This window comes from Ovis canadensis, chromosome 26 (genome assembly GCF_042477335.2).
Source record: "Ovis canadensis isolate MfBH-ARS-UI-01 breed Bighorn chromosome 26, ARS-UI_OviCan_v2, whole genome shotgun sequence".
NCBI classification, from domain to species: Eukaryota; Metazoa; Chordata; class Mammalia; order Artiodactyla; family Bovidae; genus Ovis; species Ovis canadensis.
In genome coordinates, this window is record NC_091270.1 from 48957566 (window position 1) to 50026822 (window position 1069257).

General features: G+C 41.9%; 8 protein-coding genes, 3 long non-coding RNA genes, 1 other non-coding gene and 3 pseudogenes across 55 annotated transcripts; 10 read left to right on the forward strand and 5 right to left on the reverse strand.

Annotated features, from left to right (window-relative positions):
* The first annotated feature begins 189219 nt into the window (after positions 1-189219).
* Positions 189220-197173, forward strand: LOC138430838 (uncharacterized). Of its 2 annotated transcripts, XR_011253403.1 has the most exons (6): positions 189267-189378; positions 189454-189683; positions 192031-192147; positions 193649-193801; positions 196071-196259; positions 196381-197173. It is a non-coding gene; the product is annotated as an uncharacterized lncRNA (long non-coding RNA). The 2 variants fall into 2 exon arrangements; XR_011253402.1 differs by lacking the exons at positions 196071-196259; positions 196381-197173 and having other exon boundaries at positions 189220-189378; positions 193649-194298.
* A 32047-nt stretch (positions 197174-229220) lies between these two features.
* TACC1 (transforming acidic coiled-coil containing protein 1) lies at positions 229221-354747 on the forward strand. Of its 37 annotated transcripts, XM_069572966.1 has the most exons (15): positions 229483-229573; positions 243977-244080; positions 293899-294014; positions 322614-323544; positions 325841-325876; positions 327099-327159; positions 329353-329560; positions 332266-332318; positions 338752-338877; positions 340614-340690; positions 342048-342091; positions 343338-343498; positions 344767-344873; positions 348360-348480; positions 349977-354747. In XM_069572966.1, the coding sequence occupies exons 2-15, from the start codon at positions 244028-244030 to the stop codon at positions 350043-350045; spliced, it is 2163 nt and encodes a 720-aa protein (XP_069429067.1). In that variant the 5' UTR covers positions 229483-229573; positions 243977-244027; the 3' UTR covers positions 350046-354747. The 37 variants fall into 37 exon arrangements, with proteins under 37 accessions (XP_069429074.1, XP_069429070.1, XP_069429079.1 ...); XM_069572969.1 differs by lacking the exon at positions 243977-244080 and having other exon boundaries at positions 229329-229573; XM_069572978.1 differs by lacking the exon at positions 243977-244080 and having other exon boundaries at positions 229329-229573; positions 329353-329473.
* Positions 265636-268152, forward strand: LOC138430937 (uncharacterized). The gene is made up of 2 exons (XR_011253453.1): positions 265636-265877; positions 267674-268152. It is a non-coding gene; the product is annotated as an uncharacterized lncRNA (long non-coding RNA).
* Positions 307953-314148, reverse strand: LOC138430790 (small kinetochore-associated protein pseudogene; annotated as a pseudogene).
* TRNAE-CUC (transfer RNA glutamic acid (anticodon CUC)) lies at positions 320387-320459 on the forward strand. The gene has a single exon. It is a non-coding gene; the product is annotated as a tRNA-Glu (tRNA).
* Positions 354748-393425: 38678 nt separating the features above from the next.
* On the forward strand, positions 393426-401677 carry LOC138430944 (uncharacterized). The gene is made up of 4 exons (XR_011253457.1): positions 393426-393548; positions 393672-393826; positions 395378-395508; positions 400930-401677. It is a non-coding gene; the product is annotated as an uncharacterized lncRNA (long non-coding RNA).
* Positions 401678-409312: 7635 nt separating this feature from the next.
* On the forward strand, positions 409313-475954 carry PLEKHA2 (pleckstrin homology domain containing A2). Of its 5 annotated transcripts, none has more exons than XM_069572995.1 (12): positions 409313-410135; positions 423513-423676; positions 442382-442438; positions 449230-449278; positions 450645-450742; positions 459472-459612; positions 460129-460275; positions 460607-460675; positions 461082-461152; positions 465242-465305; positions 471583-471660; positions 472100-475954. In XM_069572995.1, exons 2-12 carry the CDS (start codon positions 423536-423538, stop codon positions 472460-472462), a joined length of 1278 nt encoding a protein of 425 aa, XP_069429096.1. In that variant the 5' UTR covers positions 409313-410135; positions 423513-423535; the 3' UTR covers positions 472463-475954. The 5 variants fall into 5 exon arrangements, with proteins under 5 accessions (XP_069429096.1, XP_069429099.1, XP_069429097.1 ...); XM_069572996.1 differs by having other exon boundaries at positions 410123-410494; XM_069572997.1 differs by lacking the exon at positions 409313-410135 and adding an exon at positions 410363-410522.
* A 281-nt stretch (positions 475955-476235) lies between these two features.
* On the forward strand, positions 476236-488569 carry HTRA4 (HtrA serine peptidase 4). Its single transcript, XM_069572994.1, has 9 exons — positions 476236-476774; positions 477405-477504; positions 478423-478627; positions 479845-480039; positions 480678-480710; positions 482028-482142; positions 484126-484183; positions 484730-484825; positions 488365-488569. The coding sequence occupies exons 1-9, from the start codon at positions 476294-476296 to the stop codon at positions 488528-488530; spliced, it is 1449 nt and encodes a 482-aa protein (XP_069429095.1). The 5' UTR covers positions 476236-476293; the 3' UTR covers positions 488531-488569.
* A 2015-nt stretch (positions 488570-490584) lies between these two features.
* Positions 490585-497584, reverse strand: TM2D2 (TM2 domain containing 2). 2 transcript variants are annotated; one of them, XM_069573001.1, is made up of 4 exons: positions 496905-497584; positions 495986-496073; positions 492720-492835; positions 490585-491261 (listed from the first exon to the last, which is right to left on the reverse strand). In XM_069573001.1, exons 1-4 carry the CDS (start codon positions 497129-497131, stop codon positions 491048-491050), a joined length of 645 nt encoding a protein of 214 aa, XP_069429102.1. In that variant the 5' UTR covers positions 497132-497584; the 3' UTR covers positions 490585-491047. The 2 variants fall into 2 exon arrangements, with proteins under 2 accessions (XP_069429102.1, XP_069429101.1); XM_069573000.1 differs by having other exon boundaries at positions 492720-492868; positions 496905-497246.
* ADAM9 (ADAM metallopeptidase domain 9) lies at positions 497445-593755 on the forward strand. 2 transcript variants are annotated; one of them, XR_011253455.1, is made up of 23 exons: positions 497458-497830; positions 509560-509657; positions 512445-512503; positions 520158-520236; positions 526085-526161; positions 527142-527337; positions 528851-528916; positions 529872-529943; positions 535156-535325; positions 538099-538180; positions 538682-538815; positions 547231-547402; positions 554250-554342; positions 555566-555761; positions 558949-559054; positions 566000-566183; positions 568509-568658; positions 574773-574853; positions 575107-575212; positions 580644-580785; positions 582431-582518; positions 590743-590810; positions 592378-593755. XR_011253455.1 is itself a non-coding variant. In XM_069572992.1 (22 exons), exons 1-22 carry the CDS (start codon positions 497734-497736, stop codon positions 592475-592477), a joined length of 2466 nt encoding a protein of 821 aa, XP_069429093.1. In that variant the 5' UTR covers positions 497445-497733; the 3' UTR covers positions 592478-593755. The 2 variants fall into 2 exon arrangements, 1 of the variants encoding a protein (XP_069429093.1); XM_069572992.1 differs by lacking the exon at positions 568509-568658 and having other exon boundaries at positions 497445-497830.
* Positions 593756-597485: 3730 nt separating this feature from the next.
* Positions 597486-794061, forward strand: LOC138430939 (disintegrin and metalloproteinase domain-containing protein 32-like). Its single transcript, XM_069572993.1, has 23 exons — positions 597486-597619; positions 609498-609577; positions 633697-633758; positions 639516-639591; positions 645372-645448; positions 646796-646973; positions 665817-665888; positions 678589-678660; positions 678871-679037; positions 689057-689138; positions 698722-698858; positions 708056-708233; positions 723939-724031; positions 725594-725792; positions 736705-736810; positions 738242-738422; positions 744757-744840; positions 776876-776966; positions 778055-778214; positions 783213-783245; positions 787225-787263; positions 789123-789161; positions 793943-794061. The coding sequence occupies exons 1-23, from the start codon at positions 597562-597564 to the stop codon at positions 793947-793949; spliced, it is 2271 nt and encodes a 756-aa protein (XP_069429094.1). The 5' UTR covers positions 597486-597561; the 3' UTR covers positions 793950-794061.
* LOC138431001 (pleckstrin homology domain-containing family B member 2 pseudogene) lies at positions 702991-703647 on the reverse strand (annotated as a pseudogene).
* Positions 794062-801677: 7616 nt separating the features above from the next.
* On the forward strand, positions 801678-896529 carry LOC138430922 (disintegrin and metalloproteinase domain-containing protein 5-like). Its single transcript, XM_069572945.1, has 15 exons — positions 801678-801912; positions 802595-802674; positions 812393-812448; positions 815713-815791; positions 816067-816143; positions 817461-817635; positions 819220-819285; positions 833386-833457; positions 849567-849703; positions 853938-854121; positions 862198-862293; positions 876884-877079; positions 881360-881450; positions 882064-882283; positions 896413-896529. Exons 1-15 carry the CDS (start codon positions 801678-801680, stop codon positions 896527-896529), a joined length of 1881 nt encoding a protein of 626 aa, XP_069429046.1.
* Positions 896530-935764: 39235 nt separating this feature from the next.
* Positions 935765-937298, reverse strand: LOC138431042 (vasculin-like protein 1 pseudogene; annotated as a pseudogene).
* Positions 937299-940973: 3675 nt separating this feature from the next.
* LOC138430945 (disintegrin and metalloproteinase domain-containing protein 2) lies at positions 940974-1065009 on the reverse strand. The gene is made up of 20 exons (XM_069573002.1): positions 1064955-1065009; positions 1064322-1064398; positions 1061786-1061841; positions 1056946-1057024; positions 1044585-1044661; positions 1040223-1040391; positions 1035727-1035783; positions 1021518-1021589; positions 1020883-1021049; positions 1019575-1019656; positions 1004215-1004351; positions 987971-988151; positions 984091-984189; positions 983785-983980; positions 972444-972549; positions 953227-953410; positions 948944-949021; positions 948561-948711; positions 942198-942357; positions 940974-941007 (listed from the first exon to the last, which is right to left on the reverse strand). Exons 1-20 carry the CDS (start codon positions 1065007-1065009, stop codon positions 940974-940976), a joined length of 2217 nt encoding a protein of 738 aa, XP_069429103.1.
* Positions 1065010-1069257: the final 4248 nt, after the last annotated feature.

Consider the following 1069257-nt stretch of genomic DNA (forward strand, 5'->3'; position numbering starts at 1 on the left):
GGCCTTCGCTAATGCACCCGTTCTTTCTTCCACAGTGACCACAACCCCAACCACTTTGCAAAATGGCCCCTGATCTGAAGAGAGAGAGGGAGAACGTGAAAGCTGATTTCTGAAATGGCAGATGATTATAAACAGCACACTGGAATCAGGGAGGGCTGCAGACCCCTCCCGTCATGAGTCATTCCTGAAATCAGCTCTCCTCTGAACAGCCAGTGCAGGGTGCCAGGGCGCGGTGCTGGGGTGCGGGGTGGGGAGGCTCTTCTCGAGTCGGAAGCAGGGCCCTCTCCTGCTGTGCCCTGTAGCCCATGAGTGGCTTCGGTCAGCAGTCCAAGGCGGGGGAGTCAGCTGAGTGGACAGGGGTGGACTTCTGAGACCTTACTAGGAAACCGTCCGGATGAGTGTTCAGTCTTACGGGAAGTTTCTCGCCAAAGCTAGGCAAAGGCTAATAATTCACTGTTATTCCCAAAGTTACTTGTTTGACTCTCATAGGTTTCTAAGCACGTGAGCTTATTTTCCAAGAAGTGTATAGGAAATACAAATAACTGCATTAAGGTTGATCTCTCTGGCTAAGCCTTTTTTTTTTAAAATGTTTTGCTTGACATCCCCAAGAGCTAATAGTTAATGAATGCTTGCCAGGTAGGCACCTTCCTAAATGCTTTTACATTTGCTAAGTGAGGTCATTACTTTTAAATCTCACAACAATGAGAAAGGGATGACTGTTAGCTCCCATTTCACGGATGAGAAAACTGAGGCTTGGCAAGGCTAACCCGACCAACAAGTGGTGAGATAAGGAAGTGATTCTGCAGATCTAGACAGTCTGACTCCAGAGCCTTCACTGCCAGCCTTTCACCTCGGGAAAAGAAGCTGCTCTTGATGTAGCAATGTCTACAAAAGGGAATTTAAAACCGTTCTTGCTTTAAAGATTCAATTATTTCTTTTAAAAAAGTTTAAACCACACCAAACAGAATTGTCACAGTCTAAGTATGTATTTTAAAGAGAACCTGTTACTAGTCTGCTTGACTCAATCAATACCAGAGTCATTTTTTTTTTCCTAAAACAGTTATGCTTTCTGGGATCTTGGGAGTGTGTGTGTGTTGGGGGTAGGAAGTCGGGTGGCAGGGAAGAAAAGGAACTGAAATCTGGCAACTGTGAGCCCAAGCATCAGCATCTCTTAGGGGTATCACTAGGTTTCAGAATTACTCTGCTTGAGATCAGCTGGTCTTGTTGGATATGTTGTTCAGGAATTTTGTGGTGAAGTTGAAGTGAGGGCTTGGGAAAACGTGGAAGGCATTTTTCAAGAGACTCAACCAGCCAGCACAGAAACTGTATTTTAAGTAACCGTATCTCTGTTATGAATAGGCCCACAGAGAATTGAAATGGAAAGAATCTTTCAAATCAAATGTGCTTTCTGCTAGGTATGTTTCAAGTTTATTTTTCATTTTAATCTTTTTCCATACCCCTACCCACTTATAATTCCATCTCCTGCCTTTCAAAGTTTTCAGAAGAAGAACAAGGGGTGGTATTTTGATTAGAGAGATGGCTTGTTTGGCTTGGTTGCCTGTAGGAATGCTCCCCAAGAATTCTTGTTTGGCTCTGATGTTCTGTCACCTCTGTAGAAGATCCCAGAAGCAGGTCCCCTGGCCCCACAGCCCACCTTCCCAAGAGTATGTATGATTCGGGTCACTAGTTGCCCAAATGAGAGCTGCTGTGGGTAGTACGATTCCAAGCCCAGGTCTTCAGTGCAGAAAACCTTATGAAAACAGTCAGGGGAGAAAGTTTGTTATGGTAAAAAGTCGAATGTAGGGGTGAAGGAAGAGAACCGTGAGGACGACAAGTACCCAACTGAGATGGTTCATCCCTCTGTGTCACCGAGCTGGACCCTCCAATTCGAGGGCCGCCCTCCACGGCAGCATCTTGGCGATTGGCTCTGATGCTGCAAAGTCCTCTCTTAATGACTTAATGGAGACTCAGGGAGCCTGGCCGCCGGGGCTCATCTCTGCAATTTCTTCCTTCCTGCATTTTTATTGAAGCTCTGGGAACAGAGCCAGGACATTTGATGATGTTTGTTTCTACAGATCCTCCACTCCCTTTTTTTCCCCTTACAGATCAGATTATTGTGTGTTGGTGGCAGCAAAAACAAAAGCAGAGTATTGATGGCAGGTAGAGAATTGCTGGGAACACACTGGGACAGGGAACGCACACCCGGGTTGATCCAGACTGAGGGGTAGGTCATGTCGCCCCCCCCCGCCCCACCCGCCGGGATGAAGGTGCTTTGTCCTAGGACTGGTGAGCGGTCGGACCCCCTCCTGCCCTCCTTTTCCTGTTTCTGCTTCAGGTGGCCTTTTATTGAAACTCTAAAGCTCGTTGGAGGATCTAAATGAGACTTTCTCTAGCCTTAATCAAAAATACAGGATAACCAGGGAGGGACCTCCTAGCCTTTTGCTCCAGTGAGTTTCCAATATTCCCCTGGGGCGAGGTAAGCATCGGTGGGTCCAGCATACGAATATTTTTTTTATGTGTCACCTTGACAAGGTTAGCAGCCTTTCTGGGCCTCAATTGTAAAATGGATAAACAGGTTTGTGAAGATGTAAAAAAAAAAAAAAGCCAAAAAAATCCATCTAAAGCCCCACAGATGGTGCCAGACACTGCAGTAGTTGCTCATTAAATGTGGCCTGGCTTTACCTGAGTTACTGGGAATACCAAGGGGCAAATCTCTAGCTTCAAATCCATTCATTGGTGGTAGGAGAGGGATCAGGCTGGCCACCCCACTCAGATGCTAAAGCTTCACCCAGATTGATCCCAGTTTGGGTCTAAAGAGACTTCCTGAGTCCTTTGCCCCGCTCCACTCCCCGCTTTTTTTTTTTTTTGGCCACACCACACGGCATGCGAGATCTTGGTTCTTCCCAACCAGGGATCAAACCCCTGGCCCTTGCATTGGCAACGCAGAGGTCTTAGCCAACTGGACCACCAGGAAGTCCTTCCCTTCCTTCTCGTCACCATCAATGGGCTTCACCTGCCCACATCCCCACTCCACACTTCATCCTGAAATGTACCCGCAGTGCCCAGGTTCCGTAAGGACTGACATCAAAGAAGAAGTGATTGAGGCTAAGAAAAACAGAAGGTGAGCAATGAAGGTGAGTGAAACAGGTTGGTGATTCTCAAGATCCTTTTTCTCAATAGCCGCCTTGGCCATGCCTTTCTGGCCTCGGATTCTCTTTCTCTCTGCGCCTCTCAGCCAGGCTTCAAATGAATGATGTAACGCTGAAGATTTATGGAGTGTCCACAGTGTTCCTGGCTCTGGCTTCTGCCCTCTGCTTCACTTCTCTCTCCTCCTGGACAGAACTTGCTGACCTTCTTCTTTCAGAGGTCTCTTTCAATCTCTTGTCAATTGCATTATCCTTCTCTAGGGAATCAATCCGCTAGCAAACTAAGGCAGCCTCTTGGCACTTCCAGACCACGGCTTGTAAAAACACAGAGCCCAGAATCCCCATTCATCAATGCTGATTTTTCCACGGCTCTGGTTCCTACTGGGGTGCGTGGGGGTGAGGGGTGCAGAGGGAGGGGTGAATGGTGATGAGAAGCCAGCAGTGACAGAAGCTGACCCTTCCCTGTGGTGGGGTTTCTTACTGGCCCCAAGCTCCTGAGCCAGGCTGTAGAGAGGGCACCCAGGGGATGCCTTAATGGGCCCTTGAGCCCAGGATGGGGTCAGCCCCAGCTGCACGTGGCCCCTTGCATTGCAGATGAAGGAAGTAAGAGCAGGCAGACACCTCCTGGATGAGACCTTTCTGATGCTTCTTCCTGGCAAAGAAAAAGAAGCTGTTTGGCTCCTGCTTAGGGGAACTCTAACTTGGAGGGGGAATGGCGATGCTTACAATGAAATTATTATTTTTTAAAATTTACTGTCATAACCATTTCTATTTAATTTTAATTTTAAAATCTTTTAAAAATTATTTATCTTTCAGGGCTTCCCTTGTGGCTCAGATGGTAGAGACTCTGTCTGCAGTGCAGGAAACCTGGGTTTAATCCTTGAGTCAAGACGACCCCCTGGAGAAGGGCATGGCAAACCACTCCAGTATTCTTGCCTGGAGAATCCCATGAACAGAGGAGCCTGGTGGGCTACAGTCCATGTGGGTCGAAAAGAGTCGGACATGACTGAGCGACTGGGGGAACTCTAACTTGGAGAGGGAGTGGTGATGCTTACAATGAAATAATTTTTAGTTTTAAATTTTCTGTCATAACCATTTAAATTTAATTTTAAATTTAAAACTATTTATCTATCTTTTGGCTGTGCTGCATGGCTTGTAGGATCTAGTTCCTGGACCAGAGGTTGAACATGTGCCAGCTTCCCTCTTCCCTTTGCGGACTCTAGCATCTCAGGACCTCGGCGTACAGACATGAACTCCTGTATCTATTAACGGAGAGGCTTCATGTACAGGTGCTGTGAAGGTGTCCAAGGTGAGCGAGAGGCAACCCCCTGCCCAGTGACTTACTGCCTCCAGCGGATGCAGGAAGGGGCATATCTCAAGCATTCTGCCCGAAGCACCCACCAGCCCCTGTCCTGGTGACAGGACCTCCTTTGCATCTCAGGAGACAGGAGGAACATAATGGGATAAGAAGGGAGAATAAAGCTTGCATTCCAGGTATCAGGAGTCATCTGCACAGAGAGTGGCGACCACCGTCCGCCAGCCTCACTGTGCTTCAGGCTTTGGGACATGCCAAGCGAGGATCAGAGGGAGGCTGGGTGATTTGCCCTGCTGGGCTTCAAATCATGGAATCTTAGGAGCTAGGATGCTAGGTAGTTTCCCATTTCTTGAATTGATTTCCCTCTGTGATGAAGCTTAACTATTGTCTGTCCCGAAATGAGAAAAGGAAGATCACGTAGTGGGTTTTTCCATATTTCTTTTAAAGGACTTTCCTTTATATTCTAAGATTGTGTCTCTCTTCCTTTTTTTAGTCCTGAAATGTGCTTCCTTTTTTAACTGATAGTGACAGGAGCCAGCCATATTTTAAAAATATTCTTATCTGGTGACAAGTTTTCAGTAAACTTTCAGTAAATTGCACTGGACCCAAATTTGGGAATCATGGATCAAATCCAACCCGTTCCTCCCGGGGGTGGGGAAACTGAAGCCTAACAAGCTCAAGGGACCCATCCAAGGTCAGATAGCAGGTAGGTGCCCTCTGTTGGTTCTCAACATGTTCCCCATTCTGGGGCCTTTGTGTGACGGGGGCCTTAGAATGTTTGGCAAATACTGCGTGGTCCCTGAAAGGGCAGTGATCTTCCTGTCTCCCTCGTTCTGGTATTAGAGAATCAGTCTCCCTGTTTCTCTTTTTGAAGTGAAAAGTCTTCTTCCCATTTTTTTTTTTCTTTTTAAAAAATATTTATTTACTTACTTGCCCCAGGTTGCGGCATGTGGGATCTTCGATCTTAGCTGTGGCATGAGGGATGGTGTTGGAGAAGACTCTTGAGAGTCCCTTGGACTGCAAGGAGATCCAACCAGTCCATCCTAAAGGAGATCAGTCCTGGGTGTTCATTGGAAGGACTGATGCTGAAGCTGAAGCTCCAATACTTTGGCCATTTGATGTGAAGAACTGACTCATTGGAAAAGACCCTGATGCTGGGAAAGACTGAAGGCAGGAGGAGAAGGGGACGACAGAGGATGAGATGGCTGGTTGGCATCGCCAACTCGATGGACATGAGTTTGAATAAACTCCAGGAGTTGGTGATGGACAGGGAAGCCTGGCGTGCTGTGGTCCATAGGGTCACAAAAAACTGAACTGAACTGAACTGAGGGATGGTGGGGTCTTTTAGTTGTGGCAAGCAAACTCTTAATTGTGGCCAGTGGGATCTTGTTCCCTGTCCAAGGATGGAACCCGGGCTCCCTGCCTCGGGAATGCGAACTCAGCCACTGAACCACCAGGTAAATTCTCAGTCTTCTCTAACCAACTGCACGGGCCTTCACCTTAGCCCCCTTGAGTGGAGGAAGCACCTCTTCTCCCCTTAGAAAGCAGACAGCGGCCCAGCCTTCCCCTTCCACAGCTGAGCCTCCTCCACCAAGTCCCTAAAAGGCAGAACCCAGGCCACCACTCCGCAGCGCTCCCCGGTCTGACCTCCAGGAGGGGTGCGAGGTGCCACTCACTGGCTCATAAACACTCCATTTACCTGGCTTCCCTTTGTGCTCACCTGACCAAAGTTAAACTTCCTGAGGGATTAAAAAAAAAAAAGACGTTCGTTTATTCTCTTTGTTCCGGAGACTCTCCACCCCTTTGGGTCTATTATCTCTAAAAAAGCTACGCCTTCTGTTCTGAGTTCCAGAAAGGTCAGATGGATTGAATTAATGAGGTGGACTGGAGCTGGGAGGCTGGTGGAGGGGAGGATTCTTAAAGCAAAGCTCGAGGTGAGAGTGAAAACCTAGGAGCTTAAGGAGGTTCAGCTCTAGGACTAGGCTATGTTGGGAAGGAAATAAGCTCTGACACTTCTGGGCATGGAAGAAGCCACATGAAGCCCCTAGAAGTCAGAGCAAGGCTGGTAGAGAGCAGGGAAGGCTCTTTCCTCTTCTGAATACTTCCCGGCTTTCTTTCCTATTGAATTGAATTGGAGAGTGGGTTCCTCCTGCCCTCCAGCTCCCAGGCAAAAACAACCCTCCCTTCCTTTGTTACTGTCTAGTGAGGGGACCATGTCCAGCTTTCTGTTTATCTGTTCTAACCGAGGAGGGTGGGGCTCAAATTAAAACAGAAGCTGCATTTTGCCTTGGGGTAAAGAAAAAAATAAAATAAAAAAGAAGAGCACTCTCCACTCAGAGTCCTCTTCTCCCGCCAGCTTAAAGGGCTCTCAGCCCAGTTCACAGATCAATGAAGACTGAATAGATCATTCAGCTGGACACAGGACCCACATAGGTCTTTGGGCCATGACCAGTGGTCCTGCCCTTCTTTGCAGAAAGATTCTTCTAGAGGTGGGCCTCATTACCTCCAGAAATAAAAGTGAGAAGAGATTCACCCACTGCACAGGAAATATTAAATATGTTAGGAGGGAACTTGGGGACCGAGGGAGGAGCTGGCCCCATACCTGAGGCTGTGCGTGCTAAGTTGCTTTAGTCATCTGTTTGCGACCCCAGGGACTGTAGCCCACCAGGCTCCTCTGTCCATGGGATGCTCCAGGCAAGAATACTGGAGTGATGTTGCCATGCCCTTCTCCAGGGGAATCTTTCTGACCCAGGGATCGAACCTATGTCTTCTGTAGCTCCTGCATTGCAGGCAGATTCTTTACCACTGAGCCACCAGGGAAGCCCTACCTGAAGCTGAGAAGGTGTCAATTGTCCAATCAGAGAATAGGAAGGAAGTGTTTCCACCCCACCCCCACCCCTCAGCCTGTAAATCCTAATTCAAGACAACTTGTTTATCCTGGGTTTGTCCTCAAGGACAGTAGTCTGGATTTAGAGAAAGAAAACCCACATTTTTAACATTCCGATACCCATTAGGTAACAAGATGTGATGGATTTTGGAATCAGGCAAGCTCTGGCTCCAAGAGCGAGGCAGGGAATTGGCTCAAGGTCATTGCTGTGATTTAGCTTTGGAAGCTTGGACGATTGCCTGGCTTCTTTGGAGTCTCAGCTTCCACATCTGTAAAGTGGAGATAAAGAATGATATCACAGCTGGAGCTAATATAAAGATGAAATAGCAATCAAGGTGTATGAGAACCCCAGTGCTTAAGTAGGTTCTCAAAATTGCATGTTCCCTCCTGCTCCCTGCTACCTACCTGGCTTCAATCAAGACTTCTGAGAAGGGGAAAGTGAGTAGAAGTAATTCTCTCATTTCAAAAACTGGACACTCCCTGTTTCTGTGTCCTGTCCCCAGGCTGCTCAGTGAAGGCTGTCATCATTAGAATGTATTTGTGAGTGCTCAGTTGCTTAATCGTGTCCGACTCTGTGAATTTATGGATTGTAGCCCTCTAGGCTCCTTTGTTTATGGGATTCTCCAGGCAAGAATACTGGAGTGGGTAGCCATTTCCTTCTCCAGGAGATCTTCCCAACCCAGGGATTGAACTTGGGTCTGTTGCACTGCAGGCAGATTATTTATTGTCTAAGCCATCAGGGAAACCCAGAACACATTTATCCAGCCGCTAACCTGTTTAAAGGCAGCTTGGCTTGGTGGGAAGACTGGAGAATCAGAATCCAGAAGACAGCTTCTCTCTCTGGTCCACCACCTGGTCTCAGAGATATCAGTGATTCTCTGGATGGCGAGGGCCCTTCAAGGTCATGTCCTCCAACCACAAACCTGAAGCTTGACCCTTATTCCACACACACACACACACATCCACACATATACACCATCTCTCATAAAGTGGTTGTCCAGCTTCTTTAGGAACAGCTCATTACATTTGAGACATCTTGCTGAACTGTTATTAGGCTTCCCTCGTGGCTCAGATGGTGAAAAATCTGTCTACAATGCAGGGGACCCGGGTTCGATCCTTGGGCTGGGAATCTTTAGACAAATCTGACTGTGCAAAGATTTTCTTTCGAAGTGAAACTTGGCTTCCTGATGTTTCTGCCTATTTACCATACTTCTATCCCTTCGGGGCATAAAGAAAAATAGATTCTGTCTCCCACGTGACAGTCGTGTATTTAAAGCTGATCGTGTCTGCCTGAGTTTTCTCTGGCCCCCACAAGCCACCTTCTTTCCTTTGCCATTTGCTTTGCCTCTCTGCACTCACCCAAACACGATGAGACTCAGCCCTCTTGTTTTAAAGGCAGGGATCGTTATTCCTGACTCAGGGAGGATTTAACAATGAAATGTACCTTCCACCCGGGCTGGGCTCTATTAATATTTGATGATAAATGAGTAGATGAATGAGTAGATGAGAGCGCTGTGCAAACAGAAATCTGCTTGCTGCATTAGTCTGTTCAGACTGTCAGAACAAGGTACCACAGTCTGGGGGGTTTAAACAACAGAATCGTACTCTTTTCTCACCATTCTGGAGGCTGGAAGTTCACGAGCAAGCTGCTGGGTTTTCCTGAGACATCTCTGCCTGGCTGGCAGATGGCTGCCTTTTCACTGTATCCTCCTATGGCTGTCCTTGCTCTGTGTTATTTGTGTCCTGTTTTCCTTTTTCTTGTAAGGCCCACCATACAGACTTCTTTTTAACCTAATACCTCTTTAAAGATCTCATCTCCAAATATGGATACGTTTGGAGGTATTGGGAGTTGGTGCTTAAATATATGAATTTGACAGGTCATCAGTTTAGCCCATAGACTTCTCTGGTGGTCCATGGTTAAGAATCTACCTTGCAGTGCAGGGGACGTGGGTTTAGTCCCTGGTTGGAGAACTAAGGTCCCACATGCAGTGGAGCAACTCAGAGCTGTCACTACAGCTAGAGAATCCGTGCATCTCGCAAATAGAGTCCATAGGCTGCAACGAAAGATCCTGCCTTTGGGACAAGGATCCTGTGGGCTGCAAAGACCTGACACAGCCAAATAGACAAGTGAACAAATATTTTAAAAGAAGTTAAAATGAACAATTAAAAAAAAGTTTAAAAAAATTTAGCTCACAACACTCACCAATGTATTATTGTTCTTAATTAAAAAAAAAATCTTTTATTTATTATTTATTTTTGGTTGTGCTGGTTCTTCATGCTGTGTGGGCTTTCTCTCTGGTTGGGGAGAGTGGAGGCTACTCTCTAGTTGCCAAACGCGGGTTTCTCGTTAAGGCCCCTTCCCTGGTTGCACAGGATGGGCTCTAGGGTGTACAGGCTTTAGCAGTTGAGGTTCGGCGCTCTAGAGCACAGGCTCAGTAGCTGTGGCCCACAGGCTTAGTTGCATTGTGACGCGTGGGAGCTTCCCAGACCAGGGATCGAACCCACATCTCTTGCGTTGGCAGGCAGATTCTTTACCACTGAGCCACGAGGGAAGCCCAGCAATTTTATTTATGGTGACACTTTTCAGAGAGAGTATTTGTGTGTTTTGCAGGGACAGTGGTCCTTTGCATATGAGAAAGAAAGAAAATGAAGTCGCTCAGTCGTGTCTGACTCTTTGCGACCCCATGGACAGTAGCCTACCAGGCTCCTCCTTCCATGAGATTTTCCAGGCAAGAATACTGGAGTGGGATGCCATTTCATTCTCCAGGGGATCTTCCTGACCCAGGGGTCGAACCTGGGTCTCCCGCTTTGTAGGCAGACATTTTTCCCGATAAATGGGGAGTCTGTTAATATCGCATTGACAAAAAGGCAGAGAAACAAAATACCCTTCATGTGCAGGTGGGATTATGAATTAGCACAACTATCTTGGAAACCCTTTGGCAAATGGTCGGTGAGCTGAAGGTATAGCTACTCTGGCCCAGCAGCACCACTGCCAGGATCACACCCTAGGTCCCTCTTATATGTGTGCACCAAAGGCAGTCAGAGAAAGCTCATAGCAGTAAAAATGGGAAACAGTCCAATGTCTTATACCAGGAAAATGGGTAAATAAGGTGGGCATATTCATACAGTGAAACATTAACACAATGAAAACGCATGAATCAAGCATCAGCATGAATGAATCTGACTACCAGGGTGACAGACATCGACTCATCATAGAAAAATACATACAGTTTGACACCCTCTTTGTACAGTTTCAAATAAGTGAAGTGAAAGACTCTATTACTTAGGGATATATTGCTTTTGTTGTTTAGTCCCTAAGTCATGTCTGACTCTTGGCGACCCCATGGACTGCAGCTTTGCCAGGCTTCCCTGTCCTTCACTATCTCCTGGAGTCTGCTCGAATTCATGTCCATTTTGTTGATGATGCCATCCAACCATCTCATCCTCTGTCTTCCGCTTCTCCTCCTACCTTCAATCTTTCCCAGCATCAGGGTCTTTTCCAATGAGTCGGTTCTTTGCATCAGGTGGCTAAAGTATTGGAGTCTCAGCTTCGGCATCAGTCCTTCCATCGAATATTCAGGATTGATTTCCTTTAGGATGGACTGGTTGGACTTCCTTGCAGTCCAAGTCTCAAATGTCTTCTCCAACACCGCAACACAATTTTAAAGGCAGGCAAATTTGGAACTTCCCTGGTGGTCCAGTGGCTGAGATTCCATGCTCCCAATACAGCGGGCCTGGGTTCAATCCCTGGTCAGGCAACTAGAGGCCACGTGCTTCAACTAAGGGTATGAACACTACAATTAAATATCCCTTGTTCCACAACTAAGACCTGGTGCAGCTAAATAAATAAGTAATAAAAAGGAAAAAAAAATAAAAAGCAGGCAAGACTGAGGACAAGCAGACAGCAGTGACCTCTGTGGGACCAGGGGCATGCTGCAAAAAGTCTTAACCCTATTGCAATGTTCCATTTCTTACAGTGGGTGGTAGATCCACAGGGAAGAATTATTTATTAACCCTATCTCAATACATACATTAATCTCATATATTTCTGTACATATGAAATAATTCATCATAAAAAAGCTTTACAAATTCAAAAGGCAGAAAAATATATATCATGAAAATCTTTCTCCGATGGCAGCTGTTATTTTCAGATTTGTGTATATCATTTGGAGATCATGTATGCTTACAGAGACAAATTGATGCTTCACCATCTAGAGGTAAGTTATATTTGACAGCAAAACATACATGGACATGCATGTGTGCACACTTGTGTGTTTGTATTCTGCTTTCCTTCCCTCTCCCTTTTAGACACTGGTAGCACATCCGCAGACTCCTTTCAAACAACATTATGATCAGATAGTAAAAGGTCACAGTAAGGAGACTGTCTGGCAAGAGAAGATGGACTTATCTATCTGTCTCGTAGTTTGGATTTTAAATCAAAGACAGAATTGTCACTCTAAAGTAAAGAGACAGCATGTCAGGAATTCAGCTTTGGAGCCAGGACTGAAGAGACATAGAGTTGGGACCCAAGGGAGTCCAATTGCCTCCTGATTGAATCAACCCAAGACCAGAGGTGAGCAACTCTCCCTTCTTGATAATGAGACCCCCTGAGTTATAACTGTCTCAGACCAACAACACAGATGTGCAGAGAGGAGAGGGCGAGCTTGTGACCCAGTAAAAGCAGAGGACGAATACATCAAGAGACGATTCAGGATCGATGTCAGATGTATGTCACGCACCTGGCTGGGATTAAGGCAGAGAGCGGGGAGGCATTCTTGTACAGAAGCCGGGCAAGGAGGTGGGAGCTGCTTGGCCCAGCAGCTGGGTGTGGAGGGCAAGGCCAAGTGCCCCATGAGCAAGGTGGAAGGTAGGTGAGTGACACCCAGGGCAGTGCTAGATTCAGACAGAGCCAAGCCATGGAAGCTGCCAGTGCCTAGTTATCTGGGAAGTCTTCCCAGAGAGGCTTTCAGGAGCAGCTTGACTGGGGAGAGAAACAGGTTGGTGAACAGATTGAGGGCGGGAGCTCCAGGGCGTCCTGCCGATCCACACTGGCCGGGCTCCAAAGAACACTTGCTTATCTTCTTTCTGTTGTGTCTTTCACCCTTTTGTATTTCCTTAAAGATCTCAGAACCTGGCAGGGGTGTTTGGTTCTAGGATAAGCTGTTGAGAGTGGGTGTGCGCTAAAATGCAAATGCGGGGAACGGGGACCAGCTCTCGGTGATGGAAGTGGAATGCGGAAAAGCAAGAGGACTCGGAGGCCACGTGGCATGCACAGCGCTCCAGCCCCTGGTGGGAATCAGGAACCCTGGACTGCAGGCCCCTGGAATCAGATACCAACTTGTTCTAGGACCTCGGAAGGTCATAGAACCATGTCCAGCTTTCATCAAGGACTAGATGGGTGTGTTGGAACTAAATGACCTGAAAAATCTAAGTGAGTCAGTGACTGTCAACCAAAGAACTCACGCCTGCAACAGCCTTGAAGCTTACAGTATAAATATTGTTCGTGATCGTCATGCCTACCAAGCACTTCACACAAGTCTTCTCCCGTGTAGCGTTTCATCTGCCCGTCCTAATGACCCATGAAGCAGGCGTGGCAGGTGTCTGATTAGCCCATTTTACAAATAGGGAAACTGACAGGTGGGCTAACTGGTTCTAGGTCCCAGGGCTGGACCCTGGATGGTGCTTCATCCCCTTCTCCTTGCCCTGCTTGGATGTCAGTACTGGCTCTGGGGATGCCAGGTCCCCTTCTCCCCAACTCAACCTCAGTGTCGAGGTGGGCTACATGGTCACCTGAGCACCACCCCTTAATGAGATGTCTGCTCCAGCTGGCACGCCCCTGCTGCACTTGCACGGGGGCAAGGCATGCCGTTTACTGCCATAAGGATGTGCCCTGAGCTGCTCCCGCGCCCCCCGCCGGCCCTTGGGGACGTATCCCCTGGGCTCCTGAAACAGTGGCAGCTGCCCGCCCGGCCGCCTCAGGCCTCCAGCCTCAGGGAGTGGCCTTGCTTTTCTCCCAGCCTGGCTTCCTGTCTAGACATCTCGAATGGTCCACTGGATTTAGCTTGCCGAGTCTGCCTGCCAGCTCCTGTCAAACCCACATAGTTCAGTGCCCGGTGGCTGCCTCCCCCTCACCAGGGCGGCATCCTAGAAGGAGTGGCTGGATCAGAGGACTGAGGCTAAGAAACTGTAGAATGAAGGGACCTGGGTGGGGCTGGGGGGAGGTAAAGATGATAACACCCTTAGAGTCATCTCGGCTCTAGCATCCTGCCTTTTTCAGAACTCACACAAGCATCACCCTCTCCCCCCCATACCTGGAAGGCTGGGTTGTCAAGGCAACACCTCGTAGACCCCAGTATTCTCAGTTTCATGGGTCCCCATGGACCACAGGAGCTGGCTGTGGAGAAGAAGCCTCTCTTTCAGAACTGGCTCTGGGGAGACGTGAACAGAGCTAGTTCTCTGCAGTCCCCAGTCCCCCAGCCAAGATTCTCTCTCTCGGAGGCCGAAGCTTCCACAGGAGATGAAGCTGAGGGATGCATCAGGCCCAGCACTTCTGGAGCAAGGATGCCAACGCTGATTTCAGAATGGCCCAGGTGGTCTCTGGGCCCTAAAGGTATGGCTTTACCTTTCTGCGCTGGCTTCTCACCAGCCCTATACGCAGGCTTCATAGTGGAGAAAAGCACAGTTACCTCTCTCCCTAACCTGCCCAGGGGAAAGAGACGACCACTGGTTCCAAAGGACTTGAAATCAAGCTGAGGAGCCAAACATCAAACAAATCCTGATTGAGAGACGTTCTGCAGCATACCCAACCAGTCCTCCTCAAAATCACCAAGGTCATCAGAAACAAGGGAAGTCTGAGAGAGCATCACAATCAAGAGGGGCTTAAAGAGACGTCAGTGTGTCTAATGACCATGTGGTGGGACAGGACGAGCCCTGGGCTGAGTCTGTTTTTCACACTCAGAACTAGGATGGGTAGCGTGTTTTTATAACTGTAGAGCAAATTTTTTTTAAAAAACCTTTTTTAATTCAAAGTTGTTTTATTTTTGTATATTTTGCCATGCTGTGCAGCACATGGCATTGAACCCATACCCCGCTGCAGTGAAAGTTGTGGAATCTTAACCACTGGACCGCCAGGGAAGTCCTCCCAATTTTTTTTTTTAAATTACAATTTTCTTTTAGAACACTTTTAGATTTCTAGAAAAAAAGCAAAGATAGTACAGAGGGTTCATACACACCAGGACTTGGTTTCTACTACTACTACCCTCTCACATTAGTAAGGTATATTTGTTAAAATTAAGGAACCAACATTAATACATCAGTATAATTAAAATCTAAATTTTATACAGATTTCTTAAAGTCCTTTTTTCTGTTCTAATCCAGGATTCCACGTTATATTCAGTTTGGTGTCTCCATAGCCTACACTTGGTTGTGACAGTTTCTCAGACTTTCCTTGTCTTGAATGACCTTGGATATCTGAGGAATATCGGTCAGGTATCGTGTCTCCTTCGACTGGGATTTGGCTGATATTTTTCTCATGATTAGACTGGAGTTAGGGGTTCGGAGAGGAAGTGCGTAGAAGTTAAGTGGGATTTTCGGTCCATCCCACTGACAGGAGAGACTATCTGACTTATCACTGGAGATAAGGCTCACCTCCTCCAGAAGCCACCGATGAGGTAGGTTAGGATTCTCCACTGTCAAGTTAGATCAAAGCACAGTTTTCAAGATATGATTTCCTTTGATCTTATCTAACCACCTTTGGGACTTTGCACACCCACTTACTATCTCTAGCCTCTGGCTGTAGAAGGAAGATACAGGACATCTTTGAGGTCCTGGTTCTAAGATTCTCAGTTGTACTCCCTGTCTACACTCTGACCTACAGAGAAGACGGCAACCATAGGACCGCCCAGGGAGCACTCCACCCTCCCTCGACGTGCTGCCCTGTCAAATCTGGGAGCTGGCTGGGTATAAACTTAGACATTTTGGAGGGTAAAGAAGCGTCCTAGAAGCTCCAAAAATGAGCATGAAAGGAAGCCAGTAGGTGTTGAATGAATGACCAAGATAGTAAATTTATTAAGAACTTGCTGATGCCCAGTTTTATGCTAGGTATTATAAGAGATGAAGAGGTATGGTGGGCTTCCCAGGCAGGGCTAATGGTAAAGAACTTGCCAGTGCAGGAGACACAAGAGACACAGGTTCAATCCCTGGGTTGGAAAGGCATAGTAACCCACTCCAGTATTCTTGCCTGAAGGATCCTATGAACAGAGGAGCCTGGTGGGCTACAGTCCATGGGATCACAAAGACTCAGACACAACTGAAGCCACTTAGCAGACAAGCAAGCATTACAGGTGAAGAGGTATATGATGTAATAAACAAATTTTACTCTGGGGGCCAGAGGTAAGCTGATGAACAGTGACAAGGCACATTCAGCCTGGCCTTGAACATCATTGCCTCTATGAAGCCTTTTCTCTTACAGATTTTTTTTTTTTTTTTTTACTGTGGACCATTTTTAAAGTCTTTATTGAATTTGTTACAATATTGTTTCTGTTTTATGTTTTGTTTTTTTTTGGCCACAACGCATATGGGATCTTAGCTCCCAGACCAGGGATCAAACTCATACCCCTTGCACTGGAAGGTGAAGTCTTAACCATTGGACCATCTGGGAAGTCCCTGTGAAGCCTTTTCTGATCGTCCTGTTTGGATTTTTGCTTCTCCACTTCTGGGCCCTATACCAGTCTGTGTAAGGGAATGGCACTGCTAGTGTTCAGTTCAGTTGCTCAGTCTTGTTCAACTCTTTGCAACCCTATGGACTGCAGCATGCCAGGCCTGCCTGTCCATTACCAACTCCTGGAGCTTACTCAAACTCATGTCCATCGAGTCTGTGATGCCATCCTACCATCTTGTCCTCTGTCATCCCCTTCTCCTCCCGCCTTCAATCTTTCCCAGCATTAGGGTCTTTTCCAATGAGTCAGTTCTTCTCATCAGGTGGACAAAGTATTGGAGCTTCAGCTTCAGCATCAGTTCTTCTAGTGAATACTCAGTACTGATTTCCTTTAGGGTGGACTGGTTGGGTCTCCTTGCTGTCCAAGGGATTCTCAAGAGTCTTCTCCAACACAGTTCAAAAGCATCAATTCTTTTAAGCATTAATGCACTGCTAGTATAGCTCTTGGTTTATATGACTTTCCCTGGTAGACAGGAATTCTACTCTTAACAGTAGAAGCTTATCATGAAAACTTATTATGTGCTGAATTGGTCTAAATCTGAGATGACAAGAAATTAAAGCCTTAAATGTGCTGGGCTCTGAGGAGGGAGATCTTAGATGGCTTCCTGGAGGAGATGAACTTGGAAGCACAGTTGAGGGACACACCAAGGCCTTCCTCCTTCCCTGGAGTATGCAGAGGTGAATTTAAAGACAGGCTCCTAACCTCAGTGAACTGCAGGGGCCGGATTCTCATCGCCCAGTTCTTCAGGGCTAGCTCCTCTCCCCACACCTCCCATGGTCCTGCCTGGAAGTCTTAGCCTTCACCCATTTTTCCCTTCTCCTCCTTCTGGAATTACTCCAGCCCACAGTGGCTTTGCATCTCTGATGGTCCAGATGAGCACTTCCGGTTTCAAAGCCCTTGTTCCCATCCAGAACTGTGGGCTATCTTTTGTGAACTGGCTTGATGCCTCCCAACAGGCAGACTCTGGGTCTCACGACCCCCAGCTCAGCCTGGGGAACGCAGTAGATGCTCGGTCAACAGCGGTTGATGAGTGGATTGTTTCACAGGCTTCAGGGACTGAGCACTCTCTCTCCTACCTGGCACTATATCATGCCTCCAACATCCAGCTGAGCTGATTCTTTCCGTCGGGTTTCCTGTGCCTCATTGCCCTCCTGCCTTTCCACTAGTAGAGGGAACATGGCTCCCCCTTGCCCAATCTCTGCTCCCAAGAGCCTGGAATCGGCTACCATTGCTCTGATGACACCCACAGAGTCTGTATCCTAGCGACTCTGGGAGGCTGCATCTGCAGTCTTTCATGAATGAAGAAAAACTCCCTTCTGACTCCTGTGGCCTCAGAGGTAATCCTGGATGTGAATGAGCCTGTGTGCGTGTGTGGGTGTATGTGTTGCATCTTGGGGGTGGGATATGAGGATGTGTGTTGTACGGGTGTGACTGTGAGTGTGTACATGTGCATGTGCATGTATATAAGCATGTGTGTGCTGTGTGAGTGTGGGTGTGTGATGGTATGGGTGTGTGTGTTGCAGTGTCGCATGTGTTTGAGTGGGTGTGAATGGGAGAGCAGATGGGTGTGTGTGTGAGAACATGGGCGTGTATGAAAAGGGATGCCGTGTCTGAGTGTGCGTGTATGTTGTGCATGTGTGACTGTAAGTGCATGTGTGTGTCTGTTGTATGTGTGAATGTGGGTGGGTTGGATGTATGCATGCAAGGTTGTGAGTGTGTGTAAGGGTACAGGGATGTGGGTTGTGTGTATGTGTGAGTGTGATTGTGTGAACCCTTAGGAAGAAAAGTCTTCCAGGCTAATCCTGTTAGAAGACTCAGGACTTTATTTGCCCCCGTGGGTAGAAGACTGTGGTCCTGACTCCCTTGGTGGAAGTCTGGGCCCTCAGACAAAGCCCTTCCTTCCTTCCTCCCCGCTAGCTCAGGCCTGTCCCTCAAAGCATCAGCTGTGCAGTGGGCTTTGCGGCATCTTGAGACAAGTGGCTCCATCCCCTGCTTCTGCAGGTCAGTTCAGTTCAGTTCAGTTGCTCTGTCGTGTCCTACTCTTTGCAACCCAGTGAACTGCAGCACGCCAGGCTTCCCTGTCCATCACCAACTCCTGGAGTCCACCCAAACTCACGTCCATTGAGTCAGTGATGCCATCCAACCATCTCACCCTCTGTCGTCCCCTTCTCCTCCCGCCTTCAATCTTTTCCAGCATCAGGTCTTTTCTAGTGAGTCGGTTCTTTGCATCCGGTGGCCAAAGTATTGGAGTTTCAGCTTCAGCATTAGTCCTTCCAAGGAATATTCCGCGGGTCGGGCCCCACTTGTCATCTTGGCCCCGCTCCCTCACACGAAGGCTGGGATCCCCTTGGAAGATGCCAGCCAGGAAGTGGTTTTGCTATCCACCCAGGGCCACCTTCCAAAGCTTTGGGGTCCCCAGGCTCCCCCTGCGAGGGAGATGACTTTGGCCTCAGACACCAGATGATAAGAAACTGCTGACACAGGCCCGAGGTACAGCCGGCCCCGCCGGGTGATGGATGATGAGTTTCTAAGTGAAATCTAATAGAAAGTCCATGCATAATGCATCTTTATGGGAGCAAATTCCAATTTGCATCCCATTAGACCGCTGAAGTCTCAGAAGCTCAGCAGTCCCGCTCAAGTCTTCCTTCAGAAGGAACCCAGAGCAGAGGGTGCCCATGCCTGCAGAGGGTAGAACCTATGGGCATGGTGCAACCTCTCCTACCCCCTCCCCCACCCCTGCATGGTGGGACCTGCTGGTGGGAGAAGCTCTCCTGCCTGCAGTCCCTGGGTGCTGCCCCTGGCCTTGCTCTGGGCAGCTCTTCTGATGTCCTGTGCCCCCACATACCCTTCACAAGCGGAATCAAAGGATAGCCCGGCTTCCCTGGTTGCCACTGTAGTTTCCATTCCCCATCCCCCTTGTAGGTCAAGGGTGTGGAGGGAAATAATGTGTACCCCACTTTCCAAAGAGGTAAGGGAAGCTTGAATAGGGGTAGAGTTCCTACTTCAAGGGTACGGGGTGGAGTTGCTATAGGGGAGGCAGGGGAGAGGAGAATGTTGGTTGAGGGGGAGCTGTGAGGTTGCTGTGAGCACCATCCTGAGGATCTGGGAGCTCAGCCATTCACCACTCCAATGCCCTGTGTACTTAACCCCACCAGCCTCAGCATCCTTCTCTGGGGACCAGATAATACCACCTGCCCGATGGGGCTTCTGGGAGTGTGGGAAAGCACGCTTGAGTCCTGGGGGTGTCCTCCAGACCCCCCAGTGAAGGGAGGGTGGGAGGTGGGGCTGTGTTAGGGGTGGATCGGGGGAGGAAAGATGGAATCCAGTGCCTGTTGTACCCAGAGGGTCTTCCCTGGTGGCTCAGTGGTCAAGAACCTACCTGCAGTGCAGAAGCTACAGGAGACATGGGTTTGATCCCTGGGTGGGGAAAATCCTCTGGAGAAGGGAATGGCAACCCATTCCAGTATTTCTGCCAGGAGAATCCCATAGACAGAGGAGCCTGGCAGGCAACAGTCCATGGGGTTGCAAAGAGGAGCACCCGACTGAAGCAACTTAGCATGCAAGCACACACACACGTAAGTAGAGCCCAGAGCCCTGGGTCTTTGGATCGCTCCCCTTTCCCTCAGCCCCCAGACTTCCTCTGAGAGCTGGGTGCAAGAGAAGTGTGTGGACGTGGGGGTCTGAGAACTGGGAGTTTCATCTGAGGATGTGGGGATTCTGGTTTTCCTTTCAGGGTTGGAGGTGGAGCTTGAAGGGCGGGGTGGTGGTCAGTCCAGTTAAACTAGAGCTTTTGACATTTTAAGAGCAGAAGAGAATTTTGGAGAAACTGGGAGAGAAGCCAGGCTTGGAGGTGGGTGGGGTGACATCTAGTCCAGTGGAGGGAGGCCTGGCCTCCCTGTGGCTGTGAGCAGTTCCTTCTGATAGGAACTGAGGACTCCCCAGACCCCCCTCTAAAACCGATCAGAGGTTTAGGCCGCACCTGTGGCTCTGCAGAGAGATCTCTGCCTTGTTCTTGATTGCACCAGGCATATGCTTGTGGGCGGGGGTCTCTGTGCCATGAGAAAGAGCCCTCTGTGAGCGTCACCCGATTCCCAGTTGATCCTCTGCCCGCGGGCCACTGGCCTTTCGTCCTCTGCTCTGAAGCCACTGCCGCCCTGACCCGAGGCCTCAGCAGTTCTGTGGGGCCATCCCTCCCTGGCCAGGTTGTTGGCACTCCATGGGCCCAAACTCCTAAATTACTCCCTGTGGCTCACAGAGAGGCACCCGGGCTGTGATTAGGTGAGTCAGAGCCCAGGGCGAGGTCATCCTGGAGGGACGCACATGCGCTGGTGACGTGGCCCCCAGAGCCACAGAGATCGCTCGGCTTACCCAGCGCTAAGCGAGGCAGAGGCGTACTAGTCGCCTATCCACTTGGGGTCCTCAGTTATGGGGACAACCCAGGGAAGCATGTGAAGTGTTGGAAGGTACCATTTAGATGACCCACCCTGACCTGTAGGAAACTGTCTTGTGTCCATAAGGAATGAACGTCCAGTGCAGCTACAGGGATGGGTCAGACCACAGAAACAGGCCCTGGGAAAGGCCCAGCCAGGCCTGAGTTTTTTTTCTCTTGTAAAATGCTCCTTCAAGGCTTTCCTGGTGGTACCGTGGATAGGAATCCTGCCTGCCAGTGCAGGGGACATGGCTTTGATCCCTGGTCCGGGAGGATTCGACTTGCCTCGGAGCAACTGAGCCCATGAGCCGCAACTCCTGAGCCCACATGTTGCAACTATCGAAGCCCAGGTGCCTGAAACCACAGCGATGAGGAACCCATGTCCTGCAACTAGAGAGTAGCCCCTGCTGACTGCAACTAGAGAAAGCCCACACACAGCAGCAAAGGCCCAGAGCAACCAAAAATAAACATAAGTTATTTTAACACTGCTATTTCAACTGGTCTCCCGGTTTTCTTGCGGTAGTAAAGATGGGAGGATACATGTAAAAGCACGCCTTTGATAAGAGATCCAATCGTGCTTTGTAAGTAGTACGTATATTGCAGCGTGTTAAGGTATAGCCTGCGTGGGTTTATGTGACTTATTATCAAGGTCCGTGCTGTGTTAGCCGAGAACGGTGAACATGATCTGTATTTGGGACAGGAATGTCACACTGATACATAATCGTTTAGATGTACTGCCTTTTGAATTGATGCCAAAGCGGGTGTCAGCCTGATGCCCGTGAGACGGTCAGCAAGTGTCCAGATCCCTCTCTGGTTTCCAGAGGGGCAGCAGGTTTTACTCCACAAGTTCCTCAGGTTCCGTTGTTTCTCTAGGGCCGGCCTGCCAGGGACATGCACAGTCTTATTTTTCTCAGTAGGTTTTGGGATGTTTCTCCCGAGACTTTTGTGCTTCTGTCAATGACTTCCACAGTAATTATTCATTTTCTCGCACAGACAGACTGTTTGCCCAGTTGGACAGGGTTTGCTGATGTGCCGTTAGGGCTCAGTCCAGTACCTCTGGTGGTGGTGATTTTCCAGAGCATTCTCTGGAGTGTGCTATCACGTTGCACCATCCCCTGGGCAGCCTGCCCTTGCGAGCTGTTGGCTGCCCGCTAATTGTTCTATCCCTGCCATGAGATCTGTGACAGACAGGGTGCCTGCCCTCCAATTACACCTTCCATCACTTCCTCGGTTGGTTGTTCCCGAATACGTTTTCATTTCTTATGTGCCTGTCATAATGTTTAGCGGTGGATGCATGACCTGGGACCAACTAAACAAATTTTCAGTCCAGACCAAACACCTCACTTGATTTCACTCTCAAGTCAGACATTGCTTTATCTGGGTGGTTTTGTCTAAGTCGCTTCAATAGTCAACCTGAAGGTTTTTCCATCATCCTGTTTACATTTATGCCTAGGATTGTTTTTTTTTCCTTCTCCATTTTTTTTAAATAGCAGTAAAATACACATAACATAAATTTTACCATCTGAACCATTTTTAAGCCTACAGTTCAATCATATCTAATACATTCATAATGTGGTACAACCGTCACCACCATCCATTTCCAGAACTTATTTCGTCTTGTAAAACTGAAACTCTAAACCCATTAAACACCAACTCCCCCTTCCTCTCTGTCCCCAGGCCCCTGGCAACCATCTTACAGTCTCTATGAACCTGACTATGCTAAGCACCCCCATAAGTGTGATCCTATAGTATTTACCTTTTCGTAGCTGACTTATTTCACTTCGTGTAATGTCTTGAGTTCATCCATGTGGCAGCACATGTCAGAATTTCCTCTTTCGAGAGTAGTTTTTCTAACAGATTTGGCTGTTGGGTTTTCAGCTTTGAATGCGAAGCTGACATAATTTTCATAGACCCAACAAGGTTGCTATGATACTCACTGAAGACGGGCCTTGTTTTGCAGTCATGAAGCGGTATCTATTGTTAGTGTGAATTACTTCCTTTCCACCTGAGAAACTGGGGGATTTCCAATAGGAGCATTTCCACAGAGAGTTACTCATTAACACCTTGATGCTCCACACAATCTCTGAGCCAGGCCACTTTGTAATACCGCAAGTATGTTTGAACAGACACAAGTGGCCGTAGTTGCCTAAATCTCCTTGCTTGTGTTAAGGCAAGTTTGTGATTTTTTTTTTTCAGGGGAGCTAGATGTTTTCATCAGCTTCTCTGTCTTCTCTTATTCATCTAGATGGTACCTACTGTGTACAAGGCAGTGAACCAAGGTAAACAGGGATCTGGCTGCTCTCTCACATCTGCTGACACAGGAGGACAGCAGGTGGACAAGTCAGGTGCTACAGACATCTGTAAGTGCTTCATCTTCTGGGATTTGGAGGGCCAACTACCCTCCCGGGGAACCCCAAAACTTGCAAATCTTTTTGGGCAGGAATTAAATTTTCATGCACCCCCCTCCCCATTAAACCTATGTGTGTATTAGTTGCTCAGTCTTGTCAGACCCTTTGTGACCCCATGGACTGTGTGGACTGTAGCATGCCACCAGGCTCCTCTGTCCATGGAATTCTCCAGGCAAGAATATTGGAGTGGGTAGCCATTTCCTTCTCTAGGGCATCTTTTGAACCCAGGGATCAAACCTGGGTCTCCTATATCACAGGCAGATTCTTTACCATCTGAGCCACCAGCAAAGCACCCCTGCCCCCAACTTAAGCCTGCCAGTTCATTCTGACTGGCATTTTAAAATTTCTCCCTGTACTGAATTTTCAATCATCTAAATACATAAATGATTCTTTTTGGAATGAAGGTGTGGGGATATCAAATTGGGAGGGCGCTGTGTAATTTGAAAAGGCGTTTTCTCTATTGCACTGTCAATTCCTATTTATAAAATTAAAAACAAAACTTATGACTTCCAGAGTGCCAGGCAGAGAAAGCCCAGCATCTTTCCAGGAGGGTAGAGAGATGTAGGTTCAGTATCAGTTATTCTCAGGGGGGAGGGAGGAACCCACTGTCTTTATCAAGAGTTGCTCTTTCACAGTTTGGTTCAGTGTACATTTCTTCTTGGCGGCGGTCATCTGTGCCAGGGAGCGTGGAGACCCGGCCAACCTGTCAGGTACACCGACTGGCTTTGGAAATGAACTGTCTCCTGTCAGACCAAGGGGCCTGGTGCAGGTCTGGTCTGCTTTGTCTGACTTTGCAAAAGAAGAGACTTTCTCAGCGCCCTGTCTTTAGAGATTGGAGAAGCCACACGGAGGATGGGCGCCTAGTCCTTTGCTCTTGAAGGCAGAGGCAGTTTGATTTAGGGAGTAAGAAATAGCCAGGAAAAAAAAATGAGAACACACACACATACACAACCTGAATGCAGAAAGGATTCCTTAGGAGAGGAGGGGCGAGGTGGGGGGAATTGCAACCTCATCCCCTGGGACTTGGGCTCAGGAGCCCAGCCTCCAGGTTCAGTGAATCTGTTAGTAACGTGAACTTGGCTGCTGTATTTCTCAGCCTGAGCTCATGCATTATTTACCTGTTGTAAGTAAACCTGCTTCTCCCAGGGTTGCTGGGGAAACCACTTTGATTTAACGAGTTGGGTCTTACTTTCCAACTAAAACACTGCAGGGAGGGGTGGTGGGCAGATGTCGGGTCCCAGGGGCTCTGGGTGTGGATCAACCAAGAGGAGACCCCACTTCCCGCTGCTCCCTGGGGGCCCCACGCCTGCCCTGTCCTGCTCCTCAGAGACCCTTCTTTTTGGCAGGCCCTCCTGGGAGGGGAAGAAGGACCGAATCCTAAGGAGCAAGGCGTTTATCTTCTGAGGTCCTAGGAAGGCCACTTGCAGGTCTTATCCCGCCTGCTTTCAGAGATACCCATCAGTTTGTGCTGCACATGGATCGGGGGTGGGAGGGGATCAAGTTTCCCCAGAGGCTGTTTCCAGGTGAATCAGGCCTGGGGAAACCAGCTCCAGGCACACAGGTAACATGGTCCTCCTTCCTTCCAAACTCAACATTGGCTCCTAAGCCACAAGAGCCCTCCTGATCCAGACAGCTGTGGTGGGCGAGGAAGAGCTTGGGCTGACAGGTGGCAACCCTGGGTTCAAGTCTCTGCTTTTTATTGAGAGTGAGAATTTGAGTGAGTTACGCAGTCTTTCCGCCTCTCAATCCCCAGGTGTGGGAGATGGACACTAGGGTCTGCTGGCGAGAGGCAGGGTGCAGGTTGCCTAGCAAGGGATTTAGGAACACGGCCCCCACCCAGGGGGACTGTGATGTGGGTGAGGGGCCCCCGGCCAGCCCTGCTGCCTCTTTCCTGTTCTTGCCGGCAGGGCTCAGGCATCACGCCTGGCTCCCTTCCTGCCCTCTAAAGCTATCGATTTTTCCTTTCCTTCCTTTGTTCTATTTGTGGCTTCTCTGGCCCCTCACAATTGCATTATTTCTGCAGACGAGGGAGCCTGCCGTGCACATCAGCGGCGGGGCTTCCTCTGTGCCCGCAGGCCTGCGCCACTCCCCGTTCAGGACTTTGCGGCCTTTCAGTGTGCCGATGGCACCTTCTGGGTCTTTCCAGAGTCTCTCTCTCTCCTTTGACTGGAAGGAAGCTGCTATTTGTCAGGTGAGTGTACATGTGTGTGTGGGTCTTCCTAGGCAATGCAGACTCAAAATGTGTCAGGAATAGACTCATCCTTGCCTTGACAAATATTTAAAAGACAGCTATATAACTTGGGCCTCCCTGGTGGCTCAGCGGTAAAGAATCTGCTTGCCAGTGCAGGAGACACAGGTTCAATCCCTGGGTCAGGAAGATCCCCTGGAGGAGGGCATGGCAGCCCACTGCAGTATTCCTGCCTGGACAATCTCATGGACAGAGGAGCCTGGAGGGCTAGAGTACTCACAGAACTTGATTTTGGGTGGAGGGGCGGTGAAAATACAGTGAGTCAACATGTTCAAAGGAAAAAAAAACTCATTTCCTAGGTATCACTCACTTAACTGTTAGCAACATCTTTATAGATTTGCTTCTGTCCTGGGGCTATTTTGTTATTTTCAAGCATATGGTTAAGTCCTACTTTAGCTACCAGTGAGATTAGAATATAGGTGTTAATTACGTCCTTAACGTTTCTGCTTTTCCATTAGGTGCTAACTCTGCCCAAGTGACTTGGTTCCTTTCCACTTAAGCCGGCTCACCTGCTCCGGGCCTCTGCGTGTCCCGTGATGCAGCCGTGTGGGCCAGGATGTCTGTGTGTGTCCCCAGTGCTGGCCCTGGCTTTGCTGACATCATCTATCCAGAGCTGGTCCCGCCGGTTCCAGACTGGCTTCTTAGAGAGATGTCCCATTTCTTCCAGACGAAATGACAGGTCAACAAGGAAGTCACACACACAGACACACCCTGGCCACGTGGGTTCTTCGGAGAGGCTAAGGGGGTGTCCTTCCCTGAGCAGAAGGGATTATGTTAGTGTGCTAGGCTCCAGAGGGCCTGAGTGGGCCTGGGAAATTTGCATTTCCATCAGGTTCCTGGAATATGCTGACATGCTTCTTGTCCTGGAACCACTGTTCAAAGCAGAACGGACCCCAGCAGAAGCCTTGAGGCAGGAAAGAGCTTGGTGGGCTCAAGGGCTAGAAAGGAGTCCAACATGGCTGGAGGACAAGGAGCAAAGTGCTGGAGAGGTAGGTGGGGGCCATGCCATGCAGTGAGGAGACACACACAGACAGACACACACACACACAGACACACACAGACATACAGACACAAACAGACACACACACAGACACACACACACACAGAGACACACACACACAGAGACACACACACACACACCGGAGAGGTAGGCGGGGGCCATGCCATGCAGTGAGGAGACACAGACATAGACCCAGACACAGACACACACACACACATGCAGACACAGACACACAGACACATACACACAGACACACATGGACACACAGAGACACACACAGAGACACACACGGACACACACACAGACACACACAGACACACACACAGACACACTGGAGAGGTAGGCAGGGGCCATGCCATTCAGTGAGGACACAGACACACACAGACATACAGACACAGACAGACATACATAGAGATACACAGACACAGACACAGACACAGACGCAGACACAGACATTGGAGAGGCAGGCGGGGGCCACGCCATGCAGTGAGGAGACACAGACACACACACACACAGACAGACACAGACACACATGCAGACACAGACACACAGACACACACAGACACACACACAGAGACATATACACGCAGACACACACAGACACACACAGACACACACACAGATACACTGGAGAGGTAGGCAGGGGCCATGCCATTCAGTGAGGACACACAGACACACACAGACACACACACACACACTGGAGAGGTAGGCAGGGGCTATGCCATGCAGTGAGGACACACACACACACAGACACACACACACACACTGGAGAGGTAGGCAGGGGCCGTGCTGCATGGTGAGGACACACACACACAGACACACACGCAGACACCCCCCCCCCACACACACACACACTGGAGAGGTAGGCAGGGGTCGTGCTGCGTGGTGAGGACACACACACACACAGACACACACACACAGACACACACACAGACACACACACACAGACACACACAGACACACACAGACACACACAGTGGAGAGGTAGGCAGGGGCCGTGTTGCATGGTGAGGACACACACACACACACAGACACACACAGACACACACAGTGCAGAGGTAGGCAGGGGCTGTGTTGCATGGTGAGGACACACACACACACACACACACACACACACACACTGGAGAGGTAGGCGGGGGCCGTGCTGCGTAGCGAGGACACACACACATATACAGACACACACAGACACACATATACTGGAGAGGTAGGTGGGGGCCATGCCATGCAGTGAGGACACACGTGCACACACACAGAGACACACACAGAGACACACACAGAGACACACACACACACTGGAGAGGTAGGCGGGGGCCATGCTGTGTGCTGAGGGCACACACACACATAAGGGGGTATTTTTGAAGTGAGGTGCATGAGGAGGGCCAGTAACCTGATTTGCTTCTGTACTTGTTATTCTGTTTGATTCTCCTCTCAGTTACCCCACTGTGAGCCCTGTGCCTCTCAGACCCCAGCACCTTCCACAGCCCTGGAAGACAGTAGATCCTGGATAAACTTTATTTTGTGCCAAACAGCGTACTCAGCTCTTCATAAGTACATCTCATTTAATCCTCCTTAATCCTCCTAGTGACCCTGTGAAGGAGGAATGTTGACAGTCCCATTTCACAGATGAGGAACACCGAGGCACCAAAGGGTCCCCTAACTGGGAAACGGCAGACTATATGTGAAGCTGGGCAGGGTGACAAGCAGGAGCTGAGCCCTGGCCTCCATCCACCCCGGTCTGCCTCTTCTGCTCCGTGTTGGCATCATTGTAAATGAGTAAAAAGCTTTGAGAGGCATAATTATCCAAGGCTCCAGCACACAATCGGCCACAGTTGGAAGAAGAGTATCGGCCCAGATCTATGGATTCCTGATCTCAGGTTCTGGACACAGACCCAGCTGCTAATCAACCATAAGCCCCTAGAGTCTCCCACATGGCCTAACGAAAGGACAAAGAAGTTTACCAAGAGGAGGCGCCGCCTGGCAGGTGTGAGGGCGAGGCTGGTACTCAGCGAAGATGGGGCTGATAGATTTGTTCTCTTGATGGGTGTCCTGTCAGCGGTCTCCCTCCCTCCCTGGGCTGGGCCAGGGCAGCAGCTGGGAGCCTGGGCCTGGAGGTGTCAACAGGGCCAGTCATTCAAAAAGCCACAGTTGGGTTTTGCAGCCATTTAGAAAGATACAGTCCTTCTCTCCAGGGAGCGAAAGCTGATGCTGTAAACACTCTGGGCTTTATCTTTGATCTGGTGGGTCATCAGAGCAGCCTCTCTCCCCAGGTAGAGTTACCAGGTGAGGGCTAACCCAGGGCTTTGGAAAGCTGTGCCCTGCTGAGCAGATGGTACAGGTAGAGGCGGGAGAGGCAGGAGACACACATGAGAGGCAGAGTCTGAGAAGGGAGCCTAACAGTTACCCCCAAATCTGGAACCCAGACACCAAATTCCAGGCCTCGGGGAAATTCCTGAGTTCGAAATAAATTCCTGGGGGTTTCAGTCTTTGGTCTTCGGCTTCAAAAACAGTTCCTTTCTAGATAATGGAAAACAATAACTTGGATCATTTAAAGAGCTCTGAACATCCTCAAACTAAAAGTACATAAAAGCTAGTACTAGGGCCTGAAGAGCCGTAAGTGTGAGATGATTAATGGAGCCCAGCTCTGAAGCATTTTTCTGTCTTCCCACCGATAGCCTTTGATTTGGGGCCCTTGCCCCAGCGGTTGCAATGGATCATAGTTCTGTTCAAGAAGGTGGTTATTTTCAAGCTAACTTTTAGTCTTGAAACTAGCCTCGCTTATTCTCTTTCCTCTGCTTGTAGCACTCTTGCCTCTTTTTGGCTTTGTGAACTCCTATTCATCCTTCAAGACCCCATTCAAACATCACCTTCCAAACTGGCATTCTCCTGCTCTTCTTCCAACCCCAGAAAATCATTAAAACTATCAAACTATCCTTCCCCTGTCCTCTATCCAAGAGCATCTTGTTTACAACTCCATATAACAAGAAAGATTATAATCAAGGGTATTTTTCAGGCCAGATGGCCCACAGAACTTGAGAAGAAAACAAATTATTTCTTCTGTATCATTGTAGCTCCAGGGCACAGCGTAATGCCCAGCTCTTAACAAGTGGCCTCATATTAATATTGTTTTTTAAAATTAGATTTCAATGGAGTATAGTTGATTTACAATGATGCGTTACAAAAGTGAGTCAGTTATACATGTACATATATCCACTCTTTTAAAGATTCATTTCCCACACATTCAGTTCAGAGTCTTGAGCAGAGTCCCCTGTGCTATTCAGTGGGTCCTCACTAGTTCCCTATTTTATATATAGTAGAGTGTGTATGTCAGTCCCAATCTCCCAATTTATCCCTCCTCTCCGATTAATATTGTTGAATGAATATTCTTATTCTCTCAGCATCTGAAGTAAGAGGAGGGTCAGAGAAAAGAGGAGTGAGGGGAAAGAAATATAAGCATCTTCTATGGACCAGATACTGTTTAGGCATCATTTATAAGTTATTTAATTTCATCTCTATTAGAAGCATTTTCATTTGTTTAACTCAACACAGTAACCAGGGGAGAAAAGTAATTGATGTGGGAGAGATAAAGAAGGACAAACGTGCATTCTCTAGGAGTTTAAAATCTGACTGAGAATGGACCTATTCATTCCCTGTCCCCACACAGACCCCCCAACACACTCACTACATCCACTCAAACAAAGGTTATTAACATTGTGAAACGCCCTAACTTCTAAATTCCTGATACAGTCCTACATGTAATAGAAATGGAAAGACGAGAGGTTGCTGTGGGTGTGGTGATTTTAAGGGAACCACAGGCGTCAGTAGCTCCCAGCGGCTGGTGCTCTCATATGCCCAGAACCCAGGAGTAGATTAGGTAACGTTCCACACTCCACTGCCTGGAGAATTGGAGGGTGATTGAGAATGATCCCTGATATTTACGACTTTGCAAAAAGCACCGTCACTTCCATGATTATATTTTTACCCCCGAAGCACATAGCTGACAACGGAGTGGGTTCTGTCTGTGTCATTGATTAGCAGGGCTTCTGCTTGCCCTTATGGCTTCTCTGAGCAGATGAGGGTGCCCCTTCCTCAAGGAAAATTTGGTTGAATTTAGTATATTATGGCCCAGCTCGAACAAGTACGCAAGGCAGCCCTACCCTGGCTGTGCCCAGCAGAGAGCCTTCCTGCACCCCAGCACGAGGCAGTCCCACCTGAGGCCACACATGTCTGCCCAGATCCCCACTTGTTCATACTCCCTGCCTGCCCCTCCCCACTGATGCCAGGACACAGGTGCCCCTGGGAGCCTGTGCCTCTGTGTCCACCCTCATCCTCCCACTAAGTAAAGGGGTTATACCAGATTCAAAGCAGGGAACAGTAGGGATTGGGTCTCCAAGAGTGGAGGGCAAATCGTGGCAGACCCGGATCCTTAGTGTCTTCAGAACCTCAGCAATTTCCAAGAACCTTCTGGTTGCCAAGAGATGACAGGTATAAAAAACTAACAGCTCCCAGTCTCTCAGTTTACATTTTCCTGGCAGGTTTCCCTGAGATGCTGTGATAAACATCTGTGGTTTGCTTGCCCAACATCCTTCCCTTCTTCCACTGGTACTATTACTCCAGTTTTGGAGAGGGAGACCACGCCCACATTCCTAATCCACGTGATCTGGAGAAGGCTGGGAAATGGTAATTAATTGAGAAATGGGCACATGACCCCAGCTGTCCTCGTCAGAGCCATCCTTGGCACTTGTGCTGAAACTATTGGGAAACAAATGCTTGCTTTTTTTTTTTTTTTTTGCCTGGTATGCAGAATCCTAGTTCACTGAACAGGGATTGAACCCACACCCTCTGCAGTGGAGTCTCAACCACCTGACCACCAGGGAAGTCCCCACCTCCATTTTTTTTTTATTTGCACAAATGCTTGCTTTTCATTGGAATGGGTAGTTGCAAGAAACCAAATAATACATGGAATTTCTGAGGCCATCTTCACTACCACATTCAAAGAGCTTGCTGAAAAAATGAAGACGGAACATAAGAAAGCAGAGCTGAAAAATACAGAGACAGAATGAAACTTGACTGACTTTAGTTGAGTCCTGAGCCCATGGAGCCATCTACTTATGGACATTTTTAGTTCTAAGAGTCAAATAACTCAGTGTCTTGCCAAAGCTGGTTTGAGTTAGGTTTCAGTCCTAGTAATAACAGCTTCCTCTCATGCAGAGGCTCCATCCTCCAGAGCTTCAGACCCTCAGTGGGGATGAAGTAGACCCAGGCAGAGTTAAACTAGCCAGTCTCCTCGCCAAGGTGTCCAAGGGACCCCAGCATCCCTATTCTCCCGCCCTGATGGATAGCCTGCCAGGTACCCACTCTAAGGCCATGGGCATACTGCCTCCTTGAGACTTAGGCACTTCCTTTGCACCTTGTTCTGTAGTTTCTAGTGCATGCTTGTGTGTGTGTGTGTGCGTGTGTGTGTGTGTGCTTTCCTCCAAACTTGCTGAATGATCACAGGGTCCTGTGGGACGGCATAGGCCCAGTGCCCAGCCCAGGGCCTGGCATATACAGCAAGGCCTCTTTCCCTGCCGCCTCCCTCCTCCTGACTCAGGATGGGATTTAAGAATCTGTGATGTGTTCCAATTTTCAATGGATCAATCATGTAGGGGAGGGGGGTGGGAAGGAGGTTCAAGAGGACATATGAATACCTGTGGCTGATTCCTGTTGATGTACGGCAGAAACCCACACAACACTGTAAAGCAATTATCCTCCAATTAAAAATGAATAAAAAAAATAGGGGAGGTAGGGTACAGTTGCCAGAAACTTGTGCTTCTTTTAATTAATGTTATATGTTTAGAGTGAGATATCTCAAAGTCACAGAATAAGTTTGGGTCACATATGTTTATGCAAATCAGTATTTTTCTTTGGAGCTGACAGCTGAAGTTTCTGTTTGTTCCATGACGCTGCAGCAGAGGCCAAATGGGCCATGTTTTCTCAAGCGACGGTGCCAGCTCTCCAAATGTCATAACTGGCGAGGCATTTCACTTGGGGGCAAGCTTTGGGGTCGAGGGCAGCCGGGAAGCATTGACAAGCCTATTTTTATTCTCTTTAGTTTCACAATACATTTTGTTCTTCTTTATTGAAGTTATAAAACTAGCTCATAGCTAAAGTAAAACAATAGAGTCCAGTATAGAAAAATGGATTTTCTTGTCCATTCCAACCCCACCCTCTGAAGTAAACAGTGTAACCACATTCATGAGTATCTTTCCACATTTTTCATATACATCGTTCCCAGATTTTCCCTACATTTTTTAACATATACAAACATTCATAAACATATGTATCTCTTTCTCTAATAAACACTTAAAAATTTTCTCATTTTTCTCAAGCTCTCATAGTCATCTGACATTCTTTTCTATCTAATCTTATTTATGCATTTATATTTTGGGCTGTGCTGGGTCTTTGTGGCTGCGTGGGTTTTCTTTAGCTGTGGGAAGCCGGGGCTCCTCTCTGGTTGTGGTCGTAGGGCCTCTCATTGCAGCGGCTTCACTTTGTGCAGAGCACAGGCTCTGGGGCACACGGGCTCGGTAGCTGAGTGCCTGGCCTTAGTTGCTCCGTGGCATGTGGGATCTTCCTGGATCAGGAATTGAACCCATGTCTCCTGCATCGGCAGGCAGATTCTTTACCACTGAGTCAACAGGGAAGCTCCATATGTATCTCTTTATAGGCTACCCTTTAAAATTTTTTTCATACAAATAAGTCATCTTCTGTAAACTTGCTTTTTTTTTAAACTTAATAACTAGATCTCGCCAAGTTAACATATGTAGATATAACTCATTCTTCTTCGCAGCTGTGTTGTTTTTCATTGTATAGATATACCATGATTAATTGATTAATTAATAATTGATGCTTAACGGATTTTTTGGGTTGTTCACAGCTTTTTGCTATTATGAAATAGATGGGGAAACAGTGGAAACAGTGTCAGACTTTATTTTTGGGGGCTCCAAAATCACTGTAGATGGTGATTGCAGCCATGAAATTAAAAGACGCTTACTCCTTGGAAGAAAAGTTATGACCAACCTAGATAGCATATTCAAAAGCAGAGACATTACTTTGCTGACTAAGGTCTGTCTAGCCAAGGTTATGGTTTTTCCAGTAGTCATGTATGAATGTGAGAGTTGGACTGTGAAGAAAGCTGAGTGCCGAAGAATTGATGCTTTTGAACTGTGGTGTTGGAGAAGACTCTTGAGAGTCCCTTGGACTGCAAGGAGATCCAACCAATCCATTCTGAAGGAGATCAACCCTGGGATTTCTTTGGAAGGAATGATGCTAAAGCTGAAACTCCAGTACTTTGGCCACCTCATGAGAAGAGTTGACTCATTGGAAAAGACTGATGCTGGGAGGGATTGGGGGCAGGAGAAGAAGGGGATGACAGAGGATGAGATGGCTGGATGGCATCACTGACTCGATGGACGTGAGTCTGAGTGAACTCCGGGAGTTGGTGATGGACAGGGAGGCCTGGCATGTTGCGATTCATGGGGTCGCAGAGAGTGGGACACAACTGAGCGACTGAACTGAACTGATGGTGCTGAAAGAAATGCCTTCCTGAATACAATTATTTATATTTAAAGAAACACATGGTTATGCTCCTTTGGCCCATGTGCCATGTGTATGAGGGACACTGACTCTGTTAAGGTCTGCTGGGTCTGTTCATCTGTCCACCACACCAGAAGGTATCTTCACTTCCTTCCTGAGTGTGTGCATTTAGCAGAGCGTGTTTGGAAGACACTTTCCTGTGACTGCGGAACCTGGACTCAGATACAAGATCCACCTCACTCCACGCCTGCCCTAGAGCCTCAACCTCTCTGCTCCTTTTATTCCCTCTGCCCTGCTGTGCCTTCAGCATCCCAGCCGCCCCCACAGTCAGTGAAAAGATGCTGTGGAGGAAAGGGCTTTGAAGTCCCGGTAGATGAGATAATCAATCTCTGCTCTCCAGGGATGCTGGGCTGAGTCGGTGCCTCCTGAATGGCCTCAGACATGCTGGGTGTGTAGTAAGTACTTAATTAATATGAAATAAGAACAATAAATCCAGGGGCTGGAGTACTCCCTTTGAAGTTCAAGTCAGCTCTGAGCCATTGGGGAAGAATGAATGGAATGGATAATTGAAACTCATAGATAATCCCACACCTCATCCTAATGGTTAATAGGTTCAGGCCCTTTACCTAGTAAACCCTTCTTCAGAACTGCCAAAGTAAACCCACTGCTGTACTTTTCTTTTCATTTTTTCTGGATCTGGTGAAATGGAGCAGGAGGGTGAAAGGAGACAGAGCCAGGAGTCCCGAGTGAGGCATTCGTAGATGGCTCATAAGCAGCTTCTGAATCATAGTGTCGCCTGCCAAAGGGCCCCGCCAATTACAGATGCAGACCCAAGAGTGGTCTCCCCAAGGGTTCCTCCTGACCTGGGTGCGGTGAGAGGGAGGCTCTGGGAGAAGCGGTAGAATGACGCTCAGTCGAAGCCATCTGGCCAGAGACGCCCCAGCTTTGCCCGTGAGGTCATCCAGCCTCCAAGATGCAGCATCAGTGCTTCACTCCATGGGAGGGTCTGGTGCATTTCAGTAAAAAGAAGTGATCTCATTACATCCTTGAGCAGAAAGGGGAAAAAGACCCACTCTGTCCGAGTGGACCGAGCACAGCAGGGTTGGGGGAGGGCAGGGGACCCGTGGCTGCACCTGGCTGTGCTGTAAGCTGTGCCGAAAGCTCTCCCCATGACTCTGGGACCGGCCTTCCCTGCCGAGGTTCCTCTCTCTTTAAAACAGAGGGGTGGAAATTTGGGATTCTAGGATCCTGGCCATCTCTGACTCTGAAAACAACCCCAAAAGCCCAAAGAATTTCACACTGTTGCTCCACGCCGGGGTGGGGGGGAGGTTTCAGCAGGAAGGGGGACAGATGGCGTTCTCTGGATCCAGTTCAGAAATGTGGAGCGTGATGCATGGTGTGAATGAAGCGTGGTGCCCTTTAAACACAGCTCGCCCCGGGAGGGCTGGCGTTCGTCCTTCTTCCGCGTCACTCTGGGCATTATGGCCTTGTGCACTGAAACACACACACACACACACACACACACAGCTCTGACACACGCTCTGTGATTCACGAACTGCCAGGACCATTACACACACGAGATGACTCATTGGGTTGCTCACACGCGCAAGCTCACACTCAGTGTGACGTGCCTGAGCCCACAGCGATGGGCACACCCCCACTGAAGCCTCAGTTGTGCATTGCACGGCCGTCTGCAAACAATTTACTCTCTCAGCTCTTCTGAACCGCCTGTTCTTTGTCTTTCCGTTCCCTTTTCCACCCTCTCCTTCCCATCCTCCCTTCCTTGGCTGGCTTCAGTCTCTTGCTCAGACGCTCCTCAAGCAGTTTCTGGGGCTGGACTCCGCCATCTCCAGGGCCCTCTCCAAGTCCAAGGCTATTTGAATAAACCCCTAGACTGTGAGCATTTCTTTCCCCACAGGATTCACCCCCTATCTGGCTGGGCACCTCTTCCTGACTTCCTCCCAGGGTCTTGGCGTAGGGGGGGGGTCTCCACTGAGCTGTCACAAGGTAGAAGTCCTGGCACCTGTGGAGCGTAGTCCCCAGCATCTCTGGGAGCACCTTTCTTCCTAGTATCCCAGGCAGGAGGAGTAAAGGGGTGTCTGGAGAGCCCATTGCTGGGCATCGAGCAGGACCAGCCGCTTCTAAAGGTGCCAAGGAAGGAGGGGCTCGCTGCGCTCTGAGGTTTGTGAGGGGTCCTCACTGACCTGCCTTCCCCTGATGTGGGCCCCAGCCATGGTTCTAACGGGGAGGCGGGGATCAGGCCCTTGTGCTTACACAAACAGTAGAGTCCTTGCTTTTCCTCCTCCCTGTTCACACACACAAACACACACAAAATGCACAACTTGAGAGTTGTGAGTTAAGTTTTACTTGGGGCAAAACGAGGACTGCAGTCCAGGAGATGGCAGCTCAGAGAGCTCTGAGAGACTGCTCCAGAGAGGCAGGGGAAGGTCAGTATATAATGTGATTTTGGTGAAGTGGGGAATACATGCAATCAAGCACATATTTTTCCAAAAGTTTACTCCTGGACTCATAAAGCTTCTGCTGGTCACGAGAAACAGTCATCACCATGAAGGATTTTAGTGCTTTTCCAGAAATGAGGAGATACAAGAACTGGGCTCATAAAGTCAGCTACAGAGAATATCCAACTATCTGAAGACTGGTCCTGCCAGTTTTACCCTGAGCACAGAGTGCCTCATTCCTGGTCTCCACCTTGAACTCCTTCTGGGGTGGTGAAGGTCAGCAGCTGCAGCAGCACCTGATCTAATCCTTATACAGGTGGATGGCTAGTGCCTACAGCAAGTGTCATTTGTAGCCGACATCCCCTTGGGGCTCTCTCAAAAACCGAGAGTGGGTTTATCGTGTCAGGTGAAGTAGCCACGTGGTCCTGGGTGTGTCGTTAGCCGCCACGAGCATCTGCTTCCTTGGCTGTCAAATGCCTTAATAGCAGCTCTCCATGCCAGTGCAGGAGGTGTAAGAGACACGGGTTCAATCCTTGGGTCGGGAAGATCCCCTGGAAGAGGAAATGGCAACCCACTCCAGTATTCATGCCTGGAGAATCCCATGGACAGAGGAGAGCTATGGTCCATAGGGTTGCAGAGTCGGGCATGACTGAAGCGACTTAGCATACACATCTACCCTCAAAGATGTGGTTGTGGGGAGCCAGGGAGATTATTTGACAACACTTTGATGAATTCCTCTCTCCAGGAGAGAGCACGGGTGGGGTCTATGCTCCGAGGGAGTTCACACCCAAGCAGGCGCTGGCCCAGTGATGGTGAGAACTAGGGGGCCTTCTGTGCCTAGAAACATGGGGACTCAGCTCTTGGTGCCCTGCTGATAGCTGAGGGTTGAGATGCCCCTTTTCAACTCTGAAATTTTAAGAGCCTAATAAGCCCTGAGCTATGGTGTTGGAGAAGGCTCTTGAGAGTCCCTTGGGCTGCAAGGAGATCCAACCAATCAATCTTAAAGGGAATCAATCCTGAATATTCACTGGAAGGACTCATGCTGAAGCTCCAATATTTGGCCACCTGATGCGAAGAGCCGACTCATTGATAAAGACCCTGATGCAGGGAAAGATTGAAGGTGGGAGGAAAAGGGGATGACAGAGGATGAGATGGTTGGATGGCATCATTGACTCTATGGATGTGAGTTTGAGCAAGCGCCAGGAGTTGGTGATGGGTAGGGAAGCCTGACATGCTGCTGTCCATGGGGTTGCTAAGAGTCAGACACAACTGAGCAACTGAACAACAGCAAAAATAATCCCGGAGAGCTTTTTCCCCCTTCTGCTTGTTTAAGAAACTTATCTCTGACTGCATCCAACCCATCTGAAGGTCTGGATTCTGGAGGGGACTACCTAGCCTTAGCTGAGCCTGTACCCTCTGGAATCTCCGCCCTCTCCTCTCCACACCAGCCCTGGAAAGCGTTCTCAACAAACATTCTTAGAGAGATTTCCAGTTAACTCCTTCCTTCCAGTGGACCTTCTAACTTGGGATTTAAGGTTACTTTGCCTAGAATAGCTAAGATGATCTTGGAGATACCCTAGCAGGCTAAGCATTCTCACCCTGCTTCCGGCAGGACCTCCATGCCTAAAGGGGAGGAATTTAAGGGAAAGATAAGACAAGAGTTGATCCAAACAAGCCTTGTTGGGCTTTCAACAGGGGTCTATGGAAGTTTCCTCACTAATTGCCATCCTCTGTGTGTAATCTTCCGGAGGATGCAGGCAGAGACGAGAGAGACTACACTATAATTAAATATGCATTGATGTGAAGGAGGACCCATGAAATATGTATGGCAATTCACTGTACTCAGCAAACGGTCCGTAAGATCCAGGCAGAGGGTGTGACTTTTGCCTCTGTTCCAGATAAATTCGATACCTGGAAACTTAACACAATGTTTATTTAACTCTCAGCTAGATCTTTAACTTAAATACACTTACTTTATGCCAGACATAGTTCTAAGCATGTTTCTACAATATTCACTTATTTAGTTGTCATGAAACCCTTAGGAGGTAGGTACCCTTATCCCCGTCACGCTGATGTAGTAGTAGTAGCTTAGTAGCTAAGTCCTTTCTGACCCCATGGAGCCCCCCAGGCTCCTCTGACTGTGGGATTTCCCAGGAGTGGTTTGCCATTCCCTTCTCCAGGGAATCTTCCCGACCCAGGGATCAAACCCAGGTCTCGTGCCCTGCAGGTGGTCTCCTGCATTGCAGGCAGACTCCTTACCCACTGAGCCCCCAGGGAAGCCCTATCAGGCCTATGAGGACCCTGTACAGAGATGAAACTGCAAGCATGGCTGGTGAGTGGTGGGTGTGGGTCTTCAACCCAGGCCTCCTGCCTCGGTACCACCTGCCTGGGACCCAGCTCTCTGCCTGTTTGATGGTTGCTGAAACAGCATCATATGCTCTGGTTGGTTTCTTGGGGAAATTGGAATTCTTGACCTGGATGAGGGTGATGAGGAGCAAGGAAGCTCAGGCTAGAATTCAGGACCAGGGCCAGGACTTGACCATCGCCTTTGTTCTCCCCGCAGGTGGGTGTCACCCCCGGCCCAGGGGAGCCGTGTCTATGCAGAGCAAAGCTGGGGCCAACGCTCTGTCCTAACTGCCCTCCAGCCCGTCCAGGGGAGTCCCGCCGAGCCATTGTCCTCTGGGCCCCAGTGATCTGGCCTCTTTTGGCAGGGACCTGCGGCTTCTCTTATTTACCCATTAACAATTAAACCCTAGGCATTTAACATATAAACACAGAAAACATCAGCATAATTACAGCAAGGGTTTCAAAAGCTTGCTGGCAAGGAAGAGCCTGAATATTTACTTAACAAAAGAATTCCTTACTTCAGTCTTTAATAAAGAATTCACTAGAAGGCTTAACTAGCCTGCTTTTGCCAGTAAATGAGAAACATTCTTCTATTCACGAAGAATATGATTTGTGTGTTTTTTTTTTTAAATGTGATTCACCACGATTTTTCAAGAGAACATTCACAGCTCTTTTCCTGAGAGTTCTGTCCCTCGTTATTTTTCAGTATGTCTCACTGGTTGAAATAGTCCCTCTCGGAGCAGAGATAGATGTGCGTGTGCGTGCGTGCGTGCGTGCGTGCGTGTGTGTGTGTCTAGTGCAACCCTTAGGGTCGGAAATTTTACCATCAGAGACTCTTTTTCTATTTTAAGCTTGTCTTCTCTGATCCAGTTCAGTTCAGTTCAATCGCTCAGTCGTGTCTGACTCTTTGCGACTCCATAAATCGCGGCACACCAGGCCTCTCTGATCCAAAAAGAGTGTATGTTCAGAGCACTGACTGTTAAGTATTTCTCCTGTGATTAGAGGGATTTAAACTGGTCTCCAGACTTCCCAGGTGGCACTAGCAGTAAAGAACTGGCCTGCCAAGGCAGGAGATGTAAGAGACACGGGTTTGATCCCTGGGTCAGGAAGATTCCTTGGAGTAGGAAATGGCAGCCCACTCCAGTACTCTTGCCTGGAGAATCCCATGGACAGAGGAGCCAGTGGGCTACAGCCCATGGGGTTGCAAAGGAGTCGGACATATCTAAAGTGACTTAGCATAAGCTGCTCTCAGGGGTCTCAGGCTCTTGGGGAAGAGGAGGGAATAGGGAGAGAAAACACAAGTGGATTTATTTAGAGACAGGAGGGATAGTCAGTGGTTTGTTTGTTCTTTTAGGCATTCATCACAATTCTCACATTCCTACCATTGCCAGACGCTAAGATAAAATGGTAATTGAGAAAACAGCGTAGTCAGGTAGACAGACAAACAAATAGTTAAGCTACACAGATAAGCAAGGTGAACAGTCAGAATGGAATGCCCAGTTCTCCTGGGACCAGAGTTGATAGATGGATTTGACATGGAAGCAGTGTTGGGTGGGGAAGGTTTCACAGAGGTGATAGTTGAGTTGCAAAGGTTGAGGAATAATGATTAAAAAAAAACTAATGATCTCAGGTGGCCTCGGCCTGCAATAGCTTGAAGTGAGACTTCTCAGCCAGAGATTGAGGCCGGGTCTTGGTGCCGAAAGCTAATCCTAGCCACTTACCAGTGGTCAACGGCAAGGTCCTGGTCCTTCCGCTTTGCAGAAAACAATTCCTGGAAAGATGAACAGTAGTGAAACAAGTAAAGTATTTATTAGGAAGAAAAAGAGTTCAGTACGTGTGGATCGACATGGGGTGGGCTCAGAGAGTCACTCCCTCGTGGTAGTTTGACTCACATTTACTGGGCATTCATCCTGGGTTTTCCTTTGACGGTTCATCTTGCTTTGCCTGGGTCTCAGTCCGTATTTGGTATCTTTCAGGGTCCTCTCCCATGTATGTGTGCACATCTCTTAGCCAAGATGGGTTCTAGTGAAGAGGCTTATGGGTAGCTGGCATCACTTATTATGCAGGTGACCGCCAAGGAACCTTTCTGTACATGTGTAGTCGGGGAGGTCTGCTTGACTTCGAGAATGAGGAATATGTGGTCTTTTGTCTCTTTTCTGAGCCGGGCCCAGCCTCCTCCATCATCCTGCTTTTATGGAGCTTTTGCTGCTACGGAGTTTCTGTCCACAGGGGAGAAACTGTTCAGCCTGGGGGTCCATCTATCTCCTGCCTCACTAACAAAAATTATATTTGCTCTGTGTCCAGAATTACATGAAGCGGCTTACATTTCATCACTTGTAACCCCCACAAAAATACTGTAAGGAAAGTCTTAATATTATCCCTATTTTATGGATGAGGAGACTGAGGCTCAGAGAAGTTAAGTAACGTTTCATGAGTCCCACAGCCAGAGAGCAGACCAAGTAGGATCAGAGCCTGGGTAGCCAGGCCACATTGCTCGTGGCTAAGGACGATAACCACTAGGCTCATTATTGTGTGCAAAGGTAATTTTCCATTTCATTACAAAATGCTTCCAATATCCCTTATCTAAAAAAAAAAATACAAAGAATAATGTAATGAAGTCTCATAAATCCATCTTCCACCTCCACTGAATTTCAGTCTTTGGCCTTGCTTGCAGAGTTTTCTTAAAAAAAGAGAAAAGAAATTTTAGGTCCAGTGGAAGCCCTTTTGTGTATTCTGTGCTGAGCACATTCCTTTCTGGCCCCTGAGGTGGTGCCTGTCCTGAATTTGTGTTTATGTTTCCAGGCATGATTTTTTTTTCTTTTTTTTTTTTTAAATTGGAGTATAATTGCTTTACAATGTTGTGCTAGTTTCTGCTGTACAACGAAGTGATTCAGCTAAATGTGTACATATATCCCCTCCCTCTTGGACCTCCCTCCCATCCTACCCCTCTAGGTCATCGCAGAGCACTGAGTTGAGTTCCCTGTGCTGTTTAGCAAGTTCCACTAGCTATCTATTTTACATGTGATCGAGTATATCTGTTAATCCCAGTCTCCCAACTCATCATTCCCCCCATGTCCAGGTCCTTTCTCCATGTCTGCATCTCTGTTCCTGCCCTGGAACTTGGTTCATCTGTACAATTTTCTAGAGACATGTTTTTATACCACTAAAGCATTTTTATGTATCCATCAACAATATATAACATTGTTTTGCACATTTTCAAACTTTATATAGAGTGTCATTTGTAATTTTTACAATTTGCTTTTGCATTGGACATTCTATCTATGAGATTTTTATCTATGTTCGAGTTCACACAGCTCAAAGGTCATTTACTTAAAACCGCATAAAATCAATAGCATTTAAGAATATGGTATAGTGTTACATTGTATGAATAATACACCATGTATAAATCTTTGGCTTAAAATATTTTGCATAAAGTATTATTGCAGACAACGCTGAAATGAACTTTCTTGGCATGTCCTTCTTTGCACTCCTTAGAGAATTTTAGAAGGGACATTGCTCGGGGAAAGGGCAGGACCATTTTTAGCTTCCTCTTGTGAAATGCCTCTCCAGAGGGATTGGCCAGCTGTATTCCTACCAGCAGTAAGTGACAGCCTTGTGGTTCTGCAGCTTCCCAGTACTTGCTCTGATCAACCTCTGGGTACCAAATGACTTCTTATTGAATTTGAATTGCATCCTCTGACTAGTATGGAAGTTGAAGATCCTTACAGATTTTGTTTGTTTCTTGTGTGACTTTCCTACTTATGTCTACTTTAATATCTGTTCATTTGTTTTTTTTTAATTGATTTTTAAAATCAGAGTAAAACTGACTTTTTTTGAGGAGAGGGAGTTTTGCAGTTCTGAGTTTTTTAACACATGTTAAAAAAAATCAATGAAATTGAAAGACACTATGACACTACTTTAAACTATGAATTTGATATCTTTAAAGGATAGGAACTATTTGGGTCATCTCCTTGGTGGCTCAGAGGGTAAAGCGTCTGCTTGCAGTGCAGGAGACCTGGGTTCGATCCCTGGGTTGGGAAGATCCCCTGGAGAAGGAAATGGCAACCTACTCCAGTACTCTTGCCTGGAAAATCCCATGGACAGAGAAGCCTGGTAGGCTATAGTCCGTGGGGTTGCAAAGAGTCGAACATGACTGAGCGACTTCACTTTTACTTTCACCTCTTCCTTGGGAAGCTTTATTAATTTGTAGCTGTCAAGGGATTGGTTCATTCTATCTAAGTTGTCAAATTTATTTGCGTAGAGTTGTTCTTTGTTCCTAGTACTCTCTTATTATTCTTTTAATGTCTGTGGAGTCTATGGGGGGATCCTCTCTTTCACTCTGGAAGCTAGTATGGTCTTTCCTTCCTATGGGTGGATGAGACCCCATGCATTCAGACAGCTTTCTGTACTTTGCCATTTTATATAAGGGACTTGAGAATCTGCAGACTTTCTGTAGACTTTGGTATCCAAGGTGGGTCTTGAATCCCTCTGAGATAATGAGGGAAGACCATAATCTGTGTCCTCTCTCCTGTCCCCCTTTTTCGTTACTCTAACCTGAGATGTATCCATTTTTATTGAAATTTTCAAAGAATCAGCTTTCAGTTTTATCATGGATGTTCTCCATTGTATTTACTTTTAATTTCATTGGTTTCTTTTTCATCTTTGTTCTGTCCTTCTTTCTTATTGTTTTGGGTTTACTTTACTCTAGTTTTTCTTAATATGAAGTTTTGCTCAGTTGTGTCTGATTCTTTGCGACACCATGGACTATACAGTCCATGGAATTGTCCAGGCCAGAATACTGGAGTGGGTAGCCTTTCCCTTCTCCAGGGGATCTTCCCAACCCAGAGATCGAACCCAGGTCTCCTGCATTGTAACCAAATTCTTTATCAGCTGAGCCACAAGGGAAGCCCTTTTGTCAATGTGGGAGCTTAGACTAGTGCCTTGAGATCTTTCTTTATTTCAAATGTAGGCATTTAACAGTATACATTTCCCTCTGAGCATGGCTTCAGCTGCATCCCACAAACTCTAACATGTGGTATTTTCATTCAGGTCAAGTTTTTTTAAAAACAGAAGGTTTTTTTAAAAATTATATATTGTTTATTTGGCTGCATCAGGTCTTAGCTGAGGCACACAGCATCTTCATTGTGTGAAATCTTTTGTTGTGGTGCAGAGACTCTCCAGTTGTGTGTGGGCTCCAAAGTGCATGGGCTCAGTACTTGCAGTGTTTGAGCATAGTTGCTCTGCGGCATGTGGGATCTTAGTTCTTCGACCAGGGATCGAACCCACATCCCCTGCATTGCAAGGTGGATTCTGAACCATTGGACCACCAGGGAAGTCCCATCAAAATACTTGATGTTCCCTCAAAACATCCTCTTTGACCTATGGATTATCACGTTGTTTAATTCCCAAGTGTTTGGAGGTTTTCCAGCTATCTTTCTGTTATTGATTGCTTGTTTAATTCCATTATGGTCAGAGAACATACTTTGTATGATTTCAAGTCTATTATATTTATTATGGTTTGTTTTATGACTCTGGATATGAACTGTCATAGTGAAATGTATATGTACATTTGAGAAGAATGTATATTCTGATCTTGTTGGGTGGAGTATTCTGTAAATATCAATCAGATCAGCTGGTAGTTCTTTGATATATTTGCTGATTTCCTATTGGCTTGTTTATCAATTACCGAGACAAGAATATTGAAATCTCTAACTGTAATTATAGATTTGTCTAACTCAATGGCACCCCACTCCAGTACTCTTGCCTGGAAAATCCCATGGATGGAGGAACCTGGTGGGCTGCAGTCCATGGGGTTGCTAAGAGTTGGACACGACTGAGCGACTTCACTTTCACGCATTGGAGAAGGACATGGCAACCCACTCCAGTGTTCTTGCCTGGAGAATCCCAGGGACGGGGGAGCCTGGTGGGCTGCCGTCTATGGGGTCGCACAGAGTTGGACACGATTGAAGTGACTTAGCAGCTAACTCAGTTCTATCAGCATCTGTTGTGTGTATTTTGAAGCTCTTTTGTTAAGTGCAAACGTATTTAAAATTACTACGTCTTCTTGGAGAATTGACTCTTTAATTATTGCGTATTTCTCCTCTTTATTCTTGGAAATTATCCTTGCTATGCAGTGTCTTTTGTCTAATATTAATGCAGCCACTTCAGCTTTCTTTTGATTAGTGTTTGCATGGTATTTTTCCCATTCTTTTACTTTTAACCTACTTATATTACAAAATCATAGACAGCGAATAGTTGGGTCTTGTTTGATTTTAAATCAAAGCTGACAGTCCCTGTCTTTCAGACCACTTTTATTTCATATGTATATTGATATGTTTAAAACTAGGTCTACATGTTTAGTTTTTTGTATTCTATTTTAATTTATCTGTTGAGCTTTTAACTATATCTCTTAGTATAGTTTTAAATGAATTTTTTCAGTAGTTATTCCAAGGATTATTGTATATATCAGTTCAATTCCATTCAGTCACTCAGTTGTGCCTGACTCTCTGCGACCCCACGGACTGCAGCACTCCAGGCCTCCCTGTCCATCACCAACTCCCGGTGCTTGCTCAAACTCATGTCCATTGAGTCAGTGATGCCATTCAACTAACTCAACCTCTGTCATCCTCTTCTCCTGCCTTCAATCTTTCCCAGCAACAGGGTCTTTTCCCATGAGTCAGTTCTTTGCCTCAGGGTCGCCAAAGTATTAGAGCTTCAGCTTCAGCATCAGCCCTTCCAATGAATATTCAGGACTGATTTCCTTTAGGATTGACTGGTTTGATCTCCTTGCAGTCCAAGGGACTCTCAAGAGTCTTCTCCAACACCAGTTCAAAAGCATCAGTTCTTTGGTGCTCAGCTTTCTTTAGGGTCCAACTCTCTTTATATATATACATGTATACATATATATATATTTTAGTATGTGTATATTGGCTGTGTGGAATTTTAGTTGTTACACTCAGGATCTTTTCAGTTTCAGCCTGTGACTCTTCGTTGTGGCATGTGGGATCTTAGTTCCCTGACCAGGTATTGAACCTGGACTCCCTGCATTGGAAGCATGAAGTCTCAACCGCTGGATCACCAGGGAAGTCCCCCAAAGATTGTAATATATATTTAGTATTTTACCTCTTCATGTAGCCTGTAGAAACCTTTCCATCATATAGGTCCCTTTACCCTCCCCCTTCACCTTGTAGTTGTCTTGTGTATCACATCTATATACACTGGAAATTCACTGAACCATGTTATAATTTCTGCTTTCAATTGTCAGACATATTTTTTAAAACTTAAGAGAAGGATAGTCTATTCTATTTACCACTTTTTCTCTTTCTTCATTCTGACGTTCTAAATTTCTTTAAGGTATTATTTTCCTTCTATTTGAAGAATTTTTTGTAGCATTTATTTTAGAATGAGTCTGCTGCAGACAAATTCTCTTAGTTTTATTTGAGAATGTCTTTACTTTCATTCTTGAAGAATACTTTCACTGGATTTAGAATGCTTTTTTAAAAATGGAGGTAAAATTCGTGATATATAATCTACCATTGTAACCATTTTAAACTGCACAGTTCAGTGGCTTTTAGTACCTTTGTAATGTTGCTCAACCATTGGCAGTATCTACCTCTAAAACACTTTCATTATCCCCCTCCCCCCCAAAAAAACTCTTCTCATTAAGCAGTTACTCCCTAGTCCCCCTCCCCCCATTCCCACTAACCTACTTCTGTCTCTGTGGATTTACCTATTCTGGACACATTATACAAATGGAATCATATAATACATGATCTTTATATTTGGCTCCCTTCCCATGACATGTTTTCAAGTTTTATCCACATTGCAGCATGTATTGATACTTCATTCTTTTCTGTGATTAAATAAGGTTCCATTGTAAGGATATATCTCAGTTTGCTTTTCCATTCACCAGTTGACAGACATTTGGGTGGTTTTCAGTCCTTAGCTACTATGAATAAATACTGCTATGAACAACTGTGTACCAGTTTTTGTGTGAACACCTGTTTTCAATTCTCTTGGATATAGATCTAGGAGTAGAATTGCTAGGTCATATAGTAATTCTCTGTTTAACTTTTTGAGAAGCTGCCAAACTGTTTCCCACAGTGGCTGCACCATTATATATTCCCACCAGCAATGTATCAGGGTTCCAGTTTTCCCACATCCTTACTCTTACATGTTATTTCCTGTTTATTTTATTTTTTTATAGCCAACCTAATGGGTGTGAAGTGGTATCTCAGTTTTTTTATTTGTATTTTCCTAATAATTTGCCTGGTGGCTCAGAGGTTAAAGCGTCTGTCCGCGATGCGGGAGACCCGGGTTCAATCCCTGGGTTGGGAAGATCCCCTGGAGAAGGAAATGGCAACCTACTCCAGTACTCTTGCCTGGAGAATCCCATGGACGGAGGAGCCTGGTAAGCTGTAGTCCATGGGGTCGCTAAGTATAGGACACCACTGAGCGACTTCACTTTCACTTTTCACTTTCATGCATTGGAGAAGGCAATGTCACCCCACTCCAGGATTCTTGCCTGGAGAATCCCAGGGATGGGGGAGCCTGGTGGGCTGCCATCTATGGGGTCGCACAGAGTCAGACACAACTGAAGTGACTTAGCAGCAGCAGCAATAATGAATGATGTTGGGCATCTTTTCATGTGCTTGTCGGTCATTTGTATTTTTTTTTTAGTTAATTATCTGTTCAAGTCTTTTGCCCATTTTTGAATTGACTTGTCTTTCTGTTGTTGAGTTGTAAGAGTTCTTTATATATCAAAGATATATGATGTATAAATATTTTCTCCCATTCTGTAGGTTGTCTTTTCATTTCTTTGATTTACAAAATGTTAAACTTTTGACAGTTTATCTATTTTTATTTTGCTGCTTATGCCTTTTGTGCATATCTAAGACTTCCTTATCAAATGTAAGATCACAGAGATCTACATCTATGTTTTATTCTAAGAGATTTGTTGTTTTAGCCCTTACAGTTGGGTCTTTGATATAGAATATATAATAAAGAATATATATATGTATGTATGTTCTGTCTCAGATTGTTTTCCATTATGATTATTATAAGATACTGAATATAACTCTCTGTGCCATATATTTAATAGCAGATCATTGTTGTTTATCTATTTTATATATTGTAGTATGTATCTGTTAAGTTCAAATTCATAATTTATCCCTAACCCCCCCTTTCACTTTGGTAACCTTTAGTTTGTTCTCTATGTCTGTGCATTTGTTTCTGTTTTGTAAATAAGTTCATTTGTATCATTTTTTTTAGATTCCACATATAAATGATATGATATTTGTCTTTTTTTCTGACTTACTTCACTTAGTATGATACTTTCTAGGTTCATTCATGTTGCTGCAAGTGGCATTATTTCATTGTTTTCTATGGCTGAGTAATATTTCACTGTATATCATTGTTTGTGCATATATATACATCGCATTTTTAGCTATTCATCTGTCAAATACTATACTGTTTTGATTACTGTAGCTTTGTAGTAAATTTTGAAATTGGGAAGTATGAGTTCTCTAACTTTACTCCTCTTTTAAAAAATTGATTTGACTGTTAAAAGTCCCTTGCAATTCTGTATAAATTTTAGGATTGGCTTGTCTCTGTCTGACAAAAACAGTTGGAACTTTGATAAGGACTGCACTGAATTGTGTATAGAATTCTTGGTTCATTTTTTTTTTCTTTTAGCACTTTAAAAACATTGTTCGTCCTCCTTTTAGCCTCCATGGTATCTGATGAGAGACTGCCAGTCATTCAAATCAAAGAGTAATATACAGGAAATCTGTCCCCCCAACCCCGCCCAGTCTGGAGACCTCTGCTCCTCTGTGTCCCTCAGGGCTTTGACACCTACCAGTATCATGCTTCCACTTTGGTACTGCCTGGTAACTGGAGTGAGAATAGCAAAAAAAGAGGAAAAAACCCAACAAAAATAGGGAATCTTTTCTGACCTTAAGTCATGTCCACTTTTCCCTTTCACAGGTCAGAAAAAGAAGGTTTCTCTGGGAGCTGTTTCTGTGCTCATCTTTATGTTCTTCTGGGTTTCGAGCTTCCTTCGGGTCAGGTGATATCGAAGGGGAGAAACTGATAACCTCAACCCCGGTTGGGTAAAATTCTGAATTCTGGCATCCTTCCCCCATCAGCCCATTGTGTGTGTGGGTGTGTTCACGTGCACTCAGTTGTGTCCGACTCTTTGCAACCCCATGGACTGTAGGCCCACTAGGCTCCTCTGTCCATGGGATTCTCCAGGCCAGAATACTGGAGTACGTAGCTGTTCCCTTCTCCAGGGGATCTTCCCGACCCAGGAATCAAACTGGGGTCTCCTGCATTGCAGGCGTATTCTTAACCAGCTGAGCTACCAGGGAAGCCCCATCAACTTATTACCACTTACTTTTCAGGGTCCTCAGAGAGCTACCTGCTCCATACAGTCTGTGTGGGATTTATAGTTGTATTTAATGGGGGAGGCGGGTGGGGCATGCTTACTCCATCCACTGGAACTGGAACCTCTCTTAAACTGTCTTTAAGAGGTCCTTATCAAATATGGATGAAATACATTAAACTACTTTTAATTGAATATAGTTGATTTACAATGTTGTATTAGTTTATTAAACTCTTTTTAAAAATACACATGCATTTATTTGGCTGGGCCAGGTCCATGCAGGATCTTTTAGATGAGGCATGTGGGATCTTTAATCGCAGCATACGAAATCTTCAGTTGTGACATTTGAACACTTAGTTACAGCATATGGAATCTAGTTCCCTGACCAAGGATCGAACCTGGGTCCCCTGCATTGGATTGAACCTGGGCCCCCCTGAAATCTTACCCTCTGGACCACCGAGGAAGTCCCTCAACTCTTGTTGTGCATGCTTCACGTATCTTTTCCTAGTTCTTGTCTTTAAATTTTTAGTTTTCTCTTCTTTACATTTTCTTACAGTAAATTTATCAATAATTTCCTTTGTGGATCCGGCTTTTGTATTCTATTTAAGTACTCTTTTTCAACACTGAGATCACAAAGGTATCCTATTTTCTTTTTCCCTCATATTTTCTTCTGAAACTGTAAAATTTTTCTTTTTTAAATTTATGCCTTTTGAACACCTGGAATTTATATGTTCTATATGGTGTGAAGTAGCCATCTAATTTTTTTTCCTGGGCTGCAGTCCATGGGGTCGCTAAGAGTCGGACATGACTAAGCGACTTCACTTTCACTTTTCACTTTCATGCATTGGAGAAGGAAATGGCAACCCACTCCAGTGTTCTTGCCTGGAGAATCCCAGGGACGGGGGAGCCTGGTGGGCTGCTGTCCATGGGGTCGCACAGAGTCGGACACGACTGAAGCGACTCAGCAGCAGCAGCAACAGCAACTGGTGCCCTAGTACCATTAACCAAATAATTCTTTCCCTACTGAGGTTCTGGGCTCTTTATTCTATTTGTCTTTATCTGTCTTTTCTATTTGTTTTATTCTATTTGTATTTATCTGATCATCTATTCCTACTCAGTCATTTTATTTTTTAATATTTATTTATTTGGCTGCACCAGGTCTTAGTTGCAGCATGCGGGATCTAGTTCCCCAACCTAGGATCGAACCCAGGCTCCCTGCATTGAGAGTTCGGAGTCTTAGCCACTGGACCACCAGGGAAGTCCCTCAACTCCTTTAACTGCTTCTTTTGGTGTTTACCTTTGTAAACACCAAATAATATGCTTATATTCCTACCTCTTTAGTTTTCAGCTTTGGGTACTATTGATAGACTTCCCTCCATGGACAATAAGGCTTTAGCACTCTTTCCACTCCTTCTCACCACATGCAGATGCTATTTTGTCCCTTCATCCTCCCGATACCATTGTCCAAGGGCCTACGAGGGCAGTGGCAGTGGGGGTGGTGAGACTGTAGAGATAAACTTGGGAGATAAATAGGAGGTGGTGGATTAGATGGATGTCAAGGATGATTTTTAGTTTCTAGAAAACTTGTGGAAGGCGGTGTCATTTGCTGAGCTTAAGGCATGCAAAGGAAGGGGCAGGTTTGTGAGAATTCATTTTATCTTACAATTCTGTCCGTGGGTGGCTCTGGGTGTCCTCTCCCAGGGCTCTGGTCTGACTCACCTGACCGATGCCTGTTTCTGAGTGCTGGCTGATGCGGGCTGGAACCTGAGGAATCGTGGATGGGCCAGGGATGAGCTAGTGAACAAGTGTACCCTTAGGCTGGGCTCCTTGGAGGGCGCATTCATCATCATCAACGTACAGCAAAGGCTAGTCCTCAGGCTGGCATTTCCTACCCACAGGGTGTGCGGGTGCCCAAATTCTGCCTGAAGCTTGGGCCCATTAGAGAACACTAGGGCGTGGGAGGGAGAGAGAGTCAAGTGTCTGAGAAATAAAGACACACAGAGACAGACAGACCTGGGAGAGCTGTCTCTCCTTTCAGGATTGGTTAGAATTTTGTCCTTTACCCACTAGCTAGCAATTTTGCTTTTAAAGGCACTTTCTCACTTGGGATCCAGCCTCCTACCATAGATCTCCCCCACGGGAGAAATCCACAGAAGGAGAAGGTAATTAAACAATCCGGTGACTGAATAGAAATGAGCCTTGGAGTTAGGAAGATAAACGGCCTTCTCTGTGGTCCCACAGAAGATGCTGGCTAAAGGTGGGGGCGGGGGTGGGGTTTGCGATGGTTCCTCCTCTGTCCCTTCTCTCTCCCACCTACTCGCAATTTCTTCCTGAACCTCCAGTCCTTCCCCCACCCCACCCGGCCCCAGCCCAGGCTGTTGTCTGATTTTGCAGCAGTCAGAGCATGTTCCAGATCCATCAATGGAGTCCAGCGGAGTCAGCTCAGATCCTAGAAGTCATGGGGAACAGGCTAAAACACAGCTTGCCATGTCTGGGCCTCGCCCTAAGCTCTGATGGAAGCAGATGGGTGCTGCTGTTGTGGTCTTGTTCACACTCTTACTTTTATCATTTATTTTAGGCAGAAACAGAATAATAGGATGTTGTTCAGTCGCTCAGTTGTGTTTGCCTCTTTGCATCCCCATGGACTGCAACACGTCAGGCTTCCCTGTCCTTCACCACCTCCTGGAGTCTGCTCACACTCATGTCCGTTGAGTCAGTGATGCCCTGTGAAATCACTATCCAACTCTGCATTCCATAGGTGAGGACCAGGGAGGTTGAATCACTCATTCCAAGTCAAGGCAGGGGCGTTTCACTTTGCTCTCCCCTTCCCCACTCCATCCCTACCTCCCAATGTAGTAAGCCTGGGGTACCACTGCCAGCCAAGCTACCTACCGAGCTACCTAACCTACCTAACGACCACCTTTGTGGGCAGGCCTGAGAGCCCCTTGGTCCCATGGGGACAGGCAGTGAGGGATCAGAGTTTGGAGTCGCACAGAAGTCTGGGGTCCACGAACTTCTCTGTAGCCACGAACACAAGACAGACCTCTTCCACTCGGCCAGGTCTCACCTCTGCAGGCCCCTGCACCTGGGACTGGAAGAATGAATAGGAACCTTGTTTGGTAGGAATTTCTTTCCTCTCCTGTTTGCTTTGGGTTTTTTTTTTCCCCTCTCCATTCCTGGCTGCTAACCCAATATTTGGCTTTCTGTGAGCACTAAATATAATTCTTCATTTAACCTCCAGAATCATGGTTTCCTACCTGCTTCCCACGACCGGATCCACAGCCTGGAATGAAAACAGAACCCCGAGGGCATCAGCGGCTCAGGGCTGAGGGTGGGGGCGGGTTCCGGGAGGGGGAGGAGCAGCGGGAGGGAGGCAGGGAGGCCGGAGCGAGAGGCGCAGGCAGCCTTCACCCACGCTGGGCGGCTTAGGCCCCTCGCTGGCTTTTGTGCTCGCTCCCTGAAACCTGGGCCTGGATCCTGTCCTTTCTTTCCCCCCCAAAAGGATGCCAGGTTCCCACCCACAAGCCACCTCCACACACCTTGGCATTCCAGGGCCAGAGAAAACAAACAAAATCCACTACTCGCCCGCCTGCCACCCCCACGGATGACTGTAGGATGCGGGTGGGGGGGGGGTCTGCGTGTGGGCACCCCCCGCCCCAAACTTTCCCCGCTCTCCTCCCTGTGACCAGTTGGGGCAGGTGAAAGCTCCATGGAACTGGGCAGTGGAAAATTCCCCCCCCAGATCCTCCTGGGGAGGAGCCGGAGCAGCTGCTGCTGAACACCAGGGCTGGTCCGGCACCTGGTCCCCGGGTCCCCCGCCGGCTCGGCCCCAGCTGCGGAGGAGGGCGGGGGGCGCGCGGGCCGCAGGGCGCCGGGAGCCCGGCTCCCCGGGCGCTGGCCGGTGTTAATGCCGGTTACAAATCTCCTGAAATCACACGCGTTTCGCAGACTCGGGGAGCCCGTGACAGGACATTTCGTCTCCCTCTGGTTGAGCAGGCAAACTGGAGACGGAGCTTCCTACCGCCTGATTTACAGCCTCGGCGTATTTTTGACACTCATATCACCCCGGAGGGCGAGGCTCAATTACGGCCGTGATGCAGACGCGGTGAAGCCGCCGGAGCGCTTCCTGCCAGGCGGGGAGGCGGCGCTGGGCTCACACCCGGGGGCCCCGGGGGCCAGAGAGCAGGGGCAGCACTCCTCACCCCCGCTGAAATGCGCCTGGCACCCCGGTGGGCCATCTCGGGGCCTGGGGTGGACGGTGGGTGGGCAAGACTGGGGAGCATGGGTGAACCGCGCCGTTCTCACCTTCCTCTGCCCCCAACCCCCGCCTCACCTGAACCCACCCTCATCTCCACGGCGGGGGGCGGGGGTGGTGGGGGTGAAGGGGGGGGTCCGGGCCCTGCTGAGCCGCTGAGGGGACCCGGGAGGCATAAGGGCCCCGCCCTGGGCTCCACAAAGAAAAGACGGAACAGCAGGGCCTACAGCAAGACAGAAGGCAGGTGGTGCCCTGAAAGGTACAGAGGCATCTCACTAAGGGGGCAGAGGAGGCGGGGTGGGCCATGTCTGTGCCTCCGCAGATGCCCCTCTGCTAGGGCTGAGGTGGGTCTAGACCGAGGTGGGTCTAGACTGAGGTGGGTCTGTGGGGAACCCCCTCCCCACCACTAAAACCTGCCCAGAGCAGCTCCTTTTTACTCATGGATGAGTCCCACCCAGGCGGCAGGGGCCGCCCTTCTTTGAGGAACTGCTGGGTCTCTTCAAGGTGGCACCAGGCAGGCCTCACTCCTGAGCCCGCCCCCACTGTCCCGTCAGACGGAGGGTGCTTTGGATGTCAGTTCCATTCTCACCTCTTGTCTCGGGGTCACTTGGCTCTTCCTGTAAGACTTCTGCAGATTTGACTGATCTAACTGATGAGCCTTGGGGGTGAGGGGAGGGTCCCCTTGGTGCTTCCCACTCCCAGAAGAGGGCATGTGCTTAACCTTCCCTCCCCATGGTCTGCCCCGGGATGCCTGGTACGCCCCCTTCAGCCCCAGCTCCTACCAGTACCCTCCTCCGGACCACCAGCAAGTCTCTCCTTGCTCCCCATGGCATGTAATGTGGGTACCGCTTCATTCCAGTCGGACATCCAAGGAGGGTGATCATGGTACCTGGACATGGAGATGAAGGAGATCCCATCTCACTTGAGGAAGTCAGAGCTGGGAGCTGGGGTGGAGAGGTACCATTACTACCTGCAGTAAAGAGGCAGGTGATATAAAGCTCAGATTCTCCACGGTTTGCCCACATTCTTACCATTGGCTGGTGGGACTCGCTCTTGAGTCCTACTCTTGCCATTGGGTTCTTGGGCAACGTTTTCCTCCATGAAAGATCTGCCTCGCTGGGTTATGGTAAAGAGCAAACATGTGACACAGCTTATGTCTGGCATGTAGAAGACACACTGTGAGGTTAGATTTCTTTTCTTGGGGGGAGGAATACATTGTATGTTTACGTGAAGCTCCCTGAACATCGATGGAGACACTTTCCTGCCCCCAACCCGCTCCCTTTGCCTTGGTTCTTTATGAGAGTGAGGGGGGCTGGGGTTAGGCTGGGGAAAGGAGGAGGGTGCCGCCCACAGGGTGGGAGAGAGTCTGGGCTTTATTAACCCAGGAACCACATCCTTATCTCATCCCAGTGGGCAGAGGCCAGGCAGGTGGGTGTCCTGCCCTGCCTGCTGGCGGAGGCAGTTTATGGACTTGGTGACAGATTCCTCCGAGGAGATGAATGAAGCAATTGTGCACTTGGTGTAGAAAAGATCCCAGATAGAGGAGATGTTTTCAGTGGCAATAACCCTGGGACGTAGTGTTTCACCGAGTCAACAAACAAGAGCTATCGGCCTGGCTTCCCTTTGATGGGCCTGCGAGTACTTGTAAGCCTTGGGAGCTGTTCTTGGCACCGAGGGACTATGTTTAAAAGCTTTTATTCTCTTCTTCGTTTTAATCACCCCTCCCACCTCCTGGAGGGATTCCTAACTCGCATTTTTGGACAACAAAGGCAGTTAACGGAATCCCAGTGGGTGAAGTCCCAAACCAGAAAAACAGTCTTCACCACAGCTCCACTGATGCCCCGTCCGGGGCCAGCCTTCATCTTCAGAAATATCTGATGACCAGATTAGAAGGCATCGCTGAGAAGGTTAGGGGACTTTGTGGGGAGAAGGGCCCGCCTCACCTGCTTGTTTAACAGGACAGCTAAGGGCTGGATGAGGGCAGAGAAGGACTTGCAGAATGTTTGCTTGGTGAATATTGGATTTTTAAACATCTTCCACTGGGAGCTGGAGGTGAGGGGTGGGAGGGTGGGAGTGGTGGAGGACCCGGAGAGGTGTGTGTGCCCTGGGCTTGCCAACAATGAAGGGCAGGCCACGCACTGTGGGGCCTCATCTGATGCTGTTGAGAGTCGCATATGAAAAAGCCTTGGCGTGAAGCAGTCCTGGTGGCCAGCCACAGGGCGGCAAGGATATGATGGGGTGAGGGGAAGGATGGCGGGGGCAGAGGGTGAGATTAGGAAACTGGGGGAGAAGACAACCCTGGCCTAGAGATACCCAGAGGAAAATCACCCTCCTTTCAAAGACTTAGAATCCGTCCATCCGCTTACTCCTTGGAAGGAAAGTCATGACCAACCTAGACAGCATATTGAAAAGCAGAGACATTACTTTGCCAACAAAGGTCCATCTAGTCAAGGCAGAGTTTTTCTAGTAGTCATGTATGGATGTGAGAGTTAGACTATAAAGAAAGCTGAGCACTGAAGAATTGATGCTTTTGAACTGTGGTGTTGGAGAAGACTCTTGAGAGTCCCTTGGAGTGCAAGGAGATCCAACCAGTCTATCCTAAAGGAGATCAGTCCTGAGTGTTCATTGGAAGGACTGATGTTGAAGCTGAAACTCCAATACTTTGGCCACCTGATGCAAAGAGCTGACTCACTGGAGAAGACCCTGATGCTGGGAGGGATTGGGGGCAGGAGGAGAAGGGTAAGACAAAGGATGAGATGGTTGGATGGCATCACCAACTCAATGGACATGAGTTTGGGTAGACTCTGGGAGCTGGTGATGGACAGGCGGGCCTGGCATGCTGCAGCCCATGGGGTTTCAAGGAGTTGGACATGACTGAGCGACCGAACTGAACTGATCCTGCCTTAGGTGTCTGGAGAAGATACCCCAAGGCCAAATGTTTGGGTGTTATCAGAGATTGCTCAGGGGTTGCTGTGAGGACATGCGAGCTTGGCCGAGGAGATAGCTGGCCCTCCACCTCCCGGGCTCTTGCTGGGTGACGTCTTGGCCTGTGGTGGAGGCCCAGGCCAGTGCCCTTTCACTGACACCACAGTCAGGCAGGGCGACATGGCGGTCCCAGGGTTGGGGAGTGTGCTCAGAAACAGAAACTGCAATTAAATCTTTTTTTACCCACCTCACCCCCAGCAGGAAGTTATTCTCGGTGCTCAGTGAGGGGGAAGAAGGGGGTGGAGTAGGGCCCAAAAGGCTGCTTTTGACCTTGTGGCCTTCCTGGTGATTGGGTGGCGAGGTTTTTAGGTTGAAGAAGAGATTTCCTTGAGCATCTTCTGAAAATAGTCACGGACCTTGCATCTGACTCCTTCCCAGATTCCGCCGCTGCTCTGGGGGCAGACAAGACAGTCAGAGCATCGAGCCCAGGCGTCCTCCAGCCAGCTGCAGCTCCCGGTCCTCCTCCCTCCATCGTCGTCAGGGTTGGATGTGAACCACATCCTGGAGATGCAAGCCCGGGTCGCCTCACTTGCGAGGGTGGAGGCAGGTGTGGCTGCGGTGAGCCCAGGCCTCGTGTTTTCCAGATTGGTGGCCTTGGTTTTGGTGAAGCAGGGGTCTTGGAAACATGCTCCATTCACAGCTCCTCTGCCTCCTTCTCACCTGGAGTGAGACGAGAGTAGGAAGTCCAGGCCTGCGGACGCTGAGCGAGGAAGCAGGGACGGAGGATTAGCTGTTTTGCCAGGACTCTTCTTCCTGTCTTTCCTTCCCAGGGCTGTTGGGAAGAGCCGTCCATCCCTGCTCTGTCATCCCCCTGTGTGTTCTCTGCTCCGTCAGCACCCCCTCCCCCGAGCCCTCTCCTCTTCCCCCACAAACTGGAGCCCAGCCCAAGGAAGTGTGGCCAAGAGTGCAACTTGGTCCGGTCTCCTGCAGAAAGATTTCCAGCATCTCCCATTCGACCAAAGCCAAAGTCTGCAAAAAAAAAAAAAAAAAAAAAAAGGACACGGGGTCCAAGTTCTTGGAACAAGGGCTGCAAACACTTCACCTTCCAGAAGAAAAATTACCAGCCACTGAGGGAGCTGCTTCCAAAATGGACACCGAAGATCCTGTTCTTCTGCTTTAGCTGCTCCTTGGGGCAAAGTCCTCTTCCACTTGCACTTTAGTAAAAAAAATTTGATGGGGGAGCATCTCTTCCCTTTGGTCCCTTCCTCTTGGAGCTCACCCTCCCACCCCACCTGTGGGGCCAGCTGGAGCGTGGAGCGTTTCCCACATGTGTATCCGCGATTTCCTTTCCACAGTGACTAGTCATCCTGACCGTGGCAGCACGTGTGACCTCACTGGCATCTCGGCGGTAGATGGACCGGCTGGGGAGGGGAGGAGAGTTCTGGCAGGGCCTCCATCCTCGATGGTGGCCGGCGGGGGCTGTCCAGCCCTGTCCTCACACCCAGAGTACCACCACTCCTCACCCTTCACTTCCAAACACTCCCCAGTCCTGCTGTCTGGTCCCTTTAACATCACTCATTCTATCTTTTTCTCCATGCCTGGTCACCACCAGCTGGCTGATCATTCCCAGGTACCTAAGAGAGACTCCCCTGCTCTTGGATCCGGCTCCTTGCTCCTTCACTGTACCCCTCCCTCAGGCCAGAGTGAGTTTCCCAAAGGTCCACTGTGGCCATGCCATCCGCTGTACACCCACACACCCAACACACGTGCCCTAGTGCTCACACATAGTGTCAACGCCTGAGCTTGACTCCCTTTGGGGACCACAGTTTCTAGGGAAACTTCTAGATGGACTCCTATCCTCACAGCTATTTCCATTCCAGCTCATACAAAAAGATGACTCTTAATCTCTCTGTTTTTTGTTCTTTTTTTCTGCTCCTTCTATTTTCTGGCTATATTACACACGTGCAGGATCTTAGTTCCCTGACCAGGGATCGAATCCATACCTCCTGCAGTGGAAATGTGGTGTCTTAACCACTGGACTGCCAGGGAAGTCTCAGTCTCTCTGTTTTTGATGCTGTTGATTACTTCCTCCTTGAAAGGATCTCAACATGCATTCTATCTATTTTTTAGTAATTTTTTAGAAAAATTTAAAGAATCTACTCCTCTATGTGCTTTGTGGAAAACCAAGTCTGTCTTATGCTCTGAGCCTGGGGAAAGTGCTTTTTGGGTATAAGCTAGTCAGAACCACAGAAATTGGTTCAGGGGTGGGGATATGACCAAATTCAAGCCAATGAGCTTGGGGAAAAATTTTGGCAGTTTTCCAGGTAAAAAAGTTCCTTGATCCTCTGGGAGATATCTGGCTGTTTGGGTCTCTTTCCCCTGAACTTTGAGGGGATGATAAGAAACCTGCGTTTTGGCAGCTGGCATTAGAAGAAAGCTCATCTTATATACGGCAAAACCAAGAGACACAAAGAAACTGAATCCTTGATGTTGTTGTTGAGCAGCTGGATGAAGCTGAACCTGAAGCCAATATTGGCCTGGATTTCCTATTATATGCACCTTTAAATCATTTTTATTACTTAGATCAGTTTGAATTGACTTTTCTGGTTACATGTGGAAAATGCACTTCCTCTCCTCCCCTGATTTTTCTTCTATTTCTGATCATTCTATTCAACTTTTCCCAGGTTCCTCCTCCTTTGGATTATCTGATGGTGTTCTGCAGGGTTTAACTTTGCTATCATTTACAAGCTGGATGATCTCAGGTACTTGTATGCCTTCAGTTTGCCATGTCTTCCAAATCCATTACACCATCTACCAGCTTTCCAGCATCTCTTATTTGTCCCACAAACGCCTCAGTGTCAACAAGTTCGAAACTGAACCCTTTATCATTCCCAGCATCCTGCCCCTTGTCCATATTCCCTGCCTTATTTAGTTGCTCAGCTGTCCTCCTGGCCGATCAAGCCAGAAGCCAGGTGTCGTTTTCCTTCTGGCCCACAGCCTGCATCCATTAGTCACCACATCCTGTCCACTCACCCTCCTTAAATCCACTCACTTTGCCCCTTTGCCCTGCCTCACCTCTGCTGCTTGAGTTCAGTTGTCAGGCATCATTCACTAAACAAGGGTAGACTCCCCCAGGATAGTGTCCTCTCAGCTCTGGCCAGTCACTTTCTAAAATGTAAACCTGGGGGGACTTCCTGGGGGTCCGATGGTTAAGACTTGGCCTTCCACTGCAGGGGGTGTGGGTTTGATCCCGGGTCGGGGAACTAAGATCCCACATGCTTCAGGGCCCAAAAAACCGAAAACCTAAAACAGAAGCAATATTATATGTAACAAGTTCAAAAAAGATTTTGAAAGTGGTTCACATCAAAAAAATAAAAAAATCTTAAAAAAATAGAAAAAAGAGTATAAACCTGATTGTGCCAGGGCTCTGCCTAGAGTGGAGGGCCTCTGCTCTCCTGCCTGAGCTCCGGTTCCTAGATCTGTCCCTGTTGTGGGTCTGCCATGCCTCTGTCCTGTGTTTCGTCCCCCTATCTTAAGCACTTCTTGGATGTCCCCTCTTAGCTACTTGCTCTTGCCTCCCTCTGACCCCGCTTCCAGCCTTATCACACTGAGTCAGCCTGGCCACCTGACTCTAAGCTTCTTGAGGGCAAAGGCCATGGAACTAACTCCCCCGTGGTGCCTCCCACACGATGGTCAGCTCTACCCAGCCCTGCTCCTTGTCTGTTCTGCAGGCAGGGAGCTGCCTGAGGATGAGAGGGTTTGCTGTCCTCCACCCTGACCAGTGCTCGGCCTGTAGTAATTGCTCAGCAGACATCCGGCCGAGCCAATGAATGAACACCGTGTGTGAGATGGGACCCCAGGGACCACGACCCACACGGCCATCCTTGCGTGTGAGAAGAGCACCCTGAGCTGAGCTTCTCCAGTCAGAGGGAGCACTGAGAAGTAGCTTAGGGGCTCCCTGGGGTTGAATTGGCCCCCAGGCTTCGGGTCACCCCAGGAGACTGTTCTAGGTTTGGGGGAGGGAGGGAGAGGGTGACGAACCCTGGAGACTGCCTCTGATTGGTCGAAGCAGTGGGTGTGAAGAGCAACTGAGATGCTTCTGCTAGAGAGAGAGAGACGTGTGCTCTGGGGACGCACTCAGAATCTGCACCGTGACCAAGGAGGGCATCAGGGAGGAGACCGTTCCTCTATGGAAGGACTGACCTCTGGGCCCTTGTCATCCATCAGTTCAAAACTGGCTAAGTTTGTACCTTGGAATTGTTGGACTAACTTGATTAAAAAATAACTCCCCAAGCACTTGTTTTGTTAAAAAAATAAAAGAAAAGTGATCCTCACTTCCCAGGCCTGTGGGGGAGCTGGCGGAGGGGGTGGGCAGGGGTCAGGAAAGACCACTTTGATCTCTAGAATTCACAGGAGAATGCCTTTTGCTGCTTTGAGGGGCAGTTACAGGGAACCTCCAGGCTATCAGAGACCAGACAGGGGAGCAGAGGCCAGTGCTTAAAGCAGGAAGTCCCTGGCTGCCTTTATTTCTGGCTACTCCAGCACCCACTGCCCCATTCTGCTCTGGCCACGCCCCCTTGGGAAGCACCCCCTGACCACCAGCACTTGATCCTGGCTTCTATGGTGGGGAGGCTCCACTTCACTTTTGGGCAGGTCTAACTGCCGGCTGAGTACTTGATGAATCCACACGCTTGAGGAATCCACATGGATTGAAAGGGGGAATGTGGGTAGGGCTAGGGGGCTGCGCAGTAGGCGGCTGATGCTGATCAGCTGATCCGGGGGCAGCTGCAGCTGGCCAGAGGGCACCGGTTCCGAATTCTGATGAAAACTGCGGATAATAACAACCACATGACGGGAACTCACTGGGATGCCTAATCCGCTTTCCAGCAGGCCCCCTTAACGAGGTCACAGCCTGCAGAGCCAGATGGGGTCTCCAGGGAGGGTTCGGGAGCAGGCCCTCCAGGTCCTCCTCTCCTGCCGCCCCTGCTGTGGTGGGGCCAGGCGGGAGGCTCCTTTCCAAGCACCTTGGCTGGGAGCTCAGCAGGGCTGGTGGGGTGCTGGGCGGAGGGCCCGGGAGGCAGGGCTCCCGGAGCATCCGTGCTCCCACCCATTGTGTAGCTTTGGATCTTCCCCGCCATGAAGGGAGGCCCTGCTTTTAGGTTGCTCAGGAAGGGAGAGGGATTCACAGTCCTGGACTTCAGGGAGCTGAGACACGAAGGAGCTTAGGACAAGCAGAACTCAGCAAACCGCAGCTCAGGAACCACTTGGAGCCCCATCCATCTGCTCTGTAGCCAGCAGTGACCACACAGGGCCTCTCCCCACCGTGGCCATGGGTGTGTTCCTTCCGGGGCAGTTGTGTTTGTCACCGCTGCCTCTGTCCCCCCTCCGCCCTGCCTTCCTTCTGCTTTCACCAGATTCCGAGCACCGACCCTTATCTCCCTGGAAGAAAGCTCAGAGTTTATTTCCAGGAGTATTTGAATTTTAGTAGGGCTTCTCAAGGCCAAAAGGTTCTTAAGAAATGCAGCAATATTGGTGGAATCTGGCAGGCTGTTTTGGAGATTAAAGACAGGAGGGTTTCCTAGGTGCTCTTCTGAATAGTCAGGCCTAGGTGACCAACCCATCCATCCATCCTTCCTCCTTCCCTCGTTTCCTTTCTGCATCTTCCTTCTTTCCTACCAGGGCTCTGAGCTTGATACTGGAATACACAGGAATCTAAGACCTGGATCCTGCTTGAAAGAAGTCCCCACTCTCACTCACAGAGCCCAGCTCCCCGCTTTAATAAAGGGCTGATTTTCCCAGAGGACGGGGCAGGGCTTCTGCTGGGGATGAGGTTGGGTGTGACTTTTCTGCTCCCTAATGAGGCTCTGGATCACAGGGAGCCTTAAGTGGGCTCTCTGTGGCGTGGGCGCAACTCCAGTGAACCAGGGGCTCCCAGTCCCAGTTTGCTGTGGCTGAAGGCACCTGGCAAACTGCAGCGAATTGCTCAGAGTAGAAGGCAATGGGACCCCACTCCAGTACTCTTGCCTGGAAAATCCCATGGACAGAGGAGCCTGGCGGACTGCAGTCCATGGGGTCGCTGAGAGTCGGGCATGATTGAGCGGCTTCACTTTCCGTTTTCACTTTCATTCATTGGAGAAGGAAATGGCAACCCACTCCAGTATCTTGCCTGGAGAATCCCAGGGATGGAGGAGCCTGGTAGGCTGCTGTCTATGGGGTCGCACAGAGTCGGACACGACTTAGCAGCAGCAGCAGCAGCCTTGCCGTGGCTCTGGGACTGTAGGAGGACTTGGAGCTGGAGGCTGAGCCCCGGGCCTGGAGGATGGACAGAAGAGTGTAAATATAGGAGGGGCCACCATCACACTCCCTGTGCACACCCAGGGCTGGGAGGCAGGGGGATGCTTTTTATAACAATTGAAGTATAGTTGCCTTACAATATTGTGTTAGTTTCAGGTATACAGCAAAGTGATTCAGTTAGAGATATGTGTATATTTTTCAGATTATTTTCCTCTATGTGTTATTATTAGATATTTAATATAGTTCCCTATACAGTAAATCCTTGTTGCTTATCTATTTTATGTGTAGTAGTTTGTACCTGCCAGCTCCATACTTCTAACAGATCCCTTCCCACCTCCCCCTTGGGTAACTATCAGTTTGTTTTCTATGTCTGTGATTCTGTTTCTGTTTCATATATTTGTATATTTATATTATTTTTTAAGATTCCATGCAGAAGTGATGTTGTGTGACATTTGTCTTTCTCTGACTTAGTGTGATTATCTCTAGGGCCATCCAATTTCCTGCAAAAGACAGTATTTCATTCTTTTTTATGGCTGAGTAATATTCCATTGCATATATTGATATATACCACATCTTTAGCCAGTCATCTCTTGATGGCCACTTGGGTTGCTTCATATCTGTTGCTGCTGCTGCTGCTGCAGTGAACATCTTTTCAAATTGGAGTTTTTGTCTTTTCCAGATATCTGTTCAGCAGTGGGGCTGCTGGATCACAGGGTAGTTCTATTTTTGTTTTCTTAAGGAACTTATATACTGTTCTCCATAGTGGCTGCACTAGTTTGCCTTCGAGGAGGGAGGGTGCTTTCTGACATCTTCCTGGGGCCACACTGAGACCCAGAAGCTCTCAGTGCTCTGCCGGCTTCAGGGACTTGGGAAAGGCTGATGGGGGAGGGGTAAGACACAGGATGGCCCAGTCTCAGCTTCCTTGAGCTTCTGGGGCCTGATTGGAACCCATGAAGCTCCCCCAGCTCTCAGGGACAGCCCTTCAGCCCTCTCCCGTCCTCTTCCCTCTTCAAGAACCTGTTCTGTCCTTCATCCTTTTCTGAAGAATCTTGTTCCCTTCTCATCAATAGAAGCAGCTTTTATGATTTGTGGGGCCCAGCCCACAATGAAAACAAAGGATTACTCTCGTTAAAAATTGTTAGGAATCTCAAGATGGCCCCAGTTCAGTTCAGTTGCTCAGCTGTGTCCGACTCTTTGAGAGCCCATGGACTGCAGCACACCAGGCTTCCCTGTCCTTCACCAACTCCTGGAGCTTACTCAAACTCATGTCTATCGAATCAGTACTGCCATCCAACCACCTCACCCTCTGTTGTCCCCTTCTCCTGTCTTCAATCTTTCCCAGCATCAGGGTCTTTTCTAATGAGTCAGTTCTTCGCATCAGGTGGCCAGAGTATTGGAGCTTCAGCTTTAGCATCGGTCCTTCAGAACTGAAGAGCATAAAACCAGACGTGGGGGTTCTTCCATGTGCCATGAAGCCCGAGGGAGACTGTGAGGCCAACTCAGGCGACAATCCTAAATGAGAACTTTCAGGTCCTGGTAGCAGGCAGCCCAGGCCTTAGTTCTGCCTGATTCTCTCAAATTGCACCACGGGGATCAGGTACCACCTACCCCAGACCCTTGGATGACATAGTCTCCTTGGCTTTGCCCTACCTGTGTTCCCTTTTGAGTTTTCTTGTCAGGGGCCCAGGGAAGGAGGGGCCGTCTGTGTATGTGTAGGGGCATGTGTGTGTGTGTGTGTGAGGTCAGAGGAGCCATCAGAAGGAGAAAGCGGGTGGACATCAGGGTTTGGTTTTCTAGTACTCTCAGCCCAACCCTGGTCCTCAGGGGAGGGGACGCCATGCAGGGTACAATTCCTGTTGTTCTGTCTTTTGGCTGTCATTCAGGTGACTTGGGGCTCAAAGTACAGTCTCTTTCCTACTTGCCGCATGTGGAAGGAGACCCTCGTCATCTACCCGGCTGCTGGGTAGGGAAGATAAACACTGTGGAGTGCCCGGGAGCTCGTGCTGGGAGAAGAGACAGAGGTTTAATGGATTTGTTATCAGGCACCTGCCAGGCTGCACGTCGCCCTCTGCAGAAGGAGAGAAATTATCTGGCCAGAGGTGCCTCCCCGGTGAGAGGAGAAACACCTCAGAACAGGAAGGGGTGAATCCACAGGACAGTGGGTCACGGGAGCAGGCAGAGACTCAGAGGCCCTGATTCGGGGGCGGGGGGAGAAAAGCAGCCATCCCTTCACACTGCCATCGTTCACCCAACTCACCAGTGAGCCCAGAAATGTCTGCTGTGGGCCTCCTGGGCGGCCGCCGTCCCCAGAGATACAGGGAGGTACCCGTCACACCTGCCTCTGATGGGTCTGCAGTCTAGTGGCAGACACAACCCTGGCTGTACCTCCTTGAGACCTGGGGCTGGGGCTGGACATCTGGCAGAGTCTGGTGCTTGAAAGGTGCTGAAGAAACTGTGTTGAGGACAATAAGCCCCTCGGAATTCAGACAGTAAGAATTCAGAATGATGAAAGAACTTCCATGGGGTTGAAGGTGGGGAGCTGTCAGAAGAGATGGAATTTGAGGTGCCTCTTGAGGGATGTAGATTGTTGGGAGCCAGAGAGGGTGGAGGGTGTCAGGCAATGCAGAGGGGGAGATTGACAGCAGAAGTGTTGGAATTAGGATAACGTGGTCTGCTTGACCCTGAGCAGCTGTGTGACTCTGGGTAAGTCACTCAACCTTTCTGAGCTTCATTTTTCCTTACATGTATATGGGGAGAAATGCTACCTGCCTCGTAGAATTACCTAAAATACCCCCCCCCCCCAAAGCACATAGAAGACTGGCTGGCATATAATAGATTAAATGGTGCCAGGTTTTTATTATTAATGGCAAAGACACAATGTAGGAAAATACAGCATGTTTGAGGGAAGGGCAGCAGCTTCTATTTCACTCAAGAGAGGTAGGGTTTATTTAAGGGATGTAGGCTTTAAAATTTACTAGGAAGCCAGGCAGCCTTGTAGCTAGATGCCTGGTTCTGAAAATAAGTTTTTTCGGGGAGAAGATCACAAAAAACCAAGTGATTCTTTGGGACCTTGAAGAGTTATTCTTTTTGCTGTAAATATTTCTGTGAACTCATCCTTCATTGGTACTAACATCTCGTGTGCTCTGTGATCCTACACTTTCTTCCAATTACTTTCAGGCATAATGAATTTTGTCTAAATTTGGAAATCACCATGAAATCTTTGGGCTATGTGAACAAAGAGGTTACCAGAAATTGAGAGAGGAAAGCCTTGGAATCTTAGAACTGGAAAAAAATGGCCATAACTCAAGGATTTGGCTGGTTTCCACCTGTGGAAATTCACCAGAAGTGAAAAGATGTTCCCATCCCTGCCTCCAGGTGGGGAGTGATGGACAGCCAAATGGAGCCCCTTGATAGTCACCTGGCTCCAATTGCTGAGGTCTAAGACACTTTTTAATTCAGGGTTGTCCCAATTAGCCTCCTTGATAGAAGGAGATCAAGGAATAGACATCCAGTTGTAAAATAGGTGACTCCTTTGGCTAATCATTCCCATTTCTAGGAATGTATTGGGTTGGCCAAAAAATCAGTTCAAGTTTTTCTGTAAAATGTTATGGAAAACACCTGAATGATCTTTTCAGCTAACCTAATCTCTCAGTGAATGTCCTTGTTGCTTGTTTAGCATAGAAAAAACATGACAACAGCTTAAATATCCATTAACGTGGAGTTGACTAATATAACTGGGGGGTTATCTATTCAACAATATTAAGCAGGTATTAAAAATGATGGTGTATATCAAAATGTTTGGTCGTTGAAAGCCATCTATGACAGGCTGTCAAAGGAAAAAAGCTGGTTTCAGAACAGTGTACTTGGATATCAAGTTTGTGCAAATTACATTTATGTTTATACATTCATTAAAGCTCAAGAAAGCTATAAAGCAACCTATTAGAGTGGCAGTCTTTGGGGAAGGGGTTATGAGTGGATGTTTGATGTTTATTATGCTATTTCTGTATGGTATGAATTTTTAACAATGGATCACTTTGATCATAAAAAGATCTCAGATTTGAAAAAGAAATCCTTGTGCCTTTTTTGTGGGCTTGAAAGGAAAAGAAAATCAGCAAATGCCCTTGAAAAGTAGCTGATTTGAGAGTAAACAAGGTGAAATAGAGTAACCGTAGAAGAGATGACATAATTGGAGTCAATATCAATTGTAAGGAAACAGTTGTGTTCATTGTAAATTATTCTGTATTTGGAATAGCTTTATTGGGGTATAATTCGTATACTAGAAAGTCGCCCATTTGGAGTGTATAATTCAGTGATTTTCAGTATATCCTCAGAGTCGTGCAGTTGTTACCCTGATCTCTTTTAGAACATTTTTCATCCCCCTCAGGTAAACCCTACACACAATAGCTATCATTTCCGCATCTCCTCCTAGCCGTTGGCAACTACTACTCTGCTTTTTCTCTCTCTGAATATTTCATATGAATGGAATCCTACCATTTGTAGTCTTTTGTGCCTGGCTCCTTTGAATTAGCATCATTTTCAAGGTTCATTCATGCTGTAGTATGTGCCAGCGCTTCATTCCTTTCTTCCCCCAAATAATATTCCATTATATGGAGATACCACACTTCATGTATCCGTTCATCATTTGAGGTACATTTGGACTGTTTCCACTTTTGGCTACTTTGAATAATGCTGCCATGAACAGTTATATGCAGGATTTTGTATAGACGTATGTTTTCATGTAAATTACTTCTAAAGATTGGTTTTTTAAAAAAGTTAAACCTCCACTTGGGCTTCCCAGGTGGCACTAGTGGTAAAGAATCCACCTGCCAATGGAAGAGATACAGGTGTGACCCCTGGGTCAGGAAGATCCCCTGGAGAAGGAAATGGCAACTCACTTCAGTATTCTTGCCTGGAAAATCCTATGGACAGGGAACCTGGTGGGCTTCAGTCTGTGGGGTCGCGAAGCGTTGCACACGACTACGCATGCATGCACACTTGTGATTAAAGCTAAACACTTAAAATCCACACAAATGTCATGAGGATGATATATGTGGCTCCCCCTTCTGCTGCAGTCTCCCGGGGTCCCCCAAGACTTCAGAATTGAATGGCACCTGGGACTCAGAGGCTGCTCAGTGGCCTGTCTGCCAGTGACACATTTCAAGAGGTCAGGATCTCACAGTGAACCACAGAAGCTCTGAGAAATGTGGCCACTCCCACCCTCCATCAGTCCTTGTCTTGGCTGTACATCAAACATGAAGCACAGTTACCCTCCGTATCTGTAGGCTTCCCATCCGTGGTTCAACCAACTGCAGATTGAAAATATGCAAGAAGAAAAAAATTCCAGAGAGCTCCAAAAAGCAGAACTTGAATTTTCAATAGTATTTACTTTGTATTTACAACTATTTACATAGCATTTACATTTTATTAGGTTTTCTAAGTAATCTAGAGACTATTTAAAGTGTAAGGGAAGATGTGTATAGACTATACACAAATACTGTGCCATTTTATATAAGGGACCTGAGCATCCTTGGATTTTGGTATCCTCAGGGATCCTGGAACCAAGCCCCCTAACCATACCCTGCCTCCTGCCACCAAGAAACCAGGGGTGACTGTTTTTAATCAGGCACTTAGTAAATGCCCCACTAGCTAAGGAGAGAGATCTGAAGGGAATAAATGATCCTTCCTCTCAAGGAGACTGTATCTGCCCTCTCTGGGGCATCGCAATACTGGCAATAATAGAGTCACAGTTAACCTGGCAGGATGTGGATCAACCTGCCTATTCAGGAATAAAGGGGGGTGGGGAGAGATTGTTGGGAGAGGAGCAAGGATCTCTCTCCTGGAGAGGATGGCGATTGGGAGGTGTATACTCCTTCCCTGAGTAGCTGTGGTTTCTGAAGCAAACACCTGGTGCTCCTGACAGTTGGACATCAGATGTACAGAGGGAGGCAGCATCGGCGGTGGCTAGAAGCAAGGACGGCAGAAGCAGACCAGCCTGGGCCTGGATCTGGGCTCTGCCGTTTCCCATCTGCGTGTCTCTGGGCAGGCTGCTTCACCTTCCGGGTCTCCGTTTCACCCCCAGGCTTCTCTAGTCGCAGCACGCAGACTTCGTTGTCCTGCGGCATGTGGGATCTCAGTTCCCCGGCCAGGGATCAGACCCGCATCCCGTCTGTTGGAAGACGGATTCTAAACCACTGGACCACCAGGGAAGTTCCAAGTTATATCATCTTTAATCACAAGAAACTGTGGAAAATTCTGAAGGAGATGGGAATACTAGACCACCTGACCTGCCTCTTGAGAAACCTATATGCAGGTCAGGAAGCAACAGTTAGAACTGGACATGGAACAACAGACGGGTTCCAAATAGGAAAGGGAGTACGTTAAGGCTGTATATTGTCACCCTGCTTATTTAACTTATATGCAGAGTACATCATGAGAAACACTGGGCTGGAGGAAGCACAAGCTGGAATCAAGATTGCTGGGAGAAATATCAATCACCTCAGATATGCAGATAATACCACCCTTATGGCAGAAAGTGAAGAGGAACTAAAGAGCCTTTTGACGAAAGTGAAAGAGGAGAGTGAAAAAGTTGGCTTAAAGCTCAACATTCAGAAAACTAAGATCATGGCATCTGGTCCTATCACTTCATGGCAAGTAGATGGGGAAACAGTGGAAACAGTGGCTGACTATTTTGGGGGTCTCCAAAATCACTGCAGATGGTGACTGCAGCCATGAAATGAAAAGACGCTTACTCCTTGGAAGTAAAGTTATGACCAACCTAGATAGCATATTAAAAAGCAGAGACATTACTTTGTCAACAAAGGTCCATCTAGTCAAGGCAATGGTTTTTCCAGTGCTACGGTCCATGGGGTTGCAAAGAGTCGGACACAACTGAGTGACTGAACTGAACTAAACTGAACTGAAGCTCCAATTTCTTCATCTGTTAAGGAAAGAAAAAAAAAAAAGGATTAAGAGTGTGAGGTCATGGAAGTAAAGTTCTATGCATACAGTTAGTCCTTTAACTTTTCCTGTTGGGTATCATTTACCCATTTTAATGAAAAGTAAACAGAAGTGTAGGGAGAAAAATGAAGTCAAACTCTAGAGTTTCAGCTCTTGCCTCTGATCAGCCTCCCTTGCAACCCCCTCAGCACACCCACAAGACTCGCTAGCTTCATCCCCCTCTCCCATCCTGCCCTCCATCCTCTGTGTGGTTACACACGCACTTGTCTCACTCACCTTTCTTTCACGTTTCACCTCAAAGACCAGACTGAACGCTCATGTCCTTGAATAGGACATAGTTAGGAGACTGGAGAGATAAGAAGACTGAACATAAAGAGATGACTCGGGGGTTATCATTTCTAAAAAGCAGACGAACAGTAGCATCTCTGGGACTGAAGGTTCAAGAGAAACGGGCTAAAGGCAGAGCTTTCTGAGTGGGGTAGGAGTCTGGAGAACCACAATCAGAAGAACTTCCCGTTGCCTTGGCTGGAGGCGGGTGCAGAAGTGAGAAGGGAAATGCATGCCGTGTAGGACCTGATGGGTGAGACGGTCCGTGTGTTACAGACCAGTGGACAGTTTAAGGCATTGAAGTAAATGGACATCATGTCCTCTCTTGGGGGACCCCAGACACTAGGGTTCTGTGAGGATATTTGTTTGTGGGTTAAGGGGTTTGGAATTTGTTAATTTCTTTAAAAAAAAAAAAAGACAAATGCCCAGCTACATCTCATTTTGTTTTATTTGTTTTATTTTTTGGCCGCGCCTCGAGGATCTTAGTTCCTCAACCAGAGTTTGAACCCCAGCCACGTCAGTGAAAACACCGAGACCTATCCACTGGACTACCTGGGAATTTCCTGTGAGTTTCATTTTAAAAAATGTGCAAGGAGTTAATTTCCAAACCTGATTCTTTTCCCTCTGCATCTTCTATCCCATATCCCTTTGTCTGATGCAGGCAAGTGAGGGCATCTCTTGGAAAAGGATACGCACGTGTGTCATTTGTTCAAGGATCTGTATGCTACTGTCATTAAAGGAAGGTCATTCCGAACGTTTGCAAACACCCACTCCCGCGTGGGCCGGTGCTGACAGCTCCCGCTGGAGCAGCTGTGAGAAAAGGAGGGCTTGCAGCCCAGAATGAGGCCCTTCCAAACCCAGCAGCCGAGATAGTGCAGGTGAGGGGGCGGAGCAGGGAACCAGGAAGCTGGAGCGGGGGCTGGTGTGTGTGCCCGCAGGTTTGGGCATGGGGTTGACTTCAAACCTTCCAGTCGTGGGATGGGCAGCCTGGGTTCCTCTTTAAACAGAGATGATGGTAACATCCACGAAGAGGCTGACCCCGGGCCGACAGAGAGAGGCCACTCAGTAAGCACCCACTCTCTTCTCCTCTCCTTTGGACGGTCCTCTGGCCTCATGTCTTCGTGTGGCAAGACTCTCGCCTCCTGATACGCTTGGAAGTCGGTGGATAGTTGATCAAACTGCAGAGCTGCCAGAGTCCTCCCTCCTCTGCCAAGTCCTGCTTCTGATGCGGCCCACCTGGCCGCCTTCTGCCTGAGCAGGTGAGATGGAGGCAGCAGATGGAAGAGTTATTTTTAGCCTTCCAAAGAGGATGACGTCGGTGACTTTGAAGGCCACATACCCGTGGCGGTGCTTATCAGACATATGTTCATCGACCCAGTGTGAGGTGAAGAAGAAATCTCACTAGGAAAGGGCCAGGAATGCTCTTGGGCCGGGCACAGCACCGGCATCCTATGGTTGACCTCAGCCGGGCCCCCAGGGTGAGGTCCAGCCTGTGGAAGCCAGCTCTCAAAGGGGCCGCCTTTCCCCATGGCTCTGCGGCTCTGAGCCCGCCGTCCTTCCCCACACTTCTCATTTTCAGGTCCCGGTGAATTGCTCCCAATATCCCCATGTATTTTCCTGACACCCCAAGGCTGTGTTAGCCCCCCATGCGGGCTGCCCCTCTGTTAGTCGTCACACACTATTTTTCACACACACTGTTGTTCACACACTCTGATGATCACCTGCCTCCTAAACTGCAAGCGAGACCTTGCTGGGCCAGGGCCCTGCTGGATTCCTGCCTGCAGGGAAGGGGTCACCACGCAGAACAGGGCACCTGCTGGATGTTTGTTGAAATGAATGAATTATGTGAATTTGTCCATCAAATATGACAACTAAAACAAGGAGGAATCTGTCAAATTTGTGACGGCTCTCCATCCCCTTGGCTCCCCCAGAGGACTTTCTGATATTGCACTGATTGCTTTAAAAAGATGAAAATGAATTCAAATGACTTTGGTTTTTGAGAATTTTACAGCCACCTGCAGAAGCCACTGCACACCTGGGGGATCCCCAAGAGAAGGATGAAAACCCTTGTGCGTCATCCTCGGGTTGGAGGAGGCTTGTCTCAGGACTTTCCTGGTGATCCAGTGTTTACAATGCCACACTCTGATGCATGACGTGTGGGTTCAATCCCTGGTTGGGGAACTAAGATCCCACATGCTTCCCAGCCAGAGAAAACGAGCAAATAGTTTGCTTTAAAAAAAAAAAAGACCGTTATCTCAGGGTGACCGGCTGTCACCCACACGACACACTAGCAAGGAACACAGGAGTTGGGAGCCTGGGGCGAGCCACTCTGGCAGAAGCCCCTTCCTGGGTCACTCGTGGGCTGGGGGCAACTGGCTCCTACTAAAGAGGTGCCTTCACAGTGGATTAAAGCAGTCCCAGGAAAGCTGCAGCTCTAGGATTTCAGGGTCAAGCCAGGGGCCCCCCAGAGTTCGGATTTTCATCTGGTGTCTTGAGCCTTCTCTGCCCTGTGCTTGATGAACACTGATTGGATTTAAGTGTCCTGAAGCCTGGGGCTGGTGTATACCCTTCTTCCCCACAAAACTATGTACCTCTACTTTCCTCAGGGCCCTCATGGGGAGGCCCTACTGATACCCAAGGGGTCAGGGAAGAACAGAAGCGGTCTCTGCTATGCATGGTGGCCTCCACTCTGGACTTTTCTGCTCTGGTTGCTGAGCGAGGAGGCTATGCTGTGGACTCATGGATAAACTGACTCAGTCTCCATTGCCTCTGATGGATCAAGGTTCACTGGGATTAGAGCTTCAGAGATGCTCCAGGGAAGATGCTCAGAGAAACTAGGACCATTTTAATGGGAAGGCAGGCAGAGAATCTAGGACCATTTTAAGGGGAAGGTATGCGGAAATGGGGCTTCCCTGATGGCTCACTGGTAAAGAATTCAGGAGGTACAGGAGACGTGAGTTCAATCCCTGCGTCAGGAAGATCCCCTGGAGGAGGAAATGGCAACCCACTCCAATATTCTTGCCAGGATAATCCCATGGACAGAGGAGCCTGGTGGGCTACAGTCCATGGGGTCACAAAGAGTTGGACACGACTTAGCTACTGAACAAAAGAAAATGCAGATATGGCAAGAAAAAGACAAATTAAGCTCCAGCCTGGACTCTGAAGGATCCTCCTTGTAAAATCTTGGAGCCCGATTTTGAATAGCCTAGTGGTCGTGGTGCCAGCAGCTGGGGGAGGCTGAGGAGGGGCGGTGAGACTTGCCTTTTGTCCTGTCCCTGGATCTTCCTCGTTGCATCACCGAAATGAGATACCCAGGGCTCTGAGAACATGCTGCTTCAGAGGTTGAAATTACAGACTCGTGGCAGCCCAAATGGCTATTTGCAGTAATAACTACTCTAGCACAGGTTGGAAAAGCCTAGTAAATGTTGCCCTGGTTTGAAATCTTCCCCTGATCCCCACCCCAGCACCTCCCCAGTGCAGAACAGGTTGAGAGGCAGAGGGACTATTTTCTGTTTGTTTGTGTTTCAGAGCCAAGCTGTCTGGAACCAGTGTCTGGAAGAGCCTCTGCCCCGTCCCAGCAAGTGTACCCAGCAATCAGCAGCCACTGCTGGACCCGGGGTTGCCTGGATAAACATTTACTGTGAGATCCAGAGGGACTATCAGGGGCGGGCCAAGGATGTCACCGTCTGAGCCTCCGCCAGTCGCCATCGGTCCCATGACGACCTGGCTCATTGACCTTTGAAAGTGTTAGTCGCTCAGTTGTGCCCGACTCTTTGTGACCCCATGGACTGTAGTCTGCCAGGCTCCTCTGTCTATGGAATTCTCCCGGCAAGAATACTGGAGCAGGTTGCCATTTCCTTCTCCAGGGGATCTTCCTGACCCAGGGATCAAACCCTGGTCTCCCACATTGCGGGCAGATTCTTTACTGTTTGAGCTTCTAGGGAAGGGGAATTCAAATACATTGGGAAGGAGAGAGAACAGTCCAAATCAGAGACTCTCAACTGTGTCTGCACTTTAGAGTTTCCCAGGAACTTTTGATAATTCAGATCCCCAGACCATGCTCCAGAGCATTAAGTCAGAACCTCTTTGCGTGAGACTCAGCCATCGTCTCAAACCTCCCCCGGTAGATCCAATATTCAGCCTTGGTTGAGAAACTCTGACTTAAATGGCATGTGGGGTACCTGCCAGCCATCCTATCCATGGCTGACAGCCCCATGGTGAGGACATGACTCTTCTATTCCATAGAGAGGCAGGTTCCTTGTGTTTTTCATGCCATGAGTTGTAGCTCTATGCTGAGTACAATTCTGGGATTTAATGACCATGTGAGCAAGGTCCTGGAACTTCATCTAATTCAACCAAAGCAACTGGACTTTATGGATAATTGAAGGGATTTTCAAATAGAATGTTGACCTAGCGAGGCTATACTTACATCGAGACAATCGGCCTCCGCCCTGGATGACTCCCCTGCAGTCACTCCCCAGTTAACCATTCACCAGTGGCCCTGCCAGAAATCCAGGCATCGTTTTGTTATCTTCTTACAATCCCTCTGTCCTTGTGTTGCTCCCGAGTCTCATAGGTGCTGCTTCCAATCTTCCTCCAGGCCCTCTGCCCCTGCTTTGGGTCAGTTCTTGCTCTCCCCCTATTACCAGCACCTCCCAAATGGCCTCTCTCTGTCTCTGGTCTCACTCCCTTCTCCATCATTTACTTGCTTTCAGATGACCGTCCAGAAACTTTCAGATGATTGTCCAGAAACTGCCCTTGTAGGCCCCTGCTTTTATTTTATTCATTTATTATTTTTATTTTATTATTGGAGCATAGTTTCTTTACAACGTTGTGTTAGCTTCTGCCGTACATCAAAGTGAATCAGCTATATGTGTACATATATCCCCTCCGTCTGGGGCTTCCCTCCCACCCTCTAGAGGTCCCTGCTTAAAACCCATCAAGAGCTCCTCTCATTGCTTTTCTAAGAAAGCTTATGCACATGGGCATGCCCTTTGTTGCTCTGATGGCCGAGCACTTTTCCGGCCCCATCTCCCATCACCTTAAGGATTCTATATTCCAAACACACAGAACTCTGCTTTTTTGACAGCATGTGGGATCTTAGTTCCTCAACCAGGAATTCAAACCATGCCCCCTGCGTTGGGAGTGTGGAGTCTTAGCCACTGGACACCGCGGAAGTCCTGTCCATGAGACTTAGCTTAGGCTGCTCCCTCTGCCACGTATCCCTTCCCCTCTGGTGTTAGATTCCTTCTTACTTGTCTGTTAATAGCCTATGAGCCAGATCCTCCCCGTTCCCCAGGCCCCTCCCCTGTGTACATCGCTCAACTGAAGCACTCTCAAATGTTGAGGCCCTTGTGCTTCTTCCCATGAGTCTGTGAGCTCCTTGAGGGCAGGAGCTGGGTCATCGCATTGCTGGTGTCTACACAGTCAATCTAGACAGCATATTAAAAAGCAGAGACATTACTTTGCCAACAAAGGTCCGCCTAGTCAAGACTATGTTTTTTCCAGTAGTCATGTATGGATGTGAGAGTTGAACTATAAAGAGAGCTGAGCACCGAAGAATTGATGCTTTTGAACTGTGGTGTTAGAGAAGACTCTTGAGAGTCCCTTGGAGTGCAAGGAGATCCAACCAGTCCATCCTAAAGGAGATCAGTCCTGGGTGTTCCTTGGAAGGACTGATGTTGAAGCTGAAACTCCAATATTTTGGCCACTTGATGCAAAGAACTGACTCATTGGAAAAGACCCTGAGGCTGGGAAAGATTGAAGGCGGGAGGAGAAGGGGATGACAGAGGATGAGATGGTTGGATGGCATCACCGACTCAATGGACATGAGTTTGGGTAAATTCTGGGAGTTGGTGATGGTCAGGGAGGCCCTGCAGTTCATGGGGTCGCAAAGAGTTGGACATGACTGAGGGACTGAACTGAGTTGAATTGAACACAGTCCCTGGCCTAAAGGAGGCCTTTGTGGCTAAGGCCTGAACTGGTGCCATTACACCCCTCCCCTTTCCCCTTGTTGATCTGAGACCTGGCTCAGACTCACTTGGCAAGTGCAAAGCTCTGAAACAGGAAAAGTGTGCCTTGGGCCCCTTTCCATCTCTCTGTTATCCAGTTGTTCCCTCTTTCTCTGGGGCCTCTCTTAACTGTTCCCAGCTCCTTTATTTTCCAATTCTGCATCTCCCTATCAAAGGAATTCTCAGATTCTTTCTTTCTCTATCAAAGTTTCCTCGCGGAATAAGTACATTTGCTCTGAAACACAAATAGCTGTTCCCTTTCTCCACTTATTCATATTTTAACAAAGTCAAAGAAATTAATTTCTAAGTGTGAAAATATCGGAGGACGAGCCGGAGAGAAAAAACCAAGGGTGAGACAGCCTTCTATGGAGACTTTCTTCCAAGATGGTCATGCATCCTTTTTTTAAACCAGAGGATAGATTTTAGGGCTGAAGTTGACTTATCTTCTGCCGTACAGAGAACAAAGAGAGGAGAGAATGAAAGCAAACAGGCAACTAGGGAAGACAGCAGGCAGACCCTCACCGAGGCTGCGGGAGGCAGAGCAGAAGGGAGACAGTTGTCATCAGGGAGTGAAGAGAAGCGAGCACAGGGTGGGAGGGACCAGGGGGAACTGCTCAAGACCTAGACCTCCAGCCCTGGGCAGGCTGGGGTGCACCTTTTAGGTGCATCCCCACAAGACTTCCCCGACCGAGGGGGACAGAGTTCTGGGTGGGAGTCCTATGATGAGCTACAGCACACTGCTTCCACGGTCTCAGGCTGGCGGTGATCCACGTCCCTGGCGACTGCGACTGCGGTGACATAGAGACCATCACGGTGGGTAGTTCGGCGCCCCAAGGGACTGAGTACTTCCTGTTGATATCAGCCACTGTGCAGCTTTCTGGTAGACAAATTTCACATTTTCCCTGGGGTAGAAGTGCAGCAAAATATATAGGAGTCCCCTTCAGGCTTGTAGCCAGCAGCCAATGGTCCTCAGGTCCGGCCATCACAGTATGTATTCCTGCCTCGTGGTCCTGCATCCAGAAGTGAGTGTGACCACTCAGTGAAGGATGCTCAGACCTACCTGACACCTGCTCTCTCCTTCAACCATGGCAGCTGTGGTTTCCTCCGTCCCCTTCAGAAGCGGGAGATTTAAGCTAGCCCACAGCAGAACAGATAGCAGCCACTTAGCTTCAAGGGGCTCCAGGGGTCTCCCTCTCTCCCTTCCCTCATATTACCTTGCTTAAGCCCCTAATTCCTTATGAGGATTCGACCTTTGGTTTCAAGGGGCTTCCCAGGTGGCTCAGCGGTAAAGAATCCACCTGCCAGTGCAGGAGACGAGGGTTTGATCCCTGGGTCTGGAAGATCCCCTGGAGGAGGAAACGGCAACCCACTCCAGGACTCTTGCCTGGAGAGCCCCATGGATGGAGGAGCCTGGCAGCTTACAGTCTGGGGGTCAAAAATGAGTCGGACATGACTGAGTGATTGAACACGCCCTTAGTCCCAAGACACCAGCTCTTGTGAGGGTGCGAAGAGCCTACCATCCTCTTCAGATACTTGGGTTCCACGTGCTCTTTGCCAGATCCCTCCTGGGGCTGTTTTCCTTCAAGGGGAGGCCAGCAGGAGGCAGGAGGGGATGGGCAGCAGGCAGTGCTGAGCAGAAGGAGAGCACAGATGACGGGGACAGGGAGACAGCGCGAGGACCCAGCTCACCCCCTTCCCCATCAGTCTCGAGCCGCAGTGATCACGGTTTCTAAAACCCAGCCGGGACATTTGGGAAATGAGAGATTTTTGTACCCATTCCAAACCGAGGGGGCAGTCTTGAAACTGTAGTTTGGACACTGAAATGGTATAATTTCCAGGCCATTTGGATGGTTCATGGGGTCAATGGGGTATTTGAAACTGGAACTGTTCTTGAGAATCCAGGCTGGCCACTGACCACACTGCGGTGGTGGGTGATTGCTGGGTCCCCCTGGCCACTGCCTTCCGCTGACCTTTGCCTCATCCTTTATTCCAGATCACTCAGAGGATGGGGACAAACAGGTCCACCCTGGGGTCCTGCCCTGGTCAGACAGACCCTCCTTGGGGCACAGGCCCTGGCTCAGCTCTAACATGAACCATGGTTTCCCTAACTGCTCAGGGAAGTGGGGTGAGAATCCAGAAGCTTCTCTGCTCTCCTTGTCTTGAAGTCTAAGCGTGGTGTTTTTCTTCTGCGAGAAGGGAAAGAAGAAAAAGAGGGAGCGGAAAAGAGGACCGGGTGGGGCGGGAAACCAGCAAAACACAAACAGAATGGGAACACGCCATCCAAAGTCCCTTCTGGATTTCTTGGAGGAGACCGCAAGGGTCTGGTTTTCAGCCAACAGCTTGGAGGCCAACGCTCAACGCTCAAAGCCAGTGTTGAGCTGGCTTTGCATGTCATGGGGAAGAGGCAGGGGTTCTCCAGTCGGACAGGATACAGGATGGGCAGGATGACATTGTGAAATACGCTACGTCTACATTTATACCCAGGGCTTCCCTGGTGGCAAAACAGTGGTAAAGAATCTGCCCACCAAGGGAAGATCCCCTGGAGAAGGGAATGGCAACCCACTCCAGGACTCCGGTCTGGAGAATCCCAAGGGACAGAGGAGCCTGGCGGGCTCCAGTCCATGGGTTGCAAAGGAGTCGAACATGACTTAGCGACTAAACAACAACATGTCTACTCCCACCTAGGTTTGGAGGCCAAGGGAAAGGTCTGAACACTGCCTGCTTCCTCGTTGGCAGGTCTCAGCTCTTCCCCAAAACTTGTCTCTGTGAGTTAACCTCACCCTTGTTGGAGGATCTGAACCATGTCCACCTTCATTCTCCCCCAGGAGGCCTACTGGCGCCATTTGTGTAGCAAGAGCTCAGGAAACTAGGCTGGGGCCTCATCAGCTTCCCTTCAACTGCAGAGGTTGCAGTCCTGAAGCTTGGAGGGACCTCCCAAAGGCCGTGCTCCGTTCAAAGCTGAGAGGCCACGTGATTGTAATCAGGTGGGAGCGGAGCCCTCAGATCCACCTGTATTTCCCAGTGACCTTGGCAGAGGCACCTCTTCTCTCTGCCACGCCCCTCCATCCAGCTCCCAGGGCTTTCTGGGCACACATGGGCGCTCCCACAGGTACAGAGAATGCTCCAGACTCTGAGATGACACATAGCCTGTCCAGGTGCAAATGACTGCTACTCTACTGCTTCAGACATCCTCCCTTTTCCCTTTTAAGTTGTCTTTGAAATGAAACTAAAAAAGGAATATTTGCACAGAGGTTTCCCCCAAGGCCATTCCTAATACACCTGGTAATCAGCCCTGGCTTTCAAAGTTATGGTTACGATCGCCGTAAAATTATTGCATCATTTGACTAAAATCCTTCTGTGAATGTTTCTGATAAAATTTTTTAATTCAAAAATGTTTTCTAAGGAGACTGTTTTTCTCCCCTTTCATCTGAGGGGTGGGGCCATCTCACTGTTGCTGGTTATTGAGATGATAGAAAGCTTCCTTGACTGTTTCCCACACCTCTTCTTCTGAAGACCTCAAGATGATTTCAGGATCCAGGAGAAATTTGTTTTGCATCTAGGATGAAATTGAAGCACTGTGGATGAGGTGGGGTTGCTGTAAAAGGTGTGCCCCAAAATCATGCAGTGATCAGTCCTGGGACTAGAAAAAAGGCATCAATCTCGTTTATCTTCCTTTGCTTTTTAGGAAAGTTGTTGTTTAGTCGCTAAATTTTCTCCAAGTCTTTTGTGACCTCATGGGCTGTGGCCAGCTAGGCTCCTCTGTCCATGGGATTCTCCAGGTAAGAATGCTAGAGTGGGTTGCTGTGCCCTCCTGCAGGGAATCTTCCTAACCCAGGGATGGAACTTGCGTCTCTTGTGTTTCCTGCATTGGCACGCAGGTTTTTTACTGCTAGCGCCACCTGGGAAGCCCAAAAATTATGAAAATCTTTTAGAGTTTTTTCCTTTTTCATCAGCTTTATCGCAGTGTAATTTACATGCAGTGCGTGCATGCCAAGTCTCTTCAGTCACGTCTGACTTTTTGCAACCACATGAACTGTAGCCGGGCAGGCTCCTCTGTCCATGGGATGCTCCAGGCAAGAATAATGGAGTGGGTTGCCATTTCCTCCTCTAGGGGATCTTCCCAACCTAGGAATCAAACCCATGTCTCCTGCACTGGCAGGCGGGTTCTTTACCACTAACGCCACCTGGGAAGCCCCAAAGGCTGGCTTGTCAGGAATGGGATGGTAGCTCATACAAGTGAATGCCAATCTCCCAATTCATCCCATCCTCACCCCTCCCCTTGCCGTCCATAGTTTTCTTCTCTATGTCTGTCTTTATTTGTGCTTTGCCAACAGATTCCTCTATACGATTTTTCTATATTCCACATATATGCGTTAAAATATGATATTTGTTCTTCACTTTGTGATTTACAGCATCCTGTAAGACAGTCTCTAGGTCCATCCACATCTCTGCAAATGGCACAATTTCATTCCTTTTTTGTGGCTGAGTAATATTCCATTTTATATATGTACCACATCTGTTTTTTCAGTTTTAAAATACTTCAACCAGGAACTTTCTTTCTTGTTTTTTCATTGGATCGTTTCTTTTTAGATTTCACATACAATGGATGTCATACGATAGTTCACCTTATCTATCTGACTTATTTCACTCAGTATGACGCTCTCTAGGTCCATCCATGTTGCTGCAAATGCCATTATTTCATTCTTTTTAATGGCTGAATAACACTTCACTGTATACATGCACCATATCTTTATGCACTCCTGTGTTGAAAGACATATAGGTTGCTTCCATATTAGAACTCTTATTTAACTGGATTTTATCTGATCTATCCTTAGTGTGGCCAAATTTAGCAAATAAAAATACAGCATTCCCAATTAAATTTGAATTTCAGATAAATGGCAAATACCTTTAAACTAACTTATATTTTGTGTTACTTATACTATGTCCTCAGTATTGCCTGGGGTACACTTATACCATGAAAGTATTCATTGTTTATCTGAAATTCAAATTTGCCTGGGCAGCCTACATTTTGTCCATCAACCCAATCAGTTTGCTGAGATGCCCCCACTCCTGGAAAAAATTTAGCTGTTGGTCCAGCTGTAGTTTGCTTGGAAGCAGATACTGGGTGGGAACAGGGTCTGTGTGGATGTAAGCCCCTCTGAAAGGCTGGGGAGGTGAACTGGAAACAGTGCCCCTTCTGTTCCAATAAAGAGGCGGACCAGATTCTATTTATTCAGTCAAGTTCACGCCCAGAGGTGGAAATAATATACAGGTCTAGAAACATGTTCTTGGACTCAAGACAAGGGATCTTTAAAAGCAAAGGAACCATTAGATGCTGATTAAAATGTTGGTATTTGGCCAGGACATCATGCATTTTCTGTTTTCGGGCAGCAGTAGATGGGAGAAATTCAGTAGAGAGGTAGGAAGGGAGAAGGTCTGAAGACAGAGCACAGAGGGTGGAAAGAGGTGTTGGGACAGGCTGGTCCAGACTCCAGGAGACCCGGAGTCTCAGCATCTGCAGGGAGCTGGGACTAGCCCCGGGGGAGGGACGGCTGTTGGGCAAGAGGGACGACCTCAGCGGTGTGTGTAGATGTTTTCTGCACGAGGCTTCACACACAGGCACTGAGCTACCCGACAGGACAGGTACCCCTCACAGCACCCTCCGATGGCAAATTGTTACCCCACCAGATGGCCAGGGCACGCAGAATTCACACGCGTTCCAATAGATCCTGGAATCAGTCATCTTGTGAATTTCACCAGGCTATTGCACTATATATTTCTTATATTAAAGGTGTCTGTTTCCTTGATGCAAACATTTGTAATAAGCCCCTCTTTAGGAAATACCTCCAAAACTTAAAAGTGGCTCAGGAACTTTCCTGGTGGTCCAGTGGTTAAGACATCACCTTCCAATGCAGGGGGTGCAGGTTTCATCCCTGGTGGGGGAACTAAGATCCCACATGCCTCATGGCCAAAAAAATCAAAACATAAAACAGAAGCAATATTGTAACAAATTCAATAAAGACTTTAAAGATGGTCCACACACGTGCAAAAATCTTTTTAAAAAAAGTGGCTCAGACCTACCTTGACTTCCAGGGATGCCTACTGTCTCAGACAGCCCTCAAGAACTCTGTGCCCCCAGCGTTCCCACCTCAATTAAGTCACTGCAAAACAGTCAAGATACTAATTAAAGTCAGGTTTATGTTCATGGTCAGCTGGGTCCACCTGGAATGGTCTTAGGTCCTCCCCATTGCCTCTCCCAAATCTCTGTTTGCTGACTCTTCAAATTACATGTTCCCTTATTACTTGTTACAAATGACGTGTTCCCAAATTACTTATTCCTTTATTTGGGAACAAGTCTCAATGTGAATGAAGATGGTGAGGAAGTGGTAGAAGACCTGAAAATTGGTGCCCCACTGGGGTTCACGTTTCTGTTTAAAAAGGAGCCTGACCCCAGAACACAGATTTCAGAGTCTGCAAGTCACTCCAGGTTTGCAGTGCAGTCCGGAGTGCAAGACTCTGGAGCTTGCACTCTCGGGGTTGATCCTGGCTCTGTCAGGGTCTAGCTGTGTGACCTACAGCAAGTTACCTGACCTCTCTGTGCTTGGTTGTCTCATCAGTGAAAGGAAGATAACAATAATATCTTCCTTACGGGTTTGCTATGAGGAATGGAATAACACATACATGCAAAGTGCTTATGACAGAGCCTGGCCCAAAATGAAAGTTAAGTTAGAGTTTGCTTTAATAATTGGAACTTGATGGAACTTCCCTGGTGGTCCAGAGGCTAAGACTCCGTGCTTCCAAGGTAGGGGGCCAGGGTTTGATCCCTAGTCAGGGAACTAGATTCCACATGCAGCAACTAAGGGCTCACATGTTGCAATGAGGATAGAAGAGCGCATGTGCCATAACTGATGCCACAGTCAAATAAACTAAATTAAAAACAAACAAAAACCAGGCAGAGTTTCTCTTTTAAAAAAAATGATAAATGACTCTTACTGTCTACTTTCAGCTGTTTGCTCCGGCCCTCCAGTTCTGCACCTAGAAGGCTACCAGCCGGGTCTCACCTGATTTAGGAAGACTTGGGGGAGTGATGGCTTTTTCAAACACTCTCTCAAGGAAAGAACACCATTCCCAGAGGATCGGTGATGAATTATTTCTATAAAACCATGGCAAAATGAGCTTTCCTTGTGGCTCAGCTCGTAAAGAACCTGCCTGCAATGTGGGAGACCTGGGTTCGATCCCTGGGTCAGGAAGATCTGGAGAAGGGAAAGGCTACTCACTTTAGTATTCTGGCCTGGAGAATTCCATGAACTGGATAGTACTTGGGGTCACAAAGAGTTGGACTCGACTGAGCAACTTTCACTTTCATGCAAAATACCTTCTGAAGCACTTGCATTTAAAGAGATCAAGAAAGCCTGGGTTTCAGGGAAGTGATCTGGGGAATTTTAGGCATTCTTTGTCAATAGCATCCAAAGATGCTAGCAGTACCCGAGGGGTGGCTGGGGCTACAGCAGCTTATGGGGCAGAGGCAGGATCTCGTGGGGGTTGAGTTAGCCTGGGGAGTTCCTGCAGAGGCAAGAGCTGTGCTATAGGCTAGAGCAGGGATTCCCAAAGCGTGGTCCCTGGACCAGCAGCATCAGTGTTCCCTGAGAACATGTTAGACATGTGAATTCTTGGGTCCATCCCAGACTTGTTTAATTTGAAACTCTGGGGATAGAGACAGGAATCATGTTTTAACAAGTTCTCTTGGTGATTCTGGTGCTAAAGTCCGAAAATCTCTCTGGTCTATAGAATAAGTAAAGCCAAGGTTCAGATAACTGAGGTGAAGTCAGAGCCAAGAGCCTGGAGGAGGGTGAGATGGAATTCGAGCCAAATCAGAGAGTGGAAGTTCTGGGAAATTGCTCTGAACACCCGTGGCTATTTTCAGGCAGGCTTTATCTTCTGCAGGTGCAGCCTGGGGATGGGTTGGGCTAACTTAAAGGGCCAGAAGCAAAGTGCATCGGTAGAGAAGTGTTTGCAGGTGCACTTGCAGGCCATTCTGATTCTTTTGGTGTGACAAGCTGCGGACTGCCACTCTTTCTGCATTCAAAAGATTAGTTCCTGTCAGTGCTTTTCTGAGCAAGTTGGCCTGGCTTGAAAATAGTATGATAGAACCAGAATTTTGCCATCAGATGGGGGCCTTTTTAGGTCAGAATCTAGACCTCTTCTCCAGGGCAGGAATCGACTCTGCAGTCTTCCTGATAAAGGGTCAAGGATCTCCCTCCAACACTGTGGCTGGTTAATTCCATTAATTAATTCCATTTGTTGCAAAGTCTTTCCTCTGGATGGCTCAAGGCACCTATCGCCTTGCATGGAGTAAACTCACACATACTAATTGAAACATGAAAGCCTGATATTGAACAGATATCTGATCCATGTGACTCTCCCTTCTGCCTGGAGCAACAAAGAACATGTCTGCTCCTGCTTCCATTCAGAGATGCCCGAATGCTTTCCATGTCCTCTTCTCCAGGAGAAATGTGTCCTGAATTTCTTCCAAGGTCCTAGTGTGAGATGGATTTCAGAGACACAGAAGGCTCCAAGTGCAATGACTAAGGAGCAGAGATGTGAAAGAAGGGTCCAGGCAACAAAGCTGTGGATAAAATGAGAGGGAGTAAGTTGGGGAATACAGAGAATGGGCAGAGGTAGGAGTAATGGTAGGATTGATGAGGCAAGCTAGCATCTAAGCCCATGGATGCTGGGTGACTTCTGGAGAGCTCTTTTCTGTGGGTCCTGTATGTCTTGCCAAGGCTAGGAGGACTCGGGTGGGAGCTGAGAAGGACCAGCCAGGCTCAGGTTGAAATTACGGTCATTCAGACCCCCAGGTCCTCTGTCTGTGAATTGATGCCAAGCCAGCAATCCTGCGCTTCCCCACTGGTATTTTGGACCTAACTTCAGGGCTTTGCCTAATCCTTATTAAATTTAATCTTGTTTATTCTAATCAGCCGAAACCATTTGAACTTTGTTTCTGGAATGTGTTATCTGTCCCTTTCAACTTTGTCTCATGCGTCAAATTTATAAACCCACTTTGATCTCAGTGTCTAAATTGTCAACAAAAAATGTTGACCAGAGGCCATTAGAGACTGCCTTTCAATCAAAACTATATTAACCGTCACAACTGGCACAACTGACTATGGGCTAGCTATTTGTTCTATTGGACATCTTAACTATTTGTTCATTTATTTGCTTGTTCATGGGCAAAATGCTACTTGGATGATGAAGGGATCTTTTTCTGACAGTGCTGGGCAGAGGACTGGGTTCAAAATGCCTATGGCAGGGCCAGTGTATCCACAGGCCCTTATAAGGATTTATCTGACTTGAGGCAGCGTTAGGCTATGATCTTTTACACCATGGGACCCCTCCCCTCCTCCAGCTGCATCTGACTGGACCTGACTCAAAAGCAGTTGACTCATGGGCTGCCCATGGCCCAGTGGACTGGCCCAAACCAGTAACTATTCCCAGGAATTTGAATTAAGACAGGTGGCGAGGACAGGTGTTTAACAAGAGGAGCTGAGGCTGACATATTGCCCACAGAGGCAATGAAATTATTAATCTGGAGTAATAAAGTGTCTGACTCAGCAAACTATGAGAAGATAATAACTATGAAGAAGTTCAGACTTTAATTTGTAGATACGATGAACCAGTATAATTTGGGGAACTCTTTTGCTACAAAACACCTAAAAATCTTGGCTATGATAGAACAAGTACTCTTTTCAATACACAGTTGAGCTTATAGAAAAGTAAAAGAAATCCTCAAGGCCAGAAATGTAGAGCAAACAGAAAACCAGACTGGTAAGTATGGGCTTCCCCGGTGGCTCAGAGGTAAAGAATCTGCTTGTAATGCAGAAAACGCAGATTTGATCCCTGGGTCAGGAAGATCCCCTGGAGAAGGAAATGACAACTCACTCTAGTATTCTTGCCTGGAAAATCCCATGGACAAAGGACTCTGGTGGGCTACAGTCCACGGGGTCACAGAAGAGTCGGACACAACTTAGTGAGTAAACAACAATAAAATAATGTGATCAAGACACAGCAGTCCTGAGAGGAGGCCAGCTTGTTCTGAGACCTGGTAATGGATAGGAGTTCGCTCTGAACCCCCTCAGAGACAAAGCCTTGGACCTGCATCAAGCAGAGGGGTTGGAACTGAGGCCCTTGCCTAAAACTAGAGTCATTTATGGGCAACATGCTCAGTAAAATAATGGACTAAAAACAAAAGTCCACTCATCAGCAGAAGGAGCCAGCAAAGATACTTGTCTTCTTTGGCTTGGGTCTGGATGAGAAAGAGTACCCCCTGAGAATCTGTAGTCACAGCCTGTACCTTGCCCGAGTTTGGTTCTAATTTATACTATCCGGGTGGTCCAGGAATCCTCAGGCTAAGACATTAACATACAAATGGCCCAAGGCTGATGATACCTCCTGGGAGACTGGCAAAAGCAAACACAAAATCCCACTGGAAGGACACACCCTGACACAGGATTCTCACAGATGGAGTTCTGTTGAATATGGGCTCAAGAAATTTAAAACTCACACGGAAACAATCCATAACGAACATGTGTCTATGGATATGACTAAGAATTTTGGAAAATGTAAGAGATATGAATTCTTAAAGGGCTTCCCTGGTTGCTCAGCTGGTACAGAATCTGGTACAGAATCAAAATGCCTATGGCAGGGCCAGTGTATCCACAGGCCCTTATAAGGATTTATCTGAAGACCCCGGTTCGATTTCTGGGTCGGGAAGATCGCCTAGAGAAGGGATAGGCTACCCACTCCGGTATTCTTGCCTGGAGAATCCCAGTGGACAGAGAAGCCTGGTGGGCTGCAGTCCATGGGGTCACAAAGAGTCAGATAGGACTGAGCGACTAAGCACAGCACGTAAATTCTTTAAAATAGATGCTTCAAAGGATTAAAGATGTTAATGAAGTAATAAAAATGCTAGAAAAGAGAAAGATAATGAAAAGATAGTGGGCATATTAAATGAAAATATGAGCACTGAAACGAAAATATAATAATTGTTTGAAAAAGCAAAATGACATACAAAAAGAATAAGCAAACTGAAAGCTTTCAGAAATTGCCCAGGATTTATTGTAAAAATTTAAAGAGGTATAAAATATTAGAGATGTTAAGAGACATGGGGGATAAAGTAAAACATTTCTATGTATTATATTACCTAATAGAAGTTCCAGCCTGGTGGGCTACAGTCTATGGCATTGCAAAGAGTCGGACACGACCAAATCGACTATGGGCACACACACGTGCCTAACACTATGTCTACACTAGTGGGTTCTTGATTAGTATTTGATGGATATATTCTAATTGAATTGTTTGGCCCCACGAAAGTGAAGTTGCTCAGTCATGTCCGACTCTTTGTGACCCCATGGACTGTAGCCTACCAGGTTCCACCGTCCATGGGATTCTCCAGGCAAGAACACTGGAGTGGATTGCCATTTCCTTCTCCAGGAGATCTTCCCAACCCAGGGATTGAATCCGGGCCTCCCGCATGGTAGGCAGACGCTTTGCCGTCTGGGCCTCTGGGGAAGCCCTGTTTGGCCCCACATGCCTGCTCTTTCTTTTGCTGTTGTTGACTGTTAGCAGTGAGCAAGTTTATCCTGATCCTTCTTGCCACTTCTTTCCATAGTGCAGCGTCGATCAGCATGCTTTCTTCACACCTTGCCCTGGAGCAGTAACCAGCTCAAGAAGTCGTTTGCCTATAGCATTTTTCTCCTTGGTCTGTGTCGCTCAATAACCTTGATTCTTCGAAATACATCGTGGAGTTGGCTCCCTGGATTCCAGACAGCCCTTACTTAGCCATACTGCCCTGGAGGAAGTTCCTTGATTTCTGACACTTGCAATCAGATGTGAGGAGTACTGAGATCCTCTGAGGATGGAGACTGACAAAGACTTCTTTGTGCCGCTCCAGTGTGGCTTGGTGTCTCGTGTTGGAGTGCTGAGGGCTGGGACCTGTTCTTACCTGGGCAGGAAGACGTCTTCCTCAGTTACAGGAAGACGGCTGTTTGAGCTCAGGGCCCAAGCACATGATGAAGGGTACCGTCTATTTGGCGAAGGCAGCAGCCTGCATGTGATACTTTCATAAATCAGCTTCAGAGACACTCACTGCAGCTAGCAGATGGAGGAATCTCAATTGGTTGGAGTGTGATCTTGAAATGGCATGATTTCTTCCCAATCACTACCTGTATTTGTAAGTGTAGCTGTTCCACCCCACTGGCGAGTGCACTCCTTAATGACTTCTTGGCTGGGTGCTGACTTTCCTGTCACTTTGACTCATTTGCCCTGTCTCTTTCCAGCATTTAAGACTTCAGTCTTAAGCACAATATGATACTGTCCCCTTCCTCCTCCTGGGCTGGCCAGAGTGTTGGTTCACGACTGCTTAGAGAGCAGGAAGAGGGTGTAATGCCTTTCTGAGACCCCTTCTCCTTTTCTTTCTCCTAGAAGGGGCTGAGGGGCAGGAAGGAAGGGTGGAGGAGGCAGAGGTTTCCTTACCTGACCAACCCTGTGTCAAGTGGGGAGGTTCCAGACTGGCTTTCCTGGGGGTGATGTTCAGCTTTGCCTTGGGGCCTGCCTGCTAACCACAGACTCCTTGACACCCAACCACAGGAGTCCCTGGGGTTGTCACTGTATCCTCGGCAATCACTGAGCACTGGAATGGATGGGTGTTACCTGCCTTCCTCTTAGGTGCTCTGTGCCAGGGGCACAGCTCATGCCTTTTCTCCTGAGAAATCTGTATGCAGGTCAGGAAGCAACAGTTAGTACCAGACATGGAAAAACAGACTGGTTCCAAACTGGGAAAGGAGTTTGTCAAGGCTGTATATTGTCACCCTGCTTATATAACTTATATGCAGAGTACATCATGGGAAATGCCAGACTGGATGAAGCGCAAGCTGGAGTCAAGACTGCAGGGAGAAATATCAATAACCTCAGATATGCAGATGACACCACCCTTAGGGCAGAAAGCAAAGAAGAACTAAAGAGCCTCTTGAAAGTGAAAGAGGAGAGTGAAAAAGCTGTCTTAAAATTCAACATTCAAAAAACAAAGATCATGGCATCCTGTCCCATCACTTCATGGCAAATAGATGGGGAAACAATGGAAATAGTGAGAGATTTTATTTTCTTGGGCTCCAAAATCACTGCAGATGGTGACTGCAGCCATGAAATTAAAAGACACTCACTCCTTGGAAGAAACGCAATGACAAACCTAGACAGCATATTAAAAAGCAGAGAGATTACTTTACTGAAAAAAGGTCTGTCTAGTTTTTCCAGTAGTTATGTATGGATGTGAGAGTTGGACCATAAAGAAAACTGAGCGCCAAAGAATTGATGCTTTTGAACTGTGGTTTGGAGAAGACTCTTGAGAGTCCCTTGGACAGCAAGGAGATCCAACCAGTCCATCCTAAAGGATATCAGTCCTGAGTATTCATTGGAAGGACTGATGCTGAAGCTGAAGCTCCAAAACTTTGGCCACTTGATGCAAACAGCAGACTCATTAGAAAATACCTTGATCCTGGGAAAGACTGAAGGCAGGAGGAGAAGTGGATGACAGAGGATGAGATGGTTGGATGGCATCCCTGACTCTATGGACACGAGTCTGAGCAAGCTCCAGGAGTTGGTGATGGACAGGGAGGCCTGGCGTGCTGCAGTCCATAGCGTCACAGAGTTGGACATGACTGAGCAACTGAACTGAACTAAACTGATGCCAGGGATCCCACGCTCTGGGATCTAGTGCTTGATGATCTGAGATGGAGCTGATGTAATAATAATAGAAATAAAGCACAAGATAAATGTAATGCACTTGCATCATCCCGAAACCATCCCCATCCCTGGTCTGTGGAAAAACTTGTCTTCCATGAAATCAGTCCCTGATGCCAAAAAGGTTAGGGACCACTCTTCTGTGCTATATATAGAGCCTTCTTGTTCAGCTGGCCAATCCAGTGAGCCTCCCACCTTCAGAAATCTCTGGTCTAGAAACGGTTCATAATAGTAACAGCTGGTGGTGAAATTGTGCCCCCCTCAAAAAAGATATGTTGAGTCTTAAACTCTAGTACCCCAGAATGTTCCATATTTGGAAACAGGGTCACTGCGGATATAATTGGTTAAGAAGAGGTCTGGAGGTTGGTGGACCCCTAATCTGATGACTGATGTCCTTGTAAGCAGACTAGATGAAGACACACACACAGGGAGAGCACCGTAGATGACAGAGGCAGAGGTGCAAGTGTTACAGCTATAAGCCAAGGAACTCAAAGGCTTGCTGGCAAATCAAACGAAGCCAGGGCGAGGCAAGGAGGGATTCTCCCCTGCAGGTTTCAGCGGGAGCACGGTGCTGCCCACCCCTTGATTTCAGACTTCTGGTCTCCAGAACCGAGAGACAGTGAATATCTGCTGTTTCATGCTGCCCTGTTTGTGGTTCTTTGTAACGGCAGTCCTGGGACGCTGAGCTAGTACCTCTGCTCACAAATGTAAAGGAACACATACCAAGCACCTTCTCTGTGGTCCCCATGGACGGAAGAGGGGGGCCGAAATGCCGCTGCACCCTGCGTCTAGGCTTCCAGAACGTTCTCTGAAGAGTTTCTCATCACCCTCCACTCCTATCAGTTCTCCAGCTCTGTCACTGGCCAGCGGGGTGATGAGATGCCAGTTTTTCTTCTTTCGGGCATCTCTAATCTAACCACCATCTCCAAGTGGTTCTCCTGGAGTTCCCCTCTGTCCTCTCTGGGGCACAGAAGCACCCTTCTGTTCACTGCAGTGTCCTTCAGGCCGGTGCCCCTGTCCTCAGGCCCTCCTATGACCTCTTATGTCTGACCTTGGCTGGCCTTTCTTGCCCTCACCTTGGGTCCTGGCTGTTATCCTGGGCAACAACACAGCCCCATTCATACCCTTGTTCCCTCTTCAGAACAGACCTTCGACTTTCCTGGTGGCTCAGATGGTAAAGTATCTGCCTACAATGCGGGAGACTGCAGTTCGATCCCTGGGTCGGGAAGATTCCCTGGAAAGGAAATAGCAACCCACTCCAGTATTCTTGCCTGGAGAATCCTGTGGATGGAGGAGACTGGTAGGCTGCAGCCCATGGGGTCGCAAAGAAGCAGAGTTGGACAGGACTGAGCGACTTCACTTCACTTCTGCTTCACCAGAGGAGCCTGAACCGGCTGTGATGTGTGGCTGCCCGCTCCCCATCCTCTGGTGAGAAGGCAGATGATTGGGGCAGGGGGACCTCTAACCCAACAGGATGAATGTCCTTCTAGAAGAGACCGTGTGAAGGAGAGACAAGACCCCAAGGTCTCAAGCTGCCACAGAAAGAAACTCATCTCGCCTTTGGGCTACCTACCTCCAGGGAGGGCCTGGTCTCAGCCAACCCCAGGGGGTGAAATGCGAGCCTCATTCCAGTCTCCTTCCCAGTCAATATTTGCAGAGGGGGAGCCCTGCGGCTGTGAGCCCCCAGGGCTGACCTGGGAGTGGGAGGTGGGTGTGGAGACAGGGGCACACGGGATGGCCTTGCCTACGTGTGTTCCCCGCCCCTGTCCACATACGTGGAGGCTCTGCCTGGGAAGCGGACAATTACCCAAGGTTTGGCTTCCCTTGGCTCTGGCATCTGCAGGGACCTGATGCCCCCAGACCACCTGGAGAACAAGGGGCAGCACTGTCTTAGAATCAGGATTGGCGGCCTGCCGAGGCGGCTTCGGAAACGGCTGCCCACTGGGCTGGCTTCTGACTAGCTTTCCATCTTCTCTTTCCTGTCTCCATTACACATGGAGTCAGATGGGCCGAATTCTTCATGTCTGGCCATCTCCAGGGTTGCCAGCAGGCCAGTGGGTGGGCAGCTCTGGACTCGGCGTCTGGCTCCCGCCAGCCTGGGTCAGAACCTCTTAGCACTGCCACCCCAGCGCAGGTGTGGGCGGGGCAGCCTCGTAACTGACAGGTCTGGTTGGAGGGCTTGCTTCACAGCCATGCGTCTGTCCGTCCTCAGGGTCTTCCTTTCCTAAATCAGCCCTCTGGACAGGCCTTTTACTCAGTGTAAATTCCTCGGGGACAAGAGAGGCAACAGGAGGGCAGTGGGTGCTGAAAGTTCGGAGAAAAGGTCTGCAGAAAGGGTGGTGAGGCTGCGCGTTGAGTAACCTGGGACTCTGTGTTCCGTCTGGAGGGGTGGGTCCTCAGGGACTCTCCAGGGGACCGAGTCCCGGAAACCCCCTTCCAGCTCTGCCCCAAGTGTGCGTGCTCAGTTGCTTCAGTTGTGTCGCACTCTTTGCAAGCCTATGGACTGTAGCCCGCCAGGCTCCTCTGTCCATGGGGTTCTCCAGGCAGGAACACTGGAGAGGATTGCCATGCCCTCCTCCAGGGGATCTTCCCTACCCAGGGCTCGAACCCGCGTCTCTTCTGTCTCCTGCATTGGCAGGTGGGTTCTTTACCACTTGTGCCACCTGGGAAGTCCTGCCCCATGATGTGTGTGTTTAATGCCTTTCACTGAGGGTGATGTGTGGAGGCCAGCACGCTGGTCTTCCCCTTCTCACACCTTCTGGAAAGAGGCACCAGGTAGAAACTCCCACATCTGCAGGAACTGGCAGTGGGCCCTCCCTCAGACCTGGACACCCCAAGACGGTCCAGTGCAGGCTGGGGAGGGGGTGGAAGAGAGCTTCCCAGAAGTCAGTGGTTGGGCGGGTCTTACCAGGGACTAGAGAGGGTGGGGGATCAGTATAAACCACCTGGAGATTTAAAACATGACAAGCAGTTTCCACCTGTTCTCCTGTGGTTTTTGGCAGGGGGATGGGCAAGTCCATCTCGAAAAGGTTCCCTCCAGAGCATTCTAAATCTCTCACCCACTTCCCACTTTCCTCTTGGAGAACCGCCGCTCTACCCATGTCATCTCTAAACTTTTTTGATTGGGTACCCCACGTATTAAAAATTTTAAGTTATGTACCCTCGATATTTGGGTATTTATTAATTAAAAAATGACACCTGTATACTTCTGTATTCATACATTGTTGTTTTCGTTGCTAAGTCATGTCCAACTCCTTGAGATCCTATGGACTATAGCCCACCAGGCTCCTCTGTCCATGAGATTTCTCAGGCAAGTATATTGGAACGGGTTGCTGTTTCCTTCTCCAGGGGATTTTCTTGATCCAGGGATTGAACCTGTGTCTCCTGCATTGCAGGCAAATTTTTTACCACTGAGCCACCTGGGAAGCCCATTCATATATTATAGTCATCATAAAGAAAACACAAGAATAGAGATTAACAGAGGGCATGCTTAAAAATAAATAAATAGAAATGGGGACTTCTCTCGTGGTCCAGTGGCTATGACTCTCCCCTCCCAATGGAGGTTGAATCCCTGGTCAGGAAACCAGATCCCCCAAGCTGCAACTAAGACCCAGCACAGCCAAATAAATATTTTATTTTATTTTATTATTTTTTTTCCTATAATATTTTTTATTGAAGTATAGTTTATTTACAATGTTGTGTTAGTTTCTGGTATACAGCAAAGTGATTCAGATATATATATACATTCTTTTTCAGATTTTCTCTTATAGTTTACCACAAGATACTGAATATAGTTCCCTGTTGGACTTGCTTCTAAAATTATTTACAACACAAGCTTTTAAAGCTTGTACAATACCAACATTCCTGCACATAGGTGTTTTCAAATGGTGCTCTTGGTGGAAAGTTAGTATCTGTGACATTAATACTCTCCTCAGTATAATCGCATGGTCTTTAAACGTAAGAAATGCAATTAAATCTTCTTGAGGAAGAGTGTACCCACCATCTGGTAGATACATAGTCTGTGTATGGAGGTCTTGATCGGATTTCTCGGGCCAGTCCAAAGTCTGCGATTTTCACAAGTTTGGGTCCCATACAAAGGAGGTTCTCTGGCTTTAAGTCCCGATGGAAAAAGCCGTGTTTGTGAATAAATGCAAGTCCTTGCAGTATCTGATACATGATATTTCTTATAGCAGACTCAGGAAACAACTTATTTCTTTCTTTAATGAGCTGGTAAAGATTCTCCTTCATGTACTCAAAGATAAAATAAAGATGATCATTTTCCCTGATAACTTCTTTTAATTTTACTACATTTGCATGGTTGAGCTTCTTTAAAGACTTGACCTCCTTCATGCATTCTTCCCAGGAATAAAACTTTCTTTTCATTTTTTTTAATAGCAATCAGTTCCCCAGACTCGATGCTTCTTCCCAGCAGGATGGAACCATAGGTTCCATCCCCGAGTTGCTTGATGGTTGTGTATCTATTCATGGTGTGCCCGCTCAGGCCGGACACTCATCTCAGGGCTGAGGTGGATCAGTCCTGCAGCCGCAGCCGACCTCCCCAGAGTGTAACCAGATTTTTCTATGGCAGCACCAGCACAAGGTATTCAATAGAACGTGACTATCTTCCAAATACATATTTTCCAAGATGAGTCTTCTGCAGGCGCCGCGGCACAGGCGAGGGCCCGCCCCTGCGGGGAGCGCGGTTCCTCGGAGGGGCAGGCGCTGGGCCGGCCAGGGAGCTGAAGCCTGTCAGGGCGACCCCCGCTACAGGGACGCCCGGGGGCGCCGGCGAGGGGCGCGGGCCGCCCGGCGCATCCAAATAAATATTTTAAAAAATAGAAATGGAACTTCCAGTATTTTCTTACCAACCCCTAACTCACCTGGTGCTCCTCCCCGGGGTGTACGTAGACCTTTAGGGGACCACTGCTCTCGGTTCCTATTTGTAGCTCAGGGCCTGGCACTCAGATGAGTCCGAATGAGTTAGAACTCGATCTTGAAGAACAGGATTATTTTGAAAATATGTAAGTGGGGAGAGGGAGCAAACTGAGAGACTCATAGATTAACATGATTTATTGACTTTTTAAAGTGGAAACATTAAGATAGGACCTTACAGGGAGGACATAGCATTCAAGTCATAATTGATTGCTTGGTTAATTAAATTAAATGTTTCTATTTATCTCTCATCTCCATTAGCATAGAGCCCCCATCTTTCCACGTTCTAATTGCTCAGTCATCTCCTGGCTGGCCCTGAGAGGCGGGTTCTGACAGGGAGGCCAGGGAGCACTCTAGGGGGAGGGATTCCGTGAGGAGTCACCCAGGACGAAGGAGCCCCAAGTCCCAGCTATTAGTTAATTGGGCACTGGGGAAAACAGGCTTGAAAGGCTGAGTGGAAGGGGTTATTACAGGTTCCTAATGGTTGGGAATTGATTTATTAGCATGGCACTGTATTTGCATGCAAGACAGAAAGTTGGTAATAACCCAGAGTGGGACTTTGCAGGAAGAGGGATGGAGGGTTTGGGGCTACTGAGTAGCCTCTGCAGGGGTTTCTTTGAACTTCTTTCCTGTCATTCCAGGAGTCTTTCTTAGGGGAGCAAAGAGATACTTTCTAAACAGGAGAGCATTCTCAAAGACTGCCTTCAGGAGCTCCACACGCTTGACAACAGGAGGCCAAGACAGTCTTGTCTCGGCCCTGAATTTTGTAGATAATAATAGCAGCACTTATGTGGTGCCTACTTACGGCTTCTGTGCCAGACTCTGTTCTCAAGATGCTTCGCACGTGCACTGACTTACTAAATCCTCACGACAACATTAGAGGATGCTGCTAAGAGTTTCCTTTTACAGCTGAGCAAACAGGCACCCAGTTAACGGGTAAGACGTGGCAACTCTAGGATTTGAGCCTCTGCGATCTGGCCTCAATAACAGCCTCAACCTCAGAGTCATCCACGAAGGAGCAGAACTTGCCCCGACTTAAAATGACTTCGTTGAGTACTTCCCTCCCCCTCAGAACCCTGGTACCCTGGGCCCCCACCTCCTAATTTTCTAAATTAATCTGGTCTCAGATCCTTCATTCACAGGCATGCCTACTAAGCCCCTTCAGTCTTGTCTGACTGTTTGCGACCCCATGGACTGCAGGCCACCAGGCTCCTCTGTCCCTGGGATTCTCCAGGCAGGAATACTGGAGTGGGTTGCCAGTGTCCACCTCCCCCAGGGCCTTCATTCGCACTAAAGTGTAAATGACTGAAAACCCCTTAAAGGGATACCCCTTCATGGGAAACCCTGCTAGTGTTAAACCAAAGCTTTATTAAAGGTGGAGTCTAAAGCAGCCTCAGGAATGTGGATCGTGGGTGGGATCTGGACCCTTCAGGGTCACACTTTGTAGACTGGTGGGCCCCCTAGTTTGGGGGCCAGGCTTCCAGGAGGATGGAGGTGGGCGGAGCCTCTGCCGGTCCCCACGCTGGCTGCACGCCCAAGTTCATGGTCTCTGCTGGAGCCGCTGGGAGCCTTGCATGGCCCAGCAGCTGCCAGCCCACACCGACTTCGTCATTAGCAAACCTGGTATGAAGTTTATAGCATATTTCACAGTTTAAAAAATGTGTGTTTGATGTAAATCTTCTCGAAATACTCCCCCTCCTGGCACAGGTTGCCTTGGTCCTGCCAACCCCACAGCCGTCTCAGACACGTGGGGCTTTGAATGGCGGTCCCCACAGCTGGGATCAAAGGCAGACATGGGGGCATGCTGGGGACAGGAGTGGTCTCTTGGAAGGCGTCGGGGAGAGAACAGAGACCCCCGCACCCTGAATGGCCCAGAAGAGAGGTCCAAGTCCTCCTCGGGTGTCATGACACATGTGCCCTCCCGAGAGGGGACCTTCTGATGGAGTCCTGGGAAGCCCGGGGTTGCTGGTGGGGACCACTTCTGAGGCCACCCCCACCAAGGGAGCCGGCCCGCCCTGGATCCAGGACTCGTGTGTGGCCTCTATGGGGTGTGACCAATGGCTCAAGGCTTGGGCTGGCAGCCATAAGCCTTCATCCTGGGCAGGAATTCTAATTAAACTGGGGCTCCTGGGTCTCGCTTACAGAGTTCAGCACCAGACTCTGCCTTTCAGGCCCCACTGGGCTGGTCATATAGAATGCCACCTGCAGAGCTGGGGGCTCGAGGGTTCCCTGCTTGTCTCCTCAGTGGATGTGGATAGGGTGGGGGTGTGGAGCCCAGTACTGATGCTGGCGGCCCGCCCTGACTTTGATTCAAACACATCTCTGGAGAAAACACACTCAGCGGCCTCTCCCATCGTCCCAGGGCTTCTCTTGCCAGCCGCCCTTCTCTTGTATTTGTCGCCTTTGTCTCTGGCCTTGATGATGAACTGTGACGGTTCAGTCTTCAGGGACCCAGGAAATTTCAAGGAGATAGAATAACCCCATCCTGGCTTCTCCAAGGGCTCAACAGGCAGGGGTTTCTTTAGACGGGTTACAAACATCGGGGTCCCTGGCTCATGGGAGATAGATGAGGGATGAGGGCTTTCTAGAGAGCCTTGACCCAGAGCCGAACCCTGAGGGACTGGTAGGGTTTGTGTAGGAGAGAGGAAGCCTGAGGGACAAGGAAAGAGCTGCCTTGCACATTTTTAATAAAATTGGAAGTTTATCTGCACATTAGGAGTCCTTAATTCCCAAACTAATCTCATTCTGTTGATTTCTTTTTTGTTGTTGTTGTTGTTGATTTCTTTTTTTAAAAAATTAGTTAATCAATTAATGTGGCTGTGCCAGGCCTTCACTGCGGTGTGTGGTCTTTGTCTAGTTGCTGTGTGTGGGGCTATTCTCTATCTGTGGTGAGCGGCCTTACCGTGGTGGCTTCTCTTGCGGCTCAAGGGCTCAGTAGTTGTGGCATGTGGGATCTTCCGGGACCAGGGATTGAACCTGCCTCGTGTCCTGAGCATTGGCAGGTGGATTCTTAACTGCTGAACCACCAGGGAGGTTCCGCATTCTGGTAATTTCTAAAGTGAAGGGTGGGCGTGCCCCTGCTCCCCTGCCATAGTTAACATTCAGACCGTCCGGTGGCTACTGATTTTCCCCTTTAAATGATGGCCGCTTTAGTCCAAGGCCGGCAGTCCGACCTGAGAATGTGTGCGGTTGTGGCTGGTGATGGTCATGGCGGGTGGGGAGGCAACATACCCCTTGAGCTTTTACTGAAGTTGTGCAGGCAAGCACATGACTGCTGTGGCTCTGCCCTCCCCCACACACCACACCCTCCCCGCAGCCTCTCCGGGGTCTCTTCTCTGCATCCCCCACCACCCCAAGTGAGGCCAGGTCCCCGTTTCCATGCCCCACCCCTGGTCCCACTCACTGGTGAACAGAGAAGCTCAGAGAAGAAAGGATGGAAGGTCTGGGGTGAAAAAAACGATCCAAGGGATTCCTGGTGGTGCCCGGTGGGCACAGAAGCCCCCCGGACTCCATGGGGCTGCACTGGCGAAGGCCCGGGCTCCTGGCCCACGTTCCAGCTCACTCTGAAGACACCCACACACCCAAACTGCCCGGAATGCGGCTTGCTGACCTTGGCAGGAAGGAGGGCTGAGTTGGCCTTTTGCGTAACATAAATACTCAGCACAGCTGCCCCGGACCTGCCCACTTCTTGTCGAATCCAAGAAGGAAGGGACCTACCAGCCAAACCCTTTACCCTACTGTACCTCAGACCCCAAGGAACTTGGACTGTGCTCCGGGGAGCAAGCTGCAGCTCCCCAACCCCCAGTCTGGCTGCTGGTGGAGGACACACTCTGGGTAAGAAGATCAACAAAGAAGTCCGAGGAGCTGCCTGTGCTGATGGAAAAAAGGGAAGAACTGCTGTTGATGAACGTTCTTGGGAGGCTCCTTAAGAACCCTGTTAGGCAAGCTCTGGCCCTCTCTGATCCAGATGGGGAGAAGGAAGGAAGAAAGAACAAAATAATTTAACTTGGACAAACAGCTTGTCTTTCCCAGGGCTATTCTTCCCCATCCTCAACAGTGCTATTCATCCCCCTCATCCCCCTCCCAACCCCACTCGGTCCTTGGTTCATAATGTAGAGTCACCATCCCGACCCTCCCATCATCCACAGCATCACCCTCTTCCCTCTGCTTGTCCGGGTCCCGTGCATCCTTCCAGACCTGACTCAAGTCCCACAGCTTCCCAGAGGCTCTCTGCCACTCTCTGTTCTTAATTAATTAGGTGTGCTGTTTGGTTGTCCTGGGCCTTCTCGCTGTGTGGGCTTTTCTGTAGCTGTGGTGAGCAGGGGCTACCCTTTAGTTCCGGTGCACGGGCTTCTCCTTGAGGGGGCTTCTCTTGTTGCAGAGCACTGGCTCTAGAGTGCACGGGTGTTCGTAGTCGGAGCTCCCGGGCTCTAGAGCATAAGTTCAATAGTTGCTGTGCACAAGCTTAATTGCTCTGAGGCATGTGGGATCTTCCCGGATCAGGGATCGAACCTGGCTGATCCTTCACCACTGAGCCACCAGGGAGGCCCTCTGCCACTCACTCTGATTTCTCTCTTCTTGGAACTCTTGACATCCTGGAGTCGGTCCCTCATACGCTGTTAGCACTTCATTTTTTTCTAATAGCTTCATGAAAATTAGCTCTGTCTTACCAGCTTGTTGTCATCACTGAGAAAGCCCGCTGGTTGCAGCCTGAGCTGGACTCAGTAAGGACAGGTTGATGGATGGGTTCCTGGAAAGAGGGCAAATTCCTCCAGTGGATGAAAACTGGCCACTGTGGCCATCTTGCACAGTGTAGACTGCAAGGAGGGTCTTTGGCCCTGAAGTTTGGAGATGAGGGTCCAGTGAGGAAGGAGGACTGAGCTGCCAGATGCCTGGATGCTTTTTGGAGGGAGGCCACATTGATCCCTAGGTGCCACTGATAGCCCTTATGTGAGGGCTTGCCTGCAGGTGAATGGGAAAGATCTTGCCTCAGTGTTTCAGGGCCACGGTTTCCTTACATGTATGAATGGTTTCAGTAAGGTAACCCCATGTCCTACTACTATGGCTGAAATTGTGTCCCCACAAATCATATGTTGAAGCCCCAACCCTTAATGTGACTGTATTTGGAGGCAGGGCTTTTAGGGAGGTAATTAAGATTAACTGAGGTCATAAGGGTGGGGTTCTAATCCCATAGAACTGGTGGCCTTTTAAAGAAAGAGAGAGGCAGAGAGAAAGCGAGATCTCCATGCACACACATTGAGTCAAGGCCATGTAAGGACACAGTGAAAAGCAGCTGTCTGCAGACAAGAGCCCTCACCAGAAGTCAAACCTTGCCAGACCCCGAGCTTGGACTTCCCAACTTTCAGAACCATAAGAAATAAATCTCTATCATTTAAGCTACTCGGTCTATGGTATTTGTTATGGCAACCCAAGGTGCTTAACACCTACACTTTATTCACTCACTGATACAACCAGTATATACTGAGTGCTTACTGTGTGTCAGGAGTTACTATCTCTATTGGGGTGGTGAACAAATAGATAAAAAGTCCCCTCCCCGCCTGGAGCTTACATTCTAATGGGAGGAAAACAGATTGAAAAAGAATAAATAGATACAGTACATAGTATGTCAAACAGTGATCAAAACAATAGAGAAAAATAAAGCAGAGAATGAGATAGAAAATGCTACCAAAGTATGTTTAGGCAAAGCTTGACGGGCTTGTCCAGAAGACCACCAAGAAGATGATGTTTATGCAAAGACCTGGAGGAGATGAACAAGTATTCCGGGTGAAAATCTGAAAATTTAAAAGATTAGATTAGGGACTTCCTTGCTAATCCAGTGGTTAGGAATCTGCCTTGTAATGCAGGGGATGGATGGAGGTTCAGTCCCTGGTTGGGGAACTGAGACCACACGTGTCTCAACTACTGAGCCTGTGCAATCTGGAACCCATGTGCCACAATTAGAGAGTGGGTCTGTGGCAACAAAAAGTTGCATGCTGCAACTAAGACGTCGAAGCCAAATTAAAAAAAAAAGATTAAAACTATCCATCATGCGAGTGAAAGGTATGGAAACGCTAGTCTAACAATGGTTCATAGGTGTAGGGATTTAACTGACTGTATGTTCACCTGCAGAGTCCCGAGGGGCCTGTGGTTATGCAGTAGTCAATGTTGTGTTAACAGAAGCTTAGTGGCCAAGTAACAGCAGTGATGTTACCTCTGCACTGTATCTAGACTGCTGAACTCAGTTCTGAGCATCACTCACTGCAGCACTCCAGAGGACCACAGCAAAGCGATCAGAGACTTAGAAACCATGTCCTTTGGGCAACAGTGGGAGAGTGCTCAGTCTATAGAAGGAAAGATTTACGTGGTTGTGAGAGGGGGTCTTATCAAGACTGTGGAGGGTTGCTAGCTAGAAGAAGGGCTTAGTGTGTAGAGGTGCTGAGTGTAGAACAAGAACCTGTGGGTAGGGCTTCCCTCCTGGTCCAGTGGTTAAGACTCAACCTTCCAACGCAGAGGGTGTAGGTTCGATCCCTGGTCAGCTATCTAAGACCCCACATGCCTCGAGGGCAAAAAAACTCAAATCATAAAACAGAAGCAATAGTGTAACAAATTTAATAAAATCTTCAAAAATGGTCAACATCAAAAACATTTTAAATTTATTTTTAATTGAAGGATAATTGCTTTACCATATTGTGTTGGTTTCTGCCATTTATCAGCATGAATCAGCCTTAGGAATACATATGTCCCCTCCCTCTTGAACCTCCCACCTCTCTCTCCTTCCCACCCTTCTAGGCTGTCACAGAGCACTGGTTTGAGCTCCCTGAGTCATACAGAAAGTTCCCACTGGCTATCGATATTACATGCGGTGGTGTATATGTTTCCATGTTGCTTCCTCCATTTGTCCCACCCTCTCCTTCCCCGCTCTGTGTTCACACGTCTCCTCTCTATGTCTGTGTCTCCACTGCTGCTCTGCAAACAGTTTCATCAGTACCATCTTTCTAGACTCCACATATATGCTTTCATATATGGTATTTGCCTGTTTCTGACTTACTTCACTCTGTGTAACAGGCTCTAGTTTCATCCCCTTGGATAGCAAGGAGATCCAACCAGTCTATCCAAAAGAAAAGTGAAGTCACTCAGTCGTGTACGACTCTTTGTGACCCCATGGATGGTAGGATACCAGGCTCCTCCGTCCATGGGATTTTCCAGGCAAGAATACTGGAGTGGGTCACCATTTCCTTCTCCAGGGGATCTTCCTGATGCAGGGATCGAACCCGGGTCTCCAGCATTGTAGGCAGACGCTTTACCGTCTGAGCCACCAGGGAAGTCCAAAATCAACCATGAATATTCATTGGAAGGACTGATGCTGAGGCTGAAGCTCCAATACTTTGGCCACCTGATGTGAAGAGCTGACTCACTGGAAAAGATCCTGATGCTGGGAAAGACTGAGGGCAGGAGGAGAAGGGGACGACAGAGGATGAGATGCGTGGATGGCATCATTGACTCAATGGACATAAGTTTGAGCAAAGTCCGGGAGATGGTGCGGGACAGGGAAACCTGGTGTGCTGCAGTCCATGAGGTCACAAAGAGTTGGACATGACTGAGCAACTGAACAACAACAAATATTTCATTGTATGTATCTACCACAGCTTCTTTATCCATTTATCAATGGACATCTAGGTTGCTTCCTTGTTCTAGCTATTATAAACAGTGCTGCAATTAATACTGGGGTACTTGTGTCTTTTCAATTATGTTTTCCTTGGGTATATGCCCAGTAGTGGAATTGTTGAGTCATATGGTAGTTTTATTCCTAGTTGTTTTCTTTTTTTTAAGAATTTCCTTAGTGTCCTCCATAGTGACTGTGCCAATCTACATTCCCATCAGCAATGCAAGAGTTCCCTTTTCTCCACACCCTCTCCAGCATTTACTGTTTATAGATTTTTTTGATGATGGCCATTCTGACCAATGTGAGGTGATATCTCATTGTAGTTTTGATTTGCATTTCTCTAATAATGATCGATGTTGTGCTTACTAGCCATTGGTATGTCTTCTTTGGAGAAATGTCTGTTTAGGTCTTCTGCCCACTTTTTGATTGGGTTGTTTGTTGTTCTGGTATTGAGTTGCATGAGCTGCTTGTATATTTTGGAAATTAACTCTTTGTCAGTTGTTCCATTTGCTATTATTTTCTCCCGTTCTGAGGATTGTCTTTTCACCTTGTTTGTAGTTTGTTTTGCTGTGCAAAAGCTTTTAAGTTTAATTAGGTCCCATTTGTTTATTTTTGTTTTTATTTCCATTACCCTGGGAGGTGGGTCATAGAGGATCTTGCTGTGATTTATGTCATAGAATTTTTTGCCTATGCTTTGCTGTAAGAGTTTTATAGTTTCTGGTCTTACATTTAGGTCTTTAACCCATTTGGAGTTTATCTTTGTGTGTGTTGTTAGGAAGTGTTGTAATTTCATTCTTTCACATGTAGCTGTCTAGTTTTCCTGGCACCAATTATTGAAGAGACTACCTTTTCTCCATTGCATATTCTTGCCTCCTTTGTCAAAGATAAGGTGCCCATAGGTGTGTGCGGGTTTATCTCTGGGTTTTCTATATTGTTCCATTGACCTATATTTCTGTTTTTGTGCCTTGGGGTATATTTCTGTTTATATACTGTCTTGATGACTGTAGCTCAGTAGTATAGTCTAAAGTCAGGAAAAAGAACCAAAGGGGAATAATCTGAAAACCAAGTCAGTGCCAACAGTGGAACCAGAAACCAGACAGGTATATTTTGTCCTTGAGCTTTGGAGTTTCTCCTGGGACTGGGGGAGGATAGTGAGAACGAGCATGGGTGGGCGGGTGATGGCCACACATCGAGCACACTATAGAAGAGATTCCTATATGCGAGCAAAGAAGGACTGATGTCCTTCTGCTCCATTCAGCTCTAAGAGTCACTCAGAACACCATGGCATAACAGTGTGGAATTACTGAATGGGAAGTGGGGAGCCTCCCTCTGCCATTAACCCGCTCTGGGTCTCAGCTGTCTCCTGGGAAAAATGAAAACACCTGCCCTGTTCAAAGTAGCAGGGGGAAATCAGAGGATTGCTTGAGGGTCCTTCCAGCTCAAAGATCCACTCATGTCAGTTAATAGAAGCGAGACTGCAGCCCACCATGCATGCATGCATACTAAGTCACTTCAGTGCTGTCTGACTCTTTGTGACCCTATGGACTGAAGCCTGCCAGGCTCCTCTGTCCGTGGGATTTTCCAGGCAAGAATAATGAAGTGGCTAGTTGTTCCCTTCTCCAGGGGATCTTCTCAAGCCAGAGATCGAACCCGTGTCTCTTATGTTTCCTGTTTTGGCAGGTGGGTTCTTTACCATTAGTACCACCTAGGGACCCAGCCCATCATAGATGGGCACGTCTAACCCTAAGTGCCACTTGACAATGGAACAGTTATCTCAAGAATGGAAGTGTTTCTGCAGGAGCTGGGAGAATCCAGTGAGGAAGCACCAGTGGCTAGAGGACTTCCAAGATCTCTTCTGTGAGACTATGAGTCATTTATCTTTATGACTCTTGCCCTTTCTTCAGCCACTATTAGCCACTTACAGTTCAATGTGACCATCAAATTCCACCCAGCTGTGCATATCGGGACACAGCACAGAGCCCAGCCCAACTGCAAGACTCTCCAACTACCCAACTTGACAGTTCCTGCCATTTGCCTCGAGTGGAGAGGTGGTTTGTGTCTCAGGACCTGGGACTTCCATTCATAGAAGTTTAAACAGGGTACAGTAAGTCCCCTACATACAAATGAGTTACATCCCACAAGTGCAAGTCCAATTTGTTCTTAAGTCCAACAAAGCTAACCTAGGAACCCAACTAACACAATCGTCTCTATAGTACTGTCCTCTAATAGGTTTATAATACTTTTCATCCAAATAATACATAAAAAAACAAACACAAAAACTAAAGAACAAGTTTTTACTCTTGTGGTACAGTACCTTGAAGAGTACAGTAGTGCAGCACAGCTGGCATCCAGGGGCTGCTGCTGCTGCTGCTGCTGCTAAGTCGCTTCAGTCGTGTCTGACTCTGTGCGACCCCAGAGACAGCAGCCCACCAGGCTCCCCCGTCCCTGGGATTCTCCAGGCAAGAACACTGGAGTGGGTTGCCATTTCCTTCTCCAATGCGTGAAAGTGAAAAGTGAAAGTGAAGTCGCTCAGCCGTGTCTGACTCTTAGCAACCCCATGGACTGCAGCCTACCAGGCTCCTCCATCCATGGGATTTTCCAGGCAAGAGTACTGGAGTGGGGTGCCATTGCCTTCTCCGATCCAGGGGCTGGTATCATGCAAACAGGGGAGAGGAGTTACTGACTGGAGGAGGGGGATGAGGTGGGGGGTGTTAGAGCTGAAAGATCATCAACAATAGAAGGAGAAAAAAAAGAAAGTGAAGTCGCTCAGTCGTGTCCGACTCTTTGCTTCTTTTCAACCCCATGGACTGCAGCCTACCAGGCTCCTCTGTCCATGGGATTTTCCAGGCAAGAATACCAGAGTGGGTTGCCATTTCCGTCTCCAGGAGATCTTCCTGACCCAGGGATTGAACTCGGGTCTCCTGCATTGTAGGTGGCTTTACCGTCTGAGCCACCAGGGAAATCTGAGGAGATGGAGGGCAAACTGCAATTTCACTCCTGCCTGATGTTGAGGGCACAGGTTTTGGTTCTTTGCTAGAACCAGATATAAACTTTGAAAGTTCAAAACTTGAACGGTCCTATGTAGGGGGCTCACTGTAACACACATCCTGGCAAAGACACCTCATGAGATGTGCCTTTGGAGGTAGGGCTATATGACAGACGCAGAGCAAACAAGGACTGGATCAGAGGACACCTCCCAAGAGTGACAAGGGGCTCACTGCCTCTCTTGGCTTCTGGCAGAGCTGTCTCTTCTCTCATTAACTGCCCACCTGTCTTCCTCTGGAAGTCTTGTTTATCTTCCACTCTAGTGGTCATATTTATGGATCCACAGAACCCTAGCATTTCCCATCTGGAAGAATCCTTTGAGAATACATAATTCAGTGTTTCCCCAAATGTCAGTCTTTCACACACCACTTTCACAGTTTTTGCCATATCCATATGCTAACTGTTCTATTATTTACTCATAGCTTTATTTAAATCAGGATTTTTCAAAAACCTGCATTTTTTATGTTATCAGCATAAATGGAAAACCAGCCTGACTTGCCACTCATTAAGATAACTATGATTAAGATTAAAATTAAACCATTAAAATTAAAAAGTGTTTTCCCGTGTACCTGTGTAAAGTGATCCCAAGTACCTTGTTGAGGTAGCTCCGCACCATGCTTCCAAACAGGGATCTCCTGCAACCCTATTTCTCAACAGATGTGAAAACTAAGGCCCAGAGAGGTTGAGTGACTTGCTCAAGTTCTACCGATGGTGAGTGACCTGCATTTTTGACTCTCAACCAGTCTCATGGTCCATTCTATTTCATTCCTCTTTATTTTTTACACCATTTAACAACTTTATTTTTTTGCCCATGTTGTGTGGCATGTGGGATCTTAGTTCCTTGGCCAGGGATCAAACTCTCGCCCCTTGCATTGGAAGTTCAGAGTGTTAACTACTGGAAAGCTAGGGAAAACCCCCTCTATTCTTCTTTAGATGAAGCTGATGAGAGTTAAGGTTATATTTATCATCTGTATTAGTTTCCTAGGGCGGCAGTCTACCCATTTTGGTCTCATGGCTCTGGAGGCTGGGAGCCTAAAACCAAGGTGCCAAGAGGACCAGGGTCCCTCCGAATGCTTCGAGGGGAGGATCCTTTCTTGCCTGTTTGCTTTTCTGGTCATCCCAGTTGTTGCGGCAGCACAATTCCCATCTCCACTTAGACTTTCCATGGTGCTCTCCCAGTGTGTTTCTGTGTCTTTCCATGGCCATCCTCTTATAAGGACACAAGGCATACTGGATTAAAGACCCACTCAGCTCCAGTATGACCTCATACTGGATTGACATTACAACTGCAGTGACCCTATTTCCAAATAAAGTCACATCCCGGGGTGCTGGAGGTTAGAACCTCAACCCCAGCTGTATTTGTATTTTGGGGGGAAGAGAGTTTGTATTGTATTTTGGGGGGAATACACTTTTGCCTGTAATACAATCCCAAAGGGACCTGAACTTCAGAGGAGTCATAGAAAGACCCTAGATACATCACAAGCAAAATGAAAGTAATGGAATTATACACATCAACAAAATAATAATTTGCATTGTACCGTGTGGTGTGCAAACACCATCTTATTTGACCCTGGCCATAGCTGTCTGGAGGAAACAGACATGGTAGATCATCACAGTAATGGTCTTCAATGAGTCATTCTGTATCTACATCTTTGTGTAGCCCCTTGACAATGATTCTGGGCTTGGCCTGGTGACTTGCTTTGGCCAATGGAATATAGTAAATGTGATGCAAGCAAAGGCTTGAAAAGGGCTTATATATTGGGGGTTTGCTTTCTCTTGTTGCCGGGAAACTCTTCTGCTATTATAGGAGGAAGCTTGGACTAGCCTGTGGAGGATGAGACTTCATGGGGAGGAGAAGACTGTCCCCGGGAGGCCCCTTAAGCTACCCAACTCCAGATTATGGGCCAGCTGAATGCAGCTGTGTGAGTGACCCGGGGCGGGGGAGAGTCAGGGTCCAGCAGAAGAACTGCCAACTGAACCCAACCCAAATGGCTGACTCACAGAATCATGAGCAAATAAAATGATTGTTTGAAGCCACTAAGTTTTTAAGTGGTTTGTTACTCAGCAACATGTAATTATCACAGCAGACACGGCTGCTGTTTTATAGATGAAGAAATCAACTCTCCAAGGATCTAACTAATGGCCAGAAAGGAAAAGTCCCATCCTTCTTTGACACAAGAACCTAGCAGTTGAACAAAAGGATATGGGCATTTTTGATCTTGATTGACCAATAATCCACGATAGAACTTGAGAAATTCTAGAAGAAAGGAGTAACATATTCTAGGGGCTGAAGTCTGGCCAAGTATAAAGAGGTTGCAGAGAGGAGGCCCTTTTTGACTGGAAAATCAAGTGTGTATGTTATAAGTGAAGGCTGCAAAAACATGGTAGAAAGGTGAACACAGACATGGCTACTACATCTAAAAATCCCAAATTTGGGGAGCAGGGCAGCCTCCAACACTTGAAGAGGTAATTCTAGGACCAATAAAGGAAAGGGTTGCTTTTCACGATTGGCATTCAATTAATAGGACTCTACTTTTAATTATGCTGTTTAGATTTAAAATACAGTTTGATTGTTTTATTAATATAGTCAATCACATGGTAGGATTCAGAAGCGAGTGGTACGCATTCAGCTCACTCATATTCCTGCAAGAGGAAGGCAGAGACACGTAGGTTATTCAATCAGCATACCCTGATGGAGCACTAGGCAGGCCAGATCCTGCTCTGGTACCGCAAAGAGGGTGGGGAGGAAAACAGAACCCCCTCCTGCCCTCCTTGAGCCTGAAGTTTCTTAGAGAAGGCAGAGATTAGAGAAATGACTGTTTGTTAAAAAATTGGAGTATAATTGCTTTAGAGTGTTGTGTCAGTTTCTGCTGTACAATGAAGTGAATCAGCTGTAAGTATACATACCTAGCTCTTCCCTCTTGTGCCTCCTTCCCAGCCCTTCCCACCATCCCACCCGTCTAGGTCATCATGAGCCCTGAGCTGGGCTCTCTGCGCTATATAGCAGCTTCCTGCTAGCTGTCTTACACACGGTGGTCTATACATGTCAATCCCGATCTCTCAATTCATCCCACCCTCCCCGTCCCCTGTTGTATTCACATTTATTCTCTATGTCTGCATGTCTATTCCTGCCCTGGAAATAGGTGTTTATCTGTACCACTTTTATAGATTCCACATGTGTGTGTTTATATGATGTTTGATCAACAGGTAAAGAAGACGTGTTACATATAATAGCATATTACTCAGCCATAAAAAGGAATGAAACTGGGTCATTTGTAGAGATGTGGATGGACCTAGAGTCTGTCATACAGAGTGAAGTAAGTCAGAAAGAGAAATAACTAAATGTTAGCACAATTCATTAGTCGCTAAATAGCATGATGTTTTAGAAGAGGAGCAGAGGGTGCGATATGCGTATTTGTGTGCTAAGTCGGTTCAGTCGTGTTCAACTCTTTGTGACCCCATGGACTGTAGCCCAGCAGACTCCTCTGTCTATGGGATTCTCCAGGCAAGAAATACTGGAGCAGGTTGCCATGCCCTCCTCCAGGGGATCTTCCTGACCCAGGGATCTTTAGGAATATAGTTAAAGGAGTCGTTATCTAGTCTGGGGAGTCAAAAAGAGCTCCCCTAGGGATTTAGGTGTAGGCTGACAATGAGGGGCTGAACAGCAATGAGCCTGGCAAAGGGAGGGGACCTCTGGGGGCAAAGAGCAGAAGAGCTGATTGGAGGGATGCAGAGATGTCTAGCTTGGCTGTGATGGAGGGAACTGTAGAGGCAAGATGGGGATAGAGGAGGTCCTTCTCTGCCCTGTTCTGCAACCAGCAGGCTGAACAATAAAACTGCCTCCTGGCTTCCCATTGAGTGTTCTAGGTGGTGGAGGGCTGTGGAGGAGATCAGAGAACTTAGTGGAGGCATGGCCTGGCCTTTCTTCTCCTGTTTGGGTGCTGAGCTTCTGGTGGTGACTGAGTCCTGTAACAACAGCTCCTGTCCGGTGGCCCCACTTCCCCGGCCCCAGTTTTAGTGGCTCTGGAAACAGCTTTTGTTCATTCTGCCTTTTAAGGCCCATAGACACCATGACTCCCTACAATTGCCACTCCCTGGCTCCTTCATCTCACTTCACGTTTCTTTTAACTTCTGTAAATAGTCTCTCTCTTTTTTGAAATGTTGTAAAGATAATCTGCTTTATTGTTGACTGGGAAAAACATAAGCACAGTCTTAAACGATCTATGCACACAGAGTTAAAGATTAGGGAATAGAACCTTGTTGGAGGGAGTTTCCCAGTGGCTCCACAGTAAAGAGTCTGCCTGCAATGCAGGAGACATGGATTCAATTCCTGGGTGGGGAAAATCCTCTGGAGGAGGAAATGGCAACCCACTCCATTATTTTTGCCTGGAAAATCCCCATGGACAGAGAAGCCTGGTGGGCTACAGTCCATGGGGTCCCAAAGAGTCATATGTGACTGAGCATGCACATACCTTGTTGGAGGTGCTCACTCGTTTTTCAAAATTTTTTTAAAAAATTAATTAATTTATTTTTGCCCTGCACGGGCTTTTTCTAGTTGCAGAAGGCCAGGGCTTCTCTCTAGTTGCAGTGTGCAGGCTTCTCATTGTGATGGTGTCTCTTGTGGGCTTTAGAAGAGCTGGCTTCCGTTGTGGCGGCACGCGGGCTTATCTGCCCTGAGGCTTATGGAATCTTTTCAGACCAGAGATCGAACCCATGTCCCCTGAATTGGCAGAAGGATTCTTAACCACTGGACCACCAAGGAAGTCCCTCACTCACTTTTATACTTTGCCCCAGACTGTTCCTCTCTTAAGAAATCCTCTTTAAAATCATGGTTGCCAAAGGAGGCCCATGGCTGAATTACTCCCATGTTTGGCCTGTACAGTTAGAAAAGTTCTTTTAAACTAATATTTAAAAGTTGTACTTAAGAAAAGGATCTGATTTCCAGCTTCTCTTTAAAAGTTATAAAATATGGTGGCCCTGGGTTTATATATTAATAATATATGGTGGCACAAGGCAGTAACTGGCTCTGACAGTCGTCTCCTAAAAGCAAAGCGTTTACTTTAAAAGTCAAGTGTTCCTCCATTCACCTTCTTCTCCATTCACAGAAGGCCTGCACTTGAACTCATGAGGCATTTAACTGAGTGCTTGCTGATTTGAAAGAAGCGGCCTTGGCTATTCAAGTGGTGGTCAGTGATGGCCTGAGATGTTAACTTTCAATGTGAGACCGCAGGAAACAGAGTGATCACAACTCCTGTGCCTGAGTTTCCTGATCTGTAAAATGGGGCTGGCAGTGGGCTGTTGTGAGGAGGATCGGGGATGGAGCATGCAAAGGGTTGGCCTGAACCGGGGGCCTAGAGGGCGTGACTATGGGGGTGCAGCTGCCTCGAATTCACACCTCTGCACCTTCCCCCTAAGCCTTGGCCCAGCCCCTTTCCTGGAGCACAGGGCCCTGCTTTCCGACTCCCCAACTCCCTTTCCCACTCATTTCTTCCCAGCTTATTGCCCTTCACCTTCCATCTCAACCTCACTCTCACCAAAGGTGATGATGGTCCTTCTCAATGGTCTCTTTACTGAACCTTTTTTAAAAATTCAATTAAAAATATTTTTCACAGCTACTTTTTAAAAAATTATTTTTTCAGTCTTTTCAAGATTCTTTTCTCATATAGGTCATTACAGAGTAATGAGTAGAATTCCCTGTGCTATATGGTAGGTCCTTATCTATTTTATATACAGTAGTGTGTATACGTCAATCTCAGTCTCCCAGTTTATCCCTCTCTTGTCCTCCCTGGTAGCCATAAGTTTGTTTTCTACACCTGTGACTCTATTTCTGTTTTGTAAATAAGTTCATTTGTACTATTTTTTGTTACTTATTTATTTACTTTTTACTGTACCAGTTCTTAGTTAAGGCATGTGGGATCTAGTTCCCCAACCAGGGATTGAACCCTGGGCCCCCTGCATTGGGAGTGTGAAGTCTTAACCACTGGACCACCAGGATTCCACATATAAGCAATATCGTATGATATCTATCTTTCTCTGTGAATTGCCTTTAAAATTTCCAGTTGAGGGTGCCTTGTCTCCTGCTCAGGGACCTCAGTCAAGATCAACAAAGGATTTAGGGCTTTACTCCAAAGGCAATGGTAAGAAGTTTATGAGATTTTAGTAGGGGAGTGACATGATAGTTGCTTTTTAAAATATCTTAGAGTCTCTGCTTCTAGAAATAACAGTAAGATCTTACCAGATTGACGCTCCTATAAAAATTAACTAAAAATCTGGACAAGGTGCAACACAGCAGCTATGTAAGGCTCAGGAGGGTAACAGAAGCAGAAACTCTTCAAGAAAGCACACCCTCCAGGAAGGGAGTTTTACCAAAGTGAGTTCTCATTTTGGGGGGCTTTTTTCTGGGGGCCAAATTCAGTGATGTGATGCCAGAGGTGGCAGGGTACTGGTGGAAAAAATTGTGATCTTTCTGGGTTGGGAAACCAGGAAATTGAAGCCAGAGAAATTGTGACTGCTGAAGAGAGTAAAGGAATCATGAAAGGGAAAAGGCAAAAAAAAAAAAAAAAAAAGAATCTCGAATTCTGACTATCCAGTATCTCTGAATAGACCCCGGAACCATGCATGTACAGAACAGACTCAAAAGGGTTCATTTAGAGAAAAATATTTGGACAAACACAGAAAATGCCACTTAAAAACAGAGTTTCTAGTTCTTATCAGGAAAAAAAAAAACAAATCAAGATTTTCCAAAGCTTAATATTTGTAACAACCAAGATACAACCCAAAGTTATCTGACCTACAAAGAGCCACGAACATGGAACACACTCTTAAAGAGAAAAGGATATCAACTGAAAATGACCCTGGGATGACCCAGATATTGGAACTATACACAAGGATTTTAAAATGGCTATTCCAACCGTCCTCAATGAATTAAAATAAAATATGCTCATGATAAATGAAAAGATAGGAAATTGAGCAGAGAAAGAGAAATGATGAAAAAACACCTAAATGGAAAATTTAGAACTGAAAGATATAAAGTCAGAATGGAATGGACTTAGTATCCAGTGGAAATGACAGAGAGAATAGTAAGCAAACTTAAAGATAGAGCGATAAAAATATCCAAGGTAAAGCATGGAAAGAAAAGAAAGATGTCATAGTTGAATTATTGAACGTCAAAGATAAAGAGCAAATCTTGAAGGCAGCAAAAGAAAAATGATATACACAAGGGAATAACAATTCAATTCAGAGCCGATTTCCCACTAGAAACCACTGAAGCCAGAAGAGTAGAATTTCCTTGAAGTACAGAAAGAAAAAACCATCATCCCAGAATTCTATCCAGTGAAAATATCCTACAAAATCAGGGTTAAATAAATAAATTTTCAGATGAAAGAGAATCTTGTGCCAGCAAACCTATGTGCCATGCCATGCTAGGTCGCTACAGTCGTGTCCGACTCTATACGACCCTCTGGACACTAGCCCGCCAGGCTCCTCTGTCCATAGGATTCCCCAAGCAAGAGCACTGGATTAGGTTGCCACTTCCTTCTCCAACCTATACTACAAGAACTGCTAAAGAAAATCTCTCCATACATCAGCCACAACATAAAGGCTGGGGTGGGGTGAGGGAATATGGATCAACAGAGCTATAAGTTTTTCATAATTTGTGTGAAACAGTGCCGCATTATTTACAGTATTCTGTAAAAAATTAAGGATGTGTATTGTAATTTCTAGTGTGTGCTAAGTCGCTTCAGTCATGTCCCACTGTTTGCTACCCCATAGATTGTAGCCTGCCAGGCTCCTCCGTCCATGGAATTTTCTAGACAAGAATACTGAAATGGGTTGCCGTGTCCTTCCCTCTCCAGGGGATCTTCCTGATCTAGGGATTGAACTCAGGTCTCCTGCACCAGCAGGCCGTTTCTTTATACCACTAGCACCACCTGGGAGAGCAACCACTAAAAATAATGTAAAGAAGGATAGCTAAAGAGCCAGGAGGAAAATTAAAATTGAATCTTAAAAAAAAGTTCAAAGAATCAAAAAATAGAAAATGAATAATGAGAGAACAAAAACAACAATAAAACAGGAAAAAATTTTTTTTCAATGGTAGCTTCAAACCCAGCAATATCAATAATTACTTTAAATACTAATAAATTAAAACTCTTCATTTAAAAGAGATTGGAAGAAAGCAAAATCCAGCTCTATGCTTTCTACAAGAAACAGACTGTTTTTTTGGCTGTGCCACACAGTATGTGGGACCTTAGTTCTCTGACCAGGGATCCAACCTGTGTGCCCTGCTTTGGAAGTGCACAGTCCTAACTACTAGATTGCCAAGGAAATCCCCACATTTTAAACATGAGGACACAGATATGTCGAAAGTAAATGAGTGAAAAAAAGACATACTGTGTGAACAGGAAGTGTAGGAAGGCTGAAGTGGCTATATTAATATCAGAAAAAAGAATTTAAGACAAAGACTATTACTAGAGGCAAAGAGAGACATTTCATAGTGATAAAGCAGTCACTTCATTAAGAAGACATTACTTTTAAATACATATAGACCTAATATTAAAGCTTCAAAATATATGAAGCATAATTGATGGAATTAAAGAGAGAACTAGACAATTCCATTATAGGTGATTGTATCATTTCGTCATCAGCAGTTGATAAAACTAGACCAAAGACCAAACCAAAACAAAATCAAAATCTGCCACACACTGAAGATTTGAAGAACAGTATCAACCACTTTGATTTAATTGATATTTATAGACTAGAAGCATCTGAATGCAGAGTTCCAAAGAATAGCAAGGAGAGATAAGAAAGCCTTCCTCAGCGATCAATGCAAAGAAGTAGAGGAAAACAGAATGGGAAAGACTAGAGATCTCTTCAAGAAAATTAGAGATACCAAGGGAACATTTCATGCAAAGATGGGCTCAATAAAAGACAGAAATGGTATGCACGTACAGAAGCAGAAGATATTAAGAAGAGGTGGCAAGAATACACAGAACTGTACAAAAAAGATCTTCATGACCACGATAATCACGATGGTGTGATCAGTCACCTAGAGTCAGACATCCTGGAATGTGAAGTCAAGTGGGCCTTTGGAAGCATCACTACAAACAAAGCTAGTGGAGGTGATGGAATTCCAGTTGAGCTATTTCAAATCCTGAAAGATGATGCTATGAAAGTGCTGCACTCAATATGCCAGCAAATTTGGGAAACTCAGCAGTGGCCACAGGACTGGAAAAGGTCAGTTTTCATTCCAGTCCCAAGAAAGGCAATGCCAAAGAGTGTTAAAACTACCACACAATGGCACTCATCTCACACACTAGTAAAGTAATGCTCAAAATTCTCCAAGCCAGGCTTCAGCAATATGTGAACTGTGAACTTCCAGATGTTCAAGCTGGTTGTAGAAAAGGCAGAGGAATCAGAGATCAAATTGCCAACATCTGCTGGATCATGGAAAAAGCAAGAGAGTTCCGGAAAAACATCTATTTCTGCTTTATTGACTATGCCAAAGCCTTTGACTGTGTAGATCACAAGAAACTGGAAAATTCTGAAAGAGATGGGAATACCAGACCACCTGACCTGCCTCTTGAGAAACCTGTATGCAGGTCAGGAAGCAACAGTTAGAACTAGACATGGAACAACAGACTGGTTCCAAATAGGAAAAGGAGTATATCAAGGCTGTATATTGTAACCCTGCTTATTTAACTTCTATGCAGAGTACATCATGAGAAATGCTGGACTGGAAGAAGCACAAGCTGGAATCAAGATTGCTGGAAGAAATATAAGCAACCTTAGATATGCAGATGACACCACCCTTATGGCATAAAGTGAAGAGGAATTAAAGAGCCTCTTGATGAAAGTGAAAGAGGAGAGTGAAAAAGTTGGCTTAAAGCTCAACATTCAGAAAACTAAGATCACGGCATCCAGTCCCATCACTTCATGGGAAATAGATAGGGAAACAGTGGAAACAGTGTCAGACTATTTTTTTGGGCTCCAAAATCACTGCAGATGGTGATTGAAGCCATGAAATTAAAAGACGCTTACTCCTTGGAAGGGAAGTTATGATCAACCTAGATAGCATATTAAAAAGCAGAGACATTACTTTGCCAACAAAAGTCCGTCTAATCAAGGCTGTGGTTTTTCCATTTGTCATGTATGGATGTGAGAGTTGGACTGTGAAGAAAGCAGAGTGCAGGAGAATTGATGCTTTTGAATTGTGGTGTTGGAGAAGACTCTTGAAAGTCCCTTGGACTGCAAGGAGATCCAACTAGTCCATCCTAAAGATCAGTCCTGGGTGTTCATTGGAAGGACTGATGCTGAAGCTGAAACTCCAATACTTTGGCCACCTCATGCGAAGAGTTGACTCATTGGAAAAGACTCTGATGCTGGGAGGGATTGGGGGCAGGAGGAGAAGGGGATGACAGAGGACGAGATGGCTGGATGGCATCACCGACTAGAGGGACATGAGTTTGAGTGAACTCTGGGATTTGGTGATGGACAGAGAGGCCTGGCATGCTGCAATTCATGGGGTTGCAAGGAGTCAGACAGGACTGAGCGACTGAACTGAACTATAGACTAGAACACCCAACAATGACGGAATACTTTTTTTCAAGGGCACATGAAAAGTGTGTTTACCAGGACAGCTCAACAGCTGGGCTGTTAAAAACAAGTCTTAAATTTAAAAAGACTGACATTAGAGAGAATGTATTCTCTATGGTGGAATTAAATTACAAATTAAGATGATATCCAGGAAAATTTCCATATATTTGGCAACTGAGTAACATACTTCTAAATAGTCTATCAATCAAAGATGAAATCATAATGGAAATTGGAAGATATTTTGAATTAAGTGATAACGAAAATAAACCACATCAAAATTTGTGGAACTGGCTAAAGTGGTGATAATTCCAGGACTGAGACAGGGACTATCTGAAATGAACCTGGAACACCTTGTGCCAGGGAGTAACTTGTAACTCCAAAGAGCAAAATATGGAAAGGGGTTGGGGAGGATGAGGAGTAATTTTACAGTGGAGAACCTTGACAAACAATGCTGACATGTACCTTTGTTTGATATGATGTGATGAGAATAGCACTTTTTAGTCTTCCTCCTTTTGGAAGTTTACTCCAGGAATGCAAGATTGGCTTAACATTTGAAAATTAATTAGTGTTTCTCAACAAATTATAGAATAAAAGAGGAAAACAATATGATCGTTTCAATAGCTGCAGCAGAACATTTGTCAAAATGAGACACTCAGGAAACACTCAGCAAACTAAGAAGGGAGCTTCCTCAATCTGGTTAGGGGCTTTTTCTAAAAACCTACATTTCACTCTAAGGTGAAAGGCCCCATGACTTCTGCCTTGGATTAGCAACAAGGCAAAGATGTCTGTCCAAACCACATCTGTTCAACATTGTGCCAGAGGTTGTAAATAAAAGGAACGTAAATAAAATAAGGGATAAGATGCATAAACACTGGAAAGGACGAAGTAAAACTATCTTTTTTGTACGTAACATGATTGTGTTTGAGGAAAATCCTAAAGATTCTTCAAAAGAGCTACTAGAGCTAATAAACAAATTTAGCAAGGTTTCAGAATATAAGATCAATATTCAGAAATTAATCTTATTCATAGATACTAGTAATGAACACTCAGAAAACACATTTTTTAAAAATCTCCATTTTTCAATAGCATAAAAATACTTGGGTATAGATTTAATAAAAGATGTGCAAGATCTGTACACTGAAAACCAGAAAACATTGCAAAGTGAAGTGAGGTGAGAGCGGCTCTTTGTGTCCAACTCTTTGTGACTCTTGTCGGACTCTTGGCCGATTCTCCAGGCCAGGATACTAGAGTGGGTAGCCTTTCCCTTCTCCAGGGGATCTTCCCAACCCAGGGATGGAACCCAGGTCTCCCACATTGCAGGCAGATTCTTTACCAGCTGAGCCACAAGGGAAGCCCAAGAATACTGGTGTGGGTAGCTTATCCCTTCTCCAAGCGATCTTCCCAACCCAGGAATCGAACTGAGGTCTCCTGCATTGTAGGTGGATTCTTTACCCATTTAGCTATCAGGGAAGCCCAGGAAGACTTAATTAAATGGATTCCCTGTTAATGGTTTGGAGAAGTCAGCATGAGTAAGATAGCAGTTCTCTCCAAACTGACCTATAGATTCAATGCAATCTTGATAAAATTCCCAATAGGCATTTTTGAAGAAACTGACAAGCTGATGCTAAAATTTGTATGAAAAGACAAAATACAGAAAATAGCCAAATTAATTACAAAAAAGAAGGACAAAGTTGGATCACTTATGTTACCTGATTTTGAAACTTACCATAATTTATAATGATCCAGACACATCAGTGGAGGACTTCCCTGGTGGTCCAGTGGCTAAGACACTAAGCAGATCTTCCAGTGTAGGAGACCCAGGTTTGATTCCTGGTCAGAGAACTAGATTCCACGTGCCCCAACTAAGACCTGGCAAGACACATCAGTGGACAGACTAGACAGTCAGAAGAAGAGCCACACTTATACAGTCAGTTGTTTTAAAAATTGACTTTATTTTATTTTATTTTTAGTAGAATCTATTTTTTAGAGAAGTTTCATGTTCACAGAAAAATTGAATGGACAGTAAAAGGAGTTCCCATATACTTCCTACTCTTACTCCTACAAGCTCACAGCCTAATCTACTATCAACAGCTCCTACCAGAGTGGTACATGTGTTATTACAGTTGATGAACCTATGTTGACTTGTCACTGTCTCCCAATGTCCATAGTTTCCATTGGGTTCCAGTTTTGGTATGGTTCATTCTATGGATTTTAACAAATGTGTGACAGGTATCCAACATTATAGTATCATATTGAATGTTTAGAATATTTTATGGTCCTAAGAATCATCAATTGATTTTTGACAAAAGTGCCAAGAAAATTCACTTGGAAAAAAATAGACTTTTCAACATATGGTGCTGGGACCACTGAATCACCATATGAAAAAAAATTAAACCTTGTTCCTTACTTTAGACCATGTAGAAAAATTAATTCAAGATGAATTAAAAATCTAAATGTGAGAACCAAAGTTAAAAGGAAATATCAAATTAGCATCTCTCTTACATCAAGCAAATAAGTTGCAAAGATACAGAGGGTACAAATCAGTTGATAAAATCGGCTTCAACAAAATTAAAGACTTTTTGCTCTTCAAAAGATACAGTTAAGAAAACAAAAAGCAGGTCTCTGATTGAAAAAAAATATTTGCATAGCATACTTATGACATAGGATTTGTATTGAGAATATACAGAGAACTCAGTAAAAAGCAATAACTCAGTAACAAGAAAAGTGGCAAGTAAAAAAAAAAAAAAAAGAGTGAGAATTCCCTAGCAGTTCAAAGGTTAGGACTCTGCACTTTCACTGATGAGGAACTGGGTTCGATCCCTGGTCAGGAAACTAAGATCAGCAAGTTGGGTGGAATAGCCAAAAAAAAAAGGCAAACAATTTGAATAGATACTTTTCAAAAGAAGATATAAGGATGACCAGTAAACATGTGTAAAACTGCTGCTGCTGCTAAGTTGCTTCAGTCGTGTCCGACTCTGTGTGACCCCATAGACGGCAGCCCACCAGGCTCCCCTGTCCCTGGGATTCTCCAGGCAAGAACACTGGAATGGGTTGCCATTTCCTTCTCCAATGCATGAAAGTGAAAAGTGAAAGTGAAGTCGATCAGTCATGTCTGACTCTTAGAGACCCCATGGACTACAGCCCACCAGGCTCGTCCGTCCATGGGATTTTCCAGGTAAGAGTACTGGAGTGGGGTGCCTAGTATCACTAATTATAAGATAATTGCATATTAACCCTCCAATGAAATATTACTGTACATCCACTAAAACAAGCTGAGTAAAAAGACTGATAAAGCCAAGTGTTGATGAGGATGTGAAACAACCAGAACTCTTCCATGTTCCTAGAGGGAATGCAAAATTGTACAGTCACTTTAGAAATGCTTGCTCCTTGGAAGAAAAGCTCTGACCAACCTAGACAGCATATTAAAAAGCAGAGACATTACTTGGCTTACAAAGGTCCGTCTAGTCAAAGCTATGGTTTTTTCCCAGTAGTCATGTATGGATGTGAGAGTTGGACTATAAAGAAAGCTGAGTGCTGAAGAATTGATGCTTTTGAACTGTGGTGTTGGAGAAGACTCTTGAGAGTCCCTTGGACAGCAAGGAGATCCAACCAGTCCATCCTAAAGGAGATCAGTCCTGAATATTCATTGGAAGGACTGATACTGAAGCTGAAGCTCCAATACTTTGGCTACCTGATGCAAAGAACTGACTCATTGGAAAAGACCCTGATGCTGGGAAAGATTGAAGGCAGGAAGAGAAGGGGACGACAGAGGATGAGATGGTTGGATGGCATCCCCGACTTAATGGACATGAGTTTGAGCAAGCTCTGAGAGTTGGTGGTTGACAGGGAAGCCTCATGTGCTGCAGTCCATGGGGCTGCAAAGAGTCAGACACGACTGAGCGATTGAACTGAACTTTAGAAACAGTATGGCAGTGTCTTACAAAATTAAACATATACACACCCTGTGTGCATGCATGCTCAGTCATGTCCAGCTTTGTGATCTTATGGATTGTAGCCCAGCAGGCTCCTCTGTCCATGGGACTTTTCAGGCAAGAATACTGGAGTTGGTTGCCATTTCCTTTTCCAGGGGATCTTCCCAACCCGGGGATTGAACCCACTTCTCCTGCATCAGTAGGCAGATTCTTTACCACTGAGCCACCTGGAAAGTCCATAGAAGACCTGCCTGATGTGGGGCTCGAACCATGGCCATGACTGAGATTAAGAGTTTCATGCTCTATTGACTGAGCTAGCCGGGAATCAAGAGTCCATGACCTAGCAACCCCTCTCCTAGATATTTACCTGAGAGAAATGAAAGCATACATTCACACAAAGACCTGTCCATGAATGTCCCTAGAAGCTTTATTCAAAATAGCTAAAACTGGGAAAAGCTCAAATGTCAATCTACTACAGAGCAGATAAACAGATTGTGGAATATCCATCCAACACTTGGCAATAAAAAGGAATGAAATATTAACATGGGCAACATGAATGAATCTCAAAAATGCCTTGTTAAGTGAAAAAAGTTAAAACAAAAGATTATATGCTGCCTGATTCCATCCACATGGAACTTAAGAAAAGGCGAAATTATAGTGATGGAAAAATGATCCGTGGCTGCCTGGGGCAAGGGTTGTGGAAAGGATTGGTGATGGAAATATGTTTATCTTGAGTATGATCATGTTCACAGAAGTCTATGCAATCTCTAAAATTTTATCAAATTTTGCACTTAAAATGGGTGAGTTTTATTGTACCAAACCATATCTGGCTGCCCTCATGGCTCAGATGGTAAAGAATCTGCCTGCAATGTGGGAGACCTGGCTTTGATCCCTGGGTCAGGAAGAAGCACTGGAGGAAGGCATGGCAACCCGCTCCAGTATTCTTGCCTGGAGAATCCCATGGACGGAGGAGCTACAGTCCATGGGGTCACATGTTTCACAAGAATGAGCACCTAACACTTTCACTTTTTTCATACCTGGCAGTGGTGAGCTGAACAGCTGGGAAGGGAACAGGAGGCCAGGAGGCCAGAGGGAAGCTAAGGTCCCCCCTTTCCAATTGCTTTGCAGCTAGAGTCTGACACAGCAGAGTTGGGGGACTTGGTTCTTTTCCAACTCATTGTAACACAGACAATCAAATCACCACAGCTGCTCTGTCACCACCTCTGCGCAGGGCTGGCTCCCAAGGACGTTACTGGGTTACCGGAGATCTTGTCTACAGAGCATCCTGCTTCCATGGAGACCAACATCCACTAAGCCCAAGGAGGTAACGGCTCACCCGAGGCAACCTGCTCTCTCCAGGCCTCTGTGCTCTTATCGGTGGAGGGAAAGCCTGAACCCCACGGCTCTGAGATCCCTCTGAGCCCTAACAGCTTGTGATTTTAAGTCCAATGCAGCTGGGATTTGAGCTTTTATTTCCCGTCTTCCTATGTGTGCTTCTCAGCAGGAAAGCCCTCCTGCCTGAAGCACATGATTGCATCTCAGCCTTCAAGGGCCATCTGACGTCCTCTTCATGCTCCGAGAAGCCCCTGCTGACTCTCTTCCATCCCACCGCCCTGGCTTCCGGCTGCGGTTAGAGTTGGTACTGAATCATGTAGCACTCACGGAGGGTGTAGTGCAGGCCACTTGCACTGTTGTTTCATATAGAATAGTGGTCACTTCTCAGCTGGTTCACAAAAGATTCTCCCCTTCCCCATCCTCTCTGCCCCAACACACAGACATAGACACACAGACACAGATATATACACAGACACACACACACACACACATACACACACATACATATACACAGAGACACAGACGCATACACACACAGAGACACACAAACACACACATATACAGAAACATGGACCACCATGAGGTTGTTCTAACAATTATTCTATTTAATCCAGTATATCCAAAATACTATTGTTTTATTTTATTTATTGGAGTATACTTGCGTTACAGTGTTAGTTTCTGCTGTACAGTGAAGTGAGTCAGCTCTAAATATACCTATATCCCCTCCCTCTTGCACCTTCCCTCACTCCCCCGCAACTCCCAGCCCTCTCGGTCATCACAGAGCACAGAGCTGAGCTCCCTCTGCTATAGAGCAGCTTCCTGCTAGCTGTCTATTTCACACATGGCAGTGTAGATATGTCAAAGCTAATCTCCCAAATCATCCCATCCTCTTCTTCCCTTCCCTGTGTCCAGATGAGCCGCTCTGAGTTTCAAGCATTTAGGTACATACCCAGAGCAGTCTTGTGAAAAATCTGGTGCTCTTCCTCTACTTCTGAAACTTGCTTTTAATTCTACTTGACTCCCTGCCTTCTTATCCCAGGGCTGGCTGCTTCCATGCAGAGATCAGGCAGGTAATCTCCGGTGTGTTCTCAGAAATCATTAGGAAGCAGAGCTCTATCTGGCTGCCCAAATCCCTGCAGTGTTCTTAATGCTCCTCCTTTCATAGGGTGGGCAGTATGTATACTCAAAAGTCTTCCCACCAAACATTTGGTGCTTGGCTGAAGCTTGGCTGAAGGTGGGGTGCGCGAACTCAGTGTGAGAGGGCTTTCCCCCACTTTCTCTCAGAGATGAGCATTGGCACAATTTATTTCAGCCTGTCCACCGTAGACCAATTTCTGTTTGGTCTTAAGCACATGGATGCCAGACACATGTAGACCAAGGCTGATTTTCAGGGTTTTATAGAGAGAAAATATTTGCCATGTGTTGAGATGTATGGTCTTGGAAGTCAGCTAGCTGCCCTGGGGCGACTAAGCGCAAGAGCTGCAACTACCGAGTCCCAGCACTGCAAGGTCAGGTCCCAGATCTGCACCTACCAGCTGTGTGACCTTGGTCTAATGACCGCTCCTCTCTGTGCCCCAGTTTCTGTATCTTTAAAATAAGGCCAGTGGGAGAAACAGAGACAACGACACACCAACAGTGCTTGGCACAGGGGCTGGCATGGACTTAATTACTCCACAAATGGTGCTTGTTATGCTCGCCCTGTCCCCAGTGCAGGGTGCAAAGCAAAACGGCTCCCCTTTCCCAATGGGGAGGCGAGGCTGGGCGTGCCCTGGAAGTTGGCCCTCTGATTCTCGTCCCGGGGAGCTCTCCAGGGCCCTTCTGGGGAGCGAAGAGCTGGCTGCGGCTGGAGGCTGTGGTGTTCTTTCTGGGCGGGAACCCAGGCTTCAAAGGCCCAGCCCTTCCTTTTGAAGGGGGGTATTTGCAGCTCATTAGCTCTGTGGCTGAGACCACCAAGCAAATGAAATAAGGGTTCTTGTTCAGCCTCAGCCAGATCCTCAGAGGCCTCTGCAGCCTTTCTGGAGAAGGTTAAGTTTGCTTCTTTCCTTCCAGACGAACATGGCGAGGAGAAGCTGGCGGGAGAACATAGCTGTGTGGGTGTGCAGGGAGCAGTGGCTCTTGATGCTGAAAAGAAAGCTCCCAACACTGCAGAGTGAGCCATTTAGTTGGCCCATCCTAGGGACAAGACCATCTGGACATCCTGGAGGGAAAAATGCCACTTGACAATAATGCTGGCGTCATAACATTGCTCCCTGAAGAACCCTTGGGTGACATGCACATCCAAGTCCAGACAAGGGAGTTCTGTGGTGGTCCAGTGATTTAGGAGCCCACCTTCCAAGGCAGGGGACACAGGTTTGACCCCTGGTCAGGGGGCTAAGATCACACACGCCCTGGGGCAATTAAGTCCATATTGCCTCGACTATAGAGCCTGAGCGTTCCAAGGAAGATCCCTCAAGGGGCAACTAAGACCCAGTGTAGCCAAAAGTTAAATAAATAAAAAGTCCAGACAAATGTTCTCCTGCTGTACTAACCACTCACCAAACTATGATGCTGTTTTGATTTGAACTCAGTTGCACTCATCTCACACGCTAGTAAAGTAATGCTCAAAATTCTCCAAGCCAGGCTTCAGCAATACGTGAACCGTGAACTTCCAGATGTTCAAGCTGGATTTAGAAAAGGCAGAGGAACCAGAGATCAAATTGCCAACATCCGCTGGATCCTCGAAAAAGCAAGATAATTCCAGAAAAACATCTATTTCTGCTTTATTGACTATGCCAAAGCCTTTGACTGTGTGGATCACAATAAACTGTGGAAAATTCTGAGAGATGGGAACACCAGACCACCTGACCTGCCTCTTGAGAAACCTGTATGCAGGTCAGGAAGCAACGGTTAGAACTGGACATGGAACAACAAACTGGTTCCAAATAGGAAAGGAGCACATCAAGCCTGTATATTGTCACTCTGCTTATTTAACTTCTGTGCAGAGTACATCATGAGAAACACTGGGCTGGAAGAAGCACAAGCTGGAATCAAGATTGCTGGGAGAAATATCAATCACCTCACATATGCAGATGACACCATCCTTATGGCAGAAAGTGAAGAGGAACTAAAAAGCCTCTTGATGAAAGTGAAAGAGGAGAGTGAAAAAGTTGGCTTAAGGCTCAACATTCAGAAGACTAAGATCATGGCATCCAGTCCCATCACTTCATGGCAAATAGATGGGAAAACAGGGGAAACAGTGTCAGACTTTATTTTTCTGGGTCCAAAATCATTGCAGATGGTGATTGAAGCCATGAAATTAAAAGATGCTTACTCCTTGGAAGGAAAGTTATAACCAACCTAGACAGCATATTAAAAAACAGAGACATTACTTTGCCAACAAAGGTCCATCAAGTCAAGGCTATGGTTTTTCCAGTGGTCATGTATGGATGTGAGAGCTGGACTATAAAGAAAGCTAAGCACCGAAGAATTGATGCTTTTGAACTGTAGTGTTGGAGAAGACTCTTGAGAGTCCCTTGGACTGCAATGAGATCCAACCAGTCCACTAAAGGAGACCAGTCCTGGGTATTCATTGGAAGGACTGATGTTGAAGCTGAAACTCCAGTACTTTGGCCACCTCATGCGAAGAGCTGACTCATTTGAAAAGACCCTGATGCCGGGAAAGACAGAGCAGGAGGAGAAGGGAACGACAGAGGATGAGATGGTTAGATGGCATCACCGACTTGATGGACATGGGTTTGGGTGAACTCCAGGAGTTGGTGATGGACTGGAAGGCCTGGCATGCTGTAGTTCATGGGCTTGCAAAGAGTCGGACACGACTGAGCGACTGAACTGAACTGAACTGAGTGAAAGGACACAACTTCTTGTTTTGTCCGGCTCTGGTAGAGACCATGGGCTGTGCCTGCAGGGAACCCCACAACCTCAGAGCTCCCAGAACCCCCAGCCCAGGATCCTGTGTCCTGGCAGGAACGTGTCCAGGTTCATCTCACTGTAATGCATACACTGAGCTGTGTCTCTCCATACACAGCTGGGGGGAGGCAGGGACTATTTCACTCACAGCTGCTAGCATTTCACAGCCCTTCTCCAGTCTGGAAGTGAAGATAAGCAGCCTCTTAACTTGGCTTCCAGGACTGGGTTCTAGGCTGACCTCCATGGGCAGCGAGGACGCAGGGGCTGCAGAGTCTACGTTGGGCATGTGAAAGAGCCCAATGCTCCCTTCAAGGCCTTTGCCTGGATGGATCTGCCTGTGGTCATTTTAAAGCCTTTAATTCCACGGTTAGGGATGATTGAAAAGCAAATATCTCCAGGCTGACCTAACTGGGGTTTTTAATTCACGTATAAGTCTAAAGGATTGAGCTCAGAGAACTTTCCTACCGGTGTGTTTTGCTGGGCAGGCAAGAGAGGGTGTGGGTGCCGGGTTTTACAAACCTTAGAGGGATGAGGCTGCCAAAGAGTTGAACTGGTACCCAGTGAACAGTTCCGCCCAAAACCTTGCCTTAGGGTCATGGATTGAAAGGACCGAGTGCACCAGAATGGCTCTGCTTTACTGAAGTCACTGGAGGGTAGAAGTGGGTGGATGGGTGGGGTCTGGGTGATGCCACGTGATTGGAGCTTGACATGGATTCCTGCTGGCTTCCTGCCCTCAAAGAGCTTATGTTCTAACGAACTCTGAAGGACAGATTTTTTTCTCTTCTCTGTTCATGTAAGATGCCTAGAAGTCCCCAAGGATGCCTACCCTCCACTTCCGTAATGCCAAGTGACTTACGGGGAAGTGGGAGTCCTGAGACAGGGACTTGGTCCCCAGGGAAGCGAAGAGCCCCGTTTGCTCCGGCACTTGTGAGTGTGGAAGAAGTGGGGTTGGGATGGAATCTGAGATGGACAGAAGCTGGGGGTGAAGAGCGGGGAAGGAGGAGGAAGGGAAAGGAAGTCCAGAACGCTCTACTTTCTTTCTTTACATTTTACCTGGAAACAAGTGCCTGGGGAAAAGAGAAGGAAGGGGAGGGAGGCAAGGGCAGAGCCACCCAGAGCATTTTGAGACCATCTAAGAAAGTGGACCTCCCCCCTCCCGGGGACTTCCTTGGTGGTCCAGTGGTTAGGAATCTGCCTCGCAATGCAGGGGATACCGCTGTGATCCCTAGTGGGGGAACTAAAATGCTGTGGTGCAACTAAGCCCACGTGCCACAACTAGAGAGTGTGTGTGTCACAGTGCAAGAACACACTTGACACGACCAAGATCCTGCACGCCGCAGCTAAGACCCAGCACTGCCGAGTAAATGAAGACCCTACCAACATACATAAAATATTAAAATGAATGGATAAGATAAATAGAATGGACCTCTTATCCCTGCAACCGGGATCTAAGATATTTTCCAGGAACCTCACTCCTCGGGCAGCTGTGCAGGGTGTCGCCCTGGTATCCTGGGTCTTCTTCTGGGACCGAGGATATTTTCTGAGGCTTTTGCTCTTCCAGCTGAGGCTTCCCAGCCAGTCAGCAACGAGGGAAGGGCTCTTTGCGCTCTCCCCTCCCCTCTGAACACCCCGCCCCATCCCCTCCCCTGCCTCCATCCCCCCTCCTCTTCTCTCCCGGGGGCGGCGATCCTGGCCTCCCGCACTCCGGGCAGACAGGACTGTTTCGAGCTGCCCACAGCTCTGGCAGGAGTGCCGGAGATAGCTCAGCTAAGTGGCCCGAACTAATGACTTCAAGACCTGCGGGGCTGGCCGGGAGAGAGAGCTGGGCTTCGGCATGCAGGAAAAAAAAAAAAGCGGAGCTCTGCCCCCTGCTTGGGAAGATTTACACCCGGAGGCCCAGCGGCCCCGGATTGCGTCAGACAGACAATTACTTGGAAGACGACGTTTTATGGAAACAAAAAACACACCGAGAAACCCCTGAATTCCCTGTTGCTGCCTCCTCCAACTACAGCCAAGCTTTCTGGACTCATTGATGGTTCCCCTCCCTGGGTCTCGCCCACCCCAGAAAACCAGGAGACCTCCTTGAGCTCAAATAGAGAAGGGCAAAACTCTGCCCCCAGAGGAGAAACTGCCCCACTGGGAAGGGTAGTGTGCAGACCTTAGACCCAGGGCTTGACTCTGGCTTGAACCCTTCAGCCTCCAGTGAAAGCATTTTGGAAACCCCTGGTGCCAGGGTGGGATGCGGTGGGGTGGGGTGGGCCCTGGGCTCTGAGAGGGGGCTCTGATCACCACAGCTCTGCTCTGAGATCAGGAGCAGCCGAACCCCACCCAGTTCCCAAATCCTAAATCCTCAGGGGCAACCGCAAAACACAGGCCCCCCAGAGTGGCCACAAGTCTATGGAGAACTCTCTGTGGGACTTGATTACTGTTTTCAAGTACTTAACAGGCTATCATTTAGAAGAGAGATAGATTTATTTGGTGTGGAGCCAGAGGAGAAAATTAAGACCAAAGGTAAAAGTTAGAAGAAAACAGATGTAGGTCAATAAAAAGAACAGTCTTGCTGCTGGTGGCATCAGATAGTATAATGTGTGGCCTTAGGAGGTAGTGAGCTCCCCAGTGCTGGAGATATGCAAACAGAGGGGATCTGGGGAGGCACATCTCAGTATTTGCTATACTCCCATGTACTTCTGGAAGGTAGGCACTCTGCTTTCTACGTCTCTCTAAAGTGCCCGGCAGGTACACAGCAGGTACTCAATGTTTGTTGAATGAATTAATGATTGGATACCAATAGGACAGAAGGTCGTCTTAAGCGATGTGTAAGGTTGATTGTAACAGTGACTCTCTGAGAATCTCTGAGTGTTTTTTCATTTTTCGGAGGCCAAGAATAGAACAGAGTTTTGAATGGGAGAGAGCCGAGTCCGCACAGTGAGTCATTGGTGATTGTGGAAGGAACAGGCCAGGGGCTACTGGGCTCCTTTCCTGCGGCTCAAAATACCAGGCCAGCTTCCAGCAGGATCCACTACTCACACAAGGGGCTGGAACTGCGAGCTCTGAACAAAACGTCTCACAGTGCTCTGAGAGCCCGAGGGTCTGAGAGCCCCTGAAACAGCCACCAAAGGGCAAGGACAGGGTTGGGGGTAGCGGATGGAGTAGGGCTGCGTGTCCTACCCTCTGGTTGCAACACCACCGCTTTGCTTTTATCTGTCTGATGTATGGATGGTGGTGGTGGTTTAGTCTCTTGAATTGTGTCCTCTGTCCATGGGATTTCCCAGGCAGGAATACTGGAGTGGGTTGCCATTTCCTTCTCCAGGGGCTCTTCCCGACCCAGGGATCGAACCCAGTTCTCCTGCATTGTAGGCGGATTCTTTACTCTAGTATGAGTCTCTTACAATATTTTTTAGAGAAAGGGCTACACACTGAGAAGTTGAAAGTCACTGACCTACAGGCTTTGTTCATTTACTGGGCACTTACTATGTACCAGACATTGTTCTAGGTCCTGGGGATATAGCAGTGAAACAAACAGGTAAAAATCCCTGCCCCTCAGGAGCTTGTGTTCTAAGGGAGGTGGACAAACAGCCTATGCTGGAGTTTGTTCAAAGTTACCAGGTGTTAGGAAGAAAAGTAAAGGTGGGAGAAGGAAGAGAGAGCATGAGGGGTTAAGGGTCAGAGAAAGCATCCCTGAAGAGGTGACACTTGAGCACAGACTTGAGGGGGCATGACCCAGCTGTTGGGGAGCGTGGTCCGGGGGGGCCACGCTAGGACAAAGCCCCGTGTGTTGAAGGAAGGACGGGACGCAGGATGGATGGAGACATAGTCCTTGCTCCAGTGGCTCCGGTGATCTGTGCCTCTTGGGGTCCATGTTTTTGTGTAACCCCCAACCCTTGAGTGTGGGGTGGACCTAGAGCTTTGCTTCCAATGAATATAATGCGGCAAAAATGATGGCGTGACATTTCTGGTCGTCACTTCCCTCTGATGGGAGCTCCTGCCGTGTCGTGAGCTCCTTATGGAGAGACCACATGGCCTGCAGCCAGCAGCCACGGAGCAGCTGAGACCCTCACTCCCAGAGCCCACGAGAACCTGAGTCCTGCCAACAACCAGGTGGGTGAGCTTGGAAGAGTTGAGCCTCAAGGTGACCACTGTTCCAAGCGACAGCTGGATGACCGCCTTGTGAGAGACGCAGAGCCCTAGGATCCACCTACGCCACCACACCCCGTCTCCTGCCAGGAAACGGGGATGGAAGAAACGTTTGCTGCTGTAAGCCACTGAGCTTGGGGGTAATTTGTTATGCTGTCATAGAAAACTCATGCCCAAGGGGAGATGGGTAAGAGATGAGGTCACGGAGCCAACGCGAGGCAGATCTGTGGAGACTGTGGGTTGTGAAAGCCCTTTGGCATTTCTTTCTCCGAGGTGGGAACCATCAGAGGGTTTAAAGGAGAGAAGGGGTGAGATGTCATTGGACTTAAAAAGTCTTTGAAAAGGTTATTTTGGTTGTTACCTGGAAATAGATTTATTTTTTTTTCCTTTTTTTTAATTTTTTTTAATTTTTTTTTATTTATTTTTATTTTTTTCCATTCATTAGGTTTTCCTTTTTTTTTTTTTTAAATTTTAAAATCTTTAAGTCTTACATGCATTCCCAAACATGAACCCCCCTCCCACCTCCCTCCCCATAACATCTTTCTGGGTCATCCCCATGCACCAGCCCCAAGCATGCTGCATCCTGCGTCAGACATAGACTGGCGATTCAATTCACATGATAGTATACATGTTAGAATGGCATTCTCCCAAATCATCCCACCCTCTCCCTCTCCCTCTGAGTCCAAAAGTCCGTTATACCCATCTATGTCTCTTTCCCTGTCTTGCATACAGGGTCGTCATTGCCATCTTCCTAAATTCCATATATATGTGTTAGTATACTGTATTGGTGTTTTTCTTTCTGGCTTACTTCACTCTGTATAATCGGCTCCAGTTTCATCCATCTCAACAGAACTGATTCAAATGAATTCTTTTTAACGGCTGAGTAATACTCCATTGTGTATATGTACCACAGCTTTCTTATCCATTCATCTGCTGATGGACATCTACGTTGTTTCCATGTCCTGGCTATTATAAACAGTGCTGCAATGAACATTGGGGTACATGTGTCTCTTTCAATTCTGGTTTCCTCGGTGTGTATGCCCAGAAGTGGGATTGCTGGGTCATAAGGTAGTTCTATTTGCAATTTTTAAAGGAATCTCCACACTGTTCTCCATAGTGGCTGTACTAGTTTGCATTCCCACCAACAGTGTAGGAGGGTTCCCTTTTCTCCACACCCTCTCCAGCATTTATTGCTTGCAGATTTTTGGATCGCAGCCATTCTGACTGGTGTGAAGTGGTACCTCATTGTGGTTTTGATTTGCATTTCTCTAATAATGAGTGATGTTGAGCATCTTTTCATGTGTTTGTTAGCCATCCGTATGTCTTCTTTGGAGAAATGTCTATTTAGTTCTTTGGCCCATTTTTTGATTGGGTCGTTTATTTTTCTGGAGTTGAGCTGCATAAGTTGCTTGTATATTTTTGAGATTAGTTGTTTGTCAGTTGCTAGGAAATAGATTTAGAAAAGGGGGCCAGGTATAAAAGCAGGGAGACCTGCTCATAGGCTGTTGCAATAATTTAGGTGAGATGATGGCAGCTTGGACCTCAGGAGTAGCAGTCAAGGTGATGAAGTGGTCAGATTCTGAATTTACTGATATAAAGCCAACAGGATTTCCTGTTGGACTGGATTTGAGATATGACAGAAAGAAGGAGGCAAGGATGACTCCAAATTTTTTGATGGAGCAGGTGGAAAGATGGGGTTGTCATCAAGTGAGAAGACTAGAGGAAGATCAGGTTCTGGGGAGGAAATTACATATTCAATTTAGGGAGGTATCAAGTTCTAGATGCTTACTGTGTATCCCAGTAAAGATATACAAGTAAAGATATACTGTTGGATAGACAAGTCAAGAGACCAGGGGAAAGATCTGAGCTGGAACAATAAATTTGGAAGTCATCAGCAAATAGATTTCAAGATATGGAACTGGGTGAGATCTCTGTGGTGCAGAGAGAAGTGAAGAGATCTACCGCGTGATCCGCAATTCCACCTCTGGGTAAATACCTAAAAGAATTGAAAGCAGGGTCTCAAATAAATATTTGCACACTCAAGTTCATAGCAGTGTTATTCACAATAGCTGGGAAGCAGAAGGAACCCGCAAGTCCAACGATGGATAAATGGATAAGCCAAGTGGGGTCTATACATATAGTAGGATATTATCCAACATAGAAAGAGAAAGAGATCCTCTCATGCCTGCAACAGAATGAACCCAGAGGACATTAAGTGAAAGGAACCAGCCACAAAAAGACAAATACCATATGGTTCTAGGTATATGAGGCACCTAGAGTTGTCTCATTCACAGAGACAGAAAGTAGAAGGTTGGTTGCCAGGGGCTGGGAGAGGGGAGACGGGAGAGTGGATGTTTAGTGGGCACAGAGGTTCAGGTCTCCAAGATGAAAAAGCATTCTGGAGGTGGCTTGTGCAAACAATGTAAATGTACTTAACCATACGTTTAAAAATGAGTAAATGGTAAACTTCATGTTATATGTATTTTGCCATAGTTAAAATAATTTTGAAATAAACACTGGCTTAAAAGAAAAAACAAAGCAAGGTGGTGCAAACCAAAGTCCTGGGGTACTCTAATGGAAGGAGGTCATCAGGGAACTGGGGAGAAAGGAGGAAAGGCTGATGACAAGGAGCCTCTAATGAGATGGGAGGGGGGTGGTATCTGGAAACCAAGTGGAGAAAGTGCCCCACGCTGAAGGGGGTGACTGATTGTGTCAAATGCTCCTGAGGGTCAAGAAAGATAAACATTGGATTGAGCCACGTGGGGGCCAGGGATGACCTTGGCAGGAACAGTCGCAGTGGAACACTGGGGGTGAAAGCTGGGTTGAGAAGGGGAAAGGAGAATTGGGGAGTGTAGCTACCTTTCTACAGGAGCACAGAAGTGGGGTCAAGGAGATGTATTTGACCGGTTTCTTGTTAACGTGGGTGGAATAATAGTATGGTTGTGTGGTGACGGGAATGAGACAGGAAAGGAGAAACAGTGACACAGGAAAGGACGGGAAGTTGCTGGAGGGATGTCCTTGAACAGACAATAGGGAAGGAGGTCTACTGCACAAATGCAGAAAGTACCACTCTACCCTGTGACCCCAAAGGTTCTAGTAATCCTAAACTGCCTTCCCAGACTCTCTCTCACTCTTTATTAATTTCATACACACACTGATTTGAGAGACACCATCACCCCGTCCCTGAATGAGCCTCCACCTTCCTGTTCCTGGACCTTTGCTTGTGGTCCTTCCTACACCAGGGATGTCTCCCTGGCCATGGCACATCTAACGCCCACTTCCTGAGCAGGAACTTCCACTCCCCTTCCTAAGGGCTGCCTTCCTCGCCGAATCTTCCCTCATCACCCCAAGGAGACAGGGTTTCTCCCTCACCCTCGGGAGTTCTTCATCCATGCCTTCCCGATTTCCTTGTCCACCTTGAGTTGCTGTCTTCCCTCCCTCCCTAGATGAAAGTTACCCGAGGGAACAATGCCCCCACCTCCCGACACTGCATCATCATCACCGTCCTTGCAGACACATCTTGAGAGCTCCCTGTGGACAGCACCGTGCTAAGAGTGCAATCTTATTTAATGAAATCCACATTGGATTTTACAAAAGAGCTGAGTGGCTTGGCATAGCTGGTCTGAGTCACAGAGACAGAATGATTCCTGTGGGGTTCGGGTGACCACGGCTGGGGCTCTTCACCACAGCTGGGCTTGGCCTCTGGCCTCATGACTCACCTCCTCTGCCCCGGCCCTGGCTCAGAGCAATGTTCAATAAACCTTCCTCATTCAATGGACAGGGAGACCTAGAGAGATCAATCTGGCCCCAGGATGCTTGGCTCCACACCTGTAACTTACTCCACCTGTTATCTGGAGCCCTTCTTTAAGGCCGGGGAAGGACAAGACACCAAAACCTTGCCTGCTGTGGAGACTGCGGGCCCTGCTGTGTGCAAGGAGTGGGTGGCACAGAGCAGCGAGAAGCAGACACTGTTTCTCTGACAGTTTTCTCCTCCATGCAAAGCTCTGAGAACCCAGCTGGACGCGGGCGTCCAGCTCATGCAGAGCAAGTTCCTAACAGGGGCCTCGCCTTGCACAGCCTTGTCTGGGCCTCACGCAGGCCTGCTCTCTCACAGCCCATCTGGTATGTGCTCAGCAGAGTCTTAAAGCCATCACGTCTAGAGCAACCTGTAAGAAGTGTGGAATGGGCCTTCCTTGTGGTCTAGTTGCTAAGACTCTGGGCTCCTGATGCAAGGGGGCCCAGGTTTGATCTTTGGTCAGGTATGCCACGCTCTCCAGGTGGCTCGGTGGTAAAGAATCCACCTGCCAAGGCAGGAGATGTGGGTTTGATCCCTGGGCTGGGAAGATCCCTGGAGAAGGGAATGGCAGCCCCCTCCTTCTTGCCTGGAAAATCCCATGGACAGTGTAGCCTGACGGGCTACAGTCCAGGGGGTCATAAAGAGTTGGACACGGCTGAGCGATTGACTGTGCGGATTGCGCGGTCACACACACACACATACACACACGCCACAATGAAGATGCAGTGTGCACCAACTAAGATCCGGTACAGCCAAATGAATAACTTATTTTTTAAAATGTGAAATGGTGTCATTTTGGAGAGTGTGCCTTACGGCACCCACTCCAAGGGGTGTGTCTTCTTTGATACAAGTACTTTAGGCTGGAGATATGACTTCCCAGGCTCTCTTGGGAGCATCTTGTGGGCTGGGGTGCCACACTGTGGGGAGTGGGGGCCCGAGGCGCTGGAGTTGTGTTGGGAACTGCAGCCTGGCTGCAGAACGCACCCATTCTGAAGGCCTGCAGGACTCAGGCCGGGGCCTTGGCCTCTCGTCTGGCCCAGGAACACTCTGGGGCCGCCTGGAATGGAGCGAAGCTTCCAAGACCCTTCTTGGACTCTGGACTCTGAGATGTGAGGAGGTGGGGTGAGCTAGGCTCCAGGGGAAAACATCCCGGTCTACTCGTGGGCCCGAGGCCTGAGGCTGTGAAAGGGGTGAGGAGTGTCCTAGGGCAAGGCCACAGACTTCGACACAGAGGGTTTGATTTCAGTCTTCAGTCATTATGGGAATGCTATGGTGAATAAAGAAAAAAAAAGAGAGAGAGCGAGCTTGGCAGGTGTTTAAAGAGCTAAAATAATTGGCTGTCCACGCCAAGAGCTCATTAGCTCAAGCCGGATGCTTCAGTACAGACAGACGGCCTGGCACCCTGGGCAGAGGGTGCCTCGATTTCTGCTGCCAGCTGGGAAGGGGTGCCTGCAGACCGGCTTGGCCTGGCAGCTGGCTCCTCACCCAGCCTGGGGACAAAGGAGACAGCGGCTCATCAGGACGACGGGCACCTCGGCCCTGAAACGCCTCCAGTTTTCACACTCCTGGCTTCCGACTACCCGGTGGAAAAGCAGAAGAAACAGGAAGGGGAAGGGCATGGCTGGAGGTTGAGAATCTGTCCCCTTAGACAAGAACAAGAGCCTTAGAAGACAGCTTTATTCACAGCTGGAGGAGGTCTCCATGGGGACCTGAGAAATCTTTTTTTGTTTTTGCAAACAAGCCTGCCAGGTTTAGCTTCCTGTCAGCCCACTAGCCCTCTGAAAAGTCAGAAAATTTTTGCCTTGAATCCGGTCTCCTCCCTGTTCACCAGAAGCGTGATCTTGGGGAGGCTGGTTGGCCTTTCTGAGCCTCAGGTTCCTCATCTCTGTATTGGGAAAGTTGTGATTTATGAGATCATGTGAGTGAAAGTGCTTTATAAATAAGGAATTTATACCTTGTGGGTACAGTTCAAGTTTAGTGAGTGTCATAGTGATTGGGGTGCTGCAGTGCTCATGAAATCTGGTTGATCAAGTCTGGCTCCCAGGACTATTTTATGAGCCAGAAGCGGAGAAGACATCTCTGGGGTGAGCGGTTGAGTCTGTCTAAGCAGAGGCTTGTGCTATCCCAATCCCTGGGGCTGGTAGGATCTAGGACGTCAGATAGATCAACCTAGAGTCAGAAGAAGCCTCATCAAGGGAGGAGATTGTCCAGGATCTGTTCAGTGGAGCCCTTCTGTTCCAAGGGCCTCCAGAGTTTTCCTTGACAAAAGCTTTGAACACAGCATCTGAGGTCTGCTCTAGACAAGCTAACTCTGAGCTCTAGCTTCCAGAGCCTTTGGAGGTAGAAAGGAAGAGAGCTCACATCTGGGGGTGGGAACAACCCTCAGTGACATTCCAGCAAATTCCAAAGAGGCAAGAGTTTCAAAAAAGTATATAAGATCTGGTCACTCTTGAGGCTAGAGGCCCTGAAAGTCTTGGGGTGTATATCCCACTGACTCCTGAGATAGTCAAACTCCCCCTAACCTGCTCAAGATCCAGGACTTCCTGTTTCTCTCAAAGACAAGTCATAAAATTAAATCATCTTGTTTTTCATCTTTGAATTGATTACATGTAAATTCCATGAGGGGCAGATTCTGCCCAAGAATGGAGACTGGCACCACGTAGGCACTTAATAAATATTTAAGTGAATGAATAGATGGATGAATGGTATGGCCTTCCATCTCACTTTTTAATCTCTTCTTCCATGTTCTGTTCTTCTTTAAATTTTATCCTAGCCCTTCTCTAATCCAGCATAGAACCTATAAGTATAAATGAATTATATTCTGAGAAATTGGATTTTGCCTAGGAGTAGATTATTCATACGTTCATTCCACAGACCTGGAACTATATATTAATATTAGGTGTTTTATAGATATTTCTGTTAATTTTCACTTTTAAAGGCAATAAAGAGAAGTAAAGAGTAAAAGGACTGGAGAGGAAGAAATGACACTGTCATGGTTCATAGAGTACGTGACTGTATTCTTGGGAAATCTGAAAGAATCCTCAGATAAACTCAGAATTAATCAGTGAGCTTATCAAGGCCACTAAATATAAGAAGCAAAAAAGAAAAGATACAAATGAACTTATGTGCAAAACAGAGTAGACTCACAGACAACAGACATAGAAAACAAACCTACGGTTACCAAAGGGGAAAAGGAGGAGGGATAAGTTACAAGCTTGGGATTATCACGTACACACTGCTGCTGCTGCTAAGTCACTTCAGTCGTGTCGGACTCTGTGTGACCCCATAGACGGCAGCACACCAGGCTTCGCCGTCCCTGGGATTCTCCAGGCAAGAACACTGGAGTGGGCTGCCATTTCCTTCTCCAATGCATGAAAGTGAAAAGTGAAAGTGAAGTCGCTCAGTCGTGTCCGACCCTCAGCGACCCCATGGACTGCAGCCTTCCAGGCTCCTCCGCCCATGGGATTTTCCAGGCAAGAGTACTGGAGTGGAGTGCCATTGCCTTCTCCACTACTATGTAGGAAATAACCAGGACTTCCCTGGTGGTCCAGGGGTTAAGAATCTGCCTGGCAACATGGGGGACACAGGTTTGATCCCTCATCCTGGAAGATTCCACATACCCTGGCGCAGCTAAGCCCATGTACCACAACTACTTCGCCCATGTTATAGAGCCTGTAGCCCTCATCAAGAGAAGCCACCACGACGAGACGCCTGTGCTCTGCAACTAGAGAGTAGCCCCTGCTCACCGCAGCTGGAGAAAGCCTGCATGCGGCAACGAAATTCCATGTAGCCAAAAATAAATCAATACTTTTTTTTCTGTAAATCTTTCCTCTTTCTGGGGAAGAATCCACCATTCTCCAGTTTCATATTGGAGGACACAGTCTGGTTGCTGGCATTCTTAGAGCTCTGTTGGCAGCACTGGCTGGAGACCTGAATATTTAGGACATGTAGGTGGTCTTGCTCCTGTCTCCATAAAGGTGCCATCCTGTCAACTGTGCCTAGAATCCTCTAGCCCAGGGTGTATTTGTTTTATCCCATCCAGAGAACACATTTCCAGTTTTATACCAGAGTAGGAGAGGGTGTACACCTGGCTGCAAGGTGTGAGGGAAGGGATCTAGAGATCTGTTCATAAACAGGCTTTTAAGCACATCTATTACTTCCCAAGTCCTGAGGGACTTGCTGTGATTTCATAAGTTTTTGAGGGATTCTGCCTGTAAACAGGTTCTTGTATTAACTTTTACCAGGACTGGTTTAAGATTCAGTTTTTTTCTGGGCTGCTAATTAGTAGCCATTCATTTGCATTTCACTTTCTAAAACGCTGTTGCTTGCAACTTCATCTCCTTTTTAAAAATTTTTTTTTAATTGAAGGATAATTGCTTTACAGAATTTTGTGGTTTTCTGTCATACATCAACAAGAATCAGCCATAGGTACACCCATGTATTTATTTTAAAAAATGAATAATTTTTTAAAAAGATAATCAACAAGGACTTACTGTATAACACAGGGAACTATACTCAGTACTTTGTGATAACCTATAAGGGAAAAGAATCTGAAAAAATATAGATATCTATGTATGTATAACTGAATCACTCTGCTGTGTACTTGAAACCAACACAACACTGCAAATTAACTAGACTTCAATTTTAAAAAGCAACATGCAAAAATCAATTGTATTTCTATATTCCAGCAACAAACACTTAGGAAATACAGACTTTTAAATGACACCATTTATAGAAAAATAAAAATCAAATATTTAGCGATAAATCTAACAAGAGATATATAAGAGATCTTCACTGAAAATTATAAAGCATAGTTGAAAGATAGTAAAGAAGAAATCATTAAATACACCATGGAATATACCATGCTCAAGGATAGGAAAATTCAATAGTGTACAAGGTCAGTTCTCCCTAAATTTGTCAATGACTCAATGCAATTCCAATGGAAACCCAAGCAGAGTTGTTTTTTTTGGTGGAAATTGAAAAGCTAATTCTAAAATCTATGTTGAAATGGAAAGGGTTATTTTGGTACAAAGTCAACCTTGAGGAAAAGAAATGAGGTTAGATGAGTTATACTATCAGATATAAGACTTATAGATCTACAGTGACTAACGCAGTGTGGAATTGGGACAAACTAGACATACAGACCAATAGAACAGAATAGGATTAAGAAACAGACCTTCACACTTGCTTATGGCAAAGGTAACACCTGGCTTATGGCAAAGGTGTCACTGAAATGTAGTGAGTTAAGGATGATCATTTTAATACATGCTGCTAGATTAAATACATGCCCAATTGGAAAAAAATTTGATCCCTACCACACACTATACACAAAATTAATTTGGGGTAGATCAGAGACAAATGTGTAGAATAAAACAATCAAATTCCTAGAAGATAATATAATGTGAACATTTTCATGACCTTAGGGGGTATAAAGGTTTATACACAGATCACCAAAACAAACCCACACCCCCCAAACCAAAAAACTCACTCATCAAAAATGAGAAAACTTTGTTTAAATGAAGACTTCCTGTTAATTAAAAAACACCATGAAGAGTAAAAAGTCAGTATGTTTTTATATTTCATAAATCTGACAAAGGACTCTTCTTGAAAATATACAAAGAACTCCTACAACTCAGTAAAAAAAATAAAGAAAACAGAACCATAACCCAGTAAAAAATGAATTTGGTAAATGACAGTATATGTAATTCACAAGAGAGGATCTCCCAGTAACCAATGAGCACATGAAGAGGTGCTTATAGATGCAGCTAGTCCTCAGCTCAGCTCTCTTTTCAGGACTAAAGTGCTCCATCCCTTAGCTTCTTGGAGAGTCCCTCTCAGCTGTGTCCCTCTCTGGGAACTGCCTTTGGCAAAAGAGAATTTTTTACCCCAAGTCATATTCCTCCCCTGGGACAGCCCACGTTCAGTGATTGGTCAGCACTGCTATGAAGATCTGGCCTCCTGTCTCAAGGCAGGACAACTCTAAAGGGTCCTGCCAGCTCCGAGGTGCCCGAGGGGTCAGCAGAAGCCAATTTTGGAGGGATGTCAGTCTTGCTGCCTGCTCTCTTTCCCAGTGCGTTCTCCCACCAACTTTCTGTCTAGAAATCTCCATCTCAGTCTTCTTCTCAAGGAGCTGACCTGAGGCAGTCCTCAGTTTCACTAGTCATCATGGAAACGAAAATTCAAATCACCAATTGGCTAAAATGGCTACAATTAAAGTATTGACAATACAAAGTGTTGATGAGCATGAAAAACTGTGGGAGTGTAAACTAACCCAGGTACTTTGGTAAAGTGGCATATCTACCAGACTTAAACATACAGATACCCTCTGGTACCCAGGAAATTTCACTCTTGGGTATATTCCCAAATGAAATGTGAGCACATGTACACCGAAAGACCTGTACAAGAATATTCATAGCAGCAGTGTTTGTAATAGTCCCAAACTGGAAATAACACAAATGCTCATTAACACTAGAATGGAAAGATGAACTGTGACATATTTACTCAGTGCAATAAAAAAGAACAAATTACTATGATTGGATGGACCTAAGTATCAAGGAAAAGAAACCGGATGCAAAAGAGTACTTACTGTGTGATTTCATTCAAATGACTTTAAAACCAGCAAAGTTAATGTACGATTCTAGAAGTCACAATGTGACCATTTGGGAAGGGGGGATGGTAGTAACTAGCGGGATGAGTGCCGGGGTGCTGGCAATTATCATGTCTTTGGGTGCTCACTATAAAAATTTACTGGGTTTTAATGTTTATTTGTTATACTTTAATTGAAAAAAATTAGAGACTCAGTAATAAAGAGAAGTGGGCTGTCAAGGCACTTCCCCGGTGGTCCGGTGGTTGGGACTCCATGCTTCTAAGTCAGGGAACATGGGTTTGATCCCTGCTCAGGGATCCAGGAGCCCACACACTGTGTGGCATGGCCAAAAAAATAAATAAGCAGGGGAAAAAAAAGAAATGAGTTATTAAGCCACGAAAAGACGCAATAACCTTAAATACACATGGCTAAATGAGAGAAGCCAGTTCTGACAGGGTTGCTTACCGAATGGCTCCAACTAGATGGTGTTCTGGGAAAGGCAAAACTACAGAGATGGTAAAGAGATGATTGGTTGCCTGGGGTCAGGGTCAGGGAAGGATGAATAGGGGCAGTGAAATGAGTCCACACCCTACTGCAGTGTTGGATGTATTTGTCAAAACCCACAGAACATACACCACCGAGAGTGAAGGTCGGAATAAGAGGGGAAGCTAGGGGTGGCAGCTGAGAGGGCAAAAGGGAACTCTACTTTCTGCTCAGTTTTTCTGTAAACCTAAAACAGCTCAAAAATATAATCTATTAATAAAAAAATAGAAAGAGTGAGAGATGGACCCAGAGAAGTGAAATAACATTTCCACAGATGGGGGACAGAAAAATCAGGTGAGTTCTGTCCATCTTATCCCCATGCTCATTGTTCTCACTGCCCGTTGCTGTTCCGGGTACTTGTCAGGTCTGCCTTCTCTAGGGAAAGTACCTGTATTCTGAACTTTACCTCTCTTTTAAATTTTTCATTTATTTATCTTGAAAACTTTTTATTTTGTATTGGGATATAGCTGATTAAGGGCTACCCAGGAGGCTCCAGTGGTAAAGAACCTGCCTGCCAATGCAGGAGACGTAAGAAACTCAGGTTCAGCCCCTGGGTCAGGAAGATCCTCTGGGGGAGGGCATGACAACCCACTCCAGTATTCTTGCCGGAGAATCCCATGGACGGAGGAGCCAGGTGGGCTACGGTCCATGGAGTTGCAAAGAGTTGGACATGACTGAAGCAACTTAGCATGTACACACGCAGAGCCAATTAACAATGTTGTGATAGTTTCAGGCAGCAAAGGGAAACCTACCTTTTAATACTAAAATACTGTGTTTTCTTTTTTTTCCTACACTAGGCAATTCTCAGACACCAGGTGGTTGTCCTACAATTTAACCCAATTCTGCCTCTGTCTAACCTGGCGAGAGCACCCGATCCCACAGGTTAAGGGCTTAGCCCCACCAGTCTGCTCCCAGGCCCCCCTTCAGATGTCAGCTCCAAGCCCACCTGTGCTTCTCACCCGCCAGCGACAGATTGGAGGATCCTATGACCTTGGGTTCAGTTAATTTGCTACAGTGACTCACAGAAGTCAGAGAAACATTTCATTTACTAGTTTATTACAAAAGGATATAACTCAAGAACAGCCAGATGGAAGAGATAGCTAGAGAAAGGTATGTGGCAAGGGGTGCACAGCATCCATGCTCTCTCCAGGGGAGCCGCTCTGTCCCCATCTCCACGACTCAGAAGCTCTTTGGACACCACCCTTTCCCGTTTTTATGGAGGCTTTCCCACATAGGCATGATTGATTAAAATATTGGTCATTGGTGATGGAACTTAGCCTCCAGGTCCTCTCTCCTCCTTGGTGGTGTGTGTGTGTCTTAGGGGGTGGGGGGCTGGGGGAGATTTAAAGTTTCAAACCTCTAATTGCATGGTTGGTTTCTCTCCTGACCAGCTCCCATCCTAGGTGACCCAGGGGCTTTCCAAAAAGTCGCCTCATTAACATAGCTAAAGACACTTTCAAGGTTTTCATCAACCTTAGGCAATTCCAAGGGTTGAAAAACTCCTAGCCCCAAACAGAGGTGAAGGCCAAATACATATTTCTTATTATAAATCACAATATCAGAAATAGTTATCCTCAAATTGTCAAAAAATCAGAAAGTAATCTAAAAATTAGAGTATTTTTAGTACTGTTGCATGACTATTTATTAAACATATTAATTAATAGTTTATAGTTACTTAGACTGGAGAAGGCAATGGTACCCCACTCTAGTAACTCTTGCCTGGAAAATCCCATGGATGGAGGAGCGTGGTAGGCTGCAGTCCATGGGGTTGCTAAGAGTCAGACACGACTGAGCGACTTCACTATCACTTTTCACTTTCCACTTTCATGCATTGGAGAAGGAAGTGGCAACCCACTCCAGTGCTCTTGCCTGGAGAATCCCAGGGATGGGGGAGCCTGGTGGGCTGCTGTCTCTGGGGTCGCACAGAGTCAGACACGACTGAAGCGACTTAGCAGCAGCAGCAGCAGCAGCTACTTAGACTTTCATTTGGGCTTCCCAGGTGGCGCTAGTGGTAAGAAATCCACCTGCCAATGCAGGAGACATAAGAGATGAGTTCAATCCCTGGGTCGGGAAGATCCCCTGGAGAAGGGAGTGTCAACCCACTCCAGTATTCCTGCCTGGAGAAACACATGGATAGAGGAGCCTGGTGGGCTACAGTCTATGGGGTCGCAAAGAGCTGGACACAACTGAATCAACTTGGAATGCACACACACACAGCTTTTCATTTATTCACTCAATAAACATTGCCCACTACATGCCAAGTATTGTACTAAGTCCTGAAGAAGCAATATTGAATAATTCAGGGTCACCACTAGGTGCCAAGATGTCCAAATCACTTTCCTCTGATTCTCTGCTGTGATACTCTGTAACCTTCCGGTATTTTGTAATAGACTTTATTTTGGGGGGGCTCCAAAATCACTGCAGATGGTGATTGCAGCCATGAAATTAAAAGACGCTTACTCCTTGGAAGAAAAGTTATGACCAACCTAGATAGCACATTGAAAAGCAGAGACATTACTTTGCCAACAAAGGTCTGTCTAGTCAAAGCTATGGTTTTTCCAGTGGTCATGTATGGATGTGAGAGTTGGACTGTGAAGAAAGCTGAGTGCTGAAGAATTGATGCTTTTGAACTGTGATGTTGGAGAAGACTCTTGAGAGTCCCTTGGACTGCAAGGAGATCCAGCCAGTCCACTCTGAAGGAGATCAGCCCTGGGATTTCTTTGGAAGGAATGATGCTAAAGCTGAAACTCCAGTACTTTGGCCACTTCATGTGAAGAGTTGACTCATTGGAAAAGATTCTGATGCTGGGAGGGATTGGGGGCAGGAGGAGAAGGGGACGACAGAGGATGAGATGGCTGGATGGCATCATGGACTCAATGGACGTGAGTTTGAGTGAACTCTGGGAGTTGGTGATGGACAGGGAAGCCTGGTGTGCTGCGATTCATGGGGTGGAAAAGAGTTAGACACGACTGAGTGACTGAACTGAACTGAACTGATAGAGTATTGATGGACCATCATAGCAGTGGAGGACTGTTCCTCTTCAAGGTCTTCCTTTGAGCCCAAAGGAAGTAGGCAGGAGGGATGAACAGACTTGTCAGACAGAGGAGGCCATCTCCAGCCCCGGGTCCTCTCCCTTTCTTCTTTAGTGGCTGAGTCGTGTCTAACTTTCTGTGACCCCATGGACTGTAGCCTTCCAGGCTTCTCTGTCTGTGGGATTTCCCAGGCTGGAACACTGGAGTGGATTGCCATTTTCCCTCCCTATCCCGTGTCATTTTAGAAGCTTGTTGACTTACATATTTTAATTTTTTAATTAACTTTAAACAAGTGAAGTATAGTTTTTTGTTTGTTTGTTTTTGTTTTATTTTTGGCCACACTGTGGTTCCCTGACCAGGCCCACAACCCATGCAATGGAAGCAAAGAGTCTTAACCACTGGACCTCCAGGAAGTCCTGACCTACACATTTTTAGATATTAAATGATCTCTAAATGCCAGCCTCCCTCCTTCCCTTGCCATCACAGCAGAAGCTTCTGCCCACCAAAGGGAAGAAAGGAAGGAGGTAGTCGAGGTAAGGTGTGAGAAGGTATTTTCCGACTTCAGCATCACAAGGTCTTGAGGTAGCAGTGAGGTGGGATTGATCCCTGAGCAGAGGAAGGAGATTGTAGTTGGCTCTGAAGTCTGAAACACACTCCATTGATCATCAGCCACGACGGAGAGCATCTGACATTGTACGTGGCACACAGTGAACCCTCAATAAATATCAAATTTCCTTTTCTCAGTGGGCTGCGGTGCTGTTTGAGAACCCTATGGGGGAATACAAAGAAATAGAATGCACCATCGCAGCCTTTAAAGGGCTTAGTGACTTAACAATATTTGGCTCTGAGTCCAACCCATCAGGACAAACGAAATAGCTCCCAAATCCCCCTTGGCTGAGCCGTAGCCCCTCTGGGAATGGAAGTCTGAGGAATCAGTCTCAGCCCTCTCCCCACCACCACCCCCAAATTTAATCTGTTTAATTATTTCTTCATGTGTGCTCCAGAGAGCCTGTTATTTTTATGGGTCTGTGTCTATTAATTTTTCTTTCCCACCCTTCCTTCTTTCAGCAGCGCAGACAGAGAGCTGGAGTCAGGCTCCAGTGAACAGAGATTACATAGATATATAGAGAGATGAGAGGAAGCAGGCAAGAAAATGCGGTTACCTCTGAGGCTGCAGAGAAGCTGTTAAGTGCTGGAGATTTAAAGCTTCATTCGCCTCTGTGCTAACTTCAAGCTGTTCTAAGCCCAGGCTCCCAGACGCAAAACTCAGACCAGCTGCAAGAGCAGGGCTATTACTCCCTTGGGAGCTTCGGGTCTGATTTAGAGGGTGCTTAGAGGAGGCAGGCGGGAAGCAAGGAGCAGAACAATCAGAGTTTTATTTCGGGGGAAACTTTCTCTGCTGAAGAGGAGAAGGCCAAGGACAGAAAGAAAACACTCGGTAGTGATTTGTCACGGACGCAATGGATGAGATGAGAGTCGAGGCCCCCATTCGTGCAGGCAAGAGTCAGGTCTGATATGAGGAAGAACTCGTCACCTGCAAGGGTCATTAAGTAATGGTAGGACTATCTGGAGATGGGGCAGATTAACTGTCTCGATGTGATTTGGGTGTTCACCTGTCCAGAAGCAAGAGGCTGGATCCAGTGATCTTATAAGATCATTTCCAAGGTTGTTTTGTTGGTCTTAAGAGTCCATGGTTGGAGCATTTCGGCACTAGGGCAAGTTAGGTTTCCAAATGCGACTGAGTTGGTGGAGGGGGCCATAACAATGCCAGGTACAGGGTTCAGGGGACATTTACTCTCCTAGCTTCCCCACTGGAGCAAACGGAAATAATTTCGAGGATCCTACAGAAGAAAAGAGCATGCATCTGGGAAAGGGGTAGCAGAGAAGACGTTTTAGAGAGTGGCAGTTGGGCCGGAGTGTGGAGACCAAGGAGGAGTGGGGATGAAGAGGATGCCCCCCACTGTTGGGAAACCCTGAGAATTTCAGGGATCCATCTGAGTGATCTTTCACACAAGGGTGACTGGGGCTGAGCTTGGGCTTGACAATGAACCCTAATGGCAGGCTTGGGAATCTGAGGGGTGACAGCTGACTGCCAGTGGGGGTAGGGGCTGCTGCGTTCAGCCCCTAGTCAGTGGCAGAGGCTTTATGTAACGAAAGATTCTCTGGGACAGCTCTGCAGCTGGTGGACACTTATGCTTAAGGATCCATGGCAGAGGATTGGTTTTATTTTTCCCTTTCAAAGATGTGTGATAGGGTAAAAGGAAAAAATACTACATTTTCCTCAAAGAAACATCTGGCCTGCAGGTCAAGACGAAGCTTCCCTCCTGGAAGGGAGCTGCTACAGGGAGCCACAGAACCTGTGCCCAATGGCTGCGAAGTCACGGGCCTGCCACACACACTCCGGGGCCATGCTGGTGGCCCAGAGGCATCATGGGAATTTCTCGAAGGGGGTCCATTCTTGGCAACAGGGTGGAAACAGGGGAATCTGAAGCTTGTTTTTAGGTTTCTCATTTTGCTGAAGACCTTGCTAGCCACTTACCCTGTTCTCTGTTCTTCTGGGACTTCTCAATCAGTAATTTTCCTTCCCAACTTAAAGGTGGATGAGAGTCAATGAAAAAAAAATTTTTTTTTTATTCAACCTACTATTTGTCCAGCAAGAATGACCCTTGACACCTTGGCTGCCAGAAAATAAAGACCAAATTTGTTGCTAAAATATCAGGAGCAGGACATTCTCCAGAAAGCATCAGTTCCTTCTGATTCCTTCAGATGGATTCCAGTTAAATGGATCCTGAGCCATAACCTTTTTAGAGGTACTTTGAGTTATACTGAAAGTTAAGTTGAGCATAAGATGAAATCAATCACATATTAATGTCCATGTTCTAGACAATGCTAGGCAAGTGGGGGAGGCTGACATGGTCCCCATCATCCCTTCAATACACACGAGTGTGACAAGATGCACAAAGAGACGAGACTGCGTGTCAAGGTGTTTTGGCTCTCTATATGATCAGAATGAAAAAGTGTTCAGTCTTGGTTCTTCTACCACCTTGCCAGCCAGAGTCTACAAAGGGAGAAGCTCTGGTCCAGAGAGGAATGGTGATCTGCTTGAGGTCCTAGAGCAAATCAGTGGGTGAAGAGTGCCAGAGGAAAGCACGCAGAAGCCTTGGGCTTTAGAAGTGGAGGGAGCCCTTGGCTCAGGATAGAAGGATACGGTACCCACAATTCCATTTGGGGGACTTTCAAGGTGCCCAAGGAATCTAATAGCAGAATTGAGAAGCGCATTTAAAGAAAAGCAATTATTTTAATTTTTTTTTGGCTGTGTTGGGTCTTAGTTGAGGCATGTGGGATCTTCATTGCATCACGCAGTATGCAGCACATGGATTCTCCAGTTGTGGTGCTCAGGCTCCTGAGCACAGAGGCCTCAGTAGCTGCAGCACCCTGGCTTAGTTGGTCCGAGCCATGTGGGCTCTTCATCCCCTGACCAGGGCTCGAACCTGGGTCCCCTGTATTGCAAAGTGATTTTTTACCACTGGACCACCAGGGAAGTCCTGAGAAGAGCTTTTTTTTTTTTTTTTTTGAAGGGGCCTGGAACTTCTCAACTTGTGTAATGATGTAAGGCTGACCTAACTACTGAGCCTGCAGTCCCAAGCACTTTGCTTCCATGGGACTTGTAGGGCTTCACCCCCAGGACAGTACAGCAGAGAAAGGTGAGGGGAAGTGTCCTGGAGAGGGAGTGGATTTGGAGAGAGGCATTTTGCAAGGAAAGCAAGAGGTCCACTTAACACAGAGGAATAGTTCAGGGAAGAGGAAAAGGTCACATGCTTCAACATCCAAGCCTGGCAAACGGCAGCGGAGAGAAGAACTTCCCTCTTGATGCCTTTGGGTGTGGAGTGAACTCTTCCTGGAGAGCTTAGTTCCCCTCAGCTAAGACAATGATTGCATAACCTCTCATTTTTAGCCAACTAATGGGCTGCATTAATAGCCTTTTTTATTGGCTTTCTATGAGAGGATGATATAGTCTTGGCTCTTTAGTAGTTAGTCAAATTGTCAAGTTGCCCATAAACCAAGACAAATTAGAAATGACCATCCTCTTTCCTGGAGTCAGGCATATCTAGTAATTTTTTTTTTTTTTTGGAGTACTCAGACAGGAAGGAGGGTGACCGTGGATGTAACGGAAGTGAACTGATTGTTCCCTAGAGCTTATGCACTTTTAATTCAACAGCCCCAGGGGTGGAGGAATTATTCAGTTCTGGACTTAGTAGCAAGAGGCCAAAAGCAGAAGCCAGGAGTTATGATTTAATGGAGCTTAATTAAGTATCATTCCACTTGAGGAACATTTTTCTAGGTCATTAATCTGCAATCTTCCTACCGTAACTTCTCTGGAAGAAGGGGAGAAAGTTTCTCTTGCCATTTGAAAAAATTTGAAGGCAAGAAGTAAAGAGATTTCAGAAATCTAATGCCTGAACTTCCCTTCTATGAGCTCAGGACAGACTAGCGCTGCAATGTAGAGTTTAGTCTGAAGGGAAATGCTGGTTTGGGCTCAAAAGTGGTTTCTAGCTGAGTTATATAATGTAAGAGCTAACAGACCTTAGAGATCAATTCAGCTAAATGCCTCATTTAACAGATGAGATTCAGAGCGGGAAACCCACCTGCCCACCACAGAGCACAGAGGCTTATCTTGTAAAGTAGTTCTATGCATGTAAGTTAACCATCCTCTTTGGTTGGGTGGCCCCACCAGAGAGGCACATTCTCTTTCTTCTTCAGTATTTCCCTCCTTCTATCCCTCCCCTTTATTTCTAGATTCTATTTATTTTCCTATGCTCTTATTCATCCCACAGAGCAAGGCTTTGCAGGGTGCTTTTCATCCTTGTTGATTCACAAAGAAGGACAAACCCCAAGAGACTTCATCTATGGCTGGAACGCCCAAGCCATTGCAGCAATGGCTTGTCTCTTTCTTTTTGGCTGCACTGGGTCTTTGTTGGGGAGTGAGGTCTTCCCTAGTTGCCACTCAGGCTTGGTTGCCCCACAGTGTGTGATGTCTTAATTCCTGACCAGGAATGGAACCTATATCCCCTGCACTGGAAGGTGGATTCTTAACCCCTGGACCACCAGGGAAGTCCCTGCAACGGCTTGTCTTGATTTGGAAAATGCTGGACCTTCACAAAGGCTAAATCCTGCTCTTACTCATGCCTGGTTTCTTTCCTTATTCTGCGTTTCCTCTATGTCATTTATGTAGGTGCCACCATCTGCATTTTGGTGCTGGGCAGGTGGAACACTAAGTGATGAAGACCGCTGCCTTCTAACTCCAGAACACATGCAGAAGTGGTAGAGAAAAGCTGTTTTCTGATGGAAATCTACCTCTTCACAGGAAAGTGGCCCAGCTCTGTTCATAACCAGGCAGAGGCTACATTCCACCCTTTTTACAAAGGGAGATTGGCGGCATAAGGAAGAGAATTGACTGTCAAAGGTCACCAAACAAGTTTGGGGCACTCTAGGGAGTAGGCTTCATGCCCCCGATTGTGGGGCATGATCTTCTTTTTCCAAGCACTTCACTTATCAATTATCAATGCACTATAGCAGGCAGACTCCAAATTAACAGAGTCTCCAACTGACAGAATTCTTTAATTATTATTATTACTAATTACTTTTAATTAAAATTATTTTTATTTTATTTAAAATTTTCTTTTATTTTGGCTGTGCCTGGGCTTCATTGTGACCCTTGGGCTCTTTGTTGTAACACAGGAGTTTAGTTGCCCTGTGGCATGTAAGATGTCAGTTCCCTGACCAGGGATAGAACCCGAGTCCCCTGCTTTGGAAGGTGGACCACTGGACCGCTAGGGAAGTCCCTTACTAGCTTTTTACACCCATCTTTCCAAAGAGTTCAAGACACATTATACACAGACATTGAGTCTTGTCATGAAAGATGAAATGGAAGACAAAGAAATTATATGGAAAGAACAGGAGAATTTGTGCTTTTATTTGGCAAGTGTTTACAGATAGCTTACTATACTTCAGGACACAGTGCTGGCTGCTGAGGGAGATAGAAGAAAAATTTAAGCCAGGATTTCCTCTCCACGGGCTTATATTTTCATTAAAAACACACCAAAGGAAAGATCAGCAGAGGCTTGAGTGGTCAGGAAGGTTTCAGAAATGAAAATAAAATCAGGACTTCCTTCGTGATCCAGTGGTTAAATATCCACCTTCCAATGCTGGCAACATGGATTCGATCCCTGGTGGGGCAACTAAGATACCCCATGCCAAGGGGCAGCTAAGCCCAGGAGCCACAACAACGGAGCCCAGCTGTTCTAGAGCCAGTGCCGCAACTAGAGAAATGGGGACCACCCCAGTGACGACCTGGCACAGCGAAAAAACAAAAACAAACCTCCCAAAATGAAGATAAAATTGAGGTAGACCTTGGAGTCTTAAGATTTGGATTGGCAGGAAGAGAAGAGAGAAAGAAAGGGGATTTCAGACAAAAGGCAAGATTGGGGTCAGAATAAGCATGACTCATTTTCAGCCTTGGTGATGAAGAGTATTTGCCTTGGGAAAGGAATGGAGATAAAACTGAATAGGTAGGGTAGGGCTAGAGCATTGAATGCTGCAAGGAGGAGAGGGCTACAAGCAGGAGCGGGAGGCAAGACTAAGCAATGTTTAAAGATTCCAGCAAACTGGGATCAAAAGGAAGAAGAAAGAGCCTTTTTAACAACATCCCCCCCCCCAAGTCCCGCCCTCCAAAAGCAACAGAAGATTCTGGTCATGATGAATGTGACTTTGCAGCCGGTGTCCTTTCATAGCGACAACTCAGGCGCCTGGGGCGGTGGGTGAAGGTGCCCACGGGGCACCGCCAGGGCAAGGCAGGGCGCCAGAACGCGGGTGCCACTTTCCTGCATGTGTTTTGAGATCTGGACTGACAAGACGAGCTGGATAATTTTGCTCCGTTACATACTGAGTTCTCTCCTCTGCGGTACAGGATCCGCTTGAAGCGCGACAGCTGCAATGACTTCCAGATGCTCGCCTCCTCTCTTCTCGCAGACCGGGGTGGATGTGGTCGACTCCGCGATGGAAACCAAAAACCCGGCCAGATGTACCATGTCAGTGTCAGCAGCGCACACATCTGGCTTCAATACCGGCAGCGATAACCAGAACAAATGGCTGTTACTCCCGCCGTATTCGGCTAGTCAGCATCCCCCTGTGAAAAGGCGGTGGGGGCGGGACGGGGCGCACTGCCCCGGGAAGGGTGTGGGCCCCGGGCAGCGGGTCCAGCTTTGCTTTGCTGGAACCTCGGCGGCCACCGGCAGGCGCGGCCCTGGCGGCCAGGCCGTTCGTCCCCGCGAGGAGGGTGTCCGGGCGGGCGGGCTGCGAGGACCCACTCTCCCTCGGAGATCGTCCCTCGGAGGCGGCGGCCGGGCCGCGCAGGCCTCCCGAGCTGGCGCAGGGCCGGCCGCGCAGGCTTTCCCGTCTCCGCGAGGGCCCGAGACCCGGGCGGCTCCTTCTCCCGCCACCACCGTCGGCCGGGCCTGGAGGGCAGAACGCAGACCCGCAGGGAGTGTCTGGGACCGGCATCGAGGGCCGGGCGGGGCCTGAAGCGGCGGCCCAACGTCCGGATCCCGGCTCGCGGCCCAGCGCCCTTGCGGGAGCCCCGCGTGACAGGCGAAGCAGCCTCCGGCCCTGTGCGCGGGGCGGACGGGATGCGAGCTGCGGAGAGGCCCGGCCGCTCCAGGAGGGGTGCGGCGGCCCGCGGCCCGAACCCGAGCAGGATGCAGGGTGTTAGGCCCGCGGCCCTCCCGCCGCCGCCAGCTTCGCTCAGCTGTTGTCTCCTCCCGAATTCGTGACCTGGACTTACCGCAGTCGCGACGCATGAGCATATTGTAGCTGTTATTATTCCTATGTCGTATTTTCTAAAACCAAAACATCGGGCAACGGATGTTCTGAAAACAGGACAGAGTTTAAATTCTGGCCTTCCTGGAAAGGAGGGTGTCTGTGCCCCTGTCTGCGGTCCCCAAGCAGCCGTGGGGAGGACGCCGTGCCAGGAGGCTTTCGAGCCAATGCCCCCCTCTTCTAGTCATTATAACTGGCTCTCTTATTTACTTACAACAGATACAGTTTTTGAACAACTCTTAATTTAGCACCAAAACTTGAATTTGAATTCTGGTTCTGATGCCAACCAGACAGGTATTGTGAGCAATATCTTGTTTCTTCTTTTATAAATTGGAGTTATATACTCCAACATATATATGTGTGTGTGTGTGTGTGTGTGTGTGTGTGTGTGTGTGTGTGTATGCTTCCCAGGTGGAGCTAGTGGTAAAGAAAGTGAAAAGTGAAGTTGCTTAGTCGTGTCCGACTCTGCGACACCATGGGCTATAGCCTATCAGGCTTCTCCATCCATGGGATTTTCCAGGCAAGAGGACTGGAGTGGGTTGCCATTTCCTTCTCCAGTGGTAAAGAACCGCCTGCCAATTCAGGAGACAGAAGAGAGGCAGGTTCTTATAACCTGGGTTACGAAAATCCTTTGGAAGAGGGCATGACAAACCATGGTAAACCTCTCTCATTCTTGCCTGGAGAATCTCCATGGACAGAGGAGCCTGGTGGGCTACAGTCCATAGGGTGGCAGAGTCAGACATAACTGAATCTACTTAGCATGTATATATATGTGTGGGGTGGGGGGGTGTAGTTGCTCAGTCATGTCTGACTCTTGTGACCCAACAAACTGTAGCCCACCAGTCTCCTCTGTCCATGGGACTTTCCAGGCAAGAATACTGGAGTGGGTTGCCATTTCCTTCTCCAGAGGATCTTCCCTACCCAGCAATCGAACCTGGGTCTCCTGCATTGCAGGCAGTAATATATATTACTTACTTGAGACAACGTTTACAAACAAAAGTGAACTATGTGTAGAACTAGAATTGGGGTTCCACTATTATTAACTAGCTGTGTGATTTTAGGCAACACATCTCATTCCTCACCCCCTTCCAACCTCCCACTGGCCCCGCCCTACCTCCCTCAGTTTTATCTCCTGAAAAACTGGCTCAGGTAAATGTAAAATGAAAAGTGACTCTGAAAGTTATGAGTACGATACATATTTAGGATCTGTTATATAGCAAGCACATTTTTTTGCAACAGGAAAAACAAGCTGGGAGAAATAAGCGACTTGCTTGCCTGCCCCAAGGCCACATGGTGGTGGTTTAGTCTCTCAGTCGTGTCCGACTCTTTGCACCCCTGTGGACTGTAGCCCGCCAGGCTCCTCTGTCCGTGGGAGTTTCCAGGCAAGAATACCGGAGTGGGTTGCCATTTCCTTCTCCAGGGGATCTTCCCCACCCAGGGATTGAACTTGGGTCTCCTACATTGCAGGGGGACTCTTGACCAACTGAGCCACCAGGAAGACCCAAGGTCACATAGTAGATAGACAAGTAATGTTTTCTTACTTACTTTGGCTTGGCTTGGACTGACATGTAATTGGGTTTTAATCAGTTACCTAGGTATGGGTTTGCAATGCATCCTTCTGTCTACCTTCAGTTTTGAGGTCAGAGTTGTTTATTTCAGCTAAGGAGGGAGTTTCATGATAGGGGGTCTGGGTAAAGCCGAGCTTTACAGGGGCTGACTGTAAGGCAGCTAGAATGCCACCTCAGAAGCTTCCTTGGACTCAGCCCACAGAATTTCCATGAAGTCTGCTGCTCCCTTTTTTGGGTCTATAGCCCAGGACAAATATCTTTGCCCTGACTTATTTAATCTCTCCCTTCTCATTCTCTCTGGCTCTCTTCCTTTCTGCTGGTACTTTCCCCAAGAATACCATCCTTTTGTTTCTACTTCTTGTGGAAACTTTCTTTGTCTCTAAGTTTCCCAGTTCCTAGCTCTATTGCACATTTTACCCATTAGGGACTTGTTGACCTTCTCTTATGGGTCATTCTCTCCGTTTGCTAAGGTAACTTAGCCAGCCTTATTCTTTCCGTCATCTTTCTTTTAAAAAGATTGTTTTGATCAAAGTGCTGTTTCAAGATTTGAAAAGCTAAACCTGAGTGCTGGGTCTGTAACAACAATAACAAGAGAAGCAGCGATTCTTTGACCACTCCCACCTCCTGATCAGAAGCAATCACTTTAGACTCTCATCTGTTTCTTCTTGGGATTTATGTCCTTTAAAATAACATGCTTAGCTTGTATTTCTCAGTTTATTGATTTTCAGGTCTTGTCTCTTGTCTTCCTACCACAGAAAGTGAGACTAGGTAGCGTAGTAATGAATGTATGGACTCTGGAGAGAAATTACATGGTTTAAACTCCAAGTACAATACATACTAATTTTGTAAACTTATGCAAGTTTCTTAACTGCTGCGTGCCTCAGTTTTCCCATGTGTAATGTACATGATAATAGTATTTACCTCCTAGAATATATATGAAGATTAAAAGTTGACTATATAAAGAGCTTAGAATAATTTCTGGCACACAGTAGAATATACATAGCTATATAAATGCTATGTTTATCATCATTGAACTGTCTGGCACACCTTTTTCCTCTGCTCATTCTCCCAATATAGTTACATCACCATTTTTGGTTAGATCAATATTAAGTATTTACATTATGACTTTGTAAATATTATTCCCAGCTAAGCCACATAGAATCATATAATTATGTTTTCTTTCTCATTCAACCTTTTGTTTTCCCTGGAATTAATGCTTTGCTATCTCTTTTTGTATTCCGTTTAGTGTTCTACGTACCTATTATTAACGCATCCACAAAATCTCCTGTCAATTCATTCAAATACAGGTATTCTCCTCTTGGGTTTGTTATTTTCCTTGGCAACTCTCCTGGAGCTTTTGCAGCTCTCCTGTTCCCATCTGGACTGGTCACTCTGCAGCCTGAGTCATAGTTCTGGTCTGTGGTTGGGACATTCTGCATGCATGCTCAGTCGAGACTCCATGGACTATAGGCCTCCAGGCTCCTCTGTCCATGGGATTTCCCAGGCAAGAATACTGGAGCGGGTTGCCATGCCCTTCTCCAGGGGATCTTCCCGACCCAAGGATCGAACCCCAGTCTCCTGCCTCTCCTGCATTGTCAGGGCTTTCCAGGTGGCTTACTGGTAAAGAGTCTGCCTGGTAAAGAATGCGGGGGATTTTAGAGCATTATTCTTTTATGTGTGATCAAAGTTTGATTACAAGCACTTTCATATTCCAGTTCCCCAGAGGGAAAGGTGTGGAGGTTTTTATGGAAAGGCCAGGAAGTGCCAATACGTTGCTTACACATGCATCCACTGGCACAACCTGACCCTACCAGCATCACCTGAGAACATCACAAATTCTCCAGTGATGCTGGTGGGATCACTCTGCAAGGACCACTGCTGTCAGAGGTGGCAGAGGAACAAGACAGAAAGAATAGGGCTCCCTGAAGGACTACGCGGAGCAGAGTTGCCCTGCAGACCTGGAGAACTAACCTGAGACCATTCTGTGAGGAAGAAGAAAAAAAGCTTGTCTTCATTAGCCATTAAATTCTTTTTGAATCTCTTTTTGAGTCTCCTATCACCACTTCTTGCTTTCTTTTTCTTACTCCCCTGTTTTATCAAAGCACATCCACCAAAAGTTTTCTGAGAAAAGAAGATAAATGCCTTGAGACATTGAATGTCTGAAACTGTTTTTTAAAAGAGTGCACTTGATTTATAGTTTAGTTGGGTAGAGAGTTCAGGGTTCAAACCATTTCCCTCAGAATTTCTTTATTGTCTTCAATTCCTATTTTGATTCTTGAGTTTTTAAAGTGACTTTGAAATTTTTCTTTTTAGCAACATTTATGAATTTTTAAAAATTTCTGATGATGTGAAATTTTAGAATTATGTGTTTGGGCATGTCTTTTCTCACTTACTGTCCTGTCCTTCAGTTCAGACTCAGTATTAATTTTTGAATGATTTCCTCCTATTTGTTTTCTTGGTTCACACTTTCTAGCATGTCTCAAACCACTGTCTCCAAATTTCCTAACCTTTACATCTTCTATAGCTTTTTCTTTTTGTTCCATTTTCTGGAAGGTGAAAAGGTGATTTTTTTTCTCATATATTTAACTGCCTGAGGCATTTTCTTGCTTTGTAAGTCATAAAAAAATCTTTTGGCATTGAAGCATGTGGGATCTTAGTCTCTCCTCCCCCAGAGCCCTCCAAAAACTGAATCCATGCCCTCCGCATTGGAAACATGAAGTCTTGACCACTGCACCAACAGGGACCTCCTGAGACTCTGTTATTCTTATTTCAAGGATGCAGTGTTTTCTCTTTTTTAGAGACTTTCTTTTGTGTCCTGCCTTGTTTTTTTCTGAGTTCTTCTTTTTGGCTAGTTTGTTTAGTTTTGGTGTGTTTCTTGTTAGGAGCCTTTCTCAAATGTCTATTGCTCTCTTTTTTTTTTTGCATGGTGGGAGGGTGCTTGTCTCTCCATACAGGGAGAGGCTTCACCATAGCTTATGCAGGAAACTGATGTTTCCTTAGGGGCAACTCCCTAGTCTTTTCTCTTGGGTCTGTAAGTGTTTCGTAGAATTTTCCAGCCTCCTGTCTGGGGTGGAGGTGGGGCAGTGCCTGAGCTTTTGCTGCCAGGATTCTGGGAGTTGAGCTGGGGAAAGGGCTGGGAAACTTACCTTTCAGCAGGTGATGTCAACTTTCACTTAAATACGCTCCTTTCACTAGGATGCCTTGCCCTGCCCTCAACAGTACCTGTTGTTCCTGAAAGAGAGCTGGTCTGGTTCAGCTTCCCTTGAGGGTAAATCTGCTTCTCAGGCTCAAAGAGGGGCTTTGGAGTGTCCAGATGCTTCTTTAAGGCCAGTCATTCATTTTAAGTCACGGCGTAGATGTTAGTTTCCTCTAGGCCACTAAGTCAGTTATCACTTGCCTGGTCTGCCTCTCTGTGTTCAGAGTTTTGATCACATCTTTTGGTTGTTGTCATCTTTTTCCACTCTCTTTTTCATTGTGGATTTACACTTTTTTTTTTTTTAGTTCTTTAATGTCATTTTAGTGAATTTCAGAAAGGAACAGACATAATAAACATCTGCCCATCTTTTATGTAAGGCCTCTATTCTTTTAAGTAAAAATGAAAACATTGGAATATCTTAATCACTCAAATTATATTAGTAATTGTATTAGTGTGGGAGAATTGTATTTTTCTTCTCTTTCCCCAGTTTTCTGTAATGTGTTTATATTCTTTTTAGAATGTTTTAATTGCGTTTCTTTTGATCTAGTTCTGGGAATTTGTCCCAGGGCAACAACCAAAAATGTGTGCAAGAAAGCTCTACGAGGTGGTTCCTCACTGGGTGTTTATAACGTCAGACAATGGAAACAAGCTAATTGTCTGACAATAGGAGGTTGTTTAAACAATTCAGGGTACATTCATGTAATGGCATACTTGGAACCCATTAAAAATGATGTTGTGGGAGACTAATGATGTGTAAAAATGTTCATAATGCATCAGAAATTTAAAAACAATTACCAAAACAGTATGTAAGGTATGTGTGTGTGTGTGCGCGCCTTTGCTCAGTTATGTCTAACTCTTTGGGACCCCCATGGACAGCTCCTCTGTCCATGGGATTCCCCAGGCAAGAAGAGTACTTGAGTGTGCTGCCATTTCCTCCTCCAGGGAATCTTCCCTACCCAGGGATTGAACCCCTGTCTCTTACGTCTCCAGCATCATAGGTGAATTCTTTACTGCTGAGCCACCAGGGAAGCCCATGTCAAGTATGGCTCTTTTTTTTTTTTTCTAAAAAGAGTTCGTGAATGTATGTATACATTAACACTATGACAATGATCTATGTATATATAACAATGCTTATAATAATAGTATTATTGAGCACTTACTGCTTGGCTGCTAATATTCTGAGCCTGTTAGGTAGATTGTCTTAGTTCATTCTTGTAACGCTTATATATGAGGTTAATATTATTCCTTTTTTCATTTTACTGATGAAAAAGCTGAAGCCTAGAGAGTCATTATAATTGACCAGGGGCACACAGAGCTATTATTCACACCTAGACCTGCTGATCCCAGAGTCTGTCTGCTCGATCATCATCATTATGTAACAAAATATTAAAAGACATGTCAAGTAAGTTTTATTTTCTTCATGTGTTTAAGGAGTGAGGAAAAGGCTGCAGAAATTAGAAGGAGGTTGAAAAAGTTGAACTTTGTTGTACTGTTTCCTTTGCAAATGATCAGTGGAAAAACACCTCTCTCCCCATTGGTTAGATTTTGTTTGTAACCTCTGGGATTTAAACAGCTGTCTCTAATATATGTTTAGGGACAGAACTTTTTTGTGCTTGTTGCATACCATTAGATGATAAGTCATTTGAGGGCATAAGCCATCTACTTTAAGTCAGAGGCTATTAGAAAGCAAACCCTGCAGGTCAAAACCACAAAACAATGTCACCTCACATCTGTTAGAATGGCTGACATGAAAAAGGCCAGAGATTAGTGTTGATGAGGATGTGGATGAGCGGGAACTGTTTGTTTAGTGCTGGTGGTTACTGTAGCCATCATGGAAAATAGTATGGAGAGTCTTCAAAGAATAAGAATAGAACTACCAAGTTTGATCCCTGGGTCGGGAAGATCCCCTGGAGAAGAAAATGGCAACCCACTCGAGCATTCTTGCCTGGAAAATCCCATGGACGGAGGAGCCTGCAGCACGGCGGGCTACAGTCCATAGAGTCGCAAAGAGTCGGACGCGACTGAGCGACTTCACTTTCACACGATCCAGTAGTTCTACTTCTGAATAGCTATCTGAAAGAAATAAAACCACTACCTGCATCCCCGTGTTTGCTGTGGCATCACTCACAAAGGCATGGAGACCACCTAAGCGTCCGCTGTCCGGTGAGTGGACAGAGAAGGTGTGGTATGTGTATGCAATGGGATACTGTTCAGCCATGAGAATGAAGTCTTGCCATTTGCAGCAACGGGGATGGACATGGAGGGCTTTCGGCTAAGTGAAATAAGTCAGACAGAAAAAGACAAACGCTGTATGGTCTTGCTTACACGTAGACTCTGAAAAAGCCAAACTCACAGAAGCAGAGAGAAGAATGATGATGGGCGGAGGGAAATGAGGTGTTGGTCAAAGGGTACAGACCTTCAGTTATGAGGTGAATAAGTTTAGGGATCTAAGGTACAGCTTGTTGCCTATTGTTCACAGCCCTGTACACTTGAAAGTTGCCACAAGTAGAGCTTTGAGAGGGAGGGGCAGTCAGGGGGAGGGAATTAAGGAGAACAAACTATTATGCATAAAAGAAACTGTAAGGATATATTGTACAATATGGGGAATATAGCAAATATTTGATAATATCTATAAATGGAGCACAGCCTTTTAAAATTGTGAATCTCTATATTGAAAACCTCCAGTTTATATAAATTACACTTCAATTTTTTTCTTTAAGTAGCACTTTAGTGTTCTCACCATAACAACAATAACATGGAAATTATGAAAGATGTGTTAACCAACCTCATTGTGGTAACCATTTTACAGTGCCTAGGTGTTTCCAATCATCACGTTGTACACATTAAAATCACACAAGGTTGTATGTCAATTGTATCTCAAGAAAGTTGGAAAAAGAAAAAGAAGAAAGCAGATCCTGTAATGAGAAAACCAAGTCACAAAAAGACAAGAAAGCACCCCTTATTTGGGGAATATACTGTTGGCCAAAGTTCCAAAATTTACTTAGTTACAGTAGAATTTGGCTTGCTTTCTTAAAAAAAAATTTTTTTTTATTTAGCTGCACCAGGTCTTAGTTTGGGCATGCGAGCTCTTAGTTGTGGCACGTGGGATCTAGTTCCTGGCCAGGAATGGAACCTGGGCCCCCTGCACTGGGAGCTTGGCGTCTTAGCTACTGGACCACCAGGGAAGTCCCATGGCTTTCCTTTGGCATGTGTTTTTCTATCACACCTAGTAGCGAGTGGTTTACGGGCTCTCAGGAAAGGCTCTTGGCCTGCTAATTAGTTGTCGTAACCAATAATCTGAGAAACCAATGCCCCTGTGCCCACTTCCTCCACCTAAGTTTTCCACGTAGAGTCTCAGACTTGGGAAGCTGGGTTCACTGCCCCTGTGGTGCTTTAGTCACGGACGGGCCCTCCCGGGAACTCTGTGAGATGCTGGTACCTGCAGTCCTCTCAGCCAACTCTGCAGCCCGAGTCTGATGAAAGGTCCCCTGATTTATGGAGGCCCCGTCCCCGCCCTCCCATCGTCATCCTGCGCTGCTTGAACTAGGTCATTACAATGCAGCAGGTGTTCAATACTGTTTTGCCATAAACGAAAGGGGCTTAAAGTGTTCAGTGATAATGCGTTCCTATATCAGAGTATTTATGAAAGAGTCAAGATTGTCTGGTTTGGCCCCAGTCCCAATGTATGCTCTTCTCCAGATTCCACACATTAAAAAAAAACGTGTTTTTTTATGTTCATTCATTCTTTCTTTCTTTTTTAAATGTCCCTTCTGCACCAGTTGCCTCTGATTAATATCCCTGTGCTCTCTTAGACCCTGAAAGTGGTGGTGTAGTTTTGCCAGGACACTTTAACAATAAGGTGATTTACGGAGCAATTCATTGGAGCCAGGGGGCGACGTAATGTAACAAAGCATTTTTCACCAGCCTTCTCTCTCAGTCCCCACAAAGGCAAAACCCAGTGGCAGGAGAAGCTGAGGCACAGACAACACAAGAACCAAGGTTCCTTCACCAAAAGAACAAAAGACACACGTTTCCGAATGCCATTTTGAATAGCCAGCATGGTGACCCCAGGTGACCCCAAGCGGGTGTGGGTGGGGGGGAACTGTTGTTCTTTTAACTGGGATTTCAGACCAAGATGTTGATGTTGCTTCCTAGATAGGTCTACAGCAGACGGCAGTTGATGGCACCACTACCTTATTTCACCAGGACCAGGTTGAATACAGCTTCCCTCCCTCATTGCCGGCTCTCGTCTGATCTGCTGCTGAGGTGTAGACTGGAGTCAAATCCATAGGACCCACTGGTGTGTGCTGATGACACGGCACAGGGGTCTGCAGAGCAGACCTGCAACCTGTCTCAGAGCCCTGTTAAGAATCACCAGGTGTGTAAAGGGAATTTCCGCCTGTCAGGGATCACTTCCTCCTGCAACATCGCTGCTTGCCTGGCGGACTGCGTGCAACCAGCCCGGGTTGTACAGAAATGAGGCTTCCAACAGCCTCGTGAGTTATTGGGCAGCTCAGTGCAACAGAGGCTTGATCATTAACCCTAGTAAATGCCGCGGGCAGTCTCTGAGCCCCAGTCAGAGAACCTGTCTCCTTGCTCCAGCTGGGCTCAGCAGCTGCCCGTGGAGTTCTGCTCCGCACTTGACGGCATGACTCATTTGACCACGTTTTTTCCTTACTGACTCCTTGACTTCCCAGACCATAAAAAGGAGGATTTGAGGAGAGCCTCTAAATCAGTCAGTCAGTGACTAACTCTTGGTTAAACAACTACCCTGTGTCTAGCATCAGACTTGCTGCTATGGCCCCTTACAGATAAAAAGGAGACATGGTCTCTTCTCATCAGACGCCTATAGCTTAGTGGGGGAAACCAGATAAGTACTTGTAATGATAAAAAGGAAATGATAAACTGTGAACTGTATAGTGTTGAGTTTAAATGCAACTGAAGTTTGGACGGTTCGTATACATTAGGTTCATGGGCAGGAAAGGGGTGGAAATACTGGAAGTCAAAATGCAGGCAACTTAAAGTTCACAAAATTTTCTACATTGTAATAAGGTTGGGAAGAGCAAGTGAAGACAGGGTGTTGTGGGCTGAATTGTTTTTCCTTCTAGCTGTTTAACAGGTGTCTTCTGGGATGAGGGGCTCACCAGAAATTTCATCATGTGGTATCCATCCTCCAACATGGCCCCAGGGACCACTGCCTCCCCATGTTCATAGTCTCACGTGGCGCTCTCACGCTGTCCCAGGGCTGGTCTCAGTGACCAGTAGAAAATGGTATAAATAATGCTATGCTACTTTTGAGACTGTTGTTCAGTAGCTAAGTCGTGTCCGACTCTTTACGACCCCATGGACTGCAACACACCAGGCTTCCCTGTCCTTCAATATCTCCTGGAGTTCGCTCAAGCTCATGTCCACTGAGTTGGTGATGCCATTCAGCCAGGTCATCGTCATCCTCTGCACCCTTTTGTCTTCCTGCCCTCAATCTTTCCCAGAAATTAGATTTTTTAAAATACTATGACTTCCATCTCTCTCTTTCCCCTCCCATGTCCTCTGGGTGAAGCCAGCTTCCATGTCATGGACTATCCTATGGAAAAGCTCACAGGGCAAGGAATTGGGTTTTCCTGGTGGCTCAGAGGGTAAAGTGTCTGCCTGCAATGCAGGAGACCCGGGTTCAATCCCCAGGTTGGGAAGATTCCCCTGGAGAAGGAAATGGCAACCCACTCCAGTATCCTTGCCTGGAAAATTCCATGGACAGAGAAGCTTGGTAGGCTATAGTCCTTGGGGTTGCAAAGAATCGGACACAACTGAGCGACTTCACTTTCACAAACAGTGATGTGAACAAGTGGGAAATGGATCTTCCAGCCCTGTTCAACTCTTCAGATGACAGCCCCCGCCAACAGTTTGATTACAACATCATGAGCTATTGAATCAAGTGAAAGTCGCTCAGTTGTGTCCGACTCTTTGAGACCCCATGAACTGTAGTCTATGGACTTCTCCAGGCCAGAATACTGGAGTGGGTAGCTGTTCCCTTCTCCAGGGAATCTTCCCAACACAGGTATCAAACCCAGGCCTCCCACTTGGAAGGCGGATTCTTTACCAGCTAAGCCACTAGGGAAACCCTAGTGAGCCAGAACCATCCAGTTAAGCTGCAGCTGGCTTCCAGACCCACAGGAACTACGTGAAAAAGCACATATTTGTTGCTTTAAGCCACCATCACTGAGCACTGTCCCCTTCTGGGCCAAATCTAACTCTGTACTCCAGCCTTCAGCTTAGCCTGTGCTTTGTCCAGGCTCAGCAGAACCAGGGCACTGGATGGCAACGCATTTCTTCCCAGGACCAAATGAGTGACAGCTTTTTCCATTTCCAGACTGTGAGAACTCCTCTCAGGGATTGAATTGGCCTTGGCCACTGCTCTGGGTTTGCCAGACACCACCCCTGGCTATGGGTACATCAAAAAGTGCCATCGAATATCATGTAAGCCCAGGTCTGCAGCCTGCTGATTGGATGTAAACTGCCGCCTTCCCTGTGGTTTGTGAAAGCCACCAACCAGAAAAACATCTGCAAGGAATGCCTCCCCTCCACCTTACCACAGTGGACCAAGAGATGAGATGCTCACCCGGAGATCTTCCAGGGGCTTTTGCAGCGGAGAGAATGGTTTGAGTTGGCAATCATGAAGCTCCCCACAGACATGATGGTGAAATCTCGCCATTGGCAAAGCACCTATCACATCCATGGTTTTCTCTTGGTCAAAACTGGGAGGCAATGATATTCTTATGAACTGAGACACTGTCAGACACTGAGGGCAAACACTGTCAAACTGAGGTCTGGTCCGATGTTGGAAAGATGGTAAAGAACTGGGTTGGGAAACCCTAGTGTCCCACAGGGGAGGCACAGAAGCAGTGGTCTAATATCTCAGACTCTGAGTGCTTCTGGAATTTCCCTGTCTGAGTAAGCGGCAGGACTGCCCACTCAGTTTTCTGAAACCACAGGGGAGAATTGTCTGGCGCATTCACACATCCTCGGTAACTCTTCCTGTCTTATCTGCTGCTGCTGCTGCTAAGTCGCTTCAGTCGTCTCCGACTCTGTGTGACCCCATAGACGGCAGCCCACCAGGCTCCCCCGTCCCTGGGATTCTCCAGGCAAGAACACTGGAGTGGGTTGCCATTTCCTTCTCCAATGCATGAAAGTGAAAAGTGAAAGTGAAGTCACTAAGTCGTCTCCGACTCTTAGCGACCCCATGGACTACAGCCTACCAGGCTCCTCCGTCCACGGGATTTTCCAGGCAAGAGTACTGGAGTGGGTTGCCATTGCCTTCTCCTCCTGTCTTATCTAACACCTCCCATTTTCCCAACTCTTATCCTGTCCTCTGTTCCTGCTGCAATGGCCTCTGTGGGCCTTTGTCATTTCTTGCCCGTATTATACCTGGTGGTCATCATTATCTTTCCAAGACAAAGACCTGATAGTGTAATCCCATTGCTCGAAAACACTCACTGTCTGATGTGGTGTAATAACCAACTCAGGGACACAGAGAGACAGAGTGGTTCTCGTTTACGGAAAAAAACTAAATCGGTCATCATAGGCTTTACACACATAACCTAAAGACCTTGGCTTGAATTCTCTTTTCACCACTTATCAAGTTATCTCTGTGTAAAATGAGATAACAATGCTTGCCTCCTAGAAGAGCCTGCCCCCAAGTAATTGCTGAATGAGTGTCTGTTTTATATACAAACATGCGCACCTCTTATCAGTGGTAGGGGTGTTGGAGAGAGTGAATGTATGTAGTAAATGACCCTCTCTCTTTCTTTCTCCAAGGTCCTTGTTGCTTATCTGTTTTGTAACTAGTAGTGTGTATCTGTTAATCCCAAACTCCTAATTTATCCCTCCCCCCTTTCCCCTCTGGTAACCATAAGTTTGTTCTCAATGTCCGTGAGTCTGTTTCAGTTTTGTAAATAAGTGTATTTCTTGTTGTTCAGTGGCTAAGTTGTGTCCTACTCTTTGCGACCCCACGGACTGCAGCATGCCAGGCCTCCCTGTCCCTCACCATCTCCCAGAGTTTACCCAAGTTCGTGTTCATTGAATTGGTGATGCCTTCCAGCTATCTCATCCTCTGATGCCCTCTTCTCCTTCTGCCTTCAATCTTTCCCAGAATCAGGGTTTTTCCAATAAGTCAGCTGTTCACATCAGGTAGCCAAAGTATTGGAACTTCAGCTTCAACATCAGTCCTTCCAATGAATACTCAGTTGATTTCCATTAGGATGGACTGGTTTGATCTCCTTGCTGTCCAAAGGACTTTCAAGAGTCTTCTCCAGCACCGTATTTTGAAAGCATCAATTCTTCAGAACTCAGTCTTTTTTATGGTCCAACTCTCACATCCATATGCGTCAACTGGAATAGCTTTGACAATGTAGACCTTTGTTGGCAATGTGACATCTTTGATTTTTAATACATTCCCTAGGTGTGTCATACTTTTCCTTCCAAGAAGCAAGGGTCTTCTAATTTCAGGGCTGGAGTCACCATCCACAATGATTTTGGAGCCCAAGAAGAGAAAATCTATCACTGACAGTCACAAACAGACAAATATGGTATGATTTCACCTCGGTTCAGTTCAGTGAAGTTGCTCAGTCATGTCCCATGGACTCCTTGGACTACAGTAGGCCAGGCCTCCCTGTCCATCACCAACTCCCAGAGTTTATTCAAACTCATGTCCATTGAGTCAGTAATGCCATCCAACCACCTCATCCTCTGTCATCCCCTTCTCCTCCCGCCTTCGACCTTTTCCAGCATCAGAGTCTTTTCAAATGAGTCAACTCTTCGCATTAGGTGGCCAAAGTATTTGAGTTTCAGCTTCAACATCAGTCCTTCTAATGAATATTCAGGACTGAATATTCACCTACATGAGGCAAATTCATAGGGACACAATGTTGGCTGCTCGGGTTAGAGAGAGGAGGGAATGTGGAGCTACACTGTCTAACAGGTACAGAGTGTCTGTTTTACAAAATGAAAAGAGCTCTGTGGAGGAATGGTGGTGATGGTTTGCACAACCTGGGTGAATGTAATGCCACTGAAAGGTAGTACATTTGTAAAGCTGGCTAAGATGATACTGTTGTTTACATTTTACCACAATTTTAAAAAATAATAAAATAAGATTAAAAAGAATCACTCAAGTCTTAAAAGCTATTTCCCCACTCACAAAGGTGGGTTCCATCCCTGTATATACAGGACATAATGAGTAAGTATCTCCTGATAATTTCATTCAAGGAAAATAAAAATGTAAATAAAGACTATTTCTTCAAAAAGAAAAAAAAAATCCTTGAGTGTCATCACTTCAGTGCATACATCCTAACTATCCCTGGGACAGTGGCCGTCAAACTAGTCAGTGGTTCTTAAAGTTAAGTGTAAATAAGAGTCAACTGATCCTTAAAAAGCTAAAAATAGTACTATATGACTCAGCAACCCGTCTCTTGGGCATATAATGAGAGAAAGCCATAATTCAAAAAGATACATGTACCTCCATGTTTTGGAGAAGGCAATGGCACCCCACTCCAGTACTCTTGCCTGGAAAATCCCATGGATGGAGGAGCCTGGTGGGCTGCAGCCTATGGGGTTGCTAAGAGTCGGACAAGACTGAGCGACTTCCCTTTCACTTTTCATTTTCATGCATTGGAGAAGGAAATGGCAACCCACTCCAGTGTTCTTGCCTGGCGAATCCCAGGGACAGGGGAGCCTGGTGGGCTGCCGTCTATGGGGTCGCACAGAGTCGGACACGACTGAAGCAACTTAGCAGCAGCAGTAACCCCCATGTTTATTGCAGCACCATTACAACAGCCAAGACATGGAAGCAACCTAAGTGTCCATCAAAAGAAGAATGGGTGAAGGAGATGCGGTACATGCCTGTGATGAAATATTACTCAGGCATAAAAAAGAGCAAAATAGTGCCATTTGCAGCAGCATGGATGGACCTAGAGATTGTCTGAGTGCTATAAGTCAGACAGAGAAGGAGAAATATCGTATGGTATCCCTTACGTGTAGAATCTAAAAAAAAAAAAAAAAAGATACAAGTGAACTTATTTACAAAACAGAAGTGGAGTCATGGGGATATAAAACAAATTTATGGTTACCATGGGATGGTAGGGAAGGATAAACTGGGAGATTGGGATTGATGAATACACACTACTAAATATAAACTAGATAACTAGAAAGAATACCCCACTGCACAGCATGGGGAAATGCTATTCAATATTCTATAATGACCTATATGGGAAACAAATCTAAAAAAAAGGTGGATATATGCATGTGTATAACTGATTCACTTTGCTGTACAGCTGAAACTCATACAACATTTTAAATAAACTATACTTCAGTAAATTTTTTTTAAAAAAGAATCAACTGAGAAAGTCATTAAAATACATCTTCTGCCTTATAATAATCTCCCTGAGATTATGATTTGGAAGTTCAAGGGTGAGGTCTAGGAATCTAATTTGTAACGAGTCTGAGTCTGATACAGATGATCTGTGTGCAGCCGGGATGGTCCTTCCCTGGGTGCCTGTGGCCCCTTGGACATACCTATCAGAGCCCCTCACAGTGTGCTGCGGCTTCTGTCCCTGCCTCTGGCTCCTTTCTTGGGGTGGGGTCCCACCTCAGTTGCCTGGAATCCCCTGTACCTGGCGCAGAGCCTGCCATACGCCAGACACTGGATACTTAGGTCTGATGAATGACTCACTGTCTCTCGGCCATGCTTGCAATGCCCAATAATCAGAAGAGACTCATAGAGCATAGAAAGACTACTCTGGAAATGAAAGGCCCTGACCTTGTCTGCAAGGAAAGCCATGGGCAGTGTCACCCCCGTTCCCTGGGCTTGGAGACTATGTCAGAACCTGCAGGGGGTGGGAGGTGGCGGTGATTGCAGGAGGGAGAAGGAAGTGCAGGGTATTGACAGAAATAACTAAGGTCCTTAAACGCCACAGGAGAGCATGGGGGTGGCCGAAGAGGACCATTTAAGGCTGGGACAACCCTGGGAACATCCGCTGGCTCTTCTGAACACTTCCAACGAGCTACTCAAGGAAAGCATCCTCGCCAGAGAGGCGGGCAGACAAGCCTGGGCAGTGTGGCCGGGCTGGGGGTCTGCCAGCACCTGGGCCGGCTGCTCAAGAAGCACAGGGGCTTTTTTGTGAGCAAACAGGAACAGGGAACAATCCTGGCAGGCAGCGTGCTCCCCAAGGCAGTCAAGAGGCTTCCCGTTTAGCCGCCCTCACTTCCCAGATGCCGGTGTGTCTGTTGGCTTCGTGCTCCTGTTAATTAAAGGAAGCATGTGTGGTTTCGGCACTGGTACCCTGGTCCCAGGGGTCTTCTCCACCGCAGTACCGACACCACCGGTAGAATCCATTCGGCTTCCACCCAAAAGTCAGGCTGCATTTCCAAGCCTGGAGGTGAGACAAGTCCCATGCACTGATGGCTAGGGCTCACATGTCAGCTCCACGTTTCTCCCCGTTTCCCTGGCCTGGCAGCTCCAGGGGCCTGCTTTTGGGGGGGGGGGTGGGTAAACTGCCAAAATGAACAGAAAAAGAACTCCTGGGAACCATCCAACAGCCTCCAGACCCAGGGGCTACAGGGTAATCTGCTTGTGTAATGGGCTGGAAGTCCTTCATAATCCATCCCCTCCACTGTGCTGCACTATTGTAACTTTATTTGAACCTGACCTTATAAACAAATTTTTATGAAGCCGGAGTAAAGGTGCCTCAAGCAGAGGTGAGTGGGTTTCCCCAGGAGTCAGTAAAAGTTAAACCCGAGGTACCACAGTCTTCATTAAAACACCACCAGGGAACTTCCAGTGGTCCAGCCCACTCTTCAAGCCTTCTGCCGCAGGCCGGGGCAGAGGGCAGACCTACACTCACGGCCGGGAAGGGAACCAGGGCCGACCAGCTGCGAGAGACAGGCTCTAGAGTGAGCTGGAGTGGAACCCTCTCCTTTTTCAGTTCCCAAGCATCACCCTGGGGCAGGCTGGTCCAGGTGTAAGCTGCCTGGCTCCCTCAGAGGCTAGCCCCCAGGGAGTTCCTTAGGACCCTGCGATGCCCCAGTTCCCGGCAAATCCTGCAGCCCCATCCTCCTTCCTCCACCCTCTCCCATTTTCCCCACCCTGGTGATGTGCTGACATTCGCAGAGTCATCACAGAGTATGTCCATGGACACACACACACACACACACACACACACACACACACGGAGATCTTGATCACACCTTTATAATAAGACAAGGATGGTTATTGCGCATTTACAGAGGATGAAATTAAAGAAGAGAAAGACAGCAGAGCCAGAATTCAATCTCTTATTTTTTTTGGCCTCCAAGCCCAGCATTCTTTCTGCTAAACCACATTGTCTCGCTGGGCTTCCTGTTCTAATTAACTCATTTACATCAAGCTGTTTTGGACTCAGTGTGCTTTCATTTCTAAGAATATATGCATTTTACAAGCATATTCCAAATTCCCCCTCTTTTTCTCCTCCAACAATCTTGACGCAGACGGGATGGCTAATAACAGTTCATCATGGAATAACAGATGTTACAGGGGGATATTAAGAAGGACAGTCACCCTTAAGCTTATGCCACTCAGGCAGTAACTCCAACCCCAAATAGGAAAGAAAAAACAATGTAGAAAGCCATCCCTGAGATAGTTTTCGGCTCCCATGATGCTTTTTAAGTGGCAAAATTTGACTCTTACGTTGGATCGTTCTTTTCAGCCCATCTCAAAATCAGTTAAAAAATGAAATGAGCATGGTTTGGGATTTATATGTGCATTCGGCTATATTTAAATTGGATAACCAACATGAACCTACTGTGCAGTACATGGAACTCTGCTCAATATTATATGGCAGCCTGGTTGGGAGGAGAGTTTGTGGGGGGAGAATGAACACATGTATATGTGTGGCATGGCTGAGTCCCTTCTCTGTTCGTCTGAAACTATCTTTTGCCAATCGGCTATACCCCAGTAGAAAATAAATTTAAAAAAAAAAAAGGATAACCAACAATGATCTACTGTATAGCACAGGGAACTCTACTCAGTGTTATATAGCAGCCTAGATGGGAGGGGAGTTTGGGGAAGAATGGATATACATATATGCATGGCTGGGTCCCTTTGATGTCCACCTGCAACTATCACAACACTGTTAATCAGCTATACTTTAATAGAAAATAAAAAGTCAAAAAAATTAAATGAGTAAGAACATAAAGTATAAGAGAAGTGCTTTAAAGGGACTCCCATATCATTACCAGTTGTAAAGGAAATGTGGAAATTATGGGCCCAAAGTCACAGACAAGATTCTTTCCAGTGGTTTGATTCTACATTTTGGAACCAACCAGACTGTGGGTAAAGACGTGACGAGGCTCTCGGCCCCGGGGTTGGGTAGGATTCCTGGAAGTGAGGTACACCACAGGACCGCTGAGCATCAGGGTCAGCTGGGACCACGTGCTCTGAGCCAGCGGATTTTGAGAACCATTAAAAGAAAATACAGTGCCGCCCATCCTGGTTGGACGCCCTGCTCTCCTGGGGCTTGTGGGACCAGGCTCCAGTTAGCAGGAGTGCCAACCAACAGCTTGTGGGGTTTGCCCTGTGTAACAAGGTTGGGTGGAGCCCTTACTGAAACCTAAGGAAACTGGAGTCCTCTTTGCCAGGCCTGCCTCAAATGCAGCCACTGTGTTGGAGAAGCCAGTTCAGGCCCTGTTCATATGAGCATCACTGTTTCTTGGGCAGAGCCAAGCCCTACGCCCCCTTCTCCCCTACTCCCGCCTGCCGCCCATGGCCTGGATGCGTGCCCTTTGACCGCCAAGGAAGACGAGGAAGAAAAGTGCAGAGTCCTGATCCAGCAGGTTCCTAGCATCTGACCAAAATCTTGGACCTCAAGTAGGTGGATACAGAGAAACTGGAAACAGAATCAGTTTGAAAAGAGCATCTTGTACTGAGCTGTTCCAAGCTCAGGAAGAGCTCCCAGCATCCAGAGTCTGTTAGAGGAGTTTGTTGTACATGATTCAGAGCCACATGGATTAAGTTTCCCTCAAAATATACATCAATTTGAAAATTAAAGGGGAAAGTGCCTGAGACAAGGCGTGTTTGGATTTCTGTCAAACAGAGCTTTTGGAAGGCAATCTGGAAGCCAGGATGTGGCTTTTTAGGTCTTGCCCTGTCGTTGTCTGGGCCATGCACGGGCCCATTCTCTGCTCTGGTCGTCTCAGTGCACCTCCTTTTCCTCTTCATTGGGACTTTAGTCCAATATTGGTTGTCGCCTTGTGTTCAGAAATGAGTTGAGCTCAGCTTCAAAATCTCCGCACACTTAGTCCAACTGTTCTCAAGAGCCTCCCACGTCCCTCACTCTACCCAACAGTGTGAAATGTCGGAGCCAGGAGGGACACTGCAGATCATTAATGACAACCCCGCACTGCAGATGAGAAAACCGAGGCCCAGAAAGCCACTCGCTTCCTTCAAACCTCCTGGGAGTGGACCTGTGTCCCCTCGCTAAGATTCTTTTTTTTGTTTGTTTTTTTAACATAGACCATTTAAAAATCTTCATTGAATTTGGTGCAATATTGCTTCTGTTTATGTTTCGGTTTGTTGGCTTCGAGGCATGTGGGATCTTAGCTTCCTTACCAGGGATTGAACCTATACTCCCTGTACTGGAAGTCGAAGTCTTAACCACCGGATCACCACGGAAGCCTCTCCCCTCACCAAGATTCTAATCAGTGCCACAGTTTGTCTGCTTCATCCTGCTCTCTGCACGCGATTCCTTGAGCCTCCTCGCAGCCTCCTCTGTGATGTGTGAGATCGTCACAGCATCAGATCCTTTGACCCCCTTTCCTCTCCTGCAGACCCTTTGCCCTCATCTTCTCCCAACCCCCACCCCAGCAGATCCTCCTCTTTGCTCACAACTGCTTCTTCCTCATCATCAATTTCCTTCTCTGTCTCTGCTCTTTCTTTGGCTGCCCCATGTGGCTTGTGTGACCGCAGTTCCCTGACCAGTGACTGAACCAGGGACGGCAGTGAAAATGCCGAGTTCTAACCACTGGACTACCAGGGAACTCCCTCGATTTCCTTCTTGAAGGGCGTCTTTAGTGGTCCTTAGAGTTTGTGAGTGTTTTTTTTTTTTTAATCCCAGTTTTACTTTGAAAAATACCTTTATTTCATCCTCAGTGGGAAATGGCAGTTTAGCTTGATATTGACTATTAGGTTGACTCCTGTTTCCCCTGAGTGAGATGAAGACATTTTCCTTCCTCTTTTGTTGCTATTGAGGAGGATCCTATCTGTAAGTCTTGTAGAAATAAGACTTAGAGTCTTGTAAGTCTGTAGTCCTTTGTAGGGAATACATCTTTCCTTTTCTGTTGCTTTAAGATTTTTTTCTTTGTCTTTGATGTTTTGGAGTTTGTTTACTTATCTCTATTTTTGTCTGAGCTGGGTCTTTTTTTGGCCCTCAGGCTGAGTAGCCCTGAGGCATGGGGGATGTTAGCTCCTCCAACCAAGGATGGAAACTTCGTCTCCTGCAGTGGAAGTTGGATTCTTAACCACTCGACCACCAGAAAAGCCCCCTGTTCTGCAGCTTAATATAATGTGTCTAGATATGGATTTATTTTTATCTTCCATGCAATTCTTTTAAATATTTTTTAATTGAAGTCTAAGATTGATTTTTGTATTGAAGTATGGTTGATTTACAATGTTGTGGTAATTTCTGCTGTACCTCAGAGTGCCTCATTATACGTGTGTATACATTTTCTTTTATATTCTTTTCCATTATAGTTTCTCCTAGGACCTTGAATATAGTTCTCTGTGCTCTACAGTAGCATATGACTCTTTAAACAGTAGTTTGTATCTTTTACATCTGGAATCATTCTCATTAGTAACAATATTAACAAAAAATTTAAAAATATTAATAGCCACATATACGTTTCTCATGTGCTCTGCTTTACTATTTTATTTCTCATAACAGAATCTTATAGTCATTTTACAATCAGGGAAATTGGGTCACAGAGAGGTTAAATTATTTGCTCAAGCTTGACAGTAATTGGCAGTATCTAGATATTAAATTTTGAATATTTTTCTTCTTTCTATTAGCCTTTTCTGGTACTGCTAGGAGACATATGTTGGCTCTTTTCATCCATCCTGTGTTTTACCTGGTTTTTTTCTTTAGTGTATTTCACTTCTTTGTCTCTCTATGGAGCATTCTGAAATATTTCCTCAGGTCTCTCTCCATTTCTCTAATTCTCTCTTCTGTGTGTCTATTCTGCTATGTAAGCATCCCTTGCAGTTTAGTTTCTGTAACCATATTTTTCATTTCAGTTCCCTCTTGCTCATTTCAGATCTTTCTATTTTTTAGAAATAATGTCTTATAATATTTTTAAGAATAGCCTTTGATTTGTAAAATCATTTAAAAACACTAATTTTGCTGTCTCTATCTAGTAGTTTATCTACCATCTGAAATTTTGAAGAGTTTAATCCTGCTGTTTATTTTAGACTGCTGACTCTTACACATGGTAGATTATTTCCTTCTGGTTTTATAATTTCTTATTGTAAGCAGAGCTTTATTTCTCCTGTGGGAATTCTCTGTGGCCTGGAGTGTTGGAGTTTAATTTCAGAGTGGTTTTATATTTGCTTCTGCCAGGTATCCTAGGGGTATCACTTGCAAAATACCAATTTTATGTTAATTTCTTGGCTTGGGGTTTTTCTCCGATGCAGGTAGTGGCTATTTGGACTTGTGCCAGGCATATGACTGGGGTTGTGATTTTTCTTAGCGAGCTGTCCTTCCCCATTTGGAGTCAGAGCAGAGATGAGCTTCCTTGATGTCTTTCTGGGTTGATTTTTGGCCTTTCTGGGAGCATCTGGGTTTCATGTAGGGGACTCAATTCCAACCCCTCCTTTCAACCAGACTGGAGGCCTCATCTCCTGGACCCTGCATGGGTGTTAGAGTCCAAGTCCACAGCCATTTCTGTGTGGGATCATCACCCCAGGACCACTGCAGTATAAGTTCCAGAGTCTGCTCTCCCAGCTTTCAGGAAATCTGAAAATTTCCTGTTCTGTCTATTAAGTTTGTCCATGTTTTATTTATTTATTTTTATTTCTAAAAATCATGATAAAATACACATAGCATAAAATTTACCACTCTAGCTAGTTCCCGTTGTGCAACGATCACCTCCATCCATCCACAGAACTCCTTTCATCTTACAAAACTGACATTTTGTATCCATGAGACAGTATAGCGCCTCATCTCTCCCTTCCACAACCTCTGGTAGCCACCATTCTACTTCCTGTCTCTATGAATTCGCCTCCCATAAGTGGAATCATACAATTTGTCCTTTTGTGACTGGTTTATTTCACTTAGCGTAATGTCTTCAAGGGCTTCCCTGGTGACTCAGATGGTAAAGAATCAGCATGCAATGTGGGAGACCTTGGTTCGATCCCTGGGTGGGGACGATCCCATGGAGGAGAGCATGGCAACCCACTCCAGTATTCTTGCCTGGAGAATCTCCGAGGACAGAGGAGCCTGGCAGGCTACAGTCCACGGGATCGCAGAGTTGGACACAACTGAGCGACTAAGCACAATGTCTTCAAAGTTCATCTATATTGTAGCACGTTTTAGAATTTCCTTCCTGTTTAAGACTGAGTAATATTCTGTTGTATATGTACAACACATTTTGTTCATCCGTTCATCCTTGGATGGGCTTGGGTTGCCTCCACCTTTTGGCTCTTGCAAATGCTGCTAGGGATGTGGGTGTGCAAATATCTTTCAGTTCTTTTGGATGTGTACCCAGAAGTGGAATTGCTGATCATATGGTAGTTCTATTTTTAGTTTTTTGAGGAACTGCCATATCATTTTCCATAGCAGCTGCACCATTTTACGTTCCCACCAACAGTGCACAGGGGTTCCAATTTCTCCACATCCCCACTAACACTTGCTATTTTCTGTTTTTCTGTTTTGTGTTTATAGAGGCCATCCTAATGGGTGTGAGGTGGTATCTCATTGCGGTTTTGGTTTCCATTTCTCTAATGACTAGTCGAGCATCTTTTCATGTGCTTATTGGCCATCTGTGTATTTTCTTTGGAGAAATGTCTATTGAAGTCCTTTGCCCGTTTTTAAATTTGGTTGTTTTATTGTTGCTGTTGCCATGCATCTTAAGAGTTTTATTTTAGAAGAATTTCTCAGTGTTTATATGAGAGGATTTCTATGCTATCCTATGGCTACTGACTGCCCGAGGGAGTCTCTAAGATTTGCTTTCTTCTGAAGCCCCCTGCAATTAACAGTTTCACAGCCAAGGAAGTTCCCTCAACCTTTTCTAGAAGGTGCCCTCTCTGCTTTCTTGTCCTAACAGGGATGGCTTTGCCCTGTATGATACCACTGTCTGTGAAACCCTCTCAAGTAAAGGGCCCAACACTCCCCTCTCACCCTTACAAACTACACTTACATCTCAGAATCAGGGTAGGGGTAGAATATTTATTAAAGACATTTCAGTCTTGGTCTCATCTCCAACTTCTGTCATCCCCCTGATGTCTGTCCTGGGAACACAGTGTTCATTGGAGCCTCAGCTTCATTGGGTGCTGTGAATAGAACCCCAGCTTTGAAGATGAATATATAGAACCTTGAAGTTCCATTTCCATGATCGACATACTTCCTAACCATTCTGCACTTCAGTCTCCTCACCTTCAAAAAAACATGGGACAAGAAACCTACCTTAAGGGATTTCTTGCCTGATGGCCCAGTGGCTAAGACTTCACACTCCCAAGGCAGGGCACTTTGGTCTCTGGTCAGGGGACTAGATCCCACATGCCATGACCAAAAGCCCGCATGCCTCAACTGAAAGAAGAAAGATCCTGAATGCCCCAACTAAGACCCAGCACAGGCAAATAAAATAAATAGATACATATCTTTTAAAAAGAGAAAGAAACCTACCTTAAGAGGTAATTTTAAGAATTAAATGAGATAATGCACTTCAGATGCCTATCATGGGGTGAATTCTTATGAAGATATTTCAGTTTCACATCACTCTTCTTTATCAATCATGTGTCTACAAGTCAGATTTTATTCTCACCCCAAACCACTCTCCTCTTGTAATGTACGACTCTGTGATCTCATCTGAATAACCTGCTGTATCTCACCTGTATAAACTTTCTGAGGTTACTGTAGCAAATCAACACAAACTTGGTGGCTAGGGGGGATAAATGTTATTCTCTCACAGTTCCAGAGGCCAGAAGTCAAAAATCACTATTACTGAGCTGAAATTGGGTTGTGGGCAGGGCCTCACCTCCCTCCCTCAGGGAGTTCTAGGGGAGAATCCTTGCCTCTTTCAGCTTCTGGTGTCTGCAGGTGTTCCTTGGCTCATGGCTACGTCACTTGTCTCTGCCTTCCCCTCTTCTATGAGTCAGACATTCCTTTGTGAGGACCCTTCTAATTTCGTGAGGGTTCACCTGGATAAACTGACTAATCTCTCCATCTCAAGATCCTTAACTGAATTATACTGGCATAGTATTTTTTTTTTTTTTTTTTTTTAGCCATATAAGGTAGCAATTACAGGTTCTAGGGGTTGGGTCGTGGATATATTTTTTCAGAGCAGGGCACTGCTCAGCCCACCACACCTGCCTCCCACCTAGTTTTCCATTCCCACTGAATGTGCTTTTCAGCCGCATCATATTATCTCATCTTTCTTCACATCCTGTTCTTTTGGGTTATCCTTGGTCCCCTAGATTCACTGCCTTGCTCCTTGCAGTCCTCTCCCACAGCTAGATATTCTCATTGTCATTTCCACTTTTGCTTTCCTGGAGACTTTAATACATTTCATCATGTCAGTCTTTCTTTTAAAAAAATAAATTTATTTATTTATTTGATTACACCAGGTTTTAGTTGTGGCATGCGGGATCTAATTTCCTGACCAGGAATTGAACCTGGACTCCTGCAATGGGAGCACAGTCTTAGCCACTGGACCACCAGGGAAGTCTTGTCACTCCTTTTAATCCACCCAAAGAAACAGGAGCCTTCAGGAGGGAGCTCTCTTTACTCCTTTCCCTTTCCTCTAAAGTAATGAACCCATTTCTTCTCTCTTTTTCCACCTCCTTCTCTCTCTTTTTTCTTATCTGTCTCCACTTTGGGGTATGAATTGTGTTGAGGGGGGTGGGATGACAGGAAGAAGAATGCTGGGGGTCCCAACCACAGACCTACGTGGAGGTGGGCCCCCAGACATCTGGGAAGGTGATGTCTCTCCTTGGTTTAGCCAACATAGCTGTCAATACAGCCTGAGTCCAAGCCAGCTCAGCAGGAGATGCTGGTAGGGCTCTGGATGCTGGGGGTGAGGGTGGGGGTGCTGACGTCCCACTAAAACCAGGGTGTCAGACTACAAAAAGCAGATGGCGCTGCAGACCAGTTTGTTTTCCTACAGGTGCTTAGATTTCTCTGGATATCTTCCAAACTGATTAAATATTTCAGAGGCGGGGGGTAGATGGGAAGGAATTCTGCATTTTGGATCCACAGGGGCATTTTAAAGAGTCAAAACCTTAATAATCCTCTAGTCTATACATTATTGTTGTTGTTTAGTCACTGGTCATATCTGACTCTTTTGTGACCCCATGGACTGTAGCCTCCCCAGGCTCCTCTGTCCATGGGATTTCCCAGGCAAGAATACTGGAGCAGGCTGCCATTTCCTTCTCCAGTGGATCTTCCCAACCCAGGGACTGAGCCCGCATCTCTTGAATCTCCTGCACTGGCAGGCGAATTCTTTATGCATAGTACCACTGTTACTCTGATCAAAGTCCTTTGGTCTAATGAGTAAAACCTCTTTACACCCTGGGACCTAGAGATCAGAGTGTTGACATTTCATTCTTCCTGGACCTGGTCCCGTGAAAGCCTATTGGCTGAACCCTCTTATGGCACTTGCAGTATTAATACAGTCCAGTTGAGAAGGATGAGACTTGGCTGGACACCTGCAGCAAGATTATTTTAAGGACTTTTTTATACCTGCCCCAATCCTGGCCCATCCCAACCAAGCATATAGAAAATATGATCATTTCTCTGGGGGGAAAAAAAGAAGAAGGCTTCAGTGAAGATTTAAAGCAATTTAGAAGCAATCCACTCAGCTTTGGAAGTGAGAAATGGTTGTCCTTGAAGCTTGAGGACACCATCTGCAGCAGACCCACCGTGTAATAATGGGATATGTGGGGTAAGACTCTAATATGAACCTCAGTTCCATTTCTTAGGTTTTTTCCAGTGAACCGAAAATCATATCCCTTCACCTTTTCTTTGGCTTCCCAACTCGTTTCATCTTGCAAGCTGGAATTGAAACCAGCTTGAGCCCTTGGTGCAGGGGAAGGGAGAGAGCAAGAGAGGGTGTCTCAAAGGACCCTCCTGTCTCCGATTGGCTTAGAGTTTCCACCAGGCAAAGCCAAGCAGGCTGTTGGGGGTGAACAGTGAGTTCCTGATCCCGGAAGGACACTGTCGGCCAGGAGATGGGCTCTCAGCTCCCAAGTCAGAACCAGTAATTTTATCTATGTTTTAATACGGTATTGTTATTTTTGTCGATTCTTTTCATATTTATTTTAGCCACGCTGTGTCCATGTTGCTGTATGGGGCGCTGCTCCCTGGTGTGGTGCTAGGCTTCTCATCACGTCATTGCAGTGACTTCTCTTATTGTGGAGCACAGGCTCTAGGGTGTGAGCGCACATTAACTGCTGCTACCAGGCTCTGGGCACAGGCTCAGTAGCTGTAGCAAAGCAGTTTAGTTGTTCCACGGCACGTGGGATCTTCTCGGATCAGGGATCGAACCCATGTCTCCTGTGTTGACAGACAGAGTCTACCACTGAGTCACCAGAGAAGCTCCAGAAGCAATAATTTTAAAAGAACCTGTCTTGGGACTTCCCCAGTGGTCCAGTGGCTAAGACCCCCGTGCTGCCAATGCAGGGGGCTCAACTTTGATCCCTGGTCAGAGGACTAGATCCTGCATACCGCAACTAAGATTCCACCCACTGCAACTAAGACCCAACACGGCTGAATAAATAAATAAATACTTTTAAAATTTTTTAAATAAAAAGACCTGTCCTATTTGTCTCCCTGGCAGCCCACAGCCTGTACGATGTACACTCGGCCTGCGATGCTTTGCTTCATCTTCTAACTTCCTGATCCCTGGACTTATTTCCTACTGTGGTTTCACACTCCCAGCTTGGATCAGACAGTTGAGACTATTCCTCTGGTACTAACAGTGCCCACTCCTTTCTGCTCTACCAGTTTATCGTATCTTCTGGTCCAGTTCAGCCTCCCTTGTCTAGTGCTTGTCCTGGGAGTCACCCCAGGCTGACAAATGGAATCTGAACATCGCCAACCTCATTCAGTTCTTTCTGGATAGCTTCCCCAAGGCATCTTCCAGCCATCACGCTCTCCCCAAACCTGCTCCTTGATTCTGTATTTTTTTTTTAATTGGAGCATCGTTGTTTTACAATGCTGTGTTAGTTTCTAGTGTACAGCAAAGTGAATCAGCCATACGTATCCATATATTCCCTCTTTTTTGTGTCTACTTCCCATTTAGGTCAGCACAGAGCGTGGAGTAGAGTTCCCTGTGCTGGGCAGTAGGTTCTATTGAGTTATCTGTTTTGTATGTAGCATCAGTAGTATATATGTGTCAACCCCCACTGCCCAATTCATCCCACCCACCCTTCTTTCCTCCTTGGTATCCATACATCTGTTCTCTACATCTGCATCTTTATTTCTGCTTTGTAAATACGATCATCTGTACCAATTTTTTCAGATTCCAGATATATGCATTAATATATAATTTTTTTTCTCTTTCTTGTCCTGTATTTTTTTTTAATTGAGGGATAGTTGCTGTATAATGTTACAAGAATACAACACAGTGTAAGTTACAGGTATACGATATAGCGATTCATAATTTTTAAAGGTTATGTTCCAATTATAGTTATTACAAAATATGGGCTATATTCCCTGTGCTGTCCAACAAATCCTTGTATCTTTTTTATTTGGACTGCACTAAGTAGCTTGTGGGATCTTAGTTCCCTGACCAGTGACTGAACCCAGGCCCTCAGCAGTGAGGGCATAGAGGCCTAACCAACTTGATCACCAGGGAATTCCCCCTTGTAGCTTATTTTATACATGATAGTTTGGACCTCTTAATCCCTTACCTCAGCCATGCCTCTTTCCCCCTGTAGTTTTTTCTCTTCATTACTAGTATCAATAGTTGCTCAGTTTATTATTCAACCAGAAATCAAAGAGCCATTCTAGCATCCTCTTTTCCTTTACCTTTATTTCCAGTTCATTTGTTTCTGCTTAATACCATCCACTCCCTTCCCTTTCTATCATTGCTGTACCACCTTGGTTCAAGCTCGCCGCTTGCACCTGGATTTCCTTACTGGTCTCTCTGGCTGGTCTGGCCTCATGCCATCCTTCCTGCACTGGCCACAGTGCCAGTGACTGGAATATTGAACACAGACTTCACCCCATCTACCTCCCAACTTAAACTATCTCCGTGGTGCCCCAGCTGCGGCAGAACAATCCAAAATCCTCAGTATGCTAGAGAAGACCCCACCTATTGCGATAGCTGCTTTGCCCTCCCACCTTATTTCCTGCCATTTCCCCACAATTTACCCTCATTTGTGCCCCAAACATGCCATGTCCTCCTTCATCTCTTAGTTCCCTGACCAGTGATTGAACCCAGGCCCTCACCAGTGAGGGTACAGAGTCTTAACCAACTGGATCACCCCTTTTCTTCAGGTCTCATTAACCGTGAACTCTCTTTCCAGTCTCTCCCACCTTTCAAGTCAGGCAAACCTCCACTGGTTTTTTAAAATCTGGATCAAATGTCACCTGCTAATAAACATCAAATTAGTAGCACTCATCTCTTGATGGGAAGGGAGTTATGGTGATTTTTCACTTTCTATGAATCATATTTTGTTTGAACTTTCTTGAAACGCTATATTACTGTCATCATTAAATTTTTTAAAAAGATGACTTTTTTCTCCTTTCCTTTGAAAACTTCCCTGCCTTTCCTCTCCAGATGGAATTAATTATGCCCTCTGATGGTCTTTCAAGGCATCTGTTCTTGTATGACTTTCATAAATGATGATAGAGAACTGGTTTGTATCTGTCTTCTCAGCCAAACTGTAAGCAATTTAAAGACAGTAACCATGTCTTATCCAGCTTGGTACTTACAGCACAATCCCTGGTATATAGGAGGCACTGAAAAAATGCTCATGGAATGGAACTAAATTACCCAAGTTCAACTTAACTAATTAGTGGCAAAGTCCAGACTAAAATCCAGGTCTCTTGATTCCCACTCCAATGTTTTGCCCTTTTCACTATATTGATGTACATGACAAATTTGATTACAAGGTGTCTTAGTGAGGTAGCGTGTGTGGAAGAAAAGGAAACAAGCTTTCCTCCTTTGATAAATGGGAGAATTATCCTGTTTGTCTTCTCAGTCTTTATGAGGACCAAACAGGACAACGGTTGCCAACATTCTTGATAAAATTAAAAGCTGCATATAGAGGAAGGGGATTATTATTCATATACAATTCACTAGTAGTTTTCATCTTTAGCAAGTGGATTATAAATTAGAACAGACATTTCTATATTATTCTAAAGCCATCAAAAAAGGATTTACTCTTTCTTCTCTGACCCTCAAGGCCAAATGTAATGGAAGTATAGTTAGAAGGAGGCAGTGTCTGTCTGGGTTTGTGTACTATTTGGTTTACATATTGAGCTCGGAAAGTTTCTCTTCTGTCTCTTGCAGATGGTCCCCTAGTCACTTTATCCAGGTGTGTGACGGGGTGAGTCCCAGAGATGAGTTTACATCTGGGCTGTAGAGCTGCACGTTGCTTCCTCACTGTGTAATTTCCAAAGTCCTTGATGGGATAAGCTATTGCACTCTTGAAATACCAGGATGCTCTACACAAGAGATATTCTGAAAACAGGAGACCTTAGAAACTTGATAGAAGATGCAAAATTTAATAGAAGAGTTGGAAGAGGGCAATGAAGAGGTCACCTAGAAAGTAGAGCAAAAAGACAAAAAGTCAGAGAACAGTAGAGGAGGGATAGGAGAGGGAAAGATGGGGGAGTTTGGGATTAGCAGATGCAAACTACTGTTTGTAGGATAGATAAACAACAGCGTCCTACTGTATAGTCAATATCCTGTGATAAACCATAATGCAAAAGAATATGAAAAAGAATATATACCTACATCTGAATCACTTCGATGTACAGTAGAAATTAAACACAGCTTTGTAAACCAACGGTGCTTGAGTAAAATTTTTTAGAAAAAGAGTAGAGAAAAACAGAAGAAATTTAGAGGGCAAATCCTTGAAGTTCAACATTTGAACAAGAGAAAGTTCGAAAAGGGAGAACAGAGTGAGGAGAAGGAGGAAAATTTTTTAAATAGTGTACTTATCTATTTGGCTGCATTGCATTTTTATTGCTGTCAGTGGGCTTTCTCTAACTGCGGCAAGTGGGGGCTACTCTTTGTTGCGGTGAGAAGGTGTCTCACTGCAGCGACTCCTCTTGGTGCGGAGCACAGGCTCTCGGGCTTCCGTAGGTACGTCATCTCAGGAGTTATGGCTCCCAGGCTCCCCAGCACAGGCTCTTGGGCTTCAGTAGTTGGGCTGCACGGGCTTAGCCACTCCACGGCATGTGGGATCCTCCCGGACCAGGAATGGAACCCATGTTTCCTGCATTGACAGGTGGACTGTTTACCCCTGAGCCACGAAGGAAACCCCTCCAGCTAAAATTCTATCTTCAGCCAGACTCCAGGAGAGAAGAGTGAATTTCCAGACAGTCAAGGTCTCAAAATCTTCACTCTCATGTACCCTTTCCCCAGAAGCTCCTAGAGGATCAAACCCCCAAAAAAGAAGGTAGGAAAAAAAAAAGACAAAGGATTCAGCATGAGAAAAGATGGTATCATCAGGCTGATGGTGGAGGTCACCCAGCAGCATCAGATGAGGGGCTGGTTCAGATGGGAGGTCCCCAGGCAGTGGGAAAGACTTCCTCAAGAGATTTCAACCAAGTGAGAGGTGAACACTTTGGGAAGAGTTAGGGGTTGGATTAATGATGAGGACAGAGAAAACTCAGGGAACAGAGAAGAGAATCACAATACAAATATTGATGCAACCAAATGATAACAGTACTGGGCTGATGGGAAAAAGGAATTCATAGGGCCTGGACCCCATCTTAGGCCTGTTCATGCTGATCATGCTCGGCCACCTTTCCAGTGGACTCTGAACTCTGCGTTTAGTGCCTATGAAAACAACAGAAGGATAAGACCCCCTCCAGACAGGGGAACCTTGAAGATCGTATCTAGGTTACTCATTGCCTAAGAGAAAGCATACACTAATCACCCCCTCCTCCAGACAGGCCATAAATTTTTCTGTATCTATCAAGTGTAACCTTGGGTTTATTGATTATTGGTTAATTGTCTGAGCACATGAGCCCATAGCACGTGAATGATGGGGTTATTGGGATTGTATTTTCCTTGGTTTATGTAAGTCTCAAGGAATTTGGGGTGGTGGGTTCAGACACATACACATGGGGCATAAAAGATTTTCACAAATGCTGGTCGGGGTCCTTGGCTAAGAGGAGACTCTGCCTTCAGCCCGCCAATGTAATAAACTGCACTCCACTATCTGCATTGTCCTTCTGAGTGGGTTTGTTTCCCAGAATGCGTGGCTACAACATGGGGTTTAGAAAGTCGAGTTTTTGAGGGGTAGGCTGTGGTGTTGGAGGACTAACTCATAGTTTCCATGGTTGGAAGCAGATAGATGATTAAAGCCGAAAAGTCAAGGACCAGTGATATAATCATGTAATTTAGAAGTATGAGGGTAACTACTATATGAATCAGCTCAGATCATTGAATTTGTTGTTTCTAGGGGATGGGGAATGGGGAGTGGGAAGTCTTGGCGATATTGCTGTTTGCAGATAGCAACCCACTCCAGTATTCTTCCTGGGAGAATGCTATGGACAGAGGAGCCTGGCTGGCTGTGGTCCACAGCGTCACAAAGAGTCAGACACGACTGAAGTGACTGAGTGTGCAGGCACGTTGATCTGGTTTTAAATATACCTTGTAAGTTTATCTCCCTCAAATCCATGTGGATGGCTCACCCACTGGCTGCATCACCTGGTGCTCTTCAGAACCCTCAAGATCTGGGCCATATCTCCAGTAAGCTTTACTTAGCTGGTCTGGAGGGAAATCTAGACTTCAGGATTTTAAAACATTTTCCCAGAGGAGTCTAAATGTCAGTCACCTTTGAGCACCACCAAAGAAAAGAAAAGGTGGGCGTACAGCTTTGATAGAAATTAAAACTAACTTTAAAAGAGATGAATACATAAATAAAGCACACAGGATAGTTCTGAGCACTCTACCATTCAATATATTAATACTCCCAATGGAGGTCGGGGGTGGTGGAGGGGAAGTCCCAAAAAAGGATGGCCTGAGATGCTCAAGGCTGGTGCCACTCAAACCTTCCAGAATTTGATTCTTATCAGTGTGCCCCACCCCACCCCAAACACACTCATCTCAACCTGAAATTCCTTTAACAGAGGAGAGCTTTTCATAGGGGGTTATGGCTAAAACAGAATACCTGGGAAATGCCAGAGGATTAACTTTACACGGAGGTGTGAATGGCATGCATCTGATCCTTTCCCTGGAAGGGTCAGAGGGCAGAGGTCATGAGAGTAATGAGAGCCCGCGCTGGAGACGAAGGGGAGGAGGAGAGTTGAGGTGAGGGAGGGTGAGAAAAGAGAGACGAAACAAAGAAGTCAAACTCCAAGTTCTTTTTATCGAATTCCAGACAAATGGCCTCTCCCTCTGCTTTCCAATGAGACCCTCTAAGGAGCCAACGTGAGTCGGCGTGTTAATTAAAGTCCCGGGCTGGTGACTTTCAGAAAGGAGAGTCTCTGTAGCTTATTCTCTCTTCTGGTCCCTGGGTCACCGAGAGCTGTGTTCCAGCTCCTGAATGAGGGCGGCTGCCTGCCACTTTGGGTCACGTTAGAAGAATGGCGTTATTATGCTGGCCGACATCACTATCTTCCCCGACACGTCTACAGGTGTGCTCTTCTTACGGTGCCTCTCACAGGCCTCTTTTTCCTCCTCTGCTGTTGGCCTCTTATGGATATAGGAGCCTGCCTGTTATTCACCATGTGGTGTATTGTTACCCTCTCTGATTTGCTGTTGTTTGAACCAGATGCTGTCTGTCGTGCAGCATTTAATCCCTTGAAAGGCTGAAGGATGCAATTTACGTGAATGATGGCTCTTTATAAGAAGGCAAAGTCATATTGTACTTCATGCTTATCTGGAGTAGGTTTCCCTGTCTCCACTCCCACCCTGACTAAGAGATTAATGAATCGAGAAGCGCATTTTGGTGGCTTGAAACTGACTGCCCCCTGGGAAATGGCAACACATTCCGGTGATCACTAGGCATCTAGAGGGTTCCGCTGCTGGTTTCTCCTTTCTGCACAGAGCCACCTCAGCTCTATCCGGCATCATAAATCGAGGGGAGGATGAAGCTTGCCTAGAGCCATAGTCCTCTTCCTTGTGGCATCCCAAATGTCTTACAGGAGCCGACATGGTCAGGAGAGGTTGCTTTTAAAATAAACTTCCGTATGTCGAATCACTTATATATTTTGAATCATTTTTCCCCCATTGACTTTTATTCAGAAAATTAGATATACTGCAGATGGAGTTGATGTGATAAATAACATCACCTTTCGAATTATTCAACTAGCATTTTTTTTAAGCCTACAAGTAAACAAGTTAAAAAAAAATCCCACTAGGATGAAAGCATCAGAGAAGCTCAGTATAGAAGTGGAACACTCAGATCAATGGGAGACAATGGCCTTTATTGATTCTTACAGATGCTACAGTTATGTTGCATCCTCTGAAACCTAAGACATTGCACTATACAGACATCAGATCACTCTAATTACCAACATCAGAGAAAAACAGATTTTTATACAAATAAGCCGAATACAAAAAAAAGCACTTAAAACAGTGCCCAGCACATAGGAAACACAATACAGTAAGTCTCCGTCATACAAATGAATTCTGTTCTGAAAGCCTGTTTCTTAAGTTCAATCTGTTAGTAAGTCCAGCATAGTTAAGCTACGTACCTAACACAATCGGCTATATAGTACTGTCCTCTAAACAGGTTTGTAATTGTGTTTGTGAAAACACAAAATGTGTGTGCACATAATTCATAGAAAGCAAGCACACAAAATACAAACATTTTAAATCTTACTGTACAGGACCTTGAGGGCTGTACAGTACAGCAGCTGGCATCCAGGGACTGGCATCAAGGGAACAGGGGAGAAGAGTCACTGACTGGAGGAAGGAGGGGAGGTGGGAGATGGTAGAACTGAAGGATCGCCACCAGCAATAGGAGACGAAGGGCAAGCTTCAGTGTCACTCACGCCTGGTGTTGACGCCATGAACGTTTGCATCTTGAAAGTTCATAGCTTGAAAGGTCATATGTAGGGGACTTACTGTAAACACTCTGACTTGTATGTTATTTTAACGCTGGACCACCGTGTAAGTGTTAGATTGAGACTCCACCCTCAGTCCCCATGGTGAGGGCCCAGACCCCACGCAGGTCCTGAGGATACAGGGCTCTTGGATTCGTCAAGGGGAGAAGACATAGCCCCCAAAGAAGGAGCAATCCCTTCCTGGGGGTGTTGGGAGAGGCTGGAAATTTTCCCAAAGGATGGAACCTTCCTTCAGCCTTGGTCCTGAAAACTGGAGGGGTCCCAGAAGAGGGCTTTTCCAGGCAAACGGAGCAGAGTTTGCCTGAGCACGAGGGTATGACTGTAGCTGGAAATCATCGTGAGAAGGAAGGATAGGTTTCAGAGAAGGAGGTGTGATGAAACTGGAAGGCAAGCAGTAGATACTGAAGAGTCTTCAGTGCTTCTTGAAGGAGTCTGGACTTTACACCATAGAAGGATTTTCAGTAGGAGTGTTTGTGTATCTGGTGTGTGTGGACTGTCTCAAATCACCATAGCCGTAAGGCTTTCTAGAGATTAAGGGACAATTCAAGAGAGGACTAGAGGTTAGATGAACAAGTTGAATATTAGAATCACGATCAAGAGCAACCCCGCAATCCAGGGAAGAGGCAGATAGCAAAGATAAAAGAAGGAAGAAGTTAAGGAAAGGAGAAGTCCTCCAGGAAGGGCGAGGTTGGGTATGATGGGGTGGAATCTTGGAAACTGTGACTGATGCCACTTCCTGGGTGGAGGAGACAGAGAGCGGTCCCCTTACACAGCATTGGTCAAAGAGATGGGTGTCGGGGAGGAGGGGTGGTGTGGTGGGAGGAGGGAACAAGCCTCTTGAAAATGCAGACACTTGGGCTCTGCCCCAGGCCTGACAATCAGCATGTACAGCTCAGTCTACCCAGGATTCTTGGGCATCCTGAAGTCTGAGGATGGGTTATCTGCATTCAAGGTAGAGAAGGAATGGGCCTCGAGAGAGAGCACACATCACACACTTGCTGGTCAGGGGTGGCCCCCAGCTGAGGGACAGCCTGGATCCTGAAGCCTGGACATGGTGTCACTTGGACAGCGAGGATGCCAGGCCTCTGCTCCTCTGGTCTCTGTGTGATCTGCATCCTGGGCTGTGCTCAGTCTTCTCAGCTGTCTCGGAAGACAGCTCTGCACTCTTCTGGAAGTCCAGAAAGAGCAGAAAGGGCCCAGAGCTGGGTTCTGGCCACCATACACCTCTTACTGGCAGTGTGGCCAGAAGCTGATCGCTTGACCTCTCTGAGCTTCGAGTTTTCAGAAGGAGACACTGAAATCTGCCACAGCTGCTTTATTCAGCTGTGGGGCAAGAATCTTTGCTGTGATGACTCCAAGCGTTTAATAGCAGGATGGGCATCAAAGGAGTTCCTGGGGTCTTGGGGAAGGTCTATGAGTTTGACTCGAGTGGAGGGTAAATGAGGGCATATTTTGATAAATACACATGTGCATTTTACAGTGTGTCAGTTATACCTCGCTTAAAAAAAAAGGAAGAAGAAGATAAAACATCCTAGTGAAGCATGGTTGGCCCTGTTTTTGCCTGTGGTGGGTTTCCAGCAGCCTCTGGGTAGAGCCCAGCCTGGGCCCAGGGAGTCCTGGGCTGCAGTCCCTTCTTCTCAGACCCTCAGAACCTGCTGTCTCAGTGCATGTGGGGTAAAGCAAGGGCTTCCCATGTAGTGCCAGCGGTAAAGAACCTGCCTGCCAATGCAGGAGAGACGCCAGTTCAATAGGGAAGATCCCCTGGAGAAGGAGATGGCAACCCACTCCAGCATTCTTGCCTGGAGAAGCCCATGGACAGGGGAGCCTGGCGGGCTACAGCCCATGGGGTTGCAGAGAGTCAGACATGCCTGAAGCAACTGAGCACACACATACCTTTGGCTTTTAGAGACCAACCAGGGACCCTAAACTCAAGGGAGCGGAGACTCAGAACCAGGGCTGAAGTAATGATGGAAAACGCAGCCATAAGTGAACACAAGGAGAGCAAAAGCCCCAGGTCGAGGGGCTCGAGAATTTCAGAACCAGGTATCACTTCATCCGTTGCACCCTTTGAAAAGGGGGTGTTGCTGCAGGGAAGTCTTGGAAGATAGATGCGTGTCCCAGGCTCAGGGCTTCTGCGGCACGGTGATTTGCACTTGACCCTTGTCTGGGAGCGTCATTTCCCCTTGGCTCCCTGAGCAGGGCTCTCTGTTCAGACTGGGGGTTCTGGCAGCGTGGCTATCTGGCCGCAGCTCAGTGTCCTTAGATATCCACAAGAAAAACAGCTTTTCTCTCTGAGCCACATGACCTCCCTGGGTGGAACAGAACAGTTACCTAAGAGTTTACGGGACAATTACAAACCACCTCCCTGGAGGGGGTGTCAGAGGCCAGCAGGAAGCGTGGAATCTAAGTGGCCACCCTTCCTGCAGAGATGCTGACAGCAGAGGCTCCAGGCCCACGCTGTCTGCCTCCGGAGGCCAGGACCCCACGGAAGGAGAGAGAAAGAGGCGGGTGAAACCCCAATCAGTCCAAGAGCCAGGGAAGAGGACTCCACTGCTGTTTCTCCTGGGAGCTGCAGGGGTGATTTCAAATTCCTCTTTAGGGCTGCTGTAATTAAGACAATAACTCAAAAGTCTTGGAAAGGGCAGCCAACGTGAAAAGTTAAGGACCTTAGCCATCAAAATGTTCGCTGTACTTTCCCGCCTGTTCCAAGAGAGGGGACTTTCTACATAAAGGAACAGGGGACATCCTGGATGTGAATGAAGAGCAGGCAGTGTGGGTCATAGAGTGAGATAGTGGCAGAGAGCCAGCCAGCAGCACCCCCTGTGCCCCGCCCCCTGCATCCCCCCAAGCATCCATTCAGCATTCCAATCTTTTTCCTCTGAAAGCGAAAGTGTTAGTCACTCAGTCGTGTCCAACTCTTTGGGACCCCTATGGACTGTAACCTGCTGGGTTCCTCTGTCCATGGAATTCTCCAGGCAAGAATACCGGAGTGGGTATCCATTCCCTTCTCCAGGAGATCTTCCCCACTCAGGGATCGAACCCGGGTCTCCTGCATTGCAGGCAGATTCTTTACCACCTAACAGAGCAATAGCTCTCCTTCAAAAGAGCTCAGAAACACTGATTCCCTCTCTGTACTTCTGGGGCCTCTGAGAATCTAGTCTTCTCCTGGGTCTCCAGGGGCTCCCACCTTTCTCTGACGGGTTGGAGAGCTTGGCTCATCTTTTATTACCAGAATGCGAATCCCATAGTCACTATGCTCCCGCCGTGGAGTTGGCTGACCCCTGTGAAATGATGGTTTTCATCAGAGAAATACTGTGAGCTTGCAATGATATTCAGAAGGTTGTGATTCCAAACCAAGGAAGAAAAATAGTTCAGAGACAGTTAACTGATAGAAAATGGTCTGGGCCTTCAGGGAACAACGGACAAGTTCCTGGTTCTCCATCCAGGGAAGAGCCAGGAGTACAGGCCACTAGCATGTCTGGGGGCGGGGCTGGGGGGCAGAGGGTGGGGGCAGAGATGGATTTCATGAGTCGCCCTGCTTCTGCCCCTCACAGTCTGCACCGGCTCCGATTCTGGACCTCAACTAATCCTTTCAGCTTCTTCATATACACGCCCACACACAGAGACACACACACACACACACACTCATGCCTTCCACCCATGTCCGTGGCCTGGGGCTGGACTAACACCATGAAGTGTCAGCAAACGGATTTTACAAACATTACCTCCCAAATGGCAGCCTGACGTCTGAAAATATTACCTACTCTGTGTCCCTACAACACCGTCAGTTCACTCAATTGCATAATCATAGACGAACGTGCCTTACTGCAGCCTCCTGTTTTCCTTCTCGTGTTGGTAACAGAGTCTAAGGGCTGGCTTTAAGACCTCTGGGATAAGATTAATGCCAAAGTACCCAGTGTTTCCATTCATCCAAGGAGCAGGCTGCCTGCAAAACATGTCTAAAATTATCCCTAATTCCAAGTCCTCTCTACACAATCAAGCTCTCCAATATAATAATTCCAAAACCTTTCTTGATTCCTGCTTTTAATAAAGTACATTTACAGAGGATATGAGTTCCAGATTTTCAGACTCTGGGGATGTATATTCCTCTTCTGGAACTTGTATATCCGGTCCTGGGGAAAAAAAAAAGAAAAGGGAAAGAGAGAAAGAGAAAGAGAGGGGGAGAGAGTGCAGAGCGTAACAAACATTCCTTGTATTTCTTCTGTCTTTTGCCCACTGAGCGCGGAGGGGAGAGACGGGCTGATACACAGCATCTGGTTAAAGTCAGGTAAGTAACTCTCTGGGGGGGAAAAGAACTGAAGTCAGCTGCCAACCTCTTTCTCTTCCTAACGTGTTTTTGCAGATGGAGGAAAACTGGAGCCAACGCAGAGGTTTCAGTTTTAGGAGATACTTGGGAGAAATGAGAGAGACGGAAACGCTTTGCTCTGTCACTATCCTGTTAGCAGGGTGCTGACCGGAACATTTGGCATCAGGGGCGGAGGGTAGACTTTGACCAGCCCCACGCCCCTGCCATGTGCAAATATGCCAAAGGGACTTCTCCAGCCAGAAGATTCCCCTGAATGAAGGCTGAAGGTAAGACCAGGACCAGAACGGGAAACTGAAGCCTGTTTCTGAGCATACACACCTTTCACCAGGGCTCCGCTGGCCCGAGTGCATGGGCGGCCCCCTCCCGTTCCTAGGAGGGGCTCACAGCCCTGCGAGAGGAGTGGGGAGCTGGGGTCAAAAGGTCTAACTCCTGTGTGTGTGTGTTTCAATATTTATTTTTATTTGTTTATTTGGCTGCACCGCATCTTGGTTGTGGCACGCAGGATCTCGGTCTTTGTTGCAGCCTGTGGGAATAAGTTCCCTGACCAGGAATCGAACCCAGGCCCCCTGCACTGGAAGCACAGGGTCTTAGCCACTGGACCACCAGGGAAGTTCCCCTCTTGTAGTTTTGTACCCCTTGCCTTTTGACCGTGGATGAGACATTTCATCCCCGGACCTTGGATTCTGCACCATGTACAGTAGAGACCGTAATAAATACTTCACCTGGTCCCAAGGTTCCTGTGAGCCTTTTCCTACACGCGACAGAGAAGCTCGTGTTGGGGAGCAAAGTCGCCAAAGTGCCCACCGTTTTCTGAGTCGAGTGTGGAAGATTTGACAAAATGCTGGGAGGTTTTCAATGAGCCCCTGTCCCACTGTGAGGTGGGATACTGGGTTTACGCCAGCCCTGTAATCTTAGCCCAATTCTACAGTTGGGAGCAGTTTTCTGTAGATAATTCAGTCTCTGCCTGAGTGTGTGAGCAGGACTCACTGGGTTCCCCGGGGGTGGAGGTGAGCAGGCTCGAGTCCACACGGGGTTTCCTAGGTCCTCATTGTGTCTGCTACTGGGTGGCTGGTCTGGGCCGCTCCCTGGACTGTTGACCACTGAAGTTCCGCTTGTCCCATTCCTTGGCTTCAGGCCAGTGTTTGTTGCTGGCTTGGGTAGCTGGTGGTTCGTCTTCTGTCTTGACTGAACTGGAGCCCTGCCTCCTTTATCCCCTGGTTCGGTCTGGGGGTCTCCGTTGGTGCCTTGAGCCCCTGGGCCGCCCCTGGAGTGTGGGCTCCTGGGTTTCCCTTGGTGCTGAGCCCCTGGCTCTAATCGTGAGGTCAGGACCCAGGCCGTTCATTCTGCACCCCCTAGCCCACAGCACTGTCTTGCCGCCACATGGTCATTCCTCTCTGGTATGTGCTCTAGCCAGGTTCCACCCAGCATCTGTGCCTCCCCACTCCAGGGTCACCCAGGAGATTCCAAGTTCTTTCCACACCACACAGGAAGTGAGGGTAGCTCGGGAAAGCTAAATGCTAGCCCTTCCACTGTCTGACCACAGAGTACTGCTGAGTTTACTCTGATGTGGCCACTCCCACATGGGTGTGGGGAGCCTGTGTTTAATGCAGTCTGAAACGAGGGAGAGGCTTTGTGTTGATGAGGCGGTTGGATGGCCTCACTAGCTCCATGGACATGTGTTTGGGCAGACTCCAAGAGACAGTGAAGGCCACGGAAGCGTGCTGCAGTCCATGGGGTCACAAAGAGTTGGGCACAACTTAGGGACATGAACAACAACAGCAAACATCTAACACACTTCCCGCTCAGGGTAGCCCAGAGACAGAAAATCAAGATGAATGTCTGTCCAGCCTCTGTCTTCTTTCTTCTCATGGTCCCTTGGGACCAGAAATGGGCAGGCTTCCTGCCTCTACAATTCAAACCTCCTAGTCTAGTTGTCTTTGCAGTCCCATGGACTATAGCCTGCCAGGTTCTTCTGTCCATGGAACTTTCCAGGGAAGAATACTGGAGTGGTTTGCCATTTCCTCCTCCAGGGGATCTTCCCAACCCAGGAATGGAACCTGGGTCTTTTGGGTCTCCTGCTTTGGCAAGCAGGTTCTTTAACACCAGTGCCACCTTGGAAGCCTTAGTTGTCACTGCAAAACCAGTTCTCACCTGCATGGAAGCAGTTCCAGGATCTGAGTCCTACCTACAAGCTTGGCTCTTTAGCAGGTTATGCTAAATGGGAGCTAAATAAATTAAGAAAATCATATTTCTCTCTCAATAAAACCTAGTTTTTACCTCTATTATGCCTACAAAATACCCATTTGGGGTCAGGATAACCAGCATATTACCTTTTTTTTTTTTGCGTTCATGCTGTTGAAGTTTGAAGGTAGGCTTATGTCTCTGAGAAAATGGGAAAGTGAAGTGATAGATTAACCCATGAAACACAAAAATGAAAAGTGTGTTAGTAGTATTCCAGACATGTCATCCCTCTTCCAACCAGATAACCCTTGGCACTCTTTCCAACTCAGAAGAATTCAACTCTTATGATGGAGCTTAAGAGCACAGTTTGGAAAGTATGACATAGTTTCCAAGTGTGTCCATATATACTAACTCGATTCTTTCTGCTATTAGATTTCCGAAGTACTGGTCCCTCTGATATCTGCCTGAGGCAACTTGAACTTGGATGAATGGCCATTAAACATGCTGATGCTGAACAAGGCTGCACAGCGTCCAATGACTTCTCTGCTGGTAAAAACTGTCTCATGATTTATTCTAAAACATTGGCCTTGAGCTACTTTCCATTCTCTAATGTATTACTTTGGAGATTATAAATCAGAGTCTACTTGCTGTGGTCTTTCACTTGGACAACTCACTTGACCCTCCCCCCACCCCCCACCCAGTCATTGAACCTCTTTAGGGAAGAGCCCACTGGAAAGGAATCAGAAAAGATGGGTTCCTCAACTGCTCGAATTGGGCAAACAACAACTCTACTACAGAAAATGAATTGACCAGCTTGTAATTTCCTGACCTTCTCATGAATTTGATGCTGGCATCTAGTGCTGGAGAATTAACCCATGTCAAGCAAGGCCACTGGGTGGCTCATCAGAGCCACTAAATCACCTCGTGCTCGTTTGCCGCCAGGTCCCTCCACCAAGCGAGATCAGTCCACCAGACGAGCACCGTCTCCGAGTCCAGTATTATATTAGGCCAGCAAGCATCATGAAAAAAAGTAGGGCAGAGTCCTTGACCTGCGAAACTCCCCGTCTAGTGGAGGAGGTAAACAGTGAGACAGTGAGAAAACAAAAGTAAACACTGAACTTCATGGCACCTTCTGTGGGAACAACAGGAATCCAAGAAGGAGGAATAGCCTGAGGAGACGCCATAGACAGGTGGGATGTCTAGACGGGGCTATAAACAGGAGAGAAGACGAGGAGAATAACAGTGAAGTCACAAGTTGGGAAGATGGACGTGTGCATGTGGGCTGGGGACTGTGAGGAGCCCCACTTGGCAAGAGGAGAACAGACAGAGAATTGATGGGGAAATGGCTGTCTAGGACTCCCCTGGGGGTCCAGTGGTTAAAACTCCACGCTTCCAATGTAGCGGTTGTGAGTTCAGTCCCTGGTCAGGAAACTAGGATCCCACATGCCATGCAGGGAAGTCAAAAGGTAAAAATAAATAGATAATTTTTTAAATGGCTGGAAAATGGAGGATCTAGACCATGAAGATGTAAACCAGAGGGCTTGTGATAGACAGTGGGGTGCCGTGTGTAAGAACACAGCATGGGATGAGATGGGAAGAAGATCCTATGCTTTTAGGATGCTTGGGGACAAGATAGACTATATTGTGGGAAGTGTCTGAAGCTGGAGGGGCCTCTGTCTAGTTACTTGACTGGACAGTGTATGTGAAGAGAAGGAGGGAAGAGGGAGAAGCAAGTTCTAGATACACACACAACTACGAAAGAGGAATTCCTGATAATTGACTGGATAAGGGACACAAGGGAGAAGGAACTTCATGGTTTTTAGTATCAGAAAGAGGAGCAATAGTAGTGCCATTTTAAGAAGGCCTTAAGGTCTAGTGGTTAAGATTCTGCACTTCCACTGCAGGGGTCACAGGTTCAATCCCTGACTGGGAAACCACCATCCCACGTGCCACGTAGTACAGCCTGAAAAGAGAGAAAGAAGGAACCCCATCTCACAGCAGCGTGTTTGGTTTATTTCTATTGGTGATCGGTTATTTCTATTGGTTCTAGATTGGCCTCATAGACGAAATAATCCCCATGGACCCAAACAATGCCAAACATCTTGGTAAGGTGGACAGCTCTGTCTCCAGCAACTGGACCTATGGTTCTTCAAAAATCAACACGAGACGTTATACACCTGCTTATCTCAGCAGAAGGATGCAGGTGGGAGGCTCTAGAGCATGCAGCTTTCAAATCCCCTAGCTGTGTAGTTTGGGCAAATTGCAGAAACCTCTCTGTGCTCCTTCGTGTATCACAATGGGGACAATAATGACCACCTCATGAACGAGGACATTCGTGTCGAACACCTGATAGTACAATGACTCAATAAGTGCTAGCTGTACTTCATTCGAATCAAATAAAACAATAAGCACTTAAACAATTTATAAAATTCAAAGCTTTTAAGAGAGGGTAAGATTTTTCATAGACACAGTGGGATGGATTGGAAAAAGTATTGGACTTGGAGTCTGTCTTAATCTTATGTCCAACAGCCATCAGTTCTGTTACCCAAGGTAAACCTGTTAACTGCCAAGAAGTCTCAGTTTATTTGCGTAATGTCAATAATAACACACGTCCTGCCTTGCTATATGATTCTGAAAAGAAAAGAGATGATTCATGTGAAGTTATCTGGCAGAAACTAAATGTTTTGCAAAGGAAACATATCAATTCGTTGTTGTTATCGTTAGTATGTTAAAGAACCCATCCTTCATTTATCTGTGATGGTCAGAATGAAGACTCAGTTCGCTGGAAAGGCTTTCACCGTGTCTCAAAATAGCATTCCAGCAAAGTCTTATTTACACAGGTTCCGTGATTTAATTGCCTCTGAGGACGTGGAGCAGCCCCTTGAAGAGAAGTGAAGTCTTGGGTTACTTTACGTTGGCCTGGGCTTTAGAAGTGGGTGGCAGTGACTCTGAATAGAATCACTGTTGAGCTGTACACATTTATGATTTATTTTGGTTAGAGCAACCCTCAGGGTGGGGTGGGATTTGGTGGGGTGGCAGTAGCCTGGTCTGGTCAATGATTAATCTGGGAATTTCCAGCTGTCCTCAGCCCTTTTAGGAAAAGCCCCAGCTGTCTTCAGAGCTAATGAATGTCCATCCTGAATGAATCTGCTGGAAGTTGCCTGCCCCCGGTTCTCCGGGGCCCAGCAATGCTGAGTGGTTAGTATGGATGGTTCATAGGAAAACAAAGCTTTGAAAGGCAGGACAGAAACAAATTCTGACTTGACCTCAAGCTGCTCCCGAAGCCCAGGGCTCATGTTTCCCAGGCTGCACATCAATCTCAGCTCCCCAGGCTGGCAAGGTGGGAACAGAGTTCATAGCGCCCTTCAATCAGGGCTGGTGCTGGAGGCTGCAAGGACGAGCCGCTCATTATGTGAGCGAGTTAGGAGTCTGTTTCTTTAGTCTTTCTGTGTTCCTTTACAGAACTTAGTTTGACAATGGCCTTGGACCAGCATAAAGCAACAATTCTGAGTCGACATCATCTTCACCTGGCATTTGAGAAAGATACCCCTTGCATGCCCACCTCCTTTCCTTCCATTGTTTATCTCTACAGCTTCAATCTTCTGGAGGCGATATTCCTTTATTTAGAGGCTCAATTTAGGTGATGAAAATTCTAACTGTTGCTGGTGAAGAGGGCACATGCCTCCTAGCTTTTGCTCTCAATATCCACTTGGTGCGGCCTTTGTGCTACACCTCAGCCGTCGGACCAACCTGAAGTTAGGGGAATGCTTTCCACCCTCGAGGTGCAACTTACAGCTCCACAAGCCGCCACACATCCTTGGCCTTCTTCCTTGTGGCCTGTGGCATCATTAGTGGATAGATCTGGCTTCAGTTTGGCCCAGGCCTTAGGGATCCAAGCACATGGATCTTCCTGCCATTTCCGGTTCCCAAGAAACCTCATATCAGCAAACTTTGGGAATAAAGTGCTTTTAGAGCACCTGAAAAATAAAAAGTAGATGGCACTAGTGGTAAAGAACACACCTGCCAACGCAGGGGATGGTAAGAGACACAGGTTGGATCCCTGGATCAGGAAGATCCCCCGGAGAAGGGCATGGTAACCCACTCCAGTATTCGTGCCTGGAGAATCCCAAGGAGGGAGGAGCCAGGCAGGCTACAGTCCATAGGGTCATAAAGAGTCAGACATGACTGAAGTGACTTAGCATGCACGCACACATGGTACATTTGTGTGGGACTCTTTCATTTCACAGAATATCAAGGTGAGATTTGGGAATTATAATTAAAGTACATGTTTCATGCTGTTAACATGAATCAAAAGATAAGGAACCACTAAGTAGGTTCTTGCCACTGGTTTTCAGCTGACACTCTCTGCTGTCTCCAAATACTTTAATTAATGTTTCAGGAGGGGGTCAGAAATCTGCCTTCTAGGGATTTCCCTGGTGGTCCAGAGGTTAAGAAACTGCCTTGCAATGCAGGGGATGCGAGTTCGATTCCTGGTCCAGGAAGATCCCATGTGCCTCGGGGCAACTAAGCCCATGCCCTGAAATTACTGAGTGCACCACAGCGAAGATCCCATGTGCTACAGCTAGGACCTGACACAGCTGGATAAATAAATATTTTCTAAAAAAGAAATCTGCCTTCTCTAAAAGCATAAGCATTTCTTTGTAAGTATATTACATTCAAAATGAAAATATATTTGCATTTGAAATTTATCTCTGTTTAAGTGGACTCATCACATTAACATCCAGTGTGATTACTGTCTTTCCCGCATTCCTGGCAATAAAGCTGTAGTCTTTGCTCTTCCGGCATCGTGGATTTAGACAGAGGGACAAAGGGAGCAGAGTGAGCTGAGGGATTTATAAGAAGATCCCATTTCTCTTGCATCACGAGGTTTTCGGTAAAGGAAACTGCACATTTTTGACTCTGAAAATAGCTACCTTGTAAAAATTAAAAAACCCTGAGAGACTCTAGCTTTAAAGCTCTGCTAAGTAGCAAAGGAGCAAAAACCGATTTGGTCCCAATGAACCCTTTCGTCTCAAAGCTGCCAGACATCTATCTCTGCATTCCCGATGAATTTGGAGAAGTCGATTTCTGCAAAGACAATTTTATACAGCAATTCCAGACCAGGGAATCACGAGAAGATGAGCCATCATCTTTTCTTCTTGAATAAGAAGGCAGTTTGGCACCATGATGAACATGGTTACACGCAGCCTCTGCTGCTGTGGGCTGAAGACCACCTCATTCCAGGCTGGCCAGACAGAAGACGGATGGTAACATTGACTCTCAGATGCTACAAACCATGTCATCGGCAATGACAAGATGACAGCTTTTCCTCATTCTCTTCCAGGGGTCTCTCCATCCAGGAGACTGGAATGTTCCTGGATTTTGAGAGGGTCGCTGGATACTTTCAGGTTTAGAAATGAACAGAGCAGCACAGCCTTTCACTGGGTTGCTAATCATTCACAGGGAGTATTTCTCAGAGCCTCACACATGGGCTGTGTATGTCTTCTCATGTGGATGGTCAGCCCTTGGAGGTTTATGCAAAGAAAATCAATAAAGTCCAGTAAATAAACTCTCATTATGGTCGAACATCTTGTGCATCTAAAGTGACCGAGGGGCACTTCCCTGGTGGTCTGGGGGTTAAGAATCTGCCTTGCAGGGCAGGAGACACAGGTTTGATCCCTAGCTGGGGAACTAAGATCCCACAGGCCAAATAGCAACTAAGCCTGGCACGGCAACTAGAGACTCTGTGCGCTGTTACCAAAGATCCTGCAACTAAGTGTGCAACTAAGACCCGATGCAGCCAAGTAAATAAAAATATTTTTTTTTAAATAAAGCGACTTACAAATCTTCTTTCACTGTCTAAAGACAACTGCTGACTGACACAGCTTCTGAACCAGGGAGGTCAGAGAAGCAGTCTACTGGAATGTCTTCTGACTTTGGAGTCTGGTTGACCTTGGTCTGGAGTCTGGGGTCTGGATGAGCAGCTCCAAAGCCTGAGTGCCTCTGAAGCTCTGCCTTCCTCCTAGCCTCCCAGAGTAGACTGCAGTCACCTTGAACTTGACCATCTGAATTGCTGTTCCTCCTTGCAAATGTTCCTCTAGTCTTTTACTACAGACTGCCTTGGCCAACTCCCAGTGGCAGGTCTACAGGTGACTGGCAGACCACTTTCTGTGTCACAAATGTTTATGAAGGTGGATGTGTTAGGCCCTCAGTCATGTTTGACTCTTTTGCAGCCCCATTTACTGTAACCTGCCAGTCTTCCCTGTCCACGGGATTCTCCAGGCAAGATACTGGAGTGGGTTGCCATCTCCTTCTCCAGGGAATTTTTTCCCAAACCAGGGATCAAACTCGGGTCTCCTGCACTGCAGGCAGATTCTTTACCATCTGAGCTACCAGGAAAGGGCTACTAATGTTTATGGGAGAATTGTATTAGTTAGAATAGGTTAGGTTGCTCTGTGATAACAAATGAACCCCAAGATCCCATTGTTGAACACAAAAAAGATTTATTTCTCACGTGTGCCTCATATCCATTGCCAAGTCAAGGATGCTGGGTACGTGTGCGGGGAAAATTCCATTCCACAGTCACTCAAGCATCCAGGCTGATGGAGGCTGTACCCTCTGTAACGGTAACATCTAGAACACATTACTCCTTTGGTCTCCAGGGAAGAGAAAGGCTGGATGTCTCACGTACTCTTCAATGCTGGGGAGTGACGGGGCAGGGGGTCACCCCAGCTCATTCCCCATTGGTCTAAACTGATCATGTGACCCACCAGCCCCGGAAGCCTGGGGGGGTCCCATCTCCTACATGCCTGGAAGGTAAGGAGACCCAGATGGTGTGCGCACAGAATGTCTAGCAAAGCCTGTGCTTTTGTTTCAAGCTCGACTTATTTATTTACTTATTGTAACGAATAAACAGCAGGCTCCACAGGGCAGATCTCATCCAGAACAATGACAAGTTTCTCGAAGCCCAGTAAGCTTGTCTCTGTCACCTCAAGCAGGGACATGCAGGATCCAGAGGGGTTTCTTTTTTCCTCCCACTGAGGAGGTCAGAAACCAAAAATATTTTGAGGCACACGGTCTCAGAGAGCCAAGCTACACAGCAGCGACTCGGAAACCCTGAGGAGTGGGACCTGCCCTGAAACAGCCCCCTGCTAATTAACCCTGTGGTCGTTTGCGGTCCCGTCCACCCGCAGGCATGCAGATTCAGCCCGCGTCTGCGCTCAGAATTCATTTGTAGCCAGGCAGGCTGCGCCAGTTCTGAGATGCCAGAGGTTAACTTACTGGAACAGCCACCACATCAGAAAGCCTGTCACATGACAGTGCCAGGGAGCTCAAACCCCACATCAGAACGCCTTGGCTAGTGTGGAAGTCTCGAAATGCAGTGTGTATTCTTCATTGGGAATTAAGACCATGTGGGTTCATCCTAAGTATAGCCTACCCTGGACGTGTTTTTAATTAGGCATTGAGACACTTGAGCATTAGTAGCCAGAACTGATCTGGCTATAAGTTGGAGGCCATAGGGACCCCGTCTAATGTCTGAGAACATTAGACATTATTACTTGAACGCAGTAGGTGCTAAAAGAGGCTTTTCTTCATAATGATGTTATGTTGTGTGGCTTATCATAGTAGGGATAAAACTCGGTTGAATTTTCTCTGCCAATTTTTTTAGAGGATGAAGAAGACACAAGGCCACTTAATTTCTTGGCAGAGAGTAGAAAAGGCTGATCATTTTCAGGCTCTGAGAACCATCAGCAAACTTTACTTACCAACAATAATATCTTATAAAGATTTATGGTATGCTTCTCAGTCCAAAGGTACTGTTTGAAGAACTTTACACAGATTATTTTATTCAGTCCTCACAACTACCTCTGAAGTATGATTACTGTCCTTTTTATACAAATGAGGAAACTTTAAACGAGGGCTTTAAAAGTTCAAGGAACTTGTCTAGAATCACAAATTCAAGTAGTGGAGGTGGGTTCCAACCTAAGCCTGTATGATTGCAAAGCACATGTGTGTTTCAAAATAACTTCCTTTACACAGTACAGCTCATAGAAAAAACTTTAAATACGAAAATGAAGAGGGAATGAAATACATATCATTTGTAATCCACCATGCACAGATATTAACTGTCATAATTTGGTGCATGTGTATCTTGGATTTTTCCTACTCTGATGTTACTCACAAGTGACTTGAAATTCCTTAGGTTAGTCTTGTTCTTGGGCTGGATCTGCCTTCAGTTCATGTCAGTGTTGCCCCAAATTTTCCCTCAAAGAAAACAATCCAACACCCAAAAGAATTTCTATAGGTAATACAGACATTTTAACAATGTTCATTCTTCCAATCCATGAACACAGAGTGTCTTTCCATTTATGTGTGTCTTCCTCAATTTCTTCCAACAGTATTATGTCGTTTTCACTGCACAAGTCTTTCACCTCCTTGGTTTATCCTAGGTGTTTCAATCTTTTTGTTGCAACTGTAAATGGAATTGTTTCCTTGATTCCTCTTCCTGCTAGCTCATTGTTAGCATATAGAAACACAACAGATTCTTTCGTATATAGATTCCTTAACCAGAAACTTTTCTACATTTTATTATTTCTAATAGGATTTTTGATGGAGTCTTTGGGATTCTCAACATATAAAATCATATCATCTGCAAATAGTGACATTTCTACTTATTCCTCTCCATTTGGATGACTCTTATTCCCTTCTTCTTGCCTAATTGCTCAGTTAAGGACTTCTGATACTGTGTTGAATAAGAGTGGCAGGAGTGGGCATCCTTGTTCCTGATCTTAGAGGGATAGCTCTTGACTTTTCACCTTTGAGTATGATATCAGCTATGGGTTTGTCACGTATGACCTTTATTATCTTGAAGTGCATTTATTCTATATCTACTTTATTGAGAGTTTTTATGATAAATGAGTGTTGAATCTTGTGAAATGCTTTTTGTGCATATATTGGAATGATCTTATGGTTTTTATCCTTACTTTTGTTCATGTGGCATATATCATGTTGATTGATTTGTAGATATTGAACCATCCTTATATCCCTGGAATAAATCCTACTTAACCATGATGTATGATCCTTTTAATGTATTGTTGTATTCAGTTTGCTAATTTCTGTAGCTATGTTCATCAGAGATAGTGGCCTATAATTTTCTTTTTTTGTGTTGTCTTCATCTGGTTTTGGCATTAGGGTGAGGTTGGTCTCCGAATATGAGTTAAAAAGCATTCCCTCCTCTTTTTTTTTTTTTAAGAAAAGTTTAGATGGACAGATATTAGATATTCTTGGAGTAAAATAAGAAAGTAAAAGAATTTTAGTAAAATTTACCTGTAGAGCCATCTGATCCTGGACTTTTTTTCCCAGGAGCCTTTCAATCACTATTTTAGTCTCTGTACTAAAATGGGCAAAGAAGGTGAATAGACAGTCTTCCAAAGAAGATATGCAGATGGCCAACAGATACATGAAAAAATGTTCAACATAATTAACTATTGAGCAAATGCAAATCAAAATCACATGAGCTATCACTTTACACCTGTTAGACTGGTTATTATCAAAAAGGCAAAAAAAGAAAAAACAGGAGTTGACAAGGATGTGGAAAAAAGGAGCCCTCATACACTGTTGGTGGAAATGTAAATTGGTACACTCACTATGGAATACAGGATGGTGATTCTCAAAAAATTAAGAATTAAGAACAACCATATGAGCCAACTATCCCACATCTGGGTATTTATCCAAATAATATTAAAACACTAATTTGAAAAGATATGTGTACTTTATGTTTATTGCAGGATTATTTACAATAGCTCAGATATGGAAACAACTTAAGAGTCCAACAGTGAATGAATGGATAAAGAAGACGTGAGGCGCACACACACACACACACACACATACACACTCACACACTCACAAACACCCACACTCACACACACACACACTCACACCCACATATACCCACACACTCACACACACACCCCACACACATACCCCACACACACACCCTTACACACACACCACACACACACACTCACAAACACCCATACTCACACCCCCACACACACACCCCACACACACACCACACACACACACACTCACAAACACCCACACTCGCACACACACCACACACACACACACCACACACACACACCACACATACCACACACACACACACACACACTCACAAACACCCACACTCACACACACACCACACACACACACCACACACACACACACACACCCCACATACCACACACACACACATACAGCCCCACACACACACACCCCACACCACACACACACCCCACACCACACATACACCCCACACCACACACACACCCCACACCTCACACACACACACACACACACACTCACACCCCTACACCCACACATCACACCCCCCCATCACCCCCATTCACCCCCACACCACACACACACATGCATCCACATCCCCATACACCACCACACATACCCCCCACACAGGAATATTACTCAGTCATTAAAAAGATGAAATCTTCCATTTGTAACAATACTGAGGGTATTATGGAAAGTGAAATGAATCAGACAAAGACAAATACTGTATCAACTCATTCATATATGGAGTAGGAAAAAATCTAATTAACAAACCAAGAGTGAACAAACCAAACCAAAGGAAAACAACACATGAATACAGGGGGCAGAATAGAGGGGAGGGGGTGAGAGAGAGGGTGAAATGGATGAAGGAGATCAGCTGTATGGTGATAGAAAATTAATTATGGTGGTGAGCACACTATAGTGTACACAGGAGTCAAAATATCATCCTGTACATATGAAGCTTATATAACACTGTAAATCAATGCTACCTCAATAAAAATAAATTTCAAAAAAGAACTGCCAAATAACACAGATTTTACTGAAGGTTTTGGGACAACTGGAAGAGATTCCCTGCAGCCCAGGTAGGAAAACTATACTCCACCCGCATTTTTAAACAAGTCACCCTCTCTGCTTCTGCTGCCTTCCAACATCTCTTCCTTTTCTCATGAAAAAAAAAAAAAATCTTTTTATTACCTTACTTTTTCTAATGTGCACACTCACCCATCAGCCTGCTCAGGAAAACAATAACTTCTTCTCTGGATCCACTCTTCTTAGTGCCAGAATTTAGGACCATAAATAATGAAAGATTTTATTCTTGACTCTCTCACACACATTTTCTTACAAAATGGGTTTATTCTGTTTAGTAAGCCACTTTATCTTCCTCAAGAGTATATTTTGTTATATGGGATAAATCTGAAAGTTCTGTTGGCGATTGTTTTACTTGATTAATGAGAAAAGAAAAGCAGGTGTTACCCTGTGCACTGGGGAATTTCTGGAAGAACACTGTCACAATTATAGCCTTTCAAGTCATAACGTCATCCTGACTATATTAGGTTCATACTCCGTATTTAAAAAAAACTTTTTTGGCCACATTGTGTGACATGTGAGGTCTTAGTTCCCCAACCAAGGCTCGAACCTGCCTCCCTACTCTAGAAGCACTGGGTCTTAACCACTGGACTGCCACCAAATTTCCCTGGTTTAAAGTGTACTGTTGTAAAAGAAAAATTTTTTTACAGGTCACCAACACCTGACCAGATGAATGTTTTATTTCTATTGTTAAGTCAATCTCTTTTTTTTTTAACTAAGCAAGATAAAGCAGTAGTACCAATATGAGTTAGTTCTATTTTCCCCTACATTATAGTGCATATATTTTTCTGTCTATGCCTCTGGAGTAAACAAGCCATTAAGAGAAAATTCTGATGAAACAGTTTTGGGGAGGTGTACAAGAAGGAGCAGACCAGCTTCTGATGGCCAAGAATTTCTTACGTAAGAGAGCTGAGCCCCAGTCTGGGGGTGGAGCTGCCGGTACATATTCTATTTATGTAAATTAGTGGTTTTCAGACTTTAGTGATTCCATGCCATGTAATGGATTAAAGATGGCCACAAATGTTTTGCCAGACCACTCACTGAGAGATAAATTCTGTGTCTCCTCCCCTTGAATCTTGGGTGGACTCTTGGACTCCTTTGACCAATTAAATATGATGGCAGTGACAGGATGGTATATTCTTGCTCCAGGACTTAGAAGACTGACTTTTACTTCCTGTCTCTTGGAACATTCCCTCTTAGAATCCAGCCTCCATTTCATGAGGAAGGCCAAGAACGCCAGTGGCACATGGCAGAGAATGGGAACCCGCCCCTCCCCCTACAGACAACAGCTCTGTTGAGCTCCCAACTTGCCAACCAAGAGGGCAAGCCATCTTGGAAGTGGATCTTCGAGATCTAGCTGAGGTGCTCTCTGGGCTAAGGCAGGACAAGGCAGGGGGGAAGAACTGCTCAGGTGAGCAATTTATTCACAAACTTCTGATCCAGAAGTTTGTGAACAAAATTAAAACCACTAAGTTGCCATTGTATCTGCTGCAATAACAGATAACCAGCACATACTTCCATCATCAAAAACATTTTAGTGATTTTGGTATACTTACTTGTTATGCCCTATCCAGTTACTGATATATTATAAAACATATCAGAAATAGAAAATAAAAAGGGCTTAGCTATAAATACAAATTCTAAAATGTTCTTCTTGCCATTCGGTGGGTTTTTGTTGTTGTTGTTTTTTTGTTTTTTTGAGCCTATATACATTTTGGTAATCTTTGGTCTGGAATAGATGATGCCCAAGACCCAACTCATTGACAATAAATAATCTCTCAATACTAGTCAAATGTCTGAAAAATGTAGAGTGTTTAGATAACACATGGTCAAAGAGGGGATAATTAACCAGGCATCTCTGGAAAGCTGAATTTGACTCAAGCAAGAATACTCAAACTGTGAGACTAGAAGGGCAATTTTTGCCACTTCTATATTTCTCCCTTTTTAATGACCACAACAATAAATAGTCTTTTGTTTCTGACTTTTAAAACATAGGGTTAAGAGTGAGCAACTTATTTGAAACTTGCTATGGCTTAGGGGGAATTTAAATGTGCTAGTCCAAAGCTATCCCTTCTCCACGGGATCTTCCCAACCCAGGGATCTACTACAATATATGAATATTATTCCAGGTCAGTAAATAAAAGTCTGCATTGTTATTTTAATAAATGCATGATATTCCAATAAGTGGACATATTATTTTTGATCCATAATTTGTCATTGGATATTCAGGCTGTTTTCCAATTTGGGGTGATTGTAACAATCATTCTTACAGCTAAATATTTGCATGCATTCTTTTTTACTTAATTATTTCCTTCCTGTGCATTCCAGTTATTGGTTATGAACAAGCACTGGTTATTGTTATTTGGATGTGAATAAGTGCTGTCAAATTTCTCTCCAGAAAGTTTGCATTACTTTATAATTTTTCCACCACCAGTGTCCATTTCCCAGCACCCTCAACAATACTTGGTATTATAATTAAAAAAATAATTTTGTCAACTTAATGTAAAGATTGTGCTGTACATATGTATATGACATATGACATATATTTTATGTCTTAAAATTTCCCTTTGATTTTGTTTTTCTGGTTTATTGCCTATTTTTTCCTATTTATTTTTATAAGCTGCCTTGGAATTTTTTGTGTGTGTGGGAAGGAATAAAGCATACTACAAATAAACAATTTTAAAGAGGTAATTTCCTAATTCTGGGAAAGACAGAAATGGCAGTTTTATTAGTCAATAACTCCTTTCATTTGCAAGTGTCATAAACGCAACTCCAATTGGCTTAAGCAAAAAAGGAATTTACTGGCTCACTGAAGAGTTTCAGGCACAGCTGGATGAATGGTTTAAATAATAACTCCAGGGCTCCCTCCACCTCTCAGCTCTGGTTCCCTCTGTTTGCTTTCCTTTATTCCTAGTCATTCTCTTGCTGTCTCAGCCGGGATCCAGAGCAAGAGAGAACTTCTTTTCCAGTTGCTTTAACGCAAGACCCAGAGAAGACTGTGACTGGCCAGCTTAGGTCATGTGCTCATACCTGAGCCAATCATATGGTCAGGCTTTAGGGGCATCTCTTTAGTTAGGGACATGGTGGGTTCTACTACAGTCAAACCAAATAAATTGAAGGCGGAATAATTCCCAGAGGAAAGGATGCTGGTACAATAGAAGTAAGATCTAGGAATCTGGAAACCTAGGATTTGTCTTACTTTTTCACTACTGCCTGTGGGAGCTCTGTGAGCTTTAGCTATCTTACTCATCCACGGGAAAGAGTGATCCTCACCTTATGTAGCTCAAATGATGATTCTAGTTTTGCCCAAATGAGATCACCAAGGTGAAACTTCTTGCCAGCAATGAAGCATCATGCAGGAATTCCTCAGTGGTCCAGTGGCTAAGACTCCATGCTTCCAGTGCAGGGGGCCTAGGTTTCATCCCTGATCAGGGAATTAGAACCCACATGCCTCAACTAAGAGTTTGCATGCCACAACTAAAAATCTTGCATGCCACAACTAAAAGAACTCATATACTACATACTACCTTGTGCTTAGACAAAGACCTGGAGCAGCCAAAAAATTTTTTTAAAAACCAACTTTTTAAAAGAAGTATCATGCAAATATAACCTGCCTACAAATAAAACTTCCTGGGCTTCCCTTGTGGCTCAGCTGGTAAAGAATCTGCCTGCAATGTGGAAGACCTGGGTTTGATCCCTGGGTTGGGAAGATCCCCTGGAGAAGGGAAAGGCTACCCACTCCAGTATTCTGGCCTGGAGAATTCCATGGACTGTATAGTCCGTGGGGTCACAAAGAGTCGGACACGACTCAGCGACTTTCACTTTCACAAATAAAACTAAAGCCAGGATATTCTATGTGTTTCCAATTACAGTTTTGCATGAATACCCCCTTGAGAAGTCGATGAAAAAATCAGTACCTGGTGGCCAGAAGGCCCACATCCCCCTCAAAACTGGTTCTGCCTAAAACAGTTCATTCTAATTGTGCTGAAAAGCAGGTCTAACTGTCATCCTCAGGAAGCAGGAAAGGGTAGCAGCCATAATCACCGTGGAAAGTTGAAAACGGTACTGACATCATACCATGCTGGTGTCTTTCTAGGAAAATATGTATCCTGTCTTTGCTTTCCATCTGATTATTAATAACAAGCCTGTGACCTGCCCTAGTGCAGGAAAGATCCCACAGTCCAGCAAGGAGGAAGCACCCAAGGGTGACTGGGTGGTCATGGGGCTGTGATCTTGCTGAATCCGAGCAGGGCAGAAGCCGGACATAGGGGTGCTTGGAGAAGCTGAGGGGTTTGGCCTGAGAAAGAGCCACACGCAGGCAGGGAATTATACATGGGGTCTGTTCTTCTGTACTAATTGCTCTTGGCCACCAACATAGGCTAGTTTCAAGCTCTGTGCTATACAAGAGAGCAAGACTTTCACAGCTACTCCTGACCACACCTGCCGGGATGTGGACTCAGAGATGAGAGGCTCAGTCAAAGGAAGCGACAGCCAGCCTCCACCCAGAATGGTCCCAGGCCGGCGATGACTGTCTGAGAAGTGGTGATCTGAGAAATGTACCAACTCTTAAGGGCTTCCCTGATAGCTCAGTTGGTAAAGAATCTGCCTGCAATGCAGGAGACCCCAGTTCGATTCCTGGGTCGAGAAGATCTGCTGGAGAAGGGATAGGCTACCCACTCCAGTGTCCTTGGGCTTCCCTGGTGGCTCAGACGGTAAAGAATCTGCCTGCAGTGAGGGAGACCTGGGTTTGACCCCAGGGTTGGAAAGATCCCCTGGAGAAGGGATAGGCTGCCCACTGTAGAATTCTGGCCTGGAGAATTCCATGGACTGTGTGTAGTCCATGGGGTAGCAAAGAGCTGGACACAACTGAGTGACTTTCACTTTCACCAACTCTTAAAATGCTTCCCTTCTCTCTTCACCCCACTCACCCTAAGCCCACCAGGTTACTGCCTAAAATTCCCACAATTCAGACAACTCTTTTAGTTGTATTATTTGTTTTGCTTTCGTTTTGGGGGGAGGCGCCTGCACTGCATGTCAGATGGAATCTTAGTTTCTGGACCAGGGATCGAATCTGTGCCCCATGCACTGGAAGCTCTGGAAGCTCCAAGTCCTAACCTCTAGACCACCAGGGAGTTCCCCTAGAAGTATCGTTATCTCCAAAAGACCTTCTTAAAATGCAAATATGGGCGACTTCCCTGGCGGTGCAGCAGTTGGGAGTCCGCCTGCCAGGGCAGGACGCGGGTCCCATCTCTGGTCCGGGAAGATTCCACATGCTGTGGGATGACTAATCCCTGAGAGCCACAACTACTGAGCCCACACTCCAGAGCCCATGCTCTACAACGAGAGAAGGCATCGCAATGAGAAGCCTGCGCACCGCAGCTACAAAGAAGCCCCTGCTCGCCACATGCAGAGAAAGCCCATGAGCAACAAGGAAGACCCAGCACAGCCAAAAAATTAAAATAAATAAATGAAATGAAAATATGGAGAAAAGGTAGAGTGATTGAAGGAAAAAACTAACAAATCCATTAAATCATCACTCTCCAAGAACTGTGATCTTGGGGGCAGAGAGGGAAAGAGGGGGGTCAAGGCAAGGACATTAGATACTTAGGGGGAACAGTCTAGAAGATCCAGTTTGCTTGTCCCTGAGGCTGGCCTCTATAGGTTAAAAACTGCTAAAAACTTTACCAGACGATCACATCTCCACGCACTGGGTCCCGTCTGACCTCATCTCTTGATGTACATACAGAAAAGACAGCCATCTTCATCTGTCATTTTGACCTCAGATCTTGCTAAATTATTGTATATAAGCTTACTGCCCAGTTGGAGACTTCTGAGATTTGAGGTTCCTTGGCCGGCAATGGTTTTCAGTACAAATCTGTAAAAACGAAATCTGAGTTTTATTGATTTCCATGGTTGGGGGTGGGGCATCTGTTCACATGAAGACTGCTGCTCCGGGAGCACTTTCAAGACCATTTTCTCTCCCTAAACAAAGTGAAGTTAAGAGCAGACTTCCTTCCATCTTATGCTGCTTCGATGCCTAAGGTGCCTGTTCTTTTGCTCTTTCTTGGCAATTCTTTTGCTTCTGCTTAGTGACTAGAACTGTATTTGCTGACTGTCAAGCCACTGCTTTCATTGGCAGTGGCGCCCCCATTCAGAGCATCCGTATTACCTCATGACTTATGGCACAGTGCACACTTTGAAAGCTAAGAACTGGAAAGTTTCTCTTTTGGCATGTTTCCCCCAGTCGCCTAGGCAATTTCCACATGCAACACTTTCCGTCCTCATTGAGAGCAGAGTTGAGAGGGCTTGAAATAAAAGACCTTGCAGGTTTACAGGATTGGAGAGGGTGGGGAAGCCATCTCCACTGGATGCCAGGACAGCTGGTCAGTTCAAACACTTTGGTCCGAAGCCCCAGTCAGTGCAGAGGAATTCAGGGCCTCATTTCTCATGATTAAGGGTAGCCTTCAGAGCCGATTTTTTTCCCCCTGGGCTGACATTTAGCCCAGTTATAAAACCAAGCAACAAGACAGTCAGCTTTTGTAATGGCCAGGCTACTGAAAAGAGATTGCTGGGAGAGAGTCTCGAATTATCACTGGGAAGGAGGACTCTGTAGCCAGGCTGCAGGGTGAAATCCAGGCACCGGGACTTCACGGCAGCCACAGATGGTCCTCTGAGAGGCATGCAGACACAGGAGAGCCAGGTCAACTTGGGAATCAGTGTGGGTCAGATTTGGAAGTGCTAGGAGCTCCGGTCAAGCTGAGAGTGGCCAGGTTGCATATGAAGCAGCCCTTGCTTCACCTGAGAAAGCCAAGGAGCAACAAGGAAAAGACAGGAAAGTTCACTGAACCTCCAGGGGATGCTAAGGGTGTTCTCTCAGGCTCTCCCTTGGGTAAGCCACACACACCTCTTCCTCTGTATCCCAGAGGTTACCTTAGGGTGAGAAGGACGAGGAGGACCATTTTTATCCATGAGACACCAGACTCTACCCAAAGGGACCACTTAAGTTACTGAAGCTTTAAATGAAGTTGGACCCTTAGTTCCTTTCCCCGTCTAATCAGTGGGTGAAGAGGGCTCAGGGAAGACTGGCAGAGTTCTAGACAAAATAAACGAAGTGCATCTTCTCTGCACAGCCCTGCTGTAGTGTGGATCGACCCTGCCCTCTTGCTACGGGAAAAGCAGGGCCTGGCCCCCTGCTCCTCAGCCCACGTGGTTCCTTCACCTCCAAGCAAACAGGACCCTCTGGGCCTTTGGTCCTCCTCAGGTGCTCCCTGTCGATGACAAGCTGCGATTTCCCTCCAACCAGCCCGAAGGTTTGGGCTCCTGGGCTCCTCTCTCCCTGGCTGTGTTTACAAGTTGCTCACATGTCGGGCATTCCATTATTTCCACTCTGCAGGTTCTCTTCCCAAATCTCATCCCTTGAGGAGGAATTGTTCTTTGTTCTCTTCCAAGGTTCCCAGGGGAAGGACCAGACCTAAGATGCATCCTGGCCCCAAGGCCATGAATGTGATGCAGAAAGAGATCCTTGAGAAGGATCTCAAAGCTACACGCAAACGGGCGAAATGCAGGCTCCTTAGGACATCTTACATAGACACAGTGTACCTAGGATTAAGTCAACAGGAAATCTTAGAAAAAAGAAAAAGGGTCTATTATGTTTCCATGCAAAGATGGGCTCGATAAAGGACAGAAATGGTCTGGACCTAACAGAAGCAGAAGATATTAAGAAGAGGTGGCAAGAATACACGGAAGAACTGTACAAAAAAGATCTTCACGACCCAGATAATCATGATGATGTGATCACTCATCTAGAGCCAGACATCTTGGAATGTGAAGTCAAGTGGGCCTTAGAAAGCATCACTATGAACAAAGCTAGTGGAGGTGGTGGAATTCCAGTTGAGCTGTTTCAAATCCTGAAAGATGATGCTGTGAAAGTGATGCACTCAATATGCCAGCAAATTTGGAAAACTTAGGAGTGGCCACAGGACTGGAAAAGGTCAGTTTTCTTTCCAATTCCAAAGAAAGGCAATGCAAAAGAATGCTCAAACTACCGCACAATTGCACTCATCTCACATGCTAGTAAAGTAATGCTCAAAATTCTTCAAGCCAGACTTCAGCAATACATGAACCGTGAACTCCCTGATGTTCAAGCTGGTTTTAGAAAAGGCAGAGGAACCAGAGATCAAATTGCCAACATCCGCTGGATCATCAAAAAAGCAAGAGAATTCCAGAAAAACATCTATTTCTGCTTTATTGACTATGCCAAAGCCTTTGACTGTGTGGATCACAATCAACTGTGGAAAATTCTGAAAGAGATGGGAATACCAGACCACCTGACCTGCCTCTTGAGAAACCTGTATGCAGGTCAGGAAGCAATAGTTAGAACTGGAAATGGAACAACAGACTGGTTCCAAATAGGAAAAGGAGTACGTCAAGGCTGTATATTGTCACCCTGCTTATTTAACTTCTATGCAGAGTACATCATGAGAAATGCTGGACTGGAAGAAACACAAGCTGGAATCAAGACTGCCGGGAGAAATATCAATAACCTCAGATATGCAGATGACACCACCCTTATGGCAGAAAGTGAAGAGGAGCTAAAAAGCCTCTTTATGAAAGTGAAAGAGGAGAGCGAAAATGTTGGCTTGAAGCTCAACATTCAGAAAACGAAGATCATGGCATCTGGTCCCATCACTTCGTGGGAAATAGATGGGGAAACAGTGGAAACAGTGTCAGACTTTATTTTTGGGGGCTCCAAAATCACTGCAGATGGTGATTGCAGCCATGAAATTAAGACGCTTACTCCTTGGAAGAAAAGTTATGACCAACCTAGGTAGTATATTCAAAAGCAGAGACACTACTTTGCCGACTAAGGTCCGTCTAGTCAAGGCTATGGTTTTTCCTGTGGTCATGTATGGATGTGAGAGTTGGACTGTGAAGAAGGCTGAGTGCTGAAGAATTGATGCTTCTGAACTGTGGTGTTGGAGAAGACTCTTGAGAGTCCCTTGGACTGCAAGGAGATCCAACCAGTCCATTCTGAAGGAGATCAACCCTGGGATTTCTTTGGAAGAAATGATGCTAAAGCTGAAGCTCCAATACTTTGGACACCTCATGTGAAGAGTCGACTCATTGGAAAAGACTCTGATGCTGGGAGGGACTGGGGGCAGGAGGAGAAGGGGACAACCCAGGATGAGATGGCTGGATGGCATCACGGACTCGATGGATGTGAGTCTAAGTGAACTCTGGGAGATGGTGATGGACAGGGAGGCCTGGCGTGCTGTGATTCATGGGGTCGCAAAGAGTTGGACACGATTGAGCGACTGAACTGAACTGATGTTTCTAAAGATGCCCTGGTACGGATGTTGCCCGCTCCTTAACCGCAGCCCCATTCGCATCCCTCCCTGGCGCTCTTTTCTTCCTTTCTGTTTGCCTATCTTTCTCCTAAGGGCCCGTGATTAATAACAACAATGAAGAATTGCCAACACTTACTGAGCACTTACTATGTGCCCCGGCTCTGTGTTAAGTGCTTATCATACGAAGCCACATCTGTTCTCTGTGGTTGAAGAAATACTGGGGATGGAAAAATAAGCGGAGGAAATTGCGGCCGGGGTGTGGAGAGGTGGCCGGAAGAAGCTGGGTTGAAATATGGAGAAGACACAGGCTCCCCAAATCATGCTGGATGCAACTCCTTTCGAGCTCATTTCCAGACTTTCCTGTTCCTTTTGCTGCCAAAATCCTCCACTTCTGTGGCCACACTCGCGGCTCTGTCTCCTCTTCCCTTAACCGCTGACTCCCGCCCCCGCGACTCTATGGAAACGTGTCCTCAAGGTCACTGTGACTGTCTGCTGGCCAAGCACAGTGTGTTTCCTTCCCCGTGGTCCTTGTCGTTTTTGACCTCACCGGCAATACTGGATGCAGTGAATGGCCTGCCTCCCTCTCTCTCTCCCGCCCACCTGCTCATTTGCTGCGCCCTGTGTCTCCACCAGCCCCCTCCACCCCCCCCACCCCCCGTGTGTGGATTTTGCAGGGTCTCCTCCCCATCCCCTCTTTGCCGGTTGTAACCAGATGGTCTCTGTAGGGCTCCCAAACTTACCTCTCCAGCCCAGACTTTGCCCCACCATACCCCACGCTTTACGGTTACCTCACCCCCTTGTTGTTGCCGTTCAGTCTCTAAGCCATGTCTGACTCTTTTTGCAACCCCATGGACTGACTCTAGCCCAGGTGGCACCGTGGTAAAGTATCCGCTTGCAATGCAGGAGCCACAGGAGATGCTGGTTCAGTCCCTGGGTCAGGAAGATGACCTGGAGAGCCCCTGGAAATGGCAACCCACTCCAGTATTCTTGCCTGGAGAACCTCATGGACTGAGGAGCCTGGTGGGCTACAGTCCTATGCACAGCTGTGTCTGACTCTTTGCAACCCCATGGACTGTAGCCCACCAGGGTCCTCTGTCTTTGGGATTCTCCAGGCAAGAGTACTAGAGTAGGTTGCCATGCCCTCCTCCAGGGGCTCTTCCTGACCCAGGGATTGAATCGGTGTCTCCTGTAGCTCCTGCATTGCAGGCAGATTCTTTCCCATTGAGACACCTGGGAGGTCCGTGCCACACCCTGTGTATCCAAAAATAAATGTGTCTTCTTCCTTCAAATTCACTTCTTCTCCAAAATGTCCATCTCTAACCTGTGTCTACGGCAAAAACAACTCCAAGGCCTTGGAGTCATCTGCTCCTGCCCTCCTTGGTCTCTACACACCCAGGCTCTCAGTGCCTTCCACGTCAGACCTCCCCTCCACCCCCACTCTCTGTCTAGGTCAGACCCTTTCCACCTCACCCCTCCTCCTTACACTGGTCTTCTAGCTAATTTCAGAGCCTCCACCTCTCTAGGGCTCAGTATTTTCCTAAAACATCTCATTGGAAAGCAATTTTCATGAATCAACACCTTTAAAATCATCTTTGATCTGGAGATTCTATGTCCAGAAGTGTATCCTAAGGAAATTATTGAAGATGTGTGAAAACAAAGATTCACGAACAAGAATATTAAGTGATAACCAGTTAAATGGACAAAGGAGGTGTGGGGGCTAGTAAATATGTTGCAGTGAGTCCATCGCAGGGGAACACAGTGTAGCCCTTAAAAACCATGCTTCAGAAGGATGTTCAGTGATAACAGAGAAATGTTTACCCTATGTTGTTAAGTGAAAAACACAGGCTACAATCTGGATCATACACCATGACCTCCGTCTCAACCCACTCTGCTGCTCATTACATTCCAGTAACATTCTTCTTCTTTCAGTTCTGTTAAGCTCTTTCCTTCCCCAGGGCATTTGCACATGTCAGGAAAAACTGGGAAACACTTTGGGGTGGGGGCAATTATGGGTGTCTTAACTGGTTTGCTCATCCTGGTTATCTATATCTTTCCTTTTCTCAGAGCTAGTTTACAAGCGTATAAGTTGTAGATAATTGAGAATAATGCAAATGATTATTTTCCATATACCAGTGAATTCTGTCCAGGGGTTATTGTTGTTCAGTGGCTAAGTCATGTCTGACTCTTTCTGACCCCATGGACCACAGCATGACAGGTTTTCCTGTCCTCCACTGTCTCCCAGAGTTTGCTCAAGTTCATGTCCATTGAGTTGCTGATGCTGTCCAAAGGAGAGACAGCTAATTTTCTTGTACCCAGTTTGGCATCTGAATATTTGTATTTCATTTCAACATTCCTGACTGATAACTGCGGTTCTTTGAAGTCTCCTTTGGACCAGTTGTAATATCTTACTGGTTCTCTCATTACTTTAGGAGTTAAATAAAATCTTTGACACACATTGATTGAGTAGTTCTACAGAGTCATAATTTACCTTTAAAAAAAAATGTATCATGTAGTCCTATTCCTCCCTTTCTTCACCTGTCTAAACCTTGCTCACAGCTTGAATATCACATCCCTGGGAGGGGCCTCCTGGGAGGGGCCTCCTGTGTTCCAGATGAAGTCCCCCGTTACTCACTTTCTTATTTATTTCTTCCTTCATAGCACTTGTTACATTTTGTAATTATGTATTCTGCATGTTTATGAATCAAATTTATGAGTCAAATTACCTGTGATTTGCATTTTCTTCATTTTATTTGGCAAATTTTCTATAATGAATATGTACGTGTTTCCTAATATGTATGTATTTCCTAATGCTATCTTTAATCACTACTTTCAAAAGGAAAAAAAAGAGAACCACAGTATGTCAACTGCCTCTTGCATGTCCAGTGAAACCTCCCTCCTCCAACTACCCGGATTGCTCCCTTACTTACCCAGATTACTCCTGTTGCAATTTTTTTCTGTTTCAAGCAATTACACTTACTGGAGCATTCAGGAACAGCATAATGAGCACCGTGTGTGTGTGTGTGTGTGTGTGTGTGTGCGTGTGTGTGTGTGTGTGTGATGAACCCCTAAGAAGAGTAAGCTGTGCTTTCCAACCTGGGGGAGTTTATAACCTAATGGGTACTTTAGGACAGATTAAATGACAATGTGAGGTATTATTTAACAAAGTGCCAAAGCTCTACTACACAAATGTTCTGGCTGGAGTTGACTAAAGGCCAGAAAGATCAGGTGGCCTTATGCCATCTCAGGTTTTCAGTTTGTTAGTTCTGTAGGTCAAACTAGGATGCAACCTCACAGAAGCCCTGACCATGGTTTGGCTTCTTTAATACCCACAGGACTGAAAGTGGCCCCGACACGCGGCAGAGGCTCTTATCGATTCATTAATTCCTCGTGATGACTGGTGAGGTCAAGTCTTTGCACTTTACTTATCTGAGAAATGGGAGTTATGCTAAGAGGCCACCCCCACCCCTGCAGCGGCTGTATCCATGTTTATCCTATAAACCTCCAAGTTATTAAAAAGTTAGGTATTCATGATTGCCCAGCTCCCACTGGGACTCTTATAGGAAAGGTGGGGAATCACGCAAGGGCTGATGAAATTGAGATGTCTGAGTGTGGGCAGAAGGTTCTGAGACCTCTGCCTTGGGGTCCTCCCCTTGGCAGTGGCAGGGAGGGCAGCAGTTGTGACTGCTTCCTGTAAGTGGTCCTGTAGCCCGGGGCCCAGGCAGCAGCAGTATTTTCCAGGAAGATGAGAAGCTTTGCTTAAGCAAAAGCTAGAGACCAATCACCTTCCCAGGCCAGGATCCCTAACAATTCCATGTAGTCACTGGGGTGTCGACTCTTGGACAACAACTTGCTTAAGACACCAGTTCAGGAACCCTGGGGTCAGACTCTGCCATCCTCCTGTTGTTCGACATCCTGCCAGATATGAGTCTTCTCGGAGCCTCCTTGAAAATTGTCCCCCTCACCCACAGTCGCACCTTTGTATGGTGGCACAGCCTGAGCTACTTCCACGTTTGGATCTGTATAATGATCTGTGGGAAAATGAATGAATCAAAGGAATTTTGACTGGAGAGGGAGTTACTTTTTCATCACAGAGCTCTCTAAACGTTGGGTACCATGCTTCTTCCAGGTAGCCTTAGAAACTGACCTTAGAATATGGTTCTTGGCCTTCTGATCTCAAAGTAGTTTAAAACCACCCCCATCACTTTGCCGACAAAGGTCCATAGAGTCAAAGCTGTGGGTTTTGCTGTAGGCATGTACGGATATGAGAGTTGGCCCATAGAGAATGCTGAGCACCAAAGAACTGATGCTTTTGAATTGTGGTGCTAGAGAAGACTCTTTAGAGTCCCTTGGACTGCAAGGAGATCAGACCAGTCCATCCTAAAGGAAATCAGTCCTGAATATTCTCTGGAAGGACTGATGCTAAAGCTGAAGCTCCAATACTTTGGTCACCTGATGTGAAGAACCGATTCATTGGAAAAGACCCTGATACTGGGAAAGATTGAAGGCAGGAAGAGAAGGGGATGACAGAGGATAAGATGGTTGGATGGAATCACCAACTTAATGGACATGAGCAAACTCCGGGAGACAGTGAAGGACAGGGAAGCCTGGCATGCTGCAGCCCAAGGGGTCAGACAAACTTACTGACGGAACTGAACTGATATCCCTTTTTAGAAAAATCTCCATCTGCATAACTTGGGGTCTCATTTCACGAGGAACCATGTATCTCTCCATCTCTCTTTTTCTCTATCACTTTCGGGAGGCATCCAACTGACAGCAAAGAAGTCATTATACCATCCCCCTAGTTCTGTGATGCTGTTTTCAGGAAAGGCTCCTGGGCTGGATGAATCAGGGTCTAAACCAGTGTGGCTGTGATTCTGGAACAGCACCTTGGGGTCAGGGCACTGGTGCTGGGTAGTGACTGGGAAGGACAGCCAGGGTCCCAAGTTGTGGACTCCAGGGCGCTGTGGGGATCCCAGGGCCCACCTGTCTGGAGAGCATCGTGGGCTGTCTCCTGCTGGATGGGAAATTCTAGCAGCCAGAGGTGGGGCGGAAACACCAGAAGGACTATACCCTCTGCTCACAGTGTGGCCTTTTATCCCCCTCCAGGGAAGGATGAAAAACCGCCCTGTAAAGTCCTGCAGCCTGGCTGTGATGATCTGCGCAGCAGGCATGTGGGCCACATTGTTCTGCCTCTCCGGGAAGATCTTTGGCGCTCTCGGCCCTGGCTGGCTCCCAGCAGGCCTCCCTGCAGCTCTGCTCCGAGGCCTGGATGTCTGGCCTGATTAATACAGTTCAGCTTTCCCCAAAGGTGCCCGGGATTGGGGGTGGGGGGCGGAGTTGGGTGGGGGGGCGGGGGTGGCAGGAGGCAAGTCGTTCTAACAGCCTAATTGAACGATCACTTTTATTTCTCCTTTGCCGTTGACTTCCTGTTTACTGCTCTTTCCCCAAGCTGTTTGCAGCCCCACAATGTTTTAAGATTCTCTTCATTCAGGGAGAGCCAAGAGACAAAACTGCAGTCTGCCTGAGAAACAAAAGAAACCCGGGCTCGGAGGAACCGTCTGACTCCCCGTTGCGGGGGTGGCTGCCTACCACTCTGCCCTGCGATGTGATGATTGCAGTCATTAAGCCTGTCTGGTGGTGGGGAGGCTGAGTGAAGAACAACAACAATAAAAGAGAGAGAAATGAGTCCCGGGGACTGAGAACTGTGCAGGCAGAGGGAAAAAAAAAAAAAAAAATCCGCTGCACTCCTTTTAGAGTTCATAGCCAGAAGGATAAACACCACTTAATTTGCAAAAGATTGCCATTTGGAGATGATAAAAAAAAAAAAAAAAGCAAATGTGGCTGGAAGAAACACTTACATGGAAATCGCTAGATCCTGTGCTAAGAACGTGTGTGAATTTCTCAGCGGTCTCTGTTTGCAGCTGGACTCCATGGCAGTTTGGGTTCTTGGTTTTTACAAACAGTGCGGCGGACTTGGGTGAGAGGGTGATTCCGCCCCCACCCTTCCTGAAGTCATTTATTGATGTCCTGTAGACGTTTTCAGTCGTCACAACTCCTGTGTGTGTGTGTGTTTTAAATTGTCACAACTCCTCTGTGTGTGTGTGTGTGTGTGTGTGTGCGCGCGCGCGCGCGCGCGTAGCGGGGGTTGGGTTGTGAACACGGGGCAGGTTCCATCCCTGGTCAGGGAACTAGATCCTGCTTGCTGCAAATAAAGATCCCGTATGCCGCAACCAAGATTGAATAGCCCCGTGTGCTGCAAATAAGACCAGTCTTAGTTCCATTTAAGCACAGTCAAATGAATAAATATTTTAAAATAATAATAATAAAATCTAGGTGAAGATATGGGCAGCCATCGCCACCTTCCATGGACCAAATGGATCAGAGGTCCATATGTGTACCGCCACTGCCCTCTAGGGGAAGAAATGCATGGAGCTGCCCACTGTGAGGACGGTTTCCAGGCAATGGGCTAAAACCTCAGGAAGCCCCTTACTCACTTTAATGGCGTCGGGTGTGTGCATGCATGCTAAGTCGCTTCAGCCGAGTCTGACTCTGCAACCCCACGGACTATAGCCCCCCGGGGCTCCTGTGTCCATGGGGATTCTCCAGGCAAGAATACGGGGCTGGGTAGCCATTCCCTCCTCCAGGGCATCTTCCCTACCCAGGGACAGAGCCCGCGTCTCCCGTGTCTCCCGTGTCCCCTGTATTGCAGGCCGATTACCGCTGAGCCACCGGGGAAGCCCAGTGGCATCCGGTAAAGAACCCCAATTTTTAAAATTTTATTATTTATTTATTTTTGACCATACATCCCTGCTGCGTGGGCTTTCCTCCAGCTGCAGCGAGTGGGGACGACTCTTCGTTGAGGTCTGCGGGCTTCTCATTGCAGTGGCTTCTCTTACTGTGGAGCGTGGACTCTAGGATATAGAGGCTTCAGTAGCAGAGCACAGGCCCAGCAGTTGTGACGGACTGGTGCCTGTGGGATCTTCCTGGACCAGGGATCAAACTCATGTCTCCTGCATTGACAGGCATATTCTTTATCACTGAGTCACCAGGGAAGACCCCCAAACCCTAATTTTATGGTCAGGAGACTGGTTTCAAGCTCTATCACTTGCTCTGACTGACAAACCTCCTAACCTCTCTTAGCCCCCAGTCATGCCCTTTGTACTTAGTCGGTTCCAGGCATCTCACAAGGAGCTTGGCTGAGCCGGTACTGGAGAGGCAAGAACATAGCACATAAATAAACATACACTGTTATGGTAACTCTAGGATTATAAGGTCGTGCATGCCTGCTAAGTCGCTTCAGTTGTGTCCAACTCTTCGTGACTCCATGGACTGTAGCCCGCCAGGTTCCACCGTCCATGGGATTCTCCAGGCAAGAACAGTGGAGTGGGTTGCCATGCCCTCCTCCAGGGGATCTTCCCAACCCAGGATCGAACCCAAGTCTCTTATGTCTCCTGCATTGGCAGGTGGGTTCTTTACCACTAGTGCCACCTGGGAAACCCATAAAAAGTAAAAGTGAAAGTGTTAGGTGCTCTCTGTGACCCCATAGTTTTATCACCAGCCAGGTCCCTCTATCCATGAAAATCTTCAGGCAAGAATAAAGGAGTGGGTAGCCATTCCCTTCTCCAGGGGGTCTTTCCCACCCAGAGATCGTACTTGGGTCTCCCACATTGCAGGCAGGTTCTTTAGCATATAAGGTCAGAGATGCTCATTTATTAACAGTAGTTACTGAAGGCCTGTCATGTACCACACTCCCTTGTAAAAGCTGAAAATGTAAAGTAGACCTAAGTCCATGGCTGGGGGAGACGGATAATAAACTGTCAACAAATAAGGTAAAATTGTTCTACCAGCTGATGTCCATGGCTGTGGGGGAAATGCATTTAGGATGATGGCATAGAGTAAGACTGGGGTTGGGAGGTGGGCACTGCTTCAGTTAATCCAGGTGGTCAAGAAAGGGACAGAGAAGAAAGTGCCCTTATGAACAGAACGACCCTTGGACCAAGGCACATGGCAGCCTCTGGGCCCTGAGTGAAGAGGGCTCTGAGCATCCTCACTACTTTACTGTTGGGACGCCAGGGAAATGCTTTTCCACTCTGCTGTCATGAGGCAAAGTAACACGGAGAGGATTAGCATGGCGGGGGCCACTCAGGAGAGGGGAAGGACAATGAACTAATGAGTTAATTGGTTAAACTCCTCTCAGATGGCATCGGTGCAAAGAATACTGCCTAAAGAATTGTTTCCCAGAACTCCGAACATCCGTTGTTGTTTTTTGTTTTTTTTTTTGGGGGGGGGAGGTTTCTTTGTGTTCTGGAGATGCCCATGGTGCAATGTTAATAATTCATATTTCTCTTAAAGTTGTATGTAGGTTGGTCTAAAGGTAGATGCCTGATGCATACCGATTATTTTCCTTGACAACGACATGGACATGCAAGACTCATCAAAGGAGAATTTTTAGAAAGAAGAATATTCAAGGCTTCCTTGGTGGCTCAGTGCTAAGAATCCACCGGCCAATGCAGGAGACACAGTTTCGATCCCTGGTCCGGGAAGATCCTATAGACCTCGGAGCAACTCAGCCCGTGCACCGCAGCTCCTGAGCCTGCGCTCTTGAGCACATGTTCCACAACATGAGAAGCTCTTGCACTTTAACAAAGAGCAGCCCCGACTCACCACAACTGGAGAAAGCCCCCGCAGCAGAAAGACCCAGCACAGCCCCAAAGTAAACGATGAACATTTTTTAAAAATTAATACAACTTTGGTAAATACTCCTCCAAAGTTCTTCAGCTTTATTTAAATAATTCTAAGTTAAATGGTCACACCTGCCAACTATCATATGTATTTATGTCATCTTAAATAATTTTGAATGTTTGAGGAAAATAACTTCTTGAAAACATACATGAGAGCATTTTTAACTTTTCATTGTGTACACTGAACGTTCAGTTACATTTTTAATGACAATATATTCAGATTTTGTACCTCTGAGGACAATAACATTTAAAGCCTTTTAGATCATTCATCTCAATAGAATACAAATTATGCAAAGATGATTTTATTAGTGATTTCACTTAAAAGCAAAACAATGAATTTTTGTGAAGTAAACATATAAGTTATGAATAATGTATGTCTCTCTCGTTCATTCTAATGCCACCCGCCAACCCACAGACCCCTCAAATATGCACAATAATAATTAGATTCAATTTTGTTTTGTATTTTACTAACATATAGTCATAAAAACCATAAGTTTATGCATATTTTTCCATTTTGCCATTAGAAAGTCATTTGTCACGGTAAGAGGACATAGCATACCTTATATTAGAGTTCAGTGGTGTGGGGGCCTCCATTTGCAGTTTCTTCCTGGGCCCCTGGAATGTTAGAGGTGAGCCTGTGGGGAAAGAGGCCGTAACACAGTCAAAGGTCCTGAAGCAGCAAAGCGTTTGGTGTATTGGTGCAGCCCAGCCTCGGTAGTTGAGGTTGGAAGGGTGGGCCGGGCCTTGTGACATGGTGAGGGGTTTAGAGCTCCCTATCCTGAGAAACCAGGGGAGGGTGTTAGGCTGGAGAAGATGGTTCTGGCTGCTGTGCAGAGAGTGATATCTGGGGAACCAGGGACCTGACTGTCAAGCGGCTGCATTAGTCCCAGCAAATGAGAGTGCCTTTGACTTGGGTGTCAGGAATGGAGGTGATGAGCTGGTCATTTGAAGGAATTCAAATACAGAATTACTGATGAATTGAGTGTTGGGGTAGGGAAAGAGGGAATGATTTCTAGGGCTTTGGTTTGAGCAACTGGTGTATAGTGGAGGGAACCTAGAAAGCAGAATGAGAACGTGGAGAAGACCTTGTACAGTGAGTCCCCTACATACGAACCTTCAAGGTTCGAACTTTCAAAGATCTCAGTGTGTGTTCCATCAGTGTCAGGCCTGAGTGACATTGCAGCTTGTCCTTTGACTTCTATTGTTGACAGTCCTTCAGCTCCACCATCTCCCACCTCCCCTCCCTTCTCCAGTCAGTCAGTAACTCTTCTTGCCTGTTCACGCAATGCCAGCCCCTAAATGCCAGCTGTTGTATTGTACTTTTATTAACTTTTTTTTTTGCCGTATTGTACTAACTTTTAAAAGTATGCTATACTTTTTAAGGTACTGTAATGTTAGATTGGAGAAGGCAATGGCACCCCACTCCAGTACTCTTGCCTGGAAAATCCTATGGATGGAGGAGCCTGGTAGGCTACAGTCCATGGGGTCGCTAAGAGTCGGATACGACTGAGCGACTTCACTTTCACTTTTCACTTTCATGTATTGGAGAAGGACATGGCAACCCACTCCAGTGTTCTTGCCTGGAGAATCCCAGGGACGGGGGAGCCTGGTGGGCTGCCATCTATGGGGTCACACAGAGTCGGACACGACTGAAGTGATTTAGCAGCAATCTTGGATTAAAAGTGTTTGTTTTTTGTGTTTGTCTTTACATATTATTTGTGCTTAAGTATTATAAACCTATTGTAAAACAGTGCTATACAGCCAATTGTGTTAGTTGGGCGCCTAGGCTAGCTTCATTGAACTTATGAACAAATCTCACTTACCAATATACTCGTGGAATGGAACTGGTTCACGCGTAGAAGACTTACTGGGTTTGGAAGAGAAGTGCTGCTTAGGTATAAGTGCTTATGCTACAGGATAAATCAAGAAGCTAGAGGAAATTTTAGTATTGTAACTTCTGTTCCTATCAACAGCCTTGCGGGTCTCACTGGGGTTTGTGACCCAGGTGCCAGGTGGAGCCTGACCATCATCCCTGCCAGATTTTGACAGGATAACTAAACAATTGGGCTTCCCTGGTAGCTCAGCTAGTAAAGAATCCACCTGTAATGCAGGAGACCCCAGTTTGATTCCTGGGTCGGGAAGATCCCCTGGAGAAGGGATAGGCTATCCACTCCAGTATTCATGGGCTTCCCTGGTGACTCAAACAGTAAAGAATTCACCTGCAATGTGGGAGACCTGGGTTTGATCCCTGGGTTGGGAAGATCCCCTGGAGGAGGGCATGGCAACCCACTCCAGTATTCTTGCCTGGAAAATCCCCATGGACAGAGGAGCCTGGCGGGCTACAGTCCATAGGGTCCAAAGAGTCAGACGCGACTGAGCAGCTAAGCACCACACATAGGAACTATCAGCCACTGAACTTGTTCCCAACTTTGAAATTCTATGATTTTAAGGTGACAAGGTAGGCCCTCAAAGTATTTAAATTTGAAGAGGAGGCTTTTTGAAGAGAGAAGAGGAGTCAGTCTGTAAACGTGGAGATGTGTGTGTGGCAGACTTTACACCAAAGAGGGTGCACCTTCACGCAGACGCCCTACAGCCGGAACTAGAAGCCTAGACTAGACGTCGCCGTGCGCTCTTCTACGAGCCCACAGCGCTAGCCCTCAAAGCCACGGACCACGACGACCAGGAAGAAGGTTAGGGCACAGCTGCTCTGTTAGTTGTCCTGATAAAGAAAGTGGGGCTAAGCTGCCACTTGATGGTGGATGGTACTGTTACTGAGAGGTCTGGCTCAAAAGCCAATTAAGAGGCCACGTTGGTGGACAGTTCGCTTTATTTTGGATGCCAGCCACTAAGGTGGGGGCAGGGGGAGGGCGGATGTCTGTCCAAAGGCCGACTCCACCCCCTGGGCGGGGCAAGAGTTTTAATAGAGAAAGGGAGGGGGCTCCGTGCAGCAACAGCAGTCAGCTCTGACAGTCAATTTGAAATTGGTCATCAGTGGTCTGACCAGCATCATCTTTTGATTGTTTTAAGTACAGTTAATCTTCAGTTCCAGGGTTGGTTTGTTTCCATTTCTTTGAGGCCAGTTCTTGAAACTGTGCAAGATGGAGCAGCTTATGTCATGCCTATAGTCCGGTCATCACACAGCTAACTTTTCCACCTGGTGGGGTTTCAGTATCTATGAGACAGCTCACAGGATATGGCTCAGAATAAGATCTATAGCCCTTGGGAAGGAACTAAAGGTCCCTGGCTATGCGTAATGACTGCATTATTTGGTCTCCTCTATTTCCTTTGTTTCTGTATTTAAGCATTTTGATTAAACTTATTCTTCAGCTAAAGTTTTTCCATAGACAAAAAGCAGGCAGAGGACATGGGAGGCTGCTGTGTTTCGATACGATCACACAGCCAGCTGGTGCTGGACGTAAACCCTGAGCCCAGAAGCTGGGACTTCCAGCCCAGCGTGCTTCCCACAAGTAGAGTCTCTCTTCCTCGGGTGAAGCAAGGGGTTGTGCAGGGCCAGGACCTGACTTCAAAACAGGCCTCAGATTTCTTGCAGTGACAGCACATTCAGGCCATTTTCAGCTCTGTAGAACCTTATCATAAATCCCAAGAGCTCAGAGTTCTTTCATAAATACAGCAGCATCATGCCCACTGTCATTCATTCAATCGACCATTCAGTGGAACATTTAGATGAGTGGCAAGCTCAGCGGTACTCAGGACACAAAAAAGAACACAGCGTGTCCTCAAGGCGCTGCCCGCGTCTGTGTGTGATGGGGACGGTGGAGGCGGGGGACACACTGACATCGAAGATTCCAGTGCAGTGCGTTCGGTTGGGAACCGTGGTGGCAGTGTGCCCAGGGTCCCTGGGCATGGCCCAAGACTGGCAGCAGAGAAGGGTAGGTACCGCACCTGCCAACACTGAGCCCTGGGCTGCAGTCAGGGGCTGCTACTGCTGCTGCTAAGTCACTTCAGTCGTGTCCAACTCTGTGTGACCCCATAGACGGCAGCCCACCAGGCTCCCCCTTCCCTGGGATTCTCCGGGCAAGAACACTGGAGTGGGTTGCCATGTCCTTCTCCAATGCATGAAAGTGAAAAGTGAAAGTGAAGTTGCTCGGTCGTGTCTGACTCCTAGCGACCACATGGACTGCAGCCCACCAGGCTCCTCCATCCATGGGATTTTCCAGGCAAGAGTACTGGAGTGGGTTCCCATTGCGTTCTCCTGAGAGTTAAACACCCGATCAGTTGCTCAGTCATGTCCAACTATTTGCAACCCCATGGACTGTAGCTCATCAGGTTCCTCTGTCCATGTAATTCTCTAGGCAAGAATACCGGAGTGGGTTGCCATTTCCTTCTCCGAATTAAATAGGAGAGAAGGGAAAAGTGTTGAAAGCCGTTTTAGGAAAAGGGAACAGAGTGCACAAAGGTAAAAAAGGAAGACAGAACCTGACACATTTGAAAATTTTCCTGTATTTGCTCGGGAGGCCGGGCCGGGGGAGGGGCGGGACATGGGATGAGGAGTGGGCGGGGCCAGGAACTGTCACTTCAAGACGCTGGTGCTTCAATCCGAAGCAAGTGAGATTCCCAGGCCTTCAGGCTATTCGCTCCAGGGTCAAGAAATGCCTCCTCCTCTGGGGTGAGGGAGGGTGTGGGGTGGGGGTGATGCTTAACCAGTGGAAATCTTCGGAGCGAGTATCAAGGATAAGCACTGGCTCAGCAGACCAGGAACCTATTCATCACCAGGTACCTAGCCTGTCAGTATGTGCTTACTATATCTTTGTCATATGAACGAACGATGTGAATGCATCCGTAGAGATTCTTTGCTTTGTTCCCCCACTGCCCCTTTCTCTCATGGGCCAGGCCCCAAATCTGATTAGCTGGGGTTGGAGAGAGAGGAGCCCCATGGGTTTTGTGTGTTAGACGGCTTCAGGCAAGCCGTCAACTTTTATCCTCAGGACACCCTTGCGGTCCATACTGCAAATCCACAGTCTCTTACCCAAAAGCCAGGTGTGCTTCGGAATTCTGATTCATTTCAGATTATGGAAAGGTAGCGCTGACATTTTATGATAGTAAGCCCTCAGTGGACCCAGGGAGCACCTTGCCATCAAAAACAACATAAACACTTTCTGCCGGGAAATGTAAGACTATTCACACTATGTAGGAAAACACGTAACCTCAGGTCGCTTTAGGTCACGTCTTGCTGGCAAGTGAGTTACGAAACGCTTCTAGTTTGCCGAGTGCACAGTCTGGAATGTTGACAAGGGAGTGTGGACCTGTGAAATCCTTGCTTTTTGGAGGAGGCAACTGAGGTTCCCAGAGTCAAACTCTACTCAGAGAGGGGGGATCTGAGTTAGCACACAACTTCACCCAGGTCCAAAGCCCATGCTCTTTCCACAGCACATTCTGGACTCCTCTGCTGGTCTGCTGCCTGATGCAAAAAGGGATAAAGGGCAGACGTTGCTGATTCTCAGCTGCCCCAGCAATCAGTCAGTTCAGTTGCTCATTTGTGTCTGACTCTTTGCGACCCCACGGACTGCAGCACACCAGGCTTCCCTGTCCATCACTAACTCCCAGAGTTTACTCAAACTCATGTCCATCATGTCGGTGATGTCATCCAACCATCTCATCCTCTGTCATCCCCTTCTCCTCCCACCTTCAATCTTGCCCAGCATCGGGGTCTTTCCCAATGAGTCAGTTCTTCGCATCAGATGGCCAAAGTATTGGAGTTTCAGTTTCAGCATCAGTCCTACTGAATATTCAGGACTCATTTCCTTTAGGATTGTCCCAGTACTCTTGCCTGGCAAATCCCATGGACGGAGGAGCCTGGTAGGCTGCAGTCCGTGGGGTCACTAGGAGTTGGACACGACTGAGCGACTTCACTTTCACTTTTCACTTTCATGCGCTGGAGAAGGAAATGGTGTTCTTGCCTGGAGAATCCCAGGGACAGGGGAGCCCGGTGGGCTGCCGTCTATGGGGTCACACAGAGTCGGGCACGACTGAAGTGACTTAGCAGCAGCAGCGGCAGCAGCGATACCAAGTTTGGAAAGTTTTCTTCCTGGAATAACAATGCCGCCATCTAGTGGGCAAACCTGAGAATGACATCCGATGGACACGGAGAGAGAGGTTGATTGGCATGGAGGTGGCCTCTGTAAAGGGCTGTGGAATTTTCTTTCCCTCTGTAACCTTGCAAGCCGTATTCCAGGGACCAGGAAGCTGCTAATAAATTACCTCTATGTAGTCCATCCTTCAAAACAGAAGAACGATAATAAGAATGAAACTTCTTTTACCCAGTTGCCAGAAATTCTGGACCACTTTCACCATTCTCCCTCAGCACCTCTCAGAGCATCTCTTCCATAACATGACTCTCCCATGCTTCAGACTTTCCATCAATTACAGAACCAACTCCATAGGCCTGGTTAAAACCACACATGCCCCTCCAGCCATTCCCCATGACATACATTGTCTGCTTTCGCCGGGCCCTTATCTTACCTGTTCCTTCTATTGCCAATGACACTGCCTTCTTGTTTCCTTTGCCAGACTCATAACTCCTGCACATTCCGGGCTACCTGGAATATGGTAGGCGTTTGATCACTTTTGAGAGATGAAAAATGAGAATGAATGTGTTTCATTAGCTTAAAACACCCAAAATTTTTTTCATTAATTATATACACATACAGTCAGAGCTGTCAGGCTTCTAAATCTCAGGTAGTTTTACTTTCAAAGTCCTTAACATGCAGTTTGGTAGAGTGCAGGATAGAGAGAGTTTGGGGATATTTGTGTCCCCAAAGAAGGAAGATTATTAAAGAGTCTCAATACGCAGAATAATGTGTTCCTCTTAGAACATGATACTTGGGAGCTCCGTGGTGGTCCAGTGGTTAAGAATCTGTCTTCCGATGCAGAGGACATGGTTCAATCCCAGGTCAGGGAGCTAAGATCCAACACGCCGTGGGCTATTGAGCCCATGCACCACATACAACTAGAGAGATGCCCCCCACCCCCGCGCTGCAGTGAAGATCCTGTGTGCCACAGCTAAGACCGGACGCAGCCCAAAATAAATAGTAATAATAATGAATGACTCTTTCCTCGAGTTTCCCGCAACCTCTTTTCTTTTCTCAAACAGTGTCTTGAATTTCTCAAAATAAACCTTCAGATGAGTTAGTCAAGGAAACAAGAAACTATACCCAAACTATGGCACTTAAGAAGTTGAGGTTAGGTTACAAAATATACAGAAATAGTTATCTTTTCAGGGATGTGTATTATTTTTGCAATAGCTTTAATTAGATATAATTTACGTGCCACAAAGTCACCTATTTAGAGTGTACAATTCAGTGATTTTTAGTATATTTATACAGTTGTGTGATAATTGCCACAATCAGCTTGAGAACATTTTTATCATCTCCCCCACTAAAACCCTGTACTTCTGTACCCTGTACTATCTCCTCCCAGCCCCCAGTTCCATCACCACCCCAATCCTTGACAACCATTAATCTACTTCCTGTCTCTAGGGATTTGCCCATTCTTGACCTTGCAGGATAAATGGAATCATATAGTTTGTTATCTTTTGTGTTTGGCTTCTTCCACTTTAGCATGATGTATTCAAGGTTCATCCACGTTGCACATAAAGGTTTGTGCGTGTGTGCATGCTAAGTCACTCCAGTCATGTCGGATTCTTTGCGACTCATGAACTATAGCCCACCAGGCTCCTCTGCCCATGGGGATTCCCCAGGCAAGAACACTGGAGTGGGTTGCCATGCCCACCTCCAGGGGATCTTTCCCATCCAGGGATGGAAATCCAGTCTCTTTCATCTCCAGCGCTGGCAGGAAGTATCCCAATTTGTGGTGGCATTTGACAGTTCACAGACATGACACCCTCCAGGTGACTGTTGACAGCTAAATCTTAGGGTGCCTATTTGCCCCACACATCCCCACCCAGCACCTCCAAGAATCACAACCAGGAATCTTCCAACCTCATCCCTTGCAGGGGAGGTGGGAGGGGCTGAGGAAGAGGAGCTTGTAATTGGACCTGGTCTCCATTTAGGAAAGATAGCCATTCCTGGGCTTCCATCATAGAAAGACCTAGAACTAGGAGAGAGCTGGAAGCCAATCACTACTCCTCCCCTTTGACACGCAGCACGCGTGGCCAGTGGGCAAAAGTGTGTTTGGGGGTGAGAGGAGGCTGACCCAAGAAGGACCCCAGAAGCCCACAAACTAAGAACATTATCTCTGCCATCTTTCACCAATTTTATTATTTTTGTTATTTTTCCATTAGAGGGGTAGGGGGAAAAAGTCAGGAGGGATGTGGGTGTGTATATTTCTTGGAATCCAAAGGTTCAGAGAGGGGAGGAAATTCATCAAAAATGTCCCCAGTACAAAAGTTGGCAAAACAAATAGCTCTCTCTCTCTCTTTTTTTCAATCTGAACTGTGTAACAGGAGAAATTCTCTCACAAGGGGAGAGTGTTCCTGAGCCAAGTTTAGGCCTAGGGAAAATTTTCCAGCATGTCAGGAACGAAGCTGACGGTCCATTAAGGAGGGAAAAAAAGCAAAAAAAAAAAAAAAAAAAGAAGGAAAAAAAAAGTGCTGGAGGAAAGCGTAAGGCCAGGGAAAGCTCCAGGATTCAGACAGAGCTTTGCATTCCAGACCGGGCCGCAGTTGAGAGACCCCAGGAAGCTCCCTCTAAAGGGAGGCTGTGGAAATGCACCCTGGGCTCCCAGCCCTAGTGCACACTTCCTGTTCTGCCCCTGGACATTCAAGCCAAAACTTACAAAACATCCTTTCCCCTGGAACCAAGTGCTTGCTTAGGGAGACCCACCCCTCCCCACGTCAGTGATCTCAGCCTGCCCTCCCCTTCCTTCCGCGGAACCTCTCCCACATCAGAGGCGCTCGGCTTCCCGAGCAGAGATGCTGGATCCGCCGTAGCAGGTGATGCCGAGGGAGCGAGGCGACCGGGGACCACTGGGCACGAGGTAGGAATGAGGGGCTGGGCGCCCTGGGTTCACTTGGCATTTACTGAGCAAAGCGAGGGCTTGACCTTTAAGCCTCGGGCTGGGGTGTTTTCTGGCTGATGGGAGTATGCGGTAGGTGAGTGGACTTTGGGGGAAGTCAGCCTTTCTTTTCCCTCTTTTTTTCCAAATCTAGCTTTAATTCTGGAGTCTCTGGAAGCACACCGTTATTTACCTGGTGTGGCAAGTAAGTGCTAGGGCAGAATTCTGGGGATTCCTTGATTTCTTTTCTCTTTTGCTTTCTTTTCTTGGAGAGAGGGGGCATGGGGAGGGGAGTCCTGGAATATCAGGGAAGGTTCATAAAGACATTCAGCTCTGAATAGATTCAGAGAAAAAGGACCACGTGGTTGCACAAGGAAAAGGCATTTTTGACTTGATGAGCTGGGGTCCAGCTGTTTCCCAGCACCTGGGTCATGTGTCTTCCTGGCCCCTGATGCCCCCCTCCCACCTACCCCCACAGCCTGCCACCTGCTGTCTTGGAGACACACACCTTGAGCTGTTTCTCAGCATGGAGGTGTGGCACACGGCCCCAGTGGCATGTGTTAATGGGCAGAACCCAGGCATCCCTAGAGACTTAGATGTCTGTCTGTGGTAGAGCTAACTGGTCTACCTGGAAGGCAGCATGTGGCTTGTTAAGGACATACCCCAGCTGGTGGCTGAGAGGCTGGCCTTGGCAGCACATGCTGACATTGGGCTGACAGTGAGCTCAGCAGGGCTTCTGCACAAGGAATGCTCAAAATTTTATGAAGCAATAATAAGTGAAGCATTTCAAATGCCCTTTCTCTGAACTCTATGGCCTTTACTTCTCTGCAGGACGCATTTGGCTCCTTATCCACATACTGCCTTGCACTGTTTTCTGGGCTTGCCTGATAGCTCAGTTGGTAAAGAATCTGCCTGCAATGCAGGAAACCCTGTTTCAATTCCTAGATCAGGAAGATCTGCTGGAGAAGGGATAGGCTACCCACTCCAGTATTCTAACCAGCCAAATAAATGCGAGTATATTGGACAAATGAGCCATAATCTGTTATTTGGTGATCCTGAGACGGGTACTAACTCTTGTTGAGTCCTGGCTGTGTGCCAGGCACCATTCTGAAGGTGGCAGGTATCATTATCATCCCCACTTTACAGATGAGGAAACTGAGGCTGTAGACACAACTAGTAAGTGCAGAGGAGGAATCTGTACTGAGTCCAGGCCACCATCCTCTGAAACCAGGATGGGGTTTGACTCTGGGGTCCTGCATTGTCTAGCTGGGTGACTTCAGACAAGTTAAATATCTTCAGCCTCAGTTTCCTCATCTGCAAAATGAGACAATACTAACCCCACCTGACAGAGGTGTTGTGAGAGATAAGTTAATCTTAGAAATTATTTTACTGAAGCAGGTCAACGATTCAGGCATGCTCCTCCCAGCCCCTATCTACCCTGTGCAGTATAAACACAGAGGAAACTTTTGCAACTGAAAAGCTTCAGGGCCCTGTAGAAGGTAGCAACGGTGCCTTGCTAGGATTTGTACCTTAAACGAGGAACACTGGAGTTCACTTACCAGCCAGTGCAAACCTGTAGCCACCAGCTCACTAGACTCTAAGTTCACTAAGAGCAAAGTTCATATCGTATACAGGTTCTGCGTTCAAACAACTTCGGACGGCCATCTCCAAAAAAATTCCAGAAAGTTCCCCAAAGTAAAACTTGAATTTGCATGTGATTATTTACATAGCATTTAGATCATATTTGTATTTAGATTGTGCTTACATTTAGAATGTATTTACATTCTTGTATTAGGTTTTAGAGATGATTTAAAGTATAAGGGAAGATGTATGTAGGTTATATGCAAGTACTGTGCCATTTTATGAGCGTCCTAGGTGACACTAGTGGTAAAGAACCTCCCTGCCAGTGCAGGAGATGTAAGAGACATGAGTTCGATCCCTGGGTAGGGAAGATCCCCTGGGGGAGAGCATGGCAACCCACTCCAGTATTCTTGTCTGGAGAATCCCATGAACAGAGGAGCCTGGTGGGCTACAATCCATAGGGTTGCAAAGAGTCAGACACAACTGAGGTGACTGAGCTTGCATGCCCTTCTATGAAAAGGACTTGAGCACGGGTGGGTTTTGGTGCCCGCAAGCATCTTGGAACTAGTCCGGGGGGCAGGGGGAGCCAAGGGATGACTATACATTTGTTTCTCTTGGAGTATGATTCTCAAGCTGTGGTCTAAAGACCTCAGTGCCCTTTCTAAGGGACATGGGGTCCCTCTGGGGAGGAGTTCAACAAGTGGGTGCTCCAGGAGCCTCCTCTTCCCTCTCCCAACAAAGCAGCTCTGTCTTCACCTGACTGTTAAGGGGCTGAGTCGAAAGCAAGTTTTGAAATCAATGTTCAGAACTGCTAACCTGGGACAGGTAATGTTGTGTCTCGGGAGAAAATAACTGCTTACAGGATGGGGTTGATTTACAGAGGGGTTTCCAGCTTGGCCTTGTCTGGGCTCTCACTTGCCTCTCCGCATCACCTTCTACTTAATAACCATCTCCCGCCCTGGGAAACTCACAGGTGTCGTGTGCCAGGCAGGCTTGGGGGTGACCCCTTCTGTCTCAGGCAGCTGGTCCTCAGGTTCAGGGACGAATAAGGGACAGGGCCCCATAGAGCGTATATGACAACCCGGGCTCTCTCTGAATCTTCTCGGAATGTGACCTTCTCGGTTCTACTCACAGTGATGGACTGTACGATCAATACTCATAATAGCTCTTATTGATCTCCCTTAATGATGACAGCTTCCTTATTGAGCCCAGCGCTGTGCTGAGCACACATATGCTCACGCAATCCCCACAAAAGCCCTGGAAGGCAGTTTCTGCCTGTTCCCCTGCTCTACTGGTGAGCACGTGTGGGTGAAGATGTGTGACTTGACTAAGGGTGCCCAGCCAGTTAATGTTGAGGTTGGACTTGGAGCCCCTCGCCCAAGTCTGAGCCACCCTGCCTTGAATATTTTTGCAGCCCCCTTTGACAGAGGTGAGAAGGACATTGTTGTTAGTAGGGTGTTTCTTTCATGTTTTGGTAAGGGATGCCCCCTGGGAATAGGCTGGGAGAAATGGGGCTAGGACAGAACATTCTACGGAGGAAGGGTGCTGCTGTGAACACAGAGAGTCGGAATTCTTGTGCAAACTGTGTCCCTGGGAAACGTCACCTCTCTTAGGAGAGGGAATATAGTTTGGTGGGCAAGAGCCAGCTCTGTAGCTAGACTCCCTGGCCTCAAATCTCTGCTCTGCCCCAGATCAGCTAGATTCTCTAATGCAAATTTCCAAAATAATATTTCGTGTAGAGAGATGATAATAATGGTACTTATATTATAATAACGTTATGAGAGAATGACTTAGTCCACATAAAACATTTAAAACTGTGTCTGGCACATAGTAAGGACTCAATAAATATGTTACTATGGAGACTTTCCTGGTGGATCAGTGGTTATGACTTCGCCTTCCAATGTGGGTTTGATCCCTGGTCAGGCAGCTAAGATCCCTCACACCTCATGGCCAAAAAACCAAAACATGAACAGAAGCAATATTGTAACAGATTCAATAAAGACTTTAAAAATGTCCACATCAAGAAAATCTTTTTTAAAAAATATGTTATTATGTGTAAAAGAGTTTGGATTAACCTTAGGTAAAGTGGTTGGGTGGCAGGCTGGAAAGAAGAAGTAGCTAGCATTTGAAAAAATCAACACCAACAATTTCAACTGTGAGCTGGGGGTGGGGATGGGGTGTTTACCCAGACCCAGGGTCCCTGAGAGACAGCTTACAACCTGCGAGAAAAAGCTTAAATGTTCTCTTGGAAGTTTAATAAAACTGGAATAACTAGTCTTCAGAATTGGACTTGCCAAATTGGATTCTTTGATTAAATGAAGTTTACCTTATTTATATTTGGAGTTATGGAAATCAGTCTCACCTCTGACCTATTGTTATTTCTGAAGAAAAAAAAAGAACCAAAAAAACAGCTTGCTTGTAAATACCATTGGCTGAACCACTTGTACTTTTGGAAGGATGACTCTAAGATTTCAAGCTGAGATATAAAATTTAAGAGCTAAATATAGCTGATAAAAGAAAAAAAAAAAAAAACAACCCAGGAAGGGATCATGACTTACAAAAGAATTTTGTGGTTTTTCTCAGAGGATAAATCTGTGAGCGCCGCCTAAGTTTAGACTAAGTTTGCAATGATTTTGAGAGTAGCATGCACCCGTTTGCCTACCCTTACTGGAAGTAAAAGTGGGCAGGAAATAAACTGGGGGACTGCCATTTATTGAGCACTTACTATGAGTCATGCTTTGTACTAAGTGCTTCATACACAGCATCTCATGTTTAATCCCTACCTCTCCCTATCAGGGGATTACAGTTGATCCTTAAGCAATACAGGTTTGAGCTGCGTAAGTCCCTATAAGAAAATGAAAGTCAATCAATCGTGTGTGACTCTTTGCAACTCCATGGACTGTAGTCTATGAAATTCTCCAGGCCAGAATACTGGAATGGGTAGTTTTTCCTTTCTCCAGGGGATCTTCCCAACCCAGCGATCGAACTCAGGTCTCGTACATTACAGGTGGATTCTTTACCAGCTGAGTCACAAGGGAAGCCCAAGAATACTGGAGTGGGTAACCTATCCCTTCTCCAGCAGATCTTCCCAACCCCGGAATCAAATTGGAGTCTCCTGTTGGTGGATTCTTTACCAACTGAGCCATCAGGGAAGCTATCACAGTTACGACCCTACCTGGGGCTGGTTGAATCCACAGATTCGGAATCTTGGATATGGAGGGCTGACTCTGTGGAGGGTGGTGGTCCTGAACTCCCCCCATGGTGTTCAGGGGTTAACAGTACTACAGTTATCCCCAGTTTACAAATGAGGATAATGAGGCTTGGAGAAGGAAATAATGTGCACAGAAGCACTCAGCTGCTGAGCCCTGGGTGGGAGTTCTAACTCAGGATGTCTGGGTGTGGGTGTGAGGGGTTAACTCTGCTTCCCTGGTGGCTCAGACCGTAAAGAATCTGCCTGCAATGCCGGTGACCTGGGTTCGATCCCTGGGTTGGAAAGGTCCCCTGGAGAAGGGAATGGCAACCCACTCCAGTATTCTTGCCTGGAGAATCCCATGGACAGAGGAGCCTGGCAGGCCACAGTCCATGGAGTCACAAGAGTCGAACACAGCTGAGCGACTGTGATTCACATTCATTTATGGCAAATGGAATCCTCCTGGATTTTAGCCCGTTCTGTCTGCCTGAGGAGGGCTGTATTTGGAAAGGGATGGAGGAAGCAGTTACTCACAGCCTTCTTAGGCAGATGGAGAGCAGAGGTCAGAGAATGCAAAGGTGCCTGACAGAAGAGGCCCAGCGCAGCTGCAATCCCAGCCAGCAGACGGTGTCAGACTACCAGGGGTGGGGTAACTTCTGGATGCAGGGCTTTTTTTTTTAGGGTAATCTCCTTTACTTGGGCTTCCCTGATAACTCAGTTGGTAAAAAATCCACCCGCAATGCAGGAGACCCCGGTTTGATTCCAGGGTTGGGAAGATCTGCTGGAGAAGGGATAGGCTACCCACTCCAGTATTCTTGGGCTTCCCTTGTGGCTCAGTTGGTAAAGAATCCACCTGCAATGTGGGAGACCTGGGTTCGATCCCTGGGTTGAAAAGATCCCCTGGAGGAGGAAAGGCTACCCACTCCAGTATTCTGGCCTGGAGAAATCCATGGACTGTACAGTCCATGGGGTCGCAAAGAGTCGGACACGACTGAACGACATTCACTCCCTAATCTCCTTTACTTCGGGCTTCCCTGGTTGCTCAGACAGTAAAGAATTCGCCTGCAGTGCAGGAGACTCGGGTTTGATCCCTGGTTTGGGAAGATCCCCTGGAGTAGGAAATGGCAGCCCACTCCAGTATTCTTGCCTGGAGAATCCCATGGACAGAGGAGCCTGGCGGGCTACAGTCCATAGGGCTGCAGAGAGTCGGACACAACTGAAGCGACTTAACACGCACGCAGAATTAGGGGCGAAAGAGGAATCTGTTGTATCTCCCAGCCCACCCAAGATAGGGGACTGGGGGTTGGGGGAGGTAACACTTTCTGCACTTTCAGCCCTGGAGAGTCTCCTGGCTTCACCTTCTATCTTCAAAAGGAGGTTCCATGAAACAGAAGCAGACAGGAGTGGTTGAAAAAGCAGCCAGAGAGCAGAACAGAATGCCCCAAGGCAGCAGGGGAAGGTTTGGTGTCTGCTCCTTGGTCAGGACCCTTGGAACTTTCCACAGTTTTGCTTTCTGGCTAATGATTACCAGCTGCGTGGGACTGGCAGCCTCCTCTATGCTGGGCCAGCCAGCCTAGAGGCCTGAGGCCACTAGAGTTTTCTTCAGGAACAGGCGGACTTGCCCTGGAGCGCTGACTCCCCCGTGGTTGAGGGGCTGGCCTCTCCCCGTTGGTTGTCCAGAGCCCCTTCTTGTTCTTCCGACCTCGGGCTTCCTTTTCCAGCCTCCCCGGCCGGCTCCTTTCCCAGGAGATGCTCTGGGCCGCGTGCAGTGCGATGCCCGCCCAGATCTGTGGGACATCCCAGAGAAGAGAAGCAAGGAAAGAAACAGCTGTGGGACTTCAGGCACGTTTGGATCTGCCTTAGCCTGGGAAGGCGATCAGTCTGCTTCTGGAACCGTGAGCCTCAGATCCCCGAAAGGGCTCTCAGAGGCTTCCTGGTCCAAACCCTTCATTGTGGGGACTTCCGTGGTGGTCCAGCGGTTAGGACTCCGGGCTTCCGAGGCAGGGGGCGTGGGTTCATCTCTGGTTGGGGAATGAAGATCCCACAAGCCCTGCAGCATGGCTAAAAAAAAAAAAAAAAGACAAAAAAAACCCCAACTCATTTTACAGTTGAGGAGACCATTTCCTGTGGAGGAGAGCTTGGACCCACAAAACCAGCCTGCTGGACGGGTGGTCTGGAAGAGGGTTACAGTATCTCAGGTGCTGGATGTTTCCGTGGGCCCCCAAGTCCCCTCCCACCCCCTTCTCCACTCTCCTCTGCATCCGGGAGGCTGACCCGAATGGCTCCTTTGCAGCTGGCTGCTAGTTCAGGTTCAGCCAACCGAGGCCTCAGGCGGGAGGCCAGAGGGAAGAGAGAGGGACGCGAAGGCATTTATTCCCCTTGCTCCCTTTCCTGCTGTGTCGCCCGGGCTGGCCATGTCCCCTGACACTCCTGTCAGTGGCCCTCTCCCCACAGCTCTGTCCCTCCCACCCCCGCAGGCCCAGGGCGGCGGCGTCTCCCTGACTGTACCCACCTGGAGAACAGCCCTGTCTCCTGTCTCCTGACTGCTCAAGGCCTTTGTAAACAGTCCGTTTATTAAGCTCTCCAATTGGAGAGTGTTACCCTGCCACGTTCTGGCAGATAAAAGAGGCTTTGTGTACTAGAGAAAGAAAAGTCTATAGGAAAGGAAGATGAAATTTAGCAAGAGGGTGGGTTTGTTTCCTGAGGCTGCCGTGAGAAATGATCATGAACTTGGAGGCTTAAAACAACAGGCGTGGGCTTCCCTTGTGGTTCAGCGGATAAGAATCCACCCGCCAATGTGGAAGATACAGGTTCGATCCCTGGTGCAGGAAGATCCCATATGCCACAGAGCAACTAAACTCGTGCCCCGCAATTACTGAGCCTGTGCTCTAAAGCCCGTGGTCCGCACACAACAGGAGAAACCACTGCAATAGAGGCCCATACCCTGCAGCTAGAGAGTAGCCCCCCACCCACTACAACTAGAGAAATAGCCTGTGCAGCAATGAAGACCCAGCACAGCCAAAAGCAAGATAAATAAATAAGATTGCAATACAAAACAAAAACAGGCAGTTAATATCTCAAGGTTCTGCAGGCCAGAAGTCCAGCCTCAGCATCACTGGGCAGAAATCAAGGCATCATCAGGGCCATGTTCACTCCAGCCTGTCTAGGAGAGGATGATTCATGTGGGCTGGAGTTGAGTATTTCCCTTCCCAGATCAGTTAGACTCTGATCATAGCAGGGTAGACTCTGGTTAACTAGTTTTTGCTGAAGACTCACAGAATTCAAAGGCAAGGGGGAAATGGGGGCAGGGCAGAAGTATGGGATTCACATATCAGTTCAATTCAGTCTCTCAGTCGTGTCTAACTCTTTGCGACCCCATGGACCGCAGCATGCCAGGCCTCCCTGTCCATCACCAACTCCCGGAGTTCACTCAAACTCATGTCCATCGAGTCGGTGATGCCATCCAGCCATCTCATCCTCTGTCATCCCCTTCTCCTCCTGCCTTCAATCTTTCCCAGCATCAAGGTCTTTTCCAATGAATCAGCTCTTCGCATGAGGTGGCCAAAGTATTGGAGCTTCAGCTTCAGCATCAGTCCTTCCACTGAATATTCAGGACTGATTTCCTTTAGGATGGACTGGTTGGATCTCCTTGCAGTCCAAGGGACTCTCAAGAGTCTTCTCCAACCCCACAGTTCAAAAGCATCAATTCTTTGGTGCTCAGCTTTCTTTATAGTCCAACTCTCACATCCATGCATGACTTCACTATCACTGAAAGATTGACATACGCACACTACTATTTTTAAACCAGATAACCAACAAGGACCTACTGGATAGCACAGGGAACTCTGCTCCACATTCTGTAACAACTTAAATGGAAAAAAATTTGAAAAAGAATAGATATATGTGTATGTATAACTGAATCACTTTGCTATACACGTGAAACTAACATAACATTGTTAATCAACGATACTCCAATATAAATTAAAACTTGGAAAAGAAGAACGGAATTCTCTGGCGTGTTTCAGATGGTTTCCTGCCCCCTACCTTTGCTGGAAGCCTAAGGGGATTTTCTCCGTAGGAGTCTGGTTGAGCTCCTGGAGGTAAATCTCACAATGCTGGGTCCCCTCGGAGTTTTAGCCCTTCCGAGTTGTCCATACTGAGCCCCCCATGATGCGTCAGTGACTGTTCATCCCAGCGTGATTTCCGTGGTGGTTCTGATTGTGTATTTCTGCTCTGCTAAGTGGTGACTTTCTGCCTTCCCTTGTACGTCTCTTCAGCCCTGGCTGCAGTGGTTTGCGCTCTGTCCTCCCCTCCTCTTATGAATCCCAGACAAGTTACTGCCTTTTCAGTCTGTTTATCTTTTTACTTGTTGTTAGGACAGAGTGGTGACCTCCAAGCTCTCTATATGCAGAAATGGAAAACTCCACACATGTGTTGACTTGCTTCACAGAAACATCATTCAGTCACTGGGGGATACATGTTGCTGAGAAGCCCTTTCAGCCCCCAGACTCTCTAGTTCTCTTATCTTTGAGCCCGGCAGCTGGCCGTCACACTCATGTTCCACCCTGAAGCCAGCAGACTTGTCACCAGATGAAACACCATAGGAGGCAAAATGCTGGCAGGTGTGATGGGGACAGCAAGATTGTGGAAGAGCCCAGCCAAGGGACATCATGGGTGCGGAGGTCATTTGACTCCAGAGTTGAATCCTAGAACTAGGGGTTGGGGATTAACAGAAGCAAACTATTGTATATAGAATGGGTGAGCAACAAGGTCCTCCTGTACAGCACAGGGAACTATATTCAATACCCTGTGATAAACCATAATGGAAAAGACTATAAAAAAGAATGTGTATATATATATGTGTGTGTATCACTAAATCCCTTTGCTCTACAGTAGAAATTAACAGCACTGTAAATCAGCTACACTTCTGTAAGATTGAAGGAAAGAGTTGAATCCTGGAGCACAAAAGCTAGAATGCTCCCCAAAAAAACAAAACCAAAAAAAAAAAACCACCATGGACTTCTCTGGCGGTCCAGTGGTTAAGACTCTGTGCTTTCAACGCAAAGGGCATGGACTCAATCTCTGGCTGGGGAACTAAGATCCACATGGCATGTGACATGGCCAGTAGACAAAAACAAAACGAAAATCTGAATACCCTCAGAAATTACCTGAATCCACCACCTTGTTTTACAGATGAGGGAAGTGAGGTCTGGACAGGGGAATGTCCTTACTCACAGCCGGTCTGTGGAGGGTCCAGGAGAAGACTGGAAGTCTCAGCATTCAGTGTGAGGGCTTTGCCACTTCCGCACGGGCACAGCTCCTCCCCGGTGCCCTCCTCTGAGCAGTCTTTGCGTACTCTTTGTAGGATTGCTACCCCAGTTAGTCCCACCTAATAGAAGCTGGTGGGCAGCAGGAATGCACTGGATGTCAAGTGTATGTTACTACGTGGAAGGAGGAAGCAGTGCTGAGGGTTGTGGCCGATTAGTGACCCAGCCAACATGAGGGGAGCAGGCTGAGGCAGAGGGGAGGCCACACACAGCTCCCTTCATTGAGAAAGCCTTGCTATGGAAACAAGTCAGCCTGGCTAAACAATGCATTGAGGATGTGGTGGATACGCATTCTGCTACAAGTTCTTTATCTCATCACACACTAGTGTGATGATCTCTGGATAGAGGACAACTGGAAGGGCATCACTTCACTGCTGATTAAGCAAACCACCCCCTCAAATAGGTCATATTGACAGAAGAATACATCAGAGAAGACAATAGTCCCGCTGTCCAGAGTGCATCTATTGGTAGAGTTCTGATCTGGAGCTACTCTTTAAGACTGAATGGCGTTGAGTAAAATGATTGACAGGCAGATGTTAACTAAATATAGGAAAGTTAATTTAAACACTATGAGGGAGTGATTTTTTAAAAATAACTTTCATCTTTTACAACAGTTTCAGAAAAATTGTTGAAGGGAGTGCAGACTGTTCCAATATAACCCACCTCCCAAATCCCCTGTTGTTATCATCTAACAACTGTGTGAGGCGTACATGGGCTTCCCAAGTGGTCCTAGTGGTAAAGAACACTCCTGCCAATACAGGAGATGGATGAGATGCAGGCTTGATCCCTGGGTCAGGAAAATCCTCTGGAGAAGGGCGTGGCAACCCATTCCAATATTCTTGCCTGGAAAATTCCATGGACAGAGGAGCCTGGAGGGCTACCGTCCATAGGGTTACAGAATTGGACACAACTAAAGTGACTCAGCATGCACGCCCGTGGTGCATATGTAACAATTTTTTAAAATATTTTTTTATGTCAACCATTTTTTAAACGTCCTTATTGAATTTGTTGTAATATTTCTTCTATTTTTATGTTTTGGTTTTTGGGCCTTGAAACACGTGGAATCTTAGTTCCCCAACCTGTACCCCCTGCAATTGGAAGGTGAAGTCTTAACTAGTGGACTGCCATGAACCAATATGGATACATCATTATTATTAACTAAAGTCTATAGGTCATTTAGATTTCATTAGTTTTTGCCTAATGTCCACTTTCTGTTCCCAAGATTGAATAGGACAGCCTTCAGACAGTGATGGTACAGGTCGGACTAAGTCTCTGCTGAGCTAACGTGAAGCTCTAAAGCAAAGACTGGCAGAGAGACTGCCCACATTGGGCTGGAATGGCCAGGAGTTTGTACCCCCACCTTGCTCAGCCATTGACTGGGGGCTGCCAGAGAAGGCTGATAGCTCAGAAGCCCAGGTGTTTGCAGCAACATGGATGGAGCTAAGAGTGTCATACTGAGTGAAGTCAGTCAGAGAAAGAGAGATATTGTATGATATCCCTTAAATGTGGAATCTAAAAGGAAATGATACAAATGAACTTATCTACAAAACAGAAACAGACTTACAGACTTGGAGAATGCATGTATGGTTACCAGGGGGGCAGGATGGGGGATGGGATGGTTAGGGAGTTGGGGGTGGACATGTACACACTGCGATATGTGAAATGGATCACCAACAAGGACCTACTGTGTAGCACGGGGAACTCTGCTCAGTGCAATGTGGCAGCCTGGATGGGAGGGGAGTCTGGGGGAGAATGGAGGCATGTGTGTGTATGGCTGAGTCACTCTGCTGTGCACCTGAAACCATCACAACATTGTGAATCAGCTATATCGAAATATAAAAGGCTTTTGTTTAAGTTAAGATAATAAATGTTTTGTTTAGCCAGATTGTATATAAAGGGGAAAAAAAAAATCCTGGGCAGACTCTGAAAGCAATAACAGCTGGATGTTAGCAGCTACCCATATTTCTTGATATGCTGTGTCCTCAGTTGCTCAGTTGTAGACTGTAGCCCCCCAGGCTCCTCTGTCCAGGGAATTTTCTAAGCAAGAATACTGGAATGGGTTGCCATTTCCTCCTCCAGGGGATCTTTCCAATCCAGGGATGAAACCCGCGTCTCTCGTATCTCCTACATTAGCAGGCGGATTCTTTACCACTGTGCCACCAGGGAAGCCCACATTCCTTGATGCTGGGTTGCTAAATCCATTTTTCACAGGAGTCTGAGTGTTGCAACTCTTTGTCTGCCAGAAAGACCTTTGCAGTTTCCAAGGAGAAGTTGGCTGACCATTGGTCAGGAATCTTGAGCAGAGGTGGTCTCGTTCGCCTCTTTCAGCTCTTGGGCCCCACAACGAGCTGCTTTGATCCTGAAGACTCAAGGATTCCATTTCTCATATTCATTCCACCTTGCTCAGGCCCCTGTCTCTCTTCTTACACTTGCTAGCTTATGCGCTGCTCTGTCCTAGAGGTAAGATCAGGGACCAAGCATATTCATGGAGGATGGAAACTATGACACCCACTCTGTTGCCCACACCTTCTTAGACTCCAGATGCTCAAGAAAAGGCAGGGGTTGAGGGTAGATTACAGTACCAATAGCAACGTGGAGTGTAGGTAAAAAGCTGTGAGTACCAGCAAGAAAAAGTTGAAAAATTCAAAGCTAAGACTACACAGGCCAGATCTTGTTTGGAAGTGTCCCGTGCCTTGAACATGAAAAACTGAGGAACAATAGCACTCCCTTCTGAGTTGTGCATATGCCACACCTGGCAAGGCAGGATACTTTTATTTTCTTCCATCTTAACTCCTATGGGTGCCCCTGGATTTTTATCTGCAGATGTGGAATCACTGCAGTGCAACTCTGGTCTTTCAACCTGCAGGAAAGTGGAAAACTTCCCGAAGAAAGTGTGGCTCTGATGCTTTGTTCTACCCGTGTTACTTTTTCTTTAATTTAACTTATTTAGAAGGTTAAAAGCCTGTTTTATTCTTGCAACTTGGCAGCCCTGCCTGGCTCACAAATGTCCTAAGATAAACAAGCAAGATCTGTACATAACCTCTTAGGACAGTCTTAGCTTCTGAGCCAAAAGGACTTTTAATATTTACTTTGTTTCTCTTTAAAGATTTCCTTTTAATGTTTGTTTCTGCTTTGAAGTATTTTCAGATTCCATAGACCCTGTTTGTTTTGCCCAGCCAGAGAATAGACTTTTTTTTTCTTATATTCATTCTGCTATTTTTATACAGTGAACCATGCATACTGATTTGACTCCAAAGGTTCACATATGAAAGTGCTTCCTTGAACCCAGACCCTCAGGACTTTTGCCAGGCTTCTCATTTTCATGTCTGCTTTGTTATTTTTTGGTGGAATAACTAAAGTAAAAACCTGCTGGGTCAGGGGGTGGAAATAAAGTATTGGTGGATGAACTCTTCTGACCTTCCACTCCCAGGACCAGACAGTGGGGTGGGAGGTGGGAGGTGGTGGTGTAGTCATTCAGTCATGTCCGACTCTTTTTCAACCCCATGGACTGTAGCCCACTAGGCTCCTCTGGAGTGGGTTGCCATTCCCTTCTCCAAGGGATCTTCCCGACCCAAGGATCAAACCTGCGTCTCCTGCTTGGCCGGCGGATTCTTTACCACTGAGCCACCAGGGAAGCCCAATGGAGTGGGAATCCATGTTTAAATACCCAATGGCTATTCCAGGTCACTACCCCAAAATTACATGAGACCCAGAAAAGGCCTAAGAGTTAATATTCCAAGAAGATACTTATGGTTACTGAATCCAGGATGTTTGAATTAGAGGCAGTTTCTGTCTCTGAACACAATACCAAAGCACAAAAAAATACTCTGCCTAAAAAGTAAATCAATAAAAAGCCCACAAAGCTTGCAGTGTCCCTGAAGCATTATATAGGACTAGAAATGGCAACTAAGTGAAATTTTTTAAAAAGAAGAAGGTTTTTATGTGCGTTCATTCCTCTCCCTCAGAATACGGATTGAAACCGTGAACAGCTTCTTCCGCAGGAGACCAAGGTCACAGGTCTGAAGAACGAGCTCTCTTCTGGAAACTTTCCGCTTATGATGGATGACACTTGCTTCACCTTGAAATAGGGGAACACTTTCTCCCCCACTCCCCCACTTTTTTTTTGCTAGCACAGCGTGTTGGAGAACAGTCACACCAAGTGGCTGTTGAATTACAGAGGAATTGCTGAGAAGTCACCTTGGGCGAAGGGCATTTGGCTGTAAACTTGCACTGAAAAGTTACCTTGTGAGTCAGCATGTGACTTCCGCCTGACTTAATTTTCTTCAGTCCCAAGGGTTCCAAGCCACAGGAAAAAAGGTCCTGGTCTGGGCTGCTGGCATGTTCATTCTTCAGAATCAATTGGGAATCAGTTCAAAGACAAATCAGCAAAGGTAACCTCTCCCTTTGATACTGAGGCTATATGGGAGGGCTCTTAAAGTAAAATGTTTTATTTTTGAATCAAAATAACAGCCGTGTAATCTTTGTATTTGGATTAGGTGTGAATGAAGGAGATAAGGATTGAGGGAGGAACAGAGGACTGTGCAGGGATCGGCAAATCTGCCTCCGGGTTCCAACCTTGGCTCTGTCTCTTGACCTTGGGCAAGTTGCTGGTGCACCAGGGCCTTGGCTGACTTATACTAAAAAAAAGAAGGTGGAACTAGATGGCCTCTAAAAGCCTTTCCAGCTCTGTTTCAGGAATCAGCCTCTTACTTTTTCATTTTTGTTCTGTTTAGGCCAAAACAATGATGCAAGGTGGAATCAGGATGTAGATTTGCAAGAAGGTCATCTTTAAAAATTTTATTTAAAAAATTTATTTTTAATGAATATAGTTGATTTACAATGTTGTATTAATTTCTGCTATACAACAAAGTGAATCAGTTACACTGTTGTGTATATATATAAATATATATGTGAGTGGTATATATACATATATCACATATATATATCATATATATACAAATGAGTGGTATATATACACATATCCACTCATTTTGAGACTCTTTTCCCACATAGGTCTTTACAGCATTGAGTTCCCTGTGTTGTTCAGTAGTCCTTATTAGTTATCTATTTTACATCCAGTAGTGTGTATATGTGGAGAAGGCAATGGCACCCCACTCCAGGACTCTTGCTTGGAAAATCCCATGGATGGAGGAGCCTAGTAGGCTGCAGTCCATGGGGTCTCGAAGAGTTGGACACGACTGAGAGACTTCACTTTCACTTTTCACTTTCATGCATTGGAGAGGGAGATGGCAACCCACTCCAGTGTTCTTGCCTGGAGAATCCCAGGGACGGGGGAGCCTGGTGGGCTGCCGTCCATGGGGTCGCACAGAGTCGGACACAACTGAAGCGACTTAGCAACCGCAGCAGCAGCAGTGTGTATATGTGTGTACATGTCAATCCCAACCTCCCAATTTATCCCTCACTCTACCTCTTTCCCCTTTGGTAACCATAAGTTTGTTTTCTACATCTGTGACTCTAATAAGTTCACTTGTACCACTTTTTTAGATTCCACATACTAGCGATATCTTATGATATTTGTCTTTCTTGCAAGAGGGTCGGTCATCTTGAGGCTGGTAGCAGGCTTCAGGCAATTCTCACCTCATCCAGTATGTTTGCAAAGACGAACTGAGATTAAGACAGGCTTCAAGGTAGGCATTTATATATACTTGTCAGATGAGTGAGTGAATCAGTCAGTCAGGATAGCACCGAGGGAGAAGGCAATGGAAGCATTCCATTCAGTTCAGTTCAATTCAGTGGCTCAGTCGTGTCCGACTCTGCGACTCCATGGACTGCAGCACGCCAGGCTTCCCTGTCCATCACCAACTCCCGGAGCTTGCTCAAACTCATGTCCATTGAGTTGCTGGTGCCATCCAACCATCTCATCCTCTGTCATCCACTTCCTCTCCTGCTTTCAATCTTTCCCAGCTTTAGGGTCTTTCCAAATGAGTCAGCTCTTCACATCAGGTGGCCAAAGTATTGGAGTTTCAGTTTCAGCATCAGTCCTTCCAGTGAATATTCAGGACTAATTTCCTTTGGGATGGACTGGTTGGACCTCCTTGCAGTCCAAGGGACTCTCAAGAGTCTTCTCCAACACCACAGTTCAAAAGCATCAGTTCTTCGGCGCTCAGCTTTCCTTATAGGCCAACTCTCACATCCATACATGACCACTGAAAAAACCATAGCTTTGACAAGATGGACCTTCGTTGGCAAAGTTGTGTCTCTGCTTTTTAATATGTGTTAGCATTCCATTGGAGGAAGTTTATTTGGAATAAGGCATAGATTTGCTTGGGCTTCCCAGGTGGCTCAGATGGTAAAGAATCTGCCTGCAATGCAGGAGATGCAGGTTCAACCCCTGGGTTGGGAAGATCCCCTGGAGAAGGAAGTAGCAACCCATTCCAGTATTCTTGCCTGGGAAATCCCACGGACAGGGGAGCCTGGCGGGCTACAGTCCATGGGGTCGCAAAAGTGCTGGACATGACTTAGGGACTAAACGACAAATAACAACAAATAGATTTGCTTAGCAGTGATGCCTGGGAAGAAGTTTTATGGAGAGGTTCAGCCAGAGCTGAACTTCAGGCCTGGAAATATGAAGGTTAAGACTAGCTTACATAGCACTGTTTATATATAGAACAAAATGGGGTGATTACTGGTAGCCTGCCTAGTACGATAATTCTTACAGCTACAGGAGTTTTAAACTTCAAGACAATGGGACTCTTCTTCTCCCCACTTTAATGACCAGAACATTGATTTGTATTTACCTTGGCTGAGTCTTAGAGAAATCCAAACTAACAGTGGCTAAACTGTATGTAAGTTTATTTTTCACTTACACAAAAGAAATCTGTTGGTAGGCAATTCAGGGCAGGCTTAGAGGTTCTGTGGTGTTATGGATGAGAGTCCTTCCACCTCAAGTTTATATACGGCTGCGTGAACTCAGCTATCTCAACAGCATTCCAGCCAGCAGGGAAAAGAAAGAGCCAAAAAAAAAAACAAACAAACAAAAAAAAATGGTAGGGGGGATCGCCTCCTGTCTTAGTCCATCTGGACTGCTATTACAAAATACCACAGACTGGGTCATTTATAAACAACAAAAATTTATTTCTTACAATTTTGGAGGCTGGATGTCTGAGATCGTGGTACCAGCATGCTGCTTTCCAATGAGGGCCTCTTCCCAATTCATAGCAGTGTCTTCTAGCTGTGTCCTTATGAGGTGGATGGGGCAAAGTATCTCTCTGGAGCTCTATAATAAGGGCACTGACCCCATTCATGAGGGCTCCACCACCATGATTTTAGTGTCTCCCAACGGCTCCCTCTTCTAATACCATCACTTTTGCATGTTCGGATTTTAATATGAATTTTAGGGGGATACGAACATTCAAGCCATAGTACCCTCCCCACTGGCCATGAATGATACTTCTCGGAAGTTGAATTTGACACTTTTGTTGCCATTCCATTGACCAAACTTTAGGTACTTGGTCAAATCTAAGTGCAATAGAGACTGGGAAACATAGTTTTGTTTATAATATCTAAAAACCAGCATTGTTTTCACTTGTTTTAAGAGAGAGGGGGAAAACAGGTATTAGAGAATATTAGTCTCTGTCACCTTGAGAGATTACAAACTTATTACAGTTATGCAATGAACTACTTTGGTACTTATCTCTTAAAACATCTGCAGGGCCCATAGCAAATCATTTTTAGTATTCCAAATGAATAAACGAATCTATATCTTGTGGAGGTGACTTTGATTTTTGAAAGCAGGCCAAAACTGTGATGAGTAAGATGTGTGATAAAGCTGAGAATTACCATTTCATAAGAATGGGCTTTTACTCCTGGATATTATAGGCTCTACTGGGCCTTAGGACCATTCTGACGGAAGTAACTCTAAGGACTTTCCTGGTGGTCCAGTGGTTAAGAATCTGCCTTCTAATACAGGAGACATGGATTCAATACCTGGTCGGGGACTAAGATCCTCCATGCCTTGGGGCAACTGAATCAATGAGCTGTAGCTAGAGAGAAAGCCCACCACCACGATGAAGATTCCACATGCCACAAGGAAAGATCCTGAGTGCTGCAGCTAAGACCTGAAGCGGCTAAAAATAGATTAATTAATATATATATATAAAAAGAAAAGAAACTCTAGAACTTGGATAGGATACATAATGCAATTACCTAAAGGCACTGAAGAAACAGAAATAGTTAGATTCTGGTGCTACATGTTGCTTGGAGAAGAGGAGATGAGGAATCAGACAAGTGGTCTCTGTGGCACAGCTTTTTTTTTTTTTTTTGGCCACACCTGCACCTCAAGGCATTTAGGATCTTAGTTTCCTGGCCAGGGACTGAACCCACACCCCCTGCGCTGGAAGCCTGGAGACTTACCCACTGGACCACCAGGGAAGTCCCTGCTCCCAATGCTTGTGGCACAGGGCGAAGTGTAGTCCACACAGTGGCTTGTGTGATAAAGAGGCATACATGAGAAACTCTCAAGTCCTGCCTGCTTTTCTAAGAGATGAAAGAAGTGAAGTCAGAAAATGATGAATGCTGAAAAAGTGGGGGAACCCAGAAAGTCAAAGAGGAGATCCCCAAACCAAATCACTGACTGACCCTTGAAACACGAGTGCAGAAAACACTCAGAGCAGCTCTGCTACACAGAAGGTCTGCACTCAGACTGGAGCTGCCACCGAAGAAGCAGGGGGTGAAGTTCAAGCCCATTGAGAAAATGATCTGCTGAAATGAAAGAAGAACAACTCTCACCAGTGAAAAGTAATGGAGCCTGAAATCGCCACAACTTTGTATTCATGATGTCCATGATACAGTCCAAAATTAGATATCTAACATACGAAGAACTATTGGGCTTCCCTGGTGGCTCAGATGGTAAAGGATCCACCTGCAGTGCAGGAGACCTGGGTTCAATCCCTAGGTTGGGAAGATCCCCTGGAGAAAAGAATGGTTACCCACTCTAGTATTCTTGCCTGGAGAATTCCATGGACAGAGGGGCCTGGTGGACTACAGTCCATGTGATCGCAGAGTCAGACACAACTGAGTGACTCACACTTTCAGTTTCACTTTTCATGAAGAGCTATTAAGCCACAAGAAAGACATGGAGAAATCTGTAATGCATGTCTTAAGTAAGCCAATCTTCAAAGGCTACATATTGTGTGATTCTAACTATATGATGTTCTGCAACAGGCAGAACTATGGAGACAATAAAAACATAATATCACTGGTTGCCAGGGGAGAGGGAAGGGGAAGGATGAACAGGCAGAGAACAGAGGATGTTTAGAGCAGTGAAACTATTCCGTATGACACAGCAATGGTGGAGACGTGTCATTAGATATTTGCCAAAACTTGTAGGCTACATACCAAGAGTGAACCCTGATGTAAACTATCAACTTTGGGTGACAATGACATGTCAGTGCAGGTTCACTGGTTGTGACATATGTATCACTCTGGAGGGAGGGGGTTGATAGTGGGGAGCCTGTGTGAGTTTGAGGCCAGGGGCCATATATAAACTCTCTGTGCTTTCTGCTCATTTTAACTCTGCACCTAAAACTACTCTGAAAAATAAAGTCCAGTTAAAAAAAAAACAAATAGTTTAAATGCAAAGATAGAAATAGATGAAAACTAGTTAGTTAGTTCAGTCACTCAGTCATGTCCAACTCTTTGCGACCCCACGGACACCACCAGGACCTCCCTGTCCATCACCAAGTTCTGGAGTTCACTCAAACTCATGTCCACTGAGTCGGTGATGCCATCCAACCATCTCATCCTCTGTCATCCTCTTCTCCTTCTGCCTTTAATCTTTCCCAGCATCAGGGTCTTTTCCAATGAGTCAGTTCTTCGCACTAGGTGGCCAAAGTATTGGAGTTTCAGCTTCAACATCAGTCCTTCCAATGAATATTCAGGTCTGATCTCTTTTAGGATGGACTGGTTGGATCTCCTTGCAGTCCAAGGGACTCTCAAGAGTCTTCTCCAAAACCACAATTCAAAAGCATCAATTCTTTGGTGCTCAGCTTTCTTTATAGTCCAACTCTCACATCCATACATTACTACTGGAAAAACCATAGCCTTGACTAAACAGACCGTTATTGGCAAAGTAATGTCTCTGCTTTTCAAAATGCTGTCTAGGTTGGTCATAGCTTTCCTTCCAAGGAGCAAGTGTCTTTTAACTTCATGGCTGCAGTCACCATCTGCAGTGATTCTGGAGCCCAAGAACATAAAGTCTGCCACTGTTTCCATTGTTTCCCCATCTATTTCCCATGAAGTGATGGGACCAGATGCCATGATCTTAGTTTCCTGAATGTTGAGCTTTACGCCAACTTTTCCACTCTCCTCTTTCAGATGGATAGTAAAAGATATATCAATATTAAGCACAGAAGGCTAGAGAGGCTATATTCGTATCAAACAAAAGAGAATTCCAAAAAGAATTTATTACTAAAGATAACAGAATGATGAGTGTTAGTTACTCAAAACGCCATAAAGATCACAGATTTGTCTGTGCTCAATAACAGCTTCAACATACATGCAGCAAAAATGGACATAATTAAAGGTAGAAATAGGCCATCATAACTGGAGATTTTAACGTCTCTCAGAAATTGAATAAACAAACAAAAGTGAGCAAAGACAGAAAATCTTAACCGTATCAGCCACCAGGACCTAATTGGTATTTAGAGAAACACTTCACCCAACAACCGCAAAGTATATACGCAAGTGCACACTGTGGGTTTATCAGGATAGATTATATTCTGGACCATAAACAAGTCTCGGTAAATTTTGAACGTTTGTCCTCTGACCACAGCAAAATTAAATTAGAAACTAAGAACAATAAGAGAGCGGGGAAAATCCCAAGTATTTGGAAATGAAACAACACCCTTTTAATATTGACTGGTGTGAAGAGGAAATCACAAGAGACAGAAAATATTTTGTACTGAAGGATAACAAAAACACATTTCAAAATTTGTGGGATGTAGCTAACATAGCACTTACAGAGAAATAATTTATAGCTTTGAATGCCTTTAAGAGGAAAAAAAGAAGGGTCTCAAATCACTGATCTAAGTTTCCACCTTTAAAACTAGAAAAAGAGTGGACCAAATTAAACCCAAAGCAATCAGAAGGAAGGAAATTATAAAGATAAGACAGAAATCAATGAAATAGAGAACAGAAAAAAGAAAACCAGTAAAACCAAAGGCCCGTCATTTGAAAAAGTTAATAGGATTGGTAAATTTCAAGCTTGGCTGACAAACAAGAAGAAAAGAAATTGCCAATATCAGTAATGAAAGAAGATGTTGCTATAGATCCCTCAGACATTAAAACAGATCCAAACAACAATCCATTATTAGTAGTATGAACAAATTTATGCCTTTAAATGTGATCCTAAGGACTTCCCCAGCAGTCCAGTGGTTAAGAATCTGCTTATCAATACAGATATTGTACAGAAAAAGCTAAAGGGATGTGGATTCAATCCCAGGTGGTGGAACTAAAATCCCACACGGCAACTAAGCCTATACGCCACGACTACAGAGTCCATTTTAATTAGGTCCCATTTGTTTATTTTTGCTTTGATTTCCAATATTCTGGGAGGTGGATCATAGAGGATCCTGCTGTGATTTATGTCTGAGAGTGTTTTGCCTGTGTTCTCCTCTAGGAGTTTTATAGTTTCTGGCCTTACATTTAGATCTTTAATCCATTTTGAGTTTATTTTTGTGTGCGGTGTTAGAAAGTGATCTAGTTTCATTCTTTTACAAGTGGTTGACCAGTTTTCCCAGCACCACTTGTTAAAGAGATTGTCTTTACTCCATTGTATATTCTTGCCTTCTTTGTCAAAGATAAGGTGTCCATATGTGTGTGGATTTATCTCTGGGCTTTCTATTTTGTTCCATTGATCGATATGTCTGTCTTTGTGCCAAGTAAATCCAGTTTTATCCTGTGGCTTATAAGTTGGCATTTAAATAATTTCCAAAACAGGAAGGATGGTACAGCTCTAAGATAAGCATTGTAGCTTCCCAACTTGTCTACTTTGAAGGGTATTCATTTGGCATGATTACTGGGGGGCGGGGGGTGGGGAATACATGTGAAACATAAGGTTCGTAATCAAGACAGAACTGGGTTTAAACACTGGATATACGACTTACCTCTCTACTTGTCAGTTTCTTCAGCTTAAAGTGGGGTGCACAGTGTAAAAACTAAGGAAATACAGCACAGAAGCTAAGCTCTGTGTGATAGCTCTGGACCTAGCCTACCTGGGTTAGAACCTGGGTTCTGCTATTATTTATTCGTTTACTTATTGCTGTGCTGGATTTTCGTTGCTGTGAGACGGCTTTCTCCAGTTGCGGTGTGAGGCCTTCTCATTTGTGATGGCTTCTCTTGTCGCAGAGCAAAGGCTCTGGGGCATGTGGGCTTCAGTCTTTGCAGCACGCGGGCTCAGAAGTCGTGGTGCACAGGCTTAGTTGCTTCATGGGATGTGAGATCGTCCCAGACCAGGGATCAAACTTATCTCCCCTGCATTGGAAGGTAGATTCTTTACCACTGGACCACTGCTATTTCTTACTGAGTGGACTTAGGTATGTTTAATCTTCCTGTGCTTCACTTCACTTTTTGTAAATTGAGGCTACTAAAATTACCTACCCAAAATGCCGTGATGTACTAAATGAGTTAATAAATCTAACGCACTGAGAACAGTATCTGGCACATAAAGTGTTCAACAGATATTACCTACTGTGATCCTTCCCCAGTACTCCAAGGACTAACTGTGGTTACTTTTGTCAACTACCGAGCACAGGGTACTCTGGTACCCATTGAGCATTAGCTCCCATCCCTCTTCTGAGCAAAAGTAACCTTTGGGGGGTACGATTTGACACTGAAGGGTGTCTTTTGCCATCTCAGGGGAAATCTTGAATATCGGTTGGTTAAATTTTCTTTTTTTTACTCTTTTTTCAATGTTTAAAAAATGCCTTACTAACAGAATTACAAAGCACAAAGGGAAACCCTAACACTGGCTATCAGATACTACTCCTCTTGGTCCCCATCAGGCCTTTTCTTTGAAAAGCCCTCATTCCGTTTATTTCCCCCAAAACAGTAATTTCTTTCACTAACAGACTCACAGACTTAAAGAATAAACTTATGGTTGCCCGGGAGAAGGATGGCGGGGAGGGGGAGTTGCGGAGTTTGAAATTGACATGTACACACGACTATATTTAAAATGGATACCCAACAAGGACCTACTGTACAGCGCAGGGAACTCTGTTCAGTGTGATGAGGCAGCCTGGATGGGAGGGCAACTGTGGGGTAGAATGGATACATGGATATGCATGGCTGAGCTCCTTTGCTGTGCACCTGAAACTCTTACAACATTGTTAATCAGCTATATTCCAATAAAAAGTTAAAAAAAAAAAAAAAGAATTCCCTTCACTGACTTCACTGATGACCCCTGTCTCTGTATCAGCCTGGGCAGCAAGAGCAGTAAACACAAGCGTCTCAGTAGAGACGCCCTTTGCGCCCCTGTGGGACTACCTTTCACATTCTTGTGCAGACTCCTTTTCCCCTTCATTCTCTCTGTTTCTCTGCACCGCAGTAGGATATAGGCTTCATTTCTTTTCCTTTCAACCATTTTAGTGATGCTACCCTCTGCTTTTCTGCAGAAACAGTAAGAAAGCTCCTCCCAACAGCCCATCTTATCTACTGCGGGTTGGGGGAAGGGGATAAAACTTTCCCATCCTCCTTTTCCTTCTGCTGAGGCTTCCCCTCCCATTTCCCCCTTGGAATGACCCACCTTTCTCCCTGAGAGGGGCTGAAGAGTTCCTCGGGAAGGGGCCACAGGTCTGACAGGGTTGTTAGCCTTCTCAATGACACTTCAATCACATTGCCTTAATATTCCAGACAGAATGCGGGGAGAATTCGAACTTCTAAAAAAAGTTATCTGCCAAGAGTTAACTTTTTTCAGCTCTATGAAATCCTCCCCACAAAACCTCATTCCCCCGTCTCACTCTACTGGTGTACTAATTAATGTTTCTTTTCCCAGCCCCAAATATTCTGCTTGTTTATGTCTATCTACAATGCAGCAGCATCCTGAACGCTGGGGACTCGCTGGCTATGGGAGGGTAAAGATAATGTATAAACAGGAAGTCAACATTTGACATAAAAAAAAAAGAGAGAGTCATTGTAAATATAGTAGGGGTTTCCCATCCTTTGTGGAAACGTGAAAATGTAGCTGCATACTTCTTTCCTAGCTGTAGCTTCCATTCAAGGAGGAAGTTAACATTCAGCACCAGTCTGTGTGCTTAACCACAGGTTCATTCATTCATTTGGCAAATATTTATTGTACATAAGGCAGGATACAGGCGTTGTGCCAGGCAGTAAAGTTGGGTACAGAGATAAGGAAGTTTTCATGCCCTTAAAGAACTGAAAGACAAATAAATGAAGAGATAGTTGCAAAATAAGATGGGTAGGTGCTGCTGCTGCTGCTGCTGCTGCTGCTAAGTTGCTTCAGTTGTGTCCGACTCTGTGCAACCCCATAGACGGCAGCCCACTAGGCTCCCCTGTCCCTGGGATTCTCCAGGCAAGAATAGTGGAGTGGGTTCCCATTTCCTTTTCCAATGCATGAAAGTGAAAAGTGAAAGTGACGTCTCTCAGTCGTGACAGACTCTTATCAACCCCATGGACTGCAGCCTACCAGGCTCCTCTGTCCATGTGATTTTCCAGGCAAGACTACTGGAGTGGGCTGCCATTGCCTTCTCCGTGGTAGGTGCTATGCTGGAGGAATTAACAAGTGGTATGGGAGCAGGGTGCTAACATATGTAGGATGGAGGCATTTATCAGCAATGATGGGTATCTACTAGGTATGTGCCCGGCAGTACTGGGAAGACAATGAACATGAAACAAACTTCCAGTCTTCGCGGAGTTTACCTTCTAGTGAAGGACAGGCAGTAATAAAAAGCTGTAAGATCAGAATGCAGGATAGTGGTGTGGAAGGCAATCTGAGTTGGGTCTGGAAGGATAAACAGGTGTTAGGAAACGAGAACATTCCATATTTTAAACTAAAAGAAACCCTGGGATAGAGGAGAGACAGCTGGAGGGGAGCGAATTCGGAGGTGGGAACGGATGAAGAAGAGCCTGAAATATTTTGAAAGGAAGTTATAAGGAGTATGGGGTGTATGTTAGCCTCTCAGTCGAATCCGACTTTTTGTGACCCTAAGGACTGTAACCGACCAGACTCCTCTGTCCATGGAATTCTCCAGGCAAGAATACTGGAGTGGGTTGCCATTCCCTCCTCCAGGGGGTCTTCCCAAGCCAGGGATTGAACCTGGGTCTCCTGCATTGCACGCAGATTCTTTAACCATCTGAGCCACCAGGGAAGCCCTGTAAGGAGTATGAGTAGGTACAACACAGGGGTGATGGGAGGGACAGGATCTTATTTCCAACACAAGAGTTCGGAAGAGGAATCATTCATTGGTTGTCAGACCCGGAAGGGACATTAAGAGGTCAAGAATGATCATAGCCCTCTTATTTTACAAATGAAAAGAGAGCAAGACTCGGGGAGGGCGCAGGAACTTGTCTCGAGTTTTGGGGGGCACGAACAGGTCCCCTCCGTTTTCTACACGACTCTGCGCAGCCCTCTGTGCCGGACAAGCAGCTGGGGGAGGCCGCCTGGCGGGGAAGGCGGCCCGGGTCTGGGGTGGCGGCGCACACCGCCCCCTCCCGGGGCTTCTCCGCAAGGTCGCGCCGCGGGGCCCCCTCCCAGCTGCGCCGCTGGCAGCCGCGCGCGGGGGCTCCCCGGGGGCCGGCCCGCGGCCTGGGCGAACTGGGAGGGCGACTGCCGCCGCCTTCCCCCCCCCCCCCCCGCCCCAGTCCACCTGTCGCCCTCCGCCGCCGGGAGGGGGACTCTCTGGCTGCGTGACCCGCGCGTTCAGCCTCGCCCGGGCGGGATCTCCGCGCGGGGGTCCCCGGGCCGCCGGGCGGGCCGAGCCCTGCGATTGGCGGAGAAGTCGCAGCGTCTCCAGCGACGCCCTTTCGCCGGCGCTCCCGGCGGCCGGGACCCTGTCCCCGGCACCCCCGCCCACCCCGCGGCCCCACCCTTCCTCCGGCGCCCGCCTCCTCCTCTCGGCGGGGTCCGGGCAGGGCCGGCGCGCCGCGGACAAGCACCGGTGGGCGCAGCCGGGGCCCCGCGCTCTGAGCCATGGGAGGCGCCCACTCTCAGAGCCCGAGGGGCCGGGAGCCGACCGCGGAGAGGTCCCCGAGACCCCGAGAGACCGCGTGAGTCCCAGCACCCCCTACTCCCGCCCCCCCAGACCTCCGAGGCCGCTGTTCGGGGCTTTGAGTGTCGGCTCGGGATGGGAGCGCACGGCGCCCCGTCCCACCCGGGCTGGGAAAGTGGGGACTCCCGCGCGCGCCTGCAGGGCGCAGGGGTGGGCCGGGTGGGACGTCCCGCCCCGAGCCTCACCTGCGGGGCCCGCGGGACGCACGACCACGACCCCATGGGGACAGTATCGCCGCCAGGCGGGCTGCTGACCCGCGCCCGCCCTTGCTGAGCCCGGGGCGGAGGGAGGCGGGGATTAGAGGACCCCGAAGTTTTCCAGACTCGTCCAAGCAGGAACACACACGTGTCCTCAAGGGCTCAGAAACACCCCCGAGATGGAGCCAGTTGCTGCAGGAGTAGAGATTAGAAAGGGACTCTAGTCGCAAAGATAACTCGGCTCGTGTTGGCCTTCAGGGTCCAGGAACTTGATGCCGTGCTCGTTGTTCGCAAGAACTCCCTCTTGTTTGCTCCGAGGGCTTCGAGATGATCTCAGAGAAAGGACTGTATTGTAGCGGCAGCAATTAGGCTTTTGTTCTGGGACAGCAACAACTGGGGACACCAAGTACTGAAATGCAAGTTTCGAAGGGCCATTTTTAGGAACGTGATTTAGAGCAAGTTGCTGCGGTTTGAAAGATGGCCTTGCTGTCTTATCACAGAGAGGATGTGTTGATGATAATTATTTATCTGAGAACCCAAGCCATCTTTAAGCGTTTAATTAAAAATGTTTAAAGTGTGTGTGTGTGTCTTGGAGGTAATGTCAAAGAATCCATACTCTATTTTAATTCAGCCAGTGCCAAAGCTGTTTAGTTTGAGAAAGATACACTTAGCCATCACATACAGACAGCCTGGGCCATGGGAGGGGCCTCTTTGGATTCTCTTTTCAAGACAAAGTAATTTCCAGAATATCCAGATGATAGACGTGTAAGGTGTTCCTCCTGATGGTTTACATATGTTCTCGAATCTAAACTTAGTCCAGGCATCTTATTAACCGTAAAAATAGTTGAGAATTATTGAGTAGATTAAAAATGTGCCAAACCCTGTTCTAAATACTCTGCGTGTTAGTCCCCAAGAACACTGAATTCGTTTCTGTTATGACCCTCATTTTATTGGTGAGGAAGCTGAAATATCAATACAAAGAGAAGTGACTTGTTCAAGGTCACAGAGCTACAAAGTAGGGGACCGAGAGTCTGATTCCAGAGGTCCTGCTGCAGCCATTTCCCACGGGAATGTTGGGATTGATTTTAGGAAACAAACTTTTATCTCAGCAGGCAGAACACACCCCACTTTTTCCTTTAATTCCTCGCAAATGAGGGGGAAATCTGAATTAGCAATGCTTATAGCTAATGAGAAAAAAATTGCCAAAGTTGATTTAAGTTTATAAAAAGCAAAAGTAAGGGATGCCTCTGGTGGTCCAGTGGTTAAGACTTTGCCTTCCAGTGCAGGGGATGAGAGTTCGATCCGTGGTTTGGGAACTAAGCTTTCATGAGGCAGGAGCAGGTTGTGGGGGGTATGGTGGGTATGAGGCAGCTAAGCCCCTGCACTGCAACTACTGAACCCCCCTCTGGAGATCCCTGGGCCACAGCTAAGACCCAGTGCAGCCAAACAAATAAATATTAAATAAACAAGCAAATAGAAGAGGCAGTGTAATAACTGAGATGATGTTCAGAGTTCGAGAGGCAGATTGCCCGGGGTTGAATTCTAGGCTCTCCTCCTTCGTATCTGGAGCTCTTTTATCTGGTCCTTAACCTCTCTGAGTCTGCTTCCTTGTATGTAAACTGGGAATGATGACAACGTCCACTTCACAGGCTGCTCTGAGGATGACATAAAGATCATGTATTTATATGAAAACCAAGCTAATAGGTTTTATCTCTGAGCAGTAAGTTGTTTTAGCCAAGGATGACGGTTGACTATTTAATCTTGGTGAGCATGTGGCTGGTGTAACTCAAAAGTAAATATTTAAATCGTTCTCTGATAGGATGCTGGAGAAATGAACTCAGGGCTTTTTGTGCTGGATTCAGCTGTCCAGGTGAGGAATTGATTCTCGATTGTCAGATTATCCTGTGCTTTTGCAACAGAGGATCTCTTTCTCAAAGGAGATTCTGCACATGCCTTATATATTTACCAAAGCTTGCCTAAAAATAATCATTAAAGCCATCTTTGGTCTAAGCCTAGGAATACCACCCAGGAATGCCCTACTCTGCTGGAATGAGGGCATTAAGAAGGACATAAACACATGTGGGCTGTGTTGAGAGTTTCGGCCTCATCAGAGTGTACAGGCTTAATGAGTCAGCCCTACAAACCACTTGGCACAGACCGGGTGAAAGATGAGAAATATGGGCTTTGATGCCTATGATATACATGAAAAGCGAAAAGCATGCTTTTTATCCTGCCTCGTTCGGATGTACAGCCACAAGTGTCTCCACGGTCATTGTTAATGTCACCGGCTACAGATTTCCTGCCGGATACATGGCAGCCACGGATAACACTGACCTCAAGGAAGTTCCCCTGCTCATGCTGTTACATTTTCAAAATCTATTGTTTCTTTTTTAAAAAAATAAAAATACACGAAAATCTCACAAGTGATGTGTAAATACTGGCATTTGTCTTTTGAGGGAGAAAAGTATTTCAGAATGCTCACAATTTATATTTTAGAAGAATTTAATCAAGCATGAAATTTAACCAGGTAAATCTGTCTTAACAGAGTTCTACTATGAAATATCAACACATATGGGGGACTTCCCTGGTGGTCCAGTGGTTGAAACTCCACACTGCCAGTGTAGAGGGCAAGGGCTCAATCCCTGGTCGATGAACTAAGATCCCGCACACCATGAAGTGCAGCCAATAAATAAAATAAAATTACTTTAAAAAAGAAAGGTAAACAAGTATGGACATGTATGAAGAGAAAGTTCTGATTTTAAGATAAAACTGATCATTATGGAAAATTATAGCTCTATAAGCTTGTAGGAAGGTCTACCTTCCCTAAACCGGAGGAAGCAAGTGAGTTGACTTTGGTAAAAGGTACAGGGAAGTGTCATTTCAGTTATTCAGGGAGGCTGCACAGACAGTGATTAAGAGCAGAAGCTGCGGATCAGGCAGACCTGGGCGGGAATTCCAGCAGTAGCTTAGTTCAGGAAGCTTTGGAAAGTAATCATTTAACTCTTCAGTTGGGCAGATGTCCACATCTTTAAAATGGCAATAATAATCATACCTACCTTATGAACTAGTGTGTATTATTAGCGCAGGGTTGGTACCTAAAGCGTGCTTGCTTACCTGAGTTATTAATACATTCCCATGTATCAGTTCAGTTCAGTTGCTCAGTCGTGTCCGACTCTTTGCGACCCCATGAATCGCAGCACACCAGGCCTCCCTGTCCATCACCAACTCCCAGAGTTCACCCAGACTCAGGTCCATCGAGTCAGTGATGCCATCCAGCCATCTCATCCTCGGTCATCCCCTTCTCCTCCTGCCCCCAATCCCTCCCAGCATCAGAGTCTTTTCCAATGAGTCGACTCATCGCATGAGGTGGCCAAAGTACTGGAGCTTCAGCTTTAGCATCATTTCTTCCAAATAAATCCCAGGGCTGATCTCCTTCAGAATGGATTAGTTGGATCTCCTTGCAGTCCAAGGGACTCTCAAGAGTCTTCTCCGACACCACAGTTCAAAACTATCAATTCTTCGGCGCTCAGCCTTCTTCACAGTCCAACTCTCACATCCATACATGACCACAGGAAAAACCATAGCCTTGACTAGACGGACCTTAGTTGGCAAAGTAATGTCTCTACTTTTGAATATGCTATCTAGGTTGCTCATAACTTTTCTTCCAAGGAGTAAGCATCTTTTAATTTCATGGCTGCAGTCACTATCTTCAGTGATTTTGGAGCCCCCCAAAAATAAAGTCTGACACTGTTTCCACTGTTTCCCCACCTATTTCCCATGAAGTGTTGGGACCAGATGCCATGATCTTCGTTTTCTGAATGTTGAGCTTTAAGCCAACTTTTTCACTCTCCACTTTCACTTTTATCAAGAGGCTTTTTAGTTCCTCTTCACTTTCTGCCTTAAGGGTGGTGTCATCTGCATATCTGAGGTTATTGATATTTCTGGTATTCCCATGTATATGTACCTATAAACCAGGTGCTGTGCTTGCTTCTGTGGGATGTATATTTTGAGTAAGGCTGAGATCAGTCCTGGGCGTTCTTTGGAAGGACTGATGCTAAAGTTGAAACTCCGATACTTTGGCCGCCTCATGAGAAGAGTTGACTTATTGGAAAAGACTCGGATGCTGGGAGGGATTGGGGGCAGGAGGAGAAGGGGATGACAGAGGATGAGATGGCTGGATGGCATCACTGAATTGATGGACATGAGTTTGAGTGAACTCTGGGAGTTGGTGATGGACAGGGAGGCCTGGAGTGCTGCAATTCATGGGGTTGCAAAGAGTCAGACACGACTAAGTGACTGAACTGAACTGAGTCTGTTCTGGGGCCCTTCCAGGTGGCTCTAGTGGTAAAAAAAAAAAAAGAAAAAAGAAAACCTGCCTGCCAATGCAGATGTGGGTTTGACTCCTGGGTCAAAAAGATCCCCTGGAGGAGGGCATGGTAACCCACTCCAGTATTCTTGTCTGGAAAATCCCATGGACAGAGGAGCCTGGAGGGCTACAGTCTGTAGGCTTGCAAAGAGTCAGACACAACTGAAATGACTTAGCACCCACCCACAACTCTCTTCTAAGGGGAAGGTTGACTTGCGTGCTAATTCATCGAGGCCTCTTGGAGAACCAAGACTGGCTCTTTCGAATTAACTTTTTCCTCAATTAATTTCCGTTTTCCAGAAGAAGCACTGTCCTGAGAATGGCCCTGTGTTTGGGGATGTGGTAGTTTGGTGAAATATTTGAAAACACTGACTCCTGAGTTGAACTGTTTTTGGCAATGGGGCCAAGATGGGTTTTCTAAGAGCAGTAAATAATTTGTGGAGCGGTTTGGACAGTGACATAAAGCAGAACCTATTTTTCCGTAAGGACTGTGGTGTGTAACTAACTCATCTAGGGCGTGTTGAGTTTGTCCATGAGGAATGAACCATAATGCACTTGTCAACGCTTTCAGTTAAATTTCTAGGGCAATCTTGGTTTGCATTTGGAATATATTCTAATGGATTAGATTATGGGCAAAGTCAGGAGTTTCTGAGAACTGGAGTGTTTTTGCCTTGGGGTTTTCTGATCACGTGAATTACATGCAGGTTCTATAAAGGTCTCATGAACTGCAGAGATAGCAACAACAACAGAGATAGCAACAACAAAAGATAGAGCCTTTTGATGAATGCAAGTCCTGACATAAAGAGGTGCTGGCTTTGAAGTTTTAGACACAAGCAAACAGGATTCAAAACAATTAATCTTAGAAGGCAATGTACTTGAAACCCATGGCTTTCAAATTCATAATGTTGTTCACCGCTCAATTTTTACTGTCATTGAAAACATTTCTGTCTCCAGTTGCTGTAGAAATTTTTCGAAACTGTTTTAGTGTACAGTTAAGAGAGAGACTTAGAGTCAGTTTGTGGAAAAGATCCAGAAAAACCTGCTCTATGAAAAAATGTTAAAAGAAGTACTTAGCTTGAAGGAGAGACTGGTGACATGGTAGAAATATATAATTTTTAGAGGATGTTGGCTGCCTCTCTCTCTCTGGTGAAGTCAGCCCCCCCAGGAAATGGTTTGCATTGCAAGACATGGGAATTATTTGTGTGTGTATGTTGAGTTTAGATAGCACAGCTTCTAGACAGTGAGGGTAGCTGATATACTAAACAAAAGTTACTAAGGGAAGAAAAATCCCTTTTTGCAAATCATTAAAAGGTAAGAGAGATACTCTCTCAAGGGTTGAGACTCCAAGGAGGTTCTGGTCTGGTTTTGCTCAATTGCTTCTTTCTTTGAGCGTCAGTGCTTCCCCACCCTTAACTCCACCCCACAGCTTCTCCCGGCTGGTGTGTATTTCGTGTCAAAAATCAAGAGGTGGGGGGAGCGGGGCGGATGGGCACAGCTGCTGGTGTCCTGGGCTAGCGAAGCGGGTTATTTAATATCTTTGTTGGCTGGTAGCCAGAGTGGGCTGCACGCTGTGTGAATTTGTTCACCCCAGGTCAGGAGATGAACCGGTAGCATCCTGAATGGCCATGGAACGTACCATGCAGGTCCATGTTCTGAAACTTGCTTTGAGTCCTATAGGATGCTTTTTTTTTTTTTGCAATTTTATATTGTAAAGTATATGTAAGATCAAATCCACAATTTTAATCATTTTTGTGTCCAATTGAGTCCACTGAGCATGTTGTGTTACTGTCAGAAGTATCCGTTCACACTTTTTCATCATCCCAAAGAGAAGCTCTGCGGTCCAGTAAAGAATCACGCCCCTTACTTCCATCCCCCAGCCACCAGTGACCTCTATTCTACTCTATGTCTCTATTTATCTGTTAAATAGAGTCATTGAAAACATTTAGGTCCCCAGTTGCTGTAGAAATTTTTTGAACATCCATTGAAACTGTCATATAAGTGGAATCATAGAATATTTGGGAATCATAGAATATTTGTCCTTTTATGGCTGGCTTAGTTAACTTAGAATCATGTCCTGAAGGTTCACTCATGTGTAGCATGTTTCAGAGTTTCATTCCTTTGACTGGCTTAATAATATTCCTGTGTATGTAGAGACCACATTCTGTTTATCTGTTAATCTCTTGATGGACACTTGGGTTGCCTACACTTTTTGGCAGTTGTAAATAGTGCCGATACGCACACTGATGTGCAAGTATCTGATTGAATACCTGATTTCAGTTCTTTGTGGGTATTTGCTAAGGAGTAGGCAATGGCACCCACTCCAGTACTCTTGCCTGGAGAATCCCATGGATGGAGGAGCCTGGTAGGCTGCAGTCCATGGGGTCGCTAAGAGTCAGACTCGACTGGGTGACTTCACTTTCACTTTTCAGTTTCATGCATTGGAGAAGGAAATGGTAACCCACTCCAGTGTTCTTGCTTGGAGAATCCCAGGGATAGGGGAGCCTGGTAGGCGGCCGTCTATGAGGTCGCACAGAGTTGGACACGACTGAAGCAGCTTAGCAGCAGCAACATTGCTGGGTCGCCTGGTAACTCTGGGGCTTCCCAGGTGGTACAGTTCAGTTCAGTCGCTCAGTCGTGTCCAACTCTGTGTGACCCCATGAATCGCAGCACACCAGGCCTCCCTGTCCATCACCATCTCCCGGAGTTCTCTCAGACTCACATCCATTGAGTCCGTGATGCCATCCAGCCATCTCATCCTCGGTCGTCCCCTTCTCCTCCTGCCCCCAATCCCTCCCAGCATCAGAGTCTTTTCCAATGAGTCGACTCATCGCATGAGGTGGCCAAAGTACTGGAGCTTCAGCTTTAGCATCATTTCTTCCAAAGAAATCCCAGGGCTGATCTCCTTCAGAATGGACTGGTTGGATCTCCTTGCAGTCCAAGGGACTCTCAAGAGTCTTCTCCAACAAAAGCATCGATGTTCAAAAGCATCAATTCTTCGGCGCTCGGCTTTCTTCACAGTCCAACTCTCACATCCATACATGACCACAGGAAAAACCATAGCCTTGACTAGACGGACCTTAGTCGGCAAAGTAGCATCTCTGCTTTTGAATATGCTATCTAGGTTGCTCATAACTTTTCTTCCAAGGAGTAAGCATCTTTTAATTTCATGGCTGCAATCACCAACTGTAGTGATTTTGGAGCCCCCCAAAATAAAGTCTGACACTGTTTCCACTGTTTCCCCTTCTATTTCCCATGAAGTGATGGGACTGGATGCCGTGATCTTCGTTTTCTGAATGTTGAGCTTTAAGCCAACTTTTTCGCTCTCCTCTTTCACTTTCATCAAGAGGCTTTTTAGTTCCTCTTCACTTTCTGCCCTAAGAGTGGTGTCATCTGCATATCTGAGGTTATTGATATTTCTCCCGGCAATCTTGATTCCAGCTTGTGTTTCTTCCAGTCCAGCGTTTCTCATGATGTACTCTGCATAGAAGTTAAATAAGCAGGGTGACAACATACAGCCTTGACGTACTCCTTTTCCTATTTGGAACCAGTCTGTTGTTCCATGTCCAGTTCTAACCGTTGCTTCCTGACCTGCATACAGATTTCTCAAGAGACAGGTTAGGTGGTCTGGTATTCCCATCTCTTTCAGAATTTTGGTACAGTGGTGAAGAATCTGCTGGTAAATGCAGGAGACACAAGAGACACAGGTTTGATATCTTAGTCAGAAAGATCCCCTGGAGTAGGAAATGGCAACCCACTCCAGTACTCTTGCCTGGAGAGTCCCATGGACAGAGGGGCCTGGTGGGCTACAGTCCATGGGTCGCAAAGAGTCAGACACGGTTGAGCACACATGCACTTAGTAACTCTATGTTTAACTTTTGAAGGAACCAGCAAATTGTTTTCCAAATTGTTTACCATTTTACCTTCCTGCCAGTTATGCATGAGGCTTGCCATTTTTGCTCATCTAAGTTAACACAGTTAATAAATATTCTTATAATTATTTGTGTATCTCTGATCAATAATTTAGAACACATTCCTAGAAGTTTAATTATAGAGTAAAAAATGCAAATATTCTAAAGGGTATATTTTGTTATGTATTACTGTATATTGTCAAATTATTCCCCCCAAAGTCATCCCAAATTATACCTCCCACCCCCACACTGCCACTTTCAGCTCAGTTCAGTCGCTCAGTCATGTCTGACTCTTTGTGACCCCATGGACTGCAGCATGCCATGCCTCCCTGTCCAACAACTCCTGGAGTTTACCCAAACTCATGTCTACTGAGTTGGTGATGCCATCCAACCATCTCATCCTCTGTTGTCTCCTTCTTCTCCCATCTTCGACCTTTCCCAGCATCAGGGTCTTTTCAAATGAGTCAGTTCTTCGCATCAGGTGGCCAAAGAATGGCGTTTCAGCTTCAGCATCAGTCCTTCCACTGAATATTCAGGACTGATTTTTAGGATGGACTGGTTAGATCTCCTTGCAGTCCAAGGGACTCTCAAGAGTCTTCTCCAACACCACAGTTCAAATGCATCAATTCTTTGGCGCTCAGCTTTCTTATATAGCCCAACTCTCGCATCCATGCATGACTACCGGAAAAACTATAGCTTTGACTAGATGGACCTTTGTCGGCAAAGTAATGTCTCTGCTTTTTAATATGCTGTCTAGGTTGGTCATAACTTTTCTTCCACTGTCACTTTAGCAGTGTAATAGTATCCTTTCCTATGCTAGGCACTGTCATTTTCAATCTTTGCCAGTTTGGTAAGAGGGAAAAATTATATTCTTGGTTTGACTTTTTACATTCCTTATCAGTGAGGGTGAACCCCCACCTGTATGTTTATTCGCCTTTTTTTTGGCTGCCCTGGGTCTTCACTGCAGCACACAGGCTTTCTCTAGTTTAAAGGCTTGTTCTGGAGCACAAGCCCCAGAGCTCAGGGACTCAGTAGTTGTGGAGCGCGGGCTCAGTTGCCCAGAGACACGTGGCATCTTAGTTCCCTGGCCAGGAGTTGAACCCTCATCCCCTGCATTGGAAGGAAGACTCTTAACCACTGGACCACCAGTGGTTCCTTATCAGCCATTTGTAATTTCTTAATATCTTAATTTCTCTTTGCCAGTTTTGTACCGAGGTACTGATTTTTTCAGGGCATCCCTGGTGGCTCAGATGGTAAAGAATCTCCATTCAATGCGGGAGGAGACCTGGGTTCAATCCCTGGGTCGGGAAGATCCCCTGGAGGAGGGCACGGCAACCCACTTCAGTATTCTCGCCTGGAGAATCCCACGGACAGAGGAGCCTGGAGGGCTACAGTCCATAGCATCATACAGAGTTGGACGTGATCTGAGTGACTTAGTATGCATGCATGCACTAATTTTTCTACATTTTTTTGGTGAGAATTCTTTATACTATGAAGTCAGCTAACATTTGCTGAGCACTTACTATGTTCTTGGAAAATGTTAGTCTCCCATGTGCATTCACTAATATGATTTTTTTAAATTATTTTTTAATTGAAGGATAATTGATTTACAGAATTTTGTTGTTTTTTGTCAAACCTCTTAAAATAACCCAGTGAAAGTATCGCTCAGTCATGTCCGACTCTTTACGACCCCGTGGCCTATACAGTCCATGGAATTCTCCAGGGCAGAATACTGGAGTGGGTAGCCTTTCCCTTCGCCAGGGGATCTTCCCAACCCAGGGATCAAACCCAGGTCTCCCGCATTGCAGGCAGATTCTTTACCAACTGAGATATCAAGGAAGCCCCAAATAACCCAGTGCCAGGGACCAAACTCTTGTCTCTTATGTCTCTTGCATTGGTAGGAGGGTTCTTTACCACTAGTGCCACCTGGGAAGCCCAAGGAAACAGATACAGAGAGGTTAATTAACTTGTCTAGAGTGTCACAGCTGGAGTGACAGAATTGAGATTCAAGCCTAGGCCGCCTGAATCCAGAGACCTACATGCCTGGCTGTTGTCTTAAACAAACCCGTTAACCATTGTCCTCCGTTTTTGTTTTGTTTTGAAGGGGAGGTATTTTGTTCATTAGCTTTTTATTTTAGAACAATTTTGGATTTACAGAAAATTTCAGCAGAACTGCCAAGAGTCCCCATAGATTCCATAAGCAGTTTTCCTTATTATTAACGTCTGATATTACTATGGTACTTTGTTATAGTTATTGAAACCATCACTAATATACTGTTATTAACTAAAGTCCATATTTTATTTAGATTTCCTTAGTTTTTAACCTGACTTTTTTTTTCTGTTCTAGAGCATATTACAGTTAGTAGTCACATTACTTTTTAATATAAAACAACCTATCACGCTTTGCTTTTGGGTTTTTCCCCCTCTGTTTTATACTTAGAGTAAGCTCTTCCCTGTCCTCAAATGAGATAACTCTTTTCTTCTAGTTGTTTCATGAAGTCCTTCTCTTTATAAGAAACCAATTACTCCATCTGAAATTTCTAGAATTACTAGTGTAAGATAGGCTCTAATATGTATTCTTTCAAAATAGATAACCAGTTACTCCAGTACTAGTATTTTTAAATAATCCTTTTTCTCCCCACTGATTTGTAATACTTTTTTTTTTTCTTTTGGCCATGTGGTGCTGCTTGTGGGATCTTAGTTCCCCAACCAGGACTTGAACTCAGGCCCATAGCAGTTAGAGCACCCAGTCCTAGTCACTGGACCACCAGGGAATTCCCTGTGCAGTAACACCATTTAAAAAATTCTTTCCTTCTGTTTAACCCTTGATGGCTTTTTCTCTATTCTCACTCATTCAACAAATTTGAGTTGACCACTTTCTTATGTTCAGGCACTGTGACTGTTATTTATTATTTACATGGAAATTTACAAGGGCCGAGGAAAGCATTTCTAAACGTATAAAATCTGAATATTCATCGATAGTATTAGGGGCAGGACATTTGCCAGAAATTACAGTCCATGGGGTGGCACGACTGAGCGACTTCACTTTCACTTTCATGCATTGGAGAGGGAAATGGCAACCCACTCCAGTGTTCTTGCCTGGAGAATCCCAGGGATGGGAGAGCCTGATGGGCTGCTATCTATGGGGTCACACAGAGTCAGACACGACTGAAGCGACTTAGCAGCAGCAGCAGCAGCAGGACAAGGGGAGGTAACTTGTGAAAGGAGTTTGGGGCAAAAGGACATTAATAACTTAACTTTTCTTGTAGGTCTTACACCACCCTGGGTCACTCTGCAGTACGTCTGAAGGTTTCATTTCAAACAATTTAGCATCCTGTGCAGAAACAGTGGTACCCTCAAATGCTCTCAGGTCACCGCATGCTTTGGCAGGCTCACATTTTTCATGTACTGTCTAGACTTTAGTTTCTGCAGTAACGTGATATAAAGTCCTAGCAGATTTAGATCAAGAATGACAAATGATAACCCACTCTCCTCCCCTTCTCCTGATCATCCACCTCTTCTACCTCTGGAGACTTGGGAACTTTGGAAAGTGTGAGAATCCTTCACTTTGACATTTCTTCATTCTCTGGATTCTTACTGTTAAGGATATTTTGGGTATCTTTATTTTACTTTGTTTTGCTGTGCCTGGTACAATTTCACCTGTAGCCAATCTGATGATGCGTATGCTGTGAATGTTATTAATAGCAATTTTAGGTAAAATAAATTATATTTGGCTTTAAAAAAGAAATTATATTTGGCTTACTTATATTTAGGGGTTAGAATCGTATCTAGTTTCTGAAGACAAGATAGTTCTCTTTCTAATATAACCCATACATCTGTCTTGCACTGCATGTCCCCATAAAAGCCTGATAGCTGGTGAGGATGAGGCCTCTCAGGAACCTGATAAAGACGCTTCACTTTAGAGCAACACCTTTGAAAACTCACTGAGTCAGAGATCCCGTGATAACATAAAACTTATATAGACTTTTTTCAAACAAAAATACACATCCACACAGTACAGAAGAGGCTCCCCCGGTGACTCAGTAGTAAAGAATCTGCCTGGCAGTGCAGGAGATGTGAGTTTGATTCCTGGGTCAGGAAGATCCCCTGGAGGAGGAGTGGCTGGCTGGCAACACACTCCAGGATTCTTGCCTGAGAAATCCCGTGGGCAGAGGAGCCTGGCAGGCCACAGTCCATGGGGCTGCAAAAGAGTCGGACACAACTGAGCAACTGAACAGCAACTAACAGTATAGAAAAGTTACGAGAGTCAGAGATCCTGAGGCGTAGGCATTAGCTTGTTTCATCCTTTCAGGGACCCTGTGAAGTAGGTCTGTTACCTCCATTTTACAGATGAGTAAACTGAGGCTTGGAAAAGTTCAGAAACTAAGGCTGCAGAGCTGGCAGAATTCAAGTGAACCTAGCTGAAAGGAAACAATTACTGGTCATTTCTGGAATGGGTCTACCGTGGAGCAAATTATTAACCAGCTCAGGCTTCTGTTTATATGCTAGAAAATAAGTGTTTATGGGTCTCTCCCTACTGATAACACAATTTCAGGAAAGTAAATATTTGAGAGAAGTAAATGTTTGAAAAATGCAGCCCATTCTGTAGACAAATACCCGAACACTGTGTTGCATTTACACAGGGAGGCTAGAATGCCTCTCTGGGGTTTCTTTGCTGAATTATTTTCATCTGTGAGTCTTCTTTCCTAACAACTGCAAAATGTTATGTTTCCATGGCAACCTCAAAACTGTTCTTAAATAGGGGGTTGAGGAAACAAAACTCAGAAGGCTTGGGCCGGACATAATGGTGGGAAGAGGGCTGACGTTTTTCCCACTGGATATCACCTTCTTGGCGTTTCTCTGAGTCCAGCGGTGTCTGTCCCTTCCCCAGTTGCCTCCTTTGCCTTTTTCGATCCGTGATTCTCTGGTTCCACCACGGGTGAAGCCATGATTCCTGTGAAATGTCCACTGATGGATATTGGGGGAAACAAGTTGTGAATAAAATGGGCCACCTTTACAGGTGATACCTGGGGCTTAGCAGGTTCTATTGAGGACAAGATTAGAACTGAGAGATGTGCCCACATTTCAGGAGTGGCTGGCGGGGAGGAGGAGACAGAGATCCTCAGTGGACTTCGCCTGTTGTCCACCGGCCTGTGGCCGGGTAGAGGGTGCTGTTCTCTAGTTTTCCCACCAGGGGGCGCCAGCCACCATGTGCTTAGTTTCTGGCCTTGGTTGGCCAGAGGTGACCAGGCCGGTCTTTAGCCGGCTCCTTGGCCGGGGGGGATAAAAACCAGAGAGTCTAAGGATGCTAGCTTACATGTGCATGTAGGGGAAAAGGAAACAGACTAGGGAGCGGAGGAGGATGAAGCTGAGGGTTTTGATATTTCCATTTCCTCCTGCTGGCTGGGATCCACCTCTCCTGGGTGTGCTATTTCTCATCACTCCTCCAAACCGCGTGGTTCAGAGCATATTTTTGTGGAAGTCTCCCCCCTCCTTCCCATTGTCCACCGGTTGAACTGCAGTATAAACACCCAGGGTTGGACTCAGACGGGGCTCACTCTGACCTTTTAATGGATAGAAAAACAAAGCTGAAAGAAATGCCCTTCAAAAAAATCTGCTGATTGAATGTGTAACAGAGTTTTCTGACGCCCCCTGGTGGCTACTGTGGAGTTCGGTTTCGTCCTCAGAAAGGGGGAGACCCCACCCCCCACCCCACAGGTCACAGCGTCCCCTTCGACAGGCCCGGGTCATCCCAGCTTCAAGGGCTACCCTTCAGAGACCAAAGCCTAGACAGTTCTAGGACTTGACTGGCTCTTCCAACGTGCCTTTTTCTCACTTTTTTTTGCCTTACACTTTCAAATTCATTTTGTGTTTCCCATTCGGCAATCTTTGCCCAGTTCAAGGCCTTTTTCTTTTAAGGAAAAGTTGTTTTTAATCCATGATAATTGTCTGTTTTGTTTGGTTGATTCCATACCCCTGTTTGGATGGTCAGTGCGACTGGGGAGGGTTTTGTGTTTGGGACTGAAATGCTTGAGTGTGGTGTGTGTGTGACTATGTGTGGCTGAATATATATATATATGTGAGGTGTGTGTGTATGTTGTGAGGTGTGTATGTGCGTCTGTGTGGCAGTGTGCGTGTGTGTTGTGCATAGGTGTGTGTGAGACTGTAGTGTATAGGAGGTGAGTGTATGTGTAGTGTGCATGTGTGTGACTGTGTGTGGGAAGTATGTATATATATATGTGGGGGGGTATGTGACTGTGTATGTGTATATGTGGTATGTGTGAGTGTACATGGGATGTTGTGAGGGTGTGTGGGTGTGTACATATATGTGTGGTGTGTGTGTGTGACTGGGTGAATATATGTGTGTGTTGTGAAGGTGTGTGTGTGCATCTGTGGGTGTGTGTTTGTGTGTGATTAGGTGTGTATGTATATGTGGGATGTGTGTGTGACTGGGTAGGAGGTGAATGTATGTTTATGTGTGGTGTGTGTGAGTTTATGTGGGATGTGAGGGTGTGTGGGTGTGTGTTGTGAAGGGGTGTGTGTGAGATTGTGTAGGTGTGTACATATATGTGGGTGTGTGTGTGACTGTGTAGGAGGTGAATGTGTGTGTACGACTATATGTGAGAGGTATGTGTGACTGAGTGTGTTTATGTGGGATGTTGTGAGGGTGTGTGGGTGTGTACCTATGTGTGGAGTGTGTTGTGAAGGTGTGTGTGTGTGTCTGTGTGTGTGGGTGTTTGTGATTGTCTGTAGGTGTGTGCTTGTGTGTGGGTGTGTACAGATGTGTGTGTGGGGTGTGTGTGTGACTGGGTGTGTTTATGTATGGTGTGTGTGAGTTTATGTGGGATGTTGTGAGGGTGTGTGGGTGTGCACCTATATGTGTGGAGTATGTTGTGAAGGTGTGTGTCTGTGGGGGGGTGTTGTGATTGTGTGTAGGTGTGTGATGGTGTATGGGTGTGTACAGATATGTGTGTGGTGTGTGCGTGTGACTGAGTGTGTTTATGTGTGGTGTGTGTGAGTTTATGTGGGATGTTGTGAGGGTATGTGGGTGTGTGTTGTGAAGGGGTGTGTGTGGGTGTGTGTGTGAGATTATGTAGGTGCGTACGTATATGTGGGTGTGTGTGTGACTGTGTAGGAGGTGAATGTATGTGTATGACTATATGTGAGAGGTATGTGTGTATATGTGTGTGGGGTGTGCATGTGACTGTGTTTATGTGTGGTGTGTGTGTTTATGTGGGACGTTGTGAGGGTGTGTGGGTGTGTACATGTGTGTTGTGTGTTGTGAAGGTGTGTGTCGGGGGGTGTTTGTGATTGTGTGTAGGTGTGTGCTTGTGTGTGGGTGTGTACAGATGTGTGTATGTGTGTGAAGGAGGCCCGGTGGTGCCAGCCCTGACTTGCTGGAGCGTCCTTTGTCACGGAGCGGTGACCCTTTCACACACACACACGTGTCCAGAGGCGCAGCTTCCCCGCTGGGCTGACGGTCCGCGGTGAGTCTGGTGTGGAGCGTGAACACCCCACTGACCCATCAAATCCCGCGTTCTCCCTTTCTTTACGAAGCGCGGAGGGGATTTCTGGCGCGTCCTTGTTCGCCAGCCTGAAACTCTCTCCGGGTCCCACGTCTCCCCGGCCCGCGGCCCCTCCTCGCTGCCTGTCCGCACGCATCGCCCTCACGCGGTCGAAAGCCCTCTATGGAAGCTGAGTCGTGTCACTTCCTTTTTCGGTCAGCCTGGAGCTCTCCTGCACTTGCATCACTCGAGTGTGTGCAGCACATCAGTTCCTCGCGCTGTGTGGTCTGTAACGCGTCTGCTTTATGTGTCTGGAGTTCAGAGAGTGCCAGCGGGGCCCTGGGTCCGCCCCATAGACGCTCTTGAACAAGTCAGTTTCATCAAAGTGTGGACGCTGAGATAAAAACCATCCTGAATATCTTATTTGAGAACAAGAACAACAACAACAATCAGCATCCAAGGGGAAAAGTGAAGGTCCCAGCACAAGGGCAGGTGATGGCTCTGAGTTAGGGAAGTTCTGCGCATTTGGCCCTTGATGGTGTTGGCAGGGGGGGCAGTTCCGGGGAACGTCGGAGACTGAGCTTGCCCCAACAGACACCGGGAGCCCTGGAGTGAGGCTGAGGAATGTTGCCACGCGGCCTCCACACATCCACCCCGGCACCCGCCAGCCTGGGAAATGTGTCTGCCAGCTGTCGCTGCTGAAGGCTTACGGAGTGTCTCAAATAAAGGGATTATGGACCCAGGAGGCTGGTGACTAATGGAAATGCCCATCCTGGTGGCTGATCCCAGCACAGAGTCACGTGTCTGCACGTCCGGTCCCCGAATACGGCTGAAGTGAGCTCAGCCTGTCCCCTGGGGACACAAGTGGCCCCTCTGGGCAGGGGTCAGCACACCCTCTGTCCCTTGGGAATCCTGCAGAAGGGCCTGGATTTGCTGCAGGAAGTAGGAGAGGTAGTGATGGAAGAGTTGAGAGAGGTTGTCCAGGAAACATAAACCTTCGACGGGCTTGGGTCCTGGGCCCATGGAGGAGCTGAGCTGTCGGAGTGGGAGGACTGGGGAGAGTGGGGGGAGGTGGTGTTGAGTCAGGCCTGAGTCGCTTTCCCACCCCTGTACTAACGAGCCAGACCGCAGGTCCTGAGAGTGGAGGGTCAGATACAAGACAGATTGTGGCTCAAAAAAGGGGACCGATGCTGGGCAGATGAGAACAGGGAGTCCCTTCTCAGCATTGATTTGGCTGTTGTGAGTTAGGTGAGTTTTGTGGTGTTAATTCACAGTCTCTCTCTTTTTAAAAAAGTTTTTATTGGAGTGTGGTTGATTTACAATGTTGTGCTAGTTTCAGATGTACAGCCAAGTGAATCAGACTTAGATATATATATATCCACTCTGTTTTAGCTTTCAGCCCTGTATAGAGTATTGAAAAGAGTTCCCTGTGCTATATGGTGGTGGTGGTGGTTTAGTTGCTAAGTCGTGTCGAGCTTTTTGCGACCCCATGGACTGTAGCCCATCAGACTCCCTGTCCATGGAATTCTCCAGGCAAGAATACTGGAGTGGATTGCCATTTCCTTCTCTAGGGGATCTTCCCGACCCAGGGATGGGTCGCTACCACTGAGCCACCAGGGTCTTAATTAATTATCTACAGAATCTTCTGGACTAAAGGTCCTTAAATGCTGATTTAAGGAGGAAATGTTGAGCATGCTGTTGATCGAAAAGTTTTGTGTCTCCAGTTTAGAAGTTAGGGACATGTTTCTTGTACAGAGAATGAGAGTCTAGTGTGACTGAAATCCCAATGATTGAAGGCATTTCAGCTTCCATCCAGAGTGGTCATCCACTGGATGACCCATGCCCAGAGTTTCTGATTCGACAAGTCCAGCGTGGGGCGTGGGAATTTGCATTTCTAATTCCCAGGTGATGATGCCACCTGGTCAGGGACCCCTCCCCCCTTCATTTTACTAATTTCAGGCAAAGGATTGAAACACTCCACTTACCAAAAAAACAAATAAAGAAAAAAAGGAAGAAAGTTCGCCAGCATTTCAATAAATACAGGACAAGATGTTCAGACTTCATGGATAATCAGATGTGTTCAGATAAAGCATCGCATTCCTTCCCAGTTGCCAGGGTTTTAGAAGATGGACTGACGTGGCCTGGGTGAGGATTTAGGGAAGGGGCTGTCCCCTACTTGCTATTTAAAACTGTGAATCAGTACAGCCTTGCTGGTGGGCAGTCTGGCTCTGTGTCTCCAGGTACAAAATGTGATCTAGAGTTTTAACTCTAGGAAGTAATCCTGTACATGGGACAAGATGTACTATTCATCCCAGTTTCCTTTGTAAGGAGGAACAGTGAACCGCCTAAACATCCCTCCACAGGGAGCAGGTTTTGTAAATCACATAGACACACCAAGGCTTGTTATGCGGCTGAGAGGAGGTGAGAGTGTGGGCTCTGCGAGGTCAGGAAGGGTCTTGGCCCCACTGCCTGAATTCCACTTCCTCCCTTTGGGAGCAGAGCTTGTGATGAAAACAGGAGATGCTGGGAATAAGCCCTTACCGCTAACTGAGAACAGTACATTTATTTTTTAATATATTTTAAAAATATTCTTTTTCATTATGGTCTATCTTAGGAGATGTAAGAGTTGCAGGTTCAGTCTCTGCATCAGAAACATCCCCTGGAGAAGGAAATGGCAACCCACTCCAGTATTCTTGCCTTGGAGGATCCCATGGGCAGGGGAGTCTCGTGGGCTACAGTCCATGGGGTCGCAAACAATCGGACACGACTGAGCGACTAAACACAAACACATTTCTTAATTGGAGGGTAATTGCTTTGGAGTGTTGTATTAGTTTCTATTGTACAACAATGTGAATCAGCTGTAAGTATGCATGTGTGTGCTCAGACACATCAGTCGTGTCCAACTCTTTGCGGCCCCATGGACTGTAGCCTGCCAGGCTCCTCTGTCTATGACATTTCCTAGACAAGAATACTGAAGTGGGTTGCCATGCCCTCTTCCAGGGGATCTTCCCGACCCAGGGATCGAACCTGAGTCTCCTGTGTCTCCTGCATTGCAGGAGGTTTCTTTACCACTGAGTCACAGGGGAAGCCCATTCGTATAAATATATCCCCTCAATATGTATATTTAAATTTTGTTTGTTTAAAAGTACCCATCTGTCTGTCTGTTGTCTGTTTAACTGCTCATCTGTCTGTCTGCTTATCTGTCTGTCTATCTATGCTCATAGTACATGCTTGAGTGTAGGAAAACAGCGTGATTTGGGAGGTTTCTGTCTATTCATCCAGTCGCCACATATTACAGAGCAAATAAAACAAGGTAGACAAGACGCTTTGTGTTCACAGAACACACTTCTGGTTGGGAAAGACAGTAAGTGGAAAAATAGAAATAATTTCATTCCAAGTATAAAAGTTGCTTTAAGAAAAAGATAAAAATGGGGGTGTTGCTCACCATCATCTTAACAGTTGGCTGTTTAGCCAAAAACAGAACTCTGGGTAAGTTTTCCTTTCTTCCTTGTATTTTTCTGTGCCATCCAGAATCCACCGTTTCAAAGACTGTGCTCCTTGATATTCAAGGATCCTCCCCCCGATCACTTGGCTTAAGTCCCACTTGCTGCCGAGCTGGGGCTGCTGACCGCACAGCCCTCAGGCTCCTCCCTCAGCTGGTCCTCAGAGCAGCCTCCCCAACTCCCTGATTCATCCCCACTCGTCCTCCCTCCTCAGCCTCCTGGGCCTCTCTGGGAGGTCCTGCACTTTCCTTATACATCACCCATGACAACTAATAAGTTACACACTTTCTTTGCTTACCGAACTCACCACTGTGCAGGCTCTGTGATGGCAAGAATTGGGTCTGCCTGGGCATTTGTTAAGTGTGTGGGGTAACTGAGTGAAGGAATTCTTACTGAACTCAGGTTCAGCTGCATGCCACTCAAAAGCCAATAATTCAGGAGGCAAGGGTCAATAGAAAGGAAAGGTGCTTTCATCAGAAAAGCTGGCAGTTGCAGGGAGAAGGTGGACTCATGTCCTGAGACCACCTCCAGAGATTCTGCTCAGCCATGACAGTGTTTGGGTTTTTTGGGTTTTTTTTTTTTCAATATTTATTTGGCCATGCCGCATCTTGGTTGTGGCATGAAAGATCTTCCATCTTAGATGTGCTGTGTGTGATCTAGTTCCCTGATCAGGGATCGAACCCAGGCCCCATGCACTGAGAGTGTGGAGTCCTAGCCACTGGACAACTGGAGAAGTTCCTTCTTCCTTTTTTAAGTGTACTTAAAAAAAAATTATTTCTCTGGCTGCATCAGGTCTTAGTTGTGGTGAGTGGGCTTCACCTTGTGGCATGGGGTCAGTAGTTGCTCCACAACATGTAGGATCTTAGTTCCCCGGCCAGGGATCCAACCCACATCCCCTGCATTGGAAGGAAGATTCTTAGCCACTGGACCACTAGGGAAGTCCCTTCCTTTTCTTTATTAAACAAGATCATGTTGCCTTTTCAAACGAGGTGAATTTGGGGAGATGTATCTCTGTTGCTCAGGTCAACTGTGTCCATTGTTCGGGAGGAAGATATTTTCCTCTGCCCTTCAGAGTTCTTCTAGCTAGTCTAGGAATTAAATGGACGTAAGGGCTTCCCTGATAACTCTGTTGGTAAAGAATCAGCCTGCAATACAGGAGGCCCAGGTTCAGTCCCTGGGTGGGGAAGATCCCCTGGAGAAGGAAATGGCAACCCACTGTAGTATTCCTGCCTGGAAAATCCCATGGACAGAAGAGTCTGGCGGGCTACAGTCCATGGGGCCTCAAAGAGTCAGACACGACCGGGCAACTTAACCACCAGCAAGACTGATTAACAGGAGAAAATCAAACAAAAGTTTAGTAACATATGTCCATGGCAGAGACCCCGGAAAGTTGAGCCACTCACCAAAGTGGCAGAAACCCTCACCTTATATACCACCTTTAGCTGAAGATGAGAGAGGATGTTGAAGGTAATGTTTTGGGACTTCAGAGGGATGGAAGGAAAGTCACATCAAGATGGAAAAGCAAATGTTTGGTAAGCAGCTGTGTGCTAGGCCTGTGGAGACACTGGGACCCAGAGAGGACCCTGGTCTTTACGCCCTGTCCCCTGCCACACCAAGCCCACTCTGCAGATGACCCTGGTGACAGCTCTATCCTGGGAAGAGGACCTCTATTTGATATTTTAAAAATAATAATTTTATTTATTTGTTTATTTTTGGCTGCGCTGGGTCTTCCCTGCTGCTTGCAGCTTTCTCTAGTTGCAGCAAGCAGGGGCCACTCTCCAGTTGTGATGCACAGGCTTCTCTTGTTGCGGAACATGGGCTCTGGGCAGCACAGGCTCAGTAGCTGTGGCTCCGGGTCTCTAGAGTGCTGGCTCAGTAGCTGTGGTGAGTGGGCTTAGTTGCTCCCCGGCCTGTGGGATCTTTCCTGACCAGGGATCAAACCTGTGTCCTCTTCCTTGGCCGGCAGATTCTTTACTACTGGACCACCAGGGAACTCCCTATCTGAATGGTTTTAATCAGTTGGGGGAAGGTCAGAATTTCTTCCTGAGTTTTGGGGCCTTGATTATTTTTACCTTAAAGTAATCCACACGCCAAAGAGACATTTTGGGGTAGTGAATTTTGCTTCCCTATAATATCCTTCAGGGTTGGGGAGAAAGCTTAAAATTCAGATGTCCTCCCCAAGAGGTCTGAGTCCCAGCCATGCAGACTTTGGTGCCTGGTACTCCTCAGACGTACTCCTGAACATCGAGGACTCACCTGCCTGTCTGGAAACCTGAATACTGGGCCCAGTGATCTTTGGCAAAGGGCCTTTCCAGCTAAAACTTCCTGTGGTTCTGTGAGATCTGGGGTGCATGCTTAGGCTGGGAGTCAGTGACTTGTTAGTTCAGGAAACAACTGAGAACAAATACATTCTATTCAGTAGCCAGCTGTGCCTTGACCAAAGGAAATAGAAAATACATATGATCTTACTATATCATATGTGGTGAGGTGCCAAAAAGAGCAAAGGGTAACCCTGCTTACACTAGGTTTGTAAGATAATTTTAACAAAATATCCTGGGAATTCCCTGCAAGTCCAGTGGTTATGACTGCACTTTCAATGCTGAGGGCCCAGGTTCAGTCCCTGGTCAGGGAACTAAGATCTTGTAAGCCATGGAGCATGGTCAAATATATATATATATATACATATATATATATATATTCAAATATATATATATATTTACTAATTATGAGTCCATAAGAAAAGAGTTTCTAGGGACTGCCCTGGCGGTACAATGGTTAAGTCTTTGTGCTTCCAAAGCACAGGGTGAGAGTTTGATCCCTAGTCAGGGGGTTAAGATCCCACATGCCACATGGCTTAGTCAAAAAGTTAAAAAAGAAGAAGAAAATACTAAGGAAATCCTTTGTTGGGTGAGTGCTGAAAATCATCAGGCTTCCCAGGTGGCTCAGTGGTAAAGTACTACACCTGCCAATCAATGCAGGAGATGCTGGAGACACCGGTACTATCCCTAGGTCAGGAAGATCCCCTGGAGGAGTAAATGGCAACCCACTCCAGTATTCCTGCCTGGAGAATCCCATGGATGGAGGCGCCTCACAGGCTATAGTCCATGGGGTCGCAAAGAGTCCAACATGACTGAGCAACTGAACACGCACATGCTGAAAATCATCACTAACGCCACTTAGTGTTACAGACACAGGATAACAACGATTAATTCATTTATAGAGTATTGGCCAGTTCTTTTGTTGTTGAGTCACTCAGTCGTATCCGACTCTTTGCGACCCCAGGGACTGTAACCTGCCAGGCTCCTCTGTCCATGGAATTCTCCAGGCAAGATTACTGGAGTGGGTCGCCATTTCCTTCTCGAGGGGAATCTTCCCGACCCAGGGATTGAACCCGCATCTCCTGTGGCCCCTACATTGCAGGCGGATTCTTTACCACTGAGCCACCGGGGAAGCCAGTTACTAGTTTAGTCTTTGAATTGGGATAAGATTCTCATATTTATTACATAATATTTCCAGATTTATAAAAACCGTTATTTTCAAGGAAATCTCCCCAAACAAGATAATATCCTTGTCCAATATCCAACCTTCCTTTCCCTCAATGTATCAATATTTCCACTTACCAATTTGAATTTACCATGGAGCTAATGAAGCTTGAACTTCAAGACTCCTCAGTTATGCGGCCCCTCCTTGGTCTCCAGAGGGGCTCTGGCATTCTGTTTGTAAGGTTCTTTTGTAATTTTCTTCAGAAGAGCTCCCCACCCCTGCCTGCCTCCCAAATTCCTAAGCTTCCTGCTTCGCAAAATGGGGCTTTGGCAGCCTGCTCCATTGCCACCTTCCTCCGCAGAGCCCCACCACATTTCCCCCTTTTTCCCAGATGGGAAGAAAAGCTCCCAATAGTGCCATCTGCCTCAGCAACATGGTTTCCTGGAAGAAACCAACCTAATGGGAATGTTAGGAAACAATTCAACCAAGTCAACTGAAAGATCAAATTGGCTTTATTCTATGAGCCAAGAATCAAGCAGCATCCTATGGAGCAAACAGGAAAGAGTTCCCTGGAGCTGCATGAAATGAAAGGCTTTTATGGACAGAAGGGAAGGAGAGAGGAACTAGCAAAGAGTGGGTCATTTTCAGGCAAGATCTCTTCCCTGGGGGGGCTAACTGTAGGGGCCTATGAGGCATTTGCCTCCCTAGTGCTGATCAGGGAATTCCAGACTGTCTGGTTAAGATCATATTCCTGCAAGAGGCTGAAACTGCAGTCAGGTTAGGTATTAAGTCTCCATTTGGCATGGTAGGCTTAGCACAAGTGACTCCATTTGGGCCTGTTGTCTTTTTTTGAACAGTTCCCCCTTTTGATCAGACCTTGAAAGTCACTCATCCCTGTATGACTCTTTGCGACCCCATGGACTGTAGCCCACCAGGATCCTCTGTCCATGGAATTCTCCAGGCAAGATACTGGAGTTGGTAGCCATTCCCTTCAGGGGGTCTTTCTGGAACAGGGATCAAGCCCAGGTCTCCTGCGTTGCAGGCAGATTCTTTACTGTCTGAGCCACTAGGGAAGGCCATTTGTCACTGAGAAATGTGGTAAAAATTTAAGGTGTTAGTGCCACTCTCAGATACTGTTCTTAAGTTCTCTGTTTTTGTTGATTTACAGGTTGTAACTTCAGGCTCACTGTTTTTTGGCTGGTCATTTTCTTCATTCATTTTCTGGCCTTCCAGTCTTAGGGAGATCATTTGCTTGGTGGTTAGTGGCTACGAACATACATTTAAACCTTTTGAGAAAATACAGCGTGACAGGGAGACTACTATGATTATTACAAACAGGAAAATTTCCTAATGTTTGGAGTGCATTTTGGAGCCATGGTCCCCATGATACAAACCAATCAACATCAAGTAAGTCAAAGAAGGACCCCACTGAAGGAGAGAGAGTTTATCTATAATACCTGCAGTTTGAGTGAATTCCTCTCTTTTCAATATCCTGGGGTTCCCGAGCCTGTCAGGCAATGATTTTCTTTGTTGTTCAGTCAATAAGTTGTGTCCAACTCTTTGTGACCCCATGAACTGCCGCATGCCAGGCTTCCCTGTCCTTCACCATCTCCCAGAGTTTGTTTAAACTCATGTCCATTGAGTCAGTGATGCCATCCAACCCTCTCATCCTCTGTCAGCCCCCGCCCCTTTCCTTCTGCCCTCAGTCTTTCCCAGGAGCAGGGTCTTTTCTAGTGAGTCAACTCTTCACATTAGGTGGCCAAAGTATTGGAACTTCAGCTTCCGCATAAGTCCTTTCAGTGAATATTCAGGGCTGATCTCCTTTAGAATGGACTGGTTGGATCTCCTTGCAGTCCAAGGGACTCTCAAGAGTCTTCTCCAGCACCACAGTTCAAAAGCATCAATTTTTCATTTCTTAGCCTTCTTTATGGTCCAGTTCTCACCTGTATATGACTATTGGAAAAACCATAACTTTGACTATACGGCCCTTTGTCGGCAAAGTAATGTCCCAACTTTTTAATATGCTGTCTAGGTTTGTCATAGCTTTCCTTCCAAGGAGCAAGCATCTTTTAATTTCATGGCTGCTAAAAACCTTAATTTTTAGTGAAAATAAAGTGATAAACAATTGTGAACCTTCTTTCATATTAGCATTTTGTGGCCTGTGAATTTGTAAATACTCTGTGTATGTGTCTGTATATAAATGCTTTCTATAATCTGTAGAAATGTGTTCTCATAGTAAATTTTTCAGTGTGGCACAAAACATGTTTACTAATAAACCCAAATATCTTTAGTTCCTTTGTAGAAGAAATCCCCAAATGGACAAATCTGTGTTCAATAATTGTTTTGTCTTATTTGCAAATGATTTAGATATTTGATAACTATCCACCATTTAATTTAACTTGGCAAAACTTTAAGGTTTCAGGTTACCAAAAAGATTTGTGGAAATTATTTCAAAAGTTCACATAAAATTTTTATTCTGCAGTATCGTATTTATTTCTCCTGTTCTCAATAATTATGTTTAGACTAAACACAAAACTTTCATGAGATGTTTTAACAAAATCAGCCATCATCCCAAGCTGTTTTTCTTGCTGACAAATTTCATAGCAGAGATAACATGAATTTTCTTTTTAACCAATGAACCCAACTAGGATAATGTGCTTTGGCATTATTTTAATGCTGATAATTCTGAAGACATACCTATCCAACAAATTTAAACTAGGCTTTATTTACCAAAGATTTTCTCAGATCAAGTAAACCTGAAAAATATTTGAGTTAGTTTCTATCATATGTCTGAAAGTTGTAGTTATCCTTCATATATACAAGTGCTTTATTCTCTTCAAGCCCATTAAATAGAGCTCTTCTACAAATTAATTTTAGCAATACCATCTGAAGGTGGGTAGTACCATACAACACATATACATAGACGCACACAAACACACAGACAGAGGCCAATAGAGACCTTATAGCTGTTGTTGAAAGATTTAGCCATGAATCAGGTAGTATAAAAGAGATTTGATCCAAATTATATTTCTAACAGCTGCAGTAACCTAAGGTGACCTGTTCAGATGGCTAAAGCTTTTTATTAATATTTATGGAGAAGACCTTTAGGATTTTTCAGTTGCCTAAGTTTCAAAACACCTTTTATCCCTTCTGTTTTCCTTCTGATAAGAATCGCCTCCTTGAAGTTGGTATTTTAAAGAGATGACCTAAATAAGAGTTGCTGGAACAGAATTTCTGGTTTTTCAAAGATATGTGAGAGAAGGACAGTTGCTTTTAATTCCTGAGGATTTGGGCTGCAACTTAAATGATATCATAGGTCGATCCACCTATAAATCCTTTTGTAGGGGCTTTAGAAGGTTTTTCTTTCCCTCTGAGTACATAGTTTTATTTTAGGGACGCAGGCCTAAAAGTTTTTCTATCAGGCTCTGCAACGTGGCCAGTTTCTGACCACAGAGATACTTCGTAGCTGTCACCTGGGACAAACAGTAAATATTTCTGACAGTACTGAACAACCGCTTGGATTCAAGAGGTACCTGCAAAGAGGGCACAGAAGATATTTTATTTTGGGGCTTCCCTGGCGGCCCAGTGGTTAAGAATCCACCTGCAGTGCAGGGGACACGAGTTCTGTCCGTGGTCTGGGAAGATTCCACGGAGCACCCAAGCCTGTGCCCGACTACTGAGCCCATGCGCCCTAGAGCCGGGGCTCCGCAGCAAGAGCCAGCGCCACGAGAAGCTCATGCACCGCGACTAGAAAGGAGCCCCCGCTGGCTTCAACTAGAGAAAGCCCACGCGCAGCAACGAAGGCCCAGCACAGCCACAAATAAAGAAACAGATTTTTTAAAGATATTCTAGGCGCATCTGGAAGAGCCGACTCTGGTGAGAACTGCTGCCCTTAGGTGGCTTCTGCCAATTTTTCCAGGATCCCATCTAGAGGCCACGAGTGGGATTCAGAGTAGAGAGGGGAGGACCAGTAATCTACCAGAATTTAGCCCGGTTTCTCATGAATGTTAGTTTCCCTTGGCAGTTTAAGGGAATACTGTCGTGGTTTACCAGAAAATTCTGGTAAAGAACTCACCAACTCATCAAGAGACATCCCTGGTGGTCCAGAGGTTAAGAACCAATGCTGGGAAAGGCCCATGAGGGGGCGCCTTCTTTGAGAGTAGATATGGGGGTGTCTGTGAGCCTGCAAACTTGGTGGACTTTTGTTTATTGTGTTGTGGTCTCTTCAGAGTAGAAAGACATTCGGACAGAGGATTGCTAGAAAGAAGTGAGTGCTCAGAGGAGAGAGGGGAGCTCTTACTGAGTTCCTTAGATAATAACAGTGCCAGCTTGGGGTTGCCACTATTTTCCTCAGCCTGTCGATTTGCCTTTTAAACGTGTATTTATTTATTCGGCTGCTTTGGGTCTTAGTTGAGTCGTGTGTGGATTCTCTAGTGGTGTGTGGGCCTAGTTGCCCCATGGCTATGAGATCTTAGTTCCCCAATTACGGACTGAACCTGCGTCCTCAGCATCGTAAGGCCGATTCTTAACCACTCGACCACCAGGGATGTCTCTTGATTTGCCTTTTAATTTGAAGGCAGACATTAGGAGTTTTCCTCTTCTTATGGAGCCAAATCTCCGATCATTATTTTTTGTGTTATTTTGTTAATTACTCTGAAGTTTGGACAGTCAGCCTTCTGACAGAGCCCTGGCAGATTCTGTTGCTTCTTAATGGTTTTCTCCCCGTGGTTTGATTTGTACTATTTAGCCATCTAATCCATCTGGAATTTATCCTGGTATATGCTCTGAGGTAAGGGTTGTATGTGATCTTTTCCCCATTGCCAACTAATTAGTCCTTCAACCACGTATTAAGTCATCTTCCCTTCCCCACTGTATTGTAACCTCCCCTTTATCATATAACAAATTCTTGTATCTTACCTGTAAGACAAGGTAAGATATCTTACCTTTCTGGGCTTTTTGTTCTGTTTCACAGAACCAGGATATGCCTGTTTCTGCATAAATGTTTCTAAATGTCTTGCAGAACTAATCCCCTTCTTGACTTTCAGCTAGTCACTTAGCTTGTGTTTATTAGTGAGGAAAATGAGGAATGTGTTAATGTTTGGCACTTTCACAAATTTTAACACCCACAGAAAGGACAGACTTCCCTTCTCCCTGCTTTGTACTGTAACAGAGATATAAAAGGACACAGTTTCCTTGAATTTTCACACACATGTAGTTTCAAAGCCAACTTATGGCAGTGAAACTTTTACTGTAAAAGGATAAAAGCCAGAAGTAACAGAAGGTTGCATACCATGTCACAGAATTTGCTTCTTAGCTTCCTATCTTTATCTTTGAGAAACATGAGATTTTCAGCCACAAACACATGAAGTCCTGTGATGAAATCCCCACACATGTCCAGAGTGAGCCTTTTGGTGGAATGGGTTTCCCAATTACTCTGGAAACCTTTATGTGGTTTCATTCTTTCTTCTGAGTACATACCCTTCTCCCATCCTCCTAAAATGACTCTCTGCTGCCCTTTCTAAGTGCCCTCCCAGTCTGTACCCTCTTCTTTTCTTCTTTTTTCAGTATTTATTTGGCTGCGCCAAGTCTTAGTAATGGCATGTGGGAGCTTCGATCTTAGTTGTAGCGTGAAGGGTCTAGTTCCCTGACTGGGAATCGAACCCAGGCCCCCCTGCATTGGGAGAGCAGAGTCTTAGCCACTGGACTGCCAGGGAAGTCCCTGTACCTTCTAACTTCTTAGTGACAATGTTTCATAAATGAAAATGGGGACATGTATTTGTGAGGATGGTGGATGGAGTATTTGACATCAGGATGATCTTGGAAAATTTAGGCCATCTGATTAATGATCTTCTAGTCTAATAGATGGAGAGGTTTATTGGGGGAGGTTTATTCTATTTTGGAGGTAAGGTAGAAGAAGGGAGTCAAAACAGAAGAATAAATTGTATTCTATTTTGATTTCCTAGGTTCCCCAGGTTTCCCAAATTCCTTCAGCCTCCTTCACTCCAACCAGTCTCAATTGCAGTCTCCCCTCACAGGTTCATGAAGTAAAGTAGGTCTCTCAGATTTGGAGCAATGTGTATTATTAGAAACTTAAACTCATAAACAACTTAGGGTTTCAGATGGGTGTCTTGTCTGAGGTTCTGTGCGTGAAGCTCTCTGTCTTGGAGCTCTCTGACCTTTTCTAATATTTCATCTTCTGAAAAGGATGTAAGTTCCACAGAAGAAAACAAAATGTGCTAAATCAGTAACTCTGATATACCTGTTGAACAGGCTCTGCAATTGCAGTGATGTTGTTTAGCAGGAAAAACGTTTATCTGTTAGGACAGGTATTTCTGAATTTAAAGATAGTTCACTGCTCTCAGTGGGTCTTTTGTGTTTGTTTTCAACTGTAGATTTGTGGTAGTTGGTGGAGGATCAGTGACAATGTTTTTGTTAATTTCCTCACATAGAACGGACTGATTGACCTAAGTCTGTTTATATCTTTTATACTCAACAGCTGTTTTTCTAGTACTCTGATATTCCAGTGAAAGTGAACTTTCTTATAAAGTCAGTAAACATATAGTCATGACATCTGGTGGGGATGAGCAGAAAACCTCACAGAATGGGTTCTTACGTGATACTGCATGCTAAGTCGCTTCAGTCATGTCCGACTCTTTGCGACCCCATGGGCTGTAGCCCACCAGGCTCCTCTGTCCATGGAATTCTCCAAGCAAGAATACTGGAGTGGGTTGCCATTCCCTCCTCCAGGGGATTTTCCTGACCTAAGGACTGATCCCACGTCTCTTGTGTCTCCTGCATTGGCAGGCAGGTTCTTTACCACTAGCGCCATCTGGGAAGCCCCTCCATGACACTCAGTTCAGTTCAGTTGCTCAGTCGTGTCCGACTCTTTGCGACCCCATGAATCGCAGCACGCCAGGCCTCCCTGTCCATCACCATCTCCTGGAGTTCACTCAGACTCATGTCCATCGAGTCAGTGCTGCCATCCAGCCATCTCATCCTCTGTCGTCCCCTTCTCCTCCTGCCCCCAGTCCCTCCCAGCATCAGAATCTTTTCTAATGAGTCAACTCTTCGCATGAGGTGGCCAAAGTACTGGAGTTTCAGCTTTAGCATCATTCCTTCCATGACACTGCTGCTGCTAAGTCGCTTCAGTTGTGTCCGACTCTGTGTGACCCCATAGACAGCAGCCCGCCAGGCTCCCCCGTCCCTGGGATTCTCCAGGCAAGAACACTGGAGTGGGTTGCCATTTCCTTCTCCAATACATGAAAGTGAAAAGTGAAAGTGAAGTTGCTCGGTCGTGTCCGACTCTTAGCGACCCCATGGACTGCAGCCCACCAGGCTCCTCCATCCATGGGATTTTCCAGGCAAGAGTACTGGAGTGGGATCCCATTGCCTTCTCCATCCATGACACTAGTTGCATGTAAACATCATAACATATATCTGTTCCTTTTCCCACTTCTCTGAAAGCTGGCATGGTGTAACTCTGTTGTGTTCTCCGGTAGGTCTGATTGTGATCTAGGTGGAATGACATACTTTCTGGGGAAGTCAAACTTTGCTCTAGTGATAGAGAACAAAATAAATGAGAAAGTGGATCTGATGAGAGTTGTTCACCAGAGCAGAGCCTGGACAAGGGTCTTTGAGCAGGTCCCCTAGGTGGGATGCTTGGCCAAGTCTTTAATGAATGCAATCTGGATCCCTTTTCATCTTTCTGGAGCTCTTTAAGCATCTTAGCTGTGGACATAAATCCAGGTTTTCTGTTTTTAAAAACAAATGAGAAAGAGGGTTCTCTTTAGGATGTAATTTTTGGTATAAACGCATAGTATTAATATAAGTCCCTGGTTTGGACATGTTGGAGGGAAGTTTGAGATTCTGTAGCCTGCAGGTAAAGGATAACATTAGATCTTGCAAGGTTTAAGACTGTAATGTTGCACTTAACCTGAATACCTCAGATGCCATTGTTGGCAATGGCATTTCTTTGTGAGTGGAGTGAGGTGCTCCTAGTTGGGACTTTGTAGCCCTGGCCAGGTAAGCAGGAAGCCAAGACTGCAGCAGCAACAAGAAGCTGAGTAGAGTGTCCCACTGATGGAATCTCAAGCCACCAAGTGGCTGCGAGTGCTTTCTGCGTTCTTCAAGAAGAGTACTGAAAGGTAGGACCAGGCTCCCAAGTCAGCCCCGTGTCACGGTTTTAGGCCGGTGACTGCCTTTTCTGCTTCAGTTACCTCATCAGCAAATTGAGGATGAGAAAACCTGCCCCACTCCCGGAGAATGTTGTAGGGATCAGAGGAAACTTGATTATGTAAGGTACTGTTATCATGGCATCTTAGAGACCTCCTGCTCTTCTATATTCAAGAAGACAAAAGTGGAGGGTTGAGGGGGCTTAGCTCAGTGTGCGGGGTGAGACGAGACCATCCAGTGGTGGGGCTGGTGGAGTGAGCACACACCGGGAACGCCCCACTGCGCCGTGTGTTCCGTGAACAGGGTGGCTCTCAAAGCAGGATGGGGAGGGGAGATGGTCTACTGAGTCATCTATACCTCGTTGCCATCAGCTGTTTCAAGTCATTTGGGCCAGTGCCTTTTCTCAGCCCTTTAGAGCCACTCCTCCGCTTTGATGACATTCATCAATCTGGCATGCGTGTGCTCAGTCATGTTTGACTCTGTGTGACCCCATGGACTGCAGCCCGCCAGGCTCCTCTGTCCATGGGTATGTCCGTGGGATTCTCCAGGCAAGAATACTGGAGTGGGTTGCCATGCCCTCCTCCAGGGGATCTTCCCGACCCAGGGATTGAACTGGTGTCTCCTGCATCTCCTGCATTGGCAGGCAGGTTCTTTACCTCTAGCGCCACCTGGGAATCCCTCAATTTGTCATTTCCTCTTAATTGAAGTTAGGTGTATCTTTTGCTCACCAAATTTGTAAATTGTTAGGAAATACAGATAAGTTGATGGGTTTGCCTGCCCGCCGCCCTGAGCTTTGTCTTCTCTCAGTGGTGACCTCAACTCTGTGATTTCCCTGTTGCCACCCTGAAGCCACCCTCCTCCTCTCCTGGAACGTCATCTCATACACACGGCCTTCTCGTTTCACTGACTGTCGGAAAAGGTTTTGTTCACAGTAGCTGTTTTTCCTTCCTTCTGTTGTAAAAGGGTTCCCATTGTGCGTGGATTGCTCGCAGCTCCAATACTGCTTGAGTAAAAGATTTGTTGTTATTGTTTAGTTGCTAAGTCACGTCCGACAAATTGTCTAGGAAGGGAGTCGTGTTTGCTTGCCTACTGCACGATCAAGTTCAGTATGAGTTAAGATCCAGTCCTTAATGGGCTTCCCTGGTGATTTAGTCGGTAAAGAATCACCTGCAATGCAGGAGACCTGGGTTCAATTTCCTGGGTTGGGAAGATCTCCTGGAAGAGGGCATGGCAACCCACTCCAGTAATTCTTGCCTGGAAAATCCCATGGACTGAGGAGCCTGGTGGTTGACCTGACTGAACGACTAAACCACCACCACTTTAATTAGGTTTAGGAATTCTTCCTGGTCAGGCCCGGCCCTACCGCAACCCCCCACCAGCCCCCGAGATTCTCCCAGTAGCTGTGCCACACAAATGGATAGTTGTTTGCCTGTGTAGAGTTGGCTTACTCTATTATTCTATTTTTTACCAAAGAGACCCATTTCGCAGATTCCTCTGGGGCATTCATTAGTGGCAAGGCATGGGTGTCTGCCCCGGCCACCACTGTGGATGTTTCAAGGAGTTCCAAAGCTTCTGTGAAGGGCAAGAAGCAGAGGAAGGAAGAGAACAGATGGGCCCTTCCTGTGCTTCCGGTCATTTCCAAAACAAAGACATTCCATTTGCCTACATCTAGTCCTTGAAGCTAAGGGCGTAGCAGCAAAGCGATTTGATTTACCTTCTTGGTCAAACACTGCCCATTCTTTCCAGAGTTATAGGAAAGCTGATGTATCAGCCTCATTATTTGTTCTTCTAGACAATAAAATTAGTTCAAGCTATTGAATACTTACTTCACTGCTGTTCCCATTAAGTCCAGGAGTTTGCAGAGACTTTCAGAAACCTGAGCTTTTGTTTCTCCAATTTCAAGAAATTTCTGTATAAGCTTTTGTCTTGCTGGGGCCATCACTTGTCTGGTTTCCGTTGTAGGCTGGTTCAAAATCTTGATTTTGCCAGCAAGAGTCAGGCTTTAGGAATTCCTGGCACCGTAGCCAAACTTAGAAGGTCTGTTTGTAAACTGGAATATTCCTTTTCTGCACATTAATTCAACACCCTACTGACAGTGTGGTCCGGTACTGAACTCTGGGCAAACGAAAATAAATCATAACTATGATGTGGCCCCTGCTGTTTAGAAGCTTATGGTTCAGACGTGGGAAAGACATGTAAACAAACATGTTATGTGTAGTGTGTAGGATGACCTTATGTCCTGGGACATCCTGATGTATGCCTCTTGTCCTGGTGATAACTATTAATAGTTGCTTAGTCGCTCAGTAGTGCCCGACTCTTTTGCGACCCCATGGACTGTAGCCCACCAGGCTTCTCTGGCTATGGGATTCTCTAGGCAAGAATACTGGAGTGGATTACCATGCCCTCCTCTGCGGGATCTTCCCAACCCAGGGATTGAACCCATGTCTCCAGCAATAGCAGGCAGATGCTTTACAACTGAGCCACAGTGAGAGTCTCTATGAATGTTTAGGGTATAGAGATGGTAGAAAGCAGGGAGAATTCCCAGAGGAGATACCTACGCTGGTATCTTTGGACCTTCAAGGTCTGAGGGCTTGAGGTCAGGGTGGGGGTGGGGGGAAGAGTGTGCAAAACACTGCAGGCAAAAGGGAAATTATTCCAGAAGCAACATTTAGTCAATTCAAGCTAGTCATCGTTCCCAAATTTATCCTGTGGAATAAATTCCCCAGGACACTTGGTCAAAATACAGATTTCTAGAACCTGCTGGGGCCATTTGGATTTGCATTAAAAAAAAAAAAAATTTTTTTTTCAGTCCCGGTGCTTGTCTTTTTTTTTTTTTTTTTAATGTTTATTTGTCTGCACTGGGTCTCAGTTGCGACATGTGGGATCTAGTTCCATGACCAGGGATCGAGCCTCAGCTCCCCTGCACCTAGAGCTTGGAGTCTTAGCTGGTGGACCACTGAGGACCTCCCCTGGATTTGGATTTTTAAATAAGGGCCACAAATGATTCTTGGACACAGTAAAGGTTCCGAACCAAATCTGTAGGGATTATGGCTACAACTATAAAGGGCTGGAGCAGAGGAGAGCAGGAATAGCAAGGCTAGAGTAGGAGTCACAGATCAGCCAGGCAAGGGTGACCTGGGCTGGAAAAACCCTCAGAGGTAGAAGCAGTTGGGAGACATTTACAGAGGATCTATGAAAAATGGGGACTGCAGGAATCATAATGGAATTGCAGAGGAATGTCCATCCTAAAGGAGATCAGTCCTGGGTGTTCATTGGACGGACTGATGTTGAAGCTGAGACTCCAATACTTTGGCCACTTGATGAGAAGAGCTGACTCATTTGAAAAGACCCTGATGCTGGGAAAGATTGAGGGCAGGAGGAGATGGGGATGACAGAGGATGAGATGGCAGGATGGCATCACCGACTTGACGGACATGGGTTTGGCTGGACTCTGGGAGTTGGTGATGGACAGGGAGACCTGGCGTGCTGCGGTTCATGGGGTCGCAGAGTCAGACACGACTGAGCGACTGAACTGAACTGAAAGGATTCGAGAACATTCAGGAGTAAGAATGAACAGGACCTAGTACATAACAATTACTGGTGTATATTTGTGTGTGCACTTAGTTGCTCAGTCCTGTCCAGCTCTTTGCGATTCTCTGGACTATAGCCCGCTAGGCTCCTCTGTCCATGGGATTTTACAGGCAAAGAATACTGGAATGGGTTGCCATTTCCTCTGCCAGGGGATCTTCCTGACCCAGGAATCAAACCGACGTCTCCTATGTCTCCTGCATTGCAGGCAGATTCTTTACCCACTGAGCCATCACGGAAGCCCACTGATGTATGTGGACAATATCATTTCCAAGCAACAAAACGCTTGTGTCAGATCCAGGAACCTGGGGAACCTTATAATCTGAAGGGTTGTGTGGTGAGCCATAAATCTAAAAATACAAACAATGGGAGAGTGTTGTGGCATATTTCATGTAGACCTAAAAAAACAACTCCTGCTTATTTCTTTGTAGTCTCCAGAACGATCAAAACTGTTGTGTTTATCTCTGGGAGCTGGATGAATTGTAAAGTATCCAGACACCCCAGCCCTCTTGTCTAGACTTCAGGCAAACCCCTGCCCTTCTGTTATGGTTAAGACCCACCCACCAGGCCTTATCTTGCATCATTTTTTGCTTTTGTTCTTGTTATCAAAATGTGTAAGGCAGTCATGATTCATCAACAGTATGCTATGCCAACCCCTTTCAGGGGAAGACGTCTGTCTGGCAGTGTCAGCCTTTGCTCTTAATTCTGGAGCTGCTCTTTCTGTGGGAACCTGCAACTCTGAAAATTAAAGGTAGGATAAGAAACGTCTTTATCCAGGCACGGAGATCATGAAGTTGAGGCAATCCATTTGCTTGGTGCATTGGTGACTCTGAGAGGCGCCGTCCCTAAGCTGAATTCCTGGAATGAAAATGAAGAAAATCCGAGGACAGCTCTACTTACTTCCCTCTCCCTTCAAACATACAGAATTTTTTTTTTTAAATTTGAAGGCTGAAATCACCAGGCCTGTTGACCAACTTTCGAAGCAGCAATCGGAGTCAGAAACCGAATCAGAAGTTATGAAAAGAAAGCCTCAAAAAAAAAAGAGAGAGAGAGAGAGAGAGAGAGAGAGAATGGGAAACGGATCAGGCTATAATTTGTGTCATTTAGCACCCTTTACCCAAGACCTGGCCACGGCGCGTCCACCAGTGCGGACTGGGGAGCTAAAAAAAGTATCGAAAAATTCCAGCCCTTGGCTACTCTTGTACCACCGCTGAGGGATCTGACGGGTGAGGGTGAAAAGGCTGACATTTTCCACGCCGTTCTATCAGAGAGGGGAAAACGCCGTTAACAGCGGCCTCAAAAGTTGGTTTTGGGGGTGTTTTTATTACAATAAGAGGCTGAACTTCTCTGTGAGCCCGTATCACCAACGCCATTAAGTCGCAGTAGCAAGATGAAAAAATAAACAGGGAAGGAGGGACACCCAGCGTGCGCCGACTCGGAAAAACGGGAAGCCGGCAAAAACCGTTGACGGCGCCCGGGTCCTCGGCCAGTCGTCGCCTCCGCAGTCGCAGCCGCCAAGCCCCTTCCCCCGCAGCGCGGGCGCGACCACTGCGGCGCGAAGGCGGGGGGGGGGCTCGGCAGCTGAGCCGCGCGCTTCCGAGGCCCCGCCTCCGCCGGCGCCCCTCGCCGCGCGCGCGGGTGGTACGGCCCGAGGGGGGCGGCTCCCGGGGCGCGGCTCCGCGGCAGCTGAGGCGCGGCCGGCCGGCCGGGAGGCGGGAGCCGGGAGCCGGGCCCCTCGGAACGCAGACGCCTAGCCGCCGGGCAGCCGAGGACGAGCTGCCGACCCGGACTCCCCTCACCCCACCCCGAGGAGGCCCCAGGAGGGGCTGCGGCGCCGCGGCCGCGCGTTCGGGAAGGAGGACGAGAAAGGAGCGGCGCGCGGCCGGCCGGCTGAGAGGAAGCGCTGCGCCCGCGCCCCCGACGGCGCCCGTGAAACCACATCCGCGCCTCCGCTGGAAGCGCGTCCGGGCGCCTGTCACCGGGTCCCTCCATCTTGAAAGGGAGAAAAAAGCGCTCTCCCGTCCCCGCTCCCCTCCTCCCAGGAGCCGGGGCCGCAGGAGCCGCGCGCATGGCGTTCAGCCCCTGGCAGATCCTGTCGCCCGTGCAGTGGGCGAGATGGACGTGGTCCGCGGTGCGCGGCGGGGGCGCCGGAGAGGAGGAGGCCGGAGGGCCGGAGGGCAACCCCGAGGACGAGGACTCGCAAGCCGAGACCAAATCCTTGAGTTTCAGGCAAGTACACGCGTTGCTGCCGAGATTCGGACGCGCTACCATCCATCCATCCATCCGCGGCTCATTCTGTGTGTGTGTGCGCGCGCGCGCGCGTGTGTGTGTGTGTGGTCGCCACCCGCGTTAACTGTGTTCATGGCAGTGCTGCCGTCCCTGCCCGTAACCAGGTCCCCGCTGTGCAGTCGGAAGTTCAGGACGTTGTGCCCTCCCGCCGGGTGCTTTCCTCCCCTTGTTTCAGTGTGAGCTTTCTGAACCTAACCCAGAATCTGCAGTCTCTCCGCATCCTCGTGTGCCTCGGTCCCTTTCTCTAAGCTTCAAGACCCCAGCCCCCGCCCCTGCACAAACACACACACACACGCACTGTCGTGGATCGCACCCGCTGGCACTTGGGGCCCTCCCTACGGGGAAGAAGTCGCTCCCAGGCCCTCCTGGGACTCCCCTGTGTCCCCGAAAATGCAGCCTTGGTGAAGAAGGTCGCGTGATGCAGGGCCCCCTGGCCGCTGAGGGAGAAACGGCCGTCTCTCCTGAGCTGTCAACCCGTGTGATTGCGGGAGGCAGGTGACAGCGTCCTCGGCCTCTAGCCGGGTGCCTTGCAAACAGGTAGAGAGGCCTAACTCCAGAAAAAGGGCATCGAGGCGAAAGCTGGCTTCCTGATTTTAGGCTGAGATGGGCGATCTGAATTTTTAAGCCTCTGGCAAAGGGCTTTTGTGAGAAAAGGAGTCTGTTGAAGGGGCTTTTGGGGGGCTGTCAGAGAGAGGGAAGGATGACCTCAGAAATAAACGTTGCTGGAGAAAGGCCCCGGAGGATGGAGATTTCAGGCAGACGGAAGCTGGAGGAGGGCGCTGCCTCAGCACTGCACCCCCCCTACCCCCCCCATCCCGGGCCAGTCCACACTGAGGACCCCCGCGCGGGGTGCGAAGTTAGCAAAAAATACTGGACCTTGCGGAGATGTAGCCTGTAAAGGGGTGTCGGAAATACCGTTGAAAGTGGTAATTCCTCATTTTTCCCCCTTGGCAGCTCGGATTCTGAAGGTAATTTTGAGACCCCTGAAACTGAAACGCCCATCCGATCCCCTCTCAAGGAATCCTGTGAGTCGTACCTCGGACTGGCAGGCTCCGGGGCCAAGACCCAAGGTAAGGAAAGACTTCCCTTGTTCTGCCTTTTTTTTTTGCTGCTGTTGTTTCAAGTTTGAAAATGTAAATAAGGGAAGGAAAAGTATTAATGCAGGGCCATTTTAAAAGGTGGGGGGTTGTCTCCTTACTCAGCAGGAGCTGTTTGAAAGCTCCTGGCATATTTGAAATGGTTTGTTTGTATTTTTCCAAGTGTGGAAGCCAGAATCTTTCTTCCCTAAGTAGGTTGTACATTTTGCAGTATGAAATTATCATTATCAGAACATTCCTGCTGGGCCATAAAAAACAAAAATGTGTGTAGTGATGTTGGGATGGAGGTGTGTTTAGATTTGGCTTCACACATTTCTCAGGCCTGCGCATTTTCTCCAGGGTGTGGCTGGAGACAAGAATTATAGGTAGGAGTTGAATTTTTTTAGACAAGGAGGAATCTTAAGAGGCGGTGTCAAAGTTCTCCACCGCCCCGCTTCCGCCAGGGATGGTGGTGAGCCCCAGTCCACCCGAGAAAGCCTGGCATGGAGACGCCCTTCTGCTCTCAGATCCCAACCTTGAGCCTGCATTTCATCTGCAGAGGCTGCTGCTGTTCCTCTCGATTAGTGGAAACCGTTTTTGTCCCACAGCCAATTCTGAGTAAAATCTCACCTGGCCTGATCACAGGCAGTTAGCTGTTCAGAGTGGCTGTGATTCAGCAGTGGAAACAGTCCCCATCTCTGCAGGCCAGCGTCGTGGAGGGAGACGGGCCTTTCAGAGGTTAAGCAGAATGTACCTACCTGTCAGCTTGGCTTCCCTGGTGGCTCAGCGGTAAAGAACCTTTCTGCAATGCAGGAGACACAGGTTCGATCCCTGGGTTGGAAAAATCCCCTGGAGGAGAGCCTGGCAGCCCACTCCAGTATTCTTGCCTGAAGAATCCCATGGACAGACGAGCCTGGCGCGCTATAGTCCTGGGGTCACTACAGTCCTGGGGTCACAAAGAGTCAGACATGATTGAAGTGACTTAGCACGCACGCGTGCACCTGTCAGCTTTGGCCTAAGTACAACAACGGAGAAAAATGAAGCCGGGGAAGGGGGAAAAGAGTTGGGGGAGGGTTGGTAGGAGGTGCTGAAGGCTGATGGGGCTGGGGAACCTGATTGATTAGGGGACTTGAGCAGACTCCTGAAAGAGCATTGAGGGGACATCTGTGCAGTTTCTTGAGGAGAACTCTTCTAGCAGAGAGCATGGCTCCTGGGAAGGTCTGAGACAGCACCAGCCTGAGGCAGAGGGGTGGGGAGGGAAGTGCCCGGGGCGGGGCGGGGGGGGGGCAGCATGTTGGAAGTCAGGGAGGAGGCCTGGTGGCTGTAGCAGCCGGAGTCAGCCAGGTAGGGGGCTTTCTGGGTCCTGTAGTCACAAGGCATTCATTTTTCCTTCTGAGTGAGATCAGAAGGGCTGCCTTTAAAAAAGGCCACAAACCGGGCAGCTTAAAACAATGGAAATTGGTTCCCTCTCTGTTCTGAAGGCTAGAAGTCTGAAATCAAGGTGTTGGCAGGGCCAGGCCCCTTCCAAAGATTCTAGGGACAAATTCTTCCCTGTTTCTTCTGGCTTCTGGTGGTTGCCAGCGATTCCTGGTGTTCCTTGGCCCGTGGCAGCAAAGCTCCCATCTTACCTGGTCAGCTTCTCCCTGTGTATCTGTCTCTTCATGTGGCTTTCTGAGGAGGACACAAGTCATTAGGTTTAGGGACCACTCCAATCTAAGTTGACCTCGTAGGTTGATTACATCTGCAGAGATAACGACAGTTGAGCCTTGAGCAACATGGGTTTGAACTGTGCCGGTCCACTTGACACAGAGTTTTTCTCACTAAGTATGTTCTAGAGCAGGGGTCCCCAACCTCCAGGATCTAATACCTGATTATCTGAGGTGGATCTAATGTAATAATAATAGAAATAAAGTGCACAGTAAATGTAATGCAATTGGGTCACCCTGAAACCATTCCCCATCCCCTACCCCAGTCCGTGGAAGAATTGTCTTCCATGAAATGGGTCTCTGATGCCAAAAAAGTTGGGGACCACTGTCCTAGAGTACTACATGGTCCACAGTGGGTTGAATCCAAGCATAAAGAAATGTGGATATGGAGTGTTTTCAACTGTGCTGAGTGGTTGGGGGTAGGCACCCCTAACCCCCACATTGTTCAGGGCTCAATTGTTATGTCCAGATAAGACCACATTCCCAGGTGTGGGGAGTTAGGACTTGAGCTTGTCTTTTAGGGGGAATATAGTCCAACCCACAGCAGGGCTTTGAACAGAGGGACAATGCTCTCGCTTCCTTTTTCAAAGGATAGCTGTCTGGAGAAGGCACTCCAGGATGGATGTCCTTTTCCTGTGTTTTTTTTCTATTTGCAGTGACAAAGTAGAGCCAACTTTCAGTTACCCTGTTACCTGATTTTTAATCGGGTCATGAATTTATTCTCCCAACGGTTATTATATTTCCTTGCTTAGCAACTTCCTCAAAGGTCACCTGGGGAGGTCACAGGAAGTCCGTGCTGGATTTCGTGGTGGAGCTGGACTTACTGGGGAAATGTTACCAGCTTTTTGTGATTTGGTTTTGCTTTCAATGGTGAGCTCCAGGGACTTCCCTGGCAGTCCAGTGGTTAAGACTCCATGCTTCCAATGCAGGGGACGCGGGTTTGACCCCTGGTCAGGGAACTAAGATCCTGCATGCCACATGGTATGGCCAAAAAAAATTTTTTTAATAATAAATGGTGAGCTCCATACTGGGCTGCCCTGCTGAAAATTCCCTCAACTGGCCCTGGGCCGCTTTTTTACCATGAGTTCAGGCAGAGACTGCATGGGAACAGGCAGGTTTGCGTGTTAGAGGACTTGTGTGTGCCACTTGGCTGGGTAGCGGTCTCCATAACAGAAGATGCCGCTTCATAGCTTCCCCTTTCTTCTCTCAAGATTGGCAGATCTGAAGGGAGATTTGAAAGCCTGAGAGAGCTATTCTGTGGCCTTCCCCTCAAATTTAAATAAAGCTCACAAGACAGTTTGAAAGCCTCTTTGAATTGCTCAGCCTGGGTCGCCTGCTTCCTCACCATCCTGTCAGCTGGTGGTCTGATTCATCCTGACAGATTCTTCGCTAATTAAATGGAGGCCAGTATGGCCCAGGCCCTCAGAACCACAGAGACCCAATTGTTTGGTCCTTCCTATGCCACTGACTCATTTTTACAAGTTTTGGTCACTTACGGCTCATACTCTCTTTTCTCGGTCTCTCTAGAATTTTCCATTTTAGAGAGTCAAGGACCAAGAAAGGGCTTTCCCAATGGCTCAGCAGTTAAGAATCCGCCTGTAATGCAGGAGACGTGGGAAATGTGGGTTCCATCTCTGGGTCGGGAAGATCCCCTGGAGGAGGAAATGGCAGCCCACTCGAGTAATGTTGCCTGGAAAATCCCATGGACAGAGGAGCCTGGTGGGCTACAATCCATGGGGTCACAAAGAGTCAGATGCAGCTGAGTGTGGATCAAGAAAGCTCAGCGGAGTAGCTCAAGATTGGGGACCATGCAAGTGGCAGGCGGTATAAACTGGGGAAAAAGCACTATATGTGAAGAAGTCTTGCCATTTAGTGTCTTTAAATAACAGGATGATTCCCCATCAACCTGGCAGTATCCAGCCCTCTGGGGCTTCTTCTCCCCAACACCAGTCCTTGTCGAGAGTTCTGTGGATGGCCTTGTTATGCATACACAGTGAGTGTAAAAATACAGCCAGGGCACAGATCTGACCAGGGAAGATGTCAGTGGGTAGAAATTCCTGGAGTCTAATGCTGAAGTCTAACTTCTCAGCCTGGAAGGTTCTCTTTCTAAAAACTGTGGTTATTCGACTGCTGATAAGGTGGTGTGCATTCTCACTTTTGCTCAGTTGTGTCTGATCCTTTTGATCCTGTGGACTGCGGCCCACCAGGCTCCTCTGTCCTTGGGATTCTCCAGGCAAGAATAATAGAGGAGCAGGTTACCATTTCCTCCTTCAGGGGATCTTCCCCAACCGGGGATCAAACCTGCATCTCCTGCTCACTTGACTGGCAGATTCTTGACCACTGCACCATGTGGGAAGCCCCCTAATAATACGGTTAGTCTTTGATGCAGGGGAAGAGCACGTGCAGGTCATGTAAGACTCTCTTGTGGCAGGATGCTCTATAAGCTCTGCAGAGGGTGTTTAAGTTGCTGATGTTACTGTTCTTTCTCTTTGCTGGGAGATGTATCAGTAAGGAGACATCACCTAGGAAAGGACGTTTGAGAGGTACAGTCTCAAGTTTATCGTTTTTTTGTTTGTTTGTTTCCAGTGCTGATGGACTGTGGTTTTGTCCTGTGTTTTAGATCATAAAAGTGAAAGCTGTAGTGGCTATCCTCTGTTAATTGAACCCCCCCCCAGCCGGCACACACAAACACACACGCCTTTGTTTACAAATTGTTACCTTTCTTTGAGAGAGGGAATTGTAATTCACACTGAAGCTCTTTATGCCCTTGGAACAGTTATCCTGTTTGATATGTTGATTAGATGACTAGATACACCAAACACATAAGGTAGTTCTCCAGAACAGGAGAGAGATAAACAGGGTCAGTCCATAGGTGTTTACTGCCGGAGGGTTGTAGGGACTGCTGACGTATTTGTTGACATAGTTTGGGTCAGTGTAAATCAGGCATCAGCCAGCAATAGCTCATAGGCCTGCCGTTACCTGTTACTGTTTTGCTGGAGAGCTGAGAACTGTTTCTACATTTTTAAATGGCGGAAAACGATATTTTGTGTGAAAAGTACATGAAGTTCAAATTTCAGGGCCCATAAATAAAGTTTCATTTTGGAACGCAGCCGTGCATTTAGGTGTAGTCTGGCTGCTTTTGCAGTAAGATAGCAGATTGAATACTCAGAACAGAGGCAAATGCCTGAAATATTTACTATCTGGCTCTTTACAGGAAGTTTGCCGACCTTGATCCACACTTGCAATGATTTTGGTAAAATGATAAAGTTTAAGTACTTTATAATTTGACCTTTATAATTGAACTTTAGTTTTAAAAAAAGCTACAAGGCTTAGCTGATTAATTAGCAAGTGAACTGTGGGTACTGGGTGCCACTCCTGTAGGCCTGAATGGTCAGGGACGGCATCAAGGAGAGACTGGTTTGGGCTGACTGTTTATCTCCCTCGCAAAATGACATTTCAGTCTGGCTCATACTTAATTTTCAATTGTCTAAAAGATGAGCAAAAAGGAAATTAGGGAAGAATGGGGAGAATTTGGCAATCATTTAATACAAGTACAAACACAGAGACTTTTCACTTTTGTTTCTAATGTAACTTTGAGTGTTTGAGAATTTGTAATTTGACTGTTGCTATGGTGTATTTTTGGTATAGGTTGTATGGTTGATTGGTTTAGATTGTACCTATGTAAGAGTTAGAAGGGAAGTCTTATTAAAATCTGAGCCTTAGATCTTTGATCCTAAGGCTTTGGGCTACTTGTATAAGCAAATATGCAAACATTGAAGTGTTCTAGTCGAATCTGTGAGTGTGGTTCTCCTAGGAACTTAGTCTGGCATCCTTTCCAGGCTCCTACTGCAGGGATTGCTTTATTAGAATATCCTAGAGGTAGTGGGACTAATGGGCCTCCCTGGTGGCTCAGATGGTAAAGAATCTGCCTACAATACAAGAGACCTGGGTTCAATTGCTGGGTCAGGAAGATCCCATGGAGAAGGGAATAGCTACCCATTCCAGTATTCTTGCCTGGACAAATTCATGAACAGAGGAGCGTGGCGAGCTACAGTCCATGGGGTCGCAAAGAGTCAGACCTGACTGAGCAACTGATACACACACACGATGTGACCAATAAGGAGCCTTCATGTTACCTGACAGTTCACCCCAGTGGCTCCTTCAACACCGTGTTATTCCAGGTTAATGCTCTCATTTTCTTGGCTCTTTCACAGTTTAAGTTTTTATATTACACTACTTCATATTATTATGAAATGCACTTAAAAAACCTCTGCAGGAGAATACAGTTGCATCCCCCACCCCCTCGCCCTGTATGTTTGTAGCTCTCAGCTTGGAAATTCCCACTAGTTAGTAAACGGGATGAGGTCGTGTGGCTTTGTTGCTTTATTTTATAATAATGTTAAGGAGCCATGTGGGCATCCCTGGTGGCTCAGCAGTAAGAATCTGCTTGTCAGTGCAGGAAACACAGAGACACAGGTTCAGTCCCTGGGTTGAGAAGATCCCCTGGAGAATGAAATGGCAACCCACTCCAGTCTTCTTGCCCACAGAGGGACCTGGTGGGCTTCAGTCCATGGGGTCACAAAGAGTTGGACATGACTTAGTGACTAAACAACAGCAACAACAAAGGAGCCGTGTAAGGAGCACCTCTTCCTCTGTGTAGTGCTCCACCCAAGGAGATACTTGGGGGAAGAGTATCATTTTTCCAGCAACTGTCAAAGTAGTTATTATTCTTTTAAAGTGAATAGCGAATTCAAGACCTTCTTAAATATCGTGATGATTATACTCACCTCAGACCTGCCTTTCCCAATTTAGAGCTCACTTGAGTCCCAAATAAAGCAGTATAGCTTCCTTTGAGAGCTTCCAACGGTGGAGGTGTTTTCTCTTGTGTACTGAGGGGGCAGCCCTGCTAAATTGCATTGCTACCACTTAATTCCCAGGTGGCACAGTGGTAAAGAACCTGCTTGCTAATGCAGGAAACACAAGAGACTTGGGTTCTGTCCCTGGGTCAGGAAGATCCCCTGGAGAACGAAGTGGCAACCCACTCCAGTATTCTTGCTTGGAAAACCCCAAGGACAGAGGAGTCTGGTGGGCTACATACAGTCCATGGGGTTGCAAAGGATCGGACATGATTTAGCAACTAAACAACAGCAGTGTTCCACCTACAGAATGGATGTCGTCTGAAGCTGTTTAACACATTTAAAGAGCAGTCATAGTTTCTTTTTCAGGTGACTAGTAATACTACTTACTGTTCATAGGAAGCCCTAGCAGAATATGCCATTTTGTCACAGTCTTCTGAACTCTGGTGAGTGACAGAAGACCATGGTTTATCTACCCAAAACAGCCATCTCTGTAGGGATTTGATAACTAGGGGTGGCTGAAGTGTCCAGTAACGGTTTCACTTTGGGCCTGGGAAGGGATTGCAGCTTGTAAGTTCAAGGTCTCACCCTCACCTTCACACATACATGAACCTAATTTCATGGGCTTGCACAAACATAATCAGATCCCTAGGGCCTAGACTGATGATGGCCAGACTTGGCAAGAGGATAGTAATCAAATGGATTATCTCATTAATTCACAAGTGGAAAAATGTGATCTGGCAGTTCTGTTTAGCAGATCCGGATACTGTCCTGGCCAGTCCTTGTTCCCTATGTCATTGCTGGAAATACGACAGCAAATTATTGATCTCCAGCTTTCCCACTGCAGAATTCCGACCTAACAGATTACCAACTTTCTGTTCCAGCTGCATTTATCGTATGTATTGAATGCAGTTTTTTTCAGCATCTTACTTGGTTTCATAACAATGATGCTCCGAAATAGACCACACATGATTTCCAGTCTAAAAATTGGGAAACGGAGCCTATACTGCTAGTAGTACAGTGGGGTCATAAATTCAACTTTTAAAAGGAAGATTTGTTTAATTTGACTGCAGGATCTTTAGTTGCGGCCTGTGGGATCCAGTTCCCTGACCAAGATCTAGCTCTGCGTTGGGAGGGCGGAGTCTCAGCCACTGGACCACCAGGGAAGTCCTGTAAATTCAGCTTTGAAGATCACACACCCAGCTTCTCTGCAGGGGATCTATGTATCTCTCTCTCTTCACTGCCTTAGGAAATGACTTATCAGAGGAAATGAAAAGTTCTTAAAATGTTACCAGGACAGAGTATGTGATGGGGGAAAGCATGTTCTTTAGTATCTTGTAAAATGATGTAATTTGAAAAAAAATCAAGAGATTACATCTTTCACTCATGTTAACTTAGCATATATGATGTGTAAAGGATAAAATGTATTTTAGGAATTTTGAACATCAGAAGCTTACAGTACAATTTAGACATCAAGTCAGAAGGGAAAAAGTAAAAGCATCACTGGGTAAGCAGTGCTGTTGGATTAAAAACATTTGCTTCCTTTGTGCTCAGCGTCTGCTCATCTGTGAGAAATAAAAAGGCACCGGGAACATTTGCCTCCGCTTTGCTTCCCTCTCCACCCGTGAGTCGTGTGTGGGTGAGGAGAGGCAGGTGTGTGGGGGCGTGTGCAGCCTCCTGGGACTTTGCACCCATTTTGGGGTAGAAGGAGGAGGTTCTTAAGAGGCTGGTATTGCTGCATAGCTTACTCCTTGGAAGGAAAGTTATGACCAACCTAGATAGCATATTAAAAAGCAGAGACATTACTTTGCCAACAAAGGTCCTTCTAGTCAAAGCTATGGTTTTTCCAGGAGTCATGTATGGATATGAGAGTTGGACTATAAAGAAAGCTGAGCGCTGAAGAATTGATGCTTTTGAGCTGTGGTGTTGGAGAAGACTCTTGAGAGTCCCTTGGACTGCAAGGAGATCCAACCAGTCCATCCTGAAGGCGATCAGTCTTGGGTGTTCATTGGAAGGACTGATGTTGAAGCTGAAACTCCAGTACTCTGGCTACCTGATGCAAAGAGCTGAGTCATTTGAAAAGACCCTGATGCTGGGAAGGATTGAGGGCAGGTGGAAAAGGGGATGACAGAGGATGAGATGGCTGGATGGCATCACTGACTCAATGGACATGAGTTTGGGTGGACTCTAGGAGTCGGTGATGGACAGGGAGGCCTGGTGTGCTGCAGTTCACGGGGCCGCAAAGAGTCAGACAGACTGAGGGACTGAACTGAACTGATTGCTGCATAGCAGATAACTCTGAAACTGGGTAGTAGCTCAAGCCACTGGATGTTTATTATCTGACATTGTTTTCAGAGGTCTGGAACTTGGGAGCAGCCCAGCTGAGTGGTCTGGCTTGGGGTTCCTGGTGAGAATGCAGTCTCGGTGTTGGCCGGAACCCTAGTCATCTGAAGGTTGACCAGGTCTGGAGGATCCCTCCTCAGCCATGCCTGGTACGCTGGTGCTCGCGGCGGGTGGAAGATGTCAGTTCTTTACTGTGCGGTGGGGCTCTGTCTGGGGTTGCCTGAGCGTTCTTCCAGTATGGCAGCTGCGGTGTCTCTGATGACAGCCTCAGAAGCCATACTCTGTTATTTCTACAATATCCTTTTGGTTACCCTAGCCCAATAGTGTGAATCCCAGGAGGTGGGACTCCCAGGGGCTGCCTTGGAGGCTGCCTGCCATCAAGCTCTTGCTTTCCTCTGCCTCTCTGGTCCTCCTCCTGCCCCTCTTTTAAAAAATTTTTTTTGACGTGGGCTCTTTTAAGAGTCTTTATAGAATTTTTACAATATTGCTTCTGTTTCATGTTTTGGTTTTCTGGCCGTTGGGCATGTGGGATCTTAGCTCTCTGACCAGGGATCAAACCGGCACCCCCTGCAATGGAAGGCAAAGTCTCACACACTAGACCGCCAGGGAAGCCCCCTGCCACCCTTCTTAGGTACAGGAACAGAAGGGCAGGAGCAGCGACGTGGCCTCCGGCCAGGGTTCCCATCCTGCTGCAGAGGCGTCTGGTCACTCTGGAGGCTCCTCTCCTGTCGAACATTCTCCCTCTCTCTCTCTATCCTGCGTCAGCTTCTCAGCTCAGTGTGGGCGGTTGCTACTTTGCAAGAGAGGCAGTTGGTGTTGTGACCACTCTTGTAATGATTTCTGGAGGTGCGCGTTGTGGTGGTTTAGCTGCAGTGAAGTTCAGGTCTCTGCGAGGAGGAGCCATCTGTTAACACGCGCCCTTTCTCCTCTGCTCCTGCTGCTGTCTGCAGCGGACGGGGAGCAGATGACTCTGGGGGGCCTTCTGGGGCTTCTCTCTGTTTGGGGGTGTCTCGGCTCCACTGGAAATGCAGCCTTAAACAAATCCAGGTGGTTGCAAAAATCCAGGGCACCTCCTGAGTGCAAAGAGAAGGCACACCCGTCATTGGCTCAGCTTCCAGGGAGGCTTGGGTTCAGGGCGGGGAGGGCGGACTCCTACTGGTTATGGGCCCCACCCCCTTATCTTAACCTTGGCCTTCAAAAGGGAGGGTTTGGGTCTCTTTCTAAATAAAACAGCACTGAGCACTCATTTGGAAATTTGAGGTACTTTCTTCATCCTTAGCACAAAGCTTTTCCAGTTTATCAAATGGCTTTTCAGATTATTCGTTACCTGTGGAGTCTTGCATGTTAGAGTGAGCCTCTTTCAGGAGTTAGAAGCTTCCAGCACCTGGCCCTGACTATTACAAAAACCAAATAAATTAATTATCCCCCTCCCACCAGCTCCTGGGTGATATTTTTGTTTGGTTTTGCGAGGAGGAGGAGATTTAGACAGTTTGTTGTCTGGGTTCGGGCATGGGTGTCTGTGTGCGTTGGTGGTGTTTCTCTGCTGTGAAGTAGTGACGCCTTAACATTGCAGCGTACCTCAGAGGCTGTTCTGCCTTTTCCTGCCTTGACTCATCCACTTGGACCCCTCTCGCCGCGCCCAGGCTCTGGGTGACCTGGGGCCCCATGGTTGTCAGGAACGTGAGTCCTGCAGCCCACACCATTGGGGTCTACCCGACAGTCCTGGAAGAGGCCTTCTTGTCCTGTTATCCTGTCTGTGAACAATACACTGTGTCCACTTCTCCATTTTAAGGCTGATGTCCTGGACTGAGTGGCTAAGAGCATGCGTTTATGAAGTATATTTCAACTTTGGGGGAATTCGAGGGACTGGGATCTCAGAGACATTAAACTAAATAAAAGGTCACATTTTGGACACTTGCCTAAATCCAAATGTGTACCTTATTAACAGCCTTCTCAGATCAGACCCCTTGTCTCCCTTCTGAAGCCCCGCCTTGGTTCAAACTTGGGAGAGCAGGAGTGGGAGGGAAGACCCTGAAAGGAGGAAGGTCTTCACAGGGAAAGGGTCAAGTGAAGAACAGGTGTTCCTCCTGTGGGTAGGAGCGCCGAGCGGCTGTAGCCCCGCTTACTCTGTATACATTTTCCTGTATGAAAGGTTATCAGGCAGCATGGGGTCCTGTATGTATCAGCTGTCTGCTCAGCAGTGACCCTGCGCTCAGCTCTGTCTTGGGCGCTCAGTTATTGCTTTGAGGACTCAGGGAATCAGTGGTAAGATCCCTGCTGACCTCAGTCTGGAGGGAGCTGGCTGCTTTCTGTTCCCCAGGCCCCTTGGCCTCCTTGGCTTCCCTAGACGTTTTAGCAGCCAGTAGGTAGTTTTAGCAAGGGAATGTCTGAGGGAGGTCTGAGAAGGCAAATGTTAGCAAGAAATAAATGAAAGAATTTTTTTAAAAAAAACAACCCTACCCCCACCCCTAAAACAAAACCAAAAGCCTTTTGAGTGTGCCAATTGTCATGCCTCTAAGATGCTTCCTATACTTGGTTACATCTGTTACAGGAAAAAGAGTGATGTCATTTTTTTCACCTCTTTCTGTAAATAGAATTTATCTAACACATGGTAGGCTTCCTTAAGAAAAATTTGAAATCCCAAATTGATGTGACGCTGAGCCCTACCAGCTCTCTCAAGTATGGGACACGCATAACAGACTATTTAAAGCATTTTCTGAAGTGTAAGTCTGTGGTGTAATAGAACATGTTATAGGAATTGCAAGACATGCTTTCTACCCTGTTACCCTCTGAGTCTCTTTGTTCTGTCTCTTTTGTAAGCAGTTTTATTGAGATATAATTCACTTGCATTTAGTTCACCATTTAAAGGGTTTATAGTGTATGAACAGAGTTGAACAACTATCACATTAACCTAATTTTAAGAATGTTTTATCACCTACCCTAAAGAAATACTGTACCCATTAGCAGTCATGCCCCCATTTTTCTGCCACCCCTAGTCCTAGCCACCTGATAATCTACTGTATTATGTCTCAATATATTTATTTATTCTGGACATTTCATGTAATTGAAATTATACAGTATGTAGTAGTCTTTTCTGATTGGTTCTGTTCACTTACCGTAATGTTTTTCAAAGTTCATCCATGTAATAGCATATATATTGGTAGTTCATTCTTTTTTAAAATTCTTGATTAATACTTCATTCTCTGGATAAACCATATTTTATTTACCCATGCATCAGTTGATGGACATTTGAGTTGTTTTCACTTTTTGGCTGTTCTGAATAATCCTGCTGTGAACATTCATGTTCAAGTTTTTATGTGGGTGTACGCTTTTCATTTCTCTTGCTGTATACCTGGTAGTGCAATTGCTAGGTCATAAGGTAAATATTTCTAATTTTGAGGAGCTGTCAAACTGTTTTCCAAAGTATCTGCACCCTTTTACATCCCCATCAAGAGTATATGGGGGTTTTCAGTTTCTCCACATCCTAATTAGCACTAGTTATCTGTTTGATTGTATCCACCTTCATAAACATGAAGTGATGTCTCATGGTGGTTTTGATTTGTGTTTCCCTAATGACTAATGATGTTGGGCAGCTTTCCACACACTTTTTGGCTGTTTGTGTATCTTCTTTAGCAAAATGTTTATCCAGATTCCTTGCCTATTTTTCAATTAGGTTACTTATCTTAAGAGAGTTGTAAAGAGTACTTTATGTCGTCTCAATACAAGTCCCCTATAAGGTATCTGATTGTAAATATTTTGTCCCATTCTGTGGGTTGTCTTTTCACTCTTTCAGTGATAGCATTTGAGGTGTAAAAGTTTTTACTGTCGATGGAGTTCAGTTTATGTACTTCGTTTTTGTCATTTTTTTCCCCCTAAAGTCTTTGCCTTACCATAGTCATAGAGATTTACTACAGTGTTTCCTCCTAAAACTTAATAGTTTGAACACTTACATTTAGGTCTTTGATCAGTCTTGAGTTAGTTTTCATTCACGTTGTGAAGAAGTGTTACAGCTTCATTATTTTGCATGTGGACTCCAGTGCTCTAGCACTATGTTGAAAAGACTTTTCTCCCCCCTTTTTATTTAATTTTGCACCCTTGACAAAAATCAGTTGACAAGAGATGTAAGAGTTGAACTTTTGATTCTGTTTTATTGATCTGTATATGTCTCTTTAAACACACTGTCTTGATTATGGTAGATTTATAGTAAGTTTTGAAATCAGTAGGTGTCAGTCTTCCAACTTTGTTATATTTTTTTCAAGGTTGTTATAACTATTCCAGGTCTATTACATTTCCACATGAATTTTAGGATCAGCTTGTTAATTTTGCAAAGAAATCAGCTGGAATTTTGATAGCGATTGTGTTCAAACTATAGTCAAGTTTGGGGCGGATTGTCACCCTAAGATATTAAATGTACATGGAATGCCTTTCCATTTATTTAGATCTTCTCTGATTTCTTCAATTAGTATTTTATAATTTTTATAGAACACATCTTGCATTTCCTTTGTTAAATTTATTTCAAAGTATTTTATTCTTTTTGATATTGCTGTAAATGGAGTTGTTTTCTTTTTTTTTTTTTTTAGATTAAAAGCTCCAAGGTGTATTGTTTCATACCTGTTATTGCAATCTATACCTTCACCCCATTATTAAGCCATTACAGTGAGGTCACAGAGCCCAGCCAGGATGGGACAGAATGTGTTCCAAGTTAGGAAAGGACCGCGTGACTCTTCAGTGATGTCTCCCATGGAGCATGTATGCTTCACTGTTTCTTCCTGCACGTCTTTTGGCGTCTCTCGTTGTGGCTGGTTTAGAGTCTCCTGATGCTAATGATGTGCTGCTTTTTGATCCTAGGAGGCTGATCCAACCTTTCAGGCCTCCTCTCCTGTAGGCCCTAATTATGAACTGTGAGGTTCAGGAGAGCTGGACAATCTGAAGGCTGGGAACGAATGCTTGCTTAAGGGAGGAATTGCCATTCCAACATCAACTGTCTTTAATCCTACTGCAGAAACTGTTTTCATTCTGGGGATGGTGAGTCCTAGAAGATCACGGCCAAGAAGCAGATGTCCTAAGTAGCTGCCTCTGAGAGTCTATCCCCAAGAGAGAGCCATGTGGCCACCTGCTTTTTATCATATTTCTAATAGCTGCTCCATTTCCTCAAGGGCTGTTGTGAAATCATTTACTTGACTGCTACGTAAGGTCTGTTGTTCAAGGAACTGGGCTCTCTCTTCTTCTTTCATCTTCAACTTTACCTTTAAGGCCTGTAACTCCTCCATCTGCTTTTTGGCTGTTTCGTTAAAAAGCTTCAGTTCATCTTGCAAAGTTTGTAACAGCAGCATGGAGTCCATGTGATCTGCAGTGGAGTCTTGCTGTGATGCCAGGGTCTCATTGCCTGGGTTGAGGCCTTTGCTTTCTAAAATTGCCAAACAGTTGTCCTGAAACTTCTCCAGCAGCTCTACTTTTTGAGTCAGGTCCTTCAGCTCTCCCTGAGTTTCAATCCATTTCTGGTGCAACTGCTTGTTGACAGCCTCTAAGAGCTGGTTCTTATCCTTGAGCTCTTCTTCTGATTTCTGTTTACTCAATGGTTTGTAGCTCTTCCTGAGGTTCCTCCTGGAGGTGTCTGTAGCCTTCAGCTGCCCATTCTCTCGTCTCGGTTTGATGATTTTTGTAACATCAGTCTCTGAAGCTCCTGAATGAGGTCTGGAAACATCAACTTCTTTGGACTTAACAGGTAACTGGCTCTTAAAAGTGGCTCGAGTTTGTGCATCTGCCGGCAGGCCGCTGCTCAGCACACAGGAGGGCTGCAGGGTGTACACTGTCTTAATCACGCTGGTCATCGTAACGAGGCGGCACGGCTGGGGCCCAGGTGCCTGCTGCTCCTGCCCACACGCCTCATCGCTCTGGTTCAAAAGTTGCTCGGCCTGGAGTTGTTTTCATAATTATGTTTTTGGATTTTTCATTGCAGGTGTATAGAGATACAGTTGATATTTGCATATTGATCCTTCCTGAAAGCTTGATGAATTCATTTATTATAATAATTTTTGGTGGATTCCTCAGAACTTTCTGTATAAAAAGGTGTCATCTGCAAATACAGATACTTTTCCTTTCCAATCTGGATGCATTTTTTTTCTTTCTCTTGCTTAATTGACCTGGCTAGAACTTCAAGTACAATTTTGAATAGAAGTGTGAGAGCTGACATTCTTACTCTTATCTCGTTCTTGATCTTAGGGTAAAAGCATTCAGCTTTTACTATTAAATATGATATTATCTTTTATATTAAATATGATATTAGCTGTGGAATTTTCATAGATGTTCTTTATCAAGTTGAAGAAGTCCTTTTTTTTTTTTGGCCATACGGTGCAGTATGTGAAATTTCCCCAGCCAGAGCGCGAAGCCATGCCCCCTGCAGTGGGAGCACAGGCTCAGTCACTGGGTCACCAGGGAAGTCAGAGGAAGCTCCCTTTTATTCCTTATTTGTTGAAATTTTTTTTTAAATTATGAAAGGACATTGGATTTTGTTAGATTCTTTTCCCATGTGTATTGAGATGGTTATATGGGTTTTGTCTTCCATTTTATTGCTATGATATGTTATACTAAATGATTTTCAGATGTTAAACCACCCTTGCATTCCTGGAGTAAATCATGCCTTTTCATGTGTTGGTGGACTTGGTTTGCTGGTATTTTGAGGATTTTTGTGTTGATTTTCAATAAGAAATAATAGTCTGTAGTTTTTTTGGTTTTGTATTTTCAGTGATATCTTTGGTTTTGGCATCAGGGTGATATTGGCCTGATGGAATGAATTGGGAAGTGTTTCCTCCTCCTATAGTCTTTGGATGTTTTTGAACAATTGATATTAATTATTTAAATGATTGATAAAATTTACCAGTCTGGTTCAGATCTTTTTGTGTGTGTGATGGGGAGTTTTTAATTTACTAATTTACTAATTCAATCTCTTTTGTTTGTCTTAGGTCTATTCAGATTTTTCTATTTCCTCTTGAGTCAGTTTCAGTCATTTGTGTCTTTTTAGGTTTTTGTCTGTTATATCTAACTTATTAAATTTGTTAACATACAGTTATCCATAGTGTCATTTTCTTATTTTCAAGCAGAATTAATCAGCCCTGCCATGCCTGTTTCACAGGGTTGATTTGAGAATTAGGTTAAGCAGTATGTATGGAAGTGCCTTGAAGACCATATGACTGTGAAGTAGTGTATTTGTGTAAATTTTTAGTTCCAGGGCACCACAGTCTGCAGTTTATGCAACTTAATGTTCCTACTATATTCCCCCTTTGTGAGTTGTATTTCATGGGTGAGATTGTCGACCTTGTTACCAAAGGAAGATAAGCTAAGATTGGGCTGGAGGGGGATTACAGTGGTTTGGGGGCCTGCCTCCCTGCTTCTTGAGGGGTGGCAGAACATAGCTTGTACACTTTCAGGATTGGAGGGCATCAGTGCCGCATTAGGAACTCAGCTCCTGCCCAGCCCCGAGAACTGCTGGTTCAGCCCCAGATGTCCTCCTCTCTCCTGTAACCTGTACCTTAGAGGCACTGCATTCATTCACCTCACCTTCTCCCAGCTTACTGCTCTGTCAGCAATAAAAGTCCTTTTATAATACAACCTAGTGACTTCCTGGAGGTCCAGTGGTAAAGACTGTGCTTTCACTGTGGAGGGCTCGGGTTCAGTCCCCAGTTGGGATTAAACTAAGAATCCTATATACTTGGGATTGAACTAAGAATTCTATAAACTGCACAGCCAAAAATAAAAAAATAAAAAAATAAAATACAACTTAGTTGGTTTTCAAAAATGAAGAACTACTGTAGTCTGGAAAGTTCTCTTGCTAAATACAGAGGCAGATTCATAGGGGAAATAACCCACTTAGAAAGGGAAGGCAAGTCCAGAGATGGAGCCGTGGTGATATCTTTTCTGTAGGAACAGGGGAGGTGGCCGTCACATGAGAAAGCGGTAGGAACTTCCTTAAGCTCAACTCCTGACTGTTCTCCAAAGGGGCTTGGAGTGTGGCTCTCGTCTCCTTGGCGGGATTATAAACCCCACGTGCTTATTCTCTGGTCACTTCATGCCCGGTGCAGCACGTGCTGCAGGTTCACAGGGCCTGTGGTTGGTTGGGTAGATGATTATCTTAGACATTACTTTATGATTTGATTTTAAGGCTTCAGGTCCTGATGCAGCTAAGGGTTTAAGCTAATTAGGGAGTGCTGACACTGAACATCTGGTTTGGATCTTTATGCAGGATTTCTTAGTGCTATGACTCAAGTCAGCTTGGCTCACAGTCAGTAATACAATTGTCAAACTTCTCTGTCATCACCAGACCCTCCAAGTTTGTGTTATTTCTGCGTATATCCTCTCTTTGGTCCCGAACCGCAGAGACCCACCCTGCGGGCTAGAGTTCAGAAATCCAGGCCCCAGGGCCTTGGTAACCAGGGGTCCTGTTCTCGCAGCTGTCAGATTCAGCTTTGCCAATTATGAGACACATTGCAACCTGGAGGGTTGTGTGAAACTGTGGGATCACCTCCCCTGCAGTGAGGGAGGAATAGTCCCACCTTTTTGTTTTCGTTGCAGCTGTTCACGCATCTTAGTTCCCCAACCGGGGATTGAACCCAGGCCCAGGGCAGTGAAAGCACCAGAGGCCTAACCACTGGATTACCAAGGAAGCCCCCAGTCCCACCTGTTTGAATGTCTAGCCCAGCTTGGTCACGTGGTTCCATCCCTGCCTTGTGAGCACTCAGAAGCATGACATGGATGGTTTGTTCCTAGACACGGACAGCCCCCTGCTTCCATCCTGACTCAGGTGCCCACCCCCTTCATAGATGTAACCCTGTAGAGCGATATACTTGACTGTGTCCTATTGTAGCATTGAACCTCCACCTCAAAACCTCTGTTCTTGGGCTTGTGGCCTTGTTAGGGTTTCTAAGAGTCGTCCCAGGAGTGAAGAGAAATTGAGTGATTGAAGACAGCTCTAGAATTAATTCAGAGGCTATGTAGCATGGTTGAGCCGTGACCCGCCTGTACCCTCGACCCAGCTCCACGCCTCTCCTCTCTCCTGCTCCCTCGCTCTTGGTTCCAACCTTTCTGAGCTGTGGTCTCGTCACCTGTAAGATGCGGTTAAGGAACACCTCGTAGGGGTGTTGTGAGTGTGAAATAAAGTGCTGGAACTCGCAGCACAGTTACAATAGTAGTGTTAACTGTGAAGAATTTTGTCAGGAGGGAGATCCTTCAAAAACAGCCCTTAATAATAATAAATCCCACCCTTCTGTCTTGGGAAGAGAAGGCAGGGTGGGGCTGGGTAGGCTTGGAACAAGAGTCCTATGTTGAGATGAAGACAGAGGAGAAAGGGTAGAAGGGGATTAGGTTTGAGAAAGAAGAGATTTTTGTGCTTAAGAAGGATTCTGGGCCTCGAAATGGGAGGATTGGCTTAATATTAGTCATTTGTTTATACATCTGAAACACTGGGGGAAAATTTAGTGCTTATCTAAGGTTTATTGCCTGAAAATCGTTACACAGTGAACAGTCTGTGGATAAGTCATTCTGAAAGTGAAGCCAAGGTTCCGGTCCCAGTGTTGTCTAGAAACTGGTTTCTCTAATCAGATATAGCCAGCATCTTTCCATGTCATTAACTACTTCAAACACAGTTTTTAATGTTGCACCACAATATGTTGTTTTGCTTTAATCTTTGGCCTGGAATCAGACAGCTAGTAGCGATAAAGGTAAACAGTGCCATGGGGAGACTTTTCCTCTGTTCTTTTTCCTGGGGTATCGGGCACGGTTATCACTGCTGGACGTTTCACAGTGTCTGCCTGGTTTCCCTTGTGAAGTTCCTCAGCCTTGGGTAATTGTGAATCAAGCTGCTTTTTCCATCACTTGGAGACAGAACCTTCATCTTGCTACTAGATAAGACTATATTTCTCTTCTGCCCATGGTCAACCTGTAGGTTATTAGCATACGTAAATATGTGAATAAATGTAAATAGCACTTGTAGTTGAGAGGGGTTTTCTTTTTGACAGCAGATACGTGGTGTCTTTTCAAACACCAATTCCCTGAGGGCTGGACCCACTGACTGAGTGTCCTTCAGTCCAGTCCTGGTCTGGCAGTAATGCTGAGTTAGCATCGAGGCTGCCCTTGCCTGAGCTGGCAGGCGCATCCCAGGTCCCCAGGCTGCCCACATTTCCCTTCTACTTGGCTGCAGCTCTGAGGGGGCTCCCATAAGCCCCTCTCAGCTCCTATAATTCACTACAGGGACTCAAACAAAATTCAGGAAGATACGCTTCCTGGTTCACTGTAAAGGGTGCGGCTGGAAACAGGCGAGTGGCAGAGATGCAGGGCCAGGTGGGGGCAGGCACCTCGCCAGCGCCGCTGTGGGTTCACCAGCCTGGGGGCCCTGTGACTCTCACTGTCGAAGGCTTCTTATAACCTGACCAGTCACCAGCTCCCGAGAGTTCCCACCGTCTCATCACGAGTTTGGTCTTTCTGGTGACCAGTCCCATTTGGACACCCTCTGGGGCCTCCATCCTGAGACACCTCATTAAACTCAGGTGTGATCAAAAGGGGCTTGTTATCAGTCGCATGACACTCCAGTCATCCAGGAAAGTTCTGAGGGTTTTAGGAGCTCTGTGCCAGGAACCTTGGACAAAGGCCATTCTTATTATACTACATCTTCTAGTGTGAAGATACGTGTAGAAAAATGTTCATCACAGCAGTGATTAGAACGACAAAGGAGTTTGGAGACCCTCAAAAATTGCCTGACATGGGACTTCCCTGGTGGTCCAGTGGTTAAGACTCTGTTCCCAATTCAAGGGGCCTAGGTTCAGTCCTTGGTCAGGGAACTAGATCCCACATCTAAGAGGTCACATGCCTCAACTGAGACCCAGCACAGCCAAATAAATAATAAGTAAGTGAATAAATGTTAAAAAAAAAAAAAACAAGGCAAAATTACCTGCCATGTAGTGTGACTTCAGTGTTGCTGTCATTAGTTGAACAAATGAGTGTGTATTTTAGGGTGGAGGGTGGGGGAGGGGCGGGGAGAAATGCCAGGCACTGCCGAGTGTGAAGGAGGAACAGGAGAGAGGAAGTGAGGGCAGGCCCCTCTCCCGCTCTGAGAGCCTTTGCAGACAACTGCACTGAACGCATCTGTTTCCTTGGGCCTGCCTTCCATCTGTCTGTCCGTCGGGCGCTCCCGCATTCTCTACCGTCGCACAGCTGGCTCACCTCCGGCTCCATCCCGCAGCCTGTGCTGTTCCATTTCTGCCTGAAACCGCCTGCCGTTTGCTTGCCAATTTTACAGTTGCTGATATAGCCAGACTGTGATTATCCTTCCCGCTTCAGTTCTTGGAGAAATGTTTCGTCTGGTTGCATCGTGCACCAGCGCTGTGTTTAAGCTGCTTCTCGTCCTTCTGTGACAGGCTGTGTCTGGAGGTCGTTTTCTGAAACCAGGTTTGAAAAGCCATCAAGCGCATCCAGGCACTGGCGGGGGTGGGATCATAGGGATCCGGGCTTCTGTTCCTCAGCGTTGTGCTGGGGGTGGGAGGCAGAGGGTGCTTGGAAAGAGAGGGCACTTGTCTTGAACTCTCCGGAAATATGTATTATTGTATGTGGCTGTGGAAAATTATCCTAAGTCCTATTAATTGTAGACACCAAGTAGAAAATAACAGATAAATAAGAGAGAAAAAATAATAAGAATAAGCCATTGTCCCAATTGAAGGGATGAACTATTTTAAAATACACATCCTTCCAAAGTTTTTTCTAGATGTTCTTATTTTTTTAATCTTATGAAAAGTGTAGGATGTAATAATAGAAGAGTATAATGAATCTGCATGTATTTATCACCCCATTACAACAGTCAACATTTTACCATGCTTGCTCCTTTTTTTTGAAGGATTTATAAGATGAGACATTTTCTCTAAATATTTAAGTGTGTATCTCTAAACATAAAGATGTTTTTCCTGTTAACCATAAGACTGTTATCATATCAGTAAAGTTAACCTAATTAATATCATATAACCCGGGCTGCCGTCTCTAGGGTCGCACAGAGTCGGACATGACTGAAGTAACTTAGCAGCAGCAGCAGCAACCCAGGCCATGTTCAATCAGGCTTCCCCAGTTCTCCTTAGAATATCTTTTAACATTGGATCCAAACTAAGTCACATATTGCATTTGATAGAATTAACATCTTTTTGGTCTTTGTTAGTATATTAACCTGTTTCTTCCATTCCCACACCATCTCTGTGTGTTCCCCTTAACTTCCCTTGTGATTACATGAGTCTTATTTGTAAACTCCCCTGTCCCCGAGCAAACCCAGTAATCCATGCCTGACTCCCTCCTCCTCTTCTCCACCGTGTTGCCTTGCTGGGTACCAGTCCTGCTGGAGGCAGTCTATCTCCTGATATCCACCCACGACCCCAGCGTCCCCTGCTCATCTGGTGTGCGCACCTGTCTTCCTGGGGCCTCAGACACTGGTCTGCTGCAGGGCCAGTCCAGGCCCTGGGTCCCTGCTGGCTGGCAGTGTGGCGGCCCCTTGAGGGCAGGCTCCTTGGGTTCTGGCAGTTAGTGGAGGTGAGGGGCTCCTTTAAGCAGAACGTGGAGAAATCTCTGTGGACTTAGGTCAGGTTTTGGCTGCCTCCTGCCCTTACTCTGCCCTCCAATTCCAAACCACCCTCCAGAGAAGGAAAGTATTCACCCAGGTCTGTTCCTTGGACGCCTGGCTTCCCATGGGGTGGTCTGTCCCAGCGCCCCTTCCTTCCACACCAGTGCCCCGGGACCACCTCCACCAGCTTTCACCACATGTTCGGTGCCCCTTCGGGCCTGGCCACACTCCCCCCAACCCCTCATCATTCCCATCTTAATGTCAACATATGCAGAACCAGTGAATCAGTCCTGTTTACACAGACTATTGAAATGTGTGTTTTGGTGAGTGTTCCCTCTCAGAGGTTCATTCCACACTTAAAACTGCTTAAAACAGCACTCGAAGCATTCCCTTGGAATGTTCTGGGAGGTGGTGAGCTTTGTTCTTTGATGTTAGGATATTTTCCCCAGCAGCTAAGGGTCCTTTAAACCTCGATGTGGTGATTGCAGGGTGGATGGTGGGTGGGGAGGCAGTTGAAGTTGTAACTCTCAAGTAAAGAGAGGAGCCCTTCGAGGTGCCCTAAACATGCTGCTGAAATACAGGCTTCTGCTCCGTGGCTTCTGAGGCTAGGCTTTGGAGAAGGCTGTGGATTTTCTTCCTGGAGAAGGCTCTGATGTAATCTTTCACTGAGTTTTTGGGGCTTCATGGACCCTCTGAACATTTATCTGAGACCCTTTCTTCCTGAATTATTGTACATTCATTCATTTTCATGTACTCAGAGATTTTGTTTTAGCCTCAGAGTCAGACCTTGCATCCTAGACTTGGATGTGAGATGCTGGTTAAATTTTGAGGTTAAGGGGCCAGAATGTGTGTTGACACAGGAGGCCTGTTCAGATTTTGGTGGATTTATCTCTTTACATGTTCAGTATTTGTTTGTTTTGATTTTTGGCCCCACTGCAAAGCATGTTGAATCTTCGTTTCCTAACCAGGGATGGAACCCGGGCCCCCTGCAGTGGAAGCACAGAGTCTTAACCAGTAGACCACCAGGAGAGTCCCACATGCCCAGTACATAAAAACCCATAAGAGAGAGGACTTCCCTGGTAGTCCAGTGATTAAGATGTCACGTTCCAATGCTGGGGGTGCAGGTTCCATTCCTGGTCAGGGAACTAAGATCTGACATGCCTCAGGACCAAAAATACTAAAACAGAAGCAATCCTATAACAAATTCAATACTTTAAAAATGGTCCACACACAAAAAAGAAAAAGCCGTAAAAGAGACCTCTTATAGCTGAAGCAGAAGTAGTGATGGGCAGATCCAAAAGGAGCTTGCTGACAGCGTTTCACCCAAAAGTTAAAATCTGAGGTGGAAGAGTCAAGCATATTTGAGAAAAATGCCAAAGCTGCAGTGTTAATATACAATGTTTTCTGAGTGGTTGCGGTTCACCTCCTATTAAATGAGGTTATCCATGTGGAAGCAGCCAGCTGAGCAGGTTCTCAGTATCTGCTAGCGGAATGCATTTCTGAGTTTTGAAAATATTTTCCGTGCATGGCATTTTCCCCTCTTCTAAGGGGAAACCTTTTCAAGGTTTTTCATACACTTGTATTTGAACCCAGTGTGTTTACAACATGCCGCAACTACTGCTTAGTCTCTTCAGTTGTGTCCAGCTCTCTGCAGTCCTATGGGTTGCAGCCCGCAAGGCTGGGATTTTCCAGGCAAAAATACTGGATGGGTTGCCATGCCCTCTTCTAGGGGATCTTCCCAACCCAGGGATCGAACCTGTGTCTGCTGCACTACAGGCAGATCTTTACCACTGAGCCACAAGGGAAGCCCATATTTTCATCATACCAGAGTGCAAAGCAGAAAGTCAAGCTGTTACCTCAGCCTTTTGAATTTTGGCATTCTGTGCCTTTTCTTTTAAAAGTATTATAAAGGCAGGGTGGGGGCTGGGGAAGGGAAGATCCCTTTTTATAAGAGACTAGCCTATATCCTGAATAAGCATAAAAGGCATCTGTGTTAGAGCACCCATGGGTGCATCACACATTTAGATCTAGGGGAGGGTGCTTGTTGAAAGGAAGAGTTTGATTAACAGCAACAGACGTGGCAGAAGTGGAAATGTCGGTCTATTTTTGGATTTCCTCAGTGTTTGCTTTGAAATCATCCACTGATCTCATCTCTCTCTGTTCACCATGCCGCCAGGCAGTGCCGTGCTTGTCAGAGTCATCCAAACGCATGAGACTCATTCCAGGGATAGAGCTTATCAGCGCCCCTGGGAGGAAGGTTCTGAAGGAGAGCAGAATTTGCGTAAAAATGGAAGGATGAATAGAGGTTAGTTACATAACAGGCTTTGAGATGAAAGCCAGGACTGAAGACCGAAGTTAGAACTCATGCTAACCAGTGGGAGACCTACCCAGAGCCTGAGGACGCTGGCTGTTTTACTTCTTCCAGTTACTAGTGGTGCGGTGCTTGCCCTTTAGGTCCTGTTTTAGGGCAGCCCCAGGTAGGGGGTGTCAGCTGGCACCGGGACGCTTGCTGACGGAGAGTATAAATGCAAATAAAATGTCACTCAGATGTATCACTTCAAGTTAGGTGAGAAGCTTGGGTTTAGCTTTTACATTTTCACAAACTCCCCACCCTGGCTTAAATCATTGAGCTGCCCTCCCCCTCCTCCTACCCCCCACCACCCTCACCTCCTGCCCCGTGGTGCTCTGTCCTGGTGACTGATGATGCTAGACCAGGCTGGGGCCTGCAGGGAGTGCACTTAGGATGGGCAGGTTTGCCCACTTGGTACCTGCCTAGAGTTGGACAAGAAATGCTGGGGTGGGGGTCTTCTGCTCAGACTGGGGGAGTGAATTCAGATGAGGGGTCTTGTCTGCCTTCCCCTCCGCCTTGCCAGGTGGTATGCTCTAGGATGCAGCGGCCCTCCAGGTGTCCCCAGGTTGCGAAGGCATATCCGTCCTCATCCCTCATCCCTCATGGCCGGTGGACATGGGGAAGGGTGGGGTCTGGAGGAGTAGAGGCAAGTGGAGGGGGGTGGGAAGTGGGAAGGCCCTGCCTTTGCTAATAGGGGAGACTAGGACAGAAGTAGAAAGCTAGGAGAGACTCAGAAGGTGACTCCAGAGGTCTTTCCTCCATCTTTGGGAGGTGCGGGATTGATGGTGAAGGAATCAGGAAATGAAGACCAAATGTTGCCAGAAGGGACAGGGCCACTGGGCTGGAGACACTGTCCTCTCCTGTCTCAGCCTCACCCTTCCCCTCAACTGATCTCCAGCCTGTGGGGGAAGAACACAGAGGACAGGGCTCCCATGAGAGAGACCAGCCATAAACGTTTAGAAAGTCTCAATGGCAAGGGGAGATTGGGAGAGAAGTTGTGGAACAAAAGACGGTGTTTCTTTGATTGTCCTCAGCTCCCAACGTCATATGGAAAAGCGGAGCCTCTGTGTTCCTACCTCCCGGGTTAAATCATTGTCCAGATTTTCTCAGACTTGGTCCCATCGTCCCCTCATCTTATTTTTCTTCTGTTTTATTACTTCAGTATTTTTAAAACAAATTCCAGATAGCATGTCACAGATGTTTCAGTAAGCATCTTAAAGATGTGTGGACATGTTCTTATGTAGCTGACATTGTATTGTTATTAATAAAGATACAGATGTCATTATTAATAGCATTACTTTTAATTGACAGAAGATACACTTCAAGTTTTTGTTTAATCTTTTTTAGGTTTACCTTCTTTTGAGAGAAAAAGATAATCAGCTTCTATCTAAAAATTTAGAATAAAATATGCTAAGGCTCAAAGATGAAAGTGTGTAGAAGGGAGATACCTTTCAGTTTTGTAGCATCCAGTGTGACTTTGAAGGTAATGACATGAACGTCATCACTTCAGTTATGTCCCGTACTCATTGCAGCTTAGATTTCTCTGTGCTCACTTACTCACTTCCTACTCAGCTTCTCTGCTTCAGGGTCCCAGACAGCTCTCAGTGTCCAGGGGCCGACCTTGAGCCCCATTCCAACAGTTCCAAGCTCCTTGGCTGGTACCCCCAAGTCTCACTGAGTAGTAGCACCATCCTGTTTCCCGAGCGGGAAACATACATGCCACCTCTGATGCCTCCTCCTCCTTCAGCTCTGCATCCAGCGCCTCACAAGCCTTCTCCGTCTCACCTCATTTTCTCAGTTGCTGTGCACGTCTCTTCCCTTCCATTAGCACCGCCCTAATCAAAGCCCCAGAATAACACACTGGCGGTTCTGTTTGTTCCTTTTTTGACCTCCTTCCATCCCTTCCCTGCATTTCAGCTAGAGATGTTGAGAACATAAATCTGATTTATAAGTAAATCTGCTTAAACACTCTCTGTGGCTCATGTAAAATAAGTAGTCACTTTCTGTACTTTGTGATAATAAAGACTTTATTTTTTTCAACCGACTGATGCTAGGGTATGAGCAGGCGTGCCCAAACCCAGCCTGGCTTCTAACCAAGACTGTCACATGTAGCTTTTTGCAGCCCCGGGTTTTTGATGGCATGTTTTCACTGTTACTTGTGTACCTACCTCCCATCAGCACAGAGAAACAATCAGTAACACCCTCATCACAGCTCAAATATGTAGAAAGAGATTAGAGAATCTATATGCACGCAAGTTAAATTGTCAGTACACTTTAAAATGTTTTTGTTAAAATTCTGTGTGTAAGGCAGTTGAGTTTTGAAATTTTTTATTTTGCAAGATTTCAAGCATATACGATAGAGGAAATAGTACAATGAAAACTCCAATTTACCCAGCCCTGGATTCAACAGTTACCAAGATTTTGCCACACTGGCTTTGTCTTTTAAAAGAAAATCCTTTTGAAGTATGTTCAATCCGAGATACCACACATTGAGAGTTTTATTAAAAATTCCAGTATTGGGGACTTTCCTGATGGTCCAGTGACAAAGACTCTGCACTCTCAATGCAGGGGTCCCAGGTTCAATCCCTGGTCAAGGAACTAGATCCCACATGCTGCAACTAAGACCTGATTCAGCCAATAAAAGTAAATTTTTTTTTTAATTCCAGCATTCAGTTCAGTTCAGTTCAGTCGCTCAGTCGTGTCCGACTCTTTGCAACCCCATGAACTGCAGCATGCCAGGCCTCCCTATCCATCACCAACTCCTGGAGCATGCTCAAATTCATGTCCATTGAGTCGGAGATGCCATCCAACCGTCTCATCCTCTGTCGTCCCCTTCTCCTCCTGCCCCCAATCCCTCCCAGCATCTGAGTCTTTTCCAGTGAGTCAACTCTTCCCATGAGGTGGCCAGAGTACTGGAGTTTCAGCTTTAGCATCATTCCTTCAAAGAACACCCAGGATGATCTCCTTTAGAATGAACTGGTTGGATCTCCTTGCAGTCCAAGGGACTCTCAAGAGTCTTCTCCAACACCACAGTTAAAAAGCATCAATTCTTCGGTGCTCAGCTTTCTTCACAGTCCAACTCTCACATCCATACATGACTACTGGAAAAACCATAGCCTTGACGAGCATTAATAACAGTTAAATATATCTTTAAGAACAAGACAAAAAAAAAAAAGAACAAGATATATTGAACATTAGTAGAATATCTGAAGTATCTGTGCAGAAAAGTTTGTAAATGCACTGCCCAGTTCCAACCACAAAGGAATCATGTAAAAAGATGTGTGAGTGCTTTCAGAACCTCTCACAGTGATACTCAGCTCTTTGATCCTGGATTACGATTAGGAAGTATGACAAGATGGTCATTTCTGAGTTTTTGTCAAATCATGAGATACTATGATAATAACCAGTTTACTCAGTTTTTGCTGCTACTCTATTGTCACTTCAGATGCCTAAGTCAGGAAAGCACTATCTTAATTTGTGCTTTTAAGAAATACCCTCATTTACACAACTTTTTGGTAGCAGTGTTTCTCCTTCAGTTCAGTTCAGTCGCTCAGTCATGTCCGACTCTTTGCGACCCCATGAACTGCAGCACGCCAGGCCTCCCTGTCCATCACCAACTCCCGGAGTTTACCCAAACTCATGTCCATCGAGTCACTGATGCCATCCAGCCATCTCATCCTCTGTTGTCTCCTTCTCCTCCTGCCCCCGATCCCTCCCAGCATCAGGGTCTTTTCCAATGAGACAACTCTTTGCATGAGGTGGCCAAAGTATTGGGATTTCAGCTTCAGCATCAGTCCTTCCAATGAACACCCAGGACTGATCTCCTTTAGGATGGACTGACCCCAATTAAAAAGGATCTTTTATTTTCACAAATGATTTGAGAGAATTCCTGGCCAGCTGAGAGACAAAGCTTCTAAAGACGTAAAACTTTGAGAGACAAAGCTTCTAAAGACGTAAAACTTTTTTATGATTTGTGTCTTAGTAAAATAAGGACTGTTTGTTCCTGAAACCACTTTGCTATCTCTGCTTTTCCTAATTAGCTTTTTTATTTGCTTCTTTTGGTTTTTACATGTACAGAGAAGTTATTCTCAGCAGACCATGATGAGTGTTTCATTTAATTTTAAAACAGTCCAGTTATTTAAATTCTATCCTGGGGAAGAAGGAATTCTTATTTTTAACATCCAGAGATTAAAATCCATTTGCTGCATAAAATCCAGACCCTGAACCTCTCAGGCAGTGCCTGGGAACCATGTCCATGCCAGATGAGATCCCTGTTTGTGAGCTGTCAGGGTCCAAAGCTTCTTCCAAACCAGTTGTTTTAACCTGTGGAATTTCAGCATAATTTTAATATGCTTTGCAGAGGGCCCATGATCTTCACCTTTTCTCAAATAGCTCTGTTTGGTATAATTACTATTTGTATAACTTTTTTTTTTTGGCCGAAGTGCGTCGCATGGGCTATCTTTAGTTCCAGGGACTGAACCATGTGCCCTGCAGTGGAAGTGTGCAGTCTTAGCCACCAAACACCGAGGAAGTCCTAGTAGATTATCATGACTTGGGTAATACACAGGCACCCTTTAGAGCGTAGCACCAAGTCTCCCCTTTCAGGCCTCACCACCATCCATACAGAACCTTAGGGATGCTTGTAAAAGCAGAATGGGAAGAGCCTGCCATCTGTCTGCGTGGCTTCCGCTAGTAGAGAAGATTCACTAATGCCGAAAAGGTCATCTGTTAACCGACGGCTTTTGTGTTTAGTTTCAGACTCACAAGAAGAGGACGAAGAGCTGGTGGCTGAAGTGGTTGGAAGCTGTTCATCTGCGGCCGCTTCTCGACCCTCAGGGCAGGAGGCAGCGTCGCCCGCCGGCGGGCCTCGCCCAGTCAAGGATTTCAGAGAAGAGCCCGAACATGACGCCAGCAAGATCTCCGTCGTGAGGCCGTTTTCCATAGAATCCAGGAACTGCGGGGACGTCCCCGGGGCGTCTGGCATAGCCGTGCTCCTCGGCCCAGCCGCGGGCGTGCAAGACAGCGAAGCCATGACCGCCGGCGCCACCCTGGAAGCTGACCCCAGGGCGGGCAGTCCACGTCCAGAGCCCGGGGCTGGCCGGAGCCGCCTGCGGAAGCCGCGGCCCGTGCCCCTGCGGAAGAAGGCGCTGGGTGGCGAGCTCTCGGAAGCAGCCCCTGCCCTAGAGGGTGTGCGTCCAGACGGGGAGGATGGGAAGGCCGGAAGCCAGAAATGTGCCCCTGAGATGATGGAAACGCCAGGCGGAGATGCCCACGACTCGGGGGCCGAGCGGCCGGAGGATGGGAGGAGCCCCCTGCTGCAACGCGAGTTCGATTTCGTCGAAGACGCGGATACCGTGGAGTCCAGGAAAGCCCTCCCGAGGAAGCCTGGCCGGAAACCGGGCAGCAGAGTCATGCCGCAGGTTCATGGCGCCAAGGCGCCTCCGGAGCCGGGCCCCGGGGCGAGCCCCACCCTGCGGCCCTGTGGCGGCCCCCTGGCGCGGCAGCACTCGCCCCCGCTCTCCGCCCAGGGCTCCTACTGCTTTGACCCGGACCACTTTGACGAGTCCGAAGATCCCTTTAAACCCAGTATGACTTTCACCAGCGGTGACTTTGGTTCTCCCGCCGGTAATCAAGTTAATGAAATCTTAGAATCACCCAAGAAGGCCAAGTCGCGTTTAATAACGTGAGTGGGGCCGGGCGTGGGCATTGTGTTCTGTGTCCTCTCTGAGAGTCTGGCCACTGCTTTTGGTTTGGGGGGAGGCCCCCTGGGGCAGACACACAGCTTGTAGCCTCTGACGCAGCCTTCACTGTTGTGCCTGACTCTGCTGTGGAATCAGAGATGCCAGAGGTCTCCTTTATAGATGTCTGCCTTGCTTCTGAATCCTCAGCTTATTCAGCTGAGTTCTTTACCCCCTAACCTTGGATATGTTTTTTCCTGCTTTTAAAAAGAAAAAAAAAAGAATATCATGAGCTAGGCAGGAAGAGATCTGATGGTTTTCAGAAATCCTGTCTGAGCTGTGGGGTGTCATAGAACTCAGGGATCAGTGCCAGCCACCGTCTGCAGATTCTCTGGATGGAACAAAGCTCCCAGGGCTGCAGGGTGCCCGTGTAGTGTCAGTAACCTGGGGGAAGGGGCATATAGAAGTCTTTTCACTTGAACGGAAAGCTGTGATTCCTATTGAAAACAAACCTACCACTCAGAGCTACTGTGAATTCTTACATCTCCTGGTCAGACTTCTGGCTCTTATCAGTAAGGAAGTGAGTTTCCAAAAAGAATCAAGAATCTTTTAACCAGTTGCCTGAATCTGACTCACCTCTTTAACAGCCTCAGAATATGAAAGGTCATCTGTTCTTACGCTGTTCTTTGATTGTTAAGTGGTTGCTGAGCCAGACAGGCAGTTAAACAGTTGCCAAAAAATATTGATCAGCTGTCCTCAGGATGCTCTTCTGTGGCTCGGGTTAGTTACCTGTATCTAGTTACCTGTGGCCTGGGGGATGCGATGGCCAGGTCTTTGCCTAGGTGCTTTCTAATATGGGGTCCTCTAAACATCAGTTGACCCTACCTCTCAGGGTCGATAAGGGCTCATTGGGAGCCTCTCTTTTAGTCGCTCATTGAAGGTGTATAGCCTGTGCATTCATGTGGCATAAAACTAAATCCAAAGGGAGGAAAGTTTATCTTACATCTGGTTTTCAGTAGCAAGAAGTACCCTCTCCCAGCCATACTTCCCTCACTTGCTAGCATTTTCCTCCCATTCTGTTTTTTTTTTTTTAATTTTTATTTTTACTTTATTTTACTTTACAATACCCCATTCTGTTTTTGATGAATGAATTTCTTGGTCTAAAATACCTTATGTATTAAAAAAAAAAAAACACACAAACTCGTATGCAACCAAGACTCTTGCCTCCTCCTTTCCACAGGAGAAAGATGCTTGACCTGTTGTGTAACTCTGGGGGTTTATTTAGCAGATTCCATTATTGTAGAAAAGAGTGGAAGTAAACAGGTAGAAATAGATAGCACCTAGAAGAGAGTTCAAGGTTCTGATAACAGGGTCCTTGTGTGACTTCTTAAAAGATGATACGACTAACATCTCAGATTCTTCTCCTGTAATATAGACATCCAGTATAAAGACAGTTTAATGCATGCTAAAGTTTCTTTACTAATCTTTTTAATTTTAACTTATTTTTTTTTAATTTCAAATAATATTTAAATCTTCTTGGCCAAGTCTATCAAAATCTCACTGACTTTGCAGATAGAGGAAGACAAATATCATATGACATCACTTAGTATGTGAAATCTGAAAAAATGATACAAATGAATTTATTTACAAAACAGGTGTAGACCAACAGACATAGAAAACAGTCTTCCACAGAGGAAAGGTGGGGGAACAGGGATAAATTAGAAGTTTGGGATTAACAGATACACACTCCTATATATAAAATAAACAGCAGAGACCTAAGGTATAGCACAGGGAAATAGAGTCACTGTTGTATAATAAAAATGAAATAAAAAATGAAAAAGATCATCCTATGATTGGGATTTTGTCGGGCAAATAAGATAAATTAGGTAAGTCACTTTGAGTTTCTTAGTGATAGACACTGACAGGTATAAGCAGATATATTTTCAATTATATTTTTATTCATGCATTGATTGTCTTTAATCTGGATGACTAGACATTTAAGAGTAAACATACTCAGCAGTAATGTTATTTTTTTTACATTTACAACTATTTGGTTTACTTTTCATCCTTAAATTTGACCATGTGGCATTTCTGAGTGTTTCCACCACTCTCTTACTCCTGAGAGTCATTCACTCACTAGTGGTCATATTGACAAATCTGACATTTATAATTTCTGTCTCATCTCATAGAACTTTGCAGCCTTTACGTCTGCCAGACTAGAGATAAATATTCCAGGCTTTACATGATTTTTTTCTCCATCTGTCTGTCTCTTTCCCGTCTCGAATTTTGTTGGTGCATCAGGACTACTGAACAAGTGAAATTTCTCTGTTTTCTGTTGTAAGTACTCCTGCTGTTTCTGGCTCCCTCAGGACCCTTGGCAGTTCCTCCCCCGCCCTCCCTGGACCATCTCCTCCACAGCATGTTGGCTTCCCTTTCTGAGTTGAATCTTCTGATGACTTTTCGCATTTCATTTGCCACTTCATGAGTCAGCTTAGCCTTGCCATCTGTACCCAAAGGCTTGGAGACAGGCCCTCCCACCTTAGGTGCGAGAGCTTGCGTCCCTGGCTTGGCACGCCCCGTGTGGCGCTGTGATGCTGCGTGCTGGCTTGGCCGCCTGGTCATCCCCACGGTGGTTTGAGGAACTGCTGGGCTGTTTAGTGTCAGGAACAGTTGACTTTTTTGATAGGATAAGGCTGCCGCCTCGGAGCACAGGGGATACATTTTCCTGAGTCAGCTCAGCTTGAGTTTGGTAGCAGGGTGACACTCAGGCATTAGGAAAGAAAATCAGGCACTGACGAGGTGGGGGCCCCATATTCTGGTACCGTCTATGCTGGTCTTTGTTTTTGTCCCACAAAACGAGAAGAACTTGCAATTTGGTGATGGGGGTGGGTGGGTCAGAGTGGTGGTATTGGAAGTTTTAGGTTCATTAAAGCAGAACGGAATCTGGACTAGTCTTCAGATCACAAATTACATGCAAGTTTAAACATAGCGGGCGGTGTGAGTGTCCCCAGTACCGGCCATGATGTTCATTTTCTATCTTACTACTGTGGTAACAGATTGCTCAGATATTTTTATCTTCATATTTTCTGTTGCCCACAGCCCTCTGTGAGCACACAGGTCTGGAGCTGTCTTACCAGACTTCTGTGGCTTTTAGCACAATAAAGAATTTTTAAAGAATGTGGTCCGGCGTGGTAATTTTTCTGGTGACTGTCAAAACCAGGTGAGCGCGGATCACGTGACCCGCCGTGTCTAGGTGCTGGGGCTGCTCTTGGGAACGCTGTTGCAGTTAAAAACCATAGGGGCCTGAGAGCCAGTGTCTAGCATCCCGCAGAAACAAGTGAGGGGATCACTGAATTACAGTTTTCGCTTGCCCTGTCTCTCGGGAGAGGATTCAGAGGCGCCAAGGTGCTCCCGTCTCTGGCGTGTGGCCGTGTGACTCGTGTGGGGCTGTGCGCTTTGGCTGGTTTCTGCACACACCGCTGTCTGCTCCATCTCACGGCTTGGGAGCTTGTCCGTGTGATGCCAAACCAGCCTGGTGTTCTGTTTGTTTTTCCCCCAGGAGTGGCTGTAAGGTGAAGAAATATGAAGCCCAGTCTCTTGCTTTGGATGGGTGTTCTCAGGTAAGTCTGTCCCTTTCATCAGCTTATCTCTTAGACCAGTGTTCCCCATGAGGGTGGTGGCTAATGAAGATTTTTCCAGTGGGATCTGAGTACTCCGCTTTAAGGAAGCCGATTCCCAGTCCCTTGACTTCCTAAGTGGATCTGAGAAAGGGCCCTATTCCTTCACAGTTACTTTGTTCCCACTTTTTTGGGGGAAAAGTTCCTTCTCACCCATTCTCCGTCTTGTTGTACTATTGGATATGGAACCTCTGAGCACCAAAGAGGGATTTGAAATGTTGGTGTAAGTTTTAAGGTGATTGACTGCAATGACTGGATAATATATTTTTAAAAGTCAGATGGTTTTCCAGTTCATTGCTTTCCACCAAATAGGAGAACCTGAATTGTCAGCTGATACATGATTAAAAATAACTTTTGACACAGTGATATATGTCACTTATATTTCCATTAAAAAGAAAATTATTGATGATAGAATTTCTTGGTACATAACTTGGAAAGGGGTTCAAAGAATTGAGACGTTTCTGTTATCAAACTTTCTTCTATTTAACTTATTTATTGATTGATTATAAAAATGGAAAGCAGGAATAAAATTGATGCTGACCTTTGCTTTATTCTAGCAGTAAATATTTATCCTTGACTATATGAATTAATTGGGAAACACAAATAAACCCCCCCAAACCCAGGCCCGTTTGATTGCAGTGAGATGCTTTATTTTTCCTTTTAAAAATTTTATTTCAATATAACCATTACAGAAATACATTCATTGATTAATAGAATGCATTTTAAGGTGAACTTACACAGGACCAAAAACTTGGTACATAGTTTAAAATTAAAGAAAAGATTTGCAATTTGATTTTTCATCTATTACAAATGTATGAACTATCTACTTTAAATGCTGCTAAAGAGCAGGCAAAAAGAACCATGAAAATTTTACCTTTTTTTAGTTTGTTTGCCTTTGTTTTTAAACTTTTTATTTTACATTAGAATAAAGCCAATTGACAATGTTGTGATGGTTTCAGGTAGACAGCAAAGGAACTCAGCCATCCATATTTCATGTATCTATTCTTCCCCAGACTCCCTTCCCATGCAGGCTGCCACATAACAATGAGCAGAGTTCCCTGTGCTGTATAGTAGGATCATTTGAAAATTATCCACATGAAAAATTTACCTTGGACTTGTTTCGGAAAAATAACACATATTACTTTGTAAAATTACTTTTAAGATTGGTGCAACAAAATGTTATAATTTCCATTTTTAAAAAATTTACTTTTGTGTTTGATTGTACTTACAAACACTAATATTTTTAGAATAAATTGTACATTTGTAAATGAACTAACTCTCCAGAAGAAAAAAAATGTTGACACTTAAAGACTTAGGCTTGTAGAAAAAAAATTTTTTTTAATAAATGTAATAGCAGAACTTCAAGAGACTTTCAAGCATGCAAATACATTTCTTTGGGATAATTTCTTAATGGAAGTAGAGAGGAAATACAAATTTATAGAGGAAAAGGAATGATGTAAATTTCTGACCATTAAGAGCATATTTATGTTCAATTTTAAATAGATGATAATGTATCGGATCACTAGAGTAACTAAATTGAATTAATAAGCAAAATCAATATTTGAAATAGAACAAAAATTTTTTCCTTAACTTTGTATTGATATGAGAGGATAGATTTTCTCTGAACTTACTGTAATAATTTCTTGACGTCTGTAAGGTCATTATGCTGTACATTTTCAAGTTATATAGTACTGTATGTCAATTACATCTGAATAAAACTGGAAGGAAAGATAAATAAGCAAATAAATAATATATAGCAGATATTATATCCTTTGTGACTGTTTAAACTCATACTGAAAGGTTCTAGATGACACCTGAAAATACAATGGATTACACAAATTTTCCCAAGTAATTTAGTAACTATTGGAGCAAAAAATATGAAGACCACTGCCTTCGGCCACTTAAACTTCTTTCTTATAATTTAGGCTAGAAAAGCCTAATTTTTCAAACCCTGGAGTTGAATCACAGAGCGTAATCCCTAGAAAATACACCTTCCATGGTTCAGAGGCTACAGCTTCTTCCTTGGTTGGTGCCCAGGTCCGTGGAGAGCATCGTATAGTATGGCGGCTGCTTTGCTGTTCCTGACGTGTTAGTTTCCCTCCTAAATGGCAGCATCGCCTCTGTTGCCTTTCTCAGGATGAAGAAGCAGTGATCTCCCAGATCGCAGACATTTCTAATAGGGACGGTCATGCTACCGATGAGGAGAAGCTGGCATCCACGTCATCGGGTCAGAAACCCACTGGGGCCGAGGGGAAAGGTGAGCCAGAGGACGACCTGGAGTACTTTGAATGTTCCAATGTTCCCGTGTCTGCCATAAATCATGCGTTTTCATCCTCTGAAGCAGGTACGGAAGCAAATCTTCATCTTTCTTAATTACATAAGCATAAAAATGCCTGGAAGCCTAGGGCAAGGAGGCAGCTTAGAGCGACTGGAGAACTGGGCCCCCAAAGGATAGGTTAGACTGCTGGTCTGTGCTTTGCTTCTTTGCCTGGAGAGGAGACACCAAGGGGCATCCGTGGAATGCCAGGCAACATGTGGATAAGTGTGACAGAGTGTGCGGAGACACTCGTGTATGGGACTGCTTGATTTCTTTAAATAATTTATTTCAGTCTGGCCACAGCTTCCAATGTAGTGATCTGCAACCATGTTGTGATTTTTGAGTTCCTTGTTTCATGTATAGAAATAGTAGTTACTAACATAATTACTTCCACGTGTAGGCACAGGTTAGAGTGCTTTATGCATAGTAAGTCATATCTCCTCACTAGATAGTGTTCTTTTTTTTTAAATTGCAGTTGATTTACAATGTTGTGTTGCCTCCAGCTATACAACAAAGTGATTCAATTATATATATATGTAATATGTGTGTGTGTATATATATGTATTTTTCAGATTCTTTTCCAATATAGGTTATTACAAGACATTGAATATAGTTCCCTGTGCCATGCAGTAGGTCCTTATTGTTTATCTGTTTTATATCAGGCAGTGCAGGTAGTTCCCTATGCTGAAGCTTCTTACTGTTTTCCACCTTAGAACATTCTAGATCCGAGGCCCTTTGCCAGGTCCCAGATTGTATCTGTGGCCTTAACCTTGACTTGTGAAGTGCTTGGCACCATGATCCTGACTTCATTAACCATTATTGGAAACTCAGTATCTTCAGCAACGTAATTTAATGTGAGGCTTTTATACTTAGATTTTAAAAGATCATGATCTATCAAATCAGAGAAGCAGGTGGAAATCTGCACTTCGCAAGAGTTATCTCCCCAGCCACCACCACCGCCACCCCTATCCAGATCTCAGTTTCCCGTCTGTAAAATAAACACTTCAAGGACTGTTCCAGATTTCTTCCCAGGCCTCTTTCTGCTTTGACATTTTCCCCAAAGACCCTTTTTGCCTTTTCCCCCTGTGCCCCTTTGGCTGTTACTCAGGCTCACCCCGAGGACTTATGCCCACACTTATTTCTTATGTATGAAACACTCTTCTGCACCCTCACCCTGTAGAAATTCTGCCCCTCCTTGCAGGTCTCTCAGAAAAGTCACTTGGTTCCCACTGCGTTTCTTCTTCCGTTCCCGTTCCGTGTAGTAGTTACAGAAGGTCATCCTTGATAACTCCTTGAGGTTAAGGACTGTGAATGAATGATTCATCTTCCACGTTTTCCCTGGTGTAGGGGACTTGTCCATATCTGTTGAATTACGCCCTCCCCTCACTAGGAGGAGATTCCTTTGGCAGAAGCTTACAGAGCCAGGGTTCTGCTAACAGAACAGCTACTCCTGTTAACTCTGTTGATGCCTGAGTAGTGAGCAGAGGCCCAGTTGCATGGCGTGGGAGGGTGTGAGTGCACCATGCTTGAGCTGTTCCCAGGGGCCACCTTTGGGCTGGGTCCTGATGGGTACATAGGCACAGCTGCCCCAGGGAATCTCTCACGGGGATGGGAAGGAACCTGCTGCACGGCTAAAATGCTCGCAGTTCTCCGTGAGTCCTGGGCAAGTGGGGACTCAGGCAGGGTTGTCCTGAGGAATTAGGGCTTTTGACTATAAGGTTTTTAAGTGGAATACCAATGGTCCCATTTGTGTTCTGAATAATTCACTCTTGACAGTGCCCTAAAATAATAATTTGTGATTGTAGGTGGAGGATTGTAGCTTTAGCGTTTTGTGTGTTTTTCCATATTTTAAATTTTTCTTCGGCAGATGGGTATACCTTCATTAGAAAAGGCATAGTGTTGGTTTTTTGTAAATGTTGATTCCTGTGGTAGAGTAAGAATGACGAAACCAACTTAAAGGGTGTGGAGAGGATATTGCGTTTCCAGGCATCAAAATTTAGAGGTTTTTTTTTTGATCTGCTACATTAATTCCATTGAGGGTACCCTTCAGGGCTGGAGTTTAGATTCTCTCCTCAATTCGGTAATAAAATACTTTTCAATGTTACTATTGGAGAAGGCAATGGCACCCCACTCCAGTTCTCTTGCCTGGAAAATCCCATGGACGGAGGAGCCTGGTAAGCTGCAGTCCATGGGGTCGCTAAGAGTCAGACACAACTGAGCAACTTCACTTTCACTTTTCACTTTCATGCATTGGAGAAGGAAATGGCAGCCCACTCCAGTGTTCTTGCCTGGAGAATCCCAGGGACGGTGGAGCCTGTTGGGCTGCCGTCTGTGGGGTTGCATAGAGTCCGACATGACTGAAGCGACGTGGCAGCAGCAGCTGCAGCAGTGTTACTATTTCCTTTTTGTGAAATGATGCTGTGGTTAGTACAGCTCATTTGCAAAACTCTTAATGGACACAAGGGGGCAGTCTTGCCGTTCTCTCCACTTGAGGACACGATTCTGCCTGTGGCGGACTGGCCCTGAGCTCTGTTTCCTCTGGGCGTTCTGGACTTTGAACATAGCACAGCGGTCAACAAGATGTAGTGTGCCTTTAAGGGTCTTGAGATACTGGGGTTTAGGGGTCCATAGATGTCCTTCCAGGCCCACACTGGGGTTTCCCGGAGTCTCTCAGTGGGAAGGAAGGGACCCACCTCTTGTGATGACTATAAAAATGACCCTCTGTGTTTTAGGCACTGAGAAGGAACCGTGTCAGAAGATGGAGAAGGATGGATCCACTGTGCCCGTGAGTTCCCAGGCTCATGGGGGTGCAGGGTGGGCATGGGAGCTTTCAGTCTTTGTTTTGAAGCCCATGTTAACTCAGTAGTTAAATTCTCGTCGGTGTTTGGTGATGGGCGTGAAATAGAAATAAAGCTCAGTTCCTTCAGCTGGGGAGCTTAGTGCCTGTCTGAGGTGTCTTGAGCAGGACCATCAGCACTCAGACGGCAGCTGAACATCCCCAGATGTCCTCCAGGTATAAAGTACAGCCAGCATTTGAAGCCGCAGTACCAAAAAGAAAGGAAAATGAAATGCCTGTAGCTTTTTATATTGATGACATGTTGACATTTTGGATCTGTTGTAGTAACAGAACTATATTATTAAAATTAATTTCACCTATTTTTTTTACTCTGTAAATGCGGCTTCTGAGAATTTTTAACTTCCACATGGCTTCCGTTATTTTCCTGGCCACAGATGCAAGGTGGAAACGGTTCCCCTGTGGGGAATGTCACACAGGGTGCATCCCCAGGGCGGACCCACTGTATGGCAGGTGTCAGGAAGGCTGGATTTGAGCTAACTGAGCTAAAAACTTTTTTTAACTTTTAGGCCTACGAAAATAGTACAGAGAACTCCTATACCTCCTGTACCCATCCATGCTCCTCAAACATTAACCTTTTCTGTGATCACAATACAGTTATCAGAATTCATTAACACTGGTGCAGTATTGCTATCCCGTCTGTAAACCGTATTCAGGTCTTATCAGCTGCTCCAATAATGCCCTTTTCTGGTGCAGGACCCAGGGCAGGACCCCACAAGGCATTTGTTCCCGTGTTCTCAGTCTCCTTTAATCTGTGATAGCTCCCAATCTGTCTCTGTCCTCCCCGACCTTGACTCTTTGAAGAGTGCTGGTCAGTTGTTTTGTCAACTTTCTTGCAATTTGGGCTTGTCTGGTATTTCCTCCAGAGGAAATTCAGTTCGTGCATTTTTATCTCAAGTGCGTCAGAAGTGACCTTGTGGGTATCAGTGTATCCATTTGTCCGTTATTGGTGCAATTAACTTTGATTAAGTGTTGTAAATCCATCCACTTTTGTTAAACCCGTGGCCACCACCAGCCTTTTTAAATATGGTGACAGTTTCCTAACAAACTTCCCTCTTCCTGGGGTTTTTCTGTCCTCCTTTTCCATAAGCTGGAGTCGTTCCCTTTTGCTTAAACTGTTTCTTTGGCTTTCCTTGTCTCTAGACTCAGCTCAGACTCAACTGCTGCTGACTTGGTTTTCCGCACGAACCCTGCCTCCTTCCCACATCACATACGTGCCCAGGCAGACGGGGTTTCGTTCAGTTTTGTGGACCTGCCCCTTGGCTCTCTTTGGCTTCCTCCCTGGCTTCCTCCATGAGGTGGGGCCATGACTGTGCTCACTGCTGTATCCCAGCCTTGACCGCAGTGAACACTGCTGAATATAGAAGCCGGGATACTAGGAGTACAGGGAGAGCTGAGTCGTGCAAGTTCAGTGTTAGACGTGTGGCCTTGAGACGTCTGTGTGACCAGCTTTTCGGTTCACATTTGCTGTAGACCATGAGAAGCACTTAGCACGAGCCCAAGAAAAGTGTGGCTTGGCTTTAATAGGTCTCAGGGGCCTTAGGATGGTTGAAGCTGCAGGAGTAGGTGACGTTGTCATGGAAATATTCTTTACGTTGATTCACAGTAAAAACGCATGTTTGCATCTTTTTCTGGCCACTCCAGTAGGCTTGCAGGATCTTAGTTCCCTGACCAGTGATTGAACCTGGGTCCCCGGCAGTGAGAGCATCGAGTTCTCACCACTGGACTGCCGGGAATTCCCATGCTTTGCATCTTAACTAATAGATACATAGGAAACTATCTCCACACATGCATTTGTATTTTTATAAAACAAACTGCTCAAGACAGTATCCGTGTTTCTTCCAGTGGTTCATGCTGATATTTTTTTGATTGCGTTACCATTTTTTAATGCACATTCTTTGCTCCAGGAACTGTTTCCATGACTCACTGTTGGGCCATGACCCATGTGTTTCCCTGGAGGGCGCAGAGTGAGTGATGTGGGGCAGGGGAGGGGCCTGTGGACACCAGGCAGGAGGAGGACATGCACACAGGGGTCAGGGACGTCACAAAGGACAGTTGTTTCTCGACAGAAACACTCCTCTGGGATTTGAAGGGGTTTCTCTGCAGCGCCCCCTGCAAAGAGCACGTCCTGGGTCATGATTTCTGAATGGTAATCCCAGTTGAACTGGCTGAAATTAATTTCTATTTCCTTAGAATGTTGAATAAACACTGCATAAAGAACTTGCGATATTCAAAACGCCATGTAAGAAACCAGTTCAGGGCTTCCCTGGCGGTCCATTGGTTAAGAATCCACCCAGGTGCTCGCTTTGGCAGCACATATACAAAAAAAAGAATCCCCCCTGGAGCAGCTAAGCCCGTGTGCCACACTACTGAGCCCCCACGCCTAGAGCCCATGCTCTGCAACAAGAGAAGTCACCGCAGTGAGAAGCCCGTGCTCTGCAATGAAGAGTAGTCCCCACTGGCTGCAGCTTGAGAACGCCTGCTCACAGCAACAAAGAGGTCAGTTACTTAAAAAGAAGAGAGAGAAGTCTGTTCGATCTAGCCTTTGCCTTTGTGAGCCTCTGGGTGTTGCTCTGAAGGGCGTTCCTGTTGCATCCTCCATCCAGCTCTGGGGAACGGCCAGGGTGAAATTATTCAGGCCAGAGGACAGTCGTCTCACTTCTCAGCAGCTGGTCTGCAGCATCTCTCACTTAGGATTGAGTTTATTATTTTTTTCAGAGAAACCTTAAACTTCTCAAACGTTGAGTTCACAGTGTGTCTCTGTTAGAAGTGGTGGGGGCGGAGGGGGGTCCCCGCTCTGACAGGTTCAAGGACAAATGGGATGAGCCTGACAAATGAGGAACCCGGATTCTACCGTCACCAGGACAAGTACAGAGAATTACTTTGTAGCATCTGTGCTCACTGTCAGCTACAGCCAAGACATCCCTGGGCCCTGCTGTCTGTAGACAGGTCTTCATGGATCCTCAAGGGTAGATGCTTTGTGGGATGGGGATAAGGACTAGGAGATGTGAAGCAGGACCCTTTCGGAAGGATGTAAGTGATACGTGATTGATTGGTTTAACATCTTTATTACATACTAGGTTGCCCTGCCTGGAGGAGATGGCTGGGCCAGTTTCTGATGATGGTAGATTCTGTAGGCTTTCTGTGTTGTTTGAGAAACATTATGAAGGACTGAGGAATGTAAAAAAGCTAAATAAATCCTAGAGGACCGGGAAAGGCAGCTAAAATAGGCCACAGCTATAAATTCCTCATAAGATCCATTGCATTTTGAGCCACTAGGCTTGTGGCGTGTGGCCAGGCAGCGGGGGTGGCCAGGGAGAGCCCACGCCTCTGGGTGTGTTCACTCCCATCTAAGGTCTGTCTGATTCTTCCAGCACAGACCGCTGCCCCTTCCAGATACCTCATCTGTTTAGAGCAAAGTCGTTAAACAAGCAAGCAGGCCGAGTTCCTTTATCCCCTCGCAGATGACTGAGATGCACAACTCCAGAAGAGACAAGTATTTTACCTACCAAGAAAACTTGGCTTATTTCCCAAATTCTTGCTAACATGAGGGTCATGGAAGGCACAAGGGGCCAGTTTCCCAGAGTTGACTTGACTAAGTTAAAGTAATGAAAGACAAAAGACTGATATAAAATGTACTAATTTAAAATCAGCAGTGTTAACAAGATGAACCAAAAGTGTGGGCAGTACCTAGTAGGCGAGTTACACAGGGGAAGCAAGGCTGCTGCGGGGAGGTTTCTTCATTTAGTTTTTGTTTTGTTTTGTTTTTTGCTGCATCGGGCCTTAGTTGTGTCATGTGGGATCTTTCATCTCGGTGCTTGGACTCTAGCTGTGGCTCGAGGGCTCAGTAGTTGCAGCTTGAAGGCTTAGTTGATCCGTGGCATGTGGGATCTTAGTTCCCTGACCAGGGACCAAACCTGAGTCCCCAGCATTGCCAGGTAGATTCTTAACCACTGGACCTACCAGGGAAGGCCCCAGGGGGAGGTTTCTTGATGAGTGCGTGGCACAAGAGGTAAGGGGCTGACTCAGATGTGCAGCGTACTAGTGATCAGGTGACACATTCTCAATCTCCTCATTTTGGGGTCAGGAATCCTGGGGTGGCTGGGCTGGGTGCCTCTGACTCGGTCTGTCACCAGCTGTGGTCACCTCCGGGCTCGATTGGGGTGGATCCGCTTCCAGGCCCTCTCACCAGGCAGAACCTCCTCATGTGGCTTTTCCATAGACCTTCTCACAGCCTGAAGCCTGTTTGTAAACCAGTGACACCCTGTGACGTTTACCATCTTCTGTTCTTACACGAGCGTCACTGGGTCCAGCCTAACTCAGGGTGGTGGGAGGCTGCATGAGAACCCATACAGGAGCTAGGGTCACTGGGTGCCGTTTTATTAGAGATTGCCGACCGCAAATGCCTTCTGGCTCTGGTGACAGGTCTCTCCCAAGATAAGAGTGTTTCTGGGGGACCTCGGGCTTCTGTCAGGTGGTGGGCTGCCCTCCCCCAAATGCTGCTGGAATGGGCACTGCCAGCCTGTGGCTTTTGCGTTTCCCGTATCTGTGGCCTCAGCCCCGGATTTCTGTGTTAGGCCCTCGGCTGAGGGCTGTGAAGCTGTATGCAGAAATGGTGTGTGTGTGTCTGAGTGTTTGCTAGAGTGAGGATGAGTGTATCTGAATGTTTTCTAAAGTGAGGGTGAGTCCATAATGACCTTGAAAAGTTTACAAACCCCTGGTCTAAGTTGACCTTGGATTTCCTATTCAAATTTGATTCAAACAAGACACCAGAGAACCGGATCGATTATAATCAGTAACTGATTGGTCAATCATGCTGACATTTTAGATTATTAAGATTATTCCAGAATCCTAACCCTAATTCTAATAATTAAAAAAAAAAAGTTTCCCAGGTCACTTTGACTGGCATGTTGGGTGTTACTGGATCAGATTTTTCTCCAATTTATACGAAAAGTTAACATAGGTGGGAGGAAATAACCCTCAAAAATGCTTTTTAGGAAGAAAAGTGGTACAGAGCCCACATTCCTGTGAAAAACAAAATCCTAACCGCACGTGGCTCCTGGGAACGCGTGTTTATGGTAAAAAATCAGGCTGGCACCTCAGAAGGTGACATGTTCGCCAAAGGAGCTAAAAACTCTGGCAGGAAGGTCCAAAATGAGGAACTGCAGCCCAGACCCTGACGCCTGTGCCCCTGACGGCACCGCTGGATCCGCATGCCAGTCCTCGGGGCCTCTGCCCTTCCCAACGACCTGGGGGCATTGGCGTTCACTTATCTTCGCCATTTGTGCTTGCCTAGGCCTGAAAGTCATTTTAGAAGCATTTCCATCCAAAGTGGCTAAAGCATAGTACACAGGAGGCAGTATGTAAAAAGGTTGACACTCGTTTTGAAATTTATTTCCATGGACCACGTCATCCCCAGAGATCCCCAGGTTCACAGGATATTAACAGCGAGTGTTTTTCTCTTTTCTGCACATGACTGTCTGGTGACTGACCTCTGAGATAATTATACTTTCTCCTTTTTGAATGAGAAGAAAACTTCTCTAAGTCACCTGTTAAAAGAGAATCTAAGACCTGCCTGATACTCATTAGAATGTTTTTCCCTTTTAAAAAAAAAATTTACTTTTTATTTTTGTATTAGGGCATAGCCAGTTAAAAATGTTGTGATAGTTTCAGGTGCACAGCGGAGGAACATGCACATGTATCCATGCACATGCACACACATGCACATGTATCCATTCTCCCCCGAGGGCTTCCCTGGTGGCTCAGAAGTAAAAGAATCCCTCTGCCAGCGCAGGGGACGAAGGAGACTCGGGTTTGATCCCTGGGTCAGGAAGATGCCCTGGAGGAGGGCATGGCAGCCCACTCCAGTGTTCTTGCCTAGAGAATCCCACGGACAGAGGAGCCTGGAGGGCTACAGTCCCCGGGGTTGCAAAAAGTCAGATACGTCTGAGCAACTTAACACACACATTCTCCCTCAAACCGCCCTCCCATCCGGGCTGCAACATAACATTGAGCAGAGTTCCCTGTGCTGTATACAGCAGGTCCTTCTTGTTGGTCATCCATTTTTAAATACAGCAGTGTGTACCTGTCCATCCCCAACTCCCTAACCATCCCTTTCCCCTGTTCTTCCCCCTCCCCCCACTCACAACCATAAGGTCATTCTTTAAGAATGGTTTTTCCTTTCGATTGTACTGTAGCTAGATTTGTTGTTTTGTTTTTAAGCTTTCCCCCTGCTGGTTCCTGCGCCACTTCCAACCTGTTTTTAAAGGATGTGATCGTTCTCATCAGGAGGAAGTCGCGGAAGGGTATTTGGGGTTAAGCAGCCGAGGCCCATACGTCTTACCTGTGCCCACTCCCCCCACAGGCACTGCTGGAATCCCTGGTGGAGAAGACCCCCGTGTCTGTGGCCTGCGGGGTGGAGAGCCCCCTGGACGGCATCTGCCTCAGCGAATCAGATAAGACCGCCGTGCTCACCCTGATAAGGGAAGAGGTGAAGGCTTCCCCACCACGTCATCTGTTGCTCATTTCTTTGTCAAGCCTGTGTGCCAGTAGGGAGGTTCCATCTCTGCTGGCTTGAGTTCTTGCTCCCCAGCTGGAGAGCTCATATAAAGGGCTCCCAGTAAAACAACCCTTTGGAGCTGGAGTCCTGGCCTTCTGGTGTCCAAGGGGCAAAGCTGACGCTTGGAAGTGTCCTTGAGAACTTCAGGACACTTCTTTATCGCTTATCCTTGAAGTTTTAAGTACCCAATTTTCCCAACTTTACCCACATACGTAACTAAGTCAGCACCCCTTTGTTTTACAGAGGATATAGGCTCATGCCTAAAAGTTCCTTAAATTCTAGGCTTGTAGGAATATAAAATTGCTAATTAACTCTCAACTTCCTCTGTCGTGTTTATTGAACGTCTTCTGTTTGAAATAGATCACTGCTGGGCCTTTCCTGGGTGATCTGGAAAATAGAAAGACTCTTGTTATGTACCTTTAATTCTTTTCCACCCTCCCCTTACACCTCTGTGCTGTGTTTGATATGTTTGGTTTATATGTTTCTTGGATTTCTTCCACTTTTTTAAAATAAGGTAATTCCCTTAGTGTAGTGATTTTATTTTTATAATGTGATGAAAATGGTTAATTAAGTACCGCTGACCTAGGTCTTTCAAACCTTTAAAACAGAGCAATAACTTTGGTAATTAGTGGTGTCAGCTAGTCCTGTTGTCAAAACGCTGTGGTCAGGAGGCTCAACAAAGTCTTGTAAATGAGAAAAGTGTCTTCTTTCTTCTGAGAATTACAATTATGAGATAACTACTGACCAGATGCATCAAAGCAAAGATGTGCTAGGACTTCCCTGGTGGTCCAGTGGTTAAGACTTTCCCCCCAGCAGGGGGATCTAAGAAAAGACCCTGTATGCCGTGCAGAGTGGCCCGAAAAACAAAGATGTGCCTGCTTCCTCCCTGAAGCAAAGAGGCTGGCTTCTGGTTCTTGAAATCCTGCTCCATGGCACCAAAATAAAGATTGTACCAATTAGAAAGAAGCACAGGAAAGTATAATCACAGGAGAACAATAGTTTCCCATCTGAGCCCTGTGCAGGGGAAGAGCCATTTGAGACTGTGAATCTAGAGTGTTTCTTTCCAGCTAGCATGGGCCTCCCAAATGTAGGATATGGGTCTTGGTCTAACAAGCAGGATCTTGCCCACCGTGAGTTGGATGCCTCTGCCTGGAGGCAGTGACTTTCTGGGCCCTATTCTGACTCAATCTGAAATCTCTGCAGAAAGAGACTACCTGGCCAGGCCAGCTCCCCCCGCTCTGATCCTGTGACGGTTTCATGTCTCAGCCTAATTACTAATAAAGTGGGGCTCTGGCGTCTTACCTTTAAGAGGAGTCTGCCAGACCAGTGGCTCAGCTGTTGGCGTCCTGACCCAGCAGGGTTCTAGGCTGAGAGCCAGACCCTGGACCAACATGGAGTTTACAGAGATGGTAATTCCCACCTGGGGCTTTCCTGGGAGAGGTTCTCTTCTCCTTCACCCTGGTGACCACGTTCCAGCATCCCTATGTGACTGACATTTCCCCAGTGTCTGTGTGCAGTACACACAGAAGTTGAGGTTTTTTTTATTCCTAATGTAGAATATCTTGGGATGAACATTGGCTGTGTGTTGTCTTCAGGCTCTAGTCTTGAATTCAAATTGTAAAGAGACAGAGCCAGTAAAACTAAGCTTTGTCTGCATTATAATCTAGATAATCACTAAAGAGATTGAAGCAAATGAGTGGAAGAAGAAATACGAAGAAACCCGACAAGAAGTCTTGGAGATGAGGTTAGACTGGAGTTTTGAGGGAGGGGTGGGTACCTTTATGTATTATTAGATTTAGTGCAAAGGAAGTGATGACAGTACTTGCTTACATAGAACCAGCTCTTGAGAACTTGAGGGTTTTGCTGTTTGCACCTTAATTTGTGATGGGTAAGGTCATTTCCTGAGGATTGCTGACCAGTTACTATATTCAAATATGGTAGTTTATTTTGGGTTGTTCAGAAAATGACAAGTAAGCAGAACCCACAGAATCCTTGTCTTTTGAAAAGACAAATTTGTGCAAAAATACCCATTCAAAACACAGAGTAATAAGATTTATTGACATCTTCAGTTATGGAGGCATTACGATCCATAATCCTTTTCTAAAACGAACTATACATGGTAGCTTCAAATTTCATAGCCACAAGATAGAGTATAAAAAGCATTTTAACAGGAAACAAAGCTGACTGACTCTAACTTGGAATCTGTTTACTTTTACTATTCACTCCTACATTTAGGAGCTGCGACATAACTAAAAATGGCATCAAAGAGTGGGGGGCATAAATAATTTACAGACTGTTCAGTGGGCACTTGGATGAAGCATTTTAAATGGGTCCACTCTAGTTTGTGGCTCTTGTATTATTTGGTATTTCAAGTGCTTGCTGGGTCCCTGTGCTGGCTTGCTGGGGAGGAAGGCACAGCCCCTGATCTCAGCGAGCTTTCAGCTGCCTTCATGAGAACTTGGATGCCTGGTCAGAGTGAGGACCAGAGTTCTTCTCACCAGGGGTCTCAGGGAGGGGCACCCACCACTGGAGGGTCAGGAAAAGACTGCACTTTTCCTGCATGAACAGGACAGGGTGATCTTTAAATAACTGAATAACTAAAATGCTTCTGGAATTAGGACAATAAAATAAAACCTGGATCTGAATCACAGGAGACCCACTGCCTGTAAGGGTGGATTGAGGCCAGGAAAGCCTGAACTCAGATCAGGCCTCTTAGGAGGAGCCCCCAGGAGATCATTAACTCATTGTGTAAAAGAGTCACTTCTCTAAGCAGAATTCGTGGACTGCCTTGGTGTCATTCACAGAGGTGCAAAGAAAAATCAAGGCAGTTGTTTCTGCGGATTCTTTACCAACTGACCTATCAGGGAAGCCCAAATAAAATGCAAGCCTTGTTAAACAGAACCTTGAGAAAAGCCTTTCTGAGCATTAACAAATCTTATGTTAAACATTTAAAAAGCAGGGGGGCACCCCAAAGCAGGTAGCTGGGTTATGTAAGATTGTCGGTACATGTTACTGTGTTGCATTGTTTAGAGCAGCATTTGTGCAGCTTCCCTTGTCTGGATATTCTCTTTCTGATAAGACTTTTTGTCTGTTTGTTTAAGGAAAATTGTGGCTGAGTATGAGAAGACCATTGCCCAAATGATTGGTAAGGAAATTTTTCTCTAGAATATGAACCTCAGGATCCAAAGACGATTTTCAAATCAGAATATAAATCTCAGTTTGTCCATGCCTGCAATACAGTTGATTCTCATTATAGGCAGTTCTTGTTTTTATAAAATTGCCACAAACACTGAATTAGGCAGTTCTAACCCATTGATCCTCAGGAAGGCAAAGCAGGTGCCTATGAGCCTGTGGTCACAACAGTTTTGTCAATACATAACCTTATTTAAGGTGTATTGTCGTTTCATTAATACTGAGCTCATGCCTGGACGAAGCTCATCTCACATGTGTTTTCCCCCAAGACACCTCCAGCCTTGTAGCTTTTAAGACACAAGACAGCTCCACAGTACCAGGCTTGGGGCCCATTTAAAATTCCTCAACAGGAAGCACAAAAGTGCAAAAATAAGGCCCAAAGTAGACTAAATAGGGCCCTTGTTGGCAGTATGCAACATGGCAGAGCATCTCCTGGTCCAACCTTAGGCGAGATTGTGCTCGGCGGGTCACCTCAGTTCTCTGCCACCTGACACGTGCCCCTGAACGGCCAGGAACCCACCGCACGTCTTGACTTGGAGGCAACATGGGAATTACAGTGAGCAGGCGAATTCACAAATACAGAATCTGCAAATACTGAGGCTCCATTAAGATTGGGTTCCTTGTAGAGGATGAACACTTGCAACACCAGGGTGGGCAGCCCTCTGCACATCCTTCCTCCCCGCCCCCTCCGGTGGGACGTCTCTGGGCCTCACTCCACTGTGGGTCCCGCTTTCCCTGCGTCAGACCCATCAAGGCCTTTAGAAAGGACAGCACTTCATCCTCCTGCATTGAACTTAGAACCTCTTATAGCTGCTGTTGTAAGGACTGACTCCCCAAGTCACTTCAGGTCTCTCTGCATTAACCGAAGTGCTGAGATGATAATTTATGCCATCCATGCCACCTGACACCTGGGAGCTGCCTGGCTCCTGCCCTTGGCTCCTCTGGGTCTCTGCTTGCATCTCTCCTCTGACAGAGGCCATTTGGTATAAAAGGCACCCCACCCACTTGCCCTGCTTTGTTCTTTTCCCCATCACCTGTTGCCTGTCTCCCCCACCAGAGTGTCAGACCTTGAGGGCAGAAACTTGTCACCTTCCTTGCTGGGTTCCCCTCCACCCACCCAGAGTAGTGCCTCGCAGCTCAGGAGGGCAGCTGTGGACTGTCTGTTGAGTGAATGTGTGTTCTCTGATTGTGACTCACAGAAGATGAACAGAGGACAAGCATGAGCTCTCAGAAGAGCTTCCAGCAGCTGACCATGGAGAAGGAGCAGGCCCTGGCTGACCTCAACTCGGTGGAAAGGTCCCTCTCCGACCTGTTCAGGAGATATGAGAACCTGAAGGGAGTCCTGGAAGGGTTCAAGAAGGTACCTGTCCTTTGCCTTTTGTCTCCTCAGTGGCGTGTCTTCTTGCTGATGGGTCGTCAAACCCATGTGCCCAAAGTGTGGGTGGCCCAGAAACGGAATCAGGGACCCTGGGCAGCTTGTCTGAATCCTTCCTCTTCTCAGTCAGGGCAACAAGCCCTGGACATGACCAAAGTGCGGCACGGAGTGTAAGAACCTGGGGCCCTCAGACCTTAGGAGAGTTCTAGAAATGTTCTTTTTGGTCATTCACCAATTTGTCAAAAATAAAAGGGAGTCAAGCCATAGCACTGAAAAATTCAAGCCGAAAGTATCAAAGAAGGAAGTATGAGGTTTCAAATACAGGTGTAAGTGGGCATATTGACTTAATTTGGTCACTCACCGTCACTAAAGACACACTTATAGCAGTGAGCATTCTTTTTTTCATATTGAAATAAAAATGACTGTCCAGTATGTCCAAAACAGGAATCAGATTGCCCTCAGTTTTTTGTTTGTTTTTGGCTGCCGAATTTTTCGTGGCTTTGCTCGAGCCTTCTCTGATTGCTGCAAGCCACTCTTGGCTGCAGTGCTCCGGCTTCTCTTCCTGTGGAGCTCGGGCTGCAAGCGTGTGGGCTCCGGCAGCTGCTGCACTCGGGCTCAGAGGCTGTGGCCCACGGGCTCAGTTGCTCCCCGGCATGTGGAATTTTCCCCGACCTGAAATCGAACCCATGTCCCCTGCACTGGCAGGTGGATTCTTATCCCCTGCACCACCAGGGAAGTCCTGCCCTTCAGTTTTGAATGACTTTGGCCTTCCTAAAGCCAGGTGGTGCTACTGGAAAAGAACCTGCCCACCTGTGCAGGAGACATAAGAGATGAAGGTTTGATCCCTGGGTGGGGAAGATCCCCTGGAGAAAGGGCATGGCAACCCACTCCAGTATTCTTGCCTGGAGAATGCCGTGAACAGAGGAGCCTGGCGGGCTACAGTCCACAGGACCACACACGGTCAGACACAACTGAAGCGACTTAACACACATGTGCACACTTCCTGAAGCAGGTGTGTCAGTGTAACTCACTATGTGATTTGAAAGTTAATGCATGCTGTTATCTACAGTTTCCTCAGTGGGAATTATTTGTGCCTTTTTCAAAGTACCATGGAATCTTATTTGAAGGCATCTGAAAGTAATTAGGTTTTCTCATGTTTTAAAAAAGGAAAGCTCTTGACACATGGCAGGTTACTAGTAGAAGAGAAACAAAATGACCTGTTTCTTTCCTTTTATATTGTCACTTGGTAACAGAATGAAGAAGCCTTGAAAAAATGTGCTCAGGATTACTTAGCCAGAGTTAAACAAGAAGAGCAAAGGTATCAGGCCCTGAAGATCCACGCTGAGGAAAAACTAGACAAGTAAGAGCCTGTGCAGAAGAATTTCATTTTTCATATTGTTGCAGGAAGACTGACACAGGAAAGAAAGAAAAGAATTACTGTTTTGCATTTGTGTGTGTGTGCTTTTTTTCATTTTGTTTTTCTGGAAAGGTGTTTTATTTTAAATAAAGTACTGTGTACCTGTTAGTCCCACACTCCCAGTCTGTCCCTCCCCCTCCGCCCTTCCTCCCTGGTGACCAGAAGTTCATTCTCTAAGTCTGAGTCTGGTTCTGTTTTGTAAATCAGCTCATTTCTTTTTTTTTTTTTGAATAGGTGAAATCTTCCTCTAGTTCAAACATTAAAAAGAACAAAGAGGATACTGAGTAAAGTAAATCAGACAGAGAAGGAGGAATATCATATGACATCCTTTATATGTGGAATCTAAAAAGAAATGATACAGATGAACTTCCTTGCAAAACAGAAAGAGACTCACAGAGTTAGAGAACAAACTTACAGTCACTGGGGTAAGGGTGCAGGGAAGGGATAGTTAGGGAGTTTGGGATGGATGTGTACACATGACTATTTAAAACGGATACCCAACAGGGACCTACTGTACGGCACAGGGAACTCTGCTCAAAAGTTATGGGGCAGCCTGGATGGGAGGGGCGTTTGGGAGAATGGATGCAGTATGGCTGAGTCCCTTTTGCTGTCCACCTGAAACTGCCCCAACATTGTTAATCAGCTGTACCTCAATATAAAATGAAAAAAATTTTTTAAAGAATAAAAGGATACAGTCTGTCCCTCCCACCCTGTCCTCCCCCCGTGGAGTTCCCTCCTCATCCCTCACCCCAGGAAATCGCCATCCTTTTACCCTTCCAGACATGCTCCCCTCCTTGTCCCCCACCCAGCTGCACTGGGCAGTGAGCAGCAGCGTGGAAGGCTTAGGTGTGCAGTGCTGATATGATGCCCTTAGCTTTGCACCACCATCGAGCTGGCTCAGGCTGTTACAGTCCTTTTTTTTTTTTTTTTAATGTGATGAGACTCTCCTTTTTTTTTAATAAACAGATGGTAGCGTACTCACTTTTTTTCACTCAGCAGTTTATTTTGGAAATCTTTCCGTGTCAACCCATGAAGAGCCTCTTTATTTATTTTTAAATCTGGTGTTCCATTGTCGGAATGCATCCTTTACTTAACCAGTCCTGCCTGTTGGACACTTAGATTATTCAGCACCTCCTGCTACAAACAGTGCTGCAGTAAAGTAAGTAACCTCAGACGATTACCGTCTGGGAGGCAGGTGAGATCCCTGTATGTGAACTGCTGGGCAAAGGGATTTATGGATTTATAATTGTGATCATATCGTCCAGTTGCCCTCGTTAGACTTTTATTACTTTACAACCCTGCAGTGTGTGAAAGCAGCTCTTTTCTCATACAGCTTCACCAACAGATCAGGATTCAGGTTTTCGATACATCTAACCAGCGAAAGATGGTTATTTCAATTTAGTTGAGTTTTTTCTTTTATTTTGGCAAGCAACACCGCATTTCTTTCATTCAGTGTAGTTTTGATTTATATGTATTTTATGAGTGAAATTGAACATATTTTAGCAGCAGCAGCAGCATACATATATTTAGGCAATGGCAACCCACTCCAGTACTCTTGCCTGGAAAATCCCATGGGTGGAGGAGCCTGGTAGGCTGCAGTCCATGGGGTTGGGAAGAGTCGGACACGACTGAGCAACTTCACTTTCATGCATTGGAGAAGGAAATGGCAACCCACTCCAGTGGTCTTGCCTGGAGAATCCCAGGGATGGGGGAGCCTGGTGGGCTGCCGTCTGTGGGGTCGCACAGAGTCGGGCACAACTGAAGCAACTTAGCAGCAGCAGCAGCAGACATATATTTGCTTTTCCGTGAGTGACTCTTCTTTGCCTGGTTTTCTAGTGTCAGCTTATGTATTTTAAATATAAATATATTGCAGATGACAGTCCGTTGTGATATGAGTTGTGAATAATTTTTCTAGTTTGTTACCTTTTGGCTCTGCCCATAGTGTTTTTTGATATGCAAAAATTTACTTTTATATAGTGTAATTTCTCAATCGTTTCTTTTAGAGCTATGAGATCTTCTGTCATAGTGACAAAGATCTTCATCATGCTCAGTGTAAAACAATTTCCCATGTTTGCCTTCCAGTACTTTTAATGGCTTAGTTTTCTTTTTGTTGTTTAAAATTAGTTTTGACTTCCGTTGAAGTATAGTTGATTTACAGTGTTGTGTTAGTTTCAATATGTATATTCTTTTTCAGATTCTTTTCCATTATAGGTTATTAAATAAGGCTTAATTTTTTTATGCTTAAGTCTGATGCATTTACAGTTTATCCTGGGGAATAAAGGATCTATGAAGGATGCACCCAACTCTCTTTTTTAACTAAAGAGTAATACGTCCTTATACATTCTGCCACCTTCCTGTTTGTAAAGCCTTGTAAGTTCCCCTTTTCCCTCCCCACCCCCAGAGGTATTGGTATTAAAGGTTTATTTTGCATCTTTCTAATCTTTTCTATGAGCCTTTACAAATACTACCCAATGGCTTTGGGCTTTTTTAAAAAAATAATACAGTATTATACAGGTTTCTATTTTCACGTAATCGTATATTATGGCCCTTTTTTTTCACGTTAGAACATATTGCTCAATCTAATTATTAGTTTGTAGACTATTTCATGCCTTTAGTGGACAGGCATTTCACCCTTTTCCTGTTGCAAACAGTGCGGCAGTGAACACCCTGTGCCCTCAGCGTGGTGCTGGGGAGCGTGCTCCTCAGGGGAGATTGCTAGGATGGACTTGCTGGGCCGGAGGATGGACTCGTTAGTTCCTGCCGCACCACATCCACAGAGAGGGCTGTGTGGGTTTTCTTTGCCCGTCAGCACCCGAGCCAGTTACCTTGCATCTTGGCCAACACAGGCCAAGATCATCCTGGCTAATTTCTGCCAAGCTGATAAATTTTAAAAGTTTATCGTTTTTATTTGCACACCTCCGATTACAGTGAGTTTTTAGCATCTTTTCATCAATTAACTGTTTCTCAAATGACATCTGTGGTATTTAAATTTTCCTTTTGCATCTCTTCAGTAAAGTTACCTGTAGGTCTGTGTTTCATAGATGCCAACAGTTAGTATCCTGGCTTGTTAGCTGTTAATCCACAAAGATCCTGCTTACTGTTGTCCTGGGTTTTAAAAAAAATCTAAGGTTGTTATAGAAACTGGCCTGTGATTCCACTTCTGGGTGGCATGTGAATTTTGAAAGGCACCGTGTGCCTTGAGATGAATTCTGCCAGTAGTTTGCACCAGGGAAATCTCCTTAGCGGTTATGTGTAATTAAATTTTTATAAGTTAAGATTGACTCCTGTAGCTCACTGATTGCTGTCTTCCCTCTATGGTGAAGTCAGCTGATTTAGTCCTGTGTCACAGATGGCAGCTGTTAGCATCCTGGCTCTTGTGCTGTGACCGATGACAAACCGTGTGTTTTTTATCCCTTCCTTCCATAACAGAGCCAATGAGGAGATTGCTCAGGTTCGAACAAAAGCCAAGGCTGAGAGTGCGGCTCTCCACGCGGGGCTCCGGAAGGAACAGATGAAGGTGGAGTCCTTGGAGAGGGCCCTTCAGCAGAAGGTACGAGGGGTGGGATGTCATGCCCAGGAGACCTTTGGTTTTCCTCCTCATCTAGGGTCTGGATGAAGGAATCTTGTCTCTCTGCTCAGACACTTCGGTCCACTGACTCTAGTGGAGACAAAGGAGGGGAGCGTGAGTGGGACCCACCCACAGAGGGGGCAGAGGGAAAGTTGCGTTCACGGAAGCTCGGTGGACCCAAGGCTTAGGCTCCGAGGCTGTCTTTTTTCTTTTTTTTTCTGTAACACATGAAGCTATTGTCCCACTTCATTGCAATTTTGCCCTCCAGGAGCCATTAGGCAAAATCTGGAGGTGTATGTGGTTGTCTGGACTGGGAAATGCTATGGGCATCTTGTGGGTAGAGGCCAGAGATGCTGCCAAACACCCCAAGGTGCACAGGACACCCCACAATCAAGACCCTCTTGCCCCGATGTCAGCGGTGCCACAGTCTAGAAACTGCTGTTGTCATTGTTGCTAAGTCGCTTCAGTCGTGTCCGACTCTGTGCAGTAACATAGACGGCAGCCCACCAGGCTCCCCGTCCCTGGGATTCTCCAGGCAAGAACACCGGCGTGGGTTGCCATTTCCTTCTCCAGTGCACGAAAGTGAAAAATGAAAGTGAAGTCGTGTCCGACTCTTCAAGACCCCATGGACTGCAGCCTTCCAGGCTCCTCCGTCCGTGGGGTTTTCCAGGCAAGAGTACTGGAGTGGGGTGCCATCGCCTCCTCCACTAGAAACTGCTACATAAGCAAAAACCATGCTGCCCAGTGATTCTTAGACTTCATTCCTTGTCCCTCTTCTGTTTTTGTTACTGTGTTTCCAAACATGTTTTCAGGCCTGTGGCATCTGTTCCACCAGGGCAGGGGTTTTATTGGGGGATCTGATAACCCCAGAGAAGGTGGCCCTTGGCATTCTTAGCCTCCAGAATCCCAGGTCCCTGGAGATGCTGATGGAGCAAGTGAGGCCCAGATATCTGGCATTTCTAACAAATACCCCCAAGTAATTCTCGTGATAGCAAGGAAATTTGAGAAACAAACTTTAGAGGGCCAGTCATTACACTCGCTCCTTACTCAGTCTAAGCAGAAATTGGCAAACACATGACCATTTCCTAGGAGAAAAGGTATAGAGCCTTCCTTTCTTTACAGGGCTTCCCAAATGGCTCAGACAGTAAAGAAACTGCTTGCAATGCGGGAGACTGGGATTTGATCCCTGGGTCAGGAAGATCCCCTGAAGAAGGAAGTGGCAACCCAGTCCAGTATTTTTGCATGGAGAGTCCCCGTGGACAGAGGTGCCTGCCAGGCTACAGTCCATGGCATCACAAAAAGCTGGACGCAGCTGAGGCGACTAACAAAAAGCTTTCTTTAAAAGGGTTTCTGATGCAGAACAGTGAAGAACCATCGAGTCAGGTGCCTAGAGAGGGTATGGGCAGTCTAAGGACAATTTCACCATAATCCTTTCATCTTGGGACATACAGTGCATCATCCCATTGTTTGTTTTTCAGAACCAAGAAATCGAAGAACTGACGAAAATCTGCGATGAGCTGATTGCCAAGCTGGGAAAGACGGACTGAGTTTCCCCTGTAAGCTCAGCAGATCTGCATTCGGCTGCTTCTCTCGTGACCACAATTATCTTGCCTTATCCAGGAATAATTGCCCCTTTGCAGAGAAAAAAAACACTTTATGAAAGCACATGCCTACTGCTGCCTGTCCCGCTTTGCTGCCGACACGCCCGCCCCGAGAAAACGCTGGAGGATTCATCACGCAGACATGGAAAGAGTGGCCCGACCATCCTGTCGATGGGCTCTGGGCAGGATTCTCTATCTTTGGTTTGTTTTAAAGTCTTCTTTACTTTGCCCAGGTGCGTTCAGTTTATGATTTGATGGCTATTACTTGGGACCATATCCTGTCCACCTGATTTTTTTAAGTTTATTTATTACATCTTTTACATTTAATTTTTAATATTAGTGTTTTATTTGAGGAGATGATTTGGCCTATTGTTACTTCCAGTTGAGTACCTATTTATAGACACATTCACTCTCTCACACACATACATGCATATTTATACATGATGCTGGTTTGTTCCCCCCACCCCCCAGAAGCATAGTCAAATAAAAACTTCTCTACAGAAAGGCATATTCTCATAAACCATAAAACCCTATTTGAAAACAGAGTCCTATTTGAAAACAGAGTCCTGGCTCAAAATGCCGATTGCAGAATGTGAGGGGTTGAAGAGGTGAAGCCTGCAGACTCCGTGTGTGGCATGGCTCCTAACCTCAGACTCAGGTGTCACGTGGGGGGCACTCTTGGCCACAGCGTCCTGTCCCCCCCATTTCTGGATGACCCTCAGCCTGGGTGCCGCCGCCTCTCTGGGGTTAGTTCTCAGACCCAGGGGATCTACTTTGTTCCCTCACAACTGGGGTTCGGCAAGTCTGCCCTAGAGCCATATTGCTACAGAGTTGACATTTGCTCTCTATTGTCTTTCTGTTTGAAATATGCAAAGGAAATCTGCTTATAAAAGGTTTAGACAACCTTCTTTAATGAGCTCTATTAGCAATTGTAAAGCAGCAGTTGGATTTTTGCAAGTGTGATGAATTATTCTTCAGATATTTTTCCCCAAAGGCTGCCCCGCCCCCCGCAAAAAAAATCCTTTCAAGCTGAAAGACAGTAGAATTTAGAATTTTCAACCAAATGGGCAGGAAAATCACATGAGCCACTCCCCAAATTCAGTGCATTTTGAGTATTTTTAAACCACACTCCTTTGAATACTGGTGGAGGGAGCAGACCTCTACTCACAAAACCAAATTCCTCAAGCTGTTCCTGGGCTCCATTCAGAGTGGCAGGGAACCTTACTCCCGAAGAAATTTCCTGTGTGAACCCCCTCCCGTTCAATAGGCAAAACCAAATCCACGCAGGCGTCTTAAAGCGCTCTTTTGTCTTAATCTGAACACCCGGAGCGTCTTCATGGTGACGTGTGTGATCTCCAGTGCACGTAAGTTGTGGTACTTTTCCTGTACAACTACTGCATGGTCCAGCTTCAGCAGTGAAGTGTGCCTCGTGGAGACCCTCCCTCGCTCTCTTAAGGTGACCTTTTCTTTAGCCATGTACTGTTCACACGGTGCAATCTTTAGCCCCAGGGAGGTCAGTAATGTCTTTTAAAGCCAGAAGTCCCGTTTTACTGATATGCATTTCCCATAATTGGTGCTTAGGCTGTATTTTAAAGCCTACTGTCTTAACATTTTGTACAAAAAACAAAAAACAAAAACAGCAACAACAAACCAGAAGAGCAGAAATGACCTGTGCTTGGAGAAGTGATAGGACAATCATTCAGGCCCTGGAAGCAGTCCCCGCGGTGTGAAGCGAGTGCCCTGCTGTAGCCTTTGCCCTGGAGGAGCAGGTGCCTCAGGTGTGACCTGCCCTCTTCCAACCCTTCATGACTAGAGAAGCTCACTTCACAGTTTTGCAGAAAGAAATGTTGCTAAACCTCTTTGCTGCTGTGTTTTGGTGACGTACCCATGTTTACTTATTTCATACTGCTCTGTTGGACACATGAAAGGCTTATTATCATAGTCTCCATTAGAATCCCACAGTCCTCTTTTTTCAGGCTTCTTGCTTACATAGAAAGAGAAAAAAGTAGCTGTGTGTTGAAACAGAGGTGATGACAATCCTTCCTGAGCACGCTGCTGGGAAGAGACCCCTGAGAAACTAGACCCTACCAAGTAAAGTCACTGCGCAAGGAAAGCGAAACAGCCCACGTTAAGTAACATTTGCCACTGGCCACTCTGCCGTGGCCATTACAAGGAAATCGTCTTCCTTATGATTTAGTGGATGGACAGTCTCCTGCAGGAAGAAAAATGTAGCGTGTACAACTGTCACATCAAGAGAATATGCTAAGCAGAATGAAGTATGTTCATTTAAAAAAATAAGGGAAAGAGACCTACTCTGGGGAATAAGAATATAGCCTAGAGTTTTGCTTCAAAACACCCGTGGGCCATATTGTGAATTGGGCAGTAATTCACCCCGTGACAAACATGAGAGGGAAATGAGAAAAAGCCGCAGGCCTGGACAGTGGTTTGGGAGCGTGAGTGGTCTGCTTGAGGCTCTTGATCCAGAGATGTTTTTGTTTTTGTTTTTTAATTTTTGAGTTTGCCAAAGTGTAGCTAGTTTTTACCTAAAAGTGTTTTAACTGGAGGATCTAATGTAACCAGACTCCTCAGTCTGTCTACTTGGTTGGCTAAGTCATTGACAGACCTCATGACATTTACTTTATTTGGAGGTGCTCCTGAAAACAGTGAGAAGCCCACTTTGCTCATGGCTTCTAGCGTCCTCGGACCCAGCCCCGATTAGGAAGTGCTGAGGCGCCGAGGACCTGGCGGCCTTCCCAGGTGGCGTGGAGTCCAAGGAAAGGTTCACTCTGTGTTTTGGAGGATGGCTCAAGTCAGATCTGCTTACCAGCCAGTTACCCTTTCTTCCCATCCCACCCTTTCTGCAATTCTCACAGAAGTACCTAGACACTTTTTACCTGGGTCCCCGATTCATCCTGACTGGTTATAAGCTGGGAGATTGAACTGCCCCAGATATCCCTGGGCTGACTCAGTGCAGCCAGAGGGAAGCAGTCATTGTACCGACAGGTAACACAGGACTTGATGACTCTGAAGCTCAAAACCGCGTTGTGAGGGTCAGGAGTGTGGCAAGTCTGAGTGCGCTAACTGGAGATGATCCAGCATGTCCTTTTTTAGTGGAGTAGAATCCGTAGAGCTCCCCCTTTTTTTCCTCCCCTTTTTAGTCTTTTGCTGCAGTTCATAGCTGTCTCGTGAATCGTTCACGACTGGTGTTCTTTGTAGTTTTGTTGACCGTGCAAGTTTGCTCTCAGACTCGGGTGGTCTCTTACTTTATCCCCTTGTTGGGAGAGAGAAACTAGACGTTGGAAGGATTCAGTGATTCAGGCAAAGCATTTTAAAGTAAAGATGTATATATTCTGAAGAATTGAAAAGATGGCAGATTATTATTTCCTTATTAAAGAACAAATAACAGTCTGGGAATCCCAGAATGTCAAGCCAAAGGTCTATAGGGTCATCTTCTTCAAAGCTTTCATGAAGAAGTATTTCAAGGAGACTTCTGTACAAAAAGGTTTGACTGGCCTCCAGTTCCCAGTGACTTAAAGAAAGCAGTCTGTGTCTCAAACCTTGAGTCTCCCAGGTAGAAAAAGCAAAGGAATAGATGTAATAGAGCCCTTTCTCTAAGGATCTCCTCTGGAAGGTCTAAGAATGACACTTTCCAGGGAAGACTTCCTCCCTAGTGCCCAGAGCTAGCATTCTGGAGACTAAAGATTGCACTTTTCATAGTTTTTTTCATCCAAATGCAATCCCATTTCTGTGCCTCTTTGCATGCAGTTAGATTTGGACTAACAAGATTCCTAAGGAATGACTTTATTAACTATAATATGGTTACAGCTACTATATATATATACACACACACATCTGTACACACCCTCTGGTTATAGTTGTCACGTGGAGATGGGGCGGGCGATGCTGGCCTTGGCAGTCGTCCATCCAGCACTCTGACTGAGGCGGCGAAGGCCAGGCACGGCGCTGAGGAGTGGCCTGAACCTTCCCAGTACCCATTCGTCACTTTAGAATCATAAAAATGCCACTTTTCTCCCCTTCTGCCTTTTAGCAGCATCTGAAACGTGCTCCACAAAGTATCTCCCTGTCCTGCCATTAAGTGATGCTCTCTGGATAATTTTCAAGGGGACATATAAAAATGAGAGCTCTGAAACCCTCCCCCACCTTCCCCACCCCCCCACCCCCTGCCAGTGCAGGGTGGTCTGCAGGTTTTGCCCCCTCAGCCTCGCGCTCGGCCCTCCCGCCCAGTGAGTCAGGGTCCCGGCATCTCTTTCTTCTCAGAGGTGGCAGACTTTTCAGTGTTGCTTGTAGCAAGTGTGTCTTTGCCAATAGACACCCCTGTGTACTTCCTAATGTGCCAACAAGTACATGTTAGTTAATTGCACATCTGCTTCCACTGTGTTCCCATGGGTGCCATGAAGTGTGTGAGGAGCCTCGTCCGGAGGAATCTAACGCTGCATTGACTACTGCTGTCAGGATCGTGTTGTGTGGAATAATCATCAACATAAATTTTATATGCACAAGTGATTTCCCTTTTATATGTCAGGTAAATATTTGTAAAAGTTATACTCACAAATGAAATTATTATAATGATTACTAATATATTTTTTCCATGTTTCATTGCCTGAATAAAAACTGTTTACCACTGTTAGATGTGGCTTGTGTAGAGACTTCTTACCGCCCCCCCCACCACCCACAGTTATAAGTCACTTTATCCCCAAACATGAAGATTCATGACAGCCTCGCTTTTACAGGCTCCATATTTCAGTCTAAAAATAAAAAAGAAGACATTTCCACTACACTCATTTTGTGAGGTTTTATGCATTTGGTTGGGTGTGTTAATTAAAAAACAAATTTTGGAATTCGGACCTTGCCATATAAATTTCCATGCCTTTGTATCTGTGCAAACAAAGTGTTTGACTGGGTACTTGTTGCTTTTGCTTACAGACCGCCTGTCTGCCCTGGCATATGTCAAGCTGTAAAATCCTAAGTCACTCCAAGCTTTCCAGCTCTTGAAGGACACAGGGCCAGCCCGAACCGTGTACCCATTGCAGCGCAGCCCACAGAAACGAGATGATGTTTTCTGGTTTTCCCAGGTTAATATCAGGAGAAACGTTTCTCACTATTAACCAGACCAACTCTCTGCTTCAAGGAGGGGAAGGACTGGTCAGGAAATGTCATGAGTTTTTTTACACAAAAAGATAAATTAAGAGGCCAGTTAAGGCTCCATCTACAGCTTAGGTGGGTATCCTGAGGAAAACCAAAGCACTGTCACTCTCTTAGAAGTGGCAGCCTCTGAAGCGCTTAAAAAGAATATTTCTCACTCACGAGCCCCCTCAGCTGCCCAGAGGAAATCCTATAAAATGACCAAAGGAAGGACTTCCCAGTGTCTGGGACTCTGCACTTTAGGTGCTGGGGGCCTGGGTTCGATCCCTGGTCAGGGAACTAAGTCCCACATACCTCCACTAAGACCTGGTGCAACAAAATGAATACATTTTTTTTAAAGAAATGACCAAATGAGGTGGCATGGCACTTAATAAATTAATACATAATAGAAAGTACAGTAGGAAGCAGCGTGCGTTACACAAAAGAAGGGTGAGTGTTCATGGAGTTTCAGATACAGGCAAATGTGTGCTAGGTCATGATGAAGAATTATTTTCTTGTGACTTCCTTGGTGGTGTAGGAGTTAAGACTCCATCCTTCCACTGTAGGGGCACAGGTTCAATCCTTGGCCAAGGAAATTTCACTTGCCACTCACGTGGTATGGCCAAAAAAAAAGGAAACCCAGAATTTCTTGCTGTGGCTGGTGGTCAAGTATGAAAAAATTTCTTGTCAACAGAGTCACTTTACTGTGGGAAACCCCGAGGCCCAAAGAGAGCACTGCAGTGCCAGGACTGCAGAGCATCAGTGCTGTTACTCAAAATGGGCAACAGAATTCCCTGCCTCTTGGTCCTTTGTTCTGCCTGCAAGTGCTCCCAGGTTTGGATGGTGGTATATGTATGTCAGTTTCTAAGTCGAGGCATTTAAGGACTAATCAAAAACCAAAGACCTTTTTTTTTTTTTACCTTCATTCATTTACCATATACTGCATTTGCAGAGTTAAACAGGCAAAAATCTCTGAGGCTAACTGGGAATTTGCTATGTGAGTCAGGAGTACTCAAACTGGGGCTCTGTAACAACCTGGAGGGGTGGGGAGTGATGGGAGGTGGGAGGGAGGTTCAAGAGGGAGGGGACATGTGTATACCTATGGGTGACTGAGTCTGAGTGAACTCCGGGAGTTGGTGATGGACAGGGAGGCCTGGTGTGTTGCAATTCATGGGGTCTCAAAGAGTCGGACACAACTGAGCGACTGAACTGAACTGATAGCAGAAACCAACGCAATATTGCACAGCAGTTATCTTTCAGTTAAAAATAAAATCAAAAAGATTAAAGAGAAGCAATTGAATCTTGTAACAGGGTATCATTTCCCACCAGTTAAAGTGGTTATCATTTAAACATCTACGAATAAGTGCTGGAGAAGGTCTTGGGAAAGGATGACCTCCTGTACTGTCCGAGAAAATGAAAAGGTATAGAGCTGCATGCAGAACACTATGGAGCTCCTTTAAGACACCAGAGGTCAAGCTATCAGATGATGAGGCGGCTCTGTGCCTGGGTACATATGCTCTGGTGCTGGTTTAGTCGTTAAGTTGTGTCCGACTCTTGTGACACTATGGACTGTAGCCCACCAGGCTCCTTTGTCCATGGGATTTCCCAAGCAAGAATGCTGGAGTGAGTTGCCGGAGAAAGCTTTAATTTGAAAAGGTGTGGGCACCACAGCACTCGGTACTTAAAAGAACCAAGTCACAGGTGCAATGAAAATGTCCATGGAAAGATGAGAGCATAAGGAGAAAGTGATGCAGAGAGAAAATGGACTCTGAGCCACGAAGAGGAGTGAAGTCCACCCCGGTAACACAAATGGACCCATATAGGATCATACTAAATTAAAATAAGACATAGGAAGACATCATGTAATGTCACTTAGTGGTGGAATCAAAAACGCAACAAAATGAACTACATTTCAAAAGAGAAATAGAAAGCAAACGTATGCTTACCAATGGGGAAAAGTGGGGGAAAAGATAGAAATTAGGAGGTGGGAGAAACCTAGACGCACTGAAACATATGTAAATAGTTCACGAGCAAATGTACTTAAGAGTAAAAGGAATGCTAGTCAACATGCTTCAATAACCTGTACTAGAACATAAGCTCCAAAGACTTCTTTGCGACCCCATGAACCGTAGCTGCCAGGCTCCTCTGTCCATGGGACTTCTCCAGGCCAGAATACTGGAATGGGTAGCCTTTCCCTTCTCCAGGGGATCTTCCCAAGCCAGCAATCGAACCCAGGTCTCTGGCATTGCAGGTGGATTCTTTACCATCTGAGCCACAAGGGAAGCCCTGGTGTGTGTCGATGTCAATGAATCTGTCTGCCCACATAAAAGAAGCAACACGCTGTAAGTCAATGATATTCCTATTTTTAAAAAAAAGATTGGCTTCCCTGATAGTTCAGGTGGTAAAGAATCCACCTGCATTGTAGGAGACCCCAGTTCGATTCCTGGGTCAGGAAGACCCCCCCCCGGGGAAGGGAAAGGCTACCCACCCCAGTATTCTTGGGCTTCCCTTGTGGCTCAGTTGGTAAAGAATCCTCCCGCAATGCGAGAGACCTGGGTTCCATCCCTGGGTTGGAAAGATTCCCCAGGGAAGGGAAAGGCTGCCCACTCCAGTATTCTAGCCTGGAGAATCCCATGGACTATACAGTCCATGGGGTCACAGAGTTGGACACAACTGAGTGACTTTCATAAAAATCAGAGAAAAATAAAATCTCTGAGGCTAGTCACCTAAACAGAAATGTTTTGAAGTTTCCCTGAAACTTCACTCCACTATAAACAGTGTGCTAATGGAAACTATTCTTTCCCAGAAACTAAAAAGCCCTTCATATCAATCAGCCAGGAACGTGGCTGGCGTGTGAACCCAGGTCTCTGATCTCAAATCCCACTGTTCTTTAGGCCACTACGTGTCGTGTCGGGCACACTTTGGGAAACGTTCCTCACCAGGACTCAGGAGCAACTCTGTCTTCACCAAGTGAATTTTCTTGCTGTTTTCTCCTCTCAAGTGAGAGTATTTCAGTGACTGTCAGAGAAGCCATTGCATAATCATCCCACCAAAGTTTAATAAGAACACAAAACCTAAAGATGCATAATTCGTTGTTGTCTTGGATAGGCACCGGGAGGGAAATCAGAGCTCCAGTTCTCCTTTCTGCCCTCCTTGTTTGCAGAAAGAGCTTTAGCGTGAAGGCTGAGATGTGCTTTCTAGTCCTGATTTTGGTTAGCTACCTTGACCAGGCCCTTAACCCCCTCCTGTGCACTAAGGATGCTAGCAGGCCCTTTCCTATGATCTGTGATTTTACAAGTCTGCCTCAAGTGCTAACTATAAGGTCACAGTCCCCCAGGTTTTCTTTAAAAATCATCCTGAAAACGCTGGTTGTGAGATGCCCTGAGTAGTGGACTTGACATAAGATGGTGGATCCACCGGACTTTTTGCTGTGTTCACTGTGGCTACAGTGTTGAGAGAAGTGAACGCCAGCCCACGTCACCTGGGAAGGGAAGAGGCCTGGACCCAAGTCCCAGGTGAACACCCAAGCCCATGCCCTTGTGTTCTCTAGCCATTGCAGCTCCCTGGCTCGTCTTTGTCCGAAGGATAGACAAGCTGGGTTCTATCCTCTGAGGCCTCCCCCAAGAGTGAAAGTGTCATGTTACCGGCCCTTTCCTCAGACAGCAATACCGTAGAAATGAGTATCACTTCCCCAAGACTCAGGCAAGAAAAGCTTTTAATTAGACAGCTGTGCTTTTTAATAAAAGAGTTTGTGCCCAAGACTGAAGGTGGAAAACAGTGCCAGCTCCTGGGGTAGAGGGAGCGAAAGTGAAAGTGTTAGTTGCTCAGTCGTGTCCGACTCTGCGACCCCGTGGACTGTAGCCCACCAGGCTCCTCTGTCCATGGGATTCTCCAGGCAAGAATACTGGAGTGCGTTGCCATGCCTTTCTCCAGCGGATCTTCCTGACCCAGGGATCGAACCTGCGTCTCCGGCATTGCAGGCAGGTTCTTGACTGTCTGAGCCACCAGGCTTCTAAAAGGGAGGTTTGCCTTAGGATCATTGGTAATTTCTAGAAATCGTCATACTTCTTTGATCAACTTCAAGTGGCTCTTTTGGTGGCTGTCAGGAACAGGAAAGGCTTCTCTGAGGGGAAAGAAATACATGAGCATTTTCTGCAATAAAGCACCAGAACAGAGAGAAGTTTAAAATTTATAGTGGAACATCTTATCTTGTGGCAACTAGGTATACTGGTGAGTGTAACAGAGATAAAGTGAATCTTTTATTCCTTCAAGCCTGTTTTTTTTTTTTTTTTTTTTTTCGTCCGGACTCAGGCCTCAGAATCTTTGTTTTCAGTTTCCAAGGCCTGTTTTGCCCCATGCCATTCCCCGGTCCTTTTCCAGAATGGCTGTGCCCTTGTCCTCCTGCCTGAACTGCAGCTGCTGGATCCACTGCCCAGCGTTCCTCCACTAACGTGCCCACAAACCCAGCAGCTCAGTTGCACGCCCCGTGGAGGCCAGCCTGTCTTGTCTGCATTTCTGAGAATAAGCTGACTAAATGTGTTCAGGTCTTAAAATATGTAAGCTCATAATCACAAATATTCAACCAGAAGACACTCTGTAGATTCAAAAAGGCATTTTGGTGCTAGATACCAAAACTAACAGCACAATGGCGAATTCGGTGCATTCAGGCACACTCGCAATATTTTGCTGAAGTCTCTGCATCCCCAGACAGACCAGTCCAGGCCTTGTGGTGACCTACCATGATGTGCCTTCTACTTCCCTGGAAAACTGGCACTGAAAGTGTGTCTTTTATGAAATCCTGATTTTTTTTTTCCCCCCTGACGTTGTTTTTCTTTCTCCCTTTCAATTGATCTTTGTAACATCAGTTTTAGGCAAAAATACGTTGGGGAATTCCTTGGTGGTCCAGTGGTTAGGACTCCATGCTATCACTACCAAGGGCCTGGGATCAATCCATTGTTGAACTAAGATTCCACAAGCTTCACAGTGAGGCAAGAAAGAAACAAAGGAGGGATGTAGGGAGGAAGGAAGGAAGAAAAAAAGAAAATAATAGAAAACCATGATTTTATTTGCTGCATCAGTTTCTAATGTACGTGTGTGAGACTGGTCACTGGGGGCCCCAGTCCCACAGCTTACAGTCAGCCTTTCGGACCGTGTTTTTAAACTGGCAGGTCAAAACCCACTTAAGAGGATATGGATTAGAAAACTGCAGAAAACTGCTTTTGTAAGAGTAAACAGTGAAGGCAAACATTATTTTGTGAGATTTTTATTTCACTTAAACATGCACAAGTGTGTACTGGCTTGCAATTTTTAATGTCTTAGCTTGGGGGCCTAAAAAGGCCAAACAAAAAGTTTGAAAGCCACTAACTTTAGGTTATTGGGGCAAAAGGGGTTGTGGATTCAGTCAGGGTTTTATGGGAGGAAAAATAACTTCTGTTCATATTATCCATCTTTTAAAAGTAAACTATAGAGTTAGTAACCAGCAACCACACAGTTTATAGTAACTTAAAGAAATCAAAACTTTAGCACATGAAGCTGCATTCAGGAAAGAGGTCATGATAACCATTTCTTTCTAATGCTCATTTGCGTATTACATGGCAGAAACCAACACAGCATTGTAAAAAAATTTTTTTAATATATTTAAAATTTTAAAAAATTGTCTATGAAAAACTTATAGCTATTATTATGCTTAGTGGTAAAATATGGAATAGGAATAGGGTACAGATGTTCATTTTTATCATTTCTATTTATCCCTAAAAAGCAATGAGGCAAGAAAAATAAAAGATAGCTGAGAGGGTTCTAAAGAAGGAAACAGGAAGCTAACAGGCAAGCATATGAAGAAGAAAATCCTCTGAACCTAAAACTGCTCTAAAAAATAAAGTATGTTAAAAAATAAATAAAAGCATAAGTCTTTTTTCCTTCCCCAAACCCCTCCTCCCACTCTCTGGCAGTGGAGGGAGAGTTACTTGGGTTCAGAAGCCCCACTTCTGTTTTGCGATCATTGCTTTAAAAAAATGAACCCAACCCACATCTGAAACCTCCTCTGTTAATAGGGCCTTTCATGGTGTCTCAGATGGTAAGGAATCTGCCTGCAATGCAGGAGACCTGGATTCAGTCCCAGGGTGGGGAAGATCTCCTGGAGAAGGGAATGGCTACCCACTCCAGTATTCTTGCCTGGAGAGTACCATGGACAGACGGGCCTGGTCTATAGTCCACGGGGTCGCTAAGACTCAAACACAACTTAGCAACTAAGCACACACTTCCTCTGTTATAGGCAAGAATTCTCCTTGATTGTACTTAACTCTCTTCTTACAGTTCAGTTCTAAATGATGAACATTTGTAGCTGCAGCCGCTGAGATCTGAGGTAAGTCTTCACAAGATGGGGGTGATTTTCTATGACCACATAAGCCATCCCTCACCCTGGTAACCACAAGCCGTTAATCCGCGTGTCTGGGGTGAGTGACTACGTCCCGAGGGGCCCATATATTTGCTAAAGGCTGATAAAGTTTGAAGTTGAATCTGAGCGTTTGAACTGAAGACATATGTGTAAGAAAAAAGCAGGAAGGTTCACCCCAATGTCAAGCGGGTGAGAATCAGAGAGTTCCAGAGGTTTGGGAAAATAATTGGTCGGTTGGAATATTTGTTGAAATTGCTGCTGCTGCTAAGTCACTTCAGTCGTGTCTGACTCTGTGTGACCCCATGGACGGCCGCCCACGAGGCTCCCCCGTCCCTGGGATTCTCCAGGCAAGAATACTGGAGTGGGTTGCCATTTCCTTCTCCAGTGCGTGAAAGTGAAAAGTGAAAGTGAAGTCGCTCAGAAGCTCAGTGGTGTCTGACTCTTTGCCACCCCATGGACTGCAGCCTACCAGGCTCCTATACCCATGGGATTTTCCAGGCAATAACTGCAGGCTTCCCTAACGGTTTTAAATTTATTTTGCAATAATTGCAGATGTACAGGAAAGTGGCAAGCCGAGGCTGCCTGCCTTTTTACAAGAATGATTGTACTCGTGTGGTGAGCTGCACAAAGGGGCAAGGATGGACCACGAGCTCGTCACCCCGTCTTAGACACAAACATCACTGCAATTGTTGCTGGGTGGTAGTATCTTGGGTAATCTCTTTCCCAGTAAGATACAGTACTTTAAATTTAAAAAATTTTTTTCTTTTTTTTAATTATTTATGGCTGTGCTGGGTCCTCCTTGCCGCTCAAGGGCTTTCTATCGTTGTGGCCATCGGGGGCCCCTCTCCAGCTGTGGTCCTCGGGCTTCTCACTGCAGTGGCTTCCCTTGGGAGTGGAGGGTCTAGGGCATGGGCCTCAGAAGTTGAGGCCCATGGGCTTAGTTGCCCCGAGGCATGTGGGATCTTCCGAGAGAGCAGGGATCAGACCCATGTCCCCCTCATTTGCAAGCAGACACTCAACCACTAGACCATCAGGGAACTCCTACCTTAAATTTTTTAAGTCGTTATGTGATAATTCATCTTAGATGAAAGAAAGGCCCCCTTTGTTCCCTGTCTGCATCTTCTATGCTAAGAGCCAGAGTCAAGTGGAAAAAGAGGGCTTGGCTGAAGGGCTGGCCTGACCATGGGGCTCTGGATAGTCACTGTCTGGACCTCCTTCCTCACCTAGAAAATACCAGGAGTTGAGACTTGGTCTATGACTCTATGTTCTTTTTAAAACTGTACAAGTGTTTAGGCATTCTATCATTTTAAACATGTCTTTACAGAGGAAGGCAAATATCATATGTTATCACTTATCTGTGGAACCTACAAAAAATGATATGAATTCACTTATTTACAAAGCAGAAAGAGACTCACAGACAAATGCATGGTTACCAAAGGGGAAAAGGAGGAGGGATAAGTTAGGAGTTTGGGATTAACACATATGTACTACTGTATAGCAAATAGATAAATAAGGACCTACTTATTTAGTTCCCTGAATAGCCCAGGGAACTATATTCAATATCTTGTAATCACCTATAATAGAAAAGAATCTGAAAAAGAATATGTTGTTGTTGTTGTTCAGTTGCTAAGTTATGAGACCCCAAGGACTGCAGCATGCCAGTCTTCCCTGTCCATCACTATCTCCTGGAGTTTGCTCAAACTCTTGTCCATTGAGTCAGTGATTTGATTTAATCATCTCCATCTCCACCGCCCCTTTCTCCTTTTGCCTTCAATCTTTCCCAGCACCAGGGTCTTTTCCAATGAGTTGGGTCTTCGCATCAAGTGGCCTAAGTATTGGAGCTTCAACTTCAGCATCAGTCTTTCTAACGAACATTCAGGGTTGATTTCCTCTAGGATTGACTGGTTTGATCCCCTTGCAGTCCAAGGGACCCTCAAGAGTCTTCTCCAGCATCACAAACTGAAAGCATTAATTCTTCGGCACCCAGCCTTCTTTATAGTCTAACTCTCACATCTGTACATGACTACTGGAAAAACCATGGCTTTAAACAGAAACACATACAGGCACATATATATAACTGAATTGCTTAGCTGTACACCTGAAACACTGCAAATCAACACTTCAATTTTTAATATTTTTAAATTTATTTTTTAATAATTAAACACTTTTAAATTTAATTACCTTAAAAATAAATGTGTCTTTAAAGCTTGAACTCTTTTCCAGTTTCTGTCCTGGTTTCCTTCATATTCCAGAGAGTTTCTCTGGACACAGCTGTTCTAATTGATCTGGTCATAGGTCTGCCTTAAGAAATATTGCTTTGTATGGGATTCCTGTTTGGAACCTCACCCTCCACAATAACCTTTGCCTGAGCCCTAAATGAAATTGGAGGCACAAAAAATGAAATGGAATTACAGTGGCTCAGACGGTAAAGAATCTGCCTGAGATGTGGGAGACTGAGTTTGATGCCTGGGTGGGGAAGGTCCCCTGGAGAAGGACATAGCAACCCACTCCAGTATTCTTGCCTGGAGAATCCCACGGGCAGAGGAGCCTGGCGGGCTGCAGCCCATGGGGTCGCAAAGAGTCGGACGCGACTGAGAGACTAACACAACACAAAGCAAAATACAGCTGTGCCTTTGTGAGGGAGACTTCAGTGACAGTGCTTAGGGGCTACGATCTTCAGGGAGGCTGGAGGCAAATGCTCCTGTTGGTCCAGGAGATGACACGGGGGAGGGGGTCAGAGAGGGAGGGGGCGAGAGGCACGGTCACCCGGAGGTGAAGCCTGCAGCCTCTGGAGCTCCCGCCGGAGCCTCTTGTCTCATAGGTGGATCACACTCATGGGCCTCTGTGTGTTTGGTCACTAAGATGCCAGTTTCCTAATTCTAGAAAATTCCCAATTCAGGTCTCTGAAACTGACCAGTGTCGATAGAATAAGTCCAGCAGGTTTTCTAGCTTGTCTGGAGAAGGGATCCTGTAATGTGATTCAGGTCTCGTTTCCTGACCAGCCTAGACTCTTCAGAATTATTTATAATTCCATTTTGTTCTGAAAAGGTTTCGAGGCAGCCGACAGGCAGGCTGTAAAAGCATCAGTGTCACTGAAGGTTTCAGTGAAGCGTGATGATGACAGAGACTCGGCTGACCCGCGTGGGACCACTCCTTCCCACCCACCCACGGGCCAGGCCCTGGCCACGCTTGCATCCTCCTGTCAAACTACAGGTTGAATCTTTCTGAAACGATTAAGTAAGTTACTTCCCTAAAATGTCTCCCTTTTGCCTTTGTCCACCTGTTGCCTAATCCCACAAATATCTGAACATCTATTCCACTGGAAGGACTGGATGAAAGGCTATATGAAGAAGACAAAATTCTTGGCTTTGTAGGACCCAGTATCTAATTCGGGGCTCAGCAAACCGTGGCCGATGGCCAAGTCCGGCCTACTGCCTGTTTTATACAGCCCTCAAGCCAAGAGTGGCTTTTACATGTTTAAATGGGCGGAAAAAAATCAGAAGATGAATAATATTTCATGTTGTGTAAAATTATATTAAATTCAAATTTCAGCATCCGTAACATTTTACTGTAACAGCCGCCCCCATTCATTTATGTAACATCTGTGTGGCTTCCCCACCCGCACAGCAGAGTTAAGTCATTGGACAGAGACCGTGTGACCAGCAAAGTCTACGTTACTGTCTGGTCCCTTATGAAAAAAATTTGCCAACCTCTGTTACACTATTCAACTAATCTGTTGGCTGTCTACCAGGTTCTTTCTTGGCTTTTATTTTTATTGTTCTTTGGGCTACAGTTCCTATCCCAAAGGACGTTACATTGCAGAGGGAGATGGACATTAACAATTGTATCACAGGGTACTGAGCGCTGTGGTCTAGATAATTACAACAATCAGTAATTCATGGTGCTTCCCATGTGCCAAGCGCTACTAAGGATCATGTATGCATTAACCCACTTCATCTTCACAATAACCCTGTGAAGTATGAAAAGGATTTTTATAAAAGTCCTTCAAGAGGTGGCTTTGTTTTTATTTTGTTTTTTAATTAAAAAAAAAACAATAATGGTTTGGATGTGCCCGGTCTTAGTTGTGGCATGTGGGATCTAGTTCCCTGACCAGGGATCGAGCCCAGGCCCCCTGCACTGGGAGTGCGGAGTCTTAGCCACTGGACCACCAGAGACGTCCCCCTGTCACTTTTTAACAGGTTAAAAACCAGTGCATTTTACTAACATTTATTAAGTACATACATGTCTTCCCAGGTGGCACAGTGGTAAAGAGTTTGCATGTCAATGCAGGAGACAGAGAGATTTGGGTTCGATTCCTGTGTCAGGACCGTCCCCTGGAGCAGGAAATGGCAACCTGCTTCAGTATTCTTGCCTGAAAAATTCTACAGACAGAGGAGCCTGGCAGGCTACAGTCCATGGGGTCAAAAAAAGTTGGACGTGACTGAGTTACTGAGTGCACACACACATACAACTACATATACAGTCTAAATAAAGCTTTTTGAAATCCACTGTGTGATCATCAATCAAAATACAGATAACAAGGATTCAAAAACCTTCTTGTTCTTCTGATATAAGGATCCGAGAATTGTGATTTCTATAGTTTCCAGAACCGAAGCTAATCATTTAGTAAACACGGACATAAACTAGTTTTATGATCTATACTTTTCTTGGCTAACCATGACTGTTATATGGATATATAAAATGAACACTTTTCAAAGATTTTATTCAACTCATGAATTAATGAGGGAAACCGTAAAATGTCACAAAAGGCTCAAAGGAGAACTCAAAGAGCCTAGACATAGAAAGAGAATAAAGAATTCTGCACTAAACTTAGGAATAGGTGCAAAGCAGGTGTAGCCACAAGGCAATAGTCAGTTGCATGACACAGACACGTTTCTATGGAAGGGGATCACTTTCATTAGTATCAATTTTCAACAGGCTTTACAGAGTTGAAAGGAACTGGAGGGTGAACGGTGGAGATAACAGAGCTGGAGAGTGGATCGGAGCACTTGCGAACCTGTTTTTACCTGCTTCCTCTTTCAGTCTTTTTCTGACAGAACTCAGTACGACAGGGGACTTGCCTGGTGGTCCAGTGGCTGAGACTCCGTTTTCCCAATGCAGAGGGCCCAGATTCGACCCCTCGTCAGCGCAGTAGACCCCCTCGTGCCTCAACTAAAGCCCCCACATGCCTCAACGAAGACTGAAGACCCGGCACGGGCAAATTAACAAAGGTTTTTTTAAAAAGTCAGTACTACCATGTGTCCATAACAATATATATTTTATAGATTGAAGATGCCCTTGAGGACATCCATACATCTCCAGACTTGATGGATTATGATCATCTCTGTTTCCTAGATGAGGATTCTAGAGAAAGGCGTCCTGCCCCAGGATCCACGCCAGCCTGTGGCAGAGTCAGGGGTGGAACCCAGATGGGCTGGTGCAGCGAGTGAGCTCCATACCTGTGGAGAGCGATGCTGGTCTACACTGCCTGCTCCCTTGGACAGATCACCTGGGATTTGCACAGCTCCCCCAGAGCACTTCCTTCTTTCCCACTGGAGGGATGACTTGATGCCTGACTTAGTTGTCACCTAAGTTGTCATCGATGCTGGTCGATGCTTTGAGCAGGATGGACTTCAATCTCCAATCCCTGGCTAATAGAAAATCCAGTGTCCTCGCCAGACCACCAAGAACTCTACAGCAGTTTCCCTTCTTATGGTGAGCTTGGAGCCATCTTCCTTCCTCCAGGGAATGTTTACTTTATTTTAATTGAAGTCCAGTTGATTTACAATGCTGTGTTAATTACTGCTGTATGGCAAAGTGATTCAGTTATTCGTACATATGCATTCTTTTTTAATATTCTTTTTGGTTGTGGTTTATCATAGAATATTGCATATAGTTTCCTGTGCTGTCCAGTAGGACCTCATTGATTATCTGTTCTATATATAACAGCTTATATCTGCTAACCCCAACTTCCCACTGCATCCCTCCACCTTCCCCCTGCTCCTTGGCAACCACCAGTCCCTCCTCCAGTGAATTCTTATTCTTTAAATCTAATGACTGTTTCTATGTCTCTATATTTGCATTGACTCAAATATGTACCTTAGCATCTTTTTTTGGAGGGGGTCCCACACTTCACTGCATGTGGAATCTTAATTCCCCAACCAGGGACTGAACCCATGAACCCTGCAGTGGAAGCACGGAGTCTTAACCACTGGACCACCAGGGAAGTCCTCTTTAAAATATTTTTAAAGAAATCATCACCAAAGGAGTAATAGTGATACAATAATAATGACATAGAAATCCTGTGGATGTAGAACAAGATCACATCACAGGAATGAAATGTCGTGGTCTGTGTGTGGGTTGGAAAAGAATTTCCAGACGTGAGACAGAATGAGAGGGAATTAAAGTTTATTAGAGTGGGAGACGCTGTTAGGACAGCAGGCCAGCTCAAGAGAGAACCAACGTTGAACAGGGGTCCTTAGTCCACTTTTATACCCAGGGTACAAAGAGTGGGATAGGGGTCTTGCAGGTCATTTGCTGATTGGATGAGGCTGGGGGGAAGAGTAAGGCAAATACCTTCTCCCTGTGGGGTAGAAGGGGAGACAGGTTATACTGCTCAGGAGGACCTGAAATCCAACAACATGGGGGAGGGAAGGATGGTAAGGGTTGGTTTTTCCATTCCTGCACTCCAACACCCTCCTTGGTTTTATCTGCTCTTTAGTTCTTGGGTCACCACATTAAATACGAATGTTAGACGTGCCTGCTACCTACTGAGTGCTTACATGCTGGATATACTCATGCATTTATATACACAGTAAACCCCTCCATAGGAGATACACAGAATCCAAAATTTTCAGTCCCTCAAATGCAGGATTTGGATACAGGATGCAGGAATACAGAAGCAATGCTGTAGCAAATTCAATAAAGAGTTTTAAAATGGTCCCATCAAAAGAATCTTTTAAGAAATGGCTTAAATAGTAAATGTTATGTCACATATCTCGTACCACAATTTATAAAAAAGAACCTTACCCCAAGCCTGGTTGATAATGGGAGTTGGGCAGAGGATGAAGCCAAGTACCATTCTCTTACATCTAAATACATTAACCAATGAAATGACTGGGGTGAGCTTGTCCCACCCGTTGGCCATGGTTCCCAAGGTCAAGTTGTGTCCTCTGATTTCATCCGATGACTGGGTACCATCCATTCACCCTGGCTTACCTGTGGATGGGGTCAATCACCCATCCTGGGGTTAGCCCATTCTCTAGGATGGAAGCAGCAACTTCAGGAACTTTCTAGTTAGATGGTACCAGGGAGACAGGCAGGGAGAACACAGGAGATGAAAGTGTCCTTCTGTCTTCTGAGATTGTATCAAACCTTCCCCCTGAGAAAATAAGAACCTGAGCCCAGCCCAGTGTGGAAGTACTCAACACTAGTGAACTGCCCACTTGAAAATGGTTACAATAAGGACTTCCCAGGTGGTCCAGTAGTTAAGACTTTGCCTTCCAAGGAAGGGGTGTGAATGCCTGGTTGGGGAGCTAAAATCCCACATGCCTTGTGGCCTAAAAACCAAAACACAAAACAGAAGCAAAGCTGTAACAAATTCAATAAAGATTTTTAAAATAGTCCCATCAAAATAATCTTTTTTAAAAAATGGTTAAAATAGTGAAAGCTATGTTACATATATTTTACCACAATTAAAAAGAAAGAATCTTGGCCCAATCCTGGTTGAGCATGGGAGTTGGGTAGAGGATGGAAGCCAAGTACCAATTCTCTTACATCTAAAGTTGCTTTATTACTAAACACATCACTGTGAGTTTCATAAACAGTAGGCTCAGTGACCAAACTCTGGAGTCCCTACTTACAGCCATTTGCACAGACCACACACCACCATTCCACCTCTTGCTCTACCTATTTCCAACAACAATAACAAACAAAACCACCCCATTCCTTCGTCTTTATTATGCACAATGATTCGATAATTCCTCCATTGATCTGTCTTTTCAGGGTCTGTCCGATCTTTTAAAACCTAAATGTCTCTTCAGAGTATTTTCCCAAGCAAAAACAATTCCCTCCTTCAGAGGGATTCCTGCAAAGGACTTTCAAAAAAAATCTCTATATTGAAAGATGACCGCAAATATAATCTATATTTTCAAAACACTTTCAAAGGTTAGTGTTCTTAGTATTCGTTAGGAAGAAATTACTTGGAAAAGGTCAGTTTTCATTCCAATCCCAAAGAAAGGCAATGCCAAAGAATACTCAAACTACTGCACTGCTTCATGCAAAGATGGGCACAAGAAAAGCCAGAAATGGTATGGACATAACAGAAGCACAAGACATTAAGAAGAGGCAGCAAGAATACACAGAAGAACTGTACAAAAAAGATCTTCTCGACCCAGATAATCACAATGGTGTGATCACTCACTTAGAGCCAGACATCCTGGAATGCAAAGTCAAGTGGGCCCTAGGAAGCATCACTATAGCAGACAGGTTCTAAATAGAAAAAGGAGTGCATCAAGGCTGTATATTGTCACCTTGCTTATTTAACTTACATGCAGAGTACATCATGAGAAACGCTGGGCTGGATAAAGCACCAGCTGGAATCAAAATTGCCAGAACAAATACCAATAACCTCAGATATGCAGATGACACCACCCTTTTGGCAGAAAGTGAAGAAGAACCAAAGAGCCTCTTGATAAAAGTGAAAGAGGAGAGTGATAAAGTTGGCTTATACCTCAACATTCAGAAAACTAAGATCATGGCATCTGGTCCCATCACGTCATGGCAAATAGATGGGGAAACAGTGGAAACTGTGGCAGACTTTATTTTGGGGGGCTCCAAAACCGCTGCAGACGGTGTTTGCAGCCATGAAGTTAAAAGACACTTGCTCCTTGGAAGAAAAGCTATGACCAACATAGAAAGCATATTAAAAAGCAGAGACATTATTTTGCCAACAAAGGTCCATCTAGTCAAGGCTATGATTTTTCCAGTAGTCATGTACAGATGTGAAAGTTGGACCGAAAAGAAAGCTGAGCACTGAAGAATTGATGCTTTTGAACTGTGGTGTTGGAGAAGACTCTTGAGAGTCCCTTGGACTGCAAGGAGATCCAACCAGTCCATCCTAAAGGAGATCAGTCCTGGGTGTTCATTGGAGGGACTGATGTTGAAGCTGAAGCTCCAATACTTTGGCCACTTGATCCGAAGAACTGACTCATTGGAAAAGACCTTGATGCTGGAAAAGATTGAAGGCAGGAGGAGACGGGAACGACAGAGGATGAGATGGCTGGATGGCATCACCGACTCGATGGACGTGAGTTTGAGTGAACTCCAGGAGTTGGTGATGGACAGGGAAGCCTGGCGTGCTGCAGTCCATGGGGTCGCAAAGAGTCGGACATGACTGAGCGACTGAACTGAACTGAACTGACTTAGAATATCATGCCCCCACCTCCCATCCCTGCTCCAGAAGTACTGTTTTAATTTTCTAATTCAGCACATGTGTTAGATTATAATCATTCTTGAGGTTCAGGAGTATTGTTTACAAGTTGTCTCCTCACACCCCGACCTCCTGACAAATGCTGGTTGCTGCTAAATCGCTTCAGTCATGTCCGACTCTGCGCGACCTCATGGACTGCAGCCTACCAGGCTCCTCCATGCATAGCATTTTCCAGGCAAGAGTACTGGAGTGGGGTGCCATTGCCTTCTCCAGTTGGATGCAGTCAACTAAAGAGACTTGTCTCCTGAGCCCCCTTCCTGGAGCTTGGTATCACAGAGCAGCTCTGGAATTGCCAGCGTTTCTCCTCTGTCCTCTGTACTGGCTTCTGACCCCTGGTGGGAAAATGTTGGCCAAGTTGTGATTTGATAGAGAACAAAACCCAGGAGGAACCGTGATTCAGCCTTCACTGCCCCAAACTTAGAATGGATGCTTTATTTTCTAAACCTTCAAAGTTATCTGGTTAACCTTCTCGCTCCTTTTGTTTGCAAAAGTGAGACCCGAAGGGGCCACTGCTGCTATTGAATGTCAAAGGACCACCTCAGTTAACTCCTCAAATTAGTACCTCTGGTTTTAATGGCTCAGAAAAGATCCAAGCTCAGAAAAGCAAGGAAGAAAACTGACCTGGTGAGTCTGGATTCACTGGACTTCAAAATCCACAGTCTTGCAAAGAGAGTGCTGAATTCAGAACCGGACTGAACAACTTAAGATGCCAGTGTAACGTTGGAAGAAAATGACTAAGCAAAAATTCCCCGTCATGGAACTTATTGATCAAAGACATCTCACTTTCTGCTGATCAGAAGACATCATTGCCAGAGGGCAGAGCGCTTGGCGATGACCCAGTCCCTTTTCCGTTTTGCAGATGTGTGATGTGGGCAACCAGGGGACTTGTCCAAGGCATGTGGTGACTCTGTGACTGTGACAGACTGTTGGCAATGATTGGTATTCTTTCCACTCACCAGCTTACCTAATGTATAGACGAAAAAGGAGAGATGATGTCTCTGAGTTTTGAAGAGAAGTTGCTTGGGTTTTGTTGGTTGTTCGTTTAATTGAAATAATAGTTGATTTACAATACTGTGTTATTTTAGGAGAAGTGGCTTGCTATTTTATAATTATATATTGTAGTCTGTGTGAATGGCACCTCTGGAGTTGTGACCAGTCCCTGAGAGGTAGATGGGGCTTCCCTGCTGGTCCAGTGGCTGAAACTCTGCCCAGTGCTGGGTGCTTGGGTTTGAGCCCTAGTCAGGGAACTAGATCCCAAATGCCACAACTATAAAGACCCTGAATGGTGCGAAGAAAATCGAAGATTCCACATGCCTTGAATGGGATTCCGTACAGCTTTATATACACACACACACACACACACATGCACATATGTATATATATATATACACACACACACACACACACATAAATATATACACACACATATGTGTGTGTGTGTCACTCAGTCATGTCCGACTCTTTGCGACCCCATGGACTGTAGCCCACCAGGCTCCTCCGTCCATGGGATTTTCCAGGCAAGAATACTGGAGTGGGTTACCATGCCCTCCTCCAGGGGATCTTCCCAACCCAGGGATCAAACTCAGGTCTTCTGCATTCCAGGCAGATTTTTTACTGTCTGAGCCACTAGGGAAGCCTTCATATTCGTGTATATATATATACATACACATATATATAACTGAGAGGCATCACCAACTCCATGGACATGAATTTGAGCAAACTGCTGGAGTTAGTGATGGACAAGGAGGCGGGGCATGCTTCAGTCCATGGGGTCAGTTCAGGACTGACCTGAACTGAAACTGAGGGATAGAGTCTATATAGGGAAAATTTCACCAAATTAGGCCAAACTGTCAATGGCAATGTTGGAAAACAAGACTGGAGGATATGTTGCCCTTGTGGGCCTGTTTTGAAGAGCAATGGTGTTGGTGACTGAAGAACAGGTTGTGATTTGCCTGCTTTTCCGGTTGTGACTGCCAGCCTCCAGGCAGTCTCATAATTAGAAAGCTGCTCCCTGGTTGCATGGTCCTGGGGCTGGTCCTCCCTCTCACACTAAGCCTGTGCTGTAGGTCCCAAGGCCCCTTCTGAGGGCAGCTCTGGCCTCTGCAGACCGAATCTGCGTGAACAATGATGCTCCCCTCCTTCCTGACCTGGGCTGGCATCACTGCTCCTAGTGGGTGCAGCTTTGGCTGTGGCCCAGGGGAGATAACCCTGAGACATGGAAATTCCAGGAAGTGGGGGAAATATTCTCACCAACAGTAGAATTAGTCTGAGTTTGAGAAATGGGGAAGTGGGTGCGTGAGAGAGAGTTGAGCTGCGGGTAGCAAAGGGAACAGAGAGGAATCAGTCTGACTGGCCGCTTGAAAGAAGCTCCAAATGTGAAAATAATTTGCCGCAGAATGTTTACACAAAAACTAATCTAAAGAAGAAACAACTTACACACCAGAATCGAAATGTCACTTGTTCCCAGAGGGAATGAGCTCAGAAGTTAAAAGGAGTGGGGGAGACTCTCCAACTATTAAATGTATTTTTTTTAAGGCTCCTCTGGGTTTACATTGGTTCCAGGAAGAACAGAGGCCTCCCGTCTCCTGGGAGGTATCTCTGTAGATGTGGAAAGGAGGCCTGAAAAGCTCTGTGTTCAGAACAGGGTGGCTGGTGCTGAAGGCAGAGAGGTCAGCCGGAGACATCCTGTCGATGGTGGTTTCAGCAGATAAATTCAGCCAGATTTTTGAGATCAAACATTTGGAGCTTGAGAAACTTCCTCCGGGGCTTCTTTTGTTTATCATACTTTCCTGGCCATTGGAGTTCACAGAGAGTGATATCAGAGAGAGAACTCGCCAAGTAGATCCAAGTTAGCAAAGGCACAGTCTTAGGAATGGAGAAGAGTCATGGGGTCAGTGTGAAGGGGTCAGTGTGAAAGGGTCTCAAGGAAAGCAGAGTGGGCATTCTTCATAGCAGTGGCCTGAGCAGGGACAGAAGTTGAAAATACAGCTGCCCCAATGCAGGCAGCTAGCTGGGCACCAGAAGAGAGAGGGGAACCAGGCCCCCTGGTCTTGTTCTCTTTTCTTTTATTATTATTGTATTATTATTTGGCTGCACTGGGTCTTCACTGCAACTCAGGGGTTTCTCCAGTTGTGGCCTGCAGGCTTAGTTGTGTGTGAGACCTGAGTTCCCAGACCAGGAATTGAACCTGTGTCCCCTGCTTTGGGGGCTTCCCAGGTGGTGCTAGTGGTAAAGAACCCACCTGCCAATGCAAGAGACATAAGAGATGTGGGTTCGATCCCTGGGTGGGGAAGATGCCCTGGAGGAGGGCATGGTAACCCACTCCAGTCTTCTAGCCTGGAGAATCCCATGGACAGAGGAGCCTGGTGGGCTACAGTCCACGGGGTCACGAAGAGTCGGACACACCTGAGCAACAGAGCACAACACAGAGAACCCGAGCTTTGGAAGGCAGATTCTTAACCAGGGACCAGCAAGGAAGTCCCTAGTCTAGCTCTATTTTATAAGCTTCATCCTACGGCCTAGAAGTCAGCCCTAGAAGTATAAAGTTCAGTTCCATCACACAGTTGTGTCCAACTCTTTGTGACCCCATGGGTTGCAAGCATAAAAGTAGCTCCCAGAATGAAGTTGCTTTGTGTACTAAGTGCAGAAAGAAACACCTGATGTCTCCAGACACCGCACAGAATCCAGACCTGGAAGCAACTTGTCACCATCTAAGGTCATCACATCAAAAGGGGATCAGGAAGATGCTGTCGCCCAGCCTGAGAGAAAGGGAGCCTGACAGCTGGGAGGTGTGAGCTAAGGGCCTGGGGAGGCCTTCTTACCGGTGCAGTAATTTCAGGAGGCTCCGACTTCCCCTTCTGCAAAACCTCTGACTTCCTCCCCCTCTAAGGCCAGGGCCTAAAGCTTCATTTGTTTGCTTCTGAACCCCCACCCCACTTGTCGCTGTGCTTTAGGTAAGCAAGTGAAAGTCTCTCAGTCGTGTCTGAATGTGTGTGACCCCATGGACTGTAGCCCACCAGGCTACTTTGTCCATGGAATTCTCCAGGCAAGAATCCTGGAGGCCATAGCCATTCTCTTCTCCAGGGGATCTTCCCGACCCAGGGATCGAACCCAGGTCTCCTGCATTGCAGGCAGATGCTTTGCTGTCTGAGCCACAATGGCTGGAGGAATTAATTTTACTGCAGGGGACTTAAAAGGAACACTGATAAGTCCTCCCATCTTCCTCTCTCTGGGTCTCCCCTCATCTTTACCTGCAAATGCACTTCCCTCCCCGACTTCCCCCTTGTTTGGTTGAAGTTTTTCCCCTCCACTGTTTTGTATCAAAAAGTCTCCTAGGTAATTACTGAAGTCTGTGTGTGATCTACCCTGAGGCTGCAGTAACTTCCATTCACTCAACAAACCTTCACCAAGGGGCTTCAGTGATTCAGGTGGTGTGCTAAGTGTTAGGGACTCAAAGGCCAGTCCTGGGGACTTACTTGGTGGCCAAGTGGTTAAGACTTCACCTTCCAGTGCTGGGGGCGTCTGTTCGATCCCTGGTCAGCGAGATAAGATCCCACATGCCTCACGGCCAAAAAACTGACACCTAAAACAGAAGCAATATTGTAACACTTTCAATAAAGACTTTGAAAATGACACACATCAAAAAAACAAACAAACAATCCAGTCTTGGTCTGTCCATAGCCAGGCGGGGTGAGTCAGAGAGTAAAGTATTAAAGCCATCTTGTGGGGAGGGAGGTGGGAGGGGGGTTCATGTTTGGGAATGCATGTACACCTGTGGTGGATTCATGTCAATGTATGGCAAAACTAATACAGTATTGTAAAGTAAAATAAAGTAAAAATTAAAATTAAAAAAAATAAAAAATTAAAAAAAAATAAAATAAAATAAAGACATCTTGTAACAAAGGACCCATGCCCAGGGGAGGGAGCTACACAGGAGGCCAGCTTTGCTGGGAAATCTAGCAGGGGACAGCCCAGCAGGTAGGATGCTGGAGAGAAGGGACCAGAAAGTTCACTCTGGGGAAGGATGGGGATCGCAGATGTAAGCTTTTATGGAGAGAATGGATAAGCAGCAAGGTCCTGCAGTGAAGCATGGGGAACTATATTCAATATTCTATATTATGCCATAATGGAAAAAATATGATGGCTGTATCACTGAATCAGTTTGCTGTACAGCAGTAATTAATACCACATTGTAAATCAACTGTACTTCAATTTAAAAAAATAATAATAAAAGAAAGTTCACTCTGAACCCAGCTTGTACAGAGGAATGAGGTGAAAGAGATCATTTCTGGGGACCATGGCTGGCAATCAGGCATGTCCAAGTTGAAGGTGCAGGCAAGGGTCAAACTGTGAAGAGCTGGCCCACCAAGCTGCAGTCTGGGCTTAATGCTGGAAGAAATGGGGAGCTATTGAAGGTTTTTCTTTTACTTTTTGTTTTTCATTGATTTTTACTGGAGTGTATTTGCTTTATAGTGCTGTGTTAGTTTCTACCGTACAGCACAGGGAATCAGCCATACTTAAACACATATCTCTTTTTTGGATTTCCTTCCCGTTTAGGGCTTTCCTTATGGCTGAGTTGGGAAAGAATCCGCCTGCAATGTGGGAGACCTGGGTTTGATCCCTGGGTTGGGAAGATCCCCTGGAAAAAGGAAAGGCTACCCACTCCAGTATCCTTGCCTGGAGAATTCCAGGGACTGTATAGTCTGTGGGGTCACAAAGAGTCGGACACGACTGAGCAACTGTCACTGGGTCACTGCAGAGCGTGGAGTCGAGTCCCTGTGCTATTCAGTAGGTTCTCATTAGCTATCTATTTTACGCATAGTAATGTATATATGTCAATTCCAATCTCCCAATTCATTCACACATACCCCCCCCTTCCTCCTTGGTACTCATGTTTGTTCTCTATGTCTGTGTCACTATTTCTGCTAGATGGACCTAGAGACTGTTACACAGAGTGAAGTAAGTCAGAAAGAAAAACAAGTATCATACATTAACACATATATGTGGAATCTAAACAAATGTTGTCGGTGATCTTATTTGCCAACCATTGAAGGTTTTTAAGCAGGAGACAGAGTCAATCGGATTTCTGATTTGGAGAATCACATTGGCTGGAGTGAGGAAAACTGGTTCGTGGAGAGGTGAAAGTGAAGTTGCTCAGTCATATCCGACTCTTTGCGAGCCCATGGACTGCAGCCTACCAGGCTCCTCCATCCATGGGATTTTCCAGGCAAGAGCACTGGAGTGGGGTGCCATTCCTTCTCCAGGAGATCTTCCCAACCCAGGGATTGAGCCCCGGTCTCCCGCACTGTAGGCAGACATTTTACTATCTGAGCCACCAGGGAAGTCCCAGGTGGAGAGGTGAGCCTGCAGGCAAAGCAGATTGGGATCCCTGCGTGGTTTCTCAGCCACCTTTGTCCCACTTTGGCAAGTTCTAAGTTCTCAAGAAACTGACCCTTGTGCAGAGATGGGCAGTGATTCCCGGCGAAGCATTCTACAGAGGTCTCTCCCCACATGTAGCTGTGGACAATTTCCTAGGATTTTTTCTTCAGTCTTCAAGTTTCAGGGAAGAGAATCTGAGACATTCCTAACACACCCTTATGACAGTGGTTCTCAAAGTGTGGTCCCCAGACCAGCAGCAGTCACTATGAGAACCCTAGAAAAGCACATTTTTAAGCCTCACCCCATACCTATTCATCAGAAACACAAGCACCCCCTGGGCTAAAGCTTGAGGACCATTGCCCCGTGGTCTCACACAGGAGACAGGCTCCAAGGGAAAACTGAACACCAGCCTCAGACGATTGTCTTTTGGTTGTTGCTGTTTAAGACAGAGAGAGAGAGAGAGAGAGACAGAGAGAGAGAGCATCTGCTAAGCAGGATGAAAGTCCACGTGGCAGACATGGAACTATAATAATCATCATTTATTTAATACAAACCTAGTAAATGATTTTGAAAGCCGACTATGTGCACAGTACTCACTGGGCAGAGGGAAGATAAAGATCTAAAAAGACAGAAGGAAGACTTCGCTGGTGGTCCAGTGGTTAAGACTCTGAGCTGCCAATGTGGTGGGGGGGAGGGGAGCATGGGTTTGATCCCTGGTCAGGGAACTAGGATCCTGCATGCTGTGCGGCGAGGTCAAAAATAAATAAATAAGTAAAAAAAAAAAAAAATGGGCTTCCCTGGTGGCTCAGAGGTTAAAGCATCTGCCTGCAATGCGGGAGACCTGGGTTCGATCCCTGGGTTGGAAAGTTCCCCTGGAGAAGGAAATGGCAACCCACTCCAGTATTCTTGCCTGGAGAATTTCAAGGACAGAGGAGCCTGGTGGGCTACAGTTCACCGGGTCGCAAAGAGTCGGACACAACTGAGCGACTTCACTCACTAAATAAAAAATAAAAATTAAAAAAGATAAGTAAAAATGCATAGGGTTCCTGCCTTCCAGAGTATCCAGCTATCATCATCAACATCATCATCTACTAAAAACCTTTTTTAAAGCTAATGATGGTCACTTGTAATCCACACATGAGACCTCACAGGATTCACGCTGTGCCCTAAGGTTGCTGCCCTCAGGTGGTTTACTGTGGAGCTGGCATGGAACTTGAACACAGGAAGCTGTCTCAGTCACCCGAGGCACTGGATAATCACTTGCTAAACTGTGATGAGGCAACAACAAGCCTTGTCTACTTGAGTCCTCCTCCAGCCTTGGTCACGTGGCCTCCGTTCTCACTCCTTCCCCAAAGTCCTGGGTTGTTGTGTTTTTTTTCTCTATTTTTTTCTTAATCTAAATAATGACAATTTCATTCTCCACCACCTGCAAAGTCAGGCCTCCTTCCATCTTTCTTCTCTCTTCTAACAGCAGTTTTCTCATCGACTTTTCCAAGACCCCGAAGGAATTGTCAGGTCAAGCAGACCCCTGATGCTACCAGAGTTTCCCAGGAACTTGACTCACACTCTCCAAAGCCCTTGGTCCCCGAGTCCCCAGGCAGGAGCACTGGCTGCTCCTTTGGGGCTGTGAGTGTGCAAGTTGTAATAATGCTCAGTGTTCAGCCAGCCCTGGGAGCTCAGGCCTCTTGAGTCTGCCCCACAGAGGCGGCAGGAGCAGTCCTTTGGTGCCCCGACCCTGAGAACTCTGGCCTTCGCTCTGGGATCTCTGGTTCTGTCCAGCGCTGTTGTCTATCTCCCGGCGTGGTTATTGAGGATAAAGCAACCTGCTGCCCTAACAGCCAACTTTAGGAAGGAGAGGAAAAGCCCAGTTCTATAAATAAATGGGCTGCTCCAGGATGAGGCGCTGTCCACCCCTCTCCCATCCCCTCACCCTTGTGACCGGCCCGTTGCAGCAGCCTCATGCCAGGGATTAGTGTGATCACAAGGTCACGGTAGATAGCTGGGTCCATAAATACTTCTGGAGAGCGTTAGTCATTGAACAGGAGCCAGGAGGGGAAAGACCAAGGCGGGAAGGAGAGCTGGACGCCCGCTGGAGCCAGCTTAGAAATCAACTATAAAAACAGCAAAAAAAAAAAAAAAACGAGAGAGAGAGAAAGAGAGAGAGAGAGAAGCCTGGCTTTCCTCCAGAATGTGAAAATCCACGTACTCATTTTTTTAGGGGTTTAGCCTGAACCTCAGAACACGGTTCTGTCCCGTGAAGTTGGAAAAAGAAACTCAAGAGCTGATGCCGCTGGAAATTTCAGAATCTCTGGTAATAGCATCAAAATTGCTGAAAAGTTCAAAGAAATAATTTTTGGCACCTTTGCCAGGAGAGAATCTCAGAGAAGCAGGAAGAAACAGCAGGGCTCCTGGGCTGATACAGCTGGGGAAGAGATTACCATGCAGTCTCCTTGGATAAGCAAGGGGCACGGAACAAGGTGGTCACTGCCGGAGGGGCTGCTCTGTGGGTTCTGGGGACCCTTGGGATCCTGGGGTCCTCGCCCCCTTTAGGGTTCATGCTCTGGGAGGTACAGGCAGATAGAAATGGTGGAGAAATGTAATCAAGAGATGAAAAGCTCCATGTGGGAGCAAGTTGCCTAAGAGCATGTTATCTAAATAAAGGAAGCCATGCGGCACTGGAGACAGTGCCGTGGAACTGATATTCTGCATTTTCACGGGGTGAGGGGAGGGCAGAGGGTGGATCAGCTGCACTGTCACCAGTGGAGACAGCTTCCCGAGCAGCTTGGATGACTCATCTGGCACACGCATGCTCAAAAAATGTTAAATATGGAAGGGGGGGTGGGGAGATGTCTGCTAACAAAGGCTAGATTTGGGGCACATAATTTGGGGGCCCGCCATGTCTGTTTTCAATGACTGAGTCGTTTGGCCACTTTGAGATGAAGGTGACTTGGGGTGCCTTACCTAAAGACAGACTACCACGAAGCTTTCACGGTCAGAAGGCAAAGGCCCGAGTTACTTCGGGTGATGTGGTTAATTCAAGCAGCTAATCAAAAAACAAATTAGCTAACCAGGACATGGAAACACATTATGAATATCAAATGCTATTCATAGCTTTGTTTTCCTTTGGAAACCAAGCTCCAGAGTGAATTTGTGTTTACAGCTGATGTTCAGAGGAAAGGTCTGGAACACGGCCTGCCCTTCCCACACCTCCCTTGGAATCTGTGTTGGAGAAGGGACGTTGCGTTGGGTGCACAACAGATCTGATGCACAGTGCCAGCTCTGGTCCACAGAGAAGAGCCAGGGAATTCAATTTCTCCTTTGCCTTTAAGGACACAGGTTCTACTTCTGCAGAAAAATAGATGTTACAGAGAGACTGTGACCAAGCAACTGGGAATACAAGAAACTGTCTTGAGAGGTTCAGAGGTTAAACGCTAGCCAACAATAGCTGTAAAACAGGGGTTCTCAACTTCTGGGATGCAATGGTTGATGATCTGAGGTGGAGCTGATGTAATAATAGAAATAATAATAGAAATACAGCATACATGTAATGCACTTGAATCATCCTGAAACCATCCCCTTTCCTCCTGGTCCATAGAAAAATTGTCTTCCATGAAACCAGTTTGTGGTGCCAAAAACGTTGGGGACCGATGTCATAAAGGATTTTGTGTGCCCTTGGAGCTAGGTGAATGTGGACTCTATTTGGTGGTATTTAATCAACATGAAATGTCTTGCTGTGGTCTAAACATATTAGGCAAGTGGCAGATATTTAGAGTGTGTTTGTCATGGGCAGTGAACTGCACGGGCCCCTGCTCTGAAAACACTGTGTCATGTATCACGTAGATGGATGAGTCAAGAAATAAATGTACAGAAAGCTAAGAAAGAGTGAACTGAACTTTTGTACCATTAAATGAGTACACGGACTTGAACTTCACGAGGAGCGACACATGGCTTGCTGCTTGATTCCAAGTGAAGTCACCACACTTAGGATTTATGGAAGGAATGAGCCATCATAATTTGTAGTTTGATTTAAAGTTTTCAAGTCTTTCTTCGGGAGTCGGTAATGGTTACATCTCATCTGAGCTCTGGCCAGCCACCCTCTGCTCAGCCTGGCTCCGTGTGTGTCTGTGCAGACAATGATGTGTTCTTGGCAAAGCCTCTGGGTGAATCGCTGCAGCTGCAGCTGTTTGGAGAGCGGGAAGATTTACGACCGTTGGTCTTCCCCACGAGGAGCATATTTGCCTTTAGAGCATATTATGCCTTTAGCATATTTTCCCATCAAGACTTTTTTTCTTTCAGTGAGAACTCATAGAAAAGTTATTCGTGGACCACGGTTCTCCTGACCCCGGTCAGCAGAGCCCACGAACGGCGCGGATCCCATGTCCCGTGTCTGTTTCCCAGGACTCAGCCACCTGGCTGCCTCCGAGCTCCTCCAGGTCGGGTTTTCCTCCCATCCTTCTGAGATGCAGCTGCCGGAAAGGCAGGGGACATTTGGGATGCATTTCTCAGTACTCTGGCAAGCACTTCGAATAAATGGCGGAGAAACCGTGGGGAGCCCGCGGCAGAGCCGCTTTCTGACTGTCCTTCTGTTCATTCTCATTCAGGGTCCAGCCCATGATAAGCAGATACGAGCTGGTAGATTTCTAATTTTTCTCTATTTTAAATACACAATGGTTTTAAAACTTGCTGTATGTTAGTTTGCTCAAGCGGTCATAGCCAAGTACCATAGACTGTCTTAACCAACAGGAATTTTTTAAAACATTGACTTATTTATCTGGCCGTGCTGAGTCTTTAGCTGCGGCAGGAGGGATCTTTTTCAGTTGTGGTGTGAGAACCTTCAGCTGTGACATATGGGATCTAGTTCCCTGACCGAGGATCAAACCTGAGCCCCATGCAATGGGAGTGCAGAGTCTAAGCCACTAGACGACCAGGGAAGTCGGAAATTTATGTCCTCACAGTGCTGGAGGCTGGAGCTCCGGGGTTCCGGCGTGGGCAGGACTGGGCTCTCCTGAGGGCTCGCTCCTCGCCTTGCAAATGAGCCCCTCCTTGCTGTGTCCTCGCGTGCATTTCCCTGTCTGCCTGTGTATCCTAATCTCCTTTTCATACAAGGACATCGATCATACTGGATTAAGGCCCACGCTAAGGGCTTCATTGTAACCTAGATCTTTAAAGAGCCCACGCCCAAACACAGCCACCTTCTGAAGGTATTAGAACTTCAGTGTGGGGGTTTGTGGGATGGGCGTCAGGGGACACAATGCAGCTTAGAGCACATTGGGTATAATTTTTTCTCACCTGAATTTTAGATTATTTCCTCTGGACTGATTCCTAGAGCACAGATCCCTAGGCAAAAAAAGTAAAAAAAAAAAAAATTAAATTAAATTGAATAAAGCTTTTGAAAATGGCTTTCCCAAAAGAATGTGACAATCAGTACTGTCACAGTCTACTTTAAAAAATATTTTTATAAAAAGTGGATGAATCAATGAAGAACTCTGTTCAGTTGTGTCGAATAGAAACTCATCTCCAGTGACTTGACAGGGGTTTGTTCTGGGACTTACAGGGCAGCGTGGAAGCTGTTTAGAATTTGTGCAGTGGCTTCAAGGCAGCACCAAGGGGGCTGGCCCGTCTGGGTTTCTGCCTGCTGCCTTCCCCGTCTTCACCACGTGGCTTTCAGGCCTTTGCCCTGAGCCCTCTGCCTCTCCTCCCTGGATCTCCCCTGGATGCTGCCTCACTGGCTTCAGACTTTTATTCCAATGTCATCTTCTCAACGACACATTTGGGTGTACACACAAACTTCACTTCCTCTTTGTTTCCAAGTCTTTCTTCCATGTTTCATTTTTGCTTCTTAGCATTTATTGTTATTTAGTGTGGTGGTGGGTTAGTTGCTAAGCCAAGTTCAACTCTTGCAACCCCATGAACTGTAGCCTGCCAGGCTCCTCTGTCCATGGGTATTCTCCAGGCAAGAATACTGGAGTGGGTTGCCATGCCCTCCTCCAGAGGATCTTCCCCACCCGGGAACTGAACCCAGGTCTCCTGCATTGCAGGCAGATTCTTTACTGACTGAGCTATGAGGGAATCCCCCATTATTTATTATGTATATTTTAATTTTTTTATTGTTTGTTTTCTTTTTCTTCCTCTAGGAAGTAAATGTCATAAAGACACATTTGTTCATTATGGTTTGCGTGGGCATGCATGTGCACACACACACACACACACACACACAAACTCTTCCACTTTCAGGAAGGACTAAGCCCACACTGCTCTTTCTTTCTTTCCTTCTTTCCTCCCTTCCTCCCTCTCTTCTTTCAGCTTGCTGAAGGTCACACAAAACATTAGTGACTAACCAGAAGAGTATGAACCCCAGTTTCCTCAATTTTTTGCCCTTCCCACCTTTCTTAAATAAGAATGTCCTCAACCATGAAGAAGTAGCCTAACAGGTTTATATTAATAGATATCGACTGCCTGTTGAATTTAGATTTCACAAAGCTTTTGAAACAAAGCATGGACTAAGGCCGTATTTTAAACTCAGTAGTATAGTATCTCCAATTACCGACATTCTCAGCAGGTTCGATCAAGATGCTAAAGTATGTGTTTGTTCTGCCATAAATTCCTGATGAACGCTGAGTGCCCCTTTCCAAAAATCTTTATCAAGTAGAAAACACTGCATATAATATGTTAACATGTGTGTAAAACAGGAGGCTGAAAATGTATTAGGATGTTCTTACCAATGCACAAAAAATCCCTGGAAAGACACATGAGTATCGGTCAACGATAATCGTGGGGAGGGGCAATGGGTGGCCGGGGGCACAGGTAGGAGAGGTGACCTGTGTGAATGGTGATGTCACCATGAGACCCAAGGATACCTTTAAATCGGTCACAAAAAGATAAAACAAACAAAAGACCCAAACTGTTCAGTCACTGGGTTGTCCCAGGCTTGGCTGGCTCACTGTGCTAGACGCGAAGCTACCAGGTCCCCAGGGTATGTGGCCCCCCAACAAGCATCTCCTACACTCCCCCTTGTACACTCGCTCCAGCAATAAGGGCCTGCAGCTGTTCCTTGAACAAGCGGATCTCGGGGCCACAAGGGCCTCTGACCTGCGTTCCCTTCGCCTGCAGCCCTCCTGCCCTGTCCTTTCGTGGCTCCCTCCTTCACCTCTGTTGGGTCTCCCCTCCACCTTCCCTCTCCACCTCGGATCCCCGTTTCCCCCCACTCCTCCCATTCTACTCCTCCCATTCCACTTACTCCGTCGTCCCCACACTTCTGTCACTTACTCGTAGGTTTCCTTGCTCCATGAGCTCCATGAGCCAGGGACTGTTTTCCTGAGCACCTAGAACAGGGCCTGCCCCAAAGGCGGCATTTCAGACAGCATACATATTTTCTGAATGCATTAATAAGTTCACGAATGAATCCTGTCGAGGAGCTTAATGCAAGGTAGTATTAAAAGCTGCCTAGTTTAGGAGGGGCAAGTAGGTTTCATTCATGGACTGGCTCTGGTTTCAGCTGCTTAGAAAGCTGTATTGAGACTCAGAGACTTTGACTTAGGCCATGAGAATGCTGCGGTCAGTTAACTAACGAGTGTCAACCATGGACCCAAGAGGGAAAAAAGAGCTCGTGTGTCCCATAACAGCAGTCTGGTTGGCTTGGCCAAAGACGTGGCCAGATCAAGAGCATTGAGGGTGAAATTAATTTTGAATAATGACCTTGAAAAACTTAACTCTGTATGCCTAACAGCAAGAGAATTTGCTTGTTTCACGTTCCACACGTTTGCCTGCCTGGCTGCTTCACTGCTAAGAGGTTCCCCGTTCAATAGTCTAAATCGAATGTTCCAAAAATCTTAAACATTAATTTATTTTTAAGCAAAATTTATTTGATTGGCTCCAAAATTGGTAGCAATTGCTTTTCAATTCATGGATTTCTGCCAGTTCTAGGAACTCAACTAGAGATTAAAATTTTGTTATCCAATAAATGGGAAAATATGGATTTTTTTAAAAAGCCAATTAGATTTTGAGCATTATATGAGCCTTTGCTTACAAGTAGCAGAAACAACCCAATATAGCTTAAGGAAAAGGAAGGATTTGACGAGTGCCCTCTAGAATTTCACATGGGGTTTTTACTTCCCCAGGATTGAGGGGCCCAGCTGTTCAGTAGCCCCTACAACTCTTAATATTTTGTTTTTTTCTAACCTGGGGGCTTCATTTTTCTCAGAGCAACTTTCTTTACCAGCCATTGGTAATCAATCTCACATCCAACTTTGACACACACAAGAGGACCTGGATTTTTAAATTCAGCTCTAGACTTTGGCTCAGATGGTAAAGAATCTGCCTGAAATGTGGGAGACCCATGTTCGATCCCTGAGTCTGGAAGACCCCCTGGAGAAGGGAATGGCTACCCACTCCAGTATTCTTCCCTGGAGAATTCCATGGAAAGAGGAGCCTGGTGAACTACAGTCCACGGGGTCCCAAAGAGTCGGACATGACCTGGTGACTAACACTAGACTCTCTTGGCCTTAGCACCGTCTTCTGAGAAACCTCCACGCCATGAGAGCCAAGTGGAAAAAGAAGCAAATACACAGGCTGAAGTGCAAAAGAAGAAAGACAAGGCAGAGGTCCAAGTGAACGTGTATGCCCGTGGCAGCCGCAGGAGCAGAAACAGGGAAGCCTTGTTTCTAGGGACGCTGGGACCAATTTATGGATGGCACGCCTACTGTCTAGAATTTGTCTCAATAGATCTGGAACATCTGGGGCCATTCCGATGGCCTCGAACACCTTTGAGAGACCCACCTTGCTTGTATCAAAATGGTCTCCTTTGGGCCTTTGCCCTGGACCTGTGATCATCTGGACTAGTTCTGGTCTCAGCTGTGACTGAGTGTAACACGTGTACGAGAAATCATCTCTGTTGCTGTCGTAGCTGAAGAAAAAAAAATGAATTCAGCTCTGATTTGAAACATCCCAAATAAGTTGATGAATGGGCCAGACATGGGTCACAGACTCATCTATGGACCAATCAACTGAGCCATGTAGGTGGGACATGAGTTTGAGCGAAGTCCAGGAGATGGAGAGGGACAGAGGAGCCTGGCATGCTGCAGTCCAGTCCTTGGGGTCACAGAGTCACACACGACTGAGCAGCTGAACAGCACCCAAGGTGGGATAGCGGGACGGGTTCAAATTAAAGCGGGGATCCATCGGTACCTGAGGAAGAACACGGAGACTTCTTCCCAGGAAGCAGAGAAGCTGGGGCTGGAGAAAGGGCTTTCTTCAGGAGATCCAAGGTGTGGGGAGGGGAGGGGAGGGGGGCTTCCTCAAACCTGAGACATGTGGCCAAGTACACTGGGTGAGTAGACACTGGGGCCAGCTTTCCAGCTTTCCCTCCCTTCCCACCTCAAGCCCTCCCAGCCCTCACCCCAAACGCTCACTGGCTTTTGGCCCCACACAGTTAGCAGCGGTCCTCTTCCGAATCAACAACGCTGATGGAAACGGTATTGTTACTGTTTTCTGGGGTGACCGAGCTTGGCACAGGCCGCTCTTGCCAAAGTCACCTGAAGCGATGTGGGTGGAGCTGCTCTTTTCCTCATGAATTATTCCACCTGCAGTTGACTCACGCTTTATTTTACTTCCCTTTTCACATCTGTTGCCCGGCTCGGCCCTCTGCCACCTGGTATGACTATTTTCCCCTCTTCCTTCCATATTGAACAACCCCATCCTTTCCCCGCTGTGGGGGCACAGTGCCCCAGCGGCCCTGGCAATGTGTCTGCTTCCTCGTAAACAGTCAAGACTTGTGCAGTCTTAACATGAGAAGGGCCTGTAGCAATCAGCCGATCCAGTGATTTATCTTCTCCAGGGAGAAAAATGAAGCTAAACTAATATATCTGAATTTCTGAAGGTTGCTCAGGACAGCAGGGGCACAGGATAGCTGAGGTCTTGCTTTCTAGTACCTAGCACAGTGACGTTGCCGGGAACTGGATGAAATGACCAGCCAAAAATAGAAACAAGGTGGTACAGGGAACCACTCAAGCAGTTCCTTGGGTCCTGTGACTAAAATCCCCTGTCACCATCATGCTTTTCTTATTCTCTTTTAAAATAAACCTTTCCGCCTTAATGGACACGTGCACCAAGACTCTCACCAAGGCAGGACGGGCAAATAGTAATCAAGCCACTGTCATGATCGGTGGGGAATGGGGAAAAAAAAATCAAACCAAAATTCTCAACCAAGCAAACAAAACACACATCAGTGATGGTCCCTAACCATGGACTTCCCTGGTGGCTCAGATGGTAAAGTGTCTGCCTCCACTGCGGGAGACCTGGGTTCAATCCCTGGGTGGGGAAGATTCTCTGGAGAAGGAAATGGCAACCCACTCCAGTACTCTTGCTTGGAAAATCCCACGGACTGAGGAGCCTGTTAGGCTACAGTCCATGGGGTCGCAAAGAGTCAGACATGACTGAGCGACTTCACTAACCATGAGGAAGTTTTCAACCAGTTTGGGGAGAAAGGGCAAAAATATTTGATCAGGTTTGGAGATCGGGATGTGATGTCATCAAACACATGTGGAGACCAGGTTCCCAATACTGCCCTAGCTCTGCCTCTTATCTTTATCTCATGCAAAAGAAAATGGACTAAAAACTTCCTCCAACCTCCATAAAAATGCCCCCAAACCTCTCCAGTTTACTCTCAGTTCAGTTCAGTTCAGTCGCTCAGTCGTGTCCAAGTCTTTGCGACCCCATGAATTGCAGCACGCCAGGCCTCCCTGTCCATCACCAACTCACGTCTATCGAGTCGGTGACGCCATCCAGCCACCTCATCCTCTGTCGTGGCCAAAGTATCGGAGTTCAAGCCTCAGCATCAGTCCTTCCAAAGAACACCCAGGACTGATCTCCTTTAGGATGGACTGGTTGGATCTCCTTGCAGTCCAAGGGACTCTCAAGAGTCTTCTCCAACACCACAGTTCAAAAGCATCAATTCTTCGGTGCTCAGCTTTCTTCACAGTTCAACTCTCACATCCATACATGACCACTGGAAAAACCATAGCCTTGACTAGACGGAACTTTGTTGGCAAAGTAATGACTCTGCTTTTGAATATGCTATCTAGGTTGGTCATAAATTTCCTTCCAAGGAGTAAGCGTCTTTTAAATTTCATGGCTGCAGTCACCATCTGCAGTGATTTTGGAGCCCCCCAAAATAAAGTCTGACACTGTTTCTTTCCACTGTTTCCCTATCTATTTCCCATGAAGTGATGGGACCAGTTTACTCTAGAGGTTAAATAAACCTAATTATTATGCGAAAGGGATAAATTCCATGTCCTGGGAGCTCAGAGGATGAGAAGAGTGTTTGGGGAGACTCCTCTCCAGGGCTCTGATTAACACCCCTCTTCTGACACCATCAGCTCATCGGACGTACGAGAAACTGAAATTCTGTAGCGGGGACAGGAAGAAGAGGACCTGAACTCAGATTGTCTGGTTTGTCAAGTTTCAAGCAATTATATGGAAGCCACAGAAGCGCTCAGTTTTTAAAACATGAAATAGAGCTACAAGGCTCATCACCAAAAATAGCCCCTTGCTTCAACTGTCATCCTTATCCGGGAGGCAGTCACTTTCAACTCAGCTATATCCGATGCTGTTTACTTTCCTAGAATTATATGTCATGCTTATGCTGCTAGTTCTTGATTTTTCCTTCTATGGCTATCTTATTCCAGAATGTGAGATTCTAGCTTCCTTATTACTCTCCCTTCCAGTTACGTAACAATTTTTATCAAATCAACATTCTGTGTTTACGTCAGTAATGTAATAATGTGATGTTTACGTTGACAATGCAAACATTGTTCAGAGAAGTGCCATATAGCATGTGATGATTACTCTTTTCCTTTCCATATAACTTTTTGTTTTTCCTGGAATTAATAATTGCCTCTTTGTTGTCGTTACTATTGTTTAATTGGTTTTCTATGTGTCTTTAATTCATCTTCTAACTATAAATTATAAAAGTATAACTTAAGCATTATAAAATTCTCAATATTATAAATAACATAATTCTATAACTAACAAGAACTATAAAATTCTTTCTAATACAGTCAAACATATCAGGCTCTTACTTTTTCCTTTGAATGTCTCTGAGATTCAGCAATCTTGGATTTCTCTGTCTTCCAGAAAGCAGATACAGACTGCTTTCCCCCTGGGTTTGCTACACAACTATGATTTGGAAAGTTTCCGTCATCTTCATTGCGGGAATTCTTTCCACCTCTCTCCTGTCTTTGGCCTATTTTTCAGGGATCTTGGTTTGTCTCTTCCTTTGGTAGGGAGGAGTACATCTTCCAGTAGCTTTTTGAGAATAAGGGAATGGCAAGTGAATTTTTTGAGACAACAAATGCCTGAAAAATATCTTTATTCTGTTTTCATAATTGGTCTACACTATGGTTGGGTATAGAAGTCTAGGTTATAAATTGTTTTCTCCTTTCAGTGCCTTTGGAAGGCCTTGATCCCTTTGTCCTGCTGTTCAGAAGTCTGAAGCCATTCTGACTCCTCAACTTCTCTGAGTGTGATATACTTCTTTCTGGAAGTTTTGGGTCTTCTCTTGACCCCAGTGATGTGAGATGTGTCTTTGTGTGGGTTTGCTTTCACTCTTTGTGCTGGGCACTCATTGGCCATTTTTAAAAAATTATTTATTTTAATTGGAGGATAATTACAGTACTGTGGTGTTTTTTGCCATACATCCACATAAGTCAGCCATAGGCACTCATGTGTCTGCTTTCCTCTGGGACCCCTCCCACCTCCCTCTCCACCCCATCCCTCCAATTGACATACTTCAGTTCCGGGACTCTATCTTCATTTAGTTTCTCTTTTCATAACTCTCATTCAGCAGATATTGAGTCTCCTGAATTTATATCCTTTTCTTTTCCATCTTTCTTACTTTCCAACTTTTTGTCTATTTTGCTTTTGGTAGATTCCCTCAACTTTACCTTTCAACCCTCTGAAAGATTCTTTCTCTATCATATTTGTAACCTCCGTGACGTTTTTCTTATTTTCTGTATGCTCTCTCTCTCATTAAAAGGCATCCTGATATTTTTAGAAAATTACTATCATTTTGAAAATGATATCTTTTTTTTTACCTCAGTGTTATATTAATAGTATTTTTTTCTCTCCCTGCATTGCCTTTGTTTCTTCAAAGTGCTCCCCTTCCCCCTCCATTTGTTTTAGTCTACCTTTTACGTTGGAGGATTCCCCCAAATGTTCAATGCTTTTTTTTGGGGGGGGGGGGCGGGGGCAGTGTGTAGCTTCTGGGATCGTAGTTTCCTGATCAGTGAAACTACTCCAGACTTCAGTTAGCCTGGAGTCCTAACCACTGGACCACTGGGGAGTTCCTTGTTTGGTGGTCCTCATTTTTTTATTCAGCTCCAGCATGCAGGATCTTTTAGTTGTGACACGTGAACCCCTAGCTGTGGGGTCTAGTTCCCTGGCCAGGGATTGAACCTGGCCGCCTGCATTAGGGTGGCAGAGCCTTAGCCACTGGACCACCAGGGAGTTCCCTTCTCTATGGTCCTTGATGGTGGTTCACAGTTGCCGGTGAGGCACTAAAATCTACTTGAAACTGTTGAGCATAACTGTGAGTTTGAAGACAGGTGGGCTGTGTCAAAGCCATTGAACCAGGAGACAAATCCGGGAGACAAATGCTTGATTTTGTAGCATTTTTCTCTTGAGCTGGACCGTTTCCCAGTGAGATTACTCCTCCACATTCTTGCTAGGGGTTAGGGGTGGAAATTGTGAAAATTTAAGCTTTCTTCAGCATTTTTTCCAGCCAAATATAGATGGAGGCCGGGGCAAGTGGTGGCACTCTGTTCAGTACATGGGCTTTCGGTGACCGCCCCTGGCTGTGATTCCGCTCTCATTTCTGTCCTTGGTGGAGCCTAGATCCTAAGCCCCAAGGCTTCCGTGTTCACTCTTCTTCCTCCTCACGCAAGCTTTCAACCCATCTTCCTGTTTCCAGCCCCACCCTAACCACACCTCCTCCACACCTCCTCCACCACCCAGTTCAGAGGCTCCTGCTCCTTGAATTCTTGAGCCTGTCTGGGGCTTGGAGATGCTGAACTACTGGTTTCTTGGTGCTTCCAGTCTTCACAGGTCTAAGTTTTTCTGATATAGTAGGTTAGTTTCCACTGACGATAGCTTTTGTGTTTTTTAAAAGGTTTAACATTTTTTGTTGGTTGTTGCTGTTTTCACATTCTTTGTCCTTGAGGACGTATGTTCCCTTCCTCCTTTGCTATCATTTTAGTGTAGGCTTAAGAGAGAGCAGAGATAAAATTACGTGTCCAGTAGACCATGCTTAACTGGGATTTCCATGTGCCTGTCTGAAAATCCACTGTTCCAGCTTTCTTTCCCTCCCTCCCTCCCGTCCTTTTTCTTTCTTCCTCATTCCTTCCCCTCTCTCTCTCTCTTAGAATGCTGTTCCTCCCTCTTTGAATGTGTTGGGAAGGCTGATGTCCTCTGCTCTTTAAAATATAATACTTTGAATATAAACAGCACCTTGGACTCTGGCTTTAATTTGGACACATCATGGTTCTGCAGTGGATTTAGAAATACCAACAACCCACAGTCTGCGCTTCTGAATCTCTTGCCTCTCTGTGCTTGCTGAGAAAACTCTTCGGTATTTTTAGGAAGTGGAGTACTGGCATTTCATCCACTACAGGTCTGACGACCTTCGTTCAGAGTTTAAGTTTCAGAATGGTGGTCCAGGGAGCATAGGGAGAGAGGGCAAACAGGGCCAGGTGAGGATGGGACTGGGTATTAATTAGTTGATGAATTAATTTAAAAATATATATTGTCTACTATATTCCAGGCACTGTCATAGGTAGAGTGAGTATGTGCATGCTCAGTTACTCAGTCGTGTCTGACTCTGTTTGACCCCATGGACTGTAACCCACCAGGCTTCTCCGCCCATGGAATTCTCCAGGCAAGAATACTGGAGTGGGTTGCCATTTCCTACTCCAGGGGATCTTCCCCATCCAGGGACTGAACCTTCATCTCCTGCATTGGCAGGCAGATTCTTTACCACTGAGCCACTTGGAAAGCCTGTCACAGATAGAGGAAATGAGTAAGACATTCAGAGTCCAGTGAGAGAAGACAAACAGCTAAGAAAACGCAACATAAGTGTAAATGTCCTTTATGCTCAACGAAATTAATTTAGCATCTACTGTACGTCTGGCACTATACTACCATACTTACATTTTATTTATTCCTTACAGTAACACTGTGTGTGGGGCACTATCATAATCTATTTTAATATAAGGAAGCTGTCAAAATAGAGGAATATACAAGTTTGCCCTCCATCTGTCTCTTCCTCCTTTCTTTCTTCCTTATTTTTTTCCCTTTTGTTTCTTTCCTCCTTTCCCAATTTCCCCCCTTCCTCCTTCTATCTCATCTCTCTCTAGGGGAGAGGTGAGCCATCTCTCCTCCTTGGCCAGGCACCCGAGTGCCCACCATCCTGGGCTTAGCGCCTACAGTCTCAGAGTCCACTGAGCCCCTGCTTTCTGCAGAACCGAAAGCAGGGGCTCTGGTTGGTGCCTGAAACTTGCTCTTCATCCCTGCACATCACCCCTCTCATCTCCTCCCTCCCAACTCCGAATCCAGCAAAAGCATCTCAGGTTGGACCAGAGAAAGAAAAGAACATCCCGCAGGTAACTAGCAGTGTTTCTGAGTGCTGTCTTCAGCTTGGAAAGAAACAGGGGAGAAGAAACAAGTCATGGAAACATTGACCGAAAACTGTCCCAACTACAAAAAAACTCATTCCTTTTTCTCTTTCTCATTCCACGCCTCGCCCCCTTTCCTTATTCTTGTAACAAAAATGTACCAGGGTATTGAGACACCAGCTAAGGAACGGCTGTGAGCGCAGAGGGCCAGGGAGGGGCTGGGGCTATATCTAGAGAGATTTTTTTTTTTTGATCACACCACACAGCGTGTGGGATCTTAGTTCCCCAATCAAGGATCGAACCAGTGCTCCCTGCAGTGGAAGCTGAAGTCTGAACTACTCAGCCACCAGGGAAGCCCCTAGAGAGATTCTTTAGAAAAGAAGGTCAGCTGTCCCCCAGAGAAAGATCAAGGGGTCACGGGGATGACTGGGGGAGAGGGAAACACATACACCCCCCCTCTATGAATTTAGTCAGTTTTTCCATTTTTAAAACTGTCTCGGAAACAGGAAATTGCTTGGGTCTCCTGAACCGAGGGGCTCAGGTCTGGTCTTCCTCCTTATCGCTATCACCTTGTCCTTGGCCACATGGAGGTGGCTTCCTACAGTTGATGAGAAGCTGGCTTTCTTGTGCAAAGAGCCTTGTTCTTCCCAAACCAGAGCAGGTAAGTGGAGGCCGGGGATTCCTGAGGGGTTCCTCTCACTAATGATGAGGTAGAGAAGGTTTGTGGCGGGGGTGTGTGGAGGTACCCGAACACCCCAAGTGCTGAGAACGGGAGGCGGGAGTGAGGTACGGACAGAGGTTCTACTAAATTCTGGATGCCACCACCTAGATCCAGACCAGTTCTCAAGGGAGGCCAAAAAAAGGTTTGAAATTCAAATTATTTTTGGTGCTTGGGAGATGGGAGGGGAGTGAGAGAGGGCAGTGATAGTAAACAGAACAGAAGGGGAAAGAAAAATGAAAGGCTTGATCGGTGTCTTTCCTAAGAAGCAGCTCAGGATAACGTGTGGCAAAGGTGATCAGACTTGCAGCTGGACTTGAATGATGTTTTCTGTTATGTGTCCATGGGTTAGCCTGTGATGGGGAATATTTACAAATTTCATGTAGCTTTGGTGTCTGCCCTGAAAGCAGAGGCTTTTAATAAGCTCTCTCCTTTTATAGCTGCTGTTTTTGAGGTGACGACGCAGAGGTGTTTTTCCCACACTGTACCCACACGCTCTCTGCTTCTCTCAAGACAGTTCCTGGTCTCAGTTTCCCCCGACAGCTTCCGTCCTTTCACGCATATCATAGCCTGTTTTGTTATTGTTGTTGTTTTTACTCTGGCTAAGGAGGACAGGAACACCATAGGAGGGACGGATAAACATGGGCCCTGTGATGAGAGGCGAGAAAACATCAGCTCTATTTGGGAATTCGGTGGAGGGAGCAATAAACGATCTTTGGCACTTCGTTGTTTTCAGGACAGTTTCTCTCATCTCTGAAAATGAATGATCGCGATGAGCAAGGGTTGCCAGGTAGACCGTAGATACTAGACATGCAGTTCGATTTGAATTTCAGACAAACAGCGAATACGTTACTAAAAGTCTAATGTTACAATTCTGTGTATTCGAGGTAGTTCTTAAGTCACCTCGGTGGCTCAGACGATAAAGACTCTGCCTGCAATATGGAGGACCTGGGTTTGATCCCTGGATGGGGAAGATCCCCTGAAGAAGGAAATGGCAACCCACTCCAGTATTCTTGGCTGGAAAATCCCATGGAGGGAGGAGCCTGGTGGGCTACAGTCCATGGGGTCCCAAAGAGTCGGACATGACTGAGCAACACACTTAAGTCACCACCCCCCCCCGGCTGGTGTTCTAGGTGGTGTTTAAAGGATGGGCCCCCACAGGACTCAGACTTAGGAGAATCAGTTTCTGCATCTCCCGGAGACGGACAGACAGCCACGTCTCACGTCCGCCTGCCCATCTGTCTCTGCTCCCACATGCCCTTTCACACCAGCCTTCTCTCTCTTCTAAAAAAGGAAACAAAGGCATTGCCCTTTGTTGTAAAAACCTCCAGGGTGGAGACAGGGGGTGAATAAAAATATCTCTGTTTGCACTGCTATATTTAAAACAGATGACCAATAAACAAATGAATTACTTTTGAAAAAACGTTAAAATAAAAATAGGGCGAGGGACTTCACTGGTGATGTAGTTGGTAAGACTTCCTGCTTCCACTGCAGGGGACACAGGTTCCATTCCTGGTTCGGAAACTAAGATCCCACATGCCGCTCTCCATGGTCAAAATAAACATCTGTGTTTGCATTGAGAAAGCAAAAGCCTTTTGTAACTGAGGTGCAAATCACTTTGCAAGGTAGGTGGCTTCCCGGGTATGATCTTCTGTAAAACTTGGAAGAAAAACACCTAACTGAGTTGACCACTGATAGATCATTATAGCAATTTTAAAAAAAGAAGACTTTATTTTTAAGAGCAGTTTCAGGTTTGCAGGAGAACTGAGCAGACAGTACAGAGTGTTCCCATATGCTTCCCCCAACCGCCCCCACAGAGTAATTTTTGAAGTGATGGCTGACCTACAGTTCGAAGGAGTTAAAAAAAATTGAGCAACGCTGCCAAATTCAGCTCTGCTGAAAAGCAGATTTCTTTTTGTTTTTTTTTTTTTAAATAAACTTTTAATTTTATACTAGAGTTGTAGCCTATTAACAATGTTGTGATAGTTTCAGGTGGACAGCACAGGGACTCAGCCATACACATACATGTATTCTCCCCCAAAACTCTCCTCCCATCCAGGCTGCCACATAACATTGAGCAGAGTTCTCTGTGCTATACAGTAGGTCCTTGTGAGTTTTCCATTTTAAATATAGCAATATGCCCATGTTGATTCTAAACTCCCTGACTCTCCTTCCCACCTCCCCCTCCTTCCCATAAGCTTGTTCTCTAAGTCTGTGAGTCTTCTGCTTTGTATCATGTCTTTTTAAGATTCCACATATAAAAGATAAGTGAGTGAAGTCGCTCAGTCTTGTCATACAATATTTCTCCTTCTCTGTCTGATTTATTTCACTCTTATGACAATCTCTAAATCCATCCATATTGTTGCATGCGGCATTATTTCATTATTTTTAATGGTTGAGTGCACACATACAGTAAAATCCCATTGTATGTATGGACTACGTCTTCTTTATCCATTCCTCCATTGGCGGACATTTAGGTGGCTTCTATCTCTTAGCTATTGTGAACAGTGCTGTGATGAACATGAAAAATAGATTTTAAATTCCCTTGCAAAGGTGAACTGGCTAGAAATCTTTGCACAGGGTTTGTGTTCACTCAGTCATAACAGACTCTGCTCGAAAGCCTTTCCTCTGATTAACCCTAAACACTGCTGTAACAAAACTCCATACAGCCCCATCTATTTGTTCTGGTCAACAGGTTTCCTCAGTCCATGAAAATAAGAAATAGGGATCGTATTGGTGCTATACCTGCTCATTCTTGCACTAAGTAATATTAATTGATGAATATTTGAACTGTTACATATATATATAAATATATAAAAATAACATTTTAAAATTCATCCTCATCCATCTCATTAAGAGAATAATTTCCAGTAACATTTTATTGCTTCATGTTTCGTGATCAATGACATTTGTATTTATCTTGTTACAAATTATGGCAATGATGAATTAGTCTCCAAAAATATGTCTTCACACTTGGAGCCTGAAGGTTGCAGGATAGTTTTTAATTTCTAAATTGTAAAATCAATTTATAGAGGCATTTTTGTTTCAGAAAATGGGATGGGGTAATCGGTAAGAGATGTCCAAATAGTAGATGTTCAAGTAATAAAAGACGTCAAAAATATATGACATTTGGACAAACTTCTCTGGAAGCGGAATGAAAATAGAGTTTAAGGAGGAAAGGGAAAAAATTAACATCTCTGACTGTTAGAGAGCTACTTGTTCATTTCCAAAAAGGAATGGGGGTGTCAAGTTACTATGATACTTGATTTCTATTGGATACCTTTAAAAAGAGTGATATGACAGTTTCATTTAAAAATATCCTATGTTAATTAACGATTGGCAGAACACATTTTTTGCAATCACTCAAACTTGTGATTAAAAGTTACAAATGTCAATTTGAAAATGTGTGTAGAGATACATAGTTTTCCAGCATTTAAAAAATTAATGTTAACTTATTTACTTTATTTTTGGCTGTGCTGGGTCTTTTTGCTGTAAGCGGGTTTTCTCTCGTTGCAGTGAACAGGGGCTACCCTCCAGCTGCTGGGAGAGGGCTTCTCACTGCCGTGGCTTCTGTTGCTGTGGAGCACAGGCTATAGGCACAAGGGTTCAGTAGCTGCGGAGTCCTGGCCCAGCTGCCCCTTGACATGTGGCATCCTCTGGGACCAGAGATTGAACCTGTGTCTCCTGCAATGGCAGGTGGATTTGTAAACACTGGCCCACCAGGGAAGTCCTCCAGCAATTTTTAGCGGGTGTTGGTGAAGAAGTTTGAAGATCACTGTTTTATATCATTGTCTCCCTGCCATTTCTGCTCATAATACTTACATTTCTAGACACTTTATAACTCTGAACAATAAAACATGTCAGCGTCATTTTACTAAAATTTCAGAGGATTCCTGGTCCCAAGTTCTTGGTACCCCATCATGCTGCCCTTCTACTCTGAACTGGGTGGTAGTTGCAGGGTCATGATACAAGGGCTTAAATTGGAGAAACCAAAAATAAACCAGCCCCTGGAGCTCACCACCAAACTATTTCAAGAACACGCAGTTACTTTTCATTGGCCATGGTTTGACTCATGGTGTACTCAGTAACATGCAATTACAAAGCTACATTCTAACAGACTTGACTTCTACCCTAACGCTTGCTTGTCACCTTCTGAGTATAGGGGAGCCACCGCAGTCCTGGATAGTAACTAACCAAAGTCATCTAACGGACCCTGATGCGAACCCCTCATAGGAGAGTGGCTTTCTCGAATACCAGCCGAGGTTCTGGTGGATTTTCTTTTTAAGGAAGGCAAAAAAAAAAAAGAATGGAAGCAACCATATGCCCATATGGCAGAAGAAATCCACATGGAGAAGCTGGGTCACAGGGACTGTAGCACTTGAAGTTGGGGAGAAATGAGGAACTAAAGAGCCTCTTGATAAGGGTGAAAGAGGAGACTGAAAAAGTTGACTTGAAACTCAGTGCTAAAAAACTAAGACCATGGCATCTGGTTCCATCACTTCATGGCAAATAAAAGGGAAAAAATAGAAGCAGTTACTTTTCTTTTCTTTTCTTGGGCTCCAAAATCACCATGGATGGTGACTGCAGCCATGAAATTAAAAGATGCTGCTCTTGGAAGAAAAGCTATGACAAACCTAGACAATGTATTAAAAAGCAGAGACACCACCTTGCTGACAAAGGTCCATCTAGTCAAAGCTATGGTTTCTTCAGTAGTCATGTACAGATGTAAGAGTTGGACCATAAAGAAGGCTGGGCAACAAAGAATTGATGCTTTCAAAGTGTGGTGCTAGAGAAGACTCCTGAGAGTCCCTTGGACTGCAAGGAGATCAAACCAGTCAATCCTAAAGCAAATCTACCCTGAACATTCATTGGAAGAGCTGTTGCTAAAGCTGAAGTGCCAATACTTTGGCCACCTGATGCAAAGAGCTGACTCATTGGAAAAGACCCTGATGCTGGGAAAGCCTGAGGGCGGGAGGAGAAGGGGCTACAGAGGATGAGATGGTTCGATAGCATCACTGACTCAATAGACATGAATTTGAGCAAACTCTGGGGGAGAGTGGAGGACAGAGGAGTCACAGTCCATGGGATTGCAAAGAGTCGGACATGACTTAGCGACTGAACAACAACATAGTCATTTAACAATGTTGTGATAGTTTCAAATTTGAGAAGCACTGTTCTTCACATCAGAACAGAAAAGTAAATGATAGTTCTTTCTGTGATGTGCACATTGAGACCTACTCTTTTATTCACTTTCAAATATACAATGTGGTGCAGTTAGCTATAGTTACCATGCTATACAATCCACCCCCAGAATTTATTTATCTTATAACTGGAAATTTGCACCATTTGACCACCTTCTCTCCCCCTACATCGACCCCCAGCCCTAGCTCCCACCACTCGCCTCTGGCGACCACCAATCTGTTCTCTGTTTCTGTAAGTTCAGGGGTTTTTAGATTCCACAGAAGAGTGAGATCATATAGAATCTGTTTTTCCTCTGTCTTACTTCACTTAGTATAATGCCTTCAAGATCCACCCATGTTGTTGCAAATGGCAGAATTTCCTTCTTCTTTTTGGCTGAATAGTATTTCATTGAATATATGTCACGCTTTCCGTATCTATTCATTTGTCAGTGGGCACCTAGTTTGTTTCTTATTTTATTTTTATTTATTTATTTATTTATTTTTACCTAGTTTGTTTCTACGTCTTGGCTATGGTGAATAATGCTGCAATGAATCTGGGAGTGCAGATATCTTTTTTGAGATAGTGATTTTGTTTCTTTCTGATATATACACAGAAGTGGAACTGCTGGATCATACGATCGTTCTATTTTTAATTTTTTGAGGAACCTCCATACTGTTTTCCATAGTGGCTACACCAATTTGCATTCCAACAGGGCCCAAGGGTTCCCTTTTCTCCACATCCTTGCCGACTTGTCCTTCGCTGTCTTTTTGATAAAAGCCATCCATATTCATGTGAAGTGATACTCATTGTGGTTGTGACTTGCATTTCCCTACTGGTGAATGATGCTGAGCATCTCTTCATGTACCTGTCAGCTATTTGTATATCTTCTTTGGAAAAATGTCTATTCAGCTCTTCTGCCTATTTAAAAAATCAGATTGTTGGGTTTTTCCTTGTTGTTGAGTTACATGAATTCTTTATATATTTTGGATATTAACCCCTTATCAGATATATGATTTGCAACATTTTCTCCCATTCTGTAGGGTGCCTTTTCATCTTGTTGATGGTTTTCTTTCCTTTGCTTTCTTCCTGGGTAGAAGAATTTTAGTTTGGTGTAGCGCCATTTGTTTGTTTTTACTTCTGTTGCCTTTTTTGGCTTTTGGTGTCAAATCCAACAAGAATAATTTCCAAGACCAATGTCAAGGGCCTTACCCATTATGTTTTCTTCTAGAGTTTTATGGTTCCAGGTCTTCCATATTTTAATTTGTACAATTTTCTTTTCATGTACTTTTACTTTAAAATCTTTTGTAGGGGCATTAAATAATTTGAAAAAAAGTATATTACTAAGCAAAAGAAATATAATGCACATGATATAATATTTTAAAAATATATAAGAGCATGAATGAATCCTGTCCTCTCTTAACCACCTCAGAAATGATCTCCTCGAATTCGCCACTCTTACAAGCAAAACTGTATGAAACTTCTCACCTAAAATCAAGGCGCCCATCACGGTTCAACCACTTTTTCCTACCTCAAAGTCATCACCGAAAGTGATGCAGATTGTCTTGGGCACATATCACTTCGGGGAATGCTTATTAACTTTTCTCTCTCTCCTTCGTTGTTATCAACTAATCCATTTACAGAGAGAAATCAACTGAATAAAGTCATTTTTCCCTCCCCCGGCCCTCTCCATCTCCAAAAGCTTTTCTATTTTCTTGGTTTCTAGTCCACTGAGGACTGGGAAACCACATAACTGGACCTTTTGAAATTAGATCTTCAGCCAGAATCAATAAGCAAGCCTAAAAAAGCATCTCTGTGAAGACACAGGGACTTGGCTACTCAGAGGCTCTTTCTCTCTTATCTTCCAGTTCAGAGTTCTCTTCCAGAGATTGAAGTTGCCAGAAAGTGACCTCCAGGTCAAGACCATGTTCCTGATATGTCTGGCAGCCAGCCAGGACTGTGACATCTTCTGACATCAGATGATGGAAGGAGCATTTGGCCACTTATCCAATTAGAACATCCAAACCGTCATTATGTATTAGGTGTAAGGATAAATTTAGCTTGTTATTGTTTAATTACTAAATGATGGAATGAAGCTGAACTGGGTTTAACTCTCCAGCCTAGTGTTACACTTAATTTTAACAAAGTTTGACAGAGATGTGGAGTCATTGTACAAATTATGATGAAATTTGAAAGAAGATTCCTTAGTAAATTACCTGTCTCCGGTGACTCACACTGAACTTCACAGGTCTCGAGGTTCAAACTGCCAGTCAGGTTTCACATATCTTTTCCAGTGGCAGGAGTTTTAATGTGAATGGATACAAAATTGGCTAAAATTTCTCAAAAAATATATCCACGGACTCACAAGTATTTTTAAGTTGAAGATAAAGTTAGTTCTTTTTTTTTTTTTTAGTCACAGAGCAACTATAAGATGTCTGCGGTATTTTTAAATTAAAAGCTAGTTATTTGCCTAGCTTGGCAAGTTCAGAAATAGAAAAGACTTTTAGAATAAAGTATTTGTTCATTCTTCCTCTTTTGTACCTTTTGAACTTTGTACTGTGTGCATGTATTTCCTAATAACAAAATAATGGAAGGACATAAATCCATCTGTCCAAATATCCTGTTTGATTTTCTTTGTTTTGTAATCACCAGCTTGTGTTGAGAATCACTGAGGTAATAGCCAATCTGGTTCACTGACCACCACAGGCATCTCTTGGAATAAACTGGACAGAGTTTATTCCAGCTACCAACTTTGACCACCTTCACCCCAGTATTTTCTAATTGTAGCCCTCATGTAGGCTCTGTGCTGAGGAAATGAATTATGAAACTAGTCTAAGAAAAAATATGTTAACTATAGTACCAAAGCACGGTCATGGATCCACACCTTAGGTATCAATGTCTGTCTGTTCATTCTCTCTCTCTCTGGTTCCACAGACCCAGTTCTTTCCCTGTAATCACAGGGAATGCAGGAATCCCAGCCATGCACTGCCCTTATTCAAACTGACGGAAAAACAATACCATCGCATGAATCAATAGGAACGGTGCATTTGGCCAGGAGACTGTGATTTCTGGGGACTGGACGGGCGCTTTGTTTTGAAGTTTATATTAGCATCAGATTTAACAGTATGGCAATGTTTGCCAAACTTTGTCACTGGGAAGTAATTCTGGCCTGTATCCGTATGCACTGTCTCTCTCTATATGTATGAGTATAAAAAGTACTATAGAGTGGGTGGCTTAAACAACAGAAATTTCTTTTCTCAGCGTTCTAGGGGCTGGAGTCCAGGAGGGGGTTGCCAGCTAGGTTGGGCTCTGGAGAGAGCTCTCTTCTAGGATTGCAGATGGCTGCCCTCTTGTTGTGTGTTCACACGGCCTTGGAGACAGGGCGAGATCGCTTCCTCTTCTTATATGGCTATCAGTTCTGTTGGATTAGGACCTCACCCTTATGAGCTCAGTTAACCTTAACTCCTTCTTGAAAGGCTCTATCTCTAAATGCAGTCAGATTGTGAGTTAGGTCTTCAGCATACATGTTTTATTTTGAGAGGCAGCGTAATTCACCATATAATATACACATATCAATATGTATATACTTGTGTATATAAAATTTGATTTGACATACACACTTCCAGGCATTTCATGGAAGTTTTCTCCCTTTTGATTTTACTTTATTACCATCCCTTACCACTCTTTCCCTTATCCATAAACAGAAATTGCCAGTGTTCTTCTATCGTTTTCTGTTCTCAAAGCTGAGGATTGGAGCTAAGCAATAAAGCTGAGTGTTGGGTGGGGACCACTGAACCAAGACAGAATTCATGTCTGGCTCTGTGATTCCAAGAGTGTACCTCTCTCCTTAAAAACCTAAATTCTTTCACCTGTGTAAAACAGGATTGATAATCTATAATCCTGTGAAAGTGTGAAGAAGGAACAGGTAATAATTTGTCGCGTAATGTGAGCTCTTTTTAGTAAAAGTTTCAAAATGAAATGCAAAGATTTTCATCCAAAGGTATGAAACTGTTAAAATTTAACTGACATTCTCAGCAATTACCATGTGCCCTAAGAACATTAACTCACTGAATCTCAACAACAGTGGTATGAGATAGGTTATGTGTTATCACCACCTTTTCTATTTTATAGAAACACAGGAAACCAGAGAATCTGGTGCATGACTACACAGCTCATTTGGGAGAGTCAGGAGTCACATCCCTGGTGGTAGCTTTGGTGTTAGAGACCAGGTACCATGAAGCCACGAACTATGAAATTGCTGCTTATTCACTTCTAATTGTGTGACTCCCTTGTTCAAAAACCTCCACTAGCTCTTTTTTCTTTTTTTTGATGTGGACAATTTTTTAAAGTCTATATTGAATTTGTTACAGTGTTGCTTCTGTTTTCTGTTTTTTTTGACTGAGAGGCATGTCAGATCTTAGCTCCCTGACCAGGCATCGAACCCACACCTGTTTCACTGGAAAGCAAAAATCTTAACCGCTGGCCCGCCAGAGAAGTCCCTCCAGTGGCTCTCAAAGCCTAAAGTAATATGTACAACTCATTTGCTTAACAATAAATACCCTCGGGCAACCTTTCTTTCCTGTTTTGCTCCCCATGAAAATCCTTCCTGCATTCTTCCTGGTCCCCCTGTACTCCAGCTGAAATGGACCAATCCCTTTATCTGAATCCACCTATTCTAACACCTGTCTCCACCTTCTATATTTTACACCATTCACATCTTCAAGGTCCCTCCAAAATGCAGTCTCTTCCTACATTTTCTCCTGCACCTCTCAGCTCTAGCTGGCTGATTTTTCTTTCCCACAGAATTTTCTCTCTCTTCTCTGCATGTATTAATATGAGCTTCTGGCTTTTATGATATTTCTTTCTGTATGCTATATTCCCTCCCAACTAAATGATGGGATCCTTGAGGGCTGCAATATGCTTCCTCAGAGCTCTTTAACACTTTTCATTAAAATTTTAAATCATTATTTTTTGGTAACCAAATGTATGCAGATTTATTGGAAAAAATAAAACATTACAGAAATACATCTCTTAAAAACTGAGATCTATCATTAGAACCCTTCCTCTTCCGCCCAAAGAGAACTGTGGTTAACAGTTTGCAATGCAGTCTTTTAAACCTTTTTTTTCACTTAATAAACATACAATTTTTATGTACACAAATGGGATTCTACTATATAGGCAAATTTGTACCTTCCTCCCACTTAATTAATATTTTTCATATAAAGAGGTATCTCATTTTTTTTTAACAGCCACTCAGTATAATACTAAATGAAATCAACTCTGAATATTCACTGGAAGGACTGGTGTGGAAGCTGAAGCTCCAATACTTTGGCCACCTGATGCAAAGAGCCAACTCATAGGAAAAGACCCTAATGCTGGGAAAGATTGAGGGCAGTAGGAGATGGGGGCAACAGAGGATGAGTTGGTTGGATGTTTCACTGAGTCAGTGAGCATGAGTTTGAACTAACTCCAGGAGATAGTGAAGGACAGAGAAGCCTGGTGTGCTGCAGTTTATGTGGTCGCAAAGAGTCGGGCATGACTTAGCGACTGAACAAAAACAACATAGTATAAAATTATGTGGCTGTAACAGTACTTACCTGTTCAGTCCCTCGTTGAGGAATATGACAGTGATTTCCAAATTTCACTATTATGAGCAATGCTGAAGCGAATGTATTATTCGATATATATACTCTTCGTTGTTCTGATTCACCCACCACTTTGAGGGGAACTTGAAAGACTGAGAAAGCTGGACAGATCACCAAGAAGCTGCCTGGGCCTGAACCAATGTGCTTCTTGTCATAAAGGAGGGCACTGGAAGCAGGAATGTCCTCAGCACTCTACTGGGGGACGCCAGAGAGGCAACCCTGACCAGCCCCAGTTCTTTGTGAATAAGTTGGATGAGAGAGCCCACACACTGAACGATGCGGCCCGAGGGCCTGCCTGGCTATGGATCCCACTTGATCCACTCTCATTATCCCAGCGGAGCCTTGGGTCACCCTTGATGTGGCAGGTAAAACTGAATTTCTTGTGTCTACTGGAGCTGCCCGCTCTGCTCTGACTCGGCCAGCCGGCCCCCCTCTCCGTCTGTGGACCACACTGTGACAGGAGCTGGTAGACAGCCCAAGGGAGAGCGATTTGCATCTCTCCTTGGCTTCCCAGGTGGCACAGTGGTAAAGAATCTGCCTGCAATGCAGGAGACACAGGAGACTTGTGTTCAATCCCAGGATTGGGAAGATCCCCTGGAGAAGGAAATGGCAACCCACTCCAGTATTCTTGCCTGGAAAATTCCATGGACGAGAAACCTGGTAGGCTACAGTCCATGGGATCACAAAGAGTCGGCCACGACTGAGCACATACTCTTTACATACACAGAAACATACATTCCATATATGTTATCTGTATCTACAGATGACTTTCTGCAGGACAAATCTTCTGGACATGAAATTGCTAGCCAAAATGGAATGGATATTCTAAATGATGATAATTATCGAATATGTGTAGGGAAAATATCTTGTTTTATGTCTTCCTGTATGTATCCTTCACAACCTCCGTGGTTAAGGGGGCTGGCTCTGGCATCCAACTGAACAGGTTTGTGACTGGGCTTGGTCCCTATGTTTTAGTCACCTCATCTATAAAATGGGGAAATAGTTGTACCTTACTCCTTGTGTTGTAAGACTTAAATAAAACAATACATGTAAAGCAATTAGCATTTAGTAAGTACCTGGAAAATAAGTAACTGCAAGATACATGGGAGGCTTCCCTGATGGCTCACTGGGTAAAGAACCTGCCTGCAGTGCAGGAACTGCAGGAGACAATGGGTTTGATCCCTGGGTCTTGAAGATCCCCTGGAGGAGGAAACGGCAACCCACTCCAGTATTCTTGCCTGGGAAATCCCATGGACAGAGCAACCTGGTGGGCTACAGCCTAAAGGGTCGCAAGGTGTTGGATGTAACTGAGCACAAGATATATGAGAGGAAAACATGGTTAATAGGTTCAGATAACTGTTCGCTGAGTGAATAGGACTGAACAGAACAATAGTAGTTTGAGTAATCTTTCGAGAAATGGATGGTATGTGGCTACTGAAACCAATAGCAACTCTACAAAATGACCAGCTAGCATTAGAAGTGCAATGGCTTTGGAACAATTTAACTTTGTGCAAAATGAACCGGTCTGAACCAGGATCAACCACTGACCTCGGCCTCTTCAGTCCCACACTTTCCCCAACAGAACTCTCCTGGCCCCAGCTGCAACCTGGTACCTTATATAATGTGTGTCTCTAAGGACAGAGAACAATGCGGTTCCCTGGGGGGAGCCCTGGCTCAGCACCGAAGGTTGTTAGGGCACCTGGTAAGCCAGCTGTGAACACTGAAAATGAATAGAAAGTGCATAAATGGCTGGAGTATAAGACTCTCTGTTTAAACTCTTAGGTTCTGCCTAGTCTCCATTGTCATGGGAAGGTTCCTGTATCAATACTAAGATTCTCCACCCTGGGTTCCAGAAACATCTCTGCCACTAATCAGCTGCAAAACCTTGAGCAAACTGTTGAAACTCATTTGCACTGACACAACATGGGACTGAAATAGCTGCTGTGAAAGGCCCTTTTTGACATTCCTTTCCCCACAGGCAGAGTCACATTTTCAGACGTCTGGGCTGTCTATTGCACTGAAAAAAAAAAAAAAAAAAGCCCGCATAAAATCAGTCAATGGAAATATTTTCAAAATGTGTCAGAGATGGTCAATGGACCACAGCAGGGCCCAGACTCAATTGACCATCTTTGTCTCTATGGTAGAAGGTGATGGGGGTCTTCTGAGGAAGCACCAGAAATACAGAAGTCGGACTGGGGCCAGGTCCTGGCCAGGGACAAGTCTGGCAGTAAATGGGGCTTCCCAGTGAAGGATAAGCATCACTGGAAGTGTACCAGTGACCCTTCTCCTAGCCTAACATCGGAGTCGAACTGCACCGGTCTTCTCAGGCCTATTTCTTTTTTTTTTTTAATATAAATTTATTTATTTTAGTCGGAGGCTAATTACTTTACAATATTGTATTGGTTTTGCCATACATTGACATGAATCCTCCATGGGTGTACATGTGTCTCCCATCCTGAACCCCCCTCCTACCTCCCTCCCCATCCCATCCCTCAGGGTCATCCCAGTGCACCAGCCCTGAGCACCCTGTCTCATGCATTGAACCTGGACTAGCGATTCATTAACATATGGTAATATACATGTTTCAATGCCATTCTCCCAAACCATCCCACCCTCTCCCTCTCCCACAGAGTCCAAAAGACTGTTCTATACATCTGTGTCTCGCATACAGGGTTATTGTTACCATCTTTCTAAATTCCATACATATGCGTTAGTATACTGTATTGGTGTTTTTATTTCTGGCTTACTTTACTCTGTATAATCATCTCCAGTTTCATCCACCTCAGTAGAACTGATTCAAATGTATTCTTTTTAATGGCTGAGTAATACTCCATTGTGTATATGTACCACGGCTTTCTTATCCATTTGTCTGCCAATGGACATCTCGGTTGCTTCTATGTCCTGGCTATTACAAACGGTGCTGTGATGAACATTGGGGTACACGTGTCTCTTTCAGTTCTGGTTTCCTCGGTGTGTATGCCCAGCAGTGGGATTGCTGGGTCGTCTGGCAGTTCTATTTCCAGTTTTTTAAGGAATCTCCACACTGTTCTCCATAGTGGCTGTACTAGTTGCATTCCCACCAACAGTGTAGGAGGGTTCCCTTTTCTCCACACCCTCTCCAGCATTCATTGCTTGTAGACTTTAGGATCGCAGTTCTTAGGCCTATTTCAAAATCCACCTCCTTCCAAGGATCCCCTCCCAAACGAACCAGCACATGCGGTGGCACTTTCTCACCGTGTGCCACTTTCACGACCCTTCCAGGAGGGATACAGGCTGCCTCTGAGTGACACTTGCATCCTTTCAGGGAGCTTTGCCTCCCAGGCATCCAATACAGTAGTGCTCAGGAAATATTTGCGGCTCTGTGAATGAGTGACTCAGGCAAGCTCCCCAGGGGACTACAGTTTTATGGGTTTTAATATGAACCATACCATGGAACCTGAGACTTTTCCCTCATTGCTCCCACTGGAAACTGTCCGTTCCAGTCGGATTTGCTGGCAGTTGGATGGAATTTTGTTCCTTTTCACGCTGAAAACCATAATCTAATTTTTAAATAATTTAAAAAAAAAACATTTTCATAGCACCTACCTCACGTTCTGCAGCAATCCAAACATTCTACAAATGTTAATTCATTTATTCTTTGCAAGCACCCAGATGTAGAAAATAAGACCAGGAAAGGTTGTCACTTTGTTCTGAGATCAAAGCTAATAAGCTCCAGAGCTGGTGTTCAAACCCAGGCCATCTGGTTGTGGAGTATACGCTCTGCCTGAAATGTATGTGAGTAGCAAAAATCTTCATGAGCAGGAAAAAAAAAAAGATGTTGATGTATTTATTTCAAAGGAAATGCTCTTTCTCTTGTGTCCCCCTTTCCTTCCTCATTCAGAGCATAATGTTCTAAACCAAACAGTCTTTTTTCACACCTGAGAGAACGAGGAGGCTCATTTTTGGTTTGGCAATCAAAATGGAAGAGGAAACGTGTGTGGTTTCATCACCGGTGTTTTCCGGGCGTGTGCTCTGCCTGGTCCTGCCTGCCTCCCGGCTCATCTCGCTGGGGACCCCCTTCCTCCAAGCTTTGCTGCCTCAGGTCGCAGAGACTTTTAACAGTCTGTCTTTCCCCTGCATCTCTGGGTCACGGACCAGCCTTTCCTGCAATCCCGCCCAGCCAGACTTTGAGCCTCGACGTCTTCTTAGGCCCTCCCCTCAGTCAAAGCCTTGCAATTAGGACTCCGACCTCATCAACTGCAACTGCATCCGAATCCCCAGAAATCGCAGCTCCAGGTCCTCCATCCTGGGGTGAATCCACTGCCTTTCTGGGTTTCGAATGTTAGGCGCTTGACTACACGTACATTTCAATTATCTGTCTTCTCGGTGCGAGGCTGGCGTCAGAACCCGACAGACCTGCCATTGGTAGCCGTGGGACCCAGGGCAAGTTACCTAACGTCTCTGACTCTCGGTTTCCTCATCGTTGAGGGGATTGATATCCATAGGGTGGCCGCGTGGATCGAACGAGATAAGGGCAGAGGCTGCGCCGGCACCCTTGGGTTCTCTTCGGTCCCTCTCGGCAATAGGACGTCATACCTGCTCGTCGGTTTCCCATTTTCTCCTCCAGCTCCGAGGGCTGGGAGGGCGTCTTGGAGCCACGCTCGGAAAAAAGCCCCTAGGCACCCTTAGAAAGTGAGACCCCTCCCCGGGCTCCTGGGGCTCATTCGTGACAACCCGGGAGAGCTGAGATAACTTGCTTCGACCCTAACCCTAAACCTCAGCCCCGCGGTCCCAGATGGCTAAAGACTCGGGGTCCGACGGAGGACCGCCTGAAGTCTCTGGAGGAGGGGGCTGGGGAAGAAGAAATGGAGTCAAGAGTTAGCCCGCGCTCCGGCTTGCCTCCCTCCCCCAAGGATGCTCTCATCCCGGGGCTCCCTTCCCACTCGGACACCTGCTGCCCGGCGTCCGAGGCAGGGCCTCCCTCCGCCAGGCGGGCTTCCCGGCCCGCGTCCCACCTGCGCGGCCGCCCCCCGCGGGCGAGGGCGAGGGTTGGGGGGGAGATCCCGGCACCCAGCCTTGGGGGCCGCCGCCGGGCTCCCCGCCCCCGCGAGGTCCGCGCCCCCGGCCGCGCCCCCCGGCCGCCCCGGCACCCCTCTCCTCCCCCGGCGGGCTCGGCGGAGCTTTGTACTCACATCCGGGGCTGGGTTTTGCTTTAATGCGAAACGTAATTAACCCGGAAAAAAGGGCCGAGAGACAAGAGAGAAGGAGGGAGTGAGGGCTCGGGGGCAGAAGAGCAGGAGGAGCCAGAGGCCCCCGAGAGTTTGGCGGCGACAGAGACCACCTCCCGTCCCCTCCGTCCCCCCGAGAGCGACGGCCCGGAGGGCCCGAGAGGCGCTTCCAGCCGGATGTAACGCGCGCACCCTGCCCGAGCCCCGGCCCTGCGCGGCGGGGTAAGTGGGGCGCCCGCGCCGGCCGGGGCGCGCGCCGCCGGGGCCGGCAGGGAGGCCTGGCGGCGGGTGGGGGGGGTCCCACCTGGGGACCCAGGACCCCGGGACGGGTCGCCACCGCCCCCAGCCGCCTCCGATGGCCCCCGGAGAGCCCGCAGGGTAGCACCCCCCCTTCGGCCCTCGGGAGCGTCCGGGGTGGCCAAGGTCGCCGCCGCCAGGGGTCGGGCTGCGGGGGTGGGGCCGGCGACTGGGTGGGGGCGGGTGTTCTGCCGAGCTGCGATTTCTCACGTTTGCAGCGGTGAAACTTCTCGGCGGGTTCTGGCGCTGGGGTAGCCGCCCTGCAACGACTGCCCGGGCTGCAGGTAGGGGAGGCAAGCGGACGACGTCCAGGCAAGTCCCCCGGGGCACGGATGGGGCCTCGGAGACGCATCTTTCTTTTCCCCTGTTAGCCTTATTCCGTGGCAGGCCTAGAACGCTCTCCAGGGAGATCCCGCCCCTGCCCAGTGGGCCCAGCCCGAGCGCCCTCGGGCTTCTGGACCTGCGGGCTCTGGGGTGACTTGGAGGAAACGGCCCTAAAATGCAGGTGGGGTGCTAGATTGGGGAAAGCAGGCAAAGGGATCTGGCTGGCTGTCTCATCAACTTCTTCCCCTCCACCTTACACGCTTCCCTCTTCTGCTCCAGTTCTAAAGACTATTAATGCATCGATTTAGAAAAATAAAAAAAGAGGAAAGGGAAAAGAGAGGCAGTGTAGGAACGAAAAGTGTGCAGACACGTCCAGAGAGGAGGCGCGGCCGGGCCATCTCCCCCGAGGCGGTCACATCTCCTCCCCAGGCCAGCCCTGCCCCCAGCCCCTCGCGGGGAGGTTTCCTTCCTACTTGGTGCATCTTCCCCTTCTAACTCCTCTCGCGCCCCTCCCACCCCGCTGTCTTTCTTTCGGACTCCAAATGGGGATTTTCGGAGGAGAGCAAACAGCGGAGCAGGGGGAGGGGACGGGCCTTCCACCGGGACGCCAGCTGTGGCTCCTGGCGGAAGGGGGAGGGGGCGCCTCGGGCCGCCGAGGGGTGGGTGCGCTTGGGCTGAAGTTCCAACACTGTACTCCTGTTGTGTTCAATGTATCTAAGTCAGCCACCCCTCCCCCCCGCCGCACCCCACCCCCTCCCCTTTCCTCCTTTCTGAAGCTTCATCATCTTTCTTTCTTGGGGAGCAGAGCCTTCCGAAACAGTAAGGCCAAAGATCTGGGAAGAGTAGTGTTTGTTTTCTGTTTCAGTTACATTCAATGGGTATTTTTTGGGTAATTAAGACACCGAAGACGGTGCTGAACAAAAGATAGCCTCTGTCTTCAGGGGGCTTACCACCTGAGGAGGCCAGAGGAGATCCACCGGTATTTAAAACAGAGTGCAGATTGTGAAAATGGAGATCCAGCATGCTTTGAGAAGCCAGAGGCTTTAAATTTTTTTAAAATTAATTACTTAATTTTTGGAATTAATGTTTGCCTGTGCTGGATCTTCCTTGCTTCCAGGGCTTTCCTCCAGTTGCGGCAATGGGGGAGGTTGGCGGGGGGACTACTCTTCTAGTGGGCTTCCCCTTTCGGTGGCCCCTCTCCTTGGGGAGTCCTGGCTCTAGGGTGCAGGGGCTTCAGTAGTTGTGGTTCCCGGGCTCTAGAGCAGAGGATCAGTGGTTGCGGTGCAGGGTCTTACTTGCTCCATGCCATGTGGGATCTTCCTCAACCAGGGATCGAACCCATGTCTCCTGTACTGGCAGGCAGATTCTTTACTACTGAGCAACCAGGGAAGCCCAAGAAGCCAGAGGCTTTTTAAAAAAAAACCCAACTTCATCCTTTTTCAGATATTAGCCTTCTCTGTTGTGTCCCACTTGAATGCAGGTGACTTTGGCCCTAGCTTGTAGTCTAGACTCTGTGCCAGCCTGGTGGTGTATGACATCTGCTAGGTGCTAAGTAAATGTTTGTTGAATGAATGAGTGACTGCAAGCACAGGAATTGTGTGCCCTGTCCAAATGGGAGAGCGCAGTGTGAAAGTGCCTCGGACTGGTTCAAGCGGGTTTGTGAGGATTTATCTCTGATGTTGCCTTTGGACCTAAGTGCCCTTTGCCCTCTTTGTAAGCCCTGCTTTTTTTTTTTTTTAAATTAAGTCTCATATGGACAATATATAGCTGATACTTTATTTTTTAAATATTTTATTTATTTATTTTTGGCTGCACTGGGTTGCTGGGTGTGGGCTTTGTCGAGTTGCAGGGGGCAGGGGTTACCCTTTGTTGTGGTGCAGGCTTCTCATTGTGGTGGCTTTCCTTCTTGTGAAGCATCTAGAGCCCAGGCTCAGTAGTTGTAGTGTGCGGTTGGCCCACAGCCTGTGGGGTCTTCCAGGACCAGGGATCGAACCCGTGTCCCCTGCATTGGCAGGTGGATTCTTAGCCTCTGGACCCCCAGGGAAGTCCTAAGCCCCGCTTTTGACAAGTGTGTGTGGCACTCCTACTGCTGGGAGACTCGCTCACTTCACAGGTGGGTGGGTGATCACCTGGGTATGGATCAAGAAGCCACCTGCCCTTTGGTGGAGAGTCTGCAACCCTTCTTTTCTTTTGCCATTGGTGCTTGCTTCTCTCTTCTGTATAAGGAAGTGGGGCCTGCAAATCCCGTCATGTCATCATAGTGTGTTGAACTGTTCTCAGCTCAGTATTTCCCCCCGAGGTTAAAATAAATACTGGAGATATGCTGCTTTTGGTTGGTGCGTGCTTGTGGAGCAATTCTGCAAAAAAATGAAAAGGGCGAAGCTTCAGTGCTATCACCCAAGCCCCTCTGAACAGCCTGCCTGCTGGCTTGCCTGATATTTGCTGTAAGTGCTGGGTCACTAAGGAGCCCAGATCAACAGGGGGATGGTTTTCGGATGTGCATTCAGCTGGCGCTTTGTGGATCTCCGGTCTTCTTCGTGGGGCAGGTAGACAGGTGGGTGATGCCCCTCACATTAGATGTTACTGTGGCCCCAGTGCAGTAAATATCTCTTTGGTTTCCCTGAAACTGTGGCGTTGCTTATTCCGGCTGACATAGTCCTGGCGTTTGGAAAAGATGGTCTGGGTGCTGGGACGCTGCTTTTCCCTGCCTCTTTCCTCCTCCACCACGAGCAGCTGTTGTTGTTCAGTTGCTCAGTCGTGTCTGACTCTTTGCAGCCCCATGGACTGCAGCACACCAGACTTCCCTGTCCTTTACTGTCTCCCAGAGTTTGCTCAAACTCATGTTCATCAAGTCAGTGATGTCATCCAACCACCTCATCCTCTGTCATCCCCTTCACCTCCTGCCCTCAATCTTTTCTGGCATCAGGGTCTTTTCCAGTGAGTCGGCTCTTTGCATCAGGTGGCCAAAGTGTTGGAGCTTCAGCGTCAGCATGAGTGAGCACTTGGGGCCGCCTTACTTTCAGTTTTCCGTGCATCTTGGTGAGCTGGAGAGGACTCCGGTGGTCCCATCTGTTAGGCTTTGGAAAGGAAGAGAGCAGAGCAAATATTGTAGTGCAACAGCAAGAGAAGACTGCTAGCTCTGTCTGATACAAGCTCATCACTGAGCCAGGGAATTGGCCATGGTGGGGCGATGGGGTAGGAGGGATGGGTCTCCACAGGCTGGTGGTTGGTGCGGTGGGGCAGTAACTGGAAGACTCCATTGACCTTTACTCTGAATCTTGGGTTGCTCTGCTCTCCCCTCCCCTGGTCCCTGCTGGTAAAACCATCCACCCTTTTGGGCTTTATAACTTCTCTCTCTCCTGGAAGCCTTTTCTTTACCCTTGACCCCCATTGATTAAATTGATGTGCAGAAGATTAAAGACTGAATTGGGCTCTTTCTTCCGGGGAGGTGGGGGAGATCCACGCCTGCTGGGACAGGAGCTTCCAACATTGCCCAGGGCGGCAGGAGGCTTTCAGGTCTGGACCTTTGTGCCAGTAGAGGCCGGCCAGCTGAGATAAAGAGGATGGGAAATGAGGTCCCCTTCTCCTTGAGACACACGATAGTTAAAGGGCAAAGGTGAGGGCTTGCTCTCCCATCATTGCGGACTCCATTTGGCCATCCACTTGCAGAGAGCATCTATGATACCTCCCTCCTCACCCTCACCCCCACCCTCCCACCACACACCCTCCCCCACCAACCCGGGCTGAGCAAGAGGTGGCTCCAGAGTCCCTTTCCTGGCACCTGATTGCAGGCCTGGGTCTGTGAACCTGCTGGGTGACCTGGCCCACATGGATCCCATGGATCTCTTGCACTTTTTTCAATAACTTCTTGGAGAAATTTATAGGTGAGAAATATGATGGTTCTCCGAGGAGAACATTCAAATGAGACAGCTCGTTTGAATCCTTGTGAAAGATTCCAGCATCACTGCTTTCTCAGTGGGATTTGCTTACTGATATTGGAGGGCTGGAGTCAGTCTGGCAGCTGTCCGCCCTGTTTAAACTAGCGATGGGAATCATATACTGCTTGTTAGGCACTCCACATCTACCCAACCACACACACACACACACACACACACACATATTTACTCAGTGCTTTGTCTTTACCAGACCTCCTGTTAAGCACTTTTCACACATTATTTCGTTTAATCCACACGGCAGCCTTTGAAGTCGGTACAGCAGTTCTCTCCATTTTGCACACGAGGAAACAGACCCCGGAAAGTTAAGTCTCATCTGTCTGGCTCTGAGACCCACGGTCTTTCCCTTTACCCCAGCACGTTGGTGAAGTCAGCACGCCCTCTTCTTGCAAGAGTTTCATCAGATGCACTCTAACCGACTGATCGCTGTCATCTGCACATCCTCTGGGCCACACCCAGCTCCTCCTCCTTCCCTGCTTCCCGGGATGGAGCCCAAGGCATTTAGACTAGCAGGCTTAGGCTGTTTGTACTCTCCCAGCACCTTGCAAAAGGCTAGTACCTGGGAGAAATAAGGATGCTCTCTTTGCTGCTACCATTAGGAAGCCCTACAGTGAAACTGAACTGTTGAATCTTCTAACTGAGGGACTGTCACATTCTGAAAGTGGAAAATCTCAGTTTCTATAGGCTATTTATAGCCCCCGCCCCCCACCCCTAACCCCTTGGCTGCTTCCAGTGCTGTGAATTACCTGGGGTTAGGAACCTTGAGTCAAAGGCAGACCTTTGCTTCCTGCCAGCTCCATCCAGCAACAACATTTTCTCTGAACAGAGATGAGGCTGTTCAGAGAGATCATGAGTATGTAAAATATTTTGTCATTTTCAGTATCAGTATTCAGTCATTTCTGCGTTTTCCCCAGCATTCCCCGCCCCCCCCACCGAAAACTTTCCTTGAGTGTTTCTTGCCTCCATTCAGGGTTCTCGGGTCCACTGGGGACTGGGCACCTTTTCCTCCCCTCCCCATTCCTGTGGATGTCTGCATTCCTCAGCCTGTTCTTCCGCTGGGAACGTGTTCTCAGGACATTCCCTTCTCTTGCACATTATTCTCCAGCCTCAGACTATTTGGAATGTGCTCTTATGACAGTTTCAGAATGCAGTGATATTATAGCCATAGGAAATAGATGTTCCCACACTTTCAAAGTTGGACTCTTTGGCCCAGTCTCAGGGCTGGGTTGCCAAATAGATGTTGCTTGTGTTGTTTTTATTATTGCTGTTGTGTTTTTACTGGGCCCCTGAGTGTTGCTGGGCCCTCCAAAATGCACCCTAATGTAGGCTGGAGTATTGAAACACAGGCGACCTCTCTGATCGTCTGGCCCAGCGTTTTCTAACTCCACAGCCCAGTTCCTGTCTGCTCATTACAGCCCTTGCTGAGACCTCTGATGTCATTTCCTGATTCACTTTCTCCTGTAGAAGTTTAGCAATTTCCTGCGGTGTCCCTCTTGCTCACCACCGATGCTGCCGTCCCCAGCTCTATCCTGGAGGGTGACAAGACAGCACAAGAAACACCTTCCTGACTTTTTTTCTGAAGCAGAAACCTTGGAATTCCCTGTCCTGCTAACACCAAGTCACGTGAAAGAAAAATCTCCAAATGTACAAATGGATGAAAAATTTTTTTTTTTTTCAGTTCTGAACTGCAGGAGATTATAGTGGATTATTTCATCCTGGAACCAGTACCGTTTAAGACTTTATCTCCGATATCACTTCTGTCGTTTGTATTTATCTCAGAAGTATCAGACCAATCAGGCAGATGACTTTCCCTTATTTCCCTGTATTTTTTTTTTTTTCTGTATCTTCAAACCCATGATCTTAAAAATAAGACATCCAGTACACTAAGCCGGAGTTTTCATGACTTAATAGCTCTTTAGCTTTTCTTTAAAAACTCTGTTTATCCACCTTTTCATTCATTTGTCTAAACATTTAGCTTAAACACGTCAGTCTCATCTCCCAGAGTTCAAGAAGGAAAATTCCACTGGGTTGGGGGTGGGGGGTGGCCTTTGTTGGGGGTCCTTGCTTCCCTTCCCCAGAGCACTTGGTGGGCTGTGTCGCAGAGGTCACAGAGGCTGTATCATAGAGGCTGTGTCGCAGAGGGTGTAGCAGCAGCAGGAGCGAGGCACTGACTTGGCTGTGAATCTTCAGCTGACCCCCAGGACAGGGGCTCCTTTTATGAAGACCAGAGAGCAAAGAACCAAACCCACAAGGGAAAGAAAGAGCCTCTCTTAGAGGAGGTTGCAATAGGAAGTAAGAAACCCAACTAGGTTGGAGGGCGCCAAAGCCCTCTGGGTAGGTACCAAGCTTTTAAGCAGTTGTGATGGGTAGAATAGGGCTTTATTAGATTTAAGACTTTGAAACACCAAGAAGTCCCAAGAGAGCTATAATTTAAGCATGGTTTTGCTTCTTTATGGACTCTGGAGAATTGAGAAATTTTTTCTCAGCTTCAAAACTTCTGCACTGGGGATGGGGGTATGTGTGGAGTTAAATAGCTTTCCTCCCTGCTAAATAAAGTAACATGTACTTCCTGTATAAAAATTTGGAAAATATGAAAAACATACAGATGTAGATAAAATTTGCCCATGACCTATGGATAATAGCTGCTAATATTTTAGTGTCTGGATGTCAGTCTTTTTCTATCCAAATACAGAAATATAAAAACAATATTTAGAGGCCTTGGGTTCATATTCAAAATTGTGTTATTGTATCTTAAAGCTTATGGTGAGTTTTTTTCCTAATTTATTTAAAATTATGTGAAAACATAGTTTTTTAAAGATTGTGCAGCATTTCCTTATGTGAATATCCTGTCACTTCTTATTACCTAATCATTGGAATGTTCAGGGTATTTCCAACTTTTTGTCACTATAAATTCAGTTGTAGTTGCTATCTTTAATTTTAATCTGTATTTGCATCTTTGTTTATTTACTTGGATGGAATGCTGGAAGTAGAATTATTGGGTCAGAGGGTATAAACTGTGCATTTTTGTTTCGTATTGCCCTCTTGTTTCATATTGCCAAGTTTCTTTCCAGAAAGGTTGCTACTCCTGTCCCGGGTGTGTGAAAATTCTAGGCAGTGTCCTCAAGTAGATGTCATGTGTTTCCGGCTTCAGCCTTCTTACTTTTCTTCCCCACTGGTGCATCAGTCTTCTGCTGGGACATGTTCTACTTTCTTGGGGTCTTGGTCCCAGTGATCTATTATATATATATATATTTTTTAAATTAAAAAATATTTATTTGTTTGGCCGTGCCAGGCCTTAGTTGCAGTGCCTGTCCTCTGGTTTCCTGATTAAGGATCGAACCCAGGACTCCTGCATTGGGAGTGTGGAGTCTGGACCACCAGGGAAGTCCTAGTTATCTGTTAGATATTAATGAGCCTGATGAAGATGTCAGTTGCCTCAGTTCCTAGGGGACAATTTTATTGGCTTGAATCTCCTCCTGTGACGGAGCCAAATGCCCTGGAAGGAGCAGTGGAGCGACGTTTGGGACAGGGGTGTTGCCCGATACGCTCATCTCATTGAAAGGTGGGCAGCCGTTGACTACTTCTCCTGACCTTTATTTCATCAGTGGGCAAGTGTTGGCCAGGAATTTCAGGTTAGGCCAGGTTGGCATTTAACTTATTTTCTGCTGCTGATCAGCAGGCAAACTCCACACAAAGTCCCTTTCTTTCTAAAAGTTTCACTTTTATCATGAATTAAATATTTAACATATTTTCACCTGCAGCACATACTTGGAAACTTACAAGACACCTAGATTATGTAAAACTTGTCTCTTTTACTTTTCATTATGAACCAGTGTTTTCTTACTTGGATTATGTGAAGCCATGTTTTGTTTTTTTTGACATGTGTGTGTGTGTGTCTGTGTGTGTGTGTCTGTGTGAAAGGGAGAGAGAGGAAGAGAAATGGATTGTGTGCACACATAATTTTGATTTTCATTAAACAAAGTCTAGGAAGGAAGATGAAGCAGGAAGCAAACATGAGAAAATGTTCTGCCTCCCTGGCGTTGTTATATATTTAAACTAGCCACAGTTGAAAATAAGAACATTCAGTGTATGTAGGATTATAGCAGTGTAACAGTATGTTGCTGGCTGCAGTGTAAACAGATGAAATAATTTTAGAAAGTAATTTTGTAATGGGTGTCAAGAGTTATAAAAGATCATAACCTATGATCTAGTCTTATTATGACTTAGAATTTATGTGGTATCCGAGTGCAAAAGAAGAAACAACGTATAAAAACATGAATTTTAGCATTAGAAAAATTGGATATCATCTAACTGTCTAATCATGGAGACATGGTTTAAGTAAATTATAGTAAGTCCAGTCCAGTGATGTTATGCAACCATTAGAAACACTGATTATAAAGACAGGGTAGGAACATGGAACATGTTTATGACATAATTGAAAGTTTTAAGAAGGTTGATTATGTGGATAGGGGCATGAAAAAGCATGCAAAAGTGTAAACGATTGGCTGGAGTGATTTTTGTTAATGCCAGCATTGTTATATGGTGAGTTTTGTACAAACAGAAAACACTAGAGAGGTTGGCGTGCTTTGGAAGGAGAGGGTGCTGAAGGGGGTGTACTGAGGACCCTTCCTGCACACAGTTTGCCCTCCATGCGTTGAGCTCCTTGCTAGGTGGTCTTGGCATTGCAGGTGGAGGGGCTGGTCTGAGCGAATGCTGCCTGGTGGTCTGACCCGACAATGAGAACACTTGCCATGTTGTCCCAAGAGATGGGACCAGAGTCATTGTCTGGTTGAGGGTCCCAGGATACGGAGTGTGTGTGTGGGGCAACTCCTGGGACGTATCCCCCAGTGTTGCCATTTACCTTTTATTTTTACTTTGGGGAACTTGGTTAAAATGAAGAGTTTACAGGACAGGCTAGACTGTTACACCTGAGGAGTGTTATGAGAGCTGGAAAGGACGTTTTGAAGGGGTGAGAGTATGTGCGTGTTTCATCAAGGTGTCCTGCCCCCTTATGGACTGGGGGCTCTTTCTCCCCTCCAGGCCAGATGGTTGGGGCTGGGCCAGGGACTTGGGGGGCTGGAGGCAGAGTGAATTGTCTTTGAGGAGCCTCTGCGGGAAAAAGGGGAGCAGACCCCGGAGACTTGGTTGATGATGGAGGCAAGCTGAAGAGGTAGGGAGACGGGATTTGGAGTCAGGGGCGGCCGGCGCCCTGTACCAAATCTTAGCAGCTGCTGGGACGAGGATGCGCTGCCAGAAGACTGGGCTCAGGACCTCAGGTTTGCGTGTCACTTCTGTGTGGGCTGATCTAACCACATTTCTGTGTGATGCTTCGTTCTCCTGCCGCTCATTCTGCGTCCCCCCACCCCTCCCACCTCCCACAGGATGATGAGCTCTGTGACTCAGCTGCTTCTTAGGACATCTGAGCAGCTTTTTTTCGCTCCCCCGCCCCGCCTCCCCGGGCTAGAACCACACTCAGGAGATACGTAACCAAAATTCTTCTTTTTATTGTCTTGCCTTTTGATCCCTGTGAGTCCTCTCCCTCCCTTGAAAAAAGTGAAAGTGAGTTGCTCAGTGATGCTGGACTGTGCGACCCCATGGACTGTAGCTTGCCAGGCTCCTCTATGCATGGGGATTCTCCAGGCAAGAATCCTGGAGTGAGTTGCCATGCCCTTCTCCAGGGGATCTTCCCGACCTAAGGATCAAACCTGGGTTTCCTGCATTGCAGGCAGATTCTTTACCAGCTGAGCCACCTGGAAAGCCCAATCTTGGATCCATGCAAATAGGCAGCCCCCTGTTCACAAATGTTGATGATGGAAAGAGTTTCTTCTCTGGCATCTGACTTCGGTAAAAGACACTGATTAATCCTGTGGGCTAAAGAGAGGATATTGGAAAGGAAGCGTGAAGACAGATGCCAGTATTTTGGTCGACTGTGTTATCCGCTGCAGTTTATACCCTTCCTCTTAGAGATGTCCCAGGAGTGATGACAGCCCCGAAGCCCCTGGAACCTCTGTCGCTGTGGCCGGGCTGGCATCATGAGAATTTGCTGAGCTTTCCTGGGGGATGGGTGTACACTTACTGCAGAGCTGACCCAGCCTTTCTGCCCAGGACTCTTGATTTCCCCTGATTCCCTGGCGGAAGCTGCATCCTTTCTCAGGGATCCATCCACTTCCTCTCCAACCAGCCTCTGACCTCTCTCCCCCCATCTTTGACCTGGCATCTGCAAGACTCGAAGTCCCTCCCGTGGCATTCGCTCCTTAACCATTGGCTTAAAAAGCCCGTCTCATCTCCCTTTCCTGAACTCACTGCCGGGCCAGTTGTGAGACTAGAGCTGGGATGGAGGCTTAGTTTGGGAAGCTGCCCACAGGGACCTCAGACCACATGGTGCACTGTGCGCGGGGAAGCGGGGTGTCTCCCCCACCCCCACTCTTGGGGTCCCTCTGCTATTTCCTTCTCCTCTGCCATCTTCTAAAGCCTCTTCTTTCCACTTTTTCTCCCTTTCTCATCTCTTCTTTTACACTCTCTTTCTAGCTGTGCTGTTTCATCTTTGTCCTGTTTCTCTGGCCCACTATATTTTTTGTACCCCATAATTACTTAGTGAGTTACCACCAGATCCCTGACCTGTCTGCCTCCTGCCTGAATCGTCTGCCCCACGGCCCAATTTCTGCCTGACCTTACCTAGAATCTGGGATTTGCTCTTCCCTGGCATCTTGGTGTGTGAGCAGAGTATTTCTTTCCCTTGGGACAGCCTCTCAGCTCCGCAGGGCCCCTTAGAGAGTCCATCACAGCATCATCAACATCCTTATAATCCGCCTCACCTTTTGGGAATGCGTGTCTCTGCCTGTGGGACTTTCCTCCTGGCCTGGAGGCCTGCGGGTGTGGCATCTCCACTCACAGGCTAACGCAGGGTCTGCAGGGCATGGCCCGAAGCCAGCCATCTCTCTGAGCTTAGTCATAGGCTCGGGGCCATGGCGGGTTTGTGTCACTGTGAATTTTGCTTTCTTGGAGCCAATGCCATTCTCTCAATTCATCCCACCCTCTCCTTCCCCCACTGTGTCCACAGGTCTGTTTCCTGTGTCTATTCAAGTGGGACCATGGGTGAGTGGGGTCTGTCCCCAAGGGTCTGACAGTCGCGTGGGGTTTTCTAACCCCCGGGCATTGCATCCCACTTCTGCAGTGTACTGTGCTCTCAGCTGGGACGTGCCTGCCTGTTGGAGGGCGCTTATCCTCGTGGGGAAGAGAACGGGGCTTTTACATCGGCTAATCAGACAGGAGGAAACCAGAACTGGGGAGGCCCAGGGCGTGGCTTGTCTCAAATCGCTGGACCCTGTTCTGCAATCAGGGGAGCTGTTTGCAGATGGGTGTTCTTCTGCTCTCTCACTCTTCCGATGACAAATGGCTTCTGGGAAATAGTGAAGTGAAGGAAGTGAGGCCAGGGCTGAGGCCTCTGGGGGCTGCTCTCTGCACCTGAATTCCCAGCAGAGTTTATCCAAGTATTTGTACTGGAGCTTAAGTCCTTTCTGGACTTCCCTGGTGGCTCCGTGGTAAAGAAGCCATCTGCTTTGCAGGAGATGCCAGAGACATGGGTTTGATACCTGGGTCGGGAAGATCCCCTGGAGAAGGGCATGGCAACCCACTCCAGTTTTCTTGCTTGGAGAATCCCATGGACAGAGGAGCCTGGCGGGCTACAGTCCACAGGGTTGGAAAGAGTTGGACACAACTGAAGCGACTGAGCAGTAATTCTTTCTGTGATATTTTCTTTACATGTAAAGTTGGGTTATGACCTACTTTACAAGGCTTTTCTGAAAAGTGATAATAATGCTTAGTGTTTATCAGTGCTTCATGTCTGCCAAGCATTTCAGTTCAGTTCAGTCTCTCACCTGTGTCTGACTGCAGCACCATGGACTGCAGCACACCAGGCTTCGCTGTCCATCACCAACTCCCAGAGCTTACTCAAACTCATGCTCATCAAGTCGGTGATGCCATCCAACCATCTCATCCTCTGTCATGCCCTTCTCCTCCTGCCTTCAATCTTTCCCTGCGTCAGGGTCTTTTCAAATAAGTCAGTTCTTCGCATCAGGTGGCTGAACTATTATTGGAGCTTCAACATCAGTCCTTTCAATGAACACCTAGGGCTGATCTCCTTTAGAATGGACTGATTGGATCTCCTTGCAGTCCAAGGGACTCTCAAGAGTCTTCTCCAACACCACAGTTCAAAAGCATCAATTCTTCGGCACTCAGCTTTCTTCACAGTCCAACTCTCACATCCATACATGACCACTGGAAAAACCATAGCCTTGACTAGACGGACCTTTGTTGGCAAAGTAATGTCTTTGCTTTTCAATATGCTATCTAGGTTGGTCATAACTTTTCTTCCAAGGAGTAAGCGTCTTTTAATTTCATGGCTGCAGTCACCATCTGCAGTGATTTTAGAGCCCCCCCAAAATAAAGTCTGACACTGTTTCCACCATTTCCCCATCTATTTCCCATGAAGTGATGGGACCAGATGCCATGATCTTCGTTTTCTGAATGTTGAGCTTTAAGCCAACTTTTTCACTCTCCTTTTTCACTTTCATCAAGAGGCTTTTTAGTTCCTCCTCACTTTCTGCCATAAGGGTCCCATTACTCTCCCCGTTTTACAGAGGCAGAAACTGAGGCCTGGAAAGGTTAGACAGTTTGTGGCCACACAGTCAGTAAGGGGCCAGAACTGGGAATAGAACTCAGGCCCCTGACCCAGAGTCTGGGCTTACATTCTCCGTGAGTGTGAAGATGCTTCGCACTCTGCCTGGCACATAGTGGAGCCTCAGGGAAGTTAGTTGAATACATGTTAATGGATTTTGGTGACCATTTGTGGAACAGAGTTGGTGGACATTTCCGGAGTCTGATTGGGGTGGGATGTCTGGGGCCCTGGGGAAGAAGGATGCCCGTGGGAGAGGGTGCCGGCCTCCCTGCTGGCAGAGGTGAGTCAGCCAGAGCGAGGCACCCGCTTCGCCCTTCTTCTCACAGCCTCTCCCTTCCCGCCATGCAGGGTGATGTGAGCAGAGCCCAGGAATGCCTTATGTGGATCGGCAGAACCGAATCTGTGGGTTTCTGGACATCGAGGAGAATGAGAACAGCGGCAAGTTTCTGCGGAGGTACTTTATTCTGGACACGCAGGCCAACTGCCTGCTCTGGTACATGGACAACCCCCAGGTGAGAGGTGGCAGGGAGGGCACAGATGGCTGCCCGGTCATCACTGGGGGGTCCTCTCTCTTGGGCAATACAGCCTGCTGGTCGGAAGGGAGGGGAAAAATCCCACAACACACACATATACACAACACACACAATACAACATACAACACACATGTAACATACAACACACATGTAACACACAACACACAAATAACACAACACACAACATATAAATACAACACACACAACATACACATACAACACAACACACAACATACACATATATAACACAATACACACAATGTAACACACACAACATATACACAACACATACAACATACAAATACAACACACCGCACACACCACACAATACACACAACACATATGTAACACAACATACACACAACACACACAACACATACCATGTACACATACCACAAGCAATACACACACACAACACATACAATGTACACACACAACACACACAGTACACACACATCACATATATCACACACAACACACACACATGCAACACACAACATACACACAACACACTCCACACAAACACACAAATACACACAACACACACAACACACAACATACACAACACACACAACATACATATGCAACACACACACACAACACTCCACACACACAATACGCACACACACATATACATGCATAAGAAGCCACCCCAGATTGTAGAAAAGGAAGCTCGTCTTCTCCTGCCCCGTGGGGATCTGGTGTCTTTTCTCACCATCAGTAATTTTTTAAAATTTCAATATATTTTATTTAATTATAACTCTATACAGTTTAGTTATTAATGATGGCTATCATTACAACTGGCTTGCAGATTTCCAGAAATCTAACAGCTGACTCCCGTGAGCCAGTGTGAACTGACTCTGTCACAACTATGAAGTAGGTATTGTTATCATCTGTTTTACAGATGAGAAGATAGAGCTTCAGAGAGATTATCTGCTCTTTTAAAAAAATTAGTCTCTATTAGAGTATAGCTGCTTTAAAACGTTTCTCAGTTACTGTTGTACAGCAAAGTGAATGAGCCGTACATATACCTGTGTCCCCTCTTTCTTGGATTTCCTTCCCATTTAGGTCACCACAGAGCATTGAGTTGTGGTCCAGTGGTTAAAACTCTGAGCTACCAGTGCCGGGGGGTGCAGGTTCAATCCCGGCTGGGGAACTAGGCTCTAGCATGCCATGCAGTACAGCCAAAAAATTAAAAATTTTTTAAATTAAGTTAAATTAAAATTTGAAAAAGAGAAAGGATGCAGGAATTTCACCCTCGCAGAGGCTGGCAGCGCTGGATGCTGGCTCTGGGCAGCGCTTCCTCTTTCCTCTCAGCAGGGCTGAGTCTCATGGCCATTCCCGCTCTTCCAGCCTGGGGCCCCGCCCCAGCAGAGAATGTGACCTGGCTCCCTGAACTGGACAAAGGTTGGACCTGTTTGGATCCTGGGTGGGAGGTGACTCTGGGGGCCACCCAGTTTGCCACAGATGAGAAACGGAGGCTCACATTGGGACTGCCTTTGGCAAGCACACAGCGGAACTGGGTGCCTGGCTCGGGGTTCTGTGGGGGTCAAGCACCGAGACGGCGCCTGAGGCTCTTTAGTGCTGTGCCCGGAATTCCTCGAGTCATCACTAGTCTGGGAAAAAGTTGCCCTGCTCCTGACTGGGGATCTCAGGTCTTTTTTTTCTGGCCCCGTGAGTGCTCTTGGCTCTTTCCTTCCTGCTGCCCTGGATGGGATGGGGCCCCAGAGCCTGGCATGGCCCCTGGACCCGGCAAGGTCATGGCTCACGGCCGTGTTGGGGTTGGGGGCTGGCATGCGGCTGAGGGTCGGCTTTCGTTCAGAGATTTGGGAAGAGGAGAGGCTGAGTGTTAGGGGAAGGCTTTGTGCCGTAAGATGTGAAAGTGCAAAATATCCGGGGGCTCACCCACTAGAGACCTTTGGCATGTGTCCTGTGGATCCGATGGCTGAGAGAAAACGCTATAGATACGGACAACCTACTAAGGTCACTGCCACCAGCTGCCTTTTCCCGGAAAGTTATTGTTGCTCAGTCACTCAGTCGTGTCCGACTCTTTTGCAGCCCCATGGACTGTAACCTGCCAGGGTCCCCTGCCCATGGGACTTCCTAGGCAAGAATGCTGGAGTGGGTTGCCATTTCCTCCTCCAGAGGATCTTCTTGACCCAGGCATCAAACCCGTGTCTTCTGGCCTTGGCAGGCGGATTCTTAACCGCTGAGCCACCTGGGAAGCCCCTTTCAGGGAAAGACTTAAATAGAAGCCCCATGGTTCACCCACATCCCTGGTAGCCCTTCTGTGGGTGTCTTTCACTTAAAATGCTGAGCGTGCAGAGTGAAACCCACACACAATCTCTCCCATTCTGGGTGGATCAGGAATGCTGGCCTCCTAGGATGTGTTGGTCTTGGGTTTGCCTTCGGGCTCTGCTGCACCATTTTCCCGGCATTGCTCTGCACGGGTGCCCACGGCTGGGGCAACATGTCCGCTGGGAAAGGAAGTAGCATTTAAGGTGCTGCCTCCCCACCATGAGAGGGATTGCAATCAAGTCTTGGATGCCAGTAGACTTGGCTTCTGACGGGCCAGGCCTGAGCCCTGGGCTGGGGTCTCTGGGTCTTATCCTTCCCCTTTTCTCTCTTTGTGTACCTTCTGCTCACCTGTCTTATTAGCTCAGGGGATTAGCTCTTGCTTTCTACTAGGACTGTTTTTAACCCGAATTCATGTGCTTGGGTGGGGTGGGAGGGAGGCTTAAGAGGGAGGGGCTATATGTATGCTTATAGCTGATTCATGTTGTTGTATGGCGGAAACCAACACACCATTGTAAAGCAATTATCCTCCAATTAAAAACAAATGAAAAAAAAAATTCAGGTGCTAAGGGAATCCTGCCCAGCTCTCTTCCCCTGAGAGTGCATGGATCACCCAGGACCACCGGGTCACCGTCTCAGATCTGGACTGTTACCAGTGCTCAAGAGTTCCCTGGCTCTGTGCTGCCCTCTGATTGGCTGTCTGTGGTTCTAGAACCTACAATTCCCTGGGATGCTATGCCTCGGGCCTCCTTGCCAGGGTCTCTGGGGTCCACCTCTGAGGCTCTTCCCACCCTGCCCAGGGCAGCCTCCTGAGCCTCTCTGACCCCCTGCACTGTCAGGATGCTCTCTGTGCTACAGCCTTCTTCGAGTCTGGATTACAAATAGAGCTTGGGTCCCTGCTCGGGATTCTTTACATTTCCCATGGAAGCAGAGGTTTCAGCTGGCTGGCAGATGCCTAAAAAAGGATAGACTTGCTGTGACATAGCAATAGTTCAGAACATCGTACTTCAGTTGTTAGCTTTAGCCCTTCATTTGTGTTAATGGCCAGACAGCTATCCTCTCTAAAAGCTAGATCTTTCTGTAAGCTGTAAAATGGTAGAGTGAGCATTTATTGCTATGTGCCAGGCACTATTCTAAGGACTTCTTTGTTTTTTTTTTCCTTTGAGTATATGCATGATTTTCGGCTTCCCTGGTGGCTCAGACGTAAATAATCCATCTGTAATACAGGAGACCTAGGTTTGATCCCTGGGTTGAGAAGATGCTCTGGAGAAGGGAATGGCTACCCACTCCAGTATTCTTGCCTGGGGAATTCCATTGACAAAGGAGCATGGCGGGCTACATGTAGACCATGGGGTCACAAAGGGTCAGACACAACTGAGCAACCGACATGTAAATACATGGTTTTATTGCATAATAGTTTGTAGACATTTTGGGTACAAGTACTCTAGGACCTTTTCCAACAGTAATATTTAGAAAAATGTTTTTATTGTCTTTGCCTCACTCTCAGACTTATACTTTTATTTCTTAAATTTTATTGGTGTATAATTGATTTATAATGTTGTGTTAGTTTCAGGTATATAGCAAAGCGAGTCAGTTATATATATATATATATATATATATATATATATATACATGTATCCACTCTTTTTAAGATTCTTCTTCCATACAGGGTCGTTGGGTTTTCATTTCATTCTGACAGGTCTAGTTGGCAGGCATCACTGTCCTCATTCTAAAGGTGGGGTGGGTGAGGCAGAGAGGGGAGGAAGTTTGCCCGTGGTTATGTCATAAGAAAGTGGCTGAGCCGGGATCCTAACGCCGGCTATCTGACACCAGCTCCCCTGCTATTATGGCCGGGGCAGTCACCTTAGTGTTGCTTGGGAGGAAGGAGAGCTTGCAAACGTGAGTCTCTGATTGAGATAAAGAAGGCCAGGACACTCTCAGGGCTGGGAGGTCCTAGAGGGCATGTGCTTGTCTGGCTTTTGATCCCCAGTGTCCAGTATTTGATAAATGTGAGCTCATTGAATGAATGAACGAGGCTGTTAAAGAGATGCCTTTGTGAAATGGAGAGTGTCCAACACTGCTCTCCTGGGCCTGGGACGAGAGCCTGTACCAAGCGAAAGCTCTGCAGAGTGAGATGAAGCAGAGAGCAGGGGGTCAGAGAGAGGGGTGGAAGGTGATCCCCAAGAGCAAACCTGGGTAAGGTTGGTCCTTCCCTGTGGAGAGGGACACTGGGGAATGTGTGTCGTCACTGAACGTCTTAAGTTTATAGGGAAAAGGAGACACCTACTATAATGGTTTCGGTATTTAATAAGCTGGGTTTTTTTTTTTTTTTTCCTGAACCCAAGTCTCTGATCTATGCCTGTTTAAACCCCTTGGAAGTCTCTGGGAGCCTGTTTTTACTACCGCTGCTACCAGTATCACTGGCTGCAGTTATATTCACTGAGTGGGTGTGGTATACCAGCCATTGTGCAAAATGCTTTGCATGTTATCTCGTTAAGGTCCTCTCAGTAATCCTGGGACCTGGGAAATCCAGCATTTCCTCTTCAAGGTGCAGAGATGGTCAGCAGCTTTGTTCAAGGTCATGCAGGTGGTAAACACAGAGCCAGGTCTGTCTCACTCCAGTGTCTACCCTCTTCACCTTTTTAAACAATATTAATTTGGCTGCATGAGATCTTTCAGTTGCGGCATGCAGGCTCTTTGTTGTGGCATGCAGGATCTAGTTCCCTGCCCAGGCTCTCTGCGTTGGGAGCTCAGAGTTTTAACCACTGGACCACCAAGGACCACCACTGGTCCCTGTATTCTTCACCTTTGTCTGCCTCTTTCCACCTGATACATGTGCTCAACCCCATGCTGATGCGGAGGAGATGACGTGGAGGGGAATTCAGAGAGGTCTTTGCCACCAGAAAACTTGAGATTTTGTTGGCAAAATGAAAACAGCATACATAAAACTACAGTGGTAAAAATGCCAATCCGTCTTTACAACAAGGTAGCATGTCATCGGACTTCCCTGGTGACTCAGACGGTAAAGAATCTGCCTGTGATGAAAGAGACCTAGGTTCCATCGCTGGGTTAGAAAGATCCCCTGGAGAAGGGAATGGCAACCCACTCCATTATTCTTGCCTGGAGAATTCCATGGACAGAGAAGCCTGGCGAGCTATATAGTCCATGGAGTTGCAAAGAGTTGGACACAACTGAGTTACACACACACACACACACACACACACACACACACACACACACCATGTTGTTAAAGTGAACAGCCCAGATGCCACTAGTTTGGGTGCAGGAGAAGGAGCTGCAGTTTTCCTCTGTGCTGCTGGTCCAGGGAAGATGGAGGGCCTGGAGGTGGAGTCTCGGATGGATGGGCCTGGGAGACGAGAGATCAAGGATCAGGTTCTGACTCTGGCCCTGAGGTGTTTTGTATGTTAGGCAAGTCATCGTGGGCCCTTTGGGTGATCCTTAACCCGGCCTTTCACCCTTCCATTTCCTAAGGGACTGAGACTAGAGTGGGATCTTTGAAATTCAGCATCATTATTTATCACATATTTGCTAAATATGCCCCATATGCCAGGCACCAGCCTAGATGCTGACGCTGCAACTGTGCCTAAGACAGAGTCTGGGCCTTTTGTGCAGCTTGCACTGTAGGTGAGGAGACAGAGGATTAGATGAAATTGAGGCAGGGAGAAAACTGCTGGGCCCCCCTTCATGGAGGGGTGGCTTAGATCCAGGTCTGCAAGGATGAGGGAGGTTAGAGTCGTAATGGCTACAGGTGATGCACATTTGTTGTGCATTTTGCAGGTTGAAGTGTTTTCACTTAACAGTAGCCTGGAGCGCTGCAGTCCATGGGGTCGCAAAGAGTCAGACACGACTCAGCGACTGAACAGCAACAATCTCTTTCGATTGCTGTGCACCCTGTCTGGAGCAGAGCCGAAGTGGATAAGGAAACAAGGGGACAAGGAAACAGTGCCACTATAGAGCAGGGGTGGCACCCAGGAGAAAAGGCGAGCTTGCCTGCCTCAAGGGTGTTCAGGGTTCTGAGTTCCCCAGAAGACCAAGACTCACCGAAGCTAGGATTCGTAGCAAGCTCTTTATTAAGAAGAGAGCTGGCAACAGGACAGGGAATGGGAGGGAGCAGATAGGGCCAGCGCTCCTGCAGAAGTTGGCAAACGATGGGCTTAGCCTTATGTTCTGGGGGACTCGAAGTTGTCCCAAGGGGGCTGGCTTCCGCATCCCCCAGGCTGGACTGTCAGGGTTCCGGCCCTCTGCAGGTGGACAGAATGGATCCAGTAGCTGAGGACAGCCCTCAGATGCAAAACAGAGATAGGAGGCCATCGCTGCATCTGCTGGGGAGGGTTGGTCGTGGGTGTGTGTTCGGCGGGTATGTGTGCCAGACCAGGTACAGCCTTGAGTGCCTGATAAAGAGTCTAGAATCTGTGTGCTGAAGTATGCAATCAAGTTGCTTTTAACTCCAGACAGAGGGCACCAAACAGGTAGAGGATGAAACCCATTAGCTCTAAAGGACCCTATAAATGGAAAGTTTCAATATTATTGATTATGGCCCCTGACTTGGTTCATGCATTTAAAAATCAATCTGCTGACAACGTTAAGGACACAGATAATGCCTGAATAGGGACAGACATTGGCTAGATTTCCTGTCAAACATTGCACTGAAGTCATGGCAGGTGTATTTTACTTTAACGTTGATCCCTATCATGACAGAAAAGGAGAAGTTCCTTCGTTAGGCTGCTCTACTCTGTTACCGACTGAGTAACCAGCTCTGTTTCAGTTGTGTGGCAACACTTACATTCCACTCTTGTGATGCCCATTTGGATAAGTAATTGGGAGACTAAATTATATGGCCCCAAACAAAGGATAAATCGAAGCATGAAAACAGTATTATTGCACTTAGACAGTTGTTCTTGTCAGATTTACTCCATAGATTGTGTTTTCTCTCTTTTGCCAAAAAATAGGCAGATGTTTTTATTTTCCAAAGGCCATGATGTGAATTGTGGATCACCATAGTATCCAAAAAGATGACATCTCTCCTGGTAACTCTTGGACCCTGATAAAAGCCCTTTGCTTTTTTTTTTTTTTGAAGCTGAAAGCAGTTCTTTCCTTTGAAAGGGACGGAGAGCTTTAGCTGTATTGACATAAAGATGGATATTTGGCAGCATTTTAGTAGAAAGAATATGAAAGAGTGGTAGAAAATGATATTAACATGTACTATGGCATGAACAATAATTTTGTCTTAAAGGCTAGGCAAAATTGCCATGTTTAAAAACTTGTGCTTTCTGTATCAGAATCCTCCTTGAGCAAAATTTCGCTGAAATCCAACAATATTAAAAAGATTTTGGGGGAGTATACTATTTTATTAACAATTAATTTCTTTACCGAGAGTTCAAGTATGTACTCACTTTATGTTCAGATTTTTGAAATGAACGTAAAATGGAGCAACAGCTTTAAGGTTGCGGTGTATTGAACGCCGCATAGCATACTCACCAAGGACGCAATCTAGGGGAGTGCTGTAACTATGCACTTAGGAGCCCAAGTACAGGGAACAGCCCTGGAATCTGAGGAAAAATCCACCATTCAAGACTGAACAGAGGCCCTTGGTTGCTAATAGAGTCTCTCCTTGACTTCAGACTTGACACAAACCGAGGGAGTCTGTCAGGGTACAAAGCCCACCGGATTCAGGACGAGCAGTAACAGGAAGATTGGTTCATGTCAGTTCGGATTGAGGGGGTGGCTGGAGGCTGGGAAACGTGGCAGTTCAAGGCCGGGAATGGTAGATGGGAACAGCCGTTCTTCTGAGCGTTGCTGATTTCAAACAAGTTCAAACAATGTTTAAAAGATTTTGGGGAAATTTGCTGTCTGTCCAGTGGTTAGGACTCAGTGCTTTCACTGCTGTGGGTCTGGGTTTGATCCCTCGTAGGGGAACTAGGGTCCCTCCAGGGATTTTATGCGGCTTGGCCAAAGACTTTTGCACGATATGCTGAACCTATGATAATGCCAAGAACCAGGAAGATAACTTGCTTTTAAAAATGGTCAGTACATACACATGGTATATAATTCAGAATCTGGGAGAACTGATTTAGTGACCAGTTTCTCCCTCCCACTCCTGGCCCCCAGTCACGTGTCCCGCTCACCAGAGGCGGCCAGTGTTTCCACGTTCTTGTGTGTCTGTCTAGAAATATTCTCAGCATATAACTTTCGTGGTGTAACTTTCACATCTGCAGAAATTTGGGGGACAGAGTGTTTTTAATGCATGGATTTTATGTAATTGGTATATTAACTATCCATGTAAACACATGATTTCAAGGGCTAAGTGGAATTTCTGGCATGCTTTTGTCCATTCTGGGTTAGAGTAAGAATGCAGAATTCCTTTGGGGAAAAAAAAAAAAATTCCCCAAAGAAGATTTCAAGCAACAGATCTCTCTTTTTTTTTTTTTTTCCACCAAAAAGCAAATTCTGCTTAGGGTAAATTATTAAGAAGTTGGTGTTTTAAGAATTAAAATAGTGTAGGGACTTTTTGAGACTTAGCATAGAATACTATAAGTGCTCTGTGTGCTTTCTTTGTTAATGTTAGTCATTTAGAAAGCTTCTTGTTTTTATAACAAGATGTGCTTTGTTTAAATTAAAAAGAAGTAAAAACTAAGAAGCACTTTGGGATAATCATGTTAGTCGTTTGCATTCAATTCAGTTCAGTCGCTCAGTTGTGTTCAACTCTTTGCAACCCCATGGACGCAGCACACCAGGCTTCCCTGTCCATCACCAATTCCTAAAGCCAGCTAAAACTCATGCCCATCCAGTCAGTGATGCCATCCAACCATCTCATCCTCTGTCATCCCCTTCTCCTCCCACCCTCAATCTTTCCCAGCATCAGGGCCTTTTTGAAAGAGCCAGCTTTTTGCATCAGGTGGCCAAAGTATTGGAGTTTCAGCTTCAACATCAGTCCTTCCAATGAATATTCAGGACTAATTTCCTTTAGGATGGACTGGTTGGATCTCTTTGCTGTCCAAGGGACTCTCAAGAGTCTTCTCCAACACCACAGTTCAAAAGCATCAATTCTTCAGTGCTCAGCTTTCTTTATAGTCCAACTCTCATGTCCATACATGACTACTGGAAAAAGTATAGGTTTGACTAGACGGACCTTTGTTGGCAAAGTAATGTCTTTGCTTTTTAATATGCTATCTAGGTTGGTCATAGCTTTTCTTCCAAGGAGCAGGCATCTTTTAATTTCGTGGCTGCAGCCACCATCTGCAGTGATTTTGGAGCCCCCCAAAATAAAGTCTGACACTGTTTCCATGGTTTCCCATCTGTTTGCCGTGAAGTGATGGGACCGGATGCCATGATCTTAGTTTTCTGAATGTTGAGTTTTAAGCCAACTTTTTCACTCTTTTCTTTCACTTTCATCAAGAGGTTCTTTAGTTCTTTGCTTTCTGCCATAAGGGTGGTGTCATCTGTATATCTGAGGTTATTGATATTTCTCCCTGCAATCTTGATTCCAGCTTGTGCTTCGTCCAGCCCAGCATTTTGCATGATATACTCTGCCTATAAGTTAGATAAGCAGGGTGACAATATACAGCCAATATATTCCTTTCCCTATTTAGAACCAGTCTGTTGTTCCATGTCCAGTTCTAACTGTTGCTTCTTTACCTGCATACAGATTTCTCAGGAGGCAGGTCAGGTGGTCTGGTATTCCCATCTCTTTAAGAATTTTCCACAGTTTGTTGTGATCCACCCAGTCAAAGGCTTTGGCCTGGCCAATAAAGCAGAAGTAGATGTTTTCCTGGAACTCTCTTGCATTTTTGATGATCCAACGGATATTGGCAGTTTGATCTCTGGTTCCAAAGAATGTTCAAACTACTGCACAATTGCGCTCATCTCACATGCTAGCAAAGTAGTTTGCATTTAGCACCTGAAGAGACAGAAGCTATGAAGCTTAACAGAGGTTTTACTATGTAGAACCGTGGTGATGACTGTTCTTAGTTTTCTTAAAATACGTTTTTGGTTATATTGTTGTCAGGTTTTGCTTTAGATTGCTTTAGATTCAGCATTTGTTTAGTGTATCTGTTGTACACATCTGTTGTTTTGTATAGTATATTTATATACAAACAAATTATATTTTTTATTATCTTTTAAAATGCCTCTAATACAAAGCAGGTGATTTCGCCTTTGTGAGAAGTGCTGCATATCAGATTTTGCTTCAGAATCTATTGTGTTAGTTACATCAGCCAAGCACAGGACAACTTGATGAACTCATTAAGCTGTGTGTTAGGAAAAAAACATCCCCTTTTCTGAGCCTCTGTTACCTCTAGCTCTGACATTGTTGCTGTGAAGATAAATGAATAGGAGAGTGCTCCGACAAACTCTAAAGTACTACTTTAGAGATGCTACTTGTTCAAGTTTGTTCTGCCAGTGACGTCAGGATGTACAGGGAAGTGGGAGGGCCTGGGATTGAGGATAACAGTGAGGAATTTGTCCCACACCTTCCCGCGGTGTCTGAAGGGGGTGGTGTAGGGGGAACAGAGAGGAGGGGTCAGATCTGAAGGCTGTCTGAAGCAAGTCGGTGGCAAGCTTGGTGACTGACCCAAGGGTGAAGTAGAACATTCAGAGGTATGTTACCCAGTTGAGTGGGGGAGAATGCGGAGTGGCTGATGGATGTGAGGAAGTTGGGAAGAGAACCACTTAGAGGGAGAGGGGATGTGATGATGGAGTTTGAGGCAAATGGGCTGGAGGCTGAGTTGAACAAAGGGACAAGGAGACGGCGTGTTGAGTTGAAGGTTTTGGCACCATGTCCATGGCCATCAGTTGGCGTCCTGGAGCTTGAACGTGTCCAGGGGATTAAATAGAGCCCAGGCCTTCAACCAAGTCTGAGGTCACTATGACCAGCCTTGGAAGAGGGAAGTGAGGAGCTGGGGGTTGTGGTGGCCAAGAGACTGATACTTCATGACGTCCATCCTGGCTGAACCGGGGCTGGCGTGTGTCCACTAGAAAGAGACAGCCAGATAAGAGCATGAAAGCCTTGCCCCAGTGCAGCCATTTACGACACATGATTGACTTTTTATTTTTACTATTTTTTAAAATTCAAATTTACTTATTTTTAAATGGAGGATAATTGCTTTACAATTGTGTTGGTTTCTGCCATATATCAACATGAATCAGCCGTTGGTGTGCATATGTCCCCTCCCTTTAGGATTGACTTTTTAAAAAAATGCTTATTTGGTTGCACTGGGTCTCAGCTATGACATGTGGGATCTAGTTCCCTGACCAGGGATCAAACCCGGGCCTACTGCATTGGGAGCTCACAATCTTAGCTACTGGACTACCGGGAAGTTCCAGGAGTGTCTTTTCTTGAAGGGAAAGATTGAATGCATATTTGACCTGGAGAATGGAGAGAGTAGCTTTTCACCTTTCCTCACAGCGTTCTCGTTTGGGCTTCCCTGGTGGCTCAAACGGTAAAGAATCCGCCTGCAAGGCAAGAGATGCAGGTTCGATCCCTGGGTCGGGAAGATCCCCTGGAGGAGGGTGTGGCAACCCACTCCAGTATTCTTGCCTGGAGAATCCCATGGACAGAGGAGCCTGGTGGGCTATAGTCCATGCGGTTGCAAAGAGTCGGACAGGACTGAGTATCTAAGTCAAATTGGTACCAGCAGCTGGAACTCCTGAGTGAGGGGAAGACATGTGTTGGTCTCAGAGCATCTGGTAGAGCATCTGGTAAAGCATCGCCCACCCACCTACCCACCCAGAGCTTGGGAGTATCTTGCTTACTTGACTTTGGGTCATTCTCATGCCAGGCCAAGGCTGGGATGTGGACAGAGGGGATTAGGGTCTCCCCTCCCTCTGTTCCCATCACACCACCCTGCTTACTTAGCAAGTCTTGCTGTTCCGAGTGTCTGTGTCTGGCCTTGGCTGCTGGTGTTTCGAGCTGTGGTTTCAGTCCGTGGGCGGCCTTGGCGGCTCGTGCCCCGGCTGTGGAATTCCATGTCCACCCCTTCCTCCTCCCTAGGTAACCTTGGGCCAGCTGGTCCTGTCTGCCAGGCACCTGGGAAGCACAGAAGAGAAGGCAAGACTGGCTAGCATCTCTCCTTCCCTTTGCTCACTCTCTGAGTCCAGGTCTTTTGGAGTTTGGCATCCAAGAGCCAGTTTGACTAGTTCCTGCCCTGCCTAGTTTGGGCAGCTGTTTAGGGCCTCTTGGTGTAACCCTGCTGGTCCTGCTCTTGTGTTTACCTTTCGGTGATAATCAACTTGTAGATGCTGAGCAGGTCCTGGTCGATGTGAAGAACTGTCTCATGGGAGGTGACCTGGTATAAAAGATGGTGCATGGGATTTGAGAACCAGGCAGGGTTGGGGTGGAATCTACACGAGACTTCTGTGGGACCTGGTTAGCAACTTGCTTCACCTGCTGCATCCTGAGTTTCCTTATCTGTGAAATGGGATTGTCAGGGTGAAGTGAAGTGACCTCGCGCAGCAAGCCTGGTGCATAACAGACTCAAAATATTTGTCAGTTTCGCCTTCCTTTCTCTGGCTGTGCTTGACCCCAGGAGTAAGGGGCTCTGTCTGTTTTTCTTCACTTGACTCCTTGGGGAAGTCATTTCCCCAAGGTGAGGCTTGGAGGGCTCCTGGTGAATGACCAGGCAGCCACAGAACCTTCTAGCGCTGACATTCCCTGAATTTAGGAATCTGGAGTTGGGTCTTCTGGTCATTTCTGTGTTCCCGTTACTCTCACTAGAGGATGGGGACATTTTTCTCTTTTGAGAAGAAGCAGCATTGCTTCTAGAAAAAAAGGCTCCCCCGGGAGGTACGCCCCATCTCTGTGGGCACCTCCATTCCTTCCTTGGTGTTCAGCCTCCCGCTTCCCACTCTTGGTAGTGGGTGCTCCCTTTGGGACCTTGGTGGCAGGAGAACCCTTAAGCAGAGAGCAAGGGTTGGCGGAGTCTTCATGAAACCATCTGGCTTCAATAGGAATGTGCCCTGTGCCCTACATTGTTCCAGAAAATTCAGAAGCCCCAGAAATGTACAAGCTGCTCCTGACTCCTAGACATCCAGCGGGGCCCTGGGATCTACCCCCAACCCCACTCTGCCTGCGGCCTCAGCTTCTTCCTCTTCCCTCTTGGTGCTGCAGCAGCCACAGGGTGACTCTCTGGGCCAGCTGGGTGTGGCCTCTCTCCCCAGCTGCCTGGGCTCCAGTGCAGAGTCAGCAGGCTGGGTGGCGTCTGCAGCAAGGGTAGGGGTGGGGAGGAGGAGGGGGTACTTAGACCTGGCCTTGCGGTGGGATCTCCTGCGAGCTTAGAAACCTGTCGCTACCAGGGCCCCTACCCTTTATGTTAAAACCCTGGGAGGAAGCACAGGCATTGAAGTGAAAGTTGCTTAGTCGTGTCCGATTCTTTGTGACTCCCTGGACTATGTAGTCCATGGGATTCTCCAGGCCTGAATACCAGAGTGGGTAGCCTTACCCTTCTCCAGGGGATCTTCCCAACCCAGGGATTGAACCTAGGTCTCCCACATGGCAGGCGGATTCTTTGCCAGCTGAGCCACAAGCACGGGCATTACTTGTGGACAAATCTCCCCAGCTGATCCACACAGGCAGCCTCCCCATCAGCCTCTGTCTTTACTCCTATCTGCTCAGAGGCCCCTGGTCCCCTCCCTAGTTCCTTCCTCAGCTCCTTCCCCCAGGTCCTTGACCCCCTCCTACTCCAGGCTGTCTCCTTTCATACCTCCTGCACCCAGTTCCTATCCACAGGAACCGCCCCCCCCCCCCCCCCCCCCCGGCCCCCTGCCCAGGACAGGGGAACTGTAGACTCAAGTGACAGCCGAGTTCGAACTTGAATGTGTCTTCCCTAGGACACAGCGTTTCCCAGTGGAGAGAAGCTGTTCAGGTCATCTAGTGTCATATGAGTGTGTGCGTGCGTGCTCAGTCGCTCGGTTGTGTCTGACTCTTTGCGACCCCATGGACTGTAGCCCACCAGGCTCCTTTGTCCCTGGGATTCTCCAGGCAGGAATACAGGAGTGCCATTTCCTCCTCCAGGGGGTCTTCCCAACTTAAGGGCTGGTTTGGGAACTTAACCACCATGCAAATTGTGTTTTCATTTAAAAATCAAAGAGTCTCCGGGGTAGAGGAAGAAGATACTACTCTTGTCCTCAGTGTGCTTAAAATCTAGCAAGAAGAGACTTAAAGACATAGTAAAATACCCTCCAGTATAAAACTGAGGGCTGGGGGATTCCCTGGTGGGCTGGTGGTTAATTCCGTGCGTCCACTGCCAGGGGCACAGGTTCTATCTCTGATTGAGGAACTAAGATCCCGCAAGCCACCAGGCATAGCCCAAAAAAAAAAAAAAAAAAAATCCAGGGCTAGATTTTGTCCTGTAAACCAATTGTTCTCAAACTTGGGCCCATTGAGGGATCACTTGGGGACATTTAAAAAATGTGCAAGTTCTGGGAATTCCTTTGGTGGTCTAGTGGGCTGTCACTGTTGAGGCCTGGGGTTGAGTTCCTGGTTGGGGAACCAAAATCCAACAAGCCATGTGGCAAACAACTCTAGCACGTTCTGACTGCCTTCCAGTTGATTCTGATTCAGTGTTTTTCGGGTGGGTCTTTTAAAACAAGCTCCCCAGGAGAGGGTGATGTGCATGAGTTCAGGGAGGGGGGGGCAGGCTGCTGTCAGATGATGCTGGGATGCGCTGCAATGTGGCTTCGTGAAGGTGGGGCCTCCTGAACGTCCCCTGGAGGAGACGGTGCGTCCGCAGGTGGGCTCTGACACCCGGCCCTCCCCAGGTGCAGGCTCCCAGCGTTCCTGCCCTGACATCTGGCTGCTCGGCTCAGGCAGCTGGCACAGTCCTCCTGGACCTGGAAGTGTCTGGCCTGGAGCTGCCACTCCGGCAGCGAGCTGTCACCGTTCATCTCCGAGGTCCAGCGATCGGAGCAGACACTGCGCCGTCAGTCTGGATCAAGCCTCGGTGATCCTGGGTGATCCTGTTTTCCCCCTGTCACTCACTTCCCCCTGGGTGAGGAGCACAGTTGGGGGCGGAGCAGGGGGGAACTGCGTTCTCAGACATGCGTCAGATTTTCCTGGCCTCTGGTGGTGCAGGGAGGTGCCTGTGATCCGAGGAGCAGGCAGGCAGAGGGAGGACCGTGGTGAGGGGCTGGGGACACCTCCATCCTGGGCTCACTGGGCTGAGAGAACGACTGTGTCCTCTTCAAAGCCAGAGAGCTGAGGGCAGCCGGGGCTGAGGGTGGACTGCCCTCCCTCCGGAGGGAGATGAAGTCGTTGCAGTGGGATGGGTTCATATCTGGCAGGACGTATGGGTTTGTGTCTTGAGTGGCTCCCTCAAATCCCACTTGATCGCTCATAATTCCAGCTAGGGCTCTGGAGGCCTCCGGCTGTGGTCTGGGGTGAGGAGACTGAGTTGGGCAAGAACGGCTCCGAGACTTGGCGTCTGCGTCTGGTAATTAGCGCCACTGGTCGGGGATGGAAGCTGCCCTGGGCCGGACTCCGCTGTTTACCCTTATGTAACTCTCACAACCAGCCCAGGAAACAGGGCTGGTGAGCCCTGTCTTCTAGGTAGAGGAACTTGCCTGCGGGCCTACGACAGTGATGTCTCAGCTAGAATTCCAGCCACTTAAGTTAGAGACGGCAGTGTGCTGCTTCTAGGGCTTTGGGGTGAAGTCAGGAGAAGCCAAGCCAGGTGTGTGACCTCGGGCAGATCCCCTCAACACACGACTCACTTCCCTCAAGTACACAACAGGGGCTGGGGGTGGGCCAAGCAGCCAGTGTCCACAGTGGCCGGTGGCGGGGTGTGTCCCCAGGGCTGTGCAGATGCAGCCAGCTGTGGGCAGCCTCTCTCTGCAGAGCTGTCTGCCTTGGGTGGCTCACAGCCTTCTCAGAGGCACTGTCAGCTGCTCACTGGCCTTTTGGGGTGCTGTGTTTCCTTTTTGGAATCAGATTTAGGGGGTATAGATTTCCCTGGTGGCTCAGACGGTAAAGAATCTGCCTGTAATGTGGGAGATCTGGGTTTGTTCCCTGGGTGGGGAAGATCCCTTGGAAGAGGGCACAGCTATCCACTTCAATCTTCTTGCCCGGAGAATCCCATGGACAGGGGAACCTGGAGAGGCTACAGTCCATGGTGTTGCAAAGAGTCAGACACGACTGAGTGACTAACACTTAGGGGTACTAGGCCTATCTGTTGTTACCCAATAGAGAGTTTTCTTTAAAAAACAACAACAACAAAACAATGCAGTCATTATGTAGTTTAAAAAATGTGTAAATCCAGTTGTCCATATTCAAAATGCTGATTCAGATACTCAAGGGCAACTTTTAGACTTATGGCCTCATTTGCAAAAGAGAGATGTCGTTTCTGGATCTCTTTCTCTAAATTTCTAGGGCTCTGAGAATCCTTTTATCGCGGTTTTATCTCCATCCATTTTCTTATGAATAGGAAGCTTCACACACTGCCTTACTTCAGGTGATGCCTGTGAATTTAGGTTGTTGGACTTGGAAGGACTCTTCCCTGCTATCTAAGATATTTCTTAAGGGCAGTCTCCTGGAATGACAAGTCATCCCACTGTTGACCCTTTAGGAAATTTACTAGATAGTGAAGGACCGGGAAGCCTGGCGTGCTGCTGTCTATGGGGTTGCAAAGAGTCGGACATGACTGAGTGACTGAACAATGATCTGCAACCATTATCCTAGATTTTCCTTTGTTTATTGCTTTGAGATGACCCCAGGTCTTCAAAATAGGGGCTCCCAGGTTATTCTTTGAGGCTTTCGGCAATAGTTTAAGAGGTCACTAGGAGCTGAGGTCCCGTGCGAGTGGATTCGCCAAGTTATATGTGAGAAACTCCATAGCTGTGATTTCTAACGATGGCTGTTTCTTTGGTACGCTCCCACCCCTGTGTTCATTTCTGACAGTGGAGAAGTTAGAGAGCCAAGAGACTGTGTCAGGGTAGAATGTTGCCAGACAAGGTGCCTGTTTCTTGATGTTTTAATAATGCATTTATTTTTTTATGCTGTACAGATATCATCCCATTTTAGTACTTAAAACTGCCCTTTGAAATAGACTGAAGAACTATGTTTTTCTTTCCTCCCCCCCCCGCCATATTGTGTTACTCTGTACCATATTTATTAAGAAGAGAATTTGAAGTGTCATCAAATAAGATAAAGCCAACAGGGATATCGGAGCAGTCAGGACAATATATATTTTATTTTATATATATATATATATATGTATAACTAGCTAACACTTTTTCAGAGTCATATAGATGACTGTATAACTCTAAACAGAGACAATTCTAAGTGTCTTTTTAAAAGTATTTATTGGGCTGTGCCAGGTCTTAGTTGTGGCACGAGAGATCTTTAGTTGTGGCACGCAGGATCTTTTCTTCTTTAGTTGTGGCACGTGGGATCAGTTTCCTGACCAGGGCTTGAAAGACTCCTGCATTGGGAGCATGGAGTCTTAGCCACCAGGGAAGTTCCCGAAAGTGGTCTTAAGTCTATTAACTCATCCTTAGAACTGTCTGGTGAGGTAGGTACTATTATGATCCCTGTTTTTACAGAAGGGAAAACTGAGGCTTAGAGATGAAGGAACTCATTCACAAAGTGGTGGATCCCCCACTTTTAACCACTGTCTTAGAATACCTCTCTAAAATAAATGAGGCTAAGGGAAATGTTAAGTCGATATACCGTGGCAAGAATGATCACTGTGGTGAGGTGAAGAAAGGTAAGTGACTAGAGAACACACTTATGGGGAGATGGTGGGGGAATAGTTAGGGAGTTTGGGAAGGACATGTACACACTGCTGTATTTAAAATGGATAATCAACAAGGACCTACTGTATAGCACAGGAAATTCTGCTCAATATTCTGTAACAACTTCATTGGGAAAAGAATTTGAAAGAATTTGAAAAAGAATAGATACATGTATTTGTACAATTGAAAGGCTTAGGGCTTCCCAGGTGATCCTAGTGGTAAAGAACCTGCCTACCAATGCAGGAGATGGTAAGAGATACCGGTTTGATCCCTGGGTCGAGAAGATCCCCTGGAGTAGGAAATGGCAACTCACTCCAGTATTCCTGCCTGGAGAATCCCATGGTCAGAGGAGCCTGGCAGGCTACAGCCCTTGGGGTTGCAAAGAGTTGGACACGACTGAAGTGGCAGCATGCACGCCTGTGTAATTGAATCACTTTGTTGTACACCTGAAACTAATACAACATTGTTCATCAGCTGTACTCCAAAATAAAATCAAAAGCTAAAAAAAAAAAAAAAGTAAGTGACTAGTCAAGATTGCAAAGCCAGAAAGTGGCATCAACAGAATGAGACTCTCAGCCTTCTTTAGTCCTGTATCCACTGCCTCGCATAGCATCCTTCTTCAAACGCAAAACCCATGTCTTTCAGAACCTGGCAATTGGGGCAGGAGCTGTTGGATCTTTGCAGCTGACCTACATCTCGAAGGTAATGTCGGCCTGGAGCTTTGGGACTTCATAGTCTGTAAGTAGGTTTAGTATCTAAACTAGAGGAAGCACACACCTCGGGCATCGGCTCCTGGGGGTGTTGCTGGGCTGTAATGTGCTCCCCACATGCCTGTGGAAGCGTGTAACTGACCAGGGCCGGGTGGCCTGTGGTTAGCAGGTTCTTGGAGGGTGGTCTTGCAGCCTCTCACTTCTGGGACCCATTAGTCAGTGCCACCTCCTGCAAAGGTGGGATGGGAGATGGGTGGGCAAAGACTGGGACATGATCTTTTTTTAAATTGGGACCAAAAGGAACACAAACACAACAGCAAAAAACCTAGTGACTGCAAAGGATTCTCCCAAAGTGTATGGTTTGACTGGCATGGCTCAGAAAGCGTTGGGGCGGCACTGAAAGCTTATCCATGGGCTGGACCGGATCACTGTGGAGGGGAGCCTGGGAGGGCCCTAACCACTCAGCAGCCAGAGAACAGCTGGAGGGGCTGGCAGGCCAGCCAACAGTCCATCCCCTTGTCCAGTCCGCACAGAAGAGGTGAGAGCAACCCCTCTTTTGGGCTGAGACCTGGGTGGGGCCTGGGGGGCTCCAAGTGGATGGTGCCCACTCATAGCTGCTGAATTCAGCTTTGTGTAGTGGCTCCTCCCTGGAGCAGGCACCGGCGCTGACCTGTGATACAGCAGTGATAAAAAAAAAAAAAAAAAAAAGAAGGCCGGGGGATTTAGAGCCTTGCTAGAAAGAGGAACTGTTCATCCAGCGAGGAGAGCAGGTGGCCCCAGCCAGCACCGAGGTTCTGCAAGGCCCTCACTCAGGCCTATTGGGGACCTCAGCTTCCTTGTCCACGTTCTCCCCTCCTCAGGGGATGGGACTCTGATCTGAGTGGCTCCTGGCTCCATCTCATAATAAGCTTTGGGGGTCCTTGGGCAGCCCTCCCATCTCAGCTGGGCCAGAGAGGAAGGCAGCTACAGGGGTTGCAGGCAGGAGTCCAGCAGAGGTGACTGGGTGCAGGGCAGTGTTTGGGTGCCTTAGAGCGAGGAGGGAAGGATGGGGAGAGGGGAAGGGCTTAGGAAAGCAGGCCATTTGCACGCTTTGTGGTCAGAATGTGGCTGCCTGGCCGCCCGGCCAGGAGCCTGGGCCCCTGCCTCTCCTGTCCGGTCCTGTCCTGTCTTGCTGTGAGCTCATTAGGTCATTTCATTAGGAGGTTGGAAGAGAGAGAATTCAGAGAGCGGGGAGCAGAGACCCTCAAGATTAGTGAAACTCCAACCATCTCCTGTTTGAGAGGGTTTTTTTTTTTTTTTTTCCTCCTTCCTGATGGGAGAAGAGGGAGTACAGTCTCGCAGAATCGTGATTTATAAATGCAGCTCGGATGAGGGTTTCTCAAATTCTCGGCTTGGGAGGCTGCTTCCTTTAGCAGGAGGGACCTGCCTTTTACCTTCTGTGGAGGGGAGAGGCAGGCAGGGATGGGTTTTGCAAAACCCACAGCTGCCAGTGGGTCAGGTTTCACCGAGAGGAGAGCCTTGAACTGCTGGCTGCCTGACCCAGTACCAGAAAGCCGGGGTTTTCCCAGAAAAAAAAAAGATTTAGCCTGTGCTGGTATCAAATTAGGCATTCCAGGTTATTTCTTGTTAATCCCTAGGTGTCCCCTCCCCAAGGAACGTGTTGCATCAGCAGCGGCAGCCTGGCCGTGGTGCGTGTGCCCTCCGCTAAGGGTGCTCGTCCTTGTGGGCTGGTGTTGGGAACATCCATCTTCAGAGGAAGGTTTTGAAATTGATGTCTTCACAGCAGCAGGGTCAGTTCTCAGGCCAACCAGAAAAAGATGGATACTGGCCTTTGACTCCACCCACCTCCCCGCTTTGTTTGCGGGTCCTCTTCCACGCAGCCAGCTCCACCTCTGTTAATGCGAATCCTGGCCTGACCCGTGAGGCCAACCAAACTGAAATGTGGGAGTCAGGAGCAGACAAAGCTTTACTGCAAGGCCATGCAAGGAGATGAGGTGGCTCACGGCCTTCAGGAGTCTAAAGCTCCCTGAAGGGTTTCAGCAAAGCATTTTTAAGGGCAGATGAGAGGGTTGAGGGTCTCAGGGTGCACGTTTCTCTGACGGGCTGATGGTGAGACAGCTGGGCGGTGTCATGGGAGTTCATGTTAGCGGTCCTCGGGCTCCAGGAGATGTGGGATCGTGTACTCAAGGTCATCTAGTCCTTCCTCCATTTGCTGCTGGTTGTTGAGGGGGGTGGGGTTCACATCTGCAAAACAACTCAGGAAATTTGCATCAGATACTATTATCTGGGTACCTCAGAGGGGAGCTCAAGCAGAGGATACGGAGAAGGCTTTGTCTGTGGAAGGCCCCATAGGGTCCTGTTCGCTTACACTTCCAGCTTGTGGCCTGGCTCTCTGTTAACTGCAACAAAGACCTCCCTGGAACAGGGCTCACTCCTGGCTTTTGACGGGCAGGGGTGGGCGGGGTCATGGATCCTTAGGAAATTCTGATGAGAAGCGTGGATTGATGTCCCGGGTAAATCATGTGTGCGTGCACATACCCTGATTTTGCCTGTGCCTCCAGGGGTCACTGACCCCTGGAAGCTGGTTCAGAGGCTCCGGCTTCAAGCCCGCTATGACTCTGGGTGGCTGACTGCCTCTTCCCTGGCTCCTGATGCTGCCTCGTGGGTCAGGGTCTCCCTGGGCAGCACCGAGGCTCCAAGGCCTTGGGCTGCTGCTGCTGCTGCTGCTGGAGGGGCCCCAGCCCCACTTCCGGCCCAGGGGGGCCAGGGTGGGGCGGGCTCGCAGTGCCCCGGTGCCCCATGGCTTTGCTGCTCCTGTGGTCTGTGCCTGATCTGATAAGAGCGAGTTCCTGAGCGTCTGTCGGGCTGGGGGTGGGGGCAGGGGGCGGCCTCGCCTGAGTCACTCTGCGGGTGACCTGTGCCCCGTCTCTGCCTCACCTCCCCTGCCTCCTGACCTCTCCCTGCCTCCTCACCCAGGACCCACCGGTCAACCACTGCTGTGCAGCGACTTACTTGTGGCCAGAGTCAGCCCATCCACCATGCCACTTCTTCAGGAGCCTCTCTGGGCTGCTTGGAGCAGCCTGGTCAGCAGCAGGAGCTGCAGTGGGGCAGTGGTGCTATCCCTCCCAGGAGGCAGGGGTCCTGCCCCCCATCAACGGGATCTGGGGGCAAGCCAGAGCTATACTCCTCCAGAGTGAGTGAGACCACCTCTTAGCCCCCACCTTGGCCTTTCTTTTTGAGGGCATAGCAGCCAATAGATGGGACTTGCTATGTTGTGTTTTTTTTGGCCACACCAAGGTATGTGGGATCTTAGTTCCCCAATGAGGGATCAAACCCATGCCCCTGTATTGAAAGCCTGGAGTCTTAACCACTGGACCACCAGGGAAGTCCCTTTATTTTCTTCGTCATTCCAGGACTGTAAGAAGGGGTGTAGTTGCTTCTCCTCTGGCTTTGCCAATCTGGGGGCTGATCAGAGAGGTTGAGGGTCTTACCCTTACTAAACAACCCATCAGGGTTGACCTAGAACTGGCGTCCTGTTAATTCAGCAAGAGCTGCTTGGCCAGGTAATCCTTCTGTGGTCACCACGAAGCAGATTACAGGTGTGCAGGCGTGTAATCACACGTACTCCCAACTGAACACTGGATAAACACATAAAAGCAAATGGAAAGCCAAGTGATCTCTTTGAAAGCTTTGACTTCCGGTAATAAGCACATTTTCCGTCTGCTGGCTGGTAATGAGTTGTGGTCAGAGTGGACCGTTTGTCACCCAGCCAGGGTGAAAGTGTCCCGAAGGCCTGGATGGCCAAGGTAGTGCTGCGACGGTCAGGGTCATACAGGAACCAAGGGTGGGGTGCATAGGAGCTCTGAGCTTGAGGACCTGCAGGAACACAGGTGCTGAGGGAGGAAGCCCATGAGTCACCGACAGATCAGAACATCAGATGCAAACAGGAGGAACGCACACAGTGTGGCTCAGGTTGAATTCTGGGGTCTGAATCCCAGGAGAACAAGATGGCATGGGGGCCAGGGCTTGTTCGCAGGGCTCCGGCGCACAGATGCTAAAGAAGCAATGGGATTTTCATCCTCTTTGAAGGCAGATATGCGGGCTCACCTTTGTCTAAATCTTCATCATCTGGGAGATGATTTTTCTTAGGCCCTCTAGCGTACACCTCACATCATGGTAAACATCAGAATGACTCCACTTTCCTCATTGACTGTAATTGTCTGGCTATGAGATATGTGAAAGGATTTTCATCATTTTTCTTTTTGACATGATTTGACTCTGAGTAACTCAATTTATGATTGGCTCTAATTTCTCAGCTATCGTCTTGCACATCCGGGGATTCTCGTGAACCAAGAAAATCAAAGCTGCTAATTATTTTTGAATGTTGTGCAGTTTTTGTGAATGTTTAATTAGAATGTGAATGAAATTAGCTTAATGCGACATCTTATAGGCATTTAGTTAAATACTTGCCGATGAGGTTGGTGTAACGTCATATAGACATTCAGTTGAATAGTTATTACTGTTGAGTGTGCCATATTCATTTTGTGTGTTGGAGGCCAGGTCTCATACATGTTTTGCTGCCCGGAGAAGCTCACAAGGCCCTTAGCATTTTGTCCGTCATGCCAGGCATGAAAAGTGAAAGTTAGTCACACAGTCATGTCTGACTCTGCAATCTCATGGACTGTAGCCCACCAGGCTCCTCCATCCATGGAATTCTCCAGGCAAGAGTACTGGAGTGGATTGCCATTTCCTTCTCCAGGGAATCTTCCTGACCCAGGGGTCAATCCCAGGTCTCCTGCACTGCAGGTGGATTCTTTACCATCTGAGCTACTAGGGAAGCCCCTCATGCCCAGCATAGCATGGCTTGTATTGGTACGTGGAATGGGTGTAAACAGCCCCTCCTTGGTTGAGCAGCTTCTGCATGATAAAGTGGGTTAAGTGCTTCACTTGCACGGTCACATTTAATCCTCACCATGGCCCTGTGAGAGCATGATTTATTATTACTGTTTGATGGACTAGGAAATGGTGAGACAGCTGGGACGCCTGGGATGGGGGCCTGGCGCTCTGGCACCAAAACCCAGGCTGTGCCGCTTCTCCTTCCTTTGATCTTTTATAGGCTGCCGCCTCGGTGCCCATCTTGAGTGTTCTGAGCAGTATTAATTTGGGTTGTTGAGAAATCTGGGCCAGGTCTGTAGAAAGAACTTAGAGCCAGGATGGAGAATCCAGTCACCCTGGTGTGTCAGCTTGGTGTGTCAGTCATGATCAGATCTTGAGCCACTGTGAGCCATGATGAGACCTTAATTTTTTTTTCTTTTTAATGTTGGAGCTTTCCCTCTTGTTTTTATTTTATTTTATTTTATTTACCTGCACTTGGGTCCTTTAGTTGCGGCAGGGCAGGATTTTTCCCAGGTGGCTCGGTGGTCAGAAATCCACCTGCCAACGCAGGAGACACAGGAGACATGGGATCGATCCCTGGGTTGGGAGGATCCTCTGGAAGAGGAAATGGCAACCCACTCCAGTATTCTTGCCTGGGAAATCTCATGGACAGAGGAGCCTGGCGGGCTACAGTCCAAGGGGTCGAAAAGAGTTGGACACGACTGGGCACACATACACTATAGGAACTCTCAGTTGTGGCATTTGGGATCTAGTTCCCTGACCAGGGATGGAACCTGGGTCCCATGTGTTAGGAGCACAGGGTCTTAGCTACTGGATCACCAGGGAAGTCCTGAAACCTTAATTTTGATCCCAAAGTTTTCTTTAGCTCTTGGCTTCTAATGAGCCTCCTGTTAAAGCTAGAACGACTCCAGGAGCCCCTGGGCGAGAGCAAGTTGGACAATGCCCCTGACCAGAAATTCGGGAATGGTGTGCCTGAGTGGATGATAGCCACGTGTGAACAGTGGTTCCCAGCCTCGGTCCTGGGGGAAGGGGCTGCCCCCTTAGAAATCCCAGGTCCAGTGGGGGAGGCCTGCTCCAGGGACGTTCAGCCTTCATCAAGGGCAGTCATCTAATTCCATATGATGGAATATGCTTTCCTTTCCTTGTTCAGAGTATTTGAACTCAAACGAGAGGGGCTCACAACAGGCACAGAATCAGAACGTACATGTGGGGGCAGGCTTGAAAAGGCAGGATGACACAGCAGGACGTAGAAAAAGTCCTGCTTTCTTATGCCTTTGTCTTCAATATGGGATGTGCCCTGATCCAGTCAGCTATTCTCTGGGCAGGTGGGAAGCGCTTATTTTCATGGTGAAGCAGTCACGGTAAAGCTAAGGGAAATTGATCTGTGTGTCTCAGTGAGTGACTCTGTGGGCTCTGTTTGAAATCTGTGTATTTGTGACAATTCCACCTCTAATTCACAGAACTGTTTAGCAGAGGAGGTTGGTGGTTGGGAGAGGAGTAGGGTCTCGCTAATGTGAAAGGTACGTATCTTTGTGGTTCAAAGAGAATTTTCTCAGGACTCAGTGGCTTGTGAGCGTTTTTGCAGATTCAACACAGACATCAAGATAGCGGTTATCTCCGAGGGGTGGGGCCGGGATTCTATCTACCAGGGAGGGGCACAGAGGGCCTCTAAGAAATAGGATCGATAGTGGGTGATTTCTTAATCTGGATGATGCGTGCAAGGCTTCCACTCAGTCATTAGTTTTTAAAATGTTCTCATATGTTTTTGTATACTCTTCTTTTGTATCAAGTCTCCTAATGTATAAAGTTTTGAAGGAAGAAAAAGCACAACTTTACAACACTGTTGCAAACACACTCACGTTTCTTTTCTTTTTTCATCTGATTTAGGTGAGCATAGCCACCCCAAAGCAGAAACCCAAAACTCCGTTTTGCTTTGGTAAGTCCTGAGCAGAGGGTGGGTTTTCTGAACACTCCTACAGCAGCTTCCTCTTTTGCGTGGAGACGGTCCTGTGATCGATCACATGTGACTTGTACCATGTGTGTGTGAGGGACCGCTGTCCCAGCCGTATCCCTGGGTCTCACATGATCTTCCTTTCCCTGGTCTCCCTGTGAAGATTGTTAATAACATAAGACGGAGGCACAGGCACCCATGATGTCTCAGTTCTCCTGGCTCTGTAGGGCAGGGTGCCAGGTATCTACTGGAAGTCTTAAAGAAGCTTTAACTCAGAGCAGAGGAATGGTATGGAGATTTGAGGGAATTAGGGAATGTTCTACTGAAAGTCTTACTGCCAGTGAGTGATGGCTGGGGGTACCCCAGGAAGCAGAGCCACTCAGTGGATGCAGGTCATTGAAGCATCAGTATTGAACTGGCTTCTACTGCCTTCTCAGTGCTGTACTAAGTGCTATGAGTAGATGCTAACAGATAGCTTCTGTTTTATGTCTGGGGTGTAAACTCCACGAAGGTAGGGATGCTCCCCGGCTTTGTCATTGGTGTATCCCCAGCACTTAGCGTGTGCTTCCTGGCACAAAGCAGTTGCTCAGTAAATATTCGCTGAAGGAATGAGGGAATGAACTAAGGGGTTGTCTACCCCCCGATGCTCACCTCCTCCAGTTCTAGCTTATTTTTGCCAGGAGAGTAACATGGTCCTTTAAACTGTCCTCTTTTCCCACTCAGGTTGGTTCAAACTTCTTTTGCACTTTCTCCCACTTCCTTCAACTACCATTGCCAAGCTCAAAAATCTGACTCTCAGATTTTGTGGTCAGCAGATCTAAAAAGAGAGGAAAAAAAAAAAAAAAAAGAACCCAGAAGTGAATTGTTGACCTCATGGAGTGCTGAGGAAGGACCAGGTTGAAAATGGGGTCTCAAGGTCACAGACTTGAACCCAGGCAACCTTAGTTCCATGTCTCAACCACAGACAAGACCCCTAACCCGGGTCAGTTGTGCTAGTGGAAACCGGGAGCATGGGGCCAAACTTACATGTGTATTATCATGACTGTCCAGCGTTTGGCGCCTTGGAAAAGCTGTCTGGGCATGTGTCTGGTGGACGGTGAATGAGCCGCCTTTCTGCACAGCAGCACACGAAGGCCATTAGTGTTGTCTTGTGGCCAATGGAATAATAATCCACATTTTTTTTTGAGATTGAGAGCGCTCTGCTTCCCAGTTATTCCCAGGTGACTTTGCACCATGGGGAACATCTTGGTCTCCCCGGCGGGAATCCTCTGCCCTGCTACGTCAAGCACCTTAGCTTTGGCGTGTGAGTTCTGACCTGGATTCTTCTCTCTTCATCCCATGCCTTTTGCAGTCATCAACGCCCTCTCGCAGAGGTATTTTCTTCAAGCCAATGACCAGAAAGATCTGAAGGACTGGGTGGAAGCCTTGAACCAAGCCAGCAAGATCACTGTACGTATGATCTTTCTCCTTTCTGGTGAGAGTCTCTCTGCAGTAGGCGCGTTTCGGGTGGGGAGTGGCCCAGGTGGCAATGGGGACTTTCTCAGGACCCGTTCCAGACCGGTTCCCCTACCTCTTCATACCTTGGCCGACTAGCCGCAAGTTGAACTGAGAGTCTGAGTCTGAATCAGGTTCGAGGGGAAGTTTATGGAGTGTCCCGCTGTGCTTCCTGGGAGGGCTCCCAGGCGGTCGTGGTTTGGGTCATTCTGGGATGCTGATTCAGAATGTGGTGGGATTGGAAAATGGAGTGCTGACTCTGAGAAACAGAGTGGAGGAAACTCACATGAGGGGGGAAGTCGGAACTTTTTCCTGGCTTGCGGAGAGACTCTTCTGACTTTAAGAGGCCACCTGGGGACCAGTCCAGGCCGTCCATTGACCTGTCCTGGGAAAGCCTAACATTTATAAGCACCAGCTTGCTGGCTGTTCTATGAGGACTCTTGTTTTCCTTGACTTGGCTAACAAAGAACTCCTTTCTTCCTCCTTAGAAATACAGAAAAAGAAAGGGAGATGGGTATGAATAAGGAGAGGGGAAAACTGTTTCAGGGAAAAAAACTAGACCTTTAACCAATAATATAAGCCGACTTCTGGCATGTAAGCCACACTTTGCTGAAAAGCTTGATTTTCTGTATCATATCTTCAGAAGTGCTAACATTCTAGTGACTTCCAGTAAAAACCAGTATGTGCTGGGGCAGATTATTCTCCCCAACACCTCAGGGTTCCCGTGAACAATTTCACAGAAGAAACCTGTACAGTTATCCAGCACCTGTGATGCTGCCTCTGAGCAGAGTACATCGATGTGGTTTTGCTTGTCGACTCGTTATTCTGATAAACCTTGGTAAGGCAGTGAAAAGAGAGGGAAATGGTGGGGGTCTGTGAAGGGGGGTAGCTGCTAACTCAGGCACATCTGCTACCCACACGCTTGTGTGTGTCTGCAGAATGCTGACGTTATTAAAGGTTTCCTTCGTTCATGTTGGAGTCTTCACCCTTCTGGGTCTTCCACACTGTGGGGAGTTTCTTTCAGTGAATACTTTCTTCTCATTCAGTGTTATCTCTCTCTTTTTTTTTTTTTTTAAGTTTTTTGTTTTTTTGATGTGGATAATTTTTAAAAGTCTTTATTGAATTTGTTACAGTAATGTTCCTGTCTTATGTTTTGGTTGCTTGGCTGCAAGGCCTGTGGGATCTTAGCTTGGGAAGCTAAGATCCAGTCATACCCTCTGCATTGGAAGGTGAGGTCTTAAGCACTGGACCACCAGGGAAGACCCCAGGGTGTCCTATCTTGGACCTGCCTGGTGAACTGGACTACACAGACTGTGAGGCAGCGGGGGCCTGTTTGTCCTGCTTTTGTGCCTTGAGCGAGGAGTTGCTCCAAGCGGCCAGTTCCACACCCTCTTTCTGCCTGCTGGGATGTCCCAGCCTCTGCAGGGGTGCCATAACCTCTAGGGTCCCCCTGTTCCTCTCTCTGCTCTATTTATGCATCTCTTTACTCCTCCTACCAAAGATCCTGTGGGACAGAAGGAAGAGGAGGGACACCTGACTTCCTCATTACGGGCAGATTTCTCTTAGTGCACCTTATGTGCAAAGTGAAGCATCTTGGGGGCAGGGGATGCAGAGATGAAGGATACAGACCATGTATCCAGGTGGGCTTTCTCACCGGCCACATTGCTCACCCTTCGCATCACTCCTGTGAGGCGGGTGCTTTCGCTGCCATTTTTATGAGGAAAACGGAAATCAGAGTCTTGCCCTAAGTCTGCGAAGTCACTTCAGTCGTGTTTGACTCTGTGCGACCCCATAGATGGCAGCCCACCAGGCTCCCCCGTCCCTGGGATTCTCCAGGCAAGAACACCGGAGTGGGTTGCCATTGCCTTCTCCAATGCATGGAAGTGAAAAGTGAAAGTGAAGTCGCTCAGTCGTGGCCAACTCTTAGCGACCCCATGGACTGCAGCCTACCAGGCTCCTCCGTCCATGGGATTTTCCAGGCAAGAGTACTGGAGTGGGGTGCCATTGCTCTAAGTCTGGAGTTTGCTAAATGACAGAGCTGGGATTCAAGCCTGGGACCTTCTGACTTCTGAGACCTGGAAGGGTTTATAAAAATATGAAAAACAAGCAGCAAACGTACAAGAAGTTAGATGACATACCACTTTCACTTTCATGACTTCTTGTTAGCCTCATGAAAACCTCAACTAGGGAGGGCGGGAGTGATCATCTGGTTTATAAACGAGGCAGTGGAAATGCCTGGAGATCAGAGTGACCCGCCCAGGTTCAGGAGCCAGTAACCACAGATCCCTGGTCGGTGAGTGCTGGGTCACTGAGTCCTTATGATTGAAGATAATGGTGAGCGTATGGTATTCAGCCAGAAGTGCAGACGCCAAGCGGGAGAGGGGTGGGGTGAACTGGGAGCCTGGGATTGACATACGTACACTGCCATGTATAAAATGGATAGCTAACGAGAACCTACTGTATAGCACAGGGGGCTCTATTCAGTGCCCTGCAGTGACCTAAATGGGGAGGGAATCCAATAAAGAGGAGATATCTGTGTATAGATAGCTGACTCACTTTGCTGTACAGCAGAAACTAACACAACATTGTAAAGCAGCCATATACCCCAATAAACATTTTTTAAAAAAATAAAGAATTGGGTTTGCTCAGAGTAGTAGTATTCCTATATTAGTTTCCTAAGGGCTGTTGCAAAAGGTGGATGGCTTAGAGTAACAGAAATGTATTCTCCCACAGTCCTGAGAAGTCTGACATCAGAGTGTCGGCAAGGCCCTCCATGTACCCATTGAAGGCTCAAGGGGAGAATACTTCCTTGCCCTTTCTAGCTCTCAGAGGCTTCCCTGGTTTGTCCTGCATCCCTCCACTTCTGCCTCCGTCATTGTACAGCCTGTGTGTCTGTATGACCCCTCCTCTTAGGAAGACATGAGTCATTGCACTTAAGTGAAGTGAAGTCGCTCAGTCATGTCCGACTCTTTGTGACCCCAAGAACTGTAGGCCACCAGGCTCTTCCATCCATGGAATTTTCTAGGGAAGAGTACTGGAGTGGGTTGCCATTTCCTTCTCCAGGGGATCTTCCCGACCCATTGTACTTAGGGCCCACCCTAAACCAGCATCAGTTCAGTTCAGTCGCTCAGTCATGTCCGACTCTGCGACCCCATGGACTGCAGCACGCCAGGCCTCCCTGTCCATCACCAACTCCCAGAGTTCACTCAAACTCATGTCCATTGAGTCGGTGATGCCATCCAGCCATCTCATCCTCTGTTGTCCCCTGCATCAGGGGCTTTTCAAATGAGTCAGCTCTTCTCATCAGGTGGCCAAAGTATTGGAGTTTCAGCTTCAACATCCGTCTTTCCAGTGAACACCCAGGACTGATCTTTAGGATGGACTGGTTGGATTTCCTTGCAGTCTAAACCAGCATGGCTTCATCTTAATTTAATTACCTCTGCAAGAACCCTATTTCCAAAAAAAGTCACATCTGAGGTTATGGGTGGACATCTTGGGGAGACATTATTCAACTCACTACATTTTTTCGAAAGGGTTGAAAATTGGACAGTGAAATTATAGCATACTTTCCCCTATCCCAGTTAGACTATTCCTCATAGTCTTGCCCTGCCTGTGGCAAGAGAGTCCTTGCAAATTTCATTTCCTGTTGGAAATGGAACCCTGTGGATCTCCTCCATCAGGGCACCCTTCACCAGGGAGGGGACGGGGTGGTGGAAGAGGGCCCTGTTTCACTGGGATCTTGGGAGACAGACAAGCCAAGAGGATGTCCTTGTTTTCAAGACCTGGCGCATGGTTATTGGTAAGTTTGTTCTCTGCAGGCTGATTCACCGTCTCAGGAAGTATAAGCTGTTTTGGAGATCCAGGCCATTGGTCAGAGGGAGCCGATGATGCAGGGGTGTGAGCAGTGATGACCAGCAGTTCTCTGGGTGGGCTGACGGGTCGAGAGGCAACATGACAACCAAGCAGCCAGGGGTCCTTTTCCGGCTGTCGTGAACTCTGAAAGGTTACTCCCCTCCTCCTTTGCTGGGTTTCAGGAATTTATTTGGGTCACTAGGGGGCAGGTGTGCTGTTCCACCCTGGACATATCACTGGACACCCCAGCACTCACCCACATCCCAAAAGGATTCCACGCACTGGAGCAAAACACAGAGGAACTGGGAAGGGTGGTCCCAGGAGGTGGTAGGTAGTGGTGTTTAGCAGCGGCACCGACTTTTAACGAGCTTTTGTTTACCTAATCTATGAAATAGAGAAACGGATGCCTGCCTGGTAAAGTGGCCTGAGATGAGTAGTAATGCAGGAAGAGACTAGTACTTCCTCCGCCTGGCACTGAGCAGAGGCCCAAAGCAACTGTTGTCTGAGAAGGAAAGGAGAGGGAGGGTTTCTGGCCTCATCTGGAGAGGTGGGGGGCAGAGGTCACCCTTGACTATCTAAGTTGAGTGCACAGGCCAGGAAGAAGGGTCCTGTCCTCTTTCTGGGGCCCCAGTGTTGATCACGATGGTCTTACTCCTTTGAATTAGATGCATAGGGGTGTGGTCCTTCATTCTCATCCTTAGCAGGCAGAGTTAGTTCTCCTATGGCCCTGAGCTGTGAACTCCCCCCACCCCACTTCCTGGCTTACAGTAGCTTTTGAAAATTAATTAGGCTGCTCCAGGTCATGTATGGATGTGAGAGTTGGACTATAAAGAAAGCTGAGTGCTGAAAAATTGATGCTTTTGAACTGTGGTGTTGGGGAAGACTCTTGAGAGTCCCTTGGACTGCAAGGAGATCCAACCAGTTCATCCTAAGGGAGATCAGTCCTGAGTATTCATTGGAAGGACTGATGATGAACCTGAAACTCCAATACTTTGGCCACCTGATGCGAAGAACTGACTCATTTGAAAAGACCCTGGTGCTGGAAAAGATTGAAGGCAGGAGGAGAAGGGGATGACGAGATGGTTGGATGGCATCACCGACTCAATGGACGTACATTTTAGTAAACTCTGGTAGTTGGTGATGGACAGGGAGGCCTGGCATGCTGCAGTCCATGGGATCACAAAGAGTCGTACATGACTGAGTGACTGAACTGACTGAGATCTTAGTTGCAGCATGTGGGATCTAGTTTCCTGACCAGGGATCGAATCCAGGCCTCCTGCATTGGGAGTGTGGAATCTTAGCCACTGGAGCACCAGGGAAGTCTTGTAATAGTGTTTTCGTTTTTAAACTTTTTTTTTTTTTACAGTTTTTAAAGGTTACTTTCCATTTAAATGATTACAAAATATTGGCTATATTTCCCATGTTGTATAATATATCCTTGAGCTGTGAGCTCTTGAAAGATCTGGATTCTTAGGTCTTTCTAGCTTCCAAGGCTGTAGAAGAAGTGAAACAGGATGTTAGGTTTTCTTCTGGGGTCTGCAGTTACTTTCCTGGCAGACTCACATGGGGTCTTGGGTCCTTGTGAAGGACAGGCTTTGTGGTGTGATGGGGACTGAACCAGCAGAGTTCAGGGACTTGGTCTCTGCTTAGGTGTTAATATTAATCACGGCTTTGGGCATATGATTGGACTGTTCTGGGCCTCTCTGATGATGAAAGATTTTCCAGTATAAATGAGAAATGGACAAGGAGGACGAAAAGTGGCAACATGAATGAGGATAAATGACCTCGGGTTGGGAGAATGGTCAGGACTGGGACAAACTGAAGAATCTGTTCCTCATCCAAAGACTGAACTGCTGCTTTGCTGGAAAACAAGATTGTTTTGTATGAAATATTTCAGATTTTAATTGCAGGTTGAAAAACATACTGGATAGGACAGACGAGACACAGTTGGGGCAAGTCTGCCTTTGGACCACCAGTTTGCAACCTGTGGTCTCAAACGTGCCCTAAAAATTCTGTGACTCTTTCATCAGCTGGAGAGGATCAAAGATAAATCATTTTGCAGAAGGGCGATATTTGTAAGTGCTAGTACCATTAATAAAAAGTTATTTAGAGGGACTCCCCTGTGGTCCAGTGGTTAAGAGTCCACCTGCCAATGCAGGAGATACAGGTTTGATCCCTGGTCCTGGAAGATCCCATGTGCCACAGGGCAGCTAAGCCAGTGCGTCACAACTACTGAGCCCAAGCGCTGTAGCTTTTGAACTCGCATGTTGCAAATACCGAAGCCCACACACCTAGATCCCAAGCTCTGCAACAAGCGAAGCCACCGCAATAAGAAGCCCAAGCACCATAACGAAGCATAGGGCTGGCTCACTGCAACTAGAGAAAGCCTGTGCAACAGCGAAGACTCAGCACGGCCAAAAATACATAAATTAATTAATTTTTAAAAAGTTTACTTAGAATATCTTAATTAAAATACTTTTGCATTTTTATTCATATTTTAAGTGTTTGAATTTATATCCTCTCATCGTTTGATGACCATGATAACTCTATGACGGTGTCACTCATTTAGTGACAGGTCAGAGGTTACACCCCAAGCCCTGGGACATGCTCCCCATCCTGTACCGTATGCCACAGGTGTCTCACCTACTGCTGTGCCGGGGTCCAGCCCCGGTGGATCCAGGGTGATTCGAAGGTGGGGGGACGGAGTCGGCGTCTTTGGAAAAATACATATTTAATCACAGATAGAGAGAGATTAGAAACGGATAGTGTAGTAGGAAGATTAGTGGAGAAAAGGAGGCTGAATAACTTGGATTACGTGGAATAGCATCCATGCTCCAGATGGGAATTCAGCCAGAAAAACGGGAGCAAGAAAGAAGCGACATGGGGGGTTCAGTCTTTCCGGAAACTGATCCGATTTCTTTATTTTTGGGTTTGCTTATATACCTTTTGTTACACATAGGGATGAATACAGAGTCACGCGGGGGTCAGCAGTCCTGACCTTTATCAAAATCAGGTGCTTCACATAAATGTATAAAAAAAGGTACATCATCTTCTGGCCATGAGTGAGACCTGCTGACATTTTATGATGCTTTCTTTCTGATAACCAAAAAACTTATTTCTTCCAAGGGTGTTTTTTCTTAAACCAGGCACCACCCTCCAAATAAAGTTACATTCCTATAGGGTGAGGGTGTAGTGAGTTACAATCAAGAAAGGAATTTATTTAACCCAAGGTTAACATGATTAATCTTAAAGGTTAATACTTATTTCTCCTATATGCTTAAAGGTTAATACTTATTTCTTCCTATATGCTAGTTATATTCATTATAAGAGTAGGGAACATGGAGATTTAGCAGCAAACATCAGCCCAACAAATGAAAATCCTTTCACCAATGCTCCCCTTAAGATCTATTTAGTCTTAAGATATGATAAAGTTACATTCTTACACAGCAAGGACACAGTGATATATAAGTACAGTGATCTATTACAAAAGAGAAAATCCATTAACTCAGAAAGTCTAGTATTGCTAACATCAAAAACTACCATATTTCCTTTGCTATATTCCAAATACATTGATTAATATATTCCCAAGTGCCTAAGGATATGGAGGCCTGGCGGCAATCATTGACTCAACAAGAAGAAAAAGTCCTATGCTAATTAAGACTCTCAAAATACTCCAAAACTCTCTGTGCTGTTTATGGTTGAGAGGTAGTAAACAATCATGTGGCAGGAGTATGGATAATCCTGTCACACAAGCTAGTTTGTCAGCAGAGAGGTTTGACCCGAGACATCCTTGTCCCACCCAGAGCAGGTAATTAGCAGCAATTATTGACACAACAAATGAAGAACCCTTCACCAATATAATTCCTAACCAACTATACTAATAATTTCTAACTCCCCAAAAGAATTTGCCTTTAGTAAATCTAAAACATCTCGTGCCTCTCAGGTTGGGAGGCTGTAAGCAATCACATGTGGCCGGACAAACCTATACAAGTGGGCTAGATAACCTTCAGAGGAGTCCGTAAGCTGAAACACTCTTGTCACGCCCAAGAATTTTTATTGCCTTGGAGCTGCGCATTTACTCCTTTTCTGAGAGAAACGGTTATGGGGGAGAGCCCCCCGTAAAGTCAGAGGTGTAGGTGAGAGCATAAAACAGACTCTGGTTTTGGGGTTAGATGCTCGGGAACAGGGGGTTTCCTGAGGCTTGATCACGCCTTTGCGTATGCCAAGCCTCCTTCCTCATGACCTTTGCCATGGGCGGAATTCCTCACGCTGGCCCCCGGCACTGCTGAGCATCCTTTCTCCCGTCTTTATGTTCCTGGCTCCTTTTCATCCTCCAGGTCACTGTTTGAGCATCTCTTTCCCCTGGAGACTTACATCAACCATGCCCACAATTTTCTGCTGTCAGTCTCAGCTCCTGTTTATTGTCTTCAAGGCAGTCACCACGATTTGTGATTATTCTGGTTGTTCATCTTGCTGTATGCTTATGATCAGTCTCCCTGATCAGCATGGACGTGGAGTGAGGGCAGGACATGTGTCTGTGTGTGCTGGTTTATCTTTGGTCTCTAGCCAGGCAGGGGCTGACTCACTCAGAGTAGGTGCTCAGCACATTTGTTGAGTAAGTGTGTGCCTCTGTGTGTGTGTGTGTTTGTATGGTGGGAGTGGTTTGCTGAATTCCTCATGTCCAGGTTTGGATGGATGGAAGGACATGGTGGGAAGGGGTTTCTCACTATAACTTGGCACATTAACTTTCTTCTTCCTCCCGCCGTCCTTGGTCACCTCCCTGCTCTTTCTGGGCTTTCTTTCCCGGTTAACCGCACTGCCGTTCTTCCCAGGTACCCAAAGCTGGGAACCTGCCCCTGACGACCGAAGTTCTCAAGAGCCTAGCAACTCCTCTGGCCTTAGAGAAGAAGCCACAGGTGGCCTACAAGACAGAGATCATCGGAGGGGTGGTGGTACACACGCCCATCAACCAGGTGCTGGGGCCTGGGGCTGCCAGGCTGGGGCATGGGGGGGAGTCCAGGGGTGTCCATGGTGTGTCAGTGACATGACAGGAGGGCAGGACCAAGGAAAGGGCAGGGGTGGGGGAGCCCGTGTACGTGGGCTGATGGAGAATACTGACAGTGCAGAGACTGCGGCCGCTGCATCTGGAGCTCTGCTGCCAGGACAGCTCTGCATCACCCGCGGGGACTGGCACCTGTGGAGCCCGTGGGAAGCGGGCCAAGGGTGGCTGGCAGCAAGCTCACTGTGCCTCTGCCTCGCCTGGTTTGCTTTGGCAGCCCTTCCCTTTCTCCTGGGTCTCCCGGCCCTCCCCAGCCTTGCTCTGTGAAAGCACCCTGTACAGTGCCTGCCCAAGACAAAAGTTTACTTTCTGGTTTATTTCTTATTTGACTGCCCTCGTGGGCCAAGAGGAAGAGGTGACTGGCCAGGGCGGGTGGGGCCGTGTCAGGAGCAGGGAGGTGCTAACCCTGCCCCGCCCCGTTTCCATGTAGAACGGCGGGGATGGGCAGGAAGTGGGTGAGCCCGGCTCCCACGCCATCCTTCGGAGGTCTCAGAGTTACATCCCCACGACCGGCTGCCGGGGACCCACCGGGCCGCCCCTCATCAAGAGCGGCTACTGTGTGAAGCAAGGGAACGTGGTGAGTGTCCGCGAGGGGAGCTGAGGGGGGTTCTGGGGACCCCAGGAGCCAGTGGGTGTGGGCGAGCCCGAGGGGAGGGCAGATTGCTGGGAGGAGGTTGGAGCCGGCCACGCCCACATCGGCTGATTCCTGGAGGGGTTCAAAGGAAACGTGCGCCCTGCTGTCCGAGGTGCTCCCAGGCGTTTCCGCAGAGGAAGAAATCCTTGGCTCCTCACTCTGGTCCCCCAGGCTGGGAGCCTGGCCTTTGCGGGGCGAGGTCCCCAGAAGCTTAGGACCAGAATGCACCCCCCGGGACCTCTTCTAACATTCTGCTCTCTACCCTCTATTGCAGCGCAAGAGCTGGAAGCGGCGCTTCTTTGCGCTGGATGACTTTACCATCTGCTACTTCAAGTGTGAGCAGGTTTGTCGTGGCTCTGGGGCCCTCAAGAGACCGAGGGGTCTCACACATGTGTGTGTGTGTGTGTGTGTGTGTGTGTGCATACACGCGCATGTGTATGAGCAGAGATGTGGTCACACAGACTCATCTGTGTGCTGGGAGTGTGCGGCATCTTAGCTCCGTCCACCTGGTGTGGGCAGCTTCGCCATGATATTAAAGTGGCCTTGAGGAACTCCCTCCCTGTGTGTGCTGAGAACCGCAGAGCATCTTAGATTTTTTTTTTTTCCTCCTCTCTTGATTGTTTCGGGACCTTGTCTTGTTTGCGACCTGGTTTCAGCCAGTCATGTCTGATGATAATGGCTGGCTGGTCCCAGCGGTGGCCTTGGGCAGACGGCCTCATTCACTCTTATCTCCCCGTTTCCTCCCCCAGGACCGAGAACCACTTCGTACCATATACCTCAAGGATGTTCTCAAGACCCACGAGTGTCTGGTCAAGTCTGGGTAATTGTCTCTGCTTCTTCTTCTGTGGTCAGAACCCCGTGTGCCATCTTAGCTCTCCCGATACTCCCTGTCTGAGGCTCTGTTCCAGAGCCTGCCTTTAAGAGCAGGAGGACTTCGTCTCCCTGACATCTGTGGCTGCCTGTCTCCATCCAGGTGGTCACAGCGGCAAGATGGTGCGCTTGGCCAACCTGCCCACTTCCCAGCCCTTTACTCTCACTCCTCAGATGAGCCTGTGTAACACTGTTCTCATGGAGGAAAAGAAAGAATATGGAACAGAGGAGAGAGAGGTCCTTCTCAGGTGTTGGATGCTCATTGCCCAGGACTGACCTTCAGGGGAGGGGGCCACTGTACCCTTAGTCTCTCACTTTTTAGCACATTTGCTCAGAGCCTTGTTTGTGCCAGTGCCTCTGACCTTAATTGTTATGCCTTTTCTCTTCTCTTCCTTTTGACAAAGTCCCTGATACCTTCTTTTAAAATATATATATATATATATTTGGCTGTGCTGGGTCTTTGTTGCTGTGTGTGGGCTTTTCTCTAGTCGTGGCCAGCACGGGCTACCCTGTGGTTGTGGAGCGCACACCGGCTTTTCATTCTGGTGGCTTCTGTTGTTGTGGAGCACAGGCTGTACCACATGCAGGCGTCAGTAATTAGGCTCGTGGGCTCAGTAGTTCTGGTTCCTGGGCTCCAGAGCACAGGCTCACTCATTACGGTGCACGGGCTTAGTTGCTCCGCGGCATGTGGGATCTTTCCAGATCAGGGGTCGTCTCCTGCATGGGCAGGCAGATTCTTTACCACTGAGCCATCAGGGAGGTCCCCCGATGTCTTCGTAACATAGGGCTGATTCATGGCAATGCTGTCGGGCAGGAAGAAGAAATATTTTTTAAGATGTTCTTCTTTCCACCAGGAAATGGTTACCTTTCCAGGGCCGCGGAGGGCAGGACGAATTTGGGACCTGGGGCCCATTCAATGGCTCTCCCATATCCGGCACCCATACTGGTGCCCTTGGAGCCAAGCTTTAGAGACCCAGGGGCATCTGGGCACCTAGCGGTCCTCGCTCGGCCCTCCGTCAGCAGTCTGCAGGGGCAGTTTGCTGTATCTCCCTCCCACGGACTGTGCGTGCAGAGCCAGTGTCACCAGGGGAGCTGTTGACAGCAGGCTGACTGTTCTCACATGAAGGTGTGGGAGGGTCTTGCATGAAAGCGAGGTGCGCTGTGGCCCATGGAAGCGGGGACTTGCAAACAGCAGTTGCAGAGTTTAGAAGATAAGGAAAGTTCCCACCGACAGATTATCACTTGTGAGAGCAGCTACAGATGGAAGTTCCAGAAGCGCAGCTCTGGAGCTGACCATGGGTGGAGGAGAGATGGGACTTGTTCCCAACCCTGGAGGCCTGTGCAGGTCAACAGGCGGGCTGGGGTGACTTAGAGAACCCAGATAATGTTCGGTCCTGAGAGTGCTTCACACTTCACCTGAGCCACTCACCGGCAGAGTCAGACTGAACTGTGGGAAAGAGAACTGAGAGACAGGCAGATCCCTGGGGAAGGAAGCTCCCAGACTCTGCAGGTTCCAGGCCTGTGAGACTAGGCTTCTCCCCAGCCCAGTCAAGGGGATTCTGGGCATCTGGATGGTCAGTTAATGTTTTGTTGAATTGAATTGAATTAAAAGGCTTCATAGGTGAAGGAAATGGCAACCAACTCCAGTATACTTGCCTGGAGAATCCCATGGACAGAGGAGCCTGGCGGGCTTTACAGTCTAAGGGGTTGCAAAGAGTCGGACATGACTGAAGCAACTGAGCACAAAAGGCTTCATGCAGCCTGAGAAATGGATGCAAAAAGGGTGGGGATTTCCTCCCGGTTTTGCTTTTTCCTCCCCAGCAGTTGATTACATGACTGTATGTACGTGCATGAATAGTTTGAAAGGTTAAACCACTTTAGCCAGAAGGAAGTGCGATCTCCTCTCAGATACTCAGAAAGGGACAATAGCTAATGACATGCATTTCAGATGAGCACCGTGTGGCTTTCTCGTTGCACCAGATGCCGTGTATAACTTATAACTGATCTTTGTGGTGATAAGCTTGATAGAGACGGGCTTCTGATTTCCATTGTACAGCTGGAGTGCAAAGGCTCACAAAGTTTTAAACATATTCCAGAAATACCATTTCCCAGTGGAGTCAGGATCAGGCCCTAAGTCTGTCTGACCCCCCACCCCAACCCCATAGCTGTACCCTCCCCTGGGGGTCTTTAATCTCATGCTTCTCTTTTGCCCACATGCCTCTGTCACTGGCCATGCATCTGCCATTTCCTTCGAAGCCTTGATTCCTGAAGCCAGCCTTGTCTGTGATCAGTCCTGTCTTTTCTTTCTTCCATTAAAAAAATTTTTGGCCGTGCCACTCGGCATGTGGGATCTTAGCTCCTGGACCAGGGATGGAATCCGTATGTCCTGTAGTGGAAGCGCGGTCTTAACCGCTGGACCGCCAGGGACGTCCACCTGCAGTTAGTCCTTTCTTGGAATCATTCTAACTCTTGGCATGTAACACACACTTCAGCGTCTGACTCCATAGTTTTGCTTTTTAATGTTCTTTTATGGGGAAGGAGGTGGATCTCCTGCTCCTGTATGTTCCCCCAGAGACTGGATACACCAGGCAGGCGTTTCACCCTGGAAATCATTTCAGCCATTTGGAGGCTTGTGGCTAAGCATCAGCTACTTCTAGCCTTTTTCCTTGCAGAAGTCAAAGCCCTCTTACAAACCTCACCCCAGTTTGAAGCACCTTTAAGTGGTCCACACTCTCCTTCCCTTTCTCCTCCTTCACATCTAGCCCCTTTCTGAGAGCTGGGATTTGGTGAAATGGATATGGTTGCTGTGTGGATGGAGAAAGACGTTGGAAATGAGAGATTTGGGTCCCTGAGGAGAGGCCTGGTGGTGGAGTAATTAAGAGTGTAGACTCTGGAATCAGACCTGGATTCAGATCCTGACTCTGCCATTTATTTACTTCGGTGCTGTGGACCAGTCACAGAACCTCTTTGAGCCCGGGTTTACCCCAGTGGGGAAAGTCTTACTGCCTCATTGAATGGTGGTGAAGATTGGATGAAATAGCGCATCTCAAAACACAAAGACAGGGATTTCCGTGTGGTCCAGTGGTTAACACTCTGACCCACCAATGCAGGGGGCATGAGTTTGATCCTAGTTGGGGAACCAAGGTCCCACATGCCATATGGCTCGGCCAAAAGATTGTTTAAAAAGCACAAATAACAGATTGGTGGTTACCAGAGGTGGATGGTTGGGGGTAACCAAAATGGATGGAGGGAGTTGAGTGGTACAAACCTCCAGTTATAAATAAGTCCTGGGAATGGAGTATATAGCATGGTGACTATGGTTAAGGGTACTGTATGTGAACGTTGCTAAAAGAATTGATCTTAAAAGTTATCATCTTATCGCAAGAAAACAAATTGTTACTATGTAGTGTGGTGAGTGTTGCCTAGACAGTGATCATTTGCAATATATCCAAATATCGAATCATGTTGTACACCGGAAACAAATTTACTGCTCTTTTTTATGAATACACTGTTGTATGTCTGTTATCTCTCTATAATACATACAAATAAATATATGTATATAATATATATATTTAATGTAGATATAATGGATATATAACAGCTTGTGTGTTTACATGTGTGTGTTTGTATCCAATAAGACTTTCATTACTTGACCCTAAAATAAAACCCCTCAAAATGGTACCTCTCGCAAAGCACTTGATACATCTTGGCCACTAAAGAAACACAACTGTAGGCAGTGTGGGGGTGTGGTGCATATGAGGCAAGAGGTCTTAGAAGCAAAGGAGCTGTGTCTTGTGAGAACTGATGGCGGTGTGTATTGGGGAGGGGGTGTCCATGGGGATGGTTAAACCACTGGAGATCCTCCAGGAAGTGAAGCTGAAGGAAACATGGCAATGTTTTCTGAGGCAAGGGCTGCAGAAGGAAGGGCCTGTGAACCCCCTTTTTACGGAAGGCGGCACAGGTACCCGTCTTAGCTTGAATCAGGTTCCCAGTGGGTGACCAGCATACCTGGTAACGTTCTTTCCCTCTCTCTGTCTAGCGATCTGCTGATGAGGGACAACCTGTTTGAAATAATAACCAGCTCCAGGACCTTCTACGTGCAGGTAAAAAGCGCCTCCCGACCCCGAGAAGACGGGGACTTTCCTTCTCTGTGGCGAGTATACTTGCAGGCCTGCCTTTCCCTCTGCTTTCTCTTTTATTTTGTTCGAAATTTCTCGGCGGTAAATTTAGGCCCCCGATAGTCAGTCCAGGTCCCATTTCATTCTAAACAGGATGTTTGCCCCAAGCTTCCCAACCATAAAATAATAAGAATGGCCCGAGCCATCTCACTGGGGACTGTGAGCTTGTACCAGCTGCTCTCAGCTGCCGGGCGCCAGCTAAGCAGAGAAAAGGAGAACTGGTCAGTGGTTTCACTTCTCCCCTGGAGGGTATTTATAAGCCCCGTCTGTGTGTGGACGGCGCTGCGTGCGGAAGGACCAAAGCACAGAGGGCCCTGTGCGGGGACCAGGTGCATAGCCAGCTGCACAGAGAAAGCCATTGTGTGGGCGCCGACCGTTCAGCTCTCAGAAGCGTCTCCCCTCCGCCCACGGCTCTGGAGTTCTCCCAGCTCCTCCTCATATCATGGGAGCTGGAAAGGCAGATTTCCAGCCTCTAGCGCGGCCTAGACTTTCAAGGCCTAGTCCCCACCCCGGGCCGCCTAGCGGTCAGTCCACAGATGGCATGCCCCCTGACTCCCCCGCCTTGCGATGATGCTGCCTTTCTAGTGCCAGGGCTGCTGTGGGGTGTGTTGGTTGAAATTTGGGGCCTCCCCACACAGTTTCTCAGGGCTCCCTGCATGCTCCCCACTAAATGCCCTTCCTTTCGAGAGGTCGCCTCTCAGCCATTTCATGAGCAGCCGCGCCCTCTGAGCCGGTTCCCCTGGCTGAGCCCAGCAGACCTGTTGGCAGCCGGAGGCATCTGTGGGTTCCATTCATTCAGATGAACACCCGGGAAGAGCCCTGGAAAGTGCTGGGGCCTTCGGGCAGCCTCCGTGCTGTTCGGGGCCAAAGTCTGAGCTGTAGGTACAAGAACTTCCAGTTCCTGGATTTGACAGATATTTGTAGATTCTTCTCAGAGTGCAGGCGTTGCCTCATCCTGGGGACCTGACGTTCAACAGAACAGATCCTGAACCAGAGAGGGAGACAGTCAAGAAAATTGGCAATTAGAACAGTGTGATGAGGTGGGGGTCAGCGTGTTGGGGAGATGAACACAGGTGACCTTTTAGGGCAGTGTAACTATTCCGCGGGCTTCCATGGTGGTGCTAGTGGTAAAGAGCACCCATCTGCCAATGCAGGAGACATAAGAGACGGGTTTGATCCCTGGGTCAGTAAAACCCCTGGAGGAGGGCATGGAAACCCACTCCAGTACTCTTGCCTGGAGAATTCCCATGGACAGAGGAGGTTGGCAGGCTATAGTCCATAGGGGTCGCAAAGATTCAGCCGCGACTGAAGCGACTTAGCACGCAGGCAGCGGTTCTGTATGATACTGCAGTGGCAGATGTGTGAAATTGAATTTTACAGCACAGAGTGTTAACTTTTAATATATGCAAATTAAAAAAATAATTTAGATGGTTGGGTGATTCCAGTATGGCATGCAGAATATGATCAAAGAACCTACATGTGTTAAAGTATGAAGCAACCTCACTCATGGAGGTGGGGTCGGGGGGGAAGAAAGTGTGAGAAGGGCTACCCTTAGAGTAAGTAGTGATTGCTATGGGAACTCCTAAGAAGGGTACCTCCCCTAGTCTCAGGGAGGTAAGGGAAGTTTCCTGAAGGAAGATGGAGGAAAAGTGGCCCAGAGAGTTGTTCAGTCGCTAAGTCATGTCTGACTCTCTGTGACCCCATGGACTGCAGCACGCCAGGCTTCCCTGTCCTCCACTATCTCCTAGAGTCTGCTCAAGTTCCATGTCCATTGAGTCGATGAAGGTATCTAATCATCTCATCCTCTGTTGTCCCCTTCTCCTCCTGCCCTCAATGTTTCCCAGCGTCAGGGTCTTTTCTAATGAGTTGGCTGTTCGCATCAGGTGGCCAAAGTATCGGCCCAGGGAGAGGGAACAGCAAGCAGCATGTGAAAAAAAATGCCTAGAGGTGAAAGAGGCTCAGGTGCTGGAAAGCTGATATAGAGGGTCCTTGTTAAAAAGCTGTATTTTATCCTGGGGGTTAGGCCCTTGGAGGTTAAGCTGGGGCAGTGACCCAATCAGATCCGCCTCTTAAAAATCCCATTTGCACAATGGCGTGTTTCAGAGCCTTGTTTTCCTCATTTGTAAAGGGGAGATGGTAGTCCTTGATCCTGGCCACTTCGATGGGACTCCAGACCCTGGCAATGAATGTCCTGGCTGGTGCGGTGTAGTGGCTTGGCAGTGTAGGGGACAGATAAGAAAAGGGTGAGACAGGAGCCAGCAGAGCAGTTGGGAGGCTATTTATTGTCATGGTTTCAGTGACAAGGGAGGGATAAGGAAGCCTGATATCGGATGGGTGAAGAGTGGAGAAATTTGAAGAGTCCTTTCCAGGACTTTCAAGTTGATTGGATGTGGGATGAAGAGAGAGACAGGAGGTGAAGACCCTGCCCAGATGTCTGGCTGGAGCCTCAGGGTGACGATGGCAGCCGTCACTGCAGAGGACGAACACACGGAAGGAGGGGCTGTTGAGGGCAAAGGGAAGCCTTGCTCAGGTGGTTGTGGTTCCTGCAAGATGTCCTAGGTGACCTGTTAGGACAGCCCCAGATGGATGGTGCCTAACACGGTGGTGGTGCTGAGTAAACATATGCCAGGTGAACGATGATGCCAGGTGAGGGTCTAGGACGGAGCTTTGGGTGGAGATAGTGACTTGGGAAACATAAACGCAGGCAAAAAGTGTTCAGAAGACACTGCATTGTTGGCAAGAGTGTCTGCAATTAACCAGAACCTTATCATCACTTCTGTCCTCCTTTTCCATCTGCTGTCGCATTTCTAGGGTAAAAGAACCCTCACATGGCCCTGAATAAATAAATGAGGGACTGGGCAAATCTGGGTATAGCAGCACACTCAGAAAGTTGGAGAAGAGTAGAGGTGAAAACTCTTTAAGAATATGTATTTATTCATTTATGAATAAACTCATTTATGTTATCACAAGTAACATTTCATGAAAAATAACTCTGTTTCTAAAACAGAGGAGCAACAGGAGTAGCTTTTTTTTTTTTTTTTGTATTTTTGCAAATCTCTTTAATGGCTGGCTTATTGGAAGACAGCAGGGTTCTCAGATCTGCTTCTGCATTCAGTCTGGGGCCATATGTTGTTTTGATAGAAGAGTGTGAAGAAAATCTGGCCCCGCAGAGACATGTATTTGGGAAAAGGGGATATTTTAATCTCACAGATGATTGTGGTCAGTTTGGCCCTTTGAATGGATCATACGTGGCAGGGCTGTATCTGAAGGTGGGATTTGCTCCTGGGGAGAGGGTAGGGGTTATTAGCTGTTGGGAATAGAATTAAGAAGGGCTGCCTAAAAATTCTGGGCAGTTGCAACAGAAGCAACCAGTAATATATATTGGAAGTCTCTTATTTTTTATTTTTGACTGCGGATGAGGACCTTAGGTCCCTGACCTGGGGACTGAACCTGTGCCCCCTGCAGTGGAAACCACTGGACCACCGAAGGAGGTTCTAGAAGCCTTTTATTGATGACCTGTTAGGATTCAGTGCTTAAAACTGTCGCATCTGTTATGACGCTAATAGCAGATCCTCAATCAGAGCTCATTGGACTGCAATAAAAATCAGTCTGCAGTGATTCATTCAATACCCTTTGTTCCTCTCACCTCAAAAACTGCCCTCAAGGACAGAAACCCTACTTTTTCTTTTGAACCAAGCACCAGAAGCATAGCACACTCTTAAGCAGACCTGTAAGAGGTGAAGGTATAAGCTTGGCACTTCCCTTCTTGTTCTGCTGAGTTTTTTCAGCCTTTTTTTTTCACTCTCTTAGTAATTCACCGTAGGGTGGGTGGATTTCAGCTCTGGTTTTTACCTCTGGTTCATGAAACTACCTTTGTGATGTGGTTTTAAGATATTTTCGAGTTTCTGATAAAAGCTAAGCACTGGCTTTCCATAAAAGATAGATAGATACATATACTGTAATCTTCACATATAGTTTTGGAGGTTTCACTGAATTTCTGTCGCCCGTGGAGTCCGGTTCTTAAAACTACTAATAGAGATTTTAACTGTGAGCTCAATAACATAATATCCTATTTCTTCTCATGTGGGATCAATATCTGCCTTTTTATTTGAAAAATATTTTAAGCACTAGGATAATGTTTATCCAGAGAAAAGCAATATCTCAAAGGTGAGTTGAAATATAAGACAATTTTACTTTAAATGTCCAAACTATAGAAATAGAGGTGAGCATTAATGAATAACGTTATTTATACTAGAAATAATGATCAATATCTTTTCAAATAACCCAAGGAATCTGAGAGACTTCAAGAAATATAGAAATATGTACAGAAATCCTTAGGAAGGCTGAAAAGAATACCACAGGAAACAGGTAGGCAGTGAAGACCTGGTCAGCTTCCCATCTGTAAACCATTTTATGGAGCTGATAAATGAGCATATTAAGAAAAAGTATGTTATTTGATCCCAACAGTTTGATCCCTTTAGAATTATATGCAGTTTGAATGTGAAGAAAATGAAAAAAAAGTTGTAGGGGAGAAAGCCACGAAATACATTTATAATATTGGAATTTAGGGCTTCATTTGAGTCCCTCATATAACAATAATAACAACAGCGATAACTAGTATGAAGCCCTTTCTGTGTATCAGGCACTTTCAAACTGCTTTGGCTAAATGAGTTCATCTAATTTTTCCTAGTAGTTCTACTTGTGAAACAAGTCAGCTAGCCCTGCTGTACGTAAAATGCCTTCTGGAAGAATCTTGGAGACTGTCCTGGTTCTCTTTTTGGACTGGGGATGGGTTTCTTTTTCTGGTTGTCCAGTAACTGGGAAAAGTCCCGGGGAAAGAGGGAGCAGGTGGATTTGCGTGAGAAAGTCCTTCCACTGGGGCGCCCTTGCTGCCTGTCTTTGGCCCAGCGCACTGGGGTGTGAAACTGCTCCCCTTGTAAACGTCCTGCACACATCTAACCAGGGAGGGTTGATTTGGCGTGACAGGAAGGGGTAGGCGGGCAAGTTTGAGGGTTTAAAAAAAATTAGTTGTGTATTACCTTGGTGTGTAATGCAAAGAGAAAGAAACCTTTTAGGGGTGGGGAGAGTGAGGGGTGTATGTGGAAACTTTTACAGGGCCAGCCTATGATTGCACTCACGTGTGCCCAGGCACGCACGTGCACACTGGTAATTTGGGGTGACTCTACCCGAGGAAAGTGCAGGGAGACAGGTGAACAAATGTAAGTTTCTGGATGTCAGGCCTTCAGTCTTGGTCCCAACTCTGTGCCTGATACCTTTTGCCAGGTGCCACACTGGATAAGGCTTCAGTAAACGTTTGCCAGGATCACTTGAGCTCAACCTGGTAAAGTGGGAAGGTACTGAGAATTCCTGGGGCTCCAACCTGCTGTGTCGCAGCCTGGGACTCTCCTTTCTTCACAGAGCCGCTGCTGCCCCCTTCTGGCGTTGCTTGGTATTTCTCGGGGGGAGTCCTTGGGCTGCACTGAGCATTTTGCAGGATTTCAATTCCCCAACCAGGGATTGAGCACTCACCCTCAGCAGTGGAAGTGCGGAGTCCTAACCACTGGATCACCAGGGAATGCCCAGGGCAAGAACTTTCTAAGGGCTCAGCAGTGCGGTACACATTGGTGAAACCAAGTGCTGCAAGTCTAGCAACTGTGGAGGCCTGGGTGGGCCTCAGGACAGACCCAGATCGTTTGTCTTTTGAGAGACAAACTGTCCCTGTTCCTAGAGAAGCTGCCTCTCTGGGAGATTTTGCAGAGGATTTGGTTTCAGTGGGATTGGAGCTGGAAGTGGGATTGTTTGTTCTGATAGCTATAGTAAAACAGATGACTGCTTTGGGTATCTGGGGAGTGGAATCAAAACCAGCCCTAAACTTTGGGCTCTGGTTTTCTGAACCTCATTTTTACTTTTCTGTGAAACAGGAGGTGAGGCCAGGTTGATCTTGTTCCACAGGGGGTGAGGGACTTCACCGCTAAGCTCTCCCTCTCTCACGACCACTGTCCACTTTATTGATAAGGTGACAGAGACAACTTTGCTGGGGGAAAACAGATATCCTCAGAAGTCTGAAAGCCATTTGGATGATCTCTGAGATCCCCTCCCGCTCCAATGGTGTGGTTTTCTGAACTTAAAATTGAGTTACAGACATGGAAGCTGAAGTCACAGTGCCGTTCGTGGCTCTGTAAGTGCCTTGGGTGTTTTGCAGGCGGACAGTCCGGAAGACATGCACAGCTGGATTAAGGAGATCGGGGCAGCTGTCCAGGCCCTCAAGTGCCACCCCAGAGTGAGTCGCTTCCTTCCTGCTCGCAGTCACCGTCAGCCTTGCGATGAGTTGTCCCGAGTGGGTGGGTTTTGGTGATGTAGGCAAGCAGCCCGGAGCCCAGATGCAGCAGAAGCTCCAAGCTGTCTTGTTTGTTTTTCTCTTTCCACTGATCTGGGTACAAATTTTTATTTCTGTTCAGTCATTGGAGGAGGTGAGGTAGAGTTGGATAGAGAACCAGGGCTTCTGATGTGTTCTACAGATCTCCCTGCCAGGCAGTCCTTGACACCTGCGGAGTGAATGCTGCCGCTGGACATATTTGATCTCTGTAGACATGTATCTCCGGGCCTGTGAGGAGGTGGTCCTAGGTGGAGGGCCTCTTCTTGGGCCTTTGGGATGAATATTGTCAGGAAACCCTTTACTTTTCTTTTTTTTTCCCCCCTCCCTCTTTTATTTTCCACAGGAGATGTCCTTTTCTCGGTCCATTTCTTTGACCCGCCCCGGAAGCTCCAGCCTCTCAGGGGGGCCCAACTCTATCTTGTGCAGAGGGCGAGCACCCGGGGAGGAGAGAAAGACCCTCTGCAAAGCCCCCTCCCTGGCCTCCTCCTGGCAGCCCTGGACACCCGTCCCCCAGGCCGGGGAAAAGCTGCTTCCCACCGAAGAGACTGCTGAGGACTCTTGGTTCACGCCTCGACTTGGGGAGAGCAGTACGTCTGGGGTGCTGCCCAGCTCCCGGATAAGACACCGATCAGAACCCCAGCACCCCAAGGAGAAGCCATTTGTGTTCAACCTCGATGACGAAAATATACGGACCTCTGATGTGTGATGAGGCGTGGTGCCTGGGAGGGAGGGGGTGGGCTCAGACAAGGGGCCGTGACTCAGTGTCTCCATCTGATGCAGGACAATCAGACACCTTCCCAGCACTTGCATCCCTCTGGAGTGGGAATCCAGCTGACTTTTTAAAGAAAATGAATGCCGTGTTTTTCATTTGGGAAGGTCACTAGGTTAGACCTGTAGGCTTGCTCAGTGTGCCTCTTGCTCGACTCTTCCACAGTCCACCTGCTGTGCAGAGGTTAGAAGTCCAGTTTCATTCCTAACCAATTTTTAGTTCCTTGTCTTTGTCTCAGCTTCTTCCCTTTGTTTTCAGGCCAGGCACAGAACCTTGAGGCCAGTCATCTGGTCTTATCCTATTCTTATACATTGGCGGAAGTTTGACTGTGAAGTGGGAGAGTGGTAACTAATCCAGCTGAAAGGGTAGAGGGGGTGGTGGTGGTTAGGGGGGCGGGGGATCCAGGTTCCATCTTGGTCAGGATACATTCTAAGGGACGGTGTTAAAATCTGGGGGCGTGTGGGAGGCCCCAAATGTCAACCAGGGAGATTTCCCCCCCCCCTCCAGGGGACTGCCATAAGGGAAGACATAGGGGCCTTTTGAAGGTATGGGGAAATAATTCAACCTGAGTGGATCAGCCAATTTTGAGAATTACTCTGTTCTCTTTGAGATGTTCTTTGACCCCGAATACTGCCACCATAAAAGACAGACCTCCCCACCCCATTTCTGTGTCAGACCCTTAGGATGGGCTCATCAGTGTTCAGTGTTGAGAACGAAACAGACATTGCCCTTGATACGGTGTTAACTGAAATGTGTGGAAGGTTGATGAGCGTATGGTAATTCACTTGTGTGATCCATCAGATCTCTATCTTAGAGTTTGAGAGTTGCTGTAAAGCAGGTGCCAGGAAGAGATGGAGTTTAGTTCACCCAGCTAAAATGTTTTGATTCATGTTTTCCTGACAGAGGAAAAAGTCTCTTTTAGCAGAGACAGATTATCTCGGGTCCTTGCCTCTCAACTCTTCTTTCATGGGGTGTTACTAGTCTAGTTTTCAGTGTTGTACATGGTATACCTGGCAGATTTGATTTCTTTCTGTTCTTTGTGTCGCCTTTTGGATGATCCCTTGTGTCTATACTTGCATGATGATACCTCATCGTCTGATGAGGTTCTGTGTGCTTAACACCGAGGAGATAACAAAGATAGCCTTAAGAGATATTTATATTTTTAACAAAAATAGAAACTGTGCATAGAAACATTGATTTAGAGGCTCTGCATTGCTGGCTAGAGATTTCCCAGGTAGAAGAGCATAGATTGTATTTCCCATCCTGTATTTTAGGATGTACCTTTGTCCATTTGTCAAGAGATACTATTTCCAGATCCCTAGAAGAATCTGTCTGTCCAGCTTATGTGGTGAACTGCTACCAGGGTTCCCTAAAGGGAGGGAATTTGATTCTGTCTATAGCTTTGTATCAGCTAGATCAGTTAATTTTTGTCTTTAAATTAAAACTTAACAAATAGATCAGGAGACTAAGAGAAGCATTTTTACCTAAGTCAGTCCCTTCCCCTCCTGATGTTCACATCCAATGGCAGCAAAAAACATGTGGTCAGAAAATCCTTAGTGGCTTGAGGGAAATCTGTTTCTTTCAGGCAGGGTAGTTTCCTTCTCAGGTTGTGAACTTTTCTTGACTGAACTGCTTTAGAGATAAGCTTCACTTAAATTGTTTGGCCCACTGGTCCTGGTTTGAAAAAGGAAATCTACCCTGAATTTTACTCTTTTTCTCTTTTCTTTATATGCAGCCTCTTGTATACTTTTGTCTTAAAAATCCCTTGTTTGGGGATTATTTATTTATGAGTAATCAGGTGACAACATATTTCAAGTCACCTGATTTCAAGAAGCCATTCCCAATTCTTCAAGTTCTTTGTCTCAGGTTTCATCTTCAAAGTTCCCGCAAGACAATTCTTTGGCTAGGTCAAAGAAAGTGCACAGAGATACGGAACTATAAAAATAAATTAGGAACTTTTGAGATCTCTTATACATTCCCTGACTCATGGAAAGATGTCATCTCTTGGTGTGTCAGATGTGAAAATCTACCGATTTCTTCCTCTCTTTTCAGTAAGCTCTCTGCTAGATTACTACTGCTGAATTAATTGGCCATTACAGTAAGCTGATCTGTTTCTTAGTAAGAGCTGTTTTGAGAATGTATTAAATTAAACATACTTATAAATCCAGATTGTATTACCATGATAGAGGGAAAACAAGAATTCTAGTTGGCAGATACTTGGGATTTCCAAGTTAGAATGTTGTTAATGTAGCTCCAACACCAGATAAATATAATTATCTTCAGTGAAGCCTAGAGGCATGCTCATTGCCAAATCTTTCAGAATTCCTTTTGTGTCCATTGTTTCTTAGCCTCTGGTTAATTTCACATCATACCTTTTAACGTCACTACATGTGTGAGCCAAGGATGGTGCTTATACGACCAAAGCGTTTGGTTTGAAGTGTGAAAAGTGGAACCAAACGGGAGAAGTAGGGCAGGGATGCAGGATCGATTAGTAGTTAAGTGCATAGGCTCTGGAATAAGTCTTGTTTTTTTTAAAAAAGGAACCAAAAAAGATACTGCATTTTTTTGTGTGTATGGGATAAAAGCATTTTCTGAGTTGCTGTTTTACATAAGACTTTAGACTTGGTCTTCACCCACTGTGTCTAACAGTTTCAAGTTCTTGAAAGTTAAGGATTTGCTAGCTCAGAGCAAATGAGCTGATGGCTGATGTCTGGTGAATGTAGTTTGGCCTTTTGCATTCTGTGAGATGACAGTCCTACTAAGATGTCGTGAAAACAGAAGAGGCACACATCGGTTTCTGAATAGACTGCTGGGCTCCCAAAGAGTCCAATTTCATAGCTCACTTGAAGCAGAAGGCAGTTTTTTGGTTTTTCTTACCTCCCCTCCCCTACAATGTAATTGTGGTCTGATATGGACTAAAAGGATCCAATACATAAGTGGCAGATTCAGTAGCTGAACTGTGAGATTTGATATGTTTGTTTTCACTGTTAACCAGATAGACATAAAGAGGTAGTAACTAGCATTTTGGAAATTGAGTTTCCCAAATTAGGTTTGTTTATGAGCTTCCAACATGTCAGAAATAGTTTCTGCCAGCCATCACTTTCTTTTCCCTTACTCCCTTTTTCTGTGTTATTGCCTGCAGTAGTGAATTACAGTCACTCATGCCTGGTAGAGTTTGAGTAAAGCGAATATTTGGCCAAAAACCATACTGTTTGACCCCTTACCCGCTGTTCCAGAAGGTGTGGTATGATCCTGTGTTTTGAACCAGTCTGTGTCAGCTGAAATGCACTGACTTGCAGGCTGAGCTGAGTGCATGGAAACTCTTATGCTTCTCATTTTATGTGATCTCTTAATTGGTATGTAGCAAAAATAATTTTCTAAAACTGTTTTGTTGCTTGTTTTGTAATAAAACCACGTGAAATACTGAAATATGGTACATGTTTTCCTAACACTGACCGTCTGTCCGTGGGTGGGTAATGTGTCTTGTCAGTCTGCCCCCGTTCTGGGTGTTAACTGGTTTCATGAGGTGGGTCCCTGGCGGGGGTGCAGGGGTGCGGGGAGGGGGGGGCGGTGTCGGGGAAGGGCCGAGGACATGTCTCCATCTCCTGGGACTGGTCGGGATGGGTTGAAGTGGGGGTTACTGGGGAGTGTGTGGAGAGGGCTGCCAGGCTCTGCCCCTTAAAGTCTGGGGCTGGCGAAGACAACACCCCAGTCCGGAGACTGCTGCTCATCTGAGTGGGTTCAGAGGGAAGGTGGGAGGCCAGCAGGATGACCAGACCCCTGCGGCAGCCTGCCGGGCTCGGACCGTTCGTTCTGCTGTGGCTGCTGCTGCCCGCGCCAAGTGGGCGCGGGGTCCAGGCCGGGCGGGCCTGGCCCGTCCCACCCTGCCCAGCGGTCTGCGAACCCACGCGCTGCCCCCCGCGGCCCCGGTGCTCGGCGGGGACCGCGCCGGTGCTCGACCGCTGCGGGTGCTGCCAGGTCTGCGCCGCGGCCGAGGGCGAGGCCTGCGGCGGGCCGCTGGGCCGGCCGTGCGCCCCGGGACTGCAGTGCCGCGCGCCGCGCGCTCCCCAGCTCCTCGGCGGCCGCCCGTTGGGCACCTGCGGCTGCCCGGCGGCGGGGGCGACAGTGTGCGGCAGCGACGGGCGGACCTACCCTAGCCTGTGCGCGCTCCGAGCCGAGAACCGCGCCGCGCGCCTCCGTGGCGCGCTCCCCGCAGTGCCAGTGCAGAAGGGGGGCTGTGGGGACCCAGGTGAGCCGCGGACGCGCGCTCTCGGCGCCCCCTTCTCGCTTCTTTAAGCAGCGAGTTCCCATCGCGGGGTTTGCCGCCGGCTCCTCCCGGCTGCCTTGCCAAAGGGAGTCAGTGCTTCCCTCCTTAAGTGTGGCGGCTCAGGGGTAAAGAATCCTCCTGCCAATGCAGGAGACGCAAGAGATGAGGGTTTGATCCCTGGGTGGGAAAGATCCCCTGGAGGAGGGCATGGCAACCCACTCCAGTGTTCTTGTCTGCAGAATCCCATGGACAGAGGAGGCCTGGTGGGCTACCGTCCATGGGGTCGCAGAGTCCGACACGACTGAGCACGCACGCTCCTGCTTTGGTGTCTGGTTCCCGGCTCCCACGTGGCTGCTCCCCAATTTCCTCCCCATAGCTGTTGACCACCGTTTTCCCTTTTAAGTAATTTCCAAATCAGGATCACAGGTCTGGTCTCCTCAAGGTGTACCCTCGTGGGGACCCCAGTGAATACACAGAGGGACACGTAGAGAGGAAAGGGAGGGAAAGACGGGAGAGAGGACGAGAGATTTGAGAGGTGATACTCGATGTGAGCAGGCAGCCAGGGTCCTACTCCTCCAACCCCTGCCCCAAGAATAAAGCATCTCTTCGCAGGGACCGGAAGTGCAGGCTGGCCCAGGAGCAAGTTCAACTTCATCGCCTCCGTGGTGGAGAAGGTGGCCCCGTCCGTGGTTCATTTACAGCTGTTCCGCAGGTAAAAGGGGTCTGAGGAGGAAGCTAGACCCCTGGGCTAAGTTTCTGAGAGCCTCTCTGCTCCATCCTCTCCCTCCTCCCCACTCCCACCGCATCGGCCCTTCCAGCTTCAGTTAGTTTTCCCAGCATCACTTAGTCTTAAAAACCGCCCTGAGAAAAATCAAGGGGCTCAAAGACCTTGTATGGTCTGTTGGTCATTTCGCCAAAAAGCCCTAGTCATATGGATTCCGACTTGCAAACCTGAGCTATTCCTCTGCCTCAGACAAATTCGAGGTCAAATGCAAGAGCCAGGAGGCATCTCGATGGTGATCTTGTCTGGGCATCTTTTGCATGAGAAGAATCCCAGACCCAGAGGGCAAGAGAAACTTGTCATATGTCAGTTCGTATGTCAGTTCGTAGGCCAGTTCGTAGTGGAAACTAGGCAGAGACCAGACTTCTCTGACTCCCTCCCTGCTTGGGTGCTGGATAAAGTGGCACTAGGTCCACTTCTGACCCCAGGATTAGGTTTAGTCGCTGAGTCGTGTCTGACTCTTTTGCGACCCCATGGACAGTAGCCCTCCAGGCTCCTCTGTCTGTGGGATTTCTCAGGCAAGAATACTGGAGTGGGCTGTCATTTCCTTCTCCACAATTAGGTTAGTCCTCTTTGAAGCAGAGGACAGCTACTTTGAGCAGCAAGACGGGGGCATTCCTGGTAAAGGAGAATTGGAATCAGCTCTCAGTCCTGTTCCTAAGAGATGGCCAGGGCACTGAACACACAGTCCAGTTAACGTGGAGAGAATGGAAACAGGGAGAAGTAAAATGTCTGAGGAAGCTAGGGTGAGAGAATGTTTGACAAACGCCAGGTTTCTCGTGCTTCCAGAGTACGGCGGATGCCCTGATTTGCCTGCCCTTGGCTTATGCTGTTGTCTTGCTGAGACAGGTCGCCTCTCGGCAGTGAGGATGTCCCTGCGTCCAGTGCCTCTGGGTTCATAGTGTCTGAGGATGGGCTCATTGTTACCAATGCCCATGTCCTCACTAACCAGCAGCGGATCCAGGTGGAGCTGCAGAGTGGGGTCCAGTATGAAGCCACCGTCAAGGACATTGACCACAAACTGGATCTTGCCCTGATTAAGATTGAGCCAAATGTGAGTCTGCGTATTTGGGGACTTTCATCCCAAATGAAAGTTGGGGACAACGTGCTGGTGTTTTCTTCCCCACCCGCTCACACATCTTTTCTTCTTGCTATGTTTCCTTCGTCTCCCACCCCTGTTCTCTTTCTTTCTGTTCGTCACTCCTTCTTTTTTAAATTTTCTTCTGTGCCTGTCTGTCCGTCCCTAGCAATTTCTATTAACTACACAGCTGTCTTTTTTTTTCTCCTTCAGTTCCTTCTCCAACAGAGACTGCTTCTGGGAAACTTATTTCTCTGCTGTCTTAGAACACCAGACATAACTGTAATGGATTCCAAGCTGCTAAGATGTGCTTTGAGTTCCTTGCTATGCAAAGTGGTCCACACCCCGGCAGCACTGACATCATCTGAGAAAGTGTGTAGAAAACTCAGATCGACTGAATCAGAATCTGCCTTTTCTTGTTTTATTTTATTCTCCTCTATAATGCTATGGTACTAGGCTCTCTTTTATTTTTTTTCTCTTTATTTTTTCATTGGAGGATGATTGCTTTACAATGTTGTGTTAGCTTCCGCTGTGCAGCAAAGTCAATCAGCTACTTGTGTACGTACATCCCCTCCATCAGGAGCCTCCCTGCCACTCCCCCGACCGTCTCACCCCTCTAGGTCATCACAGAGCATGAGCTATGCTGCAGCTTCCCACTAGCTCTGTTTCACACGTGGCGGCGTGTATGTGTCAGAGCTACTCTCCTGATTCGTTCCACCCTCTCCTTCCCGCCCTGTGTCCACATGTCCACTCGCTACGTCTGTGAGAACCCACCTCTTAGCATGATTCCCAAGAGGTTCATGTGCACAGTTAAAGAGAAAGACTGCTTTGGGTGACCTCCTTTCTGTTCATGGCTTATTAACTTTGCAAACTCGTGAGCTGGAGTGGGGCCAAGTAAACTGCTAACGTCGGTTTATGTTTCATCAGTTAACTTCACTTTGTTTACTTATCATTATTTCTACAAGCAGTGATTTTAGATTTTAGGGATGGTCTGATCATCTTAACAAGTGAGAGTCTGGTGTAGTCGGAGTATAAGGAAGAAGCCTCAGGCAGTTGTAGAACTGAGGTGTGTGGTCGATTCTTAGATTCCGGGTGCTAAAATGGTAGTGGCCGTGTCATATATGTGTTATACACAAATGCTGATTGAGTCCATTCTTGGTTTATCCACCTCATCCCTCCTCACCCACATACAGACTGACCTCCCTGTATTGCTGCTGGGAAAGTCATCTGACCTGCGAGCTGGCGAGTTTGTGGTGGCCTTGGGGAGCCCGTTTTCACTGCAGAACACGGTGACGGCAGGAATTGTCAGCACCACCCAGCGAGGGGGCAAAGAGCTTGGGCTGAAGGATTCAGACATGGATTACATCCAGACAGACGCCATAATTAATGTAAGTCACGGGGGTGGCTGTCCTCAGCCCGTAAGATGCAGTGGCCAGTAAGATCTCACTGGCAATGCAGAGAGAAGAACGCTTCAGGGTACCTTTGTTTCCCTTCGGCCTTTCAGGGATGTCCAGAGATCAGGTCTACCCTGGTGGGAGGGATGGAGTGCCATGCTGTTAGAGGTCAGCCTGTGTGATGTGATGACTGGCATCCACGATACTGGATGGTCTCTTAGGGTCTGTCACAGAGGTCACCACTGCCATAGGAAGTGGTGGTCCTTCCTCGGGCTGTTGTTCTTTTCTTTAAATTTTAAAAATATTGTTTATTTATTTATCTGTCTGAGTTTTAGTTGTGGCACTTCGGATCTAGTTGGGGCATGTGGAATCTAGTTCCCTGACCAGGGATGGAACTCCGGCCTCCTGCCTTGGTGGCGCAGAGTCTTAGCCTCTGGACCACCAGGGAAGTCCCCTCTTCCTATTGTTCTTTACCTGCACTGGTTTCGTAATTGATGATGATGTGGCCTGCCTTTGCCTGCCCTGGGGGAACGGGCTCACTAGAGCAGGCTGCTTTTGATAAACCTCTTTAGGGATTGTGTAGACATGACCAGGGAAAAAGTACTGATGGCATTTTCCAATTCTGTCTTCAGCACGGGAATTCTGGGGGTCCTCTGGTGAACTTGGTAAGTAGCCACTTTTTTTGTTGCCTCACACCTCTTCCTAGCTTTCAGAGACTTGACATTTCATGGTGCAGACGGCCATGTTGCTCCTGTGTAGCGATGTGTGGTTTGGTGCTTTTCTATTATTGCACCGTAAGTAAGGAGTTAGGAAAATTTCAGATCTACGATGGGTTGCCATCCTGGTGTGTGAGCTCATCCAGTTGAGGGTGCCAGAGTTTCCTTCACACCTACTTACATCTCTTCCACGTGTTCTCTGCTTTCGTTGGGTACTTAACAAAAGTCCTGGGTACTAAACCCAAATTATGTCAAACGACCACTGTACTGTGGAATGTATATCCTTGACGACCTCCTGCTTCTGCATGTGAAGAACTAACTCTCACCCCAAAATGCTAATTTAGTATTGACCTGCGTAGAGATGATAAAGGCATCAACAGCAGTCCACTGCTCTGTCATGTATTTAATTCTTAAGTTGTAATCAACATCCCTGGTGGCAACGCCAGGGTTTCTAGTTGCTCAAATACATTTGACGACCTGAAAGGGCAGTGCTGTCTGAAACACAGCCTGTGACCGTGGCCTCTGAGTCCCTTTGAGTGGGTCATTTTTGGTTCCTTTTTACATGTTACACTTGCTTGTAGGAGGATGAGTTGGGTGTGTGAAATCACTGAGCACTTTTTACTTATAACGTGGTACGTGATTTGGGGCCTGCTTTTTTTCCAGTAGACAATGAATTTACTAGAGTGAAGATGAGATGCAGAATTTCAAAGTCACACTGCAGACCTATTGAATTATAATCTGTATTTCAGTGTGATGGAAAGTCTCTCTTTTTTTTCCTCCTGCCCATTACCTAACAAAAGCTAAGGGATGATGAAATTAAGAAAAAGTATTTCCCACTTCATAAATTATGTTTAGGGGACATAAATTGACCTTATGTTCCTAAGGTCAATTTGGCGAATCTTCTGAATAGTTTCATTGAAGTGTGACTGAAAGTCAACAGCTTTTTGCCTTTTCCATGTTTATTTTTAGTCTCATTTAAGGAATGGAAAGGCATATATTCCTTATTCTCATATCTGTGTTGAAATATAAACTGTGGTTCACTCTGAAAAATCAATGTAATTTGAGCAAGAAAAAAAAAAAAGTGAGCTCAGGATTAAAACCCCAAACTCCTCAGCAGGAATCTGTGCTGGAGTAGGTCCCCTCTGTAACCCACACACTGCTGGTCCCCTAAGATGCCAGCTGCTGCTCCACCCTAAGCGTCTCTCCTTCCTTTGCCTGTTCAATCTGCACAGCTGGGCAGCTGAGTGTTGTCCCCTCCTTTGGCAGGATGGTGATGTGATTGGCATAAACACACTGAAGGTGACTGCAGGAATCTCCTTTGCAATTCCCTCGGATCGCATTCGGCAGTTCTTGGCCGAATTCCATGAGCGCCAGCTGAAAGGTAAGGGGAGTTGGTTTGGACTTTTCTTTCCCTCCAGGCTTCCTGGTGACTCAGATAGTAAAGAATATGCCTGCAACGCAAGAAACCCAGCTTTGATCCCTGGGTCAGGGAAGATTCCCCTGGAGGAGGAAATAGCAACACACTCCAGTATTCTTCCCTGGAAAATTCCATGGACAGAGGAGTCTGGCTGGCTACAGTCCATAGGGTCACCAAGAATTGGATGTGACTGAGCAACTAAGGCTCTTGAGAAACCTGTATGCAGGTCAGGAAGCAACAGTTAGAACTGGACATGGAACAACAGACTGGTTCCAAATAGGAAAAGGAGTACGTCAAGGCTGTATATTGTCACCCTGCTTATTTAACTTCTATGCAGAGTACATCATGAGAAATGCTGGGCTGGAAGAAGCACAAGCTGGAATCAAGATTGCCGGGAGAAATATCAATAACCTCAGATATGCAAATGACACCACCCTTATGGCAGAAAGTGAAGAGGAACTAAAAAGCCTCTTGATGAAAGTGAAAGAGGAGAGTGAGAAAGTTCGCTTCAGTTCAGTTCAGTCGCTTAGTCGTGTCCGACTCTTTGCGACCCCATGAATCACAGCACACCAGGCCTCCCTGTCCATCACCAACTCCTGGAGTTCACTCAAACTCATGTCCATCAATTCAGTGATGCCATCCAGCCATCTCATCCTCTGTCGTCCCATTCTCCTCCTGCCCCCAATCCCTCTCAGCATCAGTCTTTTCCAATGAGTCAACTCTTCGCATGAGGTGGCCAAAGTACTGGAGTTTTCCGCTTTAGCATCATTCCTTCCAAAGAACACCCAGGACTGATCTCCTTTAGGATGGACTGGTTGGATCTCCTTGCAGTCCAAAGTGCAACATTCAGAAAACTAAGATCATGGCATCTGGTCCCATCACTTCATGGCAAATAGATGGGGAAAGAGTGGAAACAGTGTCAGACTTTATTTTTGGGGGCTCCAAAATCACTGCAGATGGTGATTGCAGCCATGAAATTAAAAGATGCTTACTCCTTGGAAGTAAAGTTATGACCAACCTAGATAGCATATTCAAAAGCAGAGATGTTATCTTGCCAACAAAGGTCTGTCTAGTCAAGGCTGTGGTTTTTCCAGTGGTCATGTATGGATGTGAGAGTTGGACTGTGGAGAAGGCTGAGCACAGAAGAATTGATGGTTTTGAACTGTGGTGTTGGAGAGACTCTTGAGAGTCCCTTGGACTGCAAGGAGATCTAACCAGTCCATCCTAAAGGAGCTCAGTCCTGGGTGTTCATTGGAAGGACTGATGCTGAAGCTGAAACTCCAGTACTTTGGCCACCTCATGCGAAGAGTTGACTCACTGGAAAAGACCCTGATGCTGGGAGGGATTGGGGGCAGGAGGAGAAGGGGACGACAGAGGATGAGATGGTTGGATGGCATCACTGACTCGATGGACATGAGTTTGAGTGAACTCCGGGAGTTGGTGATGGACAGGGAGGCCTGGCGTGCTGTGATTCATGGGGTCGCAGAGTCGGACACGACTGAACGACTGAACTGAACTGAGTGACTAACACTTTCACTTTTCACCTTTTTCTTCCCCTCCAGTAGTTTTCAGGAGCCCTCAAAGGCCTTACCTGTGGTGGAGACACTCCTTCGAGTTCTGCAGAAAACAGAGTCGTGTTTCATGTTAGACCCGACTCAGATCACAGTGGGGCCAGGCAGCAATACTGGGGGCCAGGCGCAAGGCCTGGCGTGAGGTGTGCCCAGAAATACTCGGATTGAATTGATGTGGAAAGGAAAGCCAGGGGCCGGAGGTGGGGCCGTGAGCCTGCGCTAATGATGAAGGTTCTCTGAAGCACGTTTGTCTTGGCCGACAGCCTGAGAGGGCACTTATAATTGGAAGGAATATTCTGTGACTCCGGGTCTTTTAAGTTCTGCCAAAAGGAGAGAGGTCTTGTTGTCAGTAACACATTATAATTTTCCTTTCCAGGAAAGGCTCTCTCACAGAAGAAATATCTGGGTCTGCGCATGCTACCCCTCACATTGAAGTAAGCATGGGCTTTGACTATGTCTGGGTTGTATTTTAGAAGAAAAAGTTACAGATAGAGAGTCTGAACGGAGAAGGTAGAGGATGTGGTCAGAAGCGGATGAATCACCTACCACTTGTTACAGAGTCAGTGACCGCGTCTGCCGGCACCAACGCACTGTATTTTCCATGGGACTCTTTCACTTGTGGCTGTATTTTTTTTTATTTACTTATTTTTTCTTTCGGCTGCACCATGTGGCACATGGGATCTTCGTTCCCCGACCAGGGATTGCACCTGCTCCCCTTGCAGTGGAAATTCAGTCTTAACCACTGGACTGTCAGGGAAGTCACACTATGGCCACACTTTATAACGTCCAGTGGTTCTAGGCTTTGGCACCGAGAATCGGGGAAGAATGACTGTGGCCCTGTGACCAGCTAGATGGCGTCTTTGTCCCCTTGGTGCGAGCCTTGGGCTGAGCAGAGAGTCCCCGCTGAGAGCTAGGGGCGGGCCAGGGCTAGTTCACTGTGCTTCCTAACCTCCTGGGGAATCTCTTGTCACTCTTCCTAGCCTGCTTCAAGAAATGAAAAGGCAAGATCCAGAATTCCCTGACGTGGCTTCTGGGGTTTTTGTACATGAGGTGATTCAAGGAACAGCTGCTGAGAGGTAAGAGCAGTGCAGGCCCCGGCCCAGGCTCCTCCGTTCTCACTAGACGTGTCCCGCGGTAAACGTGTGTGGGATCCAGGGTCCTGTCCCGTACCGTGGGCTCCACCCCCAGAGGCCACTGAACAGCTGAGGGGTGTGACTGACCGACCATATTTTACGTTTTGTGCGTGTTTGCATGCTAAGTCGCTTCAGTCCTCTCAGGCTCTTTATGACCCTATGGACGGCAGTCCACCAGGCCCCTCTGTCCATGGGATTCTCCAGGCAAGAATACTGGAGTAGGTTGCCATTTCCTTCTCCAGGAGATCATCCCAAGCCAGGGATCAAACCTGCTTCTCTTAAGGTCTCCTGCATTGGAGGGTAGGTTCTTTACCTCTAGCCACCTGGGAAACCCCATTTTGCATTTTACTTAATTTTAATTGATAATTAAATTAAAACACAGAACAGAAGCATTGTGAAATGTTTTCCCATGAAGCATATCTTTTTTTGTTGTTGTTGTTCTGGGAAGATTGCATTTTATTTTAATAACTGCACTGTGGAAGAAATTATCATCAGGTATATGCTGTCTCTAGAAGATTTCAAAGAGTGTAAAATATGTATAATAATTATTAAAATATGACATGTTAAAATGATATTTTAGATATACAGTTAAGACATCAAAGTACATTTTTATATTATATGTTAGTTTCATCTGTTTAAAAATTAGAGAAAAACTTTTTTTTTAAATGTGGCTACCAGTTCACATAAATTTAAATTAATTTTGCTAGAATTTCCAAATCTACTCTTTTGCTTAATACCTTACTTAGTAAGAATTAGAAGAATCTGGAGGGTTAGGAGTTTAGGAACATATTTTAGGTACTTTAAAATCCTGGATGACACTAAAGAATTCTCTGACACTATCAGAGGCCAGCCCAGTACTAAACAAGTACATAAAGTGAATAAAGCAAAGGCTAGAGACATTTCGAGAGATTTCCAGTAACTACAGAGAGAAAAGATCACTCGGCCTACAGTTATTCTCCTGATCTCTCTCTTATGCTTCTTGCATACCCTTCCTTCACCGTTTTCGTTTTTCTAAGAGCTCAACAGTCTGCTTAGATTATGTTAACTCTTTTCATAGGGCAAGAATCTATAGGGTACTAACTGTTCAGAACAGCTAAGCGTTAGGCTTCCAGTTACTATATTTGACTTGCCATTGGCATTTCTAGACTTTCTGGGTCCCTGCCCCCACTTATTTTTAACTTCTGGTTCAAGGCCGAAGCTATTTCTTTCAGCTCTTCAGTCCTTGCTCCTCAAAATTTGGTCTGTAGACCAGCAACAATGGCATCAGCTAGAGCTTTTCAGAGTGACAGGAGTGCCTCTGGAAAATAATTTGGAAAATAATAGATACATGTGTAGGCGTAACTGAATCACTTTGCTGCACACCAAAACTAACACAACATACTCCAATATAAAATAAAAGTTTAGAAAGAATCAGAATCTGCTTTTTAAATAAGATCTTCAGGGGATTCAGGTGCACGTTACACGGTGGGAATTGCTGCTGGCTTGAAGTCTCTGATAAACTGGAAATCTTCCTGGTGTCACCCACTCATAATAGTGATCACAGTTCTGGTAATAACAGCTGGCATTTATCAACCACTTACTGTGTCAGGAATCATTTAAAGGGTCTACCCTGGTGGCTCAGAGGTTAAAGTGTCTGCCTGCAATGCGGGAGACGTGGGTTCGATTCCTGGGTTGGGAAGATCCCCTGGAGAAGGAAATGGCAACCCACTCCAGTATTCTTGCCTGGAGAACCCCATGGACGGAGGAGCCTGGTGGGCTACAGTCCACGGGGTTGCAAAGAGTCGGACACGACTGAGTGACTTCACTTCATGTACTTGTTTCAAGCCCCCAGTAATTTGGGGATATAGGTGTTATTTTACAGAGGCAGCAAATGGGGTGCAGAGGTTAATTACCTTGGAAGTTACGTGATGTGTCAGTCAGAAGGCAGGGATGTGGGACCTAGCTTGGCCCCTGTATTATCCTACTCTTGCGGCTGCTGTTATTGTTTCTGAGAGGCAGAGTGACTGACGAGAAGATGGGTTTTCAAGTCTGAAACATCCAGGATGAAATCCTGCTTTCGCTTCTTACAAGCTGACAGTCATGGGGGAAAGTCTCTTATTTGTCTGAGCCCCACTTCCCCATACTTGACGCATAGTTTGCATCCAGTAATACTTTACAGATTTCTTTTTCTACTTACAGAACTATTGTGAATTAACTTCTTTCTTTGTGCACCACACCAGGCACCAACCCTTCCTCCTACGCAACCCCCTGCCCTGCCCCGCCCGGCAACTACCGTTGTTCTCAAGGTTTTCTCTGCTTTTAGCTCTACCCTTGAACTTCTCTTCATAGGCACGTCCTTTACATTTGGTTTCTCTTTTCTTCTTTTTTTTAATAAACTCCACATACCCTGATAATCCTCCCACATTATCATTTCTTCCCTGGGCTTCTCAGTTTCCTATTCCTCACTCTTTTTTTCTTTTTTGGCTGTACCTGGCGGCTTGTGAGATCTCAGTTCCCTCACCAGGGGTCTAATAACCTGCCCCCCTGGCAGTGAAAGCACAGAGTCCTGACCACTGGACTGCCAGGAAATCCCACCAACGCCACCACCCCCCATTTCTCTCACATGGTATCTCCTGTGGTCATTTGACTTCCAGCCTGTTTTTGACTTTAAGATAGATCGTCCACATGGCTATATATTTACTGTACTGTTTTGTATCTGGAACTAGTTTTGTTTCTAGAACATATATTCTATGTGAAACAAATATGTTGGAGGCTGAATATAATCACAACTTTGAGGAAAAGAAGCCTTAAATATTTAGAGCTTGGAGCTTCGTGACTGGTTTTTGACTTTCTGGAAACTGCTTCTGTAGTACAGCTCAGCATACCCTCCAGGTCCAAAAATTATAGGTGAAGGTGGGGTAGGTAAGTGGGCTGTCAACACCCCACTGATCAGAGTGTAATTGTCTGGAAAAATATGTATTGCTTGGGCTTTTCACGTTTATTGGTAAGGTTGAGGGTACCAAATCTAACATATGGGAGGTGCAAATTTCATACATATGATTCTGGTGGAATATGAATTCTAGAAAGGTGAATAGGGTTGTTGTCCTCCGGTGATTCTGCAGCATATATTAGAAGAGCTCCCATATTTGGAAGTGAAAAGTGAAAGTGAAGCCGCTCAGTTGTGTCTGACTCTTGCAACCCTACGGACTGGCTCTTCCAAAAATGGATTTTCCAGGCAAGAATTACTGGAGTGGGTTGCCATTTCCTTGGGATCTTCCCAACCCAGGGATCGAACCCAGGTCTCCTGCATTGCAGGCAGACTCCTTACCATCTGAACCACCAGGGAAGTGGCATATTTGGAAGAATGGAGGCTATTTCTGGTTCCCTGGTTTGCATGCTTAATGTCAGCACAATAGTAGTGCCTTGAGAGACAGACATTAAATTCTAGATGGGGATTAAGTCAAACTCTTACAGTTTCATGGTCCTTTTTTCTCCCCTCCCAGCTCTGGGTTGAAAGACCACGATGTAATTGTCAGCATAAACGGACTGCCTGTCACCACAACAACCGATGTGATTGAAGCTGTTAAGGCCAATGATTCACTTTCCCTCCTGGTTCGTCGGAAAAGTCAAACTTTGATCCTGACAGTCACACCTGAGATAATCAATTAAGAGCCTTGCTTTAAAGATAAATTATCTAACAAAGCCAAAGCTACATTACCTGGTTTGTATTGAGGATGTGCCAGTGATGGCAAGGGGTTTTAGGATCTCTTTCTTCTGAAGAAAAATGTGTGCTTTTAAAACACACATACACACATTCCAGAACCATCAGGTTGGGGGTATTACAACTGCTGATAAGGAGCCTAAGGCAAGTAGAAGAAGGACATGGTGCCAGGAAGTCTGGGGAGCTGATAAAATTTTATTTAAAGACAGGAAACAACTGAAAACAGGCAGTTTCTAATTTATCCTTGATGGAAGTACTAAAACTTTTTTATAGCCATAAACTGGATATAGCACTACACACACACACACACACATATACACCTATCTACCGACATTGAGAAACTGAATCCAGAGTGCAAAGGAAATCACATTTTTAATATTATTCCTTTACTCAGTTCTCCAAGTTTATCACAATTGGCCAGGGTCTGTAAATACAGAGGATACTCGTCACTTAAAATTCACACTGAAACTAACAAATTTGGATGGTCACAGAGGAATATAGATTCTCAGGTTGTCAGCTAGCAGTGGAAACAACTCTGGTTCCCATCAGCTTTTCTGTGAGGAGGGCTTCTATAAAATATTCTATAAAATAGAAACTTTAATAATTTACAGACTTTTACCTCTTTACCCAAGTTCTTCTTCCTGGAAACATTCATGACCAGTGATTTTGAGTCTGAAAGCTGCCACAGTTTATTTTTTAAAAATAACTTTTGATGGGGTTTGTGAATATCTTTAAGGATTTTTTTTTAAAGTGTGAGATGAAGCAGTATTTGTGGTTTAAAGTAGTATCTTATTTGGGGCAGGATTTCAATTTTAGTTTTCCAGATTTTTCTTAAAAGTGAGTTTTTCTTTTTTAAAAGGGGCATCCTTGAACTCTCTTAAGTTCTATGCAGAAATTTTAAGTTTATGTGCATTTTTCTGGGGAGAAGGTTCAATTTCTTCAGGACCCACAGCAATTTAAAATATACTGCCTTAGACTATAGAGATTATAAATAAGAATCTATCAATTTATAGTTATGAAGAAGTTGAGGTCAATGTGGTACAGAACTATCAAGACAAAAGAGAATAATCTGTTTTCATTTCTACATAATTGCCTCCATTTAATACCATAAGAAGAGCGGTCATATTAATCAGGGATAATAAAGCTGAAACTTTCAGGAAAACTGCTTCATAATGATAGAGAGTATCCAGTTATTTTAACTGGGATTCTTGGCTTTCATGTCAATTATTACGAGACTAAACTTTGAGCGGTTCTACCTTGATTGTTCCTAGAATTTATACGTTGCCCAAATAGCAGGCTCTTTGTAAACCCCCCCTTTTACTTTACACTTAACAGTTCTTTTCAACTCAGATTGTAAGGGATGGGAACTAAGTTTTTAAAACCACAAGTTTAGAACATTTTTTTTTTATCCCCTGTGATGTGGGAACTTGAAAGCTTGGCTGTCTCTTTCCCTATGACTGACTGCTATAGCCCAATGAGAGACTTTGGTACCATGCTTATTTTGACAAATGTGTCCAGTTTCTTTTTGTTTCCCACAAGTCACATCCTAATTCTATCTAGCACTCAGCAGTAATATCCTTTAAGGAAGAATCTGTTTTTCTTTCCAAGGATGTGAGGCTCTTCATTTTATATTACGTAATCATGAAGAAGAGATTTAGTTACTTGTATGATTTTTTTTTTTTAATCAGTCTATAACATGGGCTTTCTAAATTGGTAAATGATACCTTTTCAATAGGAAAATTCTGCCAAGAGGATAGCTGAACCCAGACATGTCTGGAACTGTTGGCTTTCAAAACATAATTGGACATTAGAGGGAATTACTATACTGGATATATTGCCTCTCAGGAGTAATAATGATGAAACAATAGGGTTTATTAATAGACTCATTTCAGATGCTCAGCTTTAAGCACAACAGATATTGAGTTTCATTCTACCTATTGAAAAATACCCAAACAAGCATTCCAGGTTGGCAACATTCATTCCGCAATTTAAACTCAGAAAGTCAGAATTTCAGCATGTATTAAAATCGACTGCTGTTTCTACTTCTGCTGGACATTTTTGTTGGTTCAGCTTCTGACCTCCACTGCACGAAGACTCAGGGTCACAAAGGCACAGGCCAAAAACATCCTGTTGGGTCCAACTGCTCCAAAGGGTTGATGACATAGCAGCACACAGAAATAAAGAATAAGGTGACGCTTCTGCAGCTTATAAGTTAATCACTAGCCTTTATATTTTTGGTACACGAGGAAAGGTACAAACTTGATAGCCACAATACTGTCTGCTTGTCATTTCTAGTCTGCAGGGTCAAATCTGGGTCGAACATCCACAGTCTGAAGCCATCTTCCTAACCAAACCCATTCTCTCCAACGAGGGAAAATACTGGTCAGGCCTGACGTCGAGGAGTTCTGAGCCTGCAGAGATGAGTCCAAGAGCCTTGCCTCTCTGGGCCACAGCAGCAGCTCTTCTTAGTAAATGGTGCACCAATTGCTGCCATCACTGGGCATCAGCCCTCCAGTGATCAGCAAAATAAGGTCAACAAACCACCAAATCCCAAGTCCTCCAAGGGTCAAGAGCTTCCCCACTGCTGTGCCAGTGTGACCCAGGCAGAAACGATCTACTCCAAAACATCCCAGGAAGAAAGAGTAGAGCAAAGTGGTTATGAAGTAGTGTCCGGTATACCTAGAGAGAGGGAATCAAGAGGAAGATGCTTATCACGTGAAAATGAAAACACTTAATGCTTTATTAGTGAATTTCACATAAGTGACAAGATGGGAAGATAGTTCCTCTGTGATTTCTTACCAACCCCTTCTCCCCCAAAGGAAGATCTCTAGTTTGTCTAGATTCTCAAAAAGGTACTTGCTAAGGCATGGAGGGGGCTTCCCAGGTGGCGCTAGTGGTAAAGAACCTGCCTGCAGTGCAGGAGACACAAGAGACGGGGGTTGAATCCCTGAGTTGGGAAGATCCCCTGGAGGAGGGCATGGCAACCCACTCCAGTGTTCTTGCCTGGAGAATCCCATGGACAGAGAAGCCTGGCAGGCTACAGTCCATAGGGTCGCACAGAGTCAGACACGACTGAGCGACTCAGCACACACGCACACAAGGTATAGAGGATCCAGAGGAACCAATACAGAGTTGGGCTGGATAAGAAACTATTACGGACATTTACAGGATAGGTATCCTAGTTGGAGTGGTGGCTGGCGCCCATCCCTTTCCTGTGGAGGCTCTTTTCCTGAGGGAGGCTGCAGTTCTGAATGTAGCTCTCTCATGAGGTGTGACCTTCCCTTAAATGAACATTAATCTCCATGCTCCTCTCCTGGCACCTGAAAAATGGGACTTCTTGGAAGGACTTCTGTCTTACATACTGTGATGACATTCAATTTCAGATACTCTAATAGCATCACCTAACACAGGCACAACTCTCCATCAGCAAGTGGTATACCTAAGTTCTGTGCCTTCAAGTGGAGTTTACAGAAATAACCCTAATTCGTTTTTTTAAAAGTTAATTAATTTTTGGCTGTGTCAAGTCTCAGTTGCGGCACTCGGGATCTTCACTGTGGTGTGCATGCTTCTCACTCTTAGCACGTGGGTTCCGTCATTGTGGTGTGTGGGCTTAGCTGCCCTGTGGCAAGTAGGAGCTTAGTTCCTGGACCAGCGATCGAGTCCACATCCCCTGACATTGGAAGGTGGATTCTTAACCCCCGGACCACCAGGGAAGTCTCAATAACCCTAATTCTTCAAGATAATACTGCTTTTCAGGGAGAAAGGCCTGCACTGTTCATAATAAAATCTTTCCTCCTGAAATTCTACGGCTGTTTTCAAAGGATGTATGCCTATGGTAGGAGTTCTGAAGTTGGATCATCTGTTCCACCTCCTTCATTTTGTGGAGGAGGGGACAGAGATTCTGGGTGCCCAGAGGTCCTTTAGCTGGTTGATGAAAGGGACATTTAGACAGCCTCTGGCCTCCTGTCCAGTGTCCCCTACGTTATCACCCCATCGCTTGTGTCTGTGGAATATGCACAGCAGTAATCATGCTGCCCGTTTAACACTTAAGGTAAAAGAAAAAAGTCAACATCAAGAGAGGACACAACAGCCCTACCTCCATCTAAGTACCAGCTACACCATGCAGACAGCACTTACTTTATACAAGGTTTGTTCTCTCGGAGGAAGGTCCTCGTGCCGGCACACTCGATTCCCTCCAGGGCCCGGCACTGCACGCGAGTGTGCTCCACATCTCTGTAGGCCTGACCCCCGAACTGCGGGGTAACAACCACAACAGAACAACCACACTAGCCAGAGCAAGCAACACGAAACATCTCTTCATATGAAGTAACAAAAGCTGGCCCAGGACAGTAACTATTCTAACAAAGGTGGGGTAAAGCTGTGCTGAAGAGCGAGGAGTTTAGTGACATACTTCAAGCGATTTTCAATGAGACGATCCTAAACGGACATGGTTTTAAATAAACTCCTTTTCATCCTTTTCATTTTCTTTCCTTGTGACTACCTTCTTTGATAATATAGCACAGAAGTTTAAAATCAGTTTCACTAAATGCCATTTTGGATTAGCGGGACACAGAGCTCTAATTAATCCTATATTTACAGAAGAGAAGAGCACATGAGTGCATATTTGGGAATGGGTATTCAGAAAGTCAATGTGTAGAGACTATCATACAGAGTGAAGTCAGAAAGAGAAAAATGTCATGTATTAACGCATACATGAGCAGTCTAGACGGAGAAGGCAATGGCACCCCACTCCAGTACTCTTGCCTGGAAAATCCCATGGATGGAGGAGCCTGGTAGGCTGCAGTCCATGGGGTCGCTAAGAGTCGGGCACGACTGAGCGACTTCACTTTCACTTTTTACTTTCATGCATTGGAGAAGGAAATGGCAACCCACTCCAGTGTTCTTGCCTGGAGAATCCCAGGGACAGAGAAGCCTCATGGGCTGCTGTCTATGGGGTCCCACAGAGTCGGACACGACTTAAGTGACTTAGCAGCAGCAGCAGTGCAGTCTAGAAGTGTGATACTGACGAACCTATCTGTAGGGCAGGAGTAGAGACACAGATGCAGAGGATGGGCTATGGATGTGGATGTGACGGGGGGGATGGGAAAGGAGAGGAGGGAAGGAACTGAGAGAGCAGCACTGACGCACATATGCTGCCAAGTATAAAACAGCTAGTGGGAAGCTGCTGAATGGCATAGGGAGCTCACCTTGGTGCTCTGTGATGACCTGGGGGTGGGGATGGGCAGTGGGTGGGAGGGAGGCTCGGGAGAGAAGGGATATACGTACACATATAGCTGACTCATGCTGCTGTACAGCAGAAACTAAAACAACACTGCACAGCAATTATACTCCAATTAAAAAAAGAGTCAATGTGTATTTGAGGTCTATTGGCCCGGATGGAAAAGCATCTGCCTACAATGTGGGAGATCCAGGTTCGATCCTCTGGAGAAGGAAATGGCAACCCACTCCAGTACTCTTGCCTGGATAATCCCATGGATGGAGGAGCGTTGTAGGCTACAGTCCATGGGGTCGCAAAGAGTCGGACACAACTGAGCGACTTCACTTCTTCACTTCACTTCTTTTACATATATTATAAATGAACATCGTTAGGAAAGAACTCAGCATGTCAACTGACTCAGGACTTTGTGCAGGTCTCGAAACTGTGATATTCAGCTCATATCCATAGTAATGTAATACATCTATATATAAGTCTAAATTCCAGCAAAAAATTTCAGAAGACCTCCGACCCTTTGTGTAACTGAATTTTAGCAGAGGAAGCACAGCTGGGCACTCTCCACTGGCACCTTATTAAGTGCTTCACTACAGTTCTCGCTGGAACATTCCTCAAAGGGAAGTGGGGGGAACGTGAGGATGTTTACTCTTGCCCCTCCCTTGGGACTTGGGGGCCCGAATGCTGACAGTCCCCCAGGACTTCCAGGGGAAGTGACAGTCTGAGCACCTTGACAGGATCAACCCAGTGTTGTAATGAAAATGGGCAAAAGTAAGTACTGTATAGAGATCACTTATTTTTGCCTATTTTCATTGAACCCTGGGTTGATCCTGTCAAGGTGCTCAGACTGATCTCTATATGATACTCTGGGCTTCCCTGGTGACTGGGTAAAGAACCTCTGCCAATGTAAGAGATGAGGGTTCAATCCCTGTGTCAGGAAGATCCCCTGAAGAAGGAAATGGCAACCCACTCCAGTACGCTTGCCTGGGAATTCCCACGGGCAGAGGAGCCTGGCGGGCTAGTCCATGGGGTCGCAAGAGTTGGTCACGACTTAGTGACTGAACATGAGCATACAATGCTCACTCAAACTTTTATCAATAATTACCCATAGAACAAAATCTCATTGTAGTGAAAATATTTCTTTACTTGTGAGTGCAGCAAGAGTTGCCTTTTTGGCCTTGTTACTTTCAGGTTTATTTCCCTGTGTTTGATTTAGTAACAAAGAATATTTTCCCATAATTCTCTTATAGCTGATGGTGTCTTGACTTGTATTATGCAGTGTAATATAACAGAATGGTGAGTCCACAGAGGGGAGGAAGTATATGAACTTCACTGGGTCTGGGGAGACTGACTAGGAAGTATGCGTCCAGCTTCAGGGATATTATTAATGGAACTGAAGGGCTTCTTTTCATTCTAAGAGGCCATTGTTATCCAAGGCTCCTCCTGAATGCTACAACCCCCTACAAAGACATATAATAATGAAAAGTGAAAGTGTTAGTCACTCAGGGTGTCTGACTCTTTGTGACCCTGCGTAGCCCACCAAACTCCTCTGTCCATGGGGATCTCTAGGCAAGAATACTGGAGTGGGTTGCCATTTCCTTCTCCAGGAGATCTTCCTAACCCAGGGATGGAACCCGGGTCTCCTGTGTTAGCAGGCGGAGTCTTTACCACTGAGCCACCAGGGAAGTATACTGATAGGTCTGATCTATTTCCTAAGGACGTGGTGGAAACTGCTTGCCTAGTGAAAAGAAAGGTCATTGGCAAGAGGAGCTTTGCCCCAAATGCATATGTAACGAAGATACTGCTCAATCCAGCATCAGTTTTAGAAATTGCATAAACCTTCCTTTTGCTCTTTCAGGAAAGTACGTGCCTTGAAGGGTAGTCAGGGGTGATATCTGAGCTTCAAATCCGTCAATCACAATGGCCAAAGGAACCAAAGACAGATTGGTCTTTGCACCTGGGTAGTTTTGGCACAGAGCCTGCTTCTTTCTGAGAAGGCTAAATGTCTTGTTCAGCCACTGACCCTGATCATGCTGGAAATTTTCAGTACCAATCATTTCAATGAATTTCACAAAAAAATAATTTCATACTCCTCATACTTTTCTGTAATAGCATTTAGGCAATATTGTTTCTCTATGGAAGACTTTTTTTATAAAACCAAACAAAAACCCACCTTGAGACAACCATAACCAAGCTCCTGGGATGCTGTTGTGTTTCCAACATGATCCACTGGGTCATCACATTCAATAAATTCTTCGGGTCTGTAAATCACCAGTAAGATCATCATTAAGGTCTTTCTAAATGGCTGTTTACAGGTATATAGTCGTAATAGGCAAGAGACATTTCTGCAAATTTTCTGGGGGTTAATGTCCCTCTGAGTCTTCCCCAAAACAAGAGATTCTGTCAATTAGGCTGAAGGACAGCAGGTCAAACAGCCATCCAATGACCGTTTGGTTAAGGCGGGGTGGGGATGAGGGGCGTTTCTGGTCCTTTTTCTACACCGATTCTACCTCTGCCAAGGCTTCATCTCTTCCCTAGGCAAACAGCCACAAGGCTATGGGGGCAAAATCCAGGCCAAAGGATTCCCAGCTCTCTCGCGGTTTTTCAAAAGCCTTTTCTTATTTGACTTAAAAGAGACGTTAAAAGTTTTGACTTGGTTTTGCAACGCTAAGGTTACTGCTTTTATTTTTTTAAGGAGGTGCCACGTAGAGGCGTGTGATTTACTCCACTTGCGCACCACTCAGTACCAGCACGAACGAGGGTGTCTCCTACGGTTAAAGGGAGCAGGTACAACCTCGTACTCTTCTTCCGCAGGCTATATGATGTCACTGTTCCCTAGTTCTCCTCTTTGGGGAGCCCAAAGGATCAGCCACCGACACAGAGGGGTTTTCCCTTGGAGGAGTGCGTTGAGTGAGAAACCTGTCATGGTTATTTTTCTCCCGCGTGTCGACGATCAGGTAGGTCCTCCAGGTGGAGAGGGACTGGGGGGCGGGGGGAAAGCAGCCTCCCTCCCCCCGTGCCCCCGCACAACCCCCGTGTATCCCAGGGACCCCATCTCCATCTCCACCCGCCTCGAGGACCGCGTAGCTTACAGGTAAGAGCAAAGGATGACTGGAGAGTGGGGATCGACATACTCCCAGCTCGCAGCGCCGGGGGAGCCCTCCGGGTGGGCGGCGCCAGCGGATGTGAGCTCGGGCTCGGCGGTGGCGTTGTGCGAGTGGCTCCGAGACACACAATGCAGCAGCAGTAGATTTCCCAGCAGCAGAGCCGCCTGGCCGCACAGAAGTAAGTAACTCACCGGGCAACCCCCCAGGACCATCTTCCCAGGCCCAGAGGCGTAGACCCGGCCTCAGACCCCCAGTCCCAAGCCGGCAACCGCGGACCCAAGCCCTGCCTGGTCAAGGCCTTTCCGCGGAGCCCCACACCTCGATGCCAAACAGCCAATGGGAGCTCAGATTTTTACGTCCCCGCCCAACTCAGACAGCCAATAAGGAAAGGCTGCGCAGGAGGCGGGCCTGCGTTTCGTTTCTGCGGGTCAATTCCGCTTCTGGGGCTCACGCTCCGCCTTCTTTTCCGTGACGAGTGCTTCTTCTAATAGGCTCCTTCCACCCGCCTCAGAGTAGGCGGGCCTTGAAGCAGGTGGGCGGGGAGAATGACGATGGGCGGGGTCGGCTCCTAAGAGGGTCTGAGGGGACCGGAGAGAAAGCCCGTTCTCACTCGTCCGGGACGGAGCGCTTAGTACGTCAGTCAGGCGAGCGGGCGCCGCGTCGGGAGCGAGCTCGGACCGGAGCCGAGTTGCGTCAGTGTTGAGCGCGCGCGCATCGGTGCCAGCCCGGGGCCCCTGGCGGGGCTGGGGAATCGTGGAGCGGGCGGAGGCAGGGGCGACCGAGTGCTGAGGAGAACCTGCGGGCTCGGGCTGAGATGGGGTCGGGCGTGGGCTCGCCCTCTGAGACTCTCCGCGTCCGGTGGCTGCTCTTGGTGGGCTTGCTGAGCCCGGCCCTCGGCGGGGTTCGGTCAGGTGGGTGTCCACCCCCAGGGACCTTTCGGAATTCCAGTTTCCTAGGGCCGGGATGCTCGGAGTTTTTACCCCGCGGTGCCTGAGAGTGGCGGGGCCTGGCCTGGGCACTGGAACCCGACCCGAGTCGGGAGGCGGAGCCGCTGGGCTGCCTGTGGACCAGGGCTCGGACCCGAGGCTCCGGGTCTGGGCGCCCCCAGTTCTCTTGGGCACTGTTCTCGGGTCTGGTTCCCAGCCCTCGGTCTCTTGCCTAGCAGAGCCTTTTGGGGGTGAGCCCGACCACCAGTCTCGCGCCAAGCTGGGTCCCCCCCACCCCCCAAGACCCTCCCGGGGCGACTCTCGGTCCGACCCCGAACCTCCGGGACTCGACTGAGAGCTTGGGAAGCTGGCTGAATGCGCGCGGAGGCTTTGAGAAGTGCTTTTGAGAAATGGAGCTGGGGTTTGCTTGCAAGGTAAATGTCACTGGGAAAGAGACCGGGAGATGGAACTTTTTGCTCCAGGTTTTCATGATTTGAAATTTTGACCCTCATTTTATTAGCGGAGTCACCAGTAGGTACCACAGGGCTGAATTTAGCGATGAAATAAGAGGAGGGGGTGATTGCGTTTTTGTTTTTGTTTTTTTTTGGGGGGCCTTTTTGTTGTTTTAGTAAGAATACTTCTTTTTTTTTTTTGGAAACGAAGTGCTACATTTTTATAGCCAGTCTTTTATCTCCGTTTTTACTGGGTTGGTAATGTCTCAAATCCAGGCAGATAATCCCTACTCTGCTTAAGTCACAGGCTTACGGTAAGAATTGAATCATTTATGTGAAATTGCTTTTGACTTGTGAAGCTTCCCTTAAATACATAAGGTATTTGTATTGGAGATGCTCAGACATAGTGGAAACATTTAAATCGCCAACACTAGCTTCTTTCTGAAAACACTTTTGTTTTGGCTCGTGTTAAATTATTGTTTGCGTGGCTGTGTTTTCTTTATCAGCCAGAGTATGATGGAGAATGGGGTTTCTACTAAATCGTTATCTTGAGAGTTTTTCAAAGGTGAGGATTTCAGTGCAGGACTAAATTTAGATTTTTTTTCCTCCTTATTTTATTATTTTTCAATTAAGAAAATTTGCACCATTGCAGGAATTTTAAAGCTCTCAGTACTGAAACTTTATTGACTGGGAAGGTACCAAATCTTTTCTATTTGAAACTGTTTTCGCTATGGTGTTCTATTAATACATGGTTAACATTTATCAGCGTTTAAGGGGAAGTAGGTTAAACATCTGGAGTTTTAGTAATCCATGATTCTGTTTGGAATACTTTAAATAAGACTGATTTTTAAAGTTTATGTATTGATTTTTACATTGCTGCATGTAGATGGATGGAATATCCTTATGTTTTTTAACAACAGCTTTAACAGTTTATAGTTTAACAGCCCCTCACTTAAGCACGTATATGCTTTCAAAATTTAATCAGCCTTCATAGAACACCTATGAACACCGAGCTCAGTGCTTGTGGAGGGGCACAGAGTGACCAAATGTGCTGAGTTTATCTGAAGGATGTAGAGGAAGGTTTTATTGAGAAACTGATATTTGAACTGATCGGTATGGGTGAATATTCAAGGACAGGAATTCAAAGCTGAAGGGTTTTTGCAAGAGTCTAGAGAGATAAGATGGAGAAGGCAATGGCACCCCACTCCAGTTCTCTTGCCTGGAAAATCCCATGGACGGAGGAGCCTGGTGGGCTGCAGTCTATGGGGTCGCTAAGAGTCGGACACGACTGAGCAACTTCACTTTCACTTTTCACTTTCATGCATTGGAGAAGGAAATGGCAACCCACTCCAGTGTTCTTGCCTGGAGAATCCCAGGGATGGGGGAGCCTGGTGGGCTGCCGTCTATGGGGTCGCATAGAGTCGGACACGACTGAAGCGACTTAGCAGTAGCAGCAGCAGAGAGATAAGAACAGGACTAGTTAAGGAATGGTGAGAAATCACCAGGGGGTCCACCTGAAAGGGAGGCGTGGAAAAAACTAAGGTAAGTTGATACCAGTTGGGGAGAGTCTTCTGTGATGAGCTATGGGATTTGGACTTTACCCTGGAGGAAGTTCTTTGGGCAGGATGGTTTTTAAGTAGGGATGTGGGCTTTTCAGGTGAAGTGGTAAAAGTTTTACAGTGGTAAAGAACCCACCTGCCAGTGCAGGTCAAATGTAAGAGATGTGGGTTCAATCCAAGATCCCTTGGAGGAGGGAATGGCAGCCCACTACAGGATTCTTGCCCGGAGAATCCCATGGACAGAGGGCTGCAAAGAGTTGGACACCACTGAAGCAACTTAGCATGCACTTAGCACGTGGTATAACTTAGATTTGCGATTGCTGTAACTGGCTACACATGGGAGGACAGACTATAGGAGGGAGGGACTGGAGGCTGGGAGAGACCGGTTAAGAGGCTTTGTACTAGTGTGCAGTGAAATCAACTCATGTTTCCCTACGGGAATGTTCTTCTAAAATCAGCTGACCAAATTTTTGCAATACAGGATGTTTAAAACATGCACTGAAACCATTTCAACTAATGAAACAGGAATTTGAATACTCAGTAAGAACCACCCACACATCAGTTACTCTAGGAGTTAAGTAGATTTTGTAGGATTTTTTTAAAATTTTTACTATTTATAACAATTGTGTCAATGAGGAAGTGCAGTATACATTCCAAAAGGCTGACACAGTACACTTAAAAAAAAAACAAAAACAAAACTAGGGCTGACAGAGGTAACTTTGTATCATTGAGGGAATTAGGCAGGTATGAAACCTCATTCTTACTTTTTCTTTTAAGGTAGTGATTATGATGTACAGACCTAAATCTTTTTTTTCCAAGACTGCAATTCTAGAGGAAATGAGTTTTAAAGCTTACTCATGGTGAATCACTGTAAAATGAACTAGGTGGTAAGAACTTGGTCCATACTAATTTTGTTTTTAAGTGCCTGTGAATTGTTTGAATTTGGTATGTTTGTGCTAAATAGGAGAATGTAGTCTTTTAAATATAAAGATAATTTGTTTCATACTCTTATGTGAGAAAATAAAAGCATTTACAATGAAAATGTGTACAAAACAAGTTGCTGGGTTCCAAGACTGTTTTCCAAACATACTTTGAATTTTACCTTACCAGGAATTACCTGGCGGGCCAGTGATTAGGAACTGCTTATTTCACCATGGGAAGCATAGGTTCGATCCTTAGTTGGGGAACTAAGGTCCCACAAGCCACGTGGCATAGCCAAATAAAAATAAATAAATAAAATTTACCCTACCAAAGTTGACTATGTATGTATATGTTTTCAAATCCTGCTTTATTGTAGAATCCCCCCAAAGATGCAAGCTCAAAGTAACTGGAAGCTTTTTCTTTGGAATAGCCACAAGCTCAAATATATGACATAGATAGGCTCATGATATTTCTTTTCTTTTCTTTTTTTTTTTCCTTTGATGCCTAGTATACAGCAGAGACTTGGAGTTATGCCATCTTTTGTGTCAGAACTATGGGACTGCCTAATAAGTAAATCCTGGTTCTCTTGGTATCACAGTAACTAACCCCTCCTACTACTCTGCCTTTGAATGGGGCCAACATGGACCCAATTAAAGTTGAATTGTACTTTGAATTGTATAGTCTTGTTCATAAGTCAAGATTTTATTGTATCAATAGTTTATTTTTCATTTTGTGACGTGTCATTTCAGTCAAATGGTTTTCCCCAGAGTGAGTTAGGGAATGTGAGAAGTTCACCTATTTTATTCAGTTTTTTAAAAAATATACAGTTGTTTTATATTTGTTTATGTGGATTTAAGAATTAGAGTATATCAGCTTATAGTAAGTAAAAATGATGTTACTGTCAAACATTTGTCATACTGTAGGACAAAACCCATTCCCATACATGGGAAATGCTTCTTCCTCTTTGATTTTTGTTTTTTTTTCCTTTTCATGAGTTTTTTTTTATGGTTTAACTTATTTTAGAAAGGATCCTCCCCACCCTTTCCTTTAGTAGTTCCTAAGAACTCTCATACAAGTAAAACCTTAGAAAGCCCATTTCACTTCCTTTGATAAGGTGTGAATCTTGTTATGAATAGAAGCTCCCACCTCAGCTGCTTAAGTTGGGAGGATAAGCAGTGTATGATGTATCAATACAATAAGTTCTCTTCATGCAAATAAGTTCTGTCCTGAGAGTGCCTTCCTAAGTCCAACAAAGTTAAACTAGGTACCCAACTAACACAATCAACTGTATGATACTGTACTGTAATAGGCTTAGAAAACTTTTCACACAAATATACATAAAAACCAAAAATAAAAACATTTGAAATCTTACAGTACAGTACCTTAAAAACTACAGTAGTGCAGTACAACAGCTGGCATACAGGTACACATTTGCATCTTTGAAAGTTTGCAACTTCAAGGTTCGTATGTAGGGGGCTTATTGTACAGTGAAATATAGCATTGCATTAACATGGACAAATATGTGGGCATGAGGATTTGTGGGGAATTGCTATGAAAGATGTTAATCATGAAAAATAAAGCTTATTTTAGGTAGTGCATGAAAATTTGCAATTATAAGCTCTATGTATGTATAAGCTCTAAAGATCAAAAGAGGTCATTTACTGAGTATATTTATTGAATGTCTATTGCACTAGTGCAGGAAACAGGATGAATAATGTACCGCCCTTTGTTTCCAGAAACCTAAATTTCTTGGTAGAGGAATTTAAATCCTCTGTGGTATTAAATCTTATAAGTGGTGTTTTTTCCCGAAGGACTGCTTACACACAAACAATGACAAAAGCCCTGTTTGTTTTTAAATGTAAAAATAGGTAAATGTAAAACAAAAGGTGATAATACAAAAAATGTCAGAATATAGGACATAGCAGTGGAAATTATGATTATGTTTGAAGATAGCTATTAATGTATATGTTCATTTGGCATTGACCTTGTAAATGGAATGGAAATACATGGCTCAAAATCACAGTGATTTATGAATCTAATTAGTTTCTTTTCCAGAAATAATTCAGACAACAGAATTATCTTCAGTCTGTATGTTGAATCCAGGTTTATTTTCTGTAGTGAAAGTATTTAAGGGTGACTCTTCGTTGACATAGTAGTTGGGAAGGAAAAGAGAAAAGTCCTTGGCTCAGGGTTCACATTTGTTTGCTTTGCATTTAGGTAGAATTCTTTTAACTTATTTCTGTCTACAATCATAACGGAGGAAGGACTTCAGTGCCCGGGGCACAGATAGCCAAACTGTGACAGCAGGTGTTTGCAGTCAAGTCAGGATTTGTTGTGCAGACTGGGAGACAAGTCTCAGATCCACTTCAGCTTGGCTTTTGAGTTTTTTTTCAAGGAGAAGAGCAAAGATGCTGGAATTTATCATCATCTTCTGGCATTTCTTTTTAAAGAAACTTTAACTTTTTTATTGGGGGTATAACCAGTCCCTGGGGTCACTAAGAGTTGGACACAAGTGAGCGACTTCACTTTCACTTTTCACTGTCATGCATTGGAGAAGGAAATGGCAACCCACTCCAGTGTTCTTGCCTGGAGAATCCCAGGGACGGGGCTAACCCTAGTGGGCTGCCGTCTATGGGGTCACACAGAGTCAGACACGACTGAAGTGACTTAGTAGCATAACCTGTTAACAGTGTTTTGACAGTTTCAGGTGGGCAGTGAAAGGGTTCAGCCATATGGATTCATGTATCCATTCTCCTCCTGGGCTTCCTGGGTGGCTCAGTGGTAAAGAACCTGCCTGCCAATGCAGGAGACATGGGTTCAGTCCCCGGGGTTTCGAAGATCCCCTGGAGAAGGAAATGGCAATCCATTCCAGTATTCTTGCTTGGAGAATGCCATGGACCGAGGAGCCTGGTGGGCTACAGTCCATGGGGTTGCAAAAGAGTCAAACATGACTTAGCGACTAAACAGCAACGACAACAACAATACTCCCCCAAACTCCCCTCCCATCCAGGCTGCCACATAACACTGAGCGGAGTTCTATCTGGTATACTGTGTCATTTCTGACATTTTGTAATCGTGGTTCTGGGAGTCAGAATGTGTCTGGTTTATGATCCACTGGCCAGGTGGTCCATGGCAAGAGGCCTGTGAGCTCATCTTGCCCTGGAGAAATGATCTGAGTTTATACAGGAATGATAGATAGTGTCTACAACAGCAGTTTCATCACCTCAACGGTGTTATCAGCAACTGCAGTCTTAGTCACCTGACTCTGGTTGATATGTACAGTTAGTGTAGGACTGAGGTCAGAGGCGACAAGAAAGGGGACAGAGTTTGGAATAGAGAGATTAATCATAAACTCAGTAAGGGGACTCAGTTTCACAGGTACTGTTATACAACATGTAGTCAGACTTCCTCCAAAACACAGTACATAAAAATACCTAAGGAGTTAGCGGAAGGAAAAAGTGCTACTAACTCACGCCTTTTTCTTCTTTTACTAAGTATAGGACATTTTAAGTTTCCATTTCAACTCTTACTTTTATCTCCAGCCCATGTTTCCTAGTAATGTGACGTTTGTCACATATGCACAAGGTCACATAAGCATCAAATTCTGTCACATTTTTTTTTTTTTTTTAAATTTTTAGTTTTTTATTTTTTAAATTTTAAAATCTTTAATTCTTACATGCATTCCCAAACATGAACCCCCCTCCCACCTCCCTCCCCAGAACATCTTTCTGGGTCATCCCCATGCACCAGCCCCAAGCATGCTGCATCCTGCGTCAGACATAGACTGGCGATTCAATTCACATGATAGTATACATGTTAGAATGTCATTCTCCCAAATCATCCCACCCTCTCCCTCTCCCTCTGAGTCCAAATTCTGTCACATTTGAGCTGATTGTATTAAGATTTTACTTTGCATTGTGAACTGTCTGCAGCCGCTAAGTCGCTTCAGTTGTGTCCGACTCTGTGTGACCCCATAGACGGCAACCCATCAGGCTCCTCTGTCCCTGGGATTCTCCAGGCAAGAATGCTGGAGTGGGTTGCCATTCTGCTGCTGCTGCTGCTGCTGCTAAGTCGCTTCAGTTGTGTCTGACTGTGCGACCCCATAGATGGCAGCCCACCAGGCTCCCCCGTCCATCGGATTTTCCAGGCAAGAACACTGGAGTGGGGTGCCATTGACTTCTCCGGGGTTGCCATTCTACCAGTGGTTTTTTTTGGGGGAGGGGGGTGATTTTGCTCCCTAGAAGGCATCTGGAGGATATTTTCTAGTTGTCACACTGGTGGAGCTTCTGGATGGGGTGGGTAGAGGTCCTCACCACCCTGCTTTGGCCAGAAAAACACGCACAGCAAAGAGTTTTCTGGCTCCAAATGTCAATAGTGCTGAGGCTGAAGCTTTGTAGTACAAATAATGTGGATGCATGTCCTTCACAGTGACATGGGAAACTTGGTCTTTTGATTCCCATGAGAAAGGGCTACTAATTAAAGACTAAAGAATAAAAGGAATTTGGGGAAAATCTGTGCAAGGTATGAACAGGAAAAAGAATACAAATAAGCCCAGACTAGTGATAAAGGAGTGTTGAAAAAATATGGGAAGGAGAGTTTTCATACAACTAGTATATATTTATTTTTGAATGACATAACCGTAATATGTGCATTTCTCATGATGTTTTGAACTCCTAAGGCACTCAGAAAGTGGATCTTTGGATTTTAAAACCAAGAAGTCAGTTACAGAATAATAGCTCTTATGTGTAGAAGTTATTTTGGTGTGTTGTAGTTGTGAAAGCCTTTAAAAGATAAATGATTAATTTTGCTTTCTTTTCCAAAACAAGAATTGTGGTTGAAAATGTATGGAAGGAAAGGATGTGTCTTATATTCCTTTATTGGATTTTCATTCTTGGCTAACAATCTTGGTAAAAAAAAAATCCATAGCTTCAGTCCTGGCTGGAAATTAGTCCTGACCTTAACAGGTTTCAGTGTGAGAGCTCTTTAGATATGTGCCTGCTCATTTGTAGTTATCTTTTCTGAGGTATTTCTTTTTCTCTGTGATCTTTGTTTCTGAGTTGTAACAAAGAAATTTCAGTTGAGTTGCATATGGTTTAGCTCCTAGTGTAACAGTTGCCTGAGCCTACTAACATTTATGTCCCTGCCTGTAATGATTTACTTAAAAAATCTTTTATTTTGAAATATTTATAGAATCTCAGGAAATGCATATAAATGCACAGAATGATTGACTTTTTATCACACGGAGCTTCTCATCTGTTATCCATGGAAGGCATTTTATTCCTATCATTCCTTCTGGAGTGACTGTCCTAGTAGTTGAACAAATGACCATGATCTAGAACAAAAATATTAAGGGAATTTGAGAAAACTGAAGGTCCTTGAAAGGTTTATTTTGGGTGAGGAAATAGTCCTATACCTCAGTTAATTTAGGATTAAGGATATTTTTACTTAGTGCTTTGAAACCTGCATCTGTTAAGGCCATGGATTTCTTTTGAGATGGCTCCCAACTGACAACTCCAAATATCTGAGGGATATTTTGTCATAGTGTGTCATAAGGACGCCTTATGTCAACCAGCCCTTGATTGCTTTTGTGAGTATTGGAATCCATTTCTGGTATTTTTATGTAATGATGTGAAGCCCCATTTAGTTGCTGTTATGCCAAACAGGGTAAAGAGTTTGAAAACTGTTAGTGTGACGTGTTGTATTGAACATGAAATAAGTTATATTTTCCTGTTTACATTGTTTCTTTAAAAATTGCAAACCAGAAGATTATAGACATTTTAATGCACAGTGGTGTTTTGTGGAAGGTTAGACTTCATTTTAATCTGCATTTGAGACCTCTGAGGGACATAAGGCAGTTCAGGACTGAATGACTGTTAAGAGTTTGGATGGAAAGGAGGTGAGTGGGAGTAGAAGGTGTCATAATCTAGATGTGGAGTTAATGAGACTGATGGGTAGACATTAGATGATGAGATGCTAGATAATCAGTACTTTAAGTAGTTTATATTTTTTTGTTTACATTGAAGAAACACCTTTTTTCCTCCCCTTTTAATTTCAGCAGTAATTTGGGGTTTCAGAATACTCATTAGAAAAACAAATTAAAACAATACAGTCAGGCTTGAGTTCAGGAAATAAAAGTCTGAGTCCTTATCTCATTACTCTGTAGTTCTATTCCATGGTGGTAATCGCTTTAAACAAGTTTGGCATGTTTACTTATGATACCTCCATGTTTGTTTATGACACACCTTATGGTCTCATACATAGGGAAGGAAATGGCAATCCATTCTGGTATTCTTGCCTGGAAAATCCCGTGGACAGAGGAGCCTGGAGGGCTGCAGTCCATGTGGTCACAAGAGTTGGACACGACTGAGCAATTAAACCACCAGCACCATGGTCTCAGGGCTTCCCAGGTGGTGCTAGTGGTAAAGAACCCGCCTGCCAATATAGGAGACATAAGAGACATGGGTTCCATCTCTGGATGGGGAAGATCCCCTGCAAGAGGGCATGGCAACTCTCTCCAGTATTCTTGCCTGGGAAATCCCATGGACAGAGGAGCCTGGTGGGCTACAGTTCATAGGGTCACTCAGAATTGGACATGACTGAAGCAACTTAGCATGCACTGTGGTCTCATATATAGGATACATGCTGTATTTTTAACATTTCATAGAGATTATAAATAATACAGAGTTTATGAAGTGAAGGTAAAAATAAAAGTCTCTCCCCTCCTCCCACTCCCTATAGATTATTACTTTTAAAAATGTTATTTTACTATAAGAAATTTAAACATACACAACAGTAGAGAGAAGAGTAATAAAAAGGAAAAAGAAAAAAAGGGACTTTCCTGGTGGTCCAGTGGTTAAGGCTCTGCACTTCCACTGCAGGGGGCGCAGGTTTGATTCCTGGTCAGGGAACAAAGATTCCTGCATGCCGCAGCCAAAAGGAAAAAAAAAAGTAACAAACTCCTGTGTACCTAGATTTTAATATAACTAAATATAATCCAGATTTTAATATAATTTCATATGTGTCTGATCCCTCAAATGCATACTGAATTATTTTGATGCAAATCCTGGATATCATGTCATCTTGCTCTTGAATATTTAGAATGAATCTCTATGACATCAGGACTTTTAAAGAAAACCTTACCCACAGTATGCTTATTACACTTTAAAAAATTAACACTAATTCCTCAAGATTTTCATATATCTATGCAGTGTTAAAATGAGACTTTATCAGATGCCAGCATGGGGGTGTGTCTTCCTAAGGGATTTATATCGCTTGTTTTAATTATGTCCAAATTTTGCTTAAGTGATGACTTTATTTTTTTTTATAGTTATGTTATTTTTCAAATAATACATGATTATTTAATACCTTTGGTAGTTTCAGAAATACCAAATCGGATCCTAACAATAAAATTTTGTATTTATACATAAATCCTGCTTGATTACTTCAGTGACAATGAAACAAGATGACTTTGTGCTCATTGTTATATTTACTTATTTTCATTTTTATTCTTTTATGTAGATCTTATTTTTTAAAATTGAAGTATAGATGACTTACAATACTGTGTTATTTCCAAGGGTACAGCAAAGTGATTCAGTTATATATATTCATATTATTTTCTATTATATATTATTATAAGATATTGAATTTAGTTCCTTGTGCCATACAGTAACATAAGGTCCTTTATTTTATTTTCATTTTTTTAGCTTTTATTGGAGTATGGTTGATTTACAATGTTGTATGTGTTTCAGGTGTACAGCAAAGTGATTCAGTTATGTATATATATGCATGTATATTCATTTTTTTTCAGATTCTTTTCAGTAGTTCCTTGTTGCTGTCTGTTTTACATACAGTGGTGTGTATCTGTGACCTCCACACTCCTAGTTTACCCCTCTCCCCTTTCAAGTGATGATTTTCGAAGCCAGGCCCGGTTCAGCCATGATTCCACTCTGTGGTGAGCTGTACAGATTGGAATTGGGAGAAAGTCTTGAATGATGGTTCTGAGTTCTTCATTTTTTATACATTTTAACTATTCAAGTTTTTAGAACAGATTAATAGCAGTAATTTCATTGGAGATAATTGCTACATTGTTAGGTGTTTACTTATTAGAGTTAATACATCAGGCATTAAAAGTAACTTTTTCCTTTTATTGTCCCTGACCGTTTTGTAGGCATCCCCATACCATCTCGGGATGTCATTCATGTTGGGTGAAGGTGGGAAATGAGAGAAAGTGAACAGAGCCTTCGCTCCATTTCCCCACAGGAGCATTTTTTTTCCTTTGTGTTTATATCTTAAGATTTCTTTTAAGACAGAGGGTTAGGGTTTATAGCTAAAAAATTGTTTGAAAATGATTGCTGTGTATATACTATTTGGATAAAGGCTGACATCCTTGTTTTTAAGAAATACATTTCTTCCCCTTTATACTATCTGGTATATTGCTATTTTCCTATAAAACTTTATATAAAACAGAATATTTTATTTTTTATTACTAATTTTTAATTTTCTTACCTTTTGGTTGTGCTGCATGGCATGTGGAATCTTAATTCCCTGACCAGGGATCAAACCCACACCCCCTGCATTGTCAGCATAGAGTCTTAACCACTGGACCACCAGAGAAGTTCTAAGACTACGTATTTTAATGTGAGAATGTCAGATGATTTTTCCATGATTTGAACATTCATCTCTCTTTTTGAACATTTGGCTTTTGATTTCCGTTGTATTTTGGGGGGAATGTAGTTTTTCAGGTTCAGTTGTTATGTAATGTTTGTTGTTCCTTATTCTGTAGGCTTTCAACAGACCTCCCATCTCTCTTCTTATGAAATTATAACTCCTTGGAGATTAACTCGAGAACGAAGAGAAGCCCCTAGGCCCTTCTCAGAGCAGGTAAATTATCTCTTGAGAAATATGTATGTATTTCAGTTTCACTCATTTTGAGACAATAATGTTATCTTCATTACTGATTGGTTCAGTGAGTAATGTTGATCCATGCTTATGGCACTCGTATCCATTGGACATTATTCTAGTAAAAGTGACATATTGATTCTTAGCAGCTTGTTTTTTTTTTAAAGACAATTAATCAGTTTGAAACATAAGTGGGTGAAATAGTCAGTTAAATAAAAGTCAGTGACCAGTATAGGATGCTGGTTACATAGACCTCTGACCCTTACCTGACTGGTGATGGTTACAGTGGTCTTCTTACAACAAGAGTTCACCTCTCTCTTAGCGTATGATAGGTAGAGTACTGTATGCTGAATCTTCACGGACACTGGAGAATGTGTGTTATATGCATGTATTTTTATATCTGGGAATGTTTGCAAAAGAGTTTTATTGCCATATGGAAGAAACATACTATACTAACAATGCACAAAAATTATTTTTCAGTATTATTTTTCTCTTATTGTAAAGTTTAGAAATAATGTATTTGGATATCAACTGATTTTGCAAACCCTTCAACTTCATTGAAATATAATTTAACTTTGTTATGATTTACCAGTAACAAGTGATGAGGATAAAGAGTTTAGCTTATTATCTCTGAATTGACAAAGTATTTCTAGCTGTGAGATAGGTTGTATATTGTTTAGGGAGTAGGCAGAGTGAAGAGTACACTGGAGCTAACATCAGGAACTTTCAGAGTTACCCTCCCTCTGGGCATTACCATGGATTGGGTAGATCATTTGTCTTCATTTACTTCTTTATAAATGAGGAGTATATAACTCTAAGATCTCCTTCCAGTGGAACGGTTTATAATTTTTCCTTGCTTTGTTTTGAACTGGACATTCTCCTCTTTAATTTTGTTTCACCTTTATTAATTTGTGTTTTCATTGTTATTTTCCCCCTTCAGTTAGTAGCATAGGGACAGTGTTTTTCTACTTCATCGTGTCTCTGATGATCTTCATCAGCTTTGCACTCATAGATACTTGAGATTGTAGTGAATGTCTCACATGTACTCTGATAAATAATCGGGAAAGAGATGGAAGCACCATTTAAGCCCTAGGGATATAGTGTGAATAAAACAGACAGAATTATGTCCCTGTGGAGCTTCCATTCTCATGGGAGGAGAGACAGAGACAAATAAGAAATATAATTGTAAGATTAATAATAGAAATTACTTAAGATGGTAAAGAGTCCATCTGCCAGTGCAGGTTAGACATGAGAGATGTGAGTTCGAGCCTGGCTCAGGAAGATCCCCTGGAGGAGGAAATGGCAACCCACTCCAGTATTCTTGCCTGGAGAATCCCATGGACAGAGGAGCCTGGCGGGCTGCAGTCTATAGGGTCGCATGGAGTCGGACATGACTGAAGCGACTTAGCACACAGGCGAGATGGTAATAATCATTGTGGGGAACATTAAAGCAGCAAGGAATTGGGGAGTATTGGAACTGGGGGTGAGGGGTAGGAGGGTTTGTCTTTTTTACTAGGACAGCCTGGGAAGACCTTCCTAAGAAGGTGACTGTAGGAGAACAGAGACTAGAAGGAAGGGAATGAGCAACGCAGGCAGCTGTTTGGGGGAAGAATGTAATGTCATGAATTCTCAGAATTCTTCTCAGGGGAGATGAGTGGTGTTTTTATATCCTGTATTTGCCCAAGAGCAGAAAGGAATAGAAAGACACATGCCAAAACTGTGCAAAGAGATTGGTGTTTTTGTAGCTTCTAGAGATGGAGGTCCCCACGCAGAATTTGGAAGTAGAACCCCAGGACGTGGATCCGGTCTCAGCCTTAGGAGTCAGATGCTAAAGTGCCCGAGGAAAGTGGATCCTGCTGTTTCTTGGCAAAGTGTTCACTTGGAGTCCAGAAGCAGTAGGGAGAATAATAATCACTTATTATTTTAATTATTACTTAATTCTAATAATAAGGACACTTCTGATAATATTATTGTTCATTGAGTCCCTCCATGACTCTCTTTTTTATTAGAATTAAGTTTCTAGAGATCACATTAAGTGCTTCTGGCTAATGAAACGGTAAGTCACGGGGAAGTTATTTTAATGTTTAAGGTAGAGAAGAGGATCCCACAAGCAGAGGATATGTAAGTTGACTTATCTCAGTTCTTTGATTCTGAGACACGGTCTTCATGAGGTACACTGTTATTTAATGTGCCAGTAATTAAGAAAGAAACAGACTGCTGCCAGTTAGACTACTTTGCCTCTGTACGATGTGTCCCAATTTCAGAGATGTTCACAGAGCTGTGAGGGGGAAAAAGTAGGTTTAGAACTGATGAAATGTGTTAAGTCCTGTGAAGATATAAAGTTATAAAAGTGTATTAATTTCATCTAGCTTTCAGATACCGAGAACAAGGGATAATCTTTTGAAACTAAGAGGTTCATTAGATTTAAACAAAAGGAAGAATTACTTTTCACTATAGGTAATACAGGAATGGATTTAGTAAAAATAATCCCTGAAGTTATAGCTCAATCACAATTGTAAATTAATTGAAGAAGACTTTAGATAAACATGCAGGTCGTTTTCCATAATAGGTTATTAAAAGAAGATAGGGATGATCAGAGTCCATTTTTATTATTTATGGGCATATTTCAGGTTGTTTCATAAAAGAGTTCCAGTCAGTACCAAATTATTTTCATTCAGGATGGAATTTCTAGTGTCCTTTAAATACCTGTTGTTGCAAAGTTATTTAGAAGATAGTGTTTTATTGTTCTTTTCTCCTTTGTGCATTTAGGTATCTTATGTCATTCAAGCTGAAGGAAAAGAGCATATAATTCACTTGGAAAGGAATAAGTAAGAAATTTAATTTACTTTGCCTTTTTGGTAATTTTTTTCTTTTTTCAATACTATATGGGTTTCTTTTCTAGTTAGATATTGCTTAGTAGGTTGTTAAGAAGGTGAGACTAATAAGAGTAGAAGTATGGAAAAATCCCTACAATTTTGCGTTTCCACTGACACTTGAGCAAGGGAAAATAAATCTAAATTAAAGGAAGAGAAGGTTGTACTTAAGAAAACTTTAAAATCATGACTGGCCCAAGAAACCACTGAGCAGGTGGTAAAGAAGTCTAGTAGTTATCTGTCTGCTAGAGCTGCCACAGTGAAATACTACAGACTTAAACAACAGACACTTATTTTCTCCCAGGACTGGAAATCTAAGATCAAGTTGCCAGCATTAATGTCTGATGAGGACTCTCTTCTTGGGATGCAGGCTCTTCTGGCTGGGAAGTGGGGTAGATGGAGGAGTGAGCTCTCTGGTGTTTCTTCTTATGAGGACGCTAATCCCATTGGCTCAGGGCCCCATCCTTAGCACCTCATTTAACCATAATTTCCTTAGTGGGCCCCATCTCCAAGTATAGCCACACTGGAGGTTAAGGCTTCAGCATAGGAATTTTGGAGGGGACACAAGCGTTCAGTCCATAGGAGTGGTCTGTCGCCCTCCTTTTTAGTTTTGGCATATTTTCACCTGATCCTGCCTTGGTAATCTGTGTACTTCTGTTGCTTTTTTGAAATTCTATGCTTCTGACTGTGCTGAGCCAACCACTGTCTTGTGGCCCATCCTTCCCTGTCCTCCCTTTTCTTATGAAGCTGAACTTCCAGTATCTTTTCGTGAGAGATTTCAGAAAAAAGCAGCCTAATAGACTCCTTTACATGAAGGTATGATTGATGGGATGTAAAGTGCTGCTCAGAGATGTCTCCCAGAACTAGAAGCAGCAGCTCCTGGGAGTTTCTAGAAATGCAAATTCTCAGGTCCACCCCTGGAATGAAGCAGAATTTGGGGAGGTGTCACAGCCATCTGTGTTTCAACAAGCTTCCATCCTGGGCAATTTTTTACCGACCCTCAAGTTTGAATAACACTTTTTATCTTAGAAGAGAATGCTGAGCTGAAGAGAGTGAGATCTCTCTGGCAGGGCTTTAGGCACTGCGACAGATTTTTTCAGACAGAGAGGCTTTTTGTGTCCTGGGCACTGTACCCGGTACTTTTAATTGTATTACTTATTAATTTTCTCAGAACTCCTGAGGTCCAGTTTGTCTCCAATGTGATGATGTCACTGTATACAAGAATTTTTAATAGCTATAAATATTTTCTACTCTTTCTATAGGAAATGCAAATTAAAATGATATCAACATAATAACATTTCTTATATTTGCCTAGCTTCAGCTTATAAAACATTTTCCTCAACTGTATGTCATTTATTAGACTATCATATCAATTTGATAATAGAGGAGTCTTGTGGCCCTTGCTTCATACTCAGAATGCTAGGGTTCAGGAAGTTTACTTGATTTACTCAGCATCACATAGTTTGTGAAAGGGGCACATATTCTAGTTATTTGACCTGAAGTCTAGTGATGTATATGTGTGTGTGTGATGTTGTGTCTACATTCCTATGCTTCTTGAATTGGGGGGGCAAATAGTACTTTTCCAGGCATTTGTTGAGAGTTGCCAGGTCTTTGAATGTCTTCGAGAAGCAGTCATCAAAGCTATTGATCACTAGTGAGAAAGAGTTAGGGTAGATAGCCTATTATGGCTCTGAGTGAAGAAGTGAGTCTGTTTGAGTGCTTACTTTTTTCCTCCCAGGGCCTAACTTGTTTTGGACCATGAATCTCTTGGTGAAAACAATGAAGCCTCCTTACAGAGGGATGTACATAATGGCTTACATTGGGGTATTTGGCTGGGACTCGGGTGTTGTGTGGCAAAAGATAGCACACCTCTTCTCTCCTTGTGCTGAAAAAATTTAAAGATAAAATAAAGGAGTGAGTTAGATAGAAGGTTAAAATATCCCTCTCATGGTTGATGAGGGCTGGGTTAGGGGATTTACCAGAGAACGAGAGCCCAATGGACCTGTGAGTCCTGAACCCTGGATTAGGCAGATTCAGCCACTCACATCAGTGCTGTGCACCATGGCAGTCCTTGTCCTAGAGGAGCACGGGGGAGTTCGTTCCCACTGGCAGGCAGTGACTTCTAAGGAGGAAGAAGGGCAGAGCAAGGCCAAGTACCCTCTTCAGTTTATTCTCTCTAAATTCACCACCAGAGGGAGCAAAGAGTGTGTATATGTTAGGGAGAGAGGAGAGATGGGGCAGCGACTGAACACGGTTGGATAACTGAAATGACTCAGGACGCCACAGGCTCCTCCCGTGCTCACTCAGAGAGACTTTCATAAAGGTAAAGGGGACAGGACTTAGGACGAAGACAGCAGAGGAAATCATCGAAGGTTCAAGAACTTCCAGGCAGAGTCCCCTGGGGTCCTTTCTCAGTTGTACAGATGTGCATGTGTCTTCAGATTACGCATCACTGAGATATGAGTGAATCGTCACCTTTTCAGGGTAGCCCAGGCACGTGTTTACCAAGGGGGTTGTTTTATACCACACTGGTCACGTGGCTGAAGTCAGGCTGTGTAACTGATTAAACACCATGCCAACCATCCATCTCTCCATCTCTTAAAACAGTCTAGACACCTGGAGATTTAGAGCCTTAAGAGTCGCATTGTAAACCACTAGCTGGCACCTTGCATCCCTGACTTGTCCATAAGCCCTGAAGATAAGTATATTGCTGCTCCAGTTCTGTGAAGGATGCAGAGCCTTTGCTTGACCTAACTTTGGTCAGGCTACTGAACCTTCTCTTGGGCCCTATCTGTACACTTTGTTGGAGAATCTGGTTTTAGCAAGAACCCTGCTAAGTGAGGTTAGCAAGAACCCCCTGACCCTCAGTATCTGATCGAATTCCTCATCTTCCACCATCCTTCCCAGGTGATGTCTGATCACCATGGTCTGTCTTCAGTAAGAATCCTTTTGATTGGTTTAGCGTTAACTTGTTTTATTTGCCAGAGTCAATTCAGTTGAAAATACAAAGTGGAGATAAACCAGTGAGATTATATTGCTGCTTTACTAACTCATGGCTAAAATTTTAAAATGAAAACCATGTTTTCTATTTGTGTCTGTCTGTATGTTTATATATGTCTATGTGTATGTATACATGTGAGATAGTTTATTCCTGCTGGAAATGAATCACATTAATTTATAAAATCCCTTAATATCCAGTTCAAATAGGTTTAGAGGTGGAATGAGCACTTACATAAATTATTTTCTTAAAACTCTTGGGAATACAGACACGAACCCAAGTTTTTTTTTAAGTTCACATCATCTTGAATAATCTTTTTGCTGGTTTTTATAGTGTAGATACAATTGTTGATAAACTCTGACAACTTCAGAGTTGTTAGTATTAAATATGTAATGCAGATATGCAATTTTTTTCTACCTTTGTTTACTATTCAGATAAGCTTATGTTATCTCTCTCAGATGTTTAAGATTATAAATTATAAATCGACCCAAAGAACAAGATACATAATACAAAAAGAATTGCTTGATGTCAAGCATGGCAGTTAAAAACAAAGGAGGAGGAACCATAAATATATAATTTTTTTTTTTGCTTTTGTGATTTTTTTTTTTTTTTGGATACTTGCCTGATTTGTCAATAAGAAAAACAACTTAAGATGATGGATCGCTAGCTAGCTTTGTTTAATTATTGGCTCATGAAATTTTCATGACTCATTCAAGAATAATTGTTCAGAACAAATAAAATAAATAGATGTAAGTGGCATAGAAGTTAGTAAGTGAACTTTTCAATGTTAATTAAGTTTTATGTCTCCTTAAAAATAGTTTCAAAATTTTTTTTCATAACATGAAACCTAAAAGCTATACTAAGTTAAAGATGGATAATCATTGACTAGATAATTTCTAAATAAGATAAAATATTGAAATATTAATTGCTGAAGAGAAATTTAACTTTATTTACTTTGGCATCTTGTTTTTATGTGGTATAGAGAAGCTAAATATATTTGTGTCTCTTGATAAGCATGAGAAATTATACTATGAAAAAGATACATCTCAAGAAATTATGAAATAATGTATTCATAAATTTTCTACAGAATAATAGCATGTAGCAGACAGTTTGCAATTGCCTGCTTTTTAGGCAATTAGGAAAAATTGGATTAGGAAAATTAGGATTACTAACGACTAAAATCTAATCAATATACATAAATGAAGCTTTTAAGAATAATAAAGGTAAAGAAAACAAACTATATGCAAGGAAAATAAGGTATATTTTTGATAAGAAAGGATATAAAAGATGTTTTGCTAAGGGAAAAAGAGAATAATTTTGTCCCAAAGTAGAATAAATGGTTGTTCCATAATGAAAAAGAAGAAAAATGTGGAACAAAAACTGAGTGATATAAAAAATTTGTGGAAAAGGGACCTTGGAAAAAGAATCTTTCCTTGTGTGGTCAAAATTGGCTACTGTTGGATGGATTTATTTGTAAGGCTTTTTGGTTTGTTTGTTTAATTTGCCTAGTATTAATAGTACATTAATGCAAAACCAGAATTTGGTTTTCTTTTTCTTTTAAAACAAGGTTTCCTTAGATTATTGGTTTAGTTGTTTTTCTTTATGTTTAAGTACATAGCTTGAGAAGATAAGATGTGTTTTAAGATAATTTCCTATGTGACACGTGTTTATCAGGTCTTTGATCATGTGAGAAAACCAAATCTTCTCAGTATTAAGAGAACTAAGAGTTTTGTTTTTTAAAAATAACTATGTAGCTTTCTGTGTTTGTCTTTGAAATTTTTTAATTGTGACTTTGGCTGAATGGGCAGTCAAGTGTTTGTTGTTTCACAGTGACACTTGTGATCCAGTTTAGTCAAATGTTGAAACCTTTTGGCATGTTTGACAGTTTCCCCAAATCAAGTTCTAGTTGGAGTCTTTTTGACCTCAAACTAACTTTGAGATTTCTCAAATGGATCTTGGAAAATCTCAAAGGATTTGCCTCTCCTTACAAAAAGGGATACTGAACTAATAAGGGTTATTTGATATGTTAACACATCTTATTTTTCATGGCAGTATAAGTTATTTGCATAAGTCAGTTAAAAATCTGCCCTTGTAGTAACAGGAAACAATTGGAAACCTTGGTTTTATTACCAAGGCTTTGATTGTAATGTCATATTTGGGAATGATGTGTTTTGAATCAGATATGACCAGATAGCTTTAAGGAACTAAGGTTGACTTTAAGAAGGCAATTGTCTATACACCTCCCCTTGGAAAAACTGGCTTGTTCTGGCTTACAGGATTTCTTGCCCTACAGGTTAGTAAGGAAGATCACTTGTGGCAGGGCCAGGAACCTCAGGATATTTAGGGGACCTCAATAAGAGAGTTTATCCAAATATATAGATTGTAGGCATATCTGGTGGCAAGTTCTTGACTTGGCTTCCTAGCCTTAGGCGTCTTTGGTTCCTTCTGAAATGCTCTAGCAAAGCAAATTCAAATGAAATACTATACGGTCAATCACTATTTTTACTGTACTTATGTGATAACTAGGCCAAATTTAATGAGACCAGACTTTGTGCAAACAAATTAGTCTTACTTTATCTTTCACAGAAATGGGGGTGACTATAGAGAGAATGTGGGGTTTTCTTGTTTGTTTCAGTGGAAACCTGTAGTGAACCATTGCTGCTTTCATCTTGCATATTTTGCCAGCTTTACCAAATCCTGAATTCTTCTAGTTTCCTTCAGTATCTGGCTATAACCGTCTAAGTTATCATTTCCAATTTTTATCCTTTCTGACTTCGAGTCATTGAGAACTAAAATCGCCCTTTTCTTGAAACTCTAAGCTGTAGTTGGAAGATTGATGGAGCCTTCAAAAAAAGGCTGTTTCAACAGATCACATGTAGGCAATCTTTATGCCTCCTATGGTGTGGGCCACTCAGGAAGTTCATCAGAATACCTGATGCTGTCACTAGTGACATTCAAACCAGGAAAATTTGTCAGGTGACCAGTGCTGCTTTCATTGTACCATCTGAAGATGCCCTATGGCAAAACCAATACAGTATTGTTTAAAGTAAAATAAAGTAAAATAAAAAAACAACAAATTTAAAAAAATAAAATACACACCACATTAAAAAAAAAAAGTGGAAGTGAAGTCGCTCAGTCGTGTCTGACTCTTTGCGACCTCATGGACTGTAGCCCACCAGGCTCCTCCGTCCATGGGATTCTCCAGGCAAGAGTACTGGAGTGGGTTGCCATTTCCTTCTCTAGGAGATCTTCCCAACCCAGGGATTGAACCCAGGTCTCCCACATTGCAAGCAGACACTTTACCTTCTGAGCCACCAGGGAAGCTCGAAGATGCTCTAAGCTCAAGTCTAAAAAAAATCTTGATGGCTGCCCACTGAGCTCCGAAACTCAGTTTCTAACTATTCAACTTTGTTTTTCTTTTGTTTTCATAGCTACTCCCCTCATTAACCGCCTGACTGCTATCTCCACCCAGTAAATATCCCCTTCTACCAAGTTCCAACAGATGATTCAGCTGGTCTGTAATGAACAAAAGAGAACTGAATGAGGAAATGGGCTTGTGTTATTCAGAGGAAAGAAGAATATAATTTCTTTCCTTAAACAAGAGAGGAGATTGACAAAGGTTTTTTGCTTGACCAAAGTTCAGTCAAGTTCCAGAACCTTCTCCAAGCCCTATCAGTGTGGTTTGTTGTAAAATCTAGTTTTAGAAAGAATTTCCCCTCTCTCCCCCATATCTGATCACTCTGGATGTCTGATCAAGTTCTTTATCTTCCACCCCACTTCCCCGCCCAGTGATGTCTGGTTACTCTGGCTGTCTTCAGCAAGAATCTGTTAGGTTGGTTTAGCCAGAATGCTCCTCATCCCTGATGTTTCCTCTTAGGAGTTTTCCATCCACTGACCCCCTACTGTGCTCCTTGGCTAAAAATTCCCACTTGCCCATGCTGTATTTGCAGTTGAGCCTGCTCTTTCTCCCCAACCCTCTGTAAAATCTCTTTGCAGTGGTCTCTATACTTAACATTGATAATAAAGTTGACCTTACTGTCTTCAACAAGTGTCATTGGATTTTTATTTTTATTTTTTTGTAATAAAGCTAACCCTGTCTTTGCACGTGTGGTTTACACTGCAGATCTCCCTTAACATGGGAGGAAGATTCAAGGATCAGCAATAATTGCTTCTTTAAATAATGGACCTGTACTTAGAGATTAAACGCAATGAGTGCTACTTCTTTATGCAGGACATTTAAAAGAGGGTAAAATAATTTATTTTCTTCTGGAAATATGATGTACCATATAACCAAATTTATACTTTTCCTATGAGACAAATCAGAAAACTTTAAAGGACTTTACAAATGCTTTTTTGCAACCAGTGTTTTATGACCATGAGAACAGATGAGCAGCTCAAACATTTCTTTCTGATTGGAATGTACACGATTTCAGATGCAAGTCCATTCATAGGCTTTATGTTTTATGGCAGCTCCCTCTTTAAACAGCAGTTTATCAGGTGAATGTTTTTATTCTTGCTCATCTCTTCTATGAAGAATGTCTTATAAAAGTTGTGTTCTTAGCTGTAAAGAGATAAAATAATCTTATATGGTGTGTTTCATTCTTCTTGCAGAGACCTTTTACCCAAAGATTTTGTAGTTTATACCTACAACAAGAAAGGGGCTCTGATCTCTGACTACCCTAATACACAGGTAATTTATTTTCCTCTTGACTATATACAGAATTTAAAACAATTATAATTTTAAAGTGCATTCTCCTCACCTGCTCTGGACTGTTACCTGAGGGCATCCTTTGATATGATAATATATGGTGCTGTCCTGGGGTGGGAGTGGTGGGTACATTGACATAGATTAAACTACCTTATAGCTCTGCTCGTTCTTTAAAGTCAAGTGTGTTTTTGAAAGACCAGGAAAATAATCTTCTACTTAATGATAACCCCTATTGATCATGAAGGGGAAAAGTTTGATTTATATTTTGATTTCTGATTTTGCTGAAACTTGATGAATAAAGCACATCTCAACTTCTTATTAAACCATTTGACTTACCATAAGTACGTAAAGAACAAGAACTTGTTTGCTATTAGATATTCTACTTTTTTGTTGATAATTGTTTTATAAAGAAGTGTGGTCCTCTCTGCATTAGAGAACAGAGTATTCCTGAAGATGGAACTGGAGGAATATGTGAAATAATTGACAGATGTTGACTTTGGCTTTATGTATTATTTATTTAGAGCATAACCACTTCTAATTTTAGTTGGAAAGAATGTCTTAAAGTCCCTTTTGGCAGTTAGATGTTACCTGTTATTATTATTATTTTTTTTTGCTATAGTTTTCAGGAGAAATCTTTACCTCTGTTAAGCATGTATTGTTTTTCCCCTGAGTTTTGTTACATTTTGCTAGGTGGAGTTGTGTTAGTTTTGTATTTTTGCAGCACTCTTCAAATAAATAGAAAGCAAAAGCTTTATTTTAGATTATTTATAAGACTTTTTTAAAAAAAGGCAATGCTGACTTAGACCTATTCTTTTCTGGCCAATTTTCTGATTTTTTTATCTTAGTGTTCTGTTTGTTTGTTTTATTTTTTTGAAAAGTGTGTTGTTTTACTTCTTTTATTGTTTGTCTGGTGTTGAACAGCAAAATAGTAGAGCAGTTTAAATGTATGGATAGCATTAACTGGACTGCAGATCATCCATTCATCAATCCATCCATCCAGTCATCCTTCTGAAGATTACTATAGCATAAGACCAAAGACTACATAATTTATACCACTCAATGAAGGCAGTGATTTTTTAAAAAGGCATTCTTACTCTCTTGGAGAGGTTTCTTGGCCTGGATTTTGGTGACACACACGGCTTGGACTTGATTCCTGTCTCTGTTATTTATTTGCTGGTCAAGTGTCTTTAGCCTATTTGTGCCTTAGTGTCCTCACCCTAAAATGGTAATAATAATTATAACTTCATGTGGATATTAGAAGTTTAAATGAGTTAATACTGGTAAGATATTTACTAGTCAGTCCAACAACTATGAACTCAGTAAATATTTTTTGTTACTATTATTGAAAGTTTATATGCTAAAAATAGATTTTAGTTATATGGAAATTTATGCAACTTTTATAAAGTATTACAATTTAATTATGTTTTCTTGGGTGTTTGAAAAATATAAACTAAGACAAATGAAGCCTTTCACTTATTGGCTATTGAATATAGATAGTTTCAGATAGATAAAAATGGAATAATTTTGAATTCAGACAAAATTGTGACTGTGGATCTGAGCTAGCAATTAAAACTTTGGTACTAAGATTTTTCTGTGTGTGACAACATTGTGAGATATCATGATGACATAGACGTTTAATGTTCAGAAAATGCAATTAAGTTGGACTCTGTGGGAGAGAGCAAGGGTGGGATGATATGGGAGAATGGCATTGAAACATGTAAAATATCGTATGTGAAACGAATCGCCAGTCCAGGTTTGATGCGTGATACAGGGTGCTCGGGGCTGGTGCACTGAGATGACCCACAGGGATGGGATGGGGAGGGAGGTGGGAGGGGGATTCAGGATGGGGAACACGTATACACCCGTGGTGGATTCAAGTCAATGTATGGCAAAACCAATACAACATTGTAGAGTAAAATAAATAAATAAATAAATTAAAAAATACAGTTAAGTCACACTGAAAAATGTAGATGCTTTCCCTTGTGATTCTTCTATTTAAATTAATTTGTAAATCTCTCATGTGGCTTTCATCATCAGCGTCTTCTGCAAGGCCATATTTTTTACAAAGAAACACAGTTTTAATAACCACTTGATATAAGTTGGTATGTGAAGTCAAAATTCCAAATTAGCATTAGTCTTAGACCTTTGGGTGCCTTGCAAATGCATTAGAAAGTGCTTTAACTTACTCCCTCTATTAATGAATGCTCCTTTGCTCTGAAAAGACTGTCTCAAGCTCTCTGGCTTTATGCCATTTTACCTTTACTATAATCATCAGATGCAATTAGGTGTTTTGCAAACTTGCAAAATAGGATTTGTTGTTTTTTTAAAAACTAAAGATTTAATAAAACCAAGTTATTAAAGAAATACCATCAAGCTGGTAGATTAAGTGATCAAGTGCTAAATTTCAGTCATGTCAAATGATGAGCCCTTCTATAGTAATTGAAGTGAGACGCTTCGCTAACAAATTTAACACAAAAATTTAATTTTGTGAGTTACTGTGTTACTATTTCATAAGTGCTACCCCATCTGTAATAGAAGAGATATTTCTTTCCCTCTGGTGAGAAGACAAACTCAAAGCTAGACTTTAACTTCAAAGTGCTAGAAAGAAAAACAGTGGTTGTAAATAACCCCACACTGGAAAAAGCTGTAAAATGTTGAAATTTAGCCTGTGTTGTTTAGTGCATAATTTTTTAATTTTTTCAGAAATTCTCACATTAGTTGCAGGAATAATAGAAAACAGTCATGTGCACCCTTCACCCAGATTCTCTGAGTACATTTATCATACGTACTTTATCCTTTTCTCTCTATTTTTTTCCCCCTGAAGAGCATGTTGTACACCTGGTGTCCTTTTACCCTTTAAATATTTCAGTGTAAATATCCTAAAAACAAGAACTTCAAAAGAAGTCACCATAGTATAGTTCTCAGAATTAGGAAGTTAACATTGAAGCAATACTGTCACTCAATTACAGACCTTATTGATGTTTGTTTTAGTTCATTACCCTAAAGATGTACTGTATAGTGAAAGGAAATTCAAGTTCATGTGTTGCACCAAGCAGTCTTCCATCTCTTTTAGTCTAGAAATCCTTGGTCTTCCCTTGTATTTCATGACATGGGCATTTTTGAGAAGTACAGGCTGACGTCTTGTAGAATGTCCTGCAGTTTGAGTTTGTGTGATGTTTACTCACAATCAGATTCAGGTTATGCACCTTTGGCAGGGATCCACCCTGAAGGGTTCCCTGTATCGTATCATGAGCATGTCCTGTAATTAGTTTATCACTGACAGTGTTAACGTTGATTATTAAGGAGTTGTCTGCTCAGTTTCTTCTCTGTGAAGTTACTGTTTTTGCTCTTTTAGTTAATCTTTTGGCTAGATATTTTGAGGCTTTGTAACTATCCCATTACTTCTCAAATTTTTACTCACTGGCTTCAGTATTTAATATTTGCCTCAGTTGTTATGGTGGTTGTTAAAATGGTGATTTCCTAACTTCATCAGTGCCTCTATATGCACTGTTGTATTTGTTTCTCCTGTCAAGAGTTTTTCCTTCTTATTTGTTTACATCAGCATTGATGCACGGGTTCTTACTTTATCATGAGTGAAACTGAAGTCTTTTCATTTATATAAGGGCATTTTTATACCTTTTGTAAATTGTCTGTTCAACTCTTTTTTTTTACTTTTACTTTATTTTACTTTACAGTACTGTATTGGTTTTGCCATACATCAACATGAATCCGCCACTGGTATACATGAGTTCCCAATCCTGAACCCTCCTCCCACCTCCCTCCCCATACCATCTCTCTGGGTCATCCCAGTGCACCAGCCCCAAGCATCCTGTGTCGTTTTGCACCATCTTCTGTTGGATTTAATCTTTCCCCTTTAAAGTTTCAAAGTTCTTTGTATTATACTGTAGTATAGTTTTAGCTATGATAAAAGTTACAAATAATTCCCTCTAGTCTGTGAGTTGTCTTTTTACTTTTTCTTGGTGTTTCTTTTAATGTGGAAGTTTTAAAATCTTTTTTATTTTTTTAATGCAGTAAAAATGATCGGTCTTTCCTCCTGTTACAGCAAGATTTTGAGTGATAGAAAGTCTTTCTCTACCCCAGGTTAAAGAGGAATTCAGCTACGTTTTCTTTTAGTTCTTGCATAGGTTCATCTTTTTTAGTGTTTCGATTCTTGATCCATTTGGAGCTTTTTCTTCTTTTAATTTGTTTTCTTCCATATGAGTTCACATGTATCTCCCCGTCTTGAACCTCCCTCCCCACCCCATCCTGGAGCTTATTCTTATGTATAATGTGAAGTATGGATCTACTTTTATCCTTTCTCAAATGTCTAATCCGTGGGCTGAGCACCAGTTATTACAAGTGCATCTTTTCCTCGGTGATTTGAGATGACCACTTTTATCATATAAGGTTCCACATGTATTTTGATCTGTTTTGAGACTGTGTTCTGCTCCACTGGTTGGTCTCTCAGTTAATGCACCACCAGGACCCTACTGTTTTTTTTTTTTTTTAAATATAAATTTATTTATTTTAATTGGAGGCTAATTACTTTACAGTATTGCATTGGTTTTGCCATACATCAGCATGTATCTGCCACAGGTATACACGTGTTCCCCATCCTGAACCTCCCTCCCTCCTTCCTCCCCGTACCATCCCTCTGGGTCGTCCCAGTGCACCAGCCCGAAGCATCGAGTATCACGCATTGAACCTGGGCTGGAGACTTGTTTCATATATGATATTATACATGTTTCAATGCCATTCTCCCAAATCATCGTACCCTTGCCCTCTCCCACAGAGTCCAAAAGACTGTTCTATACATCTGTGTCTCTTTTGCTGTCTTACATATAGGGTTATCGTTACTATCTTTCTAAATTCCATATATATGCGTTAGTATACTGTATTGGTGTTTTTCTTTCTGGCTTACTTCACTCTGTATAATAGGAGGACCCTACTATTTTAATTATTAAGGGCTGGTGATATGTAATAATATCTGGCAAGTTTAGTCCTCCTCCTCCTTCTCCTATTCCCCTTGGGCTGTTTTTTTTTTTTTTCTCCCAGTGCTTTACAATTGTTTTAAAGAGAGAAAAAAAAAAAAACTCCTTGTGTACTAAAAAAATCTGATATTAATAAGTGATATGCTTATATTTCCACTGGTCAATTTCTTGCTCAAAATGAAGAATAAACGGTCTTTAACTTATCAAGATGGTTAAATGTATAACTAACAATAATAATATAATCAATATGCTTAGGCAGAAAAAGAGTCCAAGTCACTGTTTTTGCTGTGTACTGAATTGTTTTCCCCCTTGGTGTCATTAGTCTGTCACAAGATCCTCTTCTGTACTGGATTTCAGTTGGCTGCTGTGGTGTCTTCTTACCTGTGATTGAAAATGTTAAACATGACATTATGCTGCCGTGTTCCGCTTCTAGGTTTAAAGGTTATTGGGGTAGAGTTGTTTGTACTTAGTATCCTCTGGACTTCTGCCTTAAAAATTTGGCAGAAATTCAAATTCTTTGTACCCATAGGGTGATAGACAGTCTGAAGATAGTCCAAAGACTGCCATGTGATAATTATGGGATGCCAATAATAGAATTGGAGAAGGAAATGGCAACTCACTCCAGTATCCTTGCCTGGAGAATCCCACGGACAGAGGAGCCTGGCGGGCTACAGTGCATGGCCTGTCAAGAGTCAGACATGATTTAGTGATTAAACCAATAATAGAATAAAAAGTTTAGTTGATTGGCCTTAAATAACTTTTAGTTCTGCACTCTCTATTGATGATTTTCAGCAAGGTAATAGTATTTTGAAGATGACACTTTTTTTAAAATCATTTAGAATCATTGTCATTATCGGGGATATGTGGAGGGCACTTACGATTCATCCATTGCACTCAGCGACTGTTTCGGACTCAGGTAAGGAACTTCTTTGTCAGCAGTTTTTCATTCCCTTAATTCTTTTCCCTTTACTTATCTCTGTCTCCAGCACAAGTCATTTTAGGGTACTTAAATTTAGATTTTACTTTGATGTTGCTGAAGGTCTTTCTAACTGTGTTTCAGATGTCATTCTTGGCATGTTTATTTAGGACAGTATTACAGGTGATGAATTTTAGTACCTAAGTAAATTTCATTTTTTTGAGACCACTAAATAAATTTTGCTATTTTAAAATAAAGCATACTTTAAATTTGTTACCTTTTAGGTTTATATAACTTTTACTTCTGTTCTTTCATCTAAGTCTCATAATGACTGTGAGAAGGGGTTGATTGCTTCCATATTTAGGTGAGCAAGCTGAGGTTCAGAGAAATCATACCATGTGTCAAGTGAAGTGATAATAATATTAAATTTATGAAGGGCCTGGCAATATCACACTGGACTGGTTGATTGGTTACATGATTAATTGAACTAATAAATATTACTTTAAATTCTCAAGCAAACTGTATGAGATGGCGATGAGTACTATCTCCATCTAAGCTGTGACACTTGTAGAACAGTTACTGTGTACCAGGCAGTGTCCTGAGTATTTTTTGTGCTCATTAAATAGTTTTCAGGACAACTCTAGGGAGAATGTCTACTACGGCTAGTAGGAAACATTTAGGATTCAAACTTCGGTCCTCTGGCCTCCAGACTTCACACTTTAAGCCACTATTCTGAATTGCCTTTCTTTATACAGTGATCTCACAGAGGGGTTAAGTAACTTTCAGGCCAGTTAATAGTTGTCTTGAGCTTTTAATTTAGGGCTGCCCAACTCTAAAACCTCTCTATTTTTCTCAACACCATGTTATCCCTTCTTACATATGTTAAGAACTAGGACTTGAATTCATGTTTCTTAATTCCTTTTCCTGTGTATTTTTTTTTTCCATCCTAAAAAACTGTATATGTGTAATACAACACTTAGAGGCTTGCTGCATATAGAAAATGTGAGTTATGGGATTGAACCCCTGCAGAACAGCTCTCGTTTTGAGCACATCTTTTATCGAACGGATGATGTCCACCAAGAGCCTCTGAAATGTGGGGTTTCCAACAAAGTTATGGAAGAAGAAACCACAAAGGATGAAGAAGAGGAGCATCCTAGCATCACTCAGCTGCTTCGAGTAAGGAGCTAATGTATTTCTTCATGGCTCTGACTCAGGTTTAAAAACAATCATCTATTTGTGCATTAAACCAATACCTATTATTACTGTGTCTTTGCCAGCTTTGTGCCAGACATTGTGATGGGTACCAGGGGATAAAAAGATGAGTAATATGTAGTTCCTGCCACAAAGTTGAATACAGTCAGACTTCTGTGTTTTGGAAACGAGGGCTTAAGTCTTAAACAGTAACTATATTTCTTTTTGTCATTGCCCTCTAATAATCCATTACCATGACTTTGAGAGAGCAGTGGACTTTTTAATGTGAATACCCTTTACACAGACTGGAGCTCTAAAGTGAGAGAGAGGGAGAGACAGAGAGGGAAAGAGAGAGATTGAGTTTTAGGACTTTAATGATCTCAGATGTTTTCCTGGGGCACTCGTGGTATCCCTGTTTTGAGACTTCTTTAGGATTCCTTGGCTTCCTCTTAAGAGGGGTCTCTTAACCTGAGCTGTTTCTGGGACCAGAGGAACCTCAGTTGCAGACAAAGGCAGCTTTCTCTATAATGAGATGATGTCACTGTGCTTCTACAAGAGGCTTGTGCCTCTTCTAGAGTATTTTAATTAACTCATACTAATTTATGGCATTGTTTTCATCATCTGTTCTGCCATTCATTCTTTTGGTTCTTGGATGGTTCTTTTTAAGTTTAGTCATTGGAAAACACTTATATTTTAGCTCATTCTGTACTTTACATGGGGGCTTCCCAGGTGGCGCAGTGGTAAAGAATTTTCCTGCCAATGCAGAAGATGCAGGAGAACGTGGGTTTGATCCCTGTGTCAGGAACATCCTATGGAGGAGGGCATGTTAGCCCACTCCAGCATTATTGCGTGGGGAATCACATGGGCAGAGGAGCCTGATGGGCTACAGTCCATGGGGTTGCAAAGAGTTGGACACAATTGAGTGGCTGAGCACATATGGACAGTTTATGTAAGTTTTTGAAAATCACAAAACTAGTCATTTTTTAAAAGTAGCAACCTTGTATGTCAGTGCAAATTGTAACTCAATAAGACTGGAAGGGAAAAAATAAAGGACAAGAACAAGAAAATAAAGTGCAGACCTTGTCCTTCCTTTTCCTTGGGTTATTAGCAGATATTCTTTTTTCCACTCTAGTGGATTAGTAGGGCATCTAATTAAAATATGTGTATGTGTGTATAGTTTTGATATTAGAGAATCAATAATTCACCTTTGGAAACTTGAATAACTCATGTTATTTTTAACTAGAATTTTTCTCAGAGCACTACAGATGGCATATATCACTTTTAAAAACACATGTCTTTTGGTCTTATTGATGTAGGATGTGTTAAAAATCATTTTATGAAATTCTTAGCAGACATGAAACAAGTGACTAGAGGTTAGGATAAGATCATTGTGTGTTAAAAATAGGAGTCTTATACATAGTCGTCTTATATGTAATCTGAAGACTGTAGTCTTTTAACTTTTTGCTTTCCTTTATGGTGTTTGTGTTTTTTTTGACAGAGAAAAAGAGACGTCTTGCCACAGACCCGCTATGTAGAGTTGTTCATTGTTGTAGAGAAGGAAAAGGTAGGATTGATGACAGTTTTTCTCCTTTTTCATGAAAAGAAGATGAGAAGTGAGGATCCCATGAAGGAAATATGAAATATATTTGTATTGATTTTTGTTAAATGACTTTTCCCTGTAATATTTATACATGATATTCGTAATATATCCAGAACTGAATGTAGCATTAACATTACCTCTATCTTTATTTTTACTGGTGATGTTTTTCCACTGTTTGTTTTGGGTAATTTGCAAATGTTAAACTTCTCCCTTCTTAGGAGGGAGCAGAGTTTAGATGATAAGTTCAGAAGGGAGCAGAGGAGAATGGGTCAGCTTAGCATTTACTATTTATTTCATTATACAGGATAACACAGGACATTTTCCGTATTTATACTTAAGATTGTGCTTTACTCAACTAAGAAAAGTTTCGTATTTATTTCAGCATTTGCAAGGTTATTAATTTTAGATATAACTGCTATATATTTTAACCTATAGAATATTTGAAATGTTTTATCTGACTTCTGCCAGCTTTGCTGTTGCTGTGAACCAAATTGTTTGCAGAAACTTAACACAACTGACAAGTCCTTTTTTGTAATCTGCAGAGTCAGTTTTGAGAATCTTTATGGTTTTTTAAAAAAACCCTTATTGTATATAGACTGGAAAATAATAAGCCATACTTTTAGGAGATAGAAATGTATTCTTATTTGTTCGTTATAGGTTCATTATCCTCAAGTGTAGAAAGAAACATAAGGGAATGTGAATAAGCATGAACTCTGTCCCAGATAATGTATTAAAAGGTTCCAGTAGAATATGATGGACAAGTGATAAAAAAAGGAGACTTGAAATATTTTTTCTCATTACTTTCTCCACATAGGTAGAAAATGGTTTAAATAAAATATTTGGATTCCTATCCTGAGATTACAGAATTTTTTTTCTTATATTGCTTTGGTGATCATGAATTTTCTTCTTTGCTTTTCAGTATGATAACATGGGAAAAAACCAGACTGCAGTGCGAGAAGAGATGATAAGTTTAGCCAACTACTTGGATAGTGTAAGTTTATTTTCTATCAGCTGGGATTATTCTGTCCTTTCCTCTCACAGCCTCTGAATAGAATTTTAAAATTGTCTGATTTCGAGCTGTGATTATTCTAGAGGATAGAATAATCAGTCTTTCTGGGGTTTGCTCTCGAATTTGTTTTGTAACTTTTCTATGTTTATAAGGAAAGTATAATTTTAGAGAGAGTGAGACAAACGAGATTTCAGATTAGCATCTACTTTATCTTTTGTGTTGAGGAGAAATTCATCAGTTGATCTAAGAAAGAAATGAGAAGTTTATTCAAGCCAAATTTGAGGATTATAACCCAGGAAGAGCATCTCAGAAAGCTCTGAGAACTGTTTTTCCCATTAGAAGTCAAGGCACAGTTATTAAGTTTTTTTGAGACAGAGGAATGTGCATTCAATGAGGTATTATTGACAGTTTACACAATCTAGACCTAAGCATCATCATGGCCCTAGCAAGGTTAAGAAGGAATGTTATCTTTAAGGAGTTGCCTTTTTTATGTTAGGAGAATGCTGCTCTTTATGGTTGAGCAGGTATTTCTGCCGATGGGGAGGTTTGGTTGATGCCTTAAGCAGATATAGAAATGCACAGTGGGGTAAGAGAGGAGGCCAAAGGGCAGAGAAAAATTTTTCTGTGTAAATTTTTGTTGTCTTGCCATAAAATATGACTTTTATTTCACAGTAGATAGACTGAGGTTCTCTGGCACTTATGCAGAGATCTTTGAATTTTTGCTGAGAAACTTATTTTATTTTTTTAAATTTTATTTTTACTTTATTTTACTTTACAATACTGTATTGGTTTTGCCATACATTGACATGAATCTGCCACGGGTGTATATGAGCTCCCAATCCTGAATCCCCCTCCCACCTCCCACCTCATATCATCTCTCTGGATCATCCCTGTGCACCAGCCCCAAGCATCCTGTATCATGTATTGAACATAGACTGGCACTTCGTTTCTTACATGATAGTATACATGTTTCAATGCCATTCTCCCAAATCATCCCACCCTTTCCCTCTCCCTCACAGTCCAAAAGTCCATTCTATACATCTGTGTCTCTTTTGCTGTCTCGCATACAGGGTCATCATTACCTTCTTTCTAAATTCCATATATATGTGTCAGTATACTGTATTGGTGTTTTTTTTCTGGCTTACTTCACTCTGTATAATAGGCTCCAGTTTCATCCATCTCATTAGAACCGATTCAGATGTATTCTTTTTAATGGCTGAGTAATACTCCATTGTGTATATGTACCACAGCTTTCTTATCCATTCATCTGCTGATGGACATCTAGGTTGTTTCCATGTCCTGGCTATCATAAACAGTGCTGCAGTGAACATTGGGGTACTTGTGTCTCTTTGAGGCAAGAATATACAATGAAGTAAAGACAATCTCTTTAACAAGTGGTGCTGGGAAAACTGGTCAACCACTTGTAAAAGAATGAAACTAGATCACTTTCTAACACCACACACAAAATAAACTCAAAATGGATTAAAGATCTAAATGTAAGACCAGAAACTATAAAACTCCTAGAGGAAAACATAGGCAAAACACTCTCCGGCATAAATCACAGCAGGATCCTCTATGATCCACCTCCCAGAATACTGGAAATAAAAGCAAAAATAAACAAATGGGATATAATTAAAATTAAAAACTTTTGCACAACAAAGGAAACCATAAATAAGGTGAAAAGACTGCTTTCTGAATGGGAGAAAACAATAGCAAATGAGGCAACTGACAAACAACTAATCTCAAAGAAACTTATTTTAAATAAGGCTGTCTCCTGCTCTGAAACCATATATGACTCTGTGTGTGAGAGAGAGATAGACAGAGGGAAGGATTTGGTTTGAGATTTTAGAGTTTATTCATCTAGTGGGAGATATTGAAGAATTAGATACATGTTCCTTTTTAAAGTTTTTATTGGAATACAGTTGATTTATAATGTTGTGTTAGTTTCAGGTATACAGCAAAGTAAATCAGTTATATATATATCCACTCTTTCTTTTTCAGATTGTTTTCCCATATAGGCCTTTACAGAGTATAAAGTAGAGTTTCCTATACTATACAATAGGTCCTCGTTAGTTTTATATGCAGTGTATATGTCCGTCCCAATTTCCTAATTTATCCCTCCCCCCCTTATCCCTTGGTAACCATAAGTTTGATTTCCCCCACCTTACTCAACTTCTGTTTTGTAAATAAGTTGATTTGTACCCTCTTTTTTTAAGAGTCCACATATAAGAGTGTGTATCATACTGAGTGAAGTCAGACACAGAAAGACAAATGTCATACAGTACCACTTGTATGTGGAAAAATTTAATCTCTAATATGAATACCAAACATAATGATGATGATGATAGTGATTTTGAATGTTTATAATGTACTGATTTCTGCTTTATTGACTATGCCAAAGCCTTTGACTGTGTGGATCACAATAAACTGTGGAAAATTCTGAAAGAGATGGGAATACCAGACCACCTGACCTGCCTCTTGAGAAATCTGTATGCAGGTCAGGAAGCAACAGTTAGAACTGGGCATGGAACAACAGACTGGTTCCAAATAGGAAAAGGAGTACGTCCAGGCTGTATGTTGTCACCCTGCTTATTTAACTTCTATGCAGTGTACATCATGAGAAACGCTGGACTGGAAGAAACACAAGCTGGAATCAAGATTGCCCGGAGAAATATCAATAACTTCAGATATGCAGATAACACCACCCTTATGGCAGAAAGTGAAGAGGAACTAAAAAGCCTCTTGATGAAAGTGAAAGGGGAGAGCAAAAAAGTTGCCTAAAGCTCAACATTCAGAAAACGAAGATCATGGCATCTGGTCCCATCACTTCATGGCAAATAGATGGGGAAACAGTGGAAACAGTGTCAGACTTTATTTTTTTGGGCTCCAAAATCACTGCAGATGGTGACTGCAGCCATGAAATTAAAGGATGCTTACTCCTTGGAAGAAAAGTTATGACCAACCTAGATAGCATATTCAAAAGCAGAGACATTACTTTGCCAACTAAGGTCCATCTAGTCAAGGCTATGGTTTTTCCAGTGGTCATGTATGGATGTGAGAGATGGACTGTGAAGAAGGCTGAGCGCCGAAGAATTGATGCTTTTGAACTGTGGTGTTGGAGAAGACTTTTGAGAGTCCCTTGGACTGCAAGGAGATCCAACCAGTCCATTCTGAGGGAGATCAACCCTGGGATTTCTTTGGAAGGAATGATGCTAAAGCTGAAGCTCCAGTACTTTGGCCACCTCATGAGAAGAGTTGACTCATTGGAAAAAACTCTGATGCTGGGAGGGATTGGGGGCAGGAGGAGAAGGGGGCGACCAAGGATGAGATGGCTGGATGGCATCACGGACTCGATGGACGTGAGTCTGAGTGAACTCCAGGAGATGGTGATGAACAGAGGCCTGGCGTGCTGCGATTCATGGGGTTGCAAAGAGTCGGACGCAACTGAACGACTGAACTGAACTGAACTGATAATGTACTAAAAACTGAGTCAAGTGACTTATATTTATAACTCATTTATTGCTCACAGTATTTCTGTGAAATAGAGATGAGTTCTATAAGCCTTTATCTGAAACCTTTGGGGTACATGTCATTAGAATTTTAGACAAGAGTTTAGAAAGGTAATATTGTTCACTATACAGTGTATGTATAACATGTAGTTCACTATGTATTGATCTTACTTTATACCTCCAAAAGGATCCTGGGGTAGCACCTTGTAATCTAACTCATTGATATTTCTATAGTGAAATATATGAATATTTATATTAAGTGAACTAAAGTGAAGTGAAGTCACTCAGTTGTGTCCGACTCTCTGTGACCCCATGGACTGTAGCCTACCAGGCTCTTCTGTCCATGGGATTCTCCAGGCAATAGTACTGGAGTGGGTTGCCATTTCCTTCAGGGGATCTTCCCGACCCAGGGATCAAACCCGGGTCTCCTGCATTGTAGACAGGCGCTTTATATATGAATATTTATATTAAGTGAACTAAAGATGAACAGTAAATAGGCTTTCATTAGTTTAGGGAAAGGTTTGAAACCAAAATACCAAAAACTTTAAATATCCAGAGTTTGTCAGATTTTGGAATGGAAGATAAAAAGGATTTCAAACCTTTGTTACTTTTGTTTTATGAATGAAGAAACTCAGACCCCTGAAAAGTTAGAGTTCCATTATATTGAAGGAAACATTTTTGATAAAGAGGAATCCTGTTTTTAAGTGGTTATGTTAATTAATTATAAGTTCAAAGATATTCTCATATTCTTTATTTTATTATATTTTATTGAAGTATAGTTGATATACAGTTTTATATATATTACAGGGGTACAATATAGTGATTCACAATTTTTAAAGGTTAAACTCCATTTATAGTTATTATATTGAGTTGGCCAAAATGTTCAGTTGGGTTTTTTAATACCTGTTTATGAAATGCCTGACAGAACTTTTTGGCCAACCCAATAAAATATTGGCTATTATTCCCTGTGTTGTACAGTATATGCTTGTATGTCCTTGTAACTGATAGTTTGTATTTCTTAACCCTGTACACTCTCCCTTCCTTCTCCCCACTGGTAAGCACTAGTTTGTTCTCTATATCTATGAATCTATTTCTCTTTTGTTACACTCACTAGTTTGTTGTATTTTTTTAAGATTCCACCAAGAAGTGATGATGTTATTTAGTTGCTAAGTTGTATTTGCCTCTTTGTGACCCCATGAACTGGCTTCCCTGTCCATGGGATTTCCCAGGCAAGAGTACTGGAGTGGGTTGCCGTATCCTTCTTCAGGGGATCTCCCTGGCCCACGTCTCCTACAGTGGCAGGGAGATTCTTTATCACTGAGCCACCAGGGAAGCCCTCCTATAAGTGATACCATACTGTATTTGTCTTTCTCTGTCTGACTTACTGCACTAAGCAGAATACCCTCCAAGTCCATCTATGCTGTTGTAAATGACAAAATTTCATTTTTTATGGTTGAGTAATAGTCCATTTGTGTGTGTGTGTGTGTGTGTGTGTGTGAACCCAGTCATCTGTTGACAGATACTTAAGTTGCTTCCAAATCCTGGCTATTGTAAATACTGTTGCTGTGAACATTGGGTTAAACATATCTTTTAAATTAGTGTTTTTTTTTTATCCCCCAGATATATACCTAGGAATTGTTCTCATATTCTTTAATAAATTTTATATATTTTTGTTTTCTTCCCAGATGTACGTTATGTTAAATATTCGAATTGTGCTAGTTGGGCTTGAGATTTGGACAAATGAAAATCTGATCAGTATGGCTGGAGGTGCTGGTGATGTGTTGTCGAACTTTGTACAGTGGCGGGAAAAGTTTCTTATAACACGTCGGAGGCATGACAGTGCACAGCTAATTCTGTAAGTGATGTTTTTAAAGGTACTCTTTATGATATGGTCAGAATAATAATTTTCGCTTTTTTCTTTTTTTGCAGTCGTATCCTCTTAAAGTTTTTGAGCATTCATTTAAATGAGGAAGAAGTTTGATTTGTAGAATGAGTGCAGTGTGCTAATGAGACCTGCTTTTGTTGGATCTCTTGTGACCTTTATCCCATATCCTCTTCCTCTTTCCCGGGTATACTTCCTTATTTTAGTATGGCATGTTTTCTAGTTTCTTCTTGTGAAAGGATATATTGAAAGAAAAAAGTTCTGACCTCTTTCATGTCAGAAAGTGTGCTTTACAATCTCAAAACAGAATTTAAAAATTATCTCTGGTACACCAGAAACAAAATATAAATCAACTATACTTTAATTAAAAAAAATTATCTCAATTTGACCTCTGATTATGCTAGTGCTTAAGTAATTCATTGTTTCAGGGCTGTGCTTTTTCATTTGTTTTGTACATTTTAGGTTATTTTGTCAGGTCTAACATTTTTGGCATGAAATCTTTTTCCTTCAGAATTTTGGAGGCATGGCCATTGGTCTTTTGACTTCCAAATTACTGTTGAGAAGCCTTAATTCATTAAAAAAAAAAAATTCACTTTAGAATGGGTGAATTTTTTTGTACTTAAATTCTATCTCAGTACAGCTTCACTGAGAAACTTTAATGCATTCTGTTTCCTGTTTTTTAGTATATGCCTTTTTTCCCTTCCTTCTTTGAGAACTTGTAGGATCTTCTCTAGAGGTTCCCAGACCTCTAAATTGTCTTGATGATATGCTTTGGTGTAGGTCTTCTATCACTCATTGTGCTGTGTTCTTAGTGGGTAATTTCAGTCTTGAAATTGTAGTTCTAGGAATTTTTCTCAAATTATTTTGTAGGCGATTTCATCCTCTCTATTTTTATTCTTCATTCCTTCAGGGATTGCTTTTACTCAGCTGTTGAGTTTCTTGTGGTTGTCCTCTAATTTTTTTTATCTTTTGTTTCCTTTCTTCTCATTGTCTTTTGTTCTATTTTCTGGGATATTTCCTTAAATTTACCTTCTAAAGTTTTTATTGTGTTTCTCATTTCACCTATCTTATTTTTAATGTTAAATAGCTGTTTTTGTTTCCCTGAAAATTTTTATGTAGTCAAATTCTTATTTCATGGATACAATAGTGTTTTTAAAGTTTCTTTGCCATCCTTCTGATATATTTTAAACGTTTTTCTTTTTTCTACATAGCATTTTCATGGTACTATAATAAAACTTAAGCTTATGTGATTAGTTAATACAGATATATTCCAAAAGCTTATAGCAAAACCCTCACTTAAAATATAAAAAAATTTTATTCTTCTTAGAAATTTTCTGGTTGATAGGCTGACTTTTTGCCAAAAAATATTTTATGTAATAATCTTTCCCTCCTTCAATGTTGAATGGTACCTAAAATAATTTTTTCTGAGGTGAAATTTCCCTTGTTTTTTTTTTTTTTGGTCATATGAGTTAATTTAGAGTAAGGCACTGAGAATGCCTACATGAATTTTTATGACCCTATAACCACAAAAGCTTGATCCGGACATTTCAATGAATTTTTAGTAAAACTGTACCCAGAAGTGTCCTCATACCCCGACAGTGAGTATGCCTTCTTGTTCACAAAAGACCAAAAGGAACGGACAACAAGCACTCCCTGTGCTTTGCCCAGCCTACCAAGCCTCTGTTTGGTCTTCGACTGCCATGTTAGAGGTGTTTCTCAGATATCTGATAATCCCTGATCGGTTGTAGTTGAGAATGGGATACTAAAAAGCCTTTCTTGAAGCATTGAGGACATAAAAGTGGCTCACTACAGGGTGATCTGGCTAAAATGTTTCCATGGCAATCCCCTTATGTCAGTAGCAGACTCTTATCCTGGCTGGTCAGGTGTCCCAGAGAATGGTTTATTCATTGATTTAAAAGATGTTTGTTATGTGTATAGTCTAGGTCCTTGGTTATGGCAGTGAACAAAAGAGACAATTCTTACTCTCATGGAATTCATACTGTGTTGAAGGAGAGTTATCTTGTAAGATAAATAAGTATATGTATTGGGTCAGCCAAAAATTTTGTTTGGGTTTTACCCTAACAGCTTATAGTGTGCTAAATAATGATAAATGGTAAAGAGGAAAAATAAAGCCGAGAGGGTAGAGGTAGAAATATTGAAGGAGTGAGGTTGAACTTTTAAATAACATGATGAGGAAGCCCTCAGTGAAGAGATGACCTTTGTGTAAAGACCTGAAGGAGATGAGGGAGTGATATGGGTGTATACTGGGGAAGACACAGGGACCAGGTCCTGAGATCAGGTGTGTTCCTTATGTTCAAGGAGCAACCTGGAGACCATTCTGATTCTTCTGTTCTCTGTGCGTCCTGCTCGCAGCCTCCTGTATGAATATGCCATTGAGTTTGTTATCTGTCTCTTTTCACTAGAATTTTTGAATAAATAAATATAATGCATTTTAGGAAGGTTTTTCATCTAAAAGGTAGAAAACAAGTTGGTTTGATATATCTAATGTATATCTTCATTTGTCTGAAAAATGAACTTGTAATGTTAACTTTCACTCTCTGACGATAAAAAAGAGATAAGGCTTTAATTGAACTCTGATTTTTAAAGTGCTATTTATCTTTGTCATTTTCCCCCCAGTTTTTATAGGTTTACTAATTAGTTTAAGATTGCCCAAAGAAATAGGAGCAACGTGTACCTTTTTCTCCTCAAGTACATTTTATAACTTTTCCCTGTTCTCTTCATTTAGGAAAAGAGGGTTTGGTGGGACTGCGGGAATGGCGTTTGTGGGGACAGTCTGTTCAAGGAGCCATGCGGGTGGGATTAACGTGGTACGTTTTCTTGATGTCTTTGCATGTTTGCATTATGAAATGTCCAGCAATCGTTTATTTCCTCTCCTAGTCCTTACAACAATATTTTGAGTGTTACAAGGGCCATAGAAGATCTCTTCTTGCCCTAGAGACTGGATTTAAGTTTTCTAATACTTATTATGTGATCATTAATGCCTCACTTTTTATGAATTAAGAAACAGAGACTCCATCTGAGGAAATTAAGTTAGAACCATGAGCTTGTTTTCCCATCAACCACCATGAATAATATGTTGGTGCTTCTGATTTGTTGCTTAAATGGTCTACCTCCATCATCAGTATGTTAAGTCACTCCAGTTTCTTACTAGACTGCAGTGTTTACAATCTGATGTTGGTTGCTTGCTTTATCATGTCAGCTGCCAACATTGTGGTGGTGAATCTCCTTTTGTGAAAAAATAATTTTAGAAAAAAAGAATAATCCTTTTTGTTCAGAAACTTAATTAATACCTTCCTGTGTTTGGACAGTTTGGGCAGATCCCAGTGGAGACATTTGCATCCATTGTTGCTCATGAGTTGGGTCATAACCTTGGAATGAGTCATGATGATGGGAGAGGTTGTCACTGTCCTGTAAAGAGCTGCATCATGAATTCGGGAGCATCGTGAGTAACTGAATTCTTTTTATTCTTCCTTTTTCTGTTTTAAAACCATTTATTGAACATTTGTTTAATGCTAAAAATAAACAATGAATGTATCCCTCATCAGTACTCAAATTTCTGGGAGGAAATTATTTGCCATGTTCTATAAAGCATCAGTATAAATTTTCTTTCATCTGAATGGTATAAGAACTCTAATTATTGATTAATTCATCTCATTTAAATTAATTTAATTTATTATAGTTACTATAATGTGTTAATTTAAAGAGAACAGCAGAGTGATTCACTTGTAGATACATGTATATATGTGTGTGTGCTCAGTCCCTCAGCAGTGGCCAACTCTGCGACCCCCTGGATTTAGCCCACTGGGCTCCTCTGTTCATGAGATTTCCAGGCAAGAATACTGGAGTGAGTTACCATTTCCTTCTCAGGGATCTTCCTGAGTTAGGGATCTAACCCACATTTCCTGTGTTTACCTGCATTGGCAGGCAAATTCTTTTACTACTGAACCACCTATGAAGCTCTATGTACACACACACACATAAACACACACATGTTCTTTTTCTGATTCTTTTCCATTATGAATTATTGCAAGGTACTGAATATAGCTCCCTGTGCTATACACTAGGTCTTTGTTGTTTACCTGTGTTATATATAATAGTGTGTATATGTTAATTCCAAATTCCTAATTTATTCCTCCCCCTGCCTTTCCCCTTTGGTAACCATAAATTTGCTTTCTGTCTGTGAATCTGTTTCTGTTTTATAAATAAGTTCATTTGTATCATTTTTTTAGATTGCACACAGATGTGATATATTTGTCTCTCTCTGTCTAACTTACATCACTGAATGTGATAATTTCTAGGTCCATCCATGTTGCAGCAAATGGCATTATTTCATTTTTTCTTATGGGCTCATGGAATTCTATTATATACATATATGCTGCTAAGTCACTTCAGTCTTGTCCAACTCTGCGACCCCATAGATGGCAGCCCACCAGGCTCCCCTGTCCCTGGGATTCTCCAGGCAAGAACACTGGAGTGTGCTGCCATTTCCTTCTCCAATGCATGAAAGTGAAAAGTCAAAGTGAAGTCGCTCAGTCATGTCCGACTCTTAGCCATCTCATGGACTGCAGCCCACCAGGCTCCTCCGTTCATGGGATTTTTCCAGGCAAGAGTACTGGAATGGGGTGCCATTGCCTTCTCCAATATACATATACACATACCACATAAATACACGTCACATCTTCTTTATCCATTTATCTGTCGGTGAGTATTTAGATTGCTTCTATGTCTTGGCTGTTGTAAATAGTGTTGCTATGAACATTGGAATGCAAGTATCTTTTCGAATTGAGTTTTCTCCAGATATACATCCAGGAGTGGGATTGATTGCAGGATCATATGGGAGCTCTATTTTTAGGTTTTTAAGGAATCCTCACATTGTTTTTCATAATGGTTGCACGAATTTACATTCCCATCAACAGTATAAGAGTTTCTTTTTGTTCACACCCTCTCCAGTGTTTATTATTTGTAGGCTTTTTAATGATTGCCATTCTGACTGGTATGACTCATTGTAGTTTTGATTTGTATCTCTCTAATATTTAGGAATATAGCATCTTTCCATGTGCCTGTTGGTGATCTGTGTGTCTTCTTTGGAGAAATATCTATTTAAGTCCTCTGCTCATTTTTTGATTAGGCAGTTTTTTAAAAATGTTAAGCTGTATGGGCTCTTTGCATGTTTTGGAAAGTAATCCTTTGTTGGTTGCATCATTTGCAAATATTTTCTTCCAGTCTGTAGGTTGTCTTTTTGTTTTGTTTATGGATTCCTTTGCTGTGCAGAAACTTTAAAGTTTATTAAGTCCCACTTTTGTTTATTTTTTGTTTTTATTCCATAACCCTAGAAGAGGAATCCAAAAAATATAGCTGTAATTTATGTCAACAAGTGTTCTGTTCTGTTTTCCACTAAGAGTATCTGGTTTAATAGTATCTGGTTTTACATTTAGGTTTTTAATCCATTTTGACTTTACTTTTGGTGTTAGAGAATGTTCTAATTTCATTCTTTTACATATAGCTGTCTAGTTTTTCCAGCATTATTTATAGAAAAGACTATCTTTTATCCATTGTATATTCTTGCCTCCTTTATCATACATTAATTGACCATAACTGTGTGGGCTTATTTTTGTGACTTTCTATCCTCTTCCACTGATCTATATGTCTGTTTTTTTGTCAGTACCATACTGTTTTGATGACTGTAGCCTTGTAGCATAGTCTGAAGCCAGGGTGTGTGATTCCTCCAGCTCTATCCTTCTTTCTCAAGATTGTTTTGGCTATTTGGGGTCTTTGTGTTTTCATACAAATTAAAAATTTTTTTTGTTCCAGTTCTATGAAAAATCATTTGATAGGAATTGCATTGAATCTGTAGATTGCTTTGGGGAGTATGGTCATTTTTAACAATACTGATTCTTCCAATCCAAGAACGTGTTATATCTTTCCATTTGTTTGTGTCATCTTCAATTTCTTTCATCAGTGTCTTATTTTCAGGGTACAGGTCTTTTGCCTTTTTAGGTAGACTTATTCCTAGATATTTTATTGTTTTTGATGAGATGGTAAGTGAGATTGTTCACTTAATTTCACTTTCTGATATTTTGTTGTTAGTGTATAGAAATGCAACAGATTTATGTGCATTGATTTTGTATCTAGCAACTTTACCAAATTCGTTGATGAACTCTTGTAATTTTCTGGTAGTGTCTTTAGGATTTTCTGTTTATAGAATCATGTCATCTGCAAAGAGTTTTACTTCTTTTTCAATTTGAATTCCTTTTACTTCTTTTTCTTCTCTGATTGCTATGGCTAGGATTTCTAAAACTATGTTGAATGAAAGTGGTGAGAGTGGTCATCCTTGTTTTGTTCCTGAGCTTACAGAAAATGCTTTCAACTTTTCACTATTGGGATGTTAGCTGTGGACTTATCATAATATGGCCTTTATTATGTTGAAATATATTCCCTCTTTGCCCACTCTCTGAAGAGTTTTTGTCATAAATGGATATTGAATTTTATCAAAAGCTTTTCCTGCATCTATGGAGATGATCATATGGTTTTTATTCTTCAATTTGTTACTGTGATGTGTGACCCATTTAAAAAAACTGGGTCATCTGTATTTTTGTGGGAGAGCTGGATTTGTCATGAATACAAATCATGTATTTGTATTCCTCAGGGTATGCTGACAGCTATCACCTCGGTAGGGGATGGGACTGGAGATGGGGGTTCTGGAGCTAGAGCTGGGTATTTATTTGATGGCACTTCCTCTCTGCTCAGTGGCCAATATTGCCTTATTGGAGGTGGGGTTTGGTCCCAAGTTGCCAGAGTACAAGCTCTGAGGGTTGGGTCTTAGCCCACTCTGTTCCCTTTACATGTGTGGTATCCCCCTCTCAGTACCAGTACCCTCTCCCCAGAGGGGAGTAGTATTTGGGCAAGAGGGGCTGGTGTGGACGCTTGGCATGGGTCTGGGCATGAGCTGTGGCAATCCAACCACAGAAAGAGATTCACAAACAAAGGCAGTTCTGTTTCTTTCCTAATTTGTATGTCTTTCATTTCCTTTTTTATTGCATTAGATAGGACTGTCAATTTTGCCTGATACTAATCTACCTTCCACAGATGTTCTTTTTTGGTTAACAGTATATATTTTCTATTCCTTTACTTTGAACTTTTCTTTATTCTTATGTTTTAGATATATCCTTCTAAACAACCTACATTTAGGTTTCTTTTTTATAAACCAGCCTGGAAATATTTGTCTCTTAATTGAATCATTTAATCTGCTTATATTTAATATGATTACTAATGTACTGTATTATGCAAATGTAGATGCCATTGATTATGATACCCTTACAGCATACCACTTAGAATGAAAAATGCCAATTAAATTAATACAAATTGTAAGATGAATTCAGAGTGTTTTAAATGTTTAAAGAATATATTTTAGAAAAACACATCAAATTTGCTGTGTTAATGACTGTGGATTTGTTCCCTGCCCAAATTTTCAAGCTTCTCATTTTTGTCTCTGACCAAAGCATGCAGAGATTTTCTTTTTGGGTGGTTATTGTTTGATAATTCTAGTATCTGGAGACTTTATTGAGTTTATCTGTTTTTTTTCTTATAGTGTCTTCATTTTTTTTATAGTTTTCGTAATATCTTGTGTCTTCGTGTTATGTTTTGATAATGCATTAGACATTGTATTTGAACAGGTTTTTGTAAGAATAATTTGAGAAGTAAGATTATGTTATCCTTAGTGTATTAAATCTCCTTTTTGAGGACAGATATCCCACCTTCTACTTCCTATGCTATTTAGTGAACATTAGTTGACTGTTAGAAGTTAGGCCTTAAAAATCTTTTTTATTTAAAAAATTTTAAAATATATTTTTATTTTATGTTGGAATACAGTTATCTAACATAGGGCTTTATTTTTGATGCTAGAATTTTCCCAGATAATCAGTTGAAGCCACCTCTGTTTAAAAGGTAGATAATCTAACTTTGTAATGTAATTTTTATATTTAAGATATTTGAGGGACCTGGTAGTATTCTCCTTACACTGTTCTTAGATGCCTGGTCGTATGAGTGGTGATCTTCCTGGGAGGTGTCTTTCCTAGAGACAGGTCTTTCTTAACTCTGCCCTTCAGTATTATCAGAAAGCCTCCATAATCAGAGTGCTCTTTTTTTTTTTTTAAATTAAAAAAAATTTGTTTTTTTCTGTCCACACTGTGTGACATTTGAGATCTTAGTTTCCTGACCAGGGATCGGACCATGTCCCCTGCATTGGAAATGCAAAGTCTTAACCACTAGACTAACAGGGAAGTCTCCAGATTGCTCTGGAAAAAAAAATCTGAGTGCCATCACTTAGAATTCTTTCTTAGGACTTCCTGTTCCTAGGCTATGAGGATTAGGACGGTAATGGTGGAATTGTGTTCTGGTTTTTTCAAGATTAGTCATAGAGAGAATATTCTAAATGATGGTTGATTTTTGTGGGTCATATCCTGATAGACCACTTCCATCCCTTCTACCTTCTTTCGCATCAGTTTTATAAAACTCACCTCGATGTGACGGAAGAGATGTAGATATGCTTTAGATTAATATCTTAGTACCCAGAGGTGATAGATGGAGAGTAGGAATGCTTTAATTGGTATTCAAGCCAAGAAAAGAGGAAGCTCATGCTTCTTATTACTGTTGGTGATGGCCAAGGATGACTAGGGAAAAGAATATCTTTGTTTTATTATCCAAAGTGTTTATGAAGGCCAACATGGAGATGTTTGTTGTTATCTTGATTTACTAAACTGCATAAGAAGTGGTGAAGATTTTGTGATCCTTCTCAGTACTATAGTCAACTTCCTTGTATATGAAACAGATTCTTTCGTAGATTGCTTTAGAATCACACAAATAAAACATTGTTTCTATGAGAAAATGTGTCCCAAGGACTGAATAACAAGTTTATTTCAAGAATAATCTGTTTAGAAGTGGTGCACTCTGTAGATTAAAATTAGGGACTCAAGTGTAGGAAATATACACGTCTGTGACTATTAGCTAATTAATATATTCTTACATTATTGAAGAACGTAAGAATATACGTTGTTGCAGGCACTTGTATTAACCATATAAAGAACAATAATAGGAAATAAAAATAAGAAATAAAAAAATGACTGTTTAAATTGAAGTCTTGCTTGTTTATCAGATAATTTTCTTATGCTTTAGTTTGACATTTCCACTTGACATCCATTAGACTCAAAATCTTGTTGCTTCTAAAACCTGCTCCGCCCCCATCTTTTCTGTGTCAATTAGTAATAATGCCTTCTTTCTAGTTGTTGCCTTCTGTGAGGTTTTCCTGCCTAGTATAGCCAACCTAGTGATCTTATTAAGACATAAATCAGATCATGTGTTTCCTGTTTCATGCTTTTCATTGTGTCACTCCCCTGCCTTATTTCACTCATTGTAAAATGTCAGATTCATGCAATGGCCTCGTCCCACCTTTCTGATTGTACCCTCACTGCCTTAGTCCACACCAATTCTACTGGCTTCCTTATTTGATCCTTGAGCATAGCAGGCAGACTTCTCCCTTAGGGCTTTTGCACTTGCTATTTCTTCTCCCTCTAATGTTCTTCACCCCCAAAGCCAGTTTTCATTCAGTTGTCCCACTGTTTGAAGCACTTGTCCTGACAGCTCTTTGAAAAACTCTACTCTGATCACTCTGCCCCCAACAAAGGTCACCCCCTTTACCTCCTCACCTTTTCCCCCGGCGGCATATATCTTCTAATGTATTATTGAATTTATTTATCCATTGTGTTTATAGTCTGTCTCACTCAGTAGAATGTCACCTTCACAGGGGTGGGGATTTTATTTTTGGTCTGCTTTGTTTACTGTTTTCTCCCTTGCACAAAGAAGAGTGTCTTGTACATAATAGATGTTCCACAAATATTTGTTGAAGGAACAGATATTGTTCAAAAGGACTCCTCCTCCTGACAATGTTCTTAAGCAGAGTAGCAAGAAAAAGAAGAATATGGAAAACAAGTGTTTTCATTATTGTGGGAAATCTTGTGCTAGATCTTTACTTACTGTGTGACTGCTTTCCAGTCCTAAGAGCCAAGAGGCAGGACTGAATACTTCCTGGGAGGCTCTGGTCTGGTTAGCAAGGGAAGAGTTTTCCAAGAGGACAAGGTCTCCCAAGAAAGGACCTGTTTCTTTGATTCCCTGGATGTACAGAAGACATGGAATCAATAGAATGCCTTCTCAGTCGTTACCATGTAACACGGTTCTCTTCCCCACAGCTGCTTTTGGCACCGTTGCTCAAACCAATGAAAAGGAGATTCTTTTAGGGCACCAAATGCCTCTGATAAACTTTTAATATGACTTGGATTTCTCAAAGGTTCTTGTTATAGATGAGTGTGTTTCCCACTAGTGTTCAAAGTGAAAATAGCCAATGGGACTATCTGAAAATACTGTTATTGAATAAAACAATAACTAAAAGAACTCCAGCAACACATAGAAACATATCAAAATCGTATTTATATAAATATCACATGGGGCTTCCCTGGTGGCTCGGTGGAAAGAATCTGCCTGCAAACAATGCAGGAGATGCAGGTTCAGTCCCTGGGTCGGGAAGATACCCTGGAGGAGGAAATGACAAGCCACTCCAGTATTCTTGCCTGGAAAGTCCATGGACAGAGGATTCTGGTGGGCTAGAGTCCATGGGCTTGCAAAAGAGTAAGACACAACTTAGTAACTAAACAGCAACAAAATAAATATATAGTTCAAATTGGACCATTTCTAGAAGCCTGTCTAGCCTTCAGAGTATTAACTACAATTCTTAGGAATTACCATCAGAGGCAATTAAACCTCAAACTGTGGCTGACATTCTACGCCAGCGCCTGCTGCTTCTCTGTGACAGTGTGTGCCTCCTCACTGGGTGCTCACCTTGTTGCCACATAGCTCCTGGTGTTACAAGGGGTGCACAGGAATGTCATTCAGTGGAGTGACAAGAGGGTGGGGAAACAGAACTCGCTTTACAATTTTGAAGGAACTTTTACTGTAGAAGATAAACTGAATTCTAGATAGAACTAGATAATTTTTGAGCAAACTCTGGGAGATAGTGAAGGACAGGGAAGCCTGGAGTGCTGCAGTTCATGGGGTCAAATAGAGCTGGACACGACTTAGTGACTGAACAACAACAACAATTTTTGAGGTCTCTTCTGCTGATGAGATTTATGATTTTGTATTTTCTGTATCTTCTGCCATTTTATTTATTTATTTTGGTCACACTACATAGCTTGCAGGATCTTAGTTCCCTCACCAGGGATTGAAACTGAGCACTCAACAGTGAAAGTGTTAAGTGAAAGGGTTAAGTCCTAAACGCTGGACTTTCAGGGAATTCCATCTGCCATTTTATTTACTTCTATTTTTGCAAGTAGTCAGTTTCTTTCTTTTTTATAATTTTTATTTATTTGTTTATTTTTGGCTGTGCTGGGTCTTTGTTGTTGTGGGGGCTTTTCTCTGGTTGTAGTGAGCAGGGCCTACTCTCTAGTTCCAGTGCATACTCTTCTCATTGAGGTGGCTTCTCTTGTTGTGGAGCATGAGCTTTAAGGCCTGCGGGCCTCATTAGTTCTGGCACATGGGCTCGGCAGTTTCGGCCTCCTGGTACTAGAGCACAGGCTCAGTGGTTGTGGTACACAGGCTTAGTTGCTCCATAGTATGTGGGATCTTCTCAGATCAGGGATCGAACCTGTGTCCGGTGCATCGGCAGGCAGATTCTTTACCACAGAGCCACCAGGGAAGCCCCCCTCTGCCATTTTAAATATTCACTTCCTGTTGGTTGAAGACATGACTTAAGATTTTCAAAGTGTTTAATTGCTATGACTTAAGATCTTTTTCTTTGTGTTTATTACAGAGGTTCCAAAAACTTCAGTTCTTGCAGTGCAGATGACTTTGAGAAGTTAACTTTAAATAAAGGTGGAAACTGCCTTCTCAATATTCCAAAGCGTGATGAAGCCTACAGTGCTCCTTCCTGTGGTAATAGGTTGGTGGATCCCGGGGAAGAATGTGACTGTGGGACGCCAAAGGTCAGTTTAACATGTGATGTTCACTTTGCAGAGTTACCTTGGGATTTGCAAAAAATAAAATAGCTCACTTTGCGTGACTCTAGCATAGTTTGGATAAACTCCAGGAGTTGGTGATGGACAGGGAGGCCTGGCGTGCTGTGATTCATAGGGTCGTAAAGAGTCAGACATGACTGAGCGACTGAACTGAACTGAGTATAAGAGGTAAAGTAAAATTTAGTGGCAAAATGAAGATTGGTATTTTGCTTGTGGGACTGTGTTCCTGGGGGTTGATTATCCCTTCCTTCCTAGAACATAACCAATGGTGTCATCTGTTCTGGTGTCCAGGAAAGTACCGTGTTTATTTTTCTATTTTTGCTACCTTCTGCCATTTCTGTTATGGTTAATGAGTCATTTATTTATTTTAAAAAACAGCTCAGTTTTTCACTTGGCTCTTTACTTGTAAGTGTTCACTATTCTGTCACTGTCAGAAACAGTTATTTAGTTGACCTCATTTCAATAATAAATTGAAGCCGACCCATTCTGCAGAATTCTTGGTTAACAGAGTTCTTGCTACTCAAGTTAGCATTCTCCCTCTGTTAATTAACCTTCAGTTCACCTGCTGCTGTCTGGCTTTCTCATACCTGTTAACCACACCTAGAGCCTTAAGTCTGGACCCATCTTTATTATTAGCATTCTGCATCTCAACCATTTTCCTGTCAAAATGGCCTGCTTAACACCACCTAGACAAGGCTTAGGAGGAAAACAATTTTTAATTACATTTAAAAAATTAAAAAATTTAAATTTAAAGGAGTTGGTTCAGTTGTATGTAAACTTTACTATATTCTCAATTTTTTCCATAAGTGGAATTTCTTTTTCCTTGCCTGATCACACAGTGCCTGGCTTTTGCCAGAAAACTTCACATTCTAGAAAGGCAGTATGTTTTTCTTTGTGTGTTCTGTTTTATTTTGGGGCCATGCTGCATGGCATGCAGGATCTTAGTTCCCTGACCAGGAATCAAACCTGGGCCCTTGGTAGTAAAAGCACAGGGTCCTAACCTCTAGACTGCCAAGGAATTCCCAGGCAGTATGTATTTTATGATGAAATTGTGGTGGGCCGTCATTGCACTATTCCTGCATGTTAGCAACCTCTCCTTACTGTTTTACATGGTACAATCCTCTCAGTAACCTTTGGAGATTCATTATTTCTTTATACTCTCATTTTCAAGTGAGGAAAATAAAGGCTAACGAGGTTATGTTTAATCTCTAAATTAATGTTACACTGTTAGGATGACTAAGCTCTTCTTTCCAGGCATTCTCCTTAATTATTTTATATGTTTTGATTTCTCCTGTTTACTTCATTATCAAACTAACTGAAATAGTCTGTATTTGCTTCTTGAACTTTTGTACTACAAATTACTCTAGAAAAAAGTACCTCTTCCCCTTCAAATATCACAGTTATTTTTCTTGGTATTGAAATTTCAAATAGTAAGCACAAGCAAAATTCCCTTCATGCTTTTATTTCTTCCATATATTTTTTTAACTTCCTTCTGCTGTGGTAATTATTCTTATAAGTTTAGTGTGTTTCTCTATAGATTTTATTCTGTGTTTATAGTCTTATGTACAGTATGTATATTTGTATCATAGTTGGGTTTGTTTTAGGATTTTATTTTTTTTACATAAATAAAGTCTGACTTAGTATGTTATATATAATTTTTTTCTATTAATATATCCTGGAGATTTTTTTCCATGTCATTGTTATTTGGACATAATCCTTTGATCTGTTGACTAATATTTCAGTATAAGGAATATATTATGATTTATTTTACCATACTCTTATTAAAGACAGTCACTCACTGTAGTTAGTATTTTTTTTTTGTAGTGAACAGTATATCCTTGTATATCCCCTGTGTATGTGTGTGTATGTTCATATATATATATATACACACACACAGAAGTTTAAGATAATTATATAAAGGTAGAATTATTGAATTGAAAAGCATGTGTTTTTTATTTTATTAGAGACTATCAAGTTTCCTGGAAGAAGGGTGTGTCAGTTTGTACTTTTGTCAAAAGAATGTCATGGCATTTAGTGTGCCCCGCCCTCCCCCCCATAATTTTGTAACTGATCAAGGTACACATTTTACTCCTATTTCAAGATTTTCATCATATAGCCCCTCTATGTTCTATTATTTTTTCCTAGCATTTTTGTAATTTAATTTTTTATATAAGCTCTATAATTGGTGGGGGGGTGTCATGTGGAGAGTGAGCTACAAAACCATTTAAAATGGTGCTTTCACCATAAACAAAATTCCTGTATACATAGTCTGTTTCCTGATTCTCTTTTCTTTTATGAAGCCATCTGTCTGCCTTACATAGTATTTTTGAAAAAAAATTAACAACTTTACTGAAGTATAATTGAATACAAGGTAAAAAAAAAACACCCCAGATTTGGGCTTAGATAAGAAAAGGCTTTATTCAGAAGAAAGACTGTTAACAACAGGAATATGCTGATCTCAGAAATCTGGAAGCATCTCAAAATCAAACAAAAAGAGTTTTCTTTTATAGGGTAAAGCTGGGGCAAATGTAGATAAGCAGAATCTTTTACGGGGAAGGTGGATAAGCAGGGGCAAATGGCCAGTGAGTTCTCATAGGAAGTTGTCCTGTGGTCTGGTGATTTCCAGGAGAAGCTGGTAAGGGGTGGGGATACTTGCCCTCAAGTACTTGGGGGGGGGGCAAGTATCCCCAAGTATCTATTTTTGTGCAGACAAGTAGAGTTTGAGGGTCTACAGGAAAGAAAGAAGCCTCACTAAAGTTTGGTCAAGACAAAGCAAGAGTAAGAAACAGGCAATTATGAACACTTGTCAACAATGAACTGCACCTGTTTAAAACACAGAAGTTCTTTTTAAAAATTATTATTATCATTTTTTATCTTTATTTTGATTTTCTTGTCATACTGCATGGCATGTGGAATCTCAGTTTCCTGACCAGGGATGGAACCCATGCTACCTGTGTTGAAAGTCTTAACCACTGGACCTCCAGGAAAGTCTCCCTTAAAACATTTATTATTGCTGTTATTTTTATTTATTTTTATTATTTTATTTGTTCTAATTTTTACATTTGTAAAAGTTTTTCTTTCTCTTTTTGCCACACTGCATGGCATGTGGACTCTTTGTTTCTTAACCAGGGATCAAACCCATACGCCCTGCAGTGGGAACAGAGTCTTAACCACTGGACTGCCTGGGAAGTCTCAACTAAAAGTACTAAAGCATACAAGTTAAGCTTTGATACCTGTTTTCATATGCGAAACTGTCACCACAATCAAGATAATGCACATATCATCTCAGAAAGTTCTTTGTGACGCTTGGCACCCCTTATTATTTCCCAGTCCTCCTTATGCCATCACTCATCTGCTATCATTGTACTACTGATATTGCTGTCATTAGTGTGCGTTTCCTAGAATTTCATGTAAGTGGAATGATTCTTTTTTATCTAGGTTCATTCACTCAGCATAGTTATTTTGAGATTCATGCTAGTTGAATGCTACTGTGTCAGTGGTTCATTCCTTTTTATTGTTGCTCATCATTGAGTAGTATGGAGATACTACCTACTGTTTATCCATCTGTTGATAGGTATTTGGGTTGTTTCCACACCAAAAGCTGCTGTGAACATTCACGGTCAAGTCTTTATATGGGATTTATGTTTTCACTTCTCTTGGGTAAATACCTTGGAGTGAAATGACTGGGACATATGGTGGGTGTGTATTTGACTTTCCAAGGAACTTTCAAACTGTTTTCCAGAGTGGTTTTCCCATTTCACATTCTTGCAATCAGTTTACCTGAGTTCTGGTTCTTTTTAAGTCATTTCTTCCACCTCATATGGTCAGTCTTTTCAATTTTGGCTTTTCTGTTAGATGTGAAGTGGTGCCTTATTGAGGTTTTAATTTCCTTTTCCCTGATGACTAGTGATGTTGAACATGTTTTCATGTGCTTATTTGCCATCTCTATCTCTTTTTTGATGACATGTCTCTTATAAACTCCTTCCTGCCTTTAAAAATTGGGTTGTTTTCTCATTATTGAATTTTGAGAGTACTTCTTACATTCTAGATAACAAATACTTAATCAGATATATGATTTGCAAGTATATTCTCCCATTCTTTTCTTTTAAGTACTTTAACAGTATCTTTTGATGAGTAGAAGTTTTATATTTTGATGAAGCCAGTTTGTGCCTAATGGGTTGTGCTTTTGGTGTTGTATCTAAGAAATCTTTGCCTAATCCAAGATTGCAAATGTTTTATCCTGGAAGCTTTATCATTTTAGGTTATGTACTTATTTAGGTTTATGATCTATTTTGACTGATTTTCTTTGTATGGTGCATGGTTTTAGATAATTTTCCAAATTTTCAGATTTTTATTATGAAATAATTCCAAACTGACAGAATGTTGCAAAAACAGTCTGACAAGTCCTATGTATTTTTCACCCACTTTCCCACAAAGGATGACAAATTGTGTAGTGATAGAGCCAGTCCTCTTGCCTGGAAAATCCCATGGATGGAGGAGCCTGGTGGGCTGTGGTCCATGGGGTCGCTAGGAGTTGGACACGACTGAGTGACTTCACTTTCACTTTTCACTTTCACACATAGGAGAAGGAAATGGCAACCCACTCCAGTGTTCTTGCCTGGAGAATCCCAGGGATGGGGGAGTCTGGTGGGCTACCATCTATGGGGTCGCACAGAGTCAGACACCACTGAAGCGACTTAGCAGCAGCAGCCTGCCATATAGAGACTTATGTAACCACCACCTCAATTAAAATACAGAACTATTCCATCAACACAAAAGGACTCTCTCCTGCTACCTCACTGTAATCACATCCACCCTGACTCTGGCCCTTATCCCTGCCCCTGGCTTCCATCTATGGTTTTGCCATTTCAGTAATGTTTGTCACTGCAGTAATAATGGAATCATACAACATACAACTCTTCTCACTAAGCATAATGCTTTTGAGGTCAGTCTATATTGTTGTTTCATTACTTTTTATTGGGGAGTAACAGTCCATTGTGTGAATGTTACTTCAGAGATTTGGAATAATGTTTAGGCTGGTATTTCCACTAGCACAAAGGGCCTATCTGAAGTTTGTTAAACTATTCATCCTTTAAAAGACATCTAGCTTCTTTCTAGTATTTTGCTATTATGAATAAAGCTTCCATGAATTATATTCTATTCTTTATCATCAGAGAATTAAAGGAAAATATGGTTTTCATGAGTAAAGAGATGAATCTCATCAGAGAAATGTATAATAGAGAACCAAATGGAAATTATAGAACTTACCAAAAAGTTTAATAAGTGAGATTCATGGATATAATTAACAGCAGAGTAAGATGGCAGAAAAAGAGTCAATGAACATAAAGTAGAACAAAAGAAATAATCCACATCTAAAGGAAAAAGAGAAAAGAAAAAAAAATGAACAGAATATCAGGGACATGTAAACAATATCAGCTAGCTTAATGGAATTATAAGTGGAATCTCAAGAGGAGAGGAAGAAGGAAAGAAAAGTATTCAAAGAAGTAATGGCTGAAAATTTCCCATATTTAACAGAAAACATTGAATTACAATTCCAAAACACTAAGTAAAGCCAAATCAGAATCATTACAAAGAATGATTGTGGGTACATTATAATCAAGGTGCTGAGATAAACAGAAAATAAGGCAAGAAGTCAGAAGAAAATCTGAAACAAATAGATCAATAGTGGCTGATTTTGGGGCCAGAATACAATAGAACAGCAGATTTATGGTTCTGAAAGGAAAAAAAAAACCATCATCCTAGAATTCTGTAACATAGGAAAATAAATAAACGTCAATAATTAAAGCTTATTTCCCCTACCTCCTTCTTGTCTCCTTGTCCTCCTCCTCCTTTCTCCTTCCTTTCACAAACAATTCAGACCTCAAGACATTAGTTTCAACACAGGAGAGTAGCTGTGTCTGGGTGAGAGGTTGGAGGGTAGGAATGGAGAGCCATGGTGGCCCTAAGTAGGGTGAGAGAAGTCAAGCAGTATAATGTCCGCATGGGTAAAAACCTACCCTGCAGAGAAGTCAGACCCTGAGCATGAAGAGAAGTGCATTTATGGATGCTTAATTTCCTGTGGAAATTGGAGAAGGAACGGGCTACCCACTCCAGTATTCTAATCTGGAGAATTCCATGGCCCATATAGTCCATGGGGTCACAAAGAGTTAGACACGACTGAACGACTTTCACAATTTCTTGTGATCATTAAACTACTGTTATAGACTGAATGTTTGTTTTCCCCAAATTCATGTGTTGAAACCCTAACCCCCAAGTATATCTGTATTTGGAGAAGGGACCTCCAGGAAAGTAGTTAAGATTAAATGAGGTCATAAGGGTGGGTCTTGATCTGATAGGATTAATGTTCTTATGAGAAAGAGCTTGCTTGCTCTTGTCTCTTGACACATGCTCTGAAGAAAGGCCATATGAGCACACAGCGAGGAGGCATCTGTCTGCAAGCCAGGATGAGAGTCTGTGCCAGAAACTGAATTGGCTAGGACTTTGATCTTGGGTCTCTAGCCTCCAGAGCCGTGACATAATATATTTCTTTTGTTTAAGCCATTTAGTCTATGGTATCTTGTTCTGGTAATCCCAGCAGACTAAGACACATACTCTCAGTCCTTTGAAATATGTTGAGACCTAGATAATAGCGGAAGAGTCTCTGGTAAATTCAGAAGGATAGTAAGTGACTGTCTCCAGGGAGTACCTCTTACAGCCAGGTTAGAAAGAAGCATAGGTTGAAAGGAAGAATTTTGTTAACGAGCCTTGATGGCAATAATTTCTTTCTTTATTGACAGTCATTTTCTCTTCTCAGGAATGTGAATCGGACCCTTGCTGTGAAGGAAAGACCTGTAAACTTAAATCATTTGCTGAATGTGCATATGGTGCCTGTTGTCAGGACTGTCGGGTAGGGAATTCCTCCCTATTTGGGGGAAAAAAAAAATAGGAAAAGGAAAAATGTGCCTGTATCAAAATTGGGTTTCTCTGATTTGTAAGAGAGCACTATTTTTATTACATGAATAGATGGAAAATTTTATGATACTTACTTGCAGTTTTATATCATCTTCTTTTATGGCAAATAGTCTAAAGAGATTTTTTTTCCTGATTTATGAGTGACCTATGTTTTTCATTAGAAATTCAATAACAGAAAGTTGACACTGAAAGACTATCATTTTACCCCCTTCATTTAGCCATTGTTGATAATTTATTAATTTAGTCACTTTTTCCTATGTAAATATGAATATGTGTGTGTGTGTGTAAGTGGATAAACATGGGTATACATATTTTTACTATGTCCTTTTTTCAGTAATATACTATTGATTTTCTTCCATTCATTTAGTTCTATAGGTTTATATAGTTAGTGTTCCTTTATATGGCTGTATCATAATTTCTTTATCTGGTCAACTAATGATGGACATTTAGGTTGCTTCCAATTTTTGCTTATAAGTAGAATTGCTGGAGTATGCATGTGAACATTTTGATACACGTTTCTATACTGTCTACAGATGTGCCAGTCTGTATTTGCCAGTGTAATCAATGCACTGATAACTGTGCAGTGTACAGTACTGATTATACCATATAATCATTATTCTTGTTTTCTCTTACTAACATGTCTTCCTTGGTGGCTCAGACGGTAAAGAGTCTGCTTGCAATGTAGGAGACCCAGGTTCGATCCTGAAGTTGGGAAGATCCCCTGGAGAAGGAAATGGCAACCCTCTCCAGTATTCTTGCCTGGAGAATCCCATGGACAGAGGAGCCTGGTGGGCTGCAGTCCATGGGGTTACAAAGAGGTAGACACAATTCAGCGACTAACATTTTGACTTCACTTATTAACATTTGTTGTTACCCAGTGTTATAATCCAGGTTAGTTTGATAGGTGTAAAGTGCTTTTTATCTTCGTTTAATTTGCATTTCTTTTGGTCATCTAAGATGCTCTGCTTTTTTCATTTTCCATATTTCATGACTTTTATAAATTGCCTGTTACTGGCTTTTGTTCACTGTTCTATTGGGTTATTTAATCTTCTGTTTTTGTTAAACCTTCTTATAGATATAAATACTGTGGTTTCAGATTTGGTTAATTTGTGGGAATTTTCCTGATATTCCTGTTCAATTTCAATCCTGTTATCCTAGTTCCGTCCAGGAGGCACTTTGTGCCGAGGAAAAACCAACGAATGTGATGTTCCGGAGTATTGCAATGGTTCTTCTCAGTTCTGTCAGCCAGATGTTTTTATTCAGAATGGGTATCCTTGCCAGAATAACAAAGCCTATTGTTACAATGGCATGTGCCAATATTATGATGCTCAGTGTCAAGTCATCTTTGGCTCAAGTAAGATATTTTTTTTATATTGATTGCTTTGCTTTTATTTATATATTTTTTGTTTTAGTTTTTGTTAAAAATGAAAATTGAACATTATTGCTAAAATTGAAGTTCATTTTCCTGTCTCCTATCACATCTCCATCTTTCCTTCTCCATAGGCAGTCAAGGTCATGAATTTGATGCATCCAAGTTCATTTGGTGATTTTTGCTTTTACTTTCTCACCGCCCTGTCCTGTATATTAACATTATATGTATATATACATGCACAGTATTGTATTTTAGCTTTAATAAACTCATGTAAATAGTATGGGGATATACACATGGGTCTTCTGTTTTCATTGTTCACTCAAAAAGTTTTTGCATTCTGTCTGTATTGCTGTATTTAGACCACAGAGCATTGTGTTATATACTCGGAATCCATTCTTTTCCTGGTAGTATATATATATCTTTTTATTTTGTGTGTTAAAAAAATTTTTTTTTAATCAAAGTTACACATACACTAGATTATAGAATCAAATTATTCATCAAGGTTTTGTGAAAAAGTAAAATGTACTTCCAGGCTTCCCAGGTGGTGCTGTGGTAAAAGAACCCACCTGAAAAGTGTAGGAGATGCAAGAGATGAGGGTTCAATCTCTGGGTCTGGAAGATCCCCTGGAGTAGGAATGGCAACCCACTCCGGTCTCTCCTGGAAAATTCCATGTACAGAAGAGCCTGGCAGGCTACAGACCATGGGGCTGCACGACTGAGCACGCACTCATCAAAGTACTCCCACTTAATAGCTCATCCCTGAAGGCCACCACTTTAACCTTTTCTTCCTCCCTTCTAGTTAATTACTTTGTTACTGGCTCTAGGGCTTTAGATAATTTCTTGGTCATGCTGCTTTTTTTATTTTTCCATTCTAGGTATTAAATGTTAATTTTTCACTATGGAGGATAAGGATTAAATTTCTTCCCTTCTCTTCTCCCAGCACTTGTTAACTCTTATCTACTCATGTTCATTTTTCGTTCTCCATTTTCTTAATATGGATTAATTATAATTTTAGGTAGAGCTGTGTTGACTCTTGTAATCTTGTGATTTATAACAAATTAAAAAATTGGTCTTTGTTCAGTTCCTGGCAGGAACTGCTAAAAGCTTTGGAATTTCCCAAATGATAAGAGCCTTGAAAGTGTCTTTTGCTACGTCAATCAGGTGACTTTTTGGCAAATCCCTTGGTAACCTAAGGATAGGCTGGTTGCCAGAGAACAAACCCTGTGGTTAGTGGTTGGAAGTTAAGTCCCCTTACCTCTGGGTAGGGGAGAGGGACTGGAGATGGAGTTACTCTCCAGTGGCCAGTGGTTTAATCAGTCTGCCCATATAATGAAGCTTCTGTAAAAACCAGAAAGGACAGTTTGGAGAACTTGGGACTTAGTAAACTTGTGGAGAGGCAGGAAGAGAGCCTGGAACCTCTAAGCCCCTTTCTCCATACTTTGCCCTGTGCATCTCTTCCATCTGTCTGTTCCTGAATTATTGATATATTCTTTGATAATAAACCAGTAATCTAGTGACTAAAAGTTTCTCTAAGTTCTGTGAGCTGCTCTAGCAAATTAAATCCAAGGAGGGGATCATGGGAACTTTGACCAGATAGGGTCTGAGGAGAGACCCTCTCAGGAGAGACCTGCTCAGTTGTGTCCAACTCTTTGTGCCCCTAAAGACTGTAGCCTGCCAGGATCCTCTGTCCATGGAATTTTCCAGGCAAGAATACTGGAGTGGGTTGCCATGCCCTCCTCCAGGGGACCTTCCCAACTCAGGGATCAAACCCAGGTCTCCTGCATTGCAGGCAGATTCTTTACCATCTGAACACCAGGGAAGCCCTCTGATATAGTGGTTTGTCCAAAAAGTTAATTGGTTCTTCTCTGTTACGGAGAAACCTGAACAAACTTTTTGGCCAAACCAATATTTTGCACTAATGGGCAGTTTTGTTGCTGTTTAGTCACTCAGTTGTGTCCAACTCTTTTGCAACCCCATGGACGGTAGTCCAGCGGGCTCCTCTGTCCATGGGATTCTCTAGGCAAGAATACTGGGGTGGGTTGCCATTTCCTCCTCCAGGGAATCTTCTCAACCCATGGATCGAGCCCGTGTCTCTGCATCTTCTGAATTGCAGGTGAATTCTTTACTGCTGAGTCACAGGGGAAGCCCTGATGAGCAGGTTATTGCAGACCAAAATAAATAATTACAGATGGGGGGTTGTTGTTAACTTAGCTGCATTTTCTTATATAAATGTGAGCATGTGTGTTTTGCTAGGGTTATTGCCATGTGACATTTATCCTGGGCAAGTATTCTGCATCCATTTTCAGATTACTTCATCCTCTGCCTCTTTTTTATTCCATCTTCTTTCACTGCATGTCCATTTTCTTTTAAGCTGAACAATATTGTACCAGGTGTGTAAGATAGACACATGAATTTCCATCATTATTTGGAAAGTACTGCCATTTTGGCTGCAAAATATTTCCAAGTAAAATATTTTTAGGAATATATATAAGCGGCAAAGTTGAGCATCAAAGGATACATATATAAAATACAAGAAAACAAGAATGGATTGATACTTTGACAGTGTCATGGCTGTTTGTCAGTGTAATTAATACCTAAATTAAGCTTCCATATATGGTAAATTGGGCTGCCCTGGTAGCTCAGTGGTAAAGAATCCACTTGCCGATGCAAGAAATGCAGGTTTGATCCCTGTGTGAAAAAATAATAGCTGGCAGTGTTTTCATCAACCCTCCCCAGCCTGATCTAACCAGGGGTGCAGTGGAGCTGTGAGAACAGTGAGAATAAGTAGACTGAAAGTGCTGCCATACTGTGCATGGTTTTTGACTTATGTATAATTTCATCTTCTTTAATGACACTTCTTTGAGGACTTGAGTGTTCGAGTCCATGCTAACATGAAAGTACCAACCAGCCTTTATCTTTACATTTTGTTGTTAATTATAAATGTGGAGCAAAATGTTTCACCTGTAGGTTCTGAAATCTTTTCATAGTTGTTGAGGCAGTTCATCCAGGCATATGGACTGTTGCGGCAAATGCTTTTATTTCTGAATTAAATTGCCAAGTCTTAAAAACATTAAAAAAATTTTAAAAATTTTATTGGAGTATAGTTGATTTACAATGTTTTGTTAGTTTCAGGTATAAAAAAAAATTTTTTTTATTTTTGATGTTACAGAAGCCAAGGCTGCCCCGAAGGAATGTTTCATTGATGTGAATTCCAAAGGAGACAGATTTGGCAATTGTGGTTTCTCTGGCAATGAATACAAGAAGTGTGCCATTGGGTAAGTGGAGGCAAAAAAAAAAAATAAGAAAAAGCACATGAAAGAATGTGATATCAGTCATCTGTAGGAAGTTTTATAGCTCCTTGTGACTGTTTTCTCCTCCTTAAATATGTAACTTTTCAGACTTACAATTTTGTAAAACATGGCTTCAGAGAGACTGAATATGAATGGTAAAATAATTCATAGCTTTTGACATTACCTGTCTAAAATGTAATGTTTTTTATAATGTCACTTTTGTTTATCCTTGTTCTATAGTAAGAACCTCAAATAAACATTCTTCTTTTCCCTTTTGTTGAAAGATTATGCTGCTAAACCCATATATAAAGGTATTTGCAGAATTAACTCAGAACTTCATAATTTTCTTCTGGCTCTACATAATTTTAAAGTGATTAATTAGAAAACTTTTTTGTTTCTATAACATTTGCGCATTGTGAAAAATAATATTGCAGAGTTATAAACAAGAGAAAAGTTATCATGACCTCTCTTTCTATGTATGTCCACTAATTTCAGTGTATGTACGTCTTCCTTTATTTTGATCCTGTGCACTGTACACACACACACTAACGTTAATTTTATAAAATTGGAATTAGTCTATAATACTGTGCTTTCCAAATACACAGATAGATATGTGTAGGTATGTAAACATATAAATCATTCTGAATGGAGCTCTTCTGGTGGATGTGAGGGCAGGAAATTCCTAACAGCTGAAGTTTACCCAGAGGCTTTGACCATGAAGCCATGGGGCTCTAGTGAATGAGCTGGAAACTCACTAGGTTGTATTATATCTGTTGCAGTGTTAACATTCTCTATCAATTATTTTGTTTTTTGTAATATTCATATTTTTATTCTAAAAGTGGTTATAAAAAGCCAAAAAAATTAAATACATAATGCTGTGCTTCTCTTCTACCCACTTCACCTCCTACTCTGTTAGTTAATAGCGAAGCCACTGAGGTAAAACAATGCTGATGAAGAAGAAATAACAACCATGACTTCCTTGTTCCTAAATCTAACAGAGTATCTTTAGGTCTTCAAGCTTCTGGCCCTTTCAGTAGCATTCATCTATGTTGACCATTTTCTCCTTGAAGAAGCCCCTTTCTTTGGCTTTTGTGTGGAATGCTCTTCTAGTATTTTTTTCTGTTTCTCGATGCTTCTTTAATGTATTTATTTGTAGACTCATCTTTCTCTACTGAGCCATTAAATGTTGAGAAATACTCCCACTCTGCTGATCTGGCCCTTTGCAACAGGGCCTGGGCATGTGCTGTGCCTTCTGCATAGTTTGCTCTTCTGTGTCTGCCAGGTCTCATTTTAACTAACTCCTTTAAGATAGAAGAATAGCAAGGAGAGATAAGAAAGCCTTCCTCAGCGATCAGTGTAAAGAAATAGAGGCAAAGAATAGAGTGGGAAAGACTAGAGATCTCTTCAAGAAAATTAGAGATACGAAGGGAACATTTCATGCAAAGATGGGCTCAATAAGGACAGAAATGGTATGGACCTAATAGAAGCAGAAAATATTAAGAGGAGGTAGCAAGAATGCACAGAAGAATTGTACAAAAAAGATCTTCACGACGCATATTCATGATGATGTGATCACTCACCTAGAGCCAGACATCTTGGAATGTGAAGTCAAGTGGGCCTTAGGAAGCACCACTACCAACAAAGCTAGTGGAGGTGATGGAATTCCAGTTGAGCTTTTTCAAATCCTGAAAGATGATGCTGTCAAAGTGCTGCACTCAATATGGCAGCAAATTTGGAAAACTCAGCAGTGGCCGCAGGACTGGAAAAGATCAGTTTTCATTCCAATCCCAAAGAAAGGCAATGCCAAAGAATGCTCAAACTACTGCACAATTGTACTCATCTCACACACTAGTAAAGTAATGCTTAAAATTCTCCAAGCCAGGCTTCAGCAATACGTGAACTTTGAACTTCCAGATATTCAAGCTGGATTTAGAAAGGCAGAGGACGTTGGCAATTTAGAAATTGCCAACATCTGCTGGATCATCGGAAAAGCAAGAGAGTTCCAGAAAAACATCTATTTCTGCTTTATTGACTATGCCAAAGCCTTTGACTGTGTGGATCACAATAAACTGTGGGAAATTCTGAAAGAGATGGGAATACCAGACCACCTGACCTGCCTCTTGAGAAACCTGTATGCAGGTCAGGAAGCAACAGTTAGAACTGGACATGGAACAACAGACTGGTTCCAAATAGGAAAAGGAGTATGTTAAGGCTATATATTGTCACCCTGCTTATTTAACTTATATGCAGAGTATATCATGAGAAACACTGGGCTGGATGAAGCACAAGCTGGAATCAAGATTGCCGGGAGAAATATCAATAACCTCAGATATGCAGATGACACACTCTTATGGCAGAAAGTGAAGAAGAACTAAAGAATCTCTTGATGAATGTGAAAGAGGAGAGTGAAAAAGTTAGAGTAAAGCTTAACATTCAGAGAACTAAGACCATGGCATCTGGTCCCATCACTTCATGGTAAATAGATGGGGAAACAGTGGAAACAGTGGCTGACTTTATTTTTCTGGGCTCCAGAATCACTGTAGATGGTGATTGCAGCCATGAAATTAAAAGACGTTTACTCCTTGGAAGGAAAGTTATGACCAACCTAGACAACATATTAAAAAGCAGAGACATTACTTTGCCAACAAAGGTCCGTCTAGTCAAGGCTATGGTTTTTCCTGTGGTCATGTATGGATGTGAGAGTTGGACTGTGAAGAAAGCTGAGCGCCGAAGAACTGATGCTTTTGAACTGTGGTGTTGGAGTAGACTCTTGAGAGTCCCTTGGACTGCAAGGAGATCCAACCAGTCCATCCTAAAGGAGATTAGTCCTGGGTGTTCATTGGAAGGACTGATGTTGAAGCTGAAATGCCAATACTTTGACCACCTGATGCGAAGAGTTGACTTGTTGGAAAAGACCCTGATCCTGGGAAAGATTGAGGGCAGGAGAAGGGGATGACAGAGGATGAGATGGTTGGATGGCATCACCGACTCAATGGACATGGTTTTCGGTGGACTCTGGTAGTTGGTGATGGACAGAGAGGCCTGGCATGCTGCGGTTCATGGGGTTGCAAAGAGTCGGACATGACTGAGCAACTGAGCTGAACTGAACTAAGACTTCCTCAACTTCCTTCACAGGGTCAGATGTCCCTCTTATAGAAGTGCTTACTGCCATGTGCTTTTAGAAAAAATTAGTCAATTTATGTTGTTCTAATTCTTTACAAATTAGTTATTCATAGAAACTATTTCATAGAGTATTTGCAATATATCTTTCTTGATATAAAAAGCAGAGTAGGTTGAAAGAAGTTAGAAAAATAAGAAAGTATATGACTATCTTGAGTAGTCTCAAAACTAGTTGTAGCACTCTTTTTCTAGGGATTTTTTTTGTATATTTAAATTGCATGGGAAGGCTTTATTGCCTTAATGTTGTCTTAGCAAGAACAATCTTTTAAAAATGATGCTGCTTTAGAATAAAATAGATGCTGTACTAGGTAATTTTCTAGATAAAGGGGAAGTCAGATACAAAACCAGTCATAAGCACAGCACTTTCAAGATTTTTTTATGATGTTTAAGAAAAACCAAGGAAGACTCTTTCCTGCACTTTGGGGAGTTTGATCCATCTTGACTAACATAATTAGGCTAAATCAAAATGAGAAAAGTAGCAATTTGAAAGTTAAAGGAAGGGTGACTGGGTTAAAAAGTTGCATGCTTCTTTTTCATTGAATTTGATATATTGTGTTTTCCTTATTGTTCACTTCTTAATATTTTCTCAGTTACATTGTGATTTCTCCTTTGACTCATGAGTTATTAAAAATGTATTGCTAATTTCCAAGTATTTGGGCATATTCTGGTTTTCTGTTTGTTTTTGGTTTCTAGTTTACTTCCATTGAGAACATACTTTGTATGATTTCAGTTCTTTTCGATTGGTTGGGATGTGAATTACTGTCCAGCATATGGTCTGTTTTGGTCAGTGTTCCATGTCAATTAAAAAGCAGAGTATTCTGCTGCTGTTGGATATATTGTTCCATACATGTCAAGTTAATTAATTGTCATATTCAAATCTTCTGTATTCTGGGTGTATGTGCGTATTTATTTGTTTCCCCTTCAGTTTCTGAGAGGGATATGTGCAGATCTCCAGATATGATTATGAAGTTGTCTACTTCTTTTAGTTCTGTGTATTCTTCCTGTATGTGTTTTAAAGTGTGTTCTTTGGTGCTTATATTATTAGGTGCATACACATTTAGGATTGTTACATGTCTTCTGAAGGAACTGAATCTTCTATTATTACCAAAGTCTCTACTTTAGACTTTTTTGTTTTTTGGCAGTATTTGTCACATAAATATTTTATTTGCTTATATGACTATTTGCCTGAAGCAGTTTTTCTATTGGTGCTTGCGATACAATATTTAAATGAATATAACAGTAAGCATCTCTTAGCTTTATTGGCTGTTTGCATTTTTTATTTTGGGAATTGCATATTTGCATCTTTGCTATTTTCTGTTGAAGTTACTATCCTTTTAATGATTTGTGATCAATTAAAAAATATATATTAAGAGTATTTATTTTTCTTTTAAAAAAAATTTATTTTTTATTGAAGGATAATTGCTTTACAGAATTTTGTTGTTTTTTACTAAACCTCAACATGAATCGGCCATTTTCTTTTTAATATGTCACCAAGACTATACATGAGACATTGAGAACATTATAGAAAAATGAATTTTGGTAGGTTCCAATAGATCCAACCAGTCCATTCTGAAGGAGATCAGCCCTGGGATTTCTTTGGAAGGAATGATGCTAAAGCTGAAGCTCCAATACTTTGGCCACCTCATGCGAAGAGTTGACTCATTGGAAAAGACTTTGATGCTGGGAGGGATTGGGGGCAGGAGGAGAAGGGGATGACAGAGGATGAGATGGCTGGATGGCATCATTGACTTGATGGCCGTGAGTCTGAGTGAACTCCAGGAGTTGGTGATGGACAGGGAGGCCTGGCGTGCTACGATTCATGGGGTCGCAAAGAGTCGGACACGACTGAGTGACTGAACTGGACTGAACTGAACAGATGCTAACCGAGATCTGTTTTATTCTATGCTTTGTTTTAGAGGTTTTCATAACTAATTTCAACTAACTATGTGACATTGGGGCTTCCCTGGTGGCTCAGATGGTGAAGAATATGCCTCCAGTGCAGGAGACCTGGGTTTGATCCCTGGGTTGGGAAGATCCCCTGAAGAAGGGCATGGCAACCTACTCCAGTATTCTTGCCTGGATACTTTCATGGTCTGAGAAGCCTGGCAGGCTACATAGTTCGTAGGGTTGCAAAGAGTTGGGCACGACTGAAGCAACTTAGCATGCATGCTTGCATGTGACACAGACATCATTATTTAGCTCTTGTTTTTCAGATGAAGAAACTGAAATTCAGAAAGTTTAAGCATTTCAGTCAGGTTGCCTCGTAAGTAAATGGTGACGTAGGAATGAATATAGGGACTTCCCTGGTGGTCCAGTGGCTAAGACTCTCTTCTCTCAATGCAGGGGGCCTGGGTTCAATCCTTGGTCAGGGAGCTAGATACTGCATACCAGAATTAAAGATCCCAAGTGCTGCATCTGAGACCTGGTGCAGCCAAATAAATAAATAAATAAATTAAAAAAAAGAATAAATGTCAAGTTGGGATAGAAGAACTTAACTCTTAAGTGCAGCATGGAAGGAAGAGCAGGCTTAATAGCAGCATGTGCAAAAAGCAAATAGAGGTTTTGGCTTAGGATAAATTGAAGGACATCAGTAATATAATGTAGTTTCCATAAGAACTACTGTCATCCTCGGTTTCATAGAAGTATAATATCTCAGTGAAGTAAATGACAATTCATCTTGTTCTTTATCAGACTGTAACTGAAGTTTCCTGTTTCACTCTGAGCACTGTGCTTGATAGGTAGTGAGACAAACTGGAACATACTTAAGAGGGGAGCTTCCTTGTTGCATGAGAAATAATTGTAGAATATTTCCCTGGTGAAGTAAGTCATTCGGACCTGTATGACAATTGTCCTAAAAGTTTGCCATGTAGAGGAAAGAAAAGATATTATCTGTGTGGTCTCATGTCGACCATCTGGGACCAATGAGGAAAAGTTACAGAGAGAAAGATGTTAACTCAGGAAATAAAAGAATGTTATGATAGTGTGAGAATATTTAGGAGGTGATGAATTAGAGGAATTGAAAAATCATATCCTACAATGACTTGGTCGTGATGTCATAGGGGAGATTTAATAGGATAGGTGCTTAGATCAAAAGACAGGCAATTAAAAAGGAAATTTCAGTGCGGCATCTTAAGAGTTAATATTAGGGATACTTAATGTATCATGAAGGGATATAGGAAGAACATTAACTCACACACCCTTGGTAATAGGAATTATAGTCAATGAGGTCTTTGTAGAGTTCTAATACTGAATTAGTGAATTAATGAACTAATGAATTGAGTTTTTCAGTAAGTAAGAGTTAGCCAAGTGAAGAGCGATTGAGTTCCTTCAAGCTTGTTTAACATTACAAAATCTGGCTTCTCTTTATTTTAACTCAATAAAAAGACACCATTGAATTTCTGTATAGTTCTGTTATTTTCAGTGTAAAAGTATTTATAAAATTATATCACATTTAAAAGCAACTACATTAGTTAGACTTTTTTGAGCCCTAAGCAGATAGTGAAGAGGGATTCTTAGGTGTCGGCATCATCATCCCTGGTACTCTAGGAATTTGCATCTTTACATGCACTTACCTCTTCTCTTTGCCATATTTAAAGAGAGCTACTTTGATCTCTGTTGCTGTCACACACTTTCTCTGTTGAGATTCCCTTCAGTTAAATAGAAATAAACTCTCTGTACAAAAATATATAATTTTTCTTTTGTATCTATACCAGATGCATTGTAGTTTGCCTTATTTCTCTTTCTTTCCAGGAATGCTTTGTGTGGAAAGCTTCAGTGTGAGAATGTACAACAATTGCCTGTATTCGGAGTTGTGCCTGCTATCATTCAGACTCCTGGAAAAGGTACCAAGTGCTGGGGTGTGGACTTCCAGCTTGGATCCGATGTTCCAGATCCTGGCATGGTGAACGAAGGCACCAGATGTGATGTTGGAAAGGTAATAAAAATGTTTTTTAAAACAAAGAAAAAATTTAAAAATTAAAAATAAAATCATTATACAAAGTGAGTGGTTCTTTTCTGGTTATAAAAGAAATCTCTACTCATTGTGGAGATTTGGAAAAACAGAAAGCCACCAAGAATAAAATTAAGAATGGCTATACCTCCTGATGATTTATAGCCATATAAAGCTTTCTTTTCATTTAAAATTTTTATTGGAATATAGTTGATTTACGGTTGTGTTAGTTTCATATAATGCTTTCTTTAACTATGGAAATGATCAGTTTTTATAATGGTCACTGAGTTGGAATATTCATTATCTGCACCTAATTTGGTAGTTTCCACAATTTCATTAAAGAAACTTCTATATCTATGAAAAGAAGCTATAATTCTGTTATTCTGATTTCTTCCTTAAAGTCAGGTATTATAACCTGTTGTTTCTATGTTGTAATATACTGGGCACCTCCCCCACCCCCCTTTCAATGTGCTGTAGTTTATTAGCCAGGGTACTACTTGCTGGGATATTTAGGGTATTTTCAGGAGTGTGTGTGTGTGTGTGTGTACGTGTGTACGTGTGTATGTGACTGTACTAAAAGTGTTGTAATGCTTGTCCTCCCCACGCTTCCTGCTACTCTGACGACAGCTGTTTGGATCAGATGTGAGCCAAGAGTTAGCTGCTGAGTTACTACCAGTGGTTCTGGATGAGATGAGCTAGGCCTAATTCCATTTGTGCGGGGAATACATAAGTAAAGAAAGGCAGTTAAGAGTAGAGCTGAAACTGAGAAGTCTCTGAGAGATACCATAATGTAGGAGTAGGGCTAGAAGGGTGATAGCAAGCTTAAGCTATATAGGATAGATCTAAGGGTGCAGGATTGTTGAACAAGTTGAAGAAACCAACTCATAGGAGAACAGAGGAGGAAAGAGAGAACACAATTGACTGATTATGGGACCATGGGACACATGAAAAAGACAGAGACCTTCAGGTTACCTCAGTTTCTACCAAGTTTTCATTTTGCATTCTGTTGTCCCTCATTCTTACAAAAAGACCCTTGTGTTTTTGTGTCTGCCTTTGCCATGGGCTTTCCTTGTGGCTCAGCTGGTAAAGAATCCACCTGCAATGCAGGAGACCTGGCTTGTGTCCCTGGGTTGGGAAGATCCCCTGGAGAAGAGAAAGGCTACCCACTCCAGTATTCTGGCCTAGAGAATTCTGTGGACTATAGCCATGGGGTGGCAAAGAGTCGGACATGACTGAGCGACTTTCACTTTGCCATGCCATTAACTCAGCTGCTGAGGTTAGTATAAACAATGTTTAGGTAAAGGACTTTATAAGAAATTTCACAACATCCTGGTGGTTTTCTGAGGTTAAAGACTAACCTATTGGGGTACATATGTTTAAGGTTTTATATATAGTTTTACCAAATTTCTCTTTAGAAAAGTTTTTCCCTGTTTACTTTCTGAGCAGTTTTCAATAGTTAGTGTTTCAATTCTCTATATTGTAATCAGGATTAGGTACTATTGTTTTTAAACTTTCATTGGTCAGTTTCTTTTTATTTTGCTCTTTCTTGACTGCTAGTGACATTAAATTTTTTAGTCTCCATATATTTATTCCTTCTTTTGTGATTTGCTTGTTAATATTCTTTGCTTATTTAAAAAATGGTGTGTTTTTCTTATTAATTTTTAAAGAGCTATAACTTATGTCATATAAAACTTAATATAATACATTTAAAAAATTTATTTGCCCAGTTTGTTACTTGCCTCTTTCTTTTGATTTTAGTATTTTTTTCCATGTTTACTTTTTCATATAAACAAATCTATTATTCTTTTCCTTTAAGAAAGGAAAAGTAAAGAAAGTCTGACTTTACTTTCAAATTTTAAAGACTTTTCTTAATGTAGTATCAGAGAATTATTTTCTAGGACATTAAAATTTTTTGAAATGCTTATCTATTTAGTCCAGTTTGAGTGTATAGTATGAGGTTGGCATTCTTTTTTTCTTTTTATCATTTTATTCATTTAGAGATGATGACTGTATGCTGACTTCTAATGTTACTTTTTTAAGAATGATTTGTTATTTGCCTACACCTCAAGTATAATCTCTTTTAATTTGAAATCTTATTTAAATTGCTTATTAAATTTTTATATATACTTGAGCTTGGTTTCTGCTTTTTCACGTCATGTCCACTGATTGGTCTGACTACTCATATGTCAGTATTGACTTCTTTCAGTTTTTATCAGTTTTATAATGTATTTTTAATATTTGGTTTTATAAATGCCCCTTCATTCTTTTTTCATAGTTTTCTTCGCTATTAATATTCATTTATTATTACAGATGAACTTGAGATCATTTTGTCAAGGTGCCAAAAAAAAATTAAAAATAAAAGCGCTTTGGAATTTTGGTTGGGATCAAATCAGATTTATAAATTTGTAATGGGGAAAAGTGACATCTTTACATTATTCAGTCTTCTCATAGAAGAACATGGTATGTCTCTCGATTTTTTGGGGGTTGTATTTTAAAGCTTTAGTTATAAAGCTCCTTTTCATTTTTTTGTTATTCCTAGGTATTTTATATCTTGATTGCTATTATGAATAACACAGATTTATTATGTTTTCTAATTTGTTATGTTACATTTTTAATTTGTTTTTATTGGTAAGAGAAGCTATTTTGCTTATATTTTTATTGGCTATTATTGATATTCAGAAAAATATATTCATTTGTGTATATTTACTTTGTCACCAGCCATACACTTAGTGTTACATATTATTGTATTAGAATTTTTTAGGTAAGCTGTTATCTGTAAATGATAGAAAGTTGATTTCCTTTCTGATACTTACAATTTGAATTTTTTTCCTGTGTAATTGCAATGGTAAAACTTGCAGGATAATTTTAAATAATAATCATGATAGTGTACTTTGTCTTCTCTCTAACTTGACTGGGAATATGTGCAGTCTTTCACGGTTATATGATTTTGACTGTTGACTTGGGATAGATAATGTTTTTCATTTAATGGAGAATCCTTTTAGTTGTAATTAGTAAGAAGAAAAGAACAAATAGTTTTAAAATTTTATAAGTACTTTCCAATAGCTGTTTAAATAATCACTACATATTTTCCTTTGACTTGTTCATGTACTGAGTTACGTTGATAAATTCCTTGGCATTAAATTGTCTTTACAACCCTGGAGCAAACACTGGTAATGTAGATTTATTTCTCAGTCTTTGTGCTCTTAAATATACTTCTATATTTCTGAAGCTGTCCACTTATCCTTTTTTAACTGATGAAAATTTACTCTCTGAATTTTAGTCAGTACTCTTAAATTTCACAGAAACTCAGCTAAGACTGAATTAAATCACAGCAGGAAATTTACTGATTCAAATCACAGAATCAAATACAGAGCTTTGGAACCCCAGAATCTCAGATAATGTTCCTGTGGTTTTTTTTTTACTGTATCTTTCATCTTTGTTTTCCACTGTTGTCATCCCTCGCCACCTCCCCTGTAGCCAAGCCCAGCTTTATTAAAATACAACTGATACGTAACATTTTGTAAGTTTGAGCTGTACAATGTGATGATTTGATATATATTGTGAAATAATTAGCACAGTAAAGTTAGTTAACACATCTGTCACCTTGCATACATATTTTTTTGGTGAGAACATTTTAAGATTTACTCCTACCAACTTTCAAGAATATAATACAGTATTGCTAACTGTAATCACCATGCTGAATATTAGATCCCCAGAACTTATTCATCTTATAATTGAAAGTTTATACCTTTTGACCGACATCTCTCCATTTCTCCCATTTCCTGGCAACCACCCTTCCATTCTCTGAGTTCAGTTTTTTAAAAAATCCATACGTAAGTGAGATCATATGGAATTCATCTTTCTCCATCAGACTTATTTCTCTTAGTCTGAATGCTCTGAAGATCCATCCATATTGTTGCAAATGGCAGGACTGGTTGTTCAGGAGTGTGTTGTTTAATTTTCAGTTTTGTGAATTTTCCAGTTTTCCACTAGTTATACTACTGTGGTTGAAAACGAAACCAGATAGGATTTTGATCTTCTTAAGCCTTGCTTTGTGGCCCAGCATATGGTTTATGACATGGAATGTTCTGTGTGTGCTTAAGAAAAATATATATTCTGCTGCTGTTGTATGACATATTCTGTATATATCTTTTGGTCTATAGTGTTCTTCAGGTCTGTTTCCTTATTACATTTCTGTATGCATCATCCATCCAATATTGAAACTGAAGTCCCCTATATGTTATTGTATTGCTGTCTATTTCTCCCTTCAATTCTGTTATTATTTGGATTAAATATTAGAAGCTCCAATATAGGGTGCATGTAATTGTTATATACTCTTGATGAACTGACCCCTTTATCAGTATATAGTAACCTTCTTTGTCTCTTGTGATTGATTTTGTCTGAAAGTGTATTATATGTGATACAATTGTTGCTACTTCTGTTCTCTTTTGGTTACTATTTGCACGGAATATCTTTTTCCATCTCTACTTTCAACTGGTGCATATGGTTAAAGTTAAAGTGAATCTCTTGTGGGCAACATATTGTTAGATCTTTTTCCTTTTTTTAAATACATTCAATCACTTTGTGTCTTTTGTTTTAGGAATTTAGTTCATTTATGTTTAAAGTAACTATTGATAGGTAAAGACTTATTTAACTGTCAGTTTGTTAAATGTTTGTTGCCTGTTTTGTAGTTTTTTTGTTCCTCCCTTTCTGTCTTTTGATATATTTTATTGTAGTGCATGCTTTAATTCTTTTCTCTTTATCTTTGTGCATCTACTATAAGTTTTTTTTCCTTTTATTGGAACTTTATTAGTTTCCTTTGGTGATGTCATATTTGCTTGATTTTTCCATGTAGCCTTGCACTGGAGTTTGTGTATTTGAAGGGGGTAAACATCTCTTCCAATCTTTACAGAAAGCTTTCAGCTGGTAAAGACCTCCTGTCTGTTTTGTGTGCAGATGGGATTATCTCTGGAATCTTAGTCTACCTGGTTTGGAGCTGGTTTCAAATCTGTCTCTAGATATGCAGTGGGACCTATGGTTGGTGAAATTTTTATCAGGAACTTGGTAGGGTATGGGTGCTAACTGGTCCCTGGGTATACTAAACTGCGCTTTTCAGGAGGTAGCCCCAAGACATGGTCCACAGTTGGGTCCTGAAACAGCAGGCCTATTACCAATTGCATGGATGGGTGGAACTCCTATCAGGCACCTAAGAAGGCTACTGTCTGTTCACTAATTGAGTCCCTGGATGGGCAGGACTGGTTTGTGGACTGTGATTGAAATGGACTGGAATGAAATCCCAGGAGCCATTTCACATTTTGCAGCCAAAACTGAAGTCTGTAGACCTGGTTCTTGAGGCATGGATATGCATGTCCCCAGCGAGGTACTTGGATGTGCTGGGCTCCTTCCTGACCATGGCCTGACCAGTTCAGGATCTCATGAAGTACAGACATGACTGTCTCTGATGTCTATTCATACAAGGGAACTAATCCTATTGCACCAGGGTTTCACCATCATGACATCAACACACCCTAATTACATACCTTCAGATATCACCACACATGGATTAGGGCTTCAGCATAGGTGTTTTGAGGCGAACCCAAACATTGAGTGTAACAGACAGTCACTAGAATAGACTTTAGTTAATAGAAGTAGAAAAATATTCATTCTTGTCTCATGCCTATGTAGCTTTTGCTGTTGAGTTGTGCATTGTGCTCAGTGTGCTAAAGTGTGGTTTACCTCAACATGTGTACAGTTTAGTTGTTTTTGGTTTGAATATAATAGAGAAATAATTGGTCAAGGTTCTCCAGAGAAACAGAACCATTAGGTTGTGTGTGTGTGTGTGTGTGTGTGTGTGTGTGTATGTGTGTGTGTATAAGCTTTTTTTTTAAAAAAATAAGGCATTAGCTTACACAATTATGAAAGATAACAATTCCAAGATCTGCAGTGGGCAAGTTGGAGACCCAGAAGACCTGATGGTGTACTTCCTGTTTAAAGGCTAGCGAGTTTGAGTCCCAGAAAGAGTTATGATTCAGTCTGAGTCCAGAGGCAAGGAAAAAAAACAACAACAGTGTTCCAGTTAGAAGGCAGGCAGCTGGAGAAATTCTCTCTTATTTGGAGGAGGGTCAGCCTTTTAATTTTATTCATGCCATTAACTAATTGGACAAGACCAAGATAAGAAGGGTAACTTGTTTTACATTTGATTAACTTATGTGTTAATCACTTCCAAAAACGCCCCACAGAAACATCTAGAATAATGTTTGATCAAATATCTAGGCACCCTGTGAGCCAGTCAAGTTGATGCATGAAATTAACATCCCAGGTCCACATCTTGTTAGCTTGGGGTCCTGATGCATCTCCTTAAATTATACATAATCTTCAGCATGATAACATTCTTTGAGATAATCTTGAAGACAATAGCATGGTCATAATTTTGCATAACATGGTAGAAGTGTGTACAACCATTGTATCTTGTGTGTATCCAAAAATGCACTAAATCCTACTTTGAGGAGATTAATTTTTGGCTACTGTGTACTTTTCTTGATGGCCTGTAACTTAAATCCTGTCATGTAAAGTTAGCAATACTTAAATACTATGATATAAAGGTAATACATTGTATGCTACCTGAGGGACTAAGAGAGAGAAGAAAAAAGTATTTGATACACGTACACACAAGCATGTTTATAACAAAATGAGGGAATGGTCATGATAATTACAGTTTTCATTTCTGTAATATAGTTATAGCTGATGTTTCGTTTTTTTCTTATTTTTGGCTGTACCATGTGGCTTATGGTATCTTAGTTCCCCAAGGGATCGAACCCATGCTTCCTGTAGTGGAAGCACAGAGTCTTTACCACTGGACCACTAGGAAAGTCCTTATAGCTGGTATTATTTAACTGTCTTCTTCCGTAATTCTTTATTGTCTTTGCTTTCAGCAAGGACTTCAGCTGATTAGGATTTTTTACTTGGCAGGATGCTGTAAAGCCTTCATTCCTGAAGGCTCTGGACTGTTAGTAGTCCTGTTAGGATTGGGTGGTTGTAGTTTTCTACCGGTCTTTATAATGGTCATACTAAGAAACACCCTAAGGGTTCTCCTATATTCCACATATATTCTTCCTTATTCCATTGTGGAGTAACAGTCCAGTTTTCCCTTGGGAATGGATCAGTCACATCAGCTCACAGTAACTCCCTTCTTTGTGTGTTCGTTTAGAGGCATGAGAAATCTGAAGTGAGTGGGTGGCAGTCTTAACTTCCAGTTCAGTGGAATCACTGAAGTGTTTCCTGATGGAAGCATTCTTCCCTCTAGAATTAAGACTTCTAGATTAACTATAGAGCATAAAGTTGTGGGAGCAGGGAACAAACATTTTGCTAGTGGGTCATGAAGAGAAATAGTGAGTGGTGCCACTCTACTTCCATGCCTTGATTCCTGGACCTCTGTCTCATACAGGCAGACACATAAAAGTAATCATTACAGTCAGTTAGAATAAGTTATTGCAAGTTCAGAGTGAAAATATGAATTGGAAAAAAACCTATAAAAGATGCTGGATTGCAATATTCATTTATCCTGTTTGTCTGCCAATTTCTCTCAAAATATAAAGGGACTAATTAGGGAGTAGATTCCGAAGTGTGAAGTAGATGAGATTGCATCAGTAGATAAAAATTTCAACAGGTTTTGAAAAGTTGAAAGAGGAAAAAAAAAGTTTGCCAGAGCAGTAGGACCTACAATTCACAGTGCAGACTCATAGAGTGTGAACAAAGAGCCTGTATCTTAGCCTGGCAGAACCCTAAACAGATTGGTGATTTGGAAACCATGATTATAGCTGAGAGGGGTGGGGGAAAACATGATATTGAAAATGGACTTACATTTAGTTGACTGATGGAGAAGCTAGTCCTTCTTCTGTCTGTCTGCTTCTCCTGTCTTGTCAACAAAGCAACGAGTTGCCTGTTACCCTCGGAGCAGGTTGGAGATGAGAAGATAAGATTTTTGGTATTAGTTGGTCATCCTCCTAAGAGATGTCTGTCTCCCTGTCCTAACCCTAGTACACTGTTAATCTTCATGCATATATAACTGAACCATAGATTTATTGTTATATAAAGTTGGAGGATTTTGTGAGGAAGCTGAACAGAAAGACTGAAACAGAAAAATGAGAGAAAAAGTAAAAGGCTGCAAGGGTAAAGTAAAGATTTTAAAATCCAACTAATTTAAATCTCTAAAGAAAGAAAACATGAATGAATAGTTGTGGCATTTCAGAGCCTTTTCTATAGTAATGGGATTATCTCTGTCTGATTTGAAAAAATCCATTTGTGAATATTTTACTTTAGATTTTTACGTGTATATTTGTAGAGAAGGATAGATTATAGTTTTGTTTTAGGCCTTTGTGTCATCTTTGTCCTTTTTGATTGTTAGTTCTATGTCAGTTAGTTAATTTCATCAAATATGCAGTATGGGAATTAACTGTTCCTTAAAAGTATGAAAGAATTCACCAATGAAATCATCTACACCCAGGTCTTTTTTTCCCCTGGCTAGTTTACTAATGTGTTCAAGTTTTCTTTATTCATTACTTCTTTTTCTTTCAGATCTGTAGAAATTTCGCATGTGTAAATGTTTCTGTTCTGAATTATGACTGTGACATTCAGGAAAAGTGTCATGGACATGGGGTAGGTAATAGTCTCTTGGTTTGTTCACGAAAGTAGTGCTTGAATAATGAGAGTTCTCCGTGGGGATGCTCAGTGAGATTTCTTAAGGTTTTTAGTTATTGGGGAATTTAGATACCTGATAAATTCTTCATTCTTAAAAAGAATGTCTATGGATTTGCATGAATTTAGTCTTTTTTCTTGGTTTCTATCCTTGTGTTCATGATTTAGAACATCATTCACAATTAACGAAAGTGGTATTTTGATTGTTTTGAAGGTATGTAATAGCAATAAAAATTGTCACTGTGACAATGGCTGGGCTCCCCCCAACTGTGAGACTAAAGGATACGGAGGAAGCGTGGACAGTGGACCTACGTACAACGGCAAGTAGTATAGAGGAAAATGAGTGTGATCTCTGTGGTCCATGTCAGAAACTGGGCATCCTTGTACCTTCCCCTCACTTCCCACATCAGTTAATCTCTTTGTGTCTTTATATTTAAAGTGGGTTTCGCTTAGGCAGCATTTAGCTGGGTCTTGGCTTTTTTTTTTTTAACTCGGCCAGTTTCTGCCTTTTAATTGAGTTGTTTTGGCCAATTATATTTTGTTTGATTATTGATATGCTTAGGTTTAAATCTAACATAATGATATTTTTCTATCACAGTCTCCCTTCATATGATATTGTGCCATTTCAGGATGCTTTCATTTCTCTCCTCTTGGCTTTTGTACTGTATTATAATACTATATATGTTTTAAACCTATAATACATGTTATGACTTTTGCTTTAAACAGTTGATTATTTTTAAAAGAAATTTAGATACTAGAAAAGATCTTTATGTTTACCCACATAGTTACCATTTCTGGTGCTCTTCTTTTTTGTGTTAAGTCAGATTTCCATGTGGTATCATTCAGTTTCCACTTGAAGGACTTCTTTTCACATTTCTGCCAGTGAAAAATTGACTTTTAGCTTTCTTATATCTGCAAAGGTCTTCATTTTGCCTTCCTTCTTGAATAATAACTAGGTAAAGAATTCTAAGGTGACAGTTTATACCCCTTTTACTCCTTCAGAGATGTTCCTACATTGTCTTCTGACTTGCATTGTTTTTCCTGAGAAATCTGTCTTTTTTTTTTGTCTTCTGTTTGTAGTGTGTGTGTGTGTGTGTGTTTACCCTCTGGTTGCTAATAAGATTTTATCTCTAATTTTTAGTGTTTGATTATGATGTGCTTGGGGTTTCTTAAGCTTTCTGGATTTGTGCTTTTTTCTTTAAATTTGGGAAAAGTGTGGTCATTATTTCTTCAAATATTTTTTCTTTTTTTACTCCATCCCTCAGGGACTCCAGTTATATGTACATCTGGCTACTTGCAGTTCTTTCACTTCTCAGTGTTTTCAGTCAGTTCAGTCGCTCAGTCATGTCCGACTCTTTGCGACCCCATGAATCACAGCACACCAGGCCTCCCTGCTGCTGCTGCTGCTAAATCGCTTCAGTCGTGTCCAACTCTGTGTGACCCCATAGATGCCCACCAAGCTCCCCCGTCCCTGGGATTCTCCAGGCAAGAACACTGGAGTGGGTTGCCATTTCCTTCTCCAATGCGTGAAAATGAAAAGTGAAAGTGAAGTTGCTCAGTTGTGTCCGATTCTCAGCGACCTGTCCATCACCAACTCCCGGAGTTCACCCAAACTCATGTCCATCGAGTCGGTGATGCCATCCAGCCATCTCATCCTCTGTCGTTCCCTTCTCCTCCTACCCCCAATCCCTCCCAGCATCACAGTCTTTTCCAATGAGTCACCTCTTCACATGAGGTGGCCAAAGTACTGGAGTTTCAGCTTTAGCATCATTCCTTCCAAAAAAATCCCAGGGCTGATCTCCTTCAGAATGGACTGGTTGGATCTCCTTGCAGTCCAAGGGACTCTCAAGAGTCTTCTCCAACACCACAGTTCAAAATCATCAATTCTTCGGTGCTCAGCTTTCTTGACAGTCCATCTCTCACAACGGCACATGACCACTGGAAAAACCATAGCCTTGACTAGATGGACCTTTGTTGGCACTTGATTAAAAAAAAAATTCTTTATTCTTTGTGTTTAATTTTGGATAGTTTCTATTTTCTTCAAGTTTACTCTTCTGTGATGTCTGATCTGCTATTAAATCCATCCAGTGTATTCTTTATCTTTGATGTTGAAGTTTTTATCTCTGTAAGTTCTATTTCTCCCTCCCCTTTCTTTTCCTTGCTCTCTTTCTTTCTTTCCCTTCCTTTTTTCTTTTCTCCCTCACCCTCCCTTCCTCCCTTTCTTCTTTTCTTCCTTTTTCGTCTCTACATAGCATGTTCAATCTTTACGCTAGCTTCTTGAACATGTAGAATACAGTTATAGTAATATGTAATGTCTTTGTCTACTAATTCTGTCACCTGTATCATTTATTAGTTTTTATGAATTAATCTCCTGATTTGGGTCATATTTTTTCTGCTTCTTTGTATATCTTGTATCTTTTTAACTGAATTCCAAAAACTGTGAATTTTGCCTGTTGGATATTAGGTATTTTTGGATTTCTGCTGATGAGCTTTGGATGTAAGCTTAAGTGGGCTTAATTTACCTGGATGTAGTACGGTTCTTTAGAACCTTTTTTAAAGCTCTGTTGGGGAGGACCTGAGCAGCATTTAGCCTTGGATTGATTTTACCCCATTACTGAGGCAAACCCTTTTCTGTTTATTCGATTCAATGCCGTTAACTATGGAGTTTCCCACTAAAAGTGGTAGGAAAAGGCATGCTTTCTAGTTCTGTGTGAGTTGTGTGTGGGGTTTGTTCCCACTAATCCTTTCAGGTGATTCTATCTCTGGCTTCAGGTGATTTCCTTACATGCATACATTGATCAGTTCTCAACTGAGTATCTGAGGGGAACCCTCTGCAGATCTTTCAAGTTTTGTCTGTGCAGCTTTCTCCCTTCTGGTACTTTGCTTGTGAACTCTAGTTATCTTGACTGCTTCCTCAACCAGAGTCTATTCCTCACCTCAAGGAAACCACTGGAGTTCGCTTAGGTTCCCACACCCCTCATCACAATCTGTTAACTTTCCCTAGGCAGCAAACTGGGGCAATTGTAGAGCTCCCCTTGTAAAGCTCTAAGGGATCACTGCTCTTCATTGCCATATGTCCAATGTTGTGAAAACCATTGCTTTAAGTATTTTGCCTGGTTTTCTGGTTGCTATAGCTAGCAGGATAAATCTGGCTCCTGTTACCCCATTTTGGCTAGAAGTGGAAGTCAGAACTATACATTTTAATTCATTGATGGATTGTGTCATAACTTGACTTAGCTGTTATCTAATTATTTGACATTTAGGTTGTCTCTAAGTTCTTGATATGCACTGATGACATTGTAGTGTACATCTTAATACTTAAACATTTTTCCCAACTGAAGCATAAATTGCCGTAATGAGATTATTAGATTGAAGGGTATAATCCTTTTTATGGTTCTTGATAAAAATTCCAAATGAGCTTGTGTAATGCCACCGACAGTATGAAGGTGCCAATTTTAATATAACCTGGCCAGTGTTGCTTTAAATTTTGACCTTTTCTTATTAGGTATAAAATGATATATCAAATTGGCTTTAAGTTTTCATATTTTTATTTTTAATTGTGTCGAGTATTTTGTGTAGTTTCATATAACTTTTAAAACAAAGTTTTGGTACTTTTACAAATTTAAAATTAGGATTATTTCATAGTTTACCACTTATGTTCATATTTGCTATATTCTTTCACTGAAGAACATGAAGCAGATAAAATTAATGTTAACTAATGAATTTTTAAAATTATAAGACTTAAAGTCCATAAGCCACAAAAAATAAGATTGATAAATTTAGCTACCTTGGAATAATAAAATTATGCATGGAGAAAATCATTGTACCATAAGACATGACAAAATGGGAAAAATATTGCCAATTTATCATAGACAAAACTTTTCTCCCTAATAGATAAAGGACTTTTAGAAACTGAGAAGAAAAAGAAATACAGTATTTTCTTAAACATGAAAAGTTGCTCAAATCATGGTACAAAAAGAGAAATCCAAATTAAAATCATATAAGATATAAATTTTCACCTGCCAGTTTGGCAAAAATGCACTAGTTTGACTCTATGGGTGAGGTTGTGAGGAATTCTTTTACATTGCTGGCTAGTATGCTAACTTTTTAAGAAAATTTATTTTATTGAAATTAGTTGATTTACAATGTTGTGTACAACAAAGTGATTCACTTATACATATATAAATATATGCATTCTTTTTATGTTCTTTTCCATTGTGATTTATCACAGGATATTGAATATAGTTTCCTGTGTTATAGAGTCAGTTCAGTTCAGTCGCTCAGTTGTGTCCGACTTGTTGTAACCCCATGGTCTGCAGCATGCCAGGCTTCCCTGTCCATCACCAGCTCCTGGAGCTTGCTCAAACTCATGGCTATTGAGTTGGTGATGCCACCCAACCATCTCATCCTCTGTCGTCCCCTTCTCCTCCTACCTCAGTCTTTCCCAGCATCAGGGTCTTTTCTAATTGTCAGCTCTTTGCATCAGGTGGCCAAAGTATTGGTGTTATAGAGAAGGACCTTGTTTATTCAGTGTATATATAATAGTTTGCATCTGCTAATCCTAAACTCCCAATCCATTCCTGCCCCTCCTCCTCTCCCTCTTGGCAACGAGGAGTGTGTTCTCTGTGTCTGTGAGTGAGTCTGTTTCTGTTTTGTAGATAAGTTCATTTCTGTTATATTTTAGTTTCCATATATAAGTGATACCATATGGTATTTGACTTTCTCTTTCTGACTTACTTCAGTTAGTATGATAATCTCTAGGTCCATCCAGGTTGCTGCAAATGGCATTATTTCATTCTGTTTTATAGCTAAGTTGTATTCCGTGGTATTTAAGTACCACATCTTACTTATCCATTCATCTGTCAGTGAACATTTAGGTTGTTTCCATGTCTTGGCTATTGTGAATAAAGCTGTCAAAAATATAGGGGTGCATGTACCTTTTTGAATTATAGTTTTGTTTGGATATATGGCATGCTAACTTGTAACTACCACTGTGGTAGACAAGTTGATGATGCTTTAAAAAACAGCAAGTACATTTACCCTCTGATACGTCAGTTCTGCTTTTGGGAAATTATTCTATAGGTACATCTATGTGATATGACATGTATACAAGGCTATTCATTGTAATATGTTTTTGTAATAGCAAAGACTGGAAAAATGAAAGTATTAGTGGGTACTCACTGACTGAATAAACTATAGGGCATCCTTGCAATGGAGTTTTGTATAGCTATACAGAAAAAGAGGTGGTGCTCTGTGTATGGTTTGGGAAGATATGTAGTATGGCTAAGTGAAAAAATAACATTTATGCCACGCTACCTTTTGTGTAAGAAAGGTTCACAATAAAACATATTTTGTTCTTGCTTAACTTTGCATGAAGAAACACTGTAAGATTATAGAAGAAATTAATAAAAGTGGTTACCTTTAGGATGGAGAAGGAAATGGCAACCCACTCCAGTACTCTTGCCTGGAGAATCCCATGGAGGGAGGAGCCTGATAGGCTACTAGTCCATGGGGTCGCAGAGAGTTGGACACGGCTGAGTGACTTCACTTTCACTTTACCTTTAGGAAGGCAGAAATGAAGTGGGTGAGCAGGAGGAGTCAATAAGACTTCTCAGTGTTTTTCAGTTGATATCAGTGTGACTTTTGAACAATGTGAAAATGAATGTAAAATATATCATCATTTAGTATGTTTTAGTTAATACAAGTTAACTTCTAATTTAATTATCAGTAATATAAACTCCTTCTCTCTAGAAAACAATGCTGCACTGAGGGACGGACTCCTGGTATTCTTCTTCCTAATTGTTCCTCTTATTGTATTGGCTGTTTTTGTCTTCATTAAGAGAAACCAGCTACGGAGAAGCTACTGCAGAAGGAAGAGATCACAGACAAATGAGTACTTAGATTATTTTTTTAAAATTCTTACTAAGTAATTTAATTATGTATGATGATAATCATATAGAAGATAGTTTAAAACTAGCATTCTAGTTTGTGTCTCTATTCTTTTGACATGATGAGCAGGAATTAAAGGGTAAGTGGTGACTCAGCCATCTCTTATAATGGTGAGGGAAAAGGGTTATGATGACACCAACCTGTATACTACTGAAAATGGCCCCTTAGGCTTCATTTTACTTGACTTTCATTTCTGATAGTGGGGTAAGTAGAATTTGGGGCTACAACTTCTGATTTGCATGCCATTAAAATTTTTTCTTCCTTGTCTATTTCCAGTATCAATTCTCCTAGAAGTATTCTTCAAGTCTGTTTTGAAAACAGATTTCATGTATCATCAGCTTTTAAGAAATAATCTTTGATGAAAGAAAGGGTTGTCGTAATTCAGACACCTGACATTTCTAGTCTACATGTTGGACTCTTGTGTTGCTCTCTCTCAGCAATCATTTCTAATACGTTGGCATTGGAATGTAGCATGTGTTAGCATGGACCTTGCAGTTAAGTTCAAGTTCTAGCAAAGCTATCATTTGCTAGAATTATGAACAGAAATAATAAGTATCTGAGCCTTGGTTTACATCCTCTACGATGAGAATAATAATATTACCCATCTCTGGAGGGCTTCATGTGAGGATTAAATAAGGAAATATTAACAAATAAAATCCATAGCACAATGCAGTTACTTAATAGCTGGTTTTTATTATGGTAATGATTCCAAAATGTTCATATCTTGCCTGGAATGCTCACCTTTACTTCATTGCCTTATTTCTCACTTACCTCACTTAAAAACTGCATAATATTTTCCTAGAGAATCCTCATGTTAGCTTTATTTTTTAAATGTGTTCTAAAACAGATGTAGATTTCTTTTTGTTTTTAAAATATAGTTTATTGAGACATATACCTGTACCCCCTTTTTTTTGACCACACTGAGTGGTTTGGCAGGATCTTGATTCTCTAAGCAGGGATTGAACCTGGGTCCCTGGCAATGAAAGCACCAAGTCCTAACCACTGGATTGCCAGGGAATTCCCTAGATTTACCTTTCTATCCTTTTTTCTCTTAACTTTCTTTCACACTTCAGACTGACCAATACATGTAGATAATTCCCCAGTCTGCATCTCTGAAATTTTAGTTTCATAGCAATAGCTGTCTCCTGTACATAGCTTACTTGCTATCCTTTTGGCAATGTCTAACTCTTAGCTGACATCTTTCCAGCCAGCTTGTTTTGCTTCTTTTGGACTTCCTGATATTCAGAGTGACTACTTTAGACCTAAGAATATTAATTTAGTAGTCTCTGATTTCAGGAAGACTTGAGGAGTTTGAGAACACTGGCCTGATTGTCTAAATTATTTCTTAGTATTTCAGTTTATTTAATTGTAAAATGAGATTAAGAAAACTTTCTAGTACTCTAAGGATTAAAACTGGATGAGAACTATTAAAAATGCCATATGAATTTTAGCTGTCATCATGATCATATCCACCACCACTACCAGTATCATTCTTCTGTATTTGGAAAAATACAAGTCTGTATATTAATGCTATGTCATATAGAAATGTCTTAATCTTAATTTAGCTCAAAAGTATTTGTATCTTTCAGATCAGGTGGCAAAAATCAAGCAAAAGATTCTAGACAGCCAGCGAGTGTTCCTGGACCTGCTTCTTCAGTGACTCCTCCCAGAAACGTTGTAAGTTTAAATGAAAAATTCTTTTCCTTTATTATACTATGGTACCACACGTTTAGGGCTTCCCTGGTAGCTCAGCTGGTAAAAAATCTGCCTGCAATGTGGGAGACCTGGGTTTAATCCCTGGGTTGGGAAGATCCCTTGAGGAGGGCATGGCAACCCACTCCAGTATTCTTGCCTGGAGAATCTCCATGGATAGAGGAGCCTGGCGGGCTACATTCCATGGGGTTGCAAAGAGTTGGACATGACTGAGCAACTGAGTGCAGCACATCACATTTTTAAAGCTTAAAAAATTATTACATAATATACCAGGTGGTGCAGTGGTAAAGAATCTGCCTGCCAGTGCAGGAGACACAGCAGAGTTGGGTTTGATCCCTGGGTCAGGAAGATCTCCTGGAGTAGGAGATGGCAACCCACTCAGTATTCTTGCCTGGAGAGCCTGGAGGGTTACAGTCCATGGGATTGCAAGGAGTTGGACACAACTGAGCGACTGAACATGCACACATAGGAATAAACATAGATATTTTCCAAAGAATTTAGGAGTGTGGTCTGCAGATGGCCTCTGGGTTAGTTAATGGAATAGCACTAGGGTCCCTGGCTTAGAGGAGATGGGAGGAAAACATTGTCTCAAGACACTGAGAATGTCTTGCCTTGAAACCAAGCCTAGAAAATGTCCTGGGTTTTATGCTGTCACTCTTTTTCCCTATGTCTGCTATCTTTCTGTTTTTAATACCTGGCTTCCCCAGGGCATCTAACTAAAAATCTGGTGCTGAGCTCCTGGAGTAATAGGTCTAGTTGTCTCAGCAAGGGGACCAGCAATCACTGTCCTTTGGAGTATATTAGGGAGTACTGGGATAGTAATACACTTTTTCTAATATGCATATATCCCTAAGAAATAACAAAATGTTGCTTTATCTGCTTTTATTTATTTATTTATTTTGTGTGTTAATGTCTTCTTTCTATTTTTATTATTATTTATTTATTTATTTTTACTTTACAGTATTGTATTGGTTTTGCCATACATCAACATGAATCTACCGCAGGTGTACACGTGTTCCCAATCCTGAACCCCCCTCCCACCTCCCTCCCCATACCATCTCTCTGGTTCATCGCAGCGCAGCAGCCCCAAGCATCCTATATCCTGCATCGAACCTGGACTGGCGATTCGTTTCTTATGTTATACATGTTTCAGTGCCATTCTCCCAAATCATCCCACCCTCTCCCTCTCCCACAGAGTCCAAAAGACTGTTCCATACATCTGTGTCTCTTTTGCTGTCTCACATACTGGTTATCATTACTATCTTTCTAAATTCCGTATATATGCGTTAGTATACTGTATACACAATGGAGTATTACTCAGCCATTAAAAAGGATACATTTGAATCAGTTCTAATGAGGTAGATTGCCGGGGTCCAGCCCCGGTGGATCCAGGGAATTCGAAGCGGGGATGGCGTTGGCGAGGAAAACTTATTTATTTATTAGTATAAGATTAGATTAGGAAGAAATAGTGTAGTAGGAAAATTAAGTGGAGAAAGAGGCTGAATAACTTGGTTTACATGGGAAGCCAATAAAGTTCCACACAAGGAGCTTGCACCATCTACGTTAGGCCACTGGTGTCCTCTTGAATATTGGGGGGTGCCCCGCCTTGGGCTCCCCCTTGCGTGGATCTTAAAAGCCGGGGCAAGTAAGTAGACATGGTGAGCCTTCACACCCCAGATGGGAATTCAGCCTGAAATTAGAGTAAAGAGGAGACATGGGGGAAACCAGTCCAGAGACTGGCCCTGTCCTCTATTGTTCAGAAGGCCTTTTATACTTTTGATAAAACATGGAGATCAATGGGTAACACAAAGTTATGCAGCGTTAGCAGTCCAGACTCTTATCAAAACCAGGCTTTTCTCTCTGCGTACCTAATTGTATACACAAGTCTTAGGTAATTTACATCATCTTCCTGCCAAAAGGGCCAATTAACATTTTTTGCCTTTTTTCTGATAAGAGTTTGTCAACCAGAAGACTTATTTGTGTTGATCTTCCCAAAGTCTGGTACCCCTCTCAGAAAGCACTGAATAAAGTTACATTCTTACATAGCAAGGACACAAGAGGAGTACAGTGATATATAACAAAGAGAAAAGTAATTAACTCAAAAGTCTAGTGTTGCTAACATCAAAACTATTATATATCTTTTCCATATCCAGTTTACATTGATTAACATCCTCCCAGGTGCCTAAAAGATAAATAATATGGAGGCCTGGCAGCAATCATTGAGTCAACAGTGAAAATCCTCTACCAATATGATTTTTAACTCTTTAGAAAAGGCTCTGATGCTTTAAGCTTTGTGCCTCTTGCAGTTGGGGGGCTGTAAGCAATTCATAAGCTGTAAGAGGTCCGGGGAACCTGTTAGGCAAGCTAGAGAGCTATCAGAGGGGGTTTGAGCTGAAACATCCCTTTCAAATGCAGAAGACTAAAGCCCTGATTTGACTTTTTCCAGAGAATATCAGAAGAGTGGAAAAGCAGGCAGATTCTTATTTTTTCGGGGGGTGGATGCTCAGGAAATTCCAGGGGGAAAACCTGAGGTCTGATTAGCCTTGCCATCAGAGCTCTGCTGCATGACCTTGTCACGGGTGCAATTCCTCACGCTGGCTCCTGGCATCAGATGAAACTGGAGCTGATTATACAGAGTGAAGTAAGCCAGAAAGAAAAACGCCAATACAGTATACTAATGCTTGATCTGCTTTTAAACGTTGTATAATGTTTTGTTTGCTGTCTTACACATGTATCTGCATCATGCTTTTTCCCCATAACATTGCTTTGTGGTTTATCTCTATCAATAGATGTAGCTCTAATGCATTCATTTTCACTGTTGGTATTATATTACATAAATTCCACACAGTTTAAAAATCCATTTTTCTTTTACCAGTTTCCAATTGTTCATTATTACAAATAAAGCTGAGATGAACATTCTGTATGTTACTCATGCATGTGTGTGAGTTCTAGGGTGGTACTACTACAGTGGTTACTATCCACATGTGGCTATTTAAATTTTATGTTATATTAAATAAAGTTAAGAATTCTATTCCCCACTGACATTTTAGATGCTCAATAGATCACCTGTGACTACTATTGTAGGGGCACCATAGGCATAGAATGTTTCCATCATTACAGAAAATTCTATTAGAGAACTCTGATATAGGAATATACCAAAGTTAAATTGCTGGGTTGAAAAATATTTGAATGTTTACTTGAAAATGTCAAATTGTTTTCCAAAAGGATTATGCCATTGGGTGATTGCATTGTCAGTGGTGTATGAGCATTCCTGTCAAAGTAAATTTTGGCAGCATTTGGTACTGTCAAACTTTTAAAGTCTTTCCAATTACAAGGAGGTTAAATGATTAGATATGCTTCTAAAATGGAAGGATATGTATGAAATCTCTCTGTTCTTCTCCCTTTCCTTTTATAAAAAAGAAACAAATTGTTAAGCCCTTTTCCCTTAACCATAAGTCTCGGGGATTTTTCCATATTTCTACATATATAGGATGATCACACAGTCCCTATATACAAGTTAGAAATTATGTAATATATAATTTTTTGTCTTTGACATTTTTTTTTCATTTTCAATTGTGGTAAAATATACATGCTTATAAAAGTTGCCGTTTTGACCATTTTTAAATATACAATTCAGTGGCATTAATTACATTCACAGTGTTGTGTAATCATCACTGCTATTTCTAAAACTTTTTCTTTACCCCAGACAGAAACTCTGAACCCGTGAAGCAGTAATTTCCTATCCCTGATGACTCCGGTGTTCTACTTTTTAAAAACTGAGATAAAATAGACACATCACAGGCTTTCTTTGTAGCTCAGCTGATAAAGAATCTGCCTGCAGTGTGGGAGACCTGGGTTTGATCCTTGGGATGGGAAGATCCCCTGGAGAAGGGAAAGGCTGCTGCTGCTGCTGCTGCTGCTGCTGCTGCTGCTGCTGCTGCTAAGTCGCTTCAGTTGTGTCCAACTCTGTGCATCCCCTACCCACTCTAGTATTCTGGCCTGGAGAATTCCATGGACTGTATAGTCCAGGGGGTTGCAAAGGGCTGAACACAACTGAGTGCCTTTCACTTTTACTTTCAGACATATCAAATTATATAAGTTTCAGGTGTACAACGTGGTTCAATATTTGTATACAGTATGAAATGAGCACCACAGTAAGTCTCATTAACATCCATTGTTGTACATAGTTACACATTTTTTTTCCTTGTGATGAGAACTTTTAAGATTTACACGCTTAGCAGTTTTCAAATATGCCATGAAGTATTACCAAAGGCACCATGCTGTACCTTACATCCCTATGATTGATTTTACAACTGGAAATTATTATCTTTTAACCACCTTCATCTGTTTTTATCCATTTCCCTCTCTGCCCTCTGTGAGTCTCCAATCTGTTCTCTGTATCTAACCATTTGGTGTTTTTTTGTTTATTTTTAGATTCCACATATAAGTGAGATCATACGATATTTGTCCTCTTTCTGACTCATTTCACTTAGCCTGAATGCCTGAGGTCCATCCATGTTGTCACAAATGGCAAGATATCGTTTTGTTTGTTGGTTGAATAACATTCGTATATATGTACCTGTGTTTGCCACAGATGGACCCTTCAGTTCAGTTCAGTTCAGTTGCTCAGTCGTGTCTGACTCTTTGTGACCCCATGAATCGCACGCAGTGTGCCAGGCCTCCCTGTCCATCACCAACTCCCGGAGTTCACTCTGACTCACATCGATTGAGTCCGTGATGCCATCCAGCCATCTCATCCTCTGTTGTCCCCTTCTCCTCCTGCCCCCAATCCCTCCCAGCATCACAGTCTTTTCCAATGAGTCAACTCTTCTCATGAGGTGGCCAAAGTACTGGAGCTTCAGCTTTAGCATCATTCCTTCCAAAGAAATCCCAGGGCTGATCTCCTTCAGAACGGACTGGTTGGATCTCCTTGCAGTCCAAGGGACTCTCAAGAGTCTTCTCCAACACCACAGTTCAAAAGCATCAATTCTTCGGCACTCAGCCTCCTTCACAGTCCAACTCTCACATCCATACATGACCACTGGAAAAACCATGACTAGATGGACCTTAGTCTGCAAAGTAATGTCTCTGCTTTTGAATATGCTATCTAGGTTGATCATAGCTTTTCTTCCAAGGAGTAAGTGTCTTTAAAGTTCATGGCTGCAGTCACCATCTGCAGTGATTTTGGAGCCGCCCAAAATAAAGTCTGACACTGTTTCTACTGTTTCCCCATCTATTTCCCATGAAATGATGGGACCGGATGTCATGATCTTCATTTTCTGAATGTTGAGCTTTAAGCCAACTTTTTCACTCTCCGCTTTCACTTTCATCAAGAGGCTTTTTAGCTCCTCTTCACTTTCTGCCATAAGGGTGGTGTCATCTGCATATCTGAGGTTATTGATATTTCTCCCGGCAATCTTGATTCCAGCTTGTGTTTCTTCCAGTCCAGAGTTTCTCATGATGTACTCTGCATAGAAGTTAAATAAGCAGGGTGACAATATACAGCCTTGACATGCTCCTTTTCCTATTTGGAACCAGTCTGTTGTTCCATGTCCGGTTCTAACTGTTGCTTCCTGACCTGCATACAGATTTCTCAAGAGGCAGGTTCAGGTGGTCTGATATTCCCATCTCTTTCAGAATCTTCCACAGTTTATTGTGATCCACACAGTCAAAGGCTTTGGCTTAGTCAATAAAGCAGAAATAGATGTTTTTCTGGAACTCTCTTGCTTTTTCCATGATTCAGCGGATGTTGGCAATTTGATCTCTGGTTCCTCTGCCTTTTCTAAATCCAGCTTGAACATCAGGAAGTTCACGGTTCATGTATTGCTGAAGCCTAGCTTGGAGAATTTTGAGCGTTACTTTATTAGCATGTGAGATGAATGCAATTGTGCGATAGTTTGAGCATTCTTTGGCATTGCTTTTCTTTGGAGTTGGAAGGCAAACTGACCTTTTCCAGTCCTGTGGCCACTGCTGAGTTTTCCAAATTTGCTGACCTATTGAGTGCAGCACTTTCACAGCATCATCTTTCAGAATTTGAAACAGCTCAACTGGAATTCCATCACCTCCACTAGCTTTGTTCGTAGCGATGCTTTCCAAGGCCCACTTGACTTCAGATTCCAGAATATCTGGCTCTAGGTGAGTGACCAGACCATCGTGATTATCTGGGTCGTGAAGATCTTTTTTGTACAGTTCTTCTGTGTATTCTTGCCACCTCTTCTTAATATCTTCTGCTTCTGTTAGGTCCAGGCCACTTCTGTCCTTTATCGAGCCCATCTTTGCATGAAATGTTCCCTTGGTATCTCTAATTTTCTTGAAGAGATCTCTAGTCTTTCCCATTCTGTTCTTTTCCTCTATTTCTTTGCATTGATCACTGAAGAAGGCTTTCTTACCTCTTCTTGCTATTCTTTGGAACTCTGCATTCAGATGCTTATATCTTTCCTTTTCTCCTTTGCTTTTCACTTCTCTTCTTTTCACAGCTCTTTGTAAGGCCTCCCCAGACAGCCATTTTGCTTTTTTGCATTTCTTTTCCATGGGGATGGTGTTGATCCCTGTCTCCTGTACAGTGTCACAAACCTCATTCCATAGTTCATCAGGCACTCTATCTATCAGATCTAGGCCCTTAAATCTATTTCTCACTTCCACTATATAATAAGGGATTTGATTTAGGTCATACCTGAATGGTCTAGCAGTTTTCCCTACTTTCTTCAATTTGAGTCTGAATTTGGTAATAAGGAGTTCATGATCTAAGCCACAGACAGCTCCTGGTCTTGTTTTTGTTGACTGTATAGAGCTTCTCCATCTTTGGCTGCAAAGAATATAATCAATCTGATTTCAGTGTTAACCATCTGGTGATGTCCCTGTGTAGAGTCTTCTCTTGTGTTGTTGGAAGAGGGTGTTTGCTATGACCAGTGCATTTTCTTGGCAAAACTCTATTAGTCTTTGTCCTGCTTCATTCCGCATTCCAAGGCCAGATTTGCCTGTTACTCCAGGTGTTTCTTGACTTCTTACTTTTGCATTCCAGTCCCCTGTAATGAAAAGGACATCTTTTTTGAGTGTTAGTTCTAAAAGGTCTTGTAGGTCTTCATAAAACTGTTCAACTTCAGTTTCTTCAGCGTTACTGGTTGGGACATAGACTTGGATAACTGTGATACTGAATGGTTTGCCTTGGAGACGAACAGAGATCATTCTGTCATTTTTGAGATTGCATCCAAGTACTGCATTTCGGACTCTTTTGTTGGCCATGATGGCTACTCCATTTCTTCTGAGGGATTCCTGCCCACAGTAGTAGATATAATGGTCATCTGAGGTAAATTCACCTATTCCAGTCCATTTTAGTTTGCTGATTCCTAGAATGTCGACATTCACTCTTGCTATCTCTTGTTTGACCACTTCCAATTTGCCTTGATCATGGACCTGACATTCCAGGTTCCTATGCAGTATTGCTCTTTACAGCATCAGACCTTGGTTCTATCACCTGTCACATCCACAGCTGGGTATTGTTTTTGCTTTGGCTTCATCCCTTCATTCTTTCTGGAGTTATTTCTCCAATGATCTCCGGTAGCATATTGGATGGACCCTTAGACTCTTCCATATATTGGCTATCATAATCCATGCTGCAATGAACATGGGGTGCAGATAATTATAGAAGTTAGTGTCCCATTTTCTTTGGATAAATACTCAGAATTACTGGATCATATGGTAGTCATGTTTTTAATATTTTGAGGAACCTCCATACTGTTTTCTGTGGTAGCTGGACCAATTTACATTCATATGAACAGTGCACAAAAGTTCCCTGTTTTCCACATCAAAATCAAGGGTATTTGAAAATTGATGGTATTTACAGTACTAGTTAGGTACTATGTATACGTTTGGCAATACATTTTTAAAAGGTTTTATTTAAAATGTATTGACCTAGGAAATATTAATATGTTACCTTTTAACTAATGGAGTTGATCAAGGCCAAGATAATACTTTGTTATTATTGAATTTAAAAACTATAGTTTAAAAGGATTAAATATTCCACACTCAGTAGCAAAGATATGTTGAATAAGCAAAATATTTTAAATGTTAAGATTATAAGTCATCTATTCATTGATTTTTAAATAGATTATTTTTATGTGGAAAATAACCTATATAGAAAATATATTGATGAGTGCATTGTCGTAATAACTTTTTTTTTTCTTTTTAGCCTATACAAACAAACAGATTTCCAGTACCAACTTATGGAGCCAGGCAGCCTCAGCAGTACCCATCAAGGTCTGAAGTGAATTCACTTAGATTACTTGATCAGGATACAACCAAGGGTTAATGTCACAATAGTTGCCTTGTATTTTAATTTAATTTAGGACACGGTATTTATTGCCAACAGTATAGATAGAGCACAGTTTGCAGAAAAGTTTTTAAGAGATTTTATTTAAGTTTTGTCATATTAATGAAGTGTCAGAATGAAATTTTAAAGAGGCCCCAACAAGACACTGAACAGCTGCTGTAGCCTCTGGTATCCATAAGATTCTGAAGCAAGGATCTTTATAATCACCAGCAATGGCAAATCACATAAGTTTGGCCAGACCTCCCATTAGGAACAGCTAGAAAAGCTAGACAATATAAGAAAATATGAAGACATCAGAAAACTACTAAAGAAATGAAGGATTATTTTTTAAGGTCCAGGAGAGGAAGGTATTCCAGAGATGACCTCAGCTTTGGGGACCATTTTTCTGTCCTAGATTGTGTCTACCTATTCTGCATGGGCGAGGATAGAAAGCTGAGGAGAGTTTTCAACAAACTAGGGCTGAGGGGACAAAACCTGGAGCCCTGCCAGGGAGATGGTACCCTAGCAAATATCCCAGGCTTTGTGTTGGGACCCAGGGGCAAGGGTGAATCAGACCCTCGATTTATTTCCTACAGGTTTGGTTGTTTTCTTTCACTGTTTGCCCCCAATTTAAAATAGCTTAATTGGTAAAAAATCCTGCAGTGCAGGAGACGCTGGTTTGATTCCTGGGTCACGAAGATCCTCTGGAGAAGGGATGGGCCACCCATTCCAGTATTCTTGGGCTTCCCTGGTGGCTCAGCTGGTAAAGAATCTGCCTGCAATGCAGGAGACCTGGGTTCGATCCCTGGGTTGGGAAGATCCCCTGGAGAAGGGAAAGGCTACCCACTCCAGGATTCTGGCCTGGAGAATTCTGTGGACTCTATAGTCCATGGGTTGCAAAGAGTCAGATATGACTGAGCAATGTTCACTTTCACTATCTCAATTTAAAAAGCTAGACATACAAGAAAAGAAAATGTGACTAAAACCAAGAAAATGCACTCAGAGGGTATCCAGTTAGTAGAGTTTATTAGGTACAGACTTTAAATAACTATGATGACTGTATCACAGAATTAATAGTCAAGATTGAGAATTTCACACAGAACTAGATGTGCTGAACTTAAAAACCTAAAAAAAGAATCAAATGGAAATTCTAGAACTGAAAAGCACAAGAAAAATGAGGGACTCAATGTATGGGCTTAGCATCAACAAGAAAGGAGAAGATTTTATTATAATATTTTGCATTGCATAAAATACTTCACACCCCTCCCCACCCCCCCCAAAAGTCCTTCAAATTATGATTGAATTGCACACTGAGTAGTGTCCTCCAGTATAATCTTTATTATGCAATAAGAATGCACCGAAATCCAAGTGAACATCAGGAGAAGAATATATAAATTGTGAAACAGCTGCTCACCAGGCAAAATTCAGTGATGGTTTTAAGAATGGTGTCATGAATGTAGCTTTATTTCATTCAGTTGAGACATACGATTAACTGTCTTTTTTACCTCTTCACAGGCCACCTCCACCACAGCCCAAAGAATCATTTCAGGGAAATTTAGTTCCAGCTCGTCCTGCTCCTCCGCCTCCACCTCCTTTATATAGTTCCCTCACTTGATTATTTTTTTAGCCTTTCATTTTGCAGACATCTTCAGGGAACTGAGCTAATACTTTTTTTTTTTTTTTTTCCTGATATTTTCTTGAAAAGCCTTTCTTCCTGCTGCAGTTATGAATGAAAACAAAATACCACAAAACAGACTTTATTAATACAGAAGAACAGAACTTGAGTAGTGGGAAATGAGAAATAGAAGAAATGCAGTAAAGCCAGGGAATTTAGAATAACATTTTCATTTCCATTACTGAATACATTTTATTCAGTCATCTGTGAGGTTAATGCACCTGACATGAATTATGTTATTTTGAACATGTTATTATAATGATTCTCAAATTAACTGTATTGTTTCAAGTTTTGTCATTATGTGCTTAAATGTAACTCTGAATTTTGACCTTAGTTGTTATTAGTGTAGTTTCTGGTTGAACATGTAATAATCTAATACCTGTGAAAAGTAATTAGCTGCCAATTAATATGTAATATTTTTAATCTTACACAGACTAATAATCATCATACATTAGAATTTTGTTTATCTCATTCACTTCATGAATAAAGGAATACTCTGTATTCAGAAGAATGCACAAAATACACAAGATATCATAATACTATCTAAAAAGTGCAAAAACACACTATAAGTGTGTATGTGTATACATACACACAGTTGTTATCTTCCATTTTTATGAACATTCTATGGATAAATGCTTCTATGGATTCTGGACAATGGATTCCATGGATCTATCTATGGATAATGAATATTAGCCAAGTTAATTTAAAAATAGAATTTCTATTATGAATCATGTTAAAACATAGCATCCTTTTACAATAGCATCATTTTAAATAAATTATAAACTTTAAGGTACGAAGTATTTAATAGAACTAATCAGATATGCTGTTGATTCATAGCTGTAATAAAAAGCAGGAGCAATTATAATATCTTCAATCAATTGAGCTATCATAAAACCACTTGAGAATCTCATGAGCACTTTAAGTCCAAAATCTGAAACTTCAAAGATTGCTATTAATATACTTTTGAATGTTTACATTTACTAAGGTGTGCTTGATTATGTCTCTGTTGATTCTAATATTTTTCAAGAAATTAGGCTGGAGAAATAAAGAAAAAGTTTTTTTAGATAAGTGCAAGAAAATTAGTGGTATCTGTGAGTTATTGTCTCAGCTGTGATAAAAAGTGAATTTTTACTATGGAAGAAATGGTATGAATGATGAAAATTTAAGCACCTAAAATTTTTTCACAACCTTTCATAATAAAGTTTATTAATAAGTTTATTAACTGAATTTCTTTAGTTTTTTAAAAAATTTTTGGTTTGTGTATATATATATATATATATACATACATACAAACATAAGATTACAATAAATACTTGAAATTCTGATTTGTGTTGTCCATTAACTTCTTAAATACTCAGCTATTTATTACCTTATTAATTAAAACACAGTTTTAGAAAAAACTACTAGTCAAATGTTTACAGATACTGTCTCACTAATTTTCAAGACTTCTGGCAAATTGTGAACAAAGGCTTATTGTTTGAAAAAGCCTTGAAAAACAGATTGGTTTTGAAGAAGACACATATCTTAGTCCTCTGAAGATGGTACATTATTTTAACAATCAGCTATATAATAAAAATTGTAAACAACCCCAAATAGTCTTCAATTTAATCTCTGAATGAATTAATATACAACTAAAAAGTTTTGTGTTTGTCACTGATGTAGTTCCACAAATTTTGAAATTGTAATTTATATCACTGAAATTTTACAGTTAGTAAATATTAACTCTGCAACTTAAAACTTTCTCAGGATTAAATAATTCCTTGGATCTTTGGATGTTTAGGACCTTTTTTTTCTGGCTGCACCACAGGTCAGGTAGGATCTTAGCTCTCTGACCAGGAATCGAACCCATGCCCCCTGCAGTGGAAGCATGCAGTCTTAATTGCTGGACCCTGAGGGAATAAGCTATTCTAAAAGATTATTTGATCAGCCTGAACTTCTTTTGCTCTTATATGCATTTTGACATTTTATATGCTTTTTTTTCACATAGGTTTGTCCTTGATTTATCTAGGATTGTTATTTTAAAAGTTGTAAAATTTCTTGGTCATAGATGCCACTTCAAAATTTGAAAATAATAAAGGCATTCTTTGCCATCTGCTAAAGATGTTTTAATAATCAAGGATAAATTATATGTAAGTTTGGTGTCACTGTATGGCTATGTTCACAGACTTACTACATTGTTCAAGATACTACATTTTCTCTTTCTGTCAGACAAATGCCTGGGTTTACTAACTATATAGTTAAGCACAATCCAGGTTTTCTTAAGCACGGATCAGATTTTATAAAAGTCTATAAATGTTTACTGAAACTATTATCTTGCAGGTACCATATTAGATCATGTGATATACAAATTCTGGATGGGACATGCCTTCCATTATAGAGAGAGCTATATACATAAATAATAATATAAAGTCTGCTTTTTGAAAGATTTAAACAGGAAAGAGTAAGGAGGGGAAAACAAATGGGATACTGAAAATTCATTCAAAATATTTAGCACCAATTAACAAGTCAAAGGGAGAAGGCAATGGCACCCCACTCCAGTACTCTTGCCTGGAAAATCCCATGGATGGAGGAGCCTGGTGGGCTGCAGTCCATGGGATCGTGAAGAGTCGGACACAACTGAGTGACTTCACTTTCACTTTTCACTTTCATGCGCTGGAGAAGGAAATGGCAACCCACTCCAGTGTTCTTGCCTGGAGACTCCCAGGGATGGGGGAGCCTGGTGGGCTGTGGTCTATGGGGTCGCACAGAGTCGGACACAACTGAAGCGACTTAGCAGCAGCAGCAACAAGTCAAAGCATTTAGTATAACAGTTCTAATACTGTGAAGCGAGGTAAAACCAGCTTTTGGCTCAACTACACCCAAATACTAAGATCATGGCATCTGGTTCCATCACTTCATGGTAAATAGATGGGGAAACAGTGGAAACAGCGTCAGACTTCATTTTTCTGGGCTCCAAAATGACTGCAGATGGTGATTGCAGCCATGAAATTAAAAGATGCTTACTCCTTGGAAGCAAAGTTATGACCAACCTAGATAGCATATTGAAAAGCAGAGACAGTACTTTGCCAACAAAGGTCTAGTCAAGGCTATGGTTTTTCCAGTGGTCATGTATGGATGTGAGAGTTGGACTGTCAAGAAAGCTGAGCACTGAAGAATTGATGCTTTTGAACTGTGGTGTTGGAGAAGACTCTTGAGAGTCCCTTGGACTGCAAGGAGATCCAACCAGTCCATTCTAAAGGAGATCAGCCCTGGGTGTTCTTTGGAAGGAATGATGCTAAAGCTGAAACTCCAGTACTTTGGCCACCTCATGAGAAGAGTTGACTCATTGGAAAAGACTCTGATGCTGGGAGGGATTGGGGGTAGGAGGAGAAGGGGATGACAGAGGATGAGATGGCTGGATGGCATCACCGACTTGATGGACTTGAGTTTGAGTGAACTCTGAGAGTTGGTGATGGACAGGGAGGCCTGGAGTCCTGCAATTCATGGGGTCCCAAAGAGTTGGACATGACTAAGCGAACTGAACTGACACCCAAAAATAAGTGTTAGTATAGCACTGGGTTTTCCTGTTGAGGTGCAAGCTAGATGCGTACTGTTGACCCTTGAACCACATGGGTTTGAACTGCACAGATTGACTTACAAGTGATTTTTTTATTCCCAATAAAAATACAGTGACACTCTGTATCTGCAGGCTTGCGTCAGTGGATTCAACTAACTGCAAGTGGCAAAACAGTTCAGTATCCATGGTTGGTTGAATCTGCAGAGATGGAAACCAGAGGGCCAATTTTGGGACTTGAGCATCTGGGCATTTTGGCATCTACCAGGGATGCTGGAACCAATCTCCCTGTGCATACAGAGAGGCCAACTGTTTTCATTGCCATGTTTCTGCTCATTCCGTTCTTTTTCAGGCTGAAATAACCCTGTTGAAAGCCTTTGCGTCCATAGAATCTCATCTCCACTGTGAGTTTAGATGTGGGGCTTCTCCAAGTGAAATTTTTGTTACCACTGGACCTTTTTGTTTGTGTACCTGCCGTTCTGTTAATTGATGTGAGAGACAACTCGTTCTTTGGGATTTGAAAAGAATTAAAAGATACTGCATAGAGGTAAAGACTGGGTAGTGAGTCTGGGAGGGAGGTCTTGCAGTCCAAGGTAATAAGGCAATTTTCATTCAGGAAAGATTGGAAGTCGTAAGTGGTCCTAGCACAGGGGATGAGAGGAAAAGAGGCAGCAGCCTGAGCTACAAATTTAGAAAATTTTGAATACTCTGTTGAGGATTGTGGTTAGAATTTTCTACTGGAACATATGTACTGTAATTATGGGCAGGAATCTTGTCCATCTCATTCATTACCTGAGTATTCACTGTACCCAGAAGTTAACTGAACAAGGGCAGGCCATTAAGTGAATTGTAGCCAATGGTCTGCGAACCACATGGAAAGTAGAAGCAGCCTGGTTACAAGGTGTATTTGGGCAGTGGATATAGAAAGTGCCATGGCAGGTGCTTTTTGATGATACCAAAACCTACTCACTTCCCCCTTTTTTGGAATTCTTTTTTTTTTTTTTAATCTGCCCTTTTTAAAATAAAAAAAAACCCGATTTTAGTAAATATGAACGCATAACTCATGTGTGTATGTGCGCACAGTTTTATATCCTTTATATCCAGCAAGTGGTGTTTGATAACAAAACAGCAGACAATAAATGTGTTAGTCCTTTTAGGTCCATTCACAAGAAGCAAAAGGTTTGTGGAAGGACGATGACCGCGACAGAGAGGGCTGGGGTGGTCTGGTACCTTCAGATAATTGGGGGTGGGGGCACCGGGCCGTTGAGAAGGGCGGGCTGTCCGCAAAAGAGCGCGACAGAGGCCAGAACGCAAGGACTGGAGAGCCGGTGCGCCCCTCAGGCGACTGGTGGGCGGGGCGCTGAGTACCCAGCTCTCTCGTAGGTAGCCTCGCGAGAACGCAGCTCACCGAAGGCCAACGGTCGTAGCGTTTAGTGTCCTCTCAAAAAAAAAAAAGCCCAGAAGTCACGCTATGTTCCGCTTAATGATGTTGCTAGCGGGTCTCCGTGGCTTGCTAACGTCAAGACCCGGTAAGCCCATGGATGCCCTGTGACTCCGGTGTGGGGAGTGAGAAGGTTTTTCTTTTCCTTCTTTACACGCGTAATCTGCTTGGGTCACACTGCGCGGCAACTGGACACTCAAGTCCCTTTCCTCGCTTTTGGTTTCTTTTGCCCACCAGGGAACCGGGCCGTTTTCAGGCGCCGCGTAGGCATAGCGAAGGGACTCCTGAGAGAGGAAGGTGATTTTAATAAGCTCCAGGACAAATCTCTGATGCCCTGACTCTAAATCTGAATTGAGGGGCCTCCTTTTTTTGTAGTTCTGTTATGCACTACCTCAAAATTTCTTGCACTCAAAAGCACTCCAAAAACTTCATGAACTCAGACTCCAAAAACTGATCTTCCTCAGATATCATCTGCTCCAGTAAAATAACTTGCCCTGTATACAATAATAGTTTGTCCTGCAAAAAATGTATACAAAAAATGTATACATATGCAAAAAAAGGTGAGTTCTTGGAATTGTGCAAGATGGAGCCGCTTATGCCATGTCTACAGTCGGGTCATCACATTGACTTCTCCCACCTGGTCGGAGTTTCAGGAGCTACAAAACCACTCAAAGGATATTATCTACAGCTCAGAATATTATCTCTAGCTCTTGAAGAGGAACTGAAGGTCCTTGACCTTTTTTAATGGCCGAATTATTATTATTTTTTCTTGCTTGACTACTTTGCTTTTGTATTTCCAACCCCCGCCCCTCCTCCGCCCCTTCTCTGATTAAATTTCTTCTTTGGCTACAGCTTTTCTGTAGACGAGAGGTAGGCAGAAGACATGGAAGGGAGGTCTGTCCTGAGAAGACCCATAGGGTCCTGGTCAGTTACAGTAATAGACCTATTATATGTTAATGTAAGTAACACATTTAAAAATGAAAACTCTGTTTTCCAAAACAAAGAATTTAGAGTGGTGGTGTGAATCTGCTTAAAAGGTTTGGTTTAATAGATGACCGCTAGATTCTCAGATCTATTTCTGCATTTGATCTGTTGCTAAGTGTTTTATTTGAAGTATATGTGGTTGGGAAAGGGAAAAGTATTTTATGAGCCTTTTCAGATAGTTACCACTATTCCCCTTTGGCTGCTATACCAAATACACACTTGATAAATGGTAAAGGTTAGTTACAACGTGGAATGAACTTTTGGTAATATGTTAAGATTCATTGGTCTATTTTGAACTTTAGTGGATATTTTACCCATTAAAAAAAATGTATTATCTTTATTTTTAAATTATTTTAAATTGTAATAAAATATAAAAAACATAAAATTTGCCATCTTCAACCATTTAAAAAAATGAATGAACTTTATTTTTAGAGTGTTTTAGGTCCATAGCAAAACTGAAAGGTACAGAAATTTCCTGTCCCCACATACTGCCTGTCCCCACATGTGTACAGTCTCTGCTATATCCTGCAGGCGCAGTGCTATATTTGTTACAATTTATGATCCCACACTGACACATCATTATCACCCCATAGCTATAGTTTACCTTAGGGTTCACTTTTGATGTACATTCTATGGATTTTGACGTATATATAATGACATGTATCCACCAGAGTAGTTTCTCTGCCCTAAAAATCCCCTGTGTTTCACTGATTCATCTCTTCCTTCCCTCTTAAGTCCTGACAATGACTGATCTTTTTACTATTTCCATCAGTTTTACCTTTTCCAGAATGTCATATGGTCGAAATCTTACAGTATGTTGCCCTTTCAGATTGACTTCTTTCACTTAGTAATATGCATTTATTGTTCTTTCATGTCTTCCTAGAGCTCTGTAGCTTGTTTCTTTGTAACACTGAGTGATATTCCATTGTCTGTATATACCAGTGTATTTATCCATTTACCTACTAAAAGACATCTTGGTTGCTTTTCAGTTTTGGTAGTTAAGAATGAAGCTACTATAAATATCTGTGTACAAGTTTTTGTTTGGACATAAGATTTCAACTCCTTTTGGGTAAATACCAAGGAGTACTTTTGCTGGATCATATGATAAGAATATATTTAGTTTTGTAAACTATCTTCCAAAGTGGCTATGCTATTTTTTTAAAATGTAAATTTATTTTGCTATTTTATAGTCTCATCAGCAGTGAATGAGAGTTCTGTTACTTCACATCTTTGCCAGCATTTTGTGTTGTCAGTGTTCTTCAGTTTGGCCATTCTAGTAGGTATAGAATGGTCATAGTCTCTAGTGACATATGATGTAGAACATTACTCTTATTTACCATCTATATATCTTCTTTGATGAGGTGTCTGTTCAGGTATGTTGCCCATTTTAAAGTTTTTTTTATTATTATTGTTGAGCTTTAAGAGATCCTTGTATATTTTGGATAACAGTTTTTTATCAGATGTGACTTTTGAAGATGTTTTTCTCCTAGTTTGTAACTTCTCATTCTCTTGACAGTGTCTTTCACAGAGCAAAAGTTTTTAATTTTAATGAAGTCCAGTTTATCAATTATTTTCTCATGCATCATGTCTTTGGTATTATATCTAAGAAGTCATTGCCTTACCAATGGTCATCTAGGTTCACTCTTACTTCTAGGAGTTTTATAATTTTGCATTTTACATTTAGATCTATGATCCACTTTAGGTTAATTTCTATGAAGTGTTAAAGCCTGTGTCTAGGTTATATGTTTTGCATTTCGAAATCCATTTGTTATAGTAACATTTTTTAAAGACTATCTTTGCTCCATTATGTTGTCTTTTCCTATGTCAGAGATCAATTGATTGTATCTATATAGGTACTTTTCTGGGATCTCTGTTCTGTTTGGTTGACCTTTTTGTGTGTTCTCTTGCCAAAATTATACTACCTTGATTACTGGAGCTTTACTATAAGTCTTTAAGTCACATAGTGACAGTCGTTTGATTTTCTTCTTCAGTATTGAGTTTGTTATTTGGGATCTTTTGCCTCATAAATTTTAGAGTCAGTTTATTGATAACCACAGAATATTGTGGTGGGATTTTGATTGGGATTGTACTGAATCTATAGAACAAGTTGGGGAAAGATTGACATTTTGAACTTTTTGTTTGCTATTTGTCATCAAACTTTTGAAGTTTTCCTCGTAGAGATCTTACTCGTATTTCATTAGATTTATAGCTAAGTATTTAACTTTTGGGGATGCTAATGTACATGACATTGTGTTTTAAATGTCAAATTCCAATGCTCATTTCTGGTATATAGAAAGTGAATGACATTTGTATATTAACCTTTTATGCTGCAAATTTGCTTTCTTAACCATTTTTAAGTGTATAGTTCAGTGGTGGTGAGTATATTCACATTGTTCTATAACATCTTTCTGGGAGCCTTTCATTTTGCAAAACTGAAACCCTATACCCATTAAACAAGTAATTAAAAATTGTGATAAAATATATGTAACATAAAATTTACCATTGTAACCCTTTTTCACTGATATTGCATATTTGCTTTTTTAAGTAGAAGCTAATTAAAACATCTGTATTCAGTTTTCACTTTATTTTTATAGATTCTCTTTTTTCCTGGCTTTACCTTAAGTTTTATACTTTTATATATTTTTCTGTTACTAATTAATGTGCCTTTGTTTCAGGACAGAGAACTGTAACATTTCTTGTGAGGCCATTCTCCTTTAACTTTTGTGAAATTGTTTATCTCTCCTTCAATTCTGAAGAACAGCTTTGCTGGGCATGGTATTCTTAGGTGGAATTTTTTTTCTTTCAGTACTATATATTGAATGTATTATCCCACTCCATTCTGGTCTGCAAGGTTTCACTGAAAAATCCACTGATAGTCTTACGGGCGTCTGCTTGTACATAATATTTTGTGTTTCTCTTGCTGCTTTTTTGAGAGTCTCTCTTTGTCTCTACTTTAGGGCAGTTACAATGTATGTCAGTGTAATTCTCTTTGAATTCCTTTTTTGGCTTTCTTTTGGCTTTCTAGATTTGGATGTTAATTTTTTTACCCCAGGTGAGAGAAATTTTCAGTCATTACCTCTTTGAATAAGTTCTGCCCTCCACCCTGATTTCTTTTCCTTCTGTGACTTCTATAATGTGTATACTGCTCTGCTTGATTGTGTCCCATATATCCATGAATCTGTCTTCACTCTTTTTCATTCATTTCATTCTTTCTTTCATTTGTAAAAAATAATTGGCTCCTCTGATTAGATGAATTCTCTTGATCTGTCTACAGGTTTTCTGATCCTTTCTTTCACTTGATCTAGTCTGCTCTTGAACCCCTCTACTGAAAATTTCAATTCCGTTATTGTATTCTTCAGCTTTCTGATTTCTATTTTTTACTCATTCTAAAGGGTGTCAGACTTTATTATTTTGGGCTCCAAAATCACTGCAGATGGTGATTGCAGCTGTGAAATGAAAAGATGCTCACTCCTTGGAAGCAAAGTTATGACCAACCTAGATAGCATATTGAAAAGCAGAGACATTACTTTGCCAACAAAGGTTCGTCTAGTCAAGGCTATGGTTTTACCAGTGGTCATGTATGGATGTGAGAGTTGGACTGTGAAGAAAGCTGAGCGCTCAAGAATTGATGCTTTTGATCTGTGGTGTTGGAGAAGACTCTTGAGAGTCCCCTGGACTGCAAGGAGATCCAACCAGTCCGTTCTGAAGGAGATCAGCCCTGGAATTTCTTTGGAAGGAATGATGCTAAAGCTGAAACTCCAGTACTTTGGCCACCTCATGCCAAGAGTTGACTCATTGGAAAAGACTCAGATGCTGGGAGGGATTGGGGGCAGGAGGAGAAGGGCATGACAGAAGATGAGATGGCTGGATGGCATCACCGACTTGATGAACATGAGTTTGGGTGAACTCTGGGAGTTGGTGATGGACAGGGAGGCCTGGTGTGCTGCACTTCATGGGGTTGTAAAGAGTCAGACATGACTGAGTGACTGAGCTGAACTGAATCATTTTAAAGTATACAGTCCAGTGGCATTAAGTACATTCACTTTGTTGTGCCATCAATTCAGTTCAGTCGCTCAGTTGTGTCCGAATCTTTGCGACCCCATGAACTGCAGCATGCCAGGCCTCCCTGTCTATCATCAACTTCCAGAGTTCACTCAAACTCACGTCCATTGAGTCGGTGATACCATCTAGCCATCTCATCCTCTGTCGTCCCCTTCTCCTCCTGCCCCCAATCCCTCCCAGCATCAGACTCTTTTCCAAGGGGTCAACTCTTTGCATGAGGTGGCCAAAGTACTGGAGTTTCAGCTTTAGCATCATTCCTTCCAAAGAACACCCAGGACTGATGTCCTTTAGAATGGACTGGTTGGAACTCCTTGCAGTCCAAGGGACTCTCAAGAGTCTTCTCCAACACCACAGTTCAAAAGCATCAATTCTTCAGTGCCCAGCTTTCTTGACAGTCCAACTCTCACATCCATACACGACTGCTGGAAAAACCACAGCCTTGACTAGATGGACCTTTGTTGGCAAAGTAATGTCTCTGCTTTTGAATATGCTATCTAGGTTGGTCGTAACTTTCCTTCCAAGGAGTGAGCGTCTTTTAATTTCACCATCTGCAGTCACCATCTGCAGTGATTTTGGAGCCCAGAAGAATAAAGTCAGCCACTGTTTCCATTGTTTCCCCATCTTCCCATGAAGTGATGGGACCAGATGCCATGATCTTAGTTTTCTGTTTGTGCCATCACCATCATCCATTTCCAGAACATTTTTTTAATCTTCCCAAGCTGCAACTCAGTACCTATTTAACACTAATTCCTCATTTTTTGCTTCCTTTGGCTCTTGGCAACCACCATTTTACTTTCTGTCTCTATGGATTTGTCTGCTATGATTTCGTCATGTAAGTGTAGTTATGCAGTATTTTTCTTTTTTGTGACTCGCTTATTGCACTTAGTATAATGCCCTCAGTGTTTATCCAGCTTGTTGCATGTGTCAGAATTTTCTACTTTGAAAGTGTGGTTAACGTTCCATTGTGTGAAATACATATGGAAATATATATATTTTATTTTATTTATCCATTCATCTGTTGATGAATACTTAGGTTGCTTCTACCTTTTGGATATTATGCATAGAGCTATTATGAGCATGTGTGCTATGTACTCATTTGAGTCCCTGCTTTTAATTCTTTATGTAGATTTATATATCCAAAAGTGGAGTTGCTGGATCATGCAGTGATTTTATATTTAACTTAAAACAATTATTAATTTATTTATTTTTGGCTGCATTGGGTCTTCATTGCTGCATGCAGATTTTTTTTTCTAGTTTTGGAGAGTGGGGGCTACTCTTCGTTTTGGTGCATGGGCTTCTTAAGGCAGTGGCTTCTCTTGTTGCAGAACATGGCTCTAGGGCAAGTGGGCTTCATTAGTTGTGGCTCCTGGGCTCTAGAGTACTGGCTCAATAATTGTAGTGCAGGGGCTTGGTTGCCCCTTGGCATGTGGGATCTTCCTGGATCAGGGATCAAACCAGTGTCCCCTGCATTGTTATGTGGATTCCCACCAGGGAAGCCCTATATTTAACTTGAAATTTACATTCTTTTCTGTACTGACTGCACAGTTTTACATTTCTTCCAGTAGTGAACAAGGGTTCCAGTTTCTCCACATTCTTCCTGATACATGTTATTTTATTTTTAATGATTATAGTCTTCCTAATGGTTATGACATGGTATCTCATCATAGCTTTGATTTGTATTCCCCTATGAACTCCTTATTGCCAAATTCAGACTTAAAGTGAAGAAAGTAGGGAAAACCACTAGACCATTCAGGTATGACCTAAATCAAATCCCTTATGATTATAAAGTGGAAGTGAAAAATAGATTTAAGGGACTAGATTTGATAGATAGAGTGCCTGATGAACTATGGATGGGGGTTTGTGACATTGTACAGGAGACAGGGATCAAGACCATCGCCATGGAAAAGAAATGCGAAAAAGCAAAATGGCTGTCTGGGGAGGACTTACATAGCTGTGAAAAGAAGAGAAGCAAAAAGCAAAGGAGAAAAAGAAAGATATAAGCATCTGAATGCAGAGTTCCAAAGAATAGCAAGAAGAGATAAGAAAGCCTTCCTAAGTGATCAATGCAAAGAAATAGAGGAAAACAACAGAATGGGAAAGACTAGAGATCTCTTCAAGAAAATTAGAGATACCAAGGGAATATTTCATGCAAAGATGGGCTCGATAAAGGACAGAAGAAAGTAGGAAGCAGAAGATATTAAGAAGAGTGGCAAGAATACACAGAAGAACTGTACAAAAAAGATCTTCACGACCAAGATAATCACGATGGTGTGATCACTCACACTCACCTAGAGCCAGATAGCCTGGAATGTGAAGTCAAGTGGACCTTAGAAAACATCACTATGAACAAAGCTAGTGGAGTTGATGCAATTCCAGTTGAGCTATTTCAAATCCTGAAAGATGATGCTGTAAAAGTGCTGCACTCAATAGGTCAGCAAATTTGGAAAACTCAGCAGTGGCCACAGGACTGGAAAAGGTCAGTTTGCATTCCAATCCCAAAGAAAGGCAATGCCAAAGAATGCTCAAACTGCTGCACAATTGTACTCATCTCACATGCTAGTAAAGTAATGCTCAAAATTCTCCAAGCCAGGCTTCAGCAATATGTGAACTGTGAAATTCCAGATGTTCAAGCTGGTTTTAGAAAAGGCAGAGGAACCAGAGATCAAATTGCCAACATCCGATGGATCATGGAAAAAGCAAGAGAGTTCCAGAAAAACATCTATTTCTGCTTTATTGACTAAGCCAAAGCCTTTGACTGTGTGGATCACAATAAACTGTGGAAAATTCTGAAAGAGATGGGAATACCAAACCACCTAACCTGCCTCTTGAGAAATCTGTATGCAGGTCAGGAAGCAACAGTTAGAACTGGACATGGAACAGCAGACTGGTTCCAAATAGGAAAAGGAGTACGTCCAGGCTGTATATTGTCACCCTGCTTATTTAACTTATATACATAGTACATCATGAGAAACACTGGGCTGGAAGAAGCACACGCTAGAATCAAGATTGCTGGGAGAAATATCAATAACCTCAGATATGCAGATGACACTACCCTTATGGCAGAAAGTGAAGAGGAACTAAAAAGCCTCTTGATGAAATTGAAAGTGGAGAGTGAAAAGTTGGCTTGAAGCTCAGCATTCAGAAAATGAAGATCATGGCCTCTGGTCCCATCACTTCATGGCAAATAGATGGGGAAACCGTGGAAAGAGTATCAGACTTTATTTTTTCTGGGCTCCAAAATCACTGTAGATGGTGATTACAGCCATGAAATTAAAAGATGCTTACTCCTTGGAAGGAAACTTATGACCAACCTAGACAGCATGTTAGAAAGCAGAGACATTACTTTGCCAACAAAATTTCATCTAGTCAAGGCTGTGGTTTTCCCAATGGTCATGTATGGATGTGAGTTGGACTGTGAAGAAAGCTGAGCACTGAAGAATTGATGCTGTGGTGTTGGAGAAGACTCTTGAGAGTCTCTTGGCCTGCAAGGAGATCCAACCAGTCCATTCTGAAGGAGATCAATCCTGGATGTTCTTTGGAAGGAATGATGCTAAAGCTGAAACTCCAATACTTTGGCCACTTAATGCGAAGAGTTGACTCATTGGAAAAGACTCTGATGTTTGGAGGGATTGGAGTCAGGAGGAGAAGGGGACGACAGAGGATGATATGGCTGGATGGCATCACCGACTCGATGGACATGAGTTTGGGGAACTTCCGGAGTTGGTGATGGACAGAGAGGCGTGGCGTGCTGCAGTTTATGGGGTTGGAAAGAGTTAGACACGACTGAGCGACTGAACTGAACTAAACTGAATGATTAGTGACGTTGAACATCTTTTAATATGTATCGGGCATTTGTATATCGGTTTTGGAGAAATGAGTGTTCACAAGTTCTTTGCCCATTTAAAAAATTAGGTTTTTTGTTTTGCTGTTGAGTTAGGAGTTCCTCTTAGATTCTTGATACTAGACCTTCAGTCAAGTGATTTGCAGATATTTTTTTCTCATGCTTAGGTTGTCTTCACTGTCTTGTGAGTGTTCCATGACTCACAAAAGTTTTAAGTCATGATGATAGGATCTAATATATGTGTATGTATATATATTTTTTCTTTTGTTGCTTATGATTTTAGTGTCATATCTAAGGACAGGTTCAACAATTATTAACTCTTGGCTAATTCTGCTTTAGTTTTATGTTCCCTACCACTTCCTCTATTAAGTAAATTGTAGATATTATATCATTTTATTATCTAAATATTTAAGTATATATTTCTAAATGACAAAATATAATTTTGAAATATAACCACAGTATCATGATCATGGCTTAGAAATTAATGACAGTTTCTTATATCATCTGGTTTTCAGTCTGTGTCCAAATTTTCAAGTGTTTCATGAGTGTAATAATTTTCCTTACAGTTTGTAATCACCAAGAAATAATGCCCACACATTGCTTGAATCAGCATTCAAAATATACACTCATTGAGCTGGCTCCTCCCTACCCCACTTTATTTAGTGCCTGGCTTTTAGTACCATGTTGATAACTGATAATTCCGAATTTTTATTTCTTTTCTTGCACTCTTTAGGCAGCCTATGAGATGATTACCAATGTTTCTCACATTCTGGGACTCATGCCCTTGTGTAATCCCCTCCTCTTAAATGTAAGCTATGTTTTATGATTTGTTTCTAGTGAATAAAATGTGGTCAATGGATGTCTTTTCTGAGATTAGAATATAGGATGACCGTGTCTGTTTCCTGGGTGCTCACGTTCAATCTCTTTTTCTGATCCCTTATTCTGGGGGAAGTAAGTTGTCATATTGTGAGTATCCTTATGGAGAGGTCTTTTGAGATTTCTCATTAACAGCCTGGAAAGACCCAAGGCCTGTCATCAGCTAAGTGCATGAGCTTTGAAGTAGATCCTGTGCTAGTCAAGCCTTGAAACGGTTGCAGCCCTGGCCAACACTTTGATTGTAGTTTTGCTAGAGACACTAAACCAGAGGCATTCAGTTAAGCTTTTCCCAGGTGCCTGACCCAAGGACCGTAGGGGTTAATAAGTGTTTATTGTTTTAAGCTGCTAAATTTGGGGATAATTTGTTATGCAGCAATAGATAATTAATATATCATCCTTCAGTTAAAATGAAAGTCAGATCATGTCTCTCTGCTCAGAATCTTCCAGTGGTTTCTTATGTCTCCAAGAATAAAAATTAAAGCCCTAACTCTGACCTGTTTTGCCCTGTAGGATCTCAACAGCTTGTCTCCCTCCTCTCTGACCTCATCTCTTAATCTTTTCCTCATTGCTCATGCTGCTGTAACCACAGTTGCTTCCTTATGGCTTTTCAAACACACCACACATTTCCTTCCAAGAGTCTTAAATCCTTGATATTTTTCTTCCTGGAGTGTTCTGCCGAGATATTCATTTGTTCCCCTCCTCACCTTCTTCAGGTCTTTGTCCAAATGCCATCTCCTCAGTGATCCCTGTTTAACCTCACCTTCAGCAATCGCTATTCTGTCATGAACCTATGATGAACCTATGACGTATTCTGTCGTAACCCATGATTCTGTGGGTTGGTGGGACTGTTGTTCTGGTTTGGACCAGGTTAGCTAATCTGCAGGTCATTTGCACTCTTTCCTGCAGCTGTTATCAGCTCCTGAGTTGGTTGGCAGCTGAATGGTGTAGGATGGTCTCAGACACTGGTCTCTCTGTTGGAATGTGTTCAGCTAGGGTGCCTTTCACATAGTCCCTCACCCTCCTGTAGGCTTGCTCAGGCTTGTTTACATGTGATTTCAGAATTCGAAGGCAGTAGGAGGGCAAGCCACAGTGCATAAGCTCTTTTCAGGTTTGTTTGTTTTACATTTCTTATTGTCTAATTGGCCAAAGTAAGTTACTTAGCTAAGTCTAGAGTTAGTTCCTAAGTATATCCATGGGAGACAGTACTTTCTGTTGTATCTATCACATCTGATTTCTGAAATTTTTTAGAGTTTTTCTAGAATTTCTCAACAACTATCACACTTTCATCTTTAGCTTATCTAAAAAATTGTTGAGACCTCTTAGCTGGTGATAGCACTTTACCAATTTCCCACCTTTTTTTGGGCAAATGTTTTTCACCATAAAAATCTGTGACTTTTTCCACTTATTTTCTGGATGCCTTGTGTTTGAATGTTCTTTTTTCCTCTTTATTTAGAATATTTATAATCTGTTTTATGTAATAGATTTAATTTTATTTAGGTAGTAATATTATCTGTTTGTAGAATGTATTTATTTGTCTGCACTGAGTCTTAGTTCCAGCACATGAGATCTTCTATCTTGTTGTGGCATGCAGGGTCTTTCAGAGAAGGCAATGGCAACCCACTCCAGTACTCTTGCTTGGAGAATCCCGGGGACAGAGGAGCATGGTGGGCTGCCGTCTATGGGGTCGCACAGAGTCAGACATGACTGAAGTGACTCAGCAGCAGCAGCAGGGTCTTTAGTTCAGGCATGTGGGATCTAGTTCCCTGACCAGGGACCAGACTCGGGCCTGCTGTATTGGGAGCATGGAGTCTTAGCCACTGGACTACCAGGAAAGTTCCTCTTCAGTTCAGTTCAGTCTCTCAGTTGTGTCCGACTCTTTGCAACCCCATGAATTGCAGCACACCAGGCCTCCCTGTCCATCACCAACTCCCCGAGTTCACTCAGACTCACGTCCGTCGAGTCAGTGATGCCATCCAGCCATCTCATCCTCTGTCGTCAATTCTCCTTCTGCCTCCAATCCCTCCTAGCATCAGAGTCTTTTCCAATGAGTCAACTTACCTGTTTTTAAATTGTTTTCAATATTTTTATTGGAGTACACAGGTGATAACTCATATTTTCAAAAGCACGTCTTATATAAAAGAACATGCACAAATATTTAGTTGAGTTTAGGACACAGTTATTAACTGTTTTTTTCTTTCTCCAGATTTTCAAAATTCATTTCTACAAATCGTACTTCCAGAGAAAATCCAAGCAAATACAAGTGATAATTCAGAAGTAGAAAATGTAAGAGATTTTCCATAGTTAATGCTGTTATATGAAATTTCTTATTTTTATTGCAGTGAAATACATAAATTCCATTAGAGTATAAATAGGCAATATCACTACTGATAAGGAATTTAAAGTTTTGATGGTAAAAGCAAATATATAAATCAGAATGTTCTAATTTTTCTAGCATTTATCATTTCCTCATGGTAAAATAATTTTTAAAAGTTCAAAGAGAGAATATAATGTAAAAGAATTAAGAGTCTTATCTGAGTGGTATCTAGATGATTCAGATGAAGAGAATAATTTTCTCCAAAATTGCTAAGGAGAATCTGTCTTAAGTATAATCTTCTTTCTTAATCTCTACCCTTGCATTTACCAGTTTTCAGAGTATAAACTGATTATTCTGTTATTTTTATTGGAAAGATGATATTCTATCCTACTTATTGATTTATTTAACAGATATTTCTCTGGACTTGTGTGCATAGCTATATGCTAAGAGCCTTAGGAGATTAAAAAAAATAAAACAGCATGCCTTGCTTACAAGTGACTGATCTTTTTTTTAAAAAAATTTAATCAGTTAACTATTTTTGAGTGTGTTGGGTCTTTGTTGCTGTGTGTGGACTTTCTCCAGTTGTGGCAAGCAGGGGCTACTCTTTGTTGTGATACATGGGCTTCTCATTGCAGTGGCTTTTCTTGTTGTGGAGCCCAGGCTCCAGAGGCTTCAGTAGTTGTGGTACTCAGGCTCAGTAGTTGTGGCTTGTGGACTCTTGAGTGTGGCTCAATAGTTGTGGAACATGCTGTTCTATGGCATGTAGGATCCTCCTGACCAGGGGTCGAACTTTAGTCCCCTGCATTGGCAGGCAGATTCCTAACCACTGGACCCCCCCAGAGAAGTCCAGTGGCCAATCTTTTGATAACACTTTATTTTTAACAGTTTTAATGAGGTGTAATTTAGACACCACAGAGTTCACCCACTGTAAGTGTATAACTCAGATTATTAGTACATGAATTATACAAACATTATCATAATCCAGTTTTAGAACATGTCTGTTGCCTTAAGTTCCTTCCTGCCTGTGTGTACTTCTCTGCTTTCATCCCCAGCCCTTGGCAACTGCTGATCTGTTTCTGTAGTTATGCATTTTCTAAACATTTCATAAAAATGAAACATATGATACTATAGGACTTTCTATTGCACTTCTTTCACCTAAGTTTATCCATTTTGCAACATTTATCAATATTTTCTTAATTTTTACTCATTAATGCATGTTTATAATACATTTGTTTATCCATTTACTTGTTTAATTCAAGACTGTTTTTAGAAATTGACCATTGTGAATCATTCTGCCATGAATATTTTTGTATGGACATATAGTTTTCTTTCTCTTGAATAGACATTTAAAAGTGACTTTGCTGTGTCATATGGTAAGTTTATGGTTTTCATTTTAAGAATCTGACAAACTGTTTTCCATAGTGACTTACTACTTTACATTTCTCATCAGCAGTATATGAGGATTTCAGTTTTCCCCCATGCTTGTTAGGACCTGATATCTGTTTTGATTAAAGTTATTGTATTGGATGTGTAGTGGTATCTCATTGTAGCTTATATTTGCATTGTTCTAATGAAAAATGATGTTTCATAACCTACTAGCCATCTAAATAATTTTTGGCAAAATGTCTTTTAAATTATTTGCCCATTAAAATTTTTAACCTATTATTTTAGCATGTTTATTGGGTTATAATTAATATATAGCATTCTATTAGTTTTAGGTGTACTCTGTAGTGATAGTGATAGTGAAGTTGCTCAGTCGTGTCTGACTCTTTGCAACCCCATGGACAGTAGCCAACGAAGCTCCTCCATCCATGGGGTTTTTCAGGCAAGAATACTGGAGTGGGTTGCCATTTCCTTCTCCAGGGGATCTTCCCGACCCAGGGATCAAACCTGGGTCTCCTGCATTGTAGGCAGACGCTTTACTGTCTGAGCCACCAGGGAAGGCCAGTATTTTTATACATTATTAAATGATTACCACAGTAAGTCTGGTTATCATCTGTCACCATACAAAGTTGGTATACAATTATAATTTTTAAAATTTTATTCATCCTGATATATATTTATTTATTGAAGTATCATTGTTTTACAATGTTGTATTAGTTTCAGTTGTATTTTCTTTATTCATTGAAGTATAGTTGTTTTACAGTATTGTATAATTTCAAGTGTACTGCATAGTGATTCAGTATTTTCACAGATTATCTTCCATTATAAGGTTATTACAAGACAATGGCTATATTTCCTATGCTGTACAGTTTATTCTGTTGTTATCTGTTTTATCTGTAAATCCTATATCCCTGATTTGTCCCTCCCTGTTTCCCTTTACCTTTGGTAACCACAAGTTTGTGATTCTGTTTATGAGTCTGTTTCTGTTTTGCCTATACGTCCATTTGTATTTTTAAAGATTTCATATATAAGTGATATAATAAGTACTTGTCTTTTTCTGACATCTCACAAGCATAATATTCTCCAGGTTCACCCTTATGGCTGCAAATGGCAGAAATTCATTTCTTTTTTATGGATGGGTTATATCCCATTGTATTGATATACCACATCTTCTCAACCCAGTTATCTTTTGATGGGCATTTGTGTTGTTTTCATGCCTTGGCTATTGTAAATTCTGCTGCTGTGAACACTGGGGTGTGTGTATTCTTTCAAATTAATATTTTTAATTTCCCCAGATATATACATCAGAGTGGAACTGCTGGATCATATGGTAGTTTTATTTTTAGTTTTTTGAGGAGCCTCCAATTGTTGTTCCATAGTATATGCGCCAATTCACTTTCCCATCAGCAGTAACAAGGATTCCCTTTATTCCACATCCTTGCCAACAATTGTTATTTGCAGACTTTTTGATGATAGTCAAGAGTGAGATGATAGCTTATTTTTGTTAAGCAAAGGATAAAAGGAAAGATATACCCATTTGAATGCAGAGTTCCAAAGAACAAGGAGAGATAAGAAAGACTTCCTCCATGATCAATGCAAAGAAATAGAGGAAAACAATAGAATGGGAAAGACTAGAGATGTCTTCAAGAAAATTAGAGATATCAAGGGAACATTTCATGCAAAGATGGGATCAATAAAGGACAGTAATGGTAGAGACCTAACAGAAACAGAAGATATTAAGAAGAGGTGGCAAGAATACACAGAAGAACTGTACAAAAAAGATCTTCACGACCCAGAGAATCACAAGGGTGTGATCACTCACTTAGAACCAGACATCCTGGAATATGAAGTCAAGTGGGCCTTAGGAAGCACCACTACAAACAAAGCTAGTGGAGGTGATGGGAATTCCAGTTGAGCTATTTCAAATCCTGAAAGATGATGCTGTGAAAGAGCTCCACTCAATAGGCCAGCAAATTTGGAAAATGCAGCAATGGCCACAGGACTGGAAAAGGTCAGTTTGCATTCCAATCCCAAAGAAAGGCAATGCCAAAGAATGCTCAAACTACCGCACAATTGCACTCATCTCACATGCTAGTAAAGTAATGCTCAAAATTCTTCAAGCTAGACTTCAGCAATAAGGGAACTGTGAACTTCCAGATGTTCAAGCTGGTTTTAGAAAAGGCAGAGAAACCAGAGATCAAATTGCCAACATCTGCTGGATCATCGAAAAAGCAAGAGAGTTCCAGAAAAACATCTATTTCTGCTTTATTGACTATGCCAAAGCCTTTGACTGTGTGGATCACAATAAACTGTGGAAAATTCTGAAAGAGATGGGAATTCCAGACCACCTGACCTGCCTCTTGAGAAACCAGTATGCAGGTCAGGAAGCAACAGTTAGAACTGGACATGGAACAGCAGACTGGTTCCAAATAGGAAATGGAATATGCCGTGGCTCTATACTATCACCCTGCTTATTTAACTTATGTGCAGAGTACATCATGAGAAACGCTGGGCTGGAGGAAGCACTAGCTGGAATCAAGATTGCCGGGAGAAATATCAATAACCTCAGATATGCAGATGACACCACCCTTATGGCAGAAAGTGAAGAAGAACTAAAGAGCCTCATGATGAAAGTGAAAGAGGAGAGTGAAAAGTTGGCTTAAAGCTCAACATTCAGAAAACTAAGACCATGGCATCCAGTCCCATCATTTCATGGCAAATAGATGGGGAAACAGTGGAAACAGTGGCTGACTTTATTCTGGGGGGCTCCAAAATCACTGCAGATTGTGATTGCCACCATGAAATTAAAAGATGCTTACTCCTTGGAAGGAAACTAATGACCAACCTAGACAGCATATTAAAAAGCAGAGACATTACTTTGTCAACAAAGATCCATCTAGTCAAGGCTATGGTTTTTCCAGTAGTCATATATGGTTGTGAGAGTTAAACTGTGAAGGAAGGTGAGTGCCGAAGAATTGATGCTTTTGAACTGTGGTGTTGGAGAAGACTCTTGAGAGTCCCTTGGCCTGCAAGGAGATCCAACCAGTCCATCCTAAAGATCAGTCCTGGGTGTTCATTGGAGGGACTGATGTTGAAGCTGAAACTCCAATACTTTGGCCCCCTGATGCAAAGAGCTGACTCATTTGTAAGACCCTGATGCTGAGAAAAATTGAGGGCAGGAGGAGAAGGGGATGACAGAGGATAAGATGGTTGGATGACATCACCAACTCAATGGACATGGTTTTGAGTGGAGTTCGGGAGTTGGTGATGGATAGGGAGGCCTGCCGTGCTGCAGTTCATGGGGTCGCAGAGAGTTGGACATGACTGAGCATCTGAACTGAACTGAACTAAACTGATTGACTGTCTTCCCTATGTGTACCTTACATTCCCTGGATGATTGATTTTTAAACTGCAATATGTTTGATTTATGTTAGTTTCAGATATACCACATAGTGATTCAATATTTTTGTGGATTTTACTCCATTTAAAGTGATTTCAAACTAGTGGACACATACACCTGTGCTGTCAAATATAACCTTGTTGCTTACTTATTTCATACATAGTACTTTGTACCTTTTAATTCCATACCTCTAACTTACCTCCACCAGTTTTCTCTCCCATAGATAACCACTCATTTGTTCTCTATATCTGTGAGTCTGTTTCTCTTTGTGTTTACATGGTACAGCCACCATGAAAAACAGCTGGAGAGTCCTTGCTGCTGCTGCTGCTAAGTCACTTCAGTTGTGTCCGACTCTGTGCAACCCCGTAGATGGCAGCCCACCAGGCTCCCCCTTCCCTGGGAGTCTCCAGGCAAGAACACTGGAATGGGTTGCCATTTCCTTCTCCAATGCATGTAAGTGAAAAGTGAAAGTGAAGTCGTTCAGTCGTATCCGACCCTCAGCGACCCCATGGACTGCAGCCTTCCAGGCTCCTCTGTCCATGGGATTTTCCAGGCAAGAGTACTGGAGTAGGGTGCCATTGCCTTCTCCAGGAGAGTCCTTAGAAAACTGAAAATAGAACTACCATATAATAAAGCAGTTCCACTTCTGTGTACATATTCCAACCCCCCCTGAAAACACTTAATTCAAAAATTTACATGCACCCTAATGTTCTTCACAGCATTATTTACAGTAGTCAAGATATGGAAGTAACCTGTGTCCATTAACAGAAGATTGCATAAACACACACACAGACACACATATACTTATGATGGAATATTACTCAGCCATAAAAAGAATGAAATTCTGACATTTGCGGCAAAGTGGATAGACTTAGAGGGTATTATGCTTACTGAAATTAATCAGGGAAAGACAAATTCTCTATGTTATCACTTATATGTGGAATATAAAAAACTGAATGAATGTCTATAGCATTGAATGTATAACAGTGATATATTTTTAAAAAATATTTATTTATTTATTTGGCTGTGTTGGATATTGCAGCTGGTGGGATCTTCTTTGTGATGTGAGGGATCATTAGTTGTGATGTGTGACCTTTTCATTGCAGCGTGTATACTTTAAATGTGGTATGTGGGATCTAGTTCCTGGACTAGGAATCGAACCCAGGCCCTCTGCATTGAGAGCATGGAGTCTTAGCAAGTGGACCACCAGGGAAATCCCTCACTGAGATTTTACTTTAATTTTTCTGATGATTAGTTATGTTGAATATTTATCAATGTGACAGTTGGCCATCTGTAGGTCTTTTTTGGAAAATGTCTGTGTAGGTCTTCTGGCATTTTTTTTCCTGGGTTGTTTCTTTTTTCTTTTGCTTTTTGAATTGTATGAGCTGTTTATATATGTTGGATATTAATCCCTTATCACTTGTATTGTTTGCAAGTTCAGTTCAGTTCAGTTCAGTTCAGTCACTCAGTCATGTCTGACTCTGTGACTACATGAACCACAGCACGCCAAGCCTCCCTATCCATCACCAGCTGCCAGAGTCTACCCAAACCCCTGTCCATTGAGTTGGTGATGCCATCCAGCCATTTCATCCTCTGTCGTCCCCTTCTCCTCCTGCCCTCTGTGTTTCCCAGAATCAAGGTCTTTCAAATGAGTCAGCTCTTCGCATCAGGTGGCCGAAGTATTAGAGTTTCAGCTTCAACATCAGTCCTTCCAGTGAACATCCAGAATTGATCTCCTTTAGGATGGACTGGTTGGATCTCCTTGCAGTCCAAGGGACTCTCAAGACTCTTCTCCAACACCACAGTTCAAAAGCATCAATTCTTCGGCACTCAGCTTTCTTTATAGTCCAATTCTCTCATCCATACATGACTACTGGAAAAACCATAGCCTTGACTAGATGGACCTGTGTTGGCAAAGTAATATCTCTGCTTTTTAATATGCTGTCTAGGTTGGTCATTAGTTTCCTTCCAAGGAGTAAGCATCTTTTAATTTCATGGTGGCCATCACCATCTGCAGTGATTTTGGAGCCCCGCAAAATAAAGTCAGCCACTGTTTCCACTGTTTCCCCATCTATTTGCCATGAAGTGATGGGATCGGATGCCATGGTCTTAGTTTTCTGAGTGTTGAGCTTTAAGCCAACTTTTCACTCTCCTCTTTCACTTTCATCAAGAGGCTCTTTAGTTCTTCTTCACTTTCTGCCATAAGGGTGGTGTCATCTGCATATCTGAGGTTATTGATATTTCTCCCGGCAATCTTGATTCCAGCTAGTGCTTCCTCCAGCCCAGCGTTTCTCATGATGTACTCTGCACATAAGTTAAATAAGCAGGGTGATAGTATAGAGCCACAGTGTATTCCATTTCCTATTTGGAACCAGTCTGCTGTTCCATGTCCAGTTCTAACTGTTGCTTCCTGACCTGCATACTGGTTTCTCAAGAGGCAGGTCAGGTGGTCTGGTATTCCCATCTCTTTCAGAATTTTCCACAGTTTATTGTGATCCATATGTGGCATAGTCAATAAAGCAGAAATAGATGTTTTTCTGGAACTCTCTTGCTTTTTCGATGATCCAGCAGATGTTGGCAATTTGATCTCTGGTTTCTCTGCCTTTTCTAAAACCAGCTTGAACATCTGGAACTTCATGGTTCACGTATTGCTGAAGGATGGCTTGTAGAATTTTGAGCATTACTTTACTAGCATGTGAGACGAGTGCAATTGTGTGGTAGTTTGAGCATTCTTTGGCATTGCCTTTCTTTGAGATTGGAATGCAAACTGACCTTTTCCAGTCCTGTGGCCATTGCTGCATTTTCCAAATTTGCTGGCCTATTGAGTGGAGCTCTTTCACAGCATCATCTTTCAGGATTTGAAATAGCTCAACTGGAATTCCCATCACCTCCACTAGCTTTGTTTGTAGTGGTGCTTCCTAAGGCCCGCTTGACTTCACATTCGAGAATGTCTGGCTCTAGGTGAGTGTGAGTGATCACACCATCGTGATTCTCTGGATCGTGAAGATCTTTTTTTTATAGCTCTTCTGTGTATTCTTGCCACCTTGTCTTAATATCTTTTGCTTCTGTTAGATCCATACCATTTCTGTCCTTTATTGAGCCCAGCTTTGCATGATATGTTCCCATGGTGTCTCTAATTTTCTTAAATAGATCTCTCATGTTTCCCATTCTATTGTTTTCCTCTATTTCTTTGCATTGATCACTGAGGAAGGCTTTCTTATCTCTCCTTGCTATTCTTTGGAAATCTGCATTCAGATGGGTATATCTTTCTTTTCCTCTTTCACATTTTGTTTCTCTTCTTTTCACAGCGATTTGTAAGGCCTCCTCAGACAGGTATTTTGTTTTTTTGCATTTCTTTTTCTTGCGGATGGTCTTGATCCCTGTCTCCTGTACAATGTCATGAACCTCTGTCCATAGTTCATCAGGCACTCTGTCTATCAGATCTAGGCCCTTAAATCTATTTCTCACTTCCACTGTATAGTCATTATGGATTTGATTTAGGTCACACCTGAATGGTCTAGTGGTTTTCCCCACTTTCTTCAATTTAAGTCTGAATTTGGCAATAAGGAGTTCATGATCTGAGCCACAGTCAGCTCCTGGTCTTGTTTTTGCTGACTGTATAGAGCTTCTCCATCTTTGGCTGCAAAGAATATAATCAATCTGATTTCGGTGTTGACCATCTGTTGATGTCCATGTATAGAGTCTTCTCTTGTGCTGTTGGAAGAGGGTGTTTGCTGTGACCAGTGCGTTCTCTTGGCAAAACTCTATTAGCCTTTGCCCTGCTTCATTCTGTACACCAAGGCCAAATTGCCTGTTACTCCAGGTGTTTCTTGACTTTCTACTTTTGTACTTAAGTCCCCTATAATGAAAAGGACATCTTTTGGGGATGTTAAGTCTAAAAGGTCTTGTAGGTCTTCATAGAACCATTGAACTTCAGCTTCTTCAGTGTTACTGGTTGGGGCATATACTTGGATTACCATGATATTGAATGGTTTGCTTTGGAAACAAACACAGATGATTTTGTCATTTTTGAGATTGCATTGAAGTACCACATTTCGGCAAATACTTTCTCCCATTTACTAGTAGTTCGTTCATTTTGGTAATGTTTTCCCTTGCCTTTGCAGAAGCTTTAGCTCAGTTGGTTAAGAATCTGCATGCTGTGCAGGAGACCTCAGTTCAATCCTTGGGTTGGGAAGATACCCTGGAGAAGGAAATGGCAACTCACTCCAGTATTCTTGTTTGGAGAATCCAGTGGACTGAGGAGCCTGGTGGGTTGTAGTCCATGGGGTCACAAAAGTTGGACATGACTTAGTGACTAAACCACCACCAGGAACCATTTGTTTATTTTTGCTTTTCTTTTGCCTTAGGAGTCAGATATTAAAAATATTGCTATAATTTATGTCGAAGAGTGTGCTGCCTGTGTTCTCTTCTAAATGTTTTATGGTTTCCAGTCTTACATTAAGGTCTTTAATCTATTTTGAGTTTACTTTTCTATATGATGTAAAAAAAGATTTTAATTTCATTCTTTTACATGTAACTGTTCACTTTGCCTAGCACCATTTATTGAAGAGACTGTCTTTTCTCCATTATTTTCTTGTCTCCCTTGTTGTAAATTGATTAACTGTAAGTTTGTGGGTTGATTTCTGGGCTATTCTTGCCTATTGACCTCTGTGTGAGTTTTTGTGCCAGTACCATGCTTTTTTGATTAATGTAGCTTTGTGGTGTTAAGTAGCTTCAAATTAATTTGAAGTCAGGAAGCATGACACTCCCATCTCTTCTTTCTCAAGATTGCTTTGGATATTTGGTGTGTTTTACGGTTCCAAATAAATTTTAGGATTTTTTTGTTCTAGTTCTGTGAAAAATGTCATGGGTATTTTGTTAAGAGATTGCATAAAATCTCTGGATTGCTTTGAGTCGTATTTACATTTTAATATTAATTTTCTAATCCAAAAACACAGGATAACTTTCCATTTCTTATAATTTTCAGTTTCCTTCATCAAAATTTTATAATTTTCAAAATGTAAGTCTTTTACCTCCTTGGTTATGTTTATTCTGAGATATTTTATTCCTTTTGATGCAGTTGAAAGCAATTATTTTCTTGCTTTCTCTTTATGTTAGTTTATTATTAGTATATAAAAAAGACTATGGAATTCTGTATACTAATTTTGTATCCTGCAGCTTTACTGGATTCATTTATTAGTTCTAATAGGTTTTTGGTGGAAACTTAAGAGTTTTCTTTGTATGGTATCATATCATCTCTAAATAGTGACAGCTTTACTTCTTCCCTTTCCAATTTGGATGCCTTTATGCCTTTCTTGTCTGACTGTTGTGGCTAGGACCTCTAATACTGTGTTGAATAGAAGTGGTGAAAGTGGTCATTCTTGTCCTATTCCTGATTTTAGAGGAAGGGCTTTTTGTTGCTGAGAGTTTTATGATGAGTCAATGTGGAATTTTGTCAGGTAAATTTTACACATTAATTGAAATGATGTGATTTTTATTCTTTTTGTTCATGTATATCAAGTTGATTTGCAGATATTGAACCATCTTTGTATTCCTGTACTAAATCCTACTTGATTATGGTGTTTGAGCCTTTCTATATATTGTGTTTGGTTTGTTTATATTTTATTGAGGACCTTTGCAACTATATTCATTAGTAGTATTGGAGTGTAATTTTATTTGTTGTGGTGTCTTCATCTTGTTTTGGTATCAGGGTGATGATCTTATAGAATTAATTTGTGAATGTTCCATCTTCTTCAATATTTTGGACTAGTTTGAGAAGGACAGGTATTATCTCTTCTTTATATGTTTGTTAGAATTTCTTTATGAAGCCATTTGGTCCTTGACTTTTGCTGGCTGTAAGTTTTTTAAAATTACATGTGCAGTTCCACCAACAGTCATCTGTCTGTTCACATTGTCTATATTTTCCTTATTCCATCTTGGAAGCTTGTATGTTTCTAGAAATTTATGTACTTCTTCTAGCTTTCCAGCTGGTGTATAACTGTAGTATTATCTCTCCAGATTTTTTTTTGTGTCTCTGTGATATTGCTTTCTATTTACATCTTTCATTTCTGCTTTTGTTTTTTAGGGTCTCCTCTTGTTTTCTTGATGACCCTAACTAAAAGTTCATCTATTATATCTTTTCCAAAAACCAGCTTTTGGATTCCTTGATCTTTTTTTTTTGTTGTTGTTGTTGTTTGTTTTGATCTCTGCTTATTCCCTCTTTGATCATTATTAGTTATGACTTTGGGCTTTACTTGTTCTTTTTCTCATTTCTTTAGATGATAGGTTAGGTTGTTTACTTGATATTTTTTATATTTTTTGAGTTCTTTTTTTTTTTTTTTAAACTTCTTTTTAAAACTGCTTTTGCTGCATCTCATAGGTTTGGGAAAGCTGTGATTTTCATTTGTATTGGGGTACTTTTTATTTATCTTTGATCTCTTCATTGACCTATTCATTTTTTAGTAGCACTCATTGTTTAGTCCCTGTGTGTTTTGCTTTCCTCATTTTTCTTTCTCTATTTGATTTCTATTTTCCTACTGTTGTCAGAAAAAAAATGTTTAATAGTTTTTATCATTAAATTGTTAGAAGTTGTTTTATGACCTAGTGTGTGATCTATCCTTTTGTGCTTGAAAACAATATGTTTTATGATGATTTTGGATAGAATATCCTGTAGATATCTAATAAGTCCAACTGGTTGTTGTGTTATTTAAGGTCACTTTTCTCATTCATTTTCTGCCTGGATGATCTGTCCATTGATATAAGGTGTTAAAGTTCCCTACTACCATTGTATTATTGTTAATTTTTCTCTTTATGTCTGTTAACATTTACTTTATGTATTTATATAAATATAAAATAATAATATATGTGAAATTTTAAAAACACATATGCACCTAATACAAGTGCTTCTATGAAAGGTGCGTATATGTTAATGAGTATAATATCTTCTTCTCTGTTGATCTGTTTACTATTTTACAATGCCATTCTTTGTCTTTTGCTATAGACTTTGTTTTAAAGTCTATTTTGTCTTATGAGATATGAGATATGAGAATTGCTATCCCTCCCTTTGTTGTTGCTGTTTTCAAGAAATATCTTTTCTTATCCCTTCATTTTCAGTCAACGTGTGTCTTTTGTTCTGAATGATTCTCCTTTAAATGGCATAAAGACTCATCTTTTTTTTTTTTAAATATAGTTAGCCACCATATGTCTTTTGATTGGACATTTAATCAATTACATTAACCTTTAAAGTAATTACTGATAGATATGTACTTATTGCCATTTTGTTACTTGTTTTCTTCTTGTTTTTGTAGTTCTTCTGTTTCTTCTTCTTGTTTCTTTGCTTGTGGTTTGATGACTTTCTTGTCTTGTGTGTTCCTTTATCTGAAGTTTTTGTGTATCTATTGTAGGTTTCTGATTTGTGGTGACCATGGGGGTTCATATATGTTGACCTGTAACCCTGCTTGTTTTTAACCAGGTAGTTCTTTAGTTCAAACACATTCTTATAGAGCTATATTTTTACTCCCCTCTCCCACATTTTTTTGTTATTGTTGTCATATTTTAAGTCTTCATGTATATCCTGTTACCGATTATTTTAGTTTTACTTGATTTTGCAGTTTCTTAATTTTAATCTTCATGATAACTTATGATCCTCAGCTTTTATTTTTGCCTTTATTAGTGGGACTATTCCTTTCTTATAGATTCTTACTTCTTATTACAACCTTTGTTTTCCTCTTAAAGAAGACCGTTTAATGTTCCTGTTATACTATCTTTAATATTGATAATCATAAGGGATTTGATTTAGGTCATACCTGAATGGTCTAGTGGTTTTCCCCACTTTCTTCAGTTTAAGTCTGAATTTGGCAATAAGGAATTCATGATCTGAGCCACAGTCAGCTCCCAGTCTTGTTTTTGCTGATGGTATAGAGCCTCTCCACCTTTGGCTGCAAAGAATATAATCAATCTGATTTCGGTATTGACCATCTGGTGATGTCCCTGTGTAGAGTCTTCTCTTGTGTTGTTGGAAGAGGGTGTTTGCTATGACCAGTGCGTTCTCTTGGCAAAACTCTATTAGCCTTTGCCCTGCTTCATGCTGTACTCCAAGACCAAATGTGCCTGTTACTCTAGGTATTTCTTGACTTCCTACTTTTGCATTCCAGTCCCCTATAATGGAAAGGATATCTTTTTTGGGTGTTAGTTCTAAAAGGTCTTGTAGGTCTTCAAAGAAACATTCAACTTCAGCTTCTTCAGCATTACTGGTCGGGGCATATACTTGGATTACCATGATATTGAATGGTTTACCTTGGGAATGAACAGAGATCATTCTGTCATTTTTGAGATTGCATCCAAGTACTGCATTTCAGACTCTTGTTGACTATGATGGTTACTCCATTTCTTTTAAGGGATTCCTGCCCACATTAGTAGATATAATGGTCATTTGAGTTAAATTCACCCATTCCAGTCCATCTTAGTTTGCTGATTCTTAAAATGTTGATGTTCATTCTTGCCATCTCCTGTTTGACCACTTCCAATTTGCCTTGATTCATGGACCTAACATTTCAGGTTCCTATGCAATATTGCTCTTTGCAGCATCAGACCTTGCTTCTATCACCAGGCACATCCACAACTGGGTGTTGTTTTTGCTTTGGGTCCAGCACTTCCTTCTTCCTGGAGTTATTTCTCCACTGATCTCCAGTAGCATATTGGACATCTACTGACCTGGGGAGCTCATCTTTCAGTGTCCTATCTTTTTGCCTTTTCATACTGTTCATGGGGTTCTCAAGGCAAGAATACTGAAGTGGTTTGCCATTCCCTTCTCCAGTGGACCACATTCTGTCAAACCTGTCCACCATGACCCATCTGTCTTGGATGGCCCCACATGGCATGGCTTATTTTCATTGAGTTAGACAAGCTGTGGTCCATGTGATCAGATTCGCTAGTTGTCTGTGATTGTGGTTTCAGTCTGTTTGCCCTCTGATGCCCTCTCTCAGCGCCTACTGTCTTACTTGGGTTTCTTTTACCTTGGACGTGGGGTATCTCTTCATGGCTGCTCCAGCAAAGTGCAGCTGCTGCTCCTTACATTGGTCATGGGGCAGTGCCTCTCCACTTTGGATGTGGGGTGACTCCTCTTGGCTGGTCCTGCATCGATCATCAGTGTGCCTGATGAACTATGGATGGAGGTTCATGATATTGTACAGGAGACATGGATTGAGACCATCCCCAAGAAAAAGAAATGCAAAAAAGCAAAATGGCTGCCTGAGGAAGCCTTACATATAGCTCTGAAAAGAAGAGAAGTAAAAAGCAAAGTGGAAAAGGAAAGATATACCCATTTGAATGCAGAGTTCCAAAGAATAGAAAGGAGAGATAAGTAAGCCTTCCTCAGCAATCAGTGGAAAGAAATAGAGGAAAAGAACAGAATGGGAAAGACTAGAGATCTCTTCAAGAAAATTAGAGATACCAAGGGAACATTTCATGCAAAGATGGGCTCGATAAAGGACACAAATGGTATGGACCTAACAGAAGCAGAAGATATTAAGAAGAGGTAGCAAGAATACACAGAAGAACTGTACAAAAAAGATCTTCACGATCCAGAGAATCACGATGGTGTGATCACTAACACTCACCTAGAGCCAGACATCCTCGAATGTGAAGTCAAGCGGGCCTTAGGAAGCATCACTACAAACAAAGCTAGTGGATGCGATGGAATTCCAGTCGAGCTATTTCAAATCCTGAAAGGTGATGCTGTGAAAGTGCTGCACTCAATAGGCCAGCAAATTTGGAAAACTCAGCAGTGGATACAGGAGTGGAAGAGGTCAGTTTGCATTCCAATCTCAAAGAAAGGCAATGCCAAAGAATGCTCAAACTATCGCACAATTGCACTCATCTCACATGCTAGTAAAGTAATGCTCAAAATTCTCCAAGCCAGCCTTCAGCAATACGTGAACCGTGAACTCCCTGATGTTCAAGCTGGTTTTAGAAAAGGCAGAGATCAAATTGCCAACATCTGCTGGATCATCGAAAAAGCAAGAGAGTTCCACAAAAACATCTATTTCTGCCTTATTGACTATGCCAAAGCCTTTGACTGTGTGGATCACAATAAACTGTGGAAAATTCTGAAAGAGATGGAAATACCAGACCACCTGACCGGCCTCTTGAGAAACCTATATGCAGGTCAGGAAGCAACAGTTAGGATTGGACATGGAACAACAGATTGGTTCCAAATAGGAAAAGGAGTATGTCAGGCTGTATATTGTCACCCTGCTTATTTAACTTCTATGCAGAGTACATCATGAGAAATGCTGGACTGGAAGAAACACAAGCTGGAATCAAGACTGCCAGGAGAAATATCAGTAACCTCAGATATGCAGATGACATCACCCTTATGGCAGAAAGTGAAGAGGAAATAAAAAGCATCTTGCTGAAAGTGAAAGAGGAGAGTGAAAAAGTTGGCTTAAAGCTCAACATTCAGAAAACGAAGATCATGGCATCTGGTCCCATCACTTCATGGCAAATAGATGGAAAAACAATGGAAACAGTGTCAGACTTTATTTTGGGGGGGCTCCAAAATCACTGCAGATGGTGATGGCCACCATGAAATTAAAAGGTGCTTACTCCTTGGAAGGAAACTTAAGGCCAACCTAGACAGCATATTAAAAAGCAGAGACATTACTTTGCCAACCAAGGTCCGTCTAGTCACGGCTATGGTTTTTCCAGTAGTCATGTATGGATGTGAGAGTTGGACTATAAAGAAAGCTGAGTGCTGAAGTATTGATGCTTTTGAACTGTGGTGTTGGAGAAGACTCTTGAGAGTCCCTTAGCCTGCAAGGAGATCCAACCAGTCCATCCTAAAGGGGACCAGTCCTGGATTTTCATTGGAAGGACTTGACGTTGAAGCTGAAACTCGAATATTTTGGCCACCTGATGCGAAGACCTGACTCATTGGAAAAGACCCTGATGTTGTGAAAGATTGAAGGTAGGAGGAGAAGGGGATCCCAGAGGATGAGATGGTTGGATGGCATCACCGACTCAATGGACGTGAGTTTGGGTAAACGCCCTCCTTGATGGACAGGGAGGCCTGGCATGCTGCGGTTCTTGGGGTTGTCGAGAGTTGGAAACGACTGAGCAAATGAACTGAACTGAACTGAATATTGATTAACTCTTTAGTTTAGCTTGTCTAAAAATGTCTTTGTCTCTCCCCCAATTCTAAATGATAACTTTGCTCACCAGAGTACCCTAGTTTGCAGGGTTTCCTTTTTAGGACTTTGAATATATCGTACAATTCCCTTTTGGCCTGCAAGTTTTTTGAAGAATAATCATTTGATAGTCTAATGAGGGTTCTCTTGTATATGATTTTATCTTTCTCCTGCTGTCTTTCAGATTTTCCTTTTATTTAATTATTATTATTGCATTTTAATTATCATGTATGTATTGATGTATGTCTCTTTGTGATCATCTTATTTGTGGTCTTCTGTGCTTTCTGCACCCAGATCCATTTCCTTTTCAGGTTTCGGAAGTTTTCAGTTATAATTTTTAGCTCCAAGCCCCTGATCAGAATTGTTTTATAATTTCAGTTTGGGTTGTTGGTTCCCTGACTCTTGAGATACTACTCCAAGAGTTTGTAACCTTCTTTGGAGAATTGCCTTTCAGTTATTGAGCTGCCTGTGACCACATCCTCCCAGGGTAACTCTTCAGCCAGGGACTAATTGTTACATGGGTTTAAAAGTCTAGCTTTATTGTCTCAGGTTGGACGAAACTTTGAGACACAATGTCTTAATCAGCCAGTCTAAGGCTAGAATTTACCTGTAATCATATTTTCTTTAGCTTTATCTTTCTCCCTATTTTGCTCCTATGTCTTCGTTGCAGATTCCTCCAGAGAGTGCTTCCTAAATAGACCACTGACAAAAGTATCCTCATTTCAGACCCTGTTTTTAGGGAACCTGAACTAAGACACTATCCTACTAGTCCATAGGTTTTATTAAACAGAAAGATAAATTCTCAATGTAGGTCACTGTAAATCCAGATGAATGTACTTTTTCAAGTCCCCTAATGCTTAAAGAACTGCATGGTTTCTAGACCTTTACTTAAATATGTTTTGTGAAGGTGAAGTGATTCTTTTTCTGGCATCTTATGATTTTTTTTAAAAAATTAGTTTTTATTAGAGTATAGTTGATTTAAAATGTGTTAGTTCTGCTGCATAGCAAAGTGAATTGATTACACGTATATCTTCTTTTTTTTTAGATTCTATTCCCACATAGGTTATTGCAGAGTATTGAGTAGAGTTCTCTGTGCTGTATATAGTAGGTTCTTACTAGTTACCTATTTTATATATAGTAGTTTGTAAATGTCAATCCCAATCACGCAATTTAACTGTCTCCTTTTCCTCCTTGGTAACCATTAGTTTGTTTTCTATATCTATGACTCTGTTATAAATAGAGTAAATAATGTACCAATTATTTTTTAGATTCTACATGTAAGCAATATCATATGATATTTGTCTTTCTCTGTCTGACTTACTTTACTCACTGTGGCAATCTCTAGATCTATCCATTTTGCTGCAAATGGCCTTTTTTTTTTTTTAAATATGTATGAGTGGTACTCCATTGGAGATATGTACCATGTCTTTATATCTTCATCCACTGATGGACATTTAGGTTGCTTTCATGTCCTGGTTATTGTAAATTGTGGTGCAGTGAACATTGGGAAGCATGTATCTTTTTGAATTATAGTTTTCTCCAGGTATATGTCCAGGAGTGGGATTGCTGGATTATATGGTAGCTCTGGTTTTATTTTTTAAGTGAACTTCCATACTGTTCTCCATAGTGGCTGTACCAATTTATATTCCCACCAACAGTGTAGGGGAGGTTTCCCTTTTCTCCAGTCCCTCTACAGAATTTATTATTTGTAGATTTTTTTGATGAATTTTATTATTTATTAGATTTTTTGATGATGGCCATTCTGACCAGTGTGACGAGATACCTCATTGTAGTTTTGATTTGCAATTCTGTAATAATTTGTGATGTTGAGCATCTTTTTATGTTCCTCTTGCCCATCTATATGTCTTCTTTGGAGGAAGGTCTATTTAGATCTTCCATGCATTTTTTTTCCTTTTATCTATTTTTTAATTAAAAAAATTTTTATTTTTACTTTATTTTACTTCCATCCATTTTTTGATTGGGTTTGTTTGTTTGTATTTTTTTATTTAGACCTCATGAACTATTTGCATATTTTGGTGATTAATCCCTTGTTGGTCACTTTGTTTGCAAATATTTTCCTCCCATCTTTTCATTTTGTTTATGGTTTCTTGCTATGCCATAACTTTTAAGTTTAATTAGATCCCATTTGTTTATTTTTGCTTTTATTTTCATTACTCTAGGAGATAAATGAAAAAGATATTGCTTTGATTTATACCAAAGAGTGTTTTATGCATGTTTTCCTCTAAGAGTTTTACAGTGTCCAGCTTGTATGTATGTCTTTAATCCAGTTTGAGTGTATTTTTGTGTATGGTGTTAGAGAATGTTCTAATTTCATCCTTTTATGTGTAGCTGTCCAGTTTTCCCACCACCATTTTTTGAAGAGACCATCTTTTCTCCATTTATATTCGCTGCTTTGTCATAGATTAGATGACCATAAGTGTCTGGGTTTATCTTCAGACTTTGTATCCTGTTCTGTTGAAAATAAGTGAGTTTGGAATCATATGAGCAAGTGAACAGGAAAATCGTTTTCTGAAAGTGTTGAAATTGTTGTAACCCTTTGCAAATAACATTATGGTAGACTTATTTGGAAAGTACCAGAAGGGACTGAATTTCTTAATCTTCGAAAGTCTGTTATTAAATGTTAAAAAACGTATTTGCTGGTATTATTCAATAAATTCTTGTTTGGTCTCCATTTATCAAACCCTCTACATTTTTAAAAGACCTAGCTAATTCTCTATATGTAGTCTGTAAATAGAATGCATTTTATGCTAACTCCCACAGTGAAAGTACAGTAAAATAAGTATATCTGGTATACCAACATCTTAATAATTATTATGTTTTTGTTTTGAGAAAAATATTCACCTAAGAACTACATAGGGAGACTTGCACATCAGGTCCACTTTTAAGAGAGAGAAAGATTCTGCTGCATCTCTGTTCAGTTATTACATTCAGATCCCTGAGAATTTTTTCTCACTCATGTAAATTTTATTATTATTATTATTTTTAAAATTTATTTATTTTAATTGGAGGCTAATTACTTTATAATATTGTAGTGGATTTTGCCACACATTGACATGAATCAGCCACGGGTGTACATGTGTTTCCTATACTGAACCCCCTTCCCACCTCTCTCCCCATTGCATCCCTAAGGGTCATCCCAGTGCACCTTATCTGAGGTGCACCTTGCCCTGAGCACCTTCTCTCACGCATCAAACCTGGACTGCGATCTGTTTCACATGTGATAATATACATGTTTCAGTGCTATTTTCTCAGATATTCCACCCTTCCATTCCCCCACAGAGTCCAAAAGACTGTTTTATACATCTGTATCTCTTTTGCTGTCTTGTATATAGGGTTTTCATTACCATCTTTCTAAATTCCATATATATGCGTTACTACACTGTATTGGTGTTTTTCGTTCTGACTTACTTCACTCTGTATAATAGGCTCCAGTTTCATCCGCCTCATTAGAGCTGATGCAGATGTATTCTTTTAATGGCTGAGTAATATTCCATTGTGTATATGTACCACAGCTTTCTTATCCATTCGTCTGCCAGTGGACATCTAGGTTGCTTCCATGTCCTGGCTATTGTAAACAGTGTTGCAATGAACATTGGGGTACATGCGTGTCTTTCAATTCTGGATTCCTTGGTGTGTATGCCCAGCAGTGGGATTGCTGGGTCATAAAGCAGTTCAGTTTCCAGTTTTTTAAGGAATCTACACACTGTTCTCCATAGTGGCTGTACTAGTTTGCATTCCCACCAACAGTGTAAGTTCAGTTCAGTTCAGTTCAGTCGCTCAGTCATGTCTGACTCTTTGCGACCCCATGAATCGCAGCACACCAGGCCTCCCTGTCCATCACCATCTCCTGGAGTTCACTCAGACTCACGTCCATTGAGTCCGTGATGCCATCCAGCCATCCCATCCTTGGTCGTCCCCTTCTCCTCCTGCCCCCAGTCCCTCCCAGCATCACAGTCTTTTCCAATGAGTCAACTCTTTGCATGAGGTGGCCAAAGTACTGGAGTTTCAGCTTTAGCATCATTCCTTCCAAAGAAATCCCAGGGTTGCTCTCCCTCAGAATGGACTGGTTGGATCTCCTTGCAGTCCAAGGGACTCTCAAGAGTCTTCTCCAACACCACAGTTCAAAAGCATCAATTCTTCAGCGCTCAGCCTTCTTCGCAGTCCAACTCTCACATCCATACATGACCACAGGAAAAACCATAGCCTGGACTAGATGGACCTTAGTAGGCAAAGTAATGTCTCTGCTTTTGAATACACTATCTAGGTTGGTCATAACTTTTCTTCCAAGGAGTAAGTGTCTCTTAATTTCATGGCTGCAATCACCATCTGCAGTGATTTTGCAGCCCCCCAAAATAAAGTCTGACATTGTTTCCACTGTTTCCCCATCTATTTCCCATGAAGTGATGGGACCGGATGTCATGATCTTCGTTTTCTGAATGTTGAGCTTTAAGCCAACTTTTTCACTCTCCTCTTTCACTTTGATCAAGAGGCTTTTTAGTTCCTCTTCACTTTCTGCCATAAGGGTGGTGTTATCTGCATATCTGAAGTTATTGATATTTCTCCGGGCAATCTTGATTCCAGCTTGTGTTTCTTCCAGTCCAGCGTTTCTCATGATGTACACTGCATAGAAGTTAAATAAGCAGGGTGACAATATACAGCCTGGACGTACTCCTTTTCCTATTTGGAACCAGTCTGTTGTTCCATGTCCAGTTCTAACTGTTGCTTCCTGACCTGCATACTGGTTTCTCAAGAGGCAGGTCAGGTGGTCTGGAATTCCCATCTCTTTCAGAATTTTCCACAGTTTATTGTGATCCACACAGTCAAAGGCTTTGGCATAGTCAATAAAGCAGAAGTAGATATTTTTGTGGAACTCTCTTGCTTTTTCCATGATCCAGCGGATGTTGGCAATTTGATCTCTGGTTCCTCTGCCTTTTCTAAAACCAGCTTGAACATCAGGGAGTTCATGGTTCATGTATTGCTGAAGGCTGGCTTGGAGAATTTTGAGCATTGCTTTACTAGCATGTGAGATGAGTGCAATTGTGTGGTAGTTTGAGCATTCTTTTGCATTGCTTTTCTGTGGAATTGGAATGCAAACTGACCTTTTCCAGTCCTGTGGCCACTGTTGAGTTTTCCAAATTTGCTGCCATATTGAGTGCAGCACTTTCACAGCATCATCTTTCAGGATTTGAAACAGCTCAACTGGAATTCCATCACCTCCACTAGCTTTGTTCGTAGTGATGCTTTCTAAGGCCCACTTGACTTCACATTCCAAGATGTCTGGCTCTAGGTGAGTGATCACATCATCATGATTATTTGGATCATGAAGATCTTTTTTGTACAGTTCTTCCGTGTAATCTTGCCACCTCTTCTTAATATCTTCTGCTTCTGTTAGGTCCATACCATTTCTGTCCTTTATCAAGCCCATCTTTGCATGAAATGTTCCCTTGGTATCTCTAATTTTCTTGAAGAGATCTCTAGTCTTCCCCATTCTGTTGTTTTCCTCTATTTCTTTGCATTGATCGTTGAAGAAGGCTTTCTTATCTCTTTTTGCTATTCTTTGGAACTCTGCATTCAGATGCTTATATCTTTCCTTTTCTCCTTTGCTTTTCGCCTCTCTTCTTTTCACAGCCATTTGTAAGGCCTCCCCAGACAGCCATTTTGCTTTTTTGCATTTCTTTTCCATGGAGATGGTCTTGATCCCTGTCTCCTGTACAATGTCACGAACCTCATTCTATAGTTCATCAGGCACTCTGTCTATCAGATCTAGGCCCTTAAATCTATTTCTCACTTCCACTGTATAATCATAAGGGATTTGATTTAAGTCATACCTGAAGGGTCTAGCACTTTTCCCTACATTCTTCAATTTAAGTCTGAATTTAGTATTAAGGGGTTCATGATCTGAGCCACAGTCAGCTCCTGGTCTTGTTTTTGTTGACTGTATAGAGCTTCTCCATCTTTGGCTGCAAAGAATATAATCAGTATGATTTCGGTGTTGACCATCTGGTGACGTCCATGTGTAGAGTCTTCTCTTGTGTTGTTGGAAGAGGGTGTTTGCTATGACCAGTGCATTTTCTTGGCAAAACTCTATTAGTCTTTGCCCTGCTTCATTCCGTATACCAAGGCCAAATTTGCCTGTTACTCCAGGTGTTTCTTGACTTCCTACTTTTGCATTCCAGTCCCCTATAATGAAAAGGACATGTTTTTTGGGTGTTAGTTCTAAAAGGTCTTGTAGGTCTTCATAAAACTGTTCAACTTCAGTTTCTTCAGCGTTACTGGTTGGGGCATAGACTTGGATAACTGTGATATTGAATGGTTTGCCTTGGAGACAAACAGAGATCATTCCCTTTTCTCCACACCCTCTCCAGCATTTATTGTTTGTAGACTTTTGGATTGCAGCCATTCTGACTGGCGTGAAATGCTACCTCATTGTGGTTTTGATTTGCATTTCTTGGATAATGAGTGATGTTGGGCATCTTTTCATGTGTTTGTTAGCCATCTGTATGTCTTCTTTGGGGAAATGTCTGTTTAGTTCTTGGGCCCATTTTTTGATTGGGTCATTTATTTTTCTGGAATTGAGCTGCAGGAGTTGCTTGTATATTTTTGAAATTAATTATTTGTCAGTTACTTCATTTGCTATTATTTTCTCCCATTCTGAAGGCTGTCTTTTCACCTTGCTTATAGTTTCCTTTGCTGTGCAAAAGCTTTTAAGTTTAATTAGGTCCCATTTGTTTATTTTTGCTTTTTTTCCATTACTCTGAGAGGTGGGTCATAGAGGATCCTGCTGTGATTTATGCCAGAAAGTGTTTTGCCTGTGTTTTCCTCTAGGAGTTTTATAGTTTCAGGTCTTATGTTTAGATCTTTAATCCATTTTGAGTTTATTTTTGTGTGAGGTGTTAGAAAGTGTTCTAGTTTCATTCTTTTACAAGTGGTTGACCAGTTTTCTCAGCACCACTTGTTAAAGAGATTGTCTTTTTTCCATTGTATATTCTTGCCTCCTTTGTCAAAGATAAGGTGTCCATAGGTGCATGGATTTATCTCTGGGCTTTCTATTTTGTTCCATTGATCTATATTTCTGTCTTTGTCCCAGTACTATCCTGTCTTGATGAGTGCAGCTTTGTAGTATAGCGTGAAGTCAGGCAGGTTGATTCCTCCAGGACTAAAATTTTAAAGCTAGGACATGCTGCTGCTTCAGTATCAGGATCTTATCTTTGGTATTTCTGCCTTTTATCTGACATACACATGTTTTGCTTCTCTCTGGTCTTACTTAAAAAAGAAAAGTTTCAAAATTTTGGCATGATTTTAGAGTTACAAAAATTGCAAAGATGCTACCTTGAATTCCCATATAAGTTCCTTCAGTTTCCCCTAAAATTAATATCTTATATAACCATTTTTGACCATTTACTAGACCTTTTAACAACTTGCCTTATTATTATTTTTTTAAAAATTTGTATTTTCTTCTGGATGTTTCTTATTTTCACTGATCCTATGTTCTGGTATTTATGTCTTTTTAGTTTTTACTGTTTGCTTTTTAATGATATTCTAACTCTTGCTTTTCACATATTCTCTTTTTGAAAGATAAAGTCTCATCTCTTAGATTCACTGACTAACTGATATTGCAACTCACTGCCATGTTTTAACTTGAGAATAGTAGAGTTGGAGTAAAAATCTATGCCAAATTTTAAGAATCTTCTGCTTAAAAAGATAGGAAATAGGGCATACATTTCAGGAAAATGGTTAAAATAAATGACTTTTGTGCTTAGTGGAGTAAATTAAGCTTCACTGAAATAGAGTACCTTAATATCCCAGTGATGCAATTGAATAGATGTTATGACATGGCACATAGTCTATTCTTTTAAAAGAGTTTAAAATTCAGTTACAAATAGGTTTCTAGTGCTTTATGACTCCTTTTATTGGACTAGTTTTGTGGAAATACATTATGTAATAAATGTTAAAAGTTTTGATGTATTATTGCAGATTTTAAATCGCACATCATCTGAGACTTTTAAAGCATTATTTGGAAGGATTAGTCAAGATAAAACTGTTGTTTTACCTCTTCTGTTACATTTGTCTTTACTCTCAGTTTTTCTGGATTCTCTAGGAACAGGTTTCCTATAGTATTTCAATCGATGAGAAACCATATACTGTGCACCTTAAGCAAAGGTAACGTTTTATTTTTAGACTTAATTTTACTTATATGAATTTATTTGTTTATTATAAAAATAGAATATTAAAAGTCATGTAGTTATTAAACTGGTTAGTTGTCTCAGATGAACAAATGCTTCCTGTGAATTAATTTTTTGGTCCTAATGCCTCAAGTAGTCTTTAGTGAATAGGGAGGTTAGGAACAGGAAGAATAAGGATTCATCTGAAGATTAATCTGTATGATCTTAAGTTAGGAGAGCCAGCAGGATCTATATAATCAGGGTAGGATGTAATAAAAAAGAAGTAAGTCTGTAACTGTATCAGTTAAGGTTTGATCAGGGAGGCAGGCTCACCACCAAGAATATGAAGTCAGGGATTTAGTATAGAAATTAGATCATACAGTACTGTGGGAGCTGATGAATAGTTTATGGAAAAAAGTGACAGCTACATACCATCCCTAAGAGTATTGTGAAAATAATTTAAATAACTTTATATAGGGTTTAATTATTTGATGGAAAACCAGTTGAGAAATGCTGGCTTGGAAGCAATTTGTAACTTTCAAGAGGTTAATTTCAGTTAAATTTTGGGTGTAGAACTAGATTATGTGGTATTAAGGAGAGCTGAATTGTGAGAAACCGAAAGTTTTAAGTGAAAATGGCTTTTCCAGAAATGTTTGGCAGAGAAAAAAGAAAAGAAAAAATGAAGTATTTTGGCTGACAGGAAGTTTCTTAAAGAGAGAAATATAAAAAATGATTCATTGTGTTATTAGATGCCAAAAAATGGCATTGAGTAAAAGAGTTAACCTACTCCTTTAGACAGAAGGGAAGAATAGTAAATGACAACTCAAAGAGCTTTTCAAGTACATAAGAGAGGATGCATATTGCATTTGAATATATTATCAGAACTATAAGCAGTAGTAAGAAATAAAGGAATTGGAGCCTGGGAGATGGATCGAGCATGTGTATACTCTATTTTTAGAAATTACCTGCATAATAATTAGGATGGCATGACAATTATGAAGCTATTGCAAAAGTTATATGAGATATAATAAGAAGCATAATTTTGAATGTGTAAGAGGTTATTTTTGAGATATAACTGAGGTGGCAGAAAAAAATTAGATATTGGACACAATGGTAGAGATTTGATGGGGCAGTGAAGGAATAGGACAAGTCTGTGTCAGAGAATATCCATAAGTGTCCAGTGGCAGTAAGGCTGATTGATTGATTGTTTGAAGTACAGTTGCCTTACAATATCTTATTAGTTTCAGGTGTACAGTGTAGTGACTATATATTTTTATAGATTAAAAACTATATATAGTATTATAACTGGTAGTTCATATCTCTTAATCCCCTTCACTTATATGTTAAAGGCCATTTTTATAAGCCCACAGCTAACATCATACTCAATGATGAAAAGCTAAAAGCTTTTTTCTCTCAGACTACAAGACAAAGATGCCTGCTCTCATTGCTTTTCTTCATCATAGTATTGGAAGTCCTAACCATAGCAATTAAAAAGAAATAATTTTCTGAAGGAAATCAACCATGAGTATTCATTGGAAGGACTGATACTGAAGTTGAAGCTCCAGTACTTTAGCCACCTAATGCAAAAAGCCAGCTCATTGGAAAAGACCCTGATGCTGGGAAAGATTGAAGGCAGGAGGAGAAGGTGGTGATAGAAGATGAAATGGTTGGGTGGCATCACCAACTCAATGGACATGAGTTTGAGCAAACTCCAGGAGATAGTGAATGACAGAGAAGTCCGGCATGCTGCAGTCCATGGGGATGGAAATAGTCGGACATGACTTAGTAACAGAACAACAACAATATACATCCAGATCGGAAGGGAAGAACTATAATAGTCACTATTTGCAAATGGCATGATACCACAGAAAACCCTAGAGATGCCACCAAAAAACTATTAGAACTAATAAATGAATTCAGTAAAACTACAGGGTACAAAATTAATGTATAGATCTATTTTATTACTATGCACTGGAATGCAAAAGTAGGAAGTCAAGAAACACCTGGAGTAACAGGCAAATTTGGCCTTGGAATATGGAATGAAGCAGGGCAAAGGCTAATAGAGTTTTGCCAAGAGAACGCACTGGTCATAGCAAACACCCTCTTCCAACAACACGAGAGAAGACTCTACCCATGGACATCAACAGATGGTCAACACCGAAATTAGATGGATTATATTCTTTGCAGCCAAAGATGGAGAAGCTCTATACAGTCAGCAAAAACAAGACCAGGAGCTGACTGTGGCTCAGATCATGAACTCCTTATTGCCAAACTCAGACTTAAATTGAAGAAAGTGGGGAAAACCACTAGACCATTCAAGTATGACCTAAATCAAATCCTTTATGATTATACAGTGGAAGTGAGAAATAGATTTAAGGGACTAGATCTGATAGAGTGCCTGATGAACTGTGGAATGAGGTTCGTGACATTGTACAGGGGACAGGGATCAAGACCATCTCCATGGAAAAGAAAAGCGAAAAAGCAAAAAGGCTGTCTGAGGAGGCCTTACAAAAAAAGGAGAGAAGCGAAAAGCAAAGGAGAAAAGGAAAGATATACCCATTTGAATGCAGAGTTCCAAAGAATAGCAAGAAGAGATAAGAAAGCCTTCCTCAGCGATCAATGCAAAGAAATAGAGGAAAACAATAGAATGGGAAAGACTAGAGATCTCTTCAAGAAAATTAGAGATACCAAGGGAACATTTCATGCAAAGATGGGCTTGATAAAGGACAATTGTATGGACCTAACAGAAGCAGAAGATATTAAGAAGAGAATATACAGAAGAACTGTACAGAAAAGATCTTCATGACCCAGAGAATCACAATGGTGTGACTCACCTAGAGCCAGACATCCTGGAATGTGAAGTCAAGTGGGCCTTAAAAAGCATTACTATGAGCAAAGCTAGTGGAGGTGATAGAATTCCAGTTGAGCTATTTCAAATCCTGAAAGATGAAATCCTGTGAAAGCGCTGCACTCAATAGGCCAGCAAATTTGGAAAACTCAACAGTGGCCACAGGACTGGAAAAGATCCATTCCAATCCCAAAGAAAGGCAATGCCAAAGAATGCTCAAGCTACTGCACAATTGCACTCATCTCAGATGCCAGTAAAGTAATGCTCAAAATTCTCCAAGAGAGGTTTCAGCAATACGTGAACTGTGAACTTTGTGACATTCAAGCTGGTTTTAGAAAAGGCAGAGAGGGACCAAAGATCAAATTGCCAACATCCACTGGATCATGGAAAAAGCAAGAGAGTTCCACAAAAATATCTACTTCTGCTTTATTGACTATGCCAAAGCCTTTGACTGTGTGGATCACAATAAACTGTGGAAAATTCTGAAAGAGATGGGAATACCAGACCACCTGACCTGCCCCTTGAGAAACCAGTATGCAGGTCAGGAAACAACAGTTAGAACTGGACATGGAACGACAGACTGGTTCCAAATAGGAAAAGGAGTACATCAAGGCTGTATATTGTCACCCTGCTTATTTAACTTCTATGCAGAGTACATCATGAGAAATGCTGGGCTAGAAGAAGCCCACGCTGGAATCAAGATTGCCGGGAGAAATATCAATAACCTCAGATATGCAGATGACACCACCCTTATGGCAGAAAGTGAAGAAGAACTAAAACGCCTCTTGATGAAAGTGAAAGGAGTGTGAAAAAAGTTGGCTTAAAGCTCAGCATTCAGAAAACTAAGATCATGGCATATGGTCCCATCACTTCATGGGAAATAGATGGGGAAACAGTGGAAACAGTGTCAGATTTTATGTTTTTGGGCTCCAGATCACTGCAGATGGTAATTGCAGTCATGAAATTAAAAGATGCTTACTCCTTGGAAGGAAAGTTATGACCAACCTAGATAGCATATTAAAAAGCAGAGACATTACTTAGTCATCAAAGGTCCGTCTAGTCAAGGCTATGGTAGTCATGTATGGTTGTGAGAATTGGACTGTGAAGAAAGGTGAGTGCCGAAGAATTGATGCTTTTGAACTGTGATGTTGGAGAAGACTCTTGAGAGTCCCTTGGACTGCAAGGAGATCCAACCAGTCCATTCCAAAGGAGATCAACCCTGGGATTTCTTTGGAAGGAATGATGCTAAAGCTGAAACTCCAGTACTTTGACCTGATGCGAAGAGTTGACTCATTGGAAAAGACTCTGATGCAGAAGGGATTGGGTGCAGGAGGAGAAGGGGACGACAGAGGATGAGATGGCTGGATGGCATCACTGACTTGAGGGATGTGAGTCTGAGTGAATTCTGGGAGTTGGTGATGGACAGGGAGGCCTGGCGTGCTGCTATTCATGGGGTTGCAAAGAGTCGGACACAACTGAGCTACTGAACTGAACTGAACTGATGCACTAATAATGAAATATCAGAAAAATAAATTAAAAAATCCTAGTTACAATTGCATCAGAAAGAAAGAAATACCTGGGAATAAATTTAATGGAGGTGAAAGACCTGTACTCATAAAACTCTAAGACATTGATAAAGAAATAGAAGAGAATGCAAATAAATGGAAATGTACACCATGCTTACACAGTGGAAGACTTAATATTGATAAGTCCATTGTGCTAATCAAGGTAGTCTAGTATTTCAGTCCAATTCTATCAAAATACACATTTTTCAGGAACTATAATAGAGAATCCTAAAATTTGTATGAAATACAGAAGTCCTTGAATAGCCAGTTATATTTATTTTAGGTCATGGGAGAGAAGTGTAGGTTGCAGAGCCATCTTTTAAAAATATATATTAGGTATAAATGAGGCACCAGAAATGAACAAGATAAAGAGGTGGGGGTAAATATTAATGAGAGGGAAAAACAACCAGAAAATGAATGCCAGGGAAACACTTAAGTGAAGAAGTAAGGGTCCAGATGAAGGGGCTTACACAAGGAGACAAGGTGATATGAGGGAAAAATCAGGGGTAAATGGTATGATTGAAGTTGAAGAGCAGGTGGTTTGAAGAAGGGGAGTATGGCCAGTAGTGTGAAGTGCATCAGATGGTTTTATTTGACTCAATCTGCTTTTTCTTTTTGGATTTGGCAATGAGGGGATCATTATATGGCATCAGTTTTAATGGCAGATTCTCAGCAGAAGCTACTCTGGGTGGTCTAGTTACATTACATTGGATTGAGAAGTGAGCACCAGGTGAGGAAGCATAAGTAAAAGAGCATAATGGGGACAAGGAATGATACCCGAGAACGCTGAACTATGACTGTTACAGAATGCTCTTCTGCTTCATTATAGTAATATATATTCATGATAGTAAAATTGAGAAAGAGTGAAAGAATAAAAAACTCTTATAATCCTACACCCATTTCTAATCTTTGTAAACTTTAAAATGGTTTTCTTTTGTCTTATAGTTTGTTTTCCTTATTTTTTAAAGGAGTATAATAAGATGGGAAATATTATTTTGAGTAAATGCATATTACTTTAAACAAAAATTACACACAGGTCAAAAGAAAATACTACCTTTGTCAGGGATTGGCAGTCTTTTTCTTTAAAGACCCAGATAGTAAATATTTTAGGGTTTGAAGAGCATGATAGCTCTGTCAAAATGACTCATCTTTGCTGTTGTATCATGAAAGCTGCCATGAACTGTATGTAAGTGAATGGGTGTCGCTATATGCAAATAAATTTTATTTACAAACACAGAGATAGGTCAGATTCGGCTTTGAGGGTGCTAAGTTTGCTGACCGCTGCTTTACATTTTTTTCAAAAAGAATAACTTAAAATTCTCTCACTCTTTTATATATCCAGCTTTTATTTAGCAAATAATTTCATGGTTTATATGTATAATCAAGGATCTATGAATTCTCAATCTTCAAATATTCAGGTAAGATTTAAATTTTATGTTTTAAAGATTTTTAAAAACCTTTTTTATATGGATACTTTCCTAATATAGAAGACCTTATTCACAGAGGATATATGTAAAGTGACCTATGTATGCCTCATTTCACCCATTGTTAGGGTTTCTTGAAGTCTTGATAAATTAAAGATGAACTAGACTGACAGTATATTCTACTCTGCAGCATAATTTAATTAGTTTACATTTTGTTGAATAAATGAATAGAAATTAAATAATAGTAAAAACAAGCACAAATATTACTGAACCCAAAATCATAGACTGAAATCTTTTTCTTTTGTTTTACCCCCATCTCATCCATCAGTGAATCCTATTGATTCAACCTTTCAAATTATGTACTTAGAACCTACCTTCTTCCTCTGTCTCTGTCTGCTGATACCACTGTTTTTCAAGTAAAGATCATATCTAGTTTGGGTTATTGTGATAACTTCCTAAATAATCTCCCTGCTTCCACATTGCTCTGCTTCTATTAGGTCCAGGCCACTTCTGTCCTTTATTGAGCCCATCTTTGCATGAAATGTTCTCTTGGTATCTCTAATTTTCTTGAAGAGATCTCTAGTCTTTCCCATTCAGTTCTTTTCCTCTATTTCTTTGCATTGATCGCTAAAGAAGGCTTTCTTATCTCTTCTTGCTATTCTTTGGAACTCTGCATTCAGATGCCTATATCTTTCCTTTTCTCCTTTGCTTTTCGCCTCTCTTCTTTTCATAGCTATTTGTAAGGCCACTCCAGACAGCCATTTTGCTTTTTTGCATTTCTTTTCCATGGAGATGGTCTTGATCCCTGTCTCCTGTACAGTGTCACAAACCTCATTCCATAGTTCATCAGGCACTCTATCTATCAGATCTAGTCCCTTAAATCTATTTCTCACTTCCACTGTATAATCATAAGGGATTTGATTTAGGTCATACCTGAATGGTCTAGCGGTTTTCCCTACTTTCTTCAATTTAAGTCTGAATTTGGTAATAAGGAGTTCATGATCTGAGCCACAGTCAGCTCCTGGTCTTGTTTTTGCTGACTGTATAGAGCTTCTCCATCTTTCACTGCATAGAATATAATCAATCTGATTTCGGTGTTGACCATCTGGTGAGGTCCTTGTGTAGAGTCTTCTCTTGTGTTGTTGGAAGAGGGTGTTTGCTATGACCAGTGCATTTTCTTGGCAAAATTCTATTAGTTTTTGCCCTGGACATAACAGAAGCAGAAGATATTAAGAAGAGGTGGCAAGAATACATGGAAGAACTATACAAAAAAGATCTTCATGACCCAGATAATCATGATGATGTGATCACTAATCTAGAGCCAGACTCTTGGAATGTGAAGTCAAGTGGACCTTAGAAAGCATCACTATGAACAAAGCTAGTGGAAGAGATAAAATTCCAGTTGAGCTGTTTCAAATCCTGAAAGATGATGCTGTGAAAGTGCTGCACTCAATATGCCAGAAAATATGGAAAACTCAGCAGTGGCCACAGGACTGGAAAAGGTCAGTTTTCATTCCAATACCAAAGAAAGGCAATGCCAAAGAATGCTCAAACTACCACACAATTGCACTCATCTCACATGCTAGTAAAGTAATGCTCAAAATTCTCCAAGCCAGCCTTCAGCAATACATGAACCATGAACTCCCTGATGTTCAAGCTGGTTTTAGAAAAGGCAGAGGACCCAGAGATCAAATTACCAACATCTGCTGGATCATGGAAAAAGCAAGAGAGTTCCACAAAAACATCTACTTCTGCTTTATTGACTATGCCAAAGCCTTTGACTGTGTGGATCACAATAAACTGTGGAAAATTCTGAAAGAGATGGGAATACCAGACCACCTAACCTGCCTCTTGAGAAATCTATATGCAGGTCAGGAAGCAACAGTTAGAACTGGACATGGAACAACAGACTGGTTCCAAATAGGAAAAGGAGTACGTCAAGGCTGTATATTGTCACCCTGCTTATTTAACTTCTATGCAGAGTACATCATGAGAAACTCTGGACTGGAAGAAACACAAGCTGGAATCAAGATTGCAGGGAGAAATATCAATAACCTCAGAGATGCAGATGACAGCACCCTTATGGCAGAAAGTGAAGAGGAGCTAAAAAGCCTCTTGATGAAAGTGAAAGAGGAGTGTGAAAAAGTTGGCTTAAAGCTCAACGTTCAGAAAATGAAGATCATGGCATCTGGTCCCATCACTTCATGGGAAATAGATGGGGAAACAGTAGAAACAGTGTCAGACTTTATTTTTTTGGGCTCCAAAATCACTGCAGATGGTGATTGCAGCCATGAAATTAGAACTTACTCATTGGAAGAAAAGTTATGACCAACCTAGATAGTATATTCAAAAGGAGAGACATTACTTTGCCGACTAAGGTCTGTCTAGTCAAGGCTATGGTTTTTCCAGTGGTCATGTATGGATGTGAGAGTTGGACTGTGAAGAAGGCTGAGCGCCGAAGAATTGATGCTTTTAAACTGTGGTGTTGGAGAAGACTCTTGAGAGTTCCTTGGACTGCAAGGAGATCCAACCAGTCCATTCTGAGGGAGATCAGCCCTGGGATTTCTTTAGAAGGAATGATGCTAAAGCTGAAACTCCAATACTTTGGCCACCTCATGCAAAGAGTTGACTCATTGGAAAAGACTCTGATGCTGGGAGGGATTGGGGGCAGGAAGAGAAGGGGACGACCGAGGATGAGATGGCTAGATGGCATCACGGACTCGATGGACGTGAGTCTGAGTGAACTCTGGGGGATGATGATGGACAGGGAGGATTGGCGTGCTGCGATTCATGGGGTCGCAAAGAGTCAGACATGACTGAGCGACTGAACTCAACTGAACCAAACCACACTGCTCATTCCCTGGGTCAGGTCTCAACATGACAACCAGATGAATCCTATCAAGAAAACCTGAGTGAGTGAGTGAGTGAAGTCGCTCAGTCGTGTCGACTCTTTGTGATCCTGTGCACTGTAGCCTACCAGGCTCCTCTGTCCGACCCCGTGGACTGTAGCCTACCAGGCTCCTCCGTCCATAGGATTCTCCAGGCAAGAATACTGGAGTGGGTTGCCATTTCCTTCTCCAGGGGATCTTCCTGACCCAGGGATCAAACCTGGGTCTCCCACATTGGAGGCAGATGCTTTAACCTCTGAGCCACCAGGCAAGCTGTTCAGATCAAAAAAGAAAAAAGACCAACCTGGTCAGATCATGTTGCTTCTCTACTCAGAAGCCTTCATGGGATGAGTTATTGTCCACAAAGTGAAAACCAACAAGAGAAAGCCCACATGCATCAACAAAGACCCAGCACAGCGCCCCCCCCCCCCAAAAAAAATAAATAAAAACCTTTAAATAGGGTGAAATGGTGAAAATCGTTTTAATATCCTGCAGGCTTTACACAGGCTGATCCTCTTTACCTCTGTGACCTCATTTCCTGTTACTGTTTACATTGGTAATTCTGTTCAAGTCACATTGGCTTCCTTGCTATTCTTTAAACATACCAGACGAGTTCTCCTTTCAAGAACTTTTCTCTGTTTCCTCTGATCCAGATATTTGCTCTTGCGCAAGATACAATGTTTTTCTCTCTCATTTTCTTCAGTTCTTTGCTCAAAACCATCCAATTAGTCCTTGAGTGTCCAGATTTAAAATTTTAAAAACTTTTTAAAAAAAATTTATACTTTTAACCCTGGTAGGTCTTCACTACTGCAAGTGGGCTTTCTCTAGTTGCAGCTAGCGGGGGCTGCTCTCTAGTTGCAGTGGGTAGGCTTCTCATTGTGGTGGTTCCTCTTGTTGCTGAGATTGGGGTCTAGGGTGCAGGTGCTTCAGTGGTTGTGGCATATGGACCTAGTTGCCCTGCAGCATGTGGAATCTTGCTGGAATCATGTGGACCAGGGATCAGACCTGTGTGCCCTTCATTGACAGGCAGATCTCTTTACTGTTGGACCACCAGGGGAGTCCAATCCCTATTTTAAATTGCACTCTTAATCTTCATACTCTTTTACCTCTCCTGTTTTGTTTTTCTCCATAGTGGTTATGAATATATGATGTATCATATACCTTATTTATTGTTCCCTCAGTGCAATATAATCTTCATTTGACCAGAGCTTTTGGTCTGTTTTACTCAATGATGCCTCCCTAGTGCCTAGAAAAATGCCTATCACATAGCATATAATAAAAATTTGTTGAATATTATTGATATATATTACTTTACTTCTAATTGGAAAGGACCATTAATTTCCTTATATTGCTCCTTCTTGCTCACCTTACTTCTAACATAGAAGAGTACATTAATAAGAAAAATTACATTGATTTATACCAAAATATATAGCACCATGAAATTGTAGAAATTATATAATCTTCCTTTTTTGTTTGTAATGATGTTTGCTGTGTCTCCGTGTTAATTACACTGTGGTCAGAGACTGAATTTGGTGCGATTTCAGTCCTTTAAAGTTTTTTGTTGTGTTTCATGGCCCAGAATATGGTTTCATTTTTGTAAATATTATGTGTTCTTTAAAAAGAAAGTGTAATGTTACTCAGCCATAAAAAAGAATGATGTAATGCCATTTGTAGCAACAAAGATGGACCTGGGGATTTATATGTTAAGTGAAAAAAGATGGAGAAAGGCAAATATCATGTGATATTACTTATATGTGAAATCTAAAAAATGATATAAGTGAAATTATTTACAAAATGGAGATAGACTCACAGACATATAAAAATAAAACTTGTGATTACCAGAAAGGATGATGGAGGGGGAGATAAATTAGGACTTAGGGATTGATATATACGTGTGATTATTGATAAAATAGATAAATGACAAGGATCTATACTGGTATAGCACAGTATATTCAGTGTCTTGTAATAACTTATAATGGAAAAGGATCTGAAAAAGAGTACATTTATATGTATGTATGTATAACTGAATCACTTTGTTGTACACCTGAAGCTATTACTATACTGTAAATTAACTATATGCTTCAATAAAATGTAGTTAAAAAAGAACTCTGTGCAAGAAAAGTATATTACATATAGTTTTAAAGTGTAGTATTCTATCTCTATGAGGTTAACATTCTATTCAAGTCCTCTATAGATTCTGAATGCTAGACTTACCTGTTACTGACAGAAATGTCTGCTTAAAAATCTGTAGTATGATTATGCATTAATTTTTATTATTATTTCATTTTTGACTTTTTATGTTTTGAATTTATGTTATTAAGTGAATGCAAATCTGGAATATTTATATCTTCCTGGTGAATTGAAACTCTTATCATTAAGAAATGTCCCTCTTTATCTCTAGTAATGCTTTTTGCCTTAAAGTTTACATTTCCAATATTAGTATTGCCTCAGAGTTATCCTTTTGGTTTGTGTTGGTGTGGTATATCTTTTTCTAGGTCTTCAATTTTTTTTTTGTGACCTTAAATTTTAGACATCTGTTTTTAGCAGACTGTCAGAATTTAAAGAATATCCAGAGTCACAATCTTTGTCTTCTAGTTAATGACCTAAATTTGTATTTTGGAAAATAATTTTACCTAAAATATGGTATAAAACTTTGGAAACGGTGTAAATTAATAATCCCAAGCATTGATCTGAAAAGCAGCATTAATATAGTGAAAGTGGCGAACCTGGGGAGATGTTTTTTTCTGACCGTCTTTTTATTCACAATGATATAAACAGTATAGAGCCTATGAAAAGTATTTAGAAAGTTCTAAGTATAAAAAGTTAAGAAGCCATTAGAAAGTTTCTTCAACTCCTAGGTAAACTACTTTACTTTCTCCCTCCTAGGCTCAGTGCTACTACCAGGGATATATTGAAGGATATCCGAATTCTTTTGTCACACTGAGCACGTGCTCTGGACTGAGGTTACGTATTTTTTGTCCTTGATATGCAAACACCATAGTTGTGATATTTGGCTGCAGTGAACTGGCTAGTTTATTCTAAGTGTGGAGCTGGTGGAGGATTTCCATGTGGAGACTATTCCTATGTGGATATTCCCATCATATCACTGAATGATATATTCCTCTGAATATGTTTCTTCTCTTATTTCTCCTCAATTTCCAGACAGACCAGAGACTTGTCACAACTTCCTTGAAAGTTTAGATTTCCTGGTGTCCTTGCTTTTTTTCTTTATTGGGGAAATGACAGATGAACAAGTTTGACTATAACAAATTGGAGGAGCTAAGTTCTGGGTAGCTTTTTTTTAGCAAATATTTTTGTACCAGTTACTAGACTAGTGTTGGAAGATATAAAAATGCATAAATGAAGTATGCCCTTTCACACAGGAAATCATCTGCAGAGAGAGGAATCACTTCTGTATAAACAAATAATAATTATTATAGTACTTACTCATTTTTTTCCAGTAATATCACTGTCTTAAACTCTCTAAGAATTGTAAAGTTTCCTCCTTAGTGCTTGGAGGGCTTTCCATTCTGTCAGGACATTCTTCATCTTCATTTTTGTAGTGTAGGATCCTTGTTTTCACAAACGAATTTTACTTGGTGCTTTTTATATGGAATTCTAAAATTTGGTTTTTAGAGAATAGTCACTATATAGTTACCTATATTCAGGGAAGAATACTTATAAAAGTTGTTTACTCTTTATTACTTTAAATTTCTTATTCAGATTATGTATATAAACAAAATTCATAAATGCCTTATAATTACTGCTAAATTTTATTTTTATGGATAAAATTGCTCATTATGTATCCTTTTGTTATATAAGCAATGTAATCATTATAGTGAAAAAAAGATCAAAATCTTTACAGATTTCTATATGCTATTGCTTTCATTAAATCACTGACTTGGAGGACAGGGGAATGACTTGATCACAGGACTTGATCACAGTAATGCTGTATACACAGTACTGTTGCATACCTTAGAAACTGATTATGTAATTTCTGATTTAATAATTTCAACTATGTTTATAACTATAAAGAAAATTAGATGGATAGTTTGTTTTTAGAATTGGGAAAATTTTTATTTTTGGTCTCTTCAGAGTCATCTCCAAAATACAGAGTGTGGGACAAAATACAGAGCCCAAAAACATCTATATCTTTTCTTTCTTCTCCTTCCCCTCTTTCCTTCCTCCTCCTCATCCTCTTTTTGGAATTCTGTCAGAGTTTTATAATATAGAATTAATTATAGAATTAGTTAAAATTAGAATTATAAAATAGAATTAAAAGCAGTAAATTTTTGTCCTTCATTTTACAGAGGAATATTGCAGTTTGAAAATGTTTCTTACGGAATTGAGCCTCTGGAATCTGCATTTGAATTTCAGCATCTTCTTTACAAATTAGGGAATGAAAAGAATGAATTTGCAGTTCTTACTGAAAATAACCAAGACACAGAACAAAACCCAATGGACCATTACATTTTTATAGGTGAAAAAGTGAGTTGTGTATGTTTTATTACTCTTTCAAGGCAGTTATTGTTTCTATTTATTTTTAAAAGAAATTTATTAACCCGTTAGATAGCTGTAGCTACTTTTCTTTAACAGTCTCACCTTTTCTTAGCCTTAACAATTTACTTTGAACCATATATTACCTTTTTCTCTTTGCAACAATCATTTACTTTTTTTTTTAAGTTAAATTTGTTTATTTTAATTGAAGGCTAAATAAACTGTGCATATTAGTGCATATTCAATATAAATGTTAAAAACTCACTTTCTGCTTTTATCTCTATATTCTTGGAAATTATCAGTTAATCAAATATTTATGAAATCTGCATTTATAACCAAGAAATCAGCATGAATTAAATTATAGATATAATTAAAATGTCATAAGTTGAATTGCCATGTATGGCCAAAGTAAATTGTTCACCTGTATAACTGCATGTTTTGGTCCTCACAAAAGTAATTATGAAAGAGAAAAATATTTTTGCCAAGTAAAGGTGGCATTAATATGCATAGTTTATACAAGAAGTATATGGCAGTGTTCGTAATATATGTTCTCCTTGGCTTCTGTCAGTTTTTTAAAAAATAGACCAAACTCATCAGAATTTAGCCAGACATGTAAAAATTAAGACTACATTTCTCAACCTCTCTTGCACCTTGGTAGAATTTTGTGACAAAGTTATAGATACTGACATGTGACAGATGTAACATGTCACGTCTAGATAGAGTTCTAAAGGAAGAAAGCTTATCCTCTTCTCTTTTGCCCTTTTCTGCTGGCTGCAGTGTGAACATATTGGTACATCCTAGTCCACAATGATGGCAATGATACTGTACATAGTGGAGCAGTAAGGTAGAATGAACCTTGCTCCTGAGGAATTTATAAGACTAAATCACCATGCCTCTTCAGTCTTTTAATATAAGAGAAAAATAAACGCCAACTTGTTTAATCCATTATTATCTTGTGTCTCTGTTATAGCTTCTAATCCTATATCTAAAATAATACAGGGCTGAAATGTACATGGAGTGCCAAAGTACTCAATGCTATCACACACACACATATATATTTTAAAATGAAATTTTATTTACTAAATGTGAACAATTTTATTTTCATTCTAAGAATTTAGGAGTTAATCTATAATGGCTTAGATTAACCAGTATGGTGGACATTGTTGATGTTCTGGCCAAAGTCTGTCAGATCCTTTTTTACTGTATTTTTGTGTAGTGGGACATTTTGTCTTTGGTTGTGCTTTTTAAATATCTAGAATATGTTACTATATTTTAAAAGCTATTTTTACTTAAAAAATTTCCTCTAGTTTTATTGAGATATAATTGGCATTGTGTTGGTGTAAGGTATACAGCATAATAAATTATTGTGAAATGATCACCACAATAAGTAGTTAACATTTATCACAACACATAGTATACTTTCAAATATACATTCAAATAAACTTTCAAATATACATTGAAGTATTGTTAATTATAATTACCATGATGTATATTCTATTTCCAGAACTTATTTATCTTATAATGGAAATCTGTACTTTTTGATCACCTTCACCCATTTATCCCACTTCACAGTACCTACCTCTGGCAACCACCAACCTTTTAGCTGTACCTATGAGTCTGGTATTTTGTATTTGTTTTCTTCCTTAAGATTCCACATATAAGTGAGATCATATGGTATTTGTCTTTCTTTGTCTGACATTTCCTTTAGCAAAATGCTCTCAAGGTCTAATCATGTTGGTGCAATGGCAAGGTTTCCTTCTTTTTAATGGCCAATAGCATTCCTTTGTGTGTATGTGTGTGTGTGTGTGTATGTATGCATGCACCAAGTTTCTTTATCCATTCATCGATTGATGGACATTTAGGTTATTTTCATGTATTGGCTGTTCTAAATAATACTGCATTGAACATGGGGGGTCAGATAATCTCTTCAAGATGGTGATTTTTGTTTCCTTGGGATAAAGACCCAGAAGTGGAATTGCTGGATAATGGTAGTTTTTTCAATTTTTAAAATTTTTAATGGAGTATAGTTCATTTACAATGTTGAAATAGATTCAAGGGTACAGCAAAGTGATTCAGTTATACATATGTATGTATATATTCTTTTTCAGATTCTTTTCCATTATAGGTTATTAGAAGAATTGAATATACTTCCCTGTTCATTTATATCACTTTTTTAGATCCACATAGAAATGATATAATGTGATATTTGTTTTTCTCTGACTTACTTCACTTAATGTGATAATCCCTACATCCATCCATGTTGTTGCAGATGACATTATTTCATTCTTTTTTGGGGCTCACTAATATTCCTTTATATACATATAACACATCTTCTTTATCCATTTATCTGTTTATGGATATTTAGGTTGCTTCCATGTCTTGGCTATGGTAAATAGTGCTGCTATGAACACTGAGGTGCATGTATCTTTTTGAATTAGAGTTTTTATCTTTTGTGGATATATGCTGAGGAGTGGAATTTGCTGAACCATATGGTAATTCTGTTTTTACGTTTTAAAGGAATCTCCATACTGTTTATTCTCCATAGTGGCTGTATCAGTTTACATTCCCAGCAACAATGTAAGAGGGTTCTCTTTTCTCCATACCCTCTCCAGAATTTGTTATTTGTAGACTTTTTAATGATGGCCATTCTGACTAGTGTGAGGTAGTACCTCTTTTCAGTTTTGATTTGCATTTCAATTAGGATGTTGATCATCTTTTCATGTGCCTATTGGTGATCTTTATGTCTTCTTTGGAGAAAGGTCTATTTAGGTCTTCTTCCCATTTTTTTGATTGAGTTGTTTTTGTTAATATTGCTCTCTGTGAGCTATTTGTACATTTTAGAGATTAATCCCTTGTTGGTTTCATTGTTTACAAATATTTTTCCCATTTCATAGCTTGTCTTTTTGTTTTGTTTATTGTTTCCTTTGCTGTGCAAAAGTTTATAAGCTTAGAAGTTTGATTAGGTCCCAATTGTTTATTTTTGTTTTTATTTCCGTGACTCAAATAAATGGCTCCAAAAAGATATTGCTTTGATTTGTGTCAAAGAGTGTCATACCTGTGTTTTTCTCTAGAAGTGTTACAGTACCCAGTCTTACATTTAGGTCTTTAATCCACTGTAAATTTATTTTTGTATGTGTTGTTAGAGAATGTTCTAATTTCATTGTTTTACATGCAGCTGTCCAGTTTTCCTGGCACCACTTATTGAAGAGACTGTCTTCTCTCTGTCTTATATTCTTGCTTCCATTGTCCTAGATTAATTGACCATAAGTGCATGGGTGTATTTCTGGTTTTCTATTCTGTTCCATTAATCTGTGTGTCTATTTTTGTGCCAGTATCATACAGTTTTGATTATGTAACTTTATAGTATAATCTGAAGACAGAATGTGATTTCCTCCAGCTCCTTTTTTCTTTCTCTAGATTGTTTTGTCTACTCAGGGTCTTTTGTATTTCCATATGAATTAAAATTTTTTTGTTGTAATTCTGTATAAAATGTCTTGGTGATTTCATAGGGATTGCACTGAATCTGTAGATTGCCTCAGGCAATATGTTCATTTTGACAGTATTGATTCTCCCAGTGTAAGACCATGTTATATCTTTCCATCTGTTTGTTCTGTCTTCAAGTTCTTTCATTAGCATCTTAAAGATTTTGGAATATAGGTCTTTTGACTTATCATGTAGGTTTATTCTTAGGTATTTTATTCTTTTTCGTGTGGTGGTAAATAGGACTGTTGCCTTAATTTCTTTCCTAATCTTTTGTTGTTAGTATATAAAATGCAACAGATTTATGTGTATTAATTTTGTATCTTATAATTTTACCAAATTCATTCATGAGCTCAAATAGTTTTCTGGTAGTGTCTTTAGGATTTTCTATGCATAGTAACATGTCATCTGCAGACAGTGACAGTTTTACTTCTTCTCTTCAAAGTTAGGTTACTTTTATTTCTTTTTATTCTCTGACTGCTGTGACCAAGACTTCCAAAATCATGTTGAATATAAGTGGTGTGAGTGGACATTTTTCTCTTATTCCTGATCCTACAAGGAGTGTGTCCAGCTTTTCACCACTGAATATATGTTAGCTGTGGATTTGTCATAGTGAAATTGCTCAGTTGTGTCCAACTCTTTGCAATCCCATGGGCTGTAGCCTACCAGGCTCCTCCGTCCATGGGATTTTTCAGGCAAGAATACTGGAGTGGGTTGCCATTTCCTTCTTCAGGAGATATTCCTGACTCAGGGATTGAACCCAGGTCTCCCACATTGTAGGCAGATGCCTTACTGTCTGAGCCAAATTTGTCATATATGGTCTTTATTATGTTGAGGTAGAAAAGATTCTCTATGCTCAATTTCTGGAGAGTTTTCTTTAAACGATAAATCAATGTTGAATTTTATCAAAACCCTTTTCTACATCTACTGAGATGATCATAAGTTTTTATCTTCAGTTTGTTAACGTTGTATATCACACTGCTTGATTTGCAAATATTGAAAACTCATTAGTCTCCCTGGAGTAAATCTCACTTGATCATGATGTATGATTCTTTTAATATATCATTGGATTTGGTTTGCTGCTGTTTTGTTGAGGATTTTTGCATCAATGTTCCATGGTGGTCTAGTGGTTAAGACTCCTTGCTTTCTGTGCAGGGGTTGCAGGTTCAACCCCTGGTCAGGGAACTAAGATACCATATGCTGCACTGTGTGGCCAAAAACAGAAGTCTAGGATCAGCTGACTTCACAGGATAATTCTACCAAACATTTAGTGAAGAGTTAACACGTATCCTTCTGAAACTATTCCAAAAAATTGCAAAGGAAAGAACACTTCCAAACTCATTCTATGAGGCCATCATCACCCTGATACTAAAACCAAGCAGAGTAAAAGAAAATTATAGGCCAGTATCACTGATGAACATTTATGCTTTGTTTGGAGTTTTAAAATTGCTGATTTAACTTTATATTTTATTTATTTATTTATTTGATTTAACTTTAATACTTATGATTGTTTGGTTTATATTTTCTGTTTCTTCCTGGTTTGGTCTTGGAAGATTGTGCCTTTCTAATAATTTATCTATTTTTTTAAGGCTTTCTATTTTATTGATGTTTAATTGCTCTTAGTAGTCTCTTATGATCCTTTGTATTTCTCTGGTGTCGATTGTAACTTCTCTTTTTTAATTTCTGATTTTATTCATTTGGACACTCTCCCTTTTTTCTTGATGACTTTGGCGAAAGGTTTATCAATTTTGTTTATCTGTTCAAAGAGTCAACTTTTAGTTTCACTTTCTATTTCATTTATTTTGCTCTGATCTTTATGAATTCTTCCCTTACAGTAACTTTGGATTTTATATGGTGGTCTTTCTCTAATTGCTTTAGGTGTAATGTTCTGTTGTTTATTTGAGACTTTTCTTGTTTCCTGAGGTAAACTTGCATTGCTATAAACTGACTTCTTAGAACTACTTTTGCTGCATTTACAGGTTTTGGATCCCTATGTTTTCATTTTCATTTCTCTTTCTGTATCCTTGTGTTTTCATTTGTCTCTACATACATTTTGATTTTCTCTTTGATCTCTTCAGTATCCATTGGTTGTTTAGTAGCATACTGTTTACCATCCATGTGTTTTTGTTTTTGTAGTGTTTTTCTTGTAGTTGATTTCTAGTCTCATTGAATTGTGGTCAGAAAAGATGCCTGTTACTTGGATTTACTGAGGCTTGTTTTGTGGCATACCATGTGATCTATCCTGTAGAATGTTCCATATGCACTTGAAAAGAACATGTATTCTGTTCTTTCAGATGGAATGCTCTCTCTATATCAGTTAGGTTCATTTGGTCTGTTGTGTTATTTAAGGCTTATGTTTTCCTTATTGATTTTCTGTCTGGATGATCTGTCTATTGATGTAAGTGGGGTGTTGAAGTTCCCTACTACTCTTGTGTTACAGTTGATTTCTCCTTTTCTATCTGTTAATATTTCTCATATATTGAGGTGCTCCTATGTTCAGTTCAGTTCAGTTGCTCAGTCATGTCCGACTCTTTGCGACCCCATGAATTGCAGCACACCAGGCCTCCCTGTCCATCACCAACTCCCAGAATTCACTCAGACTCATGTCCATCAAGTCGGTGATGCCATCCTGCCATCTCATCCTCTGTTGTCCCCTTCTCCTCCTGCCCCCAATCCCTCCCAGCATCAGAGTCTTTTCCAATGAGTCAACTCTTCACATGAGGTGACCAAAGTACTGGAGTTTCAGCTTCAGCATCATTCCCTCCAAAGAAATCCTAGGGCTGATGTCCTTTAGAATGGACTGGTTGGATCTCCTTGCAGTCCAAGGGACTCTCAAGAGTCTTCTCCAACACCACAATTCAAAAACATCAATTCTTCGGCTCTCAGCCTTCTTCACAGTCCAACTCTCACATCCATACATGACCACTGGAAAAACCATAGCCTTGACTAGACGGACCTTTGTTGGCAAAGTAATGTCTCTGCTTTTGAATATGCTATCTAGGTTGGTCATAACTTTTCTTCCAAGGAGTAAGCGTCTTTTAATTTCATGGTTGTAGTCACCATTTGCAGTGATTTTGGAGCCCCCCTAAAATAAAGTCTGACACTGTTTCCACTGTTTCCCCATCTATTTCCCATGAAGTGATGGGACCAGATGCCATGATCTTCGTTTTCTGAATGTTGAGCTTTAAGCCAACTTTTTCACTCTCCTCTTTCACTTTCATCAAGAGGCTTTTTAGCTCCTCTTCACTTTCTGCCATAAGGGTGCTGTCATCTGCATATCTGAGGTTATTGATTAGGTGCATATATATTTATAATTTTATATCTTTGTACTGTATTGATCCCTTGATTATTATGTAGTGTCCTTTTTTGGTCCCCTGTAAGTTTTTATTCTAAGTCTGTTTCTAAATAAGTCTATTTCATCTGATGTAAGTATTGCTGTTTGAGCTTTCTTTTGATTTCCATTTGTGGAATATGTTTTTCAATCCCCTCACTTTCAGTTTGTGTGTCTCTCTAGATCTGAAGCAAGACTCTTTTAAACAGCACTTATACAGGTCTTGTGTTTGTATCTATTCAATTGCTGTATGTATTTTTGTTAGAACACTTAATTTCTTTGCATTTAAGATAATTATCAGTATTAATGTTCCTGTTGCCATTTTGCTAATTGTTTTTGGATTTGTTTTGTAAATCTTTGTTCCTTTTTCCTCTTTTGTACTCTCTGCTTGTGTTTTGATGACTGTTGAGTATTTTTAGTTGTATGTTTAGAATTTGTTTTCTTGTTTGTATGTATATCTATTGTAGATTTTTGTCTGTGGGTCAGTTAGTTCAGTTCCTCAGTTGTGTCTGACTCTTTGCGACCCCATGGACTGCAGCACACCAGGCTTCCCTGTCCATCACCAACTCCCAGAGCTTGCTCAAACTCATGTCCATCGCATCGGTGATGCCATCCAAGCATCTCATCCTCTGTTGTCCCTTCCCTGCCTGCCTTCAATCTTTCCCAGCATCAGGGTCTTTTCTAATGAGTCAGTTCTTCGCATCAGGTGGCCAAAGTGTTGGAGGTAACATGCTACTGCTGCTGCTGCTAAGTTGCTTCAGTTGTGTCCGACTCTGTGCGACCCCATGGATGGCAGCCCAACAGGCTGCCCCGTCCCTGGGATTCTCCAGGCAAGAACACTGGAGTGAGTTGCCATTTCCTTCTCCAGTACATGAAAGTGAAAACTTAGAGTGAAGTCGCTGAGTCGTGTCTGACCCTCACCGACCCCGTGGACTGCAGCCTACCAGGCTCCTCTGTCCATGAGATTTTCCAGCTAAGAGTACTGGAGTGGGGTGTCATCGCCTTCTCCGGAGGTAACATGAGGTCTGTGTATATATGTGATTATTTCATGTTACTGATACCTTAATTTTAAATGCATTTGAATAAACTTGCATTTGTACTCTCTTCTCACAATTACTGTTTTCAATATCACATTTTTACATTTGATTGTTTTGTGTATCTCTTAACTGCTCATTGTTGATGCAGATGATTTTACTTTTGTCTTTTGACCTTCCCAGTTACTTTGTGTATGTATGAGTTCCTACCTTTACTGTATGTTTGCCTTTGCCGATGAAGTTGTTTTGTAATTTTCTTATTTCTAGTTGTAGCCTTTTATTTTTATTTTTTTTGGTCTAGAAGAGTTCCTTTACCATTTGTTGTAAAACTGGTTTGATTGTGCTGATTTCTTTTTGTTTTCACTTGTCTGTAAACCCTTTGATTTCACCATCAAGTCTGAATGAAAGTCTTGCTTGCTAGCATACTCTTAGTTTTAGCTTTTTCTTTTGTATCACATTAAATATATGGTGTCAATTTTTTTGTGGCCTGAAGAGATTCTGCTGAAAAATCAGCAGATAGCCTTAAGGGAATGCTCTTATATTAGTTGATTTTTTTTCCTCTTGCTGCCTTTACTGTTTTCTCTTTATGTTCATTTTTTTTTTCATCTTGATTATAATATATCTTGGTTTGTTCCTTTTTGGGTTAATCCTGTATGATAGTCTCTGTGCTTCACTGTTTCATTCTTCAGCTTTCAGAAGTTTTCAGGTATTATTTATTCAAATATTTGACAGGCTTTTTCTCTCTGTGATCTTCTGGGACCCCTATAATGTGAATATTAGTGTTCTTGGTATTGCCCCAGAGATCTTTTAAACTGTCCTCATTTCTTTTCATTCTTTCTTTCTGATCATCATCAGTGAGTTCCTCTACTCTCTTCTAGCTCACTGATCAATTCCTCTGTAGTATTTAATCTACGATCAGTTCGGTTCACTTCAGTCGCTCAGTCATGTCCAACTCTTTGCGACCCCATGAATTGCAGCACACCAGGCCTCTCTGTCCATCACCAACTCCCAGAGTTCACTCAGACTCATGTCCATCGAGTTGGTGATGCCATCCTGCCATCTCATCCTCTGTCGTCCCCTTCTCCTCCTGCCCCCAATCCCTCCCAGCATCAGAATCTTTTCCAATGAGTCAACTCTTTGCATGAGGTGGCCAAAGTACTGGAGTTTCAGCTTTAGCATCATTCCTTCTAAAGAACACCCAGGACTGATGTCCTTTAGAATGGACTGGCTGGATCTCCTTGCAGTCCAAGGGACTCTCAAGAGTCTTCTCCAACACCACGGTTCAAAAGCATCAATTCTTTGGCACTCACTTTTCTTCACAGTCCAACTCTCACATCCATACATGACCACCGGAAAAACCATAGCCTTGACTAGATGGACATTTGTTAACAATGTAATGTCTCTGCTTTTGAATATGCTTTCTAGGTTGGTCATAACTTTCCTTCCAAGGAGTGAGCGTCTTTTAATTTCATGGTGGCCATCACAATCTGCAGTGATTTTGGAGCCCCCCCAAAATAAAGTCTGACACTGTTTCCATTGTTTTTCCATCTATTTGCCATGAAGTGATGGGACCAGATGCCATGATCTTCGTTTTCTGAATGTTGAGCTTTAAGCCAACTTTTTCACTCTCCTCTTTCACTTTCAGCAAGATGCTTTTTATTTCCTCTTCACTTTCTGCCATAAGGGTGATGTCATCTGCATATCTGAGGTTACTGATATTTCTCCTGGCAGTCTTGATTCCAGCTTGTGTTTCTTCCAGTCCAGCATTTCTCATGATGTACTCTGCATAGAAGTTAAATAAGCAGGGTGACAATATACAGCCTGACGTACTCCTTTTCCTATTTGGAACCAATCTGTTGTTCCATGTCCAATCCTAACTGTTGCTTCCTGACCTGCATATAGGTTTCTCAAGAGGCCGGTCAGGTGGTCTGGTATTTCCATCTCTTTCAGAATTTTCCACAGTTTATTGTGATCCACACAGTCAAAGGCTTTGGTATAGTCAATAAAGCAGAAATATATGTTTTCGGGAACTCTCCTGCTTTTTTATTGATCCAGTGGATGTTGGCAATTTGATCTCTGGTTCCTCTGCCTTTTCTAAAACCAGCTTGAGCATCAGGAAGTTCGTGGTAACGTATTGCTGAAGCCTGGCTTGGAGAATTTTGAGCATTACTTTACTAGAATGTGAGATGAATGCAATTGTGCGGTAGTTTGAGCATTCTTTGGCATTGCCTTTCTTTGGGATTGGAATGAAAACTGACCTTTTCCAGTCCTGTATCCACTGCTGAGTTTTCCAAATTTGTTGACCTATTGAATGCAGCACTTTCACAGCATCATCTTCCAGGATTTGAAATAGCTCAACTGGAATTGTATCACCTCCACTAGCTTTGCTCATAGTGATGGTTTCCAAGGCCCACTTGACTTCACATTCCAGGATGTCTGGCTCTAGATTAGTGATCACATCATCATGATTCTCTGGGTTGTGAAGATCTTTTTTGTACAGTTCTTCCGTGTATTCCTGCCACCTCTTCTTAATATCTTCTGCTTCTGTTAGGTCCATATCATTTCTGTCCTTTATTGAGCCCATCTTTGCATGAAATGTTCCCTTGGTATCTCTAATTTTCTTGAAGAGATCTCTAGTCTTTCCCATTCTGTTGTTTTCCTCGATTTCTTTGCATTGAATACTGAGGAAGGCTTTCTTATCTCTTCTTGCTGTTCTTTGGAACTCTGCATTCAGATGTTTATCTCTTTCCTTTTCTCTTTGCTTTTCGCTTCTCTCCTTTTCACAGCTATTTGTAAGGCCTCCCCTGACAGCCATTTTGCTTTTTTGCATTATGTTTCCATGGGGATGGTCTTGATCCCTGTCTCCTGTACAATGTCACGAACCTGTGTCCATAGTCCATCACGCACTATATCAGATCTAGTCCCTTAAATCTATTTCTAACTTCCACTGTATAATCATAAGGGATTTTATTTAGGTCATTCCTGAATGGTCTAGTGGTTTTCCCTACTTTCTTCAATTTAAGTCTGAATTTGGCAATAAGGAGTTCATGATCTGAGCCACAGTCAGCTCCTGGTCTTGTTTTTGCTGACTCTATAGAGCTTCTCCATCTTTGGCTGCAAAAACTGTAATCAATCTGATTTCGGTGTTGACCATCTGGTGATGTTCATGTGTAGAGTCTTTTCTTGTGTTGTTGGAAGAGGGTGTTTGCTATGATAAGTGTATTCTCTTGGCAAAACTCTATCAGCCTTCACCCTGCTTCATTCTGTACTCTAAGGCCAAATTTGCCTACTACTCCATGTAACTCTTGACTTCTTACTTTTGCATTCCAGTCCCCTATAATTAAAAGGACATCTTTTCTCTGTGTTATTTCTAAAAATTCTTGTTAGTCTTCATAGAACTGTTCAACTTCAGCTTCTTCAGCATTACTGGTTGGGGCATACACTTGAATTACTGTGATATTGAATGATTTGCCTTGGTAATGAACAGAGATCATTGTGTCGTTTTTGAAATTGCATCCAAGTACTGCATTCGGACTCTTTTGTTGACCATGATGGCTATTCCATTTCTTTTAAGGGATTTCTGCCCACAGTAGTAGATATAATGGTCATTTGAGTTAAATTCACCCATTCCAGTCCATCTTAGTTCGCTGATTCTTAAAATGTTGATGTTCACTCTTGCCATCTCCTGTTTGACCACTTCCAGTTTGCCTTGATTCATGGACCTAACATTCCAGGTTCCTATGCAATATTTCTCTTTACAGCATCGGACCTTGACTCTATCACCAGTCACATCCACAGCTGGGTATTGTTTTTGCTTTGGCTCCATCCGTTCATTCTTTCTGGGGTTATTTCTCCACTGATCTCCAGTAGCATATTGGACACCTACCGACCTGGGGAGTTCCTCTTTCAGTATCCTATCATTTTGCCTTTTCATGGGGTTCTCAAGGCAAGAATACTGAAGTGGTTTGCCATTCCCTTCTCCAGTGGACCATATTCTGTCAGACCTCTCCACCATGACCCGCCCATCTTGAGTGGCCCCACAGGCATTGCTTAGTTTCATTGAGTTAGACCAGGCTGTGGTCTGTGTGATTAGATTGACTAGTTTTCTGTGATTATGGTTTCAGTTTGTCTGCCCTCTGATGCCCTCTTGCAACACTTACCATCTTACTTGGGTTTCTCTTAACTTGGACGTAGGGTATCTCTTCACGGCTTCTCTAGCAAAGCACAGCCACTGCTCCTTACCGTGGATGAGGGGTATCTCCTCACAGCTGCCCCTCCTGTCCTTGAACATGGAGTGGCTCCTCTTGGCCCTCCTGTGCCTGCACAGCTACTGCTCCTTGGACGTTCAGTTATTCTTCATCTCTGATCATCCTTTCTTTCTTTATTTTTTCTACCTCTTTGTTAAGAACTGCTAACTTCTTGCTCTGTGCATCTCTTGTCCTCCTTAGTTCTTTGGTCACGTTATAGTCATTCCTCTGCCCTCTTTCTTGGGTGGGTTGTCTATTTCTACTTCACTTAGTTCTTTTGAAATTTTATCTTATTCTTTCTACTGTAATGTTTTCTTTTGCTTCATTTAAAAAAATATAAATTGCTATTTGTGTTTTTATGTATGTGGTAGGTTAGTTACATTCTCAACTTTGGAGAAGATGCCTTCTGTAGGAGATGTCATGTGCATTCCAGGTCTTAAGTAGGTCTTGATGTTAATGTGTCAAGATTGCAGCCACTAGTAGCAGTGTTCACATGGTTGAATGTTTCCAAATACGCCTACTATCAGTGGTTATATCTCCAATGTGAGCTGCCGGGGTCCAGCCCCGGTGAATCCAGGGTAATTCGAAGGTGGGGACGGAGTCGGCGTCCTTGGAAAAATACATATTTAATTACAGATATATAGAGAGATTAGAAATGGATAGTGTAGTAGGAAGATTAGTGGAGAAAAAGAGGCTGAATAACTTGGATTACGTGGAATAGCATCCATGCTCCAGATGGGAATTCAGCCAGAAAAACGAGGAGCAAGAAAGAATGACATGGGGTTATCAGTCTTTCTGGAAACTGATCCGATTTCTTTATTTTTCAGGTTTGTTTATATACCTTTTTGTTATACATAGGGATGAATACAGAGTCATGTGGGGGTCAGCAGACCTGACCCTTGTCACAATCAGGTGCTTCATATAAAATTATACAAAGGTCTTATGAGTTTCATCATCTTCTGGCCATGAGGTCTGCCTACATTTTATGGCCCTTTCTGATACCGGTCAGTTAACCAGAAAACTTATTTTTCCAGGGGTGATTTTTTCTTAAATCAGGTGCCACCCTCCAAATAAAGTTGCGTTCCTATAGGGTGAGGGTGTAGTGAGTTACAATCAAGAAAGGAATTTAGTTAACCTAAGGTTTAACATGATTAATCTTAAAGGTTAATACTTATTTCTCCTATATGCTAGTTATATTCATTATACGGGCAGGAATATGGAGATTTAGCAGCCAATATTGGCTCAACAAATGTAAACCCTTCACCAATGTTTCCCTTAAGATGTATTTAGTCTTAAGATAGTGATAAAGTTACATTTTTGCATAGCAAGGACACAGTGATTTATAGTGATTTATAACAAAGTACAGTGATCTACAACAAAAGAGAAAATTCATTAACTCAGAAAAGTCTAGTATTGCTAACATCAAAAAACTGCTATATTTCCTTTTCTATATTCCAAATACATTGATTAATATATTCCCAGGTGCCTAAGGATATGGAGGCCTGATGGCAATCATTGACTCATCAATGAAAAAAGCCCTATGCTAATACTCCAAACTCTCTGTGCTGTTTATGGTTGAGAGGTTGTCACACAAGCTAGTCTGTCAGCAGAGAGGTTTGACCTGAGACATCCTTGTCACAGCCAGGGCAGGGAATTAGCAGTAATTATTGGCATGACAAATGAAAAAACCCTTCACCAATATAGTTCCTAATCAACCCACTAATACTATACTAATGATCTTCTAACTTCTCAAAAGAGTCTGTATTTAGAAAGTTTTAAAACATCCCATGCCTCTCACAGTTGGGAGGCTGTAAACAATCACATGCGGCTGGACGAGCCTGATCAGGCAGGCCAGAGAACCTTCAGAGTTCATAAGCTGAAACACTCGTATCACGCCCAGGAATTGTTATTAACTTGGAGCTGCAAGTTAACTCCTTCTCCGAGAGAAATGGTTATGGGGGAGAGCTCCGCGTAAAGTACTCTGGTTTTGGGGGTAGATGCTCGGGAACAGGGGGTTTCCTGAGGCTTGATCACGCCTTTGCATATGCCAAGCTTCCTTCCTCATGACCTTTGCCATGGGTGGAGTTCCTCACGCTGGCTCCCAACAGTGAGCTGCAGCCGTACCATGCTTATTGAGACTTTCCAGGATCAGTAGGTAGGTCTAGCTTAGGCACCTGTCATATTCTTTTGCCCTGGGTCCTGGTGCACATAAGATTTTGTGTGTGCTCTTGGGACTGACGTCTGTTTATCCCCTAGTCCTGTGAAGATCCTGAAATTAAGCTCCATTGGCCTTGAAAGCAAAATGCGTTGAAGGGGCTCATCTTCCCAGTGCTGGACTTCTAGTGCTGCTTCCCAGACTAGCGAGCTTGACCTGGGGCTCAAGAACTCTAATTCCCGTGGAATAATCTGTGTAGTATAATTATTTTCCAGTTTGTAGGTTGCCATTCTGGGAGTTATGAAGTTTCATTATTTTGCGAGTTTGCTCCTCCTGCCTGTCTCTTTGGTTCCTTCTTGATATCTTTAGTTGTAGGAGATCCTTTCTGGTAAGTTCCAGTCTTTTTCATGCATGGTTATTCTGCAGATAGTTGTGATTTTGATGTGGTTGTGGGAGGAGTTGAGCTCAGGATCTATTTACTCATCCGTCTTGATAAAAACTCTGTTCTCTAATTTCTATTTCATATTTCATCCTTTGGGTAGATTTGGTTTTAGTTTGCTCCTGTTTACCTAGTTTCTTCAGGTATAAAGTTAAGTTAAGCATTTATATTACAAGTTTTCATCTGTTTTAATTGTATCTCAAATGTTTTGATATGTTACCTTTTTATCTTCATTGTTTCAAAGCTATTTTCTTATCACTAATTAGTACACATTCTTTTCAACTAAAATAAGTCCCTTTAAAGTTTCTTGTCAGACTGGTTTAATATTGATGAACTCTTTTATCTTTGTCTATAAAACTTGGAAGCTTTATTATTCAGAGTTGAAGAAGAGACAGAATTTTTTTCTAGCATTCTGAATATATTGTGCTGTTCTCTTATGGCCTGCAGAGTTTTTTGCTGAAAAATTGCTAATAGTCTTATAGCAATTCCCTTGTATGTAAAACATTTTCTCTTGCAGCTCTTAGCATTGTCCTTCTACTTAACTTTTGACATTAAAATTATAATGTGCTTTGGAGTGGGGATCTTTGCATTTTTAAAAAAGATAGTGGGCTTCCCTAGTCCAAATGTCTGTTTTCTTACCCATGTTAGGGAAGTTTTCAATCATTGTCTCTACAGACAAAATTTCTACCCCTTTTTCTTCTTCTTCTAGGACTTCTGTAAATGCAAATGTTTGTTAGTTTATTATTTTGTAGCCCCTTATGCTATCTTTCCTATTTTAAATTCTTTCTTCTGTTTGTTTCTCTGATTGAGTTCCACTGCATTTTCTTTGGGTTGACTGAGTTTTTTTCTTCTGCTTCACCTACTCCACCGTTGACTCTTTCTACTGTATTTTTCACTTGTGATTGTATTCTACAGTTCTGTGACTACTCTTTGATAGTTTCTTATATTTTCTCTTTCTGTGTTAAAGTTCTCACTATATTCATTGACTCATCTCTCCAGTTCAGTGAGCATCTTTAAGACAAGTACTTTAAACTCTTTATCAGGTAAATTACATGTCTCCATTTCATTGAGTTTTTTTTCTTTTAATGAGTTTTCTATCTTGTTCTTCCAATTGGAACACAGTCCTCTGTTTTTTCATCTTGCTTGACTTTCTGTGTTGGTTTTTATACAGTAGATGAAAAACCACCTCTCCTAATCGTGGCATGTCCTTGTGTAAGAGTGAAACTTGTTGTTCAACCCCGCTCCAGCTCTTTGTCATCTCTCAAAACCTTGTGCTTATCGATGTAGCATATTAGTGTCTTGAAGGGGAGATGCTTAGTACTTAGATTCTGGTTGTTTGGAAACTAGATCTTCAGGCAGCTGCTTTCAAAAGTATGCACATGTATATAGTCCTGTGGGATTGCAAGTGTATGCACTATTCTCCAGGATATCTAGCAGTGTTTCCTCAGCAGCAGTCATAAAACCTGGGGCTCCAAATAAGTGTATATGCTCTTTTCTGGGAGATATTGGAGAGCTGGAGCGAGGCAAAGGGAGTATGCCAAGATGGTGTCCACAGACTGCATTCCTTGAGAGAAGCTCTGTCGTTTGCATTGGATGTGTGCTAAATCTGAAGCCTTCCTCAGTATGTTATCTACACAGTGCTCTGGGATTTGCAGCTTGCCAAGAGCCATCTCTTCAATAGTTGCAGTCCTTTGTGTCTCAGAAATGCAAGCTCCCTAGCCACCAGAGCCGGGCAATCAAGGAGCATTCCCTGGAGGGCAGCTTCAAAAACTGGGGTAATACTTTTAAAAACTAGGGCAGATGGAGTACTCAAAGATAGCACTTACCCTCTGAAGTGTCTGGGAAACATTACACTTAACCAATATATGTGCATGTAATTAGAAGTCTGCCTCTCAGGCTGCAGTCTTGATGATTATCTAACAGGCCTCCATAACAGAAAGACTGTTGAAACTAATAAACGAATTCAGTAAATTTGCAGGATACAAAACAAATGTACAGAAATCTGTTGTGTTTCTATACACCACTAATAAACTGTCAAAAGTAGAAATAAACAACCCATTTACAATGCATCAAAAAGAATATGATACCTAGGAATAAATTTAACCAGGGAAGTGAAAGAACTCTATATTGAAAATTACAAGATATAGATGAAAGAAATTGAAGAAGACACAAACAAATGGAAAGATATTCCATGCTCATGGATTGGGAGAATCAAGGTTGTTAAAATTTCCATACTACCCAAAGCAATCTACATATTCAATACAATACCTATAAAATTCCCATGGTATTTTTCAAAGAAACAGGAAAATAATCCTTAAATTTGTATGGAACTACAATCACCAAATAACAAAGCAATCTTGAGAAAGGAAACAAAGCTGGAGTCTTCAGATTCTCTGATTTCAGAGTATATTACAAAACTATATTCATTAAAATAATATTATACTGACATGAAAAGATATACCCAGATTGGTGGAACAGACTATAAATAAACCCAACAGACAGAAATAAACCCAAATATATATGGTTAACAAATTTATGGCAGAAGAACCAAAAATATATGATTGAGAAAGGCCAGACTTTTCAATAAATGGTATTAGGAAAACTGGACAGTGACATAACAAAAGAATGAATTGATCACTGTTTTATACAATACACAAAATAAACTCAAAATGGATTAAAGACTTGAATATAAGACCCGAAATCATAATTCTTCTTAGTAGAAGACAAATGCACTAACTTGAAAACATATATGCATGCCTGTGTTCACTGAAGCATTATTTGCAGTAGCAAAAATATGAACCAATCTGAGTATCTGGATAAATTAATGATTAAATAAATTATTATGTACATTTATCAATATAGTGGAATGTTATTCAGCCTTAAGAAGAAAGTGCTGCCATTTTTGGCAATATGGATGAATCTTGAGGATGTTAAAACTCAACATTGAAAAAACGAAGATCATGGCATCCAGTCCCATCACTAAATGGCAAATAGATGGGGAAAGAATGGAAACAGTGAAAGACTTTATTTTCTTGGGCTCCAAAATCACTGCAGATGGTGGCTGCAGCCATGAAATTAAAAGACGCTCCTTGGAAGAAAAGCTATGACCAACCTAGGCAGCATATTAAAAAGTAGAGACATTACTTTGCTGACAAAGTACATGTAGTCAAAGCTATGGTTTTTCTAGTAGTCTTGTTTGGTTGTGAGAGTTGGACCATAAAGAAAGCTGAGTGCTGAAGAATAGATGCTTTGAACCGTGGTGTTGGAGAAGACTCTTGAGAGTCCCTTGGACAGCAAGGAGATCAAACCAGTCAATCCTAAAAGGCAATCAATCCTGAACATTCATTGGTAGGACTGATTTTGAAGCTGAAACTCCAATACTTTGGCCACCTGATGCAAAGAGGAGACTCATTGGAAAAGACCCTGATGCTGGAAAAGATTGAAGGCAGGAGAAGGGGACAACAGAGGATGAGATAGTTGGATGGCATCAGCAATGCAATGGACATGAATTTGAGTAAGCTGTGGGAGTTGATGATGGACAGGGAAGCCTGGCATGCTGCGACCCATGGGGTAGCTAAGAGTCAGACAAGACTGAATGACTGAACTGAACTGAGGACATTATGTTAGTAAAATAAGCCAGACACAGAAAGACAAATACTACATCTCACTTTTATGTGGAATCTACAGTAGTCAAACCCATAGACACAGTGCAGTGGTATTTGTCAGAGGCTGCAGGCCAACAGGAACAGGGGAATGTTGGTTAAAGGGTATAAAGTTTGATCTATGCAAATAAGTAAGTTCTGGAAATTTAATAAACAGTAGCATAACTGTAGTAAGCAATTATTATATTGTAAAATTTAAATTTTCTGAGAGGGTTGATCTTATGTGCTCTTACCACACACACACACACATGCGCACATACAAGAAAAAAGAAAATGGTAACTATATGAGAGTTGATATGTTAATTAGCATGATTGTGGCAGTTATTTCACATTGCATAAGTATATCAAAACATCGCTTTATAATTTAAGTGTATATATGTATATATTTCAACTATGATTAAATAAAGGTGTAAATATTCTAAAAGTTTAGAATAAACAAGTTGTGAAAGTTTTCAAGTCTTAAAATGTTGTTGTTCTTTTTTCTAGCCAGAATCAACTGTTTCAACTGATTTAATTCCTCTTTATCTAGAAATGCATATCGTGGTAGACAAAGCTTTGGTATGTGTTTTACTTTTTCTTTGCACTTGAATATTTGATATGAATGTATGATTATCCCTAGCTAGAAAGAAACTTAAATATTCCAGTCTTCTTACTTCCATGTCACTCCCAGAGAACAGTGAAGAACCAAATATTCAAAATTGCACTAGTTCTATCAGAAATATTTTATTTGAAATCTTGTGACAAACCTGCATAACAAAATGGTTTTATTATTATTTTTCTGATAGTTCACAACTTTAGAGTCTCTCTCAATCCATAAAATTTTTAATGGTGATATTTTTAAGTGAAATTCTTTAAGCATTAATTCTTGTTTTAGGGTACCTGAAGAGCAGCATGTAGTCTAGAAAATGTTTGGCTAATAAGATATTTACTGGCACAGAATTAATGATGGTATAACCATTTATGATAAGCCTGGTGGGCTGCCATCTATGGGGTCGCACAGAGTTGGACATGACTGAAGCAACTTAGCAGCAGCAGCAGCAGCAGCTTACGTTAAAGTATCAAGATTTTTTAATGGTTTTATTCATGCAGCTGATTGAGTCTAGTCTAAATGCTCCTCTAGATTACTTATTCCCATAAACAATTTGAGGACCTCTGAACTTCAGACTCTTGAGGTGATAACTTAGTTTGTTTTCAGTAAAATGTTGCTTTATTTCTCCCATACTTTCAAGATTTCCGAAAACAGGGATAAAACATATTTAATAGATTTTTTTCTGAAATATTTGATTATCACATCTGTGGAAAACCACAGAGAATGTGAATCATACTGATTTCCAATTCTATTTGTAGGATTGTAGAGCTTGTCAGGAAGTGAGTTGAGAGTTTGAGATGGGAGAGATTTAGGGAAGGATATTAAAATACTTATTAAATGAGTATTAGGGAAAAGAGCAAAAGGAACATTAGGAGAAAGCTGAGATATTTCTGGTAAAGATGACTAAATTTCCAGGAAATATTTTGGTTTATGAAAATTATTTTGTTTTAGGATTCAGTTCAGTTCAGCCACTCAGTTGTGTCCAACTCTTTGTGACCCCATGAACCACAGCACACCAGGACCCCCTGTCCATTACCAACTCCCGGAGTCCACGCAAACCCATGTCCATCGAGTTGATGATGCCATCCAGCCATCTCATCCTCTGTTGTCCCCTTCTCCTCCTGCCCTCAATCTTTCCCAGCATCAGGGTCTTTTCCAGTGAGTCAGCTCTTCACAGCAAGTGGCCAAAGTACTGGAGTTTCAGCTTCAGCATCAGTCCTTCCACTCAACACCCAGGACTGATCTCCTTTAGGATGGACTGGTTGGATCTCCTCACATTCCAAGGGACTCTCAAGAGTCTTCTCCAACACCACAATTCAAAAGCATCAATTCTTGTTACAGGACTATGTTGTTTTAAGAGCTTTTTGTCCAAATTGCCAGATTTGCCAGTTATAAAATGCTGATTAAGCACCTCTTTTCTATGTTTTTACAAATATTTATATCTTCTTTAATAAGACAAATATTGAGCTAAATATGACATTGGTGTTACCAGATATTGGGCATGTAAAGAAGAATAGTGATATCTTCAGTCCCTTCACAAATTTTAAATCCACAATTATAGCCTAGTGAATTCAGTGCCAGATTGAGGGAGTCTATGGTACAATAAAAACACAGTACAAAGTTTCCAGTTCAAGATGGTGGAGTAAAAGAACATGCACTCATCTCTTCCTGCAAGAGCACCAAAATCGTAATGAGGTGTTGAACAGCCATTGACAGGATGATGATGGAACCTCATGTCCCAAAAAAAGATACCCCATGTCCAAAGACAAGAAGCCACATTGAGACAGTAGGAGGGGTGCAAACATGATAAAATCCTCTACCTGCCAGCTAGGCCACCCACAGTCGAGAACAATAATACCAAAGAAGTTCTCCTTCTTCCCTGTTGTGATGATTCTGAGCCTCACGTCAGGCTTCCCAGCTAGGAGATCTGGCAAAGGGACTGGGAATCCCCACAGAACCTGACTTTGAAGGCAGCAGGACTTGATTATAGGATTTCTACAGGACTGAGGGAAACAGAGACTTGACTCTTGGACGGCACAAACAAAATCTTCCATATACCAAGACCCAAGGGAAAGGAGCAGAGACCCCACAGGAGACCGAATCAGACCTACCTGCTAGTGTTGGAGAGTCTCCTGTGAAGGTGTGGGTCAGCAGTGGCTTCTGCAGGGATGATGGCACTGGCAGCAGTCCTGGAAAATGTCTCTTGGCGTAAGTCCTTCTGGAGGTTGCCATTAACCCCACACAGAGTTCATAGACCCTAGGGCTGGGTTGCCACAAGCCAGACAACTAATAGAAAGGGAGCACAACTCCACCCATCAGCAAATAATTGGATTAAAGATTTAATAAGCATGGCCCTGCCCACCAGAACAAGACCCAGTTTCTCTCACTGCCAGTCCCTCCCATCAGGAAGCTTACACAAGGCTCTTAGCCTCATCTACCAGAAGGAAGACAAAAAAAGAAAGAAGAACCACACTCCTACAATGGCTAGAACAAAAGCCACATTACAAAAGTTACTCAGAATGAAAAAGCAGAACATTATTTCTCAGATGAAGGGATAAGAAAAAACTCCAGAAAAACAACTAAATGAAGTGGAGATAGGCAATCTTCCAGAAAAAAGAATTCGGAATGGTGATGGTGAAGATGATCCAGAGTCTTGGAAAAAGAATGAAGATGCAAAAAGTTTACCAAAGGCCTAGAAGAACTGAAGAACAAATGAACAGAGATAACAGTACACTAGAGATGAAGAATCAATAGCAGAATAACTGAGGCAGAGGAACGGATAAGTGATCTGGAGAACAGAATGGTGGAAATCACTGCTGCAGAAAAGAATACAGAAAAAATAATGAAAAAAGTGAAGACAGCCTATGAGATGCTTGGGACAACATTAAACCCATGAGCAGTCACATTACAGGGGTTCTGGAAGGAGAAGGGAAAAAGGACCTGAGAAAATATTTGAAGAATAATAGCTGAAAATTTCCCTAACATGGGAAAGGATATAGTCAACCAAGTCCAGGAAGCACAAAGAGTCCCAGGCAAGATAAACCCAAGGAAGAACACACTGAGACACATAGTAATCAAAATGACAAAAATTAAAGACAAAGATAAAATATGCAACAAGGGAAAAAGGACAAATAACATACAAGGGAACTCCCATAAAGTTATCAGCTGATTTCTCAACAGAAATCTGGCTTTTTTTACAAGCCAGAAGGAATGGCACAATATATTTGAAGTGATAAAAGGAAAAAAACCTACAACCAAGAATACTCTACCCAGCAAGACTCTTGTTCAGATTTGATGGAGAAATCAGAAGCTTTCCAGACAAGCAAAGTTTAATAGGATTCCTCACCATGAAACCAACGTTACAACAAATGTTAAAGGAACTTCTCTAGGCAGGAAACACAAGAGAAGGAGAAGACCTACACAAAATAAACCTCAAATAATTAAGAAAACAGTATAGGATCATACATACTGATAATTTACCTTAAATGTAAATGTGAACCAAATGATGCTGTAAAGAGCAATATTGCATAGGAACCTGGAATGTTAGGTCCATGAATCAAGGCAAATTGGAAGTGGTCAAACAGGAGATGGCAAAAGTGAACATTGACATTCTAGGAGTCAGTGAACTAAGATGGACTGGAATGGGTGAATTTAATTCAAATGACCATTATATCTACTACTGTGGGCAGGAATCCCTCAGAAGAAATGGAGTAGCCCTCATGGTCAACAAAAGAGTCCCAAATGCAGTACTTGGATGCGATCTCAAAAATGACAGAATGATCTCTGTTCGTTTCCAAGGCAAACCATTCACTATCACGATAATCCAAGTCTATGCCCCAACCAGTAATGCTGAAGAAGCTGAAGTTGAACGGTTTTATAAAGACCTACAAGACCTTCTAGAACTAACACCCAGAAAAGATGTCCTTTTCATTATAGGGGACTGGAATGCAAAAGTAGAAAGTCAAGAGTTACATGGAGTAGCAGGCAAATTTGGCTTTGGAGTACAGGATGAAGCAGGACAAAGGCTAATAGAGTTCTGCCAAGAGAACGCACTTGTCATAGCAAACACCCTCTTCCAACAACACAAGAGAAGACTCTACACATGGACATCACCAGATGGTCAGTACCGAAATCAGACTGATTATATTCTTTGCAGCCAAAGATGGAGAAGCTCTATACAGTCAGCAAAAACAAGACTGGGAGCTGACTGTGGCTCAGATCATGAACTCCTTATTGCAAAATTCAAACTGAAATTGAAGAAAGTAGGGAAAACCACTAGACCATTCAGGTATGATCTAAATCAAACCCCTTATGATTATACAGTGGAAGTGAGAAATAGATTTAAGGGACTAGATCTGACAGACAGAGTGCCTAATGAACTATGGACGGAGGTTCGTGACATTGCACAGAAGACAAGAATCAAGACCATCCCCAAGAAAAATAAATGCAAAAAAGCAAAATGGCTGTCTGAGGAGGCCTTACAAATAGCTCTGAAAAGAAGAGAAGTGAAAAGAAAAGGAGAGAAAGAAAGATATACCCATTTGAATCCAGAGTTTCAAAGAATAGCAAGGAGAGATAAGAAAGCCTTCCTCAGCGATCAATGCAAAGAAATAGAGGAAAACAATAGAATGGGAAAGACTAGAGATCTCTTCAAGAAAATTAGAGATACCAAGGGAATATTTCATGCAAACATGGGCTCAATAAAGGACAGAAATGGTATGGACCTAACAGAAGCAGAAGATATTAAGAAGAGGTGGCAAGAATACACAGAAGAACTGTACAAAAAAGATCTTCATGACCCAGAGAATCACGATGGTGTGATCACTCACACTCACCTAGAGCCAGACATCCTGGAATGTGAAGTCAAGTGGGCCTTAGAAAGCATCACTACAAACAAAGCTCGTGGAGGTGATACAATTCCAGTTGAGCTATTTCAAATCCTGAAAGGTGATGCTGTGAAAGTGCTGCACTCAATATGCCAGTAAATTTGGAAAACTCAGCAGTGGATACAGGACTGGAAAAGGTCAGTTTTCATTCCAATCCCAAAGAAAAGCAATGCCAAAGAATGCTCAAACTACCCCACAATTGCACTCATCTACACGGTAGTAAAGTAATACTCAAAACTCTCCAAGCCAGGCTTCAGCAATACGTGAACCATGAACTTCAAGATGTTCAAGCTGGTTTTAGAAAAGGCAGAGGAAAGTGAAACTGAAGTCGCTCAGTTGCTCAGTCATGTCTGACTCTTTGCGACCCCATGGACTGTAACCTACCAGGTTCCTCCATCCATGGAATTTTCCAGGCAAGAATACTGGCAATCAGAGATCAAATTGCCAAAACCTGTGGATCATGGAAAACATAAGAGAGTTCCAGTAAAACATTTCTGTTTTATGGACTATGCCAAAGCCTTTGACTGTGTGGATCACAATAAACTGTGGAAAAATCTGAAAGAGATGGAAATACCAGACCATTTGACCTGCCTCTTGAGAAACCTGTATGCAGGTCAGGAAGCAACAGTTAGAACTGGACATGGAACAACAGACTGGTTCCAAATAGGAAAAGGAATACTTACGTCAAGGCTGTATATTGTTACCCTGCTTATTTAACTTATATGCAGAGTACATCATGAGAAACGCTGGACTGGAAGAAGCACAAGCTGGAATCAAGATTGCCTGGAGAAATATCAATAACCTCAGATATGCAGATGACACCATCCTTATGGCAGAAAGTGAAGAGGAACTAAAAAGCCTCTTGATGAAAGTGAAAGAGGAGAGTGAAAAAGTTGGCTTTAAGCTGAACATTCAGAAAACTAAGATCATGGCCTCCAGCCCCATCACTTCATGGCAAATTTTGGGAAACAGTGGAAACAGTGACTGACTTTATTTTTCTGGGCTCCAAAATCACTGCAGATGGTGACTGCAGCCATGAAATTAAAAGACGCTTACTCCTTGGAAGGAAAGTTATGACCAACCTAGATAGCATGTCAAAAAGCAGAGACATTACTTTGTCAACAAAGGTCATCTAGTGAAGGCTATGGTTTTTGCAGTAGTCATGTATGGATGTGAGAGTTGGACTATAAAGAAAGCTGAGTGCCGAAGAATTGATGCTTTTGAACTGTGGTGTCGGAGATGACTCTTGAGAGTCCCTTGGACTGCAAGGAGAACCAACCAGTCCAACCTAAAGGAGATCAGTCCTGGGTGTTCATTGGTAGGACGGATGTTGAGGCTGAAACTCCAATATTTTGGCCACCTGATGTGAAGAGCTGACTCATTTGAAAAGACCCTGTTGCTCGGAAAGGTTGAGGGCAGGAGGAGAAGGGGATGACAGAGGATGAGATGGTTGGATGGCATCACTGACTCAGTGTATATATGGTTTTGGGTGAATTCCGGGAGTTGGTGATGGACAGGAAGGCCTGGAGTGCTGTGGTTCATGAAGTCGCAAAGAGTCAGACACAACTGAGCGACTCAACTGAATTCAACTGAACCAAGTGACATAGACTCTCTGAGTGGATGAAAACATGTGCATGTATGCTCTTCCACTTACCATATCACTCTACTTAATCCCCCAATTAGTACGTAATTATTTTATACTGTTAGGTTCATCATGTTTCAATTATGACTGGAAATTCCAATTATGTTTTATGTTTGTCTGCCTATTGATTGTGAAAACTGATAAACATATTTTACTATTTTGATTATATAATGATTATTTGTTTTAATGCGACTGTATCATGGTTGATCAACAGAAAATAATAGAATCACTAAAGCTACCATTTAATAGAAAATCCTGTAATCACTTAAAAAAAATTAAATGTATATCAGAATTTTCTTGAAATTAAAAAAAACAAATACAATTGCCAAGGTACCGCTTTTGTTTTCCAAAGCTCCAGATGTGTTTCTAAGGAGCAGGCATGTCTGAAAACAACTGGATTATATGATGACTTTTTTTCTATTTTGTATTCAGTCTTCTCATTTCATTAAGTTTCTGTGTTCTGATTTCTCTGTCTCTTTTTTGACATTGTTGTTCTTTCTCAAGCCTTTTGTGTGTGTGTGTGTGTGTGTGTATATATATGTGTGTATATATATGTATAAATAGTGTGTATAATATATATTTTGGAAAATTTATGAATTTTGCCTATCTAGAATATTTATGACATTTTGATTCCACTTGTTTGACTCACTATGAATAAAATGCTAGATTTCTAATTTATGTTCACTCAAAACATTGATATAGTTCCATGTATTTTGGCATCTAGTATTACTGCTGAAATTCTAGAAAACTTATTATCTTAATGATTTTTTAAAAAAAGTTCAAATCAGGCTTGAAACTTTTAATCCAGTTCTGAGACTTTAAATATTGTTTTTTAAAAAAGCCAGAAAATTAACCTGTGATACAGTATTACTAACTGAAGTGCAGATTTTGTTCAGATTTCACAAAATTTTATGCTAGTGTCCATTATTTGTTTTCACACATTATTCAAGACTCCACATTGTATTTAATTGCACTGAGAAGCTTCAGCTGCATGCAACAAGTTCTGGTAAATTCTCTTCATTTTTATTCTATTGCAGATGTTTTGTGATTTTCCTTCTTTAGGGCATTTTAGATATATTCATCATTGAAAATTGGATTACCACATACATGGGATTTTTAAAAGTATCTTGGGTATTAATTTCTCATTTGGGTATTAATTTCTCACCAAAATAGTTTCTTCTCTGCAGTCACCCTCTGTTTTTTTCAGTCGTCTAACTTTATTGAGGTTTTCAGTGGCTAAGTCAAAGAACTCTTGGTAAATGCCACATTGCACTTGAAAATATGTGGGTTATTTTCAAATATCTTTTGATATTTATTTCTAAAATAATTCTAGAGTGATAAGAGAACAGACTCTGTATGATTTCAGCACCTTTATACCATGAAATTTTTATACCTTGTTTTATGTCCCTGGACCCTGGAGAAGGGAAAGGCTACCCATTCTAGTATTCTAGCCTGGAGAATTCCATGGACTGTATAGGCCATGGTGTCGCAAAGAGTGGGACACGACTGAATGACTTCCACTTCACTTATGTCCCTGGATATATTCCAATGTCTCCTAGTTTACATCTATGGGAACTTGAATAGAATTTTTATCCTACTGTTGTGTGAAAATTGTATAAATCTTAATTATATTGAATTGGCTCATAGTGCTCTTCAGGTTTACTGTATCCTTCTACTTCTCTGTATATTCATTTCATTAATTTTTGAGAATCTGATATTGAAAGTCCAACTAAGAATCTTAATTTACCTACTTAAAAAATAATTGTAATACATAGTGGAACTATATGTAACCTTGTTCTGTATTTCCCAAATCTCTTGTGTGTTATCATACTTTCATAATTTAAAAAATAAAAGAAAAACAGTGCATTACTGGAGAAAGACATAGAGACACAGCTGTAACCTGGGATACTATAAGAACATGTAAGTAGGTGTTTGAAAATGTAGGTTTTATTATTATTTAGGCATGTTGATGACAACAGATGGGGAGATGATTGCTATTGGAAAGACACTTTGTTTCACAGTTCCCAGCAGGAAAGGGCATACCACGTCATGCCATGTGGGGAATCACCAAGAGTAGGTTAAGAGACAGAAGGAGCCATGGGAAAACATGGCAGGAACCTTTATTATGGTTCCTATAGGAAGAAGTAGCAAGGCAGGGTAAACAGGTTTAGGATTGGCTAGTTTGGAACATTGCAGTGGGTTCTGGAGAATCGAGGTTGTTTAAAGGTATTTTGTACCTTGCCTTTGGATGATTAGGGCAGGGAAATTGGAGCGTGAGAACCTGGTGGCTCAGATTGTAAAGAATCTGCCTGCAGTGCAAGAGATGCAAGAGACCTGGGCTAGATCCCTGGCTTGAAAGATACTTTGGAGAAGAATGGCTACCTGCTCCAGTATTCTTGCCTGGAGAATCCTATGGACAGAGAAGCCTGATGGGCTACAGTCCCTGGGGTCACAAAGAGTCAGACAAGACTGAGCAACTAACACTTTCATTTTTCACTAACCTGTAAAAGTGAAAAACTGAAAGAACAACAACAACAACAAAAAACCCTGACAAAGGAGATTGTTGGAGGTTGTGTTCTGATTTGGTTAGTTTGGCAGTGGGAGGAGGATAGTGCCAAGGAAGACCTATTGGGAAACCTTTCTTTGCAAGGGCACATAAGACTGTTCTGTTCAGATAACTGAAAGAAGTTCAGGATGATTAATACACAAGGCTGAAGAGGGGAAAGGGAAAGAAATGAAGAACTGTCATGATACTTGGATTTTATCCTAAAGGTAATAGACAGTCAATGAACGATTTTAATCAGAGTAATGACATGTTGATATTTTCATTTTAGAATCATGTTTGTAAACAGTGTAGGGGCAGAAATGCTGGTGAAAAGACTGAAGAAAGATAAAGCATTTAATAAACTGTTGCAGTAATCAAGATAAACTTTTATAAATCAATAGATGGGAAAGGCCAATTTTAAGTTACTGAGGGTCAGTTAGAAGAACTTGTAAATTTTGATGTTCAAGCTGGTTTTAGAAAAGGCAGAGGAACCAGAGATCAAATTGCCAACATCCACTGGATCATGGAAAAAGCAAGAGAGTTCCAGAAAAACATCTACTTCTGCTTTATTGACTATGCCAAAGCCTTTGACTGTGTGGATCACAATAAACTGTGGAAAATTCTGAAAGAGATGGGAATACCAGACCACCTGACCTGCCTCTTGAGAAATCTGTATGCAGGTCAGGAAGCAACAGTTAGAACTGGACATGGAACAACAGACTGGTTCCAAATAGGAAAAGGAGTACGTCAAGGCTGTATATTGTCACCCTGCTTATTTAACTTATATGCAGAGTACATCATGAGAAAAGCTGGGCTGAAAGAAACACAAGCTGGAATCAAGATTGCTGGGAGAAATATCAATAACCTCAGATATGCAGATGACAGCACCCTTATGGCAGTAAGTGAAGAGGAGCTAAAAAGCCTCTTGATGAAAGTGAAAGTGGAGAGTGAAAAAGTTGCTTAAAGCTCAACATTCAGAAAACGAAGATCATGGCATCTGGTCCCATCACTTCATGGGAAATAGATGGGGAAACAGTAGAAACAGTGTCAGACTTTATTTTTTGGGGCTCCAAAATCACTGCAGATGGTGACTGCAGCCATGAAATTAGAAAACGCTTACTCCTTGGAAGAAAAGTTATGACCAACCTAGACAGTATATTCAAAAGCAGAGACATTACTTTGCTGACTAAGGTCCGTCTAGTCAAGGCTATGGTTTTTCCAGTGGTCATGTATGGATGTGAGAGTTGGACTGTGAAGAAGGCTGAGCACTGAAGAATTGATGCTTTTGAACTGTGGTGTTGGAAAAGACTCTTGAGAGTCCATTGGACTGCAAGGAGATCCAACCAGTCCATTCTGAAGGAGATCAACCCTGGGATTTCTTTGGAAGGAATGATGCTAAAGCTGAAACTCCAGTACTTTGGCCACGGCATGTGAAGAGCTGACTGATTGAAAAAGACTGTGATGCTGGGAGGGATTGGGGGAAGGAGGAGAAGGGGATGACCGAGGATGAGATGGCTAGATGGCATCACGGACTCAATGGATGTGAGTCTGAGTGAATTCCGGGAGATGGTGATGGACAGGGAGGCCTGGCGTGCTGTGATTCATGGGGTCACAAAGAGTCGGACACGACTGAGCAACTGAACTGAACTGAACTGAACTGAAATTGATTTGATTTATTCATTTTTTGGATAACTTCATTAAGCATCTCCTACATCTCCAGTAACTGTTTTTTTTATTGGGAATAGAGTAGAGAACAAAACAGAAGAAGTTTTGCTGTCATAGAACATGTAGTATAATAAACGTGGGAGGTCATAAATGATAATAGAAGAATAGATAAGAAGTGGAAATCTGCGGGGGAGCATATTTTTGAGGGAGGATACTCAGTATAGTTTTGAATATGTTTATTTTGAGGGTCCTGTGGAATATCCAAGGATAGTGTGCATTCTTCAGAGCTTGATTCAGACTTCAGTTCAGTTCAGTTCAGTCACTCAGTCATGTCTGTCTCTCTGCGACCCCATAAATTGCAGCATGCCAGCCCTCCAAGTCCATCACCAACTCGCGGAGTTCACTCAAACTCACGTCCATTGAGTCGGTGATGCCATCCTGCCATCTCATCCTCTGTCGTCCCCTTCTCCTCCTGCCCCCAATCCCTCCCAGCATCAGAGTCTTTTCCAATGAGTCAACTCTTCGCATGAGGTGGCCAAAGTACTGGAGTTTCAGCTTTAGCATCATTCCTTCCAAAGAACACCCAGGGTTGATCTCCTTTAGAATGGACTAGTTGGATTTCCTTGTAGTCCAAGGGACTCTCAAGAGTCTTCTCCAACACCACAGTTCAAAAGCATCAATTCTTCAGTGCTCAGCTTTCTTCACAGTCCAACTCTCACATCCATACATGACCACTGGAAAAACCATAGCCTTGACTAGACTGACCTTAGTAGGCAAAGTAATGTCTCTGCTTTTGAATATACTATCTAGATTGGTCACAACTTTCCTTCAAAGGAGTAAGCGTCTTTTAATTTCATGGCTGCAGTCACCATCTGCAGTGATTTTGGAGCCCCCCAAAATAAAGTCAGCCACTGTTTCCACTGTTTCCCCATCTATTTCCCATGAAGTGATGGGACCAGATGTCATGATCTTCGTTTTCTGAATGTTGAGCTTTAAGCCAACTTTTTCACTCTCCACTTTCACTTTCATCAAGAAGCTTTTTAGTGGCTCTTCACTTTCTGCCATAAGGGTGGTGTCATCTGCATATCTGAGGTTATTGATATTTCTCCCGGCAATCTTGATTCCAGCTTGTGCTTCTTCCAGCCCAGCGTTTGTCATGATGTACTTTGCATATAAGTTAAATAAGTAGGGTGACAATATACAGCCTTGACGTACTCCTTTTCCTATGTGTGCTTTTGTGTGTTAGTTTGACATATGTAGCCTTTCATAACTACCACTGCCTGGGATGGAGACACTCAAGAGCACTATCATCAGAAGGCTCTCTTATGTTATCCCTCTGGAGTCATTCCCATCTCTCCCCACTTCCCTACTTCTTGACCTTTGGTAATCACTAATCAACTTCTTCCTCTGTGATTTTAGGAATACTGCATAAATATTATCATGGCGTATGTATCCTTTGAGATTTGTTTATACTTAGCATAATTTTTTTTAGGTTTACCCAAGACGTTCCATATATATCAACAGTTCAGTAATGTCTTTTTTTTTCTTTTTATAACTAAATAGCATTTTTACCGAGTAGCATGTTAAGAATGTACCAGTTTGTTTAACCTGTTGACCGGTGAAGGACATATGAGTTGTTTCCACATATGCATGGGTTTTTGTGAGCATCAATTTTTATTTCTTTAGGATAAATGCCCATGAGTGCAATTGCTAGGTCCATTACCTGCTTTGAAAGAAGTTGCCAAACTATCAATCAGAGTGGCTACATGATTAGTATGTGAGTGATTCAATTTTTATTCATTTTTTGTTGCTGTCTTATTTTGAAGTGTTCTCACCCCAAAGGAGCTTCAACTTGAGAAAGTAGATGGAGAGTAAAATCAAGCATATTATAATAAATTAAATTTAAATTTTAAATTAATTCTGTTTTTCAGTTTGATTACCTGGGCTCTGATAGCATGATAGTAACAAATAAAATCATCGAAATTATTGGCCTTGTAAATTCGGTAAGTGTTTTCCTTTTCATACTGGTCAGGAAAATTCATACTAAGTTTGAAATTGTAATTCACATTAACTTGATGTGGCGCTTTTGAAGAATTAATTTGTCCATATAAATTGAGCATGAATTTATCAAACATTGAATTAATTTAATTATAAATGTAATTAATTTAATACAGAAAAATTAATTTTTCATGTATTTATCTTTCTCTTTTTAGATGTTTGCCCAATTAAAAATTTCTATTGTGCTATCATCTTTGGAATTGTGGTCTGATAAAAATAAGATCTCTACAGTTGGTGAGGCAGATGAATTACTGTATAGATTTTTAGAATGGAAAAATTCCTATCTTACCCTGAGGCCTCATGATATTGCATATCTATTCATGTAAGAATAATGTTTCAGTTTTCTTAGAAATCAAAGATTTGTGATATAGTTGTAGCTTAATTTAAGGAATTGTTCATTTTTGACTGTTCACACTTTGGTTATTTTTTATGCACTCATTCAGCCCTCATACTCCCTTTCTGGTTATCAGACAATAAAAGAAAATTACTAAAATTTATTTCTATGCTTATCAACATTTACTGATGAGGAGATTGACATTTCAAGAGGCTAAAAACCAACTCAGGATTTTGATTCTAGTGGCATGTCTAGGTTTTGGACCTACACTTAGTAACTCCAGAGTCAATAATCTTAATCACTACATAAAAAGAAGGGATTTGTCTTGGGAAGTTTATATTATTATAATGAGTTTTGATCAAAGGCTTGGTAGAGTACTTCATAGAATATTTTATCCTAATGAATTTTCTACATTATTTTAAATGTTAGTTTTCTAACAATCAATTGTAAGTATATTCTTTATCATTGTATCCATATAAAATTTACTAGCAATTATGATCATCATGTCTTTCAATAAATCTGCATGTACATATTTTGAATTTGGCATGGTGATATTTCTTTTTGTATATGTAAGATTAATCTTTTCCCTATGTCTGTGAATGGTGGGTTATTTTTCTTTTCATTTTTTTGACAGTCTGATGGATATAAAATTGAAATGTTTTTTAATTTCCTTTCTCCAAAGACTAGTAGATTTGAGCATCTTTTCATGTTGTTAATCATTTGGATCTGTCCTTCTGAAATCGCCTTTTCATGTTATTTAACTACTTCATTGTAATTTGTAAGGGTTTATTGAATGTTTAGATATTAATCCATTGTTTATATATATCAAAAATACTTTTTCCATGTCTGTAATTTTTCTATAGATATTTAAATACTTTTTTTTGCTCCATAATTTAATGTTTTTAGGGCCAAGTTCGTTAATCGTATTTTTGCTTCTGGATTTCCTATTTGATTAAGATCTCCTCCAGCCCTAAATTTTAGTCTGCAAATTTTTGTTAAAGAATAAACATTATTGTGTTTTATAAATGAGTTTTTGATGCATTTTAGTCTAATATTTGTATCAAAAAAATAAGTAAAAATTTATTTTCTTCCAGTTAAATAGCCAATTTTGCCATGAATTAAATTATTACTTTTGGCAAACATTTGTCAAGTCCCACAAACAACCTCTTGAAATGTTTAGAGATAAAAGTAAATCTATATATCAATGTGTTATTTGTAGACTTTTTGATACTAGTCATTCTCACAAGTGTGAAGTGATATCTCGTTGTGCTTTTGATTTGCACTTCCTTGATAATTAGTGATACTGAGCATCTTTTCATGTATTTCTTGGCCATCTATATGTCTTTGGAAAAATGTCTTTTCAGATCTTCCGTTCATTTTAAAATCAGACACAGGAGACATGGGTTTGTTCCGGGGTGTGATGATCCCCTGGAGTAGGAAATGGCAACCCACTCCAGTATTCTTGCTTGGGAAATTCCATGGACAGAGGAGCCTGGTGAGCTACAGTCCACGGGGTCTCAAAGAGTCAGACATGAATAAGCATGCATGCCTTATATGATTTTTTAGTGTTGAGTTGTATAAGTTCTTTATATATTTTAGATATTAATCTGTTATCAGATATATCATTTGCAAATATATTCTTCCACTCATTAGGTTGCTTTTTCATTTAGTTGATATCTTCCTTCACTGTGCAGAACAGTTTGGTTTCATGTAGCCCCATTTGTTTATTTTTCATTTTTATTTTCCTTGCCTGGGAAGACAGATTATAAAAAAATACTGCCAAGACTGATATAAAAGATTATACCTCTTATCTTTTCTTCTAAGATTTTAAGGTTTTAGGACTTAAATTTAATTCCTTAATCACATTTAAGGTTTTTTTGAATATGTTATGGAGAATTGTCCAGTTTTAAGAATGTGGCTGTCCAGTTTTCCCATCACCATTTATTGAAGAGGCTCTCTTTTACCCCTTGTATGTTCATACTTCTTTTATCATAGATTATCAACCAAATAAACTTGGATTTATTTCTGGGCCATCTATTCTGTTACATGGATCTATGTGTCTGTTTTTTGTGCCAGTACAGCACTGTTTTAATTAATACAGATTTGTAGTATAGTTTGATATCAAAGAATGAAATATTTCCAGCTTTGTTCTTTTCCTCAGAATTGCCTAGCCTATTTGGGGTCTTTTGAGGATCCATTAAAATTATAGTATTCTTTGTTCAAATTTGGTGAAAAATGCTGTTGATATTTTGATAAAGGATTACACTGAATCTATAGATTGTATGAGATTTTAACATAATAATTCTCCTAATATGTGAACACATATGTCTTTCCCTCTGTTTGTGTTCTCTTTAGTATCTTTCATCAGTGTTTTACTAGTTTTCTGAGTATAGGTCTTTTATATGTTGGTTAGATTTATTCCTGAGTCTTTTAATTTTTTTTGATGTGATTGTAAATAAGATTGTGTTTTTATAAAACAGTTTAAGTATTTTTTTTAAATGATTGTTCTTTTTAAAAACTGATTTTATTTATTTATTTTTGGCTGTGCTGGCTCTTCATTGCTGTGTGTGCTTCTCTCTAACTGTGGCGAGCAGGGGCTCCTCTCTAGTTGTGGTGCACAGGCTTTGCATTGTGGTGTCATGGCCTCTAGGGCACACTAGCTGCACTAGTTGCAGCTCCCCGGCTCTAGAGCACAGGCTTAATAGTTGTGGAATACGGGCTTGGTTGCTCCGTGGCATGTGGGATTCCCAGACTAGGGATCGAGCCTGTACCTACTACACTGGCAGTTAGATTCTTTACCACTGAGTCACCAGGGAGCCCAAAATTGTCCTCTTCACTTCTCTTTCTGGTAAAATTTATTAGTGTATAGAAGCAAAACTGATTATATTAATTTTGTATCCTGCAACTTAACAAAATTCATTGATGAGTTCTAACAGTTTTTTGTGGCATCTTTAGGATTTCCTATACATACTATCATGTCATCTGCAAACAGTGAGTTTTACTTCATCCTTTCCAGTTTGGATTCCTTTTACTTCTTTTTCCAGTTTGAATGCTATGGCTAGGACTGCCAATACTATGTTGAATATAGTGGTGAGAGTATAGTGGGCATCCTTGATGTGTTCCTAGTCTTAGAGGAAATGCTGCCAGTTTTTCGTTCCTAGGTATGATGTTACGTGCTGTGGGTTTGTCTTATACGACCTTTGTTATGTTCAGTATATTCTTTTATAGGGCTTCCCTGGTGGCTCAGTGGCAAAGAATCTGCCTGCCAATGCAGGGTCATGGGTTCCATCTTTGGACATGCGTTCCATCCATCCTTGGGAAGATCCCCTGGAAAGGAGATAGCAACCCACTCCAGTATTCTTGTCTGGGATATCCCCTTGACAGAGGAGCCTTGTGGGCTACAGCCTTGTGGCCTTGTGGGGCCATAAGATAGTTAACTAAAATGTACCTTAGCAACTGAACAAAATGTTCATTTATACCCATTTTGTTGAGAATTTTTTGCCATAAACGCATGGTAAATGTTGTCAAAAGCTTTTTCTGTGTTGGTTCAAATGACTATTTTTTTACTCTTCAATTTGTTAATGCATATGACATTGATTTGGAAAACTCAGCCGTGGTCACAGGACTGGAAAAGGTCCGTTTTCATTCCAATCCCAAAGCAAGGCAATGCTAAAGAATGCACAAACTACCACACAGTTGCACTCATCTCACACGCTAGTAAAGTAATGCTCAAAATTTTCCAAGCCAGGCTTCAACAGTACATGAATGGAAAATTTCCAGATGTTCAAGCTGGATTTAGAAAAGGCAGAGGAACCAGAGATCAAATTGCCAACATCCGTTGGGTCACCGAAAAAGCAAGACAATTCCAGAAAAACATCTACTTCTGCTTTAGTAACTATGCTAAAGCCTTTAACTGTGTGGATCACAATAAACTGTGGGAAATTCTGAAATAGATGGGAATACCAGACCACCTGACCTGCCTCTTGAGAAATCTGTATGCAGGTCAGGAAGCAACAGTTAGAACTGGACATGGAACAACGGACTGGTTCCAAACTGGGAAAGGAGTACGTCAAGGCTGTATATTGTCACCCTGCTTATTTAACTTATATCCAGAGTACATCGTGAGAAACGCTGGGCTGGAGGAAGCACAAGCTGGAATCAAGATTGCTGGGACACATATCAATAACGTCAGATATTCAGATGACACCACCCTTATGGCAGAAAGAGAATAAGAACTAAAGAGCCTCTTGATGAAAGTGAAAGAGGAGAGTGAAAAAGTTGGCTTAAAGCTCAACATTCAGAAAACTAAGATCATGGCATCCGATCCCATGACTTCATGGCAAATAGATGGGGAAACAGTGGAAACAGTGTCAGACTTTATTTTGGGGGGCTCTAAAATCACTGCAGATGGTGACTGCAGCCATGAAATAAAAAGACACTTACTCCTTGGAAGGAAAGTTATGACCAACCTAGAAAAGTTATGATCAACCTTTGTTATGCCAACAGAGGTCCGTCTAGTCAAGGCTATGGTTTTTCTAGTGGTCATGTATGGATGTGAGAGTTGGACTATAAAGAAACCTGAGTGCCGAAGAATTGATGCTTTTGAACTGTGGTGTTGGAGAAGACTCTTGAGAGTCCCTTGGACTGCAAGGAGATCCAATCAGTCCATCCTAAAGGAGATCAGTCCTAAATGTTCATTGGAAGGACTGATGCTGAAGCTGAAACTCCAATACTTTGACCACCTGATGTGAAGAACTGACTCATTTGAAAAGACCCTGATACTAGGAAAGATTGGAGGCGGGAGGAGGAGCGGACGACAGAGGATGAGATGGTTGGATGGCATCACCGACTCAATGGACATGACTTTGAGTAAACTCCAGGAGTTGGTGAGGGACAGCAAGGGCTGCCATGCTGCAGTCCATGGGTTTGCAAAGAGTTGACACGACTGAGTGACTGACACTGAGACTAAGTTAAAAGTGTAATCAAAAACAAGCAAACAAACCTGATCATATACAGAACAGATTGGTGATTGCCAGAGGTGGTAGTGAGGTTGAGTGAAATGGGTGAAGGTGATCGAAAAGTTTAACTTCCAGTTATAAAATAAATAAGCCATGGGGATGGTAGTGTACAGTATGGTAACTATAGGTAACAATACTGCTGTATATTTGAAAGTTGCTTTAGAAAGACAGATTTTATTTTCTTGGACTCCAAAATCAATGTGGACTGTAGCCATGAAATTAAAAGATCCTTGTCCCTTGGTAGGAAAGCTAAAAAGCAGAGACATCATATTGCTGACAAAGATTGTTGTTCCTGAATTGCTCAGTAGTGTCTGACTCTTTGCAACCCCATGGTCTGCAGCACACCATGCTACCCTGTCCTTCACCATCTCCCCCGAAGTTTGTTCGAACTCATGTCCATTGAGTCAGTGATTCCATCCAACCATCTGCTTCTCTGTTGTCCCTTTCTCCTTTTGCCATCTATTTCCCCCAGTATCAGGGTCTTTTCCAATGAGTCTGTTCTTCGCATCAGGTGGCCAAAGTATTGGAGCTTCAGCATCAGTCTTTCCAGTGAATATTCAGGACTGATTTCCTTTAGGATGGACTGGTTGGGTCTCCTTGCAGTCCAAAGGACTAACAAGAGTCTTCTCCAACACCACAGTTCAAAAGCATCAATTCTTCGGCACTCAGCTTTCTTTATAGTCCAAGTCTCACATCCATACATGACTACTGGAAAAACCATAACTTTAACTATACAGACATTTGTAGGCAAAATAATGTCTCTTCTTTTTAATATGTTGTGTAGGTTTGTCATAGCTTTTCTTCCAGGAAGCAAGCATCTTTTAATTTCATGGCTGTAATCACCTTTCACAGTGATTTTGGAGCCCAAGAAAATAAAGTCTGTCACTGTTTCCATTGTTTCACCGTCTATTTGCCATGAAGTAATGGGACCATATGCCATGATCTTGGTTTTTTAATGTTGAGTTTTAAGCCAGCTTTTCCACTCTCCTCTTTCACCTTCATCAAGAGGCTGTTTAGTTCTGCCATAATGGTGGTGTCATCTGCATATCTGAGGTTATTGATGTTTCTCCTGGCAGTCTTGATTTCAGCTTGTGTTTTACCCAGCCCAAAATTTCATATGATGTACTCTGCATATAAGTTAAATAGCAGGGTGACAATATGCAGCCTTGACATACCCTTTCTCAGTTTTAAGATGTTGAACTTTGATGCATTACAGGGAATTTATCCCATTAGAAATATAGAAATTATGGTACAATCAGCATCCTTAAACTTAAGTAATGATCCTTCTTGATATCTTGATGTTATTTTAAAGCACCAATATATTTTTCATATGAGTAATGTGCTGCATGTTAGCTCACTTCAGTTGTGTCTGACTCTTTGCGACCCCATGCACTGTAGCCTGCCAGGCTCCTCTGTCCATGGGATTCTTCAGGCAAGAATACTGGAGTGGGTTGCCATTTCCTCTTGCAGGGGATCTTTCTGATCCAGGGATTGAAACCATGTCTCTTACATCTCCTGCATTGGCAGGGGGGTGCTTTATAACTAATGCCACTTGGGAAGCCCCTGAGTAATGTAATATAGTAGCATAAATACCTTGAAATTATGATCATTAACAGTAATTTCCTGTGGTCTCCATACTCCAGAAATTTATGATCTGAATCCTAAAGGAGGAATAGTGAACATAGCAAGCTTAATTTTTCAAAACCTTTTACAATATTTCCTTTATTCAACAAATGTTTGCTGAGATAACATAGCATAGTGATTCAAATTTAAGCTCTGGAGGCCAACTGCCTGCATTTAAGTTCAGCCCTGTCTGTCACCTAGGGCAATTGATGTGTTCTGCCTCAATTTCCCTATGTTTGCTTTTATTATTGTTATTCTTTCCCATCTTTATTGAGTTATAATTGATAGGTAAAAATTTTATATATTAAGGGGTACAGTGTGGTTTTTTAATAGCATTTAAAGATTGTTTATTATTTATTTATTTTGGCTGTACTGGTCTTTGTTGCTGTGTGAGGGATTTCTCCAGTTGTGACAAGCGGAGTTTACTCCCTAGGTGCAGTGTGCAGGCTTCTCATAGGGCTTCAGTAGTTGTGGTGCATGGGCTCAGTAGTTGTGGCCTGTGGGCCCTGGAATGCAGGCTCAGTAGCTGCTGCATATGGGTTTAATTGCCCCGAGGCATGTGGGCTCTTCCTAGAACCATGTCCCTTGCACTGGCAGGAGGATTCTTAACCACTGACCACCAGGGATGTCCACAATGTGACGTTCTGATATACGTATACATTATAAAATTATAATCAAGTTGATTAACATATCCATCATCTTATACAGTTACCATTTTTTGGTGTGTGGTGACAAAGTTTAAGTCTACTCTAGGAAATTTCTCATATACACTACAGTATTATTAACTTTAGACATCTGACTGCACATTAGATCTCTAGGACATATTCATCCTGTGCAACTGAAACTTTATACCTTTGACCATCTTCCCATTTCCCCCATTTCCCAACCCCTGGCAACCACCATTCAACTCTTTCCTTTTATAAGTTGACCCTTTTAGATTCCACATATAAACAAGATCATACAGTACTTGACTTTTCATGTTTTGCTTACTTCACTTAGCATAATGTCCTCCAGGTTTATCCATGTTGCAAATGGCAGGATCTCCTTTTCTTGAGGCTGAATTATATTCCACTGTGTATATACATCGTATTTTCTTTATCCATACATCTCTATATGGAATTTAATTTAAAAAAATGGGCCTCTTGGGTATCATCTTGCATGACTGGGGGCACTCACTATGTTCTCACCTTTCCTTGTGGGAGAAATCATGGCTGAAGGCATGTCTCTTGGCACTGAGCTGTGCTGCATTGGGGAAATGGTGGCGTGGGCAGAATGAAACTGTTTTCAACTGAGAATGTGAATGTTCCTGGATTTGTTTGCTCAAATGTGGTGTGGGACCCTTCCTTGGACTCTTAGGCCACAAAAATACTCTCATCTGTGAGTGTTTCTCAAAATTGTCTCTGGAGAGAGAGATGAGGGTTAAAAGTTCCAAGTCTGCCATCTTGCTAGGTCATTGCAGAAGATAAATATTAGTACATTATGTCTATCTGTTTATAGTTTAAAGGAGGAAGAAACAATGAGAGGGAGAGTGAGAGCAAGAGTAAGAGTGAGAGAGAGATCCAAAGTAATGCATCAAATTAGAAGTGTGAAGGCAGATTTAGATGTATTTAAACTCAAAGGAAGGTGGAAGGCATTATAGGTTATTGAAGCAGTGTACTTAGAGATATAGGAGTAAGTTTGGAAGGAATGATGCTAAAGCTGAAACTCCAGTACATTGGCCACCTCATGCGAAGAGATGACTCATTGGAAAAGACTCTGATGCTGGGAGGCATTGGGGGCAGGAGAAGAAGGAGACGACAGAGGATGACATGGCTGGATGGCATCACTGACTCGATGGATGTGAGTTTGAGTGAACTCCAGGAGTTGGTGATGGACAGGGAGGCCTGGTGTGCTGCAATTCATGGGGTTGCAAAGAGTCAGACATGACTGAGCAACTGAGCTGAACTGAATAATTGTTTTCAGAGTATGGAATTCATAGTTATAACTGTAGCGAAACCTCTGTAGAAGGAGAGGGAAACAAGAAACATTGAAGAAGTAAAACATTAAATCTTGATAACTGATTTGATGTGAAGATTGGATGGGCAGTGATAAGTAAAAAGTTATTGTATCCAGCTCATCAGGAGTATGGATAGAGTTTCGGGGAAAGTCTTATCTATTGGGAGAACTGTCTTGAATGAAGAAAGGATTTAAGCAATAATTCGATATTGGACTGTCAAACTAAACTTGGGTGTTAAGGGCAAATACTTGGATACAAGTGCTGGAGGGTAGGAATGTCCAGTATCAGAATAAGGGAGCAGTGGAGGGACAGTGCAATTGTGAAGTAAACTGTACTTGAGACTGAGGGGACATTTTAAATTGAGAATTGAGTATCAAGCTTTTCTACATACATCCTGGAATGTTTGTTTTGGCTGGGGCTCTAAAGATGGCAGAATATGTTTGGAGCATCTATATCTTAGTAATTGAAAGTACAGCCCTGGATTCAAACTGTCTTAAGTTCATATCCTTCAGCAGTACTTATTAAGTCTGCTGCCCTGAGCAAGTTATTTGTACTTTCCATCTGATATTTGATTTGTTCAGTGGGGACAAATAATATCTATTTCACTGGGTAGATTTGAGAATTAAATAGGATAATTTATATAAATCTCTGAGAATTTTGCTATTATTATATGGCAGGCTATATGGAGTCTTTTTCTTTTTTTTACTTTATTTTACTTTACAATACTGTATTGTAAAGCAGAAAAAAATTAAGTTGTAGAACAATATAGTCATTACAGTAAGAAAATGGCAAGCTTACCTATATTTGAGTGAAAACTTTTAATCCATACATTAAAGCTATTTTCACTGTTATTGAGCAAAATGCTTTTGATTGACATGTTTGATCAAAGTCTTTGGTGCATGTGTGTGTGTTCAGTTGCTAAGTCGTGTCCAACTCTTTGTGACCCCATGGACTGTAGCCCTCCAGGCTCCTCTGTCCAGGGGATTTCCCAGACAAGAATACTGGGGTGGGTTGCCATTACCTTCCAGGGAATCTTCCTGACCAAGGGGTCAAACCCTGGTCTCCTGAATTGCAGGCAGATTCTTTACTGTCCCTTTACAGGGAAGCCTGTAAAGGCTTTGGTAACCTTAACCAAATGTCACAAGAACAGTAAAGTCATCAAAAATTTGGATTCACTGGATATGTTTTAGAAACCCAAAGTGCTTAATCTCATTTAATTAACACTATTTTACAAATGTGAAACAAAGACATAAAGATTTTACTTCAATTTGATTCAGACTAGAATTTTATAAACTATAGGAAAATTCTCAGCAGGAAATATCATATATGAATTGTCAAAATTAATTATCATTTAATACTTATTTATTTAGCTTTAGAGAATATCCAAATTATGTGGGAGCAGCATTTCCTGGAAAGATGTGTGTTACCGGTTATTCTGCAGGAATTGCTCTGGTATGTAATGACTTAATCTTATTTGAAAACAAGTACATTAAAAAATTTCCCAGCATTACAGCATATATTTTACACATTTTACATTTATATTTACATTTAGATATTGCATTTATATTTTTCATCACTGTTGAAACTTTGAAATATGTAGTATTAATAGAATTAATAGAATTCTGAAGTGCAAAGTATCTTATTACAGATATTTGGAAGTTAAAGTGGAATAAAATATCACAAATACACTTGTATTCCTTACTATATTGAAGAGCGCATCATGAAAAGATCTGCAAAGATATTCCTATAACCTAAATAGATTTTTTTCTTGTAGGTATAAAATTGGAGAAGTAGTCTTACAGATAAAATAACTTCAAAATCAAAATAAGTGATCAACCAAAAAATATGATAAAAATTTTTAAAAATGTTTCAAACTTTTATGTTATTGTTCAGTCGCTCAGTCATGTCCAACTCTTTGTGACCCCGTGGACTGCAGCATGCCAGGCTTCCCTGTCCTTCACCATCTCCTGGAGTTTGTTCAAACTTATGTTGTTTGAGTCAGTGACTCCATCCAACCACCTCATCCTCTGCTGTCCCTTTCTCCTTTTGCCATCTATCTTTCCCAGCAGCAGGGTCTTTTACAATGAGTCGGCACTTTGCATCCGGTGGCCAAAGTATTGGAACTTCAGCATTAGTTCTTCCAATGAATATTCAGTGTTTATTTCCTTTAGAATTGACTGGTTGGATCTCCTTGCAGTCCATGGGACTTTCAAGAATCTTCTCCAGCACCACAATTTGAAAGCATCAGTTCTTTGGCGCTCAGCCTCTTTTATGGTCCAGTTCTCATATCCATATGTGACTACTGGAAAAACCATAGCTTTGACTATACGAGTCTTTGTTGGCAAAGTAACATCTCTTTTTTAACATGCTGTCTAGGTTTGTTATATCTTTTCTTCCAAGGAGCAAGCACCTTTTAATTTCATGGCTGCAGTCACCATCAGCAGTGATTTTGGCGCCCAGAAAAATAAAGTCTGTCACTGTTTCCATTATTTCCCCATCATTTGCCATGAAGTGATGGAACCAGATGCCATGATCTTCAATTTTTGAATGTTGAGTTTTAAGCCAGCTTTTCCACTCTCCTTTTTTACCTTCATCCAGAGGCTTTTTAGTTCCTCTTCACTTTCTGCCATAAGGGTGGTATCATCTGCATATCTGAGGTTATTGATATTTCTCCTGGCAGTCTTAATTCCAGCTTGTGCTTTTTCCCAGCTTGGCATTTCGTACTCTGCATATAAGTTAAATAAGCAGGGTAACAATATACAGCCTTTATGTACTTCATTCCCAATTTGAAGCCAGTCTGTTGTTCCATGTCTGGTTCTAACTGTTGCTTCTTGATCTGAATACAGGTTTCTCAGGAGGCAGGTCAGGGGGCCCGGTATTCCTATCTCTTTAAGAATTTTCTAGTTTGTTGTGATCCACACAGTCAAAGGCTCTAAGTGTTGTCAGTGAAGCAGAAGTAGATGTTTTTCTGCAATTCTCTTTGCCTTTTCTATGATCCAGCAGATGTTGGCAATTTGATCTCTGGTTCCTCTGCCTTTTCTAAATCCAGCTTGAACATCTGGAAGTTCACGGTTCACGTACTGTTGAAGCCTGTCTTGGAGAATTTTGAGCATTACTTTACTAGCATGTGAGATGAGTGCAATTGTGCGGTAGTTTGAACATTCTTTGGCATTGTCTTTGGGATTGGAATGAAACGGACCTTTTCCAGTCCTGTGGCCACTGCTGAGTTTTCCAAATTTGCTGGCCTATTGAGTGCAGCACTTTCACAGCATCATCTTTTAGGATTTGAAAAAGCTCAGCTGGCATTCTATCACCTTCACTAGCTTTGTTTGTAGTGATTCTTCTAAGGCTCACTTGACTTTGCACTCCAGGATGTCTAGGTGAGTGATCACACCATCGTGATTATCTGGGTTATGAAGATCTTTTTTGTATTATTATTCTGTGTATTCTTGCCACCTCTTCTTAATATCTTCTGCTTCTGTTAGGTCCATACCATTTCTGTTTTTTATTGTGCCCATCTTCCAGCTTTGCATGAAATATTCCCTTGGTATCTAATTTTCTTGAAGAGATCTCTAGTCTTTCCCATTCTATTGTTTTCCTCTATTTCTTTGCATTGATCACTGAGGAAGGCTTTTGTATCTCTCCTTGCTATTGTTTGGAACTCTGCATTTGAATGGGTATATCTTTTTTCTTCTTTGCCTTTACCTTCTTTTCTTTTCTTAGCTATTTGTAAGGCCTCCTCAGACAACCATTTTGCCTTTTTGCCCTTCTTTTTCTTGGGGATGGTCTTGATCACTGCCTCCTGTACAGTGTCACAAACCTCTGTCCATAATTCTTCAGGCCCTCTGTTTATCAGATCTAATCCTCTGAATCTATTTCTCACTTCCACTGTATAATCATAAGGGGGTTGATTCAGGTCATCCCTGAATGGTCTAGTGGTTTTCCCTACTTTCTTTAGTTTAAGTCTGAATTTTGCAATAAGGAGTTCATGATCTAAGCCACAGTCACTCCTGGTCTTGTTTTTTCTGACTGTATAGAACATCTCCATCTTCTGTTGCAAAGAGTAAAATCAGTCTGATTTTAATATTGACCATCTGGTGATGTCCATGTGTAGAGTCATCTTTTCTATTGTTGGAAGAGGGTGTTTGATATGAGCAAACTTGGCAAAACTCTGTTAGCCTTTGCCCTGCTTCATTTTGTACTCCAAAGCCAAACTTGCCTATTACTCCAGGTATCTCTTGACTTCCTACTTTTACATTCCAGTCCCCTGTGATGAAAAGGACATCTTCTTTTTGGTGTTAGTTCTAGAAGGTCCTGTTGGTCTTCATAGAACCATTCAACTTTAGCTTCTTTGACATTAGTGGTGGTGGCATAGACTTGGATTACTGTGATATTGAATGTTTTGCCTTGGAAATGAACAGAGATCATTCTGTTGTTTTTGAGATTGCACACAAGTACTGCATTTCAGACTTTTTTGTTTACTATGACGGCTATTCCATTTCTTCTGAAGGATTCTTTCTCACAGTAGTAGATGTAATGGTCGTCTGAATTAAATTAGCCCTTTCTGGTCCATTTTAGTTCACTGATTCCTAAAATGTTGATGCCCACTCTTGGCATCTCCTCTTTGACCACTTCATTGATTTACCTTGATTCATGGACCTAACAGTCCAGATTCCTATGCAATATTGTTTTTTTATAGCACTGGACTTGACTTCCATCACCAGTCACATCCACAACTGGGAGTTGTTTTTGCTTTGGCTCCGTCTCTTCATTCTTTCCTGAGCTATTCCCCTAGCTTTGTTTTTATCTTGGCGATTTTGTTTGGTTCCATTTTACAGTTTCTAGTTCCTTGTTTCAGTAATGTGTGTTTCTATTGACAATCTTTCTTAATTCCTTCAGCTTTTTTATTAATTGCCCTTTGAACTTGGGTTCTGGTAGATCTGGGATGTCTGTTACATTGTTTTTTTCAGAGGATTTATCTTTTTTTATTTTTATTTTTATTTTTTTTCATTCTTCAATAACAAATTTTTATTTGAAAAGAAACTCCAATGAAACAGCTATGGGAATGTTTAAGACACAGATTTTATACCTCCTCCACCTTCGCCTCTCTCCTTTTCTTTATCTTTTTTTTGCTAGTTCTTCTGCCTTTTCCTTATAGTTCTCTGACTCTATTAATTTAAAAGAAACAGTTATCTACTGTGGTCTGAAGGTCTGTTTTTATGTGGAACTGAAAGCTGAGCACAGAATTGATGCTTTTGAACTGTGGTGTTGGAGAAGACTATTGAGAGTATCTTGGACTGCAAGGAGATCCAACCAGTCTATCCTAAAGGAAATCAGTTCTGGGTGTTCATTGGAAGGACTAATGTTGAAGCTGAAACTCCAATATTTTGGCTACCTGATGTGAAGAGCTGACTGATTTAAAAAGACCCTGATGTTTGGAAAGATTGAAGGCAGGATGAGAAGGGGACGAGAGGATGAGATGGTTAGATGGCATCACCGACTCAATGGACATGAGTTTGGGTAAACTCCGGGAGTTGGTGATGGACAGGGAGGCCTGGTATGCTGCGGTTCATGGGGTTGCAAAGAGTCGGATACAACTGAGCGACTGAACTTAACTAAACTGACCCTTTATGTAAGTTTGTGTAAGTCCAATAGTTTTGCTTCAAGGGCTGTTTTGATATGAATGCTTGACATGTCTTTCTCAGGGTGTGCTCGCCCTTGTCCCCTTGATAGGGGGTGTGCTTGTGGTGTGCTGACTGGAGCCTGCACTGGATGTTGAGTGGAGCCTCTTCTTTGCTCTGTGGTTGTCACAGCCCTGTTGGGGACATAATCTACTCTTCAGTTGTTGGAATGGAAGTTTCCAGATCCTTTTCTAAACTGTTGTGTGAGGTAGGAGGGACTGGAGCACTCCTACTGGGACAGGAGCTGCTGTGAACTCCTCCCCAGGTGCTGTCCACCAAGATGTATGATTGCCTGATGTTGCCCGCCACTTGATGTGTGCACCCACAAAGTTTTCTGATTGTGGCACCTGGAATCATCTCTGTCATGGGACTACCAATAATTAGCTCAGATGTCCCTTAGGCATGAATGCATTGTTCTGGTCCCAAAACTCACTGGGACCAGAGTTATACTCCTTCCAAAGTTATACTCCTGTGCCTGATTTGGGAGCATGGATAATCAGCTTAAATTTCAGCTCCCCCGCCTCCATGTTTGGGTACCCTGGAAGTTTGCAAAACCCTCGGTGGTGGAAACCGTGCTTTGTTGTGAGCATGCTGACAAGAAAACTGCTATGGTGCACCTGTGACCCTTGTTTTGTGTGTTGACAATGGGACTCTTATGGTGGACTCCCACATCATTCTGTGCACACTCCCAGTCATGACCCAGACCATACTGCAGGCCCTTCAAGCTATCTCTCTATAGCCAAGCTGAGTCCTTTCCCCAGACTGTCCATTGAAGCTTTGAGATTCAGAACTTGGCCACTTCACACTCCAGTAGGCATGTGGGAAGCTTGCTGACATGCAAAGGCAGTCTGTGCTGGTCTCTCTGTGCCCTGCTGGGGCATAATCCACCTCCCACATTCTCCCCTTTAGTCTCTGAAGCTCCCTCTCTGTCCCACCAGACCTCCCAGGTGGTAAAGGAGATTTCTAGAATGAAGGAACCTTTCTTCTTTCACAGCTCCCTGCCTAGGGGCAGAGGTCCCATTTCAGTTCCTCTTTTCCCTGTCCCTTCATCCTACTCCACTATCTAGGAATCCTTCTTGCAGATTTAGTTGTATGTGATCTTATGCCTGCTTTCAGTAGATTTTCTGTGAAATGTGTTCTGCATGTAGATGTATTTTTGATGTATTTGTGGGAGGAGGCAAGTTCCAGGTGCCTCTATTCTGTCATCTTGATCTCCTCCCACTCAGTAGCATTTTTAAACTTTATACTTTTACTTCTCTTCTCCAGGTTCTTATTCTTTTTTAGTTATTAATTATAGTTTATGTGCTTTTACATCTCTTTTTATATTATATATCCTATAATGTATTTTACTATAATTGTTTTAGTATATTTGTTTTTCCACTTTTAAGCTAGAGTGAATTATACACCATCATTATGCTATCACAGTATCTAATTCTGACTATACACTTGCCATTAACAGTGACATTTATGCTAATTTTCTCATGTTTTAATGATGTTAATTAGCATTATTTTACTTCAACTTCGCTCCCTTTAGTATTTCTTGTAAGGCATCTCTAGGGATGATGAACTCCTTTAGCTTTTATTTGTTTTAGAATCATGATCTCTTCTTCATTTATGAAGCACAGCTTTGCTGGGCATAGAATTCTTAGCTGACAGTTTTTTCTTTTGATATTTTGAATATATAATCCCATTCTCTCCTCACCTGAAATATTTCTGTTGAGAAATATGCTGATAGTCTTATGGGAGTTCCCTTGTATATAACCTGATATCTTCTTTTTCTTTCAAAATTCTTTCTTTTTCTTTATTTTAATAATTTAATTGTAATGTGTCCTCATGTAGCCCTATTTGGGTTCAACCTATTTAGGATCCTTTGTGTGTGATGCACTTGGAAATCCATTTCTTTCCCAGTCTTGGAAAGTTTTCAGCCATTTTGCTTTAAATGTACTTTCTGTCCCTTCCTTTTCAAGTTCCTAAGATATGGATATTAGTGTGTATGTGTGAGTGTGTGTGTGTGTGTATGTGTGTATGTGTTCATCCCATAGTTGTATAGGCTTTCTCCTCTCTTTTTCATTCTTTTTAAGGTTTTGCTCTTCTGACTGAATAATTTTTAAATATTCTTGCATTCTAGATCACTGATTCTTTATTCTGCTTGTTCAAGTCTACTGTTGAAGCCCTAGGACACCTTTTTTTTTTAATTGATTTTTATTTCTTCGTTGACCTTATTTTCTTCATTCACCATTTTCTAATTTCATTTAGTTATCTGTTTGCTTTTATAGTTCGCTAAAATTCTTTAAGAAGTTTATTCTGAATTATTCCTCTGACAGATCTCCTTTCCTTTTGGGTCATTTATTTGCAGCATTTTTAGTTTAATTTTATCGTGTTACATTCACCTGATTTTTCTTACTTTCTTCATTCCTTACTTTGGTATCTGTGCATTTGAGTAATTGTGCTCCTCTTCCAGACTTTACAGGCTTATTTTGGCAGACAGTTCTTCACTAGCCAGCTCAGTTTAGGTTTTTGGACATGTCCTTGGTCAGACAAGTTCTATTTTGGGGCGAGAGCCACTGTCCAAGCTCTGAAGTCAAGGATGAGGGGTATTAACTGTCAGATAGGACTGCTGGCATGGTTCCCTGCCCAAATGAGGCAGTAGGATATACTCTGTGGTTGTCTAGATTCACTGATCAGCCTTCCTAAAAGGTAAAGAAAGAGAACTTTACTCAGCAGTAGCTGAGGAATGAATTAGCTTCCCTCCCCTGACAAGGCAGCAGAATAGGCCCCATGACTTGCATGCCTCATTATTTGTGGACCCAAATAATTTGTGGACTGTACCCTTAATTCCTTGGCCACATGGGACCACTGGGTTTTGCTCTAAAGATGGTGAAAACCATGAGCTGTGCTCTCTGTTTAGTGTCACTGTAAGCAGGATTGTTGGATAGATGGCACAGCTTCCTGTGTGCTCTGGCTAGATTCATTGGTTGAGCTTTCTGAAGGCTATACTTAGCAATGGCAGGGCTATGAATTTGTTTCCTTGCCCAGGTGGAATTGGAGAGTCAGCTTAGCTCTTTGTGGGCTCAACCCAAGCTATCTATTACTCCAGGTTTCCTGGCCAAACAGTGCCACTGGCTTTGCTCTGTGAACGTTCAACTCTGCCTGCTATACTCTCTGTTCAAGTGTTGCTGCACTATGCAGCTACCAGGTATTCTAATGAGGCTTCTGGTTAGGGGTAACCAGGGGCTATACCAGTCATTAGGCAAGGCTATAAACAGCTATGCTGACTGGGTAGAGTGTCCAGGGCTAGCAAGGCTTTTCATTTGAGCACTCAAATCAGGCAGATCTGCACCTCATTGACTTCCCTGGTCATATACTTCCACTGTCCTGGCTCTGCAGATCTACTAGTTGGGACCTGCATTTGCTGTGGATGGGAAGTTGGCTTGTCAAGGTCTAAACATTGATTGTTGCAACCCTCACCTCTACCTCACCTTCTCTGTCATGATCAGATTTACAGTGGTCAAATCCCACTCATCCTTTGTGATCCTCATGGGGCAAGACCAGAGTAGGGCTCCCAGAAGTGACCCACAGTACTGGGGGATCTAGATGTCCACTCTGTACTCTTTTCCCACTTGAGGAACCATAGCCTGGGAAGACCTCTCAGTGTTGTGCTGCACCAATGTTGGGGAGGGGTAATGCATTCATGCATAACTGCTCCTGCTAATCTTCTTATGAGATCTGTCTTGATCTCTGGTGCCGGTGGTACTTCAGCCTCACTTCCATGTTCTGGGATTTTCTCAGTGGTGTCTTGTCCATGAATAATTGCAGTTGTTCTTGTGACTGGGAGTAAAGTTGGGAAAGACCTATGTTGTCATCTTGTTAATATCACTTCTGTTGTAATTTAATTCTGATTAGGGACCTGGAGATAAGCAAGGGTAATGAGACAAAAGTTCCAGGTATTGTCATTAAAAAGTGTCATTTTTAAAACGTAGGGACTTTTTCATTGTGTATAGGGAAGCTTACTCTACTGGCAAGAGAAGTCCAGTGATATTTGTCCATGATACTCTAGTTCCCATTTCAGATTCTGACTCCTGCATCAAATCTGGGAAGTTTGATAATTAAATTAGTGCTATAACCCTACAGTACTTATAAATAGGCCCTGAGTTTGGTCTTCAAATCAATAACTAGAGGAGATGATGAGTCACTACTGTGCTGCTGTAGAGGCTTTATGATTGCCTATTTACATTCTCAGTTGCTCATTTATAGTTTTCCTTTCTGTTTCATAATGTGCTTCCTCTAGCACTTCCATAAGAAGCCAGTTGACCACACAATATTTATTATAGCTTGTTTTTGTAAGAGTGAAGTGCCTTGATGAGCCTCACATCTTGGCCTCTGCCTGTACCTTATCTTATGCCACATTTGGCAATAATTTGAGAAATTATGATGTCATTGCATATCGTGAATTACCATTGTCCCATTTCTCCTTGTCAGGGAAGATATTTGTGCATTTGTTATATTTGAGACAGCCTAATCCTTCAGTTCTCTCCCAGGACTCAAGCTCGGCCAAAACTAATGAAACTCAGGCCCTGATGTCTCATTGCAAAAATTCATTGAGAGACAAAGGAATAAGAGGTGGATTTGTTAGGATCCATAGGGAAACCACTCTTCAGGGTGTGAACCATTGCCAAGGGCAAGGACTGGGGCCACGGAATTAGGCCTGGCTTAGAGAAGGCAATGGCAACCCACTCCAGTATTCTTGCCTGGAGAATCCCAGGGACGGGGGAGCCTGGTGGGCTGCCGTCCATGGGGTCACACAGAGTCGGACACAACTGAAGCGACTTAGCAGCAGCAATCATAAGAAAGCTTTCTTGAGGATCTATTTTCTGTGGTTTCTCCTGATACTAGTTACTGTATCTTTGAGAATATTGGCTGGAAGCACATAGCATACTTACAACTGAGTAATTTGGTTGTGTGGCCACTTTGTGAGCTGGGAAGTGGAGTATCATATGGACTATCCTGAATGAACATGATAGCTGGTCTAAGAAATTAGGCAAATGGAAGATTATGGTCCATATAGCCAAAAATCTGATGTAAAAATAGCACATTTATGTAGTTATAACAATTATTTAAGGATTATCTTAGGCATTCAATTGTTAAATCATGGCAAAACTAGACATAGGTTCATACGCGTATATCTCAATAAAATTTTATAAGAAGAACTTCAGGTTCTTAGTTGTCTAAGGAACTGTATTTCCATATTCTTAAGTATTTGTAAAACAATAAAATGATTTTAATTAGAAAAATACCATTTTTACCACCCTTCAGTGAATTGTCTTTTATTTGAATTTTGTTTGTTGTTGATGTAGTATCCCAAGGAGATGACTTTGGAGGCACTTTCAGTTATTGTCACCCAGATGCTGGGACTCAGTCTGGGAATATCATATGATGACCCAAAGAAATGTCGATGTTCAGGAGCCATCTGCATAATGAGTACAAAAGCCCTGTAAGTTTTTCCAAAAATAAATTTTATTTGTTGAATTTATCAATAATTTGTTTAAATAATTCAAGTGAAAATTTTTAGTATTTGCTTATAGTACAAATTAACTATATAAATGGAACAAGTACCATAAAATCAAAATATGAAATTTTAAGCCTAAGAGTAGTTTGGTGGAAGGTTAGTATTAAGAACAAAATAACAAATCCAGTCTGCAAGATACGTTACCAAAGGAATTTCCCATAGACTGTATTTTATGAAGTCAATTAGGATCTTTAAAAATATGCTGTAGCTCAAAACAAGTGACCTTTGCTTTTAGAGTATATTAATCTGGGACAGCTTCAATCTAAATGACATAATTTATGTGACTTTGGATAAATTACTAGACCTTGCTTAGATTTATTTTTCTCATCTTTAAAATGGAAATGATTATGCCTATTGTTTTGTTTTCCAGAGTGATATAAGAACGAAATGAGAAAATAAAATGGGAAAGTGTTTTTTAAATTGTAAAATTCCACAAGTGTGTGATGGATTAATTACAGTGATTGATAAGTTTGCCAGTGTTCCTCACATGGTCTATCACACAAGGGCTATAGCAGGTGTCATTAGTATGCTAAAGTTTTCCATTTGTAAAAAGGGCCTATGCTAAGTATGACCTCTTCATAACTGAAGAGCAACCAAAAGTCAAAGGTGGAAACAAGCCATTACTTTTCGAAAGCATACTCTTTTTATAGTTCTAAGCACCACCTAAGGTTAGTTCTTACATTCTAAAAATAGCTCAAACACATACATATCTTTATATACAGCCATATTACATTATAAACTAGTTCTACATGTGTTATATGTAAAAATAATATTTATATGTATAAACTTTAATTTTATTAAATTTCAACATATAAAGTATAATATTGTTTATTGAATCAAATATAACATTTATATAGCTATATAAACAATATGAGCATTGCCATCTTGGGCCTGTTGTCCATTTGGCCAACTGTTTTCAAGTATGCTTATGACAAGATGCTTTGTGTAGCTCACCCAGAGTCTGGTATTAATGATAATAAAAATAACAAATATTTACATTGTACTTGCTGTGGGCTAGAGGCTATTTCAAACACTTTACATTCGTTGTGTCATGTGGTTTTCACAGCATCTCCTTAGGGCAGGTCCTAATATTCTCACCTTTACGGTTGAGAAACTGAATTATAAAAAGGATAACTATCTGTGGTCAGATAGTTGGTTGTGGCAGTCCAGAGTTTTGAACCCAGTCATTCTGGCTTTAGAATCCGTGTTACTAAACCTTTGGATTTGTATACTGCTTTATGACATATCAAATGCTTTCATGCATATTCTCCATTTTCTTAAGGAAACTTTTTTGATGTGTATAGGGCAAGTGTTATCTTAATTTTTATGAAATTTAACAATTTTATTTGCATCTATATGTAAGGTATATAATGAATATATAAGATCTATCTATAAATGTATATAGATGTATCTTTTGCATTTCCACAGTACTTCTCATATATTATGTAATTTTCAAAGAAAGCATGTAAGTAAAGGAAATATTATTATTTCCAGTTGTCTTTTTCCATGTGTTTTTAAAATTTTTTATGCTTTTACAGTCATTTAATGTATTAACATTTTCACTTATGAACATACAGTTTGCATATACAGGGAAAAACTGGTTCTGAAGACACCACAGAATACTAGAGACAGGCAAGCAATTGGAAGAAAAATGAAAAGATCAACCCTAGGGGAAAAAATGGAACCGCATTCCATGCTGGTGTCTGTAAACTTGGGAATGAGAAAAAGATCACACAGAATCACAATTAATGTAGAAAACAAACGTGGGTCATTCTGTATCAATGGCAGGAACTTCTCCCCGATCCAGATCTTGCATCCCGGTCAGGCCCATTTCATGAATGTTGATCCGAAACACAGTGGCTCACCTCTCCCCTCTCTTTAAATCTAACCCTGAAGTTAACTCAAGAAATTAAATGAACAGAGCTAAGAAACAAGCAGACTGGCATGTGTTCAATATCAATGGCCAGTTATTTAAAAGTACACATGGAAGTAAAATGCTGACTAAGCATTTCACTTTAGTCAAAGTGAACAATTTCCTTCCAACTCACCTCATTTCTTGATTTAGGACTACCTAAGTGAGGCGACCAAAAGATTGGCATCTATGAGAATTGGGGCCAAGGAAATGAAGTGTCTCAGTCTGTCTTTATGCTGAGCATGCATTTCCTCTCAGGATCAAGTCACTAGGGACGGTGAACTTCCAGACTCAACTATAGTTGCCCAGCGTGGCTTGCCCAGACAGGGACTGGAGATGGGGAAGCACATGTATGTCAGGACTTCAGTCCAAAGTTCCCCCCAGTCTGTCAGGGGAAAGCCAGGGGAACACAGGGAGACCATCTGCTTCAAGGGCATTTCAGTGACATAACTCAGTATCTGTGGTTCCAGTAATTCCTAGTTCAAAATTAACACTCTAGTGCAACATTAAAAACTGAGTTTAGTATTTTCTTTGTAAAGGATACAGCTTGAATAATGATTACCATCTGAACAAAACTATTCTTATTACATATGATGTAAAATTAGTAACATTTTTCACCATAAAAACCAGTGTTGTCACACATCACATCTGGCAACTTTCCACCACATGACACATCCAAAGAGATGACAGCCAAGTATCCTTCTTTTCAGCTGGAAGCAGACTCTGTGTCACCAGGTACAGTGGAACTGGCTGGGAAACAGACCTGCGGTCACCACAGCGTTCATTTGGCATCTAGTTTCCATACAGAGATAGATCTATTTAAGTCCACCTCAGAGGTGGAGTGGACTGATAAGTGAAACAAAAAACTGTGTCAGTAACTAGCCACATAAAATATACACAGAGTTTGTGCTACTAGGAGTGTATTTATGGAAACATGGCCTCATGGAGTATAGAGGCAGAGACCGTCACTGTGCCTTTGTAAACGTACATTTTTTAAAACATGCAGGACAGAAAGCTGGAATAAGTGAAGTTTTAAAATTTATATAGATAAAAAAATAAGAAATAAGAGAAATGCAGGACCCTCAGTTTTTCAGAGCTTCACATATAAGTTGGGGCTCAAAATTAAGTGGTTCACTAAAGTCAGAAATAAAAGCAAGACTGGTGTCCTAGTCAGGTAGGTAGAGAGGTATCTTGAGCAGGTCATTCATGTCTCTAGGCCAAAATTCCCATCTATACCCTGAGTTTCCCCCACCATGCAACACAGCTCAGGGACAGCCACAGTGCCCAGCCCTACACAGGACAGGAGATGAACTCATCAACAGCCTTCAGAAGGACATGAAGCACATCGTCAGTGCAGCCCAATCCCCTGAAATAGGAACACTGCAACTAAGGCTCTCATTTCACTTTTCTCACCATGCTCTTAATATTACTTTCTCAACAAGTAGAAAAATAAGCCATAAGTAGGCTGAAGTGGCAATAAAGAATGCTCAGAGCAAACACTAAAAACATGATGCCTCTGAATAAAATAAATCTACCCCCATACACTTTTTTTGGAGGAGTTGTGCCTTCTTCAAGTTTTAAATGATAAAGCCCTAAAATGCTGACACTCAAGTATACTCCTTTTTTTGGGATGCTTTCCAAGCATCACAACCAAAAACAAACAAATAAGAATTAAATGAAAAAGCATCATTTTCAAGGGGGGAACTGCCATCCCGCCCATTGTCCTGAGCAGTCTGCTTTGCTGGAGCCCCAGAGGCTGTGAGATATCACACTGCTGCCTAAGGAAGGTTCCAGCCTATAACTCCTGAAGTAACATACAGCCAGTTTTGGTCTGAGGTTTCAAAGTCTGACATTAAACCAAAAAACTGCAGTTTTTCTTGTCACAGTCATTCACTCACTCCTACATCACCATGTTACCAGCAAAACACTAAAATAAATGATCCCTTAAGAACTAAGGCTTAACTCTGAAAAGAAAATGGCCTTTCAAAACAGGTGTGTTCAAATAAAGTATTCTTATAAGTATTTTGTCACTACTTTCAGAAGAACTATTAAACCTATTAAAAGCATTTATAACAGAAATGCCCTGCAAATTATATTATTGCACACAGGATATCAGAAGCTATGCATGTCTAGGTTCCAAGGACTCTAGAAGACCCAGAACAGAGACCCTAAGGCCATGACTGTGGCTGCTCCAGCCAGCATGCCCAGTGCCAGGTCACTGTCATTGTTTCAATACCACTCATGAATGATGCCTTGGTTGGCAGGCTGCTGTCCATAAAGTCCTGCATACGGGTACCGATAGGGTACAGCATAAGCCTGAGCATTTGCAGCATAGACAATTTGAGTTCCTGGTGGGTATGCACCACTGTATGGACCATACCCTATGCCTGCTCAAGGGTTGGTGCAGCATAGTCTGTGTAAGAAGGTGGGGAGGAAGCCACAGCTGTCTCATCATACATGACTTCTGAGCCAACATAAGCCAACATAATCCTTGAATGTAAACTTCCAGGCCAAACAATCACCTGTGCTTTCTGCACAAAGACTGATGGTTTTCCCATCTCGGCCAACAATCTGCAGCATACAGTCTTTTGGCTTCCCATCTGGCGGCTGAATATCCCGGCATTCATGTCCCATGCAGATGTTGATGCAGCCCACTGGCACGTGGACCTTGTCTTCTACACTCTGCCAAGTTTGGTCATCATAACAGATCAAGTGACCATCTGACCACAGGTCAAACCAATTCTTCCAGTGCTTCAAAATGGTACTCTGTCACAGCAACCATCCACTCTTCACAAATGCCATTTTCTCACCTGCAAAGCCTCTGGCCACCACTGTTCACAGTAACAGGTCCGTAGCAAAAGGAACTGCCAGGTTACTTGGCTCCGGCTGCCTCATGCTAGCGTCCTGGCCGCCGTCCACTGTCCTCAATGTGTTTTTGTAAAATGCCCTTGAGTACACAGAGCATAAATGACTCTACATCAGACACACAGGTTATAAGTGGACAGCTGTGGCTAATGTCAGTAATCTCATCAGTGATTTATTGGTCACTTACTATAAGCCAGAGAGTTTAATTAGGCACTTATTAACATGTAATCCTCATAACAAGCCTGTGAAGTGGATGGATATTACCCCTATTTGGAGATAAGAAAACAGAGAGAGAGTTTAATCACTTTGCTTAAAATCTCGTTAAGTCTCAAGATTGGTGCTAGTCAACAAGTTTATCTAACTCAAATCTGTGTTATGTTCTCTACTTCATGTTGACCTCATATAGAAGACAGTTAATATATTGGAATTAATTTAAACCAAGTAGCAAAAGAACATTAAAATATATTTGTACAAACTTCATTCTTTATTTCAGTGATCTTCCTAATACATTTTGATGACTTAATTTTATTTCTGCTTTTTAAAAGTAGGTAACTTTTAACATAGTCTGTACAACAGATGAGTTCAGAAGTGAAGGGAATAAGGACTCCCAGCAGCACATTCCTCTCTGGTCACCAGTGCTATATGCTCTAGTGGTTCCCCCTGAGAGGGCTATGAGTATCCTTCTGTTGCCGTGGACTAAGTACTGTGGGTTGTCCGGTAGACTTGGCTGGGTTGGCCCCTCTTCAATTGATTGCCAATCTCTCCCTTGTTCAGATGCCACCAGCCACTGGTGGGTGGAGCTGTGTCACAAGGAGGCTGGCTGTGGAACGCCATTGCTCAGTGGTTGCTGGAACTGGGATTGAGATGGGTGGCTGTGGGGCCAGGGGTCCTGCATGGACCTAGTGTCTGTCGGCTGGTGGGTGGGACCAGTTCCTGAAATGGCTTACTGCACAGTCCAGTGTGTCCCAAAGCTGTTGACAGCCTGCTAGTGAGCAGGGCTGAATCCCAGGTTGGCCGAATAAGGGGCCCAAGGTGTCTCAAAAATACTGTTAATCTGCTCATGTGTAGGTCTGGAGCTCAGCAACTCCTGGGGCTGTTGCTTGCCTACTGGTGGGTCAACTGGGTCCTGACATGGCAGGCTCTGGGGCTCTGGTGGTACTGAGGTTGGTGTTTGCTCACTGGTTGGTGGGGTCAGAGTTCAAGAGATACCAGAGTTAGGTTAGATACGTCCTTGTTGGGGAGGCTGGTGGTGAGGGCAGAGCTGAACGGTGGGGGAGGCTGCTCTTGAGGAGGCTAGAGCTGAACTCACTGGTGGGTCACCCATCCAGGAGTATGAGTCTTGACTTTACCACGTCTCCACCCTTCCCACTCATCTACTTATGGTTCCTTCTTCATATCTTCAGTTGCAAAAGATCTTTTCTGCTATTCTTCTGATCTTTCTCATCAGTAGTTGCTCTGTAAATTGTAGATTTGATGTGCACATGGGAGGAGGTTAGCTTAGAGTCTTCCTATTTGGAAGTCATTTGGTCATTTGGAAGCCATCTTGTCATTCTCCAAAATTACTCAGTTCTTTTCTTTCTTTCTTTTTTTTTGTTTTTGGTATTTATTTATTTTTGGCTGCCCTGGGTCTTAGTTGTTGTCTGTGGGCTTTCTCTAGTTGTGGAGAGTGGAGGCTACTCTCTAGTTGTGTTGCACAGGCTTCGCATTGTGGTGGCTTCTCTTGTTGTGGAGCATGGGCTCTTGGGTATTTGGTCTTCAGTAGTTGCTGCATGGGAGAAGGCAATGGCAACCCACTCCAGTACTCTTGCCTTGAAAATCCCATGGATGGAGGAGTCTCGTAGGCTGCAGTCCATGGGGTCACTAAGAGTTGGACACAACTGAGTGACTTCACTTTCACTTTTCACTTTCATGCACTGGAGAAGGAAATGGCAACCCACTCCAGTATTCTTGCCTGGAGAATGCCAGGGACAGAGGAACCTAGTGGGGTGCCGTCTATGGGGTTGCACAAAGTCGGACATGACTGAAGCGACTTAGCAGCAGCAGCAGTTGCTGCATGTAGCCTCAGCAGTTGCATCTCAAGGGCTCCCAAGTGCAGACTCAGAAGCTGTGGTGGCAGGGCTTAGTTGCCCCAAGGCATGCGGGATCTTTCTGGACCAGTGATTGGACCCATGTCTCCTGCACTGGCAGGCAGATTCTTAACCAATGGACCAACAGGGAAACCCTAGTGTATTTTTTTTTTTTACATTAAAATTTTTTAAAAATTATTTATTTATTATTATTATTATTTTTACTTTACAATATCGTATTGGTTTTGCCATACTTCAGCATGAATCCACCACGGGTGTACACGTGTTCCCAATCCTGAACCCCCTGCCACTGCCCTCCCCATACCATCCCTTTGGGTCATCCCAGGGCACCAGCCCCAAACATCCTGTATCCTACATCGAACCTAGACTGGCGATTCGTTTCTTATATGATATTATACACATTTCAATGCCATTCTCCCAAATCATCCCACCCTCTCCCTCTCCCTCTCCACAGAGTCCAAAAGACTGTTCTATACATCTGTGTCTCTTATGCTGTCTTGCATACAGGGTTGTTGTTACCATCTTTCTAAATTCCATATATATGCGTTAGTATACTGTGTTGGTGTTTTTCTTTTTGGCTTACATCACTCTGTATAATCAGCTCCAGTTTCATCCACCTCATTAGAATTGATTCAAATATATTCTTTTTAATGGCTGAGTAGTACTCCATTGTGTATATGTACCACAGCTTTCTTATCCATTCATCTGCTGATGGACATCTAGATTGTTTCCATGTCCTGGCTATTATAAACAGTGCTGCGATGAACACTGGGGTACACGTGTCTCTTTCAATTCTGGTTTCCTCAGTGTGTATGCCTAGCAGTGGGATTGCTGGATCATAAGGCAGTTCTATTTCCAGTTTTTAAAGGAATCTCCACACTGTTCTCCATAGTGGCTGTACTAGTTTGCATTCCCACCAACAGTGTTTGTTGGTTCTCTTTTCTCCACACCCTCTCCACACCAACAGGGTTCTCTTTTCTCCACACCCACTCCAGCATTTATTGCTTGTAGACTTTTGGATAGCAGCCATTCTGACTGGCATGAAATGGTACCTCATTGTATTCTTAATATATATATATATATATAGTGGAAATACTCAACAGGAGTTCTCTTAACCAATTTTAAAGTTATTACTTAGATATAGGTACTATGTTGAACAGCAGATCACTAAAATTTATCCATCTTGTATAACTGAAACTTTATACCAATTTTACAGCTCCCCATTACCCCCTCCTCCTAGCCTCTTGGCAACTCTGCATCTGTGGGTGTGAATCTTCTAAATATCTCATATAAATGAAATCATGAAGTATTTCATACTCTGTGACTAGCTTATTTCACTTAGTATAATGTCCTTGAAATTTTGTACTGTTGTTGCATATGGCAGAACTTGCTTCTTTTTTTAAAGATTGAATAATATTTCATTGCAAGTTATATTCCATTGCAAGTGTGTACCACATTTTGCTTATCCATTCATCATTCAATGACATTTAGGTTGCTGCCATATCTTTACTATTGTGAATATTGCTGCAATAAACATAGGAGTACAGATATCACTTACATATTCTAATTTCAATAGTTTTAGATATATACCTAGAAGCAGGATTTCTGGATCATTTGGTATTCTATTTTTAATTTTTTGAGGAACCTCTTTACTGTCTTCAGCAGAGACTGGATTTACATTTCCATGAACAATGTACTAAGTTTCCAGTTTCTCCATGTCCTTGCCAACAATGTTCATCTATTTTTAAAGGAATCAAGAGGGAGAGTACATACATATAATTATAGCTGATTCATGTTGTTCTATGGCAGAAACCAACACAACGTTGTAAAGAAATTTTCCTCCAGTTAAAGAAATAAATTAAAAAAAGAATCATAGCTATCTTAACAGGTATGAGGTGATAGCTCATTGTTTTTTCTTTTGATTTGCACTTCCTTGATGATTAGTGATGTTGATGACCTTTTCATATACCCATTGTTTGTTTATATGTGTCTTCTTTGCAGAAATGTGTATCCAAATCCTATGCCCGTTTTCTAATTGGGTGGTTTAGTTTTTCCTGTTGAACTTGATTTTGTTTTAAGAGAATATGTGTTCAGTGAATGAAATCACATGTCCTCCTGAGGAATGACTGGCCTCTAAGCATTTGTTATGAACCTTTATCATTACCTCTTGAATTTAACATTTTGAAATTGATTTGTATAATATAGAATTGTGTTTTCAGAAGAATAATGCCAATGACATTATATGGATCCATGTTTAGGCAATCCAGTGGTATGAAGACTTTTAGCGATTGCAGTTTGAGAGACTTTGAAAATTTCATTTCAAACATGAGGGCCCAGTGTCTTCAGAATAAGCCACAAATGCAGATAAATCCGGGACCAATCTGTGGCAATGGCAGAGTGGAGGAAAATGAAGTCTGTGACTGTGGTACTGAGGAAGTAAGTCTAATAATTGGAAAATTGATAAATTTATTGTTTCTGTTTCCTTTGTAATAAATGCTATATATCTCAAATATGACTGGGTGCCATGCAAAATATTGGCAATAATAAAATAAAGTTAAAATGCGTACAAGAATATGCTGTCTAGATTTAATAGGTTGAAGAGTTTTGGGCAAATGTTAAGACTATTCCCCTAAAATTATTGCTGATAAGAAAAGGAAGTCTAGAATGAGTTTTTGGTTCCAGACTAAATAGGTCCAGTATTTTCAAGTCTGTGCTTAATCTCTGGACATTTGATAAGTGTTTTATTGAAGATTAATATGGGAGTAGACCATATTAAGGCAATGGCACCCCACTCCAGTACTCTTGCCTGGAAAATCCCATGGATGGAGGAGCCTGGTAGGCTGTAGTCCATGGGGTCGCTAGGAGTCAGACAGGACTGAGTGACTTCACTTTGACTTTTCACTTTCATGCACTGGAGAAGGAAATGGCAACCCACTGCAGTGTTCTTGCCTGAAGAATCCCAGGGACGGGGGAGCCTGGTAGGCTGCCGTCTCTAGGGTCGCACAGAGTTGGACATGACTGAAGCGACTTAGCAGCAGCAGCAGCAGCAGCAGCAGTGGACCATAAAGTATCCTTTAGGGTATTGCCTCACAATGGAATCACAATGGAGGGAAAACTGTTAATGTTATAATCTGAACAGTGGGTGATTCTGATTCCCCCATATCATCCTCTTCCCTCTTCCCATTGATAACCACTAGTTTGGCCTTTATATCTGAGGGTCTATTTCTGTTTTGTCATATTCATGCATTTTAAAATTTATATTCTACATATAAGTGATAACATAGAGTGTTTGTCTTTGTTTGACTTACTTCACTAAACATAATACTCTCTGGTTCCATTCATGTAGTATAAATGGCAAAATTTCATTCTTTTTTTATGCCTGAATAATAAATATATTATATACATATGTGTGTATAGACATATAGTGTGTATACATATATACATATATGTATATATATGTGTGTGTGTGTGTATATATATATATATATACGCACACACACACCACATCTTCTTTATGCATTTGCCTGTTGACAGACACTTATGTTGCTTCTGCGTCTTGGCAATTATAAATAATGCTTCTATGAACACTGGAGTGTATGTGTAATTTTAAATTAGTGCTGTTTTCTTTGGATATATATTCAGAAATGGAATTGCTGGATCATAGGCTATGGTTTTTCCACTAGTCATGTGTGGATGTGAGAGTTGGACTGTGAAGAAAGCTGAGCGCTGAAGAACTGATGCTTTTGAACTGTGGTGCTGGAGAAGACTCTTGAGAGTCCCTTGGACTGCAAGGAGATTCAACCAGTCTATCCTAAAGGAGACCAATCCTGGCTGTTCACTGGAAGGACTGATGCTAAAGCTGAAACTCCAGTACTTTGGCCACCTCATGAGAAGAGTTGACTCATTGGAAAAGACTCTGATGCTGGGAGGGATTGGGGGCAGGAGGAGAAGGGGACGACAGAGGATGAGATGGCTGGATGGTGTCACCGACCTGATGGACATGAGTTTGAGTGAACTCTGGGAGTTGGTGATGGACAGGGAGGCCTGGCGTGCTGCGATTCATGGGGTCACAGGGAGTCGGACACGACTGAGCGACTGAACTGACTGACTGATGGTAGTTTAATTCTGTTTCTCTGAGGAATCTCCATACTGTTTTCTGTAGTGGAGAACATAGTGCACAGTGGTTCTTTTCTCCACATGCTCACCAGCATTTGTTATTTGTGGTCTTTTTGATGATAGTAATTCTGACACATGTGAGATGATCTCTCAATCATGATTTTGATTTGCATTTCCCTAATGTTTAGTGATGTTGCCATCTTTTCATGTACCTATTGGCATGTCTTTAGAAAAATGTGTATTCAAATCTCTTGCTTATTTTTAAATCAGGTTGGTTTTTTTTTGATACTAGGGCTTCCTGGATAGCTCAGTTGGTAAAGAATCTGCCTGCAATGCAGGAGACCCTGGTTCAATTCCTGAGTTGGGAAAATCCACTGGAGAAAGGGATAGACTACCCACTCCAGTATTCTTGAGTTTCCCTGATGGTTCAGCTGGTAAAGAATCTGCCTGCAATGTGGGAGACCTTGGTTTGATCCTTGGGTTAGGAGGATCCCTGGAGAAGGGAAAGGCTGCCCACTCCAGTATTCTGGCCTGGAGAATTTCATGTACTGTAGAGTCCATGGGGTTGCAAAAAGTCGGACATGACTTTCATTTTCACTTTTTTGATACTGAGGTTGGTTTTTTGATACTGCGTTGTATGACCTGTTTATGTATTTTCAATATTAACCCCTTATCAACCATATTATTTGCAAACATTTTCTCACATTCAGTAGGTTGTTTTTTTCTTTAACCAGTAGTTTCCTGTGCTTTTAAGTTTAATTAGAGCTCATTTGTTTATTTTTGTTTTCTTTGCCTTAAGAGACAGATCCAAAAAAGGTTGTTGCAGTTAATGTCAGAGTATTCTGCCTAAGTTTTCTTCTTGGAGTTTTATGGTTTCTGGTCTTACATTTATGTTTTTAATCTATTTTGAGTTTATTTTAATGTATGGTGTGAAAAAATGTTTCAGTTTTATTCCTTAAATGTAGCTGTCCAGATTTCCCAGCACTGCTTATTAAAGAGATTGTCTTTTCTCTATTGTATATTCGTGCCTCCTTTGTTGAAAATTAATTGATCATAAGTGCATGGGTTTATTTTTAGGCTCTCTGTTCTGTTCCATTGATTTGTATATCTGTTTTTGTGCCAATATCATACTTTTTGATGTTGTCTCTTTGTACTATAGTTTGAAATCAAGGAGTATGATACTTCCAGCTCTGTTCTTCTTTCTTCAGATTGCTTTGGCTGTTTGGAGTCTTATGTTTCCATACAAATTTTAGAATTATTTGTTTTAGTTCTGTGAACAATGCCATTAATATTTTGATAGAATTGCATTGAATCTGTAGATTGCTTTGAGTACTATGGCCTTTTTAACAATATTAATTCTGCCAGTCCATGAACACTGTATAACTTTCCATTTGCTTTTATCATCTTCAATTTCTTCCATCTATATCTTACAGTTTTCCAAGTATGGGTGTTTTACCTCCTTAGATTTGTTCTTAGATATTTTATTCTTTTTGATGTGATTCTAAATGGGATTATTTTTATATTTCTTTTTTGTTAATTCATAATTAGTGTATAGAAATGCAACAGATTCCTATTGCTTTAGTATCCTGCATTTAACAAACTGGCAATAAGTACATATCTATCAATACTTACTGTAAATGTAATTGTACTAAATGCTGCAATCAAAAGAAACAGAATGACTGAATGGATAAAAAATAGGACCTGTATATGTACATATACTGCTTCCAAGAGACTCACTTCAGATCTTCCCATGGTCAGTTGCAAAGACACACATAGGCTGAAAGTGAGGGAATCAGAAAAGGTATTCCATGCAAATGGAAATCAAAAGAAAGCTGAGGTGGCAATACTTAATTGTATAAGATAAAACAGACTTCAAAACAAAGACTGTTAGACAAAGGACATTATATAATGATTAAGGGATCAATTCAAGAAGATGTAATGTTTGTAAATGTATATGCATCCAACATAGGACAAGTGGTTCAGTGGTAAAGAATCTGCCTGCCAATGCAAGAGATGCAGGTCACAAAAGAATCGGCCATGACTGGGCTACTAAACAACAAGAACTAACACCGGTGCACCTAATTACATAAAGCAAACATCAGATATAAGAGGAGACATTGACAGTAAACACGATGTTAGTAAGGGGCTTTAACACCTCACTGACATCTTTAGATCATTCAGACATAAGATCATTAAGGAAAGACTGGTCTTAAGTGACGCATCAGACCAGATGGAATTTATAGATATAAATACAGAGTATTCCACATCAAAGCAACAGAATACACTGTTTCAGCTGCCTTGTAACATTCTCCAGGGTAGGCCACAAAACAAGTCTCAGTAAATTTAAGAAAATTGAAATCATATCCAGCATCTTTTCTGTCTAGAATGTTATGAGACTAGAAACAAACTACAAGAAAAATGGAAACATGTTGAGGCTAAACAATATACTGCTAAACAACTAATGGACCATGGAAGAAATAAAATAGAAAATTTAAAAATACCTGTAGACAAATGAAAACAAAACACAATAATCCAAAATCCATGGGGCAAAGAAAAAGCATTTCTGAAGGAATTTTTTAATGATACAAACTTACCTTATGAAATAAGAAAAATATCAAGCAACCTGATTTTATACCTAAAGGAACTAAAAACAGAAGAAATAAACCCCAAAGTTAGTAGGAGAAATGATAAAGATCAGAGTATAAGTAATTGAAATAGAGGCTAAAAAATTAAAAAGATTAATGAAACTAAGAGGTGATTCTTTGAGAAGGATGAAGGGAAACTGATAAACCTTTAGCTAGACTCATCAAGAAAAAGAGAGAGCCCAAATCAATAAAATCAGAAATGTAAAAGGAGAAGCTACAGCCAACACCACATAAATTCAAAGGGTCATAAGAGATTGTTTCAAATAATTATATGCCAGTAAAATGGGCAAAATGGAAGAAATGTACAAATTCTTAGAAATTTGTACTCTCCTAATACTGAATCAGGGAGAAATAGGAAAGATGAACAAATTGCCAGTAATGACTTTGAATCAGTAATAATAGTAATAAAATTAACAACAAAAATCCAGGATCAATGGCTTCCTTCACAGGTGAATTCACCAAACATTTAGAGAACACTTAACACCTGTTCCTATGATAATAAACAACCATATGTATCTTTCCCTTAATTCTTTTCTGTGTATTTGTCTGTCCTTATGTCAATTCCACAGTCTTAACTAGCGTACTTTTACAGTAAGTCTTAAAAACATTTTGTGTAAATCAATAAACTTTGGTCTTCTTTTTCAAGATACTTTTACTATTCTAGGACCACTTTGTTTCCATGTAAGTGGAAGAATTGGCATATCATTGTAGGGACTTTGATTTGAATTGTGTTGCATTCATATATCAATTTGAGGGGAATTACCTTCTTACCAATATTAGTTATGCCAATCTGTGCACATTGTGTATCTCTTAACCTATTCAGATCTTCTTTATTTATTTCTTCTATAGATTGCTTATTTTGATAATTTAAAAATTTTATTTAGCAATTATATCACTAGTATAAAGTTGCAGTGGACTTTTCTGAATTATAGTTTTTATTAGAAGTTATGAGAGTGGCTTTCTTTCCTTTGTTCTTATTTTTAGGGAGAAAGTTTTCTGACTTTTAACATTAAATATGATATTAGATATAAGCTTTTCTTAAACAGATGTGCTTTACCATATTGAGGAAATTTCTTTCTGAGCGTTTTTTTAAATTGAATAAAATTGAAGTAAAATATTGGAAGTTTAAGTTGCATAGTACTCTTGCCTGGAAAATCCCATGGATGGAGGAACCTGGCAGGCTGCAGTCCATGGGGTTGCAAAGAGTCGGACATGACTGAGCAACTTCACTTTGACTTTTTACTTTCATGCATTGGAGAAGGAAATGGCAACCCACTCCAGTGTTCTTGCCTGGAGAATCCTAGGGTTGGGGGCACCTGGTGGGCTGCCGTCTATGGGGTCGCACAGAGTCGGACACGACTGAAGCAACTTAGCAGCAGCAGCAGCAGGTTGTATAGTGTGTTACTGTGATATATTTATATATGTTTATATATTGCTATCTGATTGCTGGTGTGGTGATGTTTACTACATTACATAATTATAGGGATTCCCAGTTGGGGTTTGCCTGCCAATGCAAGAGACAAAAGAGATGCAAGTTCAATCCCTGGGTCGGGAAGATCCCTTGGAGAAGAAATGGCAACCCACTCCAGTATCCTTGCTTGGAGAATCCCACGGACAGAGGAGCCTTGCAGGATACAGTTCATGGGGTCTCAAAGAGTTGGATGTGACTGAACATGTACACACACACATACACACACACCCTCACACACATAATTATAGTACATTTGTTGTTCAATTGCTCTGTCATGTCCAACTATTTGTGACCCCATGGACTGAAGCACACCAGGCTTCCCTGTCCTTCACCATCTCTCGGAGATTGCTTGAACTCATGTCCATCGAGTTGGTGTTGCCATCCAACCATCTCATCCTCTGTCGTCCCCTTCTCCTCCTGCCTTCAGTCTTTCCCAGCATCAGGGTCTTTTCTAATGAGTCAGCTCTTCGAATCAGGTGGCCAAAGTACAGGAGCTTCAGCTTCAGCATCAGTCCTTCCAACGAATATTCAGGATGGTTTCCGTTAGGATTGACTGGTTTGATCTCTTTGCAGTCCAGGGGACTCTCAAGAGTCTTCTCCAACACTACCGTTCAAAAGCATAAGTTCTTTTTTTTTAAAATAAATGTATTTATTTTAATTGAAGGTTAATTACTTTACAAAAAAACAAAACAAAACAAAAACAAAAGCATAGGTTCTTTGGTGTTCAGCTTTCTTTATGGTCCAATTCTCACACCCATACTTGACTGCTAGAAAAACCATAGCTTTGACTATGTAGACCTTTATCAACAAAGTAATGTCTGCTTTCAACATGTATCTAGGTTGGTCAGAGCTTTTCTTCCAAAGAGCAAGCATTTTTTAATTTCATGGCTGCAGTGATTTTGGAACCCAAGATAATATAGTCTATCACTGTTTCCATTGTTTCCTCATCTATTTGCCATGAAGTAATGGGACCAGATGCCATGATCTTAGTTTTTTGAATGTTAACTTTTAAGTCAGCTTTTTCACTCTCCTCTTTCACATTCATCAAGGGGCACTTTTAGTTTCTCTTTGCTTTCTGCCATAAGGGTGGTGTCATCTGCATATCTGAGGTTATTGATATTTGTCCCGGCAATCTTGATTCCAGCTTGTGCTTCATCTAGCCTGGCATTTCACATGATGTACTCTGCATATAAGTTAAATAAGCAAGGTGACAATATACAACCTCAACGTACTCCTTTCCCAATTTGGAACCAGTCTGTTATTCCATGTCCATTTCTAACTGTTGCTTCTTGATCTGCATACAGGTTTCTCAGGAGGCAGGTAAGGTGGTCTGGTATTCCCATCTCTTGAAGAATTTTCCAGTTGTGATCCACACAATCAAAGTGTAGTCAATGAAGCTGAAGCATCTTTAGTGCTGTCAGTGAAGCAGAAGTAGATGTTTTTCTGGAACTCTCTTGCTTTTTCTATGATCCAATGGATGTTGGCAATTTGATCACTGGTTCCGCTGCCTTTTTAAAATCGAGCTTGAACATCTGAAAGTTCTCGGTGCACGTACTGTTGAAGCCTATCCTGGAGAATTTTGAGCATTACTTTGCTAGCGTGTGAAATGAGTGCAGTTGTTTGGTAGTTTGAACATTCTTTGCCATTGCCTTTCTTGTGTGCTTAGTCACTCAATGGTGTCTGGCTCTGCGACCCCATAGGCTGTAGCCTGCCAGGCTCCTCTGTACATGGGATTTTCCAGGTGAGAATACTGGAGCGGGTTGCCATTCCCTTCTCCATGCCTTTCTTTGGGATTGGAAATAAAACTGACCTTTCTAGTCCTGTGGCCACTGCTGTTTTCCAAATTTGCTGGCATATTGAGTGCAGCACTTTCACACCATCATCTTTTAGGATTTGAAAAAACTTAGCTGGAATTCTATCACCTCCACTAGCTTTGTTTGTAATGATGCTTCCTAAGGCCCACTTGTTTTCACACTCCAGGATGTCTGGCTCTACATGAATGATCACACCATCGTGGTTATCTGGCTCACTAAGATATTTTTTTGTATAGGTCTTCTGTGTATTGTTGCCACCTCTTCTTAATATTTTCTGCTTCTGTTAGATTGATAACATTTCTGTCTCTTATTGTACTCATCTTTGCTTGAAATGTTCCCTTGGTATCTCTAATTTCCTTGAAGAGCTTGCTAGTCTTTCCCATTATGTTTTTTTCTCTGTTTCTTTGCCTTGATCACTTAGGAAGGCTTTCTTATCTCTCCTTGCTATTCTCTGGAACTCTGCACCCAGATGCATATATCTTTCCTTTTCTCCTTTGCATTTCATTATAGTAAAGTAGTATTGCCTATATTCATTGTATTGTGCAGTAGATTTCTATGGCTTATTTGTTATTTGTTAGGAGTTTGTACCCTTAAATACCATCACTCTTATTCCTTTGTCTCTACAACCTCTGGTAATGAGTATTTTACTCTGTTTTTCACAGATTTAAATTTTTTAGATTCCACATATGTGTGATATCACACAATTCTTTTCTCTGTTTGACTTATCTCATTAGCATAATGTGCTCAAGGTTTGTACATGTTGTTGAAAATGGGAGGATCACGTCCATTTTTTTGGCTGAAAAACATTCCATTGTGTGTGTGTAGCACATCTTTTTTATCTGTTAATCCATTGATGGGTGTTTTGGGTGTTTCTATATCTTTGGTATTATAAATAATACTGTGATAAATATAGAGTGCATATATCTCTTTGAAATTAAGTTTTCATTTTCTTTGGGTATATACTCAGAAGTAGAATTGCTGGACCATACGTTAGGTCTATTTTTATTTTTCTGAGCAACCTCCATATTATTTTGCATAGTGGACCAATTGGTTGGACCAGTTTACATTCCCACCAACAATATATAAAGCTTCCCTTTTCTCCGCATCCTTTCCAGTATGTGTTGTCTCTTGTATTCTTAATGATAACCATTCTAATAGGTGGGAAGTGGGATGTCTCATTGTGGTTTTGATTTGTATTTCTTGATGATTGGTGATGCTGAGTGTCTTTTCATGTGCCTATTGGCCACCTGGATGTCTTTTCAGAAAAACATCTAGTTCTTCTGTTCATTTTAAAATTGGACTGCCTTTTTTTTGTTATCAGATTGAATAAGTTTTTTATATATGTTTAATATTGACCCCTTATCTGATACATGCTTTGCAGAATTTTTCTCCCATCATGTAGATTTTTTTTCCCCCCATTTTGGTGTTTCTTTTGAGGTGCGAAAGTTTTTGAGTTTGATGTCCCATTTGTTGATTTTTTTTTTTTGTAGTTTGTCCATGCTGCAGTTTGGCCTCATGCTCCAGAATTTATACCCAAGATCAGTATCTGAGGTTCTTCCCTACATTTTCTCCTAGGGGTTTCATGGTATCAGATCTTATGTTAAAGTCTTTGATCCATTTTGAGTTACTTTCTCTGGGAATTATGGGATAGGAGTCAGTGTCATTGTTTTGCATACATTTCTCCAGTTTTCCTGGTTGTTGAAAAGAGTGTACTTTCCTCATTGGATATTCTTGACTTCCTTGTTGAATATTAGTATACCATATATGCCAGAGTTTAGTTTTGAGTTCTCTGTTCCCTTTGGCTGATTGACATGTCTATTTTTGTCCCAGTATCATATTGGTGTTTGTTTTATTATAGGAGTTTCAGATGTACAGCATTCTAGTTAAACGTCTGTATACATTACAAAGTGATCAGCACTGCAAGTCTGCTTACCATCTAATGCCAAAGGGTTGACTCCCTTCACCCATTTCTCTTACTTCCTAAACCACTTCCTTCTGCTAACCACTAATCTGATCTCTGTATCTATGAGGTTTTTTGCTTTTGTTTAGTTGGCTTTTTTGAGTGCTTTGTTGTTTTTTAGATTTTACATATGAATGAAATTATATGGTGTCTTTCTCCATTTGAGTTATTTCTCTTAGTGTAATACTTTCAAGGTTCCCGTGTTGTTGCAAACAGCAAGGTTTCATTCTTTTTATGGATGAATAAGTATTATATTGACTTCCCCTATGGCTCAGTGGTAAAGAATCTGCCTGCAATGCAGGAGACCCTGGTTGATCCCTGTGTTGGGAAGATCCCCTGGAGAAGGAAATGGCAACTCACTCCATTATTCTTGCTGGGAAAGTCCCAGCAAGGAGGAGGAGGTGTCTGACAGGCTACAGTCTGCAGAGTTGCAAAGAGTCGGACATTACCGAGGGATGGAGCATGAAGTATTCCATTGTTTAGGTATCCTGGGGCTTCTTTATCCATTCTTCCATCAGTGGACACTTAGCTTGTTTCCATGCTTGTACACGTCTAGTCGTTCAGTCTTGTCCGACTCTTTGTGCCCCAAGGATCCCAAGCCTGCCAGGCTTCTTACATGGGATCCTCTCATGTAAGAATGTTGCAAGAATATTGGAGTGGGTAGCCATTTCCTTCTCCAGGGGATCTTCCTGACCAGGAATCAAATCTGCATCTCCTGCATTACAGGTGAATTCTTTAACCATCTGAGCCACCAGGGAAGCCCCTTAAGTTGTTCCCACATCTTGGTTATAAATAATGCTGCGATAAACAGAGTGCATATATTTTTTTCTAGTTAGTGTGTTTGTATTATTTGGATAAATACCCAGAAGTGGAATAGCGGATTGTATGATAATTTGATGCTTAGTTTTTTTGAGTGATCACCATAATGTTTTCCATTGTGGCTGCACCGATTTTTAGTCCTACCAATAGTGGACTAGGGTTCCCTTTTCTGTGTGTTCTCTCCAACATTTGTTATTTTTTGTTTTTGATAATAGTTATTCTAAAAGGTGTGAGGTGATATCTTATTGTAGTTTGATTTGCATTTTCCTAAAAATTATGTTGATCATCTTTTCATGTGCCTATTGGCCATCTCTGCGTCTTCTTTGGAAATGTCTGTTCAGGTTCTGTGTCCATTATTTTAGTCAAGTTGTTTGTTATTGAGTTGTATATGTGTTTTGTGTATTTTGGATATTAACTCCATATCAGATATATGATTTGCAAATATATTTTCATTCAGTAAGTTGCTTTTTCATTTTGAGATGGTTTTCTTTGCTGTGAGGAAACATTTTAGTTTGATGTAGTCCCATTTATTTATTCTGCTTTTGTTTCTCTTGCCTTTCAATTCAGAGTGACAAAAACCTTACCCTATGAGATCGGTATCAGTGAGATTATTGCCTACGTTTTCTGCTAGGAATTTTATGGATTCATGTCTTATATTCAAATCAATCCATTTTGAGTTCATTTTTCTTTATGATGTGAGGTAGTAGTCTGGTTTCTTTCTTTTGCATGTGGCCATACAGTTTTCTCGACACCATTTATTGAAGAGACTCTCCTTTCTCTGTAGTGTATTCTTTGTTGTAAATTTATTGTGTGTGCATGTGTGGGTTTATTTTTGTGCTCTCAGTTGTGTTCCATTGATCTGTGAGTCTGTATTTGTGCCAGTACCATTGTGCCAGTACCTGTTTTGACTATGGTAACTTTGTAGGAAGCAAAACATACTGTTTCACTTACTGTAGCTTTATAGGAAATGGTTGTCCCTTGATATCTACAGGAGATTGGTTCTAGGACCCTTGAAGGATGCTAAAATCTATGCATGTTAAAATTTTTTTATAAACGACACTGCTGCTGCTGCTGCTGTTGCTAAGTCGCTTCAGTCGTGTCCAACTCTGTGCGACCCCATAGACGGCAGTATAAATGACACATAACCTACCATTATATGCCTACTATTTTAAATAACTTCTAGATTACTTCTAATACCTAATACAATGTAGATGCTGTGTAAATATTGGTAAATAAAATGTAAATGCTATGTAAATAATTGCCAGAAGGCAGCAAATTTAAGTTTTGCTTTTTGGAACTTTCTGGACTTTTTTCTGAATATTTTCAATCTAAGATTGGTTGAATCCATGGTGCATAACTCACACATATGGAGGACCAGCTATAATTTGAAATCAAAGAGTGTGATACTTCCAGCTTTGTTTTTCTTTTTCAAGATTGTTTTGGCTGTTGGGGATCTTTTGTGTTTCCACATACCTGTGGTTTTTATTACTATGGCTTTGTAGTTTAGTTAGAAATTCAGAAGCATGATACCTCCAGGTTTTTTTTTTTTTCCCTCAACATCATTTTGCCTATTTGGAGTCTTTTGAGTTTCCATGCAAAGTTTAGGATTGTTTTCTCTATTATTGTGAAGAATGCCTTTGGTATTTTTATGGGGATTATGTTGACTCTGTAGATGGTTGTGTGTCATATAGCCATTTGAATAATATTAATTTTTCCAATCCATGAACATAGGATATCTTTCCATTTCTTCTTGTCTTCATGTCTTTTTTAAATTTTCTTCAGCAAAGTTTTGTGATTTTCATTAGGCAGATCTTTCACTTCCTTGGTTAAAATTATTCCTAAGTATTTTGTTGTTTTTAATACTGTTGTGAATGGGATGGATTTTTAAAATTTCTGTTTTAGAAGCTCCATTATTAATGTAAAGGAATGTGATTGATATTATTAATGTGAAGGAATGTGATTGATTTCTGTATGCTGACTTTGTATCTTGCCACTTAACTGAAATCATTGAGTAACTCTAGTTTTTTGATGGTTCTTTCAGATTTTCTGTATATAGGATCATATTATCAGCAAATAACCACAGTTTTACTTCTCTTTTTATTTGGTTAACTTTCCTTTTTTTTTTGTCTTGCCCAATTACTCTAGCTAGGTTTTCAGGAAAACTGAAGGACTGAAAATACCCAGTTTCAAAACTTAATAAAAACTATAATAATGGCAATATAGTACACACAAAAAATAGACAAAGAGTTTATTAGAACAAAATGGAGACCTCAGAAATAAAGTTCCAAAAACTGAATAGGCATATTGAGAGTGGGTATTATTGCCATGTTCTTGATCTTAGGGGAAATGCTTTCAATTTCTCTACATTTAAGTGTAATCTTAGTTAGCTAAGAGTTCTCAGTTGAAAATTAGTGTTGAATATTGTTAAATATTTCTGTTTCTATTGAGCTGATCATATGATTTTTCTGGGTTTTTTTTTCTTCTATTAATATGATGCATTTCCTCCATTGCTTTTTGAGTACTAACCCAGCTATCATGCAATATTGAGATTAGCCCCACTTGGGTTATTATATATATATATATATATAACATTTTAATTTACCATTTTGTTCAGGATTATGGAACTTATTTTTAGAAGGGGATTGTGGTCTGTAGTTTTTTTCTTTTTTTACAATCTTTTCTTTTGGTTTTTATATCGGGTAATTATGGGCTCATAAAAAGAGTTGGAATATGCTCCCTACTCCTACCTTTTGAAATAATTTGTTTAAGATTTGTATTATTCCTATTTATTTATCGTGAAAGAACACTCGGCAGTAGATTTACCCTCTTAAATCTAACCCCCTAGAAGTTTTATAGTTTTGCAATTTAATTTTAGATTTATGATCCCTTTGAATTATTGTGTGTGTGTGTGTGAAATGTGTAGAGTCAATATCTAGAGTTTTTCATGTGAATGCCCAGTTGTTCCAACACCATTTATTGAAAACGCTTTTCTCCACTGATTTGTATTTGTTCCACTATCAAAGATTTTATAATTTCTGAGGTCTCCATTTTGTTCTAATAAATTCTTTATCTATTTTTTGGTACGTCTTCAGTTCAGTTCAGTCGCTCAGTTGTGTCTGACTCTCTGCGACCCCGTGAACCACAGCACGCCAGGCCTCCCTGTCCATCACCAACTCTTGGAGTTTACCCAAACTCATGTCCGTTGAATTGGTGATGCCATCCAGCCATCTCATCCTCTGTCGTCCCCTTCTCCTGCTGCCCTCAATCTTTCCCAGCATCAGGGTCTTTTCAAATGAGTTAACGCTTCATATCAGCTGGCCAAAATATTGGAGTTTCAGCTTCAGCATCAGTCCTTCCAATGAATATTCAGGACTGATTTCCTTTGTACATACTGCTGCTGCTGCTGCTACTAAGTCTCTTCAGTCGTGTCCGACTCTGTGCGACCCCATAGATGGCAGCCCACCAGGCTCCCCCGTCCCTGGGATTCTCCAGGCAAGAATACTGGAGTGGGTTGCCATTTCCTTCTCCAATGCATGAAAGTGAAAAGTGAAAGTGAAGTACAGTGCCATAATTAAAGTTTTTATTGAGTTTTGAAACTGGGTATTTTAAGTCCTGCCGTTTTCTTCCTTCTATTGCTCCTCCTCCTTCTTCTTTCTCTTCCTCAGCATTATGTTGTCCACTCTGTCTTTTGCCTTTCCGTATAAACCTTAGAATCAGTTTGATATGTCAAAAAACAATTGCTGGATTTTTATTGTAATTGCATTGAACATCAAGTTGTGAAGAACTGACATTTTAACAATTCATGAACATGAACATTCTCTTCACTTATTTATACTTTCTTTGATTTTCTTCATCAAGTTTTATAGTTTTCATCATATAGATCCTATAAGATTTTTTTCTAGATGTTGTTACCAAATTGAAGAAGTTTCCTCTATTCCTAGTTTGCTAACATTTTTATAAGTGATTTTAGATTTTGTCAAATGCTTTCTCTACAGCAGTTGTGAGGGTCATTGATTTCTCTTCTTTAGGCTATCAATATTATTGATTGTATTAATGGATATTTGCATAATAAGCCATGCTTTCATGCTTGTGATGAAACCTACTTGGTTATTTTTGTACATTGTTGGATTCAATTTCCTAATTTTTTTGGTTGAGGATTTTTGCATCTATGTTTATTAGATCTATTTATTGATTGAATTAGATTTATTTATGAGATCTATGGATTTATTGATATGTCTTGAAATGTCTTTGTTATTGATATTAGGCTAACACTGGCCTCATAGAACTAGTTAGGAAGCATCACATATCAGTGCTGGGAGAGTAATATGTCTGTGATTCCATGGGGTAAAGGCAGTAGAAGCTCCATATTTAGTGCTTTTCCTAAATTCTGTCCTCAGTGCTTTTTCTCTTGACTGATTTTAATTTGTATCCTTTCCATATACTAAACCATAACTGAGTATTAACAGCTTTCAGTGTGTTCCATGAGTTCTTTCAGTAAATTATAAAACCTGAGTGCAGTTCTGGGAATCCACTGAGCTTGTGATTGGTGAAAATGAGGACACTCTTGGGGACTGTTCTTTCTAACTTTGCAGTGGGTCTAAACTCTACTCACCCCTTTTAAACTTTTTTAAACTTTATTTATTTTCTGACTGTGTCCCAAAGAATGTGGGATCTTATTTCCATGGGGGATCTAACCCGCATGCCTTGTATTGGAAGCATGGAGTCTTAACCACTTCCTCCAGGGAAGTCCCATACCTACCTCTTAACCCGCCCTGATTTATTGAGGTATCATTAGCAAATAAAAATTGTATATGGTTTAAGGTTTACAGATATACAATGTGATGTTTTCATGTATGTATACATTGTGAAATGGTTCCCATGATCAAACCAGTTGAAATGTCCATCATCTCACACAGTTATCATTAAAAACATTTCTATCTTAGCAAATTTCACCTGTATAATGCATTATTGTTAACTATAGATGCTGACAACAGACTCATTTTATCAATGAAAGTCTGTACCCTTTGATCTGTATCTCCCCTTTCCTCTTACCATTTAGGCACTGGAGGTGCCACTCTTATATAATATTTAGTTTCTAAAAAAAAAAAAGTTGTTTTATATATTCTTCCCAGTTTTCTAGTTGATTAAGAGTAAGTTCCACCATAGTATTTTAATTGTTTAAAGATGCAAAAATCTTTAAGTGTCGACAGCATGCATATTCCCTCCCCAAATTAAAAAAACTGTGTAAAATAGCTCTTGCCAAAGTTTATATTATTTCTATGACATAGTTTTATTGTGTATTCCACTCATTTATAGCAATGTGGACCTGATAACTGTTGTAATCCTCAGACTTGTGTGCTGAAACCAGATTCAGAATGCGATAAAGGATTATGCTGCAACAACTGTAAAGTATGATTTTAGTTTATTACCATCTTCTAAGTATAAAATGAAATGTGTCTTGGTTACTTTTGGATACAGACACTTAGCTGTAACTCAAAATACATGACTTTTCATATAAAGACAAAAATAAGTTCAGAGTGATGTGTCTAATTTTACGAATTATAGTTGGATGTTGAGCCCTCCTTATAATGCCATTATTCTCCCTAATGATGCTATTGGTTTTAAGCCTTGATTGACAGCTATGACAGAATTCTTTGATGTAGAACATCTTCATTGAAAGGGACTATTTTCATTTATTTTATCCAATATTTATATCTTTATAAAAATTATCTTTTAGGTTGTGATGGGTATTTGTGAGTATGTAATTGAAAGATAAAGCAATTTCCCATAAATGCATAAATAATGAAACTCACTAGATATAACACTTTTCAAATGCTGCATGTCAGCACAAATTTAAACTATGGATTTGTTATACAAAGACCATTTGACTTAAAGGTTATATTTTAGCTTATATGATGAAGATGTTCATTCCTGTCCCCTGTTTTACTTTTCATATATATGTGTGACATATATGTGACAGATTCATCACATGAGAACCCCTCTATTGAATGACCTCCCACTGGTTCTGTGTTCTTCACTTTAGTTAGCTGATACGGTACCCCCTCCCCACCCCACCCACCTCTGGAATCTTACCATGGTTAATTCTTTCCTCTGTGATCTTTATAGTATAAACTAGAAGCCATCAACTAAGAAGTATGAGATAAATGCCCAATTAATGTTCTTTATATAAATTTTAGGAATGCTATACATGAAAATGTTATTGACCCATAGGATAAGTCAGGAGAAAGTTTACTATTGGGTTCCTTATTTCCCAAATAGTTTAGTAGTTGAACTGCCTTTTTAATCATTCTTTGCATTCTGTTCTCAGTTATTTAGGTTTCACATTTTCATAGAATTACTGATATTCCATACTTCAAAACTATGGTTTGAAAAAGTATATTTTATTTAGGAAGTACCTGCTGCTGCTAAGACGCTTTAGTCGTGACCGACTCTGTGTGACCTCATAGACGGCAGCCCACCAGGCTCCGCCGTCCCTGGGATTCTCCAGACAAGAACACTGGAGTGGGTTGCCATTTCCTTCTCCAATGCGTGAAAGTGAAAAGTGAAAGGGAAGTCGCTCAGTCGTGTCCGACTCTGCGACCCCATGGACTGCAGCCCACCAGGCTGCTCTGTCCATGGGATTTTCCAGGCTAAATTTCACAATTTTCCCTAAAGCAATAATTATCCCAAACTAAAAGCTACTTTTCCTGCCTTCTAGCCAAAACTTGGGCTCTCATTGTATCATATTTGTAATACACTTTTCCTTGTGCATATTCCTTACCTCCTGTTTTGGTTGATAACATTGTTTTTTTCCAATATGATTATTATAATTTTTATAACAGGAATATCCTGAGAGACACTAATGAATAAGTACTTCATCAAGCTATAAATGGAATTAGAGCAAGATTAAATATTGGTAAACACAATAATCGTATATAATGCTTTATTTTTTATATTTTAATTTCTACTAGTTTATGGCAGCAGGTGCTACATGTAGGCCCATTGCACATCCTGAATGTGATATTCCTGAGGTTTGTAATGGAAGCTCAGGAAGGTGTCCAGCTGATATAACTATACTCAATGGACAGCAATGTGAAGAAGGAAAAGCTTTTTGTTATGATGGAGGCTGCCAAGATATTGATGCACATTGTGAGAGTATATTTGGAAAAGGTATTGTTTTGTAACATCTGTATAGTTGGTCCTCAATATTTTCATTAACATTACCAAGGCAGTGGTCAATTAGATATATTTAAATTATTTATTTTGTTTAAAGTCTCTTTTTTAGAGAAGGAAATGGCAACTCACTCCAGTACTCTTGTCTGGAAAATTCCATGGATGGGGGAGCCTAGTAGGCTACAGTCCATGGAGTCGCAAAGAGTCGGACACGACTGAGTGACTTCACTTTCTTTCTTTCTATAGTTCCTTTTGGAGAAGGAAATGGCAACCCACTCCAGTGTTCTTGCCTGGAGAATCCCATGGACGGAGGGGCCTGGTGGGGCTGCGGTCTGTGGGGCTGCAAAGAGTTGGACACGACTAAGCAACTAACACACACACACAATCTCTTTTTAGTTTTTGAACTTCTTAAATATTTGTTTAAGGTGTATGATTTAATATTTTGATATGTATATACAATATGAAATAATTGCCACAGTCATCTGCTTAACATATTGCATGTATATACCCAGTAATATGCTTGCTAGATCCTAAGGTGGTGCACTTAAATTTTTGAGAAGCCTGTCTACTGTTTTCCATAATGACTGTGCCAATTTCCACTCCCATCAACAGTATATAAAAGTTTCACTTTCTCCACATTCTTGCTAATACTTTTTATCTTTTTCTCTTTGATAACACACTATCCTAAAAGGTGTGAGTTGTGGTTTTGAGTTGCATTTCCCTGATGATTAGTGATGTTGAGTCCCTTTTCATGTATCTGATGGTTGTTTGGCTTTTATTTGGAGGAATATCCATTTAGGTCCTTTGCTATTTTTAAATCTCTTTATCTTTCTTATTTAATTATGAGTAGCGTATTTTAGAAATTGATCCCTTATCAGCTCTATAGTTTGCTATTTTTTTCTCCCATTCTGTAGGTTTCAATTTTGCTTTGTTGCTTATTTTCTTTGCTAAGAAGTTTTTTATTTTGATGCAGTCCTACTTATCTATTGTTGCCTGCGCTTCTGTGTCATCCAAAAAAGTATTGCCCGGATTAGTATCCAAGAGCTTTCTCTCTCTCTTTTTTTCTAGTATATCTATAGTTTTAGGTAAGTTTAAGTCTCTTCAACCACCAACTTTATTGATGCACAACTGACATATAACATTCAGTAAGTTTAAGTTGTACAACTACTGATTTGGTACTTTTATATATTTCAGAATGATTACCACCATAGTGTTAGCTAAACTTCCATTATATCACATAATTACCATTTCTTTTTCATGGTGAGGACATTTAAGATCTACTTTCTTAGCAACTTTCAGGTATATAATTTGATATTACTAAGTATAAACATCATGCTGTGTGTTAGATTCCAAGAAGTTTTTTCATGTTATAACTGGAAATTTGTAACCTTTGAACACCTCCCCATTTTCCCTACCTTGTAGCCTGTGGTAACTATTGCTTTACTCTTTGTTTCTCTGAATTCAGTTAGATTCCACATATAAGTGTTATCATAGAGTATTGTCTTTCTCTGACTTATTTCACTTAGCATAATGCCCTCGGAGTCCATGTTGCTGCAAATGGCAGGATTTCCTTCTTTCTCAGGACTGAATATTTATATCTCATGTTTTCTTTGCTGATTCACACTATCAGGAAGGGGGAAATTTCCCATCCTCATTGCCTTCTCTGGTTCTTTTGTCTGGTCAAATAATTAAAATGACATAAGACAGATTAACTGGAGAAATAAAATTTTAGTTCATACATATGAGAATCCCACATACATGAGAGAATCAGAGATCATAGAAGAGGTTCAGAGACAGAAAGATAAAATGAGTTGTATGTGCTGGCCTGCACTAAGGAATGAGACAGGGTCCTTGGGGCTTTTAAGGACAGGAGGGTCATTCACAGGATGATAAGAAGAGCAGACGTTTGGTAATTATATATTTGCCCTGTCATCCAGATCAGGCCAATGAGATAGAATATATCTTTGATAATAAATCTTTTTCTGGGGGGAAAAGTCCCTAATTTAAATTCTTCTGGGTAGTTAAGGGAAGGGTAGTATATATATATACTTTTTGATAGCCTTTAGCTCAAAATAATCCACACGCCAAAGTGGTACATTTTTTAATTGTTTCTTTTTCTGTGCAAAAACTTTTCAGCTTGATGAAGTCCCACTTTTTATTTTTGCCTTTGTTGCTAATGCTTTTGGTGTCATATTGAAAAAGTCATTACCAAGACCCATGTTAAATAGGTTTCCCCTTGTGAAGGAGATCAAACCAGTCCATTCTGAAGGAGATTAGCCCTGGGATTTCTTTGGAAGGAATGATGCTGAAGCTGAAACTCCAGTACTTTGGCCACCTCATGCGAAGAGTTGACTCATTGGAAAAGACTGTGATGCTGGGAGGGATTAGGGGCAGGAGGAGAAGGGGATGACAGAGGATGAGATGGCTGGATAGCATCACTGACTCAATGAATGTGAGTCTGAGTGAACTACGGGAGTTGGTGATGGACAGGGAGGCCTGGCGTGCTGCGATTCATGGGGTCGCAAAGAGTTGGACACGACTGAGCTACTGAACTGAACTGAACTGTGTTTTCTTCTAGGTGTTTTAAGGTTTCTGTTTTTGCATTTAAGTCTTTATGAATTCTTTTGCTTTTTTTTTTTTTGAGCTGTGTGAGGTTGGGGATCAGTTGCATTCTTTTGCATGTTGGCTGTCCAGCTTTCTCAAAACTTGTTGAAGAGATTCTCCTTTCCTCATTGAGTATTCTTGACTCCCTTGTCAAATCTTAGTTTATCATATTGTCAGGGTTTGTTTCTGGGCTCTCAATCTTTTTTTTTTTTTTGTATCTTCTTCATTTTTTCATTAGTGTTTTATAGTTTTTTTTAAATTTTAGTTTTTACTTTATTTTACTTTACAATACTGTATTGGTTTTGTCATACATTGACATGAATCCACCACGGGTGTACATGCGATCCCAAACATGAAGCCCCTCCTACCTCCCTCCCCACAGCATCCCTCTGGGTCATCCCCATGCACCAGCCCCAAGCATGCTGTATGCTGCATCAGACATAGACTGGCGATTCGATTCCACTTCACACCAGTCAGAATGTCTGTGATCCAAAAATCTGCAAGCAATGAATGCTGGAGAGGATGTGGAGAAAAGGGAACCCTCCTACACTGTTGGTGGGAATGCAAACTAGTACAACCACTATGGAGAACAGTGTGGAGATTCCTTTAAAAATTGCAAATAGAACTGCCATATGACCCAGCAATCCCACTTCTGGGCATACACACTGAGGAAACCAGAATTGAAAGAGACACATGTACCCCAATGTTCATCGCAGCACTGTTTATAATAGCCAGGACAAGGAAACAATCTAGATGTCCATCAGCAGATGAATGGATAAGAAAGCTGTGGTACATATACGCAATGGAGTATTACTCAGCCGTTAAAAAGAATACATTTGAATCAGTTCTGTTGAGATGGATGAAACTGGAGCCGATTATACAGAGTGAAGTAAGCCAGAAAGAAAAACACCAATACAGTATACTAACACATATATATGGAATTTAGAAAGATGGCAATGATGACCCTGTATGCAAGACAGCAAAAAAGACACACATGTGTATAGTGGACTTTTGGACTCAGAGGGAGAGGGAGAGGGTGGGATGATTTGGGAGAATGGCATTGAAACATGTATACTATCATGTTCTGTTGGTTTTTTGTCTATTCTTATACCAGTAATATAGTGTTTTAATTTCTATAGCTTTGTTATATAATTGTAATAAGGAAAGTGTACCTCTAGTTTTGTTCTTTCTCAAGATTGCTTTGGCTATTCAGGATCTCTTATGGTTCCATACAAATTTTCAAATTGTTTTTTATATTTCTATCAAAAATACCTTTGGAATTTTGTTAGGGATTACATTGAATCTGTAGATGGCATTGGGTGATTTGGAGTTCTTTTTTTCTTTAATATTTATTTGACTCTCTCAGGTCTTAGCTGTGGCACACAGGATCTTTGTTACAATACAGAGACTCTCTAGTTGTGGCACACAGACTAAGTCCTTGCAATGTGCAGACTTAGTTGCTCTGTGGCATGTGAGATCTTAGCTTCCTGACCAGGGATCAAACCCATGTACCCTACACTGCAAGACAGATTCTTAACCACTAGTCCATCAGGGAAGACCCTACATGGATATTTTAATGATATAAATTCTTTTGACCTGTAATAATAGAATATCTTTCTTTTTGTGTCTTCTTAGAGTTCCTTCATGAAGATCTTGTAATTTTCAGGCTATACATCTCTTACTTGGTTAAATTTATTCCAAAATATCAAATTGATTTTGATGCTATTGCAATGAAATAAAAAAAATTTTTTTTCAGGTGTTGTTAGTGTGCATAAATTCAATTGATTTCTGTATGCTGACTTTCTTTTTATTTTTAAATGCTTGATCATAGCTTTGGATGAAGTCCAAGGTGATTCTACTTTATTTTATTTATTTTTTCCCATCCCCATTAACTTCTCTGGTTCTTTTGCCTGGTCAAATAATTAAAATGACAGAAGACAGATTAACTGGAGAAATAAGATTTTAGCTCGTACATATAAGAACCCCACATACATGATTTTAAATAGGAGCTCAGCAGGATTTCTTTCACCATTAGCTTTGTTAGTAGTAATGCTTCCTAAGTCGCACTTGACTTCACACTCGAGGATGTCTGGCTTTAGATAAGTGACCACACCGTTGTAGTTATCTGGGCCATTAAGACGTTTTTGTATAATTATTCTGTGTATCCTTGCCACATCTTCTTAATCTCTTTTGCTTCTGTTAGGTCCGTACTGTTTCTGTCCTTTATTGTGCCCACCCTTGCATGAAATATTCCTTTGATATCTCGAGTTTTCTTGAAGAGATTTCTAGTCTATACCATTCTATTGTTTCCCTCTACTTCTCTGTGTTGTTCACTTAAGAAGGCCTTCTTATCTCTCCTTGCTCTTCTCTGGAACTCTGAATTAAATTGGGTATATTTTCCCCTTTCTCCCTTGCTTTTCACTTCTCTTCTTTTCTCATCTATTTGTAAAGCCCCCTCAGACAACCTCTTTGCCTTCTTGCATTTCTTTTTCTTTGGGATGGTTTGTTACAAATCTCTGCCCACATTTCTTAGGAACTCTACCAGATAAAATCCCTTGAATCTATTAATCACTTACACTGTATTAGGAATGTGATTAGGGTCATACCTGAATGGCCTAGTGGTTTTCCTTACTTTCTTCAATTTAAACCTGAATTTTGCAATAAGGAGCTATTGGTCTGAGCCACAGTCAACCCAGGTCTTCTTTTTGCTGATTGTGTAGAGCTTCTCCATCTTCATCTGAAAAGAATAAAATCAGTTTGATTATGGTATTGACCATCTGGTGATGTTCATGCATAGAGTCCTCTCTTGGGTTGTTGGAAAAGGATATTTTTTATGACCAGCATGTTTTTTTGAATAAAACTCTGTTAGCCTTTGTCCTGATTCATTTTGTATTCCAAGACAAACTTGCCTGTTATTCCGAGTATCTCTTGAATTCCTACTTTTGCATTCAAATCTCCTATGATGAAAAAGACATCTTTTTTGTTTTAGTTCTAGAAGGTGTTGTATGTCTTCAAAGAACTGGTCAACTTTAGCTTCTTACACACAGTTGCTGGGGCATAGACTTGGTTTACTGTGATGTTAAGTGGTTTGCCTTGGAAACAAATTGAGGTCATTCTGTCATTTTTTGAGGTTTCACCCAAGTACTGCATTTCAGACTTTCATTGACTGTGAGGTCTGCTCCATTTCTTCTAAAGGATTCTTGACAATAGTAATAGATATAATGGTCATCCTAATTAAATTTGCCTATTCCTATCTATTTTGGTTCACTGATTCCTAAGATGTTGATGTTCAATCTTGCAGTCTCCTGCTTGACCATGTTCAATTTACCTTGATTCATGGACCTAACATTCCAGGTTCCTATGCAATATTGAGGAACGCTGGACTGGAAGAAACACAAGCTGGAATCAAGATTGCCAGGAGAAATATCAATAACCTCAGATATGCAGATGACACCACCCTTATGGCAGAAAGTGAAGAGGAACTAAAAAGCCTCTTGATGAAAGTGAAAGAGGAGAGTGAAAAAGTTGGCTTAAAGCTCAACATTCAGAAAACTAAGATCATGGCATCCGGTCCCATCACTTCATGGGAAATAGATGGGGAAACAGTGGAAACAGTGGCTGACTTTATTTTTGGGGGCTCCAAAATCACTGCAGATGGTGACTGCAGCCATGAAATTAAAAGACACTTACTCCTTGGAAGAAAAGTTATGACCAACCTAGATAGCATATTCAAAAGCAGAGATATTACTTTGCCACCTAAGGTCCATCTAGTCCAGGCTATGGTTTTTCCTGTGGTCATGTATGGATGTGAGAGTTGGACTGTGAAGAAGGCTGAGTGCCGAAGAATTGATGCTTTTGAACTGTGGTGTCGGAGAAGACTCTTGAGAGTCCCTTGGACTGCAAGCAGATCCAACCAGTCTATTCTGAAGGAGATCAGCCCTGGGATTTCTTTGGAAGGAATGATGCTAAAGCTGAAACTCCAGTACTTTGGTCACCTCATGCAAAAAGTTGACTCATTGGAGAAGACTGTGATGCTGGGAGGGATTGGAGGCAGGAGGAGAAGGGGACGACAGAGGATGAGATGGCTGGATGGCATCACAGACCCGATGGATGTGAGTCTGGGTGAACTCCAGGAGTTGGTGATGGACAGGGAGGCCTGGCGTGCTGTGACTCATGGGGTCGCAAAGAGTCGGACACAACTGAGCAGCTGAACTGAACTGAACTGATGCAATATTGTTCTTTACAGGATCAGATTTTATTTTCACCACCAGCTTATCCACAGCTAAGCATTGTTTCTGCTTTGGCCCAGCCACTTCATTCTAACTGGAGTGATCAATAACTGTCCTCTGCTCTACCCCAATAGCTCTACCCCTCTTCTGACCTGGGGGCTCATCTTCCGGTGTCATGTCTTTTTGCCTTTTCGTACTGTTCATGGCTTTTTCCAGGGAAGGATACTGGAATGGGTTGCTATTACCTCCACCGGTGGACCATGTTTTGTCAGAACTCTTCACTGTAACCTGTCGATCATGGGTGGCTCTACACAGCATGGTTCATAGCTTCATTCAAGGTGAAGCAAGCCCCTTTGCCACAACAAGGCTGTGGCCTATGAAGGGGATTGTGCCTCATAGCATTTGATAATAAGGTAGAGGGAATCTAAATACACCATTTGGACTATGGAAGGGCAAATTCTATTACTTTGTAGACTTGGTCGGTATACTGGACTTAAGGAAATATTTAATATGTGATTTCACATTTTCAACATATTGCCCTTTTGGTGTTTCCATAATTACTGTGCAAAACCCAGACTGAGCTGAGAGAAAGTCCCTAACATGAGAGAGGGTATTCAAGGGAGAAATTAATAATAGGGCACATTGGCACCTTTAGAAGGAATATTTTACTAATATTTGGGTTAGTAAAGATAGGGTTGGATGAAGAATATTCCTAACCTGGTAGTCTCAGATTCACAACTGAACTGATTAAACACTGTCAATACTCAGAATAATGTTACCTGCCCTCACAGTATGTGCATAATCACCTTTGATGGGCTAATGTTTAAAAATTGTAGAAGGAGATAGAATTAGGAGAAGGCAAAAAATTGAGTGACTAAATAATATCATATTAATTTTAATAATAATCCACTAAGGTAGATATTATTAGCTACTTTTATATTTTATTGATGGTCAGTTAGACTTAGCATGGTTCATTCTGGAGAAAGTAACTTTGCTAGGTGGAACTCTTAAGATGTTCCCCATCATTACTGTGGTATTTTCTTAGAGATTCCTCCCTCTGAGTTGGGTGAGAACCAGTGACTATGTGGTGGACTATCGTCCCTATGATTAGTTTATACAGAAAATATGAAGGGATTTTAAAGACCTAATTAAGGTCCATAATTAGTCAACTTTGAATCAATCCAAAGGAGATCATTCTAAGTGGAGCCTCGCCTAATAATATGAGCCCTTAAAAGATGAGAAATGTCAGAAGATTCTTTGGCTGGCTTGGGAGAAATCAGTTCAGCTCAGTTGCTAAGTCGTGTCTAACTCTCTGCAATCCCATGGACTGCAGCATGCCAGGCTTCCCTGTGCATCATCAACTCCCAGAGCTTACTCAAACTCATGTCCATCAAGTCAGTGATACCATCCAACCATCTCATCCTCTGTCGTCCCCTTCTCCTCCCGCCTTCAATCTTCCTCAGCATCAGGGTCTTTTCGAAACAGTCAGTTCTTTGTATCAGGTGGCCAAAGTATTGGAATTTCAGCTTCAGTATCAGTCATTCCAATAAATATTCAGGACTGATTTCCTTTAGGATGGACTGGCTGGATCTTCTTGCAGCCCAAGGTACTCAAGAGTCTTCTCCAACACCACAGTTCAAAAGCATCAATTCTTTGGCACTCAGCTTTCTTTATAGTCCAACTCTCACATCCATACATGACTACTGGAAAAACCATAGTTTTGACTAAATGGACCTTTGTTGGCAAAGTAATGTCTCTGCTTTTTAATATGCTACCTAGGTTGGTCATAACTTTTCTTCCAAGGAACAAGCATCTTTAAATTTCATGGCTGCAGTCACTATCTGCAGTGATTTTGGAGCCCAAGAAACTAAAGTCTCTTACTGTTTCCATTGTTTCCCCACCTATTTGCCATGAAGTGATGGGACCAGATGCCATGACCTTAGTTTTCTGAGTGTTAAGTTTTAAGCCAACTTTTCCCCTCTCCTCTTTCACTTTCATCAAGAGGCTCTTTAGTTCTTCTTTGCTTTCTGCTTTAAGGGTGATGTCATCTGCATTTTCTGAGGTTATTGATATTTCTCCTGGCAATCTTGATTCCAGCTTGTGCTTCATCCAGCCCAGCATTTCTCAGGATGTACTCTGCATATAAGTTAAGTAAGCAGGGTGACAGTATACAGCCTTGATGTACTCCTTTCCCGATTTGGAACCAGTCTGTTCCATATCCAGTTCTAACTGTTGCTTCTTGACCTGCATACAGATTTCTCGTGAGGCATCTCTTTAAGAATTTTCCACAGTTTGTTGTGATCCACACAGTCAAAGGCTTTGGCAAAGAAAAACAATAGAATGGGAAAGACTAGAGATCTCTTCAAGAAGATTAGAGATATATTCCTAGGGAATATTTCATGCAGAAGACCTAACAGAAGCAGAAGATATTAAGAAGAGGTGGCAAGAATACACAGAAGAACTATATAAAAAAGATCTTCATGACCCAGATAACCACCATGGTGTGATCACTCACCTAGAGCCAGACATCCTGGAATGCAAGGTCAAGTGGACCTTAGGAAGCTTCACTACGAACAAAGCTAGTAGAGGTGATGGAATTCCAGTTGAGCTATTTCAAATCCTAAAAGATGATGCTTGGAAAGTGCTGCACTCAGTATGCCAGGAAATTTGAAAATTCAGCAGTGGCCACAGGACTGGAAAAGGTCAGTTTTCATTCCAATCCCAAAGAAAGACAATGCCAAAGAATGTTCAACGACCACACAATTGCACTCATCTCACACACAAAAGTTATGCTCAAAATTCTCCACACCAGGCTTCAACAGTACGTGAACTGTGAACTTCCAGGTGTTCAAGCTGGATTTAGAAAAGGCAGAGGAACCAGAGACCAGATTTCCAACATCCGTTGGATAATAGAAAAAGCAAGAGAATTCTAGAAAAACATTTACTTCTACTTTATTGGGAGAAATAAGCAGTCATTTTTGTGAGAGGGCCACGTCACTAGGACCTGAACAGGAGTTCCTAGGGCCAAGAGCAACCCCTGGCAGATAGTGACAAAATGAAGCAACGGCTACAAAAAAATGAATTCTTCACAGCCAATGAGGTTGGAAGAGGACTCTAGACTCAAATAAGGCTGTAACTCTGGCCAGGAACTTTATTTCAGCCTTGAGACCCTGAACGGAGAACCTAAATGTGCTTTGCCAGACTTTAAGAAACTGTGACGTGGGTGTTGTTTTAAGGTGTCAAAATTTTGGTAATTTTTTACACAGTGATAGAAAGCTAATACAATAACAAAGGAAAAATTGGTAAATATGTATGGATTGACAATTTTGGTCCCTTCACTTCAGACTTTCTGAAGGTATGAATTTTCTTTAATGAGGTTTTTTTTTTTTTTTTTTTTTTTTTTTTTTTTTTTTTTAAATAGACCTGGCTTTTTGTAAATTCCTACTCAGAATCTAGGAGAACAAGAATAGTTTTCTTGCATTCTTTCTCTATTGCCTTCTTTCACAGAGCTCTCTTAAGATTTATACTTTTACAACTCTGGTTGTAAAAAAAAAAAGTATGGTTCCTCTGATGGTAAAGAATCCACCTACAATGCAGGAGACCCAGGTTTGATTCCTGGATCAGAGAGATCCCATGGAGAAGGGAATGGTAACCCACTCCAGTTTTCTTGCCTGGAGAATTCTTTGAAAGAGAAACCCAGTGAGCTATAGTTCATGGAGCTGCAAACAGTCGGACGTGGTTGAGCAACTAACACTTTCACTTTCAATTCTCCTCTACCCTCATAGTATCTTTTGAGCTACAAATGGCCAAAGTGAATTAAAAGGAGAAATAATCATGAGCAATAGTTTTCACTTCATTTCTCTCTTCTTAAAACTTCACTAGGGAACTTTTCAATAGATGACAATGATAGAGAAAAAAAGTAAAGAAACATATGAGGAAATTGAAGAAGTCATAATTTAAATATATTTAAGTTTTAATGGCTGAGTAATACTCCACTGTGTATAAAAAATAAAAAAATATATTTGAGTTTTAATTTAAAGGAAGTTTTAATCTAAATGTATTTCTAACTTTGACAGGTTCAAAAAATGCTCCGTTTGCCTGCTATGAAGAAATACAGTCTCAAAGTGATAGATTTGGGAACTGTGGTCAAGAGGGACTCAGATATACATTTTGCCCATGGAGGTATGCTATGCAGATAGTGAAAATTCCTATCTTATATGCTATAAAATTCTGTTTTTAGTTTTTCACTATGTATGCCATTAATTCCAATCGTTTCAGGTATCACGTGTGTTCAGGAGTTAATCTGAAATCAAAATCTCTAGTCCTGACATCATTCTTGTACTACAGGCTTATTAAATTTCAATGTGATTTTTAAATATTTATATGTAGATGATTACTAGGCTCCAAGATCTTATCCAAGATTGAAATTAATGATAAACATTGCACCTTTCCTGTCTGAACATACTCATTATTTTATTTTATTTATTTATTTTTTCTTTGTGATGAGAATTCTTAGGATTTATTATTCTTGGTAGGATCTAACCAAGAAACCAAGATATCTCTGTTTCTGAATTTTCTTTTTATTTATTTATTTATTTTTTTTTTTAGTTTTTTATTTTTTAAATTTTAAAATCTTTAATTCAAAAATGAAAATACTATCCCCATTCATTTGAATGCTTGCCCAAGCTGAAGACTGCCCAGTGTCTCTAAAATGAAGTTCAACTTCTCCTGTGTCTGAAAAGCCCGTTCTTTGATATTTTGGTCATGAATTTCTTTTAACAAATATTTTTAAAGAACCTACTATATGCTGGCCACTAGCTAGTTAGATACAAGTTAGCAAAACATACATGATCCTTGTACTCATGGAATTTACAGGCTGGTAAACATATCATCTGAAGAAGGAAATGGCAACCCACTCTAGTATTCTTGCTTGGAGAATCCCAGGGACAGAGGAGCCTGGTGGGCTGCCGTCTATGAGGTCGCACAGAGTTGGACATGACTGAAGCGACTTAGCAGCAGCAGCAGCAGCAAACATATCATCTAACCTTATGCTTCTTGTAATGTTACTTCCTTCATAAGTAATGCTTATGCTATGATTGTTTCAAAATACCTTACTCTGCCTGTTGAAATTCTACTAATTTGTAAGCTTGGACTCAGATGGCATCTTCTGTATGCGGTTTCCCTGACTACTAAGTTAGAATATATCTTCATCTTAAATATCTGTAAGAATCTGCTTATTTCATTCATAGCACATTTAATAAGGTTTATGTCATATTTAGTATTAGATTGTAAGGTCTTTGAGGGTAGAGGTCACAACTTAGTTTCTGCCCCTCTACAGAGAGATATAAAAAGCTTGAGTGAATTGTTTATTTGACAATCGTACACCAATCTGTACAGTGGATAAAAAGATCATTAGTATCATTGAAAGATAAGCATATATCAGTGGCGTTACATTTTACTTTAACTGTTAGTAGGAAAGTGTTACATTTCCTTAGACATATTGCCATAAGTGGAGAACCATTCTTTATTTTTTTTGGTCAAAGAAAGAAAATATGAAGCATTCATAATAAATGCCTTATGTATAATAATCATATATTTTTATTATGTTTGTAGGAATCTTATATGTGGAAGATTAATCTGTACCTACCCACTTGAAACTCCTTTCCTTCGAGACAATGCTTCTGTGATTTATGCTTTTGTGCGAAGTGTTGTATGTATAACAATGCACTATGAAACAACGGGTATAAAAGATCCACTCGTGGTCAATAATGGCTCTATTTGTGATAAAGAGAGGGTAAATAGCTTAAAATCAATTAAAAAATCTATTCTATTAATTTCCCTTGTGGCTCAGTTGGTGAAGAATCTGCCTGCAATGCAGGAGACCTGGGTTAGATCCCTGGATTGGGAAGATCCCCTCGAGGAGGACATGGCAACCCACTCCAGTATTCTTGCCTGGAGAATTCCATGGACAGAGGAGCCTGGAGGGCTACAGTCCATGGGGTCGCAAAGAGTTGGACATGGCTGAGCGACTAAGCACACACGTGACCAAATAACCTCAAATATTTGGATAAGGAGAAAATGAGTAAGCTTCAGTTGGTCTCTGAGGGAAATGGCAGTGTTTGTTCCTTTTTAGAATTTCAGTGTTGTAAGCAAGGAAGCTCTAAGAGTTTGGGGACAGTAGTATGGAGGAGAGAGGTCTTGGGAATACTTGTAGTTAAATATTCCATAACTTGGGAATTCACTTTTATTCTTGCAGAAGAAAGAAGAAATCCCATTTACTTATATATGTCTCTTTGTGACCCAGTAGATAAGAGTATAGCTTAGATGGTGCCACAGGAATAAATCTTTACCTCTTGGGTTTTGACATTTTGCAGGTTATCCAACCAGTTTGAGATATGACAGCTGTGTGTAAAATGGGGATAATAATGATATTTACTCTATGGGGTTATTGCAAAGATTAAATGAAATGATACTATAAAGTATGTAGTACAATGCTCAACACATAGTAAGAACTAAATATAGGTTGGCTATTATTCTTGGTGGTTGTTATAATTGGTTATCTATGAGAGCAAACAGCCAAATATGGAGAAAGCATGGAATAAATTTACTTCAGAATCTCATTTAGTTCCTAGCCAGAAATTTGCTCATGAGGAACTATCATGTAGTGTAAAGTGTAGCCTTTAAAGACAGAAGCACAGAGATCTGAATTTTGACTCTTCCTCCTTACCCGACAGATGATTTTGAATAAAATATTAAATATGTAAAATGAATGTATGTATTTTGGTGATTTTTGGTGATCTGATAGTTTAAATGAAGTTTACCACAGATAAAGTATATAGTCTTCATATTGATTTCCTCTTCATGCCTGGAAGTCATGAATATCTCCTTGAAGGACAGATATGCCAGGAAGCTCAGTAGATGTATTTATGCCATGGAGTCAAAGCAATTAAAAAATGAGACATGGTCAATGGATGCTTTGAAATTATGTGTAATTTAGTAAGAACATAATCTTTTCTATAACATGGGCAGTTCTTCTCAGTGATGCCTTATGAAAACAAATTTTACCAGGTAGCTTTTAATGATACTATAAATCATATATGGTGAAACACTCTTGGGAACTTTGTTTCTGTCAGTAATGTCATTAAGTAGCAGGACTTCATCTCAATTTCAACTGAGGCAGACAAAAAATATAGTACATTCTAAAAAGAGTTGTTAGATGCACCGTGGGGGCCAAGAACTAATGAGAAGACTGAGCACATTAAAAGCTTACAGGGTTTGGTTGTCAGGATTTAGAGAGTATTTGTGAGGTCATTTCTTTGAAGAGTGTTGTACTTTCATGTTTAAAAGGAAATCATTTTCACATTATTTCATTTTAACCTTGAAACAAATCTTGAATGCTTTAGAAAAAGTATTATTGTACTCATTTAAGAAAACTGCAAATTAGGAAGTTGATATTGCTAGAAATAAAGAAGTTAGGAATATATCCTTAATCCTCTGATTATTATACTTTATACTTAAAAGAATTAATATCTGGATATTAAAATATTCTACACTAGAAGGTTATATAGCTGTAGTAACTTTAGATGAAAACTTCAAATATCTTTTCTAGGGGACTCTAATAATGCCAAAGAATGCTCAGACTATGGCACAATTGCACTCATCTCACACGCTAGTAAAGTAATGCTCACAATTCTCCAAGCCAGAGTTCAGCAATACGTGAACCATGAACTTCCAGATGTTCAAGCTGGTTTTAGAAAAGGCAGAGGAACCAGAGATCAAATTGTCAACATCCACTGGATCATCAAAAAAACAAGAGAGTTCCAGAAAAACATCTATTTCTGCTTTATTGTCTATGCCAAAGCCTTTGACTGTGTGGATCACAATAAACTGTGGAAAATTCTGAAAGAGATGGGAATACCAGACCACTTGACCTGCCTCTTGAGAAACCTATATGCAGATCAGGAAGCAACAGTTAGAACTGGACATGGAACAACAGACTGGTTCCAAACAGGAAAAGGAGTACATCAAGGCTGTATATTGTCACCCTGCTTATTTAACTTACATGCAGAGTACATCATGAGAAATGCTGGGCTGGAAGAAGCACAAGCTGGAATCAAGATTGACGGGAGAAATATCAGTAACCTCAGATATGCAGATGACACCACCCTTATGGTAGAAAGTGAAGAGTAACTAAAAAGCCCCTTGATGAAAGTGAAAGAGGAGAGTGAAAAAGTTGGCTTAAAACTCAACATTCAGAAAACGAAGATCATGGCATCTGGTCCCATCACTTCATGGGAAATAGATGGGGAAACAGTGGAAACAGTGTCAGACTTTATTTTTTTGGGCTCCAGAATCACTGTAGATGGTGATTGCAACCATGAAATTAAAAGATAGGAGAAATATCAATAACCTTAGATAGGCAGATGACACCACCCTTATGGCAGAAAGTGAAGAGGAACTAAAAAGCCTATTGATGAAAGTGAAAGAGGAGAGCGAAAAAGTTGGCTTAAAGCTCAACATTCAGAAAACGAAGATCATGGCATCTGGTCCTATCACTTCATGGCAAATAGATGGGAAAACGGTGGAAGCAGTGTCAGACTTTATTTTGGGGGGCTCCAAAATCACTGCAGATGGTGATTGCAGCCATGAAATTAAAAGACGCTTATTCCTTGGAAGAAAAGTTATGAACAACCTAGATAGTATATTCAAAAGCAGAGACATTACTTTGCCAACAAAGGTCCGTCTAGTCAAGGCTATGGTTTTTCCAGTGGTCATGTATGGATGTGAGAGTTGGACTGTGAAGAAAGCTGAGTGCCAAAGAATTGATTCTTTTGAACTGTGGTGTTGAAGACTCTTGAGAGTCCCTTGGACTGCAAGGAGATCCAACCAGTCCATTCTGAAGGAGATCAGCCCTGGGATTTCTTTGGAAGGAATGATGCTAAAGCTGAAACTCCAGTACTTTGGCCACCTCATGCAAAGAGTTGACTCATTGGAAAAGACTTTGATGCTGGGAGGGATTGAGGGCAGGAGGAGAATCCCATTTATTGATTTTTTTCTATGTAAACTTTTTATATAGGCAAGGAATACACAATATTATTTAAACTGTGCTCTTAAGGATGGTTTTGTTAGACTTCAGTCTATTGTAAGAAAAAGTGGTTTTTCTTTTGGTTCTGATTTTTTATTTCAGTCTTGTTTCATTTGTTACTTCCATATCCCTGCCCTGAATCATTTTTTGGACTGTCTTTTTAACAATTAATAATTTTAGATTCACAGCAAAATTGAGAGGAAATTATATAAAGCTTTCCCTTATATACTCTGGCCGCACATAAGCGTATGTTACCATGTTATTAACTTCTTCCATTCAGTATGGTATATTTGTTACAACTGATCAGCCTACATTGACACATGTTTATTACACAAAGGAAATAGTTTATATAAGCTTTCAGTCTTGGTGTTGTACATACTATTAGTTTATGGCCTATCTTCTTTTTCCTCTTTTAAAGAACTTCATTAAAAAACTTCTCTCAATTTCTGTATGTCTGAGAAAGGCTTTATTTCTCCATAACTTTTGAAGGAAAATTTCACAGTATATAGAATTCTAGATTGGGGATCTTTTTTCCTTCAGTATTTTACTCCACTCTTTTCTGACTGCCTGGCTTCTGAGGAGAAGTGAGATATAATTCTTATCATTGTTTCTCTATAGGTAAGTTGTTGTTTTTTTTTTTTTTTAAATCTTGCTTTTTAAAAGATTTATTCTTTGATTTTCTGTTTGGACATGATATGCCTAGGTGTAGTGGTTTTTTGTTTGTTTTTATCCTGCTTATTGTTTTCTGAATTTCCTAGAACAGTGGTTTCATATCTGATATTAATTTGGGGAAAATTTGCAGTTATTATTGTTTCAAATGGGCTCTCCAGGGGGCATTAGTAAGAACCCACTTGCCAATGCAGGAGATATAAGAGACTTGGGTTTGATCCCTGGGTTGGGAAGATCCGCTGCGGGAGGGCATAGCAAACCACTCCAGTATTCTTGCCTGGAGAATCCCCAAGGACAGAGGAGTTGGCAGGCTACAGTCCATGGGATCACAAACAGTAGGATACGACTGAAACAACTGAGCATGCACATTGTTTCAAATATTTCTTCTGTTCCTTTTTCTTTTTCTTCTGGCATTTCCATTACATATACATTATGCTTTTTTGTAGTTGTCCCTTGAATATTCTTTTTTTTTTGTCTTTGTTCTTTTTGCTTTTTTGTTTTAAAGGATTCTTTTGATATATCCTCTAGTTCAGAGATTCCTTCCTCAGGTATGTGAAGTATACTAATAAGCCCATTAAAGGCATTATTCATTTTTGTTAGTGCTTTTTTTCATTCCAGCATTTATTTCTTTCCCCTTGGGATTACTGTCTCTCTGCTTCCATTGCCTATCTGTTCCTGCATGCTATCTACTTTGTCTGTTAGAGCCCTTAAGATGTTAATCATGAGTGAGTGAGTCTTCGCTAAGTTGTGTCCGACTCTTTGCAACCCCATGGACTGTACCCACCAGGCTCCTCTGTCCATGGGATTCTTCAGGCAAGAATACTGGAGTGGGTTGCCATTTTCTTCTCATAATTGTTTTAAACTCCAAGGCTGATAATTTCAGTATCCTGACAATGTCTGTTTCTGATAATTGTGTGTTTGGGCTTTTAATATAACCTTATCTGTTTTCTTGAGAGCTGAGCATAATGTGCCAGGCAAAAGAACTGCTGTAAATGGCAACCCACTAAATGGACCTCTGTAAATGGACCTTTAGTAATGTGGTGGTGAGGTGTTGTGGCAGGGAAATATTCTTCAGTCCTATGATTAGATCTGTCTTTCAGTGAACCTGTGCCTTTGGATTGTGAACTTCACAAGTGTTTTTCAGTTTTTTTTTTTTTTCCTTCCCTTATATGGGACAGTATGGCTGGAGCAGACTGGAGTTGGGTATTTCTCTTTTCACATATGGAAGGTTAAGAGCAGACTGATATTGGATATTTCCCTTCTCCCAGATCAGTTAGGCTCTGATAGAACACATGCAGATTAGGCTATAATTATTAATAACTCGTTTCTCCTGAGGGCCAGCTTTGTTAAGAACAGACTGCTCTGGCTACTTCAAAATGGTTTCTTTTCCCCTCCTTCTGCAAGATTACAAGAAAAAAATTTCTCTAATATTTACTGTGAGAACCTGGTTGAGCTCCTGGATATACATCACCTGAAACAATGGAGGTTCCTCATGACTGGGTGCCTCTGGGGTTTTTAAGTCTTGGGGTTGTCCTTATCACTGCTGCTGCTGTTGCTAAGTGGCTTCAGTCGTGTCCAACTCTGTGTGACCCATAGATGGCAGCCCACCAGGCTCCACCATCCCTAGGATTCTCCAGGCAAGAACATTGGAGTGGGTTGCCATTTCCTTGTCCACAATTCATCACTTTCCTTCCCTGGCACTGGTATCTGAGCTTTCTGCTTGTTAATCTTTGCTCTGGTAAGCTGTGACTCCCTGTATTTGCTTGTCTATCTCTCCAATTTGAGAGCAGTGATTTGCCACCAAATCACTTTTATGAATCCTAAAAGAGTTTTTGCTTTTTCAGTTTGTTCAACTTTCTCATTATTTTTAGGATGGAGTGGCAACTTCCAAGCTTCTTATTACATGGGGAAGTAATAACATAAACCTGAATCATTTCTTAAAAATTTATTTTAAAAAATACTTTATTTTTTAGAAAAGTTTTAAGTTTACATCAAAAGTTGCCGAAAATGCAGGGAATTTCCATGTACCATTTACCCCTACATAAATGCAGACTCCACTATCCACAATGCTACACCAAAAGTCCATAATTTACATTAAATTTATCTGAAAAATCCCCAGATATTTGTAGCTTAAACTATACATTTCTAAATAACACTTATGCCAAAGGAGAAATCTCAAAAGAAATGGAAAAACACTTTGAATTAAATGAAAGTGAGAATGTAACATAAAAATCTGTGGGATACAGCAGAAACGGTACTTAATGGAAATTTACTGCACTGAATACCTGTTGTCCTGTGTTATAAAATTACTGATGGTAATGTTAAGATAACTGGACTCCTCTAACTTGGAAAAAATTTGTTTGTTTGTCTTTAGATTTGTGTAAATCGTCAATGTTTAGAAGTAAGGCCGTTTATAGACAAATTAAATCAGTGTTCAGCAAAGTGCAATGGAAATGGAGTAAGTAAGCACATGATTCATATTTCCCCAAATTATATCTCTCTTAGATACTTTTCGGCATCAGTCATTAATTTATTTAACATTTATTGGGTTTCTACCATGTGCTAGGACCTGTTGTATCTAGCTATATGGGGCTGAATCAGATTACTAAATTTGTTGCCATTTGCATTAGGGAACATTTTACAGCATTAAATTGCTGATGCCTTTAGCAAATTTATTATTATAGTTGTGTACTTTTCAGAGGTGTTAAATATTCCAACAAATGCATTAACCTATTCATTGCAGGAAGGTAATTATGGTAAAATTTGTGTGTCTGTGAATACATAGTGTGAGGGAAAGCTATTTGTTTTATCCCTCTTTTAATAAGAGACTTTTCTCCCCATTGAGATCAATTTATTTCCCATACCAAAAAAGTAAGAGTGCAGTGGATAGAAGGTTAGATTGTCAATCTCAAGTGATAGTGGAACACACCTATTTTATTTTATTTCTTCTTTAAAAATTTTTATTGGCATATAGTTGATTCACAGTGTTGTGTTAGCTTCAGGTGTACAACAAAATGAATCAGTTATACGTATACATAGCCATTCCTTTTGAGATTTTCCCCATATAGGTTATTACTGAATATTGAGTAGTGTTACCTGTGTATACAGTAAATCCTTATTAGTTTTCTGTTTTATATATGGTATTGTTTACCTGGTAATCCCAAGATCCTAATTTATCCTTCCCTCACCAACTTTCACCTTTGATAACTGTAAGTTTGTTTTTACATCTGTAACTCTATTTCAGGTTTGTAGCTAAGTTCATTTGTAGCTTTTTTTTTTTAGATTCCACATGTAAGTGATATCATATAACATTTGTCATTCTCTGTCTGACTTACTTAATTCAGTATGACAATCTCTAGGTCCATCCATGTTGCTTCAAATGGAATTATTTTGTTCCTTTTCCATTGTACACATGTAGCACACCTTCTTTATCCATTCCTTTGCCAATGGACATTTAGCTTGCTTCCATGTCTTGGCTATTGTAAACAGTGCTGCTATGAACGTGGAGGTTTATGTGTACTTTTGGACCAATGCCTTTTTTCGCAGATCTAGAACAAAAAAAGATCTTAAAATTTGTATGGAACACAGGAAACACAAAAGACCCCAGATAACCAAAGCAATCTTGAAAAATTGAAATCTTGAAAGAAAAATAAAACTGGAAGAATCAGGCTCCTTGACTTCAGACTATACTACAAAGCTACAGTAATCAAAACAGTATGGTACTGGCACAGAAATGAAAATATAGATCAATGGAATGGGATAGCAAACCCAGAAATAAACCCACAACCTATGATCAATTAATCTATAACAAGGAGGCAAGAATACATGGAAAAAAGACAATCTCTTCAATAAATGATGCTTACTGAAAAACTGGACAGCTACATGTAAAAGAATAAGATTAGAATAGTCTCTAATATCACACAGAAAAATAAACTCAAAATGGATTAAAGACCTAAATACAACACCAGATACTATAAAACTCTTAGAGAAAAACATAGGCAGAATACTCTATGATATGAAAATAGCAGTGATATCTTTTTGGATCTATTTCCTAGAGTCATGGAAATAAAAACAAAATAAACAAATGGGACTTAATTATACTTAAACGCTTTTGCATAGCAAAGGAAACCATAAACAACTGGAAAAGACAACCTACTTAATGCATATTTGCAAATGACGTAACTGATAAAGGATTACTCTCCAAAATATACAAATAGCTCATACAGCTCAATATAAAAAAGAAAAAGACAAAATGAAAAAGTGGGCAGACCTAGTTAGACATTTCTCCAAAGAAGACATACAGATGGCCAACAAGCACATGAAAAAAAGGCTCAGTGTTACTAATTGTTAGAGAAATGAAAATCAAAACTAAAATGAGATCACCTCACACTGGTCAGAACTGCTATGGGGAAGCCTCCTACACGAATGCACACTGGTACCGCCACAGGGAGACTAGTATCAAGGTTCCCTGAAAAACTAAAAACAGAACTACCATATGACCCAGAAATCCCACTCCCAGGCATATATCTGGAGAAAACCAAAATTCAGCAGCATCCTTCATTTCAGTGTTCATTACAGCACTATTGACAGCAGAACATGGGAACAAAGTAAATGTCCATCAAGAGAGGAATGGATAAAGGAGACAGTACATGTATACAATGGAGTTTGACCCAGCCGTAAAAGGAAGCAAAACTGTGTCATTTGCAGAGATGTGGAGGGACTTAGAGACTGTCATACAGACTGAAGTAAGTCAGAGAAAGATGTCTCTTATATGTGGAATCCAGAAAAATGATACAGATGAACTTATTTGCAGAGCATAAAGACACAGATAGAGATCAAACATATGGATACCCAGGGAGGAAGGGGGGGTGGGGTGAATTGGGAGATTGGGATTGATGTATACACACCATTGGTAATATGTATGAAATAGATAAACAATGAGAATGTACTGTATAGCCCAGGGAACTCTACTCAATGCTCTGTGATGACCTAAATGGGAAGGAAATCCAAAACAGAGGGGTATGTATGCGTATAGCTAATTCACTTTGCTGTACAGTAGAAACTAACACAAGCTTGTAAAGCAACTATACTCTAATAAAAATTAATAAAAAATGAAATAAACTTTCTTAATAGTTGTTTTTCTGCTGATAGCTTCTTGTCATTTGCCTATATGAGTTCCATCAATTTCCTCTTCCATTTTTGTGTTTTTGTTTTCTCAAATTATTTTATATTGTGAATTTGTTACCAAATTGAAATAGCTCTAGTTATTTTTTCTACTTCTTTCCCTTTAATCTTTATGCTGCAATAAAATTTTACAAAATCTATTCTGATGCAGAGTTGCAGTTTTTTTTTTTTTTTTTTGTTTTGTTTTTTTGTTTTTTTTAGTTTTGTCTGTCTATATATCTCCTTGCTTAGTTGCTCAGTAATGTCCAACTCTGCAACCCTTTACATTGTGGCCCGTCAGGCTTTTCCGTCCATGGGATTTTTCAGGCAAGAATACTGAAGTGGGTTACCATTTCCTTCTCCAGATATATCACCTTACTGAAAGTTTAATGTGCATTTAAGGTAGAAGAGCTCCTTTCAAGATTTCTGTAAGGCAGATCTAGGGGTGATGAACTCTCAGCTTTTGTCTTTGGAAAGTCTTTATTTCTCTTTCATATCTGAATGATATTTTTGCCACATAGAATATTCTTGGGTGACAGTTTCTGTCTCTGAGTATTTTGGGAATGTCACCTCTCTGCCCCCTGCCATCTCTGTAGAATTTTTCTGCTGATAGACTAATGGGGGTTCCTTTGTAGGTTACCATCCCTTTTTTTAAGGCTACCTTTAAAATTCTTTTATCAGTGACCTGTGATAATTTTAGTGTACGTTGAAGGTCTTTTTGCATTAAGATTATTAGGAGATTTTTATTTTCATGTCCTAGTATATCCAGTTCCTTCCCCATGTTTGTGAAGTTCTCAACTATTATTTATTTAAAAATGCTCTCTGTTCTTTTCTCCCTTTCTTCTCTGGGATACCCTTTACCTAGATTGCCTTGCCTAAAAGAGTTGGATAGCTCTCACAGAATTTTGTTATTTTAATATCTTATTTCTATTTCCTATTCTACTTGTATCATTTCTAGATTTCTATCTTCATGCCCATGTTAGCTCTCTCTTCCATATGGTCGGTCTCCTCTATTTTTAGAGATTTCTAATGCATTCTTCATCTCATTTATTGAGTTTTTCAGCTCCAGAATTTTTATTTGGTTCTTTTTTTTTTTTTAGAATCTGAGTCTTATGGGTAGAATATACCTTTGTTCATTAATTTTATTCCTGAGCTCATTGAACTGCCTTTCTGAGTTTTCATGTAACTTCTTAAGTTTGTTCATGATAGCTATTTTGAATTCTCTATCAGTTAGGCTGCAGTATTTTTTGACTTAAAGTTCAATTTCTGGATAATTCATTTTCTTTTTGTGAGATTGTGTTAATTGGTTCTTCATGGCTCTTGATGAGTCTTTCCTCTTCTGGTGCATTTTAAGTAGGGAATACCTTTCTGCTTGATTCTAATGATTCAATGAGTTAGAAATTAGAGAGCTTTCTTTCATTTTCCAGTAGGTGGTGGAATAGCCTAAGTATTGGAGTTTTCTTACAGGCGCTGTTTCTGGTTATTTTGTACTTTAAAGCCTGCACATTCCACCCTCCAGCACTCTGTCAGAGTTGTTGCCTGTGCCCTCATCATCCCTTTTCTTGTGCCTTAGGGATTCTGTCAGCATCACTGTCCTTGCTGCCTAGAGCACTGGGAAGGTGGCCTCTTCCCTCCTGTCCAGGATCACCTGATTCTCAGGCTCCACCACCACTGTGAGTGGGGAAGAGTGATACAGGAGCCAGGATCATGCCACCACTTGTAACAGGTCTGATGTTTTAAAGTTTGTGGGCTCCATTGCTGTGGGTTAGGGGACAGGGGGCTGGAGTCGTGGCTCAGCAGCAGGAGGAACAGTGTCCCACGTCCCACTGCTGCTACTCCTCAGTTACCTGTGGCTGCAGGTGTGGCTGTAGCCAGGAGGCCAGGGTCATCCGTGCCACCTGCTCTGCTACTCCTGGGTTCTCTGTGATTGCAGACTTAGCTGTCATGGCTGGAGGTCCAAGTTTGTAGGTACAGCCTCTGCTTTCTCTCCTTTCTGCCTTCTCTGTCTATTCCAGTTTACCCACTCTTAGCTTTAAAGATATGTAGAATTCTCTAGTGTGCTGGTATGTCGCGCAGAGACGACTTTGTTGCAATGTGGATGTTTTACAGGTTGTAGATTGAAGGGGAGCAATAAAGTTGCTTTTCACTTCACCTTATTGCTGGCATTATCCCTTGCTTTAACCTTAGGGGTCTCATAGATGCAAGCCCTGTTGGCTTTCAAAGCTGGATTCTGTGGGGCTCATTTCTCAGGTGCATGTCTGAAAAGTTGGGGTGCCAGAGGTGAGGTTGAAATCCTTTGCGGCTCTGCCAGAAGCTAGGGGTTTTGAATTCCCTCCTGGTTGTGGGTCTCTGGGTGTGGGGTTTATGGCAAGATGGTATCTCAGTGTCTCCTAGTTGCTTCCATGTGGGTTTTTCCTCATTCACTTGGTATGTTGGAATCAATTAGCTTGTGTTGGACTTTTTTTCTTTTAGAGGAAACTAGTAGTTGTAGATTCAATGAGTCCACGGGACAAGGTGAGTTCAAGGTCCTCCTATGTCACCATCTTCAGCCGTACTTTTCCAGCTTCTTTTAATTGGCATATTAGAACGTTAACATCCAAAGTGATGATTGATATAGTTGGAATAAGAGCTATCATATTTGTTACTGTTTTTTATTTATTGCCTTGTTCTTACTTTTGGCTTCCACTCTTCTTTTTGTCATTCTAGTTGAGCCTTTTGTAATATATGATGCCATTTTCTTTCTTAACACATCATTTATATTTTTTGGTTTACTTCTTTAGTGGGTTGCCCTAGTGTTTGCAGTATACGTTTTGCAACTCACCTAAGTCCACTTTCAAGTAACACCATACTGCTTGTAGTATAAGTAATCTTACAATAAGAAAATAACCCATGTCCTCCCTCCTATCTTTTGTAGCATGCTGTCACTCATTTCACTTACACAGAAACATACATAATTGATTACCAAGCTGCTATTATTTTTTTGAACAATCTGATTTCTATTAGATCAGTTAAGAAGAACAACAGAAAAATTTTTTTGTTTACTTATTCCATCTCTAATACTCTTTTCTTTATGTAAATCTGATTTTTCTGACCTTTATAATTTTTCTTATCTTTGATCTTCTTTTATCATTTCTACCACAATAGGTTTACTGGTGACAAATTTCTTAATTTTAGTTTGTCTGAGAAAGTCTATTTTTCATTTTTGAAAGGTTAATTTTGCAGGATACAAAATTCTAGCTTGATGATTCTTTTCTTATAAACACTATAAATATTTCACTCCATGCTCTTCTTGCTTGCATTATTTCTGAATAGTAGTCCAATGTAATTTTTGTCATTGTCTCTCTCTAGATAAGGGTTTTTTGGTGTCCTTTGGCATCTTTCAAGGTTTTCCTTTATCTTTGATTTTCTACACTTTGAATATGATACCTACATGTAAACTTTTGGCATTCATCCTGCTTGTTGGATTCTGAGTTTCTTGGGTCTTTAGTTTGGTATCTAACCTTAATTTTGTAAAATTTTCAATCATTATCGCTTCCAGTGTCTTTCATATCTTTCTTTTTTTTTGCCTTCTAGTATCCCCTGGAGAAGGGAAAGGCTACCCACTCCGGTCTTCTGGCCTGGAGAATTCCATGGATTTGTATAGTCCATGGGATCACAAAGAGTCAGACATGACTGAGTGGCTTTCACTTTCACTGCCATTTCACAAAAGTTATCCCTTTTGTTGTTGTCTCATAGTCTTTGGAACTTCTGGGATTTTTTTCCAGTATTTTTTCCTCTTTGTCTTTTAATTTTGGAAGTTCTATTGAGAAATCCTTAAACTCAGAGATTCTTAGCTCTGACAAGTCTTATCCCATCTTCATTTCTGTTATAGTTTTTAATCTCTAGCATTTCTTTTTGATTCTGTCTTAGAATTTCCATCTGTCTGCTTCTATTACCTATCTATACTTGTTTGCAGTCCATTTTATTTGTTAAAGTCCTTAAAATATTAATTATAGTTAATGTAAATTCCTAGTCTGATAATTCCAACATCCTTATTATAGGATGCTCTGATGCTTGCTCTGTTCAAACTGTGTGTTTTGCTGTTTTTTAAACCCTGTAATTTTTTTCCTGATAGCTGTACATGACGACTGGGTAAAAGGAACTGCCATAGTGAAAGCCTTTAATAATATGTGGTAAGCTCTATAGAAGAAGAGTGGAAGTATTCTATAGTCCTGTCATTAGATCTGTCTTTTAGACCTAATATACTTTTGGTCTGTGAACTTCATGAGTGTTTCTCAGTTTTCCCCCGCTTCTTAGATGGAATATGATTGGTAAGTAGGCTAGAGTTACAATTTTCCCTTCACCTATGTTAGATAGGCACGGAAAAAAAAGAAAACTCAATAAATTTAGGCTCTGTTATAGTAATTTCTCTTAAGGTTAAACTTTGTCAAAAAGAACAGAGTATTCTGGTATGTTTCAAAACTTCTTCCTTTCCCCTCCCCCTGCTGAAAATGCAAGGGAATTTTTCTCTGATATTTACTGTAAGAATCTGGTCCAGCTCCTAGAGGTAAAATTCACAAAAGCGTAGGGCCCATTGGACACTCTTAGATTTTTTTTTTTTTTTTGCTTTACAATACTGTATTGGTTTTGCCATACATTGACATGAATCAGCCACGGGTGTACATGAGTTCCCAATCCTGAACCCCCCTCCCACCTCCCACCCCATATCATCTCTTTGGATCATCCCCGTGCACCAGCCCCAAGCATCCTGTATCCTGTATTGAACATAGACTGGCGATTTGTTTCTTACATGATAGTATACATGTTTCAATGCCATTCTCCCAAATCATCCCACCCTCTCCCTCTCCCACAGAGTCCAAAAGTCTGTTCTAAACATCTGTGTCTCTTTTGCTGTCTTGCATACAGGGTTATCTTCTATTCCTGCTTTCTGGAGAGTTTTAATCATAAATGGATGTTGAATTTTGTCAAAGGCCTTTTCTGAATCTATTGAGATAATCATATGGCTTTTATTTTTCAATTTGTTAATGTGGTGAATTACATTGATTGATTTGCAGATATTGAAGAATCCTTGCATCCCTGGGATAAAGCCCACTTGGTCATGGTATATGATCTTTTTAATGTGTTGTTGGATTCTGATTGCTAGAATTTTGTTAAGGATTTTTGCATCTATGTTCATCAGTGATATTGGTCTGTAGTTTTCTTCTTTTGTGGCATCTTTGTCAGGTTTTGGTATTAGGTGATGGTGGCCTCATAGAATGAGTTTGGAAGTTTACCTTCCTCTGCAATTTTCTGGAAGAGTTTGAGTAGGATGGGTGTTAGCTCTTCTCTAAATTTTTGGTAGAATTCAGCTGTGAAGCCGTCTGGACCTGGGCTTTTGTTTGCTGGAAGACTTCTGATTACAGTTTCAGTTTCCGTGCTTGTGATGGGTCTGTTAAGATTTTCTATTTCTTCCTGGTTCAGTTTTGGAAAATTGTACTTTTCTAAGAATTTGTCCATTTCTTCCACGTTGTCCATTTTCTTGGCATATAATTGCTGATAGTAGTCTCTTATGATCCTTTGTATTTCTGTGTTGTCTGTTGTGATCTCTCCATTTTCATTTCTAATTTTATTGATTTGATTTTTCTCTCTTTGTTTCTTGATGAGTCTGGCTAATGGTTTGTCAATTTTATTTATCTTTTCAAAGATCCAGCTTTTTGCTTTGTTGATTTTTGCTATGGTCTCTTTTGTTTCTTTTGCATTTATTTCTGCCCTAATTTTTAAGATTTTTTTACTTCTACTAACTCTGGGGTTCTCCATTTCTTCCTTTTCTAGTTGCTTTAGGTGTAGAGTTAGGTTATTTGACTTTTTTCTTGTTTCTTGAGGTATGCCTGTATTGCTATGAACTTTCCTCCTAGCACTGCTTTTATAGTGTCCCACAGGTTTTGGGTTGTTGTGTTTTCATTTTCATTCATTTCTATGCATATTTTGATTTCTTTTTTGATTTCTCCTGTGATTTGTTGATTATTCAGGAGCGTGTTGTTCAGCCTCCATATGTTGGAATTTTTAATAGTTTTTCTCCTGTAATTGAGATCTAATCTTATAATGCATTATGGTCAGAAAAGATGCTTGGAATGATTTTGATTTTTTAAAATTTATTAAGGTTAGATTTATGGCCCTGGATGTGATCTATCCTGGAGAAGGTTCTGTGAGCACTTGAGAAAAAGGTGAAATTCATTGTTTTGGGGTGAAATGTCCTATAGATATCAATTAGGTCTAGCTGATCTATTGTATCATTTAAAGTTTGCATTTCTTTGTTAATTTTCTGTTTAGTTGATCTATCCATAGGTGTGAGTGGGGTATTAAAGTCTCCCACTATTATTGTGTTATTGTTAATTTTCCCTTTCATGCTTGTTAGCATTTGTCTTACATATTGTGGTGCTCCTATGTTGGGTGCATATATATTTATAATTGTTATAGCTTCTTCTTGGATTGATCCTTTAGTCATTATGTAGTGGCCTTCTTTGTCTCTTTTCACAGCCTTTGTTTTAAAGTCTATTTTATCGGATATAAGTATTGCTACTCCTGCTTTCTTTTGGTCTCTATTTGTGTGGAATATCTTTTTCCAGCCCTTCACTTTCAGTCTGTATGTGTCCGTTGCTTTGAGGTGGGTCTCTTGTAGGGAGCATATATAGGGGTCTTGTTTTTGTATCCATTCAGCCAGTCTTTGCCTTTTGGTTGGGGCATTCAACCCATTTACATTTAAGGTAATTATTGATAAGTATGATCCCGTTGCCATTTACTTTATTGTTTTGGGTTCGGATTTATACGCCCTTTTGTGTTTCCTGTCTAGAGAGTATCCTTTGGCATTTGTTGGAGAGCTGGTTTGGTGGTGCTGGGCACTCTTAGAGTTTTTAACTGTCGGACTTGACCAAACTGAGCCTCTGGTAGTATATCTGTTTCCTATTCTGGTACTGAATCTCATGGGGATTTCTGCTCCTGGGTTTCCACTCTGATGATTTGTGGTTCTCTGTGTTTGCCTGTCTGCCTCAACCATTTTGGAGGCAGCAGTTTGTCCCATGACCTTTAGTTCTCTGACATAAAAACTGTTGATTTTCAGTTTGTTCTCTTTTTTTACTTGTTAAGATGGAGTGGTGACTTCCAAGCTTCTTACATGCCAGATCATAAAACAGTGTTCTGTTTTTGTTCTCACAAAAATTTAAAAAACTGTCTCTGCTAGTATAACTGCTGCTGCTGCTGCTGCTGCTGCTGCTGCTGCTAAGTGGCTTCAGTCATGTCCAACTCTGTGCGACCCCATAGACGGCAGCCCACCAGGCTCCCCCGTCCCTGGGATTCTCCAGGCAAGAACACTGGAGTGGGTTGCCATTTCCTTCTCCAACGCATGAAAATGAAAAGTGAAAGTGAAGTCGCTCAGTCGTGTCCGACTCTTTGCGACCCCATGGACTGCAGCCTACCAGGCTCCTCTGTCCGTGGGATTTTCCAGGCAAGAGTACTGGAGTGGGGTGCCATCGCCTTCTCCAGCCTGTATACCTAGAGAGATATAAATTGGGCTTATATAAATGGGAATTGTAGTAAGATACATTTCTGAGACGAAATAAAGAGTACTTTACTAAAACTTCACAGAAATCTTTCAATTCAGTGATAGCTACTCCACTCAATCTTGTATAATTTAAGAGCTTAAAAAATAACAGTAAATAATAAGATTGATAATTTCATTTCACAAATACTAGATAACTATTTCATGAATTAACTGTTAAGTAGTTTGACATTAAGTGAATTGGCCAGGCAAATTAGCTTTCTATGGGTTGACTTTCAGAAAATTAGCTTAAAGCCAAAAATCACACAACATTAAAATAATAAGTATTAGAATAATAAAAAGCAGGTTGCAGTATGAAGACAGTAAGTTAAAAAAACTCACATTTGAATACAAATGTAAAACACTATCCAAATTAAAATATATTCTTTCTGTTAATAACTTTAAGGGGTCACAGATTTAACTATGCCAACAGACAGGATCAATGAATGAGGTTAATTTGATATTCAAAGAAAGACATTAAACTAGTTGTGTTACCATTGATACATGTACCTAGTTGTATTGCTTTGTTATTTAGTTGCAAGGTCTTTCATCTGATTCTCTTAGAACCCCATGGACTGTAGCTTGGGGTCTTAAGCTACAGACAGGTTCCTCTGTCCAAGGGATTTCCCAGGCAAGAATTCTGGAGGAGGTTGCCATTTTATTTTTTGAAACATCTCTGTGTATGTGATAGCTTATGGTGAACAGTGTTGAATTCTTGATCTCCAAGGAAGATTTAGCTTCAGGACCAGGGACCAGGCTTGATCACTCAAGAGCTTTTGCCTAGCAGAGTTTTATTAAAGTGAAAAAGGGACAGAGAAAGCTTCTGACACAGACATCAGAAAGATGATGGAGAGTGCCCCCCTTGCTTAGTCTAAGCAAGGGAGTTATATACTTTTAAAATTAGTTATTGCAGTAGATCAGAAGAATGTCTCAAGGTTGTAAAAATTTTACTAGACCCACTCCCATAATTTACATTTTAAGATATCAGGATTAGTCAGAAGGTTTTCAGGAAGGAGAAACTGTCCTCAAGCAGGATACATTATTGTTATTTAATCCTTACTAAGGAACGTAGAAAAAAATGTTTGTCCTTTTCCTCCTCCTTGAGAATTCCAGACCCCTATCTTCTCCTCAAGAGCCCCAGACTCCCTGTTTCTCCTCCTCAGGGATCCCAGACTTCTTATAAACCTGCCTAGGAATTGACTGTCTCACACTCACATGTATGTTTGTATACATGCATATGTGTGTTTGTGTATATATATATATATTTATATATATATATATACATAAATTCACTGATAGGTTTAACTTTATAATTATACTAGTGTTACCACATTAGTTTTGACTGTTCTGTTGTTACCAATTTATAGTGTTTCATTTGTTTATTCTGGATTCATTTAATCATGTTTCTTTCTTCAAACTCTCATTTTTATTTTTACTTGCTATATAAACCTACTCTTGGAGAAGGCAATGGCACCCCACTTCAGTACTCTTGCCTGGAAAATCCCATGGACTGAGGAGCCTGGAAGGCTGCAGTCTATGGGGTCGTGAAGAGTCGGACACGACTGAGTGACTTCACTTTCACTTTTCACTTTCATACATTGGAGAAAGAAATGGCAACCCACTCCAGTGTTCTTGCCTGGCTAATCCCAGGGACGGGGGAGCCTGGTGGGCTGCCGTCTATGGGGTCGCACAGAGTCGGACACGACTGAAACGACTTAGCAGCAGCAGCAGCAAACCTACTCTGCTTCAATTTTCTCCTTCACCCCAAATCTTCTTGAACAATGAATGCTATAAATATTTCTTTGGACACTCTGGCCATGTCAGATAAAGCTTATCTGGAGCCTACATTTGTCCAACAGAACAATTATTGATCTGCTAACTATCTAATCTTACTCCTTCAAATTCATGGACGTTGCTTAAATAAGCAGTACTTCTTCATCATTGAAGACTTTGAAAATTTAGAAATCTAAAGTAGAAAGCAAAAAATTAACCATATTTTTTACAATACAGACTTAACTCTTCTCCTGCAAGCTTTGTTTCTTTGTCCACGTATGTACATGTGTTGTTGTTGTTCAGTAGCTAAGCTAAGTCGTATCTGACTCTTTGTAGCCCCATGGGCTGTAGCACACTAGGCTCCTCTGTCCTTCACTATCTCCTGGAGTTTGTGCAAATTTGTCCATTGAGTTGGTGTTGCTTTCTAACCCTCTCATTCTCTGCCATCCCCTTCTCCTCTTGCCTTCAATCTTTTCCAGCATCAGGGTCTTTTCCTTTTCAACGAATAGGCTCTTTGCCTTAAGTGACCAAAGAATCGGAGCTTCACCATCAGTCCTTCCAATGAATATTCAGGGTTGAATTCCTTTAGGATTGACTGATTTGATCTTCTTTCAGCCCAGAGGAGTCATAAGAGTCTTTTCCAGAACCACAGTTCAAAAGCATCAGTTCTTCAGTGCTCAGACTTGTTTTATGGTCCAGCTCTCATATCTGTACATGACTACTGGAAAAACCATAGTTTTGACTAACTGGACCTCTGTCAGCAAAGTGATGTGTCTGCTTTTTAATACACTGTCTTCCCTGGTGGCTCAGATGGTAAAGAGTCTGCCTGCAATGCAGGTGATCCAGGTTCAGTCCCTGGGTTGAGAACATCCTCTGGAGAAGGGAAATGGCAACCCACTCTAGTATTCTTGTCTGGAGAGTCCCGTGGACAGAGGAGCCTGGAGGGCTACAGTTCATGTGGTTGCAAAGAGTCAGACACGACTAAGCGACTAAATACATTCACTTTACAGGTTTGTCATAGCTTTTCTTTCAAGGAGCAAGTGTCTTTTATTTCACAGTTGCAGTCGCTGTCCACAGTGATTTTGGAGCCCAAGAAAATAAAATCTATCACTGCTTCCACTTTTTCCCCTTCTAGTTTCCATGAGGAGAAGGCAATGGCAACCCATTCCAGTACTTCAGGCGATCGCACCCCACTCCAGGACATGACTGAGTGACTTCACTTTCACTTTTCACTTTCATACACTGGAGAAGGAAATGGCAACCCACTCCAGTGTTCTTGCCTGGAGAATCCCAGGGATGGGGGAGCCTGGTGAGCTGCCGTCTATGGGGTCACACAGAGTCGGACACAACTGAAGTGACTTAGCAGCAGCGGCAGCAGCAGCACCAGTTTCCATGAAATAATTGGACTGGATGTCATGATCTTAGTTTTTTTAATGTTCAGCTTCAAGCCAACTTTTTATAAATTCATTTATTCATTCATTCTTCAAATATGTTTATGTATGTAAATGTGCAGATTTATTCATTGAGTCACTGATTCAACAAAGAAGACTTGGTGCTATCTATAAAGGGAACTAGCAAGCTTTTTAAATCCCACATACTTTCACTCTTAAAAATTTTTCTATGCTTTAAATAGTGCCTCTTGATGAAAGTGAAGGAGGAGAGTGAAAAAGTTGGCTTAAATCTCAACATTCAGAAAACTAGGATCATGGCATCTGGTCCCATCACTTCGTGGGAAATAGATGGGGAAACAGGGGAAACAGTGTCAGACTTTATTTTTGGGGGCTCCAAAATCACTGCAGATGGTGATTGCAGCCATGAAACTAAAAGATACTTACTCCTTGGAAGGAACATTATGACCAACCTAGATAGCATATTAAGAAGCAGAGATATTACTTTGCCAACAAAGGTCCAACCAAATCAAAGGCTATGATTTTTCCAACGGTCATGTATGGATGTGAGAGTTGGACTGTGAAGAAAGCTGAGTGCCGAAGAATTGATGCTTTTGAGCTGTGGTGTTGGAGAAGAGTCTTGAGAGTCCCTTGGACTACAAGGAGATCCAACCAGTCCATCCTAAAGGAGACCAGTCCTGGGTGTTCATTGGAAGGACTGATGCTGAGGCTGAAACTCCAATACTTTGGCCACCTCACGTGAAGAGTTGACTCATTGGAAAAGACTGTGATGCTGGGAGGGATTGGGGGCAGGAGGAGAAGGGGACGACAGAGAATGAGATGGCTGGATGGCATCACCGACTCGATGGACATGAGTTTGAGTGAACTCTGAGAGTGGTGATGGACAGGGAGGCCTGGCATGCTGCAATTCATGGGGTCGCAAAGAGTCAGACACTACTGAGCGACTGAACTGAACTAAACTGAAAATCATTATAAAAAACAATATTTGTACAATTATGTATAATGTATGTATAATTGACCGTGGAACCTGCAGATATGGCGGATCAGCTCTCCTATGCACTTTAGGCAAAGGAATTTGATATCTGCAGGGGTCATAGAACCAATTCCCCTTGGATTTTGAAGGAGGTCTATAATTTTTTAAATCATTCTCTTATGTTAAATGTCATGTGATATTTGATTCTTCATTATTATCAAAATTTGCTTTGATGTACAAACTTGTATATAAATATTTGTAAATATTCTTGCTTTTTCTATAGGATAGATCCCCAAAAGTAGAATTATAGACTGAAAGGGGGTAATTCCTTTTATGATATTAACCTAAAATTTTTAAGTGCTTTCCAATAAGTTTCATAAATTTCCTCTATAGGAACAGGCATATAAAAATGTTTCTTTCATTTCTTCTCAAGTATAAGCACTATTTTTAATATTTGCTAACTTAATACATAAGAGAAGGTTCTTCACTATACATTTTTTTTGCCATTTGTAAGAATTATTTTTTAAGTTGAAAGATACTTGCTTTATAATGTTGTGTTGATTTCTGCTATACAACAATATGAATCAACTATAACTATACATATGTCCCTTCCCTCTTGAGCCTCCCTCCGCTCCTCCATCCCACTCTAGGTCTTCACAAAGCATTAAGTTGAGTTCCATGTGCTATACAGCTGCTTCCTACTAGCAATCTGTTTTACACATGGTAGTATATGTATGTCAATTCTACTCTCTCAATTCTTCCTTCCTCTTCCCCCACTGTGCCTACAAGTTCATTCTCGGTCTGTGTGTCTATCCTGCCTTGCAAACAGGTTCATTAGGGCCAATTTTCAAGATTCCATATATATGCATTAATATACAATATTCATTTTTTTCTTTTGACTTACTTCACTCTGTATAACAGGCTCTAGGTTCATCCACCTCACTACTATGGATTCAAATTTGTTTCTCGTTATGGCTGAGTAATATTCCTTTGCATATATGTACTACAACTTCTTTATCCATTCATCCATTGATGGCTATCTAGGTTGGTTCCACATCTTAGCTACTGTAAATAGTGTGCAGTGAACTTTGGGGTACATGTGTCTTTTTGAGTTATGGTGTTTTCAGGATATATGCCCAGTAGTGGTGTTGCTAGGTCATATGGTGTTTTTTTTCCCCAGATTTTTAAGGAGTCTCCATACTGTTTTCCATAGTAGCTGTATCAATTTACATTCCCAATGACAGTGCAAGAGGGTTCTCTTTTACCCACATCCTCTCCAGCATTTATGTTTGTAGATTATCAGTGATGCCTCATTGCAGTTTTGATTTGCATTTCCCTAATAAAGAGCTTACTCCTTGGAAGAAAAGCTATGACAAACCTAGATAGCAATCGAAAAGCAGAGAGATTACTTTGCTGACAAAGGTCCATTTAATCAAAGCTGTGGTTTTTACCATAGTCATGTATGGATGTGAGAATTGGATCAGGAAGAAGGGTGAATGTTGAAGAATTTATGGTTTTGGACTGTAGTATTGGAGAAGACTCTTGAGAGTCTCTTGGACAGCAAGGAGATCAAACTAGTCAATGCTAAAGGAAATCAGTCCTGAATATTCATTGGAAGGACTGATGCTGAAGCTGAAGCTCCAGTACTTTGGCCGCCTGATGCAAAGAGCCAGCTCATTGGAAAAGACCCTGATGCTGGGAAAGATTGAAGGTGGAAGGAGAAGGGGACGACAGAGGATGAGATGGTTGGATGGCATCACCAACTCAATGAATACGGATTTGAGCAAACACAGGGAGGTGGTGAAGGACAGGGAAGCCTGGTATGTTGTAGTTGATGGGGTCACAGAGAGTTGGACGTGACCAAGCGACTGAACAACAACAACAATAATGAGCATGCTGAGCATCTTTTCAAGTGTCTTTTGACCATCTGTGTGTCTTCTTTGGAGAAATATCTGTTTAGGTCTTCTGCCCACTTTTTAAATTGGGTTGTTTGTTTTTCCGGTATTTAGCTGCATGAGCTGCTTGTATATTTTGGAGATTAATCCTTTGTCAGTTGCTTCATTTGCAATGACTTCCATTCTGAGTATTGTCTTTTCATCTTGTTTAATGTTTCTTTTGCTGTACAAAAGCTTCTAAGTTTATTAGATCTCATTGGTTTATTTTGTTTTTATTTCCATTACTCTAGGAGGTGGGTCGAAGAGGATCTTGCCGAGATTTTTATCAAAGAGTTCTCTATGTTTTCCTCTACGAGTTTTATAGTGTCTGGTCTTACAATTAGGTCTTTAATCCATTTTGAGTTTATTTTTGTGTATGGTGTTTGGAAGCATTTGGATTCCTTTCTTTTACATGCTGTCCAGTTTTCCCAGCACCACCTTTTGAAGAGGCCATCATCCTTTCCCCATTGTATATTATTGCCTCCTTTTTCAAAGATAAGGTGCCCATAGGTATGTGGGTTTATTGCTGGGTTTTCTTTCTATCTTATTCCATTGATTTATATTTCTGTTTTTATGCCAGTGCCATACTGTCTTGATTACTGTAGCTTTGTAATATAGTCTTTGAAGTCAGGAAGATTGATTCCCCCAACTCCATTTTTCTTTCTCAGGATTGCTTTGACTATTCAGGGTCTTTTGTGTTTCTACACAAATTGTAAATATTTTTTGTTCTAGTTCTCTGAAAAATTACTTTGGTAGTTTGATAGGAATCACATTGAATTTGTTGATTTCTTTGGTAGTATAGTCATTGTCACAATATTGATTTTTCTAATGCAAAAACAGTATATCTCTCCATCTCTTTGTGTTCTTTGATTTCTTTCATCAGTATCTTATATGTTTCTGCATATAGGTCTTTTGACTCCTTCAGTTCAGTTCAATTGCTCAGTCATGTCCGACTCTTTGCGACCCCATGAATTGTAGCACGCCAGGCCTCCCTGTCCATCACCAACTCCTAGAGTTCACTCAGACTCACGTCCATTGAGTCAGTGGTGCCATCCAGCCATCTCATCCCCTGTCATCCCCTTCTCCTCCTGCCCCCAAGCCTCCCAGCATCAGGATCTTTTCCAATGAGTCAGCTCTTCGCATGAGGTGGCCAGAGTACTGGAGTTTCAGCTTTAGCATCATTCCTTCCAAAGAAATCCCAGGGCTGATCTCCTTCAGAATGGACTGGTTGGATCTGCTTGCAGTCCAAGGGACTCTCAAGAGCCTTCTCCAACGCCACAGTTCAAAAGCATCAATTCTTCGGCGCTCAGCCTTCTTCACAGTCCAACTCTCACATCCATACATGACTACAGGAAAAACCATAGCCTTGACTAGATGGACCTTAGGCGGCAAAGTAATGTCTCTGCTTTTGAATATGCTATCTAGGTTGGTCATAACTTTCCTTCCAAGGAGTAAGTGTCTTTTAATTTCATGGCTGCAGTCACCATCTGCAGTGATTTTGGAGCCCCCCAAAATAAAGTCTGACACTGTTTCCACTGTTTCCCCATCTATTTCCCATGAAGTAATGGGACCAGATGCCATGATCTTCGTTTTCTGAATGTTGAGCTTCAAGCCAACTTTTTTACTCTCTTCTTTCACTTTCATCAAGGGGCTTTTTAGTTTCTCTTCACTTTCTGCCATAAGGGTGGTGTCATCTGCATATCTGAGGGTATTGATATTTTTCCCAGCAATCTTGATTCCAGCTTGTGCTTCCAGCCCAGCATTTCTCATGATGTACTCTGCATATAAGTTAAATAAGCAGGGTGACAATATACAGCCTTGACGTATTCCTTTTCCTATTTGGAACCAGTCTGTTGTTCCATGTCCAGTTCTAACTGTTGCTTCCTGACCTGCATACAAATTTCTCAAGAGGCAGGTCAAGTGGTCTGGTATTCCCATCTCTTTCAGAATTTTCCACAGTTGATTGTGATCCACACAGTCAAAGGCTTTGGCATAGTCACACAGAAATAGATGTTTTTCTGGAACTCTCTTGTTTTTTTTGATGATCCAGCAGATGTTGGCAATTTGATCTCTGGTTCCTCTGCTTTTCGAAAATCAGCTTGAACATCTGGAACTTCACAGTTCACATATTGCTGAAGCCCGGCTTGGAGAATTTTGAGCATTACTTTACTAGCGTTTGTCTCCCTTAGGTAGGTTTATTCCAAGGTATTTTATTCTTTTCATTGAAATGGTAAGTGGGATTGTTTTCTTAATTTTTCTTTCTGATTTTTCATTGTTAGTGTATAGGAATGCAAAAAATTTCAATATTAATTTTATATTCTGATATTTTACTAAATTCATTGATTAGCTCTAGTAATTTTCTGATGGTGTCTTTAGGGTTTTCTATGTATAGTATCATGTTATCTGCAAACAGTGAGAATTTTCCTTCTTGTTTTCCAGTCTTGATTCCTTTTATATATTTTTCTTTTCTAATTGCAGTTGCTAGGATTCCCAGAACTATATTAAATAATAGTGGTGAGAATGGGCACCCTTCTCTTATTCCTGATCTTAGAAGAAGTGCTTTCAGGGTTTTACCGTTGAGAATAATGTTTGCTTTACATTGCTTCTATTATGTTGAGGTAGGTTCCTTCTTTGCCCACTTTCTGGAGTTTTTATCATAAATGGGTGTTGAATTTTGTCAAAAGCTTTCACTGCATGTATTGAGATTGTCATATGGTTTTTATCTTTCAGTCTGTTAATATGATGTATCATTGATCAATTTGCATATATTGAAGATTTCTTGAATCCTTGGGATAAACCTCCCTTTATCATAGTGTATGATCCATAGTGTATGATCCATAGTGTATGATCCATAGTGAATGATCCATAGTGTATGATCCATAGTGAATGATCCATAGTATATGATCCATAGTGAATGATCCATAGTGAATCATCCATAGTGTATGCTCCATAGTGCATAGCATAGTGTATTGTTGGATTCAGTTTTCTAGTATTTTGTTGAGAATGTTTATCTATGATATTGGTCTGCCCACAATTTTCTTTTTTTGCAATATCTTTTTCTGCTTTTGGTGTAAGGGTGATTGTGGCCTCATAGAATGAGGTTGGAAGTGTTCTTCCCTCTGCAATTTTTTGGGTAGTTTGAGCATTTCTAAATGTTTGGTACAATTCACCTGTGAGACCATCTGGCCCTTGGCTTTTGTTTGTTGGAAAATTTTGATCACAATTTCACAGTTTGTGATTGGTCTGCTCACATATTCTATTTTCCCCTTGTTCAGTCTTGGGAGGTTGTATTGTTCTAAAAATTTGTCCATTTCTTTGGGATTATCTATTTTATTGGCATATAGTTGCTCATTGAAGTCACATATGATGTTTTTTTTTTATTTCTGCATTTCTATTGTAACTTCTTTTTCATTTCTAATTTTATTGTTTTGAGTCTTCCCTTTTTTCTTGATGAGTCTGGCTAATAGTTTGTCAATTTTGTTTATCTTCTCAAAGAACCAGCTTTCAGTTGTACTGATCTTTGCTATTTTTTGCCTTCATTTCTGCTCTGATCTTTATGATTTATTTTCTTCTACTAATTTTGGGAGTTCTTTGTTCTTTTTCTAGTTTTTTTTTTTTTTAGGTATATGGTTATTTGATGTTTATCTCATTTCTTGAAGTAGGATTGTATTGCTATAAAACTTTCTTAGAACTGCTTTTGTTGTATCCCATAGGTTTTGGATAATTGTGTTTTTGTTGTCATTTCTGGGTATTTTTTGATTTCCTCATTGATATCAATGATCACTTTGTTGTTTAGAATTGTATTGTTTAATCTCAGAGTTTGTGTTTTTTACAGTTTATTTCCTATAATTGTTATCTAATCTCCTAGCATTTTGGTCAAAAAAGATACTTGATACAATTTCAGTTTTCTTAAATTTACTGATGCTTGATGTGATGCATGTGATCTATCCTGGAGAAAGTTCCATATGCACTTGAGAAAATAGTGCATTCTGATGTTTTTGGGTAGAATGTCCTTTCCAGGTGGTGCTAGTGGTTAAGAACCCTTCTGCCAGTGCAGAGGATGTAAGACACAGGTTTGATCCCTGGGTCAGGAAGATCCCCTGGAGGAAGGCAGGGCAAGCCACTCCAGTATTCTTACATGGAGAATCCCATGGACAGAGGAGCCTGGTGGGCTACAGTCCATAGGGTCACAAAGAGTAGAACATGACTTATGCACGTTCTCTAAATATCAATTAGGTCCGTCTGGTCTAATGTGTCATTTAAGGCTTGTGTTTCCTTATTAATGTTCTGTCTGGATGATCTGGTATAAGTGGGATGTTAAACTCCCCCACTATTATTTTGTTAATGTCAACTTACTCCTGTGTTGGGTACATAAATATTTATAATTGTTATGTCTTCTTGTTTTGATCCCTTGATCATTATGTACTGTTCTTTGTCTCTTGTAGTAGCCTTTATTTTAAACTATATTGTGTCTGATATGAGGATTGCTACTCCAGCTTTCTGTTGATTTCCTTTTGCACGAACTATCTTTTCCCATCCCCCTTCATTATGGTTTTAATTAAGTCTCCTTTGTCTGTTGCTGAGATTAAACATATATTCATGTGTTTAATATTGTGTGTTGATCATAGAATTATCTGTTTCTGCCTTTTACCCATTGGGTTTCTAATTCCATGTGGTATATAAGCTGTGGTGTCATATATATTATTCATTTTTTAAAAATATATATAATGGCTATTTTATTTTATTGATCCAGCTATTCTCATCCCATTATAATATTGTTTTACATTTTATAGCTGTTGGTAAAAATCAAAGATTTATATTGATATGTGTCAAATTTTCTAATTATTCCATTTTAAATTCAAAATCCATTATTCAAAAATTCCATTATTTATTCAAAATCCTTTGTTATTTTCAGGATAGTTTTATGTCTTCTTTACATGATGTTACACACTCCTTGTTTTAATTATTTACTTGTATCACATAGTTTTGTTACTGGTGTGATCAGAGGTCTTTTTTATTACAGTTACTATGTAGGAAAGTTAAGAATATTTGCCTATTCGTTTTTATTCAGTCAATTTACTAAACTACAGAACATTATTGAAGTTTCTGGTAGACAATTATCTCTTGAAAATAGCGATAAAATTACCCTTTTATTTCTAGTAGCTGTACTTGTAGTTATATATATTGCTTTATTACATTGATGGGATCTTAAAGGAAAAATTAAAATCATAGTGGTTATTTTCTATGTACTTTGGAAGTCATCCTTGCCCTCTGACACAGTGTGTCTCAGATACACCTTGGGTTATTCAGTACCACTTATGTAATCAGTCACTTAAAAAATATATATATAAATTTATCTATTTTAATTGGAGGTTTTGAAAAGCTTTGGTACTTTTGAAAAGGGAATGATATTCAAGACCATAATTAGATCCCTAAGAGTACACACTTTATTTTTTCATGTAAGGACTTAAGACATACTAGAGATACACTGAGGCTATAATCTCCTGTTTTTTAAAAGCAGAATTATCCTTTTCTCAGAGGCTCATGGATTTTGGATAGTATGAAAGAATACATGGATCTTTAATCACACTTTTGCCATAAACAACTAGAAAGCTGGGAAGAAATGTATGAAACAGCAGTTTTCAGATACTAGGTAGTAGGCAGGATAGGGCTTTGTTCCATGAGAGAAGGGAAACAAATGAGATGGGATTTCCCTGGTTCTCTTCCTGTTGTCAGATTTTGGACTGCTGTGCCTTGGGTAGACACGGGCTCAGTAGGCTGAAGAGACAGAGATTGGAGTTAAGAGATTAAAGTGGGTAGAATTTTGGAGGCAGAGTTCCAGGGAAGAGGCACTGGTATGCAGAAACAGCTTCAGAAGTTTGCATAGAGGTCCTTATGGGCTTATTGATGAATATCAAACCATACAAGACCAGGCAAAGAATGACAAAACTATAAGCTGAACAATTATCAGTGTTTACAGAAGGCTAGAGTTATTTGAGTTATAGTCAATCAGAGTGAAGCTATTTCTTTGAAAACCTGGGATATTCACTAGAGATCCCAGAAAAATCATGCTTTGCTGCTGCTGCTGCTGCTGCTGCTGCTGCTGCTAAGTCGCTTCAGTAGTGTCTGACTCTGTGTGAACCCATCGACAGCAACCCACCAGGGTCCTCTGTCCCTGGGATTCTCCAGGCAAGAATGCTGGAGTGGGTTGCCATTCTACCAGTGGGTTCTTTTTTTTTTTTTGTGGGGGGAGGTTGATTTTGCTCCCTAGAAGGCATCTGGAGGATATTTTCTAGTTGTCACACCAGTGGAGCTTCTGGATAGAGTGGGTAGAGGTCCTCACCACCCTGGTTTGGCCAGAAAAACACCCACAGCAAAGAATTTTCTGGCCCCGAATGTCAAAAGTGCTGAGGCTGAAGCTTTGCAGTACAAATAATGTGGATGCACGTCCTTTACAGTGACATGGGAAACTTGGTCTTTTGATTCCCATGAGAAAGGGCTACTAATTAAAGACTAAAGAATAAAAGGAATTTGGGGAAAATCTATGCAAGGTATGAATGGGAAAAAGAATACAAATAAGCCAAGACTAGTGATAAAGGAGTGTTGAAAAAATATGGGAAGAAGGGTTTTCATACAACTAGTGTATATTTATTTTTGAATGACATAACAACAATATGTGCATTTCTCATCATGTTTTGAACTCCTAAGGCACTCAGAAAGTGGATCTTTGGATTTTAAAACCAAGAAGTCAGTAACAGAATGATAGCTCTTATGTGTAGAAGTTATTTTTGGTGTGTTGTAGTTGTGAAAGCCTTTAAAAGATAAATGAATAATTTTGCTTTTTTTTTTTTTCCCAAAACAAGAGTTGTAGTTGAAAATGTATGGAGGAAAGGATGTGTCTTATACTCCTTTTTTGGATTTTCATTCTTGGCTAACAATCTTGGTAAAAAAAAAAAAAAAAATCCATAGCTTCAGTCCTGGCTGGAAATTAGTCCTGACCTTAACAGGTTTCAGCATGAGAGCTCTTTAGATATGTGCCTGCTCATTTGTAGTTATCTTTTCTGAGGTATTTCTTTTTCTCTGTGATGTTTGTTTCTGAGTTGTAACAAAGAAATTTCAGTTGAGTTGCATATGGTTTAGCTCTTAGCATAACAGTTGCCTGAGCCTACTAACATTTATATCCCTGCCTGTAATGATTTACTTAAAAAAAAAAAAAAAAAAAGTCTTTTATTTTGAAATATTTATAGAATCTCAGGAAATGCATATAAATGCACTGAATGATTGACTTTTTATCACACGGAGCTTCTCATCTGTTACCCATGGAAGGCATTTCATTCCTATCATTCCTTCTGGAGTGACTGTCCTAGTAGTTGAACAAATGACCATGATCTAGAACAAAAATATTAAGGGAATTTGAGAAAACTGAAGGTCCTTGAAAGGTTTATTTTGGGTGAGGAAATAGTCCTATACTTCAGTTAATTGAAGATTAAGGATATTTTTACTTAGTGCTTTGAAACTTAGTGCTTTTCTGTGTACAGTTCTTTTGTCTCCTTAGGTGAGTTTATTCCTAGATATTTAACTCTTTTTGTTGAAATGGTGAATGGGGTTGATTCCTTAATTTCTCTTTCTGATTTTTCATTGATATATAGAAATGCAAGTGATTTCTGTGTATTGATTTTGTTAACTTTGCTAAATTCACTGATTAGCCCTAGTAATTTTCTGATACTATCTTTAGGGTTTTCTATGTACAGTATCACGTCATCTGCAAACAGTGAGAGCTTTACTTCTTTTCCGATCTGGATTCCTTTCATTTCTTTTTCTTCTCTGATTGCTGTAGCTAGGACTTCCAGAACTATGTTGAATGACAGTGGCAAAAGTGGACATCCTTGTCTTATTCCTGATCTTAGTGGGAATGCTTTCCATTTTTCACCATTGAGAATAATGTTTGCTGTAGGCTTATCATATATGGCCTTTACTATGTTGAGAAAGGTTCCTTCTATGCCCATTTTTTGAAGAGTTTTGATCATAAACGGGTCCTGAACTTTGTCAAAGGCTTTTTCTGCATCTATTGAGATAATTATATGGTTTTATCTTTCAGTTTGTTACCATGGTGTATCAGATTGATTGATTTGCATATATTGAAGAATCCTTACATTCCTGGAATAAACCCAACTTGATCATGGTGTATGAGCTTTCTGATGTGTTGCTGAATTCTGTTTGTTAAAATTTTGTTGAGGATTTTTGCATCTATGTTCATCAGTGATATTGGCCTGTAGTTTCTTTTTCTGTGTTGTCTTTGTCTGGTTTTGGTATAAGGGAGATAGTGGCCTCATAGAATGAGTTTGGAAGTGTTCCTTCCTCTGCAATTTTTGGAAAGAGTTTTAGAAGCATAGGCATTAGCTCTTCTCTAAATGTTTGATAGAGTGCTCCTGTGAAGCCATCTGGTACTGGGATTTTGTTTCTTGGGAGACTTTTGATCACAGCTTCAATTTCAGCGCTTGCCATTGGGTTGTTCATAATTTTTATTTCTTCCTGGCTCAGTCTTGGAAGATCAAACTTTTCTAAGAACGTGTCAGTTTCTTCCAAGTTATCCACTTTATTGCCATATAGTTGTTCATAATAGTCTCTTATAAACCTTTGTATTTCTGCATTGTCTGTTGTAACCTCTCCTTTTTCATTTTTCATTTTGTTGATTTGATTCTTCTCTTTTTTCCTTGATGAGTCTGGCTAAAGGTTTGTCAATTTTATCTTCTCAAAGAAGCAGCTTTTAGTTTTATTGTCTTTAATATTGTTTCTTTCATTTCTTTTTCATTTATTTGTGCTTGGATCTTTGTGATTTCTTTTCTTTTACTAATTTTGAGATCTTTTTGTTCTTCTTTTTCCAGTTGTTTCAGATATAAAGTTAGGCTGTCTATTTAATGTTTTTCTTGTTTCTTGAGGTAGGATTGTGTTGCTATAAACTTCCCTCCTAGGACTGCTTTTGTTGCATCCTGTAGGTTTTGAGTTGTCATTTTTTCATTGTCATTTGTTTCTAGAATTTTTTAAATTTCCCTTTTGATTTCTTCAGTAACCTGTTGGTTATTTAGAAATGTGTTGTTTCATCTCCATGTGTTTGTGTTTCTTACAGTTTTTTTCTTGTGATTGATATCTAGTCTCAGAGTGTTGTGGTTGGAGAAGATGCTTGATATGATTTCAATTTTCTTAAATTTACTGAGGTTTGATTTGTGACCCAAGATGTCTATCTTGGAGAATGTTCCATGTGCACTTGAGAAGAACGTGTATTCTTCTGTATTTGGATGCTATGTCCTAAAGATGTCAACGAGATCCATCTCATCTAATGTATCATTTAAGACTTGTGTTTCCTTATTAATTTTCTGTTTTGATGATCTGTCCATTGGTGTGAATGGCGTGTTAAAGTCTCTACTGTTATTGTGTTACTGTCAATTTCTCCTTTTATGTCTGTCAGTGTTTGTCTTATGTATTGACGTGCTCCTGTGTTGGGTGCATTGATGTTTACAATTGTTATGTCTTCCTCTTGGATTGATCCCTTGATCATTATGTAGTGTCCTTCCTTATCTCTTGTAATCTTTATTTTAAGGTTTGTTTTGTCTGATGTGAGGATTGCTACTCTTGTTTTCTTTTGCTTCACATTTGCATGGAATATATTTTTCCATCCTCTCACTTTCAGTCTATATGTGTCTTGAGGTCTGAAGTGGTTTTCTTGTACACAGCATATATATGGGTCTTGTTTTTGTATCCATTCAACCAGTCTGTGTCTTTTGGTTGGAGCATTTAATCCATTTACATTTAAAGTAATTATTGATATATATATTCCTATTGCCCTTTTCTTAATTGCTTGGGGTTGATTTTATAGATCTTTTTTCTTCTCTTGTATTTCTTGACTATATAAGTCTACATAGTGTTTGTTGTAAAGCTGGTGTGGTTGCACTGAATTCTCTTAACTTTAGCTTGTCTGAAAAGCTTTTTATTTCTCCATCAGTTTTGAATGAGAGATCCTTGCTGGGTACAGTAATCTTGGTTGTAGATTTTTCCCATTCAGTACTTTAAATATATCCTGCCATTCCCTTCTGGCCTGCAGAGTTTCTGCTGAAAGATCAGCTGTTAAGCGGGTGGGGCTTCCCTTGTATGTTACTTGTTGCTTTTCCCTTGCTGCTTTTAATATTCTTTCTTTGTGTTTAGTCTTTGTAAGTTTGATTAGTATGTGTCTTGGCATGTTTCTCCTTGGGTTTATCCTGTATAGGACTCTTTGTGCCTCTTGGGCTTGACTGTTTCCCTTTCCATGTTTGGGAAAATTTCATCTCTTCAGAAATTTTCTCATACACTTTCTTTTTCTCTTCTTCTTTTGGGACCCCTGTAATTCTAATGTTGGTGCATTTGATGTTGCCCCAGAGGTCTCTGAGACTATCTCCAGTTCTTTTCTTTCTTTTTACTTTATTCTTCTCTTCAGAAGTTACTTCCAGCATTTTATCTTCCAGCTCACTGATTCATTCTTCTGCTTCAGATATTCTGCTGTTGATTCCTTCTAGATCATTTTTAATTTCAGTCATTGTGTGTCTCTGAATGCTCATTCTTTAATTCTTCTAGGTCTTTGTTAATTGATTCTTGAATTTTCTCCATTTTGCTTTCAAGGTTTACTATCAGTTATCTGAATTCTTTTTCAGGTAGCTTGCCTCTTTCCTCTTCATTTATTTGGACTTCTGTGTTTTTAGTTTGTTTCTTCATTTGTGTAGTAGTTCTCTGCCTTTTCATTTTTTAACATGTTGTGTTTGAGGTCTCCTTTTCTAGGCTTCAAGGTTGAATTCTTTCTTCCTTTTGGTGTCTTCCCTGTAAGATTGATCCAGTGGTTTGTGTAAACTTCTTATAGGGTGAGATTTGTGCTGAATTTTTGTTTGTTGTTTTTCCTCTGATGGGCAAGGCTGAGAGAGGTTGTAATCCTGTCTTCTGATGATTTTGTTAGTATTTTTGTTTTGTTTGTTGTTTAGATGAGGAGTCCTATTGGTGGTTTGGTGATGCTGGGTCTTGTATTCCAGTGGTTTCCTTTGTGTGAATTCTCACTATTTGATAGCCCTTAGGGTTAGTTCTCTGGTAGTCTAGCATCTTGGAGTCAGTGCTCCCACTCAAAAGGCTCAGGTCTTGATCTCAGGAACAAAGTTTCCACAAGTGGTTTGTTATGGCATTAAGTGAGATTAAAACAAATATCCAAAAATGAGAAACCAAAGATGGACCCCAGACAAATGGCAGTTACAAAATCAGACAAATAATAATTGAAATAATGGAATATTCACATATACATATACACCCATGAGCAAAGTCAAAACATTCCAACAACAATAAAGTACAATAGATTGACTCGGTGAACAACAGAAATAAAAAAAAAAAAATTTACTAATTAAGAACAAAACTAACTAAAGCACAAACTGGAAAACAAAACTAAAGCAAAGTGCCAAGTGGGGAATATAGGAATTAAAAGAAAAACCAACAAATGTGTTGAGAGGAAAGGAAAGAAAGAAAAGAGAGAAAAATAGAATGCAAAGTTAAATCGAGGTAGATGAAGAAGATTTGTATAAAAGATTAACTGCAAGGGGAAAAGAGCAGTACAAAAGGCAAACAAAGGAATAAATGCAGAAAGAATATAATAGATTAAAAAATTAAAAGTTAAAATTATAAAAAAAAAGAGGGGAAAAAGGGAGAAGAAAGAAAAATGGAATAAAAGGAAAACTCCATAGAACTGCAAAGGCCTGATGTAGAGGGAGAGGTTAATAACAACAGTAAAAAGTGTGGCTGAATATACATATATACATATACACCCATAAGCAAGATAAAACCAGTCCAACAAAAATAGAGGGCAAGAGTTTGACCTGGCAAACAAAGGGAACCAAAAATTATTTCTACCAGAACAAAAGTAACTAAAGCACAAACTGGAAAACAAAACTAAATCAAGGTGCCAACTGGGGTATAAAGCAATGAAAATAAAACTAACGAATATGTTGAGACTAAAGGAAAGAAAGAACAGAAAGAAAGAATAGATATGCAGAGTTAAATAGAGGTAGATAAAGAAAATTTATATATATTGAAATTAACTTCAAGGGGAAAAGAACAGTAGGAAAAGCAAACAAAGGAATAAATTTAGAAAAAATAATAATAGGTTTAAAAAATTAAAATTAAAAAGAGAAAAGAAAGAAAAAAGCTGCCCAGTACTGCAAAAGCCCAACAAGGAGGCAGAGGTTTATAACAACAATAAAAAATGTGAATGAGAGGGGAAAAAAAAAAAGCTCAAAAGCTCAGTTAGATTTCAAGTGCCAATAAAATCAACAACTACAAGGCGGGGGGAGGGAAAAAAAGAGGAAAAATCCAAAACAATCTACAGAACAAGTCAAAACATAAGAATAATAAATGTTTTTCTTGCATCACTGCTGTCAGAATCCTTTCCCTCACTGGGAGTCACAGTCCACCTCACCTCCCTAGGATGCCCTCCAACACTGTGCTGGTCTCTGAACCTGCTGTGGGGGCAGCTCAGATCCTAATCTGCTCCTACTCCTGTGTGTTCTTGCCTCCGATGTCCACAGCTCTCAGAACTAGTGTGTTTTCTTTTGTGGGAGCTCTCAATGCCCTTTTATATATGTTCCCCAGACACAGAGTCTGCCTAGTTGATCATGCAGATTTAATCTGCAGCTTGTACAGCTGGTGGGAGGGTTTTGGGTCTTCTTCCTTAGTCACACTGCCCCTGGGTTTCAACTGCGGTTTTATTTCCACCTCTGCATATCGGTCATCCACTGGGGTTTGCTCCTGAGGCTGCCCTGGAGGACTTGGGTCTGCCCCAGTGAGGGCCAGGTGTGGAAGTGGTACAGCTACTTGGGTTGCAGGGGCTCTGGCAGCACCAGGTACTCGGGAGAGTTGGCGGCTAGGGTACCAGGAAATATAGTGCTCTAAAAAGGTGGATATGGGAAAACTCTTTAATAGTATAAACAATATAGAAGAAATAATGGAGTTAAATCATTATCAACAGATGCTAAAACTAGTGGGTGAAACTCTTATGAGGACCCAGATACTTACATATGTCCATATTACATACACAAGTTACCTCCTCCAATGGAAGCATAGTAACTTACAGTGGAAAAAACTTGGAAGACATCACATAAACGAAGTGATCCAAATGTAACAACACAGTATTAGGACAAACTGACAACATGTTTAGCTAGCAAAGTAATGCTCAAAATCCTCCAAGCCAGGCTTCAACAGTTTGTGAACAGTGAACTTCCACATGTTCAAAGTGGATTTAGAAAAGGCAGAGGAACCAGAGATCAAATTGCCAACATTTGTTGGATCCTAGAAAAAGCAAGAGAGTTCCAGGAAAACATGTACTTCTGCGTTATTGACTACGCCCAAGCCTATGACTGTGTGGATCACAACAAACTGTTGAAAATTCTTAAAGAGATGGGAATACCAGACAGACCACCTGACCTGCCTCCTGAGAAATCTATATGCAGGTCAGGAAGTAACAGTTAGAACTGGACATGGAACAACAGACTAGTTCCAAATCAGGAAAGGAGTATGTCCAGGCTGTATATTGTCACCCTGCTTATTTAACTTATATGCAGAATACATCATGTGAAATACCAGGCTGGATGAAACACAAATTGGAATCAAGATTGCTAGGAGAAATATCAATAACGTCAGATATGCAGATGACACCACCTTTATGGCAGAAAGAGAAGAACTAAAGAGCCTCGATGAAAGTGAAAGAGGAGAGGGAAAAAGCTGGCTTAAAACTTAGTATTCAGGAAACTAAGATCATGGCATCCAGTCCCATCACTTTTGGCAAATAGATGGTGAAGCCATGGAAACAGTGAGAGACTTCATTTTTGAGGGGGAGGGTTCCAAAATCACTGCAGATGGTGACTGCAGCCATGAAATTAAAAGATGCTTGCTCCTTGGAACAAAAGTTATGACCAACCTAGATAGCATATTAAAAATCAGAGACGTTACTTTGCCAACAAAGGTCTGCCTAGTCAAAGCTATGGTTTTTCCAGTAGTCATGTATGGATGTGAGAGTTGAACTATAGAGAAAGCTGAGCGCCGAAAAATTGATGCTTTTGAATTGTGTTGGGGAAGACTCTTGAGAATCTCTTGGACTGCAAGGAGATCCAACCAGTCCATCCTGAAGGAAACCAGTCCTGAATATTCGTTGGAAGGACTGATGCTAAAGCTGAAACTCCAATACTTTGGCCACCTGATGTGAAGAACTGACTCATTGGAAAAGACCCTGATGCTGGGAAAGATTGAAAGTGGGAGGAGAAGGGGATGACAGAGGATGAGGTGATTGGATGGCATCACCGACTCGATGGGCATGAGTTTGAGTAAGCTCTGAGAGTTGGTAATGGACAGGGAAGCTTGGCGTGCTGCAGTCTATGGGGTCACACAGAGTCGGACATGACTGAGTGACTGAACTGAACTGACAACATGTGTCTCCTGAGAAAGGCAGTATTATTTCAATGAGATATTGGGTTGGCCCAAAAGTTCATTCTAGTTTTTCTGTAAGATGGTCTAGAAAAGCATGAATGGACTTTTTGGCCAACCCAATATTTCAGAGTAAACACACACAGCCACACACACACACACACACACATTACAACATGAAAGTGATATGACAGAAGCTAGGGCAGTGGAAACCGCAAACAGAACACTTTTTTCCATGTACATCTGAGCCATGGAATGCAGGAATTAGAATCACATTCTTAAATTGAGATATTAGAAATTGAGAGGTGTTTTTATATCATTTTGAGGAGTAGCATAGCCAAGGGCAGAGACTGAAGCCAGATTTCTTTGGTTTAAATTCTGTCTCTACCACTTACTAGCCATGTGACTTTTGGCAAGTTAAATATCTGTGCCTCCAGGTTATTCATCTTTAGAGTGGGAATAATAATCGTCCCAACCTTACAGGACTGTTGTGAGGATTTAATGAGTAAATCAATGTAAAGTGCTCAGAATGGAGACTCACACATTGCAAGCACCATAAAGCTGTTTCTATCATTAATTAGTTAATTACAAAAATTATCTGATACCCTCGTGGAATACAAAAAATTTTGCTTAAAAATCAAACAAACAAAAACTAATGAAGTAAATAAACGATCCTGGTCAAGGGCAGTGCTATGCTGTTAAATGCTTACCAAGTAGCTTGAGGAAGTGTAAAGTCCTCATCTATGTATACAGGTACTTCAGACCACCACATGATGTTACTGAAAATGGAGATGGGAAGAAGTGTACACAGTCCTCCTTGCGGGCTGATACTGGCTGGCTCTAACACACTGCTGGAATGGTGTCGTTTTCAATAGAATTTAAGTAGATGGTTCTGGAATTGCACACCAAGTTTTCAGGTGAACATTTGAAGGTGTTAAGTTTTCCAGATATTTCAAATATTGTGAGCCTCACTTTGTAGCTCCTTTTAGCATGTGTGTGCATCTGTGCATACTTTAGGCTAAGAAACCAAGTATTTGATTTGTAGAATTATCCCTGTAAATAAATCAAAGAAACAAAATTACACTAGATGAAAATACCAGAGTAAGCCTGATGATCCATCAGATAATTTTGCTTTCTATGAGAAAATATTTTTAAATGACTATCTGAATTTAAAAAAAAAATGATTCTAGGTGTGCACCTCCACGATGATATGCAATTGTACTGATGGCTACAGCCCTCCAGATTGCAGTGTGAAATCCAGAATATCGCCTGAGGAACATGGCAAGTATCTTTCTCTTATATATCCAGTTAATAGAATTGTCAAATTGCTTGCTTTCACAAAGACATAGTTAGGTTTTTTCCACTTAGAAAGAAACCAATATTTGCAATTAAAAGGTAAACAAATAGGCTTCCAAAAGAAATAGAAACCAATATGCTTTCTTAATCTTGCTTTCCCCCCCTAATATTAGCTTTTCAATATGACTGAAGCTGAGTATCTTTTAAAATTTTTATTTACTTGTGTCTGACTTTGTCCTTTAAATTATCCTTCAACCCTTTCCCGCTTTTATGGTTGATCAGCAACACACCCTGTGTCTAGCACTAATATGTGTCTGTTATAGAAGAAATAAGGGAAGTAGAAGATAAACCTTTAGTCTAAAGGAGTTTTCAGTTTAAATGATAAAAATCTATTAATTGCTATTAAAGAGATGACAGAAGGATGCTAAAACAGTATGCTGTTTATCATGACTTTAATTTTTATCATTTATCCACTGATTTACAAAATATTTCTTGAATTCCTAATATATACGCCAGATGCTTATCATATGACACGAGGCATGTACAGACAGTAAAACAAAGCCTCACTCCTCATGGAACTTAAAGAACACCCAGTGCTAATTAGTTGCAGAATTAGAGTTAGGGATCATGTGTCCTATTTTTTTATGCCTGTGCCATCTTAGTAACACTGCAGTGACTGCATAGGTAAAAACAGATCCCTAATGTTGAAGAGCCAGCACTCTAATAAAGATAAACAAGATATGCACAGATACGGTAGAATTCTGAGATAATGCACCTTGTAATAACGCATGTTTGTTGGTTATATGTCTCTGAAGTTATGGGGTTCTACTTATACCGTAAGATTTTGCTGTAGCTGCTGTATAAGGTAGAATACATTAGAACTTCCTGGAACTTAGTCTGTTCTTTTAGAATGAGAGTTTATAGAGATAGCCTTAAGTATTATGATTCTATTATTATTTTTCATTGATACTTGAATTATGATGAAAATTAAGAACATTGTGATAAGTTTGCTGTAACTTAAAAGTACACAGCTTAATTTTTTTCTCTGATTTTTTATGTATTTTTATTTTTAGATTTACCCATGGAAAGAACTTCTGAGAAGGGTGGGAAGAAGCAGTGGCTTTTGGCTATCTACATTGCTTTACCTGTTCTTGTTGTAGCAACCATAATAGCTGCTTCATGGAAGCTTTCGAAAAAGTGGTTTAGCAAGAAAGAGGAATCCGGAAGTAGTGGGTAAATTAAATTTGTGTTCTCAGGTTAAACCATTTAAATCTAGTCAGAGGTAAGGCAATATCATGAACAGCAACAATACTTCACATTTTATAGGAATTTTGAATGCTACATCAATATCTCATTTAATTGTTTGAAATAGTTTTGGATATCCTTATTTTAAAGTTTCAAAAATTTCAGAATCTGGTTTAATAACTTGCCAATGTTATTGCCTCAGTAATTGAGACAGGAAGAATGGAAATGCATCCACATCTGTTGCTTTCACATGCCCAGTGGTTCTCATTTCTACTATATACAAGCTAAACTTTTCCGATATATCATGGCTTCCTCTTTGTTGAAATTTCTGCTTTATATACTCTGAAAGTGAAAAGTGTTGGTCGTTTAGTCATGTCCTACTCTTTGCAATCCTGCGGACTGTAGCCTGCCAGGTTCCTCTGTCCATGGGATTCTCCAGGCAGGGAATACTGGAGTGGGTTGCTATTCCCTTCTCCAGGGAGTCTTGACCCAGGGATCAAACCTGGGTCTTGCTGCACATTGCAGGCAGAGTCTTTACTATTTGAGCCACCAGACAGTGACTAAATATATAACATTCAGTGTAGTTATATATTCTTGGTGTATTTTCTTTTCATCATTAACAATTGTATCTTAAATTCTATTTTTACTCTTTTATATTGTTGTATCCCAGCTTGCTTTCTGCAAGTTAGATTTACCTATTACATATTTTTCATCCCTTATTTTCAATCTTTCTTAGATTTTAGTTGATATCCTATAGTCAGCCTTTATATGAAAAATATAGTAGTAGAGTTTTCAGATTTATATGCTTAATGTATGATCGTAGATATTCATGTTGAAATTTACCATCTTATTTTCTTCCTATTTACTAGCCTCTTTTTTGGCATTATTTCCTTTTCCCCAATTCCATTTTTTTATTATGATTTTTCTGTTTTCTTTTACTATTTTGTACATTTTTAATTCTGTTTTGATTGTTTTAATGATTTTTGTTAACTTGTATTTGTAGCAAATGTTATATATACAATGTCTTAATTTAATCATTATATGTCTTCTGAATAAGACAAGGATCTTAGCCTTGTAACACTAATCTATCTTTTTCAATCTGTTTATCATTTGATTTTTCAGTTTCCTCCAAGTAAATTTTGTGTTTTTTAAAAATTATCATTATTATATTTAGTTAACATTTATTAGAATTTCCTGTTACATTTTCCAGGTTCTTTGCTTTACCATTCCTTTCTTTTAAATTTAGTTCATGTTTGGGAATGCATGTAAGAATTAAAGATTTTAAAATTTAAAAAATAAAAAAAACTAAAAAAAAAATAAATTTAGTTCTGAGATAATTTAAGAAATAGAAAAGGCTTCCCTTGTAGCTCAGTTGGTAAAGAATCTGCCTGCAATGCAGGAGACCCTGCTTCTGTCCCTGGGTTGGGAAGATCCCCTGGAGAAGGAAATGGCAACTCACTCTAACATTCTTGCCTGGAGAATCCCATTGTCAGAGGAGCTTGGCAGGCTACAGTTCATGGGGTCACAAGAGTTGGACACAACTTAGTGACTAAATCACCACCATGAAATATAAAAAGCTGCAAAAATGACATAGAGTTTCTAGGCTCTATCACTTAGGTTTTATCAATGATGGCATCTTACATTAACAGTGAATTTTCACAGCCAGGGGACTGGCATTGGTATAGTTTTATCAGTTAAACTATAGACCTTAAAGCTCAGCATTCAGAAAACTAAGATCATGGCATCTGGTCCCATCACTTCATGGCAAATAGATGGGGAAACAGTGGAAACAGTGGCTGGCTTTATTTTCCTGGGCTCCAAAATCACTGCAGATGGTGATTGCATCCATGAAATTAAAAGATGCTTACTCCTTGGAAGGAAAGTTATGACCAACCTAGATAGCATATTCAAAAGCAGAGACATTACTTTGCCAACAAAGGTCCGTCTAGTCAAGGCTATGGTTTTCCTGTGGTCATGTATGGATGTGAGAGTTGGACTATAAAAAAGCTGAGTGCCGAAGAATTGATGCTTTTGAATTGTGGTGTTGGGGAAGACTCTTGAGAGTCTCTTGGACTGCAAGGAGATCCAACCAGTCCATCCTGAAGGAAACCAGTCCTGAATATTCAATGAAAGACTGATGCTGAAGCTGAAACTCCAGTACTTTGGCCACCTGATGTGAAGAACTGACTCATTGGAAAAGACCCTGATTCTGGGAAAGATTGAAGGCGGGAGAAGAAGGGGACGACAGAGGATGATATGGTTGGATGGCATCACTGACTCGATGGGCATGAGTTTAAGTAAGCTCCGGGATTTGGTGATGGACAGGGAAGCCTGGCATGCTGCAGTTCATGGGGTCGCAAAGAGTCAGACATGACTGAGCGACTGAACTGGACTGAACTGATAGACCTTATTCATATTCACCAGTGTTTACAGACGTATATATAGTCCATGGGGTGGTCACAAAGAGTCAGACATAACTGAGAGACTCACTTATTTGTTGAGTATGTGTGTGTGTGTATATATACATTTTTTTCCCCCATGGATCACAGCCTTGCGGTGAAGGGGCTTGCATAACTCAATGAAATGCTGTTCAAGCCCACACAAGACAGATAGGTCATAGTGTAGAGTTCTGTTAAATTATGGTCCACTGGGGGAGGAAATGCAACCCACTTCAGTGTTCTCAGTGCGAGAACCCCGTGAACAATATGAAAAAGCAAAAATATATGACACTGGAAGATGAGCCCTCCGGTCAGAAGGTGTCCAATATGCTACTGGGGAAGAGCGGAGGGCAATTATTAATACCTCCAGAAAGAATGGAGTGGCTGGGTCAAAATGGAAATGTTGCTCAGTGTGGATGTGTCTGGTGGTAAAAGTAAAGTCCAATGCTGTAAAGAACAATATTGCCTAGAAACCTAGAATGTTAGGTCCCTGAATCAAGGTAAATTGGACATGGTCGAGCAGAAGATGGCAAGGTTGAACATTGACATCTTAAGAATGAGTGAACCAAAATGGGTGTTAATGGGCAAATTTAATTCAGATGACCATTGTATCTACTATTGTGGGCCAGAATCCCTTAGAAGAATTGGAGTAGCCCTCATGTAGTCAATGAATGAGTCTGAAATGCAGTACTTGGGTGCCATCTCAAAAATGACAGTATGATCTTGGTTCGTTTCCAAGGCAAACCATTCACCTTCACAGTAATACAAGTCTATGCCCCAACCACTAATGCTGAAGAAGCTGAAATTGACTGATTTTATGAAGACCTCCAAGACCTTCTGGGACTAACACCAAAAAAGGTGTCCTTTTCATCACAGAGGACTGGAATACAAAAATAGGAAGTCAAGAGATACCAGCAGTAGTAGGCAAGTTTGGTCTTGCAGTACAAAATGAAGCAGGGCAAAGGCTAGCAGAGAATTGTAGCTGCCTTGGTCTCCCCAGATGGTATCACCTCAATTTGGGGAGACTTCTTTCTCTGCCTGGCTTCCCATTGCTGTGTTACAGCATGGAAAGTCTTCCCTGCAGTAAGAAGGGGCAATCATGGGTCTTTATTTCCTTCTCTCATAGATCACTATCTTGCCTAATATTCAGTATCTGAAAACCAGTGTTTAACATGTTTTGTCCAGATTTTCAGTTGTTTCAGGCAGAAGAGTAAAGCCTGTCTGTTACTCCATTTTGATCAGTATTGGAACTGTATCTTTGTGGTTTGTAACTGCACTTTCATAGGTATCTCTCCATCTCATATTCTGTTTGATTTTCTCAGATCATTCTCTCACATCACCATTTCTTCCTTCTCAGTCCTGTTCTAGACTTATGGATTCTATTCTTGCAAAAATCTCTATGGAGATTCTAAGTATTCTCAGAGTGTTTTTTTAATCATTTGTATTTCTTGGTGTGTGAGCTCACTGTTTGGCTATGGCTGCTGATGTTAACTACAGGGCTTTGTAATCAGAGACTCTTTTCTCTTCAATATCTATGATTTTCCCATGAGAATTCAGCATGCCTTGTGTTGAAGACTCAATGTGGGTGGTTTCCTTTTTGCTTCCTTTAAAGAAAAAATATTTAAAGCAAATGCTCTGCATGGTGTTCAAGCCTTTGTAGGAGTGTGAACTGGCATCCTGAAAGTGCATTTTTTTGAGGCTTGGGACTCCTCAGTGATGCACTTTCCCCCATCTATCCATGCATGTTGCATATTCCCATTTTCCCTGCTGCATTCCAAAGGCCACTGGTCAGGATTTTTACTAGCCCTATTGAATGGGCGGTATGACCATTCATGGCTCCCAGGTTAAGTGGCTCCAGTTAAGGAGCTCACGTAGTTTCCCTACATGCAAAGTCCTCATAACTTATATCCTTCTAAGGAGTGACTATTGAATCTCTAGTCCCAAAGTTGTATCATTGGTTTAGACACCCCTGCAGTCATTCACTTTTAACTCCTGTTTACCCTTTGAACTCTCTGTTTCTTCATTTTTACTAAAGAGAATTCTTTTCTTGTTAACCTCAGTTATATGTTAACTGTTCCTGCTGTTTTATTCAGACCTCCTCTATGAGGAATGGAAAGGGAAATTTTCCCACCAGTTCAGTGTGTCAGATTGTCTAGAAGTCTGTATGGATTTTACCTTATAAAATGTAACATTTCTTTATCAATGAATAAAAAGTTAAAAGTTGGGGTATAAAGGTCAGAATCAGGCATTCAGGATCAAACTATTCTGTGTTCAGAAGTGACAAAGGAAAATCAAATCTGTGCCTTCTTGATAATTTCCTCATTGCAGGTTTGAAATATACTTTTTATGGATGAGGTATGCAGGTAAATAAGAATGTTTACGTATTTGCATCTCTGTTTAGTGACCTTGCACATTGTTTTCTTTTTTGGTAACTAATCTTGTAAAAGAGATAATACAGCTTATAAAATGGCCTGATTTTTATTTATGCAGTTGACAAGCTCTCTTACGACTAATTTTGGACAGTATTTTCCATTTGTTTTATGTCCAGGTCAGAAGGTGACACTCACAGAAATGTCACCAGGTAGGTAAGCTGTTAGGCATCTTAAGACACATGTTGAAAATTAAGAATGAATTAGTAATTCACAATGTCTAGCTACAGTTGGTAAAGTAATCCTCTGAAAACCAGGCTACTAATATATAGTAATTTGGTTTCTAGTAAATTAGTCTTCTATTCATTTAAATAAATACTATTTTTTTTCTGAGGAAACAAGGAATAAAATGGCTGACTCTAACAAAATTTAGAATATATATAATTAGTAAAGAAAAAAGGATGTACGTGGGGTTTAGTCAGTTGTGTCTGACCCTTGCAACATCATTGACTGTAGCCACGTGGGGTTTAGTCAGTTGTGTCTGACCCTTGCAACATCATTGACTGTAGCACTCCAGGCGCCTCTGTCCATGAGATTTTCCAGGCAAGAACACTGGAGTGGGTTGCCATTTCCTTCTCCAGGGGATCTTCCTGTCCCAGGGATTGAACCCAGGTCTCCTGCGTTGCAGGCAGATTCTTTACTGACTGAGCTACCAAAGAAACCACAGCTTGGGTTATATTCATGTACAGCTTGGGTAAATAAGCAAGCAAATGCTTGATATTTGATAGACTGTACATGACTGAACTCATGTATAAATTTCTATGGTAGTTATGGATTGGTAAGAACTAATTATATCTACTTTGTGTGTTGTTTTTTTAAAATCAGTAATGGATAGTGTATTGTCCCCATTAATATTTCTTAAATAACAAATTCAGTCCGTACTGATTTATAACTGGTCCACCAACAAGGGAAATAGATGGGGAAACAGTGGAAACAGTGTCAGAATTTATTTTTTTGGGCTCCAAAATCACTGCAGATGGTGACTGCAGACATGAAATTAAAAGATGCTTACTCCTTGGAAGGAAAGTTATGACCAACCTAGATAGTATATTGAAAAGCAGAGACATTACTTTGCCAACAAAGGTCCATCTAGTCAAGGCTATGGTTTTTCCAGTAGTCAGGTATGGATGTGAGAGTTGGACTGTGAAGAAAGCTGAGCGCTGAAGAATTGATGCTTTTGAACTGTGGTGTTGGAGAAGACTTTTTTTTTTAATTTTTAAATTTTTTTTTAATTTTTATTTTTACTTTATTTTTCTTTACAATACTGTATTGGTTTTGCCATACATTGACATGAATCCACCACGGGTGTACAGAGTCCCTTTGACTGCAAGGAGATCCAGCCAGTCCATTCTAAAGGAAATCAGCCCTGGGTGTTCTTTGGAAGGAATGATGCTAAAGCTGAAACTCCAAAACTTTGGCCACCTCATGTGAAGAGTTGACTCATTGGAAAAGACTGATGCTGGGAGGGATTGGGGGCAGGAGGAGAAGGGGACGACAGAGGATGAGATGGCTGGATGGCATCACCGACTCGATGGACGTGAGTCTGAGTGAACTCCGGGAGTTGGTGATGGACAGGGAGGCCTAGCGTGCTGCTCTTCGTGGGGATGCAAAGAGTCGGACACGACTGAGCGACTGAACTCAACTGAACTGAACCAACCCAACATTCAGGGTTTCCCTGGTGGCTCAGCGATAAAGAATCTGTCTGCAATGCAGGTTCGATCTTTGGGTCAGGAAGACCCCTGGCGGAGGGCATGGCAACCCACTCTAGTGCTCTTGCCTAGAGAATCCCACAGACAGAGGAGCCTGGCAGGCTGCAGTCCATAGGGTTGTTCAGAGTCAGACATGACTGAGACGACTGAGCAGAAGCAGCATACCAATATTTCAGTTTATCTGATATAACTTTTCAGTCACATTACTTTCAACCTTTTATTTAATTTGGTCTCTTGAAAATAGCCTGCCAAAGATATTTTAAAATCTGTAACCTCAAGTGTCTCAGTAGTTGAATTTAGTATGTCTATATACTTATAATGTTTGCTGATATGTTTAGAATAAATTCTGCCATTTTGTTTTGTTTTTTCTGTTTCTCATGCTTTTTCAATATTTTCTTTCTTGTGTTCCATTACACTGATTGTGCTTTCAATGTTTTTTCTTTCCTTCTATCAATTTGGTCATTATGTGTTCTAATTGTATTCTTTTAGTGATCCTCTTTAATTATTATATTATTATATTGTGTTTTATTAAATTATTTAAATATAAAGTTATAATTTTAGATATAAAAGTACTTATAATCTTCTTCTAACAATTTATGGATATTAGCCCAGTAAACCTTATACTCTTTTATTCACTCTTTCATAGTATTGTCATTTGGTTTTTAGTTACTTCTGAATTTTAACCTGATACAAATAAGTCAGTGTTATCATTATTATTATATTTAATCATTATTATATTTAATCAAAACATACTAAGATTTCACTATATTTTGTCACTTTATTTACTCATTTTTTTAATAAAAAGGAAAGAAAATTTTTTAATTTCACAGTTCAGTGCCTTGTACAGTCTTTTTTGAATTTAATTCCATATTTTGATGTTCAATCTCCCTTTTGGTGAAGTACATCGCTTAACATTTCCATCAGTGAGTCTTTGTGTAGCAAACTGTTTATCTTATCCACCTAAAATTGTGCTTATTTCATTCTCAAATGTGAGTTTAGGTAGTATGGACTTCTTGTGTGTGTGTGCTGACATCTGGGTTTTATTTTTTTAAATTTTTAATTGGAGGATAATTGCTTGTTGTGTTGGTTTCTTAGTATGAACTTCTATGTTGAGAGTTATTTTGTTTCCACTATTTAAAGGTATGTAAGTATAGTGTGGCATTTATTACTGATGATGATAAATCTTTTGTTAGTGTGTTGATTCATTTATTCCTTTAAGACTAATATGAATTTTACCTAGTTTTTGTATGTCTGTTGCTGTGTAACAAATTACCACACACTTAGTAACTTAAACCACATTCATTTCCTGTGTGGAAGTTCTGTAAGTAGGAAATCCAGGTGGATTTGACTGGGTTGTCACAAGGCTGACCTGAAGGCCAGGCTGGGAAAAAGTTGTAAGAAAAATCCAGTTTCTTGCAGCTTTAGGTCTGAGGTATATCTTTCTGTGTTGCCTGTCTGCTTGGGGCCCTTCTCTCTCTTTCAGAGGCCACCTGCATTGCTACTCAGGTACCTCCCTTCACCTTTAAAAAAATAAGGGCATAGAAGTCTTCCTAAGGCTTTGACTGTCTCTTAACTTCTCCCTTCTACCAGCAAGAGAAAACTCTCCTTGACCTGACTGGGTCAGCCCCACCAAAATGATCTCTGTATTTTAAGGCCAACAGATTTGGAGCTTTAATTACATTTGCAAAATTTTTCCAGAGCAGTACTTTGAAGAGTATTTAAATAACCAAGGAATGGGAACCTTAGGGGGCCATGTTAGAATTCTGCCTATCACAACCTCGACATTTATACATTGGCCTCAGAGTTGTTATTTTGTTATAATGTATTCTGGTAGAGATTTTTTGTAAAAAATCAGGAACTTGACCCAATATTTTCAAATTTACCTTTTATGCCTTCTATTTCCACTTTTTCAAACTATCATTAGAAATATCACTTCCTTCCCTGAAATTTTCATTAGGATTTTGTGTTATTTTTACACCATTTCTCTATGCGTCAAATAGGAGGTGGAGATTACCCTCTCAATACAGTCTGCCTAATTGTTTAGAAGTCAGTGAGGGTGTTAAATCACCACCTGCAGTAATTTGTTTACTAGTGGGTAACACATCAGGGTAGAACCTAGAGGCCAGAATCAGGTATTCAGAATCAAGCGTATATTCTTTACTGAGAAGTAACAAATCAGTTTTCTTGCTCCTCTATTTGGGAATTTGAAATTTATGTTCTCTATGGACATGGTATATGGATAAAAAGCAATGCTGTAATTTGCAGACTGTAACTTAGTAATCTTTTGAAATGATTCATTAGCGGTGATTAGTAGTATAAAAGAATTAATGTAGGTTACAAAATGACCTGACATTCATTGGTTACAGAGGCACACTTTTTTTAAAGTATTAACTTTGAAGCATTATTTTTCACTTGCGTTTAGGTCCACATCAGAAAGTAGCAGCCAATCAGATACTGTAAGGTAAGTGAATTAGAAAGGATTTCTTAAAATAAGATGAACAAATTGATATTCAACAAGTCATTGGTAAGTATTAATTGCACAGCAACAATTGATAAGGTATACTACACATATAGCTTCTAAAAGAGATGGTTGGTTCTCTTTCCCCTTAATATTTTTAGTAGTGAGCAAAGAACCTGCCTGCCAGTGCAAGAGACATAAAAAACACAGATTTGATCCCTGGGTCAGGAAGACCCCCTGGAGGAGAGCATGGCAATCCACTACAGTATTCTTGCCTGGAGAATTCCTTGGACAGAGGAGCCTGGGAGGCTACAGTCCATAGGGTTGCAGAGTTGGACAGAACTGAAGCGACTTAGCACAGCACACACACACACACAAATTCCTTTTAGTATTTTCTAACCAATAACAGTGAGTGAGTGTCTAAATAAATAAATGCTTTCTTCAGTTTGTTAATGGATTTTGGGAGTTTATTCTGGGGATGCAAAGGAGTAAATGATTGGTGAAATGTTTATGGTGCTAACTCATAAATGGAGAAGTTCACTTCTTTATTTGGAGACTCTAGAAACCCAATATGTATGCTCTTTAACAACTGAATGAGTGCTTACCCTGGTCACTTGAGAAAAATTTGCTGAAGAAAAAGGTTTAAAGGGAATAATAATTCTGTGTGTTACATAGCCTTTCAAAATTACAAAGTAGTTTTTTAAGAACTTTTGTATTTTGTATTGGGGTATAACTAATTAACCAAAAATTAGTTGTGACAGTTTCAAGTGAACAGCAAAGGGACTCAGCCATACATACAGTTACAAAGTAGTTTTAATTAAGCCTCCCTCCATTTCCTGAAAGGTGGATATGTCTGAGTAATAACACAATAATTGTTTAGTTTTCCACATCCAACAGTTTGGGATGGTGTTATTCCACCTGTGTGTGTGCGTGTGTGCACGCTCAGTTGCTTCAGTGGTGTCCAACTCGTTACAACCCTATGGACTGTAGCCTGCCAGGCTCCTCTGTCCGTGGGACTCTCCCAGCCAGAATGCTGGAGTGCGCTCCTGTGCCCTCATGATTCCACCCAACTTCCTCCAAAGTATACTGCTGTCCCAGACACACCCAAATGTACAGAGTAGGATGTCTAGGCTGTACAACAGGGCTGTTTAATTTCATTTATTCCAAATAGGTCTTCCTCTTCCATTATAATGCCTTCTTTTCTTATCCTTTATCTCTCTTTCATTATTATGATCTTTTCCTTTCAGTGACACTTATGGAGTCATGAGTTACTCTCACTAAGCTAAAAATAAAAACTGATTTTCATTAGTATATCCTCTCAGTGTCAGGGAGTCATCATATGATCCTTAAACATAGTTACCTTTTCCTCACATTGGATGTATGTCATATTACACTGTTACCATAAAGGATAAAGGCCATATATATCTTGCTCCACACTGCATAGCCAGCATGTAGCAGAGTTCTTGGTTTACGGTAAGTGCTCAATAAACGTTTGTTGAATAAAGGAATTAATTAATTAATCTTTTCCACAGACATGCACACAGGCAGCCAGACCAAAAAAAAAAAAATCCATAAACACAAAAGTATAAAGACAAATACGCAGACACACACGTATGTATATATAACACTTTAACTGCCTCCATTTCTCCCTCTCATAGCATCTCTCATCCTGGAACCTTGTCAACATAATTCATCTCTTCTAGGATATTAATTCACCTACACTGAGTGAGGGATGATAGCATAACCCACTGGAATATGTACATTTCAACTAGAGTAGTTCGGGTATAAAATGGCTTGATTGTCATTCTTAAGGTAGGCATGTTTATTCGTATTAACTTTTAGACATTTTTATTTTTATTTAGATCGAGGTCAGAAAGTAGTACCCAAACAAATCGCAGCAGGTAAGTGACTTAGGAAATGTTTCTTATAAGTAAGTCAAAGTTGAAAATGAACAAATAATTGCTTAATATTTTTGAGCAGCTACAATCGATGAAGTACTGCAGTAAAAACAACTTATTAATATTTTCCATTCTGGGAATGAGTATTAATGAACTTAGTCTTTTCTTCAGTTTACTAAATTTTTATTGGTTGCCTACTCTTAATACATAGGGAAAAACTAGTTAAGTCTAATGAGAGGCAAGATATTTATAATTATTTTATGAAATTAACATAATCAGAGCATTTTTTTGTGCATGTTTTGTGATGAAATACACAAAGAGAAATATTTCTTTTTTTTTAAGATCACATTTATACCCACAAACTCAATATGAACAACTGAGTAAATTATTACCACTCTTAAGAGGAGTTTATCTAAGAAACAGTTATTATAAACTGAAATTCTACATGTTTCATACTCCCCACCCCAATCCAACAGCCCACAATTGTGTTAATACAGAGTTCTCATGAGTTTTTAGTTTCCTATGTGGCCTTGTGATCCTTCCAAAGTCATCAAATATTTACTGATCTGCTAATCTTCTTCTCTCCCTTATAGAGGTTTTATTTACTTATACTGCTTGGCATTTCCCTTAAAGTGTCTTCTTTTAGTTACATTCAATCCACTGATATTCCAAAATCTACTTTATACCCACAGGTGGTTTTCAGGCTGCACCACTACATTAGATAGTTTCTGTCCTCCCTGATGACATCACTCCCTCCATTCAGGAAGCTGTTGACATTTCTATTTCCTTTATTTTGTTCTTTTTTTTTTTTCATAATGTCTCCTAACATAGTTACTCTTTTATAGACATTGCTTCGTACAAACTAAGTGTGAAGAAAAAGGCAGATGTTCTTTATTGCCTCTACTCTCACCATTACCAACGGATTTGTAATATAGTGCTCAAACACTCCCTGGAGAAGAAACTGGCAACCCACTCCAGTATTCTTGCCGAGAGAATCCCATGGACAGAGGAGCCTGGTGGGCTATAGCCCACGGCGTTGCAAAGAGTCGGGCATGACGGAGTGACTTCACTTTCATTTTCTTGAAGAAGGCAATGGCAACCCACTCCAGTACTCTTGCCTGGAAAATCCCATGAATGGAGGAGGTTGGTAGGCTGCAGTCCATGGGGTTGCAACGAGTCGGACATGACTGAGTGACTTCACTTTCACTTTTCACTTTCATGCATTAGAGAAGGAAATGGCAATCCACTCTAGTGTTGTTGCCTGGAGAATCCCACGGAGGGTGGAGCCTGGTGGGCTGCCATCTGTGGAGTCGCACAGAGTTGGACACGACTGAAGCAACTTAGCAGCAGTAGCAGCAGCAGCAGCTCAAACACTAATACTTCCAAACTGATGCTCCTCTAGTGCATTACTTTGCCAATAAGCTCTGAAATTGCTTGAATATAATGACTGTGTGTACTTTGTTAACCAACTTGTGGTTAGCACCTAGCAGAGTAAATGCTCACTAAAATACTTGCGTAGTGGATGAATATCACATACATCTTGAACTTTACATACACACATGATTGACGTTATAACTACTCCAACTGTCCACTCACATTATCTCTCATGATAGAATATGTCATTTGCATAGTCATCTTCTACTGGAAGTAGTATTCAAGACTGAGGGATAATCACCATCCTAGGACAATATATATCACATTTGAAGTGTGTGGTCTGGAGAGTTAACCCATTAGTCTAGCTTGTGTTTCAGTTCAGTTGCTCAGTCATGTCTGACTCTGTGATCCCATGGACTGCAGCATGCCAGGCCTCCCTGTCTGTCATCAAATCCCAGAGCTTACTCAAACTCATGTTCATTGAGTTGGTCATCCAGCCATCTCATCCTCTGTCGTTCCCTTCTTCTCCCACCTTCAATCTTTCCCAGCATCAGGGTCTTTTCAGGAGAGGCAGTTCTTCACATCAGGTGGCCAAAGTATTGGAGTTTCAGCTTCAGCATCAGTCCTTCCAATGAATATTCAGGACTGATTTCCTTTAGGATTGACTGGTTGGATCTCCTTGCAGTCCAAGGGACTCTCAAGAGTCTTCTCCAACACCACAGTTCAAAAGCATCAATTCTTCGGTGCTCAGCTTTCTCTGTAGTTCAACTCTCACATCCATACATGACCACTGGAAAAACCATAGCTTTGACTAGACGCACCTTTGTTGGCAAAGTAATGTCTCTGCTTTTCAATATGCTGTCTAGGTTGGTCATGACTTTTCTTCCAAGGAGCAAACATCTTTTAATTTCATGGCTGCAGTCACCATCTGCAGTGATTCTGGAGCCCCCAAAATAAAGTTTCACTGTTTCCATTGTTTGCCCATCTATTAGACATGAAGTGATAGGACTAGATGTCATGATCTTGGTTTTCTGAATGTTGAGTTTTAAGCCAACTTTTTCACTTTCCTCTTTCAAGAGACTCTTTAGTTCTTCTCTTTCTGCCATAAGTGTGGTATCATCTGTATATCTGAGGTTATTGATATTTCTCCCAGCAATCTTGATTCCAGCTTGTGCTTCATCCAGTCCTGTGTTTAGCATAAACCAAAAAGCATTCTTGGGTTGTTCTTTCTGTTAAATTTAATAAGCTAGCAGACACATTTGCTCTGCCTCACTGTTACAACACCCATGTTTTCCTTTCTTCACTATTTTAAAAAGTTTGAAAACCAATGGGAGATGTTGATAGAACCAACTTCTCAGGTAAACACTACCAGGACAAAAAAAAATTTTAAGCCAGAAATCAGATGGGTTAAATATAAAGTAGTCTGACAAATCCAGATATACAAATTCTTTTATTGATTTGAGGGAGAACTAACTGTATTAACCTACTCCAGTCTTTTTGCCTGGAGAATCCCATGGACAGAGGAGCCTGGAGGACTACAGTCCATGGGGTTGCAGAGTCAGACATGAATGAATGACTAACACTTCACTTTCTACTTTGTTAAATAGGGGAGTTTCGTGGTCAGAGTAGTAAGAAAAACCTCCTTTAAGTTTTGAAGATGTAAAGCAGCAGATGTAGGAAAGGATAGGAAGGGTAAACTTATGCCACTCTTATCACTGAAATCCCTTGCTAATCTTACTGCCTATTTTACGTTCTCTGTTAATTCAACTCAGTTAATTTATTTTCAACTTATTTTTTTACTCTTTCATTGTTTTGGTTGGGGGATCAGAAATAAGAAATCTGTGGATATAAAAGTAGAAAAGAGGCTCAAGAGTTTGGTTTTGACTTTTGATAATAATGAGTATAAAAAATGTAGCAGATATTTCCTTTTCTACTACAATTTTGAAGGGAAACAAGAAGAAACTGCCGTAAAAATCCATTTTTTTCAGAGTGTATTGTCTCAAACTTAAATTTATTTAGATCCAAATCACAGAAAAGCAGTGAAACACTTAATAGTAGGCAAATATATTAGGAACTATCTCTTAAAATAAATATGCTTTAAATTAAAATGAAGCTAATAATCCACAACTAATTCCTTAATATTTATTGGTGAATTGGTAAAGTACTTCACCAAAAATAATGCATTAATTTTTACTAACCTTGATTACTGAGTATTTAAATCATTTTTAAAAGACTTTTAGTCTTTTTTCTTCAGTTTAATAAAGTTCTTATAAGTTTGTTGGGAACTTGCTCTTGTGGATCTTGCCTGGAGAATCCCAGGGACAGGGGAGCCTGGTGAGCTGCCGTCTATGGGGTCACACAGAGTCGGACACGACTGAAGTGACTTAGCAGCTTAGCAGCTAATAAGATACATGATACGTAAATTAGTTTATAAAATGAATTCATGATTAAGCCACTCACTTTATCCATTAGGTACTATAGGCAAAATGCTAAGGCCTGTGAGTTTACAAGTGCCAAAACCAAAACACTGTTTACAATATGAAAAAATAAAAAATGATTGGCTCCAAGATATGGAAAAAGTAAAATTGATATGTATTTAAATTTCTTAAAACAATGCAAAGATTTAACTTGTTATATTCAAGAACATGCATGTGGAAAAAATGTTAGATTTTCTCATTTGCAAGTACTTCTCATTAAATACAATGGTTCTCCAGAAATCACAATTGCTAGTTAAAAAGCTGCTGCTGCTGCTGCTGCTAAGTCACTTCAGTCGTGTCCGACTCTGTGCGACCCCATAGACGGCAGCCCACCAGGCTTCCCCATCCCTGGGATTCTCCAGGTAAGAACACTGGAATGGGTTGCCATTTCCTTCTCTACTCACAGTTAAGTAATTTCATAAGCAAAATTATAAAATGTCTTCCTAGAGTTCTTTTTTTTTTGCCATATGAATTTTTCACTTAGCAGTATGCCAACTGCATGTTTTTCAGTGGAAGGTAATTTACTTGTTTATCAATACCTAAGCAGAGAAGACTCTTGTGAGTCCCTTGAACTGCGAGGAGATCCAACCAGTCCATCCTAAAGGAGACCAGTCCTGGGTGTTCATTGGAAGGACTGATGCTGAGGCTGAAACTCCAATACTTTGGCCAACTCATGCGAAGAGTTGATTCATTGGAAAAGACCCTGATGCTGGGAGGGATTGGGGGCAGGAGGAGAAGGGGATGACAGAGGATGAGATGGCTGGATGGCATCACTGACTCGATGCACATGAGTTTGGGTGAACTCCGGGAGTTGGTGATGGACAGGGAGGGCTGATGTGCTGCGATTCATGGGGTCACAAAGAGTTGGACACAACTGAGTGACTGAACTGACTGACTGAACTGAAGCACATGTGTCTTTGTTCTCTTCCACAGTAACTAACAATTCCTTCAGAAGGCAATGGATATCACTCAGGGTCTTGCTGAGAAATGAAAATTCGACCTTTTCTCCCCTGGTCACAGCTGATGGAAAACAATAAACCAAGATGGACCAATTTGCAGGAGCGTCTGTTTTTATTTCCTCTCCCACTCCGAGGCACAGTTTTGCCATGTCAGGGCCCTTGAGTGAAGACAGTCAACCTGAACTCCCATTGACTCCCTGAGCTCTTCTCCACAGCTCTCCCCACCACCCACTTGGGTTTGTTGCCTAGGCCCCTAGCGGCTGGGGATCTGCATCAACTGCTGTTACTCAGGGAAGGATCAGTGTGTGGACTGTGTTCCTCCTCCTGGTCCTTCTCACTGGACTTGGCTGACTGCATGCAGATCTCAGTTAATACAGCTATTTGCCCCCTCTCCCTCCCTACAACTGCAGAATCAGGGCTAAGGGAAACTGTGCTTGCTCAGGCCTCACATTCGGCTTGCCACCTTTCTGTGCCCCTTGGTTGAGTCACTCACAGGATGAATCCCAGAAGACAGAAGGACCCAGAGAGCTTGGGCTTTGGTCTCAGGAGCAAAGATTAATACCTTATCAGAGTTTGATACGAAGATTAATAAATTGAGTTAGGAAAAATATCTTTTATTTTCCTTTTTCTGAAACTACGTATTGTTCAGTTTTTCAATAAATATTTGGCAAAATTCATCAATGAAACTGGAACTTTCTTTGTGGGAAGATTTTAAATTATGGATTCAATATCTTTAACAGAGAACTGTTTAGACTTTCCATTTATTGTGATTTTTTTTTCAAAAGTGGTAATTTTAAAGCAGCTTATTCATTTCATTTAATGGTCAATCTTTTGACATAAAGTTGTTCATAATATCCCTTACAGTGTCTATAGGAGCTAAAGTTATGTCCCTTCTTTCATTCCTAACTATAGTGATACTATATGCATCTTTGTTTTCTGTTTCATTGATTTATGTCTTAAAATTTGCTCATTTCCTATATTCTTGAGATGAAAGTTTAGCTCATTGTTTTTAAATCTTTTCTAATTCATTTAAAGATATATATTTGCTCTATGAGTCTCTTTAGCTACATCTCACAAGTTCTGATGTGTTAGTTTGATCTCAGAATTATGGATTTCTTAGAAGTATGTTGTTTCATTTCTAAATATTTGGATATTTTCAGTTTCATCTTTCTTAATTTAGTCATGGTCAGAGACCATAGTTGCATAATTCTCATACTCTGAAACTATTGTTTTGCTATGATCCACTCTGGTCTATTTTGGTGAATGTTCCATGTGCACTAAAAATGTACGTTTTGTAGTTTTCAAATATGTAAATGTCAAGTAAAGCTTATTAACATTCTTTTTGAAATCTCATATATAAATGAGATTATACAGTATTTATCTTTCTGTGTCTTAACTAACTTAGCAAAGGTCCTTTGTGTTTGTCCATGTTGTCACAATGGCAGGATTGAGAAAGGGCAGGAGTGAGTAGGGTGAGATTTCCTTCTTTTTCACAGCTGAATAAATGTATCCTGTTTTCTTTATCCATTTGTCTGTTATGGACACAGATTATTTCCATATCTTGGCTATTGTGAATTATGCTGCAAAGAACATAGGTATGCATATATTTCTTTGAGATACTGACTTCATTTACTCCTGATATATGCCCAGAGGTAAGACTGCTGGATCATATGGTATTCTATTTTTAATTTTTGCGGAACTGCCATACTGCTTTCCCTAATGGCTGTACCAGTTTATAGTCTCTCTTCCACAGCATACCGCAGTTCCAATTTCTCCACACACACATTTGATAATACTTGTCCTTTTCATCTTTTGGGTAATATCCATTCTAAAAGTTGTAAGACTTTGTCTTGTTGTGGTTTTTATTCATATTTCCCTGATAATTAGTGATGTTTAACACTTTTTCATGTATTTGTTGGTAATTATATGTCTTCTTCAGAAAAATGTCTATTCAGGTCATTTTGCCCATTTTGTAAGTGGAATATTTGTGATTTTTTTTTTTTGCTATTGAGTTACATGAATTCCAAATATACTTTGGTTATTAACTCCTTCTCAAATATATGATTTGCAAGTATTTTTCCCATTCCGTAGGTTGCTTTTTCACTTGTTAACTGTATCCTTTGCTGTGAAGAGCTTTTTAGTTTGCTATAACGAGAGAAGAGAGTGACAAAAGAACTACAAGACAAATGCAAAACTGTTAATAAAATGGCAATAATAAATCCTTCCCCATCAATAATTACTTTAAATGAAAGTGGGTTAAACTTCTCAATAAAAAGATACAGTGTCTGAATGATTAAAAATGAAAGCAAACTCCCACTGTATGCTATCTATAGGAAACTCACTTTAGATTGAAGGTATACATAGGCTGAAAGCAAGAGGAAGAAAAAGATATTTCTCACAAATGATAACCAAAACAAAGGAGTGGTTATATTTAAATCAGATGAAACAGACTTCACATCAAAAACTGCCTCTAGAGCCAAAAAAAAAAAAAAAAGATCATGACACAATGATAAAAGGGTAAATTCAATAGAAAGATATAATAATTGTAAATATACATGCACCCCAAATCAGAGCACCTTAGTGTATAAAACAAGGATTGACAAATCTGAAAGAAGAAATCGACAGCAATGCAATAATAGTAAGAGATTTCAGTGAAACCCCATTTTAAATAATAGGTAAAGCACAGAAAATCAATAAACAGCAGACTTGAACAGCACTACAGACATGTGGACCCAACAGGCCTGTACAGAACTTTTCACCCAAAGCAGAAGAATGCACATTCTGATTATATATAGAACATTCCCCAAACAGGCCAGAAAACAAGTCTTAAATTTAAGAAGATGGAATCCATAACCAGCATCTTCTGCTTTAGATTAATATTTTCTCGTATGCTGTGTGATCTGCTCCTGTTGAGGCTGCATGCAGTTTTTCCCTGCCTGAGCTGTTGTAGTTGTGGAACATGACCAGGCAAGAAAGCCACACAAACTCTTAGTTCTTACTAGATGTAAAGGTAATCTTCCAAGAGTAAACTCTATTCAAGTTTGTGTCTGCCTTTGGTCATTTTCCAGGTCCTTTGGGTTTTTAAAGGTATTTTGCCAGGCATTTATAATTGTTTTCTGTGTGAAGAATCAGACTACATATTAGTGTAATCTTTACCAGAAGTCATCCCCAGGGGTGGACTTGGTAAATCACAGAATATATTAAAAAAATATTTCTTGGAAAACTGCCAGATTGTTCTCTGGAATGGTTATTACTGCTTACATGCCTACAAACCAAGTCTTATGTTTCTCTTCATTCTTACCTGCACTTAATGCTATTCACCACTGTGCTGCTAAGCTGCTAAGTCACTTCAGTCATGTCTGACTCTGTGTGACCCCGTAGACAGCAGCCCACCAGGCTCCCCATCCCTGGGATTCTCCAGGCAAGGACAATGGAGTGGGTTGCCATTGCCTTCTCCAATGCCTGGAAGTGAAAAGTGAAAGTGAAGTCGCTCAGTCGTGTCCTACTCTAAGCAATCCCATGGACTGCAGCCTACCAGGCTCCTCCATCCATGGGATTTTCCAGGCAAGAGTACTGGAATGGGGTGCCATTGCCTTCGTCAATTCACCACCCTAATTTTTGCTAATTTATTGGATAGAAAGTGATACATCACTGTTGTTTTAATTTGCTCATTTGTGATTACTATTTAAGCTAAAGATCTCTTTATATCCTTTTAGGCATTTACTTATCATGCTTTATGAAAAAAAAGTATAACATTTTCCTATATTGCTACTGGATTTTTTTTGTCTCCTTCTGTCTCCTCCCATACCTGTGTGTGTGTGTGTGTGTGTGTGTGTGTGTGTGTGTGTGTAGGGGGGGTGCTCAGGTATGTTGGATATCCTAGATAGTAATTCCTGGTTGGTATTAAACTTTGCAAATGTCCTCTCCTTGTCTTTCACTTTTCTCTTAACTTTTTAATACTTGTGTCCTTTCTAAAGCCACTCTCTTATTTTTCAAATTAAGAGAAAGAGTTTTCCCATTATCCCTTTTAAGTATTTCCTTCTAATTATTTTAATTTTTCTCCTTCTGGAAAATACTATTATTAACACTTCTCTACTCCTTATCTCTTAATTTTAGTTTTGTCTTTTCTATATTTTTTTAAATCCTTTCTTGTTCTTTCCTGGGAGAATTTGTCAATTGGAGCAATAAGTGTCTATGCTACTATTTATACTAACACTTGTGATTTTATTTCTTGTCACTTGGTTATTTTAGAGAAATATTTGTTAGTGTTATGTCAGGAAGCATTTAACAGGAGGCTTCCTGTGTGCTGTTTTGGATCTGTCAGGAATTCTGTTTCTTATTAATTCCTGAATATTCAGGAATTAAGAGGAGAGGCAAGCCTCTCTTGGGAACTGGGGAATCGAGGCATTTCCTTCGTTAGTTTTTCTATATGATGATAAGTACCCACTTCCTTCTTCTGAACCATACAGTAAAAGTGATTACAACTCTCTCTCCCTTTAATATGGATCACCTATGTTTTGTAAGTCTGGAATTTTAATCTTTATCTTTGCTGAGAATAACTACAGTATATATGCCTATACCATGTTGATTAAAACACCTTTGCTCCATCAGAGCTTTGGTCCCTGTGTCTTTCTTTCTCTCTCTCTCTCTCCCTCTCTCTCTTTTCCAGGCTGATCCCCTGGAGCGCAGAAGCTCTCTGAGTTCACTTTCTTGCCCGGGCTTCTAAGACCCTCTCGAGAAGGCACTCTGCACCTTCACCCCATCGAGAGGTTGCCTGAGGCCTCTGTGAACAGAGCAAGCCCTGTGTCAGGGGCTTTATTGGCTTTCTGCGTAAACCAAGGAATATCAGCCTCTTTCTCTCTCCTTTACTTTCTTATTGGTCTACTCCGGACTACCAGGTTCCGGTCCATTAAAGGACCTCAAAAGTGTTATATTCTGCTAATAACTTCTCTTTGTTTTTCAGGAAAACCAAGCAGTTTCAAAGTGAATTTATAAACATGAGTTTGACATTTGTTAAAGGAAATGTATAGTCAATATTGAGTATGCCTATATTTCAGTGTATTTAGTATGATGTGGGTAAGGATCTGCGAAAGGAAGGATGCCTATAGACCTCAAGAGATCAAACTCTTCTTGCTCCTATAGAGGCAGAATGAACTGTAAAAGGGGCTAACAAAGTAAAAACTAGGGGCTACAGGATTACACAGTGTGGCAATAATAACTTGTGATATTAAAGAAGATTTTTTGAAAAGTATTCAAACAAAGATTGTATGGGTGGAGGGGAGGAGACTTCTGCCGTTGATAGCTGTCTAGTAGAAGCCAACCCACTGCAGTATTTTTGCCTGGAAAATTTCCATGGACAGAGGAGCCTGGCCGGCTACAGTCCATGGGGTTGCGAAGAGTCCTGTAGGACTGAGACTGAGCACACACACGTACCCACAATGGCTATCCAACCATGAGATTTACCAGAGTCACAGTGTTTGCACCAGTGTTTGCAAATACATTTGCCTGCTGATGGGTAAGTATTGTTACTAGGAGGAAACTTTTGCTTGCTCTCAACTTGAGCATTTGAAAAGCCTCTTGGTGAAAGTGGAAGAGAAGAGTGAAAAAGCTGGCTTAAAATTCAACATTCAGAAAACTAAGATCATGGCATCTGGTCCAATCACTTCATGGCAAAGAGATGGGGAAACAATGGAAACAGTGACAGACTTAATTTTGAGGGGGGGGGCTCCCAAATCACTGCAGATGGTGACTGCAGTCATGAAATTAAAGGATGCTTGCTCCTTGAAGAAGGGCTATGACCAACCTAGACAGCATATTAAGAAAGCAGAGACATTACTTTGCCAACAAAGGTCCGTCTAGTCAAGGCTACGATTTTTCCAGTGGTCATGTATGGAGGTGAGAGTTGGACTGTGAAGAAAGCTGAGCGCCGAAGAATTGATGCTTTTGAACTGTGGTGTTGGAGAAGACTCTTGAGAGTCCCTTGGACTGCAAGGAGATCCAACCAGTCCATCAACAATATTGTAAAGTAATTAACCTCCTATTAAATTTATATTAAAAAATTTTAAAAAATATAAAACAAAACAAAAAATAAAGGAGACCAGTCCTGAAAATTCATTGGAAGGACTGATGCTGAAGCTGATGCTCTGGTACTTCGGCCACCTGATGCGAAGAGCCGACTCATTAGAAAAGACCCTGATGCTGGGAAAGTTTGAAAGCAGGAGGAGAAGGGGACGACAGATGATGATGAGATGGTTAGATGGCATCAATGACTTGATGGACATCAGTTTGAGTAAACTCCAGGAGCTGGCGATGGACAGGGAGGCCTGGCGTGCTGCAGTCCATGGGGTCGCAAAGAGTCTGACATGCCTGCGGGACTGAACTGAGCATTTAAAAAGTGTGCTGATATTTATTCAGTTCAGTTCAGTCAGTGAGTTGTGTTTCACTGCAATCCCATGAACTGCAGCACGCCAGGCCTCCCTGACCATCACCAACTCCCAGAGTTTACCCAAACTCATGTCCATCGAGTCAGTGATGCTATCTAACCATCTCATCCTCTGTCGTCCCCTTCTCTTCCTGCCTTCAATCTTTCCCAACATCAGGGTCTTTTCAAATGAATTGGCTCTTCGCATTAGGTGGCCAAAGTGTTGGAGTTTCAGCTTCAACATCAGTCTCTCCAGTGAACACCCAGGACTGATTTCTTTTAGGATGGACTGGTTGGAACTCCTTGCAGTCCGAGGGACTCTCAAGAGTCTTCTCCAACACCACAGTTCAAAAGCATCAGTTCTTCAGTGCTCAGCTTTCTTTATAGTCCAACTCACATCCATACATGACTACTGGAAAAATCGTAGCCTTGACTAGATGGATCTTTGTTGACAAAGTAATGTCTCTGCTTTTTAATATGGTGTCTAGGTTGGTCATAACTTTCCTTCCAAGAAGTAAGCGTCTTTTAATTTCAGGGCTGCAGTCACCATCTGCAGTGATTTTGGAGACCCCCAAAATAAATTCTGACACTGTTTCCACTATTTCCCCATCTATTTGCCATGAAGTGATGGGATCGGATGCCAGGATCTTAGTTTTCTGAATGTTGAGCTGTAAGCCAACTTTTTCACTCTCATCAAGAGGCTTTCACTTTCATCAAGAGACTCTTTAGTTCTTTTTCACTTTCTTCCATAAGGGTGGTGATATCTGCATATCTGAGGTTATCCAATATTTATTAGTCACCAAGTAATGTAACAGAGAAGGCAATGGCAACCCCCTCCAGTACTCTTGCCTGAAAAATCCCATGGACGGAGGAGCCTGGTAGGCTGCAGTCCATGGGGTCGCGAAGAGTCCGACAGGACTGAGCGACTTCACTTTCAGTTTTCACTTTCATGCATTGGAGAAGGAAATGGCAACCCACTCCAGTGTTCTTGCCTGGAGAATCCCAGGGAGGGCGGAGCCTGGTGGGCTGCCATCTACAGGGTCACACAGAGTGGGACATGTCTGAAGGGACTTAGCAGCAGCAGCAGCAGCAGGTAATGTAAGGAAAAGCCATTTTTAGCAAATGGCATTATGATAGATTACCTTTGCACCTTCTCCTCACTGTAATTGGAAACTACTTCAAAAACCGTCAATCCAAGTCCAAGATACAACCAAAACCAAGCACCACCAACCAGCCTCATCTGAGAACTGTAACTTGCGCAGCTTTTCCTTCCTTCACAAGAAACCGAATGCTCTCTCCTCAGCCGCAGCTGCCCACCAGCTGCAGGCTAGGCGCGCCCACTGGCCCTCCGGGAGGCAGCCACCCCCAGCCTTCTCCTCGCGCGCTGCCGGCGTCTCCCGCCCGCGCTGTTCACCGCAACGCCTCAACCGTCACTGTTGGGCCAGTGTGGCTCCAGGTCAGCGGAGCCATGTTCCTTCTTCTGGTCTTTCTCACCGTTCTCAGGGGACTGCACGGGGGCCCCAGTAAGTCCAGAACCTTGTCTTTTCCGGTTGAAGGGCTGCCCTTTTCTGTCGAGAGTCGGGCCCCAGACCTCCCTCCCACCCGCGTCTGACCCTCGGCCTCGAGGTCTGCAGCCGAGGAGGCAGAGGCAGTGTCAGCGCAGAAAATCTTTTCATTTCTCTGGGTGATTTATTTCCTTGTCTGTAAAACGGACAAAAATGAAAGATGTGGTCTTTTTGACATTCAGAATTCTGCTCTTCTAGAAATAATTGCACTGCCAGGAAGAAGGCATTTATCAATGAGTTCTTCCTTGGTAACTGCAGTCTTCCACCTTCTCCTTGGAAAGTTGCAGATCACCTTTGTCTTCAGTATTCTGTATCTTTTTTTCCCTTGCAAATGGTCCCAGTTTCTTGATGCATTCCACTTTTTAAATTTCCTTATCTCTTACCTCAGTGTAATTTGTTACTGTTCCTTAGTCAAACTGCCTGCCTGCGAACAGGAAAAGAGAGAGAATGAAACCTTAAGATTATAAAGGGTTAAGAAATGTATGTGTAAGAAGGACCAAAAGACAGCAGAAAGGGAAAGCAGATGCATATATTACACACCAAAAAGTTGGTAATGTAGAAAAACACATGAAGAATTGGATTTAGAAATGAAAATGTAAGATTACAAGTATCAGAATAACTTTGCTTGTTTTTCTTTTAGATCTTCATAAAAAGTTTGTGCAGACCACAATTCCTGAAAAGATTTCAACGTCTGAGGCAATCAAAAACCCAGAAAATAATGTAATTGGGAAATAATATTTGTATTTCTTAAATTGTGTGAAATTGCTTTTAATATCAAGACCATAGCTGCTGATGTTGGGCAGTAATTCAGTTCTTGGAGGCGGAGCTGAGTGCTCAGACCAGGTTCACAAGGAGGAACATTTTGATGAGAAGTGTTGAGGCAAAAAAAAAAACAAACATTTATTTGGGGTTTGTTAGGATTGCAGCCTGGGAAACACAGATCCAAGAAGCACTTGAAATATGTTCCACCAGACTACAAAATGGTGGAAGAAAGCTACTGGGTTCCATAAATTGTTAAGAATTAGGATTGGAGCTGGCAAGAAGTAAGGGTGTCCATTAAGCAAGAATTGGGGTTAGAGTTTGAAATGATTACATAACTGGAAAAAAGAGAGGGGGGCCTATGAAACTACAGGGTTGCATCCAGCAGCTGCTAGCAGATACAGTTTTGAAAATGTTTGGTGGTGTCCTTGAGTTTGATACAGTTCAGAAAATTCCAGTTCTCAGTGATGCAAGAATTTGTCTGAAACCCCATCCACTGGTGGACACCTGACTCCATTTGGGATGCCTGAACCATAGTTATTGCACTTTGATTGTTAAATGATCTTAAACATGTCATCACTATTCTCTGCACCCAAAGCCACATATTTTACTTATTAATTCAACTCAGTAAGAGAATCTCTGCAAAAGTTTCCTGTTGTCTCAGTCTCATCTGGAAGGGATTTTACTTGCTAAACCTTGTGAACAAGGCTCTTTTTTGTTTCACTAGAAAAATACTATGCAAAAACAAAGGGAACATTTTGTTTTCTGCATAGTGATTACTTGCACCTATGGCTGTGCTCCAACAGGGTGACACAAGCCCATCCTTCATGTTTCTGTAATTGCAAAGGGAGTTGTTTCATTCTTTAATTGTTGCAGTGGATTTGAACCTGGCACTTGAAAATTTGCTTACAATTTTGAAATAAATGCTTATGGTAGTTGTGCATTTAGTCATTTGGGCAGAAAGACTGATGATACACAGTGTGAAAAACTATTATGGTGCCTGCTACAATTTCTTATATCTTTGAATTTTTCTTAATCCCCCAAATTTGTTATATCACCTTCTTTGGTATTGTATGAAGAAATCATTTATTTCTTTTGCTTAGCCGTTAGTATATGCAGGTTTATATTTGACTTTCCACCAAGTTTAGTGAACTTTTCACCATGTTTAGTGAACAATTGCAAACCACACGAAGAACTTCAAAAAGGAACTTTTCCTCAGTTGAGAAATTTCTACTGTTCAAAATATTCATTACAAGATTTACACTTGTGTTTTGGCAGTTTGGGATTTAAATATATGCAAATAAAAATGTAGATAATCATTTAAAAACATTTAAAGAATTGAAAATATTGAATTGAAAATCTTGCAGCTGTGTCAGTGAAACTGTCAGAAGTCTAAACTTATAACTAATCATAAAAGAGCTGAACTGTTGAAAAGATTGTGAACTTGTGAACAAACTATAAACTGAACTTGATATGTCACTCAAAACAAATGATGACCTTACAATTTGCTTGTAAGGGCCAGTTGTAAACCCAGTCTTTCTGAAGAGAGCCAGCTCATCTTATATAAGGTTTTGGGAAGCCTAGTGTTCAGGGACCCATAGGCTTTCAGAAAGGAGAGTGTTTAGGTATAGACAGGCTTTCAGTTGTGTTGGTGTAGTTAGTTGAGGTAGACTACTTGTTGGTCTTCTCACTTTTAGAATCCTCATCAGTGGATTGAAGCGCTTACTGACTCCTGCCTAGAAGCTGTGGCTGTCACTAATTCACTGACTTTTAGAAACTTTCGGTTGTCATTGATTTGCAAACTTTCAGAAGCTAGTTATTGGAGTGTGGCTGTTAACTGGCTGATTTTTCTGATTGTACATGGTGATAAAAATGATCTCTAATGGTAGTTACACAACTTGAGATTTTGGCCAAATGATAATCCTTATTTCATCCTAGTAACTCACTTATTTTGTAACTGAAAGTTTGTATCTGTTTATCTCCGTCACCTATTTCATTCATCCCCCTAAACCCTCTTCCCTATGGCAGCTACCTGTTCTCTGTATCTGTGGGTCTCTCAGCTTCAGTTCAGTTCAGTTCAGTCTCTCAGTTGTGTCTGACTCTTTGCGACCCCATGAATCGCAGCACGCCAGGCCTCCCTGTCCATTACCAACACCCGGAGTTCACTCAAACTCATGTCCATCGAGTCGGTGATGCCATTTGGCCGTCTCATCCTCTGTCGTCCCCTTCTCCTCCTGCCCCCAATCCCTCCCAGTATCAGAGTCTTTTCCAATGAGTCAACTCTTCGCATGAGGTGGCCAAAGTATTGCAGTTTCAGCTTTAGCATCAGTTGGTTCATTTGTTTTGTTTTTTATATTCCACGTATAAGAGCTTAGTACTGTGTTGTAGGTCCATCCGTGTTGTAAATGGCAAGTTTTCACTTTTTGAGTAATACTATTTTGTGTAAAAACCATATCTTCATCTATTCATCTACTGATGGGCACTTAGATTGCTTCCATATCTTGGCAATTGTAAATAATTGCAGTGAACATGGGGTGCATGTATCTTTTTGAATTTTTGTTTTTGTTTTCTTCAGGAAAAAACTCAGAAGTGAAATTTCTAGAACCTATGGTAGTTCTGTCTTTAATTTTTTGAGGACCCTCTATAGTATTTTACATAGTGGCTGCACCAGTTTACATTCCAACCAACATTGTATGAGGGTTCTCTTCTCTCCACATCCTCTCACACTATTATCTCTTGTCTTTTTTATCATAAATGTGAGGTGATAGCTCATGGTTTTGATTAGCATTTTCTGATGATTAGTAATGTTGAGGATTTTTTCATGTGCCTGTTGGCCATCTGTATGTCTTCTTTGAAGAAATATCTATTCATATATTCTGCCCATTTTTTAAATGTGTTGCTTGCTTTTCAGATATTGAATTGTAGAAGTTCTTTGTTTACTTTGAATCTTGGTCCTTTATCATATATATTTTTTGTGAATATTTTCTCCTGTTCAGTAGGCTTTTTCATTGTGTTAGTAGTAGTTTCCTGCACCGTGAAAAGCTTTTTAGTTTGATATAGCCCTGTTTGTTCATTTTGTTCCCCCCTGGTCTCCTGAGGAGATATTTTAAAAAATATTGCTAAGACCACTGTCAATGAGCATACTGCCTCTATTTTCTTCTGGGAGTTTTATAGCTTTAGGTCTTACATTTAAGTCTTTAATTGATTTTTCAATTTATTTTTGTATATGGTGTGAGAAAGAGGTCCAGTTTCATTCTTTTCCATGTGGTTGTCCAGTTTTCCCACAATTTATTGAAGAGGCTGTCTTTTTCCTATTGTATATTCCTGCCTTCTTTGTCATACATTACTTGACCATGTATGTGTGGGTTTATTACTAGGCTCGCTGTTCTGTTTCTTTGATCTCTGTGTCTGTATCTGTGCTAGTAACATACTGTTTTGGTTACTGTAGTTGTGTGGTATAGTTTGAAATCAGGGAGTGTGATATCGCCTGTCTTGTTTTTCTTTCCCAAGATTGTTGGCTATTCAGTTCTCTTGTGGTTCCATAAACATTTTAGAATTATTTATTTTAGTTCTGTGGAAAATGCCATTGGTATTTTGATAAGGGATTGCATTAAATCTATAGATTGCTTTGGGTAATATGGTCATTTTAACTATTAATTCCTATAATCTATGTACACAGTTTCTTTCCATCTTTTTATATCATCTTTCCATCTGTTTATATCATCTTTAGTCTCTCTCATCAGTGTCTTATAGTTTTCTGAGTAGAGGTTGTATTACCAGGTTGGTTAGATTTATTTCTTGGTATTTTATTCTTTTTGATGCAGTTGTAAATTGGATTGTTTTCTTAGTTTTTATTTCTGATAGTTTGTCAGTGTATAGAAATGCAACAGATTTCTGTATATTAGTTTTTTTTTTCTTGCAACTTTGCTGAGTTCATTTATTACTTCTAATAGTTTTTTGGTAGCCTCTTTGCTGCTGCTGCTGCTAAGTCGCCTCTTTAGGATAGTCTATATGTAATATGTTACATGCAACAGTGACAGTTGTACTTTTGCCATTTTTATTTCCTTTCACTAATTTTTTGTCTGATCAATTTCACTAGGACTTCCAATACTATGTCAAATAAAAGTGATGAAAGTGAGGATCCTTGTTTTCTTCCTAATCTTAGAGGAAAAGCTTTCAGATTTTCATGATTAAATATTTTAGCTATGGGCTTGTCAGACATGGACTTTATTATGTTGAGGTGTCATAGTGATGTCAAAAGCTTTTTTTTTTTGTATTTCACAATTTTTAAACTCTTGAATTTGTAATTATGATATATCACAATATTTGACTTACAGATATTGAAATATCCTTGCACCTTTGGAATAAATCCTACTTTATCTTGGTGTATGGATTTTAAAAAATATACTGTTTAATTTGTTTTGATAATATTTTGTTGAGGATTTTTGCATCTATGTTCATCAGTGATATTGTTCTATAGTTTCCTTTTTTGTGGTGTCTTTGTCTGGTTTTGGTATCAGGCTGATACCTCATTGAATAAGAGAGTGTTCCTTTCCCTTTAATATTTGGGAGTGCTTTGGGAAGGATAGGTGTTAACTCTTCTTTTAATGTTTTGTAGGCTTCACCTATAAAGCCATCTGGTCCCCGGACTTTTGTTTGTTTGGAGTTTATTTAAATTACTGATTCAGTTCATTACAATCTATTCATATTTTGTATTTCTTATTGATTTAGTCTTGAGAGATTGTACATTTCTAGTAATTTATCCATTTCTTCTGAACTGTCCCTTTTACTGGTGTATAATTGTTCTCAGTACTCTCACAATTTTTTGTAGCTCTGGGACATTTGTTAGAACTTCTTTTTTATTTCTGATTTTATTTTGGCTCTTGTTTTTCTTGATGAGTCTTACTAAAAGTTTTGTGATTTTTATTTATCTTTTCAAAGAACTAGCTCTTAGTTTCATTGGTTTATTTTAAAATTTCTATGTCATTTATTTCTGTTCTGATCTTTTTGATATCTTGCCTTCTACTAAATTTGGGTGTTGTTTGTTCTTCTTTTTATATAGTTCCTTTGGTATAAGGTTAGGCTATTTATTTGAGATTTTTTTCGTGTCCTGAGATAAGACATATATATTTTGGATCAGTTTGTTTCCATTTTCATTTGTCTCCAGATACTTTTTGATTTGCTATTTGATTTCTGCAGTGATACATCAGTTGTTTAGTAGCATATTGTTCAGATTCCACATGCTAGTGTTTTTTTGCAGTTTTTTTTTTTGTTGTTGTTGTTGTTCTGATTTCTAGTCTCAGACCTCTGTGGTCCGAAAAATGACTGATTTGATTTCAGTTTTCTCAATTTTACTGAGACTTGTTTTTGGCATAGTATGTAGTCTATTCTGGAAATGCTTCTAGTGCCCTTGAAAAGAATGTATTCTTCTTTTGGATGGAATTTTCTGTAAGAATCTCTCAAGTTTATTTGATAGTGTGTCATTTAAGGCCAGTGTTTCCTTATTAATTTTAATTTTCTGTCACTATTATCTGTCCATTGATGTAAGCGAAGGGTTAAAAACCCTACTGTTGTTGTGTTACTCTCAATTCCTCCTTTTTTGTTTGTTAATATTTACTTTATGTATTTAGGTACTCCTATGTTGGGTGCATATATATTTACAATTATTATATCAACTTGTTGCCTTGATCCCTTTATCTTCTGGGCTGTTGGACTGTTATTCATATTGCCCTATATTCCACTGCCTTAATTAATGTAGCTTTATTACAAGTTTTAATATAGGTTAGTACTGGTACTCATACTTTTCTTTCAGCACTTTGAAGAGGTCATTCCATTGCCTTTTGTCAGTCACACAATTTATTAAGAATTGTTCTGAACATAATGTGTCATTTTTCTCTTATTGATTTTGAGTGGTTTCTCTTTTTCTTTTGTTTTAAATTTTTGCAGATGACATGCCCAGGTTTGCTTTCTTTATGATCATACTGCTTTGGAATTATATAATAATTTGACACTGTGAGTTGTTATCTTTCATAAGCTTTAAAAGTGTCAACTGTGAATTTTCCAAATGTTATTTCTTAGTTTTACCTTTCTCCTTATTTTTTGGATTATAATTGCGTGAGTGTTGGATTGAAGTGAAGTGAATTGAAGTCGCTCAGTTGTGTCCGAATCTTGGCGACCCTATGGACTGTAGCCTACCAGGCTTCTCCATCCATGGGATTTTCCAGGCAAAAGTACTGGAGTAGGTTGCTGCTTTCTTCTCCAGGGGGTCTTCCTGACCCAGGGATCGAACCCAGGTCTCCCTCATTGTAGGCAGACGCTTTACAGTCTGAGCCACGAGGGAAGTACATGAGCGTTAGACATTTTTAATTGGTCACATTTCTCTTGTTTTCTTCTTTGCATTTTTCTCTCTGTGTTTCAACATGGACATTGTCCACTGACGTGTATTCCTGTCACCAATCTTAACCCCTGCTAAGTCTAATCTTCTTTTATACCCTTTCATTGAATTTTTAGTAACAGATACAGAATTGGCTTTTTTCTGCTGTGCAATTTTAATTTGTTTCTTTATGACAGACTCCGCACTTCTATTGAAATTCTCTGTGTTCTCATTCTAATCAAAGTTACTTAATTGGTATTACTTGTGGGCTTGTTGTTATTCTCTATTTTTTATATATTTATTTTAAGTTTGATCATGTTCTTTAGCATTTGTTATCTTTTTTTTTTTTTTTTATAAGGGAAAGTTGGTGCATTTGTTTGCTAAGGCCCCTATAACAAAGAAACACAATGTGTCTTAAGTGACAGAAACTTATTGTCTCATAGTTTTGGAGGCTAAAAGTCCAAGATCAAGATGTTGGCAGCATTGGTTCTTTTTGAGTACTCTGAGGGACAGATCTGTTCCCAGCCTCTGCCATTAGCTTATAGAGACCAGAGATTCTCCCACTGTGTAGGTGTGTCTAAATTTCCCTTTTTTATAAGCATACCACTTACATTGGATTAGTTCAGTTCAGTTCAGTCGCTCAGTCGTCTCTGATTCTTTGCAACCCCATGAATCGCAGCACACCAGGCCTACCTGTCTATCACCATCTCCCAGAGTTCACTCAGACACACGTCCATCGAGTCCATGATGCCATCCAGCCATCTCATCCTCTGTCGTCCCCTTCTCCTCCTGCCCCCAATCCCTCCCAGCATCAAAGTCTTTTCCAATGAGTCAACTCTTCACATGAGGTGGCCAAAGTACTGGAGTTTCAGCTTTAGCATCATTCTTTCCAAAGAAATCCCAGGGCTGATCTTCAGAATGGACTGGTTGGATCTCCTTGCAATCCAAGGGATTCTCAAGAGTCTTCTCCAACACCACAGTTCAAAAGCATCAATTCTTCGGCACTCAGCCTTCTTCACAGTCCAACTCTCACATCCATATATGACTACTGGAAAAATCATAGCCTTGACTAGACGGACCTTTGTTGGCAAAGTAATGTCTCTGCTTTTGAATATGCTGTCTAGGTTGGTCATAACTTTCCTTCCAAGGAGCAAGCGTCTTTTAATTTCATGGCTGCAGTCACCATCTGCAGTGATTTTGGAGCCCCCCAAAATTAAGTCTGACACTGTTTCCACTGTTTCCCCATCTATTTGCCATGAAGTGATGGGACCGGATGCCATGATCTTTGTTTTCTGAATGTTGAGCTTTAAGCCAACTATTTCACTCTCCTCTTTCACTTTCATCAAGAGGCTTTTTAGATTGTCTTCACTTTCTGCCATAAGGGTGGTGTCATCTGCATATCTGAGGGTATTGATATTTCTCCAGGCAATCTTGATTCCAGCTTGTGTTTCCTCCAGTCCAGCGTTTCTCATGATGTACTCTGCATAGAAGTTAAATAAGCAGGGTGACAATATACAGCCTTGACGTACTCCTTTTCCTATTTGGAACCAGTCTGTTGTTCCATGTCCAGTTCTAACTGTTGCTTCCTGACCTGCATACAGATTTCGTAAAAGGCAGGTCAGGTGGTCTGGTATTCCTATCTCTTTCAGAGTTTTCCACAGTTGATTGTGATCCACACAGTCAAAGGCTTTGGCATAGTCAATAAAACAGAAATAGATGTTTTTCTGGAACTCTCTTGCTTTTTCCATGATTCAGCGGATGTTGGCAATTTGATCTCTGGTTCCTCTGTCTTTTCTAAAACCAGCTTGAACATCAGGAAGTTGACGGTTCACGTATTGCTGAAGCCTGGCTTGGAGAATTTTGGGCATTACTTTACTAGCATGTGAGATGAGTGCAATTGTGTGGTAGTTTGAGCATTCTTTGGCATTGCCTTCCTTGGGATTGGAATGAAAACTGACCTTTTCCAGTCCTGTGGCCACTGTTGAGTTTTCCAAATTTGTTGGCGTATTGAGTGCAGCACTTTCACAGCATCATCTTTCAGGATTTGAAATAGCTCAACTGGAATGCCATCACCTCCACTAGCTTTGTTTGTAGCGATGCTTTCTAAGGCCCGCTTGACTTCACATTCCAGGATGTCTGGCTCTAGATGAGTGATCACACTATTGTGATTATCCAGGTCATGAAGATCCTTTTTGTACAGTTCTTCTGTGTATTCTTGCCACCTCTTCTTAATATTTTCTGCTTCTGTTAGGACCATGCCATTTCTGTCCTTTATCAGGCCCATCTTTGCATGAAATGTTCCCTTGGTATCTCTGATTTTCCTGAAGAGATCTCTAGTCTTTCCCATTCTGGTGTTTTCCTCTATTTCTTTGCATTGATTGCTGAAGAAGGCTTTCTTATCTCTTCTTGCTATGCTTTAGAACTCTGCATTCAGATGCTTATATCTTTCCTTTTCTCAGCTGCTTTTCGCTTCTCTTCTTTTAGGGCCACACTAATGGCCTCTCCTTAACTTGATTACCTCTGTAAAGGCTTTGTCTCTGAATAAGGTCACATTCTAAAATTAGGAATTCACATGTAAATTTGGATGGAGGGAGAAAACAATTGAACCCAAACAGTTGAATTTGTGTGTGAAAGTTTGTAGAAGCTCTGGATGATGTCTTTTTGGAATGTTTTCTTCCTGTCGATTTTGCTTTTGTAGATTTCTTGTTAATTGCATTCTAATTTTGTTGTTGTTTTTCCCCTTTATTTTCATCGTATTTATTTAATAAATAAACATGTCTGTGATCTCCCTCTGTTCTCTCCTACATTCTCTTCCAGAGGAATTTCGTTGCTTGCATTCGGTAAGCAAAGTGCAGTGGTGCTTATTGTGTCATCTTGCCATGGGTGTAGTACATTTCTTGTAGTTCTGTCTTTTAGAACTGTCTCTTCCAATGAACAGGAAAATTTACTTTCTAGGAGGGCTGGGAGTGAGCAAGAAATGGTTTCTCTCAAGTGAGGTGGGCATCTTGGCATTGACCTTGGGCATGGTGAGTTGGTGGTGTGTGTCTTAGAGTAGAGATGATTATCAGCGAGCTTATTCCTCAGATGTGTGAGTGATGGTGAATAGCAGGCATGTGGGAATGCTACCACCTAGTTCTCAATTCAGAATTCTGAAGATTTGAATATCCACATGGCAATGGAAGCACATATAATAGTTATGTATAATCATTAATTTTGTCAATCTCAAAAGGATAACTTAGAAAAAATATTATTTAGCATAATTTTTGTAAGTGTTATTATTGATTTTTTTTGGATGCTCATGTACAGGTGGCTTACATCATTACAATAGGAGGAAATCCATATTTTGTCCATCTCACAAAGCAGTAAGTAATTATTTTATCTTTAAAAATTTTAATTTTTTGGTGTATTGAAAAATAATTATGCATAGAATCATTTTAATTCAAATGTTTATTGGATATGTGTATACATTCGATACCTATTGTATGTCAGTTTTTGGGTAAAGTCCTAAGCACACAAAAGGCAATGAAACAAGTAGTCTTAATTAAATAATTTGTAATAAAGATGTAAATGAAGAAGTGTTTTATAATGCAATATTGTGATAAATGTGTAGATAGTATTCTTTGGAAATCAGGGAAGGCTTTTTGCAAAGAGATGTCTTGAAGAAAGATACTTAGTTCTAAAAGAAGTGGGGTAGTTTTGGGGGGTATTCTGTTTTGAAGAAATCATCTACAGGTTGATACAGAGTAGATTTTGTGGTGTGCAGAAATTCAGTGTGAGAATGATTGAATGACATATTTTTTTGAGGATAAAAGTAAAAGATTTTGGAAAAGTGGGCAGGAGCCAGATTGTAGAAGATCTATAATACCATGGTAAGGATATTAAAAGCCATAAATATTTTTAAGCACATACTTATATAGGTCCATTGAGTCTCATAGGCTGTTTTTGAGGGGAGAAAAATGGAATTGGAATGTCTAATTATATAATAGTTTAAGTGCATGATGATAGTCGCTTGAAGAATGGTCATTGCACTGGAAAGAAAAATTCAGTAGATCTTGACAGATTTGGTAGGATGATTGGGAAACAGGGAGGAATTTTGGATAATTTAGTTGTTGCTTAAGAAAATTGGTGGGTTATAGTGTAATAAAATGAGGGGTATTAATGAAGGAGATATTTATCTGAGGGGTGACTTTGGTTTGCATTGCTTGTAAGATATTCAAGTGGCTTTTTTTTCATTAGGTATACAAATATAGGAATTTGAATCTCTAAGCAGAGATTGGCAATATAGATTTAGCAGTAATTAAAAAAAATGTGAACTTACAGAGTGCTCACAAATATACAGGTGGCTAAAGATGGAATCTTGGGAAAGACCAGTGTTTCTATTTTTGGTTCTGCCAAAAGAGATCAAGCTAGAACAGTCAAGGAGGTAGGAAGAGAAGCATGAGTGATGTGTGATGTAAATTAAGTGAATAGACCAAGTGGCCACAGTTTTAAAAATGATACCAGAAGTCCAGTGCAATGATTACTTTAAAATTGTCTTTTGGATTTGACATTCTGGTGGTTATGGATCTTTTCTAGAGGAGTTAAGGGTGAGTAACAATTGACAAAGTGAAGAAACTGTGTGTAGACTACTCTTTTGATAAAATCTGTTAAGAATTGAAAATATGTAGGGAATAGCAAGAGAAAGACACAGGGCTGAGGAACAGTTATTCAGGATGATAATGACTTGACAGTAAACTTTTCAATAGTATTAAGATAAAAACAGTAGCAAGGAAGAGCTTGAAGTTACAGTACTAATAAAGTGACGTATCTTCAATACATGGCACAGAATAAGATGCATAGTACAGGTGTGAGGGTTTGCTTTGAACAAAAGAAGCAATCATTCTCAAAGATAAGGAGTGAGGATGGGTACAGGGGATCTGACAGTGAGGTGACATGGAAGTTACCGAGATGATTGACAGGAATGATGCCAAGTTTTTGTATAATTACTGAGGAGAATGAAAGAAAATTCTGACCAGGGTTCTTGAGAAGAACTTGGTACTCACTTAAGGTTCAGTTCAGTTCAGTTCAGTTGCTCAGTCGTGTCCGACTCTGTGACCCCCTGGACTGCAGCATGCCAGCCTTCCCTGTCCATCACCAACTCCTGGAGCTTGCTCAAACTCATATCCATCAAGTCAGTGATGCCATCCAACCATGTCATCCTCTGTCGTCCCCTTGTCCTCCTGCCTTCAGTCTTTCCCAGCATCAGGGTCTTTTCCAATGAGTCAGTTCTTCACATCAGGTGACCAAAGTATTGGAGTGCAGCTTCAGCATCAGTCCTTCCAATGTCAGGACTGATTTCCTTTAGAACTGACTGGTTTAATCTCTTTAAAGTCCAGGGGACTCTCAAGAATCTTCTCCAACACCACAGTTAAGTTTAGTTAAGGTTAGGAGCTGTGGCTGTGAGGGCACAGGAGGGCCTAGAGGAGCTATTCTACGTTCAAGGTCATGAGGGGCAGATGTGAGGAGATACCCCTCGTCCAAGGCAAGGAGCAGCGGCTGCACTTTGCTGGAGTAGCCGTGAAGAGATTTCCCACATCCAAGGTAAGAGAAACCCCAGTAAGATGGTAGGTGTTGCAAAAGGGCATCAGAGAGCAGGCACACTGAAACCATAATCACAGAAAACTAGTCAATCTAATCACATGGACCACAGCCTTGTCTAACTCAATGAAACTAAGCCATGCCCATGGGGCCACCCAAGACAGGTGGGTCATGGTGGAGAGGTCTGACAGAATGTGATCCACTGGAGAAGGGAATGGCAAACCACATCAGTATTCTTGCCTTGAGAACCCCATGAACAGTTGTAAAGGCAAAATGATAGAATACTGAAGGAAGAACTCCCCCAGGTCAGTAGGTGTCCAACATGCTACTGGAGATCAGTGGAGAGATAACTTCAGAAAGAATGATGGGATGGAGCCAAAGCAAAAGCAATACCCAGTTGTGGATGTGACTGGTGATAGAAGCAAGGTCCGATGCTGTAACTGATGCTGGGAGGGGTTGGGAGTAGGAGGAGAAGGGGACAACAGAGGATGTGACGGCTGGATGGCATCACTGACTCGATGGACGTGAGTCTGGGTGAACTCTGGGAGTTGGTGATGGACAGGGAGGCCTGGAATGCTGCAATTCATGGGGTCGCAAAGAGTCGGACACGACTGAGCGACTGAACTGAACTGAACTGAAGGTTAGTGAATGTGAATTTTGTAGTGATGCTAAGAAAATCTTTCAAAATTTTAGCCTAACCCAACATTTTAATTTTGAGATTCAAGTTTAAAATCTAGAATTAATGAGCAATAATGACAGGGATTTGAAAGTTCTACGCTGAAAATTGAGACCTGTCTTATTTCACTGTTTGATATTTCTAGCAGTTTGGGTTGTTCATTATCATGCATTTTTGTACTATGTCACTGTAGTTAAAATACCTCCCTCTGCCCCAAACTTATTTAAATGACCAGTATGTGGGCAATAGGATATGCCAAGATAATTGGCACTACTTTAAATTCCTCCTTTAAAAAGAAAATTTGTATTATGAAGAATAATTTTTCTATGTTTTCTGTTTACAACTTGACCATGTTTTTGTGATTTCTGCCTAGGTCATTTTTATCTTCAGCTTCTGTTGTTTATTTTTATGACAAAAATGACATCCAACATCATCAGCCTTTGTCATCTCAGGTAAGACTTAGGTTTCTTTGTTATAGATTTCTTATTCTGAATTTTCCTTAAAATATAAATATTATGAAATTACTAGAATGTTATTTCACACATTCGGTGAAATTAAATAACCTGGATTAGTTCTTATTTCTGCCTGGCACAACTCACTGGGTGATGGCCATTCATATTAAAGTACTAAGGTAGTGAAAGTAAAAAATGCAAATAAGGTATCTGGAATGTCTGTTTAAAAAAGAAGTTAACCATTTTTCTTCCTGTTTTTTTTTTTTTTTCCTCAGATGGATTGCAATTATCATGGATATGTTGCAGGTTTTCCAAATTCTCTTGTATCACTCAACATTTGTTCAGGACTCAGGTTGTAGCCTATTTAGAGATACTCCTTTTGCCAGTATTAGATCTTGCTAAACTGTAATATTTATCCTCTGGTACTTTTTCTAGTTCTACAGTCACCTTTATTATTTCGATTTCCTATGGAGTGAACCAGAATTACTGATAAAATAAAGTTAGTCACCCTGGCAGTGTCCATTCCAGATGGGAGCCTGCATGTTGATTCTAACAGGCTATGCTGCTTGAGGCTTTGAGCAATCTTGAGTATAAGTAGTGTTGATTGGGTCTCTCCATACTAGTTTTCTCAAATTCTTCATGTTTTTACAGGTGTCTTAATTTTCTAGAATGATTGTCAGTGCAGAATGCCTGAGTCTGACCGATACTTTGGCTCTGCTCACAGTCATTCTCAGGCAAATAGTACCTTTAACTCAGCCACACAAATGATTTAGAACATGAAGTGTCAGGGGAGATATAGGGATTTCAGAGAGAAGAAAGGAACCTAAACTAAGGAAAAGAGTGCCTGTGGCTACAGTCCTGGTTAGGACATCAATACCCTAGGTAGAAGTGTTAACCTGTTCAAGCACATACGTGTGTCATAGATGCGTGTAGATGTGCCTGCGTACGGGCACTTGCCATCCACCTCAACAAGGGTTAAATCGCATGCTCCTGCTGAATTTGCACCCCCTGAAGGAGTGGAGTTTAGGGTTGAGAGCAGAAATGCGGCACTCTGTGCTCTGTGAAGACTGGCAGAACAGGTCTTCAGGTAGTTAGATATTCTCAGTAGCTGATTTTATGAGCCCAATTTTTGTATTTCTTCATAGCTAGAAAAGTAATAAAATCCTTTATGGTAATGACTATTTCCTGTGACTACCAGAAGCTTCATGAGACTAGCAGAAACTTTCTACAAAAAATACATGCTTGATCGCATGTACACCACCTTCACAAAAATCACATATAAACTCTCCTTCCCTGCTACCTCTTTGGAACAGTTAGAACTATCTGAAATACTATCATCCAGGCTGCAGTCCTTGTTTTACTCCCAAATAAAACTTACCTTGCAGCTCTCTCGTGCATTTTTTTAAGTTGACAGATGCATGCCACTAAAACTGGTTTCTTTAAGATAATAAAAATATTTCTATTGGAATATTTGTAATAAAAAGCCAGACATATACTGTGTTATTACTGTCCAGTTCTAGAACAATACCTCAAAGAATAAAGAGAGAAATAGAAAAACCAAGGTGACTTTAAATGTAAAAAAAAAAAATGTTTTTTGGCCAACATTTCTATTAGAATTACAGTTCCAGTAGAATAATTTCACATTTGTTTTGATTATTTTACCATTCAGGGGAACACTGCAGTTTAAAAACATCTCATATGCACTTGAACCAGTTGAGTCTATATCAGGATTTGTGCACATGATTTATGAAGAAAAAAATGATGTAAGTGCTATGCCTCTGTTACTGGAAAATGACACTTACAGCTATGAGAGATCACAGTATAAAGTCAGAAAAAGTTCAGAAGTAAGTGTGGACTCCTTATTATATATATTCTGTGTAATTTTATAAAATGAAAAATACTTTCAGAGCAAAATTTTGTGACTTGTAAATTTTAAGTTTATTTTACTTTTTCATGATGGCATTTCATGACTTTTCAGATGGATGCTGAATGAAATTTTTTGTTATGCTTCTTGTTAGATGAAAGTTTAGCAAAAACTTAGGTAATTGATTTTGGAAACAGATATGTGAATATAAGATTAAATAAACCAAAAAGCTAATTTTCATATGTGGACATTTGGATAATTAATGTAAATTCCTCCTTTTCCTGAATTATTCTGGTAATTTGAGTGAATATGTGATCTGAATTTCTAAATGAGTCTTTGTTATGTGAGAATTCAGGAATGAATAATAATAGTTAGTGGCTTGCATAACATACGTGTACAGCAAACTGATGAATTCTTCCTCCACAAAAACCTGTTCGGTTCAGTTCAGTTCAGTCACTCAGTCGTGTCCGACTCTTTGCAACCCCATGAACTGCAGCACGCCAGGCCTCTCTGTCCATCACCAACTCCCGGAGTTCACTCAGATTCACATCCATCGAGTCAGTGATGCCATCCAGCCATCTCATCCTCTGTTGTCTCCTTCTGCTCCTGCCCCAAATCCCTCCCAGCATCAGAGTCTTTTCCAGTGAGTCAACTCTTCACATGAGGTGGCCAAAGTACTGGAGTTTCAGCTTTAGCGTCATTCCGACCTGTAAGCTGCCATAAATAACATTCCTGGCTCCAGTGAACAGTCAGTGATTGTAAACTTAGGTAATATTTTTCTAAACCATGATTTGTCAAAAGTAGTTTCTAATAATTGATAGCAAAAAATCTGTCCACATGAAAGATTACTATGAAAATGATCACAAGGCTAAGGGAAGGAAGGCTTCCCTGGTGGCCCAGTGGTAAAGAATCTGCCTGCCAATGTAGGAGACAAAGGAGACATGGGTTTGATCCATGGGTTGGGAAGATCCCCTGGAGAAGGATTGGCAACCCACTACAGTATTCCTCTTTGGATAATCCTATGGACAGAGGAGTCTGACAAGCTACAGTCCATGAGGTCACAAAGAGTTGGACAATACTGAATGAGCACACAAGGAAAGGAAAATTGTATGATATAAACATCGCTGAGGGTCGGACACGACTGAGTGACTTCACTTTCACTTTTCACTTTCATGTATTGGAGAAGGAAATGGCAACCCACTCATGTTCTTGCCTGGAGAATCCCAGGGACGGGGGAGTCTTTTGGGCTGCCGTCTATGGGGTCGCACAGAGTCGGACACGACTGAAGTGACTTAGCAGCAAACTTAATATTTCTAATATCAGTTACTGTAAAAATCAAATTATGCCTGAGTATTATATATAGCACTGACTCTCACTGAAAATTCTTATTAACCACAGGCATATTTTGGACTGGAATTTTCTGAATAGTACCTAAAATTTGTATTTAAAAATCACCTTAATATATAATCAGTAGCAACATGTCTCTCAGTTTATCTCTGAACATAATTTCAATAGAACGTACACTTTGGGAAATTTCTCAGGACTCATGTTATGTGTTTTTCAGAGATATGGCCATACCAAATTATTCTCCCGATACATTGATATGTATATTGTTGTGGATAAAAATCTGGTAAGTTTTTTCTTTTTTTTTTTGGAAAATTTACTTATTTTAATGGGAAGCAAATTGCTTTACAATGTTGTATTGGTTTTGCCATACATCAACATGAATCTGCCACAGGTGTACACGTGTTCCCCATCCTGAACCCCTCTCCCATCTCCCTCCACATACCATCCCTCTGGGTCATCCCAGTGCACCATCCCTGAGCATCCTGTATCATGCATCGAACCTGGACTGGCGATTCATTTCACATATAACATTATACTGTTTCAATGCCATTCTCCCAAATCATCCCACCCTTGCCCTCTCCCACAGAGTCCAAAGGACTGTTCTATACATCTGTGTCTCTTTTGCTGTCTTGCATACAGGGTTATCGTTACCATATTTCTAAATTCCATATATATGCATTAGTATACTGTATTGGTTGAGAAGGCAATGGCACCCCACTCCAGTACTCTTGCCTGGAAAATCCCATAGACAGAGGAGTCTGGTAGGCTGTAGTCCATGGGGTCGCTAAGAGTCAGACATGACTGAGTGACTTCACTTTCACTTTTCAGTTTCATACACTGGAGAAGGAAATGGCAACACACTCCAGTGTTCTTGCCTGGAAATCCCAGGGACGGTGGAGCCTGATGGGCTGTGTTCTATGGGGTCACACAGAGTTGGACACGACTGAGGTGACTTAGCAGCAGCATGCTGTATTGGTGTTTTTCTTTCTGGCTGACTTCACTCTGTATAATAGGCTCCAGTTTCATCCACCTCATTAGAACTGATTCAAATGTATTCTTTTTAATGGCTGAATAATACTCCATTGTGTATATGTAGCACAGCTTTCTTATCCATTCTTCTGCTGATGGACATCTAGGTTGCTTCCCTGTCCTGGCTATTATAAACAGTGCTGTGATGAACACTGGGGTACATGTGTCTCTTTCACTTCTGGTTTCCTCAGTGTGTATGCCCAGCAGTGGGATTGCTGGGTCATTAGGCAGTTCTATTTGCAGTTTTTAAAGGAATCTCCACACTGTTCTCCATAGTGGCTGTACTAGTTTTCATTCCCACCAACAGTGTAAGAGGGTTCCCTTTTCTCCACACCCTCTCCAGCATTTATTGCTTGTAGACTTTTGGATCGCAGCCATTCTGACTGGTGTGAAATGGTACCTCATTGTGGTTTCGATTTGCATTTCTCTGATAATGAGTGATGTTGAGCATCTTTTCATGTTTGTTAGCCATCTGTATGTCTTTTTTGGAGAAATGTCTATTTAGTTCTCTGGCCCATTTTTTTTGATTGGGTAGTTTATTTTTCTGGAATTGAGCTGCAGGAGCTACAACCCCTGGATTGTAGCCCACCAAGTTATTTTGTCTGTGGGATTCTCCTGGCAAGAATACTGGAGTGGGCTGCCATGCCCTCCTCCAGGGGATCTTTCCGACCCGGGGATCAAACCTGCATCTCTTGCATCTCCTGCATTGACAGGCAGGTTCTTTACCACTAGCACTACCTGGGAAGTAATGGATACCAAAAAACATACACTGAAATGTCTATAGATTATATAGAAAATACATGCAAATGTAGTCATCTCTTGGTCACAAGGAAAATACCAATAGTTTTGTAAAAGTAAAAATCAATTTGCAAAAACTCTATCATAATATATTAAAACAATAGGGAATAAAATAGGTAAGCGAAAATTAATACAGCTTAAAATTAAGTACAATTTTGAGTAATTTTTCAAGGCAGAAAAGAAAAACTATAGTTATTAGCTATTTAATGTTGTGGGCTTCTCTGGTGGTTCAGACAGTAAATAATCTGCCTATAATGCAGGAGACCCAAGTTTGATCCCTCAGTCCAGTTCAGTCACTCAGTCGTGTCCGACTCTTTGCGACCCCATGAATCACAGCACGTTAGTCCTCCCTGTCCATCACCATCTCCTGGAGTTCACTCAGACTCACGTCCATCGAGTCAGTGATGCCATCCAGCCATCTCATCCTCTGTCGTCCCTTTCTCCTCCTGCCCCCAATCCCTCCCAGCATCAGAGTCTTTTCCAATATGTCAACTCTTCGCCTGAGGTGTCCAAAGTACTGGACTTTCAGCTTTAGCATAATTCCTTCCAAAGAACACCCAGGGCTGATCTCCTTCAGAATGGACTGGTTGGATCTCCTTGCAGTCCAAGGGACTCTCAAGAGTCTTCTCCAACACCACAGTTCAAAAGCATCAATTCTTTGGCGCTCAGCCTTCTTCACAGTCCAACTGTCACATCCATACATGACCACAGGAAAAACCATAGCCTTGACTAGATGGAACCTTAGTCGGCAAAGTAATGTCTCTGCTTTTGAATATGCTATCTAGGTTGGTCATAACTTTTCTTCCAAGGAGTCAGTGTCTTTTAATTTCATGGCTGCAGTCACCTTCTGCAGTGATTTTGGAGCCCCCCAAAATAAAGTCTGACACTGTTTCCACTGTTTCCCCATCCATTTCCCATGAAGTGATGGGACTGGATGCCATGATCTTCGTTTTCTGAATGTTGAGCTTTAAGCCAACTTTTTCACTCTCCTCTTTCACTTTCATCAAGAGGCTTTTTAGATTCTCTTCACTTTCTGCCATAAGGGTGGTGTCATCTGCATATCTGAGGTTATTGATATTTCTCCAGGCAATCTTGATTCCAGCTGTGCTTCTTCCAGTCCAGCGTTTCTCATGATGTACTCTGCATAGAAGTTAAATAAGCAGGGTGACAATATACAGCCTTGACGTACTCCTTTTCCTATTTGGAACCAGTCTGTTGTTCCATGTCCAGTCCTAACTGTTGCTTCCTGACCTGCATACAGATTTCTCAAGACGCAGGTTAGGTGGTCTGGTATTCCCATCTCTCTCAGAATCTTCAACAGTCGATTGTGATCTACACAGTCAAAGGCTTTGGCATAGTCAATAAAGCAGAAATAGATGTTTTTCTGGAACTCTCTTGCTTTTTCCATGATCCAGCAGATGTTGGCAATTTAATCTCTGGTTCCTCTGCCTTTTCTAAAACCAGCTTGAACATCTGGAAGTTGACGGTTCACGTATTGCTGAAGCCTGTCTTGGAGAATTTTGAGCACTACTTTACTAGCATGTGAGATGAGTGCAATTGTGTGGTAGTTTAAGCATTCTTTGGCAGTGCCTTTTCTTTGGGATTGGAATGAAAACTGACCTTTTCCAGTCCTGTGGCCACTGCTGAGTTTTCCAAATGTGCTGGCATATTGAGTTCAGCACTTTCACAGCATCATCTTTCAGGATTTGAAATAGCTCTACTGGAATTCCATCACCTCCACTAGCTTTGTTCGTAGTGATGCTTTCTAAGGCCCACTTGACTTCACATTCCAAGATGTCTGGCTCTAGGTGAGTGACCACATCATCGTGATTATCTGGGTCTTGAAGATATTTTTTGTATAGTTCTTCTGTGTATTCTTGCCACCTCTTCTTAATATCTTCTGCTTCTGTTAGGTCCATATAATTTCTTTTCTTTATGGAGCCCATCTTTGCATGAAATGTTCCCCTGGTATCTCCAATTTTCTTGAAGAGATCTCTAGTCTTTCCCATTCTGGTGTTTTCCTCTATTTCTTTGCATTGATTGCTGAAGAAGGCTTTCTTATCTCTTCTTGCTATTCTTTGGAACTCGGCATTCAGATGCTTGCATCCTTCCTTTTCTCCTTTGCTTTTTGCTTCTCTTCTTTTTACAGCTATTTGTAAGGCCTCCCCAGATAGTCATTTTTCTTTTTTGCATTTCTTTTCCATAGGGATGGTCTTGATCCATGTCTCCTGTACAATGTCATGAACCTCATTCCATAGTTCATCAGGCACTCTATCTATCAGATCTAGGCCCTTAAATCTATTTCTCACTTCCACTTTATAATCATAAGGGATTTGATTTAGGTCACACCTGAATGGTCTAGCGGTTTTCCCTACTTTCTTCAATTTGAGTCTGAATTTGGTAATAAGGAGTTCATGATCTGAGCCACAATCAGCTCCTGGTCTTGTTTTTGTTGACTGTATTGAGCTTCTGCACCTTTGGCTGCAAAGAATATAATCAATCTGATTTTGGTGTTGACCATCTGGTGAGGTCCATGTGTAGAGTCTTCTCTTGTGTTGTTGGAAGAGGGTGTTTGCTATGACCAGTGCATTTTCTTGGCAAAACTCTATTAGTCTTTGCCCTGCTTCATTCGTATTCCAAGGCCAAATTTGCCTGTTACTCCAGGTGTTTCTTGACTTCCTACTTTTGCATTCCAGTCCTCTGTAATGAAAAGGACATCTCTTTTAGGTGTTAGTTCTAAAAGGTCTTGTAGGTCTTCATAGAACCATTCAACTTCAGCTTCTTCAGCGTTACTGGTTGGGGCATAGACTTGGATTACCATGATATTGAATGGTTTGTCTTGGAGACAGAGATCATTCTGTCGTTTTTGAGATTGCATCCAAGTACTGCATTTCAGACTGTTTTGTTGACCATGAGGGCTACTCCATTTCTTCGCAGGGATTCCTGCCCACAGTAGAAGATATAATGGTCATCTGAGTTAAATTCACCCATTCCAGTCCATTTTAGTTCACTGATTCCTAGAATGTTGACATTCACCCTTGCCATCTCTTGTTTGACCACTTCCAAAATGCCTTGATTCATGGACCTGACATTCAAGTTCCTATGCAATATTGATCTTTACAGCATCGGACCTTGCTTCTATCACCAGTCACATCCACAACTGGGTATTGTTTTTGCTTTGGCTCCATCCCCTCATTCCTTCTGGAGTTATTTCTCCACTGATCTCCAGTAGCATATTGGGCACCTACTGACCTGGGGTGTTCCTCTTTCAGTATCCTATCATTTTGCCTTATCATACTGTTCATGGGATTCTCAAAGCAAGAATAGTGATGTGGTTTGCCATTCCCTTCTCCAGTGGACCACATTCTGTCAGACTTCTCCACCATGACCCACCCGTCTTGGGTTGCCCCGTGGGCATGGCTTAATTTTATTGAGTTAGACAAGGCTGTGGTCCTAGTGTGATTAGATTGACTAGTTTTCTGTGAGTATGGTTTCAGTGTGTCTGCCCTCTGATGCCCTCTTGCAACACCTACCATCTTACTTGGGTTTCTTACCTTGGGCGTGGGGTATCATCTTCACAGCTGCTCCAGCAAAGCACAGCTGTTGCTCCTTACCTTGGATGAGGAGTATCTCCTCACTGCTGCCCTTCCTGACCTTCAGCGTGGGATGGCTCCTCTTGGCCCTCCTGCACCCACGCAGCCACTGCTCCTTTGACATGGGGTTGGTCCTCCTGGCCGCTGCCTCTGGCCTCGGATGTGGGGTTGCTCCTCCCTGCTGCCCCCTCTGGCCTCGGGCACCGACCCTGGCCTCAGACGCAGGGTGGCTCCTCTCTGCCGTTCCTGTGCCATTGCAGCCTGGCACTCTAGGCCACTGCCCCTGACCTTGGACGTGGGGTAACTCTGCTCGGCCGCGCTTAGTGTGCCGGCCACGTCCGCTGGTGCTTAGTTCCATTTTGATCCCTAGGTTGGGACTGTCTCCTGGAGAAGGAATGGCAACCCACTCCAGTATTCTTGCCTGCAGAATCTTATGGACAGATGAACCTGGTAGACTACAGTCCATGGGGTCTCAGAGTTGGACACGACTGAAGCAACTTAATACATATAGTATTTTAAAAATTTGGAGGTTATGTATTAATCAAAAGAGGCTAAGTTGTGCTATGGTAAAAAATATCCTCCAAACCGTAATGGCTAACCATAGTTTAATTTTCATTCATTCAATCCGTGTCAACCATTCTTCTGGCTGACTCTCCAGGGAAGCAGTTTTCCATCTGTTGGCTCAACTAGAGAATGCTTAGATATTTTTGCATTTCTAGATTGATTGTTTCTTTTCCAATTGCCTAACCTGTCAGGCAAGTGTATGCTCCTTGGTTCTTTATCTCATCACAACAATGATTTTGAGCAATGGATATTAAAGCCCTCAGTGCATCACAGCTCTCAGGTCTAAGAACAAACTGTCTCATAGCTCTTAGACAAATCAGTGTTACAGCTCTATTTTATTTAGAAGATAGCAGGAGAATCCATCCTCAGGTCTTTAACAAACCGTGTCATAGCTCTTAGACAAATCAGTGTTATAGCTCTATTTTATAATTAAATAATAGAAATAAATTTATATTAAAAAAAAGATAGCAGGAGAATCCATCCTCGAAGAAGAGGAACGCATCAGTGTATGTGGTGGTGGTGGGGGGACAGAGAGAGAGAGAGAGAGTGTAGGCAAGCGGGAGAGAGAGCATACGCACACAGGGGGCGGAGGGAGAGAGAGAGAGAGAGAGTGAGAGAGAGAGAGCACGCACTTGGCTCCTCCTTTTATATGTTTTCTTCCCCCTGGGCCTGCCCTATGCAAATTGGGCTCAGCAAGGAGTGCTGTTGTATCTGAAGTCCTCACTCCGGTCCTCGGACCTTTCTTTGACCTTCTTTTGTTCTATTTTCACGGGCTTTTCCCTTCCTTGTCTTTTAACCACCGCCATTTTGGACTCCTTTTCCCTATTCTATCTACCTAACAAACCCATAGAAGTGCCGATTAGAGAGATGTGAGCTACATTAAGGAAATGCTTCTCTTAAGTGACATGCATCCCTTTTGCCTTCATTGTCTTGGCCAAAGTGAATCAGCTGGCTGTGCTTGTCTTTAAAAGAAATAGAACTACCTTATGACCCAGCAATCCCACTACTGGGCATACACACCGAGGAAACCAGAATTGAAAGAGACACATGTACCCCAATGTTCATCGCAGCACTGTTTATAATAGCCAGGACATGGAAACAACCTAGATGTCCATCAGCAGATGAATGGATAAGAAAGCTGTGGTACATATACACAATGGAGTATTACTCAACCATTAAAAAGAATTCATTTGAATCAGTTCTGATGAGATGGATGAAACTGGAGCCAATTATACAGAGTGAAGTAAGCCAGAAAGAAAAACACCAGTACAGTATACTAACACATATATATGGAATTTAGGAAGATGGCAATGACGACCCTGTATGCAAGACAGGAAAAAAGACACAGATGTGTATAACGGACTTTTGGACTCAGAGGGAGAGGGAGAGGGTGGGATGATTTGGGAGAATGGGAAATCTAACATGTATACTATCATGTAAGAATTGAATCACCAGTCTATGTCTGACGCAGGGTGCAGCATGCTTGGGGCTGGTGCATGGGGATGACCCAGAGAGATGTTGTGGGGAGGGAGGTGGGAGGGGGGTTCATGTTTGGGAACGCATGTAAGAATTAAAGATTTTAAAATTTAAAAAATTAAAAAAAAAGAAGGGTTCTTGAATTAGATACTACACTTGATCTTAGCCAAAATGAACATGAAATTGGACAAACTTTGGAAGATGATGAGGGACAGGTAAGCCTGGTGTGCTGCAATCCATGAGGTTGCAAAGAGGTGGACATGACTGGGAGACTAAACAACAGCTTGAGTTAAAAGAGAACTGATTATTGGTAAACAGGGATAATGCCTGTTGCAGAAGATAGCATCAAAGCTAAACAGTGAGGAAATTCATATTCTTAAATAGTTTCTATTAAAAACATAAGAATGAAAAAATTTGAATGAAGCTTTCAATTTGAAGTTTTAAAGGTGTTTGAAGTTGTTGAAAAGATAAATAGGCAGAAAGTGTAATTAAGCGAAAAGACAGAAAACATGTTATGACATTAAAAAGGACTGAGATGTGGCCTTGGGGGAGATTAAAAAAAACAAATGCAAAATTCACAAATTCTCCAATGGAGATAAGAATTCAAATCTTCATGTTGTACATCCTGATAGTTCAGATGGTAAAGAATCCGCCTGCAATGCAGGAGACCCCTTTTCAATTCTTGGGCCAGGTTGACCCACTAGAGAAGGGATAGGCTACCTGCTCCGTATTCTTGGGCTTCCCTTGTGGCTCAGCTGGTAAAGAACCGACCTGCAATGTAGGAGACATGGGTTCAATCCCTGGATTGGAAAGATTCCCTGGAGAAGGGAAAGACTACCCACTCCAGTATTCTGGCCTGGAGAATTCCATGGACTGTATAGTCCATGGGGTTGTGATAGCTTATGATGAATGATGTTGGATTTGTGATGTCCAAAGAAGATTTACCTTCAGGACCAGGGACCAGGCTTGATCACTCAAGAGCTTTTGCCTAGCAGAGTTTTATTAAAGTGAAAAAGGGACAGAGAAAGCTTCTGACACAGACATCAGAAGGATGACGGAGAGTGCCCCCCTTGCTTAGTCTAAGCAAGGGAGTTCTATACTTTTTAAATTAGTTATTGCAATAAATCAGAAGAATGTCTCAAAGTTGTAAAAATTTTACTAGACCCACTCCCACAATTTACATTTTAAGATAACAGGATTAGTCAGAAGGTTTTCAGAAAGGAGAAGCTGTCCTCAAGCTGGATACATTGTTGTTATATAATCCTTAGTATGCTTTTAACCCTGGTGGCTCAGAGGGTAAAACGTCTGCCTGCAGTACGGGAGACCAGCTGGCGCACTAAGTGCAGGTGGCTGCAACCAGCTGGTGCACTAAGGGTGGCTGAGAGGAGCCACCCCGCATCCGAGTTCAGGGGCGGTGGCCGGGAGGAGCAACTCCACGTCCAAGGAGCGGTGGCTGCCTGGGCGCAAGAGGGCCTAGAGGAGCCATCCCACGTTGAAGTTCAGGAAGGGCGGCGGTGAGGAGACACTCCTCATCCAAGGTAAGGAGCAGCAGCTGTGCTTTGCTGGAGCAGCTGTGAAGAGACACTCCACGCCAAAAGTAAGAGAAACCCAAGTAAGATGGTAGGTGTTGCAAGAGGGCATCAGAGGGCAGACACACTGAAACCATACTCACAGAAAACTAGTCAATCTAATCACACTAGGACCACAGCCTTGTCTAACTCAATAAAATTAAGCCATGCCCACGGGGCAACCCAAGACGGGCTGGTCATGGTGGAGAGGTCTGACAGAATGTGGTCCACTGGAGAAGGGAATGGCAAACCACATCAGTATTCTTGCTTTGAGAATCCCATGAACAGTATGATAAGGCAAAATGATAGGATACTGAAAGAGGAACACCCCAGGTCAGTAGGTGCCCAATATGCTACTGGAGATCAGTGGAGAAATAACTCCAGAAGGAATGAGGGGATGGAGCCAAAGCAAAAACAATACCCAGTTGTGGATGTGACTGGTGATAGAAGCAAGGTCCGATGCTGTAAAGATCAATATTGCATAGGAACTTGAATGTCAGGTCCATGAATCAAGGCATTTTGGAAGTGGTCAAACAAGAGATGGCAAGGGTGAATGTCAACATTCTAGGAATCAGTGAACTAAAATGGACTGGAATGGGTGAATTTAACTCAGATGACCATTATATCTTCTACTGTGGGCAGGAATCCCTGCGAAGAAATGGAGTAGCCCTCATGGTCAACAAAACAGTCCGAAATGCAGTACTTGGATGCAATCTCAAAAATGACAGAATGATCTCTGTTTGTCTCCAAGACAAACCATTCAATATCACGGTAATCCAAGTCTATGCCCCAACCAGTAACGCTGAAGAAGCTGAAGTTGAACGGTTCTATGAAGACCTACAAGACCTTTTAGAACTAACACCTAAAAGAGATGTCCTTTTCATTACAGAGGACTGGAATGCAAAAGTAGGAAGTCAAGAAACACCTGGAGTAACAGGCAAATTTGGCCTTGGAATACGAATGAAGCAGGGCAAAGACTAATAGAGTTTTGCCAAGAAAATGCACTGGTCATAGCAAACACCCTCTTCCAACAACACAAGAGAAGACTCTACACATGGACCTCACCAGATGGTCAACACCAAAATCAGATTGATTATATTCTTTGCAGCCAAAGGTGCAGAAGCTCAATACAGTCAACAAAAACAAGACCAGGAGCTGATTGTGGCTCAGATCATGAACTCCTTATTACCAAATTCAGACTCAAATTGAAGAAAGTAGGGAAAACCGCTAGACCATTCAGGTGTGACCTAAATCAAATCCCTTATGATTATAAAGTGGAAGTGAGAAATAGATTTAAGGGCCTAGATCTGATAGATAGAATGCCTGATGAACTATGGAATGAGGTTCGTAACATTGTACAGGAGATAGGAATCAAGACCATCCCTATGGAAAAGAAATGCAAAAAAGCAAAATGGCTATCTGGGGAGGCCTTACAAATAGCTGTAAAAAGAAGAGAAGCAAAAGCAATGGAGAAAAGAAAAGATATAAGCATCTGAATGCCGAGTTCCAAAGAATAGCAAGGAGAGATAAGAAAGCCTTCTTCAGCAATCAATGCAAAGAAATAGAGGAAAAGAACAGAATGAGAAAGACTAGAGATCTCTTCAAGAAAATCAGAGATGCCAAGGGAACATTTCATGCAAAGATGGGCTCAATAAAGGACAAAATGGCATGGACCTAACAGAAGCAGAAGATATTAAGAAGAGGTGGCAAGAATACACAGAAGAACTGTACAAAAAAGATCTTCACCACCCAGATAATCATGATGGTGTGATCACTCACCTAGAGCCAGACATCTTGGAATGTGAAGTCAAGTGAGCCTTAGAAAGCATTATTACGAACAAAGCTAGTGGAGGTGATGGAATTCCAGTAGAGCTATTTCAAATCCTGAAAGATGATGCTGTGAAAGTGCTGAACTCAATATGCCAGCACATTTGGAAAACTCAGCAGTGGCCACAGGACTGGAAAAGGTCAGTTTTCATTCCAATCCCAAGGAAGGCAATGCCAAAGAATGCTCAGACTACCGCACAATTGCACTCATCTCACATGCTAGTAAAGTAATGCTCAAAATTCTCCAAGCAAGGCTTCAGCAATTCGTGAGCCATGAACTTCCTGATGTTCAGGCTGGTTTTAGAAAAGGCAGAGGAACCAGAGATCAAATTGCCAACATCTGCTGGATCATGCAAAAAGCAAGAGAGTTCCAGAAAAACATCTATTTCTGCTTTATTGACTATGCCAAAGCCTTTGACTGTGTGGATCACAATCGACTGTTGAAGATTCTGAAAGAGATGGGAATACCAGACCACCTAACCTGCCTCTTGAGAAATCTGTATGCAGGTCAGGAAGCAACAGTTAGGACTGGACATGGAACAACAGACTGGCTCCAAATAGGAAAAGGAGTACGTCAAGGCTGTATATTGTCACCCTGCTTATTTAACTTCTATGCAGAGCACATCATGAGAAACGCTGGACTGGAAGAAACACAAGCTGGAATCAAGATTGCCTGGAGAAATATCAATACACTCAGATATGCAGATGACACCACCCTTACAGCAGAAAGTGAAGAAGAGCTAAAAGGCCTTCACTCTTGATGAAAGTGAAAGAGGAGATTGAAGAAGTTGGCTTAAAGCTCAACATTCAGAAAATGAAGATCATGGCCTCTGGTCCCATCACTTCATGGGAAATAGATGGGGAAACAGTGGAAACAGTGTCAGACTTAATTTTTTGGGGCTCCAAAATCACTGCAGAAGGTGACTGCAGCCATGAAGTTAAAAGATGCTGACTCCTTGGAAGGAAAGTTATGACCAACCTAGACAGCATATTCAAAAGCAGAGACATTGCCAACAAAGGTCCGTCTAGTCCAGGCTATGGTTTTTCCAGTAGTCATGTATGGATGTGAGAGTTGGACTGTGATGAAGGCTGGGCGCCGAAGTATTGATGCTTTTGAACTGTGGTGTTGGAGAAGACTCTTGAGAGTCCCTTGGACTGCAAGGAGATCCAACCAGTCCATTCTGAAGAAGATTAGCCCTGGGATTTCTTTGGAAAGACTGATGCTGAAGCTGAAACCAGTACTTTGGCTACCTCATGCGATGAGTTGACTCATTGGAAAAGACCCTGATGCTGGGAGGAATTGGAGACAGGAGGAGAAGGGGACGACAGAGGATGAGATGGCTGGATGGCATCACTGACTCTATGGATATGAGTCTGAGTGAACTCTGGGAGTTGGTGATGGACAGGTAGGCCTGGCGTGCTGCAGTTCATGGGGTTGCAAAGAGTCGTACACGACTGAGTGACTGAACTGAACTGATAATCCTTAGTACAAAGTTTAAAGTGAGTTGTTTGTTGTGTAATCATCAGACTTAAAGAAAAAAATATTTTATGTGACTAAGACTATGGAATTTAGAATAAAAAAGACGTTTGTCCTTTCCTCCTCCTTGAGAATTCCAGACCCCATCTCCTCTTCAGGCACCCCAGACTTCTTATCAACCAGGCTGGAATTGACTCTCAGTTGCAGAGTTGGACTCGATTTTCCCTTTCACTTCATTTTCATTGTACATCTTAACACAATCAAACCCAGGTGGTACTAGGGGTAAAGAACCCATCTGCCAATATAAGAGACATCAGAGATGCATGTTTGATCCCTCGGTTGGGAAGATCTAGAGGAGGGCACTGCCAACCCACTCCAGTTTCCTTGCTTGAAAAATCCCATGGACTGAGGAGGCTGGAGGGCTGCAGTCCATAGGGCTGCAAAGAGTCAGGCATGACTGAAGCAACTTATCACGTATGCATGTATATATCAATTATATTTCAAGAAAATGAAAATATAAAGAATTTGAATGGATCAATTTCCAGTGTTAAATATAGATAATTTTAAAGGGCAGTTTTTAAAAAATGTTTTAGGAAAATATAATTCATAAGCGATTATAATTTAGAGTGTAGAAACAACAAGCAACTTAATTTTAGGTAGTGCTTTAATATATAGTAAGCAACATTTATTTGCTCAATTCTGATAAAGTATGCATGCATACACACGTGACCCATAAGGCCATATTTCTGAAAGCTACAAACTTCTAAACAAAATATTTGATTAATTTTGATAGTATATTAACAAAATTTAATGTTTTATTCAAGGAATATAATAATGGCTTAATATTAAGTAATAATGAAGTGTATAGCATCAATACGTCAGAAGATAAAAATGATTATTATTTTGGTATGCTTGAGAAACGCTTTCTATAAAAATTCAACTTTATTTTTAATAAGTTTTATAAATGAGAATATTTATAAGTGTTTCTCAACATAATCTAAAATATCCATCTTAAACTGGACACTATTTAATGATGAAATATTTGAGGATTTCCAGTGAAAAATCATGAGCAAAGCTCACATTTCTAGTATTCACCATGTTTTTTTAACATTTTCCTGGCATTTTAAAGCAGTTAGACATAGAAAGAGCTGATTGGAATAAAGAAGCATTAAAAATACAAGTTACATGGTGATGTCAGAGGATGTATCCTAACATAGTGTCCATGATCACTTTAATAGTAAACCTTTTATTAAAGATTTTCCCTCTTTATGCATACATTTTTTAGTTCATGATTATATGTATTATTTTATGAAATAAATTTTATGATTCAATTTTCATGAACAATAAATAATGTCACAAGTTAAGTGCTTTAACATTATTTATTAATAATGTTAAATAACTATTTATTATTATTATTTAGACATTATTTAAACATTATTTATTATTATTTAAACATTATTTATTATTATTTAAACATTATTAAAACATTATTTACATGGGAACACATGTAACCCATGGCTGATTCATGTCAATGTATGGCAAAAACCACTACAATATTGTAAAGTAATTAGCCTCCAATTAAAATTTAAAAAATCATTTTATTATATATTTTTAGTTATCTATTTTGTAAATAACATAGATTTAAGTAATTTATTCAAAGTATTGTTCATGCATATGCAAAGTACGGTTCAGTTACATATATAAATGTAAATAGGTATTTCATGGATTTTAGTTGGAATGTAACCTTCCGGCTACTTTGAAGTGAAGTCGCTCAGTCCTGCCCGACTCTGCGGCCCCATGGACAGTAGCCTGCACCAAGCTCCTCCATCCATGGGATTTTCTAGGCAAGAGTACGGGAGTGGGTTCCCGTTTCCTTCTCCAGGGAATCTTCCCGACCCAGGGATCCAGCCCAGGTCTCCCACCTTGTAGACAGACGCTTCACCCTCTGAGCCACTCGGGAAGTCCCTGGCTACTTTAGCATGTAGCATATTGTACGTGTGTGGTATATTAATAGTATCCATTATTTTTAAATGATAATGTATCTTTTTCAGTTTGATTACATGGGCTCTGATATAAACACTGTAACACAGAAGATTATTCAGATCATTGGCCTTGTTAACGCCGTAAGTTATTTAAACTATTTTTAAATTTTATTTTGTAAAAATATAGATAATGTGAATTGATGTATGTAATATCTCAGAGAAGGCAATGACACCCTGCTCCAGTATTCTTGCCTGGAAAATCCCATGGGCGGAGGAGCCTGGTAGGCTGCAGTCCATGGGGGCGTGAAGCGTCAGACACTACTGAGCGACTTGACTTTCACTTTTCACTTTCATACGTTGGAGAAGGAAATGGCAACCCACTCCAGAGTTCTTGCCTGGAGAATCCCAGGGACGGGGGAGCCTGGTTGGCTGCCGTCTACAGGGTGGCGCAGAGTTAGACATGACTGAAGCCACTTAGCAGCAGCATGTAATATTTTGCCATACTTTTGAAGAGTTTCCACATTCAAAATACTGAATTAAATGTCTTAAATATACCTTTACAAAAATTTAATACAATGTTAAAATTTATATAAAAATTTTCATTTATTTTCTCCATTTAGATGTTTATCCAGTTAAAACTTACTATTAGAATATCTTCCATAGAGATTTGGTCAGATAAAAATAAGATTTCTACTGAAGGACCTCCTCATAATGTTTTATATCAATTTTTAAACTGGAAGTATGAATTTACCTCCCAAACTCATCATACTGCATACTTATTTGCGTGAGTATGGTATCTCATATTTCCATAAAAAAGAAATAACCTCAAATGATTTTACATATTAATTATGAAAAATAAACATTTACTTAATGTATACTGAGTTCTGTAAATTTGGTAGACACCATAGGCTACAGTCCATGGGTCGCAAAGAGTCGGACATGACTGAGTGACTTCACTTTCTTTCATAGGATGAGGGGAAAATGTAGGTTAAAATCTGTGTCCTCAACTAGCTAATATGAAATAATACTTAAAAACTTGTATCATCCAACATAAAATTACCTGAAAAAAGTAAAGTTACATAAAAGTATTGAAATAACTAAAGGAGGTTAATTATGAGTGACGTAATTTTTTTTTTACTTCTCTTGGCTTATAAACTTTTACTACCTGTTATCTCTACATTCTTTCCTCTCATCTGATTAATTTTTGTGATTTTATTTTCTAATCACATAATATCTAGATTCTAATGCAGAGAAAACTTATTTATACTTAGTAATAGTAATATACTTAGTAATATGTTTAGTGAAAAGATAAACGAAGAGGTTACAGAAAATTGAATTTTTAGGGTCATAAATGTAGAGGGAAACTGCATAAAATTATAAGCATTAGTCAATGGTGTTTTGCATAAATTATCATGCTTCATACTTCTTATTATTCTGGATAGTTATCAGATTGAGGGATTACAGATATGTATTGAAACATTCTTATCATTGAAAGTTCAAGACAAATATATTCAAATAGTAAAATTCAGTGTAGTGTGGTACTTAGGATATCATATTTGTTAAATAATGCTGTAAAAATTATTAATAATACTATTGAAAGGTAATTATAAAGAAAATTATTATTTTTTAGCTTCAAGAAAAATCCTACTTTTATAGGAGTCACAGTTCCTGGAGAAATATGTGGTAAGCTCGCTGTTGGAGGAGTTGCTCTGGTATGTAATTACTAACAAGTTGGCTCTGATTATTCTCATGTTCCAAAATTTCCTAAATATTTCAATGCATGAGTATATATACTGCTAAGTTTGTTCATCCTTTAATAGTATTATTATTACTAATTAGGATAATTATAATAAAATAATTATAATTAAATAATTAAAATAATTAAAATTAAACTGTATATAATTTCTTTAAAAATAAGAATATTTACAAACTGAACAGATTATAATTTATTGTTTTAAAAAGCATTTGGCCTTTGTAAGTCTGTTTGTTTTGAGTAGTGATATGCTTGCATCAATATTTATTATAGAATCAATGCTATTTTAATGTTATTAAACATATTTTCCTCAAAATTAATGACCAGAAATATCAATAAGAAAAAATATCAAATAAATATCAAAATATCAAATGAAATAATTTTCTTCAAAATTAATAATTTGTATACATTCATGTGCTTTTTAAAATTAAGTGACGATTATTTTTCTATTTCAGGGTAACTTTTATTACTGTATTCAATTCTTTGTTATGTGTTTAGAGGAAGCAGGCTGTTGCTGGAGGGAACAGTCATCAGATATTCATAATCTGCTGTTTTCTGTTGAGTTTTATCCCTTTTACAGCAAGCTATATAAAAAGTAGCAAAAGGAGCTAATTACAGTGCTCCAGAAAAGTAAGGCTACACTGTGATTTTTATACTTATATATTTAGTTGACTTTTAGTAGCATGTACAGTGATTCAAACTGCCATCCACAAAACAGATTTAAAATCTGTACTGGTATGTACTTGCTACCACAATTATAAAAGACATATTGATTGATTAGATAAATCTAAAGCCAGTTCTGGAGCTTATTTATTACCATAGCTAAAGAAGAATCAGGTATTTCCTAGGAGTTTGTTTTTATTCTCAGTCCTTGCTCTTGGTCCCCTTTCACCCAAAGCCTGAGGAAAGGCCAATATTTCTGTTTTTGTGCCAGTGCCACACTATTTTGACTACTATAGCTTTTTTTTTTCCTATAGTATGAAGTCAGGGAGCCTGATTCCTGCAACTCCACTTTTTCTTTCTCAAGATTGCTATTCAGGGTCTTATGTACTTCCATAGAAATTGTATAATTTATTATTATAGTTCTGTGGAAAATGCTGTTGGTAATTTGATAACAATTGTATCAAATCTGTAGACTGCCTTGGGTATTATAATCATTTGACAATATTGAGTATTCCAATCTAACAGCATGTTATATCTTTTCATCTGTTTATGTCATCTTTGATTTCTTTTCTCAGCATTTTTAGTTTTCTGAGTACAGGTCTTTTGTCTCTTTAGGTGGATTTATTGCTAAGTATTTTATTATTTTTGATGCAGTGGTTGTTGTCAGTGGCTGAGTTATGTCCAACTCTTTGCGACCTTATGGACTGCAGCATGCCAGGCTTCCCTGTCCTTCACCATCTCCTGGACCTTGCTCAAACTCATGTCCATTGACTTGGTGATGCCATCCATCCAACCATCTCATCCTCTGTTGTCCCCTTCTCCTCCTCCCTTCAATCTTGCCCAGCATCAGGTCTTTTCTAATGAGTTGGCTCTTCGCATCAGGTGGCCAGAGTATTGGAGTTTCAGCTTCAGCATCAGTCCTTCCAATGAATATTCAGGATTGATTTCCTTTAAGATTGACTGGTTTGATCTCCTTGCAGTCTAAGGGACTCTTTACTTTGTTCCATTGATCTTTGGACCACCCTTATGGCAGAAAGTGAAGAGGAACTAAAAAGCCTCTTGATGAAATTGAAAGAGGAGAGTGAAGAAGTTGGCTTAAAGCTCAACATTCGGAAAATGAAGATCATGGCATCTTGTCCCATCACTTCATGGGAAATAGATGGGGAAACAGTGGAGACAGTGTCGGACTTTACTTTTTGGGGCTCCAAAATCACTGCAGATGGTGATTGCAGCCATGAAATTAAAAGATGCTTACTCCTTGGAAGGAAAGTTATGACCAACCTAGATAACATATTGAAAAGCAGAGACACTACTTTGCCAACAAAGGTCTGTCTAGTCAAGGCTATGGTTTTTCCAGTGGTCATGTATGGATGTGAGAGTTGGACTGTGAAGAAGGCTGAGCGCTGAAGAATTGATGCTTTTGAACTGTGGTGTTGGAGTAGACTCTTGAGAGTCCCTTGGACTGCAAGGAGATCCAACCAGTCCATTCTAAAGGACATCAGTCCTGGGTGTTCTTTGGAAGGAATGATGCTAAAGCTGAAGCTCCAATACTTTGGTCACCTCATGCGAAGAGTTGACTCATTGGAAAAGACTCTGATGCTGGGAGGGATTGGAGGCCGGAGGAAAAGGGACGACAGAGGATGAGATGGCTGGATGGCATCACCGACTTGATGGACATGAGTTTGGGTGAACTCCAGGAGTTGGTGATGGACAGGGAGGCCTGGCATGCTGCAATTTATGGGGTTGCAAAGAGTCGGACACGACTGAGCGACTGAACTCAACTGGGCGTACCATATTGTATAAATTTCTTATTCAGGCTTAACTGACATACATTAATATTAGTTTCAGGTGTAAAACATAGTGATTTGTTATTTGTATATATTGCAAAATGATAACCACAAGAATCTAGTTAACATCTATCATCACAAATAGTTACAGAATTTAATACTGTTTTGATCACTACAGCTTTGTAATATAGTTTGAAATCAGGAAACATGATACCTCCAACTTTATTCATTGTTCTTAAGATTTCTTCAACTATTTGGGGTCATTTGTCTACCATTCAAATTTTAGGATTGTTTTATTTTGGTGAAAATTGTTGTTAGAATTTTGATAGAGGTTGCACTGAACCTGTAGATGGCCTTGGGTAAAATGGACGTTTTAACAATATTAATTCTTAACAATAATTCTTAACAATATTAATTCCATAAACATGGGATATCTTTTCATTTATTTGTGTCTTTCTCAGTTTCTTTCTGGAGAAGGCAATGGCAACCCACTCCAGTACTCTTGCCTGGGAAGTCTCATGGATGAAGGAGCCTAGTAGGCTGCAGTCCATGGGGTCACTAAGAGTCAGATAGGACTGAGCGACTTCACTTTCACTTTTCACTTTCATGCATTGGAGAAGGAAACGGCAACCCACTCCAGTGTTCTTGCCTGGAGAATCCCAGGGACAGGGGAGCCTAGTAGGCTGCCGTCTATGGGGTTGCACAGAGTTGGACACGGCTGAAGTGACTTAGCAGCAGCAGCAACAGCAGCAGTTTCTTTCCTCAGTGTCTAACAGTTTTCAGTGTATAATTCATATCCTTGATTATATTCTGTTCTTTTTAATACGGTTGTAAATGGGAGTGTTTACTTAATTTGTTTTACTGATAATGTATTATTAATGTCTAGAAACACCAACAGACTTTCTTATTTTGACTGTGTGTCTAGAAACTCTACTAAATGTATTAGTTCTAACAGGATTTGTGTGTGTGTGTGTGTGTGTGTGTGTGTGTGTATGTGTAGTTTTAGGATTTTATTTGTATAATATCTTGTAATTTGGCAATAGTGACAGTTTTACTTGTTGTTTTCCCATTTTGAATGTCTTTTTTTTCCTTGTCTCATTGCCTTGAGTAGGACTTCCATACTATGCTGTATGAAAGTGGTGATAGTGGGCATTTTTGGCTTATTCTTGTTCTTTGAGAAAAAACTTTTCATCTTTTTAACAGTGAATGTGATGTTAGGTGTGGGGTTGGATGTGGCCTTTATTGCTATATGTTACCTTCATACCCACTTAGTTGAGAGTTCTTAAAAATCATAAATGGATGTTGACTTTTGTCTATTTTCTATTTATTATCCTTGTTCACTGTTTTTAAAATCTTCCATTTTCCTTTTTTTCTTTTTGCTTTCTGTGGTTTTAACTGCACATTTTATATTGTTTCATTTTCTCTCCTTTCTAGAATAGTAATTGAATTAAAAATTTAAGCAGACGCCCTAGAATTTATAATATACACATTTACAAGTACTTTTATTGTAATGGAGTTTGAATTAACTACACTAAACTAACTTAACTAAAGAACAAGCTAATCTACTTTGAAAAATTTTCAGGCTTACCTGGGATATGTTTTCATTAGGTATGGAAATACATGCAGATATGAGAATGGCTGTCATCCAGAAGTTTACTGTACTTACAGTTCCCTAGAAACAAGAAATATGCTACAGCATTCAGAGGCCACATAAAAAAACACCAGGTTTGATCAAGAAGCATAGGAGGCAGAGGGAAATGTGGTCAAGAGCCTCTTACAATTTTGTTGGGAAGAAACGGGAGAGGTTAAACAGGTCTCCAGTTGGCTAGTTTCAACAGGCCATGAGGCATAGAAGCTGTCCTTAGTTGTCTGGTACCTAGCCCTGGAGTGACCTTGGCAGGTGGATAACAGCCTGGTGTATGTGAGTCTGATAAAGTGGATGGTAAGGTATATGGGCTCTGGATTGACTGGTTTGCGTATGAAAGGTACATTTGTAGGTGAGTTGGCTGCGCTTTGCTGGAGCAGCCGTGAAGAGATACCCCACGCCCAAGGTAAGAGAAACCCAAATAGATGGTAGGTGTTGCAAGAGGGCATCAGAGGGCAGACACACTGAAACCATACTCACAGAAACTAGTCAGTCTAATCACACTAGGACCACAGCCTTGTCTAACTCAAGGAAACTAAGCCATGCCCGCAGGGCAACCCAAGACTGGTGGGTCAAGATGGAGAGGTCTGACAGAATATGGTCCACTGGAGAAGGGAATGGCAAACCACTTCAGTATTCTTGCCTTGAGAACCCCATGAACAGTATGAAAAGGCAAAATGATAAGATACTGAAAGAGGAACTCCCCAGGTCAGTAGGTGCCCAATATGCTACTGGAGATCAGTGGAGAAATAACTCCAGAAAGAATGAGGGGATGGAGCCAAAGCAAAAACAATACCCAGCTGTGGATGTGACTGGTGATAGAAGCAAGGTCCGATGCTGTAAAGATCAATATGGCATAGGAACTTGGAATGTCAGGTCCATGAATCAAGTCAAATTGGAAGTGGTCAAACAAGAGATGGCAAGAGTGAATGTCAACATTGTAAGAATCAGCAAACTAAAATGGACAGGAATGGGTGAATTTAACTCAGATGACCATTACATTTACTACTGTGGGCAGGAATCCCTTAGAAGAAATGGAGTAGCCATCATGGTCAACAAAAGAGTCTGAAACCCAGTACTTGGATGCAATCTCAAAAACGACAGAATGATCTCTGTTCGTTTTCAAGGCAAACCATTCAATATCACGGTAATCCAGATCTATGCCCCAACCAGTAACGCTGAAGAAGCTGAAGTTGAACGGTTCTATGAAGACTTACAAGACGTTTTAGAACTAACACCTAAAAAACATGTCCTTTTCAATACAGGGGACTGGAATGCAAAAGTAGGAAGTCAAGAAACACCTGGAGTAACAGGCAAATTTGGCCTTGGAAAGTGGAATGAAGCAGGACAAAGACTAATAGAGTTTTGCCAAGAAAATGCACTGGTCATAGCAAACACCCTCTTCCAACAACACAAGAGAAGACTCTACACATGGACATCACCTGATAGTCAACAGCGAAATCAGATTGATTATATTCTTTGCAGCCAAAGATGGAGAAGCTCCATAAAGTCAGCAAAAACAAGACCAGGAGCTGACTATGGCTCAGATCATGAACTCCTTATTACCAAATTCAGACTCAAATTGAAGAATGCAGGGAAAACTGCTAGACCATTCAGGTATGACCTAAATCAAATCCCTTATGATTATAAAGTGGAAGTGAGAAATAGATTTAAGGGCCTAGATCTGATGGATAGACTGCCTGATGAACTATGGAATGAGGTTCATGACAGTGTACAGGAGACAAGAATCAAGACCATCCCTATGGAAAAGAAATGCAAAAAAGCAAAATGGCTATCTGGGGAGGCCTTACAAATAGCTGTGAAAAGAAGAGAGGTGAAAAGCAAAGGAGAAAAGGAAAGATACAAGCATCTGAATGCCGAGTTCCAAAGAATAGCAAGAAGAGATAAGAAAGCCTTCTTCAGCAATCAATGCAAAGAAATAGAGGAAAAGAACAGAATGGGAAAGACTGGAGATCTCTTCAAGAAAATTGGAGATACCAGGGGAACATTTCATGCAAAGATGGGCTCCATAAAGAAAAGAAATTATATGGACCTAACAGAAGCAGAAGATATTAAGAAGAGGTGGCAAGAATACACAGAAGAACTATACAAAAAATATCTTCAAGACCCAGATAATCATGATGGTGTGGTCACTCACCTAGAGCCAGACATCTTGGAATGTGAAGTCAAGTGGGCCTTAGAAAACATCACTACGAACAAAGCTAGTGGAGATGATGAAATTCCAGTTGAGTTATTTCAAATCCTGAAAGATGATGCTTTGAAATGCTGCACTCAATATGCCAGCACATTTGGAAAACTCAACAGTGGCCACAGGACTGGAAAAGGTCAGTTTTCATTCCAATCCCAAAGAAAGGCAATGCCAAAGAATGCTCAGACTACCGCACAATTGCACTCATCTCACATGCTAGTAAAGTAATGCTCAAAATTCTCCAAGCCAGGCTTCAGCAATACGTGAACCGTCAACTTCCAGATGTTCAAGCTGGTTTTAGAAAAGGCAGAGGAACCAGAGATCAAATTGCCAACATCTGCTGGATCATGCAAAAAGCAAGAGAGTTCCAGAAAAACATCTATTTCTGCTTTATTGACTATGCCAAAGCTTTTGACTGTGTGGATCACAATCGACTGTTGAAGATTCTGAGAGAGATGGGAATACCAGACCACCTGACCTGTCTCTTCAGAAATCTGTATGCAGGTCAGGAAGCAACAGTTAGAACTGGACATGGAACAACAGACTGGTTCCAAATAGGAAAAGGAGTACGTCAAGGCTGTATGTTGTCATCCTGCTTATTTAACCTATATGCAGAGTACATCATGAGAAATGCTGGGCTGGAAGAAGCACAAGCTGGAATGAAGACTGCCTGGAGAAATATCAATAACCTCAGATATGCAGATGACACCACCCTTATGGCAGAAAGTGAAGAGAATCTAAAAAGCCTCTTGATGAAAGTGAAAGAGGAGAGTGAAATAGTTGACTTAGAGCTCAACATTCAGAAAACAAAGATCATGGCATGCGGTCCCATCACTTCATTGGAAATAGACGGGGAAACAGTGGAAACAGTGTCAGACTTTATTTTTTTGGGCTCCAAAATCACTTCAGATGGTGACTGCTGCCATGAAATTAAAGGACGCTGACTCCTTGGAAGAAAAGTTATGACCAACCTAGTTAGCATATTCAAAAGCAGACATTACTTTGCCGACTAAGGTCCATCTAGTCAAGGCTATGGTTTTTCCTGTGGTCATGTATGGATGTGAGAGCTGAACTGTGAAGAAGGCTGAGCGCCGAAGAACTGTGGTGTTGGAGAAGACTCTTGAGAGTCCCTTGGACTGCAAGGAGATCCAACCAGTCCATTCTGAAGGAGATCAGCCCTGGGATTTCTTTGAAGGACTGATGCTAAAGCTGAAACTCCAATACTTTGGCCACCTCATGCGAAGAGTTGACTCATTGGAAAAGACTCTGATGCTGGGAGGGATTGGACATAGAAGGAGAAGGGGACGACAGAGGATGAGATCGCTGTATGTTATTACTGACTCGATGGATGTGAGTCTGAGTGAAATCTGGGAGTTGGTGATGGATGGGGAGGCCTGGTGTGCTTCTATTCATAGGGTTGCAAAGAGTTGGACATGACTGAGCAACTGAAGTGAGCTGAACCGAACTGTCTACTCTGTGAAGCAATTGGAGAGCTCTTAAGAGTGTCAGACCTCCAAGTTGGTAGGGCACTAGATATGAAAGCATCAGAATACAGAAAATGTGATACTAATAAACCTAGTCTTTTTGTGCTTTGAAATATTATCAAACTTTTGACATAACAGAAGAAGAGACTTTTAGAGCTTAGGGCATAAGTTTTGCTAATCAGTATAGGAAACATTTTACCCTGAGAGTTAAAAGGAGAAACCCAAGTAAAAGTATAAGGATTTCTTATAAGCCAACCTGTAACTAAATTTCCCATTTGTATGATGTTAGCAAAAGAAATATATCTGAAATTTCTAGAGGCTGTAGCAGTGTTTGTGCAGTTATAAATTGTATTAAAATTATATGTGTTTTTTGGACAATAATATCTTGCTGTATTTGGGGAGTAAAGGTGGCAAGTCAGTCAGGCAATTTATGTTGTCGTAAAGTGTCAGTAGATTGGTTTGGTAAAGCACATTTGAAGATTCATGGGTTTTGTATGTATTCAAAGGGAAGTGGTGGTTGTGGTGGTCATGATCATGGATGTAGGGTGGGAGGTTGTACAGTGGTGGAAAACTATAGAAAGCAGTAGGAGAAGGCACTGGGGAGTGAGTGGCCCTCTTCCTAGGGTCAAGGGTGTTCACTAGGGAAAGCAATAACCTCCACCAGTGTTTAGAACAGCACAGATTTTCATTTAGACATGGAGTGTAGGGATATATACTTTGATAGAAAACAGATAAGTATACCCTTGTCATGGGCTATAAAGAGAGCAAGTTCAGGAAATGCAATAGAGTCCCTAATATCAAAGTAAGAAAACCATTACATGACTTGTGTGCCATTTTTACCTTGGGAGCTGCAGTCCCTGGGCATGCCTGGGGTGGTAATTTTAGTGTTTGAGAAGTGGTCTCCGTGCAGGATGCAGAATCATCTCCAACAGGCAGGTCTTAGGCTGGAGTGATATTATTTGAGGTGACACCATCTCTACCAGTGAGATCCTGGACCAGCCAGTGTTGTTTGGGGGTATAGAACTAGGATATCCTTTTGAAGGTGATACTGACTTGAGTTAATGCACGTTTTATTTTCGTGGCTCTGTGGTATTAAAATGATGCTAAAGGCCTTGTATCATTTGAAGGCAACGTTGGGCCTGTGACTCTGACTTATAGATATCTGCTAACTCAAGGGGCTTGTGGATATACAGCAAGCAAAAGTGACGTTGGCATCTCTGCAGAGCCTGACTGGCACAGCCCGTTATGTGTGGCTTGATCTAAAAGTGTTCAACAGTCTGAGGTTTTGCCCTATTAGATGATGGCAAGAGTTCTGTTATAAATACGTTTTAAATTATAGGACCTGATTTTGGTTTATGTTGTTAAGAGAAAGTCAGGTTCTTTGCCATTTGAAATATTTATACCTGTGTTAAGGGCTCCATAATCATGCTGAAGGCAGGCACCCTAATTTGGCCAGTCAGGATGGGCCTTTTTCCTCAGTTGTTGGTTTGATTGATGAGAGGCGAGCTAGCGAAGTCTTTGGTTTGTAAGGTTTGTATTAGCCAAACTTGAAGGCATGTGGGCCTCAGCATTTGCCATGTCTGGTTGGAAAAATGGCTTACTTGAAAGATTTGGGCCTCCAAAATATTGAGACCAACAGTAATGAGATGAACAGTCAACAGAATGTTGTATAGCTGCACTTGAGAGGCTTTTGTTTTTCATTTGTTTGTTTTTGTGGTAATGAAACTTTAGGCTCAAATGGATCTCATATCAGATTAGCAACTGCTTAGACCATGAGGAAATCTGTGGTTAATAGAACTCAGAAGAATATGTATCTGAATCTGGTCTCAAACCCTTATGGGTTGGGGCACGATAAAAAATTTCCAGCAGTAGGGGAGACATAATTAAAGGGACTTACCAGTGAGTCTTTATATACATGAAGACGAGACATAACCCCCTTTAAACACAGAGACGGGAAATGGGAAAATGTTTTAAAGTTTGTGTGGTGTGAGTCAGACAAGGATCCTTGAATTAAGAGAGATTAAGAGCTTGAGCAATATAGATACGCATTTAGGGGTTAATTTGTTGGACCACAGTTTGAAAAAGAATTGTTTGAAGAAACCATTATGTCTCTCAATTAAACTACTGATCTGGACCCTATGCAGACATGAAAGTTTAATTGAATGCCTTTTCCAAGAGATCAGCATTATGTCTTCTGAGAAATAAAGTCTGTTCCTTAGTTAGTATTTTTTTTCCCTTTTCTTACCATTAATGATGTCTGTAACTAGGAAGAATAAAATGTGTCCTGTCAAGAGCTTCTGTTTTGTCCTAAGAACTGCTTTTGATCAAAACCTGGGAGCCAACAAAACAAAACAAAACAAAAAACCTGGGGACCTCAAGAGTGTCATACTGAGTGAAATAAGAGAAAGAGAAATATCACATGGCATCCCTTATATGGAGAATCTAAAAAGAAATGAACAAGTGAACTTATTTACGAAACAGAAAAAGACTCACAGGCTTAGAGAATGAATTTTTGGTAACAGAGTTGGGGGGAAGGGTGAGAGGAAGGGATAGTTAGGGAGTTTGGGATGGACATGTACATCTTTTCCTCTAAACTGTTCTTGCCATTCCCTCACAATGTCACCTTGCTCTTGATGCATCAAGAACCCAAATACTATTTTTAGAGCAGTTTTAGGTTCACAGCATCATTGAGATGGAAGTCCATGTATTCCTTTCACCTGCACATGCACAGCCTTCTTTGGTATCAGCATTACTCACCAGGGTGGCATACTTCTCACAATTGGTAAACATACACCCACCCATTAAAATCAGCCATATATATATATATATTTTTTTTTTCTGCCTTGGGGTTCAATCCCGTTCTACATTCTATGGATTTGGTCAAATAATGACATGTATCCATCGTTGTGGTATCATGCACAGTATTTTCACTGCCTTAAAAATCCTCTATGCTCTGCCAGTTAATTTCTCCCCTCCTCACATGTGACCATCAGTTCAGTTCAGTCACTCAGTCGTGTCCAGCTCTTTGTGACCCCACGAATCGCAGCACTCCAGGCCTCCCTGTCCATCACCAACTCCCGGAGTTCACTCGGATTCACATCAACCGAGTCAGTGATGCCACCCAGCCATCTCATCCTCGGTCGTCCCTTTCTCCTCCTGCCCCCAATCCCTCCCAGCATCAAAGTCTTTTCCAGTGAGTCAACTCTTCACATGAGGTGGCCAAAGTATTGGAGTTTCAGCTATAGCATCAGTCCTTCCAAAGAAATCCCAGGGCTGATCTCCTTCAGAATGGACTGGCTGGATCTCCTTGCAGTCCAAGGGACTTTCAAGAGTCTTCTCCAACAACCACAGTTCAAAAGCATCAATTCTTTGGTGCTCAGCCTTCTTCACAGTCCAACTCTCACATCGATACATGACCACTGGAAAAACCATAGCCTTGACTAGACGGACCATAGTCAGCAAAGTAATGTCTCTGCTTTTGAATATGCTATCGAGGTTGGTCATAACTTTCCTTCCAAGGAGTAAGCGTCTTTTAATTTCATGGCTGCAGTCACCATCTGCAGTGATTTTGGAGCCCCCCCAAAATAAAGTCTGATACTGTTTCCACTGTTTCCCCATCTATTTGCCATGAAGTGATGGGACCAGATGCCATGATCTTCATTTTCTGAATGTTGAGCTTTAAGCCAACTTCTTCAATCTCCTTTTCACTTTCATCAAGAGGCTTTTTAGCTCCTCTTCACTTTCTGCCATAAGGGTGGTGTCATCTGCATATCTGAGGTTATTGATATTTCTCCCAGCAATCTTGATTCCAGCTTGTGTTTCTTCCAGCCCAGCGTTTCTCATGATGCACTCTGCAAATAAGTTAAATAAGCAGGTTTGTCACATACAGCCTTTATGTACTCCTTTTCCTATTTGGAACCAGTCTATTGTTCCATGTCCAGTTCTAACTGTTGCTTCCTGACCTGCATACAGATTTCTCAAGAGGCAGGTCAGGTGGTCTGGTATTCCCATCTCTCTCAGAATCTTCCACAGTTGATTGTGATCCACACAGTCAAAGGCTTTGGCATAGTCAATAAAGCAGAAATAGATGTTTGTCTGGAACTCTCTTGCTTTTTCCATGATTCAGCGGATGTTGGCAATTTGATCTCTGGTTCCTCTGCCTTTTCTAAAACCAGCTTGAACATCAGGAAGTTCACGGTTCACGTATTGCTGAAGCCTGGCTTGGAGAATTTTGAGCATTACTTTACTAGCATGTGAGATGAGTGCAATTGTGCGGTAGTCTGAGCATTCTTTGGCATTGCCTTTCTTTGGGATTGGGATGAAAACTGACCTTTTCCAGTCTTGCGGCCACTGCTGAGTTTTCCAAATTTGCTGGTGTATTGAGTGCAGGACTTTGACAGCATCATCTTTCAGGATTTGAAATGGCTCGACTGGAATGCCATCACCTCCACCAGCTTTCATCTTTTATTTTTCCCCCCAGAATGTCATATAGTTGGAATCATACAGTATATGTCTTTGCAGGTTGGCTTTTTTCATTTAGAATTATGCACTTAAATTTCTTCCTTGTCTTTTCATGACCTTGCAACTCATTTCTTTTTAGGGCTGAATAATATTCCATTGTCTGAAACATGCCCCAGTTTATCTATTCACTTACTAAAGGACATCAGGAATGCTTACAAGTCTTGGAAGTTATGAATAAAGCTGCTGCAAACATCTATACAGATATTGGGAATGGCCCTAAAGAAAACAACCATGCCTACTGAGGGTGTTTTAGTTATCTGTCACTATAGATTACTAATTAGTTATCTATTCCTATTACTATGTAACTGGTTGTACCAAACTGTATCACATGGAAACAACACTGTTCTGTGGATCAGGAATCTAGAAATAGTTTAGTGGGTGAAATTAAGATGCTAGTTGTGATACTCTAAGGTTCAACACAGAGGGAATTTGCTATCATGTGGCTGTTGGAAGACCTCAGAAAATATTTCCCAGCTCGCTTCTGAGGGCCTCTCCACAGGCCTGCTTCATGATATAGTAGCTGTCTTCCCCCAGGATGAATGAGCGAAAAAGACATAGGATCCAAGAAGTCACTTTTTTAATATTACTTTTCTTGGAAATGATTTGTTGACTACTTATGACTTCTGCTTTATTGACTATGCCAAAGCCTTTGACTGTGTGGATCACAATAAACTGTGGAAAATTCTGAAAGTGACTGGAATACCAGACCACCTTACCTATCTCCTGAGAAATATGTATGCAGGTCAAGAAGCAACAGTTAGGACTGGACATGGAACAACAGACTGGTTTGAAATAGGGAAAGGAGTACATCAAGGCTGTATATTGTCACCCTGCTTATTTAACTTATATGCAGACTACATCATGTGAAATGCCAGGCTGGATGAAGCACAAGCTGGAATCAAGATTGCTGGGAGGAATATCAGTAACCTCAGATATGCAGATGACACCACCCTTATGGCAGAAAATGAAGAGGAACTAAAAAGCCTCTTGATGAAAGTAAAAAAGGAGAGTGAAAAAGTTGCCTTAAAGCTCAACATTCAGAAAACTAAAATTATGGCATCTGGTCCCATCACTTCATGGGGAAAGATATGGGGAAACAATGGAAACAGTGACAGACTTTGTTTCCTTGGGCTCCAAAATCACTGCAGATGGTGACTGCAGCCATGAAATTAAAAGATGCTTGCTCCTTGGAAGAAAAGCTATGACTAACCTAGACAAGATATTAAAAAGATATTACTTTGCCAACAAGGGTATGTCTAGTCAAAGCTATGGTTTTTTTTGAGTAGTCATGTATGGATATGAGAGTTGGACTACAAAGAAAGCTGAGCACCAAACAATTGATGCTTTTGAACTGTAGTGTTGGAGAAGACTCTTGAGAGTCCCTTGGGTTGCAAGGAGATCCAACCAATCCATCCTAAAGGAAATCAGTCCTGAATATTCACTGGAAGGACTGATGTTGAAGCTGCAACTCCAATACTTTGGTCACCTGATGCGAAGAACTGACTCATTGGTAAAGACCCTGATGCTGGGAAAGATTGAAGACAGGAGGAGAAGGGGGTGACAGAAGATGAGATGGTTGGATGACATCACCGACTCAATGGACATGAGTTTGAGTAAGCCCCGGGAGTTGGTGATGGATAGGGAGGCCTGGCGTGCTGCAGTCCGTGGGGTCGCAAAAAGCTGGACACGACTGAGCGACTGAACTGACTGACTGAATGACTGAAAATGATGACCTGTCACTTCTGCTATATCAAATTAATTAGAATCGTCAGGAAGTCCAGCCTACAGTCACTGGAATGGGAATACACAGGGACATAAATATCACTGGGACCTATTTTAGAGACTGTTTACTATACAGAGAATGTAGGATTGATTGTTAAAAGATTATAAAAGCGTTTTGTTTAAAATAATTCAAAGAATTAATGCCTTATGATGATTAAGCCCTATTTTATTTGCTAAGACAGGCGGTATTGTCAGTTAATAGTATCTTGAAATTAAAGTGTTGTGTTGCTCATCCATTCATGTTTAATAATACTTGTATAACTCTACTACAGATGTACCGGCATAAGTATCTTGGCTGCATTTTATGAATGTTTTTTATATACTAATTTTTGATTAAGTATATAATTTTTTATAACTGAATATGATCCTTAGCTAACTAATTTTCTTTTATTTCCCATATATTTAGTATGTAGAGGGTTTATCATTGGAGTCATATGCTGTCAGTATCGTGCAGTTGCTTGGCCTTAATGTGGGAATGAATTATGATAATACTGAGATCTGCCATTGTTCAGGGGATGTTTGCACAATGTCACCAGAAGCTTTGTAAGACAATTTTCTTTATTAAATACACACTGTACTTAAATTTTTGTGGGGGGTGGTGGTTAGGAACTTTATGTTTCTATTAATCAAACTGAGTTAATTGATAGTCATAGAGAACTATACCCAACTTTAGGATACACATCCTTTTCAAGTTCAGATGGAACATACACCAAAATAGTCCCAAATCCCCACACCTCTCTATGCCTCAGGACATTTCTCTTCCTCCTTCCTGTCTTCCAGAGTCTGACTTCAGTTTTTATCTGCTGGCTAGATTGAAGGTACCCTCTGGGGCATGACGTGTGAATTGTGTGATTTCAGTGATTCTGTGTGAAATCAAATGCTTTAATATTTGCATTATACAATGTAAGGATGGATAGTGCAATTCATGTGAACAATTTATTTTTTAATTTTAGAAAGACATTAAGTTGCAAATAAATAACTATGCCCCACTGAGAGAGACTGCTGAAAAAGGGAAACCAAAATAACCTCCAATTAAAATAAATAAATTTATATTTTAAAAAAGCTTTTTTTTTTTAAATTAGTATCATTTAAGGGGTCCTGCATTTCCATTTTGCATTGGTTCCTGCAAATCATGTAGCCACTCCTGGTTGAGCCACATCACTGCCAAGACTTGTTATGCTCAGTTTGTTTAATATGAATTATTTTGGGGTTGTAAAGTTACCTCATAGTAATTTTAATCTGAATTTTCGAGGAAGCTAATGATGTTGAACATATTTTCATGCTTTATAGCTTTTTGCTTTATATCTTATTTGAAGAGCCTATTTCAATATCTGTCCATTAAAAAAATTAGATTTTCTATGTTCTAGCTATTAGTTCTTTGCCAAATAAATGATTTTTTAGTACTTTATCCTTAGGGTACCATTTAAAAATTTTTTAAATTTTATTTTAATTGGAGGCTAATTACAATATTGTATTGGTTTTGCCATATATCAACATGAATCTGCCACGGGTGTACACGTGTTCCCCATCCTGAACCCCCCTCTCACATCCCTTCCCATACTATCCCTCTGGTTCATCCCAGTGCACCAGCCCTAAGCATCCTGTATCCTGCATTGAAGCTGGACTGGCGATTCATTTCTTATATGATATTATACATGTTTCAGTGCCATTCTCCCAAATCATCCCACCCTCTCCCTCTCCCACAGAGTCCAAAAGACTGTTCTATACATCTGTATCTCTTTTGTTCTCTCACATACAGGGTTATCATTACCATCTTTTAAAATTCCATATATATGCGTTAGTATACTGTATTGGTGTTTTTCTGGCTTACTTCACTCTGTATAATCGGCTCCAGTTACATCCACCTCATTAGAACTGATTCAAATGTATTCTTTTTAATGGCTGAATAATACTCCATTGTGTATATGTACCACAGCTTTCTTATCCATTCATCTGTTGATGGACATCTAGGTTGCTTCCATGTCCTGGCTATTATAAACAGTGCTGCGATGAACATTGGGGTACATGTGTCTCTTTCAATTCTTGTTTCCTTGGTGTGTATGCCTAGCAGTGGGAATGCTGGGTCATAAGGCAGTTCTATTTCCAGTTTTTTAAGGAATCTCCACACTGTTCTCCATAGTGGCTGTACTAGTTTGCATTCCCACTAACAGTGTAGGAGGGTTCCCTTTTCTCCACACCCTCTCCAGCATTTATTGCTTGTAGACTTTTGGATCGCAGCCATTCTGACTGGCGTGAGATGGTACCTCATTGTGGTTTTGATTTGCATTTCTCTGATAATGAGTGATGTTGAGCATCTTTTCATGTGTTTGTTAGCCATCTGTATGTCTTCTTTGGAGAAATGTCTGTTTAGTTATTTGGCCTATTTTTTGATTGGGTAGTTTATTTTTTTGGAATTGAGCTGTAGGAGTTGCTTGTATACTTTTGATATCAGTTGTTTGTCAGTTGCTTCATTTGCTATTATTCTTAGGGTACCATTTTTAAGATAAAGTTTTTAATTTTGGTGAAATACAGTTAGTCAATTTTTTCTTTATGTATTGTGGTTTTATAATTTTTTATTCAGTTTTGTAATACATTTCAAGTTGATTATTGTGTATGTGTTTAACTTTACTTTAATTTTTGCTCTATGGATTTCCAGTCATTCCAGTAGCACTTGTTGACAAGACCTTCCTTTCGTCCACTTAATTGCCTTGGTGACTTTGTAAAAAACCAATTTACCTTAAATGTGTGAATTTTTATTGGGCTCTCTATTTTATGTCATTAATCTGTATGGTTATCCTTATAGAAAAACTTTCTATCTTTATTACTGTAGCTTTATATTCAATTTTTAAAATCAGGTAGCTTAAGTCCCCAAGTTTTTTGTCTTTCCAGAATTGTGGTCCTTTGCATTTTCTTAAACATTTTTTGGTCAGATTTCCAATTCTTATGAAAACTTTTGAGATTTTTAAAATTTGAAATATAGTTTATTTATCACATTATGTTAGTTTCAGGTACATAGCATAATATGACTTTTGGTGAATATAAATATATAAATCTCTGAATCACAGTGTTAATCAGGCTATGCCACATTTCCATCTGCATGGAAATTTCTTTTGTGAACTTTGCTGTGCTTAGTTGCTCAGTTGTGTCTGATCTTTGCGACCCCATGGACTGTAGCCCGCCAGGCTCCTCTGTCTATGGGGATTCTCCAGGAAAGAGTACTGGAGTGGGTGCCATGTCCTCCTCCAGGGGATCTTCCCAACCGAGGGATCAAACTCCGGTCTCTCGCATTGCAGGCAACTTCTTTACCATCTGAGCCACCTTGGCTGTCTTTTTACCTTCTACCCTCCTCCAGGCAACTGCTGATCTGATTTCTATCAATGCAGTTAGCTTTACTGGCTCTAGAATATTGTGTAAATTGCATGATGTGTACTCTCTTTTGAGTGTTCACGCTATAAAGTTAAAATTACTCTCAATTATGTAAACATTTTTTTCTTTTAATTATTTGAATATATTTGTAATGGCTCCTTTCAAGTATTTCTGTGTCAGATCTAACACCTGGGCCATCTCAGTGTTGCTTATTATTGACTGCTTTTTAAAAATTGACTATGTATTACATTTTCTTATTTCTTTGTATGATTATTATTAGTAATAGCGTATTGGATATTGTTGATAGTACAATAGAAAGCCTAGGTTGTCATACCTTCCTCTGGAAAACCATTGATTCTTTACCTACTAAGCAATTCAATTATTGGGTAACCATTTTAACTCTTATGTACTTGATTTTATGACTCATTTACATGAGTCTATAGATAACTCAAGGTATTCCCAAATCCCTCTAAAATGTCAGAGCTGAACTTTCAAACTTGTTTTGTCTAGAGATCTTGTCAAGGCTTGAGTTTAGGCTCTAACTGTTAGAATTGATGGAGAGTAGATTTTAGCATAGGGCCGAGGTTAACCAACAACGAATCATAGGCCAAATTTTGCTGCCTGACTGTTTTGTAAATAAATTTTTTAGGCTTCTTGTTTCACATGTTGTTTATGGCTGCTTTTGCATTGTAGTGGCAGGTTGAGTAGCTGCAACAGAGCATATGTCACATAAGCCTATATTTACTATGTGGCCTTTCACAGAAACGTTTGTCAAATACTTGTCTAGGGCATAGTCTTTACTTTTAAACCACATTCTTTCTAGTTTTAGTTGGATGCGAAGATATTAGCAAACTACTTGTAACAACTTTCTCACTGTGTCAGGACATATCCCTACTGTCCCCCCCATGGCATAAATTAAACAACAGATTCTTATTTGAAAAATGCTTGATTACAGAGAGCGAGAGCCCTCAAAGAATATGCTCTTGAAGGTAATACAGACATGTCCATACTGGCATTTACATAAAAAATACAAAAATGATAAATAAATAAAGTATGGTCAATATTGAGGCCAAAAATTTTAACTGCAGTTGTTTGACACTAGAAGTTAAATAAAGAATATTGATTTCTGTGTTTAAATATTTGATAAGGATCATTGGAAAGGTAAATAATTGTTCTTTAAAACAGGATGAATGGCCAAAGACTTTTTTTTATTATAAGAATTTTCTTGGCGAAATTTTAAAAGTGTGTTAGACATCTTAGCAATTTAAAAATGCTTTTATATTATTTTATAGGTGATTATTATTTTCCATGAGAATATTGCTTTCTAAATCTCTCTTCAAAGCATCATATATTGGGAGAAATGTGTATATATAGCAATAATTTTTGTCATATTGATGTTTTTATATTTTAGACAATCTGGGGGTGTAAAGGATTTTAGCACCTGTAGCTTGGATGACTTTAAATATTTTGCTGCATATTCTGGCATTGAATGTCTTCATAAAATCCTTCCTGATGAGCCAGTTTACAAACAGAGGAGGGTGTGTGGCAATGGAATAGTGGAAGCGGGTGAACAATGTGATTGTGGCACTGAACGGGTTAGTGGAAACTTTTTCAAATTTTATTTCCCATACTTGTGAATGAGAGGTGGAAAAGAAGGTAAAGAATATCTTAGTTTTTAGAAGAATATTTTAAAAAAGTCTTTGAGGAAGATGGGAGCCTTTAAATTTTCTCATTTTTCCATTTTTGAAGTGGAGAGCAAACATCTTTTAGTCAATATTTGTCTTCAAATATTGCCCTCTTATATTCTTTGGTATGTGCATCAGCTCTAATCCTATAATTAGTGACCACAAAGAGTGTATAAGGAGGTGAATAAATATGCCTTTAACAACAAGCAGTAGCAAAACCAGTCAAGAACATCTAAAGATGAGACTGTTACCACTGGAATAAAAAATATATTATTTGCTATTATAGGGAGAAAAATGTTTGTATTGACAGGTTATCCCAATTAAAAATATTTTAAAATGAAATCTATTACTTGTAGAAGACATAAACATAGAATTAAGATCAAACCAAAGCGAAGATGAAAGATGATAGAAGAGCAATAGATAGATAACAAGAGTTCTTTTGACACTATATTATGTACATATATACATGCTATATATGGGTATGGATGTATTTATGTATATATATGTTACCCTCATGGCAGAAAGTGAAGAGGAGCTAAAAAGCCTCTTGATGAAAGTGAAAGAGGAGAGTGAAAAAGTTGGCTTAAAGCTCAACATTCAGAAAACAAAGATCATGGCATCTGGTCCCATCACTTCATGGGAATTAGATGGCGGAACAGTGGAAACAGTGTCAGACTTTATTTTTGGGGCTCCAAAATCACTGCAGATGGTGACTTCAGCCATGAAATTAAAAGACACTTACTCCTTGGAAGGAAAGTTATGACCAACCTAGATAGCATATTCAAAAGCAGAGCCATTACTTTGCTGACTAAGGTCCATCTAGTCAAGGCTATGGTTTTTCCAGTAGTCATGTATGGATATGAGAGTTGGACTGTGAAGAAAGCCGAGCGCCAAAGAATTGATGCTTTTGAACTGTGGTGTTGGAGAAGACTCTTGAGAGTCCCTAGGACTGCAAGGAGATCCCACTAGTCCATTGTAAAGGAGATCAGTTCTGGGTGTTCTTTGGAGGGACTGATGCTAAAGCTGAAACTCCAATACTTTGGCCACCTCATGCGAAGAATTGACTCATTGAAAAAGACTCTGATGCTGGGAGGGATTGGGGGCAGGAGGAGAAGGGGACGACAGAGGATGAGATGGCTGGATGGCATCACCAACTCGATGGATGTGAGTTTGAGTGAACTCTGGGAGTTGATGATGGACAGGGAGGCTTGGCATGCTGCAGTTCATGGGGTCACAAAGAGTTGGACATGACTGAGCGACTGAACTGAACTGACTCCTTGGAAGGAAGGTTATGACCAACCTAGATAGCATATTCAAAAGCAGAGACATTACTTTGCCAACAAGGGTCCGTCTAGTCAAGGATATGGTTTTTCCAGTGGTCATGTATGGATGTGAGAGTTGGACTGTGAAGAAAGCTGAGCGCTGAAGAATTGATGCCCTTGAACTGTGGTGTTGGAGAAGACTCTTGAAAGTCCCTTGGACTGCAAGGAGATCCAACCAGTCCATTCTGAAGGAGATCAACCTGGGATTTCTTTGGAAGGAATGATGCTAAAGCTGAAACTCCAATACTTTGGCCACCTCATGTGAAGAGTTGACTTATTGGAAAAGACCCTGATGCTGGGAGGGATTAGGGGCAGGAGGAGAAGGGGATAACAGAGGATGAGATGACTGGATGGCATCACCGACTCAATGGACATGAGTGTGAGTAAGCTCTGGGAGTTGGTGATGGACAGGGAGGCCTGGCGTGCTGTGGTTCATGGGGTCGCAGAGAGTCGGACATGACTGAACAACTGAACTGAACTGAACTGAACTGACTGATGCACATTTATGTATCTGCATATATGTGAATATATATGTGTCTGTACGGATCTCTACGTATGTTCATCTATATAATAACCATGATAGCACTAAAGATGGAAGAGTTGAAATAAACTGGTTCAAGGTTTCTATAATTTATCTGAAAGAAATCAGTATTAACTCTATATAGATTATAGTATTTTAAAGATACTTACTGTAAATCCTAGAGCAAATATTTTAACATTATGCAAACTTATATAAAAAAGCCAATAGAAGAATTAAAATAAAATACTAATAGTTCATGAACACAAAATAAAGCAAATCATGGAGTAAAACCAAGATGAGACAAATAAGAAATAAGCAGCAAAATGACAGACTGACATACAGACTTACTAATAATTAACATAAATAGGCCCAAATCTGAATAAAAGCAGAAACTGTCTGGCTAAATAACAATCAAGAACAAATTACATGCTATCTGTAAGGATTGTATTTTAAGCCCAAATGCCTTCTAAGGTAGAAAGTAAAATAGCAGAAAGGAATATAACAGGAAAACAGTAAATATAAGACAGCCAAATATATTTAGTTTTTAAATACAAAATACAAAAATAAAAAAATATATAATAATGCCTAGACAGCATACTAAAAACGTAGAGGCATCACTTTGCTGACAAATGTCTGTATAGTCAAAGCTATGGTTTTTCCAGTAGTCATGTGTGGATCTGAAAATTGAACCATAAAATAGTCTGAGTGCAGAAGAATTGATGCTTTCGAATTGTGGTGCTGGAGAAGACTCTTGAAAGTCCCTTGAACTGAAAGGAGATCAAACCAGCAAATCCTAAAAAAAAACCAACCTTGAATATTCAGTCCTGGAAGGACTGATGCTGAAGCTGAAGCTCCAATCCTTTGGCCAACTGATGTGAAGAGCTGACTCATTGGAAAAGACCCCGATGCTGGGAAAGACTGAAGGCAAAAGGAAAAGGGGGTAGCAGAGGATGAGATGGTTAGATAGTATCACTGAGTCAATGGACATGAATGTGAGCAAACTCCAGGAGATAGTGTAGGACAGAGGAGCCTGGCATGCTGCAGTCCATGGGGTTGCAAAGAGCTGGATATGACTTTTAGTGACTGAACAATGACAGTGACATCAACATTGACAAATGCTTCAAAAAGATAAAAAGTATATAAGGAAGACATAACAATAATAAGTGTATATGGTCGTATATATATATATATGTTTAAAATATGTGAAAAACATATCATAATTTACACATATATTAAATCTTTGGATATCTTGAAGCAATTACTGATAGAACTAAAGGGATACAGTGACAAATAGATGATCATATTTGGAGGTTTATTTCATATCTGTCAGTAATTTATAGAACTAGATTAAAAAAATCAGTAAGGGTGTATAAGACCTGAACAGTACTATCCACCACCTTAATATAATTGATATTTATAGCCCAATAAATATAAGGAGGAGGAAATGGCAACTCCATTCCAGTATTCTTGCCTGGAGAATCCCTGGGACAGAAGATCCTGGCAAGCTGTAATCCATAGGGTTGCAGAGTCAGACACGACTAAAGCAACTTAACATAGGCCAATGTATTAGACAGCTAGATTTAGACATTCTTTTTAAGTGCACTTGTGATATTCATCAAGATAATTGAAAGGCATTCAATGCAATTTGCCACAATCACAGAATAGATGAAGAAAAAAAAATGAGAAAATTTAGCAGCAATTCATTATAAACTCTCTCAGCACTCCACCAATAGAAGAGAACCTCCTCACTCTAATGAAGTACATCTCTTAAAAACTTGCAACTATTATCACACTTTCTGGTGAAAGATTCATTATTTCTCCTTAATATATGGAGCAAGATAAAAAGATTCATTCTTCCTGTTTCCTTTTAACACTGCAATGGGTGCTTCTGCCATTGCAGTAAGGCAAGACAAAGAAACTCACATGAATGAAAAGAAAGATTAAAATTGTCTTTAGTCAAATTATACTGGGTCACATGAGTAGAGATTCCTAAATAATCTACTCCCAAAGGCTTCTAAAGCTAATTAATGAATGCAAATGAACCAAATTCCATAGATTTCTATGTAAAAACAATCAACAAATGGAAAATAAACTAAAACATGCAATTCCATATACATTGTCTTAAAAACATTAAACAGAGATAAATTTAACAGAATACATTCAAGAGCTGTGCAGCAAAATCTTTCATTGCTCAGATAAATGAAAGATTGAAATGGAGACATATCCCACTTTCATGGAGTGGGAGATACAGTATTGTTAAGATGTCAGCTCTGTATCATAATCCCAATCCAAACTCCACCATCTTTCTGTGGAAATTTACAAGCTAATACTACATGTATCTGGAAATGCAGAGCCTAAAACATTCAAAGCAAAAGAACAAAAATGGAGCATATACACTAATTTTCTGAAAATTTCAAAACTGTTTATAAAGTTGTAGTAAAACAGTATGGTATTGGCCAAAGCATAAATATATCCCTTAATGAAACCATACAGAGAATCCATATATAAAACATTTACATGGTTAATTGATTTTCTGCAGTATATTGAGGCAGTTCAATGGGTGAAAATCTTTCCAACAAAAGTAACACATGAACTAGAAATTAATGTACATAAAATAAACGTTGATATCTCATCATACAGAAAAACTAACTGAAATGGATCAAATACTTTAAATATAAAAAAGTAAAAATCCTAAAGCTTTTAGAATAAAACATAGGAGACAGTCTTTCTGACTTCGTGATAGGCAAAAAATTCTTAGAGAAGGCAAATAAGAATGAGATTTTAAAGAAAAACAATGTAATTTGTACTTCATCAAGTTTATTGGAAGAAACTTTTTCTTTCAGGCTCTTTTAAGAAAAAAAATGCTAGAGTCTGAAATAGAAGAAAACATTTAGAATTCATATATGTTCAAACATATATATACACTATATATATCTGTGTATATCAAAAGCCAATTAAAGGACTCTTATTCAATTACATCAAAAGATAAGAATTATGATTTCTAGTCTGACATGTGAGAAGCTTAGAAGTCACTTCTTAGTCTTTGCAACAAGTAAAAAGCTCTCACATCCATCAGAGAAATGAGGTCACAGAGTAAACAACTGCCCCCCAAACTGGAAAAACCAACAGGTGAATGCAGAGAATCACAACTACTGGAATAGTAAGCCACAAGCTAAAACCTTTTGGGAACCAACATCTGGATAGGAAAACCTGAACTGTAATTGACAAATTTCTGGAGGCTTAATGTGAACTCATAGTTTAAAACTCCTTGGGAACAGAGTCATAGGAAGGCCCTCACACTTTACCTGCAGAAACTTGAACTGGTTGTCACAGTGAATACTGGAGAAAAGTCTTATGTTTCTGGCAGAAGGAGAGGAAAAGGAAACATTTTGAAATAGCCAGAGCATTCTCTGCTTAAGAAAGGGAAAGAGAAGTTAAGGAAGCAATTCCATTCACCATTGCAATGAAAAGGATACAATACTTAGGAATAAATCTACCTAAAGAAACAAAATACCTATATATAGAAAACTGTAAAACACTGGTGAAAGAAATCAAAGATGACACAAATAGATGGAGAAATATACCATGCTCATGGATTGGAAGAATCAATATAGTGAAAATGAGTATACTATCCAAAGCAATCTACAGATTCAATGCAATCCCTATTAAGCTACCAACAGTATTTTTCAGAGAACTAGAACAAATAACTTCACAATTTGTATGGAAATGCAAAAACTCTCAAATAGCCAAAGCAATCTGGAAAAAGAAGAATGGAATTGGAGGAATCAACCTGCCTGACTTCAGGCTATACTACAAAGCTGCACTCATCAAGACAGTATGGTACTGGCACAAAGACAGAAATATAGATCAGTGGAACAAAATAGAAAGCCCAGAGATAAATCCACGCACCTATGGACACCTTATGTTCGACAAAGGAGGCAAGAATATACAATGGAGAAAAGATAATCTTTTAATAAGTGGTGCTGGGAAAACTGGTCAACCACTTGTAAAAGAATGAAACTAGAACACTTTATAACATCATACACAAAAATAAACTCAAATGGATTAAAGATCTAAATGCAAGACCAGAAACTATAAACCTCCTAGAGAAGAAATAGGCAGAACACTCTCTGACATAAATCACAGCAGGATCCTCTATGACCCACCTCCCAGAATATTGGAAATAAAAGCAAAAATAAACAAATGGGACCTAATTAAACTTAAAAGCCTTTGCCAAATGAAGCAAGGTGAAAAGACAGCCTTCAGAATGGGAGAAAATAATAGCAGATGAAGCAACTGACAAAGAATTAACCTAAAAAATATACAAGCAGCTCATGCAGCTCCATACCAGAAAAATAAATGATCCAATAAAAAAAATGGGCCAAAGAACTAAACAGACATTTCTCCAAAGAAGACATACAGCTGGCTAACAAACACATGAAAAGATGCTCAACATCATTCATTATCAGAGAAATGCAAATCAAAACCACAATGAGGTACCATCTCACGCTGGTCAGAATGACTGCTATCAAAAAGTCTACAAACAATAAATGCTGGAGAGGGTGCAGAGAAGAGGAAACCCTCTTACACTGTTGGTGGGAATGCAAACTAGTACAGCCACTATGGAGAACAGTGTGGAGATTCCTTGAAACACTGGAAATAGAACTGCCATATGACCCAGCAATCCCACTGCTGGGCATATACACCAATGAAACCAGAATTGAAAGAGACACGTGTACCCCAATGTTCATTGCAGCACTGTTTTCAATAGCTAGGACATGGAAGCATCCTACATGTCCATTGGCAGACGGATGGATAAGAAAGCTGTGGTACATATACACAATGGAATATTACTCAGGTGTTAAAAAGAAGGCATTTGAATCAGTTCTAATGAGGTTGATGAAACTGGAGCCTATTATACAGAGTGAAGTAAGTCAGAAAGGAAAACACCAATATAGTATATTAATGCGTATATATAGAATTTAGAAAGATGGTAATGATGACCCTATATGCAAGATAGCAAAAGAGACACAGAGATAAAGAACAGACTTTTGCTCTGTGGGAGAAGGAGAAGGTGGGATGATTTGAGAGTATAGCATTGAAACATGTATATTACCATATGTGATAGATCGCCAGTCCAGGTTTGATGCATGAGACAGGGTGCTCAGGGCTGGTGCCCTGGGACAACCCTGAGGGATAGGATAGGGAGGGAGGTGGGTTCAGGATGGGGGACACATGTACACCCATGGCTGATTCATGTCAATGTATGGCAAAACACACTAGAATATTGTAAAGTAATTAGCCTACAATTAAAATAAATAAATTAATTTAAAAAAGAAAGTCTGCCCTTGCAAATACAGTTGTGTTGAAGAAGACAAACCCCCCAAACTAAGAATAACCAAACTTTTGATTCAAAGAGACAGTAAGGGGAAAATAAAGCTAAGAAAGGTATATTTAAACTGTCAGTACAGGATTACATGAGTCAATATATGAAATAAATAACCTTTTTAAAATATAGTATTGCTGCCTGTGGTGAAGCTGTTTATTGAAAATACCAACTAAAATACCAGTAAGGAAAAAGACAGGAAACTCAGCAGGAAACTCAAACTTCTAATGTTAGTAAATTGCAGAGTTTAGAACAAACTTGTTATTGAAATAACTGGGAAAATTTATCTAAGACACTGAATCATATAAAATGCAAATGCATATGGGGCCAGCTCCCAGTGAAATCAGAGGTCTGGATAGACCAGCCTGGCTTCTGGACCACTTTTGAGGGGACAGAGGTTTGAGGTTTTGTTTGACAGCTTCACATCAGAGACATTCCATATGTAAACATTTATTATGAAAGTGATAATATAAGAAAATGATAGTTAACAAGATACAGAATAACTATTTCCTGTAAGGTTTTGGCCCCTCAGTAGTGTATTAATATTGTTCCAATTATATTGAATATAGTGAAATGACACATTTCTTTCACAAACTACTGAATGAGATGTTGATTTCAGTAAGTCTCAGATAAAGAAAGGAATTACTCAAGCTGTGGATTTTAGGACATGCTTAGACTTTGTAAATAAATTTTGTATTGCACTTTTGTAGGAGTGTACCTAGTCATACATGATTGAGTAACAAAGCATTTGTTTACAGACGTGTACTCATCCAGGCTGCTGTGATGCTAGATTATGTATAAAGAAAAATGATGCAGTATGTGGTTCGGGGGAATGCTGTTCATCGAGTTGCAAGGTAGGAGGCAAACTGTATTTTATAATATCTAAGTATTAAATTTCTTGAGATACTTGTTTCAAGGAGATGGAAAACATCTCAATACTATATTTAGTCCTTCCTATAATATTTTGTCCAAGCAGCACTGGAGCCCTGTCACCCTTCAATCTACTTTGTAACCTATCATATCCAGGACTCTCCTGTACATAATGCCTGACTTTTTTCTTTCCTGATTTGACTTTCCATTTGTTTACCTTGTTACAAATCCTTCTTGTACTCATTGGGGTTTCTCTGTGATCAACATACATCTTGGACAACCTTATTAAGTTCTTGTTTTCTATCACTCTACTTCACATGAGTGCAGGAGGTTAGATTAGTTTTTTTTATTGGCTGACTTCTCTTTACTGTATTCTGGTAAAAACCCCTGTTCCTTCAGAATTCATTCAGATACTGTTACAACCATTCGATTCCTTAAAAAAAAAAAAGCATTTAATGAATCCCTGAAAATTGCCCAGCACCCAGAACAATCTACTGGCATCCCAAGGGGTAAGAAATATACTCTTGAACAGGGTAAATGGCATGCATTCTTAAGATTGGAGGAGGAACATGATTTTTTGCCCCATGTTTATTGATATAATCTATATGTAACATTATTTAAGGTATACAGTGTAACAAATTGCTGTAAGTTTGATTTGTGAAATGATGAGCACAATAAGGTTAGTTAACACATCCTCCGCTTCACATACTGAGAACACTTAGGATTTACAGTTTTAGCAACTTTCAAGTAGATAATAACATTATTCTTAACCATGCAGTGTATTAGAACCCTAGACGGTTTTTCTTTTCTTTTTTTTTTCCATTTTATAGTTGATATTTTGTATCCTTAACTTACATCTTCCCACTTTCTTTATCCCACATCCTCTGGCAACCACCAATATGAGGAGTTTGGCTTTTTAACTTTTCACATGTGAGGTCATACAATCTTTGTCTTTCTCTTGTCTAACTTATTTCACTTAACATAGTGCCCTCAAGGTCCCTACTTGTTGCTGCAAATGGCAAGATTTCCTTACTTTTTTATGGCTGAATATTATTCCACTCCATTTCTTTGAATACATTCATCTATTGCTCAACACTTAGGTCATCGCCTTATCTTGGCTATGGTGAGTAATGCTGCAATGAATATGGGGGTATACCTATGTCTTCAAGACACTGGTATTATATCCTTCAAATATATAACCTAGATCAAAGCAGTTCTATTTTTACTTTTTGAGAAACCTCCATACAGTTTCTCATAGTGACTGTAACAATTTATATTCCCACCAACAGGGTGCCAGGGTTCCCTTTTCTCCACATCCTCGTAGCTTCAGTCGTGTCTGACTCTGTGCGACCCCATAGATGGCAGCCCACCAGGCTCCACCGTCCCTGAGATTCTCCAGGCAAGAACACTGGAGTGGGTTGCCATTTCCTTCTCCAACATCCTCGTAAACACTTGCAATTTGTTGTCTTTTTGATGATAGCCATTTTGACAGGTGTGAGGTGATACCTTATTGTGAAATTTTATTTGCATTTCCCTGATTAGTGATGCTGAGCATTTTTACATGTGCCTGTTGGCCATCCATATATCTTCTTTGAAATTATGCCTATTCAGGCTCTCTGTCCATTTTAAAATCAAGTTGTTTGCTTGCTTGCTTGTTTTTTTAAAAATATTGAGTCATATGAGCCTGTTATATATTTTGGATATTAACCCCTTAACAGATATGTGTGTGTGTGTGTGTGTTAAGTTACTTCATTTGTGTCTGACTCTTTGTAGCTCTGCGAACTGTAGCCCACCAGTTGATAGGATTTTTCTGGTGCTCTGGTGATTAAGAATCCACCTGCTGATGCAGGGGACACGGGTTTGATCCCTGGTCTGGGAACTAAGATCTCACATGCTGCAGGGCAGCTAAGCCTGTGTGCCGCAACTCGAGAGCTCTCACGCTGCAACTATGGAAGCCCCCATGCTCTAGAGCTCATGTGCTACAATAAGAGAAGCCACCACAATGAGAAGCCAATGCACCCCAACTGGAGTGTAGCCCCTGCTTGCCATAACTAGAGAAATCCCATGCACAACAACAAAGACCCAGTGCAGCTGAAAATAGATAAATTAATTAATTTTAAAATGCCTTATAAAAGAGAAGGTAGAGTTAAATACAAGGATTAGAGCAGAAGGAAAAGTGGAGAAAAATAAATAGGACTGAAAACACAGTGATTTCTTAACCAATATCAAAGAAAAATTGGTTCCAGTTAAATGTGACAGCTGAACATCACTCTACTTTACTCATATCCCTAAAAGTAATGTATAGCAGTGAAGAACAGAAAAAATAACAACAAAAATATACAGACCAAAAGTCAGTGAACTTTGGATGAAATAGAAGAGTGGTGCTATGAGCTGATACGCATTTACAGTCTGTTTGCAGCTTGAAACTGTTCACTCATTCACTAATTTAGAAAATAGTTTACTCCACACGGTCTTTTGGTGGGTATTGCAGAGAATAAATCTTCAAACAAACAAACATTAAAGATACAGCTTTGTATAATGATAAATGATTTAAAAATAAAGTAAGCTAATATAATAGAGTGACTGAGAGTGTATTTTAGCCAAGCTAAACAGAAAATGTCACTCTAGGGAGTGACATTTGAGTTAATACATAAATGACAAAGAGAAGAATTTGCGAAAAAGATTCAAGAAAAAGAAGCAATAGAAAGATCTTGAACTGGGAATTCAATAAAGGAATAAAAGTGGTATGCTCTTCAAGTTTAATGATGGATAAGGAAAGAGTGTATTGGCCCTTGTTTATGTGCTTCTTCAGAATTGTTAAGCCATGTTTTTCAGTGCTTCTGATTAAAAAACAAATGTCTAATTCATATTGATTTCCAAAATATGGATTTTTTTGTTGGAAACGCTGATTCAAATAATGATTATTTAAGAAGACTGTTATACATGTTTCTAAAATGTGGTTGACAAGTCAGACATTTTGTAAACTATCTCGTTTTATAGGCAATGAAATAAAACTCTGTAAGAATTCATTGAAATACGACTATTTAATTTATCACTCGATTTGCTATAGCAATGTGGTAGGAGATGGTACACTGGACTGAGTCTATGGGATAATCTCAATATGCTTGGCTATGGTTTTCTGCTCAGTTCTAGTGACAGATTGACTTCAGATGCCATGTTTCATGTATTATTTCCAGGGAAAACCTCCCTGAAAGAAAAAGTACATACAATTTTTGATTAAGCTTTGGTCATGTACCAATTATATTTATTTGTTTTGCTTTTGTCTATCTAGTCTCCCAAACCTTAATGAAGCATTATCTTATAAGTTTTGCCTCAAATCCTGTTTTGTGGAGGGTAGGACAGAAGGGGTCAGAGATGTAGACGAGGGCCAAGTTTTATAAGGTCATGGTATGTTACTTATCTATTATTGCTTAACAAGTTATCCCCAAACTTAAATTATCCTCACAGTTTCTATGGGTCAGGAATCTGGATTAAGCTTTGCTAGGGCTGGCTTAGGGTCTCCCACAACTATGCTGAAAATAGAAAAGATATAGAAAACATTTACCACACTATCAAGCAACTGGACCAAATTGACATCTACTTAACACTCCACCCAGCAACAGCAGAATATGTATTATTTATAATAATACATATCTTTGAGGATGGACATGCTAGGCTGTAAAACCAGTCTCAGTATACTTCAAAAGGCTGGAATCATGCAAAGATTGCCCTCTGATGACAGCAAAATTAAATTAGAAATTAACAAATGAAGGGAATTTAATAAATCCACAAATACTAGAAATTAAAAAACACACTTCTCAATAATCACTGTGTCAAAGAAAAAATAATATTAAAACATTAGGCATTTTGAACTGAATAAAAAGCAACATATCAAGAGGTGTACAGCTAAAGCAGTACTTAGAGGGAAAATTTTAGCTTTAAATACTCAAATATATTGAAATATCTAAATATTTAAATAAACTATTCTATAAGGTTGTACTTTATAAATGTACAAAAAAGAGAGAATTAAATCCAGAGTCAGCATCATGAAAGAAATAATGATGGTTGAGAGGAAATCAGTGAAACCAAAGTTGCTTCTTTCAAAAGGAATCAGCAAAAATGGACAAACTTTTACCTAGACCATGAAAAAAAGAGAGGTAACATATCACCAAAATTAGAAATGAAAGAGGAGAATCCATACGGATCTTACATGATTTAAAATAATTATAAGAAAATATACTAAACTAGTATATTCAAGCAAATTAGACAATTTATGTGAAATGGAAAAATTCCTAAGATGCAAATTACCAAAACTGAGTTAAGAAGAGATAGAAATTCTGAATAGGCAAGTGTAAAATTGAGTTAGGAACTTAAAATCTTTCCACAAAGTAAAGCCCAGATCCGGATATCTTCACTGGTGAAAATTGTCAAACATTTAAAGAAGAAATAATAATGTTTGATAACATTGTGTATTGGTGTATGGTGTATTGTGTATTGTGTGGTATACAACACACCACAGTCTCTCCCGGAATATGTAAGAAAGAGGAATACTTTAAAACTCATTCTAGATGACAGTGTTACCTTAATACCAATGCCTCACAAGAAAACTACAGATTAATATTTCTCATAAATACTGATGCAAAAATCCTTTTAAAATTACAAACAGAATCCAGGAATGTATGAAAAGAATGCCACCATGGCCAAGAGGGATTTATTTCAGTAGTGCACATTGATTTAATTAATGTAGTACACCATATTATTTAAATAAAGGAAAATAAAATACATGATCATTTCACAATATGCAGAAAAATGATGTAGCAATATAACTAATGGAATATACTGTGTATAGGACAGGGAACTGTACTAAATGCACTGTAGCGACCTGAATGGGAAGGAATTCTGAAAGGGAGAGGAGATATGTCTGGCTCTTGAGAGTCCCTTGGACTGCAAGGAGATCAAACCAGTCAGTCCTAAAGTAAATCAATCCTGAATATTCACTGGAAGGACTGATGATGAAGCTCCAATATTTGGCCACCTGATACAAAGAGCTGACTCATTAGAGAAGACCCTGATGCTGGGAAGGACTGAAGGCAGGAGGAGAAGGGGATGACAGAGGATGAGATGGTTGGATGTCATCACTGACTCGACAGACATGAGTTTGAGCAAGCCCTGGGAGATGTTGAAGAACAAGGAAGCCCAACTTGCTGCAGTCCATGGGGTTGCAAAGAGACAGACATGACCAAGCGACTGAACAATGACAACAAATACATATGGCTGATTCATTATGCTGTACAGTAGAAACAAGATGCAACATTGTAAAACAACTATAGTCCAATAAAAATTAATTAAAAGTAGAAAATGTAATAACCACTCATTTATAAAATTGTCTTCAAGTTATAAATAGGAAGGAACTTAATCTTACACAGAGCATCTATGAAATACCTACAGCTAACATCATACTAATATCAAAATTCTGAGTCCTTTCCCCCTAAAATCAAACACAAAGCGAGAATACAGATTTCCATTACCTCTATTAAACACTGTACTAGAGACTTCAGACAGTACAGTCAGGTAAGGAAAAAGAAATAAAAGACATTCAATTTGGAAGGGAAGAAGTGCAACTCTCTTTCTTTCTTTGCAGATAACATGATCTTGCATATATATAATGCTGCTGCTGCCGCTAAGTCACTTCAGTCATGTCCGACTCTGCGACCCCATGGACGGCAGCCCACTAGGCTCCCCCGTCCCTGGGATTCTCCAGGCAAGAACGCTGGAGTGGGTTGCCAGTTCCTTCTCCAAATGCATGAAAGTGAAAAGTGAAAGTGAAGTCGTTCAGTCGTATCTGACTGTTCGCCACCCCATGGACTGCAGCCTACCAGGCTCCTCCGTCCATGGGATTTTCCAGGCCAGAGTACTGGAGTGGGGTGCCATTGCCTTCTCCGGCATATATATAATAATCCTAAGGAATCCACCAAAAATACCCTTTAAAACAATTAAATGAGTTTATAAAAAATCATAAGATACATAGTCACAGTACAAAAATGAATTGAGTTTCTATGTAATTGCAATGAACAATCTGAAAGTGAAATTAAAATCCCATTCACAGCAGCATTAAAATACTTAGGAATATTCCTTTTTTTTTTTTTTAAAGCAGAGTCTTTTTAAACATTTTATTTATTTATTTGGCCGTGTTGGGTTCTAGTTGCAGCACACAGGATCTTCGCTCTTCTGTTAAGGCACTCAGACTTTCTAGATACTCTTTGGCATGGGGATCTTAGTTTCCTTACCAGGGATGGAACCCTCATCCCCTGCATTTCAGGGCACATTCTTAACCACTGGACTGCCAGGGAAGTCCCAGGAATACTCTTAACAAAAGAAATGCAAAAGAAATACACTTAAAACATTTGTGAGAAAAAGAAAAAAAAATCTAAGTGAGTGACGGAATACTCCATGTGAATGGATTGGAAGACTCAGAATTGTTATGATGACAATTCTGTCCTTTCTTAGAGGTCCCCAGTACTGTCTCTAGGTTTAATGAATCAGTAGAGAACTCAAAGGACTCAGCATATAGCATACTTGTGACTATTGTTTTATTATTTATTTATTACAAAAGACACAAAGAAAAATCAGTTTTTCATCATGGATTTCCTTCTTCAATGTCTTCTAATTTTCAGTGTGCAGATCTTATATATCCTTAATTAGCATTATTCCTAAGCATTTTATTATTTTTGATGCTATTATAAGTAGGATTTTTTTTCTTAATTTCTTTTGTAGATAGTTCATTTTTACTGTAAAGAAACAACTGATTTTTGTATGTTGGTTTTGTATCTTGCAACTTTACACAATTCATTTTTATTCAACAGTTTTTTGGTGAAGTCTTTTTTAAAAAAATGTTTTTCTATATATAGGATGTTGTCATCTGCAAACAGAAATTGTTTGAATGTAATTTATTTCTTTTTCTTGACTCACTGCTCTGGCTAGGACTTTCAGTACTAAGTGTAATAGGAGTAGTGAGAGAGGGAGTCCTTGGCTTGTTAGCTGTGGGATTATCCTATGTGGCCTTTATTATGTTGAGGTGCATTCCTTCCTATAGCTAAGTTGATAGTTTTATTATTATGAAAATATATTAGCTTTTGTTAGAGTTATTAACAAATTTATATTATTTTTTTCTATGTCTATTGAGATGATCACGTTATTTAAATCCTTCATTCTGTTCATGTAGTATATTGCATTTATTGATTCATGTATGTTCAAGCAAACCTGGATCCCAGGGCTAAATCTCATTTGATGATGGCATATGAACATTTTAATGTGCCATTGAATTTGGTTTGCTAGTATTTTGTTGAGAATTTTTGCATCTGTTTTCATTGGCATGAAGTTTTTTTTCCTTGAGATGTCTTTGCCTGACTTTGTTCTGAGGGTAATTCTGGTCATGCAAAATGAGTTTGAAAATGTTTTCTAGTGTTCAATTTTTTTTAAGAGATTAGGGAGGATTGGCCTTAATTTTTCTTCAACTGTTTGATAGAATTCAACCGTGAAGCTGTCAGATCATCCCAGGCTTTTCTTTCTTGGGAGGTCTTTGATAACTAATTTAGTGTCTTTGCCCATTATAGGTTTGTTCAGATTTCCAAATTTTTCATGATTCAGTCTTGGAAGGTTATTTCTAGGTTTCTCTTAGTTTATAAAATTTGTTGGTATATAATTATAGTCTCTTATCAGCGCTTGTATGTCTGTGATATCTGTTGTAATGCCTCCTCTTTCATTTATAATTTCATGAGTTGTCTTTTTTCCCCTCTGTTAGCCTAGCTAAAAGTTTGCCAATTCTATCTTCTCAAAAAGACCAGCTCTTAGTTTTCTTTGATGTATTTTTTAAATCGTTTTTCAAATCTCTATTTTACTTATTTCTGCTCTAATATATATTATTACCTCCCTTCTGCTAACTCTGAGCTTGGTTGTTTCTTCAAGTTGGAAGGATGCTTGATCTGATTTCAGTCTTTTTAAATGTTTTAAGACTTGCCTTTGGCCTATGCTCTATCCTGGAGAATGTTCTACATGTACTTGAAGAGAATGTGTATTCTGGTGCTACTGGATGGAACATTCTCTGTATGTTTCTTAGGCCCATTAGATATGTAATGTTGTTCAAATCTAGTGTTTTGCTATGGATTTTTCTGTTTTGGATGATCTAGCCAATATTGAAAGTGTGGTAATGAAGTCACCTATTATTATTACTGTTTGTGACTTTCTGTCTTTAGTTCTGTTAATATTTGCTTTGCATATTTAGGTATTCTAAGGTTGGGTGCATATGTATTTGTAATTGTTATATCCTCTTGATGAATTTATCTCTTTATCATTATATAATAACTTTCTGTGTCTCTTGTGAGAGTTTTTGACTTAAAGTCTATTTTATCTGATATTAGTGTGCCCTCCGATATTTTTATCTGATTTTATCTGATAGTTTATCAGATGTTAGTGTGCATCACTGACTCAATGGACATGAATTTGGGTGAACTCCAGGAGCTGGTGATGGACAGGGAGGCCTGGCGTTCTGCGGTTCATGGGGTTGCAGAGAGTTGGACACAACTGAGCAACTGAACTGAACTGAAGTGTGCCCCCTGCTCACTTTGCCATTTTCATGGACTACTTATTTCCATCCTTTTGCTTTTTGTGTATTTGTATCCTGAAGGCTTAAATGAGTTTCTTGTAGGCAGCATATAGTTGTCTTGTTTTTAGTCCATCTGCCTACTGTGTCTTTTGATTGTTGAATATAATTTATTTACTTTCAAACAGCAAAAGAGACACAGATGTATAGAACAGTCTTTTGGACTCTGTAGGAGAGGGCGAGGGTGGGATGATTTGGGAGAATGGCATTGAAACATGTATATTATCATATGTGAAACAAATTGCCAGTCCAGGTTCAATGCATGAGACAGGGTGCTTGGGGCTGGTGCTCTGTGATGACCCAGAGGGATGAGATGGGGAGGGAGGTGGGAAGGGGGTTCAGGATGGGGAACACATGTATATCCATGGCAGATTCATGTCAGTGTATGGCAAAACCATTACAATATTGTAAAGTAATTAGCCTCCAATTAAAATAAATAAATTAATATTAAAAATAATTAAAAGAAACACTTGCCCGTTAAAAAAAAGTAATGTTTGACTAGGAAGGATTTGCTATTGCCATAGTGTTGCTTTCTGTACATTTTGTAGTTCTTTTGTCCCATTTTTCCTCTTTTACTTTCTTACTTTGTGATGATTTTTTGTGTGTGTGATGGTATGCCTTGTTTCTTTTCTCTTTATATTTTGTGTTTTGACTAAAAGTATTTTCTTTGTGATTATCACAAGACTTATAAAAACATTTTATGGTGATAACAGGCTATTTAAGATAACAGCTTCAATTTCATATAAAATTCTACACTTTTACTTCTTTCCCCTCACATCTCATGCTATTAATGCTATTATAACATTTTTAATAGAGTGCATCCTTGAACAAATTGTTGCAGTTCTAGTTATTTTTAATGCTTTTATTTTTTGACTTTTATACCAGAGTTATAAGTGATTAACATAGCACCACATTATGTATACAGGGCTTCCCAGATATCTCAGTGGATAAAGAATCTGCTTTCAACACAGGAGGTGCAGGAAACATAGGTTCAATCCCTGGGTCAGGAGGATCCCCTGGAGGAGAGCATGGCAACCCATTCCAGCATTCTTGCTTGGAAAATCCCATGGACAGAGGAGCCTTGCAGGCTACAGTCTATGAGGTCACGAAGAGTTGGACACACTGAAGCAACTGAGCATGTGTGCCTATTATGTATAGTATTGGAGCATCTGAACTTTACTGAATACTTACTTTTGCCAATGGTTTTTATACTCGTATATGGTTTCATGAAGCTAACTGGCATCTTTTCATGTTGACTTAAAGAACTCTCTTCAGAGGGCATTGTGTGTGTGTGTGTGTGTGAGAGAGAGAGAGAGAGAGAGAGGTCTAGTGGCAATGAACTTCCTCAACATTTGTTTTCCTGGTAAAGTTTTATCTCTTCTTCATTTGTAAAGGACAGCTTTGCTAGATATAGTTTTCTTAGCTGGCAAATGCTTTTCTTTGGAATTACCCTCCCACGCTTCATGCTACAAGGCTTCTGTTCAGTAGTCTTACAGTCTTATGTGGCTTCCCTTGTGGTACATCTGTTTCCTCTTCTGTCAGTTTCCTGCCCTTTCTCTTTGCTCCTTTTGGGACTAACATATGCATACAGTGTTTATTTTGATGACGTTCCAGAAATACCACAGAGTTTCTGTATTTTTTCTTCTTTGTTCTTCCAACTGTATAATTTCAAGTAATTGTCTATGAGTTCATTGTTTCTTCTGCTTGATCAACTGTGCCCTTGCAGCTTTTGTGTGAAAATTGTCAGTTCACTTTATTCTTAAGATCCAGAATTTATCTTGTTCCTTTAAAAAAAAAAAAAAACCCCAAAACTCTTCGTTCGATGTCTCATTTTGCCCATGTATTATTTCCCAGATTTTATTTATTTGTCTATCTGTTCTCTCCTATAGTTCATTGAACTTACAATGATTAATTTTTCTGTCAGGCAGTTTGTACATCTCCATTTTGGGGTGTCTTCCACAGAGATTTATTTTGTTTCTTTGGTGGTATCTTGTTTCCTTGATTCTCTGTGTTCCTTGAGTCTTGGCATTGCTGTCTTTGCATCTGAAGAAGTCGCCATCTCCTCCTGTGTTAACCAGCTGGCCTTGGGAGACAAAGAAGTTAGCCCAGCTAGAGTTCAGAGCGTCTCTCAGACCTTTCCTGTGGGTGTGTTTACTCCATTCGTCTCACTCCCTCACAGTGGGAAAGATTAGGATTGTATGCTTTCTCTCAGTCTTGCAAAGCCAGTATGAATGTGGAAAGCCTCCCATTTATTTTCCCCAAGGTAGTGCCTTGAAGTGTTCAAAGTTGCGCACCTTCTCTGAGTTAGGAGGTTCCAGCCAGCTGCTGACATCCATGTGCACCAAGTTGTTGGGGATTCACGTGCACCATCTGCCGGAGAGTGTGGGATGTGTGGAACGCCTGAGCTGTGTGTCCTCAGGCGAGGCATCCTATTGGCAAGAGCCTGTGAGCCAGTTCTTAGGATGCTGGTTGTTGTGCTCCACACACTATTGCTGTAAGCTCCCATCCCTTTTCCCTATTCCTCAGTGTCTCCAGGGTCTTCCCTGGTAGCTCAGTGGTAAAGAATCTGCATGCTAATACAGGAGACCCAGCTTCTGATCCCTGGGTTGGGAGGATCCCCTGGAGAAGGAAATGGCAGCTCACTCCAGTATTCTTGCCTGGGAAATCAAGAAACCCAGGAAATAAGGTGTCTCCAGACTATTCAACCAGTGCCATTTCCCTCAGTGTTCTGGGTCGGGTAGGATGAAAGTGGGCTTCGTGGCCAGTGTCTCAGGAGGCTGGGGAAACCCGGCTCTCATATCACTTTCACTTTCCTCCGCAGGAGAAATCACAGGCCACCTTGGGTGAGAGGTGATGTGGGTGAAGTGCAACTGTTCTTCTCACCCACTTCAGTGCATCAACTCACAGATATTTTTACTCTCCAGGGGACTGGAAATTTTTTTGGAGGGGGGCAGGATTCTATGGCTCCCACAAAGGTGTTCTTATTCATGGTATATACAGTCTGAAAATCACCTATTTTCCCATTCTGCTGATACCTCTCTCCTCTTCTTTTCCATTATTGATCATAGTATAGTATTAATTATTCATATTAATGGTAACTTGAAAAATTAATCAAGTTGTTGAAAACAGCTAGTATAGTGATGTAGAGTCATTACTGTGCCCAGAAGGGAATACATTTTCTGCCTCAGAAACCAAATTCACATGCCCACAGGGATACCTGAATAACTGCTGGTGAGACTGGGGGCAGTGTTTATGATTCTAATTAGTCTCTGAGCCCAATTATGGAAAGGGATATAGCCCAGGCTATAATTTTTCTGATACAGTAATTTTTTTTACTATGCAATTAAGGCTGGTGTAATTGTCAGAAACAATAAATTTAACCCACTCATCCCTAGTTCAGTTGTATAAAGTGACACACTTCTATACCCAGATTATACATTTTATATACAGACTGACAGTCTTGGCAAGAATAAAAATATATGTAGAACGACAAAAAAACAAAAATATTTTAGGAGAAAATGATGTGAAACAAGGAGTCAGAAGGTTTAAAAAATTAAGGTTATTTGGGAATTAAGAGAGCCATGGAAAGAAAAATAAACCCACTGTAATGAAGGAAGCAAGTACAATGATAAAGCTTGATTCAAATAACTTTTGAGGAACTGGGTATTTAAATACTGAAGAAGTTGGGTGAAATAAGCTCCTCTAATAAAGCTATGTACTGTATGATTCCAACTATATGACATTCTGGAAAAGGAAAATTCTAGAGACAGTGAGAAGATCAGTAGTTGTCAGGCACGGAGGAGAAGATGAATAGGAAGAGCGTGAAGGACGTTCAGTCAGTGAATCAGTTGGTTCAGCCGTGTCCGACTCTTTGCGACCCCATGAATCGCAGCACGCCAGACCTCCCTGTCCATCACCAACTCCCGGAGTTCACTCAGACTCACGTCTATCGAGTCAGTGATGCCATCCAGCCATCTCATGCTCTGTAGTCCCCTTCTCCTCCTGCCCCCAATCCCTCCCAGCATCAGAGTCTTTTCCAATGAGTCAATTAATTCTTCACATGAGGTGGCCAAAGTACTGGAGCTTCAGCTTTAGCATCATTCCTTCCAAAGAAATCCCAGGGCTGATCTCCTTCAGAATGGACTGGCTGGATCTCCTTGCAGTCCTAGGGACTCTCAAGAGTCTTCTCCAGCACCGCAGTTCAAAAGCATCAGTTCTTCAGTGCTCAGCTTTCTTCACAGTCCAACTCTCACATCCATACATGACCACTGGAAAAACCATAGCCTTGACTAGACAGACCTTTGTTGGCAAACTAATGTCTCTGCTTTTCAATATGCCATCTAGGTTGGTCATAACTTTTCTTCCAAGGAGTAAGTGTCTTTAAATTTCATGGCTGCAGTCACCATCTGCAGTGATTTTGGAGCCTCCCCAAAATAAAGAGTGACACTGTTTCCACTGTTTCGCCATCTAATTCCCATGAAGTGATGGGACAAGATGTCATGATCTTCATTTTCTGAATGTTGAGCTTTAAGCCAACTTTTTCACTCTCCACTTTCACTTTCATCAAGAGGCTTTTTAGTTCCTCTTCACTTTCTGCCATAAGGGTGGTGTCATCTTAGGGCACTGCAAGTGCTCACTTATCTCCACCTAAAATGTAAAACAGCAGGAAAGAGCTCTAATATACATGGAGTTTGAGTGATTATGATGTGTCAATGTAAGGTTGTCAACTGCAACAAACGCATCATGTGCTTGGTTGTATGCAGCAGAGGTTATAAGGAAAATCTCTGTACTTTCTCCTCATATTTTCCATGATCCTTAAACAGCTATGCAATAAAGTTTTAATGGTTAAAAAAAGAAATTAGAATAAAAAGAAGATTGCCAATTATACACATTTGTAAAGAAAAAAGTCTGCACTCTGAAAAAGCAAATAGAATACCTTCTCATTACATTTATATGTGTTTTCTTTTAGAAACTATTTTGATTATTGGTTTTGATTTGAATGTTAACTATATAAGCTTAGGCAACACAAATACTGTGTTGTGTCTTCCCACCCATTGCTTGAAGAACTTGTGTCAGATTTGCCGCAGGTAGTGGATACTTGCTGACAATAAGAGAAGTATCCAGAAACTCTTTTTGTGAGGTGTGGCAGTAAATGTTATATAAGCTGGGGCTTCAGTCCATGGATGGAGTCCCAAAGAATCGGACACGACTGAGTGACTGAACAACAACTAGGACCTTGAAGCTGGAAAAATTTTGGCTTAGTTTGTGTAAGATACTGATGATAGCCATGAGGTATTGGGGCTTGGGCTGAGTGAAAGGCTTTGCAGTGGTGATATTTAGATATTTGTTTGCAAAAGTAGATATACATAAAGGGCACCCTGAATCTATGAGCTAATAGTAAGCACTGAAGAGATTAGAGATATATAATTGGGCAAGTCATTTTTTATAGTTGTTTTCAATGTGGTATGTAAAACAAACCTTCTCTTGTGTGTCCTTCAAACTTTTTTCTAAATGTTTATGAAGCATATTTAGTGTTTTGTGAATGATTGCTTATTTTCTGCTTATGGATGGCGTATGGAGAAGCTGGAGGTTGCACATGTTGAGTATATTCTTAGTGAGTTGAAAGCAATTTTTATAATTGTTCCTTATCTCTACTTTCTTACTTTTTAATAATTATGATAGTCTCCTTACCATTCAGTTTCTTGTATCTCACACCATCAACACCCACTCCTTTATGCACAGTAAATTCAATCACATAAATGTCTGTGCAGCACTTACATAGTTAACAGGAAGACAGTTGGCTCATTGCTCTTAGCTACTGGGGGAAAAATGGGTGGAAATTTCAAGCCTGAAGAGAAAGAAAACTTGGGTATCATTGATGTATAATTTTTTCTTATGTTTCTTTTTTCCTCCAGATAAAACCAGTTAATACACTTTGTAGGAAAGCAGTTGATGAATGTGACTTTGAAGAATTTTGTAATGGGAATCAATCAATCTGTGCGCCTGACACTTACGCACGTAATGGAGAGACTTGTGAGTCGGGTGACGCCTACTGTTATGGCGGACGGTGTAGGTCTATTAACAAACACTGTAGCAGATTAATTGGAGAAGGTAATGACCACAGTTTTCCTTGTAGTTTCTAAATTCTGATTATCCCAAGTGGTGTTATTTAATGCTATAAAAAATGTAAGTGTGATTTTAAAATAAGTGTATACTATGTATGTATGTGCTAAGTTGCTTCAGTCGAGTCTGACTCTTTTTGCGACCCTATGGACCATATGGATTGAAGGCAGGAGGAGAAGGGGACGGCAGAGGATGAGATGGTTAGATGGCATCGCAAACTCAATGGACATGAGTTTGGGTAAACTCTGGGAGTTGGTGATGGACAGGGAGGCCTGGCGTGCTGCAGTTCATGGGGTCACAAAGAGTCGGGCTTGACTGAGCAACTGAACTGAACTGAACTGATAGACCATAACCCACCAGGCTCCTCTTTGCATGGGATTCTCCAGGCAAGAATACTGCAGCGGGTTGTCGTGCCCTCTTCCATGGGATCTTCCCAACCCAGGGATTGAACCCATGTCTGTTATGTCTACATGCACTGGCAGGCAGGTTCTTTACCACCAGTGCCACCTGGGAAGCCCATACTACGTATAGGCCCAGTGTATATTAGTGTTAAAGGAAGTAAAATTTTCTTGATTCTGAGAAAAATCTTCAGATCCCCTGGAGGAGGAAATGGCAACCCACTCCAGTATTCTTGCCAGGGAATCCCATGGACAGAGGAGCATGGTGAGCTACAGTCTATGGGGTCACAGAGTCGGATATAACTGAAGCAACATACACACTCACAGTTTTCTAGAGTGGCTCCACCAGTTTACATTGCTGCTAACAGTGCATGAGGATTCCTTTACTCACATTCTCTCCAGTATGTGTTATTCGTGTTCTTTTTGATGATAGCCATTCTGGCCAGGTGATATTGTTGTTTTATTTGCATTTCTCTCTTTGACATCTTTTCAGCATTTGATGGCCATTCACATTTCCCTTTTGGGAAAATGTCTCTTCAGTCCTTCTGTCTACTTGGATATTTATTAATCATTATTTTGTTATGTGGTATCTGCAACAAAAGCAGAACAGGTTTATAGTCAATGACAAATGGCTCATTTGAAGCAGATCATTGACTGTTAAGTCAGATACAGAAGAGAAACAGCTACCCAGCAAAAGCTGGCTGGAACACAGCTTTGGATCATATCATTTCTGATGCTTTATCTATTTTCTGTGATATATCAAATTATCCTTCAGAATCATACATGATTCAGTTTGTTGATGGGTTGGTTCTAAAAACAAAAAAATCATGATGATTTTCAGAGCTTGAACTGCTGTTTTCTCTGTCAACTGCATCAGTCATGGTTTGATCAGAGAAGCAGAACCCCTAGGAGATACATGGAATGTAGGATTTATGTAGAAGTTTGAGCTTATGATCCACCTCATCAGATAATTGTTTGACTTCTACTTTAGCTGATTTCTATTTTTCCTCTAAACATTTTCCTAAAAATGTGAAGAGAAACTGCCAAATCACCATGCACTATATTAATACATTCAAGAGAGCAGAGCAATAACATGGTTCAAAATGATCTCTGGACACCAACTCCAGGATGACTCTTCCAAGTCATGAAAATTCTGTAAAAGACAAAATGTATAAAATGAAAAAAGAGGTAAACAAAATGATAACAATTTCAGAATGAACTCTATGAAACCTTAAAGTACATGGAATAAGATTGATGAGAATCTTCCTGTTATGGGTTGAAATGTGTCCCCCTCAAAATGATATGTTAAGTCTGTTAAAATATTCAAAGAGTACCATTTAGCTGATCTAAGCAAGTTTTACTTTTTTGCTTCATGAAGCAGACAATCTTCCCTCTCAGGAGTCCAGGGAACTATGAAACAAGGAAACAGGACTGTGAGCTTGTATAAAAGAAGGCAATCAGGGAGTAAGAGAAAAGTATTTGGCTTCCACCAGTTGACTGGAATTGCATATCAGACCTTATTTAGAACAAAGAAATCATTACAGCTTCTTGGCGGTTGGGTTTGGCTGGCTGGACATACTGTGTTCTGGTCAAGGGGAGTATTTATAGGACCATGAAAGTTATCTACGTCTTGGTTTGCTGACCTGGCATCTCACCAGGAATGGCTCCATCTTGGGCCTAGAAATTTATTTCAATAAGTCCTAATATCCCCAGTAGCTCAAATATGGGTGTATTTGTAAATGGGGTCTGTACAGAGAATATCCAGTGAAAGTAAGGTCATTAGAGTGGGTGCTACTAAAGTATGACTGGTGCCCTTATAAAAGGGGTGATTTGGGCATTCAAGAGGGAAAGCAATCTAAAAACAAAGTGAGAAGATGGCCAGGTGACTGGGGTGATACATCAATAAGCCAAGGAATTCCAGGGATTGCTAGTAAACACCAGAAGCTAGGAAAGACAAGGAAGGATTCTCCTCTAGATACTTCAGAGAGAGGACAGCCCTGACCACATCCTGGCTTCTGACTTTAGTCTCAAGAACCGTGAGAAAACAAATTTCTGTTATTTTATGCCACCTAGTTTTTGATGCTTTGTTACATCAGCCCCAGGAAACTAATGGGCTAGCAATGCTTCCTTACATGGGATAATTCATAGTATGGTCCTATGACAACTCTTTTTAATGTATTCTTCATCCTAGCTCACCCTCTTCAGGTTGGTGTGTAAACTGTACTAAAAACTCCCATGGGCACCCATCGTCTACCTTGAAAATTCCTTCAGATTTGCCTTGTATGTGTTTTTGTTATTCTTCATAGCTCAGTTGTGTCCGACACTTTGCAACCCCATGGACTGCAGCACACCAGGTTTCCCATTACGGAGTTAGCTTAAACTCATGTCCATAGAGTCAGGGATGCATTTCATACTCTGTGCCCCCTTCTCCTCTTGCCCTTAGTCTTTTCCAGCACCAGAGTCTTTTCCAGCGAGTCGGCTCATTGCATCAGGTGGTCAAACTATTGGAGCTTCAACTTCAGCATCAGCCCTTCCAATGAATATTCAGGGTTGATTTCCTTTAGGATTGACTGGCTTAATCTAGCTGTCCAAGGGACTCTCAAGACTCTTCTCCAGCACAACAGTTCAAAAGCATCAGTTCTTCAGTGCTCAACCTTCTTTATGGTCCAGCTCTCACATCCATACATGACTACTAGAAGAACCATAGCTTTGACCATATGGACCTTTGTTGGCAATGTGATGTCTCTGTTTTATTTAAATATGTTGTATAGATTTGTCATAGCTTTTCTTCCAAGGATCAAGTGTCTTTTAATATCATGAGTGCAGTCACTCTCCACAGTGATTTTGGAGCCCAAGAAAATAGTCTGTCACTGTGGCCAGTTTCCCCCCATCTGTTTACCATGAAGTGATGGGACTGGATGCCAAAATCTTAGATTATTGAATGTTGAATTTTAAGCCAGCTTTTTCACTCTCCTCTTTCATCTTCATCAAGAGGCTCTTTAGTTCTTCTTTGCTTTCTACTGTTAAAGTGGTGTCATCTGCATATCTGAGGTTATTGATGTTTCTCCCTTCAATCTTGATTCCAGCTTCTGCTTCATCCAGTCTGGCATTTCGCATGATGTACTCTGCATATAAGTTAAAATAAGCAGGGTGACAGTATATAGCCTGGATGTACTCCTCTCCCAATTTGGAACCAGTCTGTTGTTCCATGTCCAGTTCTAACTATTGTTTCTTGACCTGTATACAGGTTTTGCAGGAGGCAGGTAAGTTGGTCTGGTATTCCTATCTCTTTAAGAATTTCCACAGTTTGCTGTGATCCACACAGTGAAAGGCTTTAACATAGTCAATGAAGCAGAACTAGATGTTTTTCTGGAATTCTCTTGCTTTTTCTATGATCCAGTGGATGTTGGTGATTTGATCTCTGGTTCCTCTGCCTTTTTAAAATTCAGCTTGTACATCTGAAAGTTCCCGGTTCATATACTGTTGAATCCTAGTTTGAAGGATTTTGATTGTTACCTTGCTGGTGTGTGAAATGAGAACAATTGTGTGGTAGTTTGAGCATTCTTTGGCATTGCCTTTCTTTAGGATTGGAATGAAAACTGACCTTTTCCAGTCCTGTGGCCACTGCTGAGTTTTCCAAATTTGCTGGCATATTGAGTGTAGCACTTTCACAGCATCTTTTTAGGATTTAAAATAGTTCAGCTGGAATTCCATCACCTCCATTAGCTTTGTTTGTGGTAATGCCTCCTAAGGCCCACTTGAATTCACACAATAGGATATCTGGCTCTAAGTGAGTGATCATACCAACGTGGTTATTCGTGTCATAATAATTTAGTCAACCTTTTCTGTACAATTTCTTTTTTCTTTTAGGGGCTAGAGGTGCTCCTTTTAGTTGTTTTGATGAAGTAAATGCAAGAGGAGATAGATATGGAAACTGTGGCAGAAATATTTGTGAGTTTAGGTATGTATTTAGAGAATTATAATTTTGTTTGGAATATAGCTTGTATATTGCTAAGATTCTGGAATACATGTACAAACTAAAATGCCATTTTATAACAGGTTTTCTCTGTTTTATGATCTGAGCTGAACAATATTACCTACTTCCTACAGATAACATGTGTTCAATAGCTATAATGTTATATCAATGACCATAAAATCATGTCTATTGATGGGATGAGGTAGTCATTGTGTGAAGTCCTTTATATATACTTATATTTATACTGTGTATTTAAATGTATATTTATATATATCAAATGTTTGTAGTTAGAATCATTTATCCCATTTTACTAATAAAAAAAATGGAGCACCAATAATCACTTGCTCAAATTTCAGAAGCTAATATAGAACAGATCAGGGCTGTCAGATTTCAAAAATGGTTTATTTTTCCCTTGCTACATTTCCTCACGAAACACAGAGAGCCACATCATACGTGAATCAATATGCTCCTAAAATTTACTTACAGAAAACTTTTGAAATTTGGATTTAAATTATCAAAATACTTTTTAAAGTTAGCTGTATCAGCAATCTACTTTATTTCTGTAAATAATAGTTTTTTTTCTTCTTTATGCTTTTAGTCACACATTGTGTGGAAAATTAGTTTGTGCCTGGCCACATAAAACTTTAATATCACAAGCAAATTTATCTGTGATCTATACGCATTTACGAGATGAAATATGCACATCAGCATTTCTGAATGCTGAGAGGTTACCTAGAGATACATTTACCACAGTTGAAAGACCTGAAGACAGAGATAAAACATTTGTAGAAGATGGCACTATATGTGGCCCTGGAATGGTAATTAGAAGTAAAAATTTTAAGTGTTTTAACAATTATATTTTATACTTATGCTGATTTTGATAATATACCAACCAATGCATTTTAAAATAGCCTTATAGAGGTGTCATTTATCATAAAATTTTTTTATTGTAAGTGCACAGTTCATTCAGTTCAGTCACTCAGTCGTGTCCCACTCTTGGTGATCCTATAGACTGCAGCATGCCAAGTTTCCCTGTCCATCACCAACTCCCAGAGCTTACTCATGTCCATCAAGTCAGTGATGCCATTCAACCATCTCATTCTCTGTCATCCCCTTCTCCTCCCATCTTCAGTCTTTTCCAGCATCAGGGTCTTTTCCAGTGAGTCAGTTCTTTGCATCAGGTGGCCAAAGGATTGTAGCTTCAGCTGCAGGATCAGTCCTTCCAATGAGTATTCAAGACTGATTTCCTTTAGGATGGATTGGTTGGATCTCCTTGCAGTACAAGGGACTCAAGAATCTCCTCCAACACACAGTTCAAAAGTGTAAATTCTTTGGTGCTCAGCTTTCTTTATAGTTCAACTCTACATCCATGCATGACTACTGGGAAAACCATAGCTTTGACTTAGACGGACCTTTGTCAGCAAAGTAATGTCTCTGCTTTTCAATATGCTGTCTAGGTTGGTCATAACTTTTCTTACAAGGAGCAAGAGTCTTTTAATTTCATGGCTACAGTCACGATCTGCAGTGATTTTGGAGCTGCCAAGAATCAAGTCTGTCACTGTTTTCACTGTTTCCCCATCTATTTGCCATGAAATGATTGGACCAGATGCCATGATCTTAGTTTGCTGAATGTTGAGTTTTAAGCCAACTTTTCCCCTCTCCTCTTCCACTTTAATCAAGAGGCTCTTTAGTTTTTCTTTACCTTCTGCCATAACAGTGGTGTCATCTGCATATCTGAGGTTACTGATATTTCTCCCAGCAATCTTGGTTCCAGCTTCTGCTTCATCCAGTCGGGCATTTCACATGATGTACTCTGCATATAAGTTAAATAAGCAGGGTGACAATATACAGCCTTGATGTACTCCTTTCCAAATTTGGAACCAGTCTATTGTTCCATGTCCAGTTCTAACTGTTGCTTCCTGACCTGCATACAGATTTCTCAGGAGGCAGGTAAGGTTGTCTGTTATTACTGTTTCTTTAAGAATTTTCCACAGTTTGTTATGATCCACAAGTCAAAGGCTTTGGCATGGTCAATAAAGAACTAGATGTTTTTTGGGAACTCTCTTGCTTTTCCTATGATCCAGTGGATGTTGGTAATTTGATCTCTGGTTCTTCTGCCTTTCCTAAATTCAGCTTGTACATCTTAAAGTTGTCAATTCACGTACTGTTGAAGCCTAGCTTGAAGGATTTTGAGCATTACCTTGCTAGCATGTGAAATGAGAAGAATTTTACGGTAGTTGGAACATTCGTTAGTATTGCCCTCCTTTGGGATTGGAATGAAAATTGACCTTTTCCAAACCTGTGGCCACTGCTGAGTTGTCCACATTTGCTGGCATATTGAATACAGCACTTTAAAAGCATCATCTTTTAGGATTTGAAATAGCTCAGGTGGAATTCCATCACCTCCACTAGCTTTGTTTGTAGTAATGCTTCTTAATGCCTACTTGACTTCACGCTCCTGGATGTCTGGCTCTAGGTGAGTGAACACACCATCATGGTTGTCCAGTTTACTATGACCTTTTTTGTATAGTTCTTCTATGTATTCTTGCTATTTCTTCATAATTTCTTCTGCTTCTGTTAGTTCCTTGCTGTTTCTGTCCTTTATTGCGTGGATCTTTGCATGAGATGTTTCTTTCATATCTTTCAATGTTCTTGAAGAGATCTTTGGTCTTTCCCATTCTACTGTTTTCCTCTATTTCTTTGCATTGTTCCCTTAAGAAGCCTTTCTTTTCTCTCCTTGTTATTCTCTGGAAGTCTACATTCAGTTGAGTATATCTCTCCTTTTCTTCTTTGTTTTTGCTTCTTTTCTTTTCTCAGCTATTTGTAGGGCCTCCTCAGACAACCACTTTGACTTCTTGCATTTATTTCTCTTGGGGTTGTTTTTTGTCACTGCCTCCTATTCAGTGTTATGAACCTCCATCCACAGTTCTTCGGGCATTCTATCTACCAGACCTAATCCCTTGAATCTGTTTTATCACCTCCACTGTATAATCATAATGGATTTGATTTAGGTCATGCCTGAGTGGCCTAGTAGGTTTCCCTTCTTTCTTCAATTTCAGCCTAAATTTTGCACTAAGGAGGTCATGATCCAAGCCACAATCAGCTCCAGGTCTTGTTTTTCCTGATTGTATAGAGCTTCTCCTCTTTGGCTGCAAAGAATATAATTAATCCAATTTTGGTACTGACCATTTAGTGATGTTCATGTGTAGACTTGTCTCATCTTGTAGGAAGAGGATGTTTGCTGTGACCAGTGTGTTGGCCTTTTCCGGGCTTTGTTTTGTACTCCAAGGCCAAAACTTGCCTGTTACTGAAGGTATCTCTTGATTCCTCCTTTTGCATTCCAGTCTGCTATAATGAAAGGATATCTTTTTTTTTTTTTGCTGTTAGTTCCAGACTTCTTGTACATCTTCATAGAACTGTTCAACTTCCTTTGGCATTATTGGCTGGACATAGACTTGTATTGCTGTGAAGTTCAATGTTTTTCCTAGGAAACAAACAGATCATTCTGTTGTTTTTGAGATTGCACTCAAGTACTGCATTTCAGACTCTTTTGTTGACCATGAGGGCTCCTCTGTTTCTTCTAAGGGATTTTTGCCCACAATAGTAGATATAATGATCATCTCAATGAAATTTGCACTTTCCCATCTGCTTTAGTTCACTGATTTCTAAAGTGTTGATGTGTACTCTTGTCATTTCCTGCTTGACCATATCCAATTTACCTTGATTCATGGACCTAATATTCCATGTTCCCATGCGATATTGCTGTTTATAGCATCAGGGTTTACTTTCACGCCCAGACACATTCATAACTGACCATCACGCCCACTTTGACCCAGTCTCTTCATTCTTTCTACAGCTATTTCTCTGTTCTTCTGCAGGAGCACTCTTAAGTCTAGTTTTCTAGTTATTTATTGTGTGTGTACTCAGTCAATTGTATCCAGCACTTTTGCAACCCACAGACTCCTCCGTCCATGGGTTAGTATTCCAGATAAGAATACTGGAGTGGGTCTCCATTTCCTCCCTCAGGAGAGCTTCCCCACTTAGAGATAGAGTCTGCATCTCCTGTGTCTTCTGCCTTGGCAGGTGGATTTTTTTTTTTTTTTTTTTTTTACCATTGAGCCACCTGGGAAGATTGCAGGACAGTAAGTTTGGACTATTATCAAGAGTATAAATAATTACATTGCCATTAAAAGTGAAGAAACAGTGAAAGTTTTATTTTTGAATTTGAGGAGACGTGTGGAACCAGCTACTGGTTTAAAATGTTTCATTTCAGTTTATAAAAGCATATAGCTAATGAAGTGAAGATTAGAAATGCATCAAGGCTATGGTTTTTCCATTAGTCATGTATGCGTGTGAGAGTTGGACTGTGAAGAAACCTGAGTGCCGAAGAATTGATGCCCTTGAACTGTGGTGTTGGAGAAGACTCTTGAGAGTCCCTTGGATTGCGAGGAGATCCAACCAGTCCATTCTAAAGGAGATCAGCCCTGGGTGTTCTTTGGAAGGAATGATGCTAAAGCTGAAACTCCAGTACTTTGGCCACCTCATGCAAAGAGTTGACTCATTGGAAAAGACTCTGATGCTGGGAGAGATTGGGGACAGGAGGAGAAGGGGACGACAGAGGATGAGATGGCTGGATGGCCTCACCGACTCGATGGATGTGAGTTTGAGTGAACTCCGGGAGTTGGTGATGGACAGGGAAGCCTGGCGTGCTGCAATTCATGGGGTCGCAATGAGTCGGACATGACTGAGTGACTGAACTGAACTGAACTGAAAAAAAAAGCTTTCTCATTTATCATCAGAAAAGCATAACCACAATTAATTTTTCTCATTTAATTTATCCCTGAATAATTAATTTTTACTTCCCTGGATCTTGAGTTAGCAGTTTACTTTTGTATGGCATTTTATTTTTGGATATAATGGATTCCAGTAAATCCTGATTCAGCCACATGATATATCTAATTCACACCATAGTGAAATAGTCTAATCAGTGTCAGCATAAGTTCCATATCCTATACCTGTGAGTCTAATTCTTAAATTCAAATAGTTTAGAATACCTTATAGGATCCTTTCTACATGTCAGTGAAGATTTAGTTTCTATTTTGTATCTGAAAGTACAAACTACCAGTTGATCAAAAGCTTATAAAGTTTGAATGGTTAATTTATTAGAGTCACCAATAGTATTAAAATGGAGAAAAACAAAATCTCTTATTGGAGTGCAGGGGTGTGATAAAAAAACCAATACAATATTGTAAAGTAAAAAAATAATAAAATAAAATTAATATAATAGTATTAATATAAATTAATATAATAATAATAAAATAAAATTTAAAAAAACAAGGAAAAAGAGTTTGATCAAAGTTTCTTTTGAGGATAAGAGAATATTATGGAGAGAAATGAACTTGATTTTCTATGAGCTTTCAATTCATTCTTGTAACATTTACAATATATGCTGAGACCAATAGTTTTGCTTATATTAATAACATTTAAAATTAACCTAGGGAAGGCTGGCTGAATTTCTTTGACAGTTCATCCTATGCACCTCTTTTTTAAAAATTTATTTTTTATTGAAGGATAATTGCTTTACAGAATTGTGCTGTTTTCTGTCAAACCTCAATATGAATCAGCCATAGGTATAAATATATATCTTCCCTTATGAACCTTCCTCCCCATCCCACCCCTCTCCGTTGATACAGAGCCCCTGTTTGAGTTTCATGAGCAATACAGCAAATTCCCATTGGCTATCTGTTTTACATATGGTAATGTAAGATTCCATGTTACTCTTTCCGTACATCTCACCCTCTCCTTCCCTCTTCCCATGTCCATAAGTCTATTCTCTATGTCTGTTTCTTCATTGTTGCCCTGTAAATAAATTCTTCAGTACCATTTTCCTAGATTCCACATATATGTGTTAGAATATGGTATTTATTTTTCTCTTTCTGACTCACTTCACTCTGTATAATAGGTTCTAGGTTCATCCACCTCATTAGAACTGACTCAAATGTGTTCCTTTTTATGGCTGAGTAATATTCCATTGTATATATATACCACAACTTCTTTATCCATTCATCTGTTGATGGACATCTAGGTTGCTTCCATATTCTGGCTGGTTGTAAATAGTGCTGCAAAGAACAATGGGATACATGTGTCTTTTTCAATTTTGGTTTCCTCAGGGTATATACCTAGGAGTGGGATTGTTGGGTCATATGGCGATTTTATTCCTAGTTTTTTTAAGGAATCTCCATACTGTCATCCTATGCAGCTCCTACATTGCTATTTAACTGAGAAGTAATGGAAACTATCATAAATTAGGAGTTTGGAGTTAAGATATACACTGCTGCTGCTAAGTCGCTTCAGCCATGTCCGACTCTATGTGACCCCATAGACGGCAGCTCACCAGGCTCCGTCATCTCTGGGATTCTCCAGGCAAGAACATTGGAGTGGGTTGCCATTTCCTTCTCCAATGCATGAAAGTGAAAAGTGAAAGTGAAGTCACTGAATCGTGTCCAACTCTCAGCAACCCCATGGACTGCCGACCACCAGGCTCCTCCTTCCATGGGATTTTCCAGGCAAGAGTACTGGAGTTGGGTGCCACTGCCTTCTCCAAAGATATACACTACTATGTATAAAATAGGTATATGACAACAATCTACTGTATAGCACAGGGGTCTATATTCAGTGTGTTGCAATAACATATAATAGAAAAGAATCTGAAGAAGAATCATCATTGTGTGTGTGCTCAATCTTATTCGACTCTTTGTGTCCCCATAGACTGCATCCCACCAGGCTCCTCTGTTCATGGGATTTTCCAGGCAAGAATACTGAAGTGGGTTGTCATTTCCTATACCGGAGGAAAAAGAATATATATATATATATATATATATATATATATATATATATATATATATACACACACATCTGAATTACTTTGTTATACACCTGAAGCTAAGGCAACATTGTAAATAAGCTATACTTAAATTTTAAAATGAATTAAAAAGTAAAGATATAAAATTCTTCTCAATTGCAGTTAGGAACAATAGTTTTTGTTGTTTTGTAAAAAGCCCTTACAGTGTGATGCATTTTCATTAAAAATTTAATATCTTCCAAAAATGAATAAATTATGGAGAATATAAAACAAATTTAATTATTTTTAGCATTCTTTTGTTTATGAGATAAGAGGTCAAATCCGTTACTTTCTGTTTGCAATCTCAGAAATTTAAAAATAGTTTTAGGTATTAAAAAAATGACCCCCAATTTTTTTTGACTTTAGACTCAGAACTGGTAAGATAAAAATCACCACAGTTGCCCAAGGTGGTATGGTCACTTAATTAAAAAGGATTATTGGTATATAGTAAAACTTGCTTAGCTCCCTGTTAACCAAAGTGACAGTGCAAGAGCTTCCATATTAATAGGTGAATGTAGTAAAATTATACAGAACTTTAGCTCTTTCAAAAATATGGAGAAGTTTTAAAAATAACCATTTACATGATACAAAGCCAGAAAATTATTTTGGTGAACTACTGAATCTCTCTCATCTAGGTGAATTATAGAAAGTAAAGAAAAGCTTTGTACTACCTCTATTCCTAGAAAATTCCATGGATGGAGGAGCCTGGTGGGCTCCAGTCCATGGGATCACAAAGAGTTGGACACGACTGAGTGACTTCACGATGACGATGACCTCTATTAAGAGCAAATTAAATACTTCACAACCAACTTCTAGGTATACAATTCTTAAAAATCCAAATTATAATTTTACATCAATACAGTATTCAGTTCAGTTCAGTTCAGTCACTCAGTCGTGTCCAAGTCTTTGTGACCCCATGAACCGCAGCACGCCAGGCCTCCCTGTCTATCACCAGCTGCCGGAGTCTACTCAAACCCATGTCCATTGAGTTGGTGATGCCATCCAACCATCTCATTCTCTGTAAGGCTCTACATTATTCACAGGCACATTCTAAAATTATCTTATGATTGATCCCACCAAAACTGAACAGTTATTACTAAAATTTTTCAGACTCATTATTTTTTTAATTACAGATACTATAAACAAAATAAAGGTTACTTTGCACAAAATATAATATTCTGTATTCATTTAAACCTTGACTTTGACTGTCTTCTTTTATATTCTGAAATAATCAGATATAACATCAGGATAAAGCTAGTTTGTCTTTTGAAAAGCAATTACACAACCCATTACCCTGAGATGGTTGTCTTCTGCCATTATTGCTACTAATATGTCCCAACTGTATAATTATAATTTTAACACAGTTAAGGTATTTCAGAAAGAAATGAGAGGTAGATAATTAATTACTACCTCTCATACAGAAGCTAGTTAGCAGCCTAAAAACTTATACACACATTATATGGTTCCTTAAAGTCACACTCATTTTCTTTTTAAAGTGGCAAAAATGAACAATTTACACAACCCAAAGGTATAGCCATTCTATAATATGTAAAACAAGCAAAGTTGTATGTGTATGCACATGTATATACACATGTATATGCATATATGCAAACATTCACATATATTTATATATTCACAAATATTCAAATATTTATATATTCACAAATACATATATACATGTATATATCATGGGTGGGCTTCCCTGGTAGCTCAGCTGGTAAAGAATTCGCCTGCAATGCAGGAGACCCCGATTTGATTCCTGGGTCGGGAAGATCCCCTGGAGGAGGGATAGGCTGCCCACTCCAGTATTCATTGGCTTCCCTGGTGGCTAAGATGGTAAAAAAATCTGCCTGCAATGCAGGAGACCTGGGTTTGATCCTTGGGATGGGAAGGTCCCCTGGAGGAGGGCATGGCAATGCACTCCAGTATTCTTGCCTGGAGAATCCCCATGGACAGAGGAGCTTGGAGGGCTACAGTCCATGGGATCACAAAGCGTCAGATGGGACTGAGCAACTAAGCACAGCACAGCATATATCATGGGCAGACTTACTGACCGGTTAAGAATCAGAAATGATATCAAAACAACTCAAAACAAAACTGAGAAGGAAAAGAAAACTCAAGAGAAATGGAGAGTGAGCCAAAGTAAATCTTTGATGCCACTTGTAAATTACCCTACAAGGCATGTGCATATAAGAAAATACATGTCCATACTTAAATAGCTTAAAGGGAACTTTTGTTGGGCAAAGAAATTTGAGTATGGCAAATATGTCCACTTAGGTACTTCATTTGGGGCTTGAAGACTTTCAGAAATGTAAAAACATAGCTTTTATACAAATATAAATTTGAGCGCCCATCAAACACAGTAATGAAGGAACAAAGTGTGAAAGCTAGTTCAAAGAGTGTTTAAAGGACTACATATCTAGAGCCATTAGGCAAAAGAATGTTGAAATACAACTGCTAGGTTTAAAGTAAAATCTGCTAATGTCCTATAGAGCAGTAAAACCATAATTTGGGGGTTATCTTTTCAGTCAGACAAAACTCATTTATATATTTGCCAGACAAAATCTGTTATCATGTAACTTAACAAAATCTAGGCTCTTCTCAGTAGTGACTAGCAAGTTATGGAAAATGCATTCCCTTAAATAATTAAACAATCTTTGTCTTTCCTTTAATGAATGTTCAAAAATGACATTGGGGTGAGTGTAGTTCTCCCATTGTCTCTATTTACAAATTGTGGACAATTTTCACAGGTTTATTGAGCAATATTGCACCAATATTAGTTTTTAATGATCTCCATACCTCTTTTAAACAGCAACATTACTTTTAAGTAAATTTTATACAGATCATTTTTTTATGTTGTACAATGTATAAGCAAGTGTTTTTGTAAGCACTGTAGGGAGTAATATTTAAATAGCATTTGAAGATCTCATGTAAATACTAGTTTGGATTGAGTAACATATTATTTGATCAAAATTACTGTCCTATGGATTGTTTGATCTCTGGTTCCTCTGCCTTTTCTAAAACCAGCTTGAACATCTGGAAATTCACTGTTCACGTATTGCTGAAGCCTGGCTTGGAGAATTTTGAGCATTACTTATCTAGCGTGTGAGATGAGTGTGATTGTGCAGTAGTTTGAGCATTCTTTGGCATTGCCTTTCTTTGGGATTGGAATGAAAACTGACGTTTTCCAGTCCTGTGATCACTGCTGAGTTTTCCAAATTTGTTGGCATATTGAGTGCAGCACTTTCACAGCATCATCTTCCAGTATTTGAAATAACTCAACTGGAATTCCATCACCTCAACTAGCTTTGTTGTGATGCTTTTTTAGTGATGATTTCCAAGGCCCACTTGACTTCACATTCCAGGATGTCTGTCTCTAGGTGAGTGAACATACCATCATTATTATCTGGGTTGTGAAGATCTTTTTTGTACAGTTCTTCTGTGTATTCTTGCCATCTCTTCTTAATGTCTTATGCTTCTGTTAGGTCCATACCATTTCTGTCCTTTATTATGCCCATCTTTGCATGAAGTGTTCCCTTGGTATCTCTAATTTTCTTGAAGAGATCTCTAGTCTTTCCCATTCTGTTCTTTCCCTCTATTTCTTTGCATTGATTGCTGAAGAAGGCTTTCTTATCTCTCCTTGCTATTCTTTGGAACTCTGCATTCAGATGCTTATATCTTTCCTTTTCTCCTTTGCTTTTCACTTCTCTTCTTTTCACAGCTATTTTTAAGGCCTCCCCAGACAGCCATTTTGCTTTTTTGCATTTCTTTTCCATGGGGATGGTCTTGATCCCTGTCTCCTGTACAATGTCACGAACCTCTGTCCATAGTTCTTCAGGCACTCCATCTATCAGATCTAGACCCTTAAATCTATTTCTACTTCCACTGTATAATCATAAGAGATTTGATTTAGGTCATACCTGAATGGTCTAGTGGTTTTTCCTACTTTCTTCAATTTAAGTCTGAATTTGGCAATAAGGAGGTCATGATCTGAGCCACAGTCAGCTCCTGGTCTTGTTTTTGCTGACTGTATAGAGCTTCTCTATCTTTGGCTGCAAAGAATATAATCAGTCTGATTTCGGTGTTGACCATCTGGTGATGTCCATGTGTAGAGTCCTCTCTTGTGTTGTTGGAAGAGGGTGTTTGCTATGACCAGTGCTTTCTCTTGGCAAAACTCTATTAGCTTTTGCCCTGCTTCATTCCGTATTCCAAGGCCAAATTTGTCTGTTACTCCAGGTGTTTCTTGACTTCCTACTTTCACATTCCAGTCCTCTATAATGAAAAAGACATCTTTTTTCGGTGCTAGTTCTAAAAGGTCTTGTAGGTCTTCATAGAATCGTTTAACTTCAGCTTCTTCAGTGTTACTGGTTGGGGCATAGACTTGGATTACTGTGATATTGAATGGTTTGTCTTGGAGACAAACAGAAATCATTCTGTCGTTTTTGAGATTGCATCCAAGTCCTGCATTTTGGACTCTTGTTGACCATGATGGCTACTCCATTTCTTCTAAGGGATTCCAAGGCAGAGGAACCAGAGATCAAATTGCCAATATCCGCTGGATCATGGGAAAAGCAAGAGAGTTCCAGAAAAACATCTATTTCTGCTTTATTGACTATGCCAAAGCCTTTGACTGTGTGGATCACAATCAACTGTGGAAAATTCTGAAAGAGATGGGAATACCAGACCACCTGACCTGCCTCTTGAGAAACCTATATGTAGGTCAGGAAGCAACAGTTAGAATTGGACATGGAACAACCGACTGCTTCCAAATAGGAAAAAGAGTATGTCAAGGCTGTATACTGTCACCCTGCTTATTTAACTTATATGCAGAGTACATCATGAGAAGTGCTGGGCTGGAATCAAGATTGCTGGGAGAAACGTCAGATATGCAGATGACACCACCCTTTTGGCAGAAAGTGAAGAGAATCTCAAAAGCCTCTTGATGAAAGTGAAAGTGGAGAGTGAAAAAGTTGGCTTAAAGCTCAACATTCAGAAAACTAAGATTATGGCATCTGGTCCCATCACTTCATGGGAAATAGGTGGGGAATCAGTGGAAACAGTGTCAGACTTTATTTTTTTGGGCTCCAGAATCACTGCAATGGTAACTGCTGCCATGAACTTAAAAGACACTTACTCCTTGGAAGGAAAGTTATGACCAACCTAGATGGCATATTCACAAGCAGAGACATTACTTTGCCAACAAATGTCCATCTAGTCAAGGCTATGATTTTTCCAGTTGTCATGTATGGATGTGAGAGTTGGACTATGAAGAAAGCTGAGCACTGAAGAATTGATGCCCTTGAACTGTGGTGTTTGAGAACTCTTTGAGAGTCCCTTGGACTGCAAGAAGATCCAACCAGTCCATTCTGAAGGAGATCAGTCCTGGGTGTTCTTTTGAAGGAATGATGCTAAAGGTGAAATTCCAGTACTTTGGCCACCTCATGCGAAGAGTTGACTCATTGGAAAAAACCCTGATGCCTGGAGGGATTGGGAGCAAGAGGAGAAGGTGACAACAGAGGTTGAGATGGCTGGATGGCATCACCGACTCGATGGACATGAGTTTGGGTAAAGTCTGGGAGTTGTTGATGGACAGGGAGGCCTGGCGTGCTGCAATTCATGGGGTCGCAAAGAGTCAGACATGACTGAGTGACTGAACTGAACTGAACTGAACTGATGGATCGTTTTTGGAAAAACTTTCTTAAATTGTGTCGATTGTTTCTGTAGAATATATAAATTTATATTGATTTTTAACTTAGTATGATCAACTCTTGATTTTTTTCTGATTGGTAGATGAATGTTTTAATTGAATAATATTAGTTCAATATTATATTCTGCTATAATACAATATGTATAGTTATCATGTATGTTGTACATAAGAATAAGCAAACAGCATTAACAATAATATAATTGTTTAGATATATAATATAATATATAATAATATATAGTTATAGATATAATAACAATAATATACTTCTATAATTATAGAATGTTTTCAGAAAGCTCTAATATTCTATAAACAATATATCCAACAGTTAATGTTCTAATTTATCTTAGAAATGATTAATTCTAAGAGCTACACTAGAAAATTAATGTACATATTTTTGAAAGAGAGTCTCTAGTCTCTAGTAAATTCAAATTTACTTTAAAAAAATTATTGTTTATTAATTTATTTTGTACTTTACAATATTGTATTGGTTTTGCCATACATCAACATGAATCCGCCTCGGGTGTACACGTGTTCCCAATCCTGATCCCCCCTCCCGCCTCTTTCCCAAAGCATCCCTCTGGGTCATCCCAGTGCACCAGCCCCAAGCATCCTGTATCCTGCATCGAACCTAGACTGGCGATTCATTTCTTATATGATATTATACATGTTTCAGTGCCATTTTCCCAAATCATCCCACCCTCTCCTAATAGTTTTTGATAATATCATAGTATCTGTCACATCTTGCTTATTTGAAAACATACAGATACCTACAAGATCTGAGGTCTCTCTCCCCTTGAAATCTAAATGACATTGGCTCCAATCTCTGTTTCTGAGTTCTGATCCCCCTCTTTCTGTCTCCTCTGTTGTTATTATGATCAAAAAGCAAAACTCAGCCAAAAACAAAAATCTTTTGTAAAGTATTGATTTTATTGAAAAATTTTGAGTAATTGGAAAAGGTCACATAATTTAACGCCATAAATTAGGGCAATATAAATGTACACATTAAACATTCCTTTTCTTAGAAGGCCATTTAGCCATCTCTCTCATGAGAGTCTCTCATCATTGTATTACCTCATATAATTTCCTGTTATCCTTGCTTTTCTCCTCATTTTTTTCCCCACATGCAATAGTAACGTGCCTCATTTGCTCCTCATACACGTGATTTTATTATCTCAACCTCCCATGTGATATTTCTCAGCCCTAACTGCTCCTGGTAATCATCTAAACTCTGCCCACAGATATCTTGATATAATGGTGTCGGGTACAGCCCAGGCCTGGATATTTTTTAAATGCTCCTCACATAACCAAATTATTTTTCTGGATATTTTTCTTTCTAAGAGGACTGCTGGTGCTAGATGGCAAGAAAATAAAATTTTCAACTTCTTACATGACTATACTTTTACAGTATGAAGGCACATAGTTTATTTCATATTTATTTCAATGCTGTCACAATTATAACTTTATGTTTTGAGTTTTTATGCCAATTCTTGGTAATATGAAACCTTGAATTTTTTCTCATGTATTATCTATATGCGCAGTCTAATTTGTTGGTTTGACTGAATTTGTTTTTCAATTTCTTTGCTTTGTTTTAGTATTGTTTGAACTTTTCCTGTATAGAGGTTAGATTCCAAATAAATACTACACAATGCAGTAACGATGTTGATTGTAATTCAAAAGGAGTAAGTAATTTCAGTTTTCATTTTAAGTAACATGCTTTGAACAATTCAGTCACCAGTCTGGAGATTTAAAGAAATCTTCTGAGTAATTTTTTATTATCTTCATGCTGCTTGGTGTGATTAAACAGTCTATAACTTACAGCTTCAATCTTACTTTCTTGAGAAATCTTGCCAAACTGTTTAATATTAGAGAAGATGTAGAAACATTTAAGATGATTCTGGACATATAAAATGATTGGTAAATATGTGGGCTGGATATGCTGTAGGTACTGTGTTTACCATTTAACCAAAATGATCTTATTTTAACAGAGAAAGGCAGGAACTGGTAAATGAGGTCATTAGAAGTGTCTTGTTCATTAATTTAGTGTCCAGACTTTTCTGTGAAGTTAGGAAGTAAATGATAATTAGTGGCATGTTATTGTTGATTGATAATATCTTGGTCTGGTTATGGGGCAAATTGAAATAATTTTTAAAAATGATTTGGCAAGAGAAGCCAGATATACTTTCTACAGTATAGGAAATTTTCAAGGTAAAATTTGTGACAATTTGTTGAATTTGTCTATTTAAGTTAAATTCTCTGTTCAATAATTATAGAATATTCATTGGTCTCTATGGAAAACCAACTTTGTACATAAAAATTGTTCTATTTTCTAATTATTCTAGGTATGCAACAATTTAAATCATTGCCATTGTTTGAAAGGGTTTGGGCCTCCTAACTGCAAGCCCCTCCTAGGAGGGTTTGGAAGTGTCGATGATGGACACCAGCACAAAGCTGGTTAGTGTCTTTAAAACTTTGTTAATCTAAGGTAATATGTAAGAAAATGAAATTTAGGTTCCAAGCCACATTGCAAAGCAACTCATGTCAACAAATATGAGTTTTATTTTACTTATAAAATTTTAAAAAACTAAGACAGTTTTAAGTTTGTATTCCTGTATCAATGTTGATATTGTTTACTAACAAAAATTGTACCTAGTAGTAGGAAATTTGAAAAGTAGAAATTACAGTGTACCTAATTTGACCAGTTAATTTTGATTGTTCACTTTGGATTGTCTCACATATGCTTGGTTTAAAATGATGTTAAGTCATCATCGTCGTCTTTCAGGCCACTCCTTTCTTTTGCATTGTAGGGGTTCCGACCTAAAGTTTAAAATTTTACCTTGAGAATATCCCCACACCTAGGGTTCCTGAGGATTGTTTTGAGATCAAGTAGGTCTGGATGAGACTGGGAACAACTGGACAATAGTCCTGATTTCAGAAGAGGATGTCTTTCCCCCTTTACCCCTTTTCCTTTGGGTCAAATAAATGATGAGCTCCTGGGCAGGCTTATATGCAGCTTGAATACCAAGAGGAGGCATACATAGGGGAGTAACTTCTTAGACAATTAAAATACAGATATATCAGACTGTGTGTAGACCTAAAAAAAGGAAATATAATCATTTAACACGTAACAAGAAACTATATATATTATTATTTTCACATAAATATGTAGAAAAAATGGGTATTTATTTCAAATTTGATATTATTCTATATTGTGTACTTTTGTTAAATAAGTGAAGTGAAGCTGATCAGTTGTGTCTGACTCTTTGCAACCCCATGGACTGTAGCTTATCAGGCTTCTCCAACCATGGGATTTTCCAGGCAAGAGTACCGGGGTGGATTGCCATTTCCTTCTCCAGGTTGTTATGTAAATTGCTGTTGTTTAAGTGAAACAGCAATAGAACTAATTAACAGTGCTGATCAATAGTAGTTTATAGAAAAACCAATTAAAAGTAACAATATATGAACAAGAACAATACTTTATAATGAGAATATAATGTATTCTATAATACAGCAATTTACTTTACCTCTTTTTAAGAACCCTGTACTAGATATTTAAGTTTTGCATGGCTATCTTCTTTTTTCTTAAAATACATAAATGTATGATTTTTAGAAAGGAGCAAGAATAAAAATATAACAGGAATAATTAATGATACCCTCATATTTAATGAAAATAACATTGTCATGCTTCTTTCAGTGCCATAATAGAGTCAGACATATTTTTTGTTTTATTCTCCAGTTATACTTTTCTGAACTGCTTGCAGCCTTTAAGATATCCTTCTTTTAAGTGGTAGCAAAGTGGAATAGAATCAAATGTAAAATTCATTTTGACTTGAAGCTTTGTTTTAACAAGCCCACGTTTACTGAATTGTGATATCAGTTCATTGTAATGGCATTATGCTAAGTATCTTGACAAAAGCAGTTGAGCATAGGATACTAAGGGTTTTCTTTACTAGATAAAGCAGGTTTTCAGGCTTGGAAAAATTATTCATATTTTGCAGCTCTCCAAAAATGTTCAATCACTTTGTTGCTACAGGCTTGGTATAATAGGCCACCTCTCTGTCAGTCAGCTCTTTTGCATATTTAAATTCATCAGATAGGCTATCCATGTCTCAAATGCCCATCATTTTTATGCACTCCGAAGCACACTGGATGTGAAATATTTCTTTTTCAGGGAACATGGCTTAAAGCATAGAAGTAATCTTAGTTGGTGAAATCTAATTTGAATTCCATATACATTACTGTTTTAATAAAGGAACTGAGGAAGTCCTTCCTAACTTGCTTCCCCATTGCTGGTTACATTTTTTGAGTTCCGAAGCAGTCTTTATTTCCAAAGGTATGAGTCGTTTTTTCAAGTGTATGAATTGTTGTCACAACCTGTGCAAATCATAGAACTACCAAGGTGTAGTCAATACATCCTATTCTGGAATTCTGAAGGCCTCTTCACAGATCATCAGATTGCTTTGGAAAAGCAGCATATAAATTTCCATTTCATTGAGAACTTTTTTTTCTCTATTCTCATCCTCCATGAATTTCAACATTAGAGAAGTATTTTCTTCTTGTCCAGCATTTTAAAAAATAAGATTTTACATCAGGTAAATATTTTAGCGTGGCTATGCCAAAGCCTTTGACTGTATGGATCACAATCAACTGTGGGAAATTCTGAAAGAGATGGGATTACCAGACCACCTGACCTGCCTATTGAGAAATCTGTATGCAGGTCAGGAAGCAACAGTTAGAACTGGACATGGAACAACAGACTGGCTCCAAATAGGAAAAGGAGTACGTCAAGGCTGTATATTGTCACCCTGCTTATTTAACTTATATGCAGAGTACATCATGAGAAACGCTGGGCTGGAAGAAACACAGGCTGGAATCAAGATTGTCGGGAGAAATATCAATAACCTCAGATATGCAGATGACACCACCCTTATGGCAGAAAGTGAAGAGAATCTCAAAAGCCTCTTCATGAAAGCGAAAGAAGAGAGTGAAAAAGTTGGCTTAAAGCCCAACATTCAGAAAATGAAGATCATGGCATCTGGTCCCATCACTTCATGGGAAATAGATGGGGAAACAGTGGAAACAGTGTCAGACTTAATTTTTTGGGGCTCCAAAAGCACTGAAGATGGTGACTGCAGCCATGAAATTAAAAGATGCTTACTCCTTGAAAGGAAAGTTATGACCAACCTAGAGAGCATATTGAAAAGCAGAGACTTTATTACTTTGTCAATAAAAGTCCATCCAGTCAAGGCTATGGTTTTTCCAGTGGTCATGTATGGATGTGAGAGTTGGACTGTGAAGAAGGCTGAGCGCTGAAGAATTGATGGTTTTGAACTGTGGTGTTGGAGAAGACTCTTGAGAGTCCCTTGGACTGCAGGAGATCCAACCAGTCCATTCTGAAGGAGATCAGCCCTGGGATTTCTTTGGAAGGAACGATGCTAAAGCTGAAGCTCCAGTACTTTGGCCACCTCATGCAAAGAGTTGACTCATTGGAAAAGACTGTGATGCTGGGAGGGATTGGAGGCAGGAGGAGAAGGGGACGACTGAGGATAAGATGGCTGGATGGCATCATGGACTCGATGGACTTGAGTCTAAGTGAACTCCGGGAGATGGTGATGGACAGGGAGGCCTGGCGTGCTGCGATTCATTAGGTTGCAAAGAGTCGGACACGACTGAGCGACTGAATTGAACTGAACTGAACTGAACTGGGCTTCCCAGGTGGTTTGGTAAAAGAATCTGCTCGCCAATGCAGGAGATCCTGATTTGACCCCTGGGTCAAGAAGATACCCTGGAGGAGGAAATGGCGACCCACTTCAATATTCTCACTTGAGGAATTACGTGGCCAGAGAAGCCTGGTGGGCTACCATCCATGGGGTTGCAAAGAGTCAGCCATGACTGAACACACACCCACTGCACTGCAAATATTTCAACATATCTTCTATGGCCAGCAAAGTGTACAACCACCTTGTACACTTGTTTAAGGAAGCAATGTCTTTCCACAGTGTGAAGTTAAAAAACAAACAAAAAAAATCTTGTTAAATGCTTCTGCACATTTGAGGAAACTAAAAGTGATTGAAATTTTCATTATGAAAACCTTCATATCACAGAAGAACAAATCACACCCCTTTCAGTGTTGTGTACCAGGTGGACAGGACATTTGGCAAGTGAGATCTTTTTCTTTTCTTCAGTAAGAAATTTATAGACTGAATGGAACTTGCAAAGAGTTACATTTGCTCTGTTTGGTAAATATGCATATAGATGAGCAAAGACTAGTTTGTGTTTGATCAGGATAGCAACAATCTCTTTATTTTGTATGGTTTTATTAAAATTTTCATAGAAACTCAGAAGCTTATTTGAAATTCTCTTCTGGAAACTAAATTACCTAAGAGCTGGGGCAATGTGTGCTGCCACATTTGCTTTCTAAAACGTGACAGAGTCATTGCTTCACTGTAAGGGATCAACAGATGTTATCAAAACTTCCACTTTTTTCTCCCACTAGTCATTTTAGTTACAATCTATGAATCTGGAAATGTAACTTCATAGTTTTGTAGAGCAATCAAGAAATTTATATTAAAAAATTAAATATATTTAAAAAATAAAAAAGAAAAACAAAAAGAAAAAAAAAGAAATTGAATAGATAAAACATGTTTGTTCTTGTAGCGGGCCCAGAACTAATCCAGCAGTAGTTATTTTTATCTGAACACTGCCATCTTTAGGGAAAACAAATTTTTTTTAAATTTAGGAAACCAAAATGTGTAATTGATTTAGATACTTGCTTGTCTCAACCCAGACATTTGAGATTTCATCTCCATTTGTGTTTTTTCGGCTCCTTCTCCACCAGAACCAATTCAAAATATTTTTTATTAAGATATAAGTGATGTGTAGCATTATATTAGTTTCAGGGGGTACAACATAATGATTTGATATTTTATACATTGTAAAACAATGTAGGTTGTCACTACAGTAGGTCTAGCTAACACCTGTCAGCATACTTAGAGTTTTTTTTTTTCTTGTATGGGGAACTTTTAAGGTATGCTCTGTTAGCAACCTTTAAATAAGCAATGCTGTGTTATTCAATACTTCTACACACTCAGCAGAGATGTCAGCAAAGCAATTTCACACTAGGTCTGAAGTGTAGGGTGTAAGACCTCTGCCCTCAGCACTGTATGAGCAAGTGAAATAAGATTAAGCACACAGGAAAAAGAAAAAGGAGGCAGAGACAAGATGACTTGGTAGAAAGTCATAAGCTCTTGCAAAAACACCAAAATCACAACTAACTGCTGAACAGCCATTGAAAACAAATTTTGGAACATACAAATAGATACCCTACATCCAAGTACAAAGCAAAAGCCACAATGAGACAGTTGGAGGGGTGCAATAGCGATAAAATAAAATCCCATACCCACTGGGTGGGTGACCCACAACGTGGAAAATAATTATATCACAGAACTTATTACACAGAAGTGAAAGTTATGAGCACCTACATGGGGGTCCCCAGCTTAGGGGTCTGTCATCAGGAGGAGGAACTCCCTGAGCATCTGGCTTTAAAGGCCAGTGGGGTTTGATTGCAGTAATTCCATAGGACTGGGGGAAACAGAACCTCCACTCTAGAGGGCACACACAGGTTCTTGTGCACAACAGGTCCCAGTGAAAAAGCAATGACCTCATAAGAGCCTAAACTCATCATACCATCATGCTCATTTCAAGTGGTAGTAAGTAGTAAGGTTATGCTCAAAATCCTTCAAGCTAGGCTTCAGCCATATGTGAATTGAGAAAATTCCAGATGTGCAAGCTGGGTTTCTAAGAGGCAGAAGAACCAGAGATCAAATTGTCAACATTCGTTGGATCATGGAGAAAGCACAATGCCAGGAATACATCTACTTCTGCTTCATTGACTACACTAAAGCCTTTGACTGTGTGGATCACAACAAACTGTGGAAAATTCTTAAAGAGATGGAAATACCAAACCAACTTACCTGCCTCCTGAGAAACCTGTATGTGTGTTAGAACCAGACATGAAACAACCGATTGGTTCAAAACTGTGAACGGCACACAACAAGGCTGTATGTATATTATCACCCTGCTTATTTAACTTCTATGCAGAGTATATAATGTGAAATCCTGGGTAGAATGAATCACAAGCTGGAATCAAGGTTGCCAAGAGAAATATCAGCCACCTCAGATATGCAGATGATACCAGTCTGATCAGAGAAAGTGAAGAGAAACTAAAGCGCCTCTTGATGAGAGTGAAGGAGGAGAGTGACAATGCTGGCTTGAAACTCAGCATTCAAAAAACTAAGATCATGGCATTCAATCCAGTCAATTCATGGCAAATAAAAGGGAAAAAAGTGTTACCAGTGACAGATTTTATATTTTGGCTCCAAAATCACTGCAGATGGTAACTGCAGTCATGAGATTAAAAGATGTTTGTTCCTTGGGAGGAAAGCTATGACAAACCTAGACAGTGTATTACAAAACAGAGACATTGCTTTGCTGACAGAGGTCCATCTAGTCAAAGCTATGGTTTTTCCAGTAGTCATATACAGGTGTGACAGTTGGACCATCAAGAAAAAAAAAATGGTGGATAGACAGGCATGCAATAGACATTCTTGTTCCTAAAGGGAGAAATTGGAAAGGAGAAAAGGGTGACAGGTCTCAGAAAATACAAATAAAACTTAGCAAGGCAAATTACATTTGATGTTCAGGCTGGAGAATAACCTTCTTAGTTTTGATGTTCTGTCCTCCAGAGCCTTTGGGGTGGGAGCATAACCCAGCGGCAGTAGCTTCTACCCTACCTCTTCAGCTCTGGACAGAGGCTCCATCCATACAGCTCTTTGGAGTAAACTGCCCCTGAGCCACTGGGCAATGGAGCTTGGCTGGTCAAAGTGAGGAAGAGACAGCTGCTGGCCCGTGATGGGAGAGGAAGCCTGGATGATCTCTGAGTTACCCTCTGCATCCTTCTCTTTTCTTGGAGGATAAAGCGTGTTGGCAGCCAGCCTGTTCTGTGGCTCTGTGCTGTTCTCTTTGGTCTGACCTGGCAGTGCTTCTGCTGATATCATCTCATCCTTATTCCCGCCGTCTCCTGAGATGGTTCATGTGCACAGTCTATTTATCAGATGATTTTTCTGTCCACATTTTGGAACATATCCCCCCTCTTTTTTTTTTTTTTGCAAAATTCATAGACTGAGAATTCTCCAAATCTTTAAATTCTGGCACCTCTCTGCTTAGCGCTAACTTCTTCACTTTGTCTCCTCTGCTCACATTTTACTCTAAAAAGTCAGGGGTGTCCAGGCTACATCTTTGACATTTTTCTTAGAAATATTCTCAACTAATTATCCAGTTTCATGACTCACAAATTCTATCTTCCATAAAACACAAGATTACAATTTAGCCAAGTTTTTGGTCACTTTATAACAGGAGTTGCCTTTTCTTACGCATTGTTCTTTTCTGTCTAAAATCTTACCAGAAACAACTTTCATGTAAATATTTCTACCAGCATTCCATTCATGATTATCTTTGTATCATCTAAAAAAGATGTGGGCTTTCTCTCCTCTCCTCTTTTGCCTCTGAATCCTCACCAGAGTTGCCTTTACCGTCCAGATTTCCACCAACAATCTCTTCAGATTCAGTCAGTTCAGGTCAGTCTCAGTCGTGTCTGACTCTTTGCAACCCCATGGACTGCAGCATGCCAGGCTTCCCTGTCCATCATCAACTCCTGTAGCTTGCTCACATTTGTGTCCATTGAGTCGGTGATGCCATCCAACCATCTCATCCTCTGTCGTCCCCTTCTCTTCCTGCCTTCTCTTCAGATTAATCTAGGTGTTTTCCACAATGTGCCTCAAAATTCCTCTAGATAGTATCTATTATGAGTTCCTAAGCCATTTCCACATATTTAGGTATTTTTTATAACAACATCTTGTTTCTTGGAACCAAAATCTGTATTAGTCAGAATTCTCCAGAGAAATGGGACCATTGATAGCACAGGAGGAGAAGCTTTAGAAGGAATTGATTGGCCCATGTGATTCTGGAGGCTGACAGATTCCAGGATCTACAGAGTCAGTAAACTCAGCTCGAGGATAGCTGATGGTGCAGTTTTTGCATGAAGGGCAGCAGCCTTAAAGGTCAGGCAAAGCTGATGTCTCAGTTTGGGCACCTCAAGCAGGAAGAATCTTCACTGGAGGATCAGTGTTTTTGTTTAACTAAGACCTCCAGGATTGAGGCCCACCTGCATTAAAGAAAGCTACTGCATTACTCAGTCTACTGATCTAAATGTTGGGCTTCCTGGGTAGCTCAGATGGTAAAGACTCTATCTGCAATGCAGGAGACCTGGGTTCAATCCCTGGGTAGGGAAGATCCCCTAGAGAAGGGAATGGGAGCTTACTCCAATATTCTTGCTTGGGAAATCCCACGGATAAAGGAGCCTGGTGGGCTACAGTCCATGGGGTCAGAAAGAATTGGACACAAATGAGCAACTAACACACATACTGATTTAAATATTAATTTCATTTGAAAACACCCCACAGAAACACCTAGACTATTACTTGAGCAAGATCTGAGCTCACTGTGGCCCAGTGAAGTAGATTCAATCCCTGGGATGGGAAGATCCTCTGGAGGAGGGCATGGCAACCCACTCCAGTATTCTTGCTTAGAGAATTCCATGGACAGGAGAGCCTGGAAGGCTTGCAAAAGGCAGAGCACACATACTCTTTAGTATACATCGATTATTCTAAGTAAACCTGGAATTTATTCATGGTAGAATAGTTGCCTGGAGAAACTAGGCAATCATGTAACTGTGTAGTTAACAGTGCAAAAGTGAAATGACTACTTATGAGCAATCTTGTGTCTATACAGAACTTCTCATCTTGTTTTTCTGTCACCCATCTGAATGTAGTGTGGAGTTGGAGGAGAAGGGGCAAAAGTTTTGGGAGTTGCTGCTGCTGGATGCTGTCCCCTTTATGCCTGATATTTACCCATGAAGTTTGCTATGGTCACATCTGTGTTTTGGGGAGTTTGATATGACAATTAACCCTTGAGTCATAAAGGCTGAGACATTTGGGGGAAATAAAAGGGAGGAGGTGAAAAGCAGTGAATTAGTATGCTCAAAATTCTCCAAGCCAGGCTTCAACAATATGTGAACTGTGAACTTCCAGATGTTTAAGCTGGTTTTAGAAAAGGCAGAGGAACCAGAGATCAAATTGCCAACATCTGATGGATCATCCCAGTACTGTAATAAAAAACTAAACAGTGAAAAAAAAAAAAAGGCAAGAGAGTTTCCAAAAAACATCTATTTCTACTTTATTGACTATGCCAAAGCCTTTGACTGTATGGATCACAACAAACTGTGGGAAATTCTGAAAGAGATGGGAATACCAGACCACCTGACCTGTCTCTTAAAAACCTGTATGCAGGTCAGGAAGCAACAGTTAGAACTGGACATGGAACAACAGACTGGTTCCAAATAGGAAAAGGAGTACATCAAGGCTGTATATTGTCACCCTGCTTATTTAACTTATATGCAGAGTACATCATGAGAAATGCTGGGCTGGATGAAGCACAAGCTGGAATCAAGATTGCTGGGAGAAATATCAATAACTTCAGATATGCAGATGATACCACCCTTATGGCAGAAATTGAAAAAAAACTAAAGAGCCTCTTGATTAAAGTGAAAGAGGAGATTGAAAAAGTTGGCTTAAAGCTCAGCGCTCAGAAAACAGAGATCATGGCATCCAGTCCCATCATTTCATGGCAAATAGATGGAGAAACAGTGGAAACAATGGCAAACTTTATTGTGCAGCAATGAAATAAAAAGATGTTTACTTCTTGGAAGAAAAGTTATGATCAACCTAGACAGCATATTAAAAAGCAGAACATTACTTTGCCAAAAAAGGTCCATCTAGTCAAGGCTATGGTTTTTCCAGTAGTCATGTGTGGATGTGAAAGTTGGACTATAAAGAAAGCTGAGTGCTGAAGAATTGACGCTTTTGAATTGTGGTGTTGGAGAAGACTCTTGAGAGACTCTTGGACTGCAAGGAGATCCAACCAGTCCATCCTAAAGGAGATCAGTCCTGAGTGTTCATTGGAATGACTGATGTTGAAGCTGAAACTCCAATACTTTGGCCGCCTGATGTGAAGAACTCATTTGAAAAGACCCTGATGCTCGGAAAGATTGAAGGCAAGAGGAGAAGGGGACGACAGAGGATGAGATGGTTGGATGGCATCACTGACTCAATGGACATGAGTTCGAGTGAACTCCGGGAGTTGGTGATGGTCCTGGAGGCCTGATGTGTTGCAGGGGGTTGCAGAGTCAGACAGGACTGAGCGACTGAACTGAACTGAACTGAACTGAATAGTTAAATGACTGGATGACCTGAGGTATCTTTGAAAGGAGGTAGAATCCTTGAGGCAGATTGTTGGGGACTAGTTTAATGTATGGGGACTGGAGACTCAGAGTAATTAATTAAATGAAGATCTCAAACTGAAAGAAGAATTTATAGAAAATAGTCTTTGTTGGCAGGTATCAGTACACAGTGCTCATTAAAACTAGATAGTAAAAGGGAAAGAAAGACCTTTTTTTTTTTTGGGGTCTGGGAAATCTTGCTTAGACTTTCAAGGCCACTTTCATATCTTATTCATTTTCAAAATAACCATGTGATCTCCATGATTACCCAGAAGACTACACATGAGGTTGAGAATCAGTCTGCTGGATATAACTAGAGATGCTGATCTCTTCATCTGATTCTTTGTCTAATTACAAATATGTAATTTTTATCTTGAAGATACCAGGAACCCCAGGCACAGACACAGAGCTGACTGAAAAATAAAATGCTGCTCCTACCTTGAACTCTCTTTAAAAACCATGGGAAAAAAGGAGAAGAATTGAGGCTAGCCTAAGAGGAGAATTTTGAGCCTCTGTGATCATCCACACGGTAGCTGGCGAGTTGCTCTTCTGCCTGTCACCTCCCCCATGTGGCTAAGAAGTGATAGAGCAAGAATGAAGTGAAGTGAAAGTCACTTAGTTTTGTCCGACTCTTTGTGACCCCATGGACTATAGGCTGTGGAATTCTCCAGGCCAGAATACTGGAGTGTGTAGCCGTTCCCTTCTCTAGGGGATCTTCCTGAGCCAGGGATTGAACCCAGGACTCCCACATTGCCAAAGAGTTCATATCAAATAAAAGGAAGCAAGCCAACAAATTATGAAGGAAGCAGGACTCAATACGTAAGGACTCCAGGAAGCCGAATACAGATGTCAGCTGAGAATCTATAAGAACAGATGAGGAAAATGAAAATATTAGCACTTGTCAATCAGAAATGGGTCAGAGGCAGATTTAGCCATGCATTCTATAAAATCTAGAGTCATTTTAACAATTTCCTGTTGCCACATATTTGATTAAATAACTTAGTTAAAAGAGTTATTTAGAGTACTTTTAATTTTTAGAAAAAATTCTAGTAATATAAGAAAAATGCCACATAAAGTGTGAAAAATTTAGGTGCTCAGTTGTGTCCAACTCTTTGTGACCCCATGGAGTGTAGCTCCCCAGGCTTCTCCATCCGTGGAATTCTCTAGGCGAGAATACTGGAGTTGGTAGTCATTTCTTTCTCCAGAGCATCTTCCCGACCCAGGGTTGGACCCCAGTCTCCTGCATTGCAGGGAACTTCTTTACCATCTGCACCACCAGAGAAGCCGAAATGCCACACACCCCAGATTTAATTCTCACATACAGGTAAAATCCCAATACTCGTTGTGATATATATGTTTGAGCCTCAGAAACCCTGTATCTTAACAGAATTGAAGAAATACTTGCAGGTGTTAAATATGTGGTCCATGAAAGAACGATGCCTTCAATCAAGGAAATCACCATATGGTAGAAGTTTGAAAACACAGTAACATCTGTAAAGCTCATTTAATATATTAGTTTAGGTTTTTGGATTTTATCATATTCACAGTCTATATGAATGAATTGTTTAGTGTTTGGGAATATGGCTGATAATGATAGCTTTGCACCATTTCATTTGATTAATAAAATCTCTGACACAGTTTGAAATGATATTTTCCATTCGAGGTAAAAGTTTTTTGAAGGGAAGATCTCTTGGTCATCCAAAACACAGACTTCAACTCGTTTTCTACATTTCTATACCTGTGTTCATCATTGCTGCTGCTCTTATAATAAAGCAGGATAAAATAAGAGAGCTGTGCTACAAAGGAGAACTTGAAAGTGAAAGGTATATATGTTTTATTCTTATCATATAAATAAGTCAAGAAAAAAGTATTCATGGTTTATCTAGAATATGCTAAGACTATATAGGTAAAGCGATATGAGGAGAGGCACACAGATACATTTCAAATTGGCTTGGTGTCCTTCGTATTTTTTCTGGTTTTACTACATTTTACCAGCAGTATTACTTGAGGAGGATGGGTGTCAAGGGTATAGTGGAGATTAATTCAGCCTCTTAATCCAATATGATAGTTTCTGCTCAGTTGTTTCTGACTCTGTGATCCCATGGACTGTAGACCACAGCTCCTCTGTCCACGGAATTCTCCAGGCAAGAATACTGGATGGGGTTATCATTTCCTTCTCCAGGGCGTCTTCCTCACCCGCATCTTCTGCATTGCAGGTGGATTCTTTACCATCTGAGCCACTGGGCAAGCTTTTAATCCAGGTCATATTGTACACGAGAGACTTCTCTTCATGAGAATAAATAATAACACTGCATTTTTAAATTTTAACATACAGTGCCTCAGACCAATGGTAAATAACTTCATTAAAATACCTTACTCCACTAGAGATAAGATCTATGAATATGCCTGCATAATATTTATTTTCCTAATTCTTTATATTGCTGATTGGGCAAGTCATTTCTCAGCTAGAAATTACATGTGTAGTTCATGTTAATCAGGTTAGACAGGAGGAAGCATCATGAAATGGGGCGAAAACTATATTTAGTCTCAGAAAACCTGGCTTTAACTTCTAAATATTGCATATCTTGATAACTATGATATCTTGAGCAAGGGGTTTAATCTTTATGTTCTTAAAATTATTCTCTGTAACTGTGTAAAAGGTGAGATAATAGCTTTCCAATTTATCATAAACTCCTGGGTACACTGAATTAATAAATGACATTATCATATTATCTGTAATCCATTACATAAAAATTTAAGCATCATTATTGAACCCCTTATTCATAATTTACTATATTTTCCCACAGAGATATTTATCTCTAGTTTTACCTTCTTGGAATCGATATAAAGAGAAGATGAGTATGTGTTATGAGAGAATGAAAGAAATCTATAGAAATGTACAGAAACTAAGCTGAAATTTTGGACTGCTACTTTATGGTTTTGGCTTAATTTGGGTGAGAGTTAGGATTACCAAGGAATCAAGGGGCCTGCCCGCAACTATGTGGGCTTATACCATAAATGTTTGAGTAAATGTGAAATGAGAATGAGAAGATTAGGTCGACATAGTGAGATGGCTGGTGGTGTTTCTCCTAATATTGAGATGGTAGTTATTTTATTGCTCTTATTTCCCTAGAAGGAGACATTTTATTTAGTGAATCACTCTATTGCTCTGAAGAACATTCTCCATTCAAATAGTCACTTGATTAAGATTTAAAAATTTTCTCACTTTTTAAAAATAAACATTATCGCTGTTACAGATCTGTGTCAGAAGAAAGCAGCACTAACAGCAAGTCATTCCCCAGTGCCAGGTGAGTATAGCAGGATTAACCATTCTGCATTGTACCTTTCAATCATTGTACAAGGAACACTTAAAATCATTAATTTCAAACCAAGCGTTTGTTCACAATATTCTTATATGGTCCCCATTGTAGATGATTTTATAGTACTGAATAATAAAACTTGGTTTCATGATGTCTCAACCCTCCCTGACCCACACCAAAGGAGAGATTTCACACTAGCATTTATGACCACATAATTTTTGTTTTATTTTGAAGTTTGGTAAGGAGAGCTTATATCTTGATGATGTTTTTTTAAAAAATATAAATTTATTTATTTTAATTGGAGGTTAATTACTTGATGATGTTTTACTGCCACATGAAACGAAGACTGATATTGTAAAGATGTCAAATGTGCTTATAGTTATATTTTTACGTCAGAAAAAATTATTAATAAGATAGAGTCTTGGAGTTTTCATTCATTTTAACTGTCTTAAGATCTCCAGTAACCACTGAACTTGGCAACCATCAAGGAATGAAGAAAATAAACTAAACCCAAATTAAGTGGGAGGAAGGAAATAATAAAGGTTAGAGCAGATATGAAGAAAAGGAAGACTAGAAAAGCAATTTTAAAAATCAATAGAAGTAAGCATGTTTTTCTGAAAAAAGAAAGAAATTAACAAAACTTTAGCTAGGCTAACTAGCACAAAAAGGGAGAAGACTAATATAATAAAAACAGAAATAGTATCATTACAAATACTACAGAATTAATCTTTTTATAGTTTATAGTTCCTTAAAGATTACTATGAACATTTGTATGCTAAAAAACTGAAAAAAACAAAAAGAAATAAACACATTCCTGGAAACATGTAACATGCCAAGATTAAATCATGAAGAAATAGAAAGTGAGCAGATTAAAACCTAGCAAGGAAAGTGAGCCAGTAATTAAAAGCTTCACAACGATGAAAAGCCCAGGACAGATTGGTTTTACTAGTGAATTCTGCCAAACTTTTAAATAGGAATTAAACTCAGTATTCTAAAACTGTTCCAAAAAGTATAAAGGTGAAAACACAAACTCTTTTTATGAGGCCAGCATTACTCTGATACCAAAATTGGTAAGGACTCCACAGAAAAAGGAAACTACAAGTTAGTATCTGTGATGAATATAAATGCAAAAATTCTCAACAGATACTAGCAAAACCAAATTCAACTGCACATGGAAAGGATTATGCACCATGGCAAAGTGATATCATGGGGGTGCAAGGATGGTTCAACATATGAAAATTAATCAATGTGATAACACCCACCACATTAACCAGATGAAGAATGAAAACGACAAGATTGTCTCAGTAGATATAGGAAAACGATTTGACAAATTAAAAACATTTTTATGATATATCCTTTCAACCAATTAAGAACAGAAGGAATGTACAACAGAGTAAAAGCCATATATATGAGAAACTCACTGCTAATTTATACTCGCTGTTTCCATTGTTTCCCCTTCTATTTGCCATGAAGTGATGGGATCAGAAGCCATGATCTTAGTTTTCTGAATGTTGAGTTTCAAGCCAATTTTTTCCATCTCCTCTTTCACTTTCATCAAGAGGCTTTTTAGTTCTTTGCTTTTTACCATAAGGGTGGTGTCATCTGCATATCTGAGGTTATTGAGATTTCTCCTGCCAATCTTGATTGCAACTTGTGCTTCTTCCAGCCCAGTATCTCTCATGATGTACTCTGCATATAAGTTCAATAAGAAGGGTGACAATAATAGCCTTAACATAATCCTTTCCCGATTTGAAACCAGTCTGTTGTTCCATGTCCATTTCTAACTGTTACTTCCTGACCTGCATACAGTTTTCTCAAGAGGCAGGTCAGGTGGTCTGGTATTCCCATCTCTTTCAGAATTTCCCACAGTTTGTTGTGATCCACACAGTCAAAGGCTTTGGCATAGTCAAGAAAGCAGAAATAGATGTTTTTCTGGAACTCTCTTGCTTTTTCTATGATCTAGTGGATGACGGCAATTTGATCTCTTGTTCCTCTGCCTTTCTAAATCCAGCTTGAACATCTGGAAGTTCATGGTTCATGTACTGTTGAAGCCTGGTTTCGAGAAGTTTGAGCATTACTTTGCTAGTGTGTGAGATGAGTGCAATTGTGCAGCAGTTTGAGCATTCTTTGGTATTGCTTTTCTTTGAGATTGGAATGAAAACTGACCTTTTCCAGTCCTGTGGCCACTGCTGAGTTTTCCAAATTTGCTGGCGTATTTAGTGCAGCACTTCACAGCATCATCTTTTAGGATTTGAAATAGCTCAGCTGGAATTCCATCACCTCCACTAGCTTTGTTCATAGTGATGCTTTCTAAGGCCCATTTGACTTCACATTCCAGGATGTCTGCTTCTAGGTGAGTGATCACACCGTTGTGATTATCTTGGTCATGAAGATCTTTTTTGTACAGTTCTTCTGTGTATTGTTGCCATCTCTTCTTAATCTCTTATGCTTCTGTTAGGTCCAGACCATTTCTGTCCTTTATTATGCCCATCTTTGCATGAAATGTTTCCCCAGTATCTCCAATTTTCTTGAAAAGATCTCTAGTCTTTCCCATTCTATTGTTTTCCTCTGTTTCTTTGCATTGATCACTGAGGAAGACTTTCTCCTCTGTCCTGCAATTCTTTGGAACTCTACATTCAAATGGGTATACCTTTCCTTTTCTCCTTTGCCTTTTACTCCTCTTCTTTTAACAGCTATTTATAAGGCCTCCTCAGACAGTCATTTTGCCTTTTTGCATTTCTTTTTCTTGAGATTGGTCTTGATCCCTGCCTCCTCTACAATGTCAGGAACCTCTGTCCATAGTTCTTCAGGCAGTCTATCTATCAGATCTAATCCCTTGAATCTATTTCTCACTTCCACTGTATAATCATAAGGGATTTGATTTAAGTCATACCTGAATGGTCTAGTGGTTTTCCCTATTTTCTTCAATTTAGGTCTTAATTTGGCAATAAGGCGGTCATGATCTGAGCCACAGTCAACTCCAGGTCTTATTTTTGGTGACTATATAGAGTTTCTCCATCTTTGGCTGCAAAGAATATAATCAATATGTTTTCAGTATTGACCATCTGGTGATGTCCATGTGTAGAGTTTTCTCTTGTGTTGTTGTAGAGGGTGTTTGCTATGACCAGTGTGTTCTCTTGGCAAAACTCTATTAGCCTTTACCCTGCTTCATTCTATACTCTGAGGCCAAATTTGCCTGTTACTCCATGTAACTCTTGACTTCCTACTTTTGCATCCAGTCCTCTATAATGAAAAGGACATCTTTTTTGGGTGTTAGTTCTAGAAGGTCTTGTAGGTCTTCTTAGAACTGTTCAACCTCAGCTTCTTCAGCATTACTGGTCGGGGCATAGACTTGGATTACTGTGATATTGAATGGTTTGCCTTGAAAATGAACAGATATTATTCTGTTGTTTTTGAGATTGCACCCAAGTACTGCACTTTGGACTCTTGTTGACTATGAGGGCTACTTCATTTCTTCTAAGGGATTCTTGCCCACAGCCATAGATATAACAGTCATGGATGAGTTAAATTCACTCATTCCCATCCATTTTAGTTCACTGATTCCTAAAATGTTGATGTTCACTTTTCCCATCTTCTGTTTGACCACTTCCAATTTGCCTTGATTCATGAACCTAACATTCCAGGTTCCTATGCAATGTTGCTCTTTACAGCATCGAACTTTGCTTCCATCAGCAGTCACATCCACAACTGGGTGTTGTTTTTGCTTTGGCTCCGTCTCTTCATTCTTTCTGGAGTTATTTCTCCACTGATCTCCAGTAGCATATTAGGCACCTACCGACCTAGGGAGTTCATCTTTCAGTGCATCTTTTTGCCTTTTCATACTGTTCACAGGGTCTAAAAGTAAGAATACTGAAGTAGTTTGCCATTCGCTTCTCCAGTGGACCACATTTTGTTAGAACTCTCCACCATGACCTGTCTGTCTTGGATGGCCCTACACGGCATTGCTCATAGTTTCATTGAGTTAGACAAGGCTGTGGTCCATGTGACCGGACTGGCTAGTTTTCTGTGATTGTGATTTTCTGTCTGCCCTGTTATGGAGAAGGATAAGAGGCTTATGGAAGCTTCCTGATGGGAGAGACTACTGAAGGGGAGACTGGGTCTTGTTCTGATGGGCGGGGCCATGCTTAGTAAATCTTTAATCCAATTTTCTGTTGATGGGTGGGGCTGTGTTTCCTCCCTGTTATTTACCTGGCCCAAACTATGGTGGAGGTAATGAAGATAATGGTGACCTCCTTCAAAAGGTCCCATGCACACGCTGCTACACTCGGTGCCCCCAACCCTGCAGCAGACCACCACCAACCCACATCTCTGCTGGAGACTCCTGGACACTCATGGACAAGTCTGGGTCAGTCTCTTGTGGGGTCTCTGCTCCTTTCGCCTGTGTCCTGGTTCTGTTTGTGCCCTCCAGGGTCTGTTTTCCCAGTCTTGTGTAGGCTCTGGTGGCTCTATGGTAGGGTTAATGGCAACCTCCTCCAAGAGGGCTTATGCCATACCCAGGTCTGCTGGACCCAGAGTCCCTGTGCTGCTGGCAGTCTACTGCTGACCCGTCCCTCCAAAGGAGATGCTCTAACACGGTTCTGTCTCAGTTTCTGTGGGGTCTCTGGGTCCTGATGCACCCAAGGTTTGTTTGAGCCCTTGAGCGTCTCTGGTGGGTATTGGGTTTGATTCTAAACACAATTTTCCCCTCCTACCATCTTGCTGGCTCTTCTCCTTTGCCCTTTGACGGGGTTTACCTCCTCAGCGTCACCCCGATGCCATGCAGCCACTGCTCCAATAGCGAAAACAGTGAGACTTTTTTTGGGGGGGCTCCAAAGTCACTGTAGATGGTGATGGCAGCCATGAAATTAGAAGATGCTTGTTCCTTGGAGGAAAGTTATGACCCACCTAGACAGCATTTTAAAAAGCAGAGACATTACTTTGCCAACAAAGGTCCATCTAGTCAAAGCTATGGTTTTTCCAGTAGTCATGTATGGATGTGAGGGTTAGACTATAAAGAAAGCTGAGCACTGAAGAATTGATGCTTTTGAACTGTGGTGTTGGAGAAGACTCTTGAAAGTCTCTTGGAATGCAAGGAGATCCAACCAGTCCGTCCTAAAGGAAATCAATCCTGAATATTCATTGGAAGAACTGATGCTGAAAATGAAACTCCAATACTTTGGCCACATTATGTGAAGAACTGACTCATTTGAAAAGACCCTGATGCTGGGAAAGATTAAAGGTGGGAGAAGGGGACAATAGAGGATGAGGTGGTTGAATGGCATCACCAAGTCAATGGACATGAGTTTGAGTAAATTCTGGAAGTTGGTGATGGATAGGGAGGCCTAGTGTGCTGCAGTCCATGGGGTCGCAAAGAGTCGGACACGACTGAGTGACTGAACTGAACTGATGGTTAGTGCTCTGGTCGTCTAGGATCTTGAAGTCAGTGCTCCCACTCCAGCGGCTCAGGGCTTGATCTCTGGTCAGGAACAAAGATTCCACAAGTGATTTGTTATGGCATTAAGTGAGACTAAAACAAATACCCATAATGAGAAACCAAAGATGAACCTCAGACAAATGTCAGTTACAAAATCACGCAAATAATAATTAAGATAATGAAATATACACCTATACATATACACTCATTCATAAAATCAAAACAGTCCAACAAAAATAAAGTACAGTAGATTGACCCAGTGAACAAAAAAAACCCAAAAATTACATCTACCAGTTAAGAATAAAACTAACTAAAGCACAAACTGTGAAACAAAACTAAAGCAAGGTGACAAAGTGGGGAATAGAGCAATGAAAACAAAACTAATAAACATGCTGAGAGGAAAGGAAAGAAAGAATAGACATGCAAAGTTAAATAGAGGCAGATAAAGAAGATTTATATACATTAAAGATTAACTGCAAGGGGAAGAGAACAGTAGGAAAAGCAAAGAAAGGAATAAATGGAGAAAAATATACTAGGTTTAATAAAATTAAAAGAAAAAGAGAGAGAACAAAGGAAGAAGCAGAAAAAAAAAAAAAAGGAAAACTCCACAGAACTGCAAAATCCAAAATAGAGGCAGTGGTCTATAATAACAATAAAAAGTGTGACCGCATATACACATATACATATAGACCCATAAGCAAAATCAAAGCAGTCCAACAAAAATAACAGACAGTAGATTGACCCAGTGAACAAAGGAAATGAAAAATTGTATCTACCAGTTAAAAATGAAACTGACTAAAGCACAAACTGGAAAACAAAACTAAAGCAAGGTGCCAAGTGGGGAATAAAGCAATGAAAACAAACGTAACAAATATTTTGAGAGTAATGGACAGAAATAAAAGAAAGAAAGAATAGATATGCAAATTTAAATAGAGCTAGAAAAAGAAGATTTATATACATTAAAGATTAACAGCAAGGGGAGAAGAACAGTAGGAAAAGCAAAGAAAGGAATAAATGTGGAAGAAAGAAAATCTCCACAGATTTCCAAAAGTCCAGTGTAGAGGCAGAAGTTTATAGGAACAATAAAAAATGTGACTGAGAAAGGAAAAAATAAAACTCAAAAGCTTAATTAGATTTCATAGTGCCAATAAAATCAACAACTACAATGGGGGGAGGTGGTGGGAAGGGAAAAAATAGAAAAAGAAAAAAATGAAAAAAAAAATCCAAGAGTCTACAGAACAAGTCAGAACACAAGAATAATAAATGTTTTTCTTGCGTCATTGCTGTCAGCATCCTTTCCCACTGGGAGTCACAGTCCACCTCACCTCCCTAGAATGCCCTCCAACACTGTGCTGGTCTCTGGACCTGCTGTGGGGGCAGCTCAGATCCTAATCTGCTCCTGCTCCTGTGTGTTCTTGCCTCCGATGTCCACAGCTCTCAGAACTAGTGTGTTTTCTTTTGTGGGAGCTCTCAGTGCCCTTTTATATATGTTCCCTAGACACAGAGTCTGCCTAATTGATCATGAGGATTTAATGTGCAGCTTGTACAGCTGGTGGGAGGGGTTCGGGTCTTCTTCCTTAGCCACACTGCCCCTGGGTTTCAATTGTGGTTTTATTTCCACCTCTGCATGTGGGTTGTCCACTGGGCTTTGCTCCTGAGGCTGCCCTGGAGGACTTGGGTCTGCCCCAGTGAGGGCCAGGTGTGGAAGTGGTACAGCTGCTTGGGTTGCAGGGGCTCTGGCAGCACCAGGTACTCAGGAGAGTTGGCAGCTAGGGCAGCAGGAAATATAGTGCTCTAGAAGGGTATGGCAACCAGTATTGGCCAAAATACTCTAGTGTCCTTGCCTGGAAGCCTGACAGGCCTGTCTATAGGGTTGCAAAGAGTTGGACAGACCAAAGCGACCCTGGGTGCATAAAGGCAGGACATTTTTGCCTGTGTCAGCTCTGCCCCAGTGAGGGTTGGCACAGCTGCTTGGCTTGCAGGGACCCTGGTGGTGCCAAGTTTGCAGGGACATGGACTGCCTCCGCCGCAGGAGTTATGGCCCTCTCAGAGTCTTTTTCGAGCCTCTTGTAGCTGGGGATCAGAAGGCCTCTTTGGCCAGTTTTTCTCCATATCATCTCCCATTCAGGCACTTAGAAGGCTCTCTTCCTTGGGATCCTTCCCTGTTGTTCGGTGTGTCAGGCACACAGAGGGCCCCCTTTGGCTGGGGTCCTACTGTGTAGTCTTGTACATCAGTCACTTAAAGGGGCAACCTGTTTGGGGTCCTCCTCTGTAGTTCAGTGTGTCTGATGGATCAGCCTCTCTATTGTTCAGCTGCTGATGCAGGCATGTGGGGAGAGAGAGGCTGTGGTGGTGGCTTCACCCCCTACACGTGACTCAGCTGTATTGCCTGGCTTCCATGGCTGCCTGGCTGTCCTCCACAGGCTTTTCCCGCCACAATCTCCTCCCTCACATCCTCTCGATCCGTCTTTGCAGTCAGCAGCAGCCCTCGCCCTGGGATTTCTTCACAATCCCTAAACTCCAGCTCCGAGCTGCTGCCCTTTCCAGGAGACCTGTGACCCTGTCCAGGGTATGTATGGCTGCGGCAAGGACTGTCTGGGTCTCATTCCATTTAGGCTGCCACAGATTGGCTGTTTTACTCTCAGCCTTAAATGTTTTTCTTCTGACTCAGACAGTTGCTGCGATAATGTGGGGAGTGGACCCCTGGTTCAGTTTCCCCACCCACTGAGGGCAGGTCCAGTCCTAGTAACACTCCTGTTTTTCCCCCTAGTTCCTTGTCCTACCGAGTTTTGCGTGGTTCTATTCTTTTCTGCTGGTCAGGGACTCCTGTCCGCTCTCAGCAGCTGGTGTCCTGCATGCACTTCTGTGTCTGAAGGTGTATTCCTGATGTATCCGTGGAGAGAGATGTATTCCATGGTCCACCTACTTCTTTGCCATCTTGTTCTCTGTAATGAGCTCTTTAATGAGCATGCATAGAAAGACAAATATGTAATATAATATTAGTAATAACGGAATAGAGGCACTTTTGAGACTCCATTTATTTTAAGAAATGCTGAGTGTATTTTTACCTTCTCTTAATTCTCTCCACTGATTTTTCTGTGAAGTTTGAATTTTAGATCTAGGCTACTGTTAATTAATTCTTGTTTTTTAAACACTATTTTCTTGGCTCCAAAAATATTTTACCATTTTCAGTTTTGTTCTGTTTTACAACAAACATTTTGACTTTATTTTATGCTTAACCATTTCTATTAATCATAATTCTGAAGGATTACCTTATAATGAGAGTAAGATCCTTTTCTGTCCAGAGAGCTTGCAATGCCTGTATCTTGCCATTACTCCCCTCTCTTGATTTATTCAGTAAATTCTATATGCTTGTGAGTATGCAAATCATTCTGCTTATTATAGTAGTAACAAGTAATAAACATTCATGAATTTTTTTTATTACAAAGAGGCTTTATTGCACTGAAACATTTTCAGTTTACAGAAAAACTGAGAAAAGAGTACAATTTTCCATATTTTTTACACTCAGTCTTCTCTATTATTACCATTTAATATTAGTTGATAAAGCAATTTAGTATATTATTATTAACTAAGGTCCATACTGTATTCATATTTTCTTAGCTTTTAATAGATGTCCTTCTGGTCCAGAGTCCATTCATGAGACATCATTATTTTTTGTTTAATGTTTCCTTTGGCTCCTTTTGGCTCTGATTAGTTTTTAGGCTTTTTGTTTTTGATGTCCTTGTCGCTGAAGACTATTGGTGGGGTATTTTTTAGTGTGTCCTTTCATGAAAATCTAACTATTCCTTTAAAACTATTCGAAACAATAAAAACTAACCATTGATATTAGCATCCAGGATGATCATTGTTAAATTATTTCAACATATAGATGTATAGACAGGTGTGTGCCTGTATATTTGTGTTTTTATCCTTTATAGAATGTGTACTTAGAAATATTGTATCTCTTTCTTTTTTGTTCTAAACTAAAATCAGTTTATATACTTAGAATGGAATTTTAAAGGCACTTTGCTTTATTGACCTAAATAGTTACCAAAAATTGATAAATAAGCACTTAGGATATTTTAGGAAGACACAAGACTAAGACTATTTGCAGCTGAGTTAACAAATGATTTTTTTTCTAGAATCGATTATTATTTACCTGATCCTCTCTCAATTGCCATGCCTTTTAAATAAATTGCTTGTATTAGAAATATGTGGACTCAAAAAAATAGTAACACTGTTATTTCATTTTGTGCTTTATCTTGTTTTCCCTTATAGCAACAGTCACTGACGGTCTTGCCCTATAGAGAGGATAGTACCAAATAAGTCACCAGAAACTGGCCTAAACCAAGAAGGAAAAAAAAAAACAACAACATAAAAAAACAAGCATATTTCTATGTCCCCTCTGTTGTCACTGCTGAGGGTTTAAATCATGAAATAATAAATCATCTGCACCTGAATCATCCTAATTATGTCTGGTGTTTTCTCTATTTTCCGTTTCTCTGTATCTAACTTGAAAAAGACTCTCAATCAGCTAAAAGCAGTCAAAGACCCATAAAGCCCTGAGAGCCTGCCAGTTGTGTCTCAAGACCCCAGCATAGAGAGTATCCCTTTTCCTTTCTGCTCTTTCAGTTGACCTAAACCTCTCCCTCACTTTCCTCCTTCCTCCTTCATAGACTTCAGCTAGCCTATGACTTGTCCTAGTGGCGTTTACTCAGGAGTTGTTGAATCCAGTCTTTCTCTTGTTACCAATTCTCCTCTTTGAAAGCTGTATACCTGCTTTAGTGTGTTCAGATTCCTGTTTACCAAGCGGAGGTGTACCATGAAGCTAAGGGCTTCCCTGGTGGCTTAGACAGTAAAGAATCTGCCTGCAATATAGGAAACTGGGGTTTAATCCCTGGTCGGGAAGATCCTCTGGAGGAGGGTGCGGCAACCCACTCCAGTATTCTTGCCTGGAGAATCCCATGGACAGAGGAGCCTGGCGGGCTACAATCCACGGGATTGCAAAAAGTCAGACACAACTGAGCGAGTAATACTTTCAAGGAAGCAAAAACATAAGAGCCACTTACTTGCACAGGTTCTTTTCAATGTTATGAACCTAATTTTTATGTATCTTTTGAGAAATGGTGTGTTACTGGGATCTAGTAGAGATGGAGTATTTTACCATGGGACATCAGGTGGCCATCCATTTGAACTGCTCATTATGGTTTGCCAAGTTGTAAAGTCAGACTCCTGTGTCATTCAGCACAGTAGCAGCGGTGTTCCTCCTTTAGCTTGTGCCTGTGGCCTTATATTTGTCCAGGTCCAATCAGGAGAACAGGGATTACACAGTAATTTAAATAGGTATTTTAATAATATACTCCATTGGAGAGCCATTATTTAAAGATATCCTGAGAACTCAACAGGTATCTTAGGTCTGAGGGAAACTACCCAAGGAAGGATACACTTGGAAGAATGGCCACCCTCCCAAGGCTGAGGTTCAGACCTCACTGGAGAAGGTGTCATTTTTGCCTAGTTGATGGTTTGGGCCAAGTGGTCCACAGACATGGAGAAAAGCAGAAAACATAACTCCAGCTGGTGCTGCTGAGAGAACCGGAGTGTACAGTGTCTGAATCGGGGTGGGTGTGGGTAAACCGCAACTGTTGCAGGGGTTGTGCAGTCTGTGGAGGTGGTGCCGCAGGAGCAAGACCTGAAGTCCATGATGTGGTATCAGTAGGATCCAAGAATGTGGTTACTGGACCCAGGGAGCCAGCGAGATCACCTAAGGGAGACATACTCTGGGAGCGTGAGCACCTGGGATAAAGCGTCATTGGATGTCTTCTTAGGCCGCCGCTGCTCACGCCCTGTGCAGCAGGAAAAAGAAAGCCAAACACTACACGCGGGTGGAGCCTGTTCTTCCTTCAATGTACCTCTGGTGCCCTCTGCTGGCTAGACCTACCACTGCCTTCACTAACGGAGAAAAGAGCGTTCAATCCATTATTGCAGAGCAGGTAGTGAAACTGGAAATCTGGATTTGAGAAGGAATAAACTGGTCTAAACCAGAGATTTTTCTGTTTATCACAAGAACAATTGTTTACCTTTTAACCTCCATTTTCCTCTTTTATTTTTGAGGCCAATTGTTGAGCTTCTCTAGCCAGTTTTTCTGTTTTAATTTGGAGAAATATCTCTTTGGACCATGACACAAGTTTGGCAGCTGTTGCCCTTTAATTCCTTGCAGAAATGCCAGCAAAGTTATTTCCCTTCACTCCCAGAGAGTCAAGTTTAGGATTCCCCAGAGTCTCCATAATAGCTGAAGTGGCAGGCTTAAAGTATTGCACCTAATAATTGGTGAATATAGCTGCTGCTAAGTCACTTCAGTCGTGTCGACTCTGTGCGACCCCATAGATGGCAGCCCACCAGGCTCCGCAGTCCCTGGGATTCTCCAGGCAAGAATACTGGAGTGGGTTGCCATTTCCTTCTCCAATGCATGAAAGTGAAAACTGAAAGTGAAGTCACTGAGTTGTGTCCAACTCTCAGCGATCCCATGGACTGCAGCCCACAAAGCTCCTCCATTCATGGGATTTTCCAGGCAAGAGTACTGGAGTGCCATTGCCTTCTCTGTGGTGAATATAGGGGCTGTTTAAAATTGTATTTCTGTCAGAAGTAAGGAAACCAGGTTGCTTCCACAACATCCCAAAATCATGAGCTACTCTAAAAGTATCATCAACGTAAACAGTGGTAGTTAAATTTTCTCCCAGAGTAATGGAGCATGGACTAAAAATAACTGAGTGCATGCCCAGTTGGAGCAAATTATGAACAAGACACAAAAGGACCAAAATCCTAACTGCCCCCACATTTGGTAAGTCTGCCTTCCTGGCTCCTGGGGGCTTCAGGACCCTCATTCAGACAACACTTCCTTCTCCCCTTTGCCCCTTCCTTCTCCTGACAGCTGCTACTATCCCCTCTCCATCCTCTCCTTTTGCCCTGTCCTTCCAAGAGGTCGGACCGTGGGCGGCTACCGCATCACTCCTCTCAGCTTGCGGGACCAGCTCCCTCTGGCCGGCAGCGGGTCATCTAGATGGTGACCAGCAGAGGTGGGAGGGGCTTGCCTCACAGCACGCAGCTCCCTGCCTTGCGGTCTCTTCCTGACCAGAGATTTGCGAGGGTGATAGGGGAATCAGACTTCGTATCATGTCGTGGCCAGAAGTCCGATCGTCCCAATATCCTCATCTTTATTTTCCTGCTGGAGAGAGAAGCTCCGAGAGAAAGGGCTGAAGTGGCAGATTTCTGTGTTGTACGCGTAGGCGTGAGTCCCACACACAACGTACAAGCTTCCCTGGAGGCTCAGTTGGTAAAGAATCTGCCTGCGATGCGTGAGACCAGAGTTTGATCCCTGGGTGGGGAATATCCCCTGGAGAAGGAAATGGCAAACCCACTCCAGTATTCTTGCCTGGAGGATTCCATGGATAGAGGAGCCTGGCGGACTGCAGTCCATGGGGGTCGCAAAGAATGGGACACTTCTGAGCGACTAACGCTTTCACTTTCACAACGGTACAACTGGCTGGATTCTGGGCTCGAGGACCTGGCAGGCAGTGGACGGGGTGCTCCCTCCTTCGCTGGCCCTTCCTGGAAGCCCCAGGGTGGGTGCCTGAATAGACATCTGTAGCGGGTGAGTGGAAAAGGCAATCTCTCTGTCTCTTTCCCCTTTTCAGTCGTTTTTATCCCTCTTTTCCTCTCCCTTGGACCTCATGCCTACACTCCCATCCCCTTCATCCTGGAAACCCCTTGTCTGTGTGTCTGACTCTGAGGAGGGAATTCTGTGATCCCCTTGATGGTTATACCAGGCCTCGAGTTCCCAGGGTCTTTCATTGTTAGCCTCCAGGCTTATATGGAAACATAGAAAATGCCCAGGGAATCCCTCCCTGGGCAGATTCTCCTCAGGGCTTCATTCTCAACAGTAGAAGATTGTGGAGACAGTTTAAAAAAAAAAACAAACAAATCCTGATTTTCTTTTGCAATGCAGCCTGACACCAACGTGCCTCAGGTGACCAGGAGAAGTGGCCCCAGCATGGGGGATCCTTTAAACTTGGACACCAGTTTGCAGTTGGACCAATTTGGTAAGAAGTCTCAAAAATGGAGGGAGGTCGAGTATGTGCCCTCTTTATGAGACTTTATTGAGAGTCCTGACTGAGGGGTGCCGGGGTCCAGCCCTGGTGGATCCAGGGTAATTCGAAGGGGAGATGGAATCGGCGTCCTAGGAAAAAACTTATTTAATTACAGATATAAAGAGAGATTAAAAAAGGATAGTGTAGTAGGAAATGTTAGTGGAGAAAAGGAGGCTGAATAACTTGGTTTACGTGGAATACCAATCGAGTACCCATGCTCCAGATAGGAATTCAGCCAGAAGGGGAAAGAAAGAACGACACGGGGGAATCAGTCTTTCCAGAAACTGATCCGTTTTCTTTATTTTCAGGTTTGCTTATATACTTTTTGTTATACGTAGGGATGAATACAGAGTCACGTGGGGTCAGCAGACCTGACCCTTGTCAAAATCAGGTGCTTCATATAAAATTATACAAAGGCCTTAGGGGTTTTACATCATCTTCTGGCCATGAGGCCTGCTGACATTTTATGGTCCTTTCTGATATCGGTCAGTTAACCAGAAAACTTATTTTTTCCAGGGGTGGTTTTTTCTTAAACCAGGCACCACCCTCCAAATAAAGTTGCATTCCTATAGGGTGAGGGTGTAGTGGGTTGCAATCAAGAGAGGAATTTACTTAGCCTAAGGTTTAACATGATTAATCTTAAAGGTTAATACTTATTTTTCCTATATGCTAGTTATATTCATTATAAGGGCAGGAAATATGGAGATTTAGCAGCAAATATTGGCTCAACAAATGAAAAACCCTTTACCAGTAGAATTTCTAATCAACCCACTATACTATACTAATAATTTTCTAACTTCTCAAAATAGTCTGTATATAGAAAGCTTAAAACATCTCATGCCTCTCACGGTTGGGAGGCTGTAAACAATCACATGTGGCCGGACGAACCTGCTCAGGCAGGCTAGAGAACCTTCATAGGAGTTTGTAAGTTGAAACACTCTTGTCATGCCCAGGAATTTTTATTAACTGGAGCTGCAAGTTAACTCCTTCTCCGAGAGAGGTGGTGGGGGAACAGCCCCCTGTAAAGTCAGAGGTATAGGTGAAAGCATAAAACAGTAAAGTAGGCACTCTGGTTTTGGGGGTAGACGCTCAGGAACAGGGGGTCTCCTGAGGCTCGATCTCACCTTTGTGTAATGCCGAGCCTCCTTCCTCAAGACCTTTGCCAAGAACGAGATCCCCACACTGGCTCCCGGCAGAGAGGTTCCTGTTGTTGAGTGAGGACCTTCTGTTCCTGTGCTGTCCCCAAGAGACTCGGAGCCAGACCTTCTCAGGGACCCCGGTCTTTCAACCAGCGACAAGCCATTGGCCCCCCAAAGCCCCTTTTCAGGCCCCCATTTTTTCCCTTTCATCACTGCCTTCAGCCCCTCAACTTCTGTCTTACCTTGTCAAATCAGAACCCTCCCAAACTGGAGCCTCCAGAGCTTTCCCCAGGAAGGCTCCAATCGAGCTCAAAGACAGCCCCCACCTCCACCCCACAAGGCCTTTTAATTCTGCTGGGAGTCGAGTGATGACTCAAGGGCTTGTCCCCTTCTTTAAGAACCCTGACAAGTTTAAGGATGAACTGACCAGGCTGGGGTTGACATTCTCTCTCACCTGGCAGGACATCGTGGTTACTCTGGCCCCCTATTGAACCCCTGATGAAAAGGAGCAGACACTGAGAAATGCCAGGAGGCCCTCAGATAGCCTGCTAGCTGCCAGCCAGCACCACCAAACTTATCAGGCAGGTGGGGATGAACCCCGGACACGACCCATGCTAGGACTCTGAAGAAAATGTAGACAGGCTGGGAGGAGACATTATGCTACTTGTCTGTCGGAAACCATGGAAAGGTGTATAGCAAAGCCTTTAAATTATGATAAGGTCTGAGAGATTACACAGGAGAAAGATGAAAGCCCAGCTGTCTTCCTGAGCCAGGTGACAGGGACTTCAAGAAGGACACTCACCCAGACCCTGAGTCGGCAGAAGGGAGGTTGCTATTGGCCATGCATTTTATCTCCCAGGCCATTCTGACATCTGGAAAACATTATAAAAGCTTGAGGCTGGGCCCTGAACCCCATTGTCAACCTTGGTAGAGGAGGACTTCAAGGTCAATAATAAGCAATACTTCACAGAAGAGGCCAAAAAGGATATGAGACTAATTAAAAAAAAAAAAAAAAGCGTTTGACTGTATTGATTCTTCCATGAACTCAAGGGGACCCTGGAGGATCAAGAAGGCTGACTCAATGGAAGCTGTCTGGGCCCAAAGCAGCCTGTCTTTTGTTGAAAGGGAGGACACTGGAAGGAGGGATGTCCTTCTAGCTCCTTTCAAATCTCTCCTATGAGAGATTCCTGCACATCATCTGATGGGGCCCAAGTGCCTCTCCAGGTCCACATCCCACTTGATCCATTCTCATGACTCCAGAGGAGCTGTGGGTCACTCACGACATGGCGGGAAGCAGAAATTAATTCTTGTTAACACTGGAGCCTCTTGCTCTGTTCTGGCTTGGCTGTCTGGGCCCCTCTCCAACCCTAACTGCACTGTATTGGTAGCTGAGAGACGGCCAATGGTAAGGCAATTTACATCTCCCCTTGCCTGCAGAATCAGGTCTATTATTATTACTCACTTCTTTTTGTATATGGCAGAATACTCTGACCCTCTTCTCTGGAGAGATTTGCTAAATCAATTAGGAGCTAGTATGAAGATGATGCTGTGAGAGTGCTGCACGCAATACGCCAGCAAATTTGGAAAACTTAGCAGTGGCCACAGGACTGGAAAAGGTCAGTATTCATTCCAATCCCAAAGAAAGGTAATGCCAAAGAATGCTCAAACAACTGCACAACTGCACTCATTTCACACACTAGTAAAGTAATGCTCAAAATTCTCCAAGCCAGGCTTCAGCAGTATGTGAACCATGAACTTCCAGATGTTCAAGCTGGTTTTAGAAAAGGCAGAGGAACCAGAGATCAAATTGCCAACATCCACTGAATCATCGAAAAAGCAAGAGAGTTCCAGAAAAACATCTATTTCTGTTTTATTGACTCTGCCAAAGCCTTTGACTGTGTGGATCACAATAAATTGGGGTAAATTCTGCAAGAGATGGGAATATCAGACCACCTGACCTGCCTCTTGAGAAACATATGCAGGTCAGGAAGCAACAGTTAGAACTGGACATGGAACAACAGACTGATTCCAAATAGGAAAAGGAGTATGTCAAGGCTGTATATTGTCACCCTGCTTATTTATCTTATATGCAGAGTACATCAAGAGAAACGCTGGGCTGGAGGAAGCAGAAGCTGGAATCAAGATTGCTGGGAGAAATATCAGTAGCCTCAAATACATGAATGACACCACCCTTATGGCAGAAAGTGAAGAGGAGCTAAAGAGCTTCTTGATGAGAGTGAAAAAGGAGAGTGAAAGAGTTGGCTTAAAGCTCAACATTCAGAAAACAAAGATCATGGCCTCTGGTCCCATCACTTCATGGGAAATAGATGGGGAAACAGTGGAAACAGTGGCTGACTTTATTTTTCTGGGCTACAAAATCACTGCAAATGGTGATCACAGCCATGAAATTAAAAGATGCTTGCTCCTTGGAAGGAAAGTTAGACAGCATATTCAAAAGCAGAGACATTACTTTGCCAAGAAAGGTCTGTCTAGTCAAGGCTATCATAGAAGGCAATGGCACCCCAGTCCATCTTGCCTGGAGAATCCCATGGATGGAGTAGCCTGGTAGACTGCAGTCCATGGGGTCGCGAAGAGTTGGACACGACTGAGAAACTTCATTTTCACTTTTTACTTTCATGCATTGGAGAAGAAAATGGCAACCTACTCTAGTGTTCTTGCCGAGAGAATCCCAGGGATGGGGGAGCCTGGTGGGCTGCCATCTATGGGGTTGCACAGAGTCGGACACGACTGAAGTGACTTAGCAGCAGCAGCAGCAGCAGCAGCAGCAGTCAAGGCTATGGTTTTTCCAGTAGTCATGTATGGATGTGAGAGTTGGACTATAAAGAAAGCTGAGTGCAGAAGAATTGATGCTTTTGAACTGCGATGTTGGAGAAGACTCTTGAGAGTCCCTTGGACTACAAGGAGGTCCAACCAGTCCATCCTAAAGGAGATCATTCCTGGGTGTTCATCGGAGGGACTGATATTGAAGCTGAAACTCCAATACTTTGGCCGCCTGATGTGAAGAGCTGACTCATTTCAAAAGATCCTGATGCTGGGAAAGATTGAGGACAAGAGGAGAAGGGGACGACAGAGGATGAGATGGTTGGATGGCATCACCAATGCAATGGACATGGGTTTGGGTGGACTCCGGGAGTTGGTGTTGGACAGGATGGCCTGGTGTGCTGCGGTTCATGGGGTCAGTAAGAGTCGGACATGACTGAGCAACTGAACTGAACTGAACTGATGTGCTTAGGACAAGGTGAAGTCCAAGGAGGCAGAGAATTCAAACAGAGACTGCATCTGTTAGCAGCCCCAGGGGACCCACCTTCTGCTCATCAAGATACTCCCCAGGCATCCCCTCAAATTTAAAAACAATTAAATCTTGGATTTTGTGATACCTTGGTTCCAGGATGACAAAATATGTCATTTCCCTGACCTCCCCCTCTACCACCCCAACACACACACAATAAAAATGAAAAATACCCTTGGAAGGACATATCTTTAAATCTGAGACTCTGATGGGGGGACGCAATCACTACTCATCACATTTTTCAAACACAGACTCATTAAGCCCTGCCAATCCTCTTGCCACACCCCAGACCTTCCCATTCATAAGCCTAATGAGGAATATCAGTTTGTGCAAGACTTGCAAGCACTAAATGTGGTTGACATCCCTATTCACCCAGTGGTGTCAAACCCACACACCCTCTTGCCCAAATGCCTGCCGGCAGACACTCAGTATTTCTGTTTTGGACCTCAAAGCTGCATTTTTCTCTATTCCCCTACATCCATACTCCTTGTACCTTTTTGTCTTTGAATAGGTCGTTGACACCCTGGAGGCTATGCAATATACCTGGACAATATTTCTGCATGGTTTTGGGGATAGCGTCCATTTTTTTGGAAACAAGTTAGCAAGGGAAATGAGAGAATTCATGCATAGATTGATGATTTATTGATATTTAGTGACACTAAATAGTGTGCTAAAAAGCAAAGATCACTTTGCCAACAAAGGTCCATACACTCAAAGGTATGGTCTTTCCAGTAGTCATGTATGGATGTGAGAGCTGGACCATAAAGAAGACAGAGTGTCGAAGTATTAACGTTTTCAAACTGTGTTGTTGGAGAAGACTCTTGAGAGTCCCTTGGACTGCAAGGAGATCAAACCAGTCAATTTTAAAGGAAATAAATCCTGAATACTCATTGGAAGGGCTGATGCTGAAGCTGAAGTTCCAATACTTTGGCCACCTGATGTGACAGGGGACTCATTGGAAAGGACCCTGAGAGCAGGAAAATATTGAAGGCAAAAGGAGAACAGGGTGGCAGAGGATGACATGTTTGGATGGCATCACTGACTCAATGGATGTGAATTTGGGCAAACTCCAGGAGACGGTGAGAAACAGGGAAGCCTGGTGTGCTGCAGTCCATGGGTGCTGGGGTCCAGCCGTGGTGGATCCAGGGAATTTGAAGCAGGGACTGTGTCGGGGATTAGATAAGATTATTTATTTAGAGATATAAAGAGAGATTAGGAAAGAATAGTGTAGTGGAGAAAATAGAGGAGAAAAGAGGCTGTATTCCTTGGTTTACATAGGAGACCAATAAAGCCCCGAGACAAGGGACTTGCACCGTCTACGTAGGCCACAGGTGCCCGCTTGAGTAGCGGAGGGTGCCCCACCTTGGGCTCCCTCTCGTGCGGGTCTTAGAAGCCTGGGCAAATAAGTAGACATGGTGAGCCTCTGTGCTCCAGACGGGAATTAGCCTGAAAAGGAGAGAAAGTAAAGAAGACACGGGGGAAACCAGTTTTTCCAGGAACTGGTCCATCTCTTTTTCAGGAAAGCTTTTATACTTTAAGTTGTACATAGAGATCAATGGATAATACAAAGTCATGCAGGGGCAACAGACCTGACCCTTATCAAGACCAGGCACTCTTTATGCATGCATACAAAGGTCTTAGGTGGTTTTATATCATCGTCTGGCCAGGGGGCCTGCTAACATTTTATGACCCTTTCTTTCTGATAATGGTCAGTCAACCAGAAAACTTATTTTTTCCAAGGGTGATTTTTCTTAAACCAGGCACCACCCTCCAAAGGCACCAGATAAAGTTGCATTTCTACAGGGCAAAGGTGTAGTGGGCTATAATCAAGAAAATAATTTACTAGCCTAAGGTTTAATGTGATTAATATCAAAGGTTATTACTTAGTTTTCCTATATGCCAGTTATATCAGTTAATGTATATAAGGGACAAGGGATATGGAGACTTAGCAGCAAATATTGGCTCAACAATGAAACCCTCCACCGGTATATTTGTAACAATCCACTAATACTACACTAATAATTTCTAACTTTTCAAAAGACTCTGTATGTAGAAAGTTGAGCGTCTCATGCCTCTCACAGTTGGGAGGCTGTGAACAATCACATGTGTGGTTGTAAGAGGCTGGATAAACTTGTCAGGCAGGCTAGAGAGCCATCAGAGGAGTTTTTGGACTGAAACACTCTTGTTACGCCCAGGAGACTTATTAACTAGAGCTCTAAGTTAACTCTTTTCAGAGAAAGGTGGTGGGGGATAGCCCCTGTTAATGTCAGAAGAGTTGGTGGAAGGCATAATGCAATAAGGTGGACAGACTCTATTTTAGGGGTGGATGCTTGAGAAGGTCCAGGGAGTTCCCTCGAGGCCTGATCTCACCTTTGCCTGTCAGGCCTCTTCCTCATGACCTTTGCCACGGGTGGGATTCCCCATGTTGGTCCCTGGCACATGGGGGTCACAAAGAGTCGGACAAAACAGGATTTAGATCCAAATACTGTTAAAGTTCCAAATTTTGTGGCAGAAATAAGAAATAATGTCTCACCAACCATAGCTCAGATCTCACAGTCATGGGGCTCAGTGTTTAGGGTTTGTTTTGACCCCAAGGGCAGGAGTCCTGATTGTTGATCAAAAGCAGCAATTAGTGCATTACCTTTTCTGACCACAAGTTGACAGCTCTAAGGCTTTCCCAGGATTCTATCCTATCTGGGTTCCAAATTATGGCTTTCCAGCAAAACCCCAATAATGAGGCTCTAAAGAGACAAAAGAGAGCGCCTTCAATGAATAGGGACCACCTGTGGGCTTTTGCAGCTTTAAGACAGTTGAGTAGAGTACCAGTGCTGGGGTTTCCAAATTTGGACAAGCCCCCAATATGTTCATGAGAGGTAAGGGGTAGAACTAGGAGTCCTGATCCAAAAGCTGGGGCTGAATCGGACACCAGGGACTGACTTCTTGACACAACTCAACTCTGTGGCCCTGGGATGGCCAGGCTGCCTGTGGGCAGGAATAGTCTCAGCCCTGTTGGTTACGATGCTTCCAATTTCACCGTGACAACACTGAGATGTGTTAACCCCTCACCATGTACATTCTCTGCTGAAAGTTAAGGGACATTATTAGTTGTCTGGGGAAAGGCTAACAAGATGTCAGTCCCTCCTAAAGGACACCCTGACATTACCTTGTTGTTGTTGTTCAGCTAAGTTGTATCTGACTCTGAGACCTCATGGACTGCAGCATGCCAGGCTCCTTTGTCTGACATGACCTTCGGTTCAGTTCAGTCGCTCAGTCGTGTCCAACTCTTTGTGACCCCAAGAATTGCAGCACGCCAGGCCTCCCTGTCCATCACCAACTCCCGGAGTTCACCCAAACTCATGTGCATCGAGTCGGTGATGCCATCCAGCCATCTCATCCTCTGTCGTCCCCTTCTCCTCCTGCCCTCAATCCCTCCCAGCATCAGGGTCTTTTCCAATAAGTCAACTCTTCGCATGAGGTGGCCAAAATACTGGAGTTCCAGCTTCAGCATCAGTCCTTCTAATGAACACCCAGGACTGATCTCCTTTAGGATGGACTGGTTGGATCTCCTTGCAGTCCAAGGGACTCTCAAAAGTCTTCTCCAACACAGCAGCTCAAAAGCATCAATTCTTCAGTGCTCAGCTTTCTTCACAGTCCAACTCTCACATCCATGCATGACCACCGGAAAAACCATAGCCTTGACTAGATGGACCTTTGTTGGCCTTAAGGTGTGCTAAACCCTGAACCTGGCAACTCTGTGTTAAGTGGTTGAGAGTGGAGATTTTGTGCATCAGTGTGTAGAGACCATAGAATAAACTTAATCTAGTGAGTCTGATTTCTAGATGAAACCTTGAGGTCTAGTGATTTACTGATAGGAGCAGTTTTGTAGTAATGGGAACCCAAAAGGCAGGGTATGCCACAGTTAGTCTAGATGAAGTCATGGAAACCAAGGCCCTGCTGGGCATCGGCCCAGAAGGTTGAACTAACTGCATTACTGAGGGCTTTGCAATGAAAACGGATAAGAAATTAAATATTTTTACTGACTCTAAATATGGCTTTCACGTGATATGTGATACATGCTCATGCTGACATGCGGAAAAAAGGGAAATGTTAACCGATAGATATAACCCCCCACAAAACATACAGATTTGATCCTGGCTCTTTTAGAAGCAGTACAGCTTCTGACCTGTGTAGCAGTAATTCACTGTAGGGGCTACCAGAGGGAGGGATCTTTTGTGAGCCAAGGAAACAGCAAAGCTGATGGAACTGGGAAACAGGCAGCTCCACTGAAAAACAGGAGCTCCAATGAGCTCCACTGAAAGAACCTGGGCAAGTTACGGCCCTAGTGATTGGCCACCCTTCCTTGAACTCCCTAGCTTCCCCCACAATTTGCCACAGGAACAAGAAAATGCTAAGAAATGGGGCTCTGAGAAAGGGAACACAGGCTGGTATAAAAAGGAGGGCAAGGTTCTAATCCCTGAGGCCCAAAAATGGAGACCAAGAGCTTACCTGACTCCACCCACCATGGGAAGGATGCACTATGGAACATGAGGCCAAAGGCTTTTTCAGAGGAAGGGCTTAAAAGAACAGTAAAACAAGTAACCTTTGCCTGTGATTTCTGCGTGTGTAGTAATCCACTGACCCATCCAATCCAATAACTCACAGACCCATCAAATCTCTCTTTGTTACTCGGGCCAGTTCATTGCTGATGGACATACCTGGGGTGGGAGTGGGGGAGAGACTGGCAGTTACATTTCACCTAAATGATCCCAATACCAGGATATAAATAGTCCCCAAATCCCTCCAGGGATATAATGGGCCTTCTTTTATAGCCAAAATCACAGAGGGCTCACAGGGGCCTTTGAGATAGACTACAAGTGACATACCTCTTGGCAACCCCCATCTTCAGAGAAGGTAGAGACAGTGAACCCTCTTTTAAAGAAAATCTTAGCAGAGCTCTGTCAAGAGACTCATGAGCCTGGGATGACCTTGCTTCCTATTGCACTCCTCAGCGTCTGTGTAACCCTAGGAGGGGTCTGAGGCTTAGCCCACTTGAAATGGCTCATGCGAGGCCTTTTTTTATTTTTATGTTTTTACCACTGACTTGCTGCTAGATAAGAAACTGAGCCTGTATAATGGCAGCCCACTATTAATCACGGACAAGTTCAGAAGGCAATCCAGGACTCTGCCCACAAGGCAACTGCCAGCTCCCACTAAATATACAGCAGAGGGTCACTTTCTTCAAAAATAAACCCCAGGGTTAAAGTATAGAGGTCCCTGGAAGACCAACTATTACCAAATGGAGGGGCCCCTATAAAGTAATGGTAGCCACCCCAACTGCTGTCAAACTGGGGTGGATATCTTCTTGAATACGTTTGTCCAGACTAAAGTTCTTACTTCCGCAAACCCTGCAGGTCACAAAAGAGCAATAGCCTTGTGAGTGCCTTTGTTTGGAAGAAGAAATAGCCAGAACTCTCTGAAAGGGTAAGAAAGAGGTTTGTGTCTCATGTGAATGTTCACTAAAGGGTGATCTCAGCAGGGAACAGTTTTTAGTAGCCCAAGTGGAGAGGATGACCCACTTTGTGGATACCAGTCAGCCTTTTTCCTAACCATGCCCCTTTTCGCCCATGGGGCTCGTGACTTAGGTGATGATAGTGGCAGGATGGGTTTAGCAATGTGGACCTCCGCTCACCAACCTCAACCTGGTGGCACCACTGCTGAGTGCCTAGCCTTCCAGCCCAGAGCAGCCCAGTATGGCACCGTTCTCCAGAATGATCAGCCAGCTACCTGGGGACAGGTTGATTACACTGGGCCATTTCCATCAAGGGTTTGCAGGGTTGTTTCCTTACTGGAATAGATATTGTGGATTCAGATTTACCTTCCTTATATGCAATGCTGCTGTCAGAACTTCCATCCATTGACTGACAGAATGACTCACCCATGATCATGGTATTTCTACTCAGCACTGCTTCTGATCAAGGAACTAACTTCACAGCAAAAGTATTGCAGCAATACAACCTGGGCTCATGGAATTCACTCATTCCCCAGCATACTGAAGCTGCTGGCCTGATAGAATGGTGGCGTGGCCTTTTGAACACTCAATTACAGTGCTGGCTAGGTGGCAGTATTTTTCAGGTCTGGGGGCAGGCTCTAAATCAGTGTCCAACATATAATGTTGTTTCTCCAAGTCAGAATTTATGGGTCCGAGAATTGAGGGTAGAAATAGAAGTGGCATCTTCACTATCATCCCAAATGATCCACCAGAAGAATTTTTGCTTCCTGTTTCCGGACTTTAAGCTGTGTTGGCCTAGAAGTCTTAGTCCCAGAGGGAAGAATGTTTTCACCTGGAAACACAACAGTGATACCTCAATTGGAATTGAAACTGCTACATGGCCACTTTTGTTCTTTGTACCTCTGAATCAATAGGAAAACAAGGGAGGTAAGGTACTGGCTGTAGTTAATAATGATCTTGAATACAAAGAGCAACTGGACTACTATTCAACAATGGAGGTAAAGAAGAGTCTGTATGAATTAAGGAAACCCTGTGGAACGTCTCCCAGCATTGGCATGCTCTGTAATTATGGTCAATGAAGAACTATGACCCAGAAAGGACTACTAATGGAACAGACCTTTCAGAAATGAAAGTTTGGATCACCAAAGCATCAGAGTAGCACCAGCTACAACCATGTGACCAGTTATAGAAATGCAGACTGTAATTTCATGAGTATATTCTCCTTATTTTGTTATGAATACACTTGCCTATATGTAAGCATATATATCGGAGAAGGCACTGGCAACCCACTCCAGTACTCTTGCCTGGAAAATCCCATGGGCGGAGGAGCCTGGTCGGCTGCAGTCCGTGGGGTTGCTAAGAGTTGGGCATGACTGAGCGACTCCACTCTCACTTTTCACTTTCATGCATTGGAGAAGGAAATGGCAACCTCCTCCAGTATTCTTGCCTAGAGATTCCCAGGGACGGGGGAGCCTGGTGGGCTGCCATCCATGGGGTCGCAGAGTCGGACACGACTGAAGCGATTTAGCAGCAGCAGCAGCAGCAGCAGCAGCAGCAGCAGCAGCAGCAGCAGCAGCAGCAAGCATATATTAAGCAAAAATATGTTTTCTTTCATCTCTTATTCCTTTATCATGTAAGATAAGATGTATTGACTTTTATAAGTATTTAAATATTTTTAAATTATTTTATGAATGCAAAAGATTTATTCCAAGTTAGTTATTTTATGCAGCAGTTTTCTCCCTCAACATAGTTGTGATAACCACATCTTTTAAATCTGTAAATAGCATTATCAAAATAATCTTAATCTTTGAAATTTAAATCTTTGAAATCTCACACAATTTTATATTTTAAAGTACACCCAGAATATCAAGGCTGCAAGAATAACACACTTCCTATATCCAAATATTTTACAGCTGTACCCAGAAAGAAAAGGAAAAAAGGGAAAAAGCCTCATAAGCTTGGTTAAGGGCTTAACATCACCTGAATGGCCAGAAATAAAATAAAATATCCAAATTATTAGCATTAATTTAATACAATTATAGCTTCAATAGCCACTGTGTCTTTGACAATGATTGCTTGAGCACAGGGGTGAGTGCCCCAAGGGCTGGGAGTAGAAGCTGTTGCTGCAGACCAGTGTCTCCTCTCTGCACTGCCAGCTCCCGCCTGTGTAATGCCCCATAAATACTGTGCATGTGTGCGTTTAAAAAATCCTTCCCACCACACAAAGTTCTCTCTACTAAGCAGATAACAGGGAAGAACAACAACACAAGCTAAACAAGCCAATCGCTTGCTCTCTCTTTAGGATATGGTTATCTCCCTTGTGCATGAAGTATTCAACAATAACATAAGAAGAGGGAAAGGAAAAGAACAATTTCTTCTGTATAACCCCTAAGCACACACGCTGAGTTTACTGGGTCAGATTTGACTGTGAGCATTTTATACGCCTACTTCCAGGCATCGTCATCAGATGTTTCACAGCTACTTGTCTGCGTTATCTGAGTCCTCAAACTCTGCTCTGCAAGTGCTTCTCCAAGGGGAGGATAGGCTGGAACTTTGACTCTGCAAGAAGCCATTCTTCCCAGAGGTATTTCTTCTCATCTGCTCTGTCTTCCTGTGGAACTCTCTGAGCTCATCGTCTGTGAGGGAAAGGCAGTTCTCATTGTTTTCGAATTTTCCTGCCATCCCATTGCATTCAGTAACCTGTGCTCTGCTTCCAAAGAGTGAGAGAGGACCACCCCTTCCTCTTCTATAGGGAGAGCAAGGCCATTCTGATGACAGCTTTCCTCTCCATTTTCCTTTGGTTCAGGTGTGCTGTCATCCTCCAAACCTTCTGACTTGTCACAGGCTCTGCTCTCTGAGAAGTCTCCATTCCCGTCATCCTCTGAATCTCCCAGAGCTTGCTCTTCCTGTCAGTAGTTCGGCAGGTCAGCTTGGTCTGATGAGAGGAGCTGATCTCAATCGGAGGGGTGGTGCTGGCGGGGCTCTCTTTGGGAGAACTTAAAACTACACCACCAGCCAGTGCTACTGGTTTGCTAATAGAGATTGGACTGCTAAAAGCAGACTCCCGGCTATAGGAAAGGGGTCCTGATTTGTGTTTCATTCTGTTAGCTTTCCACGTACTGGCCTTGGATGGAGGTGGTACAGGCTTGGGAACCAGGTTCTTATAGACACTTGGCACCATGGTTGATGATTTGCTTCCATTTGCATGGCGAGATCCTGGTGAGGTGAGTACAGCTGAGAAGGCAGCAGAAAGATCTTTTTTTGGAAACTTTTTTGATGACTAGCATTTTGGAGGGCTGCTTGGCACGAGGTGGGTTTTCCCACACTCCAGAAGGTGTCCCAATGGGTCTGCATGGCTGATTCTGTTTGCCAGCTTCTGGATTCAAAGAAGGAAAGTCTTCCTCTTTAAACTGCAATTTTTCCACTTTATCTTCTTTCTCCTCTTCCCTAATATCTGTAGGTGGCTTTTCCTGAAAGGTACAGCCTTTCTGGGAGTGGAAGCTGCCATTCCAGTGGTGATGGCTTTCTGTGCCACCCGCACTATGCTGGCTTATGCCATCATGATCTCATGAAGAGCCATGCCAACCAGATCAGTTCCCTGTGATTCCAGCATATGCCCTCTTAGAGACACCAGAATCCATAGAATCATGGTGGAACAGGGAGGGCTGGTGCCAAGAACCTCCTGTCGTTTGATGAGGTCCATTGTTGAAAAAGCCATCAGAGGAATTATGTCTACTATGGCTTACTCCAAATCTACCATCTCCTTGGGGTAGGTGCTCTCCGTGTTTTTTAAGTCGCTGTAGGAGACTTAGCTGACTGTGGTGTTGAGAAATTTAGCCAAGCAGGAACAAAGTCATGCTGCACCATTTAGGTCCAGTGTCTCTTTTCAACACGGTGAGGCATCCAACCTCATGGCCAAGATCCCAGAGTATAACCTCTGTGGTCCTGCTTCCTGAACCTCTTGAGTTGCCAGCTGGATTTCCATGAGGTTCTCTTGTTAAAAGGGTACTTAATTAGGCTGGCCAACAGAACGCCTTATAATGAAGCACAAAGAAGCCAGGCTCTGTGTGGATCAATCTCTCAATCCCCTCAATTGCTCATCTTAAACTATCTAGTTCCTGACATGTTTCCCAAAGCAGAAGGGGAAAGGGGAAGGGGGAAGGGAACATAAAAGTATTTGTCACATTTCAAAAATGGGGGAAAGGGGAAAGAGCTATATCAGTGTTCACCTCATTCAGCTTCATTGAGTGATGGCACTATGATGTTGCTTAAACCCGATAATACATGGACATTTGCACAGTGAATGCAAATACTGTTCATAACAAGGTCATAGCTTAGAAAGACAGATGGACTTCTGTTTGGTCAAAAAATAAAACATTGAAGAGCTATAAAAGATCTTCTGAGTAGTCAACTCTAGTTAGCAAAACATCCACATTACAAAGCCCTTAATTTACAAATCTCATTATTCTTACATAGCTGCTAAAAATAGTCTCTAGGTATGAGTTTATATTTGTCTTATCCTTCAAAATCTAAGGACATAAGAAAAAAAAAAAAAAACCAGACAGGAACTTGATATGCCTTTCCTTCCTAGAATACCAGCTTTCAAGGCAAATTTCTTGGTAGAAAGCTCCCAGATGCTTCTTCTGTTTCTTTGGTCTTCACTATTTATAAATTCACAGCAAAATTAAAACAAGTAGAAGGGCAGGGCTTAAGAATAGTCATGGAAAAAGTTCCAAAGTGAGGTTTTCTTCTTGTCAGTTGTATTTCACTTGTTCTGCCCATTCCTGAAGACGAAACTGAGTTAATAGAAGGTAGGAATCTTATGTTTCAGTAGAGAAGTCAGTCTGGATCCATCTTCATCATCCAGTTCAGTTCAGTCACTCAGTTGTGTCCGATTCTTTGCGACCCCATGAACCGCAGCACACCAGGCCTCCCTGTCCAACACCAACTCGCGGAGTCCACCCAAACCCACGTGCATTGAGTCGGTGATGAGATCCAGCCATCTCATTCTCTGTCGTCTCCTTCTCCTCCTATCCTCAATCCCTCCCAGCATCAGAGTCTTTTCCAATGAGTCAGCTCATCGTATCAGGTGGCCAAAGTATTGGAGTTTCAGCTTCAACATCAGTCCTTCCAATGAACACACAGGACTGATCTCCTTTTGGATGGACTGGTTTGATCTCTTTGCAGTCCAAGGGACTCTCAAGAGTCTTCTCCAACACCACAGTTCAAAAGCATCAGTTCTTCTGTGCTCAGCTTTCTTTATAGTCCAACTCTCACATCCATACATGACTACTGGAAAAACCATAGCCTTGACTAGACGGACCTTTGTTGACATCATTACTCAATCATTTGAAAGGTTGCAGGAATCTATCACTTCAGCTCCTTCCTTCTTTCATGTGCTTATGTCGTTAAGACTCCAGTCCCCCTAAATATTTTTAATTTTACTTCTTAGTATGTAAGTTATAAAATATCAGAAGAGTAAATATCACTCAAGGATTTTCTCTCTTCTGGAAAGAAATTAGGACATTTTGGGTTGTATGCAGGGTAGTTATATCACTTTAGGCAGTTATGACCTTTATTTGGAGATTGATTATGGCTGTAGGGGATGCATATGGGTGCCAAGTTGGCAAGGATGATGACTTGTCATGGTTAATTTTATGTGTCAACTTGGGGATGTCCAAATGTCTGATATTATTTCTGAATGTGTTTGTGTGTCTTGGGAAGAGGTTAGTATTTGAATCATTAGACTGAGTGAAGCAGTCTACCCTCAGCAATTTTAGTAGGCACCATTCAATTTGTTGAGGGCTTGAGTAGAACAAAAAGATGGAAAAAGGTCAATCTGCTCTCTGCTTGAGCTGAGACATCTACATTCTCCTATCTTCAGACACCCATTGGCACTCTTGGTCCTCAATTTTTGGACTAAGATCGAGACTTACATAATCGGACTCCCATTTCTCAGGTATTGACTTGTATTGAATTACACTATTCATTCTTTCCCAGTTCTTCCCCTGGGAATCTTCCACTGCAGATGGCAGATCTTGGGACTTCCTGGGTTCCATAATCATGAAAGCCTATTCCTATAATAAGTTTCCTCACCCCTCCTTCCTCTCCCACCTATCTATATGACTCCTATTGCTTCTGTTTCTCTGGGAAACCCTGACTCACACATTTGTATTACTATAGCTTCTTCTTGAAGCTCTCCTCCTGAAGGCAGGAGGAGAAGGGGATGACAAAGGACAAGATGGTTGGATGGCATCGCCGACTCAATGGACACAAGTTTGAGCAAGCTCTGGGAGATGATGAAGGACAGGGAAGCCTGGTGTGCTGCAGTCCACAGGGTCACAGAGAGTCAGACACAACTGAGTAACTGAACAATGAATAACAAAGCTTCTTTTTGTGTGTGCATGCTAAGTCACTTAAGTCATGTCCGACTCTGTGATCCTAAGGACTGTACCCTGCCAGGCTCCTCTGTCCATGGGATTCTCCAGACAAGAACACTGGAGTGGGTTGCCATGCCCTCCCTCAGGGGCTTTTCCCAACCTAGGGATCAACCCGCATCTCCTATGTCTCCTGCACTGGCAGGCAGATTCTCCACCACTAGCGCCACCACTGTGGTATGTTCTTTATATTTACTAATGCTTTTTTAAAGCATTAGTGTTAAAGTCTATCAAACTTTCTTTTGTATAGAGTTTCACAGTATATATATCTTGTACTTTGAACCTTTATATATCGGAAATTGTCTTTCATTTATTTATTATTATTATTTTGTTTTTATTATTATTATTTTTTTTACTTATTTTACAATATTGTATAAGCAGCACATATTTGAAAATTTTTTTCCAGATCCAAAGGTTTTTGTCTTTTGATTGGTTGCGGACCTGAGCTATAACATCACTATGTACCATTGCAACTTAAAATAAAACAGTGGTCTTTAATCACAGTATTGCATGTCTTATATTGTAAAATTTCCTTGTCTCATGCCTACTCATTAACAGAGTTAATGCATACTAACAAAATTAATATGAGGTAACTTTAAAAATAAGAAATATGCAACATGCAAACTCATAAACATGTATTCCTTACAAATAAGTTATTTATGGTATTATATAATTTATATATGAAAACTCTCTCTTCTTGACAGATGAAAGCCATAATGTGCAATTTTGAATCCCAGATAATCAGTGCGTGTTTGTTTTCTTTTCCATTTTTCCTGTTCATCAAAGATAATTACTCTGGAAGAATAAATGAAGGGGAAAACATCATCTGTATGATCAATCAAGTTAAAAATGATGATTAATTCAGCAAATGGTATGAGGTACTTATTTTGAAGTAGAGTTCTATCATGTTATTCACTTGTAACCAGCATTTGAATACACAAATGCTAAAGAATTAAGCATTATTAGAAAAAAAAAATAGCACTGCAAGAAACGTTTTAAATGACAAGTTTATCATGTCTATGATATAGCTTACAATATTGAAAAATATCCTTCAATTTGACTTTTCTTATATGCAGCTATATTACTATCTTCATTTAATATACACTTATACTATTTCTATCTACATAATACTTTAAATTTTCTGTTTCTGTTCCTCCCTCTCATTCTAAAATTAGTTGATACTTACTGTGATGTCATAGACTCTTTGTTTTTCAGGCTACTCTTTGGGCTCACTCTCACTTTCCAGTTGCCTATATATTTAAAAATAAAAATGATCATTTAAAACTGCATTTTCTTCAAAAATAGTTCTACAACACTCTATAGTATCTAGCAGTATTGAAACAGTTTTGAATCCCTAGCTGAGATTTGGGAGCAGCCACTACTTAAGAATGTCTCACCCCTGAGAGTATTTCTCAATGATAAGCAAGGCTAATATGAGAAAAAGAACAGTAGTAAAAGTTTGCCTGGAAATGAACTCAGATCATATTTATATATATAAAACATTATTAGCTAAATAGCTTTACATTTGTTTACCATTCACATTCTGCTCATTTTCCCACAATAAACTCTTCCAAATAAGAAAATTCCTTTAATATGTTTAAGTATTACGAGAATTATGAGACTATTTTATGTGCCACATATTATTTCAGCAGTTTTACATAAACTTTTCAAAATATTTCTATGAAATGTATTCTCTTTTAATTTATATTATCAATTTTAAGTATGTTAATAAAGTTCTTTAAATGTTCTAATAAAATTCATTTCATCTTGAGTAAAATGAAAAGCATAGATATAAAACTCAAAGGCAGAAATTATTTCATAGCAATTTCCATGAAAAGAAGTAAACCAATTTTGATATTTGTTTTACTCTTGAAGAATATTTTCAGATATTTATTAGGTAGGTTATTAAATAAAAAATTTTTTTTCTGTAGAGTAGCCATGGTTATAACCTAGATTTTTCAGTTTTACTATTATATATTTTACTTTAATATATTTTTATTTATATTTTAACCTTTTCCACCTCTGGCTGCCTCTATTGAAGTTCCCTAAAGCCTAACTGTTCTCCTAAATTTCCATGCTATCTTTTAATAAAATGCGTTTGCAAAAGTCTTTGAAATATATAAATATTAAAAAGTAAACAATGATATCTAATATGTACTTAATAATTAAGATAAAATAGTAAAAGAAGATAATCATTAACCAGAAATCATTGCTACTTAAATTTACTCTTAACAGAGTCCAAGTTGTTTTAAGATTAAAAAACATTATTATTATTCATTATATTGATCATTAATATATTGCATATTGAATTTACATGGAAAGATAAATATATAATCTGAATTACTACTGGTTGTATCACCATAATGTTATATATTGATAAGTTACTATGTAGGCCAACTAACTGTAAAAGTAACGGATCTTAAATATGAAATTAATATACTCATCGCTTGTATAATCCTCAGTTCTCCATTTTTTCCTTTGGAAATACACTTTTACCAGTGTGGCAATTAGTACACAGAGAATAATGAAAAAAGGAATGAATAAGAAAAATGGCCATCTCGTAGGTTTAGAATGGTAAACATTCTCAATGTAGCGACTATCTAGGAGAGAAAACACCAGTGATTTGAAAGTAACTACCAGGAATATAGCAAAACCATTTCTGCATTTTATTATAACTATTGGAATAAGAATTTAAAGCATTTAATAATTTTACAATTAAAATTTTTATATGAAATGGATAAGTTGACATCATAAGTGCGTAAAGTTAGACTCCTCTATAATAACACTTACATAACAGTCCTCTATTCCTTGCTTATTTATTAAGAACCTCCTATTCCATGTGGTTCTCTTTACAGATCAGTCTCATAATATAGATGAAAAGAATTATAGTGATTCAATTAAGAATTGAATTTTCCCTCAGTGCTCTATTTTTGGAAGAAATATTGCAAATTCTTTCATTGCATTGATATGCATTTTCATGCTTTATCTAAGAAACTGCTTATCTCAAGGTCATGTAGACATTTCCCATGTTTCTTTCAAGAACAGTGTTAGCTTCTACGTTTAGATTTATCATCAATCCCCTATGAATTGTGGAGCAAGTTATAATTCTGAGATTCATTTGGTCTTATGTAGACATTCAGTTGTTAACATACAATGTTTTGAACTGACTTTCCTTCCCTTTTGAACTATTTTTGTCCTTTAGTATATAGTAACTGTATACTAAATCTATATTAAGTTCAGTTCAGCTGCTTAGTCATGTCTGACTCTTTGCAACCCCATGGACTGCAGCACGCCAGGCTTCCCTGTCCATCACCAACTCCCAGAGCTCACTCAAACTCATGTCCATCAAGTTGGTGATGCCATCCAACCATCTCATCCTCTGTCATCCCCTTCTCCTCCTGCCTTCAATCTTTCCCAGCATCAGGGTCTTTTCCAATGAGTCGGTTCTTTGCATCAGGTGGACAAAGTATTGGAGCTTCAGCTTCAGCATCAGTCCTTCCAATGAAGATTCGGGACTGATTTTCTTTAGGATTGACTGGTTTGATCTCCTTGCTGTCCAAGGGACTCTCAAGAGTCTTCTCCAACACCGCAGTTCAAAGGCATCAATTCTAAGGCAATCAGCTTTCTTTATAGTCCAACTCTCACATCCATACATGACTACTAGAAACTCTAGTAAAGTCTCTTTTTTTTAAAAATATAAATTTATATATTTTAATTGGAGGCTAATTACTTTACAATATTGTATCGGTTTTGCCACACATCGACATGAATCCACCATGGGTGTACTCATGTCCCCCATCCTGAAACCCACTCCCATCTCCCTCCCTATACCGTTCCTCTGGGTCATCCCAGTGCACCAGCCCCGAGCATCCTGTATCATTCATCGAACCTGGACTGGTGATCCATTTCACATATGATAATATACATGTTTCAATGTCATTCTCCCAAATTGTCCTACCCTGGCCCTCTCCCACAGAGTCCAAAAGACTGTTCTATACATCTCTGTCTTTTTTGCTGTCTAGCTTACAGGGTTATCATTACCATTATTATAAGTTCCATATATATGCGTTAGAATACTGTATTGGTGTTTTTCTTTCTGGCTTACTTCAGAAACTCTAGTAAAGGCTCTTAAACTCCCCACATCCTTGCTTCTACCCCCCAAAATAGTCTCTCACTGGATATAGGATAATATATAAAACTATATTATCCTAAGTTTGATATAAGGCAAGTAGACTACATCATCCTTCTTTGTTCTTTTCCAGAGCTCTTTGGTTATTTTAGCACTTTTGTGTGTATTTTATAATCAAATTATTGATATCTAAAATATTGCATGCTTTTATTATTAGGTATTTTGATCTATAGATTTAATTTGGTGAGAATTGACATATTGGCAATAATAAACTTTTCCACAGATGAACATGGGATATTAATCCATTTATTTGTGTATTTAGTATCTATCTGCATTTTTGTTTGTTTCAGTGTAAAAATATTGCACATCTTTTGTTGAGCTTATTCCTAATATTTTATATTTTGATAGTATTATAGATGGGACTGATTTTTAAGTTGATTTTCATTTTACTGCAGCTAGTATATAGCAATACTACTGACTTTTAAACATTTTCTTTGACCTTTCAAAGGATTTTTATTACTTCTAAAAGTGTTCTTGTAGGATCCTTAGGATTTTTGATATAACTAATCATATTGTCTGCAGTCTAATCTCATTCTTTCTAATCTTTATGCTCCTGATATTTTGTTCTTTACTTATTGCACTGGCTAGGACTTAGAGTACAGTACTGACATGGTGAGAGCACACTTCATTGCCTTGCTCTCAGTTTTGGAAAAAATATAATTATAAAATATAAGATATATTAGCTAAAATCTTTTTGTTGATGCTTTTTTATATTGATTTTATATTGTTTACTTCTGTTGACAGTTTTTTGCCTTTTAAAAATTCATAAATAGTTGTTGAATTTTGTCGAATGACTTTCATGCAACAAATGAGAAAATGATATACTTTAAAATATTTATTAATTTTATGAATGGTACTGATTGACTTTCAAATGAGTGTTTGCATTTATGTTAATTAAGTATATTGTTCTGTAATTTTTTCTTTGTTAACTTTCTTTTCTGGATTTGTCATTAGGGATATGTTTTCCTCAACCAACGAGGTGATAGGTGTCACTTTCACCACCGTTTTTTAAAATGATATTTCTTCCTGGCAAAACCATGCCAGAATTAACCTGTGAAAACTGTAGATCTTGCTGCTGTTAATTTTGTTGGTTTTTAAAATCACAAATACACAGAACATGAAATTTTGGCTTTTGATTTCTTGGTTATACTCTTTATATTATACTATGATTTAGAATTCCTTTTCCACATGAAATAGCCCTTATAACACTTTTCACAGCTGAGTAGCTTTATCAGTATACTTGAAACCCATACTCAATTAGGATTTGAAGAACATATGTATTTTGATCATTTTCAGCCTGAGTTGATGTAATTCCTTAAAATATGTGTGGATTTCTTATGTATCAAATGAAAAATACACTCCATTAAATGAGACCACATCCACAAATCTTTCTGACATATGTCTGTCTATATTAGACCCTTGTGAGGCTGCCATAAAATAACCTATTGTAGCCTTATTGTTTGTGAGTTTCATAAGGCAGTCCAATACAATACTTAAAAGTGTTTTTTGTATAGATGAAGGTGTCTAAGAAGCATTACTTTAAGGTTTTTCTGAGGTCTTAACAGAGGGGTTTAACATATGCTTGAAAATCTTTATCTGAGATCCAATTTTATTACTAAATATCTTAAGTTTAGTTGTTAGCCACGTCTTACTTTTAAAAATGTTTTTCTGGAAGATTTCAGGAATAAAAATGTTCTATTTTCATGCCAAAAATTCTAACTCTTTTATGAATATAAATATACATTTTACTTGAAAATTTAACTTTTCCTTCATTATTAATTACTGTCTCCTTGCATTTTATCATAGGTAACTTCAGTTGCCCAAACTGGAAATCATTACAATCTACCTAGAAATTTTGTTGACAAGAACCATGAATTCTATTTTTCACATTATCACAGGCAGCAAAGGTGCCTCACAATTCACCATTTCATAATAAATGCTCTCATTTCTCCAAATTCTTTTTTTTTGTTTTTGTTTTTTTTTTATTTTTCACAGATGATCATTTTAATTAATTATATTTTCCATTTTCATGTATCCATTTTCTCTGACAGTATGTCTCCATGAGAACTTTCTGTGACTTTCAGAAAATAAAATTATTTACATAGGAATTTAGCAAATATTTATTAAACTGATGGCAAAAAATAACTAAGCAGTGTATCTCCCAGCATGTCAGTATTTATATACTCTCCTCCAGACAGCCTGTTCATCAGCCATCCTATTTTATTTCCAAATATTCTCAAACATGCTTAACACAAAACTCATTGTTCTGACAAAGTTTTGGCAAAAGCAAGATAGACAAGTTCCCTAGAGGTGACGTGCCATCAGTGATGGAGAGCAGGCATAGACCAACTCCCTAATCCAAGAAACTTGGGATTCTTCTTAAATTTTCCCTTATTCCCTGGGTCCAGGCCAGCAAACTTGATAGTGTGGTTGGTATCCAATTCACAGGCAAGGGGTCATTTAATCAAACAGGAAATCACAGGAGTGAGGAGCAGGGTGTGAAGTATGAGCTGCAGACTAAGTCAGACCAAACGCAGTGACTCCTGAGCTATGACGGGACTTTCTCCTTGCTCCATTAACCTAGGCTCAGATGATGGTCAGAAGTACGCATGGTCCAAAAAAACATCTGGTGAAAGTTATACACTCTCCCTTCCTTAGTTTCAAGTGGTACCACTCTGCATCTTTCCTGATCCTAAACTTCTCACTGATCAGCTCAAATCTGTACCTAAAACTGACCCTACCTCTCTACACGATACTCAGAGTTTAGGGTTAACCCACTTATAACACTGCTCTGATCACAGTCATATCATTTCCGACGGAGTTAGTGCTAAAACAGCATCATTAAGAGTTAAGTGTACTACTTGGCTGATTTCTAGACACTCCAAAGTTGAATTTTTTGGGGGGAGGGGGTTATCTAACACTTATGAAGTTCCTACTATGTGTCAGGCACTATATCAAGTGTTTTACAATAAATAACACTTAAGATTGTTTTCACATAATCATTCCTAAATTACAGATGAGACAACTGGTACACAAAAATGGTTAAATACTTGTTCCATGTGACCCAGAAGCAACTGGTAGAGTAGGAATTCAAAACCAGCTTCCAAGCCCCAGACTTCTGAGCTGGTTTCTTCTGAATGTAATCATCCTGGACTTGAACAGATTGGGCTTTTTGACATAAGGAATGTGACTCTACTAGTTATCTTGGTAACAGTAACTTCAGTTATTCTAATAATGTGTTTTAAGCTGTCCTTGAACTGCTCACCAACAGTCCTCTTGAGACAATGTCAACATATACTGACAGTCTTCAAAGGTTTCCTGTTCTGCCTTCCACAAACCATCCAATTCCAAAGCTAATGGAGCATGTTTTAGACTCTTGTTATACAAATATAAATACACCATCTAGAGAGCACTTGTGCAAGAAAGTACCCCCAAATTTAGGAACTTAAACAATCATTTCTTTTGAATTTTGTGTGGCATGAGTTTGTGCAGGGTTTAGTTGCATGGTTGTATTTTTGTGTCTCAAAGTCAAATTTCAAATACAGCCAATCATCTTCAACAGAATGAGTATTCCAATAATGAGAGTTCCAAGAATTAGTATTCTGAAAAGCCCAATCAGAAGGCCAACTTGGATGCTAAGAAAGAATACTCTCCTCTTCTCATGGGGGAAAAGGCGTGTGTGTGTATGGATAGAAGCAGTTAATTACAGTGAATCTGAAGATAAGCTAATTGTTCCCACTAAAATAGAAATAGCTTGATAATACATGTTATAATTTTTTAACATATTCCCTAATAAATAGTCTTAAATACTATACTTCAAAAGTTGGAATAAATGTGGAAATGTTAAGAACTAAGTCTGGCTCAAAATCTGGAGAAACCGGCTTTGCTTTTCTGCAAATATAAATTTTTGTATAAAAGTCCTAAGCAATACTGGATATACTGGTGTGCTCTAAAATCCACCTCTACTTTCAACAAAAGATTGTAGGAAATTACATTTCCTATGCTCCTGACCCTTCTGTCTTGTGGTTAGATTTAGCTGATGGGATTCACGGATTCACTGGATAAAATTTGGAGAGCAGGCAGACTGAAGTTCTCATGGTATTGATCCCTTTCCATCTCCAGCATCTGCAGTTGTGTCTCTGTACCTCTACCTGTCTTCTGGATCCTGGTATCCGTAACCATAGTCATATGTCATGAAAGATGGCTTAGATTCCGGTTCTAGTAATACCATCTCCATTTATTGTCCTTTCAGCCCTACGAAATGGTAATGGATTCCTGCATTGCTAATCTCTACATTGCCTCACTGTTCTCTGATTAGCTTTCATATCTGCTCTTACGTGTTACCCTACCTCATGTTTTGTACTTAATTCCTTCTGTATGAAAGACTAAAGTGATTTCTCTTTTCTTGCCTGGGTCCCTACTGGCATATCTTATTTATAACATATATTTTGTGTAACACGTTAGCCTCTGGAAGTAAAATAGCCATCTGTGGTTTATTATTTGATGTCCAAGCATAGTCTAAATATAAATTAGTAGACAAAATATTTACCTTGTCAAATTTAACACATTAAAATATTGTCTGAATTACAATTTCAATTTGTTATCAATACTTACCGGGTCCACTAAGAGTATCAGCTCCATCAGTTGAAGAGGGTGGAAAGTTGCCACTGTCAATGCTCCCACCTTCCCATCTTGGAAGTGAATGTTGGCAATTTGGAGGTAAATATGAAGGGTTACAGTGACAGTTCTTTTTATTATTACACACCTGAAACAGGAGAAATATCACCTTATAAAGTAAGTAGCTACAATTATTTGTGTTCATTAAAATTTTGAAAAAATACACAGGTCAGATAAGGCTGATTTTCTTACCTCATTTATGAATGTGTGTGTGTGTGTGTGTGTGTGTGTGTATGTATATGTGTGTTTATCTATGTGTTTGCTTTCCGAAGATCACTCTCAATGATATATACTCTGTGTCTCATAGTACTGATACTTACACCTTCATTGTTGCATTTTTCTGGAGTACAGTCATAATTCAAGTATGAAGAATCTACACATTGCTTATTGCGGCAAACCTAAAAAAGGAATGTCCCAAAGTAAGTTAATTGAACCACCATTTGTACTTGGCATCTAACTAAAAGGATTCCGTATTGTACAGACATAAGAGGTATCCATTTCATAATAAATATTAACATACTACTACTAAGTGGTTAATTCATAGTGCTACTGAGTTTCTAGCACTAGATGAGACTGATTATCTGAAAGTAAAACAAGAAATAAAAGCATCTTCTATGCTTATACTAGGATAGGAAGTACAGACATGAAATGAAAGCAAAGGTAATATGTCATAAAATACTATAATAAAGTAGTTTTATGAAATAATAAAAAACAAAGAATATATGAAGATAGCAAAACATTTTTACTGAGCCTTGATTTTGAACAGGACTCAATCGAGCATAGAAATGAAAGGCAAAGTACTTGTAGAAAAAGAATAAATCTTCAAAATGATTATATCATATCTACTATGTAACTTTTAAAAAATATTAAGGGCAGTGCAACTGTTACACAAAGAACATCCATTCAAACATTAACTAAATATTTGAGTCTTGCAATGCCCTTCGCCCTGACAACACAGCAGTGAATAGCAATAACAAAAAAACCTTATATTGCTCATATTGCTGTAAAAGGTAAAGAAACACACACACACACAATCTACATGTGATGTGACAGAAGTTATTATGGGGGATATGTTTGTGTCTTGTAATCTTGATCAGAAAGTTGGTCTACAACTTGTAAACAATCAGTCATATTTAGAGATTTAATTGGAAGATGGAAGGATGATAAAAAGGAAATTTTGAAAAAGAGAATGCAAAAGTGAGAGAAAATATAGAGAGACAAACTAGAGCAACATTGCAGTAGTCTAGAAAAATGACAACCTAGAGTGAAACTGAGAGCATAGTGGTGTTGACCAAAAACAGCGGTTGTATTTGAGATAGAGTTAATTCACCAAGTTTAGTGATAAATTGTATATAAAGAATGAAAAGAGAGATAGGCAATGACACTGGGGTTTCTGGCATGTCTAACTTTCTTGGTTGTGGTACAACTGATGAGATAAGAAAGCTAACATAAAGCCCCAAATTATAGAAATATTATTTTTTGAGACTTCATTTTACTTGTACTGTCAAATAATACTGTGTACTTGAGATAAAATGAAAATCATTTTTGCACAGAAAATGTGAGATAATGTGATTTCACAAAAGTAACCCAAACCTGAAGCCAGCGATTCCCGCTGTGGTCATCAGTGGCAAAGGACGTAGGATTTAAGCGATTATATGCACCATACACCAGTGACAGAATTAAAAGCAGATTTTTACCAAATCCTGAAAAATTAATCTGGAGTGTGACATCAGCAAAATGGTGCACTGGGCACCCCAAGTGTTGTTCTCCCTTAGAGATGTTAGAGGAAGAAGATGAAGAAGGAGGAGGAGGAGGAAGAGGAGGAAGGGGAAGAGGGGGAGGGGAAGAAGAACTGCTAAAGCAACCCATAGGAGCTCTGGAAGTAGTCAGAGGACCACAACAGCTAAGCAAACGACCAAACAAATAGCCACACCAAAACATTAGAAAACTTTGTAGCATTTTGTTCACGCTGTCCCACTACCTCTGGTATATGGCACAGTCTAGGTGCGGAGAAGGCAGCCGCAGAGTTTCCAGAGGATATCTTATTTTTCATATTCTCATCTGTCTGGGAACTGCTTAAAGACTGAAATTTCTGTTCCACTTGACTCAAATCTCAGCTAGACACTGCTCAGGAAAACTAAGACTTGCAGACATGGGGGGCAGAGAATGAATGGAGACATACTGTCGACAGTATAAGGCTCCAAGGCAACCATGGTGAGACTGTTTGGAAAAATAAAGCTTCTAAAATGTCCATGTATACGGGCAATGAGAAAAGCCACAAAGACACGCATATTCACAGGAAAGATGCATATTCACAAAACCCTCAGAGAAAACAAGTTTTCTCCTCAGGCTACTCTCAAGGCTCAGAGCACCCAAGAAATTACAAAAGGACTACCTGAGCACAGAGCCGACTGTAAACTTGGGGAGAAGTGGCTGTGTTTTCTGAAGTCCAATTTTTAACAACGACAACAAAAAAATCACATCCTATCAAAAGAGGAGAAAAACTACGAAAGACTATACAGTGGAGATAAGACAGTCTTACCCACAAGTGGTACTGGGAAAACTAGCTAGCAACACAAAAAGCAATACGATTGAAACATTCCCTCATAGTATTTATAAAAATAAACTCAAAATGGCTTAAAGGCCAAAATGTAAGGCCAGTAACCATAAAACTATTAGAAGAGAACATAGGCAGGATACTCTGACATCAATTGTAGCAATGTTTTCTTGGATAAATCTCCTAAGACAAAAGAAAAAAAAAATAAATGAGACCTAATTAAACTTAAAAGCTTTTGCACAGCAAAGGAAATTTTCAACAAAGCAAAAGACACCTATGGAATGAGAGAAAATACTTGCTAATGATGTGACCAACAGGATGTTAATATCCAAAACACTGTTGTTGTTTAGTAGCTAGGTCATGTCTGGTTCTTTTGTGATCCCATGGACTGTAGCTTGCCATGCTCCTCTGTCCATGGGATTTTTCAGGCAAGAATACTGGAGTGGGTTGCCATCTCCTTCTCCAAGGGATCTTCGTAGCCCAGGAATCAAACCCATGTCTCCTGCACTGGCAGAGTTTTTACCACTGAACCACCAGGGAAGACCATCCAAAATATATAAATTGCTTATTCAACTCAATATCAAAACAAAAATAAAAACAAAACCAGAAGGCCAAATACACATATTTCCACATGAAATATAAACTTGGCCCACAAGCCTATGAAAAGATGTTCAACATTTCTCATTATTAGAGAGATACAAATCAAAACTACAATGAGGTATCACCTCACACCTGTTTGAATGAGTTTCATCAAAATCTCTACAAATAACAAATGTTGGGGGAAGATGTGAAGAAAAAGAAACCCTTGTTTACTTTTGCTGGCAATATAAATTGGTACGGCTACTATGGGAAACACTATGGAATTTCCTTAAAAAAGTAAAACTAGAACTACCATACAACCCAGCTATCTTACTCCTGGGTATACAACTGGAAAAAAGAAAGACATTAATTCAAAAAAATACAATCTTGTAAAATTAAAAAAAAAATCTGAAAAAATATATATATTCCTCAATGTTCACAGCAGCACTATTTATAATATCCAAGACTCAGAAGCAATTTAAGTGCCTATCAACAGACTACTGGATTATAAATGCGATTTTAAAAATATAAAATCTATATAAATATATTTATAAATAATTGAATATTTATAAATAATATGTAATATTTAGAAATATGAATGGGGAATATTACTCAGGCATAAAAATAAGGAAATACTGTCGTTCTCAGTCATGTGGATGAGCTTAGTGAAATGAGTCAGATGGAGGAAGTCAAATACTATATGATATCACTTATATGTGGAAACTTAAAAAGGATACAAATGAATGTATATGCAAAATTGAAACAGAACTCTCCAAAGGAGAGATCCAAGTGGGGAGGGGTAAATTAGGAGTATAAATTGTATAGTATAGTACAAATTGTATAGTATACAAATACTGACAAATGGTATAGTATATAAGGTGTTATTTATAATGTAGATAGGTGACAAAGATATACTGCATAGCACAGGGACTTATTATTTTGTAATAACCTATAACGGAATATAATCTGCAAAATACTGAATCACTATGATGTACACTGGGAACTAGCACAATATTGTAAATCAATTATTTCAATTTAAAAGAATTAATGGAAAGTTCATTATAGAAAATGGAGAGTAATTGTATTTCAGATTTTCATCCCTTTGATTGATCTTTCCTTTACTCTGTGAATCCTTTATCATTTTAATCACTAAAATGAGCATATGTTTCTTTAATTTTTTTTACTTTAATCATTATTTTTAAGTAATTATGTAAAAATATAATTCATGACATTAAAAATACATGAAATAATAAAACTGTCAATGAACAGTATGATTCTCAATTCAGTTAACATATGTGAAAGAACAGTAAATAGCAGGTTATGTTTTTTCTTTTAAAATTTCTCTCATTCAAAACTTTCTATTTTCCTATTTTTTGAAATTAAATACACATTTAACTTGAGAAAAATACCGTGTATGCATTTAAAATTTGAAATTAGTATATTACCTGGAAATAAAAGACCACACACCTTACTTTCACCACAAACAGTTCCATCTTTTACCCACATCATTTCTGAGCCTTCAGTACCGTAAGCATAATCCAGTCCAACGCAGCGCTGTCCATTTATGTTGGAATACAAAACAGAGGCATTTTCAACATAAATGATCCGTGTTTTACTATATGTACATAGTATTTTTCCACATTTCACATTCCTATAATTTAGCAACAAATAAAAATCATTAGTTGTCAATATAGAGGAATATTAGAATATCAATTCTAAAGGAAAAAGATTTAAATAAAGCACGAAGAGAAAGAAAGATTGTGCTAAGTTGGGTCCGACTCTTGCAACCCTATGGACTGTAGCCCGCCAGGGTCCTCTGTCCATGGGATTCTCCAGGCAAGAATACTGGAGTGGGTTGCCATTTCGTTTTTCCAAGGGATCTTCCCGACCCAGGAATCAAACCCAGTTCTCCAGCATTGCAGGTAGATTCTTTACCAACTGAGCTACATGGAAAGCCCAAATAAAGCGTTACTGCTGCTGCTGCTGCTGCTATTAAGTCGCTTCAGTCGTGTCTGACTCGGTGCGACCCCACAGATGGCAGCCCACCAGGCTCCCCCTTCCCTGGGATTCTCCAGGCAAGAATACTGGAGTGGATTGCCATTTCCTTCTCCAATGCATGAAAGTGAAAAGTGAAAGTGGTTGCTCCGACTTCTAGCGACCCCATGGACTGCAGCCCACCAGGCTCCTCCATCCATGGAATTTTCCAGGCAAGAGTACTGGAGTGGGGTGCCATTGACTTCTCTGAAATAAAGTATTAAGGCTTGCTAAGAGATTATGCAATTAACTGTGAAACTGAAAATTATGAGGGTCTTTCCTGTGTTATTAACAATAATAACATCTTAGTAATTATGAGCTGCTTCTTACTTCGTGCTGTGCTGTGCTTAGTCATTTGGTTGTGTCTGGCTCCGTGCAACCCCTTGGACTGTGATCCACCAGGCTCCTTTGTCCATGGGAATTCTCCAGGCAAGAATACTGGAGCAGATTACCCATGCCCAATCCAGGAATCAAGCTCAGGTCTCCCGCGTTGCAGGTGGATTATTTACTGTCTGAGCCACGACGGAAGCCCATGAATCCTGGAGTAGGTAGCCTATCCCTTCTTCAGGGGATCTCCCTAACCCAGGAATCCTATCTGGGTCTCCTGCATTGCGGGTGGATTCTTCATCAGCCGAGCTACCAGGGAAGCCCCACTTCCTATTCAGTCATCACTTTTTAACAATTCTTTATTATTATTAGTTTTTGGCTGTTGTTCTTAAACATGATTCTGAGCTTATTCTATCTAAAAATTAGTAAAATTTAAAAAATTACTAATCTACTTACATTTCCTTTTCTATTTTTCAAACATAACACATATTCTCCACATCATGGGTCCCAAACTGACAAGACATTCAGGCATACACTTACGAAGCAGTTTATGGAATAAATATTAATGTTGAATCACTAAGATACATCATGATGATACTGTCTAAACCACGGACAAAAATAACCAGAAAATCAAGTGTGTGTGTGTGTGTATGTGTGTATGTGTGTGTGCACAGTTGTGTCTGACTCTATGCCTGTCAGGCTCCTCTGTCAATGGAATTTTTCCAGGTAAGGATACTGGAGTGGGTTGCCATTTCCTTCTCCAGGGAATTTTCCTGGCCCAGGGATCAAACCAGCATCTCCTGCATCTTCTCCATTGGCATGCAGATTCTTTACTGCTGAGCCACAGGGAAGGCAACCCGAAGATGAAAAAAAAAAAAAAGCATTAATAATCACATGAAAGAGTGGTAATTTCATAAATCAGTAGGGAAATGCAAATTAGAGAGTAAGATACTGCTTTAGAACGACACATAAACCAGGCAACAAAGTCGTGACAGTACCAAATGCTGCAGATGCAGAGAAGCTATAACTCTGATACACTTTTGTTAGAAATGTAAAATGGTATAGTAACTTTGGAGATTATGTGCGCAATTGCTTAAAATGTTTAAATTGCCATGTAAGTGAAAGTTACTCAGTCATGTCTGACTCTTTTGTGACCCCATGGACCATAGACCACAAGGCTCCTCTGCTTATGGAATTCTTCAGGCAAGAATACTCGCAGGAGTTGCCATTCCCTTCTCCAGGAGATCTTTCCAACCCAGGGATGAACCTGGGTGTTCTGCATTGCAGGCAGATTCTTTATCATCTGTGCCACCAGGTAAGCCCTGAACTTGCCACATGACTCAGCAACTCCACTTCTAAGTGTGCATCCATGGGAAATTTAAAAATATGTGTTTACATAAAGACTTGCACCTTCATCACTTGTTTTTTTTTAAAAATGTAAATTTATTTATTTTAATTGGAGGTTAATTACTTTACAATATTATATTGGTTTTGCCATACATCAACATGAATTCACCACAGGTGTACACGTGTTCCCCATCTTGAACCCCCCTCCCTCCTCTCTCCCCGTACCATCCCTCTGGGTCGTCTCAGTGCACCAGCCCCAAGCATCCAGTATCATGCATCAAACCTGGATTGGCGATTCATTTCATATATGATATTATACATGTTTCAATGCCATTCTCCCAAATCATCCCACCCTCTCCCTCTCCCACAGAGTCCAAAAGACTGTTCTATACATCTGTGTCTCTTTTGCTGTCTCGCATACAGGGTTATCATTACCATCTTTCTAAATTCCATATATATGCGTTAGTATACTCTATTGGTGTTTTTCTTTATGGCTTACTTCACTCTGTATAATAGGCTCCAGTTTTATCCACCTCATTAGAACTGATTGAAATTGTCACTTGTTATATCTCAAGGGAAAAAAATACATGGCTTTACAAAGAAAACAAACAAAATACTGCATAAGAATGTTCAAAGCACCATTGTTCTTAATTTTTTTATTTGAAGTATACTTGATTTGTAGTGTTCTGTTAATTACTACTTAGAGCAAAGTGATTCAGTTATATATACATATATATAGTTTTTAATATTCTTTTCCATTATGGCTTACTATAGATATTGAAATATTGAATATAGTTCTTTGTGCTATACAGTAGGACCTTGTTGTTTATCCATTCTCTGTATAACAGAGACATCCATAGCAGCATTGTTTTTAATGACCCAAAACTATTAGAAACATTCTAAATGCCCATTAGCTGGCACATAATTTTAGGATATTATATTATCCAGTAATAAGCTACAAACAGTGTTATAGACTACAAAATGGATAAAACTGAAAAACAAGTAACATAAACCAAGTAAAAAGACCACATAGGATGTAATTTTTCTAATATAAGAACTCCAGAAAAGGTAAACCTAAGGGAAGAGAAAGTATATCACTGGTTGCTAGGAACTGGGATCACTTTTAAATGACTTTGGATTCTAGTGACTTTTGTACTTTTGTAAATTTATCACAAAGTACATAAGTTATTCCGTTAAAGTAGATTGATTATGTATTAGTTAAGTATTTTAAGTATTATTAAGTCTGTTACAAATTATTTATGAGCTTCTACGTAAAGTTGTTGCTGTTGTTGGTTTACAGTCACTCAGTCATGTGTGATTCTTTCCATCCCCATGGATTGCAGCACGCCAGGCCTCTCTGTCCATCACCAACTCCCGGAGTTCACTCAGATTCACATCCATCGAGTCAGTGATGCCATCCAGCCATCTCATCCTCTGTTGTCCCTTTCTCCTCTTGACTTCAATCTTTCCTGGCATCAGTTTAGTTCAGTTCAGTCACTCCGTCGTACCCGACTGTTTGTAACCCCAAGGACTGCAGCACACCAGGCCTCCCTGTCCATCACCAACTCCCGGAGTTTAACCAAACTCATGTCCATTTAGTCATATCGAAACATCTCATCCTCTGTCGTCCCCTTCTCCTCCTGCCTTCAAACTTTCCCAATATCAGGGTCTTCTCAAATGAGTCAGCTCTTCACATAAGGTGGCCAAAATATTGGAGTTTCAGCTTCAGCATCAGTCCTTCCAATGAACACCCAGGACTGATCTCCTTTAGGATGGACTGGTTGGATCTCCTTTCAATCCAAGGGACTCTCAAGAGTCTTCTCCAACACCACAGTTTATTTATTTATTTATTTATTTTAGTTGTTTATTTTTTTAATTTTAAAATCTTTAATTCTTACATGTGTTCCCAAACATGAACCCCCGTCCCAACTCCCTCCCCATAACATCTCTGTGGGTCATCCCCATGCACCAGCCCCAAGCATGCTGTATCCTGCATCAGACATAGACTGGCGATTCGATTCTTACATGATAGTATACATGTTAGAATGCCATTCTCCCAAATCATCCCACCCTCTCCCTCTCCCTCTCCCTCTGAGTCCAAAAGTCCGTTATACACAGCTGTGTCTTTTTTCCTGTCTTGCATACCTGGAAACACCACAGTTTAAAAAGCATCAATTCTTCAGCGCTCAGCTTTCTTCACAGTCCAACTCTCACATCCATACATGACCACTGGAAAAACCATAGCCTCGACTAGACAGACCTTTGTTGGCAAAGTAATGTCTCTGCTTTTGAATATGCTATTTAGGTTGGTCATAACTTTCCTTCTAAGGAGTAAGCGTCTTTTTAATTTCATGGCTGCAATCACCATCTGCAGTGATTTTGGAGCCCCCCAAAATAAAGCCTGTCACAGTTTCCACTGTTTCTCCATCTATTTCCCATGAAGTGATGGGCCTGGATGCCATGATCTTAGTTTTCTGAATGTTGAGCTTTAAGCCAACTTTACCATTCTCCTCTTTCATTTTCATCAAGAGGCCCTTTAGTTCTTCTTCACTTTTTCCATAAGGGTTGTGTCATCTGCATATCTGAGGTTGTTATTGATATTTCTCCCGGCAATCTTGATTCCAGCTTGTGCTTCTTCCAGCCCAGTGTTTCTCATGATGTACTCTGCATATAAGTTAAATAAGCAGGGTGACAACATACAGCCTTGACGTTTATTTGGAACCAGTCTGTTGTTCCATGTCCAATTCCAACTGTTGCTTCCTGACCTGCATATAGGTTTCTCAAGAGGCAGATCAGTTGGTCTGATATTCCCATCTCTTTCAGAATTTTCCACAGTTGATTGTGATCCACACAGTCAAAGGCTTTGGTATAGTCAATAAAGCAGAAGTAGATGTTTTTCTGGAACTCTCTTGCATTTTTGATGATCCATCAGATGTTGGCAATTTGATCTCTTGTTCCTCTGCCTTTTATAAAACCAGCTTGAACATCTGGAAGTTCATGGTTCACGTATTGCTGAAGACTGGCTTGGAGAATTTCGAGCATTACTTAACTAGCGTGTGAGATGAGTGCAATTGTGCAGTAGTTTGAGCATTCTTTGGCATTGCCTTTCTTTGGGATTGGAATGAAAACTGACCGTTTCCAGTCCTGTGGCCACTGCTGAGTTTTCCAAATTTGCTGTCATTTTGAGTACAACATTTTCACAGAATCATCTTTCAAGATTTGAAATAGCTCAACTGGAATTCCATCACCTCCACTAGCTTTGTTTGCAGTGATGCTTTCTAAGGCCCATTTGACTTCATATTCCAGGATGTCTGGCTCTAGCTGAGTGATCACACCATCATGACTATCTCGCATCAGGGTCTTTCCAAATGAGTCGGCTCTTCACATCAGGTGACCAAAGTATTGGAGCTTCAGCATCAGTCCTTCCTTCAGGATTAATTGGTTTGATTTCCTTGCTGTTCAAGGGAGTCTCAAGAATCTTTTCCAACACTACAGTTCAAAAGCATCAATTTTTTAGCACTCAGCATTCTTTATGGTCCAACTCTGACATCCATACATGACTACTGGAAAAACCATAGCTTTCAGTCTGTGGACCCTCGTTGGCAAAGTGATATGGGTGGTGTTAAACTAGTTTGAGTTCAGAAGGTTAACAACTATTTTGAGGCCAGTTTCTAAGGCTACCTGCAAGAGGTACGGGATTCAAAGTATAGAGCACTGTACTGTTGAAGCCCAGCTTAAAGGATTTTGGACATTATTACCTTGTTAGCATGTGAAATGAAAGCAATTGTGTGGCAGTTTGAACATTCTTTGGCATTGCCTTTTTTTGGAATTGGAATGAAAACTGACCTTTCCCAGTCCTGTGGCCACTGTTGAGTTTTCCAAATTTGCTGGCATACTGAGTAGAGCACTTTCACAGCATCATCTTTTAGGATTTGAAATAGCTTAGCTGGGATTCCATTACCTCCACTAGCTTTGTTCGTAGTAATGCTCTCTAAGGCCCATCTGACTTCATACTCTTGGATGTCCGGCTCTAGATGAGTAACTTCACCATTGTGGTAATTGGGTCATTAAGACCTTTTTGTATAGTTCTTCTGTGTATTCTTGCCACCTCTTCTTAATATCTTCTGCTTCTGTTAGGTCCACACAATTTCTGTCCCTTATTGTGTCCATCTTTGCATGAAATGTTCCCTTGGTATCTTTAATTTTCTTGAAGAGATCTCTAGTCATTCCCATTCTATTGTTTTCCTCTATTTCTTTGCACTGTTTACTTAAGTAGGCTTTGTTTTTCCAGTCATTACAAGAAAATGCTGAGTAAACGGAAATCAATGACTTTTTTTGGACCCATCAGAGAATTGCGGTTGCAGAAAAAACCACTTACATGTATCTGGAAAGCTAAGTGCCTGCAAAAACAACAAGTATAGCACTTGTAATTTGCTTATCTGGAGCATAAGCCACTGAACTACGTAAGACACTAATAATATTTAAATACAAATTTTGACAAATTGCTGGAAACTGAGTGTGGACTACCATGAAAATGTGAAGCTCTTGAGTAATACAGTTATATTTTCATTTGCCTTTTCTCCAGAAACTCTATACGTTTCTTTTGGGGAGTATACGTGAAAGCTCTCCATATACACTTGCAGGGGGAAGTGAAGAGTAATCATTATGAAATTCCCAGACCCAGCTGTCTAACAAAGGCTTAATCTCTAGGTAGAAAGACTTTCATCCCACTCTTGCCAACTCCACTTGTCTTGACTCACCTAAAAGAATAATAAATATAGTCATGATCAATAACAGAAAAGGCTTAAGAATATAGGTTGGGGATGGTAGCTGTAGAATGGGGACTAGAGAATGGGGGCATGGGATGGGGCACTCTACACCTGGAGGAGGAAAAAAAGCACTTTTGTTATCCATACCCCTGAGACACAAACTCATTAAAAGAAAAGCTTATGTAAAAACTAGAGAAGGTCCACCCGCCCCTCCCCCCCAACTGTAAAAGCATAGTAACAAGTCTCCAGCAGAAATAGAAGTAAATTACAACTGAGAGAGCTCCAAGACACATATTCCCTTTGAGGGCTGGGATGAAAGGAAGTTCCAAATTTAAGAAGAGAGAAATAAATTACTTCAGTAATGGAATCTGAAGATTCTGGTGCCTATAGCTACAACAAACATTAGATACAACCTATCCCCTAAAAATATTAACATATATTCTCACATTAAAAGCTTATTTGCTTCAGTGCCTACTACCCTATATAACATGACCAACTTTCAACACAAAAAATTACTAGTTATATTAAAAGGCAAGAAAACAAAACCAGTGTAAAGAGATAAAATAAGCATCAGAAACAAATCAAATACAAAACAGATCTTGGAATTATTAGATATGAAATTTAAGATCACTTTGGTTAATATTTTAAAGGTTTAAAAAGCAAAAGACAGCAACATGAAAGGCCAGAGAAACAATATCAACAGAGATATGAAAACTGTAAGAACAAACTATAAGACAAAAGAGAAAATAAAAGCATAAAAAACCCAACAAAAATTTAAAAATGGCTTCCAAGCTTTCATCAATAACACTCAATCTAAGCAACAGAAGAAAAACTTAAGAGAACTCAGTGATAGATTGATAGAAACTTCCTGAACTGAACCACAATAAAACAAAATAATGGAGAAAAAAATAGAAAAACCCAAGAACTGTAAGACAATTAAAGAAAGTGTAACATACTTGTAATAAGAGCAGCAGAAGGAGAAGAAACAGAATAGGAAAAAACTTGAAAAAATAATGAACAAGATCTTCACAAAACTATTGACAGACATGAAAACACAAATACAAGAAACTTAGAAAATGCCAAGCAGGATAAATATCAAAATAAAAACCATCTATAAATATATCACATTCAAACTAAAGTAAATCAAAATCAATGAGAAACTCTCGAAGGCAACTAGGTTGGGGCACACCTTACTTAGAGGAACAAAGATAAGAATTACAGCAGACTTTTCATTTAAAAATCATGCAGTTAAGATTTGGAAGGAATTTTTGACTGCTGTAAGAAAAGAAAAATCCAACAAAGAATTCTCTGTCCAGTAAAATTATCTTTCAAATAATAGAGATTTTTTTCAGGCAAAAAGTGATAGAATTCTTTGCAAGCATATCTTACTTGCAAGAAATATTTTTTAAAAAAGTCCTTTACACAGAAAAGAAATTTGTGTCAGAAACTTTGATCTACAAAAAAAGGAACAGCATCAGAAAATGAAAAAAATTGAAAGAAAAATGTGTCTATTTTTCTTACTCTTAACTGAGCTAAAAGATAACTATCTTCTCAAAGCAATAATACGAACAATATATAGAACAGTCTTTTGGACTCTGTGGGAGAGGGAGAGGGTGGGATGATTTGGGAGAATGGCATTTAAATATGTATAATCTCATATATGAAACGAGTCGCCAGTCCAAGTTCAATGCATGATACTGGATGCTTGGGGCTGGTGCACTGAGATGACCCAGAGGGATGGTACGAGGAGGGAGGAGGGAGGAGGGTTCAGGGTGGGGAACACATGTATACCTGTGGCAGATACATGCTGATGTATGGCAAAACCAATACAATATTATAATTAACCTCCAATTAAAATAAATAAATTTATATTAAAAATAATACAAAGAATGTATTGGATATTTACTGTATATGTATAAGCAAAGTAAGCAACAAGAAGCCTCACAAGGGACTGGATGGAGGAACTGGGAAACCATTATAGTACACCTTCACCACACATGAAGGAGTGTATAATTACAGCATTTGAATGTGAACTATTACTCTGTTATCTGAAGATAGTACATCAGTAATCACTTTTAATGGAAACGGTCTATAAACAATCAGTTAAAAGCCAGACATTGTTAGAGTGAATAATAAGAACATGGCTCATGATTTTTAACATCTGAAAACAAATTAATGTAATAAATTATATCAATAGGGAAAATGCATCAAAAACAGATTCATGAAAATAGATGTATGAAAAGCACTAAAAATACAACCACCATGTAAGATTAAAAATTCTCAGAAAAGTAGAAATATAGGGGGAATTTCCAAATGAGATAAAGGGTATTAACAAAAAAACCTACAGCTAACAATAAACTTCCTTGTAATGGCTAAATTTGTCTCATAAAATTGGTAATAAGTAAATCTTTTCTTTCTCCACTTACAGTTCAACATTTTGGTAGATATGTATACAGTCAAGCAAGAAAAACAAAATAAAGGGATCCTAATTAGAAAAGGATAATTCAGACTTCATTTGCAGATTACATGATCCTGGACATGGAAATACTAAGAAGCTCACACACAAAAGGAGAAAGAGAGAATTTATGTGGTTCACACAATATAAAAGATCAATATATGATTTGCATTGTTATTTTTAGTAGATACTGGCAGTGAACAATGAGAAAATAAAATTTAGAAAACCATTCTGTTCACAATATTTTCAAAAGCAAAACATTCAGCAATATACTTAAAATACATGCAACACTTGAGCACTGAAAACTAAAACCTGATTGAGAAAAAGGAAAGAACACTGAAATAAACCCAGACATTCTATATTTACCACTTTGCAATGCAATATTGACAAGACGGCAGTTCAAACCCACATACACGTACACACACACCACAAATAAATCCATGGGAAACTGATGATATATGAGGAGTAAGTAAGTAAGTAAAGTTACTCAGTCGTGTCTCTTTGTGACCCCGTGGACTGCAGTCCACCAGGCTCCTCAGTCCATGGGATTCTCCAGGCAAGAATACTGGAGTGGGTTGCAATTTCCTTCTCCAGTATGAGGAGTAATGTCTGTGAATTTACCAGTGTCAATTTCCTGGCTTGGATATTTTACTACAGATAAGATATATAAGTCATTTGAGGTTACCATTTGGGGAAAACAGCTGAAGTATACAGGGGTCCTCTGTATTCTTTCTAGGTTACTTTTGAAATTTCCCAAGAATCTGCAGTTAGTTCAGAATAAAAACATACATAGGTAAAATTCAGCGATAAGAAGGCTCAGTTCAGTTCAGTTCAGTCGCTCAGTCGTGTCCGACTCTTTGCGACCCCATGAATTGCATCACGCCAGGCCTCCCTGTCCATCACCAACTCCCGGAGTTCATGCAGACTCACGTCCATCGAGTCAGTGATGCCATCCAGCTTCATCCTCTGTCGTCCCCTTCTCCTCCTGCCCCCAATCCCTCCTAGCATCAGAGTCTTTTCCAAAGAGTCAACTCTTCACATGAGGTGGCCAAAGTACTGGAGTTTCAGCTTCAGCATCATTCCTCCCAAAGAAATCCCAGGGCTGATTTCCTTCAGAATGGACTGGGTGGATCTCCTTGCAGTCCAAAGGACTCTCAAGAGTCTACTCCAACACCACAGTTCAAAAGCATCAATTCTTTGGCGCTCAGCTTTCTTCACAGTCCAACTCTCACATCCATACATGACTACTGGAAAAACCACAGCCTTGACTAGACGGACCTTTGTTGGCAAAGTAATGTCTCTGCTCTTCAATATGCTACCTAGGTTGGTCATAACTTTTCTTCCAAGGAGTAAGTGTCTTTTAATTTCATGGCTACAGTCACCATCTGCAGTGATTTTGGAGCCCCCCAAAACAAAGTTTCACACTGTTTCCGCTGTTTCCCCATCTATTTCCCATGAAGTGATGGGACCAGATGCCATGATCTTAGTTTTCTGACTGTTGAGCTTTAAGCCAACTTTATCACTCTCCTCTTTCACTTTCATCAAGAGACTTTTTAGTTCCTCTTCACTTTCTGCCATAAGGGTGGTGTCATCTGCATATCTGAGGTTCTTGATATTTCTCCCTGCAATCTTGATTCCAGCTTGTGCTTCTTCCAGCCCAGCATTTCTCATGATGTACTCTGCATATAAGTTAAATAAGCAGGGTGACAATATACAGCCTTGATGTACTCATTTTCCTATTTGGAACCAGTCTGTTGTTCCATGTCCAGTTCTAACTGTTGCTTCCTGATCCTAAACCATTCCAAATAAACTGGAAAAAATTTAAGATTCATCATAGAGAAAGACACATACAGTAACATAAAAGGCTTAGAAAATGCTCTAAATATCAGTTAGACAAATGCAAATGGAAACAAAAGCAAGTTAGAAGTAGAATGGCTAAAATAAAAATGACTGACATTACCAAGTAGTAACAAATTATGGAGGAAATAGAATTCTTAGACTCTGCTAGTTTGCATGTAAAATTGCATAGCCACTTTGGAAAGCAATTTGGTAAACTTTTTAAAATGTTAATATGAAATTACAAGAATTAGCAATTATATTCCTATGTATGTATGTATCTTTCCAATATAAGTGGAAATATATTTGCTGCAAAGACCTGATCCTGAAAAGAGCAGCTTTATTCATGATAGCCAAAATGAACAACAAAAAAATGCACCACATAATTGATCATCAAAAAATATAATATATAAATATAAGTATATATTGTATTAATTATACATATATGTATAATTTTGTATATAATTTTAGTGATATTCATAATTACTCAGTAATAAAAACTGAAATACTATGACAAGAGCAGTTTATTTTAATCACAAAAAAATTGTCCTGGGCATATTATGGCATACAAAAAAAAAAAGCATACTGTAGCATTCTATTAGTATGGAGTTTTTGAACAGAATACATTTATCTATTACCGTTAAGAAAACAACATAGGTTGTATGGGGCACAGATTGGAGGAAACATTTCTGCAAATGGAATTATTTATCAAGTTGTATATTCAATATTTATAGTCTATGTAAATTTAAAAATCAAATAAAATTAAGGAAAATGATAAAAGCTTCAACAAGAAAATCTATACACTCTGTTACTAGTATGCTGTGTTCTACTTTAACAAACTTTATATGAATAAAGAGGCAGTGTTTTAAGACTTAAGATTATTACAGTGAAAAAAGCTATATGAGAAGTTATATGGGAAGTGGTTATTAAGACAATTTTATAGGAGATGCGATGACTGGCCAGAGAATGTTGAGTGTGATGAGAATTCAGAAGGGAATGTTGAGTGTGATGAGAATTCAGAAGGACTTCTTTTATGAGGTACAAAGATGTTAAAAAGGATTCCAAGACTATGTCTTGGTGACCTTGACTAAGAGGATAGTGGCCTGGCACTGAGGCAAAAGAGTTATCCTCATGTTACAGGGTCTAGCTGTTGGCTATTGATAACCTATGAGTCAACGGTTTCCCTAGTGTTTTAGGGTCAGTATCCCAAAGACACTTCCTTCCTTTTAAATTAAAAAAAAAAAAGGTGGTTGGAGTGGAGTGGGGGGAGGAGAAAAGTTGATAATTGGGATGTCTAAGGGCAGGGAGGTTTACAGTTTTCTTTTAGGCTTTCAAGGCTATGTCACCCTGATCTTCCTAAATAATAGGATAAGGTTTGTTATTTTTAGTCAAATATACAAAGTTTGGGCAGAAGAGAGAAGTTTGGAATTCTCATTTCAACATTACCTAGGTAGTCTAAGAAAACCTCACAAGCGGCACTTAGTTTGGAGTACTGGATCTAATGTAGCCCTTGTTCTGAGATTAGGTGCCCCAAATATCAAACCTGAGTTTGAGCAAACTGAACTTTTCTTTGGAGACTGTGTCCCTCTAAGGCTAAAAGTTTTAACAGATAGATGCTATCTTCTTATGAAGAGGCCTGTGTTAGGGAGCAGAGAAGAAAATTGTCTATATATTGTAATTAAGTAGAGCCTCCAAGGAATGGTATAGCATCTAAATCAGCTTTTATGGCTTGGGAGTAGGGGGGACTTTTGTTAAAACTGTGGGGCATATACTGTTCAGGTGTATTGCCTTCCTTCCCAAGTAAAGGCCAAAATATATTGCCTGGGCTTATCCACAGAGATGCTAAGGAAGACACTATGCATCTCAAATATAGTGAATATTTTACTTTAGGTAGGGATGGAAGCTAATAAAGTATGGGGAATGGAGAAAAAAGGATGACAAGGAATAATAATGTTATTTTTGCCTCAGAAAAAAGAAAAACAATATTGGAAATCTAATAACTGATGACCCAATAAAAAGAGAAAACTTCAGTTTGAATACTGAATTCAGTACTGCCAGAGGCTCTGAAATTTCCATTACTGACTACCAGACATGCATTGAATCATTGGTCCACTTTATGAACTGATGGAAACATTAATGCAAAGAGTGCCTACTTTGCCCCATGTGTCTGAAACACAATTCAGGAAAATCCGTCTGCATTTCTCCTGGAAACTTTAAACTGCCTAATGTACCACTTGTAGATCAGCAAATAGATTTTATTCAGCTTTCTCTATCTTATGGACATAAACATGTCTTGGTAATGGATTGTATTTTTTCTCATTGGATTGAATCCTTCCCTTGTAGACAGGTTACTGCTACTCTGTGGCTGTGTGTGTGTGTGTACTCAGTTGCTTGACTCTTTGCAACTCCATGGAATGTCGCCCACTAGTCTCCTCTGTCCATGGGATTTTCCAGGCAATGGATATGAGTTTGAGCAAACTCAGGGAGATAGTAAAGTGCAGGGAAACCTGGAATGCTGCAATTCATGGGGTCCCAGAGAGTTAGACATGACATGGTGACTGAATAACAAAGTAGGAACATATATATTGTTAATTACCTTAAATGTAAATGGATTAAATGCACCAACCAAAACGCATAGACTGGCTGAGTGGATACAAAGATAAGACATATATGTAAGCTGTCTACAAGAGACCTGCATCAGAACTAAGGACACACACACACACAGAGTGACAGGATGGAACAAAGGTATTCCATACAAATGGAAAATAAAAGAAATCTGGTGTAACAATATGCACATCACATGATAGACTTTAAGACAAAGACTTAAGAGACAAAGAAGGACACTACATAATGATCAAGGGATCAATCCAAAAAGAAGATACAATAATTGAAAGTATATATGCACCCAATATAGGAGCACCTCAACATGTAAAGCAAATACTAACAACCTTAAAGGGAGAAATAGACAGTAACACAATAAGAGTGAGGGACTTTAACAACTCACGTTCATCAATGAACATATCATTCAGACAGAAAACTAATATAGAAACAAGAGCCTTATGGACTCAGAGAATGAACTTATGGTTGCTAGGCTTGGGAGGATGGAGGAAAGGGATAGTTAAGATGTTTGTGATGGACATGTACACACTGTTATATTTTAAATGGATGACCAACAAGATTCTACTGTATATAGCACAGAGAAATCTGCTTAATGCTATTGAAAGCTTGAATGGGAGGAGAGTTAGGGGAAGACTTAATATATGTATATGAATGGCTGCATCCTTTTTCTGTCCACCTGAAATTATTACAAGATTGTTAATAATAAATTATATGCCAATATAATAAAATAAAAAGATTTTTAAAAAAAGAAAACATAGTCAGTATGTCCTTTGACATTCACCTTAATAATTTGTATATTTTTTGATCTCCTTAGGCAAAGGCAACAGAAGCAGAGAAACAAATGGGACCCAACTGAACTAAAAGGAATTTACATAGTAAAGGAAACCATGGTCAAAACACAAAAGCAATGTGGAAGAAGATATCTGTAAAGGGGTTAATATCCAAAATATATAAAGAACTTATACAACTCAATAGAAAACCCCACCAATTCAATTAAAATATGGGCATAGGACCTGAATAGGGCTCCCCTGGTGGCTCAGTTGTAAGGAATGCACCCGCAATGCAAGAGACATGGGTTCTATCCCTGGGTCGGGAAGATCCCCTGGAGAAGGAAATGGCACCCACTTCAGTATTCTTGCCTGGGAAATCCAATAAACAGAGGAGCCTGGCAGGTTACAGTCTATAAGAGTAACTTACAGAGTAACTCTATAAGAGTTGGACATGACTTGGCAACTAAACAACAGCAACAACAACAAGGACCTGAATAGACATTTTCCCAAAGGCATACAGAGAGCCAAAAGGTACATGAAAAGGCACTAAACATTACTAATCATCAGGGAAATGCAAATCAAAACCACAGTGAGGTATTATCTCACATCTGTCAGAATGGCTATTTTCAAAGAGACCAAAGAGGGTAAAACAACGACAATAAAAACATGGGTTGGTCAGGATGCAGAGAAAAGAAACTGTAGTAAACTCTTAGTGGGAATTTTTACAGGTAAATGAAAAACAGTATGGAGTTTCATAAAACAAAAAAATTAAAATACCATACAATCCAACAGTTCCACTCCTAGATATTTATCTGAAAAAAAGGAAAATACTACTTGGAAGAGATATAGGTACCCCAATGTTTATTGCAGCATTATTTAAAATAGCTAAGATATGGGCTTCCCTGGTGGCTCAGATGGTAAAGAAACTGCCTGCAGTGCGGAAGACTTGGGTTTGATCCCTGGGTCGGGAAGTTCCCCTGGAGAAGAAATGACAACCCACTCTAGTATTCTTGCCTGGAGAATTGCATGAACAGAGAAGCCTGGCAAGCTACAGTCCGTGGGATTGCCAAGAGTCAGACATGACTGAGAGACTAAGACTAAGATATGGAGGCAACCTAAGTACCCACCATTAGATGAATGTATATAGATGTGAGATACGTTTATGTTTTTTGTATATTATATATATACAAAATATATATATATATATAAATGACAATATTAGTCACACAAAAAATGGAATCTTGCTGTTTGCAAGAACATGGGTAGACCTGGAGAGCATATTGATTCATGCATTTGAACTAAATCAGACAGAGAAAAACAAATATTGTATGCTTTTACTTGTATGTGGAATCTAAAAATAAACAAACAAAGGTGAGAAAAACAGGAACATACTCACAGATTCAGACTAGTGGTTACCAGATCGGAGAGGGATATGGAAAGCACCAAATGGGTGAAGGGGATTAAGAGGTACAAACCACCAGGGGTATAATAAAATAGATAAGCCGCAGGGATGTAATAGTGCAGCACAGGGAGTATAGTCAGTATTGTCTAATAACTTTGTATGGTGTGTAATTTATAAAAATATTGAATTATTATGTTTTACATCTGAAAATAATATAATGTTTGTAAGTAGGTAAATCGGCTTCCCTGGTGGCTCAGAGGTTAAAGCATCTGCCTCTAATGCGGGAGACCCGGGTTCGATCCCTGGGTCGAGAAGATCCCCTGGAGAAGGAAATGGCAATCCACTCCAGTATTCTTGCCTGGAGAATCCCATGGACCGAGAAGCCTAGTAGGTTACAGTCCACGGGGTCGCAAAGAGTCGGACACGACTGAGCGACTTCACCTTCACTTTCATACAGAAAATCATAAATGTATGCAACACTTAAAACACGATATAGGTGCAAATAAAGCACTAGATATCAATGGCAAAATGACCCAGATAATGTAGTTAGCAGATAAGCACCTCACAGCAGCTAATATAAAAAGATCAATGATTTAAAAGAGAATATAAGCACAAGAGCTAGAAAGTTTCCTTTAGTCAGAATATGTTTTAGCAACTGTGAAACAAATTTTTGTGCTTCTGGGCTCGAGCATATAAGAAAGCAGCTCATAAATGCAAGATGTATTTTGCCATAAAATGATCACTATAAGTTCATGTTTTAAAAACAGAGATACAACACGTGGATATAGAAATAACTATGTGATACTTGTATGTCCTACCTTTGTTCACTGAGAAGTCTTAGAGATCATGAAAAACAGTAGAAATGGGCACAACTGGTGCTGAGATGTTTGTTTTCTAAGCACTCTTCTCTGATAAAAGGCAATGGGAAATTCCTTTGTTTATTTAGAGAAATAGCTGAATCCACAGCAAGGGTAAAAAAAAAATATATATATATATATAATAAGTGTCCTAGGATGTCTGTTTTTTTGTGCTAGAGAAATTTGTAAGTTTTTAAAGCATCATACAGACTTTTGAAAAAACATTGTGGCCAGTTAAAGTAAACTCTCACTAGCCGAAAGTGAGACAATTTGAGAAAGTAAGCATTAAAATAAATGATAGTAATATATTCTATACTATTGAGTCAAGTAACAATTGCTGAGTCTGAACTGATGTAGACAAATACAGAAATCAATAAGTAGGAGGGAATACTTCTTTCTACAATACATTTTTAGCTTAAAGACAGAGGCAATAATGGAGTTAGAAAATTATCAGTGAACTTTAAAACTAGAGGGCAAAAGTTTGAAGAACAGAATATGCCTATAGTCTCAGTTTATGCATTAAACACAAAGGGAAAGAGTAACTTTACAATTGAGAGACCTAAAGAAAATTAACTTTACCAAACAGTTTAACCTAACATACCCAATGCTGAGAGAAATTGGGATGTGCCCTTTGAAAATTGTACTTGATGGTACAATACCACATTAGTGGCAAGTATGACAAAATTTATAACATGAATCTAACTAACTATCAAACCCAGTTTGAGAAAAATTTTACAAAATGATTGGCCTGCAGTATTTTTTTAAAAAGTAAAAGTAACAAATAAAACAAATAAAATGTTCTAGATTAAAGTTTAAAAATACAGTATGGCTCTTGCAAACATGTGACTCTAGATTGGCTCCTGAACAAAGCAAAGAACTGTAAATACTTTATTGAGATAATGAATGAAGTTTTATTGTGAATTTTGACAGCTACAATATAGCCATTAAAAAATTTTGTCCCCAAGAAAGACACAATGATTTATTTAAGGATAATAAAGCATAGTATTCAATTTACATTCAAATGGTTTAGGAAAATAATTTTGAAAGGAGGAAAGGAGAGAAGAATTTGAAAAACAGAAGGACAAAGCAACTGGGCAAAATGCAAGCCACTGGCAAATATGAGTAAAGGTTATATGAGAAATCTTCCTGCTAATCATGCAAACAAATTTTTTAAATAGAATTTTTATTTTAGATATCAAACCATGTTTGAAATAGCATCAAAATATCACAGTAACATTTTAGTTCTAATATATATATAATAATCATAGTGATTAGAACTTCCCAGATGGTGCTAATGGTAAAGAATCTGCTTGCCAATGCAGGAGACATAAGAGACTTGGATTTGATCCCTGGGTGGGGAAGATCCCCTGGAGGAGGGCATGGCTACCTACTCCAGTATTCTTGCCTGGAGAATTCCATGGACAGGGGAGCCTGGTGGGCTACAGTCCAGGGTGACAAAGAGTTGGACATGACTAAAGTGACATAGCAGGCACATAGTAATTAACAATTAACACTCATATTGTGCATACTCTGTGTTAGTCCCATTTTAGCTGTGTTTATTAGAGTATCTAAATTCCACACTGGCACAAGCCCAGAGACATTAGTGAAACCGGTATTCATGTTTTACACCTCAGGAACGTGAGGCACATGTCCAAAGCCACAACAGTAGGTAACCATTGGGATTAGTCCTTGAAACCAAGATGGCTGCCTGCACAGCACATGTTCTTAAACACAGTGCTTTACTTCCTGGATAGCATAAATTCATGCATTTTTATTAGATCACTAAACAATGGTCATCATTTGTAAAATTAAAGTGATAGCATGCAAAAATGAAAATTACCTTTCAAACTAATGGGCAGTTAATGTACTTATATGTAAATGAAATGCTCTGTGGGACAGACGGTACAAGTGATGATACTGGATGCTCGGGGCTGGTGCACTGAGACGACCCAGCAGGATGGTACGGGGAGGGAGGAGGGAGGGGGCTTCAAGATGGGGAACACGTGTATACTTGTGGTGGATTCATGTTGATGTCTGGCAAAACCAATACAATATTGTAAAGTAATTAACCTCCAATTAAAATAAATAAATTTATATTAAAAAAGATAAGTACAGACATTCTGTACTTAAGACATTTATAGTTTGGTTATATATAGTCTCTTTCATGATAAAGTGACATTTTGCTTATGTATAAAGTAAATTAGCTCATGGTATTTTCAAATTTAAGACAATAAATAACATTTCTCAGATAGATTTCCTGGAACATACTCAGATTTACACCGTGTGAACCCAGTAGGAGTTACGCCACAGTTCCCAGATTGATCGTTCATAGAGTTAAGCTGCTGGAAACACTCTGGAGGAGCAAAAGATGAGCCTGAAAAAAACAATGTGTGGTTAGTCATACTGCTGCTGCATTTAAAATAATTAATGAGTACATTTATTCTGAGATTGCCTAAAATATTGCACAACATAAGAGCATAATACAAAATTTGAAAATAAAATAGTTTTTGAAAATATAAATTTATTTATTTTAATTGGAGGTTAATTACTTTATGATATTGTATTGGTTTTGCCATACAACAATTTTTAAAGTCACACACACACAAAAACGACTTTAATGAAATATTTAAATATTGAAAGCATCTTGTCTACTACCCAAACAGATACCTTAGGATTAACTACAGTATGCAGTTTATCTTCTAACTTTTAGTAAATCTGAAACATATATGTATATAAGAAACATTTTTAAACAAATAATTGACTTATTGGTCAATAGTGTTTCTGTGTAAATGTGTTTTCAAGACAAATCATTAAAATGACATCTTTCGTTTTCATCTTACTTTACCCAAAGCAAAAAATCTTGGAATCATAACTGATTTATTTTCATATTTACTATCCAATCCACACACATTATGTGCTTAATTCTCATAGGATTCTATCTACTTAAAAAGCAGTTTACTATTACTCTAATGGGAAGATTAAGCCAAAAACCTTTGATTTAACCACAAAGAAATATGAGAACATAAAAGGAGCCCCAGCATCTGGATCTCAGTTGAAAGTCCTAGAGGCAGTGGTAAACAGCAAATAAGCAATTGATTTTCATCCCAGAGGTCATTTGCAAACCTAGTTCTGTGTGAGAGGATCAAAATTATAAGCTTACCCAGGGGAAACAGAACATAAAGAAGGCCAAATTTGGAGGATCGTTTACTATAGTGATAAAATTAGAGACTTGGGGGGCCTCAACATATAGTACAGCCCACTCTTAAGACATTTTCCTGCTTCTAAACATGTGAATCTGGTCCCATCACTTCATGGGAAATAGATGGGGAAACAGTGGAAACAATGTCAGACTATTTTTTTGGACTCCAAAATCACTGCAGATGGTGATTGCAGCCATGAAATTAAAAGATGTTTACTCCTTGGAAGGAAAGTTATAACCAACCTAGATAGCGTATTAAAAAGCAGAGAAATTACTTTGCCAACAAAGGTCTGTCTAGTCAAGGCTATGGTTTTTTCTGTGGTCATGTATGAATGTGAGAGTTGGACTACAGAGAAAGCTGAGCGCCAAAGAATGGATGCTTTTAAACTGTGATGTTGGAGAAGACTCTTGACAGTCCCTTGGACTGCAAGGAGGTCCAGCCAGTCCATCCTAAAGGAGATCAGTCCTGGTGTTCATTGGAAGGACTGATGCTGAAGCTGAAACTCCAATACTTTGGCTACTTCATGTGAAGAATTGACTCATTGGAAAAGACCCTAATGCTGGGAGGGATTGAAGGCAGGAGGAAAAGGGGACAACAGAGGATAAGATGGCTGGATGGCATCACTGACTCGATGGACCTGAGCTTGGGTAAACTCCAGGAGTTGGTGATGGACAGGGAGGCCTGGCGTGCTGTTCATGGGGTCGCAAAGAGTCGGACATGACTGAGCGGCTGAATTGAACTGAAACATGTGAAGAGAAGGAAATTAAAATGTAAATAAGTGACTTCCAGAAAGCAGATCATGATTTGTCTGCAGTTTCTGCATTGTGGTTACATACATACAATCTCTCAATTGAAAGCCCTGGAGAGTTATGCCTTAGAAATAAGAGTGAACTAGATATAGAGTGAACCTAATAAAAACTCTAACAGAACCTTAACAATTTTGGTTTCTAATTCAATTAAAGTGATTGGTCTCTTACTTCATATACTTAGCAGAAGAAAAAGGTGGATGTATTCATATAAGATGTAGTGTTTATATGAGAAGCATTTAAACTGAAAACACAGTTCCTGTAAGTCAAAAATGAAGATGAAGACAGAGAAAAAAACTTTTAACTAACAATATGTCTTTATATAAAGCATTCAAGAAAAAATATAAAACAAACACATCTACATATGTTAAAATAATTACGAGAACCAAGGTACGTGTACACTAAAATTAATTATAGAGATATAAATGTTTAAGAGGGCAGGGCATCAAAAATAAATACATTGAAATAATTATGGAGAGACAAACAAGCATAATTTGAAATTTAGAAATCTGTATAATAGTACAGTGTTTACACCACAGTCACAAGACACTTAGGAACGCTAAGCAGTCCTACAGGCTCACAAACACACATTCAAATATGTAATATGGACACTGATAAAAACCAAAGACCAAAAAAAATCTTCACGGCTTAAAGAGATAAGAGACACAATATGACAGATTTTTCTTCAGAAATATGAAAGTCATATAACAATGGAGCAATCTCTTTAAAATGCTGATGGAAATAGAGGTTCCATTTCAAGATGGTGAAGTACACACAGAAAAATCTTGAACTTGCAACTTTTCACAAACACATCAAATCTACAGCTACATATGAAACAATTTCTAGTGAAGAAAAGCTAAAAACTGGTGGAATGACCACTTTACACTGAGCAAACAAGAGAAAGGCCACACTGAAGCAGGAAGGAAAGGCTGAGACATGCTCTTGCCATAAACTCACCCCAGCACACCAATCCCACAGTTGGGAGGGAACTCAAAACCAAGAGCTCCTCCCTGAGGGGGCGAAGTATTTGACTCACATCAGGAGCCACAGCTTTTAAATCCTGTACCTGAAAGATGAGCCCCTGAAACCTCCAACTTTGATAACAAACAGAGGCTCATGTCTATGAGACCTACAAGGTTGTAGAGAATTGTGAAATGATTCTGATGGCCAGTGTGGTTTATGCTCAAGGCTCCCACAAGACTGTAACTAAGGGAGAAAGAGTTCTTAACCGGCTACCATATCCAGGGCAGGACAAGAGGGAACAGTTAGAGGAGCCCAGTCTTTCTGTAAGAGAGGTCTGTAAGCTTGCCTCAGGAGCTGTGGCCTGAGGGTCAGGCTTTTGATTAAACAGGGACCTGCTGGAATCCTTCACTGAGACTTTGGAGGGTGAGCGCTATATTTCGGTTCTCAACCTGTCACACCTCAGAGTGCCAGAATTTCCTGGAAGGGAGCTTTCACATACATCCTGGGCTCTGGCTTTTTACATGTGGTGCTCTCATTTCTGTGGCTTCTGCCCAGGGACATTCCTTGGTCATCTGATTCTAGTGACCAGAGGCACTTGCATTCCGGGGTCCCCTGGGATGGTAATGAGAAGTGGAATATTTCCTGCTGTATCAGTAACTAAGGATATCACAGTCTTTGGGGACTGCAGCCCTCCAATGTGAGCAGGTGAACCTTGAGGGAACTCAGGAAGGAGAATACCTGTGATCTAGCAGTCATCAGACTATAGCCGTACCCTATAGTAAACCCCAGGGAAGCTCAGGATGTCAGAGACACACGATTCTGGCTCCAGATAGCTGAGGTGCAAATCAAAGGAATGATTTCAGTGAGCCCAGACTCTTACATCTTCCCATACATAGAAAAGTGCTAAATTAATTAACTTGGGTTATCTGGTTTTCTTTAATTAACAATAATCTTTTGGTATTTGGTCTTCCTGTCATTTGCTGCAAAAGTTCCATGTAGCCTGGCCCCTTCCCTCGCCTCTTTGGGGTAGTTTTCTCAGGGTTACTTGAGATGCTCTCTCTTGAGCTTGAAGTCCTAAAACAACCGAATAAAACAAAACTCTCAGTTTTTAGGTTGTGAATGTTTTTAAAGTTAACAGTAATAATGGGAAAGAGAGTTTCCAGCTAGTTAATGGCCCCAGAACATGGCACAGATAACTGGCTGAAATGCACACTCAGTCTTCCTGTGAAAGAGACCTTTGTTTGTCTGGAAGCTCTGGCTTGAAGGGATGGCATCGATTTGGAGTGAGATTCTGTTTCTCTGATGGAATCCTGGTGGATACAGTTCTTAAGACAGAGGGCTCTATGATGTTTTACCGTGGAGATATTCTCATCTTTCTTCAGCGGCATGGTAGCCAAAAGCCTTACAGCTAATGAAGAGGTCTGGCCTATTTTGAGCTTTCTTAAAAGCAACAGAACGTAGTCAGACAATTATTCAAACTTTTGCTTACCTAGAAAATCTCTATTCCTAGGGTGTTTTTCTAAGAGGAGTGTGAAAAAGCTGGCATGAAACTCAACATTCAAAATACAAAAAACATGGCATCGAGTACCATCACTTCATGGCAAATAGAAGGGGAAAAAGTGGAAGCAGTGACAGATTTAATTTTCTTGAGCTCCAACATCACTGCTGACAGTGACTGCAGCTGTGAAATTAAAAGACACTTGCTCCCTGGAAGGAAAGCTATGACAAACCTACATAGAGTATCAAAAAGCAGAGACATCACTTCACCAGCAAAGGTTCTGTATAGTAAAAGCTGTAATTTTTCCAGTAGTCAAGTACAGATGTGAGAAGGCTGAGTGCTGCAGAATTGATGTTTTCAAATTGTAGTGCCAGAGAAGACTCTCGAGAATCCTTTGAACTGCAAAGAGATCAAATCAGTCAATCCTAAAGGAAATCAGTTCTGAATATTTTTTGGAGAGACTGGTGCTGGCCACCTGATGTGAAGAGCTGATTCATTGGAAAACACCCTGATGCTGGGAAAGACTGAAGGCAAAAGGAAAAGAGGGCAGTAGAGGATGAGATGGTTAGGCAGCATCCCCGACTCAGTGGATGTGAATCTGAGCAAACCCCTGGAGATAGTGAAGAACAGGGAAGCTGCAGTCCATAGGACTGCAAAGATTTGAAAGCAATATAGCAACTGAAAAACAACAACAAGAAAAAAAGCTCAGCTCAGTGGGAAAAAGAGCCTCACACCGAGGGAAATACTGAAATAATAGCAATACGACAGCAACACTGCATCCGTTGAGGCAAACAAGAGCCTTCTGGGAATTTAAAAGGAAACTTTGGAGAACTAGATGATCATAAGGAATGTTGAAAAGCTCAAATACGCAACTGGATCTGAAAAGATGTACACATTCCAAGAACAATTCTAGGAAAGAGAAGTCCCCAGTCACTCCTCTGGATTATATTTAAGTTCTGAACCAGGAAGAAGTGAAAGCTATGCCTGTCTTGCAAACCACCTGAAGCTTGAAACTGTCCCTTGGCATTGTGGATAGAAAATAAACAGTCAAAGCATTGAAGGGTATCTGACAGGTTTCAGCTTGGCACTAAATTGTGCAAATTAGGAGTTTTCCCTGGGAAGCCTGACTTAAAAATGAAAAGAAGAATTTGGGGAGATTGAACAAAAAGAAAAAGAAAAAAGTAGCAAAGAACTCAGTGGCTGCACATAGTACAGAATACAGAACCTGAAAATTTAGTCCAGGACTAAACATATAGTAAGACAAAAAGAACAACAAAAACCCTTGGAGAAATCTGAATCAAAACTGTTAAAATATATTGTCTAAAATTTCTAAAAATTAAAAAGCTTTAAAAAATAATTTTACATGACATGCAAAAAAATGAAAATATGCTACATACCCAGAAAAAAAAAAACCAATGGGAAATACCCTCACAGATCTCAAATTTTGAATCCAGTAGACAAAGACTTAAAATAGCTATTACAGATATGTTAACTTACCAGAGGAAACCATTTCTTAAAAACTAAAAGGGAAATTCTAATATAGACTTTTAAATAAAAAAGGGAACCAAATAGAAATTCTGAATTGAAAACTATCTTTAACTAAAATGAAAGACTTCACTACAGAAATTTTAAAATCAATAGATTTAATCTGGCAGGCTTTATTGACCTAAAGATAGATCAGTGGAGTTTATCCAGTACGAAGAAAGAAAGAAAATCAAATAATGAAAAGTAAAGAGAGCTTAAGGGATCAGTGGGGCAACATCAAGCATATGAAATATTGGCACATAGGGATCCCAAAAATGAGGAAAAAATAGAAAAGGGTGGTAAAATATTTTAAGAAATGACTTAAAACTTTTCATATTTAATGATGTATCTATATCTATCTATGTATTTACAAGAAGGTTTAAAAAATACACATAGAATAATCTTAAAGAGATCCACAGATCAAGGTCAAATTAATTACACTCTTTATTAGGGATGAAGGAAGCCAGGTGACAGTGGGATGATACTACAGAACTTTGAAAGGAAAAGACTAAAGATTCTATATTCAGCTAAACTCTCCTAAAAAAATAAAGGAGAAATTGTAGCATTCCAAGACAAACACAATGAGAAAGACCTATAGCAAACCTTTCCAGTAAGATCTACTAAAGTGCATCCTTAAGGCTGAAATCAAAGAACAATAGGAGGTAACTAGGATCCACATGAAGTGACACTTCATGCTAGTATAGTAAACTATCAAATAAAGTAAAAGAAAATATAGTGGGTAATGCAAATATACTTATTGTTTGGACTCTCTTCGGTAGATTTTAAAAGACCATTGCATAAAAACAATTATTATAAAACTTTGTCATTTAGACTTACGTGAAGTTACTCACCAAAAATAGAACATAAGCTAAGTTTTGGTTTACTGTTGAAATGAAATACATATTAATTGAATGTCTTAAGACAGTAGTTGTAACAACCAAGCAAACCACTCAGAAATAACTAAAAACATACAGTAAAATAAATCACACAGAGATTGAACTACTACACTAGAAAATCTCTATTCAACACAGATGTTATTGAGGAACAGAAGGTAAAATAAAATATTGAAAACACATAGCAAAATAGCAATTGGAACTGCTACCTTATATGAATAAGCACTGCAATCAAAAAGAAGCTATTGGCAGAATAAATCACAAAACATGATGCAACTATATGAAGGTTGGAACAGTCAGGCAGATTGGGCAAGACAGGGATCGCATAAGTACAACCAGGCAATTCTATGAGCAAAGGCTGTTTTATTCTGGATTCACCTTGTTATCTTGGGTGTGGCCCTTGTACTGATTCAGAACCTTGCAGATATTTATCTTCTCTTCACTGAAAGTTTGCTAGGGATAAATACATACTCTTTAGTCCTCAGGATAGCTTCCTAGCCCACCAACAAGTTCAGTTCAGTTCAGTCGCTCAGTCGTGTCTACTCTTTGCTACCCCATGAATCGCAGCATGCCAGGCCTCCCTGTCCATCACCAACTCCCGGAGTTTTCACTCAGACTCACATCCATCGAGTCTGTAATGCCATCCAGCCATGTTATCCTCTGTCGTCCCCATCTCCTCCTGCCCCCAATCCCTCCCAGCATCAGAGTCTTTTCCAATTAGTCAACTCTTCGCATGAGGTGGCCAAAGTACTGGAGTTTCAGCTTTAGCATCAGTCCTTCCAAAGAAATCCCAGGGCTGACCTCCTTTAGAAGGGACTGGCTGGATCTCCTTGCAGTCTAAGGGACTCTCAAGAGTCTTCTCCAACACCACAGTTCAAAAGCATCAATTCTTCAGCGCTCAGCCTTCTTCACAGTCCAACTCTCACATCCATACATGACTACTGGAAAAACCATAGCCTTGACTAGACAGACCTTAGTAGGAAAAGTAATGTCTCTGCTTTTGAATATACTATCTAGGTTGGTCATAACTTTTCTTCCAAGGAGTAAGCATCTTTTAATTTCATGGCTGCAATTACCATCTGCAGTGATTTTGGAGCCTCCCCAAAATAAAGTCTGACACTGTTTCCACTGTTTCCTCATCTATTTCCCATGAAGCGATGGGACCAGATGTCATGATCTTCGTTTTCTGAATGCTGAGCTTTAGGCCAACTTTTTCACTCTCCACTTTCACTCTCATCAAGAGGCTTTTTAGTTCCTCTTCACTTTCTGCCATAAGGGTGGTGTCATCTGCATATCTGAGGTGATTGATATTTCTCCCGGCAATCTTGATTCCAGCTTGTGTTTCTTCCAGTTCAGCGTTTCTCATGATGTACTCTGCATATAAGTTAAATAAGGAGGGTGACAATATACAGCCTTGATGTACTCCTTTTCCTATTTGGAACCAGTCTGTTGTTCCATGTCCAGTTCTATTGCTTCCTGACCTGCATACAGATTTCTCAAGAGGCAGGTCAGTTGGTCTGGTAATCCCATCTCTTTCAGAATTTCCACTGTGTGATCCACACAGTTAAAGGCTTTGGCATAGTCAATAAAGCAGAAATGGATGTTCTTCTGGAACTCTCTTGCTTTTTCCATGATCCAGTGGATGTTGGCAATTTGATCTCTGGTTCCTCTGCCTTTACTAAAACCAGCTTGAACATCAGGAAGTTCACGGTTCACGAATTGCTGAAGCCTGGCTTGGAGATATTTGAGCATTACTTTACTAGCATTTGAGATGAGTGCAATTGTGAGGTAGTTTGAGCATTCTTTGGCATTGCCTTTCTTCAGAATTGGAGAAGGAAATGGCAACCCACTCCAGTACTCTTGCCTGGAGAATCCCATGGAGGGAGAAGCCTGGTGGGCTAGAGTCCATGGGGTCACAAAGAGTCAGACATGACTGAGCGACTTGACTTTTCTTTGGAATTGGAATGAAAACTGACCTTTTCCAGGCCTGTGGCCACTGCTGAGTTTTCCAAATTGCTGACATATTGAGTACAGCACTTTCACAGCATCATCTTTCAGGATTTGAAACAGCTCAACTGGAATGGCAAACCACTTCAGTATTCTTGCCTTGAGAACCCCATGAATAGTATGAGAAGGCAAAATGATAGGATACTGAAAGAGGAACTCCCCAGGTCAGTAGGTGTCCAATATGCTACTGGAGATCAGTAGAGAAATAACTCCAGAAAGAATGAAGGGATGAAGCCAAAGCAAAAACAATACCCAGCTGTGGATATGACTGGTGATAGAAGCAAGGTCCGATGCTGTAAAGAGCAATATTGCATAGGAACCTGGAATGTCAGGTCCATGAATCAAGGCAAATTGGAAGTGGTCAAACAAGAGATGGCAAGAGTGAACGTCAACATTCTAGGAATCAGCTAACTAAAATGGATGGGAATGGGTGAATTTAACTCAGATGACCATTATATCTACTACTGTGGGCAGGAATCCCTCAGAAGAAATGGAGTAGTCATCATGGTCAACAAAAGAGTCGGAAATGCAGTACTTGGATGCAATCTCAAAAATGACAGAATGATCTCTGTTCATCTCCAAGGCAAACCATTCAATATCACAGTTATCCAAGTCTATGCCCCAACCAGTAACGCTGAAGAAGCTGAAGTTGAATGGTTTTATGAAGACCTACAAGACCTTTTAGAACTAACACCCAAAGAAAATGTCCTTTCATTACAGAGGACTGGAATACAAAAGTAGGAAGTCAAGAAACACCTGGAGTAACAGGCAAATTTGGCTTTGGAATGCGGAATGAAGCAGTGCAAAGACTAATAGAGTTTTGCCAAGAAAATGCACTCGTCATAGCAAACACCCTCTTCCAACAACACAAGAGAAGACTCTACACATGGACATCACCAGATGGCCAACACCAAAATTAGATTGATTATATTCTTTGCAGCCAAAGATGGAGAAGCTTTATACAGTTAACAAAAACAAGACCAGGAGCTGACTGTGGCTCAGATCATGAACTCCTTATTACCAAATTCAGACTGAAATTGAAGAAAGTAGGGAAACCCGCTAAACCATTCATGTAGGACCTAAATCAAATCCCTTATGATTATACAGTGGAAGTGAGAAATAGATTTAAGGGCCTAGATCTGATAGATAGAGTGCCTGATGAACTATGGAATGAGGTTCGTGACATTGTACAGGAGACAGGATCAAGACCATTCTCATGGAAAAGAAATGCAAAAAACCAAAATGGCTGTTTGGGGAGGCCTTACAAATAGCTGTGAAAAGAAGAGAGGCAAAAAGCAAAGGCCAAAAGGAAAGATATAAGCATCTGAATGCAGAGTTCCAGAGAATAGCAAGAAGAGATAAGAAAGCTTTCTTCAGCGATCAATGCAAAGAAATAGAGGAAAACGGCAGAATGGGAAAACTAGAGATCTCTTCAAGAAAATTAGAGATACCAAGGGAACATTTCATGCAAAGATGGGTTTGATAAAGGACAGAAATGGTATGGACCTAAAAGAAGCAGAAGATATTAAGAAGAGGTGGCAAGAATACACGGAAGAACTGTACAAAAAAGATCTTCGCGACTGAGATAATCATGATGATGTGATCACTAATCTAGAGCCAGACATCCTGGAATGTGAAGTCAAGTGGGCCTTGGAAAGCCTACCAGCAAAGGCACTTCTAAATGAAGCAAAATGTTCTAGAGGAAGGCTAAGAACTTTTTAGGCAAAATTCCTCTGGCATTTGGTCTTTGATCATCTTGTGGCTGTATGAAAATTCATAATGCCTTTCTAATTTTTTAAATCTAATTCACCAAATTTCTGAGCAGCTATTGAGTTCCAAGGATGAAGATGCCTCAACGAAAAATAGTCTATGGTTTTGACAGCTCCCTCTCCTTAAATTCCAACTGTTAAAACTTTTATATTTGATCTCCTTTTCTTTTCCTTGAAGATATCTGCTAAGCCAAGACTGATTTTCAACATTCAGGGGCTGTATATGCCCCTAGGAACATAAATGGCTGTCAGTTGTTCCCTAAGGCAGGCAAAGTTTCTCTGCTACAGAGATTTAAATTTGTTGTCATTGGTTTCACTATATTCTACAGCCTTTAAAAATATATCATTAATGCAACATGCCTTGATATTTCTAGTCATTTTCTTGTAATTGCTTCTGTCGCTACTTGATATATTCTCTCAATTTAATACTGAACACAGGTTTTATATTTAATGTAACTTATAAGCATGTAAATATAAATAACCAACCTTACTATTTGTTTTCACATCCTATGTTCTTTAGTTTACTCTGTTCTTGCCTTCTTTTGGGTTAATCAAATATGTTAAATATTTTTGTTGTTCTCCTCTTTATTAGCTTTTAGTTTATAATTACTATATTATTATTCTTGTATTTATCTTAGATTATGAAACAAATATTTGACATATCAATACTTGATTATTCTGGGTGCTGCATTTTATTGAAATGACTGAGTTTTATTTCAGTTATTTTTCCTGGTGATGTTATCTTTTTCTATTTTTATTCTTCTAGAGGTTAACATTATTTTTAACATTTTATTATTTTGTTTTTAAAATTAATTTTAAGTATTTTTGACATTTTAATTGCTTCATTTCATAATATCCTTTGTCCTTTCTAATATATACATATAAAGATAGGTATATTAGTCAGTTTCCAGAAAAATACATATACAGGCAGTCAAATTAAAATAAATACCTTCACCAAATAATTCAACACATTGTTTTCTCCCATCCACACATTTTCCTCTGATACAGAGCCATTGATGCTGTCCACACGGATGCCCATCCTGAATATACACATCTTCTTGACATTCTGCTGATGAACCATTGCAGTATTCATGGAGATCACATTCATCAATGGAACCCCTACATACGTGTCCTTTTGGTAAAAACTGGTGAGGTGAGTTAAACAATATTGAGTAAAGCAGAATGTGAGCATTTAAATATTATAAAAAATGATAGCTTTACTAATGTAGGTATTAAAATGTTTAAAGGCTCTTACAGCACAAGAATCACAACACAGTCCGGTATCACAAACTGACCCAGGCAGGAATCTACATGTGCCAGGGTTACAGCACGTGTTTGTCTGGTCATCACAAGCCTGAAAGGCAAATCAAATGCTCTGAAATACCTTTCAACTTTACGTTAAACAGATATTTAACAAGGACAACATATTACATAATATACAGACAGATGCTTAACTTAAATGTTGGCAAACGGAAAGATATAAAGCCACTTATTCATTCATTTATTTAACATTTATTCATTACCTAATGTGCTAAACCAAGTGTTCTGTATATCACTAAGCTTGACTATTTTGGTAGTAGGATTTTCTGAGGTCTTGGAGTCCACCAAAGCCAAGACATCAATAACCACAAGTTTATTTCAGGAGGAGGGAGAGAAAATTGGAATGTGGGATTGACACATACACTACTATTTATAGAATAGATAACCAATAAGGACCTACTGAATAGCACAGGGTACTCTATTCAATACTCTGTAATGGCTTATATGGGAACAAAATCTAAAAAGACAGGATATATAGTCAAGGCTATGGTTTTTCCAGTAGTCAGGTATGGATGTGAGAGTTGGACTATAAAGAAAGCTGAGAGACAAAGAATTGACGCTTTTGAACTGTGGTGTTGGATAAGACTCTTGAGAGTCCCTTGGATTGCAAGGAGATTCAACCAGTCCATCCTAAATATCATCAGTCCTGGGTGTTGATTGGAAGGTCTGATGTTGAAGCTGAAACTCCACTACTTTGGCCACCTGATACGAAGAGCTGACTCATTGGAAAAGACCCTGATGCTGGGAAAGATTGAGGGCAGGAGAAGGGAACGACAGAGGATGAGATGGTTGGATGGCATCACTGACTCAATTGACATGGGTTTGGGTGGGCTCTGGGAGTTGGTGTTGGACAGAGAGGCCTGGCGTGCTGCAGCTCATGGGGTCTCAAAGAGTCAGACACGACTGAGCGATTGAACTGAACAACTGACTGCTGATTTGCTGTACAGCAGAAATGAACACAACACTATAAATCAGCTATACATTCCCAACTTTTTTTAATTAAAAAAAGTAAAATAAAACTAAAAAGCTAAGAAATTGAGATCTTTGGCTCTTATAACAAAGTTATTTCACAAGATGTGAAATAAACAGAAGTTATGATTTTAAAAGTTGATTAGTTCTTAGTCAACTTTTATGAATCTACTGTATTTTGATGTCTTTACCTTTTAAAGGATATTCAAAGTTTGCTTATAATTCTCTAAAGATGAAGAGATAAAAATGATATTTCTGAACTTAATTGAAATTATCACCTTTAATCGTTCATCCATATGTATTATGTCTTGTTTTATGTTATAATTTATCTGTAACTGGTGGTTCTGTGTTTTGAAATTCCATTTTTAGGGTTAATAAAAAGCAACTGATAGGAAATAAGGATGGAGAGACAGAAGACAGACACACAGGCACACACACACACACACACACACACGCACATTTTTAAATACCTGGGGATTTGAAATAGAGTTAATTGGGCAAAAATTTTCAATAAGTTACAAAAAATAAATCATGGATTTTAGTAGTCTTAGATGGGTTATGGCATGATACTTCCTAGGGCACACAAAGTTTGAATTATTTTCCAGAACTATTTTGCTTAATTAATGTCATTCCTGTCTCTATGAGATTCCAGAGGGTAAAATTTTCTCAGGCAAGAATACTGGAGTGGGTTGCCATTTCCTTTTTCAGGGGATCTTCCTGACCCAGGGATCCAACCTGCATCTGTTGCATTGGCAGGTGGATTCTTTACCACTGTGCCACCTGGGAAGCCCCAGGAAAACTGGACAGATGCATGTAAATCAATGAAGTTAGACCACTCCTCTACACCATACACAAAAAGAAACTTAAAATGGCTTAAATAAAAGACATAACATCATAAATCTCCTAGAAGAGAACATAGGCAAAAAATTCTCTGGCATAAATTATAGCAATGTTAGGTCAGTCTCTGAAGGCAATAGAGATAAAAGCAAAAATAAATAAATGGGACCTAATCAAACTTGCAAGTTTTTGCACCACAAAGGAAGCAAACTAAGCCAAAGGACAACTAGCAGACTGCGAGAAAATATTTACAAATGATGCGACTGACAAGAGCTTAATTTTCAAAATATACAATCTGCTTATACAACTCAAAACAGAAAAGCAATAAGCCCAATTGAAAAATGGGCAGAAGACATAAATAGACATTTCCCCAAAGAAGACATACATGACACATGAAAAGATACTCAACATCATTACTTATTAGAGAAATGGAAATCAAAACTATAGTGTGATATTACCTCACACGTTCAGAAAGGTCATCATTAAAAAAAAAACAAAAAACAAAACTCTATAAATAACATGCTGGAGAGGGTTTGGAGAAAAAGGAACCCTTCCACATTGCTGGTGGGATTGTAAGTCAGTGCAGCCACTACAGAAAACATCATAAAGATTCCTGAAAAACTGAAAATATAGTTGCGATATGATCCAGCATTCCCACTCCTGCACACATATCTGGAAAAACTATCATTTAAAATTAAAACTAGCATTAAACTATCATTTAAATATATCATGAAATCCTATATTCACAGCAATGCTAGTCACAGTAGCCAAGATATGGAAACCACCTAAATGTCCATCAACAGATGCATGGATAAAGACAATGTGGTACATATATGCAATGAAATACTGCTCAGTCATAAAAAAGAATGAAATAATGCCATTTACAGCAACATGTTTTGACCTAGAAATTTTCATACCAAATGAAGTAAGTCAGAAAGGGAAAGACAAACGCCATGTGATATCACTTCTATGTGGAATCTAAAATATAACGCAACTGAACCGATCTATGAAACTGAAAGAGGTGCACAGAACAGAGGACAGGGGTGTGGTTGCCAAGGGGTCTGGGTGGAGGAGGAATGAGTTGGGAGTTTGCGTTAGCAGATGCAAACTATTACATTATAGAATGGATAAATAACGAGGTCCATGGGTCTCCTGCATTACAGGCAGACTTTACTATCTGAGCCACCAGGGAAGCCCCATTGTATAGCACAGGAAACTAGATTCAGTATCCTATAATAAACTATAATGGAAAAGAATATAATAAAGAATGCATTTATATACACACATATATAAAATGAATAATTTTGCTGTACAACAGTAGTTTAAGAAAACATTGTAAATCAGATATACTTCAACAGTTGTTTTCATAAAGAGTTCTATGTTTAGAAGCTGTAATTTGCAGCTCCACAAGCCAATCATGTTATTGTTTTGGTTGCTAAGGCATGTCTGACTCTGCGACCCCTGGCCTCCAGGCTCCTCTGCCCATGGGATTTCCCAGGCGAGAATACTGGCATGGGTTGCCATTTCCTTCTCCACGAGATCTTCCCAATCCACTGATCTCACCCGAGACTCCTGCCTTGTCTCTGCTACATTGCAGATGGATTCTCTACAACTGAACCACCAGGGACGCCTGAAGAATATATATATATAACACTTTGCTGTACAACAGAAGTTAATATTGTAAATCAGCTATACTGCAATAAAAAGAAAACTTTTTACAAAAAAGAAATACTAAGGAAGTGTATACACAAGAGGGGAAACATAAACCTTGGTCAAATCAGCTAAAGGATTAAGACTCTGAAAATCATCAGTATGAATAATCTACAAACTGCTGAATTCACATATAAAAATATATGTGTAGTCATTAATTTAATATAATCCCAGTATGCATTCTTAAGGCCTTTGTTAAAAAGCAAGTTTGATAAATTAGATGAAATAGCAGTATTACACTATAAAATTAATACTTTTTGATGTAATTCTGGTATATAGTTTTCCAAATTTGTACCAACCTGCTGACCGCCACAGTCACATTGTTCTCCCTCTTCAACTTTTCCATTACCACAAACTGCAACTTTGTATGTTGGATCTAAACGTGGATGGTTTTGAAGACACTGGGACTTTGGCTTTGAAATAAAACGTAAAAAATCTTCCACACTGCAGGTACTAAAGAACTTCACACCACTGGAATGACTAAAAACACATCGACATTACATTTTTATGTGACCATTGCTTCCTGAAAATTGCCTAGCCTCAGAATACAAGTCTATAATTTAACAATAAATATAGCTAATATAAAATTACTAAATTTTAAGGTAATGGACTCAAACCTTAGTTATGTGGATTATTACACGAAAATGTTATTTACATGAGTATCATGAAAAAATTAGAGAATTTTGGACAAACTACCAATGTTTTTATATTTTGTGGTTGCACCCAGGTGGATCATACTCTTTAGTCATATTAACCAAAAATAAGAGATAAATTATTATATTGCAAACAATTCAGATAATTTCTATCTAAATGCTAGAAAACAAAAGAAGAAAAGTTGATAGAACTTGAATATTACTGAGAAGCAGGCAGTGCAAAATGTTTATTTTGTGTGAACTGGCTCATAGAGGGTACATTTTCTGACAATGAAAGCAATGTTGTCATTAGAAAGAGATGGCCAATCATAATTATACCCAACTGGATAATTTATTTGCAGCTTGAACCTTTCACAGATTAGCTGGATGTTCTCATTCTCCTTTCTCTTGTTTTTCCTTGACAATAGAACTTCTGATTTTCAGTTGAATACATGACTTCCCTGTATTATACCTACATTTCCCTTTTGTAAACCATAAATGATCACTGGCCTTAAAATGAAACCATGAGGAACTGTAAAGATGGCGGAGGAATAGGATGGGAAGGCCACTTTCTCCCTCACAAATTCCTCAAAAGAACATTTCAACGCTGAGCAAACTCCACAAAACAACTTCTGTAGGCTGGCAGAGGACATCAGGCAACCAGAAAAGCAGACCATTGTCTTCAAAAATAGATTTTTAATCTTTGCTCTTAAGTTTTTGTTGTCAATTTTGTACATTTAAAAACCCAAACTTCACTACCCAAGTTTACCTGAGAGCAAGATTACTGGCTTGACCACTCTCTCCTCCTTTGGACTCTCCTTTTTCTCCACCAGGTGGCCTCTGTCTCTTTTCTCCCCCATCTCTTCTCTATCCAACTCTGTGAATCTCTGTGTGTTCCAGACGGTGGAGAACACCCAAGGAACTGGTTACTGGTAGGATTTGTCTCTCTCCTTCTCCTTCCTCTCCCTTATCCTCCTGACCACCTCAGTCTACTTCCTCCCTCTCCTCTTCCCTGTATAACTCTGTAAATACCTCTGAGCGGTCCAGACTATGGAGCACACATAAGGAAGTACTACTGGCTAGCTTGCTCTCTCCTCTTTTGATCTCATCACATCTCATTCCAGTTACCTCTAACTGCCCCCTCCAGCTTCTCTTCTCCTTGTAACTCAGTGAACCTCTCTGAGTGTCCCTCAATGTGGAGAAACTTTTCATCTTTAACCTAGATGTTTTATCATCGGTGCTGTATAGATGGAGAAGTCTAGAGGCTACTGTAAAAATAAAACTGAAAACTAGAAGCAGGAGGCTTAAATCCAAAGCCTAAAAACATTAGAGAACTCTTGAATTCAGGGAACATTAAGCAATAGGAGCTCATCAAATGCCTTCATACCTACACCGAAACCAAGCTCCACCCAAGGGCCGATAAGTTCCAAAAGAAGACATACCACTCAAATTCTCCAGCAACACAGGAACACTCCCCTGAGCTTCAATATACAGGCAGCTCAAAATTAATCCAAAACCTTTGATGTCTCATAACCCATTACTGGTCACTCCACTGCACTCCAGAGAGAAGAAACCCAGCTCCACCCACCAGAACTCCAACACAAGCCTCCCTAACCAGGAAACCTTGACAAGCCACTGATAGAACCCCACCCAAAGTGAGGAAGCTCCATAATAAAGAGAACTCCACAAATTACCAGAATATAAAGAGGCCACCCCAAACGCAGCAATATAACCAAGATGAAGAGACAGAGGAATACTCAGCAGGTAAAGGAACAGGAGGGTTGCCCACCAAACCAAACAAAAGAGGAAGAAGTAGGGAATCTACCTGAGAAGGAATTCGGAATATTGATAGTGAAAATGATCCAAAATCTTGAAATCAAAATGGAATCACAGATAAATAGCCTAGAGACAAGGATTGAGAAGATGCAAGAAAGGTTTAACAAGGACCAAGAAGAAATAAAAAAGAGTCAAAATATAATGAATGACGCAATAAATGAGATCAGAAACACTCTGGAGGCAACAAATAGTAGAATAACGGAGGCAGAAGATAGGATTAGTGAAACAGAAGATAGAATGGTAGAAATAAATGAATCAGAGAGGAAACAAGAAAAACGAATTAAAAGAAACGAGGACAATCTCAGAGACCTCCAGGACAATATGAAACGCTCCAACATTCGAATTATAGGAGTCCCAGAAGAAGAAGGCAGAAAGAAAGATCATGAGAAAATCCTTGAGGAGATAATAGTTGAAAACTTCCCTAAAATGGGGAAGGAAATAATCACCCAAGTCCAAGAAACACAGAGAGTTCCAAATAGGATAAACCCAAGGTGAAACACCCCAAGACACATATCAATCAAATTAACAAAGATCAAACACAAAGAACAAATATTAAAAGCAGCAAGGGGCCCTTGAGAATGCTTGGGAAAGATGGCGGAGGAATAGGACGGGAAGATCACGTTCTCCCTCACAAATTCCTCAAAAGAACATTTCAACGCCGAGCAAACTCCACAAAACAACTTCTGTAGGCTGGCAGAGGACATCAGGCAACCAGAAAAGCAGACCATTGTCTTCAAAAACAGGTAGGAAAAAATATAAAAGACGAAAAAGGAGACAAAGGAGGTGGGGAGGGAGCTCCGTCCCGGGAAGGGAAGCCCGTCCCGGGAAGGGAATTTTAAGAAGAGAGGTTTCCAAACACCAGGAAACACTCTCCCTGCCGAGTCTGTGGCGAGCCTTGGAAACACAGAGGGCAACATAACAGGAAGGAAAAATAGATAAATAATTAAAACCAACAGATTACAAGCCCACCAGTAACTCCCCCAGCGGAAAAGCAGCACAGACGCCTGCATCCGCCATTGGGAAGTGGGGGCAGGGCAGGGACGCGCGGGAGGCGCGGGCTGCAGAGCTTTGCAAGAATCGGGCAGGAACGCCCCACGCGCAACCAGAACGATCTAACTGGGGCTAGCAAACCAGACTGTGGGATAGCTACCACGCGAAAAGCTCGAACATAAGACACCGCCAGGACTGAGCACAGAACAAAGGACAGAGCGGAAAAAGCCGGCTGCAGACCATTCCCCGCCGGGGACAGGCAGCCAGAGCCGTAAGGACTGGAAAGGGGCAATTGCAGACCCGGAGAGACTTTACTTACCTAACTGCAAGCAGGCTCCTTTGCTAAGACTTCTGGGGGTGCTGGACAGTCACAGTCTGCCTCACGGGGTGCGCCAGCGGTCCACCCAGAGAGCTGAGCGGCAGCGGCGGAAAAGGTGACAAGCCGCGGCGATCGCGCTCGCCAAACTCCTGAGCTACTCGGACCTGGGAAGGGCACAAAGCGCAGTCCCAGCCGCATTTGTGCCTCTGAGGGCTGCCTGAGCGCCGAACCTGAGCGGCTTGGACCGGGGAAGTGCACACAGCCCAGGGCCGGCCCCAGACGGTTCCCGGCTGAGCATCATAGAGCCGGAGCGGTTTGTGCGCCGCGAGAAAGGACAGGTCAAGCGGGGCAGAGATACTGTGTACACACGACAGTGCTATTTGTTTGCAGCATCCCACCTCCCCACAGCGCGACTGAACTAGTGAGCCTAAAAAACCAGCAAACAGAAGAAGTTAAACAAAGGGAACCACCTTGGAAGTGAGCCCACACGGCCCATAACATCAGAGAAGAGCCAGATATATTTTTAATTTTTTAATATTTTTAAAATCATTCTTTTTTTTTTCTTTTTTCTTTTTTTTCTTTTTTTTTCCGAGTTTTTTTTTAAATTGTTAAGTCTTCTATTTCTCCTCTAATTTTTATTTCTATAACCTAGTATTACTATTTTTTAAAGAAAAGACTTTTTTTTTTTTTTTTTTAAGGCAAACACCATATATACTCTTTGGATGGTTGTTGGTGTTTTGTTTTGTTTTGTTCTTTGTTTGTTTGTTTTTTAATAATTCTTTTTTTTCTTTCTTCCTTTTTCCTTCTGCGTTTCTTTAATATTGTATCTTTGAAAATCCAACCTCTACTCCAGATTTTTAATCTTTGCTCTTAGGCTTTTGTTGTCAATTCTGTACATTTAAAAACCCAAACTTCACTACCCAAGTTTACCTGAGAGCAAGATTACTGGCTTGACCACTCTCTCCTCCTCTGGACTCTCCTTTTTCTCCACCAGGTGGCCTCTGTCTCTTTTCTCCCCCATCTCTTCTCTATCCAACTCTGTGAATCTCTGTGTGTTCCAGACGGTGGAGAACACCCAAGGAACTGGTTACTGGCAGGATTTGTCTCCCTCCTACTCATTCCTCTCTCTTATCCTCCTGGTCACCTCTGTCTACTTCCTCCCTCTCCTCTTCCCCGTATAACTCTGTAAATACCTCTGAGCGGTCCAGACTATAGAGCGCACATAAGGAAGTGACTACTGGCTAGCTTGCTCTCTCCTCTCTTGATCTCACCGCATCTCATTCCAGTTACCTCTAACTACCCCCTCCATCTTCTCTTCTCCTTGTAACTCAGTGAACCTCTCTGAGTGTCCCTCAATGTGGAGAAACTTTTCATCTTTAACCTAGATGTTTTATCATCGGTGCTGTATAGATGGAGAAGTCTAGAGGCTACTGTAAAAATAAAACTGAAAACCAGAAGCAGGAAGCTTAAACCCAAAGCCTGAAAACATTAGAGAACTCTTGAATTCAGGGAACATTAAGCAATAGGAGCTCATCAAATGCCTTCATACCTACACCGAAACCAAGCTCCATCCAAGGGCCAACAAGTTCCAAAAGAAGACATACCACTCAAATTCTCCAGCAACACAAGAACACTCCCCTGAGCCTCAATATACAGGCAGCTCAAAATTATCCCAAAACCTTTGATGTCTCATAACCCATTACGGGTCACTCCACTGCACTCCAGAGAGAAGAAACCCAGCTCCACCCACCAGAACTCCAACACAAGCCTCCCTAACCAGGAAACCTTGACAAGCCACTGATAGAACCCCACCCAAAGTGAGGAAGCTCCATAATAAAGAGAACTCCACAAATTATCAGAATATAAAGAGGCCACCCCAAACGCAGCAATATAACCAAGATGAAGAGACAGAGGAATACTCAGCAGGTAAAGGAACAGGAGAGTTGCCCACCAAACCAAACAAAAGAGGAAGAAATAGGGAATCTACTGGAGAAGGAATTCCGAATATTGATAGTGAAAATGATCCAAAATCTTGAAATCAAAATGGAAACAGAGATAAATAACCTAGAGACAAGGATTGAGAAGATGCAAGAAAGGTTTAACAAGGACCTAGAAGAAATAAAAAAAGAGTCAAAATATAATGAATAACGCAATAAATGAGATCAGAAACACTCTGGAGGCAACAAATAGTAGAATAACGGAGGCAGAAGATAGGATTAGTGAAATAGAAGATAGAATGGTAGAAATAAATGAATCAGAGAGGAAACAAGAAAAACGAATTAAAAGAAACGAGGACAATCTCAGAGACCTCCAGGACAATATGAAATGCTCCAACATTCGAATTATAGGAGTCCCAGAAGAAGAAGGCAGAAAGAAAGATCGTGAGAAAATCCTTGAGGAGATAATAGTTGAAAACTTCCCTAAAATGGGGAAGGAAATAATCACCCAAGTCCAAGAAACACAGAGAGTCCCAAATAGGATAAACCCAAGGCGAAACACCCCAAGACACATATCAATCAAATTAACAAAGATCAAACACAAAGAACAAATATTAAAAGCAGCAAGGGAAAAACAACAAATAACACACAAGGGGATTCCCATAAGGATAACAGCTGATCTGTCAATAGAAACTCTTCAGGCCAGGAGGGAATGGCAAGACATACTTAAAGTGATGACAGACAATAACCTACAGCCCAGATTACTGTACCCAGCAAGGATCTCATTCAAATACGAAGGAGAAATCAAAAGCTTTACAGACAAGCAAAAGCTGAGAGAATTCAGCACCACCAAACCAGCTCTCCAACAAATTCTAAAGGATATCCTCTAGTCAGGAAACACGATAAGGGTGTATAAACCCGAACCCAAAACAATAAAGTAAATGGCAACGGGATCATACTTATCAATAATTACCTTAAATGTAAACGGGTTGAACGCCCCAACCAAAAGACAAAGACTGGCGAATGGATACAAAAACAAGACCCCTCTATATGCTGCTTACAAGAGACCCACCTCAAAACAAGGGACACATACGGACTGAAAGTGAAGGGCTGGAAAAAGATATACCACGTGAATAGAGACCAAAAGAAAGCAGGAGTGGCAATACTCATATCCGATAAAATAGACTTTAAAACAAAGGCTGTGAAAAGAGACAAAGAAGGCCACTACATAATGATCAAAGGAACAATCCAAGAAGAAGCTATAACAATTATAAATATATATGCACCCAACATAGGAGCACTGCAATATGTAAGACAAATGCTAACAAGTATGAAAGGGGAAATCAACAATAACACAATAATAGTGGGAGACTTTAATACCCCACTCACACCTATGGACAGATCAACTAAACAGAAAATTAACAAAGAAACACAAAGTTTAAATGATACATTAGATCAGTTAGACCTAATTGATATCTATAGGACATTTCACCCCAAAACAATGAATTTCACCTTTTTTTCAAGTGCTCATGGAACCTTCTCCAGGATAGATCACATCCTGGGCCATAAATCTAAACTTGATAAATTCAAAAAAATCGAAATCATTCCAAGCATCTTTTCTGACCATAATGCATTAAGATTAGCTCTCAATTACAGGAGAAAAACTATTAAAAATTCCAACATATGGAGGTTGAACAACACACTTCTGAATAACCAACAAATCACAGAAGAAATCAAAAAAGAAATCAAAATATGCATAGAAACTAATGAAAATGAAAGCACAACAACTCAAAACCTGTGGGACACTATAAAAGCAGTGCTAAGAGGAAAGTGCATAGCAATACAGGCATACCTCAAGAAACAAGAAAAAAGTCAAATAAATAACCTAACTCTACAACTAAAGCAACTAGAAAAGGAAGAGCTGGAGAACCCCAGAGTTAGTAGAAGGAAAGAAATCTTAAAAATTAGGGCAGAAATAAATGCAAAAGAAACAAAAGAGACCATAGCAAAAATCAACAAAGCCAAAAGCTGGTTCTTTGAAAGGATAAATAAAATTGACAAACCATTAGCCAGACTCATCAAGAAGCAAAGAGAGAAAAATCAAATCAATAAAATTAGAAATGAAAATGGAGAGATCACAACAGACAACACAGAAATACAAAGGATCATAAGAGACTACTATCAGCAGTTGTATGCCAATAAAATGGACAACGTGGAAGAAATGGACAAATTCTTAGAAAAGTACAATTTTCCAAAACTGAACCAGGAAGAAATAGAAAATCTTAACAGACCAATCACAAGCACGGAAATTGAAACTGTAATCAGAAATCTTCCAGCAAACAAAAGCCCAGGTCCAGACGGCTTCACAGCTGAATTCTACCAAAAATTTCGAGAAGAGCTAACACCTATCCTCCTCAAACTCTTCCAGAAAATTGCAGAGGAAGGTAAACTTCCAAACTCATTCTATGAGGCCACCATCACCCTAATACCAAAACCTGACAAAGATGTCACAAAAAAAGAAAACTACAGGCCAATATCTCTGATGAACATAGATGCAAAAATCCTCAACAAAATTCTAGCAATCAGAATCCAAGAACACATTAAAAAGATCATACACCACGACCAAGTGGGCTTTATCCCAGGGATGCAAGGATTCTTCAATATCCGCAAATCAATCAATGTAATTCACCACATTAACAAATTGAAAAATAAAAGCCATATGATTATATGAATAGATGCAGAGAAGGCCTTTGACAAAATTCAACATCCATTTATGATAAAAACTCTCCAGAAAGCAGGAATAGAAGGAACATACCTCAACATAATAAAAGCTATCTATGACAAACCCACAGCAAACATTATCCTCAATGGTGAAAAATTGAAAGCATTTCCCCTAAAGTCAGGAACAAGACAAGGGTGCCCACTTTCACCACTACTATTCAACATAGTTCTGGAAGTTTTGGCCACAGCAATCAGAGCAGAAAAAGAAATAAAAGGAATCCAAATTGGAAAAGAAGAAGTAAAACTCTCACTGTTTGCAGATGACATGATCCTCTACATGGAAAACCCTAAAGACTCCACCAGAAAATTACTAGAGCTCATCAATGAATATAGTAAAGTTGCAGGATATAAAATCAACACACAGAAATCCCTTGCATTCCTATACACGAATAATGAGAAAGTAGAAAAAGAAATTGAGGAAACAATTCCATTCACCATTGCAACGAAAAGAATAAAATACTTAGGAATATATCTACCTAAAGAAACTAAAGACCTATATATAGAAAACTATAAAACACTGATGAACGAAATCAAAGAGGACACTAATAGATGGAGAAATATACCATGTTCATGGATTGGAAGACTCAATATAGTGAAAATGAGTATACTACCCAAAACAATTTACAAATTCAATGCAATCCCTATCAAGCTACCAGCCACATTTTTCACAGAACTAGAACAAATAATTTCAAGATTTGTATGGAAATACAAAAAACCTCGAATAGCCAAAGCAATCTTGAGAAAGAAGAATGGAACGGGAGGAATCAACTTGCCTGACTTCAGGCTCTACTACAAAGCTACAGTCATCAAGACAGTATGGTACTGGCACAAAGACAGACATATAGATCAATGGAACAAAATAGAAAGCCCAGAGATAAATCCACACACATATGGACACCTTATCTTTGACAAAGGAGGCAAGAATATACAATGGAGTAAAGACAATCTCTTTAACAAGTGGTGCTGGGAAAACTGGTCAACCACTTGTAAAAAATGAAACTAGATCACTTTCTAACACCACACACAAAAATAAACTCAAAATGGATTAAAGATCTAAATGTAAGACCAGAAACTATAAAACTCCTAGAGGAGAACATAGGCAAAACACTCTCCGACATAAATCACAGCAGGATCCTCTATGATCCACCTCCCAGAATTCTGGAAATAAAAGCAAAAATAAACAAATGGGATCTAATTAAAATTAAAAGCTTCTGCACAACAAAGGAAAATATAAGCAAGGTGAAAAGACAGCCTTCTGAATGGGAGAAAATAATAGCAAATGAAGCAACTGACAAACAACTAATCTCAAAAATATACAAGCAACTTATGCAGCTCAATTCCAGAAAAATAAACGACCCAATCAAAAAATGGGCCAAAGAACTAAATAGACATTTCTCCAAAGAAGACATACAGATGGCTAACAAACACATGAAAAGATGCTCAACATCACTCATTATTAGAGCAATGCAAATCAAAACCACAATGAGGTACCACTTCACACCAGTCAGAATGGCTGCGATCCAAAAATCTGCAAGCAATAAATGCTGGAGAGGGTGTGGAGAAAAGGGAACCCTCCTACACTGTTGGTGGGAATGCAAACTAGTACAGCCACTTTGGAGAACAGTGTGGAGATTCCTTAAAAAATTGCAAATAGAACTACCTTATGACCCAGCAATCCCTCTGCTGGGCATACCCACCGAGGAAACCAGAATTGAAAGAGACACATGTACCCCAATGTTCATTGCAGCACTGTTTATAATAGCCAGGACATGGAAACAACCTAGATGTCCATCAGCAGATGAATGGATAAGAAAGCTGTGGTACATATACACAATGGAGTATTACTCCGCCGTTAAAAAGAATTCATTTGAATCAGTTCTGATGAGATGGATGAAACTGGAGCCGATTATACAGAGTGAAGTAAGCCAGAAAGAAAAGCACCAATACAGTATACTAACACATATATATGGAATTTAGAAAGATGGCAATGACGACCCTGTATGCAAGACAGGAAAAAAGACACAGATGTGTATAACGGACTTTTGGACTCAGAGGGAGAGGGAGAGGATGGGATGATTTGGGAGAATGGTATTCTAACATGTATACTATCATGTAAGATTGAATCGCCAGTCTATGTCTGATGCAGGATACAGCATGCTTGGGGCTGGTGCATGGGGATGACCCAGAGAGATGTTATGGGAAGGGAGGTGGGAGGGTGGTTCATGTTTGGGAACGCATGTAAGAATTAAAGATTTTAAAATTAAAAAAATAAAAAACTAAAAAAAATAAATGAAACCATGAATTTAAGTTACACGAGGTAATGTTTACAGCCATGCTTTTTATCTGTGCCTTTATTCTACTGGCAAGAGGCCTCAGTTCCCGGTCATATGGCTCTCTATAGAAAGTTACTTGAGGGTCCTCACGATATTGCACCTACGTCCAACCTGAGCGCCTGATCAAAGAGAGAATACAGAGAAATTTGCAAACTCTTTAATTATATAATCCTGAAAGTCTCACTCCATCATTTCTACCAAGGTCTATTTGATGAAATCAAGTCACCAAATCCAACCCACGTTCAATAGAGAGAAATCATCAGATCATGAACTCCTTATTGCCAAATTGAGACTGAAATTGAAGAAAGTAGGGAATACCACTACACCATTCATGTATGACCTAAATCAAATCCCTTATGATTATACAGTGGAAGTGAGAAATAGATTTAAGGGCCTAGATCTCATAGATAGAGTGCCTGATGAACTATGGAATGAGGTTTGCGACATTGTACAGGAGACAGGATCAAGACCATTCTCATGGAAAAGAAATGCAAAAAAGCAAAATGGCTCTCTGGGGAGGCCTTACAAATAGCTGTGAAAAGAAGAGAGGTGAAAAGCAATGGACAAAAGGAAAGATATAAGCATCTGAATGCAGAGTTCCAGAGAATAGCAAGAAGAGATAAGAAAGCCTTCTTCAGTGATCAATGCAAAGAAATAGAGGAAAACAACAGAATGGGAAAGACTAGAGATCTCTTCAAGAAAATTAGAGATACCAAGGGAACATTTCATGCAAAGATGAGCACAATAAAGGACAGAAATGGTATGGACCTAAAAGAAGCAGAAGATATTAAGAAGAGGTGGCAAGAATACATGGAAGAACTGTACAAAAAAGATCTTCGCGACTGAGATAATCATGATGATGTGATCACTAATCTAGAGCCAGACATCTTGGAAAGTGAAGTCAAGTGGGCCTTAGAAAGCATCACTATGAACAAAGCTAGTGGAGGTGATGGAATTCCAGTTGAGCTGTTTCAAATCCTGAAAGATGATGCTGTGAAAGTGCTGCATTCAATATGCCAGCAAATTTGGAAAACTCAGCAGTGGCCACAGGACTGGAAAAGGTCAGTTTTCATTCCAATCCCAAAGAAAGGCAATGCCAAAGAATGCTCAAACTACTTCACAATTGCACTCACCTCAAATGCTAGTAAAGTAATGCTCAAAATTCTCCAAGCCAGGCTTCAGCAATATGTGAATGGTGAACTTCCAGATGTTCAAGCTGGTTTTAGAAAAGGCAGAGGAACCAGAGATCAAATTGCCAATATCCACTGGATCATGGAAAAAGCAAGAGAGTTCCAGAAAAAACATCTATTTCTGCTTTATCGACTATGCCAAAGCCTTTGACTGTGTGGATCACAAGAAACTGTGGAAAATTCCGAAAGAGATGGGAATACCAGACCACCTAACGTGCCTCTTGAGAAATCTGTGTGCAGGTCAAGAAGCAACAGTTAGAACTGGACATGGAACAACAGACTGGTTCCAAATAGGAAAAGGAGTGCATCAGGCTGTATATTGTCACCCTGCTTATTTAACTTCTATGCAGAGGACATCATGAGAAATGCTGGACTGGAAGAAACACAAGCTGGAATCAAGATTGCTGGGAGAAATATCAATCACCTCAGATATGCAGATGACACCACTCTTATGGCAGAAAGTGAAGAGGAGCTAAAAAGCCTCTTGATGAAAGTGAAAGAGGAGAGTGAAAAAGTTGGCTTAAAGCTCTCAACATTCAGAAAACTAAGATCATGGCATCTGGTCCCATCACTTCATGGGAAATAGATGGGGAAACAGTGGAAACGGTGTCAGACTTAATTTTGGGGGGCTCCAAAATCACTGCATATGGTGTTTTCAGCCATGAAATTAAAAGACGCTTACTCCTTGGAAGAAAAGTTATGACCAACCTAGATAGTATATTCAAAATAAAGACATTACTTTGCCGACTAAGGTCCATCTAGTCAAGGCGAGGGTTTTTCCAGTAATCATGTATGGATGTGAGAGTTGGACTGAGAGTTCGGCTGAGCGCCGAAGAATTGATGCTTTTGAACTGTGGTGTTGGAGAGGACTCTTGAGAGTCCCTTGGACTGCAAGGAGATTCAATCAGTCCATTCTGAAGGAGATCAGCCCTGGGATTTCTTTGGAAGGACTGATGCTAAAGCTGAAACTCCAGTACTTTGGCCACCTCATGAAAAGAGTTGACTCATTGGAAAAGGCTCTGATGCTGGGAGGGATTGGGGGCAGGAGGAGAAGGGGACGACAGAGGATGAGATGGCTGGATGGCATCACTGACTCGATGAACATGAGTCTGAGTGAACTCCAGGAGATGGTGATGGACAGGGAGGCCTGGTGTGCTTTGATTCATGCGGTTGCAAAGAGTCGGACACAACTGAGCGACTGAACTTAACTAAAACTCTACCTCTTAAAGGGAGAAATATAAACAATTTGTGGATGTATTGGGGAACCATCATTCTCTTTTCCTTTCCTTTTACTTCAGATAAAAGATTATATTCTATCTCTATGTATTTTCCCCAAGATATTGTTTTCAAAGTTCAGATATATTGCTACCTTCAAGTGAGCCAAAAAAGCACAATTTCATAAAGACAACTTCTTTGTCTAAAGAAACAAAGTTCCTAGTTAAAATATTAAAATTTCAAAGAAAATAAAAATTCTCAAGCATATCATGTATGCACATCTGAGTTGCTGGAGACTTAGACTGTATAAACCATGGACTATTGATTGGAAGCCCCCAGAAAAATGGCAGGCTTAAAAAAATCAGTGTGTGACATGTATTTTCTATGGATTATAAAAACAAAATAACACGTTAAACTCCTTAAGTTTTGGTATATAATAAGCCACATTTTAAGGTTAAGACTGAGTACAACTGCCTCAGAAAGGCATGTGTTTAACAAGGATAGGACTAAGTTCTATGTAAATCACTGAATGTAATTTTGCCAAAAGTCATTAAACATGAGTAATTCTAGGACATGTTTCCCATCAATTTAAAGACTACCAACAAATCTTTTTTCAAATATGCTGTTTATTCAGATTTACCTTTAAATGGTGATAGATTTTTCACATCAATTTTTTGCCAGTCAATAATGATTAAAATGGTCATGTACAGATGTGAGAGTCAGACTATAAAGAAAGCTGAGCGCCAAAGAATTGATGCTTTTGAACTGTGTGCGATGTTGGAGAAGACTTCTGAGAGTCCCTTGGACTTCAAGGAGATCAAACCAATCATTCCTAAAGGAAATCAGTCCTGAATATTTATTGGATCGACTGATGCTAAAGCTGAAGCTCCAATACTTTGGCCACCTGATGCGAAGAGCTGACTCATTTGAAAAGACCCTAATGCTGGGAAAGATCGAAGGCAGAAGGAGAAGGGGATGACAGAGAATGAGATGGTTGGATGGGATCACCAATGCTATGGACATGAGTTTGAGTAAACTCAGGGAGTTGGTGATAGACAAGGAAGCCTGGCATGCTGCAGTTCATGGGGTGGCAAAGAGTCAGACATGACTGAGTGACTAAATTGAATGATCAAAATGTCTGTGTCCTCCAAAATTTCAGAATCATGCTATTAAAATGATGCAATGCATTGAAAGATAAGATTATGAAGCATTTTTTTGCAATATTGTAATTTGTCAAGCTTTTTAAAAAAGCTTTCCACAGATGCATGGTTTCTATATGTGTATTGATAATTTCACCAATTTTATACAGGCCATCATTTTATATTTTTAAGTAAAGTTTCTATTTTTTCATATCTACACAAGAATCAAAGTTCTATTATATCAAAAAATTAATGAAAAAAATTGATACTCATTACTATTGCAAATTAAAGTTTGTTTGTTGATTAAGTTGTTTTGGGAGAGAAACTGGAAGGTGAAAAAAGGCAAAATATTTGAGATAATATAGAAGAAATTAAATGTATTGTTAAATAAAATTATGTACTGTTGGGTTTACAGTCCAAGAAGAAAAGGATAAAAGTCTGGCTTCAGTCACTGATTGGATGATGGTTTCCATAAATCTCCTGACTATTTGGTTCTAACTCTATAAAATCTCATAGCATATTCTAAGAATATTGAGGATAATAGCAAAGAATTCACTAGGTCTTTGAGGCATAATAAGTACTGCAAAAGGCCTTCTCTAGTGACAAAGAAAAAGCCAAAGCTGTGTCTTCTGCATTGCAGGTGGATTCTTTACCACTGAGCTTCCAGAGAAGCCCCTGCTTATATTATCCATCAGTTTTTTGTAGGTTGTCCACTTTTTTTCCATTTAAGCCCCTAACATGTTCAGTCCAGTTCAGTTCAGTTCAATTCAGTCGCTCAGTCGTGTCCGACTATTTGAAACCCCATGAACTGCAGCACACCAGGCCTCCCTGTCCATCACCAACTCCCAGAGTTCACTCAAACTCATGTCCTTCGAGTCAGTGATGCCATCCAGCCATCTCATCCTCTGTTGTCCCCTCTCCTCCTGCCCCCAATCCCTCCCAGCATCAGTCTTTTCCAATGAGTCACCTCTTCGCATGATGTGGCCAAAGTATTGGAGTTTCAGTTTTAGCATCAGTCCTTCCAAAGAACACCCAGACTAACATATTAATCATAGTCAAGCTCTCAGTCTAATAATTGCAAAGTCTTTGCCATATCTGAACCAAGTTCTCATGCCTGCTTTTTCTCATGCCTTCTCATACTCTGCTTTTTCTTGACCTTAGTTTGACTTGTAACTTTGTGTTGAAAGTTGGACTTGTGGTAGATGTCAGAGGCTTCAGATGCTTCAGGTGTCTTCTGTTGTCTCCCTATTGTCTATGGGTTTTCCCAGTAACTCTATCTGAAATGGAGTCTGTGTCTGGCAGCTCTCATGGTGTAATGTATGGCTTTTCTACCAAAGCCCTGTGCATGTGGTGGTGAGGTGCTGAAAAGCATCTTTGAAACCAGTCGATGCCAAGATTTCAGGCTGAGCCAGGTAGAATGAAGAAGATTCATGTTAAAAGGCCTTACTAAGTCATTCTTAGTGATGGACAGGGAGGCCTGGCGTGCTGCGATTCATGGGGTCGCAAAGAGTCAGACACGACTGAGCGACTGAACTGACTGACTGAAGTTATTCTTGTATAATCAGAAGTCTGTATTTGGCTTATCAAATCATGCATGAAGCTATAAAATCATGCAAGTAAAAAAAGTGATGAATGTAAAGGGTGACCTACTTCTACATTTATCATTTTTTTAACTTGCATGATTTCATAGCTTCATTCATAATTTGGTAAGCCAGAAATGGTAAGTAGGTCACATAGGGCGCTTCCCTGGTGGCTCAGATGGTAAAAAATCCACCTGCAATGTGAGAGAGCTGGGTTCAGTCCCACGGTTGGGAAGATCCCCTGGAGGAGGGCATAGACACCCACTCCAGTATTCCTGCCTGGAGAATCCCCATGGACAGAGCAGCCTGGTGGGCTGCAGTCCATGGGGTCACAAAGAGATGGACAGGACTGAGTGACTAAGCACATAGGTCACATGTGAGAAAGTAAGTGTGACATTAGATTACAAAAAATACTGAGAGATGCATGCAGCAGGGGCATTGGATTCTATATTTCAATCTGGGATCAGTGACCACAATTTATAAATAACTATTACTAATTATTTTGATAGCACAGATTTCATAAACAAAATATACAAAGCTTGTTTTCACATAAACTATGTATGTAAAGCATATAAAAATGAAGCATCTTACACAGCTGCTGGGTTCATTATGCAGACCTCTCCTGGGCAATGGCATTTGTTAATGTCATCATAAGGTATTCCCATACTAAGGCTCAATAACTGAGCTATAATAACGGCAAGTGATTCCAGGCTTATGGTGTTGGAGTGCTGGGGAAAAAAAAACACACACACTTATACATTCACATATATGATGTATAATATAATTATTAGAAACGATCACATGATGACATGCAATTGAGACATCAAATATGTCAATCACAGAAGGTATCATTATCAATATAAGGGAAAATATAAAAAGCAAAGTGTAAAATTTTACCAAAATGCAAATGTATAGTTCATTTGATGGCATCAGGCCAAGAAAATATTTGTAGCAATAACTTGTTATTCATATATAACAATAGGGCAATGTTTTACTTTTATTCATTTATTTTTAAAATTTTTATTTTTATGCATGTACACCCATGGTGGATTCATGTCAATGTATGGCAAAACAAATACAGTATTGTAAAGTAAAATAAAGTAAAAATGTTTTACTTTTAAAAGAAAGTCAAAAAAGATACCCATTTATATACACACAATGCCAGTTATAAATGAGTGTTTGTTTATAATTTATTGAGATAATATTTTATATGATGTTTCACACATTTTCAAAAATCATAAATTAACCCTTATATTAATTTAGATTATAGTAATAATGACTCTTACTTTTTCTTTGCTTTTTTCCATTTTTTTTAAAGAATAGCAAGTAAAAGCAGAAAAGAAAAGAGAAAAAAGCAAGAGTCATTTTTACCATAGTCTAAATTAGCAAGAGAGTTTCAGAAAAATATCTTTTGCTTTTGCTTTATAGACTACACCAAAGCATTTGACTGTGTGGATAACAACAAACTGTGGAAAATTCTTAAAGAGGTGGGAATACCAGACTACCTGACCTGCCTTCTGAGAAATCTGTATGCAGGTCAAGAAGCATCAGTTAGAAATGGACATGGAACAACAGACTGGTTCCAAATTGGGAAAGGAGTATGTCAAGGCTGTATATTGTCACCCTGCTTATTTAACTCATATGCAGAGTACATCATGTGAAATGCCGGGATGGATGAAGCACAAGTTGGAAACAAGAGTGCCGGGAGAAATATCAATAACCTTAGATAGCAGATGACAGCATCCTTATGGCAGAAAGCAAAGAAGAAGAGCCTCTTGATGAAAGTGAAAGAGGAGAGAGAAAAAGTTGGCTTAAACCTCAACATTCAGAAAACTAAGATCATGGCATCTGGTCCCATCACTTCATGGCAGATAGATGGGGAAACAGTGGAAACAGTGAGAAACTTTATTTTCTTGGGCTCCAAAATCACTGCAAATGTGACCGCAGCTGTGAAATTAAAAGACGCTTACTCCTTGGAAGAAAAATTATGACCAACCTAGACAGCATATTAAAAAGAGAGTTTGCCAACAAAAGTCCATCTAGTCAAAGCTATAGTTTTCCCAATAGTCATGTATGGTTGTGAGAGTTGGACCATAAAGAAATTTGAGAGCTGAAGAATTTATGCTTTTGAACTGTGGTGTTGGAGTAAACTCTTGAGAGCCCCTTGGACTGTCAGGGGATCTAACCAGTTAATCCTACAGTATATCAGTCCTGAATATTCATCGGGAGGACTGATGTTGAAGCTGAAACTCCAATACTTTGGCCATCTGATGTGAAGAACTTACTCACTGGAAAAGATCCTGATGTTGGAAAAGGTTAAAGGCAGGAGGAGAAGGGGGCAACAGAGGATGAGATGGTGGGATGGCATCACTGACTTGATGGACATGAGTTTGAGCAAGTTCTGGGAGCTGGTGATGGACAGGGATGCCTGGCATGCTTCAGTCCATGGGGTCACAAAGAGTCAGACATGACTGAGCAACTGAACTGAATAATGACTGAAAATAAGAATACTGACCTTCCACAGTTTTTAAAATTTATTTTAAAAATAAAACAAGGGAGAGAGGGAGAGAGGTCCAGGGAACAGGAGGAGAGAAGAGGAGGAGGAATGATTGATGCTGTGGGGAAGAAAATGAAGGATTCTGCTAAATTTCAAGGATATAAATAATAGGATATTATAAAAATTCAATGATAGGACAGTTTTATTAGCATAGTTTTCAGACTTTCTAGGTTTCAGGATAATGTAGAAAATGCCTGTAATTTCTCAATCAGTATATCTTACAATTGTTTCTTTTTCTCTTGTTCCCCTTTAGCATCTATAGCTCAGTAAGAGGGAAATAACAACATCCAAACCATCTCACTTTAGTTATTTGTGTGCGTGTGTTCATCATTCAGTGATGTCTGACTCTTGATGACCCCATGGACTGTGGCCCACGAAGCTCCTCTGTCCATGGGATTCTCCAGGCAAGAATACTGCAGTGGGTTGCCGTTCCCTTCTCCAAGTTATTTGTATAAAAATCCCAATATGCAATTACTCTTTTATTCCTTATCTTCTGATTAGTGCATATGTTCTGGTCTCTCCTTTCCTTGTATGATAGAATCAAAGACATGGTTTCACATTTGAGATGACATTTCATTATATTTCTTTTCTGACAATTTTACTTATATTAGTCAGCTTGTGCTGCCCTCAGGAACATTATAGACTAAGTATCTTCCTAAAGTTGCTCAAGATGCCAGTGGGTTTAGTTTCTTGTAAGGTCTCTCTCCTGGTTTCTGGAAGGCTGTCTCCTTCTCTTCCCACAAAGACACCAATCCTATTGGATTAGGTGCACAGGCTTATGACCTCCTTTAACCTTCAGTTCAGTTCAGTTCAGTTGCTCAGTCGTGTCCGACTCTTTGTGACCCCATGAATCGCAGCACGCCAGGCCTCCCTGTCCATCGACAACTCCCGGAGTTCACTCAGACTCACGTCCATCGAGTCAGTGATGCCATCCAGCCATCTCATCCTCTGTCGTCCCCTTCTCCTCCTGCCCCCAGTCCCTCCCAGCATCAGAGTCTTTTCCAATGAGTCAACTCTTTGCATGAGGTGGCCAAAGCACTGGAGTTTCAGCTTTAACATCATTCCTTCCAAAGAAATCCCAGGGCTGATCTCCTTTAGAATGGACTGATTGAATCTCCTTGCAGTCCAAGGGACTCTCAAGAGTCTTCTCCAACACCATAGTTCAAAAAGCCCCTTAAAGCCTCCTTCTCCAAATATAGCCGCATTGGGGGTTAGGGTTTTGGTATATAAATTTTAGGGAGACACAGTCTATAACAGAGTAGTATGAAAACCCTGAAACCTATACAGACTGGAGTATAAGAATTTTCTAAAGGATACTGTTATGATTAATTCTATTGTAAAATAAACAGAAATAAATTCATAGAAAAAGAAAAATTATATTTAGCATTGGATTTAAAAAAATACTTTTTAGAAAAGATTTACAACTAAGCAGACTTGTTTCTTTTAGTGCATAATATCTGCTTAGGGCAATAGTTTTCAGATAAGAACAGCATCTGGGTAATATTCCACTGTGCGTATGTACCACAACTTTCCTATCAATAGGTTGCTTCCACATCGTAGCTATTGTTAATAGTGCTGCAATGAATATTGGGGTACATGTGTCCTTTTCAATTCTGGTTTCCTCAGGGTATATGCCCAGTAGTGGGACTGGGGTGGATGGACTTTGGTTCTATTATACAGAATGAAGTAAGTCAGAAAGAGAAAGACAATTACCATATATTAACGCATATATATGGAATCTAGGAAAATGGTTCTGATGATCCTATGTGCAGAGCAGCAAAGGAGACACAGACATAAAGAACAGACTTTTGGACTCAGTGGGAGCAGGAGAGGGTGGGATGACTTGAGAGAATAGCTTTGAAATATATACATTACCATATGTAAAATAGAAAACCAGTGTGAGTTTGATTGGAGGAAAAGGGGATGACAGAGGATGAGATGGTTGGATGGCATCACCGACTTGATGGACATGAGTTTGAGCAAGCTCTGGGAGTTGGTGTTGGACAGGGAAGCCTGGCGTGCTACAGTGCATGGGTTTGCAAAGAGTTGGACATGACTGAGTGACTGAACTGAACTGAACCGTGAGTTTGATGTATGAAGCAGGACACCCAAAGCTGGTGCTCTGTGACAACCTGGAGGGGTAGAGTGGGGAGGGAGGTGGATGGGGGTTCAGGAGGGAGGGAACACAAGTATACCTATGGCTAATGCTTATTGCTGTATGGCAGAACTAACACAATATTATAAAGTAACTATCCTCCAGCTAAAATATTAAAAAAAGAACAGCACCTGACATCTGTTATATAGCCTTGTTTGTGGCCTCTTTTGCCCAATATACATGTTTTGAGACTCAACAATGGTAAATATAACAATACTTCTTTTTATTGCTTATAGTATATGAAGCATTATATGAAGCAATAAAAAACATATTTATCAATATCATGGATAACCAATATTGTGACGATGTCAATCTCCCTCAAATCGACCTAAATTTTTTCTTGAAATTGACAAGCTGATTTTAAAAGAGAAAGTTAGCCAACCTAGAAAAGCTAAATCAGTCTGAAGAGGCAGTAGTAGGGTTCACACTATCATTTTTTATAATTTGCCATAAAACTACAGCAACTTTTATTTATATTGAGACAAGGAGATACTGGAGAAAGGAAAGACATATAGCTGTCTATGTATCATCTATTCATCATCTCTATCATGCACATATCTTTTAATGTTTAAGTATATATTTATACTTAAGTACTAGCCATTGTATTAATCAGACTTCTTTTGAGAAATAAAACCAATAGCATATATATAATAATGAATATCATATATGAAGGGGTTTATAATAAGGAATTGGTTCAGACAAATATAAAGACTGGCAGTCCAAACCTTCAGAGTGAGCTGGAAGCCTGGAGACATAGGAGAGCTGATAGCGCAGGTGAAACCTGAAGGCACTCTGCTGATGAATTTCTTCTTGCTTGAAGGGGATGGTCTTTTTGTTCTATTCAGGCCTTCAACTCATTGGATGAGGCAAGGTGCTTTACTCAGATTTCACTGATTTCAATATTAATCTAATCAAACCTCTCCAAAGTGACATATAAAGTTAAGCACCACAAAAATCTCTCAAACTAGAGGTTGAGGTTCCAAATGTAACTTTTCTTTTGCCTTTCCACTTCCCCTCTGCCTCCAAGGCCAGCTGCACCACTTCCCTCTACCTAGTTTTTAAAGAAAAGTCTTAAGAATAATCATAGATGTTTCCACCATTCATGGTATGTACCCAGTAAGTTAGCAAGCCCTATATGTTCTGCTTTCATGATATATACCAGATAAAAATTACTTTTCGCATATCCAAGAATAAGACACTAGCTAATATCTCAGATGGCCATTATATCTACTACTGTGGGCAGGAATCCCTTAGAAGAAATGGAGTAGCCATCAGAGTCAATAAAAGAGTCCAAAATGCAGTACTTGGGTGCAAACTCAAAAATGACACAATGATCTCTCTTCGTTTCCAAGGCAAATCATTCAATATCACGGTAATCCAAATCTATGCCCCGACCAGTAACGCTGAAGAAGCTGAAGTTAACAGTTCTATGAAGACCTACAAGACCTTCTAGAACTAGGGGACTGGAATGCAAAAGTAGGAAGTCAAGAAACACCTGGCATAACAGGCAAATTTGGCCTTGGAATACAGAATGAGGCAGGGCAAAGGCTAATAGAGTTCTGCCAAGAGAACGCACTGGTCATAGCAAACACCCTCTTCCAACAACACAAGAGAAGACTCTACACATGGACATCACCAGATGGTCAACACTGAAATCAGATTGATTATATTTTTTTGCAGCCAAAGATGGAGAAGCTTTATACAGTCAACAAAAACAAGACTGGGAGCTGACTGTGGCTCAGATCATGAACTCAAAATCACCAAATTCAGACTGAAATTGAAGAACGTGGAGAAAACCACTAGATCATTCAGGCATGACCTAAATCAAATCGCTTATGACTATATAGTGGAATTGAGAAATAGATTTATGGGACTAGATCAGAGTGCTTGATGAACTATGAATGGAGGTTCATGGCATTGTACAGGAGATAGGCATCAAGACCATCTCCAAGAACAAGAAATGGAAAAAAGCAAAATGTCTGTCTGAGGAGGCCTTACAAATAGCTGTGAAAAGAAGGGAAGCGAAAAGCAAAGGAGAAAGGAAAGATATGCCCATTTGAATGCAGAGTTCCAAAGAATAGCAAGGAGAGATAAGAAAGTCTTCCACAGTGATCAATGCAAACAAATAGAGGAAACAGTAGAATGGGAAAGACTACAGATTTCTTCAAGAAAATTAGAGATACCAAGGGAACATTTTATGCAAAGATGAGCTCAATAAAGGACAGAAATGGTAGGGACCTAACAGAAGCAGAAGATATTAAGAAGAGGTGGCAAGAATACACAGAAGAACTGTACAAGAAAGATCTTCATGACCCAGATAATTATGACGGTGTGATCACTCACCTAGAGCCAGACATTCTGGAATGTGAAGTCAAGAGGTCCTTAGGAAGCATCACTATGAACAAAGCCAGTGGAGGTGATGGAATTCCAGTTGAGCTATTTCAAATCCTGAAAGATGATGCTATGAAAGTGCTGCACTCAATATGCCAGCAAATTTGGAATACTCAGCAGTGGCCACAGGACTGGAAAAGGTCAGTTTTCATTCCAATCCCAAAGAAAGGCAATGCCAAAGAATGCTCAAATGACCATACATTTGCATTCATCTCACATGCTAGTAAAGTAATGCTCAAAATTCTCCAAGCCAGGCTTCAGCAATACATGAACCGTGAACTTCCTGATGTTCAAGCTGGTTTTAGAAAAGGCAGAGGAACCAGAGATCAAATTGGCAACATCTGCTGGATCATCGAAAAAGTAAGAGAGTTCCAGAAGAACATCTATTTCTGCTTTATTGACTAGGCCAAAGCCTTTGACTGTTTGGATCACAGTAAACTGTAGAAAATTCTGAAAGATATGGGAATACCAGACCACCTGACCTGCCTCTTAGGATGTCCGTATGCAGGTCAGGAAGCAACAGTTAGAACTGGACATGGAACAACAGACTGGTTCCAAATAGAAAAAGGAGTACATCAAGGCTGTATATTGTCACCCTGCTTATTTAACTTATATGCAGAGTACACCATGAGAAATGCTGGGCTGGAAGAAGCACAAGCTGGAATCAAGATTGCCAGGAGAAATATCAGTAACCATCAATATGCAGATGACACCACCCTTATGACAGAAAGTGAAGAAGAACTAAAGAACCTCTTGATGAAAGTGAAAGAGGAGAGTAAAAAAGTTGGCTTAAAGCTCAGCATTCAGAAAACTAAGATCATGGTATCTGGTCCCATCACTTCATGGGAAATAGATGGATAAACAGTGGAAACTGTCTCAGACTTAATTTTTTTGGGCTCCAAAATCACTGCAGATGGTGATTGCAGCTGTGAAATTAAAAGACGCTTACTCCTTGGGACTTCCCTGGTGGCTTAGACGGTAAAGTGTCTCTCTACAGTGCGGGAGACCTGGGTTCAATCCCTGGGTTGGGCAGATCCCCTGGAGAAGGAAATGGCAATCCACTCCAGTACTATTGCCTGGAAAATCCCATGGACATAGGAGCCTAGTAGGCTACAGTCCATGGGGTCGCAAAGAGTCGGACACGACTGAGAAACTTCACTACTCCTTGGGAGGAAAGTTATGACCAACTTAGAGAGCATATTGAAAAGCAGAAACATCACTTTGCCAAGAAAGGTCCATCTAGTCCAGGGTATGGTTTTTCCAGTGGTCATGTATGGATGTGAGAGTTGGACTGTGAAGAAAGCTGAGCGCCGAAGAATTGATGCCTTTGAACTGTGATGCTGGAGAAGACTCTTGAGAGTCCCTTGGACTGCAAGGAGATCCAACCAGTCCATCCTAAAGGAGATCAGTCCTGGGTGTTCATTGGAAGGACTGATGTTGAGGCTGAAACTCCAATACTTTGTCCACCTTATGCGAAGAGCTGACTCATTTGAAAAGACTCTGATGCTGGGAAAGATTGAGGATAGGAGGAGAAGGGGATGACAGAGGATGAGATAGATGGTTGGTTTGCATCACCAACTCAGTGGACATGGGTTTGAGTAGACTCCTGGAGTTGGTGATGGACGGGGGCCCTGGCATGCTGCGGTTCATGGGAGTCACAAAGCGTTGGACATACTGAACGACTGAACTGAGCTGACTAAATACCAGTCATTCAGAACTGTCTCCTTAGTCTACTTGCTGTGGATCTCCAGTCCTCACATTCACTTTTCTATATAACCAGAAAAATATTTCTCTGTGGCTTCAAAACTTCCAATGCCTTTTCATTGCAAAGAGGATAATATTCAAAACTATTTGCTAAGATCAATAAGGCTCTATGTGCTTATAGACTGCTCCTTCCTTTGACAATATTTTCACAATCATCTTTCCTGATATTCATTCCCACCTGAAAGCCTCGAATTTAATGATCATTCTCATGGGTTCTGATTTCCCATGACGGCTTTTGTCTTATCATTCATTCCTCTTCTTAAAACTCTTCTCTGGTTCAAAGTTTTTATTTCATGATCCCACCCAAAATAGCCTGCATTGAGTCCTTTCAATTTTTATTATATTATCCTGATATATCTTTTTTATTGCACACATGCTCAGTTGTGTCTGACTCTTTGTGACCGTGTGACTGTCTTCTGTCCATGCCATTTTCCAGGCAAAAATATTGGAGTGGGCTGCCATTTCTTGCTCCAGATATTACTAGGAAATGCAAATATAAGAATTAAATAACCAGTTCCCTCAAATTTGTTTTTCTAAAAGCATTTTCAAGGACTTAATATCCTTTTAGAATATCTCTGTTCTACCTGTCATCTCTTTCTTTGATTTCTGCTTTTGTCTTCACTGTTTCCTATGTTCCACATGTTTTAGAACAATGTTGTTTCCATCTTTCCACATATTTCTGGTTGGATAAATAGCTCACCGATTTTCAGCTTTATTTTTTGTCAAATTCACTAGATACTAATTTCCTTGACTATTCTGCCTGAAGACTCCCACTCCTCAAGGTTTAGCATGAATTATTTTATAGTAATGTCTTTAGACATTCATAACTTACCATTATGACTCTCTTTACCAGTGCTTTTGACTGGAAGTCTATTATAAATATTAAAGTTTAATTTTATATTTCATTTTTCTTAGTACATGAATGTATTTTTCTTGTTGAAAATCATTTGATTATATATGTCGAGGTCTATATCTAGACTTCCTATTTTGTTATATTGATAAATTTATTTACACTGTAATATCTGAATTACCACAGTTTTATAATAAGTTTATATCTTAAAAATATCCTCAATTTCCAATCTTGCTTTATCTATTTCCTTTTTTTATGTTTATATGTATAAGATTTCAACATAAGCTTGTCAATTTTACCCCAAAAAGGTTGCTGAGATTTTCATTAGGATTGCACTGACATCACTACAATATTGAAAAAGAAAATTGAATTCTATGTGAAAGAGGAAACAATTCAACAGAGTAAGAAAAGATCTATATAAGCATACCAAAAACTATAGTAAAAAATTCTGCTACTAAAATGGGACATTTAGAAAAAAAATCATATGTTTAAATGGAGTTAATTTCCCTTCAAAAATAAAGATAGGATAAAAAAATACATCACTTAAAGTTTAGAAGATTAAAAATATTAGTACATGAGATTTTTTATGTTAAAAATGTCTATGATAACCTAGAACAAACATAATATCTAATAGTATAATATTGAGAGATTTTTCCTTGAGGAAATAATACAAAAGTGTCTACTATGAATTCAATTAAACATTGTTAACTTGAATTGCTCTCGGGATCCTAGGCAATTCAATAGGAGAACAAAACTAAAAATAAAAGATATACATATTGGTAAGAGAAAAGAGAATAAAATTGTTTTATTCACATATGGCAAAACTGGACACAAAATTTATCTCTAAAGCTATTAGAAGTAAATATATATATATATAATTTTATACATTTTTTTCAATATAACAGAAACTCATAAATTATACTTAAAATACAGTATTTACTGATATCATCAAACAATATAGTATTTACTGGGATGCTTAGGAATAAATCAAACAAAATATTTATAAAACTTTTACATGGAAAACTACACTGATGTTTATGCCTGTTTGCTATTATATCTATAGTGTATTGTAATCTAAACTTCATTTTCTCATGTTTACTTATTTAACTGAGGTATATTTTGTTATCTTATATTCACCTTCACTTTGTCTTATTAATGTATTTCTTTTTTTTTTTTACAATTTTTAAAAGCAACTTTATTGACATAAAATTCATATGCCAATGGAACATAGCCACTTAACATGTATAATGCAATAGTTTTAATATATTCACAGAACTATGCAAAATTCCCTAATAATTTTAGAATATATTAAAAGAAATATCCCCATGAGAAGTCACCCTCCATTCTCCTTTTCCCCGAGCTCTCTACTTTCTGTCTGTATACATTTGGCTATTTAACATATTTCTTATAAATGGATTCCTATATGATCTTTTTGGACTGTTTTCTTTTCCTTAGCATAATAGTTTCATCCATGCTGTAGCATGTGCTGCTGCTGCTGCTAAGTCTCTTCAGTCGTGTTCGACTCTGTGCGACCCCATAGATGGCAGCCCACCAGGCTCCCCTGTCCCTGGGATTCTCCAGGCAAGAACACTGGAGTGGGCTGCCATTTCCTTCTCCAATACTTTGTCTTATTAATGTATTTCTTATAAAGAACTAATATTTGAACTTAACTTTTTAAAAAATCCATCAGAGATTCACTTAATTGGTTTAATTCATCTACATTCACGATTGTCATTCTATTGCTAATTCACTTCAGTTGTGTCCAACTGTGTGACCCCATTATTTAAACCATTTAATTTGATTATTTTCTGGTCATTTTATTTTACATTATTGTTTTCATGCTTCTTCTTCCTTGACTGTATTTACATTTCTTCTACTAGACTATTATCCGGTATAGTTCTCTTCTTGGTTGTTTTTAAGACTAACTTCCATTTCATACACCCTTACTTCTTTCTAGAACATATCAATATCTTTCCTGTTTTCTTAAGAAGACAAGTCCTATCATATGCTTTCATTTCATTTTTATCTCCTCTTTACTCTGCCTGCCAATGCAGGAGACAAGGAGACAAGGATTTGATCCCTCTATTGGGAAGATCCTGTTGGGGTAGGAAATGGCAACCCCTCCAGTATTTTTGCCTGAGAAATCTCCTGGACAGAGGAGCCTGGCGGGCTCCAGTCTAAGGGGTCGCAAAGAGTCAGAAACAACGGAGTGACGGAGCACGCACAATCCTCTCCACTCTATCACAGAAGCTATGAGTTCTAGTTTTGTACAGACTTAACTTTTCTTTGCCATGCACCTCAATCCTAGCCCAGTTTCAGGTATTTTCCTTTCAGTTTTTGTTTAATTGCTTGGTCGTGTGGGACCCTTTTGCAACCCCCTGGACTGTAGCTCACCACTGCTTCTCTATCCACGGGATTTCCCAGGCAAGAATACTGGAGTGGGTTGCCATTTCTTTCTCTGGGGGACCTTCCCAACCTCACCAGGGACCAAACCCATGTCCTCTGCATTGGCAGGTGGGTTCTTTACCACTGAGTCACCGGGGAAGCTCTCAATTTTCCTTTTAAGGTAACAATAACATTTAGCAACATTCACTCACTTTATGCATGCATATGTGTTAGTCACTCTGTCCAGCGCTTTGTGACCCCATGGAGTGTAGCCCTCCAGGCTCCTCTGTCCATGGGATTCTCCTGGCAAGAATACTGGAGTGGGTTTCCATTCCCTTCTCCAGTGGATCTTCCCCACCCAGGATCGAACCTGGGTCTCTCACATTGCAGGCAGATTCTTTACCATCTGAACCACTATGGAAGAAGTTTTCATAATCCTTGCGGCTTTTCATAAATAATTTATACAAATATGTTATGAGTGTTAGTCTTTTATTTACAAATTTTTTGAGGACTTATGTGACTGAAAATATTTTTATTGTTCCTTATGTTTGAATTAAAACATTTTTAAAAAATATGAATCTTGCCTTCAAAGTACTTTTAGCTCAATATTTTAAGAAAAAAGTCTTTTTGCATCCAGTGTGGCTTTTCACCCTATGGAATGTCTTCCTTGTTACACATTGTTATATTACTTTTTTCTTTTTAGAAACATAGCTTTTCTTTGATATTTTAATTCCATTATAGGTATGCATTTTTATCTCTTCTTTTTTGGCTTTCCATGTATCCTTTTCATCAGACAACCCACTTTCATCCCATACTGCCAGGGATCATGGGCCTACTGCAGGGGGACTTTGCTGGTGCAGGAATCTTGTTGATCTGGTAGTGGCTAGAGACAGTGTGTCATGACTATCATTCTGTGAAATTATCTCCATTTTTTTCTTCAAAAGTGTTCTTTTGACTTTAAAAATTTTATCTCCGTTGCTTCAGTCATCCATGCCTTTTAATGTTGTCTGTAACTTCTCCAGTGTCTTCTGAGAGAGGTACCAGTTCTGACTTCCCAATTTGATAATTTATCTTCATATGTACTTTTCATGCAATTTATTATGGCTATTTTCTTGTTCACATTTAATGTTTCCAACGAGTCTGCATCTTTGATACTGAACACTTTGTTTTGTTTAAAGTTCCTTGCCTACAGCTACTCATAGTTCTACCTCACATTGTCAGTGTTGTATAGTGTGCTTTTATTCTGAGAAAGTTTAACACTTGGGATCTGTATAGTCCACAAACTGAAGTCAACAGATGACGTGTCTGGTAGCATGTAATGTATGTAACTTGTGCTGCCAAGAGCTAATTTGTGTCCATCCTTGTGAGTGAACTTGTGTTAGGATAGATGAGCAGAGGAACCCAAGGGCAAAGAGCTGCAGACATCAAAAATTTTCTGCTAATTATATTTACTTGCTTTTACTCATCCCAGAACTACCTGGATTGGTTTCACCCATAAGCTTTTAGGAAGAAGCAGCATAGAAAAAATTTGGTTCTTAGAATTTATTCCACAACTCTGGGGATTAAGCAGGGGAGAGGGTGGTGGGTGTTTAAGTATTAGAGAACACGAGCTTTGACTATTTTCTTCAGTATCGCATTTTTGTGAATATCAGCTGTTGTTAATTTTTCCAGCGAAGGGTTAGGCAGTGATTACCCCAGTGAAGTGTGGAAAATAAGAAACAAGAATACTAGAAGAGTTCTCTGATTGCTCCTTTCAGTACAGAGACCAGTAAACAAGGAGATATCCTTCCACTTGGTAGCTAAACCGGTTGCATTGGAAAGTCTTAAGATTTTTCAGAGTTGCCTATGACTGGGTAAATGAAGCAAATTCTAGCTTTTGAGACTAGATAATCATTTGCTGTAAAAGATAAGCCATATTTTCATGAATTATGAATTTAAGGTATGAAATTTATTTCTCCATTTCATTGATTCTTATATCTTCACTTATTTACTGAAAGAAGTGCATGATGCATTGCCTTTCTAAAACTCCAGATGACTGTGTACAAACAAACAAAAAATTTAAAAAGGCAAGTTTGGTATGTCAGGAATAATCAAAGTATTATGCAATAGAAGCAAAAACATGCCAATATTAAGCACATCAAGATTTTCTACTAGAAGTGCTAATTAGTGCATTTGATGATGTTATTATTCTTCACCCATATCCCAGGAAGCATTTTGAGGCAATTGATAGTTACAGGAGTTTAATTTTAACCCAGTTCATAATTAAATTAGCTAAACATTGGAGAAAAGCTCAAAATTAAAATTATTTATATAAAATTAATTGATATTAAAATTATTAAATATTGAGTAAATGAAAAAATTATGAGCATCTTATAAAACTATAAAATAGATCACTACCCTAACTTTCTAAAGAGGATAATTTGAACTCATTAGAGGAAAATTTTAAAAGTTATATATATATATTAAGTTAAATGAGGACTTTTAATAGTTCACACATTTTTGTCAGCAGCAGGAAAAGATCCCTAGAATCATTATGCAAATTTTAATATCAGTTCAGTTCAGTGCAGTTGTTCAGTCATGTCCGACTCTTTGCAACCCCATAGACTGCAGCACTGCAGGCTTCCCTGTCCATCACCAACTCCTGGAGTTTACTCAAACTCAAGTCCATCAAGTTGGTGATGCCATCCAGCCACTGCATCCTCTGTCATCCCCTCCTCCTCCTGTTTCAGTCTTTCCCAGGATCAGGGTCTTTTCAAAGAGTCAGCTCTTCACATCAGGTGGCCAAAGTATTGGAGTTTCAGCTTCAACATCAAGTCCTTCCAATGGATATTCAGGACTGATTTCCTTTAGGATGGACTGGTTGGATCTCCTTGCCGTCCAAGGGACTCTCAAGAGTCTTCTCCAACACCACAGTTCAAAAGCATCAATTCTTCAGCCCTGAGCTTTCTTTATAGTCCAACACTCACATCCATATATGACTACTGAAAACACCATAGCCTTAACTAGATGGACTTTGGTTGGCAAACTCTTCTTTTTAATATGCTGTCTAGGTTGGTCATAACTTTTCCTCTAAGGAGTAAGTGTCTTTTAACTTCATGGCTTCAGTAACATCTGCAGTGATTTTGGAGCCCAAGAAAATAAAGTTTCTCACTGTTTCCACTGTTTCCCCATCTATTCGCCATGAAGTGATGGGACTAGATGCCATGATCTTAGTTTTCTGAAGGTTGAACTTTCAGCCAACTTTTTCACTCTCTTCTTTCACTTTCATCAAGAGGCTCTTCTTTGCTTTCTGCCATAAGGGTGGTGTCATCTGCATATCTGAGGTTATTTATATTCCTCCTGGCAATCTTGATTCCAGCTTGTGCTTCATCCAGTCCAGCATTTCTCATGATGTACTCTGCATAAAAGTTAAATAAGCAGGGTGACAATATAAAGCCTTGATGTACTCCTTTTCCTATTTGGAACCAGTCTGTTGTTCCATGTCCAGTTCTAACTGTTGCTTCCTGACCTGCACACAGGTTTCTCAAGAGGCATGTCAGGTGGTCTGGTATTCCCATCTCCTTCAGAATTTTCCACAGTTTCTTGTGATCCACACAGTCAAAGGCTTTGGCATAGTCAATAAAGCAGAAATAAAAGTTTTTCTAGAACTCTCTTGCTTTTTCAGTGATCCAATGGATGTTGGCAATTTGATCTCTGGTTCTTCTGCCTTTTCTAAAACCAGCTTGAACATCTGGAAGTTCACGGTTCATGTATACTTAGCCATAATAAACTATAGAAAGTTAATTGCATATTAATCTAAATAGCATCTCATTTATACATCTTAGCCAAGTAAATTAAATCATACCATACCAGAGCAACACCTCCTCCATAGTGTTTATCACACATCCTCCCTTGAAAGGTTGCACCAATATAATTTGATTTTTCTCTGTAACTTAAGTTTAAAAAAGCATGATCATATAACTTTGCAAAATTAAGCACAATTAATATTAAATTTAACTAGTACTTTGTTGCTTTGTATACTCAAATAACAATTTCAGATATTTCCACTTAATGCTAGGATAAGAAAGCATAGAAATGGATGATACATGTCTGCTTATTTTTAAAATAGTAATATAGATTAAAAATAATAAAAAGTGAATTATCATATTAATTTTTAGACAATAATGAAGATTCTTTTTTATTTTCAAAATTTACTTATTCTTAAAAAGTAAACATAATAAAAAAATAAAATTCCTTAAAACTAGAAAGCTAAGATAATTTAGTTGACAAATGGGCAGAGTAAGCTTCTGGGTTGAAACCTCCTCTTAATCAGATATAATTAGCCTGGTCTAACCATGCAAAGGTATGTGTATTTGGGGAAGAAAAATAATATAAAAGGTTAAAATTTTATAATTATATATATGATTTTTACATAATATGATAATATATAATACATATGGGTCCTGAATATTGATAAGATAAAAACAAAGAGATTATTAAATAGAAATGTAGGCTTGTATTTTTAAAAATGTGGTTGATTGTGAATATAGTACATTAGAGATATTGAAATGTACAATAGTGTTTCCACTTCATCATTATTTGCTTTTGTTTTATAGAAACAAAGCATAAAAAGAAGGCTACATCTCTAAATTCATAGAATACATTTCTTCAAATAGATATTGCTAATATTTTACATTTAGTTAAGTGTTAGTTACTCAGTTGTGTCCAACTCTTTGTGACCCCATGGACTGTAGCCCACCTGGTTTCTCTGCCCATGGTATTTTCCAGGCAAAAATACTGAAGTGAGTTGCCATTTCCTACTCCAGGGGATCTTCCCAACCCCAGGACTGAACTCGCGTCTCTTGAGTCTCCTGCATTGGCAGGCAGTTTCTTTACCACTAGTGCTACCACTTAGGCACATTTAACGATATGTTATATACTCAGTGTAAGAAGACATACTTTAATAAGGTTGAAGTGAGTTTTAACTATCAGCCAATATACAGAGTAATTGATATTAGTAATTCTGCTATAAAACGTATGTTGTGAAAAATACTATTCACAGGATATTGTATATAAAGAAATGACAAGATATTTTTTCCTTAACAGCCTGTCAGAAATTAGGTCAAATTACATATGCTTTCTAATGTGCAAGATTTAGTAATGACAAGATATACTTACACAAGTAAAAACGCCACATCATGTGGACGTAGAACAAGATAAGATCGTTTCCATTTTAAAAATCTGTGTAATAATTCATTAGCATCTCCAGTTACTGGAATTTTATTTTCATCTATCCAAAGCTCTAATGAAGATAGAATTACTGTAATATTAAATGAAGTAAAAATCTAAAATAGGAGACATAAAGAAAATATGTTCAAACTATATGGCTTAAATAAATTTTGGAATTTATCTGCAAAAATAAACACTATACATGACATACACATTAAAAATATAAACTGCAAATCTGGATTGGATCTTATAAATTCTATTAGTGAGTAATAAATATCACAAATAAAACAAGTAATAAGGAACACTTTGATTTGCTTGTACTTAATTAAGCCAGGCCAATGTCAAGTGCTTTACCTAATTTAATCCTTACAAAACCCTAAGTAGGTATTTATAATTATTTATTACTGCAATTAAAGAGCTAGAAAACTTAAAATGGTTATATATTTTTCCTCTTTCACACAACATGTGTATTCAGGCAGGTTCATTAAAAAAAAAAAAACAAAAAAAAAAAAACAACAAAACCAAAAAACCAAACTCTGAAAACTGTTTAGGTAACACAAGCAAATGCATAAGTAAACACTTACAGCATTGGTCAATCCAGTCAACTGGAAAATCTTTTGAATGACAATAGTCGTATCAGCACCCATATGATTATACTGAAAAAGATAACTTGCATTTTAGATCTAAATATATACATATATATTTCTTACTATCTAATGATGGTTATTATACTTAAATTGCAAAAGTATGAGTTAAGAAATTTTTTAAATTACCAATTTATTAGTTTTTAAACATTATCTGTTATTATAGATTGCATGATATATATTAAGTGTGAAAATGAAAAACAAAAAAAAAAGATGTTCATTGGTGTTCACTGGAAGGACTGATGCTAAAGCTGAAACTCCAATACCTTGGCCACCTCATGGGAAGAGTTGACTCACTGGAAAAGACCCTTATGGTGGGAAGGATTGGGAGCAGGAGGAGAAGGAGACGACAGAGGATGAGATGGTTGGATGGCATTACTGACTCGATGGACATGAGTTTGAGTGAACTCCGATAGCTGGCGATGGACAGGGAGGCCTGGCTGTGATTCATGGGGTCTCAAAGAGTCGTACATGACTGAGCAACTGAACTGAACTGAAACATTATCTATTATTATAGATAACATGATATATATTAGTGTGAAAATGAAAAACAAGCAAAAAAGACACTACAAGCTTTCACAAAAAGAAGAAAACTTTCTAAACTCACTTATGAGGCCAGCATTATCCTAATATCAAAACCAATCAAAAATAGCATGCATAAAAGAAAATTATAGGCCAAATTCCTAATGAATATAGGTGGAGAAATCCTCAAGAGAATATTGGCAACATGAATTCAACAACACACTGAAAGGATCATACACCATGATCCAGTGAGATATATTCCAGGGATCCAAGAATAGTTCAATCTATCTGAATCAATCAGTGTGATACACCCCGTTAACAAAATGAAGAAGAAAAAAAATCATATGATCATCTCAATAGATGCAGAAAAAGCACTTAATAAATTTCAATCTTCTTTCAGGATAAAAATTCACCAAAGTGAATATAGAGAGAATACACCACAACATAATAAAGGCCATGATCAACATCACACTCAGCAGTGTAAAGTTGGAAACTTTCCCAATAAGACCAGAAACAAGAGAAGGATACCTATAGTTGCCACTTTTATCTAGCATAGTATTGGAAGCCTCAGTCAGAGCAATTAGGCAAGAAAAACAACTAAAAGATAGTCAAACTGGGAAAGAAAGAAATGAAACTGTCACTATTTGCAGGTGACATAAATAGAAAACCCTAAAATGAAAGTGTTAGTTGCTCAGTTGTGTCCAACTCTTTTGGACTGTAGCCCACCAGGCTCCTGTCTATAAAATTCTCTGGGCACGAATACTGGATTGGGTAGCCATTTCCTTCTCCAGGGGTTCTTTCCAACCCAGGGATCAAAGCTGGGTTTCCTGCATTGCAGGCAGATTCTTTATCATCTGAGCCACTAGGGAAGCCCATTAACTGTTGGAACTAGAAAGAAATTCACTAAAGTTGCAAGACACAAAACCAGTTTACAAAAATCGGTTATATTATCTCTCAACAATAATAAGCTATCAGAAAGCAAAACTGAAAAAACAATACCATTTACAATTGCATCAGAAGAATAAAATACATAGGAATAAATTTAACCAAGGAAATGAAAGATCTTTTCACTGAAAACTATATAAAGACATTGATTAAAGAAACCGAAGAAGGGAGAGAACAAGGAGACGGAGGAGTAGGTGGACCAGGAGTACATCTCTCTCCACAGATACATCAAGAATACACCGTCAGACACAGAAATACCTGCAGAACACCAGCTGAGAGTGGACAAGAGTACCTGACCAGTGGAAAGGAATTTATAGAACCACACAAAATTTGGTAGGATGAAGGAACTAGGGAGAAAAATAGGAGTGTTACTAGGACTGGACCTGCCCTCAGTGGTTGGGGAAAGTGAAGCAGGGGTCCAATCCCAACATCGGGGCAATTGTCTGAGTCAGAAGAGAAACATTTAAGGCTGATACTGAAACAACTGAACTGTGGCACCTAAATGGAATGAGAATCAAGACAGTGCTTGCCACAGCCATACATACCTGGGACAGGGATGTAGGTTCCCTAGAAGGCGCAGTGAGTGGGAATTTGAGTTTAAAGACTGTGGAGCAATCCCAGGGCGAGGGGTGCTGTTGACTGTGGAGAGACGGATCAAGAGGATGTGAGAGAGGAGACTGTGGTGGGAAAAGCCTGTGGAGGAAAGCCAGGCAGCCATGGAAGCAAGGCAATATGGCTGTCACATGGAGGGAGTGGAGCCATCACCATACCCTCTCTCTGCACATGCCTGCATCAGCAGCTGAACAATAGAGAGGCTGGCCCTCATACACCTGACACACTGAACTACAGAGTAGGACCCCACCCAGGGTGCTCCTTTAAGTGACTGATGTGCAAGACTACACAGTAGGGCTCCAGCCAGCGTGGGCGGGGGGGGGGGGGGGGTGCCCTCTATGTGCCTAATGGGTTGAACAACAGAGATGGACCTCAGGGAAGTGCTTGAACAGTCAGAGATGCAGAGAAACACTGGCTACAGGGGTCTTCTGATCGCCAGCTACAAGAAACTTGAAGAAAGACTCTGATAGGGTCATAACTCCTGTGGTGGAGGCAGTCTGTGCCCCTGCACACTTGGCACCTAGGGTCCCTGAAAGCCAAGCAGCTGCACCACCTTCATTATCAACCCTCACTGGGGCAAAGCTGCCACAGGCATAAAGTCTTGCATCTATGCACGCAGGGTCGCTTCGGACATGTTCAACTCCTTGTGACTTTGTGGACTGTGGTCTGCCAGCCTTCTCTGCCAGGGGAGTTCTCCAGGCAAGAATACTGGAGTTTATTGGCCAATACTGGTTGCCATACCCTTTAGAGCACTATATTTAATGCTGCCCTGGCTGCCAATTTTTTTGGCACTATGAAATCTAATTAAGCTTTTGAGCTTCTTTTTTTCTCTTTTCTCAGTCACATTTAAAAAAAAATTGTTGTTATAAACTCCTGCCTCTATGTTGTGCTTTTGTAGTTCTATGGAGTTTTCCTTTTTTTTCTCTCCTTTTAAAATTTTAATTTCTTTAAAACCTATTATTAGTTTTACTACATTTATACCTTTGTTTGCTTTTCCTACTGTTCTCTTCCCCTTGCAGTTAATCTTTAATGTATATAAATTTTCTTTATCTACCTCTATTTAACTTTGCATATCTATTCTTTCTTTCTTTCCTTTCCATTCAACATATTTATTAGCTTTGTCTTCATTGCTTTATTCCCCACCTGGCACCTTGCTTTAGTTCTGTCTTCCAGTTTATGCTTTAGCTAGTTTTATTCTTAACTGGTAGACATAATTTTTGGTTTCCTTTGTTTCCCAGGGAAATCTACTGTACTTTTGTCTAACTGTTTTGAATTTGCTTATGGTTGCATATGTATATATTTTGTTATTTAAATTAGTCTTTGCCTGATTTTGTAACTGCCATTTGTCTGAGGTTCATCTTTGGTTTCTCGTTTTTGAGTATTTGTTTTAACCTCACTTAATGCCATAACAAACCACGTGTGGAATCTTCATTCCTGACCAGAGATCAAGCCCTGAGCCTTTGGAGTGGGAGCACTGACTTCAAGATCCTAGACTACTGTAGAACTCACTCTAGGGAGTATCAAATAGTGAGAACTCACACAAAGGAAACCACCTGAATATAAGACCCAGCATTACCCAACAAGCATTAGCATTTGTTTCTAAACAACAAACAAAACAAAAATACAAACCTAATTATCAGCAGATAGGATTATCACCTCACTCAACCTTGCCAAACAGAGGGTGGAGGGGGGGACCTCAGCACAAAACTCAGACCAAACTTAGGAGGGCAGAAACCAAAAGGAAAAAAGAATTCAACCTTGAAGCCTGGGAAGACGAGACCTCAAACACAAGAAGATTAAAAAAAAAATAATGAAAAGCAGAGAAATACTACACAAATGAAGGAACAAACTAGAAACACAGAAGTCCAAATAAATGAAGAGGAAATAAGCAAGCTCCCTGAAAAAGAATTCAGAATACTGATAGTAAAGATGATCAAAAGCCTTGAAAACAGAATGGAGAAAATGCAAGAATCCATTAACAAAGACCTGGAAGAATTAAAAAATAATCACACAAACAACACAATGACTGAAATTAAAAATACTCTAAAAAGAATCAAGACCAGAATATCTGAAGCTGAAGAATAAATCAGTGGGCTGGAAGATAAAATGGTGGAAATAACTTTTGAAGAGCAGAATAAAGTAAAAAGAATGAAAAGAACTGAGGATAGTCTCAGAGACCCCTGGGACAATATCAAATTTACCAACATTTGAATTATAGAGGTCCCAGAAGAAGAAGAGAAAAAGAAAGAGCATGAGAAAAAATTTGAAGAGATTATAGTTGAAAATTTCCCCAACAAGGAAAAGGAAATAGTCAATCAAGTTCAAAGAGGTGCAAAGAGTCCCATACAGGATAAACCCAAGGAGACACACACCAAGTACATACTAATCAAACTTACGAAGAGTAAAGACAAAGGAAATATATTAAAAGAAGCAAGGGAAAAGCAACAGTAGCATACAAAGGAAACCTCATAGGTTTAACATCTGATCTTTCAGCAGAAATTCTGCAGGCCAGGAGGGAATGGCAGGATATTTTTAAAGCACTGAAGGGGAAAAATTTACAATCAAGATTACTGTAACTGGCAAGGATCTCATTCAAAATTGTTGGAGAGATAAAAAGTTTTTCAGACAAGCAAAAGTTAAGAGAATTCAGTATGACCAAGTCTTTAGAACAAATGTTAAAGGGACTTATATAGTCAAGAAATACAAGAGAAGAAAAAGATATACAAATGAAAACAGTTAAGAAAATGGCAATAGGAACATATATATGAAAATTACTTTATTTTTTGTTTTTGTTTTTATTTTTATTTTATTTTTTTTCAGTTTGCTGTTTTTTTTTTTAATTTTAAAATCTTTAATTCTTACATGCGTTCCCAAACATGACCCCCCCCTCCCACCTCCCTCCCCACAACATCTCTCTGGGTCATCCCCATGCACCAGCCCCAAGCATGCTGCACCCTACGTCAGACATGGACTGGCGATTCAATTCTTACATGATAGTATACATGTTAGAATTCCCATTCTCCCAAATCATCCCACCCTCTCCCTCTCCCTCTGAGTCCAAAAGTCCGTTATACACATCTGTGTCTTTTTTCCTGTCTTGCATACAGGGTCGTCATTGCCATTTTCCTAAATTCCATATATATGTGTTAGTATACTGTATTGGTGTTTTTCTTTCTGGCTTACTTCACTCTGTATAATTGGCTCCAGTTTCATCCATCTCATCAGAACTGATTCAAATGAATTCTTTTTAACGGCTGAGTAATACTCCATTGTGTATATGTATCACAGCTTTCTTATCCATTCATCTGCTGATGGACATCTAGGTTGTTTCCATGTCCTGGCTATTATAAACAGTGCTGTGATGAACATTGGGGTACATGTGTCTCTTTCAATTCTGGTTTCCTCGGTGTGTATGCCCAGCAGTGGGATTGCTGGGTCATAAGGTAGTTCTATTTGCAATTTTTTAAGGAATCTCCACACTGTTCTCCATAGTGGCTGTACTAGTTTGCATTCCCACCAACAGTGTAGGAGGGTTCCCTTTTCTCCACACCCTCTCCAGCATTTATTGCTTGCAGATTTTTGGATCGCAGTCATTCTGACTGGTGTGAAGTGGTACCTCATTGTGGTTTTGATTTGCATTGCTCTAATAATGAGTGATGTTGAGCATCTTTTCATGTGTTTGTTAGCCATCCGAATGTCTTGTTTGGAGAAATGTCTATTTAGTTCTTTGGCCCATTTTTTGATTGGGTCGTTTATTTTTCTGGAGTTGAGCTGCATAAGTTGCTTGTATATTTTTGAGATTAGTTGTTTGTCAGTTGCTTCATTTGCTATTATTTTCTCCCATTCAGAAGGCTGTCTTTTCACCTTGCTTATATTTTCCTTTGTTGTGCAGAAGCTTTTAATTTTAATTAGATCCCATTTGTTTATTTTTGCTTTTATTTCCAGAATTCTGGGAGGTGGATCACGGAGGATCCTGCTGTGATTTATGTCTGAGAGTGTTTTGCCTATATTCTCCTCTAGGAGTTTTATAGTTTCTGATCTTACATTTAGAAACTAAAGACCTATATATAGAAAACTATAAAACACTGATGAAAGAAATCAAAGAGGACACTAATAGATGGAGAAATATACCATGTTCATGGATTGGAAGAATCAATATAGTGAGAATGAGTATACTACCCAAAGCAATTTACAAATTCAATGCAATCCCTGTCAAGCTACCAGCCACATTTTTCACAGGACTAGAACAAATAATTTCAAGATTTGTATGGAAATACAAAAAACCTCGAATAGCCAAAGCAATCTTGAGAAAGAAGAATGGAACTGGAGGAATCAACTTGCCTGACTTCAGGCTCTACTACAAAGCCACAGTCATCAAGACAGTATGGTACTGGCACAAAGACAGACATATAGATCAATGGAACAAAATAGAAAGCCCAGAGATAAATCCACACACATATGGACACCTTATCTTTGACAAAGGAGGCAAGAATATACAATGGAGTAAAGACAATCTCTTTAACAAGTGGTGCTGGGAAAACTGGTCAACCACTTGTAAAAGAATGAAACTAGATCACTTTCTAATACCGTACACAAAAATAAACTCAAAATGAAAATTACTTTAAATGTAAACAGATAAAATGCTCCAACCAAAAGACACAGATTGGCTGAATGGACATAAAAACAAGACCCAAATATATGCTGTCTACAAGAAACTCACTTCAGATCTAAAGACACATATAGACTGAAAGTGAGAGGATGGAAGAATATATTGCATGCAAATGGGAAGCAAAGAAAGCTGGAGTAGCAATCCCCATATCAGACAAAATAGACCTTAAAATAAATAAGTTTACAAGAGATAAGGAAGGACACTACATAATGATAAAGAGATCAATCCAAGAGGAAGACATAACAATTGTAAATATCTATACATCCAACAGATGGTGATTGCAGCCATGAAATTAAAAGACGCTTACTCCTTGGAAGGAAAGTTATGACCAACCTAGATAGCATATTCAAAAGCAGAGACATTACTTTGCCAACAAAAGTTCATCTAGTCAAGGCTATGGTTTTTCCAGTAGTCATGTATGGATGTGAAAATTGGACTGTGAAGAGGCTGAGTGCCGAATAATTGATGCCATTGAACTGTGGTTTTGGAAAAGACTCTTGAGAGTCCCTTGGACTGCAAGGAGATCCAACCAGTCCATTCTAAAGGAGATCAGTCCTGGGTGTTCTTTGGAAGGAATGATGCTAAAGCTGAAACTCCAGTACTTTGGCCACCTCATGTGAAGAGCTGACTCACTGGAAAAGACCCTGATGCTGGGAGGTATTGGGGGCAGGAAGAGAAGGGGATGACAGAAGATGAGATGGCTGGATGGCATCACTAACTCGATGGACGTGAGTTTGGGTAACTCCAGGAGTTGGTGATGGACAGGGAGGCCTGGAGTGCTGCAGTTCATGGGGTTGCAAAGAGTCAGACACGACTGAACTGAACTGAGGCACCCAACACAGGAGTACCTGAGTACTTCAGACAAACACTAATAGACATAAAAGGAGAAACTGACAATAACACAACAACAGTAGGAGACTTTAACAGCCCACTCATACCAATGGACAGAGCATCAAAACAAAAAATAAGGAAACACAAGTCTTAAAGGATACATTAGATGAGATGGATCTCGATATCTTCTGGGCATTCCATCCAATGCAGAAGAATACACATTCTTCTCAAGCGCACGTGGAACATTCTTCAGGATAGACCACATCTTGGGTCACAAATCAAACCTCAGTAAATTTAATAAAATTGAAATTATATCAGGAATTTTCTCTGGCCATAATGTTATGAGACTAGATATCAATTATAAGAAAAAAAACTGTAGAAACACAAACACTTGGAGATTAAACAATATGTATCTACAGAACAACTGGTTACTGAAAAAATCAAAAGGGAAATAAAAAAATTTCTAGAAAAAAATGACAATGAAAGCATGACAACTCACAACCTATGGGATGCAGCAAAAGTAGTTCAAAGAGGGAAGTTTATAGCAATACAATCCTACCTCACGAAACAAGAAAAAACATCGAATAGACAACCTAGCTTTATGCCTAAAACAACTGGAAAAAGAAGAACAAACAAATCCCCAAATTAGTAGAAGTAAATAAATAATAAAGATCAGAGCAGAAATAAACATAAAATAAATGAAACAATAGTAAAGATTAATAAAGCCAAAAGCTGGTTCTTTGAGAAGATAAACAAAATTGATAAACTTTTAGCCAGACTCATCACAAAAAAAAGAAAGAAGAAGCAAATCAACAAAATTAGAAATGAAAAAGGAGAGTTTACAACAGACAACGCAGAAATACAAAGGATATTAACAGACTATTATGGACAATTATATGGCAATAAAATGGATAACCTGAAAGAAATTCTTAGAAAAGATCAATCTTCCAATACTGAACCAGAAAGATACAGAAATCATGAACAACCCAATTACAAGCACTGAAATTGAAGCTGTGATAAAAAATCTCCCCCAAAACAAAAGCCCAGGAACAGATGGCTTCACAGGAGAATTCTATCAAACATTTAGAGAAGAGTTAGTGCCTATCCTTCTAAAACTCTTTCAAAAAATTGCAGAGGAAGGAACACTTCCAAACTCACTCTACAAGGCCACCATCAGCCTGATACCAAAACCAAAGACAACACAGAGAAAGAAAACTACAGGCCAATATCACTGATGAACATAGATGAAAAACTCCTCAACAAAATTTTAGAAAACAGAATTCAGCAATGCATCAAAAAGCTCATATACCATGATCAAACTGGGTTTATTCCAGGGATGCAAGGATTCTTCAGTATACAGAAATCAATCAATGTGACACACCATATTAACAAAGTGAAAGATAAAAACCATATGATCATCTCAATAGATGCAGAAAAAGCCTTTGACAAAATTCAGTACCCATTTATGACTAAAATTCTTCAAACAATGGGCATAGAAAGAACCTACCTCAACATAGTGAAGACCATATGTGATAAGCCTACAGCAAACATTATTCTCAATGTGAAAAATTGAAAGCATTCCCTCTAAGATTAAGAACAAGACAAGGGTGTCCACTTTCACCACTATTATTCAACATAGTTCTGGAAGTCCTAGCTACAGCGATCAGAGAAGAAAAAGAAATAAAAGGAATCCAGATCAGGAAAGAAGAAATAAAACTCTCACTGTTTGCAGATGACATACAGTGAGATGTACATGATACTGTACATAGAAAACCCTAAAGATAGTATCAGAAAACTACTAGAGCTAATCAGTGAATTTAGCAAAGTTGTAGGATACAAAATCAATGCACAGAAACCACTTGCATTTCTATATACTAACAACAAAAAATCAGAAAGAGAAATTAAGCAATCAATCCCATTCACCATTGCAACAAAATAATTAAGCATTTAGGAATAAACTTACCTAAGGAGACAAAAGAACTGTACACAGAAAATTATAAGACACTAATGAAAGAAGTTGAAGATGAAAAAAACAGATGGAGAGATATTCCATGTTGCAGAGTTTGAAGAATCAATATTGAGAAAATGACGATACTACCAAACACAATCTACAGATTCAATGCGATTTCTATCAAATTACCAATGGCACTTTTCACAGAACTAGAACAAAAAATTTCACAATTCATGGAAACACAAAAGACCCTGAATAGCCAAAGCAGTCTTGAGAAAGAAGAATGGAGCTGGAGGAATCAACCTTCCTGACTTCAGATTATACTACAAAGCTACATTCATCAAGACTGTATGGTACTAGTGCATAAACAGAAATATAGACCAATGGAACAAGATAGAAAGCCCAGAAATATACCCATGTACCTATGGGTACCTTATTTTTGACGAAGGAGGCAAGAATATGCAATGGAGCAAAAACAGCCTCTTCGATAAATGGTGCTGGGAAAACTGGACAGCTACCTGCAAAAGAATGAAACACCATACACAAAGATAAACTCAAAATTGATTAAAGACCTAAATGTAAGACCAGAAACTATAAAACTCTTAGAAGAAAATATAGGAAGAATACTCAATGATATAAATCAAAGCAAGATCCTCTATGACCCACCCACTAGAATAATGGAAATGAAAATAAAAGTAAACAAGTGAGGCCCGATTAAACTTAAAAACTTTTGCACAGAAAAGGAAACTGTAAGCAAGGTGAAAAGACAACCCTCAGAAAGGGAGAAAATAATAGGGAATGAAACAACTGACAAAGGATTACTTTCCAAAATACACAAGCAGCTCATAAAACTCAATACCAGAAAAGCGAACAACCTAGTCAAAGTGTGGGAAAAAGGCCAAAACTGAGTCAGACACAACTAAAGTGACTTAGCACACACACACAGGCATACAACCAATAATCAGCCATGAAATTAAAAGATGCTTGCTCCTTGGAAGGGAAGCTATGACAAACTTATGACAAGCCTAAACAGTATATTCAAAGGCAGGGATATCATTTTTCTGACACAGGTCCATACAGTCAAAGCTGTGGTTATTCCAATAGTCATGTACAGATGTGAGATTGGACCATAGAGAAGGCTGAGTGTTGAAGAATTGATACTTTGAATTATGGTGAGGAAGAAAAGTCAGTCAATAAATGTCAACACCGAAGTACATCATTTATTAGAAATATATATGACAAAGATTTTGAAGCAGCCTTGGTAAAATGATGAAAACAAATAATTAAAAATATTCTTCATGGAAGTGAAATCAGCAAAAGGGAGAACCAGAAAACACCAAGCCTTTGTTTTTTTCTGGAAATATCAAAAGACAATCAGAAAATTGTTGATATAATAACCCCATTGGAGCCTCTGGAAAACCTCTGGAAAACATCCAAAGGTCTACAGCAGCCAAGCTAATGTCCAACCAAGAAAAACCCACCTTGAGAATGACAGGAAATTGTGTGGTATTTACTCTCCTATGCCCTACTAAACCAGCATAGCATGGTTTAGTCTGGAGGAAAGGCCCATGTGTTTCCCAGTTTCCTCTCTTATACCAGGTGGAGCAGAGAAGACCTTATTTGCAATTTTCTAATCTATCTGGAAAGTGTCCAAATGACTGTTTTCTGTGTTACCTAACTCAGTTTTCAGGTAGCAGATAGGGGTGGTCACTGCTTGTTAAAACTTCAAGGTTATGACAGACCCACAGATACTTGGAACAAGAGATTACAGCTGGAAATATAGGAGCAAGAGATTACAGGTGGAAATATATAGATATAAAGCCCTAAAAAGAAGCTGGGGTGAGACTTTTTGGAAGTTGAAATATTGAAAAGCGGCCATGTATATATATATAGTGAATCCCACAAGCCCAGGCAAGACATATGGTCAGAGAGACCTGAGAACATCTTAAACTCACCACATGGACTAAGAGGTAACCCAGCTAATCAGTGAAAGGCTACCCTGACATAGAGCCAGTCCCAAAAAATGGTTTAAAAAGTGGTTATTTTTTTAAATGCTGAATTTTCAACAAAAATCACAAGATACCTTAGTCAATTTGGGCTACTATAACAAAAACACCATAAAACTTGGTTTCAAACAACAACCATTTGTTTCTCACAGTTCTGAAGGCTGGAAAGTTTAAAGGTTAATTCTCTAGCACAGACATCAATTCTGTGTTGATGAGAACATGCTATGTCCTCACAGGGTAGAACAGGTGGCCTTTCTTTCATAAGGGCACTAATCCTATTCATGAGGGCTCCACCTTCATGACCTAAGCCATTCCCAAAGGCTCCACTGCCAAATAACATCACTATGTGCGTGTTCCTGCTTCTTGCTCAGTTGCTTCAGTCATGTCAGACTCTTTGTAACCCTATGGACTGTAGCCCACCAGGCTCCTCTGTCCATGGGATTCTCCAGGCAAGAATACTGGAGTGGGCTGCCATGCCCTCCTCCAGGATATCTTCCCCACCCAGGGATAGAACCCATGTCTCCTGCAGCTTCTGCACTGCAGGCCAATTCTTTACTGCTGAGCCCCTGGGGAAGCCCCACCATCATTATTCATCAGTATACATTTGAACAGAAAATAAACATTCCATCTATATTATAAGGCAAACTAGTAAACAACAACAAAAGCATAGCTCAAGGGAATGAAATAAATGGGCAGAAACCAGTCCTGAGAACTTGGAGACTTACTAGACAAAGTGCTTAACACAACAATCTAAAATATGGTCAAAGAGCTAAAGGAGATGGACATGTACACACAGCTTTATTTTGAAAAGATAACCAACAGGGGATTACTGTACAGCACAGGGAACTCTGCTCAATGTCATGTGGCAGCCTGGATGGGCGGGGAGCTTGGGGTAGAATGGATACATGTGCATGTATGACTGAGTCGATCTGCTGCACCTGAAACTATCACAATATTGTTAATTGCTTATACTCCAAAATAAAAAGTTTTTTTTAAAAAAGCTAAAGGATGAAAAGAATGAAAGGAAGTCAGGAAAATGATGTATGAATAAAACGAGCATATCAACAAAGATATAGAATTATAAAAGAAATCAAACAGAATTCTGGCATTGAAAATGCAATAACTGAATTAAAAGTTGAGTGGAAGGATTCAACAGCAGATTTAAAGGTGCATAAAAAAGAATCAGTAAACTTGAGAATAGGATAATTGAAATTGTTGAGTCTAAGAACAAAAAAGAAAAAAGAAAGGGAGGAACTTGTGGGATACCATTATGTAGTACAATATACAAATAAAGAGAATCCCAGAAAAAGAAGAGAAATTATCTAAATAATGGCCAAAAGCTTATCAAATTTGATGAAACACATGAACCCACAAATCCTGGAAGCTTAAGAAATTCTAAGAAGGATAAAACCAAAGGGACTCACACCAAGACACATTATAATCAAATTATCTAAAGCTAAAAACAAAGAGAATACTAATATTGAAGACAATAAGAAAAAAGCAACTAACCATGTAAAAGGGATGATAATAAAATTACTAGCCAATTTCTTAGCAAAAACTTCAGGGGCCAGACGATATTATATTTAAAGTACTGAATGCAAAATGGAAAAGGCAGCTTGGAAGACAGCTTGGCAATTTCTCACACACACAAACCACCAAACAAGAAAAAAAAGACTGTTATCGTATGATGTAGCAATCATGCTGCTAGATGTTTACCCAAAGGAGATAACATACGTCCATGAAAAAACTTGGCCAGGGATATTTACAGCAGCTTGATTCATAACTGCCAGAATGTGGAGGCAACCAAGATGCCCTTTAGAAGGTGAATGGATAAACAAACTGTGGTATATACAGACAATACAATGTTACTGAGTTGTAAAAAGAAATTAGCTCTAAATCCATGATAAGGCACATAGTAAAGTTAAATGCATGTTACCAAGGCAAAGAAGACAATCTGTCATGGCTATAGACCTCACATTTCAACTATGTGACAGTCTCAAAAAGGCAAAATTATGGAGACAGTAAAAAGATCAAAGGTTACTAGATGTTACGAGTATGCTGCTGCTGCTGCTGTTAAGTCGCTTCAGCCACGTCCAACTCTGTGCGACCCCATAGACGGAAGCCCACCAGCTCCCCAATCCCTGGGATCCTCCAGGCAAGAACACCGGAGTGGGTTGCCATTTCCTTCTTCAATTCATGAAAGTGAAAAGTGAAAGTGAAGTCGCTCAGTTGTGTCCGACTCTGAGCGACCCCATGGACTCCTCCATCCATGGGAAGAATCCCAGGCTTCTCCATCCATGGGATTCTCCAGGCAAGAGTACTGGAGTGGGTTGCCATTTCCTTCTCTGGTTATGAGTATGAGAATGGTGAATAAAAATTACTCAGAAACTATTCTGTATGAAACAGATGTTTTCATTTATATTAATTATATGAAATGAAAAATAAACTAATAGAGATATGATTTTCTATTTACTACCGATACCAGAAATTTAAATTCATTAAAGCAGAAGTTATTATTTATTGTTCCGTGTTAAAAATTTATTCCAACATTTTTTATAACCTCCCATTGCTAATATAAATTAACATGAGACAAATAAATGAGAGTATACTTACCAAGTCTTTTTCAACTACAATATGCATTTCTATATACTGAGAGAAGTCTGGAAGAGGCTAAAAAAATCACAAACTTAAGTAAAAATTGAAGAGTTATTTAAATATTTTAAGTAATATCACTACTTCACAAATTCAATGTTCGAAATTCAATTTTATATATGAAAATAGAAGTCATTTTCAGACTATTGTCTTTGTTGCCTCTTTTGCATCTGTTCAATCAATTAATTTACTCAGAAAACAATCAACTAATTTACTCAGAAAATAACTTTACCTTCCATTGGTACAGGGCTACTCATTTGATTCCATCATACATAATGATTCCATCATACATCACACATACATTATTATGTGTTATGATTTTATTTGTGACCTTGAAAGAGTAAGGGCACCTCTCTGTTTGGAGGGGTGGAATTTCATCTGAAGATAAAGCTAATCCTTGTATAAATGACCTCAGAAAAATGTGAGCAACAGAGAAACAAAATGACTGAGTTTCTTAAACTGCGCCATAGATATCTCAGGATGTGGAATCTGATTACAATATCGTCACAGACCACGGTGGATAACTTAGGCACAAATGTGAGGCCCAGTGGGCTTATGATCTGTGTGATTTACACCCTGCCACTTTCTAGGGACAAAGTAATACTTGTTTTAACTACCATCAGTAAAATATTACTTGTTTCCATCATTATTTTTATATGAATTTAACCTAGGAGGAATATTCTAAGGAAAACTTATGAGACAGTCTTTGTGGACATGCTAAGATTGTAGTGTATTTAACTCAAAATAGTTACTAATACCATCAACAAGCAATGAACAAATATATAGAAGCAGAAAAGGAGAATCAAATTTCAAAAATTGAGAAAACGTTTATTATGTTTGAAGTCTGCATTTTTTTCTTTTTACATTGATATTTAAATCCTTGAAAGTTCAAAACTATCACATTTTACTTAAACCATTTTCCTTAACATAAGGAGGCGCAATAAAGACGGAAAAACTAATCTGGGACTTAGCAAAGATGAGAAGAATGAAGACTATAGTAATTTAAAGAGAAAAAGTTAATAAGGTCATTAAGACAAATTCAGGGCTGCATGATCATTCATTTTTTCCACCTTTAAAAATTCTTTTAAAGCCTTGAAGACTTTTTTTTTTTTTCCAAAACAATGCAAATGAAATCCCCTTACAGTCTAACTGATTTATTATAATTTCCATCCAAAGGTAAGCATGAAATGTTTCATGATAGTTTTGCTTATAGGACTCCATCCTTTCATTTAAGATGAAACAAGGAAAAGACACTACTTTACTGGAGGATAAACACAAGCATTTTATTAACTATGTTAGGGTTATATTAATGATTTGAAGGATTCAAAGTTATTTCTTTGTTTTAATCAACATAAGTTGCTACTGATGCTGCTGCTTAGTTGCTAAGTCGTGTCTGACTCTTTTGTGACCCCATGGACTACAGCCTGCCAGGCTCCTCTGTCCATGGGACTTCCTAGGCAAGAATACTGGAATGGACTGCCATTTCCTTCTCCAGGGGACTTTCCTGACTCAGGGTTTGAACTGTGTCTCCTGCGTCACTTGCATTGGCAGCCGGGTTCTTTACCATTGCACCACCTCGGAAGCCCAACATAAGGGTTAGCTGACTTACATTTCCTGAAGTAATCCTTATTTATTTTCATCTTTGAGATAAGGACTGATGATATTTAGTTGATAATAATTTATTCATTTATTTGCTGGAAAATAAACTTTCAAGAGAAAAGATACATAAGTATCTTTAAGATAAGATAGTCTATTTTAGAATAACAATTAGAATTTAAGACAAAGGTGCATAAAATAATGCCAAGAAATGTGTGCATTGGAAAGGTGGGTAGGTGCTAAGAGTTCAGAAGACCTCAAAAGCTATTTTATTTAGTGAAAGAAAGCAGTCAATAAATAAAACCAATTTCTTGGATATGTGTTATATGAGGTTGACACCAATTACCTGAAAATTTACTTTGGTAAAGGAAACACTAAAGAATTGGATCTAGGGAAGAAGACTAGAGAACACTGCTAAGTAATCCAATTGCAATATAGTTGGAGTGAAAAATTAAAATTAGAAAATGACAAAGATCACTGGTAAGAATATTCAGGGAGTGAGAAGGGACATGAAGATGTTGATAGATGACAGACAGACAATACAGATAGAAAAACATGTAAGTAGGTAGATAGTTAATGTGTGTGTGTGTGTGTATTCTGTTTAACTTGGGCAATTATCATGTGCTACATAAGCTCAGTAACTAAGAAAAAAAAGAATGAGAGTGGGAGATCTATAAATTACAGTAGATAAAGCCATGAAAAAATATACAAATAATATATAAGACAAACAAAAACCTGAGACTTTACACAGGAAATACTGGAGAAGGAAATGGCAACCCACTCCACTGTTCTTGCCTGGAAAATCCCATGGACAGAGGAGCCTGGCAGGCTACAGTTACTGGGGTCACAAAAAGTTGGACACGACTGAGCAACTGAGCACAACACAGTAAATATCATTATGTAGAGTATGAGTGTATAAAGAAAAGAGAGAAGGTGATACACAGAGAGAGGCAGGATAATTTTATCAGAGGGTAAAGTGAGTCGAAAATTCGGGGGAGTTTTTATGTTATTTCACCCTTAAAGTTTTACTCCATGGTAGTGGACTGAAACAACACAGAATCAACACAATCTCAGCTTTCATTTTTGGGAAATGAAAATAAATGAATGCTAACATTTATTTGGAAATTGACAGCATCAAGAATAGCCAAAACAATCTTGAAAAACAACAGTACTGAAGGATGTACACTTACTAATTTCAGAACTTATTTCAAAAATATTGCAGTGAATAAAAAGTGACTCTGGCATAAGAATAGGCATAAAAATCAATGGAATATTATTGCATGTGCAGAAGTAATCCCTAAATCTATAGTCAACTGATTTTGAAGGAAAAGGGCTGGGCCATGAAAATTCAGTGAATAAAAGATGAGTCTCTTCAACAAATGGTGTTGGGAAAACTAGATATGCACATGAAAAATGATGGATTTAGAGCCCTTCCTCCCTTTTTACAAAAAATTAAGTTGGATCATATATTGAAATGTAAGAGATTAAAGAATAAAACTTTTAGAGGAAATATGAAATAAATCTTGTAAATCTAGTGTGATAGTTAATTTTATCCATGAACTTGACTGGGCCACAAATGCCCAGGTATTCATCCAAAAACTATTCTGGATATTTATGTGAAAATAATTTTGGATAAGACAAACATTTAAATTGGTGGACTTTCAGTGGAGTAGATTATCCTTCATAATATGTGTGCACCTCATCTGGTCAGTTGAAAGTATTAACAGAACAAGGACTACCTTGTAAGCAAGAATGTACACATTGCTGTATTTAAAATGGATAACCAACAAGGACCTACTGTATAGCACAGGAAACTCTGCTCAATGTTATGTGGCAGCCTGGACAGCCAGAGGGCGGAAGTTTTGGAGAGAATGGTAACATATGTAAGTATAGCTGAGTCCCGTTGCTTATCCTCCTGAAACTATCACAACATATTAATCAGCTATACTCCAATACACAATAAAAAGTTAAAAAAAAATTCCTTCCAACTGACTGCCTTCAGACTTGAACACAACTTTTCCATGGTCTCCAGCCTGCCAGTCTGCCAGTCTGCAGTCTACTTTAAATTTTCTCATTCTCTCTGTGTGTATTTATATCAAATATATGTATATGTGTGTATACATGCACACACACACACACACACACACACACACACATATATATCTTGTTGGTTCTGCTTTTCTAGAGAAATGTTTGTCATGAAAGACACCATTTTCACTATGGTAGCTGTGGAGCTGAGATTGTTGAAAACCAAACACAGAATCTCACTTTGTGAGTGAATGGACTGCAACACAGGTTGAACTTCTACCCTCACAGGGTGTCTGCTGAAAGAAGTAAGATCCTAAAAATTGGAATGTGGGTGTATGAGAAACTCTGATGAAGCTGGAGTCATTAACCTTCTAAACTCTGGTGAGTCTTTGTTGATTGAAGCAGTCTCTCCATCTCTGGATAAGGATATAAGGAAAGTATAATGGCCTACCCTAAGGCAGTTGCCATAAAAGACACTTGGGATTCTTCTCAGGATCCTAGATAGGTGTCTTCAGGGTGTCGTCAGTATTTATGTGAATGTCACTCATGTTTATTTTATCAAAATTCAGACATAATGGATATGGAGAAAGGAGTGCATCTGGAGACAACAAAGGTCTGGATCACAGGGGAAAATGCCATTAATGGTGGAAAATGCCAGCCTGGAGTTCTGGAAAACTGAGTGACTAATTTTGAGGCTTACAACACAAGCTCTGAAGTATCTGGTATGTCTTGCTCTCTCTCAATAATTTGTAAGCAACTGGTTTATAATAAAAATACATTGTTAATATGGCTACATAGTAATAACCACATAGTTTACTCAACTGATCACTCACCTCTACATTTTGTATCTTATAGGGCTTTTCTCTTGGCTCAATTTCTTTCTCAGTATACACAGAAGAACTTGAATCCCTAGGTTTTACTTGATAAACCATATGTTCAAAACCAATTGAAGGCTCCAAGGGCTCAATTCCATAACTTACATTTTCAAACTGTAGTAAGCCCCTACAAATTCAAAAAAAAAAAAAAAGCAAATAAATAAAATAATTCATTTTTCTCAAAGTCAATAAAATGAAACAATTAGTTTTTAATAGTATGTAGATTATTTTCAGTCTTAGCCTTGGGTGGTGAAGTAGGAAAACATTACCAATAATCCACAAATTTACTAAGTGGAATGAGCAGTAGTAATGCTGTTGGCATTTATCTAGCTATAATTAATACTAATGGTTTCCACATATACTAAAAATAAACCCTTATTTCAGGAGGGGAGTAGGAGACATTGCAAGAGTTTTCATACCATGCTTTTCTAATGACAGCTTCCCATAATAAGCCATGCCTCACTTTAAAACTTAGCAAAGATCAATAAAACTAAATGCTGATTCATTCAGAGGATAAACAAAATTAATAAACCTTTATCCAGACTCATCAAGAAAAAAAAAAAGAGGACTCAAATCAATACAATTAGAAATGAAAAAGAAGTTATAGCTGACACTACAAGTTGCTACAAACAACTATATGCCAATAAAATGGACAACTCAGAAGCGGACAAATTCTTAGAAGGATACAGGCTTCTAAGAGTGAACCAGAAAGAAATGGAACATATGAACAGAATAATGACAAGTACTGAAATTGAAACTGTGATTAAAACTTTCAAACAAAAAGCTAGGGATGGAAACTTAGCAGGTGAATTATTTCAAGCATTTAGAGAAGAGTTAATGCCTAGTCTTCCCAAATCATTCCAAAAAAATGCAGAAGAAGGAACACTCCCAAGCTCATTCTATGAGGCCATCACCACCATGACACCAAAGCCAGACAATGATGTCACAAATAAAGAATATTAAAGGCCAGTATCACTGATGAACATGGATGCAGAAATCATCAACAAAATACTAGCAAACAGAATCCAACAACACATTAAAATAATCATACACCATGAGGAGCCTGGTGGGCTACAGTCCACGGGGTCGCAAAGAGTCAGACATGACTGAGCGACTTCACTTTCACTTTCACTTCATGAGCAAGTGGGATTTATCACAGGGATGGAAGGATTCCTGAATATATGTAAACTGATCACTATGATATGCCATATTAACAAACTGAAGAGGGAAAGTCATATGATCATTTCAACACACACAGAAAAAGCTTTGACAAAACTCAGCACCTATTTATGATAAAAAACACTCCAAAAAGTGAAAATAGAGGGAACATACTTCAACATAATAAAGACCATATATGACAAACCCACAGCAAACATCATTCTCAACAGTGAAAAACTGAAAGCATTTCCTCTAAGGTCAGGAACAAGACAAGGATATCCACTCTCACCACTTTTATTCAACACAGTTTTGGAAGTCCTAGCCAGGACAATCAGAGAAGAAAAAGAAATAAAAGGAGTAGAAACTGGAAAAAAAGTAAATTTGTCCTGTTTGCAGATTAATGTTACTATACACAGAAAATCCTTAAAGATACCACCAGAAAACTACTAGAACTCATTAATGAACTTGGTAAAGTTGTAGGATACAAAATTAATACACTAAAATCTCTTGCACTTCTATACATTAGCAATGCAAGATCCAAAAGAGAAATTAATGAAAAAATCTACTTACCATCATATAAAAAATAACCAATAGCAATAAACCTATTTAAGGAGGCAAAAGACCTGTACTCAGAAAGCTCTAAGATATTGATGAGAAAGCAAAGATGACACAAACAGATGTAGAGATATATCATGTTCTCAGATTTGAAGAATCAATATTGTCAAAATGACTATACTATCCAAAGTAATCTACTGATTAAATGCAATCACTATCAAATTCCAGTGGCATTTTTCACAGAATTAGAACCAAAAAAATTTAAAATTTGTACGAAAACACAAAAGACCTTGAATGGCCAAAGCAATCTTGAGAAAGAAACCTGGAGCTGGAGGAATCAGGCTACCTGACTTCAGAGTATACTGAAAAGCTACATTCATCAAAACAGTATGGCATTGGCACAATAATAGAAATATTGAAACTGGATAGAAATTTCAGAGCTAAACCTATGACCTATGGTCACCTAATCTATGAAAAGGAGGCAAGATATACAACGGAGAAAAGATAATGTCTTCAATAACTGGTGCTGGGGAAAAGAAAATAGGACAGCTATATGTAAAAGAATAAAACTAGACCATTTTTTAATACCATACACAAAAATAAACTCAAAATGAATTAAAGACCTGAATATAAAACTGGATTCTATAATACTCTTAAAGGAAAACACAGGAGAAACACTTTCTGGCATAAATTGAAGCAAGATCTTTTTTGATCCACCTCTCAGAGTAATGAAAATAAAACCAAAAATATATGGAACATAATATAACTTAAAAATTTTGCACAGCAAAAGAAACCATCAACAAAACAAAAATATAAGCTCACAAAATAGGAGAAAATATCTGTAAGGGATTAATCTTTTAAATATATAAATAGTGCATGCAGCTTAATATAAAAAAACACAACAAACTAATCAAAACCAGGGATGGAAAATCTAAACAGACATTTTTCCAAAGACGATATACATATGGCACATGAAAAAATGTTTAATATCACTAATTATTCAGTTCAGTTCAGTTCAGTTGATCAGTCATGTCCAGCTCTTTGCAATCCCATGAATTGCAGCACTCCAGGCCTCCCTGTCCATCACCAACTTCCGGAGTTCACTCAAACTAAAAAATGTTTAATATCACTAATTATTAGAGAAATGCAAATCAAAACTACAATGAGGAACCACCTCACACTATTCAGAATGGCCATAATTAAAAAGCGTACAAATAAATAATGCTGGTGAGGGTGTGAAGAAAAGGGAACCCTCCTACATTGTTGGTCAAATTATAAATTGGTACAGCCACTATGGAGAATAGTATGGTAGCTCCTTAAAAAACTAAAAATAGAGCAATGTGACATAGCAGTCTGCTGCTGCTGCTGCTGCTAAGTTGCTTCAGTCGTGTCCAACTCTGTGTGACCCCATAGACGGCAGCCCACTAGGCTCCCCCGTCCCTGGGATTCTCCAGGCAAGAACACTGAAGTGGGTTGCCATTTCCTTCTCCAATGCATGAAAGTGAAGAGTGAAAGTGAAGTCGCTCAGTCTTGTCCGACTAGTAGCAACCCCATGGACTGTAGCCTACCAGGCTCCTCTGTCCATGGGATTTTCCAGGCAAGAGTACTGGAGTGGGGTATAGCAATCTGATCCTTTGGTATATATCTGCAGAAAAGCATAATTTGAAAAGATACTTGTGCCCCAATATTCATTGCAGCACTATTTATAACAGCCAGGACATGGAAGCTACCAGAATGTCTACTAACAGAGGAATGAATAAAGAATATGTGCTACATATCTACATTGAAAGATGTAGATAAAAAGGATATAAAGGCCATAAAAGCCTTAAAAGGATGAAATAATGCCATTTGTAGCAACATGGATGGACCTACAGATTGTTATACTGATCGAAGTTGGTCGGAGAAAGACAAATATTATCTGATACCACTTATATGTGGAATTTAAAAAAATGTTATAAGTGAGCATATTTACCAAATAGAAGTAGAGTCACATGTGTAGAAAGCAAACTTAGGGTTACCAATGGGGATGGGTGGAGGGAGGGATTAAATTGGTATATGTGAATTGACATATATACACTACTATATATAAAATAAATAACCAATAAGAATCTCCTGAAATGCACAAGAAACTTCACTCAATATTCTGTAATATCTATATGAGAGAATAATCTAAAGAAGACTGAAGCGAAGTGAAGTAGCTCAGTCGTGTCCGACTCTTTGCGACCCCGTAGACTGTAGCCTACCAGGCTTCTCCCTCCATGGAATTACCAGGCTCCTCCCTCCATGAGATTCTCCAGGAAAGAATACTGGAGTGGGTTGCCATTTTCTTCTCCAGGGGATCTTCCCGACCCAGGGATCGAACCCGGGTCTCCCACATTTCAGGCAGATGCTTTAACCTCTGAGCCACACACACACACACACACACACACACACACATGTACCTGACTTACTTTGTTGTACAGTAGAATCTAACATAACTTTGTAAATCAATTGTATTTCAATAAAAATTAATTAAAAATAAAAGTAAAACTTCTGAATATAATTTCTAAATTTGAAAATTATTTCTTAAAAATTCCGTTTTGCAACTGTAAAATTATATATCACAACCTCAGTCCACCACACGTGCTAATGATCGCCACTGAATTTGGATAACCTTCAATATACCCTTGGTAGTAGCAAAAATTCTGAAAAATAAAGAAAAACATATATTTTTATTAGAATACTTCATGTTAAATACATTATTCTCAAATATTTAAAACATATATACGTATAGTGTATGCATCAAACACTTACTATTTCCGAGACAGATGTATAAGATTATCAGATGGACATTTAACCTCAGTTTTCCAAAACTGTGCCTCAAAGTTTCTAAGAATAAGTGTACTTCCATGATCTTTTCTATTATAAATTAAACATGACAGCCCCTATCATTAGGATCAAGGCAAAAATCATCAAAACTTATTTTTTCAAATTCTTCTGACTTATTTTTTAAAGGTAGATATAAAAATATAAATAAATCCAAAAACTTCCAAATTTATCAAATTAAAAATTATTATAATGGCAGAGTAGATTATATTGGATTATAAACTCCCAAATTTACTGAAAAACTAATTCACACATTTTGAAAGCTCAGTGAATTCAGAGTACAAACACAAAGAGATCCATAAATAGACGTATAAGCAAAAACATTAAAAATCAAAGAATCACATCTTGAAAGCAGCATGAGAAAACTAATTACCTTAAAAGAGTACTCCAGTGATATTTGCATCAGACTTCTCTGTAGAAACTACAAAGTTTAGGAAGCAGAGGGCTAACATAATGTACTTAAAGAAAAAAAAAATTACTCAGGAGTTCTATATCAAGCAAGGCAATGTTTAAAAATAAAATAAAATAAATTTATTTCCATATGAACAGAAACTTTGAGAATTTGTTATCACTTGCCTGGCCTTACATAGAACACTTAAGGAAATTCTTCAGGTTGAAAGTAAGTGATTTCAGATAGTGATTCAAATCCACATAAAATTTCAAAGAGAGCTCAAGAAGGTTACTATGTAATTTAAAAAGCATAGTATAAGGGCATATTTTCCCTTTGATTCTCTTAACCGATTTAAAAATCAATTGAGTAAAGTAATATGTATGTATGCTTCCCTGATGGTTCAGTTGGTAAAGAATTTGCCTGAATGCAAGATATTGCCTACAATGCAGGAGACCCAGGTTTGATCCCTGAGTCGGGACGATCCCCTGGAGAAGGAAAGGGCAATCCACCCCAGTATTCTTGCCTGGGAAATCCATGGACAGAGGAGCCTGGCAGCTATAGTCCGTGAGGTCACAAGAGTTGGACACCACTTAGTGACTGAACCACTAAATGTATATAGCATATTATCTGGTCCAAGAAATAGAATATATTTGCTGATAACAGCATATAGAAGGTGAGTGGAAACGAAGTACTAGGTTAAGGAAAGGACTGCAGATAGTAAAGTAACTGTAACAGTGAACTGTTGGGATTGTACATTAATAGATGTAATATGTACAACAATAATACCATAGAAGAGAGGGAAATAAACAGTTTTATAGGAAAAATGTCTGTGTGTCTCACTGGAATTAAGGTAATATAAATCTAAAATTGCATCAGTTCAGTTCAGTCACTCAGTTGTGTCCGACTCTTTGCGACTCCATGAACCTCAGCATGCCAGATCTCCCTGTCCATCCCAGATCCCAGAGTCCAGCCAAACCCATGGCCATTGAGTCTGTGATGCCATCCAGCCATCTCGTCCTCTGTCGTCCCCTCCTCTTCCTGCCCTCAATCCTTCCCAGCATCAGGGTCTTTTCCAATGAGTCAAATTTTTGCATCAGGTGGCCAAAGTATTAGAGTATCAGCTTCAACATCAGTCCTTCCAACAAACAACCAGGACTGATCTCCTTTTGGATGGACTGGTTGGATCTCCTTGCAGTCCAAGGGACTCTCAAGAGTCTTCTCCAAGACCACAGTTCAGAAGCATCAATTCTTCAGTGCTCAGCTTTCCTTATAGTCCAACTCTCACATCCATACATGACCACTGGAAAAACCATAGCCTTGATTAGACGGACCTTTGTTGGCAAAGTGATGTCTCTGCTTTTCAATATGCTATCTAGGTTGGTCATAACTTTCTTTCCAAGGAGTAAGTGCCTTTTAATTTCATGGCTTCAATCACCATCTGCAGTGATTTTGGAGCCCCCCAAAGATAAAGGCAGCCACTGTTTCCATTGTTTTCCCATCTGTTTCCCATGAAATAGTCAATAAAGCAGAAATAGATGTTTTTCTGGAACTCTCTTGCTTTTCGAGTGATCCAGCGGATGTTGGCAATTTGATCTCTGGTTCCTCTGCCTTTTCTAAAACCAGCTTGAACATCTGGAAGTTCATGGTTCACGTATTGCTGAAGCCTGGCTTGGAGAATTTTGAGCATTACTTAACTAGCGTGTGAGATGAGTGCAATTGTGCAGTAGTTTGAGCATTCTTTGGCATTGCCTTTCCCTGGGATTGGAATGAAAACTGACCTTTTCCAGTCCTGTGGCCACTGCTGAGTTTTCCAGATTTGCTGGCATATTGAGTACGACATTTTCACAGCATTATTTTTCAGGATTTGAACTAGCTCAACTGGAATTCCATCACCTCCATTAGCTTTGTGCATAGTGATGCTTTCTAAGGCCCACATGACTTCTCATTCCAGGATGTCTGGCTCTAGGAGAGTGAACACACCATCGTGATTATCTGGGTCATGAAGATCTTTTTTGTACAGTTCTTCTGTGTATTCTTGCTATCTCTTCTTAATATCTTCTGCTTCTGTTAGGTCCATACCATTTCTGTCCTTTATCGAGCCCATCTTTGCATGAAATGTTCCCTTGGTATCTTGAAGAGATCTCTAGTCTTTCCCATTCTGTTGTTTTCCTCTGTTTCTTTGCATTGATTGCTGAGGAAGGCTTTCTTATCTCTCCTTGCTATTTTTTGGAACTCTGCATTCAGATGCTTATATTTTTCCTTTTCTCCTTTGCTTTTCGCTTCTCTTCTTTTCACAGCTATTTGTAAGGCCTCCCCAGACAGCCATTTTGCTTTTTTGCATTTCTTTTCCATGGGGATGATCTTGATCCCTGTCTCCTGCACAATGTCATGAACCTCCATCCATAGTTCATCAGATACTCTGCCTATCAGATCTAGTCCCTTAAATCTATTTCTCACTTCCACTGTATAATCATAAGGGATTTGATTTAGGTCATACCTGAATGGTCTCGTGGTTTTCCCTACTTCAATATAAGTCTGAATTTGACAATGGAGTTCATGAGACTTCCCTGGTGGCTCAGATGATAAACACCAATAAATAAATGTAAAGATTGTCTTATTAGGTTAAAAAGAAAGACACAACTGTAAACTGTTACTAGATAACTGGCTTTAAGTTCAAAGACATAGGCTGATTAAAGGAATATAAAAGAGTATCATGTGAATAGCAATCTTGAGCAAATGGAATTGACTATATTTATACCAAGTTATTCTGGTGGTGATTCAGATGGTAAAGAATCTGCCTGCCAATACAGGAGACATGGGTTCAATTCCTGGATCTCCTGGGGTCAAAGATCCCCTGGAGGAGGAAATGGCAACCTATCCAGTATTCTTGCCTGGGAAATCCATGGACAGAGGAATCTGGTCCATGGGATCACAAAGAGTTGTATGCAACTAGTGACCTAACACTATAGTGTATATCAGACAAAACAGACTTTAAAAACAAAAAACATGTTAGTAGATAATGAGCAATATTTTATAATGATAAAAAGTTCAACACATCAGGAAGATATAACACTTGTAAACACAGGTAACAGCACCATAGTACATTAAAAATTGGTAGATATGAAGGGAGAAATAGTTCAACACTTATAGCTGAGGACTTTCTTTTTCTTTCTATTCCACTTTCAGTGATCCACGGAACAACTAGGTAGAAGATTAGCAAGAAAATACAAGATTTTAAAAAATAAATTAAGAGAACCCAGTTAATTTATACCAACATCCATTGGATCATAGAAAAAGCAAGAAAATTCCAGAAAAACAGCTACTTCTTCTTCTTTAACTACAATAAAGGCTTTGATTATGTGGATCCAACAAACTATGGAAAATTCTTAAAGAAATGGGAATACCAGATCACCTTACCCGCCTCCTGAGAAACCTATATGCAGGTCAAGAAGCAACAGTTTGAACTGGATATGGAACAATGAATTGGTTCCAAATTGGGAAGGGAGTACGTCAGGCTTTATATTATCTCTCTGCTTTTATGTGGAGTACTTTTATGCAGAGTATCTCATGCGAAATGGATGAAGCTCAAGCTGGAATCAAGCTTGCCAGGAGAAATATCAATAACCTCAGATATGCAGAAGACATCATCTTTATGGCATAAAGTGAAGAATAACTAAAGAGCCTCTTGATGAAGATGAAAGGGGAGAGTGAAAAAGCTGGCTTAGAACTCAACATTCACAAAAGGAAGATCAGGCCATCAGGTCCCACCACTTCATGAAAAATAGATGGGGAAACAAAGGAAACGGTCAAAGACTTTATTTTCTTGGGCTCCAAAATCACTGCAGATGGTGACTGCAGCCATGAAATTCAACGACACTTGCTCCTTGGAAGAAAACCTAAGACAAACCTAGACAGTGTATTAAAAAGCAGAAACATCACTTTGTCAGCAAAGGTCTGTATAGTCAAAGCTATGGTTTTTCCAGTAGTCATGAATGGATGCGAGTGTTGGACCATAAAGCTGAGTGTCAAAGAATTGATGCTTTTCAGCTGTGATGTTGGATAAGACCCTTGAGAGTCCCTAGGACAGCAAGGAGAGCAAACCAGTCAATCCTAAAGGAAATCAATTCTGAATAATCATTGGAAGGATTGATGCTGAAGCTAAAGCTCCAGTACTTTGGCCACCAGATGTGAAGAGCTGACTCATTGGAAAAGACCTGATGCTAGGAAAGATTGAAGGCAGGAGGAGAAGGGGGCGTCAGAGGGTGAGATGGCTGGATGGCATCATCCACACAATGGACATGAATGTGAGAAAACGCAGGGAGATGGTGAAGGACAGGGACGCCTTGGTGTGCTGCAGTCCATGGGGTCACAAAGAGTCAGACACGACTGAGTAACTGAACAACAAAAGTAAAGCTGTACACCTGTGGCAAATTCATGTTGATGTATGGCAAAACCAATACAATATTGTAAAGTAAAAAATAAAATAAAATAAAATCTGAAAAAAAAGTAAACCTAGCAGACATCTGTAAAATGCTCTGCCAAAGAAAACAAGGCACACATTCTTCTTAGTCTATACATATTTTCCAGGATAGATCATATGCTCATGCGTTAAAAAAGCCTCAATTTAAAAATACAGAACTAGTAAAAGTATGCTTTCTGATAAGAATGACATTTTTTAGAAATAACTGACAGAAAACATTTGGATGAACTCACAGACATGTGGAAATCAAGCATCGTCTCTCTAAATAACCTATGGATTAAAGGAGAAATCAAATATGAAACCAGAAAATATTTGAGGAAAATAAAAATGAAGAAACTCCATACTTAAAAAGTATAGGATGTGGCAAAAGCTAGTGCTTTTGATAAATGTATATAGATTGACACATACATTAATAATGAAAAAAGATAAAGTAACACCAATCCAACCACCTATAACTCAGGAAAAGGAAGAACAAGTTAAATCTAAATTAAGCAGAAGAAAGGAACTAATGAAGATTAGAGTGAAATTAAATAGGAATAAATAGATCAATGAAAGCAAAACGTGGTTCTTTGAAAATTTAAAATTGACAATTCTTAAGCTACATCGACTACTAAAAGAACCAAATTACTAAAATCAGAAATAAAAGTGGGGTGTTACTACCACCCTTATAGCAGGATTATTTAGGGAGTGCTAAGAATCATCATACACCAACATTACATGATATTGGTAAATCAATATATCTATAGAAAAGCACAAACTACCTTCTCTGTCCATGGTGCCTCTTCTAGCATCAGCACTCGCGAACTCACAGAGAGCCTTATCCACTGCTGTGGATTCTACACAGTGTTGTGTCTCACACAGAAACTTATTTTTCAGTGAATTAAGTGTAGCCATTGGTTTATGTCGGCTTCCCTCATAGCCCAGTCAGTAAGGAATCTGCCTGCAATGCTGGAGACCCGGGTTTGATCCCTGGGTCAGGAAGATCCTTTGGAGAACGAATGGCCACCCACTCCAGTATTTTTACTTGGGGAATCTCATGGACAGAAAAGCCTGGCCAGTACAGTCCCTGGGGTTGCAAGAGTCGGACATGACTTAGTAACTAAACTACCATCACCACCATTGGTTTATGTACATATCTAACCATATATTCTATCATCTGGAAGTGGCTGATCTAATTTAAAGGTAGACTAGCTTACTGAACACTCTTTTACCATGGTAGTTGGGCGACATTACTCTGAAAGGCTGGGGTTCTGTTTGCATCAGAGACCAGTATGTGGCAAATTTCACTGAGAGCCTCAATACATTTGTCCAGATATAAGGTATTGAAATGGGAGTCTCACCTTCCCAACATTATACCTAATAACTATTTTGTAGCTTTTTTGCTTTCTACCATAGTAACTTTTAGCCCCCAGCCACCAGTGGGGGATTTGTTCACCAGGGGACACAATAATGATTCTGCTACTTTGGAAGATGAAACTTCCACCTGGATATTTTGAGCCACTTCTGACACTGTACAAATGAGCAGGCTAATCCAGTGGCTGGAGTGACTGACTCTGAACACAGTAGGGAAAACTGTTGCTTAAAGAAGTGCTATGTCTTCAATCCACTTGGATATAACAGTAACCAAAATAAGATATGATTAAGGATCCAGACCCTCTGGGAATGAAGATTTGTGCTATTTTGCTAGGTAAACATCCATAAGAAGCTTAGGTAGGTCCTGTTGAGAGCAATGGAAATGGGGAGCAGGTGGTGGGAAAAAGAAGTCATACACAGCAATCATAACTGATCACAGAAGCGAAGACTCTAGCAGCTTTGCATATGTTCTTTTGGCTTGTCACATGCGTATGTATCTTTATTTGTATGTACCAACCATTTTCTTCTTTCCCCCCTCTTCCTATTATCGGCTTACATACAAGTGGTTGGAGGTTAACTTTACAAGTTAATTTAACCTCATGTTAACACAGTATTCAGCAGGACTGTGACAATTTGTGGAGAGCTTAATATTGCTACCAATGGACACAATGACACGTGATTGTGTGTCTCATCAATTTGTGGAAGAATGAAAATCGCTTTGATTGTGAAAAGTTTGTTTAAATATTGTTAACTAGAAATAGATGATTCTGGTGTTTTTTTTCAGAGTTCAAATGCATACATATGGGGGGCTTCCCTGGTGGCTCAGTGGTAAGGAATCTGCCTGCCAATACAGGAGACGCGGGTTCAGTCTCTGGTATGGGAAGACCCTACATGCCATAGAGCAACTAAGCTTGCGTGCCACAACTATCGAGCCTGTGCCCTAGAGCCTGTGCTCCTCAACAAGAGAAGCTAGAGTAGTGAGAAGCCACAGTAGTGAGAAGCCTGGACACCACCACAAAGAGTAGCCCTCTCTCGCGCACAACTTCTTCTGCACAGCAACAAAGACCTGGCACAGCCAAAAAAAAAAATTTTTTTTTTTAAATGAGTGCATATGGAAACTGAATAGTCTAAGTTGTAAGGCTCTGTTTATTATCAATGCATTGCAACTCAGTTTCAAATTAACCTTTTTCCTGCTTTGTGCAAATGAATATGGGTCCCTTAATTATTTTTTCCTTTGCTGCAGAGCAAGCTTTGCTAGTAAGGGGTGCTGGTGAGCATGGGAAGACAGCTTTGCTGTCTGGTTCCAGGGTGCTAGCTCGGTAGGCTCCTACAGAGAGTACAGCTGTGGCAAAGTCAGGATGCTTCAGTGACTGGTGGTCACTAACACCCTTCAGCAAGTAGTTTCCATCTGTCCAGGCCCCTCTCCTTCTGCAGTAAAGTGGCTTTGGTGAGATATCTCGTGAGCAGCTCTCCTGGCTACCCAAAGGGCAGATTTCCCTTGGATGGTTCTGAAGAGAAATTTCACAGCAGCAGCATCTGGAACAGCACCATAGTGACTTCTGCTATTCGAAGGTCCATGGTCATGCCACTTTCAGCAATCCCAACTCTCGGTAAAGAAACAGGCTTCTTGAACCCATCCTAAGGTTGCCAACTGCTTCTTGTATCTGATATTCCTATGTCCTTTAAAGTTCTCTTTACTTCTTAGTTTTTACTCTAATCCCTGTTACAGTTAATAATTCTCTATATTAAGCTTTCTATGTGCAAATTTTTGAGTGATTTCTTTAGACATAGACTAACACAGTTTCTTACATTCTTCAGATACTTCATTGATTTATCACCATATTTGTATTTCTTGACTGTGGTTTCATATACAGCTTCATCTACATAAATCATACTTTATACAATCAAGAGAAAATATCTCTTCCTTTCCTCCAGGTTTTGACTACTTTCCTGCAAATGTGGTTTATATGGTCCAGACTGATAACATATCTAATTCTCCAAAATTATTAGTAAATTATATCAATCTTATACATAAGTTGATTGGAAAAGTTGGAAATCAATAAATAAATCATTTTAGGTCAGCAGAGAATGAAATTTTGATAGAGTAATCAAAAGTTTATTATTTTTATACAATTTCCTTTCCCAGTTTTTTCATATTTTTTTCATTGTCATTTTTCTGCACTGTTTTCCTTTACCATACCTTGTTTGGTCTTCTAATAGCACTCAAAATGAATGTGTATAAACTTAGCAACAGTAAGAATGTTGCTGTTGTGTGTGTCTCCTACAAATTTTGATTTGATCAAGTTGATTTATAGTTCTGCTCAAGTCATCAACATATTTGCTGAGTTTCTTCCTACTTCACCTATTGATTATCGAGAGAGAGAGAGTGTGTGTGTATGTGTGTTTGTGTGGGCACGTGTATTCAGTTGTGTCTGACTCTTTGTGACTCTATGGACTGTAGCCTGTCAGGCTCCTCTGTCCAGGGGATTCTCCAGGTAAGACCACTGGAGCAGATTGCCATTTCCTACTTCAGGGATCTTTCCGACTCATGGATCAAACCCTCGTCTCTTGGGTCTCCTGCATTGGTAAGTGGATTCTTTATCACTGGCACCATAGAGAGAAAAGTCTAAATCTTCAATAATAATAATTTAATTATTTATTTTTTCATTTCTGTCCATTTCTGCCTCCTATAGTTTGACATCTATTTTTATATGCACACATATTTCAGATTGTTATGCCATCTTGTAATTTTATTTTTAACCAGTATGAGTATCTCTCTGTCCTGAAGAGATCATAAAGTAAGCTGCAGACATGGGGAACAACCCTGTGATGACCAACTTAGACAGCATATTAAAAAGCAGTGACATTATTTTGCTGACAAAGGTCTGTCTAGCCAAAGCTATGGTTTTTCCAGTAGTCATGTATGGATGTGAGAGTTGGATTATAAAGAAAGCTGAGCACTGAAGAATTGATGCTTTTGAATTGTGGTGTTGGAGAAGACTCATGAGAGTCCCTTAGACTGCAAAGAGATCAAACCAGTCTATCCTAAAGGAGATCAGTCCTGAATATTCATTGGAAGGACTGATGTTGAAGCTGAAACACCAATACTTTGGCTACCTGATGCAAAGAACTGACTCATTGGAAAAGATCCTGATGCTGGGAAAGATTGAAGGTGGGAGGAGAAGGGGACGACAGAGGATGAGATGGTTGGATGGCATCACCCACTCAATGGACACCAGTTTGAGTAGGCTCTGGGAGTTGGTGACGGACAGGGAAGCCTGGAATGCTGCAGTTCATGAGGTCACAAAGTGTTGGACATGACTGAGTAAGAACTGAAATGATCAGGGAACAAATTCTGTGTCTGGTAGGTTGATTTGGTTTCTTGTAGATAAGCCTTTAATTAGCAAGATTTAAGGGATGAAAATCATTTGTGGAATTCATGAAAAACAGATTTATATGCTTCTAACCTAATTTAATAAACTCTCCTGATTTTTCTTACACTGAAGATAGGCTTGAAGCTTTGGCAAACATACTTTGCCAACATGGCATTTGAGGCCAGCATTCAATAACTTACTACATTCAGGTTATTACTAAAACAGTTTTTGATTTGTCTTTTTAATTACACATTTGTCTTTCATGACTATCTCCTGGGGAGGGAGGAAATAGAGTTAGGTGTTAGGTATATGAAGTGAAGTAAAGTCGCTCAGTCATGCTTAACTCTTTGCGACCCCATGGACAGTAGCTGCACCAAGCTCCTCCATCCATGGGATTTTCTAGGTAAGAGTACTGGAGTGGGTTGCCGTTTCCTTCTCCAGGGAATCTTCCCGACCCAGGGGTCGAACCCAGGTCTCCCACATTGTAGACAGACGCTTTACCATCTGAGCCACTAGGATAGTCCGGTATATAGAATCACATAAAAAGTAGGTGTGGGACATTGTGGCCACGTGCATATTATTGTTTCTATTTTTTTCTTTTTAGATGTGTCTCTCTCCCTCTCGAGGTTTCCCAGGTAGCTCAGTAGTAAAGAATATACCTGCCAGTGCAGGAGACAGCAAAGATGTGGGTTCGATCCCTGGAGAATGAAATGACAGCCCACTCCAGTATTCTTGCCTGGAGAATCCCATGGACAGAGGAGCCGGGCAGGCTACAGTTGATGGGGTCACAAAGAGTTGGACATAATTGAGCATGCACACACCCTCCTTTACCACACTGACACACACATGCACACACACAAAATGCCACACAGTATATTATATATGTATATATGCATAAATGTATATATCACAAGACTTCTAGACAGTATGCATTATTTATACATTTGTATAGCCAACTCCATAGATGATTCACATGTATTTGTCTACTCTGTTTGGCAAAAGTTAAAGAACACACCATATTTATTATTTTCCCTGTTAAGAGCTTAGTCTATAAAAATGCTTTCACTTCAACATAGTGGTATAATTTGCTACACAGAAATCAGGATTGCATACAAAAAAATCAAAGAGGTATTGGTGCATGCTAAGTCGCTCAGTCGTGTTTGACTCTTTGTGACCCCATGGTCTATGTAGCCCGCCAGGCTCCTCTGTCCATGGGATTCTCAGGCAAGAATACTGGAGTGGGTTGCCATGAACATCTCTAGGAAGTCTTCCCGACCAAGGGATCGAACCCACATCTTCAGCATCTCCTACACTGATAGGCGGGTTCTTTACCACTAGTGCCACCTGGCTGACAGCAAGTAACTGAAACCAGGGAAAGAGAAAGCAGTGATTAAGGATGATGGTGCTCATCCAGTCTTACCAGTCACCACCTTAGTTAACCAGACCTTCTGGTGCGGGTGTTAGAGGCTGCACTGGACGAGCCTCTTCATTCCCCGGTTGCCACATGTGCACAGCACTTGTGGTCATCTCTTTTCTGCTTTCCCAGGCTAGCAAGGCCTTCCACTTCTTTCCCTGGTTCACCCTCTATACTGCTAACAGAAATAGCCACTGGCGAGTGTGAACATGGCTAGGCTAGTTCTGGCTGATATTTCCCCAGCAGCTCCCTGTGTCAGCAGGGATGGAGTCCACATGGATTTCCATGGCGCAGCATATCTTTCATGACCTGGCCCACTCATATCCTTCTCCTGCTTGCTGTGTTCCTGCCCAGGTGTTTCACACTATGGACATACTTAGCTATCTCAGAGTCACTGGTCCTAGACCCATTCCCCATGGGGAATGGAGATACGCCTCCTGCCATCTTAAAACCCATTTCCTGGGCCACCTTCTTCTACTGAAGGCTTGGCTCAAAACCATTTCTGTGTGGATTTCTCTGAGACTAGATATCACCATATGTTTCAGGTATTGGTGAGGCATGGTAAATGGAAAACAGAAAAACAGCATTTCAGGAATGGGTAATCCCTGAAATTCTATGCATCCTTCTATATTATTTTTATAACAAATCATAAGCTTTATTAAATGAAGCTCTGAATATTGCAAATAGATGAACACTTAGTATATTCCTTATTGTGCATGAAATGTAATGTGTGTACTTCTTTGGTCCCTGAACATACTTCAGATAAATCTGTCTTTGCATTCTCCTTTTCTTCCAGATTTAGCTTTTTTGACTCAAGTCATGTTCTCTCATTGTAAGTATCTCGCTCCATATTCAACCCTTTTACCACATCCATGTGCAGCATCATGAAACAGTAGCTTAAACGCATCACGGTCATAAGCGGTTTAACCACCTGTGTCACAAAGCTAACGGAAAATACATCATCAAAAGGAAATGGTTATATTTATGCCAAAACAAAACTCCAGCCCTTCACATTCTAGCACTGTGTGGACCCTAATTAAGACGGTCACAGAAGCTCACATAATAAAGGCAAAAAAGACAATGAAACATACCTGGAACTGTTGTTCAAGAGGTTTCATACTTCCTGTGCCACTGTACCCATAAACTCTAAAATTATGAGGTAAGAAAGCTCTGTAAAGGAAGATTTTCATAGAAAGTTAAATACGTATCTAAGGGAAAATGTGTTTCCTAGATTTTATTTTGCAAAGATATTTCTTTCATTATATTTAGTATAGATAGGAAGAGAGACAGAGAGAGAGAAAGGGAGAGAAAGGAGACAGATTCTCTGAATACAAGAATTTAGTTCTAATTTTGGAGAAGGAAGTGGCAAGCCACTCCAGTGTTCTTGCCTGGAGAATTCCATGGACAGAGGAGCCTGGTGGGCTGCAGTCCATGGGGTCACAGAGAGTCGGACACAACTGAGTGACTAACACACACACACACACACACAACACACACACACACAGACACAGACACACACACAGTTCTAATTTGGCTCAAAATTTCTAGTCTTCAGACCTCTCCTCATTCACCTTACTGTCACACTGTCCTCCCTGCTGTTTTTCAAACACAATGGGAAAACTTTCATCTCAGGGTATTTGCACTAGCTGTTGCCTCTTCCTGGGATGTTTTTCAACATAGCTGGTTGTCTCACCTACTTCAAGTCTTTGCTTATATACCCTCATCTCCTCTCCCTGAGGCTTCTCTTGACAAGTTTATAAAATTCGGCAACTTTCCCAATTATCGAAGCATATGGTTTTCAGATGACACTTCTTACTTCGCTCTATAATTTTGCTTAAGCATGTGTCACTTTCTAATATTCTTTCTAATCCCCCTTTTTAAATCACATTATTATTAGTCTCATCTGATAATATAAAATTCATCTGCATTTCGTTTACTCATGTAATTCAAGCTCTTTAAAAATATCTGGAAAATAACAGCCAACAAATATTGAACTAACATGACATGAAGTCACTTTAAAATGCATGATTTGTAGACATGGGAAGAGGATGTTAAAAGTCTCTATAAAAAGAAAAGGTAGGTGTAGGTATTTCATTTTCATTTTCCCAATATGTATAGTATAAAGATTGGTGACTGTCACGGCAGTCTGGATTTGTTAAAGCAAAAGTTCAAAGAGCCAAAGGACTGACAAGCAGGATAAAATTTTTCTCTTTCCTGTAGCAAAAAAAGAAAGTAACACATAATGGAGGGGAGTTCTAGGGAATGCACAGATTCTGGGTTGAAAGCCCTATGAAGAGACTTAGCCAGTGATATGCAGGTACTGTTTTTTTCTTTTTGGCAAAGAAAGAAGTCATATATCTATGCTTGGCCGAGGGAGGAAGCTATTACTGAGGAGTCTAGAAACCAGCAGAACTTTTGGTGGACATGCAGTTCTGGAATAAACATATGAATATTTAAGTTGTATCAAACACATAGCTTCTTTCCCTGTAAAATCAGTTGCCAAATTTTGAAGTTGCACAGAGTAGCCAAGGAGCTAAATTTAAATCTCTGAAAATAAGATCAATTTTTTTTTTCAAAATTGATGGTATAGACTCAATAAATACTATTTTATTCAAGCATGATAAAAGCAGAGAAAATTACACCTACATTACTAGTTTTAAAGGCTGTAGAACCACTGGAAAGACTGGTTTCCCCCGTGTCAAATCTCTCTCTCTCTTTCTCCCTCTCCCTCCTCTCCTTTTCAGGCTAAATTCCCATCTGGAGCATGGAGGCTCAGGTTTTAAAGGTTTTAAACCAAACTAAAGGGCAGTAAGACTGAGAGCTTACGTTGTCAATACAAATGAAGAAAGAAAGCCAGAAGACAATGAAATACTTTTAAAGGACAAAAGTCATTTTAAAAAGGTCATCCCAGAAGTTATTTCAGCAAAAATGTTATTAAGAATAAGGTTAGACACAGTTGAAGAAAAAAAAGAAAAATGTACATATGAACACCAAGAGGGAAAAGAGGGGTGGAATGATTTAGGAGACTGGGATGGATGTACATACACTGTTGTCACCATGTATAAAATAGATAACTGATGAGAACCTACTGTATAGCCCAGGGAACTAACTACTCAGTGCTCTGTGGTGGCCTACATGGGAAGGAAATCTGAAAAAGAGGGGATATATGTATACGTATGGCTGATTCACTTCGTCGTACAATAGAAACTAACACAATATTGTAAACCAACTATACTCACATAAAAATTATCTTCTTTCATTTTTTGATTTTTTAAGATTTATTTTTAATTGGAGGATAATTACTTTACAATGTTGGGTTGGCTTCTGATGTACAATGTGAATCAGCCATAAGGACACATATATCCCTCTCCCTCCTGAAAGCCCCCCTTGAGCCCCTTCCAGCCCATCATCCAGGTCGTCACAGAGCACCAGGCTGAGCTCTCTGTGCTACACGGCAGCTTCCCACTAGCTATTTGTTTCACACATGGTAGTGCATAAGTTTCACTGCTACTCTCTCAATTCATCTATTTTTTTTCCCCCTTTTGTCCACAAAGAGAAAGGTGAGGTGAAGATGGAGCAGAGATCTGAAAGATGCTGATCCTGAAGATTCAAATGATAAGGTCACAGGCCAAGGAAAGCTGGCAACCATCAGAAGCAGGGAGGCGTGGAAGACACGCTATGCCTCATAATGCCCAGGGAGCCTAGTCCTGCTGACATCTTCATTTTGTCTCAGTGATACTAATTTCAGAATTCTGGACTCCAAAAATGTGAGGCCATAAATTTCTGTTGTTGTAATCCACTTCATTTGTGGTGATTAGTTACAAGTGACACAGGAAACTGTATGTATGTGTTCTAGAAAATTTAGAAAAATGCGTAAATGTACATAGAACAAAAAATCACTTGCAATCTCACGCTCAGGAATTTTACTGTGAACTTTTTTTGTGAGCGTCTTTCTAAATCTTTTACTTTATATATATATATATATAATCATTTTTGTGTATTTTCAACTTAAGTAAATTTGATATACAATAAATTGAAATATTTAAAGTAAGAAAAAGAATAAAGCTAATGTTTAACACTGAATGCAAGCTAATCAAAAACAAGCAGACCTACAATAGAAGTGAAGAGAGTTCCTGAGACATAAAGAAACTAACTGCAGATAGAAACAAATGTAGGAAAAACGAAGAGCACCAGAATGGGTAAATTCATGCTTAATTATAAAGGGACATTGACTGTACAAGAATAATTCTAATAGTACATTGGGGCTTAAAAGCATAGGAGAAAAATAATGAAAAAGTAGAAGACAAGTGAAATGAAAGTGGCTTAATGATCTAACAATGTATGTTAGTTCCTCAGTTGTGTCTGACTCTTTGATTCCACAGACTGCAGCCCACTTAGGCTCCTCTGTCCATGGAATTCTCCAGGCAAGAACACTGGAGTGGGTAGCCATTTTTTCCCAGGGGGGTCTTTGCAACCCAAAGATTGAACCAGGGTCTCCTGCATTGCAGGCAAATTCTTTACCATCTGAGACACCAAGGAAGCCCCCAGCAATATAGAGTAACTTGTAAAAGGAATAATTTATATTAGATTCAATAATTCAGGAACTAATATGATAGTCTAGAGAAACTACTAAAGAATAGTAAAAAGATATATAACAAGAATTTAACTGAGAGAAAATGGTATCATATAAAACAATAGATTCATTAAAGTGGAGACAACAAATGAAAAAGGAATATAAAATAAAATGTACAAAAGACAAAAATGACTTCAGACGTAATATGGAAAATCTTCAGACGTAATATAGAAAGTCAAAGGATCAAGGAAAACAAGAGCATCTTAAAATTGTTGAACACAGCTAGACTTAGTACAGTACTTAATACTGTGTGATATCTGTACAGATAAATAGGGGTTGGGAGTAAACCTAAAATTAGAGGAAATAGTCCAGAAACAGATCCCCATCATAAACACTCTTTTGAATTATGACAAACATTTCATTACACTGAAATGGGAAAATTATTTTTTCAGTAGCATGTGCTGGATTCATTGGAGGCTAATAAAAAAAAATTCAAATCTGGATTCCCATGCTCGTAAAACACACAAACATCAATTCTGGATGAATCCTAGAGTTGAGTATGAAAGTGAAAACAATAAAAACTATTAGACAAAAGTGGCAGCTTGAATTCATGACTTTATGGAGACAAAGATTTCTTTTAAAATATGAAAATAATAATACCTACAAACAAAATAATAATTTGAATTGCATTAAAAGAGTTTCAGACTCAATTAAAAAAATTCCTGACTGAATAAAAAATTGAAAGGGAATGACAGGAAAAATTCCTCTGAAAGTACTATGTAGATTCAATGAAGTCACAATCAATATCTATGGACATTTCTTTGTGGAAGAGTTTTTTGTAAAATATATGAAAATGGAAGTGGTAAGAAAAGCCAGAATATTCTTGATGAAGATAATATAAAGAGACAGACTGACTAAAACTTTTAAGGACCCATAGAAAAAAAAGAACACTACAGTTTTGATTTTTCCTTATTCCCAAATATGGTGTGCTTTTTTAAAAACTAATTTCCTCAGCTTGTATGGGATTGAGTTTGGGTAATTACAGTTACATTCCAAGTCCTTAATACATTCTGATCTATAATTTAAAAATCACTGTTCTTTCCACTCAAAAATCCACTATGTTCTTTCAAGTATAGTTGAATATGATAACTTGAAAACAAGTCATATTTATGTATTAATGAAAAGTTCAAGATAATTAATATATATGCTTAAAAGATTGTCCTGAAGCATAAAATAAGAGACAAATATCCAGCAACTGAAAATATTAAAGAATGCAAAATAATTACTTTCTGAATAAATATAAATAGTAATTATAAATAGAACAAAGAAAAGGTGATAAAATAATGTAGGTCACCTACTTTTGCATTAGGTTCACAGTGTACGTTTTCCCTTCAATTAAAATGTTGTAAGATACCTGGCAGGAGAGTGGATTAAAAAGGCAAAAAAAAAGTGAGAAAAATGTTATAAAGGAAAACTACCTTTTATGCTACCAATAATCACATCCTAAAGCACACTAATAACATAAAAGAGGACAATTTATAATTTAATATTGACTTATTCCAATGGAATCAAATATTAAAATATTTGCTTCATTTGTATAGTTTTTTTTAAATTTTTAATGTTTAGCCAATAAGATAGAACCTAAAACACTGATCATTTTAATCCATAGTGTGTTTGTTTAATAATGAAGTCATTGCAAAATTTGTACTTAAAATAATATAACTACTCAATTGAAAATTTATGTAGTATAGCAAAGAATTAACTGCACATATTTAATATTTACAGATTTTATAAAAATCTGTTCCAAGTTTGAATGCAATATTCATTGAGTTTGTTAATATTGATAAATTTTGCCTGATAAATAATGGTTGTATAGTAAATGCTAACTTTATTATTTGCTTTGTACAATTTTTCTTATTTTTGTGCTAGACCTTTCTGCTCCCTTGTGATTTAGGTGTTCCTCTTGTAGGTATATATTTTAAAACCCAATTTGAAATGTATGTGATTTCTGATAAACTTAATCAAATTTTAAAGTTTAATTTAAAATTTAATTCACCATTGTATCAAGACATATGTATGCTTTGTATTCTTTTATTTGTTACAATTACAATTGTATATTCAATTTATTTTGAGTTATACATATTCATACTTTTCACCAGTTCCTGCTTTTATGTTGTTCTTGTCTCAGTTTCAATGTCTACCTGCTAAAGTACATTATTTAAAATATTTTCTTCTCTTGTAATCTGAAAGTGTTAATGTAACCTAATTTCTAATAAACTGCATTTATTCTGTGTTGTGATACCTGATCTCAGTTCATCTATGTTTAATGTATCTTCTCCAGACTTTTTCTCTCTCTTTCCAGGAATTCTAATTATTCTGTATCTATAAGTCTCTAATTCTCCCTTTTTTGTTTAGCCATTTATATGTTGTATCTGTTTATTTCTTCTGCTGTTTCTGGTCTACTGTTAATTCTCGATTTTACACACATATCTTTCACATAGAAATTCCACTCAGTTATTTTTAAAATCTTTTAGTCTTTTTAAGTTGAATATTCTCTTATGATCCTGGAGAAGGAAATGGCGACCCACTCCAGTATTCTTGCCTGGAAAATCCCATGGACAGAGGAGCCTGGTAGGCTACAGTCCATGGGATCACGTTAATTCTTGATTTTACACACATCTTTCACATAGAAATTCCACTCAGTTATTTTAAAAATCTTTTAGTCTTTTTAAGACTAAATATTCTCTTATGATAATGCCTTAATTATAATAATTATAAATATAACACATTGAATACTGTGTTTGTAGCATTTTTGAAATCAGTAGGTATGATAACCTCATCAGTTCAAAAATACTTTTAATCCCTTGTTATGTATTCATTACTGTTCTAGGCATTGGAATTAGATATATTAACAAAATAGTCAAAAATTTTCCCTCATGAATGTGACAGTTGAGGAAAGATTTTTTTTCTGCTTCTCTTATGGGAATTACTGTCATAGAATCTGGTGAAACCTGGTTAAAGACAGTTTCCTCTTAAGTAGATTCTGTGTATATTTTCTAATATGACCAAGTAATCCCACAGATTTTTTTCATAAAAGATAAAACACTCTTTAAATGCTATTAAATGTCTTGTTTTCTATTTAAATAATTTAAAGTTTTCATTAAATACATATTCCCTTATAAATTATGTATTGACAATTTTAAGCTTGTAATATTTGTTAGGGTGAGCAGTAAGTAGTTACTAAGTAAGTATTTGCATTCAAATTAAACATTTACTACTCAATCAAAAAGAAGATTCAGGTGTAGTGTTTCAAAAATCATACTTCATTTCTTTAGAAATTATTCTGGAAATTAATAAAAAAAAAAGATAAGAATCTTTCTAATTGATTCAAAGAATAAAAAAGAGAAAACTAATACCTGAACCAAGACAAACTAAGATGGCATGAAAACAATTCTTAATGATTAACATGTTTGCAATCAAGATGTAAAAATTATTCACGTAACATTTCATTAAATCAAATGCTTATCATTGCATATAAGGATGCAATGATATAAGGTTTACTAAACAACAACTAAAAATCCTCCAAATCTTGCATGGTGAGTGAGGGTCAAGAGACTCTAAATGGATCAAGTCAGAGATTATTCAGACACTCAAAAGGGAAACATTTAGAAGATGGGCCTTGGGACTTTAATATAAGCATCACTTCACCATATTTCTATGAAACACCATTAATCTTGGTTCATTTTCAAAAGGGCTTTTTCGCTTAAGAAAAATTAGGGATAAATAAATTCAGGAAGTTTGCAAGGATGAAAAACACCAGGTTTACTTATTAGGAACAAAATATTCACATGCTTTTTTTTTTTAGTTCGTGGAAAATGTTAGTGCTTTAATTACATGTGTTTCTACTCCTCCACTTGATGTTGACCGTATTTTCTCCGGAACTGTAAACTGCACACGTAGTCTTTCAGAATCTGCAAGGTTCAAAATGTTTTACTGGGGCAACCTCCATCACCTCACAGCTTCCGTCATTATTTATTTCCTCATCTAAACCCATAATATTCTACATGCTACCCCTCATTTCTGCTCTCTTTTCAAATACCCTCAATATCCACTTTTTCTAGAATTACAAATCTTTTCAAGAGAAATAAGTATGCTGCTTTAGGAATATTGCCCTGTGGGCAGGTTCCGGTAACCCTGAGGCAATAGGTCCAAGCATTATTAGAACAAAGAAAGTCAGATCCTTTGGACTTTCCAAAAACAGAACCCAGAGATCATCTTAAGGCATGTGCTCCAGCCCCGGCATCGGCATCGCACATATTTACTACGGTCTCAAGACAAGTGGTCAAGACCCTCGCAACCAAAGTGGATTTTGACTGGGGAAGGAGGCAATGCGAGAGTGTTTTCAGACTTACATAGTTGGAGCTCCCGTCAAGAAAGCATTTTCACAGAGACAGCCGGCCTCTTAAGAGGGAAACGGAAGGGAGCCCTGACATTCCCAACAGGTCACAAGAGGGATTTTGTACTTACTGTCGTCTGTCTGAAGCCCTGTGAGCCCCAGGAGCAGAGACAGAAGGCACAACATGGCTTAATGTCCTGGATGGCGGCCGAATGACGGCCGTTGGCTTGCCTACAGGACGGTTGGGGAGCGCGAGGAGGCGCCTCACGGCCACGCACACTGCAGGAGGCGGGCGGCTGGGAGAGCCCTGGGTCCAGACTCCGGATGCTGTGTGCTCTTCAGTAAGGGCGACCTGGGCCCCTAAGCCTATGCAGGAGGCTGCAACCCAGCGTGACTCTGCCTTCTGGTTAAGAAAGTGTAGCATCCATTTTGAAATAGAAGGTTGAAGAGCTAATGAACAGAAAGGTTCATTTGTACCTTAACTGAACTTTTATATATAATATATTGTGTGAGTGAGTGAGTGAGTGAGTGAAGTCGCTCAGTCATGTCCGACTCTTTGCGACCCCATGGACTGTATGTAGCCTACCAGGCTCCTCTGTTCATGGGATTTTCCAGGCAATAGTACTGGAGTGGATTGCCATTTCCCTCTCCAGGGGATCTTCCCAACCCAGGGACTGAACTCGGGTCTCCCGCATTGTAGACAGACACTTTACCATCTGAGCCACCAGGGAAGTCCAATATATTGTGTACAAATATATATATTTATAAATAAACATATTATATACATAATAAATAATATGCTCAATATTCAAGTGAACAGACCAGTATAATTAATACTTAGATCCAGATCAAAAAGTAAAATATAGAAATACTAAAGCTGCCAGACTGTGACAACTGTCAGCAGCCCCTGACAATCACTACTTCTAACACAATAGTTTTGTCTGTTTTTGAACTTATATAAATGGAGCTAATTATCATGTATTCTTTTTATCTTTAAGTTCTTTCAACATTATTAGGAGATCCATACATATTGTGAATAGTAACAGCTATTTTTTTCTCTTGTTGCTGTATATCACACATTGAATGAATATGTTTATCTGTTTTTTTTTTCTATTTTACTATTGATTATAATTTTATTCATTATAGTTGCAGCTATTAGAAAACATATTTGGCATAATACCTTCCAGGTCCATATCTGTTGTTGCAAATGATATTATGCTTGCTGAAATAAGTCAGACAGAAAAAGACAAATACTGTATGTTGTCACTTATATTTGAAGTCTAAGAAATAAAACAAACAAATGAGTATAAAGAAGCAATCTCACAGATATAGCAAGCAAACTATAAAGTGGGGAGAAGAAAGGGGGAAGAGAGTGAATGGGGTATGAGGATTAAGAGGTACAGACTCCTTTGTATAAATGAGCTACAGGGATATAATGCACAGCAGAGAGAATATAGCCAATATTTTATAATAACTTTAAATTGAGTATAATCTATAAAAATTCTTGAATCACTATGTTGTATACCTCAAACTAATATAATATTGTAAATCAACTATATTCCAATTAAAAAAATATTTCAGATAAGTGAAAATAACCAAAATCCAAAATCAAAACCAAAACCAAAACAAACTATGTTTGGCCCTTCTATTTCATTGAGGTCTGTCAATTTTTGATTCTTGTATTTTGAAGATGTATCATTTTTTAATATGCCCATTTAGGGATATTTTGTCTTCTTGATAAATTGACCTTTATCATTACAAATACCACTTTTTACTTAGGTATATGCCATTTGGTGATTTACAATGGGTGTATTTCTAGAGTAAAGTTGCTGGATCACAGTGTATATGTTAGTAGGTACATTCAAAAAGTTTTCTAAGATTACTGTACTAATTTGTATTCCCACCAGAAATGTACAAGAATTACATGTCATATCAATGCTTACATTTGTTTTTGTTTTAATGCTCATTTCATTTTAGTCATTTTGGAGGACCTGTAGATGTTATACATTTTTGTTTTAAGTTTTATTTTCATGGTTGTTAGTGAGTTTTAGCACAAGTTTGTATGTTTATTTGTTATTTATATAGTTTTGGTAAACGCCTGTTTGAAAACTTGGTCTATTTTCCAATTAAGTGGCCATGTGTCTCTTTTATTATATGTAGATCTTATTAATAGATTCTAGATATGATGCCTTCATTGGATATAATAGTCACAAATATCTTCTTCACTGGAGTTTGTATCATTGGACTTTTGTAGATACCCATTTGAGATCAGAAATTTACTTTTCCCCAATTTTCTGGGATTTGCATGATAAATATCTTATCAGGGAAGTTGGATTTTATCTAAAGCTTCATTTTGTGTAAATTGATCATAAATTTTTTTCCATTTTCTATTGATGTTGTGAATTAAACTTACTAATTTTCCAGTGTTGAACAGACTTGTATTCCTAGAATACATCCTATTTTGTCATGATACATTATCCTTTTTATATTTTTCTGGATTGATTTGCCATCATATTGTTTAGAATTTTTGCATTCAAATTCATAAATATTTGCCTGTCATTTTCACTTTAATGAAGCTATTGTCTTTGGTATCAGAGATGTGCTGGAGTTATAAAATAAATTGGGCTATATTATCCCTTTAGTCTTTGAGTTAGTGTAATGTTGTGATTTTTTTCTTTTAATATTTCTTGAAACTTAGGAATGGAGTGATTTGGATAATTAGCTCAAAATGGTAGAAAGAAGAATGTGATCTCACCTCTTTCTTAAAAAAACACCCAGATCACAACAAACTATTGAACAATCATTGTCAAAATATTCTGTGTGTGTTCAGTCACTCAGTCATGTCAGACTCTTTGTGGCCTTACAGAATGTAGCCTGGCAGGCTCCTCTATGTATGGGATTTTCCCAGCAAGAATATTGGAGTGGGTTGACATTTCCTCCCCGAGGGGATCTTCCCAACCTAGGGATCAAATCCCCATCTCCTGTAGCTCCTGCAGTGGCAGGCAGATTGAGCCACCTGGAAACTCCTCCCAAAACTCTGGAACCCACCAAAAAAGGGTCCCCTGCATCCAAAGAAAAAAAGAAACCACAGCAAGATGGCAAGAGTGGAGCAATCACAGTGAAATTAAATCCTATATCAGCGAGGTGGGCGCCCCACAAACCAGAAAACAATAGCACCACAGAATATACCACAGCAGTGAAATTCCTGAGTCCCATATCAGGCTTCCCAGCTTGGGGGTTCTGGCAATGGGAGGAAAAATCCCCAGAGAATATGGCTTTGAAGGCCAATGGGGTTTGATCCCAGGGCTTCCACAGGACTGAGGGAAACAGAAACTCTGCTATTGGAGGGTGCACACAACTCTCATCTGTACTAGGACCCAGGGGAAAAAGCAGTGACCCCATAAAACACCGAGCCAGACCTAGCTGTTGGTATTGGAGGGTCTCCTGCAGAGGTGGGGGCCGCTGTGGCTCACTGCAAGGAAGACACTGGCAGCAGCAGTTTGGGAAAGAATCTATTGGTGTGAGCCCTCCAAGAGGCTGCCATGAGCCCATCAAGCAGCCTGTGGTCTCCAGTGCTGGGTTGCTTTGGGTCAACCAACCAACAGGGTGGGAACACAGTGCCACCTATCAGCAGACAAGTGGCTTAGACTTTCCCTGAGCACAGCCCTACCTACAAGAGGGACAAGATAGAGCTATACCCATCACTGAGCAGGAATCAGTTCCTCTCATCAAGAACCCTGTTCTAACATCTTAGCCTCATCCATGAGAGGGCAGACAGCCAAAGCAACAACTACAACCCTGAGCCTGCAGAATGGAAACTGCGATCAGAGAAAGTTAAGTGAAAATTGGCAGAGGAATGGGTCCTAGATGAAGGAACAAGATGAAACTGCAGAAGAACAGCAAAGTGAAGTGGAGCTAGCCAACTCGCAGGGAAAGAATTCAGAATGATGATAGCAGAGATGATCAAGATCTCAGAAAAAGAGTGAAGGCAAGGATTGAGAAGATGCAAAAATTATTTAACAAAGATGTAGAGGAAGTAAAGAGCAAGCAAACAGATATGAACAATACAATAACTGAAATAATTAAAAAATTGAGGAACAAATAGCAGAACAAATGAGGCAGAAGAATGGATAAGTAACCTGGAAGACAGAATGGTGGAAATTACTTCTACAGAACAAAATAAAGCAAAAAGAATGAAAATAAATGAAGACTTTTTAAAGAGATCTCTGGGACAGCATTAAAGGCATCAATATTCATATTACACACATCCCTGATATTTGAAGAGATAACAGCTGAAAACTTTCCTCACATGAGAAAGGAAATAGGCACCGAAGTACAGGATGTGTAGAGTTTCAGGCAGGACAAACCCAAGGAGGAACATGCCAAGATACATTAAAAGCAACAAGGTAAAAAATGATAATATACAAGGGAATT

What these genes read in the sequence shown, in the direction of transcription:
- TM2D2 (XM_069573000.1), bottom strand. Translation starts at nt 497,131, where the DNA reads ATGGTCCTGGGGGGTTGCCCGGTGAGTTACTTACTTCTGTGCGGCCAG. An exon ending in GTCATCCTTTGCTCTTACCT is followed by an intron (nt 496,074 to 496,904) that starts GTAAGCTACGCG and finishes GGTGATTTACAG; the next exon opens with ACCCGAAGAATTTATTGAAT. An exon ending in TTGGTTATGGTTGTCTCAAG is followed by an intron (nt 492,869 to 495,985) that starts GTGGGTTTTTGT and finishes TGCTCTGGCTAG; the next exon opens with TGTGGTTGTTCTGTTGTGGT.
- LOC138430922 (XM_069572945.1), top strand. Translation starts at nt 801,678, where the DNA reads ATGCTCTCTCCTCAGCCGCAGCTGCCCACCAGCTGCAGGCTAGGCGCG. An exon ending in AACATTTGTTCAGGACTCAG is followed by an intron (nt 816,144 to 817,460) that starts GTTGTAGCCTAT and finishes TTTACCATTCAG; the next exon opens with GGGAACACTGCAGTTTAAAA. An exon ending in TTGTTGTGGATAAAAATCTG is followed by an intron (nt 819,286 to 833,385) that starts GTAAGTTTTTTC and finishes TATCTTTTTCAG; the next exon opens with TTTGATTACATGGGCTCTGA.
- LOC138430939 (XM_069572993.1), top strand. Translation starts at nt 597,562, where the DNA reads ATGTTCCGCTTAATGATGTTGCTAGCGGGTCTCCGTGGCTTGCTAACG. An exon ending in GTGACTGTGGTACTGAGGAA is followed by an intron (nt 708,234 to 723,938) that starts GTAAGTCTAATA and finishes ACTCATTTATAG; the next exon opens with CAATGTGGACCTGATAACTG. An exon ending in AGCCAATCAGATACTGTAAG is followed by an intron (nt 787,264 to 789,122) that starts GTAAGTGAATTA and finishes ATTTTTATTTAG; the next exon opens with ATCGAGGTCAGAAAGTAGTA.
- LOC138430945 (XM_069573002.1), bottom strand. Translation starts at nt 1,065,009, where the DNA reads ATGTTGTGCCTTCTGTCTCTGCTCCTGGGGCTCACAGGGCTTCAGACA. An exon ending in AGCACGTGTGGTGGACTGAG is followed by an intron (nt 1,040,392 to 1,044,584) that starts GTTGTGATATAT and finishes TTGAATTTGTAG; the next exon opens with GGGCTTACTACAGTTTGAAA. An exon ending in TGTGTTGTGATTCTTGTGCT is followed by an intron (nt 983,981 to 984,090) that starts GTAAGAGCCTTT and finishes TCACCTCACCAG; the next exon opens with TTTTTACCAAAAGGACACGT.
- PLEKHA2 (XM_069572995.1), top strand. Translation starts at nt 423,536, where the DNA reads ATGCCTTATGTGGATCGGCAGAACCGAATCTGTGGGTTTCTGGACATC. An exon ending in CAAAACTCCGTTTTGCTTTG is followed by an intron (nt 449,279 to 450,644) that starts GTAAGTCCTGAG and finishes TGCCTTTTGCAG; the next exon opens with TCATCAACGCCCTCTCGCAG. An exon ending in ACCAAGCCAGCAAGATCACT is followed by an intron (nt 450,743 to 459,471) that starts GTACGTATGATC and finishes CGTTCTTCCCAG; the next exon opens with GTACCCAAAGCTGGGAACCT.
- ADAM9 (XM_069572992.1), top strand. Translation starts at nt 497,734, where the DNA reads ATGGGGTCGGGCGTGGGCTCGCCCTCTGAGACTCTCCGCGTCCGGTGG. An exon ending in CTAGGCCCTTCTCAGAGCAG is followed by an intron (nt 509,658 to 512,444) that starts GTAAATTATCTC and finishes TTGTGCATTTAG; the next exon opens with GTATCTTATGTCATTCAAGC. An exon ending in TTGTTGTAGAGAAGGAAAAG is followed by an intron (nt 528,917 to 529,871) that starts GTAGGATTGATG and finishes TTTGCTTTTCAG; the next exon opens with TATGATAACATGGGAAAAAA.
- TACC1 (XM_069572954.1), top strand. Translation starts at nt 255,193, where the DNA reads ATGAAAAGAGAGCAAGACTCGGGGAGGGCGCAGGAACTTGTCTCGAGT. An exon ending in CCGAGACCCCGAGAGACCGC is followed by an intron (nt 255,932 to 322,613) that starts GTGAGTCCCAGC and finishes TTTTGTGTTTAG; the next exon opens with TTTCAGACTCACAAGAAGAG. An exon ending in GCCAAGTCGCGTTTAATAAC is followed by an intron (nt 323,545 to 325,840) that starts GTGAGTGGGGCC and finishes TTGGTGCATCAG; the next exon opens with GACTACTGAACAAGTGAAAT.
- HTRA4 (XM_069572994.1), top strand. Translation starts at nt 476,294, where the DNA reads ATGACCAGACCCCTGCGGCAGCCTGCCGGGCTCGGACCGTTCGTTCTG. An exon ending in TGATTAAGATTGAGCCAAAT is followed by an intron (nt 478,628 to 479,844) that starts GTGAGTCTGCGT and finishes ACCCACATACAG; the next exon opens with ACTGACCTCCCTGTATTGCT. An exon ending in ATGCTACCCCTCACATTGAA is followed by an intron (nt 484,184 to 484,729) that starts GTAAGCATGGGC and finishes CACTCTTCCTAG; the next exon opens with CCTGCTTCAAGAAATGAAAA.